Source organism: Delphinapterus leucas, chromosome X (assembly GCF_059928025.1).
Source record: "Delphinapterus leucas isolate spDelLeu-1000000601 "Yukka" chromosome X, BTC_Dleu_Yukka2, whole genome shotgun sequence".
Lineage (NCBI taxonomy): Eukaryota > Metazoa > Chordata > Mammalia > Artiodactyla > Monodontidae > Delphinapterus > Delphinapterus leucas.
In genome coordinates, this window is record NC_143150.1 from 38,287,817 (window position 1) to 39,349,158 (window position 1,061,342).

The window sequence follows — 1,061,342 nt, forward strand, 5'->3', positions numbered from 1 at the left end:
TTGAATTTGCCAATCTATGGATCAGTTTAGGATCACATATCAACCAATTAGCTTCCAAATCCACTAACCCAAATCTTCTGACTGTGAAAGGTTACAACTAGAACAAGAATCTGCTAAGAGCTGCCAGATCTCCCACATAACAGTTTTTCAGACTAACTTGTTAAAACAATGCCTTCATGATATTAGGTTACCTGATTTTAAAATTCCACCTTGTATTTGTGCCAGTGAGTTCTAATTCACTTAATTATGACACTCACCAGAGTGGTATTATCTATCCTGGGAAAGAGAGAATTGAATGTATTCAAAGTCAGTTGTAGGCAATGGCAACAGTAACTTCAGTGGGACTGCAGTTCTGACCTGTCCTTCTTGTCCCTTATAAATATAAACTTAACTTCCAGAAGCCTGATTTAATATACTGAATATTAACCAGTAAACAGACTATTACCCAGAGGTCTAATATACCATTCGCTTACCTGACTGCAGTAGAACAATTTGGAAGAGGCAGTTGTCTAGATTCCGTCCAAGGTGTTACTCGTTAAAGTGACTCATTGGTTAATCTGCATCCTGTGAGGTCAGCTGGATATTCATACAGCCTGGTGACCCTGAGAATGTGCTTGGAAGTTTCTCCAGTCATTTTTTTCTTTTATCATAGTGTCAAAGAGGTACTGGCAAATGGGCAATAGTTGGAGTTTCTTCTCTGCTTCTTTTCCAATCCCATCTCTGAGCCAAGGAATCAATGCAAGGATGACACATATGGCAAAGAGATCTGGGAAAATACTCCGTTCATCAGGTCTGCAGAAGCAGCCAGACCAGATAAATGGTTTCCAGAGTGGAGTTTTGTTTGTGGTAGGGGTGCTGAAGTGATCTGGATTGTCAGTTTGTGAGCAATCAGGTAACTGTGGAATTTCCAAAGCATATTTCCACTTCAGCTCATCATCCTTGGAGTAAACATCAACTGTGGCTATTAACTCCAGGCATCATTAGCTTTCTGAAGAGCCAGATAACCTGTCATTTTCAGATCAGGAAATTGCTAATCTGTTCCTTTTAGCAGAAAATCTCATCATGATCAAAAGCACTATCACTGTGTACCTACTATGTGGCAGAAACTGTACATACGTGATCTCTCCTGATCCTCACAACAGTTCTGGGAGGCAGGTGCTATTATTAACTCCAATTTTCAAATGAAGAAGCAGGCTCAGAAGGGGTAAACAAATGCCCAAGGCCACAAAGGTGGTAAGTGGCGAGTGGAATCAAAACCAGATTCACATTCTACTATACTCAAATGAGGCAGAATTATCCAAGGAGACCAAAATAACATTTTCACTGCAGACTTTGTAAGGCAGTGGACTATTTGGAATTCTGAATTCTAGGAATTTATTTCCCACTTGAGGGAACAGTTTCCTAGCTTTGAGGCGTGGTTCGACAGATACTTGATGGATGAGGCAGCTACTGGAGAACACATAAGGGTGGGGGGCAAGCATATTCAGCAACCAGAGGTAGAGTGTGTGCTCCCTGTGTTTTGCCTGGCTGGGTAGGTAGAAATGAGTTCCTTCAGAATGTGAAACAAAATAAGCAAACACAAACTATTAAATCACATTGCTCTTAACTGAAATTTCAGCCTGTTAGAGAGGTTTTGTTTTAAAGCATTAGTCAGAAGAAAAACAATCTGCTGAATCAAAAATTTTTTAAAGTTTTATATCACTAAAACCATCAATGCTTCAAGACGGTCTACCTTTTCTTACAGAAGGGGCCTCTGATGGATACTGAATACTGGAATTTGGATGAAACCAAACCAGGAACCAAATGCCGGGACTAGCCACACTCATTTGCTAAGCCGTACTTCACCAACTGAAGCCAAATATTCTCACTGAACTGTGACCTGAACCAAAGTTTGTTGTTATTGTTTTTCTTTTCTTAACAAACGGTGAATTTATTCAAACTGGAACCAATGCTGTATATTTTCTGAAGTGACCGAACCCAAACTAACACCGAATTTCAAAGTACATAATATTAAACCTGAATTTAATCGATATACATGTTAGTCCAGTCAGCTTCAGTCCTTGACTGATGATGCCATTGAGATCCTAGAGCTAGAGCCCTAGTCTGTGTTTAGAGAGCTCAGCTCTGCTTTGACTGAGCAACTCGGTCAAGACCCCTGTGTCACATTACCCCTAAACTCACCCACGTTCTGAGAGAGCATGAGCAATAGAATAAGGTGGAATTGTCTGCTTTCAAATACAATAGGATGCATGTGAATGTCACTATAAGATATGAAACACACAGGGCTGTTTCTTAAACACACCGTGTATACTCTTGCCTCGTTCTTTGCACACGCCTGGAAGACTTTACCTCCACATACTTTGCTCTCTCCTTTTTTTCAGGTCTCTACTCAAATGTGACCTTAATGGAGAATGCTTTCTATGATTACCTCATCAAAAACAGCACCCATCATACTTTTCTTCTTCATATTTTTTTATAGCATCCAACACCACTTGAAAAATTATACTTTTATTTTTAGTTGTTTATTCTCTCCCACCACTAGAATGTAAGCTCCATGAGAACAAAGACTGTTTTGTTCACTGCCCTATCCCAGTTCTTTCAATAGTGCCTAGAAGGTGTTCAATAAACATTTGGGGAAAAAAGAAAAATATGACATAAAATAATATGGCATATTCCAATGAACATAACTCTGGGAGTCAGAAGCCCTCAGATATAGTCCAAGCTCTGTCATTAACTTGTGGTCTGGGACAAATCATGTTTCCTCTCTGGTGGAGTGGGACTATTTGATTCTTCTTTACCTAGTTCATGGGGATGTTGTGAGATTCAAAAGAAATGATATAGATGGAAGTCCTTGGAAAAGCAGAGGGTACTAGACTTGTGTATGTTTCCCTTCAGACCGTTGAGGTCAGGTCTTCTGCAAGAAGCCATTTTCACTTGTTTAACCTCTGGCAATTGTCATGTTGTCGCCTCGTATTCCTAAACTAAGGTAAGTTCCAGGGGACGAAAAGCAAATAAGCTACTAGTCAGTGGGCCTGGCCAGCCTTACTCCTTGGCAGAATGTGCCTAAAGGCCAAAAGGCCAGTCTAACTGAAGCCAGAATGCAAACTGATTCTCTTTGCCAAAACTTGCGCTGGTCCTGGGAATGAGCTGCACATTTGAAACAGGGACTCAAGAGCAATGACCTATTTGGTTCAGCCACCTCATGTGCCAGGCTGGAGGCCCCTTAATCCTTCAGGATTTGGTCAATCATCAGTCTTTCAAATGGCCTAGGACAACCAGGCGCAAGGAAGTAAGCCGTTGACTTCTTTCCTGGCACCCTGTTCTGCCCTCCTCTGGCTTGCCATGGACATACACTGAACAAGTCATCAGAAGTCACCAGATATCTTGGTGTCCTGGCAGGTATTCACCGGCTCCAAGCCCAAATCCAATACAGCTAAACAACAAGCTGTTGATGAAGTCTCTGAATTAAATTTATGTGAAAGGTGCTATATAGTCTGTACATACAAAGATTCTTATTCATTTTCCATCCATCACCTGGGCATGCCTTTAGGGATCGCAGGCTGGCATGGTTACTTTGATGAAGTACGAAAACAAATCTGCTTTCCCCCAAAGTTTCAAATGAATCGACTGCACAGCCATTAGCTAATACCCCAAATGAGACTTACTACTTCATGCTGCAAGAGATTTTGAAGGCGGTAGAGTGGACAGAGTGGGTAAAAGCTGAGGTTGCCTTGTGAATAAAAGAGAAAAAGGCACATCTAAAGAGTTTTCTGATCTCTAAGGCCTCTGAGTCTAAGATAACTTAAGGGTAGGTTCTGAGATAGGGGAAAGGGGACAGGAAATAGACTTCTTTATTTTCCCTGCTCACAACCCACCGCATTCCAGCTCTGCCTCAGCCACTCGTCCCTTTGGTCTTTTGTTCCTGGGGGTGGTGGGAGTAGGGTGGTGATGATGAAACAAGTCCATTAGCGCCCCTCAACTGCAACTCGTAACCCCTGTCCAGCCTGGGAGGGGCCCTCATTGCTCTGCTTCCAGCTGACCACACCCATCCCTGGCTCAGGGATCTAAGTACTCTTGGCACCTCTCCCTCGCAGGTGTCTTATGGCCTAAGCCTGCCCTCCTTCTTCAACCAGTTTAAATTGGCACCAAAATTACATTCACAGATAAAGTTACTTTAAATATTTTAAATTACAAAAGACAAACATACTTGTTGACAAATTTTCAACCAATACCAATGTGTATAAACTAGAATGGGAAAGGTCCCCTTTAATCCCCCAATTTCCGCCCCAGGGGTAAATGCCATAAGTGGCTTGGTACGTTTAGTTCCAGACAATTTTCTGTGTACTCTATGTTCAGGCAATTCAAGCAGATCATTAAAATTTCCAGGGAAATTCAATTTTGAATTCTGGTAATGCCAGATGCTACAGACCACAGGATAATTAGGGAAGGTGAAAAAGTCCTGGGTAGCATGGCATGGCTCTTTGAGACCCCTGCTGGTGGGTGGCAATGCATGTGTTGGATAACTAGTTGGCTGTCCATTAATGAGGTGCTTGCTGAGACATACGTGGGACACCTATACCTCAGGAAGCTGTACTGAAGCAGCCTAGAACCTAGGCTGAGCATTCTTAGCTTACCCGGCAAACTCTGGGTTGTGGTTGAAGCCAAACATCCATGCCAGCCTGAGAGATAAAATGTCTTCCTGGTGAAGGTGAAATATTGATGAAATATTGATTTTTTAAATGGGTGCCTCTTACACTGCTGCTTGCTCTGCTCTGGCCCCTCTCCCAGAAACAAAAAGCCTTGGTCAACTTAGTCAATGGAAAGCTCTTAGTAGAAGAGCCTCAGATGCAACCAAGAAAAGTGACATACATACATGAGGGGTTCATGGTTAGGGGTTAACCAAGCCAGTTTACTGTGGAAGGGATGAAGACGCATGCGTCAGAGATTTTTGGAATGTCTAAGATCTTTACATTTAGTCCTTCATTCAGAGCACGCTCCAGTCTTCCACCGTTAAGCACTTTTCCCTGCCACTTCCTCACAGCCTCACAGATGTCATAAGCTGTTGTCCTCTTTGGGTCACCAGTGAAGAAGCAGGGAAAGGGTGGAGATCAGGTACTTAACCTGTGATAAGGACTACAGAAAACCCAGCAATGGGAGAAAGAACTAGTGGAAGCCGAGAGTTGCACACCCTGATGTCTGCTTCTCAGAACTGTGTTCAGTAGAGTCGGATTTTTGGCCTGCTTGTAAGCGTTCACTCGTTGACTCCCCGCTTCATTTTACCAAGGACCTGAGGAAGTCAGGAGCCTCAGCTGTTCTATCTTACATTAAAAGTGCTGCACAACGGGAAGTGACTCCTCTTTATCCAATGTGGATAGCCGCCAAGCAGCCCGGTAGGGTTGGGCTTAGGGTCTGTAAAGCTCAGGTAAGAAAACTCACTGTTTTAAGAAATATGTTGCCTTGTTCAGGTAGGTCCTAGTCTAATCAGAAGGTCTAAAGATCACTGCAGTTTGCAGGTGATAATGTATAGATCCACAGAGTGGCAGAGCTGGAAGGGGCCAAACGTAATATAGTCTCCCTGCTCTTACCCTAGACCTGGGAACACCAAGGCACACCAAGGCACACGGTCTCATCAGACCACAGGCATGTCATCCATCCCCTCCTGTGGCTACCACTGGCCTATCAGAGACCAGAGGGCTTTGAGTCATTAGAAGGGGTCCTTCTCCTGCCTTGCAGCTTTCAGGTTTCCATTCCTCTAAGAGCTTTGTATTTGTCTTCCTTCCCAGCTCTATCATGAGAAGAAATTACTTTTATTCAGACTAGAACATTGAGGTGGGAGGATGATAATGGTCGTAAAAACCCTGAGCAACTTTCTAACCGCACCCTTTGCTATCATCAAATTCCCCTTTGGGGTGTCCCCGGTGGAACATATTATTTCTTTTAATCTTGCCAGTTGCTAGGAAGATGAGCCTAAGGGTGTGTGAGGTTCACATCACGAGGCAATTAATTTATTAATAATACTGTGGCTACCTTCAGTTCCATTAACAAACAGGCCTGGTGTGTGTGCCTTCCCTGAGGCATCTCGTTAAGCATTTGATAGAGCAGTGATTAGCATTAGCGTCACTAATACCTGACACTGGCTGTGTTCCTGGCATCTGCCCTTTCAGGGCAGGAAGCGAAGTCGAGAAAATAAGCAGCAAGCAGAGAAAATAAGGCGAGTGAGGGGCTAGATATATTACTGGAAACAGGATGGGTGGCTTACGCCAGCGATCCCCAGAATTTAGAATTTCATAGAAGAGTACAAATCATTTAACTTGGCAATGGCATAGGGTGGTCAGCTTTTATTTTGTTAAAAAAGAAAAACCTCTGTAAGCAAAAATTTCCACCACTTCATTAATCGATGACACTTAACTCGAAAAAGGTAGCAAGGACAGAATAAATTTCAAGTAAATGTAATTCATAAAAAACCCTTGCATGGTCCTGATTCATCTAATTTCAACACAGACCAGTAGAAACACAGTTATAGACTAGGACTGGTCCACACGTTGGCTTTTGGACAGTTCTGGTCTATATGAGAGCTAACAATCTCAGACTTATGGAGGCACCTACTTGCTGGTCTGGAGTGACACTGGTAAGTTTTCCAGAAGAACAGACAGGTATGAGGAAGGGTAGGAAAGTTCTGGGCCCAAAAAGGCAGGAAGATGGAAGGTTCTTTTCACTATCCTTCTGGGGCATGAGGGTGTGCTAAAAGCAGGAATGTCCTATGGGTAGACAAATCGAGGGTTTTCCAGTAACAAACGGGTATAGTTCCTGGATACAGCAAGGTAGCACAAGCAGACTTCCCACAGCATGGTCTTTAACCCACCCCTCCAAATGTACACACACTTAGGAGGCCCCCTCTTTTCCAAATACTGGCTGCCTGCATTATGTATTGGTAGGGTGAAAGAGCCTTCTACTTAGAGTCCAAACACTCAAATTCCAGGCCTGATTCTAATACTAGTCAGCTGTGTGATTTCTGGCAAGTTCCCTCCTCTCTTTGAGCCTTGATTTCCTCACGGGGATAATGAGGGAGTTGGACTAGACATGTCTATAGGCCCATGTAACTCTGTCATCCTCCCCACACTACCCCACCCCTTACCCAAGCTGGTCTCTGTTTATTCCATGGCCGCTGCTTAGTTTGGGGTTGATGGAGTCTTTCCTGGTAGCTCATCCCTCTTTTACCAGCAAGTTTATTATCTGGTCCCTGCTGGATTGGTGGTGGAGGCTTCCTCACCCTGTTCTTACTCTTCTCCTGCCCCATTACCAGTTCAGCAAGGTCGGCTCAGGACTGCGTTTCCCCTACTGCTGTGCATTATATCACCAAAGAGTGCTTCATGCTGGGGTCTATTAGCTGAGAACCCAAGGTCACTTCACTAATTGTCCATGGCTCTCTGGCTATATGCTTTTCCTCTAATAGGCCAATTTGTCCATTTGTGATAGACAAGATTGCCTTTGGTCCAGAAACCCTTTTAGAGTGGATGACTCTATGATCCGGAGGCTGCTTCTAAACCTAATTGCTGTCCTCCATTAGATATTGCTGGAGCTGTGCTATCAAGACCAAAAGGAGTAGAGAAAGGGGGAGTTCAAACAGAGGAAAGAGGAAGGAATAAATGTGGTTGAAACAGAAGGGTCCACTCTTCCAAGCATTATTTTCCCCCTCACTCTATACTCCCACCCAAAGGGCACTGACATACCTGAATTTTCACCCCAGCTCTGTCACTTATTAGTTGCATGATCTCTGGGCAATTTTCTTAACCCCTCTGAGCTTCAGTTTCCCACAATTGTAAAGTTGGGAGGATGTTTATACAGATTAGACGAGAATATACATATAAAGTAGCACTCAATAAATGGTAGTTCTTGCAATTCCTTAAAGCAGCTCTGTGGAGCTCTCTATTGCTATTTAATGAAACCCTTACCGCCCTGCTGGGCAGAGCTGGCTAGTCTCCCTAGCTAGGCATGCCTATCAGAAAACAGGCCAGTCTCTTCAGAGAGGTGAAATATATACACCCAGGCTGACAGTGACAGGCAGGGAGCCATCTTCAGCCTACGTATCAGAGAAGAGCTCACTGTAAGATGCTCTAGGCCTCACTACATCCTGGGGAAGCCAGACTGAACGCTTCTGGAACCCCTTCGGGGATCACGAATCTTCACTAGGGCAAAGTGAAGATTGAAAGGGTATCTATTTCCTACCTATGTCTGGCATATGGTGTTTTAAAAATTAATTAACTTTACGTTGAGGTTTAATTGACATACATTATATCAGTTTCAGGTATACAACATAATCATAATGATTCAGTATTTGTATGTATTATGAAATGATCACCACAATAAGTCTAATTACCATCCATCACCACACACAGTTACAGAATTTTCTTTTTCTTGTGATAAGAACTTTTAAGCTCTATCCTCTTGGCAACTTTCAAATACGGCATATGGTATTTTTAATCCTGACAGCGCTGTAAGATAAGCATTACATCCGCACTTTACCATTAGAGAAAGAGACACAGATTAGTTTCATGTGTTACTGTGGCCTTGGTGATGCCATGCTCTACGTATTACATTAGCTTTGAGGTAAGGTTCACGTCCGCAGCTAGCTAGTTACATCCATCCTTCTATGTGTATGGGTTAGGAGGTAAGGTACTTCCCTAGGGGCCAAACACCAAGATGAAAAAGGAGGCACAAAACCACAGACATAAACACGGGCAGAGACAATCTTATGTGTTCACCAAGTCCCGTTTAATTTTCCTCTTTCTGGGCTCACAGGAAGGTTATATCTCCCACACTTCCTTGCAGTTAGATGGGACCCATGTGACTGTGTTTTGGTCAGTGGTATGTGGAAGAAGTGATGTGAACTACTCCCTAGGCTGGCCGTTAAAATATTTCACGGGAACCTTCAGCCCTCTCTTCCCCTGCCGCAAAGAGCTTGGAGCCCCATGTTGAGATGGAAAGAGCTTGGATCCCCACGTTGCCCAAGTTGGAGGAGAGCCCCTGATGACTCTCATCAGATTTTATGTCCATGTGAAATAACCTTTAGTTGTGCCAAGTCACTGAGATGTAAGAGTCTATTTGTTATTGTCACATAGCGGATCTTATCCTGACTAATGTATATATCAGTCATATATAGTTAGAAATATATGCATACTCAAAAGAGTAGGTAAAGAAAGAGATGACAGGGGAAATGGTTTGGCCTGTCACGCATGGGGGAATAGACGAATGACAACACGGATGGGAGTAACACAGGTTGGGGAGCCAGTGCAGGGGGTTTGTGAAGATCAAAACAACCTGAGGATGCCTAGCCCTCTAAGCTTCTTGTTTCAGGTAAGAAGAAACCTTATCTTCAGCTCTTGCTGAAGCTGCTCCCCCATCCAGAAAGACAGAGCAATGCTGGGAGAGAACATTCACAATAACTTAGATTAGGCTCACATGTTAATCGCATCCTGGTTGAGCAGATGCCGATATTCAGCAACCCCTTGAGCTAAAAGCCATTTTGCAGATCATTTAGTGTATTTTCCCTTAAATCTTCCTTAGAAAAAAGGAATTTTCCTGTTTTATGTCCTAAGAATAGACAAAAAGAAGTCTCATCTGGCTGGGTACCATGGGCCAACCCATTCAGGTTGTCCTCTTGATCAGAGGCCCCAAATGTTACACTGGAGAGTGGTCTCTACATGTCATGCCAGGTATGCACATCTAGCCCCTGAACTGCCAAAGATCTACGCTGGAACAGCTGTCCATGTCTTCCTCTAAGCCTGGGCCATTGCCTGCCAGCAATCCAGGCTGTTGCTTTAAAGTTCCCCTAAAGCCCACATGCTACAGTTTAAGAGCATTTCCTTTCGTGCTGTTGTCAGTAGAAATGGGGAATGCCTATTACCCATTCTGGCTAATTGCCTCCACCCAGCTTAGCTTCTCCCCTAGGATGCTGAGTTAACTGCCTTTCATTAACCTAGGAAAACTTCCCTTTTTGGAAAGCCTCCCTTAGTGAGTATTCCGAGCCTGACAGCAGCTGTATTCCTTCCAATGTCTATGGAAGTCATTGACGATTTTACAACTTCTCGATGAAGTCGGAAGAGGAAGTGAATTCTCAGCTAGGTTGGGCCATCCACAGTCTCCCAAGGGACTGTAGAGTGGCTTGAGGAAAACCTCATCCTGGCCTATTACAACAGTGCTGCCTTGCCAAAGTACACAAAGCCAGCCACTGCGCTCTGCCTCGAGCTGAGCCAGAGCAACGGAGGGCAGAGTGCAAGAACGGCAGGGCTTCCCTGACCTGACAAGTCAGGTGGCCAGTCCTCAGGCCAGTCAGCTCTGTGCCATGCAGGAGTCACTGCAGCCAGGCGAGCACACTGGCTTCCACGCAGCCGTGCTGAATGCAGTGCAGACTTCCCAGAACTGCCTTTAGTTTCTGATCCTAAAAGAGGTACTGAAATGAAATATAAAGAAAGGATGAAAGAATGAGAGAGGGAGGTAGGAAGGGGGGGAAGGGGAAATGAAATGAAATAAAAGGAAGCAGACCTTGCCTCTGAGTGTTTCTGGGACATGACAATGAGCCGTGTTGAGATTATATCTGCACATAGCTAGACAACCAGAATGTGTGTGCCTGGTAAATTCAGAGCTCTGAAATTATGGCAGGAACTTAAAAACCAGGAGGCCCTCCCTGCCCTAGTGTGCCTTCTCCTGCTACCTAAACATATGCAAAAGGATTTTAGGACAATTCCAAGAAAGCATAGCAGATGTGAAGCAATAGAGTCCAGGTGGATGTACAGAAGTGCTTAGATAATTTCCCTCATGCAACTTAGCACCCCAACCCGGGCATGGACCACTGGATTTCTCAAGTCCCACTGTTTTTCCTATTGGCCCAAACTGCTACCTGGCTCCACCTTGGAGCCAGCCACAGTCTTCCTCTTGCAGCAGCTTTGTGGAGCTCTGATACCTCATTAAGGTTGCTGGAGAAACACCAGACACCAGCAACCCAGTATCCATTACACTCAGTACAGCCCGGGAGACTTTAAGGCCTACATTATGAGGAACTGTGTTGTTTCTGGTGTCACTGAAAGGAAGTAGCAGGTACATCTTCAATGGATAGAGATGAAATAAGCACATTCTCTGAAGACCTGAGGGCAGGGGTGCTGGAACAGATGTGATTGTTTTTTCTTCGAGATCTCTTTCAGTTCCAAAATCCTGTAATTAGTACTATCATTTAAAAACTTTTATTTAGAAAAATTTAAACTTGAACTCTTGCCCTCCATGATAAGGGCATAGTTCTGTTCAGCTTCCCTGTAGTAGTCAGCCTGTTTGAGAATGCTGTGTGTGTGTGTGTGTGTGTGTGTGCACGCGCGCGTGTGTGCATGTGCACGTGCTCACGTCTCTATAACTGTGTGTCTATTTCTTTCCAAAGACAAAAGATTCCTGAAGAGTTATAGAGACCCACCTAAAGGTGCCCCCCATCCCAATCACCCTCAACCCACCCGCTTAGATAGGCTCGAACTCTAGGGATTCCTGAAGCCAGTGTACCCCCCAGCACACACTTGAAATTGCTCTTTATGTTGCCTTCCACCTTTTACAAGCGCTGTCAACAAAGCCATCAGGGCTGAAAGGTGTCTGAAATAAGCAAGTAAGCAAAATGACCTGAAGGAAAGCGGGCAATGGGATGTAGGGCATTGCGCCTCTTGGATTAAAGTTGTTTTTCCTCTGGGTCTTTAAGAAGAAGGGCATTGAGGTGACAAGGTCATAGCGTAAGAAGGGACTTTGAGAACGAGAGTCACATTTAAACCACCCCAGGCAGATGCCACAGCACCCCTATTTTTTAAATTTCTTGACAAATTCCCTTAATTATTGTTTGTAAGTGCTCCCTTTTGGTTGACTTCTATTCCTTGTGCTACTTACTTCTCGGTTTGTGGGTGATGATGTACGTAGTAATGAGTCGGCTGTCCTGGGTGAGGCACTATGCGGTATACAAAGGAGGAAATCCTCCAAGATGTGGTCACCCTCTCTGCTTACTAGAGAATCTGGGTGCAGTTTGGACAGCTCAGAGCCTCAGTCTGAGGGAATGACAGGCCAGGCTAACAAGAAGTAGCAAGGGGATCCCACTGAGATGTGTGACACTTGCCCAAGAAATGTTCAGAACCGTCTTCGCTCTCGCTATCTCTGAGTAGTCCTACAGGAGTCCTCGAGAGTCAGAGCACTTCTTTGTTTCCTGGGTACTTCAGGGATTCCTGGCACAGCTACAGAAAACCAATCGAGAAAGCAGCTTCTTTCTCCAGCTTGTCTGTAGAGGGGTTATTTTCAGTTCTCTGCACGTAGCTTGGGGCTCCCTTTCTATTAATGCTCTGCATCTCAGAGGAAATAGGGATTCTTGTTTGAATGATAGGCCACGTGTTTCCACTTAGCATGTGGCAGTCAACTATTGTTCTCATGCCACCTTACTGGTGGTGGAAGCTGTGTGGATTGGGACCTGTTAGTGACATTTCAGAGGAGGGGTGACAGAAGCATTAGTTTGTCTAGCAGCATCCAAGCTGGGACACAGTGTGAAAAATAAAAGAAAGTGCAAATATATAGACACATGCACACACATCCACACATCCACAAGGTTCTGGGCTTTCCTAACCTCCCCTCCCTAGCACCCCTCCCATACACACACACATAAACAGCCATGGAAGCAAAGCTTGGCCTCCCAGGTGTACCCAAATAAGAGCTATAGGGCTCATATCTGGAATAGCAAACATCAGGATTAAGGAAGTTAGACTCTTCTCCTCTCCCACAGATGTTCCTCCAGGCAAGGTCATCCCTAGATAAAAATAGGGCTATTAGGTTCCTCTTCTTAGTGTTCTCCATGCCCTGTGCCCAACTTGCTTGGCCTCACTGCCACATCCCACTAAAGCACTCACCTGTCCTCCACCTGCCTTCTGTCTGGTGGCTCCTGCAGAGGCTGGCCTCTCCTCCAGTTCTTCCTGGCCAGCATAGCTGTGCAGGTCAGAGTGGCAACCTGGATGGAAAAGGTCAGCAAAAGCTGAGAGGGCTGTTCGTGCTTCTGTGCTCTGTCCAGACTCTCCTCTGCGGTCAATCACCTGTGGCGCCTTCACTGAGGGAGGCACTATGGGTTGTGGAAAGAAGGAGGAGACAGGTTCTGAGCTCAGGAATCTCACAACAGAGCTGAGGAGGAAGAGGCTAACATACTCACTGGAGACTGAAAAACTGGATATAGTGGTGAAGAGAGAATTGCCAGCAACCTTCTTGCTGAAAGAGCCGAGAGGGCATGGAAGCTTCCGGGTGAGCTAGAAGAGCTTGGGAAGACTTTGTATAGGACGTGGGAATTGACCTAGTATCCAGTGAGACTCACCATCGAGCCCCATACTGTGACGGGTTGGCAATCAGCCCTGCCTGGGTGTATTGGGGTTTGGAGTTGGGACAGAGGGGTGTGGCGGGGAGCCATAACCTAGAACTCTTCTAACTGCAGTCCTCCTGTGGTTCTCTTCCTCCTTCGCTTTGCCTTCTGCACCTCCAGCTACCCCTCCTGGTATCATCTCCTTGAGCTTGGAAAATTCACCAAGCAGCAGCTGGAAGCCAGGCATTGGCTGCTCAGACAACATTGGCTGGATTTCAAGTTGCTTTCAGACCATCACAGGGGGAAATCTGCTGTGCTCTTGCTCATTCTAATCAAGACCATGTGCTCTGGGCCCCATGGAAACATAATTGGTGGAATACTTTCTCCAATAGTTCAGCTTGCGGATTCAACAGGAAATACAAACTCAAGGTGCTGAGGAAGGGATGCTGGCTGCCTGGGCTCAAAAGCAAGTCACCTGGGTTCCCAAGGGGATTGCTTGTCCTCAAAAGAGAGAAGCTGTTGCGCCTCTGGAAAGGATACAGGATTCTGACGTTTCTCTCACTCCCTCCTCCCCTGAGAAACACAAGAGCTTCTTGTATCAATAGCAAGGGGAAGCTAGCACGGGAACCGTGATCTACTTCAAAAAGCCTTCAGGGTACACTGAATGAGAAGCTGGGCATTTCTGCCAACAACTGCTGGCCAGAGGAGGCCCGGGAAAGGCCAGGCGTTTACTGAAGGGACCTCTGGTGTGGTGGGAAGCTAGGGACCTGGGCTCTAGCCCCAGCGGAGCCATGAATTCCTTGTGTGATCTGGGAGCAGGCTACTCTTCCCCCTGCTTCTTTTTTCCCATCTACCCTGGGCCCCAACTTTCAAAATGAGGGAACAGCCTCCTCTCTAAGGGCTTTGGCATCTCTGAAATTCTGTGATTCAAAGTCCAGCTCTTTAGGCAGTGGACAACACTTGAGGGAAAGCAGCCTATGAGAAAGCTCACTCCAGGGATAACTTCACGCACAGGAGTAGTGGATATTGTCTCACTGGGGTGATTTGGCATACCCTTGCCTTGCCTAAAAGTATCCCCTCATTGATGCATCAAGAGCCTCTGCTTAGTCTGGTCTCCCTTCCTTTGGGATAGTCCCAGCTCCCATGTCATTTTCTGAAACACAGATGATCTGTGTAACCCCTTTGCGTGAATGCACTAATCAGACGTACTTCTCCCTAACTGGAGGATAGAGAAATAGGGAGAAGTGATGGGGGAAGGGTACAGATTTGGAAAAATGGTTGCCAAGGATGCGTATTTTCCTGCCTTACAATCTTACTCGGGGACAGCCCTGGAGTTTCTAGTCTTCTTGTTGTTGTTTTGTTTCCAGAGTGGATAAGGAAGTAGAGAGTTCTTACCTCCTTCTAATTATACCTTATTTGGAAAGTCAGTTTTCAGAGATGTTGGCTTATCCCCAGTTGGATTTGCATGAAGAGAAGCATCAAATCACAGGGCATTCCTGCTGCCATCAAGCAGCATTATATTTATGTTCCCTGTGAGGGATTTGGAAAGACCTTTAGCAATGGAGAGCCTATGGCCCTGGGCTCATCCATTTCCATTAATTAGACCCCTTTGTCATCATCAAGTTTCTCTGTTAGCTGAAGTTTTTCATGCTATGATTTGCAGGAGACATAGGGTTTAGTCCTAGCTCACTTCTTACCTAAACTTGTGACCTTGGCAGAGGTCATTTAATCTCTGTTTGCACTAGGTTATGAACCACGCAAGAAAAATGGTCTTAATGGTTCACAGTTATACTTGGAAGGAAGGGCAGGCGAGAGGGAGAGAGGGCAGGTAGAAGGAAGTAAGTTGGGGAAAGGAATGGCGAAGAGAGGGAGTGGGTTGTTTTTTAATTAAAAACTCTATCACTGAGCTTGATCACCCACCTTATTCTCTAGCCTTGGCTCTGTGTGACTTTTGGCTGTTCGCTAAAATCAAACCCACCCTCAAAGGACAAAGATTTATCACCACTGAGGATATTCAAAAGAATGTGCCGCAGGCTCTGAACTCAATTACTAAAGAGGAGCTCCAAAAAACGTTTTGAGCAATGGCGACATCATTGCACTAAATGTACAGGGATTTAGCCTCCCAAGGTGCTAGTCTGAAGGGAACACCACTCTCTTGGATGTGCACGTCCTAATATGCTTGTGAAAAAGCAGCAGTCAAATTACATTATGGTCATATTTCAAATTATTGCCTGTTTCCTCTCCTTTCGTTCTCAATGGGGATTGGCAACAGCTAGTTGCCAAGTTTTGTAGGGAGCAGCTGAAAGCCATGTGGGATTTTTACCCTAGCTTGTTCTGTACCTATGGCTATTAGTTTCCCTTCGCTGTACATGCAATAAAACTGTACCATAGGAAACTGGCACTTGTACAATGCTTTATGCTTTTCAAGGCAGTTTCGTATCAGATAATAATCTCCTGGAGTGAAGGAACCCCATCTTATTTACTTTTGAATACCCAAACCCTAGAACAACGCCTCACCCATAACACTCAATAAATGTTCATGGAATGGAATGGCTAACCTCTCATCTTATCCTTGAAACATCCTTGTAAAAAGGCAGACAAGGTATTAATCAAGGTATTACTCCTATTTTACAAGGACCCAGGACACAAAGAGTACAGTGTGTATGGGGGTGGAAGAAGTCTACCATAGTATTCAGGAACATGGGCTTTGGAGATAGTTCTGGATTCCAATTTGGACTTTCCGCTGATTAGCTATTGACCTTGAGTTAATCGCTGAACTTCAGTTTTCTCAACAGAGGAACAATATCCTCCTCAACTGAGGATAATAATAGTTTCTACCTCCTAGGGTTATTGGGAGGATGACATGTGATCATCTGTGTAAGGCACTTAGCATAGGGCTGACGTAGTAAGTAAGCATTCAATCGATCAATTCATTATTTAGTGAACTGTTTAGTTTATACAGCTAGCTGGTGGCAAAGCCCGACACGGAATCCAGAGCTAACTTTAAGTGTCAAATTCTTTGCACAAGACAAGGTAGAAGTGAGTGTGAGATAAAGTGGCCTAAACTCTAGAGATCTGGCTAGCAAATGGAGTACAGAATCTCCTGAATGCCCTTTGTGCTTCTTACACAAGGGATCTTCTGAAATGGATGTTCAAGACCATTTGGTCCAATTCCCGCACCTTACAGAAATATTATCTCAGGCTTGAAGGAGATCCTTTTGTGACTCAGTCATTCCAACCATGGAAGCTAGACCCTCTTACAGTCCCCAACCTCCCTGAGAATGGAGGCAACTATATTGATTGATAGATAGTTTGTAAATACATATACACATACGTACCCACACACCCACACACATACATATTTTTAAGTAGCTGAGATAAAAACCAAGTAGACAGAGTAGCCACTGATTATAGGATGAAATCTGAGGCGGCATCTCCTTGCATTCCAACTTAAAATCCCATGGAACGGAGTTAAACAGAGAGGCCCATGTTCGCCTGTTTCCTGATTTCAGAAACATAAATCCAATCAACTGAAATGCCTCCTGTTTATACTGGCTACACAAGGCCCCTGAAGACTTTACACAGGAAGTCATTAAAATTCCTTATATTCTCCCCAGTTAAAGGCGTACCCAGTCAAGCGTCTTCCCTCTTCCTTCTATCCAGAGGAGATCTAGGAATCTAGCAGCCTTCAATACAGGGAAATACCTTCTCTCTGTTTGGAGACTTGCAGATTGTCCCATTTGGGAATCTTGAGTGACAATTTCAGTGAGCTACCCAAGGATTCTTGGCAGACCCAGGAATGGCCACTTATCTCTGCCTTTATACCTGAGAAAGCCCATATTCTCCCCTCACAGGGCCTACTCAACCTGATTTCTCTCTCTCTTTTTTTTTTTCCTGTCCTATAGTCACACCTGAAAAAACAGGGCCCTTACTCAGGCTGAGAAATACAGCCCCAGAGAGCCACAAACCTTTCAATCTTCAGTGTTCAGAAGACCAAAGGACCAGATCTCCACTTCTCTTTGGCCCTTCGAAACCCAAAGCCTGAAACATCCTGTTCTTTTGCCACATCTGTTTCTTTACCATACAGCTGGAGCTGCTCCAGTGGGGCAGAAGGATGAGTTCAAAAATACCCATCTTAAACTTTATATGTGGCTTGTCATCAACCTACAAGGAGAGCTTAAGCTAAAGCGTGGCATTCTTCTCATTCCTTCTTTTCTAATTAACAACATATGATCTCCACTCCTTTCCCTCACTCCCCTGCCAGGAGCTCCCCCCTTTCACAGTGCTAAAAGCCCAAAGATACTTGCAGTTCAGGCCAGCAGGAGCCCATAGCTTACCCAGGTCTTTTCTTCTTCTGTAAGAGGAGTCCCAAATTACTTCTTTCTATGCACCAAGCTGTTTCCCGCTCAACAAATTTCCGACTTCATCCTGAAGAGACAAATATAAGGGCATTTGTGGTTCTATGCCTCCTTGGGTTTGATAGATGCTCCCTGTCCTAAGCTCTCACACTGAGTACAGAGAGCAAGCAAACAAGCTCTGAGCCAGCCCTTCCCAGAGTTGGTAGTTTTGACCTCATCAGTCCAAACTTACATTTTCTGGCTCTCTCCCAAGCTTCTAGCACTCCCACTTACTCCCTTCTTGTTCTAGCTATATTTTTTTTTAAAGAGCATTTCCCCCAACACGAGAGAGAGAGAGAGAGACAGAGACAGAGACAGAGACACAGAGAGAGACAGAGACACAGAGAGACAGACAGGCACATGCTTAACCCCCCAAAATAGAGCCTGGCGACATAATTCAACGGGGAGTTATTCGAGGACTTAAGGATCTTCTTCATGACCCACAGAGCCCATACCCTGGGTGACTAACTCCAAAACCTCTAATATGAGACCCACGTTTCTTTGGGCTCCCATTTTATACTCACAAGATCTCCTAAACTCCAACTTGGGAAAGAGTTTTTGTGCTTGGCTATAGACCTCCCACAGAGCCAATGCCTGGTGAGGGGCTGAGGAACAGCTATTCTTAGGTCATACTCAGATCTAAAATGTTCAAATTAACTTTCAAGGCTAAATGTTGATTAATTAATATATAGCTAATATGTTACCAAGTTCTGATGAAACAGAAGCAAACAGAAAGCGTTCAGCACCCCATGCATTTAGTAAGTTGTAAAAGAGCATGACTAGGTCAATTGAATCATTTCCCTGATACTGAGAAAATGGCATGGCTGCTATAACATGGTTGTATTTTTAAGGTCACCATGAACAAGCTACTGATAAATCACACCTGACAACCCCACAACAAATCAATGAGAACTAAACAAGCTTAACTTTCAAACCAATAAACAGAAGGATGGAAGAGGTGTCATTAAATGCAGCCTTCTTGGAGGCCAACATTGGAGGTGATGGTAGTAACTTGAGAAGAGATGCATGCTCTGCTGGCCCTTTAGCGTTAGGGTTGACAACTGATGGCAGTGCTTAAGGTAAAGGAAGACGTCAGCGTTCTCCCAGGCCCCATATTAGAAGCATATCACTTAACATATGCCTTATCCACATAGCCTATCAATTACCTAGTCTATTCTTTCAAAACGTCTCCTGCCACTGTCCATCAACCTCTATACCCTCTTCCATCAGCCTAAGTGAAAGTTTTTCTCCATTCATGATTAATAATAGCTCTATATGAAATGCCCGAGTCATGCTAGACACTGATCCAAAGAGTTAGGAATACACTGAATCCTGTGTTAGAGATAGGATATTGGAATGATTATTCCATTTCCCAAACGAGTGCCTCTGCATTTCCCAGAAGGAGAGAAAGTCAAATGTTTCTGCAGTGACCTGTGTATGTAAGAGATGACTTGGTTTCCTGGGCAGATAGATTGCCATACAGTGACTCAGTGTCTGACCAATAAGCTACCCTTTTGGATGGGGTCATTCATTCCCTTTATCCCTAGGACTTGAGTTGTCAGAGAGTATATCACTGAACTTACCAACAGAGAACTTGGAAAGAGTTTCTATAGTACTATGACTTCTGTCCAAGCTTACCTCAATTAGTCCTTACATTTAGTTGATCAAAAAATAAGTATTTATAAAGTACCTGAGGGCAAAGCATTCTGTTAGGTACAGTAGAGTGGCATGAAGTGTAAGATGTAGCCCCTACCTTGGGATAGTCTATTGAGGAGGAAAACCTTATATGAGGCTGGTTGAGCAGCCTTCATGGAGTTATGAGGATTTGGCGTGGAAAAGAATTGGAGAGATGGAGGGGAAGGAAGGCATTTAGATCCGTCCAGAATTTTACTGTTTTTGGTCTGAAGCCTTCATAAGACTCACAGTATAAAGTACATATAATGTGCTCTTAAAAATAAACTATCAAGATCAAAACAGAAGTTAGAAGGCTTTTTTAAGTTTCAGTTTAAGAAACATTTTCCAGTTGTTTTCATAAAAGGGATTGTCAGTCTAATAATACAGTTGGATTAATAGTAGTGTCTAAAATAGTTTTAGTTCTGATTATTAAATGATTGGCAGAAATAAAGAAGCCAGTGGTTATGAAACTGCCTGGGTCAAAAGTAAGCCACTTACATCTTCTAGCATTACTCTAAAGTTGACATTAGTTAAAATGATCACCCAACTCTCACCAAAATTTCCAGTGTGTTCGCTGGTATCAAGAATCCATCAGCTCAAAGGAGTGATGGAACATTTTTTTTTTTTTAGCACAGAAGCAGGTGTACTGGATTAGTGGAGCAGATGGAATCAGCCATCTCGAATGGCAACAGGTATAGTTTGGGAGCAGGATATTACAAAGGCTTACTGATGCCCACACGAGGCAAGAGTGACCAGGGAAACAAGTCTATACTTTCCCCCCAGGTATCCACCTGACCTCTTCCTCTATAATAGTGTCTATATAATAATGTCTCTTTTAGACACTATTAATAATAGCCTGTATTATTAATAGTATCTACAATAGTTTTCGTGCTGATTTTTTAATGATGTCACCTCCTCAGAGGGATCTTCCCTGGCTCTCCCTATATAAAGTCATACCCTCTGTCACTGTCTATCTTCTCATCCTGTTTCATAATTATTTGAATATACGCTTATTGTCTCTTTCCCCATTAGAATGGACTCTTCAGGAAAGCAGGGACTTTCTTGCCTTGTTTACTGGTATATGTTCAGCTCCTAGAACAATGGGGCCAATAAATATTTGTTGAATGGATGTCATAACATTTGAAAAAAGCTATATATCAATAAATCCCAAATAGGTGATTGGACATTATTTTAAAGCAATGATCTCATATAGATTACTACTTGCTTTAGAAATGGTTTATGATGTGGGAAGGCATAAAGGCACAACTTCCTATACAGTCTCACTCCAGTTCCACCTTTTCCATGAAGTCTTCTCAGGTAACTCCATTTCTTTTTCTGACCTTTGAATGCACGCTGCTTAATGTGTAACTGTCCTTTGTGTATAGAATTTATTTGTAAGTTCTTTAAGAATGAGGATGAGATCCTATCTTTTTTACCCTATATTTTCTATCATGCCCAGCACAGCACGGGGAACATAGTAGGCACTCAAAACATTACATGACTTGTTGATTGATTCCAGGTGGGGAAATCGGCAAGCATAAGCTGTTACAAATGAGCTTTTTTTTCTGTTTTTCTAAGACAACCCAATAATCAACTGGTGTTAAAGACATTACTCATAAATCCTAACAAGTCATTTTAACTCTAAAGGTAAATCGGACCCAGCAGTGTCCCTTGGGTGCTCTTTGCACTTGCTGATGAATAACTTAGGGGCTTAAAAAATGAATCACAGGACCTAGCCTTTGGTGGGAAAAGTTGTCAAATGAACGCATTAATTTTTTCATCTGCTTCTGCCCTGGGCTATGTGGATTACAGTGGGCTGGGCGGCCTGCAAAGACTGCTTCTTGCCTTGCCCTTCCCAGATTTCTCCTTCTAATCAGTGAGTGTTGCATTCTTTCTGGAATATGAAGATATTAGAATTCAAGCTGATTTCTGGAGGCAGTATATTCTCCAGCCCTGGCCTTCGGTCAAGAACATACTGGTGTGTGCTGGGGTTTTTTTTTCACCAATTTCAGTGACTTTTGGGAGTCCCCAAACCTAGCAAGAGACTGCTTCGTTCTAATTCATCCTAGAGTATTCTAATACAAACTGGGAAGTGAGGTGTTTCCTAAATTCTTCTGATGACTGTCGGCTCCCGTGGTACCTTGTGCCAAGCCTACATATTCCTACTCAGAAGGTATACTTATACATCTTGGGATGTAGAGGGTTTCCTTCTCAGGGATGGTAGCCTGCTAGTAGCACTGGCCAGTCATGTGGATTTTCAGTGCTGTAACTGACCTAAAGTAGAATCCAGGCTCATTGTCGTACCGTTTAAGATGTTCTCTGCTTGCTCATTTCATTTCAAAATGCACCTGAATCTATTAGCCTCTGCGATATTCTCTGCTGAACTGAGTTGAGATGTGGATTTCCCTTAGGTCAGCCTGCTTTTAATTGCAACGTTTCTTACAGCTGATGATAGGGACCAGAATCAGCATTCCTACCAGGGTGCCATCTGTCTTCAAGGCCGGTAACTCCTAACGTTTTTGGAGTAGCAACAGTCTATTTGATTTTGCTTTTTAAAAATTAAAAAAAATTTTCTTTAAAATTATTTAAAAAATTTTTGTTGGTTAAAACTAGCATACAATATTATATTAGTTTTAGGTGCACAACATAGTGATTCAATATATTTTTTTTAACACCTTTATTGGGGTATAATTGCTTTACAATGGTGTGTTACCTTCCGCCTTATAACAAAGTGAATCAGCTATACATATATATATGTTCCCACATCTCTTCCCTCTTGCGTCTCTCTCCCGCCCACCCTCCCTATCCCACCCCTCCAGGCGGTCACAAAGCACCGAGCTGATCTCCCTGTGCTGTGCGGCTGCGTCCCACTAGCTAGCTACCTTACGTTTAGTAGCGTATATATGTCCATGATCACAACAATAAGTCCAGTTACCATCCATCACCATACAAAGTTGTTGCAATATTATTGACCATATTCCCTGTGCTGTAACTTACATCCTCATGGCTTATTAATTGTATGAATGGAAGTTTTTACCTTTTAATCCCCTTCACCTACTTCATCTGCCCCCCTACCCCACTCCCCGCTGGCAACCACTGGTTTGTTCTCTGTATCTATGAGTCTGTTTCTGTTTGGTTTGGTTTGTAGATCTCACATATAAGTGAAATCATATGGTATTTGTTTTTCTCCGTCTGACTTATTTTACTAGCACAATACACTCCAGGTCCATGCTACAAAGGGCAAAATTTCATTCATTTTTATGGCCAAGTAATATTCCACTCTGTGTGTGTGTGTGTGTGTGTGTGTGTGCGCGCGCGCGCGCGCATGCGTGTGCGCACATCACAATTTCTCTATCCATTCATCTGTTGATGAACACTGATTTTGCAACACTTCTGCTTAGTTTGTCTTCTCTTGGGAAGAGTCAACTTTTGGCGGACAACATTAATGACAGTGGAAGAAGTAGTGGAAAAGAAGAGGAATACTAGTTGAGAAGTCAGTGGGCTCGGGGTCTAATTCTGAGGCTTAACAATGGTTCTTCAACTGAGTTGTGACCTGAGAAAATCACTTGCCTCATTTGGGCCTCAGCTTCATTTGTGAAATGAGGGGGTTGGACTAACTAGATTAACGTTTCCTAAATCTTGCTGCATCTTAGACTCACTGGGCAGAAGCACCAGTGGGAATTAAAAATACTAATTCTAGGGCTGTATCCACCCCTGACCTACTGAATTAGAGTATATCATGGTGAGTATCTATAGTTTTTTAAAGCATCACCAGTAAATCAGATATATGTATACCTGGTTAAGACTAAATCAGGGTTTCTCAAACTTTAATATACATACAAAATCACTTGGGGAAATTATTAAAATACCTGCCCTTTATGATTCAGTACGTCTGGGTTGAGGCCTGAGATTCTGCTTTTCTGACAAGTTCCAAAGTGATGCCCATGCTGAACTTTGAGTAGCAAGAGGCTAGAACTTTGATGGTTCTCATCTGGGGACAACTTTGCCCCCCTCACCAAGTAGTGTTGCCAGATAAAGTACATTTTCTAAATCTGGCAATCCTATCCCTAGGGGACATGTGGCAATGTCCGAAGACATTTTTGGTTGTCACAACTGGGGATGGGGGTGGCTACTGGGATCTAATGGGCAGAGGCCAAGGATGCTGCTCAGCATCCTACAATGCACAGGACAGCCTCACCCTCCAAGCAAAGAATATTGGCCTAAAACATCAATAGTGTCAAGGTTGAGAACCCTGGTCTAGATGATCTAATTTAAAGTTTCTTCAAATGTTTACATTACTGCATATGATTCTGGTATATAATTATAATAACGTCATATATTTTGATCAGTGATCAATGGTTGCTATATCAGAATTTTCTTCCCTAGCCATGTAGCTTATCACAACAGGAAATTTTCTAATAAACTTTTCTGGAACTTTCCAACAAAGCTTTTATGTTTTTATTTCTCCAGGAATAACAACTGAGCATTGAGAATAGGAGAAATGTTGAGTGTCAGAACCTGAAAGGCCTTTAGTAATCAGTTCACTCAAACCCTCTTAACCCACAGATGGAGAAATAAAGGCCCACAGAAGGGAAGTGTCCGGCCCAAGCTGTGTTGTTTTAAGGAAATTCTCCACATATCTGAGGCTGTTAGGGTAATTAATTGTTTATAAAATGTCAATAGTACTACCTGCTTTTAATTGGCACACATTCTCAAAATAAACTGGATAAGGAGATACATTTTCCTCTCATTTGAAGACCACCACCTCCCCACCCCACCTCTGGCTTCTGTTTCTATCCACACATTGAGACTGATTTTTCTAGATAGCTAAAGTTACCTCATTCACTGAATACACTCATTCTGATATGGCAGGCTTTGGAAGAATTTGCTTTGGCTTGTAGTGGTAATGATAATAGATATTTATGGGAGATTTACAATTGTTGGGTGTTGTTATAAGGGCTTTACCTGGGCTAACTAATCTTACCGACCCTTACTTCAGAGATGAGGAAACTGAGGAACAGAAAAGTTAAGTCACCTGCCCAAGGCTACACAAACAGTAAGTGGTAGAGTCAGGACTTAAGCCTGACAGTTGGATTCTAGGGTCCATGCTATTGGCCATCAAACCAGACTGCCTCTCAGAGCTTGCAGTTTTACTAAGAGCTAGGAGTTCCTCGAAGGAAGGGAGCATGCCATTTGTCTTCATATCCCCTGAGATTAACACAATAATTGGCACATATTAGGAGCTCATTATTTGTAGGTTGCATGAGTGAATGCCAAGATTTGGTGCTATCAGCAAAGAAACTCACAGGCAGGTGAAATGATTTTTTGCTTATTTCCCTTTCCACAGGTGTGAGCAAGAGTTTGCACAAGACTCGACTGCCCACTCTGTTGCCTGAATAATTAGAATTTTTTTCTGAGGCAAATGGTCTTTATGTCAGGGAGGTACAGTGAAGACAGTCAGATCTGCAAGGAGCTATTCATCTGTCCTAGGTAAAATGTTAGCAGGTGGGAACGCTCCAAAGCAAGGCCAAGGGGTTCAGCCTGGGTTCTCCACCTGGAGGGCTGATGCCTCCATCTCCCGCTGCCTTTGATGCCGTTTCTAGGCTGGCAGCTGCCAAACCCAGACTTGAGCAAATGAGCCTATAAACACAGCGAGGAAGATCCCTTTCTTCAAGAAGCGCTGTGACAAGAGTTTGGTTAGGACTCAGCTCAGATGTTCCTCCCTCCCTTTATGGAGGCAGATCTTATGGAAAGATCATGAACTTTGAAATCCAAAGGACCTGGAGTCTCACTCTGTTTCTGCTACCTTCTACCTGAGTAACTTGACCTCTATTAGCCTCAGTTTTCTTGTACTGCATGGAATTTTGGGGAAGATTCCAAGTTAACTTCCCTGTCACATGGAAGGCTTTCAACAAACATTAGCTCTATCTCCTCCAGCAGATCCAGGACTCTCCCTTGTTCTGAGTCTTGTGGAAAGAGTATGATTCTCCAGGCTGCAGGCAATCTGTAGCTTGTCCGCACATAGTTGTTCATTGCTCTTTATTCCCTTTCCTCCTTCCTTACAGCAGTAGAATTGCAAACTGATATCTGCAAGTTGACCCTGTGATGTTGAAACCCAGGAAAAATCCTCAAGTCAAAGAATCCCAAGGATAACAATGGTCAGCTAACTGCTGAAATGTGGCATCATGGTGAGTTGGTAGAAAAAGTAATTGTATAAGTCAAAATGGTTGGAGTGACCTTAAATGTGTCCTTGGAGGAACTTTCTGCAGACATGTTGGTTTTCTGTACAAAAGGATTTGCTGCCTCAAGGTAGTCACTGGGACTACCTTGGCAACTGGGAAATGGAAGAGCAAAGAGGAAGGCCTCAGTAATAGAATTCTACATCCAGAGGTAAATTATATCTCAAGTACTCAGTCATTTTGAACCAATATTGTTTTTTCAGACAGAAAAAGTACCACCAGGAGGTAGAAGCTTTTTCTTATATGAATACAGAAAAGCCACCCCACCCATGCTTTCCCCCTACACATGGATAGAATTTCACCTTGTTCACAGATGCTCCTGTGTCAAGCATTTGCTATCAATAATTTTTTAAAGCCAAGATTTCTGGTCTGCATGTGAGTTCAATTTGTATATACTTCTGTGATCTGGAGAAAGAACTATAGACTTTGGGCTATAATAGGAAAGCTAGGAGCAATAACCAGAAGATCAGGGTCTTCCCAACTTGATAAGAACATACTCCATCTTTACAGGGACAGTTACAAGAGGAAACCCTTAAGAAACACTTGACTTGTGGCTTATAAGAACACATTTGCCCTGAGCTTTTGGCTCAGCTCTGCCACTAACTAGCTTGGAGACTTTGGGAAATTCACTTTTCTGGGCCTCAGTTTCCAAAGTTGTTACAGGAGGGGACTACAGTAGACAATATTCTTCTAGCACTCATACTTGAGGATTCTATGAGAGTGCCAGAGATCGAACTGGATGTTGACCTTAGAGTATCAATAGCTAACTTTCTGTTCTTCCAGTACTATCAATATGTCACTGACCAAGTTTAAGGGAAGGAGTATGGGGGAGGGAGAGGCAGAGAGCAAGGCCTGTGTGCTGAGACTACACCATGTGTTTTGTATTTGCCTAGATTTACACGTGGCCTAAAGCCTGTTTGTTCTGTGCCTGTATTGTTTCAACTTCCCTCCGTTTCATTGGTTCTATAAATTGGCTTTAACCCAATTCTCTCTGTTTTGGTCATTAAATTTCAAATTGGTTCCTGGCTTTGTGTACAATCCCCTTCTTTCTTTAATAATAGAATCGATCTCACTCCCCAAAATGATGGTTGGAAACTTGAAAGCAGGCTAGTTACTGTTCCTTCATTGTATTCAGTTTCCTACCATTTACCTTCCTTTGGATTTTCTCTTTACAGAAGTGTCCAGCATCTTGGGCCTCAAATTCCTCTCTGATGGGCTGAGACCTCTTATGTTTGAGGAGGCTGGGTAATCCAGTGCCCCTTGGGAATATGTTGTTAGGACAGCTACAGCAAACAAACCTAAAATGAGAAATTGAACCAAAGCAGTCTAGTCCCAGCCCAGTGAAGCTCTTCAGTTGGTAAAAGGCTCTTGACACTTGCCAGGAGCTGAAAGGGTCCCACCTTACCTGAGCATAGAAGGGAGCTGTATCTGACGCAATGACAGTTAATCCTGCCCAGAGATGTACTGGTAAATGCTTAACAACTGGCTCTGTGGGGGGGGGGGGCAGCCCCGATTTGCTGTGTTTGCCAATTTCCATGGTGAAAATACTCCCACCATGATTGATTGCAAGCTAACAGCATGACGTCACTAAATGTGGAATTGGAAAGCAATGAACACAAATGGCCCTTGAGGGCGGTGCAAGTACACTCCAGCATACCACCCACCACCCAACTGCATCTACGATAGGCCCACACAGCCCAAAGCTGCCAGACCTGGGGTCTCTGGCAAGGATTGGGGAGGAAAGAGAGAGTGGTGCTTATACACTGTCCTGAATCTCCAACCTGCTCCTTGGCAAAGAAGCATTAGAACTGAGTGTAAAACATCATATACTTTAAAATCTCCAGGAGGAAAACTCAGTCACATCATGTCCTTCCCAACATGTTTTTTTTTTTCCTACAATTTAGCTCAGGGTAAGTTTCATTCCCGGGTCCCCAAAAACCTTTTAAAGAAGACTCCCTTCCTGTTTAAGTCTCTAGAAAGGAACCTGCGACATATCCAGATAATGGAGACTCCTTTCTTGGTGCCTAAAGAGCTCAGAAACATGTGGTTCGGCAGAATGCCTAAACTCTGATTGTATCAAGAGACCAATCATCAAATTGTCTCACAGTTAATCTGATCCACTTTGGTTACCCCAAACCTGGGTTGATCACTTGATGGATATTATCAGATTTATTTATGTGTGACTATCCAACCACTTGCTTAGTAAAAGACCCCAAATGGTTTCTCAAACCTATCTTATATATAACAGCTAACATTTATTGAGTGCTTGCTATGTGTCAAGCTTTGCTCTACGGGTTTCATATGTAATATATAATCCTCCCAACAACCTTCTGAAGGAGGTACTACTATTATCACATTTTATAGATGAAGAAACTGAGACACAGACAGGTGAAGGATCTTGCCCAAGGTCACACAGCTGATAAGTGGTGGAGCTAGGATTCAAACCTTGGCAAGCTCAAGAGTCCTTTTATTTAGCCACTATACTAATGTAATCTTACCATAGGCACAGAGTTTAATTAAAACATTAAAACTCTCCTAAGCTTGAAGTCAGGAAAGATGAGTTCTGACTCTGGCTCTGGCACTGGCTTGTGAGACCTAGGGAAATTTCCTCTATTTCTGCATGCCTATGCTATACAAATGTCAAGAGAATTCGATAGAAAATTCTGGAGCTATGAGCAAGCTTTTCAAAAGGAAGTTGTAGGGATCTCAGTTGTTACTGTTTCTCAGTGTCTTTCGAGGATCTCATGAAAAGGATTTGCTTTTGCTGGCTATATGTTTTGCAGTTTGACCCCCATTGTTCTCCTTTCAGTCTCTTCAGGAGAAAAGTCCTTAGAAGTTAGACTTGAAAAAAGTCCAGGAGAGCAGTCAACTCCTTGCTTGTTCAGGCAGGATTGCTCTCCGTTGACACAACCCGTGTGTTTTGGTTTAGTGTTTCCAATCTTCTTCCCCTGAATAATTTGCTAGGAATTTTCTCCAAATCTTTTCTTTCCTCTGAAGAGTCTATATGTTATATCGGCTTATCATCTTCCAATTTCAGGCCAGACAGAACTGTGAAGCACTGAGGAACTATTTTTTCAAAGCTGTACCCATGCCCATTCCTTAGCACTATCACCACAGTTTCAGGGTGCTAAAATTTATATGTACCATGAAGAAAGAAAAGGCTCTAGTTCTCAGGAAACACTATAATTTGGGCTGTGCTGGTGGAGAAGGAAGCCCCTAGTAACTGGGGCTGTATGTGGTTATTATTGCACAAAGTAGGGAGTGGTGACAGGAAATCCACACTGTGGCACAAATACCAATGCTAGTAGGAGGCTCAAGGAGAAAGTCAATAGTCTACAGCACTTCCTATTCTCCTCCCCTGCTAGAAAGATTCATGGCTCCATGAAGGATCTGAAGTAGGGTCCCTACATAAGTTATCAGCCAAATCAAGACATTCTTTAGAGTGCTCTTTGCCGAATCAAGTCAATAGGAGTAAACTGGACTGTCTTGGGCAAACTAGAAAAGCTAGTTTCCCTATCCTGGAGATAAAGCTCTCTAAAACTTGATGGTGTGGATTCACAGTTGAGGGCCCTACTCTAGACCCATGTTGGACATCACAGAGTGCCCACAGTTGCCCAGGACAGCACAAGGAGATGAGACAGCTCCCTGGGCCGTGCATCCAACCAGGGCATCAGCTGGGGGTTTTGTGTTCGTGTTTTGCAGTGTCTTCTCAGATGAAATTGCCATGCCGATTGCAAAAAGGAAGAACAATTAGCACATTAATTAATTAGAATCTTGTTTTTAATTCTAGTGTGAAGAGTAATCTTTTGTTAACTTGAATGAGATCCTAAGCTTACCCTAAGCTTTAATTATAGTGTTATTATTTTAAAATATTGGCTGGCCCTGGACCAAGATGCTAGAGTGTTTAAATTTAAGTACTCCAGAGGTAATTTAAACACGTGATAATTTACTGACGGGTACTAATGACCCAAAGGAATTCCACATTGTTTAGTTCAAACAAATGATTACGATGATAACAGACCCTGAAGTATGCTAATCACATTCTTTACCAGGGAGCATGAGTACCTGTAAATGGATGTGTGTCTGTTTGTGGTTGCCTCTGAGCTGTCAGGAGAGGCCGCAGCATAAGGGTGTTGGAGACTTGCAGCCTTTCAGGTAGCATGACCTTGTTTGAGTTCCTGCTCTACTATAAGCCACACTAACTGCCTGACTCTTGGCAAGTTACCATCTCCTCTAAGTTTTAGTTCCTCAACTGTAAAACGAGATTAATAATACCCCTCTCGGAGGAGTGTTTGTGAGGATTAAGGAGCCAACATATATAAAGTGCCGGGGACATAGTAGACTCCTGATAAATGGTAGTAGGAGGCTTACATATCTATGTAAAATCTATTCCATTTTACATAGATATCTTATTTGCAGTTGTGTATTCTTGTGTATATCTCCATGTTTAGATTTTCCAGGTGTCCGTATCTGACTTTGTATCCATGTACTTACCTGGGTATATAGATGTATATTTTGGTATTTGGTGAAATGTATCTCTCTCTGTATCTGTATGAGTGCAGTAGTCTTGGTATGCAGCTGTATCTATGCATATACTGAGTGAGAGTCTGTGTGTGTATGAAGGAGTTATGCCATATCTGCATGAATGAATGTATATCGCTGTGCTTTGTGTAGTTCATGATCTCAGACTAGGCTGTGAAGACCACCTTAAGCATGACTCTTCCACTTCCAGCAATACCTTAAATTCTTTGGCCTTGATTTCATCCTTGTTTAGGTGGTCCAGGTAGTGGAGGTGGTTTGGTTGATTCCTTCTTTTATGGATTTGCGAGTATGCGTGTGTGTTAGAACCAATAGCTCCTTAGGCACAATTAGCTGCTTCCTTTCTCCTGCTTCCTTTTTTCTTTTCCTGCTCCTTCCTTCCCTTTCCTTCATTGTCTGCAACCTTACTGACTTTTCACCCCACTAACATCAGGGGGAGGAACACCTTAAGCAGGTGGGACGGCAGTCCTTGACTCTGAAACAAACTGTGAACTCATTCAATGGGAACTCAAATTTGGGCCCCTGTGTGTTGGAGAAGCAGATTCGCATATAAAAGGAAGAATGTAAAGGTTGGAGAATCGCCAGAGACAAACTGAGAGGCAGGTGCTTACCTTTATGGTTTGATCTTAGAATAACCATGAAGTCTTCTCCACCTAGAAATTGTTCTCACACTGGCCTGTCATAGAACCTGAAAGTCCACCATTAGGTCCTGTGTCTGGCCGGGCTTTTCCCTGTGCTGCAGACACAGCTTTGCAGCCAGCTTTGTGGCACCCCTGTAATATTAAAGTGTGCCAAGGCTCCGTCCCACCTGGTGAACCTATATTCTCAAGTTCCAAAGAGTCTTGGGAACCTCCAGGACTATTCTGCTGGAACTTAAATTGTCACTGATGGGAGGGAGGCATTAAGGACAAACAATTATTGCCTTCCTCCTTCTGCCTTTCCCTAATTTCAAGTCAACAGCCCATTATCAAGCACTGACCACATGAAGTCCTTAGGTTGGATGTGGGGTCCAGATACAAAAAGATCATCTCTTTCCTCTCTCTCTCCTCTCCATCTTGCAGTCTTTACGCTAAGCCCTCCTCATTGCTGCTAGGAGCAAAGCAGATCAGATAGACCAATGATAAACTGTGTTGGTTATCCTTTCCCACGAGTTTTGGCATTTTAAAAGAGGGCCTGGGGACAGATTCATGAATTCCTCCCCACACTTAAGCAGTGCCCCTACATTCTGAAATTAATCTTCTCTCTGACAATGGCTGGAGCCAATCGCCCATTTTGTCCATGGTGGAGACCATCTACGTGGTAGTGAGGAAGCATTCTGATTAAATTAACTTGACTTAAGATGTGAATGATATCTGGCTTAATGTGTTTATTTCCCAAAATAAATATACATTTCGAAGGGGAACTTGTTAAAAATAAGTAATTCTCAAATGGTAGGCATTAAACAACAATATGGGACCCTTCAGGCTTTCTGGGCCTCTCAAGATATAGCATATAAGCAATTAATGTTTTCTTCCCAATTCTCATAATATGCTGATATTCACCCAGTTCTTCTGGCGCTCACTTTTGTTTTCAACAAGCCTCACAACCATGCTGTGATGATGCAAGATGCCATAGGCATTCCCTTGACATAAGGGCTGCTAGGCGCCATAGAAGGGCATGAATCACCCTGGAGGTGTGGTGGAGTAGGGGTCGCAAGAAATCACCTCTACCTCTCCTCCCTGTCTTCTTCTCCTCTAACTTCTACTTTCTCAGAAAGCAGTTTAACGACCTAATTTTACTTGGTGGTCTACAGAGTAGACTTCTCATTGAACTACTTTGCTACTCTCTATTTAATGTATATGACAGAGAAAAACACCAATGATCAATATGTGAGTCCTAGCTTCACCTATATTGTTAGATGTAATATATTATTAATTTTTACTGTGTTCTTCTACCTTCATCAAGATCATTAGTAAATATTAGTAAATGTTACTGCATTCTACTTTACATATATGCATTTACATTTTGCATTTGTATTTCACAACAGGGACCTAGCCTCTGTCAACACTTTTATACCCTAATATCTGTAACCAAAACCGAGGATTTTACTTAAGCTACTCAATTAATGCATTGTACAATAGCATTATGGGTAGAATTCTGAGTTTCAGATTTATGAGCTATTCGTTTGTACAGCAGACATTACTCTCTGTTCAATCTTTGGCCAGAACCAATCTTACCAATGTAAAGAAAAGGTAAATGTACTTTAGTATAGGTGAGGCAATGAGGGCTAAGTACATGATCAGGGAAGGGAAAATAGTTGTGTGTATTTCATGTCCAGGCTGAACCAAAAAACCTGTCCGTTGGCCAATCTATCTTAGAAGACTGGAGGATTGATGGGATTTCAGAAGCTGTTTAAATGATGGGAAAGACCATTTGACTGCCTGAAGGAAAAGTATTCCAGGGAGAATATATTGCTTTGGAAAAAGTTCAGAGGTGGGAGTGAGATGTGCCTGCAGGGAACCTGAAACAGGTGTGCCTTCACACATGAGGTGTAACCATAAAGTGATGAATGTGACTTCTTTTGATACAAACATACCAGTACTTTACATCCCCGCAGTGTTGTCCTCTTCAAAGCAGACATCTTGGGAGTCTAGATTCTTAATGAAGCCCAACATACCTTTGAATATTCTCTTCTGGTCTAGCCTTCAGAGCCAAACGTGCAGACTGCACCCATTCCTTTAAGAGAGAAAGTGGAAATAACTAGATGCAATGTAAAAGGGATCTGAAGACTGGAGTATGACTCATGGCTTCCTAGCCACCACCTTTAATGAGCACTTGGTAAGCTGGAGAGGTGACCACCGACACCAATATAGTAAATGGAGCCATCTTAATTAAAAGTGGAGAGATCCATATGGCCTCTGGGATCTTCTCCCAGGTATAACACCCTCTTTTCATTTTGATGTTTATCTTGAGTTGATGATATATCATCCTGCCAGAGTTTGCTTGCTTGCAAATGGAGTTAGATGAAACTCTTCTACACTTTCTACCCTTTGTGAAATAGACTCCATGTGACCAAATGAATTCCATCTAGGTCTTAAGGGATAAAGACAAAAGCAAGAGAGCTGTATGATACAAAATTGAATAGATAGAGATCACTGGGTAGTCCAAGATGTCTGATGACTGTTGTCCTGGAAGCCCATTCAAAGAGCTTGATAGGCAGGGGGGAAAGTGGGGGGGGGGATAAATTGGGAGACTGGGATTGAGAAATACACATTACTATATATAAAATAGATAACTAATAAGGACCTACTGTATAGCACAGGGAACTCTTCTCAGTACTCTGTAATGACCTATATGGGAAAAGAATCTAAAAAAATTGTCTATATGTACATGTATAACTGATACACTTTGCTGTACAGCAGAAACTAACACAACATTATAAACCAACTACACTCTAATAAAAATTTTTAAAAAAACAAACAAAGAGCTTGGGAGGGTATATGAGGTTTGTTCTATCAGAGGCTTCAGAGAGATTGACAAGCATGAAAACAAACAACTGTCATTTAGATTTAACAATGAAAAACATGTATGGGAAAATTACACATCGTTTGGGATGGAGCTTAGGGTTGGGATCCGGGGTCTCAAATGACAGTGGACGGGGTCCAGATAAATGCTGGGGCTTGTGAATTTCGCAACGTGAGTATAAACAGTGCTGCTACAAGAAGCTGATGTTAAAAGGGGGAAAAGAGATGCGGTTAAGTGTGTCAAGTGTTAGATTCTGTTACTGAAAAAGTAAGGATGAAGGATGACCCATAATGTGTATTAAGCATCTATTTTGTTCCAGGTTCTTTAAATATATTGCTTCAGAACAAGCCTGTGAACTAGAGATTATGATACCCATTTTAGTGATGAGGAAACTGAGGCTCAGAGAGGTAAAGTAACTTGCCCAAAGATACATAGCTAGTAGTTGGCAGAGCTAGGATTGAACACAGATTTCACTGACTCCAGCGAAAGTTCATGCTCTTCATTAGTGTATCAAGTTACTCTTTAAGGATGGATACAGCTGAGTGTGCACACAGAGAAGGAAGAGCTAGAAGAAAAGTGTTTTTTAATAAAAGGCTAACAGTCTGAAGGACAAAGACTTAAGAATGTGGGCAGCAATGGGATCCTAGGTTGGTGCTGCCAATGACAGGGAACGTAGGAGAAAGAATTAAGTAGTGTTTTGAGCAGAGATTGTAAACTGGTGGCCCATGGGCTAGATCCAGCCAGCACACATGTTTTGTTTGACCTGCACAGTGTTTTCTAAAATATCAAATGTATTGCCAGTATTTAAAAAGAAATTTTTCACATAAAATTTCCACTTTCCAGCTTCTTTTAAAAAAAATATCTGGCAACATGGGAACTTCAATCCTGCATGGCAAAGTCAGCTGGGGCCAGGTTACACATTATACTGGTACTTGCTTTCCAGTTTCCCAAAGCTTTCAGCACATCCTACACTTGGGCGGCTTTACTCATCAGATTACCTGCTGAGCCCCTGTAAACCTTTTCATTTAAGACTGGTAGTTTAGATGGTCACCGTGGATGGCTCCCTGTTTTCTTTTCTTTTCTTTCTTTTTTTTGCGGTACACGGGCCTCTCACTGTTGTGGCCTCTCCCGTTGCGGAGCACAGGCTCGGACGCGCAGGCTCAGCGGCCATGGCTCACGGGCCGCTCCGCGGCATGTAGGATCTTCCCGGACCGCGGCACGAACCCGTGTCCCCTGCATCGGCAGGCGGACTCTCAACCACTCCGCCACCAGGGAAGCCCTGTCTGTTTTCTTTGAGGAAGATACCATCTTGTGGAAGAGATATCAATGAAAGTAGGGCAAGATATTTTCATGAGGTGATTCAAGGTGCTGAAATGTCTGATTTGATTAATGTCTGAGAGGAGCTAGAACCATTGTGGTGTCAGCGTCAGCCATCAGCTTAGCTGGAGGTTGGTATGTACTTCTTTAGTTGTTCAGTCATTTGGGTAGAGGAATGGGGGTGCTATATTTTTTTCTTGTTTGTTTGTTTACAGTTCAAGGTTGAATTGTAGACAGTTTTTAGTTGGCAAGCAGAGAGGACAGTGAAGACGTCCAGTGTCTTGGGTAAGCTTGACCTCAAGATACCAAAAGTAGGGCCTGTCATCCATTGCAAAAAATCATTGGTGGCCAGAGGTGTTACTGTGTCCCTGAAAAGGAGGCAGCAGCTTAAAAGCAATAAATAGCAGGAGGCAGATTGTCTAACTATGTTAGGTGTTGGGAAGAAATGTGGGAAATAAAACAGCGATCCAGGAAAACCCTAGTTTATTTTTTAAGTGAATTTACTAAGGGACTTATATATATATATATATATATATATATATACACACACATATATATATATGAATATGATTCAGCCTTAAAAAAGAAGGAAATCCTGCCACTTGTGACAATGTGAATGAACCTGGAGGATATTAGGCTAAATGAAATAAACCAGTCATAGAAGGACAGATACTGCCTGATTCCACTTATATGAGGTATATACAAAGTCAAACTTGTAGAAGCAGAAAATACAGTAGTGGTTGCCAGGGGGTGGATGGTGGAGAAATGGGGAGTTGTTGTTCACTGGCTATAAAGTTTCAGCTATGTGTGCTAAATGAATAAGTTCTAGACATCTGCTGTAGTAACCATATGGTATCATGCACTTCAAAATTTGTTAAGAGGGCTGATCTCATGTTAAGTGTTCTTACCACACACACACTAAAGCAAACAAACAAACAAACAAACCCAAAGGAACACAAGGAAACTCTGGGAGTTGTTGGGTATGTCTATTGCCTTGATTGTGGGGACGTCATCATGGATGTTTGCTTATGTCTAAACTCATTAAATTGTACATACTAAATATGTGTTGTTCTTTGTATATCAATTATATCTCAATAAAGCTGTTAAAAGTATTGTATGAATCCATTTATATGAAGTGTCCAGAATAGGTAATCTGAGAGACAGAACATAGATTAGTGGTTGGTTGCCCAAAGATAGCGAGAAGGATTTGGAGGGAATGGGGAATGACTGCTAATGGATAGAAAGTTTCTTTTTGGGGTGATGAAAATATTCTAGAATTAGATAGTGTTGATGGTTGCACAACTCTGTGGATATATACGAAAAGCCACTGAACTGTATACCTTAAATGATTCACTTGCATGGTATGTAAATTATCTCGATAAAACTATTTCAAAATGAATTTATAAAACAGACATAACTCGCTATACTGCATTGTTTCCCAAACTTGGGAAAAACTTAGTTCTTTATTGTATCCTTCATTCTTGAAAAGGCTTTTAGGCCACTGTCCCTTAGGAATTCAGCTTAAGTTAGCAAGGAAGGCTAAAGATCATTGCTTAGCACAAAAGTTCCTTTCAATTGTGTGTCTATCTGAAAAGTCTCTCTGGCCTCAGTGTATACCCACCTCATCCTTTACACCAGGCCACTCTCCTCAGTGTATCTGGTCTCTTCCTGAGTGTTGTTAAAGACAAATATCATTGCATACAAAAACAAACAAGCTAGCTAACTAACAAAACCAAAACACTACAGAGAATTCCCAAAGTCTAGTGTTAAAAAGGACCTTGAAATGGAGTAATATAGTCTAGACAGACTCAGATGGGTAATAGATAATCCTTTGCATGAACATATTTACATGAAAACAATTCCATAATTTCTTTTGATATGTGGTACAGCCAGTCTCCTTGCCTCATCTGGTAGTTTGCTCTATTGTGAAACCTAAATTAAGTACTGGGAATCCTCAGAGAGTATCTGAGAGAAGAACTCAGTGCCTCTAGGAAAAGGCCTGATGGATCTAAAAAAGGAAGTGGGGTGGAGAAAAGAATGGCTATTTTGGGGGGACAGGTGGAAGGGACTAGTTTATACTGAAGACCTTATAAACAGCTCTAAACAGGCAGACAGCACTTTGGCTCTAAGACCATTACCCTAGCTACAATAAAAAGCTTTTTTTATTGATGTGGAAAAAATGAATTTAAAGTGGAAACTCCCTAGGCAATTAATTCCTAGTTTTATCCAATACTTTCCCTTCTGAATTTGAAACTCAGTGATTTCCTTCTGTGGTTTTATCAATGGGCCACAAGTCTGATAAGATTGCTTCCTTCCTGCACTTGGAACTCTGCCATCTCACTTGGAAGAAGTGATATACTTGCCTTTCTGGTCTGGCTCATAACTCAGTGGAACAAGTGGCACAGGAGATGTGTGGCCAAAAAGTGCAGAGGCAGGCCCATATGACTAGCCCAGGGGTAAACCAGAGTGGACTTGACTTGAATTCTCTCTCTTTATCTCTGTGAATGTTGATCGGCCTGCAAATCACCTTGCTTTGCCCAGCTAGTCTGTGGGTTGAATCAAGAGCATAGCTTGGAAATAACCATGGTTTATGCATGATTCTGGGGAGTAACCCTGGGTCCAAGATAATCTATCTTTTCTGTGGTTGGCCTTGTCATTAATACAGCTTTGGAAAATTTATTCAGCTGAGTAAATCCCATGGCAGGAGACAGCCATTAAGTGGAACTCCTGAATGTAAGCGCTCTTGAGAATTTGAGCAACAGGTCAAGAAGTAAAACTCACCTCCATTGGCTCTGCCCTCTCTTCCCTCTAACCAATATAAGAAAACTACAGGGCAATGTTTCAGTTTGGGGAAATATCCCTGGTGACCTGATAGTGCTATCCTCATGTCCAAGATCAGCCTTTCGCAGAAGAAGAATAAGGAGGTCTCCTGTCCCCAGATTTCCTTATCTACCATCATGCTTATGATTCTGCCATATGAGGGCTATTCCTTTGGTTTAACCCTTATGAAAATGCAACAATCATACAAGGGAAGAGTGACACATTAAGCCACCAACTACATTTAACACCTTCAGTGGAGTTCATTTGCTCTTTGGCAGAAGGGAAAGCAGGTCCCCGAGGAATTAGGATAAGGAATCTAGTAGAGGGATCTTGAGCCAGGAGGCCGGATAGAGGGAATCGGGATCAAGGAGGACAATGGTGCTGAAAGGACAGGTGGAAGGATACCAAAGACAGTCAGCCCTGCTGTACTAGGAGATGAGCACAGAGGAGACTCTTAGAAAAGGAACCCTTCAGCTTTCCTGGCTCACGCAAGAGAACTGAGTGACACAATTACAGAGAGTAGCATGGCGGCAAGAGATTTGGCAGCAAAAGAGAGCTACTTGTAATGTGGCCCCTTTGTCAGCCGCTAAAAGGTAGGTGACAGCTAGCTTTTAAGCAAAAAATGATTTGACATGTCTTTCTGTTTGTAAATATGTGGGTTTGGTTACCCCCAAAAATGAGTATGGAGAGAGAGCAGGGCAGGAGGAACAAGAATAAAGGTGCAGTGAATGTGAGTGGGAGTGTTGGAGGGATGGCAAGCTCCATGACATCAAAGACCTTGTCTGGGGCCCTCTGAGAGATGTGTTGCCTATTTCTTTTTCTCCTTTGTCCTTCCCTTCTTTCCTCTCCATTATTTGTCTCCTCTCTTGCTCCCATTCCTTCCTCTCCCTGACTTCTCCCCTGACTGGGTTTCAAGGACGCCAGTGGTCTTCTTTAGTCTTCCTTTGCCTCTGGCCCCATCCCAGTCCCAGCTGGGGTGCCTCAGAACCAAAGAGGCTGCTGGCAGACATTGTTTTCACAAATCAAGTCACATATTGTGCCCAAAGTCTACATACACGGTGTTCATTATCAGCTCATCAGTTAATGGTGAGCAGCTGTATGCTTTGTATGTTTTTCCAGAGCTGCACAGGGAGCCCTGGTAGCTGCTCACTGGTTTGGGCTCTGGTTTCCAGTGGAGTTGGAGGGAATAATTTGTTTTGGCTGTGGGTGACCTGTTACAATAGAATTTCTCTGCTTCTCCTTGGTATCCAGACTATTCCCTATTACCCTGTCTGATAGGCTATAAGAACTTCTCCAGCACAGGGTGGAGTTTTTTTTTTTTTTTTTTGCGGTACGTGGGCCTCTCACAGTTGTGGCCTCTCCCGTTGCGGAGCACAGGCTCCGGACGCGCAGGCTCAGCGGCCATGGCTCACGGGCCCAGCCGCTCCGCGGCATGTGGGATCTTCCCAGACTGGGGCACGAACCCGTGTCCCCTGCATCGGCAGGCGGGCTCTCAACCACTGCGCCACCAGGGAAGCCCCAGAGTGGAGCTTTGATAGCAATACAAACAAAGAAGATGACAGCACAGAAGGAATCTCACCTTACTCAGCAGCCCTTCCTCCTTTCTCAATAGTGACCTCCTTTTCCCACTCCCCATCGTACTAGGCTGGTGCGGGATAGGAGTGAGGTAGTGTTTTGGTATCAGGAGTTACCTCCGTACAGATTATGGAAGTTTAGGAGAACCATGCCTTTCTTTGCACCCAAAGGGCTGCTGTGAAGGGGAGGTAGGGAACAGGACTCCCTGTCTCTAACCTTTTCTCTCCCCTCCTGGAGATTGGAGTAATAGGTAGAAAACACTTTGTCATAGATGCTTCAAAAGTCAGGTATTTCCCACAGGCTCAAAGGGACTCTGAGTCTTCTAGGCTCAGTTGGCCTCTTTCATCCAGAGTTCTGCTGCTGCTGAAATTTACCCGGCATGAATAGAAGGAAAGGGCCAGGGAGTCTGTTGGCCCCCCTGAACTAAGCAGAGTCCTAGTGGTTAAAGAAGTCAGAAAGAGGTAGTGGGGTCAGTGCATGAGGGTAAAGAGGCCATTCTGAGAGTTCTTCAGAAAGTTTAGTGGTCTCCAAATTCTACACGTACTACTTCAGCTTCCTGTGCATATGGTAGATACTCAAGAAATGCTTACTGACTTCAAAGGGAAAGGAAGTCACATTTTTTGAAGCCATTGGCTAGCTTTCATTAAGCTCATACAGATTTCTTGGAGAGGGGCTAGAAACATAGATCTGTATTGATCTTCAGGACTTCCCAAATCATTGTATTGGACCTACGACTATGATATATGTTGGGAGAAAATACCCTTTTGGCAAAAGCCAGCACCATCTGTAACATGCATTAAATTTTTCTTTTTTCTTTCTTTTTTTTTTTTTTTTTTTTTTTTTTGCGGTACACGGGCCTCTCACTGTTGTGGCCTCTCCCGTTGCGGAGCACAGGCTCCGGACGCGCAGGCTCAGCGTCCGTGGCTCACGGGCCCAGCCGCTCCGCAGCATGTGGAACCTTCCCGGACTGGGGCACGAACGCGTGTCCCCTGCATCGGCAGGCAGACTCTCAACCACTGCGCCACCAGGAAGCCCCATGCATTAAATTTAAATGACTGATGGAGAGTTTGAGATTCAGAGAGGTGAAGTGACTTTTTGAGCTTCTATAGTAGGATGAGGAGGAAGGTAAGAACATAACTCAAATATTCTAACTCTTGTTATACTAAGAGATTAATTTTCATTCCCCTGGTTACAATAGTGAGAAAGGAAATTCCATTTGTTCAATAGTTCTGCATACTACTAATATAAAGATGGTCAATTCACCATAAGCAGGAATAGGGAAGTAGCATTATGGTGACTCATTAGATGCAGAATGCCCGCCCCCCACCCCTGACTAAATGGTATTTCCAAGAACTTCATATAGAGTGTGACAATGCTAACTTTGCATATGTTTATGGTTAAGATCCTGCAACATCTCATCTCTTGTATATTTCCATGGCACATTTCCCTTTGAATACAAGTATCTTTTTCATTTTATGAAATGCTAAGTACTACAATGTTTCCTTCTGCATATTCATTTTCTTTCTGAAAACAATTTTTGTTTCATATATGAACACTTTATTTGTGACAGAGGTTACATCTGCATTGCAAGGGAAGAATGTTCTTTGTCAATTAATGATGCTTGGTCAATTGGATATCCACATAGTGTAAAAAAAAAAAAAGTGAATCTTGCCTTCTATTTTGCAGATACACAAAAGTTCACCCCATGTAGGTTAATAAAAGAGTGTATTTATGATCTTGTGAGTAGGCAGTGAACATGTAGAGTACATTTACCAACAGCTGTTTTAATACCCTTGTCTACTAATTCTCTTATCTGTGCATTTTTAAGACTGTTTATATTGATTGATTTTCCTCCTCATTATGAGTTGTATTCTCCTGCTCCTTTGCATGCCTGGTACTTTCTGACTGGATGCCAGACATTGTGAATTTTACATTGTTGGGTGCTGGACTTTTTTTAATTCCTTTTTTTTGAAAGCCTTGATCTCAGACACAATTAAGATACTTGGAAACAGCTCGATCAGTTTGAGGTTTGCTTTTAAGAGTTTTTAGGTGATACCAGAAGCTACCAAAATATTTTGGTCTGGGGCTAATTTGTCCTCTCTACTGAGATAATATCCTTCTGTGTACTTTATCTGATGTCCCATTTATTAGGACATTTCTTGACTTTGGCTTTTGGGAATGTGAACTCTCAACAGCTCTGTTTGAGCTCCAAGAATTGGTCTGCCTGCTCCTTTCTGATGGTCTGAGGGTAGTTTCCTCACAATACATGATCAGAACTCACTGGAAAGCTGGAAAGGGAAACTTCTGGGTGTCTCCAGAGCTCTTACTCTGTATAGACTCCTCCTCTCTATTACTCTGCCCTGCATATTCTAACACCTTGGCCTCCTCAAATCCTCCATCCTGTCTCCTCAACTTAGTGAGAATACCAGACTCTTTCCGGTTTCTCACTTCCTGCATTATGTCCTGGAAACTCTTTCCCAGAAGGAAGCTAGGGCAATTGTAGGGCTCACCTTATTTGTTTCCCTTCTCTCAGGGATCCTGTGAGGCCTTGTTGTCCAATGTTTAAAAATCATTGTTTTATTTCTCTGTTTTTTCCAGTTTCATTTAGAAATAATTGACATACATTACTGTATAAGTTTAAGGCATACAGCGTGTTGGTTTGATTTACATATATTGTGAAATGATTACCACAATAGGTTCAGCTAACATCTATCTTCTCATATAGATATAATAAAAAGCAAAGAAAGAAAAAAAGAAAAAAAATACTTTTTCCTTATCGTGAGAACTCAGGACTTACCCTCTTAACTTTCCTATATATCATACAGCAGTGTTAGCTATAGTCATCACATTGTATATTACATCCCTAGTACTTATTTATTTTTTAATTTTTATTTTTTTTTGTGGTACGCAGGCCTCTCACTGTTGTGGCCTCTCCCGTTACGGAGCACAGGCTCTGGACGCACAGGCTCAGCAGCCATGGCTCACGGGCCCAGCCACTCTGCGGCATATGGGATCCTCCCGGACCGGGGCACGAACCCGTGTCCCCTGCAACGGCAGGCGGACTCTCAACCACTGCGCCACCAGGGAAGCCCTAGTACTTACTTATTTTGTAACTAGAAGTTTGTACTTTTTGACCACTTCCTCCAATTCCCCCTATGTCTCTGGTAACCACAAATCTGATCTCTTTTTCTATGAGTTTTTTTTAAAAGATTCCACATGTAAGTGAGATCATATAGTATTTGTCTTTTTCTGTCTGACTTACTTCATTTAGTACAATGCCTTCAAGGTCTGCCCATGTTGCAAATGGTAAGATTTCATTCTTTTTTATGGCTAAGTAATATTCCAGTGTATATTTTTTAAAATCATAACTTCTTTATTCATTCATCTATTCATGGGTATTTAGGTTGCTTCCATATCTTGGCTATTATAAATAATGCTGCCATAAATATGGGGGTGCAGATATATTTTTGATTTTGTGTTTTCATTTCCTTTGGATATATTCCAGAAGTGGAATTGCTGGATCACATGGTAGTTCTATTTTTAATTTTTTGAGGATCCTCCATACTATTTTTCATAGTGGCTGTACCAATTTACAATCCCACTAACTGTGCTCAAGAATTCCCTTTTTTCCACATCCACACCAGCATCTTTTTTTGATGATGACCATTGTAACAAGTGTGAGTTTTTAATTTGGTTTTAATTTGCATTTCCCTAATGACTAGTGATGCTGAGCATCTTTCCACATACCTGTTGGCCCTTTGTATATCTTTTTTTGGAGAAATGTCTATTGCTGCCCTTTGCCCATTTTTTTAAATGGGTTATTTGTTTGTCTGCTATTGAGTTGTGTGAGTTCTTTATATATTTTGGATATTGACCCCTTATCAGATATAGTGTTTGCAAATATTTTTACCTTTCCATAAGTTTTCTTTTCATTTTATTGATGGTTTCTTTTGCTGTGCAGGGGCTTTTTAGTTTGAGGTAGTCCCACTTGCTTATCTTTTTATTTTGTTGTAAGTGCTTTTGGTATCCTATCCACAAAATCATTACCAAGACTCATGTACAGGAGATTTATTCCAATGTTTTCTTCTAGGTGTTTTGTGATTTCAGGTCTTACATACAAGTCTTTAATCCATTTTGAGTTAGTATTTACGAGAGGTATAAGATATGGGTCCAGCTTCATTCTTTTTCTTTCTTTTCTTTATTGAAGTATAGTCGATTTACAATGTTGTGTTAGTTTCTAGTGTATAGAAAAGGGATTGAGTCATACATATATATATATATATATATATATATATTCTTTTTCATATTCTTTTCCATTATGGTTTATTACAGGATACTGAATATAGTTCCCTGTGCTATATAACAGGACCTTGTTTTTATCCATTCTATATATAATAGTTTGCATCTGCTAGTCCCAAACTCCCAATCCAACCCTCTCCCGTCCCCCTCCCCCTTGGAAACCACAAGTCTGTTCTCTACGTCTGTGGGTCTGTTTCTATTTTGTAGATAAGTTCATTTGTGTCATATTTTAGATTCCACATATAAGTGATATCATATGGTATTTGTCTTTCTCTTTCTGACTTACTTCACTTAGTATGATGATCTCTAGCTCCATCCATGTAGCTGCCAATGGCATTATTTCATTCTTTTTTATGGCTGAGTAATATTCCATTGTATATATATACCACATCTTCTTTATCCATTCATCTGTTGATGGACATTTAGGTTGTTTCCATGTCTTGGCTATTGTAAACAGTGCTGCTATGAACATAGAGGTGCATGGATCTTTTGGAATTATAGTTTTGTCTGGATATATGCCCAGGAGTGGGATTGCTGGATGATATGGCAACTGTATTTTTAGTTTTTTGAGGAAACTCCACACTGTTTTCCATAGTCGCTGAACCAATTTACATTCCCACCAACAGTGTAGGAGAGTTCCCTTTTCTCCACACCCTCTCCAGCATTTGTTATTTGTAGACTTTTTAATGATGGTCATTCTGACTGGTGTGAGGTGATACCTCACTGTAGTTTTGGTTTGCATTTCTCTAATAATTACCAGCTTCATTCTGAATACTAGTTATTCCAGCACCATTTATTAAAGAGACTGTCTTTTCTCCTTTGCATGTTCTTGGCTCCCTTGTGAAATACTAGTTGACTGTATATGTTTGGGTTTATTTCTGGGCTCTCAATTCTGTTCCATTGGTCTATTGGCCAGTACCATACTGTTTTGGTGACTATAGCTTCATAGTATAGCTTGAAATCAGGAAGTGTGACGTCTTCTGCTTTGTTCTTCTTTATCAGGATTTCTTTGGCTATGGGTCTTTTGTGGCTCCATATAAATTTTAGGAGTGTTTTTTTCTACTCCTGTAAACAATGGATTGCATTGGATCTATAGATAGATTTTGGTAGTATTGACATTTTAACAATATTAATTCTTCCAATCCATGAACATAGGACACATTCCCATTTGTTCATGTCTTCTTCGATTTCTTTCATCAAGGTCTTGCAGTTTTCAGAGTAGAGATTTTTCACCTCCTAAATTTATTCCTAAGGTTTTTTTGATGTTATTGTAAATGGGATCAATTTGTTTATTTCTTTTTCAGGAAAGTCATTAGTATATACAAATGATACTGATGATTTTTGTATGTTAATTTTGTATCCTGCAAATTTACTGAATTCATTGATCAGATCTAACAGTGTTTTGGTTGAGCTTTTAGGATTTTCTATATATAAAATCATGTCACTTGCAAATAGAGATAATTTTACTTCTTCCATTTCAATTCTACTACCTTTTTATTTTTTTCTTGCCTGATTACTCTAGCTAAGATTTCTAATAATATGTTGAATAGGAATGGTGAGAGTGGGCACCATTGTCTTGTTCCTAATCTTAGACAACTCTGCATACTATTGATATAAAGATGGTCAGTTCACCATAAGCAGGAATAGGGAAGTAGCATTATGGTGACTCATCAGATGTAAAATGCTTGCCCCCACTCCACCCTCCCCAACTAAATTATATTTCATATAGAATTGTAAAAATGCTAAGTATAATAATGCTTTGCATATGTTCATGATTAAGATCCTGCAGCATTTCATCTCTTATGTGTTTCCATGGCACATTTCCCTTTGAATACAAGTATCTTTTTCATTTTATGAAATGCTAAGAACTACAATGGTTCCTTTTGCACATTCATTTTCTTTCTTGCTAACAAATTTTTTTTTAAAAAAGCTTTCATTCATTGATTTATAGAAGCATGCTTTACTTTCAATGATACTGTATCCAAGTTGTTGCTAGCCAAGCCTTAATTATGTTCCTGCTTTCTGTCTCCCCTCCCCTTTTTCCTGTCTTTTTTTTCCTGCCTTATAATTATAAATAGTGTAATGTTCAACTTGACTGGCTTTCATTTAGGACTTTCCCCAAAGGCCCTAACAGAGGACCTGGGGATGAGCCAGTATTTCACAAGTTTGGTTTGGATATGTACCCCAGAGGTTTCCCAAGTCTCCAGTCTGCCAAGTTGGCCTAGCAATCTCCCCAAAATCACTTCTCCTGCTGCACTCTGCCCCTTGGACTTCCAGGGGATCTATTCAATTGGGTCCTTGTCTTCTAAGAGGCCCAGGTATGCTGGTATCTGAGGCGTAGCTAAACAAACCCAGTAGGGAAAGGGGAGCTGCCTGTGTTACCACCATCAGAAGAGCCATTCCCCTCATCCATCTTTCATCACAATTCCCAGAAAACATTAAGCACTTGGTTGCAGAGGAAAAGATACATTCCCTTGACTCCTGGGGCTCCTGTTCTATGAGGGCCAGAGACACGCTTAACCAACAAACACACAAATATGAACGACATGACTGGGAAATGCTAAAGGGACAGCACTGAACAATGGTGTGTGTGTGTGTGTGTGTGTGTGTGTGTGTGTGTGTGTGTTTCAAAGCTACATAAGTTGAGGCAATTTTTCTAGGCCTTTTGTCCTTTCCAAAAAATTTAGGGCAGAGCTGACCATAAATTAAATTGGGCTTTTAGCCAGTACCCTTCCAAGCCCATGTCTATATGCTCCCACTTTCTCCATCCCTTTTTAAAAAGGAAAAGAAAGTCCTGTAGTAAAGCTGTGTGCAGCCATACTTTTATTTAGTAGAGGAAAAATGTAACCATCTTACATGTGTTGTCCCTTCTCTCCTACCTTTCTTCTGTTTCTTCCTCCTTCTAGTGTTCTTTTCAGCCTCTTTCTTCATAAGTCTGATCTCTCTCCATCTGCTCCCCTCTCTTCCTTTATTAACCCCTAAAAGCATCTCTTCTGGAGATTATAGCTGGAGAGAGAGAGAGAGAGAGAGAGAGAGAGAGAGAGAGAGAGAGAAAGGAAGGACAGAGAAGGGAAAAGGGAGAGGGGGGAACAAGACAAGGGTGGGTGAGGTCTTTATGGAAGGACGGCTATTTCTCCACATCTTAGCATATAGATTCTCTGCCTTCCCTTCACTTTCAAAGAAACTAATAGTAATAGGTACCATACAATGAATACTTATTATGTGCAAGTTCTTTCCATACATTATCACATTTAATTCTTATAACTCTGCAAGCTAGCACCATTGATTGCTCCCATTTTACAGATGAGAAAACAGAGTTTCAGCAAGATTAGTCAAGTGGAACCAGATAGCTGTGGTTTAAATCCTGGCTCTTCTATCTACTAGCTAAGTGAACTTGAGCATGTTGCTTACTTCTCTGTGTCCTGCCTATCACAATTTCTCTATTCTAGAAAGGTACATAGCCTATATACCATTTGCTAAGAGCCTGCATTTTACTCATCTGTTAAACTTGTAGGTACCAATTTGTTGACTGGAGAAAACCAGCCCCAATGTACTCCAGGACCCTCCTTCTCCTCCCATGGGACTCATGCACATAGCCAAAGATCTTTGGAAGACTTGGTTGGTGAGCAGTTCAATCTACTCATTTGTTGCATAATTAAACAAACGAACAAAAAACCACATCTGCTTGGTGTTGGCCATTCCAAGTGCCAAGGTTATAGTGGTGAACAAGAAGACATGGTCCCTGTTCTCATGGAACTTTTATTCTAATGGTGGAGGCAGACATTAATCACATTATACAAATAAATGCAAAATTGCAACTGTCATAAGTGCTACAATGGATCCAATGGGTAAGATCATGATACTATTAATGAGGAAGACAGGGAAAACACCTGCAGAGAAGTGATGATGGAGGTAAGATCTGGAAAATGATGGAGAGTTAATTTCAAGAAGAGAGAAAGAACTTGCCAGAAAAGGAAATAGCTTGCACCTTGTTGCAGGAGGGAGTGGTGCAAATATGATGAACTGAAGGCAGATGAGTGTGGCCAGAGTACAAGGAATGAGCCGTGTGTGGTAGGGTATATGTCAACATGTCAATGCTTAGGGAATAGGCATTGTGTTTGAGCACACAAGCACATGTGGTACCCTTCCATCATACTATATAAGCATGGTTATGGCACATCAAAGATTTTCCAGGGCAGTAATGAATTCAAACATTCCGTGTGTTGTTGTCATAAGTACATTCGTAGCATCAGTTCATGTATTCTAATTTATAGTCTAAAGAATATGGCAGCGGTGTGCATTCTCAGTTTCCTGGATCATGTCTATTTTGCGGGAAAATGATTTGGCCACAGGAAGTTTCCAAATAGTGAAAGAGGATTAGGGTTTAGTATACCATGAATGAGGCGTTTACAGTAGGATAGGGACACTGGCTAGGCATCTTTCTCATTGATCTCTCATCACTTTCTGACCCCCCTTTCTGTTCTCCCAACCCCTCACCACCTTGAGGGCTGGGGCACTGGTCAGGTGAGCCAGTGCCAGGGTAGAGTTTCCAGGGACAGGAGCTAGAATTGGCCAGGGTAGTGACCTAGGACTAAAGATCAGCAAGAGCTGGAGGATGAGGGCAAGCCTGTTCTTAGAGAGCATTGAGAGGGTCAGAAGCTGAGCATGGCAAGCCTAAGGGGTGAATGCAGGGCTACAAATAGGAGATAGTTCCAAAAAGGTTTGAAGCCAAGTACGCAATGGAACAGAGCAGGAAATGAAGAGAAAGGGCAGCAGAGAAGTGAGAGGGTTCGAGGTAGTTGCCTCGAAGGAGGGCCTGAGGTTTGTGACTCATTTTCTTTGGCCACCTGCTGTGTAGTATGTGGGTGAGTTGGCCCAGTATAATGACATGGATCCGGGACTTCTCCTGGTTTGCCCAGTGAGAAGTTGTGACTTGCTCCAGAGCATTCTTGAGGTAGGAGGCTGGTTCCCACCAGCACTCTGCTAATCCACAGCCTTCCTCTTGCACCAGCTCCTGCAACTAGCACTGTGGAGCTGAGAGTTTCATCGCCTCCTCTTTCCCCAGTCCCTAGCTGTCATGGAAGGACATGGGGCCATAGGGAGAGATATGGGTAGGTTGGGCTTATTCAAGAGTGCTGGAAGCCACCTACCCATTACATGGGCAGGGTGAGTAGAAAAGAAAAGTCAAATGGTTCACAGTTTCTTGAATTGTAAATAGTTCCAGCAAGGTCTTCAAGCACTTAGAAGGGTGGAGGTGATGTAAATTGGGAGGCAATAGTGTTCAGCGGTTAAAAGTGTGGGATGTAGACCTGAACTCAAATCCCAGCTCTGCCATGTGATGGCTGTGTAATCCTAGGTGAGTCACTCAACCTTTCTGTGCCTCAGTTTCTACAGCTGGAAAATGAGGGTAATAATATTTGTCACATAAGGTTGTTGAACAGCTTATGTGAGTGTATGCATGTAAAATATTTAGCATTGTGCCTGGCGTATAGTAAATGTCTAATAAATGGTAATGTTTATTTTTATCGGGAAGAAAACTGGATGGGATCTGCTATCTGCATTTTCTCCCCAAGTGCTTGGAATTTACATGGTTGGGATGGTGCTTAGTAATGCAGTAAAGTGGCAAGGATGAAAATTGTCATTGCAGTGACTAGGTTAAGGGTGCATTCAACATGTAAAAAAAATCCTGAATGGGAACTCAATGGTAGTAAACTGGGAAAACCTGTCATGTTGCTGCACAACAAGTACTAGCAGAGGTTTAGTCTGATGGCCCTTGGCAGTGGCCCAGGGCTGCCTCATTGGGAGTTAGGTCTGGGGCTTGGCTGGACGTAACTGGAATAGCCAGGAACAGGCAGAACCATAGGGTGAGTGCTAATCTTTGCCTAGGAAGCACTGAAATGGTCAAATCTGGGAGATCTGTGTGAAGACAGACACAGGGTGCAGAGCCAAGATCAGGAAGCAAGTACCCATAAGAACCAGTTTAGAGCGAATGAAGAGCCAGAGTAGGAGCAAAGTAGTGGGTTCAAGGTGATGGCCATGAAAAGGGCCCTGAGGGCTGGTATCTGGCTTTATTGGCTGCTAGCTGAATAGCGTGTGGGTGGGTTGACTGGAGTTGTTTGGTATGGGCTGGGGCAGACAGTAATAACAATCCTGCTAGGTGGATATAATTTCTATTTTGTAGGGGAGGAAACAGAATTAAAGAGGTCACGCAATTTGTCTTATGCCACACTGTTCATCACTAGCAAAGATGGGAAGGTAGGAATGATCCCTAAGAGGACAGTTGAGGTAACATGAAAAGCAAAGCAAAATTTCCCCATGGGGGGCTGGGGTGAGGGCAGGAGCAAAAAGAGAATATTGGCAGTTGTTATACTCTCTGAGACCGTGTTGATTAGAATTGCCACATCATAAGGTGTGCAGTTTGACTTAGTGGTTAAGGAGTATTTCTGGAGCCAGACTGCTTGGGTTCAAAATCTATCTCTGTCACTAAGCAGCTGTATTAATAGGAGAAAATTACTTAACTTCTTAGTGCCACAGTTTTCTCACATGTAAAGTGAGCAAATAATATCTATTTTTTAGGGTTGTTATATAATTTAGTTCATTAATATAATTAAAACACTTAGAAAAGTGCCTGGCTCATAATAAGCACCATCTAAAATTTAGTTTTAATATAATAATAATAATAATAGGCTTATTTCGAGGATTTAGATAATGCATATAAAATACTTAGCACAATGCCTGCACATAGTACGTGCTCAACAGATGAATTATTATTACTATAAACATTCTACAACAATTAGGATTATGCAAGTATTGACCTCAGAAGGAATGAAGCAGCCTCACAAAATCCATGGTGGGGACTATCTTTATGCTAGAAATCTGAGAGGGACCCACTCCTCTCCTGCAAATACTATCCCTTCTCTCTGATGCAGCTTTTTAATTGCAAGAGAAATGGGCTGTCCTGGGAGGCAGAGTGCTCCCATCATTGCAGGCACTGAAGCATAGGCTGCCTAACTACTAAGCGGGGCTGCCTTATTGGGGATTGACAGATAATAATTATATCTAACAATGATGTAAGCACCCTTATTATACCCCTTTTACAGATAAGGAAACTGAGGCACAGAGTGATCAAGCTCTTTGCCCAAGATCACATAGCTAGTAAGCGGCAGAGGTTCCTTCTAACCCCTGACATCCTCCTGTGAGACGTAGCAGATTCAATCTCAACACTGTAATATGAATAAAATTATTGGATCCCCTTTTCTTTTTGCCAGGATGAAGGGGAATGATGGTGAGTTCTGGATTAGAGGATTTAAAAGAGGAAAAATATAAAAGAAGACAGTGAAGCTAGTGGGACCTCTACAGACAAACTTGATAATCTCACAGTTTTATTCAGGGCAGCCTCAGAACCTTGAACCTAACTTCGTGAGATCAGAAGTGCCTGAGTTCTCTCTCCCAGGAGTCCTCAGGGGACCTCAGGATCAGAACTAGCCCAGAATTGGTAAATGGAGACCCAAGTACCCAAACAAAGTTGTTCTGCCTGTTTCAGATATGCAGGGAGCTAACTTGCATTTTGTGTACTGCAGTGGGCTCTATTTCAGTCATCAGTCTGATCTCCTGCCAGAGCTGTGTTCATGGAGGAGGGAAGGGGAAGAGAGGGGATTCCAGGCATGTAGGACAGTTCAGAGACAGGTGTGAGCAAGTCATATTTACTCACTCAGGAAATAAGATTACTTGGCTGGAACAATGATTTCAAGTCAGACAGTAGCAAGAACTGAAGGAAGTTTAACAAGGAGGAGATTTTTACCTTTTTTTTTTTTTTTTGCAGTACGCGGGCCTCTCACTGTTGTGGCCTCTCCCGCTGCGGAGCACAGGCTCCGGACGCGCAGGCCCAGCGGCCATGGCTCACGGGCCCAGCCGCTCTGCGGCACGCGGGATCCTTCCGGACCAGGGCACGAACCCGCGCCCCCTGCATCAGCAGGCAGACTCCCAACCACTGCGCCACCAAGGAAGCCCAAGGAGGAGATTTTTATAGAGGGCTTTGACAGCGAAGTTTGGACTTTCTATGAGTAGTGATTATCTGAGCAAGAGAAGAAAATCAAAACACTCCAGAAAGATTTTTAGTGACCTATGCACCCTACATTGGAGGGAGGAGAGACAGAAGTTCCAGGAGGAGACTTGAAGACGGGGGAGGCTGTGTAATGGCTCAGCTTGAAGGGAACTAGATGCAGAACTGGATGGAAAGGGGGTAAAAGCCAAAGGAAGAGAGCTGGCAAGAAGGGATAAGAAAATAACTGGTTAACATCAAGGCTTCTATTATATTTCATCACATCTTTACTGAAGATAAGTTCTTTGCCTAGAATCCACTTCCTACCTTTTTTATTTGACTCACACTCATCTTTCTAGACTTAATCCATCATCCAGATTATATTAAAAATGATTTGTTCATTTATTTATTTTCTCTACTAGATTTTGAGCTCCTTGAGGACAATATCTATATCTATCCTTCCTCCCTCCTTTCCTCCCTCTCCATTTTGCCTTCCTCCTTCCTCCCTTCCATCCTTCCTTCCTTCCTTTCTTTCTTTCCTCCTTCCTTCCTTCCTTCCTTTCTTTCCTCCCTCCCTCCCTCCCTCCCTCCCTTCCTTTCTTCCTTCTTTTACCAAATATTTTTGGATACTTACTACAGTCCAAGGAAATCAAGAAAAAACTTCAGACATTCCACCGGATTTTGGCAATACTGAGCTTAGAAACTGATGGCACGTCTTGAGTGAAGCTGTCTTAGTGACTGCCAGAGAAAATGAACTCTTCTGGTGTCACTAGAATAAAGGATGTGATATAATAAAAAATATGTTTGGTCAAAAAATAGAACAAGGGGAACTCTTCCAAACACATTTTACAAGGCCAGCATTACCCTGATAGCAAAACCAAATAAGGATGCCACACAAAAAGAAAATTATAAGCCAATAACCCTGATAAATATAGGTGCAAAAATCCTCAACAAAATATTAGCAAACTGAATTCAACAATACATTAAAAGATCATAGGCCATAATCAAGTGGAAATTTATTCCAGGGATGCAAGGATGGTTCAATATCACAAATCAGCCAATGTGATACCTCACATTAATGAAAAGAAGGATAAATATCAAATGATCTTCTCAATAGCCGCAGAAAAAGTATTTGACAAAGTCCAACATCCATTTATGATAAAAGTTCCTAACAAAACAGGTATAGAGGGAACATACCTCAACATAATAAAGGCCAAATATGATAAGCTGACAGCAAACATCATACTCGACAATGAAAAGCTGAAAGCTTTACTTCTAAGATCAGGGACAAGACTCTCAGCACTTTTATTCAACATAGTATTGGAAGTTCTAGCCAAAGCAACAAGGTGAGAAAAAGAAATAAAAGACATGCAAATTAGAAAGGAAGTAGTAAAACTCAGTCTTTGCAGATGACATGATATTATGTACAGAAGAACCTGAAGACTTCATGAGAAAACTATTAGAACTAATACACAAATTCAGTAAAGTTGCAGGATACAAAATCAATACAAAAAATCTATTGTGTTTCTTTACACTAATAATGAACTATCAGAATGAGAAAATAAGAAAACAATCCCATCTTTAATTGCATCAAAAGGAATAAAATACCTAGGAATAAATTTAACCAAGAGATTAAAACTACAAGACATTATTAATTTAAAAAATTGAAGAAGACACAAATAAATGGAAAGATATTTCATGCTAATGGATTGGAAGAATTAATATTGTTAAACTGTCCAATTACCCAAAGCAATATACAGATTCAATGCAATCCTTATCAAAATTCCAATGGTATTTTTCACAGAAATAGAATGAACAATCCTAAAATTTGTATGGAACCACAAAATACCCTGAGTAGCCATAGAAATCTTGAGAAAGAAGAACAATGCTGAAAGCATCATGCTCCCAGATTCAAACAACATGGCAAAGCTATAGCAATTAGAACAGCATAGTATTGGCATAAAAACAGACACATAAATCAATGAGATAGAATAGAGAGCCCAGAAATAAACCCATGAATATATGGTCAATTACTTTATGATGAAGAAGCCAAGAGTATACAATGGGGAAAGGGACAGCCTCTTCAATTAATGGTGTTGGGAAAATTGGACAGCCACATGCAAAAGAATGAAATGGGACTGCTACCTTACACCATATACAAAAATTAACTCAAAATAGATTAAAAGCTTGAATGTAAGGCCTGAAACTGTAAAACACCTACAAGCAAACATAGACAGTGTATTCCTTGACATAGATCTTGGCAATGATTTTTTTTTTTTTTTTTTTGCGGTACGTGGGCCTCTCACTGTTGTGGCCCCTCCCGTTGCGGAGCACAGGCTCCGGATGCGCAGGCTCAGCGGCCATGGCTCACGGGCCCAGCCGCTCCATGGCATGTGGGATCTTCCCGGACCAGGGCACGAACCCATGTCCCCTGCATCCGCAGGCGGACTCTCAACCACTGTGCCACCAGGGAAGCCCTTGGCAATGATTTTTTGAATCTGACACCAAAAGCAAAAGCAACAAAAGCAAAAATAAACAAGTGGGACTACATCAAAATAAAAAGCTTCTGCACAGCAAAGGAAACCTTAAACAAAATGAAAAGGCAACCTACTGAATGGGAGAAAATAATTGCATATCATGTATATGACAAGGGGCTAATATCCAAAATGTATAAAGAACTCATACAACTCAATAACAAAAAAAAATCTGATTTTAAAAATGGACAGGGCTTCCCTGGTGGCACAGTGGTTGAGAGTCCACCTGCCGATGCAGGGGACACGGGTTCGTGCCCCGGTCCGGGAAGATCCCACATGCCATGGAGCGGCTGGGCCTGTGAGCCATGGCCGCTGAGCCTGCGCGTCTGGAGCCTGTGCTCCGCAACGGGAGGGGCCACAACAGTGAGAGGCCCGCGTACCGCAAAAAAAAAAAAAAAAAAAAAAAAAAAAGGACAGAGAAAGAAAAACAAATACCGTATGCTAACACATATGTATGGACTCTAAAAAGAAAAAAATAGTCATGAGGAACCTAGGGGCAAGATGGGAATAAAGATGCAGACCTACTAGAGAATGGACTTGAGGACACGGGGAGGGGGAAGAGTAAACTGGGACAAAGTGAGAGAGAGGCATGGACATATATACACTACCAAATGTAAAGTAGATAGCTAGTGGGAAGCAGCCACATAGCACAGGGAGATCAGCTCGGTGCTTTGTGACCACCTAGAGGGGTGGGATAGGGAGGGTGGGAGGGAGGGAGACGCAATAGGGAAGAGATATGCGAACATATGTATATGTATAACTGATTCACTTTGTTATAAAGCAGAAACTAACACACCATTGTAAAGCAGTTATACTCCAATAAAGATGTTAAAAAAAAAGATACACACTGAATAATGACATTATATAAACGTTAAAAGGCACACAGAAATACTTAATTTTGTTATATCTGTAGGTGTGTTTGTGTATGCGTATGGATACGTGTTTATTACAGGCCAATTTCAGTACAATTGTTACCTTTGGGAAACGGGAGAGAAGGGGAATAAAAGAAGAGGTGTTTTCGATTTAAATAAAGATGTTAAGAAAAAAATAAATAGAAGCAAAAAAAAAAAAACCACAGTGAGTTACCACTACACAATATTAGGATAGTTAAAAATTTTTTTACTGACTGTAGCAAGTGTTAGAAAGGGTGTGTGGAACTGAAATTCTCATATACTCCAGGTGGGAATGTAAAATGCTTCGACCTGTCTGGAAAACAATCTGGCAGTTTCTTAAAAAGTTAAGTGTACACTTAATGACCTAGTCATTTCTCTTCTGACTATTTACCCATGAGAAATGAAAGCCTATGTTCATGCAAAGACGCGTATATGAATGCTTATAGTAGCATTATCGGTAATAACCAAAAACCTGGTAACAACCTAAATGTCCATCAGCAGGTACATGGAAAAACAAATTCTAGTGTATCTATACAATGGAATACAACATAGCAATAAAAGTGAATGAGCTATTGATACATGCCACAACATATTTGAATCTGAAAATAATTATGCTTAGTGGAAGGAAGACAGACCAAAAAGCGTACATACTGTGTGATTCCCTTTATGTAAAACTCTAGAAAATGTAAACTAATCTGTAGTGACAGAAAGCAAATCAATTGTTGCCTGTGGCAGGAGGAGCAGGAAGGAGGAATTACAAAGGATGAAGATAAAACTTTCTCGGATGATGGGTATGTTCACTATCTTCATCATTGTGATGCTCTCATGAAGGTTTATATACATATATATGTATGTATGTATTTAAACGTGTGCAGTTTATTGTATGTTAATTATATCTCAATAAATCTGTTGGAAATATAAAGGAAAAAACAGCAAAAATATAAAGTAGTTAAGTTGTTGATATTTATACCTAGAGTTGTACAGCCTTCATAGTTCAATTCAGACACTTACCCATACAGCTCAAGCATTAGTAGGCAGTGTTTTTAAGGTCTCAAATCACTGTAAGTCTTTCCCTCTGGGAAAATATAACAAGTAAAGTTCATGACCCAGCCAAGTTTTCCAGTGCTAGATAGAACCTCAAATACTTCCTCTATCTCCACTCCCCTGTCCAGTTCCATACATCTTTAGATTTTGTTTGAAAATATTTATTAAGGATCTACAATGTATGAGACACTGCACTGGGCAGGAGCGTGGGGTAGGGATTTCAGATACAAGTGGGGATAAGACATGGTCCCAGCCCTTAGAAGGCTCTAGTGGTAAATAGGTCAAAACAACATCCAACATCTAAGTGTGAAATGAGCAATGTTTGTTTTCTATGCTCAGGTTCCCTCTGCTCTTTTCCTCAATTCTCCTTATCAGAGAAAAGATTGATCAGCTGTGGGTTTGCCATCCTTAGAGTCAATAAGCCTCTGGGGATTAACACAGTGCCTGTCTACTTATTCCCTGAGACTGCTGGGAGCCAAGGAGCCTGGGAAACTGGAGCCTTTCCTGCTTTTCTGGCTATTGCCTGAACTGACAGCCTGATCAGAATGCTTGTTCTCAATATGCCTCAAAGCATGAAGGTTCTGTGGATCCAGAGTCCATTGAACACTCCACCTGGGTTTTTACCTCCTCCCCTATCTGGGTTTTCCTAGCCGCATACATACACAGCGGAGCCACCCCCTTCCCCTGCCATGCCTTCCTTGCCCCTTCTGTGGTCCCCACACCAATCAGGCTGAACCAGATGGCCTAGAATTTGTGCTGCTAGGAGTCCCTTAGATACCTAGGGATGATCCTTCAGAACAGGAACATCAGAGAGTAATCAGGGAGGGAGGCCAAGGGTTCTGAGAGAATACGAAGGGGTTGGAAATGCCTGGTACCGCAGCCCAAAGTCTAGGGACAAAAAGAAAAACTAGGCATTTCATCTGGCTATATGTCGAAGTTTGAGGAATTGGTCATTTACATTGACTTCCTAAAGTACGCTTCCACATGACCATAAAGCACAGTTACTTCTACGCAGATGATTCAATATATATCAGAATAACTTATTAGCTATAAGCTGTATTTTATCACAACACCAAGCCCTGTTCATAAATACTCAAGCTCCAAAGTAGTTGCTTCTACACAACCACTTTAAGACACATATTTTTTAGGTCACGAGTAAGTCGTGTCACACTCAAATAATGTTTGAAGCAAGAAAGAAATCCTTGTCATTTTTGAAGGTTAATAAGTTGAAAAGGTATGGTAAATCCAGAAAGTCTTTTCCTGGACTTTATCAAACAACTGTCTTTTGATACCATATAAAATGAGTTTGAGGACACAGGAAAGTGTAGCTCTTCAATGAGATTTTGACACTTGAAGGGTCCTCACCTTCCTATCATCACAGTCTTCACCTCTTCCCAACATATGTACACCTTTCTAAATTGTTAAATCACTGGTTACTTTCACCTTGAGGAGTCTCTGCAGTCACGATATTCCTAGGAAGAAGGGTGGCCACTAAGGCATAAGTGTATCTAGGCAAACTAATATCCCTTTCCTGCTAAAGCTACTCCTGTCTCTTGAGCACCTTAGAGAATGTATGCTGCTTTTCAAATATTCCTGATTCTTCTGGAGGGAGGTATCTGAAGACTCCCTGACATTTAGAGAGGTATCTCTTGACTGAAAGGAGGAGGGCAAAGTTACTATTATGTTTGGAGTGGGATTCTTACAAAGCTAGGCATTCTGGAAAACACGAGCAGGTAAGAGGTCTCTGTATCATGGGTTCCAGTACAGAGCCAACTCCTGACTTGGCCTGTTGTGTGCATCGTAACTGTAGGTGTCAGGGTAAAGTGTCCTTTGAGTAGAAGCTAGTCTGCATCTAACATTTCAAGCCATTTTTTGCTACTTTTTTAAAACACGGTCTTTTTTCCCCTCCATTACATTCTGTAAGTTTATTTGGGAAAAATGATTCTGGGCCTTTAAAAATCTTTACTAAGAAGGAGGGAAATACCACTGTTTTTTCACACTGTGCTGGGCCAAGTTGTAAAATTTTCTGGAGTTAACCAAGACCAGTGAGTTCCAGCCCTATAGTCTTCATGCTTTCTATATTTAAAATTGTTCAGAGAATAAGCATCACATTCCACTTTAGGAGACCCATTCTATTATTTACCAAAGTTCAGTGCAGTACAGAGGGTTGAGATGAACACTGGCTTAGTGTTAAACTCACTGAGACTAGTTTTCCTCATTTGTAAATCAAGAGGGTTGAACTACATCTCTAAAACTATACTCTCTAAAGTTCCTGAGAAAACCATAATTCAAAAAGAGTCACGTACCACAATGTTCATTGCAGCTCTATTTACAGTAGCCAGGACATGGAAGCAACCTAAGTGTCCATCAACAGATGAATAGATAAAGAAGATGTGGCACATATATACAATGGAATATTACTCAGCCATAAAAAGAAATGAAATTGGGTCATTTGTAGAGACATGGATGGACCTAGAGACTGTCATACAGAGTGAAGTAAGTCAGAAAGAGAAAAACAAATATCGTATATTAACGCATACATGTGGAACCTAGAAAAATGGTACAGATGAACCAGTTTGCAGGGCAGAAAGACATGGCCCCAGCTCTTAAAAATCTCTGGTGGGATTTCTTTTCATACCACCTTAAAGGCCTTGAACATTTTCTTTAGGAGTTGAGGAGCCATTGGTGGGTTTATTTGAGAGGAGGAATGGGTCTTGCTCACATTTAGAAAGCCAAATCATCCCAGTAGAAAGCACTGAAGAGCCTGTTGCAGTGGTTCCTGACAGAGGTGAGGAGGGCATGAGTTAAGGAGGATGGAGAGGAAGGGACCCATTGAACAGCTAGTCATCAATGTAAAATCAGTAAAACTTGAGGGCCTCTTAAGTGCATAGCATTGGTACCACTATGGAGCATGCAAAATAGTATGAGAGGCTGCCTTCTCCTTCATAGCTTGAGGAGATAGTTAAATACTCCTTTGGAAAGTCAAGCAAAACAAAGATTTCACTGTGGAGTAATGAGGCTGGGAGAAATAATTTGTGAGATGAGAAAGTGTTTGAAGCCGGTTGTGGTGATTAATTCCTCTCCTTCCAAAGTAGATGCAAAGTACTGTAGGAGTTCAGGAGAGGAAGGAAATGCACATTAACTGGAGTGGTCAACTAAGACTTCATACAGGAAGGGGTTGGCAATTTGCAATAGGGGAAGACATATGTGAAGCCAACAAAATATAGGTTGGGAGTGCCAAGAGATTTGTTTGTGGAATAGCATGTGGTTGGGTTGGAGAGTAGTATGGAATACGTGGTAAACCCATAACTGCAGATAAGGTTGGATCAGATAGGTTGGAGTCAAATCTGGGAAGTTGCCAGAAGCCACGCTAGATAGTTAAGACTTTATTCTGAATGTAGTGAGAAGCTGTTGAAAAGTTTTAAACAAGAAGAGACAATATGATATGGGATTTAGGAAATGAATTTGATGGCAATGTGGAAGATGAATTGAAGTAAGGAGAGACTGGGGAGGTCAATTAGAAAACTGTTGTAGTATATTTTGTATGATCATTCTGCCCTGTTGGTTTTCCTCCCCACACACCGGCACATGCACACACACCACCTACTTCTCTATTCCCTGGGTCACCGATGAAGCAGGATTCTTATCTGTTGGGGTCCTAAGTCCAATTTCAGCAGTTTCAGGTTGAAGTCACCACTCAGTAGGCATGTCTTGATCTTGGCACACAGAAAACTTTTCTTTTGGTGCTGCTTCAAGGCACCTAGTCTCTTCCCAGTGTCACTAAGTTGAACTTCCCATTGTGATTGGCTCAGAGCTCACAGTCAACCACACATCTGCTTGGCATGAAATTATCTTACCCCACTGTCTTTCCTGGGATTTTTCCGAGATTTTTTTCCCTTACATTTACACAAAATATCACATCTGCAACTTCAGACTCACTTATCTTCAGGAGACAGAACAGGCCCTAAATCCACAGTGACTTCTGGAGAAAAGGTAGTCATTACAGGTATCTAAGAACTGGAGTGGCTTTCACAGAGCTAGTCTAATTAGATCAAGGTGGGAAAATTCTCTTCCCAATGGCAGCCTCCCTTTGATTTCCTAGGATGTCAGAGCTAAAGGGTTCCTTAGAGATCATTCTCCTACAGATGAGGGGGCTGCGACTCAGAGATAATAGGCAGATTTTCCTAGATTACCCTGCTAATTATGACAACTGGGACTAGATGCAGTTTCTTAAGCTCCAGGTTCAGCCTTTTTTTTCATTATACTTAGCTTTCAAGGCAGTGTTGTTCTGATCCCTGTTGCTGCACCCTAGAGAAAATTTTGCTCTCATGTGTCCATTTCTCAGGAAATTGAAAATCTAAAGATAAGGAAGATTAAGAGACCTATAATAGTGATTAATCAGCTACTCAGAATTTCAAAAGAAAGTAATAAGAGGTATCACCTTGAAGATTACAGAGTGCCCAAGGGCAGAGCAGCAATGGCAATAACATATTTTAAAATACTTGTTGTATTTATGGAATACATTTTGATATTCCTAATACTTCAAATATCTCTTTTAATTAAAATTTTTATTTTGAGATAATTGTAGATTATCATGCAGCAATAAGAAATAATACAGAGTGATCCAAAGTACATTTTATCCAGTTTTCTTTAATGGTAATATCTTGCAACACTATAGTACAGGATTGCAGGATATTGACGTTGATACAGGCAAGATGCAAGGTATATCTATCACTACTAGGATTTCTTATATTGCCCGTTTATTGCCTCACCCAGGTCCCTCCTGTCCCCCGTTCCGTAACTCCTGGCAACCATTAATCTCCATTCATATAATTTTGCCATTTCAAGGCTATGTAAATGGCACCTTACGGTATGTAACCTTTTGGGATTTGCTTTTTTTCACTCAGCATAGTTCTCTGGAGGCTCATCCAGGTTGTTGCATGTATCACTAGTTTGTTCTTTTTTTTTTTTTTATTGATGAATAGTATTCCATGGCAGGGATGTACCACAGTTTGTTTATCCATTCACCTCAATGAAGGGCATCTGGGTTATTTCCAGTTTTGGGCTGTTACAAATAAATCTGCAATGAACATTTGTGTACAGAACTTGTATGAATATAAGTTTTCATTTCTCTGGAGTAGAAGCCCAAGGACATGATTGCTAGATTGCATAGTAGTTGCATGTTTAGTTTTTAAGAAATTGCCAAACTGTTTTCCAAGTGGTTGTACCACTTTACAGCAGCAATGTATGAGTGGTCCAGTTTCTCTGCATCCTTACCAACGTTTGGTGTTGTCATTATTTTCTGTTTTAGCCATTATTGTGGGTTTGTAGTTGATATCTTATTGTGGTTTCAATTTGCATGTTCCTCATGACTAATGATGTTGAACATCTTTTCATGTGCTTATATCCTATCAGCAAATCCTCTTCAGTTAAATGTTTCTTCATGTGTTATTTTTTTGCCAATTTTCTAATTGGATTATTTATTTGTTTACTGTTGAGTTTACAGAATTTGATATATGTTCTGCATATGAGTCCTTTGTTCGATATTTGGTTTGCAAACATTTTCTCCCAGTCAGTGACTTGTCCTTTCATCCTAGTCACAGGGTCTTTCTCAGAGTAAAATATTTTTAATTTGGTGAGGAGGCCCAATTTATTAATTTTCCTTTTCTGAGTTGTGCTTTTAGTGTCATGTCTACAAACTCTTTGCCAAGCCCTAGATCCTGAAGATTTTCTTCTACGTGTTTTCCTAAATAGTTTTGTAGTTTTGCAGGGTACACTTAAGTCCATGAACCATTTAGAGTTAATTTTTGTATGAGACATAAGACTTAGGTCAAGGTTCTTTATTATGACTTTTTTCTATGGATGTCTACTTGCTCCAATACCATTTGTTGAAAAGGATCCTTCTTCCATTGAATTGATTTTGCATCTTTGTCAATAATCAGTTGGGCATATCTCTGTGGGTCTATTTCTGGGTTCTCAATTCTGTTCCATCATTCTATGTTTCATCATTCTATCACTCTTTCAATATCACAATCTTGATTACTGTAGCTAATAATAAGTCTTGAAATCGGGTAAAGTGATTCCTCCCACTTTATTCTTATTTTCCAAAATTGCTTTAGCTGTTCTAGTTCTATTATTTTTCCAAATAAAATTTAGAATAATCTTGTCTATATCTACAAGAAATCTTGCTAGAATTTTAAGAGGAATTATATTAGACCTGCATATTAACTTGGGGAGAATTGACATCTTTACTATGTTGACTCTTTCAGTCCATGAACAAACCATGCCTCTCCATTTATTTAGATCTTCTTTGAATTCTTTCATCAGCTTTTTGTAGCTTTCAGTATACAAGTTCTCTATATATTTGTTAGATTTACACCTAAATATTTCATTTTTGAGCAATTGTAAAAGGTATTGTATTTTTAATTTTGGTGACCTCAGGTTCATTGTTAATATATAGAAACTCTAATAATTGATTTTAGTATGTTTGTCTTGTATCCAGTGATTTTGCTGAACTTGCTTATTAGTTCTAGGATATTTTTTGTAGGCTCCTTGGGAATTTTTATGTAGACCATCATGTCATCTTCGAAAAGGAAAAGTTTTATTTCGTCTAATCCATATGCCATTTATATCCTTTTCTGGCTTTATTGCACTTGTTAGAACTTCTAGCATTATGTTTAATAAAAGCAGTGAGAATGCACATCCTTGCCTTGATCTTAGGGGGAAAGCAGTCATTCTTTCACCATTCAGTTTAATATTAGCTCTAGGTTTTGTTTTTCTTTTTTTTCTTTTCTTTACATGCTCTTTATTTTGAGGAAGTTCCCTTTCGTTCCTATTTTTCAGAGAGATATTATCATGAACGAATGTTGAACTTAGTCAAATTCTTTTTCTACATAGATTGATATGATCCTGTGGCTTTTCTTCTTTAGCCTATTAATATAGTAGACTACACTGATTGATTTTCTAATATGAACCAGACTTACATCCCTGTAATAAATCCCAGTTGGTTATGGGGTATAATTCTCATTATATATTGCTGAATTCTATTCTTAACATTTTGTTAAGGATGGTTGCATCTATATTCACGAGGAATATTTTTAGTTTTCCTTTTTGTACTGTCTTTGCCTGGTTTTGGTATTGAGGTAACAATAGCTTCATAATACTAGCCTCTATTTTCTGCAACAGATTGTGTAGAATTGGAATTAATTCTTAGTGTTTGGTAGAATTCTCCAGTGAAACAATTTGGGTCTGGAGATTCCTTTTTGAGAGCTTAAAACTAGGAATTACATTTATTTAATAGTTTATAGGGCTATTTAAAGTATCTATTTAATATTTAGCTAGTTGTGGTAATTTATATTTTTTAAGGAATAATCTGTTTCATCTAAGCCTGTAGGGTTATATGTAGCATTCTCTTATTATCCCTTTGATGCCTGCAACATCTACAGCAATATTCCCTGTTTCATTCCTTATATTGGTAAGTTGTGTTTTATCTCTTTTTTCTTTGTCAGTCTTGCTAGAGGTTTGTCAATTTTATTGATCTTGTCTAAGAACCAGGTCTTTGTTTCATTGATTTTTCTCTATCTTTTTTTAAATTGTATTGATTTCTGCTTTTATGTTTATTATTTCCTTCCTTCTGCTTCCTTTGTGTTTATTTTGCTATTGTTTTACTAGGTTCTTGAAGTAGGATTTATATTATTGATTTGAGACTTTGCCTCTTGGCAAATATAAGCATTCAGTGCTATAAATTCTCCTCTCAGAATTGCTTTAGCTATGTCCCATGGATCTGGATATATATGTTTCCATTTCATTCAGTTTAATGTATTTTTAAATTTCCCTTGAAGCTTCTTCTTTGACTCATGGGTTATTTAGAAGTGTGCTTTTCAGTTTCCATGTGTTTGAAAATTTTCCTGTTAATTTTCTAGTTTGATTTCATTGTGGTCAGTGAGCATACTCTAAATGATTTCAATTCTTTCGGATTTGTTAAGGTTTGATTTATGGCCCAGGATATGGTCTAGTTTGGAAAATGTTCTGTGGGATCTTGAAAAGAATATGTATTTAGAATGTGTATTCTGCTATTATTGTATGCAGTGTTCTATAAATGCCAATTAGACCCTGTCATTGAATTCTTCTACGTCTTTGTTATTTTTTGGTCTAGTTATTCTATCAATTGTTGAGAGAGGGGTGCTAAAATCTCAAACTACAATTCTGTATTTGTCTATCTCTTCTTTTAGTTCTGTAAGTTTTTGTTTCGCACAATTTGCAGTTCTGTTTCCTGGTGCATATACGTTTAAGATTTCTATGTCTTACTGGTGGATTGACCCTTTTTTTTTTTTTTTTTTTTTTGCGGTACGCGGGCCTCTCACTGTTGTGGCCTCTCCCGTTGCGGAGCACAGGCTCCGGACGCGCAGGCTCAGCGGCCATGGCTCACGGGCCCAGCCGCTCCGCGGCATGTGGGATCTTCCCGGGCCGGGGCACGAACCCGTGTCCCCTGCATTGGCAGGCGGACTCTCAACCACTGCGCCACCAGGGAAGCCCTGGATTGACCCTTTTTATCATTTGCAATGTCTCTGTCATTAATTTTATTTGATCTGAAGTCTACTTCATCTGATATTAATATAGCCATTCTTGCCTCTTTGACTAATGTTAGCATGATATATCTTTTTCCATCCTTCAACTTTCAGCCTCCGTAAATTGCTTTAACTTATGTGAGTCTTCTGTAGACAACATATGGTTGGGTCATGTTTTTAAATTCACTCTTCCACTTTATTTTAATTGGTGTACTTAGATTATTTACGATTAATGTAATTATTGATTTGTTAGAGCTTATGTCTGCCTAGTTCCTTTGTGTTTTCTGTTTGTTCTCTCTGTTGTTCCTTTCTGTGTTTTTTTTTTTTCCTGCCTTACTTTGGGTTACTGAAGTACAAATTTATATCCACATTAGACAGTGTTATAATATTTGCTTCAAACAGCAAACATAATTAGAAAACTCAAGATGAAAAGGAAAGCCAACTTTATTTACTCATAATTTTGCTCTTTCGTTTGTTTGATCTTTGAAGTTGAAAAATTCCTTCTTTTCTTGTTATGTCTTTGTTTACAGAACTTCTTTTCGCCATTCTTTTAAGGTAGGGCTGCTGGCAACAAATTCTCTTAGCGTTCCTTCATCTGAGAATGTTTTAATTTCCCTTTCATTCCTGAGGGTTGTTTCTACCAGGTACAGGAATCTGGATTGACAGTTCTTTTCTTTCAGCACTTGAAAAAATCTATGCTACTACCTTCTGGAAAATGCTTTTTTTTGTCTTTAAGTTTTTAGAAGTTTGTCTATAATGTGTCTTGCTGTGGATTTCTTTTTTGGGAGGGAAGTTTCACTTCTTGAATGTGTCGTTTTGTATCTTTTGCCAAATTTGGCAAGTTTCAAAAGTTATTTTTTTGATTACTTTTCCATCTTGCCATCTTTATTCTCTCCTCTGAGACACCAATGGCATGACTACTAGATCTGAGACTGTTCACTTTTTTCCCTGGCTATTTTCTCTCTGTTGTCAGATTGGGCAATTTCTATTTTTCTCTCTTCAAGTTCACTGATTCTTTCTGTTGGGAATTATCCATGGTGGGTTTTTTTTCTTGTTTTTGGTAATTGAAATTTTCAGTTCTCAAATTTTTATTTGGGCTCTTCTTTATATCTTCTGTTTCTTGCTGAGGCTTTCTATTTCCTTGCTAAGAGTTTTTCATTTGTTTCAAGCACGTAAGTAATTGTGTGCTGAAGTATTTTTATGGGGCTGATTTGAATATTTGTCAGATAATTTTAATATTTCTGTCATCTTGGTGTTGGAACCTATTGACTGTCTTTTTAAAAACAGCTTTATTGAGGTATAACTAACATACAAAGGACTGTACATATTTAATGTGGACACTTTATGAGCTTGGGCATATGCAAACACCTGTGAAAGCATTTCATTCAGATTGAGATTTTCTTGGCTCTTGGTATGATGAGTAATTTTTTATTGAAACTTGGATATTTTGGGTATTATTATATGAGATTCTGGATCTTATTTAATTTTGCTTTAGCTGGCTTCTTCTGTCCTAGTAGAGAAGAGGAATGCACCTTGTTACTGCCAGCAGGAGGTAGATTCCAGATTCCCTACTCAAGTTCTTTTTTTCTAAATTTTTACTGTATTAAAATATACATAACTTAAAATTTACAATCTTAACCATTTTTTAAGTTATTATAAAATATTGGCTATATTCCCCATGTATACACAACCCTACTCAGCCTTTTTTGACACTCAAGTGGGGTGTCATTATTTTTGGGTAGTGGTGGCATTTTTAGCTCCCTACTACTGATATATCCCTGATTGGGAGGGGTAAGAGTACCTCACTACTGTTCTCCAAGTGACATCTAATGACACCATGAGGTGGAGTGGCCTTATGACTGCTGGCTAGTAGTGAAAGCTCTTACTCTCCACTAGGCCTCCTCTGATACCACCACAAGCAGGGAGGGGGAAAAGTGCCTCATTACTGCTAAAGCGGGTGGAAGTTCAGGTTCCCCATGCAGTCTGCATTGACACTGTGGCGGGTGAAGGTGTGACCTTGTTACAAGCTGGCAGTGATGAAAGTCCCAACTCCTTATTTTGCCTTCTCTGACTTCAGCCTTTCTGTGCGGGTGTTGTGCTGTCTGGTTACAGACTCCAGGGAGTAGTAGGCTTGGATGTCCTTTACTAGCATGGATGGGCATGGGGCCACCATTTTATCTGTAGTGTTTAGCTGGAGTAGAACAGGTATTACCTAAAATGTTTTCTATCTTGTTAGGCTGTCCCTTTCTTGGCCATTTAGCTAGAGAGAGGAGGCTTTTGTGGGGACCTTTTTGTTTCCACCTGTAGGCATTTTCTAGTTGAAGGTTTCTTTCAGTTCCATGTCTGTGGTATATGAGGCAATAAGAAAACCCAGGGAACTCACCACCATGTCATTCCTTGGGTCCCAAATTTCCTAGCCAGTGTGCTTTCTTCCTTCTAATTTTAAGTCTTCTCTTGTTTGTTTCATACATAATGTCCAGGGTTTTACTTATACTTAATTGGAAGGAATAGGAGAAAGTAACTCAACTGCATCTTCCCACAATCAGAAGTAATCAAACATATCTTTTAACAAAACTTAATTTGTGTGTGTGTGTGTGTGTGTGTGTGTGTGTGTGTGTGCGCGCATGCACATGAACACATGCCTTTTTTCCTTTTGGTGGATTTTCCTGGGCTTCTGCCATCCATGGATTGTCCTGGAATCCGATGCTTCTATATCGAAAAATTTTCTTGCTTCAGAATCAGTACCTCTAACTATTCTAAAGAAAAGCTTATTTACTTGTTCCAAGAAGGCACATTACATTGACATAAGACAGTATTGTAGCGTGTTTAGGAACACAAACTCTGGAGCCAGACATACTGGGTTTGAGTCTCAGTTTTGTCACCGTGTGATCTTGGACAAGTTACTTAACTACTCGATTCCTCAGTTTCCTCATCTCTTATATGGGGAATAAGAGAGAGTGTGAATAAGCTAATATCTGTAAAACATTTAGAACAGTATTTGGTTTATTATTGCCCAAAATAATATATAATTTATTATTATTATTATTTTGGCCACGTCACGCAGTTTGCAGGTTGCAGGATCTTAGTCCCTGACCAGGGATCGAACCTGGGCCTTCGGCAGTGAAAGTGTGGAGTCCTAAACACTGGACCACCAGGGAATTCCCAATAATATATAATTTAAAGTGTTGTGCTTGCATTCTATACCACTAAGAGGGATGTCTTCTTCTTGACTTACCTTCCAAGCTTCGTACCTTGTCCACCTCTCCACTCTCCTCTCACACCATTATCTCTTAGTTCTCTATACTCCAGTTGCCCTGAATTTTGTTTAGTTTCTTAAATATACCACATGCTCTTTCAGCTCTAGGCCTCCACACTATATCCTACTCACTCTTCAGATTTCAGGGAGGCTCTTTCCTGAGTCACAGCCTAGATGAGGTCTCCCTGCTTTGTGCTCTCCCAGTACCCTGCACTTCTTCTACCATTTATCCGCCTGACCTCAAGCAGCTTCAGACCCAGCAGAGGATTATCTCTGGTCCCTTGTGGCCTTAACTCAGGCCTCAAGCTATAAGCAGCGGCTTATGATAATAACAATTCTGGAGCTAGTATGGTTGGGGCTGGGACACAAAGAGTTTGAGATTGACTTGAACATAGCTTTGAGTATACTAATTTGTACAGGAACTTGGGGGAACTTATGGCAAAAAAAGAGAAAGAGAAAATATAAAAGGAACCTCATTAAATCTGCTTTATAATTTCATTTTAAATGCAGCTTCTTAGTCTTAAAACTTTTAAAAATAGCGTCATATGCAACAACAGTTTAGTTTTACAGAAAGAGATTTTCTAAGTGGAGGATTTTATTACTGACATGCAACACCTGAAATTAGGAGTGAATAAATTCTGACTTGGCAACTTCAACTCAGTATGTCCAAAACTGTATCCCCCACGTTGATGTTCCTACTTCATTCTCTGTCTCAATGAATGATATAAACATTTCCCCATTTGTTCAAGCCAGAAACCTAGAAATGATCCTCCTCTTCTTTAACATCCTCATTCTTGCCACTGGAAAAGAGTATGGAGGTTCCTCAGAAAACTAAAAATAGAATTACCATATGATCCAGCAATCCCACTCCTGGGCATATATCTGGACAGAACTATAATTCAAAAGGATACATGCACCCCTGTGTTCCATAGCAGCACTATTCACAATAGCCAAGACTTGGAAACAACCTAAATGACCATCAAAAGATGAATGGATAAAGAAGATGTGGTACATATATACAGTGGAATACTACTCAACCATAAACAAGAATGAAATAATGTCATTTGCAGCAACATGGATGCAACTAGAGATTATCATACTAAGTGAAGTACGTCATAAAGAGCAAGACAAATACAATATGATATCACTTATATGTGGAATCTAAAATATGACACAAATGAACCTATCTATAAACAGAAACAGAATCATGGACATAGAGAACAGACTCATGGTTGACAAGGAGGAGGGAGTTGGAGGAAGGATGGAGTAGGAGGTTGGGGTTAGCAGATATAAGCTTTCACATATAGAATGGATAAACAACAAGGTCCTGCTGTACAGCACAGAGAACTATATTCAGTATCCTATGATAAACCATCATGGAAAAGAATATTTTTAAAAGAATATATATATATATATATATACACACACACACAAAACTGAATCACTTTGCTGTACAGCAGAAATTAACACAGCATGTAAATCAACTATACTTCAATAAAAGAAAATATTGATTAGCATCCTCATTCTCCCTCTTCCTATATTCCTCAAAACCCTAGCACCAAATAATGTCAGTTCTACTTAAAAATTTTGTGAATTGCCCTTCTTCTTTTTATCTACTGCCCAAGCTCAGGTGCTTGTCCTATTTCATTTTGACTTCTACAAACCTGCACAATTTATCTCCCTGACTTTGATATCTCCTGCTTGCAAATCATCATTCATCAAAATTTACCTTTGAAACCACAAATCCTAGCATGTCAAGTACTCACTTCAAAAGCTCAGATTGTTTTCCATCATCCATAGGATAAGGTTCAAAATTTTTAGCATAGTATATGAGGTCCTGGGTAGGACTGAACCCAATTTTATAACATCATTTTCCAGCATTTTCCTTCATACTCTCTATGTTCTAACCACATTGAAATATGACTATTCCCCAAACACCTCATCCTCAAATTCAAAGCCGCTGTGCCATTTGCTTAGACTTTTCCTTCGGCTTGACTATCTATGAACTCATCTTTACTAATTTTAGTCTTTATTCTTTCTGTGCTTCATTTTGAAAAGTTTCTGTCATTATCTATTCAGGTTGACTATTTTTTTCTGTAGTAACTAATCTGACTTCACTTCCATCCAGTGAATTTTTCAGATATTGTATTTTTCAGCTCTAGAATTTCCTTGTGTTTATTTTTTAATAAGTCCATTTACTTTCTCTGTGTTCATGTATACCTTTAAACCCTGAGCATATTTATAATAGCTGTTTTGCATGCCTTCTCTGATAATTCTATCACCTCTGTCATTTCTGGGTCTATTTCTATGGACTGATTTTTCCCCAGTTATGGGTCCCATTTCCCATTTGCATGTCTAATGATTATTTTTATTGGAGGATGGAATTTGATTGCTACACTTTTGAGTGCTGGGTTTTCTTGTCTTCCTTTAAGGACTGTTGGACATTGTTCTGGGAGACAGTGGACTTACTTGCCTATCAGTTTTATCCTTTCAAGGCCTATTTTACGTTTGTGAGATGGATGTAGGATAATCTTTACTCTTGGCTAATTTAGTCTTACTAGAAAGGCATGACCCTTCCTAGCTCCCTACTATCCAATTGGAAGCCCTGGTTGCTACATGAGGCCACTTTACTCTGGCTGGTAGGAACTTAAATATCTCCCAGCTCTGTGTGAACTCTGAGAATTTTTTCACTCTACTCACAGTTCTCCGATCATTCATTGCCCAGCTTCATAGAGTTCTCCCTAATGCATTCAGGGCTTTTTACTTAGTAACAAATTCCAGGGGACCTCTAGGCAGATTTCTAGAGTTCTTTCTCTGTGTAGCTTCCTCCTCCCTGGCTACCTCAGTCTTCCTGAATATTGATCTCCCTGCCCTCGACTTGGTGAAACCACTATGCTCTACTTGGGTTCCCCTGCCCTGCACCATGGTCTAGAATTACCTCTAGGTAGAAAGCCAACGTTAACTTCATTTGTTTCTTTTCTCTCAGGAACAATAATACTGTACTTTCTGTTGTTCAGTGTCTGTAAACAAATGTTTCTTCCTCCTCCTCATTTCTACTTTTCAGGTCTTGAGAAAAAAGTCTCTTCAGTAGTTCAGTCACCTGACTGCCTTAGTAACGAAGTCATATAGTAACTAGGTCATATGGTCATGCCATTTAATTTCCATTCCTTTGCATCCAAAAAGCAGTGTTGAGACATCAGTTGTGTGCATTTTCAAAAGTTTTTTCCTAGATAAAAATTATCTAAATGGGAAGGAATTCATATCTTGGCTATTCTCATACTACTGCCTTCTAATAAATGTTTGCAGTAGACTGTGTTGAATGTATTCATTTAAAGAATCCAAAGGGGGAGAGAGGGAGAGATAGAGTGAGAGAGAGAGAGAGCAAGAGAGAGCTATTTGTCCCACTAGTCTCTATAATGAGTAAGATTTACGAATGAATATTCAGTATTTAATTTCTACTATCCAATTGGTGTAGCTGCTATAACCCATGTTGGTGTTCTTTTCTGGGATTGGCAGAATATGAGGCAAAGATAATGATAGTTTTTGGTACAGATGGCCTATGGCTGGACTTGTGTTGTTTCACTGTACAAAATCATTTAAAAATCCATGGCACAAGTCCAGGTAAAAAGAATAAATGGCATGATGCACAACACATAACAAGTCACAGCCCAGATGGGTTACAACAAAGATCACAGAAAAAGTATGCAGTGGCTGGTGCATAGTGTTGCTAATCAACAGTCTAACTTGCCTCCTGCTAGACTAACATTGTGCTTTGGTTGATAATGAGACTTCTCAAGGTCAAGGAGCTTTAATACAAGTTGTACTTGATGGGTTGCCATTGTCCTGCGTGATCTTATTCTTATAGGATTCCAGAGAGTCCACAGACACACCAAGTCACTTCCCAATAATATGACAAATGTAAAAAGAGATTGAAAATGTCAGTATTGACATTAGATGAAGATTTTAAGTTAGTATGCAAGAGAACTTTTCTGTTTAAAATGCAGATGCGATCTGAGAAAATTGGATGAAAACTACCTACACTCTCTACCTCTTCTTCCCAACCTTTTTTCTTTCTCTCTCAACTTGTCGTCTCCTTACCCTACCCTCAGCCCATTTAAAGGCAGTCAGATGAGAGTTGTGGCACGTTTAGCTTTTGGACTTACTCAACTTCTATCAAGTTGATGGATGACAGGGCCAGGAAACAGAATCATAGATGCTTTAGCTTGGGGGGCGAGCAGAACCCAAACTCATCATCTATCTTGATTTGACAGGTGCAGTAAAGACTAAAAACAATGGAGACGATCCTGTCTCCCACTTAATACCCCATCTGCTGCTACTGGCTTCTTGCTAAGTTCCAGAACATGTTGCTTCACACACATAGAAAGCAGACCAAAAAATATACAAATACATAAAACGAGTAATTCAAAGTCAAAACAAATTAAACAAACTAAAACCCCCCAAAAAATTAAGATAGTAAAATGCACAAAAAAATTCTCTTTGCTTATTTGAGTCAGGGGGAAAACTCCTTTTCCAGAAACAGTTAGCTCTAATTTCCCTTCAATGAGTGATAGGCTTTATGACGTCTGAGCCTTGGCGATAAGAAATCATGTCTTGTGGTTGAATCTAGAGGAAGACTTTGTTGGAGTAATTGCTGGGCACCTAGGTTGTGGTTTGATAGGCAAAGCTGACATTCTACTGTCAATCAATACAATTTTTATTTATTCATTTTATTTACTAGGCACTGTGTAGGTTCTCCCACAAATCCCCCACTTTCCTGGGTTATGGCCTCCATTTCTGCTCACTGCTCAGCTCATTACTCCTAAGGTGTTAATGACTGTTAGAGGCCCCAAGTGCTACCCTCCCATTATTAAAGTTTTCCAAACTTCAGCCATTCACATGTCATTTTCTTATTTTTGTCACAGCAACATAACAGTAGTACTTAATATTTACCTAATATATCTCTTATTATCACCTTACTTTTTAAAATCACCTCATCTTAAGCTACTATATATATTTATTTCATATATATATACACACATATAAGATATATACATGTATAAATATAAACTATATACATATGCATTATACACATGATATGATACACACACACAATTTGACTTGTGTAATTGTGTACCACTTAAATACTATTAAGGGAGATGATTTTAAGTGGCACACAATTAGGTGAATAAATAAATAAATTGTATATTCATACAATGAAATACTACTCAGCAATAAAAAAGAACAAATTACTTATACATACGACACAGATAAATCTCAAAAATGTTATTCTAAGTGAATGAATCCAGGAATGTATGATTCCATTAATGTGAAATTCTAGAAAATTCAAAGTAATCTATAATGATATAAGGCACATCAGTTGTTGCCTGGAATGGGGGTAGAGAGCATTGACTGTAAAGGGGCACGAGAATACTTTTGCGGTGATGGAAATGCTCTATATCTTGATAATGGTAACCATATGGGTAAACACACTTTTAAAAACTCGTGGAAATGTATATTTTAAATAGGTGCAGTTTATTTTTTTATAAATGATGTCAATAAAATTGATATTTAAAAAGTTCATCGGGCCATTGAAATGTGCAGTCAGATTTGATAACCATTGCTCTATGGCCTTATTCTCAAAGTGCATTCCTTAGGTCACTAGCATCTGATTCCCTAGGAGCTCATTAGAAATGCAGAATCTCAGCCCCCACCCCAGAGCTGCAGAATCACAATCTGTGTTTTAACAAGCTCCACAGGTAATGCAAACGCACATTAAAATTTGAGAAAATTAGCTTGGGAGATAATGGAACCTTGAGCTGGGGTCAGCCTGGGTCCTGAATCACCACATGGAATTAAACTACCTGCTGACCAGGAATACTCACCTTATACTAAACAAAGAATAGAGTTCTCTTGTGGCTGAGACGTTTTAATTTGGGGTCTATTTATGGCAGGTTAGCTTAACGATTACAAGATTGATTTAGAGGGTCTGAGAGCACAGCCCAAAGTGTTTTCGGTGGAAAGTAACTTGCAAATTTCATGTTCATGCTTCATCTTGAAAATGCACTCAGATTTCTTTCTATTTCACGGTGTATTTGTGTTTGTTTGAATGTAATAATAATGTTTTCAATTACACATTAATTGAATTACTTCAGTGCTTTCCCCTAAATCTGGAAGTAAAACTGAAAGCTCTAAGAAGATGTGCCATATCTGTCTTGTTGCTTTCCCTTCCTCCAAGGGTTAAATGTCCACTGTTTAAGAAGCATGGCATTGGAATAGAAAGTATATGGCACAAAGCAGAAATTAAATAAAGGCTTTTCTTGTTGCCACATGTAAGATGGTTAGATTTGAAAGAGCACTGTCTGCAAAGAGTACTTTAGATAACAAGAATGACTGTCCAGTCATTAGACTCTCTGGTCTCTAGTATTCAGAAACTGTAACAAGCTGGGCAAGAAAAAATCCTGCAAGGCAAACCTTCCCTCAGTGTCTCAATTGATACCACGAATTGGTTTGCCTACTCTGTACAAAGGGCCACAAATGGTTCTGTATATTCGTAAAAGTTGGTGCCAGTATGCAGCGCTAACCTATTGAGCCCTTACTATGTGCCAGACCCTGTGCTGGGCACTTGCCTGCACAAAATTTCATTTGGTACCAACCACATATCAAAGAATAATATTTTTTGCTTCAGGAGAGTGAGGTTCAGAGGGATTAGATGGCTTGCCAGGACTCACAGTGAATTGAATATAACACTGACTGACTCAGATGCCAACCTCTTTTTACAACATCATTGTGCCCTAGGCAGTCACTTATCTACCTTTTTATCCTAATGTATTCCTATCATTATGAAAGAGAAAGGGCCCTGGGACAGAGGAAAAGATTGAATGCCAGCGAGCAAGCGAGAGCTCTTTCCTGTATAGAGAAGGAGCAAGGGAGTCAGTTAAAAGCAGATGGGTTCTCCACACCCTCTCCTGCACTGTTGGTGGGAATGTAAATTGATACAGCCACTATGGAGGTTCCTTTAAAAACTACAAATAGAACTACCATACGACCAGCAATCCCACTACTGGGCATATACCCTGAGAAAAGCATAATTCAAAAAGAGTCATGTACCACAATGTTCATTGCAGCTCTATTTACAAGAGCCAGGACATGGAAGCAACCTAAGTGTCCATCAACAGATGAATAGATAAAGAAGATGTGGCACATATATACAGTGGAATATTACTCAGCCATCAAAAGGAACAAAATTGAGTTATTTGTAGTGAGGTGGATGGACCTAGAGTCTGTCATACAGAGTGAAGTAAGTCAGAAAGAGAAAAACAAATACCATATGCTAACACATATATATGGAATCTAAAAAAAAAATGGTTCTGAAGAACCTAGGAGCAGGACAGGAATCAAGATGCAGACGTAGAGGACACGGGGAGGGGGAAGGGTAAGCTGGGACGAAGTGAGAGTACTCTCTTATATATACTAACATGGACTTATATATACTAACACATGTAAAATAGATAGCTAGTGGGAAGCAGCCACATAGCACAGGGAGATCAGCTCGGTGCTTTGTGACCACCTAGAGGGGTGGGATAGGGAGGATGGGAGGGAGGGAGACACAAGAGGGAGGAGATATGGGGATATATGTATATGTACAACTGATTCACTTTGTTATACAGCAGAAACTAACACACCACTGTAAAGCAATTATACTCCAATAAAGATGTTAAAAATAAATAAATTAAATTAAATTAAAAAAAGCAGATGGGGCAGCCACCTCATCACTCTCCCCACTTCCCCCATTTGGAGGCTCAATGCACCTGACACCTGTCTCCTGCTCATTCTTTCTTGCTCCTTTTTCAGTCTCGATGCCCTGCCCCCTCTGCCCTCCCTAGGCTTTTCTCCCTTGTCCCTGGGCCACCTCACCCTCATTTCCCCTTCCTTTCCTTTGATTCCTAACCACTGGCACCACCACCACCCCACCCTCTGTCACCATCCCCACTTCCTTTACTTCTCCTTCTCTCTCTGTTTCTTTCTCTTCTGCTCAGCTTTCAAGGCCCCATTAGGGCCCCACCATTGACTCTGCTCTTACAATGGCTCAGTGGTTTTGAGATGAAGTAAAACATCACTAATTTGTTCTAATTGGGGGGAAAGGTCAGTCTGCCTTAAATGAGAAGTATGAGTGATAGGACATTTGGGGGGAGAAAATGCAATCTCATTACTTTCAAGTACATAAAGTAATCCCAATGACTAAGACAAGAGGATAAAAGGCAAAGCTATATGTCTCAGAGATCTGTAAGTGGTTTGACAAATAAGCGTGGCTCGTTTATAATTAGGACATTCAGTTTGGAGACACAAATGCTGCTGCTGAGGTCTATGCACTGAAGTAGGCTAATATTTCCCTTGTTTACACAATTAGTTTGTGAAAAGAGCTCTTTCATCATAGACACAGGTACAATCTCATTAGAAGGGTCCAGCATTTCAGACCCACTTTCTTATGTCACATGGCCTGTAGGAAGAGTGCTTTGTTCAGCCAATTCTCCAAAAGGAATAATGGTGAACAATAACAAAAATACTCATTTTTCTGCTTCTCATCTATGCAAGAGTTACTGTCAATGAAAAAAAATTCCTGTTCTGTTCTTATTAGTTGGGGGTGAGGATGAGGACGTGTAGGGGAAAGAACTGAATGGACACAAGCAGAGCCAAACCTCAAATGGCCTTAGTTTGAAATCTACTAATTTAAAACTGGTGAAAATTGAGGAACCAGCCTACTTTATTTTTATGCTCCAAGAAGCCAACTTGCTCAGCTAATTACAATAGTAAACACGATTTTCCTGCAAAGATTTGTAAAATTCCTTAAAACACCAATTTTCCATGCAGTGTTCAATACTTGAATAGCACTCCCTTCATTTATGTATAATTGTTAAGTTAATTGTTAAATTGGTAAATTTCTTACCAATTTCTGGAAGCAGCTCCCTTGAGGAAGTCCTACCAGGAAGCCCTCTTTGGCTTATTTTACTTTATTGTGTATGGAAGCAAACAACCATACTTATTTTCTTTTGGAATAGCTTATAATCAAGGCTTCCCATCAATTCAAACTAGCCTCCCGCCATCTTACATTTTCATAGCTCAACAATAATTTCTTCCTGTACAATTAAGCAAGAATGGGAAGAAACGTGGGCTGAATTCTACAAAGTTCTCTCTGAATCATTAGGAGGCCAGGGTCCTTGAATTCCCATGCATCCTGACCTTCTGTCTCTGATAGTGAGGAGATAAGTGGGTAACTGGTAAAAACGGACATTCCACCATACTTTACCTTGCAGTCTCAGAGGACTTCTTTGGCATTCACACTGTAGATATTCCATGTCTCGCTATGGAAACATAATATGAGCATTTCTTCCACTGCTAGGGGAGTCAATTGATATAAAACTACAACTTTTTCTAAAAAACATAAATCAAGGACTACTTCTTACAGTTGTGAAATTCTTCAGCTTTAACCCAAAGGATTCATGGAAGGGGTCCTTGAAATCGTTCAGTAGGCCAAAACTAGTGAGATAAGGGAGGAGCTTTTGTTTACAAACCATTAGAAGTACATTTGAAGGGATTAAGTTTGTTTGAAAGCCACTAAATTTTCTGAACAAGGTCATGGGTCTACTTCAAACTAGTCTGAGGTTTTGTGCAAACAGAATATTTGTTTTTTTTTTCTGTCTGACTTACTTCACTGAGCATAATACCCTCCAGGCCCATTCATGTTGCTGCAAATGGCAGAATTTCATTCTTTTTTATGGTTGAGTAGTATTCCACTGTATATATGTGCCACATCTTTATCCATTCATCTGTTGATGGGCATTTAGGGTGTTTCCAAGTCTTGGCTATTGTGAATAGTGCTGCTTGGAAAGGAGTAACAGGAATTCGTTATTAACAGAGTGTACTGAATGGGGTGAGCCTACTGGATTCAAATAGTGATCCATACCTGGCAACTTTCAAGGCAAAGTTAAAAGGAAAGCCTTTGCCTGCAAATTTCTAGGAACTGTTGGAGGTGAGAATATGATGACTTCTATTTGGGACTTTAGGATGATAAAAAGGTCCAAGAGCCTCCCTTTATCTCCCCAAATGCCCAATTAACACAATATTTTAATGGTAGCACAATCAAGTTTAGTATAATATAGACACAAACCAATATTTTTCAGAAAAATACTTGCTTCTATGTTCCGTGGTCTAAAAGGAAGCTGGGCTGCATTCGAAGTGTGTTTTTGTTCATATTGATGTTCTAATATTTTCTATGGATATATTCAGTTTTGACACTAAAGTGTAAATCAAAGAGAAAATGGAATTTTGTTTACAAATTTCTGCTTACGAGTCTGCATGAATAAGTCTGTAAAATGACCAAGGGTGATTTAAAAGACTTTAAAAGAGTACATCAAAAGTAGCCAGATATACAAATTGAAGATTTACTGACTAATGAAACTATTTGGCATCCCTTTTAGTACACATGTTCTTAAATGAGGCATATCTAATTTCTGGAGGTAGTCCCACACCTTTGTGCTTTAGGGTTGGAATCAGAGATGTTCTGAGTAGAGAGGGACTTTAGAGGTTACCTAGTATTTTGTTTTTTTCAAATTTCTTTTCTTCAAGTTTCTTCAGTCAAAATCTTGCTTGAAAGCCCAACATAGGAACCTCGTAAAAGGGAGAGTCTCTAATTAAAGTAGGGATCGAGCAGTCTGAAACCTAGTCTACTCCCTCGCCACATCTTCTCCCATATATGCTGACTGGGGAAGCTGAGGTCTACAGAAACTACGTGACTTGGCCAAGTTCCCTCAACAAGTAAGAGTGTTAATTCCACTCCTAACTTTCTTTCATCTTCCTCACCTCCATTTTCTACCCCCTTGCACCTCTAGTAAAAGAAACACACATGCACGTATGCACGCACTCACACACCATCCCAGGTGGTCAGCAGAAGCTTCTCTTGCCTCTCACAAGCTGCTAACATCTCACTGTGAATGTCTTTATTGCATTCTATCTTCCAGGAATATTTGCATTTCCAAAGAGAAAAGTGGGAAGACGGCAATGGTGAAACAAATGAAATGGATCACCAAAGATAGCATGACAGCACTGTGGCAAATTTTGCTGTGTGTGGGCTTCCTCAAATCACACTCTATAGGCAACCTCATATTTACCCAATATTTAAGGCTAACCCTGCTGGTTCTTTTAAAAAGAGTGGCCTCAGACAAAAGCTCAACAGGAATTTGCATTTAGACCATTTTGGTCTTGAGATGTGAACAAGCAGAATGAGGGTGAAAGGTGCTCCCACTCTTATTTAGGGGTTTCCATTTTGCTGAACTTCTTTCTGAATAGGTGCAATGTTCCAGAATACTTTGCTTTGTTTTCTCTATGGCTAGGAGACAGGCCTGTGGGCATGTGTGTGTGTGAGTGAGTGAGTATGTGTGGTGTGAGAGAGAGACAGAGACACCCATGGAAAGAGACACACACAAAGACACAATACTGACACAGAGACACACACACACAGAGGTACAAATAAAGAGAAACACAGAGTGGCACACACACATATACAGAGAGATACACACATTTACACAAAGAAACAAGAAGGAGACACAGTGAGTGACAGTGACAGAGAAAGATGGCAAGACAAAAACAGCGACACACATACACAAAGTGAAACTGAGAGAGGGTAAGATTGAGACTGAGAAATTGGGAGAGGCACACACAAAGAAGCAGAGTGAGAGACATATCTACAAAGATACACATAAAGGGAGACTAAAGAAAAACGCTTGAGAGGGAGTGAGAGAGAGACTGAGAGTGATGGAGAAAAACAGACAGAGAACGAGGAAAAGCATGGTGATCGGGGAAGAGAGAAATCACTCCCATTTTTTCTTCCTCATTGGAAACCTTCAATGTTTGTTTCTTTTGTGTTCCATATAACTTGGAAATTAAATTTTATTATCATCTCTGATTCAGAGGCAAACTGCTTGCAGCAGTATCCGCTGCTCAGAGGCAAATATTTTCATCTGACTATAGAAAATATGTTTTTTTCCCATTTTAGTTAGCAAATGTAATTGTTCGGGAATCACAATTATGGGAGTATGGGAGCCAAAGCTGAAGCCAGGGCTGACAGGGGATCAACATGATGAATTGACCAGCATTTTTCCAGATCCCCAGTGCCAGACATTCACATCCCTCTGCAGCCCTGCCGTGCTATGTGCTTTCTGGGTGTATGCCCCATGTAAGGCAGGATGTAGCCCATTTTCAATGTCTGTGTGCCTGGCACTCATGGCAGTCTTAGGATTTTCTCTATGCTCTTGGTGGGAGTGGTGCTCACTTCAGCAGGGAATTCACCATCTTACCTATTCCACCAGGAATCTTCCCACTGCCATCTAACACTGGATGCTATAATAGTTCTCATGTAAGAATGAAAAAAAGGAGAGGCTCACATGGTCTCACAAATCAGACGCTGTAAGCGGTTCTGACCACCAATCACATCTAATAGTTTGGAGCCATTTTTCTCACACACACACAGACAAAGAGAGAGAGAAAGAGACACAGAGAGAGACACACAGAGAGAGAAATCAATGCTTATGTCTATCAAAAAATGTGTACAAGAATGTTCATAGCAGCTTTATTCATAATAGCTTCAAACTGGAAACAACTCAAGTGCACAGAGTAGAACAAATAAATAAACAATGCATAATTAATTATGTATTCCTACAGCAGAATACTACACAGCAATAATAAATGAATTACTGATATATTTCACAAAGCTGAGTCCCACAGACAGGAATTATAAGTGAAAGAAGTCAGACACAAAAGAGTACGTATTATATGATTCCATTTATATAAAGTTCTAGAACAGGTAAATCTCATGAATGGTAATAAAAGTCAGAAGGACAGTTACCTCTGCAGGGAAGGTATTGAGGAAGGGGCTTGAGGAAGATTTCTTTGGTGCTGGAGAATTTTTATATTTTAAACGGTTGGGGAAAAAATTAAAAAGAATATTTCATGGCACGTGAAAATTATATGAAATTCACATTTCAGTGTCCCTAAATAAATACTTATTGGCACACAGCCATACCCATTTGTTTACATATTGTCTAAGGCTGCTTTTGTGCTACAAAGGCAAAGTTGAGTAATTGTGACAGAGACCATATGGCTTGCAAAGCCTAAAATATTTACTCTCTGGCCTTTACAGAAATGTTTGCTGACTCCTGATCTAGGTCTTGGTTACACGGGTGTAGACATATGGAAAAACTTGAACTGTGCATTCAAGATTAGTGGACTTTAGACACTTTATTGCAAATAATTTTTTCAAGATCTAGAGAAATGGAGATTAATAAGAACACTTGCTCAAATGCTTGGTTTACATTAGGTTCAGAAAAGAAATGCTGAATTCAGTCCCTTCTTTATTTTCATTCTTATAGATGAGAATCACTCCTTTATACACCTTCTTTATGACCAAGGTATTATGTGAAGCAATATTAGAAGCACCTTTGATATAAATTAACTCATCAGTAAAGCTCTTTCAAATCATAAATTCAAAATGACATTTTGCAGGTAGGAAAAAGCATAATATGTCATTTCCTATTCTCTTTTTAAAAAGAACAGAACAGTAAAATGGAAAATTGTTTTGGCAATACAGAACACCTGACTCTCATTGGTGGTCCATCTCTGAGTCATGTAGTAAATCATTGTTAAAGGTCATCATGACTTGTCTGAACAGGCATTTGTGTTATTAACTAAAGAACTGCTAAAAAAAATCCCCATGCTACTTTTTCACAGGAAAATATCTGTTACTATGAAGAGTCCAGTGTGAGCCAAATGACAATGATAAATGCACTATAAACATTTCTTGTTGGAAGCTTGTAATGATGCAATTTCTTTACACTGTCAAAGTTGCTCCTAACTTTAGTTTCATATTTTGGCTGTTTCCAATATTTATAAATTGTAATGTATGTCAAGGAGCACATTTCAGTGTAAAAAAGAAAAAGAGAGCTAGAAAATATGTCTACAAGATGGCTTCAGGGTGCGAAGTGCATTTGTTTCTAAAAGCCAGGATACAAGTTTAAAATCACAGTCTGGCAGCCAGACAAGCCACTGACAGCCTTTTCATTAAATCTTGGCTAAATTGTAGAGTTGTGCTGTTGTTGTAGTTGCTGCTATTGTTATAGCTATAGTTGCAAACCAAACAATATGAGAGTGATCCAAATACAGTGGAAAGACAAAGCAGGGCAATTTTGTTAATCAGCTTGTGTTCTTTATGCTCCTATTAAAGACATTTTATATTCATCTTCTAATTTGCATCCAGCCTCAGATATTCCAACCAAGCTTATTTCACCTGATCTGAAATACCTGGCAGCTTTAAATTTGGAGTGGAAGGACTTCACCAGTCTCTCTCCAAGTCCTTTCTTATGAACCCGAATGACTGATCCCACCTCTTGAAGTGTTGGGAGATTTTAGCTCCAATTTAAAGTCTACTTGGCTCCAGAAATTCATTTGTACATGGGAAATATCCCACCATGCGGTTGTTGGAGGATTGGATGAAATATGTAAAGTTCCGAGAACACAGTGGTGCTTTATTTTTTTTAGAAGACTTATTTATTTATATTATTTTGGGGGGGCTGTGTTGGGTCTTCGTTGTTGCACGCGGGCTTTCTCTGGTTGCGGCGAGAGGGGGCTGCTCTTCGTTGAGGTGTGCCAGCTTCTCACTGTGGTGGCTGCTCTTGTTGCGGAGCATGGGCTCTAGGCACACAGGCTTCAGTAGCTGCGGTGCGTGGGCTCAGTAGTTGTGGCTCCGGGGCTCTAGAGCACAGGCTCAGTAGTTGTGGCACATGGGCTTAGTTACTCCGTGGCATGTGGGATCTTCCTGGGCCAGGGATCTAACCTGTGTCCCCTGCATTGGCAGGCAGATTCTTAACATTGCGCCACCAGGGAAGTCCCACAGTGGTGCATTATGATTGATACTGATGTCAGCTTTGTAAGAAATCCATTTGGTCCTTTCACCTAATTTGGTGGTAGTTGGTTCTGGGCAGAGTGGAGCAATAGCATCCCTGTTTAATAAAACTTTCTGCAGTGACAGAAATGTCCTGTATCTGCACTATGCAACTCAGTAGCCACTAGCCACATGTGGCTATTGAGCACTTGAAATGTGCCTAGTGTGAATGAGGAACTGAATTTTTAATTTAATTTAAATACAAATATAAATAGCCACATAGGTGGCTATCATACAGCCACAGCACAGCCTTAGGGGACTAAATTTTATTTACTAAAGTAGCTTTGAATTAGGTGTTCTTATCCATTTTTGAAGTGCCATGGACCCCTTGGGAGGTTTGGTGAAACCTACTGGACAATTTCTTTAAATCTTTTTTTCCCCTTTCCTTTAGAACACAGCTTTATTAAAACATAATTCACATACTGTACAATTCACCCTTTTATATTTGTAAATCAGTGGTTTATAGTATATTCACAGATATATGCAACCATTACTATAGTCGACGTCAGAACATTTTTACTGCCTCAAGAAGAAACCCCATATCATTTATCTATCATCACCCTATCCCTCCACCCCTGAAAAGACTTTTGTTCCCCATTGAATGGTTTGGTACCCTTGCTGAAAATCAGTTGACCGTAAAGGTATGGGTTTATTTTTGGACTTTCAATTTTTTTCCATTGACCTATATTTCTATCCTGATTACTGATGCTTTGGAGTAAAATTTGAAATTGGGAATTGTGAGTCCTCCTACTTCATTCTTTTTTTTTTTTTGCGGTACGTGGGCCTCTCACTGTTGTGGTCTCTCCCGTTGCGGAGCGTAGGCTCCGGACACGCAGGCTCAGCGGCCATGGCTCACGGGCCCAGCCGCTCCGTGGCATGTGGGATCTTCCCGGACCGGGGCACGAACCCATGTCCCCTGCATCGGCAGGCAGACTCTCAACCACTGCACCACCAGGGAAGTCCCCTACTTTATTCTTTAATGTGAGAGTTTTGGTTATTCTGGATCTCTCACCAGATTTTAGAATCAGGTTATCAATTTCTGCAAAGAATTCTGCTGATTCTGCTAGAGATTGCTGCTTTGAATCTGTGTATCATTTTGGGGAGTGTTGCTGAATTTAAAGTGTTAAATCTTCCAATCCATAAACATGGGGTATTTTTCCATTTACTTAGAACTTCTGTAATTTCTTTCAACAACACTTGGTAGTGTTTAAGTTTTTCACTTTTATTGTTAAATTTATTCCTAAGTAATTTTTCCTATTTGATGCTATTGTGAATGGAACTGACTTCTTATTTTTATTTTTGGATTGTTCATTGCAAGTGTATAGAAATATAACTGATTTTTGTATATTAATCTGGTACCCTACAACCTTGCTCAACTCATTTATTAGTTTTAATAATTTTTTTAGTGGATTTCCTAGTATTTTCTACATACAAGACCATATCATCTGTCAATAGGCATAGAGTTGATATTCTTATTTCTGTTCTTAGGAGGAAAGCATGCAGTCTTTCACCATTAAGTATGATGTTAGCTGTGGGGGTTTCATAGATCCCCTTTCTCAGGTTGAGGGTTTCTTTCTATTCTCAGTTTATTGTTTTTATCATGAAAGGGTGTTGCATTTTATCAGATGCTTTTTCTGTGTCTACTGAGATGATAGTGCAATTTTGAAACTCTATGTGTTGTATTACATTAATTGATTGTTGAATGTTAAAACAGTCTTGTTTGCTAGAATTCAGTGGTGAAGCCATCTGGGCCTAGGCTTTCCTTTATGTGTACTTTTTGATTACTGACCAATTTCCTTCACTTGTGTTACTTACAAGTCTGTTCAGGTTGTTTCTTTTTTCTTGAGTCAGTTTCAGTAGTTTGTGTCTCTCTAGGACTTTGTCTATTTCAGCTAAATTACTCAATTTGTTGGCATAAAATTGTTCATAGTATTCCTTTATAATCTATTTTATTTCCATAAGGTCAGTAATAATATCGCCTCTTTCACTTCTGATTTAGGAGAGTCTTCTTTTTTTTTCTCTTGGTCAAACTAGCTAAAGGTTTGTCAGTTTTGCTGATATTTCCAGCTTTTGGTTTTATTCATTTTCTCTATCACTAATTTCTGCTCTAATCTTTCTATTTCTTTCCTCCTGCTTGCTTTTGGTTTAGTTTCCTTAACTTTTCTCAACGCCTTAAGGTGGTGGGTTAGGTTACTGTTATGAGATCTTTTTTCTTTCTTAATGTATCATTTACAGCTATAAATTTCCCTCTAAGAACTGCTTTATCTGATTCCATAAATTTTAGTAGCTTGTGTCTTTATTTTCATTCATGTTGAAGTGTTTTCTGATTTCCCTTTTGATTTCTTCTTTGACTGACTGGTTATTTAGGAGTGTGCTGCTGATTTCCACATATGTATGAATTTCCCCAAAGTCCTTTTACTGACTTCTAATTCCATTCCATTGTGATCAGAGAACATATTTTATAATACTTCTACCCTTTAAAATTTCTTTAGTTTTTTTTTTTTAGTGTCCTAGCAATGGTCTTTCCTAGAGATTGTTCCATGTGCATGTGAGAAAAATGTATTTTAGGCTATTGTTTAGTGGATTATTCTATAGATATCTATTAGGTCTAAGTGTTTTATAGTGTTGTTCAAGTCTTCTATTTCCTCATTGATCTCCTGTCTTGTTGTTCTATCCATCATTGAAAGTGGGGTATAGAAGTGTCTAACCATTATTGTTGAATAGTCCTTTTTTCCCTTCATTTCTGTTAGTTTCTGCTTCATGTATTTTGATGCTCCATTATTTGGTGTACATATGTTTATAATTGTTATATCTGCCCAATGGATTGACACTTTTGTCATTATAAAATGTCCCTCTTTATCTCTAGTAACATTTTATGTTTAAAATCTATTTCATTTGATATTAGTATAGTCACCCTAGTTTTCCTGTGGTTACTATTTGCATGATATATCTTTTTCCATCCTTTTACTTTCAATCTATTTTGTCTTTGAATCTAAAGTATGTCCAACGTGGATAACATATATTTGGATCATTTTTTAAAAATCCATTCTGACAATCTCTGCCTTTTGATTGAACTGTTTAATCTGTTCACACTTAATGTTATTATTGATATCATTAGATTTAGGTCCATCATCAAATGTTTAGTTTTCCATATATCTCATGTCTTTCCCCCCCGTCTATTCCTACTTTACTGCTTTCTTTTGCATTAAGTGAATGCTTTCTACTGTGGCATTTTAATTTCATAAATGATAGTTTCACTTATTTTTTTTGTGTTTTTTTTAGTTGTTGCATCTCAAATTTTCAGAATCAGCTTCCCATTTGTACTATCTTAATTCTAGTAATATAGAGAAATTTTGCTCCTATATGGTTCTATTCCATTTTCTCCCTTCTTATGACATTATTGTTATACATATTACATCTATCAATGGCTATCAATGGTGCAAACTCACCCATACATTGTTATAATTGTTACTTTACCATCTATTGTCATTTCTTTAGAACATTGCAGCTTTTCTTCAACCTAACACTATTGTGCTGTTATTGGTAAATATAGTACACAATATTACATTTTTATAAGTTATAGGTCCAACAATATATTGTATACGTATTAGTTTAAACAATTGCTTTTTAAATCAGTTATGAGAAGAAAGGAGAAAGATGCATTAATTTTGTCTTTTATAATTATGTAATTACCTTTACTGGTGCTCTTTGTCCATTTGGATTTGGATTACCATCTGAGGTCACTTTCTTTCAGCCTGAAGAACTTTCTATAAGATTCTTGTAAGATGGCTTTGCTAGCAACAAAAATTCTCTCAGTTTTTGTTTATCTGGGAAAGTCTTTATTTCACCCTCATTATTGAATGATATGGGAATTATTTTGGGTATGAGAATCCTAATTGACCATTTTTTCTTTAAGCATTTGAATGTTATCCCACTGTCTTCTGGCCTCCATTGTTTTTGCTAAGAAGTCAGATTAATTTTATTGAGGTTGTCTTGAAAGTAAGGTGTCTTTTTTCTTTTGCTGCTTTCAAGATTTTCTCCTTGTTTTTGACTTTCATCATTTTTACTATGATGTGTCTGCTTGTGGGTCTCTTTGAATCTATTCTGCTTGGAGTTCACTGAGCTTCCTGGATATATAGGTTATTGTTTGTTCAATCAATTTGGGAAGTTTTCAGCCATAATATCTTCAATTATTTTTCTTCTTTCTCTCTCTCTCCTCTCCTTCTGGTATTCACATTACATATATGTTAGTGTGCTTCATGATGTCCCATGTTTCTCTGAGACTTTGTTCATTTTTCTTTACTCTTCACTCTGTTTTTTGGTTTGCATAATCACAATTGATATATATTCAAGTTCACAAATTCTTTCTTCTTCTAGTTCAAATATGCTGTTAAGCCCCTCTAAAGAATGTGTTTTTATGTTAGTTATTCTACATTTCAACTCCAGACTTTCCATTTAGTTCTTCTTTAAAATTTCGATTTCTTTGTTGATATTCTCTATCTGATGCAACATTGGCACCATATCTTCCTTCACTCCTTTAGGAAAGCTTTCCTTTAGTTCTGTAAATGTATTTATCAATACAATGGCTACTTTGAAATCTTTTCCAGTTAAATTGACATCTGGTCCCTCTCTCGGGCAATTTCTGTTGCTTGCTTTTTTCTGGTACAAGGGTCATATTTTCCTATTTATTTGCATGCCTCATAATCTTTTGTTGGAAACTGGACAGTTTAGATAAAATATTATAGCAACTGTGGGTAGTGGTACCTCTCCTTCGGAGCTTGTTGTTGTTATTTGCATGTTTATTTGGTTAGTTACTGACTGGATATTTTAATGAAGTCTATTCCCCCCATTACACAGTGTTCAGTCTTTGATATTGTTCTTCAAGGAATCACAGCTTTGGGTATGCCCACAGTCACCCTGTGATCATAGTGTTAGAGTAGGGCCCTCTTTTACTCTTTCCCTGAACACACCCAGCTGTTAAGCTCCACTATTTGCCTGCTGATTGCTCTATTAGCTACTACAATGCCCTGAAGCATGAATTCCTCTACAAGCTAATCTAATCAGAATAACTTCTGAGGTCACTACTTGGTATCTGTTCTGACTTCATGAGGGTTCCTCCAGCTCACTTATTACCCTGATTTCTCCTGCAAACTAGCTGACCTATAGTGTAGCCTGTATTATTAGATTTTAAATTCTCTTCCCAATTCCCTTCACCACAATCTCCACTCTTCTTTTCAGGTTTACACTTCTCCATGCTCTGTTGCAAAGAAAGTCTGCTCCTAAAACAGGAGCTATCTGCTTAATGGTCTACTTCTACCTTTCTCTCCCCCATTGCAGGGAACTCTCTGGGACTGGGCTCTAGATCTAGTGGTGGGGACAATGGTAAGTTTCTCTTTGAGTGACACTCCCATTCTAGGAGCTCAGTGCTCAGTGAAGTGGGGTGGCAGTATCTGAGGTCCTCTTAGCTTGTTTCTCCTGGTATGAAAATACCACCTCATGAACTGGGGAAAGGGCTCTTGAGACTCAAGTATTTTCAGTGTACCATAGCCAAGGTAGAGTCACTGTTTCACAAGTGGGGGTTAGACAGAAGAAGGGAATCCCCACCTCTTCTTGACTGCACTGCTGAGGGCTTAGCCTCAGCAACAGGCAGCTGTGAGCAAGATGAGAAACACTGACATCTTGCTCCTCCTGGGAAGAAAGCCCACCAGCTGGAAGCTGGGGGAAGAGGGAGCCCTGTGTTCTTGGCTGTAGCAATCTGGAGTGGAATCTCGTTGAACTGAGAGGGCAGAGGGAGAGAGTGGTTTTGGTTCAAATACCAGACTTTCTTAAAAAGTTTCCATAGATTTTTCTAGAATAGCTGATTCTTCATTTCTTGTTTGCCCTTATGACCATTTCCACAGACTTTAAATGGGGATATCTATATCTTTATATCATATAGATATAATTTAAATATATATAAATATATAAAAATTATATATAATATATTATATATAAATATATATAATTTTATATAATATATAATCTCCACTTTTATTGGGGAGAAGGTCAGTGGAGCTCCTCACTGTCATACCAGAAGCTGATCTCCTCTAAAAATCTCTTCAAATAGATAAAATTAAATATACAGAATTCCAAAGGAAACTAAGTATGTTGAAATATAGTTTTCAAAATATTAACACGCACTTATGATATATTAACATATGTACTTTTAAATTAATGCATTAAATAATAAGATATAGTGATAAGTCCAATAAATGCCATAAATTCAAAATAGTAGTAAATATAAACTATTTTAAAATATCTTGTAAAATTTTAGTATAATATGAAAATATCTGTGATTATTACTGCAGAAAAATTACAGGGATGGTTAAAAAATTACAGGGATGGTAGTGTGTTGCCTACATTCATAATTAAAGAAAATGCTACATTTCAATCAGAGATTAGTGAAAATAAAGATATAAATTTTTCCCTTACAAATTCAGGGCCTCTGAATTATCTTTATGGACTCTTTGGGGGCAGCCATAGACCCCAGGTTCAGAACAAGTGCTCTAAATGGTCCCTGGGATGAGGAGAGAGAGTGAGGAATCTTAAGGAATCTCATCCTGTTCTATGACCAATAAAGCACTATTAAGGCAAAATTAATATTTAAGCTATTGCAAAATCTAAATGTCTTTTTTCAGTTTCCTTAACCTCCATTCCTTCTTCATCTAGACAGCTGAAACCATGATCTATATTTTTATCATTTTTTTCTCCATTGTGTTTTTTCTCCTTCATATCCAACCCATCTTCTCTCTCTCTGAAATGGCTCAAAATGTTTCTGTTAAAATTTTCTTCCATTCTTGTAACCATGGCCACCTTACTCAATCCCTCTTCAGACCTCTGACTCCCAAATAGCTTGCTATCAAAATGGCACTTTATTGTTTCTATCTGACCAAGCTCACTGTCACAACACTTTGCTTCTACCTCTTATTTCTTCTTCTCCTACAAGGGTTGGCTCAGTATGTGACATATGCAGTCCAGGGCTGTGAGCTGAAGTCACTCACCGTCCTCTGATTTTTTCAATGGAAAGTCCTAGCACTAGGATCCAAGGAGAAGCTGGTACTGTCATAGACTCACGGAGATGCCACTCTGGACAAATTCACACTGCCATTCTCATTTGTTATTTTGGGATGTCACTGTTATTTAGAAGACTATTATCCTGATCCTCTGCTAAACCTTTGTTCATCTATCTAACTAGCTTCTTCCCTCCCCATTTTCAAATCCTGCCTTAAAATGGCTCTGGTTTTGAAAGCATTTCTTCTGCTTTCTTTCACTTATGGAGAAAATCAGTGATTAATTCATAAATCCAGCTGTTAACCCTTGTTCCCAGAACCTTTTTCTAGTCCATCCCTGTGCAAAAGGCAATTTCAACTTGTAGAAGCCTACCCTGGTTCATTTCATAAAATTGCAAACTAAATGGAAGTCTGCATATAGGTACTGCTTGCTAAGGCCATTTAAACAATCTCTTAACCACACACTTTCCTCCAGGCTCTATAGCAATACTACTGGAGGGCTGTCTTTAAACAGAAAAGATGATATATGCATAGGTAAGTGATGGGAGAAAAGAATAATGAGCAATTCTGTTGCTCTCAATACGTAAGGTCATTCCTTATTGCTTTTAGTAAAAACTTCTACAGGCAGAATGTGGCTATGGGGAAACATTCAGTGTAACAGACCATTCCTGTGCCTGGGTAGATGACCCATTGTAATATTGCTTTGTTTATCAACTGGTTATACAAATTCTCTGCAATGATGACTCTGTACAAAAAGACACTTCTCCCCTTACCTGTACATGTAATAGCCTCTTTCTATAATAAAAATACCTGATCCTGTACTATCTGCACTATGTTTAGGAGAAGAAAATTAAACTGAACTGTAGATAGTCTCTTTAACCCTCATTTGTCCAGGCATCAAGTAGAAATTTCCACTCAATTACTCTTCTTGTGGCATTCTTAAAATATTTCCCCATCATCTCCCCACCAAAATACCACACACACACACACACACACACACACACACACACCCCAAACCTAGCCTTCCAAATCACTTAAATCAAACAAAACAAATCCCGAGGTGAATGTTGTGTGTATAATACTTCCCACATTTCTCTTCTGGTATCTGCAGGAACAGGAATCTTAGTAAAATCTTCAAAAAAGAAGAATTCTGCTCTAATAAACTAATCGGAGCTCCTCTGAACTTAGTATAACAAGGTAAAACCAGTGGGTAGGAAGAAGGAGGGGGCAGAGTGGCAGGTTGCCAATTTCTTTTTGGATATATTGAGTATTAGAATCTGGAAAAATATTGTGGAGATGTTCAGCAAGATGTTAGAAATTCAAGTATATTTGTATTTCACAATTTTGCATTTTATACCAAAACATCAGACTCACACTCTTAGATATTTACAGTGTTGATTAGAGTAGAAAGCTTCACTTAACCAACTGCCCTGGGGTAATAGATACAATATGTGAAAAAATGAATTAATGAATTTACTATTATTTTCTTGCTTTGGACATTGCCCTTGGCTCAGTCTTTGGCCCTTGAAACACATAAGTTTTGGAAGCATTTGTCTCTAGATAGCATACTTGTGGTCCTTACACTGTTTTACATAACAAAATATTGACTCACATCCATATTGTTATGGCATCATGAGAAGCACCCTATTTTGCACTCTGTTTTCCAGAAGCAACAATTATTATCTCTGTTATTTTCTTCATCTAAACATTTCCTCTGAGCTCTACATTTCAGCTACCTTTCCAGGAAGTTGAAATGTGAAGACTGGCCTCTTACAGATAAAAGAAAAGGATGATAAATCCTTTTTGAGAATTAAGCACATCTTATTTCTAATGACATTAATAAAGTCAATAAAATTGGATGATCTAATTGTCTTTCACCTAAACAAAATGTCCCTAGCACCCTCTTTACACATGTACAATTACCAAGGTAATTTAGGCAAAAAGCTTCTGCTTTTATATACATTACTTTGGATCATCATGTGGTTGTTTTCAGCCTGAATTGTCCAGATTGATATAGTGTGGGTTCATGAAAGAAAAGCATGCTGCCTTCAAATAGATGTGGGAGTGGGATTTTATGCATTAGGTGCATGTCATTCATCACTGCTCCCTTTGATATTTGCAAAGAATACCTTTTGTGGAGAACTCAGAAAGCATGGTACATAGAAGCACTTAGGGATCTTTACACCCAAATCTAAATGATATTAATTGGATACAGATTACTCTCTAGGCTTTGATGAAGAAGTACACAGCCAAGACCAAATATTTTAGTGATCCTAGCTTCACTTCTGTGTTGGTTACTTTCTGGAACCATATTAGATATTTTTGCAACCGACATTGTGCAAAACGTTAGTCGGGAATGGAAATTGAAAGCAAAGCTGGCTTAATATTAAAAATAAGATGATCGGGGCTTCCCTGGTGGCGCAGTGGTTGAGAGTCCGCCTGCCGATGCAGGGGACACGGGTTCGTGCCCTGGTCCGGGAAGATCCCACATGCCATGGAGTGGCTGGGCCCGTGAGCCATGGCCGCTGAGCCTGCGCATCTGGAGCCTGTGCTCCGCAAGGGGAGAGGCCACAACAGTGACAGGCCCACGTACCGCAAAAAAAAAATAAAAAAAAAAGATGATCGATGGCCCATACAGGTTCTGCCTATAACATCTTGGTATGGGGAAATTTTAAGTAAGTGGTCAACTAACCATGAAAAGTCCCACTCTGGGTTCCAGTGAATGCCAAGTTACACTGATCTAGTTAAAGAGAAGCCATAAAAGGCTTTGGAAGATTTTACAATTTATAATACTTAAGTTAAACCAAGAAGAGTGCTTTTGGGAACACCAACACATAAACAAAGAATTCACAAGTGTTCTCTATAGGTTCTGAGCCCCCTCTGATCCTGAACTTGCACAGAAAATTTGGAGACAGGCTTAGATTGGTGTACTCTCTTTGGCCTGGGGTTAATGGGGAAAGTATGGTTGTCTTTTTCTGGCTGAAACACCCCTCTGACTCTGTAACACTTGCCAGACTCAGCCTGGAAACTACACAAAATATTCAGGAATTGTCCTATCTTGTTAACATGGCCCATGGTGACTGATCCATACATGATTGCTCAAATTGAAGAACAGTTTGTATTTGCTATATGCTTCCACATTACTACCAATTCCATACTTGATAACCCATTCTGAATTGTTATTTTCAAATGCACACACATCTCCCAATAACAGTATGCTAGAGAATGTTATGTGCAGGCAGCCATAATGAAGGATGACCTCAGCAATATATACAGTCAGCTGACACTAGAAACCATGACTAATATTGAAAGCAGTAGTCAAAAATGGCCCTGGAATATAGAAGGACTCCAATGAGTAGTTATTTGAAGAAGACTTTTCATGACATGAAGAATAGCATTTTCAAAACCAAGTTACAGACTGAATCAGGTTGGAAAACGTAAAAGCATTCCATTCGTCCAGGTGCTCCTAAAGATTCTCAGCAATATTTTAGCAGTAAACAGTGAGTCTATTACTAGGGTCACATGGCCTGCTGGTTAATTTTTATTTAAAATGAGTGACGTTATTCATAATCATCCACATCTCTGAAATGGGCTCTTAAGTCCTGCTGAATGGAAGCTTGGCTATGGAGATCTTTTAGAAAAATGCCAGCAGTTATTTGTAATATTTACAAGAACATCAAGGTGGAGAAAGCAATAATAATAGCCATGGCCAACCGCATCATCTCTTAGGAGTGGGTCTGCCCACGTTCAGGCTTGGACATTGAGGTAAGCTGATGGAGGACATGGTTCAAAATGAAGATTTTTCAGAACTATGAAGAGGAGAGACACAAATTTGCATAGTATAGTTTTAAAATGATTTGCCTTAGTGCTCCACTATCTTTTGTAGCTTTTGTACCCTAAATTCAATTTGTAACTTTCTTACCAAATGTGGCCTTGAATTGGAGCTTTCAGATGAAATTGAAGTATTCTGCTTTAACTTCTTTTAGGTTAACTTCCTGTGATGGTTAATTTTATGTGTCAACTTGATTGAGCCATGGGTGACCAGATATTCGGTTAAACATTACTCTGGGTGTTTCTGTGAGGGTGTTTTTGGATGAGATTAATGCTAAATCAGTAAACTGAGTAAAACAGATTGCCCACCCTAATGTGAGTGGTCTTCATCCACTCAGTTGAAGGCCTGAATAGAACAAGAAGTCTGACCCTCTCTCGAGTAAAACAGAATTGCTCTTGCTTTACAGCTCTCAAACTGGAACACTGGCTTTTTCCTGTATTTGCACTCAAACTGAAACATCAGCTCTTCCTGGGTCATGAACTTGATGGACTTCAGACTAGAACTATGCCCTCAGCTCTCCTGGTTCTCACGTCTTCAAAGTCAAATTGGAACTATGCCATTGGCTCTTCTGGGCCTTGAACTTGATGACTTACCTTGCGGATCTTGGGACTTGTCAGCCTCCATAATCACGTGAGCCAAATAAAACATATATCTTTATGTTTATTAGGTATACATATAGAGCCATATCTATCTATCTATATGTATATCTAATAGACAGATGAGATAAATAGATAGATGATAGATGATAGATGGATAGATAGATAGATAGATAGATAGATAGATAGATATCACCTATTGGCTCTGTTTCTCTGGAGAACCCTGACTAATACACTTCCTAATTGCCTTTTAAGCCATGCTCATCCTCTTATCTTTCCCGTCAGTCCACAGGAAGAGGTGTACCTATTTTCCTAAGCTCAAACCCTCTGTTTAGAATATATCTCTTTAACATCTCCAACTTCTCCTTCTCCATTGACTCTTTTCCATATGGCTACAGTCATATATAGGTCTTTCTTATCTAAACAAAAACTATTGCTTGAGTCTTCCCCCTCACACTCCACCCACTTGCCACCCTATCTCAGCTAGCTCCCCACCAACGCCCCTCTTTTTCATTGCTAAATTTCACACGAAGTTGTGGGTATCTGTGCCTTCAATGCTTCACTGACCACACAATATTTAATACCCTGTAATCAGGCTTCTGTCCATACCAAACAAAAGGGATTTTTCAGGAAGTTTTCTAATATCATCAATTTACTAATCTGGATTCTGTGGACAGAGGTCAACTTGTAGCAGACTGAGCATCATATGGGCAGTGAGGAATTGGAGACAGAAATGGACTATTCTTTTGAAAAGGTTGGACAAGGAGAGGAGAAAGAGGGCATGGAGTCTAGGGGGGTGCTACCAAGTTGGATGGAAGCCTGTTTCAATGGAAAAAAATTGAGTAAGTCTGCAGAGAAAACACGAGAGAGGATAATTGATAGAGCAAGAACTAGGAGGAGTTGAAAAGGAGAGAACCATTTCAAAAACCCTTGAGAAATGACTGTTTTATAAACACAGAGTGAACAAATTAATGGTACCTGTAATATGTATCACTATTCCTTCAACTGGAATACTACCTGATCTTCCTAGCCATGTCATCATGGAAATAAGGGAATCTTAGATTCTGCTGCAAGAATTTTGGGAGAACTTGAACACCAAATCCCCATAGAAATAAGGGCTTCTAATCCTGACTAGGTGTGGTTAAAAGAGCAGTATTACTCTCTTCAGCTATACTTTTTTTTTAAAGCTTTTGTTATCCGGTCTGGAGATCAAACTACCGCTTACGCTTACGACATTGTTTCTATGGGGAAATTCTCTCTCTCTCTCTCACGAATCGCTAAAAGACATAGTATCCAGATTGAGAACTTCCTGTTGATAGCTTGGAGGCTGTCTACCTATTCCCATGACACCAGCATTGGGGAAAAAAAACCTTGGGAACTCATATAGATAAATTGCATTCAAAATCATTTTCCTAACCATCCAAGAAAACCAGCCTTATTGATTTGTGGGCACACCTCAATTCAACCCAAAAGTGGCATTACTCAGCTTGTTTGGCTTTATTATTTACCACTCTTGGCTCCAAATGACTCTTAACTGTTCCCTGAAATCAATTTTCATCTTCTCAGTAGAAATGGCTTTGGCCCCTGAGGAAATTCCAAAGAATGGATCACAGGCTCTGAAGGTATTATCAAAGAGGATTTCCAAAGGTCATTTTGAACAGTGGTAGCCACTTCAGAATAAGTTTGTAAACTCCAAAGGAACAACTTTTTTTTTTTTCGTGCCCCGGTCTGGGAAGATCCCACATGCCGCGGAGCGGCTGGGCCTGTGGGCCATGGCTGCTGAGCCTGCGCGTCCGGAGCCTGTGCTTCGCGTCGGGAGAGGCCACGGCAGTGAGAGGCCCGCGTACCGCAAAAAAAAAAAAAAAAAAAAAAAAGCATAGACTATATTTTAGAGTGTTTACTAGTTGTCTCTTCAGGGATTGATTTCTTTTCTGTCCAGCTTGATTGCAAGCGCTAAGAGCCAGGGACTACAGTTTCTTTGTAGTCCTATCTGTAGCCCTATTTTGTGCCTTGGAAAGAGCTGATGTTTAAAGGATGTTTTACATTGATAGTCAATATGACGCATGTTCTCTTGAGTCTGGTACTTATGACCTAGGCATGTAAATAGTAGTAAATCTCATCTGAGCTGTTTTGAACAGAACATAGTATGTGTAATAGAAAAACTTGCAAAAACTAGAAGGAACACATAGACTGGATGATGGCATAGTGGCAATGTTAGCTTTTAACATAAACCAAATGGAAGAAAATAGAGAAGATCCTAGAAGATGGAAAGATCAATCTCATTTTTTGAGCATAAGAACAGAACTACATATTGAAACTTACAACTCAGTTTGACAGTCTGGATGTAACTCTCATTCTACAAACTCCTCTGCCTTTCTCTCTCACTTCTCAGGGTTTCCAAGATCCCCCAAATCCTATCTGGTTGACTAGCTCCACATATGACATTTAATTCATCAGCTCTTACTTCATTTCTTTGCTGGAAATGACTCCAGATTTCAAAAACAAATTTGCTATCTTATTGTCAAGTTCTGTAATTTGTTTCTAAATTGTCCTGAATATATCCCAAAGAGGGATGTTTTCCCCAATTTATAAAAGTACACCAAAATGCAGGTTAACAAAACTAGCACCTTAATGAAAAAAAATTTCACAGATTGATATTTTAATACCCATGTCATATTTTTTAAAGACTCCAAATGAAATCTGAGTTGCTATTGAAGAGATAAAATGAAAAACGATGATGTTGGCAAGAACAAGAGTACGAATATTCATGAAGAAGGACAAGCATATATTTCCCTAAAATATAGTGCTCTCCTTCCCAGGGGAGGCCATCTGGTCTCTTTGATTGCTAGTTAAAACCAATTAGAACAAAATGGGGATACTATGTTATTGGGTTTCACCACAAGCCTTCTGGTTTTATCCTTAATCTTATGGTTTCTTCTTAAATGTTTTCTGTTAATGGTACAAATTGAAAACAACAGTAGCAACAACTCATGTTTAAGCTGAGTACCGTCCACCAGGGCTCAAACAAACACTTCTCATTCGTATCTATAATCATTGCCTTATCCCAGAGAGGTAAAGATAATAACAACTCAGGCCTGCTCACACATACAAACTGTTTTCTTGGCCCTTATAACAGGCAGGTAGCTAGCTAACTGCTTATTCTTCACTCATGCTGTCAGCACCTGAGGGCCTGGGAGTCTCTCAAGTGGAGTGGCAATAGTGTCAGAAACACTGATGACCCTGATTTCACACACATTTCCTCAAAGTGAATTATGACAACACTGGAGTGAAAGAAGCTTGTATTGCTTTACCTATCTACACATTACAATCACTGGTACATAACTAACTCCAAGTCCCTCAATACTGTCAATTTTCTCGGTGTTTTGGTCCAAGCTTCCTCCCCTTAACTGATTACTAGTGAAGTCTGTTCTCTCCTTAGCCCAAATTTTCTTCTTACTAAAATATTTTTCCCCCTGGTTATAGCTCCATCAGTCAGCTCTCACTTTCGCTTGTATCTGGGCCATAGCCACTTCTTCAGATGCTCCTCCTTGTTCTGCAAATTAATTTATTCTTCTGGAGAAGGTAAAAAGAGACAGCACCTAATGACCCAAGTTTTAATCAATATATCCACTACCAAATTTGTAGCTATGATAAATTAGCTACATATACAAATAGTATAGAGTAGGGCACTGTTTCCAAAGAATGGCATGCATACTATTTGTGATATGTGAGATGATTTTAGGTGGTACATAAACTAATATTTTTATGATAATAGTTACATATTTATTTTATCTTATGGGTACACACACACACACACACACACACACACACACACACGGCTAGCATTAGAAAACTGTGATTACTCAGATTCTATTGCCTAGGATAAGACTAAGGTTTCTAAAGAGGAGGGAGTAACTTTTTAAATTAAGCAAATGATAGTATAGATGTTAACATAGATGTGGCAAAATCATGAAAGTGGTACTCAAAAGACTAAAATTTGGGAAACATTTGTGTTAGGGTTAAGAATTCTCCTATGTTTTAATGCCCTGCTCTGCCACTTATGAGCTGTGTGACTTTGGGAAAGTCTTACTCATTGAGTCTCAGTTTTCTCATCCATGAAATGCACTTACTTCACAGGGATGAAAACAAAGAAAGACATAACATTCCTCCCTGAAATAGATAGGTATAATCCAGATTAGGGCTTGAGCCTTAAATTTGGTCTTTCAAGCTAGTATGAAAGGAAGGGAAACTGTAGTTATCAGACAAAACATAGCAACATCTAATAGCAGAGGCATGAGGCGGCGGGGGTGGTGTTTTGAGGGACGATAGTAGAGGTTTTGCACAAACAATCTCCCAGGACATCAGAAGCTACTTTTTGGTGGATGTTGGAAGAATACATTGGGTTTCATAACAGACGCTTGTCTGGAATAAGAGACTGCTCTTCTAACATCCTTTGCATATCTCTGCACTTACCAAATTGGTTGAGAAGTTATATGTTTCCACGTCTGTTTCTCCCATCAGCTTGGGAGCACCTTTAGGACAGCAACTATGTCTTTTCATCTTTGTATCCCAACATCTAGCATAGTGTTTGACCCAGTGTAATGGCTCAATAAAGGGCTATTTAACTGAAAATAACAAGGCTGATTTTGTGTTTTTAAATTTAAAACCCTTAAAACCTTGGTAACTTTATGATGTAATATGCTATGTCTTGCCCTTCATATTAGTGAAAACAGAGATTCGCTACCTATCTTTTCAATGGCTCCAGAGTACTAGAGGAATGTCTATGTTTGTGAATGAGCCTGGATATAATGAAAATGGAAAAATTCCTAGGTGAATATGAATACTAGAATGGTGAACATAATGCAAAGGGAAGCCACATGATTCCCCACCACCAAAATAAGCACTTTGAGAAATGCCAGAAATCCTTGGGTAGAGAAGAGAAAACTCTACTAGCCAAAGATGACAGACTCCATATCCCATTCTTACAATGTAATTTATTGATATGAATAAATTTCTATAATTTCCTTAATGAAATCTGGTACTTATGGCATGATGACTGAAGACATTGCGTCTCCCCCCCATCACCTGCTCTACTTTCCCTTCTGATTTAAGCTAATAAGTAAGAAGGGGGAGATAATCATTATCACTGTTAACTAACTTTGGGGAAAAAAATCAAGACTGCTGAAACATGGAACCACCTTACTCTAATCTTTATTATCAAGAACAGAAGATCTTAAAAATATCCCTGATTACTATTCTGTAATAGATGGGATATAGAAAATAGCATACTGTCCACTCACAATATCTACTAATAGATAAATGTATCTAAAACTGAGTTATTATATTCCAATCTTGGAGTTAGGAAGCAATCAGTTACTCCATCATTTTCCTAGCCTTTAGACACAACCCTGGTAGGTTTCCTGCCAGCTTATAAGTGCACAATTTTGAAGAGAGGAAAGAGCATCTAAGACTCCAAGAACCCTTTCAATGTCAGGTTCCTTAGAACCAGAGCCTACTGGTTTTTGAGAGCTTTAACAAGAACCAGCTAGTGATTGTGGCTTACTTGATGGATATAACTTGATTAAAATTGTATTGGGACATGGCCAATAACTTATTTCACATGGGAAATGAAAAGACCTACAATACAGTAAATAGGAAAAATAAATATTTTAGATACTGCTGATTGAACTGTGGCCAAATCGATGATCTAGAGATAAAAAGCTAGGCATTCAGCCTTCTAATTAATATTTTCTTCTTTCATAAACATATGAGCATGGATGTATTTATTTAGAAGAGATGTAATAATGAAAAAAATTGGGGAAGTACACCTAGGAAAGAGTTATAATAAGGACTTTCTGGTCATTCCAGTTGTGAAACCTCTTTGATTTGGTTCTAATCTTATGCTATGGAAGGCACCAGACTATCTGTGAACAAACAAACAAGCCCAAATTTGAGACATCCCAATGACAATCCTCTTGTTAACTTGATGTGGTTGAAACAACATCTTTTTGACTTAAGTTATCACCTCTGACATTTTGAAAAGTAATAAAAGGAACAGAGTGGAAGTCAGCCTGGATTCTAATCCTTAGCGGTATCTTTAACTTGTTTTACCCTGTCTTTTGACCTTTTGGATACTTGTTTTTCCCATTAGTATACCAAAAACAACATCTGCTTCACAGGATGGGCTTGAAAATTAATGAGATGATGTCTGAGAAGTACTCGAATATCAGGTGTTCTGTAAATTCTAGGTACTGTTATTCAATATTAAAATTCATTACCCTTCTCAGAACCACCTAACCTGCTGCATCTGTGGTCTGATCTCAGCACACAGGTGTAAACAAGAAAATATCAAACTGGACACCATGTTCTTCTCACTTTAATAAATTATGGTCAAATTTCATTAGTAACTAGCCATATTTTTCTTCCTCAAGTTTTTTATTCAGAATGTTGAACAACTAGGATTTATTAAGAGTGCGTGGCCACCATCGATAGGTATTTTGCAAATTGGTTGTTCTTGAATGTGAATTCTTAGCAATACTAAGGGTAAAGGATTCTCACAAGTTATTTTGGAAAAGTCCACCCTTGACCAATTTTTTCTCTCTGCAGAGAAGAAGTGTGTATCTCCAAAATCCAAAAAGAATCTCTTGTAGTAACGAAAATACCATGAAGGAGTAAATATTACAGGGTTGAATTTGCAAACTAACACAATAAAGGCCATATAGATGGCCTGGTAACCTTGACCTGTACTTGACAGTACCCTGGAGGAATGTATTTTTTTGTTTTAATAAACTGAAAACTTATGCCCTGAAATAATGACAATAATGATAAATGATTTTTAAGCAGGTGCTTTTCATATATGATCTCCTTTGATACATGTTGAAAATATTTCTGAGATAAGTGTTATATATCTGAACACCAAGGCTCAGGAAGTTTTGCTAACATGCCCAAGCTCATACATTTAGTGAGTGACAGATCTAATATTTAACCCAAATTATCTGATTACAAATTTGATGTATTTTCCATTATACTGTGATAATTGAATGTGTAGATATTCAGAGGTCCCCCAAAAAATCTTACAGTGAATCTGAAGCTTTTCTAATGAACCAGAATTCTATTCAAGTGGCTTTTCACTGAGGATTCCTATAGGGTTACTGAGGAAGTTACTTGCTTTGTCCTTATGAGTCTGTCTTTGATTACCTTCTTCAGAGCTAGGATTGTAGGACATTAAGGAATACAGCTTTCAAGACAGTTTCCTATTTCTATGCATAAACAGCTTTCCATCAACTCAATCACAATTGCTATCTTTGTGCTTCTCCCTCTTCTCTCTCTATTTCTTTTTCTCCCTCTGTTTTCACAAATCCTTTTGATTGTTTTTCCTCTAGGGCCCTGTCCCTTGCAAAATTTCCACTTGAAGTGTAGCTATTTCCTATAAGAAATTCCAGGATATGGACAGTCATACCACCAAGTACCATATGCTATAGCTCCAGCAAAATGACAGAGTGTTTTCTGTTCTAACAATGTCCCTTCTGCTTAGGGAGCCCAACTCCTCCACGTATTGGTTTTTGTTTTTCAACTTTATCCCCTTAAAACACTTATCTTTCCTTTGTCAACAGACTCTTGTTTCCTCTTTTTGGTGGGGAAGAGTGTGAAGCAAGGGCTCTCAGTGGAAAAAAAGGCAGAAAGTAAGCCACATAACTAAACTAGGGGAAAGTTGAAGGGGAAAGACTTTAAGAAAACATTCTTAGTATGGGTGCTGAAGTAGCAACAAGGGATAAATGTAGGACACAGGTGGTCAGCATGTGTTTTGAGCAAAGGCAACATCATCCAACAGACAGCAGAATTCCTTTAGAATATTGCCGTTTGCTACATAGGCTCAGAGGGCTAGAGGACAGGTTCTCCTCCAGGCAATTGTTTCTACTGTGTCAGGTTGTATTACACCAAGCAAAGCCTGACTAAAATCCTGTCTGGTCTGTAACAAGACTGTATTTTAATTCCACTGCCACACCAACCAATCCCTACAAGTCTGCAATCATAACTTAGTCTGGGGAACAAAAGCACTGCCTGGCACAGTGCCTCCTGGCATATATAACCCACATCCTCCCTTATCTAAAATATCGCCTCTAAACTGACAAAGGAGCTCCCTTGTGGATATCAGCTGCTGTGTTCTTCTAGTAAAAGAGTAGAAATTCCAGGTGACTCCATTTTGGTCATCTCAGGAGCTAGAGAAGAATTACTGCTTTCTTCATTTTGTTGTTATGGTGTGTCTTCCAGAAGTGTAGCTAAAAAATCATCAACAGATGGCTCTGGCAGAGATGAGTCCAAGGGTTTGGCTGTTGACAAATCTCCCTAGGAAGATCTTTACTATTGATCATTATGTTAATGCCACACATGCCCATCTGTCTCTGGACTCATATGACCCAGGGTCTGTTGCCTAAATTAGAGAGCAGGAACCCACCTTGGGTTAGCTTCTAACCTACTAGCAGAAACAAAGTCTCATGGTACAAATGAGTGCTATGTAGGCACAGTCACACATTCATTCATCATCTAACAATTATTCATTAAATGCATACCATCTGTTAGTATGTTGTTTTAGGTGTAAAGAGAGTGGCATCTGGAATTTAAACTTTTAAGTCCTCATCGAAGTCTGAGTGGACACAATCAGGGCAAGGCTGGAGATGTCATACAGTTAGTAAATCAACAAGCTTGCCTCACTACATTGAATACGAAATGACAAAAACCAATTAAAGACCTAGCAAGCATCAGCCAGTCTCCCTGAATAATCCACTTCAGTGCAGTCTTAGTTGTCTGCATGATTCCTTGATCATGCCTATCTGCTTGAGGGTGTTGAGGTGTGATAGTGACAGTTTGGAGAATGCTTCAGACAACAGATTTCATAGACGCAGCTGGGGAAGGTGTTCTAGCAAAAAATGGTGGACTGGGTACATGTATTTACTTCTTTTCTGTTCCATAGTTTCACTGAAATGCTAGAAAACACATTTTCAAAATAATTAAACCATAACAGGGCTAAAAAATAAGAAAGGCATCCAGCAATAGCCCAAAAGTTTGAGGAAATCCTTAAAGATGTAAAGCAAATGGGATCTGATTAATGGAGGTAATAGAGGGAAAACTGCAACGTAAAACTAGGGTAGTAAGAGTATTTTCTTCTTGGAGCAAGAGAGCTCCAAGAAGTGCCATGCTCAGACTCAGGAAATACAGGAGCATAAGTGAGCCACGGGGTAATTTTCAGTGTAATTAAGGAACTGCATTCAAAACTGCTAGGCCAGTAGAATTGCTCGTCCTACCCACGGCCCTCCCTGCCATTCAAGGCAAACAGTGGATGCCAGTTTAGACCTGCCCCCAGGATTAAACCAGAAAACTGCATCTGCATTATAAAGAGAGTAAAATACCTGCCTGGAGTGGAGACGCTCCGAAGGTGTTGGGTTTTGAAGAGAGTTTGAGGTAACTTTAGATCCCCACAACAGATAGCCATGAACTAATGATTCTCAACTCTGCTTGCATATTAGAATCACATAGGAAGGAGTCAAGTAGAAAACAACTGCTCTAAAGCAGTCATCCTAAACTCTAATGCACATGTGAACCACCTGGGGATCTTGTTAAAATGCACATTTTGATCCTGCAAGTCTGAGGTAGGGCCTGAGATTATGCATTTCTACCAAGCCCCCAGGGTCCCAAATTCCAAGGCTATTGGTAGAAGCACCACACTTTGAGTAGCAGAACCTAAAAGAATCACAAAAGACTTATCATTTCAAAACAAAATGGAAATATTAGCCAACTTGGTCAAATGAAAGTAAAGGTATAAGTTAGGAAGTGGGAAATGGTAGGAAGGCGGAGATAAATAAAAAGGTGCTAATTTCATTATCTTTCACATCTCACCTTTTAGGATCAACAGACACAGTCTAAAGTTAAAATAAGAAATATAGACTTAATTCATTATTGAAACCTATTTTTTAAATCCTAAAAATAATATAACAAATATGGGGGAGTAGAATGGAAATAGGAAGCCATGAAAATGAGATAGAATTTTCATCTTTCAAGATAATAAAAATAATTACATCTACTGAACAATGACTATGTCCTAAGCACTATCTAAACATCTTACATGTATCAACTCATGTAATCTTCACAAAAACACTGTGAAGTAAGTACTACCATTATCTCTATCTTTACTGATGAGAAAATGGAGGCCCAGAGAGATTAAGGAACTTGCTCAAGGTCACAAAGCCAGGAAGTGGCAGAGCCAGGATTCAAACCCAGGCAGTCTAGCTTCAGGATCTATGCTATTAACCGCTGAATTGAAATGAACCAATAGATGCTGTTTAAAACACCAAGAAATAGAAGCATAAACATATTGTCTAAATTGGAAACCACCTGAAGAATAAAAACCTAAGTGGGGTCTTTATCTGTGGAACTCAAGGGCAACTGGGGGATAGAGATGAGGGTATTTATTTTACTTTTCATTTTAGACACTTCTGAATTGCTTGAAAGTGTCTTGCCATGTACAAAGTTATTTAATTTTTAAAAACTAGTTTAATGCTTTTTAATGAATTAGAAAAATAGGAAAGAAATACCAACATATTAATGGTAATTATTTTCTAAGGGTGGATGAGGGTAGGGATTTATGGTCATTTTTTTTCCTTTTTTCAATTCTCTGTGTTTTCTAAATTTTCTGGAGTTACTTTAATCTTCTAAGTAGTTCAACACGTTTAAAATCTCAATGTGTATGCCACATTGTCAGAAATAGTAGTTCCTGTTACTCCATATATTGAAAACAATTGGCACAACAGAGATTGGAGGTGGTACTGTGACCCCTTTGGGACATTTTGAAAGGGAGCCTAGCTCAATGAAGAAATCATTACTTTAGAGTGGCTCTCCAAAATTAATATGGATTCTTATATGTCTTCTGATCCCTCGGCGTCTCCATTCCCTCTCACCACCCACCCCTCTGCCCAGTAGAAAAGTAAATACCTTTAATTGGTTATTTCAAGTAGCTTGTCACAGACTACACTCTTTTACAGTCTTTTAAATATCAGAACCAATTCCGGGACATCAGAAATAGCTTCTGTCTGAGGCTTTCATGCAAACAGACCCCGGATATGCTACATTTAGCATGGCCAAGATAACAAGAAAGCTTCCTTCTAGAAAAAACGCTACAATTCCCCCATACAAGGCATTCCTTATGGACAGGTAACTCATCTTGACAGCTTTGAAGGTCTTAAATTCTTTGGGTATTCCCTTATGAATACCCCCTCCTGATCCAGTTCAACACCCAGGCTAATCTGAGATCTCTTGCACTTAATTATGCAATTTGATCAGCCGAAAGAGCTGAATCTGGGACATCTTTCAGCATCAAAATTTCCGATGGAGGTGACTCAACATAACCTAGAATCTGCAGGGGCAGACAGCTGATATTATCAGCATTCAATGGTATGGTCCTAGAAACTCAGCTAGGAATTTCAGTGTTGTCTACTTAGGGATGATACGGAGTGCATCTCCTCTTGATTTGAAAAGCAATCATCACAGAGCTGAGAATAATACAAATAGCAAAGAAATAGTCATGGAGCTAGTTGTGGTTCTTCCTGATTTCTATTACAATAGGGTTGCCTTGACAATTTATGCAGAATTCTTACATACAGGTAATACTGCTCTTGAGTTGCAAGCAAGTGACAATGTCAGTGCTATTTAACTTGTGGGGACTAAGCCCAAATACAAAGAGGTAGCTGATGTTTATCCCACCATTCTAGCACATACAGAGAAGCCAATAATTTCTTAACTTGATTTGGAAAGATTCCATATGCTGACAAACCAAAACATAATTTTTTCTCAGTAGACAATGAAGTGACTCAGAAATTATTGACTTGTGGAAGAAAAACACAGTAAAGATTGTGTTGCCCCCAGGGAGGCTTACAGATCTTGATATTTTAAGGAAGAGGATTCTCCTGTATCTCCTCTTGCTGTAGGTAGGTGGGAAGGGGTAAGGCTAATGCCACATGCCTAAGAAAGTGACACTGAAACAACAAAAGTTTTACTTTCCTGTTTCTTTTGTTTGATTTAATTAACCAAGTCTTGAAATAATGCCCTCAGATATTATTGGAATAGGTTAGCACACCTGGAATCATCAGATGCAGAGTCTTTACAAAACACTGAAAAATTCCAAAGAAGATGACAATTTAATTCACGACAGGTACTTAATTCAGAAGACCCCTTCATGAGAACACTTTTACGGGTATCTGCAGTTGTATCACCTCTTGATGTTGGATTCACTTGGGCAAGGTCATTTTACTGAGACTTTCCTGCTAGCAAGAGTATCAGGGAATTGCTTGACTCCTAGAGTTAGCTGCAGTGGTGAGGATGGGAGTAAGTGCCTTGTTCACAGTGCACTCAGAGTGTCTGTAGTCTCACAAGTCATGCATTTGTAACTGTTGCAAGGACTCAACGAAATGCTCAATTTCTTGCTTTTCTAACACTTAGAGTAAAAGGCATAGTGAATTGGTGCAATAGAACTACATTGAGTAACACTGGATACTTCCTAAAAGATCCCAGATTCTCACAGAATATCTTGAGAAATCTGTTTCACAGCTTATTTCAGTTAAAATGTTCTAATTTTATAAATGTCTTTGACACTGATTCACGTGGGTATGGACCAATTTCGTATCAAGAGGGCTTTACGCCACTCAGATGCTTCCCTTAAAAAATATATAAAACAGTAGTTTTTAAGCATTTGATAGTGTACATGCAGGTCTCCTACACTCAAGAGAGGAAAAGTACTCAAGTTGAAGTCCATATACTCCCTGGCTTTCTGCCTGTGGGCAATTTCCAAACGGTAGTGCAGGGAAGTGGAGCTCAAGCAGAATGTAGCAGTCTCATGGAGCGAAGGGAAGGGAGATCAGAGTTATGAGTTGCTAAGTTCACTGAAATTTGTGGGACAGTTACTGGAAAAGGGGATACAGAAATCTGTGTAGGAGTACCCATTAGGTTCTTGGCTAAATCCTCAGCTCAACAGAGATTTCAGAACTCATATAGTGCTGAGAATATATTAGAGCTCTGACCCATCCAGAGTGAAGAGTCCTTGGTGAACATATCAAGTGCTCACCTGAAACCTGAGAAAGACCACACTTGAGGAGTAGGAACCACAAACCAGGAGTAGGGGCTGCACCTTAGGACTAGAGGCAAAACAGAAATTGTCCTCCCCACCCTTACCCAGCAAAACCTAAAATCAGGCCTTGACGGGATCAAGATGAGTCTCCAGTAATGTAACTGCCTTCCAGCACAAAACTTAATAATTTTTGGAAGAAGACAACATAATCCAGAGTCTCTACAACACATTCACAATGTCCAGTAGACAATAAAAAAACTTAACATACATGTAAAGAGGCAAGAACATGTGAATTATAATACTAAAAACAAAATTCATTAGAAGGAGACAGAAATCATCCAGCTGCTGGAATTAATAGGTGAAAAAAATAGTTTGAAATAGTTATTGTAAGTATGGTTTAAAAATTAGAGAAAATAGGGAAAAACTGTAAACAGATGTGAAAATTCAGCATATAAAAAGAAACTCTAAAAAGAATAAGATGGAAATTCTAGAACTAAAAAATGCAACATCTAAAATAGAGAATTCATTGGAATGAAAGAAGACTGAACATAACAAAAGGGATTGGTGGCCTCAAAGACAGGTCAACAGAAATTATACAAATCAAAGTAAAGAGACTTTACTTTCACAGAAAAAAAGAATGAAGAAATAAACCAGAACAGAACATCTGAGACTTGTAAGGCAATATCAAATGGTCTAGTACATATGTAATTGGAGTCCTGGGAGAAAGGATAGAGGGAATGAAGCATTAAAAAGTATTTGAAGAGATAATGACCAAATTTTTTTTGAAAATTGATCAAAGATGCTAGCCCATAAATCCAAGAAGCTCAGCAAACCTCATACAAGAGAAATACACAGAGCACACGTAGGGAAATCATAGTCAAAGTCTGAAGACCAAGGTAAATAGAAAATCTTGAAAGCAGCCAGAGAAACAAGCAGCATTTTATACAAGAAAACAATAATAAGAATGATATCTGCTTTCTTATCAGAAATAATAAAATCAGAGTTTTAAAGTATCCTTTAAAAATGGAAGTGAAATAAAGATATTTTTGGCAGACAAAGCTGAAAGATTTCATCCCCCACAGACCTGTACTATAAGAAATACTGAAAGAAATTAAGTGGGCTGAAGGGAAATGTAATCAGATAGAAACAGTTCTGCAGGAACAAATTAAAAACCAGCAGAAAGAGTAAATTTGTGAAGAAATTGCCTTTTAAACATTAATCTTATTATTATTATATTTATTTATTATTTTTTATTTATTATCATATTAAATCCCTTTAAAGATTATTGGCTATTTAATGTAAACCTAACAATAAAGGAATGTGCAGAATATAGCATATGTGAAAATGAAATACACAACAAGAACCCAAAGGGTAGGAGAGTAGTCATTGGAAATATACTGTTATAAAATTATTAAATAGTTCACGAAGTAATATAGTACATTTTGAATGTTTAGTAGATGTATAGATATAATCTCTAGAATAATCATTAAAGATGAAATAGCATAAAAGTAAAACATCATAAAAATGATAGAGGAATAACTAAAATATCAATGGGGAAATACACTAAAATACTTGACTAAATAAGTAAGTAACTAAACAAATAAAATACTAAATAATTTTTTTTGCTCTTTCAGCCATTTCTTTATTTGTAGTTTGTGTTAATGCAAATCAATTCCATAACATGAGAAGTTACTATAAATCAAAACATAAATACACAAACACAATATACAATCCAAAATAGATGTATGGCATTGGAGCATTAAGCAAAAGGGAATGTTCATTAATATGCACAGTAGTTTCAGATCTGCTGGATATGGTTGTTTTGGTGTAGGTTTCTAAAAATGGAAAAAATGACTTTGACTATCAAGACTACTGTGGCCATATTAGATATTGGAACATCTAAGCGTCACCATGTGATCATGTGAACAAAAGACTTTAGGGAGTGTCTATTTTTTTAAAAGATTTCTGTCCATCAAGGCAGTTGTGAAAAGAATTACTTTCCAAAATGAAGCCTACTTTACGCTTAGGACCAGATTCTAACTATCTAACAATCTTGACTGATAACAGAAAGTGTTCAAAATGTTGCTATTCTGATTCACAGAGATTTTTTTAAAGTATTTACAGAAAGAGTATAAAAGTTTTTCTGAATTTAATGTAAATAAGCTTCCAGCCTTCACATTCCAGATGATTGATTTACATTTTGGCTCTTCCACGTATTTTCCTTTCTAATTTCATGATTTGTCAATTTTACCTTCAAAACACATCATTTTTAAAATCATAGAAAGTATTCAACATATGCAGAGGTAAAAAGCAGTTTGAAATTAATTGAGATCAATGTACTTCTACTCTTTGTTATCAGTTTAGCTAAATGAATCTAGCGCTCTTGTTAAATAAGAATAGTTGATAAGTATATAAGCAAAATTGGCTCATTTTGCTTGGATTTGGGTAGATTCCAATCCATAATTGTCCGGGTATATGTCAATTACTATATAAAAAGTAAAATGCAATGTCAAATTCAAAGCCTCAGAAGAAAAATTCAGTTCCCAAGAGAACAGTGATAGCTTAACAATATAAAACTTTATCTAGAATATATCAGCATTAAATTAGTACTGCTGAAGCAATGCATTGAGGATTTACAGTAACACTAGCTTAACAATATAAAACTTTATCTAGAGTATATCAGCATTAAATTAGTACTCCTGAAACATGCATTGAGGATTTACAGTAACACCTGGAAGTTCGGCTAATGTATACATAAGTACAATCATGGAAGCATTTCGTATTACCTGTTTTATGACCTTATAGGTTTAATATACCAAATGAAAACTTAATCTCTATTCCACATCCAATCCTTTATCTCCAGATAAAATAAAATCTATTCTCACTTTCAAGGTAGAGATTTATGTGTCCATGCTACTTAAGCCACATTTAAGGAAATCATCTCAACTAATTTCAGATGCTGTCTCTCTTCATTTCGTAGATGCAACAAGAACAGATTTAGTATTGGAATTCATGATCTAGTCAAACCCTTCAAATCCCCTTCAAACCAATCAAATTTGAGATTCTCAACATTTTATGTATCAGTAAAATAAAGTGTAGAATTAGCAGATTCAATGAAGACCTGTCTTTCCCTTGCCACGCTAGATGTCTAGATGCCATTTGGATTGGGTTTAGAAGATGAGGAAGTATAGATATTTCTTGGCCTGAGTCTCTTAACAGTAGAGATGTAAAAGGGAGAACAAGATCACAAAGAGGCTGGCTGTTGACTGCAGAGAACTGCTACTTGCCTTGGTGGTGGGGTTAACTGAATTTGAGGCAGCCAAGGTATTCTGGGAGGAGTTACTTGAAAGGGTTACAACAGTTGTTTGACTTGAATAAATCTGCATGGGTAGGAGTAACACCAAAAGCAGCAGCCCGTCTGAGCCTGGCCACCCTCGTTCTGCCTATGTCTGCTCCATTATCTCACTGGATGCCAGGTGTATGGAGAACCACTGGCTCTGGGCAAGTGCAGGCAAGGTCAATACTTAACAGATTTGATTAACCCCCAAAAGGTCAGGAAAGTAGGAACTGAAAAACAAAAAACAGATGACATAAATAAAAATGAAACCCCAAGATGGTAGACTTCAATCTAAAATATCAATTTTATTTTGTAAATAGACTAAACACCCCAATTAAAATACAAGACTGTCAAATTTGATGATAAAGTAAGACCCCACCATATGTTTCTTAGTTTATACATATATTAAACGTGGAGACACAAGGAAGCTGAAATTGAAAGGATGGAAAAAGATATGCCATGCAAACCCTAAGCATACAAAAGATGCTATGGCTATATTACTATCAGACAAAGTAGCTCATGATGAGGAGATATACTAGAAATAAAGTGAGACATTTCATAATGATAAAAGGTTTAATTAATCAAGAAGATATAACAATCCTAAATGTGTCGCATCTGATGAAAAGTCCCTAAATATATGAAACAAAAATTATTAGAAAATAAAGGATAGACAATTCTACAAGCAAGGAGACTTTAACAACATTTTCTCAGTAATTGATAGAACATGTAGAGAAAAATCTTAAACAACATCATCAACCATTTGACCTAATTGACATTTATGTAACATCAGACCCATTAATAGTAAAATACACATTTCGTAAACAACACTTACCAATACAGATCACATGTTGGGCCATAAAACAAGTACCAGTACATATCTAAGGCTTGACATCATTCAGAGTATATTCTCCAATTACCCAGGTATTAAAATAGAAATCAATAACAACAAGATATATACAGAGTCCCCAAATATTTTGAAACTATGTAACATACTACTAAAAAACTCATGGGTCAAAATGAAATCACAAGGGAGATTAGAAAATATTTTTAAATGAATCATAATAAAACAATATATCAAATGTTGCCTGATACAGCTGAAGCACTCCTTAGAGGAAATTTTATAACTTTGAATGCCTGTATTAGAAAAGAAGATATAGAATAAATAATTCGTGTTTCCATCTCAAGAAGTCAGATAAATAAAAGCCAATTAAACCCAAGTAAGTACAAGAAAAATAATAAAAATAAATGTGAAATCAATAAAATAGTAGAGATTATCAACAAAGACAAAAGTTGTGGTTTTTTTTGAAAAGATTAACAGCATGAAGACACACAGAGCAAGATTTATCAAGAAAAAAAATGAAAACATAAATAATCAATGTTAGGAATGAAAGAGGAGATATCCCTATGGATTACACAGGTTTTATAATGATAATAAAGGGATAATATGAACAACTTTATGCCAATAAATTCAACAACAGAGAAGAAATGAATAAACTTGTTGAAAGAAGCAAATTGCCAAAACCAATACAAGAAGAAGTAGGTAATCTATACTTGTTAACATAGTGGAATTCATAACTAAACAGTTTTCCACAAATAGAGCTCCAGGCCCAGATGACTTCACTGATGAATTCTATCAAACATTTAAGGAAGGAATAATACCAATCCTATGCAAAATCATTCAAAAACATTTCTTACTAAATTATGAAACCAGTATAACTTTGATACCAAAACATGATATACAGGAAAGAGAAATTATAGACAAATATCCCTCCTGAACATAGATACAAAAGCCCTAACAAAATATTAGAAAGTCAGATACAGCAATATATGAAAAGGGTAATATGCCCTGATCAGTGGGCTTTACACAGACATGCAAGGTTGGTTTCACATATAAAAATTGATTAATTTTTATCAGATTAAAGAAGAACATCCTATAATCATTTCAGTAGATGCAGAAAAAGCATCTGACAAAATACTTAGCGATAAATTTGGCAAAAAGTGTGTAAGATAACTATACTAAAAACTCTAAAACATTGTTGAGAGAAATTAAAAGATACTTAAATAAATGCAGAATAAGATGTTCTTTGATAGGAAGAGTAAATATTAAGATGTCAATTGTCCACGAGCTGACCTAGAGCTGCACTGTCCAATATGGTAGCCATTAGCCACATGTAGTTGTTTATTTTTTTAATTTGTTTTGTTTTTATTGAGGTATAGTTGATTTACAATATTATATTAGTTTTAGGTGTACAGCATAGTGATTCAAAATTTTTATAGATTATACTCCATTTATAGTTATTATAAAATATTGGCTACATTGCCTGTGCTGTACAATATATCCTTGTACCTTATTTATTTTATACGTAGTAGTTTGTAACTCTTAACACCCTACTCCTATCTTGCCCCTCCCCACTTCTCTCTCCCCATTGGTAACCACCAGTTTGTTCTCTATATCTGTGAATCTGTTTCTTTTTTATTATATTCACTAGTTTGTTTTATTTTGTAGATTTGTGGTTGTTTATTTTAAAATTAATTATAATTAAATAAAAATTTAAAATCCTTTTTTCATTTATACTATCCACATTTTAATTGCTCAACAACAACATGTATGTGACTACCATATTAGACAGCACAGATACAAAGCATTGTCATCATTACAGAAAATTCTATTGGAAAGTATTGATTCAATGCAATCCTGAAAAATCTCTTTTTTAAAAGAAATTTGCATGTTGATTTAAAAATTTATTTGGAAGGCAAAGTACCTAGAAGAGCCAAAACAATCTTGAAAAAGAACAAAGTTGAAGGACTCATGCCACCTGACTTCAAGGTTTTGTATAAAGGAACAGTAATCAAGACAATGTGGTACTGGGGACAGGAGTTAAAAAAGGATAACTGGAAAAGCAGAGAGTCCAGAAATAGAGCTGCACATACGATTTTCAAAAAGGGTGCAAAGCAATTCACTAGGATAAAGGAAAACCTCAACAAACGATGCTTTAATAATTGGGTATCCTTATGGAGGAAAATCCTAGATAACTATCTCATACCACACCCAAAAAAGTATTCAAGATGGATCATAGACCTAACCACAACAATTAAAACTATAAGCCTACTAAAAGGATACATAGGATAATATCTTTTCAAACTTGTGGTAGGCAAAGGTTTCTTTGAGAGAACATAGAAATCATGAACCATGAAAGAAAAATTAATATACTTTACTTCATCAAAATTAAAAATTTCTGCTCATCAAAAGACAACATTAAGGAAAGGAAAAAGCAAGCTACAGATTGGGTGAAAATACTTGCAGCATAGAACAGACAAATAACTTGTATCCAGAATAGAAGGAAAGAATTCCTACAACTCAATAGTGAATGAAAACCTACCGAGTAAAACTGGGCAAAACACTTGAAAAGACACTTCACAAAACAAGATATACATGAATAGACAATAAGAACATGAAAGGATGCTCAGTATCAATGGTCATCAAGAAAATGAAAATTAAAACCATAATGAGATATAGCAATACCCACTCAAACTGCTAAAAACAAAACAAGACAAAAAATGACAACATCAAATGCTGTAGAGGATATGGAATAACAAAAACTCTCATACATTGCTAGTGAGAGAGCAAAATGGTACATCTTTGGAAAACTATTCAGCAGTTTCTTATAAAGTTAAATGTAAATCTGCTGTATAACAAAGCAATTCCACCCCTAGGCAGTAATCCAAGAGAAATGAAAATATATGTTCACAGAAAGCACATACTGAATGATTCCATTAATATGATATTCTGCAACAGAAAATACTACCCTATAGATGATAGAAATCAGATCAGTGTTTACTTGGTGGTGGTAGGGCTCACTAGGAGGGCTTGAGGGAATTTTCCAGGGTAATGGAAGTACTCTGTATCTTGATAGGGATGTGGGTAACATGAGCATATGCATTTGACCAAACCAATACGGCACACTTAAGACCTAAGCATTTTACTGAATGCAAATTATAACTTGTATTAATTTTCTATTGTTGCAGCGCAAATTATCACAAACTTACTGACTTTAAACAATACCCATTTATTACTTCACAGTTTCTGTAGGTCAGAAGTCCAGTATAGCATGAATGGGTTCTCAACTAAAGATATCACAAGGCTGAAATCAAGGTGTCAGCCAGGTTGAGTCCTCAGCTCAAGGTTCTGGGGGAAAATATGCTTCCAAACTTATTGTTAGCTGAATTCAGTTCATTGATGTTGTAGAGTTGAAACACCCCTTCTTTTTTTTTCTGATTATCTGCCAGAGACTGTTCTTAGCATCTAGAGGCCACTTTCAGTTCCTTACCCCATGGCCCTTTACATCTCAGCAACAGAGAATCTCCCTCACATTGAATTCCTCTCACATTTCAAGTATCTCTGATTTCCTCTTCTGCTACCAGCCAGAGAAAAATCTGCATTAAAAGAGCTGATGTTATTAGGTCAGACCCTCCCAGATATATTAAAACCAACCGATTTGAGACTTTAGTTACATTTGCAAAATCCTTTCATAGCAGCACTTAAATTAGTGTTTGATTGAATAACCAGGGGCCAGGAATCGTGGGAGAGGGGCATTTAAAAATGCTGCAGACCACATAACCAAATAAAAAATGAAGGAGGAATAAAAACACTTTCAGGCAAACAACAGCTGAGAGATTTGTTACCAACAAATTTTACTACAAGAAATACAAAAGGAAATTTTTCAGGGTGAAAGGAAAAGGAAAAAGGTGGAAGCCTAAATCTACAGGAAGGAATGAATAGTGCCAGAAATAGTTAATATAAAAGATTATTTTTAATGCTTCTAGAAGATTATCAACTGTTTAAAGCAAAAATAATATGTGGTGGGCTTTATAATACATGTAGAAGAAACATATGTGAGAATAATAGCACCAAGGGCTAGATGGGTTAAAAATGGAATTATAGTGTTAAAAGTTTTTTTACATTGTTTGTTAAATGATAGAATAGAAATTCAAAATGGACTGTGGTAAATTAGGGTTTTATATTGCAATCTCTAGGGCAACCTAGAAAATGCTGGTTCAAATGTATATAACTAAAAAGCCAACAGAGGACATAAATCAAGTTACTAACATCCATGATTAATTAAAAAGAAGACTGGAAAGAAGGGATAAAGTAATAAGTACAAATGGTTTAATTATAAAGCAAATAGCAATATGATAAAGCTAACCATATCAGTAACTATATTTAATATAAATAACTTAAAATGTTCAGTTAAAAGACAGAATTTGTCAGATTGGTTTTTAAAGACCCAGATATATGCTATTTAAAAGAGACACACTTTAGGGCTTCCCTGGTGGCGCAGTGGTTGAGAGTCCGCCTGCCGATTCAGGGGACACGGGTTCGTGCCCTGGTCCGGGAAGATTCCACATGCCATGGAGCGGCTGGGCCTGTGAGCCATGGCTGCTGAGCCTGTGTGTCCGGAGCCTGTGCTCCGCAGAGGGAGAGGCCACAACAGTGAGAGGCCCGCATACAGCAAAAAAATAAAAAAGAAAAAAAAAAAGAAACACACTTTAAATATAAGGACATTAACATATTGAAAATATAAAGATAAAAAAAGATATACAATGCAAACACTAATTGTAAGAAAACTGTGTGGCTATATTAATGTCAGATAAAGTAGTCTTCAAGGAAAGGAGTATTACTAGAAAAAGAGTTGTGTCATAATGACAAAAGGTTTAATTCACCAGAAAGATGTGAAAATACTAAAGGTTTGTACACCCAATAACATAGGCTCAAAATGAGCCAACAAAAATTTACATAACTGAAAGAAAAATTCAACAAATCCACAATCATAGATGAAGATTTTAAAAACTCTTCTCACAGTAATTGACAGAACAAGAAGAAACAATATTATCAAGATTATGGAAGATTTGGATAACTTGATCAAATTGACATTGAGAGAATATTATACTCAGTGACTGTAAAATACACACTTTTACAAGTGTGTACAGATTGATTATATCAGTTGTTTACCCTAGTGACCAGGAGCTGCGGCCCCCGCCTCTGCCCAGTGTCACAAGAGAATATTGCTAGCCTGGAAAAAAGATCAAAATTCAGAATTCTAAGTTTCTACTGAATCAAGTATCACTTTTGCACCATCGGAGTGAAAAATCGTTAAGTGGAACCATCGTAAGTCGGGACAGTCTGTAATCCAAATTCATACCTGAAGTCAGAAGTTCTCACCTGGCAGGGATTTTGCTCCCAGGGGACACTTGACAACTCTGGAAACTTTTTTGGTTACCACGGATGCAGTGCTAGGGGTGTCTAGGGGGCAGAGGCCAGGGATGCTACGTGCAACATATAGTATTGTATATCCCCCTAAACAAAGCATGAGCCACTACGCTTTTTTGTAAAAAAAAAAAAAGACTTAATTTCTAATTTGGGACTGACTAAAATAGATCATATGCTAGGTCTTAAAACAATTATCAATAGATTTCAAAAGATTGAAACACTAAAATAAATCAGAAAAAAGTCAATTTTAATGAATATTAACTTTAAAAAAATAATAAATAAATCAGAGGATAAATACAGATAATCTGACAACAGATAACAGGAGTTTCAGAAAGAACAGAGAAATGGAGGAGATAAAATTATTTAAGAAACCTTGCAAGAAAACTTCCTAGAACTGCAAGACACTAATCACCAAATTGAAAGGGCCCATCAAGTTTCCAGCATAGCAAATGAAAGAGAAACACACACACACACACACACACACACACACACACACACACACACACACACACTCACTCACTCACTAAGTCTTGTAATTGCAAAATTTCTGAATCCCAGAAATAGAAAATGGGTTGGCAGTTATTTGGTCCTGTCCAAGATGTCTATAAGACATTTGGTTCACGTTTAAAGGTCCTATACGAAACATCCATGAGCGTATTTCATCCATGCCAAATGGTTTTGAAAAAGACCTAACTAATATCAAGGACCTTTTGGCATGGACCAATGTCTTATGGATGTTTTGGACAGGACCAAATGTCCTGCAAGGCCCACCCCATTGCCTAATTTGACTCTGAAGTGAAAAACATTTGAGTATCAAAAATAATGCAAGCACTGTTTATCAATTTAACTAAAAAGAATACTATAACTATAGTAGGAGGATTGTGGACCTGAAGTAGCTGTAGAGATTGATAATTAAATCCTCATGTGCCATATCTGGAAATAAATAGGTGCTATCTAAAAACAAAATATTAAAAATAATAGTCTATTATTTAAAGCTATGTGGTAAACAGCTAAAAAGTCAAAAGCCATTGAACCTGAGGAAGGGGGAATAGGGATAACTTGGGCAGAGAATGGTTGTTTTTCATTGTAAGACTACAGTATTTTATTTTTAAAAAGCATATGTGTTAGTTTGAAAAACAGTGCATATTATACATTGCTAAACAAACGTTATACCTTTCTTTAACTACAGAAAGGAAGATTTCCAACAAATAAAGAAAATAATCTCCATTTATACTTTGAAGAATATATGAAATAAAGATATAGAAAAAGAGAAAATGATTAAAAAAATCTTTTAATTTAATTTCTGTGACATGTAATGGCATCTAACAGACAATTGGAGTCTTTGTTTAGCTCTTTGTAAAACTCTATTCCATTTAAGCAAATCAACACCTTTTGGCTTCTTGTTCAAGAAAGTAGATTGACTACACATATTTATATTCTCCCCATACAATAATAATAACAATAATATTAGTAATAGCTAACACTTATAGAGTGTTTACTATGTATCAGGCACTGTTCTAAGTACTTTACATACCTTAATTATAGTAATTCTCCATCAGGTAGGTGTCATTATTATTTCCATTTTACAGATGAGAAAATTGAGACATAGAGAGACAAACTATCTTGCCCAAGGTATAAAGGGTGGTCAGTGGCAGAGCCAGTAATGTGGATCCAAATTCCACGTTCTTGACAACTACACTCTCCTAACTCTCACATTAAAATTCCACTAAAATAATCATGAAGGACAAAAAGAAAATATAAAACAGAAAGCCAATTGTGTCCTTTCCTGGGAAAAATCCCCCAGTGGTCTTCCTTTACATTTACAATAAAATACACACTTCTTACCATGGTTTCAAGACCCTCTGCTTCCCTCTCCAATCTCATCTACTGTCCTCCTAGTTCTTCATTGACCTGCCCCTGTTTGGTCCCTTTATTTGGTCATTTGTTTTGGTCCCTTGGATTTGCTAGTTGTTTTCCTGCCTTAAGGCTGTTTCATTTTTCTGGAATGTCCTTCCCCAGACCTAATGCTTCTCATCATTCTATGTGCTCAAATTAGAACTATCTTCCCCAATTTAGGATTCCATGATTTTAGGGTCAAACAAGATACCTTCTCTGAGCAGCTTCTCTGCCTCTCACCAGATCTCTATATCATATTACTCTGTTTATTTGCTTCATAGAACTTAATATTCTCTGAGATTACCTTGTTTATTTGTTGCCTTGTTTATTCTTACTAGACTGCTTGTCTTTTCTCTATTGTGTCCTCAATACCTGTATCTTTCACTTTTTCTTTTCATCTTGTCTTTAGTGCATAGAATAGTACCTGGTGTGGAGGCCTCTAAGTGCCCCAAAACTACTTGTTGGGGGAGGAGAGAATGCAAAGAGAATTGGAATGGGTTGCAGTAGATAAAAGACTTCAAACAAATTTCTGGAAGCTGAAAAAGTGGATGAAAGGATGGTAACTGGTAAAGTAGAAAAAAGAAAGCCACAGCCTAAAAAACATTAGGAGGGGAGCTAGAGTGGATGGAGTTGGGCAATCTTTTCATGAAAACTTTAGGGTAGGAGTGAGAAGTGAGCTGAAAATGGGTAACGAAGCAGGTCTCTATAGGGAAATGTTGACCTCCTACCCACACATTTCCATTCCCCCACATAGAATGCCATGAAACAAAGTATTTTCCCCTAGGCTAAGACTGCCTGGAAATAACCTAATGAGCTAGTGTGGGAGTTGGTGTCTCAGAATAAAAATCTTCCTCATCCTGGCATTTAGAGTCCCCTGGCATACCAGCTAATTCACTGCCTGCTCACCCAAAGCAAATCCTGCCAGACCATAAGCCCTGTTCTCATATGAGCTCCTAGTCAGCTTTCCTATTTTCCTACTCATAACTATGATGGATAATCAATCACCAGCCACAGGACAACTGAGGAAAATCTCTAACCTGAAAGAAAAAAAACAAATTAATAAAAAATATTCTTTGAGGAAATAGGATATATGGAACTGAAGATAACTCCAAAACAACAACAAGAATCATGAAATTCCAAAACACTAAGGATAAAAAGAAGATCCTAAAAATTTCTAGTGGAAAAAAAAAGTTTACCCTCAAATTAACAAGAATCAGATTGACATAGAGTTTATCAATACTAGATGCTAGAAGATGATAGAACAATACCTACAAAGTTCTGAGGGATACTTATTTTGAGCCTAGACTTTTAAAGCAAACAAATATATCAACTAAGTAAGATGATAGAATAAAGACATTTTCAGATATGGAAAGAATGAGAAAGTTGACCTCCTAGGCATCCTCTCTTAGACATTACTTAAAGATTGTTACAGCAAAATGAAAGAGCAAAGAAAAAGGAAGTCATGGGATTTAAGAAAAAGTAGATCTGAATCAGAATAGTAAGAAAGTGAAGTCCTAGGACAGTCACTGTGCAGCAGCTCATATTTGAAGACAAGATAGAAAAGAATTCTGGGAGAGCTGTCACTAGCATTGGTGTGCCAAGGGCCAGGGCAGTAAGAGTCATTTTCCCTGGGTGTAGGCAATAAGAAAATGCATTTTAATAGAGAATTAAAAACTATAATGAAACTGAATAAAGTTGGTCAGCTTTCTGTTACCACCATGTACCAGAAATTGTAAAAAATATCAGTGATAAATACTCTTCCCTAAAAATATCTTTTGTTAGTCTAAGTTCTAAACAACTGTTGCAGTGATTGTTGAGTCATGGTGACTGGTCCCACTGCCCTGCCCTCGGTATACCAATAGTACCCAGCAAAAAAAGTGAGGGGCATTGATAGCATGATTGAATGTTTAAAACAACTTGAGGATATGATCAAGGCAATTGGTAGAGTATAAAAATAGGAGAATCTATTTGAACTTGATCATCAAAATATTCTCCACTGAATGGTACAGGAACATAACATCATTCCTGTAGAGAAGCAATTACTATTCCAGCACACCATTTGGCTATACAGTGAGAACTATAGTTATAATCATATAAAGACTCTCTGCTGGTATTCAAGTTTTAGTATCAATAAATCAATCTGACTAATTACAGTACACTTAAATATAGTTACATAACAGAATGTAAATGTCATCAGTCTTAACAATGTAAAAATAAAGGTTTAACTGAAAATGGTTAAAAGGTAGGGGATGATGAGGAACAGTGAAAAGAGAGTGGGAGTGTTAATGTCTTCATCTTACAAAGTGGGGAATCAAGAAACATGGAACCAGAGATGGAACATTAGTCCATTTAAACGTTAAATATGGTTAACATTTCAGAGGTAACTAGGGTAGTAATGAGAATGGGGCTCTAAATTATATAGCAAGAAAGACAGTTGGGCAGGGACTTACATAAACTCACCACATGCTTATCTAGCAGAGCAGGATGTCAATAGACAATGTCTAAAATCGATTAAGAAATAATAAACATATTACTTAAGAGATATGGAGATAATACCAGAAAAATTAAATGTTTGAAAGAATTAAAAGTGATTCTCACTGGGGAGCCACATTGAAGGTGGGCAGGAGAGAATTGCCTTTTTTTCCATATAAGTCCTTCTGTGCTGTTTGATTTTTTAGCCAAGCATTTAACCATATTACTTTGCTAAAATTTTCTAAAGTTTTAGAAAGGAGTAACTTTGAAGGATTTGACAATAAACTCTATACATAGAGAGAGCATACTCTATATACTCTATATGTTATCTAAGAGTTCTTCAAAACTGTCTTAATGGAGATAGCACAGCTCTGCAACTAATGTAACAATGCCCTCACTAGACTATTCATTCCATTTATTTCATTCACTCAACAATGCATGATGCTGAAGAGCAGTGAGCTCTCCAAAACTCCACAAATTCAAGCCATGGCTTCATTCCATGTCATAGATACAGGGATCTTTGATAAGCAGGGGTAGCAATGATAGTGGCATATGCTGTGCCAACAACAGTGTTTAGAAGGATACCACTGCTTTTCTCAGGCCTTGGAAAAATGAATGTATCTTAGCATATGAATCTTAGGGAGCAGGCTAATTAACTTTGGACTCTTTAAGATAACTCCTATGACCTATTTTATGTAAAGGATTTGTTTCTTTTTCCTTGTAATATAGGCAATCTTTTAAAGTAGTTAATAGTCTTATTAAAGCATGGGTTTGTACAATGTACCAACGCCCAGATTTTTAAAAACAGAATGCCATCCTGATAACCATAAAAATGTTAGTATTGAGTACCACTGAGCTAGAGAATGGACAAACAGTTAAATAATGTTTATAGCGGGCTTCCCTGGTGGCGCAGTGGTTGAGAGTCCGCCTGCCGATGCGGGGGACACGGGTTCGTGGCCCGGTCCGGGAAGATTCCACGTGCCACGGAGCGCTGGGCCCATGAGCCATGGCCCCTGAGCCTGCGCGTCCGGAGCCTGTGCTCCACAACGGGAGAGGCCACAACAGTGAGAGGCACGCGTACTGCAAAAAAAAAAAAAAAAAAAAGTTTATAGCTACCAAACTATTCTGAAACTAATTTTAGTATACCACAGTTACTTAAAGGAATGAAAGCAATGACAAAGCGTATAAGCATTTCATGGGTAAGGGTTTTACTTCCAGAATATATGAAGTCTTAAGTTTTTTTTTAAATAAACAATAGTTTTATCAACAACGTTTTTACTTTACTGCCTATATTTAAAAATTTAAGTCATAATATATGGTCCTGCCACTATAAGATTATATCAGAGGAATTGTTGCTGGATATTCCCTCCTTATGTATTTCTCTTTCTTTCTTTTTCATCTTCCCTTATTTTCAACTGTCTTATTAGTTTTCTTTTTCTTTTTCTTTTTTTGTTTCTATTTCTCCTTTTATCCTACCCAAGCCTTAGGCCTAGCACTGGCACCCAGTGGCACCCCAAGGCATTGCTGATTGCGCTCAACTATTTTAAGTGATTGCTGACAACTATCACCATTTGTTTGCTAAGAAAAGATCTTTTGCTATTTTAGTTGAATCATCAAAATACCTCCTTAATTTTAAGATTTAATTATTCCTCTTCTATAACACATGACTTTGTTTTTAGACATCGCTGCTCTGTTGTCTCTTTTATTACCACGTTTTCCAGTACATCATTACCACCTGCCTTCATTCAAAATTTCTTTAACATGGTTAAAAAACTTCAGTTCACTTAACCTTTTCCTTTGAGTCGGAGTCACAACTGTCTTTGGCTGTCCTTCGAAATACTTATCTTCTTACGAACTTAGTTTTTAGGCATGAGAAGTGAGAAATAATGCAGTGGCTTAAGAAAATAAACTTGAAAGTCTAGCCATGCCTTGGCAAACAAACTCCAAATGAGATGTTTATTAAAAACGCCCAGTCCTTCAAAAGGGAGTTGCCATTGAGGTGAGGAAATGGGTTTGCGACCTGAAGGAGTCTGCTAATGGAAATCAACACTAGTTTCTAGTTTCTGTTTGTAGAGGCAGGTCAGAGGGATATCTTGAGAACTCCCATTCTGGTATCTACTTAGTACATTTCTGAAAGGATCCTGGACATTTTTCAGCCACTTCTCCAAAAAGATAACTTGTAGACAGCCCAAATAAACCAGTTTTCTGTATGTAAAATTCCCCAAGCCTACTTTCATTTTATATCTGGCAGAAAAATTGCCCATATGGATGTCATTCTAAGTAAATACTGCCATTTATTTTATTTTCCAAAACTCAGTCACTGGAGATAATTTAAAATTAAGATCGGTCCTCCTACTGCTGTATTAGTACTTATCTTCTATTATACTGAATGTTTTCCTAAAGAAATATTTTCTCGGCTGACAAATATAGAGGTAACACAATACCCTCTCATGACAGACACCTCTGTCAGAAAAGAACATTATGCAGTGCAGTCAATTCTTAATTAACTGGGGTTATGGGGAGCAGGCGAAGTATGGATTAAGTGTAATTCCACAGGTAAGTCCTACAGTTCATTTTTATCCATTAATTTCAACCTCTTTCCTAATCACGAGTTTTATCAGAGCTCTTGACAATTAAGTAAATGTAGAGGTTTGTTTCACTTCCTTTCTTATCCCTGTCTAATGAGCAGGAGAATGGAGAGTGGGAAACAAGGGGAAGAGGTATTATCTACTAATATAATAATCAGTCACTGGATCTAAAAGAGTAGTCTGTGTTGGCTCATTAGATAGCCTTAGTTTCTTCCTGATGTTTCCGGAGTTTCATCACTAATATTGGACCACAAATCAGGAATCAAAAGAGCAAAGGAGGGGTCAAAAGTTTTAAAAATCCAGAATCATATCAGATGTGTGAAATATAGCCTCTAGATATATAGTTCTGGAGTCCAAAACTACCTATGTATGCAGTTTCAGTGCTAGGACTGCTTTTGTCTTCCAGAGCAATTTTTTGCTCCAGGCTCTAACTTCCAATCTGTGAAACAGGGATACCTCCAGACTACTCTAGGGTTAGTTTGAAGAAAAACTGATAATGACTGAAGAGCGTATTTGATTAAAAAAAGAAATGCATCGTCAGTGTGGGCACAGGTCACTCTGCTGTCTTCTGTGGGGATTGTGAGTGATGCCAGGACTACGCGTTGGTCTCTCCTTCCTGGCACAAATAGTCAAAGCAATTGTATATGTGAATTGTGTGCTTATAAATCAGATAGCTCCAAATGGTAGTATTTTTCCCAGTTCTGCCGAAGAATCCTCACTTAGACTGGAATTTCCCTTTCTCTTGGCCTTATTCACTTCCTATCTGTAAAGCGAGGAGGTTGGACTAGATTATCTCTGAGGTACCATCTAGCTCTATGAGTTTGTGATGCTGCTTGTAAAAACTTGCAACTTGACCCTTTTTCTTCTTTACTTCAAGCCTTGCCCTCAGCAGAAAATCAAAAAGTCGAAAGTCAGTTCAAGCCATACTGTTGCATAAGAAAAAAGCAACATAGCTTTTTATCCTTTGGGTACTTTTATTATACTTTGAAAACAAAAAGAAGTATTGGAATTAATGTGGGTGCCAACTATAATTTCTATTCTCCTGTCCAACTTCTATGCTTGGTAGTCTAACAAATTTTACCAAGGTAAGTCCATATGTTAGATGAAAGTAGAAAGAGTAAAATACTACTTTACAGTGATGATTCATTGTTGTCTTGATAACAAAAAACCAGCATCTTTTTCAGCAAAAAAAAAAAAAAAAAATTGATGGTACTCTTGTTTAAGAAGACCTTACATATTTGGAAAAAATGGCTCACTATCATCTAGTATTCCAGAATGACATAGGCATATAGACTATGGACAACAGTCAGCAATGAGTTTCTTAAACCAGGTTAGTAGGGATAAAAAGACATGTAAATAGGTATGTGCAAAAAAATGTGTCTCTATATGGCATAGAGGGGATTATGAAGGAGTAAGTGATCAGTTTGAACTACAGGCAGGAGAGGGTGGCCAGAACAGAGAGTGTGAGTGGGGACCCATGGAGAAGATGGGAAAGTAAGGCTCAAGAGCCAGATCATAAAAGACCTTATAAATTTCAGTAAAAACTTTTTGCTTGATCCTATAGGCCAGTGTGTCCCCAAGTATGATTATACATATGAGGGATGTTTAAGGTGGTATATGGGTTATGTTGTTATTTTTAATAGTATTTATTTTAATGTGTATTAGAAAACTATTAGACCTTCAAACTCCTGATTTCACAGATGTAATTGCTCAGGGCAAAGCTAAAATTTTTGTAAATGAACAAATTTAAAGAAAAATATTACCTAAATAATAGTACAGATGGTACACAGATATGGCAAAAAATTATGAGGGTAATGTACAAAAGACTGATATTTGGGAAAGAGTTCTACAAGGGAGATATTGGAGGGTTTTAGATGGGGGGTAAAATTATAAGATTTATTGTTTAGAAAGATCAATCTGCCTATAACATGGAGGATAAATAAAAAGGGGGGCTAGCTAGAGTATTGCAGTAAAATCTGAACTAAAGCAGTAGCAGTGAGACTGGGGAGAACAGATAGATATGAAGGCTATTAAGCAGACAGCATTTATAATGCTTGGTGAATGGGTGCATTAATCCATGGTTCAAACAAGAAAATGAAAACCACTCTAAGCATTTAACACAAAGGAAATTAAATACAACTGGTAACATTGATGATGGAAAAACTGAGACGACACACAGGGGAAGTTGAAGCTACACAGAGATTAGCAACAGCAGGAATCCCCTGACACTCCCAAGGCTGAAAGGACAAAAAGAAGAGATGTTGTTACCAGAGACCAAGAGCAGAGGTCACACCATGGAAGCTGGAATCATTGCAAGCTTTTCTAGTGTTAGCTGAAGACATGCAGGAGACACAGCTGCTGCCAAAAACCACTGGATTCTCCTTTTATCCCATCCTCCAATTTCCTATTGGTGTTTCCTATTGGTTGACTCCAATCAGAGCCTCCTAACATGGAAATATGGGAAACACAGCTTGCAGTGATCAACCCCTCTGCAAAAAAGAGCAGAGCAAAGAAAGGTAAGGAATGGAACCAAGGGCAAACAAGCCTATGACTGGCACACTGTGGGTAGAAAGTAGGGAAGAAAGAAACATATAAGAGAAAATCTAGTTTTATGACTTGAATAACTGGTTGGTTAGTGTACTCTAAGAAATATTAGAGTAGAATAGGTTTAAGATTTCATTTCTTTACATTTGAGGTATCTGTAGAACATTCAGCTGGATGGAGAAGACCAATAGGGAGTTGAAACACAGTAGAGAGAGCTGAATGGTGATAGAGATTGAATAATTCTATGGGTGGTAGTCAAAAGCATGAAAATAAATTGCTCAGGTATATGGTATAGATTCAGATGATAAAAGGCCACAGATGATTCTTTAGGGAAAACTACCATTAAAAGAACAGACAGGGCTTCCCTGGTGGCGCAGTGGTTGAGAGTCCGCCTGCCCATGCAGGGGACACGGGTTCGTGCCCTGGTCCGGGAAGATCCCACATGCCGCGGAGCGGCTGGGCCCATGGGCCATGGCCGCTGGGCCTGTGCATCCGGAGCCTGTGCTCCGCAATGGGAGAGGCCACAACAGTGAGAGGCCCGCGTACGGCAAAAAATAAAAATAAAAATAAGAACAGACAGAGGAAGAGAAGTCAGCAAAGGAGCCTGAGGGAGAACACTCAAAGTGGTGGGATTAAAAGTAGTGCCTAAGGAGTCAAAGTAGGACAGAGTTTCAATAAGGGAATCTTAAACAGTGCCAAATTCACCCAGAGTGATTAAGTAATATGAGAATCAAAAGAGTCCATTGGCTCTGACTGTTAGGAGATCATTAGTGTCCTTTGCAACAGCAGTCTCAATGGAGATTTAGGGGTAGATAGCAGTTTATAATGGTCTGATGAAAGGATGGGAAATTAGGAAGGAACTAGAGACAGTGGAGCAGATCACTTTTCAAGAAGCTTGTGAAAGAAGAAAAGAGAAGAGAGAGGGTAGTAGCTTGAGAGGAATGCAGAGTCCAGAGAGGGTTTCTGAATTTTCAGCATCAGAGCAACTTGGACTTGTTTATATGTCAATGGGAAGGGGGAAGATGTATTAAAGATACAAAGGAGACAGAGAGAATAGCTAATGAAGTTCTTGAAGGTATATCAAGAGATAGGCACCAGAGCCAGATGGAGATATTAAACTTGGACAGGAGAAGGAAAAGTTCTGACACCAGAGGGAGGAAAATGAGAGTGGATACAGGTAAAGATAAACTTAAGTGTGGGAAATAGAAAGAGTCCATCTGTAATAGTCTCAATTTTCTCTAAGAAATAAGAGTTAAAATAAGCTTCTAAAGAGAGTGGAAAGATGGCAGGGTAGGAAGTTTTGTAATTTTCACTCTGGGGCTTGGACTAAGGCAGTGATCAGGGCCATAAAGCTGAGATTAGAGAACACAAATTTGCTGCAACACCAATGAGCACAACCGTGTGGCGTCCTCAGCAGATGGTATTATTGGTTGTAGAAGTTGAGAAGCAGGCAGTTAGAATGATCCAAGGCTGGAGTTTTTAGCCAAGTAGTTAGGTCAGAAAAACAAGAAGTGGAGGACATGGAAATTGTTCATCAAGAGAGAGAATTCAGTGAAGCACTATGTCGTCCAGGCTCAAGATGGAAGGGATTGATAAGATAAAAGAGCCTGGAGATCCCGGTGTTGGACAAATTCTTCCTCAATACTTTACCAGTGATACTGGTAAAGTATTGGCTTCTTCTTGGCTTATTTTACTTTAGTTTTGTGGCCTAGGAAGAGGAAGGAAAGAAATGAATTAGAGGGCCATGAATATGTTATGGCCTAGCTACATAAAGTACATTATTTTAGTTAGCCTTCACTGCTATCTTATGGAATAAATATATCCATTATACAGAGGACACAACGGAAGCTCAGAGAGGTTGAGAGAACTTGCTGAAGCTAACGACAAGTAATGAACACAGAAAGAGTTCAAATTCAGTTCTGTCTGAAAATTCAGTGTTCTTTCCACTATTCTCTGCTGTCTCTCTACCAAAAAAGAAGAAAAGAAAATTTATGAAAATAAAATTTATAAGTGAATTTACTAAATGATCAGATGAGCATGCAGTACTCTTGGAAAGCAATACTTCCCCAAATGGAGACTCCAAATGAGACTATCGCTGTCTCCAAAGGTTATCCTGAGCAGGTCCATAGACTGATGTCTTGTATGTGCTAACATGTGCAGTATGGCAAGGCCTATACTTTGGTTTCTGGCATGAGTAAATAATTTGCTTATGACATTTAAACCAGACATCATCTCATTGGTGTCTCATTTAAAGTAGTGCCAGCCTTTCCATTAGTTTTAAGTTTGGGTTTTGTTTTTGTGCCTGTGGCAAGGGAGAGTTGGAGGTGCAGGTGGTCCACAGAGCTTTTACCACTGGAAGAAGTCCACAGATTGAAAAAGATGGAGAGCCACTATATCAATGTCCTGGGAGCTGTGGCCTGCCCTCAGGGCTGGGTTAAAGAAGTGACTATGTATTTGAGTGAGATAATGCTTGACACTCAGAATCTTGACCAGTAAAGGGATAGAATCAGGAGCAGATGGGATCAGCATAATAATCAAAGCTGGAGAACCAGAATCCAACATCCTTTCCCCAGAAATCTTCTTGGTCCCTAACTCTGAGTTGAGATGAACACAGGACAGCTGAGACCTCTAGACTTCAGTGATTGGTATTGAAAGCAGGAAAGAATATAATTTTCTCTTCAGAATTAGACACTCCCAACACAGAGAAAAACTTGGTCCCTAACTTTGAGTTGAGATGAACACAGGACAGCTGACACCTCTAGACTTCAGTGATTGGTATTGAAAGCAGGAAAGAATATAATTTTCTCTTCAGAATTAGAGACACTCCCACCACAGAGAAAAAACCCTAATAATTATAATATGATGAATTTAGGCAATAGACAACCAGGAATGGGTCAGTGATTCTCCTCTTTTATTGAGTACTGAAATAGAAGGAATCAAATATTTATTGAACACCTAATGCATGCCAAGCACTCATTTTATCCTCATCATAAAAACCTTTGAGGCAAGCATTATTACCCCTATTTTACAGTTGAAAAAATGAGACACAAAGAGCCAAATGAAGTTTCTCAAAGTCATGTAACCAATAAATAACATAACTGGGGCTTGAACTTATATCTACATGTTCCAAAACGCCTCAGACTACAAGGCATTAAGTAACAAGAAGGAGGTAGACATTTCTGATAGTGATCTAAGCAAAGAGACTATATCTTGTCCATCCCATTTATGAACACAGATGCTACCCATTCACCTGGAATCCCTTGCAAGATTTCCTAACATTTTTGTGTGTGTGTGCTATGGACCACCTTAAGGTATGGAAAGCCTATTAAAGCCCTTTTAAAATGCATAAAAATAACTTAGGATTACAAAGAAGACCTATTAAAATTTACTTATCAAAAAATTTTAAAAATTATATGACAATATATGTGCTTTTTATTAAGGTTTTAAATAGAAGATCTAGCAGTGGTTCTACCTATAATTTCAAAGTACATGCATGATCGAAGGAAATGATAAGTTTCACTTAGAGTTTAATAAAAATGTGACTTTTCTTTTAAAAAAAACAAAGGAATTTCATGTAAATTTATTGGAATTTGAAACTTGTGAGAATATTGTGAATTACTTGGGTATGCGTACTATTACTATCATTTCACAAATAAGGGAATTAAAATTTTCCTTATTTTTTAAAAAAATTAAAATTCAAAAAATTGAAGTGATTGGTTCATAGTCTCAGCAAAGGAGTGGCATGTTTGACGTTAGAGTGCAATGTCATTCATTGACTTCTTTTTTTTTAAATTTTTATTGGAGTATAGTTGATTTACAATGTTGTGTTAGTTTCAGGTGTACAGCAAAGTGTATCAGTTATACATATACATATAGCCACTCTTTTTTTAGATTCTTTTCCCATATAGGTCATTACAGAGTATTGAGTAGAGTTCCCTGTGCTATACAGTATAGGTCCTTATTAGTTATCTATTTTATATATAGTAGTGTGTATATGTCAATCCCAATCTCCCAATTTATCCCTTCCCCCCTTACCACCTGGTAACCATAAGTTTGTTTTCTACCTCCGTGACTCTACTCCATTTTGTAAATAAGTTCATTTGTAGCTTTTTTTAGATTCCTCATATAAGTGATATCATATGATATCTGTCTTTCTCTGACTTACTTAACTCAGTATGAGAGTCTCTAGGTCCGTCCATGCTGCTGCAAATGGCATTATTTTGTTCTTTTTTATGGCTGAGTAATACTCCATTGTATATATGTACCACATCTTCTTTACCCATTCCTCTGTTGATGGACATTTATGTTGCTTCCTTGTCCTGGCTATTGTAAATAATGCTGCAGTGAACATTGTGCATGTATCTTTTCGAATTATGGTTTTCTCCAGGTGTATGCCTAGGAGTGGGACTGCTGGGTCATATGGTAGTTCTATTTTTAGTTTTTTAAAGGAACCTCCATATTGTTATCCATAGTGGCCATACCAATTTACATTCCCACTAACAGTGCAAGAGGGTTCCCTTTTCTCCACACCCTCTCCAGCATTTATTGTTTGTAGATTTTTCAATGATGGCCATTCTGACTGGTGTAAGGTGGTACCTCATTGTGGTTTCATTTGCATTTCTCTAATGATTGGTGATGTTGAGAATCTTTTCATGTGCCTCTTGGCCATCTGTGTGTCTTCTTTGGATAAATGTTTATTTAGGTCTTCTGCCCACTTTTCGTTTGGGTTGTTTGTTTTTTTGATATTGAGCTGCATGAGCTTCTTGTATATTTTGGAGATTAATCCTTTGTTAGTTGCTTCGTTTGCAAATATTTTCTCCGATTCTGAAGATTGTCTTTTTGTTTTGTTTATGGTTTCCTTTGCTGCTCAAAAGCTTTTAAGTTTAATTAGGTCCCACTTGTTTATTTTTGGTTTTATTTTCATTACTCTAGGAGGTGGATCAAAAAAGATCTTTCTGTGATTTATGTAAGGTGTAATTTTTCTTAATAAAAATTGTTTTAAAATCCTTGAATTAAAACCATGGACCCCATCTATGCTCCACAAGGGGTCTACATAGTGGTGTGTTGGAGTTGACATGAAGTGGCTTACAAGAAATGACTGTTGAATTTTCAGGCAGTTTGCAAACTGGTTGCTAAATGAAACCTTTGTTAATAAGTAAATTATATAAATTTAGAATTCAATAAATTATATTAAAAACAAAGTCAATAAACACTAAAAACTCATCACTTCCTAATTATTTCATTGCATTCTATTATTGTCTATGCTCTTGAGGTTATTTATTTATATCTATTGTATCTGTGTGGTAAAAATACTATATAATAGCATGCTACCATGCCATATCTTCCCAACTCCACTTTCGGTGACATCAGGTTGGTAACTTGAAATCAGCCATGAAAACCAGGAAGTGCTACAAACCAGGGCTTTTTACCCTGCTGAGACAACTGCTAAATACTTAATAGTATACCACTTTGTCCATTGGCTCCAGGTTAAGAACATCTGGTAGGATAAGTAACACACCTGAAGGCTCTAGGACACTCTTTCAAATCAAGAATTCTAGGGAAGTCATAACAAAGATTTTTAAAAATACAAGACCAAAATTATAATCCACAAAAGAAAAGAGAAAATACTTCTATTCATCAAAATTAAGAACTTCTGCTCTTCAAAGATACTTTTAGGAGAATGAAAAAATGAGCCACGGATCTGGAGACAATATTTGCAAATCATATATTTGATAAAGGCCATATTTAAAATATATAAATGAATCTCAAAACTCAATAATAAGAAAACAACCAAATAAATAAAATGAACAAAAGATTTAAATAGACACTTCAGCAAAGGGTACATATGGATGGCCAGTAAGCCCATGAAAAATACTCAGTATCATTAGTCATTAGAGAGATAGATAGAAATCAAAATCACAATGAAATACCATTATGCACATACTAGACTGGCTAAAATTTAAAATATTGACTATATCAAGTGTTGGTAAACACAGTGAACAACTAGAATTCTCATACATTGATGGTGGGAATGGTACAACCAGTTTGGAAAACAGTTTGGCAGCTTCTTACTTACACTTACTGCATGACTCAGCCAGTCTAAGTATCTTCACAAGAGAAATAAAATCATATGTCCAGACAAAAACTTGTACATGGATGTTCATAGCAGCATTATTTGCAATAGTTCCAAACTAGAAACAACCCAAATGTCCATCAGCAGATGAACAAATAAACAAATTGTGGTATCAACACACAATTGAACACTATTCAATAATAACAAGGAATAAGCTATTGGTACACATAACAACTTGGATGAATCTTTTAAAAATTATTTCAAGTGCAAGAAGCCACTAATAAAAGAGTACATACTATATGATTTCACTTATGGAAAATTCTAGAAAGTGCAAACTAATCTGTCAAGGTTTATATCAGATCAGTGGTTGCCTTGGGATGAAGAACTGTGGAGAAGGGCATGAGGGAAGAATTATAGAGGGGCATGAGGAAACTTTTGGGAGTGATGGACATCTTCATTATCTTGATCATGGTGATCATTTCAGGGGTGTATACATATATCAAAACTTACCAAACGTTACACTTTAAACAAGTGCAGTATGTCAATTGTATTCCAAAATAAAATTTATTTTTTAAGAGTAAGACTGATCCTATTGGCAAAAGATTTAAACAGACACTTCAGCAAAGGAGATATATGGAATGCAAACAAAATCTTTTAAGGGTTATTTTTTTCTTAGTTTGTGTTTTTGAGACCCCTTCATTATGTCAAGCCACTGGAGGCCAATTATTTGAGGAGAGAACTCTGTCAGATTTGTTAAATGGTATTGTTCATAAATGTCTAAAACATTTCCTCCAAAGTAAATCATACTTTTCCCTATATTCCCCATTTATTATGTGAATATATATGGAAGCAGAAAGCAGAGAGTTTTCCTTTATACTTGGAGAAGCTGAGGCAGAGATAGTAAGCAATGTGTCTCAGGTCGCTCAGTAAGTCAATGGCAGAAATGGGACTAGACTCCAGATCTCCATCTTCTCATTCAAATGATTAAGGGAAAGCTCTCTGTTGGGAGAAAGAGTCTTCTGTGTGATTCCACAAGGTGATCAGAATTCATGGCAGGTTACAGAAAGGTAGGCCTTCCTGTTGGAGGAATCGATGTTCTGTTCAATTTTAACACACCCTTGGGAGGGTATAATCAAACAAACTTGGTACTCTGAAATGTTTAAAGCATGTTTTAAGTTGGGTAACATTTTTGTTTCTTAATCAAAAGGTCTCTTATCTGTAGAGAATGGACTTGAGGACACAGGGGGTGGGGAAGGGTAAGCTGGGATGAAGTGAGAGAGTGGCATGGACATGTATACACTACCAAATGTAAAACCGAAAGCTAGTGGGAAGCAGCCGCATAGCACAGGGAGATCAGCTCGGTGCTTTGTGACCACCTAGAGGGGTAGGATAGGGAGGGTGGGAGGGAGACACAAGAGGGAGGAGATATGGGGATATATGTATACGTATAGCTGATTCACTTTGTTATAAAGCAGAAACTAACACACCATTGTAAAGCAATTATACTCCAATAAATATGTTTTTTTTAAAAAAAGGTTTCACCAATATGCTATTGCTTGATACTGCTAATCTGTCCCTTTAGTACATAGAAGACTCACATTCATCCACAGATCCAGGAACAATATCTGAGCCAACATTTCATTAACTTGTATATTTTTCCCGAACCTATGATTGGTTGTGTCCCCCCAACTCCCTGCACCACCCTCTTTCCCTTTAGATGTTGCTGGGGAGATTTTGGCATAGCCTAGAAAAGGGAGGAGGGAAATGGGTAGGAAAAGGAGGAGTTAAAGGGCGAGTTACCAGGGACCACTGCTCTCAAGACAGACAAAAAGGAAGAAACACAAGAGTGGGAAAACCCAAGCCTCTGTAACCCCTCTCTCAGAGTCAGGGTCTCCTTATGTGGGAATCCTGCCAGAAATGTTAAGGTAGCGCTGAGAAGGAAGGCAACGGGGCTTGAGGATGTTCTTACACTCCTGTTTAAGGATTATTTATGGAGTATAGGCCACCTGTAATACCCAAACCCCTATTCTTCAATGGGAGACACACACAGTCAGCCACCCATGCATACACAGTGGTCAACAGAGACCTCAGTGGCTACCAGGACACATGTATGCTTTTGAGCAGGAACAAAGGGACAAAGGGAGACATCCAGAAAAGCACACATTTTTCAAGCCCTCAAAAAATTAGGCAGAGAGGAGAATTGTGGGAGAAAGCGTAGGGAAAGCCATAGGTGGTCGGAGAGGCAGGGGTGGAGGTGAGAGACTGGATTAGCAGTGAAGTGTGAAAGAGAGAGGGTAAATGAGTTAGTCTGGTTCCATAGAAACTCCACCTAAGGGTGGATTAGAACAGAATGAGACACAAATCTCCCCAAATACTAGTGTTTCAAAGCTAGAATTTTCTATCAAGCCTTTGCATTCCACACACTAAAGTAAATTCTAATCACCTTTTCTACATTCTCCAGTAGATTCACTTCCCAGAACAATTATGCAAGTGCAAAATGATCATATTAGTATATATAAAAATATATATATTTTAAAAATTCAAACTTTTAGGAAATGTATTTCTAAGAAAATAAGCATGCACATCTCATGATAGAAAGGCAAAAAAAAAAAAAAACAAATGCAAAAACAACTATCTGAGAAGCAAAAATAATCCTGTAAAATTGAGAGCATCTTCTAACCATTGGAAAGCAGAAATTAGACAGACAAAGGGAATTTAAAAAAAACTACCTTTTTTTCTTTTTGAATTGTTCTCTGTGTTGGCAAACATTTGAAGGCACACATACAGATGGCTAAGTCAATGCCCAATATAATCTCACTATTGTAAGTCACTGGAGGCAGGGCTAAGCTGAAGTAGTGGAAAATCTGAAATACACAATATTTTTAAAGACATGCATTTTTATTACTTTCAAGTGCAAACAGTTACTCAAACTATCTTAAGACAATTTTGCCTGGTGAAGGACCGGCTTTCCACAAAGAGTTCAGAATGGATTGTTTAGAACAATTGCAATTACCTTGAACCCAGCTATGAGAGTTTTTCAATGAAGTAGATTCTACCTTGGCACACTCCATCTTTCAGAGAAATAACAATAGCTAATGTTTATTTTGTACTTCCTATATACCAGGCAAGCACTGTTCTAAGCAGTTTACTTGGGTTGTCATATTCATTCCTCATTATTACTGTATAAAGTAGATTCGATGATTAGCCTCATTTTCCTGATGAGGAAACTTAGGAAGATTAAGTACCTTACTCAAAATCATACAGTCACTTAAGAGTTAGAACCCAGATTTGAACCCAAACAGGCTAACTCCAGGGCCTGTGCTATTAACTAGAGTACTGTGCTACCTCGGATAAACAACCTTTGGCCTCAGGTAAAAAATCTGATATCAAGGATTTATTTTCAAAACAAAAAAAAAACTTTCAGAGTATGTTTTGGCACCAGCACACACTGAACGCTCTCTTCTACATCCTCCGGTCTCTGCAGCTACATATGTGGTTCCAAACAAAGATCAGTGACTTCCAGAGTCATGAGCCTTGGAGACTGCAGGATCCTCTGGCATTGAAGAAAGAGCCAGTTATCTTCAGTAGACTGCATTGCTAAAGCAGGAAAGTAAACTAGCATCTTTCAGAGGAATTTGTAACGAGGGTTGAAATATAAAGGTTTTCTGCTTAACCTTTGGTTAACCAGGAAAGTAAATCATTACAACCTCCCCTCCTTGAACAGTAAAAGTCATCCAGACTGCTGCAATGAGCCTAACAATTGTTTACATGTATATGAATACAATTTAAAAATTGCACCTCCAATTGTATCTTCTTAGCAAGCTTTCTGTCTTTAGCTAGTGCATAGATGAGGTTTAGTCCAGCCTTGCCTTACCACAACCCTCAAAGATCTTTAATTAGTGGACTCAGGATTATGAAGATTTTCATATTTACCTCTGATAAACATACTAGTGGCGATCTAATATGATCATTCAGTGTTTTTATTGTGTGGTGAGAAATAACACCATGTGAACCAGGAATGATTATGACTACGGACCAAAAAAATCAGAGGAAGAAAATTGAACGAAAACTAAAGAAATCATCTTTTGATAGGTTGAAAAGTTAAAAAGCTGCTGGGCAGGTTGCCATGGATACCATGTCCTGAATATAATACTGGGTTTTTCCTCACAGTTAAACACTAAAGGCCTAACTCTCCAGCTGCACACTTCCTTTCTGTGCATGCAGTAGTGACTACTTGAAATGGAAATTCTCTATTTCGATGAATGAAAATGCAATGGGAAATTTCCTGTGCAAGAATCCTAACTTGCTGAAAGATATTTGAAGGAGATTAATTCCAAAAGGATTTTTATCCCATTTCTCCATTACTCAAGACTTCTAAATTAAACTCACTGCACAACAACATTTATAACTCTATAGTCAAGAATCAGAAATCAAGAATTAGTCATAATCATAGCAGACCTACATAGCCCTTTTTCTTTTTTATCACCAACATTTGCCACCCAATGGCACACAGTCTTACTGCCCATTTATTGGAGTTTTATGGGGTCTGGACAGAACGAAGAATATGGCAAATTGGGAATCCCCTCCATAGATCACAGAGACACTATCGCAGAAACATATACCACAATAAGTTACCATGTCAAGAGTGCACTGCTCCCTTCATATTCTTTGGATTTAACAAAATGACTAAGAAGTTTCTGTTGAATTACAGGAGAAAAATTGAGCACATAAGAGGGGTTGTAGGAAAAGGCAAAGAAGGAGCAGAAGCAGCCCTATGTATAGCAGATGGACTGTAGGGTAAGACAGACCTACAGTTAGAGTCTAAAAGGCTCAAATCCCAGTTCTGTCACTTTACTAGCTGGATGACCTTGGGTGAATTGTTTAATCTCACTATGACTCCTCTAACTAATTTGTAATATATGGACAATAATAATACCTACACTACAGAGTTGCTATGAGGACAAAATTAGTCATATATGGAAAACATTTAGAACAGTATTAATTCTTCACTAAAAGATCATTGTTTTTATTATTCCTCCACACCTCAAATCGTTGACTTCACTCCAGCTATGGCAAAAATACAAGCTTATGATAGCACTAACTTCCACTTTTCATGTTCTGGGAGAAAACTGGCAAAATCTTCATTGCCTACCTCCTTCTGCATGCACCTTCTAAGTTCCCTCCCCCCACCCCTCAATTTCTCTATTAACTCCCAAATCCCCAGGCTTTCTACCTTCCCACCATCTGAATCCTTGATTCTCCTGGCAATGCCTTCTACGCAGTTCATGTTCTTCACTGTTCCCCTCTGCTCCCTGAGAAACAGAACTTGCCCTTGGTGTGGCCCTTTGTCTCGTCTGAGTTATATGACTCATGATCTTCCACAGCTTTTGAGAATTTACCTTGTTCTCAAACTCTTGACTCTTTACCTTATTTTTCTTTTGCACCCCCCGACAAATCCCAAATGATCTTCTCTATCTCTGGGGGACATTCCTAACTGTCTTTGCTTATCCATTCTATTGTGCCTCTCAAAGAGCCCTGTGAGTTGCTTCTTTCAGAATCTTTAGATGCTGTTAGCAAGTCTTTTACACACTTGAGAACATAGATGCAAAAATCCTAAATGAAATGAATTAAGTTTTAACAAGTATAATCAAGAAAATAAAATAAAAGTGAAGACACAAATAATATAAACCAGAAACCAAAAGAGAAAAACTACAAATACAGATGAAATTATAAATACTATAAGATATAGTACAAAATAATACTATATATTACTTTATATAAGTTATTTTGAAAGCCTAGATGAAAAGGAAATATAAATAAGATTACCCTAATTGGCCCAGCAGACATAGTAAATGTGAATATAACAACACTTACAGAAGAAATTTAAACAGTAGTCAAACATATATTCCCTAAAAAATACATGAGGCCCAGGTGGTACTGTGGGAAAACTTTCAAGGAAGAAATAATTTTTATCCTACACAAACTCTTCAAGAGCATTCAAAAAAATGGACCCTATACAATGTATTTTCCTCAGTTTATGTACCTGGAAAAAAAGATAGCACAAGGAAAGAGAATTGTAGGCTAATATCACTTATGAATTCAGATGGGAAAATCCCAAATAAAATATTGATAAATAGAACCCCTAATTAAAAAGAACAGTATCTCAAAAAACTGTAACTAAATGACATGATAGATGTGTTAACTAACTTTACCATGGTAATCATTTCACAATATATACATATATCAAATCATTATTGTAACACCTTAAGCTTACATAATATTAAATGTCAAATATATCTTGATAAAGTTGGGGGAAATAAGGATAGTGTGTCAATGATAAAGGGTAGATAAATTTTAGAAAATCTAACAATGAAATTTACACCTTAACAGATTGAAGAAGAAAAAGAAATAGCATAAAAACATCAATAGATTTTGGGGGTAAAAAGCACTTAGTAAAATTTGGCATACATGCATAATTTTTTTAAATCATAGAAAATTAATTAGACCTTTTTTAACTTCACAAAAAGTATCTACCAGAAACTTACATCAAGCATCATATTTAGCTGTGTCATTAAAACTCTCCCCATTAAAATAAAAAAATAAACAAGGATACTGGTCAGTAGTATTATTATTCAACATATTACTAGAGTCTCAGCTAATGAATGAGAGTTAAAAAAATGAATGGTATAAAGTTTGGCAACTTTATGGAAGAAAATGATTATGAAATGCTAAAAAAGAGGGAAAATGTCATTATTTGCAGAAATATTATCTACATAGTAATCCCCAATTAATAAACTAATACAGCTAAACAGAGTATAGAAAGAAGGTAGCTATAATATTGACATATAGAAATCAATCTTTAATATATGCCATCAATAACATATTTGAAAGTAATGGAGAGATAGACTAATGGAATAGAATAAAAGTTCAGAAATAGGTAAAGTCATATGGAAACTTTGTATATGATAAAGGGAGCATTTTAAATCTTAGGGACAAAGATGGGCTTTTTATTAAGTAGTGTTGGAACAATTGGATAACTATTTGCAAAGGAAAATATTGGATCCATACCTCATACCATCGAGAAGAATAAACTCTAGTAGAGGAGAGAGACTCGATGTAAAAAGTGAAATTATACAAGTTGAGTGTGGGAAAGGCTTTCTACCTAAGTTGCAAAATCCAGATTTAATAAAGAAAAATATTGATGAATTCAACTATAAGTTTTTTTGCCTTTCACTGTTGTGGCCTCTCCCGTTGCGGAGCACAGGCTCCAGACGCGCAGGCTCAGTGGCCATGGCTCACGGGCGCAGCCGCTCCACGGCATGTGGGATCTTCCCGGACCGGGGCACGAACCCGTATCCCCTGCATCGGCAGGCGGACTCTCAACCACTGCGCCACCAGGGAAGCCCAACTATAAGCTTTTTTAACATGCGCGCAAAGCAACATAAGAAAAATTAAAGACAAATTGTAAACTGGGAGAAAGGATTTCAGCATATAACATAGTACTTTTACTACGTACAGAACTCATAAAGTAAGAACAAAAAAATACGCAAACTCAATTTAAAAAAACAGGCAAAAGACATGAACAGATAATTTTTAAAGTGATATGAATGACCTTTGAAGGTATGAAAAGATGTACAATTTGACACAACATAAAAGAAATGCAATTAAAACTAATCCAAGATATCATTTACAATCTAACAGATTGGCAAAAGTTCAAAGCCTCAATAAAACACTGTTGAAGAGGCTGTGAATAAAAGTCACTCTCATACATTGCTGGACTGAATACAAAATGGTACAACATTTATGGCAGGGTGAGGGATTTGGCATTGTTTAACACAACTACATATGTTTTTACCCAGCAATTCAACTTCTAGAAATTTACTCTGAAGATATTCATCCAAAAAAATGCAAAGAAGCCCACAGTTTATTCAGTTGGTGCATTATTTATAAATGTAAAATATTGGGAACAACTAGATGCCCATACAAAGGAAACAGATTCGATAAAATATGGTACATTCTCACAATAGAGTATTATATCTCAAATATATAATACTGAGTTATATTAGGAATATATAAAACTATATGCTTCATATCATTTATAAATTGAAAAACACACATGTAATAACACACAATATTATGTATTAGTTATAGATATGTTTATATAGAAAATGGACTAGAAAGATATATACCGAATTCTGGTAGTAGTTTCCCCTTGGCAGGTAAAAGAGTGCAATAGAAATGAGGGTGGTCCCTAAAGGAGATTTTAATTTCTATGTAATTTTCTATATATTTAAAAAAGAAAAAGGACTAGAGGTAAATACCACAAAAGGATAATAGTTATTAACCCATAGTGGTGGGAATATAACTAATTGTTCACTTCTCTGTATCCTTTTTATTAATTTTTTTCCAAAAGTACAAAAGGTATTGCAAATTTAAAAGGGAAAATGCATCCTTTGGGGAAGAATTACCTTCTCTTGCCTTCCAAGACAAAATGTGAGGTAAGTGAAGTAATCTTACTCTTAAACTTTAAGGACATTTTGGAGCTATATAATTAGGACTTCCTCAAGGAGTCTATAGAGAGGCATAAAGATTTACAGTGGAAATAAAAGACCAAGGTTCTAGAGACCTGGATAATGGATTCAACATATCTCTGAGTTTCAGTTTCCCTTCTTTAAAATAAGAAAATCAAACAAGATATTTAAGATCTTTTCTAGTTATAAAAATCTACAGTTTTGCCCATGCAATAGTAATGATCCATGAAAGCAGAATATCACTAGATGTGAATTATATGCCAGTATCTGCATGAGGATGAAGCTCTGGGGAGAAGAAAATAGGAGAGATTAGCATAAATCATCTAAGAAAGATGTGTCAGTCAAGGTACTTGATTTCCAGAAAGAGAAACTGGCTGTGATGATCTTAGACAAAAAGGGAATTTGTTGGAAGATCATCAGGGATTCAGAGAATCGGTGGCTAGCTGGAGGATCAGGCTTAGAAAGTTGTGTGGAACCAAGGAGGCGGGACCCAAAGCCAAGCCACAAAACAGAAGCTCCATGGAGTACTGCAGCAGAGCGTTCTTTCACTCACTCAAGAATCAAAGCCATAAGAGAGACCTTCTGTCTTATTGAATCTAAGTCATATTTTCAATTCTTTCATGGGAAGAGGAAGAATCATTTTTTCATTCAACAAATATTTATTGAGTATGAACTATGTTCTTAGAGACAGAGCAGGAATAACACAGATACATTTTTTGCTCTGGAATTTAGAGTTGTTTATAAAGAGATAAATTTTTTGCTTTTCTTGTGTTTGATTTTTTACAATGAGAATACATTTATGTATTACTCTTGTAATAAAAACACAAATTTAGTTAAGGAAAAAGACTCCTGGTAAAACAATGAAGTCAAGCTGTCATAAAGGGATGAACATTTTGGGGAATTCTATGTGGCAGGTGCTATGTCTTCAAGGACAGCCTCAGAATATAAACTTCATTGAAAGACAGCTGAGTTTGGGATGCTTAGGAAGAGTGTGAACTCTATGCTGAAGAAAATTATGAAGGTGAAAGATGGACCTGGAACATACGCCCAAAGTTTTTCAATGCCAGATTTTGAAGAGTAGTAGGAATTAACTAGGCTTGAGAGAGTGGGGAGAATGCAGTGTATGTTAAGAAAAGAGAAGCACAGGAGGAAAGGCATGGAGTCATGAGTAAGTAATCTGGTGTGGCAGCACACATGAGAGAAATTGGTAAAAACAAACAAAAAAAAAACCCAAGGCTGAAGTTAGAGTTCTTAGTTGCAAACAACAAAATGCACTCCAGCTATTTAAAGCATAAAGACATTTATTAACAGTTATTAGGTGGCTCATAGTATTATTGGGAGGGCTGAAGAAACAGGCTTAAGGCTAATCTTCCAGGAATAATGCCCAAAACCACACCACAGAACTGGCCTGATGAGAAGGAAATTGCAATCTCTACCACTGCCAAAAACTAAGTGCCAGGAACTCAACTTGACTGCAACGGGTACTGCTGCCAGTACCAATGCCACGTCTGTGTTGCTGCTGCTCCTGAAAGTTGGATGCCTCTACCACCACTTGTGCCAGCAAAGTGAGAGCTCCACACAGGGCCAGTTTCCTCATGTTACACACTCGCAAATCAATGTCTCACATGAGTGTGCCTGTTTGATCCTAGATTAAATGTCTGCTTCCTAGCTGCAAGGGAGGCTAGAAATTTGAGTTCTGACATCTATAGCTAAAGAGTGAGCCTAAATACACTGACATTTTTCTAAACATAGAAAACCTATTCATAAGATGTTGGATAGGCAGCTAGAAATATCAATGGTGACCATTGCAAATAGGTTGGAGTCAGACTCTGAAAAGCCTTGAATGTCTTTATTAAGAAGTTAGACTTGGGGTTCCTGGTGGCGCAGTGGTTGAGAGTCCGCTTGCCGATGCAGGGGACACGGGTTCGTGCCCCGGTCTGGGAAGATCCCACATGCCGCGGAGCAGCTGGGCCCATGAGCCATGGCCACTGAGCCTGCGCGTCCGGAGCCTGTGCTCTGCAACGGGAGAGGCCACAACAGTGAGAGGCCTGCGTACAGCAAAAAAAAAAGTTAGACTTTATCTAGGTAGGGGATAAAGGAAAGTAGGCAAGAGTTTGAAGTAGGGGGACGATTGATGTTTCAGCTGCTCTTAAAGCATTTGTAAAATTTGGTACAACTGGAGGTAGCAAAAACAGTAAGTAATTTGCAATGGTACAGATAAAAAAAGTATATAAAATTCTGGACCCAGGCAGTGGGAGTACATAGGAAGGGGCGTAATACAAGACACTTCAGGGACAGAATGTGAAGGCATGAAGGAATAAGGGACTCATGAGGTCTGGTTCTCATCTAAGATAACTCCACAAGATTAGCTATCCTGTATTTTGCTTGTTTCTTGTTTTGTTTTGTTTTGTTCTACTAGAATACAAGGCTTTTTTTTTCTACAAATAAGATTGTTCCTCATGGGTTGATTTTTTAATTTGTCAAATATTTACACTTTGTACCTAAAGGGATTTTTCAGCTGCAAATTTCAGAGAGCTTTTCAATCTTCATTAGCCCTCCTGGCGTTCAGCGCATATTCTGGGGAACAAATTATTATTGTCATCCATCCATACGCTCATTCTTTCAACATTTTTTAGTATATTCTATGGACCAGGTGTGAGTTTCAAATCTCTGAAGGCAGATTATAATAATTATCATGCTTGATAATTATTGTAAAAGCATAATTATTTTGTAAATATAAAATATTATAAATGACATAAAATAGTACAAAATTTTATAGCAAAAATATAAAGAGGTAAATACTGTAGGAAATGTTCAAATTTGATATTTGAGGTTTCAGAGGATGGAGAAATTATTTTCTTTTGGGGCTTTGGGGGTTTAAAGAAAGGCTTCATGAAATGAGATTTGAATTTGCAGGATAGGTAGGATTTATATGTGTAAAGATGTGGCTTAAAAGAAGGGAATAACATGAGCAACATGGGATATTTTAAGAAAGAACGAGAGATTAGTTTTGGCAAGAGTTCAAGGTGTAAAGGAATGAAGCTAAAGAGGTAGATTGGGGCCATATTGTAAAGAACTGTGACTGCTAGGTTGAGGGGTCTGGATTGCATCCAGTAGGCAATGGGGAGCCACTGAAAAATTTGAGGCCTGAAGTGGCAATTGGAGTCATGCTTTAGAATGATCAATATGACAACTGTGAGGAGAGTGGCCTCAGGATCCAGAGGCAGGGAGATCAGATAACAAACTATTGCAGAGAGATAATAATGGATAGAGGAGAGGAGGAAATAGATCTCAGTACTACTATGGAGTGGAGCTGATTATACGTGGGCTGCAAGGGAAAAGAGGCCAAAGGCGACAGTGAGTTGTTTAGCCTGGATGAATGAGAAGGGTGCTATTCACTTATTAGACTGACCAGATAACTCCAAAGAGAAAAAATATTTAGTGAGTGTTACATAGACAGAGACAAAAAGTTGAAACAGTTACTTAGATAATTTGAATGGAAAAACACGCCATTGGGGGAAAAGGAAAGTTTTCATACCTAAATTGAAGAATTTCATCATCTAAATCACTTGACACTCTTCTTTTCATCATAATGATGTAGACAGAGCTGTGTGAACTCATGACAAATATATTATTTGCTGATAGGAGAACCCAAGATTCCTCATTCTTCACCAATTAGTAATGCATTAAATGTTATTGTGATAGAGTATTTAAGCTTTCTGAAGGCAGGGACTTTGCCTGCATTGTTCACTGCCATATCACACACATAGAACTGTGACTACCACATAGTAGGCAATTAATAATATATGTTGAATGAATAAGTACTTATGAGCAAACAGAAAATTTTACTCTGATCTCATTTCTAATGCCATCTTATAGTCATATTGCTCTAATGGGTAGGATCTTTGAATCCAATAGAGAAACTGCACAACAACGAACTTAGAAGGTTATAGATTAATAGGAAGGAGAAGAAACAGTTATTTCTGTTCTTCTGTTTGAGCAGTGAAACTTTCAGCAGCCCATTTCTGTTGGATGAAAATGAATACCCACTCTCCCCAAAAAAGAACAGCAGAAACAATATCAGACCTAAACAGGGTGAGTTACATAATTTTCAGGGGCCAGGGCAAAATGAAAATGTGGGTCTCCTTGTTCAAAAAAGTGTCATTAAAGGTACTAAAATACCACCCTTCTCTGTCTCTCTTTCTGTCTGTCTCTCTCGTCTTGTGATAGTGCTTTCTATTGGCTAATGAAAGCCATTCTAAATAGTAAAAACATTAAAGTATTAGCATGAATTTTACCATTCATCTTTATATTGTGAAATGCCTCTTTCAAATGCAAATATAAGAGCACTGAACTCCTATGTGAAATCACTGAAAAGACACAATTCATATTTCATAGCCCATACTTGCCTATATATTTTGTTCTTACCAGAACTGTGGAAACGCTGCACAAAACTAACTCAACTGTTTTTATTTAATTTATTTTTACACTCATATTCTACTGATACTCTCTACCTTCAGTTTGCTGCTGAATATGGAAGGACTAAAAGGAAAAGGAAGAATGGTTTGCTGTATCTTTCCCTTTTTTTATATGCATTGTTTTCAGCTTAAGTGGTTGGATGATTTGGGGAGGTAGCACAAGTAAGAAAGGAGATAAGAAGGGTTCCTTGATAGTTCATGTTTCTTAGGATGCTATTGCTTTTTTTCTGTGTTAGAAGCAAGTTCTTGTTGGAATGGAAAGTGTGGCCTCTCTGGCTGACAGCGTCTCCCTTACTCACTATTAGACATGTTGAACTCCCACAGAGTGGGTCCACTGGAATTCTGTGCTCTGGGGCATCATGAACGCTATATGCAAATACAGCGGCAAGAAATGGTGATGGGCACACATATTGCATGTATCTCCACTGCTCACACACATGACTCGTCCCATTCTACTACACTTACAAAACACAAATTCAAAGATAAAATTATTAAGGCTCTCAAGACAGTGACAGCAGAGCATTAAATCAAGCGTGGAGTCCTTTTGAGCTTGAAGCCTTGTGTGACTCCACAGATCATATGCCCATGAAGCTGACCCTGGACCTTATTCTCTCCATCTCAAATCCTACATTGTTCCCCCAAAGAGAAACACAGAAACAGAAAAAGTATGTGTGTTTACAAAGGATATAGGTAGTGACATCAGAGTGAGGAGGTAGCAGACTATCCTGATCTGGCCATCTACAATGAAAACCATGAAAGAGAACCTCAAAGTCACTTTGGTAAGAAAAAGAAAAAAAAGAGAAGGGATTAAGATTATCTTTTTCACAGATGCTGTTGGAGCATATGTGACTGTCCTTATTCTCATATATACAAGCACCATCATTGGATGTTTGCACCCTCCCACATAGGTCCTTCAAATTCATGCAACCATAGTTGGTCACAATCCCCAACAACTCCCACATGCACACACTTCTAGGAAAAACATACATAGGATGGGCAAAGATCGACAACAAGATGTCAACCATCACAGTTAGAAAAGTATAAAGAATACAAAAGGAAGGAAGGAGCAGAGAATGAAGAGGGAGAAAGGGAGGGATGAAGGCAGATGGTAAATGGACAAGAAGGTGAAAGAAGGATGAGGGCTGAATGGTGGATAAAAGAGAAGATAAGGGTAAATAAGAGAGTGGGCTGGGCTAGTTAGACCATGGTGCAAGGAACTACTTGATGGCATTCTCTATTGACAGAAAACAAAGTTGAGAGATTCAAAACTGTGATTTGATTAGAGATAAGGACCAATTTTCTCTAGAGAGTGAGGTCAGCAAGATGGCAGAGGAGGAAGCCCTGGACAATCCTTCCCCCTACAAACACACTGATTCAGTAACAATTCATGGACAACTTATCTTTGTGAGAAATCAGAAACAAATTGAAAGGCTCCTGCACCTTGGGAGAACACAAAACCACATTCACCAAAGCTGGCACGAAGATTCATGACACTCTCTCACAAGAACCCCTGCCCCTGCTGCAGCACGATAGAATCAGGAAGAGACCCCCTAGCTCCCAACTTCACCCAGGGGAAGGAAGGGGTTGGTTCACATGTCCTGTGCCCCAAATTTTCTAAGGGAGATTTCCAGAGGACTGGCTTCTGTCTTGCCAGTCTTGGAGCTGTGATGGGTCCAGCACAGTCTAGCCTCCCATGGAAAAATGGAGGTGGCAGCTTGGGCTGGTAGATGCCATGCCTCCTCCTTCCTGCTCTCTCAACACAGAGCAAGCCAACCAATACTATAGCTGCTTGCTTTTTCCTGGGAACTGAGAGTTGGTAGAGGCCTCCAGAATCTCTGGCTAGGCTACATGGTGAGTGTCATCTCCTGCATGAGCTCAGTCCATGAAGACATGGATCTTTCTCCAGAATAGATTCCACGTTAGGTCACAAAACAAGTCTTAGTAAATTTAAGAAGACTGAAATCATATTAAGTATTTTTATGACCATAATGGGATAAAACTAAAAATCAATAGCAGAAGAAAAACTGGAAGAATTACAAATATTTGGAAATTAAACAACACACTTTTGAACAATCATTTGACCAAAGAAGAAATAAAAGAGGAAATTAAAATATACCTTGAGAAAAACAAAAATGAAAACACAGCATACCAAAACTCATGGGATATAGCAAAAGCAGTACTAGAGGGAAATTCATAGTGATAAATGCCTACATTAAAGGAAGAAACATCTTAATAAACAACTTAATTTTACACCTGAAGGAACTAGAAAATAAGAACAAACTAAACCCAAAGTTAGAAGAAGAAAGGAAATAACAAAGATTAGAGCAGAAATAAATAAAATAGGAAATAGAAAAAAATAGAAAAGGTCAACAAAACTAAGAGTTGGGTGTTTTGAAAAGTTAAACAAAATTGAAAAACTCTTAGCTAGACTAAGAAAAAAAGAAAGAAAACCCAAATAAATAAAATCAGAAATGAAAAAAGCATCATTACCTCACAGATATAGAGAGCAAACTAGTGGTTACCATTGGCAAGATAGATGGGGGCAGGGGCAAGATAGGGGTAGGAGATTAAGAGGTACAAACTACTATGGATAAAAAGAATGAGATACACAGATATATTGTACAGCACAGGAAATATAGCAATATTCTATAATAACTTTAAATGGAGTATAATCTATAAAAATATCAAATCACTATGTTGTCTACCTGAAACTAATATAATATTATATATCAACTATAATTAAAAAAAGGATTTAGATCAAAAGTAATGGGGGGCTGGATAAGACTGGTAGCAGAAGTTTATGTAAAATTTTGTTTTAGACTAACATGATCTAGATCTTTTTATTTGTCACTGTTCTGCTACTGCTATATTGCCAAATATATGGTAAGCCTTTCAGTAAGCATTTATGGGCAGACTAGCTTCAGAGTTTCTCTACTAAAATTTTATGTGTAAAAATATCCTTTTACATAATGTTATTCCAAGTCATCACTTTTATTCAGCATGTTTCTTTAAAGGGGAAAAATAAAACATTATTTTTACTCTTCTAGAAACAGAGGGCCATTACAATTGATGCCACAGAAATAAAAAGGGTTGTGAAACCACCATGAACAATTATACACCAATAAACTGGATAACTTAGAAGAAATGGATAAATACCTAGACACATACATCCTACCAGACTGAATCATGAAGAAATAGAAAGTCTGAACAAACCTATAACTGGTTTGGAAACTGAATCAGTAATCAAAAACCTCTGAAAAAAGAAAAAGCCCAGGACCAGATGGCTTCATGAGTGAATTCTACAAAGCAGTTAAACAAGAATTAATGCCAATATTCCTCAAAATCTTCCAAAAAATTGAAGAGGAGAGAACACTTCTAAACTCATTTTGTGAGGCCAGCATTACCCTCATACTGAAGCCAAAGACACCACAAGAAAAGAAAACTACAAGCCAACATCCCAGGTGAACATAGACGCAAAAATCCTCAAAATACTTGTAAATTGAATTCAATAGCATATTTTGTTTTTGTTTTTGTTTTGCGGTACGCGGGCCTCTCACTGCTGTGGCCTCTCCCGTTGCGGAGCACAGGCTCCGGACGCGCAGGCCCAGCGGCCATGGCTCACGGGCCCCGCCGCTCCGCGGCACGTGGGATCCTCCCGGTCCGGGGCACGAACCCGTGTCCCCTGCATCGGCAGGCGGACTCTCAACCACTGCGCCACCAGGGAAGCCCTCAACAGCATATTAAAAGGGTTATACACCATGACCAAATGGGATTTATCCCTGGTATGTAAGAATGGTTCACCATATGATAATCAATTAATGTGATACATTACATTAACAGAATAAAAGGTAAAAATCGTGTGATCATATGAATAGAAGCAGAAAAAGCATTTGACAAAATTCAACAGCCGTTCATGATAAAAACTCTCAACAAACTAGGAATAGAAGGAAATTACCTCAACATAATAAAGGTCATATATGACAAACCCATAGTTAACATCATACTCAATGGTAAAAACCTGAATGTGTTGCTTGCCTCCACCATAAAGACCATAAAAGTTAAATACACACAGTAGAAATGTACTGGGTGGGTACTGGGAAAACTTTTTCTCTCCTCACAAAAGGGAAATGACATAAAGAGATTCCTACCAGGTAGAGTAAGTATCAACCCATTTTCAGATGATAAGCTAGAAAATAAAGAGATTAAATTATCAATATTTGCCTACTAGCACATGTGCAAAGAATATCGGAACCAACCAGGGTCTCAGAGTCCTGATAAAAAACGTTAGTGATTCTTTTTAAAGTTTTATTGAAGTATAACACACATGCAGAAAAGTGAAGAAAACGTAAGTTTTCAGCTCAATGAATTTTCACAAATTGAACGCCCCCATGTAACCAGCATCCAGATAAAAATAAAACAACAAAACTAACATCCCAGAAGCCCTTCTCAAGTCTCCTTCGAGTCATTCCCTAGATAAGGGTGGCTACTATCCTGATTCATAACATGTATTAGTTTTGCTTGTGTTTGTACTTCACATAATGGAATCATACTTTATGCACTCTTTTGTGTACTCTTTTGGCATACTGTAATGCATTTATCCATACTGTTGATGAACATTTGAATCCAGTATTTACCTTTTATGAATAGTGCTGCTATTAGGATTCTTGTACATATCTTATGTTGATCATATAAGAGTATTTATGTTCGTTTATTACCTAGAAGTGAACTTGCTGGGTTATAGTGTGTACGTATACTGAGCTTTAGAAGATACTATGAGAGTTTTCCAGAATTGTTGTCTCAGTTTATGTTCCCACCAGAATGTATTCATACCAATGCTCTTGATATTTGTTGTCTTTCTCGTTTTAGCCATTCTGGGTTTTGTGGTTACATGCCAGTGTGGTTTTAATTTGCATTTCCCTGATGATTACTGACATTGAACATTCTTTGTATACTTATTGACTGTTTAGATATCCTCTTTGGAGAAGTGCCTATTCAAATCTGTTAACCATTTTTTCTATGAGTATACTGTGGTTTTAAATTGCTTTCTGGGTGTTCTTTATATATTCTGATGTGTCCTCTGTTGAATATATGAACTTCAAATAACTCTCTTATTCTGTGGCTTGCCTTTACAATGACAATTAATTGTTAAACATGAGTAGGGTCTTTTAAAAAGGGCACTTGAAATATCCCTATCCTCAACCAGCCCCTTTAGTAGGCAAGGGAAGGAAATTCTGTCCATTTTACAGATAGGGACAGCAATGGGAAAAGTTAAGACAGTAAAGTTGAAACTGGAATCTCATTACCCTGATTCTCTTGGTGTTCCATTCATACCAGATTCTATTTTAGATTCTTCTCTCTTCAGCTTCTCCGCCACCCCCTCCAACAACCACATGTCTACATACAATTTGACTGCAAATTAACATTTAGTTTCCTCTTGGAGGAAGATCGATCTTGATGTCAACTATAACCAAAAATCCGTTTCTGGCTCTTCACTCCATTCTATATTTCCAGAGAGATTACACAATCGTTAAACCAGTCACCAATTAAACGAATTTATAACAACGTGAAACTGGAATACTAGCAGAAATGTGCCTCACATGTTAAAAATACAGTAACTCTTATTTCATAACAAAAGATTCCCACTGGAATTTTAAGGTTAGCTGAGGCAAGAGATGAATATACTCAGAAGACTTACTTCTGGGAAAAAATGTGATTTCAGATGCTCTCTCAAAATTCATTAAATGTTAGAAAAGAGGAAAGGTTTGCTTTGTCTCTGGAAATGCCCTGGAAGCCTGTAGGGGTTCAGTGGGACACATTTACCCACGTAGTAAAGGATAATTCTTTAAACTTTGACAGAACTTTTGTTCATCGTGAGAAAAGATGTATACCATCATGAGGAGGTGAAATCAATATCCCGACGTCTGTGCCCTTCACCTAGCGCAAGCCTAATAGAAGTCACCGTTGAGTAGCAGGCAATAGAATCAAAATGAAGTGATGTCACAGATCTAAGGAAGGCCCACTCCACCTCACCCAGGTATTTTCTCATCAACTGGCTGAAAATACAGTCCAGACTTTATTTCTACTTCAAGGTTTCAATCTCTATTAAAATTAAATTTGTGTATGTATGGTTGTGATGTTTGCACAACAACATGAATATACTTCATGCCACTGAACTGTACACCTAAAAAGATTAAAGTGGTAAATTTTATGTATATTTTACCACACTAAAAAACAAGCAAACAAACAAACTAATTAAATTTGGATATGTGGGACCATGGTGTTAGGAACATTCTTTAAAATTCTTTCAGATACTTTCCTGAGAATAGATTTGTATGAGGGAAAAGGTGAGAGAGAAGATAACATATTTATTGGAGGCCTTTAAGATACTGGGGCTTAAGGTGAAGAAAGGAACTGCAGTAGACCTTTTGGTATAAATGTAATTTGCTCTGAGTCTATGCCCCTTTGGGGTGAGCTATAGTCCAAGTTCGATTCTACACTCTTTTCCCACTTTCAGCTCTTTCCTCAGTAAATATCATTACCCTCAAGTACATATTATAATTAAATGTGAGCTAACAAAAACTGTATCCTAATAGAGGTCCTTAGGGAAATTTGCCTTAATGAAAATGGACAAGAATTATTGCTAATTAGGATATCAGTTATTTTATATAAAACACTTTAAAATTGTTCTAGGTTACTTGAATATGGTTACTATTATTTCGCAAAAACGAAGAGAGGAATTTGTAACCAAGGTAATCTTGAGGCTGGTCCACCTGGATTGTCTCAATTTCTAAATTAGTATAATCAGAATTTATGAGGTTTTAAATGTCTAGATTATATGAGTACCTCATGTCTGATTAGTTCATAATGCATTCTGTACAACATCCAGTGCAGTGGGCACTTAATAAAAATAATTTATATTGTGGAGGACATGCTTATTAATAGATTTTGCAATAATTGATTTACAATATAATGTATTCACGTATTAAATAATGAATTAAACACCTATGTCAGCCACTGTTGCAGGAACTGAGAATATAAACTACATCATTCTTGAATATGGAAGCTGACAGTCTATCGCGGGGGACATTCATGTAAGTAAAGCTTTGGAATATTAATTGAGAAATGCTATAGTTTTAGCAAAACAGTGTAAGATCACAAAAGAAAAATCCACTATTTTGAGTCCAGGGTCAGAAAAGACTTCTCATGGAAGGCAACATTTGAGGCAGCTCTTGAAGGAAAATTAGAAATTGGTTGAACTTTGGTGGGAGTGGGAAATAATTGTGCATGCATAGAGATTAACATTGTTAAAGGCCATGACAGGTCAAGAAATTTTATATAGGGGGAATTGGGGAGGATAAGCTGAATAGGAGGAAGGTCTAGGAAACTTCTCTTAAAGTGATAAGGCCATTTTTTCATAGAAGACACATCATCACGTTTCAATAGCTTGGGTATTTATTTGGATGGCTTGGGAAGGGTGATAAGGTTATGAGAGCTCTAAAGCTCTCTGAAGCTCCACCTACATTAAAGTATATGTTTAGGAACTAACACAGGATTGGTTTGGTTTGGCAGAAGCATTTAGGTGTTGTGGGGTGTGATAGGGAGGGGTAAGAAAGGTAACCATCACTTCCTTAGTAGAAATGACAGGAGATGAGGATTCCAGTGTATCAAACCAACATTGAAGGACAATTAATACATTCATAAATAAGGAACAGACTCTCTTTTTATGACTAAGACCATTCATCTGTGTGATTTTAGAAAGAGAATCTGACTTCATTAAAGTCATTAATTCCTATGATTAGGCAACAGCATGTTTAGAATTTATATCAATATCTGAAGTCAACATGTCTTGTATTTTATAGTGGGGTAAGAGCTTCCATCAACAATCTTATATATTGGTCATTGTAATCAAGGCACAACAACTGGGCTTCCCTGGTGGCACAGTGGTTAAGAATCCGCCTGCCCACATATATACAATGGAATATTACTCAGCCATAAAAAGAAACAAAATTGGGCTTCCCTGGTGGCGCAGTGGTTGAGAGTCCGCCTGCTGATGCAGGGGACATGGGTTCGTGCCCCGGTCCGGGAAGATCCCACATGCCGCAGAGCGGCTGGGCCCGTGAGCCATGGACACTGAGCCTGCGTGTCCGGAGCCTGTGTTCCGCAACGGGAGAGGTCACAACAGTGAGAGGCCCGCGTACTCCAAAAAAAAAAAAAGAAACAAAATTGAGTTATTTGTAGTGCAGTGGATGGACCTAGAGTCTGTCATACAGAGTGAAGTAGGTCAGAAAGAGAAAAACAAATACCGTATGCTAACACATATATATGGAATCTAAAAAAAAAAATTGGTTCTGAAGAATCTAGGGGCAGGACAGGAATAAAGACGCAGACGTAGAGAACGGACTTGAGGACACGGGGATGGGGAAGGGTAAGCTGGGACGAAGTGAGAGTGTAGCATTCACATATATGCGCTGCCAAATGTAAAATAGATAGCTGGTGGGAAGCAGCCGCATAGCACAGGGATATCAGCTCGGTGCTTTGTGACCACCTAGAGGGGGTGGGATAGAGAGGGTGGGAGGGAGATGCAAGAGGGAGGGGATATGGGGATATACGTATATGTATAGGTGACTCACTTTGCTATACAGCAGAAACTAACACAACATTGTAAAGCAATTATACTCCAATAAAGATGTTAAAAAAAAAAAAAAAGAATCCTCCTGCCAATGCAGGAGACACGGCATCGAGTCCTGGTCCGGGAAGATCCCACATGCCGTGGAGCAACTAAGCCCATGCACCACAACTACTGAACCTGCGTTCTAGAGCCCGCGAGCCACAACTACTGAAGTCCACGCTCCTAGAGCCCATGCTCCGCAACAAGAGAAGCCACCGCAACTAGAGAAAGCACACGTGCAGCAACGAAGACCCAATGCAGCTAAAAATAAATTTATTTTTTAAAAAAGGCATAACAACTAACTTTAGCTAACATATAGTTATTTTCACATTACAAGAATAACGTCAACTCCAAACCATAAATTTATTAATTGCTCCTCCTTATCGAGCACATAAACTGCTTTCCATGCCTATATTCTGGTTGTTTACATATCATATATAACTTAGTCTAGGTTCATCTACCAAATTTGCTTAAATACAAATCCTACAACTAGAGTATTTTCTTCACTTCTCTATCAACTACACAGAACATAAACCAAAGACAAGAATAGCAATTAGTACCTTTGTTATCAGATATCATTTTCTTGCCTTAAATTGCCAATATTAAGGCAGAACACTTTAACCACTTCAATTTTGTTCACTTGAGTGGGGCAGATGTGTAGAGGGAGAGAATACCCCAAAAAAGACGAGAGATGTTGCAGAATTACTATAGGGTGTGATCTGTATCCCTAGCAAGGCACACTATGGGGCAGATCATTGGCATACCTGACTAATTGGGAATAATAGGCCGATGGTAGACAGGCAAGTATCAAGCAAATAATTTGGAGATAAAAACATAAGAAGACATTTGGTCAACAGGCAAAAGCAGACGCATAAGCAGAGACACATTAGCATGGCAGGCAAGGTAGAGAGAGGTCATGAACAGGAAGGATAATTGAATAGGTAAGGGCATAATAGTTAGCTAGAGGTTGTTACCGAAGATGCTTGAGATAAGAGTTAGCTGGACAACAAATGGGGGTTACGAGAACTCAAGAACTATAAAAGATACAGGAGTGAGTAATGGTGGTCAGGCTGAGGAGGGAGCCCAGCAAAGCATGAAGAGAATCAATGATCTCAGTGAAGTTATTGGAGTCAGAGCAATTGAGTGTCCTGGTGAAATCAGGGAGCTTGTAAGAAGATTGTGGTTTGAAATAGACCTGGGCTGAATGAAGTCCTATTATTGTTGGTGAGTGGTAAATGTAGCGTGAAGGCAAACATTAAACAAAGTTTAGAAGAGCAATGACTCCTCTATCTCTGGCACCTGGTCGGTCACTAAAAATAAATATTGATTGCTAGATGGCTTAACATAAATATTGCTGAGAAAATAGCAAAGGAAGAAGTAGAGAGGAAAAAGTCATCTAAGTGCTAGTTACCCACAAAAGAGAAGGTGATAGAGGGGTGGCAAGGAGAGAAGTGGGTCTAGCCTACTGTAGTTATGATTAGTATATGAATGAACTTTGAGATATATGCAGTTTAAGGAAAAGTCTCTGGGCCTCAAATTTTTCCACTGAAGAAGGTGGTGTGGGAGGGTTAGACTAATGATCAGTAGGGTCCCCATTCAGCTTCGATACTTCATGGTACATGTTCTAAGGTGAAGCTCTGAGTGTGCCACCGGCACACCTCCTCAACTCCACTGAGTTGAAAGAACCTCCATTGACTTGAAAAAGACCTCTTTGGTGAGTCCATAGAGAAATCTGTGTTCGCAGGAGAGAACAAGAGTTCCACTTGGTAAGATGAACTGGAGAGGTAAGAGGAAATGGGTTCTAACATTTGGTAGGGATTTGAGGTTGTCCTACATAATGGATTAGAATAAAGAGAGAGATGATAAAGAACAAGAGATTGTTTTAGGGATGTCATGAAAGAATGCTATGGGATTACTAGGTTTAAAGAGAGGACCATAGTAATGAGAGGTTTAAAATAAGAACAATAACACGTGAAGAGGGATGGAGGAGGGATTTTATTGAGTAACAGTAAAGAGCAAGAGTCAGGCAGACAGAGAGAGAGAATTAATTCAGGGTCACAGGAGGGATGTTAGTCTGAAACCAAACAAGTGATCTTTCACTCTCAGCCTTCTCTTCTGGCTCCTCTTCAATCTGCAAGAACGAACACCTGACTTCTTCATTTCTCCAAGCAATACGGCATAGTGCAAACAAACTCGGTTTGAATACCGCTTTGTACTGGCTGGGTGACTTTGAATAAGTTACTTCAATGCTCTGTACCTCATTTTTCTCAGTTGCAAAATGGTAATAGTACCTACATCATAGGATTGTTGTGAGGCTTAAATGAGTTAGTAATCTTTAAGTACCTTTAAGGCTTCTTTCCACTCCTCCAACCTACAGCCGATCAACTCCTCACAACTGCTACCTCAACCTTGATGTTACTCCAGTGTCCAAAGTAGGGATCTAAAGGATAAAAGGCTGGTGGGTCACAAAATCCTGTTAAATGTCATGTGATCAGCCTCTTACAATGGAATGTGCACTACATATGGAATAAGACAGAACTAGGTTCAAAACCAATTTCTGTCACTTAGAAGCTGTTTTAACCTTGGTTAATTACTTCTCTGAGGCTTAGTTTCCACACCCTTGTTGTGAGGGAGAAATGTAATAACAAATATAAAGTGTCAGGTACACAGTAAGCATCAATAAACTTTAATCCTCTTTCTATTTTTTTCATCACCAAATTTCTGGAGTGAATTCTTAACACTGTGTATTAAAAATCTTTGGATTTTTCTACCCTCAACTTGGCTTTTTAAGGTCAATAAAAACCTCAGTGCCACATCAAAGGATAGTTTTCCTTTATCATATCTACTTCTCTGCTGCTGTTGATACCATGAATCACTACATACTCCTAAACACATTCTCCAATCTGGGCCTCAGTGATATTAGTCTTCATCTGGTTTGCATCTCCTATCTTTGGCTTCTTCTCTAGTATCTGTTTCCATACTTTCACATCAAAGCATTTCCCACTGGCCTTAAGACTCCCTTTTGGGATTTTTTATTGCTCTACAAATGAGGCCCTGTCTGTTCTTAGACAAACTGTTAGAGACCCCCAAATCAAAGAGACTTACAGATCTTTGTACTACGGGAAGAGGAGAAAAGTTAGTTATTCTAAAAGATGTCAACAAGAAAGATGGAGGTACATCTTCCTTGACTGAATTAATAAATCAGCCAAGCTAAAAGTTCTATCAAGAGAGATTAGCAGTTCCGTGCTGATTGCCCATAGCATTGGCTTCTGCTGAAATTATGAAACCATCAAGTTGCACAGTTCTGAATGTGGTGGGTTTACTGTACCAGGGTCAATACCATCTGTCTCCTGGATTCAATTATCGTCTCTGTGGATGACACACAATTCTACTTGTCTGCGCTGAGCTTAATCCATGGGTTCAGTCCTGTATAACTAAGGCAACCATATTTTCTGCACCAAAAATCAGGAGACATATGCATGACCTGACAAAGGATTTTTTTTCTGATCTGTGAATTATTCATATGAAGACTTGCAAAGATTCAAAAATTCAACCACACTTAGTTGTACTTTTAATGAATTTACTTTACTGAAAAGATTTCTAGCAGATGTCTATCAGTGTCACCGTCAGTGTGAGCATACATTTATTCTTTGTGGCTTCCTTCAGGCTAAACTTTCCTATCGTAAAGAGGAAATTTGATCATTTTTTCTTAACATCCTGAATGAGGTAACTTAGGGTAATGTTCAACTCATCTAACCCCTGCACACATTTAATTAATTTTTAAATTATCACTTCTTTGAGAAAAAAAAGCGTTTTCTTTCTACTTTATTCTCCTTAATTCTGCTGTCACCGTCATCATACAGGCAGGTGGTTCATCAACTGATGTGTGCACTAGGAACAACTGGAGAAACCTATTAAAATGACCAATTCCTGGGCTCCACCTCCACAGGGCTTGATTTGATAGAGCTGGCATAGGGCCCAGAGGTTTGCAGCTTTAACAAGCTTCCAGTTGTTTCTGGTGCAGGTGGTCAAAGGACCACACTCCTGTAACACTGTTCTGTGTGAACTATCTACTTTGTTATTAATGCTTCAATTCAACTCTTTTAGCAGAGGCTTATATTTTTGACCATAAAATGATATTGAGGGGAAAGTTAATGTCTGTGATTCAACTTGAAGATAAAACATGTGCCTTGTATATTTAATCATGATACGGTATGAATCCAGACACCTACTGGGCTCATTATAAAAGCACTGTACTCTAATTGTGGGCAAAGTACCTGATGAAGAAAAAAATAGCCCCTTGAGATAGGGTTGAAGAGTCGAGGACTAAACAATCTTGCCTATGGTGCTAAGGAATTTGCATTTTACTCAGTAGATCGATGGGAAGCAATTGATGAGTTGTGAAGAGGAGCAACATTAGCACACTTAGATTTTAGAAAGTAATTCTCAGGTCATTATTTGAAGAATATATGAAAAGAGTACGTAGTTAGGGACGTTAATTGGGAATCTGTTGCAATAATTATTTTCAATTGAAGAAAAAGGAGGAAATTGAGTACAACCAGGTTTCTGATATTGGTGATGGAGTTGATGTTAGTAAATTGTTTTTTAAAAACATAGCCCCTTGAGGGCTGAAGCTGCATATCAAGAATCACAGCATAATAATGGTAATAGCACAAGTAAAACTTACAAAATGGACCCATGAATGCCTGACTACAGCTTGTTTTCATTTTTAATTTCAATCTTATTTGAGACTTTTTATATTATTAATAAACTGCTTATGTTCAACTAATAGTAACTTTGGGTACCTATGAATGCCCAACCTAGTATGCAAACTTATAGAGAGCCCACAATCTCACTTTAATATTGCACACAGTCTAACTGCATATTCACTTCCTCATCTGTGATGGCGCGGGCATCCATGGCCAGAGGAGAATAGGATCTAATGCCAGAGTAGACCTAGATGTTTGTGAGCATCAGTGATACAGAATATGAAGTAGTCTAAAGTTCCATCTCGGGAGGTTACACTGCCTACATACCAGAGGATCCACTACACTATAACAGGGCTACACTTTTAGAAACACTGGTCCAGGTCTTCCTGTATTGTCTCCTCTAGTATAGGACCTATACTCTTGGAATCTTCTTCCTGCTCAGCCTCAGTGGCTCCTTCAGCATCTCGCAGGAGTATGCATGTCCTCTCCTACCATTAACCAATTGTTTTCCATTGCTTACACTTTATCTTGTTTCCTCTGTAATCACTGCTTTCTCAGACATCATTTGTTTAGTCCTGTATAGGCTTCCTTGCAAAAGTAATCCTTTTCTATTACTATACTTGCAAATATTCCAGGATAAAGTAAAAACCTTTTTGATGTTTCTTGGCTGGGGTAAGCTATTTTTCTAACTCATAGACACGCTGAGGCCCTTTGTCACCTTCTTATCTTGTACAAGATTTGTCTGCTCCTGTGTTTGTTGGTTTGGAGAGAAGAACTATAGATACGTTCTCTTTTTTTGTTGTTTACATTTCTTTCTATAAATGTTAACATACTATACAAAATATTTTATACATTGCCTTTCACTTAGTAATCTATCTTGGACATCTTTCCATATCAGTAATATGGATCCTCCTCTTTCTTTTAAACTGCTGCCAGGTATTCCATTTTATGAATGTACAACAACTAATTTAACCAATCCCCTAATGAAGGATGCAAGCTTTTTTCAAGTTTTTGCTTTTACAATCAGTGCTGCAATAAACATTCTAGTACACACATTCCATGCACATGTGCCCCTAGAATGGTGAATCACAGGATATGTGCATTTTTATATGGATATATATGACCAATTTATTATCTACCGAGTTTACACTCCATCGATGTTTTAAAACTAACAGTAAAAATTTCTTCCCTTATGAACAATAAAAATCTTCCTGACTTTATGCCATTTCAACATTTTAAATATTTTTTTATTTAAAATTAATATATTCTTCCTTTAAAACATTTAGAGTAAGCTAAATGGCCTTTGGCCACCATTGTCAAATCTGGTTTAACTAGTCCTGCCCTCAAAGTAACCACCATTTTCAAATCTGGTCTAACTAGTCCTGCCCTCAAAGTAACCACCATTTTGAGGTTGCGTGTTATGGTATGTATTCCTCTTGACTCTTTTCTGAGAACTGACAGCACATAAGTGGAGCTATAGAAGAGATATAATATACTTTGAAGTTTGATGGTCTGATTTTTTGTTCGTAAATGGTATCGTATTAGGCATATCATTTTGCATCTTTTTAAAACTTAACCATACATTTTTGAGTTCTCGCTACATTGATCGATGATTAATATTTTAAAAAGGTATTATTTCTTGCTCATGTTACATGTCCATTGAGGGTTAGAGGGCTCTGCTCATTGGACTCAGGGACTCAGACTGCTGGAGCAGTCACCATTTTGAACACTGACAGCCCACATGGCAGAAGAAAAAGCTTTTCAGAGTTTCCCACTTGCCACAGAAATAATAACTCGTTGACCAGAACTAGACACCGTCCTAATCAACCATAAGAGAACCACTGAGTGCAGTCCTACTGTGTGCCCAGAAGGAAAGGAGAACTGAGTAACAGTGAAGATCACTAATTACTCTAATAATCAGCAAAATTGACGTCATAGGGCAGACGCATTTCCCACTTTAATATACACACCCAAATTAAATTCCAAAGTGGCTACACCAATTTGCATTCCCACTGTCAGACTGTGAGCATATATATCTCCCCATGTTCTTCTCAACACTTGTTATTATCATGGTATTTTTGTTTGTTTGTTTTCCAGTCCAGGAAGAAAATGGTGCCAATATAACTTGTATTTTTTTCTGATTGCTAGTGGAGTTAAGCATCTTTTCATTTGTATTGGTCATTTGTATTTCCTCTTCTATAACTTACATGTTCATGTATTTGACCATTTTTCTGTTAAGTTGTTTTAAGTACTCTTACCAATTTGTAGAAGTTCTTTATATGTTATGGATATGAATCTTTACCTGCTAGGTACATCACAATTGTCACTAGATTAAATTGTCCATTTGTTTTTTATTATTCTCCATAGGCACAGAAAACAATTACTTTGAATCTCTCACATAAAGTCCTCTGAAATATTTGAAAATAGGTCACTCCCTAAATTTCTCTTCTTTGGGCTAAATAGCCACAATTCTCTTAACCTTTCATCATAGGATTGATATTTCAGTTTCTTTAACCACATTTCCACTTTGTGTACACTTTATTACTCTAGTAGCCTACTATAAACACCATACACTTCTAAACTATATAACTGGCCTGCTTTGTTTCTTTCTTCTTCTCTTTTTAATTAGCAGCGAATAAGCTTAAAGCTAAATTTGCTTTCCACCAACAGAAAAGATATATGTCTTTATAACTTGCATGTTTGAGCCCCATTCCTAGTCTTACATCCTCACACTTGTTTATCTTTCTTCTTTGCCATCTATTTTTATTTACATTATATTTTATTTCATGTGTCATTATAAGATGTATAATTATATTTCTGGGAAAAGGCAAGGTATAAATAAATGGGTAAGGGGACAGAGAAAGAGAGAATAAGAGAGTTCTGAGAAATTTGTAATATAAAGGCCCATCTCCCAGAACTACTTAATCCTAATTTTACCCCAGTATTTGGTTGGTACTTTTCCCACAACAACTTTATGCTATAGATTCTGGTAAATTCTGATCCTCTCCATCCTACTCAGTCTTTTCCTTTTACACATGCACCTAACCATCAGTCCATCCTAAAAGTAACAACTTGTACTTTTCCCTTTTAAGTTTTATCCTGTTGTTGTAGGGACATTTCCCCCAATTGGTCAAAGTCATTTTGAATTGAATTGTCTTTGAGAATATTTAGCAGCCCCTGTGTCATTTTGTATCATTTGCAAACTTGATGAGTTTTTCCTCAAACACATATCTCAGGCATAATAAAATTACGTACTTAAAGACAATCGCCATCTTGATAGTTTGATTAGAGCTTCATCATTTTCTGATTGCTGAGGATGTCTATTAGCACAGATATTTATTCTAGCCTTAGTTTGTACTATCAAGTAGTGTTCCTGCTAAACAGAATCACCGGAAATACAATGCCCCTTACAAGACAACGCCCCCAGACCTGCAGAGAACAACTGGGAACCCCTAGAAAGCTCTCAGATTAATTTCTGTGGCTTTGTCATCTCTCACTCCAGGTAGGACCTGGGTCAAATTTCTTAGAAGTTACTGTGCCTTCTTTTCAAAAACCCTTGTTATAGCCCTCACTATTGCTCCTTGTCTATGTCCATCACCCATACATTGTGCCACCGTTAGTTGCTCTAGTTCCCCTTATATTGTTAGACCACTATGTCGTATAGTAAAATGTCATCTTGTTCAGTGCTGTTCCAATAAGAAAAACACCGAGGCAAGGAGATTTTAACTTGCTATAAGCAAAACCTCTCTTACAATTAAGGCCTTTCCAACAATGGAACAGACTGTCTCTTGACGTAGGTAACTCCTGAAGCCCAGAGGTATTCAAGCACAGGTTGGAAAATTCCCATTTCTCCCCTAAATTATACCATCTGTCATCATTAAAACCAATTAAATTTTAAAATGGAGATATCTATTTTTTTTTGCTGAATATACTTGAATGTAGTAAAACATTAAAATAGTACAGAGAAAATGAAAGCCCTCATTATTTCAACCCCCAGGGATCCCCAGTGTTAACAGTTTCATGTTCATTCTTCTAGACATTTAATTTGTCTATATAAACACCTTGGTTTTTACACAAATGAGATCATATTATATATGATGTTTTGCAAAATGTTTCGTCCACTTAAAAGGTTAGATATCTTTCCATGTCAAGAATAAATATTCTTGTACTGTAACATGATATAAATTCTGTTAATTTATAGACTATGTGCCAAACTCAAAATCATGGAGAATCAAAAAATGAGTTACAATGAGATTATCCTATACATGCTGTTTTTCAACATTTTATAAATTAAAGTATAGTTGATTTACAATGCTGTGTTAGTTTCAGGTGTATAGCAAAGTGATTCAGTTATACACACACATGTATATTTGTCTTTTTCTGCCTGGCTTACTTCACTTAATATGATTATTTTCAAACATTTAGAAAAGTTGAAAGAAATATGCAGCGAATTCCTATGTTCTCATCATCTTGATTCTGCACTTGTTAACATCCTGTTTGCTTTACACATATCTGTCAGTCCATTAATCCCTCTTAATTTTTGATATATTTCACATGAAATTGCAGATACCAGTACAAATTACCCCTAAATACCTTTGTATGAATAACTAGAGTCCAATATTTGTTTATGACTTTTTAAAAACCATTTCCAGCTTTATTGAGGTATAATTGACAAATAAAAATTGTAAGATATTTAAAGTGTACAATGTGACGATTTTATATTACATGTACATTGTGAAAGGATTCCTCCCATTGAGTTAATTAATACATCCATCACTTCACATATTTACCTCTTTCTTTCTTTTTCTGTCTTTCTCTTTTGTTATTTTTTATGAGAACATTTAAGTTCTACTCCTTAACAATTTCAGTGTCATCAACTATAATCACCATGTTATATATTAGATCCTCAGACCTTATTTATCTTATAACTGACAGTTATACACTTTTACCAACCTCTCCCTATTTCCTCCCCCAGTCCCTGACAACAACTTTTCTCTTCTGTTTCTATGAATTCAACTTATTTTTAAATTTAATTTAATTTTTTTATATTTGGAAGTTTTTAAACATCTTTATTGGAATATAATTGCTTTACAACGTGTGTTAGTGGCTGCTTTATAACAAAGTGAATCAGCTATACATATACATATGTTCCCATATCTCTTCCCTCTTGCGTCTCCCTCCTTCCCACCCTCCCTATCCCACCCCTCTAGGTGGTCACAAAGCACCGAGCTGATCTCCCTGTGCTATGAGGCTGCTTCCCACTAGCTATCTATTTTACATTTGGTAGTATATATAAGTCCCTGCCACATGTAAGCGATACCATGCACTATTTGTCTTTGCATGGCTAATTTCAGTTAGTACAATGCCCTCCAGGTTCATCCATCTTGTCACAAATGACAGCATTTCCTTCTTTTTTAAGTCTGAATTATATATATATATATAGATAGATAGATATAGATATAGATATACACACACACACACAAACACACACACCTCTTGGCTATTGTGAATAATGCTATTAACATAAGAGAACAGATGTCTCTTCAAAATAATTATTTTATTTCCTTTGGATATATACCCAGAAATGGAGCTACTGGATTGTATAGTAATTCTATTTTTAATTTCTTAAGGAAACTCCATACTGTTTTCCATAGTGGCTGTACCAGTTTACATTCCCACCAACTGTGCACAAGGGTTCCCTTATCTCTACATCCTCGCCAACATTTGTTAGTTGTTGTCTTTTTTGAGGATAGCCATTGTGACAGGTGGGAGGTGGTATCTCATTGTGGTTTTGGTTTGCATTTCCTTAATGATTAATGATGTGCATCTTTTCATGTGTCTGTGGACCATCTGTTTGTCTTCTGTGGAGAAAATGTCTATTCAGGTCCTCTGCCCATTTAAATTTTTTTTCCTGTTTTATTGAGAAAAATTGACATACATCACTGTAGAAGTTTAAGGTGAACAGCATGATGATTTGATTTACATATATTGTGGAAAGATTACCACAATAGTCTTTGTTACCATCAATCATCTCATACAGATACAATAAAAAGAAAAGAGAAAAACTATCTCCTTGTGATGAGAACTCTTAGGATCCACTCTCTTAACTATAGTTAACACTGCTATATATTATATAGCAGTGTTAACTATACTCATCATGCTGTACATTACATCCCTAGTACATAATTTATCTTATAACTGGAAGTTTGTACCTTTTAACCACCTTCCTCCAATTTCCCCTCCCCCTACCCCATGCCTCTGGTACCACAAATCTGATCTCTTTTTCTATGAGTTTAGTAAGGTGTTTTGTTTGTTTTTAAATTCCACATGTAAATGAAATCAGACAATATTTGTCTTTCTCTAACTTATTTCACTTAGCATAGTGCCTTCAAGATCCATCCATATTATCGCAAATGGTAGGATTTCCTCATTTTTATGGATGAATAATATTCTGTTTTTTATATATATATATATATATATATATATATATATATATACACATACATACATACATACATACCACGACTTCTTTATCCATTCACTCACTGATGGACATTCAAGTTGTTTCCATGTCTTTTTGCCCATTTTTACATTTGGCTACTTTTTAAAAATTTTTTGGATATTAAACCCTTATCAGATATATGGTTTGCAAATATTTTTTTCCCATTCTGTAAGGTTGCCTTTTCATTTTGTTGATGGTTTCCTTAGCTGAGCATAAGCTTTTATTTTGATGTAGCCCAACTTTTTTTATCTTTGCTTTTGTTGCCTTTGTTTTGGTATCAAATCCAAAATATCATTCCCAAGACCAATGTCGAGGAGCTTACTCCCTATGTTTTTTTCTAGGATTTTTATAGTTTCAGGTATTACATTCAAGTTTTTTTTGTTTTGTTTTGTTTTTGCGGTACACAGGCCTCTCAGTGTTGTGGCCTCTCCCGTTGCGGAGCACAGGCTCCAAACGCGCCAGGCTCAGCAGCCATGGCTCACGGGCCCAGCCGCTCCGCGGCACGTGGGATCTTCCCGGACCGGGCCACGAACACGTGTCCCCTGCATCGGCAGGCGGACTCCCAACCACCGCACCACCAGGGAAGCCCATATTCAAGTCTTTAATACATTTTGAGTTGCTTTTTGTATATGGTGTGAGTTAGGGGTCCAGTTTCATTCTTTTGTATGACCCTTTAATTAGATAAAATTCACATACAGTGAAACACACAAATGTTAGGGGTACCATTTAATGAGTTTTTAAAAATGCATACACGCATACAACCCAAGACCCATTGAGATAAACACATCGCTTCCAAAAGTTCTTGCTGCATACTGTTTTGTAGTGCACTCTTTTTGCAGTTGAAAGCATATTGTGATCATGTTTTGTTTCTAATATAGATCTTATTTCTCTTTTTACATTGTAAATGTGAAATATGTCCATGCTGAAAATTCAAATATCTTTTCCTCTCTAGTGGTGAGATCATATAAACAATACTGTTCTGCACCATGGTTTTACTTGTATCCCATTACAACATATCTTGGATATCTTTCCATTCCAGTACATGCTGAGCTACCAAATTCTTTTAACAGATACATAATATTCAATAATATGAATTTAACATAATTTATATAGTCATCCCCAAACTCAAATATTTGAGTTGTCCAGTTTTTCATATTGGCAAACAAGGTTACAATGCAAAACTTTGGATATTTATCTCCACATTTGTTTTATATATTCTTAGGACAGAGTTCCAGAAATGAGATAAGGCGACTTTTAGGCAGAGTTCACTCCCACACACAGTCTACACACCCAGAAAGCAGTGTGTGCTATTTCTGTTATTTGAAAGTGTGTTTTCCAGGTTTCATCAGCTGGCAAGATAAAACTTATATTCTATGACAGAGGAGGCCAAATTAGGTATCAAAGGATGGAAAACCAATCTGGGGCTTCTGGGCTAGGAGTCCAAGTATTGCAAAGCCTACGGACAAAGGGAGTTGGAACAATCTTTATAATAATAATAGTGATGATTAACACCTGAAAACAATGGTCATCAGCCCCATAAAGGAAAAAATGAGGAAGGAAGATATTTAATTACCCAGGGAATTCATAAGTGCCAGAAATCTAGAGCAGTGGTTTTCAAACTTGAATTCATATCAGAATCACCTGCAGGGTTTGTTAAAAACCAGGTTGTTAGGCCCTACCTGAAGAGTTCCTGATTCATCAGGTCTTTGGTAGGACCTGAGAATTTGAGTTTCTAGCAAGTTGTCAGCAGCTGATGCTGCTAGTGCAGGTCATACTGCAAAACACTTATCTAGAGAAGACTAGAAAGATAATTCTCATATTTTAACCAATATTGGCCAAAATTTTGTTCTAATTTTCATTTAGTCCACATGGACAACTTCATGCAGATAGAGATCTAGTGATAACTATTTCTTTCAACTTTTGTTTGGATGGGTTTTTTTCTAAGTGTTTATGAAACCATGCCAATTTCCCTTTAATCTCTGCTCCCTTAATGTTCCATATCTCTCAATCTCCACTACAGGACTGATATTAGAATTTAAAATTTAGTGAAAAACGTCTTTAGTAACTGAATTATCAGGTGGCAACATCTAAAATGGAGGTACAGATCCTTTTCACATATGCCTACATAAAGCCTATTTAGACAAAATGGCAGAGATTTAATATGTGTACTGGAAAGTTGAATTCACTACCTTTCTCTAGATGGAATGTGTATTAATTCTGTTAATTTAAAACACTACATGCGAAAATCAAAATAATGCTGAATCAGAAAAAGAGAACTACAAGTATGAGTGCTTCTTTATGCATACACATAGTATTCCTCAGGGTTATTTAACTTTTGAGATGTGAAATTTACTAGTCCTTCAGGAACATGTCACCTCCATATATCACAAAATTTCTTGTAAAAAGTATATATGTAAAATAAATATGATTACATTTCTCATTCTGTTATTTATCTTATTTTTACATGATTGATATCTTAAATAAAACTAAACTTCACTTCTAAATAAAAAGACTAGCCAAAGTACTATGGCGGGAGGAGATAAATTAGGAGTTTGAGATTAACATATACACACTACTATATAAAATAGGTAAACAACAAGGACCTACTGTATAGCACGGGGAACTATACTCGATATCTTGTAATAACCTATGATGGAAAAGAATCTGAGAAAGAATATATATGTGTATATATATGTGTGTGTGTGTGTGTGCATGTGTGTGTGTGTCTGTGTGTATAACTGAATAACTTTGCTGTACACTTGAAACTAACACAACATTGTAAGTTAAATATACTTCAATAACTATCAGATTGTGCAGCTCAAAAGCACATATGTTTCCAATAAACATTTACTGAACACCCACTATTTACTATTCAGTAGGTGCTAGGAGTACAAAGAGACAAGGGTTCCTGCCCTTAAGTAGTTCACAGTTTAGTGGGGGAAACAGATGTTAATAAATAACTGTAAGGCTATGTGAGAAGGGCTATTATAGAGGCATGAAGAAAATGCTGGGGAATCTAAAGGAATAAACTGTTATTTTTCTCTTGAGAAATTAGTAAGGTCTTCATAAAGATTGTGACATTTGAATTGGATCTTGAAGGTGTTGCCTGGTGAAAAAGATAAAAAAGGCCATTTCAGGCAAAGGGACTTTTACCCAGGCAGATGTTTGGAGGTATGAAAGAGCTTAATGTGCTCAGGAAAGAGCAATGAATTTGGTGTGACTGGGTTCTAGGTGATAGGATTGGAAGCAAAAAAACAAAAAAAACCCCAAACCAACCAAACAAACAAAATCTTGAGCAGGAACAGGAGAGAGTGATATGGACTGAATTGTCCCTCAAAATTCATTTGTTGAAGGCTTAACCTCTAATGTGACTGTTTTTGGAGATACTGCTTTTAGGAAGTCATAAGGGTAAAGTCTTAATCCAATAGGATTGGTGCCCTTATAAGAAGAGGGAAAGAGAACTCACACTCTCTCTCCAGGCACATGCACTGAGGGAAGGCCGTGTGAGGACACAGTGGGAAGGTGGCCATCTGCAAGCCAGGAAGAGAAGCCTCACCAGAATCTGACCATGCTGGCACCCTGATCTCAGATTTCCAGGCTCCAGAACTATGAGAAAATACATTTCAGTCACCCAATCAATAGTATTTTGCTATGGCAGCCTGAGAACACTAAGAGGGCATTGCTGAGTTGATTTTGCACAAGAAGTCATGATAAAACCTTAGAGTAAGTTGGGATTTCTGAGTTCATCTCGACCAAGTGCCCACTGAGTGCAAGAATCAATTCTACAGTATCCCTTGGCTTGAAGCTATCCAGTGATAAAGGACTGACTATTCAATGACGCAGCCCATATCATAATGGATAGCTTTGATAGTTTGAAAAGTTTTATATCAATATGTAACCTGTCTTCCTCTAACTGCCATTGTCCTTTATTTTGTTCTCTAGAGCCACCCAGCACAGATTGGTAACTCTAAGATTGCTAGCTCTGGGCTTTCCTGGTGGCTCAGTGGTTGAGAGTCCGCCTGCCGATGCAGGGGACACGGGTTCTTGCCCGGGTCCGGGAAGATCCCACATGCCGCGGAGCGGCTGGGCCCGTGAGCCACGGCCGCAGAGCCTGCGCATCCGGAGCCTGTGCTCCGCAATGGGAGAGGCCACAGCAGTGAGAGGCCCGCGTACAGCAAAAAAAAAAAAAAAAAAAAAAAAAAAAGATTGCTAGCTCTAAGAAGCAGCAAGGATTCATTTAAGAAAAGCTGAGACCTCTTTCAACTCTACATTTATAAATTGACCTGAAGTTGAAGACCTGTGCTTGTACCAGGAACCATATTTGGAAAATGTATACTGACTAGGAATTTCTACCAGAAAAATGTACCTTAAATCATTTACCTGATGTCTGCAACAGGGATCCTGTGATAGCTGATGCTACACCCAAGCTATGTCCCATCTGATCATAACCTACAGGTTGAGGTTCCCTGTGGCTTTATTTCTTCCAGAATTTCAAGAATTCTCAGTGTTTCCACATCATGCACTAGCATGCATGTATTCTGTTATTACAACAAAATTATTTCTTTGCACATAGAAGACTGGAAGTTTACCTGGGTTATAAAGCACGACCTAATGGAAATACCCTAGGTTATTGATCAGAACAATGGGGTTTGATTCTCCCCGTGTACTCACCTAGAAATCATGACTTCACATGGGGAAGTATCTAATACTTCTGGGCCTCAGTTTCTTTATCTCTGATACATGAATATTATTTGCCTTTCCATTATGAATATGTGGTAAGAATAAAATGAAAAGTTCTTTAGAAACAGTCTACACAGACTTGTTCTAAGACCTCTGTAGAGACTTATTTTTCTGAGAAGATGTAGTAGACATACTTTTTTTTATTTCTTTCACTAAGAACAACTTTATATATGGAATGAATATACATATATATATTATTTTATTATATGTTTGGTACTTATATATCAAACACAAGAAAAGAGGAGAGGAAAAGGCAGAGTGGCTAGAAACCTCAGGATCTGAAGAATAACACAGTAATGAGTTCCCTAGGTTTTCTTTTTGCCTTATATATCCCAGACTAGGTACTGGAGGAGCCAGCAACCCAGAAATGCTAATGGACTTGGACAAAATAAAGCCTCCAACAAAATCTTGCTTTCTCTAGCCAAAGGACAAGGAAAGAGGCAGCCTAGCAAGACAGAAATCTTTTAGACAATACAGACTCTACTCCAACTAAACACCACAGGAAAAAATCTGTGGTCATTTACATACCAGCAAAGGCCAAGTAGGAAGCCAAGTCTTCCAGGCTAGCCAGGCTGCAATGAAGTGCCCCAAACACTCTGCTAGGGTGGTGTCACAGAAGGACAAGTAGGGAGCTGGGACTTCATTCTTGCTGGGAAGTAATGAGGTTCTCCTCCTCCCCCTGCCTGCTGACTCCCACTACTGCAACGTTAGTGGAGACCATGTGGGGAGCCTGGACTCCCACTCCCATCTGGCAGTGACGAAGCACCACTCCCCCTCCTCACTAGGATAATGTCAGAAAAGGCCTAGAGAAGAGTAAAACTTTCACTAACCCCAGTGATAAGGAGGCCATCATCTGGTGGTGTCAGTGAAGGCTACTTGGGGAGCATTAATGAGGAATACCTGATCCTCCCATTCAGGGAGGTATCACTGTAGGCCAAGCGGAGAGCCAGAACTCCCACACTATTTTGGCAGTAATAAAGAGCACCCTCTTTATTACACAGGCCAAGTAGGGAAACTGGACTTCTACTTCCAGTGGAAGTAATTAAGTGGCACTCTCATTTCCTCTGATGGCATGGTCTTAGGGGAGACCAGCTGAAGCAGAAAGTTTAAATAGGAATGAGAGTCTCATAATATATGAAAGCCAGGTTTCAATAAAAAAATCTTTTGTAATAAGAATCAGGAAGATGTCTAACTGAATGATAAAAAGACAATAAATAAATATCAACACCGAGATAACAGAGATATCTGAATAACCTGACAAGGATTTTAAAATAGCCTTTATAAAAATGTTTCAACAGCAATTATGAACACATTTGAAGCAAATGACAAGATAGAAAGTCTCAAGAAAGAAAAAGAAGCTTTCAGCAAATAAATAGAACATATAACACAGAACCAAACGTAATTCAGCAAAGTTGTAGGGTACAAGATCAACACATAAACATTATTTGTACAACTATATACTAGCAATGAACAATCTGAAAAGGAAGCTCAGAAAAAATTCCATTTAAAATAGCATCAAACTTGAGGATATGAGGAGGGGGAAGGGTGAGCTGTGACAAAGCGAGAGAGAGGCATGGACATATATACACTACCAAACGTAAGGCAGATAGCTACTGGGAAGCAGCCGCATAGCACAGGGATATCAGCTCGGTGCTTTGTGACCTCCTGGAGGGGTGGGATAGGGAAGGTGGGAGGGAGAGAGACACAAGAGGGAAGAGATATGGGAACATATGTATATGTATAACTGATTCACTTTGTTATAAAGCAGAAACTAACACACCATTGTAAAGCAATTATACCCCAATAAAGATGTTTAAAAAAATAGCATCAAAAAGAATAAAACACACAGGAATAAATTTAAGCAAATAGGTACAAGATTTGTACAACTGAAGATTATAAAACACTGCTGAAATAAAGTAGACCTAAATACATGGAAAAAGATTCTAAGTTCATGAATTAGAAGATTTAACAATGTTAAGAGGACAATACTTCTCAGAGCAATCCACAGGTCAAATGAAATAGCTATCAATATCCCAACAGCCTTTTTCTCCATAGAAATGGAAAAGTTTATGCTAAAATCCATATGGAATTGCAAGGTACCCAAATAGCCAAACAACCTTGAGAAAGAACAAAGTTGGAGGACTCACACTTCCCAATTTCAAAACTTATTACAGAGCTGCCCTAATCAAAATAGTGTGGCACTGGCATAAGGATAGACATATAGATCAATAGAATAGAATAGAGAAAACAAAAAGAAACCATCAGATTTATGGTCAGTTGACTTTCAACAAGAGTGCCAAGACCATTCAACAGGAAAAGAATATTTTCTTCAATTAATGAGGCTGGAACAACTGGATGGCCATTTGCAAAATAATGAAGTTGCATACATTTCACACTTTGTACAAAAATTAACATGGATCAAGGACCTAAAGATAAGAGCTAAAACCTTAAAACTCTTAGAAGGAACCATAGGGGTAAGTCTTCATGATCTTGGATTTGGCAATTGTTTCTTAAATATAACACTAAGAGCACAAGCAACAAATAAAGAAAACAAAGAAAAATAGTTAAATTCGACTTTATCAGAATTAAAACCACTTGTGAAAAAAAACACTTGTGGATCAATGGTCACAGTCAAGAAAGTGAAAAAACAACTCATAGAATGGGAGAAAATACTTACAAATTATATATCTGATAAGGATCTAGTATCCAGAATATATAAAGCACTCTTACAATTCAACAACAAAAAACAAACAACCTGATTGAAAATGGGCAAAAGACTTGGATAGACATGTCTCCGAAGAAGACATAGAAATGGCCAATAAGCATATAAAAAGATGCTCAGCATCATTAGTCATTAGGGAAATGCAAATAAAAACCACAATGAGATACCACTGCACCCCCACTAGGATGTATATAATAATAATAATAATAAAACAGAGGATTACAAGTGTTTGTGACAATGTGGAGATATAATCCTCATACATTTCTGGTGGGAATGTAAAAAAGTGAGGCCACTGTGAAAAAATGTTTGGCAATCCTCAAAAATTTAACATAGAATTACTATTTGACCCAACAATTCCACTCCTGGATATATACCCCAAAGAACTTAAAACAGATGTTCAAAAAAAAATCTTATACACAAGTGTTCATGGCAGCATTATTCACAATAGCCAAAAAGTAGAAAAAATACATACGTCCAGAAAGTGATTAATGGATAAACAAAATGTGACATATCCCTACAATGGAATATTATTCAGCTATTAAAAGAAATGAAGTACTTATACATGCTACAACATGGATGAACCTCAAAAACATGCTAGGTGAAAGAAACCAGACATAAAAGGCTACATATTGTGTTATTTCATTTATATGATATATCCAGAATAGGCAAATCAATAGAGACCGAAAGCATATTAGTGGTTGGCTGGGACTTGGTGGAGAGAGGAATGGGAAGTGACTACATATGGGTATGAGGTTACTCCTTGGGGTAGTGAAAATGTTCTGGAACTAGATAATGGTGATAGTTGTACAACATTGTGAATGTACTAAATATCACTAACACTAAATTTTCTGTTATAGGTATTTTATCACAATTAAAGGAAAAGACACAAATGGATGTTTTAGAACTAAGAAATTACAGTAAACAAAATAAAATAAAAACCACAATGAATAGACTCAAGAACAGAATGGAGGGGACAAATGAAAAAAGTAGCAAAACTAAAGTTAAAACAATAAAAATTATGCAATTTGAACAATGGAGAGAAAATAGATTTTAAAATTAAACAGAGCCTTAGGGATCTGTGAGACAGTAACAAAAGATCTACCAGTCATGTACCTGGAGTCCTAGAAGGCAAGAAAAAGAGAGCAGTGCTGAAAAAAAATTGTTGAAAACTTGCCACATTTTGCATAAGACATAAAGCTACAGGTTCCAGAAGATTTTCAACCCCCAACAGAATCCACACCAAAATATCATGGTCAGACTTCTGAAAATTAATGAGAAAATTAAACTGGCAAACAGCCAGAGAAAAATGACATCTTGCTTATAGGGGACAAATAATTCAAGTTATGGTAGATATCAATAATTAAATTGCATGTAAATGGTCTAATGACAACAATTATAAGACAAGAATTGGCAAATTGGATTTTAAAACATGACCAAACTATACACTATTTAAAAGAAATTCATGTCAAATATAAAGACACAGGCTGGTAGAAAGTAAAATGAGAGAAGATATATCATACAAAAATTAATAAAAGTAAGGCAGGAGTGGATATATCAGATAGACTTCAGGGCAAAGAAGATTACTTGAGGCAAAGAGCAACATCACATAATATTTAAAGGGTCAATCCACCAAGAACACATAGCAATTCTTAATGCCTATGAACCAAACAACACAACTGCAAAATATGCAAAGCAAATACTGATTAAAAATGAAAGGAGAAATAGTCAAATTCACATTTATAGTTGGAAACTTAAACACAGTTTTCTCAACAATTGACAGAACAACTAGACAGAAAATCAGCTAGTTTATAGAAGATCTCAACAATGTCATCAACTGAAAGGATCTTAGAGATGTTTATAGAACACTCCACCTGACAACAGTATTCATACTCTTTTCAACTGCCTACAGAACATATATCAAAGTTGACCATATCCTGGGCCATAAAACAAACGTGAAATAATTGAAATATGCAGTGTTTTCTCTGACACAATGGAATCACATTACAAATCAATAACAGAAAAATAAACAAGAAAATCTCTAAACACCTGGAAGTTAAACAACACACTTCTAAATAATTCATGGGTCAAATAATAAGTCTCAAGTGAAATAGAAAATAGAAAAATAAAATAATATACCAAATTTTGTGAGTTTCAGCTTAAGCAATGATGAGAGGGATATTTATAGCACTAAATGCTTATGTTAAGAAAGAGGCAAAGTCTTAAGTCAATAATCTAAACTCCCACCTCAAGAGACTAGAAAAAGTAGAGCAAAATAAGCCCAAAGAATGCAGAAGCAAAATTATAATAAAAGTAAGAGAAGAAATCAATAAAATCGACAACAAAAATTCAATGAAATTCAAAACAAAATTCAATGAAATTCAAAGGTGTGATTCTTAGAAAAGATGAATAAAATTGACAAACCTCTAGCAAGGAAGATAAAATAAAAAGAAAGAAGACATCAAAAGGATAATAAGAGAATAGTAGAAACAACTCCACACATACCAATTTGACTATTTAGATAAATTGGACCAATTCATCAAAAAATACAAATTACCACAATTCATCCAAAATTCAGTAGATAACTTAAACAGCCTTATATCTATTAAGGAAATTAAATTCTTATTTTAAAATCCTCCCCCTCAAAATTTCCAAGCCCACATGGTTCCACTAGAAAATTCTACCAAGCTTTTAAAGATTTTTTGCCAATTCTACACAATATTCCAGAAAATAGAATAAGGAGGGAATTAACTTTTTAAAAACTAGTATTACTTTGATATAACAATGAGATGCCAGTACAAAAGAAGCAAATTACAAACAAACCTTATAAATATAGATACAAAAAATTAACAAAATATTAGCAATAGAATTCAGCAATACATAGAAGGGTTATCCACCATGACCAAATAGAGTTTATTCCAGTGATAAAAGTCTGGTTCAATATTTGAAAATCAAATCAGTGTAATCTACCATATTAGCCAGGCTAAAAAATCACATGATCATACCAATTGATGCCAAAAAAACATTTGACCAATTCAACATCTATTCATGATTTAAATAACTCTCAGAAAAACAGAAATAGAAGAGAATTTGCTCCACTTAATAAAGTACGTCCATATAAAAACTGGAGGTAAAATTTTATTTAATGGTAAAAGACTACATGCTTTCCCCCTAAGTTAAGAAACAAAGCAAGGATGTCTGCTCTTATCACTCTTATTCAACATAGTACTATACATTCTAGCCAGTACAATAAGGCCAGAAAAGGAAATGAAAGGAATACAGATTGGAAAAGAAATAAAGCTATCCTTATTTGCAGATCACATGGTGATATTTGTAGAAAATAAGCAACGAACCTACAAAAAAAAAACCCTCCTAGATGAGTTCAGTGAGTTCAGGAAGGTCAAAGTACACAAGATAAACACTAAAATCAATTATATTTCTATATATTAGCAGTGGACACATACATGGCCACTGTAATAACGTTTATAACCACTCAAAAATAGTGTATAAATGTAAAAAACATGTACAGGATTTGCACACTGAAAACTATAAAATGCTGATGAAGGAAATAGAAAAGGTCCAAATAAATGGAGATTAATACTATGTTAATGGACTGAAATAACATAGTAAAGATGTCAATTTTTCCCAAATTAATAAACAGGATTACCAACAAAATCTCAGTAAGTTTTTTTCTGTAGATATAAGAAAGATTATTCTAAAGTTTATATGGAAAAGCAAGAGGACTAGAAAGCTAAAACAGTTTTGAAAAAGTAGAATAAACTAGGGGAATAACTCTGATTTTAAGACTTGTATAGGTAATGTAATCAAAACTGTATGGTATAATTCAAAAAGAGTCGTGTACCAAAATGTTCATTGCAGCTCTATTTACAATAGCCCGGAGATGGAAACAACCTAAGTGTCCACCATCGGATGAATGGATAAAGAAGATGTGGCACATATATACAATGGAATATTACTCAGCCATAAAAAGAAACGAAATTGAGCTATTTGTAATGAGGTGGATAGACCTAGAGTCTGTCATACAGAGTGAAGTAAGTCAGAAAGAGAAAGACAAATACCGTATGCTAACAAATATACATAGAATTTAAGAAAAAAAATGTCATGAAGAACCTAGGGGTAAGACAGGAACAAAGACACAGAACTACTAGAGAATGGACTTGAGGATATGGGGAGGGGGAAGGGTAAGCTGTGACAAAGCGAGAGAGTGGCATGGACATATATACACTAACAAACGTAAAATAGATAGCTAGTGGGAAGCAGCCACGTAGAACAGGGAGATCAGCTCGGTGCTTTGTGACCACCTACAGGGGTGGGATGGGGGGGGAGACACAAGAGGGAAGAGATATGGGAACATATGTATATGTATAACTGATTCACTTTGTTATAAAGTAGAAACTAACAAAAAATAAAAATAAATAAAAGAATGTATTACTCCAAAAACACAAAACAAAACTGTATGGTATTAGTTTAGGGATAGACACATACATCAACCCATATGTAAAGAACTAAGATGTAACACATATATACCAAACTTACTTTTGACAAAGGAACAAAAGCAATTCAGTAGAGGAAAACTTGTCTTCAACAAATGGTGTTGGAGAAATTACACATTCATAGGCAAAAAAAAAAGGACATTGACTTAAGTCTCATAAATTATTCAAGTATTAACTCAAACAGATTACAGATTAGTGGTGTCCAGGGCTTAAGTGGGGTCAGGAAGCAAAAATGTGGGTGTGATTATAAAAGCACAACATAGTATATCTTTGTGGTGATATAACTAACTGTATCAATGTCAGTATCCTAGTTGTGATATTGTGCTATAGTTATGCAAAATATTACCATTGAGGGAAATGGAGAAAAAAGTATTTGGGATCCATCTGTATTTTTTTATTGAAGTGTAGTTGATTTATAATGTTATATAAGTTACAGGTGTACAATATAGTGACTCACAGTTTTTAAAGGTTATACTCCATTTATAGTTATTATAAAATATTTGCTATGTTCCCTATGTTGTATAATATATTCTCATAGTTTATTTTATACCTAAAAGTTTGTACCTCTTAACCCCCTTTCCCTGTTATTGCCCCTTCCCCCTTCTCTCTCCCCACTGGTAACCACTAGTTTGTTCTCTAAATCTGTGAGTCGGCTTCTTTTTTGTTATATTCACTAGTTTGCTGTATTTTTTAGATTCCACGTATAAGCAATACCGTACAGTATTTGTCTTTCTCTGCCTGACTTATTTCACTTAGCATGATGCATGTTGCCCTCCAAGTCCATCCATGTTGCTGCAAATTTCATTATTTTTTATGATTGAGAAGTATTCCTGTGTGTGTGTGTGTGTGTGTGTGTGTGTGTGTGTGTGACATCTCTATGCATTCATTTGTTGATGGACACTTAGGTTGCTTCCATATCTTGGCAATTGTAAACAATGCTGCTATAAACATTGGGGTGCATGTAGCTTTTCAAATGGATTAAAGACCTAAATGGAAGACCAGATACCATAAAACTCCTAGAGGAAAACATAGGCAGAACACCGTTTGATATAAATCGTAGCAATATGTTTTTGGATTCAACTTCTAAAACAAAAGAAATAAAATCAAAAATAAACAATGGAACCTAATTAAACATAAAAGCTTTTCCACAGCAAAGGAAACCATCGACAAAATGAAAAGATAACCTACTGAATGGGGGAAAATGTTTACAAGTGATATGATTGATAAGGGGTTAATATCCAACATATATAAACAGTTCATACAGCTCAACGTCAAAAAAACAACCCAATTAGGAAATGGGCAGAAGAACTGAATAGACATTTTTCCAAAGAGGAAATGCAGATGGCCAACAGGCACATGAAAAGACATCACTAATCATCAGGGAAATGCAAATCAAAACCACAATGAGATATCACCTCACATCTGTCAGAATGGCCATCATCAAAAAGACCACAGATAACAAATGTTGGCAAGAATGTGGGAAAAGGGGACCCTCATACACTGTTTTTGGGAATGTAAATTGGTGCAGCCACTGTGTAAAACAGTATGGAGTCTTCTCAAAACACTAAAAATAGAACTACCATATGACCCAGCAATTCCACTCCTGGGTATATAACCTCTGTAATTTTTATAACTGCATGTGAATCTACAATTATTTCAAAATTAAAAGTTTGATTTTTTTAAAGATAGGCTACATAAAATGCTGAAAATTATAACAACATAGTTTTTGATATTTTACAAGTTTTAAGTAGAGCTCTTTTTCTCCTCCAGGGTCCTTCTGACTGTTTGAGAAAACACTAAACAAGAAATATGAAAGATTATTCTAGTGCCACAATCTTCAACTTTCCAATTAAATCACAGAAAGAACCAATAAACCAAGTAATACATATATTTAGAACTTAGCATGTGACATATACTTCAAGGGGTTACAGAAAAGTCTTAAGACACAGTCTCTATTTTTGAGCAGCTTACTCTCTAGATGTACACAAGAAATGGTGCAATTAATACAAAATCAAATTTCATCAATTCAAATATGTACTTTTTTCTCATGTTAACTTTTCTGAAACTTCAGAATGGCATCTTGGGGTAAATGAAATGCAGTAAATAAAAGGCAATATATATGTGACAAAGGAGTAGGTTAGGCAAAGAGTTCTCATAATAGTTCAGAGGATAATTCATTTTAATCTGTAGTAAGGGAAGACTACATAAAGGAGGTGAGAATAAACAGAGCCTAATGCATATGTCAGATTACAAGAGACAAATGACAGAGAGGTGAGTGGTTTAAATGGAAACCCAAAGAGAATGGAATTAAACATAAGGTATAACATAAGAAAGGACTAGTAATTGGGAATATGCAAATCACATTTCAGGTAAGAGGGCACAGGGCAGTTTGGCCTGAGTACAGTATTCTTTGAAAAGAAGCATAGAGGAAATTCTGCTTCTGATAATTGTGGGCTAGGTAATTCCTACTGATGGCTCCCAGTTAGGAAGAATGAAATATTTTAAAATCATCTTAAAAGTATCAAAATACTAACTGGATAGGAATTGCTTTTTCAAAACCTAGGAGAAAGCAATATTCCAGAGAGGTAAGCCTAGTACTAAAAGCTGCTTTTGTCCTGAGGTCTTTTGACAGTCTGAGATAAATAGCTGTGAAATTGAGTAGTGGTTTTTGTAGTGGCACTGGTGAGGGGAACAGAAGTCAAAGTCCAATGCCTTTTCAAAGTGGAGATTCTGATAAACTCCCTTTGTCAATAAGCTCAGACCCCAATGGGCTACACCCTCAGGGTAAAGGGGAACTGGACCTGCCCTTCCATAGACTTGCAACCCAGTTCATGAGTAGCCCAGAGACTCTCAGGCCATAAACTTTGGTTAACATGGTCCCAAATTGGTAATGCTCCCTGGGGCCTGGCAGAAGGATCAAAAATATTCTCTGATCAGCTGCGTGCTTTGTGACCACCTAGAGGGGTGGGATAGGGAGGGTGGGAGGGAGACACAAGAGGGAGGGGATATGGGGATATATGTATACGTATAGCTGATTAACTTTGTTAGAAAGCAGAAACTAACACAACATTGTAAAGCAGTTATACTCCAATAAAGATGTTAAAAAAAATATCTTCTCTGGTGAGGATACCATCATTCTCGACCTTGAATTTTTCTTACTAATAGTTATTAAGATCTAATTGTCAGCCTACAAAGACAACCAGGCCCATACAGAAACAATACATCATGTGGATGAACCAGCAAGAAACAGCAGAAACAGGCCCACAGAACTTCAGATTTGGGGCTATCAGATACAGACTAAGAAATATGTATGGTTACTATGCTTAAAGAAATAAGAGACAAGCATGAATATGGTCTGCGTGGAACACGAAACCATAAAAAGTGATACAGCAGATATGAAAAAGCACCAAATACACTTCTAGAACTGAACAATTCAATGTCAAGATTAGAAGCTCTTTGGTGGGTATAACAGCAGATTAGACATAGCCAAAGAGAAATTGATGAACCTAAAATAAGTCAAAACAAAATATCCAGAATCCAGCACAAAGAGAAAAATTATAGAATATACAGAAAGAAAAGCAGGTAAGAGACAGAGGACAGAGTGAGAAGATGTGACATTTGTTTAATCAGAACCCAGGAGAGGAGAGAAAAAAAATGGAGCAGAGGTAATGTTTGAGGAAATAATACTTGCCAATTTCATTAAACTAATGAAAAAACCTAATTCATGAATTTAAAATGTCCTAGAAATATGAACTAAAATAAATAAAAAGAAAGCTGCACCTGGAAACATCAGAGTAAAATTGCAGTAAAACAAAGACACAGAGGGAATCTTGAAAGCAACCTGAATTTAAAAATGGCAGATTACCTTCAAAGGAGCAAGTTAGACAACAGCTGATGTCTCAAAGGCAACAAAGGAAACGAGAAGACAAGGAAATGATGACTTCAATTAGCTTAAAGATAACTACTAACCTAGAAATCAGTATTTTATTACTTTAAAGACTTTTTCAAACAAACAAAAACTAAGGTGTCTTTTAGAAGAGGGAAATAGAATCAAAGGTATTCTAAAGGATATACTCCAGGAAAAAGAAAGAAGGAGTGAAGAGCAAAGTGGTAAACATTTGAGTAAATCTAAATGAATATTGACTATCTGAAACAATAATAATCCTTTGGAGGATTTTAACAATATAGAGTTAAAATGCAGCAACAATAGCATAGAAATCTGGATGTGGAAAAACAGAGTTAAATTCTTCTAAGAAATAATGGAAGATAAGTTTGGACAAGACAATTGAGACCATAATATTAGAAAGATTGAACGCCAAAATAATGAGTTAGGATTTCAATGAAGAGACAAGAGGTTCAGGCAGTTAATGACACAATGAGAATGGTATATTAAAAAGATGAGCTTGGACTTTTGTTTAAGTAGTTTAGAAGAAAGAAATACAGGAGGCAGAAGGACCAGCACAATAAACAAGGTGTGAAATAGTAAGGTATGGTGGTGGCAGTGGGAAATAAAACGTATAGAGAATATGAGACTAATTGGGAAGGAAGAACAGACAGAACTTGGTAACTGACTGGGTGAGGAAGGCTGACAGAGAAAGAAGTTAAAGGTGGTCCAGAGGCTTCACAACTATGTAACTGGGAAAAGAGCTTGTTAACAGAAATAATTCAGTCAGAAGAAAAGTCACTTCACATGAAGAATAGCAAAGGTAGTGAACTTATTTCAAGATGTATTGAGTTTAGGTGAAACAAGCAAGTGGAAATACCCAGCCAGGATTTGAAGGTGAAATGACCTTGGAGAAATATTAGGGCCTGGGAGAAAATTTCGGGAGTCATGCACATTTTGGTGGCATTTGAAACAGCGTGGAGACAGTATGTATTCAGAGAAAAGGAGAGTGCCAAAGACTGACCCGAAGCACACACATTTGGGAAGCAAGATTTTGAAGATCAGCAAAGAAGATAGAAAAATAGGAAGTAGCAGAGAGAGAGGTAAGCAAGAGAAATGCAGTATACAGTGTCATGGAAACCAATAGAATAAAATTTCAAAAGGGAGAGGATGATCACCATTAAAGCGTGACAGGCAACTAGAGGTCAAGGATAATGGAGTCCAAGAGGTTCATGAAGCATCGTGTGTTCTCTTCATACTATCTCATCATCCTTATCCTTATTGAAGAAAAAGAAATCCAATGAAAATAGAAAATGAACTAAAGATCATTTGCAGGTTATTTTTATTTACAGTCTAAATGCAATCTTCTCCAAGGTTTTTATGGCGAGGCACTATTATGCTTCTCAACCAAGCCAGCAAGGACAGCTGCTGCTGACATCAGAAGATGCAGAAACCTCTGAGAGTTCCCCAGAATCTACCAGGAGAGGCAAAAAAAAGAAAAGGGACGGGGGAAGCATGACACTAGCATTTCGGGCAGTGAGTTAAGGGTATGGGAGCATTGTAACCCAGCATTAGTCGAGTTGGATTTTGTGATAAACTATAGGGGCTACCTGACCAATAGACAATATTTTTAGAAGAGATGCCTATGTGATTGTTCTCTGTTGTAGTTAAAACCTTACATTTGTACAACCCACTTAAAAACATAAATATTGTGTGCAGTAAAGTACATGTCTTAATTTTCGTGCAAACTTCACTAGTGTTCCATGGTTAACTTCATTTTATTTTTCTCATTGATCCAGATAAGGCACAGTTTCTGATTATGATTAAATGCTACAATGCTATATTAAGTCCAGGCATCCATTTCGTTATTACTTTTACCCAAATCTCATTCATAAAATGAGTGAATTGACTGTTAACATGTTCATTATATCACCCTCCAAATTCATGTACTCTAGATGCTTTGAACATCTCTAAAGTACAAACGTGACTATGATAAGAACACATCTTTACCCACTATTTGCCCTGCTGGAGAGAGATGGTCAATTATAACTCTCACCTATGTCAATCACATGCTACCATTCCCGATATCAGACAACTTCTTTCCAACAGGCATCACTCTGCCCTCAGAGTCCTTCAGCTGCTTGGCGACTGCTTCAGATTCTTGTTTATGGCATCATTACTCTCTCCTTTTACTTTCATTCTGTACGATGCCTGCAGCTACAGGAGTTGGAAAGGCGAGATGTTTGAAATTTTTTTCTGCACACTCAGGTTCAATTATTAGGGAATCTTTCTTTTACCAAAATATTCCATTGAAATTGTCAGAGCCAAAAGGAGCTTTAGGGTAGATTTGTAAGCATAGAGGATGGACAACTAGACTTGATGGGTGATTTATATCAGCTCCAAAGATCAAGCCATTCAATCTTCATGTAAAGGGAGCAAAAGGAAGAAGTTGACGATTGATATTTGGATGAAGTCAACTTTATATTTCATTCTGGGTGGAGGCCACAAAATGAAGCCTTATTTTTGTATTTGATATAACTATCTCATTTCCCAGATCATCAGACTCACTTTTTAACTTAATAAGGATAACAATAATAGTAGTAGCTAAAATTTATTGAATACTTACTATATGCCAGGCACTGTTCCTAGTGCTCTACATGTATAGTTCTATGCATTCTTACATTTTGTGAATGTCAAATAAATACAACACAATGTATGGTGAAAGACACAAAATGATAACTCCTGTTTTTCAACACAAAATTTAGAGTCTACGAATATAAATTGTAAAAAGAATATAAAATGAAAAGATTCTAAACAGCAAAACACAAGTTAAAAGACAAGATGAACAACTAATGAGGGAAAATATTTGAAATATGCATGGCAGACAAGCGGTTAATATCCTTACTATTAAAATAGCTCCATTAAATAAATAAGAAAATAACACCTTAATAGAGAAATGGAGAAGGATGTGCACAGACAATTCACAAAAGAAATACAAATGCCAAAACATTTTAAAATATACATCCTCAATATTATTCAAAGAAATGTAATTTAAAATAGCTATGAGATAACCACTTCTCACACATCAGATATGCAAAGAAAAAATGGATATACTCAGTGATGACTGGAAATAGGCACTCTCATATATTTCTGACAAGGGTATAAGTTGCTATAACCCTTTATGGATGACTATTTGGCAGTATGCACCAAAAGCCCTAAAAAGAAAAAAAGAATGTCTTTTGACATAGAAATCAATTAGAATAATTTATTATAAGAAAATAATATAAAATTTTGCAAAAATATATGTATAAGGATGTTCATCCCAGTTTTGTATGTAATAATAAAATACAAACGAAAGTTAAAATAGGGGAGCCATTGAATACAATATAGTACATACATACAATAGAATTTTATATAGCCATTAAAAAGATTGTGTCAATTTATATCTATTGGAATAGATGTATATTCTTGATGAATGAGGTGAAAAAACAAATTTAAAATAGTATGTATAATATGCCTGTAAAATATGCATCCCTCTCTATACTTGTATGTAGAAAACAGACCAAAAAGGTATATACCTAAATGCCAACAGTGATTATAATTATTTTTTCCATTTTTAAAATTAAATCAGCTTGATTGAAGCATAATTTTTTTACTATAAAGTATAGAGATTTTACGCAAACATTTCAAGGAGTTTTTTTAATTTCTTTTTTAGCCAGCTTTATTGAGGTATAATGAACATACAATAAACTGCACATTTTTAAAGTGTACAATTTGATGTTTTGACATACACATACACCCATGAAACTATCAACACTATCATGATAATGAACACATCTATTACCCCCAAAAGCTTTCTCATGCTTCTTTACAATCAACCCATCCTACCTCTTCTACCATCCCACCTCCATCTAAGCAACTACTGGCTGGCTGTATGTCATTATGGGTTAGATTTTCTAGAATTTTATATAAATGAAATGTGCTCTTTTTTTGTCTGCCTTCTTTCACTAAGAATAATTATTTGCCATTCATCTATGCTCTTGGGTTATCAGTAGTTCATTCCTTTCTTTTTTTCCTGACTAGTATTTCCTTGTATAGACAAACTACAATTTGTTTATCCATCCATTTCTCTGTTGATGAACATTTGGAATTTCACAGGTTTTACCTATTACAAATAATGCTGCTGTAAACTTTTATGTATAAATCTTTATAGGGACATATCATTTCCTTTCTCTTGGGTAAATATCTAAGAGAGGAATAGCTAGATCCATATGGTAGGTGAAATGCTTACCTTTTAAAGAAGCTTCCAAACTGTTTTTCAAGTAGTTGTGCCATTTTACATTCCCACTAGCAATGTCTGAGATTTCCAGTTGCTCCCATCTTCACAACACTTGATATACTCAGTGTTTTTATTTTAGCCATTCTAGGGTATGTGTGTAGTGATATCTCATTTTTTTGGTTTTCATTTCTGTTTCCCTAATGACTAATGATATTGGGCATCTTTTTATTGGCTTATTTAACATCCATATATCTTCCTTGGTGAATTATCTGTTTAAATACTTTGCCCATTTTGAGGAACTGAACAGTTTTCCAAAGAAGATGTACAAATGGCCAACAGGTACATGAAAAGGTGCTCAACATCACTACTCATCGGGGAAATACAAATCAAAACCACAATGAGATATCACCTCACATTAGTTAGAATGGCTACCATCAAAAGACAAGAGATAACAAGTGTTGGTGAGGGTGTGGAGAAAAGGGAAGCTTAGTGCATTGATACTGGGAATTCAAATTGATGCGGCCACTATGAAAAATGGTATAGAGGTTCCTAAAATTTTTAAATATAGAACTATCCTATAATCCAGCAATCCCACTTCTGGGTATATATCCAAAGGAATTGAAAACAAGATACCAAAAAGATATCTGCACTCCCATGTTTATTGCAGCGTTATTCACAATAGCCAAGATATGGAAACTATGTAAACGTCTGTCAGTGGATGAATGAAGATGTGAATATAGGAATATTATTCAGCCATGATAAAGGAAATCCTGCCATTTGCGACAACTCGCATGGATCTTGAGGGTATTATTCTAAGAGAACTAAATCAGACAGAGAAAGGCAAATACTGTATGATATCACTTTTATGTGGAATCTAAAAAGGACAAACTCAAAGAAACAGAGAGTACAGGTCCTTTGCCCATTTTTAAATCAGATTGTGGGTTCTTGTTTTGTTTTGTTTATTTTGTTTTGCTATTGAGTTGTATGAGTTCCTTATATATTTTGGATATTAATCTCTTACCAGACATATGGTTTGCAAATATTTTCTCCCATTCTATAGGTTGCCTTTTCATTTTGTTAATTATTTCCTTTGCTGTGCAGAATCATTTTTAGTTTAATATAGTGCCACTTGTTGATTTTTGCTTTTGTTGACTGTGCTTTTGGTGTCATAGCCAAGACCAAAGTCAAGATGCTTTTCTGCTATGTTTTTTTCTAGGAGTCTTATGGTTTCAGTTCTTACAGTTGTTTTAATTTATATCAAGTTAATTTTGTGAGTGATGTAAAATAGCAGTCTAATTGCATTCTTTTGCATGTGAATTTCCATTTTTTCCAACACCATTTATTGGAGAGAGTATCCTTTCCTTATTGAGTGTTCTTGGCTCCCTTGTCATATATGAGTTGACTATATATGCATAGGTCTATTTCTGAGTTCTCAATTCTGTTCCATTGGTCTGTGTGTCTCTTTTTATGCCAGTACCACACTGTTTTGGTTACTATAGCTTTGTAATATAGCTTAAAATTAGAAAGTGTGATGTCTCTAGCTTTGTTTTTTCTCAATATTTCTTTGGCTATTCAGAGTCTTTTGTGGTTCCATATGAATTTTAGGATTCTTTTCTATTTCTGTGAAAACTGCCATTGGAATTTTGATAGAAATTGCATTGAATCAATAGGTGGCTTTTGGTGGTATAGACTTTTTCACATTAATAACTCTTCTGATCCATGATCATGGAATATCTATCAATTTATTTGTTTCTTCTTCAATTTCTTTCATCAATGTCTTACAGTTTTAGGTTAAATTTATTCCTAAGTATTTTGATGCTACTATAAATGGAATTGTTTTCTTTACTTCTTTTTCAGATAGTTCATTTTTAGTGTATAGAAACACAACTAATTTTTGTACATTGATTTTGTATCCTGCAACTTTATTGAATTTTTTTTACTAGTTCTAACAGGGTTTGGTGAACAGTTTTTGTATATAGATTTCCAGCAGAAAGAGATAATTTTAGTTCTTTCTTCCTGATTTGGATGTCTTTCATTTCTTTTTCTTGCCTAATTGCTCTGGCTAGGACTTCCAGTGCTATGTTGAACAGGAGTGGTGAGAGAGTACCCTTGTCTTCTTCCTGATCTTAGAGAAAAAGCTTTCAACATTTCACTGTTGAGTAAGATGTTAGCTATGGGTTTGTCATATATGGCCTTTGTTATATTGGTGTAATTTTCTTCTATTCCTAATCTGTTGAGAGTTTTTAATCATAAAAGGATGTTGAATTTTGTCAATGCTTTTTCTGCATCTATTAAGATGATCATATGATTTTTATCTCTAATTCTATTAATGTGAGGTATCACATTTATTGGTTTGCATAGGTTGAGCCATCTTTTATTCCAGGTATAAATCCCTTTTGATCATGGCATATGATCCTTTTAATGAGCTGTTGAATTAGATCTGTAAGTATTTTGTTAATACATTTTGCATCTATATTCATCAGGGATTCTAGCCTGTGGTTTCCTTTTCCTGTAGTATCCTTATCTGGCTTTGGTGTCAGGGTAATAATGGCCTTGTAAAATGAGTTTGGGAGTGATCTCTCCTCTTCAACTTTTTGGGAAGAATTTGAAAAGGATTAGTGTTAATTTTTCTTTAAATGTTTTGTAAAATTCACCCGTGAAGCCCTCTGGTCCTGGGCACTTCTTCACTGAGACATTTTTGATTACTGACTCAAACTCTTTATTCATTATTGGCCTGTTCTGTTTTTTTATTTCTTCATGATTTAGTCTTCATAAGTTATATGTTTCTAGGAGTTTATTCATTTATTCTAGGTTGTTCAATTTGTTGACATATAATTTTTCATTGCAGTGTCTTATTATCTTTGTATTTCTGTAGGATCAGTTGTAATGTCTCCTATTTCATTTAAAATTATTTATTTGAATCCTCTCTCTTTTTTTCGCAGTAAGTCTAGCTAAAGGTTTGTCAATTTAGTTTACCTTAAAAAAAAAGCAGACCCTTAGTTTGTTGGTCTTTTCTATTTTTTTTTCTATTATCTATTTCATTTCTCTCTGCTCTGATCTTTTTCTCTCCTTTCTTCTGCTAATTTTGGGCTTAGTTTGCTCTCTATTTTATGTTCCTTGAGGTGTAAATTTGGGTGGTTTATTTGAGTTCTTTCTTTTTAATGTAGGCATCTATCACTTAAACTTCCCTCTTAACACTACCTTTTTTTTTTTTTGGTATATTGTGCTTCCATTTTTGTTTCAAGAATTTTAAATTTCCCTTTTGATTTCATATTTGACCCATTGGTTGTTCAGGAGTGTACTGTTTAATTTCCACATATTTGTGCTTTTTATTAGTTTTCCTCCTGTTATTGATTTCTAGTTTCCTATCATTATGGTAGGAAAAGATATTTGGTATGATTTCAATGTTTTAAGTTCTCTAAGACTTATTTTGTGACCTAACATATGATCTATCCTGGAGTATGTTCCATGTACACTTGAGAAGAATGTGTATTTTGTTGCTGTTGGATGGAGTGTTCTGTGTATGTCTGTTAGGTGTATTTGATCTAAAGTATAGTTTGAGTCCATTATTTCCCTATTGATTTTCTGTCTGGATGATCAATCCACTGTTGAAAGTGGGGTATTGAAGTTCCCTATATTGCATTGTTGTCTATTTTTCCCTTCAGATCTGTTAATATTTACTTAATTTATTTAAGTACTCTGAAGTTGGATCTACTCATCTTTTTGATATCTGCAAAGTTTGTAGTGATGTCCACTGCTTTATTCCTAATATTTGTAATTTTTGTATTTTCTCTCCTTTTTTTCTTACTAGAGGTTAGTCCATTTTATTAATCTTTATAAAGAACCAGATCTTTGTTTCACTGATTTTCTGTTTTCAATTTCATTTTGATTTATGTTCTTATTTTTAGTATTTTTTCCCTTCTTCTTGCTTTGGGTTCATTTTGTTCTTCTTTCCTAGTTTTTTGAGGCAGGAGTTTATATTATTAATTTGAAACTTTATCTCTTTTGTAATGGAAGCACTTAGTGCTATAAATATTCCTCTGAGCACTGCTTTCAGTGCATCCCACAAATTTTGATATATTGTATTTTAATTTGCATTCAGCTCCATGCAGTTTTAAATTCTCTTGAGACTTACTTTTTAACCTGCAGATTATTGAGAGCTGTTCTGTTGAATTTCCAAGTGTTTTGAGGTTTTCTTGTTATCTTTTTAGTACTGATTTTTTGTTTGATTATATTATGGCCAAAAAACATACTGAATAATTTCAATTCTTTTAAATTTGTTGAGGTTTGTGTTATGGCCCTGGATAGGGTCTACTTTCATATAATTTTCCAAGGGCACTTGCAAAGAATATGTATACTGCTCTTGTGGGGTTCAGTGTTCTACAAATGTTAACTAGATCCTGTTATTGATGGTGTTGTTGAGCTCTTCAATATACTTGCTGATTTTTTTCTATTCTATCAATTCTTCATAAGATGTACTATACTCTTCAACTATAATTGTGGATTTGTCTATTTTTCCTTTCAATTCTATCAGTTTTAGCTTTACATATTCTGAAGCTCTGTTGTTTGGTGCATACTCACTTAGGACTGCTATGTCTTCTCAATGGATTGACCCTTTCATCATTATGTAATAGTCTTATCTGTTTCTGGCAATTTTCTTTGCTCCAAAGCCTACATTATCTGATATTAGTATACCCACTCCTGCTTTCTAGTGATTATATTTTCCACACTGTTACATCTTTTCCCATCCTGTTACTCTCTCAGTCCACCTATATTTTTACATTTGAAGTGAGTGAGTTGTGTCATTTTTTGTTATCCATCCTGACATCTTTGACTTTTGGTTGGTGTCTTTACACCTTTTACATTTAATGTGATTATTGACATTAGTCTCAAGCATCCCATTTTATTTTTTGTTTTCTATTTGGACTCTATTTTTGATGTCTCCATTTTCTTCTCCCTGCCTTACTGTGAGTTACTTGAACATTTTATAGAATTTATCTATAGTGTTTTTGAGTGCCTCTCTTTGTTCTGCTGTTTAAGCATTTGCATTAGGCATTATATTATATATATTTAATTTATCACAGTATACTGGTGTTAACATTTTACCAGTTCAAGAGGAGCATAGAAACCTAACCTCCCTTACATCTCTTTACCCTCCCTTATTTATAATACAACTGTCAAATATTTTTCTGTGTACATTGAGAACTATATCAGGATTTTAATCTTTCCTTCAGCCATCAAACATAATTTAGAAAACTCAAGAGGAGGAAGAAAACCTATTGTATTTACCCGTATTCTTTCTTTCATTGGTTCTTTCTTGCTTCCTGAGGTTTGAAGATTCTTTCTTTTATCATTTCCTTTCTATTTAGAGAATTTCTACTAGCTATTCTTTTATGATAGGTATGATGGTAACAAATTTTTAAAAGTTTCCTCCATCTGATAATGTTTTGACTAATCTTAATATAGTTACCCCAGTTTTCATATTCTTACATTTGCATAATATCTTTACCTATCCTTTACTTTGTTGCGTCTTTAAAATTTGTCTCTGATATGCAACATATATTTGAGAAGTCTTGCTTTTTAATGCAATCTGACATTTTGGAGATTTTTTCCATTAATATTTAATGTAATTATTGATGTGTTTGGATTTAAATATTTTGCTATTTGTTTTCTATTTGCCTCATTTGTTTCTTTCCCTTTGTTTCTCTTTGTATTCTCTTGCATTTAATGAATATTTTTAATATGCAATTTAATTTCCACCATTAACTTTTAAGCTTTACCGCTTTAGGTAATTTTTAGTGGTTGTTCTATATATTAGAATATGCATTCTTAACTTACCATAATTTGCTTAAAATTAATGTTGTATTATTTCATAGTTCATTACTCCACAAATATAAGAAACTTACAACAGTATAATTCCATTTATCTTCATCCTTTGTTGTTTTGTTGTCACATATTTTACTTTAATATATGCAATAGCACTTACAATGACATTATTTTTGTTTAAATAGTAATTTGCCTTTTAAAAAGTTTAATAAAATATAAAAAACTTGTCTCATATTTCCCCACATATTTCATTCATTATCAGTTCTGGTGCTCCTTATTTCTTCCTGTTTATATATTATATATTTCTACTTAGTATCATTTCCTTTCTGCCTGAAAAATTCCTTTTAATACTTCTTATAGTGAAGATCCACTGCAGACATATTCTCTTTGCTTTCATTTATCCAAAAATGTCTTCTCTTTACCCTCATGTTTGAAGATTATGTTTTGATGGGTGTCAAATTCTGGAGTGACAGGTTTTTTGTTTTCATTCATATCATTCCACAGACTTTTGGCCTCCATTTTTTCTGATGTGACATCAGCTTTTATTTATATTGCTTTCCCTCTGTATGTAATGTGTCATTTTTCTTTCTCTGCTTTCAAATTTTCACTTTATTTATTTATTTTTTGGCAGGTCAACTATAATGAAACTAGGTGTGGACATCTTTGTATTTTTTTCTTCTTTGCGTTCACTTAGCTTCATGGATCTGTAGGTTGCTGAATATCACCAAATTTGAGGAATTTTCAATCATTCTTTCTTTCTTTTTTTTTTTAATTTGGCTGTACCGGGTCTTAGTTGTGACATGAGGGATCTTAATTGCTGCATGCGAGATCTTCATTGCAGCATGCAGGATCTTTGTTGCCATGTGCGGGATCTTTTTTAGTTGTGGCATGCAGGATCTAATTCCCTGACCAGGTATCGAACCCGAGCCCCCTGCATTGGGAGCACAGAGTCTTACCCACTGGACCACTAGGGAAGTCCCTCAATCATTACTTCTTAAAATATTTTTTTCTGCTCCATTCTCTCCCTCTCTCCTCCCATCTGGGATTTCAACAGGTCTCAGCAACTCTGTTCATTTTCTTCCCAATCATTTTTCTCTCCATTATTTAGATTGGGTCATTTCTATGGTATTTCAAGTTCACTGTCCCTTTCTTCTGTCATCATCAATCTGAGATGTTCATCTAGCTTATTTTTCATGTTATATTTTTGTGCTTTTTGTTTCTAGAACTTACATTGTGCTATGGTTCCCCATCTTTTTGTCCATTAAAATAGTATTTTCCTTTATGACCTTGAACATTTTAAAAATTACTGATTTAAATCCTTGATTGATCATTCCAATATCTGGATCATCACAGAGTTGTATTCCATTGACAGCATATTTTTTTCTTGATTTTGGTCATAGTTTCCTGATTTTTCACATGTCTAGTGATTTTTTTATTGCATGCCAGTTATTGTCAAAGATACACTTTAAGGAGTCTGGATTTTACTTCCATTAAAGAATGATAACTTTTGTTCTGATATTCAGTTTATTTACTAGTAGTTTTCCTTTACCCTGTGGAGGCTTGGTTTTAAGCTTTGTTAAGATGTGTCTAGAGTGGCCCTATCTTTAGGGCATGGTCTTTATTCTTAAGGCATGGCCCTTCTGGTGCCTAGGTTTTAACAAAGTCTCTCCATTCTGGCTGGAATTGAATCCTAATATCTCCCTGCATTGTGTGACCTCTAAAATCTCCATTCTGCTCACTTCTAACAGCCACAGTCTGCTAGGTCTCATGGCATCTTGCTCTGCACTTGTGCAGTTCAGGCCTAAGCCAAACACCTAAAGGAAACCCTCTCACAAACTCTGGTCTCTGTGGCCATTGTTGGAAAATTGTCCCCAGGCAGAGAGGTGGGAGAATGTGAGGCTCACCTCATTTGTCTCCCTTCTCTTAGGGTTCATATTCCTGTACTGTCTATTGTCTAGTTCCTGAAAATAGTGTCCTTAAATATTTTCTCTAGTTTCATTGTTGTTTATGGCAGGAGATCAAGTTCATTGCCAGCTACTCTGTCATGGTTGCAGAGGATATTTGGTTATTATTTATATTTTTCTAAATTTTTAATATTTTAATGTGTGTATATATATATTGCTTCAGTAATCAGATGAAATAATAAAGACATATTAAAAATTTTTAGAACCATAATAAAATAAAATATTAATCCAGGAGAAAATATCACTTTCCAAATCAAAGACAATATTAGATCTCTATGTTACACCCTCCATTAGCAAAATGTTATTAGAAATACAAAGATGGACAAGTATAAATGATTTAATTCTTATGCTGGGTTTTTGAGGACATTTCTTTATTGAGTTGGCTGAATATTCAAGCTGGAGAAAAGTATAAAAACATGAATGGAAGTTTTTGTGTGCAAGTTAGTGCAATGTAGAAGAGTCCTGAGTTTTTGAAAATATTTATGGATGTGTGCAGACTGTGAGCACGTGAAAAAAAAGAAATATGATTGAGTGTAAAAGAAGAAAAGGGGGAATGGGTGAGGCAAGAAGTATGTTGAGGAAGGAAAGCTTTAAAAAATAGAAAAAGAGTGCACAAAAGTCTAGATATGTTACTCTGATTCATATTATATATTAATTTGCTCACAATATTCTCATTGATTTGGGGCAGCTGGACACACAATGGGCCTTAATAAGAATGTGACATTTCACTCATTGTTTCTAAACAAATAAATGCGTACTGGATCATCTGTATTTGTTCCTACAGACCACCCTATTGGGAAGGAAGACCCTCTACTATTGTGTTCCAGTTCATAAACATCACTTATCAAATTAGCAAATATAGCACCTTCTGTGTGTTTTTTGTGAATGAGTATTCTTGACTGTATTAACTACCTAGGACAGAAGAGTTAATAACTGATGTTGCAGGGAAGAATTAATTGAGAGTGATTTCGAAAGTAGGAATAATAATTAGACTCTGAGGCCCAGGAGGCCCAGATAAACGATAGATGGAAAGAAAAGCTTGGGACCGGGTTGGGGAGTAAAAGAGAGTGGGTACAAAATGGAAAAGTCAGTCAGGGACCAATGAATTAGTGTGAAACTCAGTAGGTTTCTCTCACACTGCTTCTCCTTTTATGTTTTTGAATTCTCTGTTTCTGGCTCCTCCAGCTCTCCTTCTTCCTCCTACTTATTCCCTCTGGCTGTCTCCCAAAATTCAATTCTTGTCCCCCAACCATTCCCCTTTGTACTCACTCTTTTAGGGGAGCTAATCTATTCTTCCAATTTTGGCTACTCCTTGTATACAAATGAATCTAATATGTCTAGCACCAGCACTGACTGATACAAGTTTCTTATTTTCTTTTCTGTATTCTAGTTCCAGTTGCCCAAAAGATATTTTTCCCTTAGGTCTCCTACTGTCTCCTGAAATTTAATATGTCAAATTTTTAATTATTCTCCTTTTTCACTCTCTGGATCCTTTTTAAAACAAGAATTCCTCCTAATCTCACCACTACCACCACCACCACCTTAGTTTTCCAGTGTCTCTTCCCTGAAACCGTGGAATATTATTGATTTCTCTCAAATCTTTATACTACATCCAATATATTGCTGAGTCTTTCTAATTCTTCCTCTGCAAAATTCCTTGGGCTGCAGCTTAATTTTCCTTTGTAAAATCACATCAAGTAATTCAAGACTTTCATAATATATGTTCAAATGGTTTCCTTGCCCCAGCTTTGCTTTGCTCTAGTGCAACCCACATAGATGCTAAATTCAAATCATGTTACTCCACTTCTCAGAACTCCTTTAGTCTGCTGACTTCATCAATTTAAACTCATCAGCCTAGAGTAGGTAGTACCCTACCTCAGCTGTCTCTCTATCCATGCCCCTCTAAAGCTCTGTTTTCATTTATCTCCAATATAGAATCACAGAAAGTACATACTAGAAGGTACCTTTAAGTCAGAAATCCATGCCAGGCATTTAGAAGAAGTTTCTAGAGACCTAGAATTAGGTGTAAAAGTTATCCAAATATCTGTATTAGAGGTGGCAGTAGGTAACAGACTTGGAAGTTTCAGTGTGATGAGATTTAAGAGCAAAATCTTGGGTTATGCAAATCTTTTTATGGATTCAGGAGGAGGAAGACTCAGCAAAAGTGATTTAAAAATCAACCACAGGGTATATATGTCCCTGCCACTCTCTCACTTTGTCACAGCTTACCCTTCCCCCTCCCCATATCCTCATGTCCATTCTCTAGTAGGTCTGTGTCTTTATTCCCATCTTACTCCTAGGTTCTTCATGACATTTTTTTTTCTTAGATTCAATATATATGTGTTAGCATACGGTATCTACCAAATGTAAAATAGATAGCTAGTGGGAAGCAGCCACATAGCACAGGGAGATCAGCTCAGTGCTTTGTGACCACCTGGATGCGTGGGATAGGGAGGGTGCGAGGGAGGGAGACACAAGAGGGAGGAGATATGGGAACATATGTATAACTGATTCACTTTTTAATGAAGCAGAAACTAACACACCATTGTAAAGCAATTATACTCCAATAAAGATGTAAAAAAAAGAAATTAGAAGAACAAAGTATGTATCTACTGAATTATAGGGATGTCAATTTAAAAAAAAATCAATCACAGAAGGTAGAGGTAAATTACTCTATGTGTCTAGTATATACTAGGTACTTTACATCCATTGTTTCTAAACCTCACCAACACCTGGCAAAGCAAATATTATCAACACCTTTTTAAAGACGAAAAAAACCTGTAGCTCAAAAAAGTTACATAGTTGCAGGGCCAGGATTTGAATCCAAAGCCACGTTGGTTTTGATCCAGTCTGTGCTCTTTTCATCAAAGCCCATTGCAAAGGAAACAAGAATGAGGAGGACTAAAAATATACTTTTGGATTTGGTGAGAAAGAGGATATTAGTAACCATCCTGAGTTCAGTTTCTATATAGAAATGAAAGTGGAAGTAAAATTGCATGTAGGTTGAAACAGAAAAAGCAACAAGACTCAAGAAATTTGCTAGGGGAGACAGAGGAAGCTGTTGCTTGAGTATGTAGTAGGGTTAAAGGAAGGTATTTTATGGTAATGGAGGCCTGTGCATACTTGTCCCCAGAAGAGAAGATGCCAGCTGAAAGAGAGGGTTTGAAAATGCATGCAAGAAAGGGGATAAAGAGGAGGGAGAGATGGGAAGACCAGGCACAGGTACAGAGGAGTCAGCCTTGGCAAGAAGAAAGGAATAATTTTTTCTTAAAGGCAGAATATAGCAAGAGAGAGAGGAGGAAGTTAAACATTTTGAAATAGCAACTATGGGACTTCTCACTAAATCTCCATGTACTATTGGTGAAGGGCCAGTCATGGGATACTTAAGGAGAGTGGGAAGGAGCTGAGGAAAACATTCCAAAAGGACCTATAATGTTCCACGCTCCTTATACATGTTTTCTCTTTAAATCCTAACAACGCTCCTTTTTTTTTTTTTTTTTTTTTTTGCGGTACGCGGGCCTCTCACTGTTGTGGCCTCTCCCGTTGCGGAGCAGAGGCTCCGGACGCGCAGGCTCAGCGGCCACGGCTCATGGGCCCAGCCGCTCCGCGGCATGTGGGATCTTCCCGGACCGGGGCACGAACCCATGTCCCCTGCACTGGCAGGCGGACTCTCAACCACTGCGCCACCAGGGAAGCCCACAACCCTCTTTCTTAAGCATTTTATGTAAGAGGTAATCACGATGAGGTGAACAAGGAGTAGAGGACAAGAAGTATATAGACAAATTCCCCACACACACCCCCAACCCTTCACCATTTCCTTTCTGGAACACATTTCCTGCTAACAGTTCAGTCTGTTAGAGCCACTGTGCATCTTCCCTGTGCCTTAAAAAATATGAGCCATGCTCCCGCCACAGGGCCTTTGCACTAGCTATTCTCTGTGCTGCAAAGATCTTTCTCCCTGGAATCCACATTACAGTAATCTCCCTTATCTGCAGGGGATATATTCCAAGAGCCCTAGTGGATGCCTGAAACCAAGGATAGTACTGAACCCTATATACACTATGTTTTTTCCTATACATACACATCTATGATAAAGTTTAATTTATAAATTAGGCACAGTAAGAGATTAACAACAATAACTAATAGTAAAATAGAACAATTATAACAATGTACTGAAATAAAAGTTATGTGAATGTGGTCTCCCTCTCTCTTTCTCGCTCTCACTCTCCCTCTCTCAGTACCTTACTGTACAAACTGAATGCCGTTTCCATCTTTACTAAGCACTTACCATGCACTGCGGCTATAACTTTTGCGGTTTGAGGTATGACAGCCAAAGTTACGCAGATTTCCTTTTCCTTCTTCACAAGTTCACACATAGAGGATTCGTTCCTGCTGTAGATCTTAGCAACCTCAACATTTGATTTTTTTCTTAAAGGAAGAAAGAAATCACTTTTTCACTTAAAGGAAGCGCTTTACGGCTTCTCTTTGGCCTTTCCGAATTACTAGCGTCACTTCTCTTGTGCTTTGGGGCCATTAGTAAGTAAAGTGAGGGTGACTTGAACACACAAGCACTGCGATACAAGAACAGTAGATCTGATAAACCTCGACGGCTACCAAGTAACTAATGGGTGGGATATGCTGGACAAAGGGATGATTCACATCCCAAGCAAGACAGAGTGGGATGGATTGAGATTGCATCACACTACTGAGGATAGCGCAGAATTTAAAATTTGTGAATTGTCTATTTCTGGAATTTTCCGTTTAATATTTTCGGACCATGGTTGACTGCAGGCAACTGAAATCATGGAAAACAAAACCTCAAATGGGGTGGGGAGGACTAGTGTATTCACTCTCTCAGATCTTTTAAGTTTGGGCTCAAATGTCACCTTCTTTGTGAGGGCAATTCAGACTACACTGCTTAAAACTGAAATCTGTGACACCCACTCCCACAGTGGACCTATACACTCCCAAGCTGTCTCACTTTGGTCTACTTTATCACCGTCTAATAGAGTATACCGTTTACATGTTTTTTAATGTTCATTGCTGTTTATCTGTCCCCCCACGTTAGAATATGAGCTCATGGGCAGGGATTTTTGTACCTTTTGTTCAGTAATATACCCCACATGCCTGAAACAAACAGTAACTGATACATGAATATCCATCACTAAATATTTGTTGAGTGAATGAATGAATAAGTGAATAAATAGGAGGTTATAGTAAGTGGGACCAAAATTCAGAGTTTGGGGAAATTATGGAAGAAGAACTGTGAGTGATAAAGGCTTAGCCTCCCCTCAGGGGGTTGAAGAAGTGGTGCGCAGTATCACTGGGAGTAAGAAAGCCGGCACCATCACTGTGGTGCCAGGGTGTTTTCAGAGGCACTAGGGAGGCACTGTGAGCGTTACCTGAGGAATATTGTATCCTAAAATTGCTGAACTCACCAAAGGAGACTACAGTAGTCCACCCTTATCTGAGGTTTCACTTTCCATGGTTTCAGTTACCCGTGGTCATTTGTGGTCCGAAAATATCAAATGAAAAATTCCAGAAATGGGCAATTCATAAGTTTAAAACTGTGTGCCGTTCTGAGTAACAAGCATGATGAAATCTCATGCCATCCCCCTCCCCCCGGGTCCCACCAGGGACACCCATAACCCTCAAACAGCAAAAGTCATGGCCACAGTGCATGGTAAGTGCTTAGTTAAGATGGAAAAGGCAATTAATTTGTTCAATAAGATATTTCAAGAGAGATTACATTCACATAACTTTTATTTCAGTATACTGTTATGATTGCTGTATTTTATTATTAGTTAGTTATTCTTGTTAATCTCTTACTGTGCCTAATTTACAAATTAAACTTTGTTGCAGGTGTGTTTGTATAGGAAAAAACATAGTATATATAGGGTTCAGTACTATCCTCGGTTTCAGGCATCCACTGGGGGTCTTGGAACATATTCCCCGTGGAAAACAGGGGACTACTGTACTGTCTTCCCCACTGTCACCTTTACAAGGCTTTTTCGGCAGCTTTCCCCACCTGCTCTTCCTCAGCACCTAGTAGCGTGCTGGGCACATTTCTGAATGGTGTTTTGAATTAATCATGGTTGAATGTTCCTGGAGAGAAAAACTGACAAGGCTATGGATGGAGAAGAAAAGACAGGATTAAGATAGGAATAACTGACGGAGGCTTGAGGAGGTTTTTTTCTTTGAAATCAGAGAGAAAAAAAAAGGGGGAGAAGGAGCTGGAGGAAGAAGGGAAGGGAGAGAGGCAACAAAGGAAAAAATGGTGGTAGAGAACTCAAAGGATCTATATTAGGAGAGGAGTAGGTTTAAGGAGTATCTCATAGCCCTGTCTTGAGAATTACTAGTGTACAGAGCACATAGTCTTTCTTTTTCTTACACACACATAACAAATTACATAGCTACGCTTACAGGGTTAAACTACAATTTTCCCAAACTCTACCCTTCACACAGTTGTTTAAACAAATTGTCTCACACACGCCCATACCCATAAAAAGACTCAGATCTCAGACACACACATCCTGATACTTACATACTTAGTGACCTCAATGCACATCCAGGTACCTACCAGGCCTTTATACATACAGACACACAGCCGACCCCCTTATATATGCTACTGTGCACACAATCCCATTAAATGCTTCCCCACAAATCAACAGCCATGGATCTGTGCACACAAATACACACATCTACATGGCTTAGCTCCAGAATAACTCATCTCCACTCCCCTCTCCTGTTTACCATCTACAGTGGAAAAGAGCTTTCTTTATGGAGAATAACTATTAAATAGATAGGGACCAGAAAAATCATTTGTTGTACATCATTGCTGTCAGTAATTTTGGTAACCAGATCAACAAAGCACTGTTATAGTGGACCATCTGCAGTGACATGGAAATCAGGGTTATAAAGAACCCTTATAATAGGATTTTACCTCTAGCTAAGAAAAGAGGTCTACTAACAGATTTAGAGTATAAATAAGGGAAATATCAGCCTATTTAAGAGTGAGGGCCTTACAGCTGCATAATAATGCTAATTATCCATGATTCTTATCTCTTTGTTAAAGCACTTATAAGAGTCTCTTGGCTTCTGTTCCAGTTAGCAGTATTACTGGATGTACCTGAAAGTAGTACAATTACCTTTCTTGCAAAACGTTCTATTACTTCGATTTTTCATTAATTCAGACTGACCTTACCTCCTCCCTTTCTCCCACCCTCCACCTCCAGTCCGCAATTAGGATGAATTAGACCAGTTTCAGTGTATGTAAAGACTTAAGGGTTTTATCCTTTTCTGCCTCGTATTAGAAGAAAGTAAGGGAGAGAGCAGAATGTCAACATTGAGGCCCCCGGAGGGGAGAAATCTGGGAGGTCTGAGCAGTTGGATCAGAAGGAAGAAAAACAGGAGGGGGATTAGGAGGGAAGGGAGGAGAGTGGGAGAGAGGGGTACAGAGAAGGGGAGTGCAGAGAATGAGACACCAGAGGGGAGAGCAGCAGGGAGAAGGAAGCTGAGAGGGAGAAGGGCTAGGGACCCGAGGTGGAGGGAAGCAGAGAACTGAAGAGGGGGCAGAGGGTGGGGAGGGGGAACGAGAAACCCAATATGAGAGGTAATGAGCAGGGGCTGCAGGAGAAGAGGCCTGGGAAGGAAGCAAAGGAGGGCATTCAAAGCCAGTCTCTGTGCTGAATTCTATGAGCCTCTAGAAATTTTACACACCCTCACACACACCGCACACACTTTACACAGTTCTGTTCCGTTCACTTAAAATATGGATAAGACCAAAGATTAACTGTGCCTCCCTCGCCATTCTGTCCACGATCAATTGCGCACATGAATACAGCACACAAACACTGCTCCACCTCGTTTAGAAAGAGTCTGAAATCCCTCAGCTACTTTGAGCGGACTTAAGACCATGCAGCGTATAGTTGTTGCCTGGGACCATATACACTCCACTTTCATTTCCCAACATCACGCGCGTTACTTAGGCACTACCTCGCCGACCGATTTGTTTTCTCTTCATTTCTCTCCCACAAGCCCCCGCGCCCCGAAACCTCCAAATTCTTTCCAACCACTCAGTCCTCTGAAGCAGCCAGATGACACTCCACCCCCAAAGCCCGGCCGGCTGCGGTATAGGCAGCTTGTGGGGGTGTCAGTGCCCAGCTGTGGAGCTGCTCGCAAATGTGGCAGATCCTTGGGGTCGCTGTAGAGGCACCGAGCAAGGCAGCAGGCTGGAACTGCTCTCTCTGCTCCGGGGCTAAGGTGGGGCAGCGACTCACCTCACTAATGTTTGCAACTTTTTCTGAGGCTCCCAAAGGGTAATCTGGCCCTTTGAGCTCACAGTCTCCCCTGCAGAAGACCTTGGGGCAGGTTGTCAGAGCGCTCTTCCCGAAAATGAAACAGCGAGTCAGGATACAGTCCAGAGCTCTCAATCCTCATCTACCTCTGGTTAAAATCCTGTCTTACTCTTGACACCATGACCCCCTTCCCCAGAAGGGGTGAAGGAGTAGGGGCCATCTCTTTGTCCTCTCTTTGATCAGTAGTATTAAACTTATAGTCTTATAACCTGGCCACCAGTCCCCAAATCCTCTTCACTATTTACCGGAAAAAGGTCTGGTAGTCCTGATACAACTGTGCTCACTGACAACAGTTGGTCACGAAGGAAGTAGGGATGGGGGTATGTGAGGAGTACCTCCCTCTCTGGATGCCAACCCAGACCCTCACTATATTCCTCCTTGGAATCCCTGTAATCCTCCAGACAGCCATAGGGAAAAATAAGGAAGTGAATAGTACTCTAAATAGGGCAACCCAATAACCTCAAGACTTGGTTCCTGGGATGGAGCAAATCTCCACATGCCAAGCACGCTAGACTCTGTAGGTGGCATCCTTCCCTGCCTGACACACCAGAGGTGTAGCGATAAACCAAGCTACGTGTAATAGAGGTTTCCAGCTGCCTTGCCCCAATACCTCTATTCTCAGAACTCTTCTGCCCGGGGAGATTCCTCAACCATCTCCCTAAGTTCTCTGTGTGCTAGTAAAGGTGTTCTTAACAGGGCTCTTTAAGAGCCTGGGTGCCCGTATCCCAGATTCCAGGCAGCTAGACAAGGGAGTCAAAGAATTCAGTACTGCACCTTCAGCTGCAGGTTAAGCAAAACGGGTGGGGAAGAAAGGATTCCTAGAGATGGATGAGGAGATGAAAACTGTGAAACCCTAGATCAGAAGCACCTCTGGTGACAGAGACAAATGTGCACATACCTACAGGGTAAGAGAAAAGCCATAAACATGTCTTTTTTTACAAAGTTATTTATTTCAGGGAGTGTTCCCCTGGAGACTTCCTCGGTGCTCAGAGTTTTCACCAGGTGCAGAATGCAGCGCACTCCACGCCTTGGCAGTATTGGCACCTGAGCAGCACATGAACAAGGTGGAGTCACTCAGGAATAAGAGATGCCTCGAGCTCATCAACTGCCTGGGTCAAAAGCAGATGTAGGGGGTACCGTAAGTGGCAACGTAGACACCTGAACCCGAGAAAGTTGATGTCATTATTGTTTGAAAGAACTCCCAACCAAACCCACTCCTTACTGTCCTAATATGTCAACAGGTCCAGGACTAGGGTGAAGCAAGAAAAATGCCTAAGGTGCAAAATTGAATAAGGCACTCACTCTCAGGGTCATGCAGTTGCTAACCATATACTTGCATGGCCATGAGAATGAGTGTCTCCTTAAACTTTGCACCTTAGGCATTTGTCTTGCCTTATCCTACTCCTGGCCCTGTGCCTCACTCTAAAAAGCAAACTCCATCAGGCCACATCTGGACTGGGAAAACCAGAAGAAAATCCAGTGCCTCATCTGCATCTGGTACTATGCAGTTCATACAAGCAAAGGAGCTTTAACAAAACACTGGGACCACACAACCAAGAATTAAGACAGGGCACATATTTGTAAGGATGCTATTTACCCTCTGCTTAATTTCTTCTCACAGTGGGGAACTTTTAAGCTTCTCAAGCAACTCGTTCCATCTTTGGTCAGCTCTATTAGAAACATCTTCCGTTACTGAGCAGTAATTTGCCTCTCCCCAAGGCTCCTACCTATACCTCCTGGTTCTAACATACAGAAAAGCCTACCCTATCTTCTACAGGACATTTCTTCTGATAGTTGAATATAAGTAAAACATTCATGCATCCCTACATGTACATAAAGTTACAATTTATTACACATTGACAAAGCCCCAACACTGTGTACTGAGCCGAACTCTCCATGCATCACGAACATGCATCATGCACCATCTCATTTAATCCTCACAATAATCTTGTACAAGGGACGTGCTTAATATTATTAACCCCATTTTACTAGTGAAGAAACTAAAACTCTCTAAAGGTGAGGACTGTGCCTGTTTATGTCAGCATTATAGACCCAGTGCTTAGCACAGCGCCTGACACATGGCAGGTGTTAAAGTAAACAGTAACTGATTTGAATGAGTAGGGCCCAGTGCCCAAGTCACACAGCCAGTAAGTGGTGGAGCTGGGATTCAACTTCAAAGTCCAAAGCCTGTTACCCTTTCGTTATTCCCACATTCCTAGTTCCCTCATCTGAACTTCATAAGGCATTCGAGTCCCTTCATCCTGATGGCTCTCCTCAAATGCAGGTCTATATCTATTTGAAGATTGACTGGTGTAACTGACCAGAGAATGCCACCATGCTCCTCCGACACCACCATTCATGAATTTTCAGACTGGCGTACATAGTGTTGATGTAATCGTACTCCAAGTCCTCTCACAGTAGGTTTTCCTGTTACCCACCAACTCCAATTTCCAGCCAGATGTTCCATTCAATCAGGTCTCAGTGATACTGATGAGCTCACATTTAATGTCCTGAGTTCTAATACAAATTTCACTTTATTACACATACTGTCTCTGGGCATTAGTACACAAACATTTGTGGACACAATACTGTGACTAGCCCTTTCCCTAATTGCTTTCTCATGTTAATCACCAGGTAAATTCTAAACTTTGATCTTTTTTCCCCTTTTCCTCTCATACCTGCTTTCCTCTATTGGAACTAGATTTAGTATCTATGCATTTTTCTTTATTATTTGACACAATCTGCATAATCAGGCAGCCACCTTCCAATCCTGTTAACTCTTCTTCCAAAGGCCCAACTTTCGAAAAGGAGAAATAGAAAAACAAACAAAAAAGACCTGTGTTCCTAGCTTCCCAGGTCGTTCAGTTTACTGCCACAAATTTCACAGTCTTTAAAGATATCCCTCTGATCTTCTGACGGTGTCCTAAGCATCAACAGGAATGGGTAATGATCAGTAGCTTTGGTAAGTCTCTGCAGGTTCTATGGCACATCCTAGATAAGTGCTCCTGGAAGGTGGCACACTTTCAGGTTGGCCGTATTTGAGTCACTCCCGACTTCCTCTATACCTTCCATGGGAAATCCTAACGGCCAAGATACGGCTCCCCTGAAGGTCTGTAGCACATTCTCTTGCTTCTAATAGTGCTCAGGAATCCTTCATGTAATTTGCGCTTTTAAAGATGGTCTAGTTCACTCCACTGTGATTAGAGTCACACGTCTATTATTATGCTTTATACATATTTATGTTTATATTTATTTACAGTTGTACAGTGATTCCTCACCTTCTCTTCCTTTTCTGTGAACCTTTCTCCTACTTCCTTCCATGACTCTGTCTTTGATATCTTTAGCCATGACACCTTTGGCCCACGGATCCTGGGATGCTGCTGCTTCTTTAAAAAAATCAAGCTTCATTCGCTGGGTAAAAGGCCTTACACCTATTGGACATGTTGTATACCTCACTGGGTCAGGCGTTTTTATTTCTCTTTTTGCTCATCCACGACACATTCAATGAAAATTCAACTATGAGCAGGGCATTGTTTTAGGGACAGTGGATACAAATCTATAGTTGCTAAAATAGAAAGACTGGCAATCTTGCCTTAGCTTTGAGTTCTTTCTGTTATTAGAATCTAAAACGTCTTTGTTTTCTTTTAATAATATTGCCCCAATTGTTGTGGATGCTTTCCATCTTTCCTGATAATATGGAGTCCAGAGAGGTGCTTTGTACAACTTCTGCCTACTCCCCGAACGTGGCAGCTAGATGGTTTTGATAGCCACATAGCCAGTGCTGAACTGCAGCAAGAAGTACACTTCCTTCAAGTTACTAGAGAAGGTCCCTAGGATTTTTCTCCTTTATTTTGGGTTGAGATTTTATGTGGTGCCTCATCTTTTACGGGCACTATTGGTAACCCACTTGTTCAACAACCATAATATGCCACATTTTCTGTTGCCCTGGTAATATGAGCTTTTGCTGAGTACTTTGTAGAAAAAAATTTTGTGAAATAAGCATTTAAATTACATACGTAAATACCCAAGTAACATGCAATTTTATCCGAAGTTTATAGACACATAACATGCTGCCTTTTTGAGGTAGTTAGCTCACCATCACTGGGGACATTGAATTTGAGATTGTATGACCACCTTTAAGGGGTACTGTAGTGGAGATTCCTACACTGAGTTGGAGGCTAGTCTAGATAATTTCTAAGGTTCTTCTGGCTCTAAGGTTTCATGTTCAAAAACTAACCCTCATAGGGTATACTCCGTGTTATACGACCCAGAGCTAAGTCCGAGGCCCTGAGGGCCCTCTGCATGTGTTGTGAATGTCTGGCATTTTTGTCATCCCTGTTGCACGCTCTGCATTCTTGGATAGCTTTAAGATAATGTCAGGATTGTGTGGTGGAATACACTGTGGATATCTTCATATTCCTCACTATATTTAGGACAGTCATGCACATATTAAGAACAGAATGAATGCTTGTTGCATTTGAACTTTCAGATCCAAAGCTGTCACAGAATACCTGCTTTCTGTCATCCCTGAGATTCATGGCAGCCTGGTGATAACATGTGGCCAGGTTGTATCCACTGGTCTGGGCAACTTACTTGAATGTACCTACCCCTCTAGGGTGGCATGAACCCAGAGTCATCCAGAGGAGGAAGTCATGGAGGAAACCACACCATGTGTTTCTACCCAACCTCTCTTCATATTCCTAGACCTACTTACAGGTAAATAAGTTTCCAACGTACGTTGGAGGTAGCATTCAATAAGGAAAATAAAATTAAAAGGAAATACGTTGGAAGTGAGGAGGAGTAGCCCAATTACTTTACATTGGAGATAACTGGAGATTTTATGAAATTGTTTTATTGTTTGTTTTTTGTTTTGCGGTAAGCGGGCCTCTCACTGTTGTGGCCTCTCCCGTTGCGGAGCACAGGCTCCGGACGCACAGGCCCAGAGGCCATGGCTCACGGGCCTAGCCGCTCCGCGGCATGTGGGATCTTCCCGGACCAGGGCACGAACCTGCGTCCCCTGCATCGGCAGGTGGACTCTCAACAACCGCGCCACCAGGGAAGCTCTATGAAATTGTTTTTATAAAAGTCTCAAATAATTTTAGTGTTCATGAAGGGAATCACTTCTTCCCCTTCACTACCTATTCCCTTAGGCAAAGAGACCTGGACAATTTTGAATTCACAGTGTCCTAGGGAAAACCCTGCCTCAAATTTATTATTGATTTTTTAAATTTAGTTGCTAGGATGTTGAGTTCTTCCTAGGTATGATCCGAGGTTACACCATTTGCCAGAAAACGTAACGATAACAGCAGTTCTTTCAGATGGTATATGGCTTGGTGGGCATGTAGATAGAAAGAGAATGGAACAGATGGCACTGGAAAGAATGGCTCAGTAAGTAGATGATGGAAATTGGTGTTGGCATCTTAGAAAGGTCATCCTTTCCCTGCCTGAATTCTGGATCTATTGTGAAATAAGACAAAACAGTGAGCCTTTATCACTGATAAGGGATGGGTTGGAAGATGTAGCTCATAACATTAGTCAAGAGTTTCCTGATACCGAATTCCAGAGTTAACAGAGATAACAACCCAGGCACAGGCAGTGCTCTATGAGATCAGGCCTCTCCCCACGGGGTATGTTGAGAGTCCTTTCCTTATAAGAGCAAAAGAAGAACAAAAGAGGGTATAGCTCATTCCCAAGAAGAAGGGAGGGGACTATTCAAATCCAGTTTTTGTTCCCAAACTCACTAGCCATGTCATTCCACCTCTCATGGGGAGGCACAGTAAAGGGTGGAGAGAGGTCAAGTGCATTACAGTGGTGGCCAACCCTCCACATGATAGGACACATCACCCTGGAGAAGAAGCATTTCGTAACCCCCTTCACTACAAAGCAGGTTTTTAGAGTGAAAATTAGTGGTTAGAAAAGTGGCCCAAAAATATTAGCCATTTTTATTTTCTACATGAGATATACTCTTAGCAAGATCCACAGCACGCTATTACTTCAACTTACAATTATTGGGTTGGCCAAAAAGTGACTTCGGTTTTCAAGTAGAACATAAAAGACACATTTTTCGTTTTCACCAAGAACTTTATTGAACAACACATTTACCGTTTTGTTCCACTACTTTCTGTCATTTTTCAGGCAACTTCATAATTCCATCTTCCCAAAACGTTTTATCTTTTTGAGAAAAGGACTGTTCCAGGTGCCTTTCATAGTCTTCCAGGGAATTGAAATTTTTTCCATTAAGAGAATTTTGTAAAGACAGAAATCAATGGAAATCCGAAGGTGCAATGTCTGGTGAAAATGGGGGATGAATCAGAACTTCCCAGCCAAGCCATAACAGTTTTTGCCTGTCATCAAAGAGACATGCGGTCTTGCATTATCCTGATGGAGGATTTTGCATTTTCTGTTGCCTAATTCTGGATGCTTTTCGTCGAGTGCTGCTTTCAGTTGGTCTAATTGGGGGCAGTACTTGCTGGAATCAATCACTTGGCTTTCCGGAAGGAGCTCATAATAGAGGACTCCCTTCCAATCCCACCATATACCCAATATCACCTTCTTTGGATGAAGACCGGCCTTTGGTGTGGTGGTTCCTTTCACTTGCTCCACAATCACTTCCGTTCCACATTATTCTACAGTATCCACTTTTCATCGCCCATCACAGTTTGTTTTAAAAACAGAACATTTTCGTTACGTTTAAGTAGAGAAATGCACAGAAATATGGTCAAGAAGGTTTTTTTCGCTTAACTTATGTGGAATCCAAACATCAAAGCGATTAACATAACCAGGCTGGTGCGAATGATTTTCAACATTTGATTTGGATATTTTGAGTATGTCGACTATGCCCTGCATGGTATAACGTTGATTGTTCTCAATTAATGTCTCGGTTTGATCGCTATCAACTTCAGCTGGTCTACCTGACCGTGGAGCATCATCCAGCGAGAAATCTCCAGTACAATACTTCACAAACCACTTTTGACACGTTCGATCAGTCACAGCACCTTTTCCATACACTGCACAAATCTTTTTCTTGTGTTTCACTTGCATTTTTACCTGTCTTGAAATAATAAATCATAATATGCCAAATTTGTTACTTTTTTCTTCCGTCTTCAATATTAAAATGGCTACATAAAAATTCACCAATTTTGTTAAGTTTTTTTAAAAAATGCCCGCTGATATGACAGCTATCACAATACAATCTAACAAAAATGTTTTGAGTGAAGTTAAAGACAACTAAGAGCTACTAGAGCATCTTACGGAAAACGTTGAAAGAAATTTTTGGCCAGCCCATTACTCATCTGAATCCAATTAGCTCAGTAATTCAGAGCTATATGCTACAGTGATGAAAAAAGAAAGTCCTGGTCACATTTAAATATTCTCTATGTTATAAAAACCACATCAGCCCAGGGTAATTTTGGCATACACATGATGACTTATTTTGACCATCTTAATAATCCAAGGCCCAGAGTGGAAATAACATGTCGATATGCATAGAAAGTGGCTGCCAGTGATAATGGGTTCCAAATATCTAAGAAACTTGTATAATTAATAGCTGAATTCCTCTAAGACTGATCTTTTACTGACAAGCACATGGGTAGGACAAGTTGTCCGCTGGATTTTATAACAGTCATCTATCCTAGAGGTTGAAAGGAAATTAATATTGTTCATTATTCTAGAGAGCAGCGACACCAGGAAGACAAAACTTAATAACCTTGTCTATCAATCATTATCTATAGATGGACAAATTCAGTATTGGGTTTAGGATTATGGAAGAGGAAGTTTAAAAGCATTGCAAACAACACACCAAAGATTTAATAATATTGCATGAATTATGAGCCCATCTCCATCAGGATTTTTAGGATGAGTTCTGGCTGGAAGCTATTACTTTGAACATGGTTATTTTCCAATTTTAAATGAAAAACATATTTCCTTAATCATCACACACAATTATCATTTACATTATTTCTCTGCACGTTTAAAAAACTGCATGCAATGTAAACATAATTTGGCTACAGACAAAACTGATATTGATATCAGGTAGAGATTAGTTTACAGTAGAAAACACATATTACGTGCTGTGCCCTGCTTTTGATCCTCTCCACAATGACTAAGCCTCTTGCCTTTTAGATTAGGTCAAACATCCAAATGGAACAAATGAAAAATATGACTAGGAGTTTTCTTTGAATTACTACAGAAGCTACAATAAAGACAAACCATTGGTGAGAAAAGTAATGAACAACATTGCTATTAGTTGAAATGGAGTTATACTCTCTCCATTTCTCTAACACCCATGAAGAAAACCAACAGCATAAAAACAAATACTGTGGCCAAAAAATGTTAGTTTAATGTTGGTAATTAACAGCTAATTTGAACATTTTAAAAGGTTAATTACCTTCTAGAGTTTCTAGAACAATCAAATCAAAACTGAATGTAAAGGGCATTTACATGAAAGCAGCTGTTTCTGTCTTTCCATGCAGTTAGATATGTAGTTTTCTGGGTGCTGTGATTTGCTGAATCCAATAAATATATTTCCTCTGCTGATGACTGAAATTCCACTCGTTGGCTTTAAGAACTCCCTCTTTGGCTTTTTACTTCCCATTAGTCTATAAAGGCAACCAATATTTATTGTACACCGACTGTTCCAGACAGTGTACAGGTTGCTGAGGTTACAAAGATAAATAAGAGCCATTCTCCACCCTCAGGTACTAAAAATACTCCTCAGAGGAGTATCATTAAATCCCTAACACCTAAGTGAGAATTAGTTTTATCGATCCCTTCCTGCAAGAGATACTGAGGGATAAAAAGGGAAAAGGAGGATTTCAAAGGGAGTTTGGAATGCACTTCTACTAGCATTAATGCATTCCTTTCTTCTGAGTCATTAATCCCTCGCAATTTCATCAGGAATAAATTCTAAACACATGAAATAAAACAGTAATTATGTAAAATCTCTACTTGCTCCAATAATATAAAATACTATTTCTTTCAACTACAGGATGGAAACAGGTTCTATGAGTACACTTTACTTTTTAGTAAAAATGGAGTTGGGGTACAGTGAAGAAAGCCCTGTTTTAGAGGCAGAAAGACCTAGGTTTCAATCCTAAAGCTGTCATTTACTACTGGTGTGATCGGAACTTAATGGCCCTGAACATCTGTTTCTTCATCTATAAAATGGGAATAATAATAAACAATGTATGCAAAGCATTAAGCACAGTGCCTGGCTCATAGTAGGTAATTCATAAATATTGTGTCCTTTCCGTCACACTAATTGTACAGAACTGCTGTTCTCTCCGTGTAGTCTGGGGAAATTTGCGGGTCTTCAATACCTTTTCAGGGGGTTTGTGAGAGCAAAGCTATTTTCATAATAACACTAAAATATTACTTGCCTTTTTCACTCTCACCCTCTTAGAAGTTTACAGTGGAGTGGGGTGCCACAACAGATTGAATGGAGAAGCAGCTAGGAGAATCCAGCTGTCTTCTATTAAGCCAGATATTAAAGAGATTTGCAAAAATGCAAAATAATGTCACTCTTCTCATTTTTCACTATTATATTTTTTAATGTAGTGTTTTTTACAGCTATATGTTATATTGTTATATTAACATATAGTGGGTTTATTATTGTTCGTTTTAAATGAATTAAGAAATAAATATTTTAACCTTTCTCAGTTTTAATTTATAATATGGTAAATATTGATGGATATAATTCACAAAAACAGAGCTCTTTGTGCACTCATGTTTTAGAACTACTGGGGCTAGATCATTGAAATTCATAGCATGCCCCCAAATCTAATTTTAGACCTTGGTTTTCCTATATTTAGCTCTATACTTTCCATAATTAATATATACCAACAGATTTAAGGTTTACTCCATTCTTATTTTGGCCTCCATCACTCTTTGGTAGAAGTGTGAATATGTCAGGAACCAATGAAGATGTGTGCAAGAAGAGAAAGAAAGGGCCTGGAAATTTCACCAAATGATTAATCATCTCTGACTAATTATTAGCTGTAATGATTAATTTAATAGCTTACAGTGTGTTTTATTAAAGGGACATTTTTTTAAACATCTTTACTAAAGTATAATTGCTTTACAGTGGTGTGTTAGTTTCTGCTTTATAACAAAGTGAATCAGCTATACATATACATATACCCCCATATCCCCTCCCTCTTGCATCTGCCTCCCACCCTCCCTATCCCAGCCCTCTAGGTGGACACAAAGCACCAAGCTGATCTCCCTGTGCTATGCGGCTGCTTCTTAAAGGGAGACTTCTTGAGATACAGTGAAATTCACCCTTTTGGTGTACTATTCTATGGATTTTAACAACTGTATACAGCCATGTAATCACAACCACAATCAAAAAGTTCCCTTTGTAGTTAACCCTGCCCCCTTCCCCAGCAATCACTGGTCTGATTTATGTTCTTTTTTCCTTTTCCACAATGTTATATAAATGGAATCATATAGCATGTAGCCTTTTGAGTCTAGTTTCCTTCACATAGCAACGCAAATGTGAGATTTATCCATGTCGTTGCATGTATCAACAGTTTGTTCCTATTATTAATGAATTGTATTCTATTGTATGGATGGAAGATTCAGTTTGTTTCTCCATTCTCTAGCTGATGGATATTTGGGCTATTTCCAGTTTGGGCGATTATGAATACAGCAGCTATAAACAGTTGCATACAGGTTTTTGTATGGGCATATGTTTCTCTTTCCGTTAGGTAAATACCTATTAAGAAACACCCAAACCGTTTTCTAAAATGGCTGTAAAAATGACTTTTCCATCAAGCATGTCATTGATAAAAATTCTAAGATTTCAGTAATAAAGGAACTTATCTCCTATTGGAGAGCTATGTTTGTAAACAGCAAAGAACAGACTTTGGGGAATATAAATGCATTCCGCTTCTCATGTTAAAATTAATTCTGAGAAATTAAGTTAAAATTCCCATATATTGCTCTGTTTGTCAGCTTTTGTTCAATACAGATACTTTGTTTACATTTGATTATCCATTAGAAAATATAAGCTTATGCATTTTGAATAGTGCTGTTATAACAAAATTCATAAAACATTTGATCTCTTTTTTTTTGTCTGGCATCCACCATAAAATATAAAACAAAACCTGGGAGAGAACATTCCCTCTCACCTCTGAAAGGGTTGGGGGGAGGGTGAACACAGGGGAGTTATTTCTTATTCAAAATTGTGAGCCTAACAATGTGGCCTTATCCATGATTTTCAGTAAAACATTAATGAGTCAGTTAGAATCAATGCTTAGAGAGTGGAGCTGTAGTTTCCTTTGCTCTTAAAACCACACAGAGCCAAAGGAGATTATTTCCAGGATAGGAGATTATTTCCAGGATAGGAGACCTGAGGAAAGCCAAAATTTTTAGAATTCAGTATTTTTATCAGTAGCTAAAATCTGTGCCTTCTTCCATGCTATTGGAGAGATACTCAAAAGTTCATAAGCTGCCTTGAGCTGTAGGTACCGTTTCATACGCTTCTGGACCTCTGGTTTCTGTGTTAAAATATTAGGTTGCAAGAGGTACTATGGGACATAGAGCACTCAGTCCTTTGGCTCTTTTGGTAAATGATGTTTACAAATGTGGCTTCAGAATCACTTAATCCATAAGAGAAATTGTCTTTTGAATAGCCATGCTAAGGTTCTAATCACTTGGTTTTAAGATAACAATCAGTGTTCAAGTGAGTGCATTTAGGTATATTAAATGAAATCTGAGCTCTGATAATATGTGTATACAGGAAATTCCTTCCTTAAAACAGTTTTAAAACTGTTGATTATAAATCTATACTCTTTAGTTGCCCTGGCAGACGTAAACCTATCTTTTCAAAATTTGAAAAGCTCTGACATTAGTCATTCCTAAGGTACTGCTAAGCTTTTAAAGCTTTGAGCCAAGCTTTGAGCCAAGATTCAGATGGCTATTCTCACTCATTTTGTATGGTGTATCAGTTAAGTTGCCAGAGGAAATGAGGCAGGGAGGTTTGATGACCAGTAGGGCTAAAGCCAAATTGCAGAGTATGCGCAGTTGGTTTTGACCCTTCTCACCTTCTTTTCTGATTGCCATTCTCACTTGCAGTTAGCAGCTCCTCACCACTATCTAGGGCCATTGTATTATCCCGTGGCCTCGGTAAGTTCAAAGTAACCCAAGATGCCCTCCTCAAAATTGATTTATACTGACAGACAAAGACAAATACTGTATGCTATCACTTATATGTAGAATCTAAAAAAATAAAACTAACTGGTGAATATAACAAAAAGAAACAGACTCACAAATTTATAGAAACCAGTGATAACCAGTGGGAGAGGGAAGAGGGGAGGGACAAGATAGGGGTAGGGGATTAAGAGGTACAAACTACTATGTATAAAATAAATAAACTACAAGGATATATAGCACAACACAGGGAATATAGCCAACATTTTACAATAATTATAAATGGAATATAACCTTTAAAAATTGTGAATCTCTATGTTCTACACCTAAAACATATAACATTGTACATCAATTATATACCTCAATAAAAAAGTGATTTATACTAAAAATAATCTTCTTTCTGACTCTTCCCTCTCCCTACGATCTTGTTCCCTCAGCTGACTAGCAAAAAGGAAATAATTCTGGTTACTGAATAAAGTAATTCATATTAATTAGAGTATGAACAATTGATAGACTCAAACTTCCTGTGCTAGCTATATTCCATTGTCCCCCCCGCCCTTCAGATCCATTTCTACCCTTTTTAATCCTGATCTGTGGCCTGGGAAACTGGACTTTACAGGCTGCATCAACAGGTCATCCTGTCCTTTGGCTTCACATTAGGTGTGGCCGATGGGAAATACTGGCAGATGACTTAAGGGCATCATAGTGAGATCAGGATACTTATTTCCTTAGTTCCTTCTCTGCTGCATCACCATGGGCTGTCTAAGTCAATCGAATAGGAGTCATACCTTCTGTCAGGCTGTCTTCTTACAGCTTTTAATGGATTCTGGCAACTGTGAAGTCCTCTTGCTCCCTTGGGCCTATAGGATCCCCGATGTTTCTAGTCCTAGGATCTTGCACCATCCTTTGTTGCATTCCCCTAACCCTGACCACACATTTGCTAATAGCGCCTTTAATAAGCTTTCCTCAATTATACCACTTAAGCATGTCATCTCTTTCCTACCACGACACTGACTGGATTCCCAGGTAATTTACCCTCTTTTTCTCCTGCCCTGCCCTTCTTCTCACAAACAGAAATTAGATATCCCAATTCTGAAAGGTTATGAAACCTATAAGATATGGAAAGAAGCATCTGCTTCTGGACATAGTGATATGTACACTCTTCTGATGATTCAAGGATCATCTCTTACTATCTATAGAGATAATGAAGAAAGAAGCTTATAATGATAGTTCATATATTTTGAGTATTTTCTATGCCCCAAGCAATTTCTATGAACTGCATCAGTTAATCCTCATAATGACCCAAAATTTGTTATCCCCATTTTAGTTTTCAGAAATTTAATTATGATATATCTTGACATGGGTTTTCTTAGGTTTATCCTAGTCGGGGTTTATTCAGCTTCTTGAACCTATAAGTCTGTGTCTTTTGCCAAATTTGGGAAGGTTTTGGCCTTATGTTTTCAAATACCCTTTCAGTCCCATTCTCTCCTCTCCTTCTGGGACTCCAATGGTACAAATGTTGGATCTTTTGTTATTTGCTGCAGTCCCAGACAGAGGCTGTGTTCCTTTTTGTTTTTTCAGACTATTTTCTCTCTCTGTTGTTCTGATCAGGTAATTTCTATTAATCTATCTTCAAGTTAGCTGATTCTATCCTCTGTCATCTTCACTCTACTAACAAGTTCATCCAGTGAGTTTATTCCCCCTGAGGGAGAGGAGAGTCTCAGGCCCAGGAGATCAAAGGGGTACCGACCTGGTCACTTTTTGTAGTATGGCCCCTCTTGCTGGTGCCATCCACCTCTCCAGCTGCCTCTGGGAAGGAGAAGGAAGTCTCTGACCTGCAGGGACATAAAGGCTTCCCAAGCCAGGTCATTTCATAAGGTGGGGTCCTTCTTCCTGGCGCTTGTCACCCCAGTATTTCTCAGTGGAGGAGCAGAATCTTGGGCCCAATCTCAAGAAGAAGAGCACTTCACCAGACTGCTTATTGTCAGCAAGACTTCCAGTCAGTCAATCCTCACTACCTTCTGGGCTTGCTTGGTCTTATCTGTGGAACTTGTGCAATTGGAGGAAGAACGAGCCTACCTAGGCTGTCTTCTGTTTCTAGGGTGGGGGGGGTCAGGAAATTCTGGGCCTGGGTCACCTTCTTCTGCTGGGTGGTTCTACACACTGCCACTATGTTGTTCCTCTATTCCTTAAGTCCCAAACCAATTCACCTTCCTCTTACCACTACTCAGACTTACCTTGCATTATTTCCTGGATTTAAAGTTGTATTTAATAGAGAGAAGCAGGAAGAGACAAGTCTATGCTATGTTATCCATACCCTGATCCTCATTCTTATTTTATAGAGGAGCAGACTGTATCAGAAATGTTAGATATTTGTCAAAGGTTGTAAGTTAGTGAATGGCTGAGGTGGGACTCAAATCGAGGCAGCGGTTTTCCCAAGTTCATTTTCTCACCTTTGGATTTGGGGAAATTCATCAAATAACCAAGGCATTGAGACTAAAATATCTCTTTGATTGTACATGGAGCTAGTGAGCCCTGTATATAACTGCTTATCCACAGTATGATCTAGGAGGTGGTTTCAGTTCCTTCCAATGGTATGGCTCATAAAGAGAAGAATTTGAAGGCATGGAGTTGAGAAATATTGACTTTGATTTAATCGAACCTTTTCTTCTCTTCCAAAGTGCACTCTGTTTGAAAAAGAATAAAGACTGGACCATTTTAAAACTAAGACCCCAGTAGCTGAATAATTAATTCTGAATGAACAAGCACACTTGCCGCCTAAAAATTTGGGAAAAGAACACTTTATTAGTTTTCCTTACTTTCTGAACCAGGAGGGCATTTTACTTGAGGGCTGCTGGGTATTGATGAAGGCCACTTCTTATTTCTAGGAATATTTACTGGTATTCACTAAAAGCCATCATGAAGGATTATCAGATATTCTACAGAATAGTCTGGCTATCTATTCTTATGCCTTTTCACAATTCCTTACATAAGGTACATACCAAGGAAGTAATTCACTTGATCTCAGCCCTATTCACAAAAGTGCAATTCACTTTATATAAGCATAAATGGCCAACAATTCTATAACTCATGTGATCGAGCTCACACCCACTTTCATCCATGTGCTTATGGGGAGGTTCCCCCTTATTAACTGGTTTTAAGGCTATCAACTCTTCCATCTCCTGCTCATAGTGCTAGTGTTTACTAAAGAAGGGATCAAGGACAAAAATAGGTCACTGGACTCAATATAGGTTCCAAACTTCAAAGCATCAGGCAATTTCAAGACTAGGCACACAACTTCACAAATAAAGAGGTTCCATGGTTTCCAGAATATTAGTCATTATCACATAATTTAAACCTGATGATAATATTCCTGTGCTGGAAACTACAAAAAAAATTATCCTTATGATCCTTCTACTCTTCTGCTCCCTCTATATGAAGTGGCCTCCCCGATCAAATATAAAATCTACGCTTGATTTATAATTTCTTCTTTGTTTCCTCTTTGATATTGCTAAAATATGGGGCCACGAAATTTTATTTTGGCTCTGTATGATGATGTACAGCATTTTCCAAGTGCACCTACCTATCCACGTTATCTTTATCTTCTCCCTCCCTCTACCCTAGTTAACAAAAAGACCTTCATCAGGCAACAAAATGAAACTTCTTTAAGCCCCCATGCATATCAACTCATGCAAATAGATCCCCTCAAAGGTATCTTGTTCTACAAACCCTGGTTTTGTAGCACTCATTGGTTCTACAGACTGTCATCCAGATTAGGTACAAATAGAACACCCAGCTGCATTTAAAATAATGAGAAAACTGGAAACAACCTAAATTGTCCAACCATAAGGGAAAGTTTAAATAGATATGCTATATTATATAGTTGAACAATATGCAGTCTTTGAAAAGAAAATTGTACTAAAAGGAACCAGGGAGAAATAGCTGATTTCAGAGATGGAGCAGGGTAGGCACAAGAGGAGCCTGGTAAACACTGTTATGCCAGAAAGTAAGGAAGTGCTTTAGGAAAGTGATGGGAACGTGTCAAAAGTACACAGAGGCCACCTTGAGTGAGCCACCATTGGCCAAATCTGGAACAAAATTAGGATCAAAAAAAACAAGGACAATGATTAATTATAAAACATTGAAAAAATAAGAACCCAGGAATTCATACTGGTAACAACTAGATAGATAAAAAGTAAGTAAATTGGAGAGGAAGGAGGTCTCTTGCTTACTTAGAATGCTGAGTGCCAACTGATAAATGTGAAGGGAGTGATGAGTTAGAAGATGATTCATTTTGCAATCATTATGATAAAGATCAGTCCAGGCAGGAATCATCAATGGATGCTTAAATCTAGGGAAAATTTTTGATGAGGAGAAGGATATTTTCATATTATGAAAGTGTCTCCCTAAAGATTGCTTATTATTTTCAAGGGAAAATACTAATTATACAGTGGAGAAATCAGATAACACCTTGACTGATGATCACAAGTAACATCACCAAGGAGAAACAGATGGGCATTGTGTGCCTACTGAATGGTACCCCGAGAAGAACACAGCATTACTTATGTACTATTCTGGCCAGGAATGCATAAACTAAATCTAATTATGAGAACATATCAGAAAAAATGGGAAACCTTTTATGAAAAAAGAGAGGATGAGACTGTATTCTTCAAAACTGTCAATGTAACCAAAGACAAAAATGGCATGACAGTTAACTGCAATACCTGACACTAGACTGAATCCTCTAGTAGGACATTTTGGGGTCAACTAACATAAATATAATATGGATAGATTAGAAAAAATTATTTTTTCAATGTTATATTTCCTGAAGTTGGAGAGTGTACTATCATGTAAGACAATATACCCATTCTTAAGAAACACATGCTGAATAATATTTAGGAGTAAAGGGCTGTAGTGCAACTTTTCTAAAATAGTGATGAAATAAAAAATATAGAAAGAGTGGACATGAATGATAGACTAAGTAGAATAAATTGTTAAAAATAAGTGCATCTCTACTTGGTTAAAGAATAAGAATGAATTAAAACTCTATGTATTATCATGAAAAGATGTTCCCCATATATTTTAAGGGAAGAAAAGCAGGTTGTGGTATACAACTAGTATTCAATTTTGTAAAGAAAAAATATGTATATGTAGGTTCATGTATGCATAGATAAATATATGGAAGGATATACACAAAACAATTAACAAAGTTTCTCTTTGAAAGATGGAAATGGTGGAGACTTCATTTTTCACTTTCTGTACTGCTTGTATTTTTACAATTAACTTGAATTACTTTCATGAATATTACAAATATTTTCCATTTAAAAGAATTCACATAGGTAGACATCTGAATTCCAAGAGAAAGAACAAATCATTCAAAATGAAGTATGACTAGAAATAGATATAAGGAGCTAAAATCTGTTTAAAAACACACACACAATATAGACAAGTATAACATAGATATTCAAGTAATAAGTGATAAAAATGTAAATATCAAGTTGCAGCTGGATCTTTTAGCAAAATAAACCAACTCTAAAGTGAGTCATTTCTCTACTCAGAGCAAAACTAAATATTTTGTGAGTGTGTTAAGGTCCTCTGTGAAGAAAACCACAAAATTTCACTGAGAAACAGAAAAGACATAAAAGAAGAATTAAATGAATGGAGAGACATGTCATGTTTCTCAATGGGAAGACTTAATAGTGTAAAGGTGTGACCACTCTCTTTTCCTTGAAACGCATTCTTCTCTTGGCATTTATTCTATAATCTTCTCCTGTTTTCCTTGCTCATTTTTAGTCTTCTTTCCTGGGTTTTCTTTCTCCCAGGAACCTCTGAAGTATTTAGTCCTTAAGCATCTCTTCTTCTCTATTTGCATTCTCTCTAAGTCAACTCATCTTCTCCTGTGATTTCAAATACTCCCCATATGTTGATGACTTCAGCACTGACCTCTCCTCTGACTGCTAGAGTCATACATTCAACTACCTACTTGACACTGTCACACTGATGCATCTTAGGCATATCAAACTTCAAAGGTACAGAACAGAACTCTTGATTTCTAACTTCAGCTTGGGACACTTATCCTCTAGATCTTCGTAAGGCTTCTTCTCATCAATTAAGTCTCAGTTCAAATGTCAACTCCCCAGGCCACCTGATCTAAAATACTCCTCCCCATTTGCTGAAACAGATATTCATATCACAGTACATTGTTTTAAATGTCTTTATGGCATTCACTAGTATCTGAACTTATTTCAGTATATATTTACTTGTTTACTACCCACCTCCACACTACCACCACTGACTAAAATGTAAGCTCCTCAAGAGCAATGATCTCGTTTGACTTATTCATTGACTTGTTCATTTTTTCCCAGTATGTATAATAGTGCCTGGCACATAATAGATGCTCAATGAATACTTATAGAATGAATGAAGGAAAAATAATGTATACATTTTAAATAATTTCAATCAAATCCCAGTAGTATTTGGGGAAAAGGGTTCTTGACAAAGAGATTATTCAGTTGTTTGGGAAAAAATAAGCATAATGGTATAGTAAAGAAATCTTTGAGAAAAAATGAGTAAAGAAGGGGAATTTTCTATAGTAGGTATTTTTAAATGTTAAAAATTGAATAATTAAAATAGTGTAGTACCATTGAGGAATTGATGTGGTAGATCAGTAGAATAGAAAGTCCAGACCAGAGCCAAATACATGTAAACATTTAATATATGACAAAGGGAGCATCTTGCATGAACCACTGCCAGTAGTGAATGGTAGATTATTCAATAAATAATGTGGAGATAACTGACTAAGTCTCCCTTTCTCCCGTGTACTACAACCTCCCTGGAGTGTTACAAGTTCCTTGTATATCCTGACAGAGATAATCTTTGCACTTTCAAGGATTTCCTATTTATACATTCTTTTCTCCCCTCACAAATGGTAGCATACCACCACATTGCTCTGCACCTTGTTCTTTTCACTTAAAAATATCTTGGATAGCTCTCAGTGATGGTTATTTCCAATCTTTTGAAGGTACAAACAAGGCTGCAATAATTATTTCACTCAAATATGACTGTATTTGTAGGATAAGTACTTAGGAATGGAATTTCTAAGTCAAACGGTGTGTCTCCTTTTATTTTTGATAGATATTGTTTTCGAAATGTCCTCCATAGAGGAAATGTCAATGTATTTTTTCCAGTTTTATTGTGATATTATTGACATTTTGTGTAAGTTCAAGTTGTACAAAATAATGATTTAATGTATTTATATATTGTGAAATGATTACCATAATAAGTTTAGTTAACATCCATCACCTCATATTCTTGTGATGAGAACTTTTAAAATCTACTCTTTTAGCAACTTTCAAATATACAATACAGTATCGTTAACTATAGTCACCATGCTGTGCATTACATCCCCAGTACTTAAAAGTGAAAGTTTGTACCTTTTGGCTACCTTCACCCATTTTCCCCACCTGCCCACTCCCTGCCTCTGGTAACCACCAATCTGTCCTCTATTTCAATTAGTTCAGTTTTTTATATTCCACATATAAATGAGATCATACAGTATTTGTCCTTCTCTGTCTGACTTATTTCACTGAGGAGTTACCAATTTAAACTCACATCAGCAATGCATGAAAGTGCCTGATTCCTTTGACTGTTCCCAAAACAGAGTACCAGAAGCTTTTTGATCTTTGCCAATCTAACAGGTGAAAAATGTTATCTCGAACTCGTTTCATTTGCATTTCTTTTATAATAAGTGAGTTTCAAAAAAAAAATAAGTGAGTTTCATGTTTTCATATATTTATAAGCCATCATTTTATTTCCTTTTATACAAATTATCTAGTTATTATTTTTTGCCTATTTTTTCTAGCATATTGTTGGTCTGTTCCCTTATTGATTTATAGGAATTATTTATATAGCAAGAAAAGTTAGCGCACCATTTGGAAAAAAATTCCTACTCAAAGCAATAAGCCCAAATCAATTCTATATGGATTTAAAATGTGAATAAAAAACAAGAAAGAATAGGATACTGGTGAATATACACATAATCCCGTGATGAGGAGAGACTTTCCAATATGAACTTAAAGGCAGAATTCATAAAGGAAAAGGGTAATGCATTGGACTCTATAAAAATTTCAAGTTTTATGTGGAGCAAAATTACAAACAAACTCAATAAGGAAATGACAGCTATATATGTCCATATATTAGAGAAAGGAAAAAGAGAGAGAGAGAGAGAGAGAGAAAGCAAACATAGTGAGAGTGGTAAATATAGAAAGTGATCATTATACTACACTTGCAATTTTTTGATAGGTTTAAATTTTTCAAAATAAAATGCTGAGAAACAGTAATATTAAACAAGCAAAATAGAGAAATCCAAACAACCAAACTTTAGAATTAAAAAAATTAAACAATTATTACAGCATAGAGATTTCTTTTTTTTTTTAAGGAACCTTTATTTATTTAAATTATTTATTTATTTATTTATGTCTGTGTTGGGTCTTTGTTGCTGCACGTGGGTTTTCTCTAGTTGCAGCGAGTGGGGGCTACTCTTCGTTGCAGTTCATGGGCTTCTCATTGCTGTGGCTTCTCTTGTTGTGGAGCACGGGCTCCAAGAACACGGGCTTCAGTAGTTGCAGCACGTGAGTTCAGTAGTTGTGGCTCACAGGCTCTAGAGCGAAGGCTCAGCAGTTGTGGCGCATGGGCTTAGTTGCTCTGCAGCATGTGGGATCTTACTGGACCAGGGCTCGAACCTGTGTCCCCTGCATTGGCAGGAGGATTCTTAACCACTTCACCACCAGGGAAGTCCTGAGATTCTTAAAAAATAAGTATAAAGTTATATGCAATAAACTGGAAAATCTTGATGAAATAAAAATGACAGCTAGCAAAATAAAAAGCAATATTTAAAATATATATGACTGCCAAAAGAATAATATTCTTAATATAGAATGTATTCTTATGAATTAATAAGGAAAAGATATAGGTGAAAGTAATGGACAAAGAACAAGATCAGGCAATTTACAAAATAAGAAATACAAATGACCAATAAACTGTAAAAGAAAATTCAAAAAATTCAACTTTGCCTGTAATCAAAAAATGCAAATTGAATAATGACATACCATTTTCTGTCTATCAGGGTGGCAAAGCTTTGAATAAAATGAAAATACTCAATGTTGAGCAAATGGAGGAAGATGGACACTATCTCAAATGCTGATGGTGGGCAGATAAATTGTCACAACTTTTCTGGAGGGCAATTTGGGTGAAACATGTACTGAGAGTCCTCAAAAGTTCGTACCATTTTACTTTGCAATCCTTTTGCTAGGAATTTTTCTAAGGACGTAATTGGACAAATGTAAAAAGGCTGGTGGATAAGGAAGTCCAACATACCATTATTTTTCATTCAAAAAATTGGAAACAACTTAAATTATCAATAAAAAACTGGTTAAATATTTATGAAGCCATTAAGACAATTATATATGTGTATGTTTATTGATATGAAAAGATTCGCAGTAAATAAAGTGAAAAAATGTTATGCATATTATGATCCCATTTGTATGGAAACATTTTGAGAAGATATACATCAAAATGTCAACAGTAGTTGACTCTGGATGGTGGAATTTTATTTGCTTTTCTTTGCCCTTCACTCATTGATATTTCATAATTTTTGTAGAATGATAATATACAGTGTGCATAATGAAATTTATACCATATCAATACACAAAGCAGTTTTACAATTCAATATGAAAGGGCAACAATACCAGGGAAAAATGGGCAAAAGTCATAAACAGGCAATTTATCCAGTAAACAGTGCAATAGCCAACAATAGGTTAAAAAGTACTAAACACTACTAATTAAATTAGTGCAAACAAAAACAATATACCTTTGTCACCCATCAGATCAGCAAAAATAATCAAGTGGATGTATGAAATAGCACTCCTCTACCAAAGGTGGCTGTTTCCAATGGTACCAGAATTTTGGAGGGCTTTTGGTCAATAAGGATCAAAAACTTGAAAAATGTGCATATCTGTTGATCCAAGAATTCTACTTTTAGAAAATAATCAGACAAGGGTGAAAAGATGTATGCTTAAGAATATTCGGCAAAGTGTTGTTTATAATAGCAATATATTGGAAATAATCTCAATGATAGTTGGTTAAATTATGTAAACCCATATTATAATGGAATGCTATGCAACCATTAAAATTGTTATTTTTATGTTACTGACAGAGAGAGAGAGAGAGAGAATCACAATATGTTTTAAATAGCAAAAAAATCAATTAAATATATGTTACAACATGGATGAACCTTGAAAACACTATGCTAAGTGAAATAAACCAGAGGCAAAAGGAAATATATTGTATGATTCCCCTTATAGGAGGTATCTAAAACAGGCAAGTTCATAGAGACAAAAAGTAGAATAGAGGTTACCCGAAGTTGGGGAGAGAAGGGAATGGCGAGTTACAATTTAGTGGGTACAGTTTCTTCTGGGGATGATGAAAAGTACTGGAAATGGATAGTGATGATGGTTGCACAACATTGTGAATGTACTTAATGCCACGAAATTTTACACTTAAAAATGGCTAATATGGTAAAATTTTGTTACATATATTTTACCACAATTTTTAAAAGCCAATTGCAAATAACCATGTATAACATGATCCTATTTTGTGCCCACCATATGTGTATATGTTCACTAAAATGTCCAGTTGATTAAGCACCACAATGTAAATGGTATTTTACGTCAGGTGGCGATTTTATGGGTGATTTTATTTTATTTTTCCTGTCTATATTTACCTATATTTTTCCTTTCATGAGTGCAATATTTGTGTAACAATATTTTTTTAAAGCTCAAAAGTTATTAGAAATATCTGATGGGTGAAAGCACAGAGTCAGAAAGCAGAAATCTTTAGAAGTTTGGGAGAAATAAAAACCAAATATAACTCTTAGTTAACTTACATGTCCCAAACAACAAAGATTACTCTGTACTAGCCTTTGGAAATAGGTTCTCCACTATGTGTTTACAGATTCTTTATTAACTTATATAAATCTTTCAAAGTTAAGTCTTAAGGTTTTATTTCCTTTACTCTAAAATGTTCAAGACAGAAAGTTTTAAGTGTAGATCTTTATTGTTACTTGAGCTTACCTCCATTTAACCTGAAGATTTCTGTTTTGTTTTAAAATAGATATCTCCAAAAATTTTTAAGTGTTTAATAGATAAATATTTATGACCCTTTTGGTTTTTAAAGTAGATTTTGCATTGACTTGAAAATGACACTTATATCAATCCACTGCAAATTAAAGTTTAGTAGAGATGGGAGTAAATAATGTGTCATTCATTCATTCAGTCAATATTTACTGAATACCTAATACAGCAGTGAACAAAACATAGACAATGTCTGCTTTCATGAAAAAATGAAACCTAGCTGAGACTGGAAGAATGAGCAGGAGTAATAACAGGTGAACAATCGGGAAGAGTGACTCCAGGAAGAATGACTAGTGTCTGCAAATTTCCAGAAGAAAGAAAAAGCTTGAAATAACTCAAGACCTAGGGACTTCCCTGGTGGTCCAGTGGTTAAAGAAACCATCTTGCAATGCAGGGAGTGCGGGTTCGATCTCTGGTCAGGGAAGTAAGATCCCACATGCCGCAGGGCAACTAAGCTCATGTGCCACAACTAGAGAGCCTGAGTGCTGCAACTACAGAGCCCACCGCTTTGGAGCCGGTGCACCACAACTAGAGAAAAGCCTGCACAACGCAAGAAAAGATCCCACATGCCCCAACTAAGACCCGATGCAACCGATAAATAAATAAATAAATATTAAAAAAAAAAAAAAAAAGACCTAGTAGTGAGTGAGGAGGAACATAGCTAGAGTATAGGAAGGGAGTGAGGAGAAAAATGAAGTAAAATGAAGATGGAGAAACTGCAGCCAGATCATGGAAGGCCTTATAGGCATAATAATACTCTTAAGCTCAATTAGAAGACATTGCAGGGGATGACATAATCAATCGTACCTTTTAAAAAGGTTATTTTCCAAAATTCCTTTGCTATAATTATAGCCACTAATTTTTCTGGGGGTACTTGAAAGTTTTAAAGTCTTATCCATACACGTTATCTTTCCACATCCTGGTGGGTAGATATCATTTTCTTCATTTTACTTAGGAAGAAACCTAAGTTCACAAAATGTAACGTGAACTCACTAAGATCATGTAGGTAAGGAGCAAAATTAGGACTCTAGTTGAGGTCTTCTGACACCAAATCTTATATTCTCTATTGCCCTACTTTGGATACCAATCATATCACTGGTATTCAACTATCCACATTATCCTTTCATTAGCTTTGAAACTAATCTTAAAGGCAGGACAAGACAACTCTTTGGGATCCACTTAATTTTTTTTGTTAGGAAAATAAAAGTCCCATGGATCTGGAGAAAAAGTTGAGTGTTCCACTTAGGTGAAATCATGCTAATAGTGGATTATGTGTACAAGATGAACTGCACTCAACATGGCTAATGCTGTTTTCCAGAAGTCTGATTATGGGACATGAAAAATATAATAACACAAAATAGAAAAAGATTAAGGTAGATGCACACCAAATAGGGTACAATAGTTAATGCAAGTAAACACTGCAAAATAGAAAGCACTTACCAGTAACTCAGATGTAACCAATTATTAGAGAATGTTTTCAATAGAAATGGTATTAACAGTAACTATAGCTAAACAAAAAGATACATTTTCAAAAACCTACACAAAACTATGGAGTATGATTTGGGTACATACAGATAAGTACTACTTACCAGCAAGGCTATATCTATCCATAACTGCACAATGAATGAACTGAAGCCTAGCCAACCCATTTATTTTGGTTATCTTCATGATTGATGTGGAGAGCCAAATGACTGAGTGAACCAGAGCATCAATCTTGAGGATGACCAAAATGAACAAATTGGCTGTACCTAACCCAACCAGTCAATGTCAAGTGAACAAGTGCTTGCATAGCACTGGCTATATGACCAGAAACGTTCTAGATTCTCTGGGGGCTATAGAGTTAGAAGACATCGTCTTCTAATGGGGTTTATACTGCTTTGATATAAACTATTAAAGCAGTATAAACCCAAGTATAGAGTACACAATATGGTACCTACTATGTGGCTTCAGAGATCAGTATGAACCAGAGTGAGCAAAATTAAGTTGGACATCAAAGAAAAGATAAGATTTGAATTGCTGAAGAGAGAGAAAAACTGTATCACTCATTTGCTGAGTGCCTCCCCTCAAAAATCTATTTCTCCCTTCTTCTTGCAGTATTGCTGAATTCTTGCTTGGGAAACCATTGCATAGACAATTCTCAGCCAAGTGCTTTAGGCAGAGTTGACTCTAGCTCCAGGTGTGCATGATAACTGCATTAAGTCAATCAGGATATTCTATCCTCCTGGCACCAGTGACTGCCTTCGAGATGGGCATGTAACCCAAGTCTAAACAAATTACTGAATCTTATTCCTCTGGCCCCAGTAATTAATATAAAAGTAGATTCTTAAGGGCTTCTATCATAGTAAACTTCTGCACATTTTCTGAGAATGCTGGGACACAGATCTCTCTTCTACTGGTTAGTATATTATGAAGATTCGAAGCTTCTAGCCATTTAAAACCGTTGTTGTAGGGAGACCCTGGAGTTGCCAAAGATCTACTATGTGGACCTTGTGGGTTGGTATGGACATCACCGAAAGCAGAGTGGAAGATATTCAGAGTAAACCTGGATCCTTGGTAACATCACTAAACTGCTAGATCGATCCTTGCCTGAAGCCAGAATTATCTCTGGTTTTATTAAGTTATATGAGCTAGTAAGTTCTCTTTATTTGAATGAAATCAGGTTTTGTCCAGTCATTCATGTGAATAGAGCAAAGGACTCATGCTGGTGAATAGTGAGCAATCATATTGGACAATGAAGAGAGCCTATATTGTAGAGAAACTTGAGTGAGTGAGACAGAATTTGGGACGTGATATGATAGGCAATTAAGAAACATGACTTGTTCCTGAAAAAGATAATGATGTGAATGAAGTGGTGGCCTAGGAATATTGATCAGACCAAGGCGAAGATAATGGACTGCAGGGAGAAGAGCAAGAATACAGCAGGGAAATCCTTTAGGAGGAACTGAGGGCTTGGCCTATGGTGGTGGTGAGGGAAATATAGAGAAAAGGATAGAGGAGTATTTTGGTTAATAACATGAGTTCTGGAGACTGCCTGAGTTAGAATCTGGAATCTACCATTGCTATTTATACCCTACATTACCCTACTTTGGATACCAATCATATCACTTCTATCCAACTAGTCACATTATTTCATTAGCATTTGAAACTTTAATCCTAGGAAGATTACATATCTTTCAGTAAATTAGAGTAAGTTCCCTACACACGAACCTTCAAGTTGCAAACTTTCAAAGATATGAACATGTGTTCGCATGTCCAATCATGTAAGTTAGTTCACGTGTCTGGCGTACACTGTCACATGCGTGCATCCTCTACAAGTGGTTGTGCTTTTGTGTACTTTACTGTACAGTACTGTATAGAGTACAGTAGTACAGTATCTTTATTTCAAGCCCAGGATGTCCAGAAGCAAGCGTAAAAGCAGCGGTGATGTAGCTGGTACTGCTAAGAAGCGCCAAGCAATAACGATGGAAACAAAAGTGAAAATAATTGAGAGAGTGTAGCGAGGCAAAAAGATGGTAGACGTTGCTCGTTCTTATAACATTGAGCTCCTTGCTGTGCAACACAAGGAATTTACTAATGAAGACCTGATGGAATTGGAGGCCCAGAGAAAGGACGAAGAGAGACAAGAGGAAGAAGAAGTAACTGAAGAACAGAAGAGATTCACAACACAGGAAATGGCAAGGGAATTTTCTTTATTTGAGGAGGCACTGTTAGTTTTTGAGGCACAGGACGGTACACGAAGGTTGCAGCAGCCGTTCAGAATGCAATCCAGTGCTACCATGTCATCTATGACGAGATAAGAAGAGCTACTACCCAGACATCACTGGATCAGTTTTTCAAGAGGGTAGATAGAATTGAATCCAGCAAGGAACCAGAACCTGTGCCATCAACGTCAGGCGTGAGTGAAATGGCAGCTTGCCCTCCATCTCCTGTTGCTGATGATCCTTCAGCTCTACCATCTCCCACCTCCCCTCCCTCCTCCAGTCAGTAACTCTTCTTGCCTGTTCACTCGATGCCAGCCCCTGGATGCCAGCTGTTGTACTGCACTACTGTACTTTTCAAGGTACTGTCCTGTAAGATTAAAAATGTTTATTTTTGTGTTTGTTTTTTATGTATTATTTGTATGAAAAGTATTATAAACCTATTACAGTACAGTACTGTATAGCCGATTGTGTACCTGAGCTAACTTTGTTGGACTTATGAACAAATTGGACTTACAAACGCGCTCTTGGAATGGAACTCGTTCATATGTAGGGGACTTACTGTACTTAGTATTTCTGCCCCCCCAATTTTCTCATTTGCAAAATGGGAATAAAAATAGTATCTACATCTTGAGGTTGTCATTATGATTAAATTTGGAAATACATGCAAAATACTTAGAAGAGTGTGTAGCACACAGTAATAATATTCAATAAATGTTAACTATTATTCAAACACTTTTCCAAGGCAGAATCTATAGGACTTGGTGACTGACTGAAGGAAACAAACAGAAAGAAAGCAAAGAGATTAGGACACTTGTATTCTAGCTCTAGGTATGCCACACTAGCTGTAGTAAACTTGAGCAACTTAATTTTGGGGGGAACTCTGATTAGTCATCTGTAAAAATATGTATTTGGATTAGATGATCTCTAGGGTGGCTTCAGGTCTAATATTTTATGAGTCTATGAAATCTAAGTTGTAAAAACACATATACATATAGTATTATATATATGATATATGATATATAGTATGTTAATATTATATATCATATTATATATAGCATTAGTATGTTATATTAATACATATTTTATATAGTTATATAGCAAAATTTTATGTAACACTTTGAATGCATTAATTAATTCAATCCTTTCAACAACTGTGTGGGGTGGACCATTTTACAGATAAGAAAACTGAGGCACAGAATGTTTAAATGACTTCTTCAAGGATATAAATAGTTGAAGCTAGGACCCAAAGTCAGAGCTTTGGACTCTGAACACCACAATATTTAGTATGGCTTGCTACGTTCAATTTTAAATGTCAGGACTAGCATGGGAGCTATAGCATCCATGAAAAGTGTGGTGTGTCCACGTTAAGTTCAAAGAACTCTTGGCCCTCATAGAATAGGCTCATTTTCTGTCAGTAAATGCAGGAGAAGTAGCAGATACAAACAGCATCAAAGGGTTTCTAGATTATTGTAGAATAATCCCATTTCCATGAGGGCAGTTACTGTGGTGCTCAGGAGAAAAAAAAATCCTTAAAGAAGGTGGACTTGAATAGAAAAAGATCCTTAAATGAGATCCAATCATCAATATGTTGCTAAAATGTCCTATATATGGAGAGTATGTCTCCAAGATAGGTTAGCAACACGTGGTGCTAGTATTGATAGATCAGATCGTAGACTGCATAGATAGCCATGCCTATGATAATAATGAAGGTTATGTAAGAGCATTAAGCCATATTAGCTACATGGCTACCATGTGCCAGGCAAGCCTCAAGTGATGGCAGGAGGAAAAGCCAGTAGTCATTGCACATTTAAATATTAAGACTTAAGAAAATTTAGTCTTGGAGGCCAAATTTAGAGCCCTAGACAAGAAACTCAACACCAAAATCTCTATGTTAATGTTTTCTAAAAAGCATCAGTTCCATGCAGAGAAATAAGAATGGATACTCCAAATTCTTCCTAACCCAACAGAACTCTTTTAATAGTTGTAGACTATGTAGGAAGGCTATGTTCCTCTTGAACAAAATGTCATCAGGAATCTTGTACTAAAAAGGAACGGACATGAGGCAAGCTAGTAGAAAAGCATAATATTCAAACCAATGTAGATCCCACTAGAGTAAAGGAAACTAAAGAAAGGAATGGAAAATGGGTAAGGGCTATGACAGTGGCATAAATAAAATTGAAGACAACTTACAATGCCAACTTCTTAAATACGCAATTGACATATATAGGAAGTGGTTTAAAATAAGTAAGAATACAATATAAGTACATGTTTTTTATACTTTTTCTAGAAGACTTAAAAGGAAAATAGCTGAATTGGAATGTAGACCAGCATGTAAGGATATATAACTAGCCTTTAAGCAATTTGATAGAAGGAGGAAAACCAACCATTTACAATGCCAAGTTATATATAACTACAGGAAGGCCCAGCCTGGGCTGATAGAGAAGTATACTGTTGTGTGTATAAGGGTCAACATACATAGTATAAGCATAGAATATTTAGACAAGGAAAGGGCAATACAAACTATGTGAGTGCAAAGATACCATCTTTAAAATGTAAAATTCATTAACAAAATTAGTAGCCTATGTCTACTTCACAGAAGACTTGACCAGAATAATACAATTTTGCCACCCAAAATGGAAATAAGTCAATGTTATACTTCTGGAGGTTTTTAATTATTCACAAGCAAATTTATCAAACATGTCATTGAGATGAAGTAGATAATTGAGATTTGCATAAAACAAATGACCACTTCTTATAATGAGATTTGTATGACTCTAAATAAAAAAAATATGACTTTGAGAGACCAAAAATATCCATAGGAACTACTGCATAAGAGTGGTTAAGTTTTGCATACTAGTGTAAACAAAAAAACAGACTTATCAATCACTTGGTTATTCAGTTTCAGCAAAGAGAGTGATGATAAAATGCAGGTGTTGCTACTTTTTAAAACATACCTTTACAAACTAAAATCTTTTAAAAATCACTTTAAAAGACCAAAAATCAATGAAAACTACAAAACTTTGTTGAAGGAAATCAAAGAAGACGAAAACAAATGGAAGGACATCCTTTGTTCATGGATCAGAAGAATTAATATTATTAAAATTTTCACACTATCCAAAGCCATCTATAGATTCAATGCAATCCCTATCAAAATTCCAATGGATTTTTTTCACATATATAGAAAAAACAATCTTAAAAAATTTTTTTTTGGCTGCAAGAAACTCTATTTATTTATTTATTTTTATTTTTTAACATCTTTATTGGACTATAATTGCTTTACAATGGTGTGTTACTTTCTGCTTTATAACAAAGTGAATCAGCTATACATATACATATATCCCCATATCTCCTCCCTCTTGCATCTCCCTCCCACCCTCCCTATCCCACCCCTCTAGGTGGTCACAAAGCACAAAGCTGATCTCCCTGTGCTATGTGGCTGCTTCCCACCAGCTATCTATTTTACATTTGGTAGGGGAGGGGGAAGGGGAAGCTGGGATGACGTGAGAGACTGGCATGGACATATAAACAATCCTAAAATTTGTATGCAATCACAAAAGACCCCGAACAGCCAAAGCAGTCATGAGAAAGAAGAACAAAACCAGAGGTATCACACCTCCTGATTTCAAGCTATATTATAAAACTACAGTAATTAAAACAGTATGGTACTGGCATAAAAATAGGCACATAGACCAATGGAACAGAATAAAGAGCCCAGAATTAGTTGCATATAATGACCTGCATATATGGTCAACTAATATTCGATAAGGAGCCAAGAATATCCAATGGGAAAAGGACAGTCTCTTCAACAGATGGTGCTGGGAAAACTGGATAAATATATGCAGAAAAATGTGATTTGACTCTTATCTTACACTACTCACAAAAGTTAACTCGAATTGGACCAAAGACTTAAACATAAGGCTTCATACTGTAAAACTCCTAGTAGAAAACATAGGGAAGAAATTCTTCAACATTGGTCTTGGCGATGATTTTTTGGATATGACACTAAAAGCACAAACAACAAAAGCAAAAATTAACAAGTGGGACTACATCAAACTTAAAAGTTTCTTCCCTGCAAACAAAACAATGAACAAAATGAAAAGGCAACCTATGGAATGGGAAAATAATATTTGCAAACCTTGTATCAGATAAGGGGTTAATATCTAAAATTTTTAAAGAACTCATACAACTTGATAACAACAAAATCAGACTTTAAAATGGGCAGAGGAACTAAATAGACATTTTCCAAAAAAAAAATACAAATGGCCAATAAGTACATGAAAAAGTGCTGAACATCACTAATCGTCAAGGAAACAAAGAAAAGCCACAATAAGCTATCACCTCACACCTGTAAGAAGGACTATCATCAAAAATACAAAGACAAGTGTTGGCAAGGATATGGAGAACAAGGCATTGTTACTGACTGTTTGTGGGATTATAAACTGTTGCAGCTAGTATGGAGGTTCCTCAAAAAATTAAAAAAAAGAATCACCATATGATGCAGCAATCCCACTTCTGGGTATATATCCAAAGGAAATGAAAGCAGATTATCTAAGAGATATCTGCACTCCCATATCTATTGCAGCATTATTCACAATAACCAAGATATGGAAATGGAAACAACTTGTGTCCATCAATGGATGAATGGATAAAGATAATGTGATATACACATACACACACACAACTATCCAGCCACGAGAACAAAGGCAATCCTGCCATTTGGGACAACATGGATAGATTTTGAGGACATTACACTAAGTGAGATAAGTCAGACAGAAAAAGACAAACATTGAGTGATACCTCTTATATGTGAAATTATTTTAAAATGAATTTGAAAAAGCAGAGAGTGGAATGGTGGTTACTATGGAGCTGGGAAGTAGGAGAATGGGAGAGTTTAAGGGTACAAACTTGCAACTAGTAGATAAATAAGTCCTGGAGATGTTAATACACAGTACAGTGATTATAGACATCAAAACTGTATTATAAACATTAAACTGGCTAAGAGACTAGATCTTAATTGTTCCCAGTACTTTTATTTAAAGATTTTTTTGATGTGGACCATTTTTAAAGCCTTTATTGAATTTGTTATAATATTGCTTCTGTTGTTTATGTTTTGGTTTTTGGCCACGAGGCATGCGGGATCTTAGCTCCCCGACCAGGGATCTAACCTGCACCCCCTGCATTGGAAGGCAAAGTCTTAACCACTAGACCACCAGGGAAGTCCCCTGTTCCCAGTACTTAAAAAGAAATTATAATCATGTGACTTGATAAAGGTGTTTTTTAATGGTACATTGGCAAACATATTGCAATATAAATGTATCAAATCAATATGTTAAACATCTTAAACTTACACAGTGTTATTTGTCAATTACATCTCTATTTTAAAAAGACCAAAAATGTGTGCAGTGTATTAAAAACAATTTAGCAATAAAAACACTTTAAGATCTCCACAGCTATATGACAAAGTAAAAGAGGCTTAGAGAGGTGGTAGGGGGTAGAGGGGAATATACTTTTCAAAGATGAAAAAAAAATTCCCTACATGAAGAGAACAGGAAATCTTTAAATGTGTGCCTGGTGGAGTAAAAAAAATAATAATAATTTCAAGGATCACCCTACAAGACATTCCTAAATGAATATTAAAATGTTTTTAAGATATAAAACCAGGGAATGAGCTAGAGAATCAGTGGGGCTGCCTTATGATCAGGCCAAAAGTATAATCAAGCATGAAAGAGTGGTAGCAGAGAGACCCAGTGAGGTTTTTTTTTCTTTACTGTGGAATCCATGAAGGAGATCCTGAATCTAAATGAAATGTGAAGTAATGAAGTCAGAGATATTAGATCATAAACAGGCAGGCAGAGTTATAGATATGATGTGAAATGATATACATATGAAGGTGCCATTTACTCTAATGTTTAAAGAAACTCAAGGGTGAAATGGTAGAAGAGTAGCTTCAAGTGGTAATATGTTGCCAAGGAAGAATCAGAAGATCTTCAAGTTGACCTATATCCACCAGAAAAAAAACCCAGAAAATTTCCTTTGGGGATTTACTTCCACAATTAGCCACCTGATAGAATAAACAGCACAAGATTGAGTCCTGAAATAAACATAATATGTTGGGGAGAGACTTCCCTGGCAGTCCAGTGGCTAAGACTCTGCACTCCCAATGCAGGGGGCCCGGGTTCGATCCCTTGTCAGGGAACTAGATCCCACATGCCGCAACTAAGAGTTCACATGACGCAACTAAAAATCCCACATGCTGCAACGAAGATCCCATGTGCCACAACTAAGACCCGGCACAGCCAAATAAATAAATAAATAAAATATTTTTTAAAAAGCCCATAATATGTTGGGGAGAGAGAAGAAAACTGGCATCTATGTTTTAGATGCTATGGAGGTCAAACATGTCCCCCTTCTCTTTCTCCACCTCTGTCCTAAACCCAGTGATGCCTCTTTCAGAATGTATTAATTTAATAGAATTAAAATAAACTTCTGATAAACTTCAGAAGACAAATATTCTGAAAAAATTAAAATAATTTCTACCAAAATGAAAAACCCTGTCAGCTTTTTGGTCTTCACAAAAAAATTTTGTTTTTCTGGCAAGATTTCCATGAAGGGGAAAGATTCCCTCCCCATACAGAAGGGTTTTGAATTAAGCAGGAATCATGGTCCCCAAATAAGAGTGATCTTGCCAAAGCAAAGAGTGCAAACACAGAGTCTGAAATCCCTCATGGATTTGGAAATCCACATCTTTCTGGTAGTTTATTCCAGTATTATTTCATCAGAAAAACAGAGCAGCAAAATATCAGTAAAATTACTTGTTATAATTTCAAGAAGTAAATTTAATACTATTTCCAAAGAAAAGAGCATGCCATTTCCATTTATATTCACATTTCTACTTTTTTTCTTTAATTCACAATTGACCATTAGAGTAATTTTCCATAAAAATACTTCTCATAATTCTGCTTCCTGTTTTAGCTATGAAAAATGCATCGTTAGATGGTGTCCTTCTTAAGAATTTTTAAAAAAATCATTTCTCATAGACTTAACCAACTTCTGATTCTTTCATGCCAAACCATACTTTTTTAAATTGAACTTTTACATTGGGATCGTTGTAGGTTCACATGCAGTTGTAAGAAATAATACAGAAATATCTCACATAAATTTAATCAGTTTCCCCCAAATATAGTACCATATCACAACCAGGATTTTGACACCCATACAATCCACCAATCTTGTTCAGACTTCATCAGCTTTATTTTTAGAGTTCCATCACCAAAAAGATCACACATGTTGTCTTTTTATAACCACAGCCACTTCTCTTGTGTGTCCTTAACCCCTGGCAACCACTAATTTGTTCTCCACCTTTTATAATTTTGTAATTTTAAGCATATTACAGGCGTACCTCAGATATATCATGGATTTAGTTCCACATCACAGCAATAAAGTGAATATTGCAATTAAGCGAGTCACACAATAATTTTTTTGGTTTTCCAGGGCATATAAAAGTTACGCTTACACTGTACTGTAGTCCATTAAGTGTGCAATAGCATTATGTCTTAAAAAACAATGTAAATACTTAACTAAAAACACTCTATTGCTTAAAAATGCTAAGCATCTGAGCCTTCAGCCAGTCATAATCTATTTTTTTAAATAGATCTTTACTGGAGTATAATTGCTTCACAGTACTGTGTTAGTTTCTGTTGCACAACAAAGGGAAGCAGCCATAGGCGTACACATGTCCCCATATCCCCTCCCTCTTGAGCCTCTCCCATCCTCCCTATCCCACCCCTCTAGGTCATCGCAAAGCACTGAGCCCATCTCCCTGTGCTGTGCTGCTGCTTCCCACCAGCCAACTATTTTACATTCGGTAGGGTATGTATGTCGATGCTACTCTCATTTCGCCCCAGCTTCGCCCTCCCACCCCATGTCCTCAAGTCCATTTTCTGTGTCTATCTCTTTATTCCTGCCCTGCAAGTAGGTTCATCAGTACCATTTTTTTTTTTAGATTCCATATATATGTGTTAGCATACAGTATTTGTTTTTCTCTTTCTGACTTACTTCACTCTGTATGACAGACTCTAGGTCCATCCACCTCGCTACAAATAACTCAATTTTGTTTTTTTTATGGCTGGGTAATATTCCATTGTATATATGTGCCACATCTTCTTTATCCATTCATCTGTCGATGGACACTTAGGTTGCTTCCATGTCCTGGCTGTTGTAAATAGTGTTACAATGAACACTGTGGTAACGTGACTCTTTTTGAATTATGGTTTTCTCAGGGTATATGCCCAGTAGTGGGATTGCTGGGTGGTATGGTAGATCTATTTTTAGTTTTTTAAGGAACCTCCATGCTGTTTTCCATGATTTTTGCTGGTGGAGAATCTTGCCTCAATTTTGATGGCTGCTGACTGATCAGGGTGGTGGTTGCTGAAGGTTGGGATGGCTGTGGCAGTTTCTTAAAATAAGACAACAATGAAGTTTGCTGCATCAATTGACTCTTCCTTTCACGTACAATTCCTCTGTAGCATTTTACCCACAGTAGAAAAATTTTCAAAATTGGAGTTAATCCTCTCAAGCCTTGACATTCCCTTATCAACTAAATTCATGTAGTATTCTAAATACTTTGTGGTCGTTTCAGCAATCTTCACAGCATATTCACCAGGAGTGATGTCTATGTTCGTGAAAAATATTAGTCTGTATATTTCTCTGCACTTTCTTTGTCTCATTTTGATATCAAGGTTAACACTTGCCTCATAAAATAAGTTTAAAACTTCTGTTTTCTGAAAAATTTATTGTATACAATTGCTGTTAATTCTTTAAGTGCACAGTAGAATTGTCTAGTGACACCATCTGGACCTGGAAAATTCTTTTTCAGGAGCTTGTTAATGACAAATTCAATTTCTTTAATTTTTATAGGACTACTTTGGTTAACTGTTACATCTTGGTTCAGTTTTGGTAGTTTGTGGTCTTCAAGGAATTGATCCATTTATTCTAAGTTGTTAAATTTATGTGCATAAAGTTCCTCATAATATTCCTTTAGTGTTTTTTAGTAGCTATATGATTTCTTTCAGCCCTGATATTGGTGGTTTATGACTTCTCTCTTTCTATTTTTGTCATTTTTGCATAAGATTTGTCAATTGTATTGATATTCTTGAGGAACCAGCTTTGGATTCATTTATATTCTTGTTTGACTACTTTCAATTTGATTGATTTCTGCTCATACCTTTATTCCTTCCTTCTGCTTGCTTTGGATTTATCTTGCTCTTTTTTCCCTAGTGTCTTGAAACTTGGATTATAGATTTGAGACCTTTCATTTCTATTTGATAGTATTTGGTTTTATAAATTTCCCTCTTGGCATTGCTTTACCTGCATACCACATATTTTGATATGCTAAGTTTTTATTTCATTAAGTTCTATGTATTTTAAATTTTCTTTTAAGGCTTCTTCCTTGACCCATGGATTAGATAGAAGTGTGTTGTTTAATTTTTAATGTTTGAATATTTTCTTATTGGTTTTGTGTTACTGATTTCTAGTTTGATTATGTTATGTTTGAAGAACATACTCTGTATAATTTCAATTCTTTTCAATTTGTTGAAATTTGTTTTATGATTGAGGATATGGTCTGTTAGCAATTGACTGTGTCCCCCCAAACTTCATATGTTCATGCCCTAACCCCTGATGTGTCTGTATTTGGAGATAAGGCCTCTAAGGAAGTAATTAAGTTTAAATGAGATCATAAAGGTGGGGTCCTGATATGATAGAATTTGTGTCCTTATAAGAAGAGATACCAGAGAGCTCACTCTCCCTTTCTTTTTCCATGCATAGACAGAGGAAAGGCCATGTAAAGACAGGGAGAAGGTGGCTGTCTGCAAGTAAGAAGAGAGATATCACCATAAATTGAAATTGCCAGAACTTTGATCTTGGATTTCTAGCCTCCAGGACTATTAGAAAATAAATTTTCTATTTTTTAAGCTACCCAGTCTGTAGTATTTTGTTATGACAGCACGAAGACTAATGCATGGTCTATCTCGATGAATGTTCCATGGGTGTTTGAAAACATGTGCATTCTGCTGTCATTGAGTGGGGTATTCTATAAATGCCAATTAGATCTTATTGGCTGATGATTTTGTTGAGTTATTCTATATCTTTGCAAATTTTCCATCTGTAAGTTCTATCAATAGCTGAGAGTGGGGTGTTGTAGTCCCCAACTCTAATTTTGGATTTCTCTATTTATTCTTTTAGTTTTATTGGGTTTTTAATGTATTTTTGAAGCTCAGTTATTTGATGCATACACATTTAAGATCACTATAACTTCTCGGTGATCGACTCTTTTATCATTATGTAATATCCCTTTGGCAGTTATTTATCTTTGCTCTGAAGTTACTTTATCAATATTAATATAGCCACTCCTATTTTTCTTAACTTAATGTTAGCATGATATATCATTTTCCATCCTTTAACTTTCAACATACCTCTGTTGATGTATTTTAAATGAATTTCCTGTAGACAGAATATTATTAGCTCATATTTTTTAATCCATTCTGTGAATCTCTTTTAATTAGTGTAGTTAAACCATTTATATTTAATGTAATTATTGCTCTATTAGGGTTTGTCTGTGTTTTATTATTAATTTTCTGTTTCTTTCCTTTGTTTTCCCTTTCTTGCCTTCCTGTAGGTTACTTGAACATTTTTCCAGGATTCCTCTTGTTTTATTTATACTGCTTCTGGGTATGTCATTTTGCATAGATTTTTAGGGATTTCTACAGGTATTACAATATCTATACACAGTTTATCACAGCCTGCTAGTATCCATATTTTACTACTTTGAAAGAAGTATTGACGCTTACTTCCTTTCACTCTCACACATTTAAAATATAATTGTCTCAAGTATTTCCTCTACATACATTGAGCATTACAATAGATGTTGGTAGAATTTTTGCTTCAACCATCACATATGACTTAGAAAATTTATGAGGGGAAGGATAGTCTATTATATACCCATATTTTATCAATTTATTTATTCTTATTTCCTTTCTGAGTTTCCAAGCCTTCGTCTGCTATAATTTCCTTCTGTTTGAAGAGTTTTCCTAATCATTTATTTAGGAAAGGTCTGCTAATAATAAATTCTCTTAATTTCCCTTTGCCTGAGGATGTCTTTATTTCCACTTCATTGATGAAGAACAGATATAGGTTTGGGGGTATATAGATTTTTTTCTTTCATGACTTGAAAAATGTTGTGCCTCCTTCTTCTGGCTTCCATGATTTCAGACGAAAATTCCTCTGCCACTCACATAGGTGTTCCCCTATGAGTAATGGGCCATTTATCTCTGGTTGCTTTGAAGATGTTTTCCTGACTTTACTTTTCATATGTTTAATTATGTTGTATCTTAGCATGGATTCCTTTGGGTTTATCCTATTTGAGATTCACTCCATTCTTAAATTTGTAGGTTTATACCTTTTGCCAAGTTTGGGAAGTTTTACACCACTATTTCTTCAAAATTTTTTCAGCCCTTTATTCTTTCTTTACTCCTTCTGGGATTCATAGACCCTTTGGCATCTGTAAACGTTAATTTTTTTGTTATTTTCCCACAGATCCCTGTATTTCTGTTTATTTTTTCTCAGTCTATTTTCTCTGCTTTGTTCAGATTAAGTTCTATTTTTCAGCCCTCTAGTTCAGATTATATTTCCTGTCATATCCACTCATTATTCATCTCATCAAGTGAGTTTTTATTTCAGTTATCATATTTTTAGTTCTATCATCTCCATTTGATTCTTTTCTATAACTTCTCTTCCTTTGCTGAGATTTTTCTTTTTTAAATTTGTTTTGAGATAACTTGTAACTGCTCAATGAAGCAATTTTATGGTGGCAGCTTTAAAATATCTATCAGGTAGTTCCAACTTCTGATTCATTTTAGTGTTGGAATCATTTTTTTTTTCCATTCCAGTTGTGATTTTCCTGGCTCTTGGTATGATGGGTGATTTTCTGTCATAGTGTATATATTTTAGATGTCAGGAGACTCTTGATCCTATCTAAATCTTTGAATTTAGCAAGCAGTCACCTTGTTTAGGTTTATCATGTAGATTATGGCTTACTTTTGTGATCTGTAGTTCCAGTGAAAATTGAGATTTCTGAGCTCTTATGATGCTATTTTGGTGTTTCCAACTTCTAGCTCTGCTTGAGCTCCTGCTGGATCCCTGGTGATGCTACCCAGTGTTGTGAGGTTTGGAGTGGGTATACTAGACCCAGAGGATGGAGAGCATTTCCCTTGACCTATTCTCCCACTGGATGCCTGCTGATGGACTTCCCACTATATTTCTGCTTTTGCCTTCAGGGAAGGGAAGTGCTTACCTGGGCCTCCTTCTCCTACGAGGTGGAGGGGCTGGGGCCACCAAGCCTAAGTCACTCTCTGCCATTGGAGGAAAGTCAAGAGATGCCAGCCCTGAGTCATATTCTTCTGGGTGGAGGGCCAGGAGACACCAGGCACAGTGGTGCCTCTAATATGGGCAGAGGGGCATACTTGCTACCTCTTAGTATTGAGTATGGAGGGAATTGTCCTGCCCATGTTCTGCTGTTACCACTGTGGGCAGATTGTATCCACTTCCTCCAGCAGGTGTGGGGAACGTGGTGAGCTATCACTCCCTGAATCAATCCACTTTTGCCACTAATTCTAGAGGATCATTTCTACTGATGCCAGCAGGTTTAGGTCTTACCATTAAGTCCCTGCTGGGCTCCCCCATTTTCAATCCTTTGGCCAGAGGCAGCAAACTTTTTTGACGGTTATTTTTTCTATACCTATTGGTGTTTCTGGGTTGCTGAACTCTCCAGCACCCAGTCCAGGATACATGGAAGATAAAAAGAAAACCTAGGGAGCTCACTGTAGTGTCCTCTCCAAGTACTGGGCTCTCCAGCCAGTCTACCTTTTGCTTTCTACATTTTTGAGCCCCTTTGTTATAGTATCTAATTTTATTTAGAGCCAAGAAACAGGGAAAATTGAGTCTTTGCCATCTTGCTTCAGCCAACAAAATTCTTTTATATTGGCCTTCCAAGTAATTATTAAAACTATTTGATATATTTTATACCTTTTTTGGCTATAGAAATAGCCAGTGATTTTATATCTTAGCATATATTCTCCTATGCCAGAGGTTGGCAATTTATGGCCTGCCACAGGCCAAGCCAGGAAACCTATACATTACAAAGTCAGAGTTCAGTAGTTGTGACAGAGACTGTATGTGTCTCACAAAGTCTAAAATATTTACTATATGGCCCTTTTCAGAAAATATTTGCCAATCCCTACTCTATAATACTATAAGCTCTGTTATTTAACTAATTAATTTGGAAATATGTAATAGGTACTGAGACACTGCCACACATAGGACACTTAATAAGCATTTATTGAGGGAATGAATTATGAATACTGACAAAAGTCCCAGTTCTCAAAAAACTCACAGTTTAAGACCAGATTATTGAGAGAGATAAACATACAAAAAGATAATTGCATTACAAATGGAAATATGCTTATGTAGTGTTATGGGAACCCTCTAGGAGGATATGGCAGAAATTACAGCTCTCCACTAAACTTTTTCTTCCATTTATGGGCCCAAAACTAGGCCACAATCTAGCACCTAATGTAGTTAGGTATGGCCAAGGGAATATGTTGTCTCAAATAAAATTTGAACACAAGTGACATACCCCATTTCCAGATCTAGATCCTAAAACTACCCATGGTTGCTGCTCCTCCATGCTCTTTCCTCTTTCTGGCTGCCTAGGATGTTGACATTCAGGGCAAAATGAAAGTCATGTGTTGAGGATTGGAGTGTTTTCTCAGCTTAGGTCTTGAATGACTACATAGAGGAGAGCTAGTCCACCAACCTGAAAAATCTCTCACAAATGTTAAAAGACAGGAAATATTTATATAGTGCTAACGTGATAAAATTTGGGGATCCACTTATTACTGAAGCCTGGTGTACCATATCTAATAAAGAAAGAATAACTTAACTGTACCTGGAAATGTAAAGTAAGGCTTCACAGAGGAAGTAATATATGAGGTGGGCCTTGAAAAATGAATCAGCTGTTCTTGTGTCAATGAAAGGAATGGACATTGCAGGCAGAATGAACAGGATGTCCACATGTATATAGGCACAATGTGATATGGGAATGGCAAGATGTGTACAGCTAAAGCATGGAAAAATAAGAGACATTGAGAGAAAGTGATAGGAAAGGAAACTGGAGAGGATATTAGGACTTTTAAGTTAGTATATATACATATATATATAGAGAGAGAGTTTAACTTTATCCTTTGAGTACTGAGGAGACAGCAAAGGTTTTTTTTTGAGCTGGGAAGTAAAACAATCAGGTTAGTGGTTGAGAAATGTAACTGGAGGCACCAATGGTGATAGATTATATCTTGCTTGCATCAAAGATAAATCTCTTTGTAACTACTCTGAGATAAGAAATTTGTTACAATTATACACACTACTGAACTGAACAGAAATAAACAAAGCAATTGCAGGAAGCTTTCAAAACAATTTCAATTCTGACCATACCTCCATGGTTTCCAGCTTTGTGCATTTGGTATCTGGATTCGTGGCTGGACTCAGATTAAAACTATGGCTACCTTAGGGATATAATGTACAACATGATAAATATAATTAACGCTGCTATATGTTATATATGAAAATTGTTGAGAGTAAATCCTAAGAATTCTCATCACAAGAAAACACTTTTTTCTATTTAATTTTGTATCTATATGAAATGATGGATGTTCACTAAACTTATTGTGATAATCATTTCAGGATGTATGTAAGTCAGACCATTATGTTGTACAGCTTGAACTTATATAGTGCTGTATATCAATTATATCTCAATAAAACTGGAAGGAAAAGTTAAAATAGCATTTAAATGAGTGTCATAAGTTTCATTTCTGTTAAATATCATTATCATAGCTAGGCACAAATGTCAAAGAAATTATTGTGTTATCTGTTTATAGATGGCAACTTTATTTGCAGCATAAATTGGCAGAAATTTTAGATTGTAATAGTAGGTAGATACTTTTCTATAGTGTAAGGGCATAATAAAAATTTTTATCAAGATTTACGAAACTCAAAACAGCAGGGAATGTCATAAATTCAGAAATTGTGAAGATTAACTGAAGATAATTTTTCCACTTCAAATTATGGCCTTGTTTGACAAGCTCATGCCAAATTAATTCTTTGCTGCAGAAATTCAGGGCTTTTCAAATTATTATATCGCTAAAGAATATTATACCATTAAGATAACTGCAAAATGAAAGCTATTTCCTATTTTCACAGTGTCATTGCCGAAATAAGATGGTTCTAATCACAAAGACAGGGGGATTACTAAAGAAGTGACAGCGATCATTCACTCACTGCAATACACTGCCTTCACAGCTGTGAAGAAACATAATGCTAAAGGCTTTGACAGCATATCTTTAAGTACACTGGCAAGAGAAGATACCTTTAAAGGCTATCTCTTAAAAAATTAAATGGTGAATAATGCCAAAAGATTTCAGAGTTATCTCTTGTAATGTGTTCTTCAAGTAGAAAGAAAATAAAGTTGATAAGAATGATTATCATAAAGTTTATGTTTTTCATTATTGACATGCTGTCTCTAGTCCTTCTGAATCTACCGTATTACCAGTCAAGACCACCCCAAAATCAAAATAGAATATATTTTTGTTGCACATAAAATATAGGAAAACATAAAACCACTATCTTTTCTGTCCTTTCAAAATGGTTCCATTTTTTAGCAACAAAGCAGATTACATGACCAGAATGATCCTCCATAAGAAAGCAATAAAAATAATGGGTAAAACACTTTAAAGTATTTTTAGGGCCTTTTAAGGTCTGACAAAAAGTAAGGAATTGTTTGGCTAGGTATTTAAAAAAATACCTAAAAATAAAGAAAAAAAATTACCTCACAGTAAATTAAGTGGAACACTAAAGTTTTCATCATGATTAACACTCACCAAACTATGTGGAATTAAGCATTAATTTTGGAAGCCCAGGGCTTCCTCAAGGTGTGGAATCAACCAAAAGGTCCTTATGGAAATCTTGAACCTCAAAAATTTGAGGTCAGTTTAAGAATAATCTATAAATAAATCTGCTTTCCCAACAGACCAAGAGGAAAATTGCCAAGAGGGTTCAATATGGTGGCATAGGAAGATCCTGAACTCACCTCCTCCTACAGAAACAACAAATCTACAACTACATATGGAATAATTCCTTGGAAAGGAACCTTATTGGATGAACAGAGACTTCACAAAAAAGGGTAAAATGACAGCAATGAGATGGGTAGGAGAGGCAGAGATACAAGCTTGCCAAGAAAAAACCCCAAAACCCAGTTGCAGCAATCCACAATTGGGAGGGATCACAAAAGTAAAAATCTTTTCCCTGAGGAGCGAGAGATTCAAGCCCCACATCAGGCACCACAACCCTTAGATCCTGCACAGAAGAAACAATACCCCTAAACACCTGGCTTTGAAAACCAATGGGAATATGCCCAGGAAAACTAGAAAATGGAAAATCCACTCTTAATGGGCTCACATGCAGACACACTCAACCTGAAAACCAGTACAAAAACATCATAGGTGAAAGGGACCCACTTACTAATTTTGAAGCATTTGTCAAAGAGGCAGGAACCAGTTCAGATGCTCCCCAGGGACTGAGTCATTGGTGGGAACCATTTATGCAATTTCAGGCTACCTTGCTAACACTGGTGCTGATGGCTGCCATTTTGGAACTTTCCATCTAACCTGTTAGCACCAGTGTACATGCCCCACTGAGAGCCCTGCCCATCTCTGCACCTTAACCAGGCCTCAAAGTCAGCCAAGTGATAGCTCCACCTACCAGTATCCTGTCACAGCTACCACCAGGTCCTGGAGCTAGTCCAGGGGTACAGCTCCACCCAGCAGTGTCCCATGGCAGCTTTGGCCCCACCACAAGAGACACCCATTGAGCACTTGGCTCTGGTGGCCAGGCAGGATTGCTTTTAGGAGCCCCAAAGAACATCTCCTAAATAAGGCCACTCTTTCAAGATTGGGGGAAATAGCTGATACACCTAATATATAGAAACAAACACAGAGAATTAGGTAAAATGAGGAGACAGAGGAATATGTTTCAATTGAAAGAACAAGAAAAAATCTCAAAAAATAAAAAAAACTAAACTAAATGGAGATAAGTAACTTACCTGATAAAGTGTTCAAAGTAAAGGTCATAAAGATCCTCACCAACTCAGGAGAAGAATGGATGAACACAGTAAGGACTTCAAAAAAAGAGATAGAAAATATAATAAAGTACCCATGAAAAATATACTAGAGGGTTTCAATAGAAGAATGGATGAGGTAGAATTAATCAGTGAGCTGGAAGACAAAACAAAGGAGCTCACCAAGACAGAGTAACAAAATGAGAAAATAATTTTTAAAAGTGAAGACATTTTAAGGGACCTCTGGGACAACATTAAGTGGAATAACATTCACATTATATGGGACCTCTGGGACAACATTAAGTGGAATAACATTAACATTATATGGGTCGCAGAGGAGAAGAGACAGAAAGGACCAGAAAAATTATTTGAAGAAATAATGGCTGAAAACTTACCTAATTTTGAGAAGGAAACAGACATTCAGGTCCAGGAAACCCAGAAATTTCCAAATAAGATGAACCCAAAGAGACACACATCAAGACATATAATTAACATGGTAAGAGTTGAGGATAAAGAAAGAATCCTAAAAGCAGGAAGAGAAAAAAAAAACTTGTTATGTACAAGGGAAATCCCATAAGGCTGTCAGCAGATTTTTCAGCAGAAACTTTACAGGCCAGAAGGGAGTGGCATGACATATTCAAAGTGCTGAAAGGAAAACAATTTTTCAACCAAAAATTCTCTACAGAATTGAAAATTATCATACAGAATTGAAAGAGAGACCAAGAGTTTCCCAGATAAGCAAAAGATAAGGAGTTCACCAACACTAAACCAGCCCTACAAGAAACATTAAAATAACTTATTTAGGCGGAAAAGAAATGGCACTAATTAACAACAAGAAAACATATGAAAGCAAAAAATCATAATGGAAAAGGTAAATATATAATAAAGGTAATGAATCAATCACTTATAAAGCAAGCATGAAGGTTAGCAGACAAAGGCAGTAAAAGTACAGAAAGTTAGCTAAGGGATGCATACAGTATAAAAATATAAAATGTGTCCTCAAAAGTATAAAGTGTGTCATCAAAAGTATGAAATGACAGGGGAAGGGGTAAAACGATAAAGCTTTGGAATGTGTTCACATTTTAGTTTCTACCAACTTAAAACAGGTTACTATTGGGTTGACCAAAAAGTTCCTTTGGATTTTAAGTAAAAATAAGACACATTTTTCATTTTCACCAAGAACTTTATTTATTTATTTATTTATTATACAGCAGGTTCTTATTGGTCATCAATTTTATACACATCAGTGTATACATGTCAATCCCAATCGCCCAATTCATCACAACAACACCCACCCCCGCGGCTTTCCCACTTTGGTGTCCATACGTTTGTTCTCTACATCTGTGTCTCAATTTCTGCCCTGAAAACTGGTTCTTCTGTACCATTTTTCTAGGTTCCACATATATGCGTTAATATACGATATTTGTTTTTCTCTTTCTGACTTACTTCACTCTGTATGACAGTCTCTAGATCCATTCACGTCTCAACAAATGACCCAATTTTGTTCCTTTTTATGGCTGAGTAATATTCCATTATATATATGTACCACATCCTCTTTATCCATTCACCTGTCGATGGGCATTTAGGTTGCTTCCATGACCTGGCTATTGTAAATAGTGCTGCAATGAACATTTGGGTGCATGTGTCTTTTTGAATTATGATTTTCTCTGGGTATATGCCCAGTAGTGGGATTGCTGGGTCATATGGTAATTCTATTTTTAGTTTTTTAAGGAGCCTCCATACTGTTCTCCATAGTGGCTGTATCAATTTACGTTCCCACCAACAGTGCAGGAGGGTTCCCTTTTCTCCTCACCCTCTCCAGCATTTGTTGTTTGTAGATTTTTTGATGATGCCCATTCTAACTGGTGTGAGGTCATACCTCACTGTAGTTTTGATTTGCATTTCTCTAATAATTAGTGATGTTGAGCAGCCTTTCATGTGCTTCTTGGCCAACTGTATGTCTTCTTTGGAGAAATGTCTATTTAGGTCTTCTGCCCATTTTTGGATTGGGTTGTTTGTTTCTTTAATATTGAGCTGTATATATATTTTGGAGATTAATCCTTTGTCCGTTGATCGTTTGCAAATATTTTCTCCCAATCTGAGGGTTGTCTTTTCGTCTTGTTTATGGTTTCCTTTGCTGTGCAAAAGCTTTGAATTTTCATTAGGTCCCATTTGTTTATTTTTGTTTTTATTTCCATTACTCTAGGAGGTGGATCAAAAAAGATCTTGCTGTGATTTATGTCAAAGAGTGTTCTTCCTATGTTTTCCTCTAAGAGTTTTATAGTGTCCAGTCTTACATTTAGGTCTCTAATCCATTTTGAGTTTATTTTTGTGTATGGTGTTAGGGAGTGTTCTAATTTCATTCTTTTACATGTAGCTGTCCAACACTAAGAACTTCATTGACCAACATATTCATTGATTTGTTCCACTACCTTCTGCCATTTTCCAGGCAACTTCATAATTCCAGTTTCCCAAAATTTTTTATCTTTTTTAGCAAAGAACTGTTCCAGGTGCCTTTTACTGTCTTCCAGGTAATTGTAATTTTTACATTAAGAGAATTTTGTAAAGACTGAAATAAATGGAAATCCGAAGGTGCAATGTCTTGTGAAAACGGGGGATCAATCAGCACTCCCCAGCCAAGCTGTAACAAATTTTGCCGGGTCATCAAAGAAACATGTGGTCTTGCATTATCCTGATGGAAGATTATGCATTTTCTGTTGACTATTTCTGGATGCTTTTCATTGAGTGCTGCTTTCAGTCGGTCTAATTGGGAGCAGTACTTGTTGGAATTAATTGTTTAGTTTTCCGGAAGGAGCTCATAATAGACGACTCCCTTCCAATCCCACCATATACACATCACCTTCTTTGGATGAAGAGTGGCCTTTGGTATGGTTGGTGGTGGTTCATTTCACTTGCCGCATGATCTCTTCCGTTCCACGTTATTGTACAGTATCCACTTTTCATTCCCTGTCACAATTTGTTTTAAAAACAAAATGTTTTCATTACATTTAAGTAGTGAATCACATGGGGAAATATGGTCAAGAAGGTTTTTTTCACTTAACTTATGTGGAACCCAAACATCAAAGTGATTAATACAACCAAGCTGGTGCAAATGATTTTCAACAATTGATTTGGATATTTTGAGTATGTTGGCTATCTCCCACGTGGTATAATGTTGATTGTTCTCAGTGAATGTCTCAATTTGATCGCTATCAACTTCAACTGGTCTACCCAAACCGTGGAGCCTCATCCAGCAAGAAATCTCCAGCACAAATCTTCACAAACCAGCTTTGACACGCTCAATCAGTCACAGCACTTTCTCCATACACTGCATAAGTCTCTTTGTTTTTTGCATTTCAGTTGTGTTTTCACCTTTCTTGAAATACTAATGCATAATATGCCAAAAATGTTGCTCTTTTCTTCCATCTTCAATATTAAAATGGCTACACAAAAATTCACCAATTTTGATGTCTTTTTTTTTAATGCACACTGATATGACAGCTGTCACAATACAATCTAACAAAATTGTTTTGAATGAAGTTAAAGACAACTAAGCACTACTAGAGCCATTTATGGAAAAAACCGAATAAACCTTGTGGCCACCCCAATAATACCTAGGATGTCATATGTGAACCTCAGTAACCACAAAAACCTTACAATAAATACACAAAAGAAGATGAGAATAACACTAAAACACCCCAACAAAATACAAAGGGAGAGAGTGAGAAGAAGAAGAAAGGAACATAGAGGACTACAAAAACAGCCAGCAAATAATTAACTAAATGGCAATAAGTACATACCTACCAATAATCACTTTAAATGTAAATGGACTAAATTTGCCAATCAAAATATATAGAGTAGCTGAATTGATATAAAAGCAAGATCCTTCTACATGCTGCCTACAAAAGACTCATTTCAGAAGAAAGGACACACACAGTCTGAAAGTGAATGGGTGGGAAAAGATATTCCATGTAAATGAAAATGAAAAGAAAGCTGGAGTAGCTATACTCATATCAGATAAAATAGACTTGAAGTCAAAGACTTCAACAAAAGACAAAGAATATCATTATATATTGATAAAGGGGTCAGTCCAGCAAGAAGATATAACATTTATAAATGTATATGCACCCAACAGAGGAGCACCAAGATATATAAAGCAAATATAATAGACTTAAAGTGAGAAATTGAAAGCAATTCAATAATAATAGGGGACTGTAACATGCCACTTATGTCAATGGATAGATCATCCACACAGAAAATCAATGAGGAAACAATGAATGTAAATGACACATTTACCAGATTAACTTAATATATATATATATAGAATATTCCATCTAAAAGCAGTAGAATACACTTTTTTCTCAAGTGCACATGGAACATTCTCCAGGATAGAACACATTTTGGGCCACAAAACAAGTTTTAATAAATTCAGTAGGGTTGAATCACTTTAGGCATCTTTTCCAACCAAATGGTATGAAACTAGAAATCAATCACAAAGAAAAAAAACAGGAAAAAACACAGAAGCATGGAGATTAAAAGCATGCTACTGAACAACCAACGGGTCATCAAAGAAATCAAAGGAGAAATTAAAAAATACCTACAGACAAATGAAAATAGCAATATGGCATATCAAAATCTATAGGATGCTGCAAAAGTGGTTCTAAGAAGAAAGTTCATAGCAATACAGACCTACCTCAAGAAATAAGAAAAAATTCGAATAATCTAATTTTGCACATAAAAAACTAGAAAAATAAGAATAAAGGAGGCCCAGAATTAGAAGAAGGAAGGAAGTTATAAAGATCAGAAGGGAAATCAATGAAATAGAGACAAAAACAAAAAACAATAGAAAAGATCCATGAAACTGAGAATTGGTCTTTGAAAAGATAAACAAAATCGGCAAATATTTAGCTAGGCTAACAAAGAAAAAAAAGAGAGAACTCAAAATCGTAGATTAAACAGGAGAAGTTACACCTGATAGCACAGAAATACAAAGGATTATAAGAGACTACTAGTAGTATCATAATATGACTAGGATTATAATTGACTACTAAGAACAATTATATGCCAACAAATTGAAGACCTAGAAGAAATGGATAAATTCATGAAAACATATAATCTCACAAAATAGAATCATGAATGAAGAGAAATTCTGAATAGACTGATTAATAATAGGGAGATTGAAATAATAATTTGAAACTCTCCCAACAAACAAAAGCCTATGGAAAACAGTATGGAAATTCCTCAAAAAATTAAGAATAGAATTACCATATGATCTAACCATTCCACATCTGGGTATTTAACTGAAGAACACAAAAACACTAATTTGAAAATATATATGCACTCCTATGTCCATTGCAGCATTATTTACAATAGCCATGATATGGAAACAACCTAAGTGTCCAATAATGGATGAATGGGTAAAGAAGATGTGGTTATATATACAACGGAATACTATTCAGCCATAAAAAATAATGAAATCCTGCTATTTTTGAAAACGTGGATGAACCTTGAACGTATTATGCTAAGTGAAATAAGTCAGATAGAGAAAGACAACTACTGTATGATTCTACTCATGTGGAATCTAAAAATCAAAACAAAACATATGAATGAACAAAATAAAACAGAAACAAACTCATAGATACAGAGGACACATTAGTGGTTACCAGGGGGGAATGGGGTTGGGGGTTGGGCAAAATGGGTGATGGGGATTAATTATATGGTAATGGAACACAGGAGATTTTTAAGACAATGAAGTTTTCTCTGTATGATGCTGTAATAATGGATAAAAACATCATTATACATTTATCAAAAACCCATAGGACGTACAACACAAAAAGTGAAACTTAATGTAAACTATGGACTTCAATAATAGTGTATCAATATTGGCTCATCATTTGTAAATGTACCACACTAATGCAGGCTGTTAAAAATTGAGGAAATTGTTGGGAAGTAATGGGCATATGGTAACTCTGTACTTTTGGCTAAATTTATTCTGTAAACCTAAAACTGTTCCAGAAAAGTCTATTAATTATAATTTTTTAAAAAGAATGAAAAAAATCTCTGAACATCAGTTCCAGGATACACTAAGTGGATGGAAAAAGCAAAGTGTTAAAGAATGTCTATTGTAAGTCATCTTTGTGTAAGCAAAAACGGAAAATAAGAAAAAATGTCTATTCATTTATGCAAAAGGAAACATAGGAAGAAAAAAAAGCAGAAATAATGAGATTTATACATATGTTGGGGTGGGGGCAGGGTAGAAAGGATGGGGGTGCAAATGGGATATAAAGGTTGGAGGTAGTTACATTTCTCTGAGAATACTTTTGTCTATAGTTCTGACTTTTGGAACCATGTTAATATTTCACATACTCAAAAAAGGGATGGGGAAAACATAAAATGGAAACAGAAACAAATGAACCTAACTTATAACCAAACTGAAGGAGGGGGCAGAATAAACCCAAGTAATGTTTGAATGCAGTATTTTGACTATATATCCTCAGTCTAAAAACAAAACAAAACAAAAACCCCTATAAACAAATATTGAGCTTGAGTTATAGGTTTGTTTCTCACAGTAGAATTGGTTAGCAATCATAAAACTGCTTTCTGTGCATTCTAGGATTGAGCAAATGAGTAAATGTATTATGGATAATGGGAGCCAGATTTCTCACTGTTGGAAAAGGGAGCTACAACTGTGGAAAGGGGGTAAGCTAGAATCAACCCTGTGATATTGGACTAGAATTAGACGTATCAATGTGAACTCTTGATTTTCATGCATACATATCATAAAATATATGTAAAATTATAACTTTATAATTAATATAACAAATTAGCATTTTATGTATATAAATAAACAGAAATGTATATAGCTTGGCCTATATAGATATAGAGGGCCTAGAAGCAATGACACTCTAGTAACAACAAGCACACATAGTACCCAGGACTCCTTGATGAAATGACTCATTCCAGAGTTGGAGCTGAGAAATTAAAAGATGAGTCTGAGGACCCTGTAGAGTCAGAAAGTAAGGAAGGGCTCAAAGAATGATGAGTACATGCCAAAGGGATACAGATGTCTCTATGAAAGGGCTTTTACTGGCCAAATGTAGGACTATTTGGGTATCAAAATAAATAATGATGGTTATGAATTGTAACCTATTAAATAAAATAAGAATGCATGAATCCATACTACAAGTAAACAAACAAACAAATAAAGAGCAAAATATCTCATTCTTACATTAGAATGCCAACTAACAAATGTAAAAGTAATGATGGGATTACAGAATAAGAATTTGGCAACCAAATCACCATAATAATAATTGACTTGGGCAAGAATTTTCAATGGATATTAACACAAGTGGCTGTGGCTAATCAAAATTAGTATCAACAGAAGGGGACAGATCAACATAGTTGAGTCTTCATATAATGTTCTGAGAAGAGCACAATATTATTTCTGTGGCAATCCTGCCAAATTGTGTGGCCTGCATCTAGTCATGGAAAAACAACAAACAAAATTTGAGAGCAATTTACAAAAATAACTAGCCTAAACTCTTCAAAAGTAACAAAGTCATTAAAGACTAAGAAACAATGAGGAACTGTTCTAAACTAAAGGAGACTAAAGAGACATCACAAATAAATGCAATGTGTGATCCTGGACTGGAACCTAGACCAGAAAATAAAAATCTTTTTATATAAATGACATTATTAGCATAATTGGCAACATTTGAATGACGTTTGTAGATTAGATAATAGAAATGAATCAGTGTTAGGTTCCTAATTTTGATAATTGCAGTGTGGTTATGTAAGAAAAAAGTTTTTAAGAAAATACATACTGAAATATTTAGGGCTAAACAGTCATCCTGTCTACAATGTACTCCCAAGTGGCTCTGAAAATTATATATACTATACATATCTTAAGAACTTAGTAAAAGAACAGTAAAATAAATTCAGATAAGATAGAAAGAAGGAAATGATAATGAATAAAAGCATAAATTAATGAAATAGATAAAAGCAAGCAGTAGAGGAAATGAATGAAGACAAAAGATGATTCTTTGAAAAAACTAATAAAACTAACAAAATTACTGTTAAGATTGATCAAGGGAAAATATGATAGAAAACAGAAATAAACAATATTAAGAATGAAGTGGGGTACCTAATTATAGATACTGCAGACAATGAAAAAATATAAAATATATTATAAACAAAATTATGCCCATAAATTTTAGCAATCTGTATAAACCAAACAAATTACCCCCAAAATTATGTAACTTACTAAGAATGAACTGGAAAGAAATAGAAAACCTGAATAGTTTTATAACCCTTAGGTAAATGAATTATTATTCAAAAATGTGTCTAGAAAGAAAATTCCAGCTCCACAAGGTTTACTAGTGAGCAATATCTCACATTCAAAGAACAAGGAATTCAAATCTCACATAAACTATCCCAAGATAGTCTCATTCATGAACCAAGATATAAAAATAATTTTTAAAAATTAGCTAATTAAATCTAAAAATTATAAAAAATAGCATATCATCATAAAAATGTATTTGAGGAATATAAATTTGCTTATTTTGATATCAAATAATGTAATCCATGACATTAATAGTTTAAAAAGAAAAAACAAGTGATCATTTCAATAGATGTAGAAAAGACTTGATAAAATCCAACATGCATTCATAAGAAAAATTCTTAGAAAACTAAAAGTAGAAGGAACTTTTCTAACCTGATAAAGGGTATCTGCAAAATGTCTTCAGAAAAGATCATACTAATCTACTTAAAAAGTGAAGATATTTCCTTTAAGATCATTAGCAAGACAAAAATTGCCCATTATTACCATTTCTATTCACCATTGTACTGAAGAACCTAGGTAGAATACATAGACAAAATTTTTAAACAAAATACATAAGGATTGGAAAGGAAGAGACAAAGCTGTCATTATTCACAGATAATATAGTATACCAAGGATATGTAAAAGCAACTATAGATAAATCATTAGAATAAATAAGATAGTTTAGCAAGGTAGCTGGACATAAAATCAATCTACAAAACTAAACTGCATTTTTTTAATGAGCTCCTGAACCAGCTTCTGTCTTTAATCCATGCTTTGTCCTTAAAATAATTACATATACCCTCGTAATCATATTTCTTGCCTTCTGTTGTCTCATGAGTCACTCTTTTGATAAATCTTGTTTAATCCATACAACTAATCTGTACTTGTGCAGCTGATCACACCCAGAGCAAAACAACTACCCTGATCTCAATTTTACACATCCCAAACTGACTTCATAATTCCCAAACCTGCTCCTTTTCTTTTTTTTTTTTAACATATTTATTGCGGTATAATTACTTAACAATAGTGTGTTAGTTTCTGCTGTATCAAAAAGTGAATCAGCTATACGTATACATATATCCCCATATCCACCCCCCTTGCATCTCCCTCCCACCCTCCCTATCCCACCCCTCTAGGTGGTCACAAAGCACTGAGCTGGTCTCCCTGTGCTATATGGTTGCTTCCCACTAGCTATTTTACATTTGGTAGTGTATATATGTCAATGCTACTCTCTCACTTCGTCCCAGCTTACCCTTTCCCCCATCCTCATGTCCTCAAGTCCATTCTCTACGTCTGCGTCTTTATTTCTGTCCTGCCCCTATGTTCTTCAGAACCATTTTTTTTTTAGATTCCATATATATGTGTTAGGATATGGTATTTGTTTTTCTCTTTCTGACTTACCGCACTCTGTATGAAAGATTCTAGGTCGATCCACCTCACTACAAATAACTCAATTTCATTTCTTTTTATGGCCGAGTAATATTCCATTGTATACATGTGCCACATCTTCTTTATCCATTCATCTGTCGATGGACGCTTAGGTTGCTTCCATGTCCTGGCTATTGTAAATAGTGCTGCAATGAACATTGTGGTACATGAATCTTTTTTTTTTTTTTTTTTTTGCGGTATGCGGGTCTCTCACTGTCGTGGCCTCTCCCGTTGTGGAGAACAGGCTCCGGACGCGCAGGCTCAGCAGCCATGGCTCACGGGCCCAGCTGCTCTGCGGCATGTGGCATCTTCCTGGACCGGAGCACGAACCCGTGTCGCCTGCATCGGCAGGCGGACTCTCAACCACTACGCCACCAGGGAAGCCCAAATATTTACAATTTTTCTATCTTCTTCTTGGATTGATCCCTTGATCATTATGTAGTGTCCTTCTTTGCTTCTTGTAGTAGTCTTTATTTTAAGTCTATTCTTTCTGATATGAGAATTGCTACTCCAGCTTTCTTTTGATTTCCATTTGCATGGAATATCTTTTTCCATTCCCTCACTTTCAGCCCGTATGTGTCCTTAGGTCTGAAGTGGGTCTCTTGTAGGCAGCATATATACGGGTCTTATTTTTGAATCCATTCAGCCAGTCTATGTCTTTTGCTTAGAGCATTTAATCCATTCACATTTAAGGTAATTATCGATATGTATGTTCCTATTACCATTTTCTTGTTTTGGGTTTGTTATTGTAGGTCTTTTCCTTCTCTTGTGTTTCCTGCCTAGAGAAGTTCCTTTAACATTTGTTGTAAAGCTGTTTTTGTAGTGCTGAATTCTCTTAGCTTTTGCTCGTCTGTAAAGGTTTTAATTTCTCTGTTGAATCTGAATGAGATCCTTTCTGGGTAGAGTAATATTGGTTGTAGGTTTTTCCCTTTCATTACTTTAAATATTTCCTGCCACTCCCCTCTGGCTTGCAGAATTTCTGCTGAAAGATCAGCTGTTAACTTTATGGGGATTCCCTTGTATGTTATTTGTTGCTTTTCCCTTGCTGCTTTTTATAGTTTTTCTTTGTATTTAAATTTTGATAGTTTGATTAATATGTATCTTGGTCTGTTTCTCCTTGGATTTATCCTGTATGGGACTCTCTGTGCTTCCTGGACTTGATTGACTATTTCCTTTCCCATATTAGGGAAGTTTACAATTATAATCTCATGAAATATTTTCTCAATCCTTTTCTTTTTCTCTTCTTCTTCTGGGACTCCTATAATTCGAATGTTGGTGCATTTAATGTTGTCCCAAAAATGTCTTTGCATTTTTGCATTTGCATTTGCACATTTGCATTTGCATTTTTTTTTTCTTTTTTCTGTTCTGTGGTAGTTATTTCCACTATTTTTACTTCCAGGTCACTTATCCTTTCTTCTGCCTCAGTTATTCTGCTATTGATTCCTTGTAGAGAATTTTAAATTTCATTTACTGTGTTATTCATCATTGTTTGCTTTTTAGTTCTCCTATGTCCTTGTTAAACATTTCTTGTATTTTTTCCATTCTATTTCCAAGATTTTGGATCATGTTTACTATCATTACTCTGAATTCTTTTTCAGAGTAATAGACTGCCTATTTCCTCTTCATTTGTTTGGTCTGATGGGTTTTTACCTTGCTCCTTCATCTGCTGTGTATTTCTCTGTCTTCTCATTTTGCTTAACTTACTGTGTTTGGGGGTCTCCTTTTTACAGGCTGCAGGTTTGTAGTTCCCGTTGTGTTTGGTGTGTGCCCCCAGTGGGCAAGGTTAGTTCAGTGGGTTGTGTAGGCTTCCTAGTGGAGGGTACTGGTGCCTGTGTTCTGATGGATGAGGGTGGATCTTGTCTTTCTGGTGGGCAGGACCACGTCCTTTGGTGTGTTTTGGGGTGTCTGTGACCTTATTATGATTTTAGGCAGCCTCTCTGTTAATGGGTGGGGTTGTGTTCCTGTTTTTCTAGCTGTTTGGCATGGGGTGTCCAGCACTGGAGCTTGCTCGTTGTTGAGTGGAGCTGGGTCTTAGCCTTGAGATGGAGATCTCTGGGAGAGCTCTCACCAATTGATATTACAAGGGGTTGGGAGGTCTCTGGTGGACCAATGTCCGGAACTTGGCTCTCCCACCTCAGAGGCTCCGGCCGGAGACATAGCTGCTAGTGATGGAGGGTCTCCTGCAGAGGTGGGGGGTGGCTGTGGCTCACCATAGGGACAAGGATCATAAACTGCATTTATATAAACTGGAAACAAACAATTGGAAAATGTGTTTTTTAATGCTTTTTTCTAATGTATACAACAAAAATTTCAAATAGCTGGGGCTAAATTCAATAAAAGATGTACAAGCGTTTTACAATGTAAACTACAAACATTGTTGAGCATAGTCATAAATGAGTTGAGAGTTGTATCATGTTCATGAATTGGAATTCTCAACATTGTTACATATCAATTATGAATCAAAGATATCAATTCTCTTCAAATTGAACTACAGATATATATATATATATATATATATATATATATATATATATATATATATATATATATATATATTTGGCCATGCCATGAGGCTGGTGGGATCTTATTTCCCTGACTTGGGATTGAACCCGGGCCCCTGGCAGTGGAAGTGTGGAATCCTAACTACTTGACCGCCAGGGAATTCTCTGAAGATTTATTTTAATCCCAATCAAACTCCAGGAAGAATTTTTGTGGAAATAGATAAGCTAATTTAAAAATCTAAAATGCAAAGGATCTAGTATAACCAAGACAATCTTGAAGAAGAATGAAGTTGGAGGATTCATACTACTTGTTTTGAAGACTTCCCATAAAGCAACAGTATTAAGACAGTGTGGTATTACCAGATAGACAAATGGATCAATGAAAGTGAAGAAAATTCAGAAATAGATTATCTTGATGACTATCTCACACTATAGAGAAAATGAATTCAAAATGGATCATATTTCTAAATGTAAAATGAATCCAAAAAGCTCTATAAGAACACACAAAGGAATAAGTTCATGATATTTGGATAGGCAAAGATTTCTTAAATAGGATACAAAATGCATTTATAATTAAAAATTACATACTGGACTTTACTGAAATTAAAAGTCCTGTGCTGTTCATCAAAATACCATCATTAAAATCATCAAAATAAAATCTTTGTGCATGAAAGGACACCATGAAGAAAGTGAAAAGATAATTCACAGAATTGGAGAAATTAGTGTCATATCATATATCTGACAAGGGACTTATATCCAGAACATATAAACAATCTTACAACACAATCATAAAACGAAAAGCCAACTAAATATGGGCAAACTTTTTTTTGCAGTACGCGGGCCTCTCACTGTTGTGGCCTCTCCCGTTGTGGAGCACAGGCTCCGGACGCGCAGGCTCAGCGAGCATGGCTTGCAGGCCCAGCCGCTCCGCGGCATGTGGGATCTTCCCAGACTGGGGCGCGAACCCATGTCCCCTGCATCGGCAGGCTTACTCTCAACCACTGTGCCACCAGGGAAGCCCTGGGCAAAGGTTTTGAATACACATTTCTCTAAAGAAGATACACAAATGGTGAAGAAGCACATGAGAAGATGCTCAATATCATTAGCCATCAGAGATATACGTATCAAAACCACAGTGAGATGCTATTTCACATCCTCTAGGATGGCTATAGTAAAAAAAATACCACATAATAACAAAGTGTTAGTGAGGATACAGAGAAATTGGAACCCACGTAGATGTTATTGAGGATGGAAAAAAAAGGTGAGCCACTTTAGAAAATGATCTGATAGCTCCTCAAACAGCTAAGCAAAGAGTTAAAATATGATCCAGTGATTTCACTCCTAGATATATTCCCGAGAGAAATTAAAACATATGTCCATGCAAAATTGTGTACGTAACAGCATCATTCATAATAGACAAAGAGTGGAAACACTCCAAATGTCCATTAATAGATGAATGAATAACAAAAAAATATGGTATATCCATACAAGGGAATATTATTTCAGCCACAATAAGGAAAGAAGTATTGATATAGGCTACGACATAGATGAGCCTTGAAAACATTATTCTAAATGAAAGAGGCCAGTCACAAAAGACCACATATGGTATAATTCCATTTATGTGAAAAATCCAGAACAGCAAATCTACAGAGACAGAAAGCAGATTAGTGGTTGCAAGAGGCTGGGGGTATTTAGGGACAGTGGCGAGTGACTGATAATAGGTAATAGATTTCTTTATGGAGTGATAAAAATGTTCTAAAATTTATTTTGTTGATGGTTGCACAACTCTAAAAGCCATTGAACTGCACACTTTAAATGTGTGATCTGTGAATTATGTCTCAGTAAGGCTATTTAAAAGTACATCGTTTATAAAATGAAAAAGCAAGCTAAAGGGTTCCAAAAGATATTTGCAATGCACATATCTGACAAATTACTCATATTAAATGTATAAAAAGAAATTTTATTTCTACAAATTAGTAAGTAATTTCTACAAATTAATAGGAAAAAGAAAACAATAAAAACATGGCAAAAAACTTGAAGAGACACTTTACAAAAGAGGATTAAAGTGGCCAATTAGCGTATGAAATGGTGCTCATCATCATTACTTCTCAGTGAAATACAAATTAATGCCACAATGAGATACAACCCCAACTGGTTCTAATTAAAAATATTGACAATATGAATTGCTGGGAAAGATGTGGAAGAACTGGAACTCTCATACACTCCTCCTGGAAATGTAAAACTGTATAGCCACTTTGGAAACCTCTTTGGAAGTATTTACCAACGCTCATCATATGCTTGCTCTGTGGCCTAGCAATTTCACTCCTCAGAATATATCCCAAAGTAATGAATGCTTATACCCACAAAAAGACATGTACAAGATTGATCATAATACCTTTTCTATAATAGCAAAAAACTAAAACCAACCCAAATATTCATCGTCAAAAAAGTTGCCAAAAAATTGTGGTATATTTATACAATGCAATCCTATTAAAAAAAATAATAATAATGACACATAAATGGTATCACAACATGAATGACTCTCAAATATATAACTTTAAGCAAAAGAAGCCAGACTCCAAAATATCGCATACTGTATGACTGCATTCATATAAACTTCAAAAACATTCAAAACTAACCATTAATGATAGAAATCAGAATAGTAGTTTCCTCTGAGGGAGTGATGGACAGGGCAGGCTCACATGGGAATATTATAGGGTGCTGAAAAATTTTTATTTTTATAAGAGTGATGGCTATATGGGTGTCAATATAAATTTTAAAAAATTAATAAGATGTACAATAAAGATTAATGCACGTTACTGTGTGTATGTTATCCTTCAATATAAAACAATAACATCATCAATAACAAAACATAATTCAAGCAAAAGAAGCCATACAGAAAACATACTTATGATTTCATGCGTATAAAGTTCAAAAACAGGCAAAACTAGACAATGTATTTTTTAAGGATACATACTTAAGCATTAAAAACTTTAAAGAAAACAAGGAATGATTAACACAAAAGTCAAGTGTTTAATCTCTTGGGAAATGGGAGGATATATATGATGACAGAGAGTCATGTATAGAGCTTTTGGGGTACAGTAATATTCTATTTTTTAGACTGAGTGGTACATGCATGTATGTTGATTTTTACTTTTTCCATCAACTTTAGAAACACTTTTCAATATATTTTTTGTGTGTATGCTAATTTTCAAAGTTAAGAAAAATATAAAACTACTACACTATAAAGGAAAAAATATATTAAAGTATATCACATAGAGCTAGTTCTCTGAGAATTTCACTAATATTCTAAGGCTGGTTAATTTACTAAATTATCCATTCCTTGCCATCACAAGAGTGTTTTATAATTGGTATGGAATAAAAATATTATATTCAGTCATACTAGGGAACTAGTGTGAGAAAATCTACCTGAACGCTAGGAAAATCTTCCAAAAGGAAATACTCAGAATGTTAAAGTTATGAAACATTTATCCAGGTACAGCAAAATATTTCCATAACTGAATTAAAAGAGTAATCAAATGAATTATGTATAGCATTGGCAAAAGATTATGAACTGATAATACACCAGAAAGGTGAACTAGCCCAGTATTCTTTCAACATATTCTTTCTTTGCAGAATTCACTGAACCATTGTTTATAATAGCAAAAATTGCAAGAAACTCATGCCTACCAATTAGATAGTAACTAAACAAGTTATAGTGCATCCATACAATGAAGTACTCTGCAAACTATGAAAATGAATATGTAGATATTATATACCTGTGCTGTCCAATAAAAGAGCCACTAACTTAATGTGGCTATCTAATTTAACTTAATTAAAATTAAATACAATTTAAAATCCAGCTCCTCAGTTGAACTAGCCACATGTGGTTCGTGGCTACCATATTGGACAGTGTAGAACAGAACGTTTCCATCATTCCAAACAGTTCTACTGGACAGTGGTGTATAGATGTCTGCAGCAGGTTGTTAAACAAGAAGTGTACATTATGCAATTAGAAGGTGACTAAGGTCTAGAAAGCTAATGCACAGCATTTTGATTATAGTTAACAATACTGTATTATATATCTCCGAGTTACTAAGAGACTAGATCTTAAATGTTCTCACCACAAAAAAAATGATAATTATGTGACATGATGAAGATGCTAGCTGACACTATGGTGGTACTCGTATTGCAAATATATAAATGAATTCAATCAACATGTTGTACACCTTAAACTCACACAATGATACATGTCAATTATATCTCAATTTTTTTAAGTATAAGTTATAAGAATAGATTCATGTTTAAATCTGTATTTGTATTTGTGAATATTTGTGGAAGGATATTCCAAAATGTTAACAGTGCTTATTTCTAGGACTAGCTTGTGGAATTGTGGGTAATTTTTCCCTGCTTTGTCCTACTTTACTTTCTGAAAGTTCCTATAAGCATGTGTTAGCTCTATAACCAGAAAAATATCAATCAATTATTCCATTTTCTGGAAGAAAAATAGACAAATTTTTTGTGTTCTTTGATATATTTCTTGAAATATTTCCTAAGGGAAAGATCAGAATCACAAAGCTATTCATTGCGACATTCCTCATAATAAAGGGAAGTTGGGGTGCGGGTAACTCTATAAATCAAATCATAGTAATACATAAGTAAATTTCTGGCTTGCCTCTATGATGAACTATTATGTAGCTGTTAAAAATAAAATGATTTGATCCTTTTATTTTTTCAGCTTTATTAAGGTATAATTGGCAAGTCAAAATTGTGCTTATTTAAGATGTACAGTGTAATGATTTAATATACATATACATTGTGAAATGATTACCACAATCAAGTTAATGAACACCCCAACACCTCACATAGTCACTTTTTTGTGTGTATGGTGCAACCACTTAGGATCTACTCTCTAAGCAAATTTTGAGCATACAATACAGTATTATTAATTGTAGTAACCATGCTGTACATCTGATCCCCCTAATTTACTCATCTCATAACTGAAAGTTTATATCCTTTGATCAACATCTTTCCATTTCACCACCTCCCTGCCCCTGCCAACTACTGTTCTACCCTCTGGTTCTATGTGCTCAACTTTTTTAGATTCCATATAGAAGTGAGATCATACAGTATTTGTCTTTCTGCATCTGGCTTATTTCACTTCGCATAATTTCCTCCAGGTTCATAGATGTTGTGGTAAATGGCAGGATTTCCATCTTTCTCATGGCTAGATAATATTCCATTGAACTTGTATACATGTTCTTTATCCATTCATCCATAGACAGATACTTTGGTCGTTTCCATATCTTCGCTACTGTGAAATAATGCTGCAATGAACACGGGAGTGCAGAAATTTATTTCTCAAGTTCTGGAAGCTGGAAGTCTGAGATCAAGATGCCAACATGGTGAGGTTCTCATGAAAGCCCTCTTCCGAGTTGCAGACAACCGACTTCTTGCCAAAGAGGACCCAGTGGGTCCCTGGACAGGCAGGAATTCTCCTGGACTTGGGCTAAGTGGGCCTGGAGCTGGTTCACCAGGCTCCTTAAGGGTGTGCATTTAGACTTGAGGTTGGTGGGCCTGTCTCTGGGAGCACTGAGATGTGTGACTCCTGGGGGGTCCCTGGGCGGGCAGAACTGCTCCTGGATCATGGCTGGGAGGGGCTGGAGCTAGCTTACAGTACCACTTCAAGATCTGCAGCTGGGCTGAGGCTTGTGTGCCTACCTCTGAAAGCACAGATGGGTGTGACTCCGGTGGATCCCTGGGTGGGCAGGACTGCTCCCTGACCATGGCTAAGAGGGGCTGGAGTCAGTTCACTAGCCACTTCAGGGTCCACAACCAGGACAAAGGTCGGTGGGCTTGTTACCTTAAGCATGGGGAGATGTAACTCCTGCCTGGTGCCTTGGCAGATAGTACCACTTAGTGGTAGGACCAAGGCTAAATGGAGCTGTATCTGAATCCACAGGGGGAAAGTGTTGCTGCCCAGTCTATAGCCATGACCACAGTGGGTGAGTCTGCCACCCTGGCACAGGCCAGCCTTGTGAAAGTGGACCTCCTCAGACTTGGTCTCCACTGGGATGTCACAGTCTACTACCTGGATTCCAAAGCTCCCACAAAGAAACTTTTGTCTGTGGATGGCTGCCAAATTATTGTTGCTGAGGGGACATAAGAACAGGGAACCACCTATGCTGCCATTTTGCTGATGTCACTCTCTATAGTTTAAATAACATGAGAAAATACAAAGTTAAATGAAAAAATAGAAAGAATTATAGTATGCACTTAATTAAGAAAAATATTAAAAAGATCAAAGAAGACTAATTTTAATTTCTTATTTATATTTATGTTTTTCTCAATGGGAATGTATTACCCAATGGGAATATATTTAGTGTTTAAGTTATGAACATAGACAAGGAACACTTCCTTATGAAGTCTTCCAACGTGTGAAATAAAGTCCTAATGATAGAGGGCTTCCAAGCAAAAATGGGAAATTGAATGCATATGTTTATTTTTCTTCCTCCTGAAACCCCACTAAAGCAACAGTAAGAACTGTGTAAAGGCTTAAACCCACAGAGACAAAAAAAAAATTATGGAAGAAGAGGTAAAAGCTACAACATTTCAGGTAAGCAGATGGACAAGTGGTAACTGTTAACTGTGAGGAAAGCCCTCTTTTTCGGTTCTCAGAACATTGGAAGCCAGGTCTCAGGCCTCCCAGGCAAGAGATTTAAAGATTCTTCTTGGAAATCTGAATCTCTAAAAGAAACGTTTTAGAGAAAGAAACGTTGGGGTTTCTCCTCAAAATGACCTGGAATTTACAATCACCTTTTTAAAAAAGTATTGTGAAATATTTTATGTATATAGTTATTAGATATATATAATAGATAAGCAAACAAATGAATGATCACAAACAACACTTGAGTAACCACCATGCAGATGAAGGAAGCTCGCTATCAGCTCCAGAAGACTCCTCAGAGCCCCTTCCAAATCTCTACCTGCTCTTTCCTCACCTAGAAATAACCACTATGTTGATTTCTATAGTAAGTATTTCCTTGATTTTTCTTTCTAGTTTTACTACCTCAGCATGCATCCCTAAACAATATAGTTTAGTTTTGCCTAATTGTTTAGACTCTATATAAATAAAATCACATAGCTTACTTTATATATGGCTTCTTACACTCAACATTATGTTTGTGAGGTTCATCTATGTTGTTGCATGTAGCTGTAGTTCATTCATTTTCATTATTGTAGAGCTGTGGTTCTCAAACTCGAGAGTATCAGAATCATTCAGAAGCCTTCTTAGAACACAAATGTATGGGCCCACACCTCCAGTGTTTCTGATCCAGAAGGTCTAGGATGGGGCTCAAGAATTTGCTTTTCTACTCACTTTCTGGATGCTGCTGCTATGCTCATCCAGGAATCATACTTTGAGAATCACTGCTATATAATATTCTGTTGTATGAATATGCCATGATTTGTTTATTCTACTATTAACTACTACTATTTGTTTAGTCTATGATTAATGGACATATGAATTGTTTCCAATTTGCCTAGTTAGATAATGCTGATATAAATAGTCTTGTACATGTTTCTTCATGCACATATGCACACATATCTACTAGAAATATACCTTTGCTGGATCATAGGATACAGATATTTTTAAATTAGTGAATAGATTCAAGTAGTTTTGCAGATAGTGTACCAATATATATTCCCCTTAGCACTGTCTCAGAGTTTTGGTTAACCCACATCCTTGCTAACACTTGGTATTGACCATTTTATTGGATCAATCATGTCATCACATTGTGGTTTTGATTTACTCCCTCATAACTAAGGAGGTTGAACAATTTTTCATACATTTATTGGATGTTCTCTTTTTGGAACAGCATGTTCATGCCTATTATTTTATAGATTCCTAGGCATTCTGGATATGAGCCCTTTGTCAAATAGATATTTTGCAAATATGTTCCATGGCTTCATTCTTCCCTTTCTGAATGGTTTGCTAAATAGATGCTCTGAATTTTATGTTATCAATTTTTTTCCTTTTAGTACATTATCATGTATAAGAAATATTTCTCTACTGTAACATCATAAAAATATTCTCTTATATTATCTTCTGGAAGTTTTTATTATCTTGCCTTTCATATGTACATTTACACTCTTTGTGAAAGAGTGTAAATGAATGTGAAAAGTAAGAATAAAATTTAATTTTTATTTCAAAATTGCTATCCAGTTGTCTCTGCATTATTTGTTGAAAGAAAGCCTTTACTTTATCTCTACAAGTACCACTTTTGCCCCATTCTCTCTTCCCTCTCATTCTGAAATTGCAGCTATGCATATGTTAGAACTTCTCCATGCATTCTCTATAGTTCCAGCTTCATTTCTTTATTTTTCACCTTTTGTATATGCTTTATTAGGGCAATTTTCTTCTGACCTATCTTTCAGTTCATCAAATTACACTTTGGCTAGGTTTTATCTGATGTTAAAACACATCCACCAACTTGAGGATATGGGGAGGGGGAAGGGTAAGCTGGGACAAAGTGAGAGAGTGGCAGGGACATATACACACTACCAAACGTAAAACAGATAGCTAGTGGGAAGCAGCCGCATAGCACAGGGAGATCAGCTCGGTGCTCTGTGACCACCTAGAGGGGTGGGACAGGGATGGTGGGAGGGAGGGAGACGAAAGAGGGAACATATGTATATGTATAACTGGGAACATATATGGGATATGGGAACATATGTATATGTATAACTGATTCACTTTGTTATAAAGCAGAAACTAACACACCATTGTAAAGCAATTATACTCCAATAAAGATGTTAAAAAAAACCACACGTCTACCAAATTTTTAATTTCAGTTATCATAATTTTCCAATTCTAAAATATCCATTTTGTTGTTTTTCAAATCCCTCATGTCTTTTTTAAAATACTTTTTAGTATCCTGCCAAAAGCTTCAATCTAGTCTTATAGCCCCTTGAGCATGGTAAACATAGTTATTTTAAAATTTGTGTGTGATACTTCATATTTCAGGATCCCCCATGCATATGTTGCTATTGATTATTTTCTCTGCTGGTTCTTGTTCATATTGTTTTGTCTCTTGGTGTGATTTTATTGTATATTAAACATTCTAATTAAAATTTGTTTATAGAAATAATTTGAAATTTAAGATAATGTTACCATCCTCCAGATAAAATTTACATTAGCTTTTTGCCAAGCACCTGTGGGAAATAACAATATAGAATCACTATACTACAAATTCAGAGATGAATATGATTTGAAGCTGGATTGAAGCTGCAATCCCTGCAAAGGTTAACCTACTTCAAGGTTACCCTTACTTCTATGGCAGATCCTTCAGGGCTCCAATCCAAAACATATGGGATTACCCAGGCCTCCTGCCTCTTAGCAGATCATGAACTCTTTTGCCCCTCTAGACTCAAGAGTCTTTCAACATTTCTGCTTTGTATCTTTGCCATGTCTTATAGAATTGACAACATCCAAGGGGAAGAGCAGTTCCAAAAGGATAGCTCACATTTCTGGATTCCCATCTTCTTTGATCCAAGTCCAATGTTTCTTCACTACCTTGTTTATTCTCTGATATACTGAAGATTTCAGGAAAGATTAGTTCTTTTTTTGTGGTTATCCTCAGTGGGTTATCCTCAGTGCAATTACCAAATCTGCAATTACCAGAAGCAGAAGTCCCCAAGCAACATTTTAGTTCCACAATCTTTAAAATGAGCAGACAACAAATGATAACCTGATAACTTTTTCTTATGAAAGACAGCAACCAAAACAAATAAGAGATTAACTTGTAGTAAACAGACCATGCAGTGTTTTAGATAGGCTATAGATTCAGCTTCGTGTAAATGACATGTTACCTTCCTCTCCATACCCTACACCCAAAACAGGCAATACAAAATGGTGGGGTAAGGACAAAATAAAATGCAATAAAAACTTCCATTCAAAGAAAGTAAGAATAAGAACATGTGGTAACCACTGCCCTATAGCAATCATTGACTCCTTCTAAACATGATTGTGACGATTCTTTCCCTCCCTTAGCAGTGAGGTAAGTTCCTCTGGAAGTCCTATGGTAACAATTCTCTTATCTATTTCCTTCATATTCCGCAGGTCTACCCTTTGAAGTATATAGGAAGTGAATCTTAGGAGAATAGTATGCCCTTCTTTGGGGGCTGGAAGGCTTTTACAGTTCACTTCCTGGGAGCAGAAGAGGGAGGCTAAAATGTCAAATAATCATAGGCTATTTTTAGTTCCATTTCTTTCATACTTCTTTATTGAGGTAGAGTTTACATACAGTAAAATTCATTCTTTTTATTGAACATTTATGTATGGTTCTAAATACACATGTAGCTATGTAACCATCACCACAATTTAGCCTTATGTTACCCGTTTGTAGTCAACTCTTCTTCCCAATCCCAGCCCCTGGCAACCACTGATTTGTTCTCTGTATCTATTGTTTTCCTTTTCCAGGATTCATATAAGTGGAATTAAACAATATGTAGACTTTCAGTCTAGGTTCTTTGGCTTAGCATAATGTATGCATGCTGCTGCTTGTATCAGTAGTTAATTATCTTTTATTGCTGAAGTGTATTCCATTGTATAGATGAAGCAAAGCTTTTTGTTTCTTTACTTAGCAACTGAAGGATATTTGGGTTGTTTCCAGTTGGGGGTGATCATGAAAAATAAACTGCTATGAACATTCACATACAAATTTTTGTGTGCTTTCTTTTTTTTTAACATCTTTATTGGAGTATACTTGCTTTACAATGGTGTGTTAGTTTCTGCTTTATAACAAAGTGAATCAGTTATACATATACATATACTCCCATATCTCTTCCCTCTTGCCTCTCCCTCCCACCCTCCCTATCCCACCCCTCTAGGTGGTCACAAAGCACCGAGCTGATCTCCCTGTGCTATGCAGCTGCTTCCCACTAGCTATTTTACATTTGGTAGTGTATATATGTCCATGCCAATCTCTCACTTTGTCACAGCTTACCCTTCCCCATATCCTCAAGTCCATTCTCTAGTAGGTCTGTGTCTTTATTCCCGTCTTACACCTAGGTTCTTCATGACCTTTTTTTTTCCTTAGATTCCATATATATGTGTTAGCATACGGTATTTGTTTTTCTCCTTCTGACTTACTTCACTCTGTATGACAGACTCTAGGTCCATCCACCTCACTACAAATATCTCAATTTCATTTCTTTTTATGGCTATGTAATATTCCATTGTATATATGTGCCACATCTTCTTTATCCATTCATCTGATGATGGACACTTAGGTTGCTTCCATGTCCTGGCTATTGTAAATAGAGCTGCAATGAACATTATGGTACATGACTCTTTTTGAATTATGGTTTTCTCAGGGTATATGCCCAGTAGTGGGATTGCTGGGTCGTATGGTAGTTCTATTTTTAGTTTTTTAAGGAACCTCCGTACTGTTCTCCATAGTGGCTTTATCAATTTACATTCCCACCAACAGTGCAAGAGGGTTCCCTTTTCTCCACACCCTCTCCAGCATTTATTGTTTCTAGTTTTTTTGATGATGGCCATTCTGACCAGTGTGAGATGATATCTCATTGTAGTTTTGATTTGCATTTCTCTAAGTGTGCTTTCTTAAGTCTTCATTCTTGTGGCTAAATACCTAGGAGTGGGATTGCTGGGTTTTATGGTAAGTGTATACTTAATTTTATAAGAAACTGACAAGTTGGTATCTATAAAACATCCTGCTAGGATTTTGACTGGGATTGCATTGAATCACAGGATTAGGGAGTATGGCATATGAAAAATATTGAGTCTTCCAATCCATGAACATAGCATATTTATCCACTTCTTTAGGACTGCATTTCATCAGTCTTTTGTAGTTTTCAACATACTGATCCTGCATATAATTTATTAGAGTTATAACTAATATTTTATGGTATTTTTGGTGCCATGCTTCACATGCTTTTGACACCTTGGTTTGACACCTTGGTTTGTGGGTTCTTTTACAATTTGTATGGAAACACAAAAGACCCTGAATAGCCAAAGCAATCTTGAGAAAGAAAAACGGAGCTGGAGGAATCAGGCTCCTGCACTTCAGACTATACTACATAGCTACAGTAATCAAGACAGTATGGTATTGGTACAAAAACAGACACATAGATCAATGGAAAAGAATAGAGAGCTCAGAAATAAATCTATACACATATGGTCAACTAATCTATGACAAAGGAGGCCGAAATATACAATGGGGAAAAGGCAATCTCTTCAATAAGTGGTGTTGGGAAAACTGGACAGCTACATGTAAAAGAAAGAAATTAGAACATTTTCTCACACCATATATAAAAATAAACTCAAAACGGATTAAAGATCTAAATTTATGACTGGAAACCATAAAATTCCTAGAAGAAAACAGGCAGTACACTCTAAGTCTTAGCAATATTTTTTTTGGACCTGTCTCCTCAGGGTAGGGAAACAAAAGCAAAAATAAACAAATGGTACCTAAGTAAACCTAAAAGCTTTTGCACAGCAAAGGAAACTACTGACAAAATGAAAAGACAACCTACTGAATGGGAGAATACATTTGCAAATGATATGTCTGATAAGGGACTAATATCCAAAATATATAAAGAGCTCTTCCTCAATATCAAAAAAGGAAACCACCCAAGTAAAAAGTGGGCAGAAGACCTGAATAGACATTTTTCCAAAGAAAACATACAGATGGCCAACAGACACATGAAAAGACGCTCAACATCACTAATCCTTAGAGAAATTCAAATCCCTAATGAGATATCACTTCACAGCTGTCAGAATGGCTATCCTCAAAAAGACAATGAATAGTAAATGTTGGTGAGGATGTGGAGAAAATGGAACCCTAATACACTGTTGGTGGGAATGTAAATTGGTACAGTCACCTTGGAGAACATTATGGAGGTTCTTCAAAAAACTACCATATGATCCAGCAATTCCACTCCTTGGTACATATCTGAAGTAAATGAAAATACTAAACTGAAAAGATAACACACACCCCAGTGTTCATGGCAGAACTAATTACAATAGTCATCATATGGAAGCAACCTAAGTGTTCATCAACAGACAAATGGATAAAGAAGAAGTTGGGGGTGTGTGTGTGTGTGTGTGTGTGTGTGTGTGTGTGTGTGTATACATATATATATATGTATGTGTGTGTGTATATACATATATGTGTGTGTGTGTATACACACACACACACACACACACACACACACACACACACACGGAATATTACTCGGGCATAAAAAAGAATAAAAATTGAGGCGGTGGACTTTGAGAGCAAGATTTATGATTTTATCCCCTTTTCCTCTTTTTGTGAGTGTGTATGTGTATGCTTCTGTGTGAGATTTTGTCTGTATAGCTTTGCTTCTACCATTTGTCCTAGGGTTCTATCCGTCCTTTTTTTAAAAAATTTTTTTCTTAATAATTATTTTTTATTTTAATAACTTTATTTTATTTTATCTTACTTTATTTTATTTTACTTGATCTTCTTTCTTTCTTTCTTTCCTACCTTCGCTCCTTCCTCCCTCCCTCCCTCCCTCCCTCCCTCTCTCCTTCCCTCCTTCCTTCCTTCCTTCCTTCCTTTCTTTCTTCTTTTACTAATTCTTACTCCACATAATATCAAACGGCAAAAATCTCCCAGAGATCTCCATCTCAACACCAGCACCCAGCTTCACTCAACAACCAGCAAGCTACAGTGCGGAACACCCTATGCCAAACAACTAGCAAGACAGGAACACAACCCCACCCATTAGTAGACAGGCTGCCTAAAATAATAATAAGTCCACAGACACCCCAAAACACACCACCAGACGTGGACCTTCCCACTGGAAAGACAAGATCCAGCCTCATCCACCAGAACACAGGCACTAGTCCCCTCCACCAGGAAGCCTACACAGCCCACTGAACCAACCTTAGCCACTGGGGACAGACACCAAAAACAAGGGGAACTACGAATCTACAGCCTGCAAAAAGGAGACCCCAAACACAGTAAGATAAGCAAAATGAGAAGACAGAAAAACACACAGCAGATGAAGGAGCAAGATAAAAACACACCAGACCTAACAAATGAAGAGGAAATAGGCAGTCTACCTGAAAAAGAATTCAGAATAATGATAGTAAAGATGATCCAAAATCTTGGAAATAGAATAGACAAAATGCAAGAAACATTTAACAAGGACCTAGAAGAACTAAAGATGAAAAAAGCAACAATGAACAACACAATAAATGAAATTAAAAATACTCTAGATGGGATCAATAGCAGAATAACTGAGGCAGAAGAACGGATAAGTGACCTGGAAGATAAAATAGTGGAAATAACTACTGCAGAGCAGAATAAAGAAAAAAGAATGAAAAGAACTGAGGACAGTCTCAGAAACCTCTGGGACAACATTAAACGCACCAACATTTGAATTATAGGGCTTCCAGAAGAAGAAGAGAAAAAGAAAGGGACTGAGAAAATATTTGAAGAGATTATAGTTGAAAACATCCCTAATATGGGAAAGGAAATAGTCAAGTCCAGGAAGCACAGAGAGTCCCATACAGGATAAATCCAAGGAGAAATACGGCAAGACACATATTAATCAAACTGTCAAAAATTAAATACAAAGAAAACATATTAAAAGCAGCAAGGGAAAAACAATAAATAACACACAAGGGAATCCCCATAAGGTTAAAAGCTGATATTTCAGCAGAAACTCTGCAAGCCAGAAGGGACTGGCAGGACATATTTAAAGGGATGAAGGAGAAAAACCTGCAACCGAGATTATTCTACCCATCAAGGATCTCATTCAGGTTTGATGGAGAAATTAAAACCTTTACAGAGAAGCAAAAGCTGAGAGAGTTCAGCACCACCAAACCAGCTTTACAACAAATGCTAAAGGAACATCTCTAGGCAAGAAACACAACAGAAGGAAAAGACCTACAATAACGAACCCAAAACAATTAAGAAAATGGGAATAGGAACATACATATTGATAATTACCTTAAATGTAAATGGACTAAATGCTCCCACCAAAAGACACAGACTGGCTGAATGGATACAAAAACAAGACCCATATATATGCTGTCTACAAGAGACCCACTTCAGACCTAGAGACACATACAGACTGAAAGTAAGGGGATGGAAAAAGATATTCCATGCAAATGGAAACCAAAAGAAAGCTGGAGTAGCAATTCTCACATCAGACAAAATAGACTTTAAAATAAAGTATATTAGAAGAGACAAAGAAGGACACTACATAATGATCAAGGGATCGATCCAAGAAGATATAACAATTGTAAATATTTATGCACCCAACATAGGAGCACCTCAATACATAAGGCAAATACTAACAGCCATAAAAGGGGAAATCGACAGTAACACATTCATAGTAGGGGACTTTAAGACCCCACTTTCACCAATGGACAGATCATCAAAAATGAAAATAAACAAGGAAACACAAGCTTTAAATTATACATTTAAAAAGATGGACTTAATTGATATTTATAGGCCATTCCATCCAAAAACAACAGAATACACATTTTTCTCAAGTGCTCATGGAATATTCTCCAGGAGAGATCATATCTTGGGTCACAAATCAAGCCTTGGTAAATTTAAGAAAATTGAAATTGTATCAAGTATCTTTTCCGACCACAATGCTATGAGACTAGATATCAATTACAGGAAAAGATGTGTAAAAAATACAAACACATGGAGGCTAAACAATACACTACTTAATAACGAAGTGATCACTGAAGAAATCAAAGAGGAAATAAAAAAATACCTAGAAACAAATGACAATGGAGACACGATGACCTAAAACCTATGGGATGCAGCAAAAGCAGTTCTAAGAGGGAAGTTTATAGCACTACAATCCTACCTTAAGAAACAGGAAACATCTCGAATAAACAATCTAACCTTGCACCTAAAGCAATTAGAGAAAGAACAAAGAACCCCAAAGATAGTAGAAGGAAAGAAAAAATAAAGATCAGATCAGAAATAAATGAAAAAGAAATGAAGGAAATGATAGCAAAGATCAATAAAACTGAAAGCTGGTTCTTTGAGAAGATAAACAAAATTGATAAACCATTAGCCAGACTCATCAAGAAAAAAAGGGAGAAGACTCAAATGAGTAGGATTAGAAATGAAAAAGGAGAAGTAACAACTGACACTGCAGAAATACAAAAGATCATGAGAGATTACTACAAGCAACTATATGCCAATAAAATGGACAACATGGGAGAAATGGACAAGTTCTTAGAAATGCACAACCTGCCAAGACTGAATCAGGTAGAAATAGAAAATATGAACAGACCAATCACAAGCACTGAAATTGAAACTGTGATTAAAAATCTTCCAACAAATAAAAGCCCAGGACCAGATGGCTTCACAGGCAAATTCTATCAAACATTTAGAGAAGAGCTAACACCTATCCTTCTCAAACTCTTCCAAAATATAGCAAGGCAGGAACACTCCCAAACTCATTCTACGAGGCCACCATCACCTTGATACCAAAACCAGACAAGGATGTCACAAAGAAAGAAAACTACAGGCCAATATCACTGATGATCATAGATGCAAAAATCCTCAACAAAATACTAGCAAACAGAATCCAACAGTACATTAAAAGGATCATACACCATGATCAAGTGGGGTTTATTCCAGGAACGCAAGGATTATTCAATATACGCAAATCAATCAACGTGATACACCATAGTAACAAATTGAAGGAGAAAAAACAAATGATCATCTCAATAGATGCAGAGAAAGCTTTTGACAAAATTCAACAGCAATTTATGATAAAAACCCTGCAGAGAGTAGGCATAGAGGGAACTTTCCTCAACATAATAAAGGCCATATATGACAAATCCACAGCCAGCATCGCCCTCAATGGTGAAAAACTGAAAGCATTTCCACTAAGATCAGGAACAAGACAAGGTGGCCCACTCTCACCATTCTTATTCAACATAGTTTTGGAAGTTTTAGCCACAGCAATCAGAGAAGAAAAGGAAATAAAAGGAATCCAAATCGGAAAAGAAGAAGTAAAGCTGTCACTGTCTGCAGATGACAGGATACTATACATAGAGAATCCTAAAGATGCTACCAGAAAACTACTAGAGCTAATCAATGAATTTGGTAAAGTAGCAGGATACAAAATTAATGCACAGAAATCTCTGGCATTCCTATACACTAATGATGAAAAATCTGAAAGTGAAATCAAGGAAACACTCCCATTTACCATTGCAACATAAAGAAAATATCTAGGAATAAACCTACCTAAGGAGACAAAAGACCTGTATGCAGAAAATTATAAGACACTGATGAAAGAAATTAAAGATGATACAAATAGATGGAGATATATACCATGTTCTTGGATTGGAAGAATCAACATTTTGAAAATGACTCTACTACACAAAGCAATCTACAGATTCAATGCAATCCCTATCAAACTACCAATGGCATTTTTCACAGAACTAGAACAAAAATTTTCACAATTTGTATGGAAACACAAAAGACCCCGAATAGCCAAAGCAATCTTGAGAACGAAAGACGGAGCTGGAGGAATCAGCCTCCCGGACTTCAGACTATACTACAAAGCTACAGTAATCTAGACATTATGGTACTGGCACAAAAACAGAAAGATAGATCAATGGAACAGGATAGAAAGCCCAGAGATAAACCCATGCACATATGGTCACCTTATCTTTGATAAAGGTACCAGGAATGTACAGTGGAGAAAGGACAGCCTCTTCAATAAGTGGTGCTGGGAAAACTGGACAGGTACATGTAAAAGTATGTGATTAGATCACTCCCTAACACCATACACAAAAATAAGCTCAAAATGGATTAAAGACCTAAATGTAAGGCCAGAAACTATCAAACTCTTAGAGGAAAACATAGGCAGAACACTCTATGACATACATCACAGCAAGATCCTTTTTGACCCACCTCCTAGAGAAATGGAAATAAAAACAAAAATAAACCAATGGGACCTAATGAAACTTCAAAGCTTTTGCACAGCAAAGGAAACCATAAACAAGACCAAAAGACAGCCCTCAGAATGGGAGAAAATATTTGCAAATGAAGCAACTGACAAAGGGTTAATCTCAAAAACTTATAAGCAGCTCATGCAGCTCAATAACAAAAAAATAAACAACCCAATCCAAAAGTGGGCAGAAGACGTAAATAGACATTTCTCCAAAGAAGATATACAGACTGCCAACAAACACATGAAAGAATGCTCAACATCATTAATCATTAGAGAAATGCAAATCAAAACTACAGTGAGATATCATCTCACACTGGTCAGAATGGCCATCATCAAAAAATCTAGAAACAATAAATGCTGGAGAGGGTGTGGAGAAAAGGGAACACTCTTGCACTGCTTGTGCGAATGTGAATTGGTACAGCCACTATGGAGAACAGTATGGAGGTTCCTTAAAAAACTACAAATAGAACTACCATATGACCCAGCAATCCCACTACTGGGCATATACCCTGAGAAAACCATAATTCAAAAAGAGTCATGTACCAGAATGCTCATTGCAGCTCTATTTACAATAGACTGGAGATGGAAACAACCTAAGTGTCCATCATTGGATGAATGGATAAAGAAGATGTCGCAAATATATACAATGGAATATTACTCAGCCATAAAAAGAAAAGAAATTGAGCTATTTGTAATGAGGTGGATAGACCCAGAGTCTGTCATACAGAGTGAAGTAAGTCAGAAAGAGAAAGACAAATACCATATGCTACCACATATATATGGAATTTAAGAAAACAAAATGATGAAGAACCTAGGGGTAAGACAGGAATAAAGACACAGACCTACTAGAGAATGGACTTGAGGATATGGGGAGGGGGAAGGGTAAGCTGTGACAAAGCGAGAGAGAGGCATGGACATATATACACTACCAAATGCAAAATAGATAGCTAGTGGGAAGTGGCTGCATAGCACAGAGAGATCAGCTCAGTGCTTTGTGACCACCTAGAGGGGTGGGATTGGGAGGGTTGGAGGGAGGGAGGGAGACACAGGAGGGAAGAGATATGGGAACATGTGTATATGTATAACTGATTCACTTTGCTATAAAGCAGAAACTAACAGACCATTGTAAAGTAATTATACTCCAATAAAGATGTAAAAAAAAAAAAAGTCCACCATCTTTCTGATCTGAAAAATCTGCCCTTGCCATCTGTTGCCTACCCATTCCTACTTTTTCTGTACCTTGAGCCTAAGCCCCACCTCCCACAGCCCACAGAGCCTTTTCCATCCCTGTGCATCCTGAGCATTGGCCCTGCCCACCACCCAAACCTTGCCCTTGCTTAGGCCCTGCCCTCCATAGACAAGGTCTTTTCCCCCTCTTTTTCTTTTCTTTTATTTTCTTTTCTCTCCTCCTCCTTTTTACTATTGTGGTATTGATGTACCTTCCGGTTGTTCATTCATCTATATTTTTATTTTTATATTCTTCCTAACATATCTCTTAGTTTTCTAGTGTAATTTTACTTTTTACTTTGTTATTGTTGGGTTATTTTGTTTTTGCTGCCCAAGGCAGCTTGCAGGATCTTGGTTTATGAGCCTGGGGTTGGTCAAAACTCCTGCAGTGGGAGCTGTGATTCCGAACCACTGGACTAACAGAGAACTTCAGACTCCAGGGAATGAATATTCATCAGAGTGAGGTCTCATGGAGTTCCTCATCTCAGCACCAAGACCCAGATCCACCCAATAGCCTGCAAACCCCAGGGTTAGAAGCCGCAGGCCAAACAACCAGTAGAACAGGAGCACAATCCCACTCATTAAAAAAAAGGGGGGGGGATGGCAAAAAAATATGTCACAGATGAAGGAGCGAGGTAAAATCCTACAAGACCAAATAAATGAAGAGGAAATAGGCTATCGACCTGAAAAAGAATTCAGAGTAATGATAGTAAAGATGATCCAGAATCTCGGAAATAGAATGGAGGCATTGATTGAGAAAATACAAGAAATGTTTAACAAAGATCTAGAAGAACTAAAGAACAAATAAACAGAGATGAACAACACAATAACTGAAATGAAAAATACACTAGAAGGAATCAATAACAGAATAACTGAGGCAGAAGAATGAATAAGTGAGCTGGAAGACAAAATGGTGGAAATAACTGCCAAGGAGCAGAGTAAAGAAAAAAGAATGAAAAGTATTGAAGACAATCTCAGAGACTTCTGGAACAACACTAAACACACCAACATTTGAATTATAGGGGTCCCAGAAGAAGAGAAAAAGAAAGGGTCTGAGAAAATATTTGAAGAGGTTATAGTTGAATACTTCCCAATTTCACAAGGAAATAGTCACCCAAGTCCAGGAAGCACAGAGAGTCCCATACAGGATAAACCTTAGGAAAAACACACCAAAACATATTAATCAAACTAACAAAAATTTAATTCAAAGGAAAAATATTAAAAGCAGCAAGGGAAAAACAAAAAATAACATACAAAAGAATCCTCATAAGGTTATCAGCTGATTTTTCAGCAGAAACTCTGTAGGCCAGAAGGGACTGGCAGGACATACTTAAAGTGATGAAAGAGAAATACCTACAACCAAGATGACTCTACCCAGCAAGGATCTCATTCAGATTTGATGGAGAAGTCAAAAGCTTTTCAGACAAGCAAAAGCTAAGAGAATTCAGCACCACCAAACCACCTTTACAACAAGAGCTAAAGAAACTTCTCTAAGAGGGAAATGCAAGAGAAGAAAAAGACCCACAAAAACAAACCCAAAACAATTAAGAAAATGGTAATAGGAACATACATACAATAATAACCTTGAACGTAAATGGATTAAATGTCCCAACCAAAAGACACAGACTAGCTGAATGGATATAAAAACAAGACCTGTATATATGCTGTCTACAAGAGACCCACTTCAGACCTAGGGACACATACAGACTGAAAGTGAAGGGATGGAAAAAGATATTCCATGCAAATGGAAATGAAAAGAAAGCTGGAGTAGCAATACTCATAACAGATAAAATAGACTTTAAAATAAAGGCTGTTATAAGAGATAAGGAGCGACACTACATAATGATCAAAGGATCAATCCAAGCAAAAGATATAAAAATTATAAAGGTTTATGAACCCAACATAGGAGCACCTCAATACATAAGGCAAATGCTAACAACCATGAAAGGAGAAATTGACAGTAACACAATAATAGTAGGGGACTTTTACACCTCACTTTACCAATGGACAGATCATCCAAACAGAAAATAAATAAGGAAACACAAGCTTTAAACGACACAACAGACCAGATAGATCTAATTGATATTTATAGAACATTCCACCCAAAAGTGGCAGAATACACTTTCTTCTCAAGTGCACATGGAACATTCTTCAGGATAGATTACATCTTGGGTCACAAATCAAGCTTTGGAAAATTTAAGAAAATTGAAATCATATCAAGCATCTTTTCTGACCACAATGCTATGAGAATAGAAATCAATTACAGGAAAAAAAACTGTAGAAACACAGATACATGGAGGCTAAACAGTGTGCTACTAAATAACCAAGAGATCACTGAAGAAATCAAAGAAGAATTTAAAAAATACATAGAAACAAATGACAACGAAAACCTATGGGACACAGCAAAAGCAGTTCTAAGTGGGAAGTTTATAGCAATACAACCTCACCTCAAGAAACAAGAAAAATCTCAAATAAACAATCTAACCCTACACTTAAAACAACTAGAGAAAGAAGAACAAAGAAAACCCAAAGTCAGTAGAAGGAAGGAAATCATAAAGATCAGAGCAGAAATAAATGAAAGAGAAATGAAGAAAATAGCAAAGATCAATAAAACTAAAAGCTGGTTCTTTGAGAAGATAAACAAAATTGATAAACCCTTAGCCAGACTCATCAAGAAAAAAAGGGAGAGGACACAAATCAACAAAATTAGAAATGAAAAAGGAGAAATCACAACTGACACTGCAGAAATACAAAGGATTATAAGAGACTACTACAAACAACTATATGCCAATAAAATGGACAACCATGAAAAATGGACAAATTCTTGGAAATGTACAAATTTCCAAGACTGAACCAGGAAGAATTAGAAAATATAAACAGATCTATCACAAGTAATGAAATTGAAACCGGAATTAAAAATCTTCCAACAAACAAAAGTCCACAACCAGGTGGCTTCACAGGCGAATTCTATCAAACATTTAGAGAAGAGCCAACACCTATCCTTCTCAAACTCTTCCAAAAAATTGCAGAGGGAGAAACACTCCCAAATTCATTCTATGAAGCCACCATCACCCTGATATCAAAATCAGAAAGATATCACAAAAAAAGAAAATTATAGACCAATATCACTCATGAACATAGATGCAAAAACCCTGAACAAAATACTAGCAAACAGAATCTAACAGCACATTAAAAGGATCATACACCGTGATCAAATGGGGGAAGAGCACAGCTGTTTTTATAACAGAGCATAGCTGTTTTTATAACAAGCTTTGTAGAGATATTTATTTTTTGTTTTTTTGTATTTTTTTTTTTTTTTTTTTTTTGCGGTACGCGGGCCTCTCACTTTTGTGGCCTCTCCCGTTTCGGAGCACAGGCTCCGGACGCACAGGCTCAGCGGCCATGGCTCATGGGCCCAGCCGCTCTGCGGCATGTGGGATCTTCCCAGACCAGGGCACAAACCCGTGTCCCCTGCATCGGCAGACGGACTCTCAACCACTGTGCCACCAGGGAAGCCCACGTGCCCAAATGCAACAAGAACAAGAACAAAAACATAACCCTGCCAGCATTCTACAACTTAAGTATACAGACATCCCTCTGCATTCATAGGGGATTGATTCCAGGAGCCCCAAGGATACCAAAATCTGTGGATGCTCAAGTCTTTATATAAAATGATGTAGTATTTGCATATAACCGATGCACATCCTCCTGTATACTTCAAATCATCCCTAGATTACTTATAATACCTAATTCAATGTAAATGCTGTGTGAATAGCTGTAAATACAATGTAAATGCTAAGTAAATAGTTGCCAGTGCTTGGCAAATTCAAGTTTTGCTTTTGGGAACTTTCTGTAATTTTCTTTGAATATTTTCAATCTGCAGTTGGTTGAATCCATGGATGAAGAACCTGTGGATATGGAGGGCTGACTGTAGTTCCAGATTAAACAGAAGCATTATAATTTGGCATTCCATCTTTTTCATGACTATAAATCACAGACTACTATAAAGAGCCTGATAGCCTTTTGGAGTTTGTCATTAGTGTCTTCTATGAGATAGAATCTTTGCAAAGTAAATGAGAAGAATGGATGAAAGCAGGAATAGTGATCTTCAGAAAGGAAATAATAAGCAAGAAGAACAGAAGAAGCATTTCACGGGCATTCTGAATAAAAAGAAAACAAATTTCAAACAATGTAGCATTCTATTTTCAGCTGAGAAATAATAGCAACAGAAGGCACATCAGTTTGTTTTCTGTAGCTATCAGATATTGAATGACTGTTTCCAAACACAGGTTCCAGCATAACACCACCATAATCTGAAAAAAGGATTATCATAAGGGTGTGAACCATCTCTGTATGTGTACTCGTTTTGTGCAACAGAGCCCTATAGTTCTAGCCAAACATGAAGATAACTACAGCCATCATTCATATCGTGTATGACAGCATTAGTCATAAAGTGGCTTAATACTGTATTTGCAACTAAGTAGGACAAAATTTCCTCAATTGCTTTCAGGTGCTTATGTACCTAACCTCCTCCAGAGTTGCACAGTATTTTTTTTTAAGTTTTAAAATAAAATAATGTGGTTAGTTGCCTAGTAAGTAAAGGCGTTTAATAAATGTTTGATAAAGATGAAAAGCAGACCTGGAAAAGTAGTGTGGAATGGGCCCCTGATTTAAAGTGGCAGTGTTTTTAAAAATATATATTTTAAGGTTAGGGTGATAACAGGAATACAGGCATACCTTAGAGATATTGTGAGTTCAGTTCCAGACTACCACAATAAAGCAAATATTGCAATAATGCGAGTCACACAATTTTTTTGGTTTTCCAGTGCATATAAAAGTTATTTTTACACTATACTGTAGTCCATTATTGTCTTAAAAAACAATGTAAATACCTTAATGAAAAAATACTTTATTGTTAAAAAATGCTAACAATCATCTGAGCCTTTAGCCAGTCATAATCTTTTTGCTGGTGGAGGGTCTTGTCTTGATGCTGCTGACTGATCAGGGTGGTGTTTGCTGAAGTTTGAGGTGGCCGTGGCAGTTTCTTAAAATAAGACAATAATGAATTTTGCCACATCAATTGACTCTTCCTTTCATGAAAGGTGTCTCTTTAGCATGCAATGCTGTTTAATAGCATTTTACCCACAGAACTTCTTTCAAAATTGGAGGTCAAATCCTCTCAAGACCTGCCGCTGCTTTGTCAACTAAGTTTATGTAATATTCTAAATCCTTTGCTTTCATTTCAGCAATCTTCACAGCGTCTTCACCATGAGTAGATTCAGTCCTAAGAAAACACTTTCTTTGCTCAACCATAAGAAGCAACTCCTCATCCATTTAAGTTTTATAATGACACTGCAGCAATTCACTCACATCTTAAAGCACCACTTTTAATTCTAGTTCTCTTGCTATTTCCACCACATCTGCAGTTAATTCCTCCCCTGAAGTTTTGAACCCCTCAAAGTCATCCATGACGATTAGAATCAACTTCCTCCAAACTCATGTGAATGTTGATGTTTTGACCTCTTCCCACAAATCACAAATGTTCTTAATTGTATCTAGAATGGTGAATCCTTCCCAGAAGGCTTTCAATTTACTTTGCCTGGATCCATGAAAAGAATCACTATCTATGGCAGCTACAGCCTTAGGACGTGTATTTATTAAATAATAAGACTTGAAAATTGAAATGACTCCTTGATCCATGAGCTGCAGAATGGGTGTTGTGTTAGTAGGCATGAAAACAGCATGAATCTCATTGCACATCTCTATCAGAGCTCTTGGGTGACCGGATACATTGTCAATGAGCAGTAATATTTTGAAAGCAATCTTTTTTTCTGAGCAGTAGGTCTCAGCAGTGGGCCTAAAATATTTAGTAAACCATGTTGTAAACATATGTGCTGTCATCTGAGCTTTGTTCTTCCATTTATAGAGCACAGACTGGGTTGATTTAGTAGAATTCTTAAGGGCCCCAGGATTTTCAGAATGGTAAGTGAGCACTGGCTTCAACTTAAAGTTACCAGCTGCACTAGCCCCTAAGAATCAACCTGTCCTTTGAAGCTTTCAAGCCAGGCATTGACTTCTCCTCTGTAGCTATGAAAGTCCTAGATGGCATCTTCTTCCAATATTAGACTGTTTTGCCTACATTGAAAATCTGTTGTTTAGTGCAGCCACCTTCACTAATGATCTTAGCTAGATCTGGATAACTTGCAGCTTCTATATCAGCACTCACTGCTTCACCTTGCACTTTTATGTTATGGAGATGGCTCCTTTCCTTAAACCTCATGAACCAACCTCTGCTAGCTTCAAACTTTTCTTCTGCAGCTTCCTCACCTCTCTCAGCCTTTGTGGAATTGTAGAGAGTTAGGGCCTTGCTCTGGATTGAGCTTTGGCTTAAGGGAATGTTGTGGCTGGCTTGATCTTCTACCCAGACCACTACAACTTTCTCCACATCAGCAAAAAGCCTGTTTTGTGTGTTCACCAAAGTTAGTACTTTTAATTCCCTTCAAGAACTTTCCTTTGCATTCACAACTTAGCTAACTGCTTCGTGAAGAGGCCTACCTTATGGTCTATCTCAGCTTTCGACCTCCCTTCCTCACTAAGCTTAATCATTTCTAGCTTTTGATTTAATGTGAGAAATGTGCAACTTTTCCTTTAATTTGAACACTTAGAGGCCATGTAGGATTATTAATTGGTCCAATTTCAATATTGTTCTGTCTCAGGGAATAGAAAGGCCCAAGAGGAAGGAGAGGGATGGAGGAACAGCCAGTCAGTAGAGCAATCAGAACACACAGAACATTTATAAATTAGGTTTGTCATCTCACATGGGCACGGTTCGTGGACCCCAAAACAATTACAATAGTAACATCAAAGATCACTTATCTCAGATCATCATAACAAATATAATAATAATGAAGTTTGAAACATTGTGAGAATTACCAAAATGTGACACAGAGACAAGAAGTGGGCAAATGCTGCTGGAAAATCAGCACTGATAGACTGCTTGATGCAGGGTTGCCACAAACCTTCAATTTGTAAAAAAAAACGCAGAATCTGTGAAGCTCAATAAAATGAAGTGCAATAAAACAAGGTGTATCTATAAAACAGGGGAATGTATGAGAATGATATAGTCACGCTGAAAATAACATTAAGTTGAAAATCATCAAACCGTTCAAACTTCCTGCTTCGCTTATTACAATTAAGTAAAATCATATGAGACTATACTAAGAGATGGAAAAAGAAATGAAATCCTATAGAGTTTAATGTTCAATGGGTTCTATTTTCTGTAAAACTGTTTAAGTTTATAATAACTCCACTAAACTTGTTCATGCCAAACACCTAGGAGTTATCTTTGATTCATCCCTGTCCCTCATACTCTAAATCCAATCCCTCTGCAACTTCTGTAGACTTTACCTCCGAAATATCAATATATCCCAACTTTGTCCATTTACCTCTACCTCCACTACTATTCAACACTGTTTAACCCACCTTTATCTGGAGCACTACAAAATTCTCCTAGCTAGTCTGTCAGCTGCCACTTTTGACCACCATCAATCCAAGTGACAGTGGTGTGGTGTCCGTTTTAAAACATAAATCTGATAATGTCACTCTTCAGCTAAAACCTCTCCAATGGCTGCCCAGTTTATCTAGAAAGAATTCCAGACTCCTCACCCTAACCTACAATCCCCTCCCTGATGTGGCCCCTGGCTCTGACCCCACTATGCTCCAGCACCCTGCATTCTTTCTGTTCCTCCAACAGTCCAAGCTCATGCCTGCTTTTATGCCTTGTACTTTCTGTTTCTCTGCCTGGAATGCTTCCTTTGATCTTTGCATGGCTCGGTTCTTCTTGGCATTTGCATATCAGAACAAATGTCCTCTCCTTTGAGAGAGACATTTTCTGATCAACCAACACAGTTATATTCTCTATCATATCACCCAACTCCATTTTTTAAACAGCACTTTTTACCACCTGGTATTTTCTTATGCATTTATTTATTTGGCTACTCCCTACTAGAATGTAAACTCCATGAGATTAAAGACATTATCTTATTCACTGCCATATATGCAGCTCCTAAAACACTATCTGGAACATATCTGATTTGTGATAAATATTTCTAAATAAATGAATGAAAAAAGAGGATGAAAACAAATTTTGTTTAATAATTTAACGAGATGTTCAGTGGTTAAGATTTGTTGCTCCAAGGGCACACGGTAAAGCTTACTCTCTGTGGATGGTCCAAAATAAGGAACAATCTAAATATATAGCAATTGGGATGTATATGTCTGTCCTCTTCCTCCCTGTCTCAGAAACATTAGAAATCACTTGTCCCCAACCTCTCATTTTTCAAAAGAGTAAACAAAGATATATAACAGGGGTCCCCAACACCCAGGCTGTAGACTGGTACCGGTCCGTGGCCTGTTAGGAACCGGGCCACACAGCAGGAGGTGAGTGGCGGGCGAGCAAGTGAAGCTTCATCTGCTGCTCTCCGTCACTCCCCATCGCTTGCGTTACCGCCTGAAGCACTCCCCCCACCCCATTCGTGGAAAAATTGTCTTCCACAAAACTCGTCCCTGGTGCCATAAAGGTTGGGGACTGCTGATATATATATAGGATTAAATGATCACACAGCTAGTAAGTTGCAGAACTGGGACTGGAACCCACCTTGCCTGAGTTCCGGTGTGGTGTTCTTTCCACACCTTTCTTATTACTAAAAATAAATATTTTGGTCATTATCAAATACTTGTTCTATTATGGCATAACAAAGCTTAAAAGGTAGGTCTTTCATGAAGAGAACTAATGAATTCAAGAAAGTTTTACTTATGAGTGTATGGTCTGCTATGGGCGAGAACTTAAAATTGTAAAACAAAAATAATTCACACATGTTCAATCCTCATGAAAAACTAACACTTGGCTAAAGTTGAATGATGACATCTAAAAGTTAGAGACGTATTGCAATACAGGTGCTAGAAGTAATTTGTAACATTGCAAAATGTCACAGAGGATTAAATTTTAACATATTAGATTTTCAATTCACAGAAAGATTGTATATAGTAAATCAATTTCCACTTTAAGTAACAGAAGTTTAAAAAAGGCATAAGCCAATAGTTCTAGTAAGCTGAGTGAGTTTTTTTTAAAACTTACGGTCAGAGTAGCAAAAACTTAACCTGGATATCTGAAAATCTTCAAAATTGATTTATGGAATTAGTTAATACTATTTTAAAAGATTTCCAGATCACAGCATGCTTTCACATTTATATTTCAATTATTTTCACTGTATAAAAACCCTAAAACTTACAATTAATGGTTATAATGCCTCCAGATCATATGCATTACAGGACAGGAGACTGTGATCCTTATATTCTCCAGCAAAAATTCTTTTGAGTATAAAATGGCGGAGACAAAGGAGTCACAAGGTATCAGAATATGACATGAATGCATTTGCAAATCAAGCGGAGGTATTAGGTGACTATCACAGAGCTAGGACACTCAGGGAGCATGAAAGACAGCAGATTATCCCTGTCCTCAAGAAATTTACAATCATGTTGATGAGAAAAAAATTTACATCAAAACCCACAATTGTACTGTACACACATATGCACAGAGGGTAAAAATCACAGAAAGTAAATAAACTTTAAAGGTATCTCTTCCCTGATAAATATCAGCTTGTACTATTAGGCACTGTGAATAGGGTTTCTCAGCTTACATGTCTCACTTTTTGGAGTGCTCTCAGCTTTGATTCTGTAACACCTCAGAGATTCCAGAGGAGTGCTGAACCATGTGACAAAAGTCTTCAGGTGGACCTTGAAACAATCTTTAAAGAAATCTTTTTAGGTAGGCAAAACTTTTTATTTCGTTTGGTTTCTGTTTTTTAATTCTGAAAGCACCAATTTTATTTTCCAAGGGACACCTCTTTTCAGATGCAAATGTGACTATTTCCTAAACACTCTATTCAAATGTTAACATTATTCCTTTCTGAATGCTAATTAACAAAAAGAAGGAATGGTTCATACTTGGTTCTTGATTTTGAATCGATGTGAAATATTGATGTTTCCCTCTTTGGACCAGATTCTTCTTTAAGGTATCTTTTCGTTGATTGTAAAATACATCATATACACAGAAGGCTGTACAAAGTACATATGTGCAGTTTAAATAATAAATACCCACTGAATGCCCATGTAGCTATCACTCAGGTTAAGAAATAAAATCCCAGGTGCTTTTTAATGCACTGTCACAGAAGGAAGGGAGCAGTTTACGATGAGACAGAGTCTAAATTTCCTTGTTGTTCCTTAATCAAAAATGAAAAATTTCCCTCCTCATTTCTCTTTTGACATGTTAGTCCCAAATTTGGAAAAGGTCCTGAAGTAAACAAGTACAAACATCTTACTTCCTAACTCCTGAAATCAAATTAAATTCTTTACGTAATAGTTCATGATGCTCCCTGGTGAGGTATTCAAGGGGAAGAGGGAACGTATAGTTAATGAAGAACGAAATATTTTAAACCTATGCTGCTGACGTTTTTATAATTATGACTTACTGTCCTGTATTGTTGCTATTTTTTTTAAAAAACCTCATGTGAAAAATTTGACAGGGAAGAATGATTAACAAGCCTAAATAAAACGTGGTATCTAACGTGACTCTCAAGTGCAGTGGCCCTAAATACTGAAGAGTGCATTGAATGACTGATGTTTCCTCTTTTGCAGAAAAAAAAAAAAATCCATTGTCTTCTGGGCTTATCACCTTATGTAGTATTTTGCACTTAGGTAAAATCCTTCATTCAACAAGTAGTTACTGAGTTCAATGCAGTACTAAGCACCATGAAGAGGTGAACAAAAGTAGAAAAACATAATCCCTGCCTTCAGGGGAGCTTAAATACACTGGGGAAGATAAAGCATCCACTAATGAGGCAACTGAAAAAAGTACTTACAATCCATAAACTGAGAGTAAAGCACAGACTGAACATAGAAACTCACGAAACTAAAGCAGTTTGTAAGGGTGTTGTTTTCAACTTAGAACACATTTTACCAACAGAAATGTTATAAATAAATGCTGATTGGGTTTATAGGTTTGCCAAAAGAAACTCATTTAATTCGGAATATAGGGAAATTTTCTCTGTATATTTGCCAGGAAAATACAGTAGAAAGCAAAAGTGTTGTAATACTATTAGACAAAAATTGGAAAACAAAAACGATTATGAAATAGGTTTATAAAATACATCTCGATATATTCTGAATGCTGAGGCTTGAGAAAGAGCATGTTTAATTAAAGCAGGTAGATGAAGACTTCTGTGGAGATTCAGAAATGGATCCCTATCAAGAGCACTTGCAGTCCGTGACATATCTCTCTTTCAACTTCAAAATATATATTTCTCACTTTCATTCACTCATTCAACAAGTATTTATTGAGGATCTCCACTACATGTCAGGCACTGGGAGTACATGGGGAGAGCGCATGGGGAACACACCAGAACACAGGGATCTTACCTTCTAGTGGGGGCTGGGAGGGAAAAACAATGATGTCAAGAACGGATAAGTGCTTTTCCTTGCTTCGTGTTGACCATTACTCTGTTTATGACCAATATTAATTTTATATTTACCACCCTCCATGATTGGGGTTGGAATGTCTCTTTGTTCTAAATGGAACTAAAGGAGGGTGGGGCAAATATAGGGCACAGACATTTCCCGAGGTTTCTGGCAACAACCCCAGGATGGGAAAGGGACATATGTTAGAAAAGATGACCTCAGCTATGACCAATGAGAGAAAGAAAATGGGCATGATTCCTTTGAGGAGGAAGGGTGTTACATCAGGCAGAAATCACCAAAGCCTTGCCATCAGTCACAGAGAGCTTGGGCACTGTTAAAAGGAGGTAGTTTGCATTGGCCATTTAAACCTGTCTTGGCCATTTCTTTTCTCCTCTTTTTCTCCCTTCCTCCTTCCTTGTTTCCATTCCTTCTTCCCTCCCTCCACCCTCCCTCCCTTCCTCCCTCCCTTCCTTCCTTCTCTCCTTCCTTCCTTGAAGCAAACATATATTGGTGATTGCCAGGCACAATCCTAAGCATGAGGGATACAAAGAGGAATATGACACAGTCCTGGCCCTGGTCCTCAAGCAGTTTATAGCCTAAAACAGCGTTCCCAACTCAGGGATTAGTTATATCCAGGGGTAGTACTTTTAACTACTTAGCAACCCATGTAGCACAAGCCTACCGATGAGAATATATGCCAGTCAAGGTTCCAGAGTAGGGTTCTGGAAATCCACTGCTGTGCTAGTAGTTAACCTTGTAGTGGCTGCATAGTGGCGAGGAAGGAGGTCCTGAGGGAGGGGTTGGAGTAGCCAGGATAATTGGGTAGGTAACAGCACTTGGAGGGGGGTTGGTTTGTGGCAGTAACTATTTACCAAATGGTATAAAAGTATTAGTCATGTTAACAATGACTGTCATTTAATGATGATATGACTGTATCAATGGGTACCAATTAAATCCTTAGCTCTAACTACAGCCAACAGCTAGGAAGAGAAGGCAGTGGTTGTAGTGAGATTATGTGAGTGAGGGAAGCTTTCCTGAGTGAGTCCTGAGCTTAGTCTTGAGAAAGAAGATTGGCATTAATTGGTGACTAGGAAGGGGAGGACATTTAGACGTGAGAAATAGCCCAAGTAACAGTGGAAATGGATAAATCATATATATAGAATGCCATTAAAGAGACCAACTTAACTGGAAGTGTGGGCAGTGAGAATGTATTGTAATAGGATGAAGGGTGCATTTGGAAGAATGGGTTGTGTGTAGCAAGGGAGAGAGGGGGTTGGTTGTAGTGTCAATTGGGAAGAGGGAAACATATGCTAGGGTTACAAGTTTAGTTCTGACATAGCAGGAAAAAAGGGGGGTGGCTACTCTGTCCTCGAGCAGTATGATGAAAGTGACGTATGAGGAAAACCATTCTGCTGACTATATAGAGACTGAAGAAGGGTAAGGCCAGTTCAAGTGGCTACTTCAGCAACCCTGGGGAAGAGTTCATTAGGGCATGAACCAGTATGGTGACTATGGAAATGAAAGGAAGGGTTCAATCTCACAGATATTGCAAGACCACGTGAGGAGCGGAGAAAGGAATCGATGATAAGCATAATATATTACATCTTAAATATGATAGCTGGCTTTCTAAACACCCAAAGAAAAATGTAAGTCTCTAATACTAATTCCTTAAAAATAGCAAATTTAGCCATATAACGATCCTATCTAATTTACAAAATAAAGATCCTAACTCTTCACGATGAGGCAGTATGAACTGATAATCTTTTGATACTAAGAACGAGGCTGCTGTATGATACCACAAGGAACAGCATTAGCTAATTTTTTTTACTGTTCATTTATATTAACACAGAAAATGCATATAGTATGAAGTTGTTGACATTTATGTGAAATCTGCTAGATTTAATTGTTCTGATGTTCAGTTTACTTACTAAGTCACTTCCAAATGCAAGTTTTATCTTTTGAAGGTGGAAAGAAATGCTTGATTTTTAACTGAGTTAATTTTCAATTGACTCCTGAGATAACAGGGAAGCTTTAGGAGCCTAATTAAACCACGTATTTGCTCTAATTACTTTAGCCGCAGACTGCAAGGAAACAAAAGCAGCAAACAGACCTGTTCTGTGCGCAGCAGCCAGGCATTTGACGGTTGTTTTCTCCAGCAGAGATTTTGAGTAGCACAGAGGTAAAGCTGAGACGAAAAGCCATCATCTGCAAGCAGTGGCTGCAGCCACAAATCACAGGGCAGCCCCTTTTCCTGCACAGTGTAGAAAACATCATTTATCGTGCATGATTTTATTTATGTCCTAACAGAGAAAGCAATCATCATCACTAGCATCATTTTTTGATATCAAGGTAGCACCACATTTTTATCAACATAATTGGATGTTAGCTCACAAAAACTCTAGAGTTAATACTTAAAGGACAACTTATATATTGGGCAAGAATAATAGTGTTTTTAATACTGGCTACTTTTTCCTCTCAGGCTTTATTCTCTTGAACAATGTCCCTATTTAAAGTAACGGTTTAATTTTCAAGCTAAGTAAATCCACATTTCTATTGTTCATTTTGATTTCAGAACAAGTGGAATTTAGAAGACTGATGATCATCTGTATGAGGAAAAAAGCAGATGAGTTTTTATTACTACTGACTACTCAATTCAGTCAAACAACTGCTTCCTTAAAACAGGATTCACAGGAGATTCCTTTTAAAGGCAAACTGCACTAAAGGCACATTTCTTCATTAGATAGAAACTGTTTTAAAGGTACTGTGGCTGTATTTATCCATTGATCTTAGTTTCTAGGTGTAAAATACCAGCTGAAATGCTTGAGTTTCCCCCCTTCAGCTAAAGTGGTAAACAAATAAAAAATATTGTAGATTTCATTACTTCTTATCTGCTGTTTTAAAAATCTGTGCTTGAGATTCTTGGTTCAGAGTCCAAACTTTACAGAAATTATGACAACTTGAGCTTTCTGGGGTAACTTGTCCTAAATATAAAAACAAAAAATTAAGAGACAAGAATCTACAACCAAAGGAGAGTAGAACAGTAAAAGCAACCATCTGGTGAGTTCAGGCCAAATACAAAGTCTCTCCTTTTTGCCTGAACCATCTAGAGGTCTGTACCACCCCTCTGCTTTATTTTGCCTATGGAAACCTGACCTAAACTAAACAACTATTCTATATCATTAAGTTGTCCAGGAAGATGAAAGTTTAAATATATGTCAGACAAGCTACAGCATCTGGTGCAATTCAGTAATGATCGTCTCCTCCAGAGAGCTTCAGTGTTGGAACAACTTTTAGAACTGAAGAGATTTGGTTAACCTATGTAAAGAAAATAACGTTCTTCTAGCCACACATTCTCCCTGTTCACAAATACTAATATTGACCATATCCTCTCCCATCATAGAAAACACAGAAAGTAAGATCCCTCTATGAAACATTTCACTCTCTCTCTAATTCCATTCTGTTGCAGCCAAATAATATACTTTGCATACAAATAATCAACATTGATAATCTTGCACTGCAGTTATTTAAAATTATTTTCATGCTTGTTTTTGTTTTCTTTAACACATTGATTAGTCCTAGGGGTTCCCCCGCTAGAGTAGAAAATAATGTCTTACAAACTACTGTTTAAGAGTGCTCCATAACATTTAAGAAGTATAGATGCTCTCTTATAATTTGTTGATATGAGAACAAACTTAGTTCTCTCTTTAAAACAGCAGGTAAGTTTAGATATGTGAGTTTGTTTAAAAGAAGTTTAGAAGTGATCATGGTAATATTTGTGTGTGTCAGTATCTCCCTTCTAAACTACACTACAAACCTCCTTGTGCCAAATTTACACATCTTTCAAAACAGAAGAGAATCTAGCTTAAAAGTGATATTTTTCATCAACAGACTAGGAAAAAACTTGCAACAAATATGACAAGGGTTTAATATCTTTATTATGTAAACAAGTCACACATAATAAGACAAAAAAACCACCCCCAAAACACTAAGAACCCAACAGGTAAGGCAAAGGACACAAAAAGACACTTTAAAGAAGATAACACTATTGTCCGCAAATATATGTAAAAGTTTTTTTTTTCTAATCTCACTAGTAAAAAAAAATTGCAAATTAAAAAAACAGTGGAATACCATTTCACCCATCTTATCAGTGATTTAAAAAAAATAACAATATACAATTCTGGCAATCAGTGTGGTGACAGGGTAAACTGATAAAATATTTTTGAAAAATAATGCATCAGATAGAAGTTCATATATTTTAACCCAGTAATTCCACTCCTCAGTTTCTACCCCAGGAGAATAATTCTCAACATTAAAAAAAAAATCTATAGGTCCAAGATGTTCATTGCGGCATTATTTATAATATTAAAAAAATGAAAACAACCTAAATACCTCGAACAGAGGGATGATTAAGTACATTAATATACAGCTGCCTAGAATAGTTTGCTGCATTTTAAATAATGTTTAGGTTGATCTATAATAATATGGGCAAATGTTATCATGTAATGTTAAGTGAAAAGAACAAGATACAATATTCTATACATTGTAAGCCTACCACTCTATGATAAAATTCTATAAAGACATGAGGATTTTAAAATCTATTATTCTCAGTATTTTCAAAATTTTATTCAACATGCAGTTTAATGTTTTCCCATACATTTTTAAATGTCAAGTTTTTACTCAAAGCACTTTCAAATGCATTGCCTTGTTTTCAAAACATTTCTATCTAAAGCAAAACCCAGTGCTTGGAAAGGCTTATGAAACATTATAACATCTATCATAAAAATCTCAAATGATTTTAATCATTTTCATTTTGGTTATAGGAGTAGGGAATCTTCTACATATGTGACCAAGCAGCTGAAACGTGGGTAGCAGCTGCAGTCAGAGCTCTGTCAGCATCCACACTCCTTCTACCTCTAGCCCCTTTCAGAAATCACGGCTGCTCCTAGCACCTGTGAATATACTGTGCTTATAAACCGGTGGCAGCAGAGGGAATGATAATGGTTATTTCTAATATTTTGGAGACAGCCAAAACCAATTTCTTTTCTCCCCAAATGGGAACATCAAAAAGGAGTCATTCATCCAAATGTGTTTATTCTGTTACTAACAGAGAACAAATTCTTAAGAGGGCAGGGTTGGGGGTTATTTTTATGATGCATACATTGCTTGGTTTACTGTTAGATTTTATGAATAATACGCTTTGCAGCATCTGCCCAAGGGCAAAGGTGAACTGACATTCCATTCTTTTAGAAATACCACGTCCCACCCTCCCCCTCCAAAATCCCTCTTTGCAATTGTGGTCACCCCTTTAACATTTTAATGTAACATGGACCCATCTCCACCGTTAGGAAGCTGAAATCCTAGTAGAAGAGAGAGAGAGAGAGAGAGAGAGAGAGAGAGAGAGAGAGGGAGAGAGAGAGAGAGAGAGAGAGGAATTGAGAAACACTTCAGGTTGCACTTACACTCCAGCAGTTTTTCCAGAAACAGAGGAGGCAGTAGTTCTTATTTTTGAGGTGTCAAGTTGTAGACTGAGATTCAGCAAAAATCTTCTTTTCTCGACGCAAGGGATGTGAAATATATTCTAGGATATGTGTTCAGTATGATCCTTTGTTCTAGGTATGAGCTATTCTTTTTCTAAAGTTTTTCGGTCTCGATCAAAGAAAGGGAAACTTAATATAATTTTGAAATTCTCTTAAAGACGCCTTTCAAAGCATCTCCCACGGGAAAATATCACGACAGCTCAACACTGGTGTATTTGAGTAAGAATCGAGTCCGATTTTTTTTCGTCATGGCTGTTTTGCAGGCCCCCAAATTTGTGCTTTCATAGTCAGCATTAATCTAAGAGCCAGAAACACCATCTTTTGCCAACCTGCGTCTCGTGGGCTACAGACGCGCCCTGATGAAAGATTAGGTTCATTTTGAACGCATCGATGTTATCTGTGTGCCTCAGACTCGCGGGCTTTTGTCAGGGATGAAGCGAGCTCGCGAGTGCCTGCAGCGCAGTGGGCGGCAGGTCTGAGTGCCCTGGTGGTTAACACGTTTCCAGGGGGTGCCCACGCTTTCTCCCGAGACTCTCGGCTCGCCGTGCGCGGCAGCAACTAGTGGACCAGACTGTGACAGAAAGAGAGAATTTATGTCAGGGACGGGAAGAAAAAGAGAGGGCGCCCGGCTCGGTCCCGGGTCACCGTGGCTTGGGGATTTGCATGAGTTTATCACTACCATTAATAGCTACTCGCAGAGGGTTGTTTACCGCCGAACGCGCGACAACCAGACAGCGGAGCCCACTACGGGACCCAAGCCACTCCTCCACGCCCCTCAGCTCCCTTCCTGCCCCCCAAACTAATTAATTCGAGGCCGCCTCCCTGCCAGACACTCCCATTGGCTCCCATCCCATCCAATGAAAACCTTGTAACAGTTTCACCTGGCTTCGGCTTCCCAAATAAACAAACAAACCGTCCCGGAACCTTGCCAGGTCTTCTCCCCTGCACCGCCCAAGACAGCTGCGGAGGCTCCGCCTCCTCCCGCCACCTAGCGCCCCCCACCCCCCAGCCAACCGTGCCCTTGCCCCCGTCGCCACCGGCTCTCCCGCGTCTCTCGAACTTCTCCCTCCAAACCCCGCCTACCACGCCCGTGCCTCCGTGGACTCCTCATGAGGACCTGCGTGGCGAGAGAGCCCCTCCTGCTCTGTCCTCCCGAGGCCCAGAGACCGGAAGATTCTCCAAGAGGGTCTAGGCGGGATAGGAGGTGGCCCCGCCTCTCGGGCCCACTGCCCCCTCCCTCGCACACCTCTGCTGGCGGCCGCTCGCGCCCCTCCACTGTGTTGGTAGCCGGAGCCACAGCGGCCGCCGCGTGAGGCAGCGGTCACGTGTTGTTTTGCCCGCCGCCGCGCGCTTCGAGTGGAGTGGGCGGGGGCGCGGGCCGAGGCGGGCGGGCGGACAGGGGTAAACGGCCTCTTCCCCCAACCCTCGCTTCCCCGAGCCCCCCCCCCTCCGCCCGCTCACCTTAAAACCATCGTGCATCACCATGGCGAGTTGCTCCTTCGCTCGCGACCAAGCGACAAGGAGACTGCGAGCTGCAGCAGCGGCAACAGCGGCAGCTCTAGCTGCGGTGGCGCCCACCCCACTTCTTTCCTCGGGAACCCCGACCGCACTCATTGGGACCGGGTCGTCTTGTCCGGGAGCCATGTGGCTCTCCACGGCCACTGGCTCCCGGTCAGACTCCGAGTCCGATGAGGAGGACCTCCCCGTCGGGGACGAAGTCTGCAAACGCGGCTACCTACGGAAGCAGAAGCATGGCCACAGGCGCTACTTCGTGCTCAAACTGGAGACCGCCGACGCCCCAGCTCGACTGGAATACTACGAAAATGCCAGGAAGTTCCGGCACAGTGTCCGCGCCGCGGCGGCTGCAGCAGCGGCGGCTGCCTCTGGCGCCGCGGTCCCCGCGCTCATCCCACCGCGGCGCGTGATCACCCTGTACCAGTGCTTCTCGGTGAGCCAGCGAGCCGACGCAAGGTACCGACACCTCATTGCTCTTTTCACCCAGGACGAGTACTTCGCGATGGTGGCCGAGAACGAGTCGGAGCAAGAGAGCTGGTACTTGCTGCTCAGCCGCCTCATCCTCGAGAGCAAGCGCCGCCGCTGCGGCACGCCCGGCGCGCAGCCGGATGGAGAGCCGGCCGCACTGGCGGCTGCAGCGGCGGCGGAGCCACCCTTCTACAAAGATGTGTGGCAGGTAATAGTCAAACCCAGGGGGCTGGGGCACAGAAAAGAGCTGAGCGGCGTGTTCCGGCTCTGTCTTACCGACGAGGAGGTTGTGTTTGTGAGGCTAAATACCGAAGTGGCCAGCGTGGTCGTCCAGCTCCTGAGCATCCGTCGCTGCGGGCACTCGGAGCAGTATTTCTTCTTGGAAGTCGGCAGGTCCACCGTCATCGGTCCGGGGGAGCTCTGGATGCAGGTCGATGACTGTGTGGTGGCCCAAAACATGCACGAGCTGTTTTTGGAGAAGATGAGAGCCTTGTGTGCAGACGAATACAGAGCCCGCTGCCGCAGCTACAGCATCAGTATCGGCGCCCACCTGTTAACCCTGCTGTCCACTAGGAGGCACCTGGACATGCTGCCGCTCGAGCCCGGCGGCTGGCTCAGAAGGTCCCGCTTTGAGCAGTTTTGCCACCTCAGGGCCATCGGTGATGGGGAAGACGAGATGCTCCTCGCCAGGCGCTACATAACACCCAGTGAGCCTGTGCCCCCCTCCAGGCGAGGAAGACTGCACCTGCCCAGAGCGCGGAGGTCCAGGAGAGCGATTTCAGTGCCAGCCAGCTTTTTTCGCCGTGTAGCACCCAGCCCCGTGCGTGGCCCGCACCCTGCAGAAGCCCCCAGCGAGGGAGCTTGCCTGTCTTCTGAAGCACCTGGTCCCGGCTCTGGCAACTCTGGGGAAGAAGGCAATCCTCAGGGAAAAGAGGATCAGGAAGGAAACGGAGGCGACTATATGCCCATGAACAATTGGGGCTCCGGAAATGGCCGGGGCTCAGGAGGTGGACAGGGTTCAAGTGGCCAAGGTTCCAGTAGCCAGAGCTCTGGAGGAAGCCAGTGCTCGGGCAGGGGGCACGGCTCCGGAGGTGGCCAGGGCTCAAGTGGCAGCCAGGGCTCAAGTGGCCAGGGCTCCGGGGGCCAGGGTGCAGGAGGAAACCAGTGCTCAGGAGATGGCCAGGGCACCTCAGGTGGGCATGGCTCAGGCAGTGGCCAGGGAGCTGGAGGTGGGCACGGCTCAGGCCGTGGCCAAGGACCTGGAGATGGCCATGGCTCAGGCAGGGGCAGGAACTCTGGAGGGAGCAAAGGCTCAGGAAGTGGGAAAGGCGCCGAAGGCAATGGTGATCATGGGAAATCTCTGAAGAAAAGATCCTACTTTGGCAAATTAACTCAAAGCAAGCAACAGCAAATGCCACCACCTTCACCACCTCCACCCCCACCAGCTGCAGCAACTGGTGGAAAAGGAAAGTCTGGGGGAAGGTTCCGACTTTATTTTTGTGCTGACAGAGGAGCCACAAAAGAACGCAAAGAAGCCAAAGAAGTTAAAGACACAGAGACCCCAGAAGGTGCAGCTCGGGGTCCCCACAGGGCCAGAGCTTTTGATGAAGATGAGGATGACCCATATGTGCCAATGAGGCCAGGGGTGGCTGCCCCTCTCTCAAGCTCCAGCGATTATATGCCAATGGCTCCTCAAAATGTCTCTGTGTCAAAGAAGCGCCACTCTCGATCACCTTTCGAAGATTCAAGAGGGTACATGATGATGTTTCCCAGAGTGAGCTCACCGCCTGCACCAAGTCCTGCAAAAGCACCTGATCCTGACAAAGAGGATGACTCAAAGGACAATGACAGTGACAGTGACTACATGTTTATGGCTCCTGGAGCTGGTGCAATTCCAAAAAACCCCAGAAATCCTCAGGGAGGCTCTTCCTCCAAAAGTTGGAGCTCCTACTTCTCTCTGCCAAATGCTTTTCGGAGCTCCCCATTGGGGCAGAGTGACCACAGTGAGTATGTACCAATGTTACCTGGAAAATTCCTGGGGAAGGGCCTAGACAAAGAAGCCTCATCTAACAGAGGCCCCAAAGATGTAACTTCAAAGCCTTCAGTTGAGGGGTCATTCTCAAAGCCTAGAGATGAGGGATCACCTTCCAAGCGTTCAGGTGATGGGCCCCCCAAGAACAAGACTAAGAGACCTAGTCGACTTCCTTTTATTACAAAAGGGAATAAAATCAAGCCAAAACCACAAAAGCCCACACATGAGCAGAAAGAAGCCGACAGCACTAGTGGCTACATCAAGATTGACTTCCCTAAAAGAGGTAGCAATATGCCAGCTCCCTGTATTCAAAGACTGCCAGGTTTGTGGGGCATAATTGCCGACCCCAGACAGTTCGCCTTTTCGAATTACGTGAATGTTGAGTTCGGAGTGCCATTTCCAAATCCAGCAAACGACCTCTCAGATCTCTTAAGAGCTATTCCAGGTGCCAACCCCTTCTCTCTGGACGGTGCTAGGTGGCCACTTCCGCCTCTTCCTCCCAGTGCTACAGGTAACAGTGCTAATGAGGAAGAAGGTGACTACATTGAAGTGATTTTCAACCCAGCAATGACACCAGCCGTGCCTTTTGCTGACAGTGCCATTCGCTACGACGCTGAAACAGGTCGCATCTACGTGGTCGACCCATTTTCTGAGTGCTGTATGGACATTTCTCTCTCCCCCAGCCGCTGCTCTGAACCACCACCTGTAGCGAGGCTGCTGCTGGAAGAAGAGCTCGAGAGAAGACGCCCACAAAGCCGTTCGCAAAGTTTCTTTGCAGCTGCCAGAGCCGCCGTCTCTGCTTTCCCGACCGACAGCCTCGAGAGAGACCTCTCCGCCTCTTTAGCCGCGGCCGCGGCAGCCGTGCCAACCTTAGCCGTGAGCCGGGCTTTAGCCGCCGCCTCCACCCTGGTCGCTGCCCCGGGCAGCGGCGCTGCCGCCGCGGGCCTCGAGGCCGCCGCGGGATCTGACTCCGCCTCCGTCCGCCGGTTCCAACCTGCTGCTAATGCTGCTGGTGCCGAAGCGGTAAGAGGGGCCCAAGACGTTGCGGGTGGCTCGAACCCCAGAGCCCAAAACCCATCGGCAGACCTTGCGGGAGGTAACAGGGCCGGCGGGGCTGCCGCTGCAGCCGCCGCTCCCCCTCCATCACCTGGCCGCGGCCGGGCGCCGAGACCCCCAGAGCAAGAAGATTCTGACGACGACGACACGTACGTGAGAATGGACTTTGCCAGACCTGACAACGAGAAGTTCGACTCTCCCCAAAGAGGTTGGTGAGTTTAGAATTCATTTCCCTGAAGTTAATGGTTATTGCTTAATGAATCGATCGATGCACTACTCTGTCTGCATTGTTAGGAAAATGTGAGCTAATATTTCATTCACTGGTGCTTATTTAGCATGGAAAGTAGAATTCAGTTTTAATCATGCAATACCTTGTGATCGTTGCAAAAACTTGTTTTAATCTAATGATAAGTTTCTTTACCCGGAAAGAACCGATTATCATTTAAACACTGGTTCTACATTTTAGGAGTAGTTCAAACTTAAGGATATGTAGCATGAGGATGCTTTCAGATATCCTTCCCTAACACTTAGTGATTTATACAAACAGGACATCGTAAATGGAATCCCATCAACTCATTTTCAAATCAACAAGTGAAAGCTGCTTTTTAAAATTTAATTTAATAAGAGCACCGAATATTGAGCAGTAATAAGCAACTGTTAACCTTTGGGGGTTGATGACATTCTCCTTCCGAAAGTTACTTTCTTAAAAAGCAGTCATTGTTATGCTGGTTTGCTGTGATTTACCAAGAAAGTTAAATCTCAACTGTTAGCATGAACGTCTGGAGGGAACAAAAGGTAAATAATCCAGAACAACAGGTGATTGAAAGAAGAGGGTATTTGGCTCTGGAATGTGTTTTTGTGTTGATTTGCTTAGTTTCTACACAGGATAAGTTGCCAGAAACCTTGAGCATTCCTTTTCTTTGTCACTAACAGTGACAGGCAAGTCACCTCTGCTGTGCCTCATTTTCTTCATGTAACTCCCCCCAAGGAGGGTATGGTGACAACACTATAATGGGTATGAATATTGTTTGAAAGGTTTAGAAAGCATTTAAAACATCTAATTGGTGCGTCTTCTGGGCAATTCAGTAAGCAAGATAATAAGGGCTGGAGGAAAACCTGACCCCAGGGGCAGCCTACCCTGGAAGAGTGGAAGTTTTTTTTAAAGGGTTACTTTTCCAAAGGAAGAAATAAGAGAGAATAGGATCTTGGAAATAAGACTTCGAGTAAATCTGCTGTGTACATCGTGCAATGTTGTTATCAGGGTGTCTGGAGACATTCTCAAGAAATGATTTTGGAAGATGATGACTCCATAGTCTCAACTGCCTTCCCTCTTTACCAGAATGTGCTTCTTTTCCAGGGAAGAGAAGGGATGGACCCCAGCAGTTTTCATTCCAGTAGTCAGTTTAGTGAAGATTTTTGCTTTGCTTGCTTTGTGGAATGCTTTTGTGATTGGATCTCTGCCCACTGTGCTTGATCAGGCAGAACAAGTTGGGGACTGATCACAGCAGTCACCTAACAAGCTCCCTATTTAGTGCAGGTGTAGGCCCCCTCCCCTTTCTCCCCCTGCTTTAGAAAACTTGCCATACAAAAACTCACGTTTGCAGCACGGACACATTAAAGAGTGATCATTAAAACGACAAAAGGATGCTTTGGCTTGCCAAAGGGTTCAATTCAGATCTCCTTTAAATTGTGAGCTCCCCCCAACACACACACACAAACATACACGTGCAGGCACACGCACACAATCACCACTACTACTAGAATCATGCACTTAAAATATACAGATCTATTTCCAAGACTTTAATTCATAACCAGCTTTTCAAGAACAGATCTATTTTATTCTGTAAAGTACACCTGGAAATTGGTCTTAAGCTACTGTTTGAACCTAACTGCTGAAGACACCATTTATGATATTGATGTGGGTGTTCCATAGCTGTCTATGTCCCTGTGGTACTTTGGAAAGGACAAGTTTTCATAGAGGTTTGTCTATACTTTCCACTACTCTTTGTTTAAGCAAAGATGAAAATTAGTGAAAATTTCTTGTTCCTTAAATAAACCCTGTCTTCCCAAATATTATCTAGATTCTAAAATAATTAACATTATCTTAGCATAAGTTACTGATTTATGAATAACTTCAAATGACTTTGCAGCTATTCTGGAGGCTTAATGTTCTCTAAATGTGTTGTTCATTGAGGAAATTCCTAACTTTATTGAGTAACTACAGCAAGGAGGCTGTATCTCACAGGGAGGTAGGTGGTTAGGCTAAAACAAGAGAGTGAATGTGGAAGCACTTTGGACCTTTAAAGCACTTTACAAGTGTAAGATATTTTAATTTTGTTATTGGATTAACAAACATTGAAGTTTCAACAATTTCAACAGATAACTTAGCTTCTTGCCAAAATGATTGGTCCTGAGACTGATTAAAGCATGTAATTTGCTGAGATATATAAAAGGGAGGATATATAGAAAGAAATCATTGCAGGAAATTACTTTCGCTACCATCTTTATGTAAATTGATATGGTAGAATGTTGTCTGTGAAGGGTTAAGAACAAGCTGGCTAATTCTGATTCTATAAAGCTATAGAATAATTTTCACCCAATTTCTGATCTCTCTTCACCTTCCTATCTAACATTAAAAAAAAGATCATCTTAGAAAATGACAAATATGCTTTGACAAAGGAGCAAAGGCACAGTCTCTTCATTAGGAGTTAGATATCTCCCAGAGTAATTTTAATCTATGGCAAATGCTTAGAACAGTTCCTGGCACATAGTAGGTGTTATACATGAATTATTATACTACTATTACCATTGTTGTTACTGTTCTTATTATTATCACCTTTAGAAACACAAAGCTAAATTAAAGTTCTGTGTCCCCAAATCCCACTTTTCAGTTAGTCATTACTTTCACTTAAAATGGCTTACATGCTTGTTCAGAGTTGGAATCTTTATAGTTGGGATCTGTTTATAACTTGAGCAAAATGAAGGGAGCCCGTAAGGCAGTGAGACAACTTTTTTCATATAACACAAAATTAATATATAATCTCATTTACCTACAAGTCACATTGCATATAAGTAAGTACTTCAAAGCCATTTGTTCAAGTCAGTTAGAAAGAAGCACACAAATATAACCTGGACTTGACTTTTTTATAAATGAAATAATTTAAGAAATGTGAAGTCTTCAGATTTTAAACACATGGGTTATAAGTATTAGCATTTAGGAGGAGAATGCAGTTTCTTATATGGTTTAGTGTGACTCCTGACCCACGAATGCATTTTTGCCTCTTTTACTGCTGTATCTGATATAGAATTCATAGTTTGAAATGACTTAAGGTTAAAAAAATTCACTGATTTTTCCATTCCAGAGATGGGAAGATAAGAGCAGCTCTAAGAGAGGTGAGAGAATTGGCCAGCCAAATTAGTAAAGTTATAACAGCACCTGGTATGAAAAAGCAAAAAAAAAAAAAAAATCTGTAGTAATTACCTTTTGAAATTGTAGACAGTGTTATTAACATGAAGGAGATATAAGCTTCTTTTCAGTGTACTACTGCCAACTCCTCTTGCTATAAATTATAGGTGCTTGAGAGCAAATTTTTTGTTGTATTGGACTTATTTATTATACGTTACTAGAATAAAATCTCCATATAGCAGAGATATGTCAGTCACCATGGATGGGTCACTTATTTTAGGCAACATTCATCCCCACCAAAAAAAAAAAAAAACAACTGGATAGTCATTTGGAGCAGATATATTTGACCTATAACAATTAAAGATTTCATTCAGTTAAAGTTAACTAAAGTTATTGGCAATCATTATCCATGTGCATTCATTCCATTTTTAAGAGTGATGCTTCCCAGGTAAAAATTTTGGCCATTCACTAGCAAGAGACCTTCTTTAAACAAGGACTGGGACTTGAATATCACACATGCATCAAAACTCGAATAAGATCTCTTGCTTTCTTTTCCTCCCCCTAATTACCAAATATGAACCAAAACACTTCAGTCATTGGCAGGGAATTGTTTGGGGAACAAACTCGGGCTTCTTCGAGTGATCCCCCCAAGTCTTCATGTTGGAATAGATGAGGATAACCGGTGTAGGGAGAAATCAGGAATATTGTATGTGATTTAAAAGGGATCGTTGTTAAATTGTCAGCTTGTTGATGGAGGAAATGCCTTACAGTTGCCTACTGCCTTATAATTTGCAAAGCATATTTACATTCATTATTTTACTGGGGGACAGTAGGTACTGGAACTGAAGCTGGTGTTAAGAATTTCCCCCTGGTCAAAGAGGTAAGTGGCAGAGCAGAAAATCAAACCCATACATCTGATTTCAAGTCCAGTGCTCCACGCAGAACACCACACTGCCCTTTCATCAGATGTTCAATATGTTATTTCCCTGTTGATGAAAGATTATTATACAGGCAAGGATTGGGAAAATTTAAAGTCTTCTTGAATTTGATAGTATCCAATCTCGTTGTAAGTAATTCATTCGGAGTGTTATAACTGTGAGCCATCCACCAGAGCTTGGGTCATTTTCATTACATTGAACTGTTTGCCATAGCTTTAGAATAAAAGAATTTGACCTGTACTGGAATCGAAGGTTTTCAGTCTGGGAGAGGAGTTTGCTCATCTTTACCTCTCAAACACAAATAGTGTGTGTATCTACTTGGATCCCACGGAAACACTGAAAGGAATGAAAGGGGTACATTCAGTAAACTTCCAGTAATGGTCCTTTCCTTAACTGAAGTCACCTATGTGTGGTTTTCCGAATAATCCATTGACATTTGCCAGTTATGGCCAAAAGTCTTTCAATTTCATTTTTTCCATATGTATAAAATCTGATATTTTAATCTGCACCATCATGATGGGAAAAAACAGAATAAAATGAGACAGGTGGAAGCAAAAGCACTGTAAGAAAGAGATGCTCTTCATTTGTTTAAAAAGCAAATTTGCTTTTGGCAGTCAGGAAAGTAGACTTTAGAAGCCTTGAAAATCAAATCCTCTCCTTGGGACCGAAAAATCCGTTTTTAAAATTAAATTCATTTTGTTTAGCACCTTTTTGAAAATGCTTTAAGACTATGTAAAAATAGCTCAAATAGCTCAGACATTTTATTGGCAGTATTGGAAAATAGCTTTTGTCAAATGTTTAATTAAAGCCTGCACTATGTTTTGTCTCAGAGGTGCTGCCAGGCTCAAAGATGGTGAGGATCATTTACTGGAAAGTACTGCTTGGTCCTGAGTGAGAAATGAGAGATGAAAAGGCTACCTTTTATAATCATGAAATGAATACATTACAGCACACTCAGTTTTTACCACAACTATTAGATTGCTAATTTTAAAGCTATTGATAAAATTGCCAAGATAATGCACTCACCATATGAAATGAAAATACGTTCTCTAGCAATTCTGCATTGGTTATTGGTTGTGCAGCAACAGGTCTTAGATTTCCATCTTCTTTTGAAAATGTTGGGCTGCACACTTGAGAAATAAGAATTTTTAAAGATTTTCTTTAATGTAGACCTCTATCCTAGTTTAAATTTGCATTCTTTTACAGGGTACCTTACAATTTCTGACTGAGGACTTAATTCCTTTTAGAATTAATGGAAAATACGTAGTTAAATATTTATTTATTGAAATGAGAAAATTATTGCTATTTTTTCCCTAGCTTCCTGACATGCCCTTTCTTATTGGTTAGGGTTGCATTGATTGCATTATGTGAGTCTTACCCTCCTGTGCCCTTTGCCAAACTTGTGTCCCTAATTTCAGGAAAACATGCCTTTCCTGGTCTCTCTCTAGCTGTAAAGGTGAGGCTGCTCTGGGAGTCCCTCGAGGCCCCCAGAGGGAGGGTTTCTTTCCCCAGACGTTGCCACTCCTAGTTCACAGGCTGCTTGCGCTTAGCTCGCAGGAACAGCCTTCCTTGTGGCCTTCTTGTTCTGCAGGTCCCGGGCTGTGCTGCCTGCCCTGCTCTCACTTGTTGGCACAGAGGCAGCTGGGCTGGTGTTTAAAGCCGTTTTCTGGTTGGGTTGACCACAATATGTCCGAAGCTAGCCAGACCTTCTGGATTTACTGAATATCCAGTTCCCCATAAACTAGTCACTTGAGCTAGTTTTCACAATTTATATAATTGGCCTCTCTATGATTACTAATTTGCTACTTGTAGACTTGAAACTCAGAGAGAATATCCACGAAGACTACCTCTAAATTCACCTTGAAAATGATTCACGTGTGCACCCACGGTGCCCTTGAAGGTCTGACCAATAAGTGTGGTGTTTAACTCCTGCCTCTTCATAAGTTGTGCCTCTGGTCTGGAAGGCATATCAACACTGTCCTCACACACAAACCTGCCACCTCCTATGAAGGACTCCTTGTTGTGGCTGCAGCTCTGACCATAGTTCCTCCTGCCACCCTGCCCCCAGCTATTTTAGCTGCTTGAATTTAGGGGACCCTATTCTTATTGCCATGGCTAGAAGAGATCTTTTCCTGGAGCCTCATATTGAAACTTCAAACAGATCTCCTCACAGAAATGATGTTATAAGTGACCATTGGGTGCAGTCAAAATCGTTCCTCTCCCAGTTCAGGACCTGCATAGGTTTAATACAGGCATGTGTGGGTGAACCTAGGAACCTATCCGCCATGTATTTATAACATTGTTTCCATAGGATAATTTATTCTGAGCTTCAACTAAACAATGAGGCTTGGAATATGTCTCTTTTGTAAATCGGAGACTGCCTATATTAGAGTTCTAGTAACTTGCATTCTTTAAGTCTGCAGTAACTAGGCAGCAGAGTGAAGTGGCCCAAGTGTGTGTTGGGAGGTAGGGGCGAAGCTGACCTGCGAGGAAAATCCTGTAGCTGATCCCCAGATAGTTTGTATCCAGATAATCAAGACTGGAATGAACATGCATAAGTGGTCCAGGGCCTGCCTGCGAAGGGCAGGTGTGAAACAATTGAGCTGACCTTTGAGGAGATGGAGGTTTACAAGCGTCATCCATTTCCCTTAACAGATTCTTTTGAGTATTCCATCACAAAACCGTTGCCGCCATGAGGAGAAGCATATTTGATCTTCTAATCTGTAAAGGAGTCAACAGTCTGCTGTGATTGGTGGTGTAAAGACTAGCAGCAATTATTGCTAGTTTTCACCCTTGAGGGACAGCACTTCGATTTTTATCAGGCTCTTGAGGGTCATCCTCCCATATATTTACGGGGCACAGAAAGGTGTGATGATCTGTTCTTATTGGGGGAAAAATACTGTATATAAGCCAGAAGCAGTGCTAAGCTAAATAATGTAACTGTATTACTATACACTCATCTTTGAGGTAAATGCTTCCATTTCTCCTCATTTACTTTCATTTGCTTGTCTTCAATGCTTTGTTTGCCCCTGCTTGTTTGTGATCACCAGTTGATCATGGGGATGGCTAGCATGTTGACTAATAAACAGTGAGAAATTTTCAAAAGAACTTGAATTTTTTTTTCAGTTCTAGGAAGATTGGAGTTAGAAATATAACTGAGGCCACGAGATTGGGGAGAATAGAAAGAGAATGAGAGGCTAACTGGATATATTGTTATCATTTGGGCTTCTCTGGGCAGGGGAACCATTGCTGTGTTGGACTTCAGGCTGTAATAGAGGCATGTTTGCAATTCATGTGAAGAGGCCTGGAATGCCCTGGAGGAACTGCCTTCCTGGCTCACCCTACACATTTCCAGGGATATTGAAGTCATGTGTGTTTTATTAGTATACTAAAGATTAATGTTTAGGTTTATATCATTAGACAAATTGAACCAGAAACATTTACTGCGTTTGTTTTTGAGAAGAAAATGATACCTGCCAGATTTGGGGGGCCAAGAGTAGGAAAATATTTTGACCCATCCAGAGTCCATTGAGTTTTCTCCCTTATGGAGAAAAACTACTTGAAGAGCATACCTCCCATTAAAAGGGGTGGAATTAACTTGTCATTAAAGAGATCTTTGATCAATCAGGAAGTAAGAGTACCTGGTACAGTAATTATTTATAACCTGTCAATCTCAAGTGGAAGTAATCCATCAAAATCAGATCACATTATTAAAAGCGTCGACATTTACCTTTCTGGTGGTGGAATGATATCAAAATGAACAGGAAACAGAACTAAGATATGACTGTCAGCCCTTTGATTCATTTTGCTGACTGTTTTTGATGGAGTTTTAATCCCAAATTGCTTTCCTTTGCCACCCAGCAAGCTTCTGGGTTATTTCCTACGCTGTTCTTTGGAATGTGCTCCGGGAATGTAAGCTCATTTTAATATTGGCCTAAGTAAAACAGGATTATAAAGGTAAATCTGTGGCTCAAGTTCCCATAATGCATTTCAAAAGCAAATTAAATTATTTTTGGATTATCTTGTTTTGGATAGCATTATTCCTTTCTACCAGCATGGCTAATCAAGAGTTGACAAATATATTTTGTAAAGTAAACTTGAAATCACACCATTATTTGCTAGGTTTTAGTATGTTATCAACCATTCACTCAATGCTGGTGTGTAGGTATTATAGGAAAGCAGTTGAAATATGAATCAAATTTTTAGTAGAGCCCCTGTCATTTTTTTAAAAAGTAAGAAGAAAGAAACCTCTAATAGCAACAAATGCCCCTAAGTTCAGGCTTAGTGTAATGTTGATGGGGCAGTTAGATGGAGCTTAATTTGTATGTTTCCAGAAAAAATACCTGTGAAATATAGTATATTATAGAGGGTAGTAAGAAATCTCTTTTAAAGCCCATTCAGTATACTATATATGAACGTATTTTTATATTAAAACAAAGTAGAAAACTAAATACCTAATTTAGTTTTGATATTGCACCTGCAATAGCTTTCTAACCTTAAATTTCTGTTAAAATCCTCTAGCTGACAGGAGCTTCAAAATTCCACAATGTCTAGCCTAATTTTGCAGTGGATAACTGAGTTGCTAGTATGTACTGTCGTGGTTAACCTCTGGCTATCACACCTTTCATCCTGTGTAAAATTGATAGATACATGAATCTAAAGTTTCCTAAGCCCACTACTGACAAGAAAACTTAATGTCTTTACTAATCTAAGGTGTAATTTAAAAAAAGAAAACTTTTAATGTGGAGAAACGGCCCTATACAATGAATCATGATGAATAGCCATAAGTAGGTGGGAGGGGAATGGAGAGCTTTGATGCTTCATCCAGATGCAAGTTGTTACATTTTTAAAACCTCTGATGAAAGAATGAATAGTTAAAACATATACTGCTGGTTTAATGCAAGATCTTGTACTTGAAGCCTACTCTGGGGGGGGGCGGGGGCGGGGTGTGTGTGTTCCATGGATTTTTTTACATTGGCTATAATGAAATAGAATATTTCGTTCTTTGATGTGACCTGATCTTAAATTAACACTCACATCCCATAATCAATTTGCTGACCATTTTATCCCCATCCCTTCTCCAGTTCAGCACCTTCTTCAATGAGCCAGACACCCTTCCTCTGCCCCACTCCCGATTATGTACCCTCTCAATAAGCAGAAGGCCAAGAGAGTAATACCAGACTTCTTTTTGTTAGACAGATGGAGATTTCAGTCATATCTCCTTTAGAGGTGTGATTTTGCTCTTTTAGACAAAATTTAGTGATTGAATCTGGAGACTAGCACCAAGTCTATGCTTAAAGCCTTTGACTCGTGCCACATAATTTGATGAAGGCATAATCAAGCATGTAGGAGAAGAAAAAATTTCTCTTTGCCCAATGCCAGGCTCACTTGCTGGCCCCAATGGGAGAAAGTAGAGCAGTGCATGCACATTGATTGACAAAGCTGCTATCCACCAGAAAAGTCAGAGTGGAGCCTGGGGGCAAAAGGAGTAACTGCCCTTGCGCCTTTGCTGGCCTTTGCTGGGCTTGTGCTGGCGTTTCAAACGTCACAGGCAGCCAGCCTCGTTATGCATGTCCGTGCAAAGGCAGTCTCCTCAATATGGCTCCCCAAAACTACTAGTTCGATTTCGTTTTGTTTTGTTTTAGAATAGGGTGTGGGTAAAAGCGCTTCACACTTTAATTCTGAAAGTAACTTTTATTCTGTCATTTTTTTTCCTAGAGTGATTACATTGCCACAAAAACACATTTTAGAAGAAAAGTGATGCTTATGGAATTTCATCTTTGTCTACTCCAGATCTGCCTAAAAGAAAGAGAAATAACAGGCTTCTGAATAGAAAGCAACCTGAATTTCTAAAAGCCTACAAGTGGATGCTGTCAGTTGAATGATCCTACAACAGATCATTCGTACTGCTGCCTTATAGATCCAGTGATTTTGAATTAAGAAATTCCCAGTGTATTTTGTTTTCGTTTTCTGGCTTCCCTCCCCAATCTGTCTTTTTGAAAGGAAACAAATACTAAAAAGTGAGCATCTCATAACTCATTTCCTCTTTTAAAAAAAATGTTATTTACATATGTGTAAATTTGGCCAATACCCATTTTACTAATGTATAATACTTAGATTAAGTTTTGAAGTTGAAAACCTTTGAAATAAGAGGAGATAAAGAAGAAAGGTATGTTCCTGAGAAGGTAGGTATGATCTGGAATCTTTTTTTTCTGAGTAGTATATACACAAAACTTTTCTTGATCAAGGAATTAAACATGAACTGAACTGATACCTTGATGGGACATTTCTAATATTTTAAAGGCAGCACCAAAGGGCAGATTATCTCAGTTTTGCTCATTAACAAAACTGCAACATTCTGTCCACATTAAATGTTAACTAAACTGATACTGTAATTGAACATTTCCAATGTTATAAAGGCAGAACTGAGGAACAGGTAATCTGTTTCTTCTTATACAATACTGTGATGTTCTGCTTGCAAATCAATTGAGGATTTCCAAACCCATTAATTAAAAAAAAAATTTAAACCTACATTTTCCCCCTAAAAGAACCAAGTTCTTCAAAACGGTTCCTCACAAAGACCCTCTCTGCCACTCTGGGCCTCCCCCTTTCACCCCCCATTCTTCCCCTCTTTCTGGCTCTTTCCTTGACACATACTTTCCCTCCTATGCCCAGGGCTCCTATAAAGAGATCAGTTTCCCATATTTAAGACATTAGTGTATACATATCAATCAATATTCTGACTAAAACTTAAGCCAAAAGGAACCTCTTATAAGGTCTTGTTTCCCTTTGGACAATGAGACTATGTAAGATGTACCAAATTAAAAAAAAAGAAAAAAGAATCAGAGCAAGCTCCCCCCTCCTGTTTTTGCTTGCCTCTGATGGAAACTGAATTAAGATTTTAGGAACCTGGACCTTTGAGAACATGACACTAACAGGTGGTGATCACAGAGGATAGGTACAAAGGTCTTGAAGCTTGCTTAGAGCTTTGTTATGTGGTGGCACACAAATCACGACTTGTACCATCACTGGCAAACCTCATCATATCAAAGATGGGTGTGAGTGTCTGTATAACTGTGTGAGTGCTAACGTGTGTGCACACCTTTTGTGTACATGTGATTGTAGATGTACCTGTTGTGCGTAACTCTGTTTAAAAAAATTGCTTTGCATTTAATGTGCAACTTTGAAATAGTATAATATTTACCAGAAGTTTTTCACCACTTCGTTTTGATGTCTTTGAACGTGTACTTCTATCTTCAAGCAGGCTTATAGTACATGTGTTGCTACACTAACTTTTCCGAAGAGCCGAGTTGACTTCTATGAATTTTCCTTGCCTACCAACCAAAGGGATGGGGGGGGCTCTTTACTGTTTGTTCCCTTGTGAGTGGTGCTGAGGAGAGGATAAGGCTGCAGTACCAATCACTACTCCAGTTACTGGTCACTGCTAGGGCATCAGTTTCATCAGTTCCTTCAGACTCTTCTCTTTTTCCAACCTAATCAAAGAATTCAGTGTGGCTTTTGTTCATTATGGTAACAATGCGTCTTTAGGCAGCCTTTTCTCAAGCCTTCTGTCACCATTTTATTTTCAAGTAAGTTAAGTCATAATCGTTCAGAATTGTGGAATGAAAAGATTATTTGGGGGAAAATGCTGTATTGCTTTATTTGCATACTAGGTTCAGAGGCTGCCAGCAGACAGGGTACAGCACAGATGTGACACTGCTGAATAAATGAATGGGAAACCTCATACACAACAGTACAAATAGTAACAGGTACAAATAGTCACAGGTACAGCATAACAAATATGCAATCTTTTGACACTACTTCTTAGTTTACAGACACAACTAATTTATTCAGTATTGTGATGGAAGAATCTTTTTAGAATATGTGTACCAATATATCACTTACCGTCCAGCTACCAGTTTATGCTGCTGTTAAGAAAAACCAATGATGGAACGATTTTTTGTGACGTCTACATTTCATTTGGTATCAGACATAGTCACTTGGTCAGTAAAATCTAAAACTTTACAGTTCCAACAGTTCATTACATTTGCTATTTCTGCTTCACAGATCTGCTTTGAGTTGCTCTGGCTTTGTCTTCCTTTGTAAATACTCTTATATAATTCTTTTTTCTTTGTAAACATCTCATTTGCAGTTTTGGGAGACAAACGTGCAACTCTGTATAGTGTTTATATATATATCCGACTTGCCTTTCCATAGAGCTACTCGCAATAAATGTGTTCATGAAAGTTATTTGTGTGGAGACTCATTTTTTCTTAGTAGTGTTATCTCTACTACTTCATTATAAATATATATTTTCTGCTCCATGGTAGGATTGACTGCATTTCTCAGAATAAAGCAGTTGGGATAACTGAGGGTTTGGGTTAAAGTTACTATGCCTAGAAACTTGAGGCTTTTTAATAGAGTTAATATCTCCCAAGTCTTGATTCTCCAAAAGTGGAGGCTATACTGCGTGGCATGTGGGACCTTAGTTCCATGACCAGGGTTCGAACCCGTGCCCCCTGCAGTGGAAGCACAGGGTCTTAATCACTGGACCACCAGGGAAGTCCCTGGTGTAGAACTTAACCTGAGTTTTCATGTCAATCCTGATAATGTGTGACTCCTAAGTAGAAGGGACTACTCAATAAGGTTTCAGGTAATCAGTTACAGTTTTCTTTTGTCTCCTTCTCTTGCCACTTACTCTTGCCCTTTAAATGACTCCCTTTTTATTTACTTATTTTTAACCCCTGGGAAGATAAATATGAGTACATGGAAAATTCACCAATGAACAGACAGCAAACATTCATCAGCATTGATGAATGGATTGAATGTCAAGAATATATTAGTCAATTGTATTGTCAGCCTAATCAGAAGCCAAAGGTTTAAAGGAACACTAGACAAATGATTGCATTCCTGATTCCTTCCTTTACCAAATCGCCCTTGCCACAGAGAAGGGCAGTGTAATAAGACTTTGGGACCCATGCTTGCTCAAGGATCAACGGGGAAATGGGGGAGGGATCAGTGGAGTCAGATGGGCCACAGAGTAGGAAGCAGTTCCCACATCATGTGCATAAGCCACGAGCTTCATGGATTGTATGTTTGTGGACAATTGAGTTCATTATACAGCTTGAGTTTACTTAATGCACCTAAGAAGTTGTGTGTAAAAGAATATCACAGTGGGAATGTATAGTTAGACTGCCTTTATCATTAGAAAGTGTCCACAACAGAGATCATCTTAAAATCTGTAATTAAAATGTGTATATGTGTACATGTATGTGTACACACATACACATATGTATACATAAATACATATACACACACTTTACAGATTTAATATATCTTTATCTATCTATATCTATATATATGGATAGATAGATCTATCTCTCCTCTCTTCAAGGTAGGCAATCTATATTTGCCAAGGCATAGCCCAAATATATTTTTTTCATCCCAAACAGCCCCTCAAAGCCAGATAGGCACATCTGTGCTTTTCAGTCTATATAATCATTGTATACTCACTTGCTGATTCACATCTTAATGGAACTTGAATTCCTGCAATAGTAGGCATAGTCAGTGTGGCTGCTTTGACTATCAGCAGAACTTGCCAGCTGGAAAGCTCTATGTTGAAGAGTATGTGAACAGAACTTCAGCTTCTCCACTCCTCTAATCACATACATAGCAGCCACGTGCTCACTATACAATGTGAAGGGGTACTGTTTCTTTAAAGCATAAAACCTATTCAGAAGACTTGTCAGGTAAAACATGCCTAAGTATACACAAGTTAAGCACCTTCAGTGACTGCTTAGAAAAATATTACTAGGTGGTAACTGACCCCAAAGGGCATCTTGGAAATGCACCAAAATGCTTTTTAAAATGTTTTGAAAACAAAAATGCTCAAAGGCAGAACCTGGAAAATGTGAGTATGAAAATATGGTAAACCAGATCAGGGCCCCTAATTTATAAAATGTGCAAAAGAGAAATCATGCAAAATTAAGGCACGGAATGAGGCTCGACTGTATTCTGTTTTAGAAAAACCAATACATTTTCCCTCCAAGACAGGCATTTTAACGGATGCTGGTTTTCAGGCAGCTACCTTAAGTCCCAGTTTGCTGCTTACGCGTACTTTGGAGATAAGAAATGCACCTGAGCTGTACAAAATGAGACAACTTCCCTCCTGTCTCTTGTGCATGATAAATGCTAAAGCAATTAGGAACCACTGTTGCATACTACATTGGAATTTGTCAGTAACATCAGTGCTGTGCTATATAAATGGGGGAAACTTTTTAAAGTCCTGAGAATTTCAGAGAAGACCACTGATTTAACTTAAACATTTGGGTCCATAGAACTGAAATAGAAACAATCCCCTCCTTGACCTTTCTTGTTTGTTTTTTTTTTCTTTTTTTAATTGAGGTATAATTGACATATAAAACTGGTAGTTTCAGGTGTACAATGTAATGATTCAATATTTGTATACACTGCAAAATGATCACCACAATAAGTCTCTCACCATCTGTCACCATACAAGGTTACAAAAAATTTTTTTCTTGCCATGAGAACTTTTAAGATTTATTCTCTTAGCAACTTTCAAATATACACTACGATATTATTGATTATAGTCACCATGCTGTACATTAAATCCCCATGATGTATATATTTTATAACTGGAAATTTGTACCTCTTGACCCCCTTCACTTATTTCACCCATCCCCCCTCCCCCTGACAACCACCTTTTTGTTTTCTGTATCTATGGACTTTGTTTTGTTTGTTCATTTGTTTTTGCAGATTCCACATGTAAGTGAGATCATATGGCATTTGTCTCTCTCTGTCTGACTTCACTTGGCATAATGCCCTCAAGGCCCATCCATCTTGCTGCAAATGGCAAGATTTTATTCTTTTTATGGCTGAGTAGTATTCCATTGTACATATGTACCACATCTTCTTTATCCATTCACCCACTGATGGACGCTTAGGTTGTTTTCATACCTTGACTATTGTAAATAATGCTGCAATGAACATAGGGGTGCATGTGTCTTTTCAAATTAGTGTGATTTTTTTAAAACAAATACTCGGAAGTGGAATTGCTCGGTCATGTGGTAGTTTTGCCTTTAATTTTTTGAGGAACCTCTATACTTTTTTCCATAGTGGCTGCACCAATTTACATTTCCACCAACAGTGAACTAAGGTTCTCTTTTCTCCACCCTTACCAGCACTTGTTATTTCTTGTCTTTTTGATGATGGCCATTCTGACAGGTGTGAGGTGATATCTCATTTTGGTTTCGATCTGCATTTCCCTGATGATTAGTGATGTTGAGCATCTTTTCATGTACCTATTGACTATCTGTATGTCTTTTTTTGGGAAAATGTCTATTCATATCCTCTGCTCATTTTTTAAATCAGATTGTTTGGGGTTGTTTTTGTTTGTTTTGTTTTGTATTTTTGTTATTGAGTTATATAGTTCTTTATATATTTTGGATACAAATCCCATATCAGTTATATGCTTTACAAATATTTTCTCCCATTCAGTAGGTTGCCTTTTCATTTTGCTAATGACTTGACTTTTCAATCTCAGAATATGCGTTATAGGGTATTCTATTGCACTGGCAGTAACCTGAAATATCATTTCAATAACAAAAGGAGCAAGGAAATATTGAAATGGGAAGCAGATTCTTAAACATCTACAGAAAAATGTGATGCCCACAGTTCATTCTGTATTGCCACACTTGTAACTCCCAAGAAGTTTTTCAACATTTTTGTACTTTCTGCATCATTTTCAGGGAATTGAACGCATATTGGCCATTGAAAATATGTCCATGCTCAGATTTTTGTTATTGTTGTATTTTAACTTTCTCAGAAGCAGTTTAGGAACCATCTTGCTGACCCTGCCTTTTTATTATGTTTTCTTTTCCTCTTTATATTAAGAATATGCTCATTCTAGGAAGACAGGCAGTATTGGTGGTGGTGCTTAGACAGTACTTAGAATTATAGCTAAATATCTCACATTAATTACACAGTAGATATAACGCATATAAGATACAGAAACTGCAAAAAACTTTTTTTGCAAGACTACCAGGTCTTTTGGTGGGAGCACGACAATGACAATAGGTCAACCTTTTAGTTGTCAAGGGTTCCAGTTTGGTTCCTTAACACCTTAGAAAACTACACTTGACTCTTAGTTTGTATAGAGTTGATACTCTGGAATTGGGTTTAGAACTACAAGGGATCTTAGACATTGTATAGACCAGGCCCTACCACCCTTCCAACTACTTCTCTTTTCATCTACTTCTCTCCCTTGGAGAAGTCTATTTTAACCATCTTTCCTAGCTATTAAAGTCCTAATAAGAGGTCTAGTAGGAGAATAGGATGTAATGATTGGAAAGATTTCTTCTTAGTCTAGAGTTCTATGACCCATGATACATGAAAAAAAATGAGAGTTTGCCATATAGGATTTGAAAGGAGGATTTTCACTTCTCCTTCCCTGTTTTCATACTTCCCACCCCCACTAAGAAATGTGTTCATTACACCAATGGTGCTCACAATATTTCACTTTGTGGATTCAGAGCCTAAAACCGTTTTTTCTACTTTCCCCACTTACAATAAAGTAAAACACTGTATTACTAAAGTTAATGAGAAAAATATCTTACCTGAAACTCCAACTGTTAAATCACAGCTGAGACAAAAGACTAGGCTATCCTAATACAAATATTCATATTACAAGAGGTAACAGATGACCCTACAGTTAAAGCCCTATGTGCCATATAGTAAACAAAATCCTCTACAAAGATTTTGACCTACTGTTGTAATGAATATTTGCCCTGTGCTGGCACCAAGTAATTGTAAGTAATGAGATATGAGACTTCCACTTCTGGCCAAGGTAGACCATATTTAATCTCCCACCTGAACAACTGAAAAAAGAACCTCAGAATATGAAACAAGGGGTTTCAAGACACTAGATATCAAGTAATAAAGAATACTGATCCCTAAGAGATGAGAAACAAACTTGGTAAGACCTACATCTGCCCTGTCTTACTGCCTTGAGAACAACTTCAGGTCATGGAGCAGGGTTGTGGAATCTAAGCCAATTCCTTGAATTAAAGAGATGGACCTCTAAGTCCGAGGAGGTCAATGTGGCTAGAATTCATGGCATAGATAAGACAAAAGACAGAGAAGATTCAAATTATTAAAATCAGATATAAAAAGGGGGCATTACTACTGACATTACACAGATAAAAATGACTATAAAAGAATACTATGAACAATTGTATGTGAACAAATTAGACACATTAAATGGAATAGACATATTTCTAGAAGGACACAAACTGCCGAAACTGACAATAAATAATGGAAAAACTGAATAGATATAACAAGTAAAAAGATTGAATAATTAATTTTAAAACTTCCCACATATAAAAGCCTAGAACAAGATAACTGGTGAATTCTACCAAATGTTTAAAGAAGAATTAATACCAATCATTCACAGAATTTCCCAGAAAAATTGAAGAGGAGGCAAAACATCTCAACCCATTCCATGAGGCCAAAACCTCATAGATACCAAAATCTTGATACCAAAACATGAGAGAGACACCACAAAAAACTACAGACCAATATTCCTTATGAATATAGACACAAAATCTTTAAAAAAACAAACAAACAATAAAAGCCACTAGCAAATCCAGCTAAGCAACATGTAAAAAGCACAGGACCAGACAGCTTCACTGGTGAAATCTACCAAACATTTAAAGAAGAATTAATAAAACCCTGGTTAAACTCTTCCAAAAAATTGAAGAGGAGGGAACACTTCCTAAGTCATTCTATGAGGTCAGTAGTATGCTGATAAGGCACTACAAGAAAACTACAGATTCACATCCCTTATGAATATTGATGTGAAAAATCCTCAACAAAATGCTAGCAAAACAAATTCAAAAGCATCTTAAGAGGATTATACATCACGATCAAGTGGGATTTATACCAGAATGCAAGGTTGGTTCAACATATTAAAATCCATCAATGTGATATACCTAATTAATAGAATAAAGGAAAAACTCACATGATTATCTCATTGATGCATAAAAATCATTTGACAATATTCAACAACCCTTCATGATAAAAACATTCACCAACTTGGAATAGAAGGGAAGTTCCTCAACCTGACAAAGGGCATCTATGAAAAACCACAGCTAACATCATACTTAATGGTGAAAGACAAAAACTTTTCCCCTTAGATTAGAAACAAGAAAAAGATGTCCATTCTAATCATCTCTATTTAATATTATACTGGAGTTTCTAGCCTGATCAATTAATAACAGAAAATGAATAAAAGCATAAAGGTTGGAAAGGAAGAAGTAAAACTACTCCTATTTGCTAATGACATGACCTTATATATAGAAAATCCTAAGAAATCCACTAAGAACTATTCAGGCTAACAAATGCATTTAGTAAAGTTATAGGATACTAAGATCAATATACAAAAAAAAAAGTGTTTCTATACACAAGCAGTTAACAGTTGAAAAAGAGAATTAAGGGGAAATTTCCATTTACAGCAGTGTAAAAAAGAATAAAATACTTAGGAATAAATTAAATAAAAGAACTACAACATTTGTTCACTGAAAACTACAGAACATCATTGAAAGAAGTTAAAGAAGACCTATATAAATGATAAGACATCCTGTGTTCATTGGTTGGAATAGTGATTATTAAAATACAAAATTCCCCAGAGTGAGGCACAGATTCAGTGCAATTTATCAAAATCCCAGTTGGCTATATTTTCCCTTGAAGTAAGTGACAAGCTGATCCTAAAACTTATATGGAATCACAAGGGAGACTGAATAAGCCAAAACAATCCTTAAAAATAAGAACAAAGTTGGAAGACTCACACTTGACAATTTCAAAACTTACTAAAATGTTACAGTAATTAACTGTGTGGTACTGGCATAAAGACAGACATACAGATCAATGGAATGGAATTGAGAGTCCAGAAATAAACCCACACATTTGTGATCAATTGATTTTTCAAAGGATGCCAAGACAATTCCATGGGGGGAAAATAGTCTTTTCAACAAATTGTTTTGGAACAACTGAATAAGCCACATGCAAAAGAATGAAGTTGGACCTTTACCTCACGCCATGTATAAAAACTAACTCAGAATGAATCAAAGACTTAAATGTAAGAGCTAAAACTATAAAACTCTTAGAAGAAAACATAGGGGCAAATCTTCATGACCTTGGATTAGATATGATTCCAACAGCAAAAGCAACAAAAGGAAAAATAGATAAATAGGATTTCATCAAAATTAAAACCTTTTATACTTTAAAGGACACCATCAAGAAAGTAACAAGATGACTCTCAGAATGGAAGAAAATATTTGGAAATATTGATAAGGGACTAGTATTCAGAGTGTACGAAGTACTCTTACAGCTCAACAGTAAAAAGAAAAATAACCCAACTTAAAAATGGGCAAAACATCTGAAGAGACATTTCTCTAAAGAAGACACGCAAATGGCCAACAAGCATACAAAAGATGTTCAACATCATTAGGCATTAGGAAAATGCAAATCAAAACAATGAGATACCACTTTACACCCACTGGTGTAAATATTCATGCACCTAATAAGAGATCTTCAAAATAGATGAAGCAAAACCTGACAGACCTGCAAGGAGAAAAGCCTTAGCACATTGTCATGTGCCCATGGCTGCTTCTGCTTGCTCAGAGAGGACAAAAGAAAATACTAGTTTCTCCACAATAAGATACCACCTCACACCTGTTAGAATGGCTATCATCAAAAAGTTTACAAATAACAAATGTTGGTGAGGATGTGGAGAAAAGGGAACCCTTGTACACTGTTGGTGGGAATGTAAATTGGTGCAGCCACTATGGAAAACATTATGGAGGTTCCTCAAAAAACTAAAAATAGAATTACCGTATGATCCAGCAATTCCACTCCTGGGTATAAATCAGAAGAAAATGAAAATACTAATCTGTAAAGATAATATGCACCTCAGTGTTCACAGCAGGACTATTTACAATCGCCAAGATATGGAAGCAACCTAAGTGTCCATCAACAGATGGATGGACAAAGAAGATGTTGTGTATATCTATCTATCCATCTATCTATCTATCTACCTATCTATCTATTTATCTAGACAGATATACACAATGGAATATTACTCAGCCATAAAAAAGAATGCCATGTGCAACAACATGAATGGACTTGGAGGGCATTATGCTAAGTGAAATAAATCAGAGAAAGACAAATACTATATGTTTTCATTTATATGTAGAATCTAAAAAATAAAACGAATGAATGTAACAAAACAGAAACAGACAGATATATAGAACAAAGTAGTGGTTATCAGTGGGGAGAGGCAAGATAGCAGTAGAGGATTAAGAGGTACAAACTACTATGTATAAAATAAATAAGCCACAAGGATATATAGTACACGCAGGGAATATAGCCAAAATTTTATAATAACCGTAAGTGGAATATAACCTTTAAAATTGTGAATTACTATGTTGTACGCCTGAAACATATAATATTGTAAATCAAGTATACTTCAATTTAAAAAAAACTGAATAGAGGAAAAAAAAGAAAATACCGCTTTCTCAGAGCAGGAGAAGGATGCATTTGTGAAAATGGCTTTAGACTGTTATCTCTTTCCACTCCATGTGGGCAGTTTTCTGTGCTGCTGCTGGACTTGAGGTGGGCAACAGCTGCCACCTGAAAGTACACAGTTAATTTAAGAACATATTTAAGTCTAGTAATCTCAAAGCCTGGCTTCTTACTGTACTGATTATTATAAGCTAAGCAGGGCCCTATTTTAGCCTACATGTTTTCCAACTTGTCTTCAACCTTCCCTTCATTTTTATTCTGATAAGTAACCACATACTGCTTGGCCCAGTTGGTTTGATGTTGGTTCATTTGATTCCCCGCCTAAATTTCTGCTGAAGGGAGCCAAATAAGGAAAGTTATTGCATGTAAAGTATGACCAGTGAAGGTTATAGTTAGCAAACTCTAGTTGCTTCTGTGTGTTTATGTATGCTGGTGTTAATGAAATATAATGAACTTTCCTGTTGGAACTAAAGAAAAGTTCCCCTCCCCAGAGTACTTTTTACATTGTTTAAAATAGACAATAGAGAGTATCTGCATGGTCTCAGGTTTACATAGCAATCAATACACACTGGTCCTTACTTGGACACTAGTAGCACTGAAGTGTTTGTAGATCAGAGCATTCAAATTCCAGGTGCTCATCTAGATTCAAGATCCCCAAGGAAGGTCATGTGAGGCGGACACCAGGCCAGGCTCACAAGGTTTACTTTCACTACAGAGACTTGGACCAGACAGACAAAATTATCCTGAGGTACCGTGGGTTTACTGTAAGTCCCCTATGTCCAAGGGCTAATTCTAAAAGGTCTCAGGTGCTGCAGTGGTGCTGGGAAAAATCACTCATCATTAACTAGGAACCAAGATTTTCAAAACATGCAACTTATCACTTCTCATGAGGCAGAGAGCCCTGTAGTGGCAGGAATCTCCAATACATAGGATTCTGAATTTTTTGATACAGGCATCTTCATGACTAGATGGTGATGATTAGATTCTGAGTGAAAAAGAACTTAGTGGTTTGTTCTATGACCTTGAGAAAGTCACTTAACCATTCTAAGGCTCAGCTTCTGCATCTGTAAAATGCAGTTTGAATAGATCAGCACTGTTGAGGTTCAGATGAAATAATGTTTAAAGAATGACATTTTAATGAGAACTATATAAATGTAAGGTGTTACTCTTGTTTGCTACTGAGGCATCAGTGATAGTGTTTCTTACAGCCCAAGCAAGAGTCAAATTACTGCGTCAGAGAAAGACACAAAAACCTGGCATCTGGTTTACCATTCTGGCTTGCGATAGACTGGCAATAGCAAACACTTTACTGGCCCCAAGGAAATCAACCAGAAAACGATTTCGCTTTAAATGAAAATATCTTCACTTCTTGGCAGGCTCCATGTGGCCCTGGTTGAAATTTACAAGTAGTCTCAGACTGCCTTTGGCTTTAGAGGCTGTCGCATCTTCCATAATCCCCAGTCTAAGTATTCATTCTGGTACCCTTGATGAACACAGGGAAGCAGATCTGAAGTATTTCTGCTGGCTCACCTTTCACAGGGACTCTTGAAGTTAGAACACCACTTGTTTTAGGTGACTCAAATTGTCTATTTCTTGGCCTAGTAATACTTCGGGGTTTTTAACTAACTACAGGCGTGTACACCTGACTTGGCAGATTTCTCTGGGGGAAGTAGTACTACTAGGAGTTTTCTTTCTGGAGCTTTCAGGGATCAGTTACCAGTGCTTAGCATCTAGTCTGCCAACTGAGAATCTTCATTCAGAGTAGGAAGAAGCAAGCCAAATGACCACCTTGAGGGAAGTCAAGATGCATTCTTTAGAGCTCCAGTGAAACAATATTTGAAAAAAGTTAAATAATTTAAGATTAACAAATATATTTTGCCTCGTTTCACCCTAAGAACCTTGGAACACAGCTTCCAATAAAGCTTGGTAAACTAGGTCTTAGATTAAGTGATGTTAAGTCGTTTCCGTTGGCTTATCCCTCAGTACAAAGTGGCAGATGCTAATCATGCATGTCAGTTTTATCAGTTCAGCCTCATTGTGCCACCTGCAGAATAAAGCACCTCCAACAGATTTTGGAAACAAGAAGCAGTTGCTCATTTGTCAGGTTATCAACAACATACAATACACTTATATTAGGATAGTCTGAGGAGAGTTTAATTAGAAAGATATAGGGAGTCTGTAGGGAAACCACAAAAGGTAATGCAGGAATCCAGGGCGAGCAGCACAGCAACAGCAGACTTGTCATCATAAACATAGACCTGAAGGGATGAGAAGAGGTTACTACAATCAGAGGGGGAGATAATTACGAAGAACAGGTCATCTTGAGAGGAGCAGAGACATTCAATTGAGGAGTACAAGCCAACCTGAGGTGACCCTAGAGGCCCCATAAAAATAAATACCCTAATCTCAGTCTTGCACATCACTCTGTTATTCTGTTGGGGAATCGCATTGGTTGAACCCAAGCAGAAGCCAGAGGGCACAGTAACCCTCGGGGGCAGAAAGCAGGGTGAAGAATGCAATGTGAATCTGGAAGAGGAAAACAGAAGATATGTGGCATAAATTGGTATGATATCAGCAATTCGTCATCCTGTGGGGTCAGGTGTTGGGCATGCTGTCTACTCATAAAAGAAGAGAATTACGGTTACATAAATGTGATTTTAGCCTGCCCATGTGTTAGAGAATGGGTTGGTGAGCCAGCTTTCTCCAGACAGCTACTGCTGGCAAAAAGCCTCATGATCTGTCCTAGTCCGGCCTAGAATTAGATTTGGTAGTAACAGCATACCTATTCTTAGGAGTAAATATTAGAGTGACTACCTATTTTTCTGGTTGAGTTGATTTTAGATTCCTATCTATTATGGTGCCCTACAGCTAATAAGTATCTAATGAACGTTCGCTGCTATGGAACTTGGGAGACAGGCCTAGCTCAACTTTTTCCTTCCATGTCCCAACTTACGAGTGCTTCTACCGTAAAAACCTTCCAAACATCCTGAATATACTCTAGAAACCACTGCTGTAAAATGGAAATGACATATGATTTAAAAATATTATTCAATTTATTTTGGAGCTGCCTATGGATGAAGGTGTTTTTACAGTCCAGTCTGAGAACAGAGCTTCTCTGCTAAAGAAGCCAATTGAAATCCTGGCCAAACAAAAGTGGCTGCATAGGGGAGCAGGGACATTTGCTTCTGTGTTGAGAGGCACAGGAATTACTACCAGAGCCAACTCTTAATCAGGCTCTTAAGAAAATCTTTGACAGCAAAGTTGTCCCTTATCTTGGATGCAGATATTGGGTAACTGGGCCACCTCTTAAAATACTTGCTATTGATCTTCATGAGGATGAAAGAATACATGAAGCTAAGACAAGGAATCTCATCAACAATGAGCTCAACAAATATATGCCGACATTTATTTTTTTCCCATGTTGATTTATTTTTATAGGCGATAGTGCCCTCTTGTGATTAACATATGAATAAACTTCTGATGGCTTGGCATGACCAGTGAGACTTCAATTAAACATGCCAATTGAGGCAAAGAACCTCACTGGCACCATGAGAAATAGAAAGTGTTTTTCAAATTTGCCCAGGTGAGAAAAGGCATTGTATAATCACAAGGTGTCCAGCGGAAACACTTTTGGTTGGTACATGTAATAACTATTTGTATCTGATTAAGCAGAACAGTTCATTCATTGCCTGCCTATGTGGGAAAACCATTAACTGTATTTGACTGCAAAACTCACTATAGGTAACTACTAGAGCAGTTACATCAGAATAATCTTTGAATATTCAGTGGCAAGGGTGAGTCAACAACATTAAGATCCTGGAATGGACTGGGTTCATGTACTTTAAACAACAAAGCAGGGCTGGGGATAGTTAGGGGATTTAAGAAACACAAAACCAGCTGCACATGCAACTATTAAAATATAAAATATTAGGAGGTTCTTTCTGAGCCAAGATTTTCAACCAGCTAAACATGAGAGGGAAAGCTACAAACAGCAAAACCTCTGGAATCAGTGTTTACAGCTGTAACTCAAGGAGCAACCTTCAGGTGTACAGCATATAGAAAAACGTATGGGATGTAATATGGCATTTTCACTTACAATTACCCGTTAGTGTTTTCATGCGTGTAGCTCATGGAAAAATAAAGCTAGAATTTGCAATTGGCTAGCTTTGAAATCAACAGTATTATGAGCAATCAGCACTATGACCTACCATTATTTAGAACCTAAATTTTACCACTATACACTCTAAGCTTTAGTTTTTACATGGGTTCATATTAGGGTCTACAATTCTCAAAATCATTTGGTTGTTTCATATCTTAGCTATAATACACATTTTATTATAGAGGCAAGTCCTCAACGATTTTAGAGAGCTACATGTGTTCATTCTTAATCATTAGGAATATTAACTCACTAATCTGCTTTAAAGATTATTAATGAATTCTTCCCAAAATAGAAAGTAGTTCTGCTTCCTTTCTCAGCCATCAACACAATGTTGTTAATAAATTTATTACCTCAAAAATACTTTCCAAGGAGTTGTTTTCTTCATTGGAAAAAGTACATTACTATGTCTCCTATCAGGTATCAAAGTGATCAAGGTCTGCAGAAACTCCTTTTGCTTTAGAACTGCTCTAAATGATTCTCTGAGAAGGCAGACTACCTGTTGATGTGCAGATGTGTAGTCTATCTGTAAATGAGCAGATTTTTACACATAGCCTGAAGAGATACACAACAAACCATCCTTACAACATATGATATCTTTAATTAAATTGATATTGGTGAGTTAAAAAACATTAAGTGAGAAGATGACAGCTAGGGAAATAAGGTATTCTTATGACTATTTATAATAAAACGTTTAAAATAAAAAAGTAAGAAACATCAATTGGCTTTGTAATTGAAGAGAGAAGACTAAGTATTGTCTTCCCAGTTCTTGTACAAGCACAGCCCACAGGAGAATAATTCTTACATAAAAAGCACAGGGAAAAGAATTGTCAATTTTTTAAATACACTTTTGTTTCTCAAAATTATTTGGGAGAACTTTGCCCAGTCGGGGATGAGCAAAAACAAGATGTAAGAAACATCAAAGCTGGGGGCATCTAGTGTTAAGAGTGTCTTGGAGAATATAGCAAAAGAGAAATTACTTCATTAAATATTATAATTAGGTATGTAACATGTACATTTAAAATTCTGATTAAAGTGACTAAAATGACCTATTTTTTTTTAAAAAGTCAAATAAGAACTTAGGGGATAAAACTCAAGTTATATTCACTCTCGGTAATAACTTGATGCGAGAATATAAATTCTCTCACTTTGATAAACATGGATATAAAATCTTGCTGTTTGTATTCTAGGTTTTCCTAAGTTTTCTGTAAAGAGTGATTCATGTCAGGTCACATCTAAATGACTCAACATTTTGAGCTAAAAGGCTGTTTACACAATATACACATTCTGTACTTACAGAGCAAAATAAGCTTAACACTTTTATATTAAAAAACTGGGATACAGTAGGATTAGTAGCACCATGAAAAATAATTCTTCCCCCAAACTGCAGTCTTTTATTTTACTCAGTGTGATTCTTCTCTTAATTGAATTTTTAACGTGCCATTTTAGTTACTGGGCAAAATATATAATCTTCATCTTATAATCCTTGGGGAAAGTCATTCTGGACCCAAAAAGTAAATTCATTTCCTTATTTTGTTCGTAGAAAAATAGTAGAGACCTTGCTCTGGCACATTGCTGAGGTACATTTGAATCTTCATGATTACTAGTCAGCATGTTCTCCTGGTCATATATAGTAGCACCATTGGTGGCAGCAGTGGTAAAGTTGGGGAGAGTGAGACATTGCATCCTGGGAAATATATATATATATATATATATATATATATATATATATATACACACATATATATATATATATATATATATATATATCACATTTAAAAACACACAAGGAATTCTTCAAAATGTTATGTCCTCTTCATGCACACTTGACATCGACTAATACGTGTCCTCAAGTCTCCTGCTTTCAGCGTTTCTGACTGAGGTTTGCTGGGAAATAAGAAACAAGATTATCAGATTAGCCTTTTCTGGTATTTGGTTCAAATTCATATGTAAACATTCTCTTTGTGTTTCAGTAGCTCTTCTGATGACTTACTGGTTAACTTTTGAGCAATGCAATCTAACGCAGTGACTGCTATAGCCTAAGAGTCATTAGTGGTCATAGGTATTTTTGTGATTCTCCTCCCTGCTGCCATTACCCTTGTCTATTTGTCTCTCCCTCTCTTTCTCTTATACATTTTTTAATGGTCCTAGAACGAGAGGAATCTGGGCAATTGATGATGAATAAATGATAATACATAACACATAACAATTACATAAAGATAATACATAAGAAAAATATTAATGATAACAAAAAAAGCAACATATAATAAATTGAAATTGAAAAAAAATTCCAATAGGATAAAGTATCCTGAGGTACATGTATCATATGTGGTCTTACTCAGTCAAACACTTGGATGAGAGCCTTGAAAACATTCTGGGAAAGGAGACTACTGGACTGGGGAAGGCAACACAGATTATTGCTTCAATTTCTGGGGTGGCTTCAGTTGCTCACTTGTTATTGAGCAGGTCACATAACCTTTCCTTGCTCTGTTTTGCTTTTGAAGAATTATTACCAAGCCATCTCAAACTACATATACCTATTATTAGCCAAGTCTGCTTTGCTGACCTGAGTCTGGTATATGAGGAGAACAAGCAAGAATAAACGACATGGTCCTTTAAATTCCTAATATTTGTTGGGTATAAACCATCCATGAACTGCCTCTCTGTTCGCTAGCACCTCTGAAGGAAGCTTAGGACCTAAACTAAAGCCATAAGCACCTTACCTGAACATGTCCGACACATCTACAGTTGCCAGCCAAAAGCTGTAGGAGTTGGCGTAATAGTTGCAGGTCCCCCGCCCATGACACTCAATGAAGGGAGCTGAACGAAACTCTTCCAAGCAGGAACCAGGGGAGGCCAGGGCTTGACCTGAGCCCTCTGCCCCTGCACTTGTGTGCTAGAAAAGACAAGGGAAAATGTGCCACAATACCCATGTGCCATGATACCCTAGTGAACATCCAAAGATATATGCTGAGCTGGGCCAAAAATTCAAAGCCAGTGAAGGAACTAGAGCCAGAGGTAACAGAACAGTATCCACACCAAAAGTATCCAACAGAAGAAACAGGCAGATTATGAAAATATGTTCCAGCAAATGTATGAGAGGGAACACAGTGCTTGGACAGAAGCTATATGAGGTTCAAGCTTCCTACTACATAAATGATACGGATTCCTCATATTAGATAGAAATGTAGATATGACGGACAGTCAGCTTTGATGACAAAGACAAGGAAGAGTGTTGCATACCATCATGAAGGAATAACCAATCCAGAGAGAATCCCATCCCTGAGGACAACGGGGAATCTGGATGGTCTGACTGTGAACTGCAATCACCACGGCCGGAGCTTCACATACTGCACATCTGGTAAGGGAAAGGCAGAAGGAACACAATCTACAGAGTAAGCATATGGGAAATAGCAGTCCCTCTTCTTTGGAAGGCTTCCTGGTATAAAAGCCCATTAAGGTGTCTTCAGTGCTCAGAAAAAGAGGAGAAAAATGCACTTTGAGAATTGCTTTTGCATAAGCCAAGTCTCCCAATATACATAATAAATTTATAAATGAAAAGTGTAAGCTTTTTAAAAAAGAAACTACAGAACCACTGCTACAGCATTTTCATTTTCTATTCTGCCCTAAATTTGTATCCATACTTGCTATAGTCAATGTCATAATTGCTGTAAGAGTTTGGCTTAGTGTACTGCACATACTACTTGCTGTCAAAGTGCCCAACTGGAGGGGAGACATTTAGTAATGCTAAAACTGTGGTAAGAACAATGTCTAGTAAACTTAAAAAGACAAGAAACAGACACTTTCTTAATCCCCACCCATTATTTTTGGCCCAAAGGATATTTATTAACCATTTGGCCATATCTGTAGAAGTACAACATACCCAGAATGCTGGGCAAGTACCCAGGCACTTGGAGATGTGGCTTAAATCTATAAAATCAAGTAAAATACAGCTGAGTCTACCAAATCTTTAGTAAAGAGCATGAGGGTACCTTTTGAAATATGACTAAACCAATTTGGTAAAGTTTATCTACAAAATAGGGAATGCCTTTAGGGGATCTTTTATTCCCAAGGTTGGGACTGACAAAAAAAAAATCACACACAAAAAAATGAATTCCCAAAGGATTAGGGCAAATATATTGAAAAGGGCACCATGAATTTGCTATTAAGAGAGGCTGAACGAGGTTTAACCTTTATATTCAATGTCAAAGAAACTAGAGTTTCCAATGATTCACCCTTTATGGTTACTAGACTCCTAGGTCAATTGGGTCATGATCAGAATGAAAATGGCAATATCTAACATGCCTAGGAGGTCAAGTTAAACTAGGGTTCTAATGTAGCAACACTCTAGGAAATCTCTATTAATGGTACCACCCTCCTCTTAGCTACTCATGCGCCAAGTCTCAGCTACCACTTTCTCCTTCCCATAACTAATCATGCCAAATCTTATTTATTCTATTAATGTGATACATGTACCCTACTGAGAGTTCCAATCCACTCCTACCAGGACTACAGCGATATTCTCAATCTAACTGCTCTCTCCACCTCTGGACTATCCCCTTTGAAATCCATGTTATACATTGATGTTTCTGTAATCTTCCCTGAAAGCTCAAAAATGTCAGATGTCCCCATTACATACCAAATAAATTCAGAACTAAAACCTAACATTGAAAGCCTTCTACAGTCTAGGTCCAAGCTAACTTTCTGATCTCTTCTCCCTCTGCAACTTTTAGAAACTACATTCTAGACCTATCAGTCTACAACCCATTCCAATGTTCTCTACCTAGTATGCCTTTCTCCCTTATAAATGCCTGTGTCTCAAGTCCTTTACATCCTTCAAGGGCTAAGCAGTTCAAAACATATTTCTTCCATATAGTCATCTCAGATTTCTCTAGCTGGAATTAAATATCCCTTTCCCGATGCTTTCATAACACTTTACTGGATCTATTGCAGCACTGAGCCCAAGCCTGATACATATTAATTTACATATATTTGCCTAGTGACTAGACTGTGAGCTTTTTTTGTATATTACACTAGTCTATCATGGGTCCTGGTCAAAAGTAGATCCCTGATAAATATGGATCAAACTACATACTGCACTGAGTATTATAAAGGCACCTCTATTCTACCTAACCTGAGATGAATATGATCAGATTATTAGCTTTGGACTCATTTCTAACTAGCTAAACTAACTAGCTAAACTAACTGGAGATTGATAAAAATTAAGGGTATACCAGTGTCTCACCGACTAATGAATGGCTGGATGCTCTGGCCCTTCAGGGGCTCCATGCTCATTGGCATGGGCTCTGGGGTGGAGAGCCAGTAAGAATAGTCATTTCTTGAAGCAAAGTTGCAAACATTATTGATGTTGCAGAACATGAAAGGCATGGTACTGAAGCGACGAAGGCAGCTGCCGGCCGTTCCTGGGAAGAATGGGGAGAAAAAGAAAAAATGTCACGATGATTAGTTTCTTCTAACATACTAACAACCTTTTAAAGAGGAACTTTCCCCCATCTCTTAGATAATAAATATACTTTAATTCTTCAGTTATAATATGCACATTTACTCATGTTTTTACATCTCTAAAATCAGGACAGATCTTACAACTTATGTAGACATTTATTGTGGTAGCTTATTATATACTCCCCAGCACTGTTTTTAAACTGGTGAGGCATCTTATAAACAATGGTGTCTTATGGAGAATATTGGGTAATTTATTGTAGACGAGTGAAAGGCACACACTGATTCCTTATAATATCATATCAGTATTTCCTCTCCAGGCTGTCCTCGCTTCTTCCAAGACATCCCCAGTATATGTCTTATGTGGGTTCACAATCTCTTTAAGCCTAGGGAAAACTGTAGTGCTGACTAATATGCACAGCAACCATGGACAGGTTTGCAGGTAAATAATACAAGGGAAAAAAGTAAATAAGGGAGAAGGGAAGAACGTAAGGGGAAAAAAAAGGAAAGGAACTAGAGTCTTTAAATTTCTGAGCTGGTAGGGGCAATAGAGGTTATCTCTACCAGCGATTAGGCCATTCTTTTCTCATTTACTCACAAAAGAATGATGAAAAATGATGTAACCCCCTCACACATTTTTAAATTGACATCTCAAATTTTTCATCAGAAGTTTAAATTGATACTGTGCCAGTTATTAAGTTATTGGTTATTGTCTCTTGGCTTCAAACCCACCCTTCTATACTTTGTAATACCGGAGCCTGGAATTTTGCAAACCACATTTCAACATTGCCAACTGTCATTTGTAGTGTTTTGTGAATATTTATATTTAAAAACAAACTTTGACATCACTCTTTTAAATGTATCCAATGTAAGTATTTGAAACCTAACAATAAACCTTTTGAAAAGTGCATAAACTCATCTTTAATAACTGGAAATTATACAGTGCTCCTTTTGCATTTGGAAATTATATTTCCATTCCACTTCTCTCACACAGTTTTATCCTAATGTATTTTTTTTATTTTTGAAAGTCTTTTACTGATTATCCAATCATAGTTTTCTGAAACAAAAATTTAAAGTAACTTTTAAAAAATTTCTGTGACCCTAAGGCTTTACATGTTAAATATTTTATTTTGAATGGTCATCATCATAATAATTACTAATTCACATTGATCAAAAAGATAGTTTATTATAAATTTTGATAATTACTAAACGTTAAAAGAAAACTTTTATTGGAAATGCATTTCCTAATGAGATGGATTAGAAGTGAATTATAGAGCCTGAGTTGATGGAGACTTTAACAAAGCCATTATTTTGAATTGTTCCTCTGAATTTGTCCCCTAGAGGTTTTCATGTTTCAAGGCAATATGCCATAGTATGAGTCTTTTATAAAGTGGGAGATGGGTGGTAGTGAAAGGGGACGTGGGAAACAAGATTATCCAAAGCACATACACAGGCAGTTCGACTTTAGGAGAAAGTACATATGAAAGTTGAGGATTTGTAAACTAAGTCCTTTAAAATTATACATTGGAAATTCCTCATGTATCCAAAGGGGTATGCTTATCTCAGGCTGAAGGTGACTGACAAAAGACCAATAATTCTTAAAACTGGTAGACTGTCAGAATCACTGGGAATTTTTATATAATAGGTTTGGGATGGGCCTAGGAACCTTTTCAAAAGTTCCCCAGGTTGAAAAGCATTGATTTATTGTAATTTATACTTTATTCAGAAAAAAATGGCTCAGAGAGGTGAATGATTTCAAAGTCATGTGAGAGCAAATAACAAAACTGACATAACTGAAAAACGAATGGGTTTAGAATTGGTAGGTGTTACAAATGAAACTATCTTCAAAATAGAAACAGACTCACAGACATAGAGGACAGACTTGTGGTTGCCAAGGGGTAGGGGGTTTGGGGAGGGTTGAACTGGGAGTCTGAAGTTAGTAGATGCAAACTATTATGTATAGAATGGATAAGCAACAAGGTCCTACTGTATATAGCACAGGGAACTATATTCAGTATCCTGAGATAAACCATAATGGAAAAGAATATAAAAAAGAATGCATATATATGTATAACTGAATCACTTTGCTGTACAGCAGAAATTAACACAACATTGTAAATCAGCTATACTTCAATAAAAAAAAGAATTGGTAGGTGTTGGAGTCAATTCTTATCTCCATCACTTTCTGAGTGTGTGGTTTTGAATAAGTCACTTAACCGCTTAGCCAGTTTGTGTGTGTGTGCGCGCGCGTGCGCGTGCATGTGGGTGTGTGTAGTGGAAAAATACAATACTTGTCCTATCATTCTTGATCATAGTTGTGAAAATCAAATTGGATAATGAATATGAAAGTACTTTTAAATTATAAAGTAATTTAAAAATAAAACTAACATTACTAATCAGGGACAGAGATGGAAATATCCCTGGCCTCAGAAAGAAAAGGAAGATGCGCATAAAAGGAATGCCCATAATGATGAGAACATGGGTGTTTGGTTGTATTTATGCTGTAGGCTACCCATAATGATGCAGAATTCTGGTTATAGTTTCTAAACATTCAAAGAGACTGTGATCTCATGAACTCTCAATGCCTCTATTAAAACTGTAGACTAATCGTTCCTAGTATGCTTTTTTTCTCCCAGACAGAACAGTTTTAGTATTCAGTGTGTTTCCTCCACCCTCTTTTTTATACACCATAATCCTTTCACTAATCCAGCAGAGACTATGTATTTACTTAATCAGGTGATTGTTTCCTTAACATCAAACCTATAACTATTCTTTGCTTAGCCATCAAGATATCTCCAGTTTGATCCTTGAGTGAGCTCTAAGCATAGACCCTGCAATCCAGTATCACACTTGGGATCTTGGGCCCTATCATGGCCTTCCTATGTCTGAGGCATAAACTGTACCTGAGTCAGGGCCAGTTTATAGCCTCTACGTCTGAATACATACTATGATGGGTCTCGTTTGACCAGATACACACATTTTGAAAAGTTATAGTGATATACAGGGTAAGAGATCCCATTTTTTCTTTGCATTACATTTGTGAATTTCATGATGTTCAAAAACTTCTAATGCTTTCTATTCACTAGATAGGTTAGAGATTTGAAGTTTATAAGCTTGATTACGGGTATAAGCTGTACTCTGACAGTAAAGAGAGAACGGAATAAAAGGAGAAAAAGTTTATGGAAGGGCTTCCCTGGTGGCGCAGTGGTTGAGAGTCCGCCTGCCGATGCAGGGACACGGGTTCGTGCCCCAGTCCGGGAAGATCCCACATGCCGCAGAGCGGCTGGGCCCATGAGCCATGGCCGCTGAGCCTGCGCGTCCGAAGCCTGTGCTCCGCAACTGGAGAGGCCACAATAGTGAGAGGCCCGTGTACCGCAAAAAAAAAAAAAAAAAAAAAAAAGTTTATGGGAGAAAAACTAGAGAAAATTATCTAAAAGATAAGAGTATTTTCATAATGAAGATTTGTTGATTCTAAAATTAGAAAAAGATGCTACATAAAGAAAGCAAAAGAGAGAAGGAAAAGTAGCAGAGGGAAGATGAAAAGGAAAAAAAGAGAAGTAGAAGAGAAAGAAGAAAGCTGTTTGGCAAACTCCTACTTTATTAGGCTCTTTAAAATGACCTGTGACTACTGGCTTCCATATAGGTAGATGTGCCTGGCAGGTGTGGCCATGTGCCCTGGAACAAAGTGAGCACAGCAGACCTCTGGAGGTCTCTGTTGCTGCAGAACTGTTTTCACAGAATGGCCCAGGTAAAGAGACTTCAGAAGGCCTCTTACTATGGAGACCCCAGAAACTGGAGACCTAGACTATCTTCTTAAATGTCTTTATGGAGGCAGAAGGGATAGTGATTTCTAAAATAGGTAGCCCCAGGTCAAACAAAGGGGCCTCAAAATGAAAAGTCAGAATTCCAGAAAAAGAAATGTTAGGGATTTGGAAGAGGTCTTGAAAGTCATTCAGTCCAGCCTCATCCCATCAACAAAACTGCCCACCCTATAGCATAGAGAAGATGCATGAGAACACATTAAATGAAGTGGATCCTATATGGAAATATGGTGCTTTGTACAGCTTTAAACTACTCTGATAACACTTTATAAAGCTAAGGTGCTTATTCATGAACTAGCAAAATTAAGCAATGATCTTACTTTCTTTGATCTAGAATCCAAGATTCTCTTCAGCGCTTATCTTTAACTTGATAAAGACCAGTATCAGAAAAGAGGAAACTATCTCCCATGAGTTACGAACACTGCCCCCTTAAGCAGCTGCTATGCTATAGAGAGCCCAGAGAATCTGTTTCCTCAATAACTAAGCTAACAAAAGTACATATGGCCCTTTCCAAATGCCTTGCTTTAGGCCAAGAATTGTACCTCACACTAGCTAATCAATGCTTTTAGTTTAAAGTTAAATATTATTTATTTAAAACTTATAGTGAACATATTCAGCTGCCCTTGACGTGATCTTCAGTTTAGAAGCCCCAAAAGAATAGAGAGAGACACTTTGGCCAAGGCTACTCTAGAACCCAACAAGATTTTCAAAACAAAAACAAAATGCATAGTAAGAAATAAGATGCTGAATATCTCACCCAAGTCTTGACCGTGAGCTCTTTTATTTCCTTGTACATACAGGAGAGAAAAGCCTTCATAAACCTGGATAGTTCCCTGTGGGCATTGTGGTGCATCTGTTGTCTGGCTGTGACGTGTGATGAGAAATCCATGGGCAACAGAGGAGGTTCCAGGGGGACCTGGGGGACCTTGCAATCCATCTGGCCCGGGGGGACCATCCAAACCACGGATACCTATTTCCAAAGAATCATCAGTATACAAATTAAGTAAGCTCTGATTCCCTATTATGGCTATCGACACAACATTATGACCTTGTTTGATTAGTTAATATTTATAGAATGTCTACAAAGGCATTGTCAGATATCATGGATTTGGAGATAAATAAAATACAGTCCCTGCCCTCAAAGAGATTTAAATGTATTCTTTTTCTTCTGAAATTGGTTGATGACATTAGGCACTAAATAAATACTGAGTGAATGGAACATTAGATGGGAAAATGTGATGCTTATTTGGGGGGTTTGTGTTATCTAGTCTCTTGCTGTACTAAAGGAGTGCAAACCCCATGACGAAATTTCAGCCTGCTGTTTTGTTCATCAACGAGAAAGGAGGGGTGTGGCTGCCATCAACCTGCCAGCTTCAGTGCTGATAAACATTTTCCTTTGAATCTGTCTGGGGAATTATTCTCACGCATACCTTTTTGTTTAGAGAATAGGCTGGGTACTCTAAGGAAACTTTTCAAAACGTCTGATTTCAATCTACCACTGGTTCCCATTCTCCATTTGGCCACTCGACTTGAGCTTATTTAAAAATTTTCTCTATTTACAGGCCTTTGGCCACTGTGTGTATAGATTTTCATTTGGGGGAATTTCACAGCAATGCCCATATATGTGATGAAGATGGCACTAACTTGTTTCTTCCCTAGAAATACAGTTAATGAAACAGGAGGGTGTTGGTTCTAGGAGCAACACAGTTATCACCAACCTGCCTTGTTGCCGCTGCTAGTTTTTACCAATACAAACCTTTATGTTTATATTATTTAGAGTTATATTTATATTATCTAAAGTTGTTAAAACATATTGAGGGACTTCCCTGGTGGCGCAGTGGTTAAGAATCCGCCTGCCAATGAAGGGGACACAGGTTCGAGTCCTGGTCCGGGAAGATCCCACATGCTGCGGAGCAGCTAAGCCCATGCACCACAACTACTGAGCCTGTGCTCTAGAGCCTGTGAGTCACAACAACTGAGCCTGCGTGCCACAACTAGTGAGTCCATGTGCCACAACTACTGAAGCCCACGCGCCTAGAGCCCGGGCTCCGCAACAAGAGAAGCCACCACAATGAGAAGACCACACACCGCAACGAAGAGTAGACCCCGCTCGCCACAACTAGAGAAAGCCCACGCGCAGCAATGAAGACCCAACGCAGCCAAAAATAAATAAATAAAATAAATAAAATAAATAAATTTATTCAAAAAACATTGAAAATTATCAGAAGTTAAGTACAGTGAGTACCTGGAAAATCCTCATTTTGAGGAAAAGCTGGGTTTTCCAGTGCTCTAAACACATAAATAAAAACCACCTTTCTATGCTTCTCTTATATTGGCACATCTGTGTCATCCCATTTTTCCCAAGCAACAGACTCCCTACCTAGCTATGCTCTCTCAAGAGGAGGCTCTCACAGCTTCAACCGGAGGCCGTATGTCCAGAGGTCCCCCAGACTTAAAAACTAGTATCAGCAGCATGTCTCACCTGGCTGGCCTGGTAAACCTGGGTCTCCTTTGTGCCCTCCTGCACCATCAAAGCCAGGGAGTCCATTGCGTCCAGGATCTCCTGGAGGGCCAATTGGACCTATAGGAAAATGAAGTAGGGTTTTCAAATGTGGGTAGAATAAATCCACATCCAGATAGATTTGGGACACTTAGGTCCTCGAGTGTCACTGAAGTCACAATCTGGTTTTGTCTTTAATTCAGATAAATGAAGGAACAGCTCAAGCCCAGGACAAAAGAAGCAGACAAGGATTTAGCTTTAATTTTAAACAATTCATTTGCCTGTGTGGAGATTTCCATAATATGGCAGTTGTGTTCTCCTTGCCTTCAGAACAAGATAGAGCGCAAGGCCAACTTTTATTATATATCTCACCATAGGCAAGGCTGTTACTGCCTGGTACACTTTATTGATGAAAAAAACTGCTATTAAGCCACCTGACAAAACAGAAAGACAAGATAGTTTCTAGCTTGCTTTCTAATCAAAGTTGGCTGCAAGCATAGAGTCAAATGGCCAACTAGATAGGATTTAGTTTGAAAATCAGGAGGCCTCACAGTGGGGAACTGATAGCCCACCAAATCAGCCTTCTATCCTTCTTGTGGTTGGGATAGAGAAAGTACCATATCTTAAATGCATATTAATTTCATTACAGAGATTTTAACAACATTAACCTAATCATTCAAGTTAGGATAGCCAGAGGAGTTAAAAGAAATTGGACTGGGCCAGAAGAAATTAGGGCATGAGAAATGAACACTTTCAAGGAGAAAAGGCAATGGAACCTAGTGGTCTGGTATTCTACTAGTTGCTGAGACTCCTATCGTCAGAGACAAACTCTAACAAGTGAAAGAAGAATGAGGGAAATGTTTTCAAATACATAAGGCTTAAAAAGATGATCTACAAAGGTACCTGGTAAACCTTGAGGTCCTGGTAGTCCTGGTAGACCTTTTAATCCAGGCTGGCCTGGAACCCCTGGTGGACCAGCATCTCCTTTGATTACAATACTCTGTCCTGAAGGACCAGGTAATCCAGGGGGGCCTAAGAGGCAAAGCACATGAAGTTGAAGGTAGGGAAGAGAAAGGTCGGAAAGAATGGATGCCAAAGTAACCTCAGATCAGAATAAGAATTGGTTTGAGAGAAACAAGTTACATGTATTAGAATTTGCTATGTCCAACAGAAATCTGTTTGGGAAAATTATCATTATCTCACCCAAAAGGCTGAAAAAATAAATAATTTTCTTAGGGTCCATGGACAAATTAGGCATATTGTCTCAATTTTCAAGCCTTGAATCATGACTCGGTTACAAGGAAGTCTAATCCACTGCAAATCTGTGAACACTGGTGTCAAGGTTAGACAATTCTATTTGCTGTAGAGTCCATTCTGATTCTAACATCATTTGCAGTTCTTGTTTGTTGTGCTTGTCAAGGGACCCACTGAACTAACTAGTAGAGGAATTTAGTAGATGCTCTGTTTCACAGTTTACAGGAAACCTCTTTAAGTCTCTCAGCAAAAAGAACTCTTTTCATATTAAAAATATACAAACATACTTATGTGACTTGCTCTTGTGATCTATTCAAGTGAATACGGGAAAGTTAGTATAAAGGTCAATAAAAATCTCATTGAAGCATTCTTGTTGGTCCTGCATCTACCTTAAACTTAAAAGGTCTGCTCCTGATATTACATTATTGAAATAGAGAGCTTGAGAAGATTAGTTAATAGAGGGAGAGTCCTGCCTATTTCCCCTCAGTTGTTGGGGACTGAGACTCTGAAAGTTTTGGTTGAAAGGCAGAATGCAAACTTTCAAATTCTTCAATGAGTTTAAGTATCAGGTATAACTAGCTCCAGAAATAAGTCTTACCTGGGGGGCCAATAAGTCCTGGATCCCCCTCAGGGCCAGTTGAACCAGGTTCTCCACTGGGTCCTTTCATGCCTGCAAAGAAGGTACACACAATTGCACAGCAAAGCAACAGGGTCACAGCCTTTACCCAGCCAAATCAGAAAATGGGTGTCTTCTCCCAAAGTAGTTTAATGTAAAGAGGGAAACTTCCAAACACCCCTTCAAGTACCTGGAAATCCTGGAACACCAGGGAGACCAGGATCTCCTTTCATTCCATTGAGACCTGGCCGGCCAGGATTACCCTGAATAAATAAAATCATTAATTTTAGAAAAAAGTTGGGAGGAGGGAAGGAAGTGAGGGCATAGGTGGTGATTTGTAGCACTGGCTCTAGAGTCAGACTTCCAGGATTCAAAACCCAATTCACCTCTTATTAGCTTATGTGACCTTGAGTTGTTTAACTTCTTTGATGAATCATTTTCTCACCTCTAACATACAGAAAATAATAGTATCTACTCCATGAAGTTGTTGTGAGGACTACATGAGATAATTCATATTAAGTACTTAGAAAAGTGATTGGCATATGATGTATACTTAATAAATTTAGTTATTATTTTACTATCATTAACAAAGGCACTTCTTTTTTTTTTTTTTTTTTTTTTGCGGTACGTGGGTCTCTCACTGTTGTGGCCTCTCCCATTGTGGAGCACAGGCTCCGGACGTGCAGGCTCAGTGGCCATGGCTCACGGGCCCAGCCGCTCCACGGCATGTGGGATCTTCCCAGACCGGGGCATGAACCCGTGTCCCCTGCATCGGCAGGCGGATTCTCAACCACTGCGTCACCAGGGAAGCCCGGCACTTCTTTTTTAGTGTAGCCCTGATGTGGTAAGTGTGTGAATTAGAATCTAAGAAATGATAAAGTCTGAAAGACTAAGCAAAAAAATATAGTGGGCTTATTAATTAATTGGGTTTGAGGACCAGGAAAACAATGGGAAGAAGAAGAGTTGAAAATAACTCTAGAATGGATCTAAAGGGAAAATAAGTGTGGAACAATGAAGCTCTTATTAGTAGTAATGAAAAAAGAGGCAAGGCTGGAACATCTTATGCTCAAACGTACGAAAGAACTTTAAAACGGGGGGCATGTCAGAAAGTCACAGGATCCAGCTTGAAGGAGCTCCCAAATCTAGGACAGGTTGAGCATCAAAATAAGTAATAATAGAATAAAAATTATGAATCATTGAAGAGAATGAGAATTTATGAGTCCATAATGATAACAAATAGACAGTAAATAGAAGAGAAGGGAGGCTCTTGCTTACAGTAGGGCTGAGTGGTATATGTGGAGGTAGTTGCCACTATCACAGTATTGAACAGTTGAGGCAAAAATCATAAATAGATATTATACCTAGGGAGAAATTTTGATGTGGAATAGTATATATATTTGCATTATCTTAATGTGTCTTCCTGTAGTTTTGCTTATTAGTTACAAGGGGAAGAATAGTAACCATGCAGTGGAGAAACGAGGTAACAACTTGATGGGAAGATCAAAATTAAGATAACTAATGAAGGGCAGATGAACACCATGGGCCTCCATATCTGAGAACACACAACTCATGGAGTATTCCAACTGGGGATGCATAACCTGAATCTAATTATGAAGAAACAGCAGACAAAAGAAGAAACATTCTTTTTTTTTTAAATGTGAACGGGCTACATTTCTTCAAAAATGTCAAGGTTATGAAAGAAAAAAATAGGTTTAGAAACTGTTTCAGATTGAGGGAGAATAAAGAGATATAACAGTTAAATGCAATGCATAGTTTGGTCTGGATCTTATTTTGGAGGAGGAAAAATGCTATAAAGGATATTACTAAGTCAATTGATACAATTAGAACATGTGGGCAGAAATAAAAATGTTACATCGATGCTCAATTTCCTGAAGTTGAGAACTGTACTATGGTTATATAAAAGAATATATTTAATTTTAGGAAATATTACACACTGAAGTATTTAGTGATAAAGGGACATGATAGATACAACTTATTCCCAAATATTTCAGAAAAAAAATACATAATTATACACACACACGCATACACACACAACATACATACAGAGAGCAAATGGGGCAAGACATTAACAATTGGTTCATCTGGGTAAATGTGGTTTTTCACCATTCTTGCAATTTTCCTATAAGTTTAACATTATTTCCAAACAAAAATTAGAAGGTGCAAATGTAAGAACTTGCATGAAAGAAAATGAACAGAACTCGACAATACCAGATTTATAAAATGTTGGTATCAGACAGTAGTCTTGAATCAGGCATAGTGACATGTGAACTGGAAGGACATGGGAAATGAATGAGGTAGGAAGTGAGTAGAGAATGAATAAAGAGAAGATTAAAATTTTAAGTCTAGATGTCTAGAAGAATAGTGATAACAGGAAAAAATGGTTAGTTGTTGGAAAGCTTTAAGGACAATTTCTTTAGATATTTTTTTCTGCTATAAAGCAGCCATCAGAGTTAAAAGACTGAGCCCAGACTCTGTTGGCTGCAAAATCTAACAACAATCCTCCTGAATGAAGGAAGGAAGCTTTGAGGATCCATAAAGAAGTATGTGACTTTCTGGGTCACTCAAACGAAGGTGGAAAACACATGAACACAGACGTGGGGATATGCTATTATTCTCTTTTTACAGGTAAAGACAGAAACACAAAGTGTCTGTCTGCCTTCCTCACAGACACAAAGTAGAAGTGTACAGAGGAGCTGAAATCTGACCCTAACTCTATCTAATTTCAAAGTCTAAAATATCCCCACACTCACCATGATTACTTCTCTATGGAAGGACTACTCCTCCACATGCAATACTCTCATATATATATATATATATATATATATATATATATATATAGCTTAGTCAAGAGCTTTGACCAGTAAATGCTATTTAAAAATAATGCAATTTGGAATTCTCATTTGGAATGCAAGCACCCACACCCCTTCCTCACCAAATACTCCCATTTCCTACCTGGAGTCCTGGTGGTCCTTGATCTCCTTTCAAACCAGACAAACCAGGTTGCCCAGGTTGGCCCGGGTTTCCTCTCTCTCCTTTAATGCCCCCAATTCCAGGGAGACCCCGGGGACCTTCTGGACCTGGTAGACCTTGATAATGCAAAACAAATAATCACATTTCAGTATAACATAAGAATAGCATCAAAGTCAGGCTTTTACATTATCCAAATACTATTAGTCATCTAAATACTATTAGTTTGCAGAATAAAATCCAGACTACATTAAATATATAGATCCATGCTGACTCTCTAATGTAAACTGGGCTGGGTTCTTTTTGTTATTAACACTGGTTTGCAGACTCTTTTAGTTTGTATTTTATTATATATTTAATCCAATAAGCTCATATCTAAAGGAAGGGCTTTGGACATTATAATAAAGATTGCTTCTGTAATCCCTAAGTGTTTAAGTGAACCAAAAGAGACACCATAGGACACTGTTCTCAAATTGGAAATGCATCAGAATACCCAGGAGGGCTTGTTAAAATAGATTCCTGGGTCTAACCCCAGAGTTCTGAATTTTGTTAGGCTGGAGAGGGGCCCAAGAATTTGCATTCTAACAAATGCCCTGTAGATAAACTAGTGTCCTGTAGCTAAAGTTGCTGGTTCATGACCACACTTCGTAGGGCAATCAGGGATTCAAACCATTTGTCTCATTGTGATTAAAATAAAATTTCTTTACTTGTAAGTAGTTACTTTTATTCAGCTTGTATTACTATGTAATTAAGATAGCTATTTAAGCAAACTAATTGTTTAATTTCATTTTAGTGACATGCTTAATACATGGGAATATTTTAGTGTCAGAAAGTTATTGATTCAATATAGTACTTTTGAATTTATTTTAAATATGTTTTTGTATTATTTACAGTTTAAATATTTCTGAAGAGAAATAAAGGATTTGGCATATAACTTCTGAATAAATAATTTAAAAGGGGATTTGGTAAGCTCTTTCCTTATTCTGTGTTTTAAACTTTTCTTCCTAAATAAAGATATCAGGTCCATTAAGCAACCAAGAAGATCTGATAAATGGCCACATTTTTCTCACCAGGTGCGAAATAGCTGTTACTTGCCTGCAGTGTGCTAAGCAATAGCTGAGGTGGAGACTAAGTAGTCCTGCCTTAAGAAAATAATTACGAAGCCCCAAATAATGAACAGCAACTAGTGAGCACTTATACCTTCTCTCCTCCAGTAATCTTAGTTTTTCATTGGTTTCAACAAAAAAGGAAAATATGTAGGGATTATTTTTGAAGGAAATAACATAGGCATATGAATTTAGAATACTGAGTTCATGCTTACAATATGCACAAAAGGTCTCATTTTTTATCCTATCCTTTCCAATACTCTTATGACCCAGAATCAATGGCTACAGGCTAACAAGGCAGCATGCTACAGGGATTATGAATGCCGGACTCTGGAGCTAGAATGCTGGGTTGGAATCCCAGCTCCATTAATCTTTAGCTGTTTGACCTCAATAAGTTTATTAACCATCTCAGCCTCAATTTCCTCTTCTTTAAAATGGAAATAAGAATAGTACCTACCTTATCAGGTTGTTCCAAGAATTAAATAAGATAATATATATAAACACAGTGCCTGGCACATAGTAAGAATTATTTAAGAAGTTTTAAACAATTATTATTATTACTAGTATTATCTTCATTATTGGTAAAACTGAAGGTAAGAACATATCTTTAAAATATAAACCTGTTTTTAATCTGTCAGCTTATCTATGTGATTTCATAATATAACAGTGTTCTATCTGTCACATGAGAAAGAGGAAGCAGGTTCACAACAGTACAACAATCATTTTATCTTTAAACAGTTTTAATCATATAGTCACCCTAGCCCAGCAACCAGACAGACACACTCAGAAATTCCCTTCCCAATCATAAAGAAAGGGTTGGGGTACTTTGAACTTAAACAAACAAATTAAAAGCAACTTCTGAGTTCAAACCCCTTGATAGGGTTTTCTAAGAAAAATTGTTAGTCTCATCCATATGTATAATTTGGACTAGAAATCAGGTAGCAAATCAGGTCATTAAGAGAAAAGTAAACTATCTGTGAATCAGCCTAACAATGACTAGGGTAAGAGTAAGAGGAAGAAAAAAAGGAACATTTTACACCCTGCTTCCCCAGTTTGAAAAGTAAACAGAACATTGTTATCATTTGGGAAAAAAGTAGGCATATTTTGGGCATTGCTCTGTTTGCAATTACAAGGAAATTTGGGGAAATTTACATGTTATTAATTCAGACCTGTTGTTCTAGAGTCTCTCAAATTTAAATTACTGATTTGCTAATGACACAAGATTTATTTTTAACAATACTCAGTAGTTACCCTCTTCCATTACTGAAAATAGCCATGAAAACACAGATCTGATCAATCTCAAGGAACAAAAATTCAAGAAAATAAAATCAATATACAGAGGTTACAAATGGGCCAGATGCCTGTCTGAATATCTTAATGCAGTCTTAAAAATAAGTGTATTTCCACTTAAAATTCAACATGTTTCTATGTATGAATTACCTATTATAAATAATCGAAACCACAAAGACCTAATGTCATTTCAAACTTGATTATAAACAAGTCACATTACCTTCACCAAAATGTTAAATACCAGAGCAGGTAGTATTTGAGGATAACAGCACTCTTCAATGACTTCTGAATTATAGCAAAAAAAGTGCATTTCTCTTGTCACACATACAAAGCATTAAAAAAAAAAAAAGAATTGACCAGTGAAGAGTCTAACCTTGAAAACCTGGGAAGATCAGAGTTCACCAAAGCCCAAAGATCGATGTTAGCAGTATCAGACATCACACAGTACAAAATAAGATTATGAGTTAGAAGTGGTTCACATTATAGCACAAGTTAAACAATAATCCTCTTTGCCAGCATTTCTTATACCTACAGCGTAATCAGTATGCAAACAGGACCCTACAGGAGTATAGAGAGCCAAATATTTTAAAATAGAGCTTATTCTACAAAATAAGCTGCTAATTTTCATTAATGCAAAAAATGCAAAACTCTACTGAAGACATGTTAACACTGCTACAGTGGCTTTCCAAAAGTTAGCACCTTCAAAACATTAAAGTTGGAAAGGTAGTACCACTTCACTGATAGCCTTCTATTCCTCTGGGTAAAACTTTTGGGTAAAAGTTTATCTTGGCCTCTGCCATTCTTTAGTAAAAACATGAGGTGCAAATTTATTGGTGTGTGCAGGCTGCTCCAAGGAGCTACAGTTAAATGTAAAGGCCTTATTAGACAAATATACAAAGATCATAGGTGATCAAGTAGAGAAATTAAAACACGAGTATACAATGGCCATTACCAACTGTACTTCTGTTTGTCTTCTTTGAAAATCATTCCATGAAGCCAGATAGTGATTTTTAAAAATAATCCATCAAGAGGCGTTTTTCTGTGCATTATTACTTGTAATAAGTTACTCAAAGACAAAAAGACAATATATGTTTGCTCACTATTGAGTGCGAATTTTCCAAAGATATGAAGACCATCAGTGAAGGGGCACTTCAAAATATTTTGGCATGCAATATCCCACCCCAAACCACAGAAAATATCACATTTACTTTATATTATTCAATGCACATATTAAAATAGGCTATTAACTATTAAAAGAAGGATCATTAAATAAAAAGATAAAAAGCCTACAAACAGGACAACGCTTGGTTAATGTTAATTGACTATAAACACAATTCCCTTTTCTTACAAGTCTTGTTATGATTTATAAGCACTGAGGTTAGCAGAGAGAATAAATTGTGCTAGAGCACTGAATCCTAGGAATCAGAAGACCTAGGATCTATTCTTGGCTCTACTACTTATATCTATGGGATTCTGGGTAATTCAATCTCTCTGAGCTTGTTTTCTCACCCACATAATGGGAATAGTGTTGTCTGCCCTAACCTCCTTCAGAGTTGTTTTAAAGATCAAATTCATTTAAAAAAATGTTGACCTGATATCTGCCATGTGAAAGATGCTACAGGGAACACAAAGATTAGCTAGACCCAAATTCTGCCTTCAAAGAGCTTATAATGAAAGTATGTTACATGATATAAATGGTGGTATGTCATATAAATATAAAACATTGCTATGACTACCTAGTGATAAAATTTTTAAAGCATTTGACAATTTGAAATTCAGGAGGCCAAAAATCAGTTTCTGTTTGCTTAAATGGTTTCTAAATCACATACAGCAAACTGACTCAAGACAACACTTTGAGCAGAGTCTGGCAACACAATTAGCTAGATAAATTAGAATTCCTACCAAAGATAATTCAGAGTTTGAGTAAAGACATTTTATATATGTGTTTGATATAGAAGGACCAAAACAAGAACTCTTAGAAAAATATGTCATTGAACTATATGATATTTCAGTCTGAGTAAGTAACAAGGAAAACTTCAGATCATATCATAGCAAAACTTCTAAGACTTTAATTTCTAAAAGGTAACATTTTAATGAGCTATATGCCAAGTCAATTTTGTACATGAGGCTCTCAATTCATTATTTCTCAAATGATCTAACAAAGTTTAACTGAAAAACAAAATAAAACAAAAATCTCAAGTCTTGTATATACGTGGTAATAACTAAAGATAAGCTGATAAACTGACTGGTAAATTTTAAATCCAGTTTCCACTTAAGGTTGTAGTCTTCAACTGTTGCAAAGAAGAGAACGCTGCAGATACCAGATTCCAATAACTATGTAATTTAGAGTACATCTGGTAAATAAGTTGTCAAATCAGTTTTAAAGTAATGTGGCTACTTTCCTTTTTCTTCTTTGAATATATTCTAGTGCCTCAGAAGAAAACAATATTCTAGCTGACAGTAAAGTCTGGAAGTGATCAAGGCAGCAGACTTCTATGTAAGTCAGATAGGACAGGACTCAAAATTACTTCAAAGAATACCCTAGTCTTCTCTTTATCTTGGCAATAGTTAAATATCATGTGTTTGTCTTAAACTTTTTGATGACATCCATTTAGGAAAAACACAAGAAGCAGTTAGTAGGGGTTGATGGAGCTTTTGAGTTAACAGAAAACAAGAAAGCGAAGTCAAGGCCCAGTCTGCTATCTATAAGAGTCTCCTAAAATGGCAGAAGCAGCTTTGCTCCATCACTTATCATATTTATAACTAGAATAAGAGGCCAGATCATAAGCATCAAGCTATATAACTGCCTCTGTGGAAAGATGATACATGTTACTAGTAGAACAGACACTTAACGGAGTACTGGAGAGCCCCAAGTCAGATTCCCAGCTATGCCAGTAACTAACAATATGACCTGGAGCAAGCTTATTAACCTCTTTGGGCCTTAGTTTCCTCATCTGTGACTAAACTTTAGACAGGTTTCTCTGAGCCCTCTTCTCAACTAGGCCTCACCCCTTGGGCCCTGGCCTTGGTCTGTTGAGTCCAGTTTTAGCAAGAATCCTGCTAAGTCAGTTTAGGGAGAGCCTCCCCACCCTTGATATCTGATCAAGTTCCTCATTCCTTATCCTGATGTGTAAGTCCTTGGGCTGCCTTTAGCGAGAACTCCAACAGGCCAGTTTAGCAAGAATCTGCTTACCCTTGATGTCTCCTTTTAGTAATTTTTCATCCACTGACTCCTTCACTCTGCTAGTGGACTATAAATCTCCATTTGACTTTGTTGTACTCAGAGCTGAGCTCAGTCTCTCTCTCCTATTACAATAGTCTCTCCCCTAATTCAATAGTCTTGAATAAAATCTGTCTTGCTATCATCAACAAGTGCCTTGTGAATACCTCTTTGACAAATGTAAAAATTAGGTCCTTCTAGATCGATAATCTATGGTTATATGAAATGATGGGTTTGTGGGGGAGTAATAAACCAGGGAATTGATTCACACAGAGATAGATGGCTTCCTAAAAAGAATCTTGAAAAATTAAGAATTTTAAAATCATAAGAAGAGAAAATTTCCTGCCATTTCCAATAGCCAGAACTCAGGATTATACTTTTTCCCCTTTTAGTTCCTCCTTAGAAATTTGAAAAGGGCTATTTATCTTGAAAAATAATAAACACACTCAGATATTTGTGGTTCTTTTTACTCCTGATTAGGTGAACATCTTTTAATATGAATTAGCAGTTTTCTAATGGGCAGCTCTTGGTAACTTTTCTTGGGTGTGTACTTTTTATATGTACAGGATGAAAATAAGATTAAGAGGTTTCTAGTCTGTGCTGGTTGCACTGACTTTTTTATTTACTCTGTGCCTATTAGTCCATTTACATAGCAGCAGAATTTAGAACTTTGTGACAAACTTTGGTTTGTCACAAAGTTCTAAATTCTGCTGCTATGCAAAATGTGAAGATGGGATGGTTTGAAAAATTACAAGAGGTATGGCTCGTCAAGAATTGCATATTTGCAGGATCTGATAATACATATTATTGTTTAAAAAGAATGTCTTTTTGAAGAATAGTTCAATTTCATTTACATTAACAGATACGAGGCAAAAATAGGAAATACACTCTAAAGGTAAACGTAAAATAGTATACAATATACTTTTGAGTACTAAAAATTTTCAACTAAAAATGACACAAATACATGAATTTTAAAATGATAAATCAGTTTTCCTAATTAGGTAATTTTGAGTTATTCCAATAGACAGAAAAACTGGACTCTGCAAGTTCCTGACAACTTTCAGAGATAGATCAACATGTAAGAATTGAATTGGCATATATACTCTTAAAATATATTCAAACACTTGAAAATATTAGGTACAGGTGTATATACACCTATATACACACATATACATACACTATATATGTGTATATAAATAATATACACATACATATATATATATATATATAAGAAAAGTTTCATACTTCATGCAGATACTATTTTGGAGTTAAGGAGCTAACCTGTAGGACCTGGATAGGGATCAAAGTTCACCAAGGCCCAATGTCATCATTAACAAAAAGGAAAAATATCAAAATTGTTAGAAATATCAAGAAACTAAAGCATTACACTAACTTCTTTCAAGTTAAACTTTAATTCAATAAAAGAATACTCTGCAGCTCATATTCATGCATCTGTATATAAACCAAATTATCACCACTTCACATCAACACTAAAATAAAAACAGCACATGTAACAAATTTTGAAAGACCAAAAATCATTTTTATAATAATTATTACTATGAGTGTAGACGACAACAATCAATTCTAAGAGCAATTGGGTTTAAAATTCCATTTTAATATGTAGTTTATGAACAAATCAAGGAGTCACAAATACTCATCAGATGTGTGTTCTTCTTCTGACTACTTTTGTTATTATTTCTTTTAGAAACAGTTATTATTATTATTATTATTTTTGCAGTACGCGGGCCTCTCACTGTTGTGGCCTCTCCCGTTGCGGGGCACAGGCTCCGGACGCGCAGGCTCAGCGGCCATGGCTCATGGGCCCAGCCGCTCCGCGGCATGTGGGATCTTCCCGGACCGGGGCACGAACCCGTGTCCCCTGCATCGGCAGGCGGACTCTCAACCACTGCGCCACCAGGGAAGCCCGAAACAGTAATTTTTAAAGAACCTTTGTGACTAATGTCTTTATGTTGACATATTTCAGAGTAATGTTCAGCATTGAGCTCTATTACTAGTAAGAATAAGCAGCCACAGTGCTGATTAAAATATAAAAAAGGATAATAGTTTGGTTTATTTGAATTATTGCATGCATAACCAAGCAAGATATTTGTGTCAATTCTTTACATTACATGCAAGAGAATTAACATGGCTGAGGAGCTTTTCACTGCTTTTCTTCAGTAGTAAGCCAAAGTAAAACTTTAAACAACACTCTCTATAAACAGTCAAATCAGATCAGATAAAATCTAGTTTTGAAAATGATCTTCTGAACAAAGTATGTGATCCCATTTAATTCATGTTTTTAGAGCACACTGTATTAAAACTGACTGCAATCTCTTCAGAGTTTATGGAAATTTTCACTTTTAAATACATTTTAAAAATGGGTCAGAGACCTTCAAAGGATAAAAAGGCAATTGCTTTGTTTTTTTAATCTTACATTTCTCTTATTTTAAAAAAATCAATGAGGGCCCAGTTTTCAATAATTAGAAATATAAAAATTGAATATCAAGTCTCAAGAATGTATTAATAATCTATCTCCAGTGATTGAGCTCAGCGACATTAATTCAGGATGAAAATGAGCGTTTCCAAACTTACTAAAATGAAATGACACAGCACAAACACAAAATGAAAAGTGAACATTGGATGCAAAACTGAGACTACTAGAGCAGTTAACACAAAACAAATGAGGTATAGACATGAAGCTGGTATGAAGAGATCACTATTCAATTTAATCATGCTGTGATGTTGAAGATAAATTTGATTGCCTAGCTCCTAGAGAAGACAAAATTTCTTTATTGTGCTTGGTGACATTTGCTGATCATATGACAGAACCATAGCAACACTTTTGGTATGGACCACAAGCATCTATTGGGTGATCACTAAAATGATTTCTGTGATGACATGCTGAGAAGCTCACATTAAAAATGCAGATGACATTTTGCTGCCAGGTTATCAGTATAGCTTTACGTTTAATAAAAAGACTAATAAATCCACTATTTCCTTTTTTCCTCCAAGTTGGTATGTTTTAGTTCAACTTTAAATGATGAAACGCATTACTGAAAAGAATTATTAGATGCCATGGAAATGGATGGAGCTATGAATAAAATAAGCTCTTTCTTTTTAAGAAGTTCTTTGGATTATAGATTCGAAAGTCCTAAAGACTGAATAACCTACCAGCAAAATGAAATAAATGGACTAATAAATAGACCATTCCCCTACCACTCATGTACATACCTGGTCTCCCTGGAGGACCTTGGGGCCCAGGGTTGCCTTTAGGGCCTTCCAGAGCTGGACCTGGAGAACCAGGAGGGCCTGGGGGACCCTGCAGACCAGGGAAACCATGAAAGCCTGGTTCACCCTTTGGACCTGGAAGGCCAGGGTTTCCTGGAATGCCAGGTAATCCTCCATCACCCTTTTGACCTATGAAAGTGAAGTCATGTTAGAGAACACATTAAATGATACTGAATATCAGGCTTGTCTGTAAGACTAAAGCTGCTCCCACTTACTAGAACAAGTAATGGAATTTACTAAGGTCATTTCTACCTCCTACCAAATCCCCAGCCCATCCAGAAAACCCATACTGTTATTTCTATGTACAGAAATATAGAAACAATAATAACTTGCATCCTAAAAGATATCCTTTGCATTAGGACATAGAGCAATGATCACATGACCAGTAGTTATGAGAAAAAAGGAGAAAAAATAGAAAAGTATAAAATATCTGCAACAATAGGTTAGAGATAGCTGGAGGAAATTCCTAACACAAATGTTTTGAGACTAATTTTTGAGACCATTGGAAGATATGGATCTTCAACGGTTGCTGTGTGTCCCCGAAGACCATTCTATCCAAGATTTAGAAACACAATCTAGATGAACTCTTTTCAACACCTTTTCTACACCACCGACATGCTTGAGAGCAATAAAACAGTCGCACATTAGACTAATAATTTTTATGTTGGATTCATGAAAAAAATACAGGAATTTCTAAGAGATCTATGTGTGGTTTGAAAAAAGCCTCCATAGAATAGCCAATGGTCATTTCAGAACATAAACATACATATCTGTACACACATTCAGTCATTTAATTGACTACTTGGTGCTTACAATAATAGTAAGAACAAATGAGGGAAGGTAGATGTGTGTGCACACCTACCCATCCAAAATGCAAGATGTAAATTAAGATGGAGTTTTCAATAGACATTTTTATTATTGGTACATATTTCTACAGTTTTCTTATATTACCTTGGTTTTGGTTTCCATGGGGAGAAAAAAGTGTTTTTCTTCTGGCTAAAAGGGTTTTTAAAAACTTAGTGAAATCTACCTCTTCGTACAATTTTGCTTTCTTTTTTTAAAAATTTTAACATCTTTATTGGAGTATAATTGCCTTACAATGTTGTGTTAGTTTCTGCTGTATAACAAAATGAATCAGCTATATGTATACATATATCCCCATATCCCCTCCCTTTTGCGTCTCCCTCCCACCCTCCCTATCCCACCCCTAACACTATTTATGAGGTTAATGAAGAGATATCTATATGTAAATGTTCTTAATGGTGCATTTTTTATAGTACAACTCTTTATACTAAGTTGCTAATTAAGAAATGCTTTAAGATGTAACTCTAGCTTTGAGTTGTCTGGGGTTGTATGTGGAGATGAATAAGTAAGTGTACTGGAGAATATTATATTTTATGGACTGATTTAGCATGCTTCATTAAAGTTTACCAGAAAGTCCTGGAAGTCCAGGGGGTCCTGGGATTCCAAAGCCTGGTTGACCTGTTAGAGCATAAACCAAAAATTCTCAAATAGATAATAATAACTGAAACAAGGACAAACTATTTTTGGATCATTTAGGTTTTTCGTAAGTGCTGCAATGTATACTATATGAAACATGAAGACATTTCCAACATGGAACTACAATTCTAACATGAGAAAACCATATAAACTTATATTTTATTTGTGATGAGTGTTATCTTTAAAAACTCATGTCATATGAATATATGTGTGTATATATAAATGGAACAGAGATTGCATAGTGAAAGGAAGTCATCCAGAGTAGTTGACTTCTTGATGACAAGAAGTTGTCCAGGTAGCTTCTTGACATGAAAAATTGAACAAGAAAGGATATGGAGTTTTTCATAAGAGGGAGGCAACTTTATCGATAAATGTGAGGTAATATTCGCAGGACGGAGTGGAAGAAGGTAATTAGGAAGGGAAAAGTATGTGGTAGCTTAGAGGGTAAGAAAGAAGATACAATTTCACTATGGGTAAAAAAGGGCAAAAGTTAAAGCAGACAAGGAAGAAATTAGAAAATTAAAGACAATAAAAAAATATAGCACCTGGTTCACCCTTCTGTCCAGCTGGTCCAGGAATACCATCTTGACCTGGTTTGCCTTTTTCACCTGGAGGCCCTGGTGGCCCAGGACGACCTCCACCACCTAAAGAACAGAGTACAGCAGGTTACACCTATCTTCCTAATTCCCTTTTCCTTACATATCCCCAATTCTTTCCATTTTGGCTTCAAATAGTTCTACCCAAAAGACACAAAGTGTCTCTGGGACACTCCTTTTAAATCATTAAATCTTGTGGAAAAGAAATACAGGATAATTTGAGAATAAGGAACTGCTTTATCATTCATTCAGTATTCAAAACATTTCACTTTCTCATTTTAATCTACCTTTAGAATATATAAGAAAGCAAGATGTGCATGTGTGGGGGGATGGAAGTGGGGTGAATTATAGGCCTTGTATGGGGCCAAAGGAAGTGATTTGCTTTAGAATTCAGTAAACAAAGAAAACTACACCTTGCCATTCTAAAATAATCAGAGTGTCTACCTACTATTATAGGATACTTGAAATAACTCTCCTCGGAAAAAGTGAGCCCCCAAAATAAGGTCCCATAATAATAATTTTAAGCAACTTTTATTAAGAATACTAACAGGTAGTATTAAGTGAATGATCACCATGTTTCTTTGTCTTGAAAATGTTCACAGCTCCCAGAAATGATTTGACTTTCCAAAAATGAATAAAGCCTTAGTTTAACAGAACAGCAAACCCTTATTTTTCATTCTTACCTACAGGACCAGGTTCTCCTGGAAGGCCAGGGTTCCCAGGAGGACCATTAATACCTTTTGGTCCAGGAAGGCCTGGGGTTCCTAGAGTAAAGAGCTCAATTTAATGATAAAAGAAAAACCACACTGCTTTGAGAGCTACAATTCAAATTTACAATTTAGAGTGTTAGCATAGAAACAGTGAAGAATAGAAAGAAAACCCAAAAAGATGCTGGTGTTTGCTTGATGATTTAAGAACAATTTTAAGTTTTAAATTGATTTATCCAGAGGTTGACATTACTTTATATTCATAATAAAAACAATTATCACATATTATACTGGTAGAATTAATTGGTAGGATTCCATTGTATGGATATACCAAATTTTTAAGAATCCATTCATTTCTTGTTGGACATTTGGGTTGTTGTCAGGTTTTAGCTATCATGAATATCTATTCTATTTATGGAAACCTGGTCTACTTAGCTATTATGAGTAATGCTGCTATGAATAACTCTGTGCTGGTATTTTTGTAGACATAAGTCTTAATTTATCTTGGGTAAACACTTGGATAGGAGTGAAACTGCTGATTCACAGAATAGGTATATGCTGTGATTTATAAACAAACAAACAACAATATTTGGGAATTCCAGTCTCCAGATCCTTGTACAACATATCGTGATACCAGTTGTTTTAATAATAGCCATTCTAGTAGAAATGTAGTGCTAACTCATTGTGGTTTTAATTCGCATTTCTTTGATAGCTAACGATATTGATCACTTTTGCACCTGTTTATTGAACATCCGTGAATCTTCTTTTGTGAAATGTACGTTCCAAGTCTTCGGCATTTAGAAAAATGGATTGCATGTCTTGTTATTATTAAGTTGTAGAAGTTCTTTATATATCCCAGATATCAGTCATTTATGAGATACATGTTTTGCAAGTATCTTCTCCTAGTCTATAGCTTCCCTATTCATTTTCTTAATGGTGTCTTTCGATGAACAGAAGAAAAGAAGAACTCAGTTTCTTTAAAATAAAAAAAGAGTGTGGAGCGATTGGACATCTGTATGAAAACAAATGAACCTTGACCCCAATCACACCATAAAACTATTCTTCGAGACAGACCATAAACCTAAATATAAAACCTTAAACCTTAAACATTGAAAGTTACAGAAAAAATTAGAATATTTCCATAAACCTGAGTAGGCAAATATTTCTTTAATAGGACACAAAAGCACTAACCATGAAAGAAGAGTAAGAAAGGACTTTATTAACATCGCATGACAGCATTAAGACAGTGAAAGGCAAATTTGAGACAGAAAGAATCTATTTGTAATACATATCCAGAATATATAAAGAACTGCTCTGAATAATAAGAAAAAAGGCAAACAACTCATTAAATAAGAGCAAAAAAACCTGGAGCAGGCACTTCATAAAGATGCCAAATGGCCAATAAGTATATGAAAAGGTGTTTAACATTGTCATTCATTAGGAAAAGGTAAATTAAAACTTCATTGAAATACCTCTATATAACCACAAGAATTGCTAAAATTAAAAAGACTGACAATATCAAGTGAGGTGAGGATACAGGCAACTGGACATTTCACAACACAAAGTACTAACTACTATATGATTATGGCAAGCCACCAGGAGCCACCCATGGACATTCATACATTGCAGGTGGGACTGTAATGTATAAAATCACTTTGGAAAACTGGCACCATCTACTAAAGTTAAATGTACACCTACCCTCTGATTCAGTAATTCTACCACTAAGTTTTTGTGTGAGAGAAATGAGTACACGTGTCCCGCAAAAGACGTATCAAAGAATGTTAATAGCATCTTTTTCCGTAATAGTCCCAAACTGGAAACAACCCAAAAGTCCATCAAGAAGAGAATGGGTAATTGATTATGGTTTATTTCTTCAATGGAATATTATGGAGCAATGATTTAAAAAAGCACAAAAACTGCTGACTGGCAACAAGATAAATGAATCTTACATTCATAGTGATGAGTGAAAGAAGCTAGACACAAAGATATATACTGTATCATTCCATTTATGTGAATTTCAAAAACAGGTAAAATTAACTGGTGGTGATAGAAATCATAGTAGTGGTTACCTGGGGAAGGGGGGTATCACTGTGAAGGGGCATAGGTAAACTTCATGGGGTAAGGGAACTGTTTTATACCTTGATGTGTGTGGTGGGTACATGGAGATATATATATATATATATATATATATATATATATATATATATGTATGTAAAAACTCATTTATTGTCTTGTACATTTTACTGTATGCTATACTTTAATAAAAAGGTGAAGGAAAAGATAACCAAAGGCCCAATGCATCCATGCCACCGTGCAATCCAAAAAACAAACAAACAAAAATACAAGCGTAAACAGAGCAGGTACTATAACAATTGAGTTCAGACCACCTACTTGACTACAGTGCTTAAGTCCCTTTGCTTGCATGACTCAGTCCTTATCATTTGAATGAACTGCATGTTTGTTCTACCAACAGCTACCCACCTGTGCCTGAGTACAACATTCTAAGGGAATCAGCAGCAGGCTAGGGCTTAGCAGTGTACATTATCACCTAGCAAACTAGTAAGGCCTCTTAGTTGACTTGTGGCTAGCAGTCAAAGACTCAAAAGTGCTCTCTGCCCACAGGATGTTGTCCTGATGAGTTGGTAATGCCCATTTTCATTTTATACAGAAAGAAATTTGGGCAAAAATGTTAAAGAGCTAGTTCGAGATTGCTTTGCTGGTCCATTGCTAATTGAGAAATAGAACAGAAGTCTGTCAATTAAGAAGTTGCTTTGTGACATGGGTTAGAGTAGATAAGAAAGGAGAGAAGGAAGCATTTAAGAAAAGTAATATTACCAGGGAATCCAGGAAGGCCTGGTTGTCCTTTTGCTCCAGGGGTCCCCGGTAATCCAGGCAAACCAGTGTCTCCCATAGCACCTTTGATACCAGGGTTCCCTGGGTATCCCGGCAGACCAGGTTCACCCTAAAAACATGAATAGAAAGATAAAACTGAAGTCTCTACATGACTTAGATTTTATAACAACATAAAATTATTCATAGAGCTTTTACTGTATGTCAGGCACTCTGCTAAGTGCTTTACATAAATTGCTTCATTTAATCATCACAACAGCCCTTTGGGTTAGGCTTTATCATCTCCATTTATAAATGAGAAAACTGAATCTTGGAGAACTCAAGTGCCTAAGGTCTCTGGTAAGTAGCAGAACTGGGATTTGAACCAAGATCTGTCAGACTCCAGAGCTCATGCTATTCCCATGATATGTAGATGCATTATTCTCATTAATCCTAACTCTGTAAGAAAGATACTATTATTATCCCCATTTGATGGTAATGCAGCTAATAAGTGGTAGAATCTGAGTTTGGATCCAGGCAGTTTGATTTCGGAACCTCTGATCATCATCCCTAGTATACTACAATGAAATTCATGGCTTACAATAAGCATGTCAAACAATAATTACAGTAGGTTCTACTGTAAAAGGGAAATTTCATCTTAACATGAAGAAGTCTATCAGTTCTTCAGTGGACATCTCAAATCCCATTTCCTCCATGAAGACTTCCAGGACAGAAAGTCTACCCTAAAAATTTAGGGTAGGTTCTTATTCCATTATGTTTATAATGCGTTCACATATGCATGTCTTGACTCTTCAATTACACTGAAAACTTCTTTGGGGTCAGAGATAATTCATATATAACCACTTTTGCTCAACGAACATTTGCATTGTTTTCTTCTAATAAAGGCTTAGAAGAATTCATACCCACTTTCACGATTAAAACAAGTTTTTCCCAACAACAATGAGAATATATGTCATAACACTAAATCTACCACAGTGTTCACTGCTCTGCTCATGAGGACCATGACCTGTCCAACAAAGTGTTCAACATCACCTGCTGAATACTTTCTTTTTCATTTAGTGCTTATGCTTGTCTAGGTGAGTAAGATCATATATTTGTGACTCAAGTGTTTCCGCACTATGGTAAAAGCTTTTTAAACTAATGACTTTTCTCCTTACTTCCCTTTCTTAAAAAACAATTAACAATCTTGGGCTTGGAATATATGTATTTCTGTCTGAACCATTATAAATCAAATACCTAGCATATTTTTACACACATAATAGGTATACAATTGAATTTTGGATTGAACTGGTTCCAGCTTAGGTACTTACACAGAAAAGCTTTGAATAAACTATCATAATTCTTCTTGTTATTGATGAACCAATGACATATATCAAAATTAAAAAAAAACAAGAAGAAAATTCCATTATTCTGCTAATGGTAAACATGAAATGCAGTAGATAAACTTCTGATTATTTATAATGAAGTATGTTAAATTCTACAAATAACCGCAAATTGTAATTTTGACCAGTTCTTGTTCCCTGATTCAGTTCTTCTTACCACCGTATGGCCCTACTCCTTCAAACCAAGTGAACTGTAAAAAAGAAAGTAAATTTTCACTAGGACTTCTGAAAAGTACTACAATTTGCTAGTTTAAGTTTCATCTAAACTTTTATTATTCCTACACTTGCAGAAAAAATAATGAGCTTCTAAAAAGATAAGCAAGAAGATAATGAAAAAGAGTACTCAGAAAATCAACAACCTGGCCAAGAATCCTATAAATCACTCTGAGAAGGGAAAATTCTAGTCTACTAATACTCTCAGCAAAAGCTAGGCAAGACTTAAACCACACTTATCCATACACGTAAAGCACAAGTATCTATATTTATTCTAATGTCAAGCTTTGATATAATTCTTTTTTTAATTTAGATATAATTGACATATTATATTAGTTTCAGGTGTACAACATAATGATTCAATATGTGCATATACTGTGAAACGATCACCATAGTAAGTCTAGTTAGTATCCATCACCATACAGTTATAAAATTTTTGTTCTTGTGAGGAAAAGTTTTAAGCAATTTTCAATAGACAATACAATTTATTAACTATAGTCACCATGCAGTATATTACATCCCCATGACTTATTTAATTTATTGTTAGAAGTTTGTACTTTTTAACCCCCTTCACCTATTTCACCCACCCCCACCCTCCCCTGCCTCTGGCAACTACCAATATATTCTCTGTATCCGTGAGCTTGGTTTTTGTTTGTTTTATTGTTTTGATTTTATTTGTTTTTAGATTCCACATAAAAATGACATCATATGGTATCTGTTGTTCTCTGTTTGACTTATTTCACTTAGTGTAATACCCTCAAGGTCCATCTATGTTATGACAAATGGCAAGGTTTCATTCTTTTTTTATACACCACTTCTTTATCCATTCATCCATCAGTGGACATTTAGGTTGCTTAGCCATTGTAAATAATGCTGCAAGAAACATGGGGGTGCATATATCTTTTCCAGTTAGTGTTTTCATTTTCTTTGGATAAATACCCAGAAGGGGAACTGCTGGATCATATGGTAGTTCTATTTTTAATTTTTTGAGGAACCTGGATACTGTTTACAGTCCCAGAAACAGTGTGCAAGAATTCCTTTTGTCCACATCTTTGCCAACACTTGTTATTTTTTTGTTTTCTTTTTATAATAGCCATTCAAAAAGGTGTGAGGTGATATCTCATTATTTTGATTTGCATTTTCCTGATGATTAGTGATATTGAGAACCTTTTCATGTACCTATTGGCCATAGGTATGTCTTTTTTGGAAAAATGTCTATTCAGATTCTCTGCTCATTTTTTTGTGTGTGTGTGTGCGGTACGCAGGCCTCTCACTGTTGTGGCCTCTCCCGTTGTGGAGCATAGGCTCCAGACGCACAGGCTCAGTGGCCATGCGTGGCATGTGGGATCTTCCCGGAACGGGGCACGAACCCACGTCCCCTGCATCGGCAGGCGGACTCTCAACCACTGCGCCACCAGGGAAGCCCCTCTGCTCATTTTTTAATCAGATTGATTTTTTTGCTATTGAGTCGAATGAGTTCTTTATATATTTTAGATATTAACCCCTAATCAGATATATGATTTGCAAATATTTTCTCCCATTTAGTAGGCTGCCTTTTCATTTTGTTGGTTTCCTTTCCTGTGCAGAAGTATTTTAGTTTGATGTAGTCCCACTAGTTTATTTTTTTGTTTTTGTTGCCTTTGCTTTGGAGTCCAATTCAAAAACTCATTGCCAAGACCGATGTCAAGGAGTTTACCACTTGTGTTTTCTTTTAGGAGTTTTATGGTCTCAGGTCTTATGTTCAAATTTTTGATCCACTTTGAGTTGATTTTTGTGTATGGTGTTAAGATAGTGGTCCAGTTTCAATTTTTTTGCATGTGGCTGTCCAATTTTCCCAACACCATTTATTAAAGAGACTGTCCCTTCCCCACTGTATAGTTTTGGCTTCTGTGTTATAAGTTAACTGACCATACATGCTTAAGTTTATTTCTGGGATCTCTATTTTGCTCCATTGATCTATGTGTCTGTTTTTGTGTGAATACCATCTTGGTTTTTTTTTTGTTTTTGTTTTTGTTTTTTAACTCTGACAGCATTCTCTCCCTCTTACTCTCCCAAAGGAAGAGAAGAACAATCATCAGTGGCTAGTGGCAGTTGCAGAAGTAACAGCAAGAGCTGACTTCACACTCAGGAGAGAACGCTGCACCTCCTTCTCATGGTTTCGGGTGCTCTACACGTTCATAAAAACTTCTCTAGTAAAAAACTATACAAATGATCCCTGAAAATATAGTCTTCATACTTTTTTGATTACTATAGCTTTGAAATATAGTTTCAAATCAAGGAGTGTGATGCCTCCAGCTTTGTCCTTTTTTCTATTGCTTCAGCTATTTGAGGTCTTTTATGGTTCCATACAAATTTTAGGATTGTTTGTTCTATTTTCTGAAAAAATGACACTGGAATTTTATAGGGATTGCACTGAATCTACAGATTGCTTTGGTAGAATGGACATTTTAACAATATTAATTCTTCCAATCCATGAGCATGTAATATCCTTCCTTTTATCTGTGTCTTCTACAATTTCTTTCATCAACGTCTTACAGCTTTCAGTGTGCAAGTCCCTTGGTTAAATTAATTCCTAGATATTTTCTTCTTTTTGATGCAATTGTGAATGGAATGGTTTTCTTAATTTTTCTTTCTGCTAGTTCGTTATTAGTGTATAGAAACACAACACATTTTTTAATATTGATTTGGTATCCTGCAAATTGACTGAATTTGTTTATTAGTCCTAACAGTTTTTTGGTGTGGTCTTTAGGGTTTTAAAAATATATAATATCATGTCATTTGCAAATAAGTTTTACTTCCTCCCTTCCGATTTGATTGTTTTTTCTTTCTTTTCCTTGCCTAATTGCTTTGGCTAGGACTTCTAATGCTATGTTGAATAAAAGTGACAAGGGTGGGCATCCTTGCTTGTTCTTAATCTTAAAAGAAAAGCTTTCAGTTTTTCACCATTGAGTATGATGCTAGCTGTGGGATTATCATGTATCGCCTTTATTATGTTGAGGTATGTTCCCTCTATGCCCACTTTGTTGAGAGTTTTATCATATGTGGGTATTGAATTTTGTCAAATGCGTTTCTGCATCTATTGTGATGATCATATGATTTTTACCCTTCATTTTGCTAATGTGGTGTATAATATTGTTTGACTTGCAGATGTTAAGCCATCCTTGCACCTCTGGAAAATTCCTCTTGATCATGGTGTATGATCCTTTTAATGTATTTGAGTTTGGTTTGCTAATATTTTATTGAAGATTTTTTCATCTGTGTTTATCAGTGATATTGGCTGTAATTTTCTCTTCTTGTGGCATCCTCGTCTGGTTTTGGTATCAGGGTAATGCTCACCTCATAAAATGAATTTTGAAGTATTCCTTTCTCTTCTAGTGTTTTGGGAGAATTTGAGAAGGATTGGTGTTAATTCTTCTTTAAATGTTTGATAGAACTCACCAATGAAGCTGTCTGGTTCTAGACTTTTATTTTTTGGGAGATTTGATATAACTGAAAATGGAATATATCATCCCTAATGAGTCAAATTTAACATTGTGAAACTACATAACAAATACAGTAACACTGTAAGACTAAAATGCTTTTTAACAAGCCTGAAACTAGAACTGCTTTCAAGGTCACTGTGCTGTATAACAGGCACTCCACGTAGAAATAGGAGTCAAGTTGATACCTATTTTGCTGTTAAAATCCGAATTGGTTATCTAAGAGTATTTGGATCATAGTCATTCTCTACTATCTCTTAATAACAGAATCTCGCTTCCATTCCATGCTAAAACCTAAGACCTGGAATAAAATATCAGGCTGACCTCAATATACAGAATAGAAGACATCAAAGTTGGTGAAAAAGCTAACACTGCTATTGTGTTCCACTGTAAAATTGAAGAAGCACTGCCAGTAGAAAAAAAAAAATAACACAGGACAATGAGTTGAAAATATTTGGTGAGAAAGGGTAAAAACCATACCCTGTTTTATGGCAGTAAGAGTATTGCAATAGTAGTCCAATCAGTTGGAAGTTGTGGTTCTCACATAATTATTAAATTTTTTTACAGTTCAATTTATATTTGGAGATTAAAGACACCATGAACCAAGCCATATATAGGTTCTTCTTTAGTTAGAAAATATTAACAATAGGGATTTAAAGAGTGGATGCAGAGATACTCTTATTTAACATTTTACTAAATGATATAGGAAAGGGAGTATAAAATAAGATCTTCAAGTTTGCATGCTACTTTCCTCTCCCAGGTAGTGAAATTTTAGGCTAACAGGGACAAATTGATAAATAAAGGCTCAAAGCTGCCTGAGCAGGCCAAAACACGGTACATGGGATTCAATGAGTATGTGTAAGGTGATGAACTTAGAGAAAAGGCGATGAACTTAGAGAAAAATAATATGAAGTAAGTTTATAAAATAATGAACCCTATGGTATCCTTTACCACCCAAGGAAGATACTACCTTAGTTGCTATAAGTCTATTCAGAAAATCTATTCTTTACGATTCAGTCTTGGTAAATTTTGTGTTTTAGGAATTTGTCCATTTCAAAGTTATCCAATTTGTTGTTGTACACTTGTTCATAGTACCCTCATAATCCTTTTTATTTCTGTAAAATTGGTGGTGATGCACCCTCTTTCATTTCTAATTTTAGAAATTTGAGTCTTCTCTCTTTTTCTCTTAGCCAACCTAGCTAAAGGTTTTTCAATTTTGTTCATCTTTTCAAAAGAACCAACTCTTGGTTTTACTGATTTTCTCTATTATTTTTAATCTCTACTGTATTTATTGCTGTTTTAATCTTTATTATTCCCTTCCTTCTGCCAGCTTTGGGTTGAGTTTGTTCTTCTTTTTCTAGTTCCTGAAGGTATGAAGGTAAATTGTTGACTTAGGATCTTTCTTCTTTAATGCAAGCATTTACACTATAAATTTCCCTCTTAGCATTGCTTTTGCTGGATCCTATAAGTTTTGGTATGTTGTGTTTTCTTTTCCACTTGTCTCAAGATATCTTCTAATATCCCTTGTGTCCTCATCTTTGTCCCACTGGTTGTTAAGAGTATGTTCTTTAATTTCTACATATTTGTGAATTTTCCAGCTTTCCTTTTGCTGTTTACATTTTATTGTAACTGGAAAAGATAGTTTGTATGGTTCCAATCTTTTAAAATTTATCAAGACTTATTTTGTGGCCTAACATATGCTCTATTCTGAAGAATGTTTCTTGTGCACTTGAAAAAATAGATACTCTGCTGTTGTGGGTTGGAATGTTCTGTATAGGTCTGTTAGGCCCAATTGACTTTGCCCATTTAAAAATTGGTCTATTTGCTTTCTTATTGAATTATAAGAGTTTTTAAAATATATTCTGGATATAAACCTCTTATCTGATATATAATTTGCAAATATTTTCTCCCTTTCTGTGGGTAGTCCTTTCACTTTCCTGACGCTATCATTTGTAGCGCAAAATTTTAATGTGGTTCAATTCATTTATTTTTTCTTTGTTTGCTTGTGCTTTTGGTGTCATATCTAAGAAATAATTACCCTAACCCAAGGTCCTGAAGATATATCATGTTTTCTTCTAAGACTTTCTGCTTGTCAATTTCAGCAAAAAAGCTATCTGGGATTATGATAGGGATTGTTCTGAGTCTGTAGTATGATTAGATTTTAAGAAGGATTAATGGAGGTTAGAAATATTATGCCACATTTAAAGAATACAGTCATTAAGTTTAAGAGTTGAAGAAATCTTAGGTACTACCCAGTCCAGCTGTCTCATCTCACAGACAAACATTATGTATAGAGTGCTTTATAATTTACAAAGTGTATTTTTAAATCTAACTGAAGCCTCACAATAACTCTGTGCAATAGGTATAATTCTTTCTATTTTACTGACAAAGTAGTGAAAATACAAAAGAATTAAGTGACTTACAAGGTCATGTAGACAGACTCAGGACTCAAAGTTCTGCCTATTGATTCCCTGTCCAGGGTTTTCAGTGTACTATATTAATTATGCTTTTTGACTAACAAGGACACTCTCTCATAAATTGTGTCATCTGTAAAACAAACTACCATCTGACCTTTTACCACTATCCTTACTTCTTAACAGCTCACTAATTATAGAATTTTTTCTTATGCTTGACACCCCCCAATCATACTATCATGTCTTCTGAAACTTTTATTCTACTCTTCCTTTACAATATAGGCAGGCACTCTTCATTTTGCATAACAGTATTGGACTATAAAAACGAAAATGCAAGATGAAACCATGTAAAGAGATTTTAAAAATCAATGGGAAAAATATGATCATTCTTTGACCTGTAAAAATTTTTCTCAAAACACTAAAATCCCTCTTCCTGTCAGTTATACATGTATAGAGAGTCAAGTTCATATGTTGATCATTTCAACTTCACTAGCTTTCTTGGCTGCACATCTAAAGTCTCTCAAATGGTGGCAGTGTCAACATTCCTTTGGCTAGCTATTTCATCTCTAACTCCATCTACATTAGATTTAAATTTCATTTCCAGTATTATCACCTTTCCTTTTTTTTTACTGCACTTTCATCATTGTTGGTCAATTTTCTCTTTTGATTATCCATTTTTGTTAAATTTCAGTTTGGTTTATCAATGAGAGACAGAGGCAACACATCTACATGCTTTGCTGTCAATGCATTATGGGAACAATAGATTCACAGTGATGAATCACTGACAGAATTTGAAAGAAGTGAAATGACTGCTCACTGATCATGATGCACAGTAGATATTTACATAGTGGTTTAGGGATTGAAGAGCTAACATATCATGGTAAATTAAATTTGAACCATATTGTTGTGGACTGATGCTATTTAACTAAACTGTGGTAACAAATTTGTGCATATCAGAACTGTACAAAGCAAGGACTGCCTGTGCCTATTAGAACTGAGAGGTAAAATCTTATTTTTTAAATATGTCATCATTTTAAGATAAAATAATACCACCTGAAAGAAAGACTAGGATACTTCAAATACATGATTTCCTGGTTTTGTCAGCTCTGCAAATGTCCAAATTTAGTGTAGATTTCCTTATTGAAATATACTTGTAGGATGCATAGAAAAACTAAGAGTTAGCCTCTTGCTTGAAGAGTTGAATATACTGTGGACACTGGCTAGTTGAAACATGGTTTTCTGCTGCCATCCATTATAGTTTCAGAGATGAATTATTATGGTAATTTTGGTTGCACTATATGGATGTTAAAGTTCACTCAGTCTAGAAAAAAATATGTATAAACAAATTTAGAAAAATTTTAAAATGTAATTTCAAATCAATGAGTAAAGAATGGAGCTCATAACAAATAGGTTTGGGTTATTTGGATAATTTATTTGGAAAAAAATATATAGTTCCTCACCTTGCAAAACATACAGAAAAAGTCAGATGGGTTAAAGATGTAAACATAAAGAACAAAATCATGCAAATACTGGAATAAAATATATAGGATTCTTTTTATAATCTTAGATATAGAAGTCTTCATAACATTCAGAAAACTATGCTCCTGATCTTCCCTGCCAAATCTGTTTCTCCCCAAATCTTTCCTATCTAAGTATGTAGCAACTCCATTCTTGCAGTTGCTCAGATAAAAACTTTAGAGTCATTCTTGACATCTCTCTTTCTCTCATATTCCATACACAAATCTTGCTGACTTGACTTGGAAAATATCTTAAGATTCTGACAGTTTCTTATCACTTCCACTGCCACCACCCTGATCCAAGCTATCAACATCTCTAGTTTGTATTATAAATAAAAATAATAATAATAATAATAAAAAGTGTCATAATTGGTCTCACTCTTTTCATCCTTACTCCTCTGTGATTTATATCCAAAATGAGAGCTGTGATTTTTTTTAAATTAAAGTACAATCATGTTATTCCTTCCACTTGTCCCTTATTTCACTTAGGAGTATAAGCCTTACTATGATCTAAAAAGCCCTAGATAATCTACCGTCCATTACCAACCTGATCTCATCTCCTACTGACTTTCACCTCAATACTTGGCTTAATTCACACTAGCCTCATTTACATTTCTCGAAATGCCAGGGTCTTTGAATGACTAACCCCCTCATTGCATGAAGCCACTTAAACAACTGTTATCAGAGAAGCTTTTCCTTACTACCCTATTTTAAAAAATGTAACATTTCTCAGCAATTCTTATCCCCAAGCCTCACTCTAATTTTGCAATACCTTCTAACAAACTTATTTATTTTGTTTATTTTGTTCACTGACTAGATGTAAACTCCATGCAGGCAGTGAATTTGTTTCACTCATACTCTATCTCCAGCACCTAAAATAGTTCCTGGCACATCATACATACTCAATAGGTATTTTTTGAATGAATGAATGAGTATAACATTCGTTTATGTTAAAATGTTAAACTTCTACTTGATGAAATATACAGTAAACACTGTAGTAAGACAAGCAACTGACTGGGAGAAACTATTTGCAACATATATAATAGACAATGGATGCATCTTTGGTGTTTATAAAGTACTTTTACAAATCAATAGGAAATACATAAGCAAATCCCCTCCTAAAAAATGAGGCAAAGAGTATGAATAGAAAATTTGCTGAGCAGATATACATAGAAGAAATCTCACCTGGAATCAGGAAAATTCAAATTTAAACAATGATATGCTACTTTTTACCCATTAGACTGGCAAAATTAGAAAGACTGATAATACCTAATACTTGCAAAATGAGGAGAAAATAGAAAATTTCTTACACTGATCAAGGGAGTATCAAGCAGTAGAGCTATTTAATTAGCAAAATTTGCCAGTAACTATCAATATTAAAAAGGAATATACAGGTTTCTGCACACCACCCCAGAGCTGAGGTGTTGGCACAGTTATTTCCCAGGAGGAACTCTGGTCTGAAGGGCCAGGTGCAAGAACTCTGCATGCGGCCCCCCATGAGCAAGGGAAACCAGACTAAGCAACAAGGGAAAAAAAGTTAGACACTCCACGAGAAAATGAGGAAAAGCAGCAATTAGAGGAAGACCTTCAAGATGGCAGAAGAGAAAGACGTGGAGATCACCTTCCTCCCTACAAATACATCAGAAATACATCTACATGTGGAACAGCTCCTACAGAACACCTACTGAACGCTGGCAGAAGAAACTCCCCACGTACCTGGGTAGGGCAAAAGAAAAAAGGAAAAACAGAGAAAAAATAGGGACGAGACCTGTCCCTTGGGGAGGAAGCTGTGAAGGCGGAAAAGTTTCCACACACTAGGAAGCCCCTTCACTGGTGAAGATGGGGGATGGCAGGGGGAAGCTTCAGAGCCACGGAGGAGAGCACAGCAACAGGGGTGCAGAGGGCAAAGTGGAGAGATTCCTGCAAAGAGGATCGGTGCCGACCACCGCTCACCAGCCGGGGAGGCTTGTCTGCTCACCCACCAGGGCAGGTGGGGGCTGGGAGCTGAGGCTCGGGCTTCGGAGGTCAGATCCCAGGGAGAGGACTGGGGTTGGCCACGTGAAGACAGCCTGAAGGGGGCTAGTGAGCCAGAACTGGCCGGGAGGGAGTCAGGGAAAAAGTCTGGACCTGCCTAAGAGGGAAGAGACCATTGTTTCGGGGTGTGCGAGGAGAGGGGATTCACAGCACCGCCTAAACGAGCTACAGGGACGGGCGCGAGACGCGGCTATCAGCGCGGACACCAGAGACGGGTATGAAATGCTAAGGCTGCTGCTGCAGCCACCAAGAAGCATGTGTGCAAGCACAGGTCACTATCCACACCACCCCTCCCAGGAGCCTGTGTAGCCCGCCACTACCAGGGTCCCGTGATCCAGAGACAACTTCCCAGGGAGAACAAATGGCACGCCTCAGGCTGGTGCAAAGACATGTGTGCCTCTGCCACCGCAGGCTCGCCCCGCATTCCGTACCCCTCCATGCCCACCTCGGGATGAGTGAGCCACAGCCCCTGAATCAGCTGCTCCTTTAACCCTGTCCTGTCTGAGCGAAGAACAGATGCCCTCAGGTGACCTACATGCAGAGGTGGGGCCAAATCCAAAGCTGAGCCCCAGGAGCTGTGTGAACAAAGAAGAGAAAGGGAAATTTCTCCCAGCAGCCTCAGGAGCAGCGGATTAAATCTCCACAATCAACGTGATGCACTCTGCATCTGTGGAATACCTGAAGAGACAACAAATCATCCCAAAATTGAGGCGGTGGGCTTTGGGAACAATGATATATATATTTTTTTCCTTTTTCTCTTTTTGTGAGTGTGTATGTGCATGCTTCTTTGGGTGAGGTTGTCTGTAGAGTTTTGCTGTTACCATTTTTCTTAGGGTTCTGTCTGTCCGGTTTTTTTTGCTTGTTTGTTTTGTTTTATTACTTTTTAATTGTTTTTATTTTTAATAATTATTATTTTAATAACTTTATTTTATTTTTTTCTTTCTTTCTTTCTTTTCTTCTCCCTTTTATTCTGAGCCATGTGGCCGACAGGGTCTTGGTGCTCCGGCTGGGTGTCAGGCCTGTGGCTCTGAGGCGGGAGAGGCGAGTTCAGGACATTGGTCCACCAGACACCTCCAGCTCCACGTGATATCAAACGGTGAAAGCTCTCCCAGAGATGTCCATCTGAACACTAAGACCCAGGTACACTCAATGACCAGCAAGCTACAGTGCTGGACACCCTGTGCCAAACAACTAGCAAGACAGGAACACAACCCCGCCCATTAGCGGAGAGGCTGCCTAAAATCATAATAAGGTCACAGACACCGCAAAACACACCACGAGACACGGACCTGCCCATCAGAAAGACAAGATCCAGGCTCACCCACCAGAACACAGGCACAAGTCCCCTCCACCAGGAAGCCTACACAACCCAATGAACCAACCTTAGCCACTGGGGGCAGACACCAAAAACAATGGGAACTACTAACCTTCAGCCTGCAAAAAGGAGACCCCAAACACAGTAAGTTAAGCAAAATGAGAAGACAGAGAAACACCCAGCAGAGGAAGGAGCAAGGTAAAACCCACCAGACCTAACAAATGAAGAGGAAATAGGCAGTCTACCTGAAAAAGAATTCAGAGTAATGATAGTAAACATGATCTAAAATCGTGGAAATAAAATGGAGAATATACAAGAAACGTTTAACAAGCACCTAGAAGAACTAAAGATGAAACAAACAATGATGAACAACACAATAAATGAAATTAAAAATTCTCTACAAGGAATCAATAGCAGAATAACTGAGGCAGAAGAACGGATAAGTGACCTGGAAGATAAAATAGTGGAAAAAGCTACCACAGAACAGAATAAAGAAAAAAGAATGAAAAGAATTACAGACGGTCTCAGAGAACCCTGGGACAACGTTAAACGCACCAATATTCGAATTATAGGGGTCCCAGAAGAAGAAGAGAAAAAAAAGGTGACTGAGAAAATATTTGAAGAGATTATAGTTGAAAACTTCCCTAATATGGGAAAGGAAATAGTCAGTCAAGTCCAGGAAGTCCAGAGAGTCCCATACAGGCTAAATCCAAGGAAAACATGCCAAGACACATATTAATCAAACTATCAAAAATTAAATACAAAGAAAACATATTAAAAGCAGCAAGGGAAAAACAACAAATAACACACAAGGGAATCCCCATAAGGTTAGCAGCTGATCTTTCAGCAGAAACTCTGCAAGCCAGAAGGGAGTGGCTGGACATATTTAAAGTGACGAAAGGGAAAAACCTACAACCAAGATGACTCTACCCAGCCAGGATCTCATTCAGATTCGACAGAGAAATTAAAACATTTACAGACAAGCAAAAGCTGAGAGAATTCAGCACCACCAAACCAGCTTTACAACAAATACTAAAGGAACTTCTTTAGGCAGGAAACACAAAAGGAGGAAAAGACCTACAATAACAAAAGCAAAACAGCTAAGAAAACAGTAACAGGAACATACATATTGATAATTACCTTAAATGTAAAGGGATTAAATGCTCCAAACAAAATACATAGACTGGCTGAATGGATACAAAAACAAGACCTGTATATATGCTGTCTACAGGAGACCCACTTCAGACCTACGGACACATACAGACTGAAAGTGAGGGGATGGAAAAAGATATTCCATGCAAATGGAAATCAAAAGAAAGCTGGAGTAGCAATTCTCATATCAGACAAAATAGACTTGAAGATAAAGACTATTACAAGAGACAAAGAAGGACACTACATAATGATCAAGGGATCAATCCATGAAGAAGATATAACAATTGTAAATATTTATGCACCCAACATAGGAGCACCTCAATATGTAAGGCAAATGCTAACAGCCATAAAAGGGGAAATCGACAGTAACACAATCATAGTAGGGGACTTTAACACCCCACTTTCACCAATGGACAGACCATCCAACATGAAAATAAATAAGGAAACACAAGCTTTAAATGATACATTAAAGAAGATGGACTTCATTGATATTTATAGGACATTCCATCCAAAAACAACAGAATTCACTTTCTTCTCAAGTGCCCATGGAACATTCTCCAGAATAGGTCATATCTTGGGTCACAAATCAAGCCTTGGTAAATTTAAGAAAATTGAAATCATATCAAGTATGTTTTCCAACCACAATGCGTTGAGACTAGATATCAATTACAGAAGAAAATCTGTTAAAAATACAAACACATGGAGGCTAAACCTTACACTACTAAATAACCAAGAGATCACTGAAGAAATCAAACAGGAAATAAAAAACACCTAGAAACAAATGACAATGAAAACATGATGACCCAAAACCTAAGGGATACAGCAAAAGCAGTTCTAAGAGGGAAGTTTATAGCAATACAATCCCACCTCAAGAAACAAGAAAAACCTCAAATAAGCAACCTAATCTTACACCTAAAGCAATTAAAGAAAGAAGAACAAAAAACCCCCAAAGTTAGCAGCAGGAAAGAAATCATAAAGATCAGATCAGAAATAAATGAAAAAGAAATGAAGGGAACAATAGCAAAGATCAATAAAACTAAATGCTGGCTCTTTGAGAAGATAAGCAAAATTGATAAGCCATTAGCCAGTCTCATGAAGACAAAAAGGGAGAAGACTCAAATTAATAGTATTAGAGGGCTTCCCTGGTGGCGCAGTGGTTGAGAATCTGCCTGCTAATGCAGGGGACACGGGTTTGAGCCCTGGTCTGGGAGGATCCCACATGCCGCAGAGCAACTAGGCTCATAAGCCACAACTACTGAGCCTGTGCGTCTGGAGCCTGTGCTCCGTGACAAGAGAGGCTGCGATAGTGAGAGGCCCGCGCACCGCGATAAAGAGTGGCCCCTGCTTGCCACAACTAGAGAAAGCCCTCGCACAGAAATGAAGACCCAACACAGCAAAAATTAATTAATTAATTAATTCCTACCCCCAACATCTAAAAAAAAAAAGATCCTTTAAAAAAAATAGTATTAGAAATGAAAAAGAAGTCACAACTGATACTGCAGAAATATAAGGGATCATGAGAGATTACTACAAGCAACTATATGCCAATAAAATGGACAGCCTGGAAGAAATGGACAAATTCTTAGAAAAGGACAACTTTCCGAGACTGAACCAGGAAGAAATAGAAAATATAAACAGACCAGTCACAGGCACTGAAATTGAGACTGTGATTAAAAATCTCCCAACCAACAAAAGCCCAGGACCAGATGGCTTCACAGGCAAATTCTATCAAACATTTAGAGAAGAGCCAACAGCTATCCTTCTCACACTCTTCCAAAAGATAGCAGAGGGAGGAACACTCCCAAACTCATTCTACGAGGCCACCATCACCCTGATACCAAAACCAGACCAAGATGTCACAAAGAAAGAAAACTACAGGCCAATATCACTGATCGACATAGATGCAAAAATCCTCAACAAAATACTAGCAAAGAGAATCCAACAGTACCTTAAAAGGATCATACAACATGATCAAGTGGGGTTTATCCCAGGAAGGCAAGAATATACAATGGAGAAAATACAGCCCCTTCAATAAGTGGTGCTGGGAAAACTGGACAGCTACATGTAAAAGAATGAAATTAGAACACTCCCTAACACCATACACAAAAATAAACTCAAAATGGATTAAAGACATAAATGTAAGGCCAGACACCATAAAACTCTTAGAGGAAAACATAGGCAGAACACTCTATGACATAAATCACAGCAAGATCCTTTTTGACCCACCTCCTAGAGAAATGGAAATAAAAACAAAAATAAATAAATGGGACCTAATGAAACTGCAAAGCTTTTGCACAGCAAAGGAAAACATAAAGAAGACGAAAAGACAACCCTCAGAATGGGAGAAAATGCTTGCAAATGAAGCAACTGACAAAGGATTAATCTCCAAAATTTATAAGCAGCTCATGCAGCTCAATATCAAAAAAACAAACAACCCAATCCAAGAATGGGCAGAAGACCTAAACAGACATTTCTCCAAAGAAGATATACGGATTGCCAACAAACACATGAAAGGATGCTCAACATCACTAATCATTAGAGAAATGCAAATCAAAACAACAATGAGGCATCAACTCACACCAGTTAGAATGGCCATCATCAAAAAATCTACAAACAATAAATGCTGGAGAGGGTGTGCAGAAAAGGGAACCCTCTTGCACTGTTGGTGGGAATGTAAATTGATACAGCCACTAGGGAGAAAAGTATGGAGGTTCCTCAAAAATCTAAAAATAGAACTACCATACGGCCCAGCAATTCCACTACTGGGCATATACCCTGAGAAAACCATAATTCAAAAAGAGTTATGTACCACAATGCTCACTGAAGCTCTATTTACAATAGCCAGGACATGGAAGCAACCCTAAGTGTCCATCGACAGATGAATGGATAAAGAAGATGTGGCACATATATACAATGCAATATTACTCAGCCATAAAAAGAAATGAAATGGAGTTATTTGTAGTGAGGTGGATGGACCTAGAGTCTGTCATACAGAGTGAAGTAAGTCAGAAAGAAAAAACAAATACTGTATGCTAACACATATATGTGGAATCTAAAAAAAAAAAAATGGATGTGAATAACCTAGGGGCAGGACAGGAATAAAGACGCAGATGTAGAGAATGGACTTGAGGACACGGGGAGGGGGAAGGGTAAGCTGGGACGAAGTGAGAGAGTGGCATGGACTTACATATACTACCGAAGATAAAATAGATAGCTAGTGGGAAGTAGCCGCATAGCATAGGGAGATCAGCTCGGTGCTTTGTGACCACCTAGAGGGGTGGGATAGGGAGGGTGGGAAGGAGATGCAAGAGGGAGGAGATATGGGGATATATGTATATGTATAACGGATTCACTTTGTTATAAAACAGAAACTAACACACCATTGTAAAGCAATTATACTCCAATAAAGATGTAAAAAACAAAAAGGCATATGTATGCTGGATTCCAGCAAATGTATTCAGAATTTATTCTATGGCAATATTTACCAAATAATCTTAAGATATTTATGTAGATATGGATAAGAATTTCAGTGCAACATATGTTTGTAATCATGAAAATATAGAAACAACTTCAGTACTAATAATAGGTTAAATTATTTATGGTTAACCTAAACAGAAAATACTTTATAATTATGAAAAAGAATGAGGTGTACATTTATAGGCTGATAAAGAAAGTAAGCTAAGATCTACAAACTATGACCACTAGGTCCAGAGCAGATATATAGTACTGAATATGATTTCATGCATATAAATAAAAATATAACTTCCATTCGAAGATGCCACATCATTCCATGCATCAATAACTGAGGGAAAAATGCTTCTAATTATCATCGTAAGATGTTTCCCATTGTAAGATGCACCTCAATATCAGAGATTTTGAATTGTACAAAACTGAGTCTTAAAATTGATGAAATACCTATCATATATACAAACATATATATGCGTAAAAAGCCTTTTCTGTACAAATACATGAGGAACTACTAAACGTGGTTACCTTGGGGAAGAACTGTGGATTTGGAGTATGTAAATGTGTGGAAAGAAGAGTTCTCATTTTACATCATTTCATACTGCTTGATTTTATTTTTATTGATTTATAACATTATACATAAAAGTTTCATGTGTACAACATTATATTTCTACTTCTGTATACACTACAGTGTGCTGGTTGATTTTTAAAATCAATCTAATTTGTTACTATTAATATAAAAACTTAAAAAGACAAAAATTGAAATGCACATATCTTTTGACCCAGCAATTTCACTTTTAAGAATCTCTACAGTATAAATAATTGTACATGTGTCCACAGATATGTGTAAGAATGTTCATTATGATATGAATTGCAACAGAAGTAGGATATCATGCAGCCATTAACAATGATGTACACTGAGGAAGAAAACTGATTAAGATATACTGAAAGAAGAAATATTAAAAGGCATAAGTGATAAGGTAACATACAGAATAGTGTGTATTCTATGATTCTACATATGCACAAAGTATAGAAAAAACAAAATTCTGTGTGTATATATGTGTGTGCGTGTGTATGTGTGTGTGTGTGTGTATTGAGAGAAAGAGAGAGAGCAAGAGAAAGAGAATATGTTGCAAGGGATTCAAATTTACACACCAACTATTAACGGTGGATTCTATGGGGAAGGGAATGGAATAAAGAAGACGTGTTATAAAGGAGATTTTCACTTTTGCCCTTGATATGTCTGTATTATTATTTTTAGTAAAATATGTGTTCATGTATTACTGATAAAATTTAAATAGAAAAAATTAAGATTCATTTCAATAAACTTTATACTGTTAATCCACAATTAATATGCAGAAAATTCTCTTGATTACTTCTTAAAATAAGTTGATGGACTGGGCAATCAAAAGATATTCTTTTTGGGGACTTCCCTGATGGTCCAGTGGTAAAGAATCCGCCTTACAATGCAGGGGACACGGGTTCGATCCCTGGTTGGGGAACTAAGGTCCCACATGCCGCAGGGCAACTAAGCCCATGTGCCACAACTACAGAGCTTGCGTGCCTCAATGAGAGAGGCTGCGTGCCACAAACTACAGAGCCCACGTGCCCTGGAGTCCGCGCACCACAACTAGAGAGAAGCCTGCGTACCCCAACGAAGAGCCTGCGTGCTGCAACAAATAAAAGATCCCGCATGCCACAACTAAGACCCGATGCAGCCAAAAAAAGAAAGAAAATAAATACAGTCTTTTTGTATACTATTAAAAAGAAATTATCTTTAAAATGTTATTCAATAAATTCTTATCTCAGTGGGAACCTTCATGGAAGTTGAGCAACACAATTCCTTTTCTAATACTCTCAGATTTTGTGTTGTAACTGAATGATTAAACATCGTTATAAGACAAACAATTCACTGGGAGAAAATACTTGCAACATATATATTAGACAATGGATACCTCTCTGCTAGTCATAAAATACTTCTGCAAATCAATAGCAATTACTACCTTTTTACATGGAATTAAGCAATTATCAAACATTTGGAGTCCAGTGATTCTTAAACAAGTTCTAGATTTGATTGCTTGAGAAATACCACCAAAGTTTTCACACTGACTAGGGACAGAGAGAGATATGTAAAACTGTTTTTGGAGAACCACCTCAGATATGCAGTTAAGAATACTACTGCACCTTCATTAATTTTATAAGTTACTTTGCCTATAAGCCTCTTCAAATTAGTTAATAATAATATTAGGACAAAGACCAACAACTCCATCACTAAAAAGGAAAAAAAAAAAAAACCCAAACTAGGCAGAAATATGCTTTTGGGTTACTGAAACATGCTCAAAGAGTAAGATAGAGGGAAAATAAAGAAATCAGAAAGATGTCCCCCCTTTTTTTTGGACTGTCTGCAAACCTAAAATATATCTCCTTACAATATAGGAGAAAAGAGAAGGAATGAACTTCTTGCCCAGACTATACCATGTCATTCTATAGTTTGTTTAAGTAAGAATTAGGAACGAGTACAATGTTAAAGAAAAATCATATCTGCTCAGGCATATACCTGAGGAGGATTACCTTTGGGCCAGGAAGACCTGGAAGACCAATGCCTGAAATACCAGGATCACCTTTTTCTCCTTTCTGTCCAGGTAATCCCGGGGATCCAGATTGTCCAGGAACTCCAGGAGGTCCAGGAGACCCTTTTGCACCCTGGGGGCCTGTTAGAAACATGTAATATGCAATCTTTTACAAAATATTGTTTGTGGGATATATATGATGCACCCAAACAAAAAGACTTTTAAAAAGAATTCTGCAAATTCTGATATATATAATAATGAGCTTTACAACCAGGATTATATAAAAGCCTATTTTTCAAGGAAGTTTAAGTGAAAGGGTATGCTGGAGAAAACAATGTAAGTTTGTGAATTCTTTCCAAAGCTCTGTCTCTTAATTCGCACTTCAAATATTCGGGTAATGAGAGAGCTCTACCCACTGACTGCCTTAGATATTGTCTCTGTTTGACTCTATCAACACCAGTCTCATTTCTAATAACAAAGATAGTGAACCATCTTCCATTAATGGAACTAAATATTTGGGAAATTTTCATCACTCACCTGGAAAACCCATATCGCCTATGTTTCCTTTAAGTCCAGGAGGTCCTGTAAGTCCTGGCTTCCCAGGGAGACCAGGGTTACCCTTGGGACCTACAAAAGTCAAATTGGTAAAATTAAGACAACTCAGCAATATTAAGGTTTCCTGGTTTCCTGGTATGGGTTGTAATTAAAATGCAAGCGTGAGACTGAATGGATTAAATCTTAACATGTGATTAAGTTCCACAGATCTAACTCAGCATAAAACAGGTAAGAGTTACCTAAGAAATCTCTTTAGGAACACATTACAATATAATCATGGTAACAGAGGTTTCCTAATACAAATTTATTTTAAAAACGCAAAACTTTCACCAAGACACCTTGTTTCTTGCCCTAAAACTATTCCAATCACCTGAAATCTTATTTGTTGTTTGTGTATAAGTAAGTACCTTACTATATTTATCACAGGTAAATCCAATATAAAGGGACTCTTTTTAAAAGATTCAGAAGTGGCATTCCCATGTAGAGCCTGATCATGTGAGACCAGAAGAGGAAAGTGGTAACCTATCATGATACACCCTCAGCACATTAGGCCAGGGATAGATAAGAGTTGATGGAGAAGTACTGGACTATCTCCCCACAACAGTCATGGCTGTTGTGCTTACACATTCTTCCCAGAGCTTAGATACTTGAGCTCTGTGGTGTCACCCAGGTATTTTCCAAGGACCACAATGTTGCCTTAAATATTATTTTCTTTTATTTTTTCTTTCACACCGTCTTCCAGCTTGGGGAAGAAAATGCAAAATATGTGAAGGATAGAAAAGGAGATAATTTCTCCTTCCTACTACATCAAGGTAATGCAGTACAGAGTCCAGAACAGAATAACTGACCTAAAGGGCTCCTACAAAGATGGAGATGAGCTACTCTTTATTCCTTAGGGGCCCAACTAAAATAAAATGGCTTAAGAAGCAGCAAGAAAGAGTTTTATTAGAAATAAGAAAAACAAATCCATGTTGACTGTAAGAGTGATTAATGCTATAACACATTACCAAGGTAGACTGTGAAATTTTTATCCCTAGAAACTTTTAAATATAGAATTGGCAGCCATCTGTTTTACATGGTTTAATGATTGACTTATCTGAAGACAGAGAACTGAGAAGGGTGAATTCTTCAGGCTCCTACCAGATAACCTGTCTTATTTACATATGCTGCAATGTATATAAATAAAACACAGCACCTTACTTGGATGTACTTCTGATTTTGCATACACACTGATGCCACAAAAAGAAGAAACTGAGCAAAGCAAAATATTCTACAAATCTTGTCTGTTGACACTTGGGCCAAATGGCAACATTTTTGTTAAGGAGAGTTCCGTATCTCAGTAGCTACCCAAGCATATTGCCATGACCAGATTCAAAACATCATCACACATGATAAATACATAATTACTTTGTTCCAGGGTTCAGGATCAACCACCCAATTGCTACCGGTGGTTTATCATACTTACCCGATGGTCCTGGTAATCCAGGCTGTCCACTCAGTCCAGGTTGCCCTGGGTCTCCAGGCAAACCCTGATAACCTTTTGGCCCTGCAACTCCAGGAATACCTTCCAAGGATGAGTATAAGAAAGACAAGTTAGGCTGATACCATTAAATAAATTTGGTGAAGCAAGCTAACCAAACCCTGGAATATGAATGAAAAACAGTGATATTCTGATATAGTATGAACCAACAGCACTGGACTCATTAAAATCCCCCACTTTTTTATTTAGCTACCATTAAGAATTGCAGAGCACTCAATAATTAAGTCACTTTCCTCTTTGGGCCTCGGTTTCTTACACTGTAAAATGAAGGAATTGGGGAGGATTATCTCTAAGCTATCTCTTAGATTCTATAACTATCTTTAATAACCCTATATCACAGGCAAATACAGTTTACTGCCTCTGTTTTGCAGAAGGCATAATGGAAAGAGAAGTCTTGAAAGAAGTAAGTCAAGAAAGGTATCTCATTTTAACAAGAATAAAAATTAGGTGGCTTTGCTTCTTTCATGACTGTATACAGTAATGCCTTAACACTCTTTTTAGAGGAGAAATCCCACAAGGTCCTGCTCATAGGGAAGCTTATAACATCTGTGTACACACACACCTGCACACACACTCACACACGGACTGACAGTAGTAATGGTTACAACACAGAAAGAGTCACAAACTTTACTATGATCTGCAAATAAACATAGATAGTTTTTGAAGTTCCATGTTGTTTGAAAGACTATTCTATATAGATTGGATTGTGTTTTATTTATTGATCTGTGCTTATTCATATTTTCCGGTGCTTTGTCATGAATACGTTATACTTTTATAAAAAGGAAAAAGGAATTTTAAATGTTAAAAACCTGTTACACTTCATACCTTATTTGCTTCTAATAAAATAACTGTAACAACACAGTCATTCCCTAGACCTACTTTCAGCGACCTCCCCCAGAGCTGAGCTTCGCTGTTCAAAGTCCAATACTTGTTTATTCTTCCAGGGTAGAATAACAATGAACTGTACTTAAAAGTCAAGCATGATGTGGATATCAAAACACTGCAGGGCAACAAAGTACCACTCATCCTCATCTGGTTTCAAGGCGAAAAAGTTTAAAGGACCAGCAAATTTTCCAAACACTGAAATCTGTTTTCCAAGTAATTCTGGCTATAGATCTTTTTTCTCTTGACCACATCCTATATACTATTTTCTGGAAGGCCTGAAAGTGACTGTCTATTTTAAAACCTCATAGTTTGTGACAGATAAACTACAAAGAAAATACTCAAACAAAAGTTGATCAGTGAAATCAGTGAAAATTAATTTTCATTACCAAAATTTGATGCACCTAACTGCCTTTTGTTGGTGAGCCCTGGATTACAAGTCACTTTCCATGCTATTAAAGATTAAAATTCATATATAGCAGGAAACCCATTAATAAATAAATGCATTCACTCACCTGGTAGGCCAGGGTCTCCTTTCTCTCCTTTTGAGCCCAGCAGATCTGGATCCATTGGTCCAGGAAGGCCTGGAAGGCCAGGCTCTCCTTTACTACCTTTCTCTCCTGTAGGGCCAGGAAGTCCTGGCTGACCCTGCAAACCATCATCACCTAAACACAACATGTGTGGGGAAGACACAGCAGATCAGATTTATCCATCCAGGATTAATGCATATATAAAGATTATTCATATGTTACATAGTTGGGTAGGCCACTGACCACCCAAAACACTTAGGCACCTTATTTACTGTCTATAAATAACTCGAGTTCACACACACTTTTACACTCAAATAAAAATCTCTCTTCTGGGATTCTTGGACAATTACAAAGACTGTAAAAAGTAAAAATTTAATCCCTATGTTCTGTTATTTTGAGCTAAGCACTTACCATGTTTCATAGTATTCAAGCTAAGCATACCACCAAACTTAAAACAGTACCTATTTAAATGCCATGAAAATACAAGAAACAAAATACAAGTAAGCATTGCTCATTTTAAAGCAGTCAAATAAAAATATTCTATATTGACATAAAGTAAAATATTTAATTTTCTTTCTTTCATGCATCTGCCAGCAAACCCTGAATATTACCTTTGAGACCAGGAACACCACTCCTGCCAGGAATTCCCAAAGGTCCTGTTGGGCCTGGAGGTCCCATCATACCCATTTCACCTTTGGCACCTTTTAAGAATATCGATAAGTATCTTTTACCTTTCCTTGACCTTGGAAAGATAAAAGATAAGTTTAAAGATGTCAATTGGAAAACTATTGAAACTTGGAGGGAAGGCACTAAGTTTCACCCCTTTCCAACTATTGTAACCTTAGTGACCACTACTGCCTATATCATTGTGGTAGTTAGTCTCTAAAGATGGTCCCCAAATGAACCACACTTCCCAGTATACACAGCCTAGAACAGCCTTCTCCCCTTGAATTTGGGATGACTCTGTGCCTTACCCTTGACTAAGTGACACTGTATGACTCCCAATGCTAGATCATAAGAAGTCTTGCAGCTTCCATCTGTGGCTCTTAGTACACTCGCTTTCAGTTTTGGGGATTCTCTCTTTTGGAAGTCAGCTGCCCTGGAAGGAGAGCAGCTACCCTGATACTACCATAACACGAAGTACCTCTATGGATAATGAGATACCATGTGAAGAGGCCAATGAACACTCAGGTGTCAGAGAAGTAGATCCTTCAACACCAACCACTCCAGCTGATGCCGTGTGGATCAGAGGTAAACAACCCTGGCAAGCCATCCCTTAATTCCTGACCCGCAAACCTTGAGCAAAATTAAAAGGTTTATTTAAATCATTAAATTTTGGGGTCATTTGTTACACAGCAATATATAACTGGAGCCCTCAGACAGAAAAAGTGTAATGCAAATAGCAAAGTGAGTTTCCTACAATCAAAGACATTTAACACTTTTTCTTAAAGGACAGTGTCAATCCAGAAAAGTACAAGAGGATAATATACCAGAGTCATATTAGTTTTAATTTCCTGAATCCAAAATCAGGGAAGACTTAAAAATTACCTGGAAAGCCAGAGGCACCTGCTTTTCCTGGGAGCCCTGGTGATCCTGGGGGTCCCATAGGACCTGGTGCTCCAGGGATCCCTGGACTGCCTCTCTCACCAGGGGGTCCTGGAACATCAAATCCAGGAGGCCCTGGATCCCCCTTCTCTCCTGGTATTCCATGCAAGCCTATTTAATACAAACCAATATTAAGAAGTATTGAAGCAGTTTTAAGAGATGTATCTGGTTATTTTTCTAGCAAACAAGTGATAGAATCCTGTATATAACAAACCTAACAGTGAGTTAGAGATACTTTTGGCATCATGCACAGAAAATAACCAACAATAAAAGTTTAGGATTCTCAAGTATATTTCTCTAAGAAGGTGCTTCTGAAATTATTTCTCATGAACGATCAATCTTTTCTTAATTCCTGGTCCATCATGGACTATTTTTTTAATAAAACACAATAAAAATTACTAAAATACTAAAATTAAAGACATATAAAATACAATCCTACCTTTTGGTTATTATATTCAATAAATATAATTACATTGTCAAACTGCTATAAAAGTTTCTAAATGCTTACTCTCTATTTCTTCTAATTCCAGTGCAGACTGGTAACAAACAGTTTGTAATTCGACATTGGTCCATTGACCACACTTGGATTTGCATTGCTCTAAGGTATTATGAATTATAAAGATGTATTTCTGTAATCCATAAAAAGATTAATTACTGAATAAGTAAGTTACATGGGCCCTTTTGACTTTATTTTGGCTTTGTTTTACATGTTGTTTTAATAATACATTATTATTAGTCTTTGTCGTTAACTTTTGTTTCACAGTAATCCAGCCAGGATTTTATAGAAAAAATATGTCATTGCAAAAATATACTCCAGGAAACAAGGTGGTTAAAAAAGAATATGTTTAGTGAAAAGAATTACACTACAAACATGGTACAAGTTCACACTCCAATACCTATCAGCTACGTGACTTATTAAGTCACTTAATGTTGTTGGTCCTCATCTGTTAAATGGGGATGTGCCATAACTGACTGAAAGCTGCGGGATGAAACAGGTGACCACTCCAAGCATCCCTTCAACAATAAGACCTAATTTTATTACTGTTAAAGATTCACAGACAATTACTTTTATAAGAGAGCAAGACACTGGCATTTTAAGACCTGTTTGATGTCATATACCAGCATGCCTTTAAACTGATTAAATTCACTTTGAAGATTAGAGAATTCCATTTAGTTGGTACAGTAGTGATGATTCCAATGCTGTCATTTCATAGTAAAAAGATTATTAAAAGGGGAGAGATATTTTATATTATTATATTTATTAAATATGATGAGATACCTAATCATGTGTACAATTATAGCCCCTATATGAATCACTGTCTATTGTTATATTACAGCCCAAGTAGTTTTTAATAGCTGAGTTTTCAAGATAACTAATTAGTCCTTTGAAATATGCTCCAAGAGAGCGGTTCTACAAAATAATTAAAAGAAACCAAAGACTTCAATCTGGAGAAATCTTGTTTGTTTTCCAAGTTTAAAGCTTTAAGATATGGTTTTTGGGAAAAAAAAAGATGAATAAGGTCTGAGGATTTAATGTATAACATGGTGACTATCATTGATAATACTGTATTGTATAACTGCAACTTGCTAATAGAGTAGAACTTAGGGGTTCTCACACACAAAACGCAGAAAATATGTGAGGTGATGGATGTGTTAACTTGATTGTGAAAATCCTTTTACCACGTATACATATATCAAATAATCACATTGTACATTTGAAATATATTACAATTCTATTTGTCTATTATACCTCAATAGAGCTCAAAAGATAATAAATCAAAGGAAATATCCTATTTACAGTTTCTCAGAACCATTTTCATGAAATATCTCTTGCATCTTTTACAATGATCCTATTATATTTGAATGATATTTTCTATTTGCTCTAGTATAATAAATTCTCAATATTAAAAAAGAAAAAGATAAAGCTTTTGAGAGAGAACTACAGTACCTGGTAGACCTGAAGTTCAAGAGGCAGGAAGTTACAGTTCAGCAGCAAGATGAACCACCCAAGCAGAAGCAAGTTGCAAAAAGATTCATTAGGTTAGGAAACAAAACTAACCATGTAAAGATTAGAACAAAAAGTCTACGAATAGAATTTATTAGATATTGATTCACTACTAACATATATTAGTAATCAGTAAAGAAATGTATTTTAGGCATTTGCTCAGATGCTCATATAACGTATACTATAAATGTGTTTGCCAACAGGGACACAATAAAATATTTACATTTACATTCACAAAAAGTAATACTTTTTGATGCAGATCAGCTTTACACTCTTGTTTATCTCTGATCTTTATATTGCTGTGAACGATCACTTTGGAATTTAAGCTCGTAAGGGTTAGTTAGAATTTAAAAATAAACTTGATTTTATACTGTAACAGGTTAGGTACAGATAACTCAATAATTATTAGTGCAGTCTATGATTAAGCAAACTACATGTACTAGGCAAAGATCTCTGCATTGTCATTAGTAGTAGTAACAGATATTATGCTGTGTTTTTCACAGCATAGATCTTTTCCATGACTATGTCAGGAATTGGCATCCTGGTAAGATCCAGAATGAAGAAAGTCAATATAAATTCAAAGGCTCTGCTGAATCTCCTTATACAATAAAAGGAATTATATGGATATATCTATAGAGGCTAAGTACATTAGAGGTGTATAATGCTCTAAATTTATTTGCAGCCAAATGGAATAAGTTTATGGGAAAAAAGAGAAAATTCCAAAAGCATGCATTATCTGTGGAAACTTTACATGCACACACACACACACACAAACACACACACACACAGCCCAAGGGTTTTATAGCCAAAAAAAGTTAGAAAACTACAATGTACTCTCCTTCATCTATAAAAATGACACGACTAATTCCTTGTTCCTTTGATTCACATTAGTGGTGATGAGCCTGAGCTGATTCAGCCATGCACGTGTTCCTGAGGCTGGGCAAGTGTTACACCACATTTAACTCAGGTTAGGGTATTATCTGTAGACATGGAATTGAGTATATTTAACTGACCTCTAAAAAGATTAACTAAAGCAATTATCTTCTAGTTATTGGCCAGACCAAATAATAAGAACCAAAAACTTCCATTTCTGCCTGGGTTACTAGGGCATGGGGTGAAAAGCATTTTGCTTCTTGCCCCTTAGCATTTTTAAAAAAATTTATTTCCCTACTGCCAAATGAGGAATTGATATTCAACAGGTCTTTAACTTATAAACATGCATTAAACTGTACAGCCTGCTATGGAAAAGAGAATGACAAATAGTAAAGCTTAATTAAATAATAGAAAACTGGAGTCAAAAGAAAAGCCTGAAAAGCATATATTTCTGGAGAAATGACAACATAGAATACTTTGCATTAAGTTTTCTACTACAAAATGAAACACAGCAAGTATATTTAATAAGCTTCTTATTAGAAAAAAATTGGTAGTTAGAATTTCAGCCATGCAGTATAAGTCAGGTGTATCAAGATATTAGTAGTAGCCTTGCTGATCATCCTGTTATTGAGATGTACAAACAGAAATTATGGTATTTTTGAAATGGACTAAGATAATATTCTGCTTTGGTGATACAAATAAAATTTACTTTAAAAGTGAGTACATGTTGCTATTATCAAATACAAAATGTGGTCATCCTGTGGTAAAAAAATTGTGATTTGAGAACATTTCTATATTAATAAGAATGAATTCAATACACTTTCATGGCAGTTGCTGTTAACTTCATTTGTTTCTTGAACCATATTAGTTAAGATCTTCAATTCTGTAGCAAAATATATATTTACAGAAGGAAGAGATGAGATTAAATTCAGCATCATTACTTTTCCCCCTGCCCATTCTATATGGACTTTATAAATATACCTATATATCCATCAGTTAAAAAGAAACAACATTAGATGAATGAAACATCGTAGAGCATTAGCTAAATTTGAAAAGGCATAAAGCACAAATGAATGTATTTTTATTTTGTTCATATTGGTATTAACAGTGGTCTCTTTTTATTCTTGCTAAGCTGTGATTTAAGAATTCAAAATGCTTCCAAAACCTCATGCAATTTTGGGAAATAAAATAAATGACAAAACACAACAGAAATGATAAATTCATTTTAGCCATTTTGTGAAACAGTGGGCCAAGACTATAATGGCCAAACCTAAAACTTAATTGTTTTCTCTCAAGATCCCTCTGCTAGTTGGACAGATGATTTTCTCATGAATGTTGAAGCACTTACTTTTTAACAAGCTGGTTCAAAGCAACACTGTAAGTTTTCTTATTTCTAAATCAGTAGTGACATGTTAGGGGCCACTAAAAAAACGGTATAATGTGCCATAAATGTTTAAAATAGGACATAAGCAAAAATAACCTTTACTTTCCAGGCTTTTATATTGTTAATCAGTGTTTCTAGATGTTTAGCATAATAACTAACAAAATACCTATTGGCATTTAAGGTCAGAAAATATATTCCATTGTTTCAAAGTCAATGTATGTATATCTGAACGGTGCATTTAAGTCATCCGGTGTATTCATGTGAAGGAATGATGAAATGTTCCATATTTGTTTTAATTTCATATATTATTATAGTGCTTTGCAATAACATAATCTTGGCCCAAGTGTGGCCCTTACTATGCCTGCTTAGATTAAGATAAAAATAATTCACATCACCAGATGGCTCAGAATCCACAAACTCGAGTAAGCTCTCACACAAACATAGAGGAATCATATGATTCTCTATTAGGTTACAAGCTGACAAAACTTTTCTGAGTATTCATATTAAGAAAAACCTTAGCGTGCTTATGAGTTGCAAAGTAAATGCTGATTTATGGGCAAAAGAAGAGAAAATTCAAGTAAACTCACTTATCTTATTAAAAAAATTGAGAATGCCTAAGAAATATTTTTCAAAGAACTTTTTTAACCCTAGTTCTCATGTGCTAAGAAATGTTACGAGGTTTCACAAAGGTCTATTAATGCCATATAGCTACTCAGGTCTGAAATGATTAGCACTAGAAGGTCTGGGATTCCAAGGCTATGACTAGCTCAATGATTATAAGCCATGGCAACACACTGCAATTGTTAAATTGCACTGTTGTTAATAGATCAATTTTAAATTAACAGAGAGGGGAAATATCAGGGATTAAAGTAGCTCTTATGTAGTGATCTGTGCTCTTTCACTTTTACATAATTATATAAGTGGACATGTTAACTCGCAAATCTGTTTTCTGGAAGACTGTTACATAGGTTACACTTTATTGAGGGGCTAATCAACCTCTACATAATTAGTGCTACAAAATGCACATTTACTCCAATCTTACCAGGTTGACCTATTGGTCCAGGAATTCCTGGTGGCCCTGGTGGTCCCTGAACACCTGTTCCTGGCAGCCCAGGAGGTCCCATTGTCCCAGGTTGTCCATTTGGTCCAATGTCACCTTTAAGGAATAAATATAGTTTAGATATTAAAAACAAAAATAGCTGAGTCACTAGCCTTTAGCATTGGTTCACAAGTTATAATTACAATGAGTTTGTAGTATGTTTTATCATATGTTTGCTAAATATCAAGTTTCAGAATCAGTTATGTCATATCCAGAAAATTTCTACTTGAATTCTCACTGAAAATGCAGTATATCTGCAGACAAATCTGGGGAGAATTGACTGTCTCTTCCCATCTACACATACGATTTATTAACCAATTAATTCTACCATTTTTCAAAACACAAGTTTCAAGCTGTTAATAATAGAGTTTTAATTTTTCCCACAAATACATTAGGCACATTTTGTTTTATTAATTTCTAGATATGATATAGATTTTTTGCAAATTATATTTTATTTCTTATTTATTTCAATATTTACAAACACACTATTCTATTTGTCACAATGATATTTTGCACGTAATTCTGCCACCTGGAACATCCTTCCCTAAAGATTCAGTTCAAATGTCACCTTGTATATGAAGCTTCCCAAGGCACCTTAGATGCAGCCCTGAACAAAAGTAACATATGAGGTAAACTAAATGCTTCCAAAGTCATCATTTTTTTCTTTTTTGTTTAATGATTCCAATGTTCAGTATTAAGCACATTTTCTTCCTCTTATAGTTCTTTCCTGATGGATATTAGCCTTATTAATTTATTATTGGTCACTATGTTGCCTTGAAGATGCTGTACCAATTTCTCCTATAGTTTAGTCACTAAGTTCTGATACCCAGCCACTGGTGTAAGTATATCTGGTGGGTGAACTTTTATTGTGATCTGCTTGCTGTGTTTTGACTATGGTCTATTGGTCCAAAACATTAGTGATACATATTCATAAAAGTTCCAGTTGAGATAAACACTATCATGGTGATACCACCTAGATTTTCTTATAGTAGAGAACAATCTCTGAGATCTTCAAGAGCAGAGTCTATGCCTTTGTGTTTCTAACGATTCAAGTAGTAATAGACACAGAATAAGAACATAATGAATGTTTGAGGAATAAAGGAATTACGTGGCAGAAAGCCCCAAATTCTTTTTTTCCTAGCACCTTACGAACTGTACTGAGGTTTTAATATTTGGGAATGATTCCTATTAGGATATGGGGATCCTATACTTCCTTTCAAAGGTTAGGCAAATGCTTGATAAAGAGCTGATGTTTAAAATGGGCTTCAACCCCTTTCTTCCCAACCTCTGTCTCAAGGATATTTTCATAAACAAAGTATAATGAGTGAGTAATTTCCATATGGAGACTGTTTGCCACATAGCTTATCATTTGAAATGTTTCTATCTGCAAGTTTGGGGGGTCACAGGTTTAAGCTGGGGGAGGTAACTGATGGGAAACACTATCTGTAACTTTGAGTGTTACAGTTTACAGCCGGCCAGAATTGTGTACTCAAAGACAGGAAGGTATTTTTAAAAGCGCTTATCTGAGAACAATTTGTATTGGGTTAGTTTGGGGCTCTTGCTGGCAGAATATAGGCTGGTTAAATTTGGCAATGCTGTTTTATTGCTTTAATAGGAATCAATCCAACGTGTTTCAGAAGCATGGGGTTCTTCAGATTATTTTCTGGAGGCCAAAACGTTGACCAGGAGAGTCTACTTCCTTGCAAACCAGAAAGAAAAAAAAAACAATTGCCAAACCAGTTAGACTAATTCTATTCATATACATAATTAGGGAAATCAAAATCAAGGGGATAGAAGAAACCAATAAAGAAATGAGCAAAGGACATGAGCAGTTTACAGGAAAAAATATGTATGTCCTTTAAATATATGAAAAGATGGTCAATTTCTCTCATAATAATGGAAATACAAATTTTAAACTATCCTGAGAGTAAAGGAAAAGGACCTAGTATATCCAAATAAAATTTTAAAAAAGAAAAAAGTTGGAGAACTTATATTACCTGACATCAAGTCTTACTGTAAAGCTAGTGTAATATAAACAGTTGGTAGGAACTTAAGGATAGTAAGATAGATAAGCAGAACTGACAGCACAGAAATACACCCACACATAAACAGTCGTTTGATTTTTGACACAGACACCAAAATAATCCAATGAGGAGGGAGCTATTTTAAATAAATGATACTAAGCAAAAATTATTTGAAATGGATGATAGTCTCCAACATAAAAGCTAAAACTATAAAATTTACAAAATAAAAAAGAATATATTTGCAACTTTGGAACAGGGAAAGTTTTCTTAGATAAAACACAGAAAATAATAATCAAATAAGAAAAAAACTGATAAATGAAAAATCAATAAAATTAAATTGTAATCAATAAAATTAAAACTTTTGCTCATCAAGTTTGCTCATAGGCAAGTTTGCTCATAGGCAAGCCAGATAGGGATAAAATACTCATAAACATGTATTTGACAAAGAACCAGTATGCAGGATACGTAAAGGTCACTTCCAACTTAACAATAGAAAGAGAAACAACATATATATATATATATATATATATATATATATATATATATATTTTTTTTTTTTTTTTTTTTTTTGCAGTACGAGGGCTTCACACTGTTGTGGCCTCTCCCGTTGCAGAGCACAGGCTCCGGACGCACAGGCTCAGTGGCCATGGCTCACGGGCCCAGCCGCTCCGCGGCATGTGGGATCTTCCTGGACCGGGGCACAAACCCATGTCCCCTGCATCGGCAGGCGGACTCTCAACCACTGCGTCACCAGGGAAGCCCAACAACCCATATTTTAAAGTGGGAAAAATATCTGAATATGTAAATAATTCACCAGTACATGTAAAAGAGCTCAACATCATTAGCCATCAGGGAAATGCAAACTAAAACCAAAATACGTTACCTACATACCTACTAAAATTCAAAAATGAAAAGACTAATAAAACCAAATGTTGGAGAGAATGTGGAACAACTGAAACTTTCATACCGTATTGGTTAGAAAATGATACAACCATTTTGGGAAAAGGTCTAGTAATTTCCTTCTTCTATTATTGAGTTATAGTTGATTTACAATATTATATAAGTTTCAGGTGTACAACATAGTGATTCACAATTTTAAAGGTTATACTCCATTTATAGTTATTATAAAATATTGGGTATATTCTCCCTGTGCTGTACAATATATCCTTGTAGCTTATTTATTTTATAGTACATAGTAGTTTGTACCTCTTAATCCCCTACCCTATCTTACCCCTCCCCCTTCCCTCTCTCCACCAGTAACCACTAGTTTGTTCTCTATTTCTGTGAGACTGTTTCCTTTTTGTTATATCCACTATTTTGTTTTATTTTTTAGATTCTACATATAAGTCCTATCATACATTATTTGTCTTTCTCTGTCTGACTTATTTCACTAAGCATAATACCCTCCAAGTCCATTCATGTTGTTGCAAATGGCACAATTTCGTTCCTTTTTATGGCTGAGTAATAGTCCATCGTATATATGTGCCACATCTTCTTTATCCATTCGTCTACTGATGGGCATTTAGGTTGCTTCTATGACCTGGCTATTGTAAATAGTGCTGCAGTGAATTCTGGGGTGCATGTGTCATTTTGAATTGTGGTTTTCTCTGGATATATGCCCAGGAGTTGGATTGCTGGATCATATGGTAGTTCTACTTGTAGTTTTTTGAGAAACTTCCATACTGTTTTCTACAGTGGGTGTACCAATTTACATTCCTACCAACGATGTACAAGGGTTCCCTGAAAAAGGTCTAGTAGTGTCTTATACAACTAACATGCACCTGTCTTATGACCCAACAATTCTACTCTTAGGTATTTACTCAAGCATAATGAAAGCACATGTCCATTAAAAAAAAGTTGTAAAAGAATGTTCTTAAGAGTTTCCCTCATAATAGCCAAACACTTTGACACAGTCCAGGTGTCCATCTACGGAGAATGGATAAACAAACTTTGGTATACTTATACAATGAAATGCTCATTAAAAAAAAAGGACTACTGATAAACACAACAACATGAATGAATCTCAAAAACAATAATCTGAGTGAAGGAAGCCTTACAAAGAAAGTACATGCTGTATAATTCCAAAGGATTTCTAGAACAGGTAGAATTAATTTTTGATGAAAAAAATCATTACCGTATGGTTGCCACTGTGGATATTGGTGTTAGGACTGAGGAAAGGGGCAAAAGGAAAATTTCTGGGATCATATCTTGATAGGGGTTTGGTTAAACAGGAGTATGCATCTGTTAAAATCCAGAAAATGTACTCTTAAGATTTGCACATTTCATTTTTTTAACATCTTTATTGGGGTATAATTGCTTTACAATGGTGTGTTAGTTTCTGCTTTACAACAAAATGAATCAGTTATACATAAACATATGTTCCCATACCTCTTCCCTCTTGCGCCTCCCTCCCTCCCACCCTCCCTATCCCCCCCCTCCAGGTGGTCACAAAGCACCAAGCTGATCTCCCTGTGCTATGTGGCTGCTCCCCACTAGCTATCTATTTTACATTTGGTAGTGTATCAAAAGAAAAAGAACAACCATAGACATGCATGCTGCAGTCTTTAGGGAGAAGTGCATTGCTACTGTAATTTATTTTGAAACGCATTAAAAATAAGTCAATGAAAGTAGAAAGGGATGAACAAATACGTGACAAATCATGCATAGTAAAATGTTGATAGAATATTAATGGTGGGTATACAGTAGTCACTGTAAACTTCTTTCTACTTTGCTTTATATAAAAAATTTTTTAAAAATTAAATGTTGGGGGCTTCCCTGGTGGCTAAGTGGTTGAGAGTCTGCCTGCTGATGCGGGGGACATGGGTTCGTGCCCCAGAGCGGGAGGATCCCACATACCGCAGAGCGGCTGGGCCCGTGAGCCATGGCCGCTGGGCCTGCGTATCCAGAGCCTGTGCTCCACAACAGGAGAGGCCACAGAGGTGAGAGGCCCGCGTACCGCAAAAAAAAAAATTAAATGTTGGCAGAGAGATAAAATGTGAATTGTAGAATCTAGGTGGTAGATAGATGGGTTTTCACTGCACAGTTCTTGTTAATTTTTCTGTGTGTTTGAGATTTTTCACAATAAAATGTTTAAAAAACTATACTGAGATACCTACTTGTTTCCAACAGTTTGGCAAAAATCCAAGAGTTTATCAACATACTCATTTAGCAAGGCTGTGGGGAAACAAGCACACCCATACATTTTGGGGGGGAGTATAAAAAGGTACAAATGGAGAGGAATCTGTCAATATCTAGAAATGCATTTGCCCTTCCATTCAGAAAACCCATTTTTATTACTCTATTCTAACATTACACCTGTACACACATGAACAACATGTATGCAAGATTATTCAGTGTGGCATTATTTCTAATAAGAAAATATTGCCAAAAACACAGTCTAGCAACTAGCAACCGGTAGAATAAAACATGGCATACCCAAGCAATCCAATACTAGGCAACTATTTTTAAAAAAATCACAATCTCTATGTACTAACATGGAGGATTCTCTAGAATATAAAGTTAAATGAAATAAGTAAAGTGCAAAAGGTAGTACTCTATCTTTTGAGAAAGGTAGTAAATAAAAATACATATATTCTTTATTCTTCTTTAGCACAGGGAGATCAGCTCAGTGCTTTGTGACCACCTAGAGGGGTGGGATAGGGAGGGTGGGAGGGAGATGCAAGAGGGAGGAGATATGGGGACGTATGTATATGTATAGCTGATTCACTTTGTTATAAAGCAGAAACTAACACACCATTGTAAAGCAATTATACTCCAATAAAGATGTTAAAGTGTATATATATATATATTCTTATTGGCTTGTATTTGTATGAAGGAACACCAGAAGGACAAATAAGTAACTAAAAAATGGCTACATATAGGATGGGGAGGAACATAATGGATGGATATGGGGTAAAGGGAAGACTTTTACAAAAGTGTTACTTCAATACATATATTATTGTATCATCTATACAATGAAATAAAACACAACATATACCAATGGAGGATTAAAAAAGAAAGCCATGATAGAATGGCAGCATAGGCTTTCTAGTTAATTGGGATTATCACCCATAAACTGTCACAACAGTTTCAATTTCTATAAATTTAAAAGCAAATTGAGAAGTAGCAACAGCCTCCATACCTTTTGGTCCAGGTAGCCCATCCAAGCCAGCTTGTCCTGGAGGACCTTGAGGTCCTGGGAAACCACGATCCCCTTTTGGACCAAGTATTCCTTTGAAACCTGGGAGTCCTGGAGGCCCAGGTGGCCCAGGTAGCCCAAATCCTGGTTCTCCCTTGAGCATACACATGATAAAACACAACAAAGACTCCCATGACTTTCTTGGTGTTTACTGTTCACTACAGAGAATTTAAAGCAGAAAATACAAGGTAATATCCCCCCCGCCATGGCAAAGGGAGTAGGATAATTAAATGAAAAGTAATTGGCATGCAGGACAGAACATCTGGAAGGATAGGAAACTGGGCTTAGTAAAACAAATTGAATTATTTGGTCTGGTTTCAGGACAAAAAAGAAATAACTGAGGCAGCATGAGATTAAAGAACCGAAGTGATGAAATATGATTACAGACTGGGTACTGTATTAGATGATTATTTTAAATTTGACTAAGTATGATAAAAGAATTGTGGGTTTTCTATATAATATCTGTTTACTTAGAGATGAATACTGAAGTATAGATATTTATAGGTGAAATGACACAGTATTGAGATTTGGGTTAAAATACTTCAGCAAAGAAAAAAAGCGTAGATGAAGCAAATATGATAAAATCTTGATAATTTGGAATCTGAGTGATGGATATATGAAAGTTCACTGTATTATTCCTTTTACTTTTGCATTTTTTTGAAAAGGTTAATAATAAAATAAAAACAATCAATAGAGAAGTGATTTCTCATGACAACTGTAGCCATGGTCAATTTTTCTTCCCATGGAAAAAAGTTATTGATAGTAATCATAAAAACACAGGAAGTTTAAATTAATTAAACACAGAGAAAATACAGGAACAGTTAGGATAATTACGTACCATGGCAGTTTGCTGAAGACTGACTAAGGAAAATTTTACATTAGCTAAAATGTAGTAAGAGGGACAGAAACCAACTCAAACACAGTACCATTATTAGTACTAAGTCGATAGCAATGATTTGCATTAAGTATCTGGGATGGAATTGGGACAGAGGGGAAACGTATGAGAAGTACTTGGCATGATATTCAACACCATTTCAACCAAACATCACACAGACATGGACAGAGATTAAATGGAATGATGGTATTACAGAAAAGCACAGGGGAAGCTGATGATTGTATTCTCTCATCTCATCTCATCATATAACCAGTCACTCTAAACAGGTTCAGAAACTTCTTTTTTTTTGCTTCAAATTTGACCCCTTGGACTATTAAAAAGTATTTGGAATTAAATATTTTTAAATAAAAATACAATAAGTTAAGTTTTATTTATACAGTGAAGCCTTGGGATGATGTCTAAATCAAAATAGAGAAGGCTAAGGAAGGTAGGGGGAATAGAAAAAGAACAAAAAATAAATTAAAATGTCTCAGACCTTTAGTCCTGGAAAGCCTGGTGGCCCAGAAGGACCTTCTAGACCAATTCTTCCAGGTGTCCCAGGTACTCCTGGAGGTCCTGGAATTCCAGGGAAACCTGTAAAATTAGAAGCCATTTTTTAATCTCCAAAGAGAAGACACTGTAAGAAAGATACCCAAACTCCCAAACCCACATTTTCACCCTATTCAATCATGCTTAGTGACTACAGTAAGATGGTAAAACCACAATGACATTCTAGATGACTACTTCAGACTAAGCCTTACAGATACCTGATATTCTCTCTCAATCACTATATGGTTCCCTATTATTGTCATATAGGGCTAATGTGTGTGGAAGATATGCTCTTCTAAGGAAAATCAAAGCTATTACCAACGCGACAGAACTAAAAATAAGGAATGAATCCAACACAAAAATGCAGAGAAACTTTTCTTCTGCTTACATTTGGATACAGTATGATAAAAGACCTACTACATAATTCTGGAAGTGATCTAAAAACAATTGCAGAAAATAAATAAGGAACCACAAGCTTTAAATGACATATTAAACAAGATGGACTTAATTGATATTTAAGGGCATTCCATCCAAAAACAACAGAATACACTTTCCTCTCAAGTGCTCATGGAACATTCTCCAGGATAGATCATATCGTGGGTCACAAGTCAAGCTTTGGTAAATTTAAGAAAACTGAAATCGTACCAAGTATCTTTTCCAACCACAATACTATGAGACTAGATATCAATTACAGGAAAAAATCTGTAAAAAATACAAACGCATGGAGGCTAAACAAAATGCTAGTAAATAACCAAGAGATAACTGAAGAAATCAAAGAGGAAATCAAAAAGTACCTAGAAACAAATGACAATGAAAACACGATGACCCAAAACCTATGGGATGCAGCAAAAGTACCTATAAGAGGGAAGTATATAGCAATACAATCCTACCTCAAGAAACAAGAAAAATCTCAAATAAACAACCTAACATTACATCTAAAGGAATTAGAGAAAGAAGAACAAAAAACCCAAAGTTAGCAGAAGATAAGAAATCATAAAGATCAGATCAGAAATAAATGAAAAAGAAATGAAGGACACAATAGAAATGATCAATAAAACTAAAAGCTGGTTCTTTGAGAAGATAAACAAAATTGATAAACCATTAGTCAGACTCATCAAGAAAAAAAGGGAAAGACTCAAATCAATAGAATTAGAAATGAAAAAGGAGAAGTAACAACTGACACTGCAGAAATACAAAGGATCATGAGATTACTACAAGCAACTATATGCCAATAAAATGGACAAACTGGAAGAAATGGACAAATTCGTAGAAAGGCACAGCCTTCCGAGACTGAACCAGGAAGAAACAGAAAATATAAACAGACCGATCACAAGCACTAAAATTGAGACTGTGATTAAAAATCTTCCCACAAACAGAAGCCCAGGACCAGATGGCTTCACAGGCGAATTCTTTCAAACATTTAGAGAAGAGCTAATACCTATCCTTCTCAAACTCTTCCAAAATATAACAAAGGGAGGAACCGTCCCAAACTCATTCTATGAGGCCACCATCACCCTGATACCAAAACCAGACCAAGATGTCACAAAGAAAGAAAACTACAGGCCAATATCACTGATGAACATAGATGCAAAAATTCTCAAAAAATACTAGCAAACAGAATCCAACAGCACATTAAAAGGATCATACAACATGATGAAGTGGGGTTTATCCCAGGAGTGCAAGGATTCAATATACGCAAATCAATCAATGTGATAAACCACATTAACAAATTGAAGGAGAAAAACAATATGATCCTCTCAACAGATGCAGAAAAAGCTTTTGACAAAATTCAACACCCATTTACAATAAAAACCCTCCAGAAAGTAGACACAGAGGGAACTTACTTCAACATAATAAAGCCCATATATGACAAACCCACAGCCAACATCGTTCTCAATGGTGAAAAACTGAAACCATTTCCTTTAAGATCAGTAACAAGGTTGTCCACTCTCACCACTATTATTCAACATAGTTTTGGAAGTTTCAGCCACAGCAATCAGAGGAGAAAAGGAAATAAAAGGAATCCAAATCGGAAAAGAAGAAATAAAGCTGTCACTGTTTGCAGATGACATGATACTATACATAGAGAATCCTAAAGATGCTACCAGAAAACTACTAGAGCTAATCAATGAATTTAGCAAAGTAGCAGGATACAAAATTAATGCACAGAAATCTCTTGCATTCCTATACACTAATGATGAAAAATCTGAAAGAGAAATTAAGGAAACACTCCCATTTACCATTGCAACCAAAAGGATAAAATACCTAGGAATAAACCTACCTAAGGAGACAAAAGACCTGTAATGCAGAAAACTATAAGACACTGATGAAAGAAATTAAAGATGATACAAACAGATGGAGAGATATACCATGCCCTTGGACTGGAAGAATCAACACTGTGAAAATGACTCTACTACCCAAAGCAATCTACAGATTCAATGCAATCCCTATCAAACTACCAATGGCATTTTTCACAGAACTAAAACAAAAAATTTCACAATTTGTATAGAAAAACAAAAGACCCAGAATGGCCAAAGCGAGCTTGAGAAAGAAAAATGGAGCTGGAGGAATCAGGCTCCTGGACTTCAGACTATACTACAAAGCTACAGTAATCAAGACAGTATGGCACTGGCACAAAAAACAGAAATATAGACCAATGGAACAGGATTGAAAGCCCAGAGATAAACCCACACACATATGGTCACCTTATTTTTGATAAAGGAGGCAAGAATATACAATGGAGAAAATACAGCCTCTTCAATAAGTGGTGCTGGGAAAACTGGACAGCTACATGTAAAAGAATGAAATTAGAACACTCCCTAACACCATACACAAAAATAAACTCAAAATGGATTAAAGACATAAATGTAAGGCCAGACACCATAAAACTCTTAGAGGAAAACATAGGCAGAACACTCTATGACATAAATCACAGCAAGATCCTTTTTGACCCACCTCCTAGAGAAATGGAAATAAAAACAAAAATAAACAAATGGGACCTAATGAAACTGCAAAGCTTTTGCACAGCAAAGGAAAACATAAAGAAGATGAAAAGACAACCCTCAGAATGGGAGAAAATATATGCAAATGAAGCAACTGACAAAGGATTAATCTCCAAAATTTATAAGCAGCTCATGTAGCTCAATATCAAAAAAACAAACAACCCAATCCAAAAATGGGCAGAAGACCTAAATAGACATTTCTCCAAAGAAGATATACAGATCCCCAACAAACACATGAAAGGATGCTCAATATCACTAATCATTAGAGAAATGCAAATCCAAACTACAATGAGGTATCACCTCACACCAGTCAGAATGGCCAGCTTCAAAAAATCTACAAAGAAATAAATGCTGGAGAGGGTGTGGAGAAAGGGGAACCTTCTTGCACTGTTGGTGGGAATGTAAATTGATACAGCAACTATGGAGAACAGTATGGAGGTTCCTCAAAAAACTAAAAATAGAACTTCCATACAACCCAGCAATCCCACTACTGGGCATATACCCTGATAAAACCATAATTCAAAAAGAGTCATGTACCACAATGTTCATTTCAGCACTATTTACAATAGCCAGGACATGGAAGCAACCTAAATGTCCATCGACAGATGAATGGATAAAGAAGATGTGGCACATATAAACAATGGAATATTACTCAGCCATAAAAAGAAACAAAATTGAGTTATTTGTAGTGAGGTGGATGGACCTAGAGACTGTTATACAGAGTGAAGCAAGTCAGAAAGAGAAACACAAATACCATAAGCTAACACATATACATGGAATCTAAAAAAAAATGGATGTGAAGAATCTAGGGGCAGGACAGGAATAAAGATGCAGACGTAGAGAATGGACTTGAGGACACAGGGATGGGGAAGGGTAAGCTGGGACGGAGTGAGAGAGTGGCATGGACATATATACACTAGCAAATGTAAAATAGAGAGCTAGGGGGAAGCAGCCACATAGCACAGGGAGATCAGCTCAGTGCTTTGTGACCACCTTGAGGGGTGGGATAGAGAGGGTGGGAGGGAGACACAAGAGGGAGGAGATATGGGCATATACGTATACGTATAGCTGATTCACTTTTTTATAAAGCAGAAACTAACACACCATTGTAAAGCAATTATGCTCCAATAAAGATGTAAAAAAATTGCAGATATTATACACATATATACACATAAAATCAAATCTGACTCTTTTGAAGTCATGTAGCATAAATGATTAAGGACATGTTTAAGCACTGATCTCAGACCAATGCACACTCTTTCCATTCATGAGAAAAGAAATTCTGTGAAGAATAAAGCATAACTGAAGCAACAGCCCTAAAAATTTCAGTAAATCAAGAGAATATGATTTAGGATAAAACATTACTTGGATATAAGTGTGCAATAAATATGTTTTCTGTTTAATACAATTCATTCATTTAACAAATATCTATTGAGCGCTTAATATGTGCCAGGACTTTTCTGAGCCCTGAAAATACAGTGGTGAACACAAAAGACAATAATTACTGTGATATTTAAAGCTTGTATATCATTTTTGCATATCTAGGATTTAGATATTTTCTTGTCTGGAATGTTTTACATAAAGACAATGAAACTATAGTACATACATGCTGTGACTTTCCCCTTACATTCTTTATTGCACATAGAAAAAAGTTGCACGAATATACTTTATCTGTTTTGTGAGCTATATCAAAGAATAATATCATACTAACCAGCTAACCTACCTTGCCTGCTACCCAGTCCTACATACCTTTGGGACCAGGTGGTCCAGGAAGCCCAATTCCAGGGATACCTGGTTCTCCTTTGCTACCAGGTATACCTGGCAAGCCTGGCTGGCCTGGGAGTCCAGGTTCACCTACGGAGAAACAGCAGTTTTTTGGAAGTAGCCAAAGACAGAAACCAACAAGTGTTGAAGACATGGTCAAATAAATTCCTCACATACCTGGAAGACCTACTTCACCATCTCTGCCTGGGTTACCAGGCAAGCCAGGCTTCCCTGGCTGTGTTATGGTCTGACCTGGATCACCTTTAGGACCTAAGAACAAGTGGGAATTAATAGTGAATGGGAAGTGTTCACTTGACTAAAGATCTCTGCTAATTAAAACAAAAAAGAAAGTACTTACAATCTTCTAAAAATTCAAACTAACAAAAATCCATGAGAAGAACAATCCTGTATATATTTTCAAGGAAGATACTAAACAGAAGGATGCAATTTCAAAGATAAAAGTAGATGACAGTATTAAGGGTTTCCATGAAGACGGCATCCATAAAAATATTAGGCATCTATAAAAATATTTTCTAAATGTAGGTCAAAAGAAAAATACTTATTTTTGGTTAACTAGTGGTACGTTAAGGTTTTATGTGTGCAAAGTCCAAGTACAACTACTTCTCATTAATTGAAATAAGAATTTGAAATAGGCTCAGGACAAAGATGGATTTCTTAAACATGACATAAAAAGCACTAACCATGAAAGAGAAAAGGGTGATATATTTGACTACATTCGAAGTGATTTCTGTTCATTGAAGACACCATACAGAGAGTGAAAATGGCAAGCCATAGTGAATTAAGATTTTACAAAATAAATAGCTAATAAAGAACTAATACAAATTATATACACACACACACACACACACACACACACACACACATATATTCCTCCAAATCAATAAGAAAAAGAAACAATCCAAAAGAAAAAATGGTCAAAACACTTGAATAGACATTTCACAAAGAGAAATTCAAATGGTCAACAAACATATGAAAAGGTGGTAAACATTAATATAATCAGAGAAATATAAAATAAAACTGCCATGAGATATATCACACTCAACAGATTGGCAAAAATGAAAAAGTCTAACAATACAAAATACTTATGAGGATACAGAGCAACAAGAAACCTCTAATACTGCTGGTGGGAGTATAAATTGGTACAATTGCTTTGGACGTAGTTTGGAATTATCTAGTAAAGCTGAAGATGTATTTATTCTATGCCTCAAGAATGCTAATCTTAAATATATACCCTAGCCTAGGGATTGGCAAATTTTTTCTGTAAAGGACCAGACAGCATATACTTTAGGCTTTGTGGGCCATCTGGTCTCTGTAGCAACAACAACTCTGCAGTAGTAGTGCAAAAGCAGGCATAAACAATAGTGAATGGCTGTGGATGTGTTCAAATAAAATTTTCATTTATGACAACATGTGGAGGGCCAGAGTTGTAGTTTGCTGATCTCTGTCACAGAGCAGTGTATGCACATGTACACCAGAAATATATATAAAAGAATGCACATAGAAGCATTATTCATAATAGGCCTGAACTATAAATAACCCAACTGTCCATTAACAATAGAATGCATAAAGCAACGGTGATACACGCACATACACACACACACACAGTGGGATACTGTACAGCAGTGAAAATGAATATGCTATATCCATACACAAAGTTAACATAAAGAATACTTACCCTATGCTTCCATTAATATAACACTCAAAAAGAAGCATAATTAAAGTACTTTGATAGGAATACATATCTAGGTGATAAAACTGTATATGGAAGGAAATTATGCAAAAGTCAGGACAGTGTTTACCTTTGGAGAAATGGAAGGGGATTATGATCAGGAAAGAACAGAGAGAGGAGGATAGGGGTTTCGAGGATGCTGGCAATGTTGTTTCTTGACGTGTGTGCTAGTTATGTGTGTGTTTCCATTATATTTGTTAAACTTTGCATTATATATATCATGTACATTATATATATCATGCACTTAAAAACAACAACAGTAACAATAAATATAGTCAAAAAATTTAAAGAGAAGCCCCTCTTAAAACACACACACACACACATTTATGTTTCCCTGCTAAGAAGCTCTGAAAAGGCCCAAATATAAATGGCGACAGAAACACAACTCTCATAAAAAGAAGCCAAGAATGGCCAAAAGATAATAAATACATTTCTGCTTTTAAGCACCAAACTAAAAACAAAACAACCATAATAAAGTCACCTGGTATTCCTGGCTGGCCTGGATTTCCTGCTACACCTTGTATGCCTTTTTCACCTGGTGGGCCTGGAGGGCCAAAACCAAGAGGGCCCATAGGCCCCCTATTTCCTGGGAGACCTGGCAAACCTGGGTTCCCAGGGGGACCTCTTTCACCCTTAAAAGCAATTCCACCCTGAAAAGGGAAAAATTTAATACAGAAACATAGATATAACAGCTATCTGTAGGTTGGTATTACTAAGTACAACTAGAGAAATGATACAGCCATAAATAGTTCTTAAAAACTGCATAAGTGTGTGTTATTATGGGGTGGTATGTGTGATCACTCTACTTATTCATTCTTTTAACAAATATTTTTGAGTTCCTACTATGTGCCAGGTGCTGGTGATAAAGCAAAGAATAAAAATTGGCAAAAATCTCTGTGTTCATGAAGTCAAGAAGTTTACAGCCTAGCTAACATTTAATAAAACAGCACTTTCTACCTAAATATCCTGGGCTGTGTGTTGTGCACAAAATAAGAATCTACTCATTTATCTTCAATCTGTAGGCTCCATGGCACATTTCACACGGCCATCTACTCACACTAATCTCTAAGCTTACTTTATATAAAAACCAAATTAGTCTTTTGTTGCCCAGTCTAAAAAAAACCAGACAAGGCTAAGTGGGATAAGAAAAGGGGAACCTCACAGTGACCCATAAGCATCTTAACCTCCTGCCTACCTAGTCATAGCAAATATTACTCAATATAGCAGTGGGTTAAGCAGAAATAATTAATAAAACCACTGAGAAAAGAACTGTAAAGAAACCCTATGTAGTCAATAACAATGTACCATTACTATATATAATCACATTCTTTTAAGCATTGATTACATGTTCATCTCAGCACCAGGCCTATCCTAGGAAACATCACTAACAATTTGACATGACAAAACCAAGAACATCAAACCAACTCACAGGTTCTCCTTTGGGGCCAGGAAGCCCTGGCAATCCATCCTGTCCAGGGGTGCCAGGTAAACCAGGAAGCCCTGGAGCTCCAGGAGAACCCAAATCTCCTTTGTCACCCTTCATTCCTGGAAAAGTGAGGATGTCACCAGGTTCACCTTTAGGTCCGGGAAAGCCTGGAGCGCCTGGAGCTCCTGGTATGCCCTGAGGAGGGCGGGGGGGGGGGGGCAATAAAGAGGGGAAAAAGAAAAGAGAGAAAAAGAAACTCAGTTTCTTTTTTTCTAATACTTTCTCCAGTTTATCCCATCAACCTGCCCAATAACATTTAGTGTACCAAGTTATGAGTCAAGTGAGACATATGAGTCAGCGCGAGTGAAAGAATCAAATATATCGTAATAAGAAAATGAAATTTCTTTTATATATATCCACAAGTGAAAATCAAAGTGTAAATGGGTTTCTTCTACTTCTTTTGTTATATGATATACTCAAAACTTACTGTTAATCCTTTGGGACCGGTTACACCAGCGTGTCCTTTTTCACCCTTCTGTCCAGGGAAACCAAGAGATCCTAATACACACACACACACACACACACACACACACACACACACACACAGAGTAATGTGAGCTTTGAGCTTGAAATCCTGACAAAGCTCATATAAAAATCAGCAAGTCAGGAAGTCAAGTTTTAAAATAAGAATGCCAGACTTCCCCAGTGGTGCAGTGGTTAAGAATCTGCCTGCCAATGCACCAATGCGGGGGACACGGGTTCGATTCCTGGTCTGGGAAGATCCCACATGCTGTGGAGCAACTAAGCCCATGCGGCACAACTGCTGAGCCTGAGCTCTAGAGCCTGCGAGACACAACTACTGAAGCCCGTGCGCCTAGAGACCATGCTCCGCAACAAGAGAAGCCACCGCAATGAGAAGCCCACGCACCGTGACGAAGAGTAGCCCACGCTCACCACAACTAGAGAAAGCCCACTGCAGCAATGAAGACCCAACACAGCCAAGAAATAAATTAATTAATTAATTAAAAAATAAGAATGCCATTCAATCCCATTTAACAAGTCACATTTTGATCTTTCTATTCTATGCTCTGAAGGCGAGGAGATCATCCTTTCTTTTAGGTAAAGCTAACATTTCCTGGTACATACAGCATTGTATCCTTAGGTATTTCCAATTCCAAATCCTCTCAGAGCTCGCAGCTACCAAGTACTATGCACAGAAATGCTCTGCTCTTATAACCACCCCATTGCCAAGGTGAGGAGATAAGGACAAAGTCTGTGTATCTTTCTTTGTTCTTACTTAAACAATTTTCCTAGATTCCTACCAGTTCTTTCTTTGGTTTGTCACTCCCTAAAATTTGGTTTATGAGAAAGGATTGGTGCTCAAAGACTAGAGGAAATATTACTAAAGCAGTGCTCTCAAAACGGGTCCCTGGACCAGCTGCATCAGCATCACCTGGGCACTGGTTAGAAATGCTAATTCTTGGGCCCTCCACCCCAGGTCTACTAAATCAGAAATTTGGGGGGGGGGGTGGGACCCAGGAATCTGGGTTTTAACAAGCCCTCCAAGTAATTCTGATGCACTCCCAAGTTTGAAAACCACTAGACTGGAAGTACAAGGCTAGATGATTAACTTGTAGGGGCAGCTATAAGACTTGCTGAAAATCTATTTCCAAACACCAAATGTGTGTTTGGCAGACACACTAGACAGAAAGGTAAGAGATCTGGTATCTATTCTCAGCCCTGACTGACTCAGACATGAAGTGTGATTTCAAGAGAATATAATCCTGGGAAACCCCAAGAGGCAGTTGAGTAAAAGAGCTGGAAATGGGGAAGGGGGAGTTATATATAGAAAGAGGAAGACAAATATCATATGATATCACTTATATGTGGAATTTACAAACAGAGTACAAATGAACTTATCTACAAAACAGAAACAGAGTTACAGATGAAGAAAATAAACTTATGGCTACAAGGGGGGTAAGGGAGGAGGGGGATAAATTGGGAGACTGGAATTGACATATACACACTACTATACATAAAATAGATAACTAATAAGGACCTACTGTATAGCACAGGGAACTCTACTCAATACTCTGTAATGGCCTATATGGGAAAAGAATCTAAAGAAGACTGGATATATGTATATGTATAACTGATTCACTTTGCTGTACACATGAAACTAACACAACATTTAAATCAACTATACTCCAATAACAATTTTTTTAAAAAAAGAAAGAACATTTTAATTTTTTTAATTTTTAAAAATTAAAAAAAATAAAGAGGAATATTGGCAGTTGATTGCCAAACTCTGGTAGAAGACCGTTTCTTAATGACAACATGTGATACATCCCAATGACTAGAATCTTGGCCACTGAAAACCATATTCAGGGGTCAGGTATTATGAACATTTTCCCCAGTTTTCTGGAATAAAGAAGTCTGACTCTGTATAAGTTATTTTCCTCACCATATGGAAAATAAGGAAGATATTTTTCCTGGAGTAATACTGTCGAAATTCTTTAATAGAAAATGGTGGTAGCTTCAGCTACTGGAAGCAAGAGCATAATTTATTTCACAGCAGACAGTGACATTTCATATTTAATTATTTATGGATGTGAGTGACTAGTCATAAAATGAGACACTGGCATCATTTAAAACTATAAGCTCACTAATATCTAGCCAAGAAATATTTTTAAGGTTGCCCTGAGGAAAAATGTGTTACCTGGGGGACCTGGAAGACCTGGCAAACCAGGTTCACCTGGAGGCCCTGAAACACCAGTTCCAATACAGTTGAAGCAGGTGTCACCTTTGTCACCTAGAGAAAACCATAATAAAAAACAAATTTTACTTGAAGGGGTACATATACCTTCTTCAGATAGGTTCTAAAGAAGTTAGCACTAAGGGACAATATTCTTACCTAACAGTGTAGCTGGAGAAGCCTATATCTAGAATCAATTTACTTGATAAATATTTACTGAGCACCTACTATGTGTCAAGCACTGTTCGAGGAGTTTGTAATACATTGATAAACAAAACAGACAAAATCCATACCTTCACAGTGCTTACATTCTACCAGTGGCTGGGTAAGTGAAATTGGATATGCTTAGGGGTGGGTGGCAGGTTGCAATTTTAAATAGGGTGGTCAGGATAAGACCTCATTGAGAAGATGACACGTGATTAAAAAAACTTAAAGGACATGGCACGTGCATAACGACTATAGAGCAGTCCAGGTAGAAAGAGTAGCCATGTTTGGCATATAGAAGGAACATCAAGGAGAACAGATTGTGGGAGTACAGTGAGGAAGGGGAACCAGGTCAGACAGTTAACAGGTTATAACAAGTGGCATATCATAAAATATCACATAGGCTACCACAAAGACTGTGGCTTTTACTGTGAGTGAAATGAGAATTTAGGAGAAGAAATTAAACAGAAAAGCAACATGATATGACTTAAGTTTTAAAAGGATGACTCTGGTTGCTATGTTAATAATATAATCTAAGTACAAGGATGGAAACAGGGTAAACACATAAGTGGCTACTGCTGAAGTGATCTAGGAGAGATAGTAGCTCATTCCAGAGTGACAGCAATGAACATGATGAGAATTGGTTAGATTCTGGACATATCTGAAAGTAGAGCCAATAGGGTTTTCTCATGGATCATACAGAATTCAAAAGAAGAAGGGAATCAAGGATGACTCCATGACAGATCAAAGGTCGAAATGTAAAAGGCAAAAACGATAAAGCTTTTAGAAGAAAACATAGAGGAATATTATCAGGTCCTTGGGATAAGCAAAGATTTCTAAAACAGGACATAAACAGCACTAACCATAAAAGAGGACATTAATAATTTGACTTCTTTTAATTAACAACTTCTGTTCAAGGAAAGACGCGAGTAAAAAAGCAAGTCCCAGAATGGGAGAATATATTTGTGATACATATATCCAACAACCCAATTAAAATAGAAAAAGATAGGTATTTTACAAAAAGAATGTACAGACTATAAGAAAAGAGGCTCAGGATCAATAAGTTATGAGGGAAATGGAAACTAAATCCTCTTTGTAAAATGGTTTGGTGGTTATCTATGGAATCAAAGATACATCTACCTTATGATCCAGCAATTCCATTACCAGGCTTACACAACAGAAATGAATGCTTATGTCCTACTATATATATGAATGTTCATAGCAGCTTTATTCATAATAGCCCCAGACCAAATGTCCATTAACATTAGAATGAATATGAATAGGAATATTCATTCAATGAAATACCAAAGAGCAGTGAAAAAATACTGCTACAAACAAAAACATGGATATACCTCACAGACATAATATTAAGCAAAAGAAACCAGATAAAATATTAAGACATAAAAGAGCCCATACTGTATGATTCCATTTATACAAAGTTCAAAGTTAGGCAAACTGTTTGATTGAGGATACAACAGTGGTTACCTTTGGGAGTGCTGTATAGGATACACAAGAGTCTTCTAGAGTCTTGGAAAAGTTCTATATTTTGATTTAGACAGTAGTTACATGGGAGGTAATAGATAGACATACATACGGAGAGATATACATATAGAGACAAAGTATATATAGGAGGAGACATATCTATATATAGAGAGAGACATATCTATACCTGTATCTATATCTAATATATACAATATGCCAGGAAGGTAGGAAGAAAAACAGAGCATGTAATATACTGAAAACCAAGTGAAGAAAGTGTTAAAGAGTGGAAAAATCAAGGAAATAATGGACTGAGACTTGATATTTGAATTGGCAGTGAACAGGCTGCCGATGACTTTGACAAAAGCAGCATCTATGGAGTGGTTGGGGGAGGGGAGTGAAGTCCTGAGGAGTATGTTTAAGAGAAAATGAGAGTAGAGTTATCTAGAGACAGTGAGTAGAAAATTCTTGAAGAGTTTTGCTCCAAACGGAAGCAGAGGAATGGCGTAGTATCAGGCAGGGGAAGTGGGATCATGATAAAATATTTTTAGATGGGTGAAAAAAGCATATTTGTATACTGCTGGGAATGATCCAGTAAAAGGGGAAAATTGATGATATGGGAGTGACAAGAATTTCTGGAATGAATTTTTGGGGGAGAACAAGAGGAAACTGAATCTATCGTACAAACAGAAGAATTGCTTTAGATAGGAGCAGTAAGAATAATAGGCAGAAAGGCAGAATATAGGGGCAAGATGCAAATAGGTGGGTAAACATGGTGGTGGCGGCAATCTGTGAAAGTTCCTTGTTATTGCTTCAATTGGTCAGTGGAGGAGGAAGCAAAGTCAGAATCCTAAAATAAGAATGGAAGAGGAGGTGTTAGAAGTTTGAAGAGAGAAGGCACAGGCTCAGAAGAGGTGGTAATTTGGAATTACCAGGGCTGTGCTTTTGTTTGAAGTGAGTACGATGGCAGGAGAGGAGGGCAAAGGTGTCAAGAGTTTATGTATGAGATTGATTATGGAATTTAAGCTGGGTTAGGAGAGAAGAAAGGACATCAAAAGGTTGAGGGACAGTCAAAGTTGGTAGGTTTCAGTGAGTGTGAAGTAATGTTGGAGTCAGGTTATTAGAGGTAGTAAGCTAGAAAGATAGGATGTAGTGGTCACAAAATGAGATTCGGGAAATCAAAATATGGAAGTGTGCACTACTGGTAATGTGTGGTCTTGGGGTATGACCATGGGAGTGAGTGGCTGAGGTAGGATGGAGGATATAGGGGATTTTGCTGATGATTTCAAAGGATGAAGGAATATGGGAATCAAACCTTTCACTCCTTGTTCTCCTTGGAGTCCTCTATCACCTGGAGATCCTGGAGGGCCAGGAGGGCCTGCTTCACATACCTCATCACCTGAGATAAGATAAAACAAGAACAGCAAGTCAATTTTTGTAAAATATCCAGAAGACAACAAAGAGAAAGTCTGATAGGCTAGAAAAAAAGAGATCTATTTTCAGTTATTTCTCTGCATTAATACAACTACCTATAAACAAAAGGAAGATATAATATTAGTGATAATTTGAAGAACAAATCTAAATATCAAAGAATCACCAAAAATCAAAAGTAGAAGCAGTGGAAGAATATTTAGCTATCAGAAATACAAAGAATGATGTCAACCTTCAGCTAGATTCACTTATAAATAAAGACAAAACAAAAACAACAATAGAACTTAACAGGAAAAAACTATAGCTTACTAGGAGGGATGTGAGGGCCAGGAGGGCCAGGAGGCCCTGGAAGGCCAGGAGCCCCAGGCTGTCCATCAAGTCCAGGAGATCCAGGAATGGAAATTCCAGGTGGACCTTCATCACCTTTCTGGCCCCTTTCCCCAGGAAAGCCAGGGGGCCCAGGAGGACCTGTAACTGCAAGTCCTAAGATAAAAACAAATACCCATTAAAAGTGATCAAAATGATCTTATTTTAGACATATTACTTTGGGTCTCAATGAGACATTAAGTAATGATAAGATCTTCCTTTAATGTATAACACCAGTTATGTTCTTAGTTTTTTCTATGAGAATCAACATCTAGAGAAAAGATGGAAAGTTCCAATAATGTAAGTACTACTTTGAGTATAAGAAAGACTAATTTAAAGTAGCTTTATTACTTTTGGAAATATACTAATAACTAACTCTCTACTCACTCTCCTTTGACACTATGATTTTTTAATCTCAGAAATACCAGGAAGCCATTTACAGGAAAAAAAAGAGGCATCTCAAAGTTCTCATGTAAACATGGCTCTGTTTCTGGACTTTCTTCTGTTCCACTATCTGTTCCTGCACCATTAACACACTTTTTCATTACTACAGCTTTATAATGTTTTCAAAACTGGTAAGGAAAATATGCCCATCTTTGTTCTTTTTAAAACCATCTTCACTACACTTACAAATTTACTCTTCTAAGTGAATTTCAGAGTCAGCTTGTCAGTTTCATTTTAAAAAGCCATTGAAATTTTGAATGAGATTAATTTGAATTTAAAGATTAAATTTTGGTAGAATCGCCTGTATATAATATTGAGTTCTCGCATCAAGTAATAATTATTATATCTTTCCATTTATTAATTTTATATTATTTAATAGTATTTTACAAAGTTATGAAAGAGATCTTACACATCTTTTGTTTGGTTTATTCATGGGTAAATTTGATTGCTAACGTCAGTTTTATGACTGTTACTTTTGTTAACTGGATTTTGTCCTCTTGTACGTTTAATTATTTTATTGCTGGTTTAGAGGAAGGTAAGTTATTTAAGTTTGCAACTCATATTTGGCTACCTTGCAAACATTCTAAGTTCTGGTAATTTGTCATTTGATTCTTTTAGGCTCTATGGGTAGATTATCACATGGCCTGTGAATAACCAAAATTTGGTTTGCTTTTTGTTTTTTATCCATACACCTCTTTTTTTTCCAGACTTAGTATGCTGGCTGGGATCTTCAGTATAAGATCAAACAGTATTGGTGACCATATCTTTTTTTTTTTTTTTTTGTGGTACGCGGGCCTCTCGTTGTTGTGGCCTCTCCCGTTGCGGAGCACAGGCTCCGGACGCACAGGCTCAGCAGCCATGGCTCACGGGCCCAGCCGCTCTGCGGCATGTGGGATCTTCCCAGACCGGGGCACTAACCCATGTCCCCTGCATCAGCAGGTGGACTCCCAACCACTGCGCCACCAGGGAAGCCCTGGTGACCATATCTTTATCTGATTTTTGACTTTAATGAGAATGCTCCTGATGTTTCACCAAAAAGTATGACATTTCCCGAACAGTCCTGTACTTCCCGTATGAAGTAGATGGCTTCAAGAGAATATAAGGCATCAAGTCTTATATTCTGTCATCAAGTTAAGACAGTTCCCTTTTATTTATATAAATTTATTTATTTTATTTATTTACTTTTGGCTACTTTGGTTCTTTGTTGCTATGTGTGGCTTTCTCTAGTTGCGGCGAGCGGGGGCTACTCTTCATGAAGGTGCGTGGGCTTCTCATTGCGGTGGCTTCTCTTGTTGTGGAGCACGGGCTCTAGGCGCACGGGCTTCAGTAGTTGTGGCTCACGGGTGCTAGAGCGCAGGCTCAGTAGTTGTGGTGCACAGGCTTAGTTGCTCCATGGCATGTGGGATCTTCCCAGACCAGGGCTCGAACCCGTGTCCCCTGCATTGGCAGGGGGATTCTTAACTACTGTGCCACCAGGGAAGCCCAAGACAGTTCCTTTTTTATTTTTCTGAATTTTATATTTTTATACAGCAGGTTCTTATTAGTTATCCATTTTATACATATTAGTGTATATATGTCAATCCCAATCTCCCAGTTCATCACAACACCCCATCCCCCACCACTTTCCCCTCTTCGTGTCCATACGTTTGTTCTCTACATCTGTGCCTCTATTTCAGCCTTGCAAACCAGTTCATCTAGATTCCACATATATGTGTTAATATACAATATCTAGATTTCACATATAGGTGTTAATATACAATATCTGTTTTACTCTTACTTCCCTCTGTATGACAGTCTCTAGATCCATCCACGTCTCTACAAATGACCCAGTTTTGTTCCTTTTTATGTCTAGTAGTCCATTGTATATATGTGCCACATCTTCTTTATCCATTCATCTGTCAATGGGCATTTAGGTTGCTTCCATGACCTGGCTATTGCAAATAGTGCTGCAATGAACACTGGGGTGCATGTGTCGTTTTGAATTGTGGTTTTCTCTGGGTATATGCCCAGTAGTGGGATTGCTGGGTCATATGGTTATTCTGTTTTTAGTTTTTTGAGGAACCTCCATACTGTTCTCCATAATGGCTGTATCAATTTACGTCCCTACCAACAGTGCAAAAGGGTTCCCTTTTCTCCACACCCTCTCCAGCATTTGTTGTTTGTAGATTTTCTGATGATGCCCATTCTAACTGGTGTGAGGTGATACCTCATTGTAGTTTTGATTTGCATTCCTCTAATGATTAGCGATGTTGAGCAGCTTTTCATGTGCCTCTTGGCCATCTGTATGTCTTCTCTGGAGAAATGTCTATTTAGGTCTTCAAAACAGTTCCCTTTTAATCTTAGTTGTTTTTTTAAATATATTTATTTATTTGTTTATGTATGGCTATGTTGGGTCTTCGTTGCTGAGTGTGGGCTTTCTCTAGTTGCGGCGAGCAGGGGCTTCTCTTCATTGTGGTGCATGGGCTTCTCATTGTAGTGGCTTCTCTTGTTGCGCAGCACAGGCTCTAGGTGCATGGGTTCAGGACTTGTGGCGCATGGGCTTAGCTGCTCCATGGCATGTGGGATCTTCCTGGACCAGGGTTCCAACCCATGTCCCCTGCATTGGCAGGCGGATTCTTAACCACTGCATCACCAGGGAAGTCCCCAATCTTAGTTTAAGGATTTTTTTTCCTTTTAAAAATGAATATGTATTGAATTTTACTGTTTTCTTTGCATCTATTGGCCTATTCTCTTTTAATACGTCAGTGTGGTCAATGACAGTGATGTTGAACCATCCTTGTAATCTTAGGGTAAAATCTATTTGGTCATAATATCATATTGTTTAATATACTTCTGGACTGATTTGATAATATTTTATTTAAGATTGTTACTTCCACATTCATAAGTGATATTGAACTATAGTTATTTCCAGTGTATCGCCTTGGTGGTTTGGTATTGATACTGCTAAACTGAATTTCCTTTTTAAAAAAATGTTCTGAAACAGTTTATAAACTATGAGAATCACCTGCTCAAGAACTTGGTAGATTTCGTCCATAAAACTCTATAAAACCACCCACAAAACCAATGCTTTTTCATGGAGACCATTAACGTTTCAAAATCTTCTATGGTAATTGATCTACTTAGGTGTCCTACTTTCTCAGGAAAATTTTATTACTTTATGTTTTCTGTTTCATGCGGAACGTATATTTCACCTAGAATTTAAAATATATTGACATAGTTTTAGAGTTTTCTTGTAATCTAAAAATTTTAATTGTATTTATGGTAATAATCTTTTTTCTTTACTGATTTTATTTGTGCCTTCTCTTCCCTTTATCTTGATCATATTTTATTTTTACCTTTCTCAAGTTTTTCCATCTATTTTGCTTGTGCTTTTTTTTTAAATTTGTATTGGAGTATAGTTGCTTTACAACGTTGTGTTAGTTTCAGATGTACAGCAAAGTGAATCAGTTATACATATACATATATCCACTCTTTTTTAGATTCTTTTCCCATATAGGCCATTACAGAGTACTGAGTAGTGTTCCCTGTGCTATACTATAGGTACTTGTTAGTCATCTATTTTGTATATAGTAGTGTGTATATGTCAATCCCAATCTCCCAATTTATCCCTCCCCGCCTTTGCCCCCTGATAACCGTAAGTTTGTTTTCTACATCTGTAGCTCTATTTCTGTTTTGTAGATAAGTTCACTGGTAGCCTGTTTTTAGATTCCACATATAAGCGCTATCATATGATATTTGTCTTCCTCTGTCTGACTTATTTCACTCAGTATGACAATCTCTAGGTCCACGCATGTTGCTGCAAATGGCATGTGCTTGTTTTATTTCTTATTATTTTTCCAACTTAGCGCATTTATTTTCAGTATCTCTAATTTTGTGATAAATTAAGGGTACCATGAGTTTTGATACGGGTTGTTTATTTAGCATTTAGTAGTTCGTCATCTCCATTTCTGTATTCTCTTTACCTCTAGAGTTATTTAGAAATATGCACTTTAATATACAAATATTTGGTGCTTTTTGTTGTTAATTTCAGACTTCATTTCACTGTGGTCACAGAGCATGGCCCGCATATAATTTTACAAGATTTTTTCTGGTCTAATAGAGTCAATTTCTATAAATGCTTCATGTGTGTTTGAAAAGAATGTACATTCTCTGCTGCACACACAGGTTTTCTCTCTCCCCCATAAATACAGCTTAATTGTGCTGCTCAAATCATTTGTATCCTTTTTATTTTTCACTTACTTGATATATTGGGGAGTTGCCAAATTATCCCTTGTAGTTTATCAGTTTTCATTTTACATATTCGAAGCTATATTTTTAGATGCCTAAGTTTAGTGACCTTTATATCACTGTGGTATAAGTTGTCTATTTATCCACGTGAAATATCTGTTTTTTAATGCATTTTTTCATTGAATTCTATTTCATACTGTATTGGAATTGCTAAACCAGCTTTCCTTTGGTAGCATTTGCTTAATATCTTCCCATTGCTTTATTTTCAAAATTTCTATGTTGTTTTACTTTAGATATGTCTACTGTGCACAGCATACAGATATTTTAATTCTAATTTTATTTTAGTTTTTGTCTACTAATCAGTGTTTAGTCCTTTCACATTTATTGGAGTTGCTGATTTATTTTTAACTTCTTCTTGTCATTTTATTTATTTTTTTCTATTTATTCAGGTTTATCTGTGTCTGTTTTGTCCCAATCCTAATTTGTGTGACATAGATCCAGCTTTTTGGTCATCTTCTTTCCTCAACAAGTAAGTAATGTATATTATTTCTATTCTTTTCTGGTGGTTACTATTAAAATGTTTAACCTATGTACTAAAACTTATATTTTTCGAAAAACTTAGAGAGTTAATAATATTTATATTCTCTCCCTCTAACAAGACAAAAAACCTTATCATTCACTTCCCCATTCTCTCTGTACGTCCATATCCTGTGTTAGTCATGTGTACAATTATACTTCCATATTGCTACTTAAAATACTTCTGTTATTTTTTATGATCCATACTTATTTAGACTTAAAATACTTTATCAATATCTTTCCTAACCACTGGTTCTTGTATCTTACCCACCCCCACCGCCAACTTCATCCTGAATTCATTATCTTCTTCTTGAAGTAAAACCTCCAGTAACTATTTCAGAGAAGATCTGGAGGTAGTAAACTTTCTAAGCATCCCATCTTCACACTAGGATGATAGTTTGATGTAATATAGAATCTCAAATTCATAGTTATTTTTCCTTATTACTTTGAAAATGTGCTCCATTATCCTCCTCTTATTCTCACTGTTTTGTAGGTGATCTGCCTTTGCTCTCAGTTTTTAAGAATTTCTTTTTACCCTTAAATTCTAAAATGTCCCTAAAATTTGTCTAGTTACGTATTTTTGTATTATTATTTTACTTTTGCTTCGTAATTCATAAGCCTTTTCACAGGGAATCATTTTTTAATAGAAAGAAGTTCTCAGCCATTAATTTTTCAAATATTGCTTCTTGTCCTATTCTCTCCTTGAACTCCTTCATGCTGGATTTTGGGACTTCTAGGTTTATCCCTTGTGCGTCTTAAATTTTATTTCATACTATCTAACACTTTAACTTTTCTGCTACATCCTTGGAGAATTCCTTATCTCAATTTTCCAGACACAGTATGTGTTTAGTCCATTACCTTGAAGTTCGAAATCCAAAGTGCATACTTAGAGCGAAATGGGACCCACAATTTATTCTCTTTCTCCTTGGGAGGAACACTGAGTGTCACTCATCTCATCATGGTAATATTTCATTAGCCAAATATTTTTGAAGGAAAAGTAACCATAATTTATTATACATGTATGTGTGACAGATACTGTAGATGTTTTTTTCAAATTTTACATAAATCCTTACTATCACCTCATTTCACAGAACATCCAAATAAACATGCTAAACAAGGGTACTGCTCAGTTTGTGGCCAAATTAGAAATGCTCTACTATACTGTGTATCTTCAACAGAGGAATGACATAAAACTCAGTATTGAGCTCCAAGATTTTACTGCACAGCAAAATCACCATGGGGATTTCTAGGTAGATGTTTCTGGAATTCTAAGTGGATAGTGCTATTTCCTATATAAAAATACAGTAAATCTTATATAACTAGGCATTATTAGCACAATGTTCCCTTTCATAACAGCATGAAAGGTATAATGATTACTTTTTGGATCATAGTACTGTTTGGTGTAATTTATTAATAACAAAAGGTAGAAATGGTATTTTTTTAGGGTAAAAGGACACTATTCAAGTAACTTTGCTTTTTTCTTTTTTTTTTAAAGTACAGGTAAGAAACTTGGTAAGAAAACAGGTAAGAAAAGCTATAGTAAGAGTTGAGAAGTTTCTGTCAATTAAAAAATACCTCTGTCTTCCTTGCCATGCTCACCCTGGAACTAGTATGATAATGCTGTATACTTGGATTAGTAAAGATACTATAAATTCAGGGCTATTAAGTACAGCACAGTCTCTTTTACCTGGAGGTCCAGGAAGGCCAGGTGGACCCTGTATTCCAGGAAATCCTCGCTCTCCTTTTTCTCCAGGCAAGCCAGGTAACCCAATGTTTCCTTTTTCTCCTACAGTTACACCAGTTCCAGGCCTAGGAATCACCTTTATTATGAAAGAAAAAAATAAAGGAATTCAAAGAGGAAGAGACTTGTTCTTCTGAAAATAACCTAGCAGCTATATATGATTACAGTGTATCATTGTCACAAAGTGTTCAGATGCAAAATCATCAAGACTACTTACGAAGATTGTGAGTCATATTCTATATTACTTCTATGCTTCAACAGATTAGAAAATGTTCAATGCCAGTACTAATATTACCACTCTCCTGAGCCCCAGACTTACAGAGCTAGAATTATGTTTGATGTCTCTTATCTTATAATTCACATTCGATTCATTCCAATCACCTAAGCCTGATAATTCTTTACTAAAAATGTCTCTCCAACGTGTCCCCTTCTTTCTTGTTGCAACAGCTTCTATCCTTACCTTACACTTGGACTAACAGAAGCAACTCTGAGCTTGTCCCATTTAATCCAAATCTACTACTTGGACACACTTCCTCAAGAACCAATTTTTCTGTGTTACTTATCCTGTTAAAGGATTCAAAATTGTTCACTACTTCTTACTATATCTGATGTCACTTTTAACCCTGGACTCTGTCAAGTTACTTCTCACTCCCAATACCCCTCTCACCTGTTTCACGTCCTGAATGACCTTTTAGGAGAGTGAGATCTGATTATAACCACTTCATGCATCTTGCAGATTCCTGCTTTTGCCTTTGAATATGCCATTCTAAACATCTATAATGCCTTCCCCCAATCTTTCTCTTTGTCAACCCATATTTATTTCTTCTTCTTAAAAAAAAAAAAGAAAACACATCTCTACCAGGAAGGCTTTATTAATTAAAATCAACTAGCTGATCATTCCCTTTCTATCTTCTTAGACCCTTATGCCTAAATAATTTTACATTAAATAATCTAAATATAAATAAACTAACTTCATAGAGCTATAAAAGTAAAGTAAGCTTTACATTTAAGAAACTATCAGTTTGAGACAGAAATCATCACCTACTGGCAAAGTGAGATATTTATCCTGGCTCTTTTAGATATAAGAAATATTCAGACAAATGGACACTGAAATTTGTGGGACCTAGAATTGGGATAGTAGTTCAAAAGGGGAAGTGAGCTGTTGGATTGGATTGCACTTTCAAAATTTCCATTTCTTCTGATGTTCATCAAAATTTTATTTCATTTTTCAGAGAAATTGCTTCTTAGAGAAGTAAAACTCTGATTTAAAAATGAAAGTGAATAAAAATTGTCTAAGATCTTCTTTAAGTACCTCCTCATTAGATTTGGTAAAGTACCAAGTATCAATATCTGATACTCACTATGGACAAAAATAATTAATGTTATTCAAATGTCTGAACATATAGGTTTTATGGCACTTGACCCTTTGCAGCTTCAGTGCAACCTAAAGTCAAGTCTTAGCAAATTTCAATGATAGTAAAACCAATATGTCAACTGCAACAGTGACATTTTATTCTTAATAAGAATGAAAATATATTTGACTAGAATTTCAGGGTGAATGCAAACATGACAGAAGATTTGTAAACCCCTCAAGTATTCTTTTACAGAGCAGTTTCCTACATTTCTGATTAAGAGCTCCTAGAAAGCACACACTCAGGGAAGAAAGAGGTGTGAATCAGACAATTACAAATTGAGAAAACCTATTAAGACCAAATCCATCTTTCCCCTGAGCTCTGCAGGGGAAAGGACCAATCTCCTAGTTCCTCAACACTTTCTTTTTTTGAAACTTTGTAAGCAACACTTGCACCACCTGCTGGTTACTTGAGAAATGATTTGGCAATCAAGATGCAAAACAACCTAATGCCGTAGTAATTTTGGACCTTTATTATGGAGAAGTAATATACAGGCAGAACAATACAAAGACTTTGAGGTCAGCATCACTGAAGTTTCGGATGTAAAGACTTTTAAGCCAGGAAAAGTTGATCTTGGAATTTTGTGTTCTATGAGGAAAAGTTACGGAGTATATAATTAAAACATGAAAATTAAAATGCACTAATAAATTTAATAAATAAAAACTGAAACAAAAAACTTACAAGTCCAGGAGGCCCAGTTGGGCCAATGTCACCTTTTTGGCCCTGTTCAATACAATTGTAAAACAGGTTAGTAAAAATCACATGAAAACATCAATTTTCTCAAAGATATAACAGATAACTATGTTTCATAAAGACCCAGAAACCCATAATAAAATATCTCAAAGAGAAATACAAAATGAGGTAATGAAACAGTACTTAGCTAAGCCTAGGAAGACCTGTGATGTTGTCTCAGATTTACAAGCTCTATGATGCTGACTAAATCAACTAACTTTTCTGCCTTATATATAGACCAGACTTCTAAGGTATGTCTAGCTGTAACATCCTTTGATTTTAAAATTCCTATTTTCCAGCAAACTATAAATACTCTATAAAGAAGATGCTGATTTACAAACTTGTAGCACTAGAATCAGCTATAATCATTACATTTTTGTTTTTTACATTTAGCCATGTTCCTTTTCAAAAAACTTGTCAACGGCATAAATTTAGTGTCATTTCCATCAGTGACAGATATTTTAGAGCTGATGGACTTAACTATCATCAGGAACAGTTAATAAATCATAATTACTTTTGTGACTTTGCTCTTAGAATCTAATGAAAGACAAATTCAGACAAAACTGTTTACCCTTAACCAGTAGCTACAACAGCTGAAGAACACAGTATTCAACTGTTACTCTACTGGCCAAGACCCAAGAATAGATATCTCTCTCACACCTCTGTTCTCATTCTAGACTTGCTCATAGGAACCTTTCATCTATCTATAAACTCCTTTTAGTTTAAGAAGATACTCTATCCTATAACTTTACTTACACTAGAAAAACAAAATTCTATTCTCTGAGTATTTATTGTCTTCCTTTATTCTAGCTGTGCCTCTAAAGCCAAGCTAGAACTTGGATCTAGTTTAGAGATAAACCACCATTAAAACGTGTGCCCTCTGGGTACATTCAAGTTTGTAACACCTTTCCCTCCTTGCCTGCAGAACAAAGCTTTTCAGTTTTGGTTTTCATAGAAAGCAATTAAAGATCAGAGAGATTGGAAAACTGGATATTTTGTGATTTGCTATAAATAGGAGAACTGTGTACTTCATACATTCTTTCAAAGTCACTTTTAAAATAGGCTGCTAAATAAATGACTTCAGTCAGGCTGCATAGCCAAATGAAAAAAACAACAAAGAATTAGCCACAGACTTCCAGACAATAACTGCATAGAGAATGGAAATGTTTAGTGGCAACATTCTAAATTCACAACTATATAAGCCTTTTTAGTATGAGGACCTGACTAAAATAGTGCTGAATCCTCTTTCTGGAGAACAAAAGTTTTGCCGATACATGCTCAAAGCAAAGGCATCAACTTTTAACAATGGAAATGCTAAAGTTAAACATTATTCCATGTATTTCTATCACATGGACTGTGATTTAGGATAGTGAGTGAAAATTTAGAGGAACTGGTATAACAGAAAAGGGAGCAACACCAAAAGATGGATAAAGAAGGTATGTTTTGAATACAAAAGCTAGTTATTTAGAATTTTTTCATTTATAACTCGGGCAAGAAAAGGATTGTACTAACTGGAATAAAACCAGTCACTTCAAAGTGTTAAAATTCTTACCTTTTCTCCATCCCTTCCTGGTTCACCAGGGTAACCAGGATCACCAGGCAAACCCTTTAAAACATGGAAGACAGAGTGACATCAGCAAAAATGGTGGAGTAATTAGGACCTCCAAAAATCCTCTCCTCCATGAAAGCAACAAGGACACTTGCAAAAATGGTCAGAGTCAACCTTTTTAGAACTCTAGAAATTAACCAAAGGCTTGCAGCAATCCAGGAAGTGTTTCTTGAAAAAAAATAAAAGATTGAATCTTGGTGAGAACACAGAGGTTTGTGGCTCTATTCCCATCACACTTCCTCAGCTCCGCAGTAGCCTTGAAAACCAACAGCTCACAATCAAGGTAAAAACCAGCAGCACAGCAGCAACTGGAAGGGAAAGAACCAGGTTGAAGCTTCTTCAAAGCCCCATTCCCAGAGAATTGTCATTTTTGACCTGTCTGGTGCTTCCCAAAAAGATCCCACTTGCATGGCTATGTTTATTTGACCTAATTTTAGTTCTCCCAGTGCAAACAGACAAAAGCGTTTTCCCTGGGGATATCAGTCAAAAACAATCAGAGGGAATTGCTGAACATCATGGCTGCCTAAATCACTGTTCCAAAGGAAGCCAGTAACTGGGGCCCTGAATTTAACCCCACCTTATGCCATTTTATATGTTTAAGCCATTGGTGAATCTAGAGTTTATAAGCTGAGGACTGCCTGTTTAGGAAAATCATCTGGAAATCAATTTATCTGACTTTATAACTTCCAGTCTTGTTAAGAATGTTCCCTTTCCTTCAGAATAGTCTCCAAATTTCATCAAATTTTCTATCTGTCCTGGAAAACCTCTTTTAACATCTATGGTGGATACTCTTGAAACTGAGGCTGCCTGAAATAGTGTTCCTGGACTTGCATATTTTATTTTCCCCTTTTTTTGGTAGCAATTAGAATTATATGTCAAAACTTTTACTGAAAAAACTTGCATTCACACAAAAAATAGTATGGGAATGTTTTAGCAGTTTATTCCTGATGGCCCAAACCGGAAACAACCAAAATATCCTTCAATGGGTAAATGCATAAACAAACCTTGGTACATCCATATAACCACATAATGGTCAGCAATTAAAAGTTAATGAACTACTGATATACAGTACAGTGCGTTATGCTATATGAAAGAATTCTGATTCAAAAAGCTATACACAATATGACTCCATTTATATGCCACTCTGGAATAGGCAGCATTATAGGGATGGAGAACAGATCAGTTGTTTCCAGGGGCTTTGGGGAAGGGCAGGGAATAGCTACAAAGGATCGTGAGGGAACTTTTGAGGGGACGGAACTATTTTTTATTATGGAGATCGTTACACAACTGTACGTGTTTAGCAAAATACACAGAACTGTACACTAAAAATGGTTCATTTTACTGTATACAAATTATATCTCAGTAAACCTGACAAAAATCTGTCTTGAAAAACAGAGAAATTTCAAATTCACATTCAGAAAAGAAAGAAAGCAAAATTTCCATTCATTTAAACTACTTCCAAAGCCAAGCTTCTTTGCTATCCTGCTTCTTTACCAACATGTACAAATGTTGCCATTTTTTTTTTTTGAGGGAAGGGATAGACTTTAAATACTCACTGGAATTCCTGGTTGGCCATTCTCTCCATCTTTGCCCGGTTTACCCTATAGGATTCAAGGAAATGTAAGAATATATATTTGTTATTTGGAAATATAAGGTTAAAGAATATAACAAGCTTTTTCCTGCCTGGGACTCTCTTAAGTAGACTTTTCGGACTTCAGTGTTATAATAAATAAATGAATATGTCAGTCATGACATTTTGAGGCAATGAAAGCAGGATTTAAGAGGAAAAAAAGAAAATGACATACATGTGCATGTGCACCGGCAGGCGCACACACATACATAGACACATTTAAAATTTTTTGCAAAGAGTATTAGTAGCCGTAACACTTACTCTTTTGCCAGGCTCTCCTTGCTCACCCTTCTCACCTTTCACACCACCTGGAGGACCCTGTACACACAAAAGTAATTTTACATTGGTTCATGGAGTACTATGTGTCAATATCAATTTACATTAAATGATGCTAAAGAATTTTAGGTTACTTACTGGAGGACCACGTATCCCTGGAGGTCCAGGAGGCCCTTGGTCACCAGGAAGTCCCTATGCAGTAGTAGAGAGAAGGAAAGCAATATAAATACAGTTAGTACTAGAGCTAGCTAGGAACACTTTTAACAAGCTGAACTATAAACTCATGTAATATAACCAAAGATAATAAGATGTTTCAAATTCAAAGTTGAAATCTACTAGGCAAAAAATCTAGAGCCATCTTTGCTCATTTCAGCTAATTTTTAGGACAAGCCAAGTTTTGAGGTAAATAGCAAGAAAACACTTCAAATTAAAGTATTAATGATTTTTTTTAGTTTATTTATTTTATTTTGGGTTGTGCTGGGTCTTTGTTGCTGCACGCAGGCTTTCTCCAGTTGCGGCAAGCAGGGGCTACTCTTCGTTGCGGTGCTAGGGCTTCTCATTGCGGTGGCTTCTCTTGTTGTGAAGCACAGGTTCTAGATGTGCGGGCTTCAGTAATTGTGGCGCGCAGACTCAGTTGTGGCTTGCGGGCTCTAGAGCGCAGGCTCAGTAGTTGTGGCACCCGGGCTTAGTTGCTCCATGGCATGTGGGACCTTCCCGTACCAGGGCTCGAACCCCTGTCCCCTGCATTGGCAGGCGGATTCTTAACCACTGCGCCACCAGGGAAGTCCCAAAAGTATTAATGATTTTTTATTCTTATAAAATATTTTATAAAAAGCAAGGGTACCTAAAACTTGGAGATTTGGGAGCTATATAACACACATACATTTTGGCAGAGATTTAAATGGCCCAATATATATTGATGGTAGAGTTTCAGTATCATTTGTCCTTTATTCTTAACTTTCTTATTAGCATTTAAGTGAAACAACAATGCACACACTCTGTTGAAGGGTGAGCCACTATTCTATAAAAGATGTGTTTGATCCCCTCATCTACTCCAGTAGAAGCAATGTATCAGAAAATTATTTCTAAAAATGACAAGATTTTATAGAGTAATACCATCTTTCTCCCCGCATATCAGTGAAATGTAGAGTCATCTAAAACAATGACAATCTATCTTACCATGACTTGATTTTGTATATAAAGGTATTATTCATAATAGCCAAAAATGGAGAAAAATCCAAGTGCCCATCAACTGTTGAATTAAAAAATAAAATGTGGAATATACACACATAGGAATATTATTCAGCCATAAAAATGAACAAAGTACCAATACATGCTACAACATGGATGAACTTGAAAACATTATAATAAGTAAAAGAAACCAGACAGAGAAGACCGTATATTGTATGATTCCATTTATACAAAATGTCCAAAATAAGCAAATCTACAGAGCCAAAAATTAGATTGGTGGTTGCCCAGGGCTCGAGAGTTTGGGGAGAAATGGGGAGTCATAACTAACTGGTATGGGGTTTTGCTGGAGGGGGCTCATGAGAATGTTCTAAAATTAAATTGTAGTGGTGGTTTCACCACCCTGTGAATATACTAAAAAAATATGTAATTGTGCCCTTTAAATGGGTGAATTGTATGGTATACAAAGTATATCTCAATCAAGCTACTTTAAAATTTTAATTATCTCAAATACTTGTTATTTTAAAAGGACTTTCACATATAACCTTATTCCAGCTTGTAATGCATTTTAATGCAATGCTACTTTCATAGCAAGATATTCATTGATTTCCTCCCTACATACTCACCTGATCTCCTTTCTGAAACTCTACATCAATTGGTCTTTTCTGTTCACTGATCTGCCCAGGTGGCCCAGGGGGGCCCTGAAGACCTTGCTCACCCTGTTTTCAAGATAAAATAATAAAGTGATATTTCATAGTTTAAACAGACAATAATATAACATGTAAGCTAAGACAGTTGCAGGAAGCAAAACCACAAGTTCAAATGACTATGACAGGAAAAAACTGAGGGCTAAATAAGCAACTTTCTTCTTTACTCACCTTCTCACCCTTGGGTCCCTGGAAATTTAAGCCCATATTCCCCTGAAGAGAAAGATTTCAATTTAAAACCTCATTGACAATAACAAAAATAATCCACACCTAATAAAAGATGTAAAAAAAAAAAGAAAACTACCTTTGGTCCTGGAAGTCCTGGTGGGCCAGGAGGGCCCTAAGAATAAAAGACACAGAAAAGGGAAAAAAGTGTTATATTAATGAGTATATTAAAAAATTATTTGGTTTCATAAAAAGTGAGGACTGAAAAAGCCCTTCAAAGTAATATTTCCTGGGGGTTTTTCTCATTGCTTTCTAGTCAGAGACACACATTTAAATTGATCTAAAGAAACTAGATAATTGTGGAGACTTCTCATGACAGGCTACAAGTGGGTGGGGGAAGAAATGCAAGGATGGGTAGAGGCAGAGGAGTAACACTCGTGCCAAAAATCAATACAAAAATTAATCTCAACAAACATCAAATTTATCGTATCAGAATTATAGGTTAAATTTAGGTACCATAAGACAATTAACTGTCTAGTTCTAAAAAGCATGTGTTTACTTTTTTAGTCCAGTTTTATTTTATATAATCTTTGTATACTTGAGAATGTTTCAAGGTTTGAAAAGTTAAATTGGCATTTGTCTGCCCAAGTATATCACTTCTTGATGTCAGCTGACCTATTTATTTACATATTGTACCTTGGTGGCATTTCTAAGACTTTGCTTCATCTGTTGAATCAGGGTTAATTGCAGGGACATTAAGAAGCACAGAGTGAATCTGTTATGTGGTCACAAGAGTTAACGAAATTCAAGGTGTAACAATACACCTAGGGTAGGCCAAGGTTGTAAATAACAGAGTTAGGAAAAAGTGCCATGGTCCAGAATCTCATGTTTTGCAAGACACCTACAACTAAAACAAACTAAACTCAGAGGTTTTCTAATCCTCTCCTAAAGATTTATAAAAAAGACAAAATCACAATCTTTTTCTGATAGATCTTCTAGTATTTATCGAACGTTATTTCCTTCATTCATGAATAGAGGACCAATTGTCACAAGCAAAAATGTACACTCTATAAAGGTATAATGAAAACTGTCACTTAAATATATGGTAGATGAGCGATAGAGTGGCATATGAGAAATTACTTTGACTGAAGTACAATTTTCTTGCCCTTTTAAGAGGGCAACAGCAGAGCTCTAAGTCTAAAACATGACTTGAATGAAATCTAAGTATTTCAGGGGTAAAAGTACTTACAATTTATTAGAGTAGAAAATGTAAGTGACCATACAGGTAGTAAAGTAAGAGAACTGGTTGCACATTCAGGGTCTTTATAAGTTTTTGCTTCTTTCCTGGGGAATACCAATCCTTATCCCATTGCACAGTGATTCACTACCCTCACCAATCCTACTGTTTTGTTACAGGTCCTTAAGAAATGAGAGCCAATTTTTTTTGTGAATACCTGTTTTGTGAATACCTCTTTAACAGCAAACCACAGCTTGAAGAAACATATTTCATCAAGTGACTAAAGAACTGCCTTAGAAGACTTCATAAGATGGCCAGAACTGACAAAATATTTTAAATCTTTCCTTTTGTGTACTTCATTTTTTCCATCTATAAAATGGAGCTATTACTTAGCATATATATTGTTCACCATAACACTGTAAAATCTCCCATAAATAAGAAAATTTAAGAAAACTATAGATCATGAACACTATAAATACATTATACTTTCAAGTAATACAAATAATATTAATATTTGTGAAAGAAATCAAAAGAAAAGGAGAAATGAAATTACAGAAGCAACCTTACCATCAAACCTGGTGGTCCTAGGGGACCAATTGGCCCTGGTATACCAGTGGGACCAGCTGGGCCCTGTTACAAAGGAAGTAAAGAAAAGGATGAGAAAAAAAAGTCTCACTGTATTGTATAAAGAACTAAATGGATGAAATTCTAACTTCAGTTGCCAGAATTCTGTTGTACATTTCTATAATTCTGAAGTGTTATAAGCAGAATTTTAAAATGTAGAAGAATAAAAGCATTAAATAACTATAAAGAAATTCAACTAAACAAAATGGGTGCATTAGAAAACTTATGTTTTACAGTGGTACGTAACAAATGTGGGACAAACACATAGTAAGGAAGTTTTAAAATATAAAGCAATAACGATGGGCATTTAGTGGGGCTTTTATGCTAGAAATGGGAAGGGAAAGGCTACTAGATTCAAGGTGGCTTCTCTAATTTTAAAATAAAAATAAATAAGATTAAAGACAAAGAAGGAAGTGAGAATAACTGGGACAAAAGGTAAGGGAATGATGTAACTGTTTTGGAACACAATTTGGCATCTTAAGGAGTTGAAATTTTGACTGCCCTGAAATCTAGTAATTTTATATCTAGGTATAAATCCTGGATTATTCTGTAATTTAAAAAAATCTCAAAACAACCCAAATATCCAACAATAGGAGATCAGAGAAACAAATTCTAGTATATTCAAACGAGGACTGTTATACGGAAGTGAAACTGAATGAACTACAGCCACATACAATAATATGGATGAATCTTAACATATCAAATAGAAAAAGTTGGAGAAAACTACACATAAATTTTGTATTATTTCAAAAGCTAAATACTCTTTTTAGTAAGTAAAACTATTGTTAAGAAGCAATGGAAAACCCAGAATGGTAGTCACATCTAGGGAATGCAGAAGGATGTGGCTGCCAAGGAAACCACAGGTTGATTCAAAATTATTTGTAATGTTCTAGTTCTTAAACACTGTGTTGGGTCCATAAGTGTTCATTTGGTTGTTATGCTTCATAACCTACATATATTTTGCATGTATTCTGATATTTTCAAATATAACAATAATACAAATTTATAAGAGATAAAAGATTGGGAGTACTTAAGAACATATGGATGGGTTATATCAAGTATGGAATGAGAAGGTGGCTAATGAAAAAAGTTCCTGAAATTGTATCTTAGTGATCAAATACTAGAAAGTACTGATTTTTATTTTTGGCAAAGGGATCAATCTTCATGAAAAATAAACCTCAAGAAATTAATTTCCTAATCTATAAATTCGCAAAAGTTATTGTTGCCTCCATGTATGTTATGTGTAGGCTGACATGACTATTTTTCTGAAGATTATACTTGATGTTCACTATGTATAAATTTTATTCTTTTAGCTTTCAAAATATGTTCATGTTATATATAACTGATAATGTTACAAATTATGTCTTCTAATATCTTAAATGGGAAACCCACAATTTTTATTTTTAATCAAACCATTTACTCCTACCACCCTACTGATCCCCACAGCATAGGAATAAGAATATAGAAGCCTATTTCTGCTGCGAAACCCCAAAACAAAAATTTCCATGGAAACTGGACTGAGAGTTAAAAGAACAAAGCAGCGCTTCTTAAAATTCTCCCTGGTCCAGGATACTTTTATTTTCACGTACAAGGTACCTGCAATATCTATCAAACCTCAAGTGATAATTTCTATAACTAAAATAGAGAGTATTAAAGGCTGGGGATAAAAAAGTGATGCTGTGGTCTGATTTAATCAGTACAGCAAAGAAGAAAATCACCAGATGCTTACTTGTATTCCAGGAGGACCGGGAAATCCTGGATTACCCTTTGGCCCTGGCAGTGATGACATAATTATACTTCCTGGTTCTCCCTGAAAGAAATCACCAATGGAAATTGTAAGTAATAGTTATGATACATGAAAACTGGCAAGAACACAAAAAAGTGATCTGAGAATTCAATCTGTTACAGAAGTGTCCCCAAAGATTAGGCAATCTCAGTAATTAACGTGAATAAATTTACCTTTTAAAGGAAAATGAGGAAGTGGCCAGAGTACACTGAAGTACAGTCGATTTATTAAGAACCTGTCATACCTTTAGTTACTCATTCATTAAAAACATTTATTAAATATAAATATTTGCCAAGAATTATGTTAGGCTTTGGATGCTTTGTAGTGAAGAAGATAAACAAGACTTCTGTTCTTATTGTACTAATAATATACTGGGGAAATTCAGACCATAATGCATAAACAAATAAGATGACAAAATTTTCTGTTTAGGGCTATAAAGGAAAACTACATGGTACATGATAAAGAAACAGTGGAGGGCTTCCCTGGTGATGCAGCAGTTAAGAATCTGCCTGCCAATGCAGGGGACACGGGTTCAAGCTCTGGTCCAGGAAGATCCTGCATGCCGCAGAGCAACTAAGCCCGTGCACCACAACTACTGAGCCTGCGCTCTAGAGCCCGCGAGCCACAACTACTGAAGCCTGTGTGCCTAGAGCCCATGCTCTGCAACAAGAGAAGCCACTGCAATAAGAAGCCCATGCACCCCAATGAAGAGTAGCCCCCGCTCACCGCAACTAGAGAAAGCCCACGTGCAGCAACAAAGATCCAACACAGCCAAAAATAAATAAATTTAAAAAAAAAAGAAACAGTGGAGGACTAAAAAGAAATGATAATTATGTGACGTGATGGAGGGGCTAACTATCGTTACAATGGCAATCATATTACAAAATATAAATGTATCAAATTAACATGTTGTACACCTTAAATTTACACAATGTTATATATCAAATATATTTCAACTAAAAAACAGAAATAGTGGAGGAAATTAGTTTGGGTAGTAAAGAAGGGCAATCTATGAAGTTAACATTCATGCTGAGATCTAAAGGATAATAAGGAGTCAGCCAGGTGAAGATGGGGGAAGAGCATTAGGCAGCGTAAGCAGCATGAACAAAGGACCCAGAAAGAGAAGAGCTTGGGCACATTCAAATAACTTAATGCAGACAGGTGTGATCAGTGAGCCAAAGGAAAAGTGGTTTAAGATACGGCTGGAATATGGGGCAAAGACAAGAACATGCAGGTCTTACAGGCAGTGGAAAAGAATGTGAACTGTATCCTAGATGCAGTGGAATGCCCTTGAAGGTTTATAAGGAGGGAGATTAAATATTTTTCATTTTGTGAGAGTCCTTTATTATGCGGAAACTTCTTATATTCTTAGTATATCCTGACTGATACTGACTCAACATTATTTAGGATTATGGCTTTTGGACTGTTGTATCTTTTGGTATGAAATAACATTATGCAATAGAAGGGCAATCTATTTGCTGGCAAACACGTCATTCAAATCAAATATTCTGTCTTGCTGTCCCACACCAGAAACAGAGCCAGGTCTGGCATTAGGAGCCATGGAGGCAGCAAAAACCTCTCTTCTGGGATTCAAGGTTTCTCCAAAAGTTCTGTGCTTCATAACAAGGAGGGAGATTAAATTATTGATTGACATTTTTAAAAGATCATTCTTGGCTGCTCTGTACAGAATAAATCAGGCTGGGAGGTGAGGGTGTGTGAAAAAAGAAACTAGTTAAGAGGCTACTACCTAGTCCAGATGAGGCATTATGATTAGTGTGGTGGCAGTGGAAATGAAAAAAAGTGGATCAATCTATGATATATTTTACAAGCAAAATTAACAGTATTTAGAGATAGCATGGGATGAGGAGCTGTGTGAAGAAGTAGAAAATGCAAATACTAACTCTCAGGTTTTGATACATGCAAAAGTGTACATGATAGTGATACAAATTTTAGAGATAGGGAAAACAGGAGGAACAGGTTCATTTGGGGGTCTGGGTTAACTTTGAGCATGTTAATTTGAATGCCTGGGAGATATCTGAGTGGAGATGTCAGGGAGGCTGTTTAATACATGCATCTAACACAGAAGACAATTCTGTTTTAGACAAAGAAATGTAGGTGTTCCATAACTAGACAGCAATCAATAACATGAGCATTAATAATATTGCTAGGCATAGAAGAGAAGAAGGGGTCAGGACTGTGTCCTGATACCTGCTGGATAGAATAACATGAGCTTGCATAGAAGACTGCAGAATGACCAGAGATGCATAAGAAAAATCAGGAAAAGGTAGCGTCTCAGAAGCCAGAGAGAAAGAATATTTCTAGAGGGAGCAGGTGGTCAACTGTGGTGGTCCAGTGGCTGAGACTCTGTGCTCCCAATGCAGGGGGCCTGGGTTCTATCCCTGGTCAGGGAACTTGATCCCACATGCCGCAATTAAGAGTTCGCATGCCACAACTAAAAATCAAAGATCCCGCGTGCCACAACTAAGATCCTGTGCAGCCAAATAAATAAATAAATAAATATTTTAAAAATGTAATGAGGAAGGTATCAAAAAAGAAATGTGAGTCTGATATACACATTTGCAAGTGTATCAGCCCATGAAAGGTACTTAAAGCCACGAGAACAAAGGAGACTACTTAAGGAGAGCTCATAAATGTGCACCTGCACAACTTCTAGAAGCATCCATTTTAAGACAGAAGTCAGAGACATTATCTGATTGAAGATGCAGGCTCTCTAAATATTTTATTCAAAATGTTTACCTTCCCAACATGAGATGCTTACCTTCATACCTGGGATCCCAGGAGGTCCCTATTATTAAAAAGAAAAGGGATTATTTTATATACATGAGAGGGGAGCAAGCAAAAGAACACAAATGAATAGACTACTGTAAGATCATTCTGAGTACAAGGTATCTTAAGATACTTAGAGATGACATTTATATTAAATACCACAGAATCTTTAGTTTTACAGAGCAGAGAGCTCTGTGTATTACTAACTTCTTTTATAAAAATTCCTCTTCTTGGGCTTCCCTGGTGGCACAGCGGTTAAGAATCCACCTGCCAATGCAGGGGACATGGGTTCGAGCCCTGGTCCAGAAAGATCCCACATGCCGCAGAGCAACTAAGCCCATGCGCCACAACTACTGAGCCTGCACTCTAGAGCCCGCGAGCCGCAACTACTGAGCCCGCGCCCCGCAACAAAGAGTAGCCCCCACTCGCCACAACTAGAGAAAGCCTGTGTGCAGCAACGAAGACCCAACACAGCCATAAATAAATAAACAAATAAATAAATAAATAAATTTATATTAAAAAATCCTCTTCTAGTTTAGTATTTCAAAATGTACTACTTTGTTCCACATGAATGCACTGAGCTCACTTTCTACAATTCTGCTTCTTCTGTTAATTCCTGTGTTCATTATAATCCCAAATTTTATAACTTACTGGAGGACCCTGTAAACCAGGAAAACCGGGACTGCCTGGAAATCCACGTTCTCCCTAGAAGGAGTTAAAAATAAACAGTGTGAGGAACAAAAAACAAAGCGTAGCTATACCAACAAACAATGACTTATTGAAAAGATTTCTGTAAAAGCCATTTTGAAACATACCAGATTGCCAAAAATTCATTAGCCTTCACTTTCCAATTACTTCAATATCTACTATCCATATCAATTCAGCCTTCTAAGATACTTTTATCTCTACTCATCAATCCCAATCAGAAATAAAGAAAAAAATCTTCTACCTTAGTCATTTTCTTCTGACAAATCCATTTTGAGACAATCATACCACAGATTCCTGGCCATCATCACATTTAATAGTTAATGATCTGCCCCAATTTCCTGCCCATGTATTATATAGATTTTTATTTTAACTGCCCTATTGCATTTTTCTTTCATCATAAACTATTTCAAATTATTTTTGTAAAGAGGAAAAGATGATAAGAAAGAACACCATTAATATCACCAAAAGGACAATAATAGCAATAGTTCTAGCAATTGCAGGTCATTATGTTCTCTAGGCACCCAATTTTTCTCACTCCCTTTTGTAAAGTACTAATATGGACATTTGGTTTAGAAAACAAAAGCTAAAATTGCTGTAGAAGAACCCCAATGCAACCTCCTTTCAAATACCTATATGCCATAGTAATCTTAGAAACATCCTCGTCAGAGGCTTAAAAGAGTAAAATGATTACAGCTATGTGCCTTTGAGTTACTGTCCAATATCCCTCTCTCCACCACTTTTTACACATGGACAAAGTAGGCCCAGAGAGAAAGGGAGTGGCCTGTACACTGAGTTTAGAAGACAGAAAACAAAACAACCCATGTATTCTGGCTCCATCTCTAGGGTTCGTTCTATTAGTTACATAGTTAGAAATATAAGAAACCATTTAATCTGAAAGTATACATAATAAATCCATTTTCAAAAACTTTGTTGCTCACATAATTGGGGGCCTCAAACACAAGCTAATCATGAGATCTGCTAAGGTGCTGCTTTAACAAAAAGAAAGAAAAAGATCCCTTTAATCACATTGCATGCTATACTCATTGTAGATACATCTGGTCTTCAAAATTAAAACTGGCTAGTGGTCTGTTGCTCAAGGTGTGCTGGCAAAAACCAAACAAATTACCAGAATAGGCATACAAATGTAGCCTACTTTAACATGCAATGTGCCATGCAAACTAATTCCACATTGGTTCTATCACTGTAAGGTCACCCCAAGCAGAAATGAAGAACTAAGCCTCACAAAACAAACCCACAATCAAAATCAAAATGATAATAATAATAATAAATAATGGCATTATTATTATTATTATTGGCAAGGGTCACAATGACTTGGAGAAATATTGGAGGTAAAAATATTTTATTGCCTTCAAGTATATACTACAACGATTATCACAAAACGTGGCCTCCCATAATGCAAAATAGTTTTTTCAAGTTATTTTAAATATATGCCCTAATATAAAATATGACACATGTCATTAGTTAGAAAAATCTAGGGTATTTCATAAATAGTTTCACTGAATATTATGTGCAAAATGGAAATGCCAAAAGGATATACAGAAACTAATAATAAATTTCATTAACCTATAGGAAAATGAGAAAAGTGAGGGAAGAAGAAGGAGAAACAATAATATGTAAGCATTCAAAAAGAGCAGATTTTCCTCTTTTTTTTTCTTTCTCTCATTTTATATTAAATCCAAATAGTTGGAATTAGGATTGACTAAAGATAAGAAAAGTGGGTCAGGAAATGATGTTTGCCGTATGTGAAGTTTTATTTTTTCACTTGTTAAATTCATTATTTTCACTGATGGAGAAGTTTCAGGTTTCATACTAATAGTTTATGGTAAAAACTGATGTGATATATTACATATAGATTTTTAAGATTTTTCTTAAGGAAGTTATTAGGCAAGGTAAAGAAGTTTTAAGAATATGAAAGATTTGAAAACTTAAACTGTACCTAGTTTTTTAAAAAAGACAAAGCTAATGAATGACATTCACAAGTATTACTCTTAACAACCGATACAATATTTGAAACATATATATCCTAATTCCTTTTTAACTCTCATCTTACTTTACACTAAAGTCAAAAAAAAGGATTTGGTAAGTAATCTTCAACCCAATGCAATATCCCAGCTAATTACACAAGCTTCAAGAATTACTGATGTTTCAATATATTGAAAATGTTAACTGAGAACATATCCTATGTCTGTCCTAGACATGAAGCTACTATATCTCTTCTTTGACATTCTTCATATTGATTCCTTGAAATTTTTAAGTCTATTATTATCAAGCATATTGCTTAAGATTAAGTCAAAGAAATCTCACCTTGGTTCCATTGCATCCAGGGATACCTTGAGGTCCTGGGGCCCCATCATGGCCTGGCATTCCCTTTGAAAGGGGATATAACACATGTATAATATTTCTTAGATTACTTTTTAAGGGATTTTAAAATAAGAAGCCAAATCCTACTTACAGGAAGACCTGGTGTCCCTGGAAATCCAGGAAGTCCAGGAGGACCCTATAAAAGAAATAAATTCCTTGAATCAAATAATAATCAGTAACAATAAAATAATATCCTACCTAAGGGAATTATGAGAATTACATTTAGAATAGCAATGGACAAAATGTGTTTCATTGATTATTACCACTTGTTCTTTTAAACACTATAGAAAAACCTCCTATATGTGTTTAAAAATCTCTTTTATAGAAAACTATAGAAAAAAACTCCTATTTGAGGGAGCATTGCCTTTATTGCACTTAGTAGGAGCAGGCAAATTAGTGGATGAAAGGTCTTTTCTAAAAGACAAAGGGATTCTCCCAGGTTTGTGATGAATATTGAATTCAGCAGGGTATGGGTATGTGGCAAATATATCTGCCCCTGAGAACATCAATGTGATCACCCCCAAAATTCTTTAATCAAATTCCCCTGTCAGGACTGGCAAAAATACAAGTTTGACAAAACTCTCTGTAGGTCAGGCTATGGGGAAAAGGTACTCTCATACAACTGCTAATGGGATTTAAACACCATGGAGAGAAATTTGGAAATACCTAACAAAATTACACATGTATTTATTTACTCTTCGAAGAAATTCATTTCTAAGAATCTATCCCAAAGGCACACAAGAAATTATGAAACAAGATATAAAAAATTCAAGGTTACTGACTGAAGCATTATTATAGCTAAAGTCTAGAAATGGCCGTATAACCATATTTATAGCTAAAGGTTAGAAACCTTTAGGTTTCTAACCTAAATAGGGACATGACTAAATAAATAGGGATATGACTAAATAAATTATGGTACATCCGCATAATATAAAACTATGCAGCTGTTAAAAAGAATGAGCAAAATCTCTGTCCATTGAAATATGTAGTGATCTCCAGGACATAATGGTAAGTAAAATAAACAAAGTGTAAGGAGTGTATATAATACACTAACTTTTTATAGCAAGGGTAGCGATACTAAACAATGAAAAGATAAACAGAAAATAATAAAAATGATTACCTCTGGGGGAAGGAGGAAAGAGAATAGGGTGATGGAAGGAAGGATAGGTAGCATCTCTGACTATACCTTGTCTTATAGAACAATGTAAATGTTTTTTTAAATAATGAAAAATTAGAAAGCGGTAAAAAGGAAATCGTTAAAACTTGAAAGCAAACTGGGACCAATGAACCTAATGTACAGCAAGTTGTGGACAGTAACCATACAGAGAAGAGAATTACTTCAAGTGTCTTTAAAACATGATATTTTGACTGAAATTAGTCAATTCAAAGGGGAAAAGAAGAACAGCAAAGAAATAATTAGTGGCATTTAAGAATTCTATTATTAGTATTAAAATTGAAATGGTTGTTTTATTTGCATATTGTTATTTTGAAGCTATTTAAACAGTGCTTAGAACATAGTTAATGGTAGCTATAGCTATTAAGAGATAGGATTATTATGAAGAGCTTTAATAGTATACTGATATTCAGTTACTACACAAAAACATAGATACATGTCTGCTAAAATAAACTAAGAGTTTTGAGTTTCCTCCTTGCTTTTCCAGTGCCCTACCCACACCAGTCATAAGCAGCACGTAAGGCAAGCTACATGTTGTTAAGACGTAGATAGCAAACAGACTGTTTTAAATATTTATATAAAATGTGTACATCTACTAAATTTCTGGAGATCCAGAAGATCAGAATGTTTGTCTTTGTAACACATAGCCACCACCCATATATTTTATATTCAAATTCAGGGACCTTGTCAATCCATGACAACAGAATTTCAGAGCTAAAAGGGACCCTGGAGATTGTGTTCTTTGACTCTTCAATTTAACAAATGAAGAAACTGAGGCTCAAAAAGTTAAATATGATTTTCCAAAAGCCAGTACTATTTTTAAACGTCACAGTTTCTTCCCAAATCTGAAACACACTGAAAAGTATGTATCAACCTAAAAGCTTTTCAGAAAAATTACACTAAATGTGCACTTCAATTTTGAGACACATCCTGATTTCCAGAACATTAAAACTTGAAAAATCATACATCTTAGAACTGAGGAAATATTGTATTCTTCCAAAAATAGTTATTCTTTAACCTAACGGTTTAAACTAGTGCTTCACAAACTTGTTCTCTTCAAGATATACAAATAAAATTATAATATTTGTATGTAGTACCCGGGGAGGGTACACAGCCTGATGTGATTGATCAGCCCTCTGAACCCAGAGGACTGAGATGATCGCACTGGTTGGGAAGTTCTGCTTTAAATCACCTGTATGATATATATTTTTAATAAATTGAAAAATTGTAATTCAATACTTTCTATTTCTTAACCAAAAGTCTTCTTTCATTAGTTTAAACAGACATCTGGATATATAAAGGTAACTATCAAAATACTAGAGAAAGGCTAATTGTAGACATATACAAACTCTTAAATTTAACTTTTTAAAGACTTCAGTTTTCTTTCTGCATTTCAATATGAGTCTTTTCTAGTTGCCTCATAACACCTCATTTGCTTCTTCTCTATTTTGACCAACAAAGCATTTGATACAGCAAATATCACTTACTCTGATCCCTTTTGGTCCTGGTGGCCCTGGAATTCCATCACTACCCTGAAAAATACAACATATTTAGTTATTTTTCCTTCAAAAATAGCCCTCAAATAACTAATTTTAGACTGTAAACTGAGACAAATTTTTGTGAACCTTTGTGAAAGTTAGTGAGACACTTACATTCCCAAGAAAGAAGCATGTATTATTGAGACTGAAAGCACTGAGGTAAGTCAGATGCTAAAAGAAACGCCTTTATTTACTGAGAAGAAAACTGTTAACATGTAGAAGAAACTTTATACCTGTAAAGTTAATTATGAAGCATGCAAGAAAAGAAAGATGAAATAGTAGTATAGATATTCCCCAAATCATTTATGCATAAACAAAATAAGAGCTGAAAATCTGGGCAGTTTCTATATTGTGTCAATCTGCTTGCATCATCTCTGGGCCTAAATATGAGCTGTTCTTGAGTTTGCTGTTTTAAACCTTTGCTATGTTTTATAAGACACTTTCTACTGGCAGAGCTGAGAAAGAAAAAGAAAACCACAGACTTTCCTTTCAAGCTTCTGCTATAGACTCCATGCAAAAGAGGCTGCCCACATGTTTGTTAATCTATTTACCCATTTCTAGTTACAACCGCATTGCTGAGAATTTAGTCTTGCCTCACTAAGTTTTACTATGTAGTTTCTTTTAAAAATGGAATAAAGAAAACCTAATTCTGCTCCAACAGGCAGGAATTTCAGTGGAACATACAGCTAGTAGGCCACCATCTGAGCCTTTAGATAGTTTTTATTAAACTGGGACATCTTGCTTTATACAAGTGGCCTTCAAACTACTCTACTTACAACCCTAGAATTTCCCCTGGAGGTTCCTTTATGCCTATGCCACCCTCCTTCAATCACTGAAGCTCTGTTTTTATCTGTTTTATTTGGGGTTTCCATGAAAAGTTTTATTTGGAGAAAAGGTTACCTGATGTATTAGTTCCTTATGCTCCTCTTACAAATTACCACAAACTTAGTGGCCTAAAATAATACAATCTTACAGTTCTGGAAGTCAGAGGTATGAAGGGTCTCAGTGGCAGAGCTATGTACTTTCTGGAGATTCTATAGAGAGAATTCATTTACTTTCTTTTTCCAGCTTCCAGAGCTACCAGCATCCCTCTGCTCATGGCCCTCTTCTATGTTCAAAGTCAGTGACGGCTGAATGAATCTTTCTAACATTGCACCACTCTGACACTGACTCTTCTGCCTCCCTCTTCAACATTGAAAGGACCCTTATGATTATACTGGGCCCACCCAGATCATCCAGAATAATTACCCTAGTTTAAAACCAGCTGACTAGCTAGCAGCTTTAATTCCACCTGCAATCTTAATTTTGCTTACCTATGTAACCTAACATATTCACAGGTTCTGGGGATTAGGTTAGGGACATCTTTAGGGGGTGGGCATTATTCTGCCTACCACACCTTGCTTTAAAACAAGGTTAATAATCTACTCTTTTCACAAAAGATGCATCTCTAAGGAAATTAAAGTAAATCTAATTCTATTTTAAAACTAGAAAATTGTTTGTTCAATGAATCTTTTTGTGTCTTCCCACTAAAGGTGAAAATAAGACAAGGATGCCTTAAAACTACACTGGTCATACTAACCAACGTGGCTAAATAAGAGAGAGAAATTAGAGGTATAAAAATTGGAAAGAATGAGGTAAAACATATTATTTGCAAATAATACGATTGTATGCATGGAAAACCCAAGATAGTTAAATGAAAAACTATAATCAATAAGATAATTCAGTAAGGTAACTGTGTATAAAATTAATATGAAGAATTAATAGCTTTCTTATATACCAACAACTACCAGTTAGAAAACATAATGGAAGAAAATGTGCAATTTACAATAGCAGAAAAAGATAAAATATTTAGCAATGAACTGAGCAAGAAATGTATAAGATTCATAAGAAGAAAATTTTAAAACACTTCTGAAGTTCAAAAAGGAAGACTGGAACAAATGGAAAGGCATTCCATGTTCCTGGATAATAGGATTCAACATTAAAAAAGTCAATTCTCAACAATTTAGTTACATTGAGAAAAATTCTGAAGAAAAAAAAAAGACCAATGAGGGGACACTAGTACCGGCAGATATAAAAATATAGCACAAGATGTCAATAATTAAAATAGTTTGGTTCTGATATTTGAATAACCAGACCATTGGAAGAGTATGAAAAGTTGAGAAACAGGTCCATATATTCATGTGAATTTGGTATATAATGAAAGTGGCATTGCAAATCAGTGGGGAAAATTATATTGGGACACATTTGTGAGGACATCTGGGAAAAAAAGTGGAACTTACATCACAAACCATACCAGGATGAATTGAAATCAATAAAACATTCACATGAAAAAAGTGAAACTATTAATATACTGGAAGAAAACATGGGAGAATTATTTTATACTCTTACAGTGGGGAAGGCATTTAATATTCAAAACCCAAATGCCACAAAAGACCTCTGATAAACAAAACACAGACACACATACACACACACACACAAAAAAAAAACACAGACACATAAATATACACATACACATGCACACACCCATCGAAGACAAATGACAAACTGGTGGGATATAATTGTAACTCACAACACAGATAAAGGGCAATCTCCCTAAAATATAAATAGCTCAGTGAAATATGAAAACACCAACAATCCAGTAGAAAAATGGGCAGATGGTATAAACAGACAGTTCACAGAAATGAAAAGATGCTCAATCTTATTTTTAATAAGAGAAATGCAAACTAAAAGTACATTGAGAGGCCATTTTTCATCTAACAGATTGGCAAGAATCCAAGTTTCATAATAGGATTGGGTGAAGCTATAGGGAAATTGATCTTCTTGTACATTGCTGAACCAAGGATAAATCATACAACTTCTTGGGTGGCAATTTGGCGATATCCACAAAAATATATAAATACATGTATGCTCTGATCCAGCAAAATCACTTCTAGTAATCTTAGAGATAATCCCTTATTGGGGAAAGAAAATCTATTTAAATTGTACATCATAGCAGCACTGTTTGTGGTAGCAAAAAATTGAAAACCACCTAAATGATCATCAATAGGGAACTGGCTTAATGAGTTATGGTTTATACCCACAATATAATACAATGCAGTTATAAAAAATGAGGAGGTTCCGTGTATACTGATATGGGATATCTACAATGTATATCAAGTGAAAAACAAAGGTCAAACAATGTGTTGGATACCATTTTATAAACAAAGGGAGGTAAAAGTGTGTATGTGCGTATATGCATGTATGTGCATGTATATATTTGTATCTGCACACATATTCATAAAAAATTCTTGGGCATATTCACAAGAAAATAACATAAGTGGATGCCCATTAGGAATATGTAGAACTCAGTGGCTAATGGACACAGTGGAAAGGAGATTTTTTTCATTGTATACCCTTTTTATGTTAATTTATTTTGAACAAAATGAATATATTATCTATTGAAAATCAATTAAAATTTATTTTTAAGAATAAAGAAATCCTTTGGCAATCTTTATATATACACTCCTATATATATTTGTTTTATATATATTTACTTTCATATATGAGTATACAGATTAAAGAATAATCCTACAAAATTTTTGACTTGGTATGTATGTTAACACATACACATGTGCCCGAATACCCAATCACATAAAAAGTATAAATTCAGCGATGTTGGGGAGCATGAAGTCATACTGAAGATAGAAGCAGAAAGTGCTTCTAATTCAAAATCCCCGAAGTTTAGAAAGCAGTCAAACCTCCTCCTTTTATGGATATAGAAATGGAATCACAGCAAAAGACTGGATTGCTTTCTAAATTTAAACTGCATACAACCACACCTTTAAAAATTATCATACTATTGTACAATAGTCCCAGTTAATGCTAAACGATTTAAAAAAATCTGATGTAGTTAGCTCTTTTTAATCTGACCTAAATCTTTATTAGACTTGCCACCTCTCACTGAGCATAGTGTGCAAGAAACTCAGATACAAGAAATGTAACTTTATTTTTCTGTGGTTCAACTTAATTTCTATTTCAAAGCATCCATTTCACTAAGATGGCTAAAACTTAACCTCAGTTAATTGGATTTCCCACCTCATTTTCACAAGCCTGTACCTAAGCTATGGAGGGCTTAAGTAGTTCTAAGATGTTGAGGGGTGGAACAGTCTAGTCCAAGCTGGAATCCATTGAGATGTCCCATGCCAGCAGTCTACATGGACTGCTGCTGAGTTAGTGCTCAATTCTACCCACTTGACTCTTTCAGATCCTTCTGCTATTTCTGGGTGCACAAGAAACATTCTGCTGTTTTGCACCTCATTGGACATAGGAAATTCTGTTGTATGGCCCATCTACTTAAATTTTATGCAGTCATTTAGAGGCTTGCCTTTTCCTCAGTGCAAAGTTCTACTCAGGAAATTTAGCACACGTCCCTTCTGCTCTTGAATCTAATAAAACTTCCTTGGTGTACTGCCACCTCCTCAGAGATCATGCTCAAGCCTATTCCCACAATCTATGCTATGGTATAGTTAAGTGTTAAAAAGTATTTGTGCATTTAAATTAATTTTCCCCCTTTACTCAGAGGACTACTTGATGAGTATCCATTTGATTTCCTTAATGCTCTAATGACACGATGTACCACTATTCCATGAAATAAAATTAGGAAAAAAGGGTTTCTAAACCACTATTATTTTCCAGGAAAATGAACAGAACTGGCCCTTTCATATATCAGTTCATCAGTCAAAGAGCCATTAAAAAAAAAAAAAAACAGAAGCTTTTCCCAATCTTAAAATTCACTATTATCTCTTCACATCCTATATCTTAACATGCATATAAGATGCTATCCTTGCTCATGGTATAGGAGAAACTGCCCACACAGCAGTCAATGGGGAAAAGTATTCCCAACTGACAGGATAACAGCACCTTTGGATCTATGAGCCTGGGTACAGGAGAGGGAGAGTGTAAGGATATATCGTCTCCTTCTTTCTCTCCCACAGAATAGCCTGTGTGACTTCCACCTCACCAAATTCATTGATACACCTGTCTCAGCTGCCGCCACTGTAAATCTGACAAACTGGTAGACATGTCTCTCACCACCCAACCCTACCTATTCCTGGCTTGGTAATGTTTGGAGCTTATGGTTACACTCACTCCTCCAGGCAGGCCTGATTGTCCTGCTTGGAATAATTTTGATCATGACCATGATCCATTGGAGCCTCAGATTAACTACCTATTTTTTGACATAACTCCTCAAAGCCCGACCCATTCAGGTCCATGTTGGAGTAACCTATGTTTCTCATTTGGGTCCTGAAAAATCAAGAAATGGAATTGAGGAGTCTGGCTCCTGGCTAAAGACCTATGTGTGATTTTTCAGGCCCAATCATATGGTAAGCCTCATAGAGAAAAGCTGCCCATCCCACACCAGAATTAGTGCACGGCCAATGCATGTCAGTCTCTGAAAGGAACTGTAGTAAAGGAGTCAATCCCCCTGGCTGGTCATGCTCTTATGCATATCTGCACTAAAAGGCCTCTTTACATGGAACCTTGGTGAAGACGTCTTCATTCAGAGAGGGGGAACCTTGAGGACATTTTTTCTGTACTCTGACTCAGTAGTTCTCCACTCCTAGCCCTTCCCCCCTCCCTTCTTTCATCCCGCTGTCAGGTATACTAAAAAACAGCAGTTTTTTGCTCCAAGCTCCCTGAGCAGTGAAACAATTCCCTGTGTGTGTGCTTATCCATTTCACCCTCACTGGCACTGTTCCATGAGGAATAATGGAAGAGTGGGGGAGTCCACCCTTTCTCTGGTTTATGTTTTGCTTATACACACTGCCACGGTAAGTGACTAAAGCCTTGACTGTTACTTTCATTTTGTCTTGTTGTCTTAATCAGTTCTCTGACACCTGGCAGTTAAGCTCTCTCCAGCTCAGCTGAGCTCCTGACAGGACTTAATTTTTGTTAAGGATCCCAATGACCACACACAATTAACAGCTTCCAAAAGCATTTGAATACAGCAGTAATATTCAGCTTTTTTAAAAAAACAACAACAATGAAGTATAGATTCTTGGCCATTCTATTGTTTTATTTAAATATTAGTTTCTGGCTATAATTCAGTAACTTTTTAATTGATTTGACACCTGTCCCACATTAAGATGGCTTAATTCCTTTGGTATTACTGGTTGGTAATTTGGCACATACCTTTTGTCCCCGAGGCCCTGGCGGCCCTTCTGGACCTGGAAATCCAGGCAAACCTGGATGGCCTTCCAAACCTGGAAATCCTCTCTCCCCCTGCAATTGAACAAGAATGAAAGATAAAGTCATTTGTGAATTTTCAAGCACAAACATGGTTGAGATTCAAAAACATCAAATGACTATCTAGAGAAGACTAAATTAATTTAATTATGCTAAGTTCAGTGTCCACTGACATGGAGAAACCTGTAAGATAGGAGTGGAAAAATACAAATCACTCTGAATTTATATCATATTTGGTAATGTAATCTCTTGCTTTCTCGTAAAAGTAAAAAGCTTATCAGAAATGAAGTTTATATATACTGACATCAAGAATCTAACAGGGAAGATGGCAATAAATTCAGGAAAACAGGAATGAAGGGGTTACATGAAATAAGTATGGTGCAGGGATGAAGAAGTGCAAAAGGAAAACATCAGAGAAGATTTCAGGTTTGCTGTGGAGTACAGAGTTGCAGGATTATTCAGAATGGAAATTCACTTGCTGATTAGCGATGAGTTAGCTAGAAAAAGGCTCTATAACATCAAAATTTTTATATTTTTCTCTGACTGTAAAATCAATACAAAAAGGAATAAATGTTTGTTGTAGAGGAAAAGAAAAAACCACCAGCAATTGTGACTCAAGTCCCAGTTCTGACCACAGCACTTATCAACACCAGCACAGGAGGGCTGTCTACCTACTAGTGAGGGTCTACTAGGTCTACATCTTATCACCATCTATCAGGAAAGGCTGCCTGATGTGCATATCTATACAACCAGATAGGTGGGTGTTGCAGGGTGACCATGTATACTAATATACCATTAGATAGACACATTAGGGTTAGTTAACTTGCATACAGTCAATTTATATTAAGAGTGTGAACCCTAACATCTCTAGGGGATCCAGTCACAGAAAGCAAATTCACCACTATTAAGTTTAAGAACCCTAAGGGCTCACAGCTCCGTGGCATGTGCTTCCAACTGCAGTGCTGCAAGCAGTTCCTCTACTCTCCTAAGGCTTGAAGGTGGAGTCTCCGGCCAGAGGCTCTGGACCTTGTTCTGGGAACCCTCTTCTCCCCAGATCCTATCCACAGTGACAGCCTAGGCAGCACCTGAGAAAGAGAAAGCATCCATATCTACAAGGCAACTGACTAATGGGCCATTAGAAGCACTTACCCTTGGAGGTTAAGGTACAATAGACTTTCATTCATAACCCCAGTATGTGTGTGTATCTGTGTGTGTCTGTGTGTGTGTGGCAACAGGGGGTAAATACTAAGTTTAGCCTAGATAGCTTAGATGATCTTGTATTGAATAACTTCTTATGTTGAAGCATCCTACAATAAATATAAGCCCTTTGAAAAGGCTACTTCTGATCATTTTTCACTTATTACTTCAAAGCAAATGAAGCAAATGTTAGCCAGTTAAAGGTAGGCCTAAACATTCCTGTAGCTTTAACAATAATTATTATTGACATATTACAGCATTTTCTATAAATATATCTCTTTATTGTTTTAATTGCTCATAGAATTATGATAATTTAGTATCCGTCAATCTCAATGCCATTATTTTGAAGGAAATAGAACAAGAGAAGAAAAATAAAAGATTCAAAAATTTTAGAGCTGGATTGGCTCAAATCATTGCATAGCCCATATTGGTAGAGCGGGTAGTAGAAATCTGACCACAAGTACCAGTCAGAAAGTAAGCTAGAAGGAAAAAAACAATCTAGTTCGAGTATATTTCCATAAGTGGAAAACACAGCTACGTTTTGGGATCTCCGCTAGTATTTAGAGCATATCTCTGCCAAAACGTGAGAATAATGCTTGAAGAGAGCTATATTTTCTCAGAAGCAAAACTGCTACCCAGGCTATAGATATGAGAGGAATACACTAGAAACTGAAAGTAGAGAGTGCTAAAAAGCTTAACTGTGTTGGGATTATTAAAAATCATATACCTATACCAGATACTTGTCCTGAAATCTCACACTATAGTCAAATGATGTTGTAGTCCTATCTAGCTGACAGAGCAATATTATACCACAGAAGATAGAAGGGCAATTACTGGAAAGTAGCAAAAAGAATTGCAATAGCAATCCCCAGCCTTTGAAAGGTAGAAAGTTTCCTGCAGTAGAAACTATAGAAGGCTTCCATGAGGAGAGGGTGCCAGGAGGGTCCTCTACCTAATTCCTAATACAGATGGTAGGGAAGGCTGACATTTGTTATGTGCCTACCCTTTGCTACTGGTTGTCAGGCAATTATTTAATCCTTACAGCTACCTAGATTTTACTGTAATTTTCCAACACTCACTAACATAGAAAATGGTGTAGAACATCTATTTCTGAAGGTCAAACTTTAAAAAAAACCTGGTTTATGCTGCCTGCCCATATTTGAATAAAAAATCAGTCTTATTTTTCTTTATGGAAAAATATTCTTCTCCCCCTGCCTGTCCTTTAAATATTGGTATTACTTCGGAGGCCCTTTTTGACCCTTTCTCACCCTTTCCCTGGGAAATCTCAAACATCAACACATTTTTCCCTAAAAACTGGGCTCACAGGGCCAACTATCTTAAACATCTCCACTTGAATATCACACAGATGTTAAAAAAGAAAAAGAAAAAAAGAAACAGGCTGGGACCTGGGACCCTTTGCTACAGTGTTGCAATGCTTGCACCTGGACACAGCTCTCCTGGAAAAACAACATACAAAGAAACTATATGGGACTAAAAATAACTGCACGCATGTGCAGTTGGGGCAAATTCTGGACCCAAAAAGATACAAAAGATCAAAAAACCCAACTGCCACTTTTGAAGAGCCTGGAGCAAAAACAGGGTGTCAGGAGCAAAAGCAGGGTACTGAGCATGCCCCCTGCACACACCACCACCAGAGGGGTGGGCAAAACACCTAAGCCACCCCTCTGGCCCGACCCCTGGATGCACCCCTACCCCTGCTGCAGCAGGGGCCTCAGTAAAGCCTTGCCTTAAAAAAAAAATCCATGATGTATTTTCGTAAATGCTTTCTTTGCATCTGCTGAGATAGTTACATGGTAGGCTTATTTATGTTTAAAATTTGTATTTAGGGGGCTTCCCTGGTGGTGCAGTGGTTGAGAGTCCGCCTGCCAATGCAGGGGACGCGGGTTCGTGCCCCAGTCCGGGAAGATCCCACGTGCCACGGAACGGCTAGGCCCGTGAGCCATGGCCGCTGAGCCTGCGCGTCCGGAGCCTGTGCTCTGCAACGGGAGAGGCCACGACAGTGAGAGGCCCGCGTACCGCAAAAAAAAAAAAAAAAAATTTGTATTTAGCCTTTTAATATGGTGAATTATAATTTTGGTTTTCAAATGTTAAACCAACCATGCATTCCTTGCATAAACCCCACTTGGTAAGAACACATTAACCACTTTATATGCCATTGGATCTGATTTGCTAAAATTCTGTTCTTCATTTCTGCATCTATGTTAATGAGCTATAGTTCAATGATTTTTAAAATTTTACCTTTGTCTGGCTTGGGTATTAGGGCATATTTGTTTCATAAAATTAGTTGGACATCAGCCCGAATGCTTCCTGTAAGGAACGGCACCAAGAAACGGAGGAGAGCTTAAACAAGCTTTATTTGGGAACGCTCCCGGGCGAGGTTCACTGGTCCGAGAGAAAGGGGCCAGAGAAGTCGCGCCCGGTCGAGGGTTTGGGCAGCATTTATAGAGGAAGAAGGGAAAGGGGTGTGGCGAATCCGGAAGGGCGCAGGTTATTCCTTATTTGGTGGTCTTTCCGGGTATCGTGGCAATATGTGGTGCCGGCCGGTCGCATCAGTCTTGGGACCGTTAGTCCCACCCCTCGAAAGGCGAGAAGGCTGGGCCGGGTGGAAAGTCCCCAGGTCAGTTCCTGGAACTGGGTGGTCCAGAAAGTTTCGGTCTGATGCAACCTGTGAGTCTGATTGCGTTCCCCTGCCTCGGGCCAGTTGGCCTTACACTTCCATTTTCTAAGTTTATGCAAGATTGATATTGTCTCTTACATAAATGTTTAACATAATTCATCAGTGAAAACTTCTGGACTGGAATTTTTATGTGTGTGGGGGAAGAGTTTGATAATTCAATTTCCTTAGTAGATATAGGGCTAGTCACATTTTGCTTCATTTAGTTACTTAGTTTTAGGTAATGTGTATTTCTCAAGTTATTTGTCCATCTTTCTTCAGTGTTCTTCATTCTGCTGTTAAAAGCCCACCTGGTAAACTGTTCTTTCTTATATTTTGCTTTTCAAATCTAGATTTCCCTCCTTTTTATTTCACAATTTCCAGTGCTCTGTTGCGATTCTCTATCTGTTCACTCATTATTCGCAGAGTTCCCTTTAAATCAACAAATATATTTATCCTATCTGCTTTAAATCTTTGTCTAAGAATTCTAACATCTGTGTTATTTCAGAGTTAGTTTTCATTGATTGGTCTTTTTCTTGACCATGAGTCGCTTTTACTTGTTACTTCACATGTCTAGTAAGTTTTAATTGCATAGTGGACATTGTAGTTAATATGTACACATACTGGATTGTTTTATATTGTCTAAAAAGTATTGAACTTTTGTTTTAGGAAATAGCTAACTCAGCTGAACACTTAAAACTCTGTTTTCCTTTCAATGGACAGCAGTTAAGTCTATGTTCACTTATTGCAGGCTTCCAGCTGTTCCTTCTTGCTGGGTTGCATGAATCCTCCCCTATACATATAAAGTCCAGGGTCCAACCAAGTATTTGGGCTGCATTTACAAGCAGATTTTTGGTCTCTCCATTCTGTGACTCCCTCCATTCCAGCATATCTCCCATCATTTTCCAGCCATTCTGGCATCCTCAATTCTGTCCTGGAATTCTCAAGCCACTGAGACTTTGTTTTTCTGTCTGGGTTCTTGCCATCCTTTGCCCTGCAGACTGAAGTGCCCACCCAGGAGAAAAGGCACATAAGTGCAAACTTGCCCACTGTACTTCCCTTCTTTAAAAGACTCCTCTCTACTTTCGTCCTACTTTGGCCACTCTCCTGTACTATTAAATAGTTGTTATATTTTGTCCAGAGTGTTTACTTCTTATCTTAAGGAGAGTTAATCTGATAAAAGTCATTCCGCTAATATCAGAAATGAATCCCTCTTGGTGTTTTTACTGCTACAGAAAGTAGCTTTACTATAAAACTATTCCCCTCAAGCTAATGTTATTCAAATAAGGGTTCTGTATAACACTCTTCAATTATTATTAATAGGTGTTCCGTTAGAAGGAAGGAAAGTGGGTTAAATGGTTAAATAGAGCTTGGAAATACAGCACTGCAAAACAAACAAATAGGTTTCTTTACTCCAGGACTTCTAAACACCTTTAGTATGCTAGTGTACCTTCTATATGCCTAAATGGAATATGCTCTTGAGATATTATCCCAAACTTTTTCATATATCATTAGTAATATTCAATAATTCATTCAAAAATATTCACTGAGCCCCAAAGAGTGAAGACTAGGGTATGATCACCTTCCTCCTAGTACAATTCCTTTTTGGCCACAATTCACTATCCCTTTTTAATCTTCTGTTTTCAATGTCAGTCACTGATTCATAGTGGCTAGGTTTATGCTACTTAATCATCACCAATACTTACTTTGTAATCATCATATCCATATAATAGGGATGCTGTTGTGGTTAAAGTGAGATGAAAACAGAGATAGACCATCCTTAACTTAAATGGATTAGATAAAAATACATGAAATTGTATGGTAACTAGCACAGATTAGTAGCCTGATAAATGTTTGGTTCCTTAAGAATTTTGCATTCTTTTGCCTTATTAAGTCATTGACTGCAACAAGATTCATCAGAGGTTGGCAGACTACAGCTCTCAGGCCAAATTCAGTCAGATCCCTGTTTTGTACAGTACAAGAGCCAATAATGTTTTTACACTATTAAAGGGCTACTTTTAAAAAAGGAGAAAATTATGTGACAGAGACCTTATGTGCCTCACAAAGGCTAAATTATTTACCATATGGATTTTTACAGAAAGTGTTTGCTGATCTCTGAGATATAGTCTAATCCTTAAAGCAATCTAAAATAAGCAGTAGAGTAAAATTCATTTTATTTAATTAGATGCTGAGGTACAAGCCCTGTTTTTTAAAAAAAATATTAAAATCACGATTTTAATGGTTTTCCAAGTTTTTTAAGGCTCATCTCATATCTTACCTTTTCTCCTTTTATACCACTACAGTCACACTTTGATCCTGGAGAACACCCATAGCAAGCCTATAAGGAAGAGAAAAAGGGAGGAAAATCATTAAATATGAACCTGAAAACCAGACTCCGACTTATAGCTCAAATGAATTCAATAATCCAAACTTGTAAAACAACTACCAGAAAAACATCTGAAAGGATATATACAAAATTGCAAACAATGGTTACCTCTGGGGAATCTTTCATCTTTTATTGTATACATTTCTGTTTGAACTTTTCAAAATGAGCAAATACTTATAATTTTAATCTCCCATTGCGGAGCACAGGCTCCGGACACGCAGGCCCAGCGGCCATGGCTCACGAGCCCAGCCGCTCCGCGGCATGTGGGATCCTCCCGGACCGGGGCACGAACCCGTGTCCCCTGCATCGGCAGGCGTACTCTCAACCACTGCGCCACCAGGGAAGCCCAAAAAATGTCTTTTTATAAATGAAAAAGAAATCCATATAACTTCCCTGTAATATGATTTTCAGCTCTAAGGAACTCATTTTCTCTCCTAACATCACTTATAAGAAATTACCTTTCAATCTATATTAGCAAAGACCTCGGCAACTAGCCAAAGATGCCTGCCACTTAAAGTCCCTTGCTCTTCTGCATTCATGAGCATGAAATACATACTGTCTTTTACCACCTTTCTTTTCTTTGCTTCCACTATTTCATCACTAGTAGCTCAGTCTCTAATAGCTCCAAGCTTTACCACAAAAGTTGTTCCCACAGCCTAGGTGTCCTAAATAGCCACTCGTAACAACTTCATTCACTCATATGAGGAACTGAGGTACTAGAGCCAGAAAAATATACTCCTCCAAAATAAGAATCTGTAGGGCAAGAAGACAATAGATGATGTCTGCCATCCAGAACTATCCTTTACTCTGGCATGAAGCTGAACTGCTTAGAAAAACAAATAGTAATTAGTTTAACATATGTAGATAGCTCAGCATTTATGTACAATAAGGGGTTACGCTTCTCATCAAATAAGAGAAATTTTTATGTGATGTAAATACCAAATAATGTTTATCAATGTTCAGCCATGGGAGACTATGAATTAAAATGTACGATAGCCTCTGTCCCATCATTCCGCGCTTTCCTTTACTCCAATCACTACCAGTGTACCTTCCCCAATCCTTAACAAACTACTAACCTTGTCCTTCTGGTTAGAAATCCTAACCCACTCAGCTGCAACTCGAAGTCACCCTCATACTGAAACTCCTTTTCCTGATTATAACAGCAAACTACAGGGGCTTGATGTTGGGGGAAATTTCTCATGCACATTGCAAAAGACTGTTCCAATAACAGATGTGAACTTGACATTTCTAATTGAAACAGTTATATAGCCACTATTTATTATACATAGGTGATTAGGTTATATACTCTGCTTTTAGTACTATATACCAACTACATTAAGAGTTAAATAGACTTTTTATTTTTTTAACATCTTTATTGGAGTATAATTGATTTACAAAGGTGTGTTAGTTTCTGCTTTATAACAAAGTGAATCAGCTATACATATACCTGTATCCCCATATCTCCTCCCTCTTGCATCTCCCTTCCACCCTCCCTATCCCACCCCTCTAAGTGGACACAAAGCACCGAGCTGATCTCCCTGTGCCATGCGGCTGTTTCCCACCAGCTATTTTACATTTGGTAGTGTATATATGTCCATGCCACTCTCATACTTTGTCCTAGCTTACACTTCACCCTCCCCGTGTCCTCAAGTCCATTCTCTATGTCTGCGTCTTTATTCCTGTCCTACCCCTAGGTTCTTCAGAACCTTTTTTTTTTTTTTTTAGATTCCATATATATGTGTTAGCATACGGTATTTGTTTTTCTCTTTCTGACTTACTTCACTCTGTATGACAGTCTCTAGGTCCATCCACCTCACTACAAATAACTCAATTTTGTTTCTTTTTATGGCTGAGAAATATTCCATGGTATATATGTGCCACATCTTCTTTATCCATTCATCTGTCGATGGGCACTTAGGTTGCTTCCATGTCCTGGCTATTGTAAAAAGAGCTGGAATGCACATTGTGGTACATGACACTTTTTGAATTATGGTTTTCTCAGGGTATACGCCTAGTAGTGGGATTGCTGGGTTGTATGGAAGTTCTATTTTTAAGGAACCTCCTTACTGTTCTCCATAGTGGCTGTATCAATTTACATTCCCACCAACAGTGCAAGAGGATTCCCTTTTCTCCACACCCTCTCCAGCATTTATTGTTTGTAGATTTTTTGATGATGGCCATTATGACCAGTGTGAGGTGATACCTCATTGTAGTTTTGATTTGCATTTCTGTAATGATTATAGTGATGTTGGGCATCCTTTCATTTGTTTGTTGGCAATCTATATACCTTCTTTGCAAAAATGTCTATTTAGGTCTTCTGCTCATTTTTAATTGGGTTTTTTTTTGATAATAAGCTCCATGAGCTGCTTGTATATTTGGAGATTAATCCTTTGACAGTTGTTTCGTTTGCAAACATTTTCTCCTATTCTGAGGGTTGTCTTTTCGTCTTGTTTATGGTTTCCTTCGCTGGGCAAAAGCTTTTAAGTTTCATTAGGTCCCATTTGTTCATTTTTGTTTTTATTTCCATTACTCTAGGAGGTGGGTCAAAAAGGATCTTGCTGTGATTTATGTCATAGAGTGTTCTGCCTATGTTTTCCTCTAAGAGATTGATAGTTTCTGGCCTTACATTTAGGTCTTTAATCCATTTTGAGTTTATTTTTGTGTATGGTGTTAGGGAGTGTTCTAATCTCATTCTTTTACATGTAGCTGTCCAGTTTTCCTAGCACCACTTATTGAAGAGGCTATCTTTTCTCCGTTTTATTATCTTGCCTCCTTTATCAAAACTAAGGTGACCATATGTGCGTAGATTTATCTCTGGGCTTTCTATCCTGTTCCATTGATCTATATTTCTGTTTTTGTGCCAGTACCATACTGTCTTGATTACTGTAGCCTTGTAGTATAGCCTGAAGTCAGGGAGTCTGATTCCTCCAGTCCTGTTTTTCTTTCTCAAGATTGCTTTGGCTATTCAGGGTGTTCTGTATTTCCATATAAATTGTGAAATTTTTTGTTCTAGTTCTGTGAAAAATGCCATTGGTAGTTTGATAGGGAGTGCACTGAATCTGTAGATTGCTTTGGGTAGTATATTCATTTTCACAATGTTGAATCTTCCAATCCAAGAACATGGTATATCTCTCCATCTGTTTGTATCATCTTTAATTTCTTTTATCAGTGTCTTATAGTTTTCTGCATAAAAGTCTTTTGTCTATTTAGATAGGATTATTCCTAGGTATTTTATTCTTTTTTTTGCAATGGTAAATGGGAGTGTTTCCTTAGTTTCTCTTTCAGATTTTTCATCATTAGTGTACAGGAATGCAAGAGATTTCTGTGCATTAATTTTGTATTCTGCCACTTTACCAAATTCATTGATCAGCTCTAGTAATTTTCTAGTAGCATCTTCAGGATTCTCTATGTATAGTATCATGTCATCTGCAAACAGTGACAGTTTTACTTCTTCTTTCCTGTTTGGATTCCTTTTATTTCTTTTTCTGCTCAGATTGCTGTGGTTAAAACTTTCAAAACTATGTTGAATAATAGCGGTGAGAGTGGGCAACCATGTCTTGTTCCTGATCTTAGTGGAAATGGTTTCAGTTTTTCACCATTGAGAATGATGTTAGCTGTGGGTTTGTCATATATGGCCTTTATTATGTTGAGGTAAGTTCTCTCTATGCCTACTTTCTGGAGAGTTTTTATCATAAATGGGTGTTTAATTTTGTCAAAAGGTTTTTCTGCATCTATTGAGATGATCATATGGTTTTCCTTCTTCAGTTTGTTAATATGGTGTATCACATTGATTGATTGCTGTATATTGAAGAATCCTTGCATTCCTGGGATAAACCCCACTTTGTCATGATGGATGACACTTTTAATGTGCTTCTGGATTCTGTTTGCTAGTATTTTGTTGAGGATTTTTACATCTATGTTCATCAGTGTTAGTGGCCTGTAGTTTTCTTTTTCTGTGACAACTCTGGTTTTGGTATCAGGGTGATGGTGGCCTCATAGAGTGAGTTTGGCAGTGTTCCTCCCTCTGCTATATTTTGAAAGAGTTTGAGAAGGATAGGTGTTAGCTCTTCTCTAAATGTTTGACATAATTCGCCTGTGAAGCCATCTGGTCCTGGGTTTTGGTCTGCTGGGAGATTTTTAATCAGTCTCAATTTCAGTGCTTGTGATTGGTCGGTTTATATTTTCTATTTCTTCCTGGTTCGGTCCCAAAAGGTTGTGCTTTTCTAAGAATTTGTCCATTTCTTTCAGGATGTCCATTTTATTGGCATATATTGCTTGTAGTAATCTCTCATGATCCTTTGCATTTCTGCAGTGTCAGTTGTTAATTATCCTTTTTCATTTCTAATTCTATTGATTTGAGTCTTCTCCCTTTTTTCCTTGATGAGCCTGGCTAACGATTTATCCATTTTGTTTATCTTCTCAAAGAACCAGCTTTTAGTTTCATTTACCTTTGCTATTGTTTCCTTCATTTCCTTTTCATTTATTTCTGATCTGATCTTTATGATTTCTTTCCTTCTGCTAACTTTGGGGGTTTTTTGTTCTTCTGTCTCTAAATGCTTTACGTGTAAGGTTAGTATGCTTATTTGAGATTTTTCTTGCTTCTTGAGGTAGGATTGTATTTCTATAAACTTCCCTCTTAGAACTGCTTTTGCTGCATCCCATAGGTTTTGAGCCGTCATGTTTACATTGTCATTTGTTTCTAGGTATTTTTTTATTTCCTCTTTGATTTCTTCAGTGATCTCTTGGTTATTTAGTAGCATATTGTTTAGCCTCCATGTGTTTGTATTTTTTATAGTTTATTTCCTGTAATTGATATATAGTCTCATAGTGTTGTGGTCGGAAAAGATACTTGATAAGATTTCAATTTTCTCTAAATTTACCGAAGCTCGATTTGTGACCCAAGATATGCTCTATCCTGGAGAATGTTCCATGAGCACTTGAGAAAAAAGTGTATTCTGTTATTTTTGGATGGAATGTCCTATAAATATCAATTAAGTCCATCTTTTTTAAGGTATCATTTAAAGCTTGTGTTTCCTTATTTATTTTCATTTTGATTGATCTGTCCACTGGTGAAAGTGGGGTGTTAAAGTCCCCTACTATTATTGTGTTACTGTCAATTTCCCCTTTTATGGCTGTTAGCATTTGCCTTATGTATTGAGGTGCTCCTATATTGGGTGCATAAATATTTACAACTGTTATATCTTCTTCTTGGATTGATCCCTTGATCATTACGTAGTGTCCTTTGTCTCTTGTAATAGTCTTTATTTTAAAGTTTATTTTGTCTCATATGAGAATTGCTACTCCAGCTTTCTTTTGATTTCCATTTGCATGGAATATCTTTTTCCATCCCCTCTCTTTCAGTCTGTATATGTCCCTAGGTCTGAAGTGGGTCTCTTGTAGACAGCATATATATGGGTCTTGTTTTTGTATCTATTCAGCCAGTCTATGTCTTTTGGTTGGAGCATTTAATCCATTCACATTTAAGGTAATTATCGATATGTAGGTTCCTATTACCATTTTCTTAATTATTTTGGGTTTGTTTTTGTAGGCCTTTTCCTTCTCTTGTGTTTCCTGCCTAGAGAAGTTCCTTTAGCAGTTGTTGTAAAGCTGGTTTGGTGGTGCTGAACTCTCTCAGCTTTTGCTTGTCTGTAAAGGTTTTAATTTCTCCATCAAATCTGAATGAGATCCTTGCTGGGTAGAGTAATCTTGGTTGTAGGTTTTTCTCCTTCATCACTTTAAATATGTTCTGCCACTCCCTTCTGGCTTGTACAGTTTCTGATGAAAGTTCAGATGTTAATCTTATGGTGATTACTTGTATGTTAATTTGTTGTTTTTCCCTTGCTGCTTTGAATATTTTTTCTTTGTATTTAATTTTTGATAGTTTGATTAGTATGTGTCTTGGCATGTTTCTCCTTGGATTTATCCTGTATGGGACTCTCTGCACTTCCTGGGCTTGACTATTTCCTTTCCCATGTTAGGGAAGTTTGCAACTATAATCTCTTCCAATATTTTCTCAGTCCCTTTCTTCTTCTGGGACCCCTATAATTCAAGTGTTGGTGCATTTAATGTTGTCCCAGAGGTCCCTGAGACCATCCTCAATTCTCTTCATTCTTTTTTCTTTATTCTGCTCTGCAGTAGTTATTTCAACTATTTATATTCCAGGTCACTTATCTGTTCTTCTGCCTCAGTTATTCTGCTATTGATTCCTTCTAGAAAATTTTTAATTTCATTTATTGTGCTGTTCATCATTGTTGGTTTGCTCTTTAGTTCTTCTAGGTCCTTGTGAAATGTTTCTTGTATTTTCTCCATACTATTTCCAAGATTTCGGATCATCTTTACTATCATTGCTCTGAATTCTTTTTCGGGTAGACTGCCTATTTCTTCTTCATTTGTTTGGTCTGGTGGGTTTTTACCTTGCTCCTTCATCTGCTGAGTATTTCTCTTTCTTCTCATTTTGCTTAACTTACTGTGTTTGGGGTCTCCTTTTTGCAGGATGCAGGTTCATAGTTCCCGTTGTTTTTGGTGTCTGTCCCCAGTGGCTAAGGTTGGTTCAGTGGGTTATGTAGGCTTCCTGGTGGAGGGGACTAGTGCCAGTGTTCTGGTGGATGAGGCTGGTCTTGTCTTTCTGGTGGTCAGGACCACAGCCAGTAGTGTGTTTGGAGTGTCTGTGAACTTAGTATGATTTTAGGCAGCCTCTCTGCTAATGGGTGGGGTTGTTTTCCTGTCTTGCTAGTTGTTTTGCATGGGGTGTCCAGCACTGTAGCTTGCTGGTCGTTGAGTAGAGCTGGGTCTTAGCATTGAGATGAGGATCTCTGGGAGAGCTCTTGATGATTGATATTATGTGGGGCCTGGAGGTCTCTGGTGGTCTAATGTCCTGGACTCGGCCCTCCCACCTTGGAGGCTCAGGCCTGATGCCCGGCCAGAGCACTAAGACCCTCTCAGCCACATGGCTGATAGGAACTCTAAAGCTCAGATGCTCTCCTCAGAACGTTCAACATTCAGATTCCACCTATGGCACAGATAGCAGCCTATGGCAAGATCAATCCTCCCTTATGACCAAGACAACTTCTGGCTTCTTCACATCTTTGCTTGGAGATGTAGAAAATTCCTTTCCCATTCTCTCCTGTAGCCCGTTGATATCTACAGAAAAATCTGCTTGAATTCAACTTGAAAATTTAATTTATATTCTGTTTATTCCACCTAGGTTACGATAATGGCTCCAGTACTAAGTTCAAGAAAAAAAGGCAACTGTAATACAGAAACCAACCACTAGATGCCATTTTCCATACAGTTATAACCATGATGCCCACAAGGAAACAACCCCAAGTTGACATCTGTTTAATGGAACAATTTGTTTTTTACCAACATCTATTAATACTGATTAGGTGCTTAATAAGCACCAAGCACAATATTAGGGCTATGAGTTATACCAAAAAATGCGTGCTGCCTTTAAGGAACTTCCAATCTAGCAAAAAACAAACAAACAAACTAGGCCCACCAAACAAATGAAAATAATACTTAAATACAATGGAATAATGATATAGCAGACAATGGTAAGAGAAAGAGCTCTAAGCTACAAGAAATACATCCTGATTTTACCTCAGGAATTGATTCATTAGATGACTATGGATAAGTCATTCCTATACCCTAGCGCTCAGTTTTCTCTTTGGTAAAATTATAGAGATGGACAATATGATATCTTCAGGTAGCATCCAGCTTTTACAGGCTGTGATTCAGTGGGATTTCCCAAGTGAAAACAAGTTTTATAATCAGTAATTGTTATCAAACTTAAGAGAGTTCCCTTGAACTTGGGAGTATTCATAATGGCTCTGTAGAGAACATAAATAACTCCACTTCAATTTCTAAAAATGGGCAGAAATATATCTAGAGGAAAAAATGGCCATGCTAAGCAATAAAATTAAAATACAAATTTTTTGTGAAGAAAGAGTCAGCAAAACAAACATTAAGTACCTCAGTCTAAAGGACTTCATAAGTACATATGGAAAAAGTACAGTAGGAGATAAGTCCAAAAAAAAAACTTTCAAAAACTGTGGAAAAACTTATTTAATTCTACAAAGTCACTGAACACTGTTGAAGCAAGAAAACAGGCACAACTATAGTTAATGTTGTATACTTTTTAGTGGGGGAGAAAATAATAAAAAGTATGAAAAAATTTTTATTATCATGTAGTAAAACACATCATGAAGATACAATAATTAAAACAGTATGGGCGCTTCTCTGGTGGCGCAGTGGTTGAGAGTCCGCCTGCTGATGCGGGGGGCAGGGGTTCCTGCCCCAGTCCAGGAAGATCCCACGTGCCACGGAGCGGATGGGCCCGTGAGCCATGGCTGCTAAGCCTGCGCGTCCGGAGCCTATGCTCCACAATGGGAGAGGCCACAGCAGCGAGAGGCCTGCGTACCACCAAAAAAAAAACAAAAAACAACCAGTATGGTATTGCTCAATGAATAGGCAGCTCAATAAACCAAAATACAATGGCCAGAAACAGATCTACATAAACACACACACACACACCTACTATAAATATAAGTTGGCATATGAAATAGATATGAAAATATTGTATTGTTCAACATATGATACTAGGACAAGTACAGAAAACAATAAATTTAAATATCAGGCTCGTACAATAAAAAAATACTAGATATAGGACTAAAAGTACAAATAAAAGCAAACTTCTGTATGCATTAGGATCACTTACAGAACCTCACAAAAATTCATATACTACAACCCCATCCTAAAGATTTTGTTTCAGTAAGCTTGAGGTTGGCTATCAGAATCTGAAATTTTAATAAACATCTCTAGGTGATTCTGATTCATGTGTTCTAAGATATATACTACAAAATAAAGGCATAGGGAAATGATACCCCAATAATGGAGTTAGGTATCCAGACTGATATGTCTACTTAAAAAAATATATATTTTATGCTTGAAAAAAGAGTAAAAATATCTTAAAAACCTCAAAGAGAGGCACAATAGGATTTATCAGGCTAAAATCTAGGGGGAAAAACCCTAGTAAGCTGACCACTGAAACTACTTTTTCCCCGAGGGCAAAAGTACACATTTACAAAACTTGGAGAATTTGAGATTCTTGTTTTACAGTGTAAGGGAGTCACATACAAAATAACCTCAGGGAATTTCAAGAAAAAGATATCTTAGGTCTCAGCAGAGAGGTACAAGGGAAGAAGATCCTTGAGAAGCTGTAACCACAAGCTGGCCCTCATACAGATTTGCAGTACAAATCAGCATTTAGCTGGGTGGTCCACTAACCTCAAACTGTAAATTTGTTCAGAGTGGATGCAAACTGCCTTGACCTCCCAGAGGCTGGGCAGAAATACATATAAATCCTATGTAGAAGAGCATACTTTCATATTAAGCTTCAAAGAATTCCAAAAAATCCTTTTTGAAAGGAAAATAAGCTATCCCATTCAAAAATCACTAAGCATACAAGAAAACAAAATACCATAAGCAAAACACAGGAGAAACATCTCACAGCAGAAACTACTCAGCAAAATTTCTAATATTAGAATTAGACACAAAATATATAACGACTATTTTTACAATGATGAAAGGTTTTTAACTGGAAGAAAATAAAGGGACCAGGAAATGGTAATGAAAAAGAAAAAAAAGTACACTAGCTAAATTGAAATATGAATTCTACAAGTAAAAGCTATAAAATTTAAAATTCAACGGATGAGCTTCACAGCAGACTAGATGCAGCTGAAGACAGTTAAACACTTAGTAAAGTAAAAAGAAATTATTTATAATGTAACATGGAGATGAAACACATGGTAAATGTAAAAGAATAGTTAAGAGACATGGAAGGAAGAGTGAGGTGGTATAGCAAACAGGTAATTTGGGTTATGGAAGAAGAGGTGAAAGAGGGAATGGGGCAGAGGCAATAGTTAGAGATAATGCTAGAAAGTTTTTAAGAACTAATTTAAAATATCTGTAATTCTAAAAGTCCAGCATATCCAATGGAAGAAAAGACAAACCCCAAACTGGATGCAAAACAGTGTAATGTCAGAACATAAAACCAAACCAAACCAAACCAAAACAAACAAACAAACAAAAAAGCCCCATGGCCTTAAAAGCATCAAGAAAGACAAGAGAGACTGTCTTCAAAGGGGTGACCATTAATTTATAGATTAGTTCTCAGAAATTAAACAGAAGCCAGAAGACCACGAAATTACATCTTTAATATGCTGAAAGAAAATTTTCAACCTATATTTTTTTACCCAGTGAAAATACCTTTCAGGAACAAGATAAAAATACAAATATTTTCAGACAAACGAAAACTGTGAAAGTATGCCCCCAGCAGGACTTCACAAAACGAAATTCAAACCTTTCAAATATCTTCTCCTGTATGTGAAAGGAAAAATAAATGAAGTGGAGGGTCTAAAATACAAAAAGGGGGACTTCCTTGATGGTCCAGTAGGTAAGACTCTGTGCTCCGAATGCAGGGGCCCGGGTTCAATCCCTGGTTGAGGAACTAGATCCCGCATGCTGCAACTAAGAGTTCACATGCCGCAACTAAAGATTCTGCATGCTGCAACTAAAAAGATTCTGCATGCTGCAAATAAAAGTTCCCACGTGCCACAACAAAGATTGCACACGGGGCAACGAAAATTCTGCATGTCACAACTAAGACCCAGTGCAGCCAAATAAATAAATAAATAAACAAATAAATATTTAAAAAATAAAACACAAAAAGAAATTAAGAGAAAAAAGTAATAAATTTGTGGTTGAAATTAAATAAATACTAACTATAAAACACAATTATAAAAACAGGTGCAGGATTCAAAAATACAGTACTAAAAGATAATACAAGGTAAGTCAGGAGAGGATGAGTGAGGTTAAAGTATTCTTCAACCCTTGTAACTGTAAAAAACAAGTATGGGCATTGATTACTTTAGACTTTGGTAAGATAAGCATAAAACCTAGGAATTCTAAATTCTACGATAAACCTTAAAAGAAGATAAGCAAGGTTTTGCAAATTATTAGAGAAGGACAATACTCAAATCCAAAAGAAGAGGAAAGAGAAAGAGAAAGAAAATGCTATCTTAGAGAAGGCAATACAACTAAAGGAAATGTATCAGCAATTATATTAATTGCAATTAAGTATAAAATGACACACCATGAAGAAATAAATCAGACAAATTTGGAATATGGTACATTAATAAAAAAAAAACTAGCATGGATTATTTAAAAAGTCAATGCCGGGCTTCCCTGGTGGCGCAGTGCTTGAGAGTCTGCCTGCCGATGCAGGGGACACGGGTTCATGTCCTGGTCCGGGAAGATCCCACATGCTGCGGAGCGGCTGGGCCCATGAGCCATGGCCGCTGAGCCTGTGCGTCCAGAGCCTGTGCTCCGCAAAAGGAGAGGCCACAACAGTGAGAGGCCCACATACCGCAAAACAACAAACAAACAAAAAGTCAATGGCATGCCACTTGTAAATGACAGCTTAAGGAACTCTATGAACCAACTCCCTAACGAAACAACAATAAATGATGAAATCTAGAAAAAAAACTAAAAATTTAAGTCTCTGGATATTGTCTGAAAAACCTATAGCAAATGAAGAAACACTTATTCAACAACATTTACTAACTCTCAGTATGAACAGCAAGAATCTATAATAGTATGGGACTCTAACACCCCACTTTCACCAATGGACAGATCATCCAACATGAAAATAAATAAGGAAATACAAGCTTTAAATGACACATTAAACAAGATGGACTTAATTGATATTTATAGGACATTCCATCCAAAAACAACAGAATACACTTTCTTCTCAAGTGCTCATGGAACATTCTCCAGGATAGATCATATCCTGGGTCACAAATTAACCCTTGGTAAATTTAAGAAAATTGAAATCGTATCAAGTACCTTTTCCAACCACAATGCTATGAGACTAGATATCAATTACAGGAAAAAGTCTGTAAAAAATACAAACACATGGAGGCTACACAATACACTACTAAATAACCAAGAGATCACTGAAGAAATCAAAGAGGAAATAAAAAAATACCTAGAAACAAACAACAATGAAAATACAACAACCCAAAACCTATGGGATGCAGCAAAAGCAGTTCTAGGAGGGAAGTTTATAGCAATACAGTCCTACCTCGAGAAACAAGAAACAACCTAAATAAACAACCTAACCTTACACATAAAGCAATTAGAGAAAGAAGAACAACAAAAAAAAAACCCAAAAGTAACCAAAAGGAAAGAAATCATAAAGATCAAACCAGAAATAAATGAAAAAGAAATGAAGGAAACAATAGTAAAGATCAATAAAAGTAAAAGCTGGTTCTTTGAGAAGATAAACAAAATTGATAAACCACTAGCCAGACTCATCAAGAAAAAAAGGGAGAAGAGTCAAACCAACAGAATTAGAAATTAAAAAGGAGAAGAAACAACTGAAACTGCAGAAATACAAAGGATCATGAGAGATTACTACAAGCAACTCTATGCCAATAAAATGGACAACCTGGAAGAAATGGACAAATTCTTAGAAAAGCACAACCTTCCAAGACTGAACCAGGAAGAAGTAGAAAATATAAACAGACCAATCACAAGCACTGAAATGGACACAGTGATTAAAAATCTTCCAACAAACAAAAGCCCAGGAACAGATGGCTTCACAGGAGAATTCTTTCAAACATTTAGAGAAGAACTAACACCTATCCTTCCGAAACTCTTCCGAAATATAGCAGAGGGAGGAACACTCCCGAACTCATTCTATGAGGCCACCATCACCCTGATATGAAAACCAAAGATGTCCCAAAAAAAGAAAACTACAGGCCAATATCACTGATGAACATAGATGCAAAAATCCTCAACAAAACACTAGCAAACAGAAGCCAACAGCACATTAAAAGGATCATACACCATGATCAAGTGGGGTTTATCCTAGGAAAGCAAGGATTCTTCAATATACGCAAATCAATCAATGTGATACACCATATTAACAAATTGAAGGAGAAAAACCTTACAATCATCTCAATAGATGCAGAAAAAGATTTCAACAAAATCAACACCCACATATGATAAAAAAACCCTCCAGAAAGTAAGCATAGAAGGAACTTACCTCAACATAATAAAGGCCATATATAACAAACCCACAGCCAACATCATTCTCAATGGTGAAAAACAGAAACCATCTCCACTAAGATGAGGAACAAGACAAGGTTGCCTACTCTCACCACTATTATTCAACATAGTTTTGGAAGTTTTAGCCACAGCAATCAGAGAAGAAAAAGAAATAAAAGGAATCCAAATTAGAGAAGAAAAAGTAAAAGTGTCACTGTTTGCACATGACATGATACTATACATACAGAATCCTAAAGATGCTACCATGAAACTACTAGAGCTAATCAATGAATTTAGCAAAGTAGCAGGATACAAAATTAATGCACATAAATCTCTTGCATTCCTATACACTAATGATGAAAAACCTGAAAGAGAAATTAAGGAAACACTCCCATTTACCATTGCAACAAAAACATAAAATACCTAGGAATAAACCTACCGAGGGAGACAAAAAACCTGTATGCAGAAAACTATAAGACAATGATGAAAGAAATTAAAGATGATACCAACAGATGGAGAGATATACCATGTTCTTGGATTGGAAGAATCAACATTGTGAAAATGACTATACTACCCAGAGCAATCTACAGATTCAGTGCAATCCCTATCAAACTACCAATGGCATTTTTCACAGAACTAAAACAAAAGATTTCACAACTTGTATGGAAACAGAAAAGACCCTGAATAGCCAAAGCAATCTTGAGAAAGAAAAACAGAACTGCAGGAATCAGGCGCCCTCACTTCAGACTATACTACAAAGCTACAGTAATCAAGACAGTATGGTACTGGCACAAAAACAGAAAGATAGATCAATGGAACAGGATAAAAAACCCAGAGATAAACCTACGCACATATGGTCACCTTATCTTTGATAAAGGAGGCAAGAATATACAATGGAGGAAAGACAGCCTCTTCAATAAATGGTGCTGGGAAAACTAGATAGCTACATGTAAAAGAATGAAATTAGAACACTCCCTAACACCATCCACAAAAATAAACTCAAAATGGATTAAAGACCTAAATGTAAGGCCAGACACTATAAAACTCTTAGAGGAAAACAAAGGCAGAACACTCTATGACATAAATCACAGTAAGATCCTTTTTGATCCACCTCTTAGGGAAATGGATGAAAAATAAATAAATAAACAAATGGGACCTAGTGAAACTTAAAAGCTTTTGCCCAGTAAAGGAAACCATAAACAAGACGAAAGGACAACCCTTATTTTGGGAGAAAATATTTGCCAATGAATCAACTGGCAAAGGATTAATCTCCAAAATTTACAAGCAGCTCATACAGCTCAAAATCAAAAACAAAAAACCCAATCCAAAAATGGGCCAAAGACCTAAATACACATTTCTTCAAAGAAGATACATAGATTACGAATAAACACATGAAAGGATGCTCAACATCACTAATCAGGAGAGAAATGCAAATCAAAACTACAATGAGATATCACCTCACACCAGTCAGAATGGCCATCTTCAAAAAATCTACAAAAAATAAATGTTGGAGAGGGTGTGGAGAAAAGGGAACCCTCTTGCACTGTTGGTGGGTTGTAGAATAATAAAAATGATAACCAACATTTTAATAGCCCTTTACAATTTACAAATGATATGATATATATCACATTTGGTCGTCTCAGTAATATTGCTGGGATGTATGCAGCTATACTTACCTATGGTATCAGATGTAGAAAATGGGGATTTAGAGAGCTTAAATGACTTGATATAGGACCACATAGTAAGCTAACACTTACACTCAGATTTTTGTCTTTTGCCTCCAAATGCTATGTTCCTTCCACTACTAACTCTGGAAGAAAGTATCCAAAATTTCCAATTAAAAATCAGTGGTCCAGAATGATGGAATTATAAACATGAGTAACATAATAAAATCATTGGATTTTATGTTATAATTTATTTCTGGACATTATGAAAACTTCCAACAGCATTTAAAATGACTTACTTTCAGATAAATGAGTTAACCACAACTATGGGTTCACTGAGAAAAGAAAATTGAGAAGTAAAATAAACCTTGATTTTGTAGCAAGAAGATTTTTATAGACTGGCTATTGAAAGCACTGTGGCTTTCCATTCTACCAGGCCTGTACAGACACATCCTGAGTTTCAACATCTTTCTTAGGATTTCAGTAAAGCGGTTCCATTAATGTAAAGAGGTTAGCACAAGTTGAACTTATCTGAGTTATTTGTGGCCTTGGAAGAGTTCTAACATCACAGATAAAAGAAACAAGCAGAAAGACCACAGTACCATGATAATAAGAATAAAAACTTCAGAGTTCTGCTGAGCATAAATATGTCTGGAATGTCTCCTATGAAGCAGTCAAAACCTGTATTCTAAGTGCATTTAAGATAAAGACACAGACCTACTAGAGAATGGACTTGAGGATATGGGGAGGGGGAAGGGTAAGCTGGGACAAAGTGAGAGAGTGGCATGGACACATATACACTACCAAACGTAAAATAGATAGCTAGTGGGAAGCAGCCGCATAGCACAGGGAGATCAGCTCGGTGCTTTGTGACCACCTAGAGGGGTGGGATAGGGAGGGTGGGAGGGAGGGAAACGCAAGAGGGAAGAGATATGGGAACATATGTATATGTATAATTGATTCACTTTGTTATGAAGCAGAAACGAACACACCATTGTAAAGTAATTATACTCCAATAAAGATGTTAAAAAACAAAAAAAGACTCAGTGCATCCAATTCTAGGGCCCTATGCCAGTGTAATAATGCACTAATATACCCTAGGCCTCCCTGTTGGCTGCTGGCAGGAAGGTAAGAAGCAGAAATTGTTTTTTTGCCCTTACACTGAGTAGACCAACATCTCCTGTGCAGTCTAACAGAATTACTGGCTGATCACCGCAGCAGCTGGTATTCATGGTAGGAGGAGCTAATATGATCTTTATTTCACAGGCAGCAAAGCAGGAAACCCTGCTACCACTTTCAGTAAAGCAAGTGTTCTGCATGAAAACCTCCGTGGTATTTTCCAACACAAACAGAAATCAGAAAACCCTAGTTTAGTACAATCACAAAAAGCAGGCATGCTCCAGTTCTGGCTGTTTCATTTATAATCAGCAGGGAAAAAATCAATGCCTTCTTAATAGTGTTCTTGATTTTGGGACACCGATTACATAAAGTCACATATCAAAGGTGAGAAGCAGTATACCACCGTCACCGCTGCCACCCCTCCCAAATCACAAAAGCTCTAGCTCCATCTAATAGGCTGGTAATTGTCAAGTCAATATTTAGAAAACTTACAACTTCCTCTAACATTAAAGCTGGCAGTACTTTTTCAATATTTGTCACTCAGAGTATTTACAAAGTAGCTTCAATTTACATACTACTCAAAATCTATTGTCACTTTGTGCTCTTGTCATGACAAAAATCTGTCTTTACTTAGCCCTGTCTTAGAGAGATCGGTGGAAGTGTAGGTGAGAGAGATGATTTGACAAACAGATCTGGAAGATGAAGATAGAAAATCCTTTACAGGCAGAAAGAGTCCACACATACCCTACATACATAGAGCCAATCTATGAGCTTTTATTTTAATAAAAATTGCAACAACCTTGCAATTTAATCAAGTTTGTTAACATGATATTGTACCTGATTTCCATCATCAGTCCATTTCTTAGGAACAAATACTACTGTTGGGTGAAAAGCTTTAAGAACCATACATAAACTAGCAAAACAATTTTAGAAATCAAAGTCTACCTGGCTAGTCATCTATAAGTATAATTGAAGGCAAAGCTGAATTTGAAACAAAAAGAATAAATACTACATAACAGAAAATCATAAAAAGAAATTCAAATGGTACATCTGGTAGAAGAAGAGCTACACATATGTGAGTAGACAAAATCAGAACAGAACGTACACTATCTTGACTTGTGGCTAGATGTTTGAAAATGGAATGTCTCCTTATTCTTGAGGGAATACCGACCACATTCCTAGTTAGTTACTAACCCTCTGTAATATGTACACAAACCACGAGATGGGTTGTATTCAATTCAATTCCATAAACATTTATTGCATGATTTACTATCTCAGAAAGCAATGATAACTGCTGAGGATGGGGAAAGATGGCACAAAGGTGAATACAGTACACAAAATCTGCCTTCGAACACCTGGCAATTTAGTTGGAGAGACACACAGGCCAATCAATTATTATAATATAATAAAAACAATAGGAAATAAAAATGCTATGATGGAAGTATAAAACAAAGTGCTATGTGAGAAAAGATAAAGGATTAATTCTAATTAGGAAAAAGTCATGACAAAAGAACAAATCAACAGGCATTTTCTATAGCAGATTTTAAGGGAAAATAATGCGGACAACTATTCAGACCTACTCTGTGCAAAACAGTAGCCACTAGCCACCTATGCCTAATGAACATTTGAAATATGGCTAGTCCAAAGTGAAATGTGCTATAAATGTAAAATATACACCAGCTTTCAAAGAGTATAAATATCTCACTAATAAATTATATATTACATGATGAAATGATAACATTTTTAGATATAATGAGTTAAACGACATGTTATGAAGGTTCATTTCACCTGTTCTTTATGCTTTTTTAAGGTCATTTGTAGAAAAATTTAAATTATGGGTCACATGCCTTATACTTCAATTCAATAAAGCTGATCTAGAAAACAAAAATGACAATTGTGATCATTACTGGCAAGATATATTTGGGCTATAAGACAGAACCAATAAAAAAGAATAATGAAGAGTGGGTGGGAAAAACTATCTTATAATAAGAGGAAATATTAAAAACATGATAATGAATAAACAAAAAAAACCTTCTCATCACCTGGGTAATACAAAAATTTCTGTGCAGCTTCCTTTTCCGTTACAATGGTAGTCCTAAATCTGACTGCCTTGTCCCCAATCCAGACCAATTAAATCTAATGTGCACCCAAGGCTGAGAGCCACTAAGTTTAAAAAATTGGGAAGATTCATAGTCTTCAAAAGGTGGTTGAAATCAGATTATTTCCAACCAAAGCATTCTGCTCTTTAAGGCTGAAGAGCACAGTTGAGGTGATTGACATTTGGCAGTAAAAGGAACCTAAGGAAGAAAAACTGTAATGTCAGATTGGGGTTGTTAATAGTAAGGGAAGAGAGGCTGAGCTCAGTCAACCGCAGACCCTGTAAGCTAAAAAGCAGATTTCTGAAAGTTCAAAATTATAACTGTGATTTCATGACCAAAGACTCTAATAGCATAGTGATTATGGGCAATCCTAAAAAGTAAAATTCTATCATACAAGTATGAGAATTCAATGACAAAGAAAATAGAGCCATATGAATAAACCAGAGGTACAACACAGGGAACACTCTGACTAAATTAGATTTTTAAAATGTGAAAAGATAGAAAAAGGAGAAAAAGAAATGAAGAAAGGCACAAATGAGTAATATAAACCTGTAAGAACAATCACAGGAAAGGTAAAAACATAAAAGGGACCAAAGCTCATGGGGGAAAAAATGCTTAGAAAAACAAAAGTAGCAAACAGGGATGTGGTTAGTGTGCTATTTGGGAAACACTTGGTTTCCTTCATCTCCAACAAGAAAGGTGGTCTTCAAACTGGACAGAAGAGAAGTTGAGACCCTAACTAAAGGGCAGGCAATGTCATTAACTGTTAAATGTATTCACATTTCCAGGTTCAAATAAATTATGCACTAAGCTAATGCAAGCTTTCTCATAACCACTTTTAGGAAAATCTTTAAGTGTATGGAAAGCAGTAAAGATGTTTGGATGACTCAAATTGGAAAATTTTCAGTATTGTTAAAAAGATAAGAATTAGAGGAACTACAGAAAAGTTAACAGGTGAAATTAGTTAACAGGTTGAAATAGTTAACAGGTGAAATAAGAGAATAGTTTTTTAGATAAGGGAAATGGAATACCATAGTGACTTTAATTTCAGCAAGGCATTTAACACAATATACTTATAGATAAAATGGCAAAATGTGGCTGGATGAAATTATGATTCAGTCACATGAGTTCCCTAAAGTCCTTTCCATAGACCACAAGGTGGTCCCACAATATCTGACTCCTCTCCTATCTTTCAGACCTTATTTCTCACACTATCCTATTGTCTAACCTTTTTGCCCTGCCTCAAACATGTCGAAGAGTGTTCATGCTTTAGGGCTTTTGCTTTTGCTGTTGCCTTTGACTGGAATGACCCAATCCCAGATATCCACATACCTGGCTCATTCATTCATTTCATTCAGGTTTCAGCTCAAATATTATCCCTACAAAGAGTTCTGCCATGATCATTCATTCTAAAAAAGCAAAACCATCATTCTCTATTTCTTATTTTTCTTCATAGTACTTATGACTCATAATGTGGTTGGGTGTGTGTGTGTGTGTGTGTGTGTGTGTATGTGTGTGTGTGTGTATACTCTGTCTCCACACTAGAATGTAACCATGAAGACAATGAGTTTATTCTGTTCGCTAGTAGATTCCAATATCTGAAACAGTGCTATTCATCTTCTCCCTCTTCTACTAGCCATTATAAATCCCTTTCATCATTAGCTTTCCCTCTATGGGTCTTGGTGTGACTTAAATATTCATTCCTGAAGGAATTAATCCATTGGTAATGATCCATCTGTCATGTCAGAGTTGTTCCAGGTGTCCATTCACAGTTTAAACGGGGCAAGGAAACATCAAGTAGATCCCCTGGGTTTCACCTGTATTCTTCCCCGATCCCACATGTGTAAAAGCAGCCCAACCTCCTCCTTATTAGAATCAATAATCTCTGGCAAGATGGAAGCCCCAAGACTAACTGCAAGAATGGGAGACCATGGTTCATCCAACTAACCTGTCTCTTCTAAGTTTCCCCTCAAGAAGACAGGATCATGGGCACCATGCATGGACAAACTGCTCCCCAAATCTGCATGGGCAAGTGGATGTATGCAGCACAGGGAATGTGGGGGTTATGGAAATGTGCCACTCAAATATACTGCAGGGATCATGGCGGATTTACAGTCCAAGTTGCCATCCCTCTAGACCACCATCATGCTCAAAACAAGGCCATGCTTCATTCAGGCTGCTCCAAGACAATGACTGAGCATAGCAGGAATGCTATTACAGACCCATTCTTGTAGGACAAGGGACTCCACCAACAGGTGACTTTGGCTCAAGGACTCTCCATTGGCCTGGTCAAAACTTTGTTAGAGCTGCACTGCAGTCTGGCACACTTCCTTCCACTTGTCCTTTCACAGCTGTCAGACCTGCAATACAATCTGAAGGTACACCCTGCCTATTACGGCTTCTCTGCAGTTTATGATACCTCTTTGAACAAGCCAAGTTATCAAAACTGAGTTGCCTACCGAAGGCTCTAACATGCTCAGAAAAAATGATGACAATTCTATTAAAAAATTGATAAAAGACTGTCAGATAAAATCTGTAATGAAATCCATAAAAATTGTTAATCACCACGTCAAAAAGACTTTCATGATTAAGAGGAAGTAAATAAGCTTAAGTACATGTGAGTAAATAGTAAAGTGCTATTGATCCATTTAATTCAGTCTAGTTTCTTGAACACACACTAAATGAGATGGTTAGTTCCTTTCAGTTGTTTATATCTACTTCAATACCACATCTGTTATTTATATCATTGAGCTAATTACTATTAAAGACTGTGAAGTCTTCATTTTCATTGGAATTCAATTTAAGCAGCAAACTATTACTGTTATACCTAAAACAAACATGATGTTATCATCTACAAAGCTATCACTAAATATAACATTTACAGTATCATCTCCATGGGTACAACTGACTGGTCAAAACAGCCATGAATGTATTTTTTATCAAAAGTAAGCCTTCTTCCTTACCCTTTCAAATGGGGGTAAATTAAGTCATACAATGAAGAATTCCATCACTGTAACAGAGACCAGGCAACAGAAATGACAACTTAAGAAACTGATAACCCACCCACACAAAAGTGGGTGGGTTATAGTCCCATTTCAGGGAAGAGTACTCAGTTCTGACGTACATCAAACCCTTTTCAGAAGAAGATGGTATGAACATTAGAAGCTACCTTTTATTGAGCACTTACTTCATCAGAACTATTGTGTTAAGTGCTTTACATGCATTATATCTCAATCTTCACAGCAATTGTGGGTGGCAGTAATAGCTATTTTCATTTTAGAGATGACGAAACTGGTAGCAAAAATGTTTGTAACTTGTCCAAATTCACACAGTAAATGGTAGAGCCAAGAATCCCACCAATATCTTTGATTCCAGAACCAGCATGAAAAATCACTAAACCAAAATACTCCTATCCTGTAACAATGGTAAATAAACTACAGATCAGAAAATAAAACACCCATGAATAGAAAATTGGGTAGCAACTAATAAAAATCAGCAAATTTCTCTACCTTCTCCCACGTACATAATAAGAACAAATGACAGTTCTGAATTTCTAACCTGTTAGGAAAAAGTCATAGTTCTGATTGAGGTGTTCATGCTTATATCAACTTTTTGAGCATCTCTTAGTTATCGAACATGGAAAGAAAGTGAAAGAGATGGAGAATAAAGAAAATATTTGTAAGTGTATGTGCAGAATTGTACTTTATTCATTACATTGAGGTTAACTAGATAGATGTTAGCAACCTCAAATACATAGTTTTTAAATAAATCTATCTTGTACACAATTTCCCCAATGGTCAAAATCAATCAGATATGCAATAATCAGAGACAACTGCATAATTAATTAAATAATTGTTAATTGCTTTCATGGCAAAAAGATTCAAAGAATTATATAGCTTTCACTTTGGCACGTAGCACAATACTTTTTTTTTTTTTTTACCACCATAACGTGTAAAAGTCCAAACTGCAATATGCAACATAATAAATAGCCTTATATACTGGATTTCAACTTTAGGGACCATAGGAGACGTGAAGGTGTGAATGGAAGGAGCTCTGGTGATATTACACACACATCCTTTAGACAGAGAAGCTCCACTTTTATATGTGCTTTACTTTTTTGATACATTTAAAATAAATGTTTGAAACTAAATTTCCTAGTCTATCTATAGGATACCAGACATGTGATGACCTACCATTTACACAACATATATTTCTCTTATCTTTTCCTCTCTAATCTCTTTTGTGCTTTCATTTACTTTTCTAACTATGCCTGTGTAAATGGCGCCCCCTGGAGTTAAACAGTACAAAACTAGTGCAGTGGTCTTGGATCGTGAGTCCTGCTAAGTTTCAGTAAAGGTTACCTAATGCTAGGTTCACATATTCCTAAGGATTATGCCCCAAATTATACATATTTTTAGAGTAGTTTCCCTAATAAATTGAAATGGCCTTCCGAAAATTATAATGGTTCATTTAATCCAGCTGAAAATACTCAAAGTGAATCATTATTCATATTAGGAAAATGAGGGTATTTATTATAACTTAGTTAAAAGCTTGTTTTTCTTTATTAGATCTTTTGCTTAATCTTGGGGGGTGGTCACAAACTTGACTTCAAGACTTACTGTAAAGGTACAGTAATTAAGACAGTGTGGTTTCTTAAGGATTAGGAAATAAATCAATTAAACAGAATATAGCATATTAGATTTTCAATAAAGGTGCCAAAGCAATCCAATAGGGAAAATATATTCAAAAAATGGTGCTGGGATAACTGGATATCCCTATGGGGAAAAAATTAGCCTCAATTCCTACCCCATACCAAACACAAAAATTATTTGAAATGGATCATAGAAAAAACCATAAAAGCTAAAAACCACAAACCTGCTAGAGGAGCATATAAGAGAATATCTTTGTGATTTGAGCTTAGGCACAGGTTTTTTTAGACAAGACAAAGAAAGGAAAAACCGTAAGAGAAAAAAACTGATAAATAAGATTTCATCAAAATTCAAAATGTCTATTCATCAAAAGACATCATAATTAATATAAGAAAGGCAGAGAATGGAAGAAGATATTCACAATACATATATCCGACAAAGAAATGACATCTAGGATATAAAAAGAACTCCTACAACTCAACAATAAAAATGCAAACAACCTAATGGAAGTACAGCCACAAGATTTGGACAGACACTTCACAAAAGAAGATATACAAATTGCCGATAAGGACATGAAAAAGTGATCAACATCACTAATTATCAGTGAAATGCAAATTAAAAGCACAATGAAATACCACTATACAATCAGCAGAAAGGCTAAAGATTAAAAAAGACACGACATCAAATATTGAAGAGGTGTGGAATAACTGGAACTCTCATACATAGTTGATGGTAATGTAAAATGGCATAACCATTTTTGGAAAACTGTGGCAGCTTTTATGTGTCATAGGGAAGCATACACCTTCCCTATGACCCAACAATTCCATTCCTAGGTGTTTATTTAAGAGAGATGAAAACACAGAATCACAAAACGGCTTGTAATAAAATGTCCATTGCAGCTTTATTCATAATATCCAGAAACTGGAAAGAGATTAAGTGTGTATCATTAAGATAATGAATAAACAATCTTTGATAAATTCATACAATGAAATATGACTCAGCCATTAAAGAAATGCAACATGGATTAATTTCAGAAACAGTATACCGAGTGAAAGTCTCACACAAAACAGTACGTGTTATATGATGCCATTTATATAAAATACTAAAACAGGCAAAATGATTGTGTGGTGGAAAAAATCAGAACAAAGAACAAAGGATGCCTTTAATGGGGGTAAGGGAAAAATTGACTGGGAAGGTGACATAACTTTCTGGGGATGACGTTAATGTTCTATAACACGATAGAGGAATGGGTCATAACTTTCTGGGGATGACGTTAATGTTCTATAACACGATAGAGGAATGGGTCACACAGGTGTATGCATTTGTCAAAACTCAGTGAATGCACGCTTGAGATTTATGCATTTCATTATATATAATTTTAACATCAAAAGGAAAATCTGTAAACAAATATTGTATATTAATAATACATATTGAAGTACTTGGGGGAAAATGTACTGATTTCTACAATTTACTTGTTTTTATCTAACAGTTTATTAAGCCATGATTTCTGTGCAGTACAATGGTTTTTAGTATATTCATAGAGTTTTGCAACCATCATCACAATTGATTTTAGAACATTTTCATCATCCCAAAAAGAAAGCCTATACCTGTTAGCCACTCCATATTTCCTTCCAATCCTCTCCCAGCCCTAGTTAACCACTAATCTGTTTTCTCTCTCTAGAGATTTGCCTATTCTGTACATTTCATACAAAGGATCCGTTTTTGAATTAAATGTTGTATATGGTGGAGGTAGGAGACCAACTTTATTCTTTTGCATGCTGACCCAACAACATCTGTTGAAAAGCCTATTCTTTCCTCCATCTAATTGCCCTGGCACCCTTGTAAAAAATCAATTGCCTGTAAAAATGAGGATGTATTTCTGGACTCTCAATTCTATTCCATTGATCTATATGCCTCTCTTTATATTAGTATCACACAGTCTTGATTACTGTAACTTAGTAGTAAGTTTTGAAATTAGAAGTGTGAGTCCTCCAAATTTGTTCTTCTTTTTGAAGACTGTCTTGGCTATTCTGGCTCTCTTGTATTTCCATAGGAATTTTAGGTCAGCTTCTCAATTTCTGCAAAGAAGCCAGAAGTAATTTTTATGGAGATTGCATTGAATCCTTAGATCAATTTGGGGAGTACTGCCATCTAACAATATTAATTCTTCTGATGTATGATCATGGGATGTCTTTCCACAAGTTACTTCTAAAAAATAATATGAATTAATGAATAGATAATGGAATGGATAAATTGACACACAGATAAAACAACTACAGCAAAATTAAATGATAAATCTAGGCAGTGGCTACATGAGTGATCACTGTAAAACTTTCAACTTTGCTCCAATCCCACAACCAGACATATAATGTTGACTTGGATCTCAGCATATTGCCTACCGCTAGCTACCCTGGGTTTTGTACTCAACTCACTTGTGAACAATACCTACCACACTCTCAACCATACTGACTACACAGATATCTGGACTTACAAAATGCCTACTGTTGAAACCTACCCTATATCATGGTTTTGTTCTATACTCTCTGGGTTTCATCTATGTTCACCAAACATCTGGCTACAAAAAAACAAAGGTGATACTTCAGGTTGCCCCATTTTAGGAGCCCCAGTTCCTTCTTCTTTGGTTTGCTACCTCTCAAATAATCAAAGGGAAATAAAGAAACACAAATAACCCAACAAGACTTTGATGATTGCCTAATGGGGAAAAAAGAGAGTATCGGTAGAATGCTCTCCATAAATTTTCAAACTACGAAACCCACAATTACAAAAAGCACTAGGATATATAATGTCCCAAACAAACTGTAGTAATATGTAACTGAAAGGTCATTGACACAGCTATGTCATGGCTAAAGGTTAATTTTCTCACATTATTTCACTTCCATCACAGTCATCAGCAGATAGCTTTCTGGTTAGGATCATTATGACTAAAAATAAACAAACAAAAAATAAATATTATTTATAACTCCACAACAATTAGAGTGCACCTAATAATGAGCAGAGGAAATACAGCCACAAGGAGATATAGCTGTCCAGCAGACAGCTGCCTAGGCTCACTCACAAACTAAGTGATGGCCCTGTACTGCTTTATGGCCTAAGGATGCATTATTCAATTTGGTACTGCAGTAAAACTACAAACAACTATAAGAAATGTACCTTTAGTTCAGTACCGAAAAAAGGAATGATAGAGCAAAACAATTTTGAAATAAGTGACATCTATTCCAGATCAAATAAATGATCCACACTTGTGTTTAAGGGGGCAGGGGCGATGGGGTGGAAAAGGAGGAGTTATGGATTAGGAAATAATGGGAGTAAGTCTGACATACACTAGATAGCAATGGTTCTTAAACTTTCCTATGTTCTGAATCATCTGTGAAGCTTGTTAAAAATGCTGATCCCAGGTTCAAACCCTCAGAAATTCATTGTTTGAAGCGGGTTCAGGACTCTATATCCTATTTAGCAAGCATCCCAGGTGACAAAACTGGGTAGTCTTCTGACTACACATTATGAGATACTGACCTAGAGAAATAGGGCAAATAAGATTTTATTTCTTTTCATTTTCTTATGGCCTCATTATTTGTACTTAGCATCATTTAATCCTAGATTGATCTAAGAATAACATACTTACGGATACAGATATGAGCATCCTGAAATCATCCAATTTAGGGAATTAGAAAAAAAAACTTCCTCACCCTATGCCCAATAACCTTTTGGATTTTTCTCTAATTATTTTGTTTCCAGTTTTTCTCTCCACCTCCCAACAACCTCTCATCCTTCCTTGGTCCTCTGGTCCTATTCCTCTTGCTACACTCATCCCTCACAGTTGATATAAAACAGCCTAAGTAAACTCTGACTTCTAATGATTACATCTTTCTTTCCACAATTTTATTGCAAGGGAGGGTTAATACTAGATCTCTACCTATATACATGCACCTTTTAAAAAGCCCTCTATTTTTGTTCTTTCAATGTTCCTTTTAAAAACTTATAAGCTGTCACATACATTTGTACAAGACAAAGAAGTTAAAGAGTTTAAGTAACAGTTCTAAACTGTCACCCACTTAATTTTATAAGCACCTGAGGAAGCATCCATGTATTTTTCCATTACTTCTAAAGACTATGAGCAATAAAGTTTATTTCTTACTTGGCTTGGAAAATTGGAGCAATCACAATGGATTACATGTGCTAAAACTTACTTTATCCTATCATTGGCTACATTAACCAGATTTAGCTGGGTAATTCTTCAAAGTAATTCTTTTCATCTCCCTTCCCCCGATCAAATAGCTTTAAAAATTCAAGCCAAATTCTCCCAGTGTCTCCTGACATTGGGTAGCCTTCCATGCTCTAAACCAAAGGGAACCAAAAAATGTATTTGGCTGTGAAGATTTTTATTTCTTTAAGACTTTGAAAAAGGAGGACAAAAATAAAACCTGGACCTATTCCCAAAGAGCATAAGTGCCCCTTTGATCATTTGGCAATTCCCATGGGAGCCTGAAATACTGCACCTACTCAGACATCATTTAATGTTCTGCTGTTGGGGGAAAAAATTCTCAAATGTAAAACATTGCTAGAATTTTAACTACCATATAGGATTTTAGTAATTTCTCAAACTGCCTGTGATAGCTTAATAAATCCTTTATTTTTTAATTCCCAAGAAAAAAAACAGTTCAGTTTTTTTCTTTCCTTTCTAGCTATAAAGTGACATTTTCAGTCTGGAAATAAAAACATAGAAATACCAAAAACTATGAAAAGAAAGAAAAAGTTTCCCAAACTCCTAACATCCAAAGTTGGACTATGTTAATGTACTGATGTATCTAATACCATAGTCTGTCAATCTGTCTATCCCTTTCAGTGTGTATGTGTGTATCTGTGTGTATTTTTTATACATAAACATATACGTTTACTATCTATGTACATAATGTATATAATATATTGTGTTATATAGCTTTATATAATATATATTATACATAAATATTCATACACACTGATGGATGTTTTATAAAAAGAACATCACAGTTCAATTGTCTTGCTTTGTAATAAGAAATCAATGAGAGGAAAATATTTAACAACCAAAATAGCCAACAGTAGGGGACTAGTTACATACATTATGGTATATTTATTCAAACAAATATTATGCAACTTTGAAAAATCTTGTTTTTGAAAAATAGTTAATGAAATAGGAAAATTCTCATGATATAATGTTAATTAAATAAATACAATAAAAATTGTATTATAACACAAAGAAAAATCTAGGTCCAGATAGCTTCATTAGTGAATCTGATCAAATATTAAAGGAAAAAAATTAATATCAATGCTACAAACACTTTCAGAAAATACAGGAAGAGAAAGCACTTATTTAGAAGGTGTCAATTACCTTGATACAAAAACTAGACAAAGGAATTACAAGAAAATATAACTATAGACAACTATTCCTCAAGAACACAGGAGCAAAATATTTAATAAAATATTACCAAACTGAATAGAGTGATACATAAAAAGAATATTATACCTTGCTCAAATAGGTTTTAGCTCCCAAAATGCAAGATTGGCTTAACAATTAAAGATCAATAAATACAATCTTATTCATTAACAGATTAAAGGAGTAAAATTATATGGTCATTGGATAAAATTCAACATCATTCATAATAAAAATTGCCTCCAAACTAAAAATAGAAGGGAACTTCCTCAACCGGATGATGTGCATGTAAAAAAATACATCTAACATTATACTTAATAATAAAATATTGAAGACTTTTCTCTCTATGATTGGGAACAGAGATAAATATCCTCTCTCATCACTTGAAGATGACATAATTATTAAATGTTGAAAATTCCAAGTCATGTGTAAACAACTGTAAAATCTAAGTAAGCGAATTTTGTGATATCACAGTATAAAAAGTAATTATACAAAAATGAAACTAATATTAAATTATTATAAAATTAAAAACTGTTAAATAATATGATTTACAATGTTGTTAAAAGTCATCAATTACTAAGAGATAAAGCTAAGGAAAGATGTGCAAGACCTATGCAATGAAAATAATAAAATATTGCTGAGAAAATTAAAAGGTTCTTAAACAAATGGAAATATATGCAAAGTTCATGTACTAGAGTCTAAATATTATCAATTTTCCAAAAATTGATCCATACATTCAATTTTACCCCCATCAAAATCCTAGGAGACATTAAGAAATGGACAAACTGATTATAAAATTTATATGGAAATGAAAAGAACGTAAACTGTTCAAAATAATATTGAAAAGAGGAAGAAAGTTGTAAAACGTACTCTACACGATTTTAAGACTCACTCACTAGAATGCTACACAACCAAGATGGTATAATGTTAGTGAATGGATAGATCAGTGAAACAAAATGGAGATCCCAAAATTAGATACACAAAAATAAAGTCAAGTGATTTCCAAAAATGGTACCAGAAAACTTCACTAGGAAAAGAAAACTCTCCAATAAATTTTGATGAAGCAACAAGATATCCATATTTTTTAAAAAGAAATGTCAATCTCTATCTTACATCATTCAAAAAATTACTTTGAGATCAATAATTACCTTAAATATAAAAGATAATATTTTAAAGCTTCTAGGGGAAAAAAGGAAATACCTTTTTGACCTTGGTATAGGAAAAGATTTGTTAGACAAGAAACAGAAGAAATAAATACTAAAAAAAAAAAATAGATTTCATCAAAATTAAAAACTTCTACTTATCAAAAAACACTGTTAAGAAAATGAATAAACAAGGAACAAACTGGAAAAAGACCTGTGCAAAACATATATAATAAAGGATTAGTATGCATAATATATAAGGAACAGTTAAAACTGAACATTAAATGGCATTTTTAGCTTGGAGATGTAGATAACTAGAAAGACGTTACTCCTAAACTTGAAACAAGAGAAAGCTAAGCAACGTGCAGATTAACAACTTTCCTTGGACCAATCACAGATAAAAGGGATCACAGGGCAAACAACGTGCCCAAACTTACAGAGAGAAACCAGTTTGGAACATTTGATTATCTGGGGATGATAATATTGAATGCATAGAAGCAGGCAGGAGGATGAAATTAGAAATTTTAACTAATTGCCAAAGGTCAAGCATGGACAGACATGAGTGTGAAACTTCTGGGAGCTACACGGAAGACATTCTCTAATAGCCCTTTCCAGGAACCTCACCAGGCTCTCTGGTGGGAAAGTAAAATGAAGTAGTCACTTTAGAAAACAGAATGTTAGTTTTCCAATTAAGTAAACATATAGGGTTACCATATCACTCAAATATTCTACTTCTAGGTATATGTCAAAGATAAATGAAAACATACATTTATACAAAACCTTTTGCACAAATATTCATATCATTATTTATAAGAGCCAAAATGAGGAAACAACCAAAATGTCCATCAACTCATGAATTAATGAACAATATGTGGTGTATCCATATAATGGAATTTGATTCAGTAATGAACAGGAATGAAGTACTAATTTATCTTACAACATGGCTGAACCTTGTAAAAGTTCAGCTAAGTAAAAGAATACAGTCACAAAAGAGCACATATTGTATGATTTCATTTATATGAAATATCCAGAACAGTCAAATCTGTGGAGACAGAAGTAGATTACTGGTTGCCTAGATCTGAGAGATTAGGGGAAAATAGGAACTTACTGCTAGTAGTATGAGGTTCCTTTATGGGGCAGTGAAAATGTTTCAAAATTAGATTGTGCGTATAACTGTACAATAATTTATGAATACAATAAAAAAATTGATTTGTACATCTTGAATGAGTGGATTACAGCTCAATAAATCTTTTTCCTTAAAAAAAGAATAACACTATTAAAAAATTAAAGTTGTAGCAGCAATATTAATTTTTGACATCATATTATCCAGAATAAGTGATATTGACAGAGACAGAGGAACATTACATAATAATAAAGGGATAAATTATTCAAGAAAACATGACAATATTTATGTGTGTATGCAATGAACAACAGAGCTTCAAAAAACATGTGGCAAAACTTGATAAAACTAAAAAAAAAAACGAACTAGCAAATCCATGATTGAATTATTTTTTTGAATTTTATTTTATTTATTTTTTTATACAGCAGGTTCTTATTAGTTATCCATTTTATATATAGTAGTGTATATATGTCAATCCCAATCTCCCAATTCATCACACCACCACCACCACCCCCCGACACTTTCCCCCCCTTGTGTCCATACATTTGTTCTCTGCATCTGTGTCTCAATTTCTGCCCTGCAAACCTGTTCATCTGTACCATTTTTCGAGGTTCCACATATATGCGTTAATATACGATATTTTTCTCTTTCTGACTTACTTCACTCTGTATGACAGTCTCTAGATCCATCCACATCTCTAGAAATGACCCAATTTCATTCCTTTTTATGGCTGAGTAATATTCCATTGTATATATGTACCACATCTTCTTTATACATTCATCTGTCGATGGGCATTTAGGTTGCTTCCATGTCCTGGCTATTGTAAATAGTGCTGCAATGAACACTAGGGTGCACGTGTCTTTTGAATTATGGTTTTCTATGGGTATATGCCCAGTAGTGGGATTGCTGGGTCATACGGTCATTCTATTTTTAGTTTTTTAAGGAACCTCCATAGTGGCTGTATCAATTTACATTCCCACCAACAGTGCAACAGGGTACCCTTTTCTCCACACCCTCTCAGGCATTTACTGCTTGTAGATATTCTGATGATGCCCATTCTAAATGGTGTGAGGTGATACCTCATTGTAGTTTTGATTTCCCTTTCTCTAATAATTAGTGATGTTGAGCAGCTTTTCACGTGCTTCTTGGCCATCTGTATGTCTTCTTTGGAAAATGTCTATTTAGGTCTTCTGCCCACTTTTGGATTGGGCTGTTTGTTTTTGTAATATTGAGCTGCATGAGCTGTTTATATATTTTAGAGATTAATCCTTTTTCCGTTGATTCATTTGCAAATATTTTCTCCCATTCTGAGGGCTGTCTTTCCGTCTTGTTTGTAGTTTCCTATGCTGTGCAAAAACTTTTAAGTTTCATTAGGCCCCATTTGCCTATTTTTGTTTTTATTTCCATTACTTTACGAGGTGGATCAAAAAAGATCTTGCTGTGATTTATGTCAAAGAGTGTTCTGCCTATGTTTTCCTCTGAGAGTTTTATAGTGTCCAGTCTTACATTTAGGTCTCTAATCCATTTTGAGTTTATTTTTGTGTATGGTGTTAGGGAGTGTTCTAATTTCATTATTTTACATGTATCTGTCCAGTCTCCCAGCACAACTTACTGAAGAGACTGTCTTTTCTCCAATGTATATCCTTGCCTCCTTTGCAATAGATTAGTTGACCATAGGTGTGTGGGTTTATCTCTGGGCTTTCTATCCTGTTCCATTGATCTATATTTGTGTTTTTGTGCCAGTACCATATTGTCTTGATTACTGTAGCTTTGTAGTATAGTCTGAATTCAGGGAGTCTGTTTCCTCCAGCTCCATATTTTTCCCTCAAGACTGCTTTGGCTATTTGGGGTCTTTTGTGTCGCCATACAAATTTTAAGATTTTTTATTCTAGTCCTGTAAAAAATGCCATTGGTAATTTGATAGGGATTGCACTGAATCTGTAGATTGCTTTGGGGAGTATAGTCATTTTGACAATATTGATTCTTCCAAACCAAGAACATGGTATATCTCTCCACCTCTTTGTATCATCTTTAATTTCTTTCATCAGTGTCTTATACTTTTCTGTATACAGGCCTTTTGTCTCCCTAGGTAGGTTTTTCGTAGGTATTTTATTCTTTTTGTTGCAATAGTAAATGGGAGTGCTTCCTTAATTTCTCTTTCAGATTTTTCATCATTAGTGTATAGGAATGCAAGACATTTCTGTGCATTAATTTTGTATCCCGCAACTTTACCAAATTCATTGATTAGCTCTAGCAGTTTCCCGGTGGCATCTTTAGGATTCTCTATGTATACTATCATGTCATCTGCAAACAGTGACAGTTTTACTTCTTCTTTTCCAATTTGGATTCCTTTTATTTCTTTTCCTTCTCTATTGCCGTGGCTAGGACTTGCAAAACTATGTTGAATAATAATGCTGAGAGTGGATATCTTTGTCTTGTTCCTGATCTTAGAGGAAATGCTTTCAGTTTTTCACCATTGAGAATGATGTTGGCTGTGGGTTCGTTGTATATGGCCTTTATTATGTTGAGGTAGGTTCCCTCTATGCACACTTTCTGGAGAGTTTTTATCATAAACCGGTGTTGAATTTTATCAAAAGCTTTTTCTGCATCTATTGAGATGACCACATGGTTTTTATTCTTCAATTTATTAATATGGTGTATCACACTGATTGATTTGCATATATTGAAGAATCCTTGCATCCCAGGGATAAATCCCACTTAATCATGGTATATGATCCTTTTAATGTGTTGTTGGATTCTGTTTGCTAGTATTTTGTGGAGGATTTTTACATCTATATTCACCAGTGACATCAGTCTGTAGTTTTCTTTTTTTTTTAGAATCTTTGTCTGGTTTTGGTATCAAGGTGATGGTGGCCTCATAGAATGAGTTTGGGAATATTCCTTCCTCTGCAATTTTTTGCAAGAGTTTGAGAAGGATGGGTGTTAGCGCTTCTCTAAATGTTTGATAGAATTCACCTGTGAAGCCATCTGGTCCTGGACCTTTGTTTGTTGGAAGACTTTTAATCACAGTTTCAATTTCATTTCTTTTGATTGGTCTGTTCATATTTTGTATTTCCTCCTGGTTCAGTCTTGGAAGGCTAGACATTTCTAAGAATTTGTCCATTTCTTCCAGGTTGTCCACTTTATTGGCACAGAGTTGCTTGCAGTAGTCTCTTAGGATGCTCTGTATTTCTGTGGTGTCTGTTGTATCTTCTCCTTATTCATTTCTAATTCTATTGATTTGAGTCCTCTCTCTCTTTTTCTTGATGAGTCTGTGTAATGGTTTAACAATTTTGTTTATCTTCTCAAAGAACCAGCTTTTAGTTTTATTGATCTTTGCTACTGTTTTGTTTCTATTTCATTTATTACTGCTCTGATCTTTATGATTTCTTTCCTTCTACTAACTTTGGGTTTTGTTTGTTCTTCTTTTTCTAGTTCTTTTAGGTGTAAGGTTAGTTTGTTTGTTTGAGATGTTTGTTGTTTCTTAAGGTAGCATTATACTGCTATAAACTTCCCTCTTAGAACTGCTTATGCTGCATCCCACAGGTTTTGCATTGTCGTGTTTTCATTGTAATTTATCTCTAAATATTTTTTTATTTCCTCTTTGATTTCTTCAGTGATCTCTTGGTTATTTAGTAATGTATTGCTTAGCCTCCATGTGTTTGTGTTTTTTACGCTTTTTTCCCTGTAACTGATTTCTAATCTCATACTGTTGTGGTCAGAAAAGATGCTTGATATGGTTTCAATTTTCTTAAATTTACTGTGGCTTGATTTGTGACCCAAGATGTGATCTATCCTGGAGAATGTTCCATGCACACTTGAGAAGAAAGTGTAATCTGCTGTTTTTGGATGGAATGCCCTATAAATATCAATTAAATCTATCTGCTCTATTGTGTCATTTAAAGCTTGTGGTTCCTTATTAATTTTGTTTGGATGATCTGTCCATTGGTGTAAGTGAGGTGTTAAACTCCCCCACTATTATTGTGTTACTGTCGATTTCCTCTTTTATAGCTGTTAGAAGTTGCCTTATGTGCTGAGGTGCTCCTAAGCTGGGTGCATATATATTTATAATTGTTATATCTTCTTCTTGGATTGATCCCTTGATCATTATGTAGTGTCCTTCCTTGTCTCTTCTAACATTCTTCATTTTAAAGTCTATTTTATCTGATATGAGTATTGCTACTCCAGCTTTCTTTGGGTTTCCATTTGCATGGAATATCTTTTTCCATCCCCTCACTTTCAGTCTGTATATGTCCCTAGGTCTGAAGTGGGTCTCTTGTAGATAGCATATATATGGGTCTTGTTTTTGTATCCATTCAGTGAGCCTGTGCCTTTTGGTTGGAGCATTTAATCCATTCACATTTAAGGTAATTATCGATATGTATGTTCCTGTTACCATTTTCTTAATTGCTTTGGGTTTGCTTTTGTAGGTCCTTTATTTCTCTTGTGTTTCCCACTTAGAGAAGTTACTTTAGCATTTGTTGTAGAGATGGTTTGGTGGTGCTGAATTCTCTTAGCTTTTGCTTGTCTGTAAAGCTTTTGCTTTCTCCATCGAACCTGAATGAGATTCTTGCTGGGTAGAGTAATCTTGGTTGTAGGTTCTTCCCTTTCATGGCTTTAAATATGTCATGCCACTCCCTTCTGGCTTGTAGAGTTTCTGCTGAGAAATCAGCTGTTAACCTTATGGGAGTTCCCTTGTATGTTATTTGTAGTTTTTCCCTTGCTGCTTTCAATAATTTTTCTCTGTCTTTAATTTTTGCCAATTTGATTACTATTTGTCTCAGTGTGTTTCTCCTTGGGTTTATCCTTTATGGGACTCTCTGCACTTCCTGGACCTGGACGGCTATTTCCTTTCCCATGTTAGGGAAGTTTTCGACTATAATCTCTTCAAATATTTTCTCGGGTCCTTTCTCTCTCTCTTCTCCTTCTGGGACCACTATAATGCGAACGTTGGTGCATTTAATATTGTCCCAGAGGTCTCTTAGGCTGTCTTCATTTCTGTTCATTCTTTTTTCTTTATTCTGTTCCATGGCAGTGAATTCCACCATTCTGTCTTCCAGGTCACTTATCCGTTCTTCTGCCTCAGTTATTCTGCTATTGATTCCTTGTAGTGTATTTTTCATTTCAAGTATTGTATTGTTCATCTCTGTTTGTTTTTTACTTCCACTAGGGCTTTGTTAAACATTTCTTGCATCTTCTCGATCTTTGCCTCCATTCTTTTTCTGAGGTCCTGGATCATCTTCACTATCATTATTCTGAATTCTTTCTCTGGAAGGTTTCCCATCTACACTTCATTTAGTTGTTTTTCTGGGGTTTATCTTTTTCCTTCAGCTGGTACATAGTCCTCTGCCTTTTCATCTTGTCTATCTTTCTGTGAATGTGGTTTTTGTTCCACAGGTTGCAGGATTGTTGTTCTTCTTGCTTTTGCTGTCTGCCCTCTTGTGGCTGAGGCTATCTAAGAGGCTTCTGCAAGTTTCCTGATGGGAGGGATTGGTGGTGGGTAGAGCTGGCTGTTGCTCTGGTGGGCAGAGCTCAGTAAAACTTTAATTCACCTGTCTGCTGATGTGTGGGGCTTTGTTCCCTCTCTGTTGGTTGTTTGGCCTGAGGCGACCCAATACTGGAGCCTACCCAGGCTCTTTAGTGGGGCTAGTGGAGGACTCTGGGAGGGCTCACGCCAAGGAGTGGTTCCCAGAACTTCTGCTGCCAGTGTCCTTGTCCTCAAGGTGAGACACAGCCAACCCCCACCTCTGCAGGAGACCCTCCAACACTAGCAGGTAGGTCTGGTTCAATGTCCTATATGGTCACTGCTCCTTCCCCTGGGTCCCGATGCACACACTACTTTGTGTGTGCCCTCCAAGAGTGGAGCCTCTGTTTCCCCCAGTCCTGTCGAAGTCCTGCAATCAAATCCCGCTAGCCTTCAAAATCTGATTCTCTAGGAATTCCTCCTCCTGTTGCCAGACCCCCAGGTTGGGAGGCCTGACGTGGGGCTCAGAACCTTCACTCCAGTGGGTGGACTTCTGTGCTATAAGTGTTCTCCAGTTTATGAGTCACCCACGCAGCGGTTATGGGATTTGATCTTATCATGATTGCGCCACTCCTACCATCTCACTGTGGCTTCTCCTTTGTCTTTGGATGTGGGTTATCTTTTTTGGTGAGTTCCAGTGTCTTCTTGTCGATGACTGTTCAGCAGTTAGTTGTGATTCCAGTGCTCTTGCAAGAGGGAGTTAGAGCATGTCCTTCTACTCTGCCATCTTGAACCAATCATCCCCTGATTGAATTTTGAGACTTCATCAGTCCTCTCAGTAATTGATAGAACAAACATGATGAAATCAGTAAGGATTTCTTCATGATGACCTGAACACTATTAAGCAACTTGATACTTATAGAACATTTCATCTAACAACAGCAGGATGCATGTTCTTCTCAAGTGTACATAGTTCATTCACCAAGATAAAACATATTCTGGGCCATGAAAAATTATAAGTTTAGAATAACAATCATACAGAGTATATTATCATACAATCATACAAAGTATATTATCTGACCATAATAGAATTAAATAGAAGCAGAAAGATACTCGGAAAAATCCCCTAATGTTTGGAATGAAACAAAACAAGTCTAAATAACTTATGGGTCAAAGCAGAATTCTTTAAAGAAATGTATTCTGAATAAGTGAAAATGAAAACAACATGTCAAAAATGGGTGGCAGGGCTTCCCTGGTGGCGCAGTAGTTAAGAATCTGCCTGCCAATGCAGGGGACACGGGTTCGAGCCCTGGTCCAGGAAGATCCCACATGCCGTGGAGCAACTAAGCCCATGCACCACAACTACTGAGCCTGCGCTCTAGAGCCCATGAGCCACAACTACAGAAGCCCGTGCCCCTAGAGCCCGTGCTCCACAACAAAAGAAGCCTGTGCACTGCAACAAAGAGTAGCCCCAGCTCACTGCAACTAAAGAAAGCCCACGCGCAGCAACAAAGATGCAACACAGCCAGAACTAAATAAATAAAATAAATTTATTTTAAAAAATGAGTGGCATATAATTTGCAGCAATGTGGATGGACCTAGAGAATATTATGTATAGTGAAATAAGTCAGACAGAGAAAGCTAAATACTGTATGATATCACTTACATGTGAAATCTAAAAACAATACAAATAATGTATATGTAAAACAGAAACAGACTCACAGATATAAAAAACAAACTTGTGGTTACCAAAGGGTAGTGGGGGAAAATAATTAAGAGGCATGAAATTAACAGATACAAACTACTATGTATAAAATAGATAAGCAACAATGATATACTGTAGAGCACTTGGAATTATAGCCATTATCTTGTAATAACCTATAATGGAATACAATCTGCAAAAATACTAAATCACTACACTGTACACCTGAAATGAATATAATATTGTAAATCAACTGTACTTCAATTTAAAAAATGGGTGGCATATAGCTAAAACAGTTCTTAGAGGGAAATTTATAGCATTAAATGCACATATTAGGAAAAAAGGTCTCAAATCAATAATCTAAGTTTATACCTTAAGAAATTAGAAAGGGAAATACAAAATAAAACCAAAGGAAGTAGAAAGAGTAGAGCAGAAATCAATGAAACTGAAAGCAGAAAAACAGAGAAAATCACTGAAAACAAAAGCTGGCTCTTTGAAAACATCAATATAATTGATAAACTTCTAGCCAGGCTGACTAAAGTAAAAATACACCTAAATTATCAATAGCAGAAATGAAAGAGAAGACATCATTAGTAATCCAAGAGCCCTTAAAATGATAATAAAGAAATACTACGAACAACTCTATGCTCATAAATTTGACAACTTCGATGAAATGAACCAATTCCTAAAGATCTACAAATTACAAAACTCACCTCAAATCATACAGATAACTTGAATTGCCCCATAACTATTAAGAAATTGAATTCACTGTTAAAAATCTTCTGAAAAAAATATTTCAGCCCAGATAATTTCATTGACAAATTCTACAAACATTTGAAGAAGCAATAATACCAATTCTATATAATCTCTACTGGAAAGTAGAAGATGGAACACTTTTCAATTTATTTTATGAGGCCAGCATTATGCTAACACCAAAACCCTATTTAGACAATACAAAAAGAAGAACATTACAACCCAGTATCCCTCATCAACATAAACGCAAAAATTCTTCATAAAACATTAGCAGATTGAAGCCAGCAATATACATAAAGAATAATATATTGTGACCAAATGGGATATGTTTCCAGGATGCATGAAGTACTTCAATATTTGAAAATCAATGTAATCCTACATATTAGCAATCTAGAGAATAAAAACTTCATTCAGTAAAAGCATTTAAGAAAATAAAATACTTATTCATAATAAAAACCTAATAAGCTAGAAATATAAAAGAAATTTCTATGTACAAAAACCCAGGGAATCAACAAAACATCACGTATAACTAATAATTGAGACTACCAAGGCTGTACTCTAAGAGGATAACTGGGGCTTCCTTGGTGGCACAGTGGTTAAGAATCTGCCTGCCAATGCAGGGGACACGGGTTCAAGCCCTGGTCCGGGAAGATTCCACATGCTGCGGAGCAACTAAGCCCATGCACCACAACTACTGAGCCTGTGTGCCACAACTACTGAAGCCCGCGTGCCTAGAGCCCATGCTCCACAACAAGAGAAGCCACCACAATGAGAAGCCCGTGCACCACCATGAAGAGTAGCCCCCGCTTGCCATGACTAGAGAAAGCCCGCATGCAGCAAAGAAGACCCAACACAGCCAGAGACAAAATAAAATAAATAAATTTATTACAAAAAAGAGGATAACTGCAATGATCAGCTTAATTAATTAACTAATGCAAATCAGTAAATGGAAAAAGAGATAGAAAATATCAATTGTATTTTATATACTAGCAATGTGCAATTGAAAACTGAAACTAAGAAAGAAATATCATTAACAACAACTCCAACAAATAAAATACTTTGGTATAAATCTACAAATTATGAACAGATTTATATATTTTTAAGCATTTTTACCACAAAATGCTCGTAAGAGAAATTAAAGAAAATGTAATTAAACGGAGACACATACTATGTTTGTTGATTTGAAGATGCAACATAGTAAAGATGTCAATTCTACCCAAAATGATAGATACATTTGGTGTAATTCCAATAAAAATCATAGCAGAAATTTTTGTAGATACAGAAAAGCTAGTATTAAAATTTACATGGAATTGCAAAGCAACTATACTCCAATAAAAATTAATTTTAAAATTTACATAGAAAAACAAAGTAAGTTGAATAGCCAAAACATTTTTAAATACAATAAATTAGGAAGAAACCCACTGAAGATTTTAAGACTTTTAATGACAGAGACAGTAATCAACACAGAGTGGTACAGATGAAAGGATAAACACATAGATAGTGTAAAAGAATAATCAGGAAATAAAACCACACAAATATGGTCAAGTGATTTTTAACAAAGGAACAAAAGCAATTCAATGGAAAAAGGGTAGTCTTTTAAACAAATGATATTCAAACAATTGGTAATCCATAAACAAAAACATAAACCTTAAATGAAATTTCACATCTTACACAAAAATTAACACAAAATGGAGGAGACATCTAAATGTAAGCTTTAAGACTATAAATATTTTATAAGAAAATATAGGGGAAAATCTTCCTTAGGCAAAAATATTCTTCAACAATAAAATCTGTCTAACACACACACACACACACACACAAATTCTTAGAGATATGACGAAGAAAACACATTCCATAGAAGAGAAAAAGGATTAATTGTACTTCATCAAAATTAAAAATTTTTGAACTGTGAAAGACACTGTTAAGTGAATGAAAAGAAAAGCTCAGACTGGAAGAAATTTTGTAAATCACGTAGTAATCAAAAGACTTGTATCCCAAGAATATAAAGAAATCTGAAAAACTGAACAGTAAGTAAATAAGAGCCAAATTTAAACATGCACAAAGGACTTGAACAGATAGTTCACAAAAGAAGTTATACAAATAAGCATATGAAAAGATGTTCAACATCATGAGCCACTAGGGAAATGAAAACTAAAACCATGATGAAATATCACTACAAAGGAGAACTAATGTACAAATGAGTCAGTTTCTCTACATCCTTGTTCAGCTTTTGGCGTTGTCACTATTTTTATTTTAACCATTCTAATAGGTATAGTGATATCTGATTGTGGTTTTAATTTGCATGTCCCTAATGGCTCACAATTTTGAACATAATTTCATGTGCTTAACTGTCATCTGTATATCCTTTCCTGTAAGATGTATGTTCATGTCCTTTACCCATTTTCTAATAGGATTCTTTGTTTTTTAATAATGAATTTTGAGAGTTCTTTATATATTTTCAAATACTAATCTTTTGTTGGATATGTGTTTTACAAATATTTTTGCCCAGTCTATAGCTTGTATTTTTTATCCTTTTAGTAAAGACTTTCACAGAACAAAAGTTTTTAATTTGGGTGAAGTCCAATTCTTCAGTATTTTCTCTCTTAAATTAGGCATTTGGTATCAAATGTAAGAACTCTTCACCCAGCCCTAGGTATGGAAGATTTCCCCATATTTTTTTTCCTAGAAGTTTAAAGTTTCATTTTTACATTTAAGTCCACAATCCATTTTGAGTTAATATTTTTAAAGATGTGAGGTTTGGGTCAAGGTTCACCTTTTTGTCTATGAATGTCCGACTGCTCCAACATCATTTTTTGAAAAAGTTATCCTTCCTCCATCAAATTTCTTTTGCTGCTTTCTCACAAATTAGCTGGGCATATTTATGTAGGTCTATTTCTTGATTCTCTCTTCTGTTTCATTGATCTATGTGTCTATCCCTCTTACATTATCACAGCTACGGTGACTAACTTAGCTATACAGTAGGCCTTAATATCAAGTAGAGTGATTCCTCCCACCTTTACTCTTCTTTTTCAATATTCATAACTGAGTTTTAAGCATTTTACTCTAACCCAGAGCCCGAACACATCAAGTGTACATCTATCTAAGTAAGTTCTCATCCCCAAAGATACTAATTTCAATCATGGGGGTAGAGAGAATGAGAGGATGAAAAAGCTTAATTTTATGTTAATTGTTACAAAGTTGGCATTATTTCTGCAGTATAGAATCTACCACTCATATATATTAATATATTTAAGGCATTTTGAGACCATGTGAGTGACTCACTGGATGATTGTTTATTTATAGGAACAATCATTTCCACATAAACCTCTCTTTACATTATCTAACCTATGAATGCACTGAATAAACACATCTGAAAAAACATCAGTGCTTTAATTTATAACAGAAAAAGTCCTTCTGGAAGTAAATGCTTATAGAATGCTGAAATACAAATTAAGAAAATAGCATAAATATATTAAAACATGAAATATTTTCTTATCTATAAAAGATTTAAGCATCTCAAAATGAAAAGATAGAAGAACCAGATGTCCTCTTACCTCCTGCCCTTTACACTAACTACAGCTGATTATATCTTTACTTATGGATCTTTTCTCCTCCCTTGCCCTTCCTATCACCCATTTGCCATAAGGCTCATTTATATAAAATGCTGACCTATAAGAAAATCTACGTGTTGGAGTGAAATATTTTTCTAGAATAATAATTTCAAGTAATTCAATTATGGGTCCTGTTACACCCTGAGGCAGCATCTTTTTTGCTGTCTCCATAATGCTAGATCCGTTTGGACTTACAGAGGAATTCTACAAAACTATACACAGAGTTCAGTATTATAATTGTTTAGTTCAAAAACAGCCTTAAATATAGCCTCAATATAGCCTGTGCTTGAAATTTAATTTATAAAAACAAGAAAGAAGTACTATGTACTTAAATAGTTGCAATTCGGTTTCTTATGAAGAGTTTTTATTATTTTCTGAGCATCGGCCAATATCAAAATAAATCACAAAGTAAACAAAGCAGTCACATTTTAACGTATTTTAATGTGCTTCACTATAGCTTTAGCCTATTCCCGCCAAAATACTAATTTACAAAACAAAAGTGAGAATCAACTAAAATGTCAAATAACATTTAAACGATACTATTCTTTGCATCAGTTCTATGTTGGAGATACAAGGTAAGCCCTATAAATGCTGGTTAATGCCCCATGCAATTGGGGAGCTCCCTCAAGTGAAATATGATACTTTATTTGATGGCTATGTAGACCCAAGGATTAAGTCCCTATAATCCCTGGATAATAGACAAACTGTTCTGTACACACATTTACTCTTCTTTAGGAAAAGCAGAATTGGAGTTAAACAACAGCATATCTATTGCCTTACGATTTAACTGATGACATGTCACCAACATAAAGTATGTAAATAAAAGCCAACACAGAAAAACACCACAAAGAACCATCTTAATCGCTAAATTCAACTCTTCCAACGAAGGCTTAATTAAGAAAAATATTTAAGTCACCTATAGGCTGTCCCAGTACATTTCCTAGATGCTCACTACTTGAGTTAGCAGCTTGTGAAGTAAAATTGATACTTTTATTTTTGAAATCATTAATTTTCCCTTTGAACTCTACTCAAATTGCTTTATATACATGAAGTATACTTAGCTGATAAAACTGATAGTCTTTTCCCTGATGTTCTCTATTTTCTGTTAATAAGAGCCCTGAAATGGATGCACAATTCCAGACTCACTTACTGAACCCCCCCTCTACCCTTGCTTATAAATGTATCTTTTTAACAATTCCTCTTCCTTTTGGTAAGTCTTGATAGGTATTAGAGGTCTATAGTTTAAGATGGTATTACACTAAACAATCCATTTTTTAAATAGTTATATAATGCTTTCTTTATAAAATGAAAATATTAAGCAAATTTAAATGCCCAGTAGAAGGTACAAGTGAGACGGTAAAAATTGGGCTATATAGTTGGAAGAAAGAGAAATATAGCAAAACCAGGTACTATTCGGGAAAGGGTTTATACATACGATTTTATCTAGAGTCAAAGAACCAAATCCTGCAAAATACTCAGTGATTTTTTAACATTTGAGCAAAACTCATCAATCCATATGCTCACAAGAAATGGGTTAGCTTCTACATATCAAAATAAGACAGAACAATAACCAAAATTTAATTATAAGTTATAATGCAATAAAAAGGCCAGACATTTTTAATAGCTATTTCTATAAAAGCATATTTTACTAGTAAATGAGAGTCCCCTCAGTTGTGTTAAATACTTTATTCATCCATTTCACTTATTCAGTGAGCAATACAGCAAAGTTAAATCTCTCCCACTCAACAACTTCCATCCTTCTTTTTCACCTTTTAATGATGAATGTCACATTATATTTTAAAAAATGAAAACAACCTCAAAGTGGACCAAAGACCTAAATATAGTAGCTAAAATTATAAAACTCTTAGAAGAAATCATAAGAGAAAAGCTTCATGAATTACAATGAATTTAGTAACAATTTCTTGGATAAGACACCAAAAGCACAGGTCACAAAAGTAAAAATAGATAAACTAGACTGCATCAAAAATAAAAACTGCATCAAAGGACACAATCAATAAAGTGAAAAGGCAACCTATGGGATGGGAGAAAATGTGTGCAAATCATATCTGATAAGGGGTTGATATCCAGAATATACAAAGAACTTCTACAACTCAACAACAAAAAAACAACAACCAGATTAAAAATGGACAAAGGACTTGAAGAGACATTTCTCCAAGGAAGACAGAAATGGCCAAGAAGCACATGAAAACACGCTCAACATCACTAATCAACACGCAAATGCAAATCAAAACCATAATGCGGGACTTCCCTGGTGGTCCAGTGGTTAAGACTCCACACTCCCAATGCAGGGGGCCGGGTTCCATCCCTGGTCAGAGAACTAGATCCCGCATGTCACAACTAAGAGCCTGCATGCTGCAACGAAGATCTCTCACAAAGCAACGAAGATCCCACAGGTGGCAATGAAGACCCGGTGCAGCCAAATAAATAATAAATAAATATTTTTTAAAAAAACAGATACACATCACACCAACTAGGGTGACTACTATGAATGTGGAGAAATTGAAGTCCTTATGCACTGTTGGTGGCAATGTAAAATGGTACAGTTGCTATGGAAAAGTGTAGCAGTTCCTCAAGACATTAAAAATAGAATTACCGTGCTCGCTTCGGCAGCACATATACTAAAATTGGAACGATACAGAGAAGATTAGCATGGCCCCTGCACAAGGATGACACGCAAATTCGTGAAGTGTTCCATATTTTTATACTTTTTGCTTCCGTATGAAAAAAAAAATAGAATTACCATGTGATCCAGCAATTTCACTTCCAAGTACTCAAAAGAATTAAAAGCAGGGTCTCAAAGAGATACTTTACCAAATACTATTATTTTTGGCTGGTCTATTGTTTGTCCAACTGCTATTCCTTGCTCTGAGAGGCAGTGGCTAATACATTTGCCCTTAAATCTATTAAATGCCCCCCAAAGTAGCTGCCTCAACCTTCAGAGAGTTCTGAGTTAGGCAAAATAAGGGCAGGCCTTTTAGAGCTAGTCTTCAGGGAGCCACTAGGCTGGTCAAAATGAACAACCACAATTCTTTAAGAATGAGGTCAATTCTACTACCTCCAGCACTAAGAACTTGTACTTGGAATATGGACTGTTGTCTTCAAAGCTCCTTCCAATCTGGAGTGAAGGGGATGGGGACAAGGTAAGTTAAAATGCCACAAAGGTCTCTTACTGAGATTCAACTGTTTTTTTCCTTGATTAAGCATTTACCTGGTTGCTATAAACTTGTGACTGGTTTCCAGAATACCAATAAGGTTGATTCTGAGAGTATCTGCTAGTTTATTTGCGATTTTATGCAAATATGGATTTTGGGGATTCCCTGCTCTGCCATGTTCATTGGAATTAAGCCTGATTACATCTAAACACATTTTCAAGACAAAAAATTTAACATAGCATTTAATAGTTAAGACACGAAAAACAATTAATGGATGAAGTGCCACACTTTGATGTGGGTAAGAGACGCCCCATAACTCAGCAGAACCCACTCTAGCAATTCCTCAGCTGCTCCCAGTTCCTAGAGGAAAGAATCTGTGGGGCCACAGGGAAAAGAACATCAGAAGCCTGTGCTTCCCCCTTCTAGATCATAATTTGTGTACCCAAGATCCCCAAATTCCCTGCCCAAATAGCCCCAAGCCACTTTCATGAGCCCACATGGGCCTCTTCTTCAGGTCTACCCTTCACCAGCCTTTCTCAGCCCACTAACCTTTCTCAAGCCCTAAAGAAAATTATTCATGTAACCATTTTCTCCACTCTCCCAAATACAGCACAAGGCTGATAGCATTTTAATTTTTTCATCTAATAGATGCCTTGGGGTTTAATTTAAAGCATTTAATGGTTTAATTATTTAAATAATTTAATGGTTTAATTCTCTCCTGGAACTCATTTTGAAGTGTTGTTCTAGAGGGTGGATCTTGCTATCTATGTGCCCACTATTAAGCCCAAGGAGTGGTCAAAGTAGGCCGTGACAGGGACCATGGACAGAGCTTGTACACATAGGCTGGAGTGAAGCATACATTAGAGTGAGGCCCTTTCTGGTGCAAGACAGAGACAGGTATCTAAAGAGAAGGAGGCCAGCCAAGGTCTAGTAGCCAACTTTCCCAGTACAATCATGTGCCAGTGTCGAAGTCAGAGGAGTTTGAGAATTCTAAACTTGAACCTGACCTTCCAGTTCATTATGAAGGCATATTTGTCAAAATGTGAGAAGAGGACTTCATTTTATTTAACAGTTTGTTAAATTGGGTTACAAATTTTTTAAATCTTATACATATGGCATGTAGATTTGTATTTGTACTCTTGGCTCAGTCTATACAAATGTTGACACAAGTCTGTATAGATAAAACAAACTAATTTAGTTATCTCTATAACATTGATGAGGTTCAAACTGGGTAAAGAACAATAGGTAGACACTGCCCAAGTAAGTTACACTTCATTATATTTATACAGCATACATAAATATTGTTAGATGAAGACCTGAAGTTAGTCCATTTTCCCAAAAGTAATGTGTGCAATGCAAACTTTAGGGTACCAGCAACTTTCTAAAATGAAGAACGAAGACAACTCTGAATCAATATTACATCCCAGTTAACTGTAACACGGTGGAGATATCCTTCCTAAAAACTGGTTTCTAGGCCTAAATAAGCCTACTTGAAGGTAGTACATTTGCATAAGTTATTTTTTACTATTATTGATCACAGTGACAACTAAAGTCTTTTCTAAGTGAAATGGTCCTGCCAACAGTTCCTAACACAAGGCCAGCCACAGACAATCATATTTTAGACCACATGACCCAGACTTCCCATGCACATGACTATAGGTAATTATAGACAAGGAGGAAGCAAGGTAACTCAAAGACAATCAGTCCATAGGCTGGCCAGTGGACTATGATGTGGCAAGCATGAAAAGATAAATTATACCAATCAGACTGAGCAGATTTACTCTCACGAATTTGAACCAGGAAATAGCAAGAGATTAACTTAGGTAGCAATGAGAACAAAGCCAAGAGGCCATGATACAGAATGGCTACAAAGGTATCTTGGCCATGTGCAAGCCAATATGCATGCACCCCAATGTTCACTGCAGCACTATTTACAACAGCCAGGACAAGGAAGCAACCTAAATGTTCATTGACAGAGGAATGGGTAAAGAAAATGTGGTACATATATGCAGTGGAATATTACTCAGCCATAAAATAGAATGAAATAATGCCATTTGCAGCAACAGGGATACACCTAGAGATTGTCATACTAAGTGAAGTAAGTCAGACAGAGAAATACAAATATCAAATGATATGGCTTATATGTGGAATCTAAAAAAAAAAAGGTACAAATGAACTTATTTACAAAACAGAAGTAGAGTCACAGACGTAGAAAACAAATGTATGATTACCAGGGGGGAAAGTAGTGGGGGTGGGGGAGGGATAAATTGGGAGACTGGGATTGACATATACACATGACTATATATAAAAGATAACTAATAAGGACCTACTGTATAGCACAGGGAACTCTACTCAATATTCTGTAATGACTCATATGGGAAAAGAATCTAAAGAAGAGTGGACATATGTATAAGTATAACTGATTCACTCTGCTGTACACCTGAAACTAACACAACACTGTAAATCAACTATAATCCAATAAAAATTTTAAAAACATAAAAATAAAGTTAAAAAAGAGGAAACAAAAAAGTATAAGGAAGAGAAAAAAGAGAGCAAAATAAATGTTATAGATAATATGGAAACTTGGAGCTCATGAACAAGCTATCCTCTTCTGACTACCTCACCACTGGAATACACTACAGTTCCATTCTACAATAACCACCCCACCCACATCAAGGGGTAGAGCGGATATCTATTTCTAAGAACCCAAACCATCCCTACTCTTTACTAAAATAGACTGCTTCTCCAATAAAGATTCAAACAAATCATATTGCATTTATTTTAAAGAAATTATAAATATTTTAACACATTTGGGTTTTTATAAAAGGCAGCTGCATAAGATACCATGTTTTATGCAATTCTATTTCATGAAAATTCAGATTTTCAGATAAAAATGTGGAAATATTATTCCCTATAAATTAGATTTTCCTTTAAATGTCCCTAGGGACTTAAGAGAAATTTTCCAGAAATGTGCTTACTGAGAATATCAAAGAAAGTGAACATTGAAAAATCACTAATGTCTCAAAAACAACTCCACAGAACAGAAATCCAATAAGAATGGGAGGTTTAAAAATGCAAAATATTCAAAAGGAATTTTTAAAACTGTAAAATAGATGGTTGTGATCTAACAAATGAAATACACAAAAGAATCAATGGTTTGAAAGATACAATCATTCCCAATATCCCTCTTAACATGCCATTCAATCTAAACCACATTTTAAAGTGGGTTTCGACTGTTTAACATGACAGGAAGTATACTTTTCTGCTTTCCAGGGTATCTATTTTAATATAAACTTTACACAGGCTTCTACAGACTCCTTGATCTTTTATGAATGAAGAGAGAAGTACAATGTGACTCATATTTTTAACATAATCAGCCATTTATGCTAGATTTCTTATAGCAAAGGTTGTATATGCCTTCCCTTTGACATATATTACCAATTCATCAAAAATATATAAAATGCTGTCCACAAATGGCTCAAAAAACATTTTAAGTCATCATTAACTTGACAATAGGATCAATAATCTCAAATGTATAGATTCCAAAACCTTGAAAACCATTAAAACCAGAAAAAAATCCCCCTAACTTAAAAACTGATGTACAATGTTGGTATTCCTTACTGTACTGGCCACTAATAACTGTAAATAGGCCTACTCAAATAATTTTATCATGCCATTTACCTGCTGAAAAACCTATACATGCTCTAACTGGTATGTCACAAATCATATTACAGTACAAATCCCATGAATTCAGGGATCTTATCTCTTTAACAGCTATATATTAACAGTTCCCAGCAAAAAGCGGGGAAAATAGTAGGGGTTCCATAAATACAACTCCTTAGATTTTCCTATTTCAAGAAGGAGTTACAACCTTAAGCAAAATGTTCTTATTACTCCATGATGTGATCTCTCTAGTACAGGCCAAGCTTATTTATCTGGGGTCATCTAAATAATAATCACTTACTTCCACCTCCTGAGTTGACCCTCTCCATACCTGCAATTTTTTTTGATATTGGGCTCAAAAATTGTCAAATAAGACATTTGTCAAAGATTATACCCTCCCTCCAATAAATCCTTATTCCTTTAGTCAGTAATCCCTCCGTCAGCCTATCATATTTATTTAATATGATAGAGATAAAAATCATTACAGTAAGTATTATTACAAAGATTCCTTAGTCTATAACACTATTGTTCTTTCTTTAGTACAATTCCTCACCTATTTACAGGGTTGTAATCTTTAAAATCAAAATTAACACTACAAACATAAAACATTATCTATCAATCACAATGGAGTAAGACAAATATACCTGCACTGTGAATGAATGAATGAATAGTGAATGAATATTAATAAATGAGCTTAATCATTCTCAGCAAGCCTACAGAAGTTGAAATCCAGATTAACGTATGTACTTCCATCTGACAACAAAACAAGGAAAACACTGTAAGGACTATTCTGGGTAGAAAAATCTAAATAATGGAGTGACATACCATGCTCATGAATTGAAAGACTCAGCATAGTAAAGATGTCAATTCTCCCATATTTTTCTGTAGGTTTAATTCAGTTGCTATCAAAATTTGAGCAAGGGTTTATAGACACAGACAAACTAATTAAAAAATCCATATGAAAAGGCACAGGCCCTAGAATACCTAAAACAATCTTGGGAAAAAAGAATAAGTGAGAGGAATCAGTCATCCCAGTAAGGCTTACTATATAGCTATGGTAACCAAATAGTATGTTACTGGTGGAAGGCCACACAGATAAATGGAACAGAATAAAGAACGCAGAAATACAACCACACAAATAAACCCAAGTGATATTTTTTACAAAAGTAAAAAAGCACTTCAATGGAAAACTATAGCCTTTCCAACAAATGGTGCTGGGGCGATTAATTAAAAATGGATCACGGACATAAATTTAAAAAGTACAACTATAAATTTTTTAACATCTTTATTGGCATATAATTGCTTAACAATGTTGTGTTACATTCAGCTGTATAACAAAATGAATCAGCTATACATATACATATATCCCAAAAATCTTGTGTCTCCCTCCCACCCTCCCTAATCCACTCCTCTAGGTGGTGACAAAGCACCGAGGTGATCTCCCTGTGCTATGCGGCTGCTTCCCACCAGCTATCTATTTTACATTTGGTAGTATATATAAGTCCATGCCACTCTCTCACTTCATCCCAGCTTAGCTTTCCCCGTCCCCATGTCCTCAAGTCCATTCTCTACGTCTGCATCTTTATTTCTGTCCTTCCCCTAGGTTCTTCAGAAACTTTTTTTTTAATCCATACATATGTGTTGGCATACGGTATAAATTTTTCTCTTTCTGACTTACTTCACCCTATATGAGAGTCTCAGTGTCCATCCAATTGACTAAAAATAACTCAATTTTGTTTCATTTTATGCCTGAGTAATATTCCATTGTATATATGGGCCACATCTTCTTTATCCATTCATCTGTCAATGGACACTTACGTTGCTTCCATGTCCTAGCTATTGTAAACAGAGCTGCAATGAACGCTGTGGTACGTGACTCTTTTTGAATTATGGTTTTCTCAGGGTATATGCCCAGTAGTGGGATTGCTGGGGCGTATGGTAGTTCTATTTTTAGTTTTTTAAAGAACCTCCACACTGTTCTCAATAGGGGCTGTATCAATTTACATTCCCACCAACAATGCAAGAGGGTTCCCTTTTCTCCACACCATCTCCAGCATTTACTGTTTCTGGATTTTTTGATGATGGCCATTCTTACCAATGTGAGGTGATACGTCACTGTGGTTTTGATTTGCATTTCTCTAATGATTAGTGATTTTGAGCATCCTTCCATGTGTTTGTTGGCAATCTATATATCTTCTTTGGAGAAATGTCTATTTAGGCCTTCTGCCCATTTTTGGAGTGGGTTGTTTGTTTTTTTGATATTGAGCTGCATGAGCTGCTTGTAAATTCTGGAGATTAATCCACTGTCAGTTGCTTCATTTGCAAATATTTTCTCCCATTCTGAGGGTTGTCTTTTCATCTTGTTTATGGTTTCCTTTGCTGTGAAAAACTTTTATGATTCATCAGGTCCGATTTATTTATAGTTGTTTTTATTTCCATTTCTCTAGGAGGTGGGTCAAAAAGGATCTTGCTGTGATTTGTGTCATAGAGTGTTCTGCCTATGTTTTACTCTGAGAGTTTTATAGTGTCTGGCCTACATTTGGGTCTTTAATCCATTTTGAGTTTATTTTTGTGTATGGTGTTAGGGAGTGTTCTAATTTTATTCTTTTACATGTAACTGTCCAGTTCTCCCAGCACCACTTATTGAAGAGGCTGTCTTTTCTCCATTGTATATTCTTGCCTCCTTTATCAAAAATAAGGTGAACTTATGTGTGTGGGTTTATCTCTGGGTTTTTTATCCTGTTCCATTGATCAATATTTCTGTTTTTGTGCCAGTACCAAAGTGGCTTCATTACTGTAGCTTTGTAGTATAGTCTGAAGTCAGGGAACATGATTCCTCGAGTTCCGTTTTTCTTTCTCAAGATTGCTTTGGCTATTCGGGGTCTTTTGTGTTTCCATACAAATTGTGAAATTTCTTTTTCTAATTCTGTGAAAAATGCCATTAGTAGTTTGATAGGGATTGCACTGAATCTGTAGATTGCTTTGGGTAGTACAGTCATTTTCACAATGCTTATTCTTCCAATCCAAGAACATGGTATATATCTCTCCATCTGTTTGTACCATCTTTAATTTCTTTCATCAGTGTCTTACAGTTTTCTCCATACATGTATTTTCTCTCCTTAGATATGTTTATTCCTAGGTATTTTATTCTTTCAGTTGCAATGGTAAATCGGAATGTTTCCTTAATTTATCTTTCAGACTTTTCATCATTCTTGTACAGGAATGCAGGAGATTGCTGTGCATTAATTTTGTATCCTGCTACTTTACCAAATTCATTGATGAGCTCTAGTAGTTTTCTGGTAGCATCTTTAGGATTCTCTATGTGTAGTATCATGTCATCTGCAAACAGTGACAGTTTTACTCCTTCTTTTCCGATTTGGATTCCTTTTACTTCTTTTTCTTCTCAGGTTGCTGTGGCTAAAACTTCCAAAACTATGTTGAATAAGAGTGGTGAGAGTGGGCAACCTTGTCTTGTTCCTGATCTTAGTGAAAATGCTTTCAGTTTTTCACCATTGAGGATGATGTTGGCTGTGGGTTTGTCATATATGGCCTTTATTATGTTGAGGAAAGTTCCCTCTATGCCTACTTTCAGCAGGGTTTTTATCATAAATGGGTGTTGAATTTTGTTGAAAGCTTTCTCTGCATCTATTGAGATGATCATATGGTTTTTCTCCTTCAATTTGTTAATATGATTTACTACATTGATTGATTTGCGTATGTTAAAGAATCCTTGCATTCCTGGAATAAACCCCACTTGATCATGGTGTGTGATCCTTTTAATGTGCTGTTGGATTCTGTTTGCTAGTATTTTGTGGAGGATTTTTGCATCTATGTTCATCAGTGATATTGGCCTGTAGTTTTCTTTCTTTGTGACATCCTTGTCTGGTTTTGGTATCAGGGTGATGGTGGCCTCGTAGAATGAGTTTGGGAGGGTTCCTCCCTCTGCTATATTTTGGAAGAGTTTGAGAAGGATAGGTGTTAGCTCTTCTCTAAATGTTTGATAGAAGTTGCCTGTGAAGTCATCTGGTCCTGGGCTTTTTGTTTGTTGGAAGACTTTTAATCAACGTTTCAATTTCAGTGCTTGTGATTGGTCTGCTTATATTTTCTATTCCTTCCTGGTTCAGTTTTGGAAGGTTGTGCATTTCTAAGAATTTGTCCATATGTTCCAGGATGTCCATTTTATTGGCATATAGTTGCTTATAGTAATCTCTCATGATCCTTCGTATCTCTGCAGTGTCTGTTGTAACTTCTCCTTTTTCAGCTCTAATTTTACTGATTTGCGTCTTCTCCCACTTTTAGTTTTACTGATCTTTGCTACTGTGTCCTTCATTTCTTTATCATTTATTTCTGATCTGGTCTTTATGATTTCTTTCCTTCTGCTAACTTTGGGGTTCTTTTGTTCTTCTTTCTCTAACTGCTTTAGGTGTGAGGTTAGGTTGTTTATTTGAGATGTTTCTTGTTTCTTGAGGTAGCATTGTATTCCTATAAACCTCCCTCTTAGAGCTGCTTTTGCTGCATCCTGTAGGTTTTGAGCCATCGTGTTTTCATTGTCATTTGTTTCTAGGTATTTTTTTTTTTTTTTCTAGGTATTTTTTGATTTCCTCTTTGATTTCTTCAGTGATCTCTTGGTTATTTAGTAGTGTATTGTTTGGTCTCCTGTGTTTGTATTTTTTACAGTTTTTTTTTCCTGTAACTGACATCTCGTCTCATAGCAATGTGGCCGGAAAAGATACTTGATATGATTTCAATGTTCTTAAATCTACCAAGGCTTGATTTGTGACCCATGATATGATCTATTCTGAAGAATGTTCCATAAGCACTTGAAAAGAAAGTGTATTCTGTTGTTTTTGGATGGAATGTCCTATAAAGATCCATTAAGTCCATCTTTAATGTATCATTTAAAAGCTTGTGTTTCCTTACTTATTTTCATTTTGGATGATCTGTCCATTGGTGAAAGTGGGGTGTTAAAGTCTCCTACTATGATTGTGTTACTGTTGATTTCCCCTTTTATCACTGTTAGCATTTGCCTTAAGTATTGAGGTGCGCCTATGTTGGATACATAAATATTTACAACTGTTATAACTTCTTCTTGGATTGATCCCTTGATCATTATGTAGTGTCCTTCTTTGTCTCTTCTAATAGTCTTTATTTTAAAGTCTATTCTGTCTCATATGAGAATTGCTACTCCAGCTTTCTTTTGATTTCCATTTGCATGGAATATCTTTTTCCATGCCTCACTTTCAGTCTTTATCTGTCCCTAGGTCTGAAGTGGGTCTCTTCTAGACAGCATATATATGGGTCTTATTTTTGTATCCATTCAGCTAGTCCATGTGTTTGCTTGGAGCATTTAATCCACTTACATTTAAGGTAATTATCAATATGTATGTTCCTATTAGCATTTTCTTAATTGTCTTGGGTTTGTTTTTGAAGGTTTTTTCCTTCTCTTGTGTTTCCTGCCTAGAGAAGTTCCTTTAGCATTTGTTGTAAAGCTGGCTTGGTGGTGCAGAATTCTCTTAGCTTTTGCTTGTCTGTAAAGGTTTTAATTTCTCTGTTGAGTGTGAATGAGATCCTTCCTGGGTAGAGTAATCTTGGTTATAGGTCTATCCCTTTCATCACTTTAAATATATCCTGCCACTCCCTTCTGGCTTGCAGAGTTTCTGCTGAAAGATCAGCTGTTAACCTTATAGGGATTCCCTTGTACATTTTCCCTTGCTGCTTTTAATATTTGTTCTTTGTATTTAATTTTTGATAGTTTGATTAATATGTGTCTTGGCATGCTTCTCCTTGGATTTATCCTGCATGGGACTATCTGTGCTTCCTGGACTTAACTATTTCCTTTCCCATATTAGGGAAGTTTGCAACTATAATCTCTTCCAATATTTTCTCAGACCGTTTATTTTTCTCTTCTTCTTCTGGGACCCCTATATTTCGAATGTTAGTGCATTTAATGCTGTCCCAGAGGTCTCTGAGACTGTCCTCAATTCTTTTCATTCTTTTTTCTTTATTCTGCTCTGAGGTAGTTATTTCCATTATTTTATCTTCCAGGTCACTTATCCGTTCTTCTTGCTCAGTTATTCTGCTATTAATCCCTTCTAGAGAATTTTTAATTTCATTTATTTTGTTGTTCATCACTGTTTGTTTGCTCTTTAGTTCTTCTAGGTCCTTGTTAAACATTTCTTGTATTTTCTCCATTCTATTTCCAAGATTTTGGATCATCTTTGCTATCATTACTCTGAATTCTTTTTCAGGTAGACTGCCTATTTCCTCTCCATTTGTTTGGTCTGGTGGGTTTTTACCTTGTTCCTTCATCTGCTGAGTATTTCTCTGTCTTCTCATTTTGCTTAACTTACTTTGTTTGGGGTCTTCTTTTTGCAGGTTCGTACTTCTCATTGTTTTTGGTGTCTGTCCTCAGTGGGTGAGGTTGGTTCAGTGGGCTGTGTAGGCTTCCTGGTGGAGGGGACTGGTGCCTGTGTTCTGGTGGATAAGGCTGGATCTTGCCTGTCTGGTGGGCAGGACTGCATCTGATGGTGTGCTTTGTGGTGTCTGTGAACTTTTTATGATTTTAGGCAGCCTCTCTGCTAATGGGTGGAGTTGTATTCCTATCTTGCTAGTTGTTTGGCATGGGGGAGCTTGCTGGTCATTCAGTGGAGCTGGGTCTTAGTGTTGAGATGGAGATCTCTGAGAGAGCTCTCACCGATTGATATTACGTGGGGCTTGGAGGTCTCTGGTGGTCCAGTGCCCTGAACTCGGCTCTCCCACCTTGGAGGCTCTGGCCTGACACCTGGCCAGAGCACCAAGACCCTTTCATCCACACAGCTCAGAAGAAAAGGGAGGAAAAAGAGAGAAAGACAAAATAAAATAAAATAAAATAAAGTTATTAAAATAATAAATTTTTAAAAATTATTAAAAATGATTTTAAAAATTTAAAAAGTGAGAAAAAAAGGAAGAGAGCAACTAAACCAATAAATGCACCAGTGATAACAAGTGCTATAAACGATACTAAGATAAACATAAAAATCAGAAACTAGTCAGTCACGTACAGCAAACCCCAAGTCTACAGTTGCTCGCAAAGTCCACTGCCTCAATTTTGGGTTGATGCATTGTCTATTCAGGTATTCCACAGGTGTAGGGTACATCAAGTTGATTGTGGAGATTTAATCCGCTGCTCCTGAGGCTGCACAGAGAAATTTCCCTTTATCTTTTCTGTTCACACAGCTCCTGGGATTCAGCTTTGGTTTTGGCCCTACCTCTGCATGAAGGTCGCCCTCCGGCATCTGTTCTTCGCCCAGACAGGAGGGGGTTAAAGGAGCGCCTGATTAGGGGGCTCTGGCTCACTCAGGGTGGGGGAGGGAGGGGTATGGAATGCAGGGCGAGCCTGCGGCAGCAGAGGCCAACATAATGTTGCAACAGCCTGAGGCATGCCTTGTGTTCTCTTGGGGAAGTTGTCCCTGAATCAGGGGACCGTGGCACTGGCCAGCTGCACAGGCTCCCGGGAGAGGAGGTGTGGATAGTGACCTGTGCTTGCACACAGGATTCTTGGTGACTGCAACAGCAGCCTTAGCGTTTCATGCCCATCTCTGGTGCCCACGCTGATAGCCGCGGCTCACGCCCATCTCTGAAGCTCATTTAGGCGGTGTTCTGAATCTCCTCTCCTCGCACACCCTGAAACAATGATCTCTTGGCTCTTAGACAGTTCCAAACTTTTTCCCAGACTCCCTCCCGGTCAGCTGTGGCGCACTAGCCCCCTTCAGTCTGTGTTCACGCAGCCAACCCCTGTCCTCTCCCTGGGATCTGACCTCCGAAGCCTGAGCCTCAGCTCCCGGCCCCCACCTGCCCTGGCAGGTGAGCAGACAAGCATCTCAGGCTGGTGAGTGCTGGTCAACACAGATCCTCTGTGTGGGAATCTCTCTGCTTTGCCCTCTGCACCCCTGTTGCTGCGCTCTCCTCTGTGGCTCCGAAGCTTCCCCACCCCCTGCCCACCCCCTGTCTCCTCCAGTGAAGGGGCTTCCTAGTGTATGGAAAGTTTGCCTCCTTCACAGCTCCCTCCCAGAGGTGCAGGTCCCGTCCCTATTCTTTTGTCTGTTTTTTCTTTTTTCTTTTGCCCTATCCAGGTACGTGAGGAGTTTCTTGCCTTTTGGGAAGTCTGAGGTCTTCCGCTAGAGTTCAGTAGGTGTTCTGTAGGAGTTGTTCCACATGTAGATATATTTTTGATATATTTATGGGGAGGAAGGTGATCTCCACGTCTTACTCCTCCGCCATCTTGAAGGTCCTCTCCTATAAAACTTTTAAGAAAAGTTTTAGTATCTAGGGCTAGGTGAAGAGTTCTTAGACTTGACACCAAAAGCACAATCCATAAAAGGAAATATTGATAAATTGGACTTCATCAAATTTTCAATCTTCTGCTCTGCAAAAGACCCTGTTTAGAGGACAAAAAGACAAGCTACAAACTGGGAGAAAATGTTTGCAAACCACACCTCTAACAAAGGACTAGAACTAGAATATATAAAGAATTCACAAAACTCAATAGTAAAAAGAACGAAGTCCAATTAGAAAACGAGCAAAAGCCATTTCACTGAAGAGGATACAAAAATGGCAAACAAGCCCATCAAAAGATGATCAATATCATTAGCCATTAGGGAACTACCAACTGAAACCACCTTGAGATATCACTACACACCTGTAAAGAGTAGCAAAAATTTAAAAATAGTGATAACAATATATGTTTGTGAGGGTGAGGAGAAACTGGACCTCTCATTTATTTGGGATGAGAATGCTACCCTGTAAACAGTTAGGCACGATCTTATAAAAGTAAACATGCAACTACCATACACCCCAACAATTATACCCCTGGTCATTTATCCCAAAGAAATGAAAATTTATATTTACACAAAAACCTGTACAGTGATATTCAAAGTAGCTTTATTTATAATAGCCCAAAACGGCAATTAGCCCAGGCTTCCTTCAGTATATGAATGATTTAAATAATCATTACACAGTACATACGTAAGATGGAATATTACTCAGAAATAAAAAGGAAATAACTATTGATAATCAGAACTTGGATGTAGCTCCAGCAAATTATGCTGGTCAGAAAAGCTAATCACAAAAAGATACGTACTATACTTTTCTATTTGTATAACATTTTTTAAGGGACAAAATTTTAGAAATGGAAAAACAGATTACTGGTTGCCATGGGTTATGATAGTGAAGGTGGGAGTGTAAAGTGTATGTGATTATAAAAGGGCAATTCAGGTATCTTTGTGATATTGGAGCTGCTCAGTATTTTTTTTTAATATTTATTTGGCTGCACCGGGTCTTAGTTGCCACAGGCAGGATCTTTCGTTGTGGCATGTGGGATCTTTAGTTGCAGCATGCAGGACTTAGTTCATTGAACCTGGGCCCCCTGCATTGGGAGTGCAGAGTTTTACCCACCAGACCACCAGGGAAGTCCCGGAGCTGTTCAGTATTTTAACTGTGGTGGGGGATACATGAATTTATATACCTGATGAAACTGTATAGTATTAAAACACAAATGAACACAACTAAATGTGGTGAAATATGAATAGACTGGTGGATTGCATTAATATTAATATCTGGTTGTGATATTACATAACACAGATGTTACCATTGGGGGAAATAGGCAAAGAGTACAAGAGATCTCTCAGTACTACTTCTTAGAATTGAATGTGAACCTACAATTATTTCAGTAAAAATTTATATGAAAAACGCAGCAATTTGAAAAGCTGTTCACTCTGCTATAGAACCTTCTAAATTACTTAATATTAGCAGTGATCAGAACTTTAATTGCACATTTCAAATTGCATAAATTGGGAATCTTAGTGAAATGAAACAACTAATATATCTCACCAAAATGTTCAGTCTACCCACTATTGCCCAATTAATACACAGAACTGTCTGTGGCTAGAAATAAAGTAGGACTTTGACAGAAAAAATGAAGAACGGCAAAGAAATATGTACCAAAAATCTACCTCTTCAATGCTATTATTAGAGGAGCATTCTGAGTAATTCTTTTTGACACAAAGTCAATAATATTAGCAGAAAGCAAATCCAGGCAGCATTAGAATAAGATTTTACAAGAAAAACAAAATCAAACAATATGTGGAAAAGTGTTTTTAAAAATGCAACTCAAAACCTAAATGTAAATGTGATTCAATTCAAGAAACAGTTTGTGAGTATGGGGTACATGCAAAACTCTTAAGCTAGTGCTAAAGTGGAATACAAATTATATCCTCTAGAAGTACACAATCTAGTGAGAAAGGCAGACACATAAGTAACTAATGATGATACATGCAGACACTGATAAGTCGTATAAGAGAAGTGATCTAGTGTGCCATAGACAAAGCTGAGAACAATTTTCTTATATGATGCAAAAGAGTCCAGAGCCATTTATGCATCATCAAACACACTGAAATATACACTGAAATTCTGGGGCTTCCCTGATGGTGCAGTGGTTAAGAACCCACCTGTCAATGCAGGGGACACAGGTTCGAGCCCTGGTCCAGGAAGATCCCACATGCTGCAGAGCAACTAAGCCCGTACGCCACAACTACTGAACCTGTGCTCTAGAGCCCGCGAGGCGCAACTACTGAAGCCTGCATACCTCGAGCCCGTGCTCCACAACAAGAGAAGCCACCGCAATGAGAAGCCCACGCACCGCAACGAAAAGTAGCCCCTGCTCACTGCAACTAAAGAAAGCCCACACACAGCAATGAAGACCCAATGCAGCCAAAAATTAATTAATTTTAAAAATAAATAAATAAATATACACTGAAATTCTAACCTTCCTATAATGTGGCTTCATACACATACTTCAAATGAGAACATATCATAATTTTAAATAATTCTGTGTAAATTCTAACACATTGTTAAATTTCTAATTAAAGAATAATTTTATTTCTCTTGGAATATAAAAAACATTTTTAAAAAGTACAATCTATGTTAAGAAGTAACAAAATATTGAGTTAAATTTCTTATGAGTAATTTAAATCATTTAAAATTACTAGGGGATGTTAGTTCAGTTGTTGTCAACCATGATATATTAGCTGTATAATGAGTGAATTATAAAAAGCTAGTGAATTTTTTAAACACATAAAATGTTCCCGGCTTAGAGTTTATTTGACCTAAACATGCTCTTTGGAATCACCCTTGTTCTCTTGTGTAAAGGAACATGCCCACAGGTATATATAAAGGAGAAAAGACATTGTGCCCATCAATCCAGTAGCATCCCAACCATTATAAACAGGAAATTATTTTTTATAAATATCAAAGGGTCTTAAATATATGAAAAGATGACTCAACCTTACCCAGAAAATGCAAATTAAAACCACAATGAGATATAATTTTTCATGTATCATATTATGATATAATGTTTGATAGCACAATATGTTGGTGAGGGTTGGGGAAGCAAGCACTTTTATATCTACTGCTGGTATAAGTGTAAACTGGTACGTCTATGGAGGACGATTTGGCTATATCCATCAAAATGACAAAAGTACATACTATCCAACCCAGCAGTCCCATTTCTAGAAATTTATCCTACAGATAGTACATATCTGAAATGACCTATTACAAAGTTATTCATTGCAGAAGTGCAATACCAAAAGTCAGGAAACAATCTATATATTCCTCAACAGGAGACTGGTTAAATAAATTATGGCATATTCATACAATCAAACACTACTGTGTAGCCATAGCTCTTTATGTACTAATATGGAATGATCTAAAGCAAAGTACATAAAAATGTGTAAAAATAAGGAAAAACAATAAAGTATATTTATGTTTGTGAGTGCCCATGCTTTTTATGCATCAAATAGCTCTAGAACTAAAAACAAGAAATGTTAACACAGGTTGCTCTGGGAAGGAGAACTATGTAGCTGGACAGAAAGAGTGCCCTTTCATTGTATACTCTTTTATAACTACCAAAATTTGAACCACCTGAATGCAGTACCTAATCAAAAATAAACGTAAGGAGGGAACAAAAGAAAGAAAAAGAAAATCAATCCAGAGTAGCACAGCTCATCTTCAAGAGGCGATTATTACAGCTAATTTCTCCTGTCTAAAAAACACCTTGGGGCAGGGTAAGAACCAAAGGTACCAATTTATTTCAGTTACAAAATCAGTAATCAGGTTGATGTTTGTTTCATGGTATTTTGGTAAGTTTTCCCCACTGATGTTTCCTGATAAGCTATATGAGAGCTTCACCTTTAGCAGATCCTCCAGATCCAAAAGAAAATACATCGTCAGAGAATCATCATTTTGGAATAAATAAGTCAACATTTTGATAAATACAACACTGTGAGGGTCATTACTTTTGAATTAGTGTAACTGAAATATACAATGTTGTTCAGTTTACCTAATTACCTTTCAGATCAGTTAACCCTCTTTTCTCTCTCTCTCTCTCTCCCTCCCTCTGTGTCACATACACACACAGATTTTTTTTATAATTAAATATAGATAATTCTTTCTTTATGTGCCTTATGTACAATTCTAGTATTGCACTCATCATGCTATATTGTAACTTCTTTCTCAACAGAACTGTGAGCTCTTTGCGGTGTGAAGAGATTATGCACTACTCACCCTGGCATACACATTGCAATGTGAAAGTCTGACAACTGCCTAACTTCCTCCCCAAAACACTCTCTTATGTAATCATTATTTGATAAATTCTGATAAATTTAAATCATAAGAAAGTAACATTGATAACATGTCCTTCCACATTTTTATTGTTTAGAAAACTTCGGGAAAGTCTATTTTAATCTTAGTCTATCTGAACATTTGCGCATAACACTATTTAGATTTGGCATATAGACCAAAATACATTGAAATGAAAATATTTTCCAAGGTGTCCTTTGAAAGCACAAATAAGAAATGTTCTTATACATGGTGTACTGGTTTGAATATTGTCCTCCCAAACTTCGTGTTCATCAAGAACCTTAGAATGTAACCTAATTTGGAAGTAGGTTCTTTGCAGATGTAATCAAACTAAAGTTATGTCATACTGGATTAGGGTAGGCCCTAATCCAATGACTGATGTCTTTATGAGAAGAGACAAATTTGGACACAGAGACACACAAAGACACACATCATATCACCATGTGATGACAGAGGTAGAGACTGGAATGATGCATCTATAAGCCAAGGAATGCAAGTAATCACCAAAAGCTAGGAAGAGGAAAGGAAGGATCCTATTCTACAGCCTTCAGAAAAGAATGGCCCTGCTGACACCTTGGTTTCAGGCTTCTAATCTCCAGAATTGTGAGAGACAATAATTTTCTGTTATTTTAAGCCACCCAGTTTGTGGTATTTTGTTAGAGCAGTGCTTGGAACCTAATATACATGGAAAATTAAATGTTCAATGCCAAGTAAAACGAAATAGTTAAATAATGTTAATAGTATTACCTCATTTCTGAAAACATCCTAATATATTTCAGCCCAACTATAATGAGATAATCAACAGGGGGTAACAATTATTTTCCACACTTCCCAATGTGAAGCTCTGTTAGCCAGTTTAGTCTCACAAATCCCAAATAAATCAAGTGTATTCCTAGATCCAGATTTTGTCCCAGCTGTCTATGAACCAGGAAGGGGCTTTCACCAGACATCAACTCTGCCAGCACTTTGATCTTCAACTTTCCAGCCTCCAGAACAGTGAAAAATAAATTTCTCACCCAGTCTATGGTATTTTGTTAGAGCAACCTGAACAGACTAAGCCAGTAATTCACTATATTAATAGAAAAAGGGAAAACATACTGTATAATCATCTCTGTAGATACAGAAAAAAACATTTAACAAAAATTCAGTAGCCAATTGTGATAAAAACACACCAAACTAGGAAATAAAGGTAACTTCCTTAATCCAATAAAGGACATCCCTTAAAACCTAGAGCTAACAAGAGTTTCACAGCAGTGGCACTATTGACATTTTGGCCTGAATGATTCCTTGTTGCACAGAGTAGGTAGGTGGGGGTCCTATGTATTGTAGGATGTTTAGCAGCATCTCTGGCCTCTATCTACTAGATGCCAATTAACAGCCCCCAATCATGACAACCAAGAATGTCTCCAGATGTTGCCAACTGTCCTCTGTGGCACTTTCCCCACCCATTGAGGATCACTGAACTAACATCACATTTAATGGTAACAGACAGAATGCTTTCCCCCTAATAACAGAAACAAGGCAGGGATGACTGATCTCACCACTTTTCTCTCACTGCTTCTACTGAATATTGTACATTGGAGTTCAGTACCAAGAGAGCAAGGCAAAGAAAACAATAGATAGGCATAAAGAATGGAAAGGGAAAAGTAAAACTGTCCCTTTTCAAAGACATCATAATTGTACATATAGAACGTTCTTAGAATCTGTAAAAAGCTACTACTAGAAGTAATAAAACTGGTACACTGAAATGTATAAGACATTGCTAAGACAAATTAAAGAAGTCCTAAAAACTAAATATATTATAGACATGTATAAGAGGACTCAATATCATTAATGTTAACTGAACTACAGATTAAATGCAATCCCAACCAAAATCCCAGGAGACTTTTCAGAAATTGACAAGCTGTTCCAAAATTTATATGGAAACACAATAATGTTAAAATACTTAAAACAAACTTGCACTGTCTGATTTCAAGGCTTGCTATAAAGCTACAGTAATCAAGACAGCATGGTATTGGCATATGGATAGACAAGTAGATCTACAAAATAAAGTCCAGAAATAGATTCACACATATATGGTCAATTGACTTGCAACAAAAAATGAAAACATAACTTAACACGCAAAGGACTGTCTTTCCAAAAGAAAAAAAAAAAACAGTGAAAGAACAACTGGATATTCATACTGAAAATTATGTTTGGACACCAGTGAAAATGGTGAAGCAGGATGCTCTAAACACTTGTCCCTCCATAGAAACATCAAAAAATCAAGCAGGAACTATCAGAACCAAATTTTTTAGAACTCTGGAAAACAATCTAAGGTTTACAACAACCAAGCAAACGCTGAATCAAGAAAAACACAACTTTAGATGGTACAAAATGTCTGTGATGTTTTTGCTTGCTCTGACCCAACTGCCTCTCCAGCTTAGTGGCAATCTTCAAAAGGGCAGCCACGTTCACATTGTGGAACACTTGTCCCTGGTTCCAGAGGGAATAGAGCAGATTTTTTTCACAAAGAATTGTTTGTCTGTCTAATCTCTATGGGGGCTACCTAAAAGGCTAATGCAGGGCACTTATCTTTGTTTCACCTAACTTAGAAAAGACTCAGGACAGAAGAACCATATGCATTGTGAGAAAACACTGTAAAGTGAATGAACAACCTACAGCTTCCTGGGGCAAAAGATTACAGGTGAGGAATATGGAGACAGTGCCAAACACCTGGGAGGAAAAGCAGGGAAGAGACTTTCCTTGGGAAAATTAGGGCACTGAAAAGTGCCCATATATACTAGGAAATTTTAAAAAGCAGGCCTATGCCCAGAGGAGAACCCATGCTCAAGAAAGACCTGAGTAAACCTTGAATTTTCACTCTAGCTGATCTCCAGGCACAGTGTAAGCAGGAAGTAAAAGCTAAAGCAGAGCTACACATGGCCTGGCTAAGTGTTGAAAGAGTGCTGCAACACACACACACACACACACAGACACACACACACACACACACAGATAGAGGTAGGGAGGGAGGGAGGAAGGGGGGAGGGGGGGAGAGGGAGAGAGAGAGAGAGAGAGAGAGAGAGAGAGAGAGAGAGAGAGAGAGATTTTCCTTCTCCTTCCCCTTGTTTCTTTAATCCTTTTCCCTCTCTTTCTTTATTGATTATTGGCATTCAAAGAAATACCTATCAAAACGCTATCTAAACACAAGATAAAGGAACACAAATTTCAGTACCACGCATAACAAGGGATATGGTCTCTGCTAAAATAGGTTTTAAAGTCACCAAACAGATAACTGCTGCCCTCAAACTCTGGCAAAGGGCAAGAATCTGATTTCCAGAGTTACTACAATAAAATATACAAACACCTTGTCTTAGTAATATTTGTTTGCATTTGTCCCCTCAGGCAAGGAAAACAAAAGCAAAAATAAACAAATGGGACAACATCAAACTAAAAAGCTTTTGTACAGTAAAGGAAACTATCAACCAACCAAAAAGGCCACTTACTGAATGGGAGAAGATAATTGCAAAAAATATATCCAATAAGGGGTTAATATACAAAATATATAAAGAACTCATACAACTCAATAGCAAAAAGAAAAATAAACAACCCAATTAAAAAATGGGCAGAGAACATAACATTGTAAATCACCTATACTCCAATAATTTTTTAAATTACATTTTAAAAATTTTTTTAAAAATGGGCAGGGCTTCCCTGGTGGCGCAGTGGTTAAGAATCTGCCTGCTGATGCAGGGGACATGGGTTCGTGCCCCAGTCCGGGAAGATCCCACATGCCGTGGAGCGGCTAGGCCCGTGAGCCATGGCCGCTGAGCCTGTGCATCCGGAGCCTGTGCTCCACAACGGGAGAGGCCACAAGAGTGAGAGGCCCACGAACCACCCCCCCAAAAAAATGGGCAGAGGATCTGAATAGACATTTTTCTAAAGAAGGCATACAGATTGCCAACAAGCACATGAAAAGATGCTCAACATCACTAATCATCAGGGAAATGCAAATCAAAACCACAATGAGATGTCACCTCACAACTGTCAGAATGGCTATTATCAAAAAGACAAGTGTTGGCAAGGATGTGGAGAAACGGAACCCTTGTGCACTGTTGGTGGGAATGTAAATTGGTGCAGCCACTATGGAAAACAGTATGAAAATTCCTCAAAAAAATAAAAATAGAACTACCATATGACCCAGCAATTCCACTCCTGGGTACTTACCCCAAGAAAACAAGAACATTACTTGGAAAAAATATATGGTCCCCTATTTTTATTGCAGCATTATTTACAATAGCCAAGATATGGAAGCAACCTAGGTGCCCACTAACAGAGGAATGGAAAAAGAAGATGAATAGATAAAGAAGAGTATTACTCAGCCATAAAAAAGAATGAAATCTTGCTACTTGCAACAACATGGATGGACCTAGAGGGAGAAATAAGTCCAAGAAAGACAAATACTATATGATTTCACTTATATGTGGAATCTAAAAAACAAAACAAATGAGCAAACATCACAAAAGAAACAGAGTCATAAACAGAGAGAACAAACAGGTGGTTGCCAGAGGGGAGGGGATGGGGGGAAGAAAGAAATAGGTGTGGGAGATTAAGAAGTACAAACTTCCACCAGCAAAATAAATGAGTCAAGGTATGAAATGTAGAGTGTAGGGAATATAGTCAAAAACTATGTAATATCTTTGTATGGTAACATATTGTAACTAGACTTATCCTGGTGATCATTTCGTTTTGAAATGTATAGAAATACCAAAAGAACTAACACAGTGTTGGGACTTCGCTGGTGGTCCAGTGGTTAAGACTCAATTCTTCCACTCCAGGGGGAGCAGGTTCAATCCCTGGTCAGGGAATTAAGATCCAGCATGCCACATGGGGCAGCCAAAAACAAAAAACTAAAATAAATAACATAAAATAAAAAATGAAAAGAACTAACATAGTGTTGTAGGTCAATTATACTTCAAAAACAAACAAACTCAGAGAAAAACAGATCAGCTTTGGGTGGGAGGGGTGAGAGGAGAGGAAATTGGAGGAAGGCAGTCAAAAGGTACAAACTTCCAATTAGAAGATAAATAAGTACTAGGGATGTAATGTACAACATAATAAATATAATTAACACTGCTGTATGTCATATATGGAAGTTGTTAAAAGAGTAAATCCTAAGAGTTCTCATCACAAGGAAAAAAATATTTTTCTATTTCTTTAATTTTGTATCTATACAAAATGTGATGGTGGAGGTTCACTTATTGTGATAATCATTTCATGATGTATGTAAGTCAACTTATTATGCTACACACCTTCAACTTATACAGTACAGTATGCCAATTATTTCTCAATAAAAATGGAAGAAAAAATTCAAATTCCACTTTCAACCAAATATTATAAAGCATATAAAGAACAGGAAAGTATAGCCCATTCAAGAAATAAAATTGACAGAAATCATTCACTAAGGAAGTATCGACTTTGTCCTTATTAGACAAAGACTTAAAACAACTATCTTAAATATGCTCAATGAGCAAAAGAAAACCATGGATGAGGAAATAAAGGAAACCAGAAAAAAAATGTGAACAAAAGGAAACTATCAACAAAGATATAGAAAAAATGAAAACGAACCAAACAGAAAATCTAAAGCCAGAAAGGATAATATTTGAAATGAAAACTTCACAAGAAGAGTTCAACATCAGATATCAGCAAGCAGAAGAAAGAATCAATGAAATTGAAGATAATTAAAATTATCCCATTTGAGTGGCAGAAAGAAAAGGAATAGAGAAAAAAAAACAGAGCCTAAGGTACCTGTGGAATACCATAAAGCAGACCAACATAAACATTTTGTAAGTACCAGAAGAGAGAGAAAAGCTGAGAAAGAATATTTGAAGAAATATTAGCTGAAAACTTCCCAAGTTTCAAAATACATGAATTAATATATTCAAGAACTTCAATTAACTCCAGGTAGGACAAACTCAAAGAGATCCAAGACATATTATAATCAAACTGTCAAAAGACAAAGACAAAGAGAGAATCTGGAGAAGCTGCAAGAGAGAAGCAACTCATCACAAAGAACGGATTTTCAATACATTAACAGCTGATTTTTCACCAGGAACTATGCAGCCCAGAAGGGAGTGGGATGACATATTTAAAGTACTGAAAGGAAAAAAAACCCTGAAAAACAAGAATTCTTGGTTGTGGTTCTGGCTGCCTCTCTGAAGTGTTATCTCACCTGGTCGTCAAAGCAAACAGTGATGTGTGAAACGTAAGAACATCTGAATGAAGGCTTTGGCTCCAATCAGATGCATGCCTCAACCCAGCAGGCAGAGAGGTCCTGGTATGTAAGTCATATCATTTTTCTGTTCAAAACGCTACAAGAGCTCACCATTACCTTTAGAGAAAAGCCAAAGACTTGAGGAAACTTGCAGAAGCCGCTTAGATAGCCTCATCCACCAGAGGGCAGACAGCAGAAGCAAGAAGATCTACAATCCTGCAGCCTGTGGAACAAAAAACACATTCACAGAAAGATAGACAAGATGAAAAGGCAGAGGGCTACGTACCTGATGAAGGAACAAGATAAAACCTCAGAAAAACAACTAAATGAAGTGTAGATGGGAAATCTTCCAGAGAAAGAATTCAGAATAATGATAGTGAAGATGATCCAGGACCTCAGGAAAAGAATGGAGGCAACGATCAAAAAGATGCAAGAAATGTTCAACAAGCACCTAGAAGAATTAAAGAACAAACGATCAGAGATGAACAATACAATACTTGAAATGAAAAATGCACTACAAGGAATCAATAGCAGAATAACTGAGGCAGAAGAATGGATAAGTGACCTGGAAGACAGAATGGTGGAATTCACTGCCACAGAAAAGAATAAAGAAAAAAGAATGAAAAGAAATGAAGACAGCCTAAGAAACCTCTGGGACAACATTAAATGCAACAACATTCGAATTTTAGGGGTCCCAGAAGGAGAAGAGAGAAACGACCCAAGAATATTTTGAAGCGATTATAGTCAAAAACTTCCCTAACATGGGAAAGAAAATAGCCTACCAAGTCCAGGAAGCGCAGAGAGTCCCAGGCAGGATAAACCCAAGGAGAAACACGCCAAGACACACAGTAATAAAACTGACAAAAACTGAAGACAAAGAAAAATTATTTAAAGCAACAAGGGAAAAATGACAAATAACACACAAGGGAACTCCCATAAGGTTAACAGCTGATTTCTCAGCAGAAACTCTACAAGCCAGAAGGGAGTGGTATGATATATTTAAAGTGATGAAAGGGAAGAATCTACAACCAAGATTACTCTACCCAACAACGATCTCATTCAGATTCGATGGAGAAATCAAAAGCTTTATATACAAGCAAAAGCTAAGAGAATTCAGCACCACAAAACCACCTCTACAACAAATGCTAAAGGAACCTCTCTAAGAGAGAAACACAAGAGAAGAAAAGGACCTACAAAAACAAACCCATAACAATTAAGAAAATGGTCATAGGAACATACATATCAATAATTACCTTAAACGTGAATGGATTAAATGCTCCAACCAAAAGACACAGCCTTCCTGAATGTACACAAAAATAAGACCCATATATATGCTGTCTACAACAGACCCACTTCAGACCTAGGGACACATACAGACTGAAAGTGAGGGGATGGAAAAAGATATTCCATGCAAATGGAAATCAAAGAAAGCTGGAGTAGCAATACTCACATCAAATAAAATAGACTTTAAAATAAAGAATGTTACAAGAGACAAGGAAGGGCACTGCATAATGATCAAGGGATCAATCCAAGAAGAAGATATAACAATTATAAATATATATACACCCAACATAGGAGCACCTCAATACCTAAGGCAACTGCTAACAGCAATAAAACAGGAAATCAACAGTAACACAATAATACTGGGAGACTGTAACACCTCACTTACACCAATGGACAGATCATACAAACAGAAAATTAATAAGAAAAGACAAGCTTTAAATCACACAATAGCCCAGATAGATTTAATTGATATTTATAGAACATTCCATCCAAAAACAGCAGATTACACTTTCTTCTCAAGTGCACATGAAACATTCTCCAAAAGGGATGACATCTTGGGTCACAAATCAAGCCTCAGTAAAATTAAGAAAACTGAAATCATAACAAGCATCTTTTCTGACCACAACACTATGACATTAGAAATCAACTACGGGGAAAAAAACGTGAAAAACACAAACACATGGAGGCTAAACAATATGTTAGCCATGAGATCACTGAAGAAATCAATGAGGAAATCAAAAAATACGTAGAGACAAATTACAATGAAAACATGACAATCCAAAACCTGTGGGATGCAGCAAAAGCAGTTCCAAGAGGGAAGTTTATAGCAATACAAGGGTACCTCAAGAAACAAAAAAAATCTCAAATAAACAATCTAAACTTATGCCTAATGGAAACAGAGAAAGAAAAACAAACAAAACCCAAAGTTAGTAGAGGGAAAGAAATCATAAAAATCAGAGCAGAAGTAAATGAAATAGAAACAAAGAAAAGAACAGCAACGATCAATAAAACTAAAAGCTCGTTCTTTGAGAAGATAAACAAAATTGAGAAACCATTAGCAAGACTCATCAAGAAAAAGAGGGAGAGGACTCAAATCAATAAAATTAAAAGTGAAATAGTAACAAGTGACACTGCAGAAATACAAAGGATCATAAGCGATTACTACAAGCAACTGTATGCCAGTAAAATGGACAACCAGGAAGAAACGGACAAATTCTTAGAAAGGTATAACCTTACAACACTGAGCAAGGAAGAAATAGAAAACATGGACAGACCAATCACAAGTAATGAGATTGAAACTGTGATTAAAAATCTTCCAACAAACAAAAGTCCAGGACCAGACGGCTTCACAGGTGAATTCTATCAAACATTTAGAGAAGAGCTAATACCCATCCTTCTCAAACTCTTCCAAAATACTGCAGAGGAAGGAACACTGTCAAACTCATTCTATGAGGCCACCATCACCCTGATACCAAAACCAGGCAAAGTTACTACAAAAAAAGAAAATTACAGACCAATACCACTGATGAATATACATGCAAAAATCCTCAACAAAATACTAGCAAACAGAATCCAACAACACATTAAAAGGATCATGCACAATGATCAAGTGGGATTTATCCCAGGGATGCAAGGATTCTTCAATATACACAAATCAATCAATGTGATACACCATATTAACAAATTGAAGAATAAAAACCATATGATCATCTCAATAGATGCAGAAAAAGCTTTTGACAAAATTCAACACCCATTTATGATAAAAACTCTCCAGAAAGTGGGCACAGAGGGAACCTACCTCAATATAATAAAGGCCATATAAGACAAACCCACAGCAAACATCATTCTCAATGGTGAAAAACTGAAAGCATTTCCTCTAAGATCAGGAAACAGACAAGGATGTCCACTCTCACCACTATTATTCAACATAGTTTTGGAAGTCCTAGCCATGGCAATCGGAGAAGAAAAAGAAATAAAAGGAATACAAATTGGAAAAGAAGAAGTAAAACTGTCACTGTTTGCAGATAGCATGATACTATATAGAGAGAATCCTAAAAATGCCAGCAGAAAACTACTAGAGCTAATCAATGAATTTGATAAAGCTGCAGGATATAAAATTAATGCACAGAAATGTCTTGCATTCCTATACACTAATGAAAAATCTGAAACAAAAATTAAGGAAACACTCCCATTTACCATTGCAACAAAAAGAATAAAATACCTAGGAATAAACCTACCTAGGGAGACAGAAGACATGTATGCAGAAAACTATAAACACTGATGAAAAAAATTAAAGATGATACAAACAGATGAAGAGATATACCATGTTCTTGGACTGGAAGAATCAGCATTGTGAAAATGACTATACTACCCAAAGCAATCTACAGATTCAGTGCAATCCCTATCAAATTACCAATGACATTTTTTACAAGACTAGAACAAAAAATCTTAATATTTGTATGGAGACACAAAAGACCCCATATAACCAAAGGAGTCTTGAGGGAAAAATACGGAGGTGGAGGAATCAGACTCCCTGACTTCAGACTATACTACAAAGCTACCGTAAACAAGACAATATGGTACTGGCACAAAAACAGAAATATAGATCAATGGAACAGGATAGAAAGCCCAGAGATAAACCCATGCACCTATCATCAACTAATCTATGACAAAGGAGGCAAGGATATACAATGGAGAAAAGACAGTCTCTTCAATAAGTGTTGCTCGGAGAACTGGACAGCTACATGTAAAAGAATGAAATTACAACACTCCCTAAAAGCATACACAAAAATAAACTCAAAATGGATTAGACACCTAAATGTAAGACTGGACACTATAAAACTCTTAGAGGAAAACATGGAAGAACACTCTCTGACATCAATCACAGCAAGATCTTTTTTGATCCACCTCCTAGGGTAATGGAAATAAAAACAAAAATAAAATAAAAATGGGACCTAATGAAACTTAAAAGCTTTTGCACAGCAAAGGAAACCATAAACAAGATGAAAAGACAACCCTCAGAATGGTAGAAAACATTTGCAAATGAAACAACTGATAAAGGATTAATCTCCAAAATATACAAGCAGCTCATGCAGCTCAATATCAAAAAACAAACAACCCAATTAAAAAATGGGCAGAAGACCTAAACAGACATTTCTCTGAAGAAGATATACAGATTGCAAACCAATACATGAAAGGATGCTCAACATCACTAATCATTAGAGAAATGGAAATCAAAACTACAATGAGATATCACCTCACACCAGTTAGAATGGGCATCATCAGAAAATCTACAAACAACAAATGCTGGATGGGGCATGGAGAAAAGGGTATCCTCTTGCCCTATTGGTGGGAATGTAAATTGATACAGCCACTAGGGAGAACGTTATGGAGGTTCCTTAATAAACTGAAAATAGAATTACCATATGACCCAGCAATCCCACTACTGAGCATATACCCAGAGAAAACCATAATTCAAAAAGACACATGCACCCCAATGTTCATTGCAGCACCATTTACAACAGGCAGGTCATGGAAGCAACCTAAATGCCCATTGACAGACGAATGGATAAAGAAGATGCGGTACATATATACAATGGAATATTACTCAACCATAAAAAGGAATGAATTTGGGCCATTTGTTGAGATGTGGATGGATCTAGAGACTGTCATACAGAGTGAAGTAAGTCAAAGAGAAAAACAAATATCGTATATTAACGCATATACATGGAACCTAGAAAAATGGTAAAGATGAACGGTTTGCAGGGCAGAAATTGAGACACAGATGCAGAGAACAAATGTATGGACACCAGTGGGGGAAAGTGGTGGGCAGGGGATGGTGGTGTGATGAATTGGGAGATTGGGATTGACATATATACACTACTATGTATAAAACTGATAACTAATAAGGACCTGCTGTATTAAAAAAAAAAAAGAAGAAAAAGCAAGAATTCGTTACCTAGCAAAAAACAATCAAAAATGGAGGTATATATACTACCAAACATAAAATAGATAGCTAGTGGGAAGCCGCCGCATAGCACAGGGAGATCAGCTAGTTGGTTTGTGACCACCTAGAGGGGTGGGATAGGGAGGGTGGGAGGGAGGGAGATGCAAAAGGGAAGAGATATGGGAACATATGTATATGTATAACTGATTCACTTTGTTATAAAGCAGAAACTAATACACCATTGTAAAGCAATTATACTCCAATAAAGATGTTAAAAAATTTTTTTTAAATAAAAATGTTTTTTAAATGGAGGTAAAATTAAAACATGCTTAGGGGCTTCTCTGGTGGCACAGTGTTTCAGAATCCACCTGCCAATGCATGGGACACAGGTTCGATCCCTGATCCGGGAAGATCCCACCTGCTGCAGAGCAACTAATCCCATGTACCACAACTACTGAGCCTGTGCTCTAGAGCCCGCAAGCCACAACTACTGAGCCCATGCACCACAACTACTGAAGCCCGTGTGCCTAGAGCCTGTGCTCCAGAACAAGAGAAGCCACCACAATGAGAAGCCTGTGCACTGCAACGAAGAGTAGCCCCCGCTCGCTGCAACTAGAGAAAGCCCGTGTGCAGCAACAAAGACCCAATGCAGCCAAAAATAAATAAAAATAAATTAATTTAAAACAATTAAGACATGCTTAGATAAACAAAACCTGAGGGTTTTCATTGCTATGGCATTATAAGAAATGCTAAAGGGATTTATGCAGGAAGGAAAGGACACGGGACAGTAACTCAGAGCCTTTTGAAGAAATAAAGATCTCTAGTAAAGGTAACTACATGGGTAAATATAAAACCCAGTATGTCCTATATAACTTAACAGACAAATGCATAAAAAGATAACTAAAAATATATGTTAAAGTACACACAATATATAAATATGTAACATGTGAGAACAACAATTATGGTATCAATTCAAATCAGACTGTTATAAATTTAGGACAGTAATTTTAACCCCCATGGTAACCACCAAGAAAATATGTAAAAGAAATACATAAGGGAATTCCCTGGCAGTCCAGTGGTTAAGACTCCACTCTCTCACTCTCAAGGGTCCCAGTTCAGTCCCTGGTCATGGAACTAAAATCCCACAAGCCATGCAGAGTGGCCAAAAAACAAAAAAACCCAAAATAACAAAAACCATAAAATGAAATGAAAAAAGAATCAAAATGGTACAATAAAAAAAATAAATAAGGGACTTCCCTGGTGGTCCAGTGGTAAAGAATCTGCTTTCCAATGCAGGGTACACGGGTTCGATCCCTGGTCAGGGAACTAAGATTACACCTGCTGCAGGTCAAATAAGCCCATGTGCCACAACTACTGAGCCCACACACCTCAACTAGAGAGCCCACGTGCCACAAACTACAGAGCCCACATGCTCTGGAGCCCTCGCGCCACAACTAGAGAGAGAAAATCCACACACCACAACTAGAAAGCAGCCTGCGTGCCACAACGAAGAACCCAGGCACTGCAAAAGATCCCGCATGCCACAGCGAAGACCCTGCGTGTGTCAACTAAGACCTGACGCAGACAAAAATAAAAAATAAGTTGGACAAAAAAGAAGAGATTAGTGTAGAAAATGAGGGGCAAAAAGGGTGTAAGCACCCTAAAAGGGTGAAAACAAACAGCAAAATGACAGAGGTAAATCCTTTTTATTAATCCATTTACTTTAAATGCAAAAGGATTAAATTCTCCAATCAAAAGGCAAAGACTGGCAGATGGATATGAAAACATGGATCCAATTATATGATCTCTATAAGAGACTCACTTTAAATCCAAAGAAACAAATAGTTTGAAAGTTCAAGTAAGGAAAAAAATATTCCATGCAAATAATGACCAAAAGAAAACTGGGTGCCTGGCTATAACAATATCAGACAAACTAGACGTTAAGTGAAAACCTGTTACAAGAGACAAACAAGGACTCTATATTATTTTCAAGGGTAAATTCATCAATAATTTATAACAATTATAAACATACTCAGCAAACAGAGCCCCAAATATATGAAGTAAATATTGACAGAACTGAAGAGAGAATTAGACAGTTGTACAATAATAGTTTGAGATTTCAATAACCATCTTACAGTAATAGATAGAATATCCAGACAGAACATTAATAAGAAAATAGAGGTCTTGAACAACACCATAAACTTATATCTAAAAGACATAAATATATAACCCTCTACTCAAGAGCAGAATACACATTCTTCTCAAGTGCATATGGAACATTATCTAAGAGAGAACATATGTTAAACCAAAAAACCAATCTCAATAAATAAAAAAAGACTTAAATCATACAAGGGATCTTCTCCAACCACAATGGAATAAAGATAGAAATCAATAAAAGGAGAAAAACTAGAAAAATCACAAATATGTGGATGTTAAACAATTCATTCCTAAACAACCAATACATCAAAGAAGAAATCACAAAGGAAATTAGAAAACATAGAAGGATAAAAGTGAAAACACAACATACCAAAACTTATGAGATGCAGTAAAGGGAGTGGTCACAGGAAAATATATAGCAGTAAATACCTACATTAAAAAGAAGGAAAGATCTCAAATCAATAACTTAACTTTGCACCTTAGAAAAACTAGAAAAAGAAAATCAAACCAAAGGCAAAGTTATCAGAAGGAATTAAATTATAATGATTAATGTGGAGATAAATGATATAGAGAATAGAAAAATAGAGAAAAATCAATGAAACCAAAAATTGGTTCTTTGAAAAGATCAACAAAATCGACCAACCTTTATCTAGACTGAAAAAATAGAGATGTAAATAACTGAAATAAATAATGAAAGTTGTGACATTACTACCAACCTTACAGAAATAAAAAGGATTATAAGAGATTATGAATACTTATATATCAAAAAAGTAGACAACCTAGATGAAATGGACAAATTAGACACACAAATTACCAAAAGTAACTCAAGAAGAAATAGAGAATCTGAGAAGGCTTACAACAAGTAAAGACATCGAACCAATAATCAAAAACCTCACAACAAAGTAAAGTCCACAATCAGATACCTTCATTGGTGAATTTTACCAAATATTTAAAGAAAAATTAACACTAATTCTTCTCAAAATCTTCCAAAAAATAAAAAGAGGAGGTAACACACCCTAACTAATTCTATGAAGCCAGTATTATCCTGACACCAAAGCCAAAGACACTAAAGAAAATCATAGACCAATATCCTCTATAAAAATAGTTGCAAAATATCTCAACAAAATGCTAGCAAACCAAATCCAATAGCTGACTAAAAAGGATTATGCACCATGATCAGGTAAAAGTTATTCCAGAAACTCAAGAACGGTTAAATATAAGAAAATCAATCAATATAATATGCCACATTAATAGAACAAAGGGAAAAAAACGCATGATCACCTCAACTGATACAGAAAAAGCATTTGACAAAATTCAGCACATTTTCATGATCAATGCACTCAGAAACTAGGAACAGAAGGGAACTTTCTCAATATGATAAAAAGTATTTATGAAAAACCCACAGCTAACTCAATACTCAATAAATAGTGAAAGACTGAAAGGTTTTCCTCAAAGATCAGGAACAAGACAAGGATACTCGCTTTCACCACTTCTATTCAACATAGTCTGGAAGTCTTGGCCAAAGTTAATTAGGTAAGGAAAAAAAATAAAAGGCATCCAAATTGGAAAGGAAGAAGTAAAACTATGTCTGTTTCATACATACATACAGAAGTCTTAAAGTATCCACAAATGGGGATTTCCCTGGTGATCCAGTGGCTAAGACTCCGCACTCCCAATGCAGGGTACCTGGGTTCCATCCCTGGTCAGGGAACTAGATCCCATGTGCCACAACTAAGAGTTCACATGCCACAACTAAAGATCCTACATGCCACAAGTAAAAGATCCCATGTGCCGCAAGTAAAAGATCCCATGTGCCACAACTAAGACACGACACAGCCAAGTAAATGAATACTTACAGTATCCACAAATGAAATACCAGAGCTAATAAACAAATTCTGCAAAGTGTTAGGTTATAAGATCAACACACGAAAATCAATTTTGTTTCTATACAACCACAATGAACAATCTGAAAAGGAAATTAAGAAAACAATTTCATTTACAATATCATCCAAAAGAATAAAATACCTAGAAATAAATTTAACCAATCCCACTACTGGGCATATACCCAGAGAAAACCATAGTTCAAAAAGACACATGCATCCCAATATTCATTGCAGCATTATTTACAATAGCTAGGACATGGAAGCAACCTAAATGTCCATCAACAGAGGAGTGGATAAAGAAGATGTGGAACATATATACAATGGAATATTACTCAGCCATTAAAAGGAACAAAATTGGGTCATTTGTAGAGACGTGGATGGACCTAGAGATTGTCATACAGAGTGAAGTAAGTCAGAAAGAGAAAAACAAATATCGTATATTAACACATATATGTGGAATCTAGAAAAATGGTACAGATGAACTTATTTACAAAGCAGAACTAGAGACACAGATGTAGAGAACAAACGTATGGACACCAAGAGGGGAAAGGGGGGGTGGGAAGAACTGGGAGATTGGGATTGACATATATACACTAATATGTATAAAATAGATAACTAATGAGAACTTGCTATATAGCACAGGGAACTCCACTTCGCTGTACAGTAGAAACTAACACAACACTGTAAAACAACTATACCCCAATAAAAAAAAACTTTTTAAAAACTTAACCAAGTGAAAAACATGTACATCGAAAACCAGAAAAAACTGATGAAAGAAATTAAAGAAGACAAAAAGAAATGGAAACAAACAACCCAATCCAAAAATGGGCAGAAGACCTAAATAGACATTTCTCCAAAGAAGATATACAGAATGCCAACAAACACATGAAAGAATGCTCAACATCATTAATCATTAGAGAAATGCAAATCAAAACTACAATGAGATATCATCTCACACCAGTCAGAATGGCCATCATCAAAAAATCTAGAAACAATAAATGCTGGAGAGGGTGTGGAGAAAAGGGAACACTCTTGCACTGCTGGTGGGAATGTGAATTGGTTCAGCCACTATGGAGAACAGTATGGAGGTTCCTTAAAAAACTACAAATAGAATTACCATATGACCCAGCAATCCCACTACTGGGCATATACCCTGAGAAAACCAAAATTCAAAAAGAGTCATGTACCAAAATGTTCATTGCAGCTCTATTTACAATAGCCCGGAGATGGAAACAACCTAAGCGCCCATCATCGGATGAATGGATAAAGAAAATGTGGCACATATATACAATGGAATATTACTCAGCCTTAAAAAGAAATGAAATTGAGCTATTTGTAATGAGATGGATAGACCTAGAGTCTGTCATACAGAGTGAAGTAAGTCAGAAAGAAAAAGACAAATACCGTATGCTAACACATATATATGGAATTTAAGGGGAAAAAAAATGTCATGAAGAACCTAGGGGTAAGACAGGAATAAAGACGCAGACCTACTGGAGAACGGACTTGAGGATATGGGGAGGGGGAGGGGTGAGCTTTGACAGGGCGAGAGAGAGTCATGGACATATACACACTAACAAACGTAGTAAGGTAGATAGCTAGGGGGAAGCAGCCGCAAGGCACAGGGATATTAGCTCGGTGCTTTGTGACAGCCTGGAGGGGTGGGATAGGGAGAGTGGGAGGGAGGGAGACGCAAGAGGGAAGACATATGGGAACATATGTATATGTATAACTGATTCACTTTGTTATAAAGCAGAAACTAACACACCATTGTAAAGCAATTATACCCCAATAAAGATGTTTAAAAAAAAAATCCTTAAAAAAGAAAATATTTGACCACTTCATATAGTTTATTTCAAATAATACCCCTGAAAAAATCATCAGAGACATGCTCAACAACCTCTTGGCAAAGGTATTTTTAAAAGTATCATCTTTAACAAATAAAAGAAAAAAAAAAAAAGAAATGGAAAGACATCTTTTGCTCTTGGATTGGAAAACAACAATATTAAGATGGTAATACCACCCAAAACAACCTATAGATTCAATGAAATCCCTATCAGAATTCCAATGGCCTTTGAGCAGAAATGGAAAAGCCAATCCTCAAATTCATATGGAATTGCAAGGGGCCCAAAGTAGCCTACATAATCGGAAAAAAAAAAAAAAGAGAAAGAAAGTTGGAGGACATACACTGCCTGATTTCAAAACTTACTACAAAACTATAGTCATCAAAACTGTGGTACTGGCATAAAGATAAAGAAATAGTCCATGGAATAGAATTAAGTGTCCAGCAATGAACCCATATGGTGAATTGATTTTTGAGAAGGGTGCCTAGACCATTTAATGGGAAAGGATAGCCTCTTCAACAAATAGTGCTGGGACAACTGGATATCTACACACAAAAGAATAAAGTTGGCCCTCTACCTCATGTCATTTACAAAAACTAATTCAAAATGGATCAATGACCTAAATATAAAATCTAAAACCATAGAACTCTTATAAGAAAACAAAGGAGTAAATCCTCATGACCTTGGATTTGGCAATGGAGTCTTACACATGACATCAAAATTATGAGTAACAAAACAAAACATAAAGATAAATTGGAGTTCATGAAAAAAATTTTAAATGGTGCATAAACTAATATTATTAAGAAAGTAAGAAGACAATTCACAGAATGGGAGAAAATATTTGAAGTCATGTATTTGTCTAGTATTCAGAATATATACAGAACAGAACTCTTACAACCCAACAACAAAAAGACAAACAGCCCAATTAAAAAATAGGCAAAGGCCTTAAATAGACATTTTTCCAAAGATACACAAATGGCAAACAAGCACATGAAAAGATGCTCAACATCATTAGTCAGTAAGAAAATGCAAATAAAAACCACAATGAAGAATTACTTCATTAACAAACTAGAATGGTAATAATAATAAAACAGAAAATAACAAGTGTTGAAAGGGTGTGGAGAAATTGGGATGCCAGTACACTGCTGGTGGGAAAACAATTTGACAGTTCCTCAAAAACTTAAAGATAGAATTACCACATGGCCAGTAATTCTACTCTTAGGTATATACCCCAAAGTATTGAAAACAGGTACTCAAACAAATACATGTACACACATGTTCATAGCAGCATTATTCACAAATGCCAAAACATAAACTGCCCAAATGTCCATCAATGGATGAGTGGATAAACAAAATGTATGATTCCGTTTGTATGAAATATCCATAATAGGTAAATCCAGAGACAGAATACAGATTGGTGGTTTCCAGGGGCTGGAGGGAGGTGGAAATGGGAAGGAACTGCTTATTGGGTACAAGGTTTTATTTTGGAGTAATAAAAATGTTTGGAACTAGATAGGGGTGGTGACTGCACAACATGGTGAATGTACTAAATACCACTGAATTGTTCACTCAGCAATAATTAAAAAGATCCTATACATTGCTGGTAGGAATGTAAAACAGTAAAATCATTGTGACAAATACTTGTGTGGTTTCTTGTAAAGTTAAATACATTATATACTCCATTCCTTTGTATTTACCTAAGAGAAATGAAAATTTTGTGTACAAGATGACTGTACACCAATGTTCACAGCAAAAGATAGCAGATCAGTGGTTTCCAGGGTACAGGGACAGGGCAAGATTTCACTGGGAAGGGACACAAGTGAACTTTTTGGAGTGATTAAACTATTCACTATCTTGATTGTTGAGGGTGTATACATTTGTCAAGACTCACTAAACTGTGCACTTAAAATGAATGCAGTTTACTGTATGTAAACTATACTTCAATAAAGTTGACTTTTAAAAAATAGAAGGGAGGGAGCCTGAATTGGGACTTGGACCTCTCCGTAAGATTTCCACAGGCAACTCCCATGAGGGACGCTTCACTGAGGTCCCTGTTTGCGCCAAGGAATGCGGAGGCAAAACATTGTTGGAATAGCTAAGTTATTCACTTGTTCCCGTAAATTTACTAAATGGTATGTTGTATTTCCTAAAATATTTAAAGTATTTATTTAAATTTCCTTTAGGTGAGAAGGAACCCCCTGAAATTAGTTTAGGAATAACAAATTTACATATATGTAACATACATGCATGCAGACACGCATATCTATACTACAACTATCTAAATATTTAGTTTCAACCAAATACAGAATTTAATAATTAAGAACCTTAGGAAGCTTCCTAGGAAATTAAAGTGAGCTAAGTAGTTTTAATAGTTTTTCTCTATGGATGCAGATAAACCTGCTTTCTTATTTACACGCTAGTTTTAATTTTGTCTTTACAACTACTCCCACTTCCCCATTTTCCTGTCTCTTTTGGACCATTTCATCTCTAGTCAGACAACACTACTTATGAAATTATATCTGTTTTTAATATATCAAATACTGGTATAGGCATACCTAACTGACATAATGTCTAGCCAACACCTCTAGAAATAAACTAAAATAGTGTTTCTAAGTCATTTTTCCACTTCATGGTAAAGACCAGAGATGAAGAAAGCTAATCAAGAAGGAAAACAAATTACTATGCCTAAGAAAGGCAACTAGATTTCAGTAAGTTATATTGAGACAGACTACAGATCCTGCAGGAGAATCACTGTTATCATTTGTTGAACACTTACTATATGCTAGGCATTAAGGCACTTTAGGTCAATAATATTAGCCAAGTTAGTAGGTGGAAGAGTCATGACTTAAACCAAGCGTGATGTCAATGTCCATGCTTTAAACTAAACCATTACATTATACTACCACAGTAACTTTAGAACTAGCCATTGCAGGGGTTTTGCACTGCCACAAAAAAAGAGAGGAATCTGTCCTACCTACTGCAAAACACCAAAATACTACAGCTATCCACCATTCTAATTCCTGACCCTTTGCTATTCAGGATAAACTCTCTGAGCAGTCTCTCTCTACCCCAGTTCTATTGAATAACCTAACTTCCAAATCCTGCTCTGTCCAATAATTTGCTGTGATAAAGTGCAACAGTAAAGCAACAGTGTGAAGATGAATGTACCTCCCACACTACATGCTGACTGCCTCTTAAAGAAATGACTAAGAAATGTGCAGAATCCTAAAATAAGATGGGTACAACATGCCTAATGGGATGCCACTCTCACTTTTCCCAGCTGCATTCACTTACACCATCTTCTAGACAGATTCAGAAAGTGTACATCCTCTCATCAATATAAACCCTAAAAGTATATCTCACTACCACAACACCCTATCTTGGCTATGAAGTCAACTCTCAGACACTCACTGAGACTGACACAGTTTTTTCTTCAGGGAAATTATAAAATGGGGTGGGGATTAGAACAGCAACAGGTAATATTATCCAATTATTTTCAACCAATACTGGGAAACAGCATAAACAGCCTTAATAAATCATTAGTTAAAATGATTTATTAAGGCTTTGGAATAAATTATAGAACTTGTAAGTAATTAAAAACTAAGATACCTTCTTGAAGTGTTTATTAGAGAGTTACTACATATTTTACAAATCCTGAATATTCCTAATTCAACCAGAAAACACTCAACTAAAATGTAAGGTTTAAAAGTCTTCCTTTTGGGGCTTCCCTGGTGGCGCAGTGGTTAAGAATCTGCCTGCCAATGCATGGGACACGGGTTCGATCCCTGGCCCGGTAAGATCCCACATGCTGTGGATCAACTAAGCCCGTGTGCCTCAACTACTGAGCCTGTGCTCTAGAGCCCGTGAGCCACAACTACTGAGTCTGCATTCCACAACTACTAAAGCCCGCACACCTAGAGCCTGTGCTCTACAACAAGAGAAGCCACCGCAATGAGAAGCCCGTGCACTGCAACAAAGAGTAGCCCCCGCTCTCCACAACTAGAGAAAAGCCCGCGTGCAGCAACGAAGACCCAATGCAGCCAAAAATAAATAAAATAAAATTATTTTAAAAAAATTAAAAAATCTTCCTTTTAAGAGGGAATTTCTATTTTATCACAAATTTTGTGTCAATTTATCTAAATATTTTGGATACATTTACAAGACCTTAAAATAAAATTACAGGTTTCATACATACATTACATATTTTGCTCCAAATATAAGGGGAAAAGTTGAATCCAGCATTCAATATCACTCTTTTTAGTGTTGGTAAAGTAAAAAGTGGGAAGGTGTAAATAGTGAGGGGAAAAGATGAGAATACATGTTACACTTTACACGAAAGAGTACATACAAATTAAAGATATTTCCTCTCCATAGTGTTCAATGACAGAATTACTACTGGCATTAGGTTATTCTGGCAGCCTCTGGAATTTTTTACTTAAAAAAAAACCCACCGAAGTTCTTTTAAAAAAAGACAGGTAAAGGAAAACTCTAAAATTGACCCGAAATGTTTATTAAAATAATAAAATCCTGTTTTAGTTTTTCATTAATTCACCTAGCCTCTTTTCCTTTAACAGGAATAACGGCATAAAAATGGCTAAACCCTAAAATGTGTTGTTAAACTGTTTAAATCCCAAAAAAGTTGAAATATACAGCCATCAACTAGTATGCAATATTTTAAAAACATGTTTATTGCAAAAATAATAAACATTTACTATAGATAACTGAGAAAATAGACAAGGAAAAAAAAATAAGGACCCATAATCTATCATCCTCTGAATCTTTTTTCTCCATTTAATTTTGAATAAACATTTATCATAGAGAAGTTCTTTGTTAATATAAAAATTTCATGTTTAGACTGATATTGCATTCTCAAAGACAATGGTATGGAAAGGAGATGAAACTTTACACCCTAGAGTATTCTACCCAAAATGAACCAAGTTAATGTTCCTATGAGTATACATTTCCATTAATTGTGATTTATGAAAACCTATGTCTATATACTTTTTTCCCATAATAATTTATGATTTTATTAACATTTAAACCCAATAAAAATCTTTACAGAATTTTTAAGTACCATGAAGAATACAGATGAAAAAGCAGACATGTAAGCAGAAGTAAGAAAAATATTATAACCTGAAATAATTTAATCCCTCTTGCCTATGAATATTTTCAGTTTTTCAAAATAAATTAGGACCTGATTTTAAAACAAAGCCTGAGTAACAAAATGTTTATAATGTCTCATGGAAATCAGAAAGACCTGATTTTGAACTCACCTGTGTTTTTTAGCATATTGTCAACTTCAAATTATAACGATTTAACCATTTGAAGAAAAAAGATATTTCTCTTTCCCTATCTGGGTATAATGGAGGGCAGAAAAAATGAGAATATGGGTGTGAAAATCTACTAGGATACATATAAGTTTGTAAGCTCATGTTTTAAATATAATGGTTGTCAATCTGCAAATTCAAATGTGTCATTCAAATTAGTTAGCAAAACAAACCTAAGCCCCTGAAGATGAACCTCTTTTTCCACCTCTAAAAAAGGTGACCTTTCTCAGTTTAATCTCATTTGTTACTTTACAACATTAGTCTGTGTTGTTTTCCATTATACGGTATACACAAATGAAGGCATGAAGGCTATGATAAGGTCTAATAAGCTTGTGCTATAACAAAAAAAAGTCTTTACTGCAACTGTGGAGAAAAATGAAATGCCTAAATAAGCTGTAAAAGATAAACAGGCAAGTAGAATTGAGAGAAGAGCTAAGGATGCATTTATTCACTATGAACCAAATTACTATAAATTGAGTACATTCACTCCAAGGTAAAAAAAATTTTTTTAAATTAGAAACCCAGGAACTCAACTAACCATAAGAACTAGAAGAAAAAGATATCATTTTTCTTCCTCCAAAATGTACTTAGTACCTTTAAGGAGTGAGGAAAATGGGAGGGGGGAAATCTAGAGAGATGAATCTTGCCAGATAGTGGAAACTTTCAACATACCCACATCTGAAAAAAATGTATAGCTTATTTCAAAAATCACAACATAAAAGGAATTGACTCCTTCATTTTGAAACAAAACAATGAAAATTAACATGACCTTAAAGCTAGGGAAAATTGGCTCATTTATAGTCAGCTAGGAAAACTACTCAGAAGGGATACTAAAGCTTAAATAAATGCTTCACATTTCAGAAGGCTTCCTGAAACTAAATTAAATCATATTAACTCAAAATGGATAGGGCCATTTCCTACACAGTCGTCGTTCAAGCATTTCTCCTACGAAGTTAAGTCAAAATAAAGGAAAGTTAGAAAAAGTGTCTTCCTCATCCCAAAATAAACTGAACTGTACTTTTTTCAAAAATATTTTTATCAGTTACCCAATCTTAGTCCTATAGTTTCTTTGTTTCATACATTATCGAAGAGAAATAAGACACTCAAATGAAGTAAAATAAGGTAGTAGGAAATAAAAACTATAGGAATGACCCTAGTCTTCTGTTCTCTCTTTTTTGTTTTTTAATTTTTATTGGGGTACAGTTGATTTACAATGTTGTGTTAGTTTCAGGTGTACAGCAAAGTGAGTCTGTTATACATATACATATATCCACTGAGTTTTAGATTCTTTTCCCATATAGGCCATTACAGAGTATTGAGTGGAGTTCCCTGTGCTATACAGTAGGTCCTTATTAGTTATCTATTTTAGTGAATATATACAGTAATGTGTGTCAATCCCAATCTTCCAATTTATCCCTCCCCCTTCTTACCCCCCAGTAACCATGTTTATTTTCTACATCTGTAACTCTATTTCTGTTTTGTAGATAAGTTCATTTGTAGCCTTTTTTTGATTCCACATATAAGTGATATCATATGTTATTTGTCTTTCTCTGTCTGACTTACTTAGTATAACAATCTCTAGGTCCATCCATGTTGCTGCAAATGGCATTATTTTGTCCTTTTTTATGGCTGAGTAACATTCCATTGTGTGTGTATATGTCTGTGTGTGTGTGTGTGTGTGTGTATATACACACACACACACACACACACACACACACACACACCACATCTTCTTTATCCATTCATCTGTGGATGGACACTTAGGTTGCTTCCATACCTTGGCAATTGTAAATAATGCTGCTATGAATATTGGGGTGCATGTATCTTTTCGAATTAGTGTTATTGCTTTTTCCATATATATACTCAGGAGTGGAACTGTCAAGTCATATAAAGGAAATAAAAGCAAAAATAACCAAATGAGACCTAACTAAACTTAAAAGCTTTTGCACAACAATGCAAAGAAAACCATTGACAAGGCAAAAAGACAACCTATGGAATGGTAGAAAATATTTGCAAATGATATGACCAATAAGGGATCAATATCCAACATATATAAACAGCTCATACAACTCAACATTAAAAATAAAAATAAACAACCCGATTAAAAAATGAGAAGAATTGAACAGACATTTTTCCAAAGAGGAAATGCAGATAGCCAACAGGCACATGAAAAGATGCTCAACACTGCTAATCATCAGGGAAATGTAAATCAAAACCACAATGAGATATCATCTCACATCTGTCAGAATGGTTATCATCAAAAAACAAAAAAAACACAAATAACAAATGTTGGCAAGGATGTAGAAAAAAGGAGGGAGTGTAAATTGGTGCAGCCACTGTGGAAAACAGTATGGAAGTTTCTCAAAAAAATAAAAATAGTACTATATGACCCAGCAATTCCATTCCAAGGTAACTCTTTGTTTAAAAAAGATTATTTATTTATTTAGGCTGTGCCAGGTGTTAGTTGCAGCACATGAGATCTTCATTGAGGCATGTGGGATCTTTCACTGTGGCATGCGGGATCTTTCACTGTGGCATGCGGGCTCTTCGTTGCGGTGCGCAGGCTTCTCTCTAGTTGTGGTGTGTGGGTTTTCTCTCTCTAGTTGTGGTACACGGGCTCCAGAGCACATGGGCTCTGTAGTTTGCGGCACATGTGCTCTCTAGTTGAGCTGCGTGAGCTCAGTAGTTGTGGCACATGGGCTTAGTTGCCCTGCGGCATGTGGGATCTTAGTTCCCTGACCAGGAATTGAACCTGCATCCTCTGCATTGTAAGGCGGATTCTTTACCACTGGACCACCATGGGAGTCCCCTCCAAGGTAACTCTTATACTGTAAATTTAGACAGATAGATAGATGGATGGATAATAAGTAGGTAGACAGATAGGTACAGATATAGGTATACAGATGACAATATCTAGTTTTAGAAGTCTACTCAAAGGAAATAATCTGAAAAGCAAATAATTTTGTTCAGCAATGTTCACAGCAGTGTTATCAACAGAAATGACAGCAGGCTATGTTGGAACAGTTGCTACTGGACTCGCCATCTTGCCAAAAACAACCAAAAAACTCTGCAAAGTATGTGAAACAAATGTTTTCATACATTGGGAAAAGTTAGCAAAGACGGTGGTTTCAACACTTAAACATTCTCCTGAAGGTCCTAACAATAAAATAAGGGGGGAAATTGAGTGTGCAGACTACAAAGGAAGAAGTAAATCTATCTTATATCTTAATTCACAGAAGATATAATCACATTATGTAGATAATTCTAAGAAATTCATTGAAAAGCTACCAGAAATAATAAATTAATTTAGCAAGATCATAGTATATATGTCAACAGAAAAATATCACTCATATTTCGATACACTGATAATTGAAAATAGAAGATAAAATACAGTACTATTAATACCATTAATACTACATAATACTATTCAAACACAGGAATACTTAGGGATAAATTTAACAAAATATGTATAAGACCTACACAGTGAAAACTACAAAATATTGCTGAGAGAAATTAAAGAACACCTTAGTAAACAGAAAGATATACCATGTTCATTTATCAGAATAAATGAATACTGTTAAGAGATCAATTTTCCCCCAAATGATCTGCAGATTAAACACAATCCCATTCAAAATTACAGGAGGTTTATCTGTATGAATTGACAAGGTGACTGCAAATTTTACATAGAAATGCAAAGGAGGAGAAGAAGGATGAAAGGAGGAAGAGGAGAAGGGAGAGGAGGAGGAGAACGAAAAATTTGAAAAAGAACAAATTTGGAGAATTTGCACCGCCTGATTTCAAGCCTTACTATAAAACTACAGTAATGAAGGCAGTCTGCTATTTATTACCTAGGGCGTAGACATATAGATTGAGGAATTTATTAGAGTCCAAAAATAAACCCACACATATATGGTTAATTATTTTCAACAAAGGTACCAAAGTAATTAAATGGGGAAGGGATTATCTTTTCAAAAAATGGTGCTGGAACTAGTTAAACACATGGGAAAAAACTGAACCAGTACCCTTACCAAACACCATACAGAAACAACTAAATGGGTCAAAAGCTGAAACTACTTTTTTTAAAAAACTTTTAGAAGCAAACATGGATGAAAATCTTGGTGACCTTGGAGTAGTCAAAGACCAGTTAAGAAAATAAAAAGGCAAGCCACCAAATGGGAGAACGCATACACAAAACTTGTATATATCAAACAAAGATGTTGTATCCCAAATATGTAAGAGCTCTTACCACTCAAATATAAGAAAAAAGAAATGACCTACTGATAGACACCATATGGATAAATCTAAAATGCATTACATTAAGAGAAAAAAGACTCAATACGTTACATGCTGGCTGATTCAATCTATATGACATTATGAAAAAGGTAAAATTATAGAATTAGAAAATAGATCACTGATAACCAGGAACTGTGGGTAAGTGGAGGAGCTAATTACAAAGAGGCAGCATTAGGAAATATTGTGAGGTGATGGAACTGTTCCGAATCGTGTTTATGGCAGTGGTTACAAGATTGTATGCTTTTATCAAAACTCACAGGCAGTACATCAATGATAGTAAATTTTACTGTATATAAATAAATAAAAAGAACTATAAGAAAACTACAAGGAGGTAGCAATACTCAGACATCAAAATGGCTAAAACTAAAAAGAGTAACAGTAGCAAACGTAGGTTAGGATGAGGAGCAACTAGGACTTTTATACATTGGTGGAATGTTCAATGGTACAACCACTTTAAAAAACAATTTAGCAGTTTCTTGTAAAATTTAAAATAGACTTATGATACAACCCAGCAATTCCATTCCTTGATTATTTACCCAAGAAAAATGAAAGCGTATGTCCACACAAAGACTTGTTCACAACACTCATAGCAGAGGAAGTGGGGGGAAACTCTGAAGACAATTTTCTCCATCTGACTCAGTACTCAGTACCTTTCTCACTCATAGCACTTCTCCTCTTCCTCTCCTAGGTCTCCAGCTCCCTAAAAGTGCAGGAGCTTTTTGTTTGAGGCTCCTGCATCAGTGAGATGACCTGATCCCCAAGTCTGTGCTGATCCACCAGACCTGCAGTCACTGCATGGAGAAAAATGTAAATGGGAGGGAAGGGGAGTTGGCACTTTCCCTGATATAGTCTCTTGCTTATCAATCATAATAAGCAGTTAAGGGGTTGTTATTTTCATTTTGGCTTGCTTGTTTTAACTGGCTACTAAGACACCTAGCAGTTCAGCTGAGTTCCTAACAACATAATGATTTAAATAGGTGCAAATTATTTCTTGATGAAATTTAACTTTTTTTTAATGTCAGCAAATAGGAATGGGATAGGAGCTCCTCAATCTGTTACTGTGTAAAACTTAAAGCTAACATAAGAGCGAAATAGTAAATATATTCCCCAAAAGATAGAGTGCAAAAAAAAAGGATATTTTCTCTTACCACTTCTATTAAACTTGTACTGGAAGTCCTAGCCAGTACAATAAGGTGGAGAGCAGAAAAAGGCATATGGATTGAAAAGGAAAAACAACTCTGTTTTTCAGATAATATGATTATGTACATGGAAAATACAAACTACTAGAACCTAATGAATAATCTTAGCAATGCTGTTCTATATCTTGATTGACTACACTTACTATTGTATGCATCTGTCAAGACTCACAGAACTGTGCATAAAATGGGTGAATTTTACAATATATAAATCATACCCTAAAAAAGAAAGAACAGTAATATCTTAGGGTAAAAAGATCAATATATAAATGAATGTTTATATCTTAGCAACAAACTAAAATTACAATTTTGAAAATTATACCATTTACTATACAAGCATATGCATAGGAAGAAACTGACCAAATGCTGAGCATGACTTCTATGATGAAGGTAATTAGAGAATATCTCAATTAAAGGAGAGATGTGTTCATAGATTGGGAAAATCAATAATTTTAAGATTTCACTTATTCCTAAATTGATCCATAGAATTATTGCTATCCTTACCAAAATCTCAAATAGATTTTTAGTAAAAATTTACAAGATGAATCTAAAATTTATATGGAATAAACATTCAAGACAACAGTCAAGACAATCTTAAAGAACAAATTTGAAGGACTTACACTACAAAATTTAAAGCGTTATTATAATGCCAAAATAATGAAGAATGCATAATATTGGAATAAGGATAGACAAGCAGATCAACAGGCCAGACTAGTAAGTTCTGACCAAGACCTATACATTCAACTGATTTTTAATAAAGCCATCAAACCAAATCAATGAAAAGAGGTATTTCTTTTCAATATACGGTACTGGAACGACTGGTTATCTATATAGAAAAAAATGGTCCTAAAGACAACTGAAACTATAAATATTCTGGAAGAAAACATATGATAATATCTTTGCAACCTTGGAGTTTAAAAATTTTTATAGAAGACACAAAAGGCACTGAAAGGAAAGGGGCATGGCAGAGCTTGGGTAACGGAAATGTTCTACATCTTGACCTGGATGGTGGTTACCACAGTGTATACAATTAAAAATATATATATTTGAGCTGTTCACCTAAGATCGGTACATATCACTTTATGTAAATTACACTTCAATAAAATAACTGTTAAAATGCAAAAATTAAAGTGTTCATAGAAGCTTTACGTGTAATAGACAAGCCGTAAATAACCCAAATATTCATCAACACGCGAACAGAAAAACACAGTGTGGTATATTCATATAATGGAATATGACTCAACAAGAAAATAATGAACTACGGATACACATTACAATGTGGATGAATCTCAAATGCTGAAAAAAAAAGATCCAAAACAAAGAAAGTGTACATATGACTCCATTTATATGACTCTAGAAAACAAAATTAATGTACAGAAAGCAGATCAGTGGTTACCTGGGGATGGGGGATAGGAGTAGGAAGGGAGAGAGGGACTACCAAGAGGCATGAAAATCTTCAGGAGTGATTTATATGTTCATTATTTTTAATGTACTGGTGGCTTCACAAGTGTACACATAAGTCACAACTCCTTAAATTGTACACTTTAAATATGTGCACTTTATTTTATGTCAATTATACCTCCGAGTTACTTAAAAATTATAGAGACAAGGATTTGAGCTCAATAAAAAAGAAAGTTCCTTCTAACAACCAGAACAATAGAATTTTAGAGTGGAAAGAGACTTTGTGGGTATTGCTGACAACGTAGCATCTACCCTCTCTTTGAGCACTTTTAGCAATGGGTCATTCCTGTTACTAAATAGCTTAATGGTTAGAAAATAATTGATATCAAGAGTTCCTATAACTTAACTAATTGATTCTAGGTCTTGTCTCTTGGCAAATAAATCTACCCTTCCCCAAAATTCAAAATTCATTCCACAATTAGCTATTGAGAATCAACTACATACAAGGAACCAGTCCATACACTGTGACGAATACAAAGATATGTAAGCCAAGAACTCTGGTTTTATGGGTTTTCCAATTTGGTATCTAAAAATAACTGTAACTTTAGCTCACAGTCTTTCTTCATCAGTGTCTACTCTGCTGTGGTTTGTATAGTGAGAATGTTTCTGACTTGTCAACTAGACTGAAGATTATAGGAAAGATACAAGTACAATCTAGTACATTTTCTATTTGGTATTTTAACTCTATCTACTAGGATGAATAAAATTACAAAATCATATCACCAATCCCTAAACCAATGTGGTATACTGGAGAGAGGAATGGAATAATATTACTTCTCTGCCTCTGCAACTAACAAGCTGCATCTTTCATCAATCACTTTCCTGTAGAATGATGGGAGCTGGTCTCTGTAGTGGTTTTCAAACTTTATAAGACCCTTTCACTCTCTTAAAAATCACTGAGGACCCCAAAGCTTTTGCTTATGTGGGTTACATCTATCAGTATGTACCATATAAAATAAAACTGAGTAATAATTAAAATAATTATTTCTTTATTCATTTAAAAGCAACAATAATGAACTCATGGGCCTTCCCTGGTGGTCCAGTGGGTAAGACTCTGCGCTCCCAATGCAGGGGGCCCAGGTTCCTCGCTCTCTGGTCGGGGAACTAGATCCCGTATGCATGCCGCAACTAAGAGTCCGCATGCCCCAGTGAAGATCCCGCGTGCCGCAACTAAGACCCGGTGCAGCCAAAATAAATAAATAAATAAACAAACAAATATTTTAAAAAATAATGAACTCATTACATGTTAACATATATTATGCATTTTCATGAAAATAATTATATTTTCCAAAACAAAAAAAAAGGGAGAAGAGGGATTGTTTTACATCTTTTTTGCAAATCTCTTTAATGTCTGCCTTGATAGAAGACAGCTAGATCTTCATATCTGCTTCTGCATCCGCTCTGTTGCAATATGTTGTTTTGGTTGAAATATATGAAGAAAATCTGGCTTCATGAAGTTATATATTTGGAAAACTGAGTATTTTAATACCTTTTTAAAATAACTGTAGATATTCTTTGATACTATGCCAAAATTCTGCAAGTGGTAGACAAAAGAGTCTACCTAAAAGAAGGTAGGTTGCAACATAGAATCTGATACCTTATCTATTTAATTTTTGTACTCAATTACATTAAAACTGATTGATCTAACTTGTCTTTCAATGGATCTTTTAGCCATCATGATTTTGTAACATCATGCATTAGTCATTTGGAAAATATTAGTTCAGTGGGATTTGCAGAACTTCCAAATGTTAACACATTTTATTACATAATATAAAAAAATCATACACATTAATATAGTTACCAATCTCATTAGAAAAGGCTAAGTTTTGGAAAGCTATCAAGCCCATACTCAAGATTCAAGTTTTCTAAAATTCTAATACTTGAAAAGCTCAAATGTTTTCATTGGCAACAAACACTGCCAGTTGTCTTCCTTGAAATGACAGACTCACTTTGCTCATTTTCAAGAAAATTCCTGCCAAATACTCAAGTCTGAATAACCACAGTTTGTCTTTCAAGTAAAAATGTGTTCCAGGCAAAAATCAGCTAGTTCAGCCCCCAACTCACACAACTCACAAAGCACAAGAGCTTTTCCTAGAAATGATGTTACTTCAGCATACAGAAGCGTTTTCTGTAATTCCCATTTTGTCATACAGAAATTTTAAAATATCTGTACTCAAGGGTCAAGATTGAATAAAATCAATGCTACATTGAGGACATTGTTAAGTAAAATTGGCTTTTTGTCCTCCAAGACTATGAAGAATACAGCTACTAGGACAATTTGGTGTACCGCACTGTCTTACCCATCATCAGTGCAAATGTCAACACAGTGAAAAAGGCAAAACAGTCTTCAAATTATTGTTCAAATAGTCCTCATGTTCCTCCTGATAGGATGTCAGGAATCTCAGGGGTCTTCAGATCACACTTTGAGAACCACTGACCTAATGTCCCTCCAATGCTAAAATATCTGTATTTACGTAAATAGCCAACATCTTTCATTTGTACAGCTCTATAAGACGTTAGTTTCCCTATTAAGAAAGACATCTTACATTTAACAAATACATCAAATTCTTACAAATCTTTTAGTCAACTGATCCTGACAACAAACTCATGAGGTTGTGAAGCAGGAACTATTTATTCCTTCCTAAAAGAACCTTGATTTTATTCAAATTTTCCCACCCTCTAACTTTTCCAGGCAGCAATGTGCTTTGGTGTGTTGCAGGGGGAGGTGGCAGTGTAAGTCACTTGTCTAACTCTACATTTATGGTCCTATTCCACTTGCCAATGTACTGGTGTAAACATATACATGTAATACAATTCTAACCAGTCAGATGTAAGGGTGAAGGTATGGGACTCCTGAGAAAGTTTTCACTGCTGATAAAAAGGGACACAAATGAACAGTTCATACTCTTCTTCTATTAGGCATTGTGGCATCTGCATGTGATCCCTGGAACTGCAGCAGCAATCTTGCAAGTATGAGGGGCACGAATCTGAGACAGTAAGCTGATAGGCAGAGTATGGCAGAGGAGAAAGTGGAAAGAACCTGGGTCACTATTTGGCTGAATTAATTAATTTTGGAGGTACTCTACCTCCAAACTTCTTGTAATGTGAGTTAAAATTTTTCTCTGTTAAGGCAGCTGAATTAGTGTTTTCTATCACCTGCAACAGAAAACAACCTGATATAAACAGGCACTACTATGCCTTTCACATACAGAAGTGTTTTACTACATCAATTAGATTATGAGATTATGGACAGAGAAGGACTTCTCCTCCTTTAGCAAGTCCTGGAGAGCTCAAAATACAGAATATACGAAACAATTTCTCACTAGTGTCCCACTCTTAATACCATCTTCCCCCGCCAAAGTTCCAATATCTCCTTCAGGATTCCATTAATGTCACACACACTATAAGAAATTTTGGAAGCAAATCAGCCAGTTCTGTTAACATATATGAAGAGTGTCATTTGACTGAATTATAAGATGATACAAATGCCAACAGAATTTCTTCCAGTTCTATTTTAGTACTCACTGTCATAAAACCAATTCCATTAACCTGACTAGCACTTGCTCAAAAAAGGTGCTTAAGTCTCTCTACAAGTTAAAAAATAAAGCAAATGATTTAGTAAATTTTTTTAAGTTAAAAATTAAATTTAGCAAAAACCTGTTTCTTTTGTAACATTTGCCTTTGGTTGTCTTTCGTTAGCAAATAGCAAGGGGTTTAAGGTTCCCTTTTCAACAGGGTAGCAGGTACCATTACAGACTACACTTTTGGTAAAAGGCCCGCAGAAGCTTCTAAAGGAACCAAGGGCAGTTGGACCTATACAGATTATGAAGGTAAATAAACTCAAGCATTGATGCATAAAATGAGAATCTGGTTAAAATGAAAGAAGCTAATGTATCAGAGATCACACTAAAGATGCCTCTCCAAAACACCTCAAGAATTACTGCTATTAAAAACAATCTTTGTAATGAGGATTTAGTTAAGTGGTTGGGTGGTTCATTTATAATGTTAATTAGAAGAGAATTTATTTTCAAAAATCACTTCTGTTCTATGGTTGCTATTGTCAGAAGGGGATGAGATGATGGAATGATTACATTTTAAAAAGAAAATCATTAGAGGATAGAACCAAATCTGCCAACCAACTGGCAATCAATTGAGCATCAATTCTATAGTCACTGTACTAGATAGAAAAAAAATTATTAAGACTGTCTCATAGGTACTCTTTTATACTACTGATACGAATATAATTGGTAAAAACATTCTGGAAAGTAATTTGGCAAGAGCAGATCCCTATCATTCAGAAGCTTAAAGTTCAGCTATTCAAATGCCACCTGGAAAAGCCATAATGTGTAACAGTTTGTGATTTTGTGGAGGAATACATTTGAAATGCACAAGCCACAAGGCTATCATAAAGGCAGTAAAGTCACTTAGCTAGTGGGGAAACACAAGGAAGAGGTAAGGCGGGAGTGTTGCAAAATGGATGGGGGACCTCTCACTCCATATGTACTTCCAAGTTTGTTGCTAAAAACAGGAGATGGGGGCTGGAATAGTATCACCACAAAGTGGGAAAAACAGATTAGAAATTAATGGGGGGAAACTTCTGGAGTATCACTTAGGGAGGATGAAAGCAAGGGACAACAGTAGGCAAAGACACCGGCATTTAAGTGTAAAGCTCATAGGCAGTTATGGGGTAGGGGGTGGGGAGAGAGGGTAAAGGGGGTCTCCATATTCAGACGCATTCCAAAACTCTCCTGGGGAAGGGAGAATGTCAGTGAGTTTGGAGTATGTTACACCCTTGCTATAGCTAGGAAGAGGTCAGTGGGGGAGGTATTCATGGAATACAGGCTCCACCTTCCGTATAGGGGAGAAATGTACGGGGATGCATGGTTTACAAAATTAAAATTTAGGTCCTTGAGGATGAATGGCCCAGGCAATTATAGCAAAGAGCTATTAAAGGATGAACTGGTGGGTAAGCCTATCTTTAGAATCAATTCATGTGACCAGTCACGGAAACGGTAATGGGAATTATTCAACTTTTCAACATGACTCTATTTTTCTGTACTACCGTGAATGAAATAGGAACTGAGGAAAATTTCATGAGCATGTTCTAGAGCTAAACTGCTCAATCACTTATTAACTGTGTGACCTCTGGTAGTTTTTTAACCACCCTGTTGGCCTCAGATTCCTTGTACATAAAATGGGAATAATATTATCTACCTAAGAGGGTATAACATAGTAACCACTAAAAAAAAAGTTAGCTATCATATTATCTGTTGATACAGCCTTTCTAAATGTCAGGGTCTACTGCAGGTACCAAAGACTTTAAAAATACTGATGACCTTTAACCCAATAATTCTCCACGAAGGAGGCAGTACTAACAAAATAATACAAAATATGGAATAAGAATTGTTTATGGCCGTATTTCTTATAATGACTAAAAAAAACTTGAAATTTAAAAATATAGTCTATAAAAGTGAACACGTAAATTAATTGTGGTGTGTATAATATAAATTGTATGCAATCATTTAAAAATAATACTTTTAAACTAAGAATTTTAATAACATGGGAAAATAATAAGTGAAAAAACAATAGCATATAAAATTGTATATATCGTAATCCCAACTTTTAAAAAATTTTAATCAATCTACTTTTTAAAGAAAATATTAGATACATAAGAAGGAAAATCATCAAAACAATAATATAGGTTATTTCTGTGCTGTTGGTAGAACTGTGGAGAGATATTTATTTTCTTCTTTATATTTTTCTCATTTTTCAAGTTTCCAACATTAAGCATGTATTATTTTTGTCATCAGACAAAATCAACATGTAAGTTTGTCGAATGAACAAATATACAGTTCTTGCCCTCAAAAAGTCTATAATCTAATAGGGAGAAGACATAAAATCCCATGAAACAAAATGCTTGTAAGACCAAATACATTTAGATACTAGACAAGAGGCTAAATATGACAAATGTTCAAAGAACCGTAAAATCAGCAACTGATTTAATAGTAAGGGAAAGCTCCACAGAACTATTTATCTATGCTCACTAGCATGGAAGCTCCATGAAGGCAGGGACCCTGTCTATCTTATTCAGTTTTATCTATAGTGTCTAGCACAAAATGATTTTGTGGATAGTACATATCCATGAGGGGAGAAATAGAACAACATAAATATAATTCTTAAGTACTTATGAGTTGCTGAATAAATATCTGCTGAATGAATGTAAATGTTATGCTGAAACTGAGGAAAGATTTGGATCCACAGGATTCTAAACAAGATGGAGAGCCAAAACATGTATGTAATGTGGGATGAACTGGGAGATTGGGATTGACATATATACACTAATATGTATAAAAGAGCTAATAAGAACCTGCATAAGAAATAAATAAAATTCAAAAAAATGTATGTAATGCTCAAGGGATTATAGGGAAGTTCACCTAGGCTAGAATGGAGGGAGTGTATTGTAAAATGTAATGAAAAATAAGGAGGAATGAAGGGAAAGATCATGCTAGACCTTGAAAATCAGGCAGAGAATTTGAGAGTTAATGAAATAAGAAATGGCAAGTCAATAACTAGTTTGTAATGACAATAATGGAATCTAATTGAAATCTTATTGAGCACTTACTATGTGCCAAGTACTATTCTAAACGCTTTACATAACTTCTCTCATTTTATCCTCAAAACAATGTGTGACATAGGTACCACTGGCCCCATTTTGCTAATGAGGAAGTTAAAGCTCAGAGGTTACTACCTGTCCGAAGGTCACACATCCTCCACTCAGACTCCAGATCTGACTCCAGAGGGCAATTTCTTAAAGACTCTGTATAAGACCACAAAATATGCCTGAAGAGAGGTACCAGAAAGCAGCGAGATCCCATAGTATCAAAGAGGTATGTTTATTCTGTGATTTTGGACTGGAATCAGAGATATCAGTACAAATTCATGGTTTTGTAAGAAATATAGAAGTGGGTATGTGTCTATGTATATATACATATATTCCCTAGTTTTATCTGCTGAGAAGGCCTAGAAGCAATGACACCCCAGTAATAATGAGCATGCCAAGCACCCAGATCTTGATCTCTAAATACCACTACTCAACAAAAAGAATCAGAGCTCCTTAGAAAAATGGCTCATTCCAGGGTTGGAGCAGGGAAAGTAGAAAATGAGTCTGGAACACCTTGTGGTACCAGAATGTAAGAGAATGCTCAAAAAATGATGGGACACACTGAAAGGACACAGGAGCCAATTGGAAGGGGCTTCTATTGACCAAATCTGGGGTTATTTCAGCAAAAAAAAAGGAAAAATAGCATAATTCATTATAGTTCATAGAATAAAACAAGTATCCATAAGTCCATACTATTATAAATAAATCACTGAATAAATAAATAGAAACAAACAGAAAAGAAGGTAAAGTTCTTTGTTACATTAGAATTCAACAAATAAATGCAGAAAATGTTGATAACTGAAGATCACCATTTGAAAAATATCACAGCAGTAATTATTCAGGTCAGAATCCTCAACAGATGCTAAAACAGTGGGCAAAACTATGATGAGAAACAAGAAATGTACATTGTCTTGCAATATTGCCCCATATAGTCTTAGAAAATCTGGTCGCTTTGTAATTACAAAGGGAGAAACAGTGACTTTACAGTGGATAAACCTGGCAGACACAACCTTGACCAACGTATCAATTTTAACTCAAGGTAGAGTCTCATATGTTGAATATACATACATCAAAAGATAGGTAAAAACACAGGAAAAAAAGGTACACACTCTTTACAGTCACAGGACACACACATATACAAATACACACACAAGACTTAAGTTATAGAGACAGTTGAGTGAATAGAATTGGATATGATGGGTGGGTAAATTGGTAAAACAAAAGAAGTGAGTTGAACATCTTAAGCAAAGTATTCTACCACATACACGTACTGTCTTATCACAATAGACACGCTCCTGAAAAGTTCAGTATATTTAAAATTATTATGGACACTAATTACAAATATAATAAGACAAATCTTTCTTCAAAATAATCACCTACCACAAAATTACACTTGTTCTATAAATCTAACCTTTTATATATGTAATTATATAAAATCATACAATCTGCAACAAGCAATTGCTTCTAGATTACTTTTAAATTATCTCTCTATAAATAGACATACATATAGAGATCAAACTCTGATCTTTTTATTCTAATCCCAGAGCTGTTTCCATTACAACATGATGCTTCTCCTAACATCAGCAAGAAGAGATGTAATCCCCATTATATTTTCCATTTCACCTCCTGTGTCTCCCCCTTACTCAAAAAAAAGTAGCAGAGATCCAAATACTCTGAACAGCAAATACATCTCTATAGACCACATACAAAGGAGGCAGTATAGGACAGTCATTAAGGGTAAAGAATTTGGAGTCAAATTGCCTGGATTCAAATTTCCAGCTCTACAACTTGCTAACTATGTTATTTTTGGCACATTACTTAACCTCTGTGATCTGTAGCTCCTTGATCGGTAAAGTGGGAATAACAATAGTATATACTTCATAGGTCTGTTGTGAAGATTAAACATGATAATGTACATTTCCATATTAGCACAGTGCCTGGCACACAGTAAACATGCAAAAATGTTAAGTTATGATAACAATGTCAACAAATTCTCCCTGTGGAGCAGTATACTTCAGATGAAAAACTGTTCCATGGCCACAAACCACACTGCTACGCTTAACAAGTTGTTGCTCTTAGTCACAAGGGAGATAGTACATTTAAAGAAACTTATCCACTCCACTGCGCACGTGCGCACACACACACACACACACACACACATACGAAGTTACTAAAAATTGTATAGTAGTACTAGAATTTAACACACCATATTCATAAATCTAAGTGTATATCCTACTAACAGAGAGTCAGCACAGGTACCTTTACATAAAAGTACGTATTTCCATCACTAGAACTGACCTTTCCAACTAAATCTGCCTTCTTCCTTTATTGCTAACCTTTCAGAATAAGAGTTACTTTATTCCACCTAACAAACTCTCCACCTAAAAAATTTTCCACATATTTGTGATATCCCAATTTGGCATGACTTCAGAGATAAAGAAATCACTTAACTATGAAAAATTAAAGCAATTTAAGTAGCAATGCTCTTCCTGGTATAAAAGTCCCAATACTAGACTACTTCAGTCAACAAGCAGCCCCACTACCATCCAGTTTACTCTGGAGAAGGTCACCAATATCCCCAGCACTAGTATGGAGAGCAGATACCATTCATATCTCTGAGATGATTAAAACATTACTCTAACTAGGATATTAATGTGTGAAGCAGAAAAAACAAACCCTGGTTTTATTAGAGGCACATTATACTAATGATAGGGAAATGGGGTCTAAAATGTTCTTTAAAAATCATATAGGAGAGAAATAAATAAATAATTGCATAGGAGAAAAAAGGAAAAAAAAACTGCCTGGTGTCTTCTGTAATTTCTTTATGAACACTCAATTGTTAAAGAGTCCAAGAAAACAAGCTTGCTCCCAAATTCTGTCAATCATAAAAAGAAATTTCATTTTTAACATAACATGATTTAATATAATCTGACACAAAGTACAGCTGTACATACCTGTATGATTGGTATCTGGTGTACATTTATTAATAGCAACGTCAAAAGTAAGAAACGAGAAATATTTAATCAAACATCCACAAAATCTTTGCCCCTGGGCCAAATGCCACAAGCAGTGAACACCAAGATGATGTTTTTAAAAGGAACTATTTTCAACAACACAATTGTAGTTTTATCCAAGGGCCTGCAGCCCTACTGAGTGGCTAAACCTTAGCCCATTAAGAAGCTCTGCATCATAAAAGCAATTTTAAATTATCTATCTACTTTGATGGAGGCATAATTATGGCAAGTATAATTTAAAATATTTGATATGCATGGTTTTTCAGCAGAGTTGCCATTATTATTATGTTGTGCTTAGAGTAATATGAAAGTTACTTTTCTCATACTATGAGTATACACTTTCTGGAGGATGGGAGGAGGGCAATGTAACCTGAGGCATGCTGAGTGTATAGAACAGCTAGACAGCTAACTTACAAGCGGACCCACGTAAGCTATATAACACAGCAGTTGCATATAAAGAATTGATAGTCACTCAACCATGTGAAGGCCTAAGCCATGATCTCATATTAAAGTGTTTTTAAAACCACCCATTATGTTCACTCAAATATAACTTTTAAATAATTTGTCACACACTTAATTCTCTATTTAGAGGTTAAGTGAAATTAAGGATGATGGGTTTCAGTCTGGAGAACATTTTCTCTGACAAAGCCATTCATTCCTTTAGATCTGCCTCTCATCCCCAGAAGGATAGTGGGTGGGACCTATCTCTTAGAGACATATTAGGATTTTAATTCTAAGAGATATATTAGGATTTTAATTCTACATTCCTAAAACTCAGTGGAAGTTTTTGCTCTGTCATTTCACGTGTACTTCCCTCCTCCACTCTCCTTTAAACCAGAACACTCATTCTCCTGTGAAAAAGAGATCGTTCTTTTCCTTTAAATAGGTGATGGGCAAATTCTCAATTTGTTTCAGGTGCCTTAGTAAGCTAAAAAAAGTAAACAACAAAAACTGAGAACTTAAAAAAAAAAAAAAGATGCAGAAAAACCGAAGCCTGAAGCCATCCGTCTTTACCTCATTCTTCTTGGTATGTTACCTGAGCATTTGCAACAAGGATGTCAAGAGGGAAGCAGTCTCTACAGAGGCTTTACTGACCAGAGGTGAGGGTAGGTTCATGTTCCTTAAGGAAAAGGCAAAAGGGAAGCACTTCACGGGCGCGCTTAACACTTTGGTGGAAGGTGGATTTTAGAAAGGCCAAAATAGTAAACTATCGACAAAGTTTAAAGAGTGCGTGGATTGGGCACAACTAGTGAAAAGGTTAGCGGGCATGTAGGGAAACACTCGAGGTGGGAGGGTGCGGAGGAAAAGTTTTAAATATCCACCAGAGCTTAGTTATCTATTAACATGCATCCTCCTCCCCAGGCTCTGCTCTTGCCCCCAGAGCAGCTAGCTGCAGGGAAAGCAAGCAGCCCTATTTTTAAACACTTAAACCTCTCCCTTGGACTTCAGAAGGCTTGAGTTACTAGCGTTGTAAATAATGTTTCTTCCTAAACAAGTGAAGGCACACCTGAATTCCCTAGCCGAGGCCCAGGAGAAAGGAAGGTAAAGGCACAAAAAGTGATTTCAGCGTGAGAGCGAGGTGATGGGATGGGGGTCGGGGGTAGAAGGAAGGACTTACCGCAGCCTCTGCGGGCTGCCCCCAAAGACTCAGGGCCAGTAAGAACAAGCCGGCAGCCAGGCTGACTCCACGCAGTTTCATTCTTCTCCGGCTCCCGCAGCTCCTTCAGCACCCGCACGAAATCCCTGGCTGGCTCTGACCAACTGACATAATCTTGAGGGTTTATAGGGAGAGAGCTAGAGCCGGAGAGAGACAGCGAGGGTGTCCCAATTGTGCCGGTCGTCTTGGGTGAGGAGAAAGTAGGTTTTTAAGAGTGGAAGGGGAAAGAAAAAAAAAAAAAAAGCAGCAGCTATTCTTCCCTCCCCGCTCCCGTCCCCAAAGCCGGTCTCTCGGGAGCACTTTTCCCTTCTGTCCAGACTTGCAAACTTTTTCCTCGCGCAAGTCCCACAGATCTACTTTCCTCCCTCTCTTCCCCTGCACCGCCCCCTCCCCACCAGCCCTGGGGAATTTGAGGATCACTCCGCCACAGTTTTAGACCGCACCAGCAACCTGCGAGGGAGTGACGCTCAGTTATTTAGAGGAGGGAAACGTCCAGCCCAGTTGACTGCGCACCCTGACTCCCCCCGGGAAGCTTTTCTATTCGTTCACTTGCACCTTCCGTTGATACTCCTTTTCCCTGCCCAGTCCCACTCTCATTGGTGTGAGCACCAAAGCCAATTACAAATAGACCTGAGCTGGGACTATTTTTTGTAGCGGAGGGATGTAAGAGAACGGTTCCTTTTATTGTTAATGATTAGAAACAAATTTTGGTGCCTGCTCCCAGGGCTGCTGGAGTTGTTTGCCTTCCACCTGCTCACAGGAGGGAGTTTCTACATACAACAGAAAATGTGAAAATATTAGAAACATATAAATATATTTATATAATTAAATATATGCTTACAGCTGAAGAATTAAGAAAATGAACGTACATATACGTGTGTGAAGAATTTATGCATATTATATTCATATAAGATTTGGGAGCGTTCAGTAGATATGAGTAATTATTATGTGGTTGGATGTTATAGTAATACAGTCATATCGTTTTCTTTAGCTACATTGAATGCCATAATTAATATTTACCTCATACTGACTAACATAAAAGGCATTGACTCTCATTGCAGATGTTTCTCGGAGAGATTTAGGGTAGGGGATTAAATAACTTTAGTGCAATTTTCCTTAATACTAACACGGACACTTAATTGGAAATATATGTATGGAGTTAATGGCAGTTGAATTGATGTCTCCCAAATAAAGTAGACTTGAACGTTACTTTGGTAATTCTGGCATACAGATTTTTTAAAGCACCATCAGGCCCAGAAAATATTTTATGTGGACTCCTTGGGGGATCTTTTAGGGATTTCTTGACGAATTCTTCAGAACACTTGTTATCTCACACCCTAGAATTTACCACTTTAGCGTCTTTCAGGGCTTTGGACCTATATCACGGGGGCCCGCTTATCCTTAGGTTCAGCTCAGCTAAAGGTAGTTTTACAACCCCAGAAACTACCACCACCCCAAGAGGTTAGTGTGCAATAAATTCGAATGAGTGATATGCATTTGGGAAAGTGTGCAAAGGCCCATGTGTCTATGTGGGAGGAGTATGCCTTAATCTGTATATGTGTAACAATTAACAGTGCTTTAAGGAAGTGTTTGATGCACAGTTGCTTACATCTTAGCGTGTAGGTCTGTGGGCCTGTGCGTGAAGCTGTGGAGATGCGTGGGAATGTTACGTGTAGAGGTGCCTGAAAGTGAGAAAGACGACCGGCTGCCCGAGGTAGGGGGGATGATTGACAGCAGACAGCCCCGCCCCCTTCCCCTCCATTCCTTCCTCCCCTGGTGCATGGAACTATCTTTTGAGTGCGGCAAGTTGTAGCGGGCACCGCTGACCGTGTTTCCCTTTGGGGCACCTCTTTATCTAGAAGCTGAGTTTAGTTTCTTCAGAAGTGAGCCACTTCGCCCCCCTACCCCATCCTCTTGAATAAGGAAACAGCCGCCAAGCATCCGATGAGCCGGGGCCGCGGAGCCGCTTAGCAGTCTCCCGGGACCCAGCTCCGGAGGAGCCGCAAGCATGCACCCTGGGTGAGCTGTTGCTGCCCCGAGCTCCTCTCCTCTTTCCTATTCTGGGCTACTTTGCCGGACCGGGACTATACTTGTACTTCTGTCATTACAGAGAAAGTTGAGGCAGGCAGCAAAGAGGGGTCGGGGGTCTATGGGCAGACGCAGGACCCTGGAGCCTAGAGAACCCATGTTATTCACCCTCCCTCCCGTTTCAGGTTGTGGCTTCTCCTGGTTACGTTGTGCCTGACCGAGGAACTGGCAGGAGCGGTGAGTCTCATCTCCCGACCCCTTTCCCTCCCCCTCCTTTGACCTCCTCCCCATCCCACCTCTTGTGTTTGTGTAAGGGGGTTGCAGAGGGTTGCGCCATGAAACGGAGTTCACATCATTCTCATTTCTACTGGGAGTTAATGGGGTTCTTAGAAAGGAATAGCAGTGTCAGGCTAATGCCTTTGGGACTCAGGCATCTTCCTGTTCCAAAACTTCGTAAGGGGTTGGGAAAATAAAAGTAGAAGACACAAGAGGCACGCATTTCTGAGCGTCTTCCCGGACGACTTAAAGATGACTGACATCTGATGCCTTCCTCTGTATCGATCTCCAAGGCAGAAGAAATGTAATTTTCCCTGGTTTACAAGAACATGAATTGGCACACAAGTTTGAAAGTGGGAGGAGTATCCAAGAAGTGGGACTTGGAAGTACCGAGAATGTTGTTAGAAGTTAAACTTAAGTATTTTCTTGTGAGTCCTCTGACAGTACCAGGTGACAACATCTGGATTCTTTAACTGCCTGAACTGCACTGATACTACTAGATGATGTTCAGTTTCTGCCTGATGTTTCCTTTTACTGGTTTTCTCTATCATCAGAAAGTTAAAGTGGTTAGAATAGGAAAAAAAATTCTAAAAGTTAACATTTCATAGGCTGTTTAGATATCATCCATCAAATCAGCTAGGGGCTGCAGGCAAAGGATTTTCTGTAGACGTTTGGTCAAGAAAAGTTTAATAGATCCCAGAAAGTAGTAATTCCAATGGAATTACTAGGATAAGCTACCAAAAGTGGCGTGACCTGAATAATCAGAGATGCTGCAGTTTTCCAGACTCACTAGCAACTTACGCCTGCAGAAATAAAGTTAATCATTGAGTTCAAATATGAAGTTAACTATTGAGTACTGTTTCACTGTTCTATTTTAAAAATTCTTAATAATTGCCAAAGTCATGCATGTACTCTATATATGTGTATATATATATGTATATATATGACAGCTAAATATATATTCCAAATATTTACTTTGTGAGTTTTGACAATTTTCACTGATTGGCTCTATTTTTAATACTTCAAATATTTTAAAATACTATTTATAGAGCCATACTTAATTCAACCCAGTAAGATTACCTAATACTTTTATGGGAAAAAAATGGATTACTTTGTCCTGGTATATGTCTTTAAGAAAATATCAGAATAAAGTGAAATGACTTCTCTTATGAAAAGAGGATGATGCCAGAAAACTTGACTTTTAATGTTTTGTGACCCCTTAACTCAGAACATCAGCTTTTATGTAAGTAAATTCTAGATTTTGTAAGCAGAGGTATTGATCTAGTTTTCTGCACACTTCCCTTTCTGATTCCTGCAGTATACAAGTTTAGTTATATGTTACCTTGAGGCTCAATACTACATTTATTGAAAATGCCAGGTTTTGATTAGTTAACAGTTTGTCTGGGACTCTTGCTACTTATACAAATGTCATGCTTGGGCAGAATACCCTCCAGTAAAACCTTTATTTCAGACTCTGGCTGATCGTATTCAGTGTACTTTTGGGAAAAGCATTAACAAATCATTCCAGGAGATTTCCCAAACACTGCATCCTATCACTTGATAACTTTAAAAGTTACTAGAGGATGTTGTCTTCATTTCTGAGAAGTGTTGAAAGCATGTCTCCAAAATCATCCACTACTTTGGTGTGTGGTTTTTAGACTCTGTCCCATTGTTTTACCATGTCACCTGCTATGTCAGTGTGACTGACCTTGGTAAGACTAAAATAAACCTTGAGATACACTGACAGTACTTTATTTTTTGCCTTCAGTTCATAACTACTTCATTCACCTATTATTTACTTCTGCATTATATGTTTGACATTGTAAAGCTAATTTTTAATTTTTGGAAAAATGGCAAAGGGAAAGAGAAGAGTAACAGGATAAGTTCTCAGAAGGTGACTTTGCTGAGGGGAAGTTTTTTCCTTTGTATTCTTTGTACTGGATTATCGTTTATATTAGCTGGTTCTCATCTTTTACTCTCAATTCCAGTTCATCATCTGGGTTTGTAATATTTTTCACCTTTCAGATGATTTTAAACATTTGAATTCTTTGTAACTTTTTGACTTATATTAGTGAAAAATAACTTATAAATAGATTGGCAGGAACTATGTTGTGCTTCACTATGACAAAGTCTCTTCACTGTGAGAGTTAAACATTGTCAATAAAGGAATACTGGTGAGCATTTAAGATAGGGTCATTTAGGTGCTTTTGAGTTCTTTCTTTGTCAGAGTTTATAAAGCAGTACTTTTGAAGGGATGGAAAACTAAATGTTAAAACCCAGGATTAAATAATGAGTTTTCATTAAATTTCTTTTAAAAGAGTGCTGATCTTCATTTATTTGAAATATTTTCACAATTTATCTGAATGAGATAGAGCCTAGAATTTCAGAACATCCATATTGGTTTTTTGGTTATTAAGTGCCTAAGGCACCACACACAAAGATTTATTTAAACACAGTCTCTAACTCTGTAGGAGTTCACTTTCTCAGACAATGGTTGTCATTTTGTTCCTTAAAGGATAGGATACTTGGGACTTCCCTGGTGGTCCAGTGGTTAAGACTTCAAGCTCCCAATGCAGGGGGCCGGGGTTTGATCCCTGGTCAGGGAACTAGATCCCTCATGCCACAACTAAAATATCCTGTGTGCCACAACGAAGATCCCACACGCCGCAACTAAGACCCGGCACAGACAAATAAATAAATAAAAATATTTTTTAAAATATAGGATACCTATTGATAAATTACCATCAGCATCATGTTAGAGAAGAGACTAGAAAGATCCATATCTCACCAAAGGCCAATATGTTTAGAAGTTAAAACATATCCCAAATTAGTCAGGGTCCTCATGTTTTCTTCCCATTTTGCCCCAAATCTGCTTTCACAAGAGGATCTAATACAACCAGACATATTTAAAAGTCCAAGCCCAGCGGGAGAGTTATTGGAGTGGGGAAGAGGCAAAGGGGAGAAAACACCTGTCTATTATCAACTCTGCCTAGAGCACAGGTAAAGTGCCTTTAGCCACATTCAAATCAAGATCTGATTGAAATACAAACTTCTTAAAGTTGTAACTTGCTCAGGTTGGTCCTTTCCAATGTGATTTTCAGTCATAATCACAGTCATCAAAGTATGAAGGGAGTGTTAAGGTTTTTCAGAGATGGAGAAAATCCCTTCCTAATGTAAGGGTCAAGAGGAATATTTGCCTTGTTTGGGCTGTCTCTAGGATTTTTCTTTTTTTCTCTTTTAAAACAAGTTTATTAAGATATAATTTATATACCATAAATTCACACATTTATGTATATCATTCAATGATTTTTAGTAAATTTACCAAGTTGTACAACCATCACTATATCCAGTTCTAGAACATTTTCATCACCCCAGTAAGATCCTTCATATCCCTTTAATTAATCCCTATTCCCACCCCCCAAGCCTAGGCAAGCATGAATCTACTTTTCTACCTCTATAGATATGTCTTTTCTGGACATTTCATATAAATAGAACCAATTAATATATAATCTTTTGTGTTTAGCATTTTTCACTTAGCGTAATATTTTTGAAATTCATTCATGTTGTAGCATATATCAGTATTTTACTCCTTTTTTTTTTTTAGTATTGGTATTGGTATTTAGTATTGGTATTCCATTATGGATATACCCCATTTTCTTCATGCATTCACCAATGAATGGACATTTGGGCTCTTTCCACTTTTGGCTCTTATGAACAATACTGCTATGAACATTAACATACAAATCTTTGTGTGGACATATATTTTATTTCTCCTGAGTAGATGGAATTGCTGGGTTGTATGAAAACTTTATATTTAACCTCTTAAGAAACTGCAAAACTGTTTTCCAAAGTGGCTGTACCACCTCACATTCCATCAGCACTGTATGAAAATTCCAGTTTTGCTACATCCTTGCCAACACTTGTAATTGTCTGTCATTTTTATTATAGCCATCCTGGTGGGTGTGAAGTGGTGTCTCGTTGTGGTTTTAATTTGCATTTCCCTAATGACTAATCAATTAAGCATCTTTTCAAGTACTTATTAGCCATTTGGATATCTTCTTTGGAGAAATGTTTATTCAAATATTTTGCCCATTTGAAAATTGGATTGTCTTATTATTATTATGTTGTAAGAGGTCTTTGTATATTTTAGATACGAGTCTTTTACCATATATACAGTTGGCAAATATTTTCTCCCAGTCTGTGGCTTATGTTTTCATTTTCTTAATATGAATTCTTAAAGTAGTCTTCTGCTTTGCCTGCTAGCAAATATCCTATATCAGCTAGCTATGAATGATTGGAATATATAACATATATATGTGTGTGTGCATGGACATCAAATATGTATCTTGGGTGACTGGGAATGCTGATACATATGTATGAGTGCATCATCAAGTGAACCATCAAATGACTACATAAATAGGTAGCAATAGATGATAATGTGGTTATATTATTGACAGGTCAAAAGAAACATTTTCAGATAGGAGTAGAGGGGAAAATAGATATTATTTAATGTGTTACTAAAGAATCAGATAGATATATTACTATATCACAAATTTGTTTTATTATACATTTTGATGATTGGTTTCTATTGTAACCCCATGTATTTTATTGACTACATTTAAAAATACTTTTCTGAAAGGGAGTCTGTAGGCTTCACTAGACTGTCAGAGTAATCCATGGTACTGAAAAAGAACCCATCTAGTTATGCAGTTGGTTTTTACAATTTGTCACTGTCTAAGGCATCTTCAGGTGTGAGGGCATTTGTATTGACTACAAGTGCCAACAACCTTTTAGATTCTAGGCATATTATGGAGCCTCCAGTAAATATGCCCCTATATTCTATAAGATCATAGTCAAGCCAAATCACAGGAGCAAAGTGGGCTATTCCCCTAATTACTTCATTAATATAATAATGAAGCAAATAGATTGACCTCAATTATCGATACATATTGGTGTTCACTTGCCTCAATTTGTGCTTAATTCCATAATTTCACCACCATGCTTGGAGTATAGACTTGTCCTATCCTACGTAGATGACAAGACATATACATCTAGAAAGAAGATATTAGGAAAGCACCATGCTGTATTAAACTACCAAGTCCTTTTAAGCTGACCAATGTCCCAGTGAGGCAGATCATAGAGCTCTAACTTGTTTTAAGGTCTAAAGATAAATAGAACACCTGATAAGCATGCCCAAGGGAAAACTGACAGGAAAATTAGCTAAGAACAATTATCTACTCTTACCATCTGTAATTTATCCCTCTCCTAGGATACTTTTTCTTCTACAAACAATATTGAAGTCTCCTCCATTATAAAAACAAATAAAATTTTTACAAACCATGGCTTCATTTTCCTCTGTTACTCTAACCCCCTCAATCACGTTACCACCAAATTTCTGGTCATTTTCTACTCTTCTTCAACAACCATCTACCCTTAAGCCTATTACAGTCTAGAAGGAGGCTATTCTACCAAAATTGCCCTCTTTCAAGTTACTAATGGATACCTAACTGCCAAGCCCAATGGTTTCATTGCAGTCCCCATTTTATCTGACTTCTTTACTGTAGAGCTCGGCATTTTCTAGTCATTCTCAAACCACCTTTCCCCCTTGGTCTTCCAAGTCATGATGCCTCATTGTTTCTCATTACACTTCTCTGATTTTTCTTTTTGGGGGGCTGTGCACCATATGGCTTGCAGGACCTTAGTTCCCCAACGAGGGATTGAACCCAAGCCCTCGGCAGTGAAAGTGCAGAGTCCTAACCACTGGACCACCAGGGACTTCCCTCTGATATTTTTATTTCATTCATTCAACATTTATTTATTGAGCAGCCACTGTATTCTAAATAGTATGCCAGGCTCTGGTGACACAGTGGTGAACAAGTCAGGCATGATCTTTTCCATCATGGAGGTTACAATCTTCATCACTCCCTGGTCATAAAATGGTGGTTTTGCTCAGCATTTTTATCCTTTGCCTTCTTCTTGCCTCAACAGTTTTAACTATGCCTCCTATACATTAATGACTATCAAATTTTTATTTCCAGCCCAGATGTCCCTTTTTAGCTCCAAATCTTTATTTCCAATTACCTACTAAGTACCTATATCTCAATTAGTTGTTACATGCAAAGCACTTAAAATGGTGCCTAGAGCTTAGTATAAGCCCTCAACCAATGCCAGGTCTTATGTTGTATTGCCCCAAAACACAGTGTTTCTGAACATGAAATTATTTTCTAGTCTACCATGATACTCTAACCTGCTATCTTTTTTATCTTTGTTAAATGTCATCACCATCCACCCAGTTTCAAGCGAGAAACTATAGAATCAGGCACCAAACCTCATTATCTCCATCTCCACCAAGTTCTGTTAGTTTTACCAAAACCCCGCAGAATCCAGTTTTCTATTCATATTCTAATGGTTCCAAGTTTCATCATCATATATAAATAATCTCCTAACTAGTTTTTCTACCCCCTGACTCCATTCTAATCTCTACACTGCCACCAGAGTTATTTTATTAACAACAAATCCAACTATGTTATCTCCTGATTTAAGTTTTGTTGGTTTCTTGTTTCTTTCAAGATTAAAATACATACTCCTTGGCTTGACACATTTAAGGGCCTTCATTATCTGGCCCCAACTACCATTCCAGCCTCATGTCTGAGTGCTTTTTCCTGCCACCTCTCCTTCTCAAACTCATAGTGTACATTACGCTTCATTCAGACTGAACTTCTCTCCATTACCAAACTACTTTATGTTCTTTCACATTTTTTGCTCTTCTATGTGCCGTCCCCTCCATCTGGAATGTCTTTCTCCACCATTTACACCTTCTCTTCCTAGTGAACTCCTCAATCTTTAATACCCAGATAAAATGTTGTTTCCTCTATGAAACAGCCCCAGTCCTCTTCAGAAAGAATTTATTCTTCCTTCCCCTGTGCTTCCAAAACTCTTTGGGCCCCTTTGGTGGAACCTACCACATAGTTGTGAAATTCCTATGTTTGTATGCAACGTTGCCCTCTTCAAACTTACAATGTCCAGGATACTGCCAAGCATATAGGAAGTGATCAGCAGATGACTTTCAAGTGAGTAAACAAATCTACTCCTAATGGCCTGTAACAACTGCCTTTTCCTTGTCTCTCTTGAGAATTATAAATGTTAACTCTAATAACAGTTGCTTTGATGGAAAAATAACCACCTTTTTCAATGGTATAATGTTTAAGAGAAAGGACTCTGGAATCAGACTTATGTTTGAATGCTGCCTCTGCCCTCTGTGTGACGTAAGGCAAGTCATTTTACCTTTCTGAGACTCAATTTTCTCATCAGTAAAAAAGGGATAATAACACCTTCCTCCTGAGAGTGTCGGGTGATTAGAAGGGAGAACGTATGTGTAGTTACCATTCACAAGGTAGTTGCTAAATCCCCACTCTATCCCCCTATGGAAAAGTATTCTCTATTTCTTTTAATGCTGAGGGAAATTTTTAAAGTATTTCCTAATTTTGACAACTGATAAAAAGAGATGTCGGGGCTTCCCTGGTGGCGCAGTGGTTGAGAGTCTGCCTGCCGAAGCAGGGGACACGGGTTCGTGCCCCGGTCTGGGAAGATCCCACATGCCGCAGAGCAGCTGGGCCCGTGAGCCATGGCCACTGAGCCTGCGCGTCCGGAGCCTGTGCTCTGCAATGGGAGAGGCCACGACAGTGAGAGGCCCGCGTACCGCAAAAAAAAAAAAAAAAAAAAAAAAAAAAAAGAAGAGATGCCGGACAAGACTCTCGTTTTGTAGATTGTATGTCTAGAAGAATGGTCGTGTTTCTCAATCGTATTTCTCAATTGCCCCCTTGTCTCTTTTTCCCTCTTCTACCACTTTCATAATGACATATAATTACTAGTGCTTTAAGTTTACAAAGCACTTTCTCAATATTATCTCATTAGCAGCTCAAGACTACCCTGAGAAATATATAGGGCAAATATTCTCAGCCCAGAGAGATTAACTGATTTCTCTAAGATCACAAATCCAGCAAATGGCAGCATTTGGGTTAAAACCCACTATACTCTGCTGTCTCTCTAATTCAGGCATCTTATCATCTCTTATCTGGACTCCAAAACAGACCTGACTTCTTCTGGTTTCAGTCTTCCCCTGCCCCCCACCCCCTCTCCTGATAGCCATCCTCTGCAAGCAAGGGGCCTATTCTGAAATACAAATATGATCATGCCACTCCAAGTTCCCCATACCCATCATCATCTGGCCCTGCCCACCCATCCAACCCCATCTCCTGTTACTGTTCTCATTCTGATGTTTAGACCACAGTTTGCTTTTGACGTTGGCTCAGCATGCCAACATCCTCCTGCTTTGCCTTCTGCTTGAAACACCCTTCTTTTCTCATCCTCTTTCTTCCTCCTGTCTCTGCCGATGGACTTAGTATTTTTCCCTTAAGGCCCAGTTTAGTGAATGTTTTTCTGAAATCTCCCCTTCTTTCTAGCCTTCTGTCTCCCACTCTGTTTTTCCTTCTTTCCTTCCTTCAACAAAGATTTCTTTAGTGCCTTCTATGTGTCAAACACTGTGGCCATCCCTGTTGTTTGAAGGACCATGGCAAGTACCAAGCCAGTGTGGCTGGAACACAGGGAGGGGGAAGTAGAGGGGGGGGGTGGAAGATTGTGTGAGATGAGGCTGGAGGAACAGGAAAGGACCAGATATATCCTGCACTCTTTTTGTTTTGTTATACTTATTTTATTTATTTGGTTGCACTGGGTCTTAGTTGTGGCACGTGTGCTCCTTAGTTGCAGCCAGTGGACTCCTTAGTTGTGGCATGCATGTGGGATCTAGTTCCCTGAGCAGGGATCAAACCCAGGCCCCCTGCATTGGGAGCACAGGGTCTTAACTACTGCGCCACCAGGGAAGTCCCTACCCTGCACTCTTATTGGCTCCTGATTCCTTAGAGCGTTTACCTAATGCCTGCACTAAGGTGTATTTCTCTGGTGGAGTGTAATAGGTGTTATAGTTATTGCTGGCCACCATCTCTGTGTCTAGCACTGGCAAACCCTTATGCCTGGAGGGCTCACTCCTGTGGCACATATCTACCCCTTCCGGATTTATAAAATTTAGGTAAGTCATGAGGTATGTGGCTTTTCTTCAGCTTTTTGGGGGGGGGTTCCATGTTTTAAGTCTGGAGGTCTATTTCCTGATTTTTTTCCCTTTATGGATTATAGTGTGGTTAAAAAAATAAAGAGCTCCATATTTGGAGGCAAATGTTTCTCAGTTCAGATACAGACTTCAGCATTAATTATGGCCTTAGGAGAAATCACTAAATGTATTATTAGCTGAAAATTTATTACTATTGTTGTTATTCTGCTCCCATCACTCACTGTGACTGCCTTTGCACTAAAACTGAGTGGTGAACCCATTTTGGGGGCATTTTTAGAGTAAATTGCTTAATTATGTGTTGAATTTGTATTTCAAGCTTCCTAAAGGGAGAAGAAGGGTTAGAATTGTTATATTTGTTCCAGTTTCTCCAAAGCCACTTCTACCTCTGCTGGCCTACCTTTGTGACTTCCTGTAGAGACCAAGGTACCAACTGAAGATGATGTCTGAAGACACCTCTTCAGGCATCTTTGAAGTCCCAGTTCCCTTTAGTCCAACAACAATAGAGGTAGTTTGCCATTATCTCTCAATCTGGTTGCTTTTACTGAGGGGGAGTTGGTGTTCTTCAGTGGAAATTTCCCTGGCTCTAAAGTTCTAACAGTATTTACCTCAGAGAGACCAAGCTTTCCCAGAAATGTCCGGGACTTCTGGCCAAGAGACTGAATTAGTCCTTTGGGAGACACATTTTCTCTGGGGGAGAGAAGGAAAGTTAAGTGGTATTTCTCCTTTGCTCTGTAAATCTTTGAGTGACCATTTTTCCTTATCCAGAGCAAAGAGAGTTGGCAGAGAAAATCTAAAATGCCTAGAATCTCTAAATTCTGTTTGTGAGTGTAGCAGATCCCCTGAGAATGAAGATCAACTTGAGATTTATAAGATTTATGTGGCCTTGCCTTTGCGATAAGATTAAGTTGCAAAAACACTCGCCAGCATCTACATACCCAGAACATGCTCATAGATAATAATGTTGGTGTTGATGCTGATAATGATGAAGAAGAATGATTAGAGCACTTTTCAAAATTTACAGCAGTAGACCCTGTCCCCCCGAACAAAATCTTATATGATCCCCCAACATAAAAACCGAAGTAAGTGTTTTGCTAATAAGTCAAAGTTTTTAATATTTATTTGTAAAGTCAGTAAGAAGGAAGAGAATGGAAAAAACATAAAATCTGAAATTGAGAGCTATGGCAGTCTTAGTCTCCAGTTTATTCCTGTGTGGAGAAAATTCTGATGTACCCAAATAAGTAGTGGCTTTTTGCTTAATAGTTTGTCTTGTCATCTCTGGATACTCTTCAGTTAGACAGACATAGGAAGAAAATCTATATTTCTAGGTATACATACACTACTCTCACTGTCCTCTCACTTTCATTCTCTCTCTTTCTCACATACACACACATAAACACACATACACACACATTGCCAACTTGACAGCACAGATTAGTGCAATCGGTGATGGTTTCTGATGTGTGAATGTTTGGTGTGGAACCCATTTGAATGGTACATGCTGTGTTTTATTACAGTCTTAAAATAGTTTAAAATATAACTTTTAACTGAAATTAAAATCAGATGTTGTGGAACTGTTGAAATACCGCCACCATTTAAAAACACTGGATTATATGATAATCCAGCATCAAGCTTCATAGATCAGAATGAAGTGTTCTAGAAAGTGAAAGAAGGAAGAGGTCAGTATGGATTGTAGTTAGAGAAACCTTCACAGAAGTAAAATTTGTGCTGGGCCTTAAAGGACTCCTAGAAAATAAATGATAAATGTGGAGACAGGATATTCTAGATTTTTCCAGGACATCCCCGATTTCAAGTTTTTCTTCTCTAGGTCTCTATAAATATACTTGTATTTGTCAGGACAGATGATTTATCTTTGAGAGTTAAATGTAGTCCTATTAAATATCAAAGAGACAAGCTGATCAGAGCATGAGCAAAAACATGGAGGAGGTATAAGGGTGCAGTGTCTTTGAGGAAATTAGAAAAAGGCACACTTTCCTCTAGGCAGTCAGAGCTCCCTGCCACGCCTCACTCCTTGCTGAGCAGCAAGCAGTGTGGATTTCAGCCCCCATGTGCCTCCTCAGTCAAGGTTCCTTTTGCAGTGAACCCCATGAGCAGTCATACACTGCAGCCCTAGCAAGAATATGGTTGAATGGAGGACAGCGAGAAGACCTACCTGGGTAAAGCACAGGAGTAGAAGGAAATGATTATGGACAGCTGAGGCAGGGTTAGGTTATGGAGGTCTTAAAACCCAGGCAGAGAGAAGAAGTTGGCTACAAAGTGCTGTGCTGATTGCTATTTGAGGGAAATACTGACATGATCAGAGGGTCTTTTGCCCACTCTTCATATGTCAGACAAGTGCCTGTACATATAACTCCCTGTATCCTATATATCCAACGTAAATACACATATACATACCAAGAGTGTGCTGTTTTTATTTTTATTGATTTCTTTTTATTTTCATTGTAAAGACTACTCTCTAGCTTTAACCACAGTCTTTGCCTTTACTTTCTTGCCTTCTGTGTATTATCCTAAATCACCACTTCTATTCTTCCCCTCCTCAAGAAGTTGTAACATCACCCAGATGCCTCCTCCATTAAAACATTGTAGTTCTCCCCCCCACCCCCAAATCTCTCCCTACTTGACCACCTGAAGAATTTAAGGCACAGTGGTCAAGCTGGAAGAGATCCGTAGCTTTCTTTGGTTTAATGTCCAGCACCTGTTTTGAGCCCTCAGCCTGCGATCTCCAGTCTTGAAGCCCTGAGACTGGCTTGTGGCTCCCACTTTCCCTAATGGCTGTGACAACCAAAGGTGCTGAGAAAGATGGCAGCTTCTTCGTCCACTGACTCCCAGTTTATACTCTCCCTGTCAGACTATAAGTCAGGGAAGAAGAGAGTTCTGACATAAAACATTGTACTTTAGAGCCAAATTGACAGCACTTCCTTTCTCTATTTTGAAGGATCTCCCTATGCATTTCTATGTGTACATTTCTCTGTAAGTTTGGTTATGCCCTCCTGTATACCTGTGAGAGTATGTATTTATTTAACATTTTTTGTTTGTCAGGTTTTTTTTCTTTTTTGTATTGTGTCTTTTACTGTCTTTTTAAAATTTTGAAACAATCTCAAAATTACAGAAAAGCTTCAAGTATGCTACAATAATTTTTTATTTAACCATTTGAGAGTAAGTTGCCAATATGATCCAACATCACTCCCAAATACTTTAGTGTATATTTCCTACAAACAAAGATATTCTGCTATGTAGTCATTTTTTCTCTTAAAAATTATTATGAAATATTTTAGGCAACAGGAATGTTATTTATATAATATTATGTAAAATAATATAATGAACATATATAATAATGTAATTAAACAAAATATGATGAATGTATGACCATCACCCAGCTTAAGAAATAAAATGCAATTGAAACCACCTGTGTATCACTCCCAGCCCCCCCCCCCCCACCTCCACCATCTTGAATTTGGTATATATCATTCATTCCTAAGATGGAGTTTCTAAGTGGGTTTCAGGTAGGTCTGTAAGTGCCCTGAAACTGTATGTAAAATTAGATATGCATGTACATTTTTCTGGGGAAAAGGTCCATAGCTTTGATGACATTTACATGCATAAACGTAAGCTGTGTGTGACATAGCAGAGTTCACAAAAAAATAGTCTACAGTTAGCACATATCCTTTTCCGCCATTCATTTATTGCTTAGCTCTTTGTATTCTGGCTTTCTCCCCAACCAATTCACTGAGATTGATTTGATTAGGTCACTTCTTAATCACCAAATTCGATTGCTTCTTCTCAGTCCCCATCCTCACTGAACTACCAGTAGCATCTTACTCTTCACTCACTTCTCCTAGACTCTTTCCCTTGCCTTGGTTTCTGCACTCTCTTGACATTCTTCAGTCTCCTCATCTGAAACGTATGATACCTACCTCATATGGTGGTGAGGGTTAGTTAAAATGTTTATAAAGTGCCTGATTGTTGTATGTGCTCAGTAAACTGTAGCTATTATTCGCAGTCAATTCTCATACCACTGTGGTGTGTCTCATCATCCCCCAGCCCCCTATTTAAGGTGTTATGAATGGACAGAGGTCATGCCAGGAAGACAGCCTGCAACTACTGCCTCAGCTTTCTGCAGTGCTGTTCATTAGCCTAATAGTAACCCCTATACCTATTCATAGTTCTCCTTAGGGCAGGGTCAGTGATCCTAAGAGTCTTTAAGAGAAAATAATTTAGGTGAAGTTTAGTTAGCCTTGAATTACATAGGGATATAGTTTTAAATTTCATCCCCCGAAGTTTGTAACGCTGTTCTCAGCCTGGTCACCTTTAAAAACCTCGGATGGTAAGAAGTTAGTTCTCCTTTCCTTGTTTGTTCAGCTTTGTGCCCACTCTGCTACTAAACAGACTGACAAATGTAGGTGCCAACTCTATTACGAAGGACACCTGCTGGCTTCAAGCTGGCCTAGGGCCAGTTATCCTGGACAGGCCATTGAAGAGCCATATGACTTTCAGACACTATTTACTTGGAACAGAATGAGAGGAAGGATTTATATCAAGTTACCAGTCCCCTGAGTCTGCCCTGTCCTGAGCTGTCCTCTTTATCCTTCATGTCCTCTATTAGCTGCCAGTAACAGTGACATACTTTTGCTCATATGCATAATAGAACCTTAAAATATCTGAGGGCACAAACCTCTGAGAAGCACCAAAGCCCTCACTGAGGCCCATCAGCTAAGAGAAAATCAGCCAAGTTATCTTTGCCCTCTGTTAGGTAGAGTGCTTGACCTCATAACTGCCATCCCTTCGGTCAGGATAGGATAGGTTATGTTGCTATAGCAAACTACTCCCAACATCTCAGTGGCTTAAAATAACAAAGGTCTATTTTTGGTTCACACTGCATGTCCATCATGGGTCATCTGGGGGACATTATGTGGTCCTCAATCTAGGACCCAGATGGAACAGCCACCATCCGGAACACTACTGATTGTTGTAGCAGAGGGAAAGAGAGCTCTGCAGGTCTCACACTGGACTACCAATTAAGTCTTATTTCTGTATGTGACACATGTCACTTTTTTCATATACCATTGGTCAGCCTTGATCAGAGACCAACTGGAGGCCAAGAAGGGCAATCCTACCATGTGCCCTGAAGGTGGAGAGCTGGAAATACTTAATGTTCTCTGTAGAAAGACATCCCTGGTCTCTAGCCCTGTCCCTTTCCCTGGGACATCTTGCTAAGTCACTTCCCTTCAATTTCACTCATTCTTGTTTATCTGCTTCTGTAAAAACCAAGCTACTTCTTATCAGTTTGGTAATTATTGTGCATACAGTAGTAGGCTGTGTTGTTTAATGCAAGGTTTTTTTTCCCCTTGATTTGAATTCCTTCAGCCTCTTTGGTGTTCCTGCAGTTGTATGCTGCTGTGATATACAGAGGTATTAGCTTGAAATAGTTTTGTTTAAATAAAATGCTGTCTTTTGGACTCTTCCTCACCTCCTGCTGTTTACAGTTGTAAGTAACAGAATAGCTATAATTCTGTGATCCTCTGACCATAAAGATGGGATTAAATGACTTGCCCAAGGGTGTGTAGTTAGTTGGTATTGGAGGAGCCTGAACTAGAACTCAGGTTTTCTGACTCAGAGTCTGTTTTCTTTTTATTACACCAGGCCCTATTATAAAGAAAGTTGTATAACTGGCAGCACTCTGTAATTTACTACCAGAGATGACTGGTAACAACAGAACCTAGTCTTTAATCTTGAACAGAAGGAATTTTCCACTTAAATGTCTCCTTTGGAGTATTTTGATGAATTCCATGTCATAAAATCAGATTCCTGGGATTCCGATGCCAATAAGTTTGTGTTCTTTCTTGAAGCAAATAAACAACTGGCCCTGAATGAATCAATGACATGATCCTGACTATCTGTAAGACTCAAACAAATAAGGACTTTCACTTTATCTCAATCTAGAATAAGGCATTGCACGTATTGTGTTTTTGCAGGTTTGTTTCTCACTAGTATTTAGAATGTGAGACAATGTTCAAGGCTTCAAATTACAAATGGTATCAATAGCTTAGTGAAAGCATTACTGCACAAGCTGTGTCAGCCTGTCTCAATTTGGAGTTAGTTTTTGTGTGAACTGCTGTGGGCTTTCCTCAGGTATAGTTTACTATAAAGCTCTTCAGTGGCATTTCTAGTGTTAACCAAATTCACTATTGATAACTGTTTAAGTAAAGGCCCTACCCAGGGACTTCCCTGGTAGTCCAGTGGTTAAGACACTGCCAATGAAGGGGGCGCAGGTTTGATCCCTGGTTGGGGAACTAAGATCCCACATGCTGCACCATGCGGCCAAAAGATTAAAAAAGAAAAAAAAGGCCCTAGCCAATGAGACTATCATCACTAAAAATCATAGATAATAAAGGAGGCATCTCTAATACAAAAACAAGCCCTAACACACAGGCATAGAATTCTTGTTACGATATGAACAAATATGACATGGGTGGTCCAGGGTATCTGCAGATAACACGAACCTCTGCGCAGGCTTAATAGAAGAATACACCATTTTATATACATTCAATAATATAAATTGTAGGTTAGGAAGAAGGAACCTTTTTAAAGAATGCCACACACAACCCATTAGGACGATATTCTGAATTGTTCCAATACTCTGCCTTCTGCTATCAGGTGGTCTTGATTACTCTTTGGACACTAAAACCCAGCATTATTGTCATATATAGAAGCACAAGGCTAGATATCTGAGAACACTGGCCATTAGTGCAAAGGCAAAGCCAATTTCTCTTATATCTGTGGTGATAGAATATCTTCCATAATGTTTTCTCATGCAGTCCTTTGCCATAGTCATTTAGCTACCAGGTCAATTTTTTTCCTCATGGAAAATTTCACACATGAACAAAGCAGAGAGAACAGTATCATATGACCTCATGTTCCTATCACCCAGCTTCAACAATTATCAATTCATGGCCAATCTGCTATGAGGTCTTTATGAGGATTATCATAAACATTTGCATTTATTTCATGGCTATGAACTATTTTTTAATATCTTTTCACTTTTTTATGGCAACTGTAAGTATCAATATTAGGCTTTTACATAAAGAGAATTTATTCACACCACCAGAAAAATAGTCTTCAAAATATTCATATCACTAGAATAGCTCAACTGCAGACGTTATCAACCAATTTCCTAAGAAATTCTTAGAGTCGAGGGAGCCAACATCCTCCTATCAGGATCTATCCATTGTATCAAAGGACTTAAAAGCTAGAAAAGGACCACTGCTTCTCATATTGTGGTCTATCAACCTTTGGGTATCAGCAAATGTATTCTTGGGGATCTATAAGTTCTTAAGATTAAGAAACATTCTTCCAATATCAAACTGGTAATAATCCTTCTGAGTGTTCACTCTTGTACTTATGTCGAACTCTTTTATCAGTACTTATCTTTTAAAACAGCAATGCATTATCAAAAGGCATTTTTATAAAATAAGATTTCACTTTCTTTCTTTTTTTTTTTTTTGCGGTATGCGGGCCTCTCACTGCTGTGGCCTCTCCTGTTGCGGAGCACAGGCTCCGGACGCGCAGGCTCAGTGGCCATGGCTCACGGGCCCAGCCACTCCACGGCATGTGGGATCTTCCCAGACCGGGACGCGAACCCCCGTCCCCTGCATCGGCAGGCGGACTCTCAACCACTGCGCCACCAGGGAAGCCCCAAGATTTCACTTTCTTAGTCAGTGTTTCTCAAATAGATCCATGAATCCATTCTATAGTTCCTTAGAGTTCTGAAGGAGCAGAAATCCCACTCTGAGGGAAGAATACAGGAAAAATTGAGAGTTTTATCACACAAGTTACCACTGAAACAAATAGATAGGCCCCAAAGTTTAGTTGTGCCCTCAGTGAACAGAATGTGGACATTCTGGTGGAGAAAAAAGCTTTCTGAAGAATATAAGGTTGAAAAGTTAGTAGTGGAAAATAACATTATAAAGGTGTGTTGGAACTGAATTATTTAAGTTAAAACATAATACCTTACTGTAAGGTTAAGGAGTCTACACTTTCATATTTTCTGTCAATATGATATTGTTTTATGTGAGGTCGGGGATATTGTCTTCTTTAAGTGTGGATTCTGTAAACTTGGGTGGCTCAGTAGGAGAATATTTTGGCAGTCATTTTCTACTCTCACGTACAGTGTAGAGAAGCCTGTCTCCATATCAAGGTAGGATTCTATACTGGGTTCTAATACTCTGTAAATAAAACAATATTCTCTCTATATTCATCTCCATTAGTAAGCATTGAACTTGACAACAATGAAGGTTTTAGTACTTTTTTGTCATGCAGAACTGAACATTCTTTTAATTTTATACCTATATTACATGTAACAATGATCTGTTAGGGGGAGGACTCCTATCTGCTGAAACACAGGTTACTTAGTGGCTTTGGAGAATTCTAAGCAGGCTTTGGGATGCAAACTTACTAATGCTTTCATTTTTCACCCCAGAGCTCTGAAAGGCAAGACCATAGCTTAAGCTATTGTATGTAAATTAATGCCTGCTACTACCAATGATACAATAACAATAGCAAAAGAGATGATAATGCCTGTGCCAGTCGTTATACTAAGGATCTTATTTGCTTTTTTATTTCATCCTCACAACAACCCAAGGGTAGTAGGGTGAGAGGATCTTCCTTCCTTGTTTGCTTGAGGTACTGTTGATATCAGGTAGTGTACATTGGTGGAAGGCGCTAGAGCTCATCTGTTTGTATTTCCTATGGGCAGTTTCTCCATCTTGCAGTGGGTTGTGTCGACTGAAAAAAATGCACACCCCAGAAGTTGAGAATTATGGGGTTTTTGGCAAAATTTCTGAGGACTCAAACCCGGGAAGCAGCAGCCTCTCAAATAGCTCTGAGGAACTGCTCCGAAAAGGTAAGGGAGGAACCAGGATATATAGGAGTTTTGCAACAAAGACCAGGTAGTCAGAACATCAAAAGATTACTGTTATTAATTAAAGAAAACCAGATATCTCAAGTTAATGAATTTAGTGCTTTTCTCTGTATGGCAAGATGCAAGGGTCTGGGCTCATTGAAGTCACTCCTTTGATATGCACCTTACCTATCTAGGGCCAGTACTGTATCCTGTTCTTTCCTATCCTGAGTCCCCTCAGGGTGCACCTTTGGAGGTGGCTGCAGTGACTGAGGGCATCCTTTGTTTGCTAATATGGCAGGCAACATTTTTCATTCACAGTTGCTACTGCTGTAACACTCATTCTCATAGCAGGGTATGAGTACTTCATTAGCATCTAAATTTACATGCAGTTAACAAAATCTCTTTTATGTGTACTATCTCATGTGATCCTAGCAGGAACACTATGAAATAGGAAAGGAAAATATTTTACAGTAATATACTCATTTAGGATGAAAAAATGGAGGCTCAGATACTTCTTACTTGATCGAGGTACAAGACTTCTTCACGTCACCTTCTGCTCCTGTTATATTCAATCTTGACTCCTCTTGAACTGTTGAAAGTATATTCATCTTTTTTTGTTTGATTAAAAGGGAGACAGAAACTAATCCTCATTTATCTTTCACCTAACATGATGTCAGGCATACAACAGGCACTTGATAAATGCCTGTTGACTTGGATTGTTAGGTTTTATACTTAAATAGAAGAAGAGCTATGAGAATAAAATAAATTTTAGATAAGACTTGCCATTAGTATGAGGCTATTCATTAAGCTATATAGTCTTCTAAACCTTCCTAGGAACTCCCTGCTACAGAAGGGCCCCAAATGTTTTACCTGCCATTTATCACATACTGTCTAAAATTAGACTATTATAGATCCATTCCCTTGGCCACTGATACTCCTAGACATTATCCTTAATTACATATATCTCTAGAAAGTACAGATCATTTATAGATTAGTACAAAATATTTTTTTAATCTTTGCTGAGTGTTTGGCCAGGGTAGTTTTGAAAGAGGTAAAAGATCATTTTGGAGCATGGATCACTACTAGGGAGATTTTGAAGGAGTGTATTAATAAATTGTTTATTATCTACTGTAACAACAATAACTAACACTTGTTAAGAGTAACTATGTGCCAGGGAATTCCCTGGTGGTCCAGTGGTTAGGACTCCATGCTTCCACTGCTGGGGGCCTGGGTTCGATTCCTGGTCGGGGAACTAAGGTCCCACAAGCTGTGCAGCCAAAGAAAAAAAAGAATAACTATGTGGCAGACTCTGCGCCTTAATTACTATTATTACTATTATTATCTCATTATTACAAATGAGATACCTGAGACTCAGAAAAGCAAAACAGTGATTTAAACCAAGGTCTGACTTAACCCAAATCTCCCATTCTTAACCATTACCCTGTACTACCTAATCAGTGGGAGTAAGGAAAAGAAGGGGAAGAGAATGAAAAGGAATGTATAAATTGTTGCTAGGAAGATGCCCAAGCCAAACATTGACTTAAGTCACAATGGAGACTTCAAATCTGTGGGCTCAAGTCCTGTGACAGGTATTTTGGCCTGGATTCCCCCTAGGTAATCACCTCCTTTTCATTCAGCATTACTGGCTACTTTGCCTTTACTTGTGCTTATTTACTTATTCTCTTTGGTCTTCATTGTTGCTGTTTCTCAAGTGGAGCCTGAACAATATAGTCAGATGTTCTTTATATAAATCTTATCTCCAACGTATAGCTCAAAATGTGTTCCTTATAAATTCTTGTCATGCAAGGCTACTAGGAATAATGAATAATACGTCAGGAGAGTTGCTTTTTGCAACTAGTAAATAGAAAGTTTGATCATTCTTCCGGAGTGAACTTTAAACAACCGATTCTCACAGGCTGCAATGTTGAATGATAATGATGACGGTATCTTTCCACTTGTGTTTAGGCCTCTCATATGTTATCTGAGTTGAGCTACTCAGCAGTTAGTATGAGAGAGGTAGCAATTATTATACCCATTTTATAAATGAAAGGGACTGAAGCTAACTGATTTTAAGTGGTCACCTGGCTGATAAGTAGAAAAGTCATTTACAGAGCCACAACCTGAATTCAGTGGTCTTCCAACAGTCCCACATTATTTGCTTTTCTGTCCATCCTGTGACTTGATACATCCCATCTTACAAAGAGATCTGCTCTTTTATTGCAAGCCTCTTCTGTGAATAAATAAATGGTACAGACATTAAGTTCTAGAGTAGTCAGTTGGGGTGGTTGAGGGGAGAGCCCATTTGGGAAGAGGATGATCAGGAAAGTTTCCTTGTAAATTTGAGTTGCAGGATGATATATCAATTTCCCTCCTTCTTTGATAAATCCCATAGGTGGGCAAAGGATATGTTTCCCTGAACCTAAATTGATGGGGGTGCTGATAGAGATTGGTCAGCACGTGTAGGGGTGGTAGGGTGTTGTTCTTAGACCTTTCAAAAGTATGTTTACGTGAAACGAAGTCGTTGGACGAAGAGAAATCCTACTCACCTGCCAAGGTCCATTCAAGTTGCACTACTTCCACAAAGCATGCTGTGACCATTCTGGCCTCCATTAATCTCCCTTTTCTCTAAAATCCTCTAACAATCATGGTCTAGACTGGAGGTTGCAAACTGGTGAGCCATGGTCCAAATCTGGCTCAAAGATGTACTTTGTTCTCATCATGCTGTATGCTACAGGTAGAACCCTGTTGGCTTTCCTGGACAGGAGGGCAGGATTTTGAGCCCACAGACTTGCCACAATCCCCCAGCAAGGCCCTCCAGATGCTCTGGTGCAATGAAATACAACCATACTGGGAAAGCCAGGTTTCAGCAGTTCGTAGCTAAGGATATGTGTGGTTCATTGAGCAAGATGACCCTCTTCTTCCTCAGCACTGATGTAGAATACACTTAGGAAAGGTCTCAGCTAATGCATCTCCACAACTGGAGAGAAAAGAGAAAATGGCACCAAGCTTTCTCAGAGATTAGATCACCGCCCTATTATATTTCTTTCTGCCTCAGACCATTGTCCACTGAAATTGATTAAAGTCTTGTAGTTAACAGGCAGATTGAATATAATCTTTTCCTCCTCAACCTATTAGTCACTGACTACTGAGCATAACTCTGAGAGGTCTGATTAGAGAGTTCCATTAAAAATCGTCACACAGTGCATTTTCCATGTCTCTATGAATTTCCCTTTGCTATGTGCACTGGCCATAGACTTAACCCTCAACCCATGCATTTTGTAACAAATGAGATGGGGAGAGAGTGAAACCTTTAATTAGTGTCTCTTGAGGATATGATGGTTCTGAAGAGCTTTGCATAGATGAGAATCACTAGATATTATCTACATGGTCCCTGAAAACCAGTAGTAATAGATGTTTAACTCCTACATTGCCTTCAGTCTTTGTGAACCTCCAGAGTGCCGTGGACCTAGGCTGGGAAAACTAGTTCTGAATAGACTGTCTAGAAGCCAGGCAAAGTCAGTGCATCCTGTTTGCAGTAAAGCAGTGGGAACTGCCTGAATGCTGCTAGAAGGATGGCAGGGTTATATTATCTCTTCTCTTCGGGGTCCTGCAGAGCGTGATGAATCAGCTCAGATGGGCTAGACTGACCCCAGCCCCCAGTGTTATTATGATTAACTTCGTAAGCCAGGCAATCCATTGACTCAATTCCATCATATAGACTATTTCCTTTCTTTTAAAACGTGTGAAGATTAAATCTATCATCTTCTTACACCTGAACTTTAACATTCTTACTTTCATTTGGAGATTCACATCTTCACACACTAACATGATCCCCAAATAAAGTCTTTTTACCTCTTATTACTTTGACTGATGTAGCAATCCTCCTGTGTGCCATTAAGACTACTAAACATTCAGGGTATATAACCTACTCTTCCAAATTCCACAATAAGGTACTACCAACCTTCAGTTTCCCCAAACAACAGCAAATGGGTCAAATGATATATAGACTGCCCAGCAATGACTAACAAGACCTTTCAAAAGATAGTCACTTCCGTAGCTCTGAATATTTGGCATGCATATACCAAATCAATTTCACGGTACTCCAAGCTGTGCAAACTTTTTGATTGTGCCAGAATTTTGTTGAATTAGCTGAACATGAAATTCAATGTTTTGTTTCCTGGATCAGGGAAATGCCTTTGTTCCGCTAACGGGTATGTACCCACTGGAATCATTATACACTGGCTGTCAGAATCCCGGAACCTTTCCTATGTCAACTGGGCTCCCTTTTCATTCCGTGGAGTTGGTGCCTAAAGTGGTTGGGTGCCAGAGGGTCACAGGAGAGGCAAAGGCATTTTAGTGTTTTTTTTTTTATCAAATTAGTAGGGTGTCGACTAAAGAAAATTGCACAACCTAAAAGTTGAGAATTATGTTTATTTGGTGGACTTTCTGAGGACTCAAGCTGGGGAGGTAGCCTCTCAGATAGCTGTGAGGAACTACTCCAAAGAGGTAAGGGAGGAGCCAGGATATATAGGGGTTTCTGCAACAAAGACACCAGAAGATTTACCGCTAGTTAAAGAAAACGAGATGTCTCAGGTTAATGAATTTAGCACTTTTCTACGTATGGGAAGATGCAAGAGTCTGGGTTCCTTGAAATCACTCCTTTGATATGCACCTTAGCTCTCTAGGGCCAGTATCCTGTTCTTTCCCATCCTGAGTCCCCTCAGGGTACACCTTTGGGGGCGTAGCTGCAGTGGCTGAGGGCTTGGCTGTGGACAGCCCATTTGTTTCCATCCTGAGTTCCCTCAGGCTCAACATTGGTGCGGGTAGTGACTGATGGCTTGATGGCCACAACATCCTTTGTTTGCTGATATGGCGGGCAGCATTTTTAATTCACAGGGGCAGGGGTGGTGTTGTGGGATCCCTCCACAGATCTCCTACAAACCAAAAATGGCCCCTCAAATGGCACATTATGGTAATGATGCACCCTTATCCCTCACCTCTGCTTCCTCATCCTTTCTGAATTTATGGAAGTCTTAGATTAAGTAGAATGCTCCTTCACGTAATAAGCTTAAGACATGTTAAGCAGTGAGAAACTACCTCTGTTCTCAAACTTCTTGTGAGAGGGATATAGAAACTCTAGCCAGTGTGCTGTACTGCATCTGATATTTCTGAGAGAACATAAATCTTTGTTTGTCCTAAGTTGTGCCAGATCGTCTAATATAATTAGAGTGAGTAGTAATAAACCAGTATTTACATATAATACTTGTTTGGGGAAAGCTAGATAAACCTACAAATCTACTGACACCATCTCTCACTCCTTTTCCTGGGCAGGCATTTTGGATGGGTCCCAAAACACATTTCCTGCTTTTCTATTAAAGCAAACACTAATGTTATTCCTGTGAGTCTTTTCTTTTTCCCTGATAAGGCTTATCTCGTGCTCCTCTTCATTAAGATCTAGGTGTGCTTTTGTGAAAATGCCCATTTTAGCATGTGAAATGCAGCCCCCCCAGCACAACAGGCACCCCTATGGCCTCCCTTGCATGGCCTCCATAAATCTCTAGTCTTCCCTCTGATCCCACCCCTACCCTCAACACTGAGTATCCCCTCCCTCCAAATAGCAGTAGAGGGAAAAAACTGAAACTAAAGAGATGCACTTGAAAGGCCTGCAGATTTTAAAATAAAGCTTAATGTTCTGAAGGATCAACTCTGGCATGCACAGGTGCCCTGGATTTACAGGTCTCAGGTACCTAGAGTTCTAAAACAATTGAAGTACATCTCTCTGTCCTGCTGGTAGATTAGAATATCCTGGATAAATTAAATTCATAGATAACCTAGTACTCTTATCTAACCTGTTTGTTTCAAAGGGGTGGGAGTAGTGGAAATTCACTGGGTACCAACTGGAGGACTTCTGGCCCTACCACTGTGGTCTTAGGCATTTCACTTCAATTCTTCCTGAGTTGCTTCGTTTGCAAAATGATGATAACAGTATCTGCCTTGTACACCTCACAAGGTTGTAGCCAAGCTCCCACATAATAGTGAAAGTGTACACAAGACCCCACAGAACTTGAAAGTTATATTATTTCCGACACCTCCCTTCCCTATCACAAAGGAGCGAAAACTGCCTACCACTTCCTATCAACTGCAGCTAGAAGAAATTAAAGTGTAAACTTATTATAATCATTAATCTTTTCTGTAGTTTTGTTATATTTTTAAGACACTGTCCATTTACCAGGTGAAACATACCTTCTCGAAAAGACTTTATGATCTTGGTATGTAATTATGATTTACTGGCAAGATTTTTAAGAGAAGATATTTACTAGTGCCTGCCTTAGCCCACCTCTGGGCTTATCTTTCTTATGCATCAACCACCGTATTGAAATGCAATTTATTTACTTTTTAATCTACGTCTTCTGTACCCAAATTCTTCAGTTTTGCAGTTGTTGATTGTTTTACCCTTTGACAGTTTTTTCTCTTTTTTAGTATGAGTTGATGTCTAGGCAGATAACGGTTATTAAAAGTTTGGGAAATTATTGTCCTAGGTGGCCCTAGTATAGAGTTTGTTTAGGAGAAAACATTCTCTGTTTAAGCTTAAAAAACACACCACAGCTCGTTTGTCATTCATATAAGATGGAAATTGAGTTCTTCGTGCAAATTTCACCAAGAAAATACAAATATGCGGTAGTAAAGTAACATGAATGGCTGGACTTTTGTTAAGGATAGTGCAAAACAAGTCTTGTTCACCCTAAAATCGTGATAACCAGTCTTTGAAGAGATATTTATTGATCAATCGTATTAATTATGTATGCATGCAGAACCTTCACAAAACATACTGATCAATTCCCAAAAACCCTCAGACCTGATGCTTGACAGCCACTGAGAAACTCTTTCCTTATTCTCAACTTCTCACCTTCCCCAAGGATCTTTCTCCTGGATGATAGGAGGAGGATCCTGGAGAAGACTTCAGGGGACAAGCCTGGAATGAGCTGCTTGAGATATGCAGAAGGGTTGGTCATGCTCAGCTCAGGGAAAACATTGTTGGGAGCAATCTCATTAGCCATTCAATGGAAAAATGAAGACCATCCTCTACCCTTGACCATACAGTGCCACTATTGACCTTAAGGGTCATAGCTTTCAGCACGAGATTTGGTATCCAACCCATTTTTTTTGCCTGATGCCTTGCCATCCTTTCCTACTACTTTTGAGGGGCTTCAATTAAAGAGAGCAACATAATGGAGTTTTTACAGAGCTGACTCTGGGCGACAGGGTTTGACATAGTGGTGAAAGCACGGGAGGTAGTGTTAGATAGACCCCAGTTCCACTCCAGCTCTTCCACTTCCTAGTAGTGAGACCTTGCTGAAGTGATTTAACTCCTTCGAGTTTACTCAAGCCTGAATTTTCGCACTGGTAAAAGAGGAATAATAATGGTATCCATATATCAGGATTGTTTTGAGGAATAAATGAGATGGTACATTTAAATCACTTAGCATAGTAATCACTTGATTGTTGCTGGTAGTTGCTCCCAATGTCATAGTTTCATTATAATTATTAATATAATAAATGATAACTTCCTATCATCGTTGCCGTTATAGAAGGTCTCTGGGAAGCTCTGTGGGCCACAGCTTAAGGAGAAGAGTTTACTAGATTCTTCTCCTTACAAACTCGGGCCAAGTTCCTTCTACCTAATGTGATTATGCCTTCTGTGAATATAGACTGCTTAAAAGCTAGGCATTGCAACCACTGGGTTCCCAGCTATGGAGACCAAAGATCCTGAACATTTCAGTTAGGCTGCATCTCTTCTTAATTCCCAAAGTACAGTCCTTAAATGGTCTAGAACAGTGGTTTTCAAAACTTTTTGAACAACAGCTTACCTCTTTTTCACCCACGTGATATCATACAAAGAGCCATAATATAGAAAACATATAAAGGTAGTATTTTATTAGTTTGAAATTTTTCATAGGTGCATGTATATAATACTTGTATATTTGTTCAATGCAAAAAATGAAACTAGGTGCTAAGGATGACAGTTGTAGTCTTTTGTCATTGTAATCCACATTTTTTTTTGCATTTTGTTTTCCACACAGATAAAAAAAATAAAGTTCACATAGACGTAGTAATCAAAAATTGTTGCAGAGTTTGTCTTAATAGCTAATCCAGCGCTTAAAAGAATATTAATAGAAAAAAATTGCATGGACTTGTGTAAGCTATTTAACTTCCCTGAGCCTTGGTTTCCCTATTTGTACAATAGTACCTAGCTCAAAAGGTTATAAGGGAACATAAGATATTGTATGTAAAGGTCTTTGAAGAATTTTGCACACTTTTCAGAGTGCCTAGCACGTGGTAAGCAATCAGTAGATATTAACTGGCACGGTCACGATCACCACCACCAGCAGCATCTGCTTGAATTCCTTAAATCATAGAGCAATACAATTGTTCAATATATTCCTTAGCTCCTTGCATCTTACCTGTTTGGTGGGGAACGCTTTTTCAAATGTATCTTGCAGCGTTTTAAATGCTTCATTTTAAATGTCCATCTGTCAACTACTAACTCTAGGTTCTCTAGTACACAATTTGGAAACCGCTGGTCTAGACATCTGATTAGGTTTCTGCAAAGTCCTTGCCTGGCAGATTATGAGCTGTTTGAGAGCAGGGGCTATATTTTATTTATTTATTTACTTATTTATTTATTTTTGTGGTACGCGGGCTTCTCACTGCTGTGGCCTCTCCCATTGCGGAGCACAGGCTCCGGACGCGCAGGCTCAGCAGCCATGGCTCACGGGCCCAGCCGCTCCGTGGCATGTGGGATCTTCCCAGACCGGGCACGAACCCGTGTCCCCTGCATCGGCAGGCGGACCCTCAACCACTGTGCCACCAGGCAAGCCCTATATTTTATTTATTTATGTAATCCTTATAGTGCCTGGGACAGCAGATGTTCAAAAACTATTTCTTGGATTGTGTTCAAGTTCACTTGGCTGGATTTGAAAGAAACTTCCCTTCACCCCTAAACCCCTTGCCACATAAAACTAAATTTTCTTCTTGGTCCTCCTCTCCATTTTCTCCAACATTGCTATACTTTTTTTTTTTTTGTCTCCTGAATTGAGGGTACTAACCTTTATGTAGGTAAGGAGCTCCTCAGCTTCTCAGCGAGAACGTTCAGATTTTGAAGGACTTAATATCCACTAAAGAAGGAAAGGAAGTTAATCCTGTTCAACAGTCACTAAGAGGTCACTGGCCCTCCTTCTCAAACCACAGTTTGGGGCCCTCCCGAGAGTTTGCATTTTAGCATTAATCTCTCATAGGAGAGGCAAGAAACATTTGATTTTAGGCTCGACAGTTTCTGGTTATAAAATTTACTTTTAGCAGCCATCTAAAAGTCATTAGCAGTCATAGCATAGTCCAAGCCATTTGATTACATATAATTCACTGCCAGAGTTGAGGTTTCTGGTAGTAAAATCACAGACACCATAAAACCCTGATAGTTGTATATTAATACAATCTGTACTTAAAATCCAGCAGGCAAATTTAGATTGCCATTCCTTAAAGAGTTAGAGGACTACTGCTCTCCTTCCTTCCTTTCTTTCTTCCTTCCTTCCACAAACATTCTATAAACCATCGTTACCACCACCACCATCAGTCCTTGCCCTGAAAGAGTTTAATGTCTAGCAAGGGAGACAGACACACAAACAGATTTCCATTGCATTTATTGCATAGCATTCTACTTGAAATATGCAAAGAGTATTACGAAAGCAAAGAGGAGGGAAGCACCTAAAGAAGTCTCCGTAGGACATCCTAAAGGATAGAAAGGAGTTTTCCAGGGACAGGGGTGAAGATGGAAAGAAAGACTAAAGCAGAGGTTGCTGCACTGAGCATAAAACCAAGGCAAGAACTAGCATGGTGTGTTTGGAAATCTCCAAGCAGTTCAGTGTTAGAAAAGCACCATGCGCCAGGTAGAAATCAATGAAAAACAAAGCCAGGACAGGCAGGCGCCAGATCAAGAAGGACCTTGAATAACATAAGAAGCCTGAAGTGTTTCATCTAAGTGATAGTGATCTACTAGAAGATTCTAACATAAGGGTGGATACTAGAAGTCTAGTAGAATGATTGGGTGACAGTTTTCCTAAGTTGTACACTAAGAGGTGATAAGTGTGGGAACTAGGACAACAATTGTAGAAGTGGAGTGGAAAAAGCAGATTCACAAGAGATATTTGGGAGATAAAATTGGTAGGACTTTTTGATTTGGTGCACATGGGGTCAGAAAAAGATGAATTACTCAGGAAAACTCCCACCTTAGGTGTCTAGCTTAGTGATGGCAATGATTGATTCAACACGTGAAGAGGGAGAGATTTAGGAGAAATTAGACATGACATCAGTTTTGGATGTTTTAAGTTTGAGATGCCCAATGTCCCTTGGTTCTTACAAGTGGAGATAACCATGAGACAGTTGGAAATACTATTTCTCGGTAGAGGTTTGAGCTTGAGATATATATATAGATAGATATATAGATATATATATAGATATATATATATATATAATAAGAGATACAGATATGTATAGATATATATGAATGATGGATATATTGATGGTAGTTGAAACTATGAGAATAGATGAGCTTAACTCAAGGAAAACATGTAGAATAAAAAGAGCAGAGATCTGAGAATAGAACCCTGGCACAACATCAATATTTAACAAACGCTTCCTGAGTGTCTATGCTAAATATAAGAGGGCCCTGACCTCAAGCACTTTACAACCTACTTAAAGATAATACTGGGACTTCCCTGGTGGTCCAGTGGCTAAGACTCCACACTCCCAATGCAGGGAGCTCGGGTTCGATCCCTGTCAGGGAACTAGATCCCACATGCCACAACTAAGAGTTTGCGTGCCACAACTAAGAGTTCGCATGCTGCAACTAAGACCCAGCACAGCCAAATAAGTAAAAATAAATAATTTTATTTTAAAAAAAGATAATACTAAATTTCAAACTGTTCCTCAAAGTGCCAGGGTTCTGAGGAGCTACCACTGAGGCTGCTGCATGGGGCAAGGAAGAGGCTGGGCAGCCACTTCACTCATGCCAGAACATGCTTCACTAGCAGCATGCTTAACTAGAGCACCTTCATTTCTACTCTGTGTGTGGGTAAATGATTTGGGTGCGGGTGAATGGGGACCTTACTGTTAAAAAAGAGAATTTGGCAACCACTTCTCTGAAGGACTGATTTAAATATAATCAAAAACCAAAATATGTGGGATGAATATAATGCCTCAGACTCTACTTTTGGTGAAAAGGAAGGAGTGAGATCAATGTTGAAAAATTGGTAATGATATATAGCCAGCATTCAGTTCTATTTCATTCACTTCAACATCACTAAATCATCATATATTGCTAAGTATGAGCTAATAGATGGGAAAATGGAATACATATTTGTTAGGAGATGCCTGCCAGATGAGGTATTGGGTACTGAGACAAGGCCAAATAATGTAGATTCTTAAATAGTATGCTCTTGAGTTTGTTCTTCAGTGGGCTTCTGCCGTTCAACCTTTTCACTCATCATATATGACACATGAGGTGAATTGACAATTATGATTACTCAGTGATGAAATTTCTACAAATGAAAACTTTTGGTAGGTTGTTGGTCATTGTTTCTTCTGAAAACCTGGGAAAAGGATAATCTGCTTATGAGGGTGATAGCTTCTGTCTCTCCTCCATCCCACTCCAGTAATTAAGCAACAAAACTTGTATCAGTTTTATGAGTTATCAGCAAAGGATATAAATCCCTGGAAGTCAAGCATATAAAGATAATCAGTGTTATATTTCTCTGATAGAAATGGATTAGTAAAGTTTGCATATTTAAAAAGTTAAAAATGAAGTAGTTTTTGCAAGTCATTATTTTTCCTTATTAAAATAAGGTATAATTGATCTATTGAAAAATAAAATAATTGTGCTTATTTATTGAATTATTATCCTGAAAGCACCCAGGTTCCCCTCCATTCGTCGAAAACCTGTATTCTAGTCAATTAAGTGGAACTTATTTATTAGAAATGAGCAATGTATTTATTGAAATAAGAAATGCAGTGACTGTTTAAAACAATAGCTCAGGCCACAAGTGAAGAGAGAATTGGTAAACTTGAAGAAAAATCTAGAAGAATTATCTACAATAGAGACAGAAACACAAGGAGCTGAAATATATTTTTGAAAAATGGAGAGAGATGGAGTACAGAATGTGAACACTTAAGTTATATCTAATTAGCTCCCCAGAAGGAGAGAATAGAGGGAATTGAAGATAGGCACTATTTGTAGACATGATCACTGAGAATTTTCCAGAACTGATGAAAGACATGAGTCCCAGATTCAGGAAGCACAACTTATACCAAACAGGATGAGGGAAATAGAGACAGGGATAGAAATAGAAAGATAGGGATGGGGAGGGAGAAAGAGAGAATCCTAGCCTAGGCAAAGGTAGTGAAACTTCAGTACACCATCAACAAAAATATCTTAAAAGCAGAAAGATCACTTACAAAGGAACTACAGTTAAAGTGATAGCAGATCACTTACCACTCACAATGGAATGCAAAATTTAACAGTAATGCAAGAAGAAATTCACAAATCTACCATCTTAGAGGAAGATTTCAAAGCACCTCCCTCAATTATTGATACTTAAAGCAGATAAAAATTAACAAAGCTGTAGAATATTTGAACAGCCTAATTGACAAGCTTGATATAATGAATGTGTATAGAACGCTGTACCCAGCAATTAGAGTATACACATTCTTCTCAAGCACACATGGAACATACATGAAAATTGACCATGTCTTGTGCCCTAAAGCAAATTACAACAGACTTCAAAGACATCCATATCCACAGAACATGTTTTCTAACCACATTGAAATTAAGTTAGTCAATAACAAAAAGAAAAATTTTTAATCCTCATGCATTTAGACATTAAAAGCACACATTAAAAAAAGAAATCATAATGTAAACTAAACATTAGAACGGAATGATTATGAAAATTCTACATATCAAAACTGTGAGACATAGTGAAAGGTATATAGAGAAGAAAATATATAGTGTTCAATGCTTATAATAAAAAGGAAAGACTGAAAATTAATTGTATAAACATTTACCTTAAAAGATGTTAGAAAGATATAGAATAAATCTAAAAGATTGAAGAAAATTAAAATATGAGCAGAAATTAATGAGATAGAAAACAAACATGCAGTGGAAAGCGTCCTTAAAATCAAAAGCTGGTTCTTTGAAAAGAATAATAAAACTGAAAAACCTCTGGCAAGAAAAATAAGGTCAGTAATCAAATAATCAATATGAGTGATATTTTAGAAAAAAGGACATAAGTACAGATGTGATAGATATTAAAATTATATACAATGGAATATTACTCAGCCATAAAAAGAAATTGAGTTATTTGTAGTGAGGTGGATGGACCTAGAGTCTGTCATACAGAGTGAGGTAAGTCAGAAAGAAAAAAACAAATACTTTGTGCTAACACATATATATGGAATCTAAAAAAAAATGGTTCTGAAGAACCTAGGGGCAGGACAGGCATAAAGACGCAGACGTAGAGAATGGACTTGAGGACATGCGGAGGGGGAAGGGTAAGCTGGGACGAAGTGAGAGAGTGGCATGGACACATATACACTACCAAATGTAAACTAGATAGCTAGTGGGAAGCAGCTGCATAGCACAGGGAGATCAGCTCCATGCTTTGTGACCACCTAGAGGGGTGGGATAGGGAGGGTGGGAGGGAGACGCAAGAGGGAGGGGATATGGGGATATATGTGTATGTATAGCTGATTCACTTTGTTATACAGCAGAAACTAACACACCATTGTAAAGCAATTATACTCCAATAAAGATGTTTAAAAAAAGAAAAAGAAAAAAATCCAAAATCTTTACATGGTTTATAGAATGTTTCATGATCTACCTTCTTCTACAACTTCAACATTCACTGATCTCACTCTTAACTTCTTGGAATTCATCCCACTCAAGGAAATGACTTGGAATATGCTATTTCCTTAGCCTGAAATAGTCCTATTCTCCTTCGACTGGCTAAATACTCTTCCTGATTTAAATATGACCTAAATATGACTGCCTAAATACTACTTCTTCATTGAAGAATTCCTTAACTTTCTGGATTGAGTTCCCAATTTGAGCTCTGATGGCATCCTGACTTTTTCCTTTGTAGCACTGTAATTAAATATTTATTTCTATACTTATTTGTTTAATGTTTGCCTCCCTACCATAGACGGTAGTTGTCTTGAAGGCAGAGACCTCATCGTCTTATTCTTTATTGTATTCCCAGTATATAACACAAAGTCTGTTATAAATTGATGCATGAATATTTCATGAATAAATGGCTTAAAGCAAAAAATAATAATAATGAGAATGTTATGAACAACTTTATGGCAATGACTTTTGATAGTGGACAATTTTCTAGAAGAATAATTATTAAAGAAATGAATTCTGTAGTTAAAGTTTTACCAAAACTTCATAAAACAGATTATCCCAATATTAAACAAATTCTTCCAGAGAATAGAAAAAGTGGGAGTGTGCCCACACACACAACTCAGTTTTTGAAATAAGGATAACTTTTAGAAAAAAAAAAGATAAAATGACAACAAAGGAAAATGACTGGATAGTTTCTTTCATGAATATAGATGTTAAAAGCCTAAACAAAATATTAGAGAAATAAATCCATCAGGATATAAAACAGAAAAACTATCATGACATGTTGGGTTAATTCCAGGAATGCAACAGGCATACCTTGTTTTATCATGCTTCACTTTATTGCATTTTTTTACAAATTGAAGGTTTGTGGCAACCCTGCTGCAAGCAAGTCTATTGGCACCATTTTTCCAACAACATTTGCTCACTTCATGTCTACTGTGTCACATTGTGGTAATTCTCACAGTATTTCAAACTTTTTCATTATTATCATATTTGTTATGGTAATCTGTGATTAGCAGTCTTTGATGTTACTATTGTAATTGTCTTTTTAGGAATAAAGTATTTTTAAATTAAGGCATGTACAAACACAGGGGAGATAGTCAATATTTCATAATAACTAAAAATAAATGGAATATAACCTTTAAAAATGGTGACTCACTATGTTGTATACCTGAAACTTATATAATATTGTACATCAATTATACCTCAATAAAAAATAAAATAAAGGAAAAAAATTAAGGTATGTACATTATTTTTTCAGACATAATGCTATTGCACACTTAATAGACTACAGTAAGGTGCAAACATAACTTTTTTTTTTTTTTTGGCCATGCCATGAGGCATGTGGTATCCTAGTTCCCTGACCAGGATTGAACCCCCACGTCCCCTGCAGTGAAAGTGCAGAGTCCCAACCACTGGACCACCAAGGAAGTCCCCAAACATAACTTTTATATGCACTGGGAAACCAAAAGATTTGTGTGACTCACTTTGTTGAGATATTCACTTTCTTGTATTGCTCTGGAACCAAGCTGGCAATATCTCCAAGGTATGCCTGTATAAATGTAATTTACCATATTAATAGATTCAAGAAGAAAAACTTATGCACCTCTCAGTAGAGAAATTTTCACACAATAGTATATGGATAACTCCCTGACAATTAATTTGATCTCCACAGAGGTTGAAACATCTTTAAAGCAATAAGCAATACATATTATGTCTCGTATTTCAGTTTGGTTACTTCCTGTTAACCTGCAGATATTGTGAATTTTATTTTATTTAACAGTAAAACTTATAATTTCCTGATTACAAAATAATATATCTTCATTATAGAAAGTAGAAAAATATAGAAAAGCACAAAAAAGAAGAATAAGATTACCCATAATTCCACAACACCTAACATTATTGCGCATATCCTTCCAATAGTTTTGTGTATGTGTGTGCATTTGTGTAACTTACATGAATGTGATTATGTGTGTGTATACTACTCTGTTGTAACCTCCTTTTTGCATTTATCAATATCATAAATATTTTTCATATCACATCCCTAACAACTTTATACATTATCATGCAATGGCTGTACTGAATCATATCAAATGGCTATACTGTAATTTATTGAGTTACTCCCCTATTGTTAGGCAGTTTAGGTTGTTTTCAATATAAGTTCTTATAAATAATGCTGTGATTAAAACTCTTATAGCTGAGGCTTTATACTTATCTATGATTTTTCTTAAGGTACATAACTACATGTGAAACTGCTAAGTTAAAGGGCATACACCTTTTCTAAAGACCCAAGAAATTACCAGCTTCAGGCACATAACCAGGTACATGTATTAACTTAAGATATAGTGAAGGTAGCATCTCAAATCAGTTTTTGGAGATAGTTGGCTAATAATTTTGAAAAAGTCAAATCTGTGTTGAACACAATGTACCAGAATATATGCCAGGTAAAGTTTTAACTGTACGAGATAAAACCTGCAAAAATCCTAGAAGAAAATGTAGAGAAGTGTTCTCATAAGTGTGAAGTAGGGAATAACTACTCTTATAAAAATCTTAAAACATAAGGGAAAATGTTGATACATTGGAGCACATTCTAAACTTTTTGTGTCAAAAATATATCGTGAAAGAATTGGTAGACTGCCACGTTTGGGAAAACATTTACAACACATGCATAAGAAAAGCTTAATCCATTACTATTTAAAGAACTGAAGGTTATCTATGGTTTGTGTGTGCATGTATATGTGTATGAAAATATAAACACATACACATGATTACTTGGGTCTTTTTCAAGAAAGAGAAGTCAAAGCTTTCTTTTTTAGCCTTCTTCAGTTTGGGAGCTGGAAAACAGATTTTCTGAGACTATATGGAAATTATAAGAAGCTTTTTAGTCTGAGGTTCAGGTGACATGAGACACAGCAGTTTCACCTCGCTATACTTGGAGCCCAGATAAAAGTCATATTCCTTCCATCATCGCTTTGAGATGCAGCTCTAGTCTTGAGCTAAGGGAAAAAATAAGAGGGCTATGAAAATCTGGGAGTGACTATTAAAATGCTGATAGTTAAATTAACCTCTTCTGATGTGAAATGATTAGTGAGACATTACCACCTGTATGTGATTTGTATGACTGAAGTCTTTATACATTGTAGTACAGAAATCCTATAGTTTAAGATCCTCTGGAGGAGAGAGGAAAGAAGGAGAGGAGAGAGAGAGAGCAGAATCAAACTACGAGCCTAGGGATTTCTGTTTCCTAGAGGTAATAAGGGCAAAATATTAGCCCAGCAGTAAATGTGGTAGAGAACTAATTTCTTGTAGAATTGTCTTAGACACATTTTGCTAGCAAGTACTAATCTTTACTAACCTTCACCTCACAATAAAGGAGGCTTAGTGTTGGTCTTCAGAAAAGAAATATTTTATTGGCAGCCATGTAGTCTGGATAGAATGTCATAGAAATCATAAAGCATGCCTTGACTGGTAGTCATGATGACAAAGATAGAATAGCTTTCAGGCACTGAAAGGAACACAATAAACTCCCTGAAATCAGCCATCTCCATTTCCTTCCTCAATGTGAAACTGACTTTCGATAACTTACAACTTAGTGTGACCTCCATGTTAGACAACTAGGAAAACAGAATGGGCTGGGAAGTTTGGAAGTTTCTCCATTATCTGGATATATATACTTGGATGGACTTTTCCATGGTTCTTTTTCATTATCAAACTTTCAAAATGGTTAATAATGAAAGATGTTAGGGTGACTCATTGGGCTATTCAATGGTTATTAAAATTTGCTGCCTTCCCTGGGTGTCTCATCTTCTTTCCAGCCCTAGCATTTTGTGTGTTGAAAAGAACATTGCCTGAAGGGGAAACACTTGGACAAACAGTACGCTTGGAAAGAATCCAGCTAAAAACTTTGAGGCATGTTCCTGACCCAAATAGGAAGATACCCTATTGTCTTTTTGCCCCAGTTTTGCTTGATTTGTAATATCTAAAGAGTTGCAGTTTTGAATAAATTGCAGTCTAATTTATACCAACCTAGAATGTAAATGTAATCTGGCAGTTTACAAACTAGACAGGTCTAGTGTTTATGAAAGATACAAAACAGAGAATCAGAGAATACTTAAAACCATCAACCCGGGCAGAATCTAGCATAGTACATTGAACCTAGTAGGCATTTCGTAAACATTTGTTAAATTGAACTGAATCGTTTCATAAAACAACGTTCTGTCTTACTGATTAGCTAAAAAAAAAAAAAAAATTCAATGGCTTTCTATTAGTGAGAAATCCCAGTTCAAAATCTTCTTCTCATTCTGCACCCAGCAGTAGTCACCAGCTTTATTTCATCCTACGTACAGTCATTCCTCCTTCACCATGGCCAAATGGATACAAGATCTCCTAAGCCCTTGACTACCCACTACAAGAGGAATGCTCTCACTTCAACTTAACCAAACACTTCACACCCTTCCATTTACAGTATGGATTCCACATCCTCTACTTATTCTGCCTTGACACTCTAGCTCCAAAGTACTTATTCCCGTGTTTCTCTTTTGGCTTCTCCTCTAGTTTGGCTCTTATCCAGTATGCTTATTGGTTTCTTCAGATTTCAGATTTGTCAGTCTTTTTTCCTCAAGTAGATTTTTAAGTCCTTGTAATGTCTCATATCTCTTTGTATACCCTTCCTCTTTATTTTTCTAGATTATTAACCTAAGGAATGGATCCCTTAAGAATCTGGGTAGAACTGTATTTCAATGTAATAGATTTCTTTGTAATCCTATATAGCTTATTTATTTTTAAAATTTTTCATTGAAATAGAACATGCATCTGGAAAAGTACACAAATCATAGTGTACAGCTCAATGAATTTTTACAAGGTGAACATAACTGTATAATTAGCACCCAGAATAGGAAATAAGCATATTACATGCACTCCAGAAGGGCCCCTCAGACCCCCTTCCAATCAGAACCCCCAAAGGTAACACTGTCATGACTCTGGCACTCTAGTTTAGTTTTACCTGTTCTAAAACTTTAAATAGTACGAATCACTGTTATGTGTTTTACTTTATGCATTTAAAGCCATTATTCTGTCTCCAAAGCCTTCACCAGACTGCCAAAATGTCCATGGCACCCCACCCAAATACACAAACACACAATGGTGCAGAACCCCTGGACAACCCCTTCAGCCTTTCCAGCTCTAGGATTTCTAAGAGTCTGATTCTTCACATAAAATGAGGGAAAATGTGCAGAACTAATTGCAAGAGTAAAGTGACTCAGAATCTGATAATGCCTAAAATAGATGGGCAGTGCCGAAGGTTTGCAGAGATTAATTCATCGTTAGTCAGTTCTTGCTGCGAGGGCAGGGTGGGGAGAGTACTTTTTGACTGAGCAAAATGAGCTTTATTTAACTATTTTATCATGTATTGCTCATGGCTTTGTCTTTCTCAAAATAATTTTAAGAATAGTTACCTGCTTTGTGGACTAAATTCTCACATCATCTAGCACAGGGTCCTGCATGTAAAAGAAGCTCAATAAATATCTGATTATTCATTTTGTGTTTTGGTTGGCCATCTTGACACAAAATGTCAGCGAATTAATTCTTTCAAAAAGGTACCTCTTGTCTGCTTGGCAGTTTTTAAACTAACTCCAATGGAATTTGTTTGCTTGGTGTCCGTTACAGGGAGCTATGTTCACACTGAGGGTGAACAACACTACACAGCCCTCCAAGTATAGGCAGAGGCTGATCTACTCCTAGTTATGTTCTTTTTGCCTAGCACTTTATTGTCCTGAATATCTTCTGTTCATTTAATGGCATTTTTGAGAGCTTACTATACACACAGCAATGCATTCAAAGGCTGTGGCAGATGAAACAGAAATATAATACACTGATCCCAGTCATTCTGTAATTTAATACCTAGTTTGAGAAACAAGATATAATAATGAAAGAGAGCTAAAAAGGATGCAAGACTGACTATATTTGAGCAACAATAGTAAATGGTAAAGACAATAAAAATTATTGACTGCAACCTCCCTTTTGGGACGTTGGAGAAGGTCTCAAAAACAGATTGTCAGGACTTCCCTTGGGGTCCAGCTGTTGGAACTCCATGCTTCTGCTACAGGGAGCGTGGGTTCGATCCCTGGTCAGGGAACTAGGATCCTGCATGCCACGTGGCACGGCCCCAAAAAAGAAAAAGAAAACAGATTGTCACCATTATGGTTGATTCAGAATTTCTGTATAGGAGAGGCTTAGGGGATGGCAATCTGATTAGAAGGGAGGATGGAGGACTTACCTTGAAGCTACATGTACATTAGCAAGCACATTATTCTTCTGTGGATTATATGTTTATTTGTGTTAGATCTTAAAGAATAGATGGGGTCTGGCTTAGTGAAAAAGAGAGGGTCTTCTTGGTTGAGGATTCAGAATGTACTGTGTGTTTAATTGCCTTTGTGGAGGACATGATGTGTAAGACAAGGTTCCTGTTCTCAAGAAAGTTGCAACCTATATGGAGAGGCATGATTTACATGCGTAGAAATAATAGAAATAGAAATACAAATTTAATTACAAATAGAAATAATTTTAAAATAAGTGTCAGTTTCAGGCAATAAGTGATCAAAAGAGAGAGTGCTCAACATTTGCCTTGGTGGTCAGGGAAGGCTTCCTGGATCAGGTGAAACTTCAGTTAGACCTTAAAAGAGGCATGGAAATTGGATAGGCAGAAGAAGAAGGAGCCCATGACATTGATTTGCCTTCCCTGACTTCCTGGTCAGTATTGAACTCGCTTCCTGTGACTTACCTTCTGAATGATATTATTTTATAAATCTTAAGTGAATAGTGCCTTGAATTGTTTCTAAATTGTAAGCCTATTTCCCCAACCAGCCTGTTGAATGATCATTTAGCATTGCGAGGCGGTGCTGTATCATACCTTTCTGTCCTGAAATAGTTACCGGAGCTTCTATAGGTACCTCACTGCCAGGAGTTCAGGCACTGGGCCACAGACTTTAGAGAAGAGAATGCCTTTGTGCTGGAGTGAGCTTAACAAGAGAGAGCACCTCTGCCCCGACACATTTGATGAATTCACTCAATTTGGGAAAACCCAAGCCAGTGCACAGACATTCAGATGAGCAAAGAAAAAGCTCCGTTCACCTTCTTCATTCCAAGATTGTGAATTCATTCTTGTGAGGCCTTGAGAAGGGAGAGTGGAAAGAGGAGGAGGAGGAGTGGAGTTTCTGACCTGAATTCCACAACAGAGGAATGTGTGAACAGCGTGAGGCACAGGTACGGGCTAGTGCTCTCACATACCTGGGGAAAGCAGTTTGTAATCCAACTCCCATTGCTCCATAGACAGTTGACAGTTCGCTCTGGAGAATGAACATTAATATTAATATTTTCTGCTTTTTTTCCCCAGAGTTTGGGGAATGAGAGAGGGGTACCGTGAGAAAGGAGGAGAGACAAATACCATTTTGAGACACTTATAAGTATATCCAGAATGACACCGTGTATGGTTTAATGCTGGTTAAAGCTGTCCTGGATCAGCCATGTTTAAATGAGGAATACAAGGAATACAAACTGTGTTTGTTCTGATTCATCATAAAACTGCAAGATGGTTAACTGGGAGAAAAAATGAGGTCAGCCCCTCTTATTATGGAATCCTTTGGAAAAGCTAGTTAAATGTATTTTGGACTGCCTTGGTGAGAAACTCTTGGGACAGAAGTTAAGTTCAGGAAATGTAAAATACATACTGGCACAAGCATAGTGCATTTGTTCAAACTGCCATGCAAACTGTAAGGGCAAATATCAAATATAATTCAGGGCACCTAAAACCGTGAAGGAAATGTGGAACGTGCTTAATCAGACTGACGGGATAAACCAAAGTCAAGTCATTTCTGTTTTATCAGATTTAATGCTCTCTAGATATTGGGTTAAGGGAAAATCTGAGATACCTACAGTTATAGTGTCCACTCACTGTGATTTTTTCTTTCGATCGTACTTATCCTTTGAGATTGATGAATACCGCCAGGGGGCTTTTGCTCCTTACCTAAAGAATGATCCTTTTACTGAGGGGCCATATTTCATAGTGCACACAGGATCTGCTGTCATGGAGGATAGTCTCCCTCAACCCCCAAACTGATAAGTTCTTCCCATTTTAAACATTGAATCATAATCTGATGTTCCGGAGGTAGCATGTGGAAGACCATGCATTAACACACGTTTAGCCTTTGATGAGGAGCTGTTTATAACCTTTGCAGGAAAGGGTATTCTTGTCCTTATTTTTTGTTTTATTTTTCTGTAATGCATCAAGAGACAAAGGCAAGCAATGGTAAATTGGCTGAGGTTGGGATGGGATGGTGACAATATTAATATAAAAGCAAGCTTCACGTGATAATCTACATAAATATACCTTACTAAAGAAAGTGGTGAATGGCAACATGGAACTCCAGAACCTCTATTCATATATGGATCATTTTTAGTGTCAGCTCTTTATTGAGTAATAACACACTTTCGATAAAGTACACAAACATTAACTGTTTCGTTCAATATATAAAACAACCTCCTAGATGAAGATATAGAACATTTCCAGAATTGCACCAGACTCCTTTCTAACTTCTATCACCATAGATTAGTTTTGACTATTCTTGAACTTCATAAAAATGGAATCATACAGTGTGTATTCTTTTATGTCTAGCTTTTTTGTCTCATCAGGTCTGCGAGATTCATTCATGTTTTTGCAAGCAGCATGTACTATTAGTGAACAATTCAGTAATTTTACAAGCAGATAATAAATGCCTTTCATATACCAGGCATTGTGCTAGCTGCTAGGAATCCATAGCCCAGTTATATGCCTTCAAGGAACTCACAGCTTTAGAAGGTAAGATGGACAGGTTAAAAATAATAATATAGCCACAGCCACTTTCTTGTGACTAATGTTTGTAAGGGTTACCTTTCTCATCCTTTTACGTTCAACCTATCTATGTCTTTATAGTTATTTGGTAACATTACACTCATTTATTTAAAGTGTATAATTCAATAATATTTAGTATATTCACAGATATGTGCAATCATCACCACAATTAATTTTAGAATATTTTTACCATCTCAAAAAGAAACCCTGTACCCATAAGCAGTCACCTGCCCCGCCCCCATAACTTCATCTGCCCAAATCCTAAGCAACCACTTTTGGACATTTTATATAAATGCAGTCATATAGTATTCAGTGTTTTGTAACTGGCTTCTTTCACTTAGCATAATATCTTCAGGGTTCATTAATTTGTAGCATATATCTGTACTTCACTCTTTTTTATGGTTGAATAATATTCCATTGTATGGATATACCACATTTTCTCTATCCATTAATCAGTTTAAGGACATTTGGATTTTTTTCCGCTTTTTGACTTTAGGGATAACGTTGCTAGGAACATTCATGTACAAGTTTTTGTGTTAGACATGTTTTTATTTCTCTTGAGTATATACCTAGGAGTGGAATTGATGGGTCAAATTACAACTCTATATAAACTTTTTAAAGAACTGACAGACTGTTTTCCAAAGTGGCTGCACCATTTTACATTCCACTCAGCAGTGTTATGAAGGATCCAATGTCTCACATCCTTGTCAGCACTTGTTATTGTCTTTTTGACTATAGGCATCCTAGCAGATGTGAGATAGCATCTCATTGTGGTTTTGATTCCCTTTTCCTTAATAGCTAATAATGTTGAGTATCTTTTCATATGCTTATTGGCCATCTGTATATTTTTGTTGGAGAAGTGTCTATTCATTCAGATCATTTGTCCATTTTTAATTGGTTGTCTTTTTATTATTGAATTGTAAGAGTTCTTTAAATATTCTAGATACAAATTCTTTATCAGATGTATGAATGTCTGTCATCATCTTTTCAATTTCTTGATAATGTCCTTTGAGGCACAAAAGTTTTTAATTTTGATAAAGTCCACTCTATTTTTTCCCTATGTTGCCCATTCTTCTGGAGTTATTTATAAGAATCCATTGCCCAATCTAAAGATTTATCCCCCTTTCCTTCTAAGAGTTTTGTACTTTTAGCTCTTACAGTTAGAACCTTAATCCATTTTGAGTTAATTTTTGTATATGAAGTGAGGTAAGGATCCAACTTCATTCTTTTGCAAGTGGATATCCTGTTGTCCTAGCATCATTTGTTGAAAAGACTTCCTTCCCCTTGACTGACCTTGGCACGCTTGTCAAAAATCAGTTGATCAAGATGTGTAGGCTTATTTCTCAATAAAGTCTTGATTCTATTCTATTGATCTATGTGTCTATCCTTACACCAGTATTACACCGTCTTAATTACTGTTGCTTTGTAGTAAGCTTTGAAATCAGGAAATGTGAATCCTCCAACTTTGATCTTATTTTTCAACATTGTTTTGGCTATTCTGGGATTCTTGCTATTTCTTTAGATTTTAGAATTGGCTTGTCAGTTTTTACAAAGAAGCCAGCTGGGATTCTGATGGGAATTGCATGGAATCTGTTGACCTATTTGGGGAGCATTGCCACTTAAAATATTATCTTCTGATGAATGAATATGGATGTTTTCCCATTTATTTAGATTTTCTTTAATTTCTTTCAAAAATGTTCTATAAATTTCAGAGCATAAATTTTGCACTTCTTTTATTAAATTAATTCTTATATATTTTATTCTTTTCAATGAAATTGCTTTCTTAATTTTATTTTCAAATTGTTCATTGCCAGCGTATAGGAATACAATTGATTTTTGTATATAGATCTCGTATCCTGCAACTTTGCTGAACTCTTACTAGTTCTAATAGTTCTCTTCTGCTAATTCTAATGTATTATTTAGGATTTTCTATATACAAGATTATGTTACCTGCAAATATAGTTTTTAGTTATTCTTTTACAATTTGGATGACTTTTATTTCTTTTTCTTGCCTAATTGCTCTAGCTAGAATTTTCAGTACAATGTTGAATAAAAGTGGTGAGAACAGACAACTTCGTTTTTATTCCTGTTCTTAGGGTGAAAGTTTTCAATCTTTCACCACTAAGTATGATGTTAGCTGTGGATTTTTTGAAGATGTCCTTTATCAGGTTTAGGAAATTACCTTTTATTACAAGTTTGTTGAATTTTTTATCATAAAGGGTGATGGATTTTGTCAAGTGTTTTTCCTATGTCTATAGAGATGGTCATGTGATATAGTGTAGTACATTAATTTATTTTGTTGAATTTGCTCTTTCTTTTCCAATTCTTTTAAATGTAAACTGAGATTATTCATATGAGATATTTCTTCCTTCTTAATATTGGCATTTGTAGCTATAAATTTCTCTTTAAGCAGTGATTGAGCTGCATCTCCTAAGTTCTGGTATATTTTGTCTTCATTTTTATTTATCTCATAGTATTTTCTGATTTCCCTTTGATTTCATCTTTGACCCTTTGATTATTTAGCAATGTGTGATTTAATTTCCACATACTTGTGATTTCCCCAAATATTTCCTGTCTATTGATGTCTAATTTCATTCTACTGTGGTTGAAGAAATAGTTTGTATTATTTCTATCATTTTTAACTTATTCAGATTTCTTTTATGTTCTGTCCTGGAAAATGTTTCATGTGCAATGTATATTTTACTGTTGTTTGGTGGAGTGTTCTAAAGGTGTCTGTTAGATCTATTTATTTTATAGCATTGCTGAACATTTGTTGCTCTTCTGCCTACTTATATTCATTATTGAAAGTGAGTAATTGAAGTCTCCAACTATATTGCTGAATTATCTATTTCCATCAGGTTTGCTTCATGTATTTTGGTGCTCTGTTGTTAAGTGCATATACATTTATAATTGTTATATCTTCTTGCTGGGTTGACCTTTTTATTGTTATGAAATGTCCCTCTTTGTTTCTAGTAACACTTTCTGTTTTAAAGTACATTTTGTCTGATTTTGTCTTCATTTCAAATGTGACTGTTTATGCTAAAATTATGAGTGTATGGTTGAACCGGATGGGTCTTGTTTTTTGTCCATTTTGACAGTCTTTACCTTTAAATTGAAGCATTTAGCCCATTTACTTTAAATGTAGTAATTGTTATGGCTGGGCTTAAGTCTAATTACTTGCTATTTGTTTTCTATTTGCCCCCTACTGTTCTTTGTTCCTTTGTTCTTCCTTTCCTGCCTTATTTTGTTTTTTTTTGTTTGTTTGTTTGGTTTTTTTTTGCCTTTTTGTTTTGCGGTATGTGGGCCTCTCACTGTTGTGGCCTCTCGCGTTGTGGAGCACAGGCTCCGGACACACAGGCTCAGCGGCCATGGCTTACGGACCTAGCCTCTCCACGGCATGTGGGATCTTCCCAGACCGGGGCATGAACCCATGTCCCCTGCATCGGCAGGCAGACTCTCAACCACTGCGCCACCAGGGAAGCCCTCCTGCCTTATTTTGAATTAACGTTTTTAAATTTTGTTTTCTTTCGTATTCCATTTTATCTCCTAACAATATTGGCTCTTTAGTTATGTCTCTTGATTATTGTTTTTCTTTTAAGGGGGAGGTTGTTTGTAGTGGCTGCACTAAGGTTTATGGTTAACCACAATATACATGGTCATGAGTATGTAGGTGGAGAATAATCTGGAATGTTTGGAAACGAAGATGTTCTTTGAACCTGGATCTCAGAGATCAACATAGGGGTTAACATAACCAATTAATCTGACTAGAGTGATCATAATATTTCCATTTATCAATTACCTATTATATGCCAGGCACTGTGGTAACTGCTTTATACACATTAAACTAACTCATTTAATCCTCACAACCACCTAATGGAGTAGATATGAGAAAACTGAGACTCAGTAACTTTCCAAAGGTCACATAGCAAGTACAGAACAGATCCAGGATTAAACCCTGGCAGAAATAGAGACACAGATGTAGAGAACAAACGTATGGACACCAAGGGGGGAAAGTGGGGGTGGGGGGTGATGGTGGTGTTGGGATTGACATACATACTAATATGTATAAAATAAATAATAAGAACCTGCTGTAAAAATAAATACATAAAATCCAAAAAAAATTCAAAAAAAAACCCAAACCCTGGCAGACATAATGGAGATGAAAGGAAAATTATATATTCTAATTACTGGAGTACATTTGAAGATTTCTGAGCAGAGGTGAGATGTGAGCAGACTTGTATTTTAGCAAAATAACTCTGGCTGCTGTATTGGAAATGGATTGGAGGGTACCAAAACTAGGGCTGAGAAACCAGTGAAGACACTATTGTTACAGCCTAGGTGAGAAATTATGAGGTCCTAAAATTAGTAATTCTGGAGGTGGAAGGGGAAATTCAAATTCAAGAGAAAAAGAGAAATGTATACATTAGAATCAATATGAACTGATATTGCATTAGTCATAAGGAGAGAGAGAAAAAGGAGGAAAATCAAGAATGAAAAGTCCCTACCCTACTGCATGCCTATTACTGAGTAAAGCTGAGGAAGAAACAGTAAGTAATCATGTCAATTATTAATAACAATATCATCGATTGTATATGATGACGTATATGTTAGACTGTATACTACGCTGTTGTCATTAATAACATTATTGTTGTTGCTGTTGTTAATAATACCCCTATAACCAATAACTTTTTTTTTTAAACATCTTTACTGGAGTATAATTGCATTACAATGTTGTGTTAGTTTCTGCTTTATAACAAAGTGAATCAGTTATACATATACATATAACTCCATGTCTCTTCCCTCTTGCATCTCCCTCCCTCCCACCCTCCCTATCCCACCCCTCTAGGTGGTCACAAAGCACCGAGCTGATCACCATGTGCTATGTGGCTGCTTCCCACTAGCTATCTATTTTACGCTTGGTAGTGTATATATGTCCATGCCACTCTCTCACTTTGTCACAGCTTACCCTTACCACTCCCTGTATCCTCAAGTCCATTCTCTATTAGGTCTGTGTCTTTATTCCCGTCTTGACCCTAGGTTCTTCATGACCTTTTTTTTCTTTTAATTCCGTATATATGTGTTAGCATACGGTATTTGTTTTTCTCTTTCTGACTTACTTCACTCTGTATGACAGACTCTAGGTCCATCCACCTCACTACAAATAACTCAATTCCGTTTCTTTTTATGGCTGAGTAATACTCCATTGTATATATGTGCCACATCTTCTTTATCCATTCATCTGTCGATGGACACTTAGGTTGCTTCCATGTCCTGGCTATTGTTAATAGAGCTGCAATGAACATTTTGGTACATGACTCTTTTTGAATTATGGTTTTCTCAGGGTATATGCCCAGTAGTGGGATTGCTGGGTTGTATGGTAGTTCTATTTTTACTTTTTTAAGGAACCTCCATACTGTTCTCTGTAGTGGCTGTATCAGTTTACATTCCCACCAAGAGTACAAGAGGGTTCCCTTTTCTCCACACCCTCTCCAGCATTTATTCTTTGTAGATGTTTTGATGATGGCCATTCTGACCGTTGTGAGATATCTCATTGTAGTTTTGATCTGCATTTCTCTAATGATTAATGATGTTGAGCATTCTTTCATGTGTTTGTTGGCAATCTGTACATCTTCTTTGGAGAAACGTCTATTTAGGTCTTCTGCCCATTTTTGGATTGGGTTGTTTGTTTTTTTGATATTGAGCTGCATGAGCTGCTTGTAAATATTGGAGATTAATCCTTTGTCAGTTGCTTCATTCGCAAATATTTTCTCTCATTCTGAGGTTTGTCTTTTCATCTTCTTTATGGTTTCCTTTGCTGTGCAAAAGCTTTTAAGTTTCATTAGGCCCCATTTGTTTATTTTTGTTTTTATTTCCATTACTCTAGGAGGTGGGTCAAAACGGATCTTGCTGTGATTTATCTCATGGAGTGTTCTGCCAATGTTTTCCTCTAAGAGTTCTATAGTGTCTGGCCTTACATTTAGGTCTTTACTCCATTTTGAGCTTATTTTTGTGTATGGTGTTAGGGAGTGTTCTAATTTCATTCTTTTACATGTAGCTGTCCAGTTTCCCCAGCACCACTTATTGAAGAGGCTGTCTTTTCTCCACTGTATATTCATGCCTCCTTTATCAAAGATAAGGTGACCGTATGTTCGTGGGTTTATCTCTGGGCTTTCTATCCTGTTCCATTGATCTATCTTTCTGTTTTTGTGCCAGTACCATACTGTCTTGATTACTGTAACTCTGTAGTATAGTCTGAAGTCAGGGAGCCTGATTCCTCCAGCTCCGTTTTTCTTTCTCAAGATTGCTTTTGCTATTCGGGGTCTTTTGTGTTTCCATATATATTGTGAAAATTTTTGTTCTAATTCTGTGAAAAATGCCAGTGGTAGTCTGATAGGGATTGCACTGAATCTGTAGATTGCTTTGCGTAGTATACTCATTTTCACAATGTTGATTCTTCCAAACCAAGAACATGGTATATCTCTCCATCTATTTGTATCATCTTTAATTTCTTTCATCAGTGTCTTATAATTTTCTGCATACAGGCCTTTTGTCTCCTTAAGTAGGATTATTCCAACATATTTTATTCTTTTTGTTGCAATGGTAAATGGGAGTGTTTTCTTAATTTCACTTTCAGATTTTTCATCATTAGCATATAGGAATGCCAGAGATTTCTGTGCATTAATTTTGTATCCTGCTACTTTACCAAATTCATTGATTAGCTCTAGTAGTTTTCTGGTAGCATCTTTAGGATTCTCTATGTATAGTATCATGTCATCTGCAAACAGTGACAGTTTTACTTCTTCTTTTCCGATTTGGATTCCATTTATTTCCTTTTCTTCTCTGATTGCTATGGCTAAAACTTCCAAAACTATGTTGAATAATAGTGGTGAGAGTGGGCAACCTTGTCTTGTTCCTGATCTTAGAGGAAATGGTTTCAGTTTTTCACCATTGAGAATGATGTTGGCTGTGGGTTTGTCATATATGGCCTTTATTATGTTGAGGTAAGTTCCCTCTATACCTACATTCTAGAGGGTTTTTATTATAAATGGGTGTTGAATTTTGTGGAAAGCTTTCTCTGCATCTATTGAGATGATCATATGGTATTTCTCCTTCAATTTGTTCATATGGTGTATCCCACTGATTGATTTGCGTATATTGAAGAATCTTTGCATTCCTGGAATAAACCCCACTTGATCATGGTGGATGATCCTTTTAATGTACTGTTGGATTCTTTTTGCTAGTATTTTGTTGAGGATTTTTGCACCTATGTTCATCAGTGATATTGGCCTGTCATATTCTTTCTTTGTGACATCTTTGCCTGGTTTTGGTATCAGGATGATGGTGCCCTCGTAGAATGAGTTTGGGAGTGTTCCTTCCTCTGCTATATTTTGGAAGAGTTTGAGAAGGATAGGTGTTAGTTCTTCTCGAAGTGTTTGATAGAGTTCGCCAGTGAAGCCATCAGGTCCTGGGCTTTTGTTTGTTGGAAGAATTTTAATCACAGTATCCATTTCAGTGCCTGTGTTTGGTCTGTTCATATTTTCTATTTCTTCCCGGTTCACTCTTGGAAGGTTTTGCATTTCTAAGAATTTGTCCATTTCTTCCAGGTTGTCCATTTTATTGGCATATAGTTGCTTGTAGTAATCTCTCATGATCCTTTCTATTTCTGCACTGTCAGTTGTTACTCCTCCTTTGGTATTTCTAATTCTATTCATTTGAGTCTTCTCTCTTTTTTACTTGATGGGTCTGGGTAATGGTTTATCAATTTTGTTTATCTTCTCAAAGAACCAGCTTTTAGTTTTATTGATCTTTGCTATCGTTTCCTTCATTTCTTTTTCATTTATTTCTGATCTGATCTTTATGATTTCTTTCCTTCTGCTAACTTTGGGGGATTTTGTTCTTCTTTCTCTAATTCCTTTAGGTGTAAGGTAAGGTTGTTTCTTTGAGATGTTTCTTGTTTCTTAAGGTAGGATTGTAGTGGTATAAACTTCCCTCTTAGAACTGCTTTTGCTGCATCCCACAGGTTTTGGGTCGTCGTGTTTTCATTGTCATTTGTGTCTAGGTATTTTTTGATTTCCTCTGATTTCTTCAGTGACCTCTTGGTTATTAAGTGTGTACTGTTTAGCCTCCATGTGTTTGTATTTGTTTTACAGATGCTTTCCTGTAATTGACATCTAGTCTCATAGTGTTTTGGCCAGAAAAGATACTTGATATGATTTCAATTTTCTTAAATTTACCAAGGCTTGATTTGTGACCCAAGAGGTGATTTATCCTGGAGAATGTTCCATGAGCACTTGAGAAGAAATTGTATTCTGTTGGTTTTGGATGGAATGTCCTATAAATATCAATTAAGTCCATCTTGTTTAATGTATCATTTAAAGATTGTGTTTCCTTATTTATTTTCATTTTGGATGATCTGTCCATTGGTGAAAGTGGGGTCTTAAAGTCCCCTAGTTTGATTGGATTACTGTCGATTTCCCCTTTCATGGCTGTTAGTATTTGCCTTATGTATTGAGGTGGTATGTTGGGTGTATAAATATTTACAACTGTTATATCTTCTTCCTGGATTGATCCCTTGATCATTATGTAATGTCCTTGTCTCTTGTAATAGTCTTTGTTTTAAACTCTATTTTGTCTGATATGAGAATTGCTACTCCAGCTTTCTTTTGATTTCCATTTGCATGGAATATCTTTTTCCATCCCCTCACTTTCTGTCTGTATGTGTCCCTAGGTCTGAAATGGGTCTCTTGTAAACAGTATATATACAGGTCATGTTTTTGTATCCATTCAGCCAGTCTATGTCTTTTGGTTGGAGCATTTAATCCATTTACATTTAAGGTAATTATCGATATGTATGTTCCGATTAACATTTTCTTAATTGTTTTGGGTTTGTTATTGTAGGTCTTTTCCTTCTCTTGTGTTTCTTGCCTAGAGAAGTTCCTTTAGCATTTGTTGTAAAGCTGGTTTGGTGGTGCTGAATTCTCTTAGGTTTTGCTTGTTTTTAAAGGTTTTAATTTCTCCATCAAATCTGAATGAGATCCTTGCTAGTTAGAGTAATCTTGGTTGTAGGTTTTTCCCGTTCATCACTTTAAATATGTCCTGCCACTCCCTTCTGGCTTGCAGAGTTTCTGCTGAAAGATTAGCTGTTAACCTTATGGGGATTCCATTGTGTGTTATTTGTTGTTTTTCCCTTGCTGCTTTTAATATTTTTTCTTTGTATTTATTATTTGATAGTTTGGTTAGTATGTGTTTTGGCGTGTTTCTCCTTGGATTTATCCTGTATGGGACTCTCTGTGCTTCCTGGACTTGATTAACTATTTCCTTTCCCATATTAGGGAAGTCTTCAACTATAATCTCTTCAAATATTTTCTCAGTCCCTTTATTTTTCTCTTCTTCTTCTGGGACCCCTATAATTTGGATGTTGGTGCATTTAATGTTGTCCCAGAGGTCTCTGAGACTGTTCTCAATTCTTTTCATTTTTTTTCTTTATTCTGCTCTGCAGTAGTTATTTCCACTATTTTATCTTCCAGGGCATTTATCTGTTCTTCTGTCTCAGTTATTCTGCTATTGATCCCTTCTTGAGAATTCTTAATTTCATTTATTGTGTTGTTCATCTCTGTTTGTTTGCTCTTTAGCTCTTCTAGGTCCTTGTTAAACCTTTCTTGTATTTTCTCCATTTTATTTCCAAGATTTTGGATCATCTTTACTATCATTATTCTGAATTCTTTTTCAGGTAGACTGCCTATTTCCTCTTCATTTGTTAGGTCTGGTGGGTTTTTACCTTGCTCCTTCATCTCCTGTGTGTTTCTCTGTCTTCTCATTTTGCTTAACTTACTGTGTTTGGGGTCTCCTTTTCGCAGGCTGCACCTTCATACTTCCCATTGTTTTTGGTGTCTGCCCCCAGTGGCTAAGGTTGGTTCAATGCGTCTTGTAGGCTTCCTGGTAGAGGGGACTAGTGCCTGTGTTCTGGTGGATGAGCCTGGATCTTGTCTTTCTGGTGGGCAGGTCCACGTCTGGTGGTGTGTTTTGGGGTGTCTGTGGCCTTATTATGATTTTAGGCAGACTTGCTGCTAATGGGTGGGGTTGTGTTCCCGTCTTGCTAGTTGTTTGGCATGGGGTATCCAGCACTGGAGCTTGCTGGTCACTGAGTGGAGCTGGGTCTTGGCGTTGGGATGGAGATCTCAGGGAGATTTTCGACATTTGATATTATGTGGAGCTGGGGGGTCTCTTGTCGACCAATGTCCTGAACTTGGCTCTCCCACCTCGGAGGCACAGCCCTTACACCTGGCTGGAGTACCAAGAGGATGTCATCCACATGGCTTAGAATAAAAGGGAGAAAAGAAAGAAAAAAGAATATAAAATAAAATAAAATAATTTTATTCAAATCAAAAATAATTATTAAAGAATATTTTTAAGTAATAAAAAAAAGAAAGAAAGAAAGAAGAGAGCAACCAAACCAAAAAAAACAAATCCACCAATGATAACAAGTGCTAAAAACTATACTAAAAAAAAAAATGGACAGACAGAACCCTAGGACAAATGGTAAAAGCAAAGCTTTACGGACAAAATCGCACACAGAAACATACACATACTCACTCACAAAAAGAAAAAAAGGGAAAAAAAATATATATATCGTTGCTCCCAAAGTCCACCTCCTCAATTTGGGATGATTCCTTGTCTATTCAGGTATTCCACAGGGGCAGGGTCCATCAAGTTGATTGTGGAGCTTTAATCCGCTGCTCCTGAGGCTCCTGGGAGAGGTTTCCCTTTCTCTTCTTTGTTCTCACAACTCCCGGGCCTCAGTTTTGGATTTGGCCCCGCCTCTGCATGTAGGTCGCCGGAGGGCGTCTGTTCTTCGCTCAGACAGGACGGGGTTAAAGGAGCCGCTGCTGATTGGGGGCTCTGGCTCACTCAGGCCGGGGGGGGGGGGGGGGGGAGGGGCACGGAGGGCGGGGCGGGCCTGCGGCGTCAGAGGCGGCGTGACGTTGCAGCAGCGTGAGGCGTGCCGTGCGTTCTCCCGGGGGAGTTGTCCCTGGATCCCGGGACCCTGGTGGTGGCGGGCCGCACAGGCTCCCCGGAAGGGGGGGTGTGGATAGTGACCTGTGCTCACACAGAGGCTTCTTGGTGGCGGCAGCAGCAGCCTTAGCGTCTCATGCCCGTCTCTGGGGTCTGCGCTGTTAGCCGCGGCTCGTGCCTGTCTCTGGAGCTCCTTTAAGCGGTGCTCTTAATCCCCTCTCCTTCGCGCACCAGGAAACGAAGAGGCAAGAAAAAGTCTCTTGTCTCTTCGGCAGCTCTGGACTTTTCCCCGGTCTCCCTCCCGGCTAGCCGTGGTGCACCAACCCCCTTTAGGCTGCGTTCACGCTGCCAACCCCAGCCCTCTCCCTGGGATCCGAGCAAAGCCCGAGCCTCAACTCCCAGCGCCGCCCGCCCCGGCGTGTGAGCAGACAAGCCTCTCCGGCTGGTGAGTACTGTTCGGCCCTGATCCTCTGTGCAGAAATCTCTCTGCTTTGCCCTCTGCACCCTTGTTGCTGTGCTCTCCTCCGCGGCTCCGAAGCTTCCCCGCTCCGCCACCCGCAGTCTCCACCCGCGAAGGGGCTTCCTAGTGTGTGGGCACTTTTCCTCCTTCACAGCTCCCTCCCACTGGTGCAGGTCCCGTCCCTATCCTTTTGTCTCTGTTTATTCTTTTTTCTTTCGCCCTACCCAGGTACGTGGGGGGTTTCTTGCCTTTTGGGAGGTCTGAGGTCTTCTGCCAGCGTTCCGTAGGTGTTCTGTAGGAGCTGTTCCACATGTAGATGTACTTCTGATGTATTTGTGGGGAGGAAGGTGATCTCCATGGCTTACTCTTCTGCCATCTTGAAGCTCCTCACCAATAACTTTTTAAATGAATATGATAATGGTTAACATTTACTAAATGCTACCTAAGTGCTCAGAACTGTTGTAATTATTTTCTTTACATACATTACCTCATTTAACCCCCATAACAGCCTATGAGTTAGGTACTATTATTCTCATTTTGCAGTTATGGGAGCTAGGGTACAAGAAGGTTAAGTGTGCAAAGTCACACAAAGTAGCCAGTAATGCAGCCAAATATCGTCTGAAGGTGTTGCTATCTTTTGTTTGGTCTGTGCAGCGTTTTTTTAAATTAATTTGTTTTCAACATGTAAAAAGAAAGACAATTTACGGTTTTTAAAAGATACAGATTTTTCTGCTTCTTTTAAAATATATGCCCAAATCTAGCTACACTTGGCATGTTTTCCCACATGGCAATATTCAGCTGGACTTAATGAGCCTCTGCTTTAGACAGAGCATAGGCTCTCATAGACTTCAATGCCTACCCAGCCTTCTTAACTCATTTATGTTATCTGATTGTCCTTGTAGGGATATGAGTCACAATGCTTAAGACATGGGACATACCTACAGTTCTCAGGGAATTTTAGAGAAAGACAAACATAGATAAAACAGTAATAAATAATACAACTTATAATTTAATAATACACTTACAATTGAAGGCACAGTTTAAAATTATAGTTATGAACTGGTCATTTTTACAACAGGTGGCTTACATTGAAGAGTGGGTGAAAATAGAATCATAGGCAGAGTTGATCTGCTTTATGAAAAATAATACTCCAATAATAGTAGTGCTCACTATGTGCTAGGCATTGTAATAAATGCTTTACATGAGTATATCTCTTTGAATCCTGTCAAGAACCCTTTGAAGTAGATGAATATTATTCCCTTTTTACAGATGAGGAAACTGGTGCCCCTACCAGTTTGGTGATTTGTTTAAGGACACACAGCTACTCAGTGACTCAAGAACGCTGAGCTCCTGATTTCTGGTTCAGTGTCCTTTACAGAGCAGTTTCAGAAAGAGCTGAAGATCTGGGCAGTTTCCCCATTCTCTAAGGACAGTTTGTAAACTGAGGAGCTAACAGTGTTGCAGAGAATTTGCAAGTAGGATTTGCCTCAGGTGTTCCAGAGTTGCCTCTCAGTTTCTTTCAGGGAGCTGTTGAATAAAAGATGAGACAGATCAGTAGTGGTAAAAAGAGATCCCAAAAGTTAATCAGTACTACAGATTGTTCTGGATTGAAATTGATGTTATTGCCTGTGGAAAAACTCCTAAGTCCAAAGTGTATCCAATCACCTGTCTATTATAAAGCTCAGTAAATAACCTGTGGGTCAATGGAGACCTCACTCTTCACTCTGGCCAGTGCATGATCTATGTCTCCAGCCCTGAAGAAATGCAGTTTCTAAAAAGTGATTCAGTTAAACTTTTTTTTTCTTAAATGGCAAGCCATCTATTTATGAACTAGTTTACTGAGATAATCCCCTTAAGCTGTAGAGAGCAATTTATATAGGAAAGAATATCAACAACATTCTTGATTCACAGAAGTAAAAAATAGCCTCCTTAAATTTAATCTATGTTAATTAAATATATTAAGGCCTTTGTTAGCTTGTGTTCTTAAAATAGTAGATTGACAGCCTTACCTCGTTAACTGAGTGTTCAGCACAAACTCCCCTGCTGAAAAATCTCAATAATGCATAAACTCAGGAGATTCCATGCTGAATTCTTAGTGTGTTGGGTTAGTTAGTGGGTGGATTCTTGGGATCATTATCAAATACTGGTGGCAGAGAGATGTGTAAGACAGACCACCAGGTTCAGCCTTCTAAAGAGCTCTGAAGACCTCTGCTCATTGGAAATAATGAAGTGAGAGGATACCAAGGGAGTCACAGGGCAGAGCAAATAGAAGACTCTTCATTGCCAAATCCTTGGGGGATATTCTTTCTGTACCACCCAGCCTTGAGAGCTTTTTAAAAATATTAACTTATTTTAAATGTGATATGGAGACAAATCTAGTATTTTTTTACCTGTATGTGCTATAATACTACTACTGTGTCCCCATCGGCTATGAAGTGCACTACAAGTAATATATTAATAGTAACATATAAAATGTGTGGATTTCTTAATATAAATAAAGCAGACTCAAGGTTATTCCTTGTATCAGTCAGGATCTCAGCAAAAAGCATATGGCACACTCAAAAGACTAATAAAAGAGAATTTAATAAAGTGACCATTCACAAAAGTGTAGGCATCCTCCCTGGGCACAAAACAGAGTAGAAAAAGGTAGACAGTCAATCTGGAAGAGCAAGAAGAATATCTAGCACATCCCTTAACAATATGTTAGCCCAAATGCAGTAATAAACAAACCCAAAATTTCAAGGGCTTAACATGATAAAGGTCCAATGAGGGTCCATGGAGGAAGTAGGAGCCTCTGTTCCATGCAGTCATTCAGGGACCCACGTTCCTTCCATCAGGTTAGTGTGATGGCCTAAGGCTGAGGTCAGCAAACTTTTCTGTAAAGGGCCAAGTAGTAAATACTTTTAGGCTTGTGGGCCATACAGTCTCTGTCACAACTACAACAACTGTTGTAGCGCAAGAGCAGCTATGGATAATACTTAAATGAATGAGTGTGGCTGTATTCCAATATATATATTTACAAAAAAATAGGTGGCAGCTGGATTTGACCCCTGGACCATAGTTTGCCAACCCTGGCCTAAGGCATCATCACAGTCTTTCTTAGAATTCTCTGCATCTGAGGGCAAATAAGAGGAGAGAAAGTATGTGGAGGATTGCATGTGTTGCTTGTTACTTCCAACTTTGCTGTAAACCGTTGTTTCCCAAAGGATGTTCCATATATGTAACACATGCACTGGAGACTTTCTTAGAGGAAAACTGGGTCTGAGGCCATATGAATTGGGAAATATGTTTAGTAGATTCTCCCTCTGCATTGAGATTTATAATGGATATTAATATATCAAAGGCTCTGAAAAGTCCTTCAGTATATACATTTTTTAAAAAACTTTGGTGAATGCTGCTTTATAATAAAGTCACTGATACTAACCTGCATTCTGAGTGGGAGATGAAGGAAGCAGGGTTACAGGTAATGCTGGGGGTATTATTTGCAATCCCAGATGTGCTCGTGGGAATTCCTCATGCATGAAAACTTTAAAAAATTAATTGTAAAGCCAATACATGAACATAGTTAAAAATAAAATTCCTTCCCTACCGCCTATACCAATTACTTGCTTACTTCAATTTCTGTATATTATGTTTGTATGCCTATTACTGTGCTCTGCCTCATGCCTCTGGCGTGCTGTCCCTCATGCCACCTTCACGTTCAGCTTTAATTTGGATTCAAAAGACATTTGTTTGTTTCATCCCTCACTGTAGTATTGCCAATGCCTACAATACCATTTGACACATAGTGGATACTCACTCAATAAATGCTGCATAAATGAAATATTGTGCTGTCTGGTAGACTAGATTTCTTCTTAGTATCCACAGCTATCGATTCTATCTATCTCTCTATCTCTATCTGTATCTCTCTCTCTCTCTCTCTCTCTCTCCATCCAATAGTCTATTCCAGTTCCAAGCACCCTCCAGTTAGGACAGGTCATTTAGGGTATCAAACACAACCTCCCTATTATTTAGAGCACTGATTCAGAAACCCAGATGATAATAAAAATCACCCAGGAGGGGTTTAGAAGAATATAGATTTCCAGGTTTCCAGAATCAGAATTTCTAAGGATAGGATCGGGGAATCTGGAACTTTGAAAAACTCAATTGTTTTTTCAAATGCATAAATACATAAATATTTAATTCAAATACATAAACATTTAATTAAAGATTGTTGGGTACCAACAGGGAACAAAAGAGACTAAGTTCTTTATTTCATGGAGTTTGTATTCTAGTAGGGGAATCAGCAAATAAAATAGTTAACAAATATGTAATATGTCAGGTAGCATTAAGTCCTATGGGGGGAAAAATATAAAGCAGAGTCGTGGGGCACAGAATGTCAAGAATGCACATAACGTTTTAAGTAGGGTGGTCAATGAAGGGTGCTGTTTTTTCTCTGATTTCCACCACCTCCCCATTCCCACCATCATTCTCTGCCCATTTTCGCTTTGCTCTATACCTGTGATAGCCAGTCTCCAAGATGACCCCAAGTGATTCTCAGCTCCTGCCATTGACACCCTTGTGTGGTCATCTCCCACATTGACTCAGAATCCATCTGTATGACCAAGAAAATATGGCAAAGGTGACCGTGTGTGATTTTCAAGGCTAGGTCTAAAAGACATTGCAGCTTCCACTCTGACCTCTTTTCCCACTCTGTGGGAAGCTAGGTGCCATGTCAGGAGGACACTCCAGCAGCCCTGTGGAAAGGCCCACATGAGGAAGAACTGAGATCTCCTGTCAACAACCAGCATCATCTGGTCTATCCTATAAGTAAGCCACCTTGAAAGGGAAGCCTCCAGCCCTAAGTAAGCCTACAAATGACTGCAGCCCCAGCTGACACCTTGATGGCAATCTAATGTGAGACACAGGGCCTGAACCACCAAGATAAGCTGCCCCCACATTCCTGACTCACAGAAACTGTAAGACAAAATAAACATTTATTACTTGAAAAGAATCTCATCACTCTGATGCTTCGTTAGGTTTAGAAACCCAGGGTTTGAGCGTTCTTCTCAACCTTTTTTCTTCATAAGCTTTGACATGAGATGAAAATTCACATACACAACACAAAGAAATTTTAACAGTGGCTAGTTCTGAAGAAGGAGACTGGAGTGTATCCGTGGGAGAAGTAGGAGTCTGTATATATATATGTACATCCCAGAGCATGTCTCCAACCCTACAAATAAGGTACTAAGCTAAGGGAACTAAAAAACTCAGGCAACATGAACAATCCAGGAAGGGGTGGAAGAATCCAGTTTCTATTATTAACAAGCATATGCGGTAGTGACCAGGTTTCTTTTAGACCCTCATAGCACCCTAGGCATAACTCTAGCTCTGAAAAAATGCTATGATATTTTAAGGTTACATGTCTGGACCTGACTAAGCTGAGCTATTTCCAAGGCCTAACTAGAGTACCTGGCACAAAATAGATGCTCATTAAAGCTTGCTGAAGTGAACTGAATAGCAGAGCCATCAAATTATGAGGACTAGGATACAGAATTAGGGCCAGACTGGCAATGACAGTGGTGTTGTGATGACTATAGACTAGAAAGTTGAGTTAGGGTTCTTTAAATGCTCCTCTTTTCTCAGCTATTATTTATCTTAATCCTAGGGGTTGGAGCCTGGCTGAAGCTGCAGGTGGTAAGCAAATGGCCCCCAAAGGGAAAGCCACAAAAGCTGGAAACCAGGTAGAGGCCTGACTGGTATATTAAGATACCTGAAGAAAAGATAGTGTTGGAATAGGTAAGGGCACCTACTCTATACCAGAATACAAATAAGAATGTTAAAGAATTTTCTAAGAATCTCAGATACTATGTTAAGTTTCTAAACTCCCACTGATTCTGATGATAAAAATTCTCTTCCCCAGGCAGCTCAGAAAAAAAATCTTTGAGGATAATATTATTTTCTTACATCTTCCATTCAAATTAGTCCAGATTCTTGCGATCAGCAATTTGTAGCCCTTGAAATGTTAAGAAGAAGCATACCAGGCATCACAGATTAGTGGTGTTCCCCAAAGAGGTAGATTGTTACACCTGCCCACCCAGACCAGCGTTTTCACTACAAACCAAATTGGGGGGGCGGGGAACCTCCCTAATTCCTGAGACAAGCACCATCAAAATGATTGAAAAATCTACCGTCCAAATCATTCATGTCTTAATACCTAGAGATGCTCTTCCCCTTCAGCCTAGCTGAGTGAAGAAGGCACCTCCCTGGAGATGGCAATTAGATTAAAAAGTCTGGAGCCTTCCCCTTGATTACTTAAAATGATACTAAGTCCTTGAGCTAACTTAGATAGGTGGTAATGGTATCCAGGGGACAGACAACTCAGAAAAGACAACTTCATTACACTTTCTTTCCAGTTTACTTACTTAACGCTTTGAAAATACTTTTGTAAATTTTATTGAAGAGGCTGCAAGCTTTTTAAAAATGGATCAGAGAGCTCTCTCCTGATTTCAAATAGCTGAATGAAATTCTACCAAGGGCTGATAATAACAATCTTTCTGTGTCATGGATGGTCAACCCTTACTTCCACCCTTTGAGCAAGCGTGAAGTTCTAATCAGTATAATGAATGAAGTAGTTATTAACATTTCGAAAAAACACCTGAAATTGCTGCTCTTTCGTGAATTATAGTGGTAGATTCTAGCTCTTTTTCTTTGGTCAGACTGCTCGTCCAGGCACTTTGTGATTAACAAGGCAGGAGGTTATTTACCAAATAGATAAATGAGGGGGCTGTTTACTAAAGAATTCACTCACCACCAGGAGCCTTCTCTCTGTGTTGAAAATAGGGTTTGATTTATACCCTTTTGACAATTACCTTCGAAGACTAAACTGTCAAGCACACCTGTGTTTTAGGGACCATCCTATTAGTGATTTATGAACAGTAAACAAATGTGTAGAATATCCATTCCAGGTATACATACCTCAGATAACTTTAGCTCCCTCCCCACCACCCCACAAGTCGCTTAGCCTGGTTGTCTCAGTTTCCTGGTTGTTCAAGTGGGATAATGATACTTTCCTACCTCAAAAAGGTGTTTTGAGAATTCAGCAGTTAGTGAGCTGCTTCGAAGATGAACTGCCTTGTTTTCAGGATCTTTTTGCTTCTAGTCTGGCTCGGTTGCTACAGCAGTTAAACATATAATGTTGTAAATATGACATGTTTGGTTTTCACAAAACCGTACTCTCTTGGAAACAAAATTTGCTTAAAATATTTTCCCACTTCTCTGCCTTTGGTCTGTGTGGGACTTGGGGTTAATTAGCATCCACAAGCTCCTATCTAAGCCTTTTCGAAGGAGTAATTAACTAGCGTATACTTTGTCAGATTCTAATGAGAACTGATAAGGAGTCTTTTTACCAGGTTTTATTTTCTCTCAGGGGAGGATATATTATTTTAGCAAACATTTGTTTTTTCCAAGGAGACAATATTTGTTGATTTAACCCATGTTTACTAAGCAGCTTTAAGGCCTATGCGGGGATACGGAAGAATACAAAAGAAAAATTTTAAAAGGCGCTGATGGATCTGAGAAGGTTAAGCTAGTTATAAAAAATGGTAAACCACAAACATTATGCATATGTCTGAAGGAACTCTCCAGTAAATGAGCAGTGAAGTGGGCATAAGGTAACAGGCTTGACTAATGTAGAGGCCTTGCTTTGGATAGTAATGAACAAGATGATGTGTGTAGGATGGACTTTGGAGGGATATATAAAGGGCTTAATCAGGAAAGGAGAGCTTAATCAAGGAAGAGGGTGGGGAAACGGGGAGAAGGAGGCTATAGGGAAAAGAGTGCTGGGCTGGGATTCAGAAGAGCTGGGTTTAGTCCTGATGCAAACTTCATTCTGCAGCTTCTTGCCCTTGGGTTGGTCACTTCCCCTCTCAAAACTTTAGGTCACCCCTCCACATTGCAGGGGTTGGGACCACATAAGGGGCTTCCAACCAGGGCATTCTAGAATTTGAGAGCTTTCTCAGAGAAGTGAGTTTTAAATTTTAAATCCAGTCAGGTTCTCAAGTTCTCAATAGGTCTCATGGCTGAAGAGTGAAAGATTACAGGGGTGAGGAATGAATCTTCTGAAGGCCCCTCCATTAAAGCTCAGGACCAGAATAAGGAAACACCAGTCATGGAGAAAAATATACATGAGAGAAAATACTGTATCAACTCCATTAAATTGGGGCTTCCCTAGTGGCACAGTGGTTAAGAATTATCTGTCTTCAAGAGTCCCCTCTTAGGGACTTCCCTGATGGTGCAGTGGTTAAGAAGCCACCTGCCAACGCAGGGGACACAGGTTCGAGTCCTGGTCCGGGAAGATCCCACATGCCGCGGAGCAACTAAGCCCGTGCACCACAACTGCTGAGTCTGCGCTCTAGAACCCATGAGCCACAACGACTGAGCCCACGTGCCACAACTACTGAAGCCCCCGTGCCTAGACCCTGTGGTCCACAACAAGAGAAGACACTGCAATAAGAAGCCCGCACACCGCAACGAAGAGTAGCCCCCGCTTGCCGCAGCTAGAGAAAGCCCGCACGCAGCAATGAAGACCCAATGCAGCCAAAAATAAAAAATAAATAAAATTTTAAAAATTATGCAAATCCGTTAGATTTGGGGAGAGGTGATATCATGTAGTAGAAAGAACATAAGCTTTGGATTTGACTAGACCTGGCCAAGGTTTGAATCCCAATTTATCCACTTGGTTATGATTTCAGGCAAGTTCCATAACCTCTCTGAGCCAAAACTTTCTAACTCTTAAATTGGAATAATAATACTATATACTTAATAGGCTTGTTTTGGAAACTAAATGAGTTAATCTGAGCAAAGCATGTTTTACCCACCTGGCTTGCCATAAACACTCAATAAATGGTAGCCATTTATAGCTCCCAATTACTGGAGCCCTGGTTTGGCTTGACTGTTTTGCTAGACAAGTTAGATTACACAAAGGGGCCTCTTTAGCCCCTCCTTAGAGACTGAGCTTTTATCATCTTTAAATTGAGGGCCTCCGTGTCAGCTTACACAACAGCCCCTTCCCCCAACACTTAGACTTCCTCCACTCCCCTCCCAGGAAACAGGTTTTGAGGCATCTCTGCTATTCTCAATTTGTCAGTATCTGGATTTGCCTGGTCCCAGTCAATCTAGATGTAGAGAGTTGGACCATATCCTTGTCCTTCAGATGCCTGTGCGTATATCTGATTTAATTCCTTTCAATATCAAGAGTTTTCACTGGATACTGAGGAAGCCACTTCCCGTACCAGGCAGTCCCGACCACCCTTCCACTCATTCACAGGGGCTTACTGGGGGCCTCTGCTGGGGTAAAGACTGGCTCTGTTACTCAGATATGTTAGGCAAAGATCTGTTTGGCGATTAGTTTGATTAGATAGGAGTTCCACACAAAAGGGGGCTTGTGCATTTATTGTAGTTACTGAGATTAAGGGAGCCAGGTACTGCTGTGGGAAGCTGCCTCATTGAAAAGAGAGGCCATTCTTTGATGTTGAGAGGCCCAGCCTTGCTCAATGAGAGAAAATGACTTAGTTTCCTTGATTTTGCAAAGCACTTGAAAAGCGCTTTAACCAACCAACCCCTTAGCTTGTCTTGTACAATGCTTGTTTGAGGGTGGGGATTTAAGTCTGCGCAGAGGAAGCAAAGCAGAGATTTCATGTTTTACTTGTTTCCCATGATCTCAGCGGCAGCTGAACTGACTCTCCGGCCACCCCTACCCCGGCTTTTGTTGTTTCTCTTTTTTCCATCTTTTACACTTAGCCACACGCTCTTCTTCCCCACCTCCCATGCTGGTCTTTTTTCCAAATAGCGCCTCTGTCATCGTCTACATTGATCTAACCCATACCTCCCCATGGCACTCACCCATTTTATTTATTTATTTTTGACACATGCAACCCCTCACCATACATACGCCTTGCATTCAAGCTCTTCTCTATATGCTTAGTTATTTGTGTGACTGGAAGAAAAGAAATTATATAATCCTAAAGAGTATAGGTTTGCCTTTGGGAGCTGTACTGTACTTCATATCAGAATAGGAGTGTTTCTGGGACTTCCCTGGTGGTCCAGTGGTTAAGACCCCACGCTTCCAGTGCAGGGGGTGCGGGTTTGATCCCCCGGATGGGGAATTAAGATCCCACATGTTGTGCGGCATGGCCCCCCCAAATTTTTTTTAATTAAAAAAAGAAAGAGGACTGTTTCTGATCTTGCAACAGCCAGCAAAATAAATTCGGAAGATGTTCTATGAGGAAGGCCTAAAAGTGTGAAAGCCTGAGAAGTGGTTCACTTTCCCTTCTCTCTGCTTTGTGTGTCCACTACTCTGTAGTGAAGGTGGACAGTGTCAGCCCTCAAACTGATTCTAAAGACAAGCTTAAGCTAAGTGGAGTGGCTCCCTCCCTCCCCCATTCTGTTCTTCTTCTCCCTGTCTTTCATCTCATCATGTATGGAACATACTTGGCACTGGGCCTGGCAAAATAAATGATAGTTTAACCAACCCCTGGTATTTCTTTTCCCCTTTCCCTGCTTTACTTTTCATCATAACACTAGTCACCATCTGCCATACTATATATTTTAGTTCGTTTCTTTGTTGTGTCCTTTCTACACCCCCCAATACCCCCTCCCTCCACATACACAATGTAGGCTCCACAGAGGCAGGAGCTTGGGGGTTCAATGCTGCACCACTAGCCTGGCACTTGGTAGTTGCTCAGTGCATATTTGTTGAATAAAATAAGTAGCTTTTGTCTGCTCTTCTCTGGGTCGTTGGATTATGCGGACACTCTGCCGAAGATCCCAATGAGCTCACTTCTCCCATGTGAGGAACTGCACTCGCCATCTCACTCTTGGTATCAACCGTACCTATGGGAAGCTGAGAAATCACCCACCTCAACACCAAGGAGACAACAACCACAATGATAGCTCAAAGCTCTTAAGTCAGCTAAAAGTGCCTTGCTCTCAAGTGCAGGTTTTTGTTATCTAGATGTCCAGAGCAATGGATAAAATGAGACAGCATTTACCTAGAGAAGATAGATCTTTTCCCAGAAGATGCATGATTGGGGGCAGTTTGGGAGGCTGGCTGAAACAATGGTGCAGAAATCTAAGAAAGCAATCAACTAAGCAAGGTTAGGAGAGAAGGCAGAGAGGGCTGAATTCTTGTTTCAGATCTGAGTGATTTCAGCTGCTCTTGTCGAAGGAGGGAGTGTTTTTCTTGCATAAAATCTCCAGCCCTGCATCTGGCCTTATTGTCTGTCTTGCTGTGCTTTGGCTCAGAGATGCTGCTCCAAATGGAAAACTTGCCCTTTGAATGGCTTTACTTGAAAACTTCTAATTTGCTAGAGCCAATTAGTTGTTGAAATTTCACAGGAAGTCAGAGTATCTCAAGGTTGAAAGTTTGAGAGGCATTTAGTGCAATGATTCTCAAACTGTGCTTCATGAATGTAAGTTAGGTACAGTCTCTTTCTTTGGCAATTAAAACACTGGCTGTTGCCAAGTGTTGGCAAGAATGTGGGAAAATGGTAGATCTCAGACCTTGCTAGTGGGAGTGGAAATTGATGTAGCCTTTTATTGGGTAATTTGGCAACATATGTCAAAAATTTAAATTCACGTACTCTTTGACCCGTCAACTCCACTTATTGGAGCTATCCCACAAATATACCATATTTCATTAATTCTAAGATGCACACTTATATTATAGATGTGCATTTTATCCATATCTTAATATTTGTGCAATTGGGATGCACCTTTGATTCAATGAAATACGGTACTTCCCCACATTCACAAGAAGTTACCATATAGATTTTTATTGCAATGTCACTTGTAACAGTAAGATCAAGAAAAGCATAAATGTCCATAGATAGAATACTGGTTAACTAACTCACATTCATCCCAAATAATATCCTATGCGGTTACTTTAAAAATTAGGTTGATCTATATGTGATGATTCAAAAAAATTTTCTGAGGTATATAACTAAGGGGAAAAGTTAAGGTACATAATATCATGTTTAGAAAAACCTTTGTGGAAAAAGAAACCTGTTTTAATAAGATGCTATATATGTATTCTGACATATATGTACAAATCTATTTTTGGTAGGCTGTGTAAACAACTGTTATCAAAGATTTCTTTTGGGGTGAGGGTTGGCTAGTGGAAGGGTTTTGCTTTTCATTTTGTACCTTTATTATACAGTTTGAATTTTCCTAATATGTTCCTGTATTGCTGTGTTTTCTTAAAAACCAAAAAAGGTTTCTGAGAGATGAATTATGGTTCTTTTTTCCCTTTTTTACACTTCTCTGTATTAAAAACACACAATAGATGTTATTTAAAAAAGGAAATCAGTAAGACAGCCCCTGTCTCAGTAGAGTTCTTAGTGTGATGAACCAGAGAACAAATGCTTTACTAGGTCCAATAATAGAGATTTGAACAAAGTGCTGGACGGGGAAAGCATGGAGGGGAAACTGATTTGGTGTCTCCAGAGGTGTCAGGAAAGTGTCACAGAAGAGGTGACATTTGAGCTGAGGCTTGGTAGAGCAGAGGACTTGCGGTGGGAAGCATTCCAAGAAGAATAGACAGCACCTGTAAAGGCACAGTGCTAGTTCTAGGAGTGTTGGGAGGTTCCGTGTGGTCGGAGACTGTGTCTGTGGGCGAGCGAGTGTGGTGAGTAATGAGAACAGATGAGTGCATACTGTGTGCTGGACACTGGGCTAGGTGCTTTGTGTTTTTCACCTCCAATCCTTAGAAGGGTATTCAGGAATGTATGGCCTTGAGAACATCGATGGTGGTAAGGAGAGCCCAGGGTTTCAACGTGAACCGAATTGGGTTCCAATGCAAGCAATTTAGTCTATCCGATCCTTCCTTAAAGAGTTGTGATGAGGTTTTAGGGAAGCTGTATATAATGTGCTTGACATATAATCAGAACCTATACAAGTTAGCTGCTATTAATATTCTCATTCTTATCGTTCCTTCCTTCCCAAACCTAATGTAGTGCTGCATATACAATAGGAACTCAGTGAATCCCTGCTACTGAATGATTTATGAGAGAGTCAGGTAGGTGTATGGTAGGACATGATATGACAGAGCCCTCACCTCCTCGTCTCCTCCAGCCCTTAATACTATACAGGTCAGAATATTTTGCCTGAGAGAACCTAGTACATACCCTCTCTGGATATGTGAGGAGACAGAACTCCTGCATCTAATAAAATAGGAGTTGTATTATTTCCCTGTGAAGCTGATCTCTCCCAAGGATTTTAGACTACATGGATGATAGAGAATAAAAAGTAAAAATGGAAAACCACCAATGCAAATCAAATTTAAGGCAAAGTCTGTTAGCTTCAATAAACAAGGCAGTGTAGGACCAACACCAGGACTGAAGCAGGCAGACCCTAAAACATGGCTGCTATGTCATGAGAATTGAAGCTAGAAGTTGAAAGTCCCCACTTTGTCATTTATTAGTGGTGTGACCTTGAACAAGCCACTTCCCTATGGAGAAATAGTCCTTCTCTGCTCTCACCTATAAAATATGGGTTGGATTAGAGTTAGTTAGGGTCAGCAAACTGCAGCCAAATGTAGTCCACCACCAGTAAAGTTTTGTTGGAACACAGCTATGCCTATTCATGTGGTATTATCTATGGTCGGTTTTGCAGTTACAATGACACAGTTGAGTAGCTGTGACAGAGACTGTATGGCATACAAAGCTGAACACGTTTACTATTTGACCCTTTACAAAAAATGTTAGCTGACTGCTTATTGACGTGTAAGGTCTCTTCCACCTCTGACATTCTGTGATGCTGCTAAAGGCTTAATGCATGAGACTATTTGCAATCATTAGGTTCATCTTAAAAACCGTTCATAAAACTTGGAAATTTTCCCGAGGCCCCATCTATAAATTTGTTACTAATGCAACAACTCTTTTTGAAGCATTTGCTGTTTACTGCGGACTGTACTGGTTCTGAGGTGCAATGGGGAGCAAAACCAGACATGATCCTGGCACTCATGGAGCTTACAGTCTACTAGAAGAGACAGTTTTTAACAGAACCTCAGCGCATCTTTCACTTTGGAATGCAAAGCCAACTAATTATTTCATAGCTGGTTGATGACTGACCAGGTTTACCTATGGGTTTATGAACATCTTCATTCATTCATTTATTAGTTTGTTCATTCACTCATTCATTCAGCACATATTTATAGGGTTCTTACTGTGTGCCAGGTGCTGGGCTGGGCTAGATACTGAAATATGCTGATGAAAAACATGGACAAATTTCCTGTCCTAGTTGACCTTACATTCTATTGGGGATGATTTATGTTAATCAAAAATCCACAAATAAATATATAATTTTCAACTGTAGTAAATGCTCTAAAGGAAAGGAACATGGTCCTAAGACAGCATATAACAAAGGAATATGCTCTAGACTGGAGAGGTCAGAGAATGATTTCTGAGGAAGCGTTTCGGCTAAAATTTGTAGGATGAGTAGGATTGATAATCTAGATAGTACTAGTGAGATCTGTTTCTTTACTTGGTTGATGGAAATGGAGTTTGGGGCATCTAAATCAGTATTTTTCAAACTGCAGGTTGAATGAAACCCATTCTTTTTTTTTTTTTTGATCAATTGTATGGATCCTGACCAGCATTTGTTTCCTAATACAATAGAGTGGAATGGACAAGACAGGAGTAGAAATGAATGAAACTTTCGTATTGCATTACTGGAAATAATTGTTTTGTGAAGCTATGTAAAATGCATTTCTTACTGTGAGTCAGTCTAGAAAGTGGGAGCCACTGATCCAAAGGATCTGCCTTGACTCTATAAAGTTACAGTTTATCAGATAACAGCTCTGTTCTTTAGTTGCCTGCCTTTAAAGGCAGAGGGATGTGTTCTTCAGGTCTGTTTCCTTTCATGTTCCTTTCAGACAAAGCATGACAATGAGTGAGAGAGCATAAGCCATCATTTACTGAGTTCCTACTTTGGTGCCGGACAGTGCTTTGTGTAAATTATACCATTTAATCCTCACAGCTATCCTGCAAGATTGACACAATTCATTATCCCCTTTTCAGTTAATGGTGCTTGAGGCTCAGAGAGGTTAAGAAACTAGCCCATGGTCACACAGCCAGTAAATTTTTCTCGCCTAAGTAGTTAGTAACAAGATAAACACAAATAAACTCAATTTGGTACTGTCTGAACATTCAACCGATAAGTTAGAAATTAGTCAAATTTGAAATGCTGGTTGAGAACCTCCTAAGGTATCACCTGTTTGATGATACAAGTTCTGTAGACCATTCAGTTGAGTCCATCTCTCTGTGTCTTCTCCTTTCTAGATAAAGTGTTTCTTAATTCCTGAGCTGCTTAGATGGAATTTGGACCCACTTAATTCCAACACGGCAAAACTCATTCTTTGCAACTGAAAAGAAAGCATCAGAACGTATGACACTGATGCCACACCATCAGTCCCCTAGCCCTGCAAATCTCCAAAAAAAAGTCAGTAAAGAAGGGAAATTTGTGAATAATAGACTCCTGTAAGGTCACAGTAGGCAATAACAGAGTGATCAATTCTCCAGGCTGGGAGATACAAACAAAAGATGCACGGCAAGTGAAACTACAAAAGAAGGCCTCTGGGAGGAGACTCTGATGCTATCATTAAAAGACTCCAACTGGTTCCATTTAATTTTCTGAAACAAAATAGATTAGCAGGTGCCTCCTCATATTCTTACTCCAATAATTTCATTCTTCTTTAACATACAGTGAGAATGGAGGGGGCAGGGAGAAATCCTTCAATGACTAAATAGAAGGAAATTAATAGCCTTTTAGGTCAGAGAATTATAATTCTAAAGGCAGATTTTCCTTAGCCAGATAATGAGCTGCAGTTAAAGAGAAGATTGGAATAATGTGAAGATAATTTCACAAGTGCCCCTTTTCAGGACCCTCTGTTTTAAAGTGGCAATCTGCAGTGTGATGTGATGAAAAATTACTTTGGAGTGGGTGTCATAAAAACTTGGTTTGGCTATTGTCTCTAATCCAAGTTTGGATAAACTTCGGAAAGTAAGTTCACTTCTGTGAGCCTCAGTTTCCTCATCCTGTAAAACAGCAATGAAAACAAAACACCTGACGTAACTCCCGGTGTTGTTGTGAGGATCAGGTGACAATAATGAGTAAGAAATGTGTTTTATAAACTGAACACTTCTATAACAGTATAGGGTGTGAAGATGATACATCAGGTTCTTAAGAATTTACAATGGAAAGTCCAGAATCCTCAGAAGAGGCTTTGATGCAGCTAATAATGTGGCCCGACCTCATCTCTCTACCCTTCCCATTCGTGCCCTTATGAGACTTCTCTGCTCTATTTACATGGTTCCATTTGCTCTCCTGTGAATAAAACGTTATCTTCGTGCCTCTGTTACTTGACTTATATTGTTCTTCCTGCCTTTTGCCCGTCCCCTTTTATTTAACCTGACTAGAACAGCCAGGAAATGCACCTAGCTTAAGAAGTGCTTCCTCCAAGAACGCTTTCTACATCCTCACTGATATTCAAAGCATGGTCCCCACACTAGCAGGATCAGCATCGCTTAGAAGCCCATTAGAAATGCAGATTTCCAGGCACCTCCCAGACCTACTGAACCAGTTTATGATCAGGCCATCCAAGATGGCTCTTCCCTTGCTCTCTGTACATCCCCTGCTCCACCAGTCCCTGCTCCACCTACGCCCTACTCACATGACTGACCTTCCCTCTTAATCATAGAGCCTAATCAGTAAATGCCTACGTGCTTGCCCCTGGCTCCAGCTAATGATTGTTCTAATCTTTAGATCAGAGCATCTCCACCATGATACCTTATCAAAGGGGGTAGTGCCCCTCTGCTAGTTTCCCTGGTAACCAATGAGCCAACCTAACGTCAATTGCCCCTATAGCTAGTAACCTTCCCCCTGCCCCCGAGTAGTGAAGACTGCCACCATGTCCTGCCCACTGTTGGCCACACACAGTGGGGTGTCGCTCCAGGACCTTGCTTCAGACACGTAAGCTCCCCCATCCATTAAACCATTGATGTCTCTGTCGCTGACTCCGGGCTCTTTTTTCGGTCTTGAAGCTGGGCAAGCACAGGCCTTGTAGGCCTGCAGGGTGCAGTCCAACAAACAGCTTCTGCATTTTAACAAACTCCCCACTGTGCATTACAGTTTGAGAAGTGCTGTCCTACACAGCTCCAGCCCTCATTTACTCCTCCCTTCTCTGAACTTCTAGAGCACTTGGGGTTGTCTGTCTTGTTATTGAATCGCTGCCCAGTTAAACTATTCTTTTCAGCTTTTAGACTGTAAGCACTTGGGAGGCAGCTATTTATTTAATGATTTTGTATTCAGGAATCATTTCTTTACCTGCTTTCAATTCCACAGAGGTTTCCTTTGTATAAGCCATTGCGGGTACAAAAATGAGTAAGATGTAGTACCTACCCTGAGGAGCTCAAGGTCTAGTAAAGGGGGGGATTCCTTCCTTCCTTCCTTCCTTCTTTCCATTCCTCAACGTTTTCCAAACATTACTCTGTTACATACACGACCCTAGTTGTGGGAATATAAGGATAGGCAAGACAAAGCCCCTGCTTTTGAGTCTGGTGGAAATACATATGACCATAAGCAAGTATCTTTTTTAAAAAAATATTTTATTGAAATATCATTGATTTACAATGTTGTGTTAGTTTCAGATGTACAGCAAAGTCATTCAGTTGTACATACACATACATTCTTTTTCATGCTTTTTTCCATGATGGTTTATCACAGGATATTGAATATAGTTCTTTGTGTTATACAGTAGGACCTTGTTGTTTATCCATTCTATATATAATAGTTGGCATCTGCTAACCCCAAATTATCCATCCCTCCCTCACCCCCCTCCCCTTTGGCACCCACAAGTCTGTTCTCTAGAGAAGCAAGTATCTTTAATAAATGTTTCTTAATGCTGTAACAGTGTTGCCTCGGGAGTGCCGTTGAGTGATTAAGTGATTTCAGAAATGAGGAGGTAGGAAAGGCTACAGAAAGAAGTTAGGGTTAAATTTGGAAGTTGACTTTGAACCCCCAGGTAGAAGAGGTTTCTCACACAGAGTGAATAGCGCTCACATACACACACACACACACACACACACACACACACACACACTACATGGTATGTTTAGGGAATGGCAAGTAGTCAGGTGTGTGTACATCATGTGGGCTATGTGTGCATGCTGGGGAGGAGGAAGGCAGAGGCGGCTGGATGGCTGCAGATAAGGCTCAAAGTTAGGCTTGAAGTCACAATAGCCAGGACATGGAAGCAACCTAAGTGTCCACTGACAGATGAATGCATAAAGAAGATGTAGCACATATATGCAATGGAATATTACTCAGCCATAATAAGAAACGAAACTGAGTTATTTGTAGTGAGGTGGATGGACCTAGAGTCTGTCATACAGAGTGAAATAAGTCAGAAAGAGGAAAACAAATACCGTATGCTAACACATATATATGGAATCTAAGAAAAAAAATGGTTGTGAAGAACCTAGGGGCAGGACAGGAATAAAGACACAGACGTAGAGAGTGGACTTGAGGACATGGGGAGGGGGAAGGGTAAGCTGGGACAAAGTGAGAGAGTGGCATGGACATATATACACTACCAAATGTAAAATAGATAGCTAGTGGGAAGCAGCTACATAGCACAGGGAGATCAGCTTGGTGCTTTGTGACCACCTAGAGGGGTGGGATAGGGAGGGTGGGAGGGAAATGCAGAGGGAGGGGATATGGGGATATATGTATATGTATAGCTGATTCACTTTGTTATACAGAAGAAACTAACGCACCATTGTAAAGCAATTATACTCCAAAAAAGATGTTAAAAAGAAAAAAATATCCTATACAACATGTATAACACTAAGAAACTTATGGGTTTTTTTTCCTTTCGTTATACAGTGGGTAGTTCTTAGTGATTTTCAGATATTATCATCTCATAACAAGTGCTCAATAAAACTTCCTTGAATTGATTGTGGAAGGAGGGAGAAGAGTCTCTTCAAGGGGATAGGCAAACTGTCCTTCAATTTGCTCTGGATTCTGCAGTCTTGATTAGGATTGTCAGGAGCCTGCCATGATGGGGGAGGAAAATGTGCCTGACTGAAGAGAGCTCGCTATCCGAATTGTCAAGTCAAAGCACAACTTAAAGGCTCAGAACAAACTGATCTGAATAAAATGTGGGTTATTATGTCATTGAAACCCATACAGAATGTCTGATGTAGGTGAAGAGCCCTTGAAGGCCCCCTTTTTTCATATTCTTTTCCATTATAGGTTATTACAAGATATTGAATATAGTTCCCTGTGCTATACAGTAGGTCCTTGTTGGTTATCTATTTTATATATAGTAGTTTGTATCTGCTAATCCCAAACTCCTAATTTATCCCTCCCCTCTTTCCTTTCCCTTTTGGTAACCATAAGTTTGTTTTCTATGTCTCTGAGTCTATTTCTGTTTGGTAAATAAGTTTATTTGTATCATTTTTTTCGATTCCACATATAAGTGATATCATATGCTATTTTTCTTCCTCTGATTTACTTCACTTAGTATGATAACCTCTAAGTCCATCCATGTTGCTGCAAATGGCAATATTTCATTCGTTTTTACAGCTGAGTACTATTCCATTGTGTGATACACACACACACACACACACACATATATATATATATATATATATATACCACATCTTCTTTATCCATTCATCTGTCGATGGACACTTAGGTTGTTGAAGGCCCCCTTTACAGGTAACAGACTTGCAGGTGTCTCGAAAGTGAACGTGGAAGTACATGAGGTTGGAGTTGGGATAAGCTCACAGCTGTGAAGATGAAGTCTTATAGTTTGGGGTCTGGACACCCAGTATCTGAGCCTTGCTCTTCTACTTACTAGTTATGGGGTATGAGGAAAGTTATGCCTATGTTTGGAGGCTGAAAATAGGCCCCAGCTATTTTTTATTTTTATCACCTGCTTCTGTACTTGGGCAAGATCTTCCTGTATGAAACTACGAGCTCAGCTGGGGTGTTAACACTCCTAAGTAAGTGCCCACTAGATTCCTTGCTTTATTGACTCTACTGTGAGAAACCTCTGAAGAGGTTCCGATCATCCCAGATGTAGACATGTATGAGAGACTGTAGGATGTCAGTTGATTCATGGAATCATAGACTCAAGGGCTCAAAGGGAATGGGGAAACATTGCTTACCCCACCAAAATCCCACTACAATATACCTACCAAATAATAATCCCACTTTATGTTTATGCTCCTCCAATAGGCCCGTGTCACGTCCAGCTACAGTTCACGCCCCCCTGTGCTAGTATTGAATACAATTATCTTCAGCCACTCTGGGTTTGAGGAGGTTTCTCCTTGTTTTGAGCTACCGTAATATGACACGCATAAATAGAAGTAAACATGGCAGAGTCTCTAAACCAAGAGACTTGATTGCCCTGTATTCTTCTGTACTAGTTAGATCATACCTCAAATTTTAAGGATAGTTCTGGGCCATGAGGTTTAACACATATGTAAGGCAATTGACTTGTGTTCAGAAGAGAGTGGCTTGAGAAGTGAAGGCACAGGTGAACGAACTGGGGCTGTTGAGACTGGAGTAGAGGGGACTTCTGGGGCAGATTAGTGGTCTTTAAATATTTGAAGGGTCATGCCGTCATGGGGGAAAGAGAGTAACCGTGGGCCATATTGCCACAAGGACTAGAGCTGAGATCAATATGTTGAAGCTACAGGAAATAAATTTCAGCTCAACGTGAAGGAAAGCTGTCTAGTAGTCTGAGCTCTCCAAAGGTACAGTAGGCCACCTTAAGAGGGAAGGAATTCCCAGTAACTGAAGTTATTCCAACATAGGCTGAATGTTTTTCAAAAGCAGAAAGGACGTTGCAGAGCAGAGGTCCCCAACCCCTGGGCTGTGGACCACTACTGGTCCACGGCCTGTTAGGAACCGGGCCGCACAGCAGGAGGTGAGCAGTGGGTGAGCGAGCGAAGCTTCATCTGCCGCTCCCCGTCGCTCCCCATCGCTCGCATTACTGCCTGAAGCACTCCCCCCACCCCATCCGTGGAAAAATTGTCTTCCACGAAACTGGTCCCTGGTGCCATAAAGGTTGGGGACTGCTGTTGTAGAGGACATTTCAGCATTGGATTGGGAGGCCAGCCATTTTGGCCCCATTGGTGGACCCCGAGATGCTCTCAAGGAAGCCTGATACTCCAAGGAATCATTGGAAAACCACTGGACCTAAGTGACCTTTACAGTCTAGTTTATTCCCATGTTCAAACATCAGTATATCTATAGATTTTACCCATTTGTTCAAGTTCTACAGTCTTGTAATCTGCTTCTCTTTTTAATTTTTTTCTTAAACTTCTAAGTCGGGAGCTCTATGCTTTCTAGTAGACTGTATTTCTCAGGTCTCCAAAGGGGTCCTTGAGCCAAATGACCTTTGACCACTCCATGCAGGCAGAGAAAAGTTATTAGAATTATGTAATACATATTCTCTCTCTCTCTCTCTCTCTCTCTCTCTCTCTCTCTCCCTCTCTCCCCCCCTCTCCCTCTCTCTCTCCCTCTCTTTCTCTCTCTCTCCCCCTCCCTCCTTCCTTCCCCCCTCCCTTTTTCTTACAGACAGACAGACGACAGACACACACACACACACACACACACACACACACACAAGTAGTTTGGTGAAATTGAGATCCAGAGATGCCAAATGACTTTGTCTAAGATCATATGCTACTTATTTTAGATCCAGAAATGTGACCAGAACAACATACACTTCATTATTAATGGTGTGGTTTTAATTTCTAAAGAGATAGTAAGCCCTTCTCTAATATCCTCCCACCAAATATGTATTATATTAATTTATTTATAATTGTGTGTTAGTAAGGCAAATCTATGGTTTCAAGATATAAAACAATATCTCATGGTATTTGTGACTTCTTTTATCTCAAATCAGTGAAGTTTCACTGGCCCCTGAAGCTGCTGTGCTCTTAATGCATGAAACTTAAGATGACTATGGGCATGCCTGTTGCTCACAGGCTCTCTCCTGTGAAAAGATTCTGGGATGTTCTTTATGCATGCTGTCCAGGTTTTGCGACTTGAAAGTTCCATCCACCTTCCTTTCAAATCCGTTGGCTAAGGGCTTCCCTGGTGGCGCAGTGGTTGAGAGTCCGCCTGCCGTTGCGGGGGACACGGGTTCGTGCCCCGGTCCGGGAGGTTCCCACATGCCGCGGAGCGGCTGGGCCCGTGAGCCATGGCCGCTGAGCCTGCGCATCCGGAGCCTGTGCTCCGCAACGGGAGAGGCCACAGCAGTGAGAGGCCCGCGTACCACAGGAAAAAAAAAAATTCCTTGGCTAAAATCAAATGCTGTCCCTGGAATGACTTAGTGCACTGGGCCTGGGAGAGAGGGCTTCCTCTCTTGGATGGCTGAGTAGCTCCTTTACTCTATTTACTGCAAGTGTTCATTGCTCTGGGGCTCTGGGATTCTTCAGGATGAAAGCCCTCTATAAATATTTGTTATTGTTATGATAACCAGTATGGCTTCCTGAGTGAGATAAATTTGTCTTCTGGCTTCTGCTTCTCATAGCTTCCTTCCCTATCCTTTTATTTCTCTCTCCAGCTAATTTTTTGTGTTAGAGAATCAATCTATTTGTGCAGTTAATTAAACTGAACGCAGTGTGATAGGCGTTATCAACTTTTCAGGTTGTGACTTCTAAGGGATAAAGGCATTGAACCTGGGTGTTCATACCATAAATATATTATTTTAATCAACCAGAGGGGGAAAGATCCTCAAAAACAGGATTAAAAGTGATAGCAGAAAAATAATTAAATATTACATGGAGAGGTCGTGGGGACTGGTTTCCACAAAATTAAAAATGGTAAATCAATGTTTGCAATATCCTGTAGACCATCATCCTGATACCCCAGGCTTTCCAGGTTCCTATAGGATGACAGTCAGATCGTTTACCAGGAATACAAGACCTTCCTGATCTGGCCCCAGACTAGTTTTCCAGACTCATCCATTTCTTCTCTCTCCCATGAATCATTCTCATCCCTCCTTGCTTATAAAGTCCCCTTCCTTCCTAAATCACAACACACTGCTCCTTCAGGAGTTCAGGTGACAACTCCATTTTGAAACTGCCCTGACTATGTTTACCCTCAAACATCGATCTTTCTGTTCCCTCTTCTGAAATCCTATACACCTGTCTGCATTCTCATTTGGCACGTCATACTTTAAGGCAGTAAATTCTAATAATCTTCTCATGTGAGTCATTCTTGTCTCCCAAATATTAGCAGTTTGTAAGCTTCTGAGAGACAGAGCCTAGTACTGCTGCCTTAAATGATGTATCATTGTGTTCCTAACAGCACCACGTGCAGATGAGACACTAAATGAATCGGTTGAGAACTTCATGTTGAGGAGAGTTGTAGTTGAACAGAATGGAAAAGTGAGACTAATAGTTAGCATGAATGAAAGGATGTGGGGACCCAAGCAGTTGAACTAAAAGAAAAATGAATAGATCTCTGGAGTTTGGGATTATTTAACAGTTAGGTAAAGGTATTTGATGGTAGCCACCACACAGACCAAAACATCTGGTTGCCTCCAAATATCATTGGCACAGCTGTTGGGGTGCTTAGAAATACTTTGCTCTTGAAGTTAATGACTTTTGTCCAGCTGTGTCCAGTCTTCCAGTAGCTGCTCTGAATATAGCACTTCTGGATCACATCTGTTGACTTTACACAAGGAAGATATATACATGGGGGTTCTTTTATTTCCTTAACTCCAAATATGTTATGCAGGTAGTATTTCCCTGAAACTTGTACATCCCAAAGGCAAATGATGACAGCCTCTGTCATTTAATTTTCTGAACATGTGAGCATTTGAAATAAATAATGTACATTTGCTCACTCGTACCTACTTCCCACCATGTTGCATTCCATATTGATACACCACTCCCACTTCAAGCCAAGAACTTGTATTGAGTTCTGAAACACAGAACAGGTACCTAGTAGGCACTTAATAAATATTTCCAGGTTTGGCTGATTTAATTAGAGATCTGCTAAATAGAGTCTATAGGCTAAACCATCTGTGTTTAATTTTAAGAAGAAATGATTAAGGAGAGACATGATCATGAATCTCCCGGTACAAGGTAGAGTATTACATGGGTAGTGTAGACAGTTGTCCTCCATTACCTGGGAAGACAGGATAATAGGAAAAAACCTGCAATTGCAACTTGCTTGAGTTAGATAAGAAGACAAAATTAGCAGAGTGGTTTAAAACAAGGACTTTGGTGTCAGACAGATCTGGATTAGAATTCTGGATTTGGTCACTTGCTAGCTGTGTAGCCCTGGGTAATTCATTCTCTGGCCCTCAGTTTTTTCATTTCTCAAATGAGGATAATGATATTGCATACTGCATGCAGTTGGTTTGAGAATCAAATGAAATGATGCAGGACACTTGGGCATTTGCAGGGAGGTAGGGAGGGAGCCAGTAGAGAATAAGAGGTTGATACAAAAAAGGGAGGGAATCACTGATTAGCAGGGACTTGGAGATAGTATCTTTTGAATACTGTGGCTAGAATGCAGTGGATAAAGCTGCTTCCAGAATGGTTTGGGATTCTGTTCTGTCTTGAACCATGTTCAAACTATATCTTTAGTATAGATCCAAGCCCTAGCATTCTGAAGTTCTCTTCAAATGATACCCTCCCCCCGTGCCTGGTCTAGAAACGCCACCCTCTGGAAAGGATCTGGACTCCTAACTTTCCATTTCAGCTACTTTATTCTACTCATACTTCAATTTATGCTGTATTGTCAGCTCATAGAATTCAAAAGGAAAGGATTGCTGTAGAAAGACTTCTGCTCTGTTATGTCTGCAGCCTCCCAAGGCGAAAGGAATATTGATTGAGTTCCATGATAACCAATAGAATGAGAAGATGAGACAAATTTTTAAAAGTAATTATCCATTGAGCTTAGGTCTGCTCAGATGTTATAGGTGAGGCAGAATGAATTCTTAGTGTTTTCTTAGCTCCTTTACTTATCAATGTTCATGCTCCCATTCAGCATATGCCTATGCTGTACCACATGCTGTGCCCAGCACTGGAAATACAGAAACGAAAATATATTCTCCTGGCTCTTGAGGAACTCATAGTCTAGTAAGGAAGACAGACAAGAAAACTGATAGTTCCAAGGAAGAGTTCTAAGTGCTATGCATAGGGGTATGGTAGAAATCTGGGACACATGAAATAGTGTGGGAGGTATCAGGCAAGACTTCTTGGGGAACCTGAGTGCTAGTGATACTATAGAAGAATATCCTTGAATCTGCTTCAGTCATTTGCAAACTTTGGTACTTTAACAACTATTTGTGACAAATTGTTTATATATAGCCTAGTACTGTTTTTAACAGGTCTATGTGTTATGACAGAAGACTATAAAGTACCTTCTTAACTAGGGACCCTCCCAGTTCCTAGCTAACCCTATTCTGGGCCATCATATACTAATGGCCAGAGTTACTCTTCTAAAAGTTCCCAAGATGAGTTGGCGAGTTGGAATTATCCACAAGAAGGGGGAGAGGGAGAAGCAAAGAGAGGAAGGGGTGGCATTGCAGGAAGGAAATAACAGTGTATGGAAAAGGAAGGGGATGAAAGAGGGGAATTTTTAGTGAAAAAGGAGGTTGGTGAAAGTAACAAGAGAAGGTGGGAGAAGCAGACACAGAGGGCCTTGTATGCCATAGTAAGGGAGTTGGACTTCATCCTGTAAGGTAATGAGAAACCACAGAAGCAGCTGTATATAAGAGTGAGGGTCACTCCATGTGTTGTCATTGATCTATCTCAGTGGTTGTCAGGGAGAGAAACTGAGGCAAGGGGTGCAAGTGGAATTTCACCAAATTCCAGGTTGGAATGACATTTTAGGGCCAAAACTGGCATGGAGTGAAATCATTTTATCATGTCTTTATTGAGAAGTCACCAACCTCTGGGCTAGGGACTGTGAAATAGCCAGCAGAGGAGGCCTAGCCTATCTGTTGCAGGTTTTTGGATCTTGTATACTCTAGTTCCCAGGGTGTGTAATGATAAAACTCTACCAGATGTCTTCCAGCTCTAACATTCGTTTTTCTCTTGTCCCAGTCCTGTGTGTTTTCAGGCTCTCTTCCCATCATTGTAAGCATTCACTGAATGAATTGTCTAGACTTCTCTGTTTGTATAGAGGTATGTATGTTCAGAATATAATATTAAAAGCATGATACAACTGAAAAGGAACAAAGGACAGTCTAGTATGAGGTGGTGTGGACAAAAGTATTTCAACTTCAAAACCCTTCTTTTTTTTCCTCCCTAAAAGGAATTGAAAAGACGTTTCTACACTTTGTTCTTAATATCATGAGGACAATGAGTTAATGTTTACAGGCATTTTTAGTTTTTTCAGACAAAAGGTGCTACTTCTGCTTTTATTATTTCAGTAGATAAGTACTGCAGATGAAAAATTCCAGGGGGAGATAGCCTCATCCACCAGAGGGCACGCAGCAGAAGCAAGAAGAACTATAATCCTGCAGCCTGTGGAACAAAAACCACATTCACAGAAAGACAGACAAGATGAAAAGGCAGAGGGCTATCTACCAGACGAAGGAACAAGATAAAACCCCAGAAAAACAACTAAATGAAGTGGAGATAGGCAACCTTCCAGAAACAGAATTCAGATTAATGATAGTGAAGATGATCGAGGACCTCAGAAAAAGAATGGAGGCAAAGATCGAGAAGATGTAAGAAATGTTTAACAAAGACCTAGAAGAATTAAAGAAAAAACAAACAGAGATGAACAATACAATAACTGAAATGAAAACTACACTAGAAGGAATCAATAGCAGAATAACTGAGGCAGAAGAACGGATAAGCAACCTGAAAGACAGAATGGTGGAATTCACAGCTGCAGAACAGAATAAAGAAAAAAGAATAAAAAGAAATGAAGACAGCCTAAGAGACCTCTGGGACAACATTAAACGCAGCAACATTCGCATTATAGGGGTCCCAGAAGGAGAAGAAAGAGAGAAAGGACCCGAGAAAATATTTGAAGAGATTATAGTCCAAAACTTCCCTAACATGGGAAAGGTAATAGCCACCCAAGTCCAGGAAGCGCAGCGAGTCCCATACAGGATAAACCCAAGGAGAAACACACCAAGACACATAGTAATCAAACTGACAAAAATTAAAGACAGAGAAAAATTATTGAAAGCAGCAAGGGAAAAACGACAAATAACATACAAGGGAACTCCCATGAGGTTAACAGCTGATTTCTCAGCAGAAACTCTACAAGCCATAAGGGAGTGGCATGACATATTTAAAGCCATGAAAGGGAAGAACCTACAACCAAGATTACTCTACCCAGCAAGGATCTCATTCAGATTCGATGGAGAAATCAAAAGCTTTACAGACAAGCAAAAGCTAAGAGAATTCAGCACCACCAAACCATCTCTACAACAAATGCTAAAGGAACTTCTCTAAGTGGGAAACACAAGAGAAGAAAAAGACCTACAAAAACAAACCAAAAACAATTAAGAAAATGGTCATAGGACCATACATATCAATAATTACCTTAAACTTGAACGGATTAAATGCTCCAACCAAAAGACACAGGCTTGCTGAATGAATAAAAAAACAAGACCCATATATATGCTGTCTACAAGAGACCCACTTCAGACCTAGGGACACATACAGACTGAAAGTGAGGGGATGGAAAAAGATATTCCATGCAAATGGAAATCAAAAGAAAGCTGGAGTAGCAATACTCATATCAGATAAAATAGACTTTAAAATAAAGAATGTTACAAGAGACAAGGAAGGACACTACATAATGATCAAGGGACCAATCCAAGAAGAAGATATAACAATTATAAATATATATGCACCCAGCATAGGAGCACCTCAATACATAAGGCAACTGCTAACAGCTATAAAAGAGGATATCGACAGTAACACAGTAATAGTGGGGGACTTTAACACCTCATTTACACCAACGGACATATCATCCAAAATGAAAATAAATAAGGAAACAGAAGCTTTAAATGACACAGTAGACCAGATAGATTTAATTGATATTTACAGGACATTCCATCCAAAAACAGCAGATTACACTTTCTTCTCAAGTGCGCACAGAACATTCTCCAGGATAGATCACATCTTGGGTCACAAATCAAGCCTCAGTAATTTTAAGAAAATTGAAATCATATCAAGCATCTTATCTGACCACAACGCTATGAGATGAGAAATGAGTTATAGGAAAAAAACGTAAAAAACACAAACACATGGAGGCAAAACAATGCGTTACTAAATAACCAAGAGATCACTGAAGAAATCAAAGAGGAAATCAAAAAACACCTAGAGACAAATGACAATGGAAACACGACAATCCAAAACCTTATGGGATGCAGCAAAAGCAGTTCTAAGAGGGAAGTGTATAGCTCTACAAGCCTACCTCAGGAAACAAGAAAAATCTCAAATAAACAATCTAACCTTACACCTAAAGGAACTAGAGAAAGAAGAACAAACAAAACCCAAAGTTAGCAGAAGGAAAGAAATCATAAAGATCAGAGCAGAAATAAATGAAAAAGAAACAAAGAAAACAATAGCAAAGATCAATAGAACTAAAAGCTGGTTCTTTGAGAAGATAAACAAAATTGATAAACCATTAGCCAGACTCATCAAGAAAAAGAGGGAGAGGACTCAAATCAATAAAATTAGAAAGGAAAAAGAAGTTACAACAGACACTGCAGAAATGCAAAGCATCCTGAGAGACTACTACCAGTAACTGTATGCCAATAAAATGGACAACCTGGAAGAAATGGACAAATTCTTAGAAAGGTATAACCTTCCAAGACTGAACCAGGAAGAAAGAGAAATATGAACAGACTAATCACAGTAATGAAATTGAAACTGTGATTAAAAATCTTCCAGCAAACAAAAGTCCAGGACCAGATGGCTTCACAGGTGAATTCTATCAAACATTTAGAGAAGAGCTAACACCCATCCATCTCAAACTCTTCCAAAAAATTGCGGAGGAAGGAACACTCCCAAACTCATTCTATGAGGCCACCATCACCCTGATACCAAAACCAGACAAGGATACTACAAAAAAAGAAAATTACAGACCAGTATCACTGATGAATATAGATGTAAACATCCTCAACAAAATACTAGCAAACAGAATCCAACAACACATTAAAAGGATCATACACCATGATCAAGTGGGATTTATCCCAGGGATGCAAGGATTCTTCAATATACGCAAATCAATCAATGTGATACACCATATTAACAAATTGAAGAATCAAAACCATATGATCATCTCAATAGATGCAGAAAAAGCTTATGACAAAATTCAACACCCACTTATGATAAAAACTCTCCAGAAAGTGGGCATAGAGGGAACCTACCTCAACATAATAAAGGCCATATACAGCAAACCCACAGCCAATATCATTCTCAATGGTGAAAAACTGAAAGCATTCCTCTAAGATCAGGAACAAGACAAGGATGTCCACTCTCACCACTATTATTCAACATAGTTTTGGAAGTCCTAGCCATGGCAATCAGAGAAGAAAAAGAAATAAAAGCGATCCAAATTGGAAAAGAAGAAATTAAACTGTCACTGTTTGCAGATGACATGATAGTATACATAGAGAATCCTAAAGATGCCACCAGAAAACTACTAGAGCTAATCAATGAATTTGGTAAAGTTGTGAGATACAAAATTAATGCACAGAAATCTCTTGCATTCCTATACACTAATGAAGAAAAATCTCAAAGCGAAATTAAGGAAACACTCCCATTTATCATAGCAACAAAAAGAATAAAATACCTAGGAATAAACCTACCTAGGGAGACAAAAGACCTGTATGCAGAAAACTATAAGACACTGATGAAAGAAATTAAAGATGATACCAACAGATGGAGAGATATACCATGTTCTTGGATTGGAAGAATCAAGATTGTGAAAATGACTATACTACCCAAAGCAATCTACAGATTCAGTGCAATCCCTATCCAATTACCAATGGCATTTTTTTACGGAACTAGAACAAATAATCTTAAAATTTGTATGGAGACACAAAAGACCCCGAATAGCCAAAGCAGTCTTGAGGGAAAAAAACGGAGCCTGAAGAATCAGACTCCCTGACTTCAGACAATACTGCAAAGCTACAGTAATCAAGCCAATATGGTACTGGCACAAAAACAGAAAAGAGATCAATGGAACAAGATAGAAAGCCCAGAGATAAACCCACGCACCTATGGTCAACTAATCTATGACAAAGGAAGCAAGGATATACAATGGAGAAAAGACAGTCTCTTCAATAAGTGGTTCTGGGGAAACTGGGCAGCTACATGTAAAAGAATGAAATTAGAACACTCCCTAACACCATACAGAAAAATAAACTCAAAATGGATTCGAGACCTAAATGTAAGACCGGACACTATAAAACTCTTAGCGGAGAACATAGGCAGAACACTCTTTGACATAAGTCACAGCAAGATCTTTTTTGATCCAACTCCTAGAGTAATGGAAATAAAAACAAAAATAAACAAATGGGACCTAATAAAGAAAAAAAAAATCCAGGGAAATGAAGAATGATAGTTATACCCCTGAACTGACTTGTCTACATTGATGACATGTTGCCAGATTCTTCACACTTATTTAATCAGACTGTTTTTTTGGAGAGGTCTTTAGGTAGGTGATGGAGACTTGGATTTATGGTTGTTGTTTATGAAGAGGGTTAATATCCCTACACTCTGGTATTTCCTGCCCTTTTTATGATTCTTCTGAATGTTTTATCAATAGAAAAGTTTAAGTCTGGGTGCTGAGGCACAACTCCATAGATCAAAATCCCATGTTTTAAATCTGATTCAATATAAAGTGAGTAATTTCACTATTCAAACCCACCTGCTTCCTAGGGTCCCAGCTACTTGGGTTAGCCTCATAACTTCCGAGGTTGCTATGTAAGACTTTTCAGTGTGTGTTATGCAAATTTCAACTCTTAAGGATAGATTCTTATATTGCTTGGACACCTCCCCCTTGTATGGTTTAGGTACAGACTATGGAGCAAGATTGCCTAGATTTCAGTCCTAGTCATGTCATTTAATAGGTATTGACTTTTTAAAAAATTTATTTTATGGAAGTATAGTTGATTTACAGTGTTGTGTTAATTTCTGCTGTACAGCAAAGTGACTCAGTTGTATATATAGATACATTCTTTTTCATATCCTTTTCCATGATGGTTTGTCACAGGATACTGAATATAGTTCCCTGTGCTATACAGTAGGACCTTGTTGTCTATGCATCTTATATGTAATAGTTTGCATCTGCTCACCCCAAACCCCCGCTCCATTCCTCCCCCATAATAGCTATTGACTTTAAGCTAGTTTTGAAACCTCTCTTTGTCTCTTTGTCTCTGTATATCATGCAGTTTCCACCTATGAAACCTGGGGTTATTAATAGTATCCACCTCAGGGGGTTCTGGTGAGAATTATCAGTAAATGACTTCAACAGGTAAAGCATTTGAACAGTGCCTGTCACAGAGTTAATAATATGATTTGCCTCTGAAACTCTGTATTCACTATTTCCTCTCTCCATAACTTTCTTCCCTAAGCGATATTCATGACTGACCCTTTACATCATGCAGATGTCCACTCAAATGTCATTCCCTCACAGACGCCTCCCCTGTCCACCTAATCTAAAGTAGGTCCCTCCCTGCCGTGCTCTATCACATTGCACTGTGATTACTTCATTGTCTGTATCCACTCTCTGAAGCCATCTGCTTTCTGTATTTACATATTATCTGAGTACTCTCCCTAGAACGTAAGCTCCACAAGGCCAGTGTCCTTGTCTGCCCTGTTCACCACTGTATCTGTATAGTAGTGCATAACACGTGGCAGAGTTCAACTCATATGTGTTGAACGAATAAACAAATACAGTTATTCTATTTTCTGAACCAAAATCCAGGCAACCTCTTCTGTCAAAGGACCTTTATATGTTTCAAGGTATAAGAAACAATTGGAAGATATACTTTGGATCCTAAAATACTGAAATTTCTTGTACATTTTCAATGGTTTAGGTGGGATAGAAGAGAGAATGTCATTAGCACTGGATTGGAAAATCCAAGCATATGATCTCTGCAATGCTGGCGTTTCCTACGGAGGTCATTGCAAAATGGGTACCTGATAATGTTGGTCACAGCCTCCCATGGGTCTCTCTGAATAGATCCTGACATCTCAATGGGTATGACCTTGCCATTTTTATTATATCATCACTAGAGCATTTAGCACATGATTTGCACACAGCGGGTACTCAATAATTATCCACTATATGAATGAATTTGCTTTTTTTTTTTTTAGCGTCACAACTTTATATGTCAATGAGGTGTGGAAAGAAAAGAGACCACTTGCATAGGAATTTCAAGAGTTAGGGCTTATACTTGGGGGTTTGAGAAGTGGATACACTAACAACAGCTAAGCTCTTAACAGAGACTGTCTAACCCAGGCCCTGGAGACTTCTCAAAGAGACCATTGTTTGGTGGTTTCAAGGTGGGCTCCCTCTCAAACTTTCAGGTTGCCATGGAGATGGCATGTTTTTCTTCCTAAATGATATTTGCTTGTAATCTCAGAAGTCTGGTCAGCAAATTAGCACAGGTGATTTAAGAGTGGGGAGGGGGTGGCTATGGTAGCTTGGAGGTCTTGCTACCCTATAAAGGTCTAGTTTTTTTAAATGAAGTGAGGAAAGAGAATCTAAAGACCATCCTAAAAAAAGGCTATTGTTGGAAAGCCTTTCCTTTCCCCTCTGATGAATGAGGATGTGTTAATATGAGGAAAGAGCGAAGGGTTCCAGGTCACAAGGTTCAAAGGTCAGGGCTGCAATATGCCTGTAATAGTTGTTGTCACCGAAAATAACATTTGTAGGGGGAAATGTGTGTTCAGAAGTTGTTATAGTCAGTGTCCTACAATAAAGCACTTATACGGTAGAAGTGAAATAAGCAGCCGGGAATTATTTCATGATGTTTGTTGGTTTCAGTTTATCTGAGTATATGCTTCTTGAGGGAAGAGACCATATCTTAACATTCCTTTTGCGTCCTGTATAGCACCTTACCCTGTCTCATCTGCAAGGTTTCTCTTGTTTTCCCACTCCCTTGTATTAATCTTTCTGAATCACTTCTCTGATAGCTTTGCTTTCTATCCAAACATTTAATCGTGCTTCCCTGCCAATTAAATAAAATCAAACCCTTGAGTCTGATACTAAAACCCTTTCAAGATCTATCTTTCTAGCTTGCTTTCCCACCCCTTCCAAAATATACCCTAATCTCAGACATCCTGGAGTACTTATCTTGCATTTCCTGGTTATTCCCTGTGCTTTGTTGGATCAATCTTTCCCACCACCCCTTCCCCTACCGAATGTTTGCTTATGCCGTTCCTTCCCTCTGGAATGCCTCTCCCTCACCCTATAATCTCTAGCTAATGAAATTCTTCCCATCCTTTAAAGCCCATTTAAATGCCACCTCAGTGGGAAGTGATCTTTTGGTGTTGCGAATTCCTTTAGCCTTTTCTCCTAATCTTCTTTTCATCCTCCTGAGGCTCAACACAAAGCCTCCATACAGGTATTCAAATATTTGTAGACTCATAAATGAACTGTAGGTTGATTCACATATATCCCAGGGCCGTAGAGGCAGAATTGACCGCCATCTAGCAAGGCTGGCCAGGAGGTATTCTGTATACTGAAGCCTGTTTTCTCGTTGTCTTCCATGATACAAAGAGAAGATGACTTGGGGGATTGTTTGGGAAGTGATAATCAGGCAAAGAGAAGGAGGCTTACTTGACTACCACTGAGAAGGAATTTCTCCGAAGACCTGGCTTTTCACTGCCCTGAGCAGTACAACACAAGCCTTAGAGGGAAGGGCACTGGGACCAAACACTGAGGACTGTGGCCTTGTCTGGTCTTTCTTATTTCTTGCCACCACTACCCTGTGTAGCTCAGCCTGCCTGTCAGAGAACTCATCACCTCTTCAACCAGTGGCCTATCACCCTGATGCCAAGGAAACTATATAATGGGATTCCACAGGGAGGGAATAGATAAGAGGAAAGAAAACCATATATATTCCTTTCATTAAGACATTCTCATAAGGAACCCAAGTTCTAGCAAATCGCATGAAATGATAGACAAAAATTGCCTGCTACCTTGTTTAGAAGCAGTAACAGGGTGTAATGCCAATGACAGAGGGCAGTAAGCACATACCCTTTAGGGACCTTAGCATGGTGGCCCAAAGCACCTTCCATAAGTTTGATGCTCATGCTTTATCTTAAAATCCAGACCTGCTTTGTAGTCTCATCCATAATGTAACTGTGTTTGAATATTTAAACTAATGTTTGAGGGAATTTCCTGGCGGTCCAGTGGTTAAGACTCCACGTTTCCACTGAAGGGGGTGCGAGTTTGATCCCTGGTCAGGGCACTAAGATCCCACGTGCCTTGTGGCATGGCCAAAAAATGAATAAATAAATAAAATAATGTTTGAAGTTAAAGTTGGTGCTCCAAATACGTGTACCAGGTTTATGCTGCTGTGGCTTTCAGGGACTACCTGGCACACCACTGAACATTCCAGAATATTCTCAACCTGGATTGGATTAGTGAGGATTCAGTGAGACAATACATAGAAAGCATGTAGCCCAGCGCCAGATAGATAGTAAATGCTCTCTACATGGGACGTGTTTGTGGTTAATTTCTCTCAGAATACGGTTTTTTGGCCATTAAGAGATTACTATCTTCCTCAAAGGTTTGTCACGAGGATTCTGTGAAGCATGGGTACAAAGCACATTGGCTCCTTGCTTCCTGGCAAAGTAAAAGTCCACTTTTGAGGGAAGCACTTTGCAATTCACACCTTCCAGGGTACAATGTTGGGTTGCATTCACATTAACACATTTTTAGAATTTGTTTCTATAGGTCAAGTGTGTCCCTCCCTTTCTATCTAGAAGTACGCATGCATGCATGAGGGCACGCGTGCGCGCGCACACACACACACACACACACACACACTCTCTTCATGACAGGCTCATGAATACTCCTCCTAATGCCTGCGTTCACCTAAGTCCAAAGCAAGGACTGCAGGCCAGAGGGTTCTGATCAAGATTCCTGTGTACCCAAAACCTTGCCATGTTGATCAAGGAAGACGAGGTTTTGTAATGTGATGTCAATTATCCAGGCAATTTTCAAAGGATGGAGTGCTCTCTGGCAGAAATGATCTCTGATTACAAGCCTCGGGCAGTGAATATATGGGTAGCTTGTTTTACTCTCTTGCTCCTGTGTATGTGTGTTTAATTTCTATTTCTTGCTACCTGAAGAAATACAGCCTCAATGGTTTTTCTTTGCACATAGCATCACTATTTATCCCAGTTGGAAATAACTTTATTTTGTTGTTCTTGATTTTTCCCCTTCTTCCTGCCCTTCTACAAGCAAAATCTCCTTTTCCATCTTGAAGCATCTGAGTTTAAGATCAACGTACAGTCCTGTGAGTGTATCACCATTTGGGATCTGTCACAGGGCAATACAGTCATGAACTTTAGCAATAGACCACAGGTTTTATTTTTATTTGCTCAGGGTGTGACTGTGAGACTCTTCCCAGCTACCCTTCCAACACACACACACACACACACACACACACACACACACACACACACACACACAGAGTCATCTCCTTTTAAAAATACTCCTTATTTTTTGTCTTTTTTTTCCCACCACACCGCGTGGCTTGCGGGATCTTAGTTCCCGGACCAGGGATAGAACCCGGTCCCTCGGCAGTGAAAGCGCCGAGTCTTAACCACTGGACCACCAGGGAATTCCCAAATACTGCTTATTTTTATGTTTAAACCCTAAATTAAATTATACTGGTTAAAGGGAGACACAAGAGGGAAGAGATATGGGAACATATGTATATGTATAACTGATTCACTTTGTTATAAAACAGAAACTAACATACCATTGTAAAGCAATTATACTCCAGTAAACATGTTTAAAAAAAAAAGAAAGTTAATAATTTTTTAAAAATACTTTATTTTTATTTATTTATTTATTATTATTATTTTTTTTGCAGTACGCGGGCCTCTCACTGTTGTGGCGTCTCCCATTGTGGAGCACAGGCTCCGGACGCGCAGGCTCAGTGGCCATGGCTCACGGGCCCAGCCGCTCTGCGGCATGTGGGATCTTCCCAGACCGGGGCACGAGCCCGTGTCCCCTGCATCGGCAGGCGGACTCTCAACCACTGCGCCACCAGGGAAGCCCTACTTTATTTTTAAATTAAAAAATGCAGATAAATATAAAGAAGAAAAGACCATCCCACCACCTCTCCCCCAAAATAGCCACTGTTAACATTTCTAACAGTGGGTATTATATCTTTCCAGAACACAGATTCATTTAATTTCAACTTAGTAATGAATAGTAAACTGTCAATAGGGCACAGTTCTTTGGGGGAAAACAGTAATGTGACTTGAAATGAAGCAAAGTCAGGGTGCTAGGATGTGCACCTGAGAGCTTATTGGGCGCCCTGAGGCTAACCTTGGCTGCAGCAGAATTCCTTGTGAAGGAAATGTAGAATTAAGTGCCAGAACAGAAGCCGTTTCAGAGGGATTGACTGTCCCTGCCCAGGCTCTGTAATGTAAGCAAAACTTTCCCTGCTCATTGCTGGCTAAAACCTTGAGTTCTAGCTTTCGAAAACGTAAGGGTTAGTTTTGACAGTCAACTCTCCATGCTCTCCAGGCCCTCACTGCCCCCAAACTAGAAACAAAGTTAGTACTAAGTACCAAGGTCCTTTGAGCATCATCTATTTTTCAGAGACCACTCTTTAAAAAAAATTCAATTATAAGTGCTTTTTGGGAGAGTAGGATGTGTGGCAAAAAGACGTGAAGCTCAGTGTTCGGCAGGATTTAGTTGTTATGTATAAAACAACGGTGAATCATTTAAATCTTTCTTGAAGCTGTAGCACTTTTACTACATTGTCGCCACCCATCAGCATGTTAGGGCAATATATTTATATATAAAGATTTCTTTAGACACTTGAATTCTGTTTTTCACTCTTTCCACTTAACACCTACAGCTCTGGTTCTCAGACTGTAGTGTGCCTCAGAAACACCTGGGACACGGGGGGATTTAAGAAAAGGGTGTTTGCTCCCAAGTTTGCGATTTAGTAGGTTTGGGCTGGGGGCCTGAGAATTTGCATTTTTCACAAGTTTCTGGGTGATGCTGTTGCTGCTGATTTGAGGCCCAGATTTTGAGAACCACTGCCCTACTAGAATGTATAGGAAGGATCCTATCCCAAAATATTTAGGGAGAAGATGAAACTGTAAATTATCCAAAATACTCTTCTTGCTTTAGGTGAGTTTTTACAGAAAATTATTGGACTTAGCTACCACCACACTCCACCACTCCATACATATTGCAGATTTTACTTTTCAGATCTCTTAACAGCATTTTCGTTCCAGAGTTCCTTTTTATCTACCCCTGTGCCTTCTAATCAACAGAATTGCTCTGATATTCGTGTTTCTGAAAAAATACAGTCTTCCAATACCTTCAGATGATATCTGGGCCTGTCTCTTTGGGAGAGAGGATTTCTGGCTCTGCAAATTATTAGCTGTAGATCCTTGAGCAAGTTCCCTAATATCTCTGAACTGCAGTATCCACATCTGTAGAAAGGAAAAACCCCAGACAAACAGAAAAACACCTGGCTTGCCCAGGGAGTGTGAGCATTAGACAAGATAAAGCGTGTATGAAAGGCCTAGCATAGGGGACAATAAATATTAGGCCTCTATCCCTCTTTTATTATCTACATTTATACTGCAAGTGATGCTCTACCACTATTTCCAGTGCTGATTACCCTGTTATAGATTATATATATCTGAGGGAGCCTAGGCAACATCTCATAGATATCTTAGCAAATCAAGTTTTCTGTATAGTTCTAAGGCATTTTTGTGTCAGGGACAAGCGGGAACAAGTTTAATAATAATAGTTAGAATCTATTGGTGCCCTCTACTATGACTGCTGAGAATGATCTTATCTAATCCTAATAACAGCCCTATAATGAAGGCATTATTATTATCATCATTATTTTTCAGATGAGGAAATGGAGGCTCAGAGAGGTTAGGTAACTCGCCTGACGTCACACAGATACTAGTGAATGCAGAGCGAAGATTTAAACCAAGGGCTGTCATTCAATAAAAAAGAAATAGAGAAAAATAAACTAAGGGCTGTTATCTGTCCAAAGGCTGAACCTCTAACCACTACCTCTTCAGCTTAGACATCATAGTCTGGTCCTCCCACTGTAGAGAGGAAAGAGCTGAGGCACAGGAAGGGGATCAAGATACTCCAGCTCACTAATGGCAGAGTTCAAACGTGGGTTGAACCCAACCTCTGCAGTTTTTACGGCAGTGTAGTTTTGCTTTCCTACAAATAAAAGTTTTCACTCCCCAGCGAAAGCATTGGACAAACAATGACTCTGCTGAATTAGGAGGGGAAGTTAGATATTCCCATGTTTAACAACCAGTTCTCTATGGGAGGAGGGGAAAGCCCTGTTTTGTAGCATTTGCCAATTTCCATGGTATAAATACTCCCACCAAATCTGATTTCAAGCTATCACAGTGATGTCACTAAATGCATCGTTGGGAAGAGATGTGTACAATCCAGAGTCTTGAGCTGACGTGAGCTGACTCTAGCATACCACCACCTCCATCCTTGTAGAGAATGACAAACCAAACCCTGGGTATTGTTTCAAGGTAAGATTCCAAGAGTCAAGAGCAAAAGAAATGAATGTTTTTTATATGCCAGGATTCTAAAATTCAATAGAATTGGTATTCTGGCCAACTCTTCTTTGAGAGTTTAGGTCTGGCTCTATTACTGATATTGAACCCCTGTCAAGGGCCTCTTGTGACTTATTTATAGAATCTTTTTTCCCCCCAAAGGGTACAGGAATATATTGTGTCATGCTTTATCTTTAGAAATGCAAATCCCTTTTCTCAAATGATATCTTTGAGATTGAGGACAAATTAAGGCACTTATACGTCGTTTGTTTGTTTTTATTTTTGAAATAAAAAATCTACAACAGCCAAAAACCCTTTTAAAATTTAGAAAATAACCTAAGGAATATATGTCTATTTTCGGAAATTTAGAAAATACAAACAAACAAAAGAAAATAGGTTAGAGACTCATCTGTTATTCCAAGAGCCAGAGATAAACATGGCTAACATTTTAGTGTGCATATTTCTAATTTTTTTCTCTTATATGCAGATAGATTTTTTTTTCAGAAATGGCTCTACTGTAAAAGAAATGAAAAGATACCACAGATTATTATCCTCCCGGTACAGGTCCTGCCACTCTATTTGTATTCACAGAAATGGTATGTTAGCTATATTTATGTTGATGTTCTACACGCATTTGAAGATAATATTACTAATGGGGATTGTTATCTGTAAGTACAGATGGGGCTCAAAAGACCAGGGTGACAGTCTCAGCCCTTTCCAGTCTGTAGACCACTGTACACACAAAGACTGTTTTTGAGTTACAATTGCAGCTGTGCTGATAGGGTGGTTGATTGGGACTCTGCCTCTGAGACCTCAGGTCATCCTGGAACTCAGAAAACAACCCCCTCCTGCACTCCCTTATTGCTGTAGCCAGGCTGGCCTGCCTGCTGCTTGTTTCCTGCTGCCTGCAGCTCGGCCCCATTGTTTGAAGTGGGGCTTCAGAGCCGCTTTAATGGGTTTTCTTCTGCCCTCCCTGCTTGGGGTTGCCTCACTGCAGCTCACCATATAACAGTCTGATCTGGTATCCTGGGGCCATCCATCCTTCACACATGTCCAGCCCAGTGGGGTGCTGTTAGAAATGGAATTTGTTCATTCCCTCTACTCAGTCCTGATTTTAGTGAAACAATACCCTAGAAAAATTTACCGGTCATAATAACAATGTGAGATCATTGACTCTGGGAAATTAATGTTTCTTTCTGAAATAGATGCTCATTATTAAGTTGGGGAATAGGAGCCAATCAGAGTCGCCGAAACGTAAGGTAAAGTAGCTGACCTTTCTGGAATCTTGGCTTTTGGCTCTTAATCTCAGTTGTGGATTTTCTTGACAGATCCTCTTCTCCCATGTTCTCTGAGTTTGATTCCCTACCTGAAGGCCACAGTTGAAAGATGGATAACCACAAGATGTTTGGGGAAACGTAACTCATAATTAGGAGTTGCTTAAAGTTGTGGTAAATTGCATATATAGAAATGTTTGATGCATTTTTGCTGACATTTTTGTTCTAATGCATCATTATTGGTGAGGTAGACTGTCGGGCTCCTTCCAGCGAGACGAAACCTTTTTAGCTGGGAAAACAATGTGACCAAAGAGAACCCAGGCCTCTGGACAGTTTGTGAAAGACAAAGTAGTTTTTAGTTTCAGAGGAGTGAAGAGTACTAGCTGTGTGACCTTAGGAAAATCACTTCACCTGTCTGTGCCGCAGTTTCCTCCTCAGTAAAAGGCAATAACTAATATATGCCTCGTAGGGATGTCACAAGGATTAAATGAGACAGTGCACATGCAGTGCTTTACACACAGTGCCTGCCACAGAGTAAATGCCCATCCAATGCTGACTATTTTCTCCAAGGGGAAGCCAATGTCCTCATAGCCCTAGTTGTAAGGTAGCAATCCCAAGACAGGGAGTCAGCTGACCCTCCAGTTAAGTGTCGGTGCCATGGAAGGGGGAGAGTGGCTCCTTGTTTCCCTCTATTGTGTTGCTTCGAATCCTTGTGAATCACAACATTTAAACCTGTAGTTCTCACCCTTGGCTGCACATTGGAATTGCCTGCAGAGCTTTAAAAACTACAAATGTCTGGGCCGCACCTCCAGAAATTCTGATTTCATTCATCTGTGGTGGCGCCTGAGCAATGGGATTTTTCAGAGCTCCCCAAGTGGTTGTAATGTGCATCGAGAGTCGAGAACCACTTGATTTTAGGCAGATGCCGCACATCTGTGATAAAGATGATGAAAATCAGCATCATACCACTGAAGGCAGCAGAGTGCCACTACAGCCACTGCTGCCACTGCAGCCTTGATCACAGATTCCTCCCAAATCTCTTGACCCAGGGCAATAATCACCAATCCACGGAATCCGCATTGGCCCACCTGTATTTACCAGATGTCACCCCTAGCCATACTGTACCCCTCTCCGTTTAATGTGTCCAATGTGCATAAGGGAGGATAAAAAAGCTCACACCTGGCCTTGTGATTAAGTTGAGTAAACATATGACAGTAGCCTAAGAGTTAATCTCATTAATGCTGATCTCCTATGCTTGGGCTGTTAGCTATTGCTCAGCTTTTATTAATTTAGGCTTCAACATGTATCTGCCTTGTCCACAGTTCCAGATGGTGCTATAACTCATGCCCTTCTGTCAGTTCCAGAAGATGACTACATGTGTTTTATTGAGATAAAATATAATTATGCCAACTTTCAACTCTTTTGGTAATTTTGGCCCATTTGTGGATGATAAGTGGTAAAATGCACTCTTCATTATTACACACTAAAAATCATCTGAAAACAGATTTGTTTGGTTAATGAAGTCTCATGGGATGGGAGAGATGAGGAAGGGAATATAGTACTTGAGGTTTTTGTTAAGTATGGATTACAAACAAATAGGACAACTGTTGTTTGCTTGGAGGGCTCAAAGCCAGGCAACAAAAACTTACCTTGAGAGGGCAGCAGTTAGGAACATGTCTCCACCCTTCATGATTTTGATGTATTCTAGCTTGGTGTAGACACTTAATCCAGGGTGGGACATAATAGTAATATAGGCACAATCATCCCGCCACCTACCCCCCATGGTTAGTGTTCATCTGGGTAACAGGCTCAGTGTGCAGTTAATTTCTATGTAAAATGGAAATATAAATCATCACTCAAATACTGGCATTTCTGCCTGGATTCTTTCCTGTAAAAGTCTCATTGCTCTTGATGGAGGAAAATGGATATGGTTTTTACACAGGGACGTGATTTATGAAGCAACTGTCTGAACCCCAAAAAGCCCAGTTTCATATAAATTTACCAATTTGAAATCAGATGATCTCGAATCAGAAACAAATGATGGTTGATCATATAATATGTTATTAATTTAAAGCATTCTTAGGAGAAAGAACATTCACTGGAAATGAATTATTGATAATATGGCTTTTAATGTGTGACTTAAGTTGCTGAAGAAAAGTTGAAAGTATCTTTCAGAAATGTTAAAAATAATGCCTTCTGGAAGGGACTTACTGCTAAACCTCAGCAAAATTTAAGTTTTATCTTAAGTACAAATCTTATATATTCCAAGATCTTCCCCAAAACTCTGATATTCTACCAAGTAGGATGAAGAAAGCAGAAGGGGAGGATAGTTCGGTTTGTTTTGTTTTGTTTGTAAAGCTGTTCCTCTTTCTTGTTTATTTGTGGTGGCCAGGAGAGAGGTCCTGGGCTGCTTTGTTCTTTATCTGGGATCACTACTTTACCAAATGAAGGGTTTCGAAATTCTTAGTCTGCTCCCTTGAAGTGAAAAGCAGAGGCAACTTTTGCCTCTAAGTACACTCTAAATGGAAACTAATGTTTTGGGTGTTTCAAGGGGCTGACTTTAGACACAGAGCTTTATCGTGGAACTTTTAATGCAGATCTGAGGCTTCCAGAAATATTACTTTTTGGAATGGAGTTGATTTTATCCTTGGAGTTTGATTAAATGGATGCAGTACATACCAGCTACTGTTGGCAAAGTGGATCTTTGCAGATATAACATTCATGAAAAAGAAAACAACAAAAATCAAGCTATTGTATGTTTTTAAACATCTTTATTGGAGTATAATTGCTTTACAATGGTGTGTTAGTTTCTGCTTTATAACAAAGTGAATCAGCTACACATATACATATATCCCCATATCTCCTCCCTCTTGCGTCTCCCTCCCACCCTCCCTAATCAGTAAGTCAAGCTATTGTATTTTATCCCTACCATTTGGTAATAGACAGTTAAGGTTTCTAATCAATTTCACTATTGTTTGATTGGACCACCTTTTGTTAAGGGCTAGATACGTTTAAATGGCAGCAACTTAACTCTCCCCAGTCCTTGCCCTCCCCCCCCCCCGCCATTTTTGGCTTTTTGCCTCTGCAGCCAAAAATAACTGGTAAATTATGTTCATTCTTATCCTAATTTGGAATGGAAGGATAAAACCAAAGTTTTACTGCAATCTTTTTGGTGCCTCAATCACTTCTGGCATTCAGTCACTCTAAACTTTTAGTAATGCTCTGGTTTCTATTTCAACTAAGAGTTAATTCATCTGTGAAATCAAATCTCAAAGCCAGGTTCCCTTCCAATCCCCAAATCCTGTTTATCTCAAACCTATATACTGCTATACTGCTATGGCTAGGAATATTTATTGTTAGATAGTGTTTTTGTTAGGTTTTTCTTCTTGAAAGAGAGGGGCTGTTCTATATGCAGTAGTTTTCATTCTGTAGTTAGACATCCTATCCAACCAAAAATGAACCTTAAGAACCTCAACCTCAATTTTTCACTGCCCTAGATTGTCATCTATGCCTCCCAGATAATGCTACACTGCTGTCCTGCTGGTTTATATGGTATGAAGGCAGGAGCCATATTTTAGTGGCTTACACATAGCAGATGTTTGTTAAACTGAATTGAGTGTACCTTGTAGTTTATGGGAACACTGACAACCCCCAACCGTTGTACATATATAGTAGGTGCTCAATAAATCTGGGGTAATTATGTTAATAGTGTGTTTTTGAATTGAAAAAGGATAGGAAATGGAGAATGTCCTTGCTTAGAATATAATTTGTAAATAAGCATGCGTGTTTATGATGTATCAACTGGGCCCGTATGTGCTTTGCTTAGAAAACCAGATTACTGCTAAAGTATTCATATTCCTAAAATTTTAAAGTTTAGTGCAATTTAAATCAAAATTTTCAATACCTTTAAAAAATTTACCCATAAATATTTCAGTGTGTATCTCTAAAAGATAAGGAGGCTTTTTTTTTAACACAACTATAGTACTGTTATCACAACTGCAAAAATTACCAGCCATACATTTTAAAAGTTAGATGTTCTTAACTATCACCCAAAGTTCCCAGCTTCTACCTACTGAGTACTTCTTGCTGCTCTCCTAGTCCACCTTTATTTTGCTTCTTCTACTCTGCTCTTTTGCTTACTCAGAGAAGAGAGCCTCATGTGGTTTTTGATGGAGTATGACCAGTCCTTCTGAATCACCCATTGTGGTGTCTTGGGCTTGGATATTTTTTCAGTTAGACTTCTCGGGGTTGGGGAATATGAGATTTATTATGTGTGGATACTAGGCCAGGCACATGACTTATCTCCTTTAATCTTGACAATAACCCTGCCAAAGTAGATTTCATCAACAAATACCTGATAGTTGAGTTTTTTAAGTCCCTTTCGAACACTGGCTATGAGTCTATGTAGGTGACCTGGACAAGGCAGAAAGAATAATAAAGGAAGCCAATGACCATTTATTGATTACTTGCTATGAACCAGGCACTATACTAGAGGCTTTTTAATTCTCAAATAACCCTAGGAAGTAATTATTCTAATCCCCAGTTTACAGATAAAAAAATGAAATTCACAGATATTAAATATTTTGCCTATTTTTCAGACCTTTAGTTCAAAAATCTGAAAATCCTAAAGGCATGAGATATGGGTGTAGTTAGTTGTCTAGAATTAGAAAGGAACTAAATGTTCTATGTCTGCTCTGCATGATTTAAAACATCTCCCCAAAACCCTATAAGATATGTAGCATTCATCCTCAATTTAAAGATTAGGCTCAGCAAAGTTAAGTTACCTACCCAAGGCACACAGGTAATCAGGCAGCATAAAGGGAACTTGGATCCAGGTCAACCCTGAAACTTGTGCTTGTCCCCTTGCCCTGTGCTGCTATTTCTCTGGTTACTGCTAAATCTGAACACACAGAGTTGTCTTTGCACCTTACTTATGGCAATTAACATGTGTTACTCTGTATTCTGATGTATGTATCACAGTCCATTGTATTTTCAACTGAATGTAAACTCCATGAGGCCAGGGATCTGTCTTTTTGTTTTGTTTTTATTTTTTGGCCGCGCTGCGCAGCATGCGGGATCTTAGTTCCCCAACCAGGATGGAACCCGCGGCCCCTGCAGTATTTTTGGTTCACTGATCTATCACCAAGATCTGTTGGGTTGGCCAAAAAGTTCTTTCGGGTTTTTCCAAAAGGACTCTTTGGCCAACCCAACAGAACAATGCCTGATACACAGTTGGTATTAAATAAATAATTGTTGAGTGGATATGTATGATTTTGCTCCCTTGAGATATACACTTCTTGAGCATAAGTGAATCTTACCAAATTATTATCATGTATGCTAACTCTAGTGTTAATATAAATTGAAAACACAAGACCAAGATTTATAGGAGGTGTCAGGGAGTAGAGAGAGGTGGTCCCCAGAAGAGGCTGTGACACTCTGAATGAGGGAAAGAAGAAAAGGGAAAACTGCCAGGGAAAGACAGTGAGCTTCCCTCCCTCTGGAGAAACCAGTGAGGGTTAGCAACCTGTAAGTCTTAGCTTGAGAACAAGCTAGAAGGCCTGCTTAGGAGGCTAGGGGGACGCTGCAAATCACTGTGTGGTCTCTGGAAGCAGAGTGGGTCTCATCTCGGCCTGAGTTCCCATAACGTCACCCATCCAGACCCTCCCTCTCATCCCCCGGCAACTTGGCCTGTGGCTGTGAAAGGAGATCAACATTTCCTGCCTGCTTCCAAGATTTGGTGGGTACTTCAGGGGGAGCCGGGGAAGAAACAAACTTCAACCCCATTTGGGGGCCTTAGGGGAGGCAAAGTCAGCACGGGGGAGGAACATGGAAGCTGGTAGATGGTAAGGGAATGGTGGGAGGGGGGTGATAGAAAGGATAATACGGCATGGAAATTCTCATGGTCCTGACACAGATTCACCTAACATTTGTGTGCACTGTGTAATCTTGTTACTTATGCCTCTTAATGCAACCTTGTGGAATAAATAACTGTTTTTATTTCAGACATCCCCAGGAATGCCAGGAAAGGAAGGCAGGCCTAGACCAATCTGACTGTATTCCACATAAGTAACGTCAAATTGCACGGATGCAAGACCCAGACGTTACACATTCATCATTTCATTTGTTCTTCCTGCTAATCCTATGAAACAGGGCAGTCATTCTGATCCCCATTTTCTAGATGGATAAGCTGGGTAGCAATGAGGTTCATTGGCACGTATGGCATGTATGTTCAGGGACATACTTGCCCAGTAAATACTGAATGATCTGTTTGTAGGAATATTAATCTGGTTTTGGTATATTGGATATAAAAGAAAAGGGAGAGGCAGAGGGCAAGGTGATATTGCAAAACCACTGCAAATATCTAGGCAAGAGATAAGGAGCCTGCGCTATCACTGAATAAATTGTTCCCAAGTCCAATGGTAACTTCTGTCCCTCTTATTATTGAACCTCTCATCAGCTCTCAACAAAGTTGTGTATTCTCTTCCTTCTTGTGTGGAAGTGCTTTCCTATTCCAGTGGCTCAGCTTCCTGTGACCTCTAAATTATGTAGTGCTCTAAGGCTTGGCCCTAGGCCCTCTTTTCATTTCTTTGTACCCTAATCAGTCTTAAGCATTTTCATGGCTTTAGTGATCTCATATATGCTGATGATTTCCCAAGTGATAGCTCTAGTCCAGACCTTAGCTCTGAGTTCCGGACCCACTTTGGCATTCATTCATTCAACAAGTATTAATCAAGTGCTCGCTATGTGCCAGGCACTCTTCTAGCCACTTTGGTTTCACCATGAAACAAAACAGACAACAGCTTTTACTTCACTTACATTAGGAGAGGAAACAGACAATACATATAATAATTAAGTTATATAGTATGCCAGAAGGTCAGAGGTGCTATGGTAAAAAGGAAAGGTAGAGCAGGGTAAGGAGGATTGAAAGTTCTGGGAATGAAGTAGCAGTATTTAAATAGGGTGGACAGGAGAGGCTTCACTGAAAAGGTGAGATTTGAGCCAACACTTGAAAAAATGAGAAAATTAGCCTTGTGGATATCTGGAGGAAAAGTGTCCCAAGCAGAAGGGACAGCCAGTGCAAAGACCCTGCTGTAGGAGTGTGGCAAGGAGGCCAGTGTGGCTAGAATGAAATAAATGGAAGGTAGAGTTTTAGGTCAGCTTAGAGAGTTTAAAAAGGGAGGAGGTAGGTCATATAGAGTCTTGTAAGCCATTGTAAGGATTTTAGCTTTTATTCTGGGTAAAATGGGGAGCCTTTGGAGAATTGGGGGCAGGGGACAGACATTATAGACTTAAATTTTCAAAGGATGACTGGCTATTGTAGGAAGGCAAGAACAGATGGAGGAAGACCAGTTAGGAGATTATTGCAATTGAATTGTCTACTTGGTAGCTCTTCTTGGATGTCTCAAAGGAACCTCAAACTCAACAAAAGACATCCCCCTCTACTCTCCCCACAAAACCCCAACCCGGTCCTGCTCCACTGTTCTTTATGTTAGTGAATGGTCCTACCATCCACCTCGTTGCTAGAGGAGAAACCTGCATACCATCCTTGATTCCTTGTGTGTGTGTGTTCATATATATACATATGAAACACTTTGATGTATGCCAGAAACTAACATTGTAAATCTACTATACTTCTTCAATAAAAAAATAATCTGTTCTAGGGACTTCCCTGGAGGTCCAGTGGTTAAGACTTCCGCTGCACGGGGTACGGGTTTGATCCCTGGTCGGGGAACTAAAATCCTACATGCTGTGCAGTGTGGCCAAAAAAATAGAAAAAAAATTGTTTAACTATACAAAGCTAAATATGAGAATCGTTCCCCTGTAAGCTTCTGGTCATTTTTCTCCTCTCATGGCCTTCATAAAGCATAGCTATTTGTGTAAATATACAAGTTTGATCTGCCCTCCTGTCTGCTCCCCTCTATTAGTAGATTTTAAGTAACTGGAAAAGAAAGGACTCTATTTTTTAATGAACTATTTCAGATATTTATCATTCCTATGCATGTCTTTTTTTTTTTTGGCTGTGTCCGGTCTTAGTTGCGGCACGCAGGATCTTCATTGCAGCATGTGGGATCTTTCGTTGTGGTGCATGGGCTGTTCATTGTGGTGCACGGGCTTCTCTCTAGTTGTGGTGTGTGGGTTTTCTCTTCTCTAGTTGTGGCGTGCGGGTTCTCTCTTTCTCTAGTTGTGGTGCTTGGGCTCAGGGTGCGTGGGCTCTGTAGTTGTGGCACACAGGCTCTCTAGTTGAGGCATGCAGCCTCAGTAGTTGTGGTGCACGTGGGCTTAGTTGCCCCGCAGCATGTGGGATCTTAGTTCCCCAACCAGGGATCAAACCTGCATCCCCTGCATTTCAGGATGGATTCTTTACCACTGGACCATCAGGGAAGTCCACTATGCATGTCTTTATACTTTTACTACATTCCTCAAAAAAACAGAATATTGTTTTACATATTTATAAACTTTATGTAAATGATACATAATTTTGCAGCTGTTTTCATCCAACATTATGTCTTAAGATTCGAATATGTTATAATTCCATTTCTTTCATTTTAACTATTATCTAGTATTCCATTGTATGCATATAATCATAATTTGTGTATCTTTTTGGCTATTTTTTTTTTTTGGCCATGCTGTGTGGTATGCAGGATCTTAGTTCCCTGACCAGGGATCGGACCCGTTGCCCACTGCAATGGAAGCATGGAGTCCTAACCACTGGACCACCAGGGAGTTCCCTCTTGTTGGGTATTTAAGTTATTTTTCTATTTTGGGATAACACAGGCAACCATTTTAGGAAAATTTGGTGATATTTAGTAAAAGTAAAATGGATGGACCTAGAGGTTATCATACCGAGTGAAATAAATCAGACAGAGAAAGACAAATATCATATATCGTTTATGTGCAGAATCTAAAAAAAAATGATACAAATGAACTTATTTACAAAACAGACTCACAGACTTAGAGAATGAATTTATGATTACCGGGGGGGAAGCGTGGGGGGGAGGGATAGATTGGGAGTTTGAGATTGACGTATACACACTGCTATATTTAAAATGTATAACCAAAAAGGACCCACTGTATAGCACAGGGAACTCTGATCAATATTATGTAACAATCTAAATGGGAAAATAATTTGAAAAAGAATAGATACATGTATATATATAATTGAATCACTCTGCTGTACACTGAAACTAGCACAACATTGTTAATCAGCTATGCTCCAGTATAAAATAAAAAGTTAAAAAAAATTGTATACTTTTCCAAGTCATCCCATGTATTGACTCTCAAGAAACGAAAAAGAAAACAAACAAACAAAATGCACATGCTCTTCAACACAAGCAAGTCCATCCCTAGATACATACACTAGATCTACACTATCCAATATGGTGGCTATTTAAATTTTAATTAATTTAAGTATCAGTTCTTCAGTTGAACTAGCCACCTTTCAGGTGCTTAATAGCCACATGTGGCTAGTGGCTACTAAATTTAATAGCGCAGATATAGAGCATTTCCATCATTGCAGAAAGTTTATTGAATTCCCCAGTGTTGCCTTGGAGAATGACTTTATCTGCACATGCCCAGTATACCATGAACATAAAAAGCATCTGATAATCTACGGAATGAATGAATGTGAAAATATTGCATTACAAGGCTGTATATGGTAAATGTTAAATGAGTTCCAGGAAAAATAGCTAAACAAGTTTAGAAGGGGTGGGATTTGAGCAGAGTTTCAGGGTCCTGTGCGTGAGTTTGGAGGAGAATTGAGCAAGGTGTTTATCCAAGGCAGTCAAGTGCAACATAGCAAGAAAAGGAGTTGGAATCATTATTGTGGAGGAAATCAGATAGCTCAAAAACAGAGAAGCTGTAGCAAGAATAAGATCCAAGGCAAGACTGTGAGTGGGGAAAATGAGTCATGAGGTCAGAAGCCAAAAAGATTAAAAGGAGGCCAAGAGGTAGAGTGCAAGGCAGGTCAGAGAGAGCAGTTCAGGACAGAGGCTGTGAAAAAATGTGAAGATCTCTGAAGCCTGTGTACTCCTGGCTTTGAGATGAAAATCTTGTTGTTTCCTGAGCAGATTGCCATCACCCACAAGAGGGGAGGCCTGTCCACTTTTAGTGGAAGCTATGGTTAGGAGAGGGTTATCTGGAAGAATGTGGAAGAAGATTAGAATTTGGGTCCCATTACAAGTAGCTGTGAACATTTGGAGGTTGGAGGATGGGGCCTGGACTAGACTGCTGAGAACAGCATTCTGAGAGAGTAATTACTCTGGAAAGAGTAAGAGACAGGGAGGGAGCAGGTGTGGTAAAAGAAGAGCGGATCGAAAAGGAAAGGGGGATGAAAAGGGCAAGGGTAAGATGAAGCAGAATACGAGTGGGGGCATTTTACATGTCTTAATATTGGCTTTCAATTAATTGTAGGGTTCTTTCTAGAAATTAAAAACAAAACAAAACAAAACACAGGAATGCTGTGTGAGATTCAGAAGCCATGGGTCTGATTCAGTTAGAAAGTACAGTTCTAGCCCCAGGCTCTCTGAGTTGCTCTGAAGTCCACTCCTAGTTTTCCGGAAAGCTTCTCCACGGAATCCACTAACTTCCCCAAGTCAGAGGTAGTGATGAAAAAATTCTGGTCCCCAACATTTTTGGCATGGAGGGGACAGGTGTGTGGCCACAGGGGAAGTTGGCTCTGAGTGGAAAATCAGAGACAGCCATTTGAAAGTGCATGAGTCAAGCAGGGTATCCCATGTCGCTGTCTGAAATCTTGTGAAGCTTAGCTTGACCATAAAAATCCTATCTCTCCTGCCCACCCCTCATCCTTTCACATGCTATAGATAGTCCAAACTCAGTTCAGATTTCCGTTGTTATTTTCAAAACTCAATCAGAGTAGTACCTACCTTCAAAACAAATAAAGATATAACCAATTCTAGGACCAGACGAAACAAAGCTCTTTTATAAGCTTGCTTACAATATTGCAAACTCATTTCTAACCATGGCTTTTGAGGACCAAAGCCAATGACAGAAGAGCTAGACACAGTGTACCCAAAGGGGAAACAAACCCATCTGACCTTAGGAAAGTAATCATTCAAGTGGAGATTATGCATTACGAGAGCAGCCAGCTGTCTACCAACAGTGGGTTTGCAATCACAGAAATCTTTCTCAATGGCTTTCTATACCCTCTAGCAACATTGTCAGAGGTTTGGATTCCTGAACAAGACCAGTCTGAAAGAGCTGTGTGTGTGCATTGCTAATTCTTTACAAAGATTACAGCTCTTTGATTCCCAAGGCTATTTCTTGTTCTGATTCCCCTATTTCTTTCCACCTCATGTAACTTCACTCTTCAGCCTCAAATCCCTGTGCCCAGGCATGAGCCAGTCTACTGAAATATGGGCAACTGTCTTGGCATGCATGGGCAATCAGATGTTTGAAGAAAATTGATGAATACCCATGTGTCCAAGAGATCCATGGGGCTTAGGGAATTAAAAGGCTTATTCTTGTGGTTAAACACTGGGAATGCCATCTCATTCCCGTGCACTGATTTCTCTATTATCAGCTGGTAAGCCACAAGCAGAACCCTTGTTCATCTGCCAGGATGCAAACTAGCCCTTCTTTCAAGTCCCACTTTTGTTCTCAGGCTTAGGAATGCTGCAGTTATTCCAAAAGGAATCTGGCTGGCACAGTTAATTGGACTTATTAGGTCATAATTACAGTATCAGAGCATCAGCCTGCATTTTTCTGGATGTGATTATTGACGCTTCCTAATGTATATCTTTGGGTCCTGATGCCACCATTTAGGATCCAGTGGTTGAACTGATAGAAAACTAGCATATAGACAACTAGGCTGAAGGCTTCCCTGAGCCCTAAGTCTATGAATAAACTGTGTCCTTAGGAAGGAGTTTTGGGAAAGCAATTGATAATCATAAATACTAATGTATGTTGAGTACTTGCTATGTGCCTGGCACTATGCTTGCATTATCTCATTTATATTTTTTTACTTTGTTTTCTAAAAAATTTTATTGAAATATAGTTTATTTAAAATGCTGTGTTTCAGGTGTATAGCAAAGTGATTGATATACATATATATATATATATATATTCTTTTTTTTACATTCTCTTCCATTATAGGTGATTACAGAATATTGAGTAAAGTTCCCTGTGCTCTCCAGTAGGTCCTTGTTGATTGTTATCTACAGTAGTGTGTATATTTTAATCCCACACTCCTAATTTACCCTTCCTCCTCCCCTTTCCCCTTTGGTAACCATAAGTGTGTTTTCTTTGTCTGTGAGTCTGTTTCTGTTTGCTAATAACTTCATTTCTATCATTTTTTTAGATTTCACATATAAGTGATATATTCACAACACACAACAAGTGGAGGTACTATTATTAATGTCCCACATTTACAGATGAGCAAACTGAGGCTCAGGGTGGGTAAGGTAACTTACCCAAGATTACACAGCTAGTGAACACAGAATTGGAGTTTACTCCCATGTCTGTTTTGATTCAGAACATATGCTCTTAACTAGCACACTACATTTTCTCTTCTTGAAAAGCGTCTGTCTGCTCCTTGCTTCGCTAGCGAGAGCTCATCTGATTTTAATTTGTTAGAAACTAAAACGCAGTAGAATAAACAGATGTTTCCTTTCTGATGAAGTGATGGATTTTATTGTCCTATTTTACATGTCACTAATGGGTTTGAGGCAGATTGTTCACATTTGTAGGTCACGCATCAAAAGTATTTATTGGGCATCTATCATGAGCCAGCACATGTTGGGTGATTCAAAGACGTGTAAGAAACAGGTATTACCATCAAGAAGTGTCTTACCAGAGAAATAAGGCTAACCCACAGGAACCCCTCCGAGAACATATACATATGTATGTATAAAAAATAATACTCCAGGACTTCCCTGGTGGCGCAGTGGTTAAGAATCCGCCTGCCAGTGCAGGGGACACGGGTTCAAGCCCTGGTCCGGGAAGATCCCACATGCCGCGGAGCAACTAAGCCCATGCGCCACAACTACTGAGCCTGCACTCTAGAGCCCACAAGGCACAACTACTGAGCCTACATGCTGCAACTACTGAAGCCTGTGTGCCTAGAGCCTGTGCTCCGCAACAAGAGAAGCCACCACAATGAGAGGCCTGCGCACCGCAGTGAAGAGTAGCCCCCGCTCGCCGCAACTAGAGAAAGCCCACGCGCAGCAGCGAAGACCCAGTGCAGCCTAAAATAAATAAATAAATAAATAAATTTAAAAAATAATAATACGGCAGTTCAGGTGACATCTCTAAGTGCTATGGGAGACAGTGAGGTGTTAATAGAAAGGACACAGGCCTAAGAGCCAAAAGGTGTTGTTTTAGGAACAGTCATGCAATGTTAACTTTTCATATTAATTTTAAAATAAAGTGGGCTTACCTGGGTCATTCTGGGTTTCTTGATTAGAAGCAGAAGACAAGAAATAATCAGGAAGTCTTCATGGAAGGGCGGGTCACATTCGAATTGGTAGGGAGGAGGGAGGAGACTCCAGGTCCCAGGAAGAATCAGGAAGGGACAGAAAGGGTTATGGCAGAGAGAGGAAAATGAGCCCGGAGTGTTGATGGGCCAGCAGAGAAAAGACACTTAAATGCTTTACGGGGCACAACCCACAATTAGACACAGGGAAAATCAGGGACCAATGGACTGATTAATTGATTGATTTTTATTGTGGTAAAATACACATCACATAAAATTTACCATTTTAACCATTTTTAACCATTTTAAAGTCTACAATTCAGTGACATGAGTACATTCACAGTGTTGTGCAACCATCACTACTATCTTATTCCAGAATTTTTTCACCATTCCAAGTGGGAACCCCATACCCATTAAGCAGTCCCTCCTCATTCCCCCCTCTCCTCAGCCCATGGCAATGACTAATCTCCTTTGGTATCTATGGATTGGCCTATTCTGAATATTTCATATAAAGGGAATCACACAATATGTGGCCTTTTGTGTCTGGCTTCTTTCACTTAGCATATTTTTAAGGTTCATCCATGTTATAGTATGTAGCAGAATTTTTCTCCTTTTTATGGCTGCATAATATTCCATTGTGTATATATGTGTGTGTGTGTGTGTGTGTATATACCACATTTTGTTTATTCATTCATCTGTAGATAGACATTCGGATTGTTTACACCTTTTGGCTATTGTGAATATAGCTTTCATGAAGGCTGGTATATAAATTTTTGTTTGAGCGCTAGCTTTCAGTTCTTTTGTGTATATAACAAATAGTGGAATTACTGGGTCATATGATAAACCTATGTTTAATTTATTGAGGAAATGGCATGCTTTTCATGGAAATCTAGCATAGTGGTTTAAAACAAAGGTTTTGAAGTTTGAGTTGAATCCTAGCTGTGCTATTTACTAGTTGTATGGTCTTGAGCAAGTGATATAACCTCTGAGCCTCAGTCTTCTCATCTGCTGAATATGGTTGCTTGGGGGATTACATGGCATATACATGCAAAGCACTTAGCACAGTGCCTGGCACATAGTAAGCACTAAATACATGGCAGCTACTAGGAATACCCTATATAAGTCTCACGCTAAATGTGATGTATAGTCAATATCACAGATAAGTAGAGGCACAGCCCTTTTATTGACTTTGCCACTTACCCCTGCACCCCCTTGTAGAACTCTGGAAGTGATCTTAATCTCCAGAGAAATGAGGTATGCTGGTTTCTTAACACCTCAATTTTTAACTATGTAAATTGTGTGTACCCATGTACAGATATGCACACACACATACATACATACACACATATACATATTAATTTTTCTACTCAAAAAGTTTCTTTAAAATGTCAAAAGCCTGTGTGTTTTTTATATAAGACACTGTCCAAGAAGAGACAGTGTACTAGTTAAGAGCATGTGTTCTGAATCAAACAGATGTGGGACTAAATTCCAATTCCGTGTTTCCTAGCTGTGCAATCTTGGGCAAGTTACCTCACCCCTCTGAGCCTCAGTTTCCTCATCTGTAAACATGGGGATATTAATAGTACCTACATTTGTTGGTTTGTTATGAATGTTAAATGAGATCATGCAAGCATACTGCTTGCCACACAGCAAGTTCTCAACCCTCTGTCTGTTGCTGAGAAATACCCATGACATTGCCCTTCCCTGCTTTCCCACACCCTCCAAGCCATCGATGTGGCCCATGGGAGTTAAAGAGTCAAGGGACTTTAGCCAGATTCGAAAGAATATCAAATGATCATAAAGATTCTTTCCAAATGAAATGAAATTACACCATAACAAAAGCAGCTCAAGACTCTATAATCTCAAATGTATCTTTTGAATTTCCTGCTTATGATTAGTCTCTTGGCTGGAAGCTGTATTTTTCTAAGAGGGATTAACGTTCCACCTACACAAAACAGAATCATATAGTATTTGTGCTGAAAGGGGAAGGGGCAGTGAAAGTAATTAACATCCATTGTACACTGTGCACTCAGTTTGTCTTATTCGATCTGTATAACAACCCTGTTGTGAGGTAAGTATCCATATTCCCACGTTGCAGCTGCGGAAACGAGCTCAGAAGCAACTTGCCCAGAACTAGTAAGTGTTATAAACCAAGATTTGAACCCAGATCTCTCTGAAGGCTTCAATTTACTATACCACACTTGCTTTAAAGAATGTCTGAGATCTTGTTTTGCTGTTGGTGAAGCAGAAACCAAGAGAGGTAAAGTGAGTTACCCAAATTCACTTAAGCCAGTTAATAGTAAAGAAGGGACTAGAAACCAGTTCCAAGAATGCCAACTCACGTTACTTTTTTGACTCTAAATGAATGAATAATGTAGTGGCTCATCAGTTAAAAAATGATTAAAAGATTGGAGGGAATCTGAAAATAAGTTTCACCTGTACCTTAATTACTCCCATTTCATGTTTCACAGGCTTTATTGAAAAACTGTTTTGTCCAGTTAGAAATAAACCAGTGACCTGTGTTCCCAGATGCCTGTGTGCCCACTGCATTTGCTACTTGATATTCAAAAGTAGATATGCAAATGTGGGCAGTCCACTGATTTCAGTTCTATTTTATAAACATGTATTAACCACTGTGGTGGTGAATTTTATGTGTCAACTTGGCTAGGCTATGGTGCCCACATATTTGCTCAAACACCAGTCTAGATATTGCTATGAAGGTATTTTTTAGACATGATTACATTTAAATCAATAAACTTTGAACAAAGCATACTGCCCTCCATAATGTGGGTGGGCCTCATCCAATCAGTTGAAGGGCTTAAGAGGAAAAGACTGAGATCTCCTAAGGAAGAAGAAATTCTGCCTCCAGACTGCCTTTGGACTTGAGACTGTAACATCAACTCTTCCCTGAGTTTTCACGCTGACAGCCTGCCCTGCATATTTCAGACTTGCCAGTCCCCATTGTATGAGCCAGTTCCTTTAAATATGTGCAGACAGGGCTTCCCTGGTGGCACAGTGGTTGAGAGTCCGCCTGCCGATGCAGGGGACACGGGTTCGTGCCCCGGTCCGGGAAGATCCCACATGCCGTGGAGCGGCTGGGCCCGTGAGCCATGGCCACTGAGCCTGCGCGTCTGGAGCCTGTGCTCCGCAACGGGAGAGGCCACAGCAGTGAGAGGCCCACGTACCGCAAAAAAAAAAAAAAATGTACAGACATATGTACAGATGTACATACATGCATGCATACATACAGTAAACACACACACATCCTCATAGTTCTGTTTCTCTGGAGAACCTTAACTAATACAGCCACCTGCTAACATACCAGGCCCAGTACTAGGCTCTGGGAAGATAGAGAAGAGATCTCTGTACAAAGAGATTTGTACAATGTGGCAAAATATGGCAAAGCACGTTGACAAAGGTAGGACAAGGTAGGAAAATAAAGCCACAAGAAGAGTACACAGGTGTATTTCCTGCTGCCCTTTACACCTGCTAATAATGCTCATGGCACTCAGACTTTGTCTGTAAATGGACAATATACTTAATTCTGAAGGAGAAAGCTTGCCACTAGGCAAAAATAGATTCTGCTTCTCTCTTTAGGCTATTGTTTAAATCTATTGATTGAATTTATTAATTCAGTAAACATGTATTGAATCTTGGCTTTCTACATGGTGTATAATGACAAAGTGGTGACGATCTAAGAAGCCTCAATGTTGCCAGAGCTTTTCCCTAATATTGTCCTAATCTCTGGAGCCCAGGTTAGGTATGGAGAAGTTGCTTGATGTCACTGTGCAGTGAAAACCAGGCACATGGATGCTCCTGGTCAGCGCATTTGTCTCTCTGACAACTTGATCTGAGCCAAACTAGACAGTGCATCTATGGGCTGGGACAGTAAGCTGTCCCCCGGCTCCCACCTCCTGGTTTTCAGGACTGCCTCTTCAGTTTTCAGGCTCTATCAGTGCCTAACTTGCACGTAACACCCATCAGAAAGGCTGGCCTGGTATTTTAGGGAAGACCTATGTCCTTAAAATGTGCTGAATTCCACTTATGCCCCAAAACGCAAGCTCTTCTCTTACTCCCTGCACTGGCGTCATTTACAGCCTTGGGGGAGAGAAGACTAATTAATGTCCATAAAATACTTGGAGAACCATGCAAGGTAGCATGTGAATATTTTCAAAAGTTTGTCTTCTCCCCAGTATCTGAGCCAGTACCAGTCTTATAGAACTTAAGTGAATGTGTCTCACTGGCTAAAGTGTGAGCTCCCCAAAGGCAGGCTTTGTCCCATTCCGCTTTGTATCCATACAATTTTAGACCTGACTTTCTCTGCTCAGATCTTTAATGTGAGTGTTCCTCAGGCCTTTTCCCAAGGACCTCTTCTCACCACGCACAATGTCATTCCTGCACAATTATATCTTTCAGCCCAAATCTTTCCAAGCTCTAAGTACATATATAGCTGACTACTTAGATATGTCACCCTGGCTTTCACAGTTTCCTTAAATTCAGTGTGTCCAAAACAGAACTCATTCTCTACACACACACACATATTGGTCCTATTCCATGCTTCCCCATCTCAGCAAATAGCACCACCATCCTCCCTGTTGCTCAAGCTGAAGGAGTCACCTTTGACTCCTCCATCTCCCACATCTCATCATTCACCTTCATCCGTCCATTCACCAGTTTGGAAACCTAAATTCCTTTCCTAAAATCCTTTCTTTTTTTTTTTTTTTTTTGCGGTACGTGGGCCTCTCACTGTTGTGGCCTCTCCCGCTGCGGAGCACAGGCTCCGGACGCACAGGCTCAGTGGCCATGGCTCACGGGCCCAGCCACTCCGCGGCATGTGGGATCTTCCCGGACCGGGGCACGAACCAGTGTCCCCTGCATCGGCAGGCGGACTCTCAACCACTGCGCCACCAGGAAAGCCCCTAAAATCCTTTCTTATCGAAAACTTCAAATATATACAAAATAGAATAGTACAGTGAAACTCCTCCCATGTACCAAGTGCTCAGCTTCAAATTGACCAATTCAGACACTCTTGTTTCATCTATCCCCACTTCTCACTCTCAATTATATTGAAACAAATTCCAGAGATCATTTGACTTCATCTGTATTTCATTATGTATCTCTTAAAAATAAGTCACGAAAACATCCAAAATCCCATTATCACACCAAAAACAAAATGAACAATAATTCCATAATATAACCAAATAGCCAGTCAGTGTTCATATTTTCTCATTGTTTTGCTTCCTTACATTTGAGTGTCCAAATAAAGCCCCTACATTATGATTAGGTAGTAAGTCTCTTAAGTCACCTTTTCCTGTAACAGTTGCCCACGGTTTTGATTTGTTGGTTGCCGTTTCCTGCATTTGCTCTTGCATTATTGTAAAGCATTGGTAGTTAGATCTAGACACTTGATCAGATTCTTTCTCTCCCTCCCTCCCTCCCTCTCTCTCATCTCTACCTCTATCTCTATCTCTGTCTTCCCTCTCTGTCTCTTTCTCCCCCTCCCTTCCTCTCTCTCCAAGACTGTTTCATCATATTTCATCAGGTCGTATTTTATCCTTCCCATCAGGAGGTGTAAAATGCCTGCAATATATGCTTGTTTCTCTGTGATGTCAGCAGTTGTTGATATGCATTGCCTCAGTCCTTTACCTCATAGGGGCTTGCAAATGTTGATTCTGTAATTCCATCTTTTATTTTAGGGGAAACATTCCTTCACTAATTCTTACGGTTACCCTGAGTTCATTTAGTAAAGGCAGGATAAATGCTTGGTTCCACCACCACTCCCCCCCATTTATTTTTCTACCAATTTAAAAAATACTTAATTCTCTAGCATCCTCCAAAGGTGACTAGTGAGGGGTTTTTGTTTGGGGGTCTGGAGGAGAGTACCATTATGAACTCATGGAGTTTTAAATATTTTAAGCATTTCATTCACTGCAGTTATCATTATTGATATACAAATCGTCACTTACTTGGCCAGTGGAAGTGTATTCAGATTGGTTTTTGAGCCCTTTTGAGTACCCTAATAGTATTTTTAACAGCTTTACTGAGGTATAATTGACATACAGTAAACTGCATATATTTAAAGTGTACATTTTAAGTTTAGACATATGTATACAACCGTAAAAACATACCCCACAGTCAAGATAATGAACACATTCATCATCCCCAAACGTTTCCTCATGCCCCTTTGTAATCCCTCCCCTCACACTTTTGCATCACCCCCTGTCCCTGGACAATAACAAATCTGCTTTCTGTCACTATAAATTAATTTTCATTTTCCAGAATTCTATGTAAATGGAAATAAAGAATATAAATGCTTTCTTACTGGCTTCTTTTACTTAGCATATTTATTTTTTATATTCATTTATGGTATTGACTCTATTATAGTCCCTTAGGAGATACGTGATTTGCAAATATTTCCTCTCAGTCTGGAGCTTGTCTTTACATTCTCTTAAGAATATCTTTCAAAAAGTAGAAGTTTTTAATTTGGATGAAGTCCCAATTTCTCAATTTTTTCTTCTTTACATCAAACTTTTGGTGTTGTATCTAAGAAATCTTTGCCTAACCTAAAATCTTTGTCATAAAGATTTTCTCCTATGTTTCTACTGAAAATTTTAAAGTTTGGGCTTAAATTTAGATCTGCAATCCATTTTAAGTTAATGTTTGTATAAGGTGTGAGGTACGGATCAAGGTCCTTTCCTTTCTTCTTTCTTTCTTTCTTCCTTTCTTTCTTTCTTTCTTTCTTGCTTGCTTGCTTTCTTTCTCTCTCTCTCTCTCTCTTTCTCTTTCTTTCTTTCTTTTCTTTCGCATAGGATATCCAGTTGTTGCAGTACCATTTGTTAAAGTCTATCCTTTATTTACTGAATTGCCTTTGCCATTTTGTTGAAAATTAATCGGCCATATATATGTGGGTCTATTTCTGGACTCTCTATTTTGTTTCATTGGTCCCAATAACACACTGTATTGATTGCTATAGCTTCATAATAATACTTTCAAAAGTCAAGTCCTGGATGTCTTAAAGTTTTGTTTTTCTGTTTCAAAGTTGTTTTGGATATTCTAGGTCCTCTGTATTTCTGTATGCATTTTAAAATGGCATTGAATCTATGATGACCAATTGGGTAGAAATTGATTTCTTAACAATGGCTTTCCATTTACTTAGGTCTTCTTTAATTTTCTCTTCAATTAAGTTTTCAGTGTACAGGTTTAGCCAATATTTTGTCAGGTTTATTCCTAAATGTCTCATATATTAGATGCTATTATAATTATATTTTAATTTCAATTTTAAGTTGTTTGCTGTTAACATATATACAATTGATTTTTGTATATTGAACTTGTGTCATTAAACATTACTAAACTCACTTAGTTCTAGTTGCTTCTTTCGTAGATGTCGTAGTATTTTTACATTGTCATCTGTGAATAAAGACAGTTTTACTTCTTCCTTTCAAATCTGGGTGCCTTTTTCACCCATGCTTTATCAAACTGGCTAGAACCTCCAGCACAATATTGAACAGAAGTGTAAATGTGGACATATTTGCATTGCTCCCAACCTTAGTGGAGAAAGCATTCAGGCTTTCACCATTAGGTATAATGTTACCTATAGGCTTGTTCATAGATGCTCTTTAGCAGACTGAAGAAATTCCCTTCCATTTCTAGTTTGCTTTGGGTTTTTATCAGGAATAGATGTTGAGTTTTGTCAAATTATATTTCTGCATCTATTGAGATAATCATATTTTTCCCTTTTGGTCTACTAATATGATGAATTATATTGATTGACTTTTGAATGTTAAACCAACCTACCATTCCTAGGATAAACTGTACTTTGTCATAATGTACCATTATTTTGACATACTATTGGATTCAATTTCCTAAATTTTTGTTAAGAATTTTTGTGTCTATATTCCCAAAAGATATTAGTCTGTAATGGTAATATTTGATTCATAGGATGAGTTAGGAGGTAGTCCCTCATCTTCAAATTTCTGGCAGAGTTTGCGTAGGAATGGTATTTGTTCCTTAAAGGTTTGGTAGAAATCACAAGGGAGGCTATCTGGCCTAGGAATTTTCTTTGTGGGGAGGGTTTAACTACAAATTCAAGTTTTAACATCAATATAGGACTATTCAGATTATCTGTTTCTTCTCAGTGAGCTTTGGTAGGTTGTATATTGCAAAGGACTTACCAAAGGTGTAGTTGAGGCCTTGCTATAGATGGGCTTTCTGAAATGAGTTTTGCATGTCACTTTGCCTGGAAACAAAAAGCAGATGAGTTTCAAAGCCATGAAACAGAATCAGAGACAGAAATACTGGCCCACTCCTTTGCTTGTGGGCTTTGGCTAAGGCCAAAAAGTTTGAATTGGAGTTTAACTTTGCTTATGACATATCATGCTTTTATTTTTATTTTTATTTTTTGGCATGTTTCTTTTTGAAAGTCTGTTCCCACCAACCAAGTAGACTACTCGACTAGTTTCTATTTTCTGCATATGAGAAGGGATTAGGGCTGTTTCTCCTAATTTTAGAAATGCAGGCATATGTGACAAGTTAGTTTGTCTTTCTTACCCTGCAAGCAAAATTAAAAACAACTTCTGAAAGGATTTACAGCTTAAAATTACAGCCATAAAATTAGGTAAAAGTAACATGCAGTTCTTGGCAAATGAAGACAGAGATCCAAGTCTTCTATTTACTGGGTTTTGTAATTTGGGGAGGGGTTCTCTCTCATTTTCCTTCTAGTCATGAGGGATGGACTTGCTATGAACCATTCTATTTCCCTGGTTTAGATCCTCCTCCCCATGTCCTCTTTCCTCATTTCTGAGCAAGCAGAACATCTATACTCTCATCTATATCAGTATGCCTTAGAGACTGTCTATATCATGAGCTAAATATCTAGCTAAGAAATTATAGAAACAACCTGCATTTGTTTCCCATTCTATATCCTTCTGATAGTTGCTACTGCTGGTGAATTCCACATGGACTCACTGTCTGTCTCAACTGAGCATTGGTTAAATTCTCTCTTCCAAGTACAGAAGACAGAAATGGCAGTGTCCTTGATCCTTTGGACTCAGTAATAGATGAGACAGTCGGTCGGGGTATTTCCAGCAAGTCGAATACTCTGTCCTGGAATCCCAGTCCTTCCTATTCCTGTAGGTTCAACTCTTAGAGAACTTATTGACTCTTCCATCCTAACTTAGGCTACCAACTAGAAACCCTAAGGGATTTTTTTTCAACTTGGAACGATTTCCCTAAAAACATCATATTATAAATAAGCCATAAGGCTCTGGGACAGGCCACTAAAGCCCATGACACTGTATGCCTAAAGTCTAGTAGCAAGAATAGGCTCACAGAAAGTAGGACATGAAGCCCCATCATGCTTTACACAGCTGAGGAACCTGAGGATCCACCTGGCCACTCAAAATAATCTTGTATATTTTTATTAGAAACTGTCACCACAATTTCTCTGAAACAGTCAAAAGGAGAAGCTGTTCGAGTGAGCAATGAATACCATAATGAAACATAAATAGTGCTATTGGAAAAGAGGGAGGGTAATATTTAAGAAAGGATGTGTGAATGAATGTATTGTATATGAATTATATCTCAATAAAATTGTTACAAAAAAGAGAAATAAAAGATGTGACTAGGATTTCCAGAGAAATGGATAAGATATGAAAAGCATTCCATGAAAATGGAATAGCTGATAAATAGAACTCAATGAGTAGAATATTGGAGGTGATAGTTTGGCCTACAATGGTGGTTGAGCCTGATTTAAAGGGGCTCTTAAATGTTATGCCTGGATTTAGAAGTTTGCAGATAAGAGAGGGTCATGAAAGGTTTTTGAGAGAAGACAGGACATAATCACATCTAAGTTTTAGAAAAGTATCTCTTTACCTTTTCCAATAATACTTCTCACTTTCTTCTTTTGATCATAGTTGTCATTAGGCTTTAAGCTCCTTGAGTGTAATAAAAGTTTCCTAAATATTTGTCTTTCTTTCATTGTGCCCAACACAGTGATAATACATAGCAGGTGTGCATTGAAGTTTGTCCTCAAATCAGTGAAGTAGACTTGGTGTGAGAAAGCCTTGTTCTAGACTTGTCCCTTTCTGGTCGTGTCCCCTCTATTTAAATATGTCTCAGGTTCATTCACTTCTCCTCATCCAACCGCCATAACCCTTGTTCAGGCCACCATCTTCTCTCCAATAGTCTCTCTTTATATATATATATATATATATATATAAGTATAAATTTACTTATTTATTTAATTTTGGCTGCTTTGGGTCTTCGTTCTTGGGTCTTCACTGCTGCACGCGGGCTTTCTCTAGTTGCAGCAAGCAGGGGCTACTCTTCGTTGCAGTGCACGGGGTTCTCATTGCAGTGGCTTCTCTTGTGGCAGAGCTCAGGCTCTAGGCACGTGGGCTTCAGTAGTTGTGGCACACGAGCTCAGTAGTTGTGGCTCGTGGGCTCTAGAGCACAGGCTCAGTCGTTGTGGCGCACGGACTTAGTTGCTCCACGGTATGTGGGATCTTCCCAGACCAGGTCTCAAACCCGTGTCCCCTGCATTGGCAGGCGGATTCTCAACTACTGCGCCACCAGGGAAATCCCTCTCCAACAGTCTCTTAATTGGTCTCCCACCTCACTATTACCCGCTTCTGTCCACTAGCGATACTGCCACTAGAAAAATTTTTCTAAAATATCAATCTGACCATGTTACTCTCTGCTTAAAATAATTCAGTGACTTCCTGTTGCTCTGACAATTAAACCAAACCTCCTTAACATGGCCCACAAGACTCTGCATGAGCAAGTCTTTGCCTGCCTAGACAGCAAAATCTTCTGTCACTCTCCCCTTTACTTTCCTGTTAAAGTCACTCTGGCTTTCTTTAGCTTCTCCTAGCTGCCACATTCTTTCTCACCATAGGGCATGTGCATTGATTTTTCCCTCTGTCTGGAAGATTCTCCGCCTCACTCCCATCCCTTGACCTAGCTGAAGCTTCCTGCTCTTCAGACGCCAGTTTAACTGCACTTTTTGGGGTTTTTTTGGCCACGCCGTTCGGCGTGGAGAATCTTCCCCGACCAGGGATCGAACCCATACCCCCTGCATTGAGAGCATGGAGTCTTAACCACTGGACCACCAGGGAAGTCCCCCTAACTGCACTTTCTTAAATAAACCTTCTCTGATCCCATCAAGGGGGCCAAGTGTCCCTGTTGTACGTTCTCATATCCTTCCATTGGTCTCCTTTGTATCGTATAGCACAATTATAATTAAAAGATTATTATTTACTCTTCTAACATCTGTCTCCTCTACAAGAACATAGAGCAAAGGAGCAAGTCTATTTTGTCTAACAGGGTACTCCCAGGGCATAATCCAGTGCCTGGCACAGAGTAGGCACTCAGTAAATCTTTGTTGAATGAAGAAGTAGTGCTTATATCTTAATGACTTGAACATTGTAAACTTTCAGAGTATCCTGTTTTTCTCCATCACACTTTGCACAATGATTATTCTTCAAATATTTGTGTATTTATCTGTATCCCATATGAGAATATCAGCTCCATGATGGCAAGTACTATGCTTACTTTTTAATCAAATTATATATATATATATATATATATATAGTGTGTGTGTGTGTGTGTGTGTGTGTGTGGTATGCGGGCCTCTCACTGTTGTGGCCTCTCCCGTTGCGGAGCACAGGCTCCGGACGTGCAGGCTCAGCGGCCATGGCTCACAGGCCCAGCCACTCCGCGGCATGTGGGATCTTCCCTGACCGGGGCACGAACCCATGTCCCCTGCATCGGCAGGCGGACTCTCAACCACTGCGCCACCAGGGAAACCCAATCAAATTATAATTTACAGACAATAAAATGTGCTGATTATACATGTGTAGTTTCATGAGTTTTGACAAATGTGTACACTCATAAACGTCTCTCCAAACAAAATATAGAACATATCCATTATCCCAGGAAGTACTCATGCCCCCAGTTAACCTCACTCTCACAACCCTGCAGAGGTAACCACTGATTTCTGTCATCATATATTCGCTTTGCCTATTCTAGAGCTTCGTATAAGTGGATTCATACTGAATATGCACTTATGTGCATGGCTTCTTTCACTTAACATAGTATCTGTGATATTCATCCATGCAGTTACATGTATCAATACTTTGTTCATTTTTTAAATTCATGAATAGTATTCCATTGTACAAATATACCACAGTTTGTTTATCTACTCACCTATTGATGGAAGTCTGGGCTCTTCTCACTTTGGGATTATTACGAATAAAACTGCTATGAACTTTCATGAAAAAGTCATATTCAATTTTTTTTATCATCCTACCCCTAGCACCTAGCACAGTGCCTCATACACAGCAGGCACACAATACACATTTGTTGAGTAAATGAATGAATCTAATCCTTCCAATATTAGTGATAACTGTACCTTTCCTTCCTGCTTTAGAAACCATATTAGAAGGCAAATAAGTTAGAGTGACTCAATTACAGAAAGAAATGTGAATACCCTCTTAATATGTTTAAAAGTAAGTTGCAGAGTTTGTACTTTAAAATGTTATTACTAACAATTACTTTTTACACTCCTCACATCTGAACTTGTCACACAAGTGTGTCATGATGCTACTTGTAGGGTTTCCGGATAAAATATAAGATGCCCAGTTAAATTTGAATTACAGGTAAACAACAAATAGATTTTTAGTGTAAGTATGTCCCAAATATTGCATGGAACATATTTATGCTAATTTGGGACGTACTTATAAGACAATATGCTAATTGGGATATACTTATTGTTTTTCTGAAATTCAAATTTAACTCAGCATCCTGGATTTTTATTTGTTAAAACTGGCTACCCTAACTACATGTGAACTGTGTGACCTCTGGTCCTCAGGCCCCTTCCAGCTTTAAAGCTCAAAGATTCCTCACTTTCTCCCAGTCTCTTTCTCACATATTTTTCTCATATATCCTTCAGAAATGCTGTTCTACGAACATTATGGACAAGATTTAGTTTTTCTCTTTGTGTGTCTTAAACATTTGCTTGGTGAATTCACTTTAAGGTCTAGCTGGACAGTACATCCCCTCAGGCCCTGGTTCATTCTGGCTGGCTAGGGCTTTTCCAAGTGAAATCCAAAATGCTTGTTCCTCTCACCACCCCCTGAGCCCATCTGTTGCGTTTGTGTACGTGTGTGAACACAGTTGGACAGACGGAGGGAAATGCCTTCCTGAACTACTCATCAATGTCTGGTGTCAGCTTCACCCTTAAAATAAAGTGTGGGTGACAAGTCTCACCTTTTAGGGAGCCAGCTCGTACAGATCCATTCCTTCTCTTCCCAGAGCCTTTCATTCATAAACTCATAGGGAACTGTTCTTAAAAGGCAAATGCACATTAAACATGGGAGAAGACTAAGGTTGGTTTAGCGTGTGTGTGTGTGTGTGTGTGTGTGTGTGTGTGTGTGTGTGTTTAAATTTCAATGAATAGGTTTTGCTTTGGAATTGCTCAAAGTAAAGCCAGACTCTCTGTATTATTATCACAAAGTACAGAAACCTAGGATGATGCTACAGGGGGCCAGGCTTAATGGAAGGGCACTAAGATTTTGAGTCAAACTTGGGTCTGAATTTGTGCCACTCCCTAGCTATATGACCTTGAGTAGGCAAACTAGTAAACCCCTTCAAGCTTCAGTTTTCTCATCTGTGAAATGATGGCAGTAATAGTGCCTACCACACAGTGCAGTTGGGACAGTTCTGTGATATAGCAAAAGTGAAGTACTTAGCCAGGCACATAGCAGATGCTCCATGAGTGGTACCCATTATTATGAATGTGGCCCCAGGACTAGTTCTGATACAGCCAAAGAGGCCTCTCTCGGTTTTTGGACCCTGAGGCAACCAGCAGGGAATGAAGATTTTAAAAGGGCACCTCAGCATCTTGTATTATTTTTCTTTTTAGAAGTTTACCTGTGCACTGAAAAGAAAGGCCCTGTCTTTGAGTCTTCACTACTGCCAAGTAATACCAACTCTGAGACTCAGGTTTAAATTTTTTTTTAATCTAGAAAATTTATATATAAATTTTCCTTGTTTCAAAAGTAGTTGTGAGAATTATATCTATAGGATGGTTGTTTAGAAAGTGTACAAACAATGCAAGTTATGGTAAGTGTACAAACAATGTAAGTTATGGTAAAGTCAGTAAACCCATCTTGATAAAAAAAAGCAAAAGAATAAAAAAACACCTCCCAGGGCTTCCCTGGTGGCGCAGTGGTTGAGAGTCTGCCTGCCGATGCAGGGGACGCGGGCTCGTGCCCCGGTCTGGAAGGATCCCACATGCTGCGGAGCGGCTGGGCCCGTGAGCCATGGCCGCTGGGCCTGCGCGTCCGGAGCCTGTGCTCCGCAGCGGGAGAGGCCACAGCAGTGAGAGGCCCGCGTACCACAAAATAAATAAATAAATAAATAAATAAGCAAACAAACAAACACCTCCCAACACTCATCTTTCTTTTCCTGACTTCCCCATTTCAAGCTGATTCCTGGAATTGGTGGCAGTGGGTTTAGTGGGAAAAAAAAAATGGCATACTTAACTTCCTATAGTGAGGAAGTCACTAACAGCTGAGCCTTCATTTCCTCATCTTTAAAATGCAAATCAGTCATCCAGTGATCACCTAGTAGGCAGGCACAGTACTAGATAATTCCAGCTGACATATATTGAGCATACTATATGTGGCAAGCACTTTGCTAGGGGCATTATCTTTAACCTCCCAAAACCCAATGAGCTAAAATATTATTATCCCTATTTTATAGTTGAGGAAATTGAGGCTTAGAGGGTTTAAACTGATTTGCTTTATAGTGAACAAACCAACATCACCTCAGAGGAACTTACTGTCTAGGGGGATAGGTGAAGATATAAAGAAAGCATTGTAATATTGTGTATGTGTGTATGTCGCTGCATATACCTGTACCTCTAAAACACCTATGTCAGATTTGTGGTAGAGAATCAAATGAGATTTGGTGTGAAAGGTGTTTTGAAGAAATCTGACAGTGTTAAAATAGAGCTTTACCATGAGTTATTCACCATTTCAGAGAATCACTGTACTAATAGCAGCTCCATCTGTGGTACTTGAGTCAGCAGTACCACATTCCAGAATCATTCTGCTTCAGCAGACTGTAGCATTCCTGGTGATTCTGCATCAAGCTGCTAGCCTCTGATGACTTCATTACATCTTCTTTTTTTTTGATTAATTAACTTATTTATTTTATTTATTTTTGGCTGTGTTGGGTCTTCGTTGCTGCACGCAGGCATTCTCTAGTTGTTGTGAGCAGGGGCTACTCTTCGTTGTGGTAGTCAGGCTTCTCTTTGCGGTGGCTTCTCTTGTTGCAGAGCACGGGCTCTAGGTGCGCAGGCTTCAGTAGTTGTTGCATGCGGGCTCAGTAGTTGTGGCTCATGGACTCTAGAGCCCAGGCTCAGTAGTCGTGGCACATGCACGCGCCATGCATGCATGCTTCGTGGCATATGGGATCTTCCCAGACCAGGGCTCCAACCCGTGTCCCCTGCATTGGCAGGTGGATTCTTAACCGCTGCGCCACCAGCGAAGTCCCTACATCTAATAGAGCCATGTATGAGCATTTACATATTAAAATACATATTGTTTCATTATGAACTACTTTTGTTTTCTCTTTGCAATACAATTATGGCATAATAAGTGCTTTTTTTTTTTTTGGCCACACTACGGGGCTTGCGGGATCTTAATTCCCCGGATCGAAACCAGGCCCCCTGCAGTGGAAGCACAGAGTCCTAACCACTGGATATGCATTGCATACATATACATGGAAGGGAGAAAGCATTCCAGGGTGGGAATGACACCAGTGATGTGGCCTGGCTTAGCAATGGTTAGCGTGTCCCCAGACAAGCCAGGATAGGTCAGAGACTTCCTCTGTTCTTGGTCTTGCCATGTTCCCTGGAAGCCACTCCTTTTATCCCTGCCCTCCCCCCGGCCCCCTCCCCCGCCCAGTGTAATTGAAGACTCCTGGGGGAACTGCCAGGACCAGCATTACAGGAAATTGCCTTGTGGCCAGTGGGGCTTCTCTGGTTACTTTCCTCAGTGACAGAAGACAGTGATGGCTTCCTGTCTGTTAGCTGGGTGTCTTTGCCTCCTTGTTATGCCAAGTTCCCAAGAAACCTCAGCTTGTGCTCCTTATATTTTTGTTCAGCTCCTGTTATTGGGATTTTTTCCCCCTGTCTTATCCAGCTCCCTGCCTCCAGCCTCCTTGCTCCACGCTAGAGATCTGGAAACTTTTGGTCCATGATGGACAAATTTTATGGGACACCTAAAGGGCATTGTTTCGAATTAGGCCATAGCTCCAAACAGATACCAGTTTGGCAATGCCTGTTGAGTCCTCTCCCTTGAAGGTGATGAATTTATCATCCAGAAACAGACTGGTGTTTTTTCTCCTTACTAATTATACGTGTTCATTGAAGACTGCTTGGAGAATACAGAACTATATGGAAAAGCAAATAGAAATTATCCATTATCCTGAGAAATATAGCACTCAACATTAGACAAAGGGGGCACAGCACTGGTGAGGATTAAATTCAATGCTGCTCTGCCTCCCTGTTCTCTATTCCATTCCAGCCCCCAGCTTTCACCTTCCACAGCACCTCTTGATCTCACCCTTATGAAAACTTGCCTGTCCTGTATACCATAAAGTGGAGGGCAAACTGGAAACTGTACAAAAGCACTTACCATGTCAAAGGCATATAAGAGAGATAAAATATCTTTCATATCAAGGAGGTGTTTGGAATCTAAAATAGCAATATTTTGTCATAGCTCTGCCATCACTACCTTATTACCGAGGTGTTGTGGTGATAAAGGGTTGTGGGAATGTCTAAAGAGATAAGAGACCATCTGAGAAATTCACAGTGCTCCCTGGGAATTAGGAAAAGGTTCACAGTACAAAGAGGCAAGAATGATTAAGTGTGAGGCTGGCTCATAAATATGCCTTTCTCTTTTGAACAAAACAGCCAACATTAAACAAAAAAGTTGGATGATACTAAATCCATCCCAGAGATAAAGTTCTTATTACAGATAATAGTTAGAATTTATGTGTTGCTTTTTTTCCAAGGTGGGTAGGGTCAGAATGGCAGTTTCCTCATTTTTGAGTCTGCATTGAGACAGAAGACTTAGAAAACACTAAGGCATAAGGGTTAAGGTCAAGGCTTGGGAGTTAGACCTGTGTTCAAATCCCAGATCCGTGAGGTCATCAAGCATTTTTCACATGCCATCCACTGTTTTAGACATTGGGGATGCAGTGTTGGACAGCACAGATAAGGTCCCTACTTACATGGAGCTTACATTCTAACGGGGGGCGGGGGGTAGACAGAATGTTTAATGTTGAAAAGGTAACATAGTGCTATGATTGGAAGTACCTGGGGGCTACTTTAGGTTGAGTGGTCAGGAAAGGCCTCTCTGAGAATAGACAATTGAACTGAGACTAGGGTGATAAAAAGAGGCCAGTGATCAAAAACATCTAGGGGAAGAGCATTCCAGGCAGAAGTAACAGCTGGGGCAAAGGCCCTGAGGCAGGAACAGGCTTAAGTGTTTAAAGAATAGAATGAATACCAGTGTGATTGAAGCAGAGTGAGCCAGGGAGAGAGTGAGGAGAAGAGGTTGGAGAGGGTCAGCACATGTCAGGTCATGCGGGGGACTTTGTAGAAGTTCAGCTTGTTACATTCATCATCATAAAACAGAGAAGGTGGGAGTTCCCTGCCAGTCCAGGGATTGAGATTCGGTGCTTTCATTGCCGGGGTCCTGCTTCATTCCCTGGCTGGGGAACTAGGATCCTGCAGGCCACGCAGCGCGGTCCCCCCCCCCCAAAAAAAAAAGCAGAGAAGGGAAAAGGAAGTTGGATTGGAGAGTTTAGGGAATAGTGTACAGTATCACCTGAGAAACTTGGATCTGACTAACTGGGCACAGGGGTTTGAATGCTGTGCTGAAAGTGGGACCCTGAGGAGAACAATTCTGAGGGCAGAGTACAGGGTGGCTATTTTCATCTATCATTACATTTCTGGCACTTGAATTTCTCTCAAGTTCTCTGCTACAGCTGCTGCTTTCTCAATGAGTACAAATATATAAGTCCAGCGGGGCTTAGGGATACAGCTAGAGTCTATTTCCAGCCCCATGTAAAGAAATGCTCTTGTATTTTGTGGCTGGAATTTCTACCTATGTGGGGAGATGTCACAGTTCCCCAACCAGCTACCAAGCTGGCTATATAGTGAGGTATAGACCTGACCTAAAAGGGTGCTAGCTTAAGATGGCTTTTTATTTCATGTGACTCATGACACCGCCAAGCTGCTCTGATTTATTTCGTTAGGAGGAGTGTGGCTAAGAGGTATGCTTCCTGGGCAGCATTGCTTCTTGCTTCACATGGTTCACTAACTTTTTTCTTTTTTTCTTGTTTTTAATAGGGAGAGAAGAAGCCCTATGGAAAGCCATGTGGAGGCCAAGACTGCATTGGGGGCTGTAAATGCTCTCCTGAGAAAGGAGCCCGAGTAAGTTGCTTCCTTCATTGTTGAAAGATAGATAGTCACAGGAGCCGATATCTGAAGTGTGTGTGTTTTCTTTAGAATTAAACTGCTTAGAATTTTCTCTTATGACCTCATGGAACAAGCAAAGTGATGAAGACCAGCTGGAAGGAGCTTTGCTGACTAATGATAGGCAGAACTAGATTAGTCAAAGTCTCTGACGGACCGGGAAGAGGTTTCTTTCATTGACTCAATAGCGAAGTTTCCTCAAAGTTTCATCTGGGGTATTTCCAAAAGGCAATTAAGTTGTGCAGAACAAGATTATGATATGTTTGTAGATGCACATCAATTTTCATAGCTCATTTACAGATAGGCTCTTCCCTACCACTCTGGGGGACAAGTGGGCCAATCGTTATCTACAGACTAGGGATGTGCTTCATCCAGAATCAAGGGTAGCCATAAAGTCCAGAAATATAGGTGACTATACATAAAGAATGATTTATAGATATTATATTAAGGCATAGCACACGTTTCAAAACATTAAGTGATTTATTCAATGTATTGTCCTTTAATAGCCATGACCAGTTCAAATTGTTGTGCAAATTGCAATGAACACAGTGCCTTGATACAGCATTTCTATCAAGCCTCGTATATGCATATGTGATGTGTTGCCCCAGATGAGTTGTATTTTTGATTTGCACTGAAGAAACCTGCATCTTTAGTATAACTCAGCAAAAGTATTCAAGGGGGGGATCAATCCATAAAAAAAAGTAAAATCCAATCTACATTTTCAAAATTTATGGCCACCCTGTAGAATTGAGATCTTCCGACTTGCAGCGTTGTATTTGCACTCTCACCACATTCAAACAAGCCTAAGAGCTTACACTGTCAAAGGAAGGTAGCATAAATAGGTCAACCAAACCCTTAAAAACATAGCCGAACAGGGAACAGAGTGACCACTCTACCTCTTCTTTCATTATTTTCCATTTGCAGTACAGTGAAATGTCAAACTATGCCAGAATTTGAAGGAAAAGTATAAAAAGCCATCTCTTCATCAAAAGGGACCAGACATATTGTACATTAAAGGCAGAGACTTAGGGAATCATAAGATATTAGAAAGCGAAGGTATCTTCGTGAGCTTCTCATCTTATCCACAGATGGTAGAGGAAACAGCCTCTGAGAAGGAAAATGACTTCCCAGGTCACACAGCAGATTGATGACAGATTCAGGCTATTACCTGGGTCTTTTGATTTCTCGCCTATTTACTTTACCCACTGCTGTCTCCCAGGGAAGTCGTGTTCACTACAGCCACCGGGGCCCACGTTCTTCCTCTGATCTAGATCTAGGAAACACTTTAGAAAAAAAATAATTCTACAACAAATATATGAATATGTTCTTAAACAACAGCAAGCAACACAGACAATGCAAAAGTCTCCCTTGATGTTCTCTCGGTCCCACTATTGTCTTTCTGGTCTTTTTCTGTGCATGATCAAAGATAGGTATGAATATGTATAAGAATACTTTCATTTTCTGGGTTTTTTTCCCAAACTATAATCATAAGTATATATTCTATGCTGTTTCTGGTGGTTTGTTTGGTCACATAATATGTCCTTAAGATCTTTTCCTCCACCCCAAAGTTTAATCTAGCCATTTCCCTTTTGATGAACACATAGTTTGTTTCCAAATTTTTGCTATTTTAAAAAATGGAAGTGCTACAGTAGAAATCCTTGGACAGTCGTCCTTGTACTCATTTCTAGTGTTGATGCTAAGGATCCGAATTACCAGGTGTAAGGGTAATGGGCATTTTTAATTTTAAAAGCCAATGACCAATTACCCCACAGAGTATCTATCCGAATTTATTTACATCAGTATTGTTGCACAAGAGTGCCCATGTTTCTATACCCTTGCCATCACTTGATATTTTTGTTAATATGGGTGAAAATCATCTCAATTCCCAGACTACATGTAAGTTTAAGCATCTTTTCACATATTCATTGCAGGTTTGTATTTCCTCCGTGAATTTCCTGGACATATCCTCTCCCCACTTTCCTAAGGGGTGATTCTTATTGATTTACTTTACCCTTGCAACGATACAGCAAGTAAAAATGGCCCAAGTGGAAGCAGATGAGATTTGAAGTTTGACACAAAAGGGCATTTCCTGATGAAGCATGAGAGACCCAGCAGCCAGGGAACTGAGAAACAACTCTGAACTGTTTGTGGGGCTGGGGAGCCTTTAAAACTAGAAATTCTTAGATATCCTGAACAGAGGTCAGTCCTACACCAGGCAAACATGCCTACGATGACCTCATTGTTTCACCCCTGGCTGAGATTTTGATCTTTGAAGATAGAAGGCGGTAGATTTCCTCTGTGAGGAGCTCTCATTTGGATTCCAAACATCTGGAGCCCTAATCTGGCTTCTCCTTTGAAAACATGAGTGGTTTAAGGGTCGTGGGATGGAGAAAAATAGAATATCACTGCACAGATTTTTTTCGTCAATATTTAAAAGACTCGGTGTCCACACAGTCAAATATGCTCCTAAAACTTTATTTGTGAAGCCTGAAGTTTCTGGGAACGCTTGTCAAGGTTAGTGAACCAGACCAAGCTGTATTTCATGAGTCAAGAGCAGGAATGTCCTATTTCCCAAGTAGATCAGGAGGCCAGTGCACATGGGGCCGATCCTGTGCACACGGATGCTGGAAGCTGCCCACGCAGCCAGGTCCTTTTTACTCATCTTCCCTACCCTCTCGCGTTCCCAGGGCCAAGCAGGATTGTTTAAACTGGACCCAGCACTGTTGACCCTGCAGGGCAGCCCCTCAGTACCCCTTTTGTGCAGATGTCAGAAAGATTTGAGACTGTTTTCCTTAGCTGAGAAGAGGGCCCCTTTTGGATTTCAAGCTGTTCCTCTCCAGCTCTGCGATCTGGGAGGGGAACGGAACGTTGGTTCACCCCTGAGATATGCTGCAGCCCTTTGCAGGGCCTGCCTCCTGCCCTGGGGAGACATCAAGCACGTAGCTTGCTGGGCAGTGTGTATTTTTCCTTTGCCAAAGGCCTCTTGAACTGATTAAGACATTTACACAACACCTAGCACTCCTGCGCAACTGTGATCCAACCCTTTTGGGCTTAAGCCATCTCAAACTGATTTCTCGAAGGCATGCCATGCCTGATAAAAAGCCCTTGCCTAGCATTGCTGCACTGCTCTGTGCTTTCCAAAGCATCTTTTCCCAGGGTCTGTATCATTATCTGTATGCAACAAATAAACTGATAAGTGATTTGCCCAAGGTCACTAGCCTGTCAGCGGCTAAACCTTATTTAGCCTACTTTAGGAGAATGGCAACTTTAAAAAATGACATGCCTAGTAATGTTAAATAAAGGTGTTTCTCCCCCGCCCCTGGACATTTAAATTTGGATTTAATGTTTGACTTCAAGCTTTCTTTCTTGCGGGTAAGTGTTGTTATCTGGAAAAACCATTCTTTTGAGTTGTTCTCTTCCCTGGTTATTTTTTTTTTCTTCTGCCATTGGATTGATCAAATCGTTGTAGCTTGACATTTCCATCCCTTGCTCTCTTTTCCCTACTGGATTTGAAAGCTGTCTCTGCATTACTGGCGGGTGTTTGTCTGAGTTGGGAGCAGGCGGGACTGTTTGTTTTGTTCTGAGTCTACTATTCCTTAATAGCATTTCAGAGTTTTCCCTGTTTTAAGTGTTCTGGTGTTTACATAAAGCATGGAGAGCTCCTAATTAGCCATGCCATCTAAGGGTGCATTATCACAGAGAATCCCAAACCACAGGGAATGTTTGGATTCCCCACCTAGGTAAGGGCTGTTGGCCCCTGTTTTATGGCTGTGGAAGCTATGTCCTAGCTAGAGAGTTTATGAGACTAGCCTGAGTTTCACGAGAAACAGCCCAGGGTTCTTAATTCCTTATCTCCTGCCTGCATCCTGCTGCTTCTCTGTCACAAAGTGTGTTTCCCATGAATTCCAGAGCCCAGATGCATTCACCACCAGCCCTTCAATTTACTCTCCTCCTGCAAACAGCTGGCATTCCCTGTGTCAGCTGACTGGCGCCATGGCTACCGAGAGTACCCAGAGGTTGTTCCATTTTCTCCTGAATTAGGCAATTCCGGTAAAACATCTTTCTGTTCTCTCTGGGTGCCCTGACCAGCCACTGTCCTTAGCCTCTGCAGTTCCAAAGCGAAAGCTCATAATGCGCATGACCTCCTTGGGTGGCCGGGCCTTGCTCCAGCTGCCTGCGGATCAGGCGTCTTGCCCCTCTGAAGGCTGGCCTCACTGCTAACGCTGGTCACCACTAACCTTCCTGTTGCCAAAAACAATGGACATTTTTCATTCTTATCTTCTTTGACTTTGCTGCACGAGACACCCCCTTGTTTCCTGCAACTCTCGGTTCCCTTGGATTTCATCGTGCTCTTCTCTCCTGGTTCTTTCCTGTTCTGATTGGGACTCCCCAGCGTTCTATCCTCATCCTACTTCTCTTCTCACTGTAGGCCTCTCCCAGGGTGGTTTCATATATTCCAGAGATCTCAGCTACCACCCATACGATGATAGATATTCAGTCTCTATCTCTAGTTCAGACCTTTCTCTGTAGCTTCGGATCAGCATTATCAGTTTTTCGCTGGATATCTCTGCTTGGAGTTTCACTGGCACCACAAACATGTATCACACAGAATTCAACCAGCAACTCCCACCAGACATGTTCCTTCCTAAGTCCTACCTATGTCTTCCCCATCACAGCCCCACCAAGCACTCCATTGCTCAAGCCAGAAACCCAGGAGCCATTCTTGTCTTCTCTTGCTTTTCTCCACCTCCAATTCGTCATCAAATCCCATCTATTTATCTTCTTAAATTGAGCTCAAATCCATCCACTTTTCTCCATACCTATTTTTCTCCAATCCAGGCCTGTATAATTTCTTACCTGAATTGCCGTAATAGCCTCCAGACTGGTCTCTCAACCCCCAGTCCCACTATTTACCGTCCACTTGCCACTCTGCTGTCATCATCTTTCCAAAACATAAATATGATCACAAAACTCTTGCTTAAAATCTCTCAATGGCTCCCCATAGATCTCACAATAAAATCTTAACTCTAGCAGGCTTACAAAGTCCTCCATGACAGGGCCCTTGACTACCTCTCCAACATTACCTCTCATCACTAGGAGCCTCCCTCTTCGGAAAAAGAAACAAAACAAAACCCTACACATAAACCGAACTATTTATAGTTCACAGAACCTGCTATGTTATTTAATACATTCCAGGTTTTATACCTGCTACTCCCTTTACATGTACTTCCACTTTATATGTACTTCCACTGGCTCTACCCCTTTTCTGCTGATTTGCCTCTCTTTACCCATCCTTTAAAACTGAACACAGACTTCACCTCCTCAGAAGCTTTCCATGATCGAAGGTTATCTACTCTTCTCATCCTTCTTCTCATGCCGAACTACAGCAATCTAATGACTTGTCTGATCTCCACTATCTTATGAACTCCTAAAGGGCAGAGATTTGGTCTCCTTAGACTCTGCAGGGGCAGTAGGCAGTACAGATTGTTTCATGAAGGACTGACCAACCAACCAACCAATTTGGTTGGGTATGGTTCCAGCCCTGCTCTCCTGGATTAGCTCTTAGGTTGCTGTGAAGCAGATGAGAGTCTCTTATCTAGGGAGGAATCCATTCTGCTAAAAGAAGGCAAAGAGCCAGGGCAGTCATTGCCATATCTTTTTTAGGTCTTGTTAGCTGTAAGGATCCCAGCTCTTGCCCACACTCTGGTTCCCATAGCTTGCTTTGGGATTTTGCTCTACCTAACTCCTCTGGGGTTTTGACCTTGAAAACTCTGATTGCTTCTTACTCTGTTTTACTACCAGCAATTCGTTCTCTTTCCAAGGTGAGGACATTCATGAATAATCGTGAGTGAAAGATAATCACAACCTTTCTTTTTGACATTGATTTCACCCTCCTCTCCACCAAACCTTTTGCTTAAAGCCTCTTAACCTTATGCAAAGTTGATGGTCTTGAGTTTCCCTTGTTCCTCTTCCTTGTGGGGGGAGAGGAAAAGTGTTTGCACAGGGAAGTAGCCACTGGGTGACAGTAGGGGAGGGAAGTAAAAAAAATCAAAGAGCCCTGTGTATTTTAAATATAGTTGTTTGGGTCAAGGATAATTGATGGTAATGTTAAAAGTTAGTGTCTCTGCCCGGAGTCAAGATGCACTCGTAGCCCAGCAGATGTTTGTGGTCATCTTAATCCTCTCTTTGATTATATTGGGACAGTGTGGGATTTATGGAACATATTATCCGTACTAGTGAGGGAGGCTTCTGTTAAAGAGGAGCAAAGGAGCTGGAGGAGGGGATTAATACGCAGCTGTGGAGTCAAGAGCACTGCTTTAGGTAGCCAGAGACCTCAGTGCCATGCCTGAGCTTTGCCAACTGGATGACATTGGGCTGCTGCTTTCCCCTCTCAGCGTCCCAGTTTACCAGTCAAAAGAGTGAGGGGTTTGGGCAGGGTGATCTCAAAGAACCCACCAGCTCTGATGATCGAAGTCAGACCCCGTGCTACTGTACCATGACAGTTCCTTGCCCCTAAAGTGTCTTATCGTGCTTTCTAGTGTGGCAGTGAGATACGGAGGGCCATTTTTGACAGTGTTCTACCCTCTGGAGTGGTGTCTTGGCAGCTGCCTCAGACGTAAATCACTTGCTGTGGCTTTTTACTGCCGATGCTAGAAGCGCCTAACAGCTGAAGTTGCACCCCTGCAGGAATGTGCCGTGCTCTCCTCCTTGGCCATCTGGCTGGTGTGATCTGAAGAGAGTCACAGGGATGTCGACTCACCACACACACACCCCAAATACCTTCCCTGCCTGGCCTGCCTGCAGTTCTAGCTTTAGAGACATACTCTTTAGGTTAAGCATGGCCCCATCTTTGCACTGCTTGAATAAATTGCATAGGCCTCTCCTCTGGGGAGGAGTCGTGTGTACAAATCTTTAGAGACTGCTCAGTTTCCTTGTCCTGCCCTGCTCATCCATATGTCAGAGACATTGGATATCAAGACATGGATGAGGATCTTGCCTGCTAATGTGTGACGTAGTCTCTCCTCCCAGAATCTGCCTTCATCTTCCCTCCACAGATGTACCCTCCTCTCCTCTCCTCTCCTCTCCTCTCCTCTCCTCGTTTTTCTCTGGTCTCTAACTTCCTTCTTTCTCCTTCCCGGCTTCCCTCCCTCCGGCTCTAGCATTTCTAGCTCCCCATCCCTCATTCTCATTTTCCTCACCCAGTTACTGCTCTCTACTTTCAGTTGCCTGGGAGTGCTTCCTGTGTCACCAGTTCCTGTTTTCTGTCCTCTATGAGCAGGTGTGAAATTATAGCAGCAGGAGATCGGAAAGAGTGGCTGAGATGTACTTACAGAAGCATTGCACTTCTCCAGAGATTCTAAATCTCAAAGCCTGGATCAGTGGTCTCCAAAATTGGTGGGTTTGGGTGGAGGGGGAGGTTGGCACATGCAAATCAGTCCATTGTAAAAATCAGTGTGAAAGAAAATATTACGACTTCTATTTCCATTTAAATTGAAAACATCTAGAAAGAAATTAAGATTTGGATTAAAACAATGTAATTTATGTAAAGTGCTTAAAACCGTGTATAGTACACCAAGTGCTATCTAAATATTAGCTATTATTAGCACTACTATTAAGCCTTTCAAATATGCAATACACATATTGTCACTGGCACCCTCTGTTGCATATGCTTTGTAAGGTATTCTGAGGGAAGAATGGGAGCCCACAGGTGGAAGGGTTGACCCTGGAGCCCTTACTTTTTTTTTTTTTCCTCTATGTGAACCAGAGGTATTGCTACCTCCTTGGGCCCAGTTAAGCGGATTTACGGATTATATTATCTAACTACATTAACCCTCACAAAATGGACAAGTGGCTTAAGAAGGTTCCTGCAAATAAACCATGTATTGAAGATAATACCAATTGGGCTTCCCTGGTGGCGCAGTGGTTGAGAGTCCGCCTGCCGATGCAGGGGACACGGGTCCGTGCCCTGGTCCGGGAAGATCCCACATGCCGCGGAGCGGCTGGGCCCGCGAGCCATGGCCGCTGAGCCTGTGTGTCCGGAGCCTGTGCTCCGCAACGGGAGAGGCCACAACAGTAAGAGGCCTGTGTACCGCAAAAAAAAAAAAGATAGTACCAATAATGTAAGCACGTGAAAATGGCAGCGCTCACACTTCTCTTACTCCTTGAATGAGTTTTTCCATCAGCCTCATTGTGAGGTAAAAAGCACAGCAACCTAATCATACCTGACAAGAAGTCAGCAAAAAAGTAATGATGCAAGAATAATCAAGAAGACTAAATGAAATATGGATTTATACCCATTCTCAGTAATGAAAGATCTTTCCCTAAGTGTATATGGTGCCTTGAAATATTAGCTAATAATACAATGAAGCCATCACAATGAACAAGACATTTGACATGCTATTTATTTCATCTTTAGCTCATCCTTTTACATTTTCTATTTATTGTGTGCATTTCATAATATATGTGTAGGTACATATATATGCAGAGTAGGACATGTATATAATTTATATAATCATTAATAATATAGTGTGTATATATATAAAGCATGCTCTAATTTGTGTGTGTGTGTGTGTGGTACGTGGGCCTCTCACTGTTGTGGCCTCTCCCATTGTGGAGCCCAGGCTCCGGACGCCCAGGCTCAGCGGCCATGGCTCACGGGCCCAGCCGCTCCGCGGCATGTGGGATCTTCCCTGACCGGGGCACGGACCCGTGTTCCCTGCATCGGCAGGCGGACTCTCAGCCACTGCGCCACCAGGGAAGCCCTGCTCTAATTTTCTTTTAACTGAAAAGGGTGTACAATCAGAAAGACTTGGAGACCACCGGCCTAGACCATACTAAAATAGATGGGACCCACGAGCGGAGGCAAAAGAACTTGAAAAAGAAAAAAAATAACTGTCCCCAAATCTCTTGTTCTTTCCCTATCGAACAGCCATGCCACCAACTTTAGAGCCTCACCTTGACAACTTTATATAAAATAAAGCAATGGGTATCTCAGGAGCTGGGAGAAGTGAGACAGCAAAGAAATTTAAAAATCATAAAATCTCAAGCCTGGGAGGTTGGATCCAAGCCTCAAGTGGCATATCATGGTTTATAAACCATGCGTGTGAATGCTCTTTCCCTCTCTTTAAATGTGAAGACTTTTAGAAGAAGCCATTTCAGAGAGGTTAAGAGACTTTCCCAAGGTCCTTTGCGAGTGGCATAGCTGAGATTTGAACCAAGTATTCTATCCCCCTGCTCAGCGTTCTTTCCACCATGTCAAATGGCCTCTTAATTTCATGGCCATAATCAGCTGAGCTCATCTTGATTAGATTGTTGTGAACGGAGGATTACTTGTAGTGGAGAAGAAAAAGATGCCAAGAAGATGTAGACCAGATATCAACAAATCAATCGTCCTTTCCCTGCCCCAGTGAGAAGTAAGCCCTGACCATGTGTATAGCATCTGTTTATATCCTTGTCTGGGTTTTAAAATGTTTTCCTAATATCCCTGTCTTTTAAAAGTCACAAGAACTGAAATCCATGCATAAGGAAAGCCTGGTTTTCATCTGTGATTACAAGTTTTGTGAGGTGTCACATCAGTTTTTACAGCTCTGATACAGGTCTGTCCTTTATGTAGGCCACTCGCTGTATGGAAGTTCTCTGCAATGGAGTTAGAAATGTGTAGAGATGAAACTACCAAGTATATGCCAAGGAAATAATATGGTGTCTGTTCTGAGAAGACTTGCATTAATGGAAGTCTTCCAAGAATGTTTAACAAAATTAATTGCATGGCATCTCTCTTAAGCTATAGAAGTCGATGGGAAAAAATGTGCATTGCTTTGCAGAAATTTACCTCACTGTCATCTTTTCAAAAGAGCTTTTATTTTAACACATAAGGCAAATGGCCACCTTTACTTATAGAGGTAGAGGTCCTAGACTATGCTCTGCATTTTGTTTTTCTCATTGTGTTACATCAGGTTCAAGCCCACTACACAAACATTTAAGGAAACACTCTGGGGGGGTGGTGCAGGCACTCCGGAGAATGCAGACGTATCACAAGCACCAGAGTTAGGGAGACTACACACATACACACATACACACACACACACACACACACACACCACAGCCAGCAGCAGCCCTTAACTACACAGCACTACATCATCTGATTGAAAGTCTGAGTGCCAGAGAGCACAGGTCCTCAAAAGGAGGTATTGGTATAGACTGGAGTGATTAAACAAACTATTTTTTAAATTATTATGACAAAAATGTTTCTTTAGGAAGATTAATTTGATGGGGGCTGTACAGAGTGGATTAGAGTGAAAGACATGATAGGTGGATAGAATGCTCTCTATATTTAGAGGTTAAGTGGCATGTCCAAAATCCCCTGGCACAGCAGAATGGAAACTTTGCATTTTCTGCTGCTCAGATCCTATCTTTCTTAAATGATTCTCTCCAAACTTGAACACATGCAGAGATGCATACACATTCAAACAGTGATTTGACAATGAGGCTCGTCTTCATTGAAGGTATCACCTTTTTGTTTTTTATTAACTGAACGATGGTACTAGTTCCTTTCCACCACATTCCTCTAACTCCTTGGAAACTAGTATCCCCATTGGTTAGTCTCTACTGATCCCAACTGAGGAAAACTCATCCCAAAACCAAGTGGAATCAGCAGCACTGAAGTGACCTTATTTTGATCACAGAGAGGACAGTAAGGTGCTTCTCTCCATCACATGCTAAAAGCTCCTACAGTTACTACAGTGCCCAGTGAGAAAGGACACCTCAGTGGGTTCTGAAAGAGCATCTGTTTCCTACTTGATGCATTTTGTTGTGGGAGTTATGAGTGAAAGGTGGGGTTTGAGGAATCATGAAAGAAGGAAGGCACTGGTTCACATAAGACAGGTCTTAAAGCTTGATCAGCGGAGAAATCTACAGAATACCTTAGAATGGTTCCCTTATCCTGAATTACCAGCTAGGATCTTAGCAGGCTCTGTGGACTTAACTAAGCACTCGGCTTTGCTATGACAGCTTTTACAGTTTTTACAAGGTTAGTTTTACTCCTTAATTTTTGAAAACCCAGAGGAAAAAAGGTTCGTTCCTTTAGACCCCAGGAAGATTAATGTATATGTTTGGTTATCAGCCATATCAAAGAAACCATGGTCTCTGGCCCTGTACATGTCTTTTCTAGTTCAAGTAATTGGAGCAACTTGGCATTCCACTGCTTTGGTTGGGTTCCTTCTTGGGGTTGACACCAATCAGTGGTTGCTGCCCCCTTCACATGTTGCTGCGGGAATGCCAGTAAAGCTCTGAGGAAAGCAGGGAGCTGTGGAGAAACAGGCTGTGAGGCCCTGAATGGAATGAGGGGTAACCAGGGTTCAGGAGCCAGGTTTCCCCAGAGAGAGACAAAAAGAAAGCAAACAAAAGGAAGAGACAGGTCTAAACAGGCTCCCCAGACAGGGCCCCTGTGCTGTAAGAACAGAGCCTTAAACTTCACAAAGCTCAGGAAGGGAGGGGAGCCAGGGGTTAAACACAGCCTTTGCAATTCAGTTGAAGAATGATTAACTGAGCACACACAGAAAAGCCACACGTGTCCATATAGAGCAACATTTGTTATTCTTAAAACCAGCGCAGACACTCCATGAATTTAAAAACGTACCTAAAGCTGTACATCCACAGAGATATTAGTATTGATCCCCAGAAACCCCAAGGGTACCACCCCTCAGAAACAGACTCAGAGAGGCTCAGCAGTGCAGAAATACCGGGAGTCCCACCATGCCTAACAGAGGGCTGGTTTTTGAGGCATGTGACAGAGCTTAATGCCTGATGAATCCAGCCCTGGCACCTGGGGCCAAGGTTCCAATGACTGGCACCGGAGTAAGACACACGAATCTCTCTTTAAGTTTACCTTCCAAATCAGGCCCAAGCCTAGCTCTAGCTAAAGAGCAGGATGGAAGCCAGTCTCCTCTGGCCCGTGTGAAATGAGGGGCCGGGCTTGAAGGCCTCCCAGGTCCCTTGGAGGAAGCAGAGCAGGCGCTGTAGCAGAGCCCCTGTCCCCTCATCTCCCCCAGGCTCATCGACAACCTAATGACAAGCCGCCCCCAGGCCCCAGTGTCCCAGATCCCTGAGGGGAAGCTCATCGCCCACCCGCCCGGGAGTGGCACGGGCTCCTCGCGGGGTCCCCAGAAGCCCCCACTCCCCGAGGGCCCCGAGCCAGCACCCACTCCCACACCCAGTCCGCCCCCGGCGCCCGGAGGCCAGGTCTCCCAGGGGGCCGCTCAGCTCGCTTCGCAAGGCTGCCTCCCAGGGGAGGAGGACCGGCCGGGAGGAGACACACAACTTCCTCCGCAGCCAGAGGGGGAGGCCCGGGGCGGCCCTGAACCACCGACCCGCCGCCCCACCGCGTTCACGGCGCAAACCGAGGGGCCGCCGGCCCTTAGCCATGGGAGAAGCCAGTCGGGAAGAAGCAAACATGGAAACAAACACAACCTGGGAACTTTGGACCAGCTTCCAAACTGAAAATCCTCAAATATACCTTGGCTGCCCCCTCGCAAAAAAAGCATTTGCCTCATGAGAAAACCTAGGCACTTAGATTGCAGGATGGCAGAGCCAGAGCACCTCGGGGGATCATGTCGTCCAACCGTTTCATCTTACGTATGGGGTCCATAGTGTGGAAGAGACTTAAGCTCCAAGGAGTTTTCCTTGATTATGAAGGCCAGGGGTGTGTGTACTGAACCATGGAACTTGTGAGCAGGAATGCCCTTAACCCAGTGACCAGATATTCTTCCCACTTCCCAGGGATTCACAGGTACCCAGAACAGGGTAGGGGAAATTTCCCATTTTGGTAGTACAAGAAAGTACAGTGGTTGAGAGCACAGGTTTTGGAGCCAGATAAGCCCATCTTTTAAGACCTGGCTTTATCAATTACTAGATGTGTGGTCTTTACCCAGTGGTTCACAACCAGGGGCAGTCTTGCCCCCCAGGGAACATTTGGCCAGGTACGGAAACATTTTTGGTCACCATAATTGGTGGGGTGCTACTGGCATCTAATCAGTAGAGGACGGGGATGCTGGTAAACATCCTACAATGCACAGGACAGTCCCTCACAACATGGAATTATCTGGTCCAACATGTCAAGAGTGTCAAGGTTGAGAAATCCTGTGTTAGGCAAATGACTTATCCATTCTAAGCTTTAGTTTCTTCATCGGTGACCTGGAGTAATAGTACCTATCTCACAGGGTTGTTATAATATATAGACTAAAACATATAAAGCCATTAGCATAGTGTCTGGCACAAAGTAAGTGCTCTACTAATTATTAGCTATTAGTTCCGCAAACCCTCCATTAACTCCACCTTCTCTTATAGCTACTGCCCTGTATCTCTGTTCCTCTTACAGCATAACTCATTGAAATAGTTGTTTATTCTCAAAATCTCCACTTTTCACATTCTCTCTCGAACCTACTCTAATCAGGCTTTCTTTGCCACCACTCCTTTCTTATAAATGTCACCCGTGACATCCACTTTGTTAATTGCAACGACCGTGTCTCAGTCTTCATCTTACTTGACCTGCCATCAGCATTTGAAATGGCTTTTCACTCCCTCTTTCTTGAAAAACTTTCTTTGCTTGGCTTCCAGGACACCACTCCTTTGATTCTCCTCCTACCTCAATGTAGAAAGCTTTGCTCCAAGAGGAGAAGGGCTTGGTCTGATTTGTTTTGTTTTGTTGAATGAATAAAGTAATGAATAATATTTATTGTAAGGATTAAATGAGATCATGTATGTAAAGTGATTAGCACACATCAAGCACTTAACAACCGGTCACTGTTACCAGTACTACTACAACTATTACCACTGATGTTATTGCTATTATTATCCTTCTCCCCTACTGGGCTATGAGCCTCGAGCATGGATTAACGTTTAGCTTTATTCAATAGCAGGGTATATATCCAAATCTGGGTATGTATCCAGAAAACAGTTTGCTATGGATGAGAGTACTTGACGAGGGCACGAGCCTAGAGCAGGACCTTAGAGGAGAAATAGGTTTGGAAGAGCTTGATCGGGGGTGGGGGTGGGTGGCTAGAGTCTCATGGGAACAGGCATCCAGAAGGGAGTCACATCTTAGCCATTTCCACTCCCCTCTTCATAAATGATGAGACCACAAAAGGTAGGGAGTAGCAGTTCTCACCCATTAATCATCTCAATTCCTCCTCTCCCAGGTATGGGGGAGAAGCGGGACTGTGACCAAATGTTAGCATGAACAGAGCTTATCTGTTGGGCTTGACAGAGCAAAAAGCAACATAAGTTCACTTGACTCACAGTACTGATTGAACTTCATTTTCAGTCATCTTGAACTTTGAGCAACTTTGTACACGAATCAGCTCCTATTAGCATCTGTACGTATTTGCAAGTGGCGTTTATGTTAGCCTGAGGATTTGGCTCCTTAGGGATAGCCATTAGAAAAAGTACATAACCCAAATTTTATTAGAAAACTTGTGAACACTCAAAACATCTATTAAGTGTTGCTGATCATTGTAATAACATAATTTGTCATCATTTTAGTGAAAATGAGGTAATAACCAAATAGGCTATTTGAACCAAGATTCTCTTTTCCATTAAAAATGGAATGTCTGGTTTTTATAATATTCATGCCATTAACTACTGCCAACTGTGGCATTAAGTAATGACTAGCCTTTCCTTTCTTTCCTTCACCACCTACTCCAAACAAAATGTCCGTAGCTTGGACCCTAGGAAATGCTATTAAATAAAACCCATATGTTTTCAGTCCCTGACCGTCTAAAACCTACACTCCTGCTCACTTGCATTGCATTATAGCCCATGTGCAGTAACCAACCTGCTTTACAGATGGCTCAGCCTATCTGTAACTTGCCAGATGGGACCTGGCCAAGTGCAGAGAAAAATTGCAACATGGTTTACATTAACAACCAAAGACTTTTTTTTTTAATCCATAAAACTCTAACCATTGACTTCAAAAGGAATTATGGTAATACAACTTTATTTTCAAATCAGCATTAATTTTCTTTGGGTTTGAACTTGCCATCAACTCAGAGATCTTCTAAAAATTAACTTAGTTTCTAAATTTTCTAAACCTTTTCAACAGTCTTGTTTTTTAAGCCTTCCAGTAGGTGCTGAATAAATACACAAGTGACATAAAGGCCACCATGATTTTCCAACTGGCTGTGCTGTTGGTGACTTCTGGCAGCTCTACTATTATTTGTCAGAGATCCTCCAATACCCATCTGGGCCCACAGATAGCCAAGGCTCCTGAAAGAAGTGTTGATAGAGCCCAAGGGGGGAAGTTGTAATTCATTCTGGAAAGGTGACCCAGCTGCCCGAGTCCCCTGAGCCCTCTATAGATGCCAAATGAGCTCCTAGCCTAGTAGTCCCATCTGTGATCTAAATGTGTCCAGAAACCACCCACTCATCTCCTCATGTCGACTAATATGCTCACAGAGACATATTTTTCCTACTAAGATATAGACATTGCTTTCAGAGCTGTCCGAGGAAATGATTGTCATCTTTTTCATGGTCGCCGTCATAAAAGTGATAACACATAACGAGATAATAATAGTTGTCACCATTTATGAAGTATTTACTATGTGCCAGGCATTGTACTAGGTATTTTACGTGTGTTGTCTCAATACTTTAATGAGATATAAATACCATACCAGAAAGCTAACCCTTTGAAAGAGTACAATTCAGTGGTTTTTAGTACATTCACAAGGCTGCCCCAAACCATCACAACTATCTACTTCCATTACATTTCATCACCCTGTCTCATTTAATTTTCACAGTAGCCATGGGGAGTAAGTATTTATTTTAAACCCCATGTTACAAATGAGAAAACAAAGATTTAGTGAGGTTAAGTGATTTACCAAGTTCCCACAGCGTGTAAGAACTGAGAGTTCTTTCATGTGGAACTGAGAGTCAAAGGCAGATCCCTCTGGGCCCCAAACCCATATATCTCTTTCTATCCCCTTGATGGTCCTTTATTTGTACCATGGTCCATTATCGGTTCCACCAACAGGGACACTAAAGGGAAAAGTCGTAACTTTATTTCTCTCTTCCACTTCTTGCCCTCCTCTCCTTTATCCCTCATGGGATTAATGGCTTTGGTATCCCTAGCAACCACCCTCCTCCTGCTCACACCGCCTTCATACACATACTAATAAACAGCACACAGTTCCCCTGTCAAAATCTCTTCTCAGCTAGTGACTTGACTTTGCATTGAAGGTCTAAAAGACTTATAAAACTTTAATTTGTTATACTCTCTTAGGCCTACTTTTGTTTAACAGTAAGCCATCATTTAACATAGTAATAAGAACAAAACTTATTTTTTATCTTTTGGCTGCGTTGGGTCTTCATTGCTGCGCGCAGGCTTTCTCTAGTTGCGGCGAGCGGGGGCTACTCTCCACTGTGCGGGAGCTTCTCATTGCGGTGGCTTCTCGTTGCGGAGTACGGACTATAGGCGTGCGGGCTGCAGTAGTCGTGGCATGGGGGCTCAGTAATTGTGGCCCGCGGCCTCTAGAGTTCAGGCTCAGTAGTCGTGGCACACAGGCTAAGTTGCTCTGCGGTATGTGGGATCTTCCCGGACCAGGGCTCAAACCCGTGTTCCCCTCATTGGCAGGCGGATTCTTAACCACTGCGCCACCAGGGAAGCCCTGAAGAAAACTTTTGACATCAAGCTTAGATTTTAAGTTCCAGTCTGGTTTCCCCATGCTAAATGTGTTACTCTGGGCAGTTCACCCCTGTGAGCGTCAGTTTCCTCAGCTGTAAAATGCAAATAATAATAATAATAATACATGCGGGACTTCCCTGTCAGTCAAGTGATTAAGACTCCACACTTCCAATGCAGGGGGCGTGGGTTCGATCCCTGGTTGGGGAACTAAGTTCCCACACGCCACGTGGAGTGGCCAAAAAGTAATAATGGTACACACGCATCACAGGCCTGCTATGAGGGCTAAATGGCATATACATGCTAAATGTATAATGCAATGCCTTGAAACAGAGTACATGCTCAGTAAATGGCAGTAGTTATTTTGGTGGCTTCAGTGACTGGGTAGAATGCAGAATTATAGAGCACACATTAAGATATATGGCCTAGAATCTCTCTAGACTGCAGGCCCACAGGGCAAATGTTGATTTAAAAAAAGCATTTATTATGCAAGGAAATGAATGATAGTTTGCCAGGTAGTATACCAATCAAGTTAAATAGTTCCTGCAAACTCTTGCCAGGTTAATCAACTAAAAGCATAAAGATCCCTTCTGGCATTAAATCTCTGGTTGCTTTCCTCACAGCAGTCACAGCATTTCCCTGTTGTCATCAAAAAGCAAAACTTGACTTGGAAGATATTGAGCACAGCCAGGAGTGGCACAGTGTCCAGTTGGGTCTGACCTGCCTGAGGAGATCAAGTAGTCCTGGCAGACCCATGTGGTTGGATAGAGGTCAAAGGCCCAAATATAGCTGAGAGTATAACCCATGGGCTATTTTAGAGTTAGCAGGTTAAGATGAGAATCTGGAATAGAGATTTCAAGCAGGGTTATCAGGTTAGGCTTTAAGTCAATTTCAACATCCAATCCAAACAGGAGCAGTCAGCAAAGGTCCAAAGAGCAGGGTGCCCCAACACAATCCAGGAGCAAATACCAGAGACCCAAACTTGACCCATGAGCATAGTTGCCATTATTTATTTACCATATAAACAGACACTCTGCTAAGGGCTTTACTGTGTATTCATTATCTCATTTAATTCTTACCACTATCTTATAAGGGTAAGTAGCATTATCTTCCCCATTTTAAAAGTTAAGGAAACAAAGGATCATAGTGCTGGAAAGTGGTGAAGCTGGGATTAAATCCCAGATCTGTCCAACATACATGCCCTCAACCACTGCATCATATGAATGCCTCCTCAAACACTATAGTACTGCTGGTAACCAGAGGCCACACACTTGGAGACTTGGGCACAAGGATAAAATGATCCTAGCGATAAAGCTGACTTGCTGCTTAGCCAGAGAATTATTGAACTTGGGGTCATGGTTTTTTTCTACTTTGTGGTAGGAGGAATATGCTGAGAGTCTGAGGTGGGGCTGAGAGTATCAGTATCAGAGACGTTGTCTTAACTGCCTCATATATTCTAATTTTCAGTGGTCACAAATAGAATAATAGCTCCTATCACTCTACCTTTAAATTTCTTATCTGCTTCCCTTGATCTATAAAAAAAATATGACAAGCAGGAGGAGGTGGCTCTTTGTCCCCTAAAGAGCTATGTAGCCTTCTGGTAAATTAAATGACAACAATTCTTCTAAAAGGTGGCCCCATTTTGCAAGGATGGAGTCTGGGTGCTACAGAAATGGGCTCAGAAGGAAAGCGCTGAAGACTGGTAGATGGGTGGCATCTGTTGGAAACCACCTTGCTCCTTTTGGAGGGTGGAGATAATACTGTGAACTACCTCTGAATGCTTTCTTCCCTCTAGTGGTCAGTGGAAGGAGGAAAGAACAGTGGTATAAGCGGCGCCCACTTTTTACTGTAAATGCAATCCTGGAAATAACATCCAAAGATTACTTCCTTAAAGAATAATGTTATAATTGGAGCTATGTTTCAAACCAAGGATACTATATCAAATAAATTTAAAATATGACCAACAATTTGTCGTATTAGCAAAGATACTTACAGTAGGACTATAATAATTCTAAATAATAAAATTAAGGCTTGTGCCTTATAATGGACACAGGTACAGTCTACATAATGATTATAAAAGGGATCGCTGCTGTATCATTCTTTTTTCATCTAATTATAAAATGCCACCTAAAATAAACAATACAATATACATTGACTAAACTTTTTATTCACAATTTTTTCACCTTCTTAGATGTTAACTTTAAAGTGCTTTCCAAAGTAATCTAAGTTCTTTCCACAGAGCCATTTATAAAATGAAGTTCCACAATCACCCAGATACTGTTCAAACAATTTCCAAATGTGTCTTCCAAATTAATGCTGCCAATTTCCCTTCCCAATTAATCCTCTCTGCATTTTGGCAAGGTGTATCAATAGCCTTAAAAATGTTCACAGCCTTTGACACAGTAATTCCACTCTTACAAATGTAATTGAAGGAAATAAAGAAGTACAGAAAGATTTATGAATGAAGATATTTGTCAGAGTCCTATGTATAATGGTAAAAAGTGGAAAAAGCCTAAATGTCGTACAGTAGGGGAATGGTTAAGTAAAGAAATATGGTATATCCCTTGCAGTGGAATAATGTAGTCAATGATATTTCTTTGAAGAATCTTTAATGACTTGGAAAAATGCTTATGATATAATGTTAAGTGGGAATTATGGGCAACAAGTATTTGTACAGTATGATCTCAAGTTTGTAATGATGATAATTATAATATATATCTAACTGTAAAAAAAAATACTGGAAGAACATACACCACAAAATTAGCAGTGGTTATCACCAAGAGGTAGAATTGTGGGGGAAATTTTGGACAGGCAGAGGAAGAAGAGCCCACAAAAAAAGACTGAGAAAGTATTCCTAAATAGGATGCTAATGAGATCTGAAGGAATGAGGAGATAGCTAGGTAGCAGAGCCAGGTGGGTTTTCTTGGGAAGAGGCCTGGATCTATTCTGTGAATGAGAGGGTGGACTCAAGTAGGGTGACCAATCATCCTGGTTTATCCAGGACTAAGGGGTTTCCCAAGATGTGGGAGTTGAAGTGTTAAAACTGGGAAATTTCTGTGCACACTGGGATGCATTAGTCACCCAGACTCAGCAAACTGAGGCCGGTAGATGGGTAGTGTCATGACCAAAGTCACACAGGAAGCAGAGCACTGGGCTGGGAATTCAAAGGGCTTAATTCTACTCCCTGTTTATTTATTTATTTATTTATTTTTGCGGGCCTCCCACCGTTGTGGCCTCCCGTTGTGGAGTACAGGCTCCAGACGCGCAGGCTCAGCGGCCATGGCTCACGGGCCTAGCCGCTCCGCGGCATGTGGGATCCTCCTGGACCAGGGCACAAACCCGCGTCCCCTGCATCGGCAGGCGGACTCCCAACCACTGCACCACCAGGGAAGCCCTACTCCCTATTTTGCTGCCTCTTAGCAAGATACTTAATTTCAGTCTTAGTTATGGCTATAAACACTATAAACACTTACCTTGTTTGCTCACCAGCTTGTTCTGCAGACTATATTCAATTATTCGCAAATACAAGGGATTATCAGTAATAATAAACATGTACTAGGCACACACTACATCGCTTTGGGGCACAATTCTAAGATTAGGGGAGTATTAATAATTCCAAATTTGTAGAATTTTGAAGTCTTAGTGAGATTATATTTCTAAATAAATTAATACAATGCTTGTCTTCTAGTAAACACTCATTAAACATTAGCTCTGGTGATTATATGTGACTGATTATATGTCTCAACTTGAAAAGACAGATATGAGAATCCCCTAAAAGTACTATCCATGAGATAGTACTTCGATTAATACTCCCATTTTACAGATGAGAAAATTGTGGCTCAGAGAGGTTAACCGCCTTGCCTAAGTGTATAGAGTCAGTAAGTGATAGCGCCATTTTTCCCCTGGTCCAGCACTCTTTTTCCACTTTATTAAATTGCCACCCAGTCAAAAGCCTTTTGGCTTTTTTTGAGAACATTGGCAACAGTTTTTTTCTTTTTACTGTAGACAACCTTCTTCTTACGTACATCTTCAGTTTAGTCAAAGCCTACTCTTGGGCCAAATAGAGGACACCAGGGAACAATCTATGGGATATTTGTTAGCAAGCCTCAGAGAACTTCAAGATTCTTTAGTAGGGCTGTAAACCAATTACAAGGTCTGCAAGACACTTCTCATACAGTAAGGCTGAAAGTCAGTAGTGTTGTGGTGAATATTTAGCCACTGGCTCTGGGAGAGGGAGTAGAGGGACCCTGATTTGTAGCATGTGCAGACGTCATGTCGTAAATATTTCCACCAGGGCTGATTTCAAACTACCATTGTGATTGGCTTCTGTGAACCAATGCTAGCCAGTACAAGCCAAGGCAGACCAGTTCCAATGCACCACTAAAAGCAGAATACCAACTTTGAATCAGTTGCTTTCCTGAGCATATATAAACTCAGTGAGAATTCAAGTATGGGCATTATTCAAGGAGCTTGGTTTTAGTGTGTCAAAAAGGGAGGGGGAAGGGAGTATAAGTTAATGGGTTAGGATCCAGCCGGTGAGATAATTTAAGGGAAGGCCCAGGGGAACAGAGGAGCTTCTGGTTACTGCCTGCAAGTCCAGGTCTGGCCATTCATGAAACCTCTCAGTAAAGCCAAAGCTAACACCTGTCATAGGAATGAGAGAAACTTTTTTTTCCCCCTGCTTGTCAAGCTTTTCATTTTCCCACCAACTTTCTATTTTGAACATTTTCAAACCTTCAGAAACGTTACAAGAGTAGAACAATGAGCGCCCATATAGCCTTTACCTAGATTTACCAATTCTTAATATTTTCCCACATCTACTTTATTACTCTATTTTTATGAACTATTTGAGAGGTATTTGCAGATATCTTGACTCTTCACCCCTAAATACTTGAGTAAGAGTCTCCTAAGAGCAAGGGCACTATCCTCTATAGCTACAATATAGTCATCACACTCAGGAAATACAACTCTGATACCACAGACAGGTATAAAGTCTATATTTGCACTTCCCCAATTGTCTCAGTAATGTCCTTACAGCTTTTTTTTTGATGCAATAAAATATTATGAATTGCATTTAATTGTCAGTATCTTTGGTCTCCTTTAATCTAGAACCGCACACCCCACTTTTTTTTCTTTTGTCTTTTATGTCATCAACATTTTTTTAAGAGTCCAGGCCAGATGTTTTGCAGAATGTCTCTCAATTTGATTCCTCTGACTATTTCTCATGAATACATTGAGCTTAAACTTTTTTGTTTTCCATAATGTTATATCCTTCTCAGTGCCTCACAACAGGAAGAACATGTCATTTTTACCGTTATTGATAATGGTAAACTGGATCATTTGGTTAGGGTGGTATCCAACATATTTCTCCATTGCACTGATACTGGTAAAGTTTTGAGTTTACGTGAATATCCTGTTCCAGGAGAAGCTTCTTTATGCCACAAGTATAAATTACCTTATTACTGAAAATATAAATTACATGGTTCACTGCAGAACCATGGGTTGAAAAGGCATTTTCCCTAATTAAAAAAAAAAGATGAGATTTATTAAAACAAAAAAAGCTGGCAGTAAGCCTCTTAGACAAATTCATGAGCTATTCACATGACAAGAGATCTTATCTAAATAAGGGGTTCCTTATCTAAATTGTGACCGGCTGCTGGAAGCGTATGTCCCAGTCTATACATATATATGTATCCCTAGAATATAGCCTAGTGCCTAGGCTACCATAGGTGTTCAGGGAAAGTTTATGGAATAAATGTCTCTCTAATTGTACTGTCTCCATGAATGAGAAATTAATCATACTAAGTAAAAAAAATGTACTTTATTTTGTCAACTGGCACCAGCTGGAATTGATTTGGCTGCTTAAGCACCACTCTTCTCATGGGAAATGACAGAAATTTCAGTTTTCATCCAGGTATTTGACCTTACTCAGGCGCTATTCAAGTCTCTGGTTATTCTAAAAATCTTAGCTTCTCTATATTAAAGTCAGAAACTGCTCTAAATAAATCAAGGATCAGCCCTGTATTTGTTAGGATTAGACTTGGCTGCAAATCACAGAAAACCCAAAATAACAGTGGGTTAAACAATACAGTCATTTATTTCTCTCTGATGTAAAAGTCCCTAGTTCTGGCCAAGATGGAGTAACAGGGACTGGATTTACCCTCCTGCCTGAAACAAGTGAAAAACCAGACAAAATGAAAACAATAGTCTTCAGACATCGGACACCAGGCAAGAAACAACAGGGATCTCTGAGAGACAGGACACAAACAAGGTGAGCCCTATGATTGCCCCAGCTTACTGCCTGGAAAGAGTTTCCAGTCAGTGATACAGGGAGAGGAAGTCCAGGCAGGGCCAGGTGGATGAGGATATGGAACCGGGAGTTGGGAAAACCAGGGCAGCTAGAATTTGCAGGACAAGGTACCGGAGAAGAGAAAGCTGTACAGAAAAAGAACTCTGGAGATTTTCAGAGTCCCCCTTGACTCTTCAACTGAATACTGATCAACACATGTACATGAGACTAGGAAAAGGACCACCCAAGAGGAACAGATATCATCACACAGGACTAGAAATAGTGCCTGTTCCTTCCAGCCAGAGTGGAAAATCTCATAATTCACAGTATCAGAGTTCTCAAAAGGGTCTTGCCTCAGTAGTGGTGCCAAATTAGCCCTAGACTGAAGGCTGCTCTAGACCTGCCTAATGAAGTTTAAAAAAGAACCTTGAAAGGATCAAACTGTTTCCAAGTAACTTAACTGTGTTCCAGAACAAAGCCTAAGACTATCCAACAAGGTAAAATTCACATCTGACATCCAATCAAAAACTTCCAGGCATCCAAAAAAAGGAAAATATAACCCATAATAAGGAGAGAAATAAATTAAAACTGACACAGAAATAACACAGATAATGGGGCTGGTATACAAAGACTTTTAAACAGTTATTATAACTATTTTCCATATGTTCTAGAAGCTAGAGGAAGGCTTAAGCATGTGAAATAAAGATATGGAAGACATTAAAAAGACCAAAATAGAACTTCTAGAGATGAAAAATTCAATGTCTGAGATGATGTAAAAGTCCATATAGGTAGTTGAGGGCTTGTATGGCATCTCCATGATCCCTAGGGACCCAGGCTCCTTCTGTCTTGATGCTCTCCCATTCTCAACATATGGTTTCCAATTTATGATCCAAAATGGCTTCTCTAGCTCCAGCCATCATATCTGCATTCCAACCAGCAGGTTTGGAGACTAAGGGAAAATAGTATGCCCCTCCATTTAAAGACACTTAGAAATCACATGACATCACTTTCCCTTGCATCCAGTTGGTCAGAATATAGTTTCAGGGTCATACTCATCTGAAAGTGAGATCAAGAATTGTAGTCTTTACTCTGGGTGGCTATGTGCCCAGTTAAAATGTCAGAGTTTTACTACTTAGTGAAGAATGGGAGAACCAAAATAGGGGGGGCAACTAGCCACCACTTTTCAAGTTCAGGCTCCTATCAGTGCAGGAGAGGTCCTGATCCAGTTTGAATAATATTATGATTCCTGGCTTAAAAACAATCTGAATAAGACACACCTCAGTGTTTTTCATACTCAAAAATTTAAAATCTAGGGCTTCCCTGGTGGTGCAGTGGTTGAGAGTCCGCCTGCCGATGCAGGGGACGCAGGTTCGTGCCCCGGTCCGGGAAGATCCCACATGCCGCAGAGCAGCTGGGCCCATGAGCCATGGCCGCTGAGCCTGCGCGTCTGGAGCCTGTGCTCTGCAACGGGAGAGGCCACAACAGTGAGAGGCCCGCATACCGCAAAAAAAAAAAAAAAAAAAAAAATTAAAATCTGGCTAATTTGGTTTGAGGTTGTTTGACTTCCAACCTCCATACCTCCATATAATTTTGAGTTTATATCAAACTGCCAGAGTTGCTCCATTTCCCCGATCAGTGACACCAAGCTAAAGGTGGAGTTTAACATTTTGTTTGACTTATGCCTATGTTTATCCTGGCCAAGAAAGTGGGGTCATTCAATGTGTTTATGCCCTAGTCCTGAAACAGCTCACTTTCTTTCTTTCCTAATAAAGTCACTAACACCTGCAGCTGAAACTAACTTTCACAGGGACATCCATATTGCATGCCCTGGAACATCAGGGCCTTCTTCCTGATGGAGGAAATTTTAGCACATGATAGATAGAATCTGTTATTTGCAAGAGATGGTAGGTGGACATGCAATTGATCTGTTTTTGTCAGGCAAGAAACTATTGCTGAAAAATGGCAGTTCTTTCAAGGTGCTGTACAAACCAAGTATATGACTGGCTCACTAAGTCTTCCCATAGAGCATTTTGCACTAGCTCTGTGTGCTGTCTTGAGCAACTCAGACCAAAAAATCTACAAGAAGTCAGGCCTGGGTGCTCTCCAGTTAGTAATGTTTTAATAACCTTCTGCACAGACATTGCAGTAGAATATTTCCACTTTCTCCCCAAAAAGCTCTCTTCTCCTGTAATCACACTGCTTCTCTATTATTAGCATCACCACCATCATTATTCTTTACACCAAATAATAGTGATTTTTGAAGTATAACATACATAGGAGTTTCATATAGCAAACTAACAACCTAAAGAAATGCTTTGGTGGAAGGAGTTGAGATAGAACCTACAGTGCTGATTTGGACTCCAGACTGTGACCTCAGGGGAAGACTCTTTCCTTGTTATGGAACCAAATTTGGGTCCACTCTCCTGCGTGCAGTAAAGCCAATCTACTGACACCACGTTGTGGCGACAGAAAGTACAGCGTTTATTGCAGGGTGCCAAGCAAGAAGAATGGGCAGCTCATGCTCAAAAGACCCGAATCCCCTGATGCCTTTCAGGGAGGGGTTTTTAAAGGCAGTGTGAGGGAGGGAGCTGCAGGGTGCATGATCAGCTCATGCATAATTCTCAGATTGGTTGGCATCAAGGTTAAGTTTTGAGCATCACCAACCTTCTGGTTTCAACCAGTCTGGAGTATACATGCTTGTGGTCAGCAGTTTTCATCTGGTGGGGGTCTGCTTCCTGTATAAACAATGTAGGAATGTGTGTCAGGCCTGTATCTCCATCTTTCAGGGAACTAGGAGTTCAGTGATTCTGCGATGTGGTGGATTTATAGTCTAAATTGTTACCAGTTTCCTGGCCCAACAAGTATTCTTTGTTTATACATCTTCACATTTCCTAATCATTAACTCTTGAGCCAGCCTTTCGAGACTCAGGGGGGGCCTGGGAGACTAAAGCAAAACCCTTTTACTTCAAAGGACAGGGACACAGGGGCTTGTATGTGGTTTCAATTCCTCCTTTTGTTTGATACTCCTCAATCTTGAGGGGAACAAGTTCAGAACAAGAAAGAGAATACAGTTTTGGACAGAGAGGTTAATCATAAACTCAGCAGAGGAACTCGGCTTTAGGGAAACTCGGTTTCAATCCCTACTCCTATTTCAACCTTCCCCAAATCTTTGAGAGAACGGGACAACCACCACTCTGGCTACTCTTGGGCTCTCCCACTGTGAACGTGTCCACAGAAGTCATGATGGAGTAGATTCAGTAAACACACTCGTTGACCTGCTGTGCCCTATCTAATGTGGTTTCCCATTGGACATCCAGTAGACCCAGAACATACCATCTAGGCCAAATGGAAAGAGATGCTTTTTGACTTAACAAAATGCTGTTTGTCAGGTGCAATTTTGTTTTCAGTAAGACCTTGAAGTTTGGATAAAATGAAGGTAGGGATGGAGAGTTAATGTAAAGGGAAGATAACTCATGAGACTGGGTGTCTATTTTCACCCAATAAGAAATGGACATTAACAACTTAAGTTGTTTTCCAGGTGAAGGTGAGAAGGAAACCCCTGTTAGGCATGGAGGTGTATTTGAAGCTTGATGCTATATGAGCTCAAAAACTGGAACTTTGTTCCATTTATTCTAACAAACCCCTCACTGACCATGCTATCAAAAGATTGGGGTGAATGCTTGAACTGTCAATGACTATTAACACTAAAAATTGCAAACGTTTGCCATCTGAGCGCCTGTCTTTCTGACCCCTCTTTTTTTATTGATTTGGAAAACATAACATTCTTTGAACTGGTTGGCTCCAGATCTGTGAAGTGGTTTGGATCCAACCAGTGAATTGCCACAAACGAGGCAAATCAAAGAGGATTTTTTGCTGCCTTTGAGAAAAAAACGTGTTGAGAGTTTCACCCAATAATATGCAAAAGGACAATTCAGCTTTAGGTCTTTGTGTCTTTCTTTTCAGTGGATTAAACCTAAAGCACAAGAGCTATCTGTCCTCCACCAGTCAGGCAGGGCAATAAAGTAGTATTAACAAATCAATAAATATAACACTAAACCTATTGAACGTGTTACAATTCTCTCTGCCTCCGTATTTTGGGCTTCTCCATCTTGCTCACATTTCTCAAGTGTGGCCCTTCTTCAGATGTCGTCTTACATAACCAGAACATATTTTCAAACAGCAAATTAGCATCCAACAATCTTCCTCCCCCAGCACCCTCTATTAAAGAGGCTCTACCTTCCTCCCAAGACCTCTTTTTTCTTGGGAACTCATGTCTAATACATTCTTGTCACTTTTTATGCCCTTGTCATGGTAGATTTTAAAGGCTTTTTAAAGTGTTCCTGTTATAAAGCACTGTGTCCTGCCCTTACCTGTAATCAAGGATGTCAGATCCCACAATTGTCAGTTTTAGCTACTGAAGAGAATAAGAATGAGAGACTTTGAGGCTCACTTCCCCCTCAAAACTTCAGAGAGCCACTCTATGGACAAAAGATGTTGTTCACCTTAAGGTACAGACGCCCCAGAGCAAACATTCTCTTTGAACCAACAGGTACATAGCAAGTGTTTACTGAACACCTATTCTGTGTACAGCATTGAGCTATGTACCAGAGTAGAAATAAGATGGGCATAGCCTGGTCCCCATCTTGGATGATGTTCTATTTTCAGCTTGGGGAAGGGAAATATATAATAAAACCTATGAATAGAGTGTCCAGCTTATGAACCATCAAATGTTAGGGCTGGAGAGAACCTTTAGTTATCACCTAGTACAACCATGTTTTCAAACTGTGGATCCTCAAGCCTTAAGATTCAGCAAAGTGCCTCAAATGCTGCCTCTCTGCCCTTCTTGCCTCTGTCCCTTTCAACCAGTGACACTGCTTTGAACTTCTATAAGATGTTGTTTGTGTAACTAAAGCTCCATAGATTTTGAAAATTTACAAGCCATAAGTCTAGTCCAACCCTCTCGTGTTACAGGTGAGGAAACAGAGCCCCAGAAAGTGAAGGGAATTTGCTTGTGGCTCCATGGCCAGTTAGAAGCTGCAACCCTCAGTTTTCTGATTCCTGTGATCTACTTCCCCATGTCACCTAGCAGCCTAGCAGCAGACATTTCTAAAATATCAGCGTGGCCTGCCATCTTAAGAAGAGTCACTTGTCTCAGGAGCAGGAGGAAGTTGCTTTGGGGTATCTTGAGCCAAGTGCTTAGCCTGAGTTATTCCACAGTATCAGAGAAAGGAGAGATCAGTGAGAGGTATTGTTCAGCCTCCCATTTTGCTTCCCCCAAGTGGGTCCTAATCCTTCTCAAAGCAATAAGACTCCCTAGCTGGTAGAATTGTGAGGATTAATTGAGATCATGCATCCAAAGAGTCTGGCATATAATAGGTGCTAAATAAATGGTAAATCTTAATCATATAGCTATTTCTTTGGAATATAAAGTGGTATCTTTCAGTGATGTGGCTCCCAATTATTATATAAGCAAAGAAAATGAGGATTCGTGAATCAGAATCCAAGCCCAGGGTGAGCTAAACTGGTTTACCAGATGGATGCCAATTTCATATGTTATTTGGTGGAGTCAAGGCACATCCTTCATTTCCCAGGGAGCCTGGCAGGGTTTGGCAATCCTAGTGTATCCAACTGTGCCAGGACAGAGAGCTAAATAGAGGGTGTGGTACTAGGTTTCTTTAAAGCACAGGTCTGGAAATACTATGCTTTGCTTCTCATAATTGAGCTGGCATACATGGAGAAGAAAATTGTCAAAAAGGATGTTTGTTTTTCTTGGATGAATTCAATTCTCAAAAAACAAATGAAATTTCCTCACTTGCAGTTAACACACTCATACGTCACTGCATAGGGACCTAAATAGGAAGAACCCTCTGTTTTGGAGACATGGCCTGGGAAGTGTCATTGATGGCATTGCCTGGTTTCATGGAGCATTTGCTTTCTGTTTAGTTTCTGTGACTTTGGCTGGGGAATTTTCCAAGGCAAAGGTTACATTTTGGACTTGAAGATCAAAGCTCTACTCATTTGAACCACCATTCTACTATCAGTCCCACATAGTTGATTTCTTTCTGAAGACATATGTGGTTTCCTTTGGGTTGCTGACTTAGATATTTCAATTCCAGTGTTCCCAGTCTGCTATTTCTCCTTGGATTATGGATAAAAGCCCTCCTTCTCCTACTTGCTTTATCTCTTCTGAGCTGTGGTCCTGATTTATTAAAGGTTAAGCAATTTACCCCAGATTTCTTGGCTAGAAAGTAGCAAGAGCCAGGAGTGGAACCTAGGCAATACGACCTTAGAGTTTAGGAGCTTAACCCCTATGCTCTATTGCTCAGGGATTCAAAAATCAAGAGGAAGCACCTCAAGGCTGGTGGAGTCAAGGGTGAGTTTGCAGAGAAAATAACCATGGGCCTTGAGGGATAGATTTTGACAGAACAAAGCATTGAAATAATATGAGTGTGCCATACAGGTAGCAAAGCACAGGGTAAAATGTGGACCAGGGTAGATCATTTGGCTAGAATATGGGGTCATTTGAAGGCTGTATTGGAAGATGATTCCTTAAACAGAGTTGGGATTATATTATGGGGAGCCTGTTTTGACAGGATGAATTTATGCTTAGCTCAGTAAGCAACTGAAGGTTCTTTCCTTCTTCCCCTTTTCCTTCCTTCTTTCCCTTTTCCTTCCTTCTTTCCTTGCCTCCCAAGTAATATATGTGCTAACAATTAATATCTAAAAAAAAAAAAGAATTCCACCTGAAAGCCCCTCAACAGAGATTATTCATGTTAACATCTCTCTCTCCCTCTCTTTCTCTCTCTCTCTCTCTCCATGTATATAGATATATATTTCCAGACTTTTATCCCATGCAAATATATACATATAAATAATTCCATATTATTGGATATTCCATATTTGTAGAAGGAAAAATTCTAAGATGCCTGCTCCCTGGCTATATGCCCTATATAATCCCCTCCTCTTGAGGTGGGCACACTGTGAATATGATGTGCTATGGCTCCCTTGATGAGTCATGTTATACGCCAAAGGTGGTGAGCTAGTCACGCCTGTAATTACATTACATTATAGAAGAATTTCCAGCTGGCTTTGAAGACTAATCTTCACGTTGTGAGAGAGCCATGTGGCTAGGACCTGAGAGCAGCCTCTAGGGGCTGAGACTGACCCCCAGAAGTCAGCCAGCAACTGACTGGGGAAATCGGGGACCTTAGTCTTAAAACCACAAGGCACTGAATTCTGACAATAAGTAGTGAGCTTGGGTCAGAGCCCTGGCTGATGCTGTAATTTCAACCTACTAAGTATTGACTACATCTTCTTCTTTTATGTAGCCAGTTCTTAAAGATAGCAAATGACTGGCCCAGAGGGGTACCTTTCATATGCAAACCAACCAATCCAGACCCAGTATCTGAACCACCCCCTCTATTTGGCTCTTACACTCCAGAAGGCAATATTCCTCTGCCCTAATCATCCCAGGGCCAGGTACCAGACAACTAGTGACAGCTTCTGTAGCCCAGAGCCCACTGAAATTATTCAAACTAACCAGTCTTGAGCCTGATTACACTGCCTTGCCTTGCCTTTCCCATAGAAACTACAATAAAGGCCCTTGCCCATGCTTTTCCCTCACTCCTTCTGCCTCCTGGCCAACCCTGGTACTTCCCATGTGGCTCTGTGTGATGTGCTGTGCCCCTCTTCTTGGAACCTGTAGTAACAAATTATCTTTTCAACGGCAGTCATCCCCTGATCTGTTGGCCTCACCATACTTGACTGATAATAAAACCGTTATTTTAAAACAGTGAGAGACCCTTAGCAGCAGTCAAACTATGCTCAGACTCCTGGCTCATGGAGACTGTGACTTAATAAATTTGTGTTGTTTTAAACTGCTAAGTTTGTGGAAATCTGTTATGCAATGATGGAAAACTAACATACACATAAAATTGATATTTAAACATACTATATTCTTCTCTAACCTATGTTTTTTCATTTAATGTAGCATATCTATGTTTATGTATATAGAGATAAATAGAAATAGATATATAGATATGGATACACCATTAAAAGATCTTGAGTAAGGGAATGAACCACTTAGAGCTGAGAATTTAAACAGCAGTAAAATGTGGTACAGTTAAGAAAACCCAGAAGTGGAGGAAACCTGGCAGGAGATTATACTGGTTATCTGGATTGGTGGTTCTCAACCTCGGAATCTCCTAGAACAATTTTTAAAGTACTGATACCTGGGACTCACTACCCCCAGAGATTTTGATTTAATGGTCTAGGGTACAACCTGGGTATTCAGTGTTTTAAAACCTCCCCACGTGATTCTAATACACAGCCAAGGTTGAGAACCACTGGCAGGTAGAGGGTAAAGTGTGCAATCTTGAAATAAAGTGGTCCTGTGGAAATAGAAAAGGAGGGATGGGGTGAGTAAGGCATTGCTGAGGAAACGACCAATAACCCAGTAGTAAGAAGACTGAGAATCCTCCGGCTCATCTTGCTTTTATTGTCGTTTAGTTTGTTTCCAGTTAGATTTCCACTCATCTCATTAGTATTATTATTAGAATTTTCATAAGAAGATAGAAACGTGAGGCTGCTTATGCATACATGGAGTGGCAGGAATGTTGAGGAGGCCTCAAGGAGCATTCCAGCCAAAGGAAATGTCATGAGTAGTTTCAAAGGAGGGAATTAGTTTTCCAGGTATGAGCCTGAAGTTAGTGGTTGACACAATGAGTGAAGTTAGAGTGACAGAGCTGTCACACAGAGGCTTCAGTGCTATAAGAAAATGGGTCGTTCTCATTCCTTGAAAAGAAAGGGAATGAATAGATTTTTCAAAACGGTAGCTGAGAAAGACGACCTGAGTGCAACATGAAGGAAAGTAGAGAAAACCTAAAAGCCAGGAATCTCACCGGCTGTTACAGTAAGCAAAGCATGGGGAATGGAGCCTATTATAGGGCAGAGCAGTGGGAGGGGAGAGGAGCAGGACAAATCCAGAGATGCATCCAAAGAAAAGGCAAATTTGAAGGACCTATTGGATGTGGGTTGCCAAGCTTTGGGTATGATGGTAAGATGGTAATAAGGGATCTGATCAAAATGTATCTATTTTGGCATTGTGGTTAAAGGGTAAACTGATTAATTAGATTTCAGATGTTCTTGGGTATCCCTGAAGGCAGCTGATACTAAGGGAATTCATCCACCATAGGCTTTCCCTTGCTCAGAGTGAATGGGTGACTGATCGATTTCACAAGGGAAACGTAGTAGAAATAAAGTGGTTTAAAGTCGTTCGCTTTTTCGCATTCTCTATAAAGGAGAGAACTCCCTTTGGACAGCTGCATACAGTGAGAAACAGCAATCCCAGCTGCCAATAAAGAGAGCACACAATTTTTTTCCCTTTATAGACCCCCAAGGTGGAATTTTCTGAGGCTGTATCTGGTTGTGATTCATATTTTTGGCTGTGGTTCAAGCCTTGGCGTGCGACCTGTAAGCTGGTCACTTGTAGCTGAAGCAGCAGATGGTCGTTCCTCCTTCCCTTAAATGGCTGAGTCTGGCCTGATTCCTTAGGAGTGTAAATAATTTACTCTCTAGTCCACTGAGTCCAGTTAATATTACTTCTCAAAATACTCCTGCCTGTGCTCTTATATTTACTTATACTTTTCTTGCCAAGGTCTTCTAAATATCCCTTCTAATATTTATTTTCTGGGTAGAAATACTGGCCTGACCCAAACTCTGTGAAGTAAATTGTGAAGGATGGGAGCATCTTTAGTCAGCGCAGTGGGATTTTTAAGTACAACTGTCCCCCTCCCTTAGAGAAGTTTTGTACCAGAAACAACCGTGTGAGATCCTGCTTTCCATCAAGGGTTTATTGGTTAATGAGGCCTGTGGCTGGTGTGGTGTTCCTGTGTTTAGCTTTTGGAACTCTCAGAGACAGTTGCTTGGAATAGAGAGCTGACAGAATTATTGCTCAGCAAGCCTGCCGGCCACAGCCCGCATGACTCCACCAACATCGATGAATTTTATGGCTGATTCAGTGAACACAGCAAGTACTTGAAGAGACACAGTGGAGAGCTGTTGGCATCCTGTTCTGCTGTCGGAAGAAGTCTGCAAGGCTTCTCGTTAAGCCTTCCTTTTTCTATCTCCTTCTACTCTAGGCTTTGTTGTTCTTCCTCAAGTGCCTGAACAGGGACTCATGGGCAACGATGACTTCAGGATGAGGTCACTGGAGTGGAACCTTGAGACTTAGCCCCCCCCCCCCAGTTTACTTGTGGCAAAGGGGACCCTTTCAATTAAAACCTGCAGTAACAGAACATGACCAAATTCCACTTTACCCTAGCATTCTAGCCCTTCAAGCTGCTACACTCTTAAAACAGTCCATTGCATTTGTATAAACCTTGGATGTTTTGTAAAAGTACTCTCATATATTATCATATTTGAGACTCATATCACCTCTACAAGTTATATCAAATAACTGTCACTATGTAACAAACCATTCCGAAACTCAGTGGCTTAAAAGATTTCTTATTTCTCACCAGGCTGTAGGTTTCTTGGGCGTAGGCCAGTCTAAGTTGGGCGTGGTCATGAGTCTGTGGCAAGCCTAGGGGTTACCTGGTCTAGGCTGGGAATGGCTGTGCTTCACGTGCTCCTCATCCTCCTCCTAGAACCATGGGCTAACCTGAGCGTGTTATTTTCATGGTAAGGCAGAGAGAGATGCAGGGGTGAGTAGAACCAGTAATGCCTCTTAAGGCCTGGGCTCATAATTGGCTCACTGTTATTTCCACATCATCCAATTTGCCAAAGCAAGCTCCATGATCAAACCCAGAGTCAATGGATGGGAGATGGCAGGGGCAAAGAATTGGGGTCAATAATGCAATTTTCCACAGGTAGCTAGGGCAGATATGACTGTTCCTATTTTACAGATGAGAAACCCGAGACCCAGAGAACTTAAATGATTTGCTCAAGGTCACATGGAAAATCTGGGCAGGTCTAGAATGCAAACCCAACTCTTATGACTTCTAGTCCTCTCTGCTTTTTGCCACACTAAATTCCACGATCCCATAACATACACAGCTAGGTAAAGGTCCACGGCTCTTTTCTCTTCAGGGATGAACCCTCATGGCCTGGTCCTTTTCTGTTCTCTCTTATGCCCCTAGGGTTTGCCTCCTTCACAGTTGTCACAATCTACTCTTCCATTTGGACCTGTTTGGGGGGGGAGGATGGAAGTTCCTCCTACTGAAACATGCAGACACAAATTCTCCCGTCCCTGAAACAGACATACCTATCTCTCCATTTTTAATAAAAATAGATCTTAAAAAAAAATCTAAACATCACATATTAGTTGAACTAGAGTGGCCTCAAACCCCAATATACTATGGTTCTTTGAAGAATGGGAATATTATAATCATCTGAAATCTGTCGACTTGCTTATTGCTGACTCTGAGCTTTACTTAGATGTTAATAGGTCCAGGCTAGTGTTGTCTTAGCCCTTACCTGACTGCCTTTGTAGAGTTTTTAGTTGCCCTCAAATCATGCCTCTGCCCCATCCTGCCCAGTCTGGTCTGGGTAGAATTTTAGTCCAAGCTGCTCAAACCTAGCCTGAAGAGATTTGAGCTGGTATCTTTGATATAGCCTGCAAGATTTTTTCAGGTGTGAGTCTCCATGGCAACCTGTGTCTCTGGCTTTTGGTAGACTTGCACTGCTAAGTCTGGCTTTTGGAATCCTAAAGGTAGAAGATACCATCTGCCCTTAAATCCTCCTCCTCAGGGTTTCTGGCCAGCATGCACTGACAGTGTGTTTGCCTTATATGAACCTTCTAGACAGAGGTCTCCATGACCCCAGTCTCTGAAAGCTCCTCCCTTTTCCTTAGCACGGTTCTCTCCTTATCTTTTTTTTCCTGTAGTCTAACTTCCAGCAGCTGGTTGCTGTGGCTGTCTGGCTATATCATTCAGTGAGGCTCCGTCTAATCTCTTTTGAGTCTAAGGGCTAATGTGCCTTAGCCATAGCAAGGAGGCTGAGTTCTGATCTCTTTCTCCATACTTCCATGGAATACTGGAAGACAGATTACTTGCAGTGATTTCTGGAGGCAGAAGGTAAGTGAGTAGCCTCTATAGTGGTAGAACTAAGAGGGAATGCTGGTTGTCCTTGAGCCTTTGGAGAATATAGCTAAATCCAGAGGAAAAGTGAATAAGGACCAGCTTGGTAAAAAAAAAAAAAAAATAGGTGCAGCTGCTGGAAGAAACAAATTTCTGCTACTGATAAAGAACCTCAGTAAATTCAAACAGTGTCCAGTTGTGGTCCCTGATTATCTTGCTGGCTCATTGCTAGGGAGATAAGAAAGCAAAGAAGTCTGGTTAGGAGCACTGCCATAGATATTTTGTCTCTCACTTTGGTATGGTCCACCATTAGGATATGAAGAGGAAGCAAGGAGACAGCTGACAGGGTGGCACAACATGCTATGATTCCTGACTTGTGTGTCTAATAGCTGACAACATGGTACAGTAGTAGTCAGTGTGGGCTCTAGAGCTAGACTGCTTGGGCTTGAATGTCTTTTGATGTGTGACATTTCGCAAGTTTCTTAACTCTGAGTTTTAGTTATCACATCTATAAAAATGGGCATGATGCATCCTACCTCATATGGTTGTCATGAGTATTAAATAAAATATAAAGTTCTTAGCACAAATCTGGGCACATAAGAAGCACTAAATAAATATTAACCATTGTTAACGTTAGCTGATGCACATTTTGGGTGGGGGGACTTTCAAGAAGGAAATCAGTACCAGAGTACATTGCGACTACGTGGTATCTATTGGGCATTCCTTTTTTAGTAAACTCTTAAATATAGTAAAAGCTCCCATCACTGACATCTACTTAACTGATGTGGTGGATTGAGTTGATGCTTTCCCTTCCTACTGAAATATATACTGACTAATGCTCAGGGCACAAAGAAAGGTCACGGGCAGTAAGTTACCCTTCAGTTGACCCTTATACTTCTGCTCCCATGTGTCAAGTTGATGCTTATCAAGAGTTAGTTGTTTTCATTATCAGCTGGCACCGTTTATGGAGCATACTGCCCTATAGCCACTGAATTAAATGTCATTTCTCTCATATAAGGTCACAAATATATTTAGCTTGATCTGAAATAAAAAGAATTAGTTGTTTCATCACCAAACCCATTTTTGCCAGTTGTACTTGCTAATGTAATTAGGTAACATTGTAAATTTATGAAATATGAGCATAAAAGGAAGGCTACTGTTTCCATGTAAACTAAGTTCCATACTTTGGAAAGACTTGATAAGGAAAAGTCTTAAAAACTGCTCTATTGTTGAGGCGGGGGAAACATGAAACTGGAAATCAAATGGGATGCATTTGGGATGTAACTTACGGAAGAAAGAGTCAGAAATGTCAGCCAAAGGACCCACACTCAGAAAGAGGGGCTTGGTCTTACATCACATCACCAGATTGCTGAATGAATATACATTTGTGTGTTTTAGGTTGAAATAAAATGCTTAAGGACCATATGTATCATTTTATATGATTCTTCACTTTAACCAATCAATTACTTATTATACAAGAGAGTATTATATATACAAGAGAGCTTCTACTATATGGTCAGTGTATTGTGTTAAGTAGTTTATATGCTCTGGGCTTGAAAGAAGGCCCGGTAGAGTACATTTACCAGCTTTATGGGTGAGAGCGTGTAATAGGCAGAATAATGCCTCCCCTCCCAAAGATGTCCATGTCCTAATCCCCGGAACACTGTGAACGTGCTGTGTTATATGGCAGGGGGGAATAAAGGTTGCAGATAGTAGTAATGTTGCTAATCAGTTGATCTTGAGACGGGAAGACTATCCTGGATCACCTGGCATGGCCCAATGTAATCAAAAAGGTCCTTACGCGTGGAAAGAGGGAGGCTGAAGAGAGAGTGTCAGAGTGATGTGAGGTAAGAAGGACTTGACCAATGTTGCTGGCTTTAAAGATAGAAGGAAGGGGCCATGAACAAAGGAATGTGGGCAGCGTCTAGAAGCTAGAAAGGCAAAGGAATTGATTAACCCCTAGAGCCTCCAGATAGGAATGCCATTCTGCCAACACTGATTTTAACCCAGTGAAATGCATTTCAGACTTGTGACCTACAGAAGAGTGAAACAATAAACTTGTGTTGTTAAGCTACCAGGATTATGGTAATTTGTTATAGCAGTAATAAGAAACTCTTGCAGACATTGAGCCAAGTTGATGACAAACAACAAATTCTATCCCCTAACCATCACCACCACTACCACTTCCTGGTCCCGCAACTGTGCTTATAGGAAGCCTAGGCCCTTCATACTTTCAGGTACCCTAGACACAGAATTTACACTTAATATCTGTGTCTGGCCTTAGAAGCACTGTATTTACTAAGTTCCTACCATTTGCCAGGCAGTACACTAAATGCTAAGGCCTCACTGATGAACAGCATAGATAAAGGATCTGTCTTCATGGAGCTCTCAGGCTATTTTCATTATCTCTTCCCATTTCAAGACCTATATTTTACAGGAAGATGGTTCTCAACATCTTTATGTGTCTTGACTGAGGAATACCTCGTTTTTTGCTCATTTGTAAAACAGAGAGTTTAGGCCATTACGAACTCCATTCTTCCCCTAATCCTTTTCCTCAGATTGCTTTTGATTTGTGACTCCAGTACCTCCTCTTTCACCCATTCACCCATCCCACAAAGTGACTTTGCAGAATTCTATCATTAAAGTCTTCCAACATAAAAATACCAACAACAAAACAGATATTGCCACCAAGGAAAGAGAAGGATGGCTCCCTCATGCTCCATCTTCCCACATGGCCATGTTTGTTGTAAGCTTTCCACTCCACTCAGGTGTTTTCCTCCATCCAAAATGAAGGACCTCATGAACTCCAAGTCTCTCCCATTTATCAGGTCCAGCTTATGTCTGCCTTCAACAATCCCCTCCCCAGCCATAGCAGCTCACCTTTGCCTCTGTAGTATGCACAGTTCTGAGTCACACCTTTGTGTCCTTTATTATTTGTCATTTTGTCCTCTATTACATGTGGCATCTGCGTTTTATTACTTTCCTGATTGGAAACCCCTTCAATGGTTTCCCACTGCCTTCAAATAAAGTCCAAACTCTTCATCATAGCGCTGAGTCATCACGATCTGGCAGCCCTGTCTTCCTCTTCATATTCTAGTGCCATTCTCCACCTTCCTCATCTGTCTTAGTCTTTTCAAGCTGCTATAACAAAAATACCATAGGCTGGATGGCTTATAAGCAACAAAATTGTTTTACTCACAGTTCTGGAAGCTGGGAAGTCTAAGATCAAGGCACTGGAAAATTTGGTGCCTGGTGAGAGCTCACTTCAAAATCCATTGATGGCCATGTTTTCACTGTGTCCTCACATGGTGGAAGGGGTGAGGTTGCTCTCTGGGGTGTCTTTTATAAGGGCACTAATCTCATTCATGAGGGCTCCACCCTCATGACCTAATCACCTCCCAAAGGCCCCATCTCCAAATACCATCACATTGAGGGAGTAGGTTTCAACATATTAATTTGGCAGCGACACAAATATTCAGCCTATAGCACTATCCTCAGCAGCCATTCTGATATTTTCAAATATCAAACATTTGTGATATTTTCCATCTTCTCTTCAACCTCTGGGCCTTCAACATGCTGCATCTTCCTGAAATGCTTATCATCAGCTATTTCTTTTCCCACTCCTGCCCCCACCCTCCTCACTAAAAATCACCCCTGTATTAGACCTCCCTTGATAGTATCCTCCCTTAGACACATAATCCTTTAGCACCATGCATTTCTTTGTAGCACTTATTAACTTGTAATTACTTGGATTTTTTTTTCTTCCTCTAGATGTAAGCTCCATCTTTGTTGAAAGAAAGAGTGTGGGTGAATGAACTAACGAATGAATGATCTTTTAGTCTCAACTTTTACAGCTGTTTACTATCTGTCTCCTCCAGTTAAAATGTAAGCTTAGTGAGGCAGGAACCTCGTCTATCTTATCGACTGCTGCTGTGTCACCACCAGTGCCCAGCTTATAGTATATATTAAAAAAATATAAGTTAAAAACAATGTTGGCATCTTTGTGGAGTCCAGTCAAAACATGCCTTTCTTAAATCTTAGGCCACTTATACATAAAGAAGGAAGCAATGAGAAAGTTCCCAGTGTTTTGGGATTCCCCCTGAACCTGGAATCCTGAAATTAACTCCATTTCTTTCCTGTCATCTAAATGATATTAGTTAATACTACTTAGAAAGTTTACAATGTTGTTTTCCTCAAGTACTTCTACATGATTTTCCCCCTATGAATTAATTGTATTTTTTGTAAGATGAACAAGCCAGATATAATTGGCCCTATTAGATAGATCAGTGACTCTTAAACTTAAATTTGAAGCAGAATCACCCAGAGTGTTTCTTAAAATTGCTTATTCCTAAAGCCAAGCTCAATTCTGATTCTTTAGATCTAGCATGTAGCCCAGGAATCTGTGTTTTTGAAGCTCCCCCCAGGTCATTCTGAAGCTGATTGTCCAGGAATCATACCTTGAGAATGCCTAATATGGATTTTGAATTGAGTGTTTGAGCAGTGTAATGACCTTTTCGGATAATAATATTAGATACCATCCATTGATAGTTACTGTTTGCCAGATACTGGTCTGTTCCAGGAGGCCTTATAGAAAGCTATCATTACCTAATTTAATCTTTTCCACTAGTCTATGAGGAAGGTATTAATTTAATCCCTCATTCTGTAAGTTAGAGAGCTGAGGCTAAGAGAGGTTAAGTAATTTGCCCAGAGTCACACAGATAATAAGTCATAGTGCCACTCAACATATTCTGACTCCAAAGCCCACCTTTTTCCTTTAATTCCAGGCTACTTGCCTCCCACAAAGCTCTCCTCATTTGCAGACTTCTGGATCCTTGGCAAGCTCAATGTGCACTTACCTCTACAGTCCTAATCAGAATTATGATCTGTTGCCTTTAAAGGTGCTTTATTGCATGTTACCGAGGGAAAAAGGTCTGTCTTCCTACAATTCTTTGTTCTGCATTTGTAGAAACAACAAACCCCAGGGGAAGAGGCCCTTTCTTAGAAGAAAAAAAATGTTCTTTCTGCCCTCCTCACATACCACATTAATTATCAGCTACGGAAGAAACTGCTGAAACTTCTGGCCCACTTGGCCTTTCTTCTCCTCCAAACCAGGAAGCAGCACAGCAAGAGAAGAGCTTCATTCTGAAGCTCAAGTGCTCTCCCACATACCATAGCCTGGGACAAAGGTTCAGAGTGCCGGGTATGAGTCCTGTGATAAGACAACCATCAATAGGTGGAATGTTTATGGAAAATAGATTGGGATGTACAAACAAGAACTCTAGTTTGAATTTAGGGTAAATATTGAGTGAAACTCCCTTTATGCTTGGCCTTTCCTGTACACTTGATACTAGGAGGTCATACAGAGACCCTCCATGAACCCAGTATGATAAATTCCTCTGCATAAGGCTTTCAACTTGTAGCAGAAGCTGGGGTTGAAAGTGCTTCACTGGGTAGTAGAGGTAGCTAGGTGAGGGGATCTCTCTATTGCATCCACTTCTGGCTTCCACCTTCTCCTGCTTCAAAAGAGTGTCCTGGTGGACAACAATCTGGATACTTAAGTATGATACTAGAAGCAAAAGCCAGGAAGGGTTCGCCAGAGGTTATTAGATCTCTGCCAGGCAGGATTTAAGGTAAAGATGGCAAACAGTAGTTTCATGCCCACTCCATGCATGAGTGGCTGCCTAGAACAATATAGTGAGAAGAATTATGAGGCCACATATGAGCTCTGCAGGAAAGAGTGCCAGAATTGATTAGTGATGTCTGCCATGGACGTGAAAATTTGCCAACAAGTGATCTACTTTTTTTTTCCACTCTTGCTCAGAGCTAGTAGTTCCTTAACATGATTGCACACAAATCACAGGAAGCTTTTTTAAAAATACTGGTACCTGGAGTCCACCCCAGACCAATTAAATTAGATTCTCTGGAGGTGAGATTCAGGCATCCGAGCATCCACGGTTGAGAGCCACTGCTCTGTACCATCACAGATACACAGAAGACTTAACTCAGTACTTCTCAAATGCACTTCCTCCAACAAGGACCTGCCAGGCTGGCTGCATAAGAATTGTCTAAGTAGCTTGTAAAATTGGGGATTCCTGGGACCAACTCCTAAAATTTTGAATTTGGAAGTATGGGGATATGTCCCAAGCATTTGTATTTTTAAAAACCTCACAGGAGGAAGCTGATGTGCACCCAGGTTTGGAAACCACTGCCCTGAGCTCTTCATAATGCCTCAGATGAATGACAACTCTAAGCAGAACCTTGTACTCTAGGACAGTGATTTTCAACCCAGACTGCACATCAGCATTTCCTGGGAAACTTCTTAAGAACACCAGTGCCTGGGTCTAACTCCAGATCAATTAAATCACACTCTCTAGGGTAGAACCTGGATGATTCTAATGTGCAGCTAAAACTCTAAGAATCAATGCTCTAAGAAGTAGGATGCAGGAACCTCATTTGAGAACTTCATCAGGTAGATTTCATTTCTCTTTTGCTATGGATTCTGTCCCTGACTTAGTCTAGTGCTTTGGCTTGATGTTAGGTGGTAGAACCCCTTCTGTTTCCCTAGCCTTGTTTACCCACTAGAATCTATCATTTATTATGGTTATGGTTGTCTTATGGGTCTTCCTGGACTAAGTAAACATTGGCTGCAGTTGCTTACTCATTTTTTTAAACGAAGAGCTACTGAGTGTACCTGAGTAGTTATAAAATGTAGATTCCAATATCTTTTACCTCTATAAAGAAAGGTTTTTGAAGATGTTTTTTAAATTTTTATTTAGATAATCAAATGAAAACAAGGGCAATTGATGCTTTTAAGAGACAGTCTTTGTAAAGACAAAGTTGTATTTAAAGTGAGAGGCCTTCAAGGCCCCTCACTGTGAATTAGTAGGAGCAAAAAGACAGCTTAACTGCCAGTCCATGATTAGCTATTGTAAGGGAGAAAAAACTTTTCCTTGACCCTCTTAGGGTCCTTTGCTGGGTCTAGAAATTAAACTGACAGAGACAGAGTAGCAGGGAAGAAGCATACAAATTAACTTTTAAGTTTTACATGATACGAGAACCTTCATAAGGAACTGGAGACCGGAAGGAGTTATACTTGTATATTTTTATGCTAGGTTTGATGAAGAGTGGGCAGTTGTGTAGAAATATGATAGGTTAAGGAGTATGAGGTAAGTGTAGTAAACTGAGGAACACTTAGCAAGGCCTGTTTGTTCAGATTATTCTTCGCGTCTCTTTGTCTTCGGAGACAAGGATGCTCCTTTCCTCTGGGTATGGGGAAGGCATCTCACATAAGGGTTTTATGACCTGTTTCAGGGGAGAAGGGTGGGGGGAAGGTCAGAGTGACCTTCCTACTTCTGCAGTTTTCTCAAACTCCTTCAGCTTAAAATATTCAATATATCGAGGTGCCATGTTTGGGGGTAGCATGCCCTGAACCCCATCACCTGGCTGGTCCTTTTTGAAGCAAATGGAAGAAATATCACTCCATTTTTTTGAAGCTTTGCCTTTATGTTTGTCTGCCTCACATTAGTTGTGTAAGACAGCTAGACAACCACAGACAGAGTCAGCCTTGCAGGGATGACCACACCAAACATGGTGAGATTTGCCGAATACAGTAGGAACACCCCCTTATTCCTCAAAATGCATTTTTTTAAAAATTCCCTCTATTTCCTCATTTAGGCTTGAATTTCCATCACTAATGATGAATGTATTTCATTTAAACATTTCCTCGTCAGATCCGTGTTTTTAAATATAAACAGAACTAACACATTAAGTCCCCAATACCTCCAATACTCTCAGGAAGGAAGAGCCATGACAATCTTGGTGGAGAAATGACACCATAGAAGAGAATTTAAAAGAACCTCACAAAGAGAGCCCAAGGCTTCGAAGACTAACTTCTCTTCTTACTGCAAGTTGGTTTTTCCTTGCACTTCCCATTTCAGGATTTACTTGCAGAGGTAAGCTGTTTTAAAAACCAATTTGAGGCAAGAGGGAGGAGCCTCCACAATGGCACCTGCCAGCATGGGCTTCATGCAGTAGAAGGAGCTCCCCAGTATGTGCTGCAGCCACCCTCTGCCTCTCCAGGAGACTCTCCAAGACCAGCAGATAAAGGAACAATCGTTTCCAGGCTGCTTAGGGTGAAGGAGGACACATGGGAGACTGATACACAGACTTGCTACCATTCCTGTTTTCAGCTCCATACTCAACCCTTACCTTCTGAGAGTTATCCTTAAAACTATGCAAAGCAGTACTAGGAGGACGTGGAATTCGTGTCTCCTCACAACTAGGGCACCTACCAGGCACTGGTGGGGGACCATGGACACCTAAGGGGACAGGAGGAACCCCCAGAGACTGGCTTGTGGGATCTTGGTTCCCAGGCTGGAGGTCAGACCTGAGCTCCTGTGGTGGGAGCTCTGAGTCCAAACCGCCGGACTAACAGAGAACCTCAGACTCCAGGGAATATCAATTGGAGTGAGGCCTCCAGGAGGTCCTCATCTCAGCACCAAGACCCAGCTCTATCTAACTGCCTGTAAACTCCAGTGCTGGACGTCTCAGGCCAAACGACCGGTAAGACAGGAATATAACACCACCCATCAAAAAATAAATGAAATGACAAGAAAATACATTACAGATGAAGGAGCAAGGTAAAAACCTACAAGACCAAATAAATGAAGACAAAATAGGCAACCTACCTAAAAAAGAATTCAGAATAATGATAGTAAACATGATCCAAAATCTAGGAAACTGAGTGGAGAAAATACAAGAAACATTTAACAAGGATCTAGAAGAACTAAAGAGCAAACAGTGATGAACAACACAATTACTGAAATTAAAAATACTCTAGAAGGAATCAATAACAGAATAACTGAGGCAGAAGAACAGATAAGTGAGCTGGAAGATAAAATGGTGGAAATAACTGCCAGGAAGCAGAATAAAGAAAAAAGAATGAAAAGAATTGAGGACAGTCTCAGAGACCTCTGGGCAACATTAAATGCACCAACATTCAAATTATAGGGGTCCCAGAAGAAGAAGAGAGAAAGAAAAAGTCTGAGAAAATATTTGAAGAGATTACAGTCGAAAACTACCCTAACATGGAAAAGGAAATAGTCAATCAAGTCCAGGAAACACAGAGAGTAGCATACAGGGTAAACCCAAAGAGAAACATGCCGAGACACATATTAATCAAACTATCGAAAAGTAAGTACAAAGAAAAAATATTAAAAGCAGCAAGGGAAAAGCAACTAATAACATACAAGGGAATCCCCATAAGGTTAACAGCAGATTTTTCAGCAGAAACTCTGCAAGGCACAAGAGAGTGGCAGGACATATTTAAAGTGATGAAAGGGAAAAACCAACAACCAAGTTTACTCTACCCAGCAAGGATCTCATTCAGATTCGATGGAGAAATTAAAACCTTTACAGTTAAGCAAAAGTTAAGAGAATTCAGCACCAACAAACCAGCTTTACAACAAATGATAAAGGAACTTCTCTAGGCAGGAAACACAAGAGAAGGAAAAGACCTACAATAACAAATCCAAAACAATTAAGAAACTGATAATCGGACCATACATATCGATAATTACCTTAAATGTAAATGGATTAAATGCTCCCACCAAAAGACATAGACTGGCTGAATGGACACAAAAACAAGACCCATATATATGCTGTCTACAGGAGATCCACTTCAGACCAAGGGACACATACAGACTGAAAGTGAGGGAATGGAAAAAGATATTCCATGCAAATGGAAACCAAAAGAAAGCTGGAGTAGCAATTCTCATATCTGACAAAATAGACTTTAAAATAAAGACTATTACAAGAGACAAAGAAGGACACTACGTAATGATCAAGGGATCAATCTAAGAAGAAGATATAATAATTGTAAATATTTATGCACCCAACACAGGAGCACCTCAATACATAAGGCAAACGCTAACAGCCATAAAAGGGGAAATTGACAGTAACACAATAATAGTAGGGGACTTTGACACCCCACTTTCACCAATGGAGAGATCATCCAAGATGAAAATAAATAAGGAAACACAAGCTTTAAATGATATATTAAACAAGATGGACTTAATTGATATTTATAGGACATTCCATCCAAAAACAACAGAATACACATTTTTCTCAAGTGCTCATGGAACATTCTCCAGGATAGATCATATCTTGGGTCACAAATCAAACCTTGGTAAATTTAAGAAAATTGAAATCGTATCAAGTATCTTTTCCAACCAAAATGCTATGAGACTAAATATCAATTACAGGGAAAAATCTGTAAAAAATACAAATTCATGAAGGCTAAACAGTACACTATTTAATAACCAAGAGATCACGGAAGAAATCAAAGAGGAAATCAAAAAATACCTAGAAACAAATGACAATGAAAGCATGACGACCCAAAACCTATGGGTTGCAGCAAACGCAGTTCTGAGAGGGAAGTTTATAGCAATACAGTCCTACCTCAAGAAACAAGAAATATCTCAAATAAGCAACCTAACTTCATACCTATAGCAATTAGAGAACAAAGAACCAAAGAGCCCCAAAGTTAGCAGAAGGAAAGAAATCATAAAGATCAGATCAGAAATAAATGAAAAAGAGATGAAGGAAATGATAGCAAAGATCAATAAAATAAAAGCTGGTTCTTTAAGAAGATAAACAAAATTGATAAACCATTAGCCAGACTCATCAAGTACAAAAGGGAGAAGACTCAAATCAACAGAATTAGAAATGAAAAGGAGAAATAACAACAGACACTGCAGAAATACAAAGGATCATGAGAGATTACTATACGCAACTATATGCCAATATAATGGACAACCTGGAGAAAATGGACACATTCTTAGAAAAGCACAACCTTCTGAGACTGAACCAGGAAGAAATAGAAAATATAAACAGACCAATCACAAGCACTGAAATTGAAACTGTGATTAAAAATCTTCTGACAAACAGAAGCCCAGGACCAGATGGCTTCACAGGCGAATTCTATCAAACATTTAGAGAAGAGCTAACACTTTCTTTCTCGAACTCTTCCAAAATATAGCAGAGGGAGTAACACTCCCAAACTCATTCTACGAGGCCACCATTAACCTGATTCCAGAACCACACAAAGATGTCACACAAAAAGAAAACTACAGGCCAATATCTCTGATGAGCATAGATGCAAAAATCCTCAACAAACTAGCAAACAGAATCCACCAGCACATTAAAAGGATCATACACCTGATCAAGAGAGGTTTAACCTAGGAATGCAAGGATTCATCAGTAAATGCAAATCAATCAATGTGATATACCATATTAACAAATTGAAGGATAAAAACCATATGATAATCTACAGAGATGCAGAAAAAGCTTTTGACAAAATTCAACATCCATTTGTGATAAAAACCCTCCAGATAGTAGGCATAGAGGGAACCTACCTCAACATAATAAAGGCCATATATGACAAACCCACAGACAACATTGTTCTCAGTGGTGAAAAACTGAAACCATTTCCTCTAAGATCAGTAACAGGACAAGGTGACATATTCTCACCACTACTACTCAACATTGTTTTGGAAGTTTTACCCGCAACAATCAGAGAAGAAAAAGAAATAAAGGAATCCAAATCGGAAAAGAAGAAGTAAAACTGTCACTGTTTGCAGATGACATGATATTATACATAGAGAATCCTAAAGGTGCTACCAAGAAAGTACTAGAGCTAATCAATGAATTTGGTAAAGTAGCAGGATAAAAATTAATGCACAGAAATCTCTTACATTCCTATACACTAATGATGAAACATCTGAAAGAGAAATTAAGGAAACACTCCCATTTACCATTGCAACAAAAAGAATAAAATACCTAGGAATATACCTACCTAAGGAGATAAAAGACCTGTATGAAGAAAACTATAAGACACTGATGAAAGAAATAAAGATGATACAAACAGATGAAGAGATATACCATGTTCCTGGATTGGAAAAATCAACATTGTGAAAATGAGTCTACTACCCAAAGCAATCTACAGATTCAATGCAATCCCTATCAAACTATCAATGGCATTTTTTCACAGAACTAGAACAAAAAAATTTCACAATTTATATGGAAACACAAAAGATGCCAAAGAGCCAAAGCAGCCCTGAGAACGAAAAATGGAGCTGGAAGAATCAGGCTCCCTGAGTTCAGACTATACTAGAAAGCTACATTCATCAGGACAGTATGGTACTGGCACAAAAACAGAAATATAAATCAATGGAACAGGAGAGAAAGCCCAGAGATAAACCCACACACATATGGTAATCTTATCTTCGATAAAGGAGGCAAGAGTATACAATGGAGAAAACAGACTCTTCAATAAGTGGTGCTGGGAAAACTGGACAGCTACGTGGAAAAGAATGAAATTAGAACACTTCCTCACACCATACACAAAAAGAAACTCAAAATGGATTAAAGACCTAAATGTAAGGCAAGACACTATAAAACTCTTAGAGGAAAACATAGGCAGAACACTCTATAACGTAAATCACAGCAAGATCCTTTTTGACCCACCTCCTAGAGAAATGGAAACGAAAACAAAATAAACAAATGGGACCTAATGAAACTTCAAAGCTTTTGCACAGCAAAGGAAACCATAAACAAGACCAAAAGACAACCCTCAGAATGGGAGAAAATATTTGCAAATGAAGCAACTGACAAAGGATTAATCTCCAAAATATACAAGCAGCTCATGCAGCTCAATTATCAAAAGAACAAACAACCCAATCCAAAAATGGGCAGAAGACCTAAATAGACATTTCACCAAGGAAGACATAGAGATGGCCAAGAGGCACATGAAAAGATGCTCAACATCACTAATCATTAGAGAAATCCAAATCAAAACTACAATGAGGTATCACCTCACACCGGTCAGAATGGCCACCATCAAAAAGTCTACAAACAATAAATGCTGGAAAGGGTGTGGAGAAAAGGGAACCCTCTTGCACCCTTGGTGGGAATGTAAATTGATACAGCCACTATGGAGAACAATATGGAGGTTCCTTAAAACACTAAAAATAGAACTACCGTATGATGACCCAGCAATCCCACTACCTGGGCATATACCCTGAGAAAACCATAATTCAAAAAGAGTCATGTACCACAATGTCCACGGCAGCTCTATATACAATAGCCAGGACATGGAAGCAACCTAAGTGTCCATCATCGGATGAATGGATAAAGAAGATGTGGCACATATATACAATGGAATATTACTCAGCCATAAGAAAAAATGAAATTGAATTATTTGTAGTGAGGTGGATGGAATGAGAGTCTGTCATACCAAGTGAAGTAAGTCAGAAAGAGAAAAACAAATACCGTATGCTAACACATATATATGGAATCTAAAAGTAAAAAAAGCTTCTGAAGAACCCAGGTGCAGGACAGGAATAAAGATGCAGATGTAGAGAATGGACTTGAGGACATGGGGAGGGGGAAGGGTAAACTGAGATGAAGTGAGAGAGTGGCATGGACATATATATACTACCAAATGTAAAACAGATAGCTAGTGGGAAGCAGCCACATAGCACAGGGAGATCAGCTCGGTGCTTTGTGACCACCTAGAGGGATGGGATAGGGAGGGTGGGAGGGAGACACAAGAGGGAGGAGATACGGGAATATAGGTATATGTATAGCCGATTCACTTTGTTATAAAGCAGAAACCAACACACCATTGTAAAGCAGTTATACTTAAAAAAAAAAAGAAAGGAAATTGAGTTGTTATTTGTAGTGAGGTGGGTGGACCTAGAGCCTGTCATACAGAGTGAAGTAAGTCAGAAAGAGAAAAACAAATACCGTGTGCTAACACACACACACACACACACACACACACACACACATATATATATATATATATATATGGAATCTATTTTAAAAATGTTTCCGATGAACCTAGGGGCAGGATAGGAATAAAGACACAGACGTAGAGAATGGATTTGAGGACATGGGGAGGGGGAAGGGTAAACTGGGACTAAGTGAGAGAGTGGCATGGACATATATACACTACCAAATGTAAAGTAGATAGCTAGTGGGAAGCAGCCGCATAGCACGGGGAGATCAGCTCGGTGCTTTGCGACCACCTAGAGGGGTGGGATAGGGAGGGTGGGAGGGAGGCGCAAGAGGGAGGGGGTATGGGGATATACGTATGCATATAGCTGATTCACTTTGTTATACAGCGGAAGCTAACACAACACTGTAAAGTAATTATACTCCAGTAGAGATGTTTTTTAAAAACAAAAAACACCTAAACTAAGTAAACCAATATGAGTCCTCTGAGAAATAGTGTGCTGGGGCGCTGCCATCTCTGTAGCCCCTGCACCTGGTTCGGGATAGTTAATGAATGGCAGCCAGTGAAAATGTATCATTGCAGAACTGCCATGGGAGGTTTTGGATCCAGCCTTGGACCCAGCCAAATGAGTCCCAGTAGCCAAACGTCTGGAGGACAGCCTAATCATCCTTGTAAACAAGACCATTTCCTTTCCCCCCTGCCCATGGAAAACAGGACCCAACAAACCCCTTGCTGATGCAATATCCCCATCCATGTGCTCAGAGAATAGACCATTGTGTTTTCGCCAAGAGCTGGCTATCCAGTGAATAATGTTTTCCTATACATTTACACTCAGTGTGGAGTATCCTAGGACATGTTTATACTCAAGAAAGGTTATATTAACATTGTGTCAGGGGATTAATCCATTTTAATCGCAAATGCCAAGAAAAAAACCCCTTCTTTGGCGCCCAGATGTATGACTTTGGTTAAATATTTATAGATCATTTGGAATGTTTACTCTTCATTCTGGAACTAGGTATTTACTTGCATAATTGCATACTCTTCCCCCACCTCCAACCCTATTCAGTGTTCTCCTGATGTTTTCTCTCTATAAGGAGTAGCAGGGAGATGATGGGCACATCTGGCTACTGGAACAGAGCTTCTGATGTTGGTGGGAGCTGACCCTGAGCTAGTAGAGTAACCAGGAAAATACTCTAGGTATATTACCAGGATCATGGAATGAGGAGGGGCCTCAGAATCAGGAAACCTGGATTGTAGCCCCCAATCTGCTACCAATTAGGTGTGTGACCTTTGCTGGGCCTCAGTTTCCTCATCTATAAAATAAAAGAGATGAATTTGAATTTTTAAAATTTCTTCCAGCTCTGAATCCTCATGGAAACGTTCTCTAAGCCATTTGAAATCCCTACCCACTCCAGGTGTAATACTCAGGCTCTCTGGAGCAGTGCCCTCCAATCGAACCTTCTGCAATGATGGAAATGTGGTGTCCCATAAGGTAGCCTCTAGCCACATTTAGCTACGGAGCATTTCAAATGTAGCTAATGTGGCTGAGGGACTGAATTTTAAATCTTATTTTATTAATTTAAATGTCATAGCCATCTGTGATTAGGAGCTACCATATAGGGTAGCATAATGCTAGACGATTAACAATGGTATTGCCTCGCTCCTTACAGAAGGCCATTATCTGCGCTAGCGACGGTTTCTAATTTGGAGAAGATTAAAGAAGTGGTTGGTAAACACTGCTCAGTTGGAATGCTCTTTCTTTGATGTAGAAGGTGGGATACAATCAAATGTCCTCAGATGGGTTGAGGTTTTCAAAATGTACAACTCCTGAGTTCCTATTAATGCCAGTAAAAAGTGTCAAGCCATTGAACTGATTTCCTCTTTTTTTCTGTCTGAAATGTTAATATGCTTTTAGCTGCACTATGGTAAGCTGGGAAAACAGTATCAGTGTAGGGCATTCTAAGACATCACACAGATTGCACAGAGTCAACCTTCATCATTTCACATTAAACATTTTTTATACCAAAAAAAGAGCTTGTTTACTTAATTTGCAAAGTGTTTCTTTGCCATTTAATAGTTGACTGATCTATATTTCATAGCATTGACTGCAGAGTTATTCATCTGTCTGAATTAAAAATAGTGGCAGCTCTTCATTATACAACTCATTGAGTTGAAAATCAGCTATGGCTGTTCCTGGACTTGCCTTTCTTGCTTCCAAATTTACAATATTTTTCTTGATATAGTAAATAATATATGATTATTAGTTATTACTAAAACTAGTACCAGTAATAACTAAGTAATAATAAGCATTTATTAGTCAAGACTTTCTATCATAGCTCTTATAGTACAAATAGCAGTCATGATAAATCTTGGGAATATTTGAAAAAATATTAAACCCCAGTTCATGAAGTGGTGAGAATGGAGGCTTCTAAAGAATATGATCCACTTGCCCAAGTGGTATTATGTAGGTCAGGGTTGGTAAATCCATGGCATGAAAGCTGTCATTTCCCACCCATTCCTTTGTCTTTGTCTTTCTTTCCCACTGAGCTTGGACCTAGCCTCAGAATTCTTCTCAACACAGTGTTCTAGGCAGCCAGTATCAAACAAGTAAGACAATTAACTGACAACATTTAAGATGAAGCTGATTTTCCCTCTCTGGTTTTTGCCGTGTGGACATGATCGATTTGTAAGAAACAAAAACACGGTAAAATACACACAGCTCTAGAGCTGAAAGGATCCCTAAAGAGCATGCAATCCAATCCCCTTATTTTATACATGAGAAGACTGAGGCTGAAAGAAGTGAGGCGAGTTAAATAAGGTTAGAAAGTCAGTTGGTGGCAAAAACAGGACTAGATCCCAGCCTCCAGACTCAGACAGACTCAGCAAGACAGACACCGTCTCCAGCCTACCACGTGGTAATTGTACTTTGCATGTTTGGTGCAGGATTATCATTGCTCTTGAGTTTACTGGAAACGATGTCTACTTTCCTGGACAAATGAGCTGGATAGGCCTATTAAACTGGGCCCATCTATTGGTTTGTGGTGTGGCCCCATCCAAACAGATTATCTGGTATATTTTCCCATGAGTCGGATTTACATGTTTTCCAGACATCTGTGTCCAGTGCCACCTGATTGGAAGAAAGAAATAGCAGCCCATTAATTGAAACGACCAACCCTAGCTTAGCAGGACCCACTGGAATGTTTAGTTTTGATTAACAAATACAATCTTTATTTTTATCATTAGCAAATTCCTGGATGTTTGCCTTTGTTAATGTGTTGCTCTCCACCTAATAATTTGCTCCTCTTAATACAGCCTGTGTCCTCAAGAGGGGTTGCTCCTATGCCTTAATAAACTGTTTATTAAGTTTAATAACATTGATATCATTGTCAGGCAGTTTCTAAGGGTTGAGCCCTCACATTTTAAATAGAGAGGAGTGAAACCTGCTATTCTAATCATGCAGTAGCAGGAACCTGGGTTATTCCATCTTTATTATTATTTTTTTGATTTATAGTTGATATACAATATTGTGTTAGTTTCAGATGTACAGCAAAGTGGTTCATATATATATATATATTCATATATATACTCATATATGTGTATACATACATATATATATATATTCTTTTCCAGATTCTTTTCCATTACAGGTTATTACAAGATATTGAATATAGTTCCCTGTGCTATACAGTAAATCCTTCTTGTTTAGCTATTTTATATATAGTGTTGTGTATCTGTTAATCCCATACTCCTAACTTATGCCTCCCCGCTTCCGCCTTTGGAGTTACCCGTTCTTTAGATTGTGTTTACAATCTAAATGATTCTTTAGGTTGGCAATGTTAAATGATTTGCAAAGTGAGAACCACATTTATTATTTATTAAGTAGTATAATGACTATAAATGAACAATCAGGAGAAGGGTATAATTGTGGTTAATGGCATTATCATTTAACTGCCAGGTGCATCTGTTTCTGAACAAACATTCAGTGCCTCTGTTTAGAGGTATGTTTATATCCTAGTTTCCCCTGCTGTTGAACATTCCCATTAAGCAGCAAGTTTTATTAGAGTAGTTTACTCTCTTCCTTTTTTTTCCTTTTAACACTTTGGTTGTGTCTCAAAGATCCCCTTCTTGTTTTTCCAATTAGATCCTTATAATCCTTTCAGTAAACTAAATTTCAGTGTGTCTGAAGCTTCTCAGCTCTTCCGAAGGCATGAGCAGGAGAGGCCTGATCCCCCAGTTTCCATAGGAAGACACACCCTTTAGCTAGTGACTTGTAATTTCCTTTACAAGATTGGCTTGGTTCCTGCCATACCTTGGGTCTACGAAGAAGCAGACCAGACACTCAGGGTTTCTTTTTTTTTTTTTTTGCTTTTAACATCTTTATTGGAGTATAATTGCTTTACAATGGTGTGTTAGTTTCTGCTTTATAACAAAGTGAATCAACTATACATATACCTATATCCCCATATCTCCTCCCTCTTGCATCTCCCTCCCACCCTCCCTATCCCGCCCCTCTAGGTGGACACAAAGCACCGAGCTGATCTCCCTGTGCCATGAAGCTGCTTCCCACTAGCTATCTATTTTACATTTGGTAGTGTATATATGTCCATGCCACTCTCTCACTTCGTCCCAGCTTACCCTTCCCCCTCCCCATGTCCTCAAGTCCATTCTCTACATCTGCGTCTTTATTCCTGCCCTGCCCCTAAGTTCCTCAGAACCATTTTTTTTACATGCCATATATATGTGTTAGCATACAGTATTTGTTTTTCTCTTTCTGACTTCACTCTGTATGACAGACTCTAGGTCCATCCACCTCACTACAAATAACTCAATCTCGTTTCTTTTTATGGCTAATACTCCATTGTATATATGTGCCACATCTTCTTTATCCATTCATCTGTCGATGGACACTTAGGTTGCTTCCATGTCCAGGCTATTGTAAATAGAGCTGCAGTGAACATTTTGGTACATGACTCTTTTTGAATTATGGTTTTCTCAGGGTATATGCCCAGTAGTGGGATTGCTGGGTCATATGGTTGTTCTATTTTTAGTTTTTTAAGGAACCTCCATACTGTTTTCCATAGTGGTTGTATCAATTTACATTCCCACCAAGACTACAAGAGGGTTCCCTTTTCACCACAGCCTTTCCACCATTTATTGTTTCTAGATTCTTTGATAATGGCCATTCTGACCGGTGTGAGGTGATACCTCATTGTAGTTTTGATTTGGATTTCTCTAATGATTAGTGATGTTGAGCATCTTTTCATGTGCCTCTTGGCCATCTCTATGTCTTCCTTGGTGAAATGTCTATTTAGGTCTTCTGCCCATTTTTGGATTGGGTTGTTTGTTTTTTGATATTGAGTTGCATGAGCTGCTTGTAAATTTTGGAGGTTAATCTTTTGTCACTTGCTTCATTTGCAAATATTTTCTCCCATTCTGAGGGTTGTCTTTTGGTCTTGTTTATGGTTTCCTTTGCTGTGCAAAAGCTTTGAACTTTCATTAGGTCCCATTTGTTTATTTTTATTTCCATTTCTCTAGGAGGTGGGTCAAAAAGGATCTTGCTGTGATTTATGTCATAAAGTGTTCTGCCTTTGTTTTCCTCTATGAGTTTTATAGTGTCTGGCCTTACATTTAGGTCTTTAATCCATTTTGAGTTTATTTTTGTGCATGGTGTTAGGAATGTGTTCTAATTTCATTCTTTTACATGTAGCTGTCCAGTTTTCCCAGCACCACTTATTGAAGAGTCTGTTTTCTCCATTGTATATTCTTGCCTCCTTTATCAAAAATAAGGTGACCATATGTACATGGGTTTATCTCTGGGCTTTCTATCCTGTTCCATTGATCTATATTTCTGTTTTTGTGCCAGTACTATACTGTCTTGATTACTGTAGCTTTGTAGTATAGTCTGAAGTCAGGGAGCCTGATTCCTCCAGCTCTGTTTTTCTTTCTCAAGATTGCTTTGGCCATTCGGAGTCTTTTGTGTTTCCATGCAAACTGTGAAATTTTTTGTTCTAGTTCTGTGAAAAATGCCATTGGTAGTTTGATAGGGATTGCATTGAATCTGTAGATTGCTTTGGGTAGTAGAGTCATTTTCACAATGTTGATTCTTCCAATCCAAGAACATGGTATATCTCTCCATCTGTCTGTATCATCTTTAATTTCTTTCATCAGTGTCTTATAGTTTTCTGCATACAGGTCTTTTGTCTCCTTAGGTAGGTTTATTCCTGGGTATTTTATTCTTTTGCTTGCAGTGGTAAATGGAAGTGTTTCCTTAATTTCTCTTTCAGATTTTTCATCATTCGTGTATAGGAAAGCAAGAGATTTCTGTGCATTAATTTTTATCCTGCTACTTTACCAAATTCATTGATTAGCTCTAGTAGTTTTCTGGTAGCATCTTTAGGATACTCTATGTATAATATCATGTCATCTGCAAACAGTGACAGTTTTACTTTTTCCGATTTGGATTACTTTTATTTCTTTTTCGTCTCTGACTACTGTGTCTAAAACTTCCAAAACTCTTGAATAATAGTGGTGAGAGTGGGCAACCTTTTCTTGTTCCTGATCTTAGTGGAAATGGTTTCAGTTTTTCACCATGCAAACGATGTTGCCTGTGGGTTTTTGTTGCAATGGTAAATGGGACACTCAAGTTTCTTGACAGAGGAGAGGATGTAAGTGTCTTCCCTTACAGGGTAAAAGTAGAAAAGGGAAAGTTGTAAAAATTTGTGTTTTTTTCATATTATCTCAGCTCCTCTTTCAGTGAGACCCCATAACTCATCTCTAATGAGCTCTATTCCAACTGTATCACAGACTATGCCCTCTGAAATGTTGGCTTCTAAAATGTTACTTCTCCTGGCGCTATTTAGCCTCAAAGAGGCCCCTCCCACAGAGTATATGTAGTTTACGTGTACACTCTTAATAAAGGAAAGTCTGACTGCCAACATTAGCTCCTTCAACTTCTGCCAGATCATTCTTCTTTCTCATATTGCTGTCACCACCAGCCTCATTTTCACATGAAATCAGATACCTTCCTATCAATAATGAAGGAAGGTATCTCGTCCCACACTAGGATCCACCCATTCTACTCAGATCATTGACTCCTTCCACACTATTAAGCTCAAGGCCTTGTATCAGAGCTTTTCCTGTGGAATTCACATAGACACCAAAACCAGTATAATGGTGAGCTTTCCAATTGCTAATTTATAAGTGTCTGACATTTTTCTCTGTGAGGGAATTTGAATGAATTTGAATTTGCAGGTCCTCTGTTGTAAAGGTCTAGGGTTAATGAATCTCTACTTCTACCCCCCTTTACCTCCTTAGAATGTGTGTTACCCTTATCCTCAAGCCATCCAACCCTGGGATACTTGCAGAGTCCATATCTTTGCCCATATAGGAAATCATGGTTGGGGAAGAATCCTTTATTAGCTTGGGACCGCTATAAAGCAGACTGTAATATGGCATTAGATATGCACGAGGTTTATTGAGCTGAGTTCCCATGAGGAAAAATGGGAAGGGAGCCAAAGGAAGTAGGGGCTGTTAGATCATAGTGCGGGGCCAACCCCTGTGAAAGAGAGAGGGAAGGAAAGAGGATTGGACAAGTAGAATCTCAGATTGCAGGACAGTTTTGAGAATGTTTCAGCCAAGCCAATAAGGAGTCCTCAAGCCAAAGTTGCCCATGAGAGAGGAGTCCTCTGTCTCACGGAAGGGGCCCACATTAGTATTCTTGCCATGCTCAGCCATTGGCTAGGAACTGCCTGCTGGAAGCATGACCTCGGCTCAAATGCAGCGATGGATTCAGAGGGTCAGCAGCTAGGGCCATCTGTCAATTATGCTCCCCAAAGCAAGAGAACTGTGTGGCACATTTTCAGGGCTTCCACAAAACCTAATAATCACTGGGCTTGGTTCATTGGAAATTCTTCATCTCCAGCTGCTACTCTGACCTAAGCACTGTGAGTAAACATTATTTCACCCGTGTCAGTGGCTCACAGCAGGTTTTTTGAATCAGCCATCTCTTTCCTAAAAATCTGGTCAGATCCCCTGCACCATCACTAAAATCTATTAATCAGTTTTTCTGGTCACATGAGCAAAAATCAAAAGCATCAGCTTCTTCTTCCCTGGGTCCATCTCTGTCTTTTCCAGTGCTCAAGAGATAGCCATCCTCGTTGGCCTTTGTGACCCCAAGCTACTCTGCTTTCTTCTACTTCTCCTTTGTTTCCATAATCTTTCCATAATCTGGCTCCTTCCCTTCTGCTATCAGACATGTCCTGGTTTCTCCACTCTTGCATAAACCTTCACTCTACCTCAATTTGAAATCCAAATTACTTTCCCATCTTTCCACACTTGCTGCCATTGGTTCAGGACAGTGCGTTACAGTGTAATACATGTTCCAATGTGAGTGTGTGTCAGAGGTCACCTGCAGGGCTTGTTGAAACACAAATTATTGGACCTCCCCTCCCAGAGGTTCTGATTCAGTCTGTTTGGGGTGAGGATCTGATCATTTGTGCTTCTAACGAGCTCCCAAGTGATGTGGATGCTGCTGGTCCAGGAGCCACACTTTGAGAAGCACTGCTATAGCAGTTAAGAGTGTGGCTTCTGGATCCAATCTGCCTGAGTTCAAATCCTGGCTCTGACTCTTAAGTTGTGTAACATTAGGCAAGTTCTTAGTCCCTCAGTTTCCTTATTTGTAAAATAGAGGTAATAATGCCTACCTCATACAGTTGTTGTGGAGATTACATGATTTAATATATATAGTTCTTAGTACATTGGCACATGCCTGGCACATAATAAATGCTGTAACTTGTTAGGTATTATTGTTCAATTGACCCAAAATGCTAGAGCCAGTAAGAATAATCTAGGCCATCCCTCACCAAATCCAAGTCCAAATTTGCATAATACCTTTATTCTTGCTGTATGTAGTATTCATTATTTTACTAAATGCTTTTCTTTAGGTTGGCTCATGGTTTTACCTGGCTAAATTTATTTTAAAATAAAAATAGAAATGGAAGACCAGTGTTTTCCAAATTTAAGATAGAATATATACAAAACTATTAAAATAAAATAAATTTATCTGTGTACCACCTCAAACCACTTATTGTTTGGGTATCCCTCTTTGAAAGAGGATTGATGTCACTCATAAGCCTTCTTTTCAAATAAGGAAACTGAAATCCAAAGGAAAGGAGGTACTCACTTATGATGACAGAAAGTTAATGGTAGAGCTGAGACCAAGTCTCCTAAATCCCTGACAAGGACACTGTCTTTACTACCTCTTGGAAGAAATGCCCCACTACCCCTTCCTCCTCCCTTAGGATGACATTATAGCAGCTGTCTCTCTAATACTGAAGACACCTAATTTCTATCAAGGTTTTGTCATTTAACCTGATTTTATAGGTCTGTAACAACATCTGTTTTTTATATCATAGGGGTTTTGGCCATGGTTGATTATAGTCCTAAGAGCTTAGAGTTGGAAGAGAAGCCGAACATGCTGGCTGCCAGATAATTAGGAGGAAGTGTGAAAAATGAACATGGGCAAGAAAAACAGTCAGAGGTTTTTAACAGGGTGAGGTTGGCAGACCAGTGACAGGAGTGAACTGAAAAGCAGATTCAGGGTACATACACAACTTGGATCTCAACAAAGTTAGAGGAAAGAGGAAACAAGAGCAGGGAAGAGGAAAGAGGCTCCGAATGCTGTGTTGTTTGGTAGGCCATATGCAAGCATGGGAGAAGTCTATTTAGCTGATGAGTCTCTTTATAGAACCATCAGTCCTTTCTCAAGTTCTTTCAACACCCAAGGGCATCCTGGCCCTCACTTTGAGAAATGCTGCTTTACATTTTAGTGTGGAGCACTAACACAGACTCTTCTAGATAGCATAGACCCTCACCTTAGTCCAATTCAAATAGCAGTCCATCAGAGCAGAACTTTGCATACAGCTCCCTTCAGGAAGTAAGTCCCCTCAATTCTGAGGTGCCCTTCCATTTTTCTTCTTCCCTGTGAAACTCAGAGTGGCTTGAGCAATTAGCAGAACCAACAATGGGGGTTCTTTGTAAGTGTGCTCTCAAGAGGGATAGAGCCTTCTTAAGCCATCCAACTTTTGGAAAGCTTCCCTGGCAGATCTAGGGAAGGGTTTATACAAAACGTGGCCAGGGTTTGCTATTTCCCTGAGGCACCATTTTCCATTGTTGCTTTTTTTATAACTGGAGTTAAGAAGTTCAGGATTATACAAAAGATGCTGAATAGCCAAAGCAATCTTGAAAAAGAAAAATGGAGCTGGAGGAATCAGGCTCCCTGACTTCAGACTGTACTACAAAGCTACAGTCATCAAGAAAGTATGGTACTGGCACAAAAACAGAAATATAGATCAATGGAACAGGATAGAAAGCCCAGAGATAAACCCACACATATACGGTCACCTTATTTTTGATAAAGGAGGCAAGAATATACAATGGAGAAAAGACAGCCTCATCAATAAGTGGTGCTGGGAAAACTGGACAGCTACATGTAAAAGAATGAAATTAGAACACTCCCTAACACCATACACAAAAATAAACTCAAAATGGATTAAAGATCTAAATCTAAGGCCAAACACTATAAAACTCTTAGAGGAGAACATTCTATGACATAAATCACAGCAAGATCCTTTTTGACCCACCTCCTAGAGTAATGGAAATAAAAACAAAAATAAACAAATGGGACCTAATGAAACTTAAAAGCTTTTGCACAGCAAAGGAAACCATAGGACTTCCCTGGTGGCGCAGTGGTTGAGAGTCCGCCTGCCGATGCAGGGGACACGGGTTCATGCCCCAGTCCGGGAAGATCCCACATGCCACAGAGCGGCTGGGCCCGTGAGCCATGGCCGCTGAGCCTGCGCGTCCGGAGCCTGTGCTCCTCAATGAGAGAGGCCACAACAGTGAGAAGCCCACGTACCGCAAAAAAAAAAAAAGGAAACCATAAACATGATGAAAAGACAACCCTCAGAATGGGAGAAAATATTTGCAAATGAAGCAACTGACAAAGGATTAATCTCCAAAATATACAAGCAGTTCATGCAGCTCAATATCAAAAAAAAAAACCCAGTCCAAAAATGGGCAGAAGACCTAAATAGACATTTCTCCAAAGAAGATATACAGGTTGCCAACAAACACATGAAAGGATGCTCAACATCACTAATCATTAGAGAAATGCAAATCAAAACTACAATGAGGTATCACCTCACACTGGTCAGAATGGCCATCATCAAAAAATCTAGAAACAATAAGTGCTGGAGACGGTGTGGAGAAAAGGGAACTCTCCTGTACTGTTGGTGATAATGTAAATGATACAGCCACTATGGAGAACAGTATGGAGGTTCCTTAAAAAACTAAAAATAGAACAACCATATGACCCAGCAATCCCACTACTGGGCCTATACCCGGAGAAAACCATAATTCAAAAAGAGTCATGTACCCCAATGTTCATTGCAGCTCTATTTACAATAGCCAGGACATGGAAGCAACCTAAGTGTCCATCGACAGATGAATGGATAAAGAAGATGTGGCACATATATACAATGGAATATTACTCAGCCATAAAAAGGAGTGAAATTGAGTTATTTGTAGTGAGGTGAATGGACCTAGCGTCTGTCATACAGAGTGAAGTAAGTCAGAAAGAGAAAAATACTGTATGCTAACTCATATACATGGAATCTGAAAAAATGGTACAGATGAACCTAGTGGCAGGGCAGGAATAATGACACAGACGTAGAGAACGGACTTGAGGACATGGTGGGAGGGGAGGGGAAGCTGGGACAAGGTGAGAGAGTAGCATTGACATATATACACTACCAAGAAGGAGGGGATATGGGGATATATGTATACATATAGCTGATTTACTTTGTTGTACAGCAGGAACTATATATAACAATTATACTCCAATATAAATTGGAAAAAAAAAACCTTATCTCACTGGAAAAAAAAAGTTCAGGATTTGCGCAGATAAGGTAAAGTAAACAAAATGTTTTACCCCACTGGTGGTTTCTCCAAGCTTAACTTCCCCTCTCCCCACGTACTCCTTCCATCCTAGTTCCATGATCCTGGCATATACACACCTCTGACCCCTCTTCTATTCTGCACAGTTCCCCAAGATAAGCAAAACTAATAGAGGTAGCTATATGCAGAGTGCCCATGAGTGTTACCACATCTATTGATACAAGATTTAGAGAAGTGTGTGAGCTGTATAAAATGGACATTCTGGCCTCAAATCATTGTGCGTTTAACATGTACAGTTGATTGATTTCACCTTTTTTTCTTCCCAGACAGAAATTAATTATTCCCCTTGCATGTTAGCAAGCCAACATGTCATGTTCTTTGGGACTTGGAGTGTGTTAATTCAAACCAAATTACAAAAGTCCCCTGATGTCAACTATAACTGTCTAGGAGTACTTTCGTTGCAACCCTATTCCAGGCATCTTAGGGAAGAATATTATAGAGTAAAAATCATTCCCTTTAAATTAGGTGTACCCATAGGATTACACATATCCCACTGAAATGTTCAGTAAAATCTTGATAGGCCAGAACCTTTGCTATCTGGGATATCTGTGGTACTCCTCTTTTAGGAAGAATCACATATGAGAAGGAAATGACCTGAGAGGTCAGGGATATAGCCCAGAAAAAAAAAAAAAAAGGAGCCTCCATGTAGCATCCTGGGACCCCTTCCCATTTAGTCCATGTCCTGCAGCTCTGACAAATACAGACTCAGACAATGGGAAATGATCTACTGGAGAATAACTCAGAAGCCACTGAGCTCTCAAATAGCAAAGAAGGATTTTCTATCATCTCCACGTGACTCTACCTTATGAGACAGGAAGTTTGCCTCTGACAATTTAGAGAGATTTGCATCAATAAGGGTTTTCCCATTAGGCCTCAATGAACCATACAATTCTGTAAATTTGCACAGTCCATACTCCAAGAGTCCCCATTACATAAAAGATTTGCTGTTAACTCTAATAAATACCTTAATAAATTAATGAGTTTTCTAAAAGATGGGGCCCACAGGAACCCACAAATCCTAGGATATAATTCCCAAGGGCTGAGGAAGTTGCTTGTGAATCAGACAGGACCTTCTCCAGCTTGGGAAAGAAGTGGGGGTTCTAGTTCTGTCCCAGCCTGGCCTAGGCTCCACGGGAATATATGCATTCTCTATTTTTACTTGGTTTCTGGGCTTTTATGTGCAAATCATTCAGTGGTCTCAGTACCTATGACAGGATCCAGGATTCTCATTTCAACAAATATTTCATGGCCACGTGGCTAGGTTCTAGGGAAACAAAGATGAACAAGACAGAGACCCCACCCTCAAGCACCTCACTACCTGGTGACAGAAGGAGACCAAGAGATTAACAATCACAATTTACAGAGGTAAATGTTATTACAGAGGTATAAACACAATGCAAAGTGAGCATTTTTTGTTATTTGACAGATAGTAGAAATAGCTATAAGGATGATTATTTCCTTTGCTGATGTGACCGCTTTGTTTTTATGGGTTAAGATCAGATTTATTTGAACTTGATAAAAAAAAGAAAAAAACATAATTAGTTCATTACTGTACGTTATAGGGGTATATGTTGACCAGCGTATAACTTCTTGCAAAAATATTTTCACATGAGAATTCACATTTGGGCCTTTATTTACTATACAACATAACTTTTGTGTATCTAGCTCCCTTCTATAATATCAGCTACACGAGGGCAGGGATTTTTGCCTGTTTCGTTCACTGTTGTAGCTGCAGCGCCTAGAACTGAGCCAGTGAATGTGTAATAAATATTTGTTGACCAGATGAGTAAATTAAATATAGATGATTAAAAATTATGAGAAGTGCCATGAAAGAATATTAACGTGTGTGATTAGAGATTATAACAAGGGGATCTGCTGTAGATCAGGGCATCTCGATGGGTCTCTCTGAGCCAGAGACATTTGAGCAGAGACATGAAGAGTCAGCCAAGACAAGGGTGTTACCCTTTAGACAACAAACAGCTCCCATTTGGCATACAAAAACTCCTGGAAATCTGCAGATGTCTGGCTCTTAAGTGACTCCCATTTGCAGGCTACTCAGTTGACATGTTAAGAAATGGGTTCGAAGTGGCAATTTGTAAGCGGGGGTTCTTGTTGATTATCTCATTCTCCGAGTTCTACCTAAATCATTGGGTTTAAAGCCAAGGCAACAGAGTTCAGACCCATGTTTCCCTCCTGCTTCTGTCCCCATGTGGGATTCTGGATAGACTTAGCTCCGTGCATTCAGTCTCTTGAAACTCCTCTGTGACCTCTCTGGAGCTGGCACCACCACTCAGGATGCTCTTCTTCGTTGGCAAGAGACAGGTCTGCCATCTGGAGTCAGAAAAACAGCCTGCCAACCACTGAACAGTTCAGCCTGGGCCCTGGACAATGAGCATCGGGCAATAGCCAATTCCTTGTCTGCAATTTGCTGATTATCACACCCCAGGGTGTGGGATTGTACAGCCAGGACCGCTTTGCTCTGCCTCTCATCAAGGCAGAATGAACACAGATCCTGACAGGTCAGATCTTCCCCCAGACCTCAGAGGTTGCTGTACAAAGGACCAGGCTTAATCTCTGGCCAAGTGTATAATTCATTTATCTGCACGGTCATGAATTCTGGGCTCTCAGGGCAGGAAGCGTGGGGCATTGTGACTGGTTCTACAGGCCCAGGGAGTCACTTAAGCCCTGATTGTATTGTGGAGGGAGGGATTTCGGAGACAAAGGCCTCTGTCCTCCAGAGATTGAGCAGACTGGAAGGGGAGCCTATGCGCACAAACAAATGGCGCTGTAGGGAGAGGTTGACAGCCTTGTCATCAATGCCCATGGACTTCTCTAGATCATGTAAGTGATGACAAGGGGGCTGGAATTAATTATTTCATAGACTTTAGCAGAGAGGAATTGAGATAGGTAAAGAGTTCATCTCAGGATGTTTGCCCACTGCACATCCGCCACTTCGCAGTGGAGAGAAGTTTTAAACACCAAGGGCTACTTTTTTCACTTGTCCCCTTCTCAGGGAGTTGTTGGGGGTCTTAATGGTCTTAATTTTCGCCTCCAGCTGTCAGAGCTCCTTTACCACCACCCAAAAGACTTAAAATAGAAGGCAGTGCTGTATAGAGAGCAGATACTTTAACTTTAAAGCTAATTGGAAATTGTTTGGAAATTCACAGTTTCCTGGCTTGGCCAGCTGGCGCTCTCTCTCTGATCCTCTGGACTTCCTGCTGAAGAGAGATGGGAAGGGGATGCCATTCTGTGTTCCTGGAGTTTCATTTGCATGGTTCCACAGCCTGAGGGAAGTTGACCCGCTGCAATAAATGTAGCCTCAAATTTAGAGTTATTTGGATTTTCAAGTGTTTCCAGCTCCATATCTTTCATGTCACTGCAGCCTACGTTGAACTGTGCAATGGAGGGCATTTTAATCATGAATTGTATGTTATATATACACTGCAGGCTCTAGAAAGGGAGGAGGTGGAGTGTCATGGAAGGCAGAAAGCACTGCAGAGGAAGGCAAAGAACAGAGCTCTAGTGCCTACTCTGACCTTGTATACTTCACCTCTTTGTATGGTGAAATATCTGGATGCATCATTTTTTACTTTTCTCCCTATTCATTTTTGGGATGTGATGTGAAGGACATGATGAAATGCCAGGCCCAGATCTCCCTAACCAATCCTGTTAGTGTCTACACTGACAATCATTCATCACTCCATTGAAGGGTCTCTGAGTGCAATCATTATCTGGAATGCGATCAGGCATCAAATACATTATCAGTCATTAATACTTTTCCCCTCAAATGCATTTATCAAATAGTCTCAAGAGAAAATTGGGACCCCTGGGGAAACGGGCTGAAAGTATAAAGCTCTCTTCGGTGACTGGAGAGGATTTTGTTTGCTTAGTCTTTTTACCCTTTGACACCTAATAATAGGTGCACAGATAGTTGCATAGATAATCAGATAGTTCCTAGATAATCAGCAAGCACTAAAGATTCCCTGCTTCATATGAGTTCACTTATCTGCCAGCCAACAGCCTTATCGCTGGTAAAACCATCAGAGGACTCTATATCCCAGTGCATCCCAAGCAGTTTGTTGCTTTTTTCAGCACATCTTTGTTAAGCGCTAATTCTAGCACTGTGCTAGGTCCTGTAGAGGATATGGAAAATATTTCCATAGCCTTCCTTTAATGAGCTTGTTTTCTGGTTATTGGAGATAAGTCGACAAAATCTGCAATGTATACCTTTAAGGACCACGTGCTAAGTGACATAATTAGTGCTCCAGATAGAGTTTTGCAGTGATGTAGCAGATGGATTAGTCATGACAGGGTTCTTGATGGAGATGAGACTTTTCCTGGGGCCTTGAAAAATGAATATAATTTTAATATGAAGAGAAGAAGGAAGAGGCCCATTTGGGCAAAGAGAATTACACGAACCAAGGTCCAGCGGTGGGAATGAGCCTATAAATGTATGTGGAGGGGTTATGTAAAAGAGATAAGGGTAGAAAAAAAAAGCTTCAGACCAGAGTAAAGAGCAGAGGAATCTTGATTTGATCCTTTACAGCAGTATCTTCAAAACCTTTTTGATCATACACTCCTGTCAGAAAAATACATTAGCATACCCCCAACGTACGTATATTTATTTGTAAAGTGTATACTTATACTAATGCACTAGTACATTATAAAGCATAAGCAAAAATTATAAAGGATGATGTAATAAAATTTTTAAGTTCTAATATTTCCTTCTTATACCCCCCAAAATCATCTTGTGTTCCCCCTGGGGTGCCTGTGCCCCCGCTCTCGATACCACTGCCTTAGAGCATCAGTTAAACATTTTGGGACCACAGAGTCCTTTAAAAATCTGATGAAAGCTACATGTCCTCTTCTCTCCCCAGAAATCCATGCACAGATGCTTACGTTTTTTGTACAATTTCAAAAAGGGTGGAACAGGGGATGAACCCTCTGAAGCCCATTCTTAGACCCCAGTTTAAGAACCCCTTCCCTGGGTGGAGAAAGGCACTGAAGACTTCTGAGTAGTATAACAGCCTATAGACTTTAATCTTTTCATTGAATTTGGTCATCGTGCATAAGATGAATTGGCTGTGGCCAGGGTGGTGTGGGGAAGGGCAGGTGGTAGAAGCAGGGAGACAAATTAATAGGCTATTTCAAAACCTCAGGCCTGAAGTACAAATGTAATGACGATGGAAAAGAGAACAGATGCAAATAACATTTCAAAGGAAGCGTGAGCGGGTCTCAGTGAACAGTAGCAGATGAAGGGGAGGGAGGGGAATCAATGGCAACTCTGAGGCCTCAAGTTTGGGGTAGTGGAGGAAGGGCAATGATTCTTGGAAACTGTAAACTGGTTCAGATGACAGCCCAGCATCCCAACAGAAATCATCTGAGGACAGTGAGAAATGGGGGATGAAGCTTGGGAAAACAATCAGACAGGAGTCACAGATTGGGGAGTTGAAAGAATGGGAGTAGAGCAGCTGTGAGAACAGACAGAATAACAATGGTAAACATTTATGTACCAGGCACTGTTCTAAGCACTTTACATACATCGATTCAGTTAATCCTTATGGCAGCCTCTGTGAGGCAAGTGCTGTTACAATCATCATTCCATTTTATAAGTGGGAAACTGAAATAAAGCAGCTTGCCTCAAAGTCACAGAGCCAGGAAGTATCAGTAAGGTTTCCAACCCAAGCGGTCTCCAGAATCTCTACCCCGGAGCACTGTTCCATGTGGCGTCTCAAGAGTGAGGGGTGGAGAGTGAGTGATGGGAAAGTTCACAGGGGAGAGGAGAAGAGGAAAGGACTAGCACCTATGGAGCACCCCAATGGATCAGGCATTGTGCCAGTGCTCTAATAATAATAAAGGCAGTAGCAGGGGCATAGTTAAAACCACCAAGCGCTTTCTGGGGCATAGTGAATATACGTCATTTTAAAATCAGTCAGCACCCAAATGCCATTTCTAGTTGGAAAGAATTCCCCATTGCATGAGTCTTGTTGTAGGGCAGGGCTTCACCCCTTACTGTGGAAGCTGAAGGAGACCAGATACTTTCTTTCCCCGTTCCTGGGTAGCTAGGGGGTGGGCACAGGACCTATGCCAGGCCAATAGGGCACTTTCCCTGCAACTTTCAATCTGGAGCAACTGAAGCTAAGATGACAAGACAGAATTCAACTACAATGGTAGTCCATGGCTGTGGTTTTGGTACCTCGACCAGACTGTTCCTGCTACTGAGGTTCCAAAGTCTTCTCCACCCTTCCATCTATTCTGGAAGTCTCCATATCACAGATTGTCAAACTACAAATCTGGCCCATTACCTTTTATTCCAAATAAAGTTTTATTAGCACACAGCCACGCCCATGCATTTATACAATACGTATTGTCTTTGGCTGTTTGGGGCCTACAGTGGCAGAGTTGAATATTTGCAACATACATACAGTTGAATAGCTGCAACACCATACATACAGCCCACAAGCCTAAGATATTTACTACCTGGCCCTTTCCAGAAAGTTTGCCCTCTCCTGCTCTACATCCTTCCAGTACATCCCTTTTTTGCTTAATATATGCAGACTTGATTTCTGTTGCTTACAGCCAAGAACTTTAACTGATACATATGTATTATCTCATCTAATCCTCACAACAACCCAGACAAGTAGGTGCTATCATTAACCTCAATTTGGAGAGAAGAAAACTAAGACACAAGGAGGTTATCTGCTCAGGATCACACCGATAATAAGTGCAAGGAAGTGACACAGCTGAAATTCCAGCCCAGTTCTATCTGACTCTATCATACATGAAAGAAATGAAGAAAATGGAGATGGAGCAGTTAGCAGTCCCAGACCTGTTTTGAAATAGCAAATGAAGGAAAATTATTTCCCCATGTTGTGTAGAAGCACCAAAGTGATCAGCACCATGGAAACAGAGAGGAGAAAGGAATAGAGATAGTAGCAGCTTGGGTTTGACATGTTTATCTCCCTCTTGGCTGCTTCTATGCAGTCTATTAAAATGTTGGTTTGAGCCTCTGTCAAAAGGTTACACCGACCTCTCAATTCTTACATTCTCTGCCAGCCTTTTACTTGCTGAGAAATCTAGAATACATTTGAGTTGCAGCCCAGAGGTATACTAGACTGTGGAGTTTGAATTCTCTCTTCAGGTCACTTGGACCTATGCTGGATCCAGGTGACAGGAGCTGAAGTACCATATTGTTTCCTCTGCTAAAATCTGTGCCTTTTGAGGACAGAGTGTGTTGGGCTGCACCCCACAGGCCTGTAAGCCTTGTAGTTGCCCAGCCTCGAGGCCAAAGAAAGAGCCCAGAGACAGCAACAGGGACGTCAATGGTTTATTGGGTAGGGGACATTACACGTCCTCAATAAAAGGGCCTGGAGTGACACCCCCCACTGTGGACGGCAGGCAAGACATGGCAGTCATCCTCACTCCTGGAGGAGAAGGCAGCTACCATTAATAGGGGGAACTATGTCAGGTTGGCTCATCAGTTACCAGGGAAACCAGCAGCTTGGGCACAGCCTCAGGTTAACGACCATCACAAGGGCTGATGTTTCTCTTTAATAAAATAGCAGGTGGAGCCATTCGAGCCTAAGGATTCGAACAATCACTAGCTAGGGCATGGGGCAAGCAGGTTCCTGTGAGTAGGGTGTAGGTGAGGCAGGAACTGGTCGAGCAGCGGATGTACAAAGAGCAAGAGAACAGCCATCTTGAGTGGCCTGACTGTATAGGGTGCAAGGCTTTCTCGTTAATACCACCTACATATTGAAATATGTAGTCAGTGCCGTCTTTTGAAGTGGCTCATGTGGAGATGACCACAAAAGCTAATTTCACAGGCAACCCTCTGTCCTCTCTGTGTGACTAGGGCAGATGGTCACTTTCACCCTGAGCTCAGCGGTCTGGAGCTTTTGCTTTGCTAAATTGCAGACGACAATGGCCAATAAGCCACAGCTTTTCAGGGGTGGGTGGGAGAAGGTTCAGGCACATACAGCTTTTCAGTCTTACCCACTGGGCCTGGAGTTCCTTCCATGGGACTCTTGTGAATCCTTACAATAACACAGTGTTCCCTCTGCTCAGTATACCATTTAATTAAGCTAATTAATGACAAGTAAACATCTCACAGCAGCGAGCCTTCTGTTGGAAGAGTCTGAAGGTAGCAAGGAGCAAAATGCAGACTGGTGAAGGCGGCTTCTTGGACCAAGGCTTTTGGAGTGTTATCGGACTGACCTGTTTGTGTATGCACGTGGGGACTGACGGACACACACACACACACACACACACACACACACACACACACACCTTTCTGTTAAAAGAACCTTCTTTTCAGCTCGTTGGGAGAATTTGTGAGCTTCATTATTGTCACGTGAACTGATGGAGTGATTTTACCCTCAGCAAACTTCTCTCTCTGATAATTTAAAGAAGAAAACCCTACTTCTGCCAGGTAGGTTGGGAGAAAATTTGTGAGCGTCCTGTATTTTGTAGCACGTGATGGGCCCCCAGGAATGCCTTTTTTTTTAACCGTCTGCTAATGGGCCAAGGGGACACCCGAAATGGTGTCTAAAGACAGACGTCTTTTTGCTGTGGGTCAAAACCCAGCTCTATGGCTGTCCGAGCTGGCTCTCATTTGGATGAGTGCCTGGAGCTAACTAGCAAAAGAGTGAACCCAGGGAAGCCGTTAGGAACTTTCATTATTAGTTCTTGATGATCTGTATGTGGAAAAGGAGTGTTGGTCAGGACAGTTGAACCAACCTGCAGGTTAGGACAGTCAAACCAGCCTTCAACACAGTCATTCGCAAGGTCTAATCACCAAGCTCTGATCATATTCACCTAGTACTGAATCCTTTTTCAAAGCACTTTCCCATTGAAGATTCTCGTTAAACCCTCGCAACAATCCAGTGCAAGTTCCATGACTAGGGGCTACCCTGTAGATCAGTAGGTCGACAGCTATGCCATTTGGCAGGTCAGGTGCTCAGGTGTGTGTTTCAAGGTGCCCTGGGCCTGGGACTTGGGGAATTGTGGCATTACTGGGCAGCTCAAAGAGAAGCAGAGCCTAAGCAAACTGAACTCACAGTTGCATGTTTTTATGATCAGTGACCAACGATACAACGATGACCAGCAAGAGACTTTGATTCTCTCAACCCTTCGATTTTGCTGTAAAATTCTTTCAAATTAAATCTTCTCTGATCAAACTCAATGTTGATTCTAAGCACTATAACTCTGAGAATGTTGCTTAAAAGTGAACCCTGAATAACACATTGTGGCAGTGGAGCCCTGTTTGCTGTAATCAGAGAAGAGCGTTTGATAGCTCACTTCTCGTTCTCCCACGAAGGAAGCAAAAAACGTTGATGAACACATCTGAAGAGCCCGGTTTTCACAGGGCTTCCCGTATGCCCACTCAGACAAGGGGATCATATGTCTTAGTTAAGTCCACAAACAGAAAATACAGATCATAACATTGCCGTTCTTCTGAAGAGAACTAAAAGAGAAAATATGACAGCTGTCATTTCATTAAATGTCACATAAGCTGCCCCAACTTTGGGGGAGGACATTCATGTGTTTGATGGATAGGACTAAGTTGTTTGAGCAGGAAGGGGGCTCGTGTCTATCCTGCGATGAAGCGGTGATATAGGTTGATGTTTCTCCAAACACATGCGGTAGCTTTTGTGTTCATGCAGGTGCAAGGGTGATGCAACTTTGACACTGCATTCACTTCAACTACTATGTAAAGCAGAGGCTCCCAGCTTTGGTTGCACATTAGAATCACGTGGGGAGCTTTTTCAACTCCCAGTGGCCATGCCATACCCTGTCTTAGCTTGGGCTATCATAACAAAATATCACTGCTGTGGCTTCAACAACAGAAATTTGATTACAGTTCTGGAGGCTGGAAGTCCAAGATCGGGGAGCCAGCATGGTTGGGTTTTGGTGAGAGCTCTCATCCTGGCTTGCAGATGGCCACCTTCTCACTGCGTCCTCACATGGTGGAGAGAGAACTCTCGTGTCTCTTCTTATAAGGGCACCAGGTCTTTCTGATCAGGGCTCCACCCTTATGACCTCGTTTAACTTTAATCACCTCCTTAAGCCTGTTTCTCCAGTATAATTATGGGGGGTGGGTGTGTAGGCTTCATCGTGAATTTTAGGAGAATACAATTCAGCCCACTGGATACCCTAAACCAATTAATTAGATCAGACTCTCTGAGAATGAGACCCAGACATCAGTAGTTCTTAAAGCCCTCCAGGTGATTCCAATATGCAGCCAAGCTGAGAACTACTAATTTATAGCAGCCCACAACCAGCAGCATCAACATCACCTGGGAGCTTGTTAGAAAAGCAGCATCTTGGGTCTTACCCCTGACCTCCGGAACCAGAACCTGAATTTTAACAGGACGCCCAGGTAATCCATATGCACGGTACATTTTGAAAAGCGCTGATTGAGAACATCTAACACGTTTGTACTCTAGAGCATCTTCCTCCTTCCTTATGCAGTCAAATATTTGCAACAATAGCTATGTGAGCCCTTCACAAACTATAGGATTATCTCCGATACCAGATGCTTGGCTGGGCGGTCTTCGGACAATTGCTGGATGGTACAGAGTACGAGGTGGTCTGCTGGGGTCTGATCACTCACTCAGGTGCCATGCGCATTGCTGGGTAACTGCCAACAATGTGAGTGAAGTGACCAGTTTGAGGTTCTCTTCTGAAAACAGGAGTGCAGTCCCCTCTTTCTTCCTGGTGATGTTTTTGCTATTGGATCGTTTTCACAGAATTATCTTCTCTCAAAACCATTTGCAGCCTCTTTTTCAGGCTATGAATTTCACCCCGTTGGCTTGCTCAGCTTATTATCACCAAAGGTTTTGATTATTAAGAGGGCATACCACTAACCCAATCTAGATGTTTCCTATATGTACTGCTCATACTTAGCAGTTTCCATGGTTTCCACATAAATCACCCTCTCTGTCTGGTCTTGTTACAACCTCATCATTAATTGCCTGGTGATTGTTTTTCTTTGGTGCCAGCTACTCTGGGCAATAAGGTTTTCTTTGTTGTTGTAAAAATGCATTTTACTAGTTTCAGTTGGGGAAGATGAAGAAGTTCTAGAGATGGATGGTCGTGATGTTTGCACAGCAACGTGAATGTACTTAATGCCGCAGAACTGTACACAAAATTGGTTGAAGTGGTAAATCTTTTATGTCATGCATTTTACCACAATTTTTAAAAATAATGCATTTTACTAAATGCAGTGATGTGTCTTGGTTTGGATCCTGGAACAGAAAAAGGGCATTAGGATAAAAACTGATGAAATCTGAATGAAGAATGGAGTTTTGTTGTTAGTCTCACACCAATGTTAATTTCTTGGTTGTGATAAATGTACAATAGTTATGTAAGATGTGAACATTAGGGGAAATCAGGTGATGGAGGTGTGGAGTATATGAGAACTCTTTGCTACCCTGGCAACGTCTCTATAAATCTAAGATTATTCCCCAAAACAGGTTACTAAAATATTAAAAATTGTTTCTAGTCTGATGCATCATTTTGGAAAGGATGTAGGAAAGACCAGTAGAGCAATCTGACAGAAGACAACAAGAGCTAGAATCCTTTTCTTCTCCAGAGCTTTCAGGTCAAGCCCCTTAGAAATGATGGCAGCTGAGGATCAACAGAGCACCCCTCACCATGATATGGTCCTCTGCAAATAACTTGATCAGAGGGCACTTTTCCTTCAGGGCTCCAAGCTGTAAAAAGTTAATTCATTACTTCTATGTATCTCACAGAGGCTCTTCATAGTACTATTTGCTGAATGTCAGTTCAGCATAATAGTTAAGAGTGTGGAAGCCTGAATTTGAACAGGGCTTCTCCCACTTTCCAACTGTATGACTGTGGCTAGTTATTTAACCTCTCTTTGTCTCATTTTCCTTATATACAAAGTGTGGATGATAATGGTACCTCCTTCATAAGACTTTCTGAGCATTAAATGAGAGCATCCTTATGAGATACTTAGCACGGGCCTGACATACAGTGAATGCTGGGTGTTATTATTTATGTGCAGATACTATATTGTGTTTTATATGCATTTATATTACATGTGAACCTCCTATCATGTCTCACTTTTATTTTTCACAGCTTTTAAATTATATATTATATATACTACAACAAGTTTTAAATTACATTTAATATACAGTGTAGTCAAATCATAAGTGTACAGCACAAAGAATTTTTACAAAGTTAACACCCATGTTAACAGATCAAAATATAAAACACCATCCTCACCCCAGAAGTCCCCCATATGTCCCCTCCCATTTATTACCCACCACAATTACTCATTTGTTTTTGTTTCTATTCAATTTCAGAGATCCTTCCCCCTCCATATTTCATAATTTAATATAATTTGGGGATGGGCAAAACAATAACATGGTTCAAAAGTCAAAACTCCACATTAGGAAAAACAAATATCGTATATTAACGCGTATGTGTGGAATCTAGAAAAATGGTATTGACGATCTTATTTGCAAAGCAGAAATAGAGACACAGATGTAGAGAACAAATGCATGGACACCAAGGGGGGAAAGGGGGTGGGGGTGGGATGAATTGGGAGATTGGGATTAACATATATACACTATTGATACTATGTATAAAATAGATAACTAATGAGAACGTACTGTATAGCTCAGGGAACTCTACTCAGTGCTCTGTGGTGACCTAAATGGGAAGGAAATCCAAAAAAGAGGGGATATATGTATACATATAGCTGATTCACTTTGCTGTACAGTAGAAACTAACACAACATTGTAAAGCAGCTATACTCCAACAAAAATTAATTTTAAAAAATCTCTACATTAGTTAATCTCTTTTTCTCCTTCCCTCTCTTTCCTCCAATATCTAATTTGAAGTAACATAGCTATTTATTTTTAAGTGAGAATCACATGGCATTTTTGTCAGAAAATTACATGGATGGTAGTTTCTAAAACATTCTGCAGTACTTCACAGACCATTCAGTTCAACCAATATTAAGTGAGCACCTACTATGGCAAAGCACAGTAGTGGAAAGAAAGGTGAAGCAAAGTCCCATCTTTAGATGCTCCAAGTCCAGTTAGGGAAACAGACCCTTAGACATAGAATTCTAGGTGTTCAATGCGCACTCTGAATATACAATAGAGGTGCAAAGTTCTGTGTGGAAAATTACCATTCACAATAACAACAAAAAGGAGAACCTGTAACATATTTTTTTGTTAGTAGTTCACCTAACAAAAAGTATATCAGACATTTTCCAGATAAAATTTTTGAATTCCACTAATGAAACATAAACGACCTGAATAAATGGTGGGATATACCATGTTGGCAGATGGGATGACTTACCGTTGTAAAGATGTCAATTTTCCCCAAATCTATCAATTCAATGCCATTCCCATAAAAATACCAGCAGGATGTTTTACGTAACTTGAAAAACGTATTCTAAAATGTATATAGAAGAATAAATGTCTATGAATATCTAAGTCAATTTTGAAAAAGAACAGATGAGAGACTTGCTCTTCTACAGTTTGAGACATCATCATAAACTGTAGGACTGTCACAGTAAAAGGCAAATAAGCCGTAGGAATAGAAGAACATAGAGCACAGAAACAGATGATAATAAGTACAGTGCAATTTCACAGCAAGGGAAGGATGGATTGTTTGATATTGGAAGGAGTGGGTCACCATGTGGCAAAACTTCCCAATCAGTGTGTCATACTGAAAGCCACAAATGGGTTATAGGGGTGTAGAGCTATTGATCCCCTTGACCCTTAGGATGGCCAGGCAGGACCTAAAGTGGCCAGAGCTCCGGTGGCCTCCATCTCTGGCTATGAGCAGCCCCGTTCGTTTACCACATTATGCTTGGCGCATACTACCATATACTCTCTATGCCGTGACATCGAAAAGATTGAGAAGCACTGCTATATGGAGAAAAATGAAGTTGCATCACTACTTCACATCACCTACCAAGGTGACTTCCAAGTGGATTAGAAACCTAAATGTGAAAGGTAAAACTATAAATGTACAATTTCTTTAGAGTTTGAAATGGTGTAGGACTTCATAAGTAAGACCCCAAACTCCAAAACGTAAGGTCAAAAAAGTCATGAATTTTACTACAACAAACCTAAGACTTTCAATTCAATGAAAGGACACCATAGACAAAGTTAACAGACAGATGATAGGCTGGAAGGTATTTGCAATGTCTAAAACTGACAAGGCATTGATATCCAGAACGTCCGGGGGACTCTGGTAACTTATCAGGAAAAAGGCAGAAAACACAATAGACAGATGGGCAAAGCCTATTTACAGTATGGACAGCTCACAGAAGGGAAAACTGTATTGGCTAAGAGGCATATGAAGAGATGATCGATCTCTCTAGTATTCAGAGAAATGCAAATTAAAATAACAGAGAACAAGTTGTACTCATCCAATTGACAAAAATTAAAAAGTCAGATAACACCAAGCGTTTGTGAGCATGTGTGGGGGAAAAGGAATTCTCGTGTATTGCTGGTGGGAGTGTAAACTGGAATGGCTTTTTTTTTTTTTTTTTTTTTTTGCGGTACGCGGGCCTCTCACTGTTGTGGTCTCTCCCGTTGCGGAGCACAGGCTCCGGACGCAAAGGCTCGGCAGCCATGGCTCCCGGGCCTAGCCGCTCCGCGGCATGTGGGGTCCTCCCAGACCGGGGCACGAGCCCGCGTCCCTTGCATCGGCAGGCGGACTCTCAACCACTGCGTCACCAGGGAAGCCCTGGAATAGCTTTTTGGAGAGCAATATGGGGGCACTTTTTGATGGTAACTGTGTATATATTCCTACAACCCAGCAGCTCACTCCTGAGTATATATCCTGGCCAACTTCTCCATAGTTCTAAAATGGAACCTTTATGAAGATATTTATCATAGAATCATTTGCTTATCACAGAATCATTTGTGTTAAGGGATTGGCGGCAAACTAGGTTGTCCATCAGTGAGGGAATATACATAGAAAGCAAGCTGAATGCATACTATGCATACTAACAAGGATTAGGAGCAAATACCAACATAGATCTTAAAAACATTCTCATGAAAGGAGAAATAGAATGATCTCTATATAGCCCAGTGACATTTGCTTGAATTTAAATACACACATACAGGGCTTCCCTGGTGGCGCAGTGGTTGAGAGTCCGCCTGCCGATGCAGGGGACGCGGGTTCGTGCCCCGGTCCGGGAAGATCCCACATGCCGCGGAGCGGCTGGGCCCGTGAGCCATGGCCGCTGAGCCTGCGCGTCCGGAGCCTGTGCCCCGCAACGGGAGAGGCCACAGCAGTGAGAGGCCCGCGTACCGCAAAAAAAAAAAACAAAAAAAAACCACACATACACACCAAAGGTAGGAGACAGATAAAGATGTGGATGTAGGTGATGTACACGTAGGTGTAGGTGTAGGTGTAGATCTAGATGGATATCTTGAACTGACATCAAATACGTTCGAGAAATTTCCTGTGAGGGGACAAGAATGAGAGTGGAGATTTGGATGAAGAAAAATTTAAAAATAAAAGGATGGGCCTTATATGGACTAATGATTCTGTTTTGCCATGAACTGAGGGGTGTGACTAATCCAGCTCTCTATAGCTGAATTCCAAACCAAAAAAAGTTGTTTCAAGTGTTAGGAAAAAGGAGACGTTAACTCCAAGCAGGGAAATACGAGAAGTGTTTTTGGAAGAGGTCAGATTTGCGTTGAGCTTTGAAGGATGGCTAGAACCTTGGTAGAGAGTTCTGGAAGAGAAGGGTATTTTTGGCAAGGAAACCACTTGGTTGGAAGCCCGGGGTGAGAGAGTACAGTGTGGATTTAAGAATCAGCGAGGAGACTGTTATACTTGGAGTCTAGGGCAGGTAAGGGTGTTTAGGGGAAAAATAAGCCTGCAAAAACAGGTGGGAACTGAATGAAGGGCCATCAATGCCCAGTTAAGGAGTACAGGGGGGTTAGTTGCGAAAGTAATGGGGAGTGATTTACAGTTTTGAGCGGAGAAACAATAGGATCAGACTTAGGAAGATTACTGTCCAGAGTGTTAGATTGTGGCAATGTTTGACTGGACACAGAGAGGACTCCAGAGGCTGTTGTCATTATCCAGGGGAGAGCTAATGAGGGACGGAGATAAGCTTTGGTATTGGTCCCTAAGGGGACCAATAATAGTGCTGTGGACATGGACTTGGGAAATTGACAGGACCTGAGAAATAAATTAGAGCGATGCCTCATCTTTATAGAGGAGGTGGTAGAAGCTGTAGGTGGTGGATGAAATCACCAAGAGACAGGCAAGAGCCTCTGGGCAGAATGGAAGGGACCAGTAAAGAAGATGGCGACATGATAAAAGACTAGAGAGTCCAGAGTATAGAGCAGTGAAAGCCAAGGAGAGGGTTTCAGAGGGGAAACGAGTGCTTAGCAATGACAAAAGCTGCAGAAGGCCTATGGGATTCGAATGTAGCAGGGATCACTGGTTACTTTCCAGAGAGGACTTTCGAGACAGAAGAGTTGGCCGGCCCAGATGGCCTGGGGGTGGGGAGAGTGGTAGGAGAGGAAGAGTGGCGGCAATGAGTGGTGTCTGTCAAGAGGTTTGTTCTGGAAGGGTGATGGAGAGATGGAGTGGTCAGAGCAGCGGAGGAAAGATTTTTCTTTATTTTTTTAGCATCAAGCAGATGAGAGTACATCTTGAAGACCAACAGAAAACAACCAGAGTCCAGAAGATAGAAGGGGAAGAGAGGGTAGTTACAGGAGCAGGGTCTCAAGGGATAGGAGGGTTCCTCTGAGCCCTGGAGCAGCCTACCTGGCCATGCTCGTTGAAAGCTAGCCTTGCTGTACCCTGATTTCCACCTTTCCCCTAATCATGCTCCTTTGTTTTGCCTTTGGGAGAGCATCCCTCTCCCAGATGACTTACTAGAGCTTTCCCCTGCCCCCCTTTTACACCTCCTCACTTATTTTTCCTTCTGCTGGGTTCCAGAGACTGGTTGAAACTAGACTAACAAAGAAACCTCTCTTTGTCAGTCAGCAAGTTGAGAGAAGTGATTAGCTGCTAGGTTCTTAGGCCAAAGGACCTGCAGCACTCAAAGCCTTGAAGGGGAAAGCACTTGAAGGTCTGTTTACCACTCAGCTTTAGGAGACAATTGTTGTTACTCTTGGCTACAGGCTTCACTGGGGACTTTATCTCTGCAGAATTCTCTGTTAACTTTTTCTGAAAGATTGCCAGCACCAGATCTAAAAGCTTTTAAAATCCTCATAAAACCAGAGAATGAAAAAAGTGGTGATGGAAGGAGAGGTAAGGGGGGGCCATGGGGCCTCTCGCCCAGATAACCTCCCCGGGCCAGGCCCCTGGACAGGCCAGCTCCATTTTCATATCTTTTGTCCCCCAGGTCCTAGGGTTTGGCTCCTTTTGCTTTCTTTTCCAGCTGCTGCTTCCTTCCTCCCCAATTTTCCACCTGGATTCCTCTCAGAACCCTCTCCTGATTTATCCCTAACTCTGCTTTCTCTGGGAACCAGATTATTGTTTTAAGCTGTTTAAAGTGCTTTCATTTCTCCTATCTCTAAGGGAATAGTTGGGCAGAGTGAAGTATAACAAAATTGTAAATGACACTGTGGCAGTGGGGAAGGTACAGAGGACCAAGAACTCGGACAAAACATGTCTTCAGTGAACTTTGAACATGGGAGCTACCTGCTTCCCTACCCACACATGCCACTGACTCTGTCCTGGGCGTTGGCACCATTATCTTTGCATCAGCCCAAACCATCTCCCTCTGAATTGGATACTACACCAAGGTCGTGTAGATGTGGCGTGACATCGCTAATGGTCTGGTGGATTTCTCCACATTTGGATCACCAGGTTGCTCTCTCTGGCTCCAGATTTGTCTTGACAGCCTTGACTCAAGTACTAAATGCTGTGCATAGTTCCTAGCTATAGTTAGTCCAGCCTTCTCCCTTTGAGCCAGGCCCAAATGATCTAGGAAGTCATCTGTTTATCAGAAATGGCTAGCTCCCCTCCGGCTCACTCTCCAGCCTGGCCCCCAAGATCAGTTGTGTCAACAGTGCTTTCATATCCTCCTGTTGGACCCACCCTTCTCCCTCACCCCCAGTACTTCTGATGTATGTGCCAGCATCCAACCCTGGAAAACCCCACTACCTGCTTTGCCAGGGCTGCCAAGTACTGTTTGAGGAAGCTTCCCCAACAAAAGTACGTTCTCTAGTGTCGGCAGAGCCCTCAGAGCTGCTTGGCAGCCCTTCACACTTTTCTAACAATTGACTTCCTGCCATGGCCTCCACAGCATCTCCTTCCCGCCCTCTGCCAGTCATCCTCAACCTCAAATACCCTCACTCTCTACCTGCAACCTCACTTCCTACATTTATTGAGAAAACTGAGGTCAAGTTGAAATGGACTTTCTCCACTTCCCTCTTTCTTACCAAAACTCATCCCGGCTCCTTTTCTTTATGCATCCTTCTCCACTCTCTAGTTTGGAGGGATAAAATGTGCTCCTCTATCTTCAAGACAGACCTATCGACAGCCCTTGGGTTCAGAATCCTATCCCTTCTGCCTTCCTCTGCCTTATGATATATTCATGTGTGTACATAACTAGTCTCTCTGACCTAGACTGAGTGCACCTCAAGGGCAGGGACTGTTACTTTCATCTATGTGCTCCCAACATGTGGCACCATGGCCGGCACACAGTAGGCGCTCCACAACTGTTTTCTCAGTTGATGAGTTATGAAGGGACGATGTAGGTTGACTTGAGTTCTCTGTCCTTTGTGCATCTACTTAATTGGTTAATAAGTGTGCCACTGGGCAGCAAGACGGATGAAGGGAAGAGTCAAAAGGATTCAATAAGCTCCAGATCCAGGGCTTTGGGTGGAGTTACATGACATTTTTGTGGGAATTTTGGACCCAGAATTGACCTGTCTCTTTATAAAGGGAGTAGCAGAAAGAGCACCAGACTGGGACTAAGAAGGTCTGGCTCAGCTGCTCAGAAGCTGTGTGGCAACGGACAAGTTAATTCACTTCTGGGCTCAATTACTTCTCTAGTACTTTGAGATGGGGTTATTCTGAACATTCAGTGGAGTCGTGGATGTACAAACACAATTGAAATCTGAAGCGCCTCTCCAAAGCAAGCTTGCAGCTTGTTTCTGATGCCACTAATAGCTCTGGAGCTTCTACTCGTCACCTATACTGCAGCAGCCTCCGCCAGCACAGCCCGTCTTTCCTGTTGCACACAGAGCTTGATTTCATCTCAGCTTCCCATTGTCCACCACGTAAAAGGAAAATATATCAGAAATGTGGAGCTTCTCGCCCTCTAGACCCCCTTCCCCTCTCCTTTTTGGCCTGTGCACGTCTGTGCGGATGACTGGACTTGTCCATAGGGACTACTGCATACAGCCAGCAGGGGGCGCTGTAAGTCATCCCATCTTCTTGAATTCAAATCCATGGCTGGCTGGGAGGTGTAGGGTAGGCTAAGCCAGAGTACCAGCAAGTCCTACCATTTTAGCAGACTCCTGTGCCTGCGGGCATGTGTATTGGGGTTGGAATGCCTATCTCTTTATCTGCATGGGTGTGGAAATGAATGCTCCTCTGGTTCTAAATGAATGCAGGGGTGTGGGCCTGCAGGAGAACAGCAGGGAGACTAAGTTGTTCCTCTCCCTCCCCTGCCCTGCCCTCCCCTTTCAGAGCTCCCTGAGTTCTTTGGCAATGGGGTCCTAGCAGATTTCTTTGATCCTATCCTCCTTTTTCTCCTTCTGTTTAAGGAGCAGTAATTGGTTACTCCCTGTTACCTTCCACCCCCAAAACTTGAGGGCTTCTCACCAGAGATTTGGGGAAGCCAACACTGATCCAGAAGCAATCAGCTCACACAAGCTCAGTATTGGACCAAAGGTTGTGTGGTATATCAATGATGGGTAATTTATTATGTCAGAGAAAAATGCCACAAGTATCCCTTTTCTAATGGAGTAGGTACACTACAGCAAAAATTGCTGTAAAGTGAATTTCTGGCAAGACCTGTTTCACGTTGAGTTTTTACTTATAAAACCAGGCTATGTTTTGCTAGAAAAAAGAAAAGAAAAAAAGATTGGCTCCAGGTTGTAATTAAACCATGTGTTTTAAAATAAACCACATATTTTTATTTATTTATTTATTTTTGTTGGAGTATAATTGCTTTACGATGGTGTGTTAGTTTCTGCTTTATAACAAAGTGAATCAGCTATACATATACATATATCCACATATCTCTTCCCTCTTGCATCTCCCTCCCTCCCACCCTCCCTATCCCACCCCTCTAGGTGGTCACAAAGCACTGAGCTGATCTCCCCGTGCTACGCCGGCTGCTTCCCACTAGCTATCAGTTTTACATTTGGGAGTGTATATATGTCCATGCCACTCTCTCACTTTGTCCCAGCTTACCCTTCCCCCTCCCCATATCCTCAAGTCCATTCCCTAGTAGGTCAGAGTCTTTATTCCCGTCCTGCCCCTAGATTCTTCATGACCATTTTTTTTTTCTAGATTCCACATATATTTGTTAGCATACGGTATTTGTTTTTCTCTTTCTGACTTACTTCACTCTGTATGACAGACTCTAGGTCCATCCACCTCACTACAAATAACTCAACTTCATTTCTTTTTATGGCTGAGTAATATTCCATTGTATATATGTGCCACATCTTCTTTATCCATTCATCTGTCGATGGACACTTAGGTTGCTTCCATGTCCTGGCTATTGTAAATAGAGCTGTGATGAACATTGTAAACCACATATTTTTAAACTACAATAATAGGATAAGAGGGTAGGTCCACATCCTTTCTAAACTATAATGACAACCCTGTGCTGGACCGTCAATTTGCTCCTACCTTTCACAGCTTTACATTCTGCTCCTTGTTTCATTCAATTTTTTATCTACTGAAATCTCCTCCTCGTGAACCTGTATTTATTTAAGAGCTTACTGCCCTATGAGCCCAGCAAACAGGGGTTTTTGAAAACTGGGAGTTTGGTTACTAGGGGTTTTTTTTCCCCCGAAGCAAAGCTTAGTCCGTGGAATGAACCCTCAGCCCCTTTTCACACACATTGTCTCAACTGATGCTCAAAGCAATTCAGGAAATAGGTAGGGCAAGTAATATCCCCATTTTGCTGATGAGAAAACTAAGGCCGAGAGATGACTTGGCTTTCTCAAGATCACACAGTTAGAAAGTGAGGGCAGGAAATAGAAACTCAATCCTATGATTCTGCTTTAAACAGGCGAATTTTCTGTTTACTAGAAGGCTTTCTTAAGAGACTTGTGCCATCAAATCATACACAAGTTGCCCTTCAAATTCTAAGGAAAACAAAATTATGGTAAGTTAAGTATTTCAGATTTTTCCAACGTGTGTATTAGTTTTAGGTTAAATTCATCCTAAGTCTGGAAACACAGAGGTGTTTGGTGGTTCTGTTTTTATTTTTGTGGCCAACTGTTGGTCATATTTCCAGTTTCATTTGATTTGGGGTTCTTGACCATCCCAATTATAATACTGTTATCACAAAAGAAAAGATTTTTCTGGTTTCTGATGTAGTTTTAGGAACGTGTTATAGAGAAAAGGGAGACCTGAAAATTCTTCATCAACTTATTTGCCTCTATCTAGCAGACGTCTCTGCTTCATCCTATTTTAATAATTATTAGCATTCCCCAAGGGCGAGGGAAAATACGACATGTTTAAAGACAAAATTACCAATTTCTGCTCACCACGATGATCATCAAATTAGTACACTGTGCCTGTATTCCCCCTTCCACCCCTAATTGAATATGCTAGCATTAGGGACTCGTAGCACATCAGAATGTGTCTACGAGAACCTAGTAAACTGTCCATTGCCCACAGACCAATCAATAAGGCCACTTTAATTGTGGAACAAGAAGGAATCTTCCACCTTTTTAAGGTCTAGGATGTGCTACCCCTTGAAGTGCCTTTTGTGACTTAATTTATTAATTCTGTTAAGCGAGTTTCTATTAAATAGTACCTGTTCCAGTGAAAAGATTGGGAAAATTGAGATGAATTGTTCCAGTATCAATGAAAATGAAAATATTTTCTGCCCAGAGTAGCTCTCACTGCCCCTCTTCAAGTGGGTTTGTGCTTCTGTTGATACTTTCAGAGCATTATTCAATGCAGAGAGGCAATATAAGCTTGGTAGAAGAAGCAGAGGATTTGGTATCACCAAAATTGGCTTCACCAGTTGCTTACTGTGTGAATTCAAGCAAATTCCTTACCCTGTCTATATTTCAGTTTCCTCATCTGTAAGATGCAGCTAATACCCACCTGTTAGGGCTGTTTAGAGGATCAAAGGAGACAGGTTAAATGAGACGGCACTTAGTATGTGTTTGGTGAAAAGAAGGTTATTATTATGTTTTAGAAGAGAAATGTGAATAAACAGGTAGAATGGAGGGCTGCAAAGCCTTGCCTAGCAAGAGTTAAACGTTAGCACTCTGGGAGGTGTCTTTCCAAAAATTTAAACATGCTGACAACAGCCAATGGGATGGGTGTGTGTGTCTTTGCAAACAAAACATGTAGATGCATGTCTTCATGCCTGGGGTGGCTGCTTCAAACACTGATTATAGCTTAAGAACTAGAAAATAAACGTGTTTTCATTTGGGTGTTGAGGGCGAGACTCTGATACTGCTTCTCAGCTATGGCAGACACCGAGAATTTTGGGGGTTCTTTCTTTGGTAGACACCAATCACCTATTATTTTTTTTTTTTTTTTTGGAAGATGGGAAGGGTCACTGGCTGTGCTGGCAAATTGTAGGTGATGCTAACATTATCAAGCTGAACCAGGGCTTCCTGGGCCACCAAATGGATCTGTGTATCTGTATAATATGAGTCTTTATCTGCCGACTTTAGACCTATTCTTCACCTGCCGGTGTCCTTTCTCCGTTATTTACTTCTGCAGACAGCGCTAGACCATTAGTGCTGTTACCAGGAGAGTGGATTGTAGGGCTGTACGGATGGCTGTTTCCGTTTGTCGCAATAGAAGGAGCACAGAGTTGATGGGGAGGCCCTGATACTCACTCTGCCACTGACCAGCTGTGTGAAATTAGCAAGCCTCATTGACTAACCACTTTGTAGCTTGGTGCCCTCCACCTACTTCACAGGTGTACGGTGGCGCTCCAGAAGAATGGTGAAAGGAATAGTGTTCTGAAGTTTCTTAAGTAATCTGCCCTTGGGGGGTATCATCGTTCGTTTCCTGCTTACCACATATTTCATGGCTAGGGAGAGATCCCAGCTACTTAGGCCAGGATCTCTTAAGTTCTTACACCCACTCCGCCCTGGCCTCATAGCTGAGATGGGAACCCCAGCTGAAAAGTAGGGACAAATTGTAGAATTCAAGCCACCTGGTCCCTAGGCTGGAGGTCAGGAATTTCTGCTCCCCTTTTCCCAAAGGCCACAAGGGATGTTTTGGGATGGCAGCAAAGTCTTTTAATCTCATTTTGCCCCTAGTGAGACTTGGAAGCGGCCTTCTCAAGGATTCCCATGTGCATATTTAATTCTGTATTTTCATTCATTCCACAATTGTGCTTTTTCCACACAACTATGTTTTGAGCGTCTACTGCACACCAGACACTGCATCTCTCAGAGATACCAGGGCAAACAAAGTCAGTTGAGCTCCCTACCCTCTCAGACTTTCCAGTCTAGTGACAGAAACAGGTGCTGAACATCTCCCAAGATGGTCCGAAGGTATCTTAATCCCCACCTCTCCAGAGGTGGACTCTCATCTTCCACCCAAAACTTCCTCCCCTAAGCTTCCTCATGTCAGTGAAGAGATCCACTCGGTCGCCCAATCAAGAGACTCGGGAGTCCTCCTTCACACCTCCCTGTCTTACCCACCAATTCCAATCTAGCATCAAGTCCTATCATTTTTAGCCTCTGAAATATCTCTTAAACCCATCTTGTCCCTGTCTTCACTGCCATGAACCTAGTTCAGGTCACCATTATTTCTCTCCCAGAGATCACAACCTCCTCACTGGGTTCCCTGTCTCTGGTCTTGCTGCCCCATCCACTCCCTTCCACTTGTGATGTGTCCAGAGGTGATACTGTATGAACTTGAGTTAGTCCCTTTCCCTTTCTGGGCTTCAACTTCTCCATCCTGAACTGGATGATTGCCTGAGTCCGGTGCAGCTCTCTTTTCTGTTGTTCCGTGATCAGATGTTTCTTGCTCGTACTCTAGTGCAGCCATCCAGACTTCCAGAGAAGATGTTGATACACCTGGCCCTCTGGCTTCTTGGTGTGTGTATTCATTCACTCATTTCTCCACTCAGCAAACATTTACTGAGCACCCACTGTGTATGAGGCACTGTAGTTAGCACAAGTGATTCAGTGGGAAGTAAGACACAGGCCCTGTCTTAAAGGAGTTCAATCTCTTGGGGGGGGGGTATGGACACAAATAGACAATCTAGCCCATCCTGTGGTGGGGGGTAATCATGAAAGTTTCCCTGGAAGAGCTGATATCTTGGTTGGAGCCTGAATGATAAATAGGAGCTAGCCAGGAGAACAAAGGCATGTACAAAGGCCCTCAGGCAGGATGCTGGGAGAGACTAAAGCTAGACCGGAGAATGGCAGACCAATTGGGAGGCTGTGGCAACACTCTAGGGGAGAGACAAGGAAGTCCTAAACTAAGACCATGGAGGCAGAGAAAAATGGACAGGTTTCAGTTATATTTTCAAGGTGGAATTGACAGTCCTTGCTGGTGAATTGGATGTAGAAGATGAGGGAAAGAGAGAGGTCATGGAGGACCCTTGGGTTTTTGGCTTTATCAGCTTTGTAGATGGACTGCTATTTACAGAGTTAGTTCCATTAACTCAAGAGGAAGGATCTGGTTTGGGGAATGAGGCTGGGGAAAAGATGATTGGTTCAGCTTTAGTCTTGTTGAGTTTGAGTTGGAATATCCAGGTGAAGAGGTCTGGTAAGCCATTGGCTATAAGGATCTGACACATTGAGAAGAGGAATCTGGTCTGGAGGTTCAGACTGGGGAGTCATTAGCTTGTAGATGAGGTCCCTTTGAGGAGAATGAGCAGACCCTGAAGAACTGAGTGCCCAAGAGATCCAGGACATCAGTGCTAAGAGGGGAAATACTCTCCCAGATGTGGAGTGCCCATTCATTCCTGGGCACACATCTCTGCCCCAAAGAGAGTTTCACAATGTTGTCTGTGCATTGCCCACTTATACTTAAGAGAAGGAGCATTAAGTACCCAATTATAACTTCTCCATTTTACCGTAAACATGCCTTAAAGAAGAGAGGAAACAGATACGTTCATGCTATCTACCAGGTGTGTTACATTCACTGACTCAGATGCTCCCAATAACCCTACACTAGAGCTATTATTTCTTGGAGCCCTTAGAAACTCAGAGTGGTTAAGTCACTTGCCCAAGGTCACATAGCTATTAAATGGCACTAAGATCGGACTCCAGGTCTGTCCTACTCTAGAGCCTGCACCATGATACCACCTAACAGCACTCCACCACATCCTGCAGTGTAGCCAGGTCCTTAAGAAAGCCTGTGCACACCGCTTTTCCCTTCTGTGCTTCATAAATATCATTTGCATCCCCTAGCTTAACACTTTGCTCTCCATTAAAATACAAATCCCCTGGGGAGAAGTAAAGCTCTAAGTTGCTGTCAGTCATTTATGCCTCAGTGGGAATGAATTTCAGATTCTTCCTTAAGAACAAATTTTAATTTTATGGGAGAAGGACACTGGAACCTTGAGGGAGGGATAAAAAGGCAGAAATGGGCTTCGTAATGAAAAGTCATTCCCCGCTTAGTTTCATAGCTCTACTTGGTTGTAGGCATGTGCTGTTAAGGTTCTTAGATGCTATTTCTGCATATGTGTACTACTTTACATGCAGGCCCATTTCTGGGTCAGCTAACCCAGTAATCTGGGGCTGGGGCTCGGGTGTGGTCTGATCAAAGGTGAAATTAAACTACACACTGGGGACTTCCCTGGTGGTGCAGTGGTTAAGAATCCGCCTGCCAGTGCAGGGGACACAGGTTCGAGCCCTGGTCCAGGAAGATCCCACATGCTGCGGAGCGACTAAGCCCGTGTACCACAACTACTGAGCCTGTGCTCTAGAGCCCGCAAGCCACAACTACTGAGCCCGCCAGCCACAACTACTGAGCCCGCGTGCGGCAACTACTGAAGCCCGTGCACCTAGAGCCCGTGCCCCACAACAAGAGAAGCACCGCGGTGAGAAGCCCGTGTACCTCAACGAAGATTAGCCCCCGCTTGCCGCAACTAGAGAAAGCCCGCACGCAGCAACGAAGACCCAACACAGCCAAAATAAATAAATTTATATATATTTTTAAAAAGCCAGCGTTGTCCCAAGCATTATCTAAAAAAGAACCACTACACGCTGATCCCAACCCACTGTGGTCAGCAGGAGGTAGCCAGCCTGGGCCTTAGGCTCAAGTCCCAGCTCACTCTCTTGAGAATTAGACCCTGATGTGCATATTTAAAATACCGAGCAGATGGAGGCAGGAGAGCTTGTTGGAAAGACTTGGAGGAGTCCCTTCTGCCCTGTCTGGGTCTATTTGCCAAAATAAATGACATGTATCAGGGCAGGGCATTGGTCCAAGCCCATTGAAATTCTGCTAGCAGTCCAAACAGTGATGATGTTTCAGATTGGTTCTGTGAAATGATCAGTTAGGAAGAGAGAAATGATGTGTGAGCATCTGGCTACTGCAGCCTACTGATGGGGACAGTCCCAGGGGCGGGCCTGGGGTGAGGGGGGGCAGCCTCAAGGACCCCCCAGGACATCTGCCACTGGCAAACAGGGAGAGAGCCACACGCTGGCAACGGGTGGTCTAGTTTGAGTCCCATGCTGTTCCTCACTAGCTACGTGACCTAAACAAGTCCTTCCCGTTCTCTCGGCCTCCTTTTTTCCCCGTGTGTATAAAATAGAGCCTGGATGGAACGGTCTCTAAGGGCCTTTCTTGCTCCAACATTCCGTGACTTCTCTGACACTGGTTTGATTTCTTTTTCTCTGTAGTGGGAGAGGGAGAGGCCCACCCACCCACCTGCTTATCTGTAGCCTCTATGTTCTCACACTGCCCTCTGCTGGCCGTTATGAAAAGTGCCACCGATAGCTTCTTTGGAGGAAAACAAGCGAACAAACCAAAAAAAGCACTTCATCATTGATTTAGTATTAAGCGTCAGCAGTCCACTGGGCATGGTGACAGAAAGCCTGTGCATTGGAGACGAGGGAAAAGATCATACAGCTATAGGCACAGAGTAAGCATAGCTAGAGATGGCTGACAGAACAGCCCAAGAAAGAAATGTCTCTCTCAATTTTTTTCTTTGCCATCTTTGTCTGTTCATGGTGCTCTGTGCCACTGTATGAAAGAAAGGACCTCAGTGGATAGGAAGCCTCCTTGTCTCGTATCCTAGGACTGCAGGCTCCAGAAGGGCCTGGCACCACACTAAAGAGGAAGTTCTGGGCCAACAGCGCCTCAGAGGCCTTAAGACATCCCGCAGGCCCTGCTTCTGTCTGAGAGGTTTCTAGCCGGGACCAGCCCAGAAGTACACCTTCCTCCAAGGGGTACCGTTTCAAATGCCCCTTTGGAAAAAGAATTCGAATTCAAAGAATCCATGAGCTCTTTCAGAGACTCACTTTAAGCTCTCTGACTGGAACGGAGGAGTCATCTGTGTGGCTATGGTAAATTCAGCCTGCCCTCCCAGCCAAGAGAAAGGGAGCGGGCCGTGGAAGCCTGCCTTTTCTGGATGGAATCAGATTTCCTGTTAAATCCAGCCAGAGAATTGCCTCACTCCTATGCCTCTTTGCTTATTCTTGCTGAGTGTGCACTCACAAAGGCAAGAGACCAGGGCTGGAGTGTGCCAGCCCCTATGCCCACACCAGGCACTGCTCGGGCTCTAGTGATGTGAGCGAGATGGGAATTGGGCCACGCCACAGTCTGCCCTCTCAGTAGCTGTTCAACGGTTTATCATGCTCTCCCCTCCCCTCCCTTGATGCGCGAAAGCTTTGGGCAGGGCTCAGATTTGGGTCAAGCATTCAGTGCCCTGACTGCATCTCCTTTGCTAGTAATAACATGGTCTCGCCAAACCTATCGTGCCTCTCATCCTCCCACCAACCAGTCCTTTCCTCCCCCAACAGCTGGTTCTTATCTGTCTCCCTTGTTCCAGCCTCAGGCAGGCTGCCCTGGCCTCATGCTCTCTCTCTCTCTCTCTCTCTCTCTCTCTCTCTCTCTCTCTCTCTCTCTCACACACACACACACACACACACACGCGCGCGCGCGTGTTCTCCCGAAGACTTGTTGATGAGTTTCAGCACTGAAACACTGCCTTCCTCCCATCCCTCCTGTGTCCCCAAACCTCTAAGGGTTCCCTATTTCCTGCCACATCAAGTCTTCAACTTCCCTGCCTTGCTTTCCAGGCCTACTTCAGCTGGGGCCCACTCAGCCTTTCCAGTGTGGCCCGTGACTCCCCTGAGCCGTGGACAGAATGTAAGCATTCCACAAACCCTCCATGGCCAACCCTGCCTTTGTGTTCCCGCGGCACTTCTGCTCCATTCCGGACTTGAACTGTTTGCAATGGTTTTGTGTACATTAGTCTTGAAAGCTAGACCCACATTTTAGACTTCTTTGTTAATCCTCAACCACAACCCAGCACTATTTTTTTAAGTGTTGTTCTTTTACTTTTTAGTTGTGTGTGTGTGTGTGTGTATATACAGCGAAAATTTATAAGAGTAAAAAATAAGAGAATCATTGTAAACAGAAGACCAACCAACAGGAGGTAAGAGCATAAAAAGTAAAAGTTAACCTCCCACCCCATCATTCTCAGAAATAAGCCTGTTAAGCATTCTGCAGCCTAGCACCCTCTGTAGGTTGCGTGTTACAGGTCGGGAAAGTTTGATTGGTGGGTGGCAGCCGCAGAGAATTGCATCTCCTTGGGAAGAGCATCTTTTACTTCTTTGCAAGAGTCCCAGGTCTTCGTGGGCCTGATTGACATTTGCGTCTCCAGTACGTGACTCTAACCACTGCATAAAGCATCTGTCCTCTTCTCAGCCCTTTCAAAAGTAAATCTTGAAGGTGAATATTAAAGGGCATGTTTAATGGACTTTTCTCAGAGTTTTGCACAGGTTTGTAGGAAATTGCAGACAGTCGGTAAAAGGGGCTAAGGGGCAGAGATGGAAGTGTTTATGAAAACAGGCTTTCTACCTGATATGGTGTTGTGTTCTCTGAGAGTTAATGCACATTACTAATGGTTTTAATTTTTCTGCCAAGAAAATTCAGTCCCTTCTGGGATTTGTTCTAAACAGACTAGCCGGCCTCTGTTGCACCCACTGGGGTTAATTCTGTATCTCGGTCAGCTAGAAAATGTCAGCATGAACTCTCAGACTTAATTGTTACAGACACTTTATCACCAGGGCATTCAAAATCCTCAGGCTTCTCCCTCTTGCTATCATAATTGATACTTAATGGATATTCTCAGGCTTCTTGGATTTTACACATTCAACACTGTACAGATGGCGGGGGCGCAGGGGCATAGAGAGGGAGCAAATAAACAATGTGTGTGTGTTCGCTGTGTCTGTTTCTAGTTGCAGTGCTGGGGTTCTGGGAACTGCCGTCAAAGATAAGCTGACAGGTTGGTCAACCGTGGGTTTCTGGGTTCTCCTCCCTCTGGCCCACCGAGGCAGTGTTCTCCAGGCACAGCCATTTCCGGGCTTCACTGCAAGCATGCGGTTGGCCATTTGGACATGGGTTCGAAAACGTCCCGATGCTCTCCAGAGTTCTGTTCTTTCACTCTTCTGATGGCCTAGCATTAACTAGGAAGAGGACAATATTATCCAGCCTGAATAACTAATCTCCTAAGAAGTACAAAGTTGAAGGATCTTGGCGCACATGAATCTTATTAAATGTGCTTATAAAATATGTTCTATCCAAATAAGCTTAGCAGCCCCTAAAATAGCCTGTTCTGAGCCATGTCTGGAACTTTGACATGCTTCATAGGTCTCTAAGCCAAAATTATTTAGTGAAGTGATGACAGTGTTCTTTGTGCATGGGAAAATGGGAAGCGGGGATGGTAAGTCCTCTGTTGACTAATCGTACTCCTTCTGTCCATCTTAGGGGCGACCAGGACCAATTGGAATTCAAGGTCCAGTGGGTCCTCAAGGATTTCCTGGCCCTAGTGGTTTATCAGGGTTGAAAGGAGAAGGGGGCTCCCCAGGACCTCTGGGACCGTATGGACCAAAAGGAGATAAGGTAAGAACACCAAAGCTTGATTTTTCCTTTGACTCATGGGCTGTGAGTGTGAAGGTAAAAGGTTCTAAATCTCAGTTCTGTTTATTTATGGAAAGGATACTAATCCCAGATACCTTGGTGCCAGGCTACATACTTTAATAAGAGACAGGCTGGGTGTTGTGCTGCTACAGCCCATTTTTGGAGAGATTCCCATAGCCATCAAGTCAGAAAGTGCATGTATAAGCTATTTGCTAGACAAGTGGGCTGACCGTGGTGGGAAGTCACGTGGGTTTGAACTGGGCATGGGTCAGGAGGCCAATCAACAGGGCAGCAAAGGAATCCAAGCGAGGGGAACGGGATGCAAGGGGTCAGGATGCTTGGAAACCAGCTGGGCCACAAATATAGGGAAAGAGATGCAAGAAAGATTGGTCATGTCATGGTGGCTGGCTGACTGAGGTTAGCAGTTCAGTTTATGTTATCTGCCGATTTTAATCACCTCCTATTCACCCCATTGGTGAGGGAGGGATTCCTACTCTAGGGTCCTGGGGATGGCCAAAGATATGACACCTGACACTGGACAGAAGAGATCAACAACAGGTTTATTAGTCACATACACTCACAGCACAGGGGAGGAGGACATCATACCCCATGCAGGGCCACACAGGGCTTGCGCTCTGGAACAGAATGAGCCACAGGGGGCAGTGAGAAGCAGACTTTTGTCATGTCAACAGGGTGAGTGCCCCTTGATTCTCGAGGGAGAGTATGACTGGCTTGTTTGAATAATTCAGTGGGCCAGCAGGGGACGGAAACCCACTACTCAGGAATAAGCGAGAACTGCACCTGGGCTATTTAATAAGAAGGGTCGTTTGCTCAAGAGACCTTATCTTCAGAAGCAGAGTGGAGAAGTGAACTTTTGCTTAGGCCATTTGAGGCCCTCCCAGTTTTCCCAGATGTCAAGGCAGCATGTAATATTGAGCCTTATTTTTAGGTCTTACACCACGTTGTCTAAGACAAGAACTGTCCGAGACCTTAGGTAGAGGCTAGTGATTGCTTGGGAGTGGAATAGGGAGCAAGGTGATGCAATGTGGGGAGGGAGGTACAAAATATTCTTAACGACTTAGGTCATGAATCACATGAACAAACCCACTTCATCTAATGGAGATCAGTTATATCATCTCTTACATTCCTCTCCCTACGCCTTTTCTTAGGGTCCCATGGGAGTTCCTGGCTTTCTTGGCATCAATGGGATTCCGGTGAGTGTGTTCATAGAAGCATTTTTGAAATTTATTTTATTGAAGTATAGTTGATTTACAATGTTGTGTTAGTTTCTGGTGTACAGCAAAATGATTCAGTTATACATATATATATACATTTTTTTCATATTCTTCTCCATGATGGTTTATCACAGGACACTGAATATAGTTCCCTGTGCTACACAGTAGGTCCTTGTTGTTTATCCATTGCACAGAGGCATTTTTAATACAACCTCTAGGTTCTGCCTCATAGCTCAAGCACTTTGGCCTTAACAACATCCTGTCTCAGGCACACGTGCTCAGGGTCAAGTGTTGAGATGTGCGTGGTAAGGCTTAAAGGGCAGTGCTCATCCACAGTTTCCTTGGGATTCAGTTACGGGCAGAGCTAAACCATATGGTTGGGGGATGTAGAGACATGTGCAGGCATAGAAGACCATCAGTATCTTAGCCAAAATGAGTTAGGTCTTATGGCTTGAGGGGAGCTTTCATTGGGGATGAGGGACTGGTGTGAAGATAGTGCCACATTAGAGCACATACATCCTCATTATAAGAAAATTAAGGGGGTTCATGAAATTAGATAGAAAAATACTTAGTGATACCTTAATACATTTAATTTTAATAATTTCTTTCTTCAGCCTTATTTCAGAGTGAATTTCCCTTTAGTTGTTTTTTCTTTTTGACTCTTAAATACAATTTTTAAAGGTTGCTTTTTATTTACAGTTATTACAGCACATTGGCTATATTGCCTGTGTTGTACAATACATCCTTGAGCCTGTCTTACACCCAATAGTTTGTACCTCCCACTCCCCCATCCCCTATAGTGCCCCTCCCTTCCCCCACCAGTAACCACTAGTTTGTTCTCTGTATCTGTGAGTCTGCTTCCTTTTTGTTATATTCACTAGTCTGTTGTATTTTTTAGATTCCACATATAATTGACATCGTACAGTATTTGTCTTTCTCTGTCTGCCTTATTTCACTTAGCATAACACCCTGCAAGTCCATCCATGTTGCTTTAATGGTCTTTTTTATGGCTGAGTGGTATTCCATTGTGGTATATATATACCACATCTTCTCTATCCATTCATCTGTTGATGGACACTTAGGTTGCTTCCATATCTTGGCAATTGTAAATAATGCTGCTATGAACATTGGGGTGCATGCATCTTTTTGAATTAGTGTTTTTGTTTTTTTCGGATATATACCCAGGAGTGGAATTGCTGGGTCATATGGTAGCCCTATTTTTATTTTTTTGAGAAAACTCCATACCATTTTCCACAGTGGCTGCACCAGTTTACATTCCCACCAACAGTGTAGGAGGGTTCCCTTTTCTCTACATCCTTGTCAACATTTGTTATTTGTGTTCTTTTTGAGGATAGCCATTCTGATAGATGTGAGGTCATACCTCATTGTGGTTTTGATTTGCATTTCCTGATGATTAGTGACGTTGAGCGTTTTTTCATGTGCCTGTTGGCCATCTGCATTGCTTCTTTGGAAAAATGTCTATTCAGTTCTTCTGCCCGTTTTTTAATTGGGTTGTTTGTTCTTTTGATATTGAGTTGTATGAGCTGTTTATATATGTTGGATATTACCCCCTTATCAGTCATATCATTTTCAAATATCTTCTCCCATTCATTAGGTTGTTTTTTTGCTTTGTTGATGGTTTTTACAAAGTGGCTACTCCTAAGATCACTTGGAGACAGCCTTTTCCATTCATCCTGAGGAACTGGCTTTGCTGGAGATAAGTGGGGAGTCTGGAGCTTGCAGACATCTCCTTTTCCCATTCCATCCAGCTCAATCCCTTAGTTTCTCCATTTTCACCCAATATCCCCGCTTATCCTGCCACTGGAGGTTGCATGGTAACATTTCTCCAGCCTTTAAGATACAGTATTTGGAACTTACTGCTATCACTTTTTAGTTATATCCTTCAGCACTTCTCTATATATTTAATCTTTAGCCTGGACTGTGTTTGCCTCTAGCAGTGGTTTTCAACCTTAAGAGAAGAACCAAATCTTGTGTAGAAGCTCAGCATATATAGAACAGGAAAAAATGGAGCTCCTCCATTTGAGGGAAGTCCTACATCATACGTTTATCTTTCAAACAACCTCTATGGGGTTCTTTTGAATCATATCAAAGCAGTTTGGTAAACTCTTGACTTAACAACTTCTTGTGTTACGCTACATAATCATCTAGTATCCGCTAAGGGGGTTCGAATTTCTTTGTGCCAGTCTATAGGTATTTCTTGAGTACCCGCTATGTGCTAGCACTCTACTATGGGAATACAAAAAAGGCATATGGCTCTGCCCTCAAAGATATTATCATCTGATTCACTTTTTCCCCAGATCTCGTATACATTTGTGGATTTGGAGAATAGAAGGCTCACTTAGCTTGTATTTGTTATACGTATCAACAAATCGGCCATCATATTTCTGCCTGTTATTCAACTGCAGAGTCTGAAAAATGCCCAGGAAGGGGCCAGTGGGGAAATAAGTGGATGGGGTTGGCCACCCTTTTACGCCATCCCCTGGCGTTTTCTCATGTCTGTGTTCTATGACCGCGTCGTCCAGAGTCTCCACTCAGAATGTGTATCTTGTGGGAACCAATGGGTGAGGGAAACTAGCAAACTGGAGGCCACCTCTTCCATTCATCCTGCAGAGCTGGCTTCACCAGAGATGAGTGGAGGATTTGAAGCTCGCAACAGTACCTTACCCTTCCTCCTGTAGTCTCTTTTTAATGGGGGCTGGAAGGAAATCCTGTGAAGCAGAGGCTGATTCCAGTTCTGAGCTGGAACCCACCCCAGAGTCCAGCTGGACACTTCTGCCTCCAACTTGTGGCCAACAGAGCCAGAGGGCTTCTAGAAATTGACCACTTCTCTTTGAGGGCTTCGTTGCTTGGGAGAATGAGTCACAGCTGTCCAGATTACTCCAAATGAGTGCGCTGCTCCCAGTAGAAGTCCCCACTCCCTTGGCCCTTCGCTTGGCCCTTCCCTTGACCTAAGGTTGCACATTTTTTCTTTTGACTTTCAATCGCTTTAGCTTCAGGCTCCAAGCCTCACTTACTCTAAGAAATTATTATCCCCTGTTCCCTCCCTCTCTTCCAGCTATTCATGATGTATTAATGAGCACCTCCTGTTGACAGCTTACCTCTCCTTTCCATCTCTATTCTTCCAGGAGTCTTTGGTGTCTGTCCCACACACTCTAGCTCCTTATTACATATGGTGCATGGTATTTATTGACTGTCTTGCACGATAGCCTTATCTAGCTCCTTGAAAGCACAGGGTCTGTCTCCTGCTCCTCTCAGAGGCCTCAGAGACCCCAGGGCTAAATTCAGCATAGAGCGGGAACTCCAGAAATATTGGGGGGACTGAGTCCAACCTCTAGTGCCTATAGAAGCAGCAGTTCTCAGACTGGCAAGACTCCCTCAGACAGAGGAAAACACAGATACCCTCAGCCCAGTCTGACTAATGATTTTGCCCAACTCTCAGCAGCACTTTATTAAGCCATTTGGCTAAAACCAACAGCTTCCCCAAAACACATCTTACTAAACTGGATCACTGCACAAATCTGGTTTCCCCTCTTGATATTGGCGGACTGCTCACATCTGTGTCACTGGTTTTGGTCCCAGAACTCCATTTTTGCTGTCACGTAGACACTTTCCACATGAATGAGCAAGAGCATCCAAGTCTGTGCACTAAGGGGCACGGCCACCAGTTGAGAGTGAACAAACAAGCAGTCATCAAGATATTCAACATTAAAACAACGTGGACGAGGGACGGTAGGGCTGTGGCTTTTAACGATATCACAGCTGTGAGTTGGGCTGTTGGCACCCACAAGAAATGGAGGTTGAGCCAATGTTTTCAGTTCAAACAAGTTGGAAGCAGAAGTTTTCAAGTTGTCCTTTGCAATTTATGTTTAGCTTTTCCCATGGAGTCAATCTCAAACATTTCCCCGCCTAGAGACTCATAAATGAATACACGAGGTTTATATCTTCAAAGTGACCATGTACCACTCACCAAATGGAAACTTTTCCTTTGCATTCTGGGTTCTGAGGAACATTGCTTTTCTGGAATACAGCAGATCCACCTATTCTGTGTGTTCAATCCCCTGTGATTATATAGAACCGTGGTTTTTCTCTCTCAAAGAGCTGCATTCCCTTGGAGAGCTGGCACACACATATGTAAAGTCATTATCTCTACCCAGAAAGGGCAAAACCAAGGTCCCAGGACTAAGGAAGATCCCTAGTACTGAGCCAGCCTGTTGTCTTGTCTTAACTCATCTCTGTTACCCAGTTGAGAGATAACCCCTAGCAAACTTGGCCGGGACATTTAAAAATGGTGATTAGGATCCCAAGAAGAAATAGACACTCCACCTGAAGGGGTCGACTAAATAGAGTTAAGTGAAGGGCTTATTTAAAGGATGCAAGCAGGGTTAAGGGAAACAACAGTGCAGGGTGAAGCAACCAGCACAAAGCTGTTACCACCCCTAGTCCCAAAGGGGAAAGGAGGAGTGGTAATACTGGAACCCTGTAAGACCTGGAGCCATGGAATAACAGTTGCCCAGTGGGAGCTAAGATTATAGAGAAATGTGGCCATTGCCAGAAATATAGCCAAGGAGGGAGGGCATGGGAGAAATAAACAAATCTGTGCTCGTCCTTCTCGTGCTCTCCCATCTCCTGCTTGTGCCTCCCAGTGACCAAATATAATTGGAAGACAGAGGGAAAGGGAGCCTAGACAGTACCATCCATGAAGGTCAGCCTCCCAAGGCACAGATCTAGGGAAGGTAGAGTGTAGATCTTCAGGGCAAACAGGAATAGCCATCTCATTTGGTAATAAAATGTTGATGACTCTAGTAAGCTGTCTCAGTTTCCCCAGTGCAAATAAAACTCCTCACCTGAGTCTGGAGAGGCACAGCTTATAACAGGTTTATTGCAAAGATATGTTTATTGACCACTCCTCTGGACTCTGCGTTCCGTAAGTCCAGCAGTCTAGACTCATACTCTTGCATTAACGTATCATCTATCTCCTACAACTATAACAGCAATGAAAATGAAACAGAATTCTGTGGAGCATTCTCACAATAAGCATTTGACAAAAGGTTGTTTCCTCTAATAATTTGAAAAGTTGATTTTTGAACACATGGCATGTTTCCCTCAAATCATTAAATGTATACACATATATATTATACATATATGTATATATTTTTTAAAGCCAAATATATATTTTAAAGCCAAATAAAATATATGTATATACATGTATATATATGTGTATGTATGTGTGTGTGTGTCTATATATATATTACATATATATATATATATATATATATATATATATATATATGGCTTTTAAAAGTGTGTATGGAAGGGTGGGAGTCTACCTTTTATTGACCCATCTAGATTTTTGGTCTTTCAGGTCATCTCTTTGTTCCATACCCAACACACAGCCTGCTTTTGATAGATTGAAAAAGATATATTTCCTAAAAAGAGGTAGATTCTATGCACCAAGGAAGCACAGAATTACTGAATTCAGACACCAACTGTATGTGAATGATTACTGATCCCCCAGCAAAACAACTGCCTCAGTAATGAGTATGAAGAAGAGAAGATACAGTTCCTTGACTGAAGCAATAGCATGACGTGAGATAATGACAAAATAAGGTTCAAAGTGTGGTTCTTCCTTGACTTGTTTATTTTTGACCAAGCAGCATTCAGGAGAGGTGGTGCTATGGAAACTCCTTCTGCTCTTGACCAAAATCCAGCCTCATTTCCCATGCAGAGCTTCCAATACAGAAAGCCATGCCAGGCTGCCCAGGTTCCAGTCTGTTCTGAGGAATTCCCAAGGCCTGGCGTGATTCCCTGTTGGTAGCAGTCCAGCTGCCTGGCAGCTAAGCCCCATCTTAGTACATCTTAGTACATCTTTGTACTGAAGGAAGGTGAAGTTGCAGCACCCTGTGTAGCCCATCTCTTCACGTTTGATCCCTTTGGTTTCAGCTTGGACCCTATTAAAACATCGATCTTTTGGGGAGGGGTAACACTGAGCTGTCATCAGCCATCTACACCTGAGTACAATGAACAGCGATGGCAGCAGAGGCGATGGGGCAAAGGGAGTGGGCAAGGAGCCAGAGTTTGACAGCATCCTTGACTTCTCTCACTGTGGAGCTTGTCGGAGTAGCTGAGAGTCCTGTGGCTGACTTGATCCCTTCTTTCTCTTTGAACAGGGCCACCCTGGACAGCCAGGACCCAGAGGCCCACCTGGCCTGGATGGCTGTAATGGAACTCAAGGAGCTGTTGGATTTCCAGGCCCTGATGGCTATCCCGGGCTTCTCGGACCACCCGTATGCTGCCAGATCTTTGTACATTATTTCAAATGTCTTTGCTTGCCTCCAAGTGTGCCCTATTTTCTGCTTCTCTGGAGAGCTCGTTAAGTAGCTGAGGGGCAACCACTGCAGGGAAGTGTACACGTGCTACACTACTTTTAGGTTTGTTTTTTTTTAATGATGCTTTTAGAGTTGGCAGGATTATGAAAAGACTGTAGTAAATTTTAGAGCAAAGTACACACTTGGGCTATTTGACGTTTTCCCACATTAGACGATATGGGGAGATGCAGTACTTGGAAGGCTTACATGGGATCATGGGAGCACTAACAGTGACCCAAAGGGCTTGGCAAGCTTGGTCTCTACCAGCGATTCTTAACCAGCGGTGATTTTGCCCTGGCCCCACCCCCGGGGACATTTGACAGTCATTATTGACACTTTTGGTCTTCATAACTGGGGGTGTGCTACTGGCACAGGATAGCCCCCCATCACAACATCAAGGAATCATCTGTCCCAAAGTATCAATAGTGAGAAATGGTTGAGAAATCCTGCTCTACAGTGACGTAGTTTTCCCTCTTCCCACCCGCTCCCCACATCACAACCCTCAGTTCTGGGATTGTTAAGACGTTTGTTGGATCTTGGTGTCATCACTTTTATTTCATTCCATTCATCCAGATAGAGCTCAAATATTGGGATCTAAAAGATCTCTAAAAGATACCATGCCCTTGCAAGGCTACTTTTATGAGTGGCTGGAAAGAGAAAAATAACACATTTCAAGCCCATTCTCAACCTCATTTGAAATAATCTAAGAGAATAAGGGTGCTGATGTGATACATTTAGCTAGAAATTACACGATCTGTTAGACTCCATAGCTACGTGAATTAATTGGCGTTTTACTGGAAGAGAATTGCCTTCAGTGACCAAGTTGTGGGTGTGAGTGCATACGTGAGAAGGTGAGACGGACAAAGCACAAGCGCCAGATTGGCATAAGGACCTTCACAACTAAGGACCAAACCAATATACAGCAGGGAGCGGGGGAGAAAGGTGTATTACCAACATAGTATGAGCTGGTTGAGTCACAGAGGCCTCCAAACACTGCCATGGCAACAGGGGAGGAAAACAAATCACATCTGTGTTAAGACAATGGAAATCCAGCAAAGTAAGGAATTACTGCCCCCAAGAGGGAGAAAAGAAATTTTGAGGTAATAAACAGCCCCTGACAGCCAAAGGACCAGGGTAAAACCTAATCCTGTCCCTAAACCTCCCCTTAAGCCTAAATAGGAACTTGGGTGTGTATTTTACTAAGCTGAACCTTACTAACCCTGCCGAATACTGAATGGATATCCTTTGAATCTTCTTTGATGAAAGTAGTGGCCATGAGAATAAGGGGAAATTGGAAGTGTTAGGAAAGAAGCTGGTTTGCGCTTCTGGAACCACATTGTACTTTTATTATACCTATGGACCTTGAACTCAGGAATCCATCATTCAATCAACGCTTCAGTCCCCAAAGCTTAGCCCTACCCCCAACACTAATCCCAACTTCCCCTTAGGTATAGGGATATTGATTTTCCCCAGGAGGCCAACATCTAGCAGACATTAGGTGGCATCTGCCACTGAGACATTAAAAAGTCTGGCTGACTGGATGGGTTGGGCATACTTTGAACTGTTTTCCATGTTAACAGTGAGGCACACCAGCCTCTTAGACAGGTGTAGAAACTGAAGTTATATGGTAGAAGCACAGGGTGGAGATGGTTTTGTAGCTATATCTTAGACCAGGCATCTGCAATCTGGCCCATGGGACCCTTGTCCCATGGCTTGTTTTTCCATTTTTAAAAGATTGTGAAGAAAAACAGAAGAATATGAAACGGAGCACAGATATGGCCCACACAGCCTATATTACTTACTATCTGGCTCTTTACAGAAAAAGTCCACTAACCTCTGTCCTAGACCTAGTCCCTGTCAGTGACTTGTACCTGTGAGATATGGAGCAGGTGAGCTATAGGCTTATAAACGGCATGTGTATTATATGTGGATGTTCAGATTGGTACTCTGAATGGATTCAAAGTCTACTTTCTAATCCCTTTACAGACTTCTGACTTGCTGGGGGAGCAGGCATGCAGCTCTGAGACACAGCACAGTTCAGGGGATGTACGTTGCCCCTTTAGCATGGCCAACTCTGCCATAGAATAAGCCACATGGTTTCAGGCTCTTGCTTTTCCATCCTCTGTCTGATCAGATCACACTATTAACAATACTGTGTGTGTGTGTGTGTGTGTGTGTGTGTGTGTGCGCGCGCGCGCGTGCGTGCGTGCACTTCTTCACAAAATTTTCTTATTTTGCTCAGGGGCTTCCTGGTCAGAAAGGCTCTAAAGGTGAACCTATCCTTGCCCAAGGTAGTTTCAAAGGAATGAAGGTAAGAGCCTCTAAGGCAGACAGCTGAGTAGGCTATAAGCGGAGTTCCCCAGAGTGGAGCCCCACATCCAATGAAAACATTTCCAGAACTAGCATCTGTGTCTCTATTTTAAGGAGCAGACCAAGCTGGATTTTAAAAGAATCCAGAGCTTTTTGTAGTGGAAACATTGACAGAAATGTTTGCAACCATACTGTCAAAAAGATTTGCTTTGTAAGATCTAGGCCAAAAATAGGGGACAGATCGGCAAACAAATTGTTTGCATGGGTGTCATTTTCCTTGACAAGCCGAGACATTTCCTGGAGGCAGATACCTTTTGTCTACTACAGAATCTTTGATGTCTGCATACCTTGGTTTGAAGCTATGTATGTCTCTGCCCATCTTAACATGGCCACCAGCCCAGGATCATGGCTCCGCCCTTTTCTGTACCTGCATACCAGCCATCACCCTCGCTGGGCCCCTGGCTATCTACAAAAGTTGCCCATCAACCCTGCAGCTGGCTGGAAACTTCCATCTCTTCCTGGAATTGACAAGAACCTTTTGTATTCTTGTGGCTGTATTCTTGATGTATGCTGCTTGGTATCCTGTGGGCCTTCAGTAAACTCTGGTGCCAAATGACTGACCCTAATCCCTTGCAGAGTGGGAAGGGAGCCCATCATTTCCCTGGGAGCAGACAGGAATCTATGTGTGCAACATCTGAGGGGAAGATGCACCCAAGCTCACTCAGCTGAAGATGGCACCTTTCTGTCTTCCACCCATGCACAGAGCCAGAAATATTGGAAATCACTTTGGAAGGCAGTGATGGGTGTGGGTAGCTGAGAACTGAAGAAGGTACAGGGTTTGGGTTCTTGGCTATAGAAGCCATAGCTGAAGATGGAATGCTAGACTTGGAAAGGACCTCATGATTGTCAGATGCATGTTGCTCATTTTACAGATAGAAAAACTGAGGTAGCCTGAGGCTATGTGACTCGCTCACAGGCACAAGCCAGCTTCCCCAAGAGCTAAAACCCAGGCAGTGCTCTTCCCAGGTTGCAGAGAGCTGATTTTTCACTGTAAGCCAAGCGGGGTAAGACTAGCAGGTGTCAGAATGTGACCATTGTTGTAGCAAACATTGATTAAATGGTTTTGCCAAAAACCAAAGAGACCCTGGACCCAGCGGAACACAGCAATTTCCACAAGATGGTTATATTACAGATTCATAAGGTGACTTAAGATGCTGCAAAGTAATTAAAACGTAATCAGAGACTACATGCTCTATTGATTCTCCCTTGAAATGTCTGATTTGCGTTGTATACATATGGGCACAGATTCTCTGGGGATGAAGGTACACTGGAAGGTAGCTTTGCTTTCCTCCAGAAAGAGCAGGAAAATCACCAGCCCGCAGAAGCAGTTTCTAATTGATAAGTTCCTAGCAAAGGTGAAAATTAATTAATCCAAGTAAAATATGAATTCCTGTTCAACCAAGGCTATAATATTTTTCTTCTAGAGTCTAGATTTTTCTTAGGAAAAAAAAAATAGATGGTTGAATCTCTCCAATTCATGCATTATTTAAAACACAAGACCTTGACAGAGGAGGCCCAAGCTTCAGTGATGCGTTTTTATGCCTATTGCATCTTAGGTCAGTTATCTGTGAAATACCACAAGCTTAATGTATTCATCTCTTCAATGTCCTGCCTTTGTCTGTTTCTCAGGGGGAGCCTGGGCTGCCCGGACTGGATGGAATCACTGTAAGTTGTTACCTATGTGTTGAGCTCCCAATGTTTGTCTAGTCAACAGTACCAATGACCCCTTTTCATTCCTCTCTACGGTGTTCGAAGGTCTTTGTAGAGCTTCTCAAGGACAATCCAGAGAGGTAAAGTAGAATAGATCACTCTATCGACATTTGCCAAATGAGAAAGTACTGAGAGGATGGACTGTCTACCTCCAGTGACATGGCAGGCTGGCTTTCAGACCTCTCGGCCAGGGACCTGCATCCTCCCTGGGATGTATTAGGAAAGAATTTTGCCTGTCATTTGGCAGGCATTTATTAAGTGTTTTCTGTGTGTTCAGAGTACTGTGGGTAAAATAAAAAAAGCAAAACACTCTTCTTTAAAAGGTATTCCACGTAGAAATTTTTTTTAGGGACTCAATAAGAGTGAGTCCATGAAAGGCCGTGAGTTGTATTAATAAGAGCTTTGTTTTTCCTTGACTTTCCACATTGTCGTCATTTTCCTTTGAAGTGGCTTCATAAAGGCCCCTTCTCTCCTCCTCTTTTCCTGTATCACGGTTCCTTCCTTTCTTCTTCCATTCCAGAACAGATACTGAGCAGAACAGATACTGAGCAAAGGGCTAGGAATGATCCCTGAGACAATTCAGACACGGTCTCTGCACACACACACAGCCACCTCCCACCCCAGGATGGGAAAAACTAGTAGGAATGTGGCGTAAGGATTCCACTGACATCATCAAGAAAGAGATGCTGTCCACCTAAGGCTACATCATGAGAAACTTTATATCTAAGAGAAGGTAGCCTCTGAAAAGTGTGGGTGACATTTAGGCTGGCTGGCAATGGGAGGAAGCCTTCTAAACAGAGTAGTGTGAGCAAGCACACGTGTAAACAGGGATGAGTGAGGACCAAGGGCATAGAGGTCTCCTAGAGTGAAACAGCATTGGCTTAGATGGTGTGTTAACTAAACCTGTAGAATAACATCCAGTGTGTTTGCTGCATAACTTCTCTTAGAGATGCCTTTCCCTGCCCCCAGAAGTACAGTGTTTGTATGCATATACAGACATGATAAATAAACCACTTAGATTTGGGGAGGGGGGAGGGTTCCTGGCTGGATAAGAGATTTGTGATCAGTAAGGAGACCACAGGTTATTAGTTATTGTCAGAGCAATGTTCTACTCTCATATATTCCTGGGGAACCTTTGAACCCCTACGTTCTCTCCCTCCTAAGTCTCAACTTCACTTAGCCTCTCCATCCCTTACCTAAGCACATATCACCTTATTCCTGCTCCCCAGCTTTAACAGGGCCATGCGTTTTCCCATACCATCTTGCTCTTCAGATTTCGTTCTCTTGCTTTCAATATTGTCATCATTCATTTCAAAATATTTTCTAGTTTCCCTTCGGATTTTTTCTTTGACCCATGGAGACTTGTGGCGTTTAATTTCCCCAAATTTGTGACTTTCCAGATATCTTTATATTATTGATTTCTAGTTTGATTTTATTGCAGTTAGAGAGCATATTCTGGATGATTTCAATGCTTTTATATTTGTTCAGTTTTATTTTATGGCCCAACCTATGGAATTATCTTGGTGAATGTTCCATATGTACTTGAAGAGACTATGTATTCAGCTGGTTGGGGCGAGTATAGATGTTAAAATCTCCATCTAGAATCATGAATTTATCTATTTCATCCCTCCCTCAGTAATTAATAGAACAACTAAACAAAATATAAACAGACCTAATGGATCTTCTTTGTCCTCACTGATTTTTTTATCTATTTCTCCTTACAGTTCCATCAGTCTTTGCTTCATGTATTTTGAAGCTCTGCTAATAGGTGCATACACATCTAAGATAGATATAGATATATACATTTTCTATTTCTTCCTGATTCAGTCTTGGCAGGTTGTGCATTTCTTCCAGGTTGTCCATTTTATTGGCATATAGTTGCTTGTAGTAATCCCTCGTGATCCTTTGTATTTCTGCAGTGTCAGTTTTTACTTCTCCTTTTTCATTTCTAATTTGGTTGATTTGAGTCCTCTCCCTCTTTTTCTTGATGAGTCTGGCTAATGGTTTATCAACTTTGTTTATCTTCTCAAAGAACCAGCTTTTAGTTTTATTGATCTTTGCTATTGTTTTCTTTGTTTCTATTTCATTTATCTCTGCTCTGATCTTTATGATTTCTTTCCTTCTGCTAACTTTGGGTTTTGTTTGTTCTTCTTTCTCTAGTTCCTTTAGGTGTAAGGTTAGATTGTTTATTTGAGATTTTTCTTGTTTCTTGAGGTAGGATTGTATTGCTATAAACTTCCCTCTTAGACCTGCTTTTGCTGCATCCCATAGGTTTTGGGCCATCGTGTTTTCTCAGTTTTTAACTATCATGAATAAAGTTGCTATGAACATTCTTGTGCAATTCTTGTGGATATATTTTTTTTGAGAAACTGCCATACTTTTTTGACCTTGATAAAAGCATGCCTCTCTAGGGCCCACAAGGAGCACCCGGATCTCCAGGAGCTGTGGGACCCATAGGACCACCAGGATTGCAAGTAAGAACCAGCTGAATCTACCACGTGTTCACAGCATTCACATGAATGCTTTCCCTACCAGGCCGTGAAGTAAATGTAAGCCCATGTAAATGTAGGCCCTCCTAGCAGAGAAAGGCAACTTCCATTCTAGGAGGTTAAAGTGAAGCATGCTCTTGTAAGGAGCTATTTGTTATCTTCTTTTATCAGAGTCTCTCTGACCATCCACTCTGTGCCTCCAAAGCCTCCTAGTCTAGCTCAACCTAAAGTATAGCCCAAGGATGGCTAATACCCAGCACATTTATTGTGACCTTCCACTCCCCTTACCCACGACAGACATTGCTAATTAATCACACCATTATCACCCACCCTGAGCACAGAGGCAGCTTCAAAATCTTTCTCAGTACTTCACCTTGGAGAGCTTTTCCCACCTACCTATTTCCCATCACTGGCTATAGGAAGAGCATAGCCAGTCATCTGTGTGGTTCTGGGAAATCCACATCCCCAGATTGTTCTCTCTCCAATGTGTGAAATCCCACCACCACTGATTACTTTGGTTTACTTTCACCAAAAGTCATCATTTAAAAAGTGCTGGCCTAATGGGGAGAATGACATATGAAGTCTTCACTACCTTAGCATGAATGTGGTTATCAGGTCAACTGGGGAAATTTCAAAGGAGATTTTAAAAAAAGGAACCCAGGGAGAAGGAGCTAGAATCTGCTACACCAAAGCCAGACCACACCAAGGGGGTGGGGGACTTATCTTCAGTGACTCTCAACGTGCCTAGATTCTTCGGGGCTGAAACTAAAAAGCGCTCTTTCCTTTCATTTTAAATCTAGGGTCCTCCAGGCCCCCCTGGTTTCCCTGGTCCTGATGTAAGTATACTTTGTCTTGGGGCATTTGACCTCCTACCGCTAAGTACTCTAGTTTCCCCAGAGATATTCTGGTCTGGTTAAACATACTTTCTGGTAAAAAAGACTGCATTCCAATTTAAGTTCCTGGAGGTTGTTTAGTAATTGATTTTGTTTTTCCTCCCTACACCCCTGTGCCTCAGGGGAATATGGGGTTAGGTTTCCAAGGAGAGAAAGGAGTCAAGGTAAATAAATTTTGGAACATACGCTCTGCAGTCCATATGCTCCTAGAAATGTGTCTAGCTGCACACATATGCCTGCTTGTGATAGGGCTGCATGTGCACGCATAGGCTACTGTAGTCTTTTTCCTTCAAAATATTGTAGTCTTCCTGCTTCCTACCTGTGAAATGTACATGTCTTACAAACATACGCTCTTGAGATATATTTTCTCTTCCTTCCACCTGGGTATTTCCCTGCTGATTTGTATTATATTGTATCGCCTTCTCTTTCCTTTTCTCTGCTTCTCTTCTCTCCATCCTTCCTCCTCCTCCTCCTCCTCCTCCTCCTCTATCTCCTCTATCTCTCCTGCTTAACCCTGTCTCATCATTCCCTTTAATTTCCCTTCCCTCATTCTCCTATTTCCCTCTATACAAACTGTATAGTGATTTAGGAGCCTCAAGGGAGACTGGGAGCTTGCCCTCCCCATCCTTGGCGGCTGCCTCTTGTAGATTGCACTGTCTTCAAGGAGCAAATCCAGTCTTCAGTGTTCCAACACGGACTTCACTGCCTCTTCTTGTGCTCTTGGCAATGATTGGACCAATTAGAGTCTGATCACTATTGCCAAGAGGTAGCCATTTACCTTGCTCAAATCCTTTTTTGCTTTCTTCTAAACACCCTTTCATGCATGACCATGGCAACCGTGAACCTGCCATTTACTTTCATCCATCTTGTTTCCTCCCTCTGCAGTGCTGGTACAAAATGCATCTGGTCAGGCTTATAATTCTTTTCACCCCTTGAGACTGGTAACTTTGTTTCCTCATTGATGCAAGGGTGAGGGTGAAGAGGCTAAAGTCATGGACAGTTGATTTGTGAATTACATCCTGAGGACAAACCTACCCTCCGGAGAAATATCTGTGTGGTGTCTGCTTTGCTTAATGTTTCCTTTGATCTTACAGGGGGATGTTGGCCTGCCTGGCCCTGCAGGACCCCCACCATCTACTGGGGAACTGGAATTCATGGGATTTCCCAAAGGGAAGAAAGGATCCAAGGTAGTGAACATTTGAGAACAAGAAGTTAATAAGCCTTTTCCTATTAATACCAGAGTTCAACTCTAATAACCAGAGTATACTGGAAGGATAGAGGGTTCTAGGTAATATGGATATGAGCTTAAATGGGTTTCTGAATATTCATTCAAGTGCTATTTTCTGTGTTTGTTTTGCAGATTCAGTTATCAAAATGCTGAATAACTTAAAACAAACATTGAATAGTTGGGTTTTTTCCCTCCTAACTACCAACCCTGTCAATACTTATGTTGTCCCCAAAGCACTGTGACAGAGCAATAGGGTATAATGGTTGCTTTCAAGTTATCTGTTTAAAGAAACTATTTGCCCTCAGAAGATGACCCTGCAAATAGTGTATACTGTCACCAAGTGGCAGTAGATGCCCTAATTTGCCTGATCTGAACTACCAAGGCTGAAGCTGTAGACCTGTTTAACCGAGATATTTTATAATCTGTATTTTGATATGAGTGTACACATGGTTGTATTTGAATGACTGTTTGCTGTTAAGGTGTGCAGATATCTTTCAATAACCTGACTTCCCTTCCTTCCTGGGGATTCCTTAAGTTTTGTGATCCTGCACCTGTGGTCAAGGGACCCAGGCAGGGGAAGGTGTTTAGTCCCATTTCTTTAATTCTGTCTTTGTGGAAGCAACAGCTCCAGGCCTTCTCCAGGTTTACAGGAAGTAATTATTGAGTTGGGAACAGTTTGGGAGCATATGAAAAATTGCCTGCCTCCCTAATCATTCCCAAACCTTAGGGAGCCCTTTCATGGCACTTATAGATAAATTAGCATATCAAGGAAAGAGATTAGAGTATTATGTTTCCCTCTGCAAACTGTAATTGTTACTCTTTTCCCAAAACCATTGGTGTCTTTGCAGCCAGTAATTTGCTGGAGGAAATCGCACTGAACAGCTTCTTCCACTAGAGAGAAAGCAGATGGTCATCTTTTCTATCTCCCAATTAGCCTGAGCATTTGAGACTCTGTTTTGGATAGTTTTCTTTGCCTGTCATGGACTTTGGTCCTTTCCACACTACTAAGGGCTCCGTAAACTAAGACATCCTGGTGTAGTTACTAGTTGTGGAGACTAGGCAATCTGCACCAGCCTCTGGTGTCCCAATTGGGATACCCTATGGTTTCCCACTGCCCAGCCCAAGTAACTCAAGGGGACTATCTCCTTTATGTTCACTGCTTCCTGCTGCTACTCACTAAGCTTTGGTTGATTTTCCAGGGTGAACCAGGGCTTCAGGGCTTCCCAGGAATAAGTGGTCCTCCAGGTCTCCCGGTAAGTCTCCCTATTTGGTCAACATGTATTCAAGGATCTGATTGGACAAAAGCTATACCAATAGAAAGCTAACAGGAGGACCTCCTTCCTATGGTTATTGTAGAGAATTTCACCATCTTCATTGTTAGAAGGCATTTAAGGAAATGTCTTGTTTCTCAAACCCATGGGGACGTTAGGTTCTTTATGAGACTATATAGCTTAGAGGTTATAATCTCAAGCTCTAGAGTTAAAACAGACCTAGGCTTGACTTCTGATTTCAGCAGTTTCTAGCTATGTAACCTTGGACAGGTTTCTTAACTTTTCTGGGCCTCAGTTTCCTAACCTACCAAAAAAGGGATAATAATGGGGTGCTTATGAGAATTAAATGAGATAATATGCATGAAAAGGGCTTAATAAATGCCTGGCACGTATCAATTGTTGAGTAAATGGTAGTTAGTGTTAGTGATCCTATTTTCACTTTCCTATGTGCCCTTGTATCTTAGATTCTTTCACCCAGCAAATACTTTTTGAGGGCCCCTATTTGCCAGGCCTTCTGCTGGACTCTAAGGCTGCAACAGCAACTAACAGTCAGATAAGTAAAAGTCCCTGTCCTTGAGGAAAGTACATTCCAATTGGGGGGGATGAGGGAGGGGAGAGAATCAACAAGTAAACAAATGAAGGAGAACAAGTTCATATATTGGTAAGTGATACATAGAAGATAAAAAAAGGGTAAAAGTGTTGGAGTGTGGATGGGTAATGGGATGGGCACCTTTGGACAGAGTGGTCAAGAAGGGCCTCTCTGAGGGATCGCTTATTATGAGGGAGCGAGTCATGTGAAAGGTCGGGAAGAGTGTTTCTGGCCAAGGGAACCATAAGTGTCAACACCCTGAGGTTGGAACAAGCTCAGTGCTTTAGAGGAACAGCAAGAAGGTGAGCGGGTGGAGAAGAGTGAGCGAGGCCAAGAACCAGGCAGAGAGGCAGGAGCCATATCATGGAGACCTTTGTAGGTCAGATGTGGCTTTTATGTTAAATGTAATGGGAAGCCATTGGAAGGCCCTGACTTGTATTTTTAAGATCTCTCTGGTGGTACTGGGAGTTGGGGGGCTGGGTTATGGAGGATGGGGGGAGGGGAAGGCAGCAAACAGAGGCTACTGCAACAATCCTGGTGAGGAATGGTGGTGGCTTGGACTAGGATGATGGCAGTGGAAATGGAGAGAAGTACATGGATTCAAAATGTAAAAAGTTTAAAATTTTTGTTACAGAACATTTCAAACACATACAAAGTAGGGAGAGTGGCATAATGGTCCCCCTGTGTACCCATCACCTAGCGTCAATAATTAGCAACTCACGGCCAATCTGAAGCCAACAGCAGATGTAGCATTTCATTACAAATACCTCAGTGTTTCTAAGAGATAAGGACTTTTTAAAAACATAATGATGATTTCATCACCACTAATTAATTATCAGAAATGACAATATCTGTTAAGTCAGAATTCAGGTTTATGATTGTCTCGTAAATATATTTTTTTATAATTACCTGGTCTTGAATCAGAATCCAAATGACGCTCACAGATTACATTTGGTTGATACATCTCTTAAACTACAAGATATGTTTTGAAGGAGCTGATGAGATTTCCATGGATTGGGTGTAGGGGTCAGGAGGGAAATGGATGAATCAAAGATGACTAGGCCTGCCCCCGGCTTGCTGGCAAAGTGGGGAGAGATGACTCCGGTGCTTCCCTGCAGTTCTTTGAAACACTTTGGGTCTCTCCAGGTGGCCGGAAAACACAGCCAGTAGAGCCACTGGCACAGATTACTTCCACAGTGATCCCTACTACTCCATAGAGACACAGGGGCAACAGAGAACCATCTATTCAATGGCCTTGATTTTAATCAGCTCAGTGTCTAATGAATCATAAAGGGAAAGAATATTCATGTTGGAGACAGGACACCTGGACTTCAGCCTCAGCCCCAGCTCTGGGCCTTCAAGTATCTGAACCTCTCTGTATATATGTCATGTGGCAATGGTCATATCTACTGTTTTGAGGCCCAACTCACAATGTTCATCAGGTTTCTTTACAAAGTATAAATCTGTGCTGTCCAATATGATAACCACTAGCCACATAACAGCTACCAATCCTTTGAAATGTGGCTAGTCTGAGATGAGATGTGCTGTAAGTGTAAAATACACACCAGATTTCCAAACCTAGGTGTGAGGAAAATAATCTAAATTATCTCATTAACAATTTTTATGTCAGTGTTGAAATGACAATATTTATGATGTTTTTGGTTAAATAAAATGTTGTTAGATTAACCTCACCTATTTGTTTTACTTTTTTAATGGAGCTACTAGAAAATTTAAAATAACATAGTAGTTCACATTATCTTTCGATTGGACAGCACAGACATAGAGTACTTTGCAAGTGGGCTGGGGAATAAAGTCTGCACCTTTCTTTGTGAGCATTTCACATAAATTCTAGTCACCTCTTATCATCCCTATGATGTAAGCAAGGTGGGCTGGGTTTATATCCCTGACTGATGAGGAAACCATGGCCTGAACGGGTAAAGAGGCTTGTCCAGAGTCACTCAGCAAGTTATTAGCAGAGCTGAGACTGAAATTCAGTTTTCTTGAATACTAGCCAACTCCAGGCTTTTTCCTCATACCATACTGCCCCCTACTGTTCAGTTCATTCTTGTCATGGTGGTTGTGGATTGCGTGATCTCTGGTGCTTTGCAGTTCACTGGCTCACGCTCCCTCCCTCCTTACCATTCCCTTCCCTGTTCTACGTCAGAGGATTTCCCCTTCTGCAATTTCACCCGTTCCCTTTTGCCCTGTGAAAGAAAGACACACTGACTGACAGCAACGCACAGAGATAAACTGCAATACCGTTTCACGCTCAGCATTTCCAGAGTTTCACAGTGTGCCCTGACAAATAGAAACCCCAGTTGATTGTAAAGACATCCAAGGTGGAAAAAAAAGCTTCCTTTATATGGTACAGCATATTTTCAGAGAGTGGGAATCAAGAAACCAGAGTTCTCAGGCCACTTTGGTGTGGATTCCACATGCAACCCTGGCCAAATCCTATAACTCCTTTGCTGCTAATATCTCTATCTGCTTAATGGGAACATTTATAGGTAACTCCTGTGACTTCTGCCAGAATAGTTGTAAGAAGAAAGGTGGTGACGTGTTTGAGATGCTCTGGGCTTTTCAGAGGAAACACACTTCTCAAATCCAAAGCCCTCACGTCGGCTTTCAATTATCCACACTCACTGAGAAACAAGGCAGCGCTGAGGGTGGAAATCTCTGGGGAATCTGAAATGTTCCCTTCAACCATTTGTTTTCTTTCCATCCTAGCCCAGATCTTTGCAGGAGCTGCTGACAAGTGGCCAACCTGAGTGATTTAGACCTCACTTTCTTTCCCTTGCCCCTTCTGCAGTGACCCAGCATCCTTGCTTTTCTGGCTCAGCCCCAGCTTCACACATTTCATGACATTGTCCCAGCAGCGCACTCACGTGTAGGCCACAGATGCTCCCGTGGAGATTGTCAGAGAGAGTCATATACCTCTGTGCCCTCCAAGGCGCCAGCAAACGCAGGGTAAGGCAACGTGGCAGATGAGAGAAGGGAAGAAAGCGGTGAATCCCGAGGTACCTATTGAGTGGATCTGAGGCAACTACTGGACAGGCGGGAGTTCTCTTTCTGCTGAGCACCAGGCTTTCCAGGCACTTCAGGTAGGTCCTTCGGAGGAGGAGCCCCATCTTGACAGACTTAAGCTAAGCCCTCCCCGCCGCCCCGGCCCCCCACCCCCCCGCCACCCGGTGCCCTGAGGGGCAGTAGCAGCAGTGTGACAGGGTCAGAGTTGACAAGGAGACTGACTTTCCTAACCTCTCAAATTTCACATCTCAAGTCGCCCTCGCAGTGCCAAGCCAAACCGATCGCTGCAGTTTAGCCTCCAAAATGTGACCCCACAATATGCTCATTCCCCGCCCCTCCCCCATGGCCTCCGTCCCCCTTTTCAGGCTTCAGCCTCCCTCCTGCCTTCCTGCCCTCCTTGTGCAGGTGGGCCTCGCCCCTCTCCACCGCCCTCACTGGGGCCGGGCGAGGAGCTCAGGCGGAGAGGGTGACCACCGTGCTGGCAGCCTGCCTCTCGGGCCAGCAGGCCTCTGAGGACCCAGGGCCAGAGTGTCTTTCACTCCACAGCGAGGCCTGACGCCCCCTGGTTCCAGCCTACTGTCTGCAGCTTGCCTTTTTCTCACACCCCCCTCTTCACCCTGCTGTCTGCCCCGACTCCCAGCCACGTGACTGAAGTTGAGTTTTTGCAGAGCCACTAATATCCATGAACCCAAAATACCAGGAGACCAGGGCCCTAGAGAGCAGGCCTGTAAACAGCTAAGCTAGTGCTCTAATGAGGTGTTCCTGACCGTGGGTGAGAAGGGGTAAGGGAGCAGTGGGTGCTGATCAGCTCATGATGGCGACTGACTGGGCCGAGGCCGGGGCCCAAGACATCTTGCTAGAACAGCTTGTTCAGCAGGGCCTCGTACAGGGCCTCCCTGTGCTGGGAGACAAGCTGAGCCTACAGCCCAATACCTTGCCAAGTCATTTATGTTTTATTGGCTCTAACCCCGACACACAAATTGCTTTTTAACATTTTTTTTTCCTTTTTAAACTTTGTATATGTTTTTTTGCTCACCTTGTAGCTCAGTCTCTCACACCCTCTCTCTGAGAAAGCAAGAGTCCAGAGGCTCTTTCTGCTTTCCGGAGAGGAAGGACAAGGGCCCCTTGTCTTTACAACTGTGGTAAAGATAGGTGGAGGCTGCGAGATGGTACCTGGACATTCTTTTCCTCACACTTTTGAACAGTTTTTTCCCTTGGTCACTGTTCCATTTAATTCAACAAGTATGTATTGGACCACCTTGTATGTGTCAGGCTACAGTAACATGCCTTGGAGGAGACAGAAGTGAATGTGATACAGACCTTCTCTCACAGACTTTCATCCGGAACCCGGCTTAGTGCTTGAAGAGTTTGGGGCAGCGTGGGCTGCCGTAGCTTCTGTGCACAGGCCAGGGAAGGCTCCGTGAAGTGTTTGACTTCAGTCGCCAATAGATACATGCCACCAGGGGGCAGCATGCCTTGGTTTCCAATTTGAGCTGCAGAACTAAGTTTGCATTCAGTTTGACACACAGGCCTTTCAAATAGAAACCCTATTCAGCATGAGGTCTGAGCAATTTGACTCCTAACTGTGGATGTAGAAAAGAGGGAAGGCAAGTAGGAGCCAAAGGCTGCTTTGAGTTGGACCCTTCACAGACGTACACTCCCCTCCTCAACAACAACAGTAAAAACAACTCACGTTTTAAAAACAAAAGAAAGTAAAGACTTGGGCCTAGAAAACTAAGGGCTATTCAGCCAACTGTACCCACGGGAATGCTCTGAGTATGAAAGAGGAAGAAAAAAAAAACTACAAATGGGATTGGAGCAGTGCTTTTACAATTAGCTGAGCCAGGTCACATCAAGAGGACAACAGGAGATGTGCCATAACATTTAGTGTCTTTCACAAGCTTACATTTGGGAGAACTTCACTGCCTCCTTTACTCTCATAATAGGCCTAAATGCTATCTGCCAACATCCGTGCTCCAGGAAGTCCCATTTTAAACAGTAACAACAAAGTGACCTCGATTACATTTGCCATGAAAGACTTTATCCACTCTGGTAATGAATTCTTTCTGTATCTCAGGGGGCCCAGAATATGCTTGCCCTGGACCCAGAGGGGAGGAAGCTCTCTCATTCACTCTGCTTTTTGGATTTCTGCTTATTCCTAGAGAATCCCCAAGTCGTGTCCGTGGCTGCAAGCCCTCACCTTCTGTGAGCAGGACAAGAGGGGTTGGTGGCCATCTTGCAGTCCCTTTGAGAGTGTTCCTAAAGCCCGCACAGTTCTAGATCACGCCTAGATAGAAACACTCCTTCCCACTGAAGCGGATGTTGCAGTCATCATGTCTCCAAAGGGCAAAAGCTCTTCTCTCTAGCATCGATCCCCAAGGATTAACACAATTCTCCATTTGTGGGTCATCTTTGACCCAAGCTCCTAGATGGTGGGAAGCAGCCTGTTCTCTTGGAAAGGGCCCTGGAATGGAAGCTAACGCCCTGACTGTCTCATTGACTCTCTAACCCATGCAAGATGCTCGGCCCTTCTGAGTGTTAGTTTCCGCATCTGTAAAATCAGTGAGGTTAGATCTGTCATCATTTCTATGCTGTTAGTTCGTGTTTCCATAAATACTTGTAATAGTTTTTTGGGGAGAAGACATTACTTCTAGAACCAAAAAGAAGCCTTTAATGAATGGTTCAAATTATCTTCAAGGCCTATGTGTTTCTCAGGCGGTGACGAGACGCTCAGCATGGTTGAGCTTCCCCAGTGGGACAGTGGAGCTGATTGGAAATTACCACCTTGCTTTGGATGGAGCCAGGAGACCTGTGAGGAAATGAATGTTATAATCTGTGGTCTCTTTTTCCTTTAGGGTTTTGGAATTGCTGGAGAAAAAGGAGAAAAGGGAATCCCTGGTTTGCCGGGACCTAGGGTACGAACCTGGAATTTTGCTTGCCTGGATCTGTCAAGTCACCCGGTCCCTTTTGTTTTCCGTTTGCATCTCTGTTATGTAACTTGATGGCCTCCTAAGCTTCTCTTGTTTCTCTTTCTCAACCCTCGGGCAGGTCCCTAAGACCTCTTCCTCTCCCTTCTGCCACATTCCCTTGACTTAGTGGCTCCTTTGAATAAGGAATGAGGTACAGTAAGTCCCCTACATAGGAACCTTCAAGTTGTGAACCTTTCAAAGATGCAAACGTATTATAAACCTATTACAGTACAGTACTATATAGCCAATTGTGTTAGTTGGGTATCTAGGCTAATTTTGTTGGACTTACGAACAAACTGGACTTAAAAATGCACTCTTGGAATGGAACTCGTTCGCATGTAGGGGACTTACTGTACTCCCTACACCAGGTGGTTCCTCAGCCCGTTTACTCTCCTTGTCCTCAGCTATAATTATCTTCTGGGCTAAAGAATGACATGTCTTACTTTCATTCCATTCTATCCTGAGGGAAGGTGGGGTAGGGGCAGTTTGCAGGAATGGAAGAAAGAGGACCAAGTGCAATTTTTATAGGACAGAAACAAACCTGGGAAGTTCTAGAACACAGTGAGTAATGTTTGGAGTCAACAGTTTCCAATAATAATCTCACTTCAAGTGGAGAAATAACTGTTAGCCTCTCTGATTCCTAGCTTCAGGCACTTAGGTCTTACGTTGTTAGTAATTGGCCAACCTTAGCCTTAAAGAAGCAACACTTCAGAGAATTAATTGTCTTTTTAGCTTGGTCATGAAGTTTGTCAAGAGTCTTTTGAGTATTCTGCAATGTTCATCCATTACCCTGCCATTTCTTTCTCTACTTTCCTCTACTCCCCTGTCTTGAAAACACAAAATCACCAACAAAAAATGCATTGGGGGAGAGAGACAAGAGGCCCTCCCACAATCTATTTAAAAATCTCATGACTTGGAACTAATGCAGACTAAGTATAATACCACCCAGCCCTTCTACCCAATTCCACATAGTACTTAAAATGTTTCCATTTATTTAGCTCTTTAAAATTTCCCTGTGTGCCTATTCAGCCTGATGGATTAGTGCTTAGAAAGAAGTCATTAAGGCACGTCTAGGAACATTCTCTTACCTGGTTTTAGGAGCTGCTAAATCCTGATCTCAGTTGGAGAGCTTTGTTATGTAAGTCTAGTTGCTTTGTCTAGTATGGGCTATTAATCTTTCTAAGGTACCTCTATTCTCTTTACAGGGTCCCACGGGTTTAGAAGGAGTCCAAGGCCCTCCGGGGAGTCAGGTATTTTGGTTAATATCTTTAAAGCCTCAGTGTATAAAATCCAAATCAGAAGGCCCTCTTGCTTTACTTAACATGACCATCAATGCAAAGGGAAACACTGCTTACAATTCAAATTGTCCGCCTCTCTTTGTTTGATAGAATCTCAGCCACTCACTTCTTTTGTTTTTACCCAAGAAGATGAGTGTCCATTGTTCAGTCCTATGATGAAGTAGTACTCCTTTAACATGTTATCAGGGCCTAGCAAAGCCAGCCTGCTTGTATTCGTCTCTAGCCTTGTGGCCCTTGTACCTCCTAACATGCAAGTTGGCTACCTAAGCGCCATATTGCCTTCTGGAACATTTTACGGCTTCCAGAGTCGGGTATGATCCATATATATCCTGGAATGCCGGCCAAAATCCCTGTGCCATTTGCCCTGGCCTAATCCAAAAACCAGCCCCTCTTGTGCTCTTAGACATTCAATTCAGTTGTAACTATGTTTCTGTCACAGGGCAAGAAGGGGTCTTCAGGTTTCCCCGGGCTTAATGGATTCCCAGGAATTAAGGTAATGTTTTTGGGAAGTGAAAATCAGTCCATTTGGGCTGCTATAACAAAATATCACAGACTGGGTGGCTTATAAAAAAGAGAAATTTATTTCTCATAGTTCTGGAGGCTGGAAGTCTGAGATCAGGGGGCCAGTATGGTTAGGTTCTGGTGAAGATCCTCCTCCGGCTTGCAAACTGCCTACTCCTTGCTATGTCCTCACATGGTGGAAGGGGCAGGCTAGCTCTCTTGGGCCTCTTTTATAAGGGCACTAACAATGGTGGGAGCTCTGCCCTCATGACCTAATCACCTCCCAAAGACCTCACCTCCTAATATCATCATCACCTTGGGCATTAGGTTTTCAACATGAATTTTTGGGAGGCACAAACATTCAGATCATAGCAAATGCCTATATGATGAAATGGAGTACTTTTTAGTATTTTGACATTTTTAGATGTCACCCTTTTCACACGAAATGCGTACAAGCAAATCCATCCCTACAAGGAGAAATATTTTATTATTGACACTGTTTAGAATTGCCAACTTTGGGGTTTTGTTATCGTTTTTAAATTCTCTCAAGCAATGCATCCCCTTATTGCCTGCACCTGGGACAGACAGCTCCTACCTCCCAAGCCTGGATATGCCACTCTGTCTGATTCTGGTACCTGAGTCTCCCTTTTGAGAGAATTAGGACTCTTTTGACTTCCTCTGCCTGACATCACCCACTAACAAGGGCCGTGACAGTAGCAGAGTCCCAAGCCTGCTGAAAGTGGGAAATAAAAGTTAAAACTCGGGCTTCCCCAGCCGCAAGGCACAGGGATATTAGCTCGGTGCTTTGTGACAGCCTGGGGGGGGGGGATAGGGAGAGTGGGAGGGAGGGAGATGCAAGAGGGAAGAGATATGGGAACATATGTATATGTATAACTGATTCACTTTGTTATAAAGCAGAAACTAACACACCATTGTAAAGCAATTATACCCCAATAAAGATGTTTAAAAAAACAAACAAACAAAAAAAACCTCAGGCTTCCCTGGTGGCGCAGTGGTTGAGAGTCCGCCTGCCGATGCAGGGGACACAGGTTCGTGCCCCGGTCCGGGAAGATCCCGTGTGCCGCGGAGTGGCTGGGCCCGTGAGCCATGGCCGCTGAGCCTGCGCGTCCGGAGCCTGTGCTCCGCAACGAAAAAAGTTAAAACTCTGTTCCCTCCTTAGCACCTCTTGGGTGTAGCCATATTTTCTATTTCTGCGATATGTTTCCCAGGCCCAGAAGCAGATTGTCTTGGAGTCAGGTTGCAAGATAAAATTGGGATCCCTTGTGCTTGACAGGTTCTCAGTTGAGTGTCAGGCCTCTGGGCTGCCTTGTGTCACCTTCATCTTAAATTTATTGGACTTTGAAATTAACCTATGGATTGTTTGGCCCTGGAAATCAGGGGTTACAGAAGGAGGAACCTTCCATTGTCCCAGGGAATGGTTTTGAGGGAACATAAATCTTATGTGATGAGGTCACAGAAATATTTGTGTTTAATGTATTTAATCTTTGCAGGGTGAAAAGGGTGACATTGGCCAGCCAGGCCCAGATGTTTTCATCGATACAGATGGTGCTGTGATCTCAGGTGCAACTTTTCATTGATTGGAGTGGAAAAAAAAAAAGATAGGAAGTTGACTTCTATATCCCCTGTAATTGTTAAGAGGATACTTTGTCAGCCACTGGATTGCTGCTAAACCCGATCCCCACAAGGGCCACTCATGGATCCTAAACTTGGGAAATGAATCTAACTCCAATGTCTTAGGCAAAGAAGCCAAGCCCCATACTCCATGTTTGTGTTGGGTCCACCAAGACTAGGATTTGCGTTGGCCTGGGTCTGGATTTGCTAAAAATGGTTCTCCTAGTGATGCTTAGGGAAGGATTCATATCCTCCCAGCTAGGCTAACTTCAGCCTGATACTCTGGGACACACAGGGTCTCATGTACGTGATCCCATGCATGCTTGAGCTTGACAATTTCACAGGAAGTGGAAAAGTATCTTTGGTTAGGGGAGCAAGTATCTTTTGGTTAGGACAGCCCTCAATAGTGTGACACTTTGGAAGTTTGCCTTCACCTCTCCTTGTTCTAGTTACTGTGTGTGCCCAACTCTTCCCTTCGCCTTCTCTAGAGATCTAGATGTCAGTGTCTCCAGCTACTTCTCGCTTGACCAAAGGCTTCTCCTGTAGTGCCTCTTCAATCTGGGTCTCCTAACTTCCTTCTCCTCACATCCTCTCAGGCCTGTGCCCTGTCTGGTAAACTCATTAAAGCTGAGGTGTTAATGGTTGACGGTGGCTTCCTGTGTTCCACGCTCAAGAAACCTGTGTATAACATGAAGAGTAGGCTTCAACACCTTAACCCAAATGGCAGAGATTTGAGGCATGACAAAAGATTACTAGTAGTAGAAGAACCTTCCTAGTACTTATCAGATCTTACCATGGAAGGTAAGCCCTGGCCAGACCAGTACTGAACAGTAGGAGAGCCTTAGCTCAAATAGGCCCATTATCACATGAGAGCATTAGCATCTGGGAGACCTGTGAAGGGCAAGAAAGGTGCTTCTAACCTGAGGACATCTCCTTGCAACTCTTTTGAGGCATTTTGTGGCATTTGTGGGCCTCCCTTCGGTTTGCTTACTGCTTTTTTTGTTGTTGTTGCAACGCCAGGTTATCCTGGAGACCCCGGTATGCCAGGCCTCCCAGGCCTTAAAGGAGATGAAGGCATCCAGGGCCTGCCTGGCCCTCCTGGTGCCCCTGGATTACCAGCTTTACCAGGTAAAACAAACTAACCCACCCCATGCACAGATCTCCACTCTGGTGCTCAGCATCCCCTTCTATACTCTGGTCTGGGTACATACCCAGCCAAAGTCAAAAGAAAGGTAGACTATAGTCAGTAGGCTCCCTGCTGCAAGCCCAAGGCCAATGTATATGAGAATAGGGCCTGGGTAAGCAGCTTTCCTTTGACCTCAGTAATGTACCATAGCTATATAGGCAATCCCAGACCATCAATGAGGGGGCCTGGGTTGGCCTGCCAGAGCCCTGTCACCCTTCTGTTTATGTGCCATCCCAGTTGATGCTTGCCAGAAGGAGCTAACAAAAGCCCAGACGAAAGTTTGTACCCAGACCTTCACTCTGTGCTTAACCCAGGATCCTGTGGATGACATCCTTGACACAGTCATTGGAGGAACACACCCATATGTCACTCTACAGTAGTAAACAGAGAAAGGGCATGCCAGCGTCTGGGAGGCAGTGATGTTCCAAATACAAAGCCTCAGACATTACTTTTAAAGACAGCAGTTTCTAAATTCTCTGGAGATGGGCCTCTGTATGGATACCTGTGCTTTTAAAATGGCCACTTGGAGGCGATACAGCTGATCTCAGCACCAAGGTGGAAAAAATCTAGAAATGGGAGGCTGGAGACCCAGGTTTCCCTCTCAGGTGCCACTTAGAAGTTCTGCACCCCTGACCATGTTTCTGTACGTCTTTGGGCCTCCATTTTCCAAGAGGTTAGGCTAGCTGATTCCTAGGGACCCTTCTAACTCAGCTGCAGGAGAAGGGCAGATGCTTTCCCAAATTCTCCCTTGGAGCTAGTGTCTAACATCGGCACTGATTGGAATCCCCTGAAGAGGAGGGTGATGTGATGAGCATTTTTGTGTGGGCTTATCCTTCCAGGTGGCCCCGGTACTCTAGGGCTCCAGGGAGTTCCAGGCCTGAAGGGGGACCAAGGAAACCCCGGCCACACCACAATTGGGGCAGCTGGCCTCCCTGGCAGAGATGGTTTGCCAGGCCTACCAGGCCTACCAGGCCTACCCGGTAAGTTGTTTGTTTCTCTCTTTGGTCTTGAGATCCAGGTGTGATCCAGATTGCAGAACAGTCCTGATTTTTGAGGGAGGGAGCATGTCACAGGTTAGGGACCACAGCAATCAGAGTGTTCACCAAGGAATAGGCAAGTGAGGGCCATCTCGATGATCAGACACTACCTAATGCCTTCTGACTTCGTAGTCATTCCCTTTCCCCCTTCACTGTTCTCAGCCCCTAGGCCTGTGGTCTTGCAGCTCCTGAAGGAGCAGCATTGGCTCTTTCAAGCTTTCCTTGGTCCTCAGGGCTCCAGCGGGGCGGGCTGAGAGTCCAAGAAATGGGAAACCAAGCCTGGATCCTCAAAGTGGCTGCTAAAAGCCTCCACAGGGCTTATTCTCCTTAGGTCATCTACCTGAGTATGAGATTCTAGATTCTAAGAAAAAGGCTAGAAATATGCCCCGCATGTTTCTTTGTGACCTGCAACCCCTGACCACTGCAGCTTGTACCCATCTCCTCTTTTGTCCTAAGAGGACTTCCTGGGATAGACATGGGGACTGCTGAGTTGCTGAAGCTGCCTTGGTTATTCCCATATCCCCAGTGTCTAGTCCAGTGCCTGGAACATAGTAGACATCCTATAAGTAGTAGTAGTAGAGAGAATTGAGCCAACAGAGTTTGGACTTGCTACAGACTTTGGGTCCTTGTCTTGGATTTTTTGGGGGAAGGGTGTCTCTGCTCTGGTGGTTGAGGCTCAAGGACCCTTGGTGACTGAGCTGCTATGCTGAGTCACGTGAGCCCAGGCTCCTGTAAGTTGCCAATCTTTTATGTTTTTTTTTCCTAAAGGTCCAGCATTTGAGACGGGAACTCTACAGAGCACAGAGCCAGGGTTGCCTGGTCTCCGAGGAGAACGAGGTCCAAAAGGAAACCCAGGCCTCAAAGGAATCAAAGGTGATTTTGTCCCCTTAGGTTTCTTTGTTCCCCAAACTCCCTGGAGAGGGCCCTCTGGGAAGAAGCAAACTAACAGCCTTGGGAACCTGAACAGGATGAATCCTGGATCTTGAGTGGGAATGTGATTATACGACTGTTGGAAGTGCTATATTTGGAGCTCTAAGACTGAGGCTGGCGGTTGAGGTCACACAGGACAAAGTGGCCCCCAGGCTACTCTACCTGCCCCCTCCACCTGCAGAAGCTACTCTGCACATTCTGCAGCCCCTCTCAGTTTGCAAGGCCAAGGCAGGAAGTCACTTATGATTACCTTCAGCCTGAAGGAGAGGTCAAGACCTGGAACTCTGAAAAAGCCAACTGGCTCCAGGAAAACAACTCCGGTCCCCACAGATTGACTGAAGGATTGATTGATTGCCCCAGCCTTCGGCTGCCTTGCACTTTCCATCTTTCTCTTGTCTTAGGGTCATTCCTCCATTTCATACTCTGAGGGACAGATGCTAAAGTGCAAATAAATCACTTCATTATAGTTCCAGCCCAGGGCAGGGTGGAGGAAGAGGTGAAAGTACTGGCTGAAGAGAGGTTTGGGTATACCTGGGGGTTTCAGGTACCTGAGATCTCTCCTGTTCTCTCAAGGAATTTACAGCTCTCCTCGACCTCAAACAGAGAGGTTTTAACTCACTCCTCTCCTTTCTCATTGCCCTATCATAAAATGGCACTACCTAAGTATAGGAGCTAGTTCAGAAATTTTTGAAAGCCCCATCTCTAATTTTTAGATCCAGGGAAGATGGTTGAGGGCAAAGGATATTAAATTTCAAGTCTTGACCTAGGATGTCAACTTTGGCCCTTCCCTGACTCACTGCAGAGCTAGTGTGCTTCTTGATACCGTTCTCATACTTAAAAACAGGGCCAACTCTAATGCCTCCCCTCCTATATTCCCATGGGACCAGAAGGTTTTTCTCTCTCTCTCTCTCTCTCTCTCTCTCTCTCTCTCTCTCTCTCTCTCTAAGTCTGGAATAGTGATAGTGGTTCTCAGGTGATTCACTGGACATGAGGATCACCTAGGGGAAATTACTACAAATTAGATTCTTGGACCTGGCCGCCTGAGAGTCTGATTGATCGGACCTGGGGTGAGGCCCAGCAAGCTGCCTTATAAACAAGCATCCCAGGTGACTCAGGCAGGAGGTTCATGGATCACACTCGAGAAATGATTATTTGGAGAACAGGCTGTTCTTTCAGAGTTTCAGGGATTATCGATTTTCTAAATGTAGGAAGAGGCCCTTCAGGATCTTAGGGAAACTCAGAGTCACCTCTGTTGATCCAAAGTCTCATTTCCTAGGCCATAAGCATGGAAGGTATAAGTGGCTGGGCTATAGTGCTAGTGACTCCTTGCTGTCTCTTCAAAGATGCTTTGCTGAAATCTCTGTCATCAATTTATTTGGCATTTGTCTCTGTGTACAAGAGACAGGGGAAAGACATTTTGGTGAACAGTATGTTCAAGTGGCTTGGATTCCAGACTCTCAGTTGGTTAGTATAGGTCAGTGGTTCTCAACTCTGGCTGCACATTAGACTCACTGATGGCTGGGCTCCACCCCAGAAGATTGAAATCCAAATCACTAGCACAGATGTACTTTGATGGAAAGTGAACCTAGTTCATTCGAGTCTGTTCTCTGCAGGCCTTCTGATTCCCTCCATGGAGTTGTTCAGGTCACGAATTACTGCTGGCAGGTCTTCCTTCTTCTTGGAAAGATGGCCCACTTAGATTAATGTTGTCTTTTTTCTTCCTCCAGGGGACTCTGGTTTTTGTGCTTGTGATGGTGGTGTCCCAAACATTGGACCACCTGGGGAGCCAGGCCTACCTGGGCCACCAGGTCTCCTGGGCCTTCCGGGCCTGAAAGGAGCGAGAGGAGATCCAGGCTTTGGAGGTGCACAGGGCCCATCAGGGGATCCAGTAAGTCTTACCAAACTTTGTCCCTGAGGGAGCAAATGGGAGCTTTTAAATGCCCCTCACTCCTCACCAATCACTTTCCTAAAACACATAAAAGAAAGATGGGGATAAAGCAGACCTTCAAGGTTTTGATCCATAATATGAAGAAGTCTATCTAGGTATCTTGAAAGTCCCTTTCTGCTTTAACCTACCTATGTTCCCTCCCTTCCTCCCTCCCTTCCTTCCACAAAATTATTTACGTTTGCCTAGAACTGTGCCAGTCCCTGAAGACAAGGTTCCCATCCTCAAAGATTTCAAAATTTAGAAAGGGTAAGGAAATAAATGGGCAATTATAATCCAAGATGACGACATAATCCACTGTCCAGAACTGTGCCAAAATGTACCCACGGACCTGTTTTAGGTCAGACCTATGCGAGGTGCCAGAATCCTATGAAGTCTGCGTCTCCTCATCATTCCCTTCTGTCTTTTTGTCAGGGTGTATTTGGGCCTCGAGGTCTGGAAGGCCCCAAAGGAAAGAAAGGGGAAGCGACTCTCAGTACAGGATCAGGGATGCCAGGAGATCAGGGTGATCCTGGTCTCCAGGGGCTCCCTGGTGAGACAGGAGCCCCAGGCAAGGACGGAGTACCAGGTTTACCAGGCCTGCCAGGCTTTCAGGTAAGTCGATTGTTCCTGGGTAAATAGTGCTGTAAATCCTCACACCTGACTTGGCAGGTGGGCGGGTGGGGAGTATCTGATGGCTACTTCCTGCCTCTGCCACTGACACTTTTGTCTCTGTGCTTTTCCTTTCTGTAAAATAGGAATCTTTTTCTTAGAATGGGTCATTGGCTCACTTGATAAACGCTAGTGACAACTGACCACGTCACTTAAAATGTTTCAGCTTCTGAGGAGCTTTCCATTGCAAGTAATCCAGCTGCTTTCTATGACCCCCCCCCCACCAGAGTTGTCCTTTCCCCTCACGCACACCAATCTAGAACCTTTTGCATTATCAGATCACTCAGGGTTGACAAGCTTCATTCCCATTAACTCGACTCAGAAGAATTGATTGAAAAACTAGAGTGACAGAGAATTTTAACCAAAAAATAAAGCCCTGCTTATACTGGTTAGGTGTTTCTTTCCTATGGTCAGAGGGCTCTCCAGGTAAGTCTCTTAAGTAATGATTCATCCTTTCCTATGTGTTGTCTAGGGTGATGGTGGACAGGGCTTCCCAGGTGAAAAGGGGTTACCAGGACTTCCTGGTGAAAAAGGCCGCACTGGTCCAATTGGCCCCCCAGGAATTGGGCTACCAGGATCTTCTGGACCTCGTGGGCTTCCTGGAGATAAAGGAGTAGATGGATTCCCAGGGCAACCAGGCCCCCCTGGGATTCCAGGTGAGTCAGGGACTCAGATGGCTTTGGGCTTGGAAAACTGACTCCTTGAGGGTAGATATGACCCAGATGCGTGAAATGTGTCATAAGAAGGCCAACTGGAATCACTACTTTCAATCCTCTTGAGGGTTTTCATGTGGAAAAAGGATCATACTGTGGTACAGTTACACAGAACAATATAGATTTCAGCCCTACTAAGTGAAAAACTTCCTAACAGAGCAGTCTGAAAGTATAACAGAATGGCCTTGGGAGGTTATGAGCTCATAATCCCCGGAAGATTTCAAGCAGAAGCTGGATGACCATTTATTACAAGTGCCATGGAAGTAATGAGTGGAAATTGGACAAGAAAGGTATCCTCTAAGTTGTATGGTAATATCATCAGTAGGGAAGAACCTTTCCTTAAATCATGAGATCTCAGATTGAGAAGAGACCCTAGTTCTATCTAGTCTGATCTCCATTTCATACCTTAAATCCCTCCCATTTATATAACTTCTCTTTCTACTTGAAGTTTAGTAATTATAATGAGTGGCAGCCCTGCTTATAGATCAAGGTACTATGCTATTAACTTGCCTTCTTGCATACAGCTAGAATAGTTCTTCATCCTAACTTCTACGTTTCCACAACTTCTATGTTCCCATTAGTGGTACCACACTTCCTGTAGTCGTCTGAAGTTTGAAAACTTGAAATTCATCTCATATTCTTCATTTGCAATGCCTCCTATCTTCTTCCCGTCTTCTTCTTGGTATTAAGCTCATTATCTCATGCCTAGCTAACACCTATATGCTTGTTGGAATAGATGGATGGATGGATGAATAGATGGATGGATGGATGGAAGAATGACAACTTCCTAAGTAGTTTTTCATTTCCTACCTCTAGACTTTCCCCACTCAATTCCACTATGAACACTGCTGCCAATTTAATAATCTGTAAAGAGCTGGTTCCATCATGTTACTCCCCTAGTCCAAAGCCACAAATGTTCTCTACTAAATAGAGGATAATGTTCAAACTCCTCAGCCTAGAATTCAGAAGTCTCCAAACATGGACACAACCAACCTTTCTAACCTGACTTTATCTCATACTCTTCATGATTAAAACAAAACAAAACACTAAGACAACAATATCTTTCACTGTCCCCATAAACAATATATTCATTTCTAACTCCAAGATTTTGCCCATGTTGCCTTTTTCTTGAATACTCCTCCTCTTTTCTCTATGTACTCACAGCCCATCCAACTTTCTGGGTTCGATATAGGCCCTAATTCTTCCACTAAACTTTCTCATGACCCCTATAGTATGTCTTTGCCGGTTAGATTATATATTTCCTTCCATTAATGCTTTTACTTTTTCCAAATGCATTGTAAGCCTCTGGATACTAAGGAAGGTGAGTAATCCTTTTTAGTGTTTCTCAACCTGCCTAGTATAGTGCAGTGTTCCACAGGAGACTAATATACATTTACAGAGGAAAGGGCCTTTTCCATAACCAAGGAGGTTTTTCTTAGACCTATTTCTCCTCTTTCCACCTCGTCACCTTGAAGAATTACAAAAAAAAAAGAAGACAGATACCAGGTCTTGTAAAAATTTATTTCTTTTAAAATGTACTTTTGTGAATTGGTCTAAGAAGGATTACAGTACAAGTTAAAAAGGGATGATTCAGGATTCTTAAACCCAAGTGAGTATTCCAGTCCAAGTCAGTATCCCCATTAAGGCTGTGAGGAATTGTGTCAAACAAAACCATTCGGCCTTTTGGAAGTCCTGGTGTCAGCTATAGCTTTGCTTCCAGCTCTGTTCCCAGAGACATTATTCATGGTCATTCCACCGCCCCTCCGCCAATTGGGTCTTCGTTCTAGTTCAACCCATTTTGCAGGCAACTAGGTTTTAAACTGAGTTATATTAACATGGTGCCTATAAACTTAGATATGCTCAAATCTGGATATTATCAACATTCCAACTGCTTGGAAACAGGAAGCCCACAGGAACATTTCTGTCCCAAACTTCACTATCCCTGGACCCAGAAAGTTCTCAGGAAACTAGTGATGTAGAAAGCTATAGCCTGGGAGATGCCTTATGCAGAAAACGTTCTTGTTGCCATACCAAGACTTTCCAAAAAATTACTTCAATTAAGAGCATTAGCTTTCTTTTTCTCTCTACAGCCACCCAATATAACTCCTCAAACCTAGCTTTCTTTCCACACAATTGTGAAAACACTTAACCTGCGGGCCCTAAACATTTGCATTATGGCCATTACTGTTGCCATGAAAGATGAAGATGCTGTTCCTAAACGTACTCACTCCAACTGGTGGTGGCTCAGGCTAGGACAGCTACATTGCCAGGAAAGGGAGTGAAGTGATCAGAAGCCTTTCAACCTAATAGTGTGAATTATTACAAATCCTGGGCAAGGAGACAACTGGCTGTTTCCAAAGAGGCTCTGATCCAGATGCTCATAGTAATCAATCACCCTGGTTATCACTGCAGCGGTTACTGTGTCCTTGATCCCGTGTGGATGCCAGCTTTCTCGACTCGGTCCAGACAGGGAATTTGATCGGTGGGCTACAGACAAGACTTCCCTTGGGCCTCAAGGAACTTCTGTCCCGGTTTAATTTTCTTCTTTACTTGTTTGGTCTAGGTGACTGCTGCTGCAGGGAGAAGGTTGGGCAAGGAGACTTAGACACAGAGGGAGGTGAGAGGTAGTTAGGTCTAGAGGTTCTCAAACACCAAATGATGGCAACCCCCCCTTCCTTTTTGTTCACTTAATCTTAGACACTCACAATGGTCTGAGTACCACACTGGAGGCCCGGGCTGGGGAGGGGTGATCCTAAGGCTGGGGTGCAAAGACTCACGCTGACACCGCTGCAAAGTCTCCTTAGCACACCTCTCCTGGGAGGGAGGACAGAGGAAGTGGGCATGCAGTCTCTGCGAGGGGCTGGCTCCTTCACTGTGCATGTTGATGGCTTGGCTGATCTCTTCCTTGAGCATCTTCATTTATGAACTTAACTGAGGCCATGACTTGCCTTGGGAGGTACCTGGAAGGAGCCACACATGTCTGATATTTATTCATTGGAACCAGAATCAACTGAGATATTAGAAACTTGATAACCAGAGGTGCTTTTTTATTCTGAAGATGAATTTTGTCATTAATGGGGAAAATTCTGAATAACTAGGTCATTTGTTGCACTTATAAAACAGAACAAGGGTAGAGCTGGTTTCTGCTTTGTTGGGGAGAAGGCTCAGAATTCAGGGATGTAAAGTAAAAGACAGGAACGTAAAGTAAAAGAGTCAGGTAGCAGTATGACTTGAAGTCCTTACCTTCTCACCATTTTGACCCTCTGCTTGCAATACACAAATGCGGTGTGTTGTATAGGACTGGTCCGAGGCAAAGGGAAGTATGTCCTTGATTTCCTCTGGGTTCTACTCATCTTCCCTTTTCTAAGTATTTTTCCTGCCCTGGAACCTTTCCAGATGCCTGTCCTTGGCCCCATCTTCTAAAGATTTTGTTTTGCTCTGGCTATCACAGGTGAAAAGAATCTATGAAACACATATGATAAATTGAAGATGGATGGCTTCATGTTTGGACCTGGCCCAGAGATATTTGTATTTTATCCAGTTTGTTTTTTAAGACATAAAGCAATGGAACTACAATGTTTGACACATTAGAGTCAATCAGCTACTGAAATAGTTGGGGCAGGAGGGTTTTCTGCAGGGTCCCTCTCATGATACCATCTAGTGAGGCAGTTCTTCAGCCTAGTCCAAAACCCAGCACAGGACTGGCAGCCCTCTCCCCATGAAGCATCTCATCCATCATAAGGCATGTTTCCACAGTAAGGAAATAGCCCTCCAAAATAGCTCCATCATTTCAACATCTGGCAGGATGGAGATGGGTATGACTACCTATGGAGGAAGATCAGGCTTGTGGCCATCTTTCCACCTGTGAAAATATAACTATAAGAGCCTGAGGTCTAGAAGGTAGAGAGTTGCTGCCCAGGCTACAAAGTAGTGTCACAAACCTGACTGAGGTAGAATCCAGGGGATGGCCTTGCGGGAGCTCTTCTGAATACTCCTCCTTAAGTAAGATACTAAAACACTAGTATTCACTGAGCACATCCCAGGGTGCCAGGCGCTGTGCTAAGTGCTGTTAACACTATTCCATATAATCCTCACGAGCACCATATGACGTAAGTAGCTCCAATTTTACACATGAGGCTCAGGGAGGTTGAGTATCTTGCTCATACAACTAGTTAGTAGCAGAACTACGATACAAGCTCAGCTGTGTCTGGCCTCAGAGCCCAACCTCTTAACCAATACATTATACTGTTCAATTCCCAATTTTGATTTAGGACTAGAACAGGTGGGCTAAAATGCCGTCAAGCCTTGAAGTTGGAAAATGGAAGCAGGACTGGAGGAGGAATGCTAGCCAGTCCAGTAAGCAGTCTGAATCATAGGTTGTATACATATCTTTAAGAGATGCAATTTGTGATTTATTTTACGTACAGGCAAAAGCTATAGCAGTTTATTAGAACTGTGGACTCTGGCTTAAAGTAGATCTCAGGGGATTGTTTTAATGAATAGGCAAGACTGATTTTAATTAGCAGTTGTTTATAAATGGCATTTGAAGGAGCCAACTAACTATTTGTTCACTGGTATCTTATTAAACCTCCCCCCTGTGATCTTACAGACTCTTTGTTTGCACTCTGAGTGAGCAAGGAAGAATTTGCCAGGGGAAGGGCTCCGCAGGTCAATTTCAATGTCTTGAATAGTGAAATTGACTACCCTTTCTCACTGAGTAGCAGAGTTGACAGTTTCAAATGAGGAGCTGAGGGAAGGGTCACTGTCTGCCATGGCCAAGAGAGTGGCCTTCAGTGTTTACCTGGTACAGACATATGGGTCCATCTGACCAAGGACAATCAGTAGATCTCAAATAACACGTGTCAAAAGAACCCAGCGGTTTGGGAAAAGCCTCATTCCAAGAAAAGAGCAGTCATCTGAACTTGAGAGGTGTTGGCTTCAAACACTCCAATCTAGTGATGTGGGCATAATAATAACTAACACCAAGCACGCATCCTAGGGAGGGGCTCCATCTGAAGGCAGGGTGAATAGGCAACTGCCGTTTGCTGCTCTTCCTACACAACAGGAAACTTTGTTAGAATGAGATGTCCTGACTTGGACACTAGGGGCATTCTTATCTGTGAGAAATTGCACTAGGAGTAACTCCCGAGAGCTTCTGATGCTACGATTTTTCTGCATGGGCTCCCAGCTTCTGGGTGGGAAGAATAACTTAGCTGTTCCATTCGATGGAATGGGAGTAAAGGCGCATGCTAGGGGGAAATCGTCCCTGACTCAGGGGGTTCACCACCTGCTCACATGTTACCATTTACAGGTATCACCTTGCCTTGTATTATTCCTGGGCCATACGGTCCATCAGGATTCCCAGGAGCTCCCGGATTCCCAGGTATGGAATGAGGCCAGAAAAAGCCACTGAGCACACTTGTAAGGGCCATGCACCAAAGGAAGCTGAGGATAGCCTGGTAGCATTTGGGGATTCACATTCCTTCTGAGAGGGCGGCCTTGAGGATTGAGGAAATAGAATGGCTGCTAGAGAGGGCCGTGTGGGGAGGTGAGAATAAGAGAGGCTCTCCAAGAGCTTAGAAATTTTTTTGTTTTTCGGCCGCACCGTGCAGCTTGTGGGATCTTAGTTCCCCAACCAGGGATCGAACCCATGCCCTCGGCAGTGAAAGCACGGAGTCCTAACCACTGGACCACCAGAGAATTCCCGAGACTAGGATTCTTGACTGGACATCACAAATCATAGCTAGCCACACCGACTTCCCTTTCCCCTTACCACTCATATTTGGGTTTTCAGGCCCTAATGGGGCCCGTGGCCTCCCTGGGACTCCAGGCCAGCCTGGATTGCATGGAAATAAAGGGGAGCCCGGAAGTCCAGGATTGGTTCACCTCCCTGAAATGCCAGGTAAGAAAAGGAGCTTCTCCTCACCTGCTTCTCCTTTTGTGTGAGTGTGTGTTCGGATTGTGGTAGCCATCCACCCACTATAGGAAGTTAGGTTTGTGCTCTGGTGTAAGTGGGACGGTTTTGATTTCATACTCAGGCAAGAGAGCTTAGAGCTATAGAATGCCGGCATCTCAGAGCAGTAACGGCCATTTGAGGAGGAAACTGAGGCTCATATGGAAGGTGACTCACCTGAGATCACAAGGTCACTAGTGATAGAGCCAGGACTCTGCCACATGGTCTGACTGCAAGTTCTATGGCAGTTTCCTGGATCAACTCCTTAAAGGTCAGAGAAGGAGATTCAGATGAGTGAGAGGGAAGTTGTCATATTTCAAAGACTTCGCTCACACCCTGTCATTCCAACCTGAGCTTCATTGTTCTGCACTGCACCAGTGGTTCTCAAACTGTTCCCTTGGCCAGAAGCGTCAGCATCGCCTGGAAACTCGGTAGTAACGCAGTGCCTTGGCCCCTTGGCAGAGTTACTGATCAGAAGCTCTGCGGGTGGGCCCCGCAATCTGGCTTTTCCCAAGCACCCCTGCCCCAGGAGACTCTGATGCATGCTCAGTTTGAGAACCACGCCTGCTCTGCAGCCTGGGGCTCATCTGAGGCCATGTTCCCTCGGGCTTATCAGTGCTACAGATCCGTCTGCCACCCAGAAAGAGGGAGGCATGACTTGGCAGGAGTTAGACGACTCCAGAAGAGACCGGGCCTTTGACAGGAGGTCCCGGGCGTAACCTGTGCTCTTTGGCCACTGTAGGCTCCCCAGGAGCGGGTGGCTGAGCTCTGCCCGCTGAGCTAGAACCTCCTCCAGGGCACACGGGGCAGTCCCTGCCACTGGGCAAGTCTTCCCAGGACCAGAGACTCCTGACCTTTAAGGGAAGCGACACACATTACTAATATGTTAGCTTTTGTAGTAGGGAAAAAACCTGTGTCAGAGTCCTCTCCCCAAACCTATCACTTCTAAACCTCCATGGCCTTTTATTTTTGCCTCTTTACATTTAGGATTTCCTGGACCTCGTGGAGAGAAGGGCTTGCCTGGGTTTCCTGGGCTCCCTGGAAAAGATGGCTTGCCTGGGAAAGTTGGCAGTCCCGGCTTACCAGGTCCCAAGGGAGCCCCTGGTGACATCATTGGTGCTGAAAATGGTGCTCCTGGGAAGCAAGGCCTACAGGGACTGCCAGGAGACAGAGGATTTCCTGGAGACTCTGGCCTTACAGGACCCAAGGGTGACTCCCTTTGCCCCACTTATCTGACAGTCTACAGAAAACCTTTCAGTAACTGCTATACTTGCATGAATACCTGCGTGACTCTGGGGTGATGGATTAATTAGGGGCTTGAAATGAAAAGTCATTCTGTTCTGTCCTTCCCTTTGTGGAACTTTTTCTTAAATCACCTGCGTCCATTCTCCTGTCTTAGTAATTCCAGAAGTATCTATAATCCATAGTCAGATTTCTTGCAGAGCCTGTGATTAGCAACAAGGCTTGAGCTGACAAGACAGTGGCCCGTGGGGTGCATCCTGGGCAGGCTCTTCCGCTGGAAGTTGGTTTGGTAATCGGTCCCTGCTATCAGTCCAGGCTGTAATTGTCTGGCCCTTCCTTTCCTTAGGTTTGCTTGGGAAGTCGGGCTTGCTGGGCCCCAAAGGTGATCGGGGCAGCCCTGGAATACCAGGCCGCGCAGGACAGCCAGGCCCCCGGGGATCTGATGGTCTATTTGGCATCAAGGGCAAACCCGGGCTCCCAGGAGCACCAGGCTTTCCAGGCACTTCAGGTAGGTCCTTCGGAGGAGGAGCCCCATCTTGACAGACTTAAGCTAAGCCCTCCCCTCCGCCCCCCCACACCCCCACCGCAACCCAGTGCCCTGAGGGTCAGTAGCAGCAGTGTGACAGGGTCAGAGTTGACAAGGAGACTGACTTTCCTAACCTCTCAAGTCACCCTCGCAGTGCCAAGCCAAACCGATCGCTGCAGTTTAGCCTCCAAAATGTGACCCCACAATATGCTCATTCCCCGCCCCTCCCCCATGGCCTCCGTCCCCCTTTTCAGGCTTCAGCCTCCCTCCTGCCTTCCTGCCCTCCTTGTGCAGGTGGGCCTCGCCCCTCTCCACCGCCCTCACTGGGGCCGGGCGAGGAGCTCAGGCGGAGAGGGTGACCACCGTGCTGGCAGCCTGCCTCTCGGGCCAGCAGGCCTCTGAGGACCCAGGGCCAGAGTGTCTTTCACTCCACAGCGGGGCCTGACGCCCCCTGGTTCCAGCCTACTGTCTGCAGCTTGCCTTTTTCTCACACCCCCCTCTTCACCCTGCTGTCTGCCCCGACTCCCAGCCACGTGACTGAAGTTGAGTTTTTGCAGAGCCACTAATATCTTTTTTACTTTGTCCTTCTGTGTTTCTGGGGTCTTCACATAGGCTGTCCAGGTGAGAAAACAGCACACAAGCTCACAGACTAACACTCCCACTAGCTTGGCCTCTTGGGGAATTATCTTACTATACACTATAACCTGGCAAGGCCAGGGGTCCCTGAACTCATGCTGTGGGGTTGGCCCCCATTGAATTTCCTTCCCTTGTTGTGGAATCCCCTTCACAGCCTCCCATTAGAATCCTGGGGCTCGCAGCTACTTGATGCTTTTCAGTCCATAGAAGGCCAAGTCAGCCATTCATTTAGGTCCTTGGGGGCCCAAATACCTCTGTCGTCACTGATTTAATCCTTTGGTTTTTTAATTTCCTTGCTTTGTACCTGAACATTCCACTTTGGCAGCAGCTCAGGAGGTTAATCCCATTGAGCAACTTAAAGCCTGGTGAAAGAAGTTTCAGAATACCTAGGATACCAGATGGGCCTTGGGGATTTCTACAGTACTTGGCACTAGGGGGTCTTTCAACCCTAATGCCAAGGAACTGGCTGACTTAACTGCTTGCATGAGGGATTAAAAGGGCAGCCCTGTATCCATGGCTCCCTGGGAGGCTGAAACAATGGCTTGGCTTTAACCTCTACTTCACCAATTGGCTCAGGAAACAGCCATTGTGGAGTGATTCAAACTGGAAGTACCAGGAAACTAGAGTCCAGTTGCCACCCTGGCTTCCCAGAGCTCCATTCAGAGGCTAAAGTGTGAACCACATTCATGAAGGGGGGAGAGTTATCATCAGAAGGGGTTTGCTCCCCCCTCTCCCCGCCCCCGCCATCTACAGTGCCATGTTGAAAGAAGTCGCCATTGGCAGGGCGCCCTGGGTGGTAGGTGCTAATGCTTCAGCCAACTAAGAACTCTGCCTGTTAGCAGCCTGCCTAAGCCATTGTTAAAGGGCAGTTTATAAACGCCAACAAGCCAACCAACCAGAAGCCATGGGAATGGGCAGCGGCCCAGATCTGGACAGTCTCACTTGACAGCTGTCCTGTGTTCTCTCCTGTACTGATTCAGGACATCCTGGAAAGAAAGGTCCAAGAGGCGATATAGGTCCCCCTGCATCAGCTGGAAAGAGAGGCCTGCCTGGGCTGAAAGGCCTTCCGGGATCTCCAGGGCTAATTGGCTTCCTGGGGAACTCCGGCTTGCCAGGGGCCACTGGACTGCCAGGCCTGCCAGGTCCGAAGGGTAAGTGAAGGTATCAGGAAGGCACCAATGGGGGCCAAAAAGGAGCTGCCATGCTGCCCAGCTCGCCCCCTCCCTCCTCTCTGCCTGGGAAAGGGGAATGGGGAGGGAGGTGGGCAGGGCTTTTTTGGCAAGATAGTTGGACAAGGCTAGTGCTAAAGGAGGAACCCCACCCAAGGTGATTCGCCTTCCCTGCCTGCTGGGTGGATCACTGGGCTGAATAGCATGGGCAGGGAGCCGAAGACAGGAACAGCCACACCAAGGTTACTCATTTGCACAACTTCTACCATAGAGCCTGATAGCTCTCAATTCCTGTGACTGTCCTGCTAGACATCAGAGGTTGGGCAGGGGGGGGAAAGTGACTGGTCCAAGGTCACACAACTGGTTAGCAACAGCACCAGGCTAGAGCTCATCTCCCTGCCTCCTGGCCATAGGCTTTTTTTATTCCTCCTGTGCCAAACATGAGCTCTAACTTGGCAAATCATAAGAGAGGTTCCCACCTCTTCTTTCCTTTCTGGTGCTTAGTACAATGTCCCTCTTCAGGGAAGTAGCATAACATGTATTGACTAAGAGCTTGGGCTTTGGGGTTAGAGAAACTTGGGTTTGAATCCCTTCTCTGCAACTTCCTAGCTGTGTGACTTTGGGTGAGTTAATTAACGTCTCTGAGCTTCCATTTTCTTATATGTCAAACAGGGATAATAATAGAAGTTCTTGTTTCTCAACAGGTGAGAAGGGGTCTGTTGGACTGATAGGTTTTCCAGGGATTCCAGGTCTCCCTGGTATTCCTGGTGCAAGTGGATTAAAGGGAATTCCTGGGTCGATGGGAAGAGTTGGACCATCTGGACAGGCTGGTAGCCCTGGTGAAAAAGGTGAGCTGGGGAATCGAATTCTGGAATTGCCACCCATGCTTCCCAAGGTACATCTTGTTTATCAACTTTGTCATTCCTGTGGCTTATACCAACCCTATGTTAGATAATAATATTTGAGGTTTCTGAATGAAGTCCTTTTAAACCAAAAGACCTAATCACTCTGAGTTACTACTGCGCGTTAGAGGCCTGGACACACATTCCCGATGCTCAACGGAGAAGGGTTTTGAGTAGGGTCTAAAGTTGCAGGTGAACCTTGAGCTTGTCAAAGGAGGGAGAGGGCGTGCACATTAATGCAAAGTTTGGGAAACAGGGGCGGGGAAGAAGGTGGAAGAGCCCAGAAAGGGGGCCTGGGGTGGGGCGGGAAGAGCTGATATGAGCGGTCAGCCCGTGCCTGACCTCGTGTCTAAGCTCCCGCTCACACGGCTCTCATGGTCTCCATCCCTGCAGGAGACAGAGGCGACCCGGGGCCAGTCGGAGTACCCAGCCCCAGACTTCCAGTGCTGAACCTGCACTTCACAGGAGATAAAGGCTCTCAGGGCTCACCTGGATCCATCGGATTTCCTGGGCCCAGAGGTGCTGGGGCAGGGAATGGGCAGAAGAAATGCCCAAGACAGTTTTTATGACCAAATTCAAGTTCTTTCCTGAGAAAAGGCCCCACAGAACAAGAACCCCCAGAGCAGCAGTATGGGTGGCAGCTGGGGATCCACGGAGGCTGCCTTCCCCGGGCCTGAGGGGGGCCTGTACTGTGAGCCTGCCAATTTTCATTGCCACTGTGGAACTCCGTTTTTGAACCACGGGCGGCTGTATCCCTGGAAGGGCCTGGCAGACAGTGGGGTTGGGCACTGAGTGGCTTTCCCAGTGAGGCACCTCCCTCTATCCCCACTCCTCCCCCTAAGCTAACTGTCCCCAAACTTGCGCTTTGGCCGCCTGTGACCCACGGCACGTGTGCCTTGGGGAGAAGATTTTCTCTTGCCTAGAGCCTTTCCCCAAGACTTTTGCTTCTTTCCCAGGTGACAAAGGAGAGGCTGGCAGCCCTGGGCCACCAGGCTTGCCTGGAGCTCCTGGCTTCCCCAGCCTCATCAAGGGACTTAGTGGGAGACCAGGCTCCCCTGGCTCCACAGGACTACGGGGCTTACCCGGCCTGAAGGGGTCCCCTGGAATCACAGGTTTCCCAGGAATACCAGGAGAAAGTGTGAGTCTGCCCACCTCTTTATCTCCCCACCAGGGAATCGCCTCCATAGCAGGGGGATGTGTTCCTATTGCCCACCTTTCTGATCCCAGCCCACTTCTCAGCCCTCTTGCCCAGCTCCCTCCCCCAGCTCACCCCAGACAAGGCCCCTCCTTGAGTCTGCCAGGTCTTCTCACCCTTTCCCAAACATCCCCTCTTCCTTCCGGGGCCCTTGTTCACCTATCTTCCCCCACGTGGCAGAGCATCCTCTTCAAAATTGCTGACTACCTGCCTATCCTTCAGGCCCCAGCCCAGGCACCCGCCCCTCCAGGAGTCCCTGAGCTCCCACCCTGCTGGCACCCTACACTTCTCACTGCTTACACTTATCCTAGTTGGTTCTGTGTGGGTCTGATTTCCTCAATGAGACTGTTAGGACTTGAGAACAAGAACCGCCTTGCATGCTTTTTGGTCTGCATCCCACCGCCAGCATCCCACGTTGAGTTTGGGACAGCAGAAGAATTCGGTACAGACTATTTGATGTTTTGATTTCAGAAAGGTCTTTGCCAGTTGTTGCCTCTTGTGGAGACAACAAAGACTCAAAACCAGTTCCTCTGGGTTCTTAAAAGTTTGGGTGGTAGAGTAGGCTTAGCAATGAGAAGACGTAGGCTTGAATCTCAGCTCCATCCCTCATTAGCTCTGTGATTTTGTGCGTATCGCTTAACTTGCCGGAGCCTCGCTTTTCTCATCTGTTAAAAATGGGAATAATTTCCAAACCTTCTTCAGACCATAGTGAGGGTTAAGTGAGCTGATGTGTGTAAAGCAGTTACGTTGTATTTGGCACATGGTAGGCTCTGAGTAAATAGTGGCAATAATAGTAGTAGTATTGAAGGGACTAAATAAACTGTATCACAGGACACCTGTGTTCCCTGCAGACAAAGTCCCTGTCCTTTAAAAGCGTCAATCCAGCTTGTGGAGAGAAAACACCACACACACACACACACACACACACACACACACACACACACACATACACACACACCTGAAGCAATTGCAAAATAAACAATTCTCAACCTGCTACTTACACACTAGGAAGGATAGAATCAAAGTGGGACAGCGTTCTGGGAGGGGTCCCAGCATGAGCAGAGGCTCAGAATGAGTAGATATGGCAATACGCAGAAGAGGCCAGGTGAATGAAGGGGGTGTCCTGGGTCGTGGTCCAGTGACCAGAGTGACCCAAGTTGGACTCCTACCCAAGGCACTAGGTAGCATATGTCCTTACTGGGTACATCTCAAATGAATCAAAACCATACCAGATGCCAGGGAAAGAATTGTACCAATGGCAGCTGACACGCCCATTTCCCAGACTCAGATAGTGTGTTGGACATTAGCCAGTGAAGGCAGTTTTTCTTGTGAAAATCACGGAAATATTAGACCAAATTCAGACTCCAGTACCTGTATGCATACAGCCCACTACCTGGTGGCAGAAAGACTCTGTTCCTTGTGAAACCTGCGGCAGAGAGCTAGCCCCACGTTGGTGAGGTCACACTTGTTCTCGTGCATAATGGCTCCAGAGCTTTGGCATGGGCGGTGATAGCCAACTGTATGTAGAGCAGATCAAATGCCTGGCCTGACTGTTAAGTTTCGTATTTTCTAAGAGACTTGCTAGAACATTCACACCTTGATTTCCCAAGGTACCAATTTTGATAGGCATTGGGAAGTTATGAATGACAAGACCAGGATTAATCTGCAGATCGAATCCCTCCCCTATAACCCGTAAATATGCATTTCCGCCCCCTTGCTCATCACCTTCCCCTCTGCAGGATGCCCCCCACCTGTTTGCCCCTGCCACAGACCACTCGATGGACATCTCTCCAGCAGTGGCTCAGGGAAGGGAGGGGGAAGAGAGGGTGGGAGGCCCTGAGCGCTGGGCAGAAATACTGACTCCCGTCTTGCTTTGAAGGGTTCACAGGGTCTCAGTGGAGCTCCTGGGCTCCCAGGAGCATCTGGTCTCCCAGGTTTAAAAGGTAAGGAGCATTTTCCCCTTTAATGCGTTTTTCCAGAGCAAGGTGGATTTCTAACAGGCCCAGGGCTCTCCCTGGGGGAGACATTGTGTTTCGAGGAAAAGGAATCAATTTACATTTCCCCTTCGGCTGAACCCCCTTTGCAGCCTTTGTTCCTCAAAGATATGCGACGAACAGTGGTTTGACCCAGCTGCCTTCCAGACTCAGCAGCAGAGGAGAACCTCAGCTCTAGACAGTCTCCTCTTCTGGTGATGTTTCAGGGCCCCTCCTCTCATCTTCTCTGCCCATACTGAGCCTAGTGATGTGTTTCCCAATGGAGAGATGCTGCATGTAGCAGCATTTCATGCCAATAGTCCGGTAGCATCCGAGCCCTTCATTGGGGCATAAAAGCATAACCTTTTACAGGGTGGATAACTGTGTCAAGGAGCCTCTCTGGCTATGATTTTTTTCCCTCAAAAGATCTATGTGCTGCAAATTGAGCTGTAGCTTCTCCTGACCACTTGAACAATGTCTTGATATCCCCAGGAGATCAAGGCCAGACACTTGGAATTTCTGGTAGCCCAGGACCCAAGGGACAACCTGGGGAGCCTGGTTTCAAAGGTAAGGCTGCTGCACTTTTGTCTCCCATGTCTCACAAACTCCTCAAAACTGAGGATCGGAAGGAATTTTGGAGGCCAACACCAAGTTCTGCAACTTCTATGCAGTGCAGAAAAATTCCTACCTGACATGTATCCACTTAGAGGCAGTCAACAGTTTTCCCAAGCAAACCAACCTACTTTTCCTTCAAGACTCACAGACTTACGGGATAAGTCTCTAAGACCTTTAAGATAATGGTGTCCACCCCCTTAGTTTTTAGTTAAACTAAATACTTTGTGAACATTTCCACCCATTGCTCCTACTGCTGGGAACACTCAGAACAAGTTTACTTACTTTTCAATTGGGAAGCATCTTTCAAATATGAAGACAGCTGTCACAATCCCTTTCAGAGTATCTTTGTTGGATCCAGCTCCCATGGCAACTCAAAATGGCTTCACCTTCCTGCTCCCTCTCTCCCGTGGAGGAACACACTGCCTGAACTGTGGCCTGATCACTCAGCATTTTTCTTGATTTTGTAGGTGTGAAAGGAAAAGATGGACCAGTTGGTGATGTGGGTTTCCCAGGAAACAAAGGTGAAGATGGGAAAGTTGGTATTTCTGGAGATGTTGGCCTTCCTGCCTCCCCAGGTACCATGCCACATGACAACTTTACTCTGAAAAAGTTCAGATCAGCTTCAGGTCACAACCCCTTCTGAACTTCTGCCTTGTTTTCACTTTTAGGACTCCCTGGGGTTGCAGGCATGAGAGGAAATCCAGGGCTTCCAGGTTCTTCAGGCCACCCAGGGGCAGCTGGGCCCCTGGGACCCCCTGGCCTAATAGGAACCAAAGGTATGAGAGCTGGGAGTAGGCAGTGGGGAAAAGGGTCCTTTCCTCAAAAAAAGGATGGCAACTACTTTTTCTTAGGAGACCCTAGCTGGGATTAAGCCGTATCCAGGGGAGTCATTGACTGGGTTTCATGAGGGATAACAGGAAAGGAGGAAGAAGAAGAAGAAAGGAGTGCAAACGTGAATGGGAAGAGGAGAACATGGGATCCATGGAGAGCAGAGTTGGGAAGGAAGGTTGTTGCCCTGGCATATGTAGCCTTTTCCTGACTTAGAGATTGGGCAGCAAGTCTCTGGGAGCTGGCAACTCAAGGTCTTGGCATTGCCACTCTGATTTCTTCTTGAAGATACCTCATTATCTACCACCCTGCTCTTAAGCTATATTGGTCTCTAATAAAAGGCAGGAAGACTTAGGGTGGAGGGTGGAGACTAGGTGTGGTCCAGTCTCCCTTAGGGCATTAAATAATGCCTCAAGAGAGACCATGACCTTTGAAATGAGGACTTTGCAGTGTCCCTGGGGGCAGGACCTTTTGCTGACCCTTCATGATTCAGAGCTGCTGGAGCCATTTCTGATATTTTCTCCCCTCAGGTTTCCCTGGACTTTCTGGTTTACATGGACTGAATGGGCTGCCAGGAACCAAGGGAACCCATGGAACTCCAGGTAAGCAAGACCCTCAAAGGCATAGAGGAGAGCACTCGCTCTTCCGGAAGCCTGACAGAGGCTGGCCTTGAGTTCTTGACTGTGGTGTATCCCATATCCTCAGACTCCTAGGTCTCCTTGCCAGCCCCCAATTTGGGATGCCTTGATGTGGGGAAGAAGGAGGATGGGGTTCGTCCTTCTACCCGAACGAGCTCTCCTTCCTGTCATTTCAATCCTCAGCCTCCGGTGTCTGTCAAGCAGGCCCCCTGCAAGTGAGCTATAGGCACAAAGGTCTCACCCCACTGACTTCTGTCCCCACATCTCTCTGCATCTCCTCCTAGGACCTAGTATAACCGGTGTGCCTGGGCCAGCTGGCCTGCCTGGTCCCAAAGGAGAAAAAGGTTCTCTAGGAATTGGCATCGGAGTCCCAGGAAAGCCAGGCGTGAGAGGACCAAAAGGTAGCAGGGGTAAGTGAGCCCAAGTCAGGCTTGGCTGGGCAGCCAGGGTTGGGGTTTCTTTAGGGCCATGTGGCTTACAGGGATGAGCAGTGCATATCTTTGCATCTCTGGGAATCTCAGAACCCAGTGGAACTGACTACCGACAAAAAGAGGGTAGGCTACACTTAGGGCTTTCCTGGGAAGGAGTGTCAGAGAGCAGTTCAGTGAGTCCCACCCCCCCAGCCTCCAGGTTCCCTCCCACTCTCCCTTATTAACCTCAGGGCCTCTCTTTCTCACTTGGCCACAGCCTGGGTTTAATGGTCCTGAGGGACTGTGCTTGTCCACTTAGCGAGTGGTTTACCAGAAGTTCCTTGGTGTCCAGTGCGGTTGGCAGTCCCAGGGCCCTGGAACGACAGTGTGGCTGCTGGAAGGAGCCCAAGTCTAAGAGGATAAACGTCTCCCTAGGACAGGCACACAGCAAGCACTTGATTAGGATTTACTAGGTTTACTAGAAATCCGGTTTCGTCTTAATCTTGGCCCCTGACTCATCACATAGTCTGAAGTCCCTTTCTGAGCCCCCATTTCCCCACTTCTCAAATAGTGTGAATGAATTCTGATTCGTTAACTCTCCTTAGAAATGTTCTGGAGACGCATATACCTCCCACTCAACGTAGAACAAGAAATGAATTTAGTGTAGTATCACAGCTAAGAGTATGGGCTCTGAAGTCAGACTGCTGGATTCAAATTCCAGCTCTCCCTCTCCCTAGCTACATGACCTTGAACAAGGAAGTTACGTGCCCCTCCATCCCAAAGGAACGTGGGTTTCCTTTTCCATAAAAGGTGAATAAGAGAATCTACCCCATAGGTTTGGTGAGGAATCAATGAAGAGTGAGGTAATGTATATGGAATCACTTAGCACAGTGCATGGCACATAGTAGTTGGTCAAGAAACACTGGCCATTCTACCATCACATGTCACCTGGGGAAATCATGTTTTCAAAATGTTCCGTTCCTTATAGTTCTGGGGCCTGATGTCCCACCACATTATTTTATGTGTTTATGTGCATGTGTGTGTAGGTTTTCCAGGAACTATATTCATGCATTAATTCATTTCCAGCTGCATTTTATATTGGGGCATCTGCTGTCTCTGTGTTTACTCTTTCCTTTGTCTGGACCAACCTGTACTTTTCTGAAAGCCAGCAGCTTCTTCAGAGTGAGGCCTCCAACAGGGTCTGAGCCTGTAGGGAGGTTGTGTGGCTTCTTTGGCAGGAGATAGAGAAGAAGGGTCCTGGGTGGAAGCAGAGGCATGATGCCTGTTCTGTTTTTAAACCTTGACTATGAATTCCTGGTCATTAAATTATTCATTGCCTTTGGCTATCTGAGGTAATAAAATCACAATTACAAATGCAGTAAACAGCACATGTCAAGGTGGATACATTTCAGGCACATAATGGAGAGGGGGAAGAAAAGGAAGTTGCACAGGAATATATTTGGTATGACTCCAACCAATATGTTGTTTAGGGATACAAATATGCATGGTCAAACTGTGATGAAAAGGGAGTGATGAACACAAACTTCAGGAGTGGTTGCCTCTGGGAGGGAGGGAAGGTGGTGGAATCTGTGAAGGGCATGCAAAGAAATTCAAAGGTATCGCTATCTTCTTTTCCTTAAATTGGGTGGTTGGAACACAGATGTTCATCGTGTCTGGATGATTTTTTAACATATGATTTATAAATATTCTTCTCAATATCTAATTTAAAAAATTTGTTTTAAAAGAATATAGGAAATCCCCAACAGGAACCGAATCTCTGATGTGATTAAAGAAATCAGTGTGCAATGAAGATTTACCCCCAAGAAAATTTCCTAGGAGCAATCCCCGTCCCTACAATACCTTCATCTAAATAACATTAAATTAGGCCAAACATTTTCGTATTTGCACTAAATATTGAGAGGCTGCATTCATATATTGGAGGTTTTTTTTGTTTAGGTCTCCGACAATAGAATGAGTTGGGAAAACATGCCATCTTGCATTTTCATGTGATCATTTACAATGTCTCATTCCTTCTACCCACCACCAGTCCCTCCCATCAGGAAACTTGCACAAACCTCTTAGATAGCCTCATCCACCAGAGGGCAGACAGCAGAAGCAAGAAGAACTACAATCCTGCAGCCTGTGGAACAAAAACCACATTCACAGAAAGATAGACAAGACGAAAATGCAGAGGGCTATGCACCAGCTGAAGATACAAGATAAAACCCCAGAAAAACAACTAAACGAAGTGGAGATGGGCAACCTTCCAGAAAAAGAATTCAGAATAATGATAGTGAAGGTGATCCAGGTTCCTCGGAAAAAGAATGGAGGCAAAGATCGAGAAGATGCAAGAAATGTTTAACAAAGACTTAGAAGAATTAAAGAACAAACAAACAGAGATGAACAATACAATAACTGAAATGAAAACTACACTAGAAGGAATCAAAAGCAGAATAACTGAGGCAGAAGAACGGATAAGTGACCTGGAACACAGAATGGTGGAATTCACTGCTGCAGAACAGAATAAAGAAAAAAGAATGAAAAGAAATGACGACAGCCTAAGGGACCTCTGGGACAACATTAAATGCAACAACATTCACATTATAGGGGTCCCAGAAGGAGAAGAGAGAGAGAAAGGACCAGAGAAAATACTTGAAGAGATTATAATCGAAAACGTCCCTAACATGGGAAAGGAAATAGCCACCCAAGTCCAGGAAGCGCAGAGAGTCCCATACAGGATAAACCCAAGGAGAAACGTGCCGAGACACATAGTAATCAAATTGGGAAAAATTAAAGACAAAGAAAAATTATTGAAAGCAGCAAGGGAAAAGCGACAAATAACATACAAGGGAACTCCCATGAGGTTAACAGCTGATTTCTCAGCAGAAACTCTACAAGCCAGAAGGGAGTGGCATGATATACTTAAACTGATGGAAGGGAAGAACCTACAACTAAAATAACTCTACCCAGCAAGAATCTCTTTCAGATTTGATGGAGAAATCAAAAGCTTTACAGACAAGCAAAAGCTAAGAGAATTCGGCACCACCAAACCAGCTCTACAGCAAATGCTAAAGGAACTTCTCTAAGTGGGAAACACAAGAGAAGAAAAGGACCTACAAAAACAAACCCAAAACAATGAAGAAAATGGTCATAGGAACTTACATATCGATAATAGCCTTAAACGTGAATGGATTAAATGCACCAACCAAAAGACACAGCCTTGCTGAATGGATACAAAAACAAGACCCATATATATGCTGTCTACAAGAGACCCACTTCAGACCTAGGGACACATACACACTGAAAGTGAGGGGATGGAAAAAGATATTCCATGCAAATGGAAATCAAAAGAAAGCTGGAGTAGCAACACTCATATCAGATAAAATAGACTTTAAAATAGAGAATGTTACAAGAGACAAGGAAGGACACTACATAATGATCAAGGGATCAACCCAAGAAGAAGATATAACAATTATAAATATATATGCACCCAACATAGGAGCACCTCAATACATAAGGCAACTACTAACAGCTATAAAACAGGAAATCGACTGTAACACAATAATAGTGGGGGACTTTAACACCTCATTTACACCAATGGACAGATCGTCCAAAATGAAAATAAGGAAACAAAAGCTTTAAATGACACAATAGACCAGATAGATTTAATTGATATTCACAGGACATTCCATCCAAAAACAGCACATTACACTTTCTTCTCAAGTGCGCATGGAACATTCTCCAGGATAGATCACATCTTGGGTCACAAAGCAAGCCTCAGTAAATTTTAAAAAATTGAAATCATATCAAGCATCTTTTCTGACCACAACGCTATGAGATTAGAAATCAGTTACAGGGAAAAAAACGTAAAAAACACAAGCACATGGAGGCTAAACAATACGTTACTAAATAACCAAGAGATCACTGAAGAAATCAAAGAGGAAATCAAAAAATACCTAGAGACAAATGACAATGAAAACATGATGATCCAAAACCTATGGGATGCAGCAAAAGCAGTTCTAAGAGGGAAGTTTATAGCTATACAAGCCTACCTCAAGAAGCAAGAAAAATCTCAAATAAACAATCTAACCTTACACCTGAAAGAGCTAGAGAAAGAAGAACAAACAAAACCCAAAGTTAGCAGAAGGAAGGAAATCATAAAGATCAGAGCAGAAATAAATGAAATAGAAACAAAGAAAACAATAGCAAAGATCAATAAAACTAAAAGCTGGTTCTTTGAGAAGATAAACAAAATTGATAAACCATTAGCCAGACTCATCAAGAAAAAGAGGGAGAGGACTCAAATCAATAAAATTAGAAAGGAAAAAGGAGAAGTTACAACAGACACCGCAGAAATGCAAAGCATCCTGAGAGACTACTACCAGCAACTGTATGCCAATAAAATGGACAACCTGGAAGAAATGGACAAATTCTTAGAAAGGTATAACCTTCCAAGACTGAACCAGGAAGAAAGAGAATCTATGAGCAGACCAATCACAAGTAATGAAATTGAAACTGTGATTAAAAATCTTCCAACAAACAAAAGTCCAGGACAAGATGGCTTCACAGGTGAATTCTATCAAACATTTAGAGAAGGGCTAACACCCATCCTTCTCAAACTCTTTCAAAAAATTGCAGAGGAAGGAACACTCCCAAACTCATTCTATGAGGCTACCATCACCCTGATACCAAAATCAGACAAAGATACTACACAAAAAGAAAATTACAGACCAATATCATTGATGAATAGAAATGCAAAAATCCTCAATAAAATACAAGCAAACAGAATCCAACAACACATTAAAAGGATCATACACCATGATCAAGTGGGATTTATCCCAGGGATGCAAGGATACTTCAATATATGCAAATCAATCCATGTGATACACCATATTAACAAATTGAAGAATAAAAACCGTATGATCATCTCAATAGATGCAGAAAAAGCTTTTGACAAAATTCAACACCCAGGCTTCCCTGGTGGCGCAGTGGTTGAGAGTCCGCTTGCTGATGCAGGGGACACGGGTTCATGCCCCGGTCCGGGAAGATCCCACATGCCGTGGAGTGGCTAGGCTCGTGAGCCATGGCCACTGAGCCTGCGCATCTGGAGCCTGTGCTCCGCAATGGGAGAGGCCACAACAGTGAGAGGCCCGAGTACAGAAAAAAAAAAAAAATTCAACACCCACTTATGATAAAAACTCTCCAGAAAGTGTGCATAGAGGGAACCTACCTCAGCATAATAAAGGCCATATATGACAAACCCAGAGCAAACATCATTCTCAATGGTGAAAAACTGAAAGCATTTCCTTTAAGATCAGCAACAAGACAAGGATGTCCACTCTCACCACTATTATTCGACATAGTTTTGGAAGTCCTAGCAACCGCAATCACAGAAGAAAAAGAAATAAAAGGAATCCAAATTGGAAAAGAAGAAGTAAAACTGTCACTGTTTGCAGATGACATGATACTATACATAGAGAATCCTAAAGATGCCACCAGAAAACTACTAGAGCTAATCAATGAATTTGGTAAAGTTTCAGGATACAAAATTAATGCACAGAAATCTCTTGCATTCCTATACACTAATGATGAAAAATCTGAAAGAGAAATTGAGGAAACACTCCCATCTACCATTGCAACAAAAAGAATAAAATACCTAGGAATAAACCTACCTAGGGAGACAAAAGACCTGTATTCAGAGAATTATAAGACACTGATGAAAGAAATTAAAGATGATACCAACAGATGGAGAGAGATACCATGTTCTTGGATTGGAAGAATCAAGATTGTGAAAATGACTATACTACCCAAAGCAATCTACAGATTCAGTGCAATCCCTATCAAATTATCAATGGCATTTTTTACGGAACTAGAACAAAACTTAAAATTTGTATGGAGACACAAAAGACCCCGAATAGCCAAAGCAGTCTTGAGGGAAAAAAACAGAGCTGGAGGAATCAGACTCCCTGACTTCAGTCTATACTACAGAGCTACAGTAATCAAGACAATATGGTACTGGCACAAAAACAGAAACATAGATCAGTGGAACAAGATAGAAAGCCCAGAGATAAACCCACGCACCTATGGTCAGCTAATCTATGATAAAGGAGGCAAGGATATGCAATGGAGAAAAGACAGTCTCTTCAATAAGTGGTGCTGGGAAAACTGGACAGCTACATATAAAAGACTGAAATTGGAACACTCCCTAACACCACACACAAAAATAAACTCAAAATGGATTTGAGACCTAAATTTAAGACCAGACACTATAAAACTCTTAGAGGAAAACATAAGAAGAACACTCTTTGACATAAGTCACAGCAAGATCTTTTTTGATCTAACTCCTAGAGTAATGGAAATAAAAACAAAAATAAACAAATGGGACCTAATGAAACTTCAAAGCTTTTGCACTGCGAAGGAAACCATAAACAAGACGAAAAGACAATCCTCAGAATGGGAGAAAATATTTGCAAACGAATCAATGGACAAAGGATTAATCTCCAAAATTATAACAGCTCATGCAGCAAAATTATAAACAGCTCATGCAGCTCAATATTAAAAAAGCAAGCAACCCAATCCAAAAATGGGCAGATGACCTAAATAGACACTTCTCCAAAGAAGACATACAGATGGCCAACAAACATATGAAAGGATGCTCAACATCACTAATTATTAGAGAAATGCAAATCAAAACTACAATGAGGTATCCCCTCACACCAGTTAGAATGGGCATCATCAGAAAATCTACCATTAACAAATGCTGGAGAGGGTGTGGAGAAAAGGGCACCCTCTTGCACTGTTTGTGGGAATGTAAATTGATACGGCCATTATGGAGAACAGTATGGAGGTTCCTTAAAAAACTAAAAATAAAATTACCATATGATCCAGCAATCCCACTACTGGGCATATACCCAGAGGAAACCATAATTCAGAAAGACACATGCACCCCAATGTTCATTGCAGCACTGTTTGCATTAGCCAGGTGATGGAAGCAACCTAAATGCCCATCGACAGACAAATGGATAAAGAAGATGTGGTACATATATACAGTGGAATATTACTCAGCCATAAAAAGAAACGATATTGGGTCATTTGTTGAGACGTGGATGGATCTAGAGACTGTCATACAGAGTGAAGTAAGTCAGAAAGAGAAAAACAAATATCGTATATTAACGCATACATGTGGAATCTAGAAAAATGGTACAGATGAACCGGTTTGCAGGGCAGAAATTGAGACAGAGATGCAGAGAAGAAACGTATGGACACCAAGGGGGGAAAGCGGCAGGGGGGTGGGGGGGGTGATGAATTGGGAGGTTGGGATTGACATGTATACACTGATGTGTATAAAATTGATGACTAATAAGAATGTGCTGTATAAAAAAATAAAATAAAATTCCAGAATTTAAAAGAATGTCTCATTCTTGAAGAAATACTTGAGCTTTTTTTTTTTTTTTTTTTTTTTTTACTACTTGGGGTCGGTAGTACCTTTATTGCACGTTTAATGATATATTGGTGTAATTATAAAATCAAGAAACAGGTGAAAAGAGAAGGAGGCTCCAAATATTGCCATGGAAACAGACATTTTTACAATCCATGTGCTGTCCACACCTACTCTACTATATTTGGTGTCTTGTTTATTGGTTTTGCATAATTTCAGCACATGTATATGTATAGATATATGAAGTTATATTTTCAGGACAAAAATACAATGTCTTTCATTTCAGATTTTTACCTTTGTGAAAAAGAAAAATACTTCAACGGTTCATCAAGACCTAACTGACAATGCTAAAAGTAGCACCAAGTGGTTTTGCAACTAGTTTTGCTTTTTGTTTTTCCTTTGTTTCTTTTCCAGACTGCTAATAAGTGGAAACTTTTCTTTAAATTTATTTTTTCCTCCTTTATATTTCCTCAGTATTCAATTAATCAATGAGCTGCTAAAGACACCCAAGTTAACCAATCTGCCATCTTTCTTTACAAATTATCATGGATATACTGTTTCTTAGCGAAATATGAGAAATTCAACATTAATATTTTCAGCTTCTCTTGTCAGAAAAATAAAATTCAACATCATATTTTGGGATTTTCTTGTCACAAACAAGAATCTCAACCACCAAAACAGTTTGTCAACCAAATCTATTCCCCTTCATTTGACTATCTTTTAGAATATACCAAAGTAATAAATACATTTCTTCCATGTTACAAGAATAAAATAGATTTCTACATTTGTATACGTGGCTTTGATGTGTTTTCCCAGCAAGACTACCATCTATGTTTTCAATGTATGCATATTGTATAAATCTACTATAATCGGTTGAAATCTTTGGTTTTGAACATTATAATAGAAATCATTCCACAAACAGAAAACATGTAAAGCAGTATTAAACTTTGAGCAAACGAGTATTATGTATGTACTCCAGTAAATGGCTATTCTCTTTGGCCAAACAGGGAGAAGGGATTCAGGCAATTCAGCAAGCATTCAGCTAATATCATGAATTACCTATAAAACTGTTTTCCAGGTTGCCTGGAAGACCCAGTAGTTAGCTGTAGAAGACACTGGGGGTCATAGCGCCCTTGCCACCTCCATTCTGCTCGAGCGGGCGAGTGGGTGTTTGTTCTGACTGGCTGGGGCCTGTGCCCCACCTCGATCTGTGACCTCCTCAGAGTAGCAGCAGACAGGACTGGCTAACTTGATGAAATGTTGTGCAACAGGGACAGTAGGTTTAAAAACACTGTAGGAAAACTTCGATTCCAGGTGCTGCAGTCATACTTTCTTTTCTTCCTGATTGAGGGAAAATCTAAAGTATTTCCATTACCAGCGAGGTTGGGGAGCTAGAACTTTCCAAAGCTCTGTCCGTCCCAATTCAATGCAGCGCCTGCTGTGAGCGAGGAGTCTCTGAGCCCCTGCCAGCTGCACTGGGCCGATGGCTGCCAACGGAGGAGAAAGGGAGAAGAGCCCTCTGCTGGCCTCAGCTGGTCTGGCTCCTACCCTAAGGGCTTCCATTTTCTTGTGTGAACTTCCGTTTTCTCTGAGAGGGCCTGGCCCTCTCTTAGCCACACAAAGCCCCTGCAGCCCCTTTTATTTATTCTTTGCAGGTTTCCCAGGTCTCCAGGGCCCCGCTGGTCTCCCTGGTGCCCCAGGTCTCTCCTTGCCCTCAGTCATAGCAGGACAACCTGGCGACCCCGGGCGACCAGGCCTAGATGGAGAACAAGGTAAAGTCAGGAAGCCCAAAGAGGGCTGGCCATCACCTTTTGTCTGGAGTTTGGGGAGGGCCTGTCTACAGTCCAGCCCCATCCCCACTGCTGGACGTGCACGGGCCTGTGAGGCCCCACGTCCCTCCTCCCGCAGGGGCACAGGGGGTTGGAATGGGCTGCATTTTGCTAAAAGGGTTTGGGAAGGTCTGGGCACTGGGGCCCCACAGAAGGCAAGGGAACATTATCTGCCCTGGGAATAGCCTTTGGCTTCCTATCAGTCCCAAGGCTTTCAGCAATGGCCGCTTCCTCTTCCCTCTGCCCTCATCCCTCTTCCCATCTTATCCCTAGGCCGCCCAGGCCCCCCGGGGCTCCCAGGACCCCCTGGGCCATCCTCGGATCAAGGCGACCCGGGAGACCCTGGCTTCCCTGGAATTCCTGGCCCTCAAGGGCCCAAGGGAGACCAAGGAATTCCAGGTTTCTCTGGCCTCCCTGGAGAGCTAGGACTGAAAGGTATGACTGCGTGGCTGCCTACTGGGTCCTTTCCCACTCCGCTGTCGGATATGGCCCCTTCCTGCAGCCCTGTGAAGACAGACCAGCTGATGATGCTTTTCCTGCCCTCGCCTCTGCTTAGTCTCAGCCCCACCACCACCAGCACCACCGTGCCAGGCCCTGACTTGCTTTCCTTTGGACTTTGCCAGGCATGAGAGGTGAGCCTGGCTTCATGGGGACTCCAGGCAAAGTCGGGCCACCTGGAGACCCAGGACTTCCGGGGATGAAGGGGAAGGCAGGGCCAAGAGGTGAGTTGAGAGCATGTGCCAGGCTGATCCTGAGCTCAGGGGAGGGGTTGGGGCGTATCATTCCTTCAGGAGTCACTGCTAAGCAGGCCAAGAAAGCCTGAATGGCTGAAGCAGCTGGATCAAGCTCCTCCAGGGAGGGAGTTTCTCCACCTTGGAGATACCTCTGCCTCCATCAGCTCCCAGGACTGAAGGCCATTGCCGCTTTGCCACCACGGATCTTGCCACTGACCTCCCCTCTCTGCATTGTTTCTGCATTTGCGGTCACTGCGTTTGCACTCAGATCACCACTCACCCATTTGCTGAATCTAGAAATGAAGAACCATCCTTTCTGTCCTTTATCACCACTCCCCTCACACACACATCCAATCCATTAGCAAGCCCTGAGGGCTGTGTCTCCTATACACGTGCCTTGCATCTGCCCCCCTCTCATCACCTCCATCTCTACCACTGAGGTCCAAGGCACCAACATTTCTCACGTGGATCACTGCGGTGACTGCTAACTGGTCTCCCTGCTTCCATCATTCACCTCCCCCAACAATCATTTCTCTATACAGTGGTCAGAGAGGTCTTGTAAAAACAGAAATCATTCATGGGCGTCCCATGGCATAAGAATTAACTATGGCCATGAAGCCCTCTGTGATGCCTCCCTCTCCATCCTCATTACCAGCCCTTCCCCTTTGCTGTTCACTGTGCTTTTGTCACACTAGCCTCTTTCAGTTATCCAAAAAACACCACACCTTGGCTGGCCACAGGGCCTTTGCACATGCTAGTTCTACTTCTGGAACACTCTCCCCCACCCCCCAGCTTGTTCTAGTGCTTTAATGGTCTCAGCTTAAGTGTCACTGCTTGTAAGAGGCCACTTATAACTCTCTCTAAAGGAGGTTCTCCACCCCATAGCCCTCTCCGCTCCCTCCCACTGTCCGTGCACTGTCCATTTCCTTTATGGCACTTCTTACAATTTGCAGTAAGATTAATGGTTTGTGTCAGGTTATGCATTTTTCATCTTTATCACCAGACCATCGTCTCATAAAGGTCTTACTCACTGCTCTATCCCCTGATCTACCAGGCTCTGGCATGTAGTCGGCACTCAAATACTTTTTCAATGAATTCATAAGCAAATTGGCTTGTTTGGCTTCTATTAGTAGGCCAGCTGGCTGGGTTTGGGGTCTCGGCTGTGATGCCAGCTGAACCTCCGGGAGCCCACCCTGGCCACCTCCTCTGCCTCTGCTTGACATTTCCGTTTCTCCCACGTGCCCACAGGCTTATCCGGCCCCCGAGGCGCTCCTGGACAAACACCAATTGCAGAAGCCATCGAGGCTCCTCCTGGACCCATGGGTCTAACAGGCATCGATGGCATCCCTGGCCTCATGGGGGACCCTGGGGCCCAAGGCCCTGGAGGCCTACAAGGTGAGGAGGGCGCCAGAGAAAGGGGACTTCGCGGGGAGCTGAGACGGCTTTGGCTGGGAGGCTGAAGCAACTGGCTGGGAACCCCGGCTCCAAGGGGGCACCTTCATGGAGCGTTTCCTCGGCTCCTTCACAAAGCTTCCAAGCTTCTCACCGGGAAGGAGGGGACCAGCAGGGCCAGCAGTTGTACTTGGCTTCAGAGAATGAAGCACATGGAACGAAGTGCTCTGTGTGGGCAGAGCACAGCAGCTAATCCAGACAGCTCGTCCCTCGCTAATGTGCTGCTGCGGGAAGGAGGGAGCGTGGTGGGGGCACAGAGAGCAACGGAGAAAGCCCAGGGCTGGGGGACGGAAAACCCGGCTTCCAATCCCCGTTTTGCCCCAGCCGGAGTAAGCTAGCAGTCTCTCTGGACCTCGGTGTCCTCATTTCTGACATGGGACCCCAGCAGTTGCCCTGCATCCTCCCTAGCATTGCTGGGAAGATGAGAGGAAGGGACGGGGACATGGGTGTGAAGGAGCTCAGAAGGGCTAAGTTCAGAGTGAGGTCCCAGGGCTGAGCTGCCTGGGCGTGAACTAAGGACTAGCCCAGGAGGCTCAGTCCTGAGCTCAGCGTACACTCCAGGGTGATGGCCAGTTCGCCCTCTCCTGGTGAGTCCTGGGCATGACACACGAGTCCCCTTTCTCCAAGGAAGGCTCCTCCAGACACTGCACATTGAGTACCCCGCTGTGGGCCTTCTCTCCTGGCAGGCTTCAAAGGTTTACCTGGCATCCCCGGCAAAGACGGCCCCAATGGACTCCCTGGCCCACCTGGGGCTCTTGGTGATCCTGGTCTCCCTGGACTGCAAGGCCCTCCAGGATTTGAAGGTCTGGCAATGTCGGCACTAGGGGGCAGAGGGCTTCTGTAAGGGTTTGAGGCCTGAGGGTGAGTCAAAATCTCGAATCGTGGAATTAGGAAACTGGGCAGTAAAGCTTGATACTACTAGCAGGCTGGAAAACTGGGCTCGAATCTGTTCACTCCATTCTGAGCCTGTGAAGGATTAGAGCCCTACATTCCAGAAGGCAAAGGACTGTTCCACATAGTTCTCTGGGTTCTCTTCCAGCTCTTAAGAGCTATAACTCTATACTATAGCGTGGCCCCTGCCCTGCACACCCCCTCTTCTACCCAGGGATTCTGACGTGGATGGAAGGGGGGTGGTTCAAGGGAGAAGAGAATCTGAGATAAGATATGGCTGCTCTGCTACTTACCTTCCATTTTATATCAGAGATGGCAAATCAGTTGTCCTGAGTACAGAACAGTCCTGACGCTCGCTGGGAAAGTGCCGCAATTGTTAGCCACGTCTGTCACGGGCAGGAGAGGAGGGTGTGATTTTTGCCTCGCTAACCCCAGCTCTGCTTTTTCACTGCCTCTGATTCAGCGGGTCCTTGGTTATCTCTGCTCTCTCCATCTCAGGAGCTCCAGGGAAGCCGGGGCCCTTCGGGAGGGCTGGAATGCCTGGGCAGAGCGTGAGAGTGGGCTACACCTTGGTGAAGCACAGCCAGTCAGAACAGGTGCCCCTGTGCCCCGTCGGGATGAGCCAGCTGTGGGTCGGTTATAGCCTGCTGTTCGTGGAGGGGCAGGAGAAAGCCCACAACCAGGACCTGGGTAGGTACCGGCTCGCACATCCAGCCCTGGCCCTCTGTCCCCACAAGGACCAGGAGCCACACTCCTCGCTCCTCCCAACCCTTGATGGGCACATGTTGGGTAGTGGGTTACAAGCACCAGCTCTGGAGTCAGGCAGACCTGGGTTCAAACCCCAGCTCTGCCGCTCACTCTGGACACGTTATTCAGCCTGTCTAAGCTTCCGCCTCCTTCTCAGTGGAACAAGCCTAATTCTAGTACTTGTCCCATAGGGTAGGCTAAGGATTACAGGAATCACCCATGTAAAATGCTTAGAACAACGTTTGACACGTGTTAAGCATCCATTAAACGTTAGCGATCAGTAGTAGTAATAATAATATGACCTGCCGGCAACAATGATTACCCAAGAATTAATTGAATTGTCTTCAGGTGTGTGTTTCAGAGAACCTCAGGCTCACTCTATTAAATGCTGATTTGACAAAGCAGACTAATTAGGGAGTCATCATTCAGTTTCTAAAACGATTCTTTTCATTATCAAACTTCCCTGGTGCATAGAAAATAGACTTCAGTGTGTGTACAGTGGTCCGGGATAGGAAGGAAAGGCGTCCCTGCTCTGCTACAAGCAGTTGGATGTGAACCCAAACCACCATCTAGTCCAGCTGTAGTGGCTCCAGGGACAATCGCAGCCCTGCCCCTCAGCCAGAACTTACCTGCCCCTGCCCACCTTCTCTCCTTGCAGGGTTTGCTGGCTCCTGCCTGCCCCGCTTCAGCACCATGCCCTTCATCTACTGCAACATCAACGAAGTGTGCCACTATGCCCGGCGCAACGATAAATCCTACTGGCTCTCCACCACCGCGCCCATCCCCATGATGCCCGTCGGCCAGACGCAGATTCCCCCGTACATCGGCCGCTGCTCTGTGTGTGAGGCGCCCTCACAAGCCATTGCTGTGCACAGCCAGGACATCACCATCCCGCAGTGCCCCACGGGCTGGCGCAGCCTCTGGATTGGGTACTCCTTCCTCATGGTAAGGTCCCGCACCGCCCTCTCCACCAGGATGAAGGCCGAGGGCAGGGAGCGCTGGGAGGGAAATTCTGAAATCGAGTGCTGAGGGAGCCCTGTGACTCGAGGGCCGGGACGTTAGGCCAAATACGAGGCCTGCTTGTTCTCGGCAGGTAACAAACACTAAATGGCACCCTAAAGGGTATGGTACAGGTTGCAGTAAAAGTTCCAATGAAGGTGACTTCAGAGCCAGAGCTATTCATAGGTCCGCTGGGGGGAAGGGCCCGTGGTCTAACGACCTGTGGACTATTCCGTGCTCTCTCCCTTCTCTGGAGCCCACCGCCAAGGGCTTGGGGCAGACGGGCGGCTGTGAGAAGAACTGCATCCTGAGCCCTGTTGGCGGTTTCCTTAATTCAGCCTTTCTCAGATTTGTCAGTGGAAATGTTCGGGGGGCACCTAACACACCTTGGACTCGGCGGGACGGCAGCAGCTTGGGAAATACTGGCTGGGATGCAGCCGCAGCCCAGGAGCCATGGGTTAGGAGGGCCCTAGAGAGCTTGCAGGGGGCGCTCCTGGCTCTGAGGCTGAGACAAGGGAGGATGAGCGCCCCCGGTCCTAAAACATAGCTATTGGTCCGCTGGCCAGACAGGGGGGCTGAGCCAAGAGACCAGAGCTGAGAGACGGAGCGGCGGAGTCCATCACCTCCCAAGGTGACCAGTTCACAGCCACCGCCCATCTGTTTCAGCACACGGCCGCCGGCGCTGAGGGCGGGGGCCAGTCCCTGGTCTCCCCTGGCTCCTGCCTAGAGGATTTCCGAGCCACTCCTTTCATCGAGTGCAGTGGTGCCCGGGGCACCTGCCACTACTTTGCCAACAAGTACAGTTTCTGGCTGACGACGGTGGAAGAGAGGGAGCAGTTTGGGGAGGAGCCTGTATCTGAGACGCTGAAAGCCGGGCAGCTCCACACCCGGGTCAGCCGCTGCCAGGTGTGTATGAAAAGCGTGTAGGGTGGCACCTGCCACTCTGCCCCTTGCCCTCCCCTGCCCCGCACAACGGTCACCTCACAAACCCGAACGGTCTGAAGAAGGAAGGCCAAGCCCTTTTGCCCATCTGTCAAGTTGTACATTGGAGTCTCGTTTGGGCTGGACTACTGGACACTGGTCACCTCCACCCTCAGGCCCCATGGGTGAGCCCACCCTGCTGAGATCTGCTGTCCCATTTCGGTGCTACAGTTTGTGTGACTCTTCATGGCTACCTCAGAAAGACCTGCTGGGCCACCGCTTTCTTAGAATGCTAGCTTTCCTCACTCTCTTGATCAGAAAGCTCTTCGTGATAGCGAGAGGAGTCATTTCATTATGTCCAGAGGTCACCGCACATCATTTGGCTTAAACTAGAACCCAGTGTTTTCACATGAAAAAATTTCTCTGGCTCAACATTATGGATGGCTCAAGCCTGCACAGGGCAAGCTCTCACCTCTTCCCAGAGACCCACTGTGTCTAGGCAGGCAGCAGAGCTGGAATGAGGGGCCAGCCAGTGTCCTGGGGTGAGCTCTGACCCCTTCGAGAGTGAGCACGACTGGGCCCCAGACTACTTAGGGACGCTGGAAGACCAGCAGCCGAGAGGTGCTCAGGAACTTCACATGGTCGTAGACAAATCACTTCCTCCTTGCCGACTCCCTCCCCAGCCACAGGCAGCAGACTTGGCCTGGTTCAGAGTAGAGCAGAGGATGCACCAAATGTGGTCAGACCCATAAAGGGAAATGAGAACCGCAGCCCTTTCTCCCGGGCCGGGGGGAGAGGGGAGGATGGGTAAGGAGGTGTGAATTTTGCCTTTGACTCCAGGAACAAAAAGGAAAATCCCTTGTCCCAATTTCTCAGAAGCCCCTGTTTATTCCAAATGCCATTCAGATGTGTGCAGTGTGGCAACTCGACACTGCAGTGTTGGTTCCTTTGCATTCTGAGGCTGTGAGAGACTTTCCATTAAAAAGTCCATCCAATTGTTCTTTCGCAGGTAGCCTGTTAAACCATTTTGATATGTTTTTAAAGCCTCATACAAATCTAGCACAGTCCTCTCTTTAGCAGTTAGCAGACCCAAAGCAAGCCTGAGTAGACTGTAAAGTATATTCTGTTTAGGGGGATTTGTTTTAACCATTTCCTTTAATTATCAGTTTCCCAGAACACTTAGCTATGTTGACATGAGGCAATTCCTTCCAGGTGATTCTGTTTCCTTAAATATTACGTAAACTGTGCCAACACAGACAAAGCATAATCAGTATAATCTGAACTATTGTTAACTTCACCTCCTCAGTAATAAGCATGATGTCAGCTTTGTACATTGCAAATAAAAGGAATCCAATATGAACATTTGACTCCTTTGACATTCTTTCTTTGATGAAAACTTTTCTAAAGTCCATCTCACTGAAATTCATAAGCCCCCCTCAGAGCCAAGGGGGTTCCTGTCACTGCAAGTCGAGCTTTATAACAAAACACTGAGACACGGAAAAATACAATTAAAGTCAAGGGTCGATAATGTCTTCCAACAGGCAACAAATCCACAACATGCTTCAAGATAAGCCTACAACTAACTGTTTTTAGCCCCATCACATGCTAGAGTTCAAGAAAGGAATTTCCATATTTCTGGGGCCTCAGGATCATTTACAGATAAATCAAAAGTAGAGAACTTTTAGGGCCTCCCTGGTGGCGCAGTGGTTGAGAGTCCGCCTGCCGATGCAGGGGACACGGGTTTGTGCCCCGGTCCGGGAAGATCCCACGTGCCGCGGAGCGGCTGGGCCTGTGAGCCATGGCCGCTGAGCCTGCGCGTCTGGAGCCTGTGCTCCGCAACGGGAGAGGCCACAACAGTGAGAGGTCCGCGTACCGCCAAAAAAAAAAAGGTAGAGAAATTTTAGTCATTAAAATCAAATCTAAGATATATGTGCATATATTTGTATATGCATAAAATATATCCTCTGGAAGGATAAAGAAGAAATTAATAAAATTGGGAGTGTTCAGGAAAGAGAACTGACCTGTGGGAGGGAGAGACATTTCACTGAATACCATTTTGCACCTTTCGAATTCTGAACCGCTGGAATATATTATCTACTGGAAAAGAAAAAAATGGAATCTAAGGAAACAAGTGTTCAAATATTCCTAAATATACCACACAAAAAAACCCACCTTGGTTTGGTGCTAGCTTTCAAACCGCAGTTGCTGGCCTACCTGGGGGCTTGGTTGAGCATGGAGGTGAAATGCATAGGTTAAGAAGACAAGGAGAGGAAAAGGGGAAGATAGCACTGGGACATGAGGTGCATCCACACAAGAGAGTGGTTAGCAAAGCCAATTTGACGAATATGTGCTTTCAAATTTAGTATGTTGCTTGCTAGTCCTGAAATGGTTTGGAATTGTATTTGATGCACAGATTAATGTCACCACATGAATAATTCTTTCCAGTTATGACTGTCAAGCAAAATGGAGTCAAATTCAAACACAATTTTTAATTTCCCAAACAAAAATCAACAATTTAAGTCAGTGATTTAAATCCAGCCCTCTGCCTGTTTTTGTAAATAAAGTTTTATTGGATTACGGCCAGGCTCATGTGCATGCACATTGTCTATGGCTGTCTTGGGGTTTCACCAGCAGATACGAGTAGCTGCGACAGACACTATGTGGTCTTCAGAGCCTAAGACATTTCCTATCTGACCCTTGACAGAAAAAGTTTGCAGACCCCTGATTTAAATGATAATGATTTAAGGACAGGGTGACCATCTGACAAAAGTATCAGTAAAGATGGGGACAGTGACCCATCAAATAGTTAAGGTTCTCTCAAATAGGAAGGAGATCAATAAGTATACATTTGATGTAATGTCTTTGACACACTTTTTGAGATCAATTATTTAAACACATGTTCAAATAATTTAACAAGAACTTTTTTTCCCTGATACGAGATTATCACTTTATTATTAGAGCAAGAGAACAGATTGCTTCTTAGTATTTAGCCCAGAGAGGTCAAACCTGAAAGGGTGAAGAAGCACTGGGTAACCATCTCTCATCTGCTGGTGCTGGAAGCAAGGTGGGAGTTGCTGTCTATCTTCCAGACATCCACCTCCTCATTTCAGTAGCTGAAGATTCGCTGTGGCCATGTAAGAAGCTGGGAAGTGCAAGAGACGACTCCTAATCTTTCTGCTCCTAGATTCCATGATTGTTTTAGTTCTTTCTGGGGAAGGGGTATATTGTTCACTTGTTTGTTTTTTTCTGAGAAAAGGTGATTGGCTCAGTCATGATTGCTATCAAGTTTGTATGCTGTTGGCATATCAGGCACTTGCTGACTAGAAAAGTTTTATGTGATGAATTCATGTTCTTCTGGTGCCAGATGGAAGACAGATCTCCAAGGTGAGTCCCCACTATTCTATATGCTCAGAATCTCAAAATCTTCCTCCAGGTCAAACTCCTCTAGTTGTTCAGTAGAGTCGATGAATTCTATCACAATACAGAAAAGAGGAAGAAAAAAGCTTGACACTTTGTCTCAAGCAGTCAGTAAGTTAGTAGTTAAGACCGTGCATTTTTTTTTCTTTTGCGTTATGCGGGCCTCTCACTGTTGTGGCGTCTCTTGTTGCGGAGCACAGGCTCCGGACGCGCAGGCTCAGCGGCCATGGCTCACGGGCCCAGCCGCTCCGCGGCATGTGGGATCTTTGCGGACCGGGGCACGGACCCGCGTCCCCTGCGTCGGCAGGCGGACTCTCAACCACTGCGCCACCAGGGAAGCCCCAAGACCATGCATTTTTAATTGCTTTGCTACAGAAAAGTTTGTGTAGAGGAGACTTATAGGTGGGACCACTGCTGAGTATTAGCAATTCTCTATAAAGAATCAAAATAGGTTTAAGGGCCAAGGTGGTGGAGTGGAAAGACCCCGAGCTCGCCTGCTCTCACGGGCACAGCAAAATCACAACTATCTGCAGAACAACCACTGATGAGAAGGACTGGAGCCGACCAGAAATGATCTCCTACAGCTAACGCCACAAAGGATCCACAACATGACGGCTAGGAGGGGCAGGCTCGCGATGTAATCAAATCCCACACCCCCAGGGTGGGCGACCCACAAATTGGAGAATGATTATATCACAGAAGTTCTCCCACAGGAGTGAGAGTTCTGAGCCCCACATCAGGCTCCCCAGCCTGGGGGGGGGGTCTGGCACTGGGGGGAGGAGCCCCCAGAGCATTTGGCTTTGAAGGCCAGTGGGGCTTTACTGCAGGAACCCCACAGGACTGGGGGAAATACAGACTACACCCTTAAAGGGCGCACACAAAAATCTCACGTGCACTGGGACCCAGGACAAAAGCAGTGATTTGATAGGAGCCTAGGCCAGACCTATCTGCTGGGCCTGGAGACTCTCCTGGAGAGGCTGGCGGGGGGGAGGGTGGCTGAAGCTCACCTGGGGGACATACACCCTGGTGGCAGACATACTGGGGAACATTCAACTACATGAACACTCCTGGTGGCTGACATGTTGGATCATTAGTGCCAAGACCTGGCCCCACCCGACAGCCTATAGGCTCCAGTGCTGGGACACCTCAGGCCAAACAACCAATTGGGCAGAGACACAGCCCCACCCATCAGCAGACAGGCTGCCTAAAGAAGTCCTGACCCACGGCCTCCAGACAAGCCCCTAGACACGGCCCTGCCCATCTGAGGGCCAAGACCCAGCTCCACGCACCAGTGGGCAGGCCCTGGCCCCTCCCACAAGGAAGCCTGAACAAGACTCTAAAGCAGGCTCACCCACCAGGGGGCAGACACCAGAAGCAAGAAAACTACAATCCCACAACACAGGCCAGAGACCCTATCCTGGGACCAGCTGGCCCCTGACCCTGCCAACTAGCAGGCCACTGCAACCTCAGGGACACCCCAGACCCCATACCGAACTGTATCAGAAACCAGCCCCCCCTTACCAGTGATCTGAAATGAGCTCTGGGATCCCTGGGCCCAGGAGCCACACTCCAGGAAACAGCTCTGCCTGCCAGTAATCCAGCACTAACCCCTGCCAGTAGTTGGGCAACAGCCCCAGAGGCTTCGGGACCCTGACTCCGGCCACCAGTGAGCCAGCACTAGCTCCAGGGCCCCCTTGGATTCCACAACCAGCCACCTCGTGACCAGGCCCCACTAAACAGCAACCAGCAGCATCTGCACAAGGCAGGGCCTGGCAACCAACCAGACTAGAAGCCAACTAAGCCTAGCAGACCACCCACATAGTCAGCCCGCCACAACAGAAGGAACCAAACAGCCCTCTTAGGGGGAACACCTAGAGCATATAGCTTGGGTGACAAGAGAGGAGTGCACTGCTGGAACACATAGGATGCCTCCTACAGAGGGCCACTTCTCCAAGGTTGAGAAACGTAACTAACCTACCACAGACATAAAAATACAGATAGCAACTTAGACAAAATGAGGTGGCAGAGGAATAGGTTCCAGACAAAGGAACAAGATAAAACCCCAGAAAAAGAACTAAGTGAAGTGGAGATAGATAGGCAATCTACCCAAGAAAGAGTTCAGAGTAATGGTCGTAAAGATGATCAAAGAACTCGGGAGGAGAATGGATGCACAGAATGAGAAGCTAGTTTTTAACAAAGAGAAAATACAAAGAACAACCAAACAGAGATGGAGAGTACAATAACCGAAATGAAAAATACACTAGAAGGAATCAACAGTAGACCAAATGATACAGAAGAATGCACCAGTGTGCAGGAAGACAGAGTAATGGAAACCACTGCAGCTGAACAGAAAAAAGAGAAAAAGAATGAAAAGAAATGAGGACAGTTTAAGAGATCTCTGGGACAACACCAAGTGCACTAATATTTGCATTATAGGGGTCCCAGAAGGAAAAGAGAGAGACAAAGGGCCTGAGAAAATATTTGAAGAGATAATAGCTAAAAACTTCCCTAACCTGGGAAAGGAAACAGGCACCCAAGTCCAAGAAGCACAGAGAGTCCCATATAGGATGAACGCAAAGAGAAACACACCAAGACACACTGTAATCAAACTTACAAAAATTAAAGATAAAGAGAGAATACTAAAAGCAGCAAGAGAAAAGCAACAAATAATATACAAGGGAACTCCCATAAGGCTATCAGCTGATTTTTCAGCAGAAACTCTGCAGGCCAGAAGGGAGTGACACAGTATATTTAAAGTGATGAAAAGGAAAAACCTACAACCAAGAATACTCTACCCAGCAAGGCTCTCCTTAAGAGAAATCAAAAGCTTTACAGACAAGCAAAAGCTAAACGAATTCAGCACCACCAAATCAGCTTTACAATAAATATTAAAGGAACTTCTCTGGGTGAAAAAGAAAAGGCCACAACCAGAAACAAGAAAATTATAAAATGAAAAAGCTCACCAGTAAAGACAAATAAAGGTAGTATATAATACACAGACAAAACTAGTAGGGAGGTTAAAAGACAAAACTTGTAAAGTCAGCTGTATCCACAATAAGCAGTTAAAGGATACAGAAAACAATCAGATGTAAAATATGATATCAAAAACTGTAATCGTGAGCGGAGGAGAGTACAAATGCAGGGTATTTAAAATGCACTTGAAATTAAGAGATCAGCAACTTAAACAATCACATTTATATAGAGACTGTTATACAAAAACCTCATAGTAACTGCAAACCAAAAACCTATAATAGATATACACACAAAAAAGAAAAAGGAATCCAAACATAACACTAAAGGTAGTTATCAAATCACAAGAGAAGAGAACAAAAGAAGAAAAGGGAATAAAAGATCTACAAAAACAAATCCAAAACAATTAACAAAATGGCAATAAGAACATACATATCTATAATTACCTTAAACGTAAACGGATTAAATGCTCCAACCAAAAGACACAGACTGGCTGAATGGATACAAAAACAAGACCTGTATATATGCTGCCTACAAGAGACTCACTTCAGATCTAGAGACACATACAGACTGAAGGTAAGGGGATAGAAAAAGGTATTCCACGCAAATGGAAATCAAAAGAAAGCCAAAGTAGCAATACTCATATCAGACAAAACAGACTTTAAAATAAAGACTGTTACAGGAGACAAAGAAGGACACCACATAACGATCAAGGGATCAATCCAAGAAGAGGATATAACGATTGTAAATATATATGCACCCAACATAGGAGCACCTCAATATACAAGGTAAATATTAACAGACATAAAAGGAGAAATTGACAGTAGCACAATAATAGTAGGGGACTTTAACACCCCACTCACATCAATGGGTGGATCATCCAGACAGAATATCAATAAGTAAACACAGGTCTTAAATAACACATTAGACTAAATGAACTTGATACTTGTAGAGCATTCCATCTGAAAGCGGCAGAATACACATTATTTTCAAGTGCACATGGAACATTCTCCAGGATAGATTACATGCCAGGCCATAAAACAAGCCTTGGTAAATTTAAGAAAACTGAAATCATATCAAGCATCTTTTCCAACCACAACACTATGAGATTAGGAATCAACTACAAAAAAAAAACCGCAAAAAACACAAACATGTGGAGGCTAAACAATATGCTACTAAACAACCAATGGATCACTGAAGAAATCAAAGATGAAATTAAAATATACCTAGAGACAAATGAAAATGAAAACATGATGATCCAAAACCTATGGGACGCAGCAAAAGCAGTTCTAAGAAGGAAGTTTATAGCGATAGAAGCTTACCTCAGGAAACAAGAAAAATCTCAAACAACCTAACCTGACACCTAAAACAGGTTAGAGAAAGAAGAACAAACAAAACCCCAAGTTAGTAGAAGGAAAGAAATCATTAAGGTCAGAGCAGAAATAAAGTAGAGACTAAAGAAACAATAGAAATAAATGAAACGAAGAGCTGGTTCTTTGAAAAACAAAATTGATAAACCTTTAGCCAAACTCATCAAGAAAAAAAGGGAGAGGGCCCAAATCAATAAAATCAGAAGTGAAAAAAGAGAAGCTAAAACCAACACCACAGAAATACGAAGGATCATAAGAAACTACTATGAGCAACTATACGGCAATAAAATGAACAGCCTAGAAGAAATGGAAAAATTCTTAGAAAGGTACTATCTCCCAAGACTGAACCAGGAAGAAAAGAAACTATGAACAGACCAATTACCAGTAGTGAAATTGAATCAGTAATTTAAAAACTCCCCACAAACAAAAGACCAGGACCAGATGGCATCACAGATGAATTCTACCAAAACATTTAGACAAGAGTTAACAGCTATCCTTCTCAAACTATTCCAAAAAAGTGCAGAGGAAGGAACACTTCCAAACTCATTCCATGAGGCCACTATCACCCAGATACCAAAACAGAACAAAGATATCTCAAAAAATAAGAAAATTACAGGCCAATATCACTGATGAACATAGATGGAAAAATCCTCAACAAAATACTAAAAACTGACTCCAACAAAAAACTGACTCCAACAATATATTATAAGGATCACACACCATGATCAAGTGGGATTTATCCCAGGGATGCAAGGACTCTTCAATATCTGCAAATCAATGTGATATACCACATTAACAAATTGAAGAATAAAAACCATACGATCATCTCAATAGATGCAGAAAAAGCTTTTGATTAAAGTCAACATCAATTTATGATAAAAACTCTCCAGAAAGTGGGCATAGAAGAAACATACCTTAACATAATAAAGCCCATATACGACAAACTCACAGCTAAACATCTTACTCAACAGTAAGAAGCTGAAAGCATTCCCTCTAATATCAGGAACAAGACAAGGATGTCCACTCTCACCACTTTTACTCAACATAGTTTTGGCAATCCAAGCCACAGCTATCAGAGAAGAAAAAGAAATAAAAGGAATCCAAATTGGAAAGAAAGAAGTAAAACGGTCACTACTTGCAGATGACATGATACTATACATAGAAAATCCTAAAGATGCCACCAGAAAACTACTAAAGCTCATCAATGAATATGGTAAAGTTGCAGGGTACAAGATTAATATACAGAAATCTGTTGGATTTCTATTCACTAACAATGAACTATCAGAAAGAGAAATTAAGGAAACAATCCCACGTACTATCACATCAAAAAGAATAAAATACCTAGGAATCAACCTACCTAAGGAGGCAAAAGACCTGTACTCCAAAAACTATAAGACACTGATGAAAGAAACTGAAGATGACACAAACAGATGGAAAGATATGCCATGTTCTTGGATTGGAAGAATTAATATTGCTAAAGAGACCATACTACCCAAGGCAATCTACAGATTCAGTGCAATCCCTATCAAATTACCAATGGCATTTTTCACAAAACTAGAACAAACATTTTTACAATTTGTATGGAAACACAAAAGACTACAAATAGCCAAAGCAATCTTGAGAAAGAAAAACAAATCTGGAGGAATCAGGCTCCCTGACTTCAGACTACACTACAAAGCTACAGTCATCAAAACAGCATGGTACTGGCACAAAAACAGATGCATAGATCAATGGAACAGGATAGAAAGCCCAGAAATAAACCCATGCACTTATCATCAATTAATCTACGACAAAGCAGGCAGGAATATACAGTGGAGAAAAGACAGTCTCTTCAATAAATGGTGTTGGGAAAATTGGACAGCTACATGTAAAAGAATGAAATCAGAATATTCTCTAACACCATATCCAAAAATAAACTCAAAATGGATTAAAGACCTAAATGTAAGACCAGATACTATAAAACTCCCAGCAGAAAACATTGGCAGAACACTCCTTGACATAAATTGCAGCAATATTTTTTTGGATCCGTCTCCTAGAGTAATGGAAACAAAAGCAAAAATAAACAAATGGGCCCTAATTAAACTTGAAAACATTTGCACAGCAAAGGAAATCATTAAAAAAAATGAAAAGACAGCCTACGGACTAAGAGAAAATGTTTGCAAATGATGTGACTGACAAGGGATTAATTTTCAAATACACAAACAGCTCATACAGCTCAATAGCAAAAAAACAAACAACCCAATCAAAAAATAGACAGAAGACCTATATAGACATTTCTCCAAAGAAGACATACAAATGGCCAACAGGCCCATGAAAAGATGCTCAACATCACTAATTATTAGAGAAATGCAAATCAAAACTACAATGATGTATCACCTCACACCAGTTAGAATGGGCATCATCAAAAAGTCTACAAATAATAAATGCTGGAGAGGGTGTGGAGAAAAGGGAACCCTCTTACACTGTTGCTGGGAATGTATATTGGTGTGGCCACTATGGAGAACAGTATGGAGGCTCCTTAAAAAACTAAAATAGAGTTACCACATGACCCAGCAATTCCACTCCTGGGCATATATCCCGAAAAGACAAAAACTCTAATTTGAAAAGATACATGTACCCCAATGTTCATGGCAGCACTATTTACAATAGCCAAGACATGGAAGCAACCTAAATGCCCATCTACAGGTGAATGGGTAAAGAAGATGTGAGATACACACACACACACACACACACACACACACACACACACAATGGAATATTACTCAGCCATAAAAAATAATGAAATAATGCCATTTGCAGCAACATGGATGGACCTAGAGATTATCACACTAAGTGAGGTAAGTCAGAGAAAGGTAAATACCATATGATATCACTTATATGTGGAATCTAAAAAAATTATACAAACGAACTTATTTACAAAACAGAAACAGACTCACAGACATAGAAAACAAATTTATGGCTGCCAAAAGGAAAGGGGCGGGGAGGGATAAATTAGGAGTTTGGGGTTAACAGATACATACTACTATATATAAAATAGATAAACAAGGACCTACTATATAGCACAGGGAACTATATTTAATATCTTATAATAACCTATAATGGAAAAGAAACTGAAAAAGTACATATATAACTGAATCTCTTACTGTACACCTGAAACTAACACAACATTGTAAATCAACTATACTTCAATTTAAAAAGAAGAATCAAACTAACTGGACTTGTTACACAGTCCTATTCAAAGTGATGAAGTTGAGGCTCTGTAAGACCTTCAAGGTACCTTTTGAATTACCCATGGCCTCTGATTTGTCTTCTGAACCAGACCATGAAAAAAAGAAATTCTAGTCATTTTGATTTTGTATGGAACTTTTACACGGAGCTCATTTTTTTTTACTATCATTCTTTGAAATTGGTAAATATTAGTTCATCAGAAGAAGCACCATTCCTTGATCAGTGCAGCTGAGTAGAAATTTTTCATTTCCACGGAAAACATGACGCACAATTGCTTCTGTCTCATAAAACAACTGCTAGGCCTTCCCTGGTGGCACAGTGGTTGAGAGTCTGCCTGCCGATGCAGGGGACACGGGTTCGTGCCCCGGTCCGGGAAGATCCCACATGCCGCGGAGCGGCTGGGCCCGTGAGCCGTGGCCGCTGAGCCTGCGCGTCCGGAGCCTGTGCTCCGCAACCGGAGAGGCCACAACAGTGAGAGGCCCGAGTACAGCAAAACAAAAAACAAAAAACAAAAAGCAACTGCTATCCATGGGTCTGCTGGCCAGAGAGCTTCTGAACAACAGCTTACCTGCCCCCGTGGTTGTCACTTCTGGCTTGGCTGGAGGAACAAAGGGAGGCCAGTGTGATGGATGTTTCTGAACTAATTCAAACATCCTTAAATTTTCCTTTAGAATTTCCTGAGGAGACATAGAAACAGTTGTAAACACTGCAGAGTCACTACATATCTGCCCAGTTGGCAGTATATGACTCCAAACCCTAAGAGAGTGGCCTGGTTGTTGAAAGGTGAAAGCAAAGGCTTAGCAAATACACCCATCCTCTACTTGACCCGTCTGAAGACCCAGCTCTCTTCAATTCTAGATACTGTTGGCCAGGAAGGAAGGACGCTGGAGGGAGGATCTGATGGAAGGCCAGTACTCACTGCCCATGCTCCATCATGAGGTCTTACGCCAGTTGCATGGGACCAACTCAATTTAGGGGTGAGATGTTCCTGAAGTGTTGGCTCCAAAGAAATGTTGGTTAGTCAAGTTAAATCTGCCCCCAAAGAATATTGGTACATATTGGCATGGTTTCAGTTTCAATCCAAGACGTATGATATATGTCCTAATTTAAATAGCATAGTCTTATCAGAAAATTTTCTTTCTAACGTTAAATGTGATATACAGTTTTGCGGCATTCTGAAATGTAAGTAATGCCTTTAGAAAATAATTCTCCATTATGTCTCAGCCAATTATTAACTGCGGTTTCAGATTCAGCTGGGGACTTTAGTGTTAATTATTTGTTCACCTATGAAGAAAAATCTTCCCTCCTTACACTTACAAGAGGCTCTGAGATCCCATCTCTCCAACCCCTCTGTTTTGCAGATAAGAGAACATGATGTCTCCTGCCACCCCATCCAGGGCTCTTTAAACTACTCCCTATGATTTCCCCTCATTCTTTCAATAAGAGTTGATCAATATCTTCCACATAATTGGCATGTGTTAGAAGCAAAGGATGAGGGAGGCAGATACAAAAGTTGTGAGCCAGCAAAATGATAAATACCCTCTGACATAAAATGCCAAAAAGAAAGAATAACTTGCTTTCGTATTTACACAGATTTCTGCAAACTGTGTTTGCTTTAAGTGGCAGTGTGCCTATATTTTATATAAATAAGACAGTTAATAGAAAGGCAAGCCCCTTAAACCATAATAGAACACATTAAACTGTAAATGGACACGAAACAAATAGAAAAGTAGTTTGGCTTCTTCAACCATCTCAGTGTTACAAACAGAGTAAGGAAGAATTTAGGCTGAGCTATATGAAATTGGCATTTTTAAGTTAAAATGGTAGAATATTAGTTGAATATTTCATTGACTCACGGGCTCAATGAGATGGAACATTCAGTAGTTAAAAATATCGCTCACCTGACACACGAAGCATATTGCAAACCAAAGTTTTCCTTTAGTTTCCCCAAAGTTATGTACAATTACCCACATCCTAGTTTCTTTCTTTTGCAATAAAGTCATATCAGGCTGGATTTATGTTACTATGAAAAACCGTCTTGAAAAGGAATTATATTGAATAACACTTGTTTTTTAAGACTAAGAAAAACATACATCTTTACCTTCTGAACAAGGCTACACCAGCTATCAAAGTCTTTTTCTTCTTTGCAGAAAAATCCCTTGGGGGAAAGCAAAAGAAGACAACTTAGAACTGGTCAGGGGCACCCAGGCAGGCCCTTTGTATTGCAAGATGGAGCCGTTGGCCCGGAGTTGTGAAGTAGGATGTGGGCCACTTCCTTTGGATGTGTCCTCCCAGCAACAAGGAGGAAGAGTGTCTGAGCTCATCTCTCTCCTAGATCAGTGCCTCACTTGGACACACACATCTGCTCATTCATCTTCATATTTTCTCTCTCTCTCTGCCTCTTTCTCTTATTCTGTCCCTTTCCCTTTTACCCTGTCCCTTTCCCTCCCTGATCCTCTCCCTTCACACGGTGAGATACAGTAACTTGAAAACCGATCTCCAAAGCACAGGGTTACTTCCATTACATTCAGTGCACAAATATACCTACGTATAAAAAACAATCCATTAAAACCAGCAAACAAAAGCCAAATAGTACTTTTAGCTAGAGGCATTACTTAACAAGGTGGCTTTGACCTTAAGGAAATTATCTTTTAGAATAAAGAGGTGGTGGTGTGATGAATGGGGAGATTGGCATTGATATATATACACTAATGTGTATAAAATGGATAACTAATGAGAACCCGCTGTATAAAAAATCAAATCAAATAAAATTAAAAAAAAAAAAAGTCAGGGACGTCCCTGGTGGTAAAAAAAAAAAAAAAAGGAAGAAAGAGAACCATCAGCCTCCTTCCCCATCCTCAGAACCATCCTACAGCACTAAAAGAATGGTCCAAAACAAGAGGAGGACTCTGTCAGCTCTCCATCACTGGCCTTCTGACAATCAGGTTAAACTGGTAGAGAGGATGCAGACAGGCCGCAGAACAACTGGCTACACCCCAGGCAGCTGTCCCTTCCATGTGTGGACAGCAGTCATATTTCCAGCGGGGGAAAGCCTGCAGCTTCCTGGATTGTGTGCCCAGAGGAATGGACATTGTCCACCCAGGAGGTCTTGCCTCCTTATCCCTCCTTCCCTATGTCTCACCTTATTCCCGGTGCCCGGATAGCAATATTTAGAGGGCAAGAAGGAAAAGGGGGAAAGATGGTAACACTGGTCGTGACTAACATTTCTAGAATGCCTACAACACGCCAGGTGCTGTGCTATGTGCCTTACACATAGTGTACTCATACAGCCATGCAAGGAAGGAACTACCGTTTTGCCCACTGGAGAGATGAGAAGGCCGAAGCTCAGAAAAGTTAAGGGACTCCCCATAAGTCCATGGCTGGTAAGCGGCTTCGATCCTAACTCGGCTTCAGGGCCCATTCCTTCCCCACTACACCACACGACACTACCTCTCGTGGGGGTGGGGAGCGAACATTCTTTTGCCGCCCTACCTAACAACCTGGATAGCTTCCAGGGAGCCAAACTGTGATAGGGCAGCGCTGTGTCTCTTGGGCCACCCAACCTTCAGATACCCACCAATGCTACGGAAGGATCCAAGTTCAGGATGTTCATTCGCTGTGGAGGTTGCAGACAATGGAAAGTCTGGTCGTCAACCGTTCCGTTCTCCTCAGTGTCAACAAAGGTCTGGGTTGTGTGAGGGTCCAGGAAAATGAGCTCATCACCTGTTTTGAATGAGACATGCTTAACCTTCGAAGAACCACCGGCCCTGGCCACACTGCTGTCCTTGGGATGAGGCGCTCTGGTTGTCCTAACCCCTCCCTTGGTGACAATGAGAATGAGATGACAGAAAGCCTGAAGGAGGGTGACCATGCTTGAAGGAAGCCACCCACGCCCAAAGCCAATCATTCAATGCGAAGACTTGCCCTAGCATTTATATCTCCTCAAAGCCCAAGTCCAAAAGTGGAAAGGCACAGGTTTGGGGAAAGGGGGGAATGAGCGACCACAGATGACATGGCGGGCTCGGTGAGCAGCAGTAGCCATGAGTCCAGGTGCCATCAGGGAGCTTCCTGACCCTTTCAACACTGGAAAGCCTCTTGCTCTAGACCATTGGTTCTTAGACCTATGGTCAAAGAGCACATCTGGGAAGGAAAAAGGCCTTGGCCTCCAAAAGAAATGGGAATGCTGACTCTGCCATGGGTGAGATACCAGGGAGCTGACTTCTGGTCTTGATTCGCTAGCAAGTTAGTCATTGTTAGCAAGTCAGTAATTCCTGTCAGAAAGCACTGCCTTGGTCACAGTAATATCAGTACACATACGCCTTGCGGGGAAAACTCACTTTGAGATTGGTCGACCGTTACAAATTGGAGAAAAATGCTGCTTCATTAAATTGAAAAAGTCTAGCCCAATAATGATCTGGGGGGAGTATGGGATAATAAAATCTCTACTTTTATCTGATGTTCAAAAGGTTGAGAGTCCCTCTACTGCTCATCAGCAGCATACCGAGTAGGCTGACGCGCCTAAGGGGTCGCCCCAGCCTCGCTGCCCAGGCCTGAGAACCATCTGGGCCTCTGTGTTCTAGACGGGGCTGAGCAAGCAAAGAGAGAGATCTGCCTGAGGCAGGAGGATGCGGGGGGAAGGGACACCCCGAAGACACTCTCTGGAACGGCACCCAGGATTCTTCTGGGTACATCTAAGTGCTTCCGTTGGCAAAGAGTGTTTCTCATGTCTGATGCCAAGTTTAACTCATCTCTGTCGCAGACCTAGGACAAACCACTTCACTCTGTCTTAACTTTCTTGCTTTTAAACTGGGGTCACTGGGTCTGTTCCACTTACCTCACAGGGTATTATCAGAATGAGAAGATCTCACCTCTGTGAACTGCTTAAAACAATACAAACGCAAGGTAGTCATAGATGTACCTTGCTGAGACTCAAAAGGATTTTCCTACAAATATATGTTTAAGAGCGTATGGAAATCAATGCCCCCATATGGCTTGCTTTAGGAAAGTCAAGGTACATATTCCCCCAGACCACAGGCGGGTGAGACCAGTTATAGCAAAAAAGCCTCAAGGCTCAATGAAGAGCAACAACCAGGATGTTTAGAGGAAAGCCTACCTAAGACCATAGAAAGGGAAGGGGAGAAGGAAGCTGTGCACGAGAAAATGCGACTCCAAAGCAGGATTAGGACCGAGCGTTCTGCCAGTTTTGAGTTAAGGTACTGGAAATAATAGCAGTATCCTCTCTGACTCTGGCCCTTTCCCATGGGTGTGTGTGTGTGTGTGTGTGTGTGTGTGTGTGTGTGTGTTCGTGTAGTGGAGCTTTGTGGGCTGCCCTATTTCTGAGAGTGCTTAAAAGAGATACAGTAGATCAAAAAGTCCTAGAGAGGGCTTGCCTGGTGGTGCAGTGGTTGAGAGTCCGCCTGCCGATGCAGGGGACACGGGTTCGTGCCCCGGTCCGGGAGGATCCCACGTGCCGCGGAGCAGCTGGGCCCATGAGCCATGGCGGCTGAGCCTGCGCGTCCGGAGCCTGTGCTCCGCAACAGGAGAGGCCACAGCAGTGAGAGGCCTGCGTACCACAAAAAAAAAAAAAAAAAAAAAGTCCTAGAAATGATATGGGGACTAAATCAAGGTCTCTAATGAGGCCCAAGAAGAAGTGGCAGGCAGGTCCACCATCTGCAGACACTGGGCTCATGCGACGGATCTCCAGGTGGCACCCTCCACCAAAGCACAGGGGACAAACATTCTAAGCAGAAAAAAAATCTCCCAGCCAGTCTCTCACCCTGGCCATAGTCTTGTGCACCAGGAGCTTCTCCCAGCTTCCCACCGGGCAAGAGGGCACTCGGGAAGCAATGTGGTGTGGTGGGCAGGGACGGTCAAATTGGGATCGAATCCTGGCTTTGCTACTTTTGAGCCCAGTAACCTTGAGTAAACAACCCCTGTAAGTCTTCCACTAGGCCTAAATGGAAATAATGATCTCTACCTCACAGGGGTGTTGTGCTAACTCTATCAATCAATCAATCTATCTAAAGCCACACATCTCTACATAACTATCGATATTAATCTATATCTCTCTATACATGTATATATGTTTTAATATATAATTGTATATTATAAATATAAATTATATATTTATATATAATATAGGAAACAATATATTATAATGACAAGTAATATAAATATATATATTTTTATACATGGAGAGAGAGAGAGAAAGAGGGGGAGAGAGATTGAGAGAGAACCCTCTGCAGAGTTCCTTGTTCAGAAAATGGCAGTTCTCATCTGTCCCCTCCCTTCAGACATTCTGCCAATCCAGACTCTCCCCACCCGAGCCTAATACAGTAAGGGGGTAAGTCAGAAAATGGGAGTTGAGGGGAGTTTGCAGCCTCAAGTGAAGGTTAAACAAAGGATTTATGGACATTAGCGGGCAAATGGGCACTATGTAAACCTCTGTCTTGGGAACTGAGGATTGCCCACACCTCTTTCAAAAGCAGTCCAACTCCACCAATGTCTCCCCGACCCAGTGGCCTCAGGAAACAGGAGGGCTATGCCAGCTTGGCAAATTCTCTCTGGGTAACTTGGGATAAAGGAGGCCAGGGTGCCCAGGATTCACTGAGATCCCTCCAAAATTATTCTCCAGTGTTTCCACCTTTTCCTCAAGCACAGACAATAGGAAATATATTTTTGCTACATTTTCTTTGACAGGAACCCAAAAGCTTAGAAACAGAGAACATCTAAATTTATAACACTCTAAATACTGGGGTTTGTACTTAGAAAAAGAAAAGCCTCCACTTTCCAAATGTTCCATCAAGCTGTAGTTCTTAGGATCGACCAGTAGATGGCGGCATTCGAGAGAGCCCCAGCAACTGTGGAGAAACCCTACCTTAAAGAGAGAAAGAGCGAGCAGAGGAAAGAGGCGCTGGGGTCAGGCTGGCTCTTTTTGCTGAGTGCTTTCCTGTGAGGGGACAACATGGTGAACTGGGGGTCAGCCCTATCTTCCATAAACGGAACCTGAGACTGAAAGAGCTGACACTCTTTTCCTGCTGGCACACAGCTAGCTAGCCAGTGGGAGACTGACCGCATACGGGGCTGGGTCTGTTTCCACCCGCCCCACCTCCATGAATCTCCGAGGAGGAGATGAGTGGGGAGGTGACCAAGCCCATCTCACTCAGTCCTCTGCACATGCCTCAGGCCATTCCCCACGCCTGCTCTGGCTCTCCCTTGCACTCTAAGCTCATAGCTTCCTCGAAGCCCACTCCTGCGAGAGGTGTCCCGTATCCCACTTCCCTCACCGCATGACTCCCTTACTCTGCGGCACTAAGCAGGTGTCTAGGCCCTTGGTACTCAAAGCGTGGCACCAGCAGCACCGGCACTACCTAGTTAGAAATGCAGGCTCTCAGGCTCCACCCCAGAACCGCTGAACCCACATTATAATAGGCTCTCAAGGTGATTCACGTGCACATTAAAGTTTGAGAAGCACCGGGCTAGCTCCCGTCGTGTGCCAAGGGCCTTAAATGTCTCTGGTCACAGCTAGTGAGTAAGGTGGCTGGGTTTCCAGAGGCATCTACTGAGGCAGGTAATGCCGGGCTGCTCATCAGGATCCACATTAGGAGGTTAGTCGTTTTAAGGCTTAGCCTCCAGTATCAGGAAAGGGATACCTCTGTCTTCGCCTCCTCTTATTCTCACCAGAGTCAGGGCTCTGAACAATAAGCTAGCAACCCAAGCTGCATGAGCCTAGGAAGCCAGAGGACGGCTCCTAGCCTGAACGCCCGAGCCCCAGTAAGAGGGGTATCGGCAAGGCCAGGGGAGTGAAGCCCTGCCACCCTGGGCGCCACAGGAAAGAGAGACAGGTGCTGAAGCAATGCTATGACCTTGGGGCCGTCCAGTGGGAAAGCAGCCATGGAACCATCTTGTCAAGAGGCAATGAAGCAGAGGCACTGAAGGGGGATCTGCTCTCTGTCAGGCACAGGTAAACGTTACTCTCCAGGCCAGAGACAAGATGAGCTGCCCAGAGGCCACAGCATCTCCAGGCTAGGTGAGGGCCCCCTAAAACTGGAATTGCCTGGTCTCCCGTGCAGACCTTCTGCCCACCCTCCCCTAGCCCATGATGACTTACTTGTGATTCCTCTTTTCTTACCTAAGAATCCTATGAAATAATAGGCGTTATTTGGTTTTCCTCCTAATGCCCCTAAAGACTGTGGCATCTTAAAACACTCCTGGAGGGAAAGAGAACGCAAGATTCTCAGCTCATGTGTGGACTGCTGCTCACGGATCTCCGTGCTCACATGGCGGTGGGATGGGCGGGCAGCAAGCGGCTTGGGGAAAGGTGCGACTTACTTTGAAGGCGTCGACATAGACAGGATTGATTTGGTTTATGCCCAGGCGGAGGGGCACAATGAGCAGCAAGGGTTTCCAGGCTGGAGAGCAGGCAGAGGGGCCCTTACTCTGGGTCGAAGCATTCAGAGACTCAGGGGGGCTCTCAGCAGCTGTTTCGGCACTCAAGGGGAGGGTGTGGCACATTTTTTCTAGAAACAGAAGACAAGAGAGCTGGGTAAATAAGGGGCATCCAGCCCTAGGAGATGTGCCAAGGGCAAAACTAAAGGAGACCTCACATGACAGCCGCTGCCTGGAAGGCCCTTCCCACTGCCACCGGGGCCCTGCTGCCCGACCTCCTACAGGAAGCCCAGGCCACTCCTCCAGCCCTTACTTCTCCTCCTTCTGGCAACTGAACACTCACACCTCTTGTCAGATATTATGGGCTCACTGGGAGAATCTCATTTCTCAACCAGACTGCAAGGGCCTTGGAAACAGGGACTGTATCTGTTGGTCCCTCTAACCCCGTGGCAGGGAGCACAGGGGGGCTGCCACAGAAGACCTGTTAGTGGTTTAACTGATTACCCGCACTTGGGGAGTCCTGCAGGGAAAGGGTCTGGTGCCTCACTGAGGGGCAGCAGAGATCCTCTAATTGTTTTCTCCCTTTCAGAAAGCTGAAAGGGAAGAGAAGAAGGGGCACAGGGAATGATTAACCGGAGCCCAGTGCTCCCCTGTCCTGCTAGATGGGCAGGCCAGAGAGTCGTGGGGTGGGGGAATGGGGGCGTGTATGTATCTTCTTTCTCTTTTTCTCCCTCGCTTTCTGTCTTTCTCTCCCACCACGCCCCACACACATTCTGAATGGTGAGGAAGAACCTCATCACCCAGCCACCCGAGAAGGTAAACTGGCCCGGGACTCACTGATATCTTCAATAACCACGGTGTTATCCATTGAAACATAAACAGCCAAGGAATTCCATTCATCAAATAAAGCAAGTTTTCTGCAAAGCAACATACAATGAAGTCACAATTGGGGAAGATGGACATCTTGGCAGGAAGCAGTACAACCTATGTATGCCCAGCGTTCCTGAAGTTAGTGAACACTGAGCCACAGAGAAGTTGGGATTCAGGTCAGGTCTGGCTCCCTTGCCTGAGCTCTGGAACATTCTATGTCCAGGGACATTGCGAATGCCAGAGGCACTGTTTCCGCACCTCAAAAATAAGGACTGCTTTACAAAATGCAAAAGGCTGCCTTGCTAAACAATGTTACTCCTACTGGGCGAAAGAGAGAGGTTACCAGTGCATCTTCTCCCAAGAGATTTTGTTTTCTTTTCTTAAATAAGAGACATTCTGACTTACTCATTTTTTCAAAAAAAGAAAACTGTTATTAATATACACATATATATATTTGTTTAGGAGCATACATAATACAAACAATAAGTTCTAGGGAAATCCGGGGTGGTGGGGGGGGGGAGAGAGAGAGAGGTGATCTCTTCTGTCCCTTCCCACATGCGGTAAGGATGCTGTCCCAGGAGACTTGGGCCACAGATGGCTTCAGTGCCGGGCCTTGCTGGTCAACAGCTGAAGACAGAGCATGCTGAAGTGCATGACTTCAGAGGAGATTAGAAAGAAAACCCCTTTAAAAGAGAGATTATCTGATGTCTGAGTAAAGTACCTTGTCTATCTCTCCCTTATTTCTTTCTCCTCTTGCCAGTATGAAGAAGACATGTTTACCCTGGCTACTCTGGAATTCTGCAGTAAAGCCCAGTCTGAATGGCCAACAAAACAAAACAAAACAAAACAAAAGACACATTCTCTCCCAAACCAAAGTAACTCCCAAGAAGAGGTTAATTACCATTATATTTTAATTTCATTTAATGTAGTATCTTTCCCCCAAAATAATAATGACGACATCATCATCTACTGTTGTTAATAACAATCGCGATGACTCCGAACACACTTAAGTTCTTTCAAAATGTATGTTTCCATTTGCTTGTTATGGGAAGCTCAAAATTTAGAAGAAAGAAGCAAATTCTGAGGGATGTCATTTATAAACCAACCATATCAAGCTAGGTTTTGGGCTCGGCACAGCCATTCTAATCTTCTACACTTTCTGTCCTGGGTTCCTACAGTGGTTCCCGAAATACCACCAGATCCTCACTCAGCAGATCAACAACACCCCAAAAACCACTATGGACCAAGGTAAGAAAGTGGTCTCAGAGAGGCTGCACTGTTAGCAGAGTAATGCAAAGATACAGGTTTCACTTGGGTCCCCAGGAAGTCCAGACTACTCCCCTCAAAAGCACATTTACAAAGCATTCCAGTTCATTGAAGGTTGGCTAATAATTGAAACAGTGCCCCATCTGTATTTTGCATGGAGCAGGTCCCGTCATCACACGCCAGAGAGCCAGGAATTGAAGTAGCTACCAAAGGAGGCTAGACGGTTTCAATTTTCTGATGCCTAAATCCAGCCCCAGATTCTATCTGCCATTTTCATTCATTCATTCATCAAGTATTTACTGAGCACTTACATGTGCCAGGCAGTTTCATGTGCTAATATTACAGGAGTGAACGAGGCAAATACAATCTCTGCCCTCATGGAGTTCCCATTTGGTGATAGGTTGTCAGAAAGGAGAGTGACAATAGGTGAGGTGGCCTGCAGGTGTAGGTGCTGATGCCACTCACCCCATTGATTTCCAAAGCATCGGTCCTGGCCTCTCCATGTCGCCTCTTGCTGTGGGAGGTGAATTCTGAGACTTAACAGGACAATTGCGAAAGTACCATGCTGGGGTACCTTGAGTCTCCTAAGAGATGACAAACTGATTCTAAGACTCCCTTGAGGTTTGTCTCCTCTAATAGGTGGTGAGGTCCTTGAAACAAGAACTACACCTAGTTTATTTCTGTGCACTCAGTACTTAGGGCAACAGAGGCACCCAGTAAATGTTGAATGAATCAGTGAAGAATTTTTTTTTTTATATACCATATAGGGTGGGAGTCTGTGTCTTGCCTAGGCTGGCTCAGGCTTCCCCGCTTAGTGCAAACCCTTTGGCTTCAAAGTGACCCTCAGGCTGACGGCTGAGCACGTGAGCACCAATCTACAAGTGGGATACGGAATGAGTCCTGAGGGGCCTCCCCATAGACTGGTACCAATGACTATAACTGTGATTTACCAAGACAGTTGCCCACACACATTACACATTTCAAAGAACTATCTGAGCAAAATGGTACAGATGTTTGGTGGCTTAGTGGGATGGCAGGAACAGCTGGGTTGATGGGATGTTGAGTTGGTGGAGGGAGGCATAGGAGATGGTAGAATAAGGCGCATGACAGACTCTTTTACTTACTTTAACACCTGTGCAACTGTATTTGGTCCAAACCATTCGCCAATTGATTTCCCTTCTCCTACACCCATCTGTGCTGTTTTTATGTGGAAAAATAATAAACAGGTTAGCAAACCACCAACTCCTAATTTTTTGCATAAATAAGTAGATGGGACGACTTAGTAGAGCCACATATAAAGCAGGGAACAAGAAAAACAAGTACAGCAATGTAAGCTGAATTTCACATACAGGGTTCCTTTCCTCTTAATTGAACTACAGAACAGAGAGACAGCCTTTAAACTACTCATGTGACCTTACCCATTTGATGGATAGAGTAGCAACAGTCTTTTCTATCTAGGAAGCACTGTAGGATTCGTTGGTATTCTTTGGGTTGTTCTTTCTGTCTCTCCCAGTTCCAGTCTTTTTAGGAAAAAGAAAAAATGAGTTAAAATCATTTTTATAACTGCTTGTTATCTCTGCACTCTTACTGGGACTACGAGGTTAGAAGGAAAACAAAGGAGTTACATGTAGAAGGTGGGAGCGATCAGGTCAGAACATTCCTAAGTATCTTTAATGTTGATGACCAAGACATCTGGAAACTGATTTCTTTCAAAGACTCACTGGGTATAAAGTAAAAGCAAAACAAGAAGTTGACCAAGGAATTGACTTAGCCCACGAGCTTGAGTTGGATAAATATTACATGAAGACAGTGTCACAAGGCCTTTCTGGTCAGCTACTCAGTGAACAGGAGGTCACCACAAAACCTGGCAGTATATCCGTGTCTCACCCAGACGCTGTTATGTCTCATGTCCACACAGACAGCAATGGCTTTAGTTCGTATATTTTGGCAGCATTGCCCACAGAGTCTCATGGGGGGAAGTGCTCTTCTGACACATACCTATTCCCAGGGGAATATACACAATTTGCAACTAAGGAAGCTTTTTTTTTTAAATGCATGATGCCATTTTTACACAACCTTTTAAAAAGGCCACAATGAGTTTGGGAAAAACAAATACCTTTGTTATCAGGTGTTCCAGGTTTCCTTATGACCAAAACTAAAATAATTACATCTGTGGGGATCCTATCTGTGCCTCAGGCACAGCCCCCCAAATCCGATAGGGGCTGCTTATCGCTTACTGAGGACAACTGCAAAAACTCTCGTCGTCACTGCTGTGGACAGGACGCACTATTCCCATTCCCTCAGCTCTAGGAACTCTGTCTAATGGGACAGATTTCTGAAACTTATTTTGCTTCCAAGACAGAAGTTTCTCTCCTGAGGTTTTAGAGAGCATTTGAATTCACAACTGAAATCTACTTGAAGCCAAAGGCCACTATCTCCAGAGTCTTTAGTTCTCTTCGCTTCTAGTATTTCTGAAACCAAAGTTTTAAACTTCGTATCCAGCAGTCTTCAAAGGGTGAAGAACAGCCAACTGTTTTTCATCAGCTACCAAACTGTCCAAGTCTGGGGGAAACCCTGATTAGCTGGCTTCTAAGTACCACTAAATATTTACTGATGATAGTGATAAGTGAACACCCCACCTCAACTGTAAAATAACCAAATAGGAAACACTCCAAAATACTTCTTTATAAAATTACATCTTCTCATTCGTCTTAGCTACAAGATCTATTTCCACATTCTTCCTGCTACTTGCTTTTATATTAAGACAATTGAGATTGCTGACTGTGGGTTTTTTCCCCCAGTTTGCTTTCCACAAAATTCACTTCCAGAAGAATCATCTTGAAGTGTTTCATAAATGAGAAAGTTAAACAGTAAGAACAATCTGCTCCAAGAAGTATGTGTACAGTACAGAAATCACTGGACAAGGAGTCAGAAGACCTGCATTCTATTCCCAAATCGATGCCTTCTTGCTGTTTGACCCAGGGCAAGTCACCTTACTTCCTGAGCCTCAGTTTCCTCATCTGTAAAACAGAAATTATGATACTACCCAGGGAACACAGGCACAGGACATCCTAAACCCTGAAAAGAAGGCACGAAGCCCTAAACTCTCCCCAACCTCTTCCCCAATCTTCTCTGGGAACCGCAGGAAGATGTGTGAGGTTGCGTAGTCCCGGACAGGGAGCGACGTTTTTGTACCTCTGAATCTCAAGGAGCAAAAGCCGATGAGTTCAGCAGCCCAATCTCACCCAAGGTGTTCTTTCACTCCCTCATCCCCAAGGCAAACCAGACTTTCACCCAAGTGCCTGAACTGGCATCTACCCAAGGTCAGCCTACAGATGCCGACAGGGAAGCACACGCATGTCTTAAGAAAGCAAGACTGGAGAGTTCCAACAGTGATTACTGGAAGGTTCTTAATGAAGCAGCCTCCTGAGGAAGGTGATTTAAGGATTTCTTCATCATCGAATGGACATCATCAGTGAACCCAAACCAAAATATCTCCCTCATTAGGCACTTCCTTTAGGTCACTGACATCCTTCACTAGGCAGATATTTTAAATGAGGTCAAAAAACAGACTTACCACCACACCCTTCTTCCTGCTCCCTTTGTTATCTGACCTGTTTAAGGACTCACGCGAACAATAGTGAAGATGGAAACTCTAAATGATACACCTGCCTCAGCGTTCATCTGCCCCAGGAAAATAAGTCTCCAGCTTGGTGAGTCACAAGGAAATGCCGGCTGTTTTCTTCTCACGAGAGGTTTTGTCAACTTGTCAGCCCCACTACTTGGACTTGCAGAGAGCACTTCAGGACCTGCAGCTCTGTTCCCTCGGCACCAGCGCTAAACTACCAGCAGCAAGTGTGACTGCAGAGGTCTCTGAGGCAGTTTCCAGAACAAATTTAACTCACCCCTGCCCAAGTGTCTGCAGATAAGGGCTTGAGCCAGCATCATCTGTCCACAGCGTAGCATACATCCCCAGCCGGCGTCGGACGAAGGGCCCGTTCCCCCTGTTGGCAAAATGGATGGGAATGAATATGAGTTCCTTGAACTGCCCTTTCCCGAAACATCAGCATATTTGGGAATCATACAAGACAGACAGGCACACATCCTCGGAATAGAGAGGCAAGAGATATGGTCAGACATCAAACAGGGTTTGTTACAGGGTGGAACTTGCAAAGATAATGCTGAGTTAACCAAAACAGGTTCTATGGCCAAAGGAAAACAAACAAATGAACAAAACCTGCCCCTTATGTTTTCTGCCTAGAGACATCCAGGTATGTGTACAGTTTTGGTATATGACTAACATGTATGACTACCAACACTTAGTCCGTGCCATGTCATCACCTGCTTGACCGAACCTGACTTTTCACAACTCACTTCTCGGGGAGGGCAATCTTACCTTAGTTAAGGAATAAATGCTACCAAACTTGATTACCAGAATGGTCAAGGAAATCTGGAAGGCTCTTGACTGTTCTAAATATACATTATGAAGGTCTGAACAGTAAGAGGGAGAATGTAAAATAGAGGAAAGAGTCCTAGATTAGGCATCAGAAGACCAGTCTCATCTGTAGACTGGGGATAATAGCACATGCCTTGCCTACTATTAGTGGATATTGTAAGAATTAAAAGAGAGAGTATAAAAGTGTTCTACAACCCACTCAGGACGATGTAAATATTTGGTGTTATGAGTATGGTCATAATTAAAAATACCACTAATAAATTAGAAATGTACTACCTTTTTAAAAGGCACAAAGCCAGTTAATAAGACAACGGGTTCCATTTTAAGAACACTTGATGTAACAAAAATCCCATAAACGTGGCCAGGGTGAGCCTTTTTCAAGGTACCAGTGAAATGAGATAACTTGGATGGTGGAAGAGACATTCTGCTTTCATTGCTTCATTTCCCAACATGGAAGTGGAAAAGTATGCTGTAAGCATGGTCTCACAAGACTAACTGTAAAGGGGGTCATCAACCACGTAAGACAAGTGGGCCAAGGTGGCCGCTCCTTTCCTTTTGTTGTGGGGACTGAAGGAGAGTTGCTACAACAAGATGGGAAAGGTTGAGCCAATTTGTGAGCTGGAAGGGGAGTCCTTTGGCTCTTGCTAATGGTGGGATTATGGGCCAGATTAGTATGGAAAAGATGCAAGGAAGCCCACATTAAAAAAAAGATCATCTCTTCCAAAACATTGTCAGAGTTGAACTGCAAATGTTTTCAAATCTTGCAAAGATCTCTTCACCCAGAAAAAAGTTTAACAGTTTAGAATCACTGGGTACTAAAGATTGTTCTTTTGCATATTTTGCTCAGGTACTTCCTGTGGAGAGCAAAAAAAAAAAAAATATCTGTGTGAACTTCACTCTTTGCTCTTATCAGAAAGGTTTATTTCACTCCGGTTACTAGGTCCAGTCCTGGACCAAAATTAGTCAGACAGGTTTCCTCTTAGAATAGCTTCCACCATTTGAGTTTGGTGATCCTTTCCTACAGTACCACGAGACTAGGAAGAGGTCACCCTACTTGCAAACATTTCACAAATTTTCTCTGGAGGGATCCTATTCACTTAGCTCATTGAACTGTCCTTTTTTCTAGACAGTAGCTGGTACTCTTAACTGACTAGAATTAGTTCCAAGCAAGTCCATTATAATTCATCTCCCAGTGGCAAGATGTTTTCATCTCACAGGGAAAAAAAAGCAAAGGAATTATTTTCTTTCCTTCAAGGTACAGCCATCTTTAATAATCAAATATCTCCACAAAGCAGTGGATTATAATTTAATAGATACTGTCCAAATTAAAAGCTTGACTTTTGCCTTGCTCTTAGAATTAAAACAAGTAACACTTCTAAGTGCCTGAACACTTGGAGGTGGTTGGGCTCAAAAGTATACTGGCATTACACATTAACACCATGGAACCATACACGACGAGGCACGTCGGCAATGAGATTTCTGGATGAAGCATAAGACTTAACTACTCCGCCACATTAAATTCTTCGCCATAGTGAGCTGTTAGTTCTGAGGTTTCCTTGATGTCACTGATAACCTCAGGAAAGCTATCTACAAAGAAGAAAGCACGGTATAATAAATGATATACCTACCAATTGGTGAAAATTTCCTTCTGTATGTAAACCACAGACGAGCACTTATATCAGACAACAGCTTAGATTTTTCTGTAATTAAATGTGAAATTAAAATTAAATCATCGTATCCCATCTGAAGATATCTGCCTTTGATTTCTGAGCCAGCAGCAAACTCAATTTCAAATAACCAGACAATTCCATTGTTATGAGGCTAAGGGAATTTCATAGGCAACCCAATCTCATTTTAGCCAAATAATTTCAGCATTTCCTCCCACCTATGTATTTTTGTTTGTTTGTTTGTTTGTTTGTTTGTGGTATGCGGGCCTCTCACCGTTGTGGCCTCTCCCGTTGTGGAGCACAGGCTCTGGACGCACAGGCTCAGCGGCCACGGCTCACGGGACCAGCCGCTCCACAGCACATGGGATCCTCCCGGACCGGGGCATGAACCCGTGTCCCCCGCATCGGCAGGCGGACTCTCAACCACTGTGCCACCAGGGAAGCCCCCACCTATGTTTTGATCAGAGCTACTGGCTAGTACAATGATGCTGAGTGGTTCCTGCCTCCTTCTCACTGACAGCCAAAGCCCCAACAGGTACTTAACACTGGGGTCACATGGCCAAAAGACAAGGACTAGGAAAAGCGAGGATCCTGGATAACCTGCTCACAAGGCAATCAGCCCCTGCCTGAATGATGATGGTTGGTTGGATCTCTTATCCGCATCCACTGTCTGTTATCTAAAACTAGGGATGGGTCGTGTGTGTGTGTGTGTGTGTGTGTGTGTGTGTGTATGTGGGGGGGGTACACACAAATGTTTAACTATGAAGGAGATGTCCCTGCTAAGCAAATTAAGTGTATAAGAAATTTATCAATACTACGTACTGCAACTGGCATTTTTAATCTAAATGGATGTATAACATCACAAATGCTTTTGTATATTTTTTTCCAAAGCATGCTTTCTTGTATTTCATGGCATAAATTTACTTTGATGGCCACAAATCTGGCATCCACATGTCATCTGTACTTAGATGTGGTTCTGTCTTCCTTAGTCTTCTCTCTCCCCCTTCTCAACAACACACCTATATTTGTATTCTATAGAGAACTTATAGCCATTGCACTTTAAAAGAAGAAAAGGAAGTTCAATTTTAGCCAATAGTCTCTATTTTTTCTCCTGCCTTTCCTTTGAACAAATCAGAAAGTTGAGCTGTCTGGATTTTCCTTCCCCTTCATGTTGCCAGTGCCTAGCACATTATGGGAAGCAGACGTAAAATGGTTAAGAGCAAGACTTCTGGAGCCATATTCTGCCTGGGTTTGAACCCTGACTCTACTACTTACCAACTGTGTGGGCTTGTCACTTAACCTCTCTAAGCTTCAGTTTCCTCATCTGTAAAATGGGGAGAATGATCGTACCTACTTCATAGACTTATGAGTATTCAACAAGATAACACTACATGGAAAGTAGTAGCTTACATGGTACAGTATGCAGTAAGCCTGAGGTAAATGTTAGCTGTTATTATATTCCCTCCTCTCAAATGCTCACGCCACTCACTCCTTCCTCTGATATTCTCTATGTCTTCCAGCTTGCCTATATGCTAGAAAGTCTGGGGAAAAGTTGTATAGACATTTTAATAATAATTTCACCTTGAAAGGCCTTTTCCAGCCTAACGTTTGAAAATGGGCATATTTGAGGACATGGAAGCAACCTAAGTGTCCCTCGACAGATGAAATGGATAAAGAAGATGTGGCACGTATATACAATGGAATATTACTCAGCCATAAAAAGAAATGAAATTGAGTTATTTGTAGCAAGGTGGATGGACCTAGAGACTGTCATACAGAATGAAGTAAGTCAGAAAGAGAAAAACAAATACCGTATGCTAACACATAATTATGGAATCTAAAAAAAGATGGTTCTGAAGAACGTAGGGGCAGGGCAGGAATAAAGATGCAGACATAGAGAATGTACTTGAGGACATGGGGAGGGGGAAGGGTAAGCTGGGACAAAGTGAGAGAGTTGCATGGACATATATACACTACCAAATGTAAAACAGAGAGCTAGTGGGAAGCAGCCACATAGCACAGGGAGATCAGCTCGGTGCTTTGTGTCCACCTAGAGGGGTGGGATAGGGAGGGTGGGAGGGAGACACAAGAGGGAGGAGATATGGGGATGTATGTATATGTATAGCTGATTCACTTTGTTATAAAGCAGAAACTAACACACCATTGTAAAGCAATTATACTCCAATAAAGATGTTTAAAAAAAGAAAATGGGCATATTTGGCAACTTGGGGATCCCTGTTGTCATGGAATGCTGAACTAGAAGAGATCATCTCCGGTCCCCCTCCAGTTAATTACTGGTGAAAGGAGTTAAGATGTGGAAAGAGAAAGTGAATTATCCAAGGTAGAAGAGCCTGAATACAAAAGGTCTCCTAATTGCTAGCACTAGGTGCTCTCTACTATTCAGGATTCTCCAATCAAAAGGATGAAGCCAGACTCAGATGGAGTTAAGAGATGCTAACTTCCTCTCCTGCCTTTTTTTTAAAAAATTTTTTAAATTTTTTGGCCATGCCACGTGGCACGTGGGATCCTAGTCCCCCAGCCAGGGATTGAACCCACGCCCCCTGCATTGGAAGCGCAGAGTCTTAACCACTGAGCTGCCAGGGAAGTCCTCCCTCCTGCCTTTTGACCAGCTTCTTCTGTCCCTCCCGCCATGCTAGGGCCTCCAAAGAGGATCTCTCCTCAGATACAAAAATCAGAGCTGCCTCTCTCCAAGTTCAGGCTTTATCTATGTGCTGGGTTGGTAGCGGTTTCAGGTGAAAAGGTGTTTCCCAATCTATAAGAGAGTAAAGGTAAAGAAGAAAAATCCAAGCCTCCTTTCCCATCTAGTTGCAGTGGGTAAAAGTTCTATACAAAATCAGAATAAACGGAGACAGTGCTGCAGTCAGCAAAGGCTCTAAAACTATAAGACTTCTCAGTGTCTGATATTGTTTCTGACTTCTAAACAGCCGTGGGCTGTTTAGAAGTCCCTTGGGTGGCAGTGTTTTTCATCTAGATAGAAAAGGACATGAGAGGAATGAGAAGTATGTAGCCCAGTCATCAAAGACTAGATACTGGTTAGTGATACCAGGAGAAGGTCCATGTTTTTTGAAACCCGAGGCTTATAGAATCTGGGGGTTCTCCTTTAAGGAAAAGAACAAAAATACATGACTTTTTCAAATCGTACAAATACCAATGACCATGTGAACACACTGCTAGGGCCTCTCAGGGCCTTAGAAGGGACCTTGCATGCAAGCAAGGGGCCTGAGGCGTAAAACTCCTCTGGTTGTCAGGTAAATCCGCCTAGGAGTAGCATTAACCCTTATCAACCCAAGGAGGAAAACAGGATAGGACCTTAACCTTGGGCACCCACCTCATTTGGGTTCTCACAGTCCAATGCTACCAAACCTTACCGGTTTTAAGAAGATGCTGTTTCCCCAAGATCCATACCAGCTCATCTGTATCTGGAAATTCTTCTAGGTAGTCAGCGAAAATAGTAATCTGGTTTTCATACTTGGATAAAACTGAAAGAAAAAGAAAGAAACTTAGGCAAAATTTAATACAGAGGGCTTGCTTCTGTGGTTTACTGATTATTACCTTTGTCCTGAAGGTAAAAGGTGGCTGGCTAGAATTTAATGGAAGCAAATCCTTTTCCTTGAGGAACAAAGACACTCACAAGGCCTGAAAATCCTTTAGCAGAGGGATTTCCTCTTGACCACCTATTTTAACCTTCCCTTTCTCATGGTCCCATGTGGCACCATCTCTGAATAATTTTTTGATCACAGCTATGTCAAACTTTTTTTTTCCAATGGGGCTTTCTTTGTAAATAGTCACTTTCCAGCTTCTCCTAGTGTGACTGTAGCAGGTGGCACAATAATACCTGCATACCTAACCCCTGTCCACATCACAGGGAATATTGTGAGGTTTCTAGCGGCCAGTGGCTTAGAAGGGGGTTATGATAAGCCTGAAAGACTATACAACTGTGAAAACTTAATATTTTAGCTGGAAGACCAGATGTTTTAACAGTACTTTCATTTACCATTTTATTCACTTATAACTTCTGCAAAGAAGAATCTTGAAGCTGCCGATAAATATAACTTGTTCTTGGGATTCACAAGTGACTCTCTCTCAAGAGAAAGCAACTGAACAAAATACAATTAAATCTCATAAGTTCACAGGCCACAGTCTCAGAACTTATGGCCATGTAATGCGAGATATGTTAATATTCACTTTTGTACCACCTGCGGAGAAAGGGTCTGCTAAAAGAGTCGAGACTGATTTATGAAGGAGTCTTATTGCAAAAGTTCCCTTTAAGTAATTTTCTGAGAGAAAGAATATTGTAGGTAAATAAGTTTCCAAGCCAGCCCAGAAAAATCTATCTTAACCTGTAACCAGAAAAATCAAATTGCTAGTATATATCGTAGTTTATGGTGTTATTTCAATGACAAATCATATTTCAAGTTCAAAGCTGAGACAACTCAACACACACCTTCTCTTCTCAGCTCTTGGAGGCTCCCAGCCCCTATGGGGAGGGGATCTCAGACAGAGCAGGGGTCATTTTGTGCAGATACAAGTAGCTGCAGGGACTCTCCCAAACCAGTCCCTAAGAGCACCAGGGGAATAGTTTCCTATAAAAAATGGCATTGTGGGATGTGTTTAAGCTCACTTGAAAGGACAAATTGCTTTCTTTTGGCTTTGTTTTCTAAGGCATGCTGTTTTCATAGAAATAAATGTTCTTAAGTATAAATGAGTCTTATCTGATCATGAAAATAGGTTACGTGGTTGGAGGCTGATGTTATACTTTGTATAATTTGTATAAATTGAAGTTATAATTTGTTTGAAGTTAAAATTTTAGAAACACAGCTACCCAGGGATACTGTCTTTCTTGAAACACATTCCAGAACTCCAATCTTTCAGGGATTTAGGTAGCCTTTCTCCTCAAGATGTTTTAATCATTAGGGTTACAGCCTTGGCAGTATTTCAAACCTAAAGAAGTTAGAAATGAGACAGCCATTTCATTCCCCAGTGAAAACTCATCACTGCCGAATCTGCCAGGGAGCTTGTGCCATCTTAGCCTTTCTGCCACTGGCCTCAGCCCCTGGCCCATGCCCAGGAAACAGCAGGCTAAAAATGATCATCCAGGTCAGGCCATCCCCAGGAGGTGGTGGACTGAGGTGGCATAAATCACACCGTGTACCTCCCCACCCTACTCTACACCCCTCACAGGCAAGAGAAATCAGCTTAAAATGAACATCCAGTGTAGCATAGAAAAGAGAAAAAAGAAGTCAGGAAATAAGTAGCTTGCGAGGAGTGTGGGAAAGGGGCAACCTCTCTCGCATTCCCCTGGTGGATGAGGAAGGGTGGCACTGGATGAATGTACAGCATGTATGCATATAAGCCTTGGGTCTTTTTTTAGTACTGGCTGAAAAAAGAAACATTTTTCTATTGCCAACCCTGTCTCAGTGAGTCATTGCCCAGCTATCTGGTCAAATTAGTACAGCCCCTTAAAGCCTGTGAGAACTGCACTGCTTCATCTGAGATGGCTCTGACCAAAATGGTAGCCAAAGAATTTTCCTCTTGCTCTTCCACACCACCCCCCAAGGCCAGCAGAAAGGGCATTACAGTCTCTATTCTGCCTGATTCTCCTCTTAGAAAACAGACTCCCAGAATGCAGTGTGTCAGGCCATAGCCAGCCTGGGTTGAAAGCTACATGGATGAAACAAATGAAAAGCCAGAACAGAAGATGAGATTAACAGAAGCAAAGGGCAGTAACACGGGGAGAGTATATAAATGGGAGTCCGGGGAGGAGAGAGGAATTGGTCTTCCACAAGGAGACCTCCAAGAGACGAAGAAGCCAGCTGGGATGTGGCTGAGGCGCAGAAGTGAAATGGCATTTCCAAACAAATCACTTCTCACTAATGGCAATCCTTTGGAAAAAAATTTTCGAAAACTACTTTTGTCTTGCCTTAAAATTAACAAACAAGACATCAGCCCCATATGAGTTCCTTGCCCTTTCAGCCTGTTTATAAAGACACAGAACTGTACAGGCAGAGCTGCAAATACTGCAGCTTGGTGGACCAAGAATTAGCTTCTACAAGGTCCGATGGACAACAGGCTTCACTCTGTTCCATTCTACTTTAATAATTATTGCACCGAAGTCTCTGCTGGGTTAGCTTAGTAGTCAACTAATAATTGATTAAAAGGTTTCCATAAACTCCTGGAACCAAAAAGTCTCCCAGTCTTGGCCAAGTGGCTCTGTGTACATGTTGGGGCATGCCTTCAACAGTCAGCCAGGCAGTTGATTAACTCTGCCTTAGTTTTCCCTTTCTGCTTGTACAGAGCTCGAGGATAGCCAGAGTGAGAGCTGAGGGCCTTCTCAGGTCTTTCCTGAGCATGCGCACAGCCTTGGGAATGCACATAGCCCTGAACATGCATGTGGTCCTCCCATATTCCCAGGAATATGCCTGAACTTTTCAAAGCCCCAGTGGATATATTATTCCTTAGCTTTACCTTTTAAACTTTTTGGTTATCTACTCCTCAAACAGCTGTGAAGTTAATCAATTGCCTCTAATAATTTTCCAAAAAAGCCCCGGCAGGGAAGGCTTTCTGTACCTCCAAGTCAGGACAAATAAATACAAGTCTTGTAAGTGGGGTCTTCCAGGGAATTGTCAGAAAGATCAAATAATGACAATTCTCTAAAAATGAAGCTTGACAGGAGCACCAACAGTGTTCTGCGTCCTCCAGGGGCTACCAGGTTGCTGGCTTTCCCTATGGTTGCAGGCTGTGGATTCTCAAGGCTACTGCAGAGCTGGAGAGCAAACGATGGGCATAGCGCAAGTGAAAACGCCACAAAGCTTACTATTCTTACCAAAATGCAGCTGCTTTTCATGAATAAATACTCCCCAGATTGGTGCAAGCCTTTGGTTAATTTCCAGAGTGCTGCAAAAGTTGATTCTGATCATTTTTGCCAATTCTTGTCATTTCTATTATGGGTAGAATTTTCAGAAGTCCTCATTCTGCCATTTTTGCTGATAACTTACTTTAATAATTTGCTTTCCAGGGAGCTTCCCTGGTGGCGCAGTGGTTGAGAGTCCACCTGCCGATGCAGGGGACATGGGTTCGTGCCCCGGTCCAGGAAGATACCACATGCCGCGGAGCGGCTAGGCCCGTGAGCCATGGCCGCTGAGCCTGCGCTCCGCAATGGGAGAGGCCACAACAGTGAGAGGCCCACGTACCGCAAATAAATAAATAAATAAATAAATAATTTGCTTTCCAGTGATTGACTATATTTCTAAGGATTATTTTGTAAAACTGCAAGTAAATGAAGAAAAAATCATTTTAAACAAGATTTTCTGATAGGGCTTAACAAAACTTGTACATCAAGGCTCCCAGATTCTGTGGGGTTTGTGCTCCACAAACAACACAATCACTCTAAAATGAAATCAAAAGGTCACAGAATCTCAGGGCCAGAAAAAGCCTGAGGCACCACAGCATATCTTCCTTGTAGATCACCCTATTCTAAAAGCACTCCAGGATACTGCTGCTTCCAAAACTGCCTTCTCAGCGATACATTTTTTGAATTTTTTTAAAAATTGAGGTATAGTTGATGTACAATATTATTTAAGTTTCAGGTGTACAACACAGTGATTCACAATTTTTAAAGGTTATATTCCATTTATAGTTATTATAAAATGTTGGCTATGTTCCCTGTTTTGTATTATATGTACTTGTAGCTTATATTTTATACATAGTAGTTTGCGCCTCTTAATCCCCGACGCTTATCTTGCCCTTCCCTACTAGTAACCACTAGCTTGTTCTCTATATCTGTCAGTCCATTTCCTTTTTGTTATATTCACTAGTTTAATACATACATATTTAACATACTGTCAGGTCACAGCTTCAAAAACATAAGAAAATGTTCATGTCAGACAGGTATGGTAAGGGCTGAATATACATTAATATACTCATTCCATAAATTTTTACAGAGTACCTACTATGTGCTAAGCACAGAGAATACGACATCACTGAGATGTAGCCTCCATCCTCCAAAAGCTTTTAATCTAGTAGAGAGGATAGGTCTGGAAACAACTGACAACAATAAGTCCTATAAGAAAGGAAAGTGAGAGAGAAGAGATCAAGATGGTGGAGTAAGAAGACATGGAGCCCACCTCCCCCCACAAAAGCATCAAAAATACATCTACATGTGGAATAATTCTCACTAGAACTAACTGGAGGGACTTCCCTGGTGGTGCAGTGGTTAAGAATCCACTTGCCAATGCAGGGGACATGGGTTCGAGCCCTGGTCTGGGAAGATCCCACATGCCATGGAGCAACTAAGCCCATGTGCCACAACTACTGAGCCTGCACTCTAGAGCCCGTGAGCCACAACTATGGAAGCCCACATGCCACAACTACTGAAGCCTGTGCACCAAGAGCCCATGCTCTGCAACAAGAGAAGCCACCGCAATGAGAAGCCCATGAACCACAAGGAAGAGCAGCCCCCGCTCACGGCAACCAGAGAAAGCCCGCATGCAGCAACGAAGACCCAACATAGACAAAAATTAAAAATTAATTAATTAATTAAAAGAAAAAAGAAAATAATCCATCTGCCAATGCAGAGGACACGGGTTCAAGCCCTGGTCCGGGAAGATCCCACATGCTGAGAAGCAACTCAGCCCCTGTGCCACGACTAATAAGCCTGCGCTCTAGAGCCCGAGAGCCACAACTACTGAAGCCCACGCCCCTAGAGCCCGTGCTCCACAAGAGAAGCCACCACAAGAAGAAGCCCACGCACCACAACGAAAAGTAGCCCCCTCTCGCCACAACTAGAGAAAGCCCCCACGCAGAAACAAAGACCCAACGCAGCCAAAAATAAATAAATAAATTAATTAATTTTTAAAAAAACCCTGGAAACTGGCAGAAGCACTCCTGTACAACCAAGATTGTAAGAACGATCCACACATAATCCAGTAGGAAGGGAAGAAAAATGATCAGGTTGAGACCCGTGCCCCTGGGAGGGGAATCAGAGGAAAAGGGAGGTCGCATGGGTGGACACCCACCCTGGGGAGTGATCAGGTTGAGCCACAGACTGGGTGTCCCAGAGCTGGGGTTCTTTGTGGAGGAGACAAGGCCCCTCGGCTGGTTGGAGGACAGCTAGACACACAAGACTGGACTCCACTTGTGAAGAGTGCATGCACGTTGGCTGTCCCTGAGGCAGGGCAGAGAGAGGTCTGCTCTGAGGCGGCTGGTTTTCCCACGACCAGCTAGCCATGCACCTCAGCCTGAAGAACCGAGCAATGCTTCCGTCCCACTCATTCCATGCCACAGCACTCCAAATGGATCTGGGGTAGCCACGGCCAGAGAAAAGACTTGACCATGGGATGCAGAGGTGACTGAGTCGTGGGGTGGAGCCTGGGTGGGGCGGCAGTGGCCATTGTTGACACTTACTCAAGCAGCCACCCAGATCTTACAGAAGCCACCCAGATCTCTGACGGCAGCCACCCCACCACAGCTCACTCCCCCACCCCAATACACACAGAGTGACCACAAGGGCCCTGCTTGCCCTGAGGAGCAGTTCTACAACAGGGTGGGAGCAGCTGAGGCTGGGGACAGTGACCAGCTGAGAGAGACAAAGGGGAACTGCCCCTAAGGCAGGGCAGAGAGAGGTCTGCCCTAGCAGCTGCTGGGTTTCCCGTGACTGCCTTGCCGTGCCCGCCAGCCCAAGCTCAGTGAATACTCTAGCCCCGCTCAACCCATGCCATAGCACTGACTGGATCTGGGGTGCCCATGACAGAGGAAAAGACTCAACTATGGGACACAGAGGTGACCCAGTCCCAGAGTGGAGCTACTCTTAGCTCTTACTCAAGCAGTGCCTCAGAAGCCCCCCAGATCTCTGACAGTGGCCGCTGTACCACAGCTAACCTCCCAATATACATGGAGAGTTCACACAGGCACCGTCTTTCCTGTAGGGCAGTTCCACAACAGGGCAGGGGTGGCAGAGGCTGTGAGGAACAAAGGGGATCTGCACCTGAGGCTATGTGGAGCCACAGACACCTATACAGGCAGTGCATTAGACCTCTGTCAGCGCATGGCCCCGCTTGCTTCAGCACTCTCCTCCTCTGGGGCAAAGGTCCTGGTGTGGGGAGAGGGAAAAATACACACTTAAAGGGAACAGAGTTAGCTCAGGCCCCACCCCCAAGAGGGTGGTGACAGCCACTGAGCAGAGAGTAAGTCCCACCTCACACCCACCTCCAGCTCTAGCCCTTATATCTCCAGCCACACCAGCTACAAAGGTGATAGCTGCCAGCACACCCTGAGGAAAGATGTGACCTGCATTCACATCAAATCCAGCTCTCCCACCAAAGGCATCCGGCATACACAGTCTGTATAGAGATGGTCCCACAGAAAAATACACCTTCAAGACTGCAATAGATAACTGTTTCACCTAAATCACAGAGGCAAGAAAGTTAAGCAAAATGAAAAGGCAGAATAACTACTCTTAATTGAAAGAGCAAGAGAAAGCCCCAGAAAAATAAATAATGAAACAGAAATAAACGATTTACCACATAAAGAATTCAAAACATTGGTAATAAAAATGTTAACTGAATTAGGGAAAAGAATTGATCTAAACAGTGACCATTTCAACAAGGAACTAGAAAATATAAAAAAAACCAATCAGAAATGAATAATTCAACAGCTGAAATAAAAAACACACTAGAAGGAATGAATAGCAGACAAAGTAATACAGAGGAACACATAAGTGATCTAGAAGACAGAATAATGGAAACCACACAATCAGAACAGCAGAAAGAAAAACAAATTTTTAAAAATTAAAGCAATTGAAGAGATCTCTGGGACATTAAGCATCCAAACATTTGCATTATATGGGTTCCAGAAGGAGAAGAGAGAGAAAAGCAGATCAAAAATGTACTTGAAGAAATTATGCCTGAAAACTCCCCAAACCTGAAAAAGGAAACAGATATCCAAGTACAGGAATCACAGAGGGCCCCAAACAGGATGAACCCAAACAGACCCACACCAAGACATATCATAATTAAAATGGCAAAAGTTATAGATAAAGAGAGAATTCTAAAGGCAGCAAGAGGAAAACAAAGAGTCATATGCAAGGGAACCCCCATAAGGCTATCAGCTATTTCTTTGCAGAAACCTTGCAGGCCAGAAGGGAGTGACATAATATATTCAAAGTGCTGAAAGGGGAAAACCTGCAACCTAGGATACTCTACCCATCAAGATTAGCATTTACAAGGAGAGATAAATAACTTCTCAGATATGCAAAAACTAAAAGAGTTCATCAATACTAAACCTACCGTAAAAGAAATCTGAAGGGTCTTCTCTAAATGGAAAAGAAGTAAGAATCTATAGGAAAGGGAAAATCCCACTAGGAAAGGCAAATATATAGTAAGGATTGAGGATCAAACACTTAAATAAGCCAGTATGTAGATTAAAAAACAAAAAATTGTAAAAGCAACTATAACTTCAGTAAACAGTAAAGGGATAAGGTTGAAGATGTAAAATATGACATCAAAAAACACAAAATGGGGCTTCCCTGGTGGCGCAGTGGTTGAGGGTCCACCTGCCGATGCAGGGGACACGGGTTCGTGCCCTGGTCTGGGAGGATCCCACATGCTGCGGAGCGGCTGGGCCCATGAGCCATGCCCGCTGGGCCTGCGTGTCCGGAGCCTGTGCTCTGCAGCGGGAGAGGCCACAGCAGTGAGAGGCCTGCGTACCACAAAAAAAAAAAAAAAAAAATGTAGGGCAGGGAAGTAAAAAATGTAGATCTTTTAGAATGTGTTTGAACTTAAATGACTACTACTTTAAAACAAATAGATATAATTATAGGTCAGCATATATGAACCTCATGGTAACTACAAATCAAAAACCTACAATAAATACACAAAAACTAAAAAGAAAGGAACACACGCACACTGCTAAAGAAAATCCTCAAACCACAAGGGAAGAAGCAAAAAGAAGAAGAAATGAAAAGAGAATAACTACAAAAACAAGTGGAAAACAAGTAATAAAATAGCAATAAGTACATACTTATCAATAATTACTTTAAATGTCAATGGACTACATGCTCTGATCAAAAGACATAGGGTGGCTGATTAGATAAAAAGCAAGACCCTTCAATATGCTGCCTACAGAAGACTCACTTCAGGGATAAAGACACATAGAATAAAAGTGAGGGGATGGAAAAAGATGTTTCATGCAAACAGAAACATGCAAAGAAAGCGGGGGTAGCAATACTCATATCAGACAAAATAGACTTTAAAACAAAAGCTATAACAAAAGACAAAGAAGCATATTATATAATAATAATAAAGGGATCAATACAAGAAGAGGATATTACATTTGTTAACATATATGTACCCAATACAGGAGCACCTAAATATATAAAGCAAAGACTAACAGACATAAAAGGAGATATTGACAATAATAAATAATAGTAGGGGACTTTACCACCTCACATCAATGGACAGATCATCCAGGCAGAAAATCAATAAGGCAACAGTGGTCTTAAATGACAAAATAGTCCAGTTGGACTTAATATATATCTACAGGACATTACAATGAAAAACAGCAATACACATTCTTTTCAAGTGCACACAGAATGTTCTCCAGGATAGATCACATGCTAGGCCTCAAAACAAGTCTCAACAAACTTAAGACGATAGAAATTATATCAAGCATTTTTTCTGACCACAACAGTATGAAACTAGAAATCAATGACAGGAAGAAAAATGGGGAAATCACAAACACATGGAAACTAAATGACATGCTACTAAAAACCCAATAGGTCAATGAAGAAATCAAAGAGGAAATCAGAAAATACCTTGAGACAAAGGAAAATGGAAAAACAACATTTCAAAATCTATGGGATGTAGCAGAAGCAGTTCAAAGAAGGAAGTTTATAGCAATACAGGCCTTCCTCAAGAAACAAGAAAAATCTCAAATAAACAACCGATCATGCCACCTAAAGGAATTAGAAAAAGAACAAACAGTACAGCAGAAACTAACACACCATTGTAAAGCAATTATACTCCAATAAAGATGTTAAAAAAAGAACAAAGCCCAAAGTCAGCAGAATGAAGGAAATAATAAAGATCAGAGAGGAAATAAATAAAATAGAGATAAAAAACAATAGAAAAGATCTATGAAACCAAGAACTGTTTTTTTGAAAATATAAACAAAATTGATCAACCTTTAGCCAGGCTCACCAAGAAGAGAGAGGACCCAAATAAATATGAAATGAAAGAGGAGAAATGACATCCATACCACAGAGATACAAAAAATCATAAGAGAATACTATGAATAGTTATATGCCAACAAATTGACAACCTAGAATAAATGGACCAATTTCAAAAAACATACAACCTGCTAAGACTGAATCAAGAAGAAACAGACAATTTGAATCCACTGATCACTAGTAGCGAAATTGAATTTGTAATTAAAAAAAAAAAAAACACTCCCAGCAAACAAAGCTGCAGGACTGGATGGCTTCACGGGGAAATTCTACCAAGCATATAAAGAAGAACTGACACCTCTCCTTCTCAAGCTATTCTAAAAAATTAAGAGGATGGAACACTCCCAAATTCTTTCTACAATGCCACCATTACTCCAATACCAAAACCACAAAAAGATGCTACAAGAAAAGAAAATTACAGGCCCGTATCTTTGATGAATGTACATGCAAAAATCCTCAATAAACTATTAGCAAACTGAATCCAACAATATATAAAAAGGATCATATACCATAATCAGGTTGGATTTATTCAAGTTGGATTTATTCCAGGGACACAAAGATGGTTCAAATTTGCAAATCAATCAATGAGATACACCATATTAACAACAGGAAGGACAAAAATCACATGATTATCTCAATAGATGCAGAAAAAGCATTTGACAGAGTTCAATATCCATTCATGATAAAAAAACTCATCAAATTAGGTATAGCAGGAACATATCTCAATGCAATAAAGGCCATTTATGACAAACCCACAGCTAACATCATATTCAACAGTAAAAAGCTAAAAGCCTTTTCTCTAAATTCAGGAACAAGACAAGAATGCCCATTCTCTCCACTATTTAACATAGTATTGGAAGTCCTAGTCACAGCAATCAGACAAGGAAAAGAAATAAAAGTATCCAAATTGGATGGAAAGAAGTAAAACTGTCACTATTTGCAGATGACATGCTACTTTATACAGAAAACCCTAAAGTCTCCACCCAAAAACTATTAGAACTAATAAATGAATTTGGCAAAGTTGCAGGATACAAGATTAATACATAGAAATCGGTTGCTTTTCTGTACACTAATAATGAACTATCAGAAAGAGAAAGTAAAAAAAAAAAAACCTCCCTTTAAAATTGCATTAAAAAGAATAAATTATCTACAAATAAACTTAACCAAGGAGGTAAAAGACCTATACTCTGAAAGCTATAAAGCATTCTGAATGAAACTGAAGATGATACAAAGAAATGGAAAGATACACTGTGCTCTTGGATTGGAAGAATTAATATTTGTTAAAATGGCCATCCTACCCAAAGCAATCTATAGGTTTAATGCAATTCCTATCAAAATACCCATGACATTTTTTTTCACAGAACTGGAACAAATAAAATTCATATGGAACCACAAAAGACCATGACTTGCCAAAGCAATCTTGAGAAAAATGAACAAATCTGGAGGTATCATACTCCCTGACTTTATAATTATACTACAAAGCTATGGCAATCAAAACAGTATGGTACTGGCACAAAAACCAACATATAGATAAACAGAATAGAATAGAGAGTTCAGAAATAAACCCACGCACCTATGGTCAATTAATCTACAACAAAGAAGGCAAGAATATACAATGGAGAAAAGACAGTCTCTTCGATAAGTGGTGCTGGGAAAACTGGACGGCTACATGTAAAACAATGAGATTAGAACATTTCCTCACATCACATACAAAAATAAACTCAAAATGGATTAAAGATCTAAATGTAAGACCTGAAACCATAAAACTCCTAGAAGAGCTCATAGGTATAACACTCTTTGACATAAATTTTAGCAATATTTTTACAGGTCTGTCTCCTAAGGCAAAAGAAATAAAAGCAAAAATAGACAAATGGAACCTAATTAAACTTAAATGCTTTTGTACAGCAAAGTAAATCATCCACAAAATGAAAAGATAAACTACGAATGGGAGAAAGTATTTGCCAATGATATGACCAACAAGGGGTTGATATCCAAAATATACAAAGAGCTCATATAACTCAATATCAAAAAAACAAACAACCCAACTAAAAAATGAGCAGAAGACCTGAATAGACATTTTTCCAAAGAAGACATACAGATGACTAACAGGCACATGAAAAGATGCTCAACATCACTAGTTATCAGAGAAATGCAAATCAAAGCAACAAGGAGATATGACCTCATACCTGAATGGCTATCATCAAAAAGCCTACAAGTAATAAATGTTGGAGAGGATGTGAAGAAAAGGGAACCCTTGTATACTGTTGGTGGGAATGTAAATTGATGCAGCCTCTATGAAGAACAGTATGGAGGTTCCTCAATAAATTAAAAATAGAACTACCATATGATCCAGCAATTCTACTCCTGGGTATACACCTGGAAAAAACGAAAACACTAATTCAAAAAGATACATACACCCCAATGTTCATAGCAACACTGTTTACAATAGCCAAGATATGGAAGCAACCCAAGTGCCCATCAACAGATGAATGGATAAAGAAGATGTGGTATATATATACAATGGAATATTACTCAGTCATAAAAAAGAATGAAATACTGCCATTTCCAGCAACATGGATGGACCTAGAGAATATTACCCTTAGTGAAATAAATTAGACAAATACAAATACTGTATGATATCACTTATATGTGGAATATAAAAAATAATACAAGCAAATATATATGTAAAACAGAAACAGACTTACAGATATAGAAAACAGATTAATGGTTACCAAAGGGGAAAGGGAAGGGGGGAAGAGCAAATTAGGGGTATGGGATTAAGAGATAAAAGCTACTATGTATAAGATAGATAAGCAACAAGGATATACTGTATAACACAGGGAATTATAGCTATTGTCTTGTAATAACTTTTAACAGAGTATAATATGTAAAAGTACTGAATCACAATGCTGTACACCTGAAACTAATATTGTAAATCGACTATACTTCAATTTAAAAAAAAGAAAGGAAGGTGATGTGGAAGGCAACAAATGATTAATCTGGGAATGAATGGATCTTCAACAGCCTTGAAAAGGTGGCATCAGAGCTGAACCTTAATGGAAATAAGATATAAGTGGGATGGGGGAAGGGAGGAAACTCCTGTATGGGGGAACACCAAAAGGATCTGGCAAGCAACTGCATGTGGGATGGGTCTGGGAAGAGTGAGAAAGAGAGAGAGTCAAAAATAAGTTGCAGTTTTCAAGTGTGGGTGATGAAATGGTAGCAGAAAAACATGGTTGGGGATAGGGGGATAATAATCTTGATCCAGCCAGAACCTGTTGGAGTCATGGATTTGGTTGACAAAGGAAAGAGAGGTTAAAAAAAAAAAAGAGCGAAGGGGAAAATCAACCTGCATAGGGATCATGTAGACGGGCATGAGAGATGGCAGGTTGATTAGCAGAGCCTAGGAAAACAGGAGGAATCCAGAAAAACAAAACTCAGCCTAAAATGTACCTTCATCCCCTTCCTCCTGGGTCCACTTAGTGTCCTGGTCTTCCCAGCCTCTGCTCATCTGTGCATAGGCCCTGCCCCCATCTTCATTTCTCTTCCTTCCAGGGCCCTGCTTTTCTGACAACCAAGAATTTTGAAAATAAAGAGCTGGATAACAATTCTTAGCACTGGTCTAGACCTATGCTATCCAGTACAGTAGCCACCAGCCACGTGCAGCTATCTACAATTAAATTAATTCAAATTAAATACAACCAAAAATTCAGTTAGTTGCCTTAACCACATTTCAAGCACTCAGTAGCCACGTGCAGCTAGTGGCTACCGTATTGGACAGCACAGCTGTAGAATAGTTCCATCATCACAGTTCTATTGGACAGTCCTATTCTAATGGCATTTCTATGATTCTGTAGGAGGTGGAGGTGGGGTGGGTTGTTAGGAGGGGTACTCCAAGTGCTTGGAAGACAAGATGGGTTCACTTGTCTCTTTCTTAAGAGAGCCTGTATGTGAATTTCTAAGTAATTGAGGCGGCAATTATTTCTTAAGTTCCGTACGTGGTTCTGTGAGGAATACAGAGGAAACATCCTTATAAACATTCACTAAATGTTAAATAAACAAGCTAAGGCATCATAAAATCATAATCTAGTTAAGCATATGAGCCTTAGGTAAATGAAATAGCTAAAAATATAAGGTAATGTATATAGGCAAGTGTTGATAATAACTAAGTGCTGTCAAAATTCAGAAAAGGGGGAAGTCAGTCAGCATTGGAGTCATCAGGGAAGATTTCAAGGACGATGTAGGATTTGGACTGGTCCCTAAATTATTGCTTGGATATGGATGAGCAGAGATAAGAGGGGAGAATATTCCAGATGAGAGGAACACCTCATGTGTGTCAGAGACAGGGACAGGTTCCAGAGAATACTGAGCAAAGAGATTAGATAGGTGGCTTAGGACTGGATTGTGGAGGCTGGAAAGCCAGGCAGTATAGTCCAAAGTCTCGGTAAAGCCATTAACAGTTTTCAGAGCACTTTCACATGATCCTGTGACAGCCCCTTGGGATAGCCAGGGCAAGGATCATTACTTTCATTTTAGAGTTGAGGAACTGAGTCTCAGGTGATATGACTTGCCCAGGGTTATATAGTTAATGAACAGTATAACCAGGATTCAAACTGAGTTAATCTTACTCTCCATTCAGTATTCTTCCCACTATACCTTGCTGTTAGGATAAAAGCTAGATTTGAAGCACTGGAGAGAGGGAGACCAATGAGAAAGTTGTAATAATCCAGGCATGAAGTGTTGAAGGCCTGACCTAAGGTGGCAAGAAACCAGATGCTCTGGTTATATAATATCCCATAAAGCAGACTGACAATTCAGTACCCACTGTTTATAGGGGAGAGTAAGAGTAGACAGTCTGAGGTTAGAACACTATAGTTATTTTTAACTGGAAGTGATCTAAACTACCCCCAAAGGAATAAATATTGACAATATAATTCATATACTGTGTCCGGACTTTTCCAGACAGCTGTAGGCAATGTTTTGGACATGGTTCCTAAGCAAATATCACTTTATATGTCTATGCATTTTAATGAGCCATTTCTGACTTGATAGTGTTTCTTTCCTCTGTCGATTTCAATTTTCATTTCTGAAAACTAATTGGTCATATGATTTCTTACCTCATCTACATTTCCAGTGAGAAAGGACTAGTGCAAAAAGGTCAAGGAGCTACAGGCCTTGGAGTTTTTCCACCCTATTTAGTAAAACTAATTATTAGCTTAGCAATTAATTACTTAATAATGATTTACTAAGAAAACACTAAAATACACCATTGCCAGATTAATCTTAAAGGATTTCTCTGCCCATGTCACTAAGCTGCTAAGAAATTTCCACCAGCTTCCCAGATCGCTCCAACTGATAGGAATCAAATACAAATTCATCAGCCTGGCATTTAAGGCCCTCTCCAATATGGCCACATTCTACATTTCTAATTGTTCCCCACTGCTCATTACTCCTTCATGAGATCTACTCTTTTCAGCCAATATAAACCACATTATACACTGGAGGTTCTTTGCTCATTCATGTCCTACTTGCACATAAGTCCTACCACAAATACTACCTTCTCTATGAACCCTTCCTCCTCAATTTTCCCACCAAGAAATACTTGCTCCTTCTTCTAAGCCTCCATAGTCCTTTATTTATATCTCCTTTATGGCACTGGGCACTTTTTACTTTAGATTATTGTTATTTGCAGGCATGTCATCTCTCTGTTATTGGAATGAATTCCCATCTCAGCCCACGTAGTGTTCATCTCTGTATCTCCTACAGTTCTGATCATAGTGCCCTGCAGTAAGTTGTCCCCTAAGGGCCAACAAATGTTTACTGAATGAATGGGCACACTGACTAAAGTCCAAAAGCTGGCTTATATGTCCATCCACACATTAATTTAACAATCCTTTGCTGAGTGCCTAGCATATGACCAGCACTGTGCTAGGCCCTGGGGGTAGCAATATATTTTAAGCAATTTCAAGTCTAATGGGAAGACAATGAGAAGGAGAGTTCATTTTGATATAGTATGGTCAGTGTCTGCACAGGGGGCTAGGGCAGAACAGCAGAGGGTTGTCTAAGCCAGCCTAGGGTACAGAGAAGGCTTTGGGAAGAAAGATGATGGCAGGGCTTAGCCTTAACGGATAAATGTTAGGCAATTTGGGCAAGGGAAGGACGTTCCAGGCCAAGGAGAAACATGTACCAAAACACTGAGGGCTGAGAGACTGTGGAATAGTGATGCCACATGGAGACTGTCAAAGATTGAAGTTGATGAGGCAGGCAGGGCTGAGAGATGCTGGTCTTGGAAGCCTTGGTAAAAATTCTGGACTTAACCCAGGCTTCATGGAGCCCCTGAAGGGTTTCAAATACATCCAAGAGGAAGTCTAGGTATTCCACTATTTGCAGAAACCAAGCTGTGCAACAAGTAATTGCCTGTAATGTAGTTGTTTTTTTTTTTACATTATCAAATTAAATTCTGTTAAGAAACAAAACAAAACAAAACAGAAATCCTCAAAAACCTGAAGTAACCATCTTTGTCAAGGAAGGGTTTAAGGTGAGTCTCTGTCTTACAGCACGCTCAGTGGTACAGCACAACTGGAGAAACCCTGAATCCTTTCCAGAAACAGTACTCTTCATTTGGAGCACTTTTCCAGTTTTCTCCTCTGTTTACAACCACCTCACCCACTTCCCAGACCACAGGAATTTTCCACACACCCTTTCAACATCACACTTCATTAGTAAATGTTGCTAGCAGACATATGATGTTTAAAAATTCTTTACCTCCAATGTAATGTAAAATTATACTGCCAGAGTTAAATTGTTGGATTACATAAAATTATATGTGTATCTTCACTTCCAAAACAAAAGATGTACTCCCAAGTTAATCCTAAGGCAGATTTCTGTAAAGTGAACTTGATTTTTCAATGTTATTTTATGATCATTTGAGCCACACTGCCCAAGAAAAGACAATTTGACCCCATCCAGAAAAGATACAGCTTGTATTAAATGGTTCCTCAGCCCTGATGTGCACTCTATGTATCAGACACGAGGAAAATAAATATCTATCTACCCACAAGCATGAAAGACCCAACCCTCCAACCACAACAAAAATACTCTCTAATATCTGACAGGCAGAAAATCTTGACCTGCTAAACAAAACACAGATCCATTTTTAATCCCTAAAAGTGGCTCTTCATAAAGTGGGTTTTCTTATTCTCTGCCATCAGTTCTTTCATTAATACTAAGTTAAATTATTCTAAGTTAAATTAATTCAGTTAAAATGTCTTTTTATTGCACCTACCCTAGCAATTCCACTCAGTTTTATATCCAAGAAAAATGAGCACTCATGTCCACCAAAAGATATGGTAAAAAATGTTCATAGCAGTTTTATTCATAATAATCAAAACCTAAAAACACAAATGTCTATCAACACGGATGTTATGGACTAAATATTTGTGTCCTCCCAAAATTCATATGTTGAAGCCCTAATCCCATGTGATGGTATTTGGGATCTTCAGGAGGTAATTAGGTCATGTGGGTGGAGCTGTTATGAATGGGATTAGTGGCCTTATAAAAAGAGATACCAAAGAGATATCTCTCTCCAGCATGTAAGGACACAGCAAGAAGGTGGCCATCTGCAATCCAGAAAGAGGGACCTCACCAGACACCTAATCTGCTGGTTCCATGTTCTTGGGCTTCCCAGCCTCCAGAACTGTGAGAAATAAATGTTTGCTGTTTAATCCCCCTGGTCTATGGAATTTTGTTACAGCAGCCTGAATTGACTAAGACAAGGGGAATGGATAAATAAATTGTGAATAACACATGGGAATGGTACACAGCTACAAAAAAGAACTAACTAATACTATACACAAAACATGGATGGATCTCACATACCTTATGTTAAACAAAAGAAACCAGACACAAAACATTACATACAATACAATTCTATTTATATAAAGTTTGAAATCAGGAAAAGCTAACCTATGATGATAGCAGTCAAAGCAGTTGTTACCCTTGGGAGAAGGTACTGACTAAGAGGAGGCAAGAGAGAAACTTCTGGGGGATCAGAAATGTTCTGTCTTGATATGGGTGGAGGATGCACATACATAAAATTTCATTGAGCTGTACACTTAAGATTTGTGTACTTTATTGCCTGTAAGAAATACCTCAGTTCAAGAAAAAAGAAAAAGATAAGTCCCTATAGTGGATTTATTTCTGGTACAGATTGGCAATACAAATAAAAATTATGCTAACAACAAAATATTATTCTGTTATCAGGAGCAGAGATATAGTTATGAATTTATCCCTGTACACACACACACACACATCAAATATAAGTGCAAGTAGTTTGGGGCTTCAGATATTATTTAGATAATAAGGCTAATTTATTGGATTTTTCCATTTATAGCATTCTAAAATGTTATCTATTTATACAGGATCATTTTGATTTGAAAGTCACTTCATCAGAGAAATATATTGAATTTGTTCCCCAAATCTTAATGAAGAAAACATAGTATACTAAAGAGAACACTGGCCTATGAATTAGAAGAGCTGGGTTTTATTTCTGCTCTTTTACTAGCCAAGTTACCTTGGGCCAGTCTTCAAGCAAAGATTCCCTTTCCTTATCCATAAAATGGAGATAATACTTTCCTCCCTACAAAGCTATAGTGAAGATCAAATAAGAAAATGGTTGTGAAAGTGCTTTGTAAAATTTAAAGAAGTGTTAATATCCTCAAAGCTGTGTTTAATTAGAATTTGTGCCTGGGTGTGGCCAATAGAAAATGTACTTAAATTTCAAAGCTTGTATTTCAGTTTCACATATCTTACACTTCACCAGAGTCAGGATTAGCACATACACTCAAATTCTAAGATACCTGAAAAGTTGAAATAATTCCATTATAATAAATACTAAAAATAGATATGTTCACGGAAGTAAGTTAATAACTGCCTTCCTTGTTTTTCCTAATTATGACTTCTAGATGTAGCTCTAGTGATGTAATATGCATTATATTCAGTTCACACTTCTAGAACTTTTTTTGTTTGTTTTTGTTTTTGTTTTCTTTCTGCGGTACACGGGCCTCTCACTGCTGTGGCCTCTCCCGTTGCGGAGCACAGGCTCCGGACGCGCAGGCTCAGCGGCCATGGCTCACGGACCCAGCCTCTCTGCGGCATGTGGGATCCTCCCGGGCCAGGACACGAACCCGTGTCCCCTGCATCGGCAGGCAGACTCTCAACCACTGCGCCACCAGGGAAGCCCTGGTATTCTTTTTTTTAAAAACTTTTAAAATTAATTTTTATTGGAGTATAGCTGCTTTACAATGTTGTGTTAGTTTCTGCTATACAGCAAAGTGAATCAGCTATACGTATACATATATCCCCTCTTTTTTGGATTTCCTTTCCATTAGGTCACCTCAGAGCAATGAGGAGAGTTCCCTGTGCTATATACAGTAGGTTCTCATTAGCTACCTATTTTATACATAGTAGTGTATATATGTCAATCCCAATCTCCCAATTCATCCCACCCCTGCCTTTCCCCCTTGGTATCCATACATTTGTTCTCTAAGTCTGTGTCTCTATTTCTGCTTTGCAAATAAGTCCATCTGTATCATTTTTCTAGATTCCACATATAAGAGGTATTATACAATATTTTTTTTCTCTTTCTGGCTTACTTCACTGTATGACAGACTCTAGGTCTATCCACATCTCTGCAAATGGCACAATTCCATTCCTTTTTATGGCTGAGTAATATTGCATTGTATATATATACCACATCTCCTTTATGCACTCCTCTGTTGATGAACATTTAGGTTGCTTCCATGTCCTGGATATTGTAAACAGTGCTGCAATGAACATTGGGGTGCATGTGTCTTTTTGAATTATGGCTCAGGTATATGCCCAAGAGTGGGACTGCTGGATCATACGATGGTTCTACTTTTAGGTTTTTTAAGGAATCGCTATACTATTCTCCATAGTGGCTGTATCAATTTACATTTCCAACAACAGTGTGAGAAGGTTCCCTTTTCTCCACACCCTCTCCAGCATTTATTGTTTGTAGATTTTTTTGATGATGGCCATTCTGACTGGTGTGAGGTGATACCTCATTGTAGTTTTGATTTGCATTTCTCTAATAATTAGTGACGTTGAGCATCTTTTCATGTGTCTATTGAACATTAGCACGTCTTCTTTGGAGAAATGTCTGTTTAGGCCTTCTGCCCACTTTTTGATTGGGTTTTTTATTTTTTTCATATTGAGCTGCATGAGCTGTTTGTATATTTTGGAGATTAATCCCTTGTCAGTTGCTTCGTTTGCAAATATTTTCTCCCATTCTCAGGGCTGTCTTTTCATCTTGCTTATGGTTTCCTTTGCTATGCAAAAACTTTTAAGTTTAATTAGGCCCCATTTGTTGATTTTTATTTTCATTATTCTAGGAGGTGGGTCAAAAAAGATCTTGCTGTGATTTATGTCACAGAGTGTTTTGCCGTGTTTTCCTCTAAGAATTTTATAGTGTCCAGCCTTACATTTAGGTCTTTAATCCATTTTGAGTTTATTTTTGTGTTTGGTGTTAGGGAGTGTTCTAATTTCATTCTTTTGCATGTAGCTGTCCAGTTTTCCCAGCACCACTTATTGAAGAGACTGTCTTTTCTCTATTATATATTCTTGCCTCCTTTGTCATAGATTAGGTGATCATAGATGCGTGGGTTTATCTCTGGGCTTTCTATCTTGTTCCAGTGATCTATATTTCTGTTTTTGTGCCAGTACAATACTGTCTTGATTACTGTAGCTTTGTAACATAGTCTGAAGTCAGGGAACGTGATTCCTCCAGCTCTGTTTTTCTTTCTCAAGGTTGCTTTGGCTATTCAGGGTCTTTTGTGTCTCTGTGCAAATTGTAAAATTTTTGTTCTAATTCTGTGAAAAGTGCCATTGGTAATTTGATAGGGATTGCACTGAATCTGTAGATTGCTTTGGGTAGTATAGTCATTTTCACAATATTGATTCTTCCAATCCAAGAACATGGTATATCTCTCCATCTGTTTGTGTCATCTTTGATTTCTTTCATCAGTATCATTGATGAACATACATACAAAAATCCTCAAGAAAATACTAGCAAACAGAATCCAACAACACATTAAAAGGATCATACACCATGATCAAGTGGGGTTTAACTCAGGGATGCAAGGATTCTTCAATATATGAAAACTAATCAATGTGATACACTATAGTAACAAATTGAAGAATGAAAACCATATGATTATCTCAATAGATGCAGAAAAAGCTTTTGACAAAATTCAGCACCCATTTATGATAAAAAACTCTCCAGAAAGTGGGCATAGAGGGAACCTACCTCAACATAATAAAGGCCATATACAACAAACCCACAGCAAACATCATTCTCGATGGTAAAAAACTGAAAGCATTTCCTCTAGGATCTGGAAAAATACAAGGATGTCCACTCTCACCACTATTATTCAACATAGTTTTGGAAGTCCTAGCCACGGCAATCAGAGAAGAAAAAGAAATAAAAGGAATCCAAATTGGAAAAGAAGAAGCAAATCTGTCACTATTTGCAGATGACATGATACTATATATAGAAAATCCTAAAGATGCCACCAGAAAACTACTAGAGCTAATCAATGAAATTGGTAAAGTTGAAGAATACAAAATTAATACACAGAAATCTCTTGCATTCCTATACACTAACAATGAAAGATCAGAAAGAGAAATTAAGGAAACAATCCCATTTACCACTGCAACAAAAAGAATAAAATACCTAGGAATAAACCTGCCTAAGGAGGCAAAAGACCTGTACTCAGAAAACCACAGGAGACTCACTTTAGATTTAAGGACACACATAAGCTGAATTTGAAAGGATGGAAAAAGACATTCCATGCAAACTGTAATCAAAAGAGCATAGGCGTGGTATACTTATATCACACAAAATCGATTTTAAGTTTAAAAAAATTGCCAAGAAATACAAAGAAAGCCATTATATAATGATAAAAAGTCAATTCACCAGTAAGTTATAACAACACAAATATAAAGCATGCAACATCAGAGGACACAAACATATGAAGCAAACACCAACAAAACTGAAGGGAGATATAGACAGCAACAAAATATTAGTAGGGGATTTCAACATGTCACTCTCAATAATGGACAGAATACTCAGACATGAGATCAGTAAGAAAACAAAAGACTTGAGCAACACTATATGAGCCTGACAGCCATATATAGAACATTCCACCCAATAGCAGCAAAATACACATTCTTCTCAAGTGCACACAGAACATTTCCTAGGACAGATCACATGTTAGGTAACAAAATAATTCTTAACAAATTTTAAAAGGTTGGGATCATACCAACTATATTTTCCAACCACAATGGAATGGAACTGGAAAATAATAGCAGGAGGAAAACTGGAAAATTCACAAATATGTGGAAATTTAAAAACACACTCTTGAACAACCAGTGAGTCACAGAAGAAATCAAAAGGGAAATTGGAAAATACCTTGAGACAAATGAAAATGAAAGCACATCATACTAAAATTTATGGAATGCAGCAATAGCAGTACTAAGAGGGAAGTTTATAGTGAAAATTGCCTACATTAAAAGAGAAGAAATTTTTCAAATGAACAATCTAATATTACACCTCAATAAACTAGAAAAAAAGAACATATTAAGCCCAAAGTTAGGGGAAGGAAGTAATTAAGAGCAGAAATAAACAAAATAGAGAATAGAAAGAAATCGATGATACTAAGTGCTGGGTTTTTTTAAAGATCATCAAAATTTAAAGACCTTTAACTACAGTAGTTTAAAAAAATACTTATAAATAAAATCAAAAATGAAAGAGGAAAAAAATTTTAAATGAAAGAGGAAATATTATAATGAATGCCATAGAAATTAAAAGGATTATATTGACTACCATGAACAATTATACATCAACAAATTGGATAACCTAGAAGAAATGGATAAATTCCTAGAAATATATAACTAATCAAGACAATCATGAAGAAACAGAAAATCTGAACAGAACTATAAGTAGCAAGGAGATTGATTCAGTAATCAAAAACATTCCAACAAATAAAAATCCCAGGACCAGATGGATTCACTGGTGAATTCTATAAAACATTTAAAGAAAAATTAACTTATTTTAAAGAATTAACTTTAAATTCATGTCTAAGTTAATTCTTAATTTAAAGAATTAACTTCATTCCTTTTTAAAAAGAGTTTCAGAAGCCAATCTTTCTCAAACTCTTCCAAAAAGCTGAAAAAGAGTGAGCCCTTCCCAGTTCACTTTGTGAGGCCAGCACTATCCTGATGCAAAAACCAGAAGAAAGACACTACAAGAAAAGAAAACAATAGGCCAATATCCCTGATGAATATAGACACAAAAATTTTCAACAAAATGCTAGCAAACCAAATTCAACAGCACATTAAAAACATTATACACCATAACCAAGTAGAATTTATCTCCAGGATGCAAGGATAACTCAACATATGTAAATCAATCAATGTGATACACCACATTAACATAATGAAGGGAGAAAAATATCACATGATCATCTCAATAGATGCAGAAAAAGCATTTGACAAAATTCAACACTTTTTCAGGTTAAAAACTTGAGTATTCTAAACTCAACAAACTAGGAATAAAAGGAAATTACCTCTACATGATAAAAGCCATATATAAAAAGTCCACAGTTAACATCATACTCCATCATGAAAAACTGAAAGATTTCCTCGTTCAGGAACAAAACAAAGATGCCCACTCTCACCACTTCTATTCAACATAGTACTGGAAGTTCTAGCCAGAGCCATTAGGCAATAAAAAGAAACAAAAGGCACTTAAATTAGAAAGGAGGAAATAAAATTAGTTCTGCTTATATATGACATGACCTTATATGTAGAAAACTCTAAAGAAGCCACAAAAATTGTTAGAACTAATAAATTAATAGCATATGCTCTAACTATTAAGTCTTTACAGAATACAAAATCAATATACAAAAATCAGTTATATTTCTATATGCTAACAATGAACCATCTGAAATGGAAATTTAGAAACCAATTTTATTTAAAACAGCATCAAAAAGAATAAAATACTTAGGAATAAATTTAACCAAAGAGGTGAAACTCTTGTACACTGAAAATTACAAAACATTGCTGGAAGGAATTTAAAGGTACAAATACATGGAAAGATATCTCATGTTAATTGACTGTAAGACAATATTATTCAAATGTCCACACTATCCAAATCAATCTACATATTCAATATGATCCCTATCAAAATCCCAATGGCATTTTTTATAGAAATAGAAAAAAATCCTAAAATTCATGTAGAACCACAAAGAACCCCAAATAGCTAAAACAATCTTGAGAAAGAAGAACAAAGCTAGGTACCTCACACTTCCTAATTTCAAAACATATTACAAAGTTACAGTAATCAAAACAAAATGGTGCTGGCATAAAGACAGACATATGGACCAATGGAACACAGCACAGTACCCAGAAATAAACCCACACATATATGGTCAAATGATCTTTAACAAGGGTGCCAAGAGTACACAATGGGAAAAGGATAGTCACGTCAACAAATGGTGTGGGGCAAACTGAATATTCACATGTAAAAGAATGAAACTAGACCCTTATCTTACACCACACACAAAAATCAACTCAAAATTAAAGCCTTCAGCAGAAGACCTAAAACTATAAAACACTTAGAAGAAAACCTAGGGAAAAAACTTCAAGATATTGGTCTTGGCAATGATTTCTTGGATATGACACTAAAAGCACAGGCAACCAAAACAAAAACAGACAGGTGGGACTACATCAAACTAAAAATCTTCTGCATAGCAAGGGAAACAATCAACAGAATGAAAAGGCAACCTACAGTATAGGAGGTTATATATATATATATATATATATATGTAAACCATATCTCTGATAAGGGGTTTATATCCAAAATATATAAGGAACTCCTACAACTCAATAGCAAATAATAATAATAGCAACTTTATTTTAAAATGGGCAAAGGACTTGAATAGACATCTCTTCAAAGAAGACATCCAAATGGCCAACAGATATATGAAAAAAGTGCTCACCATCACTAATCATCGGGGAAATGCAAATTAAAACCACAATTAGACATCATCTCACTCCTGCTAGAATGGTTATTTAAAAAAAAATAACAAGTGTTGGCAAAGATGTAGAGAAATGGAACCTTTCTACACTGTTGGTAGGAATGTAAAATGATGTCACTGTTATGGAAAAATAGTATAGACGCTCCTAAAAAATTAAAAATAGAACTACTATATCATCCAGCAATACCATTTCTGGGTATTTAACCAAAAGAATTGAAAATAGGCTTTGGAAGAGATATTTGCACTCCCATGTTCATTGCAGCATTATTCACAATGGCCAAGAGGAAGAAATAACCTAAATGTCCATCAATGAATGAATAAAGAAAATGTGGTATATATATGGTATATAAATACAATAGAATATTAGTCTGCCATATAAAAAGGAAATCCTGCAATATGCTACAACACAGATGGAACTTGAGAACCTTGTGCTAAGTGAAATAAGCCAGTCACAGAAGATCAAATACTGCATATTTCCACTTAAATGAGGTATCTAAAGCAGTCAAACTCATAGAAACTGAAAGAATGGTGGTTGCCAGGGACTAGGGGGAGGGAGAAATGGGGAGTTGCTATTCAATGGGTATAGAGTTTCAGTCATGCAAGATGAAAACAACATTGTGGGGAGGACTTCCCTGGTGGCACAGTGGTTAAGAATCCGCCTGCCAATGCAGGGGACATGGGTTCAAGCCCTGGTCTGGGAAGATCCCACGTGCCATGGAGCAACTAAGCCTATGCGCCACAACTGCTGAGCCTGTGCTCTAAAGCCTGCAAGCCACAACTACTGAGCCCACGTGCCACAACTACAGAAGCCGCATGCCTAGAGCCTGTGCTCTGCAACAAAGAGAAGCCACCGCAATGAGAAGCCCACGCACCACAATGAAGAGTAGCCCCTGCTCATCGCAACTAGAGAAAGCCCACGTGCAGCAATGAAGACCCAATGCAGCCAAAAATAAATATAAATAAATTTTTAAAAAATAATTTTAAAATAAAATAACATTTTAAAAAAATTGTGCCTATAGTTAACAATATTGTGTAATGTACACTTAAAATTTTAAGAGGGTAGATTTCATATTATGTGTTTTTTACCACAATAAAAAAATATGTGATATGCAGCTAAACCACTGCTGAGTGGGAAATTTATAGCACTAAATGCTTACCTCAGAAAAGAGGAAAAGTCTCAAATTTAAAAATATAATTTCCCACCTTAAAAAAAAAAACTAGAGGGCTTCCCTGGTGGCGCAGTGGTTGAGAGTCCGCCTGCCAATGCAGGGGACATGGGTTCGTGCCCCAGTCCGGGAGGATCCCACATGCCGCGGAGCGACTGGGCCCGTGAGCCATGGCAGCTGAGCCTGCGAGTCCGGAGCCTGTGCTCCGCAACGGGGGAGGCCACGACGGTGAGAGGCCCGCGTACCGCAAAAAAAAAAAAAAACCCAGAAAAATAAGAGTACAATAAACCCAAAGCAAGGACAAGGAAGGAAATAATCAATTTAAGAGCAAAAATCAATGAGATTGAAAACTGAAAATTAATAGAGAAAAATCAGTGACATAAAGAGCTGATTCTTTGAAAAGAGCAATAAAATAGACAAATCTCTAGCGAGAATGACAAATAAAAAAATAGAGAAAACACAAATTATTAATATCAGAACAAGACAGGGGATATCACTAGAGACTCTGCAAACACCAAAAGGATAAAGGAAATATTACAAACAAATTTTACAATTTTGAAAACTGGACCAATTCCATGAAAAACACAAACACCCAATATGAAATAGATAATTTTAGTAGTCCTATAGCTATTAAGGAAATTGAATCTGTACTTTTAAAACTCCAGGGCTTCCCTGGTGGCGCAGTGGTTAAGAATCTGCCTGCCAATGAAGGGGACACAGGTTTGAGCCCTGGTCCAGGAAGATCCCACATGCCATGGAGCAACTGGGCCCATGCACCACAACTACTGGGCCTGCGCTCTAGAGCCTGCGAGCCACAACTACTGAAGCCGGTGCGCCTGAAGCCCGGGCTCCCCAACAAGAGAGGCCACCACAATGAGAAGCCCGTGCACCTCAAGGAGGAGTAGCTCCCACTCACCGCAACTAAAGAAAGCCTGCACAGCAAGGAAGACCCAACACAGGCAAAAATAAATAAATAAATAAATAAAAATAAAATTCCCTTTTAAAAAAAAAAAAACTCCAAAAACATCTCCAGGCCCAGTTGGTTATACTAGAGAATTCTACCAACCACTTAAAGGAAAATTAATACACAATTAATTTTATGTAGATACTATTACACAATCCCTTCCAGAAAATACAAGAGGAGGAAATACTTCCCAATTCTTATTATAAGGCTAATAACTCATTGATATGAAAATCAGACAAAGATAGTACTGAAAAATTAAATAACATGCCAATATCATTCATGAATAGAGACACAAAAATCCTTAACAAAATATTAGCAAATAGAATTCAGCAATATGTAAACAAATTTATACACTATGACCAAGTGGATTTATTTCAGGGATGCAAGGTGGGTTCAATATTTGAAAATCAATCAGTGTAATAAAAAAAATCACATGGTCATATTAGTGGATACTGAAAAAGCTATTTGACAAAATTCAACATTTATTGACGATAAAAATCCTCAGAAAACTAGGAATTAGGGGGGAATTGCCTCAATTTTAAAAAGAATATCTACCCCAAAAAAACTACAGTTAACATCACACTTAATGCTGAAAGACTGACTGCTTTTCCCCTAGGATTGGAAACAAAGCAAAGGTTCAGCTCTCACCACAGCTATTACACATAGCACTGGAATTCTGAGCCAGAACAATAAGGGAAGACAGAGAAATAAGAGGCATAAAAAGTGGAAAGAAAGAAATACCACTGTCCCTATTTGCAGATGACAAGATGGTCTACAAAGAAAATCCAAAGAAACCAACAACAGAAAAAACTTCCTAGAACTTAATCAGTAAATTCAGCATCATTGCCGGGTACAAATTATATAAAAATCAATTGCATTACTATGTACTAGCAATGAACACATGGAAACCAAAATTTAAAATACAATACCATTAACAGTCACACAAAAAATGAAATAATTATAATTCTAGCAAAACATATACAGGACTTGTATGTTGAAAACTACACAATGCTGAAAACGACACGATGCTAGCAAAAGAAATAAAAGAAGATGTGAATAAATGGAGAGATATGCCCTGTTCATGAATTGAAAGACTCACCATAGTAAAGATTTCAGTTCTCCCCAAAGTGATATACAGTTCTTATACAATTCCTATCAATATCCTAGTCAACTTTTTTTAGATATAGGCAAGCTTATTCTGAAAAGTATAGGGAAAGACAAACAAACAATACTGAAAAATAATAAAGGAAGAAGTATCACTCTACCCGAATTTAAAATTTATTATAGAGCTATAGTAATCAAGACTGTGTGAGATGGCAAAGGGACAGACACACAGATCAATGAATCAGAAAAGAGAACCCCAAAATAGGCCTATACAAGTACAGCATACTCATTTTCTACTATAGTACAAAAGCAATTCAATAGAGCTGAAGCAACTGGACATCCATAGTTTAAAAAAATTAACCTCAACCTAAACCTCACACTAAATACAAAAATTAACTCAAAATGAATCATGGACTTGAAGGTAAAATATAACTAAAAAAACTTTAGAAGAAAATCTAGGAGAAAATCTTTGAGACCGAGGGCTTAGTGAAGAGTCCTTAGACATAGCAACAAAAGCAAAATCCATAAAAGAAAAAAATTGATGAACTGGACATCATCAAAATTAAAAGCTTTTGCCCTATGAAAAAATCCTATTAATAAGATGAAAGGACAAGCCATAGACTGGTAGAAAAATATTTGCAAACTACATATGTGACAAAGAACTTATATCTAGAAAATATAAAGAACTCTCAAAATTCAACAGGTAAAAAACAAAAAAACCCAAACAATGCAATTATAAAATGGGCAAAGGATTTGCAATAACGTAGATGGAATTTGAGGTATTATGCTAAGTGAAATAAGTCAGATGGAAAAAGACAAATACTGTATGATTTCACTTATATGTGAAATGTATAAACAAACAAAATAAATGAACAAATGAAACCAAATATAAACAAACACATAGAGAACAGAGTAGTGGTTACAAGAAGGGAATGGGCGGAGGGATGGCAAAATGGGCAACGGGGTCAACTGCATGGTGATAGATAGAAACTAGATTTTTGGTGGTGAGCCCACTGTCATGTACACAGAAATAAAATATTGTACACATGAAACATGTTATTAACCACTGCTACCTCATAATTTTTTTTATTTTAAAGAAAATAGGCAAAGGACATGAAGAGACATTTCACTGAAGATATAGGGATGGAAAATAAACACATGAAAAAATACTGACCATCATTAGCCATTAGAGAAATGCAAATAAAACCACAATAAGATATCACTATGCACCTATCAGAATGGCTAAAATAAGAAACAATTACAACGACAATGCTGGTAAGGATGCAGAGAAACTGGATCTCTCATACATTGCCAGTGGGAGTGTAAAATGCTACATAGCCACTCTGGAGAAGTTTCTTTAAAAACTAAACATACACTTACCATATGACCCAGCAATTACTCTCCTGGGCATGTATCTCAGACAAATGAGAGTTATGTCTACACTAAATCCTATACTCAAATGTTTATAACAGTTTTATTTGCAACAGACCCAAACTGCAAATAACCAAAATGTCTCTCATTAGGTAAATGGTTAAACAAACTGTGGTATACCCATAGCATGAAACACTCCTCAGCAATAAAAAAAGAACAGACTACTGATACACGTATCAACCTGGATGGGTCTCAAGGTCATTAAACAACATGGAAAAAATTGGAAAATATCACATTCTCCATTACTTCATTTATATAAAATTCTCAAAATGACAAAATTATAGAGTAGGAAAACAAATTAGTATTTGGCAGGGGTTGTGGATAGCTGTGACTATGAAGGGGTAGCTTTCTAGTGAAGGAATATTTCTGTATCTTGGTTGCAGTTATGGTTGCACAAATCTACGCAAGTGAGAAAATAACATAGAACTGTACACACACATCCTACCAATGTCAATTTCCTGTTTCTTACCTTGTATTATTATTACATAAAATGTAATGATTGGGGTAAACTGGATGAAGAGTATATGGTACAGTTTTTGCAACTTCTTGTGAGTCCCTTATTCTTTACAGTAAAAAGTTTAAAAGTAAACCATTTATAAAGCAAATAACTCAGAAAACAAGAGTGTGTGGAAGCTAAAACCCAGGGAGCAAGTAAATAAAATGTTTTATTATAATAGCCTATAACAATATGCCAGCTTTACGAAGAGAGAGATTTAAACGGGGAAGATTTGCATAGGTCAGTGACACTCAATACCAAGGACATTTTTATCTGTAGGATTAAAACATGTGCTTAAAAAAATATTAGATCCACAGATTAAAATGTCTCATCTTAAACCAGGCAACTGGCTATTGTGAATTGTTTGCAATTAACCACATAAACAACTTACATCTGCAAACAGTGAAAAAAATCAATCGCAAAGGGTCTTCAGGCCAGTTGTTCAAACTTTACCTAGTAAGTGGTGGGAATGGAGAAGTTTCATTCTGGTTAAGACAGAACCTATTCCTGTGACTGTCATACAGTTAACTGTCATATACCTCTGTAGGGTTTCCTCAAGTTTGTTTCACTATAGAATATATTGGTTTCCAGCTGTGCTATGGAAAGAATATTTACATTAAATAAAATGTTTAATGATAATTAGAAAGGAGCAAGTAGGGGGAAAGTGCCTCTCTCTGCACTGTCCACAATGATAACCACTTGCCACATGAAGCTATTTAAATTAAAAATAATTAAAATTAAATTTAAAATTTAGTCCCTGGACACATTTCAAGTGCTCAGTGTGACTAGTGGCTACCCTACCAGAACAGCATAGATATAGAACTTTCCCATCATCACAAAAAGTTCTACTGGACAGTGTTGCTCTAGAGCATGAAAATCATGTCATTTCCCAAGAATCATAGGTAGTGTTACAGCCCAAAGAGCTCTGACAGGAATTAGTATTGCGTTACCTGAGGTTTGCATTTTTTTTTTTTGCTGTGCACGGGCCTCTCACTGTTGTGGCCTCTCCCGTTGCGGAGCACAGGCTCCGGACGCGCAGGCTCTGCGGGCCATGGCTCATGGGCCCAGCCGCTCCGCGGGATGTGGGATTCTCCCAGACCGGGGCACGAACCCGTGTCCCCTGCATCGGCAGGCGGACTCCCAACCACTGCGCCACCAGGGAAGCCCCTGAGGTTTGCATTTACACATAATTTCATCTTCAGCAATATTGAGCAGTATGTTGCAGTGGTTAAGTGCTAGGGCTTTGGGGTAGAATAACAGTGGATTTTAATTTTAGCTCCAACTTTTGCCAAATTGTGTGACCTCAGGCATGCTACTTCACTTCTCTGTGCCTGTATTCTCATTTTTTAAAAGGTGGAGACTGGAGGATAATGGTACCTCCCTCCTAGGGTTGTTGTGAAGGATTAAATGAGATAAGCCCAATACCTGACACATGTGATCAGTAAACGTTAGTTATTCTAAAGGCCAGAAGGTGAACTTGGCTTGTTCTAGGACCTAGACTCTATATGACCAGTAGTAAAGGGAATATGCAATTGTATGCACAGCAACGGAGTCAGTCCCTAACAGGGCCCCACTTTGACTCTTCTTGATAAACAGTAACCACATTGTTCCTCCATACTTGAGGACAGTGACAAAAGGGAAGACACCTTTGAAAGCTTTCAAAGAGTCAAAGAATACCTTACCTTTGGCCTTAAGGGACTCAGAATTGAAAGTTAACCATCCTGTCATATCAAATAAAATAAAAGCACAACACACAGTCTATAAAGGAAGATCACCCAAACAAGTCACTCAGTAGGAGAGGCACTTGGAGTTGTTTTTCCAGCTGTTTCTGACAATCAAATCCAATTTCTTGATGTATTATTATGGTGAAATGTTACTATACCCAATCCTGTGTGAATACCACACAACAGGCCTACTGTACCTATGTAATCAACTGGATAAATATTTATTGAACACCTGCTAAATACAGGACACTTTTACACACCAGCCATCAGCAAACTACATCTGGCAGGCCAAATTAGATCCACTATGTGTTTTTCTTATGGTAAGGAAGGTAGAAATGATTTTTACATTTTTTAACTGTTGTAAGAACTGCCTTCAACCACTACTACCAAACACCGAATGGCCCTGGAAATTAGCTTTTGCTCCAGACTTGATAATGTTTCTTAATTAATTCAACTTAAAATTACAAGGCAAAACAGCACTTATATGTGAAATTTACACTGCAGGAAAGTCATTTCAACAGCTAACATTGTTTGAATCATAAGTAATGTCAACATGCTTTATATGCATCCCATGCTGTCACAGGTCAAAACAACAAAATCACAGTGAGATACCACTTCGCACTCACTAGAATGGCTATAATAAAAAAGACATTAACAAGTGTTGGTAAAGATGTGGAGAAATTCTAACGCTCCTACATTGCTGGTGGGAAGGGAAATGGTGCAGCCACTTTGGTAAAGTCTGGCAGTTCCTCACAAAGTTAAACATAGAGCTACCATATGGCCTAGCAATTCCCCTCCTAGATACGTGCTAAGAGAAATGAAAACACATGTCTGCACAGAAACGTGTACGTGAATGTTTATGACGGCATTATTCATAATAACCAAAAGGCAGAAACCAACGAACTCATGAACAGATAAGTGAAATATGGTATAGCCAAACAATGGAATATTACTCAGCCATTAAAATGAATGAAGTATTGATATAAACTAAAATTTGGATAAATTTCAAAAACCTTATACTAGGTGAAAGAAGCCAGACACAAAAGATTACATACTGTATGATTCTATTTACATAAACTCCCCCAAAATGAAAATCCATAGAAACAAAAAATAAATTAGTGGTTGCCTAGGCCTGGGAGTGGAAATGGGGAGAGAGTGAAAACAGGCATGAGGTTTCTTTCTGGGGTAATGGAAATGTTTCAAATAAGAGTGTGGTGATGGTAACACAACTCTAAAATACTAATAACATTAAATTGTACAATTTTTAAAAGTGTACAACACCAAAAGCATGACCCATAAAAGAAAAAACCCAATAAATTAGATCTTGTCAAAACTTAAAACTTTTGCACTTCAAAAGACATCATTAAGAAAATGAAAAGACAAGCAACAGAGTGGGAGAAAATATCCACATATCATATCTACAGGGACTTGTATCCAGAATATATAAATAATTCTTACAACTCAATAATAAAAAGACAATAAAGATAATAACTCAATTTAAAAATGGAAAAGATGTATGAATGGTTAGTAAATAAATGAAAAGGCGCTCATCATCATTAGTCACTAAGGACGTACAAATTATAACTACAATAAGATATAATTTCACATCCATTCAGAATGGCTATATCAAAAAGACAATAACAAATGTTGGCAAGGACGTGGAGAAACAGAAACCCTCATACATTACTAGTGGCAATGCAAAACAGTGCTGCCGCTTTGGAAAATAGTTTTATAGCTTCTTACAAAGTTAAAGATAAATTTGCCATATCATGCAGTCATTCCACCCTTAGGTTCCTACCAAAGAGAAACGAAAACACCTGTCCACACAAAGACTCGCACGCTAATGTCCTTAGCAGCATTATTCATAATAGCCAAAAACTGGAAACAACCTACATGTGTAGCGAGTAGACAGACAAAATGTTTTATAGCCACATAATGGAATACTATTTGGCAATAAAAATTAATGAAGTACTGGTACATGCTACAATATGGATGAACCTCAAAAAATATTATGCTAAGTGAAAGAAGCCAGGCACAAAAGACCACTTCTTATTTGATTTAATTTAGATGAAATTCCCAGAATAGGCAAATTTATAGAGACAAAGTAGATCAGTGGTTACCTGGGGCTGGGAGTGGGAACGATGATTAACTGTAAATAAATGAGCATGAGGGATCTTTGGGGGGAAATGAAAATGTTCTGAAACTGATTATGATTATGGTTGCACCATTCAGTAAAGTTACTAAAAATATTTAACTATACTTAAAATGGGTGAATTTTATGATATGAAAACTATATCCCAATAAAGCTGTTAAAAATAGGAAAGGAAGAGTAGGGGAACCTGGGTGAGGGGTACACAGGAATTCTGCATTATCTTTGCAACTTTTCCATAAATCTAAAGCTATTCTGAAATTTAAAATGTATTTAAATAAAAAATAACAAGAATATGTTTGTGGATTCATACCTATCTGTGTGAAAAGACATTTACAAAGATGAAATGGGGGGCTTCCCTGGTGGCGCAGTGGTTGAGAGTCCGCCGGCCGATGCAGGGGACACGGGTTCGTGCCCTGGACCGGGAAGATCCCACATGCCGCGGACGCGGCTGGGCCCGTGAGCCATGGCCGCTGAGCCTGCGCGTCCGGAGCCTGTGCTCCGCAACGGGATAGGCCACAACAGGGAGAGGCCCGCAAAAAAAAAAAAAAAAAGATGAAATGGGTAAAATCTCATTACAGATCAGTATTAACAGATGAACATTTGAAATGATTTTGATGACAGGGAACACTATTAGCCCCAAATAAAATGTTATCCCCCCCCCAAAGAATTCCATTATTCTCATTAGTAGTCTCATATTACAAAAAAATGCTCAATTATTATTACTATACTTTGAATTTCATCAATAAATACTTGTTGAAATTTGTTTTCTCCCTTGTCATATAAGTACCTACAAATTATCCTCGATTTTGCCTTTTGGCCCCCAAAGCCTAAAATATTTACTATGTGGCTCTTTACGGAAAGGTTGCCAAGCTCTGTTCTACACCATAACAGGGTAAATATAAACATAGTCAGTTTCTTTCTTGAGTGTATTCTTATCGTTACCTGGTTTTGGTATGATGCCAGCCTGGATATGCCCTATAAAGGATAAGCCTTGCATCTCTTCTGCTATGGCACTATTTAGGAATCCTATAAATAGAAACACTATTAGTTTAATAGTTGTAGCAAAACTTCGATGTCACCGTTATTATCGTGATATTAAAGAGCCAACACCATGCCACAGTGTCAAGATGACCCTCATCAAGTTGTGATGTCACCACGCCATGGACTCCCCGAGATCTCTTAGATATCAAGTGGGTCCTATGGCATCACACCCTGCCTTTGGCATCACCCTGGCACATCACCTTACTACGGTGTCATATGATATCACTGTTGTGGCAGAATTCTGCCCTAATGCCACTCCGTCGAAACGTAAGAATAATTAACCCCTAGTTCTTTCCATTCCTTTGGCGGCGGGGGAGGATGGCCACAGGCACTGGTTCGAGCTCAGGAGGTAGTACTCAGCTGCTACCGTTTTCCCTTCCGCTTACCACTGCAGGTCAGGGCCCCCGTGGGACAGGACTTTCTGGCTCCCATAACTCTCTTGCCATGACCCCGCACCCACTTCGCGTCACCGACTCAATGCTCCAACAGCGACCACCCACCCCGGTTCTACACGAAGCCGCTCCCCGTACCTGACTCCATTCTCCAGCTGTCATCCTGGGCCAATTCCACCGGCCACTTGACTACGGCGGCCGCAAGGGACCCCGGGACTCGTAGTTCCGCGCTGCTAACGGCAGAGACGGAGACAGCGGCAAAGGCTCCTCCCCGCCCGGAACTGCGCTCAAACTGCAACTCCCAGAGGCGCCCTGCGATGGGAAAAGAAGCAAAGGAACGAGCGCGATTGGTCACTGGGGGAGCTCTAATGCCTCTTTTGATTGGCAGTCGGAGCTGGCGACGTGAGGCGGTCTTTGGTCAGGCTTCACCGAGATCCTGGGAAAGCGAAATGGAGGGGTGTGTGTCTAACCTAATGGTCTGCAACCTGGCCTACAGCGGGAAGCTGGAGGAGTTGAAGGAGAGGATCCTGGCCGATAAATCCCTGGCCACTAGGCCTGACCAGGTAAAGCAACGCTTGGGGCCTCTCCGCTGGCGGCGGCGGCGGCAGCGGCGGAGACCAACGTGGCTGCCCGGCCCAGCCCAACCCATGGGGAGGCCGGTTCCGGGAGGGCCAGATCCCCGCCCCTGCCGCCCCATCCTTACCCCAGGGTCACCTCAGGACTCGGGACCGGGCGGCCGGAGCTAGCCCCACAAACCGCCAGTGTTGTTTTTTGGCCCAGTACTTAGTCGCTGTATTTTGGATATTTCTAGAACGTTTGCGCGTTTCTCAGAAATGCCCAATCTTTGAGACATCCGTGAGAAGGGAAGTTTTTGGTTTTTGGAAGTGGGTTTGTTTGCTTTTATTAGTGACTATTCAACGGAACACGTGTAACTGAACGCCTCAGCTGGGAGCTGAGGATACTGTCGAATGGAAGGATCAGACGTTAATAGAATAATCCCAAATCATATGTCCGATTATAAATTGTGGTAAATACTCGGGAGAGAAGTTGACGTGGGGCTTTCAGAACATATCATGGAAGGACCTGATTTAATCTCGCTTAGAAAAGCCGAATGTTGTCGTAACTGAAGAGGCTTTGCAAAGGAGGGAAGATTGGCTGTATCTTGAAGGATGAGTGGGATTTCCCTGGGGGATGAAGGGGCATTCTAGGCAAAGGCAGAACAAAAGTGAGTGGACCTTGGGAAGTGTTTCTTTCTGCCCTCCTGCTCAAAAGACCCTCATGCTTTCACCCTGAGTTTCTAGAAAGATTCACGGTGCCCTCAGTAAGCCAGCATACATTTATAGATTGCCTCCTATTTGACAGGCACCGTGCTCAGCACTAGCAAGACAGTGTCACATAATTACAAATCTCCATTTTGTGTGTTTGGGAAGAGAATTAGAAGTTCAGAGACTTTTTTTCTGGAACTTCTCTTTATTGTTCAACCTGAAAATGCCTTTGTCTAGTTTACCTTCATTTTGCTCTGGTGATATTTAATACTTTAGATTTAATTTAACAATATTAAGATTTAATAATACTTCTAACCATTCTTCATCAAGTCAATGGCATGAAAAAGGGAGAAACTATTCAAGATCAAAAGACTTAAGAAACATAACAAACATTTGCAACTTATGGAGCTTGTATGGATCCTGATTGAAACAAGCCAACTGCAAAAAGGCATTTGGGGGACAGTTGGGGAAATCTGGGTATTTGATGTTATAAAGGAGTTAGTGTTAATTTTAATCAGTGTAATAGCTATGTAGTAAAGTATTTTTTAGATACTCAGATATTTAGGTATAAAAGGTCATAATATTTAAGATTTGTTTTTAAAAATCTTATCAAGGAGAAAAACAGATGAGGCAAGTATGGAAAAATAGTTATAAGATGTAGATGATAGGCATATGGATTATATTATGTTCCCTGTATTTTTATATGAGTTTGAAATTTTTGTAATAAAGTTTAAAATACCATTTTCTTTTACATAGGGCTAAGAAATATAGCAGTCACTGCAAAAAAAATAAAAGAGAGAGAGAGAGAGATTCCCTTTGAGAAACATGCCTAACTCCTAGCTTATTATTTTTTAAAGTAATGTTGCTCTCTAATTCTGTGTGTGGTATGTTTTTTGTTTGTTTGTTTGTTTTTGCGGTACACGGGCCTCTCACTGTTGTGGCCTCTCCCGTTGCGGAGCACAGGCTCCGGACGCGCAGGCTCAGCGGCCATGGCTCACGGGCCCAGCCGCTCCGCGGCATGTGGGATCTTCCCGGACCGGGGCATGAACCCGTGTCCCCTGCATCAGCAGGCGGACTCTCAACCACTGCACCACCAGGGAAGCCCTGGTATGTTTTTTAAATGGTTATAATCTCAACTAGTTTCATGAATATTTCTTTCCCACAAGATACATTTGTTCTTCCTAGAGCATCTAGAAAATTAAGAGCTGACGGGTTTGTGTCCCAACTTCACGATTTACTAGCTGTGCGACCTTAACAAGTTGCTCACCCTGAGGAGTCTGTAAAATGGGGATAATATCCACTGTATAGGATCATGGGGATTACAGGAGATGATGCAGGTAAAACTCTTAGCACAGTGCCTGACATAAAAGTATGTACATAATGGAAATAGCCAAAGCTGTATTTCTGCCGAAGTACTGAAATCAGTTTTTTGCTCTATTGCTTTCATGGCTCTAGTCTGCCCAGAATTACCTACTTTCATCAATGTATTCTCCTCATGTTACTAAAACCTTGGTCTCTCTTATGTAAGTAATATGGTTTAAGGTTACCTACCTGAGGATCCAGTGCTCTCCATTTCTTGTTCCCAAACCGTAGGTTTGCTGGCTCCAATATTAATTTTTTTTTCTGCTTTCTTGCCTTAGTGCTTCTGTTTTTCTTCAAGAATGTTGGTCTTATTGCTTCTCTTCTTCCCGTGTAGGACAGCAGAACTGCCTTGCATTGGGCATGCTCAGCCGGACATACAGAAATTGTTGAATTCTTGCTGCAACTTGGAGTGCCAGTGAATGATAAAGATGATGTGAGTACTAGGCAGAGTTGATAAATTCCCAGTTATCTTTAGACTCCAGACTGGTGTTTACTAAAGCCCGAGTATTAAGCTCACAAACAAATTTTAACCTTTATGACTAGGAAGTTACAGCATGGCCCCAGTGACCAAATACAGGACTGGTGGTTGCATTATTTCAGAATGTTCATTTTGCCACCCATAGCCTGTAATTTAAGGTAAACATGCAGATCAAGTCTTATTATGATGATCCCTAAGAGACTACAAATCCTTTTTATTATGTTGGAAATTGTTTTTGGTGAATATTGCCTGAATAATGAGGGCCTAGATATCTTTTTTTGTTATATAAAGATTTGGTGTAATGGTATTGGTTTTATTAGGATAAGACTTGTGAAGAATAAGGATGGAAATGTTTTTGTAGGCAGATTCCTTTTCGAGGATGCTCAATGAAATAATATTGATAATGGCAAAAAAGTAAAAACAGTTTAATGGAGGAACAGTTGAATACAGCATATATATACACCTAATGAAATAATACGCAACCAGGGGATTCCCTGGTGGTCCACTGGTTGGGAATCCGTGCTTTTGCTGCCGAGGGCACACGTTCAATCCCTGGTCAGGGAACTAAGATCCCGCAAGCCGCCCGGCGTGGCCAAAAAAAAAATAATGATAATGATAATAATATGCAACCAATAAAGTTATGATTCCAAAGAATGACATAGAAAATTTTTCACAACGTAATCATAAGTGGACATTGTGGAAAATGCACCTTACGGAACTTGATATCCTATTGGGGTATCCTTGATCCCAATCTTAAAACACATTAGAATTAGACTTATGTATTATTTCCATGTTGTGGGATTATGGGTGCTTTTCTTTTCTTTTATATATCTGGTTTCTAAATATCCTGCAGTGCTTAATGAGGGAAAGAGAAAGAATATTATTTTTTTAAACCATTTACACACAGCTCTGTAAACCCTGCCTAAATGTTAGCATTAATCCCTGTGCTTTTTCTCCCTGGTTTTTGTTCTGCCCACCTCTTTTACAGGCAGGTTGGTCTCCTCTTCATATTGCTGCTTCCGCTGGCCGGGATGAGATTGTAAAAGCTCTTCTGGGAAAAGGTGCTCAAGTGAATGCTGTCAATCAAAATGGCTGTACTCCCCTACATTATGCAGCTTCCAAAAACAGGCATGAGGTAGGGTTCCATTCCTAGGCTACTTCTTTTGAGTTCTAAACCTGTACGCAAACACCAATAGATCCCTGCATTGTTTTCTTCTCCATCTTCCCAGATTGCTGTCATGTTACTGGAAGGCGGGGCTAATCCAGATGCTAAGGACCATTATGAGGCTACAGCAATGCACCGGGCAGCAGCCAAGGGTAACTTGAAGATGATTCATATTCTTCTGTACTACAAAGCTTCCACAAACATCCAAGACACTGAGGGTAACACTCCTCTGTAAGTGACAAGTAGCAGTCATTTGTATTCTACCTGACATCAGCCCTCTTGCACTAATTCTTACACATCATTTCTTTTTTCAGTCTGCTTATAAATGTAATACATGTTTATGGCAAAAAAATTTGAAAGTACACAAAAGTATAAAGATAAAAATTCAAAATGCCTATCATTTTGCCACCCAGAAATAACCACTGATAACATTTTAATGTATTTCCTCCCTGTATTTTATATGCAAATGTACATACTTTACATATGCTTTTTTTATTGTAAAATTGGGACGATACTGTGTATATAGTTTTATATCTTGTTCTTTTCACCTCATAGTATATTGTGAGCATTTTCCAATGTGAATAAATATTTCTAAAATGTTTTTGAATGGCTATCCACAACTCCATTTTATGGATATGGCATAATTTAATGATTCCTCTATTACTGTATATTTAAGCTTTTTTGAGTTTTCCATTATTATAAATAATGCTACATTGACCAACTTTATACAAAAATCATTGGCCATACTGCTGATTATTATCTTAGTATAGAAGTTAGAAGTAGAATTGCTGGGTCAACAGATACACATAGTTTAAGACAATTGCTGTATATTCCGAGATTGCTTCCAGAGGAGTTGTATCATTGTACCCTCCCAATAGCAGTGTGAGAGTGCCTATTACCCCCTCACCAACACCAAAAATATCCTTGTCTTATAGGAAAAATGGTATTTCAGAGTTGTAATTTACATTTTTTATTATCAATGAAGCTAAACATTTTTTAATGGCTATGACTAATTATATTCCTTCTCTAAATTATAACATTTTGTGTCCCTTTCTCTGTTTCCTTTTGGAGAATTAATTTATTTTTACTGATTTTTTTATGTACCCTTGACTTGACATAGTACAAATATTAACCTTCTGCCATGTTGAAAATATTTTTCCCAGTTTGTCTTTTCATTTTGTTTATGATTTTTTTGAAATAACCGAAGATTTCAACTCTATACAGTCAAACCTATTAATCTTCCCTCATAACTAGAAAGTGCTTCCTCACCCTGAAATTAGTTAACTATTCACCTGTATTTTATTGTATTTTTTTTAAAACATTGCATTGATTTGGTTTGGTTATTGTTTTTCATTTAACTCAAATCCATCTGGAATTGATTTATGCTTGACCTGAAGCTGTCCTCTACCTTGATATTTTTTCTACAGTACTTGGCCACTATTCTTCCTTATCGAATGGTGACTTTTTTGAACCAGAAATTCTGTGAGTCTTCTTTTTAGTCCAAAGTAGGATTCAATTTTTTTAAAGTATTGTTTTCTTAACTCTTAGTTTTACAATTTTTTTCTGTAGTTCTGAGCGACTCTGTCTAGAAAAACATGCATATTCTATCCCTTTTCTCCAAATAAGAAAGGCAGGGTGGCCTGGAGGAAATTTAGGAGTCAGGCAGTATCGGGTCCTGAGCAGAGCCTACAATTAAGGAGTAGCTACATGCTGTTTACCCAATCCAAACTCAGCCACTTAAACAACTATATTAAATACTTGTATTAAGTAACTCAGAGAAGTTACTTAACTTTCCTGAGTCTAATTTCCTTATCTGTAATGTGAGGATAATAATTCCTTCCTCACTAGATTGTTGTGAAGGTTAAATAAAATAACATGTTAGTGTCTAATACCCTACCTGGTAAACGGTTAAGTGCCTGACAAGGTTTCCCCCTCACTTACTGCTCAGCCATGTCATCATAGGCAAAGACTAACCTCTGTCACAATTTCAACTGTAAAATAGTGATAATAGTACCTTGCTAACTTACAAGGTGTCTGTAACAATCAGATAATATAAAATTTTTTAAACTGCTTTTCCAAAATTTAAACCACACAAATTGCTGTTAGCAGGTTGTGTATGGAGGTTTTTCTAAGTTCTAGCCTGGAATTATTGCATGTGTTTGGTGTAAACCACTAATCTTCATAAAATAAGGACGTTATTCCTTAGGCCGGCATTTAGATCACTTCTGTTGTAGTAGGACCAGAATTGTGATTTATGATCTGGTATTATAAGACTATTCCAATGAATTTTAACTTATGAACAGTCTTCCCCATGAAAATCGATTTTCCTTTCCAGATTAAGTAACTTTCCGATATTACACTACCTAATAATATGCAGTTTAGACTACCTGTCAGGAAATCCTAACCATTACATAGAATTGCAAATGATTAATCCATCTTTGTGGTCCTTGATTTCAGACACTTAGCCTGTGATGAGGAGAGAGTGGAAGTAGCAAAACTGCTGGTGTCCCAAGGAGCAAGTATTTACATTGAGAATAAAGAAGAAAAGACACCCCTGCAAGCGGCCAAAGGTGGTCTGGGTTTAATACTCAAGAGAATGGTGGAAAGTTAAGCAGCTTGGATTTACTCTTACTTTGTATGTTTTGTGGTTGTCCCCTACTGTCCTAGAAACTAATGTACTTGTGCACAAGATGTCATCTATGAATTATGAAGTTGTTTCATCTTCCAAGTATTATAAACATGTTGACTATTGTTCCTGCTGAGGTATTTTTTTCTTAGCTTACAACTTGCTTTCCAGGCATTGACTAACAATAATAATAATTGAGATTGTTCTATTGTTGTATATTATTCTGTATTGAATCTTGGTTAACTTTGAGTCAGTGATTCTGTGGCTGTTGTGAGTCTTCAGCACCCTGCCATACACCCTCTGTCCCCCTCTGAGGCAGAACAACCCCAATAGCAGCAGGCCAATTGTTTTGCCAAATGTTTCTAGGTGAATTCTAGAATGTTCTTCCATACAGTTGAAACACATCGTAACTCGTTTTTCAAGCCCACTCAGAGGCCTATGCCAAATATTTCTGTTTTTTCCAACAGTATGGTTTAATTTGTTTTTGTTATAGGAGGAATACTTATATATTGTGAGGATGAAATTTTCAGTTCAGAGGGCAGGCATGCTATCCAAGTTTGGCATTCATAAACACTAAAATAATGAAAAATAATAGCCTGTGTACCAATGTATGTTTTTAATGATGAGCTATTTCCCTCCAAAATAAAGTGTATTGTTTTACACGGGCCTCTCACTGTTGTGGCCTCTCCCGTTGCGGAGCACAGGCTCCGGACGCGCAGGCTCAGCGGCCATGGCACACGAGCCCAGCTGCTCCGCAGCATGTGGGATCTTCCCGGACCGGGGCACGAACCCGTGTCCCCTGCATCGGCAGGCAGACTCAACCACTGCGCCACCAGGGAAGCCCAAGTTTATTGTTTTTATAAAGGAAGTTTTAAAGTACCTATATTAAGTCATCCTGTATTGAAAAGAATGTCAAGCTTGTTATCATGATGTGTAACAAAAATGTGTTTTGATTTGTATTTCAGAAACTAAAAAAATAAAATGTTGAGAGAATCTCCCAATTCTTTTTGCAAATCAGACACCCACTTAAGCCTTTAAATCCTTTATAAAGACAATTTCTTTATAAAGACAATTTCTGGGTAGCTCTGAAGTCAATAAAATCAGTGAAGCTTGACCTGCAGCTAAAATCTTTAAAAATAGTAATTTTCTGAATTGCTAATTAAATGTGGAGCAAAAGAAAATTAATAAGTGTAAACTTGATCTCAATTTAGGGAAACATTTTAAATGATTACTAGTCATAAAATCTAATGAACTCCAGGTGACTCTTCAAATTATTTTTTAATTTGAACTTTATGCTGCAACTATTGCTTGAAATAAGTAATCCAAGTGAGTCCACAAACTTCAATTAATTTGGGGTCAGAAACTTAATGACCAGTATCTAAAATGAGTTTTGTAAACGCAAACCGTGTTGTTGATATTCAGACCCTTTTACGTAAGTATTTTGAGTGCTGAGCTTTACGATTATTAATCAGGGAAGCATATTCTTATGGAACTAAACTTTGTTTATTGAATGCCAGGGATAGAACTAATGACAGGGAAAATAATTTCTTTCTAATGCTTTTTAGCATGATCAAAGAGTAAAGTTATATCTAATAGGGCCTGTTAGGGCTGAAGGTATTCATAAGTACTGAGTTTTATTGTCTGAGGTAATAGGCTTCGTGAATGCAAAAGAAAATTCATCTTAATTCTTTATAATACAGATGGAACCAGGCCTCAGGTAATTTGTAGGCTATTGGCATTTTAAATGAAGTGGCTTAACATTTCAATCATTGATTTGTGTAAACTAAGGATATTGATGGCCTCGGATATTGATCAGATTGTTACCTGTTCCCTGTAGGAAACCCAATAGAGATGAAGCTGATTCAAGTTCAGCAGGTTTTACAGTTACTTTCAAGATGAACTCAGGAAAGATGACAATTTTAATTGTAGAGCTTAACTGAGAATATAAGATGGAAGAAACAGGTAAATAGAAGAGTGGAGAAAATTACATTCTCAACTATCTGTTGGAGGGAATCCACAGTTTCAGTGAGGTTCTATGAGTGAGATTCAAGATAATTCTGCATTTTACTTTGTAATCTTTGACTTAACAACTTAACTGTATGACCCCAGTGTTTTGATTTCCCAATTTAACTATACCAACTACACTGAATTCATTACATGGCAGCGTCTTCTACTTTCTGTTGCCATATCCTTTTACACTATCAAACCCCCAAAACCTTCTGTTAGCAAGTTTGATATAGTGTGGGAGCTTTCCTTTTGGTGTATGACTAGCTTCACAGTTCTATTGACTGCCTAAAATTGAATGCAGAAATTTTTATGTTCATTTTTCTGGGAAGAGGGTTCAGTAACTTTCATGAGATTCTCAAAGGGATCTGTGACTTCCCAAAAGGTTAAGGATCCCTGGTTGAGAGAAAAAAGAATGCTGAATCAATTATCAGTAGACCTGGGTTCTACAAAAGTAGAGTACCACACTTTATAAATGTTTATATCCATTCTCCATTGCAGGCATTAAAACGGTAGAAATCATCTCCATTTTACAGATGAGCAGACACTGAGAGCTAGCACTACAGCCAACACTAAAATCTAGCTTTCCTGGATCCTGATCCATTTTCTTTCTGCCTCTACTCAAAAACAGTGGGCCAAATGGAAGGTACTGTGGCATTTTGATAATGACCCATTAGTTGTAACACCCCACCGACCAAACCCTGTGCTTTTTTTTAAATTCGTGGGTTTGGGGGATTTTTTTTGGTTTGTTTTCTGGTTTCCCAGAACCTTCATTATCATCTCCAAGTTTTTTGTTTTTAGACCAAAGCTTCAAAGACAAGTGGGATTGAGTCTTCATTGATTGGTTTGAACATTTTATGAGACCCTCTAACCTGTTTTACAGGTTAAAGGTTGTAAAACCACCTTTTATTACTAAAACTTGGGTTTGTTTCATTGAAATTAGTAGTTTGGTGCAGTTGAAGGAGCATTACACTGGGAATCAGAGAACTTGGGATCTAGTATTGACTTTGTAAAATCTTAGGCAGATCATTTTACCTCATTTTACCTCTCTTCACTCAGGGATTCTCCTCTGGAGATTGGGTGGGGTTCTATAGGAATGACCCAGCTTTTTAAACAACACCCCTTCCTGTCTCCCCCACCAAGAATATAATTCTGCATCATCTCCCACTTCCACCCCATCATTGTCAGGAGTGGGCCATTGTGTGCGTTACTACCCTCAGGTGCACTGAGATTGAAAAAGTTCGAGTACTATTGATCTCAAAGCTCCTTTCTAGTTCTTCTTACTGAAAGTTCATCAAACCTGAGTTACAGGCCAGTGTAAAAGCTGCAAATATTAACTTCTCAGCATACAGTATTGCGGGGAAAGTTCACTTGGTACTCTAAAGGACATGGGAGATCTCAAATGCATAATTTCTTGGTTGTTGGTCAAGAATTACTATGTTTTACTCCTTTTTTTTTTATCATAGATCACTATTATTTGGAGGCCCGCCACAGTGCCGTACAAATTCCAGCCTTCCCTTCAGTCAGCACACTACTGTTGATAATGACGTGCAAGAACTTGTCATAGTTAGTAAAGCTGTATATTACATGAAGACAAGAGCTAGCTCTGATTCTGCTCACCATTGTATCATCAGCCACAGTATCTGGTCCATAGTACCCATTCAGTAAGTGTCCAGTCGGTGACTGAATAAGCAGATGAACTTGGGGAGAATAAGGACCGACAGACAGCCCCAAAGCTGTTCCATTGACTTTAGCATATCCTAGTTGCTAAATGCTGAAACAAAGAGGTGAGAGAAGTTCCTGGAAGTCTTTTTGGGTGGTGAGTAGTGAATGGTTAAGAAGCCAAGGCTGGTTTGGGATATCGTTGGGACTACCTGTAAGGTCGGATCTTAACAAACGGCACCACGAAACAGACGAAAGCTTCAAGTGAGCTCTTATTAGGGAGCGCTCCCGGGCGAGGTTCACTGGTCCGAAAGGGGGCCAGAGAAGTCGCGACCGGGCGAGGGTTGGGCAAGATTTTATAGGGGAAGAAGGGAAAGGGGTGTGGTGAATCTGGGAGGGCGCAGGGTATTCCTTATTTGGTGGTCTTTTCGGGTATCCTGGGGGACCGTTCATCCCGCCCCTCGAAAGGCGGGAAGGCTGGGCTGGTTTCAAAGTCCCCAGGTCAGTTCCTGGAACTGGGTGGTCCGGAGAATTTCGTTCTGATGCAACCTGTGAATCTGACTGTGTTCCCCTGCCTCGGGCCAGTTGGCCTTACATCCTGACATTTTTGGTATAATGGGGCGGCGTTCTGATCTCTGGCTACTTCATGCTGAATGGGGGCGTCGAAAGGGGAGTCGGGCGACCAGAGGTCCGAGGCTTAGGGGAGACCAGTGGGGGGTTCTGTAGGAAGCAAGGTGTAAGGACCGAGGAGCATTTGGTTTGTGGCCACCCGAGAGACTTCCTCCATGCGCCTGCGAAGGAACCTAAGAAAACAGGGAGCAAACATGAGCAAGATACAGATGAGAATTAAGGGGCCTAAGATTGGTGTTAGCCAGGTATAGAGGGTGGATCGCCACCAATCGGGAATTGGGGAGGCGGACTGTTGGTGTTTGCGTTGGAGTTCTTCTCTTAAGCGATGGAGGGCTTTTACGTTGTCTTCGACGAGTCCTGTTTCATTGATGTAATAGCAGCATTCCTCCTGTAGGAAGAGGCAGGTACCTCCTTTGTCGGCCGTCAGGAGATCCAGGGCTCGTCGATTCTGGAGAGCGACTTGGGCTATGGAGGTGATTTGGCGCTGGAGGGAGGAGATGGAGCCGGCGGAGGCTTCAATGGCTAGCTGGAGTTTATGTTCTAAGTCGCGGGATGTTGAAACACTATGTGTTAGAGCTCCTCCCCCCGAGGCCTGCAGCGACCAGGGAGGAGGCGAGAGAGATGCCTGCGACCAGAGGAAGAAAGATAGCTCTTTTTCGTCGGGTAAAGGGCGGCGTGATTAGCGAGGAAAATTCGGCTTGGCTATACAGTGTGAGTTGTGGGACGAGAGTAACGGGGATACATGGGAAGGGGGAGGAAGAATTGATCTCTTTTGTGAGGGAACCATTGCACCACAAAAACGTGCCTGGTGGTGCTTTAATTGATGTGCTTACCGTGAGGGATGAGTTGCAAAGAAACCCAGTATCAGCTAGATTTGGGCGGCTGCCGTAACAGATGGTGAGATTTTTTTGAATCAAGGAATATGGGGACTTTTAACGGAGAAAAAGGTGGGTTTTGGGAGGTGTGGGAAGTAGAATTGAAGGGCTGGTCGAGCGGGACAGCAGCCAAGGGTGGCCGGCCAGGCGAGGCACATAGAAAGCAGTCGGAGGTGTTACCTATTCCTGTGTGGTTGAGTATCTGCACTGCTTGACGGACGAGGGTAAACCAAGAAAAAGGATCCTCTTTGTGTTTGGGGTGAGGCAGTTGGTGTCTTAGGGCTTGTTCTGTTTCCTGGATGGCAGTGGCTTGTTCGCTCAACTGTTGGATAACTTTGGGAATCAAACTGATATATGAGCGAAAGACCCTGATAGAGCCCACGGGGTAGGCATCAGTTGCCCATCGGTAGATTTTTCCTTGTACCCCTTTTACCCATCTTGTGTCCCAGGGATCTTTGATGTTGATGAATAATTGGCCCTTGCCATTTCTGGTGAGCAGGTGGGATTGTCGGAGCGAGCTCCTGGTATCTAGTTTTGCCACATGGATGGTACATGAGCGATAGGGCCACCCCCCCATAGGTCTCATTCCACCATTGACAGTAGTATCGGGTCTGGTCGTAAGTGAAGCAGACAGCGGGGGTGGACCATCCCAAGGGAACACCTTCTGTGTTAGAGATGGGGATCTGGACTGTTACCAAGGCCTGGCACCCATCTGGTTGGCAGTCTCCCGTGCCCAGGACTCGGGTGTGGGTCCGACCTTTAGCTTGCCATGTCCCGTGGACATGGAAGCGCCATAGGGACATCTGGTGGGTCCTGGGTGGCAGGAGGAGCAGCAGGAGGAGAGACAGGGTGACGGACAAGCCGTAGTCTCGTGGGACCCAGCGGTAGGGCCGTCCAAGTCTCTGGAGTTGGGGCCATTTTAAGGCGGGAAACATGGTACCAGGAAGGGTGTCCCAAGAGTTTAGCTGCCGTGGGAGTGGTGAGGATCACCATATGGGGGCCTGTCCACCGTGGCTTGAGAGATTGAGGGTGTAATTCTTTGAGGAGGACGCTATCGCCGGGTTGTAGAGGGAGAGAGGAAGTTTCAGAGACAGTCACTGTCGGTAGATGACGGTCAGCGTGTTCGCGGAGAAGACGGCGAAGCAGGGAGAGGTAGGGAAGGTAGGAGGCTAGGGGTGGACTCTGGGTTGGTAGGTCGTGAAGGAGGAAAGGGCGGCCGTAAAGTAGTTCAAATGGACTGAGGCCAGTAGGAGTCTGAGGTGAGGCTCAGATTCGGGTAAGGGCTAGAGGAAGCAGGTCGGGCCATGAGACACGGACCTCAAGGGACAGTTTGGTGACGTGGTCTTTTAAGATCCCATTGGCGCGTTCAACCTTACCGGATGATTGGGGGTGGTAGGGGATGTGGAGTTTCCAGGTGATCTGGAGAGCCTCTGATACCTGTTGAACCACCTGAGAGACAAAGGCGGGTCCGTTATCCGACTGAATGGAGACCGGCAGACCAAACCGGGGGATGATGTGTTGAAGCAGGATGCTGGCGACTGTGTCTGTCGTTTCTCGAATTGTTGGATAGGCCTCGATCCAACCTGAAAGGGTGTCAATGAGAGTGAGCAGATATCGGAAGCGTTTGCAGCAGGGCATATGGGTAAAGTCGATCTGCCAGTCTTCACCAGGCTGATGTCCACGCATCTGGTGTGTAGGAATTCGGGGCCGTAGGCCTCCTTGTGGGGAGACGGATGTGCAGGTTTGGCAGGCCATGTGAGTCTTTGAGATGGCCTCTCTAAGTCCTGGCAGATGAAAGAGGGGGTCCAAAAAACGGAACATTGCTTTTGGACCAATGTGTAAGGATTTATGGATGTCTGATAGGAGGCTGGCTGCTTGGGCCAGAGGTAGGGCAATTTTGTTGTCTATAAAAATCCATCCTTTGTTGTCTTTGTGTCCCCCTTTTGATAGTAAGGGAGCTTCCTCGTGCGGGGTATATGTGGGTTGGGTAGGACTGGTAAAAAATAGGAGTGGAGCTGGAGGATCCCCTTTTGTAGGGTCTCGGGCCACGGAATCGGCCTTCGAGTTACCTTGTGCTATTGGGTTGGATGGGAGTTGATGACCCCTGCAATGGATAATTGCTACTTCTTCAGGAAGCTGGAGGGCCTCCAGGAGTTTTGCAATAAGGGAAGCGTTGAGCACTGGGGATCCCTTAGTGGTCAGAAATCCACATTCCCTCCATAGTGCTGAGTGGCTGTGTGCAATGAGAAAGGCATATTTAGAGTCTGTGTAGATGTTAACCCTTTGGTCTTTGGAAAGATTAAGGGCTCGTGTAAGTGCGATTAGTTCAGCCTTTTGGGAGGTCGTTCCTTCTGGGAGGCTGTTAGCCTCGATAATAGTTGAGATAGTTACCACCGCGTAGGCTGCCCGTCGGCGCCCGTCAGGACCGAGTATCGAACTACTGTCGACAAAAAAGAGATTGAGGTCCGGATTTGAAAGAGGGGTGTCAAAGAGTCCCTCTCTTGGTGGTTTGAAGGCTTCTATGACATGAGGGCAGGAATGGGATGGAAAACCCCCAGTGCCAGAGACAGGCAGGAGGGAAGCCTGGTTCAGGCGAGGGGAGAGATCAAGAGAAATAGCTGGGTTTTCAATGAATAGTAGGTGGAACTCCTGGATGCAGGAGGGGCCCAGGAGGGAGAGAGACTTGTGGCCTAGGAGGTCGACCAGCCGGTGGGAGGAAAACACTGTTAGCGGGTGGACCAGAGTCAGTTTGAGTGTTTGTTTGGTCAGTTCGGCTGCCGCTGCTAGGGCCCGAAGGCATGGTTGCCATCCCCGAATGGTTGGGTCTAGCTGTTTGGAGAGGTAAGCCACGGGGCGGTAGGAAGGCCCTACAGGCTGGGCAAGGAGTCCAGTGGCTATTCTGGCCCGTTCATCCACAAAAAGGTGAAAAGGTCAGTTTTGGTTGGGCAGAGAAAGGGAAGGAGAAGATATCAGAGCGTTACGGAGGGTGAGAAAGGCCTGTCGAACGGCGGAAGGAGAGGTGAGGGGTCCTTGAGGGGTTTCTTTAGCGGCTAGATATAAGGGTTTAGCGAGGAGAGCAAAGTTAGGGATCCAGTGTCGGAAAAATCCTATGAGGCCCAAAAAGGAGAGAATTTGTTCCGCTGTTTCCAGAGGCTGGAGTTCACGGATAATCCGGGTGCGGTCGGCTGTTAGACCTTTTGTGGTAGGGGTAAGGTGGAGCCCCAGGTAGGTTACAAAAGATACAGATAACTGAGCCTTGGCTGGGGAGACCCAATAACCTCGAGAGCCAAGGTAATTGAGGAGATCTGCAGTATGTTGTCTTGAGAGGCTGAGAGACGGGCTACAAAGGAGGAGGTCATCTGCATATTGAAGGAGTGTGCTGGGGGTAAGGGAGCAGGAAGTGAGGTCCCGTGCCAGCGCCTGACCGAAGAGGTGAGGACTGTCGCGGAAGCCCTGGGGAAGAACTGTCCAGGTGAGCTGACTGGAAGTATGAGTATCTGGATCCGTCCAGGTAAAGGCGAAGAGGAAATAGGAGTCGGGATGTAGGGGGATAGTGAAAAAGGCATCTTTGAGATCCAGAACCGTAAAGTGGGTTGTGGATGGGGGGGATATGGGAGAGCAAGGTGTATGGGTTTGGTACTACTGGGTGGAGAGGAATTATGGCCTCATTGATTATTCGGAGGTCCTGGACCAGGCGATAATCCCCAGAGGCCTTGCGGACAGGCAGGATGGGGTTGTTGCAGGGAGAGTCAGTGGGGATAAGGAGTCCCTGGTTTAGGAGTCCGGTGATAATAGGTTGTAGGCCCCTAAGGTGAGTCTCAGAGATGGGAAATTGGGGCCTTGATGGAAATTTGGAGGGGTCCTTTAGGCGGATGAGAACGGGGGAATGGTGTGTTGCTATTATGGGCTTAGAAGTATCCCAGGCTTGGGGATTGATTGGGTTCGGTGTGATTGGAAGAGGGGGATGGGGGGGAGGGTTCTAGAGACAGGCCGAGAAGAGGAAGCAGGTGTTGGGAGGAGGGGACCTTAGGGTCAAGTCTAACCAGCTGGAGGGAGGCCCCTAAGTGGAAAAGGACATCTCGGCCTAGCAAGGGAACTGGGCAGGATGGTATGACTAAGAAGGAATGAGTAAAAGGGAGTCCTTCGATATGACATGGGAGTGGACCGGTCTGGAGTGGGAAGGATGGTTTGCCATCAATACCCATGACCGAGATCTGGGAAGGAGAAACTGGCCCGGAATAAGTAGGCAGGACCGAATAGGTAGCCCCCGTGTCCACCAGAAATGAGATGGACTTACCCGCTACCTGTAGCGGTACCCTGGGCTCGGCGAGGGTGATGGGGGGTCTTCGAGTCCGGGCGCCGTCAGTCATCAGCCAATCCCAGCAGTTCGAGTGGTAATGCCGTTGGGTCGGCCTGCCCCCCGCGTGGAGACGCTGAGGGAGGGCCAGTCGTAGGGCAGTCACTCTTCCAGTGGCCCGTTAGCCCGCAGCTGGGACAGGGCTTAGAAGGAGGTCGGGGACTGGGACATTGGCGAGCCCAGTGGCCTTCTTTTCCGCATTTGAAGCAGGCCCCCGGCGGGGTTGCCTTTTGCGGACCCCGTGGATGCTGCGATCCATGGGAGATGGCCGGCCTTAGGGCGGCTACAAGAGCTTGGGTTTGGAGGGCTACCTTCTGGTGCCTCCGAGCCTGTCGGCTGGATTCTGCCAAATCCTCACGGCCATTATAGACTTTAAAGGCCATTTTTGCCAGATCTCGAATAGGGGTTTGAGGGCCGTCTTCTGCCCGTTTTAATTTCTTTCGGATGTCCGGGGCTGATTGGGTGATAAAATGGGTGGCTAGGACCGCTGCCCCTGCCGGGGTGTCGGGGTCCAGCCGGGTGTAGAGAGTTAAGGCCTCTGTAAGGCGATTGAGAAAGATAGCTGGATTTTCGTTAGGTTCTTGGGTTCTCTCTTTTAGTTTTTCAAATTCGACTACCTTATGAGCGGCGGCCTGCCTGCCAGCCAGGAGGCATTGGATCATGAGGTCGCGTTTACGGCGGCCATCTTGGCCATCCTGATAAGTCCAGCCTGGATCGGTGCCAGGTACAGCAGTCGCTCCGACAGCCATGGAGTTGTCGGTAAGGTGAACCTGATCTGCATGGTTTCGGGCAGCAGTTTGAATTCTTTCCCTCTCGTCAGGGGTCAGAGTAGAAGATAGCATCACAAAGATATCGTGCCAGGTTATCTTTCCCTCTCGTCAGGGGTCAGAGTAGAAGATAGCATCACAAAGATATCGTGCCAGGTTAGATCGTAAGCTTGAGAGAGATAGCGAAATTCTTTGATGTAGCGGGAAGAGTCGGCAGAAAAGGAGCCTAATCGCTTTTCTATTTGAGAGAGATCTTGGAGAGGAAAGGGAACATGAACTCTAACTAATCCTTGCGCTCCTGCTACCTCCCTCAGAGGGCAGAGGAGATTTGAATCTTGGGAGTCGTGAGAGCGTGTATGTGCACTGATTGGCGAAGCAAGGGGCGTGGGAGGAGAAACCCATCGAGGGAGGCGGGGGAACGGTTGGAGGGGACGGAGCGGGTTCGGGAGGAGGAGGGAGCGCCTCAGGGTAGGGTGGAGGTTGGAGAGGAGCTCTGGAGGGGGGAGAGGCGAGAGATTCTGGAGGGTCTGCTAGTGGAGAGGGGTCATCGTCAAAGGAAATTAAGGGCTTGAATGTAGGAGATGTCTGTTTGGCAAGAAGGATCTGGGAAGTGGAACAATCGACGCAGAGGGAAGGGCGGGAGCGCAAATACCAGAAGGCCTGAACAGAGGGGACCTCGGACCATTTGCCCGTCCTGCGGCAGTAATTATCTAGATCACGGAGGATGTTAAAATCAAAAGTCCCTTCAGGAGGCCATTTGGATTGATTGTCTAGAGGATATTGTGGCCAGGCCACAGTGGAATAGAAACTAAGCCGTCGGCGACGGAGCTCTTGGGAGAAACCGAGGGCTGTAAAATTGGCTAGGAGACACCCCAGGGGCGTCTTAGGATCTGGTTTCGATTGTGAGGTTCCCATGACCCCCAGTCTGTCCCTGAGTGAATGGAGAGGGAGAGAGGCGTCCCTGGTCTCAGTCTCCAATTCACGGCAGGTCGGAGGGCGGTCAGGCGATTGGGACGTCTCCACAATCACCCGAGGCCCGGCGGGTCGGAGAGCGGTCAGGCAATTGGGACGTCTCCACAGTTGCCCAAGGCCCGGAGAGAGGACGGAGGGATCCCTGACGCGGCCGCGATTAAGGACAGGGAGTCCGGTGGGCAGGGACTCTGAGGATCGGAGGGAACAAGGGAGGGGGACTTACCCCGTTTTCTGCCGGATCGGGTGAATGAGTAGAGGTTCCCTGGTTGTCTCCTGGGGGAGGGGAGGAGCGGCCCGCGCGGTAACCCGCGGGGCTTGGTACCCCTCCCGGGTTTCGGCACCAAATGTCAGGTCGGATCTTAACAAACGGCACCACAAAACAGAGGAGAGCTTCAAGTGAGCTCTTATTAGGGAGCGCTCCCGGGCGAGGTTCACTGGTCCGAGAGAAAGGGGGCCAGAGAAGTCGCGCCCGGGCGAGGGTTGGGCAAGATTTTATAGGAGAAGAAGGGAAAGGGGTGTGGTGAATCTGGGAGGGCACAGGGTATTCCTTATTTGGTGGTCTTTTCGGGTATCCTGGGGGACCGTTCGTCCCGCCCCTCGAAAGGCGGGAAGGCTGGGCTGGTTTCAAAGTCCCCAGGTCAGTTCCTGGAACTGGGTGGTCCGGAGAATTTCGTTCTGATGCAACCTGTGAATCTGATTGTGTTCCCCTGCCTCGGGCCTGTTGGCCTTACACTACCCACTTAACTTTTAACTATCTGTAGCAAAATAAATCAGGTAGTACCTTATCTGAGTGAGAATTAAGCTGAAACAATTTGGTCGAAGCTTAAGCTATCAGAATATTTGGGTAATGACCTATTCCATTACTTATCTTCTGATCCACTGATGAATAAGCAGGAAAAAAAAAAACTTTCTTTTGTTCCCTTATTGGAAATCTCTTGTACATAGGAGTCCATTTTCCTGCCCAAGTAAAATTTAGTGAACACAATTTTGTTACGATTCTGTATTTTATACAGTCTCAGGATTCATCACAAACATAAATATATGGTATATTATGGATGTACTAATAGAAGATTAAGGAGACTGGGATAAAAGTTGCACTGACCCAGAGTGGCCTTATAAGTAGGTGGAGTAGTTAGATGGTAACCCACATGGTTTGATTTGAGAGGGGCTGAGAAAGCTTCTTTCTTCAGGAATATCTCCCCTCTGGATTGTTCCAGTGCTTGAAATTCCACCATTTTTAGTATCTTTGGATTAAAGAATTATCTGTCTTCAAGAGTCCCCTCTTAGGGACTTCCCTGGTGGTGCAGTGGTTAAGAATCCACCTGCCGATGCAGGGCACACGGGTTCGATCCCTGGTCCGGGAAGATCCCACATACCGTGGAGCAACTAAGCATGTGCACCACAACTACTGAGCCTGCAGTCTAGAGCCCGCGAGCCACAACTACTGAGCCCACATGCCACAACTACTGAAGCCTGCGCGCCTAGAGCCCGTGCTCCACAACAATGAGAAGCCCGCACACCGCAATGAAGAGTAGCCCCGGCTCACCGCAACTAGAGAAAGCCCACGCACAGCAAGAGACCCAACACAGCCAAAAATAAAATATAAAATAAAATAAATTTTAAAATTTTTTTAAAAAGACTTCACTTAGAAGGAAGTCAGACACAAAAAAGTGCATACTGTATGGTCCTATTTATATGAAGGTCAAGAAAAGGCAAAGCTAATCTCTAAGGATGGAAAACAAATCAGTGGTTACCTGGGTCCAGGGTGATGGTGGGATTGCACAAAGGGACACAGGAAACACTTTGGGATGATGGAAATGCTCCATTTAGATTATCACGGTGGTTTCATGGGTGTATACATCTGTCAAAACTCATCAAATTTTACACTTGAAATAGGTGCAGTTTATTGTACATAATGTATATATCAATAAAATTATTTATAAAAGATTTACCTTAGGATCATTAAAATAAGATTTTTATTGAGTATTACTTATTGAACCTTAAAATAAGATTTAAAATCTGATTGATTACACAGATGAAAAAGTCTACTGGTAAATTTCTTCAAAGTGAGATGTGGGTAAAAAATGATCAATAGAAAAGCTTTTTAACAGGTGAAGAGGTGATATCAATGCATTTTAGTTAATATTAAGCACGTATACAAGATTGATATCTCTTTATTAATGTGAAATATCCCAACAGTAAAATAGATTAATTAGTTCCGATTATCCAAAATAGATCTTAAGTGTTCATTTAGAACAGTTTCCTAGTCTGGCCCTTCCAAAGTAGATAGCGTCAGACAGTGTGACAACATAATAGCTCATGCAAAGCTAAATTGTACATCACCTGTAGTATCAATATTTTGTATTCATTGAAGGAAAAGTGTATTTGGAATTGTTTGCCTGTACGTTATTTTGCATTTAAAAATTGGGTTATTTTAAAATTTTGCTGTGCTCAGATATTGGATAGCCGGTGGTTCTTTGGGAAATCTAATATGATAAATGAAGCATTAATTTTAAGACCTAGTTTTAAATGCTATGTACCAATTAATATGTACCCTTTATTTCCCTCTGGAATTGTAAGGAATTTTTTTCCAATCTATGAGATAATGCTGGTGAATTCTTTTCTTAGTGGTCAATGTGAAAATGAATAGGGAAGCTCTGTCAACAACAAATCCTAGAAATAATATTAAATCCAGTTAATGCCACCTTGTCATGTGTGCATGTGGAATCTCAAAGAGTAGCTAAAAATAGAGAAGTAAGATTGTCTGAAATAAGACACACATGTTGTAAAACACCTTCAACTGAGTTCAAAATCATTTGTCATTTAATTAGTTGTGTTTACATGTTAGTCAAACTGTAAGTACTCTATACTGGTAATGCAGGAACCCTTGCATTTATTTAGTAGTTATCTTGACCTGTCTGTTTTGGATTGATGGTAGGAGCACCTTGTTAGAAGAGGGTTGGTCAGAATGGAGGGAGGTGGTGGGTTAGTTAGGTCAGCTGAATTCCAAACGCCAGTAATGGGTTCCTTAGTGATGAACACTACTCAGGCCACGGGCCTATGTCTTAATCACCCCCTCTCCCTTATCACAGAAGGGCTCAACTACAATCGAGGGCTCCGGTTCCTGCTGTGGCTCCAGCTTGATCTCAAGCTCAGGCGCTGGGGCAAGCTCAGGCCCTGAGGCCAGCTCCAGGGCGGGCTGCAAGGCAGGCTCAGGCTTGGGGAGAGGCTTGTGATCTGGCCCCAGGGTGGTATTAGGCTCAGCCTCACGGATGGAAGATGGCAGAGTTGCTTCTATTTGGATGACATCTTCATCTGGTATTGTCTCACACTCTGCACTTTGGTTTACTTTTGTCATTGGTCTGCAGGAAGAAGGCCCAGGGAAGAACAAGTTAGGGTTTGACATCTCACATGGAGCCATAGGCTCTGTAGCCTCAGTGACCATAGGTCCCGAACTGTTCGGGACCTCTGTGATTTCTGATAGTCTGACTCACTGTCAGACCACGGGTCTCCATTTGGGGTGCAGAAAGGTTAGGTCTCAACAATATGAGAGTTCAAGAAAGACAAACCAGTGTTTAAGAGGTGAGGAAACTTACGAGGTTGAAAGGGTCTAAAGTTCTAATAAGGTCTTTGGCCAAATTCATGGCTCTGGTGCATATCTAGCACCCACTCCATCTAGCACAATGTTTGGCATTTGGTTGTGGAAGCACAGAAATGGATAAGAAATAACATTTGATAAGAAATAACATAGTGGTCAAGAGCCTGGGCCCTCAGCACTTTTGCTTCCATGGGCCCCTTGTTCCATAAAATAAACATTAAAAATTACATTTTATCACTCTTGGTAGAAGGACAAGTATATTAATATATTAAAACATTTTCTTAACCCTAAAAGGATTGTCGTGGCAGTTAAATGAGTTGATACACATAAAATGCTTAGCACAGAGTCTGGCACACAGCGCTCAGTACATGATAGCCATCACCATTCTTTTATAAAAGCAGTGAGGGTGAGCAGAAAGATGCCTCTATATCTTATGCTAAAAGGAGTGCTTAGGAAGAGCTGACTGAAAGAGATAGGCCTGAGAAATGTCTATTCAAGTAAAGGCAACAAAGTAAGGTCTTACTGGAGTTCTGTGGTGGGTTTAGAATTTCTCTTCCTTTTCTTCCCCTTCACTTTTGCCTTGTTCCTCGCGAAGCACACCACAGAGAAGATAATGGCAGCACCTATTAGGGTACCCACCACGGCCCCGACAATGATTCCAACTTCTGGATCTGGAGGACACGAGCAGCTGGTTAGTAAAGTGGAGCATAGTGTCTGCCTCATCCACGTGCATTCGTGACCAGTGGGGAATATCCAGGGCATTCATATAGTGGGAAGGTGCCTTGTATAGGCTGAGAGCGTGGAAACCCCTAGAACTCTTTCAGCTGGACTCATAGTGGGAGAAGAAAGGTGACTGGCTTGACTATGTAGCCTTCCCATTCACATTTACACACATAAAGAAAAAAGAATATGCCAACTTGGGGGAGGTGGGGTCGCTTTAGAAATGCGGTTTCAGACTTCCCTGGCGGTCCACTGGTTAGGACTCTGTGCTTCCACCGCCGGGGGTGTGGGTTCGATCCCTGGTCGGGGAACTAAGATCCTGTGGCACGGCACCCCCGAACTAAAAAATGCGGTTTGGAGAAGTAAGTCTTCACCGTGCATTTGCTTGGGCAGTGAGAGAGACACGATGGAGCTGCAATCCGGTCACCAGAGAAATGTCTGTTACAGGCAGGGACATTTCACCAGGCTTTCCCAAAGCATGGGTGAAGTAGTTCCCTAAAAACCTTCTCTTCCATAGATTCCATGCTCACCAAAGAGCCTCATGCATTCTGGCCACTGGGAAGGGATATGCCCATTTCCATAAACAAGCATCTGGTTTATTAGATCAGTCTATGGAAAAACTTAATGAGTGTGAAATGATCCAGCTGAGCGCCAGACCTTCAAGCACTGAGGTATTGTCCCCAAGAGACCATGTCTGGATTCCAGGTGGGCCCATCCCCATCGGCCTCCCTTCAAGCAAGGATGAATATCTTATACTCTGAGATGAAAGGCTAGTTGAGTTGCCTGATCATTCTTTTAACTTTCTATGATTAAAGGAATACATGTGCATCATAAGTCAAACAGTTCTACTAGGCTTCTAACAACAACAAAAAAAATCAGCAGTTCCTTTCTCCACTCCTTCCAATCTCTAAGTCCCACCACAAGAGGAATTTGCCCCCATGTTTCTATTACACTTGTTCTAATATGTTCTGCCTTTTCCAAATTTTGTCATTTTCTATTGGCTTCCTACTCTGGAGGTTGAAGATTTAACTCTCTTACACCACTCCCCTCACATCCCGCCATATTCTCCTAATATAACATAAGGTATCGTTAAATCAATGTTTGCAGTATTATGACCATGTAAATATTGTTCACAGCTGCAGAACGTAGTATGACTCTTTCTTGTACAACATTTTTAAAATTTCCCCAAGGTTAATAATTGCCTCATTTGGGGATTTATGGGTTTTTTAATGTATTATTACTAATCCCCAAAATTTCTAGCAAAAGTCTTTTCGGTAGTTTCAAACACATCAGCTAATCTATCGGTTTCTTATGTTGTTGTTGTTTCCTCCCTTGGAGACATCCCTTCTGGAGTCCTCCACCTTCCTCCCTGAGCGTCGACTGGTTGCCCTCCTAAGCCTGCTGCTCTGCTGTCATCCTTCAACCTCCTTTTACCCTCATCCTAATTTTAAAGATAAAGAAACAGGCTTTGCAAGCTCCATCTCAAATAGCACTTCATTGGTAAAGCTGGCCCTGGTTCTATAAGCATAATTAGTTGTTTCTTCTTTGACATCCTATAGACCCTGTGCAGACCTCTGTTATAACATTTAACAAATTTTAGTGTTTGTGCCTGTAGCTAATCTGTGAGCTCCTTGAGTGTAAGACATATATCTTATTAATGTCTGAATCTCCATCGCCTAGGACATTCCCTGACATACAGTAGATAGTCAGTGAAGCTTTGAGGAAGGGAGGGATGGAGGGAAGGAGGGAGACAGGAAGTCAAGAAGGCAGGAAGGCAGGAAGGAAGCCAAATGCTAGACATTGAAAAGAGGATTCAAAAGGAAGCAAGGCTCAAGTACAAATCTGAGGAGTCTCTATATCTGCAATATGACTGTACCTCTAGAAAGGCAAAAAGAGATTGGGGAAGATATAGAGAAAAACAGCAGAAATGATCAAGGGAGCAGGGACAGAATGGGACCACAAAAAAGGACACACAAAAAGATGAAGTTTCCAGCCATAAAAAGAAACGAAATTGAATCATTTGTAGTGAGGTGGATGGACCTAGAGTCTGTCATACAGAGTGAAGTAAGTCACAAAGAGAACAACAAATACCGTATGCTAACACACATATATGGAATCTAAAAAAAAAAAAAAAAAAACAGGTTCTGAAGAACCTAGGGGCAGGACAGGAATAAAGACGCAGATGTAGAGAATGGACCTGAGGATATGGGGACGGGGAAGGGTAAGCTGGGACAAACAGAGAGTGGCATGGACATATATACACTACCAAACGTAAAATAGATAGCTAGTGGGAAGCAGCCGCATAGCACAGGGAGATCAGCTCGGTGCTTTGTGACCACCTAGAGGGGTGGGATAGGGAGGGTGGGAGGGAGGGAGACGCAAGAGATATATGGGGGCATATGTATATGTATAGCTGATTCACTTTGTTATACAGCAGAAACTAACACAACATTGTAAAGCAGTTATACTCCAATAAAGATGTTAAAAAAATGGCTGAAAGTGATACGAAAATGAAGGAGCAAACTGGAGTTGGAAAATGTCTGATTCCGGACAAATAAAAGGAAGAAAGCCCAGCTTCATAGGAGAATAATAATCCAATGGAAATGGGCCCCCCTGGATATGGTATATATTAAAATCACAGATTCAAAGGAAGTTTGAAAAAATGAATAAATGACAGGATCTGAAATGTAATGAAGTGATCCTTGAGAGGTATAGCAAGATATCCCTTGTGAGAACTTGCCCCCTAACTGGCCCAATTTGACAATCTCAGGCCCTCAAGTCTATGCTTAGTAACTAGGCACGTTTGAACTGGAAGGTTGAGGTTTAGAGGCATTGTGACTCTGCCAGTTACAAACTGAATGACCCTGAGCAAGTCACTTACCTCCCTGAGCTTTAGTTTCCTTTTCAGTAAAGTGAAGCTTAACAGTATATTCTGCCTCCTAGACAGGGTGATTGTAGGACTGAGTGGGATAATGCTCACAGCACGCGGCCAAGCGTCCGGCACGTATTTTGTGCTCCGCAATATTAGCTACTCTGAATGTAGGTGCAAGTGTCGTTACTACTATTATTATTAGAGGCAGATTTCAGCAAATTAGTTAATAACTGGAAAGTTTGTGAGCTCCATGTTTGACACAGATTGCTATAGCTTCACCTGGATCTACCAACAGCATCACAAAGAAAATTCAGCCTCGTACTATGAATGAGGCTGTTGTTTTACTTTCTGGAGATTTTGTGAGGGTTAAGCAAATTAATTTTTGTAAACAATTTGAAGCAGCATGTGGCATATATTAAGTATTATGTAAGCATTAGATATTAGGATGGTCATCCACCATGTCAACCTATAAATAAAGCACCAAAGTCTCCAGTCAGGAAGGACTAACCAGGGATTCTAATTAATTTACTTGATTGGCAGGCCCAGCATACTTGACTTAAGGAGAAACTGTTAAAGTTATATGATCAACTCACGTGAAGAAGTTAGGTCAATTTCACAGGAACTATTGCCAAGGTTGTTGATAGCGGTGCACAGGTAATAACCTTGTACAAAATTGGTCAGATTTCCAATAAACAAAATCCCGGTGGCTGGGTCTGTCAAAACCAGGAAATAGCATTTTGAAATCTCTTATGTGGGTAGAGATCATGTGAATGTAGCAGATCATTCAATGCCCACCCACTTCCTCACATTGGCCTCTCTTTCTTGAGATGTCCAGGGTCCAACTAGATCCCTGGAGACTCCCATCTGGGACGATGCCTATTTTCTCCATACCCACCACCTGTGAGCCAAAAATGGTCTTGGTTTCTAGAAGTTGGGGAGAAGACCAGAGGACAGCCATCTTGATGAGAGATTGACATTCTTTGTACATTCTCGTCCCAGAAAACTCGAAGATTGTGCTCTAAGGACAATCATCCAGTCACACACACATGCTGGCGACCAAGCCCACACACCAGGCCCTGCCAGGGGCAGCAGAGGGCTATACTCACTGAAGGTTTCTTTCACCGGGACGATGTCTCTTCCTTCAAGTTTATACCAGTAGTACACCGGGGAAGGTGTTCCAAGCACAGAGAGGCAAGTAAGAGATATAGGATGGCCAGTTTCTGGTATTCCTTGGATGCTGCAAAAGGGCTTAGAAGGTTTGACTGTAAGGCAATGACAAAGAGTAAAAAATCCTGCATGATGAATGGCAGTCTGTACCAATTTTAGTCACTTCCTCACTTTCATTTTGTAAAGTATGTATACTTATTTGTTTTTAATCTTTAAAAACTTATTTTGACAGTTTTCTAGCTGTACCACCAGGTGGGAGTAGAGCACTTCAGGTACAAAGACCTTCTGTCACTGGGCCATTAATATTCTAATAGCATCCATTCTATCTGCCTGCTCCCCAGATTCATAACCATGAATTTCTGCATTGTGCGTTAAAATATGCCTTTATTAAAAAACAACTAGGAACATAGTTTATACTTTGGAAGCACAGTCTTAAAGGAATACAGAACCCTTAAATACTTTGAGATAACTGGTTACTTATTCTTTTTAAAACATTGTTTTATTAATGCCATATTTTTCCTTTGTGAGTCATTTTTTGGCATTTATTCTTCTGGGGGTGACACAAAATAGAGGGTTTGAATTTGCCCGTGTCCCTCATCGAGGGGGGAAACCCATTGCGGGGGAGGGGTGTGCTACAGGGCACTGAAATCTTGATTCATCCTTCATGCCACAAGCTCTTACTTGAGTGCCTTCTGTGTGCCCAGCACTGGACTAGGCACCAGAAATTCAAAAGTGACTCTGACACAGTTCTGAAGTAGGGTGGGGGAGTGGTAAGAGATTAGGCTAGAGAGCAGTGAGGCCATAGATTAGGGGGCTTCGTGTTTCATGTATTTTATACCGAGAGCAGCAGGACCTCAGAAGGAATTTAAGCAGGGGAGGGACGATGATCATCCTAACGTTTTAGATGAATTGCTCTGACTCCAGGGCTTCCTGAGCCAAGGGACAGGAGGAGACAGATTCAAGCCGTATTAAGAAGTCGAGAGGGCTTGAGGACCAGCTGGATCTGTGGCATGAGGAAGAGGGTGGGCTCAGTGATTACTCCCAGGTTCCTGATTTGACAGCTGGGTACATGATCTTGCCATCCCCTGAGATAAATACAGGGTTAGGGTTAGGGTGAGGGTGAGGGTTAGGGTTAGGGTGAGTAGCAGGTTTTCGGGGAAGTAGTGAGGAGGAGGAAGGGGCAATGATGAGGTCAGTTTGGGATATACTGAGTTTCATCTGCGTATGGGGAACTCCTGTGGGAAGCTGAGAATCTGATTCTCCTCACTTATCTTACTGCTCACAGCTTATTCTATCCTCAGTCTGACTTATAGACAAGGATCTGAATCGATACTTTCCAATTCACCTTCCTTAATTTGGATATAAAACACTCCAAAGGCATAGATTCTCTGCCTTAGGCTAGTTAGACCCTAAATGCTCCAGGATGCCCAGCTCTCTGGCTCTTACTTGGGAGGCAGCAGTTAAGAGCACAGCTCTGGATCCACACCGAACACTGCTCCACAACTTTACCCTAGATGTATTTAGGCAAGTAATCTAACATAGCCAAACCTCAGTTGATTCATCTGTAAAATGTGAACAAGAGATTACCTGGCCTCCAGCTAATCCAAATATATTGTATTTATATAAATAAAATAATGTATATAGTATCATACACGTGGAATTGCTGTTGGCCACAGGCAGGAATGAACTCCTGCTGCCACATTTCCGACCTTGCCACTGATAATCTTCCAATCTCAGACTCTAACCCACTGTACATGTGAGCAGGAAAACAGATGGATATAGCTATAGTTCTTTGAAAATTTCACAATCCCTTCTTGTCTTTTAATTGAAGTGTACTTGATTTGTGATATTCTGTTATAGTTTCAGATGTACAGCATAGCAATTCAGTATTTTTGCAGATTATGCTCCATTATAGGTTATGATAATGGGTATAATTCCCTGTGCTATACAGTATATCCTTGTTGCTTATCTATTATATATATAATAGTTTGTATCTGTTAATCCCACACCCCTAATCTGTCCCTCCCCCTTCCCTCTTCCCTCTGATAGCCACTAGTTTGTTTTCTATGTCTGTGAGTCTGTTCTGCATATACATTCATTTGTATTATTTTTTAGATTCCATGTATAAATGATATCCAGTATTTGTCTTTCTCTGTTGGACTTATTTCACTAAGTATAATATTCTCTAGGTCTGTCCATTCTGCTGCAACCAGCAGTATTCCATTCTTTTTTATGGCTTAGTAATATTCCATTGTGTGTGTGTACCATACCTTCTTAAGCCAATTGTCTGTTGTGCCATCCCTTCTTTTAAACAGGTGTCTTTTAATTAAAAGAAGTATTTTTCTGTTTAGCTCTTTATTCTTTCTTTTTTTAAATAAATTTATTTATTTATTTTTGGCTGCACGGGGTTTTCATTGCTGCACGCAGGCTTTCTCTAGTTGCAGCAAGCAGGGACTACTCTGCATCGCGATGCGTGGGCTTTTCACTGTGGTGGCTTCTCTTGTTGCGGAGCATGGGCTCTAGGCACACGGGCTTCAGTAGTTGTGGCTCACGGGCTCTAGAGCGCAGGCCCAGTAGTTGTGGCACATGGGCTTAGTTGCTCCTCAGCATGTGGGATCTTCCTGGACCAGGGATCGAACCCATGTCCCCTGCATTGGCAGGCAAATTCTTAACCACTGTGCCACCAGGGAAGTCCCTCTTTATTCTTTCTTACTGTTGATTTCCTCAGATGGAGATAACTCCTTGGATTTGCCTACCCTAAATAAACTAGGCTATTTAACCAGAAATCCAGTGCACCTATCACTAGATTTAGATATTGCCTTTTTTAAAAACATGGTGATTTTATTCCACTATAAGTGGAATAGAATAATCTGAACCGAAAATTAAATGGGGGTGCTTCATCACGAAGCCAGACCCCAGGACTTGAACTAATTATGGACAAAACCCTGGAATTACTTGCATTCATTTCTTGAGCCCAGAATCAAACCCAGATAGGCATTTTTTTATTTTGCTGAACACATTTTTCTTTATTTTTTATTAACCAAACACTTAGTAAATCACTTTGAACCACATCCCAAACCCATATATTTTCTAAGACTACTGATTCAGTATTGAATTGACATTTCATCCAGTTAAAGTCCCCGACAGAACTTGGATGTTTTACTGGCAAAGCCACTGATCTACCATTTAGCTTTATTGCTTTCTACAGAATTGGGATGGGAAGAAGAGGCTCACCTCAGAAAATTAATGAAAATGCTTCAGTGTGTTCTCAAACCTTCTCTAAATTCATCATTTTCTTTTTATGTGCCAAATTGCAGAAGGAAGATGATGTTCCTTCCAAATGCATACAAAATAATTATTCAAACTTCCGCTGGGTATTTTTCAGAGATTCATTTTCTAAGGCTATCATACCTAATGGAAGTCTCTCAATTGAATGGTCGTCCAAACCACCTGGGCCTTTGTGCATTGCTGTTTCCTTCACCTAAATCGTGCCCTGCCACCTCAGCCCCTCTTCTGCCTGACACGCTCTTGCATATCCTTCAACGTTCAATGCAGAAGTCACTTTCTCCAGGAAGCCTTCTCCAGTTCCCCCTGCACGGCTTTATGCCCTTTCCCCTGTGATCTCCCAGCTCTCCTCTCCTCCCTCCACTGTAAGCTTATGTTATATATCTGCCTCCCCCACTAGACTTTGAAGTTTAGGAGGGCTGGGAGCTGAACTTTGACATCTTTCCATCTCCATTGCCTACCATGGTAACTGAACATGTGTTCAGGGTTTGCCGAATGAATTTATGCATGAATGAGTGAATGCATGGGATCTATGTCTACCACTGGGTTATGAAAAGTCTCCGAAAGATGCATTGCTAGGAAGAGCAATATTTAAGGAAATACCAATACCTTTCTCCTCAGTTGGTCTCCCTTACACACTTGCCGCTACCATGCCCCACCCCTCAGTCAGGGCAAGCAGAACAGGCACTCATGTGCAACAGAATTTGAGAACTGCAAGCAGCCTCTGTGCTTTTTAGAGGAAATATCAGTCTCAAAATTTCCAGAAAGCATGAATTTGTGGAATGCCTTTGTTCTTAGCCTAATTAATAAAAATAGGATTTTGAGAGTTCCCAAACAAAGAAATCCACAGCGCCTTCTGTCTCTTATCTTGCCTGGATACTGGATGCTTAAGGAAAAGTCATGGCACAGTCAGTCATTGCAAGAACAACTGACCCAAAGATGCATGGGAAAAAACAACTTAGAGAGGAAATGACCCTCAACTTCTTATGGAAGTTGATTGGGGACTCTCTGAACTTTAAGAATATTAACCACCCTAACTTTACCTCAGGGCTATTTCCAAGCTCAGAGAAAAAGAGGCTTGGCTTCTTTAGGTTGTTTCTGGTCAGAAGGACAACCCAGAGCCAGGGAGTAACAGAAAAACATTAGAGGACTAATCCCTCAAATTCTATGAACACTGAATCTCCAGCATATCATTTGATTCTCATAACGATAATATGACAGGGCAGGAATTTCAACCCCATCTCAAAATGGCCAGAGAAAGGTGGACTGACTTGTCTGAGGCCACTGAGTAGCAGAGTAAGAGCTAGAACCTAGGTCTTCTGACTCCCAGCCTGATGTGCTAGCATCTGTTCCACACTGGAACATCAACTCTCCCAGGAAAGGGCTTGTGTATACTTCTCTTGTCATCCCCTTTACCCCAAAGCCTAGCACAGGGTACAGCAAAATAAAAACATGATAGAGTCATCCCGTTCCTAGAAATCAGCTCTTGATTACCTTTTCTTCTTTTCCAGGTGGGTAGATGCAGTAGCAAACCTCACAGTAAATAGCTGGTTCTTTTTAGGCATCACCTGGGCAGCAAGCTCAGACAGTTCTGGGCAGTCCTCCTGGGGTGTGCACCTTGTTACCAATTGCGGCTTTTCAAAGCTACTCAATTATCAAGTCACTGGTTTGATCTAGTTCCTCCTTTCCCGTGATGGATATACACAGCTCAAGAGCAGCAACGGCTAGATAAGCTCCATTTGGGTTACTTAGAAGTGGGAGAGCCCTTAGCTCAACTGGTTAGTTGGTGAAGGTTGACAGCCCTTTCATCCCTCCCTTCAGTACATCTGAAGGCCTGCAGACAGGACCTGCTAGGCATACAGATAGGGGCAAAACTCCCATTGTCCTCTCAGACAGAGATTGGAAGGATCCCTAAGAATCACCAAAATTGTAAACTTCCCCAAGAGCAGAAACCATGCCTCCATCCTGGCTCCTGGCACAAAGCAGGCACTCAATAAATGCTGCATAAATGAACCACTCCAAATTCATTTAAGAGCAGATATGACTTGCCCCATGTCACATACTGAATATTTGTGTATAAATAAATTAATTCTCAACTCTTTCTTTTTTTCCAAATAGCATTAATATTTTAGAAAGGGATCCATCTGCCTTTATGCCACAGAATGATTTAATGGTGGGAATTGTGGCTGGCTTTGGAGAGGTAACAAATTGACAGTTGTTTCCCCCAGCTAGGACTGGCCCTAATTGGAGGTTCCCTCGGAAAGAGTTGCTAGTGATCATATAGTGGGACTGTGCATTTTCCCATCTGTTCTCATCGCATCCTTCAGAGATAGGGATCCAGGAAATGGTCATCTATTGCTATCTGTCATGTTGGCAGCCCTTTTGGTTTGACAACTGTTTCAACATGTGTTATGGGTGATTTCTCAGTGTTACTCTGTGGGTTGGGTTTGTGGTGTGTCTTTATTTTCCCGATAATAAAAGGAGCAGGGAGGATATTTACCCTGGGGCTTAATTGGTACCAATAACTCACTGCTCTAGCTCATTCAATTCCTAAGTTGCTGCAAGAAGAGAAAAAGCAGAAAAAATTGTCCATACCTAACACACTGACGTTGAGGGTGCCTTGATTTTTGCCGGAAAAGTCAGGGGGGTTGTTAACATCGCAGACGTAGATGCCACTATCTTCTGGTTGCATATGCGAAATAGTGATGGACGCGTTACCTGGAGCATTGGACCCTACAATGCGATCTTTAAATTGCCCGATGGCTGTAGCTTGTCCACCTTCAGAATAGTAAATCTAGGACAGAAAATGACAGAAATGAGAACTGCACAGTGTCCGGGGCTAGGATAAGCTACGTGGAAGTTCCCCCTATCCAATGTTACCTACTTTGACATTGAATGAAAAAAGGAAGCAGTATCCCCCACCCCCCACCCCCGGTAAGGAACAGGTCCCCGTGGCAAAAGTTTCTCAGCTCAGTGGGACACTTTAGCTTTCTCACAGCATTGCACAGCCACGACCTCATTTGTGCTCAAAGCAGCTCTGTGATGTCATCAGGGCAGGGAGATATGCATATCTTATAGACAGTAGGCAGCTGGAGCTGACAGAATTCAACTCCTAAGCTTAGGCTAACAGATCAAGATGCTCACCTGATGAGCCTACCTAGAGGAAACTCATTATATAGGACCCAAACATCTGATAGGAAAACCAAAAGCATCGTCTTTCCTACTTGATAAACATTTTTGATTTCGGTTTACTTTACCCAGCGGGATTATCTAGAATATCTGATTTCCCTAAAAGAATATTCACGCTCCTTACATGCATATTCCTTTGGGTAAGCAAAACTGAGTTCATCCTGTTTGTTAGAAGAATAACATTTCAGAGCAGAGAGGCTCCTGAGAAACCATCTGGCCCCATCGCTTCATAGTGGTGGTGCGAGAATGAAGCAAAGTAACTTAGCCAAGGGCCTAGGAAGTGCTTGGTCAACGGTAGCTGCTACCTTTCTCCCCACATAGCAGGAGGCAGAACTGGAATTATTACTGCTTTTAGACAAATAAGGACACTCAAACACAGAGATTAAACGACTCACCCAAATCCATAAAGATTTATTTATTATTATAATTTACTAGATTTAAGAAAGATCTTGATTATAGTCCCATCTCTTAAAGAATATGGATATTCAGATCATAATGGCAACTGTGGAAGCAGCATGGTGTGACGGAAAGAGACCTGGTCTAGGAGTAAGAAAACCTGGGGTTTATTTATTTATTTATTTATTTTAAACATCTTTATTGGAGTATAATTGCTTTACAATGGTGTGTTAGTTTCTGCTTTATAACAAAGTGAATCCGTTATACATATACATATGTTCCCATATCTCTTCCCTCTTGCGTCTCCCTCCCACCCTCCCTATCCCACCCCTCTAGGTGGACACAAAGCGCCGAGCTGGTCTCCCTGTGCCATGCGGCTGCTTCCCACTAGCTAGCTATTTTACATTTGGTAGTGTATATAAGTCCATGCCACTCTCTCACTTCGTCCCAGCTTACCCTTCCCCCTCCCCGTGTCCTCAAGTCCATTCTCTACATCTGCGTCTTTATGTCTTTACCCCTGTGCTGCCCCTAGGTCCTTTAGAATGATTTTTTTTTTTAGATTCCATATATATGTGTTAGCATACGGTATTTGTTTTCCTCTTTCTGACTTACTTCACTCTGTATGACAGACTCATTCCATCCACCTCACTACAAATAACTCAATTTCGTTTATTCTTATGGCTGAGTAACATTCCATCGTATATATGTGCCACATCTTCTTTATCCATTCTTCTGTTGATGGACACTTAGGTTGCTTCCATAAGACCTGGGTTTTAGCCATGCTGGACCTCTGACTGTGACATGGGGGAAGTAGCCTCTCCTCATGTCTACATGGCAACCTACTTTGCAATAAGAAACAAAGTTATTTAATCTCTCCAAACTTTAGTTTCCACATCTGAATGAGGAACCAGAGTAGTGTTCTCTAAAGTATGATATGTACTCCCTAAGCATAAGCCGACAAGTTGATTTTAGGTGGCAAGAAATTGAAAACTTTAAAAATGTAATGTGTATTAGAGACACAGCTATCACATCAAATCTGTGACTTCATGGATATTATTGCTTACAGTGAAACTAAGGCAGACATTTTTAAGACTTTTAAAAACCAAGTCAGGGAGTGCCCTGGTGGTCCAGTGGTTAGGACTCAACACTTTCACTACCGGACCCGGGTTCAATCTCTGGTCAGGGAACTAAGATCCCACGAGCTGTGTGGTGCAGCCAAAAAAAAAAAAAACACCCAAGTCAATAGAGAAAACAACATTAAATAATTACTAGTGTTGGTAATACACAAATATGACACAAATCATGAAGATGAGACATGAATGACTAAACTTTGGGAATCACTGGACTAGGTGATCCCTGAGGTCCCTTCATAATACACAAAGCCTATTTACACTCTTTGCTAGTTTCATATAAATGTGTATAAGTCCAGTGATTGTTTTTTATTATTCAATAAACTGGGATTGCCCTAGTCCAATGGCAATTAATATTTCATAAAATCTACTAGAAGAGACTTATGGTTCATTTAATTCACTCTCCTCACTTTACAGAAGAGACTGAAGCTCAAAGAGGTTAAAAAAAAGACACACAAAGTTAACAGTTGGGCCGGGTCAAGAACGTCGTCCTTCTAATTCCTTGTCCAGTGCTTTTTACATTAACAGGCTAACGAGAGGGAAGGCAATCAGTAAACCAGAAGATATTGTCTAGATAAATTCAAGTGTATTCTCCTTCAGGTAGAAAGCCAATATACTTTTAAACTAAAGCAGAAACGGAGATTCTGACGGAAAATTCAAAGAAAAGAGTATATTTAAGGAGAAAACAACTTGTCTCTCTCCTCCAGTTCTCTAACATCAACTAGCTTTCTTTTCTGCCCTAAATGAACCATTTATAATTCAATTCGTCCATTCACACCTACTGAAATCACAAACTTTTGCCCCAGAGGGGTCTTGTTTGACTTACAAACTGGAAAGCCAGTGTAACCTAAGGTATTCAGGTAGGCCAGGAGGAAGTTCAACTTGTCAAAGGTCTATTAACTTCATGTGAGTTGACGTCCAAGATATCTGGCTTTCCATTTCACTAGCCAGCACTAGCCTTATTTACTTTCTAATTAACAATTTGCAGTCCTGTGGACTCTTACCTGGAACGCAGCCTGTGGTCTATCAAGGAAGCCCTTTACAACTTAGACATCTGGCCGCTTCCCCTGCTCCTAGGAGGACTGAGGGTAGGTCGGCCTGTTTTATGTTGAAGCCTGATGACATCACAGGGAGATACATCAGTCCTGCCTACGGCCCACAGTAAGTCCCAGAGGATCTAGTTGAAAGGACTTTATTACTGCAGAAAACAGGGGGCCAAGAGAATGTGTTTTAGGTCAGCACTAGGACATGAAAAGAAGCCACATTGTAAAAGTCTCACAGTTGGCCAGGAATCAATGAGCAAATAAGTCAGGAGGCCCTGGACTTGTAACTTCCCGACAAAAAGGACCTTCACCAGCCCTTCTATCCTTGCTTCTCGCACTGTAGCCTAATATATCCTGCCCTCGCACAAATAACACTGGAGGTGTCTGGGAGAGAAATGGAGGTAAGGAGGTGTAACATGGAGACCTAAAAGGGAAAGGCCTTGGCCTCAGGGTGCTGTGTGAGAAGGAAAGTCCCCAGGGCAGGTCAGTGGCCAGACACACAGATGGAGGGGCTTTCTGTTAGGGAAAGTCCACACTGTCACACTGTCCTTGTAAAGAGAAACAAAATGAAATGCTTTCCTGAAACCACTTATCTAATCACACAGGAAGGACTGAAACTTGGTTCGATTTTCCACAAAAGAATAACCCTTTTAGAAATCAAAGCTGAACGATGGCCAAATCCCGGCCCATGATCCTGTGAGTCTTGTACACTTTTCAAAGAAAGTATATTGTCAATTTAGAAATCAAAGCAATTGAGGTCCAGGAAAAGTCATGGTTGTTCAACAGGCCACATCCTTTGGGGGTGGTGATTTGGGGGCTGACAAGTCAGCTTTAAGAAAACCCATCCAAGTGTTCCCTTAAGTGGTGCTTGTTCATTCTTTTGCCCACTTGCCCTTTGTGGCTGTGTTCATGACAGACTGCCCCACTTTCCCCACAAGGTCCTCTCTGCCTGCCCCTTGGTGATATTAGAGGCTGACATGTGAAGACATAATAGCCCATTAGTTATAAGAGCCCCTTAGAGATAACTTAGCTCATGGTTGCTAAGGCTGAAGAGCCTTCAGGAACCAGCTGGATATTGGACATATGGGAAATGGCTGGGAGGGGCTGGTGGATAGTGGTAAGATCATGGACGATAGTGGGAACTGTGGTGAACTGGAGAGCCAAGACAAACAAGGCTTTCAAACTGTGGAAATGAACAAAATACTGGGCTGGCCAACCAACATGCATCCACTGGCCAAATCAGGCCCAGAGGCTGCCAGTTTGCAACCTCTGATTCATCCTCTTCTATTACAGAAAAGGACACTGAGGGCCCCAGTAGAGGAAGTGATCTTCCCAAGGTCACACAATTTGTAGTCAGACATAGAATCCAGACCTCCCAATTCCCCCTGAATACCTTAACACGGCACTCATAGCCCTGCCTTAGACGAGGAAGCTGATTCCCAGGCAAACTTCCCCTCTTGGGGCCATCCCATCCGCTACTCCAACCCAACCCTTCTCCTGCCAGTTGCTGCTATCCATTGGCATGATGCTTCCCATGCCGAGTGGGTTCACCGCATGAGGCCTTCTACGGCTGCCAGCTGCAATGACAGCCTTTCTCTTCCTACTGTGCCAAGTTCCTATTCACAGGAGGCCATGCAGCTGGGAGCCAGATTTGTCCAAAAAGATTTCTTTCCCCTCAGCTTTGTGACACTGCTCTCTAACTAGAAGCTGGAGTATAAACAAGAAGGGTTGAAAGAATTCAGTCTGCTTTCTGTTTGAGTCTGAGTTGGAGTTAATAAATGCCTTTAGCCTCCAGAGCTGCTTTGTGGGTACATTTTGGAAATGAGGAGGGCATGGAAGTCCACAGCAAACCACCCATTCTTTCCCTTCCAGCTTCTTGCTTTCCTGCACTGTTCATAAAGGCGCTAGCCATGGGAGGTGAGGAGTATAGAGTGGCAATGGTCTCAAGCCCAGAATTTTCTCTAGACTGCATAGGGGGGCTGGGATCGCACGTGGAAGGAATATAACACCAAAAGGAAGGCTTCCCTGCCTCCAAACCACTCCCTTCCCAGCCTGCCATTTGCCTGAGACACCCACCAACCGAACTGCTTCTTTGAAGCATGGAAGGTTTCGGCTTAAATTATTTTCTTCGGGAGACAACAAAGTGAACGATCACCAGTCCTTAACACCTTAGCATTACACTAATTTATCAGATTTAACAAGGATAGACACCTGAGGGAATGGGACACAGAATAGATAAACTTTGATGGGAAGGGGTGGTGGGAAGAGAAGAACTTGGAGTGTTTCTCAGTGGGAGCCACACTGGCATTTGGGGCAGACAATTCTTTCCTGTGTGGGTCTCTCCTACATATTGCAAGACAATAAGCCTCTCTAGCCACCACCCACTAAATGCTGGTAGTGACTCCCATTTATAACACTTAAACCAATACTCCTCTAATTTTCAAATGCCCCTGAGGAGATGAAGCACCCTCACTCCACCAACATCTGAAAAGCATTTGATATAATGCTATCTGCAGAGGCCAAGTTGGAAGAATCTGAGCGGCCATGGAATATAAAGATACTAGGTTCTAGAAAGAAGTTGTCCACATTATATGTGTGTTAGAAAGGTGAAGATGGCACAGGGTTTCTTCCACTGTGGCTATTCTGGAAGAGTAAGTGTTGTTTGAGAGACTCATGCTAAGTAGGGTCAATGCCTGTTCTGTTCATGGGCAGGTGAAGTCTCTGTACTTTTACCAGTGACTAGCTGGATGGTAGAGGAGGCCATTCATGTGATCAGAGGGGAACCAAAACTTCTATGCTAGCCTGCCTGTTCTGGGGCCTAGAGGCTTCAGCTGTGACTCCCTGCTGAGGGACTATCTGAATCTGTCCATGTCTTCTGAGAGGAGGGCTTCTCTAAGAGAAATACCATGCTAATGAATACCTTGGCTCCTGGTCAGAAGACTTATGGAATACTTCCATAGCCCCCATTCACAAAGGAACCCCATGGGGGGGATAGTCAGTAAGAGATGATAGTCTCTCCTGGGTACTGAGAAATACTAGGTCTTGGAGTCAACTGCTCCTTTAACACAATGATCTTGGGGGAGGAAAAGAAGATGAACTTATGACAAGAGTTGACCACTGCCCTGCTCAAGGCAGCCACAGGTCCCAAAGCCTTTTGGAGGAAGCTGAAAGGAATTCCAGACATGGGCATGAGAAGGCAAACTCAGGACTGTCCCAGCTTTGCCAGGGGCTTGTGCTGATCTGAATTGTTACCAAACTCAGACCCTCCCATCCTACTCCTAAAAGCTGGTGCCATTGTCCTAGAGACCCCAAACAATGAAGGGGTCCAGTACAGGTGTTCTTGCCTGACAGGTCCAACTACATCTCTCCCAAGCTTCTCTTGCATGCACCATTTTTAGACACTAACTGACTGCCTTTTCCTTCATACCCTCACTATCGAGGCATGGGCTGTGCTGTGTCTGATCAGAAGTGGGTGAAAGCTTTCGACAAAATTCAACACCCATTTATGATAAAAAAAAACCTGCAGAAAGTAGGCATAGAGGGAACTTTCCTCAACATAATAAAGGCCATATATGACAAACCCACAGCCAACATCATCCTCAATGGTGAAAAACTGAAAGCATTTCCACTAAGATCAGGAACAAGACAAGGTTGCCCACTCTCACCACTCTTATTCAACATAGTTTTGGAAGTTTTAGCCACAGCAATCAGAGAAGAAAAGGAAATAAAAGGAATCCAGATTGGAAAAGAAGAAGTAAAGCTGTCACTGTTTGCAGATGACATGATACTATACACAGAGAATCCTAAAGATGCTACCAGAAAACTACTAGAGCTAATCGATGAATTTGGTAAAGTAGCAGGATACAAAGTTAATGCACAGAAATCTCTGGCATTCCTATACACTAATGATGAAAAATCTGAAAGTGAAATCAAGAAAACACTCCCATTTACCACTGCAACAAAAAGAATAAAATATCTAGGAATAAACCTATCTAAGGAGACAAAAGACCTGTATGCAGAAAAGTATAAGACACTGATGAAAGAAATTAAAGATGATACAAATAGATGGAGAGATATACCATGTTCTTGGATTGGAAGAATCAACATTGTGAAAATGACTCTACTACCCAAAGCAATCTACAGATTCAATGCAATCCCTATCAAACTGCCACTAGCATTTTTCACAGAACTAGAACAAAAAATTTCACAATTTGTATGGAAACACAAAAGACCCCGAATAGCCAAAGCAATCTTGAGAACGAAAAACGAAGCTGGAGGAATCAGGCTCCCTGACTTCAGACTATACTACAAAGCTACAGTAATCAAGACAGTATGGTACTGGCACAAAACAGAAAGATAGATCAATGGAGATCAATGGAACAGGATAGAAAACCCAGAGATAAACCCACGTACATATGGTCACCTTATCTTTGATAAAGGAGGCAGAAATGTACAGTGGAGAAAGGACAGCCTCTTCAATAAGTGGTTCTGGGAAAACTGGACAGGTACATGTAAAAGTATGAGATTAGATCACTCCCTAACACCATACACAAAAATAAGTTCAAAATGGATTAAAGACCTAAATGTAAGGCCAGAAACTATCAAACTCTTAGAGGAAAACATAGGCAGAACAGTCTATGGCATAAATCACAGCAAGATCCTTTTTGACCCACCTCCTAGAGAAATGGAAATAAAAACAAAGATAAACCAATGGGACCGAATGAAAGTTCAAAGCTTTTGCACAGCAAAGGAAACCATAAACAAGACCAAAAGACAACCCTCAGAATGGGAGAAAATATTTGCAAATGAAGCAACTGACAAAGGATTAATTTCCAAAATTTATAAGCAGCACATGCAGCTCAATAACAAAAAAACAGACAACCCAATCCAAAAATGGGCAGAAGACCTAAATAGACATTTCTCCAAAGAAGATATACAGACTGCCAACAAACATATGAAAGAATGCTCAACATCATTAATCATTAGAGAAATGCAAATCAAAACTACAATGAGATATCACTCACACCAGTCAGAATGGCCATCATCAAAAAATCTAGAAACAATAAATGCTGGAGAGGGTGTGGAGAAAAGGGAACACTCTTGCACTACTGGTGGGAATGTGGATTGGTACAGCCACTATGGAGAACGGTATGGAGTTTCCTTAAAAAACTACAAATAGAACTACCATATAACCGAGCAATCCCACTACTGGGCATATACCCTGAGAAAACCATAATTCAAAAAGAATCATGTACCAAAATGTTCATTGCAGCTCTATTTACAATAGCCTGGAGATGGAAACAACCTACGTGCCCATCATCGGATGAATGGATAAAGAAGATGTGGCACATATATACAATGGAATATTACTCAGCCACAAAAAGAAACGAAATTGAGCTATTTGTAATGAGGTGGATGGACCTAGAGTCTGTCATACAGAGTGAAGTAAGTCAGAAAGAGAAAGTGAAATACCGTATGCTAACACATATATATGGAATTTAAGAAAAAAATGTCTTGAAGAACCTAGGGGTAAGACAGGAATAAAGACACAGACCTACTAGAGAATGGACTTGAGGACGTGGGGAGGGGGAAGGGTAAGCTGGGACGAAGTGAGAGAGTGGCATGGACACATATACACTACCAAACGTAAAACAGATAGCTAGTGGGAAGCAGCCGCATAGCACAGGGAGATCAGCTTGGTGCTTTGTGACCACCTAGAGGGGTGGGATAGGGAGGGTGGGAGGGAGGGAGACGCAAGAGGGAAGAAATATGGGGACATGTGTATGTGTATAACTGATTCACTTTGTTATAAAGCAGAAACTAACACACCATTGTAAAGCAATTATACTCCAATTAAGATGTAAAAAAAAAAAGTGGGTGGATCTGAGAACTGAATGCTACATGGTGTACTGCCCATGTAGAAGAATATTACTATTCTACCATGTTTAGAAGAGAGGCACAGAGTGATTCAGATACTTGTCTAAGGTAACCAGTACTGAGCAAAATTGTTGAACTTTGATTAGAGGGTGGCATTGATAGTCTCCCCTTGAACGATGTTTCCTGCTAAACAAATATTCAGGACCTTTGGTAAAGACAAAAGACCAAAAGACCAGTGATGGCTGAAGAGACACTGGCCCTCCTTCTTCTCCACGTCTGCCCTTGGGCCTCCTCTAGCCCGCTCAACTCGCCTCTCCCTCTGTCTTTCTATAATCAGAACCCTTGCTTTCCTTCAAGGCCCAACTCCACTATATCCAAACCACACTGATTTGTCTCTTCTCTGAACTCCTTGTTTTGGATCATACATCCTTCTGAAAATCTGATGAAAGCTACAGACTTTTTCCCTCAAGGGATATGTGTTGGCATACATGCTTGCACACTCACATGCGTGAGTGCATGCACATGCGTACATGTGCGTATACATGCACACACACACACATACTTTTGAGTATACCATTTTAGTCCCTGGACTAATTTAAAGAAGGCATTACCCTTAGGACCAGATGAAAAAAATCTGGGAATAGGCAGCTTGCAAGTAGAATCCTCCTCCTCCTTTGACTTTCACCCACCCTCCTCCAGCAACCTCTTCCCCAGACCCTAGCCTCCCCTCCTGTCTCTTATCCTCTAGCCTCCAGATGCCTTTTATTTCCCAAGGTTCATTACTACTTTGCCCTTATCCACCCACCTGGAGAGTCTCATTCCATCAGGACTCAGTCTGTCACAATGAGCTAGCTCACTTGACAGGCAGAGCCCAGATATTAAGTTTGACAGAGATTTGCAGATCAACTAGGACATATATTTGAACTGGGGTTTTCTGGAAATAATAGGGAGAGATTTGGGGGATGAGAGAAGCCCTTTCAGAACTACTGCTCATTTCACCTGTGAGAAAGACCCTTCCTGTCTACTCTAGAATGCATGATATACTTGATGTTGACCTACACAGAATTGAGATAACAGGCTGTAACTGAATATGAGGAGAGGACAAAAGCAAAGTCACTTAGATGATGATCTTCCCTAAACAGCTATCTTCAAACACCTTGCATCTGAGGTTCTGCTCCTGTTGCCCCTGGCTTACCATTCCTTCTTCTCACACTGACCCCAACAGTTTATGTCAGAACTACCAAAGGAGAGGAGTTTAGGGGGAAGAAGTCCTTACAGAAACTGGCTGTGACTCCTTATGGAAGAATGTCCACTGGATGGAAAGCTTGTCCAGTGAGGCCGCAGTGGTGGTGTAGGTGCAGATGAGAGTGACATCAGATCCAACAGTCACATTCACAAAATCGTCTGGGATGGTCACTTGCACTCCACGAACTGGACCTGAAAAGATAATCATCAAAAAACGATGGTACACACTCACATTCTGATGACATTTTTTTCATTACAAAGCACTTTCAATGACATCTTATTTGGGGAATCCAAGGTAAGGAGAATGTAGAATGAACCATATAGGAAAGTCGAGCAAGCAACTGGCATGGGGTAGGGGAGTTTCTAACAAATTACAATGTGAAGATGTTCAACTCCTATGTGATGGTGAGGTAATAACACTGAACTGGGAATTTCTTCTGTGTAAGGATGGCCTGACAAAGAGGTTCTTAAAGCATTGTCCAAGGACCCAAAAAGTCCATGAGTATGGAGAACAACCAATTCAGTTTGCCCAGGGCTGATGAGGTTCTGTAGATATGGCACTTTCAGTTTTAAAACCAGGTGAGTCTCAGGCAAGCTATACTGGTTTTGCCAGGACTCTCAGTGCTTAAACCAGGAAAGTCCCAGTAAAACTAGATGAGTTGGTCATCCTAGCCCTGAGACCATTTTGGGGAGGCTACAAGATCAAAATGATGTTCATAATAATACTAAGTTGTTATTTTTTTCACTCTCATCTTCTCATGAGTGTACAACGGAGTGTTCCAGCAGTTACATGACAAGTAACGATATTCCTCTAGTGGCTAATGGAATGCATGTTTGTGTATTTTTGTGTTTAAATTTCTTTTAGTTTTATTTTCTAATACAATAAATATAGATAGAAATAACCTACATAGCAAAAAGTCTTTTGGGCCCTCAACAATATTTAATTGAAAATTTTATTGGGATAATAGTAGATTCACACGCAATTCTAAGAAATAAGATGGAGATCCCATGTACATTTTACTCAGCAACCCCATGGTAACTTATTTTGTAAAACTACTGTATAATATCACAACCAGGACACTGACATTGATACAGTCCCCTGATTTTATTCATTTCAGGTTTCTCCAGTTTTACTTGTACTCCTGTGTGTGTATGCATTTAATTCTACACAATTTTATCACATGTGTAGGTTTGTGTATCCACAACCACAGTCAAGATACTGAACACTCCATCACCACAAAGATCCCTCATATTTCCCTTCCATAATCGTACTCACCTCCCTCCTGTACCCCATCCCTGATCCTAAGCATTGGCAACCACTAATCTGTCTTCCATTTCTAAAATTTTGTCATTTCATAAATGTTACATAAATGGAAGCATGGTAACATTTTTGCTGATTAGCTTTTTTTCACTCAGCATAATTACCTAGGAATTCATCCAAATTGTTCTGTGTATCAGTAGTTCATTGCCTTTTATTGCTTAGTAACATTCAATGTTATGTATGTACCATGATTTGTTTAACCATTTACCCATTTAGGGACATCTGGGTTGTCTCTAGTTTTTAGCAGTTGAATAAAACTCCAACAAACATTCATGTACAGATTTTTGTATGAGGATAAATTCCCATGTCTCTGGGATAAATTCCCAAGAGTGCAATTGCTGGGTTAGATGGTAGTTACATGTTTCGTTTTATTAAAAGTAAAAGCAAAAAACAGCCACACTGTTTTCCAAAGTGTATGAGTGGTTCAGCCTCTCCACATCCTCATCAGCATTTGGTGCTGTCACTATTTTCTAATTTAGCCATTCTAATAGGTGCGTAGTAATATATTATTGTGATTTTAATTTGCATTTCTCTAATGCAAATTAATGATGCTAAATAACTTTTCCTGTGATTATTTGCCATTTGTATATCTTCCTCAGCAAAATGTCTTTCATGTCTTTTGCCCATTTTCTGATTGCTTAATTTTTTACTGTTGAATTTTGAGAGTTCTCTATACAACCTAGATGCTAGTCTTTTGTTGGGTAGAGCGAACTTTATTTCTTCCTTTCCTATCTGTATGTCTTTAATTAATTTTTATTGCCTTATTACAGCAGCTATAACTTCCAGTATTTTATTGAGTAAGAGAGTTGAGAAAGTAGACATCCTTGCCTTGTCCCCAGTCTTAGGGGAAAAGCATTCAGTATTTCACCATTAAATACAATGCTAGCTATAGGATATTTGTAGATGTTCTTTATCAAGTTAAGGGAATTCTGCCATGGGTTGAACTGGGGCCCCCAAAAGGATACGAACAAGTGCTAATCCCTGGTGCCTGTGAATGTGACCTTATTTGGAAACAGGGTCTTTGCAATGTAATTAATGATGACATAGATCACCCTGGATTTAAGGTGGGGCCTAAACCCAATGACTGCTGTCATTATAAGAACAAGGAGAGTGAGATTTGTCACACAGATACATAGAAGGAAAGGCCATGTGAAGATGGAGTTAGAAATTGGAGTGATGCATATACAAGCCAAGGAACGCCAAGAATTGCTAGCAGCCAGCTAGGAGAAAGGCATGGCATGGATTCTCCAGAATCAATTCTGCCAGCACTTTGACTTTGGAATTTTGGCCTCCAGAACTGTGAGAGAATAAATTTGTCTGTTTTAAGCCACCCAGTTTATGGCGATTTGCTGCAGCAGCTTTTGGAAACGAACACATCGTCTATTCCTAACATGCTAAGAGGTTTTGGGTTCTTTGTTTCGTTTTTTTGGTTTCTCTCTTTCATAAATGGGTGTTGGATTTTGTCAGGTACTTTTTCTGTATCAATTGATATGCTCTTTTTTTTTTAAGTTAGCCTGTTGATATGAGAGATTACACTGAATGGTTTACCCCAAGTATGCAAGGCTGGTTCAACACTTGAAAATTGATTAATGTAACTCATCACAGCAACAGGCTGAAGAAAAATATCACATGATCATATCAATTTATTCAGAGAAAGCATTTGACAAAATCCAACATGCATTCATGATAAAAGTTCTCAATAAACTAGGAACAGAGGACTTCTTCAACTTGATGAAGAGCATTTACAAAAACCCTACAGCTAACATCATACTTAATGGTGAAAAACTAGAAGCTTTCCTACTAAGGTCAGGAACAAGGCAAGGATATCCCCTTTCATCACTCCTTTTCAACCTCATACTGGAAGCCTAGCTAATGCAATAAGACACAAAAAGGGAATAAAAGGTATACAGATTGTGAAGGAAACAAGAGATGACATGACTGCCTATGTAGAAAATCCAAAAGAATCAGCAAAAATCTCCTGGAACTAATAAATGATTACTGCAAATTTTCGGGATACAAGGTTAATGTACAAAACTTTATCGCTTTCCTATCTATAAACAGGACTCTACTCAATATTCTGGGATAACCTATATGGGAAAAGAATCTTAAAAAGAATGAATGTATGTATATGTATAACTGAATCACTTTGCTGTACACCTGAAACTAACACAACTTTGTAAATCAACTATACTATAATAAAATTAAAATTAAAAAAACACAATACAATTTACATTAGCACCCCCAGAAATGAAATACTTCAGTGTAAGTCTAACAAAATATGTACAAGATCTGTATGAGGAAAACTAAAAAATTCTGATGAAAGAAATCAGACAAGAATTAATAAATGGAGAGATATTCCATGTTTAAGGAAGACTCAATATTTCCGAGATATCAGTTCTTCCCAAACTTAATCTATGGACTCAATGTAATCCCAGTCAAAATCCCAGCAAGTTATTATGTGGATAGCAACAAAGTTTTTCCAAAGTTTATATGGCGAGGCAAAAGACCCAGAATAACCAAGACAAATACTGAAGGAGAAAAACAAAGTTGGAGGACCGACACTAACCAACTTAAAGACTTCCTATAATATAGCTATAGTAATCAAGACTGTGTAATACCGATGAAAGAATAGACAAATAGATCAATGGAACAGAATAGAGAGGCCAGAAGTAGACCCACATAAATATAGTCAACTGATCTTTGACAAAGGAGCAAAGGCGATACAATGGAGGAAAGAAAATCTTCCCAATAAATGGTGCTGGAACAACTGGATTTCCATGTGCCAAAAAAAAAAAAAAAAGAATCTAGACATAGAACTTACACATTTCACAAAAATTATCTCAAAATGGATCACAGATCTAAATGTAAAAAGCAAAGGTATAAAACTCCTACAACATAACATAAGAGAAAATCTAGATGACCTTGGGTTTGATGATGACACCAAAAGCATGATCCATGAAAGAAAAAATTGATAAGCTGAATTTCATTAAAATTAAAACTGCTCTGTGAAAGACACTGTCAAGAGAATGAAAAGACAAGCCACAGAGAAACTATTTACAGAAGACAAAGATAATAAAGGACCATTATCCAAAATATACAAAGAACTCTTAAAACTCAATAATAAGAAAGCAAACAACCAGATTAAAAAATGGCAAAGACCTTAAAGAGACATCTCACCGAAGGTGCTATATAGATGGCAAATGAGCATATGAAAAGATGCTCCACATTTTATGTCATCAGGGAAATGCAAATTAAAACAACACTACTGGGGGACTTCCCTGGTGGTCCAGTGGTTAAGACTCCGCTCTTCTAATGGAGGGGGCACGGGTTCGATCCCTGGTCGGGGAACTAAGATTCCACATGCTGAACAGCGCAGCCAAAATTTTTTTTAATTTTTTAAAAAAATTCACAACAGTGACACATTGAATGCTGATGAGGATGTGGAGCACCAGTAACATTTGTTGCTGGTGGGAATGTAAAATGGTACAGGCATTTTGAGACAGTTTGGTGGTTTCTTACAAAACTAAACATACTCTTGCCATACTATCCAGCAATTGTGTTCCTTGATATTTAACCAAAGAAGTTGAAGACTTACGTCTACACAAAAATCTGCACACAGGTTTATAGCAGCTTTATTTATAACTGCCAAAACTTGGAAGCAACCAAGATGTCCTTCAGTAAGTGAATGGATTAATAAACTGTGGTACATCCAGACACTGACAATATTATTCAGTGCTAAAAAGAAATGAGCTATCAAGCCATGAAAAGACATGGAGGAACCTTAAATGCATATTCCTAAGTGAAAGAAGCCAATTTGAAAAGGCTACACACTGTATGATTCCAACTATATGACATTGTGGAAAAGGCAAAACTATGCAGACAGTAAAAAGATGAGTGGTTGACAGGGGTTGGTGTAGAGGAAGACATCAATAAGTGGAGCACAGAGGATTTTTAGGGCAGTGAAAATACTCTGTACAATAATATAATGGTAGATACATGTGATTATACATTTGTCAAAACCTACAGGCATTATGTTAGAAAACTCCTACTTAAATCTTTTATTTTAGCAGACAGTCACTTTTATTTTGTTTTATGTTTTGCACACAGGTCTTGGCCTACTTTTGCATATTTCTAATGCCAGTTTAACTTTTGTGGTGTTGTTTTGGTCTGTTTGGTTATCTGGGGTCACCAGGGCTTCTATTTATCCCTGACCCCATTGCCTGAGCACGTGGAAGCACTTCCCTAGGTCAGGTTTCTGCGTATCTCTCAGTGGGAGACAGGTATGGCAGGATACTCCTATTGGAACCCCCAGCTGCCCTGGTGTCTCTTTGTGGGGGAGGAGAGACAAAGAGCCTTCTAGAACCAGATACTTTCTGTGGTTTCACCCCTCTTGTCTGTTCCACCCTCCCTCCTCAGTATCGCTAGGTGAAAGTAGGGAGTCTCAGGCTCAGTGAGGAAGGAGATTGCTTCTTTTGTCTACTATAGTTGGTGGGTCTCCTGATGATTGCCCCTTGCCAGTGGTGTTGAGCTCATCCGATGTTAGAGGGACTCCCACTCAGTTTGGGGGGAGAATCAGTCTCCCTGTGGGCTGCTATGTTAGGATCAAGAAATGCCAGGAGTGGGGCCCCTTCCTCCTTTGGGTAAAGAGGCATAAGATACCCTGCCTCTCTGTAGTTCCCAGGGTCCAAGCCAGTTTGCTTTCTTCTTACTATCTTTCAGAGTTCTCCCTTGGTTGTCTCTTGCATTATTTCCAGGGAGGGTTTATACTTGTGCTTAGCAGGGAGAAGCAAGGAGACACAGATCTATGTCATTTTGTCCAAACCAGAAATCTCCCTCAAGATTTAAGATTGTAAAAGGGGCCTAAGAGAACTATTGGCCTTAGAAAAGGATCGGCTTCCCATACGATTTAGAGGAATACCAAAGAGCTCCCTACCCCAAAATCCAGCCTACCACTGTACTTGAAATCCTTAGTACTATGTAAACATTTTCCCAAGGGATGTTATAGCGGACAATACTTTGGGTAACACTATAGAGGCATTGGCTCATCGTAATAACTGGTTATTATCCATTGCGAAGTCAGAGTATAGAAGCTTTCCAGGATGGAACATAAGGCTGTCAGGCAGGTATTAGAAAAGGTCAAGTTTAAGAGGTGCCCTCTATGCTGCAGGGGGGCTAGAGTGAGAAGGCTAGCTGCCTTCCAGGTTGGGACAGGATGAGGATACGAAGACGGTGGGAAGATCAGAGGAAATAGTACAGAAAGACAAATTCCTGGCCCCCTTCCCAAAGATGACTTTAATTTTATTTTTTCTTAATGACAGTGGTCAGGCAAAAGGAACTCAGAGAATTAAACATTTTGAAAATTTTAAAGAAAAAGCAAACCATGGTACTGATTACCCTTGGTTTCCTGGATTCAATAGCCATGTTCTTTGTCACAGCCAGGCCATCTGGTCCAGCTGCTTCTCTGTTAGAGTTGGCTGTTTACATGGCAACCAATGTCTTGATGAATTGAGAGAAGTGTTTTAGGGTAGACACCAAATGCAGCACCTTCTAACTCCATGTGGTTTTCCCTTTCCCAATGTTCTCCTCCTTATGTGTTCCTGGTTCCCATAATGCCTATCCCCAAAACAAAATTGGCCTGCAGAAATCAGCTACATTTTCTGATGGAAAGTTCACTGGAGAAAGCTAAGTGACTCTCTCCTGCCCTCAGAAGCCCATCTCATTTCTCCTGGAAGTTAGCCACATCCATCTCTGGCTATGCCCAAATAGTGACTTCCAAATGTCTTTAAGGCATCCAAAATTAAAGGGATAGAATGGGGATTCGGTGGCCATTAAAGTTTCCATAAACTTTCCCCTAAAAAAGGGATTTTGAAGATATTATTTGGCCATCATTTTTGTTCTCTAGTTTATGTCCCAGTATCTATTATGGGATTGGCTAATGGTAATAATTTATGATAGGTAAGGCAAAAAAAGAACAAAACCAAAAACAAACCAAAAAAGCCTTTAAGGGCTACCCTCGACAAAAGTGCCTGAAGGCAGAGTAAACACAGTTCTCACACAAGGTAAGCCATGGAAGAAGCCTTGATCCCTATCAGTTAGTATCTGTTGATCACCTATTTTCTGCCACAAACAGTGCTAACACTGGGGAAATACTAATGAACAAGACAGACACAATCTCTGCCTGCCATGTCAACGCATGAGGAACCATTTATAGTACAGACCAGAATGGAGGCAAATGAAAATCAGGGATTTGGGATTTTCAACGTATTTTTAATAGAAGACATATAAATATGTAAATTGAGATCTGTAAAAGCTCAACAATATCACCTCGGAATAAGTATGGTAACCTCCAAATCTACTGTGAGACAACATATCTTTAAGAATACGACACATTGTTCTGTAAATAGGTGACAATTGGCAAGGCAATATTTCCAGGCCATTTTTATTGCCCTGATTCCCAATACTCAGCACCATAATCAATCCTTAAATTCTGAAGAAAAGACAGTTTTCAGAAACTGTCCCTCTCTAATATAATGACAATACACTTCAGAGCTGAGTTATATATTTCCAGATGAACTTTAAAAAAAATGTCACATCATTCAATTAGTGCACACTACTTAAACCTCTGAGACCACTGTCTATCCCAGCACTGTCCAATAGAACTTTCTGTGATGATGGAAATGTTCTACAGCTGTGCTGTCCAGTTCAGTAGCCATTACCCACGTGTAGCTATGGAACACCTGAAATGTGGCTACTGTGACTGAAGAACAGAATTTCTTATTTTATTTCATTTGAATTCGTTTATATTTAAATAGCCACATGTGGATAGTGAACAGTACAAATTTAGTCTTAAACTGAAAGTGATTCTGTGTGTGTCAGGAAAAAAAAAATGTTCCCTTCCTTTGGATTCATTTAGTCTAAATTGAGAAATTATTTAAAAATTGAAAAAGTCAGAAAAAATCTCCACATTGACAAGACCGTGAATAAACAGCAAAATAAAGATTAGTACCTGATTTAAACAAAACTTAGAATTGCAATTTCACTCACTGACCTGGCTGAATTAAAAACGACACCCCCCCAACAAAAACACATACATGGTTGAAATATGTGTGACTGCTTTTAAAAATCAGTGAATACTATTAAAGGAAAATAATCCAAGTTGTATACACTTGAGTTAATCAACACTCTAGAAAGATTTTAAATGCCTCATGTTTTGGTAATGATTGTTCATTCATCTATTTAATGCCTACAATGTGGAAGGCACTTTGCTTGTAGGGGGATTATTATTCTCCTATTATACCAAATAGCCATATTTGACCTGATGCATTTGAAGTGATTTAATTTCCAGCAACTTCATGTAAAATTGCTTCATTTTTGAGTTAGGGAATAATATAACCAAATGATCACTAACTTTAAGGATCTGACTGCAAAACCAAAGTTCAAATATATTACTGCATTAAAATGCATAGCACGTACCTTCCGAGAATGGAAACAACATTAACATATCTTTCCAACAGGTGACTAATATATATTACAAGCATCTAAAATGATATGCTTGAACTTTTGCAAAAGACATTTTTTTTTTGCAGAAGACATTTTTGATTAACATTATTTTTCGGAAGTAGAATTTAACCCAACTTCCTTAGAAGTCAGCAGAAAGGTTTTCATTAAAATAAAATCAGTCATGCTTACCTGTACAAAAAATTCGTTTTATATATGTAAGTGAAAATCATTTCTGGATGCTTGGGGTTTGAGGAGGTAATCCACTCTTTTATTTTTCCACCTTTATTCAAATATGATTTACATATAACATCGTGTAAGTTTAAGCTGTACAAAGTGTTGATTTGATATATATTTCAAAATGATTACCACCATAGCATTAACTAACACTTCCATCACATCACGTAATTATGTTTTCTTTTTTGTGGTGACAATATTTAAGATGTACCCTCTTAAAAACTTTCAACCATATAATACAGTATTGTCAATTATAGTCACCATGCTGTACATTAGATCCCCAGAACTTATTCATCTTCTAACCGGAAGTTTATACCCTTCGAACAACATCTCCACATTACCGCACACCCACCACCCCTGGTAACCACTGCTATACTCTCTGTTTCTATGAATTCAGTTTTTTGTTTTTAGATACAAATCTACATATGAGTGAGATCATACAGTGTCTTTCTCTGACTTATTTCACTTTGCATAATGCCCTTAAGGTCCATCCATGTCACGAATGGCAAGATTTCGGAAGGTAGTTAATTCTTTCAGTAAACCTTTCCTATGTGCCCACTATGTGCCAAGCACCATGCTTGACACCAAAAATGTGACATTCTTCCTGACCAGGAAACAAGTCCAGGTAGGACATCAAATTACACATGGATGGAAACATTACCAGTTACCTCACAGCCATTTCTGGATCAACTGATGGACACTACTAATGCCAGGCATACATTACTGAACTCTTTCTTTCTCTGACTTCCATACTTATGTAAGCAAACAACAATGTATTGTACCATATATTGTACCATATTTCCATTCTATCTACTAGACTGACACTACCACATTTTGCTTTGGGCCAGCTAAATTGTATATGTACACTATACACCAACAAAACCAGTTATACAGTAATTTAAAAACAAAGTCTCTGAAGTATTTATTGGTCATTCTGATTGGGCTTTGTTCCAAAAGTCATAATCAAGTAAGATCCTGACATCATCTAAGTAAGTTTTAAACAATAAAAAAAATGTATACAAGGTATAAACCCAATTTTGTAATGTAATACATACACTTGCAAAGGAAAAAAATAAGAAATTCACCCAAATCTCTGGTAAGATTTCTGGTGACTTTTATTTTCTTATTTATACATTTCCGTATTTCCAACCTCTCTACAAAGACCATACATTACACTTATAATCGGTAAAAATTATATATATATATATATATATATATATATATATGTTTGTTAGAGTGAACAACCACTCTTGCAACTGTTCTGAAACTGGCATCTAGTATAGGCCAGAGAAAGGCGTCACATAGGGAAGTAGGTGTTGACTACAGGTGTGATTTTTAGAGGGCTAGTGCAGAAGGCCCAGGGGCGACCCAATTAGCTAATGACTGGAAGCTCTTTAAAAGGAACAAAGACTTTCACTGTCTAAAGTTAAGGTTTTAAAATGAATATCCCTGGGGGAAAGGGAAAATAGTAACATATGTTCCCACCAGGATGGAAATTGAGAAAGGCGGCTTTTTCCAGCTCTAAGTCCTGGTTAGATCACTGGATAAATGCAGTATTGCCTTCTGGTGACTCCACGGAACATGTTTGTTTAAACAGTAATGAACATTTAGAGAACTATTACTAAATACCATATAGTTTTGAAAAGTAACACTTTTTTCTGATTATAAAAATTATGTAATATTCTTTGTAGAAACCGTGGAAAATATGAAAAAGGCAGAGAATAAGATAAAAAAACATCTATAATCCCAGCAGCCGGAGGCAATCACCATGAGCAGTTTGGTATATAACCTTCTAGTAATTTATTCTAGGAATGTGGGTATATCCTGCTTTTTCACTCAATATTTTATCCTGAGCATTTTCTTATGTCATTAAATATGCTTAGTTAACCTCATTCTAATAACTGCCTAATATTACTGATGGCTTAAAAATATCATTTCTTGGGTAAACAACCTTCTTGTATCTACCATGGACCTAATTTATCATAAGAACAGATTCAAAATGTATCCGGTATTTGAAAAAACTGGCCAAGGGGTTTTTCTGAATTAGTGATCTCTCCTGGGCCTACCAACAATAGGATTTTGACTCTAAAAATAATTTTGTTCCACTCAAACCCCTAAAAACACCCATACTGTGCACAATGATAGATCACTCACATATTTTCCTAAACACAGTCTTATGTTTGGAAAAGGACAACTCTTAAGAAATGTTAGATAGTAAAGCACGGCAGGCACTCCCAGCCAGGCTTAGCAAGTCAATCAAAATGAGTTTGAAGGAAATGCTCAAGTAAAACAGGGAAAAATGTATCCTTGGCACAAACTTCAGCTTCTGAGTAAATTCATCCATTCAACTTTCAAACGAAAAAAAGGAAGATACTGTGATTTTCCTATGAAAAAAATCCTTATTCAGAAACTACATAAAACAATTCTATTTACAGGCTGGGCCCCCAAAATATCGGCATGGGACATATTTGCTAAGCAAGATTTCCGAAAATTATTTTACTCAGCGTACTAATCATAGCTACTTTTAAGCACAGGAGGGGAATAGTCTAGGTAAAAATTTGCGATTTCAGTTTAAAAAGAAACTCTATTCCCAATGATCTGTGGTCGGTTGCAGATCCTTTCCTTACCTGCAAGGCAGCTTAGGATCAGAAAGACCTTCCAAAATGTGAACGCCATCGTGCCAAGGTTCGCTGAGCGCAGCCAGGGTCCAGTAGCTCTCCTGGGCTAGGCTGAGTCTCAAACTGGCTTCTTCAGTCACACCGAGGTTTGCCAGGCTTATCTGCTGGCATCACCAAGCAAACAAGCCTCTTCGGGCTTACTTATTGGGTACAGACCTTTCTCAGAGCAGATGTGTGTTTCTTTGAAACACTTTTCATGGGGCGTGTTTCCTTGACATATTTGCTACTGTGTTAATAATAAACCCACATATTTAAATTCTTCAATCTTACACAGATTCTCTAAGTTTTATTGTTTAAAATCAATCTCATTGAAAAGTTACACTTGGGGGGGAAAAGATATAATTGGAAGAGAGCCTATATAAATAAAAGTTGACAAGGCTAATTAATTTCAAATACTTCTATAAAAGTCTCAGGGCATTGATTCACTAACCTTTTACAAATTAAGTTAGCAAATTGGTGCTCTAAGATTTTCTCAGGGAACAGGGTTCACAGGAAGGGCACAGCGGACATGAAGTAAGAAAGCATTCATTTCTATGTGAACAAACTCTGGACATGTCACACTTTTGTGAAGCCCTAGCAGCAGGATGAATTGCATGCTTTTGTCTTCCAAGTTAGAAACCCTATAGCATTTATTCATCCACCTAATTTTGCAAAATCAGGTGAATGGATAAATGCTTTAAGACTTCCATTGGATGAGCCTGAATTTTTGCAGAATTAGGATACTGAATAGGTACCACAGAGTTAACTTGGAAAGGGGGTTCACTAGAAAGGAATGGCAGGCTGCAGAGATGAGAGGCCTTCAATTGAACATGAACTTCTAACAAAGTTGCTCTCATGCTTACGTTACCCTGAGATACATAAGGGCCTCCTCTGGCTCTTCACCTGCAAGCTCTAAATGCTGGTGTTTCTGTCTCTACAGTAGTTCTCAGATTTGTCCCTTCTCCAGCCTGCTGCTTCCATCCCGGTCCAGGCCCGCAGCTCCTCGCCTCTAGCCTACTGTAGCAGCTTCCTAAATGGTCTCCCTGACTCCTTCCCCCTTCACTCCGTGTACCAGCCACATGCCAATCTTCCAATCTTGATCACGCATCTTCAATGACACCATTATGGACTCTTTCATCAAGTCCAAAGTCCTTATTCTGGATTCCCAGCCTTCCAGCCTCTGGCCCTCACCTCATCTGAACTTAAGTCATGTTAAGTCATCCACCTGAAAAATGCTGCCAAAGGTTATTGCCTCAAAGTGTTCAGTCACATGAAATATGTACAAGTTGCAGTGAGATGTCTTATGAACTTTAATTCACAGGAAATATTTGACACCATCTCATCTCAGCCAAGCCAATTTCCCACTGCTCCTCAGAAAGCCATTTTGCTCTCATCAGGTATGATACCTTCTCGAAGCCTTCTCTGTCCATGTTCATGTCTGATGCCAAACTTTGGCTTCAGGTGAATTCCATCACTACTTAGAACTTTCTCCTCCCTCCTTTTGCTCTCTAAGCATATTCTTAGTGCAGATCAGTCGTGCTGTCCTATGTGAAAATTTTGAAGAGCCCACAAACCGCCCCTCTCTGGGCTCCCTCTTGGATAAATCTGTATTGTACTTAGATCCAATACCCTACAGTTGGCACCGGATTACTCTTCAGTAGTCTCCTGTTTATTAATGGGGTCTCCCCTAAATCCACTGGCTGTGAGCCCCTCCAGGGCAGGGACCAGGTCTTATACAAGTAGTTCCCAACTTAAGAAAGGGTATGCCCCAAAAGGTATTGGTAAGCCCATTGTTTGGACCCAAGAGTACACATTCCTGCTAAAGCAATGCTATAAATGAAGTCTCATTCCCAAACCTACGCAGAGCATAGTCTAGCACTGGCTTGAATTCTGGGTGCTGGGCAATGTAGGGTAGGGGAGGAGAAGAAGGGGCAGCAGGTGGCAGAGAAAGAACATTCCTTTCCTTTCCCAAGACACAGGTTGAGCACAAGGCAACGTTTTTTCCCAAATAACTATTACATGTCTTTGTCACCCACCTTCCCTCCTGCCCCCCCACCCTCGTGGTCCACTGGCCCCTTGTGTACCTAGGCTTCCCTAAGGGAGGGTCTTACTCCCCCAAAATCCTGTGCGGAAAAATTACTGTTTTCTTTCCAATCCTATTCCTCCAAGAAACACACTCCCTCCTCTGTATAAGCAGGTATCAGCTCCATACTAGGAGGGAACAAAATCAATTGCCGTGAACATTCCCCAACCTGCTTACACTATTGAAAATAGAATGCTTGTCTTCCCCCAGATAAATCTCTGAACAGGAGTATCAGGCAATGAATAAAGACAAATGGTCTGAGGGAGGTTTTGCAGAGGAGGACAACTTGTAGGGCAGCCTTCTGGAGGTCCACACCAGCTCTTCTCAGCCTTGGTTCTGCCTTTACCTCTGAGCCACCAAGCCTCCGAGAGACCCATAGTTTTCATAATGGCTCCTCTGGAAGTAATACTGGCTTTTCCAGTGGTGGGGAGCTGGAATGGGGAAAGAAATCTCTGAGTCTGGTGTTTATCAGCTAAGGACTTCCTGTGTTTCCTTCCGTGCGCCATAGGTGATATAGTAGGGTGATTATATAATTAATCATAAAACTAGGACAGTTTTGAGAGTGAAAGTGGTGCTATTAGCAATTACATGAGACAGATAGTGTAAACCGTGACAGTCCCAGGCAAACCTGAACGTCTGGCCTCCTGCCCACAGGAGAGTGCTAAGCACAAAGCAGGTGCTAAATAAAAGCCTGCTAATTAATTCAGTATGTCCAGGGTGATTGGCCCTGAGATGGGGAGTGGAGGGTATAGCTTAAGGCTATTGCCAAAATCCATCTGCACCAGAATCTCTCATACAAACACAAAACACTCTAGAAAATTTAAGTAAAATGCTTACACTGTTGCTATGTGGGAACTAACTTGGACAGGTAGAGCTCTGTTAAAATAAGAGATAATCTAAAGTTTCCACTTCGGACTGAATTTTGATGTCATTGACTATTACTCAGAAGAAGCGAGTCATTAACTGGCATGTGAAATATTATCAAATATCTTGCACAGTTTTACAGAGCTTTACAATTTTTAAACTGCTTTTCCATTTTATCTTCACAACTGATAATAAAATAGGGCAGGTATTATCTACATTCTCTGTATAAGGAAACAGAGGCTCAGAAACGTTGTGTCTTTCCCAAGGCCACAGAGCACGCATTAGATGCTGTCCTTCCTGTCACACTGCACAGTGTAACTATATCGTAACAAACATGCCACTGCCTTCAGGGTTCTTCTCTGGGAACTTTCAGAAACCTGCACTATCTGACTTATCCCTCAATTTTTTTATACTTAAAAATTACAAAAGTAATACATTTTGACTGTAAAGGGATTTCAAAGAACAAAGAAGCATACAGAGGATAAAAAGAAAGTCTCCATTCTCTCACCCACATGTGTAATCTCATGCCATGTTCACAAGCAATGGGAGTTTTTCATTTTTCTCAGCCTTTCTATGAATTTACACACATGCACATGAGGTGGGTTTTTTTCTTTTTTTTTTTAAGGTAATCATAACATATGTATTTTTCTATTAAGTTGGTTTTCTTCCCCCCAGAAAGCGCTTTTGTTATTGCTTTATGTCACCATGTACAAGTACATCTATAGATCTACCTTATCCGTTTTAAGGCTATATGGTATTTCATAGTATGAATGTACAATACCACAACTTACTTTACCATTCTCCTCTTGGTGAATTCTTAGGTCATTTCCAGTATTTCACTATTGTAAACAATGGTGAAATGAACATCCTTTTGCTTATATTTCTGCCCACTTATGTGATTATTTCTGTAGATTAGGTACCTAGAAATGGAATTGCTGGATGATAAAGGGGTATGAACATTTTAATTTGGGGCAGATTATGAAACATTGCTCACCAGAAATTCTTTACAAATCTACACCTCCATTAAGAGCGTATGAGAGTGCCCGTTTCTCCACAGCCTTGTCCACAATGAAATTTATCAGTCTTTTAATTTTATTAGTATCATGGATGAAAACTGGTATTGCATTCCAGTTCTGTATTTCTCTAATGAGGTTAAACCTCTTTTCATAGATTTACTGGCCTAATTTGTGTTCCTTTTCCTGTAAACTGCCTGTTTTATGACCTTATACCATTTTCTCACTGAGTTATCTTTGCATATTGTAGAAGTACTCTTTACAGTTATGAATGTTAGTCTGAGTTTGGTACATACATTACAAATATTTTCTTCCAGCCCACCACTTTTTAAAAAAATTTGTCTTTTAGTGTAAAGAAGTTTGCATTTTGTCGTAGTTAAATCTAGTAATTTTTTTTCTTTGCACCTTCTGAGTTTCATGTCTTCTTTAAGAAATCCTTCTCTAATCCAAGACTATAGAAATGTTATTATATAATGTTAATATTAATATATAATATTATACTTTCTTCTAGTGTTTCTATCATTTTGTCCCATCTTTCAGTTATGGCAATTCTCTCCTTCCACTTTCTCAGGCCAAAAGCCTTTGTGTTATCCTTGACTCCTCTGCTTCCCTCATGGACCACAACTAATTCATCAGCAAATTCTTCTGGGTTCGTGTTCAAAATATACCCAGGCTCTGACCACTTTTCCCACCTTTCACTGTTACCATCTGAGTCTCAGTCACCATCATCAATTGCCTGGCTCACTGCAATAGGCCCCTAACTGGTCTCCTTGCTTCGCCTTTGTCCCCCTTGTCTATTCTCACAGCAACTGGAGTGATTCTTTTCTATGTAAGTCAGATTACGTCTCACTTTTGCTCAAGATCCTCCAGTAGTTCCCAATTTCTCTCGCAGTAAAAGCCAAAGCCTTTAACATAACTTAGAAGAGCCTAAGGTGATCTGCATCACCCATTCCACACCTCTCCAACCTTATCTCCTACCATTCTTCCCTCTCTCACTCTGCTCCAGCCACCTGCTCTTCTTGTTGACCTTCCACACCAGCCAGGCATGCTCCCACTTTTTAGGGCATTTTCACTGGCAGTTGCCTTTGTCTGTGACACTCTAACCCCAGATATCAACAGGGCAAACTCCCTCATCTTCAAGTCTTTGCTCAAATGTCAGTTTTCAACGTCTCCCTTATTCACACAATTTAAAACTGCAGCTGTCCCCACTCCAGCCCTCCCAGTCCCCACTAGCTTTTCCTTTTTTCATAGCACTCATTAACGTCCAACATACTATACAGCTTACTTATTGTTTACTTTTTCACCCAACTAGAAAGTAAGTTTCAAGAGGGCAGGAATTTCTGTCTGTTTTACCAAGGGCCTAGAATGGTGCCTTACACGTACCAGGTATTCAATAATTTTTTGTTAAATGAACAAATTTGTGAATTTGGATTTAATCCATTTGGAATTTATTTTTGTGTATTGTGTGACATACGGCGAAATATTTTTTTAATGCCCTAATGTCCTAAATTAGAGCAAATCCTTACCCTTTAAGGGAATTTTCTCTTTGAAAATAGCTAGTTCATTTGAGGCTAATTCTAATAGTTAAGGTAGGTGATCAAGTTCAGTAATGCTGTTTTGTGGTCAAGAAATGAGGCATAATTATAAGGTAATGAGCCTGCTGTCTTCGTGTGGCTTGGGAGCTGGCTCAGAAGTCAATCTCAGGTTTCCAAAAGACAGACCAAGGCCATTCTTATGGCACCATTATGAGAGAGAGACAAACAGACAGAGACAGAGAGATCTGGGAGTAAAGCTTTTCATATATATATATTTTTTAAATTTAATTTAATTTATTTTTTATACAGCAGGTTCTTATTAGTTATCTATTTTATACATATTAGTGTATACATGTCAATCCCAATCTCCCAATTCATCACACCACAACCATCCCCCCACCCTGCTTTCCCCCCTTGGTGCCCATATGTCTGTTCTCTACATCTGTGTCTCTGTTTCTGCCTTGCAAACCGGTTCATCTGTACCATTTTTCTAGGTTCCACATACATGCGTTAATATACGATATTTGTTTTTCCCTTTCTGACTTACTTCACTCTGTATGGACCCTGGGTCCATCTATGTCTCTACAAATGACCCAATTTCGTTCCTTTTCATGGCTGCGTAATATTCCGTTGTATATATGTACTATGCCTTCTATATCCATTCATCTGTCGATGGGCATTTAGGTTGCTTCCATGACCTGGCTATTGTAAATAGTGCTGCAATGAACATTGGGGTACATGACTCTTTTTGAATTATGGTTTTCTCTGGGTATATGCCCAGTAGTGGGATTGCTAGGTCATATGGTAGTTCTATTTGTAGTTTTTTAAGGAACCTCCATACTGTTCTCCATAGATACTGTATCAATTTACATTCCTACCAACAGTGTAAGCAGGTTCCCTTTTCTCCACACCTCCTCTCCATCCTGTTCTATTGATCTATATTTCTGCTTTTGTACCAGTACAGTAGCAGCTTTGTAGTGTAGTCTGAAGTCAAGGAGCCTGATTCCTCCAGCTCCGTTTTCTTCCCTCAAGACTACTTTGGCTATAAGGGGTCTTTTGTGTCTCCATACAAATTTTAAGATTTTTTGTTCTAGTTCTGTAAAAAATGTCACTGGTAATTTGATAGGGATTGCATTGAATCTGTAGATTGCTTTGGGTAGTATAGTCATTTTCACAATACTGATTCTTCCAATCCAAGAACATGGTATATCTCTCCATCTGTTTGTGTCATCTTTGATTTCGTTCATCAGTGTCTTATAGTTTTCTGCATACAGGTCTTTTACCTCCTTAGGTAGGTTTATTCCTAGGTATTTTGTTCTTTTTGTGGCAATGGTGAATGGGATTGTTTCCTTAATTTCTCTTTCTGATCTTTCTTGTTACTGTATAGGAATGCAAGAGATTTCTGTGCATTAATTTTGTATCCTGCAACTTAACCAGATTCATTGATTAGCTCTAGTATTTTACTGGTGGCATCTTTAGGATTCTCTATGTATAGTATCATGTCATCTGCAAACAGTGACAGTTTTACTTCTTTTCCAATTTGTATTCATTTTACTTCTTTTTCGTCTCTGATTGCCGTGGCTAGGACTTGCAAAGCTATGTTGAATAATAGTGGTGAGAGTGGACATCCTTGTCTTGTTCCTGATCTTAGAGGAAATGCTTTCAGTTTTTCACCATTGAGAATGATGTTTGCTGTGGGTTTGTTGTATATGGGCTTTATTATGTTGAGGGAGGTTCCCTCTGTGCCCACTTTCTGGAGAGTTTTTATCATAAGTGGGTGTTGAATTTTGTCAAAAGCTTTTTCTGCATCTATTGAGATGATCATATGATTTTTATTCTTCAATTTGTTAATATGGTGTATCACACTGATTGATTTGCATGTATTGAAGAATCCTTGCCTCCCTGGGACATATATATTTTTTGACAGTTGAAGTAGTCGACATGGGAAAATCAGAATTTATTGGACTTCCTTATACACTCTTTACAGTTTCGTATGATTTTTAAAATTTTGAATTATATTTAGAAGGGCACCATATAGTCAGTGCTTTGAGTCTTAAGATTTTAATTCATTCCTGTTGGAAAGGTTCTGAAGAAGTTGTTTCAAAAATTCCTTGGGCAATCACAGCACCATTGAAGCTTCATTGCTTTTTCCAACTGCCTGCCAGGCATCTCTGCTTAGATACCCCACCTTGCGCATCAAACTTTACCTCACACATATCATCCTCTGTTTCCAAACCTGTGCCACTTCCCAGCCACTGTTGCTGGTGCTTCCATTATAAATCTTCGTTGGGGTATTCGTTGGCTTCTACTTTTATTCACCCTGCCAATCCACCAGTACCAAATCCTATTGAGAACGTCTTTAATAGTCTATCTTCTTTCCATCTCTTGCCTTACTCCAGTTCAGTCACTGTTATCTCTCATTTAGATGGTTGCAGTAGCCTCCTAGCCCATCTCCTGGCCTCAAATCTTCCTCTCAAATCCATCTTTTAAAACCCTGCCAGACAAGTTTTCCTAAAGTCCAATGTAATCATGTTATTCTTATAATCAAAAATCTTTCATGACTCCCCATCATCTTTTTGCCAAGACATAAACATTTTTATCTGGCATCCAGTAGGTACTCAACCTACCTTTCCTGTCTATTTTCTGCTATTTGTAACACCAAAGAATGTCAGAGCTGGCCAAAGTCTTACGAGTAGTCTCCAAACAAAACAAAATACTCTCTGTTCCCTGAACATATGCCTCACTTTTCCACCCCTGTGCCCTTACAAAGCTATTCCCTCCTTCTAGATCACTCACCCCACCAAGTCTCTTTGTCAAATATCTACTCATCCTATAAGCCTCATCACAAATGCTAACTCCTCCATAGATTGTCTCCTGATTCCCATATGATGTGATCTCATCTTTACAGCACTAGTGAATACCATTTGCCCAGCACTTAGAGGTTAATGCAGCTACTCGTGTACTGGTCCTCTTCATGCTTCTAAGAATGCAAGCTCTGAAGGAGGATAAGGACTGTGTTTAGGTGATTTCTCTCTCTCTCTCTCTCTCTCTCTCTCACACACACACACACACACACACACTGAGATTGTTATGGGCCAGGCATTATGCTAAGTTCTTTATATGTATTATATCACAATCTTCTTCAAAGCTTTATGATATATAGGTAGTATTATTATGCCAATTTTATAGCGGAAGATACAGAAGCATGGGGAAATCAAGCAATTTGCACAAATCTCACATATAGCAACAGATAGACTCAGGACTCATATTCTCGTCCCTCTCAACTGGCTTCAAATATTCCTGTTATATAGCCTGCATCCTATTTCACATGCACAGTTAGATGGTCTTCTGCCCTCTTCAGTGGGCAGTACCTATTGGCTCCTGTTCCCCCTCCCTGTCCTTTACTGCACACATCTACTGAGCAGCCATGTTTATCTTGCTTAACCAGTTCCCTGCTGTGAAATGGCTGCCAGTCATCCTCCTCACAAGTAAAGCTGTTGTTGGTCAAAACCTCAGTCCCTGGTAACCACCTATGGCTGAAAATGAGGCTCAGAGAGAATTTTTCCAAAGATCACATAAATGTCAGAGACAGGACTTCAGCCCGAGTCAGCTGGCTCTGGGACACGTGCTCTTAACTCATGGTAGACTGTGAGTTAAAGGAACCGGCCTAGTAATGTTTGGTGAATTCACTTTTTCAAGTTCATGGTATATCAAAGTGACTATTTGAAAGGTAGCATTCATTTGGATGTACACGATCTCATATACTTGTTGATAAACAAATCTAGAATAACATCATCAACAACAGCAAACCTCCTTATTCCAAGTTAACACTGAATTGCCTTAAAAACAATAAAAAGAAGTGGCATGTAATTCTACAATTCTCCACACCAGGAGGCTGGGAGTCCCAAACTAGGGATTCCAGAAAGGGAGACTCTCAAGGAAATTCCGTGATGGTGTTATTCAGTGAAAGAGTCCTCCTTCTGCCTCCCATCCCTGTGTGTAAGGACAGGAATTTCCCTCGGCACTCAACCCCGTGTGAACTCGCAACCCCTAAATATGCTCTCTGAGCACCTTGCTGAGAATCCTCCCAGAGGCCTCCAGAGAACGGCCAGCAGCAGCTTTCAGTAAAGCTGTGAAGCAAGGGCACGTCAGGAATATATTTAGGTAGGACTATGGAGGTTCCTGTCATGTCGAATTTGGGAAATCTTTGTTTCCTGTCCTGGAGGGAAGAATCATGCAGAAAGTTCTCCTTTGGTAAGTCATGTTTTAACAAGAAGTATGAGTCAGCTTGCGTTGAGTAGCCTGGGATTGCTTACCTAGCGATAGTAGGGAGGCTGGAAAGAGTTAGTACCAGGAACCCTATGTTAACCGGTAGTATGACTCAACCTGCTGTGTACATTCATGTGTTTGGGGAAGCCTACTCCTAGGCAGTTTGTGTTGACGCACTGTATAAACACATGTCATAGGCTCTGCTTCGGAAAGAAAATGCATGTATGTGCAGGCACAAGCACACACACATGAGCGCACATACAGGCACACACCTATCCAACCCAAAGAGGCCTCAGACCATCCCATTCCTTCCAGTTGGGAGAGGTCAAGTTTGACTTGAATCCAGAAAAATCACATTCTAACTGTACAATTGCAGGGCCCTGGTTTGGTTGGTTGGTTTTTTTTTTTTTAGCCAGTCTTATTCAACACTTCCTAAAATTGCCATACCTGAGTGAAATTAACCCTAAAAATCAGAGGTCCTTTTGGAGCCGAGAGATTGAAGAGTTTCACAGCTGCGGGAGGTGATTAATGGTACTGTGACATACTCATGAGTTGCCAAATGCTGAAGGCTTACTAGCTGATAGGCCCTGCGTTAAGCATTTAATACGCATTGTGTCTCACACTAATCCTATGGAGGAAGTATTAGTTATGCTCCTCGTTTTACAAATGAGGGAAAGGAAGTTCAGAGAGGTAAAATGAGCTTTCATTGGTCACACTTTGTAAGTGGTGGGGTGAGGCCTTGAGCCCAAGTGTGACAGCTCCATAGCCCATGCCCTCGCCAATTATGTGATGTGACCTTCCAGCTGTGAACAAGGGACAGTAAAACACATAGGTAACACAGCTCCTGCTTGCATGGCTCACACTCTTGCCGGGAATACAAGACAAATACACACCAAACAGGGATTGATGCTAAGAAGTGTGAGATTATGAAAGCCCACATTATGCAACACAGAAAACAAATAAATACAAGTACAGAAAGCAGAATGTGGGCCACTGCAAGGGATGGTGGTAAGCCCCCAAATCTTCCTTGCAGAATGAGCTCCATGGCAGGAGAGAGGGATTCTGGGAGGAGTTGAGTAGGATTTTTGAAGGTAAAGATCTATAATGAACAATGAAAAGAGAGAGGTAGTGTTTCAGAGGGCAAGAAGGACAATAAGGCAAGGAGGTCAGGTTGCTTTATGGAAGGGCTGGAAAAAAAGATCATTGGGAATATCTAAAAAAGAGTTGTTAAGTGGAGGTCAGGCATGAAGGAGCTTACAAAGAAGATAGATGGCAAAAGCAGGAAAAATGGCAAAGGTGTCAAATTCTGTCAGATTTGGTTTAAAGTAGGGAAGCAAATGAAAGGCCTCTTTTTGTGTTAGCTTGTCTGCTTGTTTTTTGTCCTGCGCGGTGTTTTGTTTTTGCTGTTTATAGTGTGCTCGTTTGCTAGTTTTAATGAGGCAGCATAGCAAAGCAACAAAGAGCACAGTCTCCAGAGTCAGGCAGCTTGGCTTTAAGCCCGGGCTCTGCCACTTACCAGCTGAGGGACTGTGGGTAAGTTATTTCAATTCTTTGTGCCTCATTTTCCTCACCCATAAAATGAGATAAAAGAAGACCTATCTCATGAGATTGTTATTGCTATAAGAATCATACAAGTTATTATTTGCAAAGTGCTCAGAACAGTGCCTACATATAGTAAGCACTATCGATGTGCTTTTTGTATAAATACAAATGTGATTTCTTATCAACATTGAAATATGTGGGAAATTTCTAAAATCACTGTGTAAAGATCTTTCTCCTAAAACAACTGGTAGATGAGGCCATCCAGGCAGATTGCAGCATGGCATCAACTGAGGACAGCTGAGGAGTGGCTGATGCCTTCACATGGGGCTCACAGTTCCCGTCACCCCCAACTGCTTACACCTGGCCCACCTCACGTGCTCTTGTGACTCCCGGTTTAAAGTGAAAGGGACATCCTGATTCCTAATAAGCCCCTATATTTACAAAGAGAGCTCATAAAGGAAGCAATTTGGGCCAGGATCCCAGGCCTGGCTGAGCTCACAGGATGCTCTCACCCTTAGAGTCTAAGGGAAGTATCTGTCCTCCTCCCCAGCTGGGGTCCCTCCTTTGCCTCAGGTGTTGGGCCACTGGGAGGCACCAGCACCCGCATCCCCAAAGCCTCCTCCACTGACTCAGATCTTCCTGCCCAGTTCAGCACTTCTGATGGGAAGAAGGACTTAGGGCTCCCATAATCCTTTGCAGCAGCAACTGTGTGGGAAGCACAAAGCTGAGACCAGCAAAGCAGGAATGGGTACACTTCCCCTGAGTGACCAGGCCTTGACAAGTTATGTCCTCCTCCTATGCTCGTTTAGAGTATTAAACTGTGCCTCAATGTCCGAAAGCTCCACGACTCAGGAAGAATTTACACAGCAGCTAGCCCCAAACCATGCTGCGAGGTCAACCAAGTTTTCCTTCAGAGCCACCACCCATTGTAGCATTCCCAGGCAGTCGGCTTCCTAGTGGTCCCTGGCTCTTCATGTGCTGGAGCTGCTCAGGACCACTCAGTAGAGACCTTGGCCTGAGCCACCCACAGTGGTTTTCTGACAGTCTCGAAGCCGGTGTGTCTCTCGCTCAGAGGAGATGTACTTTCCACCCTCCAGGAGCACGATTGAGTGATTGAGTCCTGCTTGGGCGGGGTAGGTGTGCAGGCCTGGCGGCTCCCAGGTGTCACCACCTTTGCTTGTGAGGAATGATTAATGGTGGGAATGTCAGGGCATGCAGGAGAGGAAAAGCTGTGGGAGGAGATAATTGGGGAAAGAGACCTTGGGGCTTCAGTCAAACCCCGCCGCTGCCACTGCCTTTGAATAAGTGCCACGGCTATTACACCTGCATGCAGCTTCGCGAAGAGGGCCACAGGAGGCCGACTTCCAGGGTTAGAAGTCCTGTTGCCCATCACGCAGGAAGAGTTGAGACACAGACATGATGTGACACCTCTGGGCCATCGAGTCCAAATCCTTCATTTCATGGAGCACCAACCTCGCCCTGGGTCTCACAGCTCCTTGTAGAGGCTGAGCAGGAAGTAGAACACAGGTCTCCTGGCTTTTGGTATGACTTCCTGGGAGAGGAAAAGGTGTAGAAGTGGGAAACTCGAGACTTGTTCTAAACACCCACATATCTGATGAATAACAGCTCGGGAGCCCTTTCCAGCTGGGCGGAGGCACGCAGCCTGGTCCCAGCCCCAAACCAGCAGGAAATAACTCTGGCCAATCTCCACTACTTCATGACCCTCCCAAGGCAAACAGTGCCTGGTCTCAGGTGGGACCAGCATCTGAGAGCCTTGCGGTAAAGACTCTGGGTAGAGAGGGCACTAAGAGAAGCATGTGTCTCTGGGGAAAGCTGTTTTGACCCATGCATATCTCCCAGGTGCTACCACCACACAACCCAGCAAGTCTGAAATTCCTTACCCCATTTCTCAGCTAAGGCTTTGTGTTCAATGGGTGGTCGAGGAGGGTGATGATAACATGGTCTAGCCCTCCGTTGCCTCTCTGACCTCCCACCGCTCTCCCCCTTGCTCACTCCTCTGTAGCCACTCTGGCCTCCTTGCTATTCCTCGAACATGCCAACCATAATCCCACTCCAGGGCCTTTGTACTTACTGTTCTCCTCCAGCTATCTGTATGGTTTGCTCCCACCCTTCCCACAAATCTTTGCTCAAATGTCACCTTCCCAGAGATCCCTTCCCCAACTACTCTAAAAGTGCACCTGACACCCTCTAAGGCCTTACCGGCTTTTATTTTCTCCTCATGGCATTTATCACCATCTTACATTATATTACATATCTTGTTTAGTGTCTTCCCACACTAAAATATCAGATATGTGAAGATAGGGACTTTGTCTGGCATGTTCATTCTTGAATCTCCATCACCGAGGACAGTCCCCAGCACACAACGGATGCTCAGTAAATAACTGCTGGATAGATGGATGAGTGGCTAGAAAGGGGACTTCATATTTTTCTTGGTGTGTGGTTACATATAGCAAGTGACATTGTAAATACAAATTCATTCCATTTATTCATTTACCAAACAAATATTCATTGCATGCCCTTATGTCCCAGGCACTGTATATTCAGACTAGTGGAAAAGAAAGATGTGTAGACAGGGAATGACAATACAGTGCAGTAAGTACTACCCAGTGTTTTTGGAAGCACAGAGAAGGAGCTGGTGAAGGCTTGCTTCTTAAAGGGAGATGGCTCTTGAAGAGTAGGAGATGTTAAGAGAAGAAAATTGAGGTGAGGATGTGGAGAAGGGCATTTCGACATGTGCATGAACATAGAAAACCACGTGGAGAAAAACTTTACTGTGTTGGGCCGCAGAGTGGCAGGGAAGGAGAGATGTAGGGAGAATCAAGGCAGGGGATGAAGCAGAGGTGCTAGCTATAGGGTCTTGCCTGCTGTACTAAGTACAGAGTTAAGCCTTTAAGTCAGGGGGGACAAGCTTGTCAACCATGGAGAGAACCAGCCTACAGATGTATATAGTTTGAGCTACAAACTTATTATTTTAAATGTAGTGGCCAATATTTTAAAAATTAAGGTATTTCACATAAAAATCCAGAATTTTAGCTTTTCTTGAACTATCAGAATATCACACCCAACTAGCCCACATGGCTATGGCTGTCAGCATCTGAGCAGTTGTCCTCATTAAACAGGGCTTTTGCTCTCCAATTTGTCAGTCTCCACTCAGCCTGCTTCACTGATTATGTTATGGCTGATCCCCCAACCCCTAGTATGGCCAGAAAGTGGCAAGGCTTGGGGTTTGAGTCCGCACTCTTACCCAGTAACCGATTAATGCCTGACATAAAAATGGCCCTCCATAATACTTTATTTGAAGAATGAACAAATTCATACCACTGCCTCCTACTAGAAAGTCTTTCCCACTGTCTCTGCCTAGGCAAATCCTGCCCCATCTCTCAGCCCAGCTCAGATACGGCCTCCTCCATGAAGCCTTCCCTGATTTCATGTTCCTCACCCAAGAGATGTGACCTGTCCTGTGGCTATGGGGTGGAGGATGTGAAGGCAACAAACCTGGGGTACAAGGGCGTATTGTGGGGAGCACTGGGATGGTTCGAGCTGCGCTGTAGGGGGAAGGAAAAATCTGAGGTTTGAACTTAAGAATCTGTGTACCTGAGTGGAGAGTGCATAAATGGTGGAAGCTGAGAGACAACTGTGAAAGAAATAAAACAGATCTCAGTTTTTTCCTTGCTTGGAATGTTGTCTCTTTTTATTTCTCTTCTTGTTTTCTTTCTTTTCTAGCCCTCTGTCCCCTGTACCTTAACTGGCATTAGAGAGTTAACAGAGGACCCACAGGCTTACAAAAGACAGCTTTCCGAAGAACTGTTCTGAGAGCAGCCAAAATGAGATTGCACCAACAATGCCCAGAGAGTTGCCATAAACCAGAACATCTCCAACCATTCCAACTTCAAGTTGTGCGGCACTAACAGTTAAAGAAAATTGCAACCTGAAACAAGACCACAGTCCTATAACCCTCTCTTCTGCTCGTCCTGTAAAAACCCCAATCCTACTTCGGCTCAGGGAGTTACCTGATGCTGAGGTGCTCCTGGATGCATATCAACTGAATAAGTCTGTAACCTCTATTTGAGTCCCTTTAACTATTTTTGACAGTCTGGTGCTATGACTCGGATTGGGTCTGGATAACCCTTGGGCCTACTGAGATTCAGCTACGGACAGAGCAAGCTGGGGAACCTCTTCCTCCCTTCTTGGAAGCCCCTGGTGGGTCGAACGGTAAGTCCTGTTCCCACTCATGTTCTTTTTGGTTGCACACAAGTTGCAGGCTTTGATTCTCTGAAAGGGTTAACCCATTGTATGACTGAAGTCACTGCCTCTATTTCCTTTTCGTCTTTTGAGGTTTTCTGGCCTTTCAGGTTCTCTGGGAGCAGAGAATGGGATGACGATCCTAAGGTTGAGCAAGGCCTTTCTTTCTTCTTCTATGTTGATCTCTTTTATTATGGGCTGAATGGAGTGACTTTGAGGAAGACAATTTTGTTTTGTTTTTAATTTTATATTGGAGTATAGCTGATTTACAATGTTGTGTTAGCTTCAGGTGTACACCAAAGTGGTTCAGTTATATATATACATATATCCATTTTTTTCATATTCCTTTCCCATATAGGTTATTACAGAATATTGAGTAGAATTCCCTGTGCTATACAGTAGGTCCTTGTTGGTTAGTTATTTTATATATAGTAGTGTGTATATGTCAATCCCAATCTCCCAATTTATCCCTCCCCCCACCACCTTTCCCCTTTGGTAACCATAAGTTTTCTAAGTCTGTGAGTTTCTGTTTTGTAAATAAGTTCATTTGTATTAGTTGTTAGATTCCACATATAAGTGATATCATATGGTATTTGTCTTTCTGTGTCTGACTTACTTCACTTAGTATGACAATCTCTAGGTCCATCCATGTTGCTGCAAATGACATTATTTCATTCTTTTTTATGGCTGAGTAATATTCCATTGTATATATGTACCACATCTTCTTTACCCATTCCTCTGTCGATGGACATTTAGGTTGATTCCATGTCTTGCTTATTGTAAATAGTGCTACAATAAACATCGGGTTGCATGTATCTTTTCAAAGTATGGTTTTCTCTGGGTATACGCCCAAGAGTGGGATTGTTGGATCACATGGTAGTTCTATTTTTAGGTTTTTTTTTTATTATTATTGGGGTATAGTTGATTTACAATGTTGTGTTCGTTTCAGGTGTACGCCACAGTGGTTCAGTTATACATATGCATATATCCACTCTTTTTTAGATTCTTTTCCCATGTAGGCCATTACAGAGTGTTGAATAGAATTCCCTGTGCTATACAGTAGGTCCTTATTAGTTACCTATTTTATATATAGTAGTGTGTATGTGTCAATCCCAATCTTCCAATGTATCCCTCCCCCCTTTACCCACTGGTAACCATAAGTTTATTTTCTACACCTGTAACCCTATTTCTGTTTTGTAGATAAGTTCTTTTGTATCCTTTTTTAAGATTCCACATATAAGCAATATCATATGACATTTGTCTTTGTCTGACTTACTTCACTCAGTCTGACGATCTCTAGGTCCATCCATGTTGCTGCAAATGGCATTATTTTGTCCTTTTCCATGGCTGAGTAATATTCCATTGTCTATATGTACCACATCTTCTTTATCCACTCCTCTGTTGATGGACATTTAGGTTGCTTCCATGTCCTGGTTATCGTAAACAGTGCAGTAATGAACATTGGGGGTGCATGTATCTTTTCAATTTATGGTTTTCTCTGGATATATGCCCAGGAGTGGGATTGCTGGATCATATTGTAGCTCTGTTTTTAGTTTTTTAAGGAACCTCCGTACTGTTCTCCATAGTGGCTGTACCAGTTTACATGCCCACCAACAGTGTAAGAGGGTTCCCTTTTCTCCACACCCTTTCCAGCATTTGTTGTTTGTAGATTTTTTGATGATGGCCATTCTGACTAGTGTGAGGTGATACCTCATTGTAGTTTTGATTTGCACTTCTCTAATATTAGTGATGTTGAGCATCTTTTCATGTGCTTTTCGGCCATCTGTATGTAGAGGAAGACAATTTTGAACCACAGTGGTCCATTTGGGACTCTTGGGACCCGTCAAGACTTGAGCCTTAGAAAAAAAGGAATAAAAGGAAACAAGATGGCAGCTTTCTTTAACTGGTAAGGAGAAGCTGAGAAAAGAAACAGTATAGAAAGATTCCAATCTACTGAGTCCTCTCTTAAAACAACCTCAGCCTTCTCTCTTCCCAAAGACCTTCTCCTTTCTAACTCTGTGCCTGCCCCTTATAAACCAATTCCCTCCTGGCCTTCCTCCTCTCTTGCTCTCTGTCCTCTGCTCTGCCCTCTTCCTCCTCCTCTTTCCCTTTCTTAGCTTCCTCTCACCTTTAGACCCCTACCTTCAGAACTCTCCAGATATGTGCAAGGCATAGAGATAGGAGAAAGTCTTTTCAAGGCAATCTCTGAAGGTTTTCCCTCTTCCACTGACTGAGGAATAATTCAAACCTGTCAACAAGGGCGCAATGAATTTGTCTCTAACTTTAGGGACCAATTAGAAACCACTTTTAAAGAATATTCAGGGTTGGGCATTAATGCTAACTGCTTTACAATGGTGTGTTAGTTTCTGCTTTATAACAAAGTGAATCAGCTATACACATACACATATCCCCATATCTCCTCCCTCTTGCATCTCCCTCCCACCCTCCCTATCCCACCCCTCTAGGTGGTCACAAAGCACCAAGCTGATCTCCCTGTGCTATGCAGCTGCTTCCCACTAGCTATCTACCTTACATTTGGTAGTGTATATATGTCCATGCCACTCTCTCACATTCTTTGTTAATGGCCTTAAGCCTGAAATATCAGATATTTAGAAGCACAAAATAGCCTGGCAGACTACATCCATTCATGAGTTACACTTTGTGTCCAGCACTTTTTTGTTCAGCATTTTGAGGAGAGCATAATAAACACAGAGAAAACCGCACACTGCAAATTTATGTCATTATGACTTAAACAGCTTGAAGGAAATAAACGGCCCTCCACAAATACAACACAGATAGACATGCATACTTGTAGATATTGCAGAGAAAATGACACTGGGCCTGCGAATGTCCCACTTTGGCCAGGAAACAAGACACTGAACTAGGGTTGCCAGATTTAGCAAAATAAAATACAGGAAATTTTGAATTTCAGATAAACAACGAGTAATACCTTAGCGTGAGTATATCTCATGAAATATCTGGGACACACGTACACTAAAAAGTGATTTGTTTCTTATCTGACATTCACATTTAATTAGACTTCCTGTATTTTACCTGGCAACCCTATACAGGTTGCTCAGTCAGAAACAAAGTGATTCCTTCCCTCCAAGAAAGTCATCCTAGAGTATCCCCAATTGCCTTTGGATCAACAAGGAGAAATAACTCTGTTTATTCACAAATGGTCATTCAATCTCATTTTTAGTAGGCACTGGAGCCACACTCTCTACCATTAATTCCTTCTAGTTTCCCACCACCCTCCCTTGGGATAATTAAAAATCTCCGTGATGGGATTTACCAATTGAATACACTCTCTCCCTCTTGCTTAGCCCTTTGCCTATATCTTTGGGACCCTTAACTGCTCAACGTACCTTTTCTCTTCTGTCCTTCCACCCTCTCTAACCAATTCAGATGGGACTTTTTGGTTCGATGGGGAACTACTATTAGGTGTACACCCAAAGGACTTTTTCTTGATCTCTTAGACTCTGATAACCCAGTATGCCATCTTATGTTGGCTGTCCTCAACTACCTGAGTAGTACCTGAGGACTACTCCTGAGTCCTCCATTCACTTTCCCCCTAAAATTACCTCAGTTTTCTGATTTAATTTCTTCATTACCCAATATCCTCAGGGCCCCCTCATCTACAGATATGGGAAAAATAAAGGATATAGAACCCTTACAAGTCAATATTGACTTCACAATCCCTCTGCCTAAATTGGCCAATATCTCCTAAAACCCAAAGCACTAGAAGGAGTATGACCCATTGTGACAGATTTCATAGTTAAAGGCTTAATCATTCCTTGTACTAGTGTCTGCAACACTCCTATCCATCCAGTAAAAACATCCTAATGGACGTAGGTACCTCTTTGTATAAGATGTAAGGCTACAAACTGTACAGTGTCCCACATTTCCCTATGGTTCCCAGCCCAACACTGTCCTGGTTTCTATACCACCAAATTCAACATACTTCATAGCATTAGATGTCTCTTCAGCCTTCTTTAGTGTTCCCTTACATCCTGATTTCCAATACCTTTCCACTTGAACATACAAAAATTATTGCACCTTGACTGTGATGCCACAAGGCCTCACTGAAGCCCCTGCATACTTATCTCAGGTTCTCAATCATAATCTCCAAGAATTACAATTTCTCTGTTCCTCTAACTTGATCCAATATACAGGTGAGCTGCTCTTATATTCACCTGATATAACCTCTTCGCAAGAGGCCTCTTTATCTCTTAGAAACTTCGGCTATAAAAGGACAAACAGTTTATAAGGATAACTTACAATTTTGTAACACTCAGATTCACTACCTAAGCCATGGTATATCCTAGGGAGGCAAATCTCTCTGAGCAGACAGAAGTACAGCCATTCAAAATCGCCCTCACCTTATTACTAAAAGGCAACTTAGCAGATTTAGAGCCTTTAGGGATATTGCAGTTAGCGGATTCCCAACTTTTCTGAATCACCTGCCACCATCTATGACATGACTAAAAATGACATCCCTGAACCTCTGCCTTCAGAGGGTACTACAGAGTTAGCTTTTGACCAACTCAAGGCTACTATCCACAACCCTACCATTCTGGGTCACCCCCAAATTTTACGAAGTCTTTTTTTCTCTTTAAACATAAAAGGGATGGTCAAGTTCTTTGTGTTTTATCTCGGAAACATAATGGAAATCAGAGACTCATTTGGTATTACAATCTTTCTCCCCATTCAGTAGTTAAACATATCCCACTTGTCTAAGAGCAACAGCTGCAGCTGCATTTGATCTTGGGGTCACCTTTCCACCTACTGGTACCTCATGCAGTTCAAATTCTTCTCACCAAAAACACTCAACATTTTTCTGCTTTCAGACTCACTTCCCATGAACTGCTGCTTCTGTCCTCAGCTCATATTGCCTTCTCTAGGAGTCATACTCTTTTTCAAAATTGAGATATAATTCATATACCATAACATTTATGTTTTACAGTGAAGAGTTCAGCCATTTTTTGTATATTCACAAAGTTGTTCAACCATCACCACTATATAATTCCCAAAGGTTTTCATGATCCCCAAAAGCAAAGCCATATCCATTAGCGGTCACTTCCCCGTCTCCTCCCACACCAGCCATAGTCAACCATTAATCTACTTTGTGTCTGTATGGACTTGCATATTCTGGACTTTTCATGTCAGCAGAATCATACAATATGTGGCCTTTTGTGGCTGGCTTCTTTCACTTAGCATGTGTTAAGTGTCACCCATGTTGTAGCAGGCATCAGTACTTCATCACTTTTTCTTGCTAAATAATATTCCATTGCAGGCATATACCGTATTTTGTTTATCCATTCATCGGTTGATGGACATTCAGGTTGTTTCCACTTTTTGACTATTATGAATAATGTTACTATGACCATTCACGCATAAGTTTTTGTGTGGACATATGTTTTTAATTCTCCTGGCTATATACCTAGGAGTAGAATTGCTGGATCATATGGTAACTCTATGCTTAACCTTCTGAGGAGCTATCAAACTATTCAACAGCGACTGCACCATTTTACATTCCCACCAGCAATGTATAGGGTTTCCATTTTCTACATCCTTACAACACTTATTGTCCATCTTTTTTTCTTAGAGCCATCCTTGAGGGTATGAAGTAGTATCTCAATGTGGTTTTGATTTGCATTTCCCTAATAACTAGTACTGTTGAGCATCTTTTCATGTGTTTATTAGCCAGCCATTCATATGTCTTATTGTCATAATCTTAATCCAGCTATCTTATTCCCTCTTCCAAAGAGGTGAGAATCTCATGATTGTTTAACTTTAACCTAAGAACTCCATCTGTCTCTTTCTTATCCCCATGAAACATCTCCACAAAACCAGACTTAGAATTCTTTGTAGACAATTCATATCTTGAGACTGAACAAGTATATTTTCAAGTTAGGTATACTGTCACCACTTTCCAAGAGCTTACTGAATACAATTATTTTCCTGAAGTCCACTTAACATAACTAGTTGACTTATAGGATTGACTCTAGCCTACCAACCGGCAAGGAATGAAAGGGCTAACATATACACAGAAAGAAGATATGCCTTTGGTGTGGTTTATTATTTTGGCATACTAATGAAACAACAGAGCTTCCTGATAGCTGCTGGTACTTAAGCAGCTGTGAGCACATTCAAGCTTTACTAGATGCTGTACTCCTCTCCAAGAAAGTGACTGTAATTAAAGCCCACGCTCATACTAGGGAACAAACCCATGAGGCGAAAGAAAATGCCTTGGCCAATCAGTATGCTAAACAGAGTGCTCTCACCCAAGTTCACTTGGCTCGGCAAATCAAAGATGATCTGGTTACTCCAGATTACTTCTATGAAACCTTGAGCAAACTTCAGTTAAAGCATCAGACTCTGAAAAAAAAAAAAAAGGATATTGGGAGAAATCTGGATGTTCCCTTCATCAAATGGGCTATGGAGACACCAAGACTGTCCCTTGGTCTCTCCAGTCTCTCTGGAATGAAGCTTGATGAAAAATTTGCAGGCTATGACCTATCATAGTAAACAAACTTGCAAACTGCTCTGGGACAACGTGGGTTTTTTTTGGCCACGCAGCACATGGGATCTTAGTTCACCAACCAGGGATCAAATCCCTTAATTCACCAACCAGGGGTCAACCAGTGATCAGTGGAAGTGCAGAGTCTTAACCACTGGACTGTCAGGGAAGTCCCTGGAAAAACTCTTAAGGTGGGACATAGAGAGAAACCGTAGCCTTAGGGATGCTTTGAACATTTACAGATGAACTTTGTACAACCTCCTACATCACAAGAATTTGAATATGTATTTACTATTGTCTGCTTTCACTCTGGATAGCTAGAAGTTTTTCCTGGTCCTTGATTACTACAGATTAGAATGTTAATTGTGACCCCCAGGGCAACCACTAAGAAAATAACTTGAAGATGTATATTAAAAGAAATGACTAGGGAATTAAAATGGTATGCTACAAAATATCAATTGAACACAAAAGAATTCAGTAATGAAGGAACAGAGGAACAAAAAAATGAGGCATATAGAAAACAAATAGCAAAACGGCAGAAGGAAGTTCTTCCTTATCAGTAATTACATTAATGTAAATGGATTAAACTCAATTAAAAGTCAGAGAATGACAGAATGGAAAGAAAAACACAAACATGATTCAGGCATATGCTGTCTATAAGAGACCCGTTTATAACCCAAACCACAAATAGGTTGAAAATAAAAGGACGGAAAAATGTATTCCATGCAAACAATAACCAAAAGGGAGCTGGAGTGGCTATACTAATATCAAGCAAAACAGACTTTAAGGCAAAAATTATTACAAGAGACAAAGAAGGACAATACGTAATTATAAAAGGGTCAAACACTCAAGAATATATAACAATGATAAATATAAGTTCCCCCAAAAATTGAGCCCCAAAATATATGAAGCAAAAATTGACAGAATTGAAGTGAGAAATACAGTTCTACAATAATAGTAGGAGATTTCAATGTTCCACTATCAATAATGGATAGAATAAATAGAGAGAAGATTATCAAGGAAATAGAAGACCTGAGTAATACTATAAACCCACTAGACCTAACAGACATCTAGAGAATACTCCACCCAACAACAGCAGAATAAACATTCTTCTCAAATGCGCATGGAACATTCTACAGAAGAGACAATATATTAGGCCACAAAACAAGTTTCAGTAAATTTTAAAAGACTGATATCATACAAAGTATGCTGTCTTGCCACAATGGAATGAAATTAGTAGTCAATAGAATGAAATTTGGTCAATTCACAAATAAGTGGAAACCAAACAGCACATTCCTAAATAGCCAATGAGTCAAAGAAGAAATCACATAGTAAATTAGAAAACATATTGAGATGAATGAAAATGAAAACACAACATACCAAAACATGTGGGATGCAGCAAAAGTAGTGCTCAGAGGGAAGACTATAGCAGTAAAATACCTACATTAAAAAAGAAGAGGGTTTCCCTGGTGGCGCAGTGGTTGAGTGTCCGCCTGCCGACGCAGGGGACACGGGTTCGTGCCCCGGTCCGGGAAAATCCCACATGCCGCGGAGCGGCTGGGCCCGTGAGCCATGGCCGCTGGGCCTGCGCGTCCGGAGCCTGTGCTCCGCAACGGGAGAGGCCACAACAGTGAGAGGCCCGCGTACCGCGAAAAAAAAAAGAAGAAGAAAGATCTCAAACAATATCCTAATGTCCACCTTAAGTAACTAGAAAAACAAGAGGAAACTAACCCCAAAACAAGCAGAAGAAAAGGAATAACAAAGATTAGGACATAAATAAATGAACTGCAGATCAGAAAATAATACAGAAAATCAATTAATCATTCTTTGAAAAGAACAGCAAAATTGACAAACCTTCATCTAGACTGACGAAGAAAAAAAGAAGTCTCATATTACTAAGATCAGGAATCAAACTGAGGACATTACTACTGACCTTAGGGAAATTAAAAAGAAAAAGGATTATAAAGAATACTACAGACAAATGTATGCCAACAAATCAGATAATCTGTTTCTAGGAACAGACAAATTCCTAGAAACACACAAACTATCAAAAGTGACTCAAGAAGAAACTAGAAAATCTGAATAACAGGTAAAGTGAGTCAGTGTTTGAACTGAGTTTTCTTAGAAGCTGTATCTGTCTCTTTGGCATCCACTAATTACAGGGCCAAACTAATGGCCAAATTTGTTTATATCTCCTCTGTGATATAAACAGAGCCCATACTTTGAGCCACCTCCTTATCTAACTCTCACATACCAAGCCAATATTTCCCCTGAACTAAGTCAACCCAGGCCAGATAACAGACAACTAGGGACAGCCCCCCTATGCCCCAAGGCCCACTAGAATTATTCAAACTAGCAGTCCTAAGCTACTTACCCTGCTCTGCCTTGCCTTGCCTTTCCTGGAAACCCCAGTAAAGGCTCTGGCCTAGGCTTTCCACTCACTCCTTTCTGCCTACTGACTGACACCGGTGCTTCCCCATGTGGCCTTACATGGTACGGCATACTCCCTCCTCCTGGAAAATATAAGTAATAAAAATCTTCTTTCAGTAGCATTAGCTTCTCCATGTTGACATTCAGTCACCTCTACAAATTAAAATACCACAGGTATAATCATTGACACAGTTAGCAGTAAAATAAATAAATAAATAAAAGAAGCAAACAAACAAAAAAAACCTTCCAATACAAAAAAGTCTAAGACCAGATGATCTCACTGGTGAATTCTATGAAACAATAAAAGAATTAAAACCAGTACTTCTCAAATTCTTCCAAAAAGCAGAAAAGGAGGGAACACATCCCAACTAATTCTATAAAGCCAACATTGCCAAAGCCAGTCAAAGACATCAGAAGAAAAGAAAACTATGGACCAATATCCCTTATGAGTCTAGATACAAAATACTAGAAAAACAAATACATCAGCATATTAAAGGATTATATGACATGACTAAGTGGGGTTTATCCCTAGAATGCAAGATTGGTTCAACATATGAAAGTCAATTAATATAATATACCACATTAATAGACTAAAGGGGGAGAAACACAATTATCTCAATAAACACAGAAAAAGCATTTAACAAAAATCCAACACCCTTTCATGATTAAAAAGAACTCAAAATACTAGGAATAGAAGGTAACTTCCTAAAGATGCTAAAGGGTATCTATGAAACACACACAGGTAACCTCATACATAATGGTGAAAAAAGGAAAGTTTTCTCCTAAGATCAGGAACAGGGCAAGGATGTCTGCTTTGACACTTCTACTTAACATTGTATGGGAGGTTCTAGTCAGGGAAATTAGGCAAGAAAAAGAAATACATAGCATCCATATAGTAAAGGAAGAATTAAAAGTACCAATGATTACTGATGACTTGATCTCATATATAGAAAACCCTAAAGTACCCACAAATAAACTATTATAGCTAACAAATGAGTTCAGCAAAGTTGCAGGATACAAGATCAATATACAAAAAAGTCAGTGTTATTTCTATACACTAGCAGTGAAAAGTCAAAAAAAGTTAACAATTCAATTTATAATAGCATCAAAAAGAATGAAATACTTAAGAAGAATCTTAACCAAGGAAGTGTAAGACCTGTACACTCTAAATTACAAAATTTGTAGAAAAAAAATTTAAAAGACCTAAATAAATGGAAAAGGCATCTTGTGTTCATGAATTGGAAGACTTAATACTATTAAGATGGCAGTACTTGTCAAAATTAATCCACAGACTCAAAGCAGTCCCTATCAAAATTCCAACTGCCTTCTTTGGAGAAACTGACAAGCTGGTCTTAAAATTTATATGGAAATGCAAGGGATCCAGAATAGCAAAAACAATTTTCAAAAAGGAGAGTAAAGCTGGGATCTAACACTTCGCAATTTCAAAACGTACTACAAACCTACAGTAATCAAAATAGTGGGGGTATCATAAGAACAGACATGTAGATCAATGGAATAGAACTGACAGTCCAGAAATAAATTTACGGTCAATCACTTTTTGGCAAGGGTGCCAAGGCCATTCAATGGAGAAAGAATAGTTTTTTCAAAAAATGGTGCCGGAACAAATGGATATCCACATGCAAAATTAATAATAATAATAATACTTTGGAACCCTACCTCACACAATATGTAAAAATTTACTCAAAGTGAATCAAAGAACCAAATGTAATAACTAATACTATAAAACTCTTAGAAAGTAGGTAATAAATATTTGTACCTTGGACTAGGCAGTTGTTTCCTTTTTTAAAAACTTTTTTTAATTTTTATTTTACTTATTTATTTTTGGCTGTGTTGGGTCTTCGTTGCTGCATGTGGGCTTTCTTTAGCTGTGGCAAACAGGGGCTACTCTTTGTTGTGGAGCACGGGCTCTAGGCACGCAGGCTTCAGTAGTTGTGGCTCATGGGCTCTACAGTGCAGGCTCAGTAGTTGCGGCGCACGGGCTTAGTTGCTCCGCAGCATGTGGGATCTTCCCGGAGCAGGGATAGAACCTGTGCCCCCTGCATTCGCAGGCAGATTCTTATCCACTGCACCACCAGGGAAGCCCTAAGCAGTTGTTTCTTAAACATAATACTGAAAGGACAAGCAACCGATGAAAAACTAAATTGGATTTCATCAAAATTAAAACTTTTGTATGTCAAAGGAGACTACCAAGAAAATGAAAAGACAACCCATGGAATTAGAGAAGATATTTGCAAATGACATAGCTGATAATGGTCTAGTATATAGAGTATATTAGAATGCTTACAACTTTATAAACTCTATAAAAAGACAAAGAACCCAGTTTAAAAATGGGCAAAGGGTTTGAATAGACATTTCTCCAAAGAAAATATACGAATGGCATGCACATATGAAAAGATCATTAGTTATTTGGAAAATGCAAATCAAAACCACAATGACATACACTCACTGGGGTGGCTATAATTAAAGAAATGAAAAATAACAATGTGTCAGTGAGGATATGGAGAAATTGGAACCGTCATACATTGCTGCTGTGAATATAAAATGGTGCTGCCTCTGTGGAAAAAAGTTTGGCAGTTCTTCAAAAAGTTAAACATAGACTTACCATATGACCCAGCAATTCCATACCTAGGTATATACTTAAGAGAAGTGAAAACCTACATTCAAACAAAAACCTGTGCACAAATGTTCACAGCAGCATTATTCAAAAACTGGGTACAATCCTATTGTCCATCAACTGATGAATGGATACACAAACATGGTGTATTCATACAATGGAATATTATCCAGCCGTCAAAAAAGGAGTGAAGTTTCTCAGCCTTAGAACCATCTTCTGAGAAACCTCTGTGCCATGAGAGTGAAGTGGAGGAAGAAGAGAATGCACAGGCTAAAGCACAAAAGAAGAAAGATGAGGCAGAGGTCCAAGTAAACTTGCACACCCATGGAAGCCACAGGAGCAGAAACAAGAGAAGCCATAGCCGGGGACGCTGGTACAAATTGTTGGACTGCATGCCTACTGTCTAGAACTTATCTCAATGGATCTAGAACATCCATGGCCATTCTGACTGCCTCAACTACCTTTGAGAGACCCACCTTGCTCATGTCAAAACGGTCCCTTTTGGTCCTTTGCCCTGGACCTGTAACATTATGGGCTAGTTCTGCCCTGAGTTGTGGCTGAATGTAACAGGTGTACAATAAATCATCTCTTTTGTTGTCCTAGCTGAAGAAAAAGTAAAAGGAATGAAGTGCTGATACATACTACAACATAGATGACCCCTGAAAACATTATGCTAAGTGAAACGAGCCAGACACTAAAGGCCATATATTGTCCGATTTCATTTATATGAAATGTTCAGAGTAGGCAAGTCTATAGAGACAGGAAACAAATTAGTGACTGCCAGGGGGAGAATGGGGAACAACTGTTTAAAGGGTACAGGATTTATCTTTGGGGTAACAAAAATGCTCTGGAACTAAATAGCGGTGATAGTTGCATAACATTGTGAATATACGAAAAAGCACTAAACTGTACACTTAAAAGTGGTTAAAATAGTGAAATTTATCTCAAAAAACTTAATTTTTACTTTTCTTAAAATTTTAAAAATTTATTTATTTATTTTACTTTTGGCTGCGTTGGGTCTTTGTTGCTGCGCGAGGGCTTTTCTCTAGTTGCGGCGAGCGGTGGCTTCTCTTGTTGAGCACGGGCTCTAGGCGTGCGGGCTTCAGTAGTTGTGGCATGCAGGCTCAGTAGTTGTGGCACACGGGCTTAGTTGCTCCACAGCATGTGGGATCTTCCCGGACCAGGGCTCGAACCCGTGTCCCCTGCACTGGCAGGCGGATTCTTAACCACTGCGCCACCAGGGAAGCCCCAAAACTTAAATTTTAAAAAGAGGGGGAAAAAAAGGAGCATTTACAAGAATCCTTACTGCTAGACGGTCTGTGTAGATATAGCAAAATAAGTTTTCTTTTTAATGGTTTGGGCGAAAGTTAAGAGAAACCTTTTCAATTATATACACAGGACTTCAAACAAGAGACAGAAAATCTTCCCTTAGTGTTCCTATTGACCAAATGTGGTATATTGTCTTACCCCTTCTTTTTTCCATTATCAAGGTCTGGTAGAATGGAGACCACCTATTGGCTACTGACCCCTCCACTTGTCTTCTTTCAGGATTCCAGCAGGCTTCTGTTCTGGCAAAGCCTTTGCTCATTGTTGCCAGGGCCAAGTAGCATCTCCTCCAACTGGGAAACAGTGGTCACACCAGGTCCTCAGAAGTGTGTGGGTCCATGGTCTGAAGTTGAAGTGGCCTAGCTGACACCCATGCTGATCTCCCTTCTCCGGTCCTCAGGGTTCCTCATAGTCCATCTAGCATCTGGGCTGCCACCATTCTTCTTGCCCCACCAAGCTCACTGCCCAAAGGTGCCACATCCTTGGCGGCCTGGCCAGGGTGGGCTGGGAGACCATCAGCTGCAGGTGTGGTCAGGACCCAGGGAAGCCAATACAACCTTCAGGTCACAGTGTGTGCGGTCACCACTGCCTCAGGGCCAGGACCGGACTGGTTGCAGTGTCAAGGATTCCAGGTCACTGAAGTACCGAAGCCACTGGCCACCAGCCCCCTTCAAGCTCACAGACCAGCCCTGGCCAGGAGGTCTCCAGGGCTGGAGCTCCAATCTCACCTTGCTTTCTGCTGGAACTGACTACTTGAGCTAATGGGGTTTCAAAATTAAAACTTCCTAAACTTTCTGAATACTTATACCTACCTTGGCCTAAGGTAGTCTCGTTGGCCCTAAGGCGCCCTTTCCTTTTGGCAGACATTGTCACTTTATGACTATATCACAGACAGATTAGTGGAGACTGGGCATTACACCCTGATTTTCCACTCCACTTTGCTGCAAGCAGATACGACTCGGTACTGCAAAAGACAAATGCAATCGACTCAGACTTAATACCAAGAGGTTCAAACTGCCTTTCTGGGCCAGAACCCCTGCTTGCATATGGATATTTTTACCCCTGATTTTGTACCCTCATATTTATAAGGGTGTAAATAGTGTGACCATAGATCACAGCTGACCCCAGGCAGTTCAGGGACTTACCTCCCTGCGGGGGAAGTTTTGTCACAGTGTAAAGACTAGTAGCACTGCTTTTATAACCTGGCTGGGTAAATACCCAGCCAAACCTTCTTGCACTAATACTGATGGGTTCGAGGAGAAACCCTCACAAACACACCCATGCAGCCCCTGGGGACAACATAACTGCAGACACACCACCAGCAAAAGGGAGACAATATGGCTGCCAAGGCCAACTGCACATGCGCACACAGGCACGGGGTGGGGGGGGCGGGGGGGTGGAGCAGGGGAGGGACCAGGAGCAAAGTATGCAAACAGGGCCTGCAGGGCTTTTCCTGACCTGATACCGGGGGTGAGGGACTCAAGAGTTTTGCACCTGAGTTTGCCCGTACTTTAGTTGGAGTTGCTACAGACAAATTCCAAAGTCACCAAAATGGGCATCTGATGCGTGCGGACACAATTCCAGCTGCCTAGGAAGCGTATTTGGGGAGCAGCAATTGGATGGAAAATGGCTGTGGGTCAGACAGCTGCATTTGAGCAGCCAGGGTGGACTGGGAGCTGCTTCCGGGGCCCAAGGAGAACAGGAAGCTGCTGTAGGCAGTCAGGCGGGTGTTGTGGATGAGGGTACAAACAGGTATTTGGAGCTGCGAATGAAAAATGGTGCCTTCCATATTAGGAAATAAAGGACGCCCTCAACCACTATAGCCCACCCCAGCGGTGAGCCCTGGGTGGACTCAGGATGGGAAAGAACAGGATACTGGCCCTAGAGAGCTAAGGTGCCTATTAGAGGAATGATTTCAATGAGCCCAGACTCTTGCATCTTCCCACACATGAAAATGGTAAGATGAACATATCTGCAAAGCAGAAATAGAGACATAGGTGTAGAGAACAAATGTGTGGACACCAGGGGGGAAAGCGGGGAGGTGGGATGAATTGGGAGATTGGGATTGACATATATATGCCGCTGGGTATGAAATAGATAACTAGTGAGGGCCTGCAGTATATCATGGCAAACTCTACTCGGTGCTCTGTGGTGACCTGGATAGGAGGGAAATCCAAAAGGGAGTGGATATGCATATACATATGGCTGGTTACGTGCAGCAGGAGGTAGCACAACATTGGGGTAAAGCAACTATACCCCAATAAAAAATACAAAAAAATTTTTAAAAGTGCTAAATTCATTAACTTGAGATGTCTAGGTTTTCTTTTTTTTTTTTAACATCTTTATTAGAGTATAATTGCTTTACTAACAGTAATCTTTTGATGTCCCCGACTACCTGGTCTTTGTTGCAAAACTCCTATATATCCTGGCCTTACCCTTACCTCTTCAGAGCAGTCCCTCAGAGCTATCTGAGAGGTTGCCTCCCAGTCTTAAGTCCTCAGAAAGTCCCCTGAATAAACATAATTCTCAAATTTTAGGTTGTGCATTTTTTTCAGTCGACAAAGCCCAGGTCCCGCTGACTCCAAAGTCCGTGCCCTTCTTTACCTTGCTCTTAGACCGTGGCACGTAGTAGATACCAGTAAACACCATTTGAATAAATGAATTCACACCACGGTCTCTTTCTGAAGAAGTCGTTCCCTCCATCTCTGGGGAAATCCTGCCCTATCCCTCAAGGCCCGGCCCAAACGCAGCCTCCTCCGTGTAGCCCTGGGTAATTTTGTGTCCCCTCTCAACCCAGCAGTTGCAGTCTCTCCTGTGGCTATGGAGTGAGTAGGGGGCGACTGGGAGAGGCATTAGTGCTGGAGTGCAGGGGAGCGTTGGGTCCTTTGGGATGAGACAGCTGACTGGGGGGAAAATCCCGAGTTTTGCAGATGGAGATTTTTGGCTGTTGAGTTTGTCTATTGGAATTAAGGCTGCTATAGGAGATTTTAGCTGCTTAAATCCATGACATAATAACCCATCCTGAATCCTACTCTAGGGAAGTGCCTGGAGATTTTTACTTTTAGCAAGTTAGTTCTACTGATTGTTATAATCAGGCACATTCCCAAAACTGTTCTCCTCTAACCCTCTCAATTTACCGGTTAGGAAACTGAGACCCAGTAAGTGAAACTAATTTACCCAAAGTCACACAGCCAGTTAGTGACAGAACCAGGATAAACGTTAATCGATTATATCTCTTACAGTAACCTTATATTGAATTCCCCAAAGACAATACTGCATCTCAGACATACTAACTCATTTGGCAAATACTTGTATGAGTAGAATTTATAAGATTAGCACTTGCCGCCTGCCAGGATCCCGGGGAGTGTGATGCTTAATGGGTAAATTTTGATAGGTGGAAAAAAGTGGAAAATTGGTCATGAGACACTAGGCAGTTAAGTGAATAAAACAGAGGGTACAGGCAGAAAGTAGCATGTATATAGTCCTTCAAAATCCTCAAGCCTTAAATATGAGAATGGAAATTATGTTCAGAAGATAATCTGAATAATAGGAAGTAGGGGGCTACATGAGTCTGGAACTTGAGAGATCAAAATCTGGCTTGGAAACATAGATCTGGAAGTCGTCAGCATAAAGGTTGAAGTTGAAGCCACGGAACTAGATGCGCTCACTCAGGGACAGTTATTCAGAGGGGCACAGATGAGGACAGAAGACTGAAGGGACAGCTGTTTAAGGAATAGTTACAAGAAGATTTTACAAAGGAAGCAGAGGGAAGCAGCAAGAGGGCTGGGGGGCAAACGAGGGGTGAGGAGGATGGCATCAATGATCACTCTGCCACTGAAACCTCCTTCTGTCACCTCCTTCCCTAGACCTCACAGTCCACGTTCAACATCACTTGAATGTCCCCTGCAAGAATGTCAGAGTTGGGCCTTTAGGGGTTATTTACGCAAGGGTATCTCAATCTTGACACTATTGACATATGGGGCCAGACAATTCTTTTTTGTGGATGGCTGTCCTGTGCATTGTAGGAGGTTTAGCTGCATCTTTTGCCTCTATCCCCTAGATACCAGTAGGACACACTCCCCACCCCCCAACCACCAGTCATGACAACCAAAAATGACTCTAGACATTGAAAAATGTCCCCTGAAGGGACGGAATGGTCCCCAGTTGATAACCACTGAGCTACACAATCCTCCCGTCTCTGAATTTCTGGTAGGGAACATCCAAGTGATGAACCTCAGGCAGATGACTAGAAGGGTCCGGAACTCAGGAGAAATGAGTCTAGATGAGGGTACGTATTTGACAGTTTATCAGCATGTGGTGGGAGTTGAAGCCATGAGCATGGATGAGATCACCCAGGGACAGGGCATAGCATCAGAAGAGAACAAGACCCAGGACAGAGTCCTAGAGAGCACTGACATTTAAAGGGGAACCTGAGATGAGAATTCCGAGAAGGAGGAATAACAATTCTACCAAAGCTACTACTATCATTTACTACCACTTGCCATGTGCCAATGACTATGCCAAGTTCTTCACAAGCTTCATCTCATTTAATCCTGAACCGAACTTTGTGAAGTAGGCATTATCATCTCCATTTTCCTGAGAAAGAAACAGGCCCAGAGACATTAAGGAAGCCTGCAAAAATGTATGCTGTTAGTCAGTGCCAGAGCCAGGATTCAAACCCAGATTTGTCTGCCTTTTCAGTTCATACATTTGCTACCAGCAAACCTAGGAAAGAGGGTGGTCCTGGGATCCAAGGAATTAAGGAATATAAAGAAGAACAGAGCACTCTATAGCATCTAATCCAGTCCAATCACAGACAGTTGAGGAGAGACTGGAGAGGAAAGACGTGGAAAAGCAAATGGAGGCTTCAAAGCATTTAGATTTGAAGGAAAGAAGAGAGATAAGGTGGTAGCTACAGGAAGGGAATAACCTAGTGTCTAGGGAGGGTTTTTTTTTTTCTTACAACAAAACTTACACGTTTAATGTAGAAGATTTAGAAGACATTGGTCAATCAATGGTATCCCACAAACCAGAAAAAATCACAGGTAATATTTTGGCATTTATCTTTCTGGTCCATCGTTGTCCTATACATACACGCACACATTTTTAGAAAAATGTTATCAAACCATTCATATTGTTTTGTAACTTGTTTTTTAATTAAAATACATAGTAAACACTTTGCAATGATAATAGCAATAAATGTGCTATGTAAGCATCATTCTAATATTTTCTTGCTATTCCTATGGGCCATATTGAAACATCATTTCTCTCACTGTCAGCATCCTTCCCTTCCCTTCCATTCCCTTTCCTTTCCTTCTAGCCTCTTCCATTATTTTCCATCCCACTCCCCACCCCCACCCCCAAACACAAGCTATCATGGATTGGAAGTGTAATTAATTCAAATCGACTTAATTTTGAAGAAAATATGAAGAAACTGAATAAAATATCAGAGAAATACTTGTTTGAAAAGAGAATTTGGGTTTTTTAAGCTGAATGATACTTGAGCATATTTATACCTAACAGTGTGTGTGTGTGTGTGTGTGTGTGTGTGTGAGAGAGAGAGAGAGAGAGAGAGAGAGAGATAAGGAGAAAATAGTAGAGAGAGATTGAAGATACAGCTGGGAGGCAGGAAGGGAGGGTTGTCAAACAATGGATCAAAGTTCCGAAGGAGGAAGGAGGATACAGGGCATAGATGCCACAATTAACATTAAATAGATGTCTTTAAGTCTGTGAGGGGTGTATCACTTTGGGTGGCAGGAATTTGAGGTAATTTCTGGCCTCTGTAATTATGGAAACGTAGGAGTCCAGGTTAACTGCTGAGAGGCAGGGGGAAGGGGGCTTACGAAAACTGGTGAGGAGCTGAGCTGGCTTCTTGGGTGAATGGGAGAGAATGCTGATGAAGGGATGAAGGACACACAAAGTATCCATCATGGCAGTGTGGAAAACCCAGCTGAGACTGAAGCCAATCCCCATGCATAAGAGATAGACATTTTCGTTTGATGTAGGTTTGGGGTTCTGCTACTATGCAAGTACAAAGGATGGGCAAGCAGCAAGCAGTTTGAAAATATTGGTAAGTTGTCTGGGGTGGAAATGAAGAAGAGAGGGCTGATAGATTTCTTGGGAAATAATGGAGGGGTCAAAGGAGTAGAGGTTTAAATGACTTAGAAGAATAACTGTAATGACAATAAAGACTAGAGAAATAGAGGGGTTTGGTCAGAGAAGTGGAACTCTAGCCACCTGGGATGCCACAATGCTAGGCCACAAGGACTGAGATTGAAGCTACCTCTTCTGGGATCAATGCCACTCCAGGCTATGGCAGTATAGAAACTATAACCTCTGGGTTTGCCATCATGTTAATCCAAATAGGCAGAGACTATACATGCTAGGCTGAACGAACTCTGGCCATCGGACCTGGTTTCCACTCTCCTCCAAGATCTGCTGAGATGAAACCCACCAGGCCCTCACCCTGGTTGTCATCACTCCTCCAGCCACAATCTCCTATTTTGAGTTTTTCAACTAGCACTATGAAAATGTCTCAGCTCCTAAAGTCCATGGATCCCTCTACTTCTTCCCAATCTATCAGGACTCTTCTTTTTTATTTCCCTCATTACTTAGCTTAGATGCCATGGTTTATCATTTCAGTACCATTCTTGCCAGTTCTAAGTTCCCTTGCCTTGAACTTGTTTTGTAAGCCACCTACCCTGCTAAGTCCAACTCTGTCTTCTCTGTACATGCACCTGAGCACTGCTAGAGAAATTCACACAGGTATTTCAAACCTTCTCAGTCTCCTTAAATCCCAGTTCTCCCTCATATACCTCCCTCTTCCCCTCATATCCACCTCTATTCTCAGCAGTTCTTCCAGCATCACAAAGAAAATTATCTCCTTCCATCTTCATCTTCTTTTTTGTTACATTAGAAAAAAAGTGTTGCTTGTTCTCTCCACTGGCAATAGCTCTGTGTATACTTTTGATCCCATTGTCTGTCTTTCAGAAGTCTTACACTATTGATGATCCCTCATCTTTCCTATTTATTCAAATTTTTTGTCTCCACTGGATCCTTCCCAACAGGTTTAAACATGTTGAAGTGTCTCTATTAAAAACAAAAGAAAACAAACAAACAAAAACTTGCTTAACCCCACACTTACTTCACTCAAGCAACCACCTTCCCCTTCACAGCCAAACTTCTTGAGAGAGTGGTCTTTCTTACTGTCATTGTTTCCTTGCTTCCTGTCTACACCTCAGTCCACTTCCATCTAATTTCCAGCCCTTTACTACAGCAAAAACAGCTCTTGTCACAATAACCTCCATACTGTCAAAAGTAATGGGCATTTTTCATTTCTCACCTTGCTAGACTTCTTGGCAGCATTTGACCAGTTAATCACTTCCTCCTTCTTAAAATGTTCACCTCCTTGACTTTTTAAAAAGTTGAAATTACTCTTTTAAGATAATTGCAGATTCACATGCAGCTATAAGAAATAATACAGACAGATCTCATATCCTTCACCTAGTTTTTCCCAACAGTAACATCCTGCAAAACCACAATATAATATCCTAACCAGAATATTGACATTGATACAGTCAAAATACAGAACAGTCCCATCACCACAAGGATCTCTCACAGTGTCTTTTAATAACCACACCCTCTTCTCTCCCAGATACTTGCTCTCCCCCATCCCTGCCCTTAACCTCTAATCAGTCCTTCACTTCTAAATTTTGCCATTTCAAGAATGTTATATATATGGAACCATAAATTATGTAACCTTTTGAGACTGGCTTTTGGCACTCAGCATAATTCTCTGAAGATTCATCCAGCTCATCACGTGTATTGCGCAGTTCATTCCTTTTTATTATTGAGTAGTATTCCAGGGTATGGATGTACCATGGTTTAAGTTGCTTTGTATTCACCTGTTGCAAGACATTTTGGGTTGTTTCCAGTTTGGAGCTATTATGAATAGAACTCCAATGAACATTCATGTATAGGTTTTTGTGTGAACATAAATTTCCATTTCTCTAGGAAAAATTCCCAGGAGTAGTTACTGGGCCATATAGTAGGTTTATGTTTAGTTTTATAAGAAGCTGACAAAATGTTTTCCAGGATGGTTGTACCACTTTTTACCAGCAATGTATGAGTGATTTTTTATCTCCATCGTTATCAGCATTTGGTATTATCACTGTTTTTTATTTTTGCCATTCTGGTAGGAATGTAGTGTTTTTTGCAGGGGGCGGTTCTGGTAGTTCTATTTGCATTTCTTTAATGGCTGATGATGTTTGACATCATTTCATGTGCTTCTTTGACATCTGTATATCCTCTTCAGTGAAATATTTGTTCATGTCTTTTTCCCATTTTCTAATTGGACTGTTTGGTTTTTTACTGTTTTGAGACTTCTTTATGTATTTTAGATTTGAGTTCTTTGTTGGATATGTGTTTCGTAATACTCCTGCTGGTTTGTAGCTTGTCTTTTTAAAAAACTAATTAATTAATTAATTTCTTTTTGGCTGTGTTGGGTCTTCGTTGCTGCACGTGGGCTTTCTCTAGTTGCGGCGAACGGGGGCTACTCTTTGCTGCGGTGCACGGGCTTCTCATTGCGGTGGCTTTTCTTGTTGCAGAGCATGGGCTCTAGGCGCACGGGCTTCAGTAGTTGCGGCACACGGGCTTAGTTGCTCCATGGCATGTGGGATCTTCCCGGACCAGGGATCGAACCCGTGACCCCTGCATTGGCAGGCTAATTCTAACCACAGCCCTGTAGCTTGTCTTTTAATCCTCCTAACAGAGTCTTTCGCAGAGCAAAAGTTTTTAATTAAGTTTTAAATTTTATCTAGCCCTAGGTTCTGAAGATTTTCTCCTATGCTTTTTCTAAAGTTCTATAGTTTTACATTTTGCTTCTAAGTTTGCAATTCATTTTCATTTTTGTATAAGGTGTGAAGTTTAGGCTGAGGTTCATTTTTTTCTTTTTCTGTCTTTTTTTCAACTATGAATGTCCAATTGTTCCAACACCATTTGTTGAAAAGGCTATCCTTCCTCCATTGAACTGCTTTGAAAAACAAAAAAACCTTGGCATGTTTGTGTGGGTCTATGTTTAGGTTCTCTATTCTGTTTCAGTGATCTATTTGTCTATCCCTCTTCCAATGCCACATTATCTTGATTAGTAGTAAGCTTAATAAATGTAGTAAGCCTTAATAAATGATACCTATTTTGTTCACCACTGTATCCTCAGCTCCTTGAACAGTGTCTAGAAAATTGTAGATACACATTCTGAGGTGGAGCAATTCTGGGTGAGGATGATGTCACAAGCTACGCTGTCTAATAGAGCTTTCTTCACTGATGAAAATTTTCTCTATATGGTAGGCACATGTGGCTATTGAGCACGTGAAACGTGGCTAGTGCAACTGAGGAGCTCATTTTTCATTTTTATTTAATTTTAATTAATTTAAATAGCCACCTGTGGGACTTCCCTGGTGGCGCAGTGGTTAAGAATCTGCCTGCCAATTCAGGGGACACAGGTTTGAGCCCTGGCCTGGGAAGATCCCACATGCTGTGGAGCAACTAAGCTGTGCACCACAACTACTGAGCCTGCGCTCTAGAGCCCGCGAGCCACAACTACTGAAGCCTGCATGCTACAACTGCTGAAGCCTATGCACCTAGAGCCTGTGCTCCACAACAAGAGAAGCCACCGTAATGGGAAGCCTGTGCACTGCAATGAAGAGTAGCCCCCGCTGGCCACAACTAGAGAAAGCCTGCGCACAGCAACGAAGACCCAATGCAACAAAAAATAAATAAATTAAATAAATAAATTTTTTAAAAGACCTGTCTAAAATAAATAAATAAATAGCCACCTGTGGCTAGTGGCCAATGTATTGGGCTGTACAAGTCAAGAGAGCAGCCATGAAAGAGCGTGACTAAAGTGGAGGCAGGTCACTATGGAGAACAGTACGGAGGTTCCTTAAAAAACTACAAATAGAACTACCATACGACCCAGCCATCCCACTACTGGGCATATACCCTGAGAAAACCATAATTCAAACAGAGTCATGTACCACAATGTTCATTGCAGCTCTATTTACAATAGCCAGGACATGGAAGCAAACAAAGTGTCCATTGACAGACGAATGGATAAAGAAGATGTGGCACATATATACAATGGAGTATTACTCAGCCATAAAAAAGAATGAAATAATGCCATTTGCAGCAACGTGGATGAACCTAGAGATAAACTTACTGAGTGAAGTAAGTCAGACAAAGACAAATATCATATGATATCACTTATATGTGGAACCTAAAAAAATGATACAAATGAACTTCTTTACAAAACAGAAACAGACTCACAGATTTAGAAAACAAACTTAGGGTTACCAAAGGGGAAAGGTGGGGGGAGAGGCATAAGTTAGGAGTTTGAGATTGACATATACACACTACTATGTATAAAATAGATCATCAATAAGAACCTACGTATAGCACAGGGAACTCTACTCAATACTCTGTAATAACTTACATGGGAAAAGAATCTGAAAAAGAATGGATATGTGTATCTGTATAACTGAAACACTTTGCTGTGCACCTGAAACTAACACGACATTGTAAATCAACTATACTCCAACATAAAATTAAATTAAAAAAACAAACTTGTCTTCCTCAAAGTCACTCCATTCAGTCCATAATAAAAGAGATCAACATACACCTGAAACTAACACAACACTTTAAATCAACTATACTCTAATATAAAATAAAAATTAAAAAATAAATAAAATAGAGGTAGGTCAAAGTCATTAGGTTTTAAGAAGTCAAGAACTGCTAGGCCAAAATTTTGGATGAATAAAACAGGTGAACAGTGAAGTCCCTCAGGACAATGACATGATATTGGCAAGGAAGGCTGTGTATTAAAAGCTAAAAGGCCTGATTTACTTTGAGGGCATGAACAGTGTCTAGACAACAAAAACGAGGTTGTGGTAGATGATTAGACTAGCATGTGACTTAATGTTGTGTTTCCAGCAGGGCAGAGAAACAATGGCCAGGAAGCTGCCTCAAAAAAGCAGGAGGGGGCTTCCCTGGTGGCGCAGTGGTTGAGAGTCCGCCTGCCGATGCAGGGGACACGGGTTCGTGCCCCGGTCCGGGAAGATCCCACATGCCGCGGAGCGGCTGGGCCCGTGAGCCGTGGCCGCTGAGCCTGCGCGTCCGGAGCCTGTGCTCCGCAACGGGAGAGGCCACAACAGTGAGAGGCCCGCGTACCGCAAAAAAAAAAAAAAAAAAAAAAGCAGGAGGCTGCAAGTCACTCCTGCAGTCCTTTTAAATGAGTGTCCTTGGCAAAGTGCCAGAGTCAGCTAGGGCAAGGAGGAGTGAGTAGCATTTGGTGATGGTGGCTAGGAAAAGCATGTAGGAGAGCTTGTTTATCACGCAACAAAGGATCTGAGGGACACAGTACAAACATTTGCGAGGGAAAGAAATCATGGGAAGAAGGGCTGAGGAGAAGAAGCACAAAACAGTACAGGCATACCTTGGAGATATTGTGGCTCAGCTGCAGACCACCGCAACAAAGCGGATACTGCAATAGAAGCAGTGACACGAGCTGCTCCACCCCCCTCCCCTATCACTTCCTGGCCACCCACAGCATATGCTCAGTAAATATTATCAAAGTGAGTTTACTTGATGTTTCTTTTGGATGTCTGAGAATAAAGGAATCTTATACATTGAAAAAAAGTTATGTTTACACCATACTGTAGTCTATTGAGTGTGCAGTAGTGTCATGTCTAAAAAAACAATGTACATACCTTAATTTTAAAATATTTTATTGCTGAAAAATACTAAGCATCATCTGAGCCTTCATCAAATTGTAATCTTTTTGCTGGTGGAGGGGCTTGCTTTGATATTGATGGCTGCTGACTGATCACGGTGGTGTTTGCTAAAGGTCGGGGTGGCTGCGTCTTAAAATAAAACAGCAATGAAGTTTGCCACATCAATTGATTCTTCCTTTCACAAACAATTTCTGTATAGCGTGCAGTGATGTTTGATAGTATTTTACCCACAATAGAACTTCTATGAAAAATGGTGTCAATCTTCTCAAACCCTGACACTGTTTTACCAGCTGTTTATGTGTAAATACTATTCTAAATCCTTTGTTGTCCTTTCAACAACCTTCACAGCATCTTCCCAAGGTGTAGATTCCATCTTAATCAATCAATTTCTTTGGTCATCCATAAGAAGCAACTTCTCATCCATTCAAGTTTCATCATGAGATTGCAGCAATTCAGGCACATCTTCAGGCTCCATTTCTAATTCTAGTTCTCTTGCTATTTCTACCACATCTGCAGTGACCTCCTCCACTGAAGTCTTGAACCCCTCAAAGTCATCCGTGGGGGTTGGAATCAACTTCTTCCAAACTCCTGTTAGTGTTGATTTTGACCTCTTCCCATGAATCACAAATGTTCTTAACAACATCTAGAATGGTGAATCCTCTCCAGAAGGTTTTCAATTGACTTTGCCCAGATCCATCAGAGGAATCACTATCCATGGCAGCTATAGCGTCATGAAATGTGTTTCTTAAATAATAAGACTTGAAAGTCAAAATTACTCCTAGATCCATAGGCTACAGAATGAATGTTGTGTTAGCAATCAGAAAAACCACATTAATCTCATTGCACATCTCCATCAGAGCTCTTGGGTGACCAAGTGCATTGTCAATAGCAGTAATATTTTGAACGGAATATTTTTTTTTTCTGAGCAGTAGGTCCCATCAGTAAGGTTAAAATATTCAGTAAACCGTGTTGTAAACAGATGTGCTGTCATCCAGGCTTTGTTGTTCCATTTTTAGAGCACAGGCAGAGTAGATTCAGCATAATTGTTAAGGGCTCTAGGACTTCTGAAATCCTAAAATGAGCATTGGCTTCAACTTAAAGTCACCAGCTACACTAGCCCCTAACAAGAGTCAGCCTGTTCTTTGAAGCTTTGAAGCCAGGTATTTTCTCCTCTCTAGCTATGAAAGTCCTGGATGGCGTCTTCTCCCAATAGAAGGCTGTTTCATCTACATTGAAAATCTGTTGTTTAGTGTAGCCACCTTTATTAATTGTCTTAGCTAGATTCTCTGGATAACTTGCTGCAGCTTCTACATCAGGACTTGCTGCTTCATCTTGCCCTTTTATGTTATGGAGACGGCTTCTTTCCTTAAGCCTCGTAAACCAACCTCTGCTAGCTTCAAACTTTTCTTCTGTAGCTTCCTCACCTCTCTCAGCCTCCATGGAATAGAAGAGAGTTAGGACCTTGCTCTGGATTAGACTTTGGCTTAAGGAATTTTGACATGCCTTCCTCACTAAGCTTAATTGGTTTCCAGCTTTTGATTTAAAATGAAAGACATGTGACGCTTCCTTTCACTTGAACACTTAGAGAACATTGTACCATTATTAATTGGCCTAATTTCAATATTGTTGTGTCTCAGTGAATAAAGAGGCTCAAGGAGAGGAAGAGAGATGGGGAAACGGCTGGTCCGTGGAGCAGTCAGAACACACACAACGTTTATTGGTTAACTCTATCGTCTCACATGGGTGCAGTTCATGGCACCCCAAAACAACTACGGTAGTAACATCAAAGATCACTGATCACAGATCACCATAACAAATATAATAATATTGGAAAAGTATGAAATATTGTGAGAATTACCAAAATGTGACATAGAGACACAAAGTGAGCAAATGCTGTTAGCAAAATGGCACCAACAGACCTGCTCAACACAGGGTCTCCACAAAGTTTCAATTTGTATAAAACACAGTATCTGAGAAGCACAATAAAATGAGGTATGACTATATGAGAATGTGAGATATGATTGCAGCAAGGCTGCTCTCCCAAACTGCTGAGGTGGTGGCTAGAGCTGGTCTACTGGGAAAAGGCTCTGTTGTCCTGATTATGAACTCTATAATATTTAGCTGTTGAAGTTTTTTGTGCAGGAAAGTGATTTTCTGTAAACCTGCAAGGTATATTAAACTTTGTATAGAAGTTAACATTTTGGGGCTTCCCTGGTGGCGCAGTGATTGAGAGTCCGCCTGCTGATGCAGGGGACACGGGTTCGTGCCCCAGTCCGGGAGGATCCCACATGCCGCGGAGCGGCTGGGCCGGTGAGCCATGGCCGCTGAGCCTGCGCGTCCAGAGCCTGTGCTCTGCAACGGGAGAGGCCACAACAGTGAGAGGCCCGCGTACCGCAAAAAAAAAAAAAAAAAAAAAAAAAAGTTAACATTTTGCGTAATAAATGTTTTTATTGTGGTAAATTACACATAACATAAAATGTGTCATTTTATCTATTTGAAAGTGTACAGACCAGTGGCGCAAAGTACAATCATAACGAATGAGTGGTTTTAAACAAAAATAACGCTGGTGGGGCACATTTGTGGTGGTGGCCAATGATGAACTCTGGTGGCCTTCACTGTTCTCAAGGTTCCAAATGCAACGAAAGTATAGTGACAAGGTACTTCAGACCAAGTGCTGGATGAGGTATACATGATCTTGAAGCAGCTGGTAGCTCTGGTCTGTAGGCTCTGAGGTGGGTGCATATACATTTAGTTCACTCAAAAGGAAGGCATAAGTGAATGTTCAGCCCAGTTCTCTCCTGCCTCTGAAGGGCCCAGTAACACATTATTCTGAGCCACAGAAGTTAATGAAACCTCTACTAGCCTTGTCTCCTGACCTGTAAAATGCAGTAATCGTCCCAGGGTTGTCACAAGGATTAAATATATGCAGACTACATTAGCATAGTGCCTGACACATGGTATGCTCTCAATAACTGGTTCCTATTATCATTATTATATTATGGTCCTGATCAAACTCTGCCTTCTAGCAGAGCTATTAGAACAATGGACATATCTCCTCTGTTCAACTGAGATCTTGTTAAGGGAAAGGACTGTGCCTACTCATCTTTTTATACCCCATAAACCCAGCACATAGTAAGTAGTGCGTACGCATGTGTTGAATGAAAATATTCTCCCTTTATGTCTACCTCCTTCTTCCTCCAACCCTAGCCAGAGTCCACATGAAGAGGTGTGGTTGTTAAGAGCACAGGTTTTGGGGTGAGATAGGTTTGAATTCTGGCTCTGCTACTTACCTGTGTGACCTTTGGCAAATTACTTAACCACTCTGCATCTCATATAGAACATGAAGAAAATAAATATCTACTTCATAGAATTAAATGAGAATGTATAGTAAAGCACAATGCCTGTCACAGCTGAATGCCTGAACAGTAATAATTCCTCCTCCTCCTCCTCCTCCTCCTATTATCTGTTTCTTTCAGAAAAGGGGGCATGCCTCCCCTGCTCCCGCCGTTCTGATGCGGATTAAGTGAGAGAGAGGCTTGGTGAGAGAGAGTGTGATACAATCACACTAGGGAATGGAACTTTCTTTTTTTGGCCGTGCCACGTGGCTTGCGGGATCTTAGTTCCCTGGCCAGGGATTGAACCCAGGGCCACCGCAGTGAAAGCACTGAGTCCTAACCACTGGACCACCAGGGAAGTCACAGAATGGAACTTCTTCAAGGAAGATTTCCTGGATTGGAAAAGCAAGAAAGAGATAAGAGAAGCAATCAACCATAAACAAAACTGAGAAGTGGGTGACATTTGTCTGTGGTGACTCCCTTCCACGCCAAGGTCATTACCTCTCTTTCCAATTTAGGCTTTTACTGATATGCCCAGACAGTCTTCCGTGTTGTCTGTCAGTGCTGTAGAACCTTCCCCGCTCCTGTTCTTACCACCTAGCTCACACGTTCTGTATGTTCTAGACTCTTGGAAACCAATCGGGAACTAACTTACTAACCTGAGGTGAGATGTTAACAGCACTTTTGAGCACCTTAACTCATGAGAGAGACTGGCGTATAAAAATTGCAGGTCTGGGGCTTCCCTGGTGGCGCAGTGGTTGAGAGTCCACCTGCCGATGCAGAGGACACGGGTTCGTGCCCCGGTCCGGGAAGATCCCACATGCCGCGGAGCAGCTGGGTCCGTGAGGCATGGCCGCTGAGCCTGCGCGTCCGGAGCCTGTGCTCCGCAACGGGAGAGGCCACAACAGTGAGAGGCCCGCGTACCGAAAAAAAAAAAAAAATACAGGTCTGGGTGTTGGGGAAGGGGCAGAGGGGGAAAGTCTTTGGACAAAGAAAACTTTTCCATGCTGCACAGGCAACTGTCTACTTAGCCCTTGGGCGGAGTGAGTCTTGAACAGAAGAAAAGGAAAACAAAGTGGAATAGGCAGGTGCTTCCCAATAAACTCCTTTGATGCCCTCAAAGTGCTAACAACCACAATAAACACCTCAAAGTTGCAGCCACCCCCTTTTGTATTCACACTCATTATCGCTCTCATTGACACTACCTTTTGTGATCCTTTTTCTTTTGAGGCTTCCCCAACCCCTGCTTGCCTCAGATCCAGAGTCTGTTGCCACTTGCATTTGCCACCAGCTGGTAGACGACTCCAGCTTTCTACCATCCTTGGGCCTCCATTCCCATTACAGGCCTGCCTCTCTGCAATCATCTACCACCGGTGGACATCTCTGAATACCTATCACATGTAAGGTCCTATCTTTCCCCCGGCTACTACTGAGACTGTGTAAAGCGTGGAGCTCTATGCACAAATGTGCCACTAGTTAGCTCACAGAAAGAGATATATTGAAGCTACTTTCCCAAGAATGGAGAGAGCTTTCAATTGATTTACCCACCTGGTTCCTTTTTTTAAAAAAAAAAGTGTACCAACACTAGGGTGATCAACTATTCTGGCTTTCCCAGGACTGAGGAGTTTCCTGGGATGTTCAGGAATCAAGAGTCCTGAATAAACTGGGATGGTTAGTCACCCTCAAACATTTATGGACTGCCCACTGTTTATCTAGCATGACTTTAGGTACTGATGGGTTGCCTTCCAGGCCAGCCTTAAATGAATGGCAGGGAAAGTGATGCTCTAAGGCAAAAATGTGCTGGTAAAGTTTTAACAACCAGCTCTCCTGGGGAGGGGGAGGAGGGGGATCCCTAATTTGTAGCATTTGCCCATTTCTGTGTTGTAAACACTCCCATTATGGCCATTTTCAAGCTACCGAAGAGATGCAGAGTGAAACACCACTATTTAACATTTCCACTACACAAATACAACAGACGTGAGTTACCTCAAGAGCACAGGTGATAGTAAAATGTGATAAAAATTAGTAGGAAGTCATGAGTCTAGAATATTTATTACCTTTAATAAAATTTATGTAATTGCAAGTTTATATCATGTGATTTTTTAATGTTGGCTTTAACAACTGATTGCAAAATTCCTGAAAATGTAACCGTCAACTTTCACCAGTCAATATGAGCCAGTTCCAGCACATCACTGAAAGAACCCTGGGAAATCACCACTTTTCATCACTCACATGTCTCCTTCCCACTGGTATGCCACAAAAGACTGAAGACCAACCATTTGCAATTTATTCCTTTGATCTGAGCTCTGCCTTTAGTATGCTAAGATGAGCAAGACCAGGGATAAGGACACAAGTTCTAATCTCAGTCTTATCATGAATTGGCTGTGTGACCTTGACTTCTTTGGATCCCAGGCTCCTTATCTGCAGAATAAGGGGCTTAGCCAACTGGTGTTCTTAAATGACTCTTTCAGACATGTTTGTGTGCGTTTGTGTGTGTATGTGTTTACAGCTCTGCTGAGGTACAATTCACATACAATAAGCTAGATATATTTTCAGAGTACAATTTGATGAGCTTTGACTGAAATAATCACCACAAACAAGATAATGAGCATATCCATCACACCCACATGTTTCCTTGTGCACCTTTATAATGTATCCCTTCCTTTCCTCAGCTGTCACTAGGCAACCACTAATCTGCTGTCACCAAAGAATACTTTGAATTTTCTAGAATTTTCTAAAAATGGAATCATACAATATATATTATGCTCTTATCTTTATTTCCTTTTTTCTGCTTACTTTGGATTAAATTTGATCTCCCTTTTCTAGTTTTTTATTATGTAACCTGAAGTCATTAAGACCTTTCTTTTCTAAAATATGTCTCATGTTTTCATTTTCATTCTGTTGAAAATACTTTCGAATTTCCCTTGAGACTTACTCTTAAGCCATGGGTTATTTAGAAGTGTGTAATTCTTTCCAAATATTTGGAGGACTTTCCATGTATTTTTCTTTTACTGATTTTTAATTTAACTCCATTGTGGTCAGAGAACACACTTTGTATGACTTGCATCCTTTAACTTAATATTGAGACTTGTTACATGATCCAGATATGGTCTATCATGATATTCAATGTGCGCTTGTAAAGAATGTTTTCTGTTGTTATTGGGTCGAGTGTTGTATAGATGTCAATTAGGTCAAATATATTATTTGTGTTATTCAAATTTTCCATATTCTTATTTTCTGTCTTTTTGGTCTATCCATTATTGAGAAAGATATTTGTCTCTGACTAAAATTATGGATTTGTCTATTTCTCAAGTCATTTTTTTCTTCATGTATTTTGAATGTTACTAAAATGCACATATCTTTAGGATTGTTATGTCCTCATGATTAATTAGCCACATTATTATGAAATGGCCCTCTTTACCTCTGTTAATATTTTCCTTTGCAGTGTACGTTCTCTGATAATAATACAGTCACTCTAGCTTTTTAAAAAATGTTAACATAGTATATCTTTCCCCATCTTTTATGTTTCACCTATTTGTGTTTTTATATTTAAAATGGATTATCTATAAGCAGCATATGGTTGAGTCTTTAAAAAATATTTTTTTCCATTCTACCAATCTCAGCCTTTTAATTGGGTTGCTGTGAGACCATTGACTTTAATATGACTACTGATACAGTTCTGTTCAAAACTACCATCTTGCTATTTTTTGTCCCAACTCTGCCTGTTATTCAATGTCTGGAAACTACTGTTTCCCATATTTTGACCATTTTTTGAGTCGTTCATGTGAGAGGGTAAATCCACTCACTGTTACTTCATTATTGCTGGAAGTAGAAGTCCTCTATGTTTTGTTTTTCATACTGACTTGTTATTTATATTTGGACATTTGTTATTATATATATGCACATTAGTCTTGTCTTTATACATGTGACAAATATGTTCCTCCAGTTTATCAATATTCTTTTAATTTTATTTATGGTGTTTTTTTTTCATAAAGAAATTTTTAATTTTGATGTTGTCAGATCTTTCTCTTCCTTTGGGTTTTTATGTCATGTATGACTGCCCTGTATTTTCTTCTAAATCGTCATGTTTTAAAAGAAGAAAAATAACCCCTCAGTATGAATAAGTTTTATTTTTAACATCAAGTTTATTAATTATAAACGTAATACATGCACATGGTAAAAAACAAGTAAAACAGAAGGCTATAGATGAAAATGAAAAGTTCCTTTCGTGTTCTCCCAGTACCCCTGCTTGCCAACTTCCTCTTGCCAGAGGTAACTTCGGTTAGCAATTTCTTGTATATATCCTTCCTTACATACCCTGGACACATACATACACATGCATATTTATCCTTTTGTACACAAACAGGACACACACACACACGCACACACACACGCACGCACACACACGCACACATGCACACACACACACATACACAGGGTTCTGCAATTTTTCATTTAACGTTATATCTTTGAGTCCTTAACGTGACTGAATTTTATCAGATGTTCACCAGACTGACAGAGGGACCAGGGCAGTCAGAGAACACAGTAAGGAAAGTGCACAGAAAAAGGTATATTCACCTCTGTAAAGCCAACACTTAGCACAAAACCTGGCACATAATAAATCCTCAATAAATAAGTGTTAAATAACTAAAGGGAAAGAAGAACTTGAGAAAACGGGAAACAAACTGCTACCTTGACCATTCTTCTCAGGCCAAACCGGGTCTCTGAGAGTTACCACCTCCCAGGGCAGCAGGGAACAATACCTGATGATAGATGAGGACATGGAGAGCTGGACCTCTCGCCTGCAATAACTTTCCACTGTGTGTCTCTTCCCCCACTAGATTCACCACCTCCAGCACACACATTTAGTTCAAATGCACAGTTCACACTGCCTACACAGTCTGGGGGCTCAAAGACTACACAGCTCAACTATAAACACACTCATACATACAGCTACCATTAATCAGTACCTACTGTGGGATAGGCACCATGCTGGGAACAACAGCCCTGCAAGGTTAATGTCAATTTACCCCCACTTTATAGATTAGAAAACTGAGGCTCCAAGAATCCAAGTGACTTATTCAGGGTCACACAGCTAGTAAGTAGCTTCCAGAGACAGCTCTACACCTTAATCAGGTCAGCCTGCTTTTCTGTCGGTCCCACAGGCTCTGTGCTATTTTCCTTGCCTGGCACTCCCTTTCTCCACTTGTCTCATCTAGTGTTTTGTGGAAGCCAGGCAGAGATAGAAACATGGGGTTGTGCAGGATCCATGCTAGGCTATGGAATACACTGTGAGGGATGAGTAGTGAGTCAGTCATAAGAGTATGAACAAGAACAAACACATGGGGGAGGTATTAAAAGTTCAGAAAGGGAGTGGAGCCTGGGAACTGGAGAGCACCCTCAGGAGCCTAGGATATGAATATTGTGGCAGCTCAAGAAACTCTAATGCAAGTATTTCTCTCTCCCTAGGTGCTTCTGGTGAGCTGCTCACAAACATAGCCCTTTTGCCTGCAGTCTTATAGCCACTGGCCAGTATATCTCCCCGCATCTTAATCCTATTCATTCTCAATGCCCACATTAAGTCTCACCTCGATGAAGCCTTTACCTATTAACCCAACTCATTCCTCTCACTTTCTTTTGTGAATTACAGTTTTACTTAAAATCAGCACCATAATATATAACATGTGTTTGTCCACCCTCTTGTTCTTTAATTATTTCAGGTATCTTGTCTCTTTAAGTGGACTCCTTCACATGTCTTTTTTTCTATTGTTTCCCTGCCCTGTCTGAGTATTGAGAAACCTGGCTGGATGCTAGTCCCAACTCTCCCACTGAGCTGTGTGACTTGGAGCTCGTCACAACCTCTCTGAGCCTCATCTTCCGACCTTGGAAGGTTTTTGTAAAAACACAGTAAACATTTTAACACAATATAAGAATGTAAGGTATTATTGCTGAAGACATTTCAACTAAGGTGCTTCCACCTTTTACATCCTATTTAGTGGATGGGTCTATGTAAGAAATAGCAATCACTGCTGCTTGTTTCACACGAGCGTCCTCAGCAAAGGTTAACAGGTTTAGAACAAGAATACTGCACAACTGTTAGAGATGGTGCCAGACAGAGGAGGTCTATATGCAGCTGATTCAGGGGCTCTCCTTGGAAACTACCAGGTGATTCCAGGCTTGCTCATTTTTAAAGCTTCTATTTTTCTGAATGTTTCTTCATGTAAATGATCCGTGTCAATGCTATGAAAAATGAAAAGAAACTTGTGTCAAGTCAAGCCAACAGATGCCTTCAGTACCTTTCTTTCCTGTTCTTAAGGATAAGATTCCTATTCACACTTGCACCACACCACCACTCAGTTACTTCATCCACTCCAGTTATCTACCTTCTCCCTCAGCCTTAACTCCCTGCCTCGGATCTCAAAAGAGAAAATGCTTAACTTCCTCTTGAACTCTCACTCCTATCCCTCCCTGCAATTGTCCAAGGCCCTGCTCCATGAGTCCATCTGTCCCTGATCCTGTATCTATATCCTCTCCCTCTCTTTGGGCTCCTTTCTCTCAGCTTACAAATTTGCCTATCCTAAAAAAACAAGACAAAAAAGAAAACGAACAATCCCTCCCCAGCCTACAACCCCACATTTCTTCTCCTTTTCACAAAAATCTTGAAAAAGTAGTCTCCACTCCTTCTCCACTTCTTTATCTTCCATCTTCTCAAGTCACTGCAATCTGGTTTCCAGCCCCATCACACCACTAAACAGCCCCTGACAAGGTCACCTATGGCCTCCTAATTGGTAAATCCAAAGGACACTTTGCAGTACTCATCATTTTGGAAATCTCTGCTGCATTTGACACTGTTGAGCAATTCCTCCTTGAAACTCACTTCTTCCATAGCTTCCAGGACACCTTTCTCTCTTGGTTTTCTCCATGGGTTTTCCTTTCCATACCCACCTCTTAAAAGTTGGTACTGCCCAGGTCTAATTCCCAAGAGATGTTCCTCAGAGGTTCTTCTCTTCTCATTCTCCCTAGAGGATCTCATCCATTGCCATGGCTTCAGCTATCACCTCCAGGAAACACTCCTATATCCAACTGTTACCTACTAGAAAACTTCCCACAATGTCCTGCAGGCACTTCAAACTCCACATGTGTATCCCTGATTAAAACGTATTTGACTACAAAAGAAGGTATAAACTCTTTCAAGTGTGTAGTGAGGTACAGTTTTTAGTTTTTAATAGATAGAAGCTAATCTTTATCTAGCAAAGTGAAATGAGTAGCCCTGCTAGTTATGCAATTGTAGGGTAAGTAGACATTTAATGCCATGGAAGTGTAACAAGAACTTTAGAATTTTTTGAATGACTTAGCAAAAGCTGTCTTACCTCCTGACATGTATAACTCACTGCTGGAGAAGAGGCAAGTCAATATGCTTAGGAAGCCTGGAGGTCTTCCGGGAGTTAAGAGACCACCTACTCTCAACCCCTTCTTTCCAAATTTAGAATTAGGAACATTTGTCAGGGTGATCTAGGGGGCTTTAACCAAGGCCCAGTGCCTGGGAAAGGCACCAAGGCACCAAAAATAAAATATCTTGAAGAAAGAAGAAGGCTTAAGTGGGGCTCCTGACTCAACTCAGGGGCGTACATCTTTGTGGGCAAGGACTGGCTTCACGCATACATACCTGTGGCTGATTCAAAGAGCTCTTCTAGACCCAGACACTCTGACACATATGGTACTTTAGAGAACAATGACTGCACATTTGGGTGTGGACTAAAATATATGTAACCTCGGAGTCCAAGTATAACGGCACTGCAGGGCTGGGAGGGATCCACACCAGCCAGGGTATCACCATCCAGTCACCAAGCTTCTGTGGGACTGGGTAGGATCATCGGTTCTCAAGATGAGCCCCACGTGGCAGTAAGAAACAGCAGTAGCAGTGGACTGATTCTCCAACCAGCTTTGGAAGCAAAACTGGCTCCATCTTTGGAACCAGTTTTGGAAAGGTGAGGAAAGGCCCCCAAATGTACTACTACTCAGATATGTGAAAGAAAAGGGTGACAACTGAATTCGAACCCGGAACTCTGCAAACAGATCTTACTAATCACACATGGCATACAAGGCCTTGCCTACCCCCTCAGTCTCATTTCTTGACACATTCTGCTTTGCACTTTATGCTCTAACAATAGCGAACTTCCTAGAGGTTTCCCACCTCTATCCCCCTCAAGTACCACAAAACATGCTGCTTATTGTCTGTCTACCTTTGCTTATGCTATCTCCTGAGCATGGACTACCCTTCTCCATCCTTACCCCCATTTCCCTGGCTATAGTCCCGAGACTCAACTCAGGTGGCCCTTCCTCCAGGAATCTTTCCCCGAGCCTCCTGGGCTGGGTGAGTTGTCTCCTGCCATGGTTCCCTTAAGATTTCATGATTACCCTACTGCATTCGTAAGTTTATGTGCCTGTCTCTACCACTAAGTTCACTGGTCCCTAAAGAGTACGAATCACGTCTCTCATCTTACTCATTCTTGTCTCCCAGCACCTGGCACATTTGCTCAGCACATAGCAGATATTCAGCAAGTGCTTGTAGAATGAGTGAAGGTGAGCACTTGTCACTCTGAGGCCACAACCTCTTTTTCCCCCTCAATCTTCTCAAGGTCTAGATACCTAGTCTTTATTGAACTGTCTCCTTGCCTTGCCCCCAGATGCTCTAAATTAATAACTGGTTTCCTATATGCTTTTACTAAATGCAAAGCACTGAACTAGAAAGTTTATGGGGAAAATACAATGAGGAATAAGATTCAGACCTCATACTGAAGCAGCTCTTAGAAAACAACCTTCTTCCTTCAGCCTTTCCGATTCTCAGACAAGACTCCCCTTTTAGGAGGCTCTCCTGGATTTATGCCCTCTCTAGCCCACCACCACGTTAAATGATCAACAGTTTCCTCTCACTTTACTTGGGCAAGTATATATTTCTATTGATTTCAGTGTTATCTGTCTTATATACACTCTAATGTTCAAAATTTATTTGAGGTCAGTGAATGGTGTCTACTGTGTGTGCGTGTGTCCTTTATTTTGTATTTTGAGCCACTATTGCACACTGCTATCAACTTGTAGATTGACAAATTACAAGGGTTTGAAGGTTGGCCTGAAAACACAATGGAAGCACATTGGTTAAAAGACAAAGGATGAGAGAAACAGGAAACGGTGCAACAATTTACAATAAAAAATAAATAATGGCATCACAAAATAATTTCTCTGTGATGTCGTTTAGGACCTTTGCTGAAGCTTACACACCATAGGGTGCTACCACATTAAATTACTCTATATTTAAAGAAACATTAGGATTGATTGTTGAGTTTATTTCAACCTACTGAAAATACAGACTCCAGTCACCCTTTTCTGAGAAAGACACCAGGGAGGTCCCTAAACCCCGGAGGCTTATTATGTTGTGAATAATTCCCTCTTCCTGGGCAGTAATTGCCACAGTCTCGAGTCTAACAGACTTCACTTTGCTAGTAGAGAACCAGCTTCTGTTTCAGCCAGACTTGTAATCAGGCCTTTATGCTGTTTTCATTTACGCTTCAATCCATCAAATTGGCTTTGGAATGTGGAATTTTTGCACTCAGCCGTTATTTTCCATTATGTGTTCCAGTTCTGAATGCCAGACATAAATGGCCATTTGGCCACTGGTTAGCCGCCAACAGAGCAGAGCTATATCCTAATTAAGAATTACTTTGTGTGTTATGCCAGCCTGCTGAGCTGGCAGGTGAACGTTGACCCGAAAGGGTGAAGACCTCCACTTTCTGTAACTGTAATTCTGCAACAGCTTCATCCCCCTGAGTCTTGAAGACTCTCAACATGTAAACATCAAGCCCTCTGGCAGGTATAAGAAGAAGAAAGGGAAAGGGTCTAACATTTATGGAGTACCTCCTATGTGCCAGGGGCTGCACATTCATAATTAACGTCTCACTTCATGCAATCCCCATGCTAACACCAGGTAGTCAGGTACTACTCATGTTCGCCCCATTTTATAGACAAGGATACTCAAGTTCAGGGAGGTTAAGTAAGTAAGCATGGTCATATAGCTAGTAGATGCTAGACCTAGTATTTAAGCCAGACCTAGCAGAATGTGGATCTGATGCTCTTTTTCCTACACCCTGTTGCTTTTCTTAGCAATGGTATCCAGCACCTACCTGTTCCCTACCTCTCTCCTTGTCCCTGTGTCCAAGGAAGAGGCCTACTGGTAATTTCACTTACTTTGATATTTTGCCTAGGCATGGACATCCCTCAGTTTTTCTTCTCTTTTCTCACTGCAATGACTATGATCAAACCCAACGTGCCTGTCCTGACCCCCTCTCTCCCACTTCCCCCACCACAGTAACTTACTAGAACGTTTGTAGTTTACATATTGGATGAATCAGTGCATCACACAGCATTTGAACTCCGAAATCCTTAATGTCATTTCCACTTAAGTCTAGCAACGTTAGGTTCTCATTTCTGTTGAGGACAGAGGCGAGGGCTCCACAGCATGCATCTGTGAGATGACATTCTGCTAGCCTATGGGGGATTGGGGATTCAAGAAAGAAACCGGTTTTACCAAGTTCCACAGTGACCCTCCATTTCATATACAGCCTGGAACAAGAGCCCAGGGTACAAAGAGTCTCTGTGCACTTACCACAAGGTCTGTAGCTTGCAGGAGGGGTGTTTCAGCCCTTCACACAGCACCTGCATGCCCTCGTCCCCTAAGGCATTGTCACTGAGGTCAAGAACTCGTAGGTGTTCATTGGTGTACAGTGCATTGCACAAATCCTGACAACACTCTCCAGTCAGGTGACAGGTCCACAGTCTGCCAGGAAGTAAGGCAGATAAGGTTGGCATCATTTCATCTGCATTGGGTCACTTTAGGTATTAGGATTACCCACTAGAAAAACACATTAGAAAATCAGAGTGGCGGGCTTCCCTGGTGGTGCAGTGGTTAAGAATACGTCAGCCATTGCAGGGGACAAGGGTTCGAGCCCTGGTCCAGGAGGATCCCACATGCCGCGGAGCAACTAGGCCCGTGCGCCACAACTACTGAGCCTGTGCTCTAGATCCCGCGAGCTACAACTACTGGGCCTGCATGCCACAACTACTGAAGCCCGCACGCCTAGAGCCCGTGCTCCACAACAAGAGAAGCCACTGCAATGAGAAGCCTGTGCACCACAACCAAGAGTAGCCCCCACTCGCCACCACTGGAGAAAGCCCGCGCAGCAACGAAGCCCCAGAGCAGCCAAAAATAAATAAATAAATAAGTAAATAAATTTATTTTTAAAAGAAAAGAGGGCTTTCCTGGTGGCGCAGTGGTTGAGAGTCCGCCTGCCGATGCAGAGGACACGGGTTCATGCCCCGGTCTGGGAGGATCCCACGTGCCACGGGGCGGCTAGGCCCGTGAGCCATGGCCGCCGAGCCTGCGTGTCCGGAGCCTGTGCTCCGCAGCGGGAGGGGCCGCAACAGTGAGAGGCCCACGTACCACAAAAAAAAAAAAAAGAAAAGAAAATCAGAGTGTCATGTAAAAAATATCCCTTGGGCCAGGGCCAAACAGAGATTATGGAGAGGGGAAGATTTATTCCCCCTAAATTATCTGGGTCTTCATTTATTGTTTCCTCAGAGATTATATCACGAGGCCAGAAAAAAATCACTTAATTTTGGGAGTTGCTGAAACATCAAGGAACTCTGCCTGTGGCTATTGTCCACGATACTTACGCCAGATCCTTTAACTGACAGTCAGGCTGTTTTAATCCTTTACACAGCAATTTCAGTCCCAAATCTTCAATTTTGTTATTAATGAGAAGCAGCCTTGTCAGGCTCCGGGTAGAGCTCAGGACTTGGGCGAGGGACTCACAACAAGCTGCAGAGAGGGAACATTCGGAAAGCCTGGAGGGATGGGGACACCAAGGTAGCTGTTAACCATGGCAGCAGGGAGTCCCATCAAACCTCAAATGCCAGTGCCCACAAGAAGGACAAGGACAAGCAGACACTTACACAAGATTCTCGATTATACCATTTGCATGCCGCAGACCTTCACAGAGATGCTGTACTCCTGTGTCCCCCAGGGCATTGGCAAACACAAACAGCTCTTTTAAAGTCTGACTCACTTGCAAGAAAGAAGAGAGCTCCACACAGCTAGCATCTGTTAGGTAACATGTGCTCAAGCTACCCAGAGACAAAGAAGAAAAATCAGCCACTGCTGTCATTTAGCTTCCCGGGAATGTTCTCCCAGCCTCCCCATTTAGCTAAGTCCCAGCCGTCCTTCAAGTTCCAGCTCCTGGCTCACCACTTACACAGAGCCTCCTCCCGAGGTCTCCAGCCCACAGTGACCCCCTCCCTTTCCCTGGGCTCATCTGGCATTTCTAAATGATTCGACAGTGTTCGGCACTTGATTACACGCTGAACTGTTTCATATCTGTGTGTCCTTAAGGGCAGCCCTGTCACTTGTAGTCCTTCTGATAACTCCATCCACACCTAGCCCAGTGTTGAGTACATAGTAGTATTCTTTACAGAGTTAATATTTAATTAGCATCACTCCTGTAAACACACAGGACGGTAGTATACTGGAAAGAGCATGGGGTATGGAGATAGATTTTGGAGTCACATCCTGACTATACCACTTTCTAATGGTGTGACCTTGGACAAGTCAGTTTTCCCCCCAATCCTCAAAGTTTCCTCATCTGTACAATGGGGTAAGAAAACCCACCCTATATAGTTATTTCAAGGAGTGAATTACGTGAAATAACTTCTGGCAAGCACCAAGCATAGATGCTGGCACACAGCAGGCATTTAACAAGTTCAACAGTTATAAGATGATGCCAGATAGTTGTAAAAAACTTACTCTAGCTTCTCTACTTTACAGTTGGAATGTCTGAGACCCTCACAAAGATACTTCACCCCTGTGTCCCCCAGGGGATTTTCACTCAGGTCCAGCTCAGTGAGGCTTGGATTGCAAATGAGAACAGAGGCAAGATATCTGCAAACAGTCTCTGAGCTTCCAGGGAGAAAGCTAGCACACAACCTGGAGAGAAAGAAAGATGAACAGACACAGAATTGGCCACTTTATCATCCTACTCCCTACCCGCAAAATATCATGAGCAAAGAAAATACAGGCTCACCCATATGAGACCCCCCCAACCCTGAATATGTCACAACCCCCTTTTACCCATGAGAGGGACTTGTACGTTGCTCCCACAACACTGTGTCCCCCAATGAGAACTCAAAACATGTTGACTGCCCCCCAAAAGAAAAGAATTGGGAGGAAATATCAACACGACCTAATCTCATTTTAATTCCCTGCATGGATTTTAGCACTCTATCTCATATCTTCTTTCGAATCACAGGGGAAAATGCTATAATCATCCTTAATACAGTTTACAGTCAAAAGATCTTTCCTTTCCTTTCCTTTTATCTATAAGTTCATTACTAGTTAATTTTGTCATCCTTTGAGAGACCCAGCTCATCACCATCATCCATATAACATTTTTTCTTTGGCACAAAGAGTGGTTTTTACTGACCTTCCCGTCTTCTCAATCTTTGTTTCTCCATATTAGGTAGTCCAATTCCCTGAACTATTTCCCATCAACTTTCTCTTCCATCACTTTCAAGAATTTCTACGATATACATTACAACCTCTGAGTCTTCAATTTTCTCTTGAGTTACCAGGCTCCAAACTCAGTCTTGAAGGGGGCTCATAAGGACATCACATATCTATATTTCCCCAACTTGGAAATTTTAAATAGAGGTATTTTGCCAAAAAAATGAGTTTCAAAGTGGATTTAGAAAGCTTTAATGCTAAAGAGCTTTTACTTTAGAAAACCCCACATATATGTTGTGATTGTTAATTTTATGTGTCAAGTAGTTGGCTAGGTCATGGTACCAGATATTTGGTCAAACATTATTCTAGATGTTTCTGTGAAGGTACTTTTTAGATGAAATTAACATTTAAATCAGTACACTTTGAGTAAAGTAAACTACCCTCCATAATGTGGGTGAGCCTCATCCAATCAGTTGAAAGTTTAACAGAGAAAGACCGACCTCCCAGGAAGAAGATGGAGTTCTGCCAGCGGACTGCCTTTTGACTTGAACTGCAACACTGGCTCTTCCCTGTGTCTCCAGTCTGCTGGCCTACCCTGCAGATACTGTACTTGACAGCTGCCATAATCCGCGTGAGCCAATTCCTTAAAATAAATCTCTCTATATATTTATACACATCTTTTTGGTTCTGTTTCTCTGGAGAAACCTGACTAATACATATATGGTACATTTTTTATTATGGTCACTACATGGACTTTGAAGTCAGACACATCTGGGTTTCTACTTGTGCCTTTGCCATGTTATTTAGCCTTTTGAACTTGGGTTTCTGTTTCCTCATCTGCTAAAATGGGGATAGTAACCTGAATCTCTCAGAGCTGTTGTGCGCATTAAAGGAAATCATGTATACAAAGCACTCAGCAGAATGCTTAGCACAAAGTAATTGCTCAGTAAGTGTGGGTTTTCATTATTGTCATTAACGTTATTGCCACTTTTATTCTTCCTCTCCATGACTCCTTGAAATGTGTTTTGATCATACAACATCCATCTTGAGCTGCATTATTTTTAACTTTTTTCTTGCAGTATGGAAACTAATAGTGACAACTTACTTGAGCTTCTGTACTTTGCAATTTGGATCTTTTAAGCCTTCACAGAGCAATTTCAAAGCTGAAGCTTCCAGTTTTGTTTCACTAAATTCCAGCTCAGTGAGCCACTGATTGGTGCTGAGAACAGCTGCTAGCGCACCACAAGAAGCAGGAGAGATAAGGCATCGGTACAACCTTCAGAGAACAGAAGAATGACCTCATTACCTTATTCATGCTCTCCCCCAAAACAAAAGAAATTGACAAAAAAATTACATGAACACAGACAACAAATTCTCCTGCTCAGTTACCTCAATGTCTGTAAGATACAGTTTGGCTGTTTTAATCCTTCACACAGAAGCTTCATTCCGGAATCTTCCAGGGTATTCTTCACAAATTCCAAATCTGTCAGATATTGGTTGGTTTCAAATACTAAGGCGAGGTCTCTGCCATAAGAAGCTGTGAGGTGGCAGAAAATCAGTCTGTGTGGAGAAAAAGGCATTTCAGAGAAGAAAACAGAACTCTCTTTAAAGGTACCCATTTGTCCCTTACTGATGTAATGAATTATTTAAATTCATTCGATAATTAATTTATCAGATGCTTACCACTGTGCTAGATGCTGAAAACACAGAAATAATTAAGATCCAGACCCTGCCCTCAAGGAATGCCCAGTTAATGGGGAAAAAATTAGAAAATCATAGATTATAATACAGTGTGAAAAGTAGTGCAAGTGGTATGCACAAGATATCATGGGGACACAGAAAGGTGGCACAATTCAGCCTAGCTTGAGGTGGGGTTTGGAGGATCAAGAAATATTTGTAAGAAGAACCACTACTCAAGTGTTGTTCTGAAAGGGTGATAAAAATTGAACAGGACTTAGATGGATGAGGAGAATGGGAGTGGGGAGAGCAGGAGGCACTGAGGGACAATCCACTCATGCAGCAGCCTGAGTGAAAGCCAGGAAGCAAGAGATGGGATGCTTCATCTGAGAAACTGCCAATTATTTGCTATGGCCTACTTTAAAACACTGGAAGATATATATCAAACTGCTAACAATGGTTATCTTCCAGGTTGAAGGGAAGGGTTGGATTACAGGGAGACATTTACTTTCTAGATATTTAGAAATTGCTTACAGTGATCAGAAGTTATCAGGAAAAAAATATCTTAAAAATTTGAAAAACATAATACATGTTTACTATAAATAATTTTTACAATAGAGAAAAATATAAAGAATAAAGTTTTTTAGGGCGGCTTCTCTGGTGGCGCAGTGGTTGGGAGTCCGCCTGCCGATGCAGGGGACACGGGTTTGTGCCCCGGTCCGGGAGGATCCCACGTGCCGCGGAGCGGCTGGGCCCATGAGCCATGGCCGCTGAGCCTGCGCGTCTGGAGCCTGTGCTCCGCAACGGGAGAGGCCACAAAGAGGCCCGCGTACCGCAAAAAAAAAAATAAAATAAAGTTTTTTTGAGAAAGTTCTGTATTTCTACCACCCAAAGATAACCACTGAAGATTTTTAATGCATGCATACATATAGCATCATATGTTCTCTGTAACAAGTGAAATCACAGAAAGATTTTAAAAGACGAAAACTTTTTCCCAACTTCCCCTCCAACTCCACCCCCCAGAGGTCCCCAGTGTTGAGAGTCTGATGTGTATGCTCCCACTCCTTTCTCCAAGATCATAGAAACATATGCAAACACACACACAGGATTTGTACGTTTTACAAAAACAGGACCATAGAAAACATTACTACTTTACATGCGCTTTGCCATTCAGTCCTCATCTTAGGCCCATAGGTAAAAACTGAAATTTAATTATAGCACAAGGTCATACAGTAAGTGGCAAAGTAGTACTCAACCTGAGGGCTGTCTGGTTTATCCTCTAGGCCTGGAAAAACCATTAGAAGTTTAAAGAGACATGGTCAGATCCCTCTGATGCCAGGGTAGGGCAGGAAATAAACCTGGGGTCAGAGGGCTGCAGTGGTCCAGGGAATAAATTGCCCAGGGGGAGGCGGGGAAGGGCTGGAGGCAGAGAAATTCAAGACACGTTTTTGGGAGGGATATGGCCAGGATTTATTACCACTTAGGGTGATGGGGATGAGGCTGTACTCTGGCTCCACCTTCTTCCTCCACAGGGTAGTGGAGGTCACTGAGGAATGGGGGCTGTTTCCGGTTCTAGAATATTCCACCTGTAGGAAGGGCAGGCCCACCGAGTGGGACAAACTATTATGGTGGTGGTGGGGGGGTGTTTGAGGCTTTTTGTACCTGATTACAAGCGCTTCACGTTCTTGGTTCTGAATCTTTTCTGACCACTCCTGTTTCTTCCCGCCCGCAAAGACTTTCAACAGCGTAGGGGGTTCCCTTATGTCGGTGGAGGGGGGCGGGAATCTTCCTCACGCACCCCACCCACCCCCACTGTTTCTGGAAGTTGGAACAGTCCCAAGGTGAACGTGTGGAGTGGTAACAAGAGGCTTTCTTTGTTAAGTCAGAGCCCTCGGGGAGAAAAAGAGAGCGAGCAGTGCCCTCTCTTTAAACGTGGTAGGCCCGTGTGTTCGGCGTGCATCCGCACTAGCCAGGAGGTGAGGCTTGGCAGGAGGTGTCCTGGGGCAGAGCTCTTTACGGGGTGGGGGGGGAGGCAAGCGGAGATGAGGAGACCAAGGGGAAGGGGAGAGGACAACTGGCTGATTCATCCCCGCAGGGCCAGCCAAGCCCCAAAGGCCCTCAGTTATCATGGCCTTGAAACTCGAGGACCCTGGTAATGGGTTCCGGCATGGCAAGGTGGTGGCCTTCATCAACGAGAGCATGGCCAGGCACGAAAAAGGCTCTGCGTTCTATCTCGAGAATATATCCTTGTCCTGGGCGGCGGTGGAGGACAAGCTCCGGGCCATACTGGAAGATCATCAGGTGTCCAGCGAGGCCAAAGAGGCCTGTGTCTGGGGCAGCCTGGCCCTGGGCGTGCGCTTCGCCCACAGGCAGAGCCACTTACACAGGTACAGGGTGGAGTGGCTGTACTACTTCGCCAAACTGCACAAGTCGGTGGCACGGGCCTTGGTCTCAGACATGAAGTTGCTCAAGGCACAGCAGGACGTGGAGCGCAAGGAGGCGGCCTCCCTGCTGCAGCTAGCCCATGCCAGGCTGGCGGAGGTGCAGAAAGAGCGGGACCTCCTGAGGTGGAAGCTGTTGCAGGCAGTAAGATTACTCTGACTTGGTCCCTAGCCCGTCCCGGGACCCGCCCCCAGTCCCGTTTGCCGCTCCCACGCGCCCCCCCTCCGCCCCCAGTCCCGTTCGCCGTTCCGCCACCCCACCCCCACCCCCGCCCCCAGAACAGGTCTCAGATCTGCTCACTTCTCTCCAGGAGTCGGCTGCAAAGGTACCAGGCCTGGCCACTGCCAGTGGGACAGGGGCAGAAAGAGCAGGTGAGGAGGAAGAAGAAGCAGGGGCCACTGCTCCTACTGCAGCCGCTTCTGGAGCCACAGGAGGAGGAGGAAGACAGAAGGATGTGGAAGGGTCAGAAGCTGCCGAGAGAGCAAAGGAGCTGCGTGGAGACCTTATGCAGCTTCTCGGAGTTGTGAACCAGAAAATTTACACCTCTGGTGGGCAGAGGGAGGGAGATCTCAGGTCCATGGACACAGCCATGCTTTATTTACCTGGGATAGCGAAGTCCAGGCGCACAGTCTCACAGGACTGTCTCACAGGACAGTCTCCTGTCCAGCTCCCTGCCTCATTCCCATCCTCACACTCATGCCCCTTATTCCCCTTCCCAGACGCACCCACATCCTCCCCACCAGCAGCGCCGTTCACAGCAGGAGCTCCATCTCAGACGTCTCCCTGCTGGGGGCCCTCTGATTCTAGCTTGTGGTCTGATGTGAGGGGCCAGGGAATGGGCCCTCAAGAACCACAAAGAGACGGGAGGGGCTCTGATCACCACCAGCAGGGGAGACCTCCAGTACTTCAAAGGCCAGGGGAGAAAACTTGCTTCCACTGTGGGAGGGGAATCTGGCTATAAAACCCTTGAATTCAGAAATGTGAAACAGAATAGAAACGTACCCTGATGGGAAATCAATTTTCAGAGGGAGGGGGAGGGGTGGGGGAGGGCTTGGGAAGAGTGGAAGGAAAGGGTGGGTGGGTGGGTGAATGGGGCAAAGGAGCTGTGAGAGAGGAGGGGAAATGGGGTGGAAGGTAGGGTATGGGGTGGTGGCTGGGGAAGTTGTAGATTGGGGGCTTACGGAGAGAGAGACCTAGAGAGACAGACGTGTCCTGATGACCGTCTTTGTGTTCCAGAGCACTAGTACTCGACACCCCAGAACTACTGCCGCTTCTGTGTGTGCCTCTCCCCAACTCTAGCATCTGGTGGACCTGGGCAGACAGTATATAACACCCTTGTCTCTGCTTCCCCCCCCACCCCTGAAACTAGACTGTAGATGACTGGAGCACGAGTGGACATTTGACTCATCCTGAGCCAAACAGATCCTCACACTAGAGAATCTGAACAGAGAGGCAGATTTCATAGCCAGGATGGTGTCGGGCAATGAAGCAATGGGGCAGATTTCATAGCCAGGGTGGTGTCGGGCAATGAAGCAGTGGGGCACTGGGAGTTGGGGGCAAGGTCGGGGTCACGGACACCGAGGCCACAGCTGAGGCCTGGCCTTGGCTGTGGGGGAACAGAACCGTGTGCTCTACAAAGGCCTAGTGCCCTTTAGAGAATCACAGTCTGAGGCCCCAGGGAGCAGAGAGGCAGAGAAGCAGAGAGGAGTTGATCCCGTGACCCCAGATGTGCAGAGTGGCATCCCGACCACTTTTCACTTCCTGCAGTTGTGCTGAGTGAAAATCCACTTTACACAGATCCTTTTTTCTTTAAGCTAACTTCACAGGGTTCTTGTTCTGGGCAACCAGATTATTGCCAAGCCAGAAATTTACACCAGAAGAGCAGTTGCAAACCACAAACCGTCAAAGAAAATGTCAGAACTGGCAGGGGAGGTGCATCAGGGAGTGATGGGTAGTGGGGATTCCTGCATCCCAAGTCTCCAGCAATGAACTGGACAGGAAGCTCATTCATGTTCTGAGTGAGTTATATCATGAGAAACAGGCCTGGGGTTAACCCCGGGCTTACAACAGGGCCACCTCTAAAGGAATCCTTCAGGGCTGCACACAGAGGACGCCAGCACCAGCTGCAGAAGAAGACTACTACCGTTCAGCCCCATGACAGGAGAAGCCTCCCCAGTCTCCAGTGGGGAAGCAGGAGTGGTGGGGGTATGGGGTGGGGAGGGGTATGAGGCAGTGGGGTGGAGGGCTTTTATGTCTTTATATACTTTGGTGTTGTGTAAAGTAAAATAAATGCTCACAAAAATACAAAAAATAAAAGTAAGTGAATTTATAGGCTCGGGTGAGTTTGGAAAGGCTACCTCTTCCTCTGGGGCAGAAGGGAAGGAAAGCAGACACCGATGTGTGTGGTGAGGAGGTGGGAGGGAAACCAAGCAGGCTCCTGTCTGTGTGTGTATGATGTGGACAGACAAGCAGACAAGTCACCTGAGAGTGAGCGAGGATGTAAGGTCCAGGTGGGGGGTGGGGGCTTCAGAGCATTGGCGCTTGGGGGAATAATTGCAGAGGAGGATAGGGGTGGGGAATGGAGGAAGAGAAAAGGAAACCAAGGGGAAAGACAATGGGAGTCTGGAAGGAAAAGGCAGGGGAGTGGGGTAGGGCCAGGACGGGCATCAGACACAAACTCTTGGATTTTACAGTCTGACACCCACTTGCTACAGCAAAAACAGCACATACAAAAGAAGAGGCAGGAGGGGTTGGCAGGGATCGCTGCCTGACTCCCTACCCCTTCTAGGCTTGTAGCGTATCTTTTCATCAGCTGGGAGTGTAATTTCTAGCAACCCAGTCTTTACCTGCAAATACCTAAGAGTTTAAAGCAAAGTTCAACTTACTTCAGGTCTTTGACTTTACAGTATGGGTTACGCAGTGCTTGGCAGAGCAAGTGTAGTGGAGAGACTGGCAAATTACGCAGCTGGAAGGGCCTAAAAGAGATGAGAAAGCAAAAATAAAATGATTAACAAAATTTTAAGTAAAAGGCTTATTTTGGCTTCTGTTGCCATCTTAGTGCTAATTTACAAAAACCTTAGGAGGTATTACCCCATTTTTCAGATAAGGAAATTAAGGCACAAAAAGGTAATTTGCCCAAGGTCACAGAGGAACAGAATGAAGGTCAGTACTCAGGTCTGTCTGACTCCAAAGCCAAAGCCATGGTACTGTATGCCAGGCACCGAGGTAAACACTTTACACACAGAATTTATCTTATCTGGTGCTTAATCCAATGACAGGTATTGTAATCACCACTTTGCAGATGCTCAGAGAGGTCAAGTGACTTGCCCAAGCTATCTGTACACTGTAACTGATTCTTGGTTGTCAGTACTAATAGAAGAATTAACGACAATAACTGAGAACTAGGAAAGTTCAATACGGTTGACCTTTGAACAATATGGGGGTTAGGGGTACCAACACCCCCACAGCTGAAAATCCACGTAAAACTTCACAGTGAGCCCTCCCTATCCCTCCATATCGGAGGTTCTGCATCTGGGGATTCAACCAACCTCAATCCTATAGTACTGTAGTACACATTTATTGAAAAAAATCCCCATGTAAGTGGACCTGCGCAGTTCAAATCTTTGTTGTTCAAGGATCAACTGCAGTAAACTCTCACTTAGTCAACACACTTGGGAAAAGTGGGTGTTTTTGTGGGGGTTAAACTTTGAAAAGAATTTAAGCCTTCTGATGAAAGCAATGGGGATGAAGGATGGGAACTCCATCTAAGGCTGATTTTCTGGAAACCCAAAATGAGCTAGAAGCCCCTTTGTGTTTCCATCAGTGCTTAAAATCTCTCAAATGTATATTGTCCATTATTTTACTTTATACTATACAGTTGGATTGAAGCTGTCATGAATTCATGAAGACACTGTAGCCAAAGTGCTTCGTAATTCCAAGTCCATGTAACTTCTCATACCCCTTCCCCTCTGGTCCCAAAGTCTTGCTGCACCTCCCTTCCCCTCCTCACTTTCCACAAACATACCTATGCCATGTTCAATTCCACCTCTATGCTACTGCCCACTGAGGAACTAACAATTACCAGAGAAAAGACGTGGGTTAACTCACTTCCCAAGTTGAGCCTTCTGCCCACTCCTGTCTCCTTCTCAAGGTCCCCTACCCCTCACCTGGCCCCACAACTAAATGAGAGGCACTGTCCATATTAACCTGAGTACTGAGAACAGACTTATGACCAGTGGCATTTTCCAGACAATGCAGGTATAAGTCTCCTTGGCTGCTTTAGTAAGTCAGTAGAGCTGTATTTTGTAGTATACAGAGTACATACTGCGTAAGTGGTTTACCTAAGCCTCTTTGAACTCCAGCTCTCAACTCTCCATGTAGGTGTGAGTCTAGAAGAAAGAACCCAGGCTTTATAGCAATATACACAGGAGTGCAGCTATGTCCCTTACCAACCTGGAGCTCTTTGAGGCCTCAGTGATGAAGTATATGTAGAGAAGAGTGAGGACAAATTGAACATTAAATTTACAACTTTTTCCAGAATAGTCATCAGCACCAAAATAGCAGAGTCTTCAATGATAATCTTAATGATTTATATGCTCATAACTTTTTATAATTATAAAGCACCTTCACAGAGAGACAGTGAAGACTAATGGACACATACACTCACATACACACACTTACAGTGGCTAACACAGTGCCTAGCACATAGTTAAGTTCTCACAAATGTTAGCTTTCCCTCAGTGTCTACCTTGTCCAGTGCTCAATATGTGATAGATACTCAATAAATCCTCACTGTGTTGATTGACATACAATATGGAAAGCAGAGATAATTCAATTTATGTATTGAAAGTGCTAGAAATGATTATGTGCCTGAATACTTGAAATAAACAAGAAGGCCTATCATTTCTGTAGGCCAAAACACTGGTGAAAAGACATTAGTATACTCACTGATTAAGTGTCAAGGTTGGTGGCATGAATGCTGAAGCTTGATCTTCCTCCTCAAATCCAAGTAGATGCTGACACTTCAGAGACACTGACAGGTGACTATGACTGCTTTTTACACAGAATGACATAGCCAGAATGTCCATTTTTGTATAGGTAGGTTGAAGCAGTATAATTGACCCTAAATCATCAATTATCCTTTTTGCATATTCTTCTTCCTGAATCTCATACAAACAGTGAAACAAGTCCATTGGCTCAATCTGTAACCTAGAAGATTTATCCTTTATTTCTTTCTCAGTCCACTTCAATAACTCCTCTCGAAGTCCTGGAGAGACTTTTCTCCCAAAAGTAGTTTCCACAGACTTTCCCTTTCCTTTATGTAAGAGGCCAAATAAGAACTGTATTGTTAATGATGAAAATCCTTTCCCATATTGCTGGAATATTTCTTGCCACGTTTTCCCCACTTGATCAAAAAACATCCAGCTGCTGTCATTCTTCAGGGCATAGAACACAGCAGTCAGGAACTCTTGGAAACTGAAGTGAAGGAAAGTATAGACACTGACACCTCCTTCAACTTTTTTCAAAAAGTGATTGAGAAAAGTGCAGTTGGTATCATACACTCCTATCCCATGTCTTCTGAGGTCACTGATTTCAAACAGGACCTGCTGGTTCTGCAGTCCCTCTGCAGCCAAAGAGCAAAGGCCCCACAGGCAACTCTGTCCCTTCCACACCGAGATGCCTGTAAGGGTTTTGAGGCACTTGGAAAAGTAGAACAGATACACATCAGTCATGGTTTGAAGTGATCTCATAAGAGTCCTGTCACCATCTCCCTGTGACTGCAGGACACTGCAGATCATCCAGGAGATGATGGGAAGAGAAGACATAATGTCAAGGCCTTCATTTTCTCGCAGACCATAAAAAACTCTCATTGCAGCATTAGCACCTGAAAACTGACTCAAGAAATATGCTCTCTTTTCAGCATCTGTAAACCACAGGATCTCTGCCTGGGTAGCTTGTTTTAACAGAGAGTGAAGCTTCTTCATGGTTGTAGGCCGGGCAGTTATCAGGAGGGAGGATTCAGGAAACAGTTTTTTCCTCACAAAACTACATAAGAGGGTCTCTACTGGCTTCCTCTCCAGGGGATTGGCACTAAGATCCTCTTCCTGGTCACCTACAGGGTACTGAAGCTCAGGAAATCCATCAAGAATGAACAGAAGCTTCTCTGGATATACAAGAATAACATCCAGGATTGGTCCGTCAATATCTTGAAAAGCGTTAGTGATCAGGTCAGCAGCGCTAAGGTTAGCAAAACGGCTTATTTCTCTGCAGTTTACATAGATGAGATAGTCAAATCTGCCTGGAGTAACCATTCCTGCTGCCCAGTCAAACATGAACTTATGCACCACAGCTGTTTTCCCAATCCCAGCACATCCCTGAAGCACCACAGTTTGGGATAAGCTGGAGCCCTCTTCATCAGGATCAAATATATGTTCCATCTCAATAAAATTATTTTGTTGAGGAATTCCGCATGGTGGCTTTTCTGATATACAGTGTTCTTTTACAACAAGCAGTCGTGACTCTATATGCTTGCCATGGTGATAACATTTGTCAACTCCTTTTTTTAGGTATTTTTCTTTTAGATGTTTTCTAAATACTTTCCTGTAATCTAATGGGGTGACACCAAGAGTCAGTAATCACAGAATACTAGGCAACAATACAAACAACAACTATAACTAATACTACCATCACCACCATCTCTACTCAGATGTTTCAAAGCCTCCTCAAACTTCATGCATCTGAGCTCTTGATTTCTATTCCACTGCCCACCCCCTCCAAAAAAAAATAACCCTCCTCAGGACTCAGAAAAATGTTAGGATTCATTATTTCTTTTTTTTCCCTTGAATCCTCCACATCCATTTAGCAAGGCCTATCATTTATATCTCCAAAATAAGCCTCTAATCCATTTGTTTGCCACTACAACCTCAAATACCACCCAAGTACAAGGCACTATCAACTCTTTCCTGGACTGCTGAAACAGCCTCCTACTCATTTATACTCTTGCCATCTATGGCTCCTCTCCACACAGGCAGCCAACGTGATCTTCTAAAAATATCAATTACATCACGTCACTGCCATGGCCCAAAACTTTTCAAGAGCTTTTCATTGCACTTGATATCAAATCCAAAATCCTTACCTCATCCTACAAGGTCTGCTACGATCTGGGCCCTATCTACCTTCACTCCCCAGCCTTTTATATCACTCTCCTTCTCCGTCCCTATACTAAAGCCACACTGGCTTACTTTTAGTTCCTCACAAATGCCATGTTCTTTCCCACTTCCAGGCCTTTCCACCAGCTATTATCTCTGCCTGGAACACACTTCTTCCTGCTCTTCCCATGGAGATCCCCTTCTCATCCTTCAGACCTTAAACATTACTTCCTAGAAGAAGACTTCCCTGACCATCCAGTTTAAAGCAGATCCTCTCTACTATACCCTCTCCCAGGACCCTGTTTTCCCTTTATAGCACTTAGCACAATTTACAATTGTCTTGTTTATTTTTTTCATTATCTGACTTTCCCACTAATCTACATGAAAACAGGGACCTTGTCTGTCTTTTTCATCATAGTACTCTAAGTACCTAGCTGGTGCCTGGAACATGGTAGACACTCAATATTTATTGAAAATGGCTATAAATGCTTGCTTTTGAATTAAAAAAAGCCATTTATTATGCCTATTCTGTGTCAGATACTGTACTAGGCCCTTTACATACATTTAAAAAAATTTAATCATCATAATAATCCCATGAAGTAGGTATTATCCAGATTTTATAGTTGAGGAAACTGAAAACTTATAACCAGGGTTATACGTTCATGGGTGTGCAATCTGTGCTTAGGCCTCGTGCTCAGAGCATCCATACTTGGTGTAATGCTCTGCTGTTCCTATCTTGAAATTCTTAATAATTTTTGAACAAGGAATCCTGTCTTTTCATTTTGCACCATACCCCATAAATATGTAGCCAGTCCTGCTTATAGCACTGGGTAACTTGTCCAAGGTTCAACAGCTAGTAAATGGCAGAGACTTCAATTAAGACTCAGGTTTGTCTGAAGCCATGGCCTATATGCTTAAATACTATATTACATAGTTTTTCACTTTCTGCAACTAGAAAAAATAATCCAAGGAGTCAGTTATCAAATTCAAACTTCTGTTAAGTGAATATCTAAGCTAGTATTTTCCAAATAAGTTTCTTGTGTAACATTTTTGCAAGATATTAATAGGAGAGCTGTGAAAAAGGTGTCCAGTGGTCAAATAAGGTAAGGGGAATGCACCTTCTATCCCATTTTAGAGTTTCTCAATACATATTAGCATATGAAAGGCTCTGAGCGAATCAACAGTTAAAAAAAAACAGACTGTTTAACTTTGTTTAATCCAGTATTTTCTGGACTTAAATGACTACAGAACCCTTTATTAAAAGCAAAATTATTAATTCCTGGAGAATAGTATTCTGTAGAATTCAGGTTGGGGAATGCTGATCTAGATAAGTGTTTGCAAACTTTTTCTGTAAAGTTCCATAAATAGATTAGGCTTTTAGGTCTCTGCTGCGATTACAGGCATGCCTTGGAGATATTGTGGGTTTAGTTCCAGACCACTGCAATAAAGCAAATATTGCAATAAAGCAAGTCACACAAACTTTTTGGTTTCCTAGTGCATATAAAAGTTACACTTACACTAACTGTACTGTAGTCTATTAGGTGTGCAATAGCATTTTATCTAAAAAACAATGTACACACCTTAATTAAAAAGTTCTTTATTGCAAAAAAATGCTAATCATCATCTGGAAACACAGGGTTGCCACAAATCTTCAATTTGTAAAGAACCATAATATCTGTGAAGTACAATAAAATGAAGCTCAATAAAACAAGGCATACCTTTACTCAACTCTGCCATATTAGCGTGAAAGCAGCCCTAGACAATATGTAAGTGAATGGGCATGGGTGGTTCCAGTAAACGTTTATTTACAAAAACAGGCAGCTGGCTGGATTTGGCTCACTAGCTGTAATTTGTTGACCTCAACCTAGATCATTCCAGAAGCAGACTGGTCTATTGTCTTCATAAAGTCCTGTATATCTGGTGCTTGACTACCATCATCAGAGGTCCTCCTAGTATTTGAATATCTATTCTAAATGATATAAAAGCCCTATTTGTTATGACAGTTTGGGACTTCATGAATATTACCAAAAAAACCATTGATTGTTGCTCAGTGAATATGGGGGAAAAATGGGAGAGGACTGGGGATGAGTGGGGTTCATGGGAGACACTATTCCCAAAACAGAAAAAGAGTAAATCAGAAAAGACATCTACCTGTAAGCTCCTTCCATGAAAATGAAGCCAGAGAACTTGAAGCAGCTGTGGGAGGAAGAGCTAGGGTTAAGAGTATCGCAAATACACCTTTGTACCAAAACATGAAATACACAGAAATTTAGTCACACTATTACAGCCATTCATGCTGTTCCCCAAACAGAAATAAAACAAAGAAAGCAAGCCACCTCACATCTATTCTAACTTACCAAAAAGGTATTTCATAGCTAATGTCCAACATAAAGTAAACCTAAGAAATTCCCGCACAAATATATTTAGGGTGTAAACATTTATATTTATATGAAAAATAAGGAAAATTTTAGGCATGAATTTAAAGGGGCATTCATTATTTTAAGTGACTGCTTCTGGTATTTTTTTTTCCTTTGAACGTTAGCTTATTGCTTTTGTTGGAGCTTCTGTTGAGCCTAATTTGTTAATGAGAAAGAATAAGACATTGCTGATGTTAGTTCGACAGAAATATACAATGACCTACATTCAAATGCGCGCGCGCACACACACACACACACACACACATATCCCTTCACATTCCTATAGGTTTTTAGTACTTGCACACCTTTATAGGCAAGAGTGAGACATAGTTGGGAGCTGTGACTAGGTGGATGGGAGGAAGCAGAGTATGGAGAGACAGATATTAGAATGTCACAGAAATGGGCAGCAAGTGAGTGGTCTGTTGAAGATAACCAGTTTCTATTCCCCATAACTAAACATTCCTTGGAGTTCAGGAATCAGCCACATGGGGAAGGACTCCAGAAATCTTCACTCTTTACTCTTTTGTGCTGTTTCCTGTGAAAATCTGTGGTTACAGTAAAGGAAGAGACTTAAGAGTCTTTTATGATTATAGATGCTTTGGGGGCTATGGAAAACATTATGAACACCAGATGCCTCTTCACAAAAATTGTGGAGAGATTATTAATGGGTAAATTCTGTATCCATGTAATACCTTAATATACATATACCTATACACATACAACACAATTTTAAAGATTCAGAAAAATCCCACAGTCCATGAGGAGAAGTAGGGGAAAGAGAATGAACAAGATTACCTAGATTACACCCTTTTTTACCTCATTCAGTTACTCACCTTTCTGTTCAGACAATAAGCTCCAGGTGCAAGCAGGTTCCATATCTTTTCGTTTCTTTTGACTGTTCATCCTGGCAAATCAAGAAGACTGTAACCCAAAACAGAAATGATGACTTTAATGCCTGGTGGAAGCCCAGAGTAAAAAAGTAACTCAAGAAAGACTACTCAAAGCATCACAGAGCTGGGGAAGAGAGAAGGCCTAGTAACCAAGTAGAGAGCTAGCGTGGGACTAGGAGATCACAGGAAGATAGACCAAAATCAACAGTCTTCAGCTTGAAGAGAAAAAAAAAAAACTAAAGAGTATAGAATGTCCACAGACTTTTGAAGAGTACAAATACGGGAAATGTCAAATTGAGCTCTAAAATGCGTCATTAAGGGAAGGATAGGATTTAGGCAGTATACCTCTAATGTTTGTGGCCAGGATAAGAAAGAATGACTGTGTCCTTCTACAACACAGTCAATTTGGTACCACTGGTAAAGGGAGAATTCTAAGACCACAGATTAGAATACTGTGGTATAAGAGAAACAGTTTAGAGAGTCAGGAGATCAAGCCCTAGTTCCATTTCTATAACTATCTACCTATGGACCTTGAGTAAGATTCTTCTACTTTCTGAATCTGTTTTATTATTTTCAAAATGGTGGAGAGAATGTTAGCCCAGGTTTCTTTCCAGGTTGAACATTGTAAGATCAGTGGTCCTAAGTCCCAGTTGCACATTAGAATTACCTTCACACCACCTTCCAGAATTTGTTTTCTTTGTTGCAATATTACTTATCAATTTCTAACACACTTGATTATTTTCTTATGAGTTAGGTTTATTATTCACTTTCAGTATTTCCCCTTAAATTGAATTATTGGCCCCAATTCTCAGCCCTTGCCATGAACTTGGCAGGTCCACACCAAAGAAGTGGAACTTATTTTCCCACCTCTTATCTTTTTTTTTTTCCACCTCTTATCTTTGAGCTCAGCTTTGAAACTTGCTCTGGGTAATGGAGTGTACACAGATGTGACTCAAGTAGGGCCCTGATATGTGCTTGCACAGTTGTACATGCTCCCTCTTGTGATTCTGCCACTGGCATGAGATGAGCCATGAGAGAAACAAGCCCCAGGTAGTCCACTCATCCAAGGATGAGAAATACATGCAGTAGAGCCACCCCAGTTTACTCATAGTCCTGCAGCAAGAAAAACAGAGTCACCCCAGCCCGAATCAGAGTTGCCCAACAGAACCCTGCCTAATCAGCTGAGTCCCAGCTGGCCTCCAGATCGGTGAGAATAAGCGCTGAATAAATTCTTAACTTTTCATGCCACTGAGATTTTGTGCTTGTTGTTATGTATTGTTGTGGCAATAGCTAACTAATACATCTTGCTAGAGAGTAAATGCCTAGAAAGTGTTTGACATACAGAAGACATTCATTAAATGTTCATTGAATAAACTGAATAAATGAATAAAATCTTAAAAATAATACAGTGCCTAGTCTGCATTCCTGATTAATTAAATCAGAATCTTTGATGATGAGGTTCGGCATCGACTTTTTCTTAAGTTCCCAAGGTGATTCAAATACACAGCCAGGGAAAAGAGCCACTGTTCTAAGAATTAGTTATTTTTGATAGAGTGTACTGGTGAAACACACAGGCTTTGGAATCAAACAGATGTGTTCAGGCCCTGACTCTACCACTTACTAACTATGTGACAACCACGGAATTAACATCTCTAAGCCTCAGATTCCTCAACTATTAAATAGGGATAACAACAGTTTATAACAACAGTTGATCACAACCTTTCTTAAAAGGTTATTATGAGGATTAAATGAAGTATGCATATGAAGTATTCAGTACACTACATGGTACATAGTAAGGGCTCAATAATCCTAAACTATAGCCAATGTTGGCATTGCTGTATCATTTGATAGAGAGTAAAAATGTCTGAATTCAGATAGACCTTACTTAAATTCCATTTCCACTGCTTTCTAGCAAGATGACTTCGAGTAAAGTTACTTAAACTCCTGAGACTACAGTAACCCATCTGTAAAATATGGTGATAATAATAACTACTTCATTATTTTGTTGTGAGGATTAAATAAGATGACACACATAAAACTCTTAGCAGAGGACCAAGTGCAATATAAATAATGTTAGAGAAAAATAAGTTGGCATTTATTATAACTGACAGAAAGAAGTTACATTCTATTAAAATCTCCACATAACAACTTCTTATGAGACAGAGTGTTCCCAGCACAGTGTTATATTCCCACATCCTGGGTTCTTTTCCCAGTCACTAGGAATAGCATGTCCTCTAAAAAGTAGAAAAAAAAATTCTCTAGTTACAAATTACTCCGGTAAGCACTCCTGCCCTCAGGTAATGGAGCTGGAGGGGTACATGGTCACTGACTCTCTTCCTAGGCAATCTCTACAATGCCTATGATTTCAATCATTCCTTACAACTCCTAATTGTTTATCCCAGTCTAGCCCTCTTCTCTCAGATCCAGATTTATTCATCTAAAGGCTTACACAACATCTCCACTTAGATGCTGACACCTCTCTTTTTCTTACCTCTGTTGGTAACTACTGTTTGGTTTGTCCACCATTCTTTCACTGATCTTGGTTTTGATAAGATATCCCATATCTCTCAATGGAATAATCAGATTCTCTGTGCCTGAATTTTAAAACCTGAGTGGGGACTTATAGAGACTGAGGTTCTGATACCCAAATGCCCCAAGCTTCCTTAGTTCCTGACCTCCCTGAAACCTTGTTTTTGAGCACTTCATGTAGTTTCATGTAACTCCAGTATCCTTCCAAAAATCTCTATTTTTGCTCAAGTTAAGTTATTCAGAATCAATTTCTATTGCCTGCAACTAAAGAACTCTGACATAGAAATTATACCAGAAACACTAACAACAAGCTATCAGAAAGAGGAGTTAAGAAAACAATCCCATTCACAGTTGCATCAAAAAGAATAAAATACCTGGGAATAAGTCTACCTAAGGAGATAAAAGACGTGTACTCAGAAAACTATAAGACACTGATGAAACTGAAGATGACACAAAGAGATGGAAAGATATACTGCACTCATGGATTGGAAAAATTAATATTGTTAAAATGACCATATTACCCAAGGCAATCTACAGATTCACTGCAATCCCTGTCAAAATACCAATGGCATTTTTCACAGAACAAATATTCTAAAATTTGTGTGGCAATACAAAAGATCCCAATTAGCTAAAATAATCTTGAGAAAGGAAAACAAAATAAAGTATCATGCTACCTGATCTCAAACTATACTACAAAGCTACAGTAATCAAAACAGTATGGTACTGGCACAAAAACAGACACAGATCAATGGAATACAATAGACAGCCCAGAAATGAACCCACCTTTATATGGGCAATTAATCTACAACAAAGGAGGAAAAAATAAACAATGGGGAAAACATAGCCTCTTCAATAAATGGTGTTGGGAAAACTGGACAACTACATTCAAAAGAATCAAACTGGACTACTTTCTCACACCACATACAAAAATAAACTCAAAATAGATTGAAGACTTAAATGTAAGACCTGAAACCATAAAACTTCTAGAAGAAAACATAGGCAGTACATTCTTTGATATCAGTCTTAGCAATATTTTTTTGGATATGTCTCCTCAGGCAAAAGAAACAAGAGCAAGAATCAAATGGGACTACATCAAACTAAAATGCTTTTACACAGTGAAGGAAACTATCAACAAAATGAAAAGGCCACCTGCTGAATGGGAGACAATATTTGCAAATGATATATCCTATAGGGGGTTAATATCCAAAATATACAAAAAACTCATAAAACTCAACATCAAAAAAACAAACAACCCAATTAAAAAATGGGCAGAGGAACTGAATAGCCCCTTTTTTCCAAAGAAGACATATAGATGGCCAACAAGAATATGAAAAGATGCTCAATATCATTAACCATCAAGAAAGTGCAAATGAAAACCACAATGAGATATCACCTCACACCTGTCACAATGGCTATTATCAAAAAGACAGTAACAAGGGCTTCCCTGGTGGCGCAGTGGTTGAGAGTCCACCTGCCGATGCAGGGGACACGGGTTCATGCCCCGGTCCGGGAAGATCCCACATGCCGCGGAGCGGCTGGGCCCGTGAGCCATTGTCGCTGAACCTGCGCGTGCGGAGCCTGTGCTCCGCAACCGGAGAGGCCACAGCAGTGGGAGGCCCAAATACCACAAAAAAAAGACAGTAACAAGTGTTGGTAAGGATATGGAGAAAAGGGAACCCTTGTGCACTGTTGATGAGAATGTAAATTGGTGCAGCCACGACGGAAAACAGTATGGCGATCCCTCAAAAAATTAAAAATAGAGCTACCATAAAATCCAGCAATTCCACTTATGGGTATTTATCTGAAGAAAATGAAAACATTAATTAGAAAATACATAAACAACCCTATGTTCATCACAGCACTAGTTTTTTTTAATTTTTATTACAGTACAATTGATTAACAATGTGTTAGTTTCAGGTGTACAGCAAAGTGAATCAGTTATACATATACATATATCCACTCTTCTTTTTTTTATTTTTTCCAGTTTTTTATTTTTTTAATTTTTTTTAACATCTTTACTAGAGTATAATTGCTTTACAATGGTGTGTTAGCTTCTGCTTTATAACTAAGTGAATCAGCTATACATATACATATATCCCCATATCTCCTCCCTCTTACATCTCCCTCCCACCTTCCTTATCCCACTCCTCTACGTATCCACTCGTTTTTAGACTCTTTTTCCATATAGGCCATTACAGAGTATTGAGTAGAGTTCCCTGTGCTCTACAGTAGGTCCGTATTAGTTATCTATTTTATATATAGTAGTGTGTATATGTCAATCCCAATCTTCCAATTTATCCCTCCCCCACACCTTACCCCCTGGTAATCATAAGTTTGTTTTCTACATCTGTAACTCTATTTCTGTTTTGTAGATAAGTTCATTTGTACCCTTTTTTTAGATTCCACATATAAGTGATATCATATGTTATTTGTCTTTCTCTGACTTACTTCACTCAGTATGACAATCCCTAGGTCCATCCATGTTGCTGCAAATGGCATTATTTTGTTCTTTTTTATGTCTGAGTAATATTCCATTGCATATATGCACCACATCTTCTTTATCCACTCCTCTGTTGATGGACATTTAGGTTGCTTACATGTCCTGGCTATTGTAAACAGTGCTGTAATGAACACTGGGGTGCATGTATCTTTTCAATTCATGGTTTTCTCCAGATATATGCCCAGGAGTGGGATTGCTGGATCATATGGTAGCTCTGTTTTTAGTTTTTTAAGGAACCTCCATACTGTTCTCCATAGTGGCTGTACCAGTTTACATTCCCACCAACAGTGTAGGATGGTTCCCTTTTCTCCACACCCTCTACAGCATTTATTGTTTGTAGATTTTTTGATGATGGCCATTCTGACCAGTGTGAGGTGATATCTCATTGTAGTTTTGATTTGCATTTCTCTAATAATTAGTGATGTTGAGTATCTTTCCATGTGCTTTTTAGCCATCTGTATATCTTCTTTGGAGAAATGTCTATGTAGATCGTCCACCCATTTTCTGATTGGGTTGTTTTTTTGATATTGCATTGCAGCATTATTTCTAATAGCCAAGATATGGAAGGAACCTAAGTTTCCATTGATATATATATATATATATATATAATGGAACATTACTCAGCCATGAAATCTTGCCATTTGCAACAACATGTATGGACCTAGAGTGTATTATACTAAGCAAAATAAGTCAGACAGATAAAGACAAATACCACATAATCTCACTTATATGTGTAATCTAAAAAACAAAATGAATTAACAAGCATAATTAAACAGAAACAGAGTCATAGATATAGAGAACAAACAGGTGGGGTAGCAAGATTGGAGGAGACTGGGGGAGGAGAGAAATAAGTGAGGGAGATCAAGAGGTACAAACTTTCAGTTACAAAGTAAATGAGTCACAGTGTGGGGAATATACTCAATAATTATGTAATATCTTTGTATGGTAACAGATGACAACTAGACTTACGATGACATTTTGAAATGTATAGAAATATTGAATCACTATGTTGTGTACCAGAAACTAACATAGTGTTGTAGGTTAATTATACTTCCAAAACAAACAAAGAAACAAACTCCTAGAAAAAGAAATCAGATTTGTGACCACCAGAGGTGGGGAGGGGGGAATTAGGTGAAGGTAGTCAAAAGGTACAAACTTCCAGTTATAAGATAAATTAAGTACTATGGATTTAATATACAGCATGATGAAGATAATTAACACTGCTGTATAAAAGCTGTTAAGAGAGTAAATCCTAAGAGTTCTCATCACCAGGAAAAAATATTTTTTCTATTTCTTTAATGTTGTACCTATATGAGACGACATAATGATTTCATGATGTATGTAAGTCATATCACTATGCTGTACATCTTAAACTTACACAGTGCTGTATGTCAATTATATCTCAAAAAAACTAGAAATAGAAAAGAAAAAGAAATTATACCAGAGAGTTAGTTACAGTCAACAGAACTTTAGGGAACTATGGGGGTATTTTATAACTGGTTATTAGACCCAGTTAGAGTAAAAGGCTGTGAGATGGCCCAAATTCCACGATGGGAAAGTAGTATCCATTGTACTAGGAGTTCCACTAGAATATATGGAATCATTAAGCAAAGTACCAAAAGGTGCCCTCTTCAAGAAGAGAAATCAAAGTAAGTAATTGAGTCTCCTCCAAGCAGCTGAATTACAAAATGGTAAAATGGTGCTTCTTCCTCTGGGCTAGGGGAGCACCAAGCTAGGGAACACAGGTTAGAGAGCAGGGTATGGGCTAATTTCACTCCCCCTTCACACCCTTGGCTGTGTGCCTTTTCAGTCAACAAACTGTACAACTTTTCATGGTGGCTCGACATGGTACGCATGCTGCCAAAAACAGGAGAAAGAAATGCTACAAATCTCACCTCCAGGCCTAAAATGAGACTCTGGATTTTTTTATTGAGATATGATTCACATATCATAAAATTCACCCTTTTAAAGTGTACAACTCATTGCTTTGTAGTATATTCACAAAGTTTTGCAACCATCACCACTATCCAATTCCAGAACATTTTCATCACCCCAAAACAAAATGCTGTACTCATTAAGCAGACACTCCACATTCTCCCCCCACCCCAGCCCCTGGCAACCACAATTCTACTTTATGTCTCTAAGGATTTGCCTATTCTGGACATTTCATATAAATGGAATCATAAAATACGTGTCCTTTTGTGTCTGGCTTCTTTTCTTACCATAATGTTTTCAAGATTCATCCATGTTGTAGCATGTATCAGTTCTTCATTCCCTTTTATAACTGAATAAGAATCTATTTCACATCCACTGGAATGGCTGTAATTTAAAATATGAAAAATGGCAAGAATGTGGAAAAATTAGAACACTCATACATTGCCAGTGGGAATATAAAATGGTGCAGTCACTGTGGAAAAGTTCAGCAGCTCCTCAATAAGTTAAACACAGGATTACCATGTGACCCAGCAATTTTACTCCTAGGTATATACCCAAAACAATTGAAAACAGGTATTTAAACAAAAATTTGTACAAAAATAGTCACAGCATCACTATACTAAATAGCAAAAAAGGTGGGAACAACCCCAATGTCCACCAACTGATGAACTGAATAAACAAAATGTGGTATACTTACAGTGGAGTACTATCCAGCCATAAAAAGGAACAAGGTACTGAAGCGTGCTATAACATGGATGAGCCTTGAAAACATTACGCTACATGAAGGAAGCCAGACACAAAATTCCATTTATATGAAATGTACGTAATAGACAAATCCATAGAGAAAGAAAGTAGATTAGTGGTTGCCAGGGGTTCGGGGAAAAGGGGAAGTGGTAGTGACTGCTAATGGTTATGGGATTCTGTTTGAGGTGTTAGAAACATTCTGGAATTAAATAGTGGTGATGGTTAAACAGCATTGTGAATATACTGAAAATAACTAAATTGTATACTTTAAAAGGATGGGTATTATGGTATGTGAATAAAATCAATCAGATCAATTTAATAAAAGCTATAAACTAAACCTGTGGTAATCATTTTGCAATATATACATGTATCAAGTCATTATGTTGTACACCTAAAACCAAAACAGTGTTATATGTTAATTATAACTCAATTAAAAAATAGAAAAAATCAACTGTAAAAGTAGGAAAAAAATCAATGAAAAATGCAATTATAGAAGAAAATGAGAAAGTGGAAACAACCCAAATGTCCATCAGCGGATGAATGGATAAACAAAATGTGATCTAGACATACAACACATTATTCAGCCTTTAAAGGGAAGAAAATTCTGAAACATGCTACATGGATTAAATTTGAAAACATTACGCAAAGTGAAATAAGCCAGGCACAAAATAAAAAATATCATATGATTCTAATTATATGAAGTACATAGAATAGCCAAATTCATAGAGTCAGAAACTATAACAGTGGTTACCAGGGTCTGGGGGCAGAGGGTAATGGGGAGTTATTGTTTAATGGGTACAGAGTTTCACTTTGGGAAGATGAAAAAATGTTGGAGGTGGCTAGTGGTGATGCTTGGATAACAATGTAAAGTACTTAATGCCACTGAATTGTACACATAAAAGTGACTAAAGTGAGCTCTACCCACAGCCTGTCCCTCCCATCAGGAAACTTGCACAAGCCTCTTAAATAGCCACATCCACCAGAGGGCAGACAGGAGAAGCAAGAAGAACTACAATCCTGCAGCCTGTGGAACAGAAACCACATTCACAGAAAGATAGACAAGATGAAAAGGCAGAGGGCTATGTACCAGATGAAGGAACAAGATAAAACCCCAGGAAAACAACTAAATGAAGTGGAGATAGGCAAGCTCCAGAAAAAGAATTCAGAATAACGATAGTGAAGATGATCCAGGACCTTGGAAAAAGAATGGAGGCAAAGATCGAGAATATGCAAGAAATGTTTAACAAAGACTTACAAGAATTAAAGAACAAACAAACAGATGAACAATACAATAACTGAAATGAAAACTACACTAGAAGGAAACAATAGCAGAATAACTGAGGCAGAAGAACGGGTAAGTGACCTGGAAGACAGAATGGTGGAATTCACTGCTGCAGAACAGAATAAAGAAAAAAGAATGAAAAGAAATGACTACAGCCTAAGAAACCTCTGGGACAACATTAAACGCAACAGCATTCGCATTATAGGGGTCCCAGAAGGAGAAGAGAGAGAAAGAACCCGAGAAAATATTTGAAGAGGTTAGAGTAGAAAACTTCCCTAACATGGGAAAGGAAATAGCAACCTAAGTCCAAGAAGCCCAGCGAGTCCCATACAGGATAAACCCAAGGAGAAACATGCCGAGACACAAAGTAATCAAATTGGCAAAAATTAAAGACAAAGAAAAATTATTGTAAGCAGCAAGGGAATAATGACAAATAACATACAAGGGAACTCCCATAAGGTTAACAGCTGATTTCTCAGCAGAAACTCTACAAGCCAGAAGGGAGTAGCATGATATACCTAAAGTGCTGAAGGGAAGAACCCACAACCAAGATTACTCTATCCAGCAAGGATCTCATTCAGATTCGATGGAGAAATCAAAAGCTTTACAGACCAGCAAAAGCTAACAGAATTCAGCACCACCAAACCAGCTCTACAACAAATGCTAAAGGAACTTCTCTAAGTGAGACACACAAGAGAAGAAAAGGATCTACAAAAACAAACCCAAAACAATTAAGAAAATGTGAATGGATTATTTATTTATTTTATTTTTTTAACATCTTATTGCTTTACAATGGTGTGTTAGTTTCTGCTTTATAACAAAGTGAATCAGTTATACACATACATATGTCCCCATATCTCTTGCGTCTCCCTCCCTCCCACCCTCCCTATCTCACCCCCCTGGGTGGTCACAAAGCACTGAGCTGATCTCGCTGTGCTATGGGGCTGCTTCCCACTAGCTACCTGTTTTACGTTTGGTAGTGTATATATGTCCATATGTCCATGCCTCTCTCTCGCTTTGTCACAACTCACCCTTCCCCCCCCCCATATCCTCAAGTCCATTCTCTAGTATCTCTGTGTCTTTATTCCCATCTTGCCCTTAGAGATACAAGATCCAGCCTCATCCAACACAACACAGGCACTAGTCCCCTCCACCAGGAAGCCTACACAACCCACTGAATCAACCTTAGCCACCGGGGACAGACATCAAAAACAACGGGAACTACGAAGCTGCAGCCTGCAAAAAGGAGACCCCAAACACAGTAAGATAAGAAAAATAAGAAGACAAAAAAAACCCCACAGCAGATGAAGGAGCAAGACAAAAACGCACCAGACCTAACAAATGAAGAGGAAATAGGCAGTCTACCTGAAAAAATATTCAGAATAATGATAGTAAAGATGATCCAAAATCTTGGAAGTAGAATAGACAAAATGCAAGAAACATTTAACAAGGACCTAGAAGAACTAAAGATGAAACAAACAACAATGAACAACACAATAAATGAAATTAAAAATACCCTGGATGGAATCAATAGCAAAATAACTGAGGCAGAAGAACGGATAAGTGACCTGGAAGATAAAATAGTGGAAATAACTATTGCAGAGCAGAATAAAGAAAAAAGAATGAAAAGAACTGAGGACAGTCTCAGAGACCTCTGGGACGACATTAAATGCACCAACATTCGAATTATAGGGGTTCCAGAAGAAGAAGAGAAAAAGAAAGGGACTGAGAAAATATTTGAAGAGACTATAGTTGAAAACTTCCCTAATATGGGAAAGGAAATAGTTAATCAAGTCCAGGAAACACAGAGAGTCCCATACAGGATAAATCCAAGGAGAAATATGCCAAGACACATATTAATCAAACTGTCAAAAATTAAATACAAAGAAAACATATTAAAAGCAGCAAGGGAAAAACAACAAATAACACACAAGGGAATCCCCATAAGGTTAACTGCTGATCTTTCAGCAGAAACTCTGCAAGCCAGAAGGGACTGGCAGGACATATTTAAAGTGATGAAGGAGAAAAACCTGCAACCAAGATTACTCTACCCAGCAAGGATCTCATTCAGGTTTGATGGCGAAATTAAAACCTTTACAGACAAGCAAAAGCTGAGAGAGTTCAGCACCACCAAACCAGCTTTACAACAACTGCTAAAGGAACTTCTCTAGGAAAGAAACACAAGAGAAGGAAAAGACCTACAATAACAAACCCAAAACAATTAAGAAAATGGAAATAGGAACATACATATCCATAATTACCTTAAATGTAAATGGACTAAATGCTCCCACCAAAAGACACAGACTGGCTGAATGGATACAAAAACAAGACCCATATATATGCTGTCTACAAGAGACCCACTTCAGACCTAGAGACACATACAGACTGAAAGTAAGGGGATGGAATGGAAAAAGATATTCCATGCACATGGAAACCAAAAGAAAGCTGGAGTAGCAATTCTCATATCAGACAAAACAGACTTTAAAATAAAGAAGAGACAAAGAAGGGCACTACATAATGATCAAGGGATCGATCCAAGAAGATATAACAATTGTAAATATTTATGCACCCAACATAGGAGCACCTCAATACATAAGGCAAATACTAACAGCCATAAAAGGGGAAATCGACAGTAACACATTCATAGAAAGGGACTTTAACACCCCACTTTCACCAATGGACAGATCATCCAAAATGAAAATAAATAAGGAAACACAAGCTTTAAACGATACATTAAATAAGATGGACTTAATTGATATTTATAGGACATTCCATCCAAAAACAACAGAATACACATTTTTCTCAAGTGCTCATGGAACATTCTCCAGGATAGATCATATCTTGGGTCACAAATCAAGCCTTGGTAAATTTAAGAAAATTGAAATCGTATCAAATATCTTTTCCGACCACAACACTATGAGACTAGATATCAATTACAGGAAAAGATCTATAAAAACTACAAACACATGGAGGCTAAACAATACACTACTTAATAACAAAGTGATCACTGAAGAAATCAAAGAGGAAATCAAAAAATACCTAGAAACAAATGATAATGGAGACACGATGACCCAAAATCTACAGGATGCAGCAAAAGCAGTTCTAAGAGGGAAGTTTATAGCAATACAATCCTAACTTAAGAAACAGGAAACATCTCGAATAAACAACCTAACCTTGCACCTAAAGCAATTAGAGAAAGAAGAACAAAAAAACCCCAAAGTTAGCAGAAGGAAAGAAATCATAAAGATCAGATCAGAAATAAATGAAAAAGAAATGAAGGAAACTATAGCAAAGATCAATAAAACTAAAAGCTGGTTCTTTGAGAAAAGAAAATAGATAAACCATTAGCCAGACTCATCAAGAAAAGAAGGGAGAAGACTCAAATCAATAGAATTAGAAATGAAAAAGGAAAAGTAACAACTGACACTGCAGAAATACAAAAGATCATGAGAGATTACTACAAGCAACTCTATGCCAATAAAATGGACAACCTGGAAGAAATGGACAAATTCTTATAAATGCTCAACCTGCCAAGACTGAATCAGGAAGAAATAGAACATATGAACAGACCAATCACAAGCACTGAAATTGAAACTGTGATTAAAACTCTTCCAACAAACAAAAGCCCAGGACCAGATGGCTTCACAGGCGAATTCTATCAAACATTTAGAGAAGAGCTAACACCCATCCTTCTCAAACTCTTCCAAAATATAGCAGAGGGAGGAACACTCCCAAACTCCTTCTACGAGGCCACCATCACCCTGATACCAAAACCAGACAAGGATGTCACAAAGAAAGAAAACTACAGGTCAATATCACTGATGAACATAGATGCAAAAGTTCTCAACAAAATACTAGCAAACAGAATCCAACAGCACATTAAACGGATCATACACCATGATCAAGCGGGGTTTATTCCAGGAATGCAAGGATTCTTCAATACACGCAAATCAATCAACGTGATACACCATATTAACAAATTGAAGGAGAAGTACCATATGGTCATCTCAATAGATGCAGAGAAAGCTTTCGACAAAATTCAACACCCATTTATGATAAAAAACCTGCAGAAAGTAGGCATAGAGGGAACTTTCCTCAACATAATAAAGGCCATATATGACAAACCCACAGCCAACATCGTCCTCAATGGTGAAAAACTGAAAGCATTTCCACTAAGATCAGGAACAAGACAAGGTTACCCACTCTCACCACTCTTATTCAACATAGTTTTGGAAGTTTTAGCCACAGCAATCAGAGAAGAAAAGGAAATAAAAGGAATCCAGATTGGAAAAGAAGAAGTAAAGCTGTCACTGTTTGCAGGTGACATGATACTATACATAGAGAATCCTAAAGATGCTACCAGAAAACTACTAGAGCTAATCAATGAATTTGGTTAAGTAGCAGGATACAAAATTAATGCACAGGGCTTCCCTGGTGGCGCAGTGGTTGAGAGTCTGCCTGCCGATGCAGGGGACACGGGTTCATGCCCCGGTCCGGGAAGATCCCACATGCCGTGGAGTGGCTAGGCCCGTGAGCCATGGCTACTGGGCCCACACCTCTGGAGCCTGTGCTCCGCCATGGGAGAGGCCACAGCAGTGAGAGGCCTGAGTACCGCAAAAAAAAAAAAAATAAGTGTCATGTACCAAAATGTTCATTGCAGCTCTATTTACAATAGCCCGGAGATGGAAACAACCTAAGTGTCCATCATCGGATGAATGGATAAAGAAGATGTGGCACATATATACAATGGAATATTACTCAGCCATAAAAAGAAACGAAATTGAGCTATTTGTAATGAGGTGGATAGGCCTAGAGTCTGTCATACAGAGTGAAGTAAGTCAGAAAGAGAAAGACAAATACCGTATGCTAACACATATATATGGAATTTAAGAAAAAAGTGTCATGAAGAACCTAGTGCTAAGACAGGGATAAAGACACAGACCTACTAGAGAATGGACTTGAGGATATGGGGAGGGGGAAGGGCAAGCTGTGACAAAGCGAGAAAGAGGCATGGACATATATACACTACCAAATGTAAGGTAGGTAGCTAGTGGGAAGCAGCCGCATAGCATAGGGAGATCAGCTGGATGCTTTGTGACCACCTGGAGGGGTGGGATAGGGAGGGTAGGAGGGAGGGAGATGCAAGAGGGAAGAGATATGGGAACATATATGTATGTATAACTGATTCACTTTGTTATAAAGCAGAAACTAACACACCATTGTAAAGCAATTATACTCCAATAAAAATGTAAAATAAATAAATAAAAAATATATATAAAGAGCTCATGCAGCTCAATATTAAAGAAACAAACAACCCAATCCAAAAATGGGCAGAAGACCTAAATAGACATTTCTCCAAAGAAGATGTACAGATGGCCAAGAAGCACATGAAAAGCTGCTCAACATCACTAATTATTAGAGAAATGCAAATCAAAACTACAATGAGGTACCACCTCACACCAGTTAGAATGGGCATCATCAGAAAATCTAAAAACAACAAATGCTGGAGAGGGTGTGGAGAAAAGGGAACCCTCTCGCACTGTTGGTGGGAATGTAAAGTGATACAGCCACTACGGAGAACAGTATGGAGGTTCCTTAAAAAACTAAAAATAGAATTACCATATGATCCCACTACTGGGCATATACCCAGAGAAAACCATAATTCAAAAAGACACATGCACCCCAATGTTCATTGCAGCTCTATTTACAATAGCCATGTCATGGAAGCAACCTAAATGCGCATCGACAGACAAATGGATAAAGAAGATGTGGTACATATATACAATGGAATATTACTCAGCCATAAAAAGGAATGAAATTGAGTCATTTGTTGACACGTGGATGGATCTAGAGACTGTCATACAGAGTGAAGTAAGTCAGGAAGAGAAAAACAAATATCATATATTAACACATATATGTGGAACCTAGAAAAATGGTACAGATGAACCAGTTTGCAGGGCAGAAATTGAGGCACAGATGTGGAGAACAAACGTATGGACACCAAGGTGGGAAAGTGGCGGGGTGGTGGTGGTGGTGGTGTGATGAATTGGGTGATTGGGATTGACATGTATACACCGATGTGTATACAATTGATGACTAATAAGAACCTGTTGTATAAAAATATAAATAAAATAAAATTTAAAAAAAGTGACTTAAGTGATAAATTTTATGTTATATATATTTTACTACAATAAAAAAAGAAAATGGGCAAAATATTTGAACAGACCTTTCACAAAGGAAAATATACAAATGGCCAATAGCACATGAAAAGATGGCGCAACATCATTAGTCACTAGGGAAATGTAAATAAAAACTGCAATGAGGTATCAGTTCACACTCACCAGAATGGTTAATATTAAAAAAACTGACACTACCAAATGCTACTAAGGATGTTGGTAGGAGAGTAAAATGGTACAAAGATATGGCAGTTTCACATAAAACAAAACATACCCCCTATGTTCAGCCATAAAAAACCATGAAATCTTGCCATTTATGATAACATGCATGGACCTTGAGGGCATTATATTAACTGAAATAAGTCAGACAAAGAAAGACAAATACTACGTGATCTTGTTTACATACAGAATGTTAAAAAAAAAAACCTCAAAGACACAGAGAACAGATTGGTGGTTGCCAGAGGCAGGGAGGGAGGGGTGGGGAGTGGGCAAAGTGGGTGAGGGGAGTCAAAAAGTACAAACTTCTAGTTATAAAATAGCTAAGTCATGGGAATCACGAGAATGTAATGTACCACATTGTGACTATAGTTAGCAATACTGTATCACATATTTAAAAGTTACTAAGAGACTAAATATTTAAAGTTCTCATCACAAGAAAAAAAATTCTGTAACTCTGTATGGTGATGGATGTTAACTAGACTTATTGTGGTGATCATTTAACAATATATACAAATATCAAATATTTGTACACCTGAAACTAATATAACATTGTATGTCAATTATACCTCAATTTAAAAAATCAATAATTATCAAAATAGAAAGCAAACAATTAAACAACAGAGTAAATCAATAAAAGGAAATGATAGTTATCTGAAAAGAACAATAGAATGAACAAATTTTTAGCAAGTATGATTTCAAAAATAAAGCCATCATAAATTAACATAAAAAATGAAAGGGAACCAAACTACAGAAACAAGAGATTAAAAAATTATCCAAAAAGTACTATGTATAATTTTTATAGCAATAATTTTAAAAACCTAAGTGAAATGGATAATTCCCAAGAAAATAAACAACCAAAATTGGCCTAAGAAATAGAAAACTTAAATAGACCAATTAATCATAGAAGAATGTGAAATGATAATACTCTACCTCAAAAGTCACCAGCCCCAGAAAGTTTTGTGGGAGAGTTTGACCACACCATCTAGGAACAGATTAATCAAACTTTACACAAAAATTTCCAAAGCAAAGTAAAAGAAGGGAAATGACACCATGCAACTATAGGCTAGTATAATCTTGATACCAAAACTGACAAGTAAAGGGAAAGAAATTATAGGCCCATCTCACTTATGAACGTAGATATAAAAATGCATAACCTTAATACCATAATCAAGCACAGGAAAACTACAGGCCATTATTTTTCAAGGGGATGCTGACGGCATTTTTGGCGGAACAATTCTTCTTTTAGTATCCCTGATCCCTATCTACTAAATGCCAGCAGGACTTCCCACCACACACACACCAATAAACTGTGACAACCAAAAGCACCTCCAGGCATTTCCAAATGTCCCCTAGAGGGATGGTTAGCCCCAGGCTGAGGATCAGTACTATAGGCAATCTCACTTATGAACACAGATACAAAACTGCTAAATAAAAGATTAGTCCCTCAAATCCCAGAGTACATTAAAAAAGAAAAAAAACCCACATCATTCCCTGACCTGATAGGTTAATATTAGGAATGCAGGGAAGTTTAACACTTACAGATCTGTCAGCGTGGAACAGGACACCAACTCCTTACTTGGAAAATTGGCAATTACAGGGAAAGAGTTAAGCGTTTATCCTGTCTTTCGTATAGGAACTGTATTTTAGACTTACCAAGTAGCCCTAGTAGAGGAGAGATAGTTCTTCTTACAGAGGTATGCTAGCTAATAAATTCAGAAAGAATAATAGAATTAGAAACTTATTATTTTGAAATCCTTAATGAACTAATTGACTCACATAATAGTTATCAAATGGATGGTAAAGCCACTAGGTGAAAGGATGATGGAGAACTTTACAATGACAGGATCAGACTAACACCACTTCAATCCAGTTTTAGTATTATTAATAGTGAGACAAGCAAACATTATGTAAAAGAAAGTACATAGTATCAACCACTAAACAGTCTTAACAAATAATAAGAACCTGAATCTAATCAAGCACTTAGATCCACCTTCCAGTCTACAGGAAATACAAGCAATACAGAAACAGATAAAACAGCACCTCAAGGAAGTAATCAGCCAAATCCAGAAAGTGGGAGAGTCTATAGAACAAATAGCAGGTTTCTTCAACAAACCAATGCCATGAAAATAAAAGGGAGGAGGTGTTGTTCTGTATTAGCTTTTTAAAAACTTAAAAGAAATCTAAGAGATATAACCTAATACAATGAGTTGTTGGTTGGGTCCTGATTGAAAGAAACCTCAATGGTAAAAATATTTTTTAGGACTTCCCTGGTGGTGCAGTGGTTAGGAATCTGCCTGCCAGTGCAGGGGACACGGGTTCAAGCCCTGGTCCCGGAAGATCCCACGTGCTGCGGAGCAACTTAAGCCCGTGCACCACAACTACTGAGCCCACGTGCCACAATTACTGAAGCCCGCGTGCCTAGAGCCCATGCTCCACAACAAGAAAAGCCATTGCAACAAGAGAAGCCCCCGCAGTGCAACGAAGAGTAGCCTCGGCTCTTCCCAACTAGAGAAAGCCCATGCGGCAATGAACACCCAACACAGCCAGCAGTAAAATAAATAAATTTATTTTTTTTAAGTCTAAAAAATAAAACGATTTTTTAGACAATTGAAAAAATCGGAAGATATGCCGGGTATTAGTGTTATAATGGCATTATGATTATATGAGAAGATGTCATTTTTGCTACAATTTTTGGTGAGGCATACTGAAATATTTAGGAGTGATATCATATGATGCTCATGATTAGCCTAAAACATCCCAGCACAAAAGAGGGGAGGGGAATAGCTGAAACAAGTATGGCAAAATGTTGATGGCTATTAAAGCTCAGTTATGGGGGTTTACTGTACTCTCTACTGTCATTTATGTTTGGAAATTATCATAATAGAAAGTTTTTAAAAAGCTATCAATGCATGGGCTTCCCTGGTGGCGCAGTGGTTGAGAGTCCGCCTGCCGATGCAGGGGACACAGGTTCGTGCCCCAGTCCAGGAAGATCCCACATGCCGCAGAGCGGCTAGGCCCATGAGCCATGGCCACTGAGCCTGCACGTCCGGAGCTTGTGCTCCGCAACGGGAGAGGCCACAACAATGAGTGGCCCGCATACCGCAAAAAAAAAAAAAAAAAAAAAAGCTATCAATGCAATTCAATGCATTAACAAGTTAAAGGGGAAAAACCTATATGTCCAACTTATAGGTGAAAAAGCAATTGATAAAATGTCATAGCCATTCTTGCTTTTAAAAAGCCTCAAAAGAGTAGGAATTAAAGAAAACTTACTTAACTTAATAAAGGGCAACTGCCAGAACCCACACTAAGAAGCATACTTGATGAAATTTTCGAAGCATTCCCATTAAAGGGAGGGATAAGTTAAGGATGTCTGATATCATTGTTACTATTCAGCCTTATACTGGAAGTCCTAGACAATGCATTCAGATAAGAAAAATACACGTGGTATACAGATTGAAGCCAGAGAGAAAACTATCAATATTTGCACATAATCTGTTTGCCAACCTAGAAAATCCAACAGACTCAATGAACAAACTATTAGAAAGAAGGAGAATTCAGTAAAGTTGTCGGGCACAATTTCAAACAAAAAACAAGTTATCTTATATACCCTTGATTACAAAATGAAAGAAAAAATCCTATTAATAGTAGCAACAAAAGCTGTAAGTATCTAGAAATAGCCCAAACAAGATATGTTCAACACATGTATGGAGAAAATGACACGTTATTAAAGGACTTAAAAATCTGAATAAATGGAGAGTCATACCACATATATTCATATAAAGGAAGAGTCATTAATGTAAAGGTGCCAATTCTCCCCAGTTAAATCCGGAAACTCAATGCGGGGCCAACAAAAATGCCAATAAGATTCTATTTGGGTATGATAATTTGATTCTAAAATCCATATTATAAAGTAAATATGCAAGAATAACACAAAATTGAAGAAAAAAGATGACTTTCCATGTCAGATATCAAACGTTATAAAACCATAGAAATTTAAAGTGTGGTATGAATGCAAGTATAAATAAATGGATCAGTAGAACCAAATAAAGAATTCTGAAACAAACCTAAATATGCATAAGAATCTAGTATTGATTAAAGGTAGCATTTAGAAGTGAGTAGAGAAAGGAAAGAGGGAGGCATGTGGAAGGATATACATTGCAGCACATTTTATATTAGTAAAAAACTTGGAAATAATCATGACAATGGGGAAATGGCTAAATGAATTATAGCATATCTGTTCTGTAGAATACTCCGAAACAGTGAAAAAGAACAAGTTAGATTTACATGTACTAACATGAAAAGTTCTCAGACATTATGTTGGGTGAAAAGTAGCAAGTAGCAGAACAATACATATAAGCATGATAAAATATCTATATCTATATCTATATCTATTTAACATCTTTACTGGAGTATAAATAATTTACATTTTAAATAACACTAAATAATACTATATATATATATATATATATATAGTGTGTGTGTGTGTGAGAGAGAGAGAGAGAGAGAAAGAGGGAAAGAGAGAGAGAGAAAAGATCTGGAAGAAGCCAAGTCCAACAGTGAGTAGGGAGGGAGAGAATCAGGGAGGAAATCAATGACGACTAAAGAAGGTTTAAGCCTTCCCTGTAACATTCTAATCCTCTGAAAGAAAAATGTATTCGTGTGTCAATTGTGTAATTAAGTCAATAAATAAGGAATTTAAAGCTGCATAATGATATGAATAAATTATATATGGTATAAGGACTTATTTATTCATATAAATGCATGGAAAGGCGATTGTAAGGATACTCACCAAACTGTTGACAATTAGTTTATTCTTTGTTTTGCTTTTTTTGGGGGGTGGGGGTGGAAGTAACAACTATAGAGGGAGCAGAAAAGGCAAGTTTCAAGATTTACTATCTCTACACCTGTGTACTGTTTCAATCTTTTACCATGAAAATATACTTATATATTATTGAGTAATTAAAAAATAAAGACATGGAAAAAGTCAAAGGCACACTGTTAAGTGGAAAAAGCTAGTTGCTATATTATATATATAATTCTATATATAGAATAATGTATACATCTATTGTATTATATATGGGTACATATGTATTCTAATGCATAGAAAGAAAAATACAAATTGGACTTTCACAATTTATATACTTGTGTTGATTATTTTGTTCTAATGAGCATATAGTTGTGCATTACTTAAGAAATACTATGATAATCATTTTGCAATATATAAACATATCAAACCATTATGTTTGCAATATATAAACATATCAAATCATTATGTTGTTATGTACATCTTAAACTGTACAATGTTATATATCAATTATATCTTAATAAAACTGAGGTGGGAGGAAGAAACATAGAAATACAGATATATCTAGGACATCCCTGCTGGTGCAGTGGTTAAGAATCTGCCTGCCAATGCAGGGGACATGGGTTCAAGCCCTGGTCCGGGAAGATCCCACATGCCATGGAGCAACTAAGCCTGTTCGCCACAACTACTGAGCCTGAGTGCCACAACTACTGAAGCCCACATGCCTAGATCCCGTGCTCTGCAACGAGAAGCCACCGCAATGAGAAGCCCGCGCACTGCAACAGAGTAGCCCCCGCTCGCCGCAACTAGAGAAAGCCTGTGTGCAGCAAATAAAACCCAACACAGCCAAAAATAAATAAATAAATTTATTTTTAAAAAAAGAAACAAAATACCTTGCACCTCAAGCAATTAGAGAAAGAAGAACAAAAAACCCCCAAAGTTAGCAGAAGGAAAGAAATCATAAAAATCAGATCAGAAATAAATGAAAAAGAAATGAAGGAAACAATAGCAAAGATCAATAAAACTAAAAGCTGGTTCTTTGAGAAGATAAACAAAATAGATAAACCATCAGCCAGACTCATCAAGAAAAAAAGGGAGAAGACTCAAATCAATAGAATTAGAAATGAAAAAGGAAAAGTAACAACTGACACTGCAGAAATACAAAGGATCATGAGAGATTACTACAAGCAACTCTATGTCAATAAAATGGACAATCTGGAAGAAATGGACAAATTCTTAGAAATGCACAACCTACCAAGACTGAATCAGGAAGAAATAGAAAATATGAACAGACCAATCACAAGCACTGAAATTGAAACTGTAATTAAAAATCTTCCAACAAACAAAAGCCCAGGACCAGATGGTTTCACAGGCGAATTCTATCAAACATTTAGAGAAGAGCTAACACCTATCCTTCTCAAACTCTTCCAAAATATAGCAGAGGGAGGAACACTCCCAAACTCCTTCTACGAGGCCACCATCACCTTGATACCAAAACCAGACAAGGATGTCACAAAGAAAGAAAACTACAGGCCAATATCACTGATGAACATAGATGCAAAAATCCTCAACAAAATACTAGCAAACAGAATCCAACAGCACATTAAAAGGATCATACACCATGATCAAGCGGGGTTCATTCCAGGAATGCAAGGATTCTTCAATATATGCAAATCTATCAATGTGATAAACCATATTGACAAATTGAAGGAGAAGTACCATATGGTCATCTCAATAGATGCAGAGAAAGCTTTCGACAAAATTCAACACCCATTTATGATAAAAACCCTGCAGAAAGTAGGCATAGAGGGAACTTTCCTCAACATAATAAAGGCCATATATGACAAACCCACAGCCAACATCATCCTCAATGGTGAAAAACTGAAAGCATTTCCACTAAGATCAGGAACAAGACAAGGTTACCCACTCTCACCACTCTTATTCAACATAGATTTGGAAGTTTTAGCCACAGCAATCAGAGAAGAAAAGGAAATAAAAGGAATCCAGATTGGAAAAGAAGTAAAGCTGTCACTGTTTGCAGATGACATGATACTATACATAGAGAGTCCTAAAGATGCTACCAGAAAACAACGAGAGCTAATCAATGAATTTGGTAAAGTAGCAGGATACAAAGTTAATGCACAGAAATCTCTGGCATTCCTATATACTATGATGAAAAATCTGAAAGTGAAATCAAGAAAACACTCCCATTTACCACTGCAACAAAAAGAATAAAATATCTAGGAATAAACCTATCTAAGGAGACAAAAGACCTGTATGCAGAAAATTATAAGACACTGATGAAAGAAATTAAAGATGATACAAATAGATGGAGAGACATACCATGTTCTTGGATTGGAAGAATCAACATTGTGAAAATGACTCTACTACCCAAAGCAATCTATAGATTTAATGCAATCCCTATCAAACTACCACTGGCATTTTTCACAGAACTAGAACAAAAAATTTCACAATTTGTATGGAAACACAAAAGACACCGAATAGCCAAAGCAATCTTGAGAACGAAAAACGGAGCTGGAGGAATCAGGCTCCCTGACTTCAGACTATATGACAAAAGCTACAGTAATCAAGACAGTATGGTACTGGCACAAAAACAGAAAGATAGATCAATGTAATAGGATAGAAAGCCCAGAGATAAACCCACGCACATATGGACACCTTATCTTTGATAAAGGTGGCAGGAATGTACAGTGGAGAAAGGACAGCCTCTTCAATAAGTGGTGCTGGGAAAACTGGACAGGTACATGTAAAAGGATGAGATTAGATCACTCCCTAACACCATACACAAAAATAAGCTCAAAATGGATTAAAGACCTAAATGTAAGGCCAGAAACTATCAAACTCTTAGAGGAAAACATAGGCAGGACACTCTATGACATAAATCACAGCAAGGTCCTTTTTGACCCACCTCCTAGAGAAATGGAAATAAAAACAAAAATAAACCAATGGGACCTAATGAAAGTTCAAAGCTTTTGCACAGCAAAGGAAACCATAAACAAGACCAAAAGACAACCCTCAGAATGGGAGAAAATTATTTGCAAATGAAGCAATTGACAAAGGATTAATTTCCAAAATTTACAAGCAGCTCATGCAGCTCAACAACAAAAAAACACACAACCCAATCCAAAAATGGGCAGAAGACCTAGACATTTCTCCAAAGAAGATATACAGACCGCCAACAAACACATGAAAGAATGCTCAACATCATTAATCATTAGAGAAATGCAAATCAAAACTACAATGAGATATCACTCACACCAGTCAGAATGGCCATCATGAAAAAATCTAGAAACAATAAATGCTGGAGAGGGTGTGGAGAAAAGGGAACACTCTTGCACTGCTGGTGGGAATGTGAATTGGTACAGCCACTATGGAGAACGGTATGGAGGTTCCTTAAAAAACTACAAATAGAACTACCATATGACCCAGCAATCCAACTACTGGGCATATACCCTGAGAAAACCAAAATTCAAAAGGGTCATGTACCAAAATGTTCATTGCAGCTCTATTTACAATAGCCCGGAGATGGAAACAACCTAAGTGTCCATCATCAGATGAATGGATAAAGAAGATGTGGCACATATATACAATGGAATATTACTCAGCCATAAAAAGAAACGAAATTGAGTTATTTGTAATGAGGTGGATAGACCTAGAGTCTGTCATACAGAGTGAAGTAAGTCAGAAAGAGAAAGACAAATACCGTATGCTAACACATATATATGGAATTTAAGGAAAAAAATGTCATGAATAACCTAGGGGTAAAACAGGAATAAAGACACAGACCTACTAGAGAATGGACTTGAGGATATGGGGAGGGGGAAGGGTGAGCTGTGACAGGGCGAGAGAGAGGTATGGAAATATATACACTAACAAACGTAAGGTTGATAGCTAGTGGGAAGCAGCCACATGGCACAGGGATATCGGCTTGGTGCTTTGTGACCACCTGGAGGGGTGGGATAGGGAGGGTGGGAGGGAGGGAGACGCAAGAGGGAAGAGATATGGGAACATATGTATATGTATAACTGATTCACTTTGTTATAAAGCAGAAACTAACACACCATTGTAAAGCAATTATACCCCAATAAAGATGTTAAAAAAAAAAAGAAACCAATACAGATAAATCATGTCATTCACCTAATCAAAACCCTTTAGTAGGAGTATTCCCAATGCTCCTAGGATAAAGCCCAAAATAATGAAGGGGCCCTGCCATCCAGTCTCAGCTCCCAATACTCTCCCCCTTGCTTAATGTGCTCTAGCCACAGGAGACACCTTTCAGTACTTCAAGTCCCTTGCACGTGTTCTAGCTTCAGGTCTCTGCACATGTTTGTTTCCTCTATGTGGAACACTTCCTCCATTCATCCCTCCTCTATCTCCTTCTACCCCAGCTGATCCTTCAGTTCTCATCACTTCTTTAGGAGAGTCTTCCCTGACATTGCAGACAGAGTCAGGTCCTCCTGTTCTAAGTACTTATAGAACGCTTATTTTTCCTTCATAGCTCTTATTTCAATTTGCAGTTTTCTACTTATAGGTGGGATTATTAATGTCTGTTATCACTCCTACTAGACTGTAAGCTCCATGATAGTAGGACTCTTGTCTGTCTTGTTATAACCTGACATTTAGTAAGAGCTCAGTAAATATCTGTGAAATAAATGACTGCTCCCTGTTAATCAGGGTGGACCTTATCGGCACTAGCTCCATTTTCCTCTCCATTCCAACCCATGTCATCAGATAAGTACCTCAATGGCTATGGATGACTCATCCAACTCTCTAGCTTCATTGTCCCTTGACCTCCTCTACTTCTGCAACCTCTGACTACATGCCACTTCACGTGCCATTTCTAGCTATTAGTGCCCTAGACCACCCGATAAACATGGAGCTGCTCCGCTTCAGAATTTCTGAACTCCACTAACCCAATCTCTGGCTACAACCTCTTACCCCTATTACTTCTTGGTTCTCAGAATACCCACTCCTCATTTTCATCAAGATCTCCCATCCTTTGACTTCTCCCATTCTTCAGCTCATTACCACTTTATTGCTTAACTCCCTATCCCGTCTAGTGGCCATGGTACATCACTTCAAACACTCTTGCTAGCAGCCTCACTGCTCTAATCCATTTTAATCTGCCATTTACTGAGCTACTATGAGTTACTATGGACCACTCTATATGCATTACTTCTGGAACTTGTCACAACACCTATATGAGGTAGAGACCACCATTACCCCCTTTTACAGATAAGGAAAAGGATTCTTAAAGAGGTGAAGTAACTTGTGCGAGGTCACACAGAAAGTGATGGAGCAGGGTGCAGTTGGGATCTGAAAGAGATCTGTCTGACACCAAGGTCTGTGCTCCGAACCAGCAGGTTACTTTGTAGCTCAGAGGGAATGATAACTCTGACTGCAACACGGAAAATGAACGGGAGGGAAGCAGGCCAAGTGTGAAGGCTTGGCGACCAAGGCAGCAATCCAGGGGAGAGTTGATGGTGGGCTAAGCCTTATCTCTCAGAACATCTCGAAAGATCCAAACTAAAAGCCCACTTACTTCAGGCGTGTGACTTTACAGGATGGATCTGGTGGGCTTTGGCTGAGGATGGCACAACTAGGTGTGCCTAGAAGAGACCAAAAAGAAAACCAGCAGTTTAATACATTCTTTCAGGATACAATTTCTACTTTAACTTATCTACTTACTTATCTATGTTTATACTTAAGGTATGATGACATTCATTAAATGCTTCTGTTTGCTGGGAATTTATTATAGTCTTATTTACACTTCCAACCACGCTGTGAGCTACTCTCCCATTTTACAAATGAGGAAAGTGAGGCGCAGAAAGATGAGGGAAATTGCTTCACATCCCAGTTAGTTAATGATAAAGACGGAATCAGAACCCCAATCCGCTGCTTTCCTAGTCACTTACCCAGCCAAGGGCCAACCTTAGAGCCGCACTCCCCACACTACACCCGGGCCGTGGAGACGCTTGCGGGTGCGGGGATCCGAGGACGCGCTGCGCTCCGACCTGAGGACCTGAGCAAGAGCAGGGAACTGACCAGCACGTCTGAGGCCGGTGCCCAGATCTGGGCTGACCAGCCGGCCGGCTCACGGGACCCGGTTTCGAGGCCTGGCGCCCCAGCTGGATGGGGAAGGCCATGGGCCCCGGAGCGGCCGTACCCTGGGGAGCGACCCCGTTTCTTACACCCACTCTGAGGGCGCCACCTCCCAAAGGCACGGTGACACGGCCTGGAAGCCACCAAGCCCAGGACGGGCCCGCAGAGAAAGGAGGCAACAGCTCGGTCACCTGTTCCGTTCCCCCGTCGCAGAATCACAAGACCCAGTGGCGAATACCTAAGTCACCTATTTGAGTTTTCTGCCCGACTTCAGCCACAGTCTGGGGTCTACGGATGGCCGTCCTTGGGCCCAGGAACCACCATGTGCTTTTGTTTGGTTTTTTGTTTTTGTTTTTTCTTTTTGAGGAGATGACCGATACTTTTCCTTAGAATTTCAAACGGGTCACGTCCACCCTCCACCCGCCCTTCAAAAAATTAAAAAGTTAAGAATGCTGACGCGGAGCTGTCAGCCAGAGATGCTCTGATATCTTTACCTCAATCCCGCAAGCTCGCGGTGTCAGTCCCCACCCCCGGCGTCCCTCAGCATTCCTTTCCGTTCTCTCCTCCCCCACCCCCACGCACGCCTACACGCACGCACCCCACACGCACGGCCCCCCACACGCACGCACCTCCCAACAGACGCGCCGCACGCACGCGCTAAGGTTCTCCACACACACACCCATAAATTGCTGCAACCAGGCGCGTCCTCCCGTGCCTCTCCGCGCAGACGCGTGTTCCCCAAGTCCTGCGCCTCGACCCCCACTCCACACGCGCATCCTCTAGAGCCTCTCCCATCTCCCCTTTCCAGGGCGGGCTTTCCTCGGGGGCCGGCGGCCCGGCCCTCCCCGCCCCCCAGCTTCGCGGGCAGCGAGGTCCCTCCCCGGCGCGCTGAACTCACCCCGAACGAGCCTGCGGCAGGCCAGTCCAACTGGGCCGCCGCTTCCCTCCTCGCATCCCAGGAGACACCGGGCGGGGTGTGGCACCTCCCACGCTCGGCCACCGGGGCCTTCGGACTACTGGGAAGCCAGCCACTCAGCCGGAGGGAACTCCCTCGACTTCCTGTCCCTCCCAACGGAGTGGGCGCTGGGGGGCAGGGTGGTGCGGCGGGAGGCGTTTCTCGTTCTCGCCGAGAAAAGCGCTCACCTGGTTCCCAAAGCCAGTTTGCCCTTCCTCTCCTTCCTGCCAGAGGGAAGGGAGAGCCAAGGTCTTGGGGCGGAGAAGGGGAAATGACTCAGAGAGGAGGCGTCTCAGAGGGAGGGGCCGGCCTGGAAAGGGGGGGGGCATTGGGGAGCGGGAGGGAAAGGGGAGGAAAAAAGAGGATGGGAAAACCGCGGTGGGAGAGGTTTCGAGGGTGTCTAGCGCAGTCCTGGGAATCCTGCCTGGTCAACCCCGAATCCAGGAGCCACTAGGCTGGATCTTTTCCTAGGTTTTGGGCCCTGACTTCTTTACCCCGTGCCAAAGGCAGTCAGAGCCAAGACCCTTGCTAGCAACTACCGGGCAGCACGGAATCTTCTGGGCTGGGCAAGGGCACAGGAATTAACTCTTCGTGTCCTTTGGAGTCAATACTAGTAGTCTTTACCTCATAGTGTTGCTGGGAGAATTAAATTAGTTACTACATCTCAAGTGATTAGAATAGTGTCAGGGACACTGTAAGCAATCAATCAGTGATAGCTCCTGTTATTACAAAGGTGTTCATTTGTTGGTGGTCTGTGTCACCTCTAGATTGTGAGTCTCATGAGGGCAGAGACTACGTATTTTCTTTATCACCGAACTACAGCACCTGACACAAAGCAGCTATCAATAAATTATTTGTTGAGTTAATGAATAAATGGGTGATTGAATGATAACTTGGACTAGTGGCTATGCCAAGACCTTCTCTGCCACGTAAGGGGTGCGTTTGTGGAAGTTTGAGGAAGAAGGGCTATGATTGGGAAAGGTGGTACATAGGACTCCTGTGGATTGCTATATCAAGTGACCTGCTCTGCCCTTGGAAAATGGAATGTCTTTGGCAGTTTCCTACATGGACGACTGTCAGACAGCTGACCTGAAATTTGAAACTGAGCTGTGGCTAGCTACATCAGTATTTGCATCTTGTACAGTTAGTAAGTAAAGAAGGAAGGGGGAGAGGGCTGAAGTGGAAAACTCAAAAATAATGGTGGCAAATGTTAAGTGGGGGAGATTGGTGGGGGGAGCTCTGAATGAATCGAAGTGTGTATGGAGGAGTATAGTGACCCCAAAAGGAAATCTGATAGCGGTCCTAAAGTGACAGTAATGTTATCCACCTTTCTGTTCTAGTCATAGGGTTCCTGATGATCTGCCCTCATGTCCCAACATTCTTGGGGTAGGTATGCAGATTAGGCTTCTATCACTACATTCACTAAACTTGCATTTATGGAAATTAATACTGTTAGAGCTAGAAGGGACCTTAGAGATTACTCATACATTTCAATTCAGAGTTGAAAAACTAAGAGCCAGAAATGGATAGCAAAGGGCTTGGGCTTTGGGATTCTCTGGCCTTGGTACTGAATCTTTCAGGGCCTGAATTTGTTGTGTGTCCCATTATTCCTTTAATTCCTGCCCCACCCTATCCCAAGCCCCAAAGAGACTGAATGAAAGGACATAAATAGAAGGTCAGCAGAAAGGAGGGAGAAAGGAAGTTCCTCACCAGACCCTGACTTTACTTCCTTTTTTCCCCCTCCAGGGAAGGTACCTGGGCCTTCAGCTAACTGCTATAGTACAACAGCTCCACCACGGTACCCTGGAAGCTGCGTTATCCACATAAACCCCACAGGCAAAGGCTTGAACCACAGCTAATCTGAGTCTTGGCAAAATGCCTGTGACCCTCCCAGAGAACAAGAAGATAGGAGGCTTGCAAGAAGTTGCTTCACGGCCATCTCCCACTCACCTCTGTATCTCTCCTCTCCCCTGGGAAACTGTCAAGAGACAGTTTTGCATCGCCTCCCACCTGCTGAGATCTGATGAGATAAGAGTCTTCCTGACTCATCCCACTCAGAAGAGAGCTACAGACTATAAAGTCATTTAGTTGCAGTCTAGAATTGGCTTCGGAACAACTGGATATCCCATAACTACCATTGCAGTCCTCTGGCCCCTTTTGTTTCAGTGTAATTCTTTTTTTTTTTTTTCCGGTACGCGGGCCTCTCACTGCTGCGGCTTCTTCCGTCGCGGAGCACCAGCTCTGGACGCGCAGGCCCAGCGTCCATGGCTCACGGGCCCTGCGGCCATGGCTCACGGGCCCAGCCGCTCCGCAGCATGCGGGATCCTCCCGGACCGGGGCACGAACCCGTGTCCCCTGCATCGGCAGGCAGAGTCTCAACCACCGCGCCACCAGGGAAGCCCCAGTGTAATTCTTTTTGGTGCTTGGGATACGAACCACTAGGAGCAGGAAACTTTGACTACTTTTCCTTTCACTAATAAAATAAAAAACTGTTTGACTCTGAACGTCATTCATTGTATCTTTACCTGCTATGCTGTGAATTTCACATTTCTGGTATATCACAGCACCCTCCCTTATCACTGAGGGAGTTGAGCTGAACAAAAAGATATGTACATCATAATGGCCTTTTCCTGCCACTGTACATCGGGAGAATCAGCTCAAATTCCATGTTTCTGGGACTTCCAATCTGGTGGGAGGAGTAGCAGATCCTCTTTGCCGTCTATGCACAAGTAGAGTGGGCATTTACATTCTGTTATTTGAAAGACTTCTCTTGGCCCAGAATATGTTCCCAACAGGCTTGCCAGAGCATTGTTGGCTGACCCTTTCCAAACCTGAAAATCTGAAGCTTGCCCCACCCCAGTCACCCCTAGGTTAGACAACAAAAGCATTGCCTCTGGAAGGTCCTTGTTAACATTTTCTTGTTTTCTGAGAAGGAAGGAAGAGGTAGAGTGAGGAGTTGATAGAGATGTGAATTTTTTTTTTTTTGGCTGTGTTGGGTCTTCGTTGCTGCGCGTGGGCTTCTCATTGCGGTGGCTTCTCTTGTTGTGGAGCACGGGCTCTAGAGTGCAGGCTCGGTAGTTGTGGCACACGAGCTTAGTTGCTCCACGGCACATGGGATCTTCCCAGACCAGTGATCGAACCCGTGTCCCCTGCATTGGCAGGTGGATTCTTAACCACTGCACCACCATGGAAGCCCGAGATGTGAATTTTGCCCATGCCCTTCCATTTACACATTACTGATGGCTAATATATTAATTGTTCTAATTGTTCCCTTTGAAAGAGACTGGCCATAAAGAACGATAGCCTGTTAACCAAGAGGGAGTTGTGGGAATGCTGGACCAGAGATACATGCCTGAGAGGAATTATATGAGTGGTGGTGTGGAGTTCACCTAAGACAAACCTCACAATATATGAGGTGGCCCATTTGTCATTCTGCTTATCAGGTTCTTATTCTATTCAACCAGCACTTACCAAGTATCTCCTATGTACAAGGCTGGTAAGAGCTTCCACTCTCACCCCTGCGTCTCCAATAACGGCTTTGTTTTTCAGCTACCACTAGTAACTCTAATTCAGAGATTGAAAATTATTGGGGTAGAATTATTGAGTTGCATACCCCACCAGATTATAAAGTCAGGAATACTTTTTAATATGCCCCCGCAGATATGAGTAGAGTCCTTGGAACATAAATAAACGCCGTGTGAATGACCAGGCCAGACCTATCACAACTGTAACTTGCATGTTATGCCCGACAGTTATAGGAAGATCACCTTGGTCCTAACCCTGACCCCTAGAAATTCACAGTGAGGGAGAGTCATTCTCATTAGCTATCATGCTATATACATTTCCAGTATCCATGTAACAACCTATCTGGCCTCCATTACTCCTAATCTTTGTAACACACCACCTCGCCCCTACCTACAGGCTCAGCTTCACTGAGACTCTAGGACCAACGCTATTTCTAGGAAGGGGAATATAAAGAGCTCCATGTCTGCTCTGGCCTGGCACATTAGGATGGAGCCAGCCTTTCCAAACATCACATCCCCCAAAATATATAAACTCTTAGCTGTGGGTAATAGCCCCATATTCAGCTTCTGCATGGGCTGCTGTTCTCCAGATGGGCCACTAACCCCTGAAATTCCAAATTTTTGTCTTTTATATTTTAACCCTCTTGCCTTTGGGCTTCCTAGTCGCTTTGCTAGCTGCCACCCTTGACTGGCCTGCTTCGCTTCACATTGCATGCCCCCTTTAGTAACTCTGATTAAATTATGTCCAAGCCCAGCTCGGGGGTGGGGGGTGGGGTGGGGTGGGGGTGGATCTCCTAACCCTCCCAGGCTCCTCCTACAGGCCAGATGTTTAACAGCAAGTCAGCTTACATCTGGCCCTATCCTGACTTTAACCACTAGGTTCCAGCACTGGGATTTTCTTTGTTCTTCCTTAATTCCCACCTTCTGGCCCAGTCACTGAAACTGAATGTGCCGTGTTTCCTTGGGCCTTATACTTTCATTTCTTTAGTCTTCCTGACTGTATCTTCCTCCTGAAACCAAAGTCTTCATGATTGGATCTTGATTTCCAGATGCTCCGGATCCTCCCTGCCCAAATCTCTACCCACTACATAATTAATTTCCCCTAAGTCATTTAGACAATTCCAGTAACCCATGACCTTTTTCCTTTTAATCTTCCCCCAATTCAAACTCCAGTGAGAGACAATCAAGAACTCATGAATACATATATATTTATTTAATTCATAATATAGCATTTTGAATGGGCTGGGATATTTTTTTTAGAGGGATGAGGCTGTGTAATCCACAGATGCTCAGATTTCTGTCACTAGGAGAGACACTACTGGTCCAGAGCTCCCAGTACAAACAAGCCTGGGATAAAATGTTTGATAAAAAAGTCCAATAATAGTCTAATAAATATTCTAGCCGAGAACAACAACATAGCATATGTCTGAAGCTGGCAGACCAGACTGTAAAAGGCAGTTTCACCTGACCTAATGGCCGTCAACCTGGCCAACCTGTAATACACAAAGTACAGCCCAATGGCTCTGAGGCTGCAGTTGGCTTCAGGAATTAAAATAAATGTGGGAGTAGTTCTCATCTGTCAGCCTCACATTCTCCATTCTGTAGAAGAAAGGGTATCAAATATTTGTACTTATCAAAAAGTCCATCTGTGGATTGCTCCAACCAGGTAGTCATATATAAATATGTAAACCATGGAAGCTTAGAAAATTCACCTAGCGTATTTTAGCCGAAAAGAACATAGAAGTGATTTTGCTGCAATTTGAAATTCACTGCATCCAAAGTTTACACAATGGAATTGTATGATAAAAATACATACAGACGCAGTTACTCTTACTTACAAGTAGCCAGAACTCCAATGTGGCATTAAAATTTCTTTCATATTCTCAAAGCATGTTTAACTTTATTGTTGATTATTTTTGTGCTTTCTTCAATAAGACGATATAAAAAGTGAAAATAAGCATAAATTGCAGACAGAAAGAATAATGTGCTGGCAGAAGGGATTGTACGAGAACAGACTGAGGAGAGCAACAGTGAAAACTTATGCAGTCTCCTTCCTTGAAGATGTTAAATACAGGTCCTATTCCCTTTGTCCAACTGGGTTTAGCTAGAGGTAGTCAATGACTTCTCTTAAGGTACCTGGCATTGACAGTATTCTATGAAAGTCTTAAGTTTACTGAAGTATCTGGGACTCACCACACCCCCACTGAATACTTTGCCACCATGTTTTTTCTTGGAAAGCACTTTTTATTATTCGGCTCAGAAACTTCATTGCTTACCCCAAACCCAGTTTATTTTCCTACTTTATTCAGTAGACTTAGCTCTGAGTGATTTTGGGCTATGACCAAAACTGAAATCCACATTCAAAGTTTGAAAAGACTGAAAGGTTATGGAAAAGAATGGTGCCACATGCTCCAGACAATTCCCCAAGTCAACTTCCAAAAGAGCTTTTGAGGAAGACAATACTCATTTACATGTATGAGTCCTAGGACATTTGCAAAACAATATCAATACAGCCCAAATGGAGAAGAGGCCAAGCATTTCTGCCCAGAAAACAACAAACACCAATATGGCTATCAGAGTACAACAGGGAAACTTTGATTATTCATTTGTTCACTCATACATTCATGCAATTAACATTAGCCAGGCAACTACTCTCTGTTCCACACCCTGTGTCAGGTGTTGAACATACAACAGCAAAACCGAAAGACACAGTCTTTGCCCTCAAGGTATTCATCACAGTCTAGTGGGGAAGACGATTCTTACATGTTAAACCTTTGTGTGCATCAGAATTACCTGGGGGAGCTTGTTAAAAATGTAAAATTCCACTTATGTGCCCAGACGTTTTAATTAAGAAGATCGAGGGTGAGGTCTAGGAATCAATTGTTTTAACAAACACCAAAGATGACTCTAACAGGTGGTCTGAGGACCACACTTTGAAAAACACTGCTATACAATGTGATTATTGCTGAGAGGGGGTAGTGCTCAGGGTGCCATGGGAGCTGGAGAACATAATCCAGCCTAGGGGTTCAGGAGTTAATCTAGTCTAGTGGGGTAGAGGTGGGGAAAGCAAGTCCAGGCTAGAGTCAAAAGTAGGGTGGAGAAACTGAAGCTTTGTCTCAGGTCAGTAAAATCTAAAAGGCACAAAAATGAATGGCATGGGAGTCCCAAGGCCAAGGTAAAGAAAATTGGACTGGGGTGAAGGTGGAGTGTTCTGCACTTACAGCATTTTCACACTATTCCCTTAATTTAAGAACAATTCCTACCGCTTACCCTGGGCATCAAAATTGTTACTAATGTCTCTATTCCAGGCCCAGAGAACAACTTGTGAAAATCGTTAAGTTTGGCTAGAGTAATCAGTGTGAGGGGGAAGGTGGCAAAAGATGAAGCTGGGAAAGCAAATAGGGACTTGAAAAGCCAAAGTGGGTAAGTAACTGGGACTTTCTACTGAATGCTATGGGAGCCAGTGAAAGATTTTATGAAGGGGTTAAAATCATCTGTTTTGTTTAAGAATTTGGAGATAGGCTCTAGAGGAGAGACTTAGAGTAACTTAGAAATGAAAGACATCCATTTTAAAGCACTGCTACACTGTACTGGGCCTGGGGCTGAGCGGAGGAGCTTAATATTTGTTGCATACTTAACTAAATGCCATGCTTAATAGTTAAGTATGCCATACTAATGCCATACTTAGCTAAATGCCGGGTGTGTGCTAAGCAGTTTCATCTTTGCAACAGCCTTGTGAGGTAGGTATTATTGTACAGAAGAGGAAACAGCGGCTCAGAGAAGTGAAGTACTTGCCCTGGGTCACACAGCTAGTAAATGGCAGAGGAAATAGATTATTTTAGTCTGAAGGCTATGATGAGCTTTCCATCACTGCAAGCTATTTCCCAGCACTGCTGAATCTTACCGAGGTTGCTCATTTCCTGATTAGCAGTAAGTACGTAGGGTTTTTAAAACCAAAAAAACTTACTTCGCCACTAGATAGGTAAGTTTGAGTCTGCCATCTGTAGCTGCATCAGTCTTGCTTTCCATGTTAGGTGTACAAACAATACGAAACTGTTCCTTAGGGGATTTGTATAGATACTTTGTCTCTCCTACAGAATAATAAGCCATTTGACAGCAGGGGCTGTGGATTATCAATAGGTCAGCTTCAGCGTGGTACCTGGCATCTAATAGTTGGTTGAATGAATTAATGAATGAACGTCCACCAAAGGCTGTGGAAAGGAAGAGGGGGAGAAGTTTTGGCATTGTTTCAAAGCTCCGATCTGGGGACTTGTTACAACTAACACGTTGTGCAGCAACAATATTTTCACGACTCCCAATTAGTAGACTCCTTAAAGCCGGCTCAGCTCCTGAAAGGAGAAAGCTCTGGCGCTGACACTCCCAATCCCAGCAGCGGAACTGACAGAAGCACAGACCATAAAGCTTGATTCCCTTCCACGATAGTGATTAAGGACTGGGTTGAAGCTTACATCCGCATTTGCCATGAAGGGTTGGCTAAGCAAATGAATAGTGTAAATAAGATTGCGGGAAGAATGATTATTTAACCTAAGAAAACAAACTATTCTCAGGCATTCTTAAGCACTTCAGAAGTGTTTTATCTGAAAATATAAGTACATTTATATGCAAATAGTTGTTGCATCTACAACACTCCATTCTTACTGATTAGGTAAATAAAGAAGGTTCCTAAAGAACCTCCATTATGCAAGTCTTTTTTAAAGCCTAATTCTAGTAACTGTATGTACTTGAGAGTAAGAAAACTGTACTTCTTTGAAATATTCTGTGACAGAATTTTCAAGAATTCGGACAAACCTCCTCCATTAGGTAGCATCGATGAAACTGTGCTACATATAACAGATCTACCTGGATCAATTTCCTATCCAGCAATAGCATCTCTTGTGCAGTCTTGTCTCCCTATCTCTCCTGATCCAACCTAGAGCTCTTCCCACCATCTATGTCATTATTGCATGTGCATGTGTGTGTGTGACAGGAGGGAGGAAGGGAGGGATGAATGGAGGGGGGGAGAAATGTTGACTGATTTTGATGTTCCCTTTAGGGGACAAAAATGGATGGTATAATTTATTTTCCCTTCCAGTATATTTCTCACGCAAATGACTAAATTAAAAAGTTTATTATGTATATATAATTATAAAATGAATATATAATATATATTATTTATTCATTTTATATATATTATATATACACAGACATGTTTCCTTCATAATAAATCCTTGATTGTAGGTTTTCTCATAAAAAGCTACATATAATATGGGATCATTTG

General features: G+C 39.5%; 8 protein-coding genes, 3 non-coding genes and 1 pseudogene across 36 annotated transcripts; 6 read left to right on the plus strand and 6 right to left on the minus strand.

Moving 5' to 3' along the window:
- Positions 1-109,701: 109,701 nt before the first annotated feature.
- On the minus strand, positions 109,702-142,936 carry LOC149744208 (signal transducer CD24 pseudogene; annotated as a pseudogene).
- A 153,307-nt stretch (positions 142,937-296,243) lies between these two features.
- Positions 296,244-310,106, plus strand: IRS4 (insulin receptor substrate 4). Of its 2 annotated transcripts, XM_089904190.1 has the most exons (4): positions 296,244-300,039; positions 309,004-309,012; positions 309,388-309,404; positions 309,894-310,106. In XM_089904190.1, the coding sequence occupies exons 1-4, from the start codon at positions 296,244-296,246 to the stop codon at positions 310,002-310,004; spliced, it is 3,933 nt and encodes a 1,310-aa protein (XP_089760316.1). In that variant the 3' UTR covers positions 310,005-310,106. The 2 variants fall into 2 exon arrangements, with proteins under 2 accessions (XP_089760316.1, XP_022412465.2); XM_022556757.2 differs by lacking the exons at positions 309,004-309,012; positions 309,388-309,404; positions 309,894-310,106 and adding exons at positions 303,601-303,610; positions 306,842-306,887.
- Positions 310,107-324,217: 14,111 nt separating this feature from the next.
- COL4A5 (collagen type IV alpha 5 chain) lies at positions 324,218-550,278 on the minus strand. The gene is made up of 51 exons (XM_022556743.2): positions 549,697-550,278; positions 447,280-447,339; positions 441,077-441,166; positions 434,855-434,899; positions 432,285-432,329; positions 432,137-432,199; positions 429,755-429,808; positions 429,096-429,122; positions 426,260-426,340; positions 424,474-424,536; positions 422,809-422,844; positions 422,676-422,717; positions 422,424-422,516; positions 420,748-420,801; positions 420,595-420,651; positions 420,260-420,304; positions 418,647-418,700; positions 417,044-417,085; positions 414,897-415,029; positions 407,906-408,079; positions 407,481-407,564; positions 404,447-404,539; positions 402,215-402,285; positions 401,731-401,922; positions 400,783-400,951; positions 398,729-398,821; positions 398,537-398,641; positions 393,733-393,830; positions 392,306-392,456; positions 386,084-386,197; positions 380,723-380,890; positions 379,786-379,875; positions 379,160-379,309; positions 377,688-377,786; positions 376,205-376,294; positions 375,669-375,808; positions 356,112-356,238; positions 353,253-353,333; positions 352,519-352,617; positions 351,905-351,955; positions 350,417-350,602; positions 341,555-341,688; positions 338,772-338,844; positions 338,564-338,635; positions 337,615-337,743; positions 336,694-336,792; positions 334,969-335,181; positions 330,176-330,353; positions 328,174-328,288; positions 327,654-327,826; positions 324,218-326,817 (listed from the first exon to the last, which is right to left on the minus strand). The coding sequence occupies exons 1-51, from the start codon at positions 549,775-549,777 to the stop codon at positions 326,736-326,738; spliced, it is 5,058 nt and encodes a 1,685-aa protein (XP_022412451.1). The 5' UTR covers positions 549,778-550,278; the 3' UTR covers positions 324,218-326,735.
- On the minus strand, positions 359,742-359,952 carry LOC115801575 (small nucleolar RNA U3). Its single transcript, XR_004021883.2, has one exon. It is a non-coding gene; the product is annotated as a small nucleolar RNA U3 (small nucleolar RNA).
- On the plus strand, positions 457,823-457,894 carry TRNAR-CCG (transfer RNA arginine (anticodon CCG)). Its single transcript has one exon. It is a non-coding gene; the product is annotated as a tRNA-Arg (tRNA).
- LOC115801582 (U6 spliceosomal RNA) lies at positions 491,864-491,970 on the plus strand. The gene has a single exon (XR_004021889.1). It is a non-coding gene; the product is annotated as a U6 spliceosomal RNA (small nuclear RNA).
- A 968-nt stretch (positions 550,279-551,246) lies between the features above and the next one.
- COL4A6 (collagen type IV alpha 6 chain) lies at positions 551,247-834,060 on the plus strand. Its single transcript, XM_089904197.1, has 45 exons — positions 551,247-551,754; positions 551,949-552,000; positions 676,320-676,403; positions 767,381-767,515; positions 768,703-768,747; positions 774,957-775,073; positions 777,397-777,465; positions 779,154-779,189; positions 781,646-781,708; positions 782,524-782,559; positions 782,739-782,780; positions 783,711-783,803; positions 785,044-785,097; positions 791,584-791,643; positions 792,903-792,947; positions 793,435-793,488; positions 795,008-795,077; positions 796,149-796,256; positions 797,154-797,294; positions 798,120-798,224; positions 800,009-800,169; positions 800,641-800,820; positions 801,350-801,533; positions 806,902-806,973; positions 807,385-807,492; positions 808,531-808,752; positions 809,132-809,293; positions 810,928-811,098; positions 811,821-811,964; positions 812,412-812,537; positions 812,975-813,156; positions 815,093-815,156; positions 815,679-815,753; positions 816,269-816,376; positions 816,470-816,577; positions 817,160-817,231; positions 817,552-817,677; positions 826,771-826,887; positions 827,218-827,379; positions 827,568-827,666; positions 828,927-829,073; positions 829,817-829,933; positions 830,520-830,711; positions 831,427-831,713; positions 832,434-834,060. The coding sequence occupies exons 1-45, from the start codon at positions 551,744-551,746 to the stop codon at positions 832,692-832,694; spliced, it is 5,067 nt and encodes a 1,688-aa protein (XP_089760323.1). The 5' UTR covers positions 551,247-551,743; the 3' UTR covers positions 832,695-834,060.
- ATG4A (autophagy related 4A cysteine peptidase) lies at positions 833,507-902,104 on the minus strand. 5 transcript variants are annotated; one of them, XM_022556688.3, is made up of 15 exons: positions 901,966-902,095; positions 899,288-899,461; positions 898,659-898,742; positions 863,710-863,820; positions 860,282-860,353; positions 858,103-858,201; positions 855,616-855,717; positions 855,322-855,394; positions 852,899-852,978; positions 852,005-852,192; positions 851,805-851,883; positions 847,251-847,396; positions 845,775-845,831; positions 844,242-844,350; positions 833,507-836,159 (listed from the first exon to the last, which is right to left on the minus strand). In XM_022556688.3, the coding sequence occupies exons 1-15, from the start codon at positions 901,985-901,987 to the stop codon at positions 836,089-836,091; spliced, it is 1,467 nt and encodes a 488-aa protein (XP_022412396.2). In that variant the 5' UTR covers positions 901,988-902,095; the 3' UTR covers positions 833,507-836,088. The 5 variants fall into 5 exon arrangements, with proteins under 5 accessions (XP_022412396.2, XP_089760317.1, XP_089760318.1 ...); XM_089904191.1 differs by lacking the exon at positions 833,507-836,159 and having other exon boundaries at positions 836,178-844,350; positions 901,966-902,104; XM_089904192.1 differs by lacking the exons at positions 833,507-836,159; positions 845,775-845,831 and having other exon boundaries at positions 836,178-844,350; positions 901,966-902,104.
- On the plus strand, positions 899,533-910,040 carry PSMD10 (proteasome 26S subunit, non-ATPase 10). Of its 4 annotated transcripts, none has more exons than XR_016391295.1 (6): positions 899,533-899,712; positions 902,111-902,209; positions 903,243-903,389; positions 903,484-903,650; positions 905,877-908,007; positions 908,551-910,037. XR_016391295.1 is itself a non-coding variant. In XM_089904196.1 (5 exons), exons 1-5 carry the CDS (start codon positions 899,599-899,601, stop codon positions 906,028-906,030), a joined length of 681 nt encoding a protein of 226 aa, XP_089760322.1. In that variant the 5' UTR covers positions 899,533-899,598; the 3' UTR covers positions 906,031-910,040. The 4 variants fall into 4 exon arrangements, 1 of the variants encoding a protein (XP_089760322.1); XR_016391296.1 differs by having other exon boundaries at positions 905,877-908,695; positions 909,516-910,036; XR_016391297.1 differs by having other exon boundaries at positions 909,516-910,031.
- Positions 910,041-920,292: 10,252 nt separating this feature from the next.
- Positions 920,293-966,242, minus strand: VSIG1 (V-set and immunoglobulin domain containing 1). The gene is given in 9 exon segments (XM_089904900.1): positions 920,293-920,674; positions 921,434-921,581; positions 925,096-925,215; positions 925,609-925,764; positions 931,550-931,748; positions 938,057-938,164; positions 941,866-942,069; positions 965,421-965,576; positions 965,895-966,242. Coding segments are annotated over 9 exon segments (1,743 nt in total). The 3' UTR covers positions 920,293-920,370.
- Positions 966,243-1,001,369: 35,127 nt separating this feature from the next.
- LOC111165753 (NACHT, LRR and PYD domains-containing protein 12) lies at positions 1,001,370-1,052,759 on the minus strand. Of its 18 annotated transcripts, none has more exons than XR_016391299.1 (15): positions 1,052,265-1,052,459; positions 1,051,026-1,051,092; positions 1,025,217-1,025,287; positions 1,024,118-1,024,162; positions 1,019,766-1,021,425; positions 1,017,704-1,017,793; positions 1,012,089-1,012,259; positions 1,011,805-1,011,975; positions 1,010,004-1,010,183; positions 1,009,157-1,009,327; positions 1,008,878-1,009,048; positions 1,007,811-1,007,981; positions 1,007,522-1,007,692; positions 1,004,817-1,006,280; positions 1,003,306-1,003,390 (listed from the first exon to the last, which is right to left on the minus strand). XR_016391299.1 is itself a non-coding variant. In XM_089904206.1 (14 exons), exons 3-14 carry the CDS (start codon positions 1,025,284-1,025,286, stop codon positions 1,003,309-1,003,311), a joined length of 3,153 nt encoding a protein of 1,050 aa, XP_089760332.1. In that variant the 5' UTR covers position 1,025,287; positions 1,051,026-1,051,092; positions 1,052,484-1,052,759; the 3' UTR covers positions 1,001,370-1,003,308. The 18 variants fall into 18 exon arrangements, 16 of the variants coding, with proteins under 16 accessions (XP_089760332.1, XP_022412408.1, XP_089760328.1 ...); XR_016391298.1 differs by having other exon boundaries at positions 1,003,309-1,003,390; positions 1,004,096-1,006,280; XM_089904206.1 differs by lacking the exons at positions 1,004,817-1,006,280; positions 1,052,265-1,052,459 and adding an exon at positions 1,052,484-1,052,759 and having other exon boundaries at positions 1,001,370-1,003,390.
- Positions 1,014,406-1,015,779, plus strand: TEX13B (testis expressed 13B). Its single transcript, XM_089903894.1, has 2 exons — positions 1,014,406-1,014,962; positions 1,015,102-1,015,779. The coding sequence occupies exons 1-2, from the start codon at positions 1,014,504-1,014,506 to the stop codon at positions 1,015,777-1,015,779; spliced, it is 1,137 nt and encodes a 378-aa protein (XP_089760020.1). The 5' UTR covers positions 1,014,406-1,014,503.
- Positions 1,052,760-1,061,342: the final 8,583 nt, after the last annotated feature.

What these genes read in the sequence shown, in the direction of transcription:
- IRS4 (XM_089904190.1), top strand. Translation starts at nt 296,244, where the DNA reads ATGGCGAGTTGCTCCTTCGCTCGCGACCAAGCGACAAGGAGACTGCGA.
- COL4A5 (XM_022556743.2), bottom strand. Translation starts at nt 549,777, where the DNA reads ATGAAACTGCGTGGAGTCAGCCTGGCTGCCGGCTTGTTCTTACTGGCC. An exon ending in CTGGGATCCCAGGTATGAAG is followed by an intron (nt 426,341 to 429,095) that starts GTAAGCATCTCA and finishes GATTTCTTTCAG; the next exon opens with GGAGAACCAGGAAGTATAAT. An exon ending in TGGTGTTCCTGGTCTCAAAG is followed by an intron (nt 379,310 to 379,785) that starts GTAATATTCAGG and finishes TGTTGTGTTTAG; the next exon opens with GTGATGATGGTTTGCAGGGT.
- COL4A6 (XM_089904197.1), top strand. An exon ending in CGGATTTCCTGGGCCCAGAG is followed by an intron (nt 812,538 to 812,974) that starts GTGCTGGGGCAG and finishes CTTCTTTCCCAG; the next exon opens with GTGACAAAGGAGAGGCTGGC. An exon ending in GGGGAAGGCAGGGCCAAGAG is followed by an intron (nt 827,667 to 828,926) that starts GTGAGTTGAGAG and finishes ACGTGCCCACAG; the next exon opens with GCTTATCCGGCCCCCGAGGC.
- PSMD10 (XM_089904196.1), top strand. Translation starts at nt 899,599, where the DNA reads ATGGAGGGGTGTGTGTCTAACCTAATGGTCTGCAACCTGGCCTACAGC. An exon ending in TGGCCACTAGGCCTGACCAG is followed by an intron (nt 899,713 to 902,110) that starts GTAAAGCAACGC and finishes CTTCCCGTGTAG; the next exon opens with GACAGCAGAACTGCCTTGCA. An exon ending in ACTGAGGGTAACACTCCTCT is followed by an intron (nt 903,651 to 905,876) that starts GTAAGTGACAAG and finishes CCTTGATTTCAG; the next exon opens with ACACTTAGCCTGTGATGAGG.
- ATG4A (XM_089904191.1), bottom strand. Translation starts at nt 901,987, where the DNA reads ATGGAGAGCACTGGATCCTCAG. An exon ending in GGAGAGCACTGGATCCTCAG is followed by an intron (nt 899,462 to 901,965) that starts GTAGGTAACCTT and finishes TTCCCATCGCAG; the next exon opens with GGCGCCTCTGGGAGTTGCAG. An exon ending in CTACTCTATCCATCAAATGG is followed by an intron (nt 855,395 to 855,615) that starts GTAAGGTCACAT and finishes ACATAAAAACAG; the next exon opens with CACAGATGGGTGTAGGAGAA.
- TEX13B (XM_089903894.1), top strand. Translation starts at nt 1,014,504, where the DNA reads ATGGCCTTGAAACTCGAGGACCCTGGTAATGGGTTCCGGCATGGCAAG. An exon ending in GGTGGAAGCTGTTGCAGGCA is followed by an intron (nt 1,014,963 to 1,015,101) that starts GTAAGATTACTC and finishes CCCCCAGAACAG; the next exon opens with GTCTCAGATCTGCTCACTTC.
- LOC111165753 (XM_022556705.3), bottom strand. Translation starts at nt 1,052,361, where the DNA reads ATGCGCGTGTGGAGTGGGGGTCGAGGCGCAGGACTTGGGGAACACGCG. An exon ending in TGTAAAGTCAAAGACCTGAA is followed by an intron (nt 1,012,260 to 1,017,703) that starts GTAAGTTGAACT and finishes TTCTCCACACAG; the next exon opens with ACTGATTTTCTGCCACCTCA. An exon ending in TGTCAGTTAAAGGATCTGGC is followed by an intron (nt 1,007,982 to 1,008,877) that starts GTAAGTATCGTG and finishes ACTTCCTGGCAG; the next exon opens with ACTGTGGACCTGTCACCTGA.